Source organism: Leguminivora glycinivorella, chromosome 9 (assembly GCF_023078275.1).
Source record: "Leguminivora glycinivorella isolate SPB_JAAS2020 chromosome 9, LegGlyc_1.1, whole genome shotgun sequence".
Classification (NCBI taxonomy): Eukaryota; Metazoa; Arthropoda; class Insecta; order Lepidoptera; family Tortricidae; genus Leguminivora; species Leguminivora glycinivorella.
In genome coordinates, this window is record NC_062979.1 from 22,613,193 (window position 1) to 23,748,708 (window position 1,135,516).

Sequence of the window (1,135,516 nt, forward strand, 5' to 3'; positions counted from 1 at the left end):
GTCATTGTCCCGTTTCCCAATATAGCTTAAGCGCCATCTATTGGCGCGCGTTGGAACTAAGCGGCTGATCGATGCGCTCGGTATGGTTGTAGCGTGTGGCCTGAGTAAAGCACCACAGCTGCGACAGATGGCGCGCCCGTGTTTATTATTTTTGAGTGTTTGTAATTTAAAAACATGAAAGATTGCATTAAAATAAGCATCTTTTATAGAATGAAGTTGTTTGAAAAACCTACTTATTTAGGAGTTAGAGCAGTACGAAGTTGCGAATTTTCCCATAGTATTTACCACAGACCAAAACAACAAGACGGCCCTTACAGGGCGACTCGCGGTCACCAAGCATACGAAAAATCAGGTGTATAAAAGTTTGAACGCGCGCGACACCGATCAGTAGCGCCCAAGTATACGACCCGCTAACAGTGTTCGTGTCCGCTCGGGAAAAAATCTTAAATAATTAAATTTGGTTGCAAACAATGGTCTCTTGCAGCATAAAGTGGTGTGGCAAGTCTTCTAACACTTTCACATATAAAAAAGATGGAATAACATTCCACAGTTAAGTCAAATTAATTATTTTGTTGAATATTGTTTATTATCCGCGGAGTTCATTTATACTGGCCAATATGGTTGTACTGAGCGGCACCGAGGCGCGTCCATCCCTTTTTGCCTAGTTAACAATGCAATATGCTTTCCCTTTCACGTAAAAGACTAGGGATGGGGGCATGTTAGTTTATGTCTGTTGCGGGAACTTCGTACTACCGTTCGTACCATGTGCTACCATTTTATGAAATATAAAAGAAAGCAGATCTGTAATTGTGAATAATTATCTAGAATCTGTAGAGTCTGTAGTGTTATTTAGTTGATTGATTAGTTTACAGTAAATATTAATGCACAGTTTAGTTATTATTTAGTAGAATGATTTTTATTGAAGTGCTATCACAATCATCATCCTCCTTGCGTTATCCCGGCATCGGCATTCGCCACGGCTCATGGGAGCCTGGGGTCCGCTTTGGCAACTAATCCCAAGATTTGGCGTAGGCACTAGTTTTACGAAAGCGACTGCCATCTGACCTTCCAACCCGAAGGGTAACTAGGCCTTATTGGAATTGAGGTCAACATCACAATCAGATATGAAATTTAATCTATGGCCACGTTTCTGGTCCATCAGCAGATCAGCTCCATGATACCATAATATTGCATCGTCAAATGATTTAGACAATTATGTGTGCAAAATTTCAGCTCAATCGGTTAAAAATATCTGCTTTAAAAGTCGCATGATTTCACCCGAATATACTAACATTGCAAGTTAAATAAAAGCTTGCAAAAACGCCTAACTTGCGCATTTCTTACCATTACTTGTAGAAATAATACTTTATAACTAAAGAAATATAAATAAGTTAGAAAAACTGCTATAATATTATAATTTGTTGCAAAACAAATTTACCACAGTACTGGTACCGGTACCATTGTCTATAATAGACATGTCTCATTCCCATCCCTACGGCTAAGCGTAAAGGCGCGCCATTATTTGAAACGACCAATGGCAGCACCGTGCGCTCCCGCCTCACCCCGCAAGGATTGGTGATTTGCGTCTCGAACAATATCGCTTGCATTAAGCTTCTAGTGGGGTGTTCTGTGGTATTTACTAAGGCGCCAGAGACTTAATAAATTTACGATGATTTTTTTTACCAATATAACCTATGTTAATATTGATAAATCATATAGAACACATTTAAATAAGGATGTTTTGTTATATAAACTTTTTCTTCTCCATTAATATTTACTGAGATATTAGGGTTCTAAGATTAGTAAATGGCACTAGCACTTTAATAAAATTAACGCGTGTCTCGCAAACGGTCTAGGATACAAAATGACGACTTTTATATAGGTATAGGTTAGGTTCGTTAGGTATCTTCAAACGGCCGAAGGCTCCTATTCTGTGCAGTTTCTGTAATAAGCGGGGCTCCGTCGATATCGCTTTCTGTCTCTGGCGCCTTAGTAATGCTACGGGAAAAATTTTGCAACTTTGCACCACTCTAACTCCTAAATTAGTAGGTTTAAAAAAAACTTTAATTTATAAAAGATGCTTATTTTAATGCATTCTTTCTAATAAGAACAAAACACTATGCTAGAAAGAGTGCAGAGGAAGTTCTGTAGGCACATTTACAAACGACTGTACGGATATTACCCATATATGTATCCATCTCTATTCGTAACAGGAATGGTTGGTCTTCAAACTCTAGAAACCAGACGGAAACTGCTGCATATTATGCATTACCGCCAACTGTTTCACCATAGAGTAGATGACGCATCCGTGCTTGAGAGAATGGGGCTGCAAGTGCCAAGAGCGAATGTGGTGGTTGGCATGCCAGGCGCGGTGCCGGCGCGGCGGCGGCGGCGCCTGTTCGCGGCGGCCGGCGCACCGCTCGAGCCCGAGCTGCTCTTAACCGCATCATGTTGGAGACAGACGATATTGACATATTTGCTGATAGTGTTGGTGTGTTTTACAGAAAACTCTTAACCTGTGGGATCCCGCGACCCGAAAACTCGTTTAGTCGTTGTCTCCCGCCGGCGCATATCTGCGCCGCGAAAATTTGCACCCTTGTTTCCCGGCAACTGCGCGATTGCGGAATTCCGTATTTCCCAAGGTTTTTTGACCCTTTACGAGTGTACGACTTATGTGTTGTTTTTCGCTTGTAAGACAGAAGTGTTTATAAATAGTTAAGAGTAATGTATATCATTATAAAGAGGAAGAATTGAACTTTCAGTTGATGTGCGTAAAATAATTCAATAGCGCCCAAATTATTCTAAATACCTTATGAATTCCAGAGAAAGAAGGAAAATGAGACCTAGGTGACTAAATGCACTAAAATAAAAGAGTTTTATAATCTAAATGCATTTGTATGCTATTAATCCGCCGGCCAATAATATATTCTAACATCAAGTATAAAAAACACATAACAATACCTTTGAAAACATCTTTATATTTTTACTTCAAAATTGCGCGATCCGCAACGGCCATGATCCCGGTAACAGAGAGCGATTGTTCACTACTTTGTAATCACTTTGTAACAAATGAAACATTGTTGGATCCGCTCTGTTTTTATTATTTTGCATGGATAATATAATTAAGAACTTAAAATAAGGTAAGTAAATAACAATGGAAATAATAAAAACCATATTTTTGATGGAAAATATAAACACTTTGTAACGGACAACGTACTTTAGACCCAACTTTGATTTGCGGTTTTTACACAGAAAACGCACTATAATAACAAATTATTGTATTTAGTATTAATCTATAAAGAATAAATATATAAAAAACAACTATTAATTACTGTTTGCTAAGCAAAATCCCAGTAATATTCACTAAGTCAACACGGTAACGCGGAAGTTGCTCTACGCACGGAGGTCCAACTTTAACTGGTCATGGCTTGTTTTGTTTCTATGGGAGTGAGTGGATGTTTGGAACCATTCTTTCCGGAGCTTTATTAGGAATCGAATGAAACTTATTCCAATGGAATTTGAGTCGTATAATTTTAGAAATAAAGTTTTAAATAGAATGAGATATTCGGGCTCAAATTTGTGGCGTGGGAAACATAGGTGTACGAATTCGCGGACACATATGTGCGCCACTGGGAGTTGACGGAAACTAGGATTTTCAAGGACGCGGGAAACCTGGTAAAATTATTTACGGCTCATATCTGAGCCATCGGGATCCCACAGGTTAAGGTTCATAGACTCTACACTCCTTAGGTGATTAATGTAATAACCATAGTTTAACTTTTAAGTGTGTTTGCTTTTATTTATGTCAATTTAACATGTACATAATTATATTACCACATAAGTGCTTTGGTGAAATACTGTTAACTTTTGTGTATTTTTAATAAATAAATAAAAAAACGTGAAAAAAGTCCCAGAATCGGGCCCCTTTTGCTATACTCTGACTGCCCCTGTCTATACTACTGTAATGTTTGACGTTATCACGTTAAACTACCGTCCGTAAACCGACTTTACAGACAACCAATTTTTTTTTATTACCTCTTTTATGTGGCAGTATGGCCTACAAGCTTTGCCTAGACACGCAGGAAAAAAATACAGATGTCAGTGTCCTAGTCCTGTCAGCCAACTGTCAGCTGTCAATTTGAGCGTTTGCGTTGCGTTTTTCTTTGCTTTGCTTGAATTGCTTGGCTTCTCCGAAAAAGGACAATAAATCCGCGTTTTCCCGCTTAAGTATTATATTTTAGCATGGCGGACGAATATGCTGCAGTAAAAAGAGGAAAACTTATTTTAAAAGGCGACAAACCAAAGTAGGTTTCACAGATTTTAAGAATTTGCAGTTAGTTTCGCAATTAACCTAATCTCTGTAAATCTCTGTAAATTTGTTTTCAGAGCCAAGAAGCGTAAACACAAGAAGAATAAAGACAAATCAGACAGTTCTAAAGTAGACGAAGATTCTATTAAGCACGGGGGATGGTGGAAAGTGGAGAAAATCGAAGATGTAGTTGGTTCTATATCAATTGAGTTTGGAAATAATGCTTACATTTCGGCACTTGATAACGGCTTGTTTACTGTTGGAGCGCCTCACGGGGATGGCGAAGGGCCGGCTCCAGAAGAGATATTCACAGCTTTTCCAGCCGGAGAGACAAAGTTTGCTCTGAAGTCTGGATATGGGAAATATCTTGGAGTGTCGAAGGAGGGAGTGGTCATTGGTAGGTCTGACGCTGTGGGACCGATGGAGCAATGGGAGCCAGTGTGGCAAGAAAGTACGTTTTCGTTAGATTAAAAAAAAATGTGTTTATTAGAAAAAATTACATAAAATTTTCAACTATATCTGTGGTCCCACACTGGGCGAGGCCTGTGTCGTGGTGACCATTCTACAAAAAGATTGTGCCATAATATCTGTTTATTTCTGTTCCGAGGTCAGTATCTAAAGTTTTCATTGATTGTCCAATTGAAGAATCCAATTTACAAAACCAGTCAGTGCAATTATTACTCTCTGTTACATTAATTTTCCCCAAAATATATTTTATTAATTCTATATTTCTACTTACCATCTCACTATTTACAGGCAAAACAGCAATCCTCAGCGCCCTAAACAAATTCATGTGCGTAAGCCCGGAGGATGATTCCGTTGTGGCTTGGAATGCAGCTGCAGGGGAGACGGAGTTCTGCAGCATACGCAGCAATAAGGCCAAGGAGGTGAACACCGTGGTGCTGCCTGATGAGGAACAGGGGAACCTCAATGAGGTTGAGGTTAACTATGTGTGAGTTTGTAATTTTTCTGGACATCTTGCAATTTAATTGATAATTAAAAAAAAAACTAATTGAGAGGCTGTAAGTACCTAACTGTCAAATTCCATTCATGATAAGCAAATAGGAATTTATACTATGGTCAGGCCTGTCTCACTCGCGTGTGTAGGTCGATACCTACACACGCGAGTGAGACAGGCCTGACATGTCGATACCGTATCGAACTGTAAGTACCCCTCGCGAGGGGCAAATCAGTAGGGCCTCACGGGCGAGCGGTGTCGCACGAGAGTTGTTTGTCGCATCATACCTACGTTACTCATTCGACCGCTGACACAGAATTTATATTAATCTGATATCAATAAACATTAAAAAAGCGGCAAAGCAATAACTAAAGGGCAGAATTATTCAAGGCCTTTGAGTAGGTACTTAAGGGACTTCAATTGTTGATCCACCTCTAGCTCATTTTATACTGGACATCTCATAGTATATCTATTCTTATTATTATTGTCTTATTATGTCTATTCTGTTTAATTTCAGGAGAAAATTCCAGAAATTCCAAGATAAAAAACTCAAACTGAATGATGGGTCAGTTTCCGAGCTGAAAAGAGCTAAAGCTGAGGGCACATTACACGAGACACTGCTAGACAGACGAAGCAAAATGAAAGCAGACAGATATTGTAAATGAAACTGTTAATATAGGTATTTAAGGATGATTTTTGTTTTACTTTAGGGAAGACAGAACTACATCGAGTGCTGTTCATTATCATTAATGTTCCATCACCACTATTATATTATAGAATCCTAGAATCCATATAAAACATGTAGTAACATAAGCGGAAGGTAACAGAGCCTCATCAAAGCCAGTTGCCACTCCAGTCAGTTGAGAAACTTGATTATTCTATAGTTCACTTTTTGGTACAAAGAAATATCGATCTTTGATGTTAACCCTTAATTTGGCAGAGACTCTGGTGACATAAATTTTCCGATTTTACTTAATATATTGAATAACAGGTGTTTTTAAAGCGTCCGAAAAATATTTAAAAAAATCTAGATTTATTAGTTTTGGAAAAAAAATATGTCCGCCACAGCGGACTCTGCCAAATATTGGGATAAATTAATATGTCCGCTGAGGCGGACACTGCCAAACATACGGTCATTTAAAATAAACAAGTATTTCTTAACATATATTTATTTTAAAAATTAACAAATATAATAATTTTGTATGAAAATCAAACTGACACATATTTATAGTCAAATATCATTATTTTAACTTTTTTCCGACTTTTTGGCCAGGTTGCACAGGCCGTGATCACGACAGACTGATGTGACAGTGATGTCCCAGCAAAATGTCGTCGAAGATGTAAACAACACAAAACTACCCGAAATTAATTATATCAATGTTCGGGGCAGACAAAGAAATTATAAATTTTGATCTACCCGGTTTTCTTTAATGTTTATTGCCCCTCGCGCGACATGTAACATTCACAATATTCGCGCACTACGTATACCTAAAAGTGCCAAAATTTTAACTGCTTGGTCCAGCACCACACGCTGTTGGATTAAATAAAAAATCTAAGCATAAAAGCAGGCCACCAAAACAAGAAAATCAAAATAATAAACAAAACAATATAATAATTTGTTACAACACGTGTCACCGCATCATTGGCATAGTCCGCCACGGCGGACAAATCGTATTTAGTATATATTTGGCACTGTCCGGTGCGGCGGACAACTTGTTTAGATGATGATTATGAGTATTAAAAATTGAGAAATAAATTGAAAACATAACCACTTGCAACTATTATGTAATATATTTTATTATTTATACAACAGAAATACCCTGTTCTTACAAAAACCAAAAGAAAAACGCATAAATATTTTGCTAAAAACAGTTGACTTCTGATGCGGTGCCATCTTGACGAGTAACTGTCAAACGAGTGTTGACAGTGGTCAAATAGTATTTTTATACAAAGCATGTATCATAAAAGAGTCTCTTTCCATATGTTAAATTAAATAAAATTCTACCTAAAAAGCGAAATATTTTTTTTTATCACCTGTCCGTCCCACCGGACTTTGCCAAATTAAGGGTTAAAGGCAAAGATCCTCTTCAGGTCCTTGCGCCATAGCAGTAAGCTACTGTTTGGTTCAAAAGGTTGCAAAGAAAAAGAAACGACAAATAATTGAATTGTTTATTTATTTCTCCCTTTAACATTTGGTACAGTCGCCTAAACATCGTGAGTAATTTAGATACACCGTCATTACAGAGAATCCGTTACATCGTAGAGAATTTGAATAACTACCTACATCTTATATAAAACCGTATCTACACTGCGCTCGCCCGCCGTCCATGGGCAACATGCATCGTGTAAAGAAAACTTAGGAAACCCTATTAATTGAAATAGTCTAAAAATTAAAAAGTGGCAATACTTACCAAAGTAGCTAACAAACGGCCACATTGCACCGCGACCTTGGGAGTTTATTCAAGTCGTTTGAAAGAGCGAGAAAAAAAATTTTTTTTTTCTATAATATAATAGGATGGTAGCACAATGTTGCTCTAATTTAATTTGTACTCCTTTTTGCCAGAATGTAGTATAAAAGTAGGTAAAACCACCCTATACCAAAGTACTTAAAAGATATTGTATTCTTGCGGTTTTGGTGTTTTCACTTTTCTTAATATGACGCTTATTCCAATAAAAAAGGTTTACTAAAGTTTTCGTTACACCGAATCCTATACATACAAAATGGACCAAATATCTTATACAATAATTATAAACTACGTCCACTTAAAAATCATTAATATACAAAATGATAATTCTTCTAGAACTTGCTAATCGACCATGCAGAACCAGCATACTTGAAAGGAATAAAATTTATTTTTTTAAAGAAAACCTTTTCATGACACTGTTAGAAAAAGACGGATACAATTATTTCTATCACACGACCATAATACATTTGTATTCTCACCATTATTTTCTTCCTAAGCTAACTTTGAAGAGACAAAGTGTGAATATGTCATTAATTTTTAATGGCATTACCACACTTTACAAAATCTGTTCAAAGTTTGATTAGGATGACTATCACCTTCGACTTCTGTGGTTTTCCACCAGATACCAAAGTCCTAATATTCCATATGCATTAAGAACCTGTTTATCGGAATTCCTATTGGAATTTCAGACAAAAAACTCCTTATACTTTTGAAACATAAGGACCCGAAGGAAAGCCACATTCCTTCCATTCATTTCCATCTTCGATACGATACGTACCATAGACATCCTTCACTTGATATAAAACTTCACAACCTTCAATACCTTTTGCCAATATACTTGACCAAAAATAGCCCCTACAGACTCCCCCCCCCCCCTTCATATCATACAGCTTGGTAAAAGAGAGTAAAAATGGAACATTGTTTTCTATCATAGCAACACTTAACTTATTCAAAAGTGTCAAAGTATATTGTTACCACATGCAATACGGTTTACATAGACGGTGGCGCCCCTAATTTTTTCTACTCTTTTTTTTCAGGCTATAAACTTTTACTAAAGTTGACAAACCGACGAAAATGTTTCGTCCCTTTCCATCGTACCAATACATCGGAAAGGGACAAACGATTATTAGCGGGTTATTAACTTTAGTGAACGTTTATGAATAAGGGGTTAAGGTACATTTCTGGTCAAATAATGTAACCTTCACCGAGTTGACCCAACGGCGGGCGGCGCTTGACTAGGCACAGCTAGTCTATGGAACTTGGGGGTCCAGTCTGGTTATAGCTTAGATACCAGTCACATTATAAATATACAAGTTACTATTAAAATATAACAGAGCTTCTACCATACATTTTTTATTAGATGTTGCATAGTTTTGTTCTATCAGTGCTAACACTCGAGCACACCGCACCAAGGTAATCCATATACATTCTATACGGTAAGTGAGAGCGAGAGTTTTTTTTTCTAGCTCTTACATGAAAAGTTTCGAGGCCGCGGTGCCTTGCGATCGTGTGGTAGCTACTTATGAGTTTTAACTTAAAGGACAGGGAATCCAGGACAAAAAAGTTTGATACGACAAATGGGACAAGCGGTGACGGCGCCATCTTGAAATTATTTCGAACGGCGAAGAATTATTCTGAAGAATAACAGCGTGCATCCAAATATCTATTTTAACAAATACTTGTATATTATAATGCAGTTGGCTTATTCACGTACACCCAGCACAGCAAACAGTAAAAAAACGACAGCAAAACTATTTTCACTAATGCCGAGTGTACATCTCTTACAAAAAACTGTTTATTGGAAGTACAGTCAACAACGAAACGAGATCCGTTACATCGACTAAATATTTATAATTTTATACAAAATCACTAATGATTAATTTACAGATAATTTTGGGTATCATGTATCTAATTTCATTGTTGACCGAGTTATGATAAACACTTGTTTATAAACAATGCTAATCAATAATTTATCGTATAGATAAAGATTTCCTATCTAAATAAAATAAAGATGGAAGATTCTTTCGGGGACACACTTTTGAATGTAAAACCAGATGAATTCGTAAGTAGCGCAAAGTTGCCAGACTTCACTCGAAATATCTGGCAATATCGCACGTTATCATCAAACTGTGTATAAACAAATGTTTACCGAAAGACTTTAGAGCACTAAATCGAGACCTAACTATATTACAATAGCAAAAAAGAATCATACTTCGAATATCGCAAAACCATATCGATATTATATCTCTTTTTATAAGAAAAAAAAAATCAATATGGCTATATGCGAGTGAATTAACTTGTATTCTTAAAGATACTAAATACAAACATTAAATTCTTTGCACTTTAATGAAATTAGTTTTATTTTAGAAGCACTTGTTTGATAGCTTCTAAATTAGGGTCTCCCCATAGCTATCGACGGAGAATCGGCTTTCGCTGACCAAATTCGCTAGTTAGTATAAACATGCGTTCAGCGATGACGATGCTTGTGTCTTCATACTAATAATGTAACGAGCGATTTTTGGTCTACAGCCGATTCCGCGTCGATCACCCTAACAGGGTCACCATAACCCCTCAAGCGCCTTGTTCCACATCTGTCCCAAGCAATTTAAACTAATTAACAGATTGAAAGTTATTAATTCAGTAGCAAATTTTTGACAACGGCGTTCTAGGGGTTAAGGCGGCGTGCGAACTCGCATGCGATTTTAGTTACATTGCGGGCTGTCGAGATTTATACAATTTTGCACAGCCATCAAATAGCACAATGTAATGAAACTCGTATGCGAGTTCTCGTACCGTCTAAATGGGCCCTTATACTTCATGTTTGAATAAATAAGATACATTTTAGTGGACATACGGTATGTGGATGCTAATTATTCGGTGGGCAGGGCTAAAAGACTGGACATACCTATGTTATAACTTTTCCAATGTCTTATTTCGGATATTTCGATATCTGCTATAAAAAGTAGGCAACTATGGTATTTTACTGCGTTTGTTAAAAGGCATACATGTGTATAACGGCTTTGTAACAAAATAAAGTAGGACTTACAGATGTACTGCGAAAAGCTTTTCCTTCGAAATGAAATATTTATTTTCCAAGTAGGCATATTACAATGCGCTTATGAACGTCAAATCAAGCTACGCCGGCTCTAACCCTACGCCTCAGCCTCGAGAAGATTTCAGTCACCCCTCAGTTGGAGGGGGGTATCCACTATGGGACCGTCAAGAAACAGTAACAGTAAGTATTTTTAAACGTAGGTACTGTACGAACGTGTCATGTTACTGTACAAGTTTCTAATGGGTTGGAAACGCGCACGTGACACTCCTCGAGTTGCAGGCGTTTATAGGTGACGGTGACCGCTTTCCGCTTTGTTTGCCACCGACGTAGTATAAAAAAAGGTCAGTCTTACGGTGCTACACAATTGCCAGCAATTCATATACCATTGCCGCGTTTGCTTCATAGTTGGTGGATATTGAACAAACGCGGCAATGGTATGTGAATTACTGGCAATTGTGTTGCCCGTATGACAGCACCGTTAGTACATTGTCTGAACTATAGCACGATAAATACAAACATTACAAACGTTTCCGGAAAAATACGAGGGAAAATCTTTTCGCACTACATATGTAATTAGTTACGTATCAAAAGCCGCGTTTATATTTGTCTGTTGTGTTGTGTCGTGACGCATCAGAACGGTATCGGTTTCAACCATTTAATATCGTTGCATTCACATTTATCTGATGCACTGTGTTGTGACGGCTTGTGTTGTGTCGCGTCACAAGCGATCCCGGTCCGCGTCAGACCGGGTGAGGTAGGGGGGGCGGGGCAGCGACACGAAACAGCTCCTTTGGCTAGTGTGAACGCGCCAGTCTTGTGTTGTTACGCGTCAGAGCTGCAAGTATCTATGAATGGCTGCAACCATGATTTTTTTCAAACTGTGCCTTCGACGTTCTAAAATACTGATGAAATTTTTCAGGACCACTCTCAAGCTCTTTAACGAGACTATGAAACTCGCCTTTACTCTCTCTTTTTCTATTTACTGGATGAATCCAATACCTCCTTCTCTTTTTTTCTTTTATAAGAAGCGTATCCAGCGCCAATAATTGCTATTCATCTTCAAAATCGGATGATTCTTGAAAAAACATTGTGAACGTGTGAGCTATCCGAGTGCTGAGAACGAACTGATAAAAAATTGCGTCAGAATGCGTCATAACACGTCATATTAATGTGAACAGTAGCCATCACGACAGAGAGCATCACAACACGACACGACAGACAAATGTGAACTTAGCTAAAGCCTCAACTATACCGGGTGCCCGGTAATTAATGGACAACCTTTTAACCACCAAGAGGGCACCTTATACTGGTCCAGAAAATCGACTTTAAGGTTTAGTAAAAGTCGCCTGGTTTTCGAGATTTTCACACTTTAAAAAAATTTAATACTACCTAGAATTTAAAAAAGTGTGAAAATCTCGAAAACCAGGCGACTTTTACTAAACCTTAATGTCGATTTTCTGGACCAGTATAAGGTGCCCTCTTGGTGGTTAAAAGGTTGTCCATTAATTACCGGCCACCCGGGATAGGTATATGAGAGAATCCAATTAGGAGTATTAAAAACATAATAATATCTGTCTAATTGTTTTTTTTTTTTTGTAATGACATGGATTTTGACTGTAAACTGTATACAGGGAATAACACCTTGTGTAATTATTAATTATCATTTGGAGGCAAAATTCAATAAACTGAATAAATTAAAAGTATATTTCGATCCATCGATACATTTGTGCAAACATTAAATAATCAGTGTAGTTATTCAATTACAAAATAAATTAATTCTAACGATGCTGCTTTACATTTGAACCTTATTTTTTTCTGGTATGATACATTTTATTATTTGTTCACAAAATGGTCATAACTCAAAATCCATACTAATACGGGAAAGTGTGTGTGTCTGTTTGTTTGTCCGTCTTTCACGGCAAAACGGAGCGATGGATTGACTTGATTTTTTAAATTGAGATAGTTGAAGGGATGGAGAGTGACATAGGCTACTTTTTGTCTCTTGCTAGCCCCCCCGCTTCCCTAAAATGGGGGGTGCAAGTTTCTATGGAGCATTCCGCAATTTTCGACTTTAACGCGAGCGAAGCTGCGGGCAGAATTCTAGTGTTATTATATTTCAAATAGTTTTTTAAACTTATGAAGATCACGTATAGAATCGACTCCTTTGTTCGACAGCTTGTATAAAAAAATCCAGCTACAAAGCCATAAATAGAGGAAAATTATTCCCATACAATTTGTATGAATCTTCTACATGGACTTTGAAAACAAATAACCCGTCGCGTCTGTTTGTATGTTCGTATTCCAAATCAACTCAAAAAGTACTGAACGGATTTTCATGCGGTTTTCACCAATCAATGGACTCCTGGGGAAGCTAAGTGTATAATTTTTTAAAGTTTTGTGTATGTGCGAAGCCGGGGCGGATCGCTAGTCAAAGTTAGCTGTGTCTGCTATTAACAATCGAATTGGTTTGTGTTCGAGAAAAGTTATTGTTTTGAGTTGTGACCGTTGTATTTAAATTTCGTTGATAGGCAAAATAGTTTGGCACTACCTAGCAGTGTTAAAAAACTTATAAATGCAAAAGGGAAGCACGGTTTCAGAGAAAATAGATTTAAATTTATGCATTTGTAGATACTGAAACTTTTATAACCTCCTACGAGTGAAGGACCTTATAGAGTGCCAAATATATTCTACTTATTTTTATGAGACGTCCTAATGAGGAGTCACACTGACATTTTATCCTGCCAGGGGGCGCCTGTGCAAGTGCCTAGGCATGTCACTGTCATTCGTATGTTCTAGAGAGAGAAAATATCATCTTCTCGATCTCACGTATGAAACTCTTTATCTGTGCAACTACTACTAAGGTGGCGCCATCTGTCATTCGAATTGACAGGGACAGCAGGCGGTTATAGTAGCGCCATCTGGCACGATAATGTCAAGTTTGCTTCCTCCTATTGCATTGTCTGTGATACCTGCCGTAGCAAAGTTACTTCCCTCTGTCTGTCCCTATCTATGCTTAGATCTTTAACCCTTAATAGGGCAGAAGAATTTCGGAAATTAGTCATTTTAAATCCTGTAAAATTGTTAAATAAAGTCTAAACTAATATGGTGGCACAGAGGAAATAAGTAAGGGAAGAGTTGTAACTCCATACATCAGTAAATGCGAGTTATTTGTAGTGACATCTATCGTCATTCACTCGTCAATCACGCGCCAACTAGCGTAAATTATCAGTACTGCTACTTGTCAATAGACGTCACGACGAACAAAAAGTCTATTGCTCAACAATTTTTAGCTAATATTACAATAGTATTAATCAGTACATTGCTTTCAATTACTTCAGCTTATAATATAAGGTGTAAACTGTTTTAATATTACATTTTTGGCAAACGCAACACTGTCGGCACCTAGTGTCGAGTAGCAGTACTGATAATTTACGCTAGTTGGCGCGTGATTAACGAGTGAATGACGATAGATGTCACTACAAATAACTCGCATTTACTGATGTATGGAGTTACAACTCTTCCCTTACTTATTCCTCTATGTATGGTGGTAAATATATGACCCCTGTCCTATTAAGGGTTAAAAATGCGCAACGGATTTTGATTGTTTTTTTTAATTGATAGAAAAAGCTTTATATGTATAATTATAATTACCATGCGAAGCCGGGCGGGTCGTCTATATCACATATCATTGGAATATTACTATATTTTTCGCCCAGCTTTATAGATTTGGACTCGCAAAAGGTTAAATTAATCTTGTATTCAACAGAAACATCCTCAAATAATGCTGCTGATTATTAATGATGCTTTAAGTGGAAAAGGCACTGTCTCGGGAGAGACTAGAACTCGCGACCTAGGGCCCGTTTCTCGAAAGCCTTGTATTACAAGTGCGCGAACTGTCAAATCGTATGTGTTGTCATGGAAACACACTTGTAATACAAGGCTTGTACCTTTCGAGAAACGGGCCACTAGTCCAACACCAACTGAGCTACCAAGACTACCCCAGTACAGCGAATTTTCATCATTATAAGGGCCTCCCCAAACCTATCGACGCGGAACCGGTTGTAACCGACAAAAATCGCTCGTTCGTATGAAGACGATTACGCGTCGTCGCTGAACGTTACCATAGAGGAATAAGTAGGGGAAGAGTTGTAACTCCATACATCAGTAAATGATGGTAAATGCTAACTATTTGTATAGGCAGTTTTTTTTTTTTTTTAATTATAAGTGGGCTTACTCTTGACATCCAATCCATACCCATATACAAGGTGCTCGCGAGGAACCCATATAACTTTAACGGCATATTCTTGGTCACATTTTAAGACTAAAATGTCATATAAACTTTTCTAGATTTCGTCTAGTTTCAGAGTTATTGCCAATTTAAAAAAAACATTTCCGTATTGTTACTCAGTAGAAAAGGTTTCTTAACGGCGCTGATGCGCAATTGTGGAGCATAGTCTCACAGTAGTCATTGATAGATGTCAAAATGTGACAAGAAAAACTTTCAAAAAAATTGGTTTTTAGAAAAATAAATTAAGGAACTCATTTTAATTACCAACTTTATGGATAAAAAATACTTTTTATGTTTAAATACGTCCAAAACAGTAAAAAAAAAAACCAAATAAATTTTTTTTTCGCGTAAAATTTTAAAATTCATATTATAACATTTTTTCTTTCTTTTGGCCTCAGAAACGCGTGGTTCAAGTTATACGGGTTCCTCGCGAGCACCTTGTATATTATAGTGACCAGACAATCGGCAATGCGGCATCGCTTCACGGTTAGTATTCCAAAAATACGCACTAAGCGTTTCGCTTCAACATTTCTTTTGCGAACCGCCAAGGAGTGGAATGTCCTGCATGAGTCTGTGTTTCCGCATGAGTACAATCCAAGTCTCTTTAAAGCAAGAGTAAATATAGGTATCTCATAGGTAAGCGTGCTCCACCGTAGACCGCATCATCACTTACCATCAGGTGTGATCGTGGTCAAACGTCTACCTATTCATACAAAAAAAAAAAGAATGTAGCGACAATCACACGTCAAATAGCGTGAATTATCAGTATCACTACTCGATACTAGGTGTCAATAGTGTCTTGTCTGCCGAAGATTTAATATTAGAACAGTTTACAACTTATATTACAAGCAGAAGGAATTGAAAACAGAATACCTACTGATTAATACTATTGTAACATTAGCTAAACATTGGTGAGCATTAGACTTCGTTCGTCGCGACATCTATTGACAAGTAGCAGTACTGATAATTTACGCTAGTTGACGCGTGATTGTCGCTAGATGTCACTATAACTATGCCTTAAATAACTAGCATTTACTGATGTAGGGAGCTACAACTCTTCCCATACGCGTGTTCATACTAAAGAGCTATTTTTGGGATTCCGCGTAGATATGTTTGGGGAGACCTAAGGAAGGCGCTCCTAGTGACATCTACCGTCACAGTGTTACACTTGGTGGCAGTTTTTTTTTTCAAATTCCTCACTTCAAGATACGGCAATTATAAAATATACCAGTATGGTTCGTGCAAACAGAAAATACAAACAAATAACTAAATTATAAATTCACTTTAATTAATTACGGTTGATAGTCTCAACAACGCGAAAATGATCTACACCACTTATTTATATTTATTTCAAAACTAGGAGTTGTGATAGAGTTTTGAAAGAATATTGTGTCGTAAAGTTTTGTATGGTGAAAATTTATGAGAAAAAAAATATATAAATAATGTTACCTAAATTACATTTGGGGATAATAATATTGAATTATTTATTATTGTCGACGGTGGGAATCTATGACTGTTTACGAAGTCCTGGCAGGTCGCGCGATAAATGATAAAACATCAGGCCATCCCTATCACACTATTTGTAAGTGCATTAGGAACGGCCTGATTATATCATAACAAAATTCTGACAATAAAACATCAAACTAAATCAAATCCATCGATTTATTCAATATGTATGATTCAAGATCATCATTTATAGGTAAATTCTACCAGCCAAGTTAAAATTTGTAAGAAATTACTTTGCACTCTTGTGGATAAAACGCGATTCTGCTATCTGTTTTCGAATAGCAAAGTAAGTATTACCAGTTGGTTTTTTTTATACCACGTCGGTGGCAAACAGGTATACGGTCCGCCTGATGGAAAGCGGTCACCGTAACCTATTGGTGTGTGTGGTGAAAAATGTCTTATTATCAGTTGGGCGTTTTCCAAAATTAAATCCCGAATATCGAATTTCACCAGATCTGGACGTGTTTGAGCTCATTCTTAGAATCACGAGATGATTCGATCCCGACGATAAAAAAAATGTGTCCCAAATTTTCCATACAAAATTCGAGTTTCCAATACGTCACGCTCGTAGTAAGTTCATACTAAAATCGTGACGTAAGAGGAAAAAAAATTAGGACACATTTTTTTTATCGTCGGGATTGAATCAGCTCGTGATTCTGAGAAGAATTACGGCTCAGCCACGACATTGGTCTAAGCGCGACAGCGGGGAGCCATAAATTGGAGCGAGACACAGCGATGGGAGTTTTCATTCGCACGTATGGCTGCCGCTCACCGCTGTCGCGCTTAAACCAATGTCGTGGCTCGGCCGTTAGCCCAAACACGTCCAGATCTGGTGAAATTCGACATTCGGGATTTAATTTGGAAAACGCCCAGTTCCAAACATTTCCGACACAATATCCTACGCTAACTGGATCACAAGCCGTCACTTACAGTGCGTGCGATCGTTTTCGCGGCGCCGCGATCCCGCTCAGCTGCCGCCGGCCCGCTCGGCGCGAAGCCACTCCACAAACTCGTCCAGCATTACTGGCCCTGGAACAAACACATTGCTATTAAAATCAACTATTGCTATTGCTATTGGGTATATTTTTGAGGCGTTTGCGGTCGAAACGATGGGACCTTGGGGGCCCGGGGCTCGGCGCCTCTATAAAGATTTGGCGTCTCGTTTGGTAGATGTGACGGGTGACAAAAGGGCTGGCCAGTATTTTGCTCAGAGAATAAGCATCGCCATTCAGCGAGGCAATGCGGCCAGCCTTTTGGTGGCGACTTGCAGGGTGTTTTTGAGTTGTAGGTGTGTGTGTGTGTTTTTTTTTTTTTAGTATGTACTTTTAGGTTTAGTTTATTGACGATGCATGTTGCGGATTTTCCGTTGTCTTACTTTTTGACGAAGCTTGTAGCTAATAACGGATTTTGTATTCAGTTGATTAAAATCATGATCAAGATAGACTTACAAGTCTAATGAAAATAACCGTGAATGATTCAAAACTCATGATCAAGTTTTTTTATAGACGGTCAACTAAATCTTTGCAATTCAATCCTAATAAGTGTCGCAAGGTGTTTTCCCTTTCCGTTACCATTTTTTCATACATTTTGTATGATGGTAATGGAATGGAAGGTTTGAAAAATGTATGGAAATCTTGGGACATTTTGTTTTCTAATCAGGATCGAAAAACCTCGCGATTCTTAGTATGAATCGCGTAAAAAATACCCATGTTACAAAAAGAGTGGGGTGGACAACTTAAAAAAAAAAATGGCCCATACATATCTTTGGGGTGGCATATTGCGACATCTACCGACAGACAATTACATCATGTAACGGCACTGGACTAATGTCCTAAAGGCAACGTGCGTGACGGAGTGACGCTGATTGTGATTGCCACAAATACACGCCACCTTATGGACATGTCCAACATTAATGCTAGCGGCGGCCGTTGAAACTAATTTGACTTTCGACACCACAAAATGAGGGCACCAATTGTGCACGTAGCGAATTAAGCCTGATTTAGACGGCGTGCGAACTCGCATGCGATTTTAGTTACATTGCGGGCTGTTGAGGTCACATACAACTTTGCACAGCCATCAAATACCGCAATGTAATAAAACTCGTATGCGAGTTCTCGTACCGTCTAAATGGGCCCTTAAGAGGCCTTATTCCTAAAGACGAGCGTTTTTTGCAAAATAGAACCTTTTTCATTCAAAATTATAAAGAAACTATAAATGATTATTAAAAAAATGATAATGTTCCTAAAAGTACATATCTTAAGCTAGAAAGTCAATTGGTACTACTTTAAAATATGTCTTTTTATACTTCCGAAAAATCAGTTTTTTCGGAAGACGTTTTCAATTTTCATAGTGGGATAGCTCGTTTAGAATCGTGATTGTGCTGTTAAAAATGTTATTTGGGGTAATAAATGATCACAATCCTATTTGTTATATCCTGTACGAGTTAGCTAATACTTTAACATTTTAAGATTTACTTGAAATGGTGGATAAATAACCTTCCGTATCCTCCCCATTTTTTCGATAAAAAGAGGTTTACATTATGTATTTTTCCTGCGATTCCTGCATTTTTTGTAACTCTTAAATAATATTATCCTAAACTAGAACTTCTTATTGACCTATAAGAAAAAAATCATACATATAAGACATACCTTTCTGTCGATAGATATGTTTTTAAAACACCTAAAATTCGAATAAAAGACACTGTGCTAACGCGAGCCCGCTCAGTCTGCGCCGAGCGCTCGAAGACAACGGACCTGCGTTTGATCGTCCGGCGCACCTAGCTTTCGTAAGCAGCTCGATAGTTCCGAGAAGTGCCGTAAACTGCGACTAAACAAATCTTGATCCTTTTTACACCTTATGCAATTTTAGCATTCGACATGCTTTTCATATGATTTTGGATTTTAAGTTATACGTGAAGTTTGTTGAGAGTTTGAATTATTATTATATTTTGGGACCAGGATGAGGTTCTGGTTCTCATGATGATGGAGTCAGGCAGGAGATGTTCAACAGAACTGCTATTCTACTTATCATAACTCCACCATGTTTGGGCTGATGAGCACCATCGATCTAGATGAGGTCCAAGGTCTCATGATGGAGTCAGGAGGTGGTCAACAGAACTGCTATTCTCCTCATCATAACCCCATCATGTTTGGGCTCATTAGATTTGGGCTGACGAGCACCATCGAACTAGATGAGGTCCAAGGTCTCATGACGGGGTCAGGAGGTGGCCAACAGAACTGCTATTCTCCTCATCATAACCCCATCATGTTCGGGCTCATTAGATTTGGGCTGACGAGCACCATCGAACTAGATGAGGTCCAAGGTCTCATGATGGAGTCAGGAGGTGGTCAACAGAACTGCTATTCTCCTCATCATAACCCCATCATGTTTGGGCTCATTAGATTTGGGCTGACGAGCACCATCGAACTAGATGAGGTCCAGGGTCTCATGATGGAGTCAGGAGGTGGTCAACAGAACTGCTATTCTCCTCATCATAACCCCATCATGTTTGGGCTCATTAGATTTGGGCTGACGAGCACCATCGAACTAGATTAGGTCCAGGGTCTCATGATGGAGTCAGGAGGTGGCCAACAGAACTGCTATTCTCCTCATCATAATCCCATCATGTTCGGGCTCATTAGATTTGGACTGACGAGCACCATCGAACTAGACGAGGTCCAAGTTCTCATGATGGAGTCAGGAGGTGGTCAACAGAACTGCTATTCTCCTCATCATAACCCTATCATGTTTGGGCTCATTATAAATATGTGGAAGGTCGTTAATAATAATAAATGTTTTATTAGGGTACCCCTACATGTAAAGAGGGGGCAGATATTTTTTTTCATTTCAACCCCAACGTGTGATATATTGTTAGATAGGTATTTAAAAATGAATTAGGTTTTACTAAGATCGATTTTTGATAATTTTCATATTTTCGGAAATAATCGCTATAACTTTTGAACCATATGTTTAAAAATATGAAAAAAATCACAAAAGTAGAACTTTACAAAGACTTTCTTTGAAAATTTGTTTTGAACTTTATAGGTTAGTTTTTGAGAAAAATACGGAAAACTACGGAACCCTACACTGAGCGTGGCCCGACACGCTTTTGGCCGGTTTTTATTTTATTTTAATACTTTTCTGTGCTATTCATACATAGCCACCCTAGGGGATTCAGTATTGACAGCTTCTTTTTTTTCTTTCTGCATATATTTGTTTCCGCTTTTAAGTTTATTGTAAATAAGACTGCTTGCACTTACATTGAGATTATAATTACATAATGCTATTAAATTAAATCTAATGAAGCGTTGTTTTATTTCCTAAATCTCAAAACCCTTTAAATCGAATATGTATAGTAATGAGCAAAAATTTTACCGCAGGCTTTCCAAACCGACGATGCTTGATCAGCTACTTTTAGAACGAACATGTACACCGTGTCCAATAAGTCCGTGTTTAGTTTTTAATACCATAAGTAGTTTCGGAACGCATCCTAAATTGTTTACATTTATCATGTCTCGCTCTCACATCATTTTATCATATATATTTATCTCGTATGGGGAAATTACGGGCATGCGCAAAAGGCGTTATCTTTAGAACAAGATTTAAACAATATGACATGAAAGAAGAAAAAGAATATGTCAGAAGATGAAGAAAGAAAATTGACGTTCACGGCGGTGGTGAACTGCGGAAAGAAATCTTGTGAAATTACGTTACGGCGAGCGGAAAAGCCGTGGATTTCTAAACCAATAGATATAACAATAAGCGGCCAAAGGCCTACACGTCAAAGCGCGGGTGAGTGTAGGGCTTTATTTTATCTATTTTTTCTTTTAAGTTCTCTTCATTTTTGTTTTGCACCCCGAAACCACAGTATAAGGAATATTCAGTAGTTAATCTCCGGCAGGTAGATGCGGGCGGTCTCTACTGCGCAAGGTCACGCAGGGTTGAACAAAATTACTATAAAGTTAATCAATCAACTTCGTAAAAAGTTGTTGTTATCTAATAGGTACTATTAGGTAACTGTAAGTATTAGTATAACAATACCACACCAGTCAATATTGAATACACAAAAAAATATTATTCATATATTAGTCTCATAAGCGCAATACTAGATTGTGTAACGATCCCGAGCAAAATGAGATATTCACGGGGACGGCTTTTCACATCACGTATGTGGTAATTTATATGTTATACTTAGATATTATTTAAAACAAAAACGCACTTTCTACTACGTACCATTCAAGTAGATACGTGTTTTTTCTTAAATACTGACGAAATAGTATGTCTGAATAGATGGTTCCACAATATTTAAGTAGGTACCAAACTTTCGAGATAAGATAGATCGCATCATCTACCTAAATAAAAAACAAGTATTTGGTTGCAAAGTAATTAATGTCGTTACAGGTAAATCCTTATTGATTTTAATGCATCACTATATCTCACTTTTACCTAACGCTGCAAAAATATAAGTATAAAAACCACTTACTTTTCTGGAAGTCTAGGAATTGTGAAGAATGTTATATCCGGATTTTAGAACTGTTCTCCATACATCCATAAACACTACAGTAACGAAATGACCTCGGCACTGACGTCATTTTCACACACACATCAAAACAGCGCGCAAACGCGGCCCCGACTGTCCAGCCCAATAATTACCAGTTTCGCATGTTTTCGCTGCATGCGAGGGGAGGGAGGGGGACACACCGCGCGGCGTGAAGTTTGTAAGAAGAGTTATTACTGGTTTATACTGTGCCGAAACGGTGAAAGTCTTCCTAAGGTGCCGATTTCCGGACAGAACCAGCGCCCTTTTGTCCAAAGAACCCAAACTCACGCCAATCGGGTGGCGGGGAGGTTCTCTGGTACATTTGGTCTTCGAGCCGGATTTGCGGAAATTCGAGCTCAATTTTTTCGGCGCCTTGGAATATTTCACCCGTTTCATTTCATCAATTATATTTCGAGCGGTCGAAATATAATACTCATTTCATACAATTTTGGGGGGACATTTGTTTTTGAGTTCTCATTTTTTAATATATTTTATGTTTTGACTGGGGATTTTATTTATTACATCTTCGTTCATATCTCACATTTACAATTTCGTCTTTTGGATTTACATTTGCGGCTACCTACTAGGGTATTTTTTGGAAACTAATGTTTCAACATTGAAATTTATTACATAAATTCATTAGAAATTCAATTTCTGTTAAATTTATTTTATCGTTTGACAGTCCAAATTAAAACAGTTTGGTTGCTAGGTTACCATATACTCCATATAGGAAACTATAGGACTATTTCGGCTAGGTAACCTAGTGCTTGATTAGCCTTGCGGTTCTAAGAGTGGTTTTAGAAGCTGAAGGTTGGGGGTTCGAACCTCAGCTCAGGTGTGGCTTTTTGTGTTTTTCTAAACATTTATATTTCTTACAAAAGTGGTATAGAGCATTATTTATCGGTATTTGATGCTATTTCGATACAAAATAAAATTTCAGGGGTCTTAAACATTTTCTTAAAAGTTTAAAAACATAAACATTTTATAATATATTAAGGTTAGCGGTAAAATCTTAATGTATTATTTGCGGCTTGCGGGTTATATTTAACTTAAAATTTCAAGATTTATTGCGGTGATTTACTAGTGCGGAACTTTTAATTAAAAATAATGTGTAATTGTTACGTGTAGTTTTCATGTTGTGGTTTGTGTTAGGGTTTGGGATTCTATTGATTATATTGATTTGGGTTACGTATTCAAATACTACCAACGGAAAGATGGCGGCAGCTAGGCGGATACAGTTGTTGCAAATGAAACATCATACAGCGTGTCGTAGTATTGACGTATTGGATGCGTTGGCTCGGAATCCTGAATTGTCTCCAGAACAAGAAAGTGATTTCATAGTGCGGTTTCAAGACTTAGAAAAGGTTTATGAGACATTTACGGAAATGTTTTATGAACTTCAGCTCTCTGCTGCGGATATAGAGAGCTTTGATTTGGAAAGTCATCTTCAGGAGTATGACGCGTATAACAAAAAATACTATTTTATTAAACAACGGCATTTAGGGTTGACAAATTTAAACGCTTCAGCTAATGCGGATAATAGCTGTAGCAGCGGTAACAATAATGACAATCCTAAGAGCGCGCGGAATAGGGCAGTTCTCCCTAAAGTGAAACTTCCTACCTTTGCGGGACAGGTGGAAGAGTTTGTTCCTTTTATGGAATTATTCCAGTCGTTGGTGGGCAATGATGCCACCTTATCGGATACTGAGAAGATGTATTATTTAGCGGGGTCGCTTTTAGGCGAACCAAAGACTTTGACTCATCATCTATCAGTCACAGGAGATAATTTTTCGGTCGCGATTGATTTATTGAATGCGCGATATAATAACAAAAGGTTGTTAGCAGATCGTTTGTTGCACAATTTATTAAGTGCACCTCGTGTAACTTCTAGTTTAAGGGGGTATCTGGTTTAAAGATGTTTTTGAACACCTTGATCGAAAACACAAAAGCGCTGGAAAAAATGGAATTTCCGGTGGATTCGTGGTGTTATTTGCTCTTCTACATCAATTTCCAAAAGTTAGACGGTAACTTGAAGAAACACTTTGAAGACAAGCACGCCGACAAAGAATTACCCACATTCGCGGACCTCATTAAGTTTTTGGAAACTGAAATACGGATTTTGGAATCCAGTGCGGAACCACAGGCCAGTACGTCGGCGGGAAGGCGTATTGGTGGTGGGCAGAGCCAGGCGGTAAAGGCTCATGCGGCATTTCAAGGTGCGGGTTCGGCTTCGTCGTGTCGATTATGCGGAAAAAGCGGACACTTTATTGCGAAGTGTGAGAAATTCTTGGAGATGAAGCCTGCAGCTAGGAAACGCCAGGTCGTCTCACTTAGGTTGTGCTTCAAGTGTTTGAACGGTCACAACATTGATAAATGCACTTATAACAAGAACTGTTACAAGTGTAATTCGGCTAAACACCATTATTTATTACACTTTGATCTTCCAGCAACTGGTTCAGATCGTGAACAACGTTTGACGTCAAACGTGGCTACAAATGGGAAGTCTCACTATTCTGCCTCGTCCTTTCCAAGTGTTCCTGTTGTCAGTGCGCCCTTAACCAGCGGCAATCCAGAAGGTGCGGTTCCTGGAGTCTCTGGATTGATGGCATCACAGGCAATGAAACCAAAGGTGTTACTTGCGACGGCAATAATAAGAGTTCTGGATAGCAGTGGACGCTACCAGGAGGCGCGGGCCTTACTGGACGGAGGGAGCGAGAGCACATTCATATCGGAGTCTTGTGTGCAGAGGTTAGGCTTAGAGCGGTTTAAGCCTGACGATCCAATCACAGGACTGGGCTGTACTCCTATAACCGGTTGTAGGGGAGCAGTTAATCTGACCATGACACCTAGGCTGACGGATCAGCCAGTGCTGGTGACCACGGCTAATGTCTTAAATAAAATCAGTTATAACCTGCCTGGATATTCGTTGCCGGCTCAGTTGGCGGATAATTATCGGGGACTGGATCTTGCGGATGAACAGTTCTTTGTGAGTCGAGAGATTGATATTTTATTAGGCGAGGATTTACTTTGTGACATTGTACTCAGCGGACGCATCAAAATCCATGATAACATTCCACGGGTGACAAAAACGGTGTTCGGACACGTTTTGTCAGGTCCTGTCAATATTGGAGTTTCCCTTCGAGTTCCTTGTGCGTCTCAGGCCTTTTTCTGTAGCACAAGCACAGATCGGATCTTAGAACGGTTCTGGGAGGTTGAAGACATCCCGTTTAAAGCGGAAAACCCTAAAGATCTCGAATGCGAGACCATTTTTAGAGATACCCATTCACGGACTGAAGAGGGTAGATACTCAGCACGGTTGCCCTTTATATTGGATGCTCCTGAGCTCGGTAACACTGTACCCATAGCTATGAAGCGATTTTTAGCCATGGAGAGGCGGCTCCTTGCAAAAGGCAACGAGGTCTTCAGGGAGAAATACACGGAGTTTATGCGGGAGTACGCCGAAACAGGACACATGTCACTGTGTGAAGGGGAACCAAACGACTACGCCAGTGGTAGTTACATTATACCTCATCATGGAATTTTTAAAAGGGATTCTGATAAGATTCGCGTAGTTTTTGACGCTAGTTGCGCATCTACTAATGGTGTTGCGCTAAATGATTGTTTGCATGCGGGTCCAAAACTACAGCGGGATATCGCGGAAATTATATGTAGGTTTAGGCTACATCGTTACGTGTTTACAACGGACATCAGGATGATGTTTAGACAGATTTTGATTGCTGAGGAGGATCGGCGTTTCCAGCTCATTTTCTGGCGGGAGTCCCCAGACTTACCTTTGCGTGTGTATCGGCTAAATACCGTAACATACGGAATGAAGTCAAGCCCATACCTTGCGATTCGGACGCTAAGGCAGTTGGCAGATGACGAAGAGATGCAGTTTCCTGCTGCGGCACAACTTCTGCGGTTTTCGGTGTATATGGATGACATTTTAGGCGGAGCCGATTCCATAGAAGACGCAGGCAAGTTGAAGCAGGAACTGACAGATTTACTACGCTCTGGCGGTTTTGAGCTTAGTAAATGGACGTCAAGCAGTAAGGAAGTCTTAAAGGACATAGAAGAGGAGCATTTAGAAAAACCTCGAAAGATATTTGACAATGCGGATGGGCCTAGTTTCTATAAAATCCTGGGCGTTCAGTGGGATTCTAGCAGTAGCTGGGGAGTTTATTGCAAAACCTTAAATTTTTTGACCAAAGCATGAAACTTGGCACAGTTGTTCCTTATATCAAAATAAGCCGATTAAGATCGGGAGCCTTCGGGAGCCTCCCCCCTGGGGCCCGGGAGGGGGGGTCAAAGTACCGCTTCACCCGGCTTGGTTTGAAAAATTCTAACTTACCCCGTTTAGTTAATAGGTCATGTTTGGTATCGTTTTCGAGTAAATCAATAACGTAGAATTCGTTTTTAGTACTAAAATTATAATTTGATGGTAAATAAAATAAAAAAAAAATAAAAAATTTTAAATTTTCATCCATGATTTACAAATTCAGGTCATCATAAATGACAAACTGTTTGCTTTTTCTATAAATAAAAAATATGACATGATAGCCTATTTAATATAGATTATAAAAAATATAACTTTTATCCACCTTTACTAACGTTAAGTTCCACAAAAAAATTACTTTAAGACGCGCGGCGTCGGGACGCCGCGAGCGTAATTTTATAAAATGCCTTTATTTTAGAAACTCTATTAGACCCCGTTTAGCTATTAGGTCATGTTTGATATCGTTTTCGAGTAAATCAATAACGTAGAATTCATTTTTGGTACTAAAATTATAATTTAATGGTAAGTAAAATTAAAAAAAATTAAAAAAATTTGAAATTTTCATCCATGATTTACAAATTCAAGTCATCATAAATGACAAACTGTTTGCTTTTTCTATAAATAAAAAATATGATATGAAAGCATATTTAATATAGATTATAAAAAATATAACTTTTATCCACCTTCACAAACGTTAAGTTCCACAAAAAAGTTACTTTAAGACGCGCGGCGTCCCGACGCCGCGAGCATAATTTTAAAATACCTCTATTTTAAAAACTCTATTAGACCCGGTTTAGCTATTAGGTCATGTTTGATATAGTTTTCGAGTAAATTAATAACAAAAAAATTATTTTTGGTACTATAATTATAATTTAATGGTAAATAAATTAAAAAAAATATTCATCTATGATTTGCAAATTCAAGTCAAAAAAAATGTCAACTGTTTGCTTTTTCTTTAAATAAAAAATATGATGTAAAAGCCTATGCGTATGTCACCAAACACCCAGACAAGTTTGGTGGAAACTTCCTTCACGAACTGCTTGGTGTCTGATGACCATGGTCCAAATGTTTCAAATGCAATTGCCGCAAATATGTAGTTGTTTTTTAAAAATGCATATTTGCGCGTTTAAACTGGGCGTTTTGCAGCAGCAGTCCCTGGTTTCTGGGCCGAACGTTAGACGTTGGACGGAGCCAAGGTATCCACATAGGTCACGCCCCACGCCAAGGGTCGTCCCAGAAACCAAGGCAAAAGCGAGCAACCATCAGGCCGCTTTCCGTCTGCTGCTGACAAGCCGACAGGTTCGAGGGTTGTCGGTATGTTCGCTGTGCCGAGAGCCTTGCGGATTAAATCGTTAAGTGCAGCGTGTCACAAAATTCGGCCAGCACTAGACTGGCAGTGGAGTCCGTGGTGTCCAAATGCGTCGGCAGCAAGGGTGTGGTTGGCATGTCTTTAGCCCCAGTCTTAGACAAATGGCAGTATATGATGAAGTAAGGCAGCCTCGGAAGGAGGTATGTTCTCCAAGTGTCGATCTTTTCTAGTAAAGAGGTTCTTCCGGCACTCATTCACTGCTGCGTAAGGACCCTTGATCTGAAACAATATGTGCATTGTCATTTTATTTAAACAGATTCTCCAACTATCAAATTACAACATTTTCGTGGATCACCTTCACTATTACACACTTACCTATCATACAAAATAATTACAAACTTTAGTAGAATATGATTAGCCTATCTATGATATTGCTCCATCTCGTAATAGTTTGAAGCCTTGGGTGGCCATGTTTCTCCCTTGTTGATCGTTTCAAGCTGCGTTTATCGTACCTATCCCATATAGGTACTATGTCTAATTTAGAAACGTTTTCTTTTGGCTTTGAAGCTTAGCCAGGCCACCCAAGGTGTCAAACTATTACAAGATGGAGCAAATCAGATTCTACTAAAGTTTGTAATAATTTTGTATGATACGTAACGTAAGTGGGTAATACTGAAGGTTACGTGATCCACCAAAAAGTTGTAATTTGTTAGTTGTAGACTCTAAAATGATAATGCACATATTGTTTCAGACCAAGACGTTGCGTAACAGTGAATGAGTGGTCGAAGTACCTACCTCTTTAGGTACCAGAAAATATCGATAATTGGAGAACATACCTCCTTCAGAGGCTGCCTTGCATCAGCATATACTGCGCACAGTGTACCAGGGGCCCATTTCTCGAAGCTACAAGTTACAATTTTCAACTGGTTGTCAATGTCTAATATGACAAGTTGCAAAGAGACTTCCGCTTGTAACTTTCAGTTTTGAGAAATGGGACCCAGGGCGTTCTTGTTTGGAGTCAGGCGCTGGTGCCACACCAAAATTTGCCAAGTCCGTCTTCTTGGGGATGGAAGGAAGAAGGAGACGAATGGGTAGTGTGGTACCCATTCGTCTCCTTCTTCCTTCCATCCCAGTCAGGCAACACTGAAGTGGCCAGTATATGCTTAGAAGTTACAAGATGTAAATGTAAATCAGGTTGCAAAAACCGATGAAACTGCATAAAGAGGGTAGAGCCTTCTTTATGCAGTTCCATATGTACCCAGCTATGTCTCTGTGAAGGGAATGTATAGTATGAGTATGAGTATGAGTAATCTGTCAATTAGGACACCACAGACTAAACTATAAGTGCTAACTTTTCAGTCTTGGATACTCTATGGCAGTTCCGACTCAATTATAATAAGCTCATTATAATTGACTTTAGTTAACTATAATAATTTCAAAAATATAACTTCATACAATTTCTATACTAATTTGTGATACCTGGCAAATTTTCCTTCATCTGAAACACATTTTTTTTATCTGTCGCGTTATCGGCCAATCAGAGACGGTTATTACAAACAATTGGTTGCTAGGTAATTCGATGTTGATACAACGGTGAACGACTCTATTGACATTAATTTTAACTTGCATGAATGGTGATATTTCCGTCCATTGATGATGAAGATGATGACTCGTAGAAAAAGTATTGTATACAATAGTGATATAATTAAGCTTTTCACTCTCGTACCGTACTACACTTGGTACTCGACTGAAAAGTTTTGTATTATATCACGATTGTATAAAATACTATTATATAAATTTCTTACAGGATTCACTACAATGAATAAATAACAGGTACAGTCGGTCTTTAGATCGTGTGATCAATAATAATGAATCTTTTTCTATTTATGCATTAACACACCTCTGACACTGGCGATCAAATATATGAAAGAGGCGCGTTCCCCGCACACAGTCTAAGCTCGCGTAGGTGAACGCGTACTATCCTTTGTGAATAGGCTTTAATATCATATTTTTATATTTATAGAAAAAGCAAACCGTTTGACATTTATGGTGACTTGAATTTGCAACTCACAGATTTTTTTTTTTTAATTTCATTTAACATTAAATGGTCATTTTAGTACCAAAACTAAATTCTACGTTATTTATTTACTCAAAAACGATACTAAACATGACCTAATAGCTAAACGGGTTCTAATAGAGTTTTTTAAAATAAAGGCATTTTAAAATTACGCTCGCGGCGTACCAACGCCGCGCGGCTTAAAGGTTTTTTTTATGAAACTTAACGTTAGTAAAGGTGGGTAAAAGTTATATTATTCATAATCTATATTAAATAGGCTTTCATATCATATTTTTTATTTGTAGAAAAAGCAAACAGTTAGACATTTATGATGACTTGAATTTGTAAATCATAGATGAAAATTTCAAACTTTTCATTTTTTTTATTTTATTTACCATTCAATTATAATTTTAGTACCAAAAATGAATTCTACGTTATTGATTTACTCGAAAACGATACCAAACATGACCTATGAACTAAACGGGGTATGTTAGAATTTTTCAAAGCAAGCCGGGTGAAGCGGTACTTTGACCCTCCCCTACCGAGCCCCAGGGGGGAGGCTCTCGAAGGCTCCCGATCTTAATCGGCTTATTTTGATATAAGGAACAACTGTGCCAAGTTTCATGCTTTGGTCAAGAAAAAAAAGGTTTGGCCTCTTTTTGTCGATAAACGTCCCCACTACAGTGACTGTTTCTCATATCGTACTAAGCTGGATGACACTAGCGGCTGTACTAAACGGTCAATCTTGTCAACTTTAGCTAGGGCATTTGATCCTTTGGGGTGGATCTGCCCAGTAATATTTCAGGGTAAGGTCCTCATGCAACAACTCTGGCTGAAAAATTTGTCATGGGATGCAAACGCTCCTGATGACGTAGTTGCGGAATGGCAAGGCATTTTAAAGGATATGCCTCTCATTTCAAATCTGCGGTTGGAACGCTTTATCTTATTAGACGTCAAATCGTGTTCTCTGCATGGTTTCTCAGATGCATCAGAACTTGGGTATGGTGCAGCGGTTTATCTGAGGACTGTGGGGCACGACGGAAGGGTCAAGGTTAGTTTGATGATGGCAAAATCACGAGTCTCGCCGGTGAAATCAAAACTAACTATTCCGAAACTTGAATTAAGCGGTGCGGCGTTGCTAGTCAGACTATTGAAATACGTTGTTGCTGCAATCAGTGATGACCTGACGATAGACGGAATCTTCGGATGGTGTGACAGCACTATCGTTCTCTCGTGGTTGAAGACATCGCCACATTTGTTGCAGACTTTTGAGGGCAATCGAGTTTCTCAGATTCTAAATTGCGGTTTAAACATAGCCTGGAGACACTTACCTTCAGAAATGAACCCTGCTGATGTCGCGAGTCGCGGTTGTCGCGCGTCAGTGCTATTGGAGCATCCTTTATGGTGGGGACCTCCTTGGTTGTCAGGTGATGCGGAGACCTGGCCCAGGAATATAATGGACAAAACGGAAGATCCATTACCTGGATTGCGGAAAGTGAAGGTAAATGTTCAGGCCCTGGTCGGGATTGTTGACAAAGATAATATTTTTACGCGGTTTAGTTGTTTAAATATGCTATTGACGGTCGTAGCATATTGTTTCCGGTTTGTCAACAATGCCAGGCCTTTGTCCGAGAAACTTAGGGGGGTATTATCAGTCCCAGAGCGACGGTTCGCTTTGCAGCGGTTAATCAAATTGGTTCAGAAGGAGGAGTTTGCGGATGATATCCACTGCTTAGACCAGAATAAACAATGTTCCAAGCGGCTACGTCGGCTTTTGCCGTTTATTGCGGATGACGGTTTATTGCGCGTTGGAGGTCGTTTGGAGCATTCAAGTTTGTCTTTTCCACGGAAACATCCGGTGATTTTACCAAAATCACATGCTCTAACGGTTTTGATCGTGGATCATTTTCATGTGACCTATTGCCACGCGGGGGCAACGGTTTTGATGTCGGTATTACAGCGGCAATTTTGGATTCTTTCTGCGGGACAAGTGATTCGTACACGAATTTTCAAGTGTATGAAATGTTTTTAAAACCAAAGCCAGACCAACAGCGCCGATTATGTCAGCGCTGCCATGGGATCGAGTTAATTCAACTGGTGTGTTTCACACAGTTCAAACTGACTTTGATGGTCCATTCAGCATTAAGCAGTCTCGTTTGCGGAACGCAAAAATTCTGAAGGCGTATCTTTGCGTATTTATCTGCTCTGCATCCAAAGGGGTTCATTTGGAGTGTGTCACTGACCTTTCGACAGAAGGGTTTCTTGCGGCTTTGACACGGTTCACATCTCGACGCGGAATGCCGAGTGTGATACGTTCAGATTGCGGAACCAATTATACAGGTGCCAACAGATACTTGGATGATGTGCGGAAATATTTGGCTTCTGAGGAAGCACAACAAGGGCTTAGCGACGGCGCGGCCAAACAGTCTATAACGTGGCGGTTTAATTCGCCAGCGGCGCCACATTTTGGTGGTCTTTTTGAGGCGACCGTAAAGTCGGCTAAGACATTATTGCGGCGCGTCATAGGTGAACAGGTTTTGACGTTTGACGAATTGGTAACGGTATTTACCAGGGTGGAGGCAGTCCTTAATTGTCGTCCTCTATGCCCATTGACCCAAGATCCTAATGAATTGGAGGTTTTGACGCCTGCTCATTTACTTATTGGAAGACCTTTGCTTTCGGTTCCGGAGTACAATTTCGAGGACATTCCGAACTCACGGTTGAATCGGTTTAACTTAATACAAGCTATGTCTCAACGGTTGTGGAGAAAATGGAGTGAACAATACCTCCATTCTCTTCAAATGCGTAGAAAATGGACATCTCCAACTGATCCGCCTCAGCTGGGTGATCTTGTCCTGATAAAGGAGGAGAATTTACCTCCTCTAAAATGGAAGTTAGGAAGGATAGAAGAACTGCTACCCGGCAAAGACGGTGTTGTTAGGGTAGTACGTCTCAAAACTTCTACAGGTAGCCTCACGCGGCCTGTTGTTAAAATTTGTAGGCTTCCTTTGGACGACTAAGCGGAGTTAGCGGTACCAAATTGTTTTAATTTAGTGTTTTATTTTCTTTGTTTATTGTTGATAAAGGCTTTAGCCTTTCTCGGGCGGGGGAATGTTTAGTTTTTAATACCATAAGTAGTTTCGGAACGCATCCTAAATTGTTTACATTTATCATGTCTCGCTCTCACATCATTTTATCATATATATTTATCTCGTATGGGGAAATTACGGGCATGCGCAAAAGGCGTTATCTTTAGAACAAGATTTAAACAATATGACATGAAAGAAGAAAAAGAATATGTCAGAAGATGAAGAAAGAAAATTGACGTTCACGGCGGTGGTGAACTGCGGAAAGAAATCTTGTGAAATTACGTTACGGCGAGCGGAAAAGCCGTGGATTTCTAAACCAATAGATATAACAATAAGCGGCCAAAGGCCTACACGTCAAAGCGCGGGTGAGTGTAGGGCTTTATTTTATCTATTTTTTCTTTTAAGTTCTCTTCATTTTTGTTTTGCACCCCGAAACGGTGAAAGTCTTCCTAAGGTGCCGATTTCCGGACAGAACCAGCGCCCTTTTGTCCAAAGAACCCAAACTCACGCCAATCGGGTGGCGGGGAGGTTCTCTGGTACAGTCCGAATACTCACATTTTACCTCAGTTCTAAAGATATAGGGATCACAGGCCATCAAATTCTTATTTAAACTGAAGAGTATATTCCTTTTAATAAAATACAAGCACAAAGTTCATGAAATTTCCGAAGTGTCTAAGAAAAACAAAGAGGTAAAGTGCCAACAAAATACTTGCTCGGCACGCAGGTGACGAGTTATTTTTTATAAGCAGAATCTGTATGTGATAAAACAGACGCCACGTGTCCAAAATAAACTATTATGGGTACCGAGGATAGATAACGTTCCGGGCAACTAGAAAAATGTGCCTAGGTTCCAGAGCTCACCATCGGCCCAGGTGTGGGATGCAGTATGTAAGCGAGGTATACTACCTTCAGTACTTACAGATAAAAGCGTTAAAATCAACGTTTTTTTCTTTAAAACCAAGGTTTTGGAGAAAAAATGCCTTAAAGTTAAAAAGGATGCTTGGGAATGAGTATCATGTGTCCCAACAAGACGCACCTCCAGCACATTCGGCAAATGGTATTCTAGCGTAGTTTCAGACTAATTTGGCAGTTTTTTATCCGAAACATGAGTGGCCACCCAGGCCTCCAGGTTTAGGCGTATTAGACTACTTTGTATGGTCATACATGCTTTGAAGACAAAATTTTTATAAAATCATAAACCTAGATCATTTCAAAAAGATTATTGAGAGTATTTGGGATGAAATGTGAAGAAAACGGTGCGTGCCGCGTGTGATCCGTTTGAGAAGCGTTTGAGGCTGGTAAACAAGTTAATGCTGGAGTTATTCCAAAACATTTGTTGTGAATGTAGTAAATAAGAGTGCCATTCATAAAATATAATAATAATGTAGTAACTATTTGTTCATTTTGTTTTATTGGCTATTTGTGCTGTATTCAAACTTATTGGACACGGTGTACATATTTTGATTTTCATCCTTTAAAATGTTTCTAAGACGCAACGTTTTGCAAATTTGGTCACGTCATGCACAGTTAAACTGTGGAATGAGTTGTCGCCAGCGGTATTTCCGGACCAATGCGACCATCAAACCTTCAAGAAAAGAGCGTACATCCATCTTAAAGGCCGGCAACGCACCTCCAACACTTCTGGTGCTTCTGGTGTCCATGGGCGGCAGTGATCGCTTACCATCAGGCAGCCTATCTGCTCGTTTGCCTCCTATCCCATAAAAAAACGTTTAACATTTTTTAAGAAAAAAAAAACCGCCGCCTTTCGGGTTGTGGTGAAAGCTACTTGCGAATGTTGGATTATGTAGAAATGTGTAGGTATTTTTTAAAACTGCTTTTAATGCTTTAATTATTTGATGGCAACACAAATCAATATACGTATAACGCTAAGGTTTGAGGAGTTTCTCAATTCCTCATGAATCCGATTATAAGAAATCGAAGCTTGACAAACTTCGACTTGAAAACTCAATAATTATGCTTAACAAACATAACTAAATAAATGTCACTGTTCTGAACTTAAATGCATGCTTTTCTTACAAAAATACCAAAGTCACTATGAGTGTGCCGTTCAGATTTGAGGAGTTCGGTTCTGACCATCATCAGCAGTTCCACTGCACCAAATGTCACTGTTCTGGACGTAAGTGCATGCTGTTCTTATAAAAATACCAAAGTCACTATAAGCGTGCCGTTCAGATTTGAAGAGTTTGGTTCTGAGTGTTCTGACCATCATCAGCAGTTCCACTGCACCAAATATCACTGTTCTGGACTGGACGTAAGTGCATGATGTTCTTATAAGAATACCAAAGTCACTATAAGTGTTCCGTTCAGATTTGAGAAGATCGGTTCCGTTCTGGCCATCATCAGCAGTTCCACTGCACCAAATGTCACTGTTCCGTACCTAAATGCATGCTGTTCCTTTAAAAACACAAAAATCACCATACGTATGCCTTTCAGATTCGAGGAGTTCCCTCGATTACTCCAGGATCCCATCATCAGAACTGGGTTCTGAGAAAAAAGGGACCAATCTGTATTCATATACATTCAATATTTTTTTTTTAATCGGTCCAGTAACAACGGAGATATCGAGGAACAAACATAAAAAAATGAAAAAAATAAATAAACATACAGACGAATTGAGAACCTCGCCTCAAATCTCTCAGATTTGAGGCGACGGTTAAAAAGTGACACATCATGAGCAGTTCCAATGCACCAAATGTCACTGTTCTGGACGTAAGTGCATGCTGTTCTTATAAAAATATGAAAGTCACTATAACTGTGATAATTTCCGAAAATATTAATATTATCAAAAAACGATCTTAGTAAACCCTTATTCATTTTTAAATACCTATCCAAAAATATATCACACGTTGAGGTTGGAATGAAAAAAAAAATCAGCCCCCACTTTACATGTAGGGGGGGGGGTACATTTTTTTCCATTTTTTATTTTTGCACTTTGTTGACGTGATTGATATACATATTGTTACTAAATTTCAGCTTTCTAGTGCTTACGATTACTGAGATTATCCGCGGACGGACGGACGGACGGACGGACGGACGGACGGATGGACAGACAGACATGGCGAAACTATAAGAGTTCCTAGTTGACTACGGAACCCTAAAAAACAGAAATCACTATTAAACTATTCTCTAATTTCAAGTTCCTAACTAAAATTTTCCTAATAAAAAAAAAACAAATTGATCCCGCTACAAACTTTCACCCCCTTTTTCCCTCTACTAGGGGTGTAAATTTTCATAATCGATTCTTATCTCTTCGAAATTTTGTTAATGCAATCTATACAAATTTCGACTTTCTAGCTTTCGTAGTTTCGGCTCAGCGGTGTTGGTTGTTGAATCAATCAATTAGGAAACCTGAATTTATATATATACATGTAGACTAATACTATACTTTTACTACATTCATATACCTTATTTACTACTACCATACCGTGAATATGAAATTAAATAAAGAGTCCCCATATAAAATTGAAAATTATGTTATTGGCAATTTAATTCAAAACTATCAAGATTATTCGTGTCTGCGTTGAAACGCGCGTTGAGTTGCCGGTGCTCGCGTACCGAGCGCCAACGCCATCTATCGATGGCCGTTTCGTGAAATTGATGAGCGCTCTAAGGAGTAAGGGGTCTTAAGAATTCACCAGTAACAATGTGCTAATCCATACTGAATCATTTTTCCCTTTAATATAAAATCTTGAAGACCATGATGCTGATGATGACGAAGGTGGACGATAAAAAAGCAGTCATCGTAGTCTATGGATGCAGCTAGTAGCCAGTATTATACAGCCGACGCTCCCTTCCTCTCTAGGAAGTCGTTGAGCGCGGGGCGGAGCGAGGCCGTATAGTGACGAGAGGCTAGTAACATGTAACACCACTTTGACTAGATTGTTTAGATGGAGAGTGACTCACAAGCGCCGTCGGCGTCGTAATGCTGCAACTGGTTGTCCACAGTGCGGCTGAACTCCAGGATGTTGCACCACTGGTCGCGGTTCACGACCCTGTAGCACAGTATACAACCAGTAATAACTCTTCTAACAAATTTTGCGCCGCGCGGTTTGTCCTTGAGTAGCGCTCGCACGCAGAGAAGTGCAGCGAGTATATGCGGAACTCGAGGATGCCGGTCGCGTCAGTACTAGTCAGTACGGGCCACGCTGCCGTGTAGAGAGCCAAATACCGATCGCGTCGCCGCTGCCTGAGATTAACTACTGAATCGTCCTTACACTGTGGCGGCTGTGGCGGCGCGCGGCGCCCTCCCACTTCAGGAAGTCGTTTAGCGCGAAGCGGAGCGAGGCCGTATAGTGACGAGAGGCTAATAACACCACGTTGACTAGATTGTTCAGATGGAGTAACTCACATGCGCCGTCGGCGTCGTAATGCTGTAGCTGGTTGTCTACAGTGCGGCTGAACTCCAGTATGTTGCACCACTGGTCGCGGTTCACGACCCTGTAGCGGCGCGCGGCGCCCTCTCGCTGTAGGAAGTCGTTGAGCGCGGGGCGGAGCGCCCAGCGTGGGAGGAGCACGCCTAGGAGCGCTCGCGCGGTTGCGGTGTCTAGTGAACGTTGCTCTTTATCCTAAAAAAAAATGCGCGAATCAGGCTTTATGCTACAATATTTAGCCTCGCTTTGGACACAAAACTTTAGTTAGTTGTCTCTTTATAGTGATAGAAGTCAGTTACTGAACTTGAAAACACAAGTGTCATTCTTTGAAATAGTTTAAATTGTGAAAAAATTGTGAAATAGTTTAAATTGTGAAAGCGATTTATCTGTGGCTACAAAAAGTCTACAAAACAAAGTTCAGGACATTATCAGTAACAAAAAAAATCGCCATAGTGGAAGACAAACGAAAATATGTCAAATATTGATTTATACTGTGTGAAACTGGAAATTTCTGAATATATTTTGACTCGGTTAAAGTTGATTGACCCGAAAAACAGATTTATATTTATTAAAAAAAAATACAATGTGTGTTTGTAATGTTTATAAGCATTAGACTTTGTTTTAATAAAAATACAATTTCACAAGAAAAAAAATACAAAATAAATTCCAAACAACACTTACCCTAGCAAAATCATAAGAATATCTGTATACAGCCTTAAATATGTAGGGGTCGTTGAGTAAGCTCTTGAGGTAGTCGAGTTTCATTTGAAGTTTATGGACGCTGTCACACTGCAGCTCCGTTAAGCCTAAAAATAAAAGAATGATTTATTTTGGATCTTGTTTGTTGCTTTCCATGACGCTCTAATTGTAATAAGAAAAGTTTCATCGGGAAATACTAAATTATTTTCATTTTATTGCCCATTTAATTAGCTGGCATATGAACCCTATCTTGGCCTTCAAGACTAGAACACGCCACTTTGGTGGGTCTAGAGCTATATCATAGATAGAGGTGTGCGCCGACCGGCATTGCTTAGCGATCGGAACAATGCGTAATCCGTAGGTGCCAAGTCCGGAGAGTACGGTGGATGAGGTATCACTTTCCAACCTAGCTCCAATAGCTTTAGCCGAGTCACTTTTGCAATGTGTGGGCGATAGAGGTGTGCGCCGACCGGCGTGGCGTACGCCGCCGGTCATTTTTGCCACGCCGACGCCGCCGATCATTTCACCGGCGTGAAATCGGCGTGAGAATTGAGCGGAATTTAATTCCCAAGTTTTGTTTTGTTTTTCTGTGTTATTTAAACTGTAGACGTGTGCGCCGATTACAAAATGATCGGCAGTGGCGTTTTTTAAAAATCGGCGGCGGCGGCGTGTTTTGGCGTAAATTTGTCGTGACCTTGAATTTCATGTTTCTAATACATAAAAATATTTTTTGAAAATTTGATCAATATAGGTGTACTACTACGGTGTACGTATACTTTTATATAAACTGTAAGTTAAATAACACATGTAAATGAACACGTGATAGGAAAAAACACTGATTACTGTAATAATTATCCGTTGATGGCAATTTTTTTTTTATTAATGTTGGCTTCCATTGAAGGATTTATTTGCTAAATGGCCTTGAATCTGCAAGGCACTCTTTCTTTATGAAGGCCTTAGGAAGCTGATAAAGAGGCCTTGGCATCGAAAGAGCACACATCTTCAGCACAACCACAGGGATTCCATCGCGCCCGGTCAATTTATGAGTGTCGAGAAAAAAAAGAGCTTTACACATAGAACTATGGCTCTGGAAACGGAGGCCCGGAGCTCTCGTCATATAAATTTGAGTTGGATTAAACAAATTAATCCAAGTTATCCAGAAAATCGGTTTTGTTTTTAAGCAGTTTGTGTCGTGCAGCACTGATTAATTTTCCATGTAAGCGCTGTAACCAAATGGTATTATATGATAGGCCAAAGTAGCAACTGAATGGTTACCGTACTACCGCTGCCAGGCCGGGGAAGACCAAAAAAAGGGATAAAAGGACACCTCGAAGCATTATTATAATGACAGGCGGGAGTGGACAGCAAACTGTAATGAGTGGGGGTAGGAAGTTCAGGCTTTTACCCAGCAGTGGGACACATATTAGGCTACATAAAAAAAAACAAGATACGGTCAAATGAAGGTTGGCACTTGCTGATGATTGTAACCACACAGAAATATCATGACAAGCTTCAATTCGTGCAGAACCAAATCAGCAACGAAATTAAGCCAACTTAGGTAGTACCTATACCTCTATGAGTAGGACGTAAAAAACAATCGCATCCTATTCAAAACTGCTAATTTATAGTTCTACACACAGCGGCTATAAGCAGTTTGCCGACGCGATGGGCACATGGGTATTTTTCGAGGAGCCTGAAATCTTGAATGGATTACATAGTAGTCGTCCAGATGGATAGAAGATCCAACAGGAAAAGATCTTGGCTCTGGTATTCTCGTAAGCGCTGTAACCAAATGTGTCAAGCCGTATGCCAGAGCAAAGTCGTACATCGATCTCCCCTCATGCTCAGTTTTTTGCATGCCATTAAGAACTTCATACCAAAGTCCCTCATCTTTCTTACTGCTGAATAACAAATATTTTATTCATAGTAAACTTTATTGGGGAATTGTAGAAAATATTGCATAAAAAGTCCAAAAATGTATCCAAATACTAAGTTTGAGCAGTTTAGTAACCACCAAGGTCACGCCGGTTTCACGCCGTTTAATGATGGGAGGCGGCGGCTTGGCAAAAATGCCTGGCGGCAGCGGCGCGCCGGCGCGTCGCACATGTCTTTCAAACAAGCCATATACACATTCATTCACGCCGAATACCAAACAGCGCTCTGTAGCCCGTAATCCATACTAATATTATAAATGGGAAAGTGTGTGTCTGTTTGTTTGTCCGTCTTTCACGGCAAAACGGAGCGACGAATTGACGTGAATTATTAGGTGGAGATAGTTGAAGGGATGGAGAGTGACATAGGCTACTTTTTTCTCTTTCTAATGCGAGCGAAGCCGCGGGAAAAAGCTAGTGGTAAATAAAATTGACACCAACGTCATTAACCCAACAAACTAACTTTTGTAAGACATCACCATGCGAGTACATATGAAATTAGTGACCGAGTCAAAAACATCATTAGAACATGAAATTGTCTCACAGGAATCACAGGATCCATGATAAAAAGTTTATTTATGTACTTCGTACGTCGCAAATTATAAAGTAACCGTTTTTTATTTTATTTTACTTGTTTTTAATTATGACGCCGATCACGCCGATTACGCCGACGCCGCCGGCCATTTTTGACCCGGACGCCGCCGCCGACGATTTAGCCATCGGCGCACACCTCTAGTGGGCGAGCGACCAGACTTAGGTTGATCTGATAATGAAAAGTCGCCACTACGAAACCGCTGGAACCATCGTTTCGCCGTGGCCTCAGACACAACTTCAGGAGCAACACGCTGACATATATTACGCACTGCTTCGGCGGCTGAATGGCCAGACTGAAATTCATATAGTAAGCAATGCACTTTTAATTCGTCCATTTTCTTCCTTATATTAGCTCGGCGACAGCTAGTGAATGACTGACGAGAAACTGTGCGACTCGCCCTTTATATACTTTCGACCATAGAAGATTCTAGAACTCTCTCAAAAATTTTATGTGGAATTCAATCGATCGCTCATTACTTTCTTACCAACCCAATATAATAGAGTTATATTAATATTGACGAGGATGATATGCCATATGTTTGAGTGCATCCTATTGAGCATGTGTTGTTTTTTTGTCAAAATGTGCGTGTGTATTGACACGTATTTTTGGCATGTGTTATTTCCTCACCCCCCGCGAAATTCGGCAGACTTTTTTGTAAGCAAATGTAACATGAAGGCGCCTCCAGTTTATTTTTCCTCCGAGTCTACATCCATTCTATCTATCTATCCATAATGTGAAAACGCACTTAGGGTCGGCTCACACCGGAACGGCAGCGGCCGGCAGCGGCGAGCAGCGGCCGGCCGACCGCTGCCGAGGTAAAAGGCCGATGCCAGTGGCCGATGGTAAAAGTTACTCAGAATATGTATTATTGTATTTATTGTGCTTGTGAATAGTGAATATACCTTTAAGCCACTCCTCTTGCGTGAAGTAGCCCATTTGTTTGGCACCCATCTTGTAGGCGATGACCAGCATTACAACATTCTCTGGATCCACACTTATGTCTTCGCAGAATTTCTCCATTCCTTCGGGGCCTGCACACGAGATAAGTAGATCAATTAGTGGCTTATTTACACCCATTGGCGAGGAAATCGCAACACGAAAATGGAGATAGATTGGACACACTCTTAGGAGAGGGGAAAGAACAAACGCGAGCATTGCTCTCGACTGGAAACCGCAGAATGCAAGCCGTGGTCCCGGGCGCCCTGTCCACTCATGGAAGCAGTCCGTCGAAAATGAGCTACGAGCGGCTGGTTTGAGCTGGAGCGAGGCCACGAGGGTCGCTGAAGATAGGAAGGCGTGGCGCGAGCTTGTGAAGGCCCTTTGCACCTCTGGGGTGCCTTAGGACTACAACAACAACACAACATTTACAATTAGCTTTTGCCCGCGGCTCCGGGGAAATGCTCCATACAAATTTCCACCCCCCATTTTAGGGAAGTGGGGGGTTAGTAAGTAACAAAATGTAGCCTATGTCACTTTCAATCCCTTCAACTATATCCACTTAAAAAATCACGTCAATTTGTCGCTCCGTTTTGCCGTGAAAGACGGACAAAAAACAGACACACACACTTTCCCCTTTATAATATTAGTATGGACACCATTATTATTAGGCCTGGTACATCTTTACTAATGATTTAAGTAGTATTATTGATTGAGTGACAAGCGGCTATTGGCTACATAATCTAAACTACACTGTACCAATCAATGAAATAATTAGGCAAACTTGTTACATTTCTGATTAGCATTCTATTGGATTGGTACTGCTTTAAACCCTTTTACTCTTATGGTGCACCCACACTGCCATCGCGCTGTCCTTGTCACACCGTATTATATAACATTTATAATGGCCCAGTGTGGGAGCACCATTAAATAGTTTCCTTAACATATATGTCAACCAAAAACAATCTGCTCAAGAAAAGACAGATTTCAAAAAACTTTGATCAACTTGGTCAGAGGCATCATTGAATTTTTTAACAAAAGTTATTTTCTCAATCTTACAACTCCAAGCTGTTATAATAGTGATTATTTGTTGTTTGAATAACTATCGTAAAAAGTTGTAAGTAAGGTACTAATGTATGAAATACTAGCTTTTGCCCGCGGCTTCGCTCGCGTTAGAAAGAGACAAAAAGTAGCCTATGTCACTCTCCATCCCTTCAACTACCTCCACTTAAAAAATCACGACAATTCGTCGCTCCGTTTTACCGTGAAGGACGGACAAACAAACAGACACACACACTTTCCCATTTATAATATTAGTATGGATTGTCTTCGGTTACCGCGATAGTTACTCAAGAATTACAATGTAATTACAATGTAATTTTTCCTCAGTCACCCGTTGACCACGAATGCTGTAAAGTGTTTGAAACGTCGCGATGAATTGTAAATTCATTATACGCGATATAATCCGTTTCCATAGTTTTAATTCATTACTAATGTATGAGTAAAAGAGCTCACCTAATACATCTGGCTCTGAGACTGTGGTGTACTCTTTGAACCATGCTAAACATTTCTTTGCACTAAAGCTGGAGTCCTCTGCCTTGGAATGTCGTCGTGAACTGAAACAAATATACAAAATGTACTGTTTTATTTTATACATTATCTTAAGAGTTTTGAATGATTCACGGTTATTTTCATGCAACTGCGTCGAAATATCGGGAGCTCGACAAAAATCAAAAAGGTAATCACGGTCTATATCCCGGTCAATATAAGTTTTACACATATCTTTTTTTTTATATACCACGTCGGTGGCAAACAAGTATACGGCCCGCCTGATGGAAAGCGGTCACCGTAACCTATGGACGCCTGCAACTCAAGGGGTGTCACGTGCGCGTTGCCGACCCATTAGAAACTTGTACACTCCTCTTGCGGTGCAGGAGAATAGGAAATAAAAAGTTACACACACTACTAGGTGTCTCAATATTTAATTTTACTAATCTGACTAGCTTTTTCCCGCGGCTTCGCTCGCGTACGTAATCTTGTTTTCCCATACAAACTTTGGACCCTCATTTCACCCCTTAGAGGAGAATTTTGAAAAATCCTTTCTTAGTGCTCTTTTACACCTTATAAGGAACCTACGTGCCAAATTTGGGATCTCTAGGACCAGCGGTTTCGGCTGTGCCTTGATATAATATATCAGTCAGTGAGTCATTCATTCATTCAGCCAGTTTCTTCTTTTATATATTTAGATATGTTTACTTACTTTTGGCCATAGTTTACTTGTCTTGTTTGTAAGCGGTTTCTTCTATCTCCTTCTAATCTAGCAGCTAGATCGTATAATATTGTTATTGCGCTCCATGAAGCACAGAAATCAAATCAAATTCCTTGCTCTTGCAAGACTCAGACTTACCTAAAGGCTACAGAACAGATGCTACAAGCATATTTATTTTGAAATAATGGTTTAGAGTCAACATACGGAAAAAAATACTGGTATCCGATCCCTGGGCCTCTTCTCTAAAAAAAAAAACTTGGCCAAGGCCTCCTCTAGCTCTATCTTGGGCCACTCTCCTCCACTTCAGGCCCACTGTGAGATTGAGTTTGTCCTCCCATCTTGTTTGAGGTTTCTTCTGGCCCTGTGTGTAACCTCTAGTGTACCAATTGGATACATACCTGGTGTTCCTGGAGCGTTTGTGTTGCTGGGCGTCGATCGCGGTGGCCCCGGGCACGCCCACGTCACCCGTCACCGCGCCGCGCGTCCGCTTGCTGCAGCGCGGCATCACTCTACCACCCTGTCACAAATTATTAATAAGTTACCTACTAGCGTAACAGATCCTTCACTTGCCCGCAAAACGACAAATACCTACGCTTTATTTAACTAATACTAATGAGTTACTATGTACTCAGAAGAATAATAGGTACGTAACTATACAGGCGGGCGCGTGGTGCCACTCGGCCACTTGTTCATTCGAATGAAGGCTAGCGTGTAGGTACTTAACGCGCGACCTCGAACGAGTGACGTAGGCCTGACCCTGTGTACAACATTTTTATCAACCCTACAGTCATTATGAATAGAAGATGGGGTAGTCGATCCACCAAATTGCTGGGTTAGTAAGCAACCTTTGAAATAGTGTGTGACATTGCCAGCACTGTAGTAAAAATGCATTTTTAGTGTAAATCTGGCCTGCCTCTAAAATTCCTTCTAATTTTGGTCTATCATGACACCACTTACATACATCAGGGGTCAGAAATCAGTTTTTACTCCTTGAAAAGTATGGATATTTTAATGGGGTAATCTGACAAGTTGTTGTTACTTCAATAGATGAATCAGTCCTACACACAAACCATAAAATTATTCAAAACATTAGTCTGTTTCATACCAACTCAGAACCCTGTCATATATTACCTATGGCCTGATTTAGCTCACTTGGTTATGAAAAAAATCTTAATGAGTAGTCATTTCGCAAATAATTGTTGAAAAATCATTTATAAGTATAATAGTCAGTTTAAAAACACCATTAATCTTATCATGAGGCCAATGAAACTTAAGCTATTTCATACATTCCAACAATTGCAGGTACAATACAGGTATTTAACAATATACCTTTGTTATATTTATTAATAACTAACATCTTATAAGGAAATATGTGAACAGACAAGGAATATAAAAAGTGTTATAACAAGATACCTCCTGTACCGACGCTTCTCAAAACATGAACATTATTGTATCTGTCAGGCATTCAGCTGATACTCATTCTGAATTTATAGGTTATATTTGAATATGAGGTGGTCTCATTTGCTAAAACTAGCGACGAAACCTACTTTTCAACAATAATTCATGCCGACATCAACAATTTTCAACCTTGTTTACATTCTAAATACCTTCACAGCAAAATGTAAAACGTATATAGGTACAAGAATTTGTCCATCTTAAAACAACATTATAATTAAACTGGCCTATTTACACTTAGATGTTAGAATAACATATAAAATAACTTACTATTGGTGGCAGATTTGATATGAAATTTGAAAACTTAAAAGGGTTTTCGTCTCCTATTTTGCGAATTTTGCGTGCACAGCTTGACGAAAAATGTCTTCTTGACAGGTCGATAATAACCTGAAATAAAAAATCAATGTGGAGAAAAAAAGGAGGACAACGATCTCGATGAGCACGTCTTCTAACTAGGTAATGAGATTACATTAGAAGAAAGTACAGGTACATCACGAAAATTGAAATTTACACTGTCAGGTGATACGATTCTGAGAAAAACAACTATGATGGTTTTCTACATAGACACCACTCACTCTCACCTCTGAGCTATTATGTGAAAACCAGTGTGAAAGCAAAAGGTACTTTTAATTTACTTTTTTACTATTAAACAAATCGATAAGTTATTTAAAATAAGTGTTTAATTCTAAAATCAAACAGCAGACACAGCGGAAGAAAAACTCAAACGGTGGCTATAAACGAACGTTTTGTTATTGCTTTAGGGCCTTTAGGCACAATGCAAAAGTGCGTTTTGTTCAACTGACAAACGTTTAAAAATGTAAATGACTCTTTGGTTTTTAGTTATGTGTAAATTGTAAAATTAATATTTAAATTGATTGTTTTGTTTTTGATTTAACAAATCCCTCATTTAATTTAAATACGATTGGCCACAACCACAACACCATTATCGAACGTAAGCGAAATAAGTGATTTACACCTCAGCGCCATCTAGCGAATTAGTTTATTTTTTAACGGTTTCTTTCTGTTTGGACTTGGTTTGGACATAGTTTGGACATTTGGTTGTGGGACGTGGGTGGACGTGGGTTCTGCGCTGGTTGTGGTTTGAATGGTTTTGCGGTTACTGAATGATTTTTGCGACAAATAAATTGCAAAGAACGTAATTTTGATTTTTTGACGTGATACGTCTAATAACTCGTTACTACGGGCAGCATGCACGAAAAAGATGACGTCATTGTCCCGTTTCACAATATAGCGAAAGCGCCATCTATTGGCGCGCGTAGGAACTAAGCGGCTGATCGATGCGCTCGGTATGGTTGTAGCGTGTAGCCTGAGTAAAGCACCACAGCTGCGACAGATGGCGCGCCCGTGTTTATTATTTTTGAGTGTTTGTAATTTAAAAACATGAAAGATTGCATTAAAATAAGCATCTTTTATAGAATGAAGTTGTTTGAAAAACCTACTTATTTAGGAGTTAGAGCAGTACGAAGTTGCGAATTTTCCCATAGTATTTACTAAGGCGCCAGAGACTTAATAAATTTACGATGATTTTTTTTACCAATATAACCTATGTTAATATTGATCATAGAGGAATAAGTAAGGGTAGAGTTGTAACTCCATACATCAGTAAATGCGAGTTATTTGTAGTGACATCTATCGTCATTCACTCGTCAATCACGCGCCAACTAGCGTAAATTATCAGTACAACTCTAGAAACCAGACGGAAACTGCTGCATATTATGCATTCACCATAGAGTAGATGACGCATCCGTGCTTGAGAGAATGGGGCTGCAAGTGCCAAGAGCGAATGTGGTGGTTGGCATGCCGGGCGCGGTGCCGGCGCGGCGGCGGCGGCGCCTGTTCGCGGCGGCCGGCGCACCGCTCGAGCCCGAGCTGCTCTTAACCGCATCATGTTGGAGACAGACGATATTGACATATTTGCTGATAGTGTTGGTGTGTTTTACAGAAAACTCTTAAGGTTCATAGACTCTACACTCCTTAGGTGATTAATGTAATAACCATAGTTTAACTTTTAAGTGTGTTTGCTTTTATTTATGTCAATTTAACATGTACATAATTATATTACCACATAAGTGCTTTGGTGAAATACTGTTAACTTTTGTGTATTTTTAATAAATAAATAAATAAAAAAACGTGAAAAAAGTCTCAGAATCGGGCCCCTTTTGCTATACTCTGACCGCCCCTGTCTATACTACTGTAATGTTTGACGTTATCACGTTAAACTACCGTCCGTAAACCGACTTTACAGACAACCAATTTTTTTAGTCACTGCAAACTTAGTCACTCATTTTAACATTTTCTAATGTATCCCTTGAGCGTCCGTATCAGTTTGAATAGTTTCGTTTTACAATTATTTAGATAGTCTTATAGTTTCGCCATGTCTGTCTGTCCGTCCGTCCGTCCGTCCGTCCGTCCGTCCATCCGTCCGCGGATAATCTCAGTAACCGTTAGCACTAGAAAGCTGAAATTTGGTACCAATATGTATATTATATTAATCACGCCGACAAAGTGCAAAAATAAAAAGTGGAAAAAAATGTTTTATTAGGGTACCCCCCCTACACGTAAAGTGGGGAGTGATTTTTTTTTTCATTGCAATCCTAACGTGTGATATATTGTTGGATAGGTATTTAAAAATGAATAAGGGTTTACTCAAATCGTTTTTTGATAATATTAATATTTTCGGAAATAATCGCTCCTAAAGGAAAAAAAAGTGTCCCCCCCCCTCTAACTTTTGAACCATATGTTTAAAAAATATGAAAAAAATCACAAAAGTAGAACTTTATAAATACTTTCTAGGATGAAATATGACTTTTCTCTAAAATTATTTAACTTTATCATACTATTTTTTTTTCATTTTGGTTAACAATTAATTAAAAAACCGGCCAAGAGCGTGTCGGGCCACGCTCAGTGTAGGGTTCCGTAGTTTTCCGTATTTTTCTCAAAAACTACTGAACCTATCAAGTTCAAAATAATTTTCCTAGAAAGTATTTATAAAGTTCTACTTTTGTGATTTTTTTCATATTTTTTAAACGTATGGTTCAAAAGTTAGAGGGGGGGGACGCACTTTTTTTCCTTTAGGAGCGATTATTTCCGAAACTATTAATATTATCAAAAAACGATCTTAGTAAACCCTGATTCATTTTTAAATACCTATCCAACAATATATCACACGTTGGGGTTGGAATGAAAAAAAAAATCAGCCCCCAGTTTACATGTAGGGGGGGACCCTAATAAAACATTTTTTTCCATTTTTAACCCCCGACGCAAAAACGACGGGGTGTTATAAGTTTGACGTGTCTGTCTGTCTGTCTGTCTGTCTGTCTGTCTGTCTGTCTGTCTGTCTGTCTGTCTGTCTGTCTGTCTGTCTGTCTGTTTGTCTGTGTGTGTGTCTGTCTGTGGCATCGTAGCTCTCGAACGGATGAACCGATTTTGATTTAGTTTTTTTTGTTTGAAAGCTGAATTAGTCGGGAGTGTTCTTAGCCATGTTTGATGGTAATCGGTCCACTATGTCGGAGGTTATTCAAAATTTTAATTAGTTTTTTTTTTAATAAAAAAAAATTACAATGGTATGTGGCTGATTCTTAGCGGCCCGAAATGTATTACAAAAACACCTAAATACTATTTTTTTCAGCCTTCTAGCTCAAAAAATAAAGATTTTACACCCGGGTTAGATTTTTTGAAAAAAAAAATTATCCAAATCGGTCCAAAAAATGTCTATATATACGAAAATATAAAATTCGTGTGGCACTATTGTGCCACCGAAAGCCCAAATCTGAAGTCCATTTTGGTCTATCTCTTATCGTTTCCGAGATATAACGTCTTGAAAGTACGAAATGTACTAAACTTCTACTATTTGTTTGTGAAATCGTTGCTATCACATTCCATCAGGCGCTCATGACTAAATTGTATGGAAGAGTCGAAATCCGACTCGCACTTGACCAATTATCGTAGAAAGTTGTGTTTCGACGTAAAACGATGAGGTGTTATAAGTTTGACGTGTCTATCTGTCTCTGTGTGTGTGTGTGTGTGTGTGTGTGTGTGTGTGTGTGTGTGTGTGTATGTGTGTGTCTGTCTGTGGCATCGCATCGTGTCGTAGCTCCTGAACGGATCTACCGATTTTGATTTATTTTTTTGTTTATAAAAGGTGAATTAGTCGAGTGTTTTTTATTTATATTAGCTGTAGGTGAGGGCCTTTCTTCCCGTGGGAGAAGGCGACTGTGGGATGTGGGTTAAATTGTGGCGTAGGCAAGAGGCTGGCAACCTGTCACTGCAATGTCACAGTTTCGTTTTCTTTCAACCCCTTATTTGCCAACAGTGGCACTGAAACCTGAGTAGTTTCATGTGCTCTGCCTACCCCTTCATGGGACACAGGCGTGATTGTATCATATGTAGCTGTAGGTGATGGCCGCTGGTCCAAGATGGTCGCCGCCACAAAAAAAAAAATATTTATTATGGATTACAGAGGCAAGCCTGATCGCGCGATAAATGATAAAACCAGCAGGGTTAGCACATGATTGCCGCGAGAGTATGTCACCGCGAGATAGACTACCGGTTCTTATGTCATTAATACAATTACGACAAAGACGTGTCGTCTGTATTTTATTTTTTATGTTTGTTCCTCGATATCTCCGTCGCTACTGGACCGATTTTGAATTTTTTTTTTGATAGTATATGAATACAGATTGGTCCCATTTTTCTCAGAACCCAGTTCTGATGATGGGATCCTGGAGAAATCGAGAGAACTCCTCAAATCTGAAAGGCATACATATGGTGATTTTTGTGTTTTTAAAGGAATGGCATGCATTTACTTACGGAACAGTGACATTTGGTGCAGTGGAACTGCTGATGATGGTCAGAACGGAACTCCTCAAATCTGAACGGCACGCTTATAGTGACTTTGGTATTTTTATAAGATCAGCATGCCCTTACGTCCAGAACAGTGACATTTGGTGCACTGGAACTTCTGATGATGGTCAGAACGGAACTCCTCAAATTTGAACGGCACGCTTATAGTGACTTTGGTATTTTTATAAGAACAGCATGCACTTACGTCCAGAACAGTGACATTTGGTGCAGTGGAACTCCTGATGTTGGTCAGAACGGAACTCCTCAGATCTGAACGGCACGCTTATAGTGACTTTAGTATTTTTATAAAAACAGCATGCACTTACCTCTAGAACATCTTGAACGTAAAAATGTAGGTAAGTAGGTACTTAACATACAATTCGGTACTTGAATTCCAAAACACAAGAAATATGACAAAAGAAAGAGCCCCCTACAAAAAGAAAGAAATAAAAACCTTAAATTATAAATTTAAAAAACCCCCGACACAAAAAAAGGTGAATTAAATTAAAAATTAAATAAAAAAGGGTGAAAAAAACTAAAAGTGCGAGCTTTCAAAAAGTAATAAAATAACTAAATAAGTAGCTCTAGGAATACCTACCTTCCTTCTTACGAAATACCTACCTTCTTCTTCTTAGGAATATCTACCTACCTTCTACCTTCTTACGAAATACGTAAGATGAAAACCTAGCTACGAAATTCTTGAACGTAAAAATTTTGGTACTTAAACATAAAATTACTTGAATTCTTAAACACAAGAAATATGACAAAATAAATTATTAATTATTATTCTCTTTATTGATTTCCATTATTAATTAATGGTAAAGTGTTGTCGCGTCGGGGGACCGCTCTTTGCCTGTCTAACTTGAAACTTAAAAACTAAATATTTACACAGCTAAACTAACTTAATAAATGTTTAACAAAAAATTCACTAGGTACATACATTAAACTAACTACCTGAACATGAACAATGTAACTATACAACCAAAATGTCAAAGGAAGTATTAGAATTACAAGTAACGTATATGTTTACAACCAAACAAACTAGATAAGTGCTGAGCAAAAATTTCAACACCCAATCTTCAAATAAGACTCTAAAGACTGCATCGGAAACACAACCGTCAACGACGTCTGCCCTTACGCTAATATTGAGAGCGGTCCCCCGACGCGACAACACTTTACCATTAATTAATAATGGAAATCAATAAAGAGAATAATAATTAATAATTTATTTTGTCATATTTCTTGTGTTTAAGAATTCAAGTAATTTTATGTTTAAGTACCAAAATTTTTACGTTCAAGAATTTCGTAGCTAGGTTTTCATCTTACGTATTTCGTAAGAAGGTAGAAGGTAGGTAGATATTCATAAGAAGAAGAAGGTAGGTATTTCGTAAGAAGGAAGGTAGGTATTCCTAGAGCTACTTATTTAGTTATTTTATTACTTTTTGGAAGCTCGCACTTTTAGTTTTTTTCACCCTTTTTTATTTAATTTTTAATTTAATTCACCTTTTTTTGTGTCGGGGGTTTTTTAAATTTATAATTTATTTTTGCACTTTGTTGGCGAGATTGATATACATATTGGTACCAAATTTCAGCTTTCTAGTTCTAACGGTTACTGAGATTATCCGCGGACGGACGGACGGACGGACAGACAGACATGGCGAAACTATAAGGGTTCCTAGTTGACTACGGAACCCTAAAAAGGCCTTTCTAGGCAAGGCTTTGGCCACTTCCAGGCTGCGAAACAGCGCCATCTAGTTTTAAACACGCAAAATATTTGGGGAAAATATGATTTTGGCCACTTCCAGGCTGCGAAACAGCGCCATCTAGTTTTAAACACGCAAAATATTTGGGGAAAATATGATTTTGGCCACTTCCAGGAGTTCCAGGCTGCGAAACAGCGCCATCTAGTTTTAAACACGCAAAATATTTGGGGAAAATATGATTTTGGCCACTTCCAGGCTGCGAAACAGCGCCATCTAGTTTTAAGTCTAAAAGGCCCATACATTTAGGCTCATATAGGGGTACGCTTTTTTGTATGGAATTTGTCTGTCCCGTATTATATCGTCATTGTTAGTACTTATTTTTTTTTAGAAAAAAGTTTTATTTACTCAATTAGTTTTACTCCTTCTTAACAAATCTCTTTCAGAGAACCTTCGTAATTAAATCCTAACACTTCAAAGCTTCTGAAAAGGGATTCAAAATCGTTTTGGCTATAGCCAGACTTATTAGCAAGTTGGGCAAAAAGTAATCGACTAACGATTAACGATTAAAATAAGATGATTAATTAGTTTTAATCGATTGAAAAGGACGATTAATTAGTTGTAATCGAAGATCTTCGATTAACGTTAATCGCAAATAAATTAATCGTTTCGTTTGACGATTAATTTTTTTTAATCAATTAATTAGTCGAATAAAAAGTTAATCGATTAATGCCCATCTCTGCTTATTAGTACTAAACAACACTGTCAGTGGCACATCGGGAGATCGCCTAACTTGCAAAATAAAATATTTAATGTAATTTGAGATCTATAATAATTTAATAATTAAAATAATACCCTCTTACATTTTATTAAAGTGCCTAAAGGGCCTCTACGTGTTGGCTTCGGCTGCGCGCACGCCTCCTAAAGGTCCGGAATACCCTATAGTTTCCGTGAAAGACGTACAAAAAAATATTGTGTGCAACACGGAGCGTAAGAATATTGCAAACACGAGTCAGTAAATCGCTCCGGCAAGCCGCCGTCGCGATTTAACTAGGTACATTCACCGGCATAAAAAAGTGATGATTTCTGTACCTTGTCGCTTTTAATCGTTTGACAATTTCGTATGACATTTCAAACAAGACGTTAATGTGACATGACAAGGTATAGAAATCATCACTTATTTATGCCGGGAACTGTACTCTCGTTAGCAATAGTCTATTTCCGCCCTGCGTTGCAAATGTAGGTACCTATTAATTAGGGTTCCGTAGTCAAATAGGAATCCTTATAGTTTCGCCATGTCTGTTCGTCCGTCCGTCCGTCCGGGGATAATCTCAGTGACCGTTAGCACTAGAAAGCTGAAATTTGGTACCAATATGTATATCAATTAAGTACGCCTACAAAGGGGTAAAATAAAAAGTGGAAAAAATGTACATGTAAAGTGGGGACTGGATTTTTTTTTATTCCAACCCCAATGTGTGATATATTGTTGGATAGGTTTTTAAAAATTAATAGGAGTTTACTAAAAACGTTTTTTGATAATATTAATATTTTCGGAAATAATCGCTCCTAAAGGAATAAAACGAATGTCCCCCCCTCTAACTTTCGAATATGTTTAAAAAATATGAAAAAAATCACAAAAGCAGAACTATATAAAGACTTTCTAGGAAAATTGTTTTGAACTTGATAGGTTCAGTAGTTTTTGGGAATAATACGGAAAACTACGGAACCCTACACTGAGCGTGGCCGGTTTTTTTTTCGTATTTAATTAACAAACTGTATTGATATGGGATCACAATGCAAGCGGGATTATGCATAAAATATTTGTGAATATTTTATCATTGTTGCGCAGTGGAACAGTGCCGGTTATTGCTTAAATACTTAATTTACGATTTAATTAAGCCGATGTGGTTTTATTGATTATTCCGTGGCCATTTATTAATTATTAAGTACAGGCTTATACATCAGTATGGCAAATAAGAGTAGACATTTTAATAGTGTTTGATTAAAGAAACTTGTACCTACTTCCGTTTGACGTATCCATCCAGCTTGTGTTATCAGAATGAGGAGAGGAGACACACTGACATTTTATCCCGCCAGGCGGCGCCTGTGCATCATCTTGTCGCTTACGTATGAAATTCTTTGTCTGTGCAATGCAAGTACAATGGACTAATAGGCCGGCAACAGACAGTCTTAATTTTCATAATCTTAAAAAACCGGCCAAGAGCGTGTCGGGCCACGCTCAGTGTAGGGTTCCGTAGTTTTCCGTATTTTTCTCAAAAACTACTGAACCTATCAAGTTCAAAACAATTTTCCTAGAAAGTCCTTATAAAATTCTACTTTTGTGATTTTTTTCATATTTTTTAAACATATGGTTCAAAAGTTAGAGGGGGGGGACGCACTTTTTTTTCCTTTAGAAGCGATTGTTTCCGAAAATATTAATATTATCAAAAAACGATCTTAGTAAACCCTTATTCATTTTTTAATACCTATCCAACAATGTATCACACGTTGGGGTTGGAATGAAAATCAATATCAGCCCCCACTTTACATGTGGGGGGGGGGGGGGTGTACCCTAATAAGACATTTTTTTCCATTTTTTATTTTTGCACTTTGTTGGCGTGATTGATATACATATTGGTACCAAATTTCAGCTTTCTAGTGCTAACGGTTACTGAGATTATCCGCGGACGGACGGACGGACGGACGGACGGACGGACAGACAGACATGGCGAAACTATAAGGGTTCCTAGTTGACTACGGAACCCTAAAAAAGATTTGTATGCAAACTGACAGTTCAAACTGACACTGACAGATCTGTCAATGTCAGTTTGCATACAAATCTTTTTTTAAGATTATGAAAATTAAGACTGTCTGTTGCCGGACATAGGGTGGCGCCATCTGTCATAATCATAACCTTTGAGTCCTGCCTCCTCATTGATGCCAACGTAACTATTAACTATAAATAAATAAGTCCGAGGTGGGACTTGTGCCCTTTTTCACCGAGTCAATTTGAGTTATACCCTTTTTCACTAGACCCACAGTATTAATCTGTGACGTAACTTAGTTTCACCATTTCACCAAGTCCCAGGCTCCCAGCCAAAAATATACAGAATGGATAAGAATATACAGAATGGAAAGTAAGTAAAGTGTTCACCTCAGAAGTTAGCATATTAAAAGTTTTAAAACGACTATCCCAGCGAGTAGTCAAAGTCGAATTTTGTTGGCCCAACTAACTTGCAACCACTTTTCAGCTCTAGACAAAAGACCCATTCTAAAAAGAAATGTAGCAGCGCATTCGAAAAAACGATATCCCATGTAATGAAATTAGTAAAACACTTGCGAAACAACCTTTCAAGCTTTCGACTCTTTCGAGTGTCAAGACACCCCCGCTAACCCCAGCACCCTCGCGGGGTTGACGGGGTTCGCACATCCATTCAGTTCGCAATCACCCCCGCTCGGAGTGCCCGTACGCTCCTGTCGAAGCGACGGTCGCGATCTTTTCCGAAAGTGCAATATTTTGAAACGTTCGAATTTCAAATACTTTTTTTTCTGTGTGAGTGTTTCTGTTTCTTGGTTGCCAGTGTTTCGTGTTTTGTACTTGGATTTGTTTTCGTGTTAAGTTTTGGACGTCCGCAGTTGGTCAACTTACGTAAGTTTTTACTGCATTGCGATAGATTTTAGTTTTAAAGTGTTAAATTTACTTCATTGATTTTTTTAAATTCTAATTTTAAATGTCTATGGTCGTTGTTCTGGAGGCATAGTTTTTTTTTAATTTACTGCACCGGGTGCCGGCATTGCCGATGCCATGCCAGTGGCCGTGAAACTGTGCGGATATGTGGCGATATATTGATCTATTCATACGGTTTTGCGTGGGTAGTAATTTGTATGCAGAGCGGGAGTCAACGGGCTTCTTTGTTAATTAATAATTAATATTGAGTAGGGAGCCTAATAAGAATATGGTTTCCATTTTTAAGCACTTGACTAACATATGCTTTACATCATTTTCCATCACGTTTTCCATCGTTGTGAAACATTAAAACACAGTAGGCAACGCATTTTTGTGAGAAATGCAGATGACATTTTTCATATCGGATTTCTCATTCTGTTATGATAATGACGGGCTTTTAAACATTTATTTTTCTATTGACTATACCTATGCCTCTTTCAACTTGGTGCTTTCGAACCGAAGCAACATTTTTGTTTTCTTCTTGTGCTAAACTTTTTCAATAAATCCTGCAGTAGGTAATTAGACGTGTAATTCGTGTAATACGATATATCTTTTTAACCGACTTCAAAAAAGGAGGAGGTTCTCAATTCGACTGAATTTTTTTTTTTATTTTTTTTTTTATTTTTTTTTTGTATGTATGTTACTCGATATCTCCGAGAATCGTGGACCGATTTTCAAAATTTTTTTTTTGATCGAACCAGTATAACCCCGAGTTGGTCCCATTGGCACCAAGTCAGGGTCTGATGATGGGATCCTGGAGAAATCGAGGGAACTCTTCAAATGTTATAGGCACATGTAATGTTTTTAGTCTATTTTTCAAAGGTACACCAGTATTTACGTCTAATGGTAATAATTTTATGTGGCTGAGCTGATGATGGAAGGTCAACTCCTCAATGGTTAGGAGTTAAAGGATAATTCTTTCACTACTGTACATGTATTCGGACGGATACATATAATATCACTAGGAACCACTAAAAATGAACAAATAAATAAACTTTTTAACAAAAAATAAAACCGCCTTCAAAAATAAGCGCGTTACAAAACACGGAGAAACTAAAAAGCCAAAAATAATAAACCTTTCAATTCAGATTTCTTATCGTATTGCAATAAGCTAAACATCCAAATTATAAACAAATCAATTATTTTTGGAGTCGGTACCAGCCTGTGTATGGTTGGGTGGGGCAAACAGGCAATAGCAAGGCGACGAACAGGTCTGGTACCGACTACAAAAATAATTGATTTGTTTATAATTTGGATGTTTAGCTTATTGCAATACGATAAGAAATCTGAATTGAAAGGTTTATTATTTTTGGCTTTTTAGTTTCTCCGTGTTTTGTAACGCGCTTATTTTTGAAGGCGGTTTTTTGGAAACAACTCGGACATAACACCTATATTTCCATTAGGGGTAGAGCACATGAAACTGCTCAAGTTTCAGTGCCATAAAGGGTTAGTGCCATAAAGCAACAAAACGGGTTAAAAGAAAATGAAATTGTGACATTGCACTTGCAGTGACAGGTTGCCAGCCTCTCGCCTTCGCCACAATTAACTTAAACCCGTAACCCACAGTCGATTTCTACGAATCTCAGTAAAAAACCGGCCAAGAGCGTGTCGGGCCACGCTCAGTGTAGGGTTCCGTAGTTTTTCGTATTTTTCTCAAAAACTACTGAACCTATCAAGTTCAAAATAATTTTCCTAGAAAGTCTTTATAAAGTTCTACTTTTGTGATTTTTTTCATATTTTTTAAACTTATGGTTCAAAAGTTAGAGGGGGGGGGACGCACTTTGTTTTCCTTTAGGAGCGATTATTTCCGAAAATATTAATATTATCAAAAAACAATCTTAGTAAACCCTTATTCATTTTTAAATACCTATCCAACAATATATCACACGTTGGGGTTGGAATGAAAAAAAATATCAGCCCCCACTTTACATGTAGGGGGGGTGCCCTAATAAAACATTTTTTTCCATTTTTAGGGTTCCGTACCTCAAAGAGGAAAAACGGAACCCTTATAGGATCACTCGTGTGTCTGTCTGTCCCTCTGTTACAGCCGATTTCTCCGAAACTACTGGACCGATTTACTTGAAATTTGGTACACATATGCCCACTTATGGCCCAAAGACGGACATGAAATTTAATTAAATGAAATTTAATCATAGGGGTCACTTTTGGGGGGTAAACTTGAAAATTAAAAATCAAAGTTATTAAAACTATATTGTGTTATATATCAAATGAAAGAGCATTTTATGAGAATTTGAAATATATTTTTTTTTTATTTTTAATTTTGGTACTTTAGAAGTAATTTAAGAAAATAGACAAAAAATGACCATTCCCCCCCCCTTATCTCCGAAACTACTTAGCGTAAAATTTTCAAAAAAATACACGAGATAGCCCTCTACCTGTAGATTACAGGAAAACCTATTAGAAATCTACAGTCAAGCGTAAGTCAGACTTACGAGAAAAAAACTCAAATTAAGATTTTCACTCACTGACGCTGCAAGCAGTTATTAAACGTCTTAAAATTTTGTAAGCGTGATGGACAGGTAGAAAGAAATTCATTTCTGTCTTTTTCTTTTTAGAAATTGTTCAATTTTTTTTTTCATTTGCCAAAATGACTTAAGTTCCTACTAAAAAGGAGGCGCTTAAGACCGTTTGTAAGTGGACTGAGCAAAATTTTGTTCAAATCGGTCCAAAAAAAGGTCTCTGTTGACGAAAACATAGAATTTGTGCCAACGACAGCCCAAATCTGAAGTCCATTTTGCTCTATCTCTTATCGTTTCCGAGATATATACGTAAAGTCTTGAAAGTGCGAAAAGTTAACTTTGCCATCACAGTCGTTCAGGCGCTCATGAGTTCTTTGTATGGAAAAGTCGAAAACCGACTCGCACTTGACCAATGTTCATAGAACGTGTTGTGGTTTTTTACGCGGGTCCGCGACTGACGACGTTCGAATGTTTTGTTCGGAAATGTTTGAGGGTGGTTTCTTTGAAACGTCGCCGGCGGCGGGTGGTTCGACGGGCGAAGGTCACACGCCGCACGCGACGGTCTGTATTCGTTTTGTACAATAGCAACGGACGGCGGGTGGCGTCTTGATATGGAAAATGACTGACTTCACTAAAGATAATGATGAACTCATTGAGGTAATACTAGAGAGGACACTGCGAGCAAAACGTTTGCGCTACAAACATAAGTCCATTGGACTTATGTTTCTGCCTGCACACAAATAAAATGTAAAAATGCCTTCCTGCGCAACAAGATGCTGTTTAAGCCATACGAGAAAATCGAATAAAACTGACGTGTCACATTTCATCGGTTAGTATACACGCTATGTTAATCGATCTTTATTTAAGTAATTATTTCAATGAAGGGACGCGCTCCTCAAACGCGAAGCTATCGCTGCCATTTTGTTGAACGAAATCATAGATTAATCGCATCATAATCGCACAGACTTGACATGTAGGTAATGAAGTATAGTAATTGTGATTATATTCTGTTTGTAATATCGATACCTTTGGGTTCAATTGGCGTAAAGGACAAAATGCAGGTTTTCAGGAGAAGCAAAAAACAACTTTTTTTTTAGAAAAATGTTTATATCTTTTTTGTTTTTTGACCTATATTTGTGACGTATATAGAAAAATATGTAGATTTTTAGTATCCTTAACCTAGTGTAGCAACCGTAGTGATAATCTAAACGGTTTAGAAGTTAGATGGTTGTAAAGGACACGTCAAAATGCTATGAACGTCCTTTACACCCACGATTTTTTTGAACAATTAGAGTTGATAGGGTCGTAAATGACGGTCTTAGATGATTTTTATACAAATTCGGGGCGTAAATGTAACCGGAATGGTACAAATGGCAACTGTTTTTAGCTTAGTTTACAATTGAGAAACTTGAAAAATGTATCAAAACGTAGTTAATATGGCATAGAATAGCCACAATAGTGTTACAGTGTATATTTATCTAAATATTTAGCAAAGACAAAGAACAAGACTATTTTATATCCAGTTTTGCAATAAAGAAACAACATTTGCTTAAAAACTATCTAATATTTTGGAAAGTTATTATTTTAGTACTCGCCGCTGTCTCAATAAGTTACGCATTCAGTATTTAATTGGGAAACAGTAAAAATTTAGCAGGGAAACGCTTTCGTAGTTTAAGTAAATATAAAAACACTAATGGTAATCACGTAAACTTTAATCAGCAACTGTGAACAGTAGACTATATTAATACGACAGTAATTTTAAGTCTAAAGTAGATAGAAGTTCTAAGAATAACTAAAGACTTAAGTACCTATTTATAAACGCAAGTTAGGACGCGTATACAAACTGTGACCAACTAATAAATAATAGTAACTGTAGTCAAGACTACCTACTATGTTGATTCATATTTTTGATAATTTTAAAACAGAAGATTGTTATTTAGTCTAAAACCTGTTAAATAAGAATAATCTTAATTATGAGTTCAATCCTAGAAATATTATAGTCAATGCTTTAAGTACCTGGGTACATAGCCAAGTCACCAAACGCTAACGCTCATTCGCTAGCGAAACGCACCTGGGTGGCTAGCCGAATGGCACAATCGCTCACAAAACGCTCACGAAACGAAGCGCTAGTAGATATCTATCTCTATCGCGCTTGCGTATTGGCGCGACAGAGCCAGCGGCGTATCGCTTTCGTTTGGCGTCGGAGAAATGCCATTCGGCTACGGGGCCTGTTATTGTCGAAATAAATGTTAGTATAGTCTACTGTTAAAGTTTACTGCCGGCGTAGCTGAATGGCAATCGTCGACGCCAGACGCCGACAAAAATGCAGTCTGGTGCAATACGCAAGAGCGATAAAGATATATAGCTACGAAATAGATATTATCGTGAGCGTTTGTGCATTTGGGTACGTACCCTGATTACCATAGTGTTTTTTTTATTACCTACATCTCGCCGCAGTATAATAATACTACGAAAGCGTTTCCCTGCTAGAATTAAAGGCTGAATGCGTAACCTACTGACTATTCAGACAGCGGCGAATACTAAAAAAGTTACTTTGAATTTGTTGCCAAAGTATAGTTTTTAAGCAAATATTGTTTCTTTATTACAAAACTGGATATAAAATGGATGGTGATAAGCAATAATGTGTCAACCCACACGCCAACCATTTTGAGAAAATGGCGTCTAAAGATTTTTTCTCATTTTTTTGTGTTTCTCATAAAAAAATTGTTTTTTATATAGATTGTTGTGTTTTTCAGCTATAATACGTTCAGTAGTAGTGATTATTGTAGCTTAATTTCAAAACAAACTTCAATTTGACGAAATAATGCCCTTTTCTTTTATTGCGAATTGTTCGACGACGTCAAACTTTTTCAAGACTGTGTTATGATACTTAACCCACTTTTGCTAATTGTTTAAAAATATCTATGAGTCTTAAATAAACATGTTAAAGCACATAAATTGTTATTGTAAAATACTCTACCTATGCATATTTTTAACTTTATAAGTGTTAAGTAACATATCAGTCATGGTCACTTATGTTATTAGGTATAAATAATAAAATAATAATAAATATTATAGGACATTCTTACACAGATTGACTGAGACCCACGGTAAGCTCAAGAAGGCTTGTGTTGTGGGTACTTAGGCAACGATATATATAATATATAAATACTTATATACATAGAAAACATCCATGACTCAGGAACAAATATCTGTGCTCATCACACAAATAAATGCCCTTACCGGGATTCGAACCCGGGACCGCGGCGTAGCAGGCAGGGTCACTACCGACTGCGCCAGACCGGTCGTCATGTAGGAATCAATACATTATTTATTAATCAAAACTTTTAATGATTTTTCTACTCCCGAACTGTTATCTGTCATTTACAGGATTGTGCGTATCGAAAAAACTGAAAACGCATTGTTTGGTTCTGTAATCATGGCAACGCATTGCATTAACGATACTGCGTGCGTGCGCGGGAAGGCTTTGGGCAGCTGAGCTGACAGTGCAAACCTTTGCAATACAGGAAACAGTGTGAATTTCGCGAGAATTATTTAAAAAAACTATTAAAAACTAAGTGCATGGTCGTTGTAAAAGTATTGTATGCAATGGTGTTTAACTGACTCCAAAATACTCGTGGAAAGTACGCCACTCATATTTCTTGACCTCCTTTAAACGCCTGTTGAATAAAATACTATAAATTAACTATTAGAGTAATGATCATTTCTAGACACATATTTAAATTATCTGTGCTTTTTCAACAAAAAATCGTTACAAAAATCAAATAATCATCTTTTAAAAAAACAAACTACTTATCTAAAATATACAACAAAATATTTTTTTACGCTAAGAAATAGACTAAGTCATTTAAATTATGAATAACTCATGACTTGTACAAGAACAAAACATAAAATATCTTTAACAAAATAATAAACTACCATTCAGTAAGTATTCAAAAATCAAACAATATTTTTATGCATACATTAATACGTCTTAATGTAATTAGTAATTATAAAAAAATAGTAGCTTATATTAGATTTTTATATAAACACGTACTTGTAAAAAATGTTTGCAAATTATAATAACGAATATGTATATTCATGACTTAAAATGTTCAATTTCGTACTGAATTTACTATTCATGTGCAAAAATATACTAATGGACTAAGTCATAACTTATTCAAACATAAATTAATATGAACAGTTATATTTTACAATATAGTGTCATGGTACTTACACCAAAAACGAACAATTTATGACCCGAATATAATTTAACAATAATGACTTATGTTTTATAACACGGGTCGTAGCATAAAACAACGAATAAAATATCATTTTGCAATAATCATTCAAGTCTCATAGTGGGTAACTATGTCATTTTTTGCGTTTTGCAAGAATGAGTCAAGTGTAAAAAAATCGTTGAGTCAACCCTCATAACACATTATTGTAATTTAAATATGTCTTCTGCCAATTACTATAATAAGTTAAGGTTCTTGACACATTAATGCAAAACAGGCAACACACGATATAGGATTTGTGTTAACCTATTTTTTTACTTTTGGGATAGTAAAAATTTTCAAAATGAAAAGGTCATTTTTGCAAATAGAAGTTTAAAAATCCAGCTATAACATGGCATTAAAATCTCATTTTTTTAGTTTTTGTGGGTTGACACATTATTGCTTATCACCATCCAAATAGTCTTGTTCTTTTTTGTTGCTAAGATAGCTTAGATAAATAATACACTGCATTAAACTAATGTAGCTATTCTATGCCATATTAAGTACGTTTTGATACATTTTTCCAGTTTTTAATTGTAAACTTAGCACAACATTTGTACCATTTCGGTTACAATTACGCCCCGACTTTGTATAAAAATCATCTAAGACTGTCATTTATGACCCTATCAAATCATGGGTGTAAAGGACGTTATAGCATTTTGACGTGTCCTTTACAACTATCTATCTTCTAAATCGTTTAGTTTATCACTACGGTTGCTACACTAGGTTAAAGATACTCGTAATCTGCATATTTTTCTTATACACGTCACAAATATAGGTCAAAAAAACAAAGCAAGTGGTTTATCTTTCTCTTGGAAACCTGCATTATATGTCCTTTACGACAATTAAACCCAAAGATATCGATTACAGTTGCGGAGAAAATATTTTTAGTGCTGGTCGTAAAGGACGAAGAACAAAAAAACTTGTCTTTTACGCCCAACTTTACCACACTACTATAGAAAGTGATCCTTAAAAAGTAAGGGCTTAAAGGGCAACAATATATATCAAGGTGACTTACGACTATATTTTTATTTGTAGATTTCCTTTACGACACAAATAATAATTTATAATTAATGACTTGATATTTACGCCCCTTCAGAAAAGCTATTTTTGCAAGTCCATAGTAGAAAATCTTGGTCGTAAAGGCAACTTTTTAAGAGATATCGAAATTTTAACTACACAGATCGATAGCGCTTGAAATTCTGAACAAAACTGTATATATAACTAATTTTCGCCAAAATGTCCTTTACGCCAATTGAACCCAGAGGTATCGATATATAAAAGAGAAATGTTAAATTTATTTCACGTTATACTTATGAATACTACACAGTTCTAACACGAGTTGTAATCGATATTTTCATACAATAATAACCTATGATTTTCTTCAAGGGCAATTAAAGTAGGTATATGAAAAAAATCAATAATGTATTTTTGTTTCACTTAGTAGAACTTAAACATAGCACAATGTATGATAGTGCTAAAATTAAACTACTTACCCCTTATTCATAAACGTTCACTAAAGTTATCAAGCCGATAAAGTTCGTTTGTCCCTTTCTATAACACCAATACGCCGAAAAGGGACAAACGAACTTTATCGGCTTGATAACTTTAGTGTGCGTTTATGAATAAGGGGGTTAGTATTTTACAAAAAGTATAAAAAAAGGTCTACACTAAGAGTGTCGCGTCTAGGTGGTCATTGGTCAAGTCTTACTCTATGACACGGTACCTCCCCACGCATGCGCCGCGCGCTGCCGGCCGGAGCACAGACTTTGTTTGGGGTGTAATTTCTAGTATGTTAGTACATAGTAATTCAATGGATGAATTGTACTTCTGTGAACTGTTTTCGATATACTTAATCGAATATATGATGTAAATTTTTCTTTACTACAATGCAAGTGTTTGAGTACCAAGTTAAAAATTTCACTTTCTTTTTGCCGGTTTCATACAAAAATATCGTTTGACTGTCTCTTTTTTTGGGTAATATCAATATATTATTAAATTAAAACGGGACTTAATCGCGTAAAACTTACGTTTTATATTTAACCCGACGATTCGGATATGACAGTAAGTCCCGTTTTAATTTAATAATATGAGTGAAGATCGTGTTAGTTTAAATCAATATAATATCAATATTTATATGGAAACGGATTAAGTCGCGTATAATCTTCTTCCTCTAAGAATTACAATGTAAGTATTTTTGCATTCATTTTGATCAGAGCACAACACAACAGTTCAAAAATCAGTCTACCAGAGCTTCTGAGTTCCGTCGCCGACGACGGGTGACCAAGGGTCAGAAAACCCACGCACCCGCGACCGACAGCGTGTGGCACAGCGGCACATGCGGCTCACATCCAAACGCCGCCGGGCGCGTGTGACGGGCCAGAGAAATCAGGCCCCGTAGCCGAATGGCATTTCTCCGACGCCAAACGAAAGCGATACGCCGCTGGCTCTGTCGCGCCAATCCGCAAGCGCGATAGAGATAGATATCTACTAGCGCTTCGTTTCGTGAGCGTTTCGTGAGCGATTGTGCCATTCGGCTATAGCCACCCAGGGCCTTAGGGCTAGGTGATTATCGCCGCGCCGCAGAGGACGCGCTGAGGGGGGGGCGGTGCCTACAGCAGTTGTAGTTGTATGCATACCTAGCTCACGCACACAGACGCGTCCGCTGGCGCCGCCAGGGGCGGCTCACTCCGCTATCCTATCGCCGCGCTACAAGTATATCCTGGCGGCCGCGAGCTGTGGCCGCGAGTTCGCGGCCTATTCAGGAGTGGCGCACATTCTCACGGAATGCACGTTCGCACTTTTTATTGTTACTTTACGTCGCGAGGTTTTTTAAGCGATGTCCGCGGGTGGAATGGCTAATAATACTTAATTAAATAGACATATTGAATAAAATAAATACCAAAAGATATTCTTATACAGATCTACTACTGATTAAGTCCCACGGAAAAGTTCAATAAGGCTTGTGATGTTGGAACCTTGAGCAAAAATATATAAATACAGCGTATATACCTAGAAAGTACTCAAGACTTGAATATAATAATATAACATTTAATGTGAGTATTAATTCGTTTGGATCCATTGGTAACCCTATCACCGGACGCCGCGCACGTGCGGCTCGTTTCTTTGTAAGAATGTTGTAGGTATTTAAAAAGGCGGCATTTCGGAAACATCAAAGCAGTGGGCCTTCTTTACTTGTGCTATTATATATACTGTGGCGCCGCGCCGGTGTCCACGTGCGCTCTCTGCAGTGTGCGCTGCCGCTGCCACGAAACGTTTACCTACTCCGTGTAATACTGATAAAAGAAAGTATTGACATGAATTCACACGTTTCGGAAATGACTGTAGGTATTTTAAATATTTTAGCACAATATGTTTTTTGCCTCTTATTGCCTATTATACAATATATACATACCTACTATGGCAACTCTATCACAGCGCAGAATATGCAGAAGCCACATGGTGGTCTGCGACAGAAACTCAATAGACATTTTTAGAGTTTTTAAAATAAGTACCTAAGTAGGTACGTGAAGTAACATGGTAAATTAAAAAATATCATTAGATACTTATTGCGAAGGTGTAAACAATTTCCTACGTTTTGCCACATATCAATAATTACCTATCTATATTAAATTCATTAATCCGTATACATTACATTTTTACAGTACGGTAATACTCACCCCGTTATTCATAAACGTACACTAAGTTATTAGTAAGTGTTAAGTAAAGTTCGGTTGTCCCTTTCCGACGTATTGGTGTGATAGAAAGGGACAAACGAACTTTATCGGCTGGATAACTTTAGTGTACGTTTATGAATAAAGGTGTTAAATTTTATAGCTACGAAATTTTACATAAAACACCTACTTTAAAATAAAATAAAGAATGTTGAATTTGGTTAACATTATAAAAGACCTCACGCAAGCTGTGCTAATTAGTTCGCGAATTCGTCGAGAGGTGGCGCTAAACACAATTATGCTCATTAGAGAACCTATAATACTTCTAGCCTAGCCCAGTCTTTAGACTTATGTAACGTAAAAGTACCTAATAGTTTTGTAGGTACGGAACCCTCGGTGGGCGAGTCCGACTCGCACTTGGCCGGTTTTTATTTTTGCACTTTGTTGGCGTGATTGATATACATATTGGTACCAAATTTCAGCTTTCTAGTGCTAACGGTTGCTGAGATTATCCGCGGACGGACGGACGGACAGACAGACATGGCGAAACTATAAGGGTTCCTAGTTGACTACGGAACCCTAAAAAGGAGGTGGTAAAAATCTTAACCCGTCACAGCGTTACCACACGGGGTCGCGTTGGGTCGGGGGTTGACTATGTGACTATCCTACCCTAAGAAACTACTGTTAGTAGATTATTACTACTAGTAACTACTGTTCCTGTTCCTATAAGTACGGTACATTACCAGACGTTAGGTCTGAATTGCAAATGGCGGCAATAACGATAAATCTGCCCTCGAATAATTAAAGCTCGGTCCAGATCTAGATTCCCGCCACGTTTAGCCTGAAAACAACAGCAACTTTGTTTATTGGGTGCTCCTTAATGCTAGCCATTACGGGGTGAGATGGGTCTTAATTTCTAATTTCTTCTTCTTCATGAAATAAAACTATGGAAACGGATTAAATCGCGTATAATGAATTTACAATACATCCCGACGTTTAGAACTCTTTACAGCGTTCGTGGTCAACGGGTGACTGAGGAAAAATTACAATGTGCAAAAGCTACCCACATAGAAGAAAATATTAACGAACCATGACCACAAATAATATAGACTTCTAAGGCAGGTTCACACACTATTAATAAAGCTAGTTATACAATATTAAAAAAAAATACCATTACTATGTTAAAAAAATTAACCAATTAATCTACCCAAAATTGACAAATTTTCTTCTTCTTCTTTAAATCTTGTTACCCTTTGCTGGCCTGTTGTAGGGCTTGAATCATACTTCTCCATTGACTCCGGTCTTGGGCAGTTTGGGTAATCTCCTCCGACCCGATCCCTAACACAGCTTTTGCTGAACAGACCGCCGCCAAGTCGATTTAAGGCGACATGGTTTCCACTTGCCGGCGTATCAGGTGAGGGCCACTTTGGTGGGCATCAGGTTTTCTGAGGATATGCTGATCCAATCCAATGAGAATTTCGCTCCTGGATTTCTCTGTGTGCAGTTGTTCTCCATAATTCATAAGGGAACGTTTGTGATTCGATTCTAATTTAGGCAATTCTAATTTATGAGGTCAATCAGAATGGCTGGTCTATGGATGAACTCTTAGAGCAAATTAAATTATTTTCATTGAAAATATTTTCACTTGTATTTTTTTGTAAGTATAGACTCTTTACTATTTTAACTATAAACTGAAATAAACGGTGGTTCGAATCCAGCTTTAGGCACTTGGAGGCCTTGGTAATTTTTTCTTTGTATAATTATGACATTTATTTCAGTCTATGGATGAACGTTGAAATAATCGGTCAAGCACGTGTCGGATGAACGGTTTCATAGGTAACGCAAATAAAATCTTAACAAATAACTCCTAAATGGGACGCAAACTCTATTCGACTATTTTAGAACCAAATTAAGCCATCCATGTTAGAAAGCGCCCATTGTAATTAACTAATTAAACCACAAAATCCTTTTACCATCAGGTGAAATGTATTATTCTGTACCAAAAACGTACGGAGCCATGTAAAGGGTTAAATCCGGTTGTCTTTTAGAGTAGCCTCATTAGTCTCATTACTTAACCCAAGGGATGAAAGTACATAGATGACCATATATCATTATGATCTACCAAATTAATAATACACATGTAAAGGGAGAAACAGAAATCCGATAAGTGTAAACATGTCATTAAAATAAGAACTTTACACGAGTCCTAATAAAGTTCTAACTTCAATAATATCGGGGTTACTCAATACCGGTACTAATACTCACCCCTCCGTTTGTTGTTCTAGAACAAAGCTTTCGAGAAATTATCTGAATTGCCTCTGTACGCGGTAGCGGCGCCCGACTGCCGGCTACTCTAGGTAGAATTTATGTAGGTAGTTAATTTAATAACCTAACCACAAAATAAAAATTTTGAAAAACCCCCGACCGCGACATAGGTGACCGATTTTCATGAAACATGGTTAAGAACACTCCCGACTAACTCAGCTTTGAGAAAAAAAAAACAATAAATTGGTTCATCCGTTCGGGAGCTACGATGCCACAGACAGACACACACACAGACAGACAAACAGACAGACAGACAGACAAACATCGTTTTTGCGTCGAGGGTTAAAAAGACCTGAAATAGGGAAGCTACTCAAAAAAACAATTTTGTGAATAAACTATAATTTCATTGTTCATGGTAGAGTAGGTATATGACATTTAACGTGTATTAGTGACGTCAATTGACGCCACAGTCAACTGACTATTCGTTTCCGTATTATCTCCTATTAGCACATACATATTTTCTCAAAGACAATACATTTCTACATTTTCGCAAGTATTTTTCCCCAGAACCCCAAAAGTCAGTTTTTTTCCTTCAAACTTATAAAAAAATCTAATTAACTTCATTTTAACTAAACATTCTCACCCCTTCAAATCCTGTTTTGCTGGGCTTAGATGCCCCAAGAGTCTTATTTTTTGAGACAAACTCATTTACTTTCCGCGTCGAGAATATAGATGGCGTTAATATACGGTTTTCCTTCACGCATCATGAACTCAAAGGTTTACCATGATCATCAAAATACGGAATGTCGTTTTACCCCTCTCTATCGCACTATATTCGAGAAAAAGAGACAGATAATGAATTTTCGGTTTTCGGCTTCACGCAATGTGACCACAAATAATGGCGCTGCCAGACTGTGACGGATTGGTTACGCATACGCACATAGGATTCGCAATAATTTGAAAAGCGAATTGCGAATTGCAAGTCCACATTACACACATATTTTAAACCAGTAGGTGTACATTGGCAGCGATTTGGATTAACCTCTTCACCTTCCCCCCTAACCTTCCTCCCCTTACCTAAAGAGGGGGGGGGGAGGGGGGGTTATTGGATGCAGTACCATGTTTCATGAAAATTGGTCTACTATGTCGCAGTCGGGGGTTTTTCAAAATTTTTATTTTGTGGTTAGGTAAGTTAGGTTATAAATAATCACACTCAAAGTACCTACGGTTACCGGCTGACTATGTTTTGTATCTTTTAATTTAATCTATTTACGCGTTTGAATGGCCCCGTTTGAACTACGGACACAAATATTTGATTTACACTTGTCCGCCAAACAAGTTTTGTAGATAACTTTTCGCTTCGTATTTTTAGAGCAAAACTAAACTTTTCAAACTTGTTGGAAAAACAATCCATGGCTTGAAGAAAGACAATACCTACTCGTACACTTTCCAATGATAACTAAATGGTGTTTTTCAACCTCCGACGCAAAAACGACGGGGTGTTATAAGTTTGATGTGTCTGTCTGTCCGTTTGTGTGTGTGTGTCTGTCTGTGGCAGCGTAGCTCCAGAACGGATGAACCGAATAAAATTGACCACCGATTTTATAAAAAAAATACCAGGAGCTACAGCAAGCCGAAGCATATTTATTTCAACTTCTTTTGTTTTAGGGACCCATGGGATAAATTGCGAAATAGCCGAGCTGAGTTAGACGTTTCACCATTAGATAAAACCCTAAAAATAGCTAACATTATTTAGCTAGGTTTCTGTGCTAAATAAACAAGGGTTAGCAAACTAAGTGGCAGCGGGTATCGGATTGCCTAGGGGCTAAACATCCGGTCACACGTACGGAATGTGTTGACTGTTGACTGTACTTAACACATTCACTGCACGAATTTGAAAATCGAGCACTTTAAAATTGTACTGGGGAGATTTATGTAAAAAACTCAGTTGCAGAATCATTGAGCTATCCATAGTTTTTCAACTAATCACCATTTTTATATGACACAATGATAGTGATAGCGATTTAACATGTCGAAAAAAATTGTAACAAACCACTAAAAGTACAAAATTTTTCACAAGGTTAGAAACACTTCTAGATATGAAGTCTCGTCAGAAGCTGCTGGAGATGTGTCATGTGATCATGTCACTGTCAACAAACCGTCAGATCTGGCGTCCTGCAACTGTATTAAATCTACGGAATCTCATGAAATGTACATGTACTCGTACTTAAATAGATGTGGAAGAAAAAGTAGCTCATCGGTCATCGTTGGCGAAGGGAGCCGTCTTAATGGAAATAGTTGGATCGACTAGAGCAAACGTTTTGGACAAACATTTGTTGAGCCAGCCACCTACGAATAAGCTATCACTTTAACTAGGCATCCTGTGGAAAATGGGACCACGAAAGGGGAAGAAGAGAAAACAAGACGGAAATTGCTCTGAAATTAGTTGTTACTAAGTATCTTTGTAAATATGCGTTTGCCTTTTATCAAGTTTCGGCAAAGCCCTTTAACATATGTGTAAAGACAAGTCTTTGATGTTTACTAACCTCCTTAGCTGTCACAACGTATAGTATTATCCGACGTGCCTGGCATCTTCAAACGAGGATTCCGTTATTTAGAAAACAAACAGTAGAAAAATAAACGAAATATTAATCTAGATTACCTTCGGAACGGCGGCACAATGAGAATTTTGTCTCCAATTCAGGTGTTCTTTCATTAATAATGAAAAATACGAGAAGGAAATTCGCAATAATAGCGTTTTCTTCAGAAAAATTAACGATGTGATGTGACCCTGTTTATACTACGCCCGAATGGAGGCAATAATAAATGTCATTTCATCAACGCTTTGGCACGTAATGAGTCGGCCATTTTGGAAAGGCCGCAAACAAAATGGCGACCTGGATTGAAAGGCGCATTTAATTTGAGTTGATTGATTGTTTTTCATTATGATTTAACGTGCCGGTGACGGTTTCAAGCTAAGTTATGAAGATCTGTATTTCAATAATATAATTTTGGCTGCCATTTTAAAGCTATAGGTAAGTGAATTACCTGCTCATCTTACGTGTTTCGTAAAAAAAGAGAGTAGAGACCTGAAACATTTGAAGAACAGCTTTTTTTAGCAATCTTCAGCAGATAAATGAACAAGAAACCTTGATGGCGTCGCTCGTGGTTCTTGTGCCTTCCAGTGGTTTGCTTAATATACCTAAAACACGAAATGTGTGCTATGATGTGTAATCAGTTTTACCCAGTAAATACTGTGAGATAAATATAATTATAGTATTTAGATACCAATGAAATCATTGAAAGCGATTAAAGGTCTCCGGTATGTTACGCCTATACTTCTCGACATTTGATAAGATAAATTATAAAATAAAATGCAGCACTGCAATTTATAGCTTTATTGTCCTACCTAAAAGGCACGCAGGTTGCACCGTTGCACGACCTATGGACGCCTACAATTTAAGGGGTGTCACATGCGCGTACGGATCATTAGAAACAGAATACACTCCCTTTTGCTGCGTTAAGTACACAGCAAAAAGGAGTGTACAAGTTCTAAGGAGGGTTCGGGTTGCCGACGACTCAAAGGACAATATAGACGGAACAAATCAGTTCCGTAGGTCCCCCCGTCGTCAGCACACCGCACCCTCGTTGAGTTCTGGCAGCCTTACTCACCGGAAGGAATTTGGCTGCGGTCTTCTGTAAGGCTATGTACACTTATGTTCAGCTGCAGAAATATAAAAAAATTGTTTGCAACTAGCTCTAACTACTAACCTAATGCTCTTTTCATTTTGATGATGTACCTACCGATGACAAAGAAGACGAGATCTGGAATGCTAAATTTATCGTCTTTATTTGTCTAATGGAGCCCAAAAGTTTATCTGCACTGAAAATTGTAGTTACAAATAAAAAAAAAAAACAAACAAACAGTAGACTCCCATCTGCCCTGGCGAATGGCGTTTGTTCAATTTTTCGCGTCAGTTGGTCGCAACGAAAAATTGTCATTTGGTTTAACTTGTGCTGTACAGTCAACAACACAGCTGTGAATACAGACAAAGTGCCAAAAATATGTATACACACCTTTATGTGCAGGCAACAGAATACATATTTTTGCTACTTTGTCTGCTGTGTGGTTGACTGTACAGTTGAGCTCATATATACAAGCCAGTGGACAAATATGTTTTGATATCGATGCCATATTTCAACGAACGGAGTGGCGCAAATGCATTGTGGAGGGTCGCAAAATTTGCGATGAGTTATGGTTTGCTGCACTCGCTGATAAGAGACAGAAGCAACGCCAAGGTGTTTCAGCGCCGATTTCCGCAAATTTCTCTTGTCAGTCCTGCGGTAGACTATATCGGTCTCGCATCGGTCTAATAAGTCATCAGAAAAGGTGCTCTTCGAATATTACACCATAAATCGTCTGCAACAGGCGTTAAGGCCAATGATGATGATGATGACTTAGGCTTACTGAAGCTTAACCTGTACCATTATTTTACTGTAGTAAAGACTTGTGTAAGCTGGAAATTTGTAGGAGAGTAAGTTCCCTTACAATGTTTCGAACCCAGTATCACCGGCTTCATAGGTTTAGGTTACAGATTTAGGTTAGGTAAGGTACGTAGGTGGTTAAGTATTAATATAATTTGCCTTAGCTTATGAATTTCATAAACATTTTGCAGTCATCACTTTCGCAATTTAAACGATTACACTTAGGTTACATCAAGTTTATAGTGACTAACTTACTGCGGACCCCCAAGGGGTGCGTGTACCTCACTTTAAGAAATCCTGCTATAATTACAAGATACAGCGTAACATCAACGTTTTAAAGTTGACCAAAAAGTCGTGTCGCCAAAGTTATCTTGGCAAAGTTTTTAGCGGGACAGCAGGGGGTGGCGACATGTCGACGTAACTGTTTTATGGACAGTAAAATGGTATATTTTTATAGATAGTTAAGGATAAAATAAATTAGGCGTGAAATTTTGAAGGAAAATTCTAGAATTCTTTATATTTAAGAAAGACACCGGCCCCACGTTTGGGTGCCAATTAAAAACTTTACTACTACAAAACACTTACTAGTTTCTTTTTTATGTAATAAACTAAAATAAACCAATAATTTCCTTTGTTACAGTGCTATTTCTTTTAGTATACTGCACCAAATGTATTTTTCCTATTTTTATGGTTACATTGGCACATTTGGCGCCCAACGTGGGATTAAGAAATAAACATATCTTCTTACTTGTTTATTTATTTTAAACTATCTAATAATCGCCAGTTGCGATAGTTCCCAAGCTTAAACTAAATCCGTTTAGGGTATTTGAATAATTATAGCTAAGCAATTATGTAACTATGAGACGCGAGTTGGTAGGTATTCTTTGTCTCCAATAGCAGTCACCAACTCACCACACAATAGTTACCGAAAATTAATTGGTAGTTACTGAAACTAATTACTTGTGTAAATATTACCGAAATTTTGGGAAGTAAAAGATATTACATATTCGTATAATTCGTATAATTATCTTCTTCGGGTTCAATGTCCTAATACAAATGACCTCCAATGAATTACAGGGTCATAATTTTGTAACCAACCTTCATGACGTGGCTTAGTGGTAGTAGCGTGCGACTTTAATCCGGGGGACAGGGATATAAACCCGAACTGCTCGCAGGTACTAAAGAGTTTTTCGTAACTTGTGTACTTATGTTTTCCAGTCGCTTTTCGGCGAAGGAAAACATCGTGAGAGAACTGGCCCCATCAGGCCTAGCTTGCTCCCTTAGTTAGTTGGAAGGTGGCATTTGTGCATATTCTTGGGGTTAGTTCCAAAGCGAATTCCTCCAGCCAGGAAAATGCAAGAAAGATGTTGACCTATATGACTAAAGTTATGGCTGCGCTGTACGCAACGTAATGATTTACGAACACACTTTTGGCGAAATAATCATACTTTACAAATGGAATCCACTTTAAAAAATGAATCTGAAGTCTCAAAGTCCCTGCATAAATGACAAATTCAAACGATCTCGATTTATATTTCACCTTTCATCCAAATAAAAGATACAAAACGTGACTGAACGCGAAATAAAACTTCAGGCAAAAAATCTACAAGTTTATTCAATTTGGAACGGGCACTGCGTGGCCGCACAAAATGGCGGCGGCTTTTGACGTTCTCGGTACCAGTTAGTGGCAACCATTTTGCTGGAGTGTACTCGGGAGCGTGAAACACTCTGTTAGCGGTTTATTTTATATGTTTTGGCTAGTGGTCGTTGAAATACGATGATCGCTATGGGTAGAAAAATACGATTGTTTACTTTCTGTTCGTATTTGTAAATAATTGTAATCCGAAAATAGCCTAGTTTCCTAGTAGTCAAGTCAGCTTCTTTTTACGAACTGTCAAAACGATTTGCTAATATGGAATTACTATGAAATACTGAGGAGTGACGTCACGGTCAATTCATTTACTTTATATCTTTCTCTTTGACTTGTTAAATATAAATTATGTTTAAACATAACTACTGTCCATATTTTTTTTCTAATTAGGTGGTGTTTTATTTCGTGCACTACATAAAATACGTATTTTATTTTAAGTTTAGGAAACTAGCCTATTCTAGAAAGTGGATTTTAGTCAATCATACGTTGATTTTAACAAATCAACTCGGCATATCAGTATTTTCAGTAAAACTTAATAAATGATTTCGCGGCCTTTAAACTGACAAAGTGGGTTTTTCTGAGGAATTTTAACAATTTCAATATTGGTAAGTTTTAGCTTCTTCGTCACGCTTTGCAGTCCTGTTAATAATTATATTAACATTTTGGTATCCATTTAAGGAATTGAAAATGTTACAATTACAAAACTGAGACTCCTCCTTTTTGTAACAAATTACGAAACAACTCGAGAGAATTCTTGAACTATTGCTTCAAAATTAGGTATATCATAGTGTTAAACTCGACTTATTTACTCAACAGTTTCCAATATATAATACCATTTAATATCCCGGCTCGTGTAACATAATATACTTCAGGTTCGAGCCCTATTTGATTACTGACTATCACAAGGCTTCATAAGATTACGCGAAGCTCGTACGGAGCTTACCTCAGGTAATATTGCTTTATGAGAATTTTAGTGCTTTATTGTAAACTAAGAGAGGCTTTAGTGTTAGGAAATTGATAAAGTTGAAACGGCGAGATAGTAATTATTACTTCCTATTTGAGCTTGGAGCAATATGCCAATGTGCCCATAATTTACCTATACATATTTATTATTGTTATTATGTCCTTTCTAGTTCTCCCCAGTAGGAACGGAGGCCGAAGCCAGCAGCGCAGATACCCTTTAAGACAATTTAATCTAGAAAAGTAATGTGACACCAACCGGCGATTATCCCTGTCCCCACTATGATAGTGCACCCAAGGATAAGCCCCGGTTAGTGTAAAGCTATTGATTATTGGGAGCCTGTTATGTATGTCCCACTTCTGGGCAGAGGCCTTCTCCCGCTTTTTCTATTCTTCCCGATCTTTGGCAGGTTCGGGATAGTTATTGAGGAAGCAATCTAAGTCGTCTCGCCATCGCTGGCGGGGTCTGCCAGATCCTCGCTTTAGGCTGGGTTGCCTCTCTGTGGCGATCTTAACCCACAGCTCACGCTATACATTTTTAGACCTCAAAAAAGGTAGTGAGTGTAAACAACACTAGATGCATTATATATTATGTATAATATCAATCCCGTTAGGTACTGATAACATTGTTTTCCTAGCTTTTCTGAATTATCCTATCCTAGCATTAGTAATAATGGGATCGAATTCTTCATGTTCAAAATAAAACCTTTCCTATTTGTTTTATTGTCCAACAATAATACCTACTGCAAATCAAAGTTTGTCTTAATTGTAGATAATCCTGCGGTTTCTGTGGTTTTATGTCTCTATTCTTAGACCAAATTTGGCTTTAGACAAGTATTTAAGTCATAGTTTAATCTTTAATCTTACTAAGGTTGTCTTCTTTTGTGGCGTTGTGTTCTGTCTTTCAAGAACATAAAGGCTCATTCATTCACAAACTCGCTTGCGATTTTTGGAGTTAGTTGAGCTTACATACAATTCAGCGTACCTATAAAACACCGCAATGTAATGAAACTGATGCCAGTTCTCGCACCGTGTGAATGCCCCTAAAGGTGTTTTCAAATCGTGGCCAAAGATATCTTTTGACAAGTTAGACGTTTTGGAACACGTATCCTGTTACATCTATGTTTGTGTGCGTCATTTAGGTAGTGATACTAGTGACCTACGAGCTGTGACTCCCTAAGTTATCTATTTAATTTTGTGGAACTACGCGCCTAGATTTATAATTCTTAGTAAGTAATTCGGACTATAACATTTTAACTACAAAACTTTATAATTAGTCAGGCATAAATTGTAGTTTATGAGCCGAATACTAAATAAATATATTCATGAGAACCTTTCGTGAAATTTCATCATAGTTGTTACAAAAAGTTTGATGTTTGGCCAAACTTTGGTAGGTAAACAATTATTTTTCAGACGGTGATCCTATAAATAATCCTTACTTTTACCTTAGTAATAGTATTTTATACAATCGTGATATAGTACAAAGCTTTTCAGTCGAGTACCATGTTTAGGCCACGAAGCTTGCTGAGTGGCCTTATAGTACGGTGCGAGACTGAAAAGCTTAATTATATCACTATTGTATACAATACTTTTTCTATGAGTCATCATCTTGATTATCAATGGACGAAAAATATCATCATTTAAGTTTTTAAAAATTAATGTTCATAGCGTCGTTCACCGTTGTATCAACATCGAATTACCTGGGAACCAATAAAATTAAGAGTTTTGAATGATTCACGGTTATTTTCATTAGACTTATATTGACCGGGATATAGACCGTGATTACCTTTTTGATTTTTGTCGAGCTCCCGATATTTCGACGCAGTTGCATGCATCATGATCACGGAATCAAAAAGGTAATCACGGTCTATATCCCGGTCAATATAAGTCTAACCAATAAAATTGTTTGTAATAACCGTCTCTTCAATGCATTTAAGGGTTAATAGCGCGATTCAGGATTTTAATTACAAGTTACAGCGCAAGTTAAGTTGAGTTTTGACTGTAAACATCGTTTAGAGTCATTATTCCAGGAAAAATCTTAATAGCGCGATTCAGGATTTTCACTACAAGGTACAGCGCCACCTATTAACGTTGAATTCAGACACACATCGTTTGGGGTCTTTTTTTTTGGTCGGAGGATTGGGAATATCCTCTATTCTATCCACAAGAAAGGGACATCCCGGGGAGAGGGACATCCCGGGGAGTTGGGGTCATTGTACCAGGAAAAATCTCAATAGCGCGATTCAGGAATTTCACCACAAGGTACAGCGCCATCTGACGTTGAATTCAGACACTAAACATCGTTTGGGGTCATTATCCCAGGAAAAATCTTAATAGCGCGATTCAGGATTTTCACTACAAGGTACAGCGCCATCTAACGTTGAATTCAGACACTAAACATCGTTTGGTGGGGTCATTATCCCAGGAAAAATCTTAATAGCGCGATCAGGATTTTCACTACAAGGTACAGCGCCATCTAACGTTGAATTCAGACACTAAACATTGTTTGGGGTCATTATCCCAGGAAAATTCTTAATAGCGCGATTCAGGATTTTCACTACAAGGTACAGCGCCATCTAACGTTGAATTCAGATTCTAAACATTGTTTGGGGTCATTATCCCAGGAAAAATTTTAATAGCGCGATTCAGGATTTTCACTACTCGTAACAGCGACATCTAGCGTTGAATCGCGGCGCAGGCACCACGGTTCGGTAGTAAGACTAGTAAGGCAAATAGTATATTTACGTGTAGCTTTGAAAAAAATAACGAAATTTAACCATTAGAGTAAAACTTACCTAACTATTTTTGCATGTTCTTATTATCTAGCCTACTTATTATAAAGTGTAAGTTGCTCTACCCTATGTGAAATAACCCATAATTTATAATATCATAAGTAGTGTAACGACTACCTATTCAAGTTTTCCATGCCCCATAATAAGCTTGCAATATCCCTATGTATATCGGAAACTTGTGACCACTGTTATTACAATATAAGTAGTGGTAATTTAATGTACACATAAGGACCCTCAAAACATCCTTACAAACATTAGGTACAAGGGCGAGCTACATTTTTGAAATACCCTGTATTTCTTACCCCCGCTTCTCCTTTGACCATTCCCAAAAAAATATAGCAAGAATAAACAGCCTAATCTAACCAACAAGCTCTCAAAAGTACAAACATACTCCAAAAAAAACTAAAGCCTCCGCCACACATAAAGCGTTTTCATAGCGTAGCGTTAGCGGAGCGCAATGATAGCGGTGCGCTCGCAATCTGCGCGCATTCCGCTCGCAATCCGGGCTCGTTAGTTCCCGCTGGCGTCCGCTGGGCGTAACGCCAGCGTTCGTCCGGCGCACCGCTATCAATCGCTCCGCCTACGCTATCAAAACACGCATGTGTGGCCGAGCTTTAATTGTAACATGTATCTATCCAACGTTATCGCTTACGCTTCGGAAGCGTTTCGTAGCACTCTCCGCTCTTGGAGTCTGGCTCTGTACGGAAGTACAGAGCCAGACTCCGTTTTGATCGCCTCGTAGCGTCAACGATTGCCACTTTGGCTAGGCCGAAAGGGAGAGGCATTCATGTCAGTAGCCCTCCTGAGTACGTAACCAAATGCACATACGCTCACGATATTATCTGTTTCTATCTATTTGTATCGCTCTTGCGTATTGGCGCGACAGTCTTAGACTGCATTTTTGGCGGCGTCTCGCATCGACGATTTCCATTCGGCTACGACGGCTGGTTTAGCCGAAATGGACGTTGACGCTAGACGCCGATCGAAACGCGCGATCTGTCGCGCCAATACGCGAGCGAGAGAGCTCTACGATAACGATATTATCGTAAACGTTTGTACATTTGGCTGGATACTCAGTAGCCCAGTCTCCCCCTAGCGTGCAGGAAATGCATTCTATTTGTATAGTTTGTATTTTCTTAGGGTTTTAATTGATTTTCGGGGGCGGAAAGTTGGGTTATATATGGGGAGAGATTTATATTTAAATGGACCGTGTAATAGTGGATCCCAGAAGCCTGGATAGTTTAGTAGCTCGCCGGCTCTTAGGCGCCTGGGTATTGATCGTTATTTGTATTGTATGGGATAAGGGAGTAATAATATCGCATTGAGAGGAAAATCTTATGGTAGTGATCACCAACATTGCTCATTTTCAAAGTACAACGCAGGGCTTAAAGTTATTGAAAATGAAGTATGTAATTTTATGTTTATTCTGGCCTACACACACTTTAATCATCATCATTATCGTTACAAGATGCGCATGCCAATGTAAATTGATATGCCTTGTCAGTATTTCGACAATAAAATTTCAGAAATCCAGTATGTTTTAGAGTTCTCTTTATTGAAACGCCTCGTCACTGCTGTCTAGCTTAAGTTTAATTAATTTTAAATGATTTATCATCATACAGAATTTAAATACGCCTGTCAAAAGGTGTGTCTTAATGCCCCTATACAATTAATTATCTCAGCAGTTCTCGAAAAGTTTGTACAAAAATTAAGGGAAAAGTTAAATTTGTTTTTATTAATTCCTATTTTGTTACCAAGATTTTGTTGATGAATTGAGAGTTTATTAAGTTTTATTTCGTCATTAAGGTTCTCTAGTATCTATATTTTCTTAATTATAACAATTATCCTGTATATATCTTACGAAAGTCGAATTATATTACTAAATGTTGGTAACAAAATAGGATCAATTAAAATTTGCTGACGTGGCATTGTACAAAGTTGACGGGAATTGCTGATCTATCAACTACTTACTAACCAATATTAACTGTGCGTAATCTATAATGACTATCACTATGGATACCGCATTCTATTGTTTTCAAATAAATTTTATCTATTCCCCAATAAAAACAACAGACATCGCATTTGTACTGTCATTTATTTTGGCGGCCATCTTTAGCGTGCTGTCAAATCGCACGCGTCCATCGCCCCTTTAAAAGCACGACAAACTTTAAAATGCCGACGGCGGTGGCGCTAGTGTCTTAACGTAAGTGCCAATTAGTATGTGGGAGTTCTAGTTCCTATTTCGACCACCGCACATGTTAACTTTGTCGTGCTTTCCTAATCAATATTTTTGTTATTTGCCCCTCCGTCCGGCGCGCCCAGTTCAAAATGATAGTGTAACATAATAAATTAGTTTTTTATTACGTGTTAGGGCAGGTTATTGAACTCTGTGATAAGAAAATTGGGGTAGGTCTCTCAAATAGGGGAGCTTAGGGAAAAATGCTCACCCTAAGTGTAGCGGATTTAGATAAGATATTGTGCTTTTGTCGTTTTTGAACACCCGTATAAAATACAAAACGTTTTATAGCTGACTCTACGGTGGTAATCTTATCAATAAACCACGATTTATATCCATATACTCTATAAAAATAGCAAATAGTGCTTTCATCTTTATATTTTGCATTTTTACAACGAGGCGTGATCTCGCCAAAAACCCTTTATTACATTACTTCGCCAAACTTAAACGCGCCCCTAACATCAATCTAAACTCCAGACGAAATTTCAACCTCAAATATACATACTAATATGCATACAGCCAACCCTAACGAAATCAACCTGCATTCAGAGGGGGCAGCCCTAGCTAGGGCTGTCGCGTGACCAATGCGCTTTATTTAATGTTGGGTATTACGCTAATTTCTACGTGTGACGTGTATGGCGTAGTATTTTAGGGAAAGGAACTGTGCGTAGATGGACTTTATATGATTGAAATTAGGTTTATTATGGTTAATGTGGGTATGTTACGTGTATGTTATTTTATTTTATTTATTTTTATTTTATTTTATTTCAAAACAAATTACACAGTATTACAGTGAGACACTAAGGCACTGTGCAATGCATAAAACATCATACTATATTGTTAATACTTAGTGTAATAACGTTAACATAATAAACTTAATAACTAACTGAAGACACTCGATCATCCATCGCTTCGCATAACCTCAGACATTCATCACATAAGACCTTCCATCTACTGGCAAAAACGTCACAGTCAGGTGCTGATTTGAGAAGCGCATTAAGGTACTTCAAAACGCGAACTAAGGGCGAGTTACTGTACGCTACAGTGCGCGCTTTGGGAACTGCTAGCAAGTCACGAGTACGCGGCCTAAAATTGAATAGCGTTTTAGACTGAGGGGGTACCAGAAGACGTACCAGTTGCGAGACCAGCTGCGGACAGTCTGAATCTCCACGTATTATTCGGCATGCCCCGGTCACAAGAGCATAATTACGCCTCACTTCCAGGGAGTTAAAACCTAGAGTGCCGAGCAGAAATTTTGTCGGGTAAAGGAAAGGATAAAGCCCATAAATTTTCTTATATAAAAATCTCAAAAAAGCCTTTTGGATTTTCTCCAGAAGCAAGATGTACGTGACCTCGTGGGGGTTCCACACTACAGACGCTGCCTCCAGTTTGCTCCTAACCAGAGCAGTGTAAATAAGTTTTATCACGACGGGATTATCAAATTCCCTGGCGTTACGGATGACAAAACCCAATCTCCGATAGCAGTCGGTAGCTAAGGCTTTTATGTGAGCATGAAAATTGAGGTTTTGGTCAAAAGTGACACCCAGGTCCTTTACAGTATCAACACGTTTCAATAGATCCGTTCCAAGCCGGTAAGTGAAAGATAAGGGGCTACGTGCTCGACTAAAGGACATCACAGAGCACTTCTCAGGGTGAAATAGCAGCCTATTAGTGATACTCCATTCATAGATCCGATTAATATCGTCTTGGAGAGACTCGAAGTCAGATAGTTGCTGCAGGCCATAAAAAAGTTTTAGGTCATCAGCGTAAAGGAGACATTGGGCATTTCTAACGACTGAGGACAAGTCATTGATCATGACGCCGAACAGTAGAGGGCCTAGAATTGAACCCTGGCTCACTCCGGAGCGAGTGAGATAGGGGTCAGAAACGAAGCATCCGTGCTGCACATATTGTTGCCTGTCGCGTAGATAACTGGCAAAAAACTTAAGTAGTTTAGGAGAAAAACCAATGATACATAACTTTCTCAGTAGTATGTCGTTATCTACGCGATCAAAGGCTTTCCTAAAATCGAAATACAGCACGTCAACCTGTATACCCCCATCTAAATGCTCAGACACAGAGTCAACCAGGGTTAAAAGGTTTGTCTCAACTGACCGCCTAGGCCTAAAGCCATGTTGTGAGTCACAGAGATATGGCTTTATTTGAGAGTGTACAAGATTGTTTACGATTGATTCGAATAATTTAGCAATCGAGGACAGAATCGCAATTGGACGATAATTTTCAACCTTGGCCGTATCGCCCGATTTAGGGATCGGCCGAACCCGTGTTAATTTCCACTGGTTCGGATACTCCCCAGTGCGCAGAGCAAGGTTAAGAATATGAGATAGCGGCTGTACTAGCCAATCTTTGCAACCCTTGAGTATATAAGCCGGAACGGCATCCGGACCTAAGGCGCTTTGAGGTTTAAGACGCGCTATGCCTGATTCAATATCTTTAGTGGATATAGAGTCTATGTGAATTAAGTTAGCAGAGGTCGTCCCATCTTGCTCAGTAGTCTTAGTGTGGTCAAGTAAAGGTACGTCAGGGAGGAAAACACTCGAGAAAAAGTTTGCAAAAGCCTGAGCAGCATCTGCATTCTCATAAGATTTTCCATCAAAAGACACCCGGTTCTCAAACCCACCTTTGGATTTAAGGTTGTTTATGTGTTGCCAGAAAGCTTGAGGATTACCTGAGATATTAATCTGAATTCTGCTAACGTAATTATCATAAGCTCCAGATATTCTAGATTTTACATCAGCCCTAAGTTTAGAGAATCTGGCATAATCCTCCCTGTCACCAGTGCGTTTCCACATGCGGTGAAGCGAAGCTTTGCGTTTAATGTCCTTAATAAGATCAGATGTAAACCAAATAGGATACTGTCTACTGGGTTTGCTAGACCTTGTTTTCCTAGGTATACAAGTATCGAAAATTCTGTATATCAAATTGTAAAACAAGTCCACAGCAGTATTGACATTTTGGGCTTCGAGAACGTCTACCCAAGACGCGTTTGCAATCAATTGAGCAAAAAGTTCGTAATTGCCTTTAGAAAAATTCCAATCGCGCGTCGTATCAAGGTTACTGGGGGCGATCTTTAGAGGAATGCCTACGGTTTTTCTGAGCGGGATAGAAATTTCAAGGGGTGGATGATAAGAGTCGGCATATGGGACTAGACCACCATCAGGGGCCTCACAAACTGCTACACTATGAACGCGCTCTCGCACCAGCACCACATCTAACACTCCCCCATGCGAATTTAATACTTCATTCATTTCAACAAAACCACAGACTGTAGTAAAATAACAATAATAGCTCAGGACATTAGTCGAGGCATATTTAGGATTAAGGTTTAGGTCACCGACAAGAATGACCGGACCAATAGAGTCAATGAAAGATTCTATTTTCTGAAAAAACGACATGTACACCTTTTCGGAAGAGGTAGGTGGAATGTATACGGCACACAGATAAAAAAGTGTATCACTTATCACAAAAGAAGTCCACAGGTCCTCCCCGTCAGCAGTTTCAAACTCCCGTCTCCGTTTTAAGCTTATACCTGGCCTCGCAGCAACCAGTACTCCTCCTCCCTGTCGACCGGTGGCACGATCACGGCGTAGTATACTCCAAGCATCTCCCACTAGCTCGGGGTCCTCTACAGATGCCGACAACCAGGATTCCGTGGCGACGACTATATCACTTTCGTGAGCAAGAATACAGTGCTTAAAAAACTTTAACTTGGTATTGAGACCTCTAACATTTTGATAGGTAATGGTCACAGTGGGGCCGTCAGTTGGCGCTTGTGGTTCTTTTGGTTTCCTTAGCTTGCTTTCGAAAAAACCACATCTTTACCCTTGCATTATCAGGCCATACTTCCGCGGATATACACTTGTCATAGTAAGCGGCAGGAACTCCCAGTTTGTAGGACTTGTAGTCGCCTTTGGATTGCAGCTCCTCCACGGTACACGTGCTCTGCTGACAAAGCTGTTGCAAGTACTCCCGGACTTCATCTACACCGGACAACATATTCCACAGGTGGATGTATTTCCGGCTCTCGACTGCTTTCAGCGTAGTAACATTTGGGCCGCCGGTGCAGCGCAAGGATGTTGGTCGCCTCTGCTTCTTTTTTCCTGAAACCTGTTTCCATCCTTTTGGATCCAGATCATCCGACACTCGCAGCAAGTTGTTAGATACTGCATCACTCTGCTGGGAGCCTACGGGGCTTACTTGGTTGGCAGGTGGGTCCGCAGGCGGTATATTCGTTGGAGTTATCACTGTTGAATTGCTAATAGGATCCTTTTTATTCTTTTTGCTCCTCTTAGAGCGTTTTCGTTTCGGACCCCGAGCTTTGACCACCTGATTATTCACTTCAACCTCGTCACAACTATCGGATGAATCAGGTAAATCTGTTGGAGAGGCTATAGCACCGCGAGCCTCGAGGGTACGTTCCAATAAATCGAGTTTTCCGCTCATTGACTCAACATGATTGGTGCATGTGGTAAAAGCGGATTGAAAGCGCTTGATAATGGAAACAGCGTCTGCTAGCTGTTCCGTTAAATTAGTTATTTGCTCCCGAAGCATGGTTATATCCATGGTCGTAGGCATACACATCGATCCATCGGGTTCAGGAGATTGCAGGGGGGGTCGTTGAGGGGCAGAGTTTGGTGTATGGGGATCATCAGAAGGTGCCTTCCTGAGCGCAATATTTTTAATATTTACTGGGGTACCAACCGGGATGTCACAGTTTCGACCCCCCTTTCGGGCTGCACAGGCACATTCGGGACAGACCCAGATTGCTTTTTCGGCTTCTGAGAGAGATTTGATATTGCAACTATAATGGTACAATTTTCCGCACGTCTCTAATCTGCATTGCAGATACTCAGCGCCCACAGATAATTCCAATTGACATGCATTGCATATCATGCTGTCGTCCAGTGACATGCTTGTCTCTCGTTGGTGCGATAGAAGTCAGAAATGCGGGAACAAGGGACGTAATACGGAGCTCACTGGGTTGAGCCGCGTAGCAAATGACGCTAGATGATGACGCACTCGAACTCTGACCACGTACAACGAAGTACCAGGCGCGCATAAGCGCATAGCAGGTCGCAGTACTTAGGCGCTGCGTAGCGGATGCTGCGTAGCACTGGTGTGGAACGGACGTCGTAGCAGCGTAGCACTCACCCGGTCCCCAAGCGTAGGCGTGACGTATGTGACGCGATGGTAATTTGTCTGTTGCTCCTTCGAACTTATGCGCTCCTAATATTTCACTTGATTTAATACGTATAATTTTAATATTTAATTTGAGAAAAAAAAAGACAGCGCGGGGACTTAGACACGTCCACGCCCTGAGGGGATCCGAGGGGAAGATTATGGTGGTTAGGTTAGATATTTAGTGGTTTGCATGCACGATTGTGTCTGGACTGGTAAATATGGGTGTGGAAAGCGAAATTCCTAAATTCCAGTGGTTGTTTAGGTTGTTTTATGCAATGAAAATAGTTGTTGTATTTTACCACTTTGTTTGTACATTCGTCTACTCGTATTTCATAGGCTGTACCTTCTATTTAATTATGCTTTAATATTGTGTATTGTATTACTGAAAGGTCAATTTATCCGCTTTCCATCAGGCGGGCCGTACGCTTGTTTGCCACCGACGTAGTATAAAAAATAGGTATTCAGTACAGTACCTACTGGTTCTTAACAGTTCTTGTGTCAAATGTTGCTTGATAAAGAACCAGGTTATTTTTTTAAATACTTAATTGCTTTTTATGTTTGAAACTTTCTGTTTTAAAACAATGATTTGCAATTAGTTGATAATCATTGACCTTAAAGCCTCCGCCACATATAAAGCGTTTTGATAGCGTACCGTTAGCGGAGCGTAATGATAGCGGTTCGCTAACGCTCCGCCTACGCTCTCAAAACGCGCATGTGTGGTCGAGCTTTAATTCCTTGCTATTAATTCGACAGAACAATTAATGAACAATGAACACATAAATTATATTCAATTAATAAGCGAAAGTTATACATTTTGGTCCGCAATTACAATAACGAACACCCAAAGTCATCTTCAATTTTCTATCTTTGACCAAATTAATTCGCAAGTAAAACTTTCAGACAGAAAATTATGCAAAGGCGATTTAGTCTCTATTATTTCGTATTCAGGAATCTCCCGATCGTAATCGGAATTTTGCCGACTTCGCCGAAGTTGTAATCCCGTTTGAATGTTAATTTTAATGGTGGCAACCCTGACGATGATTCACGATGTGTAGGGCTGCGACAGAGACATTGATGTATGAACATGCAGTTCATTAACAATCGGGTAGAGTGCAAATCGATGTTGTCAACTTCGATACTAAATTTACAGATACTGCGGCTAGGTACTTAAGCAACATTTTCAAAGAAGATATACTTTATGAAAGGATGTCTAAGAATACAGACAGTTTGTTTAAATAACACAATGAATATGGACACAAATTTGACAGTAATTTTGCAATTATGCCAGTTGGTTCATTGCCTCTTGCATACACTACAAACAGCGCTGCGCCGTCGCGTCGCTCGAACACAGATGCTGCTTAAATAATCTCTAACCCCCTTATTCATAAACGTACACTAAAGTTATCAAGCCGATAAAGTTCGTTTGTCCCTTTCTATCACACCAATACGTCAGAAAGGGACAAACGAACTTTATCAGCTTGATAACTATAGTGTACGTTTATGAATAAGGGGGTTAAGATGTAAGTACAAGGCCTAACGATGACACTACATTAGTACCTATACCTACTGTGGAAAGAGCTTCATGTTGGGGAATATGTAGGTACTCAAGGGGCTACAGTATGAAATTCATCAAAAAGGACTTTTCCCCTCACTAGCTCGGAAACACGTGTTTTGTCCTTCAATACCAGCGGGTAAAAACGCATTTTATCCACTAGTGGATAAAGTAATTTGACCTCGAATATAGACATTTTTAGGGTTCCGTAGTCAACTAGGAACCCTTATAATTTCGCCATGTCTGTCTGTCCGTCCGTCCGTCCGTCCGTCCGTCCGTCCGTCCGTCCGTCCGTCCGTCCGTCCGTCCGTCCGTCCGCGGATAATCTCAGTAACCGTAAGCACTAGAAAGCTGAAATTTGGTACCAATATGTATATCAATCACGCCAACAAAGTGCAAAAATAAAAAATGGAAAAAAATGTTTTATTAGGGTACCCCCCCTACATGTAAAGTGGGGGCTGATATTTTTTTTCATTCCAACCCCAACGTGTGATATATTGTTGGATAGGTATTGAAAAATTAATAAGGGTTTACTAAGATCCTTTTTTGATAATATTAATATTTTCGGAAATAATCACTCCTAAAGGAAAAAAAGTGCGTCCCCCCCCCTCTAACTTTTGAACCATATGTTTAAAAAATATGAAAAAAATCACAAAAGTAGAACTTTATAAACACTTTCTAGGAAAATTGTTTTGAACTTGATAGGTTTAGTAGTTTTTGAGAAAAATACGGAAAACTACGGAACCCTACACTGAGCGTGGCCCGACACGCTCTTGGCCGGTTTTTATTAATGCTTTAAAATTGATAAAAATTAGTGAATCTAGTGATGACGATGTTTTACCACCTGTGGAACTACTGAAAGCAGTGATAAACACGTTTTTTTTGCGTTTTACTTTCCTCGCTATAGTGAGGGGAAAAGTTTTGTGTTACACTCGGGTGCAAATGTATTTTACTTCTCGTGTGTTAAAAAACTCGCAAGTTCAGGATTCTATTCTCGAACCACTCGCTTCGCTCGTGGTTCAACTATGGAATCCTTTCACTTGCTCGTTTTTCAATTTCACACTCGGCGTTAAAATACAACTTTGCACCCTTGTATAACAAATAACTATTAGGCCTTATGCTTGTTTGCCAGAACGAGGTATTAAAAAACGTAAACTAAAAAAATGTAAACTGTTATGAATACCCTTTGCTCAAAGTTATTATAAAGTTGATATTTCGAAGTTATGAAAAGTAGTCAATGCATCAGCCGAAACGCGTGTCCATACTTATAGATCAATGGTTGTCGCGAACATTTTCAACTTCATTATGACGTCACGGCGCCCCTACCGCGCGATTCACTCCAGAATAGATTCACCAATTATCGATCTGTGATAGTCGAGAGTGTCGAGACATTGAGGGCCATTTTGGCGCGGAGTTAGAAATCATTGAAATAATGTAAGTATAGGGAGCAAAATAGATTGGTAATTTCACCCGTTCCAAATATTTTACAGGTTTTTGTTTCCATGTATTTTACATTTATATTATTAACTGGATTGTCATATTTGTCCACTGAACACACGTGCCTGCCATATTATGTGAGGCGAACAAAACGAGTACTTATGTCGCTACCAAAGACATATATAACTCCGTATAGACAGATAAAGTCTAAGAAAAAAACGTACCTCAGTATCATCACACCTCGGACACTGGCGATCAAATATATGAAAGAGGCGCGTTCCTAGCACACAGTCTAAGCTCGCGTAGGTGAACGCGTACTATGCTTGTATGAGTGAAATATGACAGGTCGACTGTTCGCGTTTTTGACAGGCGGTAACTGTGAGGTAACCGAGAGGGGGTGGGCGGCACTTTCAGCGGGGAGCGGGAGTGGCCATACTGTACGATAGTACTCTTTATTATACTGTGGTATCATACAGAAAAAGGTACGGTGACCTAGATGGCATTACACCTTCGGGGTACGCTCAGCTACCCTTGACATTTTAACACATATCAAGCTAAGAATACGGGCCAAATTGTCAAAACTGAGGTTCAAAAGTTTTAAGCCAGTGTCGAGAGATGGCAGTCTATGCACTGTGATTACACATTTTACTTTGACAGTAACTCTTTTATAATACTCGATCCTCTTTGGTCGCTACATTATAACGTTGTATGACTTATTCCATTCGCCTAGTTTTTGCCGCAGTTTCCGCAAAAAGGGAATTTCCACATTTTATAAAAGCCAGGCGAAGAAAAGGAGTTTTACGTTGGGTACCTAAGTATAATTATTTAACATGAAATGATAAAAACTCACATAATATTTTGTATGTACCTTAGCTACCTAATCAGAAAGACAAATTAACTTACATTTGTAGATATTATTATCTTACCTACTCTACTGTTTGGAAGAGGTAAATCTTTATTTATCAACGTGCAAGAGCCAATAACAAATAATTCATACCTTTAGCTGGCAGGAACTTTCAAAGAATTGTAAACTGCCATTTTATCTTTTCAAGTTTTCAGTGCACGCGACATTCTTATGACTCTTATGAGTGAAACTGTAAGGTCCAAATTCGTAAGACCCAACAATAAAGGAGTTGTAGAACGTTTCCGCAGGTATTATTTACGGTCCAAACTTAACTCTGTGCTTGCTTCATTCCGATATTTTCAAAATTGAGGTACAAATTGTCATAAAATCCAGGGTCCGAGGGTGCGTTTACGCGACATCGCACTCACATCCATCTTTATTATCATTTTACTGCCACATATATGGCGGTAAAAATAAATGTGAATCTTTATCGCTTCTGCATTAATGAATTTTTCCCCCATAATTTCCATATTTTTGCGAAACTAGATAATAGGGCGCGAAAAAATTGGAGCGCCTGCAAAAATGTTAATAGCATAAGCATGAAGGAGCTTTATTGCTGTTTATTATTGTCAGGCGCTTTTATTGGATAGACGCAGTGCTATTCAATATGCGTTTCAATTGATGCTAAAGCATGTCTGATGCAAATAAATTGCCGCTGAATGTTTTTTCCGTGGTCGGAAAACTGTTTCTTTCTAAATGATTTCTTTATGACAAATTAACTGAAGAACTTCCAAAATTAGGTAACCAGGGTGGCTAGCCGAATGGCACAATCGCTCACGAAACGCTCACGAAACGAAGCGCTAGTAGATATCTATCTCTATCGCGCTTGCGTATTGGCGCGACAGAGCCAGCGGCGTATCGCTTTCGTTTGGCGTCGGAGAAATGCCATTCGGCTACGGGGCCAGAGCAAAAATTAAACGCGGTGTGTCATGTTAGGTAGATATACGTAGGTATCTATTTCTCGTTCGTTCTTTGTTCAGAAGCAAATTTTATTTTACTGTTTCTGGGAAAACACGAAACAGGTCACGTTGTCCGCGGCTTAGATTTATTTTCTAGCATGTGGCTTAGTTTCGAATCGATCTTAACGTTAGTTGGTAAGTCCTTGTAAATCTTTGGTTATAAAGCTGAAACACTTTTAGCACTGGCTTGATTAGAATCAGTTTGGAGTCAGTTTTACAGCTTCTAAAGAGACAAGAAAAATCCTACATTATAGAAGCCATAGTGCTAAAATAACGACGGTAAGAATTTACATATTGTCATAAAGTTTTGCAACGTATTCTTCAAAGTTTTATTATAACTTGGTGAACATTTTACATATCGTATAAAGTTTTCTGTGAGAAGAATAACAGTATAATCTGAATAAACATTATTGTTAGGAAAGTTGTTCTTCATTTGTAAACTCTTTCTCACTCGCTGGGATTAGAAAGAAAGAAAGAAAGAAGAAAAGAAACATTTAATAAAACACCTAGAATGGAGGTAGGCAATAGGTATGCGGTAAAACACAGATAAGTAGTTAATATGTTAGAGAAAATATCTTAATACGCTACCTCAACAGCTTTCATCCCTTTTATCCTATTTAAGTTTCCCTTACAATTGGATTTGGTCCAACCCGCAGACCAAACGGCATCTCATACAACTGAAAGGGACCCATGGTTGGTGAAAGCCGTAATGGATGACATCTCATACATTCTTATTGCTGTTTTCTCGTGGACAACTAAGTCCCCTGGGATACCGGATGTCACGAGTTAATCGTGCGTGTTCCCTGGCTGACGATTAAGACAGGGGACAGGTAAACTGTAGGATAGATACAAGAGATGTGGGATTTCTTTGTATGGGAGACAGATACTGTTAAGACAATCTTTTAATTAATTGGAGCATAATTTTTTGGAGCCAATTTGTCTAAAGCAAGATAACAATCTTATTTTGACAAACGTCAAACAAAAAAAATCATGATGCCAGTTGCTACTTAAAAATCACATGACATTTCAATGAGGAGGCACACTGACATTTTATCCACCAGGCGGCGCCTGTACAAGTGTCTAGGCATGTCACTGTCATTCATGTGTTTGATAGAAAAAAAAATATCTTCTTCACGCTCTCACGTATGTACGTATGTTCTTTATCTGTAAAATGGACTAATAAGGTGGCGCCATCTGTCATAATCTTTGAGTGTGCCTCCTCATTTGCGCTTTATATCAACGGTTGACATTTCGGCTACGCAAAATTCTTTGATATTCAGGCATTTCCACGTGCAAAGCTCATTTCCTTGCAGTTGTATCCCTTTAAAACATCACACCCCAGAGACCGTCGTGTGTAACTCTCGATTAAGACATATCTGCGGGGCGACAGGTAGGGACCTAAATGGTTCATGCCAATTTACGTGTAGCCCGGTAATGGGGTGGGCTCTCGCGGTGGGAATTTACGTCTGATCCGTATTTATGTTTAACTACTGATAAACTAAATAACGTCTTGGTAATCGTAAATTGGGGTTATTTTAACTTTTTAGATACCCTGAGTCATACTTAGTACAGACTTGGGAACTTTTGAGAACTTTCAGTTATTTTTTAGAGTCTGTTCGGTAAGAGTAGTCGTCAAATGTATGAGATTCAATACATTCCACGACTCTTCACTTTCAGAACAGACTCTAGTAGGTATCGATTGTAGACGGCGTTCTCATTTTGAGAATGGACTCATTTAGAATAGAGCTTCAAAATACTCCACAAGTAATTGAAGAGTTTCTAAAGTTTTGAGACTCAAAGAACTAGAATTCCTTCCAGTAACCATGATAATAATTATGTACATATAATATTATGTAGATATTCAAAATCTTTATAGCCAAGATGACAATTGATCTCTGCGTGGAGACTACCAATCTCTTTCGATCACTCTTGCAATAGGTATTTCGTTTACTGCAATGCGTAAGCAATCGACGTTTCAGCTAAGACATTTGTCATTCGATGTCTTGTAGATAACCAGTGCAGTTTGTGGTAAAGTACACGCCATGTAACGCCATCCCGGCGTGTAACTTACGGCGTCGGCAAACAGCTTGTACCTGGAAACTTGAGTGCAAACACACGTTCAAAGCATTTGAAGCGTTTGAGGAACTTCGATCGGCTGAGCTGAGGTTAGTTTTAGAGGAAGTTTCTGATTCGTAATAATGTTATCACATCGGCTAGATTACTTTCATAATGTACAGAAATAAGCTTTCTCCGAGAATCTTTATAACGACTGGTTCTGTGCTGTACTCTGCGATATTTTTAATGTGACGGAACCTGTATAAAGTTCGATCCCGGTAAGGGCATTTATGTCTGTGTTGAGCACAGATGTTTCTTACTGAGTCATGGATGTTTTCTATGTATAAAGTATTTGTATATTATATATATATATATCGTTGTCTGAGTACCCACAACACAAGTCTTCTTGAGCTTACCTTGGGACTCAGTCAATCTATGTAAGAATGTCCTATAATATCTATGTATTCATTTATAAAGCTTACCTACACGTTCACAGTCGCCAACAAATATTGGTGGTCAATCAAGTGGTGGTCAAGGTGCGTGTTCAGATATTTTTGCGCTCCCCGGCTACTCACATACATCTGACACGGCAATGTCTTTATCCATTTAATTTAAGGGTGCCGCGGCACAGACCCGTTTTTAAGGCAGCGAGGTGTAAGAATTGTAGCAGCACTTAGTTAAGGCTTATTAGTATACATAATAGAAATAGTAATCACATACCGATTAAATTTCACATGACAATTCGCACCATTTGTCAAGAAGTATAAATAAGGGTTCTATTGAAAATATTCTATAGTTCTTGTGTAAATTTCATTCGTAAACGTATTCGCCATTTTAATGTTTCTTGACAAACATTCTTATCACAAAACTTATTAGGACTTTTCAGAGGCATGCGCGGAGCAGAAGCCAAAACGTAGAGACTATTTGACACTTGAATCTTGCTACACCGAGCGAGAACTGGTTTTAAAATGATAAGTTAAACGTGAAATTATAAGTCGAAGATCGATTAAAATCGCTATAGACTTACATTGACCGAAACTTATAGCTATAGACAGTGATTACAGAGGCCATGAGTTCAAGTCTCACCCACGGCAGACATTTTCCACTTTTAAATTTATTCTAAGCCTACTGATTACCTGTTTGATTTTTGTCTAGCACCCGATATTTCGACGCAGTAACATACATCATAATCACGGGTAACACAAGGGTATCGTAATTATGTAAGTCTAAATATGTAGTAATCAAAACTTGATTAAAATAATACCTAAGTTACCTAACTGATAAGAACTAATAGTCAATACCAATAAAAATTATCCATCTCAAATCGCTAATTACAATAAACAAAATATTTATAATAATGTAAAAAAATATACTATACTTATTACGTCATAAACTATTTTCTAAAATAATGACATAAATGTAGAATTAGACAAACTCTGACGTACAAGCCTTCCATGGGAACCCTTCCATGTAGGCGTGACTGAGTCACGTACGAGGGTGTAGTGTTCCCATAAAGACCTTCGGAATTATTTAGAACTTACCTATAATTATCCCACCTGATAGTGATGTGCCTTTTATCGAGTTATATTTTTTCTAAGTTGACGACCGGTCTAGCTCAGTCGGTAGTGACCCTGCCTGCTAAACCGCGGTCCTGGATTCGAATCCCGGTAAGGGCATTTATTTGTGTGATGAGCATAGATATTTGTTCCTGAGTCATGGATGTTATCTATGTATATAAGTATGTATTTATATATTTAAGTATGTATATCGTCGCTTACGCCGTGTCTTGCGTGGGCGACGGTCGCGCGACCGTCGCGCGACCGTCGCCGTCGCGTCTCATACTTCCATATCGATAAGGTTTGATTTCGTATGCGTCGCATCGCCGTCGCGCGACCATCGCGCGACCGTCGCCCACGCAAGCCACGGCGGTAGCACCCATAGTACAAGCTTTGCTTAGTTTGGGGCTAAGTTGATTTGTGTAAGGTGTCCCCAATATTTATTTATTTATTTTATATTTAAGTTCTACTTTTCATAGTAACTTATTAACACAAAAAAAGATAAAAATACAATTTAATATAATCGACGTGTGATAAAATCAAAAATTGATTCGGACATCGATGCCGAATTTACTATTGTTGGACATATATGTCTAATACGGCCCAATTAGGTCTAGTTTTAATTATATAAAATAATAATTTAATTAAGTTGTGAATATTTAGAGCATAATTCGTATTGTTGAAGATGCGAATAAAAACAACTTGAGACTATATTTAAAACTGCCTTAGATACGAATAATAACAATTTAAAACTGCCTCAGTTTATAATGCTTAAATCGATAAACAGCTTTAACACTTTAACGTCTTTAACCCTTTCATCGATAACTTGTGCATCTACTAGGAACTCCCTAGTCCATTTACTATGTAACGATGACATTCGGTTTTATTGACGTAAATGCGATGAACATTGCTCATCCAACTGCGGCATAGGACACTTGTAATCATAAGTTGAAAAAAAAAAAAACAATTTTTGTCCTAACTTTATACACTTACAACATTGTGCTATTTTTGGTCCTAACTGCATGCACCTAAAGCATTGAATTATTTTTGGTGTAGTAGGTTTGGAAATAATTTATTTACGATGAGTATAGTGGAGATAAGTGAAGGGGTGTTAGAGGGGGAGCTATTGGAAAACCCTTTCGGTGGGCAGTTCCACAGTTTTAAGGGAATACCGTACGCTGCGCCCCCTGTCGGAGATTTGAGGTTTAGAGTAAGTTTTAAAGTATTTATTTTAGTATTTTATCTTCACTGGCGTCATATTATCAGGGAACTCTTTCAATATATGTAATTGACGACAGAAATTGAAAATTAGCGTGATAGCTTTAAATAGAATATTAAGTGTATATATTTTTTTGCAAGCGGTCATAAATAATGATCATATTACCTACCCACTCTTCTGAGCGTAGACTTCTATGAATTTATTAAGGTATAGCTGCATAACTGATGTTAACCTAAATAAAAATATTTTTGTCTTTTAAAATCAACAATACATAGGAATTAGGAACAGGTATAAATTAAAAATAAAATTTTCTAGTGAAATGACCGATGACAGTGATGATGATATATAGGGTTGGTAAGAAAGTAATGAGCGAATCATAACCAATATTGTAACTTTTATTTAATTTATTATTTTAATCATTTATCAAAAATATAACGGCCTTCGTTATCTACTACTTGTCTCCATCGTTCTGGTAAAGAATGAATAGCATCGGCGAAGAAGTTCTTAGGTTTAGATTCAAAAAACTCAGCTATGTACTGTCGTAGATGGGCTTGATCATCGAACTTTTTTTCATTCAAGGCATTGCTTAGCGATCTGAACAATGCGTAATCCGTAGGTGCCAAGTCTGGAGAGTACGGTGGATGAGGTATCACTTTCCAACCTAGCTCCAATAGCTTTAGCCGAGTCACTTTTGCAATGTGTGGGCGAACATTGTCGTGTAAGAAAAAAACTTTAGCATGCTGTGGACGATTCTGACAGATTTTTTGGTTTTAATTTTCAAGCTGATTACAGTATACTGATGCGGTAACAGTCATTCCACTTGGTAGGAGTTCCCAGTGAATAATACCATGAATATCCCACCAAACGGACAGCATAACTTTTTTCGGGTGAGGCTCTGTTTTTGGTGCCTCTATTCCTTTTTCGTTTGGAGATAGCCACTGACGTTTGCGTGTGTGATTTATATATAAGACCCATTTTTCATCTCCAGTGATAAGATGGTCCAACCAGTTGAATGTGCGGCGAAAAGACAGAAGTTGTATGCAGATATCGGCACGGCGGTTTAGTTGATGTCTATCAAGTTCGTGCGGTATCCAAACACTGTATTTGTAGTTTTTTCCCAACTCGTGTAAATGTGTTTCTATGGTGACATGAGAGCAGCCTAACTCGGTAGCAAGAGTACGACTCGTTAGCCTCGGATCTCCTTCAATTAAGGTTTTTAATTTGGCTACATCAATCTTCACCGGTCGACCAGACTTAGGTTGATCTGATAATGAAAAGTCGCCACTACGAAACCGCTGGAACCATCGTTTCGCCGTGGCCTCAGACACAACTTCAGGAGCAACACGCTGACATATATTACGCACTGCTTCGGCGGCTGAATGGCCAGACTGAAATTCATATAGTAAGCAATGCGTTACATGCACTTTTAATTCGTCCATTTTCTTCCTTATATTAGCTCGGCGATAGCTAGTGAATGACTGACGAGAAACTGTGCGACTCGCCCTTTATATACTTTCGACCATAGAAGATTCTAGAACTCTCTCAAAAATTTTATGTGGAATTCAATCGATCGCTCATTACTTTCTTACCAACCCAATACATTAATAATCCATTAAGAAATATTAACCTATACTCTATTGATGCTACCACGATCTATATTTAATTGATTTTAAGCTTATAATAAATTCATATCTACAGGCGCCACAATCACCGGAACCATGGGAAGGGGTCCGCAGCGCCACAGAATTCGGTTCAATCTGTTACCAAATAGATCTCCTCACGGACCCAACTCCGAAAGGAAGCGAGGACTGCCTTTACCTCAACGTATATACCCCTGACTTGGAGCCAGCTGAACCTTTGCCTGTCATGGTCTGGATTCACGGCGGAGGCTTTGTCTTCGGCAGCGGAAACGATGATAACTATGGCCCAGAATTCCTCGTAAGACATGATGTCGTACTTGTAACTTTCAATTACAGACTTGAGGTGCTCGGTTTTCTCTGCTTGGACACCGAAGAAGTACCTGGAAACGCTGGAATGAAGGACCAAGTCGCAGCTTTGCGTTGGGTCCAGAAGAATATCAGCCAATTTGGTGGAGATCCTGAGAACGTTACAATTTTTGGTGAAAGCGTCGGTGGAGCGAGTGTCAGTTTTCATCTCGTTTCGCCGATGTCAAAGGGTTTGTTCAAGCGGGCAATAGCCATGAGCAGTCATATGAGTTGTTACTGGGCCAATACAACTCGGCCTGTGCTGCGAGCGAATACTTTGGCGCAACAATTAGGTTGCGACTCTTCAGACCCTGAAGAAATCGGATTATTTTTGAAAGATCAGCCTGTTACTTCGCTAGTCAATTGCGCACATCCTGTATACTTTCATGAGAAACTTGGGGTCTTTCTTTGCCAATACCATTGTTTTCTGTGGTCTCCGAGAAACAATTCGGTGATAATGAGAGGTTTTTTGAAGGAGACCCATTGGAAGCGCTGCAAAACGGAATACATGAAGGAGTTGAGGTGATATCTGGTTTTGTGGAACATGAAGGTGTCTTTAGCATGAAACTTAGGGGGGGATACGATCATGTCAAGGAATTATCAAAGTTTCTTGAATTTTACGTGCCGATGAAAATGAGGTTTAACTGCGGATTGAAAACTCAGATGGAAGCAGCTATGCAAATAAAAGAATTTTACGAGAATGGGAGCACTGATCCGAATGTATTGATGCGTTTTTGTTCTTTTGAAGATTTTCAGTATGGTGTCATTCAGTGGCAAAGGGTATGTGCAAAATCAAGCCCAAACAAGTTTTATTTCTATAAATTCTGCTGCAAGTCCGAGAGGAATCTGATGACTTATGGACTTGGCCTGAATGAATTATTTGGGAATGAGCCGAAAGTGTGTCACGGTGATGATCTGGGGTACTTGTTCCCCCTTAAAGGTTTTAACCTGACTGTCGATCCTGAATCTGCAACCTTTAAAATGATAGATAATGTCACCAAAATGTGGACGAACTTTGCAAAATGCGGGTGAGTATAATTGGCTTATTGAAAAACATTATCAATACACTAACCATTGAAATATAGAAACAATATAAGGCTCAAGTGTTTTATCAGTAAAAATCTTGTTGTGGCTACAAAATAACAGTCGTCAGATACTGTCGTATCTGTAGAAGGTTATTGTTAATTACTTTTTGAACCAACCAATCACCAGGTATATTAAACTAGGTACCTACTTAATTCTCTTCTAGGAACCCAACACCTGACGACAGTCTTGGAGTACGCTGGCCAGAATACACTACAGACGGGGAAGAATATCTGGAAATCGGCGAAGAACTGACGCCATCATCAGCCGTGCTGAAGGAAGAGGTGGAACTGTATGAGAATATCTTCTCGAAGTTTCTGCCGAATCAACTCGGGTCGTACCCGACTTTTATGATTAACTCGATTGCGTCGTTGATCAAGAGCTAAGCTTAGTGCACGTTTAGATGAAAGATACATTTTTTCAGCACTTTACTCAAATAAGAAACACTATATGTAGGGCGGCAGGGTACGACGATTTCACAAATATGTAGCTACACATAGTATAGTAAAAATTTAGATATTTGACATGTCTCCACTGCACTTTATAGGCAACATTACACACCTACTATTAAGTACATATATTATATAGGTACTCTGTAGAAAAATATAATCTGAAATATACTTTGAGATTTTATTTTCTTAACCCTACGGTAGGGTTACGGTACGGTAGGGTAGGGTACCTGGAACACAACTTAAATGTGTACTGAATAATTTTGGCTAGGCATAGGGACCCTATTTAGTGCTTCACAAAACAGAACTGGGCACTTTCGTGAAAAAAGATTCAAAAACTTTTTTTTCTAAAATTTTATTTGTCCTACTCAGAATTACAAGCCCTTTTCATTCTACTGGGCGGAAAAAAGCGTCCCAAATTTATTTTTCCCACTTCGTTACCATTTTTCAAACACAGCGGTTACAAAGTGGAAAGTATGCAAAATAATAGAACATTTTGGTACCATTTTTTGTCTCTTGTTTTGTGTCCTAGATCGAAAGGGCTTGTGATTCTGAGTAGGAAAAACATAAAATTGCGAAAAAAATTGAAAAAAAAAAAACATTTTTTTGGTGATTGTTCTCGCGAAAATGCCCAACTGACTCCTGCAGAAGCTTTCCCCTCTAACCCCAGCGTAACAAATATTAGTCTATAAACCGAGCAATCAAATCGCAACCGTAACAAGCAGCTATTGGGTGGTAATTGGAATGTCACCCCGGTACTATCAGCTGCAATAGTGCATAGCGAATTTATCAATGCATTCGTTCATAATTTCTCTATGCATTTTTGCAGCTGATAGTACATATATACTGGCCTTATTACCAAAGCCTATTACGAACTAGGTTGGCTTTTTGGTACATAGATTCCGGAAACGTTTGGCTCGCAATGCTACGTAGCAATTTAGGTTGACAAAACTTGACGACCCCTTTGCTTACCATGCACAGGTAATTACTTGATTTTGACAACCTCACATATTTAAAATTGATAGGGTAGTGCCATGCATTAGATAAGGACAACACGATCAACCGTCCTTTCTATGAACGTAAGTGGGTGTTTTCCAAAATAAACCTCGAAAATCGAATTTCACCAGATCTGGACGTGTTTAGACTCATTCTTCTCAGAATCACGAGATGATTCGATCCCGACGATAAAAAAACGTGTCCCAAATTTTCCATACAAAATTCGAGTTTCCAATACGTCACGCTCGTAGTAAGTTCATACTGAAATCGTCACGTAAAGGAAAAAAAAACGAGGACACATTTTTTATCGTCGGGATCGAATCATCTCGTGATTCTGAGAATAATGAGCCCAAACACGTCCAGATCTGGTGAAATTCGATTTTCGACATTTATTTTGGAAAACGTCCAAGTACCTGCCAATATAATATTTTACGCTATGTTTTGCGTAATCCACGGAGTTTGTCATGCTACTACGACGTCAGTTCAAAAACTTCGAAAGATAGCTCGCCAACGCTCTTTGAGCGTTTAAAACACCCCTGTTACATTCAAAAAGTCTTACAATCCTAAAGTAACACGTATACATACGTCGTTTTGGACTTAAAGGGTTAAATAGTGCACCTGGGTGCGTAGCCGAATGGCACAAACGCTCACGAAATGCTCACGAAACGAAACGCTAGTAGATGTCTATCCCTGTCGCTCTTGCGAATTGGCGCGACAGAGCCGGACTACGTTTCGTTTTCGTTTGGCGTCGGAGAAATGCCATTCGGCTACGGGGCCTGAAGACGTCGGGACAATGATTGCAGGTCCTTATTGGTATTTACTGTTATAGTAATGGAGAAGTTTTAACTAGGATTGGTAATAGTTGGTTGTCAATCCATACTAATATTATAAATAGGAAAGTGTGTGTGTCTGTTTGTTTGACCGTCTTTCACCGCAAAATGGAGCGACGAATTGACGTGATTTTTTAAGTGGAGATAGTTGAAGGGATGGAGAGTGACATAGGCTACTTTTTGTCTCTTTCTAACGCGAGCGAAGCCGCGGGAAAAAGCTAGTATGATATATATTTAAGGAGAAAATATAAACATGAGTATAGCTCAAATATTAGATTACTAACGATATGAATGGGATAATGTCTATGTAAAATGACGATTTTGATAGAAGAAAGACCACTTTTCAAATCATATCACTGTGAAATCTTAACTTTTAATCGCTTTTGCTTAAAATATTGTTTAAATCTTGAGTTTTAAGATGAAAACATGCCATTTTTATGCGTATAATACATATTAGTTGTACTATTGGCGTGACGGGAAAGCGTCATTCAATATGTCACGTCACAAGACCCATGATAAAACAGCCGCTGTATAGTTTTGTCATGGTTGAACCTTAACGAGTAGAAAAAGTAGATTTTATTATTACATGGAAATATATACTGCAAAGATGCATTCTGCAATTTACTAAAATGAAATTTTATAATATAATTTTCACCACACCAACTGGCTGTCTTTGCTATTCGAAAACAGATAGCAAAATTGCACTTTATCCACAAGGGGGCAAAGTAATTTCATACAAATTATAACGATGTCTTAATCTGCTGCTAGATTTTACCTATAAATGATTATTTTGAATCATAAATGTTGACTAAATTGATGGATTTTATTTAGTTTCATGTTTCATAGTCAGTATTTTGTTCGTGTTGGTGTGGTGAAAAATTTTGTGTTTCACTCGGTGGCGAAGTTTGTTTAACCTACGTGCCTTGAAACCGTCGCAACGCTCAAGATTCCACTTTTTGAACCACTAGCTACGCTCGCGGTTCAATATTGGAATCTTTCGCTTGCTCGGGTATCAATATTGGCACGTGCGGTTAAACAACTACTTTGCCCCCTTGTAAAACAAATAACTATTTACTATGGTTTTCCTCATTAGTGTGGAAAATTGAAGATAAAATTCGCGCGTTTTATGTTACCTAAACTGAAAAATACAAAATATAAAACTGAAAATCCAGACTAGAAACCTTAACAATCTTCTCTTGTTCTCATATTGTTTTAAAAACTAAAAGTATAACAAGGTTGAAACTTGGGCGCACTTACTAACAAAGTGTCTTGTCCGTCCGGGGGTGTAAAATACGGAGGGTAGGGGGCGCAATGTAGCGTGATATATCGAGAGGGGCAGTGCGCGGTGGTGCTCAAACTTTGCGATGCACTTTTGGAAATTAGAATACATTTATTCGTAATAACCTAACCACAAAATTTTAATTTTGAAAAACCCCCGACCGCGACATAGTAGACCGATTTTCATGAAACATGGCTAAGAACACTCCCGACTAACTCAGCTTTCAGACAAAAAAAACTAAATCTAAATCGGTTCATCCGTTCGGGAGCTGCGATGCCACGGACAGACACACACACAGACAGACAGACAAGCAGACAGACAGACAGACACGTCAAACTTATAACACCCCAACGGGGGTTAAAAACACACAAAAAAGGAAAAATATTACAAAACCCCGGCTCGTACCAATGAGTTTCTCGAATCTTATGTGCGAAATGTTACTTAATATTTGCCAGTCGCTTTTTGGTGAAGGAAAACATCGTGAGGAAACCGGTCTAATCCCAATAAGGCCTAGTTACCCTTCGGGTTGGAAGGTCAGGTGGCAGTAACTTTCGTAAAACTAGTGCCTACGCCAAATCTTGGGATTAGTTGTCAAAGCGGACCCCAGGCTCCCATGAGCCGTTAGATCATCCGGTGAAAATATCATGACAGGTAAGTAAAAATAGCCAGCTAGCGTTCTACGCATGCCTCGCGTAGAACGCTAAAAATAGTAGTCAGTAAGTTAAAACAAAGAAGGTTACAATTTAATCTCAATAAACTACTTGCTCACTTCATGCAATTCCAACTTCATTATTTTAAGTAATAAAACTACCTCACTACTTCATCTCACTCAATACGGCAACATAACATTGTTGCGAAGTACCTATTTGTCTAAGAAAAACCTCTGCAGTTACAAAAGGACAACGTAGGTAAGTATTCCAAAGGGGCTTCCGACCTTTTTCTTTTGAGAGTGCTGGCTGACGAAACATAAGTTGTAATGGACAACCATTTGTTGAAGGAACGTCCGCGTTCTAATTTTGAAAGTGCTCGGTACGTCGGTACGTTAGGGATATTAATAGTCGCGTCCGAGACGACATCGACAGGTTGTATGTTACTTCTCGTACAGCCTGTATCAGGATTAGAAAGATAGAATGGATACTATTGTGAATAAAATGTTTGTAAGTAACTAGATATCTAGACTAGTAACTAGACTAGTATCTAGTAGTACTTAAAATTGAAATATTTTTTTTATCCATACAAATTAAATCGGCCCGCAACGTAATGCAAACACACTCGCGTTAACCGCTCGTTGACAGTTGTCATTGATTGTCATCGCAACCACGTTTACAGTACATTGCTGCTGGGAATTTTTTCAAAAATTCATTATGGGGTGAAAATTAAGAGTAACTCAAAAACACCTCTTAATTAATGATAACAGTATTGACTTATATGCCTGGTTTCATTTATCGCCCTTATTAGGTTTACGCGCTGTATTTAGAGAGTTAGAGGTGTCATCAGTGTCCCACCTAATAATAACCAGTCTCCGTAGCTTATAGACGCCGGCAGCTTCCGATGTGCAAACTGTATGCTGCCTTCGTTGAGCTCTGGCAACCTTACTCACCGGCAAGAATACAACATTATGTCTATTGATTTTTTTCTAAATATTATAACAAGGGCACAGGAGATCGATTTCAAAAAACTTAGTATTTAGTTACAAAATAATGGCACATTTTTTTTTTCAAATTAACAAAGGACTAAGGTGCTTTTAGGCACTATTTCTTAAACTTATGTCAATTGGATGAAGTAGGTATACTAATTCTTAAAAAGCTTTATAAAAATATTGTAATCTAATTACTGTATTTACCATTAATTCCTTTCATGTGCCAGCAAAGCGTGAACTTGAAAGGTGGAGCTGTGAAAGCGGGGGAAGTTGACCGCAAACACTCTTAATTAAATTTTAATCCTTTCTAAAGTCTTGGATAGACAACGCTGTTTTTGAGGGGCGAATGTTCGGGACTTAAACGTAGACTTCGGCAATGAAATTGGCATGCTTTTCATTTTTTCAAATTTATTGCAGTAATAATATAAATTTTAAACTGAATTTGAGATATACAGCGCATAAACCTAATAAGGGCGATAAATGAAACCAGGCATATAATTCAATATTGTTATCATTAATTAAGAGGTGTTTTTGAGTTACTTTTAATTTTCACCTCATAATGAATTTTTGAAAAAGTTCCCAGCAGCAATGTATCTACTGTAAACGTGGTTGCGATGACAATCAATGACAACTGTCAACGAGCGGTTAACGCGAGTGTGTTTGCATTACGTTGCGGGCCGAATTATTTTGTATGCATAAAAATATTTCAATTTTAAGTAAACGTTATCTAATTCCATTTTTTATGTCCTATACTCACCACCGTTAAGAGGTTCGCCCGTATTAGGTTTCCAACGTCATGCTCCACGGCAGCGCCACCTTAGCTTTGATGAACATAAACATATGGGAAAATATCTATATAAAGTCTATAAAATTCTAGACTAGTTAAAAAAATATCTATGTTTCTAGTTTCGTCGTGAGCTCTTATACATTGTGGCGCTGCTGTAGAGCATACTCCACAGCAGCGCCACCATAAAATATCAATTACTGCATATGGTACAGGCACGTATATGGCTTCAAATAATTCTATAACAATTCTATATTGACCTAGCTTACAAAATCCCTACTTTTATTTTGCAAGTAGGAAAGTACGATGCCACAAATCTTTTAAAACAAATAATTATCGCAGCGCCTTAATAAAAAATAAAGGCAAATACACTAACAATTTTGCCGAGATTTTCAATAAGGCGCTGCGATAATTATTTCTTACAAAAGGTTTGTGGCATCGTATTTTCCTAAATGGTAAATAAAAGTAGGGATTTCGTAAGCAAGGTCAATATAGAATTGTTATAGAATTATTTGAAGCCATATACGGTCCTGTACCATATGCAGTAATTGATATTTTATGGTGGCGCTGCTGTGGAGTATGTTCTACAGCAGCGCCACAATGTATAAGAGCTCACGACGAAACTAGATACATAGAATTTTTTTTAACTAGTCTAGAATTTTATAGACTTTATATAGATATTTTTCCATATGTTTATGTTCATCAAAGCTAAGGTGGCGCTGCCGTGGAGCATGACGTGGTTTCCACCCTGTATTATTGAACAGTAAATAGTTTATTTTGCATTTAAAGTCAAACCACGTCAGACTAAGCGAGATCTGCATGGATTTTAGTAAGTATGTATGAACTAAACTATTACACATTATTGTCCATCGTATTTTGGTCACAAGAATAGTATCTCGTTCATAATCCTTAATTTTCCGCCCTTAATACACAATGTACTATTGTTCATGGTGTATCTAATGGTGTTCCTTTCTTAACTTTAAAACAAAATGATATTAAATAAGTTTGAGCACCTCAGCCCCGCCCACGGGGCGCCTATTCCGTACACCATTTACGATAGATACGTACATTGTTTGTGCAATTCATATCCCTCTCTCACCACACCTCTATTCCTTCACAATACAGTCCACATTTCGTTGGAAAAAACAATATGGCGAAGGTAGTCTTGAAAATTTCATTTTGGGAGAAAGTTTGTTGATCTACGTAATTTTGGAGCCAATATTGGAGTGTACGGGTTTATAACTTGATTACTTTTCGATTTTCTAAGAAATGGTTTGAATCACACCATGGCGTAGGCCGCAGACTGCTACTATGAATATCAAGAGAAACAACCGAAATTTAAATAAACTACAATTGCCTCTAACAAAACTAAAAATAGTCTCATCTAGCCCTCATTATATGACTATAAAAATATACAACCACCTACCAAACTCCCTAAAAAACATTGAAAATCAGCCGACGTTTAATAAATATTTGAAAAGTTTTTTAATAGATAAATGTTATTATACAGTAAAAGATTTTTTTAACGATAAACATGATTAGATAATTAGAAGTATGAAGTGCATGTTAATTTTAAGCATATATTACTGTGCCCTTGCAGGGTGTCACATGTAAACCCACCTTTTGTAAGTTCCACCTAATATTATGTAATGTGATATGCAATAAAATTTGATATTTGATATTATGTTTATAAAATTCATGTAAAAATATGACGACAAAGGATGTACAGTCAACCAATTGGAACCCTAGGCCACTCTACAACCATGTCAAAATGACAAGCAGTAAGAGACGTCTTACAATCTGAATAATAACGTCACTATGACATAGTTCTACAGTGGCCTAGCTAGGGTTCCAATTGGTTGATTGTACATTGTACATACATTGCTATACTATACCGATGCATTTTTGGTCGCCGTGTTACCTGAAGAAAGCGCTGAATGATACTGCTACGCATTCGTAGCAATAGCAAAAATAAAATAAATATATTTAAAAAAAAAGTTACTTTAATCCAACCCAAAATCTGTATTAAATTAATATTGTATGCAGTTGAGCGCAGTGATGCATTTTGCATTTACATCACGCGTAAACTTCTTACAAGTTTCTGTGGCGCATCTTAGTTCTTATCTTAAGTTATTTGTAAATTTCTTTATGATATACCTAAATTTAAAAAAAATGATTTTGATATTGGCGGCTGCAATGCGATCGGAATTCGGATCGGGTTTTAAATGTTTTTACATTAACACTCCTGGTTAATGTAAAAACATTTAAAAATCTTGATATAATTACCTTTTACGTGCGTATTTACATTAAAAAAAAAATAAAAAATAATAAAAACAAAAAAGTTAGGCAAGTCGTTCGTCTCTTTTACAGGTCTCAATATTCTGCAGAGCAACTCGACGAAAAAACCCCAGCACATCATTAAATAAAATTCCATTTTCTCCGAAAACAAGGCAACACCTCAAAGCGGTGTTTTGGCGTTTAATAAAAAGCAATGGCTCATCCCTAGTAACACGCTCGTATGTTTCCAACTACAGACTACCGTCAGTAGACTCCGCTACTGACTCAGCCTATCATAGAATGGTTTGAGTCTGAGCCGAATCGTGTGAGGGTGAAAAAAAAGGACCGGCTATACATTGCATACTGACTTTTAAGGTCATAATTAACAACTTTCATTATGAGACCAATCCTGAAATCGCGAAAAATAATAGGCTGTTTCATACATTCCGACTGTAGGCGTAATGTCACTCATTATGGGATAGCCATAAATTCCATTGCATTGGTTCCTTAATAAAAGTTTTTCATTATGACCTCAAAAGTCACTATGCAAAGTATGTTTTTTTATACTACGTCGGTGGCAAACAAGCATACAGTCCACCTGCTGGAAAGCGGTAACCGTCACCTATGGACGCCTGCAACTCAAAGAGTGTCACGTGCGCGTTGCCAACCCGTTAGAAACTTGTACACTCCTTTTTGCTGTGTTAAGTACACAGCAAAAAAGAGTGTATAAGCTCTAAGGAGAGTTTGGGTTGCCCACGACTCAAAGGACAATATACGGAACAAATTATTTCCGTAGGTCCTTCCGTCATCAGCACACCGCGCCCTCGTTGAGCTCTGGCATCCTTATACACAACACTATGAGTAGGGTCGTCTAGTGCTAAATATTTGGCTGCGGTCTTCTGTAAGGCGGAGGTACTTCCCCAGTTGGGCTCTGCTCTAGATTCGAGCGAGATGATATCCGCTGTGCTGTGCCTTACCACACAAACGGAATATCATTCGCTATGTCCTACAAATTATTTCACCCGGTATAAAGTATAAAACTTGTGCCCGACACAGCCGACACTGAACTTACGCGTTTACGTGAACTGATTACGTAATAACAAACTTTGAATTTCACTCGTCAGCAAAGTTCGTTTAACCTTCGTGTCTTGAAACCCCCGCAACGCTCAAGATTCCACTTTTCGAATCACTCGCTACGCTATTGGTTAAATATTGGAATCTTTTGCTTTGCTCGGGAATCAATATTGGTATAAACAACAACTTTGCCCCCTTGTAAAACAAATAACTATTGCGGTAGGCGCTGAATCAAGTTAGTTTTTGGTCTAGTTTACCAGTGATCTGCGTCCCAGAGATTCCCGAATACATTTGCATGCGTAATGTCATGTGGCCCCTCATCCCTTCGGGACGCCCCTTATAATTGGTCGCACTTATGAATGAATAATCTTTATACGCTTTTTACAAAAGGGCGGCTGTTGTTTGTCCATTATTAGTGGTTATGACGTTTTAAATGTGAGAGGTAGAGAGAGATGAATGTAGTGTTGTCTTTGTTTTACTCACTATTGATAGGCCGACAATGTAATAGTGGAGTTTTCGTGCTTTATGATGATTCTATTTCGTTCGTCGGGCTCGTACCAATGACATATTAATTGCAAACGGGACTAAATTATTACTATGTTTTAAACACTAACCTCCGATGTTTCAAGGACGGCATTGTCGGTATTGACGGCGTCAACTACTGCGTCGTTTATATCTGTTCAAATTTCTTACGAACAAATCAATAATTTGCTAATTAGAATTGCCAATTTCAACATGCATTCCCCGTATTAGAGAACAATTACAAGTTGCATTACTTGCATTAACCACAAACGCTTGTGAATGCATCTTAGAATAGTTCCAACGAACTTAGGATGCTAGTTCGCGGAACATTTATGCGGAATGAGCGGGAACGATAGTTACAGAAACAATGTCGAATGCATGGATCAATTAGAAATTCATTAATCAATAGAGAGCGTAAAGTGGGGGCTGATATTTTTTTTCATTCCAACTCTAACGTGTGATATATTGTTGGATAGGTATTTAAAAATTAATAAGGGTTTACTCAGATCGTTTTTTGATAATATTAATATTTTCGAAAATAATCGCTCCTAAAGGAAAAAAAAGTGCGTCCCCCCCCTCTAACTTTTGAACCATATGTTTGAAAAATATGAAAAAAATCACAAAATTAGAACTTTATATAGACTTTCTAGGAAAATTGTTTTGAACTTCATAGGTTCAGTAGTTTTTGAGAAAAATACGAAAAACTACGGAACCCTTACACTGAGCGTGGCCCGACACGCTCTTGGCCGTTTTTATTTAAATACATGTCATTTGGTTTATAATTATTTTCATATTTCTATACTTTAAGTAATATAAGTTTTTAGTTTTACTGTGCAGAGTGCAGTAGAAATATTAAAGAACAAGAACTTAAATAAATGAATTATATTTTTCTTTTGTTACCACTTAGCTTTTGCATGTTTTTTGTATAGTACTTGTGGACATCTGTTATTGGCTATGTTAATGGTTCCTTGTGTCTTAAATTTATTTTTTGTATTGCTGTTGATGACCCAAATAAATAAAATAAAAAAATAAAAAAAAATAAAAAATTATTTAGAAAATAACAAAATTATTTTTTAATTATTAACATCATACTTTTGGCCCAATATTCTCAAAAGCATCCAAAAGGATTTTACTTTTATGTTCCGATACTCTTTTTCCTGCGTAGAAAAAAATATAATTATGCCAGTCATATCCACTTGAAATACGCTCTCTATTAGGAAAAATCACAAGGTAGTTGTTCATAATTCATCATTGAACGACTATTTAAACTATCCTTTTATCTATGGTTCCAATATTTCCCCACTCAGACAACACATTATTGACGCCGACTGTCTTTTCCGTAACTTTTGTCGGCAAGATACGAAGTTGCGAGTTGCGAGTCGATAGCGACTTGGTAACTCTGTGTATCAGTCTTTTGTAAGAAGTAAGTTTTCTCGTTCTAAGAATATGGGGATGGTATTCGAGAAGTCAGATACGTTATAGCAAGTAGATAACTGCATTTTTAATATAATAGTACATTACGATACAAGTGCGTAAAAAAGGAAGTTCGAAACGAGTGGCGATAAATTAAAACATGACCGAAGGGAGTGTTTTAAATCGACACGTGTATCGTACGACGTTTTTCAGTACAGATGAGCCTCCGAAGTTTCGGCCTGGCATATAATGAACCACTTCTCGCACTAGTGTCTAGTGCGTAAAAAAACAACATCTGTACTGAAAAATTATTTTACTTACGTAAGGTATAAAACTTAGATCGGTTGACGTGAGTTGATGATCTAATTAATCCATACTAAGGGCAAACGGAGTGACGAATTGACGTGAGTTTTGAAGTGGAGATAGTTGATGGGATGCAGAGTGACATAGACTACTTTTTGTCTCTTTCTAACGCTCCACTTCCCTAAAAGAGGGGGTGAAAATTTGTATGAAGCATTCCACAATTTTCGAATTGAACGAGATCGAAGCCGCGGGAATACGCTAGTAATACTATACATAGACATGTAACAGACATTGAGCTAAAGGACGGTATTGCACTTACAGCTTTTCTGGTGTTGGTAAATGCCTCCCGTCCCAAATTTATCATAAAAACCTATTTACTATTTTAAACATTATTGCTTAGTAAAAAACGAAAACTTAATGCTACATGACATAGCATTTACCTTGATTCACCCACTCACATCTATTCAAGAATTAAACATCTCATCATTCAAGTATTATACCCAGCTCAAACTCATATTTTCAAATTCCCACCCCATGAAATTGAAATTAAACAAAGCTTCAAACGCGCGCGATTAAAAGATATCTATCCAAATTCAACATTGTCTACCCTTTGACAATTACCTCAAAGCCCACGAAAACAATACTAATCCCAATGCATTTATATTCTACAATGGTGTGTAGAGTGACCCGAGTTTGAGGCCCTTTTGACCCCCAACTACCCTTTGACCATTCAACACCCTATCAAACGATTGCAATACAAATCCCCAATACATTTACATTCGAGAATGCCGTGTAGGGCGACAGGTATTTGAGGCCTTTTCGACCCCCAAAAGGACTGTCCGATTCGATTACCGGTGACACCGTGTGGCCACCCTCGCTTTGTCTTTACCCTCGCCGTTTACCTGCGGTCATTTACAACGTTTACCGGCCAATATAAGCTGCACCTCTAGCACAACTTAGCACGACAGGCGCGAGAAGAGACAAATCGGTGCGACTTCATGCCTGTCGCGGTGTGGTAGCACAAATAATGCACGAGAGATGCGATAAACTCGCGATCAAACGTCACTGTTAAGAAACAATCTAGTTACCGATCCATTCTCGAAAGTGTTCAATATAGAGGTAGGCTGCTTTAGGCGATCATGATCATGATCGATCGTCTATGTATTTCTAACTCAATAAAGTCACGGTAATTTTTTTATTGATTCTTAAAAGAACCCTTGGGCTACGATGGTCGTCTGTCTCTATGGTATGAGAAATGCTCACCTGTTAATTACAGTAGTTCACAAGTCAAAAATGTCTTTGTGAACCGTCTCTGCCGTGCCCCTATTTCCAAGCAGTATGTGACCCCCGGTGGTGTTCATATCACAGGTAGTAAGTGTTTCAATAAAATTGACACCTATAAATCGAGACAAATATGGGAGCCGTGTCATTTAGTCTCCCTTTTCGAATCAACTTACTAATATTGTGTTCTACCTCTCCTAGTAGTCAACTGATGCGATCATTCGTCTGCTGTAACTAGTTTACAAGTCACAAAGTTTTTGTGAACATTCCGTGCCATGCCCCTGTTTCCACTTAACTCTATGTGACCGGTGTTCAAGTGTTTCGATTGACGCCTGTGCAGTGTGACAAATGGATCCAACTTTGTCATTTAGCCTTCCGTTTTAGAATGAGCCTAAAGTCCTGTTACAGACGGACATTGCATGGGATTTCCAATACTTTGCCGTATTTGGTAGATCAAATCAACCCATTCCTCTGTACGTCAACCAATTTGAACCCTAGGCCACTGTAGGACTATGTCATAGTGACGTTATAAAACAGATTGTAAGAAATCTCTTACCGTTTGTCATTTTGACATGGTTGTAACAGAAGCTGATTTGACTAGAAGGCACTTGCCTTCTAGTCAAATCAGCTAACTAGCTACTTAGCTACTTAGCTTATAGCACGCCATGTTCGATACGTTTGGAACCGTACAGTCAACCAATTGGAACCCTAGAGTGGCCTAGGGTTCCAATTGGTTGACTGTACGGTTCCAAACGTATCGAACATGGCGTGCTATAGGCTACTTGCCTTCTAGTCAAATCAGCTTCTTTTTAAGAGCTGTCAAAACGAATTTGAACGATTTTATAACATGGAATATACATGGAATTAATATGAAATTGCGCCGAGTGACGTCACGGTCAACTGATTTACTTTAGATATATATCTTTCTCTCCGACTTCTAATTTGAGTTAAAAATAACTTAGTGCGTTTTCACATTATCCGATCCGATATCGGATGTCGGAAGGACTTCAAAGGCAAAACTCAAAGATGGCGGCTTAAATGTATGGGATATCGGTCCTACATCCGATATCGGATCGGATATTGTGAAAACGGCCTTACGTCCATGTTTTTCGTATAATTATCGGATGCCGTTTTTCGTGCATGGAATAAAATATTTTATTTTAACTACACACAATTGCCTATTTCTCGTGCCGTGTAATTAAAATGCTTAAAACAAAATATCTATCTATGTATAGCAGCCTTTAAAGCGCCCGTCTTCGGACAAAGGCCTCCTCTCCATTCTACGCTTGTCGGTCCATTGCCGTCTGCATCCAGTTCTCGCCAGCTAGTTGGCAGATGTCATCTCTCTTTCTCAGGGGCAGCTTGCCACGACCGCGGGTGCTAGCGAGCTTCCAATAGCGAGCTTTAATATGAAATTTTCAAGATCGGGTGAGGAATGCCGAGATCCGTTGTCGCACCTAGGTGTTAGACGTGGGTTTCGTCATTACCAAACTAAAATGGAGTTGGGCAGGACATGTTGCTAGGCAGAGTGATGGCAGATGGACTAAAATGTTAACAGAATGGTGGCCGCTCACAGATGTAAGAAGCGCTTGGCATCCATTGGGTGGACGACATCCGGAAAATTGCGGGTCACAACTGCAGGGTTAGCACATGATTGCCGCGAGAGTATGTCGCCGCGAGATAGACTACCCGTCCTTATGTCATTAATACAGTTAGAAGAAGACGTGTCATCTATCTCGCGGCGACATACTCTCGCAGTAATCATGTGCTAGGCCTACTGGATGAGAGACAAGTGGCGTACTAGAAGAGAGGCCTATGCTCAGCAGTGGGCGATAAAAGGCTGATATGATGATGATGATGATGAAATTTTTTCGTTTCAATCCGTAATTTCCTAATGTTATGCTAAAATGCGAGTAATCCGAGAGTAGCCGAAGTATTTGATAGAGCATGTACTAGTAGCGACCACAGAAGGTAACTTTATCGCGTTCAGCGGCCAGCGGTCGGACAGATCCAGATCACTTACAATAGATTAAGCATTAAAGTAATTTTGTGGGGCATACGCAGGTATAGTAGTATGAGGGATGCATGTACTGCTAAGTATGCTGCTTTCTAAAGCTGTCAAACAGTTAAGACTTCGTACCTACTAGAACTTTCTTGGCTAGGTCATTTAGACTTCACTAATCATCTTGAAATCTCCCAATAACTGCATTCCATGAGAGTACAATATGTACACACTTTTTTGAAGCTTGTGGATGTATCTATAACAAGAATTCATTTTATCCTCTTAGATTGTGAATGCACAACTTAAAATACAATAGGCTACTAGACTCACATCGAGTTTGGCACGATAAATGATTGTCTTCTGTAGTATTTGACATAGAAACCAATATTTTTATAGATTTTGGGTATTAAAAGTGTATGATGACTACGTATTTTCGATTAATGTGTGTAAGTTTTTATTTATTTTGGCCACCTTTCGGTAGCGTTTTCACGCTATCAGCGATTTAGTGACGTCATAAAATACAAACCTAACTTCATGTCGAAACGATCAGTGACATAATGACATTTATGTCTCATACTTAAATGTCAGAAAATGTTGTTTTCAAATCGAATGACATCATGCACAGATGATTGCATAGATTAACATGGCTGATGTTGTTTTCGCCTGATTACGCAAAATTATACTTTAAAAATATGGTAATTTTTTTTCGGTTACTTAGACAGTTACTAGTTAATCATAATATAAGAAAACCGGCCAAGAGCGTGTCGGGCCACGCTCAGTGTAGGGTTCCGTAGTTTTCCGTATTTTTCTCAAAAACTACTGAACCTATCAAGTTCAAAACAATTTTCCTAGAAAGTCTTTATAAAGTTCTACTTTTGTGATTTTTTTCATATTTTTTAAACATATGGTTCAAAAGTTAGAGGGGGGACGCACTTTTTTTCCTTTAGGAGCGATTATTTCCGAAAATATTAATATTATCAAAAAACTATCTTAGTAAACCCTTATTCATTTTTAAATACCTATCCAACAACATATCACACGTTGGGGTTGGAATGAAAAAAAATATCAGCCCCCACTTTACATGTAGGGGGGGTACCCTAATAAAACATTTTTTTCCATTTTTTATTTTTGCACTTTGTTGGCGTGATTAATATACATATTAGTACCAAATTTCAGCTTTCTAGTGCTAACGGTTACTGAGATTATCCGCGGACGGACGGACGGACGGACGGACGGACGGACGGACGGACGGACGGACGGACGGACGGACGGACGGACGGACGGACGGACGGACGGACGGACGGACGGACGGACAGACAGACATGGCGAAACTATAAGGGTTCCTAGTTGACTACGGAACCCTAAAAAGGGTCAAGTAGCCTATATTAGAATATGGATACAAATTTTGAACCCACTTGCACTATTAAAATCAACAAATCTTGTATTTAAGTTATTAAGCTTGTGATGAGGGCCTTATTTCTCTTCTAAAAGGATTTATCTATCGTAGTCTGAACGTGTTAATCTGTGGGTCAGAACACACCATTAGCCAGTTATTAATACTAGCGACGTATACGAGCTAAATAAACTATTGAAAATCTCGTACAATTTTACACTTTATTTCTGTGGAACAAATTTCAAATATACTTACTGGGTTTAGTGGTTGTTTTAGCTTTTATGTAAGTTTAGCCTTCCATTTGGCTTTCGTGTTTGTAAAATACATTTTGAACAAAAATGGATGGTTTCATTGAAATAGGTATGTGTATTTCGGTTAATCAAGATTTGTAATATTTATGGTGTTGTTTGTGTGTAATGTTCTCGTGTAAGTGGGTATTTTCAGAATTTGGGACCGTAAGTCGTTAACAAAAATTAATTAACTGTCAGTTTTGTGATGATAATTAAGCATGAAATTTCAATAAAAATATTGTTTTTGTGTTAATTACATACACTTTAAGCGATAATCTACATTCAGAATGTGAAAAAAGTAAATTTTAAGACAGATTATATGCTTATTGTCCTCAAAAAAGCGACAGCGAGTTAATTTTTGTTAACAACTTACGCTAATTCAGGGGACCCAAATTCTGAAAATGCCCAAGTAGGTAAACTGAAGCACAGTTAGATTAATTCTGGTGGCGCAAAGAATACTTCTATGTATTATTAAGAACACACTTCAATAAAATTTACCGACCCTGGTAAAAATAACCAGCACGGGACGCATGGTCGCGCGATAGACGATAAAATATCAGGCCGTCCCTATCGCACTTACAAATAGTGCGATAGGGACGGCCTGCTATTTTATCGTCTATCGCGCGACCATGCTTCCCGTGCTGATTTTCCAAGGAGGCATTTCAATCAAAGATGACATGCGAGGAACTTCTTTTAGGGCCACTTGCACCAACGAAAATGGAGGGTTAACCCACCATTTTATATGGAATTTGACAGTTGACAGCCCCCCTGAGTTAAGAGGTTGGTGCAAATGGGCCTTAATAACCTAACCACACAATTAAAATTTTGAAAAAACCGCCGACCGCGACATAGTGGACCGATTTTCATGAAACATGGCTAAGAACACTCCTGACTAACTCAACTTTCAGACAAAAAAAAAACTAAATCTAAATCGGCTCATCCGTTCGGGAGCTACGATGCACAGACAGACAGACAGACACACACACACAGACAGACAGACAGGTACGTCAAACTTATAACACCCCGTCGTTTTTGCGTCGGGGGTAAAAACCAAAGATCACACCTGCCTCAACTACACCTACATAATCGAATCGGGTCGAATAGATCCGATGCCGGAGCGAATATATTATTCTTAACAAAAGGTTGATCGAATCGCAACCTAACTAGGTACCTACTTAGACTACCTAGTCTACCTACAGTACCTACATTAAAACTAACTGTAATAAGAAATGAAATAACAATAATTTCGAACCATTCTTACCTTTTGGTCTAACTATAAGTTTCTCCAACCGAGACATTAGAAGCCATTTTAATACAATTCCGCCAATTCAGGATAACGAGCGGCGAATAAATGGCGACATAGCCTGGGCGGTGCACCTGGCGGCATGTTCTCGGCGGTTCGTTCGAGAGGCGAACGCGAAGAAACGAGTGGGTCCTAATCGTGGTATACTCGATTAATAATTCTTATAATGTCGGTACCTAACCACTTATCCTACGTAACCTATGTCTAAAACTTATACTAAGGACGTGCAAAAAGTAGATGGCGCCACTAAAGTTGCCTTGTTGCCATTTAATACTTGTAGATTGGCGTTGGGTCGCTTTCGATAAATCCATAAATCTATGTCGAAAGTGATACTTAACGCCATCTACAAGTATAATCGACGGCAATTAGGCATTTTTTTAGGCGCCATCTACTTTTTGCTCGTCCAGACGGCATATGGAATAAGAAACCACAAGAACCTGAAAAATGAACTCGTTTTTACCGGCACAATGTTCTTCAGTTCGACTCACCTGTGAATGCACATAATACCATCCCTGCCGTTTCTTCGCAATATTCCGCGAACATCCGAAACTTTGCCTGGAACTGGCATCGCCGGGCGGCGATTGGAGTTGAGACAAGTTTTTAAAGAAAAGTTACATTTTCAGGTGTAATTTGAGGTTGCAGTGCAGACAGACTGATTTTTATTTGAAAAGAAAATCAAACTTTTGAACCGTTACATACCTAACATGTATGTGCCGAATAATTTAAAATAGGGACCATACTGAAACTACGTGATCATGTTTGTGCCGTTTTTTCGCGCTTTTATCACCGCACCTCCCGCTAAAGAAACAAAGTTCATTCTCACTTTCTCGACACGTGGCAAACCAAGAACAAACGGGCCTCTCGCTCGTTTTTGCCCAGAACGTGCAAGTTGTGGAATGAGCTGCCTTCTGAGGTGTTTCCCTTGCGCTATGATATGGGGTTCTTCAAGAAGCAGGTGTTTAGGGTTCTCAAAGGTCGGCAACGCATAAGTGGCTCTCCTGATGTTGCTTATGTCCATGGGCGGCGATCACTGCTTCCCATCAGGCGGTTCGTCTGCTCGCTTGCTGCCTATTTCATAAAAAAGTCAATGTATATTTTCTAAGAGGAATGCACCGAATAATTTATGATATGAAGGTTAACTTTAGTATCGCGACGAAATAGCAAAACTGTCTCTAGGGAGAACAGTAAAGCGGGGGCGTCTTTATGGCCCATTTTGATTGCACCGCAGTGTACACAACTGTAATAAAATATAAACACGAGGTTCAGAAAACTAGCTTAAGAAAATGTCTGCAATAAAACTATGGAAACGGATTAAATCGCGTATAATGAATTTAAAATACATCCCGACGTTTCGAACTCTTTACAGCGTTCGTGGTCAACGGGTGACTGAGGAAAAATTAAAATGTGCAAAAGCTACCCACTTACAAGAAATATTAACGAACCATGACCACAAATAATATAGATTTCTAAGGCAGGTTCACACACTATTAATAAAGCTAGTTATACAATATTCAAAAAAATTTACCATTACTCTGTTAAAAAAAAAAAAAAAAAAAGTTTGACAAGCCTCTGGTTCTCGCTAAGGAGAAGCGATATATACCCAGAATGTTGCGAGAGGCCATTGAGATCAAGAAATATCCAAACTTTAATAGAGAGGATGGCTTTACTTTACCACCGGCTTGGGATCCAGTAGTACATCTGATAATGGAACAAGCACGACGAAGGCTGTGAGGCATTTGTGTTGTATGGTGTTGGACATTTGCAGTTTGTTTCTTTGTCAATTTTGTGTAGATTAATTGGTTAATTATTTTTTAACAGAGTAATGGTAAAATTTTTTGAATATTGTATAACTAGCTTTATTAATAGTGTGTGAACCTGCCTTAGAAATCTATATTATTTGTGGTCATGGTTCGTTAATATTTCTTGTAAGTGGGTAGCTTTTGCACATTTTAATTTTTCCTCAGTCACCCGTTGACCACGAACGCTGTAAAGAGTTCGAAACGTCGGGATGTATTTTAAATTCATTATACGCGATTTAATCCGTTTCCATAGTTTTATTTCATGAGTAACTATCGCGCTAACCGAAGACAATAAAATGTCTGCAAATGAAAAAGAATGTGAAAAGCACTTTATTCCCTTAGTATTTTTAATACAAAAAAGATGACTGAAAATATCACAATAGGGATAGAAATTAAGGAAAATACAATAAATCTAACGAACGAAAAATAAAGTTGACAATTCTCCAATTACCTTCAGGTGAATGAACGAATGATGAACGAATGGAATTATGCACACAGATAAAATATTGTGGAAATATACGTTCATATTTTTGTGGCATTGGGTTTTGAAGACATTTGTAAATGAAATCGTATCTATATAAAATATAACACGCTGGTGGCCTAGCGGTGTGTTATAATTCAGAAGTCTCGGGTTCGCATTCGCACCAATGAATTTTTGTGGAAATTCGGAACGTACGTGCAAAATTTCATTTGATATTTCCCAGTCGCTTTTCGGTAAAGGAATACATCGTGAAGAAACCGGATTAATAATAAGGCCTAGGCCTTAACCATTACCACCATTACCCTTCGGTTCAGAAAGTCAGATGGCAGTCACTTTCGTAAAACTAGTGCCTACGCCAAGTCTTGAGATTAGTTGTCAAAGCGTACCCAAGGCTTCCATAGGCCGGGATATCATAAGGAGGATGATGATAATAAAAGAAAATACCATATGTGAATTAATTCAGTGTTTATGTATCGTTTTATAACTAATTTAAGTTTACCCAATAAAATTTACCGCTTACTAACGAGAACTGTTTGTATTTGATTACATTATACAAACACAAACAGACGAAAGACAAATTACTATTATTCGAGCCCCAGCTTTGCATTAAAATCTGAAACTAGCATCATATTTCCAGTAAATCAAAGGACCTTCATAAACTGAGGCAATTAGCTTTGAACAATACCAAATGTGTTCTATTGCAAGCGGCTACAGTTTGGATTGGCAGTAGGTTCGTTCCCCGGTAGGGCTAACATTGTCCAATTAGTTAACGCGTCTCAAACGACGGCTGTGACCCCCGAACCTCGAACCTCGAACCCCCATGAGCCCCCGTATGCCCCTGTGGACTAGAGCTGTGCCTGCTAGTTCGTTAGATCGCTTCTAACTAGTACAATTTCCCGAATGTACTAGTTCGGTTTTTAGTACATGCTGACTAGAGTTGTACCTGTTCGTACACAAGTCGCTCCCAACTAATACAATTTCTCAAATGTACTAATTCGGTCTTTTAGTAAATTTAGTACATTAGTACATCAAGACACAAGTAGCGGGAGTGACGGTTATGTGGTACGACTGGTACGAGTATCTTGTTCATATCCGCCGGGAGCGGTCCCGCGTGCTGTCTGTCGGTTCTAGCACAGATTAATGATTAGGTAAAGCCTGACCAAAAATATATGCCTATTGTCAGGAGGGCGCTGTTATTCTGATGTATGGAGTGACAGTTCAGTTTAGTATGAAGAAAATAGTTCTAATGAAATTCCGCAACATGGCGCGTAGTGACAATATTTCTGGTCTCAGGTTTAGTTACCTACTAACGTAAGTTCTAGTTCGGTCGAAGTCGGGTCACTAAGATCGTTTTTTTCTCGCCCCCGTTATTTCGTGTCTGTAGCGTACTAAATGTACGAGCAGAATCATTTGGGAATCGTTCAGTCTAGTACAGTGTAGGGAATATCTTTTGTACAATTAGTACATGCCTGCCGTGGACCCCTTGACCCGCGAGGCCCCACGGTGGCCACGGTGATTGGAGCCTACCGAACTGTTGCACGGATTTTTGCGATTCGATGAATCTTTGTGTCTGCATTTGGGAAGCTACGATTTTAAGAATTGATTCTGAAGAAAAGGTAATTATGTGCTAAGATTCATACATTTTGTATGTTAGTGCCAAAAGTTTTAAGTTATGTATTAAATTAATTAGTACCTAGTCTACAGTTCGTTTAATAATATATTCCACTAAAACTAAAAAGAAATCTAAAACGTAAATAACTCAAAAAATTGGTAAATTGCAATCAGCAATGGCATAATACATTACGTTTCAGTCTAGAGAAAAATTAAATCCATAGGGCTTAATCGACCCGTTACAAATAAAATATAAAACAAAGTTACTATTGTTTACATTAGTGCTTTAATAAAAACTACGAACTAATTCTAATGTTTTCCGAACTACTTCTTAAATGTCAGATAAGTATCAACTTTAAAAGCGCTCAACGATTCACAAAGTAAATTCATTCCAAAATTGATAATGCAACGAAAGTGCGAACTAGACGCACAGCCGGTTTTCATTCTTACTCGGTAGATATTCCGCGAAATCGCACGTAGCGCTTTGCTCTTTTCTTATGCGCACTGCCAAGGAGTGGAATTCCTTGTCGGCGGCTATATTTCCTAGCCCATATTATAACCTTCAAACTTTTGACGACCGGTCTGGCTCAGTCGGTAGTGACCTTGCCTGCTGAGCCGCGGTCCTGGGTTCGAATCCCGGTAAGGGCATTTATTTGTGTGATGAGCACAGATATTTGTTCCTGAGTCACGCATGTTTTCTATGTATATAAGTATGTATTTATCTATTTAAGTATGTATATCGTCGCTTAGCACCCATAGTACAAGCTTTTCTTAGCTTGGGGCTAAGTTGATCTGTGTAAGGTGTCCCCAATATTTATTTATTTATTTATAAACCAAGAGTGAACAGGCATCATCAGCTGGGCGAGCTCACTCCGTCGGCCAAGAGTTAGCCCATTTACTTATATAATAATAAAAAAAAGTCCAGCCTCACACACAGCTGCCGCGGCCTAGCCGAATGACATTGACGCTAGACTCCAATCGAACCGCAGTCTGGCTCTGTCGCGTCAATACGCAAGGGCGATAGAGATAGCTAGCTACGATAAGGATAGTATTGTAAGCGTTTGTGCATTTGGCGTAGGAATTTATTCCAGCGACCGAGGCTCGCACTTTTGAAAACCCCAGTGGTTTTCCCCCTTTAGACAAATATTTGGGCTCAAAGTGGGAAGACAAACAAAGTTATGTGCCTTTGATATGCACGGGACTGGACGGTATTTTTCAATGGTCACCTGATGTTTTTCGGGATTAGAAAAATATATAGGTACTCATTGTACTCATGATAATACGTATAAAAAGACGCAAAACATGGATACAGAGTTTTAGAGGCTGAAATATAACTTGTACAACTTTAGGATGTATTTCTTTAAAAAAGAATTTTCTTAGTATACCTAAGAAGCGAGTGTTTTTTTTTAATAAAACGCTTATGCAATTCGTGAATTTCAAAGTTCTATGACGAAACGGGAAATGAAATAAATTTTACGATTTCAGTTACATTTATAATGTGATAGAAAATTAGGGGTAGGCTACCAATTTAAATATGTATATATGAACAATGGCGTTATACGACACCTAATCTATTTTATTTGAGTACGAAATATAATATGATTATCCGATTTTGGGTCCAAAGGACAGCTCACACACTCCACCCACGCAAAATCTTTACACATCCTAATGGGACGCAAAGTGTCACATCACCCGGGAGTAATAAAAAACAGATTTTTCACTAAAAGTGTAAAAAATGGAGCGAAAAATATGTAAATACGTGAAGGGTCCCAAACGTGATAAATGATGGCCAGTTATGATTAATGATACATTGACTGGGCTTTAATGTTATTTGATGGTTTCTAAGTAAGAAGTTTAGTATACATTTGTATGGACTAGACGTGTGCGCCACGCCGGCGCGCCGCCGCCGCCGGCAATTTTGGCCACGCCGCCGCCGCCGATTATTAATCGGCGTGAAATCGGCGTGACCTTGGTGGTTAATAAATTGCTCAAACTTAGTATTTGATTACATTTTTGGACTTTTTATACTATTTCCAATACATATAATTTACTTTTATTAAAATATTCTGTATTAAGCACTAAGAAAAATGCGAAAAACCGGATATGGGGGAAGACCTATGATTGTGACGACTTTGACCTGGCATACGACTTGACATAATTGTTTACAGCACCTACGAGATTACCACATCTGGAGAGCCAGGAACTTTCCCTGTTGGATCTTCTGCTACCTTTTTATCTCGATCACCATGTAATCCATTCTAGATTTCATGGCTCCTCGAAATATTGCCCGTTCCAAAATACACACGTGCCCACCGCGTCGGCATATTGCTTATAGCCACTGTGTGTAAGACTGTCAATCAGCAGATTGAATAGGAGGCGATTGTTTTTTGCGCCTTACTCCCCCAGGTAACCCAGGTTTGCTTCAATTTGCATGATCCTAATTTCGTTGCTGATCTGGTTCTGCAGGAAATGAAGCTTTTCATTCCATTCTCTGTGGTTCCAATCACGGGCAAGTGTCAAACTTCATTTGATAGAATCGTTTTTTTTTTAAGTAGCCTAATATGCGTCCCAATGCTGGGTAAAATAAATGCCTCCTCTTCCTTCGTCCACTCATCACGGTTTTGATGCCTGCTCCCGCCGTCCGAGTGATATCTCTATTTTTGGTCTGCCTTTGCCCCGGCGAAGCTGTGGTAACCATTCAGTTGCTACTTTGGCCCACCGATCAGGTGCAAACATGTCCTGCACGTATCGTATAGCACATGGAAAATTATTCAGTGGTTCCAAAACGCAAAAAACAGAACCGCATTTCCTAATAAACTGTCTGCGTCCAACTCAAAATGCCGAGACCTATATGCCGGACGTTCGTTTCCAGTATAGTTCAGTGTGTAAAGCTCTTTTTTTCCTCGACACAGGTAACGACGGTATCATTGGAATTTTGCTGAAGTGGTATGCTTTTGAGAGGACACCGATGTAAATTCAGCCTTCTTACCCTTCTGGCGTAGACCCAAAACCTCATAAAAATCAGCTTTGGCGTGACCCGATCTACAAACAAGTCCGTTATCATCATCATCATCATCATATCAGCCTTTTTTCGCCCACTGCTGAACACAGGCCTCTTTTCTAGTACGCTACTTGTCCCGATCCTGAGCTATTCTTATCCAGTTATGACCCGCAATTTTCCGGATGTCGTCCACCCAGTGAGCCAACGGATGTCAAGCGCTTCTTACATCTGTAAGCCGACACCATTCTGTTGAAATATTAGTCCACCTGCCATCGCTTTGCCTAGCAACATGGGCCCCACACCCAACTCCATTTTAGTTTGGTTTTATGACGAAACCCACGTCTTGCACCTTGTTACGGAAACCAGCCTACTCGAAAGGATGGCATTCATCAATTCAAGTCCGTTTTATACTACTCCTTCTGTAATTTACCAAAAAGACTACGAATTGTAAATAAAGTAACCAACAATACGATTTCTAGTTAATTAGTTTACATGGCACATCTTTGAGCACCGGCGGGCAAGTCAAAGGGTGGCCAAATAAGTAAAAGGCATTTCCAAATGAGTTTGATACAGCAGCTATAGCCGACGATCGCGTTTGGCACAAAGTTCTTCTTTAATTTCATCATCATCACCAAGGATCGGACAAACGCCCGTCATTTCGAAAATGTAACCCTGTTCCGTACAGCAGAGACTTCCTTATGTTAATAAAAAAATTGTAAGTGTTTTATAAATTTATTGGACCATATAATTTATATCCAGTGACAAATTAGTTAATGATTATTATTACGAAAATTACTTTCGCCAATAAAATAGAATGACCAAATTTTTTTTTAAATTTTCAGGTGTGAGCCTATAACGACGTGAATTTAGGACCCATTTATGCGTTGAAAAAGTCCGTTCACAGTCTACGGACGTCATAGGGGCATATGTAATCGTTGACATTGGTATATTGTTCTCCCAATATGATTGTGCCTCGGAGTTAGTTTTCTCATGAATTTGTTTCACGGTGATGTAGTCAGGATTCCTATTAAAAATTGCTTGAAATTTTGACATAGCTGTAGATCTAAAACTCCCGGGAATATTTTGTAAAACAGTCCTTATGTCCTTAACAATTTTAAATGCTTTTTTTATGTGTAACTTCGTCCTTTGTAGTTCAAGAATTTTTTGTGGGATGACTTGGAAATATTTTTTTATGTACAGAAAATCTTTTTTTAAACTGGGGATTTTTATTAATTTCTTAATCTTTCGAATTGCGGAAACAAATTTTTCGAAATTCATGAGAAAATTAACTCCGAGGCACAATCATATTGGGAGAACAATATACTAATGTCAACGATTACATATGCCCCTATGACGTCCGTAAACTGTGAACGGACTTTTTCAACGCATAAATGGGTCCTAAATTCACGTCGTTATAGGCTCACACCTGAAAATTTAGAAAAAATTTGTCACTGGATATAAATTATATGGTCCAATAAATTTATAAAACACTTACAATTTTTTTATTAACATAAGGAAGTCTCTGCTGTACGGAACAGGGTTACATTTTCGAAATGACGGGCGTTTGTCCGATCCTTGATCATCACTAAGCTCATCATAAAGAAAGAGATGGATGTAGATTCATGATCACTTAGAGAAGGAATCCTTTGATGGAAGCCAACATTGATCAAAAAAGGTTTTGTGCCAGCAAAGGGTAACTATTTGGGTATATTCGAAAGTGTTTTTTTCTATCCCGTGTTCACTCATATTTTATATAAAAGTATACGTAGTAAGTACCTACACCTGTATTGATCAAATTTTCAAGAATAATAACAAATAAATTATTTTTATATAAGAAACATGAAATCAAGGTCACGCCGAATTCACGCCGAAAATACGCCGCCGCCGCCGATTTTTTGGCAAACGCCGCCGCCGATCATTTTTTAATCGGCGCACACGTCTAGTATGGACCGATTCTATAACTTTAAGATACGTCAAAAATTGTCTCGAGATACATACATACGTAATCACTCTTTAGCGATAAGACTGTCCGTGTGCTTAGCCGAATGCACAAACGCTCACGATAATATCTCTTTCGTAGCTATCTATCTCTATCGCTCTTGCGTATTGGCGTGACAAAGCCAGACTGCATTTCTGCGGCGTTTGGCGTATTTTACAAACAATATTTTACAGCGATAAGACCGCCTGTTGCTACCTATATGTTTAATGTAATTCTGCTATTTGTAAATCTGTTATCTTTGTGGTGCAATATAGAATATTTACTTACTTACTTACTTAACGTTTACACCTTACTCTGGCATCGGATCTATTTGACCCGATGCAGGTAATTTACGGTTAACTTGATCGCAATGTTGACTAATGAGCTTTATGGGTTTTTCTCTCTATGTCCTTTTGTCAACAAACAAAAAATGTTGGTAGGAGCGTTATTAGCCGATGTATTAGCGTAGGTCTGCGGTTTGATTTGGACAATTTTCTTTTGTATATGGTCGAATGTTCTACTTTTATGATACGATATTTTTTTATAAATCAAGTTTAACGAAATTGGAGTGTCAATACCGTCTGTAAGGTCACCTGGGATAATATGTAACTCTACTCTACGAACTACTCTTCATTTTTAGTTTTCAGCATATTTATTTATTTATTTATTTAAACTTTATTGCACAAAATATACAAAAATGTTCAAATGGCGGACTTAATGCCAAAAGGCATTCTCTACCAGTCAACCATAGGGCCAAACAGAGATTCAATACAAATTATTTTTATTCGTTAGACTTTAACCAATGAGTGGAATAAACACAGCATTTTCTCAAACGAATAGAGCTCAAGGGGATAAAATATCATCTTCGTAGATATCATCTTGGGAGAAATCTGTCACTTAAAAATTGAAATTCGGAGGGGAACGGTACTTTTAATGCAAAACATTTTATCTACTATTATAAAATTGGATGAAACTTTGACATCCATTGTAAATAAATAGGTAAATGTTTTAGGACATTCTTACACAGATTGACTGAGTCCCACGGTCCCATTATGAGTCGAAGGCGCATAATTTTTTATAGATGCTGAACATTGTACTGAGGTGTTAGGTATCTAGGTATACCTTACTTATATTCTGTTTTGAATATGAGTATGAGTATGAAGATTTGTCGAGGTTAAATATTTGAATTACGACCATTTATTACTTTATAGAAGTTTATTAAAAATGTCCGAATGTATATTTCCCGGTGTAAATGTACAGTTTTTATACTAGTCCTGCGGCGCTGGCTATATTTTGGGTCCTAAGTTAAAAAAATATTAAAGTTGATTTTGTTTTCGTTTATAAATACTTTGCTAACATATAAAATTTAATATTTCGTTTTGGGTCACATTCCTAGGGTGCTTTTTCAGTAATTTGGTAATTTGTGGTTATAATTTTTAATTTCACCTAATGTGGTCAAAAAAATATTCGAGAGAAAAAATGTAACTGTAATGCATTTAGTATGACATTTTTAGCGTGTATACGTAGTTTGTGTTAATTTCCTCGAATGCTATATGACAATTTGTCATACCTAGCGAAACAGACGCAAAAAAATATTCATGTTAAAAAAATTAGTAAAGCCGCATTACCTCCTTTAAATATATCAATAAACTGAAATTGTGTTTTTCTACTCCAATGCTTTATAAAATTTGCGATAATTTAGCTAAAATAGGTTCTTACCATTACAAAAAAATATTAAAGTTACTAGAGTTCACATCTTAATAACTAAAAAGACAGGGTAAATAAGATACATGAATTTGGGTCAGTTTAATAGAATGCTTCGAAAAATAATACGGTATTAATATTTGCGTTCGATCAAGTCAAGCGGGCGCGTCCGCGCGGCCGTGGCGCGGGAGCAGGGAAGGGCAATGACCTCTCTCGATATTCGACAAACCGCACGTTGCGTACAAAACGCAAATTTATTTCAACTGTGCACCCGAATCACGCTATTTAATGCTAAGCCTGAAAAGGTTGTATTTGATAAGACCACTAGAGTAGCAATTTTAATTAAATATACCTATTTTCCACATGCATCAATAAAATAATTTCATTTCTAAATAATAAATTTAGTATGCAACGTGGAATCTACTACTACTACTGCCAAATAATTAGTCGATTTATCTTCTAAGTACTTTAAAATTATACTTATATTAAGCGTGTCACTCACTATGCAGATTGAAGAGCGCTTATCTTTCAATATGAATCCACATATATTGGGTTGGCACAAAAGTAATGAGACACTTGGTTTACGTTTTATATTTTTTATTATTATTACAATACAAAAAACTTAGTCGATGATGTAATCACCATTAGCATCTATGACTTCTTGCCAACGATCCGGCAAAGTTTGGATGCCTTTCGCCCAGAACTCTGATGGCTGTGCCTCGAAAAAGTTGTTCAACTCCACCTGTACATCATGGAAATCATTGAATTGTTTACCCCGCAAATGTCGTTTCAGGGCTCTAAACAAATGAAAGTCTGATGGTGCGAGGTCTGGAGAATAAGGTGGGTGGGGTATCGTCTCCCAGCCCAAGTTCTGCAGCTGTTGGCGAACGGTAGATGCGACATGAGGTCGAGCGTTATCATGTAGTAAAATTACAGTGGCTCGTCTTCGTCGTTTTTTCTTGATAGCAGAAGATAGTTCGGTTAGCTGTGTTGAATATTTGTTAGCGTTTACAGTTTCATTGTGTAATAGTTCATGAAACAGCATGCCTTGCGAGTCCCAGAAACAACAAAGCAAAACTTTTAAGCGGTTCTTTTGACTCAGCACCGGTTGAGTTGGTGGCGTTTCTTCTCGAGGCAGCCAAAAAGCACGACGTGTATCGTTCTCATAATAAATCCATAATTCATCTCCCGTAACCAGATCAGTCAAAAACTCTTTACGTCGGGGTCGCAGCAAAAGTGATTGACAGATGGCGACACGGACTGCACGACTGGCGTCGGTAAGGATGTGTGGTACCCATCGAGCCAAAACTTTTCGATACCCAAGCTCATGCAGATGGTATTCCACAGCGTGGTGACTGCAGTTAAGTGCTTCCGCTAATTCACGAGTAGTAGCATCAGGATTCGACTGTAGTTCGCGGCGTAAATCGTCATCATTGAATGCAGGTGGTCGCCCTGAGCGTGACTGACTTTCAAGGCTCCTGTCTCCTGATTTAAAACGGTCAAACCATCTGGACACCGTGGCATGGCTTGTACTTCCAGCGCCCAATGCAGTGTTGATATTGTCAGCCGCAGCCCGCGCACTGTGGCCTAACAAGTACTCGTATAAGTAAAGTGTTTGAACTTGTCGCTCGTCCATTTTATTTCAATCTAACTAAACCAATCACGAGGGCGGCTTTATATACCCTCACATTAGAAGTACCTAGAATGTTCTACAACATACTAGAATATTATCGAAAACAATTAACTTAAGAAAGGAAATGTATAGAGTTTTGTAGAGTGTGTCATTACTTTTGTGCCAACCCAATATAAAATAATATATAATTCAATGAGCTAACACACGCACCGCCGATTATTTATATTTTATATTGAAGTACATGTGGGCATCGACGTAGGTACGTCTATGCCCACATGTACTTCAAAATATTATATCATAAAACGGTGAGGAATTTATCTGTATAAAATACAGGATTATAAAGCAAAATACAGGATGTACTTTTTATAACCGGCAATATTTAAGGAGGTGAAGTCATATAACTGTTACCGAATACAAAACACTAAGTAAAACTGCATCATAGTAAAAAAAAACGCCCAATGGACTTGCCTCGCGTGACGTCACGTAGTGTTTTTAACCGTCGCCTCAAATCTTTCAAGAAGGACGGTTCTCAAGTCGTCTGTATGTTTTTTATTTTATGTTTGTTCCTCGATATCTCCGTCGTTACTGGACCGATTTTGAAAAAAAAAATTTTTTTATTGAATGAATATGCATACAGATTGGTCCCACTTTTCTCAGAACCCAGTTCTGATGATGCGATCCTGGAGAAATCGAGGGAACTCCTCAAATCTGAAAGGTGTACATATGGTGATTTTTGTGTTTTTAAAGGAACAGCATGCATTTACGTACGGAACAGTGACATTTGGTGCAGTGGAACTGCTGATGATGGCCAGAACGGAACTCTTCAAATCTGAACGGCACGCTTATAGTGACTTTGGTATTTTTCTAAGAACAGCATGCACTTACATCCAGAACAGTGACATTTGGTGCAGTGGAACTGCTGATGATGGTCAGAACCGGACTCCTCAAATCTGAACGGCACGTTTATAGTGACTTTGGTATTTTTACAAGAACAGCGTGCACTTTCGTCCAGAACAGTGACATTTGGTGCAGTGGAACTGCTGATGATGGCCAGAACCAAACTCCTCAAATCTGAACGGCACGCTTATAGTGACTTTGGTATTTTTACAAGAACAGCGTGCACTTTCGTCCAGAACAGTGACATTTGGTGCAGTGGAACTGCTGATGATGGCCAGAACCAAACTCCTCAAATCTGAACGGCACGCTTATAGTGACTTTGGTATTTTTATAAGAACAGCGTGCACTCTCGTCCAGAACAGTGACATTTGGTGCAGTGGAGCTGCTGATGATGGTCAGAACCAAACTCCTCAAATCTGAACATTGAGAAATAATACATAGATTACAAAAGGACTTTTAAATAAGACAATTTTTAATCATGTATTTCTTATATTTAAAAAAGAAACAACCCCAATGAATGATCGATTAACGTTACACCGTTACGCCACCGTTTTTGACTTTCCCAAAAAAAAATTCTCATTCCTATTTTTGGCCTCCGGTTTTACCTCGTGCCAAATTTTACCGCGCTCGGACCGAAGATAAAAAAATCAAAGTCGGCCATTTTGAAATAGTGTAGTTCAAGCTTTTTTGAACTTTTTCCAACCGTTACGGAGATATGGTTATTAAAAAAAACTTCCATACAAATTTCAATTTGCCTTCAAAGACCGCCACTTTGTATACTAATCTTGAGGCGGCTGTCCACCCGTGTGCCGAATTTCAGCGCGCTCGGACCATTTTGAAATATAAAAAAAAGTCGGCTATTTTGTTTTATTTTTAAATGTCATTCGATGGATCTCAGATGACTGTACAACATTTGTTCAAGCACTTTTAACTTATTTGTATTATTATGGAACCATGGCGACTAAAAAAAAACCTCCACACAAATTTCAATTGGCCCTCAAAGGCCGCCATTTTGAATTTTTCAAAAATATTCTTTTTGAATACTAATTTTGAGGTGGCCATCCACTCGTATGCCAAATCTCAGCGCGCTAGGACCATTTTGAAATAAAAAAAAAGTATTAGTAGTATTATTAGTAGCCATTTTGAATTATTTTTAAGTACAACTTTTTTCTACTCCGAGACTTGTATGACATTAATTTGGTCGAGCACCCCCGGCTAACTCTTACGATTTAAAAGTTGCCACATAAAACAAAAGTGGCCAGTTTTCTCACATTTGCAGCAGTTTTAGGATTCCGTAGTCAACTAGGAACCCTTATAGTTTTGCCATGTCTGTCTGTCCGTCCGTCCGTCCGCGGATAATCTCAGTAACCGTTAGCACTAGAAAGTTGAAATTTGGTACCAATATGTATATCAATCACGCCGACAAAGTGGTAAAATAAAACGTAAAGCGGGGACTGGTTTTCTTTTTATTCCAACCCCAACGTGTGATATATTGTTGGATAGGTATTTGAATAACGGTTTAATAAAATCGTTTTTTGGAAATATTAATATTTTCGGAAATAATCGATCCTAAAGGAAAAAAGTTAGTCCCCCCTCTAACTTATGAATCATAATATGTTTAAAAAATATTTAAAAAATCACAAAAGTAGAACTGTATAAAGACTTTCTATGAAAATTATTTTGAATTTGATAGGTTCAGTAGTTTTTGAGAAAAATACGGAAAACTACGGAACTCTACACTGAGCGTGGCCCGACACGCTCTTGGCCGGTTTTTCCAAAAAATTTATTTCATTCCAATCAAGGCTGCTTGGAGATTCTACGACCAAAATTTGAGTGCTCTACGACAAACTTGAAAAATCGTCAAAAATAGTCGGCCACTTAGAAAAAAAATGGCGGCGTCAAAAACAGCCCAAGATCCTCTATGACATTTGGTCGAACACCCCCCGGCTATCTCCCGCCGTTTGGCCAGGCCGTCCAATATTTTTTTACCCGGAATAGGTAGACCGACGGTCGGATTTCTATAGGGTCGCAGGACAAACCTCTATACGGCCACACTAAACACTGCCACCGGCGGAACCTCCTTCTGGCTATTTTTGGAAAAATGTCAGTCGTGTTGCAGCTTTATATTATTGGGTTGGCACAAAAGTAATGACACACTCTACAAAACTCTATACATTTCCTTTCTTAAGTTAATTGTTTTCGATAATATTCTAGTATGTTGTAGAACATTCTAGGTACTTCTAATGTGAGGGTATATAAAGCCGCCCTCGTGATTGGTTTAGTTAGATTGAAATAAAATGGACGAGCGACAAGTTCAAACACTTTACTTATACGAGTACTTGTTAGGCCACAGTGCGCGGGCTGCGGCTGACAATATCAACACTGCATTGGGCGCTGGAAGTACAAGCCATGCCACGGTGTCCAGATGGTTTGACCGTTTTAAATCAGGAGACAGGAGCCTTGAAAGTCAGTCACGCTCAGGGCGACCACCTGCATTCAATGATAACGATTTACGCCGCGAACTACAGTCGAATCCTGATGCTACTACTCGTGAATTAGCGGAAGCACTTAACTGCAGTCACCACGCTGTGGAATACCTTCTGCATGAGCTTGGGTATCGAAAAGTTTTGGCTCGATGGGTACCACACATCCTTACCGACGCCAGTCGTGCAGTCCGTGTCGCCATCTGTCAATCACTTTTGCTGCGACCCCGACGTAAAGAGTTTTTGACTGATCTGGTTACGGGAGATGAATTATGGATTTATTATGAGAACGATACACGTCGTGCTTTTTGACTGCCTCGAGAAGAAACGCCACCAACTCAACCGGTGCTGAGTCAAAAGAACCGCTTAAAAGTTTTGCTTTGTTGTTTCTGGGACTCGCAAGGCATGCTGTTTCATGAACTATTACACAATGAAACTGTAAACGCTAACAAATATTCAACACAGCTAACCGAACTATCTTCTGCTATCAAGAAAAAACGACGAAGACGAGCCACTGTAATTTTACTACATGATAACGCTCGACCTCATGTCGCATCTACCGTTCGCCAACAGCTGCAGAACTTGGGCTGGGAGACGATACCCCACCCACCTTATTCTCCAGACCTCGCACCATCAGACTTTCATTTGTTTAGAGCCCTGAAACGACATTTGCGGGGTAAACAATTCAATGATTTCCATGATGTACAGGTGGAGTTGAACAACTTTTTCGAGGCACAGCCATCAGAGTTCTGGGCGAAAGGCATCCAAACTTTGCCGGATCGTTGGCAAGAAGTCATAGATGCTAATGGTGATTACATCATCGACTAAGTTTTTTGTATTGTAATAATAATAAAAAATATAAAACGTAAACCAAGTGTCTCATTACTTTTGTGCCAACCCAATATAATAGCTTTTGCACGCGGCTTCGCTCGCGTTAAAAAGAGACAAAAAGTAGCGTATGTCACTCTCCATTCCTTCAACTATCTCCACTTTAAAAAATCACGTCAATTCTTCGCTCCGTTTTGCCGTGAAAGACGGACAAACAAACAGAAATACTTTCACATTTATAATATTAGTATGGATAGATAAATGTGAGTAAAAAAATTACATACCTATTTTGATTACCATTTTTTTTTAAGGTAGGGTTAAATTCTTAACCAATTGGGATAATGTTGAAAGTCTGTGAAAAGGATTCTTATGCCATATAATGAGAATAATAACAATAATGGCTACCGCAGTCTCACCACCCGTGTTTGCACACACGCGCGCGCACACAGACACACGCGACTTTTGTTTTATAAGGTGTAGAGATATATTAAGTATACCGCCGTGCGCTTCGTGTCCATTATAAATGAAAATTAAGGAAAATATGGGAAATAATATTCAAGTTACAATTTATTTTACTGTTTTTGGGTTTTGTATTTATTTGCAGCCATAAATATTTACCGTCATAAAAATTACACCCTGTATTGTGTAACTAAAAACTGAAATCAATAGTTACAATAATATTAATCACGGTATATGAATAGGAGTGCCGGATCGAATTAGGCACTTCAATATCGGAACAAAGGGTTCCGGAAATTCGAGGGAAATGTAAAATAAAATAATAGTGCATTAGGGTAATTCCGAAAGTCGTCTAATTACGAAAGTCACATAAAAATCACCATTATTTCCATCATATCAAGATTCTCTTTTCGGAATTACCACAGCATTTTTGTCATTCGGTATTACCCTAATGCACCACAATAAAACTTAACTATAGTTTAGCTAGTTTAATTCGTTTATTTTAGATACCTTTACGTGTTTTCGAGATTTATAATTGGTCTGTTTTCATTACTAATGTAATATAGTTCTTAAGGTTAGTAATGTATAAGTTTTAATTGGGAAGACATGCAAAAAAAAAAATCAGGAGAATCCCGCCAAAGCCCGAACTTCTGGCAGTTCTGGCAATCTTAAATTATGTATGACTGCGCACGAGAAGTAGGTACCTACGCCTCGTGTCACAGCGCGGCGTCGCACCAGCGGCATGCGCCAACCTGATTGGCTATCGGTTGCGCGCCACACAGCGCGAAAATTTAAAATACTATTGCGTTGCGTTTTATTCTGCCAAATATTGAAAACCCATGGATGAAAGTGACCCAAATTAAAAATGATGACTTGATATCATATTATAATTATGTAGACGTCAACTTTTTAACATGAAAATTTTTTTGAGGCTTTGACAGGGTTTTTATTAAAAAAAAATTTTTTTTAACCTAAGCATTGGATGAATGTGACACACTTTTAAAATATATATATATAACAATGTCCTGAATAGTATAAGACTTCACTTACCAACTCTAATATTTTATTAGGTGTTTAAGGGCCAATATTAGACATTTTTAAAATATAATTAAACCCATCTATGAAAATGACCCAAAATGCATATGTACATCGGCAACCACGTTGTTTTTACATAGATACAAATAATTTCTTCTCGAATATTTTTTTGACTGAACACTGCTTAAAAATAGAAATACCTAAATTTCGAGCTAAGAAAGTACCTAGGACGACCCAAAATATTATTTTTATATTTGATCAATAGTCTGAAAACCATATGCAAAAAGTAAGCAACATGAATATTATCGAAACCTCAAAAGTTATCGCTACCCGACTATATAATTCATTTAAAACATTACGGAGTGATACAGTGGTTGTTGGGTCCAATGCCCTTAACCAGGGACCGGAAAACCCCTTTTTAGGCTTAACTTCATCAATTTGCTTACCCAATCAATTTTCATACTAAATAAAATGGTAAGCTTTTTTAAAGGTAACCTTTTAAAACGGTAAGCTTATTGAATCTGTTACTATGAGGTTACCATAACTACTAACTAAGTTAACTCCGAAACCCTATCGCGATAGGGTTTTTAAAACCTGTTTTCATTGAGTTATGGTAAGCTTTATCCGTTCCTTGTTGTCTTTCTACATTTAAACTGGTTTGCTATAGATAGAGCTTGTCTCAGACGCATGCACTCGAATTTGCGTAGTTATTACCATTTGACATGTACGTCATTTAGTTTCTGTACAAGTACAATTATTGACCTACTCGTACTCATCAGTATATTATAAGGGAATAAAATGAAGTAGGTTTTTACAGCAAGCAAGGTTTTGTACCTACTTTTAGGGTTCCGTAGTCAACTAGGAACCCTTATAGTTTCGCCATGTCTGTCTGTCCGTCCGTCCGTCCGTCCGTCCGTCCGTCCGTCCGTCCGTCCGTCCGTCCGTCCGTCCGCGGATAATCTAAGTAACCGTTAGCACTAGACAGCTGAAATTTGGTACCAATATGTATATCAATCACGCCAACAAAGTTCAAAAATAAAAAATGGAAAAAAATGTTTTATTGGGGTACCCCCCCTACATGTAAAGTGGGAGCTGAATTTTTTTTTATTCCAACCCCAACGTATGATATATTTTTGGATAGGTATTTAAAAATGAATAAGGGTTTACTAAGATCGTTTTTTGATAATATTAATATTTTCGGAAATAATCGCTCCCAAAGGAAAAAAAAATGCGTCCCCCCCCCTCTAACTTTTGAACCATATGTTTAAAAAATATGAAAAAAATCACAAATGTAAGACTTTATAAAGACTTTCTAGGAAAATTGTTTTGAACTTGATAGGTTCAGTAGTTTTTGAGAAAAATACGGAAAACTACGGAACCCTACATTGAGCGTGGCCCGACACGCTCTTGGCCGGTTTTTTACTTTTAATTTTTATTTATTTTGAACTTCACTATCATTCTCATAAAAATAACTATAACAATACATGTGCTCAAAAAGTGCGTTTACAATGCATGTGCTCGAAAAGTACGTTTTCAGTACAGATGGTGTTTTTTTTACGCACTAGTCCGAGAAGTGGTTCATTATATGCCAGGTCGAAACTTCGGAGGCTCATCTGTACTGAAAAACGTCGTACGATACACGTGCGAAAAGGAAATTCGTAACTCGCGTCGATTTAAAACACTCCCTTCGGTCGTGTTTTAATTTATCGCCACTCGTTTCGAACTTCCTTTTTTACGCGCTTGTATCGTAAAGTACTATTTTTACGAAGCAAAATCGTGCAGCAAGTAGTAGGTACTTTTAAAGTAGTACTTTTCCACACTAGTTCTTTTTACTTTAAATTTTGAACTTCACTATCACTCCCATAAAAGTGCGTTTTCTATAAAACAAAATCATGCGGAAAGTAGTACTTTTCCGCACTAGTGTTTTTTACATTCCAATTTCATTTAAATTTTGAACGCCACCATCCGTCCCAGAAAAATCGTTCGGAAAGTTGTACATTTTCGCACTAGGGTTTTTTACTTTTTTTTTTATAATTATGAACTTCGCTATCAGTCCCGTAAAAATAGCTATTATAATGTATGTGCTCGGAAAGTGCGATTTCTATGTAGCAACATTGTGCGGAAAGTAGTACTTTTCCGCACTAGCGCTTTTTACTTTTCAAATGTTTTTAAATTTTGAACTTCACTATACGTCCCAGAAAAATCGTGTGGAAAGTAGTACTTTTTCAAACTAGTGCTTTTTACTTTAATTTTTTTTTATTATGAACTTCGCTATGAGTCTCATAAAAATAGCTATTATAATGTATGTGTGCTCGAGAAGTGCGTTTCCTATGAAACAAAATCGTGCGGAAAGTAATACTTTTCCACACTAGTGCTTTTTACTTTTCTTTTTTTTTACATTTTGAACTTCACTATCCGTCCCCGGAAAATCGTGCGGAAAGTAGTACTTTTCCGCACTAGTGTTTTTTACTTTTAATTTTGAACTTCACTATCAGTCCCATATAAATAGCTATTACAAAAGTGCGTTTTCTATAAAGTAAGATCGTGCGGAAAGTAGAGTACTTTTCGGCACTGGTACTTTTTACTTTTAATTTTTTATTTTATTTTGGACTTCACTATCAGTCCCATAAAAATAGCTATTACAATGTATGTGCTCGAAAAGTGCGTATTCTATGAAGCAAAATTGTGCGGATAGTAGTACCTACTTTTCCGCACTAGTCACTAGTGCTTTTTACTTTTAATTTTTTTTTAATTTTGAACTTCACTGTCTATCCCAGAAAAATCGTGCGGAAAGTAGTACTTTTCCGTACTAGTGCTTTTTACTTTTTTTTTAATTTGTTACTTCTCTATCAGTCCCATAAAAATAGCACTGTATGTGCTCGAAAAGTGCGTTTTCTATGAAGCAAAATCGTGCGGAAAGTACTTTTCCGCACTAGTGCTTTTTACTTTTCATTTTTCTTTAAATTTTGAACTTCACTATTAGTCCCATAAAAATAGCTATTAGAATGTATGTGCTCGAAAAGTGCGTTTTCTATGAAGCAAAATTGTGCGGAAAGAAGTAGGTACTTTTCCACAATATTCACTGGTGCTTTTTACATTATTTTTTTTTATTTTGCTTTTAACTTTAACTTAACTGATGACTGGGACTGATAGTGAAGTTAAACTTAACTTTAACTTCACTATCAGTCCCATAAAAATCGTGTGGAAAGTAGTACTTTTCCGCACTAGTGCTTTTTAATTTTCAATTTTTTTATTTTATTTTGAACTTTACTATTATAAGTCCCATAAAGCCAATGTCTTTCAAATTCGAAAATTGTACTAACATAACTTTTATTTTTAATAATTACTAAAGTATTTTGTCTTATTATGTTTTTTTATTTACTCGCACAATGCAAAGTAAAGCATTGTTTGAAAACTTTGAAACATGTGCGCAAAGATGATTTCCGAAATTCCGACTCGTATCGGCTTATATGACACTCATCAGAAATCACCTACTTTCCGCACTTGTTGCATAAATAGCTATTTTGACATTTTTAACAAAGCCCAATTGAGAAGATGTTTTCAATTATCTAATCGTAAGATATCGATATAATTATTTGCTTTGTTCTTTCACAATATTTTTTTTAGTTCCTTACTAAAATTTGCTCTCGAGTATGAGCGTCTTTGCTGAGATGGTCCGACGGCCAAACAAAAGGTTGATCTTTAAAAAGCTAAAACTAGAATTGTTCGGAAACGCACACCTGTGTATAAACATAAAGATAGATAAACAATAGAACGACCCGGCGCGCGCTACGAATGCATTCAATGCCAAAACACACTATGATAATTCAGGTCAGTTATGTTTTAAATTTTAGTGTAAGGTTTTAAAGTCCAATATTGTTTGAATCGACATAAAGCTACGTTATTTGAATCGACATAAACTTGTTTCGAGACGATACGTATGAGCTTGTACTCGCTATGGTTATTCAATAATAAGTTGAATTTCAATGTGCGCAGAGATTAAAGTTGCTTAAACGGTTTAATAACTAAAATGATAGGGTAACCTTTAAGACTGGGTTTGGTTTTGGTTAGAGGTTAATTAAGTTAACTGTATCAGATAGGCTTACCCTATCAAACAGTCACCCTTACAAAAGGTTACCATTATGGTTGGGGTTTTTAAAACAACTTCTAAAATAAGCCTATGAAAAACCCCGGTTATGGTAAGCGGTTCCGGTCCCTGCCCTTAACTCATGTATATTCTGATTGTATCAAGCCATGTGAGTAGAACAGTATTATCTACTGATGTTGTGCGACGCCCCGAAGAGAATCTTGGCACCTGATACCAAAGACCGCCACGCTTCTTTGGAGCCTATACTACAGTGGCGTGGCGTGAAAATTTTCGTTGATAAAGCCGGAGGGGTTTTCGGGATCTATTTTTTATTGACTTCTACAGATACTGAAGAATTTTAGGGAACCCGTAGGGAATTGAGTTGTATCGACGCCCCGCCACTGCTATACTATCATTTCCTATCCTGCGTCGGGTCGAATAGATCCGTTAAATATTTTGTATAGAAAGTTATCAAACAAAACCTATTTAAGTACTGTCGATGGGCGGTAGATTTGAATATTTCTTTGCACTTTATTCATATATTTTACACTTTTCTCTTACAGTATTCAGTCTAACGGTATATCTAAGATAAACTAAACGTATTAAAACAGATGCTGCAAATGTTGACGGTACGAGTTCCATCAACTGACTCAATCTTGGACCGCATCTAATAGCATCTTCTGAGGATGTCTCATAGAGAGGCGAAACACGTGTGAAGATTTGTATCTTCTGTGTTGGTTTGTTTTACACCGTGGGCGCTAATATCCCGAAAGATTTTGAAATCCAAACACGGTGTACTTAGATGTATTTATTTGCGTATTTTTTTCATGTTATAATGCTACTAGCACGTTATCTATTCGCGGATTAGGAAAGTAATCTTCTAAATTGTGACCGACACTGGTCTTCAGGTATAGTGGTTCAATTGCTGTTCGCCTCGTAAACGATAGTAATAACAATATAATCTGGAAGCCTTAGGAATCGGCGGAGCATAATGTCTGTACGGTAAATAGGCCCAACTGTTTACGTATGAACAGGTTTTCAGCAAATGTGTTACATTTAGAAACGTTGAAGGGTCTCTTTTGATATTTTTGGATCTTTCAAATATAAGTGTATTGTATTGAGTCAAAGAGCTGGTTATTTAACGGAAATGTATTGTAATCAACCTGATTCTCGTATTATTTATATTGGCGGCAGATTTTAAAATGCGGCTGTTCGTAAAATGCATGTCTAATGTTTTGACGGCATCGGCAGTTACATTAAACCAAGAGATAATATGCAGAATATGTTAATTAGACGAGTGAACCCACGTAAAAGTAATGTGAGTCACGATTTTATTGAGTGTTTATTTGAAATGAAAGCATCTATGCATATGTCGGGAAAGTAACACTTATTTAGAGATAGATTATTACTTTAACTTGCATCATGAATTATTGGAAGATGCCATAAAATCGGGACTCATGTTACTTTTGCCGTGGATTGACCCAGATGCCCAAAAAGCAAAAGCAAACGCTTACGTATGCCCCCGGTATACTTCTGACTGACTTTGGTGACCAATGTAGTCTCCTTGGCTAGCTCCATTGTCCTAACAATGGTCACCTACACAATTTCATCAACAACAATGATGCATCGAGACTGCAATCTTCATCCTCCTTGTTTGTAATTTCCTCCAGCGCCGCTCATATTGCATGTTGTGAAGCTATAATGCTAGCTGCTATATTGCATGTTGTCGGGAAGCTATGCTAGCTGCCATATTGCATCTACAAGAGCATATTGAATGTTTGACTTGCAAAAGATTGCTCCTATTTCTCACTGCCACGTTCGTGTCTTGAGGCAATCGCTGCAGGCGAGAATTTTAAAACTATGTTTTCTATTTCAATCTATCAGCTTTGCTCCGTGCATGACGGATATTTATATGCAGACGAGTTATCAGACTTTCATTAGTTTGATTACGGCTTAAGTAGGTATTAAAAGTGATATCAATTTAAAGTTAGTTCATGTTTAATGCATTATTTGTAAAATACTGTCGTTTATAAAATGTATATTAATAGAATTGTTTCTTTTTTCAGATTTTAGACGGTATGCTGAACTTCTGAATTCCTGTAAGTACATACTTAAGATCTTCCGTGTATATTTATGTTACACAAATACGGTGCGACGGTGCACTGTGCCCAGTTTAATGAGTGGACACAAAGTTGCGAGCTCTAAAACATGATCAATGAATCAACAAATGAATAATTTTTCACATAACTGTATAATTCTAAATAAATATTATTTGACAATTATACATTAAACATGTAGTTTAATAAAATTAATGACATCAACGTTATAGTATGTACACATAAATGTTTCATATGAACCTTAGTAACATGTTAATAATCTGCCTCATCATAGTCTTCATCCTCATTTGTGTGTGTGTGAGGTTTAATATTATTCATTGCGATTTGCGAGCGTGAAATAGTTACTTGTTATACAAGGGGGCAAAGTTGTATTTTAACCCCGAGTGTGGAATTGAAAAACGAGCAAGTGAAAGGATTCTATAGTTGAACCACGAGCGAAGCGAGTGGTTCGAGAATAGAATCCTGAACTTGGCGAGCTTTTCAACACACGAGAAGTAAAATACATTTGCCGTGTGTAACACAAAACTTTTCCCATCACTATAGCGAGGAAATTACAACGCAAAAAAACGCGTTTATTACTGCTTCCAGTAATTCCACAGGTGGTAAATCATCTTCATCACTAAATACACCCACTTTTATAAGTTTTAAAGCAGAAAATATGACTATATTCAAGGTCAAATTACTTTATCCACTAGTGGATAAAATACGTTTTTACCCGCTGGTATTAAAGGACAAAACACGTGTTTCCGAGCTAGTGAGGGGAAAAAATATAAAAATGTATCCACTATAAAGCATTCCTGACTTCAAACGAATCAGAATATTATATAATAAACAAGAAATACTACCTATCCACCAGTGAAGAATAGCGTCCGTAGTTTCCCGAAAATTCCATCGTTCGAAGAGCGTAAAAAATGTGAGCGCAAAAATGTCGAAGTTCCTCTCCGACACTGTGTAAAGTTTATAAGCGCACCTGGGTACCCCCCTTTTAGGGAGTAACTATACGGGTGGGGCGACTGTCGAACGTGGATTATTTGGCATACGGATAACTAGAATTGCTTGTTAATAATCTATGGAATAAATGTATCTATGAAATCGTTACCTGTTAATGCAACACACATCACACGTAACATGGAGTCGAAATGACTACGAACATGTCAGTGACTTTTAGATTTAAATTTTAATGCATGTTATTTTTTAATTTATTATTCAAACACAATGTAAATTGTTAATGAATAAATAAATGAAATGAAATATGTTTGTTATTTTTCTTACTTGTACGATGTCAAGCAATATCATGTGGTTTACGATTCCGGCGGAGTACTCGCTTTTTTTTTGCAATTATTTATAAGTCACTATATTCTCAAGCGTTCTTGCATAGGGTCGATTCGACCCCACGTAGTGAAAATGTTAATGTTTTATATCTTTTCCCCTCACTAGCTCGGAAACACGTGTTTTATCCTTTAAAACCAGCGGGTAAAAACGCATTTTATCCACTAGTGGGTAGAGTAATTTGACCTTGAATAAAGTCAAATTAACTGCTTTAAAATTGATAAAAGTATTTTACTTTTCGTGTGTTAAAAATCTCGCCAGTTCAGGATTCTGTTCTCGAACCACTCGATTCGCTCGTGGTTCAACTATAGAATCCTTTCAATTGCTCGTTTTTCAATTCCACACTCGGCGTTAAAATACAACTTTGCCCCCTTGTATAACAAATAACTATTCTTACCCGTGTGTTGCAAGTAATATCATGTAGTTTATGATCCCGGTGGATTACGCAACTATTGCAAGCATACTTACATAGGGTCGAATCGACCCGACGCAGCGAACATGTCTATGTTTGGTATCTTTCTTACCCGTGTGTTGCAAGCAATGTCAGGTGGTTTATGATCCCGGTGGATTACTCCCGTTTATGCTGATGCAAGCACATTTAATTACTGGAGCTTTACGAGCTGATCTTTATTAAGCTTTCAGCACTAGTGCAGTAAACGGAGTATTGTGCGGATGAAAGAATATCCCCTTGGGAGTTTTTAAGAGTTTCGTAGGTAGGGATAATTGCAATTTGGTTTGACTTTTTCAAATTGAGAGGAGTGAAAATTACCTACTAGTTGTCGAAAGAAACTTAGAATAAAAATTAACCTAAAACGAAGTACAAAACTAAAACGAATACTTACCTAAAAATTAAAAAAAATATATTAAAACCGAAATAAATTACACATATGAAAGAAAAAGTGACCAAGTCCTCTGGTGCCTGAGGCTGGCTTATTTCGGTTTTAATTTATATACATAGTAGTGTGACTACTTTAAGACAGCACAAGTTGAAATATTTTCAATAGATTATAATTTAACTTGTGTTCATTAGAAAAAAAAAAAAATATATATTATGAAAATAAATTTAAAGTAACTACCTATGTTGTCGATGAAATTATGTAATCTTGAGAATGTAAATTAAAGGTCAGATTTCTAAGGTTATTTTTTTATTTCAGTTACTTAACTTGAGAATTATGGTCGCAAAATTTACAACAGGGGTAATATTGGGGTAATATTAGAGAGATAACAGCGAGAGAGTTTTTTAACAACTAACTTTATACACATACACACATACATACATACAATGACGCCTGTTTCCCAGAGGGGTGGGCAGAGATTACGGATTTCCATTTACTACGATCCTGACATTTCCTGACAAATCACTTTTGCTTCACACACTTTCATAACGTTTCTCATACACGCTCGTCGGTTTCGAGTACTTCTGACCTGGGTGGCTAGCCGAATGGCACAATCGCTCACGAAACGAAGCGCTAGTAGATATCTATCTCTATCGCGCTTGCGTATTGGCGCGACAGAGCCAGCGGCGTATCGCTTTCGTTTGGCGTCGGAGAAATGCCATTCGGCTACGGGGCCTGGCCTTTACTAACTTTATACCACTAACAAACACGAAAACAGATAATCTTAAAACATATATTACTGTAAAATTGTTAAACTATACTACGGTAGAAGACGAAGTATTATTATCACATGTTTTAATAAAAAAAAAAATGCATAAAAAATCAGTCAAAAATGTTAACCCACGCTGTCCCAAGTGCAAGTCCCGTCAATCAATATGTCGCGTTAACCTGTCGTGGAGATCAAGGCCTTAACTAATGAAGAAATATTTTAAATACTTTAGGTACTTTAGTTAAAAAAAAAAAATATTTTACTAGCTTTTTCCCGCAGCTTTGCTCGCATTAAATTCGAAAATTGCGGAATGTTCCATACAATCCACCCCCCATTCTAGGGAAGTGGGGGAGAGACAAAAAGCAGCCTATGTCACTCTCCATCCCTTCAACTATCTCCACTTAAAAACCACGTCCATGCGTCGCTCCGTTTTGCCGTGAAGTACACACACACTTTCCCATTTATAATATTAGTATGGATTTGTTTAAGATTGTACATACTAGAAACTTTTTATTTATTGAATAAATTTCTTTATTAAAAAAAAAATGCACTGATATCTGTATGATATATATAATTTGACTGATAGCGGAAACGTTTATCTATCACATTTTCATCATTCATATATGCGATCGCTGAGGTAAATAGCGTTTGTAAAGGTCTTCCCAGAACTGGAGATGGTCCGGTTCAGGATTGACGCATGGTTGCAGTTTCTCGCCAATGTCCAAGTAGTTTTGCTTGTCCAAAGTGAATGGTGACCACTTGACTCCTAGGCTGTCATCCGGGGTCGGGTTTCTGAAAAAGATACTCTTTAAGTTTATCTTAGTACTACAAAAGGTAATATTCAAACTGTATTAGCGTTACTCATCCGTGAAAAATAGCTTCAAATGAAGTAAATGTCAACAATGTGGGCCACAATATCGATTACAATGTTGCTGCCGTCGACTGCATTAATGCTGCAAAAGTCTAACATGATATCCCATATAAATAAGACCTTTTGGGTTCTCTTTTAAGGGGTTGGGTTCTTCTGAGAAGTGACGAGCATCTACTAAGTTGCCTAAACTTACCCAAATTTAGCAAAGTTAGTCCACAATTTAGTAACATTATCAATCATTTGGAACGTCTTAGTCCCCGGCTCTGTCCTCTTAATCCGCCCCTTGCACGGGAACAGATACGCCAGGTCGTCCACGTGACATGTCGTCTTCTTGTCCCCCACTATCTTCCAGAACCCAAACATGTTCGCCATTATATTCCTCTCCGATTTACAAGTAAACCGGTAAAAGTATAACTTGTTGGAACTAGATCCAGCGCATATTTTCTGCCATTGAATAATATCGTAAATCATTGCAGCCATTGAAAACATTCTTACTAGTTCATTTATAACATCAAAAGTCATTTTCTTGTTCTGAAAATAAAACTGTTTGATTTTCCGTCCAACTTCGAATTGGTCTACTAGCGTACAGTGCCAAGTGATTGGTCTAGGGACGTATTCTTCTAGAAATTGGTTGAATCTAGGCATTAATACGGTAAAGTCGTTTCTACAAGTCATGATAGCAGTCATTATTCCTTCGTCCTCAACGTAGCCGTTCATCACTTCGACTCCTTCATGTATCCCTCCTCGGATTCCGTCATATGAATTCCCACTCCAATACCTTTCGATATTGTCGAAATTCTTCTCGCTTACAACTGCGAAATATATTTCTGAAGAATTCTTAGCTTTGATCGCCATTGTTGTTGGTATTTGTAAATTTATCAGGGAATCAACTGGTTGGACTTTGAAGAATTCATACAATACTTTGTTATCTGATGAATGGCAACCCAACTGTCTTGCCAAAGTTAAGACTACTTCTCGTGGTTCGAACGGCATCGACCAGAAGCAAGTGCAAGTTCCGCTTTGCATGATCGCTCTGCGGAACAGTCCTTTAGTCATTGGGGACATCAAATGAAAAGACACACATACTCCACCAGCGCTGTTTCCAAATATGGTGATATTTTCGGGATCCCCTCCGAAAGCGCTAATATTTTTCCTGACCCATCTCATAGCTTGTACTTGGTCTTTCATCCCAGCATTGCCAGGCGCGTCTTCAGAATCAAGGCCAAGAAAACCTAAGACTTCCAGTCTGTAGTTAATTGTGACTAAGACAACATCATGTCTAACGAGGAATTCTGGTCCGTACATGTCATCGTTACTGCCTCCGATGGCAAAACTTCCTCCGTGGATGTAAAACATGACTGGCAGAGGTTTTTCTGGCTTTATATTTGGAGTGAAAATGTTGAGATAGAGACAGTCCTCGCTTCCCCAGGGAGTTTTGGTTATAGGGTTCATTTGGTAGCAGATTGGACCAAAATCTTTTGCGCTTCGAACGCCTGTCCATGGTTTTGGTGGTTTTGGCGCCTGCAGAAGAATATTATTTTTAACAAAACATTCAAAATGTATTTACTTAATGTCGCACAAAATAATAAAATTCACAAGTTTTACAAATGACATTCAAACAACGCATCACACACTCTGGAATATTCCAAAACCTTCAAAGATCTCTCTATACATAGTAGCACGCCGAACGAACATTTTTAACTGCCTGTCGGGGGAAATAATTCGTGTTTAAGCGAATTTTGGCATAGTTGTAGAGAATGGTGTCTTTGTTGAAAACAATATCAGTGACAGTTTAATAATTCTAAAGATACTCAGAAAGTAGATTAAAGATTCTTGCAGTTATTAACTTATTAATGAGTTGCCGGTACTTTAGTAGATTTATTAGGTCATTAAGAATTACTTCTTTTATTTTAGCTGTATCTGTATGTAATTAATAATTATAGAAATACTAGCTTCTGCTCGCGGCTTCGCTCGCGTTAAATTAGAACATTGCGGAATGCTCTATACAAACGTCCACCCCCCCTTTTTAGGAAAGTAGGGGGTTAGAAAAAAACAAAAATTTGCCTATAGACCAGGAAAAATAGCTTGACCTGGACATAATTCGATAACCGTAATTTTCTTTTTCTGTCGTATAAAGTATCATTAGTGATAGTTAAAATACAAATTATTAATCAAATTAGGGTTCTGATTCAATTTAAAAAAAAATAAAAACGAACTTTGAATATTTTTTGATTTTATAACTAAAGTATTAAATGTAATCCGGAAAAAGTGCTTGTATTATGTTGTGACACCTGCATTTCATATAAAAACATCTAATTTTTATAAATAATTCATACAGAACTATCATTTATAAAGAAGGTTTAGTAAGTTACACATTTTCAGGCGTATTTCACTAGAAAATATTGTTAACCGTAATCCTGCAATTTATTATGAATATAATATTACGTGTGTTGATAAATTATTAAAACTTATACCAATACTTTTGGCGCTTGTTCAAAATCTTAAATATTGATAATTTTAGGAAAGGAAAAATACCTAACTAAATTGAAAGATGGTAAATTTTGCCGTTAATATATTCTTAGTACTATACGAAATCAATTAAACAACAAATATGTAAGATTCATTACTTAATTGATATTTTTCTTACTTGCGCTTTAATATGAACGTTATTACCTGCAGAATAAGGTCGTGCACAGAGTAGGTATAGCTAGTATAGTAGTAGCGGGAACGGGCGGCGAGTCGTCAACACGTGTTTCATATCAAGGGCGCCGCGTTTTCAAAACGCTTCGATAACAAATATTTCACCGTCCAGTATAAGAGAGCTCCCTTATTACAAGTGACAAAAGTCATACAAATCAATTAGTCCGATAGGTCACGTTAAACTGGTCAAGTCGTTAGCTCAATAATAGTACCTATCGAGCTTGACGAGATGCTTGGATCACAACAACGTAATATGTATGAAAGCTTGCGGCGCTTAAGACTGTATTCTTTCGAGTCGTGTGTAACGTATTTTGGCGAGGCAAATTTGAAGCACAGTGCGTGTCTGTCTCACTCACTCTTACGGTAAACCTAATGAACTGTTTCACTTTCAGAGGATTTTTGAAGTAATTTGGGTAATATGACATTGTCGCGGTGAGGTCTTTCCGGTACAAATTTATCGGTGGATCTTTTCGGATTTGTGGATGATGAGCCGATGCGATGTCGCTTCATTTTGAAGTGTCGACTCTCGCGAGGGAGTTCTTAGAGGACCGCGAGGAGCGCGTGTGACTGTTGAGTTTTTGAATGATTTGAAGTTTGTGAATGATTTTATTTTGTGTGTATTTGTGTGGGCATGAGGTGTTTGTGTTGCGAGAGTCAAATCAATAATATGAGTGGTACAAATTTTATTAGGGGGCCTCATGTGTGAGAAACTCAACACTCGAATGCTGCGTAACAATGCGAGCCGAAATCGCCTAATCGGAAGTGTCCGACTTGGTATCGACTAATCTATACACGTTGTAACATGAGAAACCAGAAATCAAAACCTGGTTTCTGGTATCTAGTACCCGGTAACCGGTAACCGGTAACCAGTAACCGGTATCCGGTATCCTGTATCCTGTATCCGGTATCCGGTAACCGGTATCCGGTATCCGGTAACCGGTATCCGGTAACCGGTATCCGGTAACCGGTATCCGGTATCCGGTAACCGGTATCCGGTATCCGGTAACCGGTATCCGGTAACCGGTATCCGGTAACCGGTAACCGGTAACCGGTATCCGGTAACCGGTATCCGGTAACCGGTAACCGGTGACGGGTCTCCGGTATTCGGTGACCGGTAACCGGTAACCAGTAACCAATGACCGTTAACCGGTATCCGGTAAACGGTGACCGGTAACCGGTAGACGGTAACCGGTATCCTGTAAACGGTAGACAGTAACCGGTAACCAGCATCCGATATACGGTATCCGATATCCGGTTTCCCGTGTTCGGTTTCCCGTTTCTGGTTTGGTTTTGGTTTTAGTTTTAGTTCTGTTAGTTTAAACAAAAACAAAACTGAAAACGAAAACGGAAACCGAAACGGGAATGGAAACGAAAACCGAAATCGAAACCGAAACCGACACCGAAACCTACACCAAAACCGACACCGAAACCAAGACCAAAACCGAAACCGAAAAAAATATTTAAGTTCCTAGAAGTAAAGAGTGACAGAGATAGCACTATAATCATTTAAGTTCCTGGTAGTAAAGAGTGACAGAGATAGCACTCATGTTAGTCAAACTCGTGGTATGTGCACTTCCCGTACACAGTAAAGAGTGACAGAGATAGCACTATAATCATTTAAGTTCCTGGTAGTAAAGAGTGACAGAGATAGCACTGTAATAATAAAATTTATGTTCCTGGTAGTAAAGAGTGACAGAGATAGCACTATCATAATTAAAGTTCCTGGTAGTAAAGAGTGATAGAGATAGCACTCATGTTAGTCAAACTCGTGGTATGTGCACTTCCCGCACACAGTAAAGAGTGACAGAGATAGCACTATAATAATTTAAGGTTCTGGTAGTAAAGAGTGACAGAGATAGCACTATAACAATTTAAGTTCCTGATAGTAAAGAGTGACAGAGAATAGAGATAGTACTATAATAATTTAAGTTCCTGGTAGTAAAGAGTGACAGAGATAGCATTTTTGTTATTTAAATTTCTGTTAGTAAAGAGTGACAGAGATAGCACTATTGTTATTTAAATTTCTGTTAGTAAAGACGTAAAGAGTGACAGAGATATCACTCACGTTGGTCAAAGACGTGGTTTATGGACTACTATTTGGACCCCCCAATGTCACGCTTTTTTAATCCTTTAACATGGATTGTCACATTTAGTATGACGTAATATATGAATGACGCCTAAAGATTGAGAGGGACAGCAATATTGTTCTTCAAATTCGTGGTAGTGAGAACAGGGTGCGTAGCCGAATGGCACAAACGCTCACGAAACGAAACGCTAGTAGATATCTATCTCTATCGCTCTTGCGTATTGGCGCGACAGAGCCAGACTGCGTTTGTTGGACATGCCAGATGGCGGACGTTGTCCGAATGTAAACATCGGTTTTGTATATAGTAAACATTTAAAATTATCTAAACCTATCAAAAATAATAAGTAACTACTACAAAATGAGTCTACTTCAAACAAGTCCCGGTGAAAGTGTTATTTACTAGTGAAAAGTGCGATAATACGATAAAACCCAAAAAACTCTAGCCGAGGAAACCGTTGCCGTACCTACTGCATTCAAAAAAAGACAAAAGTGAAAGAGAAAACTGACTATTCTAGACCGAAAGTACTACAAAAATAGCCCGTAATTACAAAACAATTGCTGAAATCCTGTGCTCACCGTTTTAGTGTAATTATAGAGAAAAATAATACAGCATTAACATAATTTTTCGTAACCTAATTATAACGCCATCTAACCACGAACGGCGGAACTACATGCTACCGGTCGAAACACTAGTGAAACAGGTAAAATACACGCAAAGTACTGGCATAAGTAAGAGCGAGACAAACACAGATTACTGGAATCCGTACGCTTAAAAACCAATCTAGCGTCTTAAGCCCCGCCTACTCATTAGCGAGTCATTTGCCGTAGATTTAGGCCTACACCTGATTCACTTAATACGATACAATATAAACAAAGGCAAAAATGAATTGCAGTGCGTGTCCCAATTTAATAGAAAGCAGAGAAGAGCAGCTGAAATGCACGGCCTGTTCCCATACCTATCACTACAAGTGCCTTGGGATGGCAACAGACTTTTACACGACTAATGAGCAAATTCTAAAAATAACTTGGCGCTGTCCATCCTGCACAAACATAACAACGCGCCGTAAAAACGATAGCACCCCTGTTAGAAAAATGTTCGAATCATCTGATGCGTCTTATCTCAACGAGACATGCATGTCAATTGACGATAATCAAGGCGGCTCGTATCCTGATCGCTATGAGTTCGACCAAACTTTTTCAGGCAGCACATCGCAAACACCGCAGATAAATAATCAGAACCAGCAGATTAACAATTAAAAGTATATCGGACCTGCTAGACAGCAAACTGAGTCGTAACAATAATATCGTTCTTAACGATATGAGACTATTAATACAGTCAGAGATCAACACGGCCATTGCAAAACTTCAACAAGAATTTACGCAAAAGAACAATTCAATAACCACTGAGCAAGCACGAATTTCACAGGAAATAGAAATGACAAATAAAAAAATAGAAAACTTAGAAAACCAAAACAGAAATTTGAGCAGTCAGTTATTACAACTGAAATCTCGCCTTGATGAAAAGTCTACGATACCTACAACTAGTGATTCCTGCAACCAGAAGTCTTTTATACTATACGGAGTGGAAGAACAGTATAAAGAAACTGAAAACGAATTATGCCTCCGTGTAAACTACATCTTGAGTGATATATTAAACGTAGAAATAAATGGATTCATAGAGACTGTAAAAAGAGTGGGGAAAAAGGGAAGTCGCCGACCCCTTATTGTCCAACTGCTAAGCACCCGTATGAAAAAATACATTTTGGAAAGCGCTTACTGCTTCAAGCGCACTGGAATCGCGGTGTCTGAAGTCTTAGACAGCGAAGGATTGAAAATTCGACAGGAACTTAGAGAACACTTACGTGAAGCTCGTCAAAACGGAAATCACGCAACTATAAGAAATAATATCCTATATATAAACGGGAAAAAATACTCACCGGCCAAAGCGACACAATCCGCAGAACCTTCACAAGTTTTCACCGATACATCACATCAAGAATCGCAACATTTAAAAAACCAACAGGACAGCCAGACCCTCTCTAACGACCATACCCTAGACACCATCAATAATACATTTCGAGAATAAACATCTAATGTTCAACATCCTATTTCAAAACATGCAGAGTGTGTATAATAAGCAAGATATCTTAGAGGAATTTATACATCAGAAGAGAATATTCCAAGCTATATGCATCTCTGAATCCTGGCTCTCAACAAATAAACTAGATTTACTTCAATTCAGCGACTACAAAATAGCGGCTTCGTATTGCCGAGAAGAAAGAACCGGAGGTGGCGTCCTTATTCTGTTGCAAGAACATATAAAACATATCGAGAAGACTGACTTATCTAGTATGTCGATTGAATATGTCTTAGAAGTATGCGCGACCGAACTTCCTGATTACCAAACCTTACTTGTAACCATGTACTGGAACAAAAAGAAGAAAACACATTCTTTTATAGACTAAAACAAATATTAAAATATATTAATTTAAAATACGCTAAGAATAATGTAATAATAGGAGGGGACTTCAACATAAACATTTTAAAAAAGACTCACTAACATGTAATTTCTTAGACCTCATGCACGAATACAAATTTATCCAACACATTAAAGAACCCACACGAATAACACAATCCGCTTCTACTTGTTTGGATCTCATTTTCACAAACTTTAACAATAAAGATAATTACACTACTGTAGAAGAATTTGGCTTCTCCGATCACCTTGGCACAATCATACATATACACATGAAGGAAAAAATAACGAAACAAAACCAAGTTTGGACAACAGAAAAAAGGCTATTTAACATTTCAAACATTAATCAATTTAAACAGGCTTTAACCTCAATTAACTGGACAGAAATAATCACTACAAATAAAAATATTAACGAAAACTATGCAGCATTTAATGAATTAATTCAAAAAGTATTAAACGAACATATCCCAAAAACTAAAATTAAACTTAAACGAAGGAACGCGAAGCACTGGTTAACAGTTGGAATAAAACTATCATGTCAGAATAAAAGATTGTTAAAAATACTCGTAACAAAAACAAATAACCCCATATTGAAAAAACACTATAAACTTTACGATAAAATATTAAAAAAAGCAATAATAACATCCAAAAAATTCAATACATACACAGGATAAAAAAATCAAATAATATGGTTAGGACAATGTGGAACATAATTAATGAAAAAACAAATAAAAAACAGAAAAAAGAACCCCAAAACTTAAGTCTACAAATAAATGATAAGATAACCAGCGATCCAAAACAAGTTGCTGAATTTTTTAATGACTTTTTTGTATCAATTGGGAAATCCTCTGATAACACAGAACAAAGAAAGGGGCGACCTGTACTCCAACCCACTGAGAATACGATGTTTCTCGCCCCGGTTAACTATCAAGAAGTACATACGATTATAAAAAACTTAAAAAACAAAAACAGTTGTGGAATAGACGATCTCCCGCCGTCTTTAATACGGCAATGTGCGAACGAGCTAACTTTGCCACTGTGTTACTTAATAAATCAATCATTTATGGAAGGTACTTTCCCCGACTTATTAAAAACAGCCATAGTAAAACCGATCCATAAAAAAAACTCAAAAACGGATCCGAATAACTACCGCCCGATAGCCCTACTTTCTACAGCATCGAAAATATTCGAAAAAGCTATGTGCAACCGGATATATGCATTCTGCGAAAAGTATAAAATATTTAACGAGTCACAAAATGGCTTCCGAAAAAAACGCTCTACAACTTTAGCGGTGTTCAAGTACGTACAAGCTATCCTCGACATATTAGACTCAAAACAATATGCTATCGGCATACTACTAGACATGACTAAAGCTTACGACAAAGTCCAATACCCAATTCTATTAAATAAGCTATACGGAATCGGAGTCCGGGGAGCAGCTCATGAATGGGTTAAGTCATACTTAACTAATAGGAACCAACATGTTGAGCTCGATCATTACGACTACAAAACGGGGGAAATACAAAAAGTAAAGTCCGAAACCCAACCTATCATCTCCTCTATACCGCAAGGTAGTGTTATTGGCTGCCTCCTATTTCTTTGTTACATAAACGACCTCCCAAAAATTATACAAGATAAATCTATATTATTTGCCGACGATATCTCAATACTGACAACGGGTCAATGCACCACAGACATAAATGAAAAAATAAATAACACACTAACTAACGTAGAAAGCTGGATGCATGATCACCACCTAGAAATAAATTACCAAAAAACAAAACTAATGACCTTCTACCCCCATCAAAAAGAACCATTAGAAATAAATTGCATATACAACTCCGTTGAACTAGAAGTCATAGACTCATTTTCATTACTCGGAATCACCATAGATAAAAATATATCCTGGAAAGCACACATAAATAACATAAAAACCAAATTATCAAAATTTACTTATGCACTAGGCGAAATTAAAAGAACTACTGACATGAAAACTGCACTTTCAACATATTATGCATATGGTTACGCCTGGCTATGCTATGGAATATCCTTATGGGGAAATAGTACCGATGCTCCCTCTCTTTTCATTAAGCAAAAAAAACTCATTCGCATTATAGTAAATATTGAAGAGCCCGATAGTTGCAAGCCTTACTTCCTAGAACACAAATTACTCACCCTACCCTGCATCTACATACTAGAAACATGCAAATTTGTCCATAAATACATGGAATTTTACACAAAACGAGGAGATATACCCTCCTCACACCCATCTAGACATAACTCACGGTTAATGGCACCACCCTCTCGATTAAAACTACACTCGTCTGGCCCTTTCAAAATGTCAATAAAACTGTACAATAAATTACCTGAAGATATTAAAAAAGAAGTAAAATTTAATATATTTGTAAATAAATTAAAAAAATTACTAGTAACTAAAACATACTACTCTGTGAAAGAATACTTAAATGATCAACTATAATAGATAATAATAAGCATGTTATAGTGGTTACCTAGTGTAAAACAAAAATTTTAGTTTAAGTTAGTACAAGTTACTTTTAAGAATTGCCATGCCCTTACGGGGCTCATGTATGAAACTTTTACTGTATAAGACCCAATGTACTACATGAAAGCAAATAAATTACTTGATTACTTGATTACTTGTTTCGTTTTCGTTTCGCGTCGGAGAAATGGCATTCGGCTACGGGGCCTGAACAGAGACAGCACTATGTATCGCGCGGCCGCCGACTACGCAAGTCGCCGCGTAATTATAATAACCGTTCGGCTCCTTTTTAGATCGTGTACAGTCAACAACACAGCTGGCAAGACAAAGTGCCAAAAATATGTATAGAGTATTTTATTTCCTGTACAAGTGTTGGTACTTGGTACATTAAGGTATGTGTATACATATATTTGGCACTTTATCTGTATTCACAGCTGAGTTGCTGACTGTACCAATAACGATCAACTATGAACTTTTGTGGTTTGTTTTAAATAGTTCTATGCAGATATAGATTAGAATACCTATTCTATCGGTACTTTTTGTATAGGTTATTATAATAACTGGACAAAATAATTATAATTAGTGCCGGCGCACTCCGCGATCACGATTCTTTCGCCGAGCTACAAGGCCTTGATATATAGGATGTATTATTTTATCAGCAACAAAAATATGTGATGATATTGAATTAAGGCAAAACAAGACATATAAACGCTCTCCATTATTTCCTCCCTGGTTTATGAAGCTAGAACAATGATTTTTAACACATACGAAATTCGTACACTGTAATAAAGTGATGATACTATAAATATACTCGACATTCAAAGTCGATAATCTAGTGACGTGAGAAGTTATTGATATAACAGAATTTTGCACAAAATAGGCTCACCCTTTGATGTTGAAAATGCCGCCACTCTATAAAACAAACAGACCGCACACGAGCAGCCGACATTAAATTCTATTGCACGGCGCGAAGGTCGAAAGCCGCGCCCGCACCTGGGCGTAGGTAGCGAGATCGGGTGCACGTGCGCTTACCTTTGAAATCGCCGACACACAGGTGTCGCCGTTCGCCCTCTCTTTTCATTTATGTTTCTGTTTCAATCGGTTAGCCGTTTGCCGGCCGGCAATAAAGGTTGTTTTTTTAACCGACTTCAAAAAAAGTAGGAGGTTCTCAATTCGACTGAATGTTTTTTAGGGTTCCGTAGTCAACTAGGAATCCTTATAGTTTCCCCTGTCTGTCTGTCTGTCCGTCCGTCCGCGGATAATCTCAGTAACCGTAAGCACTAGAAAGCTGAAATTTGGTACCAATGTATCAATCACGCCAACAAAGTGCAAAAATAAAAAATGGAAAAAAATGTTTTATTAGGGTACCCCCCTACATGTAAAGTGGGGGCTGATTTTTTTTTTTTATTCCAACCCCAACGTATGATATATTGTTGGATAGGTATTTAAAAAAAACCGGCCAAGAGCGTGACGGGCCACGCTCAGTGTAGGGTTCCGTAGTTGTCCGTATTTTTCTCAAAAATTACGGAACCTATCAAGTTCAAAACAATTTTCCTAGAAAGTCTTTATAAAGTTCTACTTTTGTGATTTTTTTCATATTTTTTAAACATATGGTTCAAAAGTTAGAGGGGGGGGGGGGACGCACTTTTTTTTCCTTTAGGAGCGATTATTTCCGAAAATATTAATATTATCAAAAAATGATCTTTGTAAACCCTTATTCATTTTTAAATACCTATCCAACAATATATCACACGTTGGGGTTGGAATGAAAAAAAATATCAGCCCCCACTTTACATGTAGGGGGGGGTACCCTAATAAAACATTTTTTTCCATTTTTTATTTTTGCACTTTGTCGGCGTGATTGATATACATATTGGTACCAAATTTCAGCTTTCTAGTGCTAACGGTTACTGAGATTATCCGCGGACGGACGGACGGACGGACGGACGGACGGACGGACGGACGGACGGACGGACGGACGGACGGACGGACGGACAGACAGACATGGCGAAACTATAAGGGTTCCTAGTTGACTACGGAACCCTAAAAATGAATAAGGGTTTACTTTTACTAAGATCGTTTTTAGGGTTCCGTAGTCAACTAGGAACCCTTATAGTTTCGCCATGTCTGTCTGTCCGTCCGTCCGTCCGTCCGTCCGTCCGTCCGTCCGCGGATAATCTCAGTAACCGTTAGCACTAGAAAGCTGAAATTTAGTACCAATATGTATATCAATCACGCCCACAAAGTGCAAAAATAAAAAATGGAAAAAAATGTTTTATTAGGTACCCCCCCTACATGTAAAGTGGGGGCTGATATTTTTTTTCATTCTAACCCCAACATGTGATATATTGTTGGATAGGTATTTAAAAATGAATAAGGGTTTACTAAGATCGTTTTTTGATAATATTAATATTTTCGGAAATAATCGCTCCTAAAGAAAAAAAAAAAAAAAAATGCGTCCCCCCCTCTAACTTTTGAACCATATGTTTAAAAAATATGAAAAAAATCACAAAAGTAGAACTTTATAAAGACTTTCTAGGAAAATTGTTTTGAACTTGATAGGTTCAGTAGTTTTTGAGAAAATACTGAAAACTACGGAACCCTACACTGAGCGTGGCCCGACACGCTCTTGGCCGGTTTTTGATCATATTAATATTTTCGGAAATAATCGCTCCTAAAGGAAAAAAAGTGCGTCCCCCCCCTCTATATTTTGAACCTTATGTTTAAAAAAATATGAAAAAAGATCAAAAAAGTAGAACTTTATAAAGACTTTCTAGGAAAATTGTTTTGAGAAAAATACGATAAACTACGGAACCCTACACTGAGCGTGGACCGACACGCTCTTGGCCGGTTTTTTTGTTACTCGATATCTCCGAGAATCGTGGACCGATTTTCAAATTATTTTTTTAATCGAACGGGTATAACCCCGAGATGGTCCTATTGGCACCAAGTCCCAGGCGGCGCGGCGCGCGCCACGCCGCCGCCACGCCGCCTGGGGCGCGTCTTACGTCCTTCCTATACAAAATGTACTGAGGAGACGATTTTTGAATTACACTCAGGTGGCGTGGCGCGGACGTCCGTCCGCGCCCCGAGACACGCGACGCTCTGGTGTGGCCGGTACCTTACGTCCCTAACCTATTAACCGATCCGCCGCGGTGACGCGGCCGGTGCGCGGCGCGCTCTCCCAGGCCCGCGCCCCGCGCGCTCCCCCGCCCCGCGACAGCCGCTCTACGACAACTTTGCACCCTTTTAAATTACTGACATTTACAGTTTCTTAAGCGCGACCTTCACAGTATTAATTTTGATAAAATCATGATTATAGTACACAAAAACCTGGTCTTAAGCAAAAAAATCTCAGTTACAATTTATACCTACTGAGAAATTCATGTTTATTTAAGCGTTAAAAATATATGTTTAAGATCGGTGTTAAATGTCTATATATACTTAATACAATGCAAATTGATATATATATCATGGTCACCATTTTTACCTACCTAGATATTCACATTAAATGAAAACGGTAAAAAAAAGTACACAATCAGATTTATTTTCTGTGTAATATCGCTAATAACTGATCGCATCTGAGTGCACCACAAAGTTAATCTAACAAAGTTTTCGGTTAACTATTTTGCTGTTAGCGAAAAGTGGGATAATGTACTTTATCTCATGATTTTTATAAGATATGAATACGATCGTCTTTTTTTTTATCTATGTACATAATTACTATTTGATGCTTAATAATAATACCCAATAAAATATCAAAAAGGACGAGTTATTGAATTATGTCCAGGGTACCTTACTTTTACTCCACTACTATGTCACTCTCCATCCCTTCAACTATCTCCACTTAAAAAATCACATCAATTCGTAGCTCCGTTTTGCCGTGAAAGACGGACAAACAAACAGACACACACACTTTCCTATTTTGTATGTATGTATAACTTTACCTTGAACCTCAAGTCTCCCAATGGCGGCTCAGCATACGGTATTCCCTTGAAACTATAAAAAGAACCACCATATTCATTTCTCTCATGAGTACCCTCTAAAATGCCTTCATTTACACTCACTTTTACCATTTTTATTATAAACCTCTATTTGTTAATATTGTTCTCTAAATTTACATAAATATACCTAATATTTATTTTATTTATTATAACTTGTTTGTAAATATCGAAATTATTTCTTAAGACACAGTTGAACCAACAACGGTCAAAGTTATAGTGATACTACGAAAACGTTAATATATGCATATTCAGTGCTAATATTTGCATTGAATACTTTCGTCCTGATTACATTAACATATATCGTTAAGTCAGTCGACATTTGATAATTATTCTTGAGTATAATAAACAGAGACTTTGAACGGACGGTCATAATTCATAATTCATAATTCATAATTCATAATTCATATAATTTATTGCATTCATGTTCATTACATATACAGGTGGTAAAGATACAATAAGTCGGTACATGATACCCTGTTAGGGCGTTGCAATTACCTTAAAAACTAATTGTAGCTATTTACAAGTTATAAACAGAACTACATTAATCATTACACAATAAAAGAAGCAAAATATGTGATAATAATAATGTGGTAAAAATAAGAACATGTCAGTCAATAATTATCTTCGTCATCATGAAAGCTCAACTATTAAATAATTAAATTAAGTTAAATTAAATATGATAAAAAAAAATAAAAAAAATAAAAATATTTATAAAAAATAAAAAGAGTTAAATTACATTGATCATTTATTTATTTATTCTAGTGTTCTATCTGATAAAAATTCCTCGATTGTATAATATGCCTTTCGTATTAACAATGATCTAAGTTTGTTTATAAATGGTTGTATTTTTTGTTCACTTGTTATGGTTTTTGGTAATTGATTGTAAATTATCACAGATCTATAGTGGGGGCTATCTCGAAACATTTCTAAGTTTGGTTTTGCTGGTAACAATAGTTTGTCTTGTCTTCGGGCACTTTTAACATGGTCGTACAAAGTAATATGTTTCCTAACAAAAACGGCAGTTTCCAGAATGTAGAGACAGGGAAGGGTGAGCATGTTTTCCTTAATAAAATGTTCTTTACATTCAGCTCGGCCGCGAGCGTTTACAATTATTCGGAGACATTTCTTTTGGCTTACGAATAGACTTTGCGCTTTTGAGCTGTGTCCCCATAGAACAATTCCATACTTTAGCCATGAGTACGCATACGCGTAATATGCAGACTTGGCGCAATCAGAGTGTGTGTTCGATTTCAGCAGATTCAGGGCAAATATGAATTGAGATAGTTTTGACTTTATTATTGAAATATGCTCCTGCCAACTAAACGAAGTATCGATAGTGATACCCAAAAGGTTGAAATTCGTTACTTCCTCTACACTTAATGTATTAGTTACTGTAGATAAGTCTAGGGGTTCTTTCTGGTACGGATGAAATTGTATAATTTTTGTTTTTAGGTTATTGATTTCTAGATTATGATTTGTGAGCCATGAAGTCGTGTTGTTATAAGATTCTATAATCTTATGTGCATCGCTTAAGTTTTTGCAATCAAAAAGGAAGGACACATCATCAGCATAGAGTATATTAAAATCGTTTGTTAACTTTGGCAGATTATTAATATATATAATAAAAAGCAAACATCCTATCACGCTACCTTGAGGGATAGAGCAGTTTGTTACTTTCATGCTAGATCTCGCTGAAGTAAGTTAATGAACACTACTATTTATTTATGTATTCAAGGAATCAGGTCGGGACAAAAGGGGTTGCCGGCCGAAGACATATACAGATAGGTCTGAGGCGGGCAACCCCATATCCCGCCGAGGTATCTATAGTGCTTTTCTCAAACATGGTATGAAATAAGTACTGTAAATAAAAACTTTGAATGGCTGTATCTCCTAAACGGAGCGTCGTAGCGCAAAATAATTAAATTATCGTTTCCCTTTTATTAATAAACAGAAAATGAAAAAAAAAAATTGTAACAAAACGCACCAAAAATCAAATATTTCCGAGGCCTTGTACCAGTTGCAACCTGCACGTCTGTAAAGCCCATTATAGTTTTTATTTAAATGGCCAAATACCTAGATGCTATGTCGCAAATATCAGTGACTGGAAATTAAAAAAGAGGACTCTGCCGGCCTAGGCCTGCAATGTTTGTATGAAATTCCATTATCGACCTCTTGTCCTAGCCGCACCTGAAACTTTGTACTTTGCGGCCAATTATAAGGCACATGACATCAATATTTCACAGGTACCATGTTTGAGAAAAAATATTTTACTTCCTGGAAAAATAGAGTAGAAATTAATAGAGGGAGCCACCGTCTATGTAACCCGATTTGCCTGTGGCAACTATTGAGTCACTTTTGTATTGAGAACTTTTGTTGCTTGATCTTGAGCGTTGCGAGGATTTCAAGGCACGTAGGTTAAACAAATCTTGTTACCGAGTGATACACATTTTTCACCATACAACGAATAAAATACTAACTTCAAAACGTCAAACGCAAAATCGTCAATTTATAAAATATTTACATACATACATACATACATACATACAATCACGCCTGTTTCCCAGAGGGGTAGGCAGAGATCACGGATTTCCATTTACTACGATCCTGACAAACCACTTTCGCTTCACACACTTTCATAACATTTCTCATACACGCTCGTCGGTTTCGAGTACTTCTGACCTGGCCTCTTTGCAATATTTCCCCGATTTGATCAAGAAAAGTTCGCCTAGGTCTTCCACTACCAACTGACCCTTCCACTCCTTTTTCATATACTTTCTTCGTTAATCTCCTCTCATCCATCCTCTCTACATGCCCAAACCACCTTAACATACCCATCTCAATCTTTGTCACCACATCTACATCCACTCCACACTTCTCTCTTATCACGCTATTTCTGATCCTATCACTCAACTTTACACCAGCCATGCTTCTTAACGCTAAAATAAAATATTTATGATTCAAAATCCTCATTCATATGCCATAGACACCATACCATACATTAAAGGGAGATATGTAGCTACTCTACTCGATTCCCAATCAGTACACTGTACCGCTTTTTCTTTCCAACTTTATGAAACTTATATGAATTTTGGTGACCAACTGGCTATCAGTCGTAGTCGTAATGGAAAAGTGGTGCCATGATGGCGTCACATACTCGTCATCTACGGGATTCTACGATCTATTGCAGAGGTTCAGATTAGCTCCAAATATTTGTTTATCCCCGTTTAGATTATTGCTTATTTTCGTGCTTTGCTAGTAAATGGAATGGAAGTTATTGGATATTTGGTTTGATATTGCTGATGTGAAATCAAACCAGAGATATTTCGTGCTCTCGAAGAGTTAAATAATGAATATTTTTGTAAAGTAAATTTACTGTTCGTTTTTGTGAATGTGTATACATGTGTGAATGTCACAATTACCGAAAATTATGTACATAAAAAAACATTCCTTTACAGAAAAACAAAAAGAAAATACACAAAGTAGCAAAACAAAAGATAAAACTTATATAGGCTCGTAGACACACAATTTTAGCTTACAAAAGCACTAATGACATTTTTAAAACTGGAAAAGCTTTAGAACGGAGCCATCGGTTCGGATAATGTGAAAACGCTCTTATACTGAAACCGCTCTAACTGTTAACTTAGTCAAGAACATGAACTCTCAAAACTCCACGCCAGCAGCGTCATACAGTTCCCTCCAGAAGGCCACAGCGTCCGCATCCAGTGACTGCCCCACTCGCAGCGCGTCGGAGATGTCCACGTAACTCTCGGAGCTGCTGTAGGGGGGCGCCACAGGGCCTAGCGACGAGTCTGGAGTGGGGGTGCTGAAGCAAAAACACAATACGGGTTAATTTACCTATTACAGTGAGATAAATTTAATTCTTTAAAAACTGTGTGGGTAGTGTAAAATTATATTCAAATTCAAAGTGAAATCTATTAGTGGGTCAAAAGTTAAAACAAAGTTTAGTGAATGGGCTACTGTAGGTATTCACAAAAGTAGAAAAAGACTTTATGAACTTTATGGTGAGAGAGAGCTGAACAAGAATTCAGAATTCCTGGACTATGTAAGAAACTACTCAAGAATCTTCAAGAAAGTGTGTTTAACTGCCAAGAAAAACTTTATTAGTTCTAAATTGAAAGTGTCGGACAACAAAGTGAAAACAACTTGGAGTATTATAAATAAAGAAGCTGGTAAATGTAAATCACGCGATTGTCAAGTCAACATTGTATCAGATAATCAACAAATAGTGTCGAACAGCGATGTTGCCTCGGCATTCGAAGATTATTTCTCAAACATAGCCGTTAACACCACAAAATGTTTACATTCTTCTGCGGCTCAAGCCCATTCATTACTTTGTGCTAATGTTAAGAAATGTAATAATTCATTTGAATTTAGTCAAGTAGACTCTGTAAATATTGTTAAAACATTCAAGTCACTCAATTTAAAGAAAACGGAAGACTTATGGGGAACATCAGTTAAAGTAATTAGTCATGTCATAGATATAATAGCACCTTACTTGGCCGTAATATATAATATTTCAATTTCACAAGGCACCTTTCCAGATCTTATGAAATGTAGCAAAGTCATACCGCTTTTTAAATCGGGTGATTCGAGTGATATAACCAATTTCCGTCCCATATCAATACTTCCTGTTCTAAGTAAAGTCTTTGAGAAGCTAATGTTAAATGATCTACTGGGACACTTCAACAGACATAGATTACTTACAAGCAAACAGTTCGGTTTCACAAGGGGCCGTTCCACGACCGATGCTGCTTCGGTACTCATTAAACATATATATAATATTTGGGAAAATTCTTGTGATGCAATTGGCATATTTTGTGATCTTTCAAAAGCCTTTGATTGTGTGGATCATGGAACGCTCATTTTGAAATTAGAACACTATGGTTTGTCTATAAATGCCCTAAACTTTATGTCTTCTTACCTTAGCAATAGAACACAAACAGTAGTTGTTAACAAAACTCGCTCTAGCGGGACTGTTGTCCAATTAGGAGTGCCACAAGGCTCAATTTTAGGTCCATTCCTGTTTTTGGTTTATATAAATGATTTGCCATGTATAGTAAAAAACTTTTGTGAAATAGTACTTTTTGCTGATGATACATCACTGCTTTTTAATGTTGACCGAAAATCTACGGATTACAATGTAATTAATAGCACGTTAGCTGATGTACTGCAGTGGTTTACTGTCAACAATTTACTTCTTAATTCTAAGAAAACCAAATGTATTCGATTCTCTCTGCCGAATGTTAAACCAATCGATACAAAAATACTTTTGAATGATGAATGCTTAGAGATGGTAGATACAACACTGTTCCTTGGCTTAACATTGGACAAAAATCTACAATGGAGTCCTCATATAAGGAAACTAGCAAGCAAATTAAGTTCAGCCGCATACGCCGTTAGGAGAATCAGGCAACTGACTAATGTTGAGACAGCTCGCCTAGTGTATCATAGTTATTTTCACAGTGTAATGTCATACGGTATTCTGGTTTGGGGCAAAGCAGCTGACATACAGACTATCTTTGTATTATAAAAGAGAGCCATTCGTTCTATTTACAACTTAGGAACACGTGAATCAGTAAGAGAACTCTTCAAAGAAATTAATATCTTAACTGTAGCTTCCCAATACATTTATGATAGTATAATTTATGTTGTTAAGAATTTAGACTGTTTCACTAAGAATTCTGATATCCATAATTATAACACTAGAAACAAAAATAAGCTTGCCATAAAGAAGTTTCGTGTCCGTAAAGTACAGAAGTCATTTGTTGGGCAATGCTTTCATTTTTATAATAAGTTACCTGACACTGCTTTGAGATTACCCCTCCCAGCTCTTAAGAACTACTTAAAAAAGTCATTGATGTTAAAGGCTTATTACAGAGTCGAGGACTATTTTGACAGACAAACATGCATGGCCCGAACCAGAAACTACAAAAAACGAATAGCAATTAAAATAATTGTATTATGTATAGAGGACACAGTTCAGATAAGAAAGCACATCAAATATTTTATATTTTATGTTGTGTAGGTAAATTACATATTTAATGATATTGAGATTCATATTATCTTTTTCTTCTGTGACAATTTGATATGTTTTCTCTGAAGAAGAACGACGTATTATTAAGCAATAATATAATTTATTGAAATTAATTTCCATAGAGTACCTAGTCTGTTCATATTCTTTGATGAATACTTTTGCATGTTAAATTGTATCTTGTTATTTAATGCATGTTAGTTATAAGATGTAATGTTTTGAAAAGAAGTTGCCCGCCGAGTTTCTTGCCGGTCCCATAGTGGATACCCCCCTCCCAACTGAGGGGGGACTGAAATCTTCTCGAGGCTGAGGCGTAGGGTTAGAGCCGGCGTAGCTTTATTTGACGTTCATATGCGCATTGTAATATGCCTACTTGAAAAATAAATATTTCATTTTCATTTTCATTTTCATATATGTCAAACTCCTATGAAAATGTAACTCGTGTAAGTTAGATAAGAAAATGAAAATGTACGCTTGCATTGCATTTTCTTTGTGCTTCTAGTTTTATCTGTAACCAAAAAAATTTAAACGACCCGCATGTAGTACACACGGAAAGAGCAAAAGGAAACAAATTGTCTCATCAAAGTCGATGCGCAAAGTTAAACCTGTGTCGCCTTAACTTTAAACTTGAGTAAATCCATTCTGCTATATGGTTGATTATCTTTTAGATCATATTACATTTTTTACTTATTCAACCTTAAAGCAGAATGGATTTACCCAAGTTTGAAGCGACACAACGCTTTTCATATTAAGTAAACGCATACATTATACATACCCATATTTAGCAAAATTGGTGAAAACCTTGCCCACTAACTTCACCATCTGATATCCTTTGCCATTCTTGTCAATTGGTATATTCGCAAAATTAGCCTGAAACAGGTACATCAAATCATCTAGATGACTGGCCCCGTTGATACCATACTTCAAACCCGCAGCGCCGAATATGTTCCTTTCAGAAATACAAGAGAATCTATAGAAATATGTCTTGCTATTCTTGATCTTCGGTAAATGGTCGAGCACCCTATGTATAGCATAAATAAAACTTGTGTCATTCACATAGTTAATAAATTCTTTCATTATATCAGTGGTAAGCAATGTCTTTCCAAAATAATGCTGATGTATTTTTTCAGACAGTTGTAATACAGTCTTTGGACTGCATTTGTAAAGCAGTTCTCTCGGTACCAATATTTCTGGATATCTGTTGTAATCCTTCAACAAGTATGTTTCGTAAGGTTCTAATCCAATGAGGCATTCCGCACTAGTGTGTCCGATAAACACGTCTACTTCATTGCCCGTTCCCTTTTTCAGAATTTCTAACGGTTCTTCGATCATAAAATATTCTTGACCAAGATTCTTCTCCACAACGGGTGTAAAGTGATACATTTTTAAAAGGTTGTTTGCTTTCTCTTCCAAACTCACAATGCAAGGGTTGGTGAGTATTAACTTCTCGGCAGGAACACTTTGTAAGAACTCGAGAAGCTTTTCTGGATCATCAGTTTCAAATCCAAGAATTTTCCCGAGAGTGAAGGCTCGTCTAGCTGGTTCAAAGGGCATGGACCAGTCACAAAGTGGCACGCCGCTCATTGGAATAGCTCTCTTGAATAAGCCTTTTGACATCGGGGATAAGACATGTAGCGTAGTAGATGCTCCGCCAGCACTCTCACCAAAGACAGTCACATTAGAGGGATCACCACCGAACTTATCAATGTTTTCTTTCACCCATTTTAGTGCTGCCACTTGGTCCTTCATACCCGCATTGCCAGGGACATCTTTTGTGTCAAGACAAAGGAATCCGAAGGCTTCTAATCTGTAGTTTATAGTGACTAGGACTACGTCATGTTTGACTAAGAAGTCAGGTCCGTAGTGGGAGTCGTTTCCGGAGCCGCTTCTGAAACCACCTCCATGAATGAAGACCATGACAGGGAGAGGTGTGGCTGGCTCGAGGTCTGGGGAGTACACGTTGAGGTACAGGCAGTCTTCACTGCCTGGGATTAACTGTTTGGTGAAGATGTCTTCTTGAGGGCAGACCGGGCCGTGTTCCGTTGCGTTCCGGACGCCATTCCAAGGTAGTAGAGGTTGAGGTGCCTGAAGTAAAATTATGAGCAATGTTTAGTTTTTATTGTTTCAATGACCTTCATGATATGTAATAATTTGAAACCATCGCGTTATTACCAATCAACATCTTGGCAAAAAACACGAAGAGTGAACATAATGTATGAAATTTATATACGCTTCAGTACTTTGTCAATAAGTCGTATCCTTTCGCTATCGTGCAGTTGTTTTATGCGATCAACGAAGCGTTGAAAGCATGCGATCAACAAAGTATAAGGAAAATGACGATGCGGTAAGTGTATATCTCGCAAAACAACTGTGTCCTTAAGAGATCGTAATGTAGTCTGACAAAAAAGAGTAGAGAAATCGGGTCGACACTACAATGTATATACAACATATTTATTACTGGCTTTTTCCCGCGGCTTTGCTCGCGTTAGAAAGAGACAAAAAGTAGCCTATGTCACTCTCCGTCCCTTCAAGTATCTTCACTTAAAATATCACGACAATTCGTCGCTCCGTTTTGCCGTGAAAGGCGGACAAACAAACAGACACACATACTTTCCCATTAATAATATTAGTATGGATGAGCATAGTATAGTGTGTCCCACTGCTGGGCAAAAGCCCCCGCTCCCCCCCTTTTCTTCCATGCCTCTCGGTTTTGAGCGACAACTGGCCAGTCTCTCAAGAAGGGTCTAAGTTATCTCTCCCATCGCCAACGAGGCCTGCCGGATCCTCGGTTAGACTCAAGGGGCTCCCTTTTGCCTATAATTTTGCTCATTGCCTAGCTGTAGACTGGAATGATAATACTTTTTTTTTTAAATTATAAATGGGCTTACTCTTGACCACAGACTAGCCAAAGGCAAAGACGTGGCCTACGATGGAGTGAGCTCGCCCAGAAGATGCCTATTCACTCTTGATTTGAAGGTTGCCGGGTTATATGAGCTCGGAAATATAGCCGCCGGCAAGGAATTCCACTCCTTGGCAGTGCGCATAAGAAAAGAAGAAGCAAAGCGCTCGCCTTGAATCTCAACTTGCCGACAGGTGGCGCGGCGTAGGGCACGCCCTTGAAGCTGTAGTAGAAGCCATCTTCGGTCACCACCTCGCGACGGTCACCTTCCAGCCAACCCTGCTTCACCTGTACTTTCACCATTCTGAAAATGTACGGTGAAATTTTAACCACAAACCTTTGCGTAGTGGCTATACAGTGTGTTACCATTATGCGGGCATTTATTAAAACCCATAATAATATGATCAATTAGCAATCGTTTGTACAGTCAACCAATTGGAACCCTAGGCCACTCTACAACCATGTCAAAATGACGAGCAGTAAGAGATTTCTTACAATCTCATTTATAACGTCACTATGACATAGTTCTACAGTGGCCTAGGGTTCCAATTGGTTGACTGTACATCAGTAAATCATAATTATTTAAATTAACACATTCAAGGTACAGCGTGTACTTCGTAGATGTCATTGCCCTTATTTGACATGTGTCTGCGCTGTACATTGCTGGCAGTAAATTATTAGTTAGAAAATTTCTAAAAAAAAAAATAAGGCCATGGTTAAGTCAAGTAACCGTGTAAACGCTCCTTTAATATACCCACTTGCTGGTAACTTGCTGCATGTGCCAAAAAATACAACTTTAATTAAGGGACTAATGCCTAAATATAGAAAACTAGATTTTGTCCGCGGCTTCGCACGCGTTAGAAAGAGACAAAAAGTAGCCTATGTCACTCTCCATCCCTTCAACTATCTTCACTTAAAAAATCACGTCAATTCGTCGCTCTGTTTGCCGTGAAAGACGGACAAGCAAACAGACACACACACTTTCCCATTTATAATATTAGTATGGATAAATTAGTAATATTCACTCTCAGCAGCACATCAGCTGAAATGGTAGGTATATGAAACATATCACCTATAAAGTCACTACGCCGACTTAAGGTGGTTAAAATTTCAAAATTTCATGACGTGGTGCTTTCCAAACAAAAGAACGCCGTTCCGTGCACGCGCCGGAATAATGTTAACAGACCTTAACTCTTCAATTAGATTTTGTAGTTGAGTTTCAAAAAAGTTATAAGTAATAGCACGCCTACGTCACACGTTCACGGTCGCGCGTTACGGCTCAGCCACGACATTGGTCTAAGCGCGACAGCGGCGGCCATACATTGGAGCGAGACACAGCGATGGGACTTTTCATTCGCACGTAAAGCTGCCGCTCACCGCTGTCGCGCTTAGACCAATGTCGTGGCTGGGCCGTTAAGTACTCGTACCTACCCGCTTACAGTTGCCTCGAGGTAACGTAACAAGTGGCCGAGGGGCGCCATGCGCCCGCCTGTGTACCTACAGTACCTAGTCGCGTGGCACGTACCTTATTTTTTTAATACCACGTCGGTGGCAAATAGGTATACGTCCCGCCTGATGGAAAGCGGTCACCGGGCGTCTGCAACTCAAGGGGTGTCACATGCGCGTTGCCGACCCATTAGAAACTTATACACTCCTTTTTTGAAGAACATCGGGAAAACCTCTATAGGGAGCTCATTCCATAGCCGGAGCGTTCGTGGGAGGAAATTCCTCAAAAACCTGCTATACTTCTGAGTTTTACGTAGTAACTTATTAGTATTAGTTAAATAAAGCGTAGGTATTTGTCGTTTTGCGGGCAAGTGCAGGATCTGTTACGTTAGTAACTTATTCCCATATAACCATAATCGGTCGCCGTTCCTACGCAAATCCTCCTATTTTGTGTACACACAGGTCTTCGGGTCTCAATGCTTAGTCGCAGTACGGTCGACGTTTAGTCGCGGCGACCCAAATGGGGACGATTGGTAACAGGCACAAATGGTCACAGAAGTGACAGAAGTGTGCACTACGCGTGCACACATTGTTACCGTTTGGCGACTACTTTCCCAAAATCATTCGTTCATTTCATTCTTTTCAAATGGCGACTGTCAGAGACGTCAAAGTAAAAAAGAAATAAAATCATTTGACATTAAAATGTAATGGCGTAAGAATTTGTTAAAGATAAAATATTGTTTGCATTTGTAATATAATGTGGGCTAATTACCATGGCCAATTAAATTGCTCGAGTGATTTCATAAAATAAGTCTAAATTTATCAACGCGCCATCAATTTACCTCAGTTTAACCAGTAATAATATTATTGACTACTCGGTGTTTGCGTGTTATGTATATTGATTGGTGAAGTTTTAGTGCTCCGGTGCATATACTATACTGAAATAATAAAAATAATGCCTAGAAAACCAATAAAGTTGTTAAAATATGGATAAAGACGGTAATATTCCATGTAAAAAACAGTCGCCAAACGGTCACCAAACGGTCGACAAACGGTCGCAAAATGGTCGCAGCGTACACACGTGACCGAAAGCAAAATGGCTTCTTGTATTAATTTTTTCCAGGTATCCTCAAACTTTATAAGCAATTAAATATGCCGTCGTACTCAGTTGCCCTCACTAAAGAAGATTAAAAAAAATTGTAACGTGCGTACCGAGCTGCTGGGTTGTAAAGGATCGGGGATCATATTATTATGGTCTTCTATAGAGCAACTAGTATTTTGCGGCATTTCACAATTGACACTTGTTGAAGTAGTCGTCATTAATATTACTATCAACATTAATTTCAGCGATCTGTACTTCTTTTGTCAAGATTTTTGTATAGATAAGTGTCTACAAATTTGTAATGTTAAAGAGACATAAATAAAACGTAGTAGAGTAAATAATGTGTTTTTTTTGTAACCCAAACAAAATACTTGTAGATACGAGTGCGGAAAAGAGGAAAATCGATACGAGTAGCGATAAATTAATACACGAACGAAGGGCACTCCCTTCGTTCGTGTATTAATTTATCGCTACTTAAATCGACACGAGTTGTGAATGTCCTTTTCGCACGTGTATCGTACGACGATTTTCAGTACCTAAATCTAAGCTAAGAGTTTCGACCAGACAAGAAAAGAATCATTGCTTGATTTGCTCGCACTACTGCGTTAAAAAAAGCAGCATCTGTACTGAAAAAAACTATCATTGCGCAACAGAAATTCTATTAATATCACAGTAAATAGGTACTCTATTTCATTTGATTCCTACTTTTATTGTGTAAAGCAACACTACACTTCATTTTTATCAATAAGAATTAAAAATTATATATTTAATACATTAAGTAACTATAAAGTGCTTATCTATTTGTATTATCATTCTGCACTTTTCTTAACTTTCCCACATTTCTATAAAATGTCGAAGAGTGCTTAAATGGTCGTCGTCGTTTATTATTACGCTCATATTTAAATGATTCAAAGCAACCAGTCCACAACTTCACAAGACAGTTTGAGAAACCTTCGTATTTCAGATTGTCATTTGCGGATACAGTGGTTTAGGAGCAGTTCGGTAATCAGACCTACACATGTGTGTACAAATTCTGTCAATGTCACTGTCAGAAACCGTTCTGACAGTGACAATGACAGCCACAAATTCGTCCACATGTTGTTACCGTTATGTGTGCAAACGTCGACTAATAAAGTGTCGTTAAAAGTCATTCTGACAGTGACATTGACAGCCACAAATTCGTACACATTTTGTTACCGTAACGAGTGCACACGACGATTACATTTTGTTATTGTATCAATACGGTCGCATTGTTTGCACGACGTTACCACGCGTTATGTCACATTTGACAGTTAGTTACTGATTTGAAGATTTTGCGACTGAAATGGTTGTATGGGTTAATAATCTGTGGTAATAGAACAGTCAACAAACAATTGAGTCTTGTGCTACAAGGCACGACCGGACGTGGAGACCTTTGCTCGAGGTCGCGTAGCCAACGTGTCAACAGTCTACGCTCCGTAGCGAACAAAACGCATCACTGTCTCACTTATATGGAAAAACGGTGGAAAGACACTGAGTCTTTCGTTATCGGTTGTGAAATATGGGCATTTAAAGAAATTGATAATTATTAGTGTCTGTTGTTAATAAAAAGTAAGGTGGCTGTCAGTTTTTAACCCAAAAACGACGGGGTGTTATAAGTTCGACGTGTCTGTCTGTCTGTTTGTCTGTCTCTCTGTCTGTCTGTCTGTCTGTGGCATCGTAGCTCTCGAACGGATGAACCGATTTTGATTTAGTTTTTTTTTTGTCTGAAAGCTGAGTTAGTCGGGAGTGTTCTTAGCCATGTTTCATGGAAATCGGTCCACTATGTCGCGGTCGGAGGTTTTTTCAAAATTTTAATTTTGTGGTTAGGTTATTAACGACAATTAGCCATAAAATCTGTATAAAAAAATCAAGTTTTTTCACGTTCCGAATTAAAATTATCGCTTATACTTTGTTTATGTGATTAACACTAAAACTATCTTTTAATTGAAATTTCATGCTTAGGGTGGCTTTCACCAGTGATATTGCTATGTCCACAATCAGCTTAGTCGAACTCGCTCCCACTAGCTCTATGCTTTGTGGAACAATGAACATGATTGGTGGATATTAAACCACATAGCATCTCTGGTGGATAGGCCCTTAATCGTCGTTACAAAACTGACAGCGAGTTAACTTTTTGTTAACAACTCACATTGAGAGAAATTTGCATTGTAAATTTAACAAGTTCGACTTGTTGCGGGTTTATCCGTTTGAAACAAAAGTATTTTTAAAACCGGAATAAATCACAATGTTGATGATACTAGTCGAATTTGTTCGACCAACAAGGTCAAACTTGTTAAAAGATATTTGATTGAATCGGCCAAACATATGTTTAAAACAATATGAGTCATGTTGCTTTTATAAGATCGACTTGTTGATTCAAATAAAATATTGATTCAAATAAAATGAAACTTGTAGAATGTACTAGTTACGCTTAACAAAATCTAACTTGTTTGAACCAAAGAGCACGTAGGCGCTATTTTAATCAAAAAACTTGTTGAACGAACATGAAAATTGGTTGTTTTTTCTCTCAGTGTACGCTTAGAGTCCCATATTTTTAAAATTACCATATCGTCATCTTGGCTAGGACAGGTATGACGCTTGGATAGAATCGTGATGGAGCAAGCACTTAAACACACGCGAATGAAGAAGAAAAACATTGTCATTATCTCAGTCTCATTTAGTTAGACACGACATTTTACTAATGTGAGTTCTTGAGTAATTACCTAATAAATTTTAACGTTAAACGTGCTAAGTAAACCGGACCGACACATTTAATAGTTATTTGTTATACAAGGGGGCAAAGTTGTATTTTAACGCCGAGTGTGGAATTGAAAAACGAGCAAGTGAAAGGATTCTATAGTTGAACCACGAGCGAAGCGAGTGGTTCGAGAATAGAATCCTGAACTTGCGAGTGTTTTAACACACGAGAAGTAAAATACATTTGCACCCGAGTGTAATACAAAACTTTTCCCCTCACTATGTCGAGGAAACTACAACGCAAACAATGCGTTTAATCACTGCTTCCAGTAGTTCCACAGGTGGTAAATCATCTTTATTACTAGATTCACCAACTTTTATCAATTTTAAAGCAGTTAATTTGACTTTATTCAAGGTCAAATTACTTTACCCACTAGTGGATAAAATGCGTTTTTACCCGCTGGTATTAAAGGACAAAACACGTGTTTCCGAGCTAGTGAGGGGAAAAGGCTATGTCTGATAACCTAACCACAAAATTAGAAAAAAACCCCGACCGCTATATGTCGCGGTTAAGGGTTTTTTCAAAATTTTAATTTTGTGGTTATTTATAAACCGATTATACAACATCTTTATTACCTAGAACCATTCCATCCATCTTCGTTATTAGTATACAGGGAGTAATTTTTATAACCGGTAATATTTTATGGATGGTGAGCTGGCTACATAAAAATATTAAGACATCAAAATATCATATTTCGTTGTCGTAATGTAGATACAAAGAGTATCATAATATGTATATATATGAATGTATCTGAGACAGATGTACACAATCAACCGAAACTTGATAAACATGTATTATGCAAATGTTATCTTAATTTTATTTATTTATACTATTATGTTATACTGTTAGGTTTTTAAAGTAAACAATATTGTAATGTTGTCAATCTTACCGTTCTAGCCAAGGTGACGAACGCTTGCGTTTAAAACAACACTCGTGTTTTTATGTATTCCATTATGCACCAGTCACTAAGTGACACTAAGTGATGATAGGTAATACTAGGTACATATATTTATTCACCCCCTGCCATTGCTACTAAGCAGTTTCATATGCTCTGCCTACCTGTTTTGTAAATATAAGCGTAAGTTTCTTTATGCATAAATGTATGTATTTATTACCCTGTAAATCATTGCAGGCTGTATAACCGTTCAAAAAAACAATTTGAGGATAATAGTAAGTACGGACAATTTCTACTCATTTTACCAATAAAAAAAAAATCAGAATAACTAAGCAGACTACAGTTGAAACAAAACAATGCGGTCCCATATGTGTACAATATATAACACAGTTATCTTATACTTTTAAACGAGCAATTCTTGTATATTTATTTATTTATTTATTTATTTATTTATATATATATTTATTTACACTGACGATCTCGGAAACCGCTCTAACGATTTCGCAGAAATTTGTTATGTGGGGGTTTTTGGGGGTGAAAAATCGGTCTAACTTGTCCTTAGGTCCCGGAAAACGCGAATTTTCGAGTTTTCATGCGTTTTTCTTCGCGCGCCATCTCGTGTGCAGTAGTTGTACTGTTAAGACAGAATTCTTTCGGTCGATGTAAGTACTATTTATTGCAAACACTAGATGGCGACACAGGTCAAGGCTAAAACGAATAGAAAATACACTATTTGAGTTTTTGTGGCGAAATACGCGCCATCTCGTGTGGAGTAGTTGTGTTGTTAAAGCTGAGAATTCTTTCGCTCGATGTAGGTACTATTCATTTTTGAACTAGATGGCGACACATGTCAAGGATACGAAACAGAACCGAGCGAAGCTCGGTTGCCCAGATATTGTAAAGCTAGTACTGGTAAATCTCTTAACGGTAGTAACTTGCCTGTATCACAACTATGTTTGTAGTACACTGCTGCTCAGTAAATCAAAAAATAATAATCGGGTAAAAATTAAGAGTAACTCTAAAACACCTCTCATGATAACACTAAGGAATTCTACATAAGTCTGGTTTAATTTATCGCCCGTATAATGCTTACACACTGTATACATCGTAATTATCATAAATAAAAGTAGCTTTAATTTACTCGCGATTTTAAATATCAATATAATATAAATATAAATATTGGGGACACCTTACACAGATCAACTTAGCCCCAAACTAAGCAAAGCTTCTACTATGGGTGCTAAGCGACGATATACAAACTTAAATAGATAAATACATACTTATATTACTTATATATATAGAAAACATCCATGACTCAGGAACGAATATCTGTGCTCATCACACAAATAAATGCCCTTACCGGGATTCGAACCCAGGACCACTGCTTAGCAGGCAGGGTCACTACCGACTGACCCAGACCGGTCGTCTGGCAATGGATCTACTCATATATTTTTGTATTAACACCGATAAACATTTAAAACAAGATAAGGAACAACACAAGGACGTACCTCTTAGCCGGCGGCACTGTGGCGACTAGCTGCCAACCGATTTGTGTGTTGATAATATTGATAATTGCCCATGTTGAGTTTATTGATGATAAGATAGGTATACTTAAAAAAAGCATTTGTGTTGTTTTTAAGCAAAAGGCGTCTCACTTCGTCGTCGCTTGCTTTAAGACGATACGGTAGGGGTCAATTCTCCATACAAACGCTCTCGACTATTTCCTCCCTGGTTTTTAAAGATAGAGCAATGATTTTTTCAACACAGATTGTTATTATTTTTATCTGTGTCGGACCGTTTTGGTTTTTTTGATATTCTGCTTTTTAGAGACTCTAGAGCCAATCAAAAATTTCCAAAAACGACCTTTTTCATTGTGGCGTAAAAAAAGGTGTGATACTCAAGATTGGTAACAATTAACCAAAAAAGCAAAACGGTCCGACATAGATTATTTCATTGTTATTCAGATTCTCAAATTTCGTTCCGATTGAATAAGTTTTAAAGGAGGAAAGAGTCGAGAGTGGAACCTCGATTTTAAAGATTTTTTTGAAATATCTTTTGACTGGACCTTAATGGACAATTTTTTTTCGATAAATCTAGTTAATAACACTTGTATATTTAACTAAAATTCCCAAGTTGAAAGGGGGGCTCCTTTCCATTTTAGCGTTTTCGCTACCGTATCCTTAGTTTCCTACTAGTCAAATCAACTTATTTTTAAGAACTGTCAAAACGATTTGCTAATATGGAGTTAGGTACTAAATATGAAATACTTAAATACTTTCTCTTTGACTTATTAAATAGAAATTATGTTTAAAACTTAACTACTGTCCACATATTTCTTCTAATGTTGTGGTGCTTTATTTCGTGCACTGCATAAAATATTTTATTTTAAGTATAGGAAATTATCCTAATATTACATATTATACAGTGTTTGGTAACCGGGTGCGAAGCCAAAAGGTATATCTATCTCTATAGTAAGAATATTGAAAAATTTACAGAAATTTTAAGAATATAACACTTTAAGCTAATATAACACATTTTTAAAGACACAGTACGATAAAATAAGTTTAAAAAAAAATCATTGTTGGCACAAGCTTTTATCGCCGCCCGCCGGCTGTACCTTTCTTTCAACAGTCATCTACTGCTCTCCGAAACGTTTCTAAAAACCCCTTACTCGATGGGGATACGACGTTTCATGGCCGGGTTCCTATGACCTTTCTGCTCCATCATCAGATCAGCTCCATGATACTATAACATTGCATTGTCATATGATTTACATATGTGTGCAAAATTTCAGCTCAATCGGATACCGGGAAGTGGGTCTTTAGCTTCTACGTTTTGACGCACATTAACATAATATCAAGGCAAGTTGAATAAAAGCATGTAAAAAGTAGTAGGTGGATAAAAGGCAAAATAGTTATTTGTTATACAAGGGGGCAAAGTTGTATTTTAACGCCGAGTGTGGAATTGCAAAACGAGCAAGTGAAAGGATTCTATAGTTGAACCACGAGCGAAGCGAGTGGTTCGAGAATAGAATCGTGAACTTGCGAGTTTTTTAACACACGAGAAGTAAAATACATTTGCACCCGTGTGTAACACAAAACTTTTCCCCTCACTATAGCGAGGAAACTACAACGCAAAAAATGCGTTTATCACTGCTTCCAGTAGTTCCACAGGTGGTAAATCATCTTTATTACTAGATTCACCTACTTTTATCAATTTTACAGCAGTTAATTTTGACTTTATTCAAGGTCAAATTACTTTACCCACTAATGGATAAAATGCGTTTTTACCCGCTGGTATTAAAGGACAAAACACGTGTTTCCGAGCTAGTGAGGGGAAAATGTTATTTTATCGCGTTCGACCCGTCGTCTTCAAACATTTTAAAAATATTGTGTAACTTGTCCATTCTGGCAAACTAAAATTTAAGCCTCTTTTTGTAAGAGATTTTGAAACCAAGCGAAACATTTCTGAATCACAGCTTTTCTAATCAATCCAAAGTTTTCAAATGGAAAACACAGTATTTGTCATAGAAACAAATAGAAAACGCAGAGGTATCCAACTTTCATAGCAAATGAAAACAGCGGATCCAATTTCCCTGGGAATCCGAGTGCGCACCTAGCCAACGTCACAACTGCTTACGCTCCATCAGCGTAGTAGTGACCCTGCCTGCTGAGCCGCGGTCCTGGATTCGAATCCCGGTAAGGGCATTTATTTGTGTGATGAGCACAGATATTTGTTCCTGAGTCATGGGTGTTTTCTATGTATATAAGTATGTATTTATCTTTTTAAGTATGTATATCGTCGTTTAGCACCCACAGTACAAGATTTGCTTAGTTTGGGGCTAAGTTGATCTGTGTAAGGTGTCCCCAATATTTATTTATTTATTTCACAACACAGTTTCGTTTTCTTTCAACCCCTTATTTGCCAAGAGTGGCACTGAAGCTTTAGTAGTTTCATGTGTTCTGCCTACCCCTTTATGGGATACAGGCGTGATTGTATGTATGTATGTATTTATTTATTTATTTATTTATTAGTTCTTCTGTAGTGGCGCGACAGAGCCTGACTTTTTCGATCGCCACGTACCGTCAACGATTGTCACTTGGCTAGGCCAGAAATAAGGAAAACACGGGATGTTTTGCATGGATCTCGTAATCCAATCGGGAACCTGGGCCACTGATATTTTGCAAATATACCTGTGATATTTGTAAGGAAGTTAGAATATTTCTGAATAATATTTATATAGTTAGTTACTTAGTTACTGTACGTTAAGAGCGTCTAGCCGCAACCAAACAAAAGAAGATATTTATGCTTTAATTTTAAAATTATTTGGTTTAAATGTATGTAACTTAATAGGTGCTTATAAGTTACGCCGTGGCTTGCGTAGGCGACGGTCGCGCGATGGTCGCGCGACGGCGTTGCGACGCATACGAATTCAAACCTTATCGATATGGAAGTAGACGATGCGATGAGACGCGACGGCGAAGGTCGCGCGACCGTCGCCCCCGCAAGACACGGCGTTATATATAACTTGGCATGGACATTCAAGGACATTATATTTTTAACAATAATTTGTTCTTGCATACCTACAAGGAAAACAGTGCGACCAAAGTTTTTACTCGTACTTCGGGTAACTTTTTTTTTGTCTATTTATTGAGGTAAAAAAACAGCCACTATACGATATAGCACGGTATAAACCAGTAATACCTATACTCTTCTAACAAAGCGCGTCGTGTACGTACGCAACACATGCAAGCGGATTTGGATAAACGTGGATCACGTGGATAAGAATAATATGCATAATTATATTTTATGTGTTTTCTGACTGATATATTGTGGTATTATTTATTATACTAATACTTATAGTTAAGACGCTACAGGAGCGACAATGCTAAAATAGAAAGGAGTCCCCCTTTCAATTTGGGAATTATAGTTAAATAGATGTATACTGTTATTAACTAGATTTGTCGAAAAAGAATCAGAACAACTCAGTTAAAAGATATTGCAAAAAAAACTAAAATCGAGGTTCCGCTCTCGACTGTTTCCTCCTTCAAAACTTAAAAAATCGTTACAGGAGGGGTCAAATCTCCGACCAAACGCTCTCGACTATTTCCTCCCTGGTATTTGAAGATAGAGCACTGATTTTTTCAACAGATAATTATTATTTTTATCTGTGTCGGACCGTTTTGATTTTTTTGATACACTTATTTTTAAAGACGCTAGAGCCCATCAAAAATTTCTAAAAACGGCCTTATTGATTATGGCGCAAAAAAAGGTGTGGTATTCAAAATTGGTAACAATTAGCCAAAAGATACACAGATAATTTCATCGTTATAGATTCTCAAATTTCGTTACGATTGATTAACACTTTAAGTTCTCGCGCTTTGTACACATATTTAAAGTCACATACGGGTCGAACGCGATTAATTAACATTATTTTTACCTTTTTTCCCAACGTTTCGGCCAGGTTGCACTGGCCGTGGTCGCGGAAGACTGACGTCCCAGCAAAACGTGACTTTAAATACGATTGATTAAGTTTTGAAGGAGGAAACAGTCGAGAGCGGAACCTCAATTTTAAAGATTTTTTCGCAATGTCTTTTAACTGAGTTGTTCTGAAGGGATAATTTTTTTTTTATAAATCTAGTTAATAACACTAATAAACTTTATTAAAATTCCCAAATTGAAAGGGGGGGGCTCCTTTCCATTTTAGCATTTTCGCTCCTGTAGCGTCTTAATTGAACTAGCTTTTGTTGCGGCTTCGCTCGCGTTAAACTCGAAAATTGTGTAATGCTCCATACGAACTCCACCCCCAATTTTAGGGAAGTACGGGGTTAGAAAGAGACAAAAAGTAGCCTATGTCACTCTCCATCCCTTCAACTATCTCCACTTAAAACATCACGTCAATTTGTCGCTCCGTCGTAAAAGACGGACAAACAAACAGACACACACACTTTTCCATTTATAATAATACTAGCATTTGCCCGCGGCTTCGCTTGCGTTAGAAAGAGACAAAAAGTAGCTTATGTCACTCTCCATCCCTTCAACTATCTCCACTTAAAACATCACGTCAATTTGTCGCTCCGTCGTAAAAGACGGACAAACAAACAGACACACACACTCTTCCATTTATAATAATACTAGCTTTTGCCTGCGGCTTCGCTCGCGTTAAATTCGAAAATTGCGGAATCAAACTCCATACAAACTTCCACCCCCCATTTTAAGAAAGTGGGGGGTTAGAAAGAGACAAAAAGCAGCCTATGTCACTCTCCATCCCTTCAACTATCTCCACTTAAAATATCACGTCAATTCGTCGCTCCGTTTTGCCGTGAAAGACGGACAAACAAACAGACACATACACTTTCCCATTTATAATATTAGTATGGATATTAGTATGGATTAAGAGCATAGTTGTGAAATAATTATATTAGATTCCAACCCCTTTTAAAAAAGCCCTCATGATGGTAACACACTGTATATACATATCAAATATTTATCATAACAAACCCGCACATATTCAGTTTATATCCTCGCATATTTGTAAATAACATTGAAAGCAAATAACGATCATATATATTTACTCCATATCTGAAACCTTCTACAAGCCTTATCCGTTACCAACTCAACACTAAATCGACGTAAGAAACAAGCTTTTCCAAAGCAAAAATAATCTTTAAACATATTTATGTCAGGGTGAAACTCCTGTGAAGAAAATTTCGGGGAGGATTTGGAATTGTTAATGGCAAAAATGATTCAAATACGAGCATAAAGCGGAACCGCGAGGTGGAATTTATGAAATATCTCCGAAAAATCAGTTGTGCCAAAACGACATTTCTTACTGATAATGTCGCATGTATAGAGGTACGGTGTTATGGTGATGATTTTTTCCCCTCACTAGCTCGGAAACACGTGTTTTGTCCTTTAATACCAGCGGGTAAAAACGCATTTTATCCAATAGTGGGTAAAGTAATTTGACCTTGAATAAAGTCAAATTAACTGCTTTAAAATTGATAAAAGTAGGTGAATCTAGTAATAAAGATGATTTACCACCTGTGGAACTACTGGAAGCAGTCATAAACGCATTTTTTGCGTTGTAGTTTCCTCGCTATAGTGAGGGGAAAAGTTTTGTGTTACACTCGGGTGCAAATGTATTTTACTTCTCGTGTGTTAAAAAACTCGCAAGTTCAGCTCACTTGCTCGTTTTTCAATTCCACACTCGACGTTAAAATATAACTTTGCGCCCTTGCATAACAAATAACTATTTCACCATGGGTGTAAAAATATTATTTTACAAGCATCAAAGGATCAATTTAAAGATCATACCGGTAGGTAATTTATAAGGAAGAAAATCTTTAAATGGTTATGAACCACTACTATACGATTATGATAATGGTCATAAGTCATAACGACTCTACAATGACTGCGTTATAGAGACATTTGAAAAGTAATATTAAAAAACTAAAAAGCAAAAAATAATAAACCTTTGAATTCAGATTTCTTATCGTATTGCAATAATCTAAACATCCAAATTATAAACAAATCAATTATTTTTGCAGTCGGTACCAGACCTGTTCGTCGCCTTGCTATTGCCTGTTTGCCCCACCCAACCATACGCAGGCTGGCACCGACTCCAAAAATAATTGATTTGTTTATAATTTGGATGTTTAGATTATTGCAATACGATAAGAAATCTGAATTCAAAGGTTTATTATTTTTTGCTTTTTAGTTTCTCCGTGTTTTGTAACGCGCTTATTTTTGAAGGCGGTTTTATTTTTTGTTAAAAAAGTTTATTTATTTGTTGATTTTTAGTGGTTCCTATTGATATTATATGTATCAGTCCGAATACATGTACACTAGTGAAAGAATTATCCTTTAACTCCTAACCATTGAGGAGTTGACCTTCCATCATCAGCTCAGCCACATAAAATTATTACCATCAGGCGTAAATACTGGTTTACCTTTGAAAAATACACTGAAAACATTACATGTGCCTATAACATTTGAAGAGTTCCCTCGATTTCTCCAAGATCCCATCATCAGACCCTGACTTGGTGCCAATGGGACCATCTCGGGGTTATACCCGTTCGATCAAAAAAAAAATTTTGAAAATCGGTCCACAATTCTCGGAGATATCGAGGAACATACAAAAAAAAAAAAAAAAAAAAAAAAAAAAAAAAAAAAAAAAAAAAAAAAAAAAAAAAAAAAAAAAAAAAAAATCCTTTTTTGAAGTCGGTTAAAAACTAAGGTATAGGGGGTAATCTTGACTGGCGGGTTTCAACTAAACCAAATATTTTTCGTGCATTTTGCGTGTCCACTAAATACGCGTACCATAATAATTTTAGTCCTGAATTTGCTGAGTTCACTTTATTACAAGCACAATTTTTAAAAATTTTAAAAACTACCCCGTTCACGATTTTATCCACAGAACTAAATCAAGATAGAAGGAAAAAGTGTATCTACTTCGCGTGCGGAAAAGTTAAATAGCGAGCGACATTGTTCGCCGCGCAAGTCAGTCTGCTCCCGACCGCTGCCCGCGAGTGACATACAGTGAAAAATACAAAATGGGTCGGTATTCGATAATTAACTGTTCAAACACCACCAATAAAATCAAGGGTGTTAAACAAAGTGTTTCCTATCATCGGTAAGTACCATTTGTCCTAAAATATTTTTTATTAAATAAAAAACACGATTTTCCTATTTTTATCATCAAAACATTAGCTGACGTACGGCCGTCAAACTAGTTTTCTATTGCGGCTTTAATTTGACGAGTCCGACTTAGCGTGCGTTTAAAACAAGCGATATAAAAATAGGCTATTCAAACTGTCGAGACAAAGTGAAGGTAGATTTGTTATTTTGTTCGTCGAACTTAAGAATAGTGGTGCACCACGGAACTATATCGTCATGTATGCTGCGATTTCCTTATTCGATTTAAATCGATTTTGCGAAGCAGTGGAAATTATAATTATGTTTTTATATTGTTATGAAACTATACATATAAAGTACGAGTGAAAAGTAAATTAAACTTTAAAATAGGTTACAGTTACGGTATTAACGTTGAATTTGTGGTCGGCAGAAAAACAAATACAAACATAATACGCTCTATATTTATTATTAATAAAAATAACTCTAAAAATGTGTTAATGGTTAATTATATTTATAAATTACTAAAAGTTGTAACAAATAACATGAGGATAATTCTGTGAGTACATGGTCGATTTTCTTAAAAATATTACGAAATATTAACTAATATTAATACCTACCTACTAAAATCTTTGTTCCTGGCCTTAGGCAAATTATATACCTACTAGTGAATTGTTTGTCATCACACGAATACAGGTATATACTTACTTCATTTCACAACGAAGATGAACATCCGATATTTTTAACTTCGGCGGGCATCCCGCATGCAACCTCCACAATCGATTGAATGGGTTACGCGGCGACAACGTTCCCATCACTAAAGTACACTCGTGACGTCATAGGCTCGACACAAAACGTTACACGCTCGGTTTCGCTGTTAATCGCCGAGCATTTTCCTTCTATCTTGATTTAGTTCTGTGATTTTATCCCATAGCTTAGATTGGAATCCACCTGAAGGCCGTATCTAAATTGTAAACTACTATTCCCTACATAAAACATTAGGTGTAACAAATGAGTGCGACAACCGATCCTTTCGCTACCCTAATAAATAGTATTTTATACAATCGTGATATACACTTGATATGCACTTTAAGCTGGAGACCGCAGATTGCCGAAATCAGTCGGAAGGTTACGGGCACTCTTCACGCACTCAACAAGCTCAAACACTTCTTGCCAGTCAAAACTAAAACACTGCTAGTTAACACCCTGATTTTACCCATTATCGACTATGGTGATGTATGCTGTCCTGACTTGAACGAGGAGCTTCTTGACAAATTGGACCGACTCCTTAACAATTGTATCCGATTCATCTTCTGTCTTCGAAAATTTGATCACGTGTCCGCATTTCGCTCACAGCTCGGCTGGCTTCCCATTCGTCAACGGCGTAATATTCGCATGCTCTGCACTCTTTATTCTATTCTTAATGATCCACACTCCCCTGGATATCTAAAATCTCTTTTTAATTTTTCTGATGCTTCGCGGGTCCGTCAGTTTCGCTCTACCGGCAATCTCACTCTTTCTATTCCTCTTCACCGTACGGGCTTCATGTCATACTCTTTCGCCATTCAGGTCATCCGCCTCTGGAACGGTCTACCACCTAACATTAGGAAATTACCCAACAAATACGTTTTTAAAAAATCTGTGCGCGACTTCTTTGCTGGCAGCTTAAGGTAGAATTGAATGTTATCTTTCTGACAGGTTAGTAATATTTATATATATATATATATATATAATTTATATATATGAGTACCTATGTATTATATAACCTATCGTTATTTATGTAAAAATAGTATGTAATTGTATGTACGTTAATATATTATATGTCTAAGCTTTTGATTGATATTTCAAAATTGGTCTCTTAATGCACCGCCTACAATCTTCTCTGCTTTGCCCAAAGGTTGACTGGTAGAGAATGCCTCATGGCATTAAGTTCGCCTTTTGTACACTAAGTTGTTCTTTTGTGCAATAAAGTTTAAATAAATAAATAAATAAATAATACAAAGCTTTTCAGTCGAGTACCATGTTTAGGCCACGAAGCTTGCTGAGTGGCCTAATAGTACGGTACGAGAGTCATGCAAGTTAAAATTAATGTTAATAGCGTCGTTCACCGTTGTATCAACATCGAATTACCTAGCAACCACTTGTTTGTAATAACCGTCTCTGATTGGCCGATAACGCGACAGATAAAAAAAAATGTGTTTCAGATGCCGACAAATTTGCCAGGTATCGCAAATTGGTATAGAAATTGTATGAAGTTCTTTTTAGGGTTCCGTAGTCAACTAGGAACCCTTATAGTTTCGCCATATCTGTCTGTCCGTCCGTCCGTCCGTCCGTCCGTCCGCGGATAATCTCAGTAACCGTTAGCACTAGAAAGCTTAAATTTGGTAATAATATGTATATCAATCACGCCGACAAAGTGCAAAAATAAAAAATGGAAAAAAATGTTTTATTAGGGTACCCCCCCTACATGTAAAGTGGGGGCTGATATTTTTTTTTCATTCCAACCCCAACGTGTGATATATTGTTGGATAGGTATTCAAAAATGAATTAGGGTTTCCTAAGATAGTTTTTTGATAGTATTAATATTTTCGGAAATAATCGCTCCTAAAGGAAAAAAAGTGCGTCCCCCCCCTCTAACTTTTGAACCATATGTTTAAAAAAATATGAAAAAAATCACAAAAGTAGAACTTTATAAAGACTTTCTAGGAAAATTATTTTGAACTTGATAGGTTCAGTAGTTTTTGAGAAAAATACTGAAAACTACGGAACCCTAATACACTGAGCGTGGCCCGACACGCTCTTGGCCGGTTTTTATTTATTTTGAAATTATTACAGTTAACTAAAGTCAACTATAATGAGATTATTATAGTTGAGTCGGAACTGCCATAGAGTATCTAACACTGAAAAGTTAGCACTTATAGTTTAGTCTGTGGTGTCCTAATTGACAGATTACAGTCGACGAGTAGAAAAATACTTCTAACACTCTTAGTAAATGAATCGAACTTTCGGTGCCTAGCCAACGTCACGATCGCTTACGCTTGGTAAGCGTATATTTAGTAGTAGCTAGCTTCCCTATCAACAGAGTATAATAATAGTACATTACATCAGAGGCCGGGAAAATGAGGATTTCCGGCCAAGTGGGTATAGCGAGCGAGCGTGCGAGCGCGGCGGGATAGGGATACGAGGCCGGGAATCCGTTTTCACGCCGAGGCATGTATAGTGCTTTTCTCAAACATACAATGAAATAAAATAAAAATGCTCTAAAGGACAATATTTTATAAAAAAAATGTTAGTTTGCAGGCCTAGGCCTAAAAAATAATATGAAATCCCTTTACAGTCCTCTCGAGTTGTTGCGCCCAAAAAGCGATACTTCCCAGCCAATTTTAAGGAACGTAAAGACAATATTTCATTGCATGTTTGAGAAAAGAATATTATCGTACAGCATGGCCACTCCTTGCTTCGGCAGGTCTGTCATCTGATGACTTTCATGCACTTTATTATCACACAATTACTAATAAATTGTAAACAAATATAATCGCTTCGTAAAAAGGATCCAACTAACACCCATTATTGAAAAAAAAAAACATCGAATATACGAGGTGCGGTCCAAAAGTTTCCGGCCTAACAAAGAAAGGGCTTACATATCTTTACAATTTTATTTTTATTTTGAAATATAGTCTTCCTCTGTCACAACGCACTTTTCAAATCTCTTTATAAGCTTCTCCATCACCTAATAAAAATAATAAAGATTTTTGTCTTCAAAATCGCCCTAAACCGCACGGGTCACTTCGTCAAACGAAGATTTTTTTTTTCTACTTCAGTCTACCTTAAGTTTTTAGAACAAATAATAATCACTTGGGGTCACGTCTCGAATATAAGGTAGGTGCCGAATATTTTTGAAGACACGTTTCGTCATAGCAACCTTGTAAAATGAAGCAGCGTGAACGGGGAAATTGTCGCGGAGATGCCCTTGTGCCTCTGCTAAGTTTTTAAAGACTATTCTGCATAATCTGCTATCGTAATTGGACAAAAAATATTGCGTAGCATCTGCTATTTACCGTAGTCTACCCTTCTTTTATGTAAATCGTTAGAATTTCGTGACAACCCTAGAATACCGTAGCCTTTATCTTTTTTCGTGCATTTTGTGGCAGAGGTTGTTCTAGGCGCCTTTTCACCATGACGTTGTCACTCCATTAATTTTCTTTTGTACAGAGTATCGTCTTACATAACCATGGTTTCATCTACAGTAGCAATTGCATTCAAAAAACTCGCTACGCGGTGTCTATGCTGGTCTCAAGTTTCATGAACTCACGGTTTTTCACTCATCTCGCTGTAAGCACGATACAAGTTTGGACACTAACCTAGCACTAAACACCGTAAAAAAACCTACAGCCAACAGACACCTAAAGAAACTATACACCAAAAAAGTGGAATAAATGACGAACACAATGATATCCATACTTTTTTAAACTCTTCCGCCATATTTGTCGGGCCGGAGACATTTGGACCGCACCTCGTAGATATAGAAAAAATATAGTCCGAGGGTATTAAGCAGGACCTCAAATGCCTCTATACCATCGTGTAGGTATATTACCATGAGAAGCATGCCATATACCTACTGAAACAGATAAATATCAGTTGCTCTATCTTCAATGAGTATAGTGTGTAACTGGTATCGCTTTTTCTCTGCCACATTATGAAAATTTTGTAGAGCAATTGGCGATCAGTCATATTTTGTCATGAAAAGTGGTGCCATAATGACGTCACATGCTCGTGGATTTCTAGTATTTATACACGCTCCGATCAACACCAGCACACTAACAAATTGTATACATAATATCTGGGCAACCGAGCTTCGCTCGGTTCTGTTTCGTATCCTTGACATGTGTCGCCATCTAGTTCAAAAATTAATAGTACCTACATCGAGCGAAAGAATTCTCAGCCTTAACAACACAACTACTCCACACGAGATGGCGCGCATTTCGCCACAAAAACTCAAATAGTGTATTTTTCTATTCGTTTTAGCCTTGACCTGTGTCGCCATCTAGTGTTTGCAATAAATAGTACTTACATCGACCGAAAGAATTCTGTCTTAACAGTACAACTACTGCACACGAGATGGCGCGCGAAGAAAAACGCATGAAAACTCGAAAATTCGCGTTTTCCGGGACCTAAGGATAAGTTAGACCGATTTTTCACCCCCAAAACCCCCACATAACAAATTTCTGCGAAATCGTTAGAGCGGTTTCCGAGATCGTCAGTGTAAATAAATATATATATATAAATAAATAAATAAATATACAAGAATTGCTCATTTAAAAGTATAAGATAATCTCTTTGTATAAAGGGCCTAACTCACACCCATTATCGAAAAAATCATCGGACGTGATATTAAAATCACAGAAAGATTAACCAGTCGTAGTCTCGAGGTCGTTGAGGCTGGTGTTATTGTTCGCATGATATATTAATAACTCGTTCAATTAATTGCACGACAATTTGTCAGTGAAATACTAAGTTTTCAAGTGAGTTGTAAAATTCTATTATAATTCTGTGTTCACAAATATCTTCACTAGACAACGATTCAAATTTATGTTTACACGCTTATTAGTGTGGTATTATCTGTCCAATTGTTGATAATTATGTATTGGCGTCTCATATTTTTCTTGATGGGAGAATGAGACGCAATGTAAGTTTGATGAATTGCAGAAATATAATAATATATTGAACGTTGGATTGTTTAATGTTTGTGTACTCAGCCGCACTGTTTCGACTATATCTGTTTCGACTATAGTATCAAGCTTCAATTTGTGAATTCATAAAGAATAACAAAAGTGTAGTCTTTAATAAACTTTCAGTATAAAATGACGAAAGTGCTGGTAGAACAAGGTTGGCTTGAGGGTGAAAAGAAGGAACTAGCGACTAAAGATGGTCATTTTTATAGCTTCAAAGGTGTGCCTTATGCCGCACCTCCGATAGGCAAACTGAGGTTCAAGGTAAGTGGAGTTACTATTATTTTTTACCTGTTTTCAATAAGTTTCTTGCAAATACAAATTAATTTTAATACAAATTGTGATATTTCGATACCTGCTGCAGGTATTTAAATGTTCTTAAACCTGTATTAATTTGTTAAAGTATATCAAAAGGCTTTAAGAAATTATAAATACTCGGTAATAAGAGCTCCTTGTAAAACTCTCGGAGCAAGCCCGCCTTTTTTAAAAATTTGCTCATATCAAAACACTGTTTGAAATTGCATTGACAATATTTTTTGTAGTCACGCTCTATCTTATCGACATCAAATAAACATAAACATGGAAACCTATATGCAATTCATAATTATATTATTTAGTTTCGTATCTAACTGATAAAGATAATCCGGGCAAGGTCATTGTTTATGGCAGTAATAGGTATATTGCAATATTTAATTGTAAGGGTAGGTACAGTGACTTACGAAAGCGACTGCCATCTGACCTTTTAACCCGAAGGGTAACTAGACCTTATTGTGATTAGTCCGGCTTCCTCCCGATGTCTTCCTTCACCGAAAAGTGACTTAAGCGATTAATTTAACTTAATATAAAATGAAATATTTCCAGGCACCTCAGCCGCCAATTCCATGGGAAGGAATTCGAAAAGCCACACAACATGGGCCCGTCTGTCCGCAGTACGACTTCTTTGCCAACAAGTTCGTCGAAGGCAGTGAGGACTGCCTTTACCTCAACGTGTACACTCCTGAGCTTGAACCCGCTAACCCGCTACCTGTCATGGTATACATCCATGGCGGCGCCTTTAAAAGCGGCTCAGGAAATGATGATTTCTACGGACCGGACTTCTTAGTCAAGCAAGGAGTTATACTAGTCACAATCAATTATAGACTAGAGGTTTTAGGCTTCCTATGTCTGGACACTGAAGATGTACCAGGTAACGCAGGAATGAAAGATCAAGTAGCAGCGCTTAGATGGGTAAAGAGTAACATAGATCAATTTGGTGGCGATCCTGATAATGTAACACTTTTTGGTCAAAGCGCTGGTGGCGCTTCCACTGCCTTTCATGTGCTATCTCCGATGTCCAAAGGATTGTTCCAAAGAGCTATAGCAATGAGCGGAGTACCTAATTGCGATTGGTGTGAAAATTTTGAACCAAGAGAACGTGCTTTTAAACTTGGCAAACAATTGGGATCAGATACAGACGACCCAGAAAAACTGCTTGAATTTTTCCAGAGTCTCCCTGTAGAAAAACTGGTTGATACTGGTCCTTGTTTATTAGCTTTTGAGGAAGTTTTGATCATGGAGGCCGGAAAAACTAATTTTTTCGTTCCCGTAGCAGAAAAAGATTTCGGTCAAGAATTATTTTTAAATGAGGACCCCTTTGAAGCACTAAAAGCAAGAAGAGTTAATGAAGTAGACTTAATGATTGGTTACACTAGTGAAGAAGCTCTATTTATAGCTGGTTTGGCCCAGCCAGACTTTTTGGCCCGATTTGAAAACTGGCCAGAAGTGTTGGTCCCTAAGAAGATTTCATATAATGTTCCGCAAAGGAAAATTTTGGAGTTGAGTAAACGAATCAAAGAGCGCTACTTTGGGAAGAAAGCTATCGACGAAAATACTGTTAAAGGGTTTGTTCGTTTCTTTTCGGAAACTGGATTCACATATCAGATTCAAAGATTCGCGGAACGCATACCAGACCAGGGGGAAAGTAGGAGGTATTTCTACCTTTTTCACATGGAGTCTGAGAGAAACTTGTTCGCCCGACGAGCAGTGACGGAGTTCGGGCTTGCCGGGGCCTCGCATCTGGATGACTGCCTCTACCTGTTCCATGCCAATGCGTTTCCTCTCAAAGTGGACACGCAATCAAAAACGTACAGTTTGATTCAGAAGATGTGTATGCTGTTTACTAACTTTGCCAAAAACGGGTAAGAATGGTTTTTACTAATCACAGTGCTTAATTCAACATTACTGAAACAATATAAATCAACGTTTAGTAATACTGTATTATCAAAATGTTTAACAACAACGATAGGTATTTGTTTTACAAGGGGGCAAAGTTGTTGTTTAACCGCACGTGCCAATATTCAAGGCCAGGTTAAACAAACTTGCCACCGACCGAGTGAAACACAACATTTTTCACCACACCAACACAAACATAACACTAACTTTAAAACATCAAACTAAATCAAACTCATCAGTTTATTCAATGTGGTAAATTCTAACAGCCAGCTTAAGAAATCAAGTATAAATTTGTTTAAGTAAAATTACTTTTCTCAAACATGGTATGAAATATTGATGTTATGTGCCTTATAATTGGCAGCGAAGTATGACGTTGCAGGTGCGGCTAGGACGATTGATAGATAATGGAATTTCATACAAACCTTGCAGGCCAAGGCCGGCAAAGTCCTCTTTTTTAATTTCCAAACACAGATAATTGTGACATAACATCCAGGTATTTAGCCAATTAAAAAAAAAACTATAAGGGGCTTTATAGACGTGCCGACTGCAACTGGTAGGGGCCCTAGACAATATTTGATTTTGGGTGCGTTTTCATACAAAAAAAATTTTTTTCGTTTTTTTTGAATTTTTTTTTAAACTTTTTGTTTTTTTATAAGCGTATACGGGGCATCAAAGGGGAACGAAAATTCGATTATTTTTGCGCTACGACGCACCGTTTAGGAGATACAGCTGATCCAAAGTTACTATTTTCAGTAGACTTTATTTATTTCATACCATGTTTGAGAAAAGCACTATACATACCTCGGCGGGAAATGGTCTATTTATGTCTTCGGCCGGCAACCCCCTTTGTCCCGGCCTCTGTAGTAATGTACTATTGCACTCTTGTGGTTAACATGTAATTTTGCTAACGTTTTCGAAGATTCAAGAGGGCTTTTAAAGTTAGTGTGGTGAAAATACAGATTTGCTGTATATTATCAATTCCAATGAAAACTGTGGGTGGTTTGCTTTAATTGAAACTTTGCGAGTACGTCTCGCAAAGTTATCAATTTTGTGGTATTTTGGTAGGTTAAAGTTAGCATAGTTAAGTTAACTTTGAATTGAATAAATAATCTCTAGTTTGTGATATTTTGATGGCATCTCAAAGTTACGTAGTCTATGTTGACTTCGACTGAAGTTGGTAGTTTGCTAAAATATTAATATTTACTTATTTACTGTGGTTCAGTATTAAATATGTACATACACAGAAGTCGGTAATAATACAGGGTGGCTCAAAAATACGTTGACAAACGTTTGTATAATTATTTTTCTGTCCTTACACGAATGATTATCCTACAAATTAAAATGTGAAACCTTAATAGATTTTGACCAAATAAGTAAATCGAATCGTTTTAAAAATATCCTCCTTTGGCTTTGAAGTACAAACGCAAATATTAGAACAAAAACCGGCCAAGAGCGTGTCGGGCCACGCTCAGTGTAGGGTTCCGTAGTTTTCCGTATTTTTCTCAAAAACTACTGAACCTATCAAGTTCAAAACAATTTTCCTAGAAAAACTTTATAAAGTTCTACTTTTGTGATTTTTTTCATATTTTTTAACCATATGGTTCAAAAGTTAGAGGGGGGGGGGGGACGCACTTTTTTTTCCTTTAGGAGCGATTATTTCCGAAAATAATAATATTATCAAAAAACGTTCTTAGTAAACCCTTATTCATTTTTAAATACCTATCCAACAATATATCACACATTGGGGTTGGAATGAAAAAAATATCAGCCCCCACTTTACATGTAGGGGGGTACCCTAATAAAACATTTTTTTCCATTTTTTATTTTTGCACTTTGTCGGCGTGATTGATATACATATTGGTACCAAATTTCAGCTTTCTAGTGCTAACGGTTACTGAGATTATCCGCGGACGGACGGACGGACGGACGGACGGACGGACGGACGGACGGACGGACGGACGGACAGACAGACAGACATGGCGAAACTATAAGGGTTCCTAGTTGACTACGGAACCCTAAAAATTAACGATATGCCGCTGCACCTCTAGTATGACTTTCGTCTAACTTATTGCACGTATAGAAGAAGAAAGAAAGAAGAAAGAAAAGACGTTTATTAGCACAGCATACTTATAACTAGCTTAATCTAATTGTACATAATAGTGGATTGCGCTAAAAGGTCATTACTCAGCTGGGTGTCTCGGCGTGAGCCACATGGCCCGCTCCGCGACGCTGATTTTCAGTAAGGACCAGGAGTTGGACTGGGTGGCACTCAGTAAATGGACTATATGTATACAAATTGTTAATGAAAAATAAATACTAAATAAAACAAAGTTAGCTTAAAACTTAGTGTTTGTGTGTAATGTGTGTAAATGTAAATATGTGTGAGTGTGCACGATTGCCTAAGCGTTGCATTTTTGCTTAGCCAGTATGAATTTACGAAGGTGAATTTTAAAAGTGGATATGGTTTTGTTAAATATCCTAATTTTTGTAATCAATAAACGGGATAGTGTTTTAAGATTGATAACAAGCTATAATTTATAGTTTTAAGTTAGGTGAATTTACGTAAGTAGTCTGAAAAAATTGTCCCAAAAATATATTTCGGTTATTTAGATATTTTGGTTTATTTCAACGTTTTCCTATTCTTTGTTAACGTAATTTTGGGCCACCCTGTATAATACGATGGTATGATGATACTGTGTCGTGTGGCGACGGCTTAAGCACTTAACCACCCCTTTATTCCCGTGGACATCGTGGAAGTCGACTGTGGGATACGAGTTAAATTGCGGCGTAGAGACTGGCAGCTTATCACTGCACTTACTGCAATGTCATCATTTTCGTTTTCTTGCAACTCCATATTTGCCAAGAGTGGCACCACAGTATAATAAAGAGTACTATCGTGCTATGATGGAACTGAAAGTTGAGTAGTTTCATGTGTAAATTGCTAGTCGTTTTAATAATAATACTACCGTGAGACACTAACATATGTATTAAACATGTAAAATCGGGTAACTCACGTAAAATTATTGTCTTCGGTTACCGCGATAGTTACTCATGAAATAAAACTATGGAAACGGATTAAATCGCGTATAATGAATTTAAAATACATCCCGACGTTTCGAACTCTTTACAGCGTTCGTGGTCACCCGTTGACCACGAACGCTGTAAAGAGTTCGAAACGTCGGGATGTATTTTAAATTCATTATACGCGATTTAATCCGTTTCCATAGTTTTATTTCACGTAAAATTGTCGAAGAAGTGAGGGTACTATAGTTTCGCACCGCCCCTGCCGCCGCCGACCCCCGCACCGAGTCAACGGTCGCAGCGAGCTGCGGCCCGCAATCTGCGTCGGGATACCATCGGCATCGCGCGTGCTCAATGAAAATGCTCCTCGTTACGTAGCGAAACATGTCGAGTGATCTTCGACAATTTTGCGTGAGTTACCCGATTTTACATGTTTAATTTGCCAGTCGTAACTACCCCTCTGTACCTTACTCATATTTTTTTTTGTGTTCAGTGACCCGACTCCCGACACGTCGCTTGGCGAGATTTGGCCCGAGTTCAATGCGGACGCGAACTACTTGTGCATTGCAGACCGACTCGTGGTTGGTGGCCATCTCGATAGCGAGATGATGGCTTTCTGGAGAAGCGTATATGAAGAAGCCGGCATGGAGTTTTAGATGACATAAAGTAAAATAAAATATTTTTCCCCTCACTAGCTCGGAAACACGTGTTTTGTCCTTTAATACCAGCGGGTAAAAAGGCATTTTATCCACTAGTGGGTAAAGTAATTTGACCTTGAATAAAATCAACTTAACTGCTTTAAAATTGATAAAAGTAAGTGAATCTAGTAATAAAGATGATTTACCACCTGTAGAACTACTGGAAGCAGTGGTAAACGCATTTTTTGCGTTGTAGTTTCCTCGCTATAGTGAGGGAAAAATTTTTGTGTTACACGCGGGTGCAAATGTATTTTACATCTCGTGTGTTAAAAAACTCGCAAGTTCAGGATTCTATTCTCGAACCACTCGCTTCGCTCGTGGTTCAACTATAGAATCCTTTCACTTGCTCGTTTTTCAATTCCACACTCGGCGTTAAAATACTACTCTGCCCCCTTGTATAACAAATAACTATTTCACCACACCTGAAAAAGGCTAAAGGCTATAAAGGCTTACAAAAATAATTGATATGTTTATAATTTGTATGTTTAGATTATTGCAATCCGATAAGAAATCTGAATTCAAACGTTCATTCTTTTTTGCTTTCTAGTTTTTCCGTGTTTTGCAATGAGCTTGTTTTTGAAGACGGATTTTTTTTTAAAGTTTATTTTTCGATTAATTAAATGTTAGTCTTAACAGATCTCTCCGTAACTTTTTCTCCGATATTTTAGACATAATTTTAAAGATTAACTAAAGTGTCACTTGAGTGTTATTTTATTACCTTAAGAATAAAATTTTAATTAAATATTCTGTAAGTGAAAAGTCCTTCTAAATTCTTCATCGGAAAGGAACAAATATTTTGTGAAACTTAACAGTTAATTAATTACTTAAAATTGGAATTTTAGAAACCGTGATCAGAGTTCTAACAGTTTTGATACTTTATTATCATTAATAACCTATAGGTAGGTATATTATAATAATTATATTTTATTTACTTATTTATTGATGTGACAAAAATACAAGTAGGTAAGGTATGTAAAACATAATAAAAATAATTAAACTAGAAACTTAGGTTGGTTAAACAACATCGATGGTAACCTAACCACAAAATTAAAATTTTGAAAAAAACCCCTATCGCGACATAGTGAACCAATTTTCATGAAACATGGCTAAGAAAAGAACACTCCCGACTAACTCAGCTTTCAAACAAAAAAACTAAATCGGTTCATCCGTTCGGGAGCTACGATGCCACAGACAGACACACACACACAGACAAAAAGACAAACAGACATGTCAAAAGTACAACACCCCGTCGTTTTTTTGTCGGGGGTTAAAAATGGATGAAGATCGAAGCCTAATATCAATCAATTAGGTCTCCCCTCCTCTTTGCATCTGATTATACTTGAGCCAATTTTAAAAGTGGGAAAATGTATGTCTTAGGTGAGACTTGAACTCACGGCCTCTACAATACAATACAATCCTTTATTGATAAAATAAAATTTTACACGTCAGGTACATTGGCATGCTTACTGCTAGATTAAAAATATTATGCTGGAGTATTGATCCTCTCTGGATCAATACTCCAGCGCTCTTCGATCTATCGAACCAGAGGCTGTGAGCTTTTTTTTATGGGATAGGAGGCAAACGAGCAGACAGGTCGCCTGATGGTTATGTTCAACCTTCAACTATCTCCACTTAAAAAATCACGTCAATTCGTCGCTCCGTTTTGCCGTGAAAGACGGACACTTTCACGGACATACACTTTCCCATTTATAATATTAAAATAAAAAGTAAAATAAATGCACACCTCGGACACTGGCGATCAAATATATGAAAGAGGCGCGTTCCTAGCACACAGTCTAAGCTCGTGTAGGTGAACGCGTACTGTGCTTGTATGAGCAGGGGCGGCTCACTCCGCGATTCCATCGCCGCGCTACAAGTACATGCGGGCGGCCGCGAGTTCGCGGCCTAATCAGGGGTGGCTCGCATTCTCACGTAACGCTTGTTCGCACTTTCTATTGTTTACTATACGTCGCGAGTTTTTTTAAAGGTTCATATGCGATATTCGCGTGTGGAATGACTAATAACGCTTAGTTAAACAAACATTATGAATAAAATAGGACAATCTTACACAGATCTACTATTGATTATGTCATTTATGGCCCACGGAAACGTTCAATCAGGCTTGTAACGTTGGGATTTAAACAAAACCTAGAAAGTACCCAAGACTTGAATATAATTGCATAACATTTTATCTGAGTATTTTTTTTTTTAAATACATAGGCAACCCTAGCGTCCGACCCTGCGCACGTGCGGCTCGTTTCTTTGTAATCATTTTGTAGGTATTTAAAAAGGCGGCATTTCGTGAACTTCAAAGCAGTGGGCCTTCTGTACTTGTACTATTATATATTCTGTGGTATGAGTGAAAGGTCGACTGTTCGTATTTTTGATAAGCGGTAACTGTGAGGTAACCGAGAGGGGGTGAGCGGCACTTTCAGCGGGGAGCGGGAGTGGCCGTACTGTACGATAACTCTTTATTATACTGTCATAAAAGTATGGATTAAGGTTATTAAATCGAAACAACGAAATTGTTAAAATCCATTCCAGTTACATTGCAGCTCAGCGGGTAGTTACACAGTTTAAAGGGTTTAATCCCGATTTCCAAACTTTACCTTTCATTGTGGTTAGTTTGTTCCTGATCCGTGTAGGTAAGTAGGTCAGTTGATACGCTTTTGATATAAGGGATCAAAAGAAATGGAGCCGGAAATGTAGCTAATAACATTTGACATGATGTACCTACTTCGATTTTTAAGATACGTTTGACTTTGCATCACATTATTTGCCAGAACAAAGGCGGGATGGCCTGTGGCCTATTTCGCCAAAGTGACATTTACACTGTCGGGTGTCGGGTGACTATTGCCACTGTGGTGAAACAGGCCACTGGATGTATTCTACCGAAAATGGTGAGATAATGCTGACGACAGGTTTGGGTGGAACAAGAAAGGAGAGGCCTTTATCCATCAGGGGCGACTAAATTAGTCTTAAATGTAAAAAATATGGCGTATTAGATACATGCTTCAATCAAAAACGATTCTTTTAAATAGTTATCTTGCTTATTTATTCTAGCGATCTTGTTTATCCTCGCGGTGCGACTCAGCTACTTGGCAATTTGGAAGTTTCTGCGGAACCTGGGGGGTTACCATGACGTGCTAAAGCCGTTCAGTTTAGGTTGAGAGAGAGGGACGGAGCTATGTAACTGCTATAGCTGTGTCCCTTTCTCTCAACCTAAACTGAACATCTTTAGTACGTCATGGTAACCCCCCTGACAACGAAAGTGGGTTGTTTGGAAACATTTTAATCTTACTGCCCGGCCACGACATTGGTCTAAGCGCGACAGCGGTGAGCGGCGGCCATACATTGGAGCGAGACACAGCGATGGGACTTTTCATTCGCACGTATGGCTGCCGCTCACCGCTGTCGCGCTTAGACCAATGTCGTGGCTGGGCCGTTACGGGAAGCAGTATTGAGTGACATCTTCGAAAACATGCATGAAGCTCATTTCCCTCACTGACATAGGAAACACAACGTAATTGTATGCAAAGCATTACGCTCTTGAACGCTTGCCGAGCTCCGAGCTAAGTGCAACATTACATTTACATTACAACCCGTCTAGGGGCTTAGTTTTAGATACGAGCCTACGAGTAACGCCAATTTAAAGTTCCACTATATACGGAAGTCAAGTGACATTTAAGAGATAAGTGGTAAATTTATTCATAAAATTAGTACATCTGTATAAAAAAAAAACATAAAAAGAACTTAAAAATATTTACAAATAAAAGACAGGAGCAAGCTGGATGGATTGGGTGGTAGGGTGGCAGAAGGCTGGTAGCATTGCCGCGCTGGATCGCGATGCTTATTCGCTGCGCAAGAAATGAGCCAGCCCTCTGGTCACCCGTAGCATCAATGAGACGCTTTGCCATCTCCCAGAAAACAGAGTGTGCTCCGGGTCCCCAGTGTTCAATGGTCTCCACCCCAAACGGCTCAAACATGCAACCAGAATCTATATATAATCGCATGTTTGCGCCGTTTGAGATATGTTCATCCCCTTTGTATAGTTTTGATTTTCTGCAGAAGTTCTTCAATTAGAACTGGGCTGGTCATGTCTGCCGAATGCCGGACGATTTGTGGGCCAAGATAACCACGAAGTGGGAGCCCCACGAGTCAAACCGGAGATCCGGCAGACCACATCGGCGATGGCAGGATAACCTGGACTCATTTACGATTGATGTTAACCCATCATTTTATATGGAATTTGACAAATGACAGCCCACCAACCCTGAGTTAAGTGGTTGGTGCAAGTGGTCCTAAGTTGTTTAATGCATTACATTTCACAATGCTTAAATGTCTAAAGCTTGACTAGCAGAGAATGCCTTATGGCATTAAGTTCTTTAAGGGTTTTTATGGAATAAAGGTTAAATAAATAGAAAAACATTGCTTAGCACAACATACACAGTGAAAAAAAAAACACGGTGACATCGCATCGCACCCCGTTAGAGGTAATCGCGACACACCTGCCGTTGCTCGTTCGTCATGTGTATTCAAATTAAATTTCGGGACCACAAGGGTCTCGAAATTTACGAGATATCATGTAACTCGTTCTGTTCCAGAGTTTTGTGGGACTATATGTTAGATATAAGTTTGTCACTGTATTTTAATAACAATAAATAATAATAAAAACCCCGTCGGATGTAATGGTGATGAATGTACATCAAATTTCACAGACTCGGTATTTTCTGCTGCCGATCTAGCCGAAGTGACAATCATTGACGCTACGTGTCGATCGAAACGCAGCAGCTCTGTTTTGCCACTACAGAAGAGCGATATGATTATGACGTTTCGGTATATTGTATAGTTTGAATATACTTAGTTAGGTCACAGTATAATAAAGTGTACTATCGTACAATATGGCCACTCCCGCTCCCCGCTGAAAGTGCCCCCCACCCCCTCTCGGTTCACAGTTACCGCCTGTCAAAGCCGCGCGGGGCAGCGGTTTCTCGTCCTCTTAGAATTAAGTAAACATAAAAACTGTAAGATATACTTTCTAACATCTTTAACTCATACGTGACACGACACCTTCAGCTTACACAGATCTTTCCTATACATAAGTCAGCTGACACAATCCTGCGGGAACAAAAAGAACATTAACATTAACAGGCAATTTCTCATTCTCATTCATTCATGTCAAAGACGCAAACAGTCGACCTGCCATATTTCACTCATACAAGCATAGTACTGATAGTACGCGTTCACCTACACGAGCTTAGGCTGTATGCTAGGAACGCGCCTCTTTCATATATTTGATCGCCAGTGTCCGAGGTGTGGTTAGGTAGTATTATGCAAACACGCTTTGAATTGTTTCAAAACCCGCCAGCTGTATTCGCGACACATTTTTACTTTTCCTGTTACATCAAACATCATCGTAAACATGGTAATGTTTCACAGATTAATGTATATGTAATGGTACAACAACATTTACGACTCTGTGAGGCTACCATGGGTTTTTAATACGTTACTCGATGGCGTATACGTCATGGAAAATGACATTTATTGTATGGAGAAAGCGCCCCCAGAAGATTACTCACTAGAAACAAAATGTAAATGTGCACGGCAAAATGTCCCACTTTGTCGATTGCTATAAAGCCGCTTTGTCAGTTTATTCACATAGATATACAAGTAAATCTCGCCTTAATGGTAACCAAGAAAGTGGGACGTTTTACTAAACACAGTCAAATTTTAGCTACATATATTTTCCGTGAATATTACGCTGAACAGTTCGCAACATATTCTAAAAAGAAAAACAAGAAATCATGATAGAGTGGCAGGTAAATATTAGTAAGTATATGGACCTATTTTTAAGAACCCTAAAAAGGAAAAAATGAGGTATGAAAACAATGTGACGAGGTTGCTTGTGCTTTTTCAAGGAATTCAATTTCTGAATTTTTTTGAAGTTCTTTGTTCCTTAAACAGTTTTTTTTTTAATAATAAATGGGCTTACTCTTGGCCACAGACTAGCCAAAGGCAAAGACGTGGCCTACGATGGAGTGAGCTCGCCCAGAAGATGCCTGTTCACTCTTGATTTGAAGGTTGCCGGGTTTTCTTACCAGCACATTTTTCAAAAGATCGGTCTACATGGAACAACATAGCCCCTGATGAGGCGGGTTGTACCTTCATCCGTCGTTCTAAATACACAGCTTTCAGTGTCACCATGTGTCAAAAACAACAAACGTAATGTAATTGTAAAATCTCGTGGTATAGGCCCAGGTGCCGTGCCACCTGTCGTCGCTCGTTCGTCATACGCGCTCGGATTTAATTTCGAGACCACAAGGACGTAATTTACGAGATGCTGTAATGTGTCTGAAAATTACTTATGTCGCTCGTAATGGGGATAGCGATGAATTATTAAGGACGGTTTCAGTAATAAATGCGTTTTTAGAAATGTTAATTTCTTCAACTGGGCGTAAGATTTCAATTTACACTTTTTTTTAATACTACGTCCGTCGGTGACAAACAAGCATACGATCCGCCTGCTGGAAAGCGGTGTTTTGGTTAAACACATCGATATTTTTGGGGAGACCCTTAATCACAATCATCTTATTTGATAACGTTAGCGGCCATGTCTATATTTCCAAGACGATAAAATTTATTTGTGGGCATTCTCAGCACAAATCGTATGCAAATGTAACTGCCATATTAAGTAGCTTTATTCACAATGAGAGAAATTTGCATTGTGAATTTAACAAGTTCGACTTGTTGCGGTTTATCCGTTTGAATCAGCTAAACGTATGTTTAAAACAATATGTGTCAGGTTGTTTTTATAAAATCGACTTGTTGATTCAAATATATTGCCGATTCAAATGACAAGTAGCTTGTTGTTTGAACCAAAGAGCACGTAGGCGCTATTTTAACCAAAAAACTTGTTGAACGAACATGAAAACTGGTTGTATTTTCTCTCAGTGCGCCTTTACGCGAGCATAGCCCTTGGTAGAACCTGTGTGCGTAGCCGAATGCACAAACGCTGACGATAATATCTCTTTCGTAGCTATCTTTCTCTATCGCTCTTGCGTATTGGCGCGACAGAGCCAGACTACATTTCTGCGGCGTTTCGGTGGCATTTCGCGTCGCAGAAATGCCATTCGGCTACGGGGCCTGATTACTCTGATTGCTGCATTTGCAGCCGCAGGCGAAATTGTGCGTTCGGCCGAGCCAGCAACATGTGACCTGCTGATTGGACATCATTGACTAATGACTTGACGTGGCATTCGCATGAAGGCTGCAGTAAATGCCTACTGTAGCGTACTGTGATGTTGGCACCACATATATAAATAATACAATGAGAATCGGATAGAATGCTCTAATTGCGTCAGTACGCAGCAATACGCAAATAAGTTACTCCATTTGAAATACGAAGGCCTGATAGTACTTGAAACTAAAAGGGCCTATAATGTTTCCATTTTGTTATCTAATTAGGAGCAATTAAAGCGTCGGTGCGTACCAACTGCATACAACAAAAGCCAAAATAAAGCGAAAGTGCATGTAAAATACCACACCGAAAAAGGGTCTGGCCATCAGCGTTAGCACGTGATTGCCGCGAGAGTATACATAGCCTACCCCTCCGTAGCCTGTGTGGTGACGGGTTAAGAATTTCACCACCCCCTTTCTTCTCGTGGGTGTCGTAGAAGGCGACTATGGGATATGGGTTAAATTGTGGTGTAGGCGAGAGGCAGTGGCTGGCAACCTGTCACTGCAATGCCACAGTTACGTTTTCTTTTAACCCCTTATTTGCCAAGAGTGGTCCTGAAGCTTTAGCACACCTCGGACACTGGCGATCAAATATATGAAAGAGGCGCGTTCCTAGCACACATTCTAAGCTCGTGTAGGTAAACGCGTACAATGCTTGTGTGAGTTAGATATGACAGGTCGACTGTTGGCGTTTTTGACAGGCGGTAACTGTGAGGTAACCGAGAGGGGGTGGGTGGCACTTTCAGTGGGGAGCGGGAGTGGCCATACTGTACGATAGTACTCTTTATTATACTGTGGCTTTAGTAGTTTCATGTGCTCTGCCTACCCCTTTATGGGATACAGGCGTGATTGTATGTGTGTTGTATGTATGTATGTATACATTACATATATGTCACAGCGAGTTAGAGCACATGTCTTCTTCTAATTGCAATAATGGCATAGGAAAGAACGCTAGGGTAGTCAGTTTCTCTCGTGGCAATCATGTGTTAACCCTGCACTGAGAGAAATTTGCATTGTGAATTTAACAAGTTCGACTTGTTGCGGTTTATCCGTTTGAATCAGCCAAACGTATGTTTAAAACAATATGTGTCAGGTTGTTTTTATAAAATCGACTTGTTGATTCAAATATATTGCCGATTCAAATGACAAGTAGCTTGTTGTTTGAACCAAAGAGCACGTAGGCGCTATTTTAACCAAAAAACTTGTTGAACGAACATGAAAACTGGTTGTATTTTCTCTCAGTGTGCTGGTATATTTTGTTTTTAACCCCCGACGGAAAAACGTCGGGGTGTTATAAGTTTGACGTGTCTGTCTGTGTGTATGTCTGTTTGTCTGTCTGTCTGTCTGTGGCATCGTAGCTCTCGAACCGATGAACCGATTTTGATTTAGTTTTTTTTTGTCTGAAAGCTGATTTAGTCGGGAGTGTTCTTAGCCATATTTCATGAAAATCGGTCCACTACGTCGCGGTCGGGGGTTTTTTCAAAATTTTAATCTTATGGTTAGGTTATCACTAATCCTATTGTTAACTCTAATTAACACAAGTCAAATTATATTTTATTGAAAATATTTCAACTTGTGCTATCTTAAAGTAGTCACACCACTATATATATAAATTAAACCAAAAATAAATTACACATTTGAAAGAAAAAGTGACCAAGGCCTCCAGTGCCTGAAGCTGGAATCGAACCAGCGTACCCTGCAATTGAGGCACTGGAGGCCTTGGTCACTTTTTTTTCTATTGTTAACGCCTAATGGCCGTCTCAAGTGCTGTCGGATATTAGTAAATGGATCGTCGCGTGACTAATCTTTACATCAAACAGTTTTACCAACATTCATACTTAAGATAGGTAACATATATTAAATTTAAATCCATGGAAATTTCGTCCCTTCAACTTGTCCGAGCCCGTTTTAACATACTAATATTGGCCATTAAAATAAATTAAATGTCTGGGAACGCCCAAAAGGTTTAATCCCTTTAGTGATAATTTTGAACCAACATAACCAGAACCCTTTTAAGGAGAATCTTTATTTACATAAAATGCCAAAGATTCCTGGATAACATGTTTTCAGTAAACTTCAGATAAATGTAAATCTTATAGGAGGGGCGTAAGGTTAATATTTTTGGTGGGTGTTCGATTCGTATAAGCTTTTAAGAGTGGGTAATGGGTTTCGTATACGATGGAATAATGCGTCACATTAACTCGAGCCGGCCTCAGATACAGATTTTTGGTCATAGGTAAATATATTCAAAATACATTATATTTTCGTTCCTATATATTATATTGGTCCATGAGATAGACACTGTAACTTAGTAGATACATGTATAAGTTAGGCACTACGTGTATATTTGTGAGTGTGTTTAGTAAAACGTCCCACTTTGTCGCTTACCATAAAGACGAGATTTGTTTGTATCTTTATATGAATATTTAAACTGACAAAGCGGCTTTATAGCAATCGACAAAGTGGCATGTTTTACTAAACACACTCACATTTAGTGAGTTTTAATTTAGGATGTAGCCTTTTGAGAGAATTTAACATGAATTCGAATATAGTAAATTACGATACAAGTGCGTAAAAAAGGAAATCCGAAACGAGTGGCGATAAATTAAAACACGACCGCTGTACGCCGTAATGTACTATATTACTGTTGTTCTTTTGCGATATCACCTGGGGCCTATTCCACAAGAGTGACAATTGTCGCCCGACAGTGACTTCGCCGTTCATCGTCGGTTCAAGTGTTACTTATCAACCCAGAAACAGGCAGAAAATTGTCAGTGTGACACCTTACACAGATCAACTTAGCCCCAAACTAAGCAATGTTTACTATGAGTGCTAAGCGACGATGTACATACTTAAATAGATAAATACGTACTTATAGAAAACATCCATGACTCAGGAACAAATATCTGTGCTCATCAGACAAATAAATGCCCTTACCGGGATTCGAATCCAGGACCGCGGCTAAGCAGGCAGGGTCACTACCGACTGAGCCAGACCGGTCGTCTAAATAGCTCAGGGGCCCATTTCTCGAAGCTACAAGTTACAATTTACAAGCAGTTGCCAATGTCTAATATGACAAGTTGGAAAGACACTTCCGCTTGTAACTTGTAACTTTCAGTTTTGAGAAATGGGCCCCTGCTCTGTGTGTAAATATGTATCCTAGCGTGTCCCACTTCTGTGAAAAAGGTTAGTAGGCTCTCTCTCCACCTTTTCTACATCATCATCATCATCAGCCTATCGCAGTCCACTGCTGGACATAGGCCTCCCCAATACCACGCCACCGTTTCCGATCTTCGGCTGCTCGCATCCAGCTCCTGCCAGCCATCCTGCGCAAATCGTCGCTCCACCTTGCCTGAGGGCGTCCTACACTACGCTTGCCGAGACGCGGTCTCCAGTGTCTCCACTTAAGAACTCGTTTACCCCAACGGTTGTCGGTTCTACGGCTAATATGGCCAGCCCACTGCCACTTCCGACCTTTGACGACCGGTCTGGCTCAGTCGGTAGTGACCTTGCCTGCTGAGCCGCGGTCCTGGGTTCGAATCCCGGTAAGGGCATTTATTTGTGTGATGAGCACAGATATTTGTTCCTGAGTCATGGATGTTTTTTATGTAAGTGTATAAGTATGTAATTTATCTATTTAAGTATGTATATCGTCGCTTAGCACTCATAGTACAAGCTTTGATTAGTTTGGGGCTAAGTTGATCTGTGTAAGGTGTCCCAATATTTATTTATTTTATTTATTTACTTCAGCTTGCTAATACGGATTATGCCTTTTCTACGTATCCATTTAATTTCCCGTATACTTTTAATATGTCTCATATATCGTACAATATTTTTTACATTCAATATCACACATGTGACGTCACTACCGGAACTTCGAAGCTTTTATTTTATAAAACGTTAAAACGTGAACTACGTCATTTGCAGTTCGTTGCAGCTGTGAATATTAACGTGTGAATTACGTTAACGTGAAAACGTGAATTTGGTTCATTGAAGTATTTTACTGTTTGTATAGTTGAACTAATATCACAATATCAGGTAAACTATTCATGCAAAGAAAATAATAACTGCAAAAGCATTACTAACTATTTAGTAATATTTTTAAAAGTCACCCACGAGGCGAATGCAAAGACATTGAGTGATTTTAAAAATGGGTACAAATATGCGAGAATTCAAAGTGTTATACAACCTGTCTTAATTGATTTCCGTTAACTTTAACGGAAGGTTATTTATAGCTGAAAACCCTGATTTTGTACATATTAATCTTTAATATTGTCTGAATCGCTCGTCCCTGCCTCTTAATTTTCTACATTTCTAGGTCACAATTAAGTAAATATACAGTGTGTGGTCTCGTGATAGATGGTTTTCCATCAATATAATTATTTTCGCAAAAGCTTTATGATTGCCCGACCCACATACATTTTTGGCAGAATGCCTGACATAGCCATATAATAGCTACCTATTTATACATATATCCAGCAAATCTAGATAATAGTCTAGTCTGTATCGGAGGATAAAGCAAAAAATGTTTTAGTCCCAGTTCCACGAAAACTTTTTCAGCGTTTTTTTTGTTTTCCGTTAAATTCAACATTTGTTCGCGATTTCAGCATTGGTCCCATGATAAAAGTTGTAGGTATATTATAATCTCGAAAGCCACTTTGCTAAGTATGGCTGGTGTTTTTTTATGTCACCGTGTATATTCTTCTTTTTCAACCTTGCATTGTCCCGGCCCAGCGCCTTGCTTAGTCTTCTCCACTTTGCCCTGTAGTCTTCGGAATCCTCAGGTATGAGATTGTTCTCTTGCATGTCCGCTCATCCGCTGTCACGACGTCCAGCCAGCGCTTTAGGCCTACCGCGGCCGCGTGACCTAGGGGCTTGGACAGTGAGATTTAAGCATCTGTTTCCGACGTAGTCTACCGGTCTGCGGCGTACTTCATACCAACAGAGGATGTATCGTATCTAATTATTATTATTAAAAATTTCGTATTATATCTTCTGCTAGATACCAATTCACAAGTACCTCTAAATATCCACCTTTGACGTCTCGCAAAAACCGGATCTCCAATAACCTAACAATGGATTATTAAAAGCACGACAATGGCCTCAGATTGGACGCTTGGAATACTCTAAATACGGGGAATATTACGTCTTTCGCCTCTTTTGTGTTTCGGTAATGGATAAGGGTGAACGAAGTACTACCGACGGCAGCTGAAGGAACCATATATTCTACCATGATAACTTTGAAATCGGACTAAGTAGTGCGCACACAGTTCAAGTGGGTTTTGTTTTTATGGTATACGCAGCACATGACCAGAAATGAGCAACATCAGGCCCCGTAGCCGAATGGCATTTCTGCGATGCGAAAACGCCGCAGAAAATGTAGTCTGGCTCTGTCGCGCCAGTACGCTCGAGCGGTAGAGATAGATAGCTACGAAAGAGATAGTAGCGTGAGCTTTTCATGAGCGTTTGTGAATTCGGCTACGCCATAGATTAAATATAAGAAGATCATACCATCCCATGCATTCAAATGCGACCGCCTAAGAACGCACATACACTACACCACACATAGATGGCGCCACAAAAAAATGTCTTGTAGCTTTTGATTATGTGTACTTGTAGATGGCGTTAAGTGTCATAGCGCAAGGGACCTCATAAGGTAGCTCATTTCACAACTTGCACGTTCTGGGCAAAAACCAAGGAGAAGCCGGTTTATTCTTGGTTTGCCACGTCTCTAGAAAGTGAGGTTGAACTTTGATGAGAGGTGCGGTGATAAAAGCGGTGGTGGCACGAAGTCAAGAAGTTCTCCAGAACATTCGGGTAGTTCCAAAAACGTCAAAATGTCTCAGAAGTTTTCGCCTATTGTCTGCCCGGGATAAGTTTACGTTTATTGGTATATTTTAAGTCTGTATTGGACATTTTCCAAGCAAATACTTGAGAAGGTTTTATTTGCGAACTTTCATTAATTTCATTATGTACAAAATCAATACACGAGATGTCAATTCGCGCTAATTCTGTGACTTCTATCTCAAATAAATTAAATAGTAAATTTCTTATTTTCCCTAAACGACATTCATTTAGAGGAAAATATTTCTTGTTTTTCTGTTATTGTTTTGTAAATTAAAATACCAAGCGTAGTATTTGAGTTTTTTCAATAAAATATTTTATTATTTTAAAATTCTATAAATAATCTTTAACAAGAAAATAATCGAGTTCACGTGTTATGAGACATCTAATAAAAAACTTTATAAATACTTATCTGTATTCTGTATTGTACGAGTTTCTTCTTTGGTTTCAATAGATCGTAATAATATCAATCAACTAACGCTCATGAGAAGTTAAGTCTTGTATCCTAATATTCTTTTCAGTACAGATGGTGTTTTTTTTACGCACTAGTGCGAGAAGTGGTTCATTATAATGCCAGGTCGAAACTTCGGAGCTTCATCTGTACTGAAAAACGTCGTACGATACACGTGCGAAAAGGAAATTCGTAACTCGTGTCGATTTAAAACACTCCCTTCTGTCGTGTTTTAATTTATCGCCACTCGTTTCGAACTTCCTTTTTTACGCAATTGTATCGTAAATATCGTAATGTACTATTATGAATAGTTAAGGTATAATTAAAAAAGTTGTTCAATCGTTCCAAATTAATTTATTCCTTCTCGTTTCAGGTCTCGCCTGGCTTCGATACTGGTAAGTTCACAAACTTGAAACTTTACAGTGAACAAGGTTACAATATTGAATTTTACAAGAGAGATGTGAAAGAAAGTACCTAACATTTTAGAGCGAAACCTGGTCTTGTTCGTTTTGACCACAGACAAGGCCCGATTGGAACATTAAATCAAATACCTATACATCTATAACACCAACAATCCATATCATATCAATAGGCTGAGGAATTTTTCTCGCATACCGTGGTTTTAAAATCCGTGGAGTGGCCATATATGAAAAATTTTCGAAGTCAAAGTCCAACAATATGATGTCATATTAAATACTAGCTTTTTCCCGCGGCTTCGCTCGCGTTAAATTCGAAAATTGCGGAATGCTCCATACAAACTTCAATCCCCCCTTTTAGGGAAGTGGGGGCTACAAAGAGACAAAATGTAATCTATGTCACTCCATCCATTCAACTATCTTAACTAAAAAAATCACGTCAATTCATCGCCCCGTTTTGTCGTGAAAGACGGACAAACAAACAGACACACACACTTTCCCGTTTATAATATTAGTATGGATAAATGTCCTTCAGACCCATTATCGCCTGGTAATCATTTTGACAGTTCATTTCCTCGTATAGCCGGAAAAATACTGTAGATAAGTACCAATAAGGAAAATTAAAATAAATCCTTACTTGGTGGATATTCCACGAATCCGCACGAAGCGCTTTGCTTCTTCTTTTCTTATGCGCACTGCCAAGGAGTGGAATTCCTTGCCGGCGGCTATATTTCCGAGCTCATATAACCCGGCAACCTTCAAATCAAGAGTGAACAGGCATCTTCTGGGCGAGCTCACTCCATCGTAGGTCTTTGCCTTCGGCTAGTCTGTGGTCAAGAGTAAGCCCATTTATAAAAAAAAAAAAAATTGAAACAAACATTTGGATAACACGGAAGTGTATTGAAACGCTAACGATGACCAGTGGCCTATTTTACAATAGCGACAATAGTCGCCCGACTGAGACATCTCGCCGTTCATTTGATGTTCAAGGAAATATTGACGCTGAGTAATAATGTTACTTATCAACACAGAAATAGGCACAGAATTGTCAGTGTCAAGTGTGGAGAAATAGCCCACTGTCTGAAACATTTCTTATATAGGTAGATGGGCTTACTCTTGGCCACAGACTAGCAAAAGGCAAAGACTCACCCAGTGAGCTCGCCCAGAAGATGCCTGTTCAGTGTTCACTCTTGATTTGAAAGTTGCCGGGCTATATGAGCTCGGAAATATAAGCCCTACTAGCTTTTGCCCGCGGCTTCATTCGCTTTAGAAGGAGACAAAAAATAGCCTACGTCACTCTCCATCCCTTCAACTATCTTCACTTAAAAAATCACGACAATTTGTCGCTCCGTTTTGCCGTGAAGGACGGACAAACAAACAGACACACACAGTTTCCCATTTATAAATATTAGTATGAATATAGTCTTTAAAGTATCCATGTTATTAACTGTGTGGCCCAATCGTACCTCAGGGTTCAATTTGGCAGGTACTCAAGCAGTATCATAACCTGGCGTTTTGCATAGTTTAATTGGGCTGCTCCATTCTCCCCGTAAAGGGTATTAAGGGGTTAGCTAGTAATTGCTGTACGGCGGGCAAACTTGGTTGCATTTCGAAAGGTACACCCAGGATTTACCCTTATAGTTAAGATTCATTGTTTGCATAAGATGTGTTAAGTCTAGAGATGTGAGAAGAGATACGAATGAAACCAACTCAAAATTGACAATCAGGATCGACACAGAGAATATTAGGCTAGTTTCCTACTAGTCAAATCAGCTTCCTTTTAAGAACTGTCAAAACGATTTGCTAATAAATATGGAATTACTATGAAATACTGAGGGAGTGACGTCCCGGTCAATTCATTTACTTTGTATCATTCTCTTTGACTTATTAAATAGATATTATGTTTAAAAATAACTACTGTCCATATTTTTGTTCTGATTTCGTGGTGCTTTATTTCGTGCACTGCATTTTTTTTAAGTCTAGGAAACTAGCCTATTACTGTCAAACTAAAATTTGTCACAGTGCATAGTCTCGACTGCCATCTCCCGTCCCGAGCTCGCGACACAGGATTAAACCTTTTTGAACCTCGGTTTTGACAATTTGGCCCATATTCTTCTATCTATTTGCAAAGAGGATATAGTAAAAGTCTTTGATGTGTTAAAATTGACTATAATTAATATTAATATTAGTGCTATCTACCCGAGAGTCAAGTGAGTCAACCAAAGGTGTGGCGCCATCTAGACTACCAAACCTTTCTCTTGATGGTTTCGAGGTACTTTTTCTCTTAAACTTTATATATCTATACGGAGTTATACATATATGTTTCTGTATGTAAGTATGTATCTTACAAAGATATTGGATAACAGGTATTTATAGAACCCGTAGTAATCTTGGTTTCGGATTAACCGTGAAAGAAACCCGAGAACTGCGGCCAAATTACACGTGAACTCCGATAAGCTTTGGCTGATGAAACAAGTTTAATTAAAATATTTGTATGGAATATTCCGTAAAATTGTGACATTAACATTCATTATATTGATTCTAGCTTTTGCCCGCGGCTTCGCTCGCGTTAGAAAGAGACAAAAAAGACTATGTCACTCTCCATCCCTTCAACTATCTCCACTTAAAAAATCACGACAATTCGTCGCTCCGTTTTGCCGTGAAGGACGGACAAACAAACAGACACACACTTTCCCATTTATAATATTAAGTATGGATAAGGTATTTTCATGAATCCGAACGGTTCGATTTTATTTCACACTGCTTTCCTGGAAACGTCTTTCATGGAATTTTCATTTATTATGAACCGGATTATCCATTACGAACCGGAAATATACAACATGAAAAGGTAACTTTAACTTTGTGATAAGCATAAACGTCGCACATCGATACCACTAAGGCTTAGAACAATTTTAAAACTGAAAATGCCTGTCTTGAGTGATGACTTGAACTCATGCGCGGATCCAGGGGGGGGTCATGGGGGTCATGACCCCCCCTGGAGCCTAGGTTGGCCATACAAATAGACCACGTGACCCCCCCCGGGGGCCTGGGCCTTTACCACGTGACCCCCCCCCCGCCTGGGCACGAAGCTGGATCCGCGCTTGTTTGAACTCATGGCTATAACTAACTAAATATTTCCAATATGTAGATTAAATGGGACCTGACATTTTGCACTTCTACATTTATAACGTCAACACATTTCAACACAATGATTGAAACGAAACCATTTCTATCGGGCTATCGGTAAAACTTTATAAAAAAGCAGGTTAGTTTCGAAACTAAATTTTTGCTAAATTGTTTTAGTGTCTAACGTCAGATTTGTAATCCGACCGGAAATCAAAGAACAACAGCAGATAGTCTCAGAACTTACCTAATTACCTTGATAACGACTCAATGACGTTACTCTACCACATTAAGAGGTCACTGCCGAGTGCCGACGTGACCAGCCTTCTTATCCTTATAATTCTGCCTTAGTTTATTCACTAAACATCCCTAATACATCCACTTATAGCCAGTACAACTTGATCTTCAAACGTATTAGAACTACGCAGCAGGAAGAATTTTATCTAGTGGTCGTTTCGAGAATAGCCCCGGATCGTCCTTAGATACCATTTATGATACAACAATGAACCATAAACATTTTAACCAGTATAAATTAAGCAGGGCAGTATCATCAACATCATTCAGTGATTAGCGATCAAAGATGAAGTTCCTCATCGTTTCTTGTTTCGTTGCCGTAGTGGTGGCCGAGCTGCCTTCGCCGCCTCGCTTCAGACCAGCGAGGTTCAGGTCGCAAAGGCAAGAGCTGGCTCCCACAACGACTGATTCACCTACAGAAGCAACGACTACAGACGGTGCACCTTACCCTGCTTCGGGTTGGAAGCCTGAACAGCCTTTTACGCTTCCGAATGAAGCCGAAGCAGCTGCTCCTTACCCAGCAGCAGGTTGGAAACCAGCACAGCCTTTTACCCTCCCTAACGAGCCACCAGCTACCAACTACGGAGTCCCTGACACAAGTTACGGAGCACCTGACAACACCTATGGTGCACCTACCACTGATGCCACGCCTACAGAGAATCCTGAAGCTGAGAAGTTAGAAGGTCCAGTGGAAGTACAGAAGAGCATTGGCACTTACTACGTGTTGCTTCCCAATGGAGAGCTGCAGGAAGTGAGGTTTATGACGGAGAATGATGTACAGAACATGAAGTACACCGCGAGACTGCAGCTGCAGAACAGGGCCCCGCTGTTTGTGTTTAGACCCTAAGTGATTGTAAAATTATTATATTCAATAAAGTAGTTAATACTCATTTTATTGATATTTTGCTTGGACTATCAGAACGTGAGCGTAACTAAAGTTCACAAGCTAAACATAATCAGTAATTCAAAAATGTGTTCTGCTAATGTTTAGAAAATATATAATATATGTATACTGGCAAGAGGCTGCGCAGGATCGGGACAGGTGGCGATCTCTCGTTTCGGAGGCCAAGATTCACTTTGGATCACTGAGCCGAAATAGTTAGTTTATGTATAAATATATATCCATAAATATATGTCCATTAGTAACAATGTTGAATGTAAGTTTAAGATAGTAAAGTAGTTAGTCCGAATATCTAATAAAGGTAGGTTGTAAATAGTTATTTGTTATACAAGGGGGCAAAGTTGTATTTTAAGAGTGTGGACTTGAAAAACGAGCAAGTGAAAGGATTCTATAGTTGAACCACGAGCGAAGCGAGTGGTTCGAGAATAGAATTCTGAACTTGCGAGTTTTTTAACACACGAGAAGTAAAATACATTTGCACCCGAGTGTAACACAAAACTTTTCCCCTCACTGTAGCGAGGAAACTACAACGCAAAAAAATGCGTTTATCACTGCTTCCAGTAGTTCCACAGGTGGTAAGTCATCTTAATTACTAGATTCACCTACTATTATCAATTTTAAAGCAGTTAATTTGACTTTATTCAAGGTCAAATTACTTTACCCACTAGTGGATAAAATGCGTTTTTACCCGCTGGTATTAAAGGACAAAACACGTGTTTCCGAGCTAGTGAGGGGAAAATTAAATTACTGCTTTCGTTTCTTTTAGAGTTCTTTGTTCGTAGCAACAGTGTTGTAATATTCTCTTTGTCCGTTTAACCGCACAACACGGGTATAAGATCAACCAATTTTAATCCTTAGTCACTCTTGAAGCCTGTCTTATTGACACCGTCTTTTATTTTACTGCAGAACTTCTACAGTGGCCTAAAATTCAAATGGGTTCACTTTCTTAGACAGAAACAAACCATGACATTTTCGATGATAATGATGAAATATCGGGAGCTCGGCAAAAATCAAAAAGGTAATCACGGTCTATATCCCAGTCAATATTAAGTCTAAACAAACCATTTTCTTAGGTTTAATTTTTCAGATTCTATTGACAAAATTACCCACAAAACAATAAATAACAACACATATTTCGTGATAAAATAATTCGCCGAATTTATAATTAACATTACACAATAAATAATAGAGATTTCCGTATTAATTTACGGAACATGTTACAGCCAATGTTCAATGTTTTTAGTGGATAAATTACTATTCCAGCGCCCGTCAATTTTACTAATTCCATTTTAACATAATTTAAAGCACTTTACACTATAAAGCACTGTGCTTACGTCAACGTTTCATAAAAACTGTTGCAAACATTTTCATCGCGATATTAAGCTGTGCAATTAATTTTCATGGCGGTTTTTAAACTAGTTAAAGAACTATTTAAATAAAACATCTTTAAAGCATTATCGTGGCTTTTTGTGCGTTCATGGTTTGTGGTTCTCGAATTCAATATTTCGATTTCTCTTGCTTTTATATTATTCATTATAATATGTGTCATATGTATTAGATTTACACACTGTATATTATACTAAGAAAGGATTTTCTTAAAACCATTGAATCTTCTAAAATATATGACAAAATCTAATTTCTACGCTACGCGAAGAGTAGTCTAGTGCCACTTTTAAGAATATTTTCAATGTTAAAGGATAAGTCTCAATATCGTGACAATATGAAGAGTTCTCTAGAAATTCCGATATCTTAGGAGTATCTTTCCTTGAATTATTTTGCTAGTCTTGAGAGCCCTTTAGATTTATCTACAATATTACTGTTGTGTCAAGTCGTTGCTACCAATTTCTTTGATAAAATGAAATGACATTTAAATTAGAAATGAGGAGGCACACTCAAAGGTTATGACAGATGGCGCCACCCTATTAGTCCATACGTGAGAGCGAGAAGATGATATGTTTTTTCTCTCTCTCTCTCTCAGATGAATGACAGTGACATGCCTAGGCACTTGACAGTGACAGGCGCCGCCTGGCGGGATAAAAGGTTAGTGTGCCTCCTCATTGAACCTTGAGTGTTGTAAGCTGACCCCAACTACCTGACGTCAACCATAGCTTACTAAGGAGATTTGAAAATTGTAGAATTACAAAATTCCGCAAATATTTTTCTTACGAGTATTGAAATCTTCCAATTTTCAAATGAAAATTTACTTCATTTCTTGTTAGCGTTGCTATAAGTTTATATAACTATTCCAATGCTTTCCGGAACCCTTACATCAGTCTGCAGCATATTTTCCGGAACACTTACATCAGTCTGTGACACTTCGCTGTTCATTGCCTTTTCAACAAGGAAATATTGATGCTGAGTAACAATGTTACTTATCAACTCCGATATAGGCACGTTCACATTTGCGTTATTATCGTTCATCCAATGCAAACCGAAAACGAAGTTTGCTTATAAAATAAAAATATCCGTTTTTAAAATAACGAGCACCCTTTGTGAGGAAGCAATTAAAACGTGTACTGCGTTTGTTGCTTTATTTCTGAATATATCCAATTTTTCCTTCGGTGAGGGTAACAGGCGTAATTCAAATGGATGTATTATAAATGTTCATGGTTTTGTGTTTCGTGGTTGAGTCTTGACTTGAGTTTTGAGTTTTAGCTATAACTCATTCGCTTGTTTGCTTCTTGCAAACCTGAAAAGATAGGGTTAGAATTTAATTACTTTAAAGCCTCGTCCCTGTGTACGAGTAAAGATGTAGTGCAAAAAGAATTTTCTTCGTATTTTAACGGAAACTTATTACAAATACAATGACGATTGTTTTCAGAAGAATACGAAGGAAAAGATTTTCGCGCTATATCTGTATTATTAGCCTGGCTTTATAAAATATTAAATTCTCGCTTAGTTTTTAGAGGAAAAAATAGAATATACTAGATCTAATTAGTGTTTTTTTCGTGGAACTTGCACAGTGCAGCATTCTGGTATTTACTTTTTGTGTACTTTCGTGTTTTTTGTGTTCTGGTATTTACGTTCAGAAGTTTTTTTTTTAATTTATTGAAAAAAGAAAAAACCTTAAAGTTTAACCTTTCGTATGCGTCTGTCAAAAAATTGTCATTAATATATTAGTCATAATAACTACATGTTAAAGTTGAAACAATATGGAGCAGATCTGCTCCTAAGCATACGAGAGGTTAAAGTTACAAATAATCGCCAAACTGTATAACAGTTTGTTGGCGGTGCGCTCTTGTACATGTATCTATTATATTTTACTATAAGTATTATGCTATAGTATAAGTAAGAGTAAACACAATACAATAGGTTAACGGATATCAATAAAAACAGGTTGTATAACTTGGTACTTAGAATTACTGAGGCTAACGAAGACTACTATGGTGATTATTTAACATTATTTCTTTAAGTTTTGTCTTGAGACTGCCTATTTTTAATTTATTTTTCTCCAGTAAAAGAGGATGGAGGAGTCGATGCTGGCTTCCGTCTACTACGTAAAGACTGCCAATACTACCATGCGTATCGGTTTCATTTTGAGTTTACTGAAACGGCTTTAGCCGATCAAAAATCACTCGTTAGTATGAAAACGCTTACAGCCCATCCACGACATTGGTCTAAGCGCGATAGCGGTGAGCGGCAGCCATACGTGCGAATGAAAAGTCCCATCGCTGTGTCTCGCTCCAATGTATGGATGCCGCTCACCGCTGTCGCGCTTAGACCAATGTCGTGGCTGAGCCGTTACGCGTCGTCGCGTCGCCACATTTTCATACTATCGAGCGATTTATGTTTGGGGAGACCCTATGTCTTCTTCTTCCTTCGATACATATATAGGGCATTAAGGCATTTCGTGTTTTTGCTAAACTAGATCTTTAATTTACCAATCGATTTTGCTCTTACCTAACTCACGATAATAATGCAGCCCATCAAAATAGTTATCCTGCACGATCCAGAAGTTGACAATCCACTGAACGATGCCCCTCAGGCTTCCATACGCGAAGAGGAGGGAAACCCAGGAGGTGTCAGCTTCATCGATCTCAAAGGTGTATTGTGGGAGACGGGGGATTATCTTCACCTGATGTTCGGATCCGATGTAGTCCCAGATTTGACCTGAAAAAGTTGAAACATCTTAAGCATCTACGATGTTATGGGCTGGCGCACTCATCTGAGTCGTCTCATCAAAAGCGAGGAAGCGATGCTGTGCCATAAAAAAACCGGTCAAGAGCGTGTCGGGCCACGCTCAGTGTAGGGTTCCGTAGTGTTCCGTATTTTTCTCAAAAACTACTGAACCTATCAAGTTGAAAACAATTTTCCTGGAAAGTCTTTATGAAGTTCTTTTTTTCATTCCAACCCCAACGTGTGATATATGGTTAGATAGGTATTTAAAAAAAACTACGGGTTTACAAAAATCGTTTTTTGATAATGTTAATATATTCGGAAATAATCGCTCCTAAAGAAAAAAAAAGTGTGTCCCCTCCCCTTTTTGAACCATATGTTTAAAAAATATGAAAAAAAAATCACAAAAGTAGAACTTTATAGACTTTCTAGGAATATTGTTTTCAACTTGATAGGTTTAGTAGTTTTTGAGAAAAATACGGAAAACTACAGAACCCTACACTGAGCGTGGCCCGACACGCTCTTGGCCTTACTCGGTTTTGATGGAACGAGTGCCTATCAGACTTTGAGCCCGTTTTCCAAAGTTTTAGAAAAGGTCTTAGAAATTTTAGGAAAATATCACTGCAAAATACAGTTTAATTTTGGATAGCCAACATTTCGATTAGGTGTGTAAAAGTTTCCGATATTTTTTTCCATGTTGATAGTTCAGTGTTGGAAAAATTGTGAAGATAGTGTCAATGCGCTTCTTGCGCCATGAAATATTCAAGGCTAAGATAAACTTAATATACTCTGTCCGGGAAGTGAACAGTCACCGCACTAAACCATATAAACTAAACCAATAAACTTTACCAACAATCATTTTACGCCGTGTCTTGCGTGGGCGACGGTCGTGCGACCGTCGCCGTCGCGTCTCATCGCATCGTCTACTTCCATATCGATAAGGTTTGATTTCGTATGCGTCGCATCGCCGTCGCGCGACCATCGCGCGACCGTCGCCCACGCAAGCCACGGCGTTAGACAGCCGAATAGACATCAGTTTACTAGAAATTACATAGAAACTGACTTGTTTACGCGTCTTAAAATTAGATTTATCGATATCGATACTACTAAAGCTTGCTTTTAACAAACTATAAGCAAATACGAGCTTCTAGAATCAAGTCGATGCGGCAGCCAAGTGCCATCGACATGTCTCAGGTTCCGTCTTCATCAAAAATGGCTGAAGCGCCTAGATTTCCGTAGTAAGATATGACGTTTTACACGAAGAGGGTGATATGAGGAGTGCCTGTATGTAAAAAGGTTGTAAGCGCCAAGGTTTCTGTATTAATATGTGACGTTTCATAACAGGGGTGATATGAAGCCCTCTTGAGAACGTTCGAGAATATTGCGTGGAGGACGAGACGCGATCAAACGCAGGGATCAATTGACATAGCCTTATGTTGGCGTACCTACAAGTGTTGTAGCTGAATAACAAACCTGCAATGGCTATATGTATACCTATTATGTAAATTTAATAAACGAAGAAGTACTTAAATACTCGTACAATTTATGGAGCAACACCATTTTGGATTTTAATTTCAGAAATCTTAGTTTAAACAAGAAATTATTTAGCTATCGAAAAAGTGCTTGTTTTAACAGCAGAACAACAGGCAAAATGTGGGTTTCGTTTTGGACCCACCTCTGAGGACCTTCCCCAAATTCTGTGGGTCCGATATCGCTCGCTGGTTCGCTTTTCAGTAAAAGAAAACATCTTGAGGAAACCAGACTAGGCATTAGGCAAACTGTTTGCCCTCTGGGTTCGAAATGTTCGAATGATAAAACTTATAATAATTATGATCATAACAGCCACTTTTGTAAAACTAGTGTCTACGCTATTTTATTTGAGGTTTTCCATATTTGTTATAGTTTATAGTTGCTGTACAATAATTGCTCACTAGGAACCAGGCTCTCACGAGCCGTATCAATATTCATGGTCAACGAAAGAAGAAGATTCCATTCCTTAACCATGAATTCTACCATCGGACTCTTAGACGCACGGCCGGTCTCCATCCTTACTTGGTAGATATTCCGCGAATTCGCACGAAGCGCTTTGCTTCTTTTCTTATGCGCACTGCCAAGGAGTGGAATTCCTTGCCGGCGGCTATATTTCCGAGCTCATATAACCCGAAAACCTTCAAATCAAGGGTGAACAGGCATCTTCTGGGCGAGCTCACTCCATCGTAGGCCACGTCTTTGCCTTTGGCTAGTCTGTTGCCAAGAGTAAGTCCATTTATAATAATAATAAAAAAGACTTCATACCTTCAGTCTTCGTATGAACGGCATCAAGCAGAAACAGCGCGGCATGTACCAAGTCGACAACCAGTAGGGTTATGCCAATTCCTGTTAGCGGCAGCAGTATCGCGTAGAACCCGCAGGGTCGGCGCCCGAGGCTCACGTTGAGGAGCGCCAACCCTAGCCAGGCTATGTGGAGGCTCACCCATAGCTTCATCTTGCTGTAATTATGAATTTTTTTGTAGTTAAAAGGGTTCCAAACTGTGTTCTATAAACAGAGGTTGGATTGTTGTCATCTATCTAAATATATAAAAGAAGAAACTGTCTGACTGACTGACTGACTAACTGACATATCAACGCTCAGCTGAAACCACTGGTCCTAGAGATTCCAAATTTGGCACGTAGGTTCGTTATGTTATAAGGTGTAGAGGAGCACTAAAAAGGACTTTTCAAAATTCACCTCCTAAGGAGGTGAAATGGGGGTCCAAAGTTTGTATAGGAAAACAATATTAGATTAGTACGCGGGCGAAGCCGCGGGAAAGAGCTAGTATTAAAATATAATAACTCACCCTTAACCGAGTTCTGTTTGTAAGCGTCTATCATGTTTAGATCAGAAAATGTTGGGTTTGATTTTGAAGCAAGTCGCAAGCAAACCACAAGCAATTTTTCCATACTAGGAATGATAGGAAGCAAGCGAGGTAGAAGAAAACCCAGATGCAGTTACTACGGGTCACTTGCACCAACGAAAATGGAGGGCTAACCCGAGGTTTAACCCACCATTTTATATGGAATTTGACAGATGACAGCCCACTAACCCTGAGTTAAGTGATTGGTGTCGACATTGGCAGAATTCACCCCGCTTAAATTAGCGAGGAGTAAAAGCCATGACGGAGAGAAAAAAAAAAGTGATTGGTGCAAGTGTGCCTAAGAAGTTTGACCAGTGTCATGTTGTATAAGAAAGCGAAAAAGCTGGCTCTAGAAAACTATGAAAGATACTCCACCGACAAAAGCAATCTCGTAGGCATGTGATGGTGCGTCAGTAAGGCCAACTACAGAAGTTGTGAGACTATTTTGTTACAGTCGAATTGGCGAACACACGTAATAAACGCATGAGGCGTCACGAGCAAGCTTCTAACCCCCGCCCATCTGGGGGAGCATACACCTGCCGTGTGTGGACAAGGGATCTGCTCTCGAATTGGGCTATACAGCCACGTAGTCGCAAGGATGCTGCTTAAATCATCTGTCATAGATACAAAGGCCTATTATGAGCATAGAGGAAGGGAGGAGTTGTAACTGCATACATCAGTAAATTCGAGTTATAGCCATAGTTATAGTGACATCTAGCGACAATCACGCGTCAAATAGCGGAAATTATCAGTACTGCTACTTGTCAATAGATGTCGCGACGAACGAAGAGTCTAATGCTCACCAATTTTTAGCTAATATTTGGAGAGGAGTCGGAGGAGTATAGGCTCCAATGTGGCTTGAGGCAGGGCGGATTAACATCGCCGCTGCTGTTTAACCTTTATGTGGACGGGTTGATTGGGGAGCTTGGTAGCACAAAAATCGGATGTCATAGATAGATAGATAGATAGAATACTCTTTATTGGCACACCTCAGCAAGAGATACAGAAAAAAGATACAGCGGAGACAAAACAAATGATTATAAATAGAGGCAGACAACAGGCGGTCTTATCGCTAAAGAGCGATCTCTACCAGACAACCTTTGGGTAGCTTTGGGTCATATTACTGGGACATGTTTTAATAACATAAGCTATGCGGACGATATGGCGCTGCTGAGCCCCTCGGTCGACTCGATGCGGAGACTGATCAAGATATGTGAGAGGTATGTTGAGCGGCATGGTCTTAGGTACAACGTTTCAAAGAGTGAGGTGATGGTTTTTAAAGCACGCAAATACAACCCAACAACTGAGCCTAGGATCATGCTGTGCGGCGTACCTGTAAAGCTAGTCGATAGGTTTAAGTATCTGGGATATATACCACGGAAGATCTAAGCGATGACCATGACATAGAAAGAGAAAGGAGAGCTATGTCGATACGTGCTAATATGCTTGCCCGCAGATTTGCACGATGTAACAAACAGGTAAAACTAACGCTTTTTAAAGCATACTGTCAGACGTTTTACACGTGCAGTCTGTGGGTAAGGTTTACGCAAAGGGCATACAACACATTGCGTGTGCAATACAACAATGCCTTCAGGTTGTTGCTGAGGCTACCGAAACACTCCAGTGCTTCCGGCATGTTCGCGGAAGCGCACACAGACGACTTCTTCGCAATTAGGCGGAAGAGAATTGCCTCTCTGCTGAGAAGAGTGCGTAGCAGCAGCAACAACCTCCTTCGTGCATTAGAAGGGCGACTTAACTGCCCTGTCACTGAATACTGGGTGGCAGTAGTCACGGGCAGGAATAAATAAATTTCTGCGCAATTGTGTTGTTAGTTGTTAAGTGTACATAGTCTTAGTTTGTTATAGTTATACTAACATAATCGGTAAGGATTTTTGTGTAATTGTATCTACTAACCTATTATGGATCGTATATATACTGGTCTGAAATAAAGCATTTTTATTTTTATTTTTTATTTATTACGATAGTGTAAACACGTATTAATCAGTAGGTATTCTGTTTTCAATTCCTTCTGCTTGTAATATAAATTGTAAACTGTTCTGTGATATTAAATCTTTGGTAGACGAGACACTATTGACACTAAGTATCTATTTACTATCATTTACTGATGTACAGAGTTACAAATCTTCCCTAACTTATTCCTCAATGATTATGAGACAGAATCAACCGATATTTAAAAAAAAAAACTTGCAATAAAGGACGCAGAAAAACAGTAAAGTCTTACTTTCTGAAAGCAGCAGCAACCCAGTTAGACTCCATCCACAGTATGTTGGACATGGTTCGCTTATTGTCGACCAGCACGGTGTAATTGTAGTAGTAGTGTCGCTCGCAACTTTGCGGCTCAAACAGGTACAGCATCTGTAACAAGTCTCTTGTAAAATATTACAACATTTTTCAAAGTATTGAGATTCTACTCGGCTAGCCTAGTGGACGCCAGTCTTACGACTACATTCAAATCCATACCACAGTATATAATAAAGAGTACTATCGTACAGTATGGCCACTTCCACTCCCCGCTGAAAACGCCGCCCACCCCCTCTCGGTTACCTCACAGTTACCGCCTGTCAAAAACGTGAACAGTCAACCTGTCATATCTCACTCATACAAGCATGATACGAGTTCACCTACACGAGCTTAGAATGTGTGCTAGGAACGCGCCTCTTTCATATATTTGATCGCCAGTGTCCGAGATGTGTCCATACTAATATTATAAATGGGAAAGTGTGTGTGTCTGTTTGTTTGTCCGTCTTTCACGGCAAAACGGAGCGACGAATTGACGTGATCTTTTAAGTGGAGATAGTGGAAGGGATGGAGAGTGACATAGGCTATTTTTTGTCTCTTTCTGACGCGAGCGAAGCCGCGGGTAAAAGCTAGTATAATTATATTATGTAGAATTTATTTGTCGAGCTGGCAGCTTCCTCGCTCAACGTGTAAGCATTGTGATGTAGCGAGGAAATGCTGCCAGCATCTTGGGCAGTATGCCTCAGGGGCTCTTTAGATTTTTAATTTTCTTTTTTTTATTGCCTAGTTTATGACATTTATTGTATGGAACTATTATTTAAATCTTATTTAATAAATTTAATTTAAAACACGATTTTTTTGTAGATAGTACAAACTTATGCAATTTCCATCAAGATATTTTTCTTCTCCAAAGAGTTACCAGCAGTTTGGTAAGCATTAAGGATTATTAAGGATTAACCATTTTCAAATATATAAATTGAACTCATACATGTGTAATTGTGTATTATTTGAACTTATTAAGTTCAAAATCCAGCTAACGAAATTATCTCAATGCACTTTCCTATTATTTATTCTATGTTCTTGGATGTTAAGATAAAGATCAAGTTAATCTAAAGAAACTTCAGCTAGAGCTGAAATGTTGGGTTGTTCAAGGAAAACTAGAGATTAAATCAACAGTGAAAGGAAAATATAAAGTTTTCTGTCTATTTCTCGTAGCGGAGTTACCCTTTGGACTGTAAGTTGTACCATCGCCCACAGTCTGTAAACGGACAATCCGCAAACTTTATTATACCATAGATTAAATAATTTTAAGAATACCATACCATCCCATACATTAAAATGCAACCGTCTTAGAACGCGCATACACGACATTTCGATTATATTTGTATATATCGTTAAGTATCACTTTTGACATAGATTTATGGGTCCAAAGTGACACTTAACGCCAATCTACAAATAATTGATGGCAACAAGGCATTTTTTTGTGGCGCCATCTAAGTGTGGTGTAGTGTATGTGCGTTCTTGCTCCTAGCTTACTAGCTCGCGGTGGGACCGGTGTCTTAGGAAGAAGTTTTAAATACTTATATACCTTGATGAGTGTAAGCTCACGAGGTTCTCCTGGTTCTGGTGCTAGCCGGCATTTCAGCGTCAACCAGGTGAAGACTACACAGATGATGGCTGCAAAGAAAATATATTTTTTTTACGCCATTTTGTAGAACGAGTTCGAGTTTGCTCGTGGTGACACCGATGTCTCGGGCATAACGTATTGAAACGGGGTGGTTAAGAATTGGAAGTGCCTTTGAACAGTATGGGCTGTGAACAGCCTTTCAGATAGTAGAAGGCTCTGTTCCTGAAGGTTTGAACAGTTTAGTACCGTTTGGTAGCTAAAATTTCGTAACCGGCTACAATAATACGGGAATCTTGATTCCCATTTTGTAGCCGGTTACGTATTGCGCCAGAGTAGTACCGTTTGGTAACTAAGTTTTGTAACAGGCTACAAATTGGGAATCAATATTTTCGGTTTGTAGCCAGTTACGTGTTGGGCGGTGGGCCAGCGTGGTACCGTTTAGTAACTAAGTTTTGTAACTGGCTACATAACGGGAATATAAAATTCTCTGTTTGTAGCTGGTTACGTATTGGGCCCGAGTTACTGATCGGAGTTTCTACCAAATCGAAGCTGGGACGGTGTACATACGGACAGACCGACAGAGCGAAACTATAAGGGTTCTTAGTCAACCCAGTTGACTACGGAACCCTAAAAAAATACTCAATGTCAGCATTATTCGAATAAATCATGTATTCATGACGGCAAAAAAAAAACCCATTTCGTAACCAGTTACAATATGGGATATTTTTTCCCGTTTGGAAGCTGGTTACCAACCATGGCTACGAATCGGTAATGAGTTAATCTCATTTTATAACCAGTTACAACACGGGGTGCTTTTTCCGTTTCGAAGCCGGTTACCAAACGTGGTTACAAATCGGTAATGGGAAAGTCCCAATTTGAAGCCAGTTACGAATTGGGAATTTTTTCCCGTTTCGAAGCTGGGGGCCGATTTTTGAATCTCGGCCTTTCGATTTCGTGAAATTCGTTCAATAATATCTCCACTACTAGCGATTTAAATTCTACTAACAGAATCGAAAACGAGTTAAATTCTACTAACAGAATCGAAACTAATTTTAAAATTACTAGCCGTCCTGTTTCAAAAATAGCATGATGTCGTTATCCAAAGACTTTCGAACGGCGAATTCATGCGTTTGAAATTCAAAAATCGTTAAAACAGTCGTCAGGTGTCGAAATTCGTAAATCGTAGGCCACGTCTTTGCCTTTGGCTAGTCTGTGGCCAAGAGTAAGCCCATTTATAATTTAAAAAAAAATCGATCCCCTGGTTACCAATTTTTAGTTACGAAACGGTACTAAAGGGTTTGAACGTTATATCGGTCTGGAAACACCACAAGTGACAGTTCATTCCAAAATCAAGCAGAGCAAGAAAGGAAATTGTTATTGGATAAATGAAATGAAACATGGCTGTCATCATATTAATTAATTATACTTACGCATCACCAGTTTATTGAATAAACTCATGAATGTACGAAGAGAAACAGTCAAATATTCAATTAATTTATTCACATTCACAATTTGAGGCCAATTCTGTTTTAACAATTTAATATGATTTTCATCCTATTTTGATACGACCTTCGCTTTCTAGATTTTTTCTATCATCTCTCTTTATCTTTATCTTTAATGTGGTACGACATTGCCACAGTATAATAAAGAGTACTATCGTACAGTATGGCCACCCCTGCTCCCCGCTAAAAGTACCCCCACCCGCACTCGTTTACCTTACAGTTACCGCCTGTCAAAAACGCGAACAGTCGACCTGTCGTATCTCACTCATACAAGCATAGATAGATAGACTGTGTGCTAGGAACGCACCGCAACGACGATCAAATGAACGTCGTGTCAAAACCAGATGGAACTAATAAAATACTGTTCAACAGAACCGGTCCCCAAATTACGCGAATGATCCAATATAGCGTAAACAATTATGTAAATACGTAATCACGCGATTTACCGCGATTTGGGATTAGTTATGATTGAAAATTACATTGACAACTGATTGGGTCTCCAGTTGTATAATATTACATTATTATCTCACATATAATTTTCAGCAATTCAGTTTTCATATAATTTTATACATAACTAAGCAACCAGGTACAACTATACAGGCCTAAGCTGAAAACCACTAACAATGATGAGTTTTACAGTTTCTTTCAAAATCCATCGATATTGTTATAGGATTATAAAGAGGAATTGTAATTAACTCTTAGTTATTTTGTTTAAAGGAAAAATTGTTATTTGGATGCTAGTAAACAAACCCGTTTCCATTTTAAGTGACTGTAGACTTTGGCGTCAATTGCTTTTTGGTTTTGAATGCAGGATACTGGTGATGATTTGAAGATGTAGATATAAATAACGTAGGCAGATGAACTTTGAATAATTTTTACTTAGATTTCTTCAATACATGCAGGTTGATAATTATATAATTAACTTATTGCTTAATTACACCATTTTGAAATTAAGAAAGGGTGAGTATGTGAGCGCGCGTTGACAGCGAACGGCGAAGAGTGACATGCAAATTAGATGCGGCTGCGTCCCGCGCGCGGTGCATTCCCCTCGGATGCTCGTGAGATTAGGGTTCCTTAACATGCCCCCCGGCGTTGAAAGTCCTGCTTTCAACAGGATCGTCATCTAGTGGAAGAGGGCAGATACGATTGAAGGCTCTTCTAATGATGCCTCGACTTGTTTGGATATCGGCGACTCTGGATACTCCGTCGATTCCTGGATGAACACGCACGATACGTCCAAGACTCCATTTTAAAGGTGGAACAGCGTCTTCTTTAATAATGACCATCGTTCCTGTGTCGAGGTGTCCTTTGCATGACCTCCATTTTGTTTTTTGCTGCAACTCAGAGACATATTCCTTATGCCATCTCGTCCAGAAGTGCTGGTGGATTTGCTCAATGCGATCCCATCGCTGTAGTCTGGTCGGATTTATGTTCTCTAGTGGAGGAACTGGCAGAGCGGTAAGAGGACGTCCGACCAAAAAGTGACCTGGCGTTAATGGATGAAGATCAGAAGGATCTGAAGACATTGGTGATAGAGGTCGAGAGTTAAGCGTAGCTTCAATTTTGACTAGAACCGTGTAAAGTTCCTCAAACGTGAGGTGGGAATCGCCTACAACTCTAGTTAAATGGTATTTAAAAGACTTAACTCCAGCCTCCCATAGCCCTCCAAAATGTGGTGCGTAGGCTGGAATGAATTTAAAAGCAACGAATTCATTCGCCATAAACTCAGAAATGGAGGACGAGTTTTGTTTTAGAAATGCGTTAAGTTCATTTTTGGCCCCGACGAACTGAGTGCCATTGTCTGAGAAAATGGTGGCAGGTTTTCCGCGACGCGCAATAAACCTGTGTAAGGCAGCAATGTATGCCTCCTTTGTCAAACTTGTGACCAACTCGAGGTGCAGACACTTTGTGGTGAAACACACAAACACTACGACATAGACCTTTATAAGTTTGCATCCACGTCCTCTACGGTCAGCAGCGAGAAGTGGTCCCGCGTAATCTACACCCGTGGTTTGGAAAACATAACCTGGATTGAGGCGCTGCTCAGGTAAATGACCCATTATAGGGCTGACTGTTTGAGCCCGTAGCTTGAAACACCTCAGGCATTTGTGTGCGACAGATCTGGCTAAATTGCGACCGCCAATGGGCCAAAACTCATCTTTAATTGATGATAACAACAATTGGGGTCCAGCATGCAATAAACGAATATGTTCTTCAACGAAAATAAGACGTGTCAATGTGTGTTTAGCTGAAAGCAATACTGGGTGTTTTTTGTTGAATTGAAATTGTGAATTGTTTAATCTGCCGCCTACTCTGATTAACTCTGCTTCATCAATGAATGGGGATAAAGTTAGAAGTTTGTTTTTATTAGATAATGGTTGTTTTTTGACTAACTGATCGTATTCTTGAAATGATTGCCTTTGAGACCATTTTAAGAGTAAAGTGAATGAATTTTGTAGTTCAATTGTGGTGAGTGGTCCAGATTTTTTATTAATTTTGTTTTTACAATTATAAATGAAACGCAATGCATATGCAAGTACTCTTTTCAGTTTTAGTAATTTAGAAAATCTTTTATAATCAATTAAATCGTTATTTAAATCTAAAGAGACTGCTGTAGCTGTTACCATTTCTGGGATTTCGAAATTGTTTTTTACGAAGTTACTTGTAGGCCAATTAGATTCATCTTCTTTTAGAAAATCTGGTCCATTCCACCACATGGACAAATTGGGTAATTCTGACATGTTCACTCCGCGAGATAACATGTCTGCTGGATTCAGAGCTGTTGGCACATGGCGCCATTCGTGATTAGCAGTGAGCTCTTGAACTTCAGCAACACGATTTTTAACGAATTGTTTTAATTTATTAGGCTGAGTTTGGAGCCAACCTAAAACGATAGATGAGTCAGTCCAGAGAACGCATCTTTTCACTGGCAGACGAATGGATTTGAGTACTTTCTCAGTCAGACGTGCAGCAACAAGGGCACCGCACAATTCTAAACGCGGAATTGTAGTAGGTTTTAAAGGCGTGACCTTACTTTTTGCACATAGCAAGTTAATCTCCACTTGTCCGTTACATTCCGACCTAACGTACAAGCATGAGCCGTATGCGTCCTGAGACGAATCACAAAAAGTGTGAATTTCAATCACACTATTTGGATCGCCATTGATGACACAGCGCGGAATTTTTAAATCAAGTACATGATGTAAATCAGATTGAAACTTGTGCCATAAATTTACAATATTTGAAGGTAAAGGATCGTCCCAATTACATTTTAATAACCAAAGTTTCTGTAACATGATTTTAGCTTGAATGACGCATACGCTTAATAGGCCAAGCGGATCATATATCTGTCCTATGGCGGACAGAATTGACCGTTTGGTTGGATTTTGCTTAACGGTTTGCTTTATTGAATAATATAATGTGTCATCACGTGGTGACCAACCCAGGCCCAGGGTGTTTGATGAATTTGATGACCCTTGGTCGCCGAGGTTCAATGTCTGACATGAATCTGACTGAGAGAGTTCTATATTGGATCTGATTTTGCGGAGATTGAAACAACCTGTGGACAGAACTTTGCAAACGCCTTCTTTTATTTTTATCAATTGCTCCTTTGTGTGAGCACCTGTGACCAAATCGTCGACATAAAAGTCGTCACTAATAATTTGGGCTAATTGTGGATCTGAACATTCTAATGCAAGTTGTTTCAAGCACCTGATGGCAAGAAATGGCGCTGATGCTGTCCCATACGTGACTGTATTCAATCTGTATATTTTTAATTCTTTAGTGGGATCATCACGCCATATAATTTGTTGTAAATGTCTTTGATTGTCATGAACTAAAACTTGCCGGTACATCTTTTCGATGTCCCCGGTCAAGACGTATGGATAGTGTCTGAATCGCAAAAGAATCGATAATAAATCGCTCTGTATCGTGGGTCCGACCATTTGGAGGTCATTGTATGAAACTCCCGATGTTGTGGCAGCACTGCCATTGAAGACAGCACGAAGCTTCGTAGTAGAGCTTTCGCGTAAAATACCATGATGTGGCAAATAATATGGATGTGTGTTTGTTTTTGTGTCATCTGATTTCGCCTCAGACATGTGTCCTAATTCTATATATTCAGACATAAAGTCTGTGTACATTTGTTTTAACAGTGGTTGTTTGTCTAGCCTACGCTCAAGCGATAGGAAGCACTGTTTAGCACGATTGAATGAGTCACCTAAGCAAGACTCTGGTTTCTTGAGAGGGACCGCGACGGAGAATCGCCCATCTGGCATTCGAGTAAAGTTCTCCACGAAATTCTGTTCACATAAACGCTCTTCTACAGAATACACTTGCTTTGAGCTGTCCGACACCTCCTCAAGACACCAGAATTTAGCTAATTGTTCTTGTACTGTATTGTTCGCGATCAGATTACAATGCATAGGTTCAACTGAATGTGTATTTTTGTGATTGAGCCCTCTGGTAGGCCCACCAACTATGTAACCGAGCTTTGTGTTTTGTAATATTGGATAACCGGTACCCAAACTAATTTGATCCTGTTCAAGCAGCTCCCAGAATATTTCAGAGCCCAATAGAATATCTATGTCCGACGGGTTGTCGTATTCTGGGTCTGCCAGTATCACATGTTTAGGTATATTTAGTTTAGGTACAGGTGATTTTAGAGTCACAATTTTTGGAACAACGTAGAATGTTAGTTCGGCTTTAAATTGGCTAGTTCTCGATTCGATTGTTGCATTGCACCTTTTAGTGATGTGTGACAAGAGTTGTTCATTCAACCCAGTAATGGATGATTGTAAATCTGTATGTTTAATTTGCAATTTACGTAACAAGGAATCCGTCATGAAGCAAGACTCGCTACCATTATCAATAAAGGCTCTTACTTCATGGCGGTGGTTGTCCTTGTCGTACATATGGATCACGGCAGTTGAGAGTACGCCTCGCCCTGTTGGCTTGAAGGAGTGTGCTGTCGCACCCACAACTGATGGCTCAGATGATCCTGACTCTGTATCTGTATGAAGTACTGAATTGTGTTTTTGTGAGCATTTCATGCATGGGCCCAATCTGCAAACGCGAGCCTGATGACCGGGGCGGAGGCAGTTTTCACATAACTTGAGCCTCTTAACCGATTCTGCTCTCTCGTTGACAGGTTGTCCTAGAAACTGCTCACACCTATAAATGCGATGATTTTGCTTGCACAAGGGGCAGCTGTATCTATATGTTGTATATTTTGGTTCTGGTGAACCAGTGACTGCTGCGAGACTCTTGACGTACTCGGCAGATTTGTGTCGGTCAGCTCTGGCGCTGACACTTGTGTTTGTGTTGTTATTACTCATGTGTAACGTTTCAAGTAAATCGGCTCTGTTTTTTAAGAATGTCATGAAATCGTGTAACTTAATACCTTTTAAATCGGATTTATGCTCTTCCCATTCCCTCAATGTCCTTGAATCTAATTTTGTATTCATAATATAAATGATGAGAGTGTCCCATGAAGTGGTGGGCTCTCCTAGAGTCTCTAAGGCTCTTAAGTTTTTAGTAAAAGTGTCTATTATTTTACGAATTGATTGATATGACTCTTTTTTGTTTTGTTCTAAAGAGAACAACGCTTGGATATGATTTTGAATTAGTATACGTTTATTGTCAAACCTGTCGCACAACAAATCCCACGCGATTCTATAATTACGAGCTGAAAACTCTATGGATTTGATTACCTGCGCAGCGGCTCCTCCAGGGATGCCCTTAAGTAATGAAACTTCTGTATATCCGAGATCGCCGTGTGTTCATGTATCAAGGACACGAACAAATCGTGAAACTCTAACCACTCCTCGTACTGACCGCTGAACTTTGGGATCTGGATCGTCGGTAATTTAATTCCACGAGTGCTTGTGTGTCCCACCTTGGTACTCGAGCGTGCATGCTCCTCACCTGAAACGTACGAGGCACTGGAAGAATTATCGTTATCATCATTTTTGGCAGGTTTATTGGCGTTTAAGATCTCCTGCGCAAGGGCAATAGTCGCGTAAAATAAATCTTCAAACTCTGTGCGGGCGGCGGAGTGAACGGCCAAATCATTTTCATCAACTAAAATATCAATCTCAGATTGAATTTCCTCAAATTGTGCATAAAGTGCGTCCATTCTACTTAAACGCGCTTGTAATTCAATCACTTGTAATGACGACAACGAATCTAATTTTTCAACGTAATTGATGAAATTGGTTAGCCTCCCCTTAACTGCACCACGCTTACGTATTAAATCTTTTAAGTCCGACATTGTGTAGGGCTATGGGAATATAGGATAAATTCCGTTACTTGTATAAAACCTTAAATAAATGATCTTAAAATTGTATATGAATTGCAATTAACTTGTATATAAATTGTATATATGAATTGAATTGTATAAATGAATTGATTTCAATATGATATTAAAATGTATATAATTTGATTCATTAAAATACTTTGTATAAGTCTTAAACATGTAAACAAATCCAATTCAATTTCATTTCGCATTAAATTCCTAATGAGTTCATGGTTACGTCACTTGTTTACGCAAAAATGCAACGCGCATTAAGTCGAAACTCGCTCAGCTGCGGCCGCCGGCCGGCTAGTAACAGTGCTCCTGGAGATAACTACCTATGCAACTATGCGATAAACAACTAATGATTTTAAAGTTATGAATTATTTGCACGATATATTAATGAATTACGATTTTAATGTTTGATTTTTAATGAAAAATGTATGTAATAGTATGCAGTAATGTATTAAATGTTTTGCATACGTATACGTACCTACCTAACGCTAAGTTTTACTTTTATTTGCACTAAATAATTGTAATTGGTAGAAATAAATGGTTTACATACCTATTTAACGCCTTAATGGTAACAATTTGGAAAGAACTCACTCTTAACCACTCGTTTCGGCCTTAAACTTTAAATTAAAAAAAAAAAAAAATTAAAAATTAAAAATATTTTATTAACCAAGAGAATTAGTTTAAAATACAATTTGCAATTAATCGACGACTCCCACACTAGGCTAAGCCTGTATCGTGGAAGTCAGCTACATGCGTGATTTGACCAGATAACAGCGGCTTAAGAAAAAATAAATACTAAGTGCATGCAAACTTACAAATATAAGTACCAATTACAATTAATAAAATAATACAATTAATAAAATTTCACTTTGATTTCGACCAATCCTTTGTATAATTGCTAATTTCTTGTGTGATTATTGCACTTTAGGTAGGTAAATGTGTTGACTCTTCGGCTCAGCTGGTTCAAACGTCCTGGATATCTCACTTAGGGCTTGATTCTTGTATATTCGGCTCGATGAAGGACCATGTAGACTTTGGCGTCAATTGCTTTTTGGTTTTGAATGCAGGATACTGGTGATGATTTGAAGATGTAGATATAAATAACGTAGGCAGATGAACTTTGAATAATTTTTACTTAGATTTCTTCAATACATGCAGGTTGATAATTATATAATTAACTTATTGCTTAATTACACCATTTTGAAATTAAGAAAGGGTGAGTATGTGAGCGCGCGTTGACAGCGAACGGCGAAGAGTGACATGCAAATTAGATGCGGCTGCGTCCCGCGCGCGGTGCATTCCCCTCGGATGCTCGTGAAATTAGGGTTCCTTAACAGTGACAATTTATTATGTGAGTGTGCACGGGAAATCGTACCACTTTGTGGATTGCTGTAAAGCCGCTTTGTCAGTTTATTCACATAAAGATAAAAAGTAAATCTCGCCTTAATGGTAACCGACTAAGTGGGATGTTTTACTAAATACACACATATGTATTGCCATTTAAGGCTAGATTTCTAAAAAAAATATGAATTTAACCTTATTTCTTTTTTGTTATCAGTACAAAACTAGCTCATGCATATTTTATTTTATAAATTTTTTTAAATCTTTTTTGTTTACAAAGATAAACATACCTACTGGATCATAACCAAAGAATAATCCTTCCAATCACACACACATTTACACACCTTGACATGTTTATACTAGTGGCGGTCTCAATCTCAACTTAATTATGTATAAATAAAATAAAGAACAATTCATATGTAACTAGACTCCTTAACACTTTCGCTACCAAGAACCCGACTGTCGGGCACACCGCTCGTAGAAGCGTAGCCGATTACATGGGTTTCCCCGTATGTAGCGAAAATGTCGTAGCGCCGCGTAGAGCCCGGTTTCGAAAGTGTTAACTCAAATAATCTTTTCAATTTAAGATTAGCAGTTAAGTATATTATAAATGCATGCACGTTTCTTAGAAATAAACAGATTAAATTTTAAAATTAAATTTTAAAAATTAAATTTTAAATTTTAAATTTTTTTTTTTAATCAAATTCCAACGGACATAAATGGAACTAAAATTGACAACCGGGTTAGATGAGATCCAGGGGGGTTCGGAAGCCTTGGTTGGCCATACAAATCATAACTTTTAAGCTGAAGAGTTAAAATTAGATGAAAGCAAACAAAAATTGCAAAAAGCTCTCACAATTTTTCCTTTAAACTCTTCGTTTGCTGAAGATAGATTATTTTCCTTAGCATAAACCTTCCTTTAAGTTCTTTAAAAAAAGAATTTAATAGAGCTCTAAATCGACTTTATTTTTTTACAGAAAAAACATATTCCGGTTGTAGATAGCTTGAGTATATTACAAAGGAAATGTCGAGAGCAACAACAAAACAAGAAAAACTAAATCTAAATCGGTTCATCCGTTCGGGAGCTACGATGCCACAGACAGACACACACACAGACAGACAGACAGACAAACGGACAGATAGACAGACAGACAGACAGACAGACACGTCAAACTTATAACACCCCTTCGTTTTTGCGTCGGGGGTTAAAAACAATAATGAACAATCAAATCTAATTAAATTCTAAATAAAGGCAACTGACATAAATCAATTTTATTTCTGTGATTAACCCCCGACGCAAAAACGACGGGGTGTTATAAGTTTGACGTGTCTGTCTGTGTGTGTGAATGTCTGTCTGTTTGTCTGTCTATCTGTGTGTGTGTCTGTCTGTGGCATCGTAGCTCCCGAACGGATGAACCGATTTAGATTTAGTTTTTTTTTGTTTGAAAGCTGAGTTAGTCGGGAGTGTTCTTAGCCATGTTTCATGACAATCGGTCCACTATGTCGCGGTCGGGGGTTTTTTCAAAATTTTAATTTTGTGGTTAGGTTATGATTAAAAGATAGACAGCAAGATTTAATATTTCCGAAAGTTATTTTTAGCCCTTATAACTTACATTTTTTTAATACTACGTCGGTAGCAAACAAGCATACGGTCCGCCTGATGGAAAGCTGTCACCGTAACCTATGGACGCCCGCAACTCAAGGAGTGTCACATGCGCGTTGCCACAACCCATTAGAAACTTGAAATTTTGCATAATATTACAAATTCGAAAGTAATTATTTTGTTTATGATCAGTACATACGTAATCATGGTGCTACTTTACCGCACAAGTGTGGTAATAAGCACATTACGTAAAATAATTATGTGAAAAAAAATTTAAGGGTCTGAATTATGAACTGGAAACATAAAAATGACGAGAAAAAAACGTTTGCTATTAAGGCACTGATTCCACCAAAAGCGATGAGCTATCGCGCGGCGATGGAAACTAACCCCGTGTCTTGCGTGGGCGACGGTCGCGCGATGGTCGCGCGACGGCGATGCGACGCATACGAAATTAAACCTTATCGATATGGAAGTAGACGTCGCGACGGCGACGGTCGCGCGACCGTCGCCCACGCAAGACACAGCGTAACAAAAGATAGTCGCTCCCGTGTAAATGAGCATTTTTTTTTGCCATTTTTTTATTTTAATTTTTATTAGGGAATTTTAGGTCAATTGTACTCAGAATCACGAGTACTTTCAATCTCACTGGGAGACAACGTGTCCCAGAATTTCCATACATTTTTGTTACTTTCCTCTTTTGTTACCCCACACAACATGTACGGAAAATGGTAACAAAATAGGAAAAAATCGTATGGGACATTTTTTTTTTAACTACTAGGATTGAAAAAGCTAGTGATTCTGAGCAGAAATAGCATATTTTTTTTCGAAAATATCACATTTCATAAAAGTGGCGAAAAAAAAAGAAATGCTCAAATAATGTCGGAAATGAATGAATGAGAGAGTGAGCAATTTATAGTTCATCGCTCGGCGACGAAACTCGCTCTCATCGCTTTTTGGTGGGACCATTTCCATAGGATAGCTCATCGATAACTCGCTTTCGGTGAGACCAGTGCCACAGTATACAATACAATACAATATAAATACTCTTTATTGTACACCTCAATACAGGTAACAATATAGTAAGTATACACAACAACTTAAGAGGTAAAACAAGAGGCGGTCTTCTCGCTAAAGAGCGATCTCTTCCAAACAACCTAGGTAATGGAGAATAATAAATTTAACCTTGTAATTAGATGTACTAAATCTAGACTTAGAGGAAATCTAGCACAAAACTATACTACGCAAAACAATATACTACACACATACACAGTATAATAAAGAGAATTATAGTTACAATATGGCCAATCCCGCTCCCCGCTGAAAGCGCCGCTCTCCCGCTCTCGGTTACCTCACAATTACCGCCTGTCAAAAACGCGAACAGTCAACCAATCTCACTCATACAAGCATAGTACGCGTTGCACGTACACGATCTTAGAATCTTTGCTAGGAACGCGCCTCTTTCATACATTTGATCGCCAGTGTCCGACATGTGCCAGTGCCTAAAGAGCTACTTGTAATGGAGTTTTGAAGAAAATGAGATTGAAAAGGGCTTCGAAATACATGTAAAAAGGGTATTGTATCTAGACCGAGATAATTACATTAGGCACGGTTGCATGGTTCGGTACGGACTAAATTATTTAGGACACGCTTTCTCTTTCACATTGCAATCCTCAACGCTCTGCTGGAATAACATATTATTATATTTTTTTGTGTGAATTTTGTTTACTTCTATTAGTATGTAATAAGATTAAGTTTTTTTTTATAGCCCGTTTATGTGTCCCACTGCTGGGCAAAAGCCTCTCCCCGTGATTTCCACAGCTCCCGTTGGTGTGCTATTTCTGGCTTTTTTTAATAAGTATATTGTCTTTAAATGATTCACGGTTAGTTTTATAATACTTATATTGACCGGGATATAAACTGTGATTACCATTTTGATTTTTATTGAGGTACAGATATTTCGACGCAGTTGCATGCATCTCATGTTGCATGTTTCCCATGATCATGATGAAACTGCGTCGAAATATCGGGACCTCAATAAAAATCAAAAAGGTAAGCACGGTTTATATCCCGACCAATATAAGTCTTATATTTTCTTTACTCAGCAATACACTATTATTATTTTACTTGCGGTGTTCATATCAATTTACAATATTAAAGGTAAGGTACAAATGTAAGTTAACCCCTATCGAACTTACAAATAGTGCGATAGGGACGGCCTGATGTTTTATCATTTATCGCGCCACCATATGATACTTGCCTGCCTGAACATGCGCTATTTGATAATGCAAAAATTGTAAAACATGTAAAAATCGAGTACTTAGTTGACATTGGCCCCCCAATCGTAACTGTCCCCTGTACCGTATCCATATTTTCCTTTGTTAATGACATAAGAACGGGTGGCCCATATCGCGCCGACACATGTGATAGATAGCTCATAATTATTTTTGCAGCCAAATAAGAGTAACATAATTATATGTGACTGTAAATCTTGAATGGTTTAGTCTACGTCTGTGTACAAACAATATCCAGCTACACTGAGAGTTTGCATTGTGATTAACAAGTTCGACTTGTTGCGGTTTATCCGTTTGATTGAATCAGCCAAACGTATGTTTAAAACAATATGTGTCAGGTTGTTTTTATAAAATCGACTTGTTGATTCAAATATATTGCCGATTCAAATGACAAGTAGCTTGTTGTTTGAACCAAAGAGCACGTAGGCGCTATTTTAACCAAAAAACTTGTTGAACGAACATGAAAACTGGTTGTATTTTCTCTCAGTGTACTAGTAGACTCTGATTGGCTTAGCCTGTATCTGTGTACAAAAAAATGCTACTAGGGACTCCGGAGCTAGGATCTAGCACGAAAACCTGTCACTCTAACGTAGGCTTAGCGGTCCAAGCCAGCTGTGTCGCTTATCTTGGGAACTTTGTAAAGAAGTTACACAGTGATTTTCTGGAAGCAACTAGCTGGTTTTGGTTGCAAATGTAGGTTGAAAATTTCTAAATTTGATATTTATATTAATTCTGATGAAGCGCTGGTAGCCTAGCGGTAAGTACGTGCGACTTTCGTTCCGGAGATTTTTCGGAACTTATGTGCGAAATGTCATTTGATATTTGCCAGTCGCTTTTCGGTGAAGGAATACATCGTGAGGAAACCGGACTAATTCCAGTAAGGTCTAGTTTACCCTTCGGGTTGGAAGGTCAGATGGCAGTCGCTTTCGTAAAAACTAGTGCCTACGCCAAATCTTGGGATTAGTTGTCAAAGCGGACCCCAGGCTCCCACGAGCAGTGGCAAATGCCGGGATAACGCAAGCAGGATGATGATGATTAATTCTGACGTTGGAGACTTCTCATGTTTTTATGGTTTCTTTAAAATATAATATAATTATGGAATAAAACTTTGTTAATAATTTCTAACAAATTACTTTACACATCTGCAGTTTTTGGACTAATGACTAGTGTATACTTATCAGTGGCGTAGCGTGAAAATTTTCGTTGGTAAAGCCAGAGGGGTTTTTGGAATCTGTTTTGTATGGACTTCTACAGATACTAGAGAATTTTAGGGAACCCGTTGAGAATCGAGTTGCATCGACGCTCCGCCACTGGTACTTATATACAAATTATGAAATGACCAAGACTACTTAATCAAATCAGCCCATAGCCGGAACAAAATACTACACAACTCCTCAGTTAAAAAACAGACCTATGGAAAGACAATGCCTAGTATACCTACATTCAAGGCAACATTGCACAATACCTAATGTTTGAGGATATCTTCAAAATATATCTGGTTTAAGACATTTATTATCTCATAAAGAATTTACATAACCTAACCACAAAATTAAAATTTTGAAAAAACCCCCGACCGCGACCTAGTGGACCGATTTTCATGAAACATGGCTAAGAACACTCCCGACTAACACAGCTTTCAAATAAAAAAAACTAAATCGAAATCGGTTCATCCGTTCAAGAGCTACGATGCCACAGACAGACACACACACAGACAGACAAACAGACAGACAGACAGACAGACCGACAGACAGACAGACAGACAGACAGACAGACAGACAGACAGACAGACAGACACGTCAAACTTGTAACACCCTTAAAAATATATAAGAAGAAACTGATTACTGACATATCAACGCACAGCCGAAACCACTGGTCATAGAGATTCCAAATTTGGCACGTAGGTTCCTTACGACGTGTAAAGGAGCACTAAGAAAGGATTTTTCAAAATTCACCCCCTAAGGGGGTAGAATGGGGGTCCAAAGTTTGTATGGGAAAACAAGATTAAATTAGTACTTACTTTGATACAGTATAATGAAGATGGACCACAAGTAGAACGTCATTCCTCACATCAGAAACGTAAATTTCTTGAAATTCACAACTTACATAAACATATCATATATTTTTATCACAAGCGAATTCCAATATTCGATTATTCTAATGTAACTACACTTCATAACCCAAATAAGTATACATATAAGAGAGTCAATTCGTGCAAATCATATGGAACATCAAACATTAATGCAAGCGGCGGCCGTTGATACTAATTTGACTCCATGCGATTTGACATATCAAAGCCCTATATTTTTAAACTGAAGGAAAAATGGGTAAAATCGCACCGGAGAGACTTCAACCTGCAACAGGATTGCCGGTCGAGCTCAGTTGGTCAGAACGGAAAAGCTAATTTTTCCATTTTTCCTTTAATTTAAAAACGTTTCTGCATGATAAAAAATAAGTATACAAAAGCCCACAAAATGAGGGCAGCACAAGCAGATGTTGCGAATCTTGATTATCTGAGATTATCCAGTACTGTTTGTAAGCCATTGGAATAAACTATGTCAAATTCGAGTTGGCCGTGGGGCAATGTCGAGTTAAATATGGCTCCGAAATTGCGAGAAAATTAGGACGTTGGGGAAAATTAAGGGTCATGATCGTTATTTTTACCATTAAGAGGCCGTTTACAGTGAAATATTTTATAATGGAAATACATATACATACATATAATCATGCCTGTATACCATAAAGGGGTAGGCAGAGCACATGAACTACTAAGTTTCAGTGCCACTCTTCGCAAAAAGGGGTTGAAAGAAATAATATAACGGAAATAATATTAATTAAAAGGTTTAATTTGAAATAGTTTAAGTTTTGAAAATATTTTGATGTAACGGCCTCTTTAAACAAACTAACCTTAGTTTTATGTTAGTAATATATGGTAATATCAAGTATTGGGACCGTGCGCGACGACAACGCCACGTGACAATGGCAATATTGTAACCGCTGCCAAGCGAGAAGTACGAGCCCCAATGCAAATGATATCGTCTAGTCACACTTCAACGTGCGATATTTATTTCCGAAACTGGTGTTTAAACCCAGATTGACTTTGATGATAAATGGAATACACGACACACTAAGCCATTAAAACTAGTTTAATCTTGCGCCGTACAAAATGCCCTAATGTTATATGTTTAAATATAATCATATCATAAAAATAACATATCTAAAGCAAAAAAATACGCCTAGTTCATATTTGAGGCATAATAGGTCGTCTATTTTAAATAAAAATAGTTTAGTAAGATTTATATTATACAATAATATTTTAAATTGAATTAATAATATTATAAGTCGTCTGATATGATATACGGCTACATAAAAAGGTAAATTCTGTAAAAAATATAATTATTCTACAACATTTTTATACCAAAATAGCAAGAGGTAAGTCGGTGCCTGAATCAGTGAGGAAAATTATAATTTCCAGTAACAATAGCGGCAAATCTACGTTCCAAAATATCCAAAGACCTTTTTTGCCAAGATCTACGGCGCATACAATCATCCAGCATCAACTAAAACACGGAACCGTCTCCTGTTTAAATAAATCTGGCCGTCGAAGAATAACTGCCAAAGAGAAAACAGGATTTTGAGGAGCATCATCAGGAAAAATCGTCATGCAAGAGCAGGAGAACTTACCTAACTATGGCATGACGCGATCAAAATAAACATTTCAGTCGATACCTGAAAGACAGTAATGAAAATAATGGGCTTCGGTTTTCACACCGCTAAACAGAAACCATTACTTACTCAAAAGCAGAAAACTAACAGGTTGAAATTTGTACAAAAGTACAGAAACTGGACTGCCGATCAGTGGCGAAAAATAATATGGAGCGACAAATCCAAATTTGAGGTCATAGTTGGCGATGAACGAAGTAAAGTCATTCAAGAAAAAGGAGATGCATTTCACAAAGACTGTCTTGAACGCAAGGTGTAGTTTCCAGCATCTTTAAATGATTTGGGGCTGTATGTCGGCACAGGGTGTGGGATGTCTGCAATTTATAGATGGAACCGTCAATGCAGAGAAATACAAAAGCATCTTGGAATAGAGTTCATTACCGTCTATAAGAAAGTTCAAGTATATAAATGGATTTACTTTTCAACAAGAAAATTATGTCATACTGGCAAGACAACGATGGAGTGGCTGAAACAAAAACAAATTCCTACCATATCATGGCCATCCAGCAGTCCAGACTTGTCTCCCATAAAAACTTTGTAGTGGTAAATGAAGAAAAAGTTGCGAAAAGATCCTTCTAAATCCAAAGCTGATTTTAAGGAGAAACTTGTGGGTGTCTGGAATGCAATAACCCCTGAGGAGTATAGACAGTTGGTAGATACAATGCCGCTCAGAATTAAGGCCGTTTTAGATGCAAAAGGTGACGCCACCAAGTGGTAGTTGTTCTTTTCTGCATCGGCTACGCTGAAGACGAACATTTTTGCGAGTGTTACATTTGGTGAAATTATGTTTTTTTGTTTACTAGTGAGGAAAATTGTTAATTTATGTTTTGAATAAATAAAATATGCATTATAAGCTCTCTTGTTTTTATGTTACATGTTCTACTAATCATCTAATTCATCCTGAATTTTGAGGTCGAAGTTAGGACATAATATTTTTTTCATACTAGACGATATCATTTGCATTGGGGCTCGTAAGTAAACATTGTGAAAAAATTAATGAAATCTTGTGCTATTTTACTACATTAGACAATTTTGGACGATGGTGGTTACAACATTATCGCCAATAACATTAAAATCGTTTTTTTCAGTGAGAAATTAACAAACTGGTGACTAAAACGGGGTTTCGTGCCATCGCTTCGAAATCATTTTCCAACCTGAGACGATGAATAAAGGCAATAAATTGGTGCTAGCTGGGCATTTTCTACAGATTGAAGACATTATTCCACCATTTGTACCTATGTGCAATAAAGTATAAATAAATCATTGGCTTTTGAAATAGTTGATCAGTTCACTGCTATCCTGTCATTTTCATAGGCTAATAGGTATTATAAATATCATTGCAGGGTACAGGGTTTATTGTAAAATAAAAACAAACTAGCTATAATAACGTTTAATTATAATATACATTACAAAAACTTGTTTTATTTACTTACTTGAAAATATTGGAGGTTTACCAGATATCACATCAAATACAATCATGAATGCGATGAAATACGTTCTCAGGAATTTTATTTAAAATGTGATAGATAAGCCTTCATTGGATGGACAGCTTCTGCTTCTATTGTTTTCGTGCTCCTTCTTCCCATTGAAACCTCGATATTTACGCATTTTCGTCAATCCGTTTCGATTTGTAAACAGGAGCACAGATGAGGAAACAAATAAAATTATTTTCGAACATAACTGGGATTGGCTTCCACGTCGGCTTTTCTACCTCCAATAAAATTTGCACTATAAATTCACCGTAAATTCAATTCAATACTTGTATCAAATGATTACGCACTTTAAGTAAAACTTCAGAGATTGGACGACACTTTTCTTCTTACGGCAACTATTCACTTAAACGGTGGTTTCGTTTCCACCACGGTCTTGGAAATAGCTAGAATTTAGTCGCTACTTTTCTTGGCGTTATTACAATGCGCCATAACAAATTTTACTGGGCCCGTATTAAATTTATCTCAAAAACGACATGAAAATGTTTACTGCAATATGGATTTGACAGTACAAGTCAGCGACTAAGATGTCAATTTTGGCCGTAGCGAGCGCTGTGATCGTTTTAGCTACCCCCTCCACCCGCTTTGCACCCTGCCAATAAATATTTTGAAACAAATACACGGAAGCAAATCCATACTATTATTATAAATGGGAAAGTGTGTGTGTCTTTCACGGAAAAACGGAGCGACGAATTGACGCGATTTTTTAATTGGAGATATATGAAGGAATGGAGAGTGACATAGGCTACTTTTTGTCTCTTTCTAACCCTCCACTTCTCTAAAATGGGGGGTAGAAGCTTGTGTGGAGAATTCCGCAATTTTGCGGGCAAAAGCTAGTCCATATTAATATTTTTATATTATAAATGGGAAAGTGTTTGTGTCTGTTTGTTTGTCCGTCTTTCATAGCATAACGGAGCGACGAATTGACGTGATTTTTTAAGTGGAGATAGTTAAAGGGATGGAGAGTGACATAGTCTTTTTTGTCTCTTTCTAACGCGAGCGAAGCCGCGGGCAAAAGCTAGTTTTATATAAATCCTAAAGCTTTTAGAGTTATTGCCGGAGACTTCATTTTCCACTTCTTTGTTCTAAAGCGCAACGAAAAACATTTCTCAAATATGTAATTATTTTGTTATTTTTACTTACTACGGATATTCTTTTTCGCCCAGAACTTGGCGTTAACGTGAGTCTCAAATGAATGTCCCCCCTGCGATAATGAAAGACGAAATGGCGTCTTTTCTGCTTAAATTGAATTTTCTATAAACGGAATGCTCATTCCGTTTCGCGTTAGCAAAACGTTGAGAAATTGTCAGTTTCTTCTTTTGGAAATATGAATTATTTTTTATATTTCTCTTGGCATTTATTTTGATAAGTTCCGGGGATTCATTGACTAATGTTCCGGAAATGGTAAACTGTTTTATTGACTTTTCCTCGGTCTGCAGAGGTATAATTTTGTATGATTATTTTTAAGTACGAGTCTGGTCTCACCGGAAGATCAGCGCTGACCCCTTTAAACGTACGTCCCTTGCGTCCTTCCTATACAAAATGTACTGAGGAGACGTTTAAATTACACTCAAGCGACGCGGCGCTGATGTCCGTTCCGCGTCTTAAGACATGCGTCGCTTGAGTGTGGGTTGCCACTAACTATTGCCAATACTGCCAATAGGGCATAGTTTCTGGTTTCCATCTGAGTTGAAAGGTATTGTGGCAATTGCTTTCGTAAAAACTAGTGTCTACGCCAAATTTTGCGGTTAGTTGTAGTTGCCAAAGTATACCCCAGGATTTTAAGAAGAAGCTACTATAAATTGATGACCTTTTCATACGTATCCCACTTTAAACTTTATCTAGGAGTACAATATTGTAACCTAATGGCTTAATCGATTATTCCGTTCGACAAATCGATTAAACGTGTTATGGCGATGATTAGTGCTCGATTCGATGACATATTCAGCGTTGTAACTGGCCAGTAACATAGCTACGATGCCACGTTCCGATTTCAAATTTAGTTCTATGCTGTTTGTATAAGTTTGAAAATGGAACTGGTAGAACGGGTTAGATATAACTTTTTAATTCTATCGTGACAGCCGGCGTAGCCGAATGGCAATCGTCCACGCCAGACAGAAATGCAGTCTTACTCTGTCGCGCCAATACGCAAGAGCGATAGAGATAGATAGCTACGAAACAAATATTATCGTGAGCGTTTGTGCAGTTGGCTACGTACGCTGTTCGGTGTATCGATAAGTTTTCGTGTGGAGTGACATTCGATTATAAATTGTCGGGGCGATGAGAAGAGTCGTTGTAAGCGAACAATGTTTGATGGACATGGCCTAAATTTTAGTTCGGGAATATAGTTTGCTGTTGTGTTGACAGGGGGGGAATAACGAGTTTAAAGTGAATATTTATTGTAACTATTCAGTTTGGTGACAACACTTTGTAAAACCCTTTTGTGAAGAAGCGTCAACGAAAAATGCTTTTAAGGTCCAAAAAATTTTTGATTAAAACATAAATGAGTTTTTTATACAAACAGATATTTATTATTTCATTGTTAAGTAAGCTTAATTAACTTTGTAAAATAAACATTTACTTCTTTCTTAAAATATTTAAATAGAACCAAGCATAGGCATGAATGTACCTAACATTTTGCATTTAAATGAATAGATTCATTTAGAACGAAACTTAATTGGCAGGATCACAACCAACTAAAATACACCAGTCGTGAAACCATGACTCTTTCACTCCCTCAAAAACCCTCTCTTAACTCTCTGTGAGGTTATTTAAATAAAATTTGGCACCAAACAATTTAATATTAGTTGCGCCATCCACGAATCTGATATCAGACTTTTGGTGTAACGACAGTAACAAAGATATCGGGTACTATCGTACAGTATGGCAACTCCGTTGAAAGTGCAGCCCACCCGCTCTCGGTTACCTCACAGTTACCGCCTGTCAGTGCCGGTTAGAGCTGGTACGCCCCCTTCCTGAAGTAAAAGGCACCCACGTCCTTTCTCTGGCAGTCATGATATGCTACGTAGCAACGCTAGCAGTTCATACAGTGTCGGTTAAACCTTGTGGTAATCTGGCAATCCTCCGCCCTTGTGCTTTCCAGGAGTTGTTAGGCAATGGTTGTTGAAGTCATGACACAAATAGTCTTCCCTGTACCACACCATCGTACTTTTCGGCTTCTAATCTGCTCGCAAAGGGAAAAGTTCTGCCAACCCAAATAACCTACAAATGCAAGCTGTGGCCCCAGGCGTCCTGTTCACTCATGGCAGCAGTCCGTTGAAAATGAGTTACGAGCGGTTTGAGCTGGAGCGAGGCCACGAGGGTCGTTGAAGATAGAAAGGCGTGGCGTGAGCTTGCTAAGGCTCTTTGCACCTCTGGCTTGCCTTAGGACTAACAATAAATAATTGCTACGTAGCAATGAGAGCCGGAATCCCCAGACAGTGTCCGACCTGGTTAGAGGTTAGAACTTGTGATACTGGCCAGCCCTGTAGTACAAGGCGCCCCCGTCCTCTCTCTGGCTGGTGGCCTCGGGGAAGGGCACGTTGCAGAGCTTGCTGATGCGGCTCTTCACCTCCTTGCCGCGGATCTTCTGTATCATTAACTTCACGAATCTGAAGAGAAAAGATTTCTATCATAAACAAGAGTTATAGGTTTGACCACAGGTTTGACTTTGTGGGAGCGTTTCGTTTTTTGTTATTTTTGATTTTGATATTTATAGGGAGCACTTTCTATCTCAATAGGAGAAAAATAGTGTCCCAAAATGTCCATATTACCCCATACAAAATGTGTGGAAAATGGTAATTATATGGGACAAATAATTTTTTACCTATTATGAGTAGAAATAGCATAAAATTTATCACAAATATCACATTTAAAAAAAAGTGGCAAAAAAGAAAGATACGCTCGGGTAGTGACTTTTCTTGCTAAGCCGAAGGTCCTGGGTTTGAATCTAGCTAAGGGCGATTATTTGTGTCGGTTAAAAGTCATGACCACTGCGCAAAACTGTCATTCCGTACTTCCACATCTATACAACCTTGGCTACTTGGTCTCTCGGAACTTTAGGCTGATTCGTTTTGCCTACTTGGAGCTCCAAATTGTATAGCAATTTTGTATGTAAAGTAATTTTATTTTCTTAAAAGTTTGTAATTTACTTCTTTATTTTACCTACATTTATGGTTTATAAAGAAAATTCGATCAAGAATACTGAATAAGGTTCCAGAATTATCAAAATTCAAGGGGTCAAATGAGTCGAGTAATCAGGAATCCTAGTTACAAAAATGTGAAACGGAATCTTTATGGGTATACAGATACACTAACCTGACGAGATAAAGGTTGATGAAGAAAATCCCGCCTCGCAGCCACAAGGCAGACGCCATGATCGGTACCCAGCCTCCGAAGCTGTCCGGGTTCATGATCTGGCTGGGAGTCATGTTTTTTTTTTTTTTTTTTTTTTTTTTTAATTTATTGAGAAACAAACAGTCTTATAAAACATGTATGTAAATATGCTAAAAGCTAGAATTTCTTATAGAATAGACCTATAGTTTCATATATGTAAATATACTTTTTTATAAACTTAATACTATGAATATTAGTTACATGACAACTGCAAAAAATCTAATACAAAAATAAGATAAGACCGAGAATAGCTGACCATAAACTTTAAAAACTTTAAAATCTAACTCAGTAAAGAAGAAACACTTTTCTTAAATATTCCTAACGAACTGCCAAAAATATCAGTGTTCATACAGTTTTCATTGTACGACCTGCATGCGCGTTTGATATATGATTGCTGTGCATACTTGGTACGACATCTTCCAACACTGAACAGCATTTTGCTCCGACAACCACGTTCTGTTCTACGAGGCACTCGAAACCCTATATTATGTAGAATTTCAGGGGCATCTACATGATTGTTGACGATTTTGTATAAAAACACCAAATCATTGCATGATCGCCTTAATGATAGCGGCTGAAGTTTATGTCTTGAAATTGATGAGGCGTAATCTCCATATCTACCTCTAATTCGGAATTCCAGAGCTTTAATAAATATTTTTTGTACCCTTTCGATTCTCTTTTTATGTACGTCATAGTAGGGATTCCATACCACCGAAGCAAATTCCAAGCGACTTCTGACGTAGCTATTATAAAGTATCTTGTAAGTTAATGGTTTCCGAAAAGGTTTAGCAATGCGGAGAATAAAACCTAGTTGTTTATAAGCTTTATTTAAGATACTATCGATATGAGAGACAAAAGTTAATTTAGTGTCCATTAATACGCCTAAGTCTCTTATACTGTTCTGACGCGTCAGATTACTCCCACATAATTTATAATTGTACAATAAAGGATTTTTTTTTACGTGCAAATGTAATCACGGAACATTTGCTATTATTTAAAAATAAATTACTCCCCGCGCAGTAGTCTTCAAACCGTAGTAAATCATCTTGCAGCAGAGAACAGTCATCGAGGGTCTTAATGACTCGAAATATTTTGGTGTCATCAGCATAGAGAAGGGCTTTTGAATTATATAAACACTGCGTTATGTCATTAATATATAAAATAAATAACAGAGGGCCCAGGTGGGAACCCTGTGGGACGCCTGACGTGGCTTGTTTAAAATCAGATGTAAAGCCTCCGAGTACTACAGCTTGTGTCCTATTTTCGACATAAGACTTAATCCAGCGAAACAATCCCCATGTATACCTAGGTTCCATATCTTTAACAAAAGCGTATTGTGGGAAATTTTGTCAAAAGCTTTTGCAAAGTCTGTGTATATAGCGTCAACTTGATGTTTATTATCCATGGCGTCACGTATTACCTCAGTAAAGGACAAGAGATTACTTTCAACGCTTCGACCTTTGTAGAACCCGTGCTGGTTTGGGTTGATGTGACGGCGCACGTCATGGGAAAGCTGGTCAGTAACAATTTTTTCTAATATTTTGCCAAACTGGCACAATTTTGAAATAGGTCTGTATTTTTCTATATGTTGACTTATATTACCTTTGGGGATAGGTGTGATCCACGCCTTTTTCCAGACATGTGGAAAATGGCCCTCGTTAATTGATTGACTAAATATTATTGTAAGAGGAATTACTAATGTACTCGCACATTTTTTTATTAATAAAGGATGTATCTTATCGGGACCAGCTCCCTTGTTTACATCTACAGAATTTAAATATCTAAAGACTAAATCACCTGATATATTGATCGTATTGACGTTAAACACAGGATTAGATGCAGGTTCTAAACTGTCAATATCTAAAGGTGGAAAATTAGGGACTTCGAATACTGACTGAAAATGATCATTAAATAAGTTACATATGCTTGGACCATCAGAAACCGATGCACCTCTGCAGTACATTGTCTGTGGTATGTTTTTATTTGATGTAGTAGACTTAACAAAATTCCAGAAAAACTTTGAGCGATACCTAATTTGATCTTCGGAAAATGTTATGTAATTTTTGTAACAAGCTTTCTCAACCATTACAGCTCTTTTTCTTAATTTTTTAAAAGTTTCATAATCTAAGGGATTTCCAAAACATTTCCATCGTTTATGATATTTTCTTTTTTCCTTTAAAATTTTTTTCAAAGACATGCTATGCCACAATGGAGCTGAACATGAATTTTTCGAGGGGAAACTAGGAACGTGTTTATCTAGTAAGGTATGTAATAAACTATAGAATTTATTTACACAGTCTTCGACATTTAAATCTTTGAAAAATAAGTCCCAGTCTGTATTTGACAATTCACTGTTAATATTATCAAAATTCGCTAAATGGAACTTATAGACTAGGGTTCGCGCAGTCTTAAGTGGGGCTGTATAATTCAGGTTAAGGTTTAAGTATAATGCTTTGTGGTGTACATCCTCGAGTGTTAAGGGGCAATCACATTTGCTAACGCTACAAAGGGTATTGCTAAATATTAGGTCAAGAATACGGTTGTTAACATTAGCTATGTCGTTAAATTGATTTAAGTTATTAAGCGCCATAAAGTCAGATATTGATGTTACTAAAAAGTTACTAGAAGGGTTCAAGGATAATTGGCATGAGCCCATATCTATCCACTCAGCTTGAGATATATTAAAATCTCCGGTGATAAGAAATAAATCGTTTGGGTGATCGTATATGACTTGTGAGGTTAAGTCAAAAAATGAGACGATAGTGTCTTTATGATTCGAGCCGGGCGGAATATACACGCATCCTATATTTAAGTATATTTGGTGTGAGTGCGTATTGTTGTTGTTGATGGGAAGCGAGACCCAGATGCACTCTGCGTGCGCGGGGAGGGGCAGGGCCAGTCGCGTTGCAGCGGCCGGAGCTCGCGCCGCACTGCCACCGCGACCCCCCCGCCGCGCGCAGCGCCGCTGTCCTCCTCCGACCGGTCGCACCTATATACTATATAGCGGTCATCAAAATATTCCCTGTCGTAAAAGTTTGACGTTAACCAACTTTCCGTAATACATATAAAATCTAAGTCTTCAAGTGCCACTTGTGAGAGAAACGTATGTGATTTGGTACGAAGACCCCTAACATTTTGGTAATAGCCTCTGAACAACTTACTATACATTATCAAAAGGAAACGTATATATTTGTATTTGTACATTCATAATTACAACCAGAGTTGCGTCGTAGTTACATTCGTGGTCATTTAAATAGTGAAGTAATGAAATAAACAAGTGTAAACAGACTTTATTGGTTAGTAATGTGTTTGCGATGTTTATCATACATATTAATAAGCTAGTATCTTCATATAGCGCACAGGCAGCAAAAAAGTATTGATAAGATTCAAACGCGCATGCACGCCGGTAAATTGTGGTTATAAGCAGGTAGGTATTGTAAGTTTTTATTACATTTAAATTGGCCAAGTGTTTATAAACAAAGGATTGGTATTTTTTATGGGCAGTCGTCAGGGAAAACAAAATACAAGATAGACATATTTGGTGTAGTACAAAAGGAACATATATTAAGTAACATAGTCATTTTAATTTAGATAAATCCGATTCATTATGTATCCCTATGATTTTGGAGGTATCGTTCTTACGCATGAGGATCTTACAGTCGCGGGTCCATAGGAACATATAGTTAAGTTCTGCCTTCATCTCTCTGGCGCGCTTTAAGAGCAACTTGTTCTCGGGTGTAAGGTGGTCACTGATGAAGATAGCTCGTGCCGGTCCATCCAGGCCAATGTCCGCGGTGGTGAGGCCGCGGCGCGCGCGCACGGCCGCCAGCAGCTCGTCCTTACACACCCGCCTGGTGAACTTCACTATGATCGCCGGCGGGCGCGCCTCCTTCACGTTCGCGCGCGCTCCTTGGCTTCTCGTGCCGGCCGCCATACCCTCAGAATTGGACGCAGAAATATCTCGTGTGGAATTGTTGTTATTAAAACGGCGAACTCTGTGCACGGAATCAATGTTATTGAGCTCCATTTTCATACCTACCTTCTTGTATATTGAGTCTATTATTGTTATGAGATTTTCATTCTTATTAAATGGTATGCCCGATATTTCGACATTATTCATACGAGCTTGCTGATCCCTGACTCGCAGTTCATTTTGGAGGTTATGTATGTTTTGCTTTCCGATTTCTAGTTCAGATTGAAGTTTTGTAACGACGGCTGCCTTGCTCTCCAAAGCAACGGTCCTGTCTTCCAAATCAGAAAAGCGGGTCTCCATTTCGCTCCATTTTGCCTGGAGAGAATCGACCGTCGTGGAGATATGTTCAATTTTTGAATTTGTGGAGCTGAATTCTGCCCTAAAAGCTCTTAATTCCTCCAGCACGGCAGATGATCCTTGTGAACTATCCGTGTTCGTGCGGCAATTGGTACAGCGTACTTTTTCTCGCCTTTCGGCATTCATTTTGCGGTAGCTGGCTTCCAACACACCTATACAAGTGAAGTGGCATAATCCTCGGCAGTTACCACATTCAACTCCATCAGTCACAGACAGGCCACAAGTCTTACACTTCATAGTAAAAAGATTATTGTTTTCTATAGATAACAGTTACACTCGCGACCAAATATCGTATTGCTAATAAGTGCGCGGTTTGAAGCTTCGGCGCGTTGACACGATCGTTAGCCGCGGCCGCAACGAGCGAACTGACTTAGGGCACGTCTTATTTGTGTAAACTACAGTTATTTGAAATGCCGCCTCGCTCCGCTGCACGCTCAATATGAGCGTGCACTCAAGCCTGACATTGATAAACGTTTTTTAAAGTGGAAAAGCCTCTGATAATAATTTGTCAACTTGCAAGTTTATCTATTTTGACCACCAATATGACGTTTCTAACGACAGTCCCTGACTAAGTATTCTAAGTATCAGAAGATTCCAGGTTCGAATCCTAGCTGGGTTGCCATGTCATATTTTTAACCGACAACCACTCAGTGACTCGTTTCATTTCGGTCCTCCGGTCCCAACATGACAATCTGTTTAAGTCGTTGAAAATGTAGCTTAGGCTGAATTCATAAATTTGGGTACAGCATTTTTATATGTTACTAATTTTTCTTTGTTAACATCATTTCAGTTTATGGGTTACATTCGTGCCTTTTCATGAAACAGAAAAAAAAACAATAAATAAATTTACCTTATAATCATAGCTTTCGTCAAGCTCTGCTGAATATCCGCGATATACACAATCGCCATGCAGACGTCAAATACGACGACGGTCATGGTGACGAAACGGAAGGTCTTAAGGACGATCTTCATCACCTTCATGTTGCGGACATTGATCAGAGCATGCAGGAGGATAGCAGAGACGAACCAGAAAACGTGGAGGCCGAGACTGAATTTCATGTATCTGTAAGAAGTAATAAATGTGTAACAACCGTAAAGACAACTTAGTTGCATATGCTAAGAGACAAGCAGGATAAATGGAGCAAAATCATAACGTATTAGTACCCTAGAGGTTGTACTAGGGGCCAGAAGAAACCTCGAACAAGATTGAAAGACGAACTCAATCTCACTGTGGACCCGAAGTAGAGAAGAGTGGCCCAAGATAGACCCCTATGGAAAGAGCTAGAGGAGGCCTTTGCCAAACGGCACACTGAATTAAGAAATATACTTTAATTCAGAAAAAGGGGCTAAATAGATAGATAGATATTAGTAACCGTAAAGACAACTCAGTTGGAGCGAAGCCAAAATTTAGTTTTGCCTCCAATACAAGAGCACAACCACTTTCATCGGTCTTAGTAAGTTCATTTAGAATTACGAGTAGCACATTGTACCCACTCTCTCTCTCTCTCTCTCTCTCTCTCTCTCTCTCTCTCTCTCTCTCTCTCTCTGTTCTCCAATAATAAGTCTCTATAACTATACTGTGCTCGAAATTGTTCCTGACATTATCCTATTTTGCTTCTCTCTCTGTTATTAGTTCTGTATGTTCCTTTTATACTCTATTTTGTTCCTGCTTTTGTTTAAGTTTAGTTTTAATTATAAGTGCCCTGATAATCAGTGCCGTGTCTCTTAGATACGGTCTACGCTGAGTGGTATCCTATTTGGTATAACATTTACGTTTCACTTGTTTTTGTGCTTTCTTTTGTAATACTTACGTCCTAGTCAGCCCAGATAACTTAGTGACCACATTGACGGCCGCCTGTTTATTCTTGATAGGGATAATATTATACCCAAAGGTATTATTGCTGAATAGTATATTCTGGACCTTCCTGAAGGACCTGGTCTTCTCGCAGGCGTTGGTGTCGTACAGATACATAATGCGGGCGAGGATCTCTAGCTCGTAGGTGCCATCGTTCGGCTTCCAGAAGCAGTGGAGGATTGTTGCTACTCCTATGAACACTGTTATACCTGGAAAAAGGATAATATTATAAATAGTTCTTTTTATTGGGCATTTTTCGCAAGTCGACAACCATTGTGCCTATTTTTCGTGAACGACGATGTAGCATTTACTCAAACCATCGCTAGGAGTAAAGTGTCCTCTACAAAACCTACCTATTTCAGTTCACCTGTTTCAGTTTCTTGAGGGTGTTGTAGAGGTATAGTTTCGGTAACAAAAGCAACAACTACTTTTTTGCTGTTGCTTATGCTGCAAAGATTATTTTTATTTACTTTCTTGTGCTGTATCGATGTTTTGTTTTTTTTACTCCGTCAACCAATTATAACGTCGGGTATATTCGATGTAACCTAGACTATTATATCCAGCCTAGTGAACCGTAGACTGCAAAGGATAAACAGCAATTCAGCAAATAGTAATCATCAAAAGGCAATCTGATTGGATAAGCAGTTCAGATGTGCAGTCTGTCTAGTAATCTCATTGACGATTTGATTGAATAGATTCAATTCAATTAATGTCGTGAAATGGTTATTCGTACAATCGGGTGCGAAAATTCCTAATTCATAGCAAAATAATTATTGCTAAGAAGGATGTATATAATGTTATATGATCACAATTTTACTAACTTTTATATTTCTCTCTACTTACAGCTTTTGTAGGTATCTGTTACTTTAGAAGGCCGAAGTATGGTACATCTTATGATTTACCGGTAAAACCTACAGATACTAATTGAAAATTTCTCTGGACCTAACATTTACATGTACATATGACGGTCATAAAAATAGTCATTTTTGATTTTACATTCCTTTACTTTTTTAACCCCCGACGCAAAAACGACGGGGTATTATAAGTTTGACGTGTCTGTCTGTCTGTCTCTCTGTTTGTCTGTCTGTCTGTCTGTCTGTGGTATCGTAGCTCCCGAACGGATGAATCGATTTAGATTTAGTTTTTTTTTGTCTGAAAGCTGAGTTAGTCGGGAGTGTTCTTAGCCATGTTTCATGAAAATCGGTCTACTACGTCGCGGTCGGAGGTTTTTTCAAAATTTTAATTTTGCGGTTAGGTTATTTAGAAATCAGACGGAGATACTTACATTGTACGATGACGTACCACGATATCCACTTCAGTCTGGTTTTATCCGCCTTCAGTAACCCTGTTATTTCTGACGGGTTTCTGTTCCTTACCAAAGCCTCTTCAGATTCCATTTTAGGCATTGAAGTGGGATGTTATATGCGTTAGATAAATGACAGGTCGGTGATAGAAGGCAATTAAATACTCGGTTATTTCATTAAATTGAAAACACATGGAAAATACGAGTAGAGTTCAAGATAGTTCAAGGGGTTTTGACAAGACTGTTTTGACATGCTGCGTAATAAATAATATGCCATGCGACGAAAATAAAAAGGTTTGATACGTGAAACTAGGATAATATACTCTGTCAACCAAGTCTGTCAGTAAATAAGAACAAAGAAAACTATATGCATCCTTTTCTTTAGGGTGCTAGAGAAAAGGATGCCTATAGTTTTCTTAGTTCTTATTTACTGACAGACTTGTTTGACAGAATATAAAATAAAATGAACCCTACTGATGTGCAAGATGCGGAAAGTTTCCAAAACAATTTAAAGATACTTGGAATTTCAGGAAAATTTCAAAGGAAATATAAGAAGTTTAAATTAATGAAATAGAAAGATTCTATCTCCATACAAACATGAGGATAGTTTAAGAAATTTTTATGTTAAAAATTTCGCAATTTTGGAAAGATTCCGTCGGCATATCTACAATAAGTTTGATAACTTTTTTTCTACAGATTTGCAAATTGAAGAAAACAGGTTTATGCAAAACAGCCCTTTTATTTTTGACAGGGAAAACGTACTACTTACCTCTTAGTTTTAAAATGATGTATTACTAGCTTTTTCCCGCGGCTTCGCTTGCGTTAAATTGGGAAATTGCGGAATGCTCCATACAAACTCCCACCCCCCATTTTAGGGAAGTGGGGGGTTAAAAAGAGGCAAAAAGAAGCCTATTTCACTCTCCATCCCTTCAACTATCTCCACTTAAAAAATCACGACAATTAGCCGCTCCGTTTTGCCGTGAAAGACGGACAAACAATCAGACACACAATCTTTCCCATTTATAATATTAGTATGGATTCTTTTGTAATAGTGCAAATTGACGCTGACGATTGCGACGACGTTTGAGCTGACGATTTTCAAAACTTAATGTTCTATACAAATTGACTACTATTTCTTTGCTCGTATTACTACAAACTGTATTACTAAAATCATACAGATTTAATTAAGTGAGATGAGTTTCGCTTTTAGATTCTCATTGCTGAAGTTGGCAGAAAAACCGCCAGGATTAAATGTGACTGGGCTGGCCACGTCTATCGCATACACCCGGATAGGTGAGCTAATATAGCCACCAAGTGGATGACAATGAAGAAGCGTGGGCGGAGTAGACCCAGGCAAAGATGGCGGGACGACCTTAACGCCTTCTTAAACAACTGGCAGTACAAGTAAGAGAGACAGGGGAGAGGCCTTTGCCCAGCAGTGGGACACTCCAATAGGCTAAGATTCTTTTTATGACTCGTCCAGACATCCTAAGATTCATTGTAATGTAATGTTTCTGCAGTTAAGTTTATACGAGATTCTTAAAAAGTGTTTTGTAGTACCGACTATAACTTAAAAGTTTTATTGGCTGTAGTAAAAATGCAAGTACCCACACGGAAAAAAAATATTTTAACAATACTACCAGAACGTTTAGTAAAATAGATTTATCGTAACTGATACTACAATCTCGTAATAAAAACAACTGTATTGTTACGTTTACTATATTTTGAATTCAATAAAACTAAGCAAACATTAATATGCACTAAACAGTTCTGTTTGAATTACATATACGAGAACTCTAGTTTTATTTACAACTAATAGAATAAAGGTTACGATAATTCTATTAACAAGAAGCTTCTTGTAATGCCAAAAAAAATAAAAATTATCTTTACAATCTTAATCTTAGCGGTTACTATCACAGTATACTTCCTGTAACTTTTTTATACGTTGCCATTACTTTGTAGTTCTCGTAAAGAAATAAAAAGAATATTCTTGTAATGTAAACTCAACGAAGAGTTATATTTAAAAATATTAAGTTTGTATAAATATGTACGCATCGCTGTCAACTCTATTATTTGTATCGTAGCGAATGCCATCGCAGTATAGTTGATATGACTGTTTTATAAGTTGGTATTACTTTGCAGCTCTTGTAAATAATGACAATAATATTCTCGTAATGTATACTGGTGAACAAATAGTTCTGTTGAAAAAGTATTTAGTTAGTATAAATATGTGTTTCGTTTTTGTAACGAAACGCCATGTTTAAGTACCATTGTATATCTTAGTGAATGCTATAGCAGTATAGTTGATTTTACTTTGCGCCTCTTGTAAAAAATAACAATGATATTCTCGTAATATACACCGAAAAATAATTGTTATAACAAAAATATTGTCCGCATAAATAAATGTTTTGCTTGTGTAACGAAACGCAATGTTTTGCGGCGTGGTCGGCGGCCATTTACGTGTCATGAGAGATCACGCGTGTTCGCGGATCGCAATATTAGGTTATATTATTTATCGTTAAACGTACTCACTACGTATTATCCATTCGTTTGGTAGTTTCCATTTTAGGAAATGGATGAAGAGGTGCAAAAACTCTTGCAAGGATGGGAGATGGCAGAGTTGGCAAAAGCAGGTGAGTCACATACCGTACATCATGTAGAACTTAGTAGATATAATTAGAATGGTGAGTAAAAAGGCATTTAATGTTGTATTCATTTTACATTGCATACAAATTCATACGACATTACGTGGGCAAAATCTAAATACTGAACTAATAAGGACTGTCCACGATAAAAAGTGGTCATACATAACATGATAAATCTTTCTTCCTGAATGCACATTTTGAAGCAATATTATATTTTGATAAATCTGTATACATAAAACTATATAATAATTAAAGCTATCCCTTATAATGCTTTAGTGTGTCTGAGGTTTCGCCGAATGTATACCATCAAGCATTTCATTTCTTGTACAGTGTTTTTTAACAAACTTCACACGCTTCCTGGCACAATTTTATAAATACTTATATTTTTATAAGCTGTTTTACACACATTAGAATGACATCTTAGCAGACAAAAAAATACTTTTTGAAACTCATTTCGACTTTTGGTAGTCAGGAAGACTTTCTACTCCAAGCACTGACAGTTGTTTTTGTATGGAGAGCCAAAAAGTGTCAAAAATTCGAATTCAGCAAAGTTAGAAAATCTCAGTACTTTCTTAATCTGATTACAATCAGAAAAATTATTACTATCGTAAAATCAGTATGTAATAGGGTATATTTTGGCTATTATAATTAAACATTAAAAAAATATTTTTGTCATTAAAACTGTTGTACTTAAAGACTGCAAGAAAACACTGTACAAAAAAATATTGTTATCATGAGATACATACTGCTAAAATTCATAGGCCACCTAAAGTTTATAATTTGTTTGTATTTTTATAATGTAGTTTAATATCTACAAATTATTTGACAAACATGCTGCTTATAAATTCTCATTATTCTCAAGATTTACCATGTTATATATGACCACTTTTTATCGTGGACAGCCTTTATATATATCTGAAGTGGACGTAGAATATTACTTAATGTAAAATGTATTCATAGAAATTTTAATGTCTTTTTCAGATGATTTACAATGGTTGCAAGTTTCTTGTGACCCATGCCATACTGTGGAACAAAAGTGGAAAAATTCTGCAAAATATAAATTTTGGACGAAATGAAGGACGGTTCTATTAACACTGACGAATATATGAACAAAGTCTTGCACTAAGGATCGTTGAAATATATTTTTTAACAAATTATATAATTATTTTATTTACTTTCAGATTCACCAATTTTCACCGCTCATAGCATCCATTCCATATGCTGGGTGACCCAGGTTTCCGGATCCCAGTTTCAACTCTAGGCTTCTGTCTCTTGGAACTGGTCCTAGCAACCTGCATTTTTATCGGTAGGTACCTATGAATTTGTGTGTGCACTGTATAGACAACTAACATTTCTTGTAAATGTAAGAAAAGGTTTGTTGTCTATACAAGGTGGTACAGTAGGATTAAAGGCTGAGCCACGCCAGATACGTGTACGTAGACGTGCGCGTAGCGTACGCGGTGTAAATGACGAATCCTCATTAGAGATTACACCGCTTGTGTGACGTGTTTCCCGTGTGTGTCTAGCGGTGTATCATCTCTTTTGAAGATTCGTACTTTACAGCGCGCACGCCACGCACACGTCTACGTACACGTATCTGGCGTGGCTCGGCCTTTAATCCTACTGAACCACCTTGTATAGACAACAAACCTTTTTTTACATTTACAAGAAATGTTAGTTGTCTATACAGTGCACAGACAAATTCATAGGTACCGATAAAAATATAACACGTTAACGCAATTGTATATTTATTAGAGAGTACCATAAATGCAGTTGCTGTAACTAACTTTCTTGTTCTATCAACCATTTAATGAAGTTTACATAAATGAAGAGAATGTAATATATATCAGATGACTTGTATTCTTAACGATACCTATTATTGGCCTAACTAAAGTTTTATAACCTTTACAAGAATTTCTTGTGGAGTTTACATTATTTTGTTTATTTAGACACTCCCATTTGTTATAAATACTGAATAATCTAGTAATACACACAATTTGATTGTGTGACCCTTACAATATTTTTATTTTATGATACGTAATGTATATATTACCTTTACAAGAATATATTGTCAAGGTCACATTTCATTTATTACGCTCTGCAAGAAAATATTATTTATTTGTACGGTCCACGTGTTATGATTACTAAATATTCTAGTAATACACGCTATTTTAATGTGTAGCAATTACAAGATAACTAGTTCACTAAGCTCAACGCATTTAAACAGACTAGTTTAGTTATTTATACTATGTGAACAATTGTCCCAGAATTTACTAGATTTTCTCGTTCAGATTACACTATTCAGGTATCATGGACGAGACTTTTTTCTCCGTGCATCTAATCTTAGTCTGGACTCTGAGAGATACCGGTCTTAAGGGAAGTAGCTAATAAATAAGTAAAGTCGTAAGGGAAGTAGCTAATAAATAAGTAAGTTTAGTAAAAAAACTATTTACATACATACATACACTTACGCCTGTAGTGTTCCCATAAGGTTTAGGTAGAGCATAATGATTAATGAAACTTCTGAAGTTTTAGTGTGTCAGCAATTAAGGGGTTGGAAAAAACGAAATGAACAATTGGCATGTCCCTCAATATCAATTTAATTTAATAATGAAACTTCTGAAGCCTTAGTGTGTCAGCAATTAAGGGGTTGGAAAAAACGAAATGAACAATTGACAATTGACATGTCCCTCAATATCAATTTACGTCACACAGAAGGAAAAGGGTGGTGGAATTCTTAGCTCACATGGGTACGTTGTACCTATTACATCTCGGACACTGGCGATCAAGTATATGAAAGAGACGCGTTCAGAACACACATTCTAAGCTCGTGTAGGTGAACGCGTACCATGCTTGTTATAAGATATGACAGGTCAACTGTTTGCGTTTTTAACAGGCGGTATCCGCGCCGTGTCCAAGATCACCGCCTTCTGCATCTGACCCCTGATCCAGCCAACTAGCGAGTCTCTCGAGATGTTGGTCGAGACTCTTCGCTGAATCAAACCAAAACTAACCCTACTCGTATTCACTCAAGCTAGGAACATACTACGCGGACGTCCGTCGTAAATCGACCGCGACCGCGACCGATCAGTGTGCACGGAACAAAACATCCAGCGAGCCAGATTTCGATCGGACATCCATGCGCTCAAGGCCACGTCCACGTCCGTCGACCGATAGTTTGCACGGTTATATGTAATTTAATTGTCCAGATTCCCGTCCGCAGTCGATTTACGACGGACGTCCGCGTAGTATGTTCGTAGCTTTATCCATAAACTAAAACAAATGACGCAAAACCCTTCTATAGTCGCTCAGCTCAGTGCTCAAATTCGCATTTACGTCACGTAATGACGTCGCATCTATTTCCAATCTTATGTCCTTGTAGTAAGATATACATTCGTGTTGTTTAAGTAGTGTGTACGAAGCTCGGCCAAACATACCGCGTGTTTAGTGTTTACCCTTACGGGGGAGTTGTTCTGCTGTACTGAATTTAGCCGAACACTCAGAGCAAGAACAATCCATACTAATATTATAAATGGGAAAGTGTGTGTGTCTGTTTGTTTGTCCGTCTTTCACGGCAAAATGGAGCGACGAACTGACGTGATGTTTTAAGTGGAGATAGTTGAAGGGATGGAGAGTGACATAGGCTATACTTTTTGTCTCTTTCTAACGCGAGCGAAGCCGAGGACATAAGCTAGTTTAAAATAAAATGCAGACCTTAGCGAATACCTATGCCAATTGAAACTCGTTGTAAGACTAGAGTTTGACAGTAATATCCTGGAATCTATGCGTCTCATTTAATCTAATTTACCCCATATTCTCCAATTGCAAAATAGAAGCGCTGGTAGCCTAGCGGTAAGTTCGTGCGACTTTCGTTCCGGAGGTCGCGGGTTCGAACTCCGCCTCGCTCCAATGAGTTTTTCGGAATTTATGTGCGAAATATCATTTGATATAATACCAGTCGCTTTTCGGTGAAGAAAAACATTATGAGGAAAAAAAAACCGGACTATGCCAATAAGACTTATATTGACCGGGATATAGACCGTGATTACCTTTTTGATTTTTGTCGAGCTCCCGATATTTACAAAAATCAAAAAGGTAATCACGGTCTATATCCCGGTCAATATAAGTCTAATGAAAATAACCGTGAATCATTCAAAACTCTTATTCCAATAAGGTCTAGTATATAATACCCTTCGGGTTGGAAGGTCAGATGGCAGTCGCTTTCGTAAAAACTGGTGCCTAATCTTGGGTTTAGTTGTCAAAGCGGACCCCAGGCTCCCATGAGCCGTAGCAAATGCCGGGATAACGCAAGGAGGAGGACTCCAATTGCAAGATATTGATCTCATATCAATATCAATCAGCTAATTGAATGCGATCCGTTTTGAGATAACACAATTCCTCTATATTCATGAACCCTTGAGGTGGATCATATAAATTACATTGTTAGACCCTAAAACGCAGCACATGACTTTGTAAAAATTTTTTACAACTATATCTTGATGAAATAAAACTATGGAAACGGAATATATCGCGTATGATTAATATTTACAATATAAGTACTTGTACATCCCGACGTTTCGAAAACTTCTTTCGAATCTATTTAGATTCATTTAAATTAATATTGTAGAGCCATTGTGTCACGTTATACCACTTCAAAGTAACTTATAGGTAAATTGGGTGGGCGATATCTGGAAAACTGCGGGTCATAACTGGGTGAGACTAGTCCAGGACCTAGACAAGTGGCGTGTGGCGTACTAGAAGAGAGGCCTATGCTTAGCAGAGAGCGGTGCCGCTCTTTATTAGTTTCTAAATCAACAACAATGTATTATAGAGTTGTGCCTGCTCGTTCACTGAAAAGATCGCTCCCAACTAGTACAATCTCCGAAGTATACTAGTTCCTTCTTTTAGGACATTTAGTACAGTAGTATACCGAGAGAGTGAAAAGACAAATTGTGCATATGGCTTACAGTAACGCTCGCTCGAACTGGCCGAGAGTCAGTCGGTTCTAGTTCGGTTGCGGTCGGATCACACGGATCGCTTTGTCACTGTCATTGTCACTGCTAGGCTCATCGCTCCTTTCGCTCCCATTCCGTTGCGCGCGTAGTGTACTAAATGTACTATAGAGCAGAATCATTTGGGAGTAGTTCGGTCTCGTACAGTACAGGGAATCTTGTCTTTTGTACTATCAGTACATGTACTACACAAGCCTAACGTATTATTGCATTTGACCTACCGTTTACCACGTTATGTTCCACGTCAGTCAGTTATAGTGATGAATATAGTTAGCGCACCGGTCGCGATGATTGTTCAATGTTCTACCACAATGGCTAATACACCGGTCAAATCTTACATGAAAATCGGCTAAAAAAACAAAGTGTGATGTAAAGCTGGATTTTTGGTATGTTATTTGGAGTCCTTGGGGGAATGTAAGACTATATTTTGCAAGCAAAAAAAAAGTGTGCTAACTTCGTAATTTAAAAAAAAAAGTAAAAAAATCGGACTTATTTTGGTTTTTATTTATTTATTAAAAAACTATGCGTTTTTGGTCAAAAGTTGCTTTGTAATGTTGAAAGCGCATTAAATTTCAAACAGTTTGACATCTTTTTTATCAATGTCCATCAAATAGTTTTCGAGATATGAAGCGTCAAAAAGGTTAATTTTTGACGCATTTATAAAATGTAGCGTTTTGCCAATATTTTTAGACAAATATCTGCAAAATACTTCATGATATGATATATATTGCAATATAATATTGTAAAAAATTTATTTTGCTTTAGTTTTAGTTCAAATAAAGGTCAGTAAGACGAATAGTTACTTTGGTGAACAAAAAAAAATCTATAAATAGAGAAGCCAAGAGTCTGGTAGATTGGTTAAGGTAAAATAGTTTACGCTAAAAGTTTTAGGTTGAAAGTGCTATCTATTCGATCTTACTTTCTTTGATATCCGTTTATCTGAAAAAATTGTCTAAGCTAACTTTGCATCGATTTGACTATTACTAATGAAGAAATAAAATAATAGTTATTTGTTATACAAGGGGGAAAAGTTGTATTTTAACGCCTAGTGTGGAATTGAAAAACGAGCAAGTGAAAGGATTCTATAGTTGAACCACGAGCGAAGCGAGTGGTTCGAGAATAGAATCCTGAACTTGCGAGTTTTTTAACACACGAGAAGTAAAATACATTTGCACCCGAGTGTAACACAAAACTTTTCCCCTCACTACAGCGAGGAAACTACAACGCAAAAAATGCGTTTATCACTGCTTCCAGTAGTTCCACAGGTGGTAAATCATCTTTATTATTAGATTCACCTACTTTCATCAATTTTAAAGCAGTTAATTTGACTTTATTCAAGGTCAAATTACTTTACCCACTAGTGGATAAAATGCGTTTTTACCCGCTGGTATTAAAGGACAAAACACGTGTTTCCGAGCGAGTGAGGGGAAAAATAAAATTTTGAAGTTTAGTAAATTAGAAAAATAAAACAGAATTAGTTAGATTTTACTTTTTCCTTTTTGAGGGTCCTGGTTCTGCATCTTGATGGCACAACTCCTGTAGTGATAGAAAGTCCACTTGAGTTGTATTTGACCACCAATTGCTGTGGAATAAACTACGGGAACGGAAAGCGCCCACGCCAATTATTAAGATACTGGAGAAGTGGTATTCCCAGCAGAAGAACGTAGTAAGATGGAAGTCAACTCTGTCCACAGCCAGCGGGCTAAACTGTGGCGTGAGACAAGGAGGCAGCATGTCTCCGGCTCCCTTCAGCGTGTACATGGATGGGCTGTCGCAGGCTTTGACCAGTACCGAGGTTGGCTGCTCCATCAATGGGCAAATGATAAATCACATCGCATATGCAGACGATATGGTCCTACTAGCACCATCTGTGGGAACTATGCGTAAGTTACTTGCAGAATGCGAGAGATACGCCAGCCAGCATAACATGAGATACAATCCGGACAAGTCTGAATTTATGCTCATGGAGGCAGCACATATGCCCACACATGTACCACCTCTTTTGCTTGATGGAGCACAATTGCGGAGAGTACACGAAGTCAAATATCTTGGCCACATCTTGTTGTCCAGTTTAAAAGACCAGGAGGACATATAAAGGCAGAGGCGAGCCACCGCAGTAAGGGCAAACATGTTGGCTAGAAGATTCGCCAAATGTAGTGACAGCGTAAAAAGACAGCTGTTCCTCAGTTTTTGTACAAGCGTTTATACTGTCGAGTTATGGTCCGACTACACCTGCGCGGCGGGGAGAGATCTGCGCGTGCAATACAACACATAAGTACTATGTACTGATATTTCGTTAAACGGAGAATACTATGATTCGGGCACGTCCACGACAACGCTCGTGAGATTGCATCGATGTTATTGACCCTCAGTGATATGCTTTAAAAACCAGTCCGTACAAGAACAATTTCGGAACAATCTGATTCAATTAATGAGGGTTTTCTACTCGTAAATATTTTTTTCCGCCAAGCGGCGATCCGGAGGTCTTTCTGACCGTAAACTTAACTTACTAAATAAATGTTGATTTGATATACGCAAATATGTGTCTAAGTAATACTTGAACAGCCCCCAAATAATAATAATTCGTTCTCCGCTACGCCTCCTGTAAATATATGTAAACTATCCCATTTGGCCATTACCATCCACCGATTATTTCTGATCCAGTTATACTAGACTTATGATATAATCCTATTTTTTTAAATAACTGGCACTCTTTTGGTCTTAAATGAAAGCTAGTGAAGTTTTCTACATGTTTATTTTACAATTTATGTAATAGCCTGAGTTTTTTTGCTGGTATCTGTCTCAAAATATTAGCAAAACGAATATTTTCATAGAAAGAGGAAAAATGCTCTTTTTTTGACGCTTCATATCTCAAAAAATATTTGACGGACATTAATAAAAAAGATGTCAAACTGTTTGGAATTTAATGCGCTTTTAATATTACAAAGCAACTTTCGACCATAAATGCATAGTTTTTTAATAAAACGGCAAAAACCAAAAAAAGTCTGATTTTTTTACTTTTTTTTTTAAATTACGAAGTTAGCACACCATTTTTTTGCTTGCAAAATATAGTCCTACATTCCCCCAAGGACCCCAAATAACATACCAAAAATGCAGCTTTACATCACACTTTGTTTTTTTATTTCTCTTTTTGACCAGTGTATAACGAACAAAGAGAGAATTGTGAGATAGAGGAGGTTGTACCAGCTCAATGAATATCGTAGATGCTCAATTAGTATTATCAACTCACTTTAAATTAAGTATAACGTTTACGTTGAGATGAATATATTTGTCTAAAAATTAAATTTTGAAAAAAAAAAACCCCGACCGCGACTGTAACATGGCTAAGAACACCCCCAACTAACTTTACTTAGCTTTCAGACAAAAAAAAAACTAAATCTTAATCGGTTCATCCGTTTGGGAGCTACGATGCCACAGATAGACACACACACAGACATACAGGCAAACAAACAGACAGACAGACACGTCAAACTTATATCGTTTTTGCGTCGGGGGTTAAAATTGTGGAATGCTAAAATAAATGAATCATTATTGAATACTTTTTCAATGCTGCTGCACCTATTTTCCTAAAAGAACCTATTTAGATTTTATAATATCAAAGACAATACCAAAGGTACAACGAAAACATCTTTGCCAAGAGTGGCTCTGAAACTTATCTACAGTTTCATGTGCTCTGCCTACCCGTTGGGAACACAGGCGTGAATATAACAAGGAATATTCATGAATTTTCACAAGTTACAATATACAGCTTTTGTATAGGTACCTAAGTAGTTACAAGAACGAAATAAAACGGGACTGATAAAGCCCATACAAAAAAGGCCCATACATTTCAAGGGTACCTATAATGCCTTTTAGGCTTAAAACTAGATGGCGCTGTTTCGCAGCCTGGAAGTGGCCAAAATCATATTTTCCCCAAATATTTTCGCGTTTTTATTTTTTATAAGAGCAAATGACATATTTCTTTATTTTAATATCACGGTATCACGTCAATACAATATTTTGAAAAAATGAATTTGTAGGCATCATCATCAGTGTAGTAATGATATTTTCCCCTCACTAGCTCGGAAACACGTGTTTTGTCCTTTAATACCAGCGGGTAAAAAGTTAATCTGCCTATAAAGCTCGTTGTTTGGGCTCTTAAAGCTTGACACAGGCCTTCGAGGTTTAGGGGGCTTGAGCTCTCTATGAAGCCCGAGTCTTAAAGACTCACTCTTAAGAGCTCATAAAAAGCTTGAGTCGTTAAGGTTCTGAACCGTTTCTGAGCTAAAACCTTTAACGCTTGAGTCTTTAAAGCGTGAACCTTTAGGGTTTGCAAGTCTTTAAGGTTTAAAAGTCTTCAAGACTAGTCTTATAACAACACTAGTAAAAACGCAATTTATCCACTAGTGGATAAAGTAATTTAACCTTGAATATAGACCAATTTTCTGCTTTAAAATTGATAAAACTGGGTGAATCTAGTGATTAAGATGATTTACCACCTATAGATGTACTGGAAGCCGTGATAAACGCGTTTTTTGCGTTGAACTTTCCTCGCTATGTGAGGAGAAAAGTTTTGTGTTACACTCGGGTGCAAATGTATTTTACTTCTCGTGTGACAGTACTACCTATGTTATGTCAAATTTATATTATTTGACATTGTGATTTTCTTAATTAATGCTCTTAGTTTTAATATGACGATCATTATTATGAGATATCTATACCTACCTATTAGATTTTTTAATTTGAAATGTATTCCATTATGTATTTTTTTAGTTTAAATTCGTTTTTATGTTAACTCTTTTTGTTTTGATTATTATTATTGATATTATACAATTGAATGAATGCATGTGAAATAATTATATTGACGATAATAATGTAAATTCATATAGGTTAACATAGCATAATTTATAATGTAATTTATCATTATGAAATGAATAAAACTAAACTAAACTAAACTATATCAATCATGCTTGGTAGCTATATGAAATATGACATTGTTACAAGAAACAAAATAGTTTTGGTCATGGTATTGCAAGTACAGTCAACCAATTGGAACCCTAGGCCACTCTACAACCATGTCAAAATAACAAACAGTAAGAAATTTCTCACAATCTGATTTCTAACCTCACTACGACGTAGTTCTACAGTGACCTACAGTGGTATGTACACATACCATTCATCTTAAAAGTGTCAAACACAAGCATTTACTCATTGTCCTGTTACACAGCCAAAGTGGAACAACTTAGTAAATTCTTTCAAGCAATATTTCATAACCGAAAAGTAGCACAACAATAATGGTGCTCAGAAATGACCAAACTTCATTATCATACAAATACACCAATAGCGAAGTCTTTTGTGAAAAAAAGTTCTGTTTTATGGTCTTTACTCTTTGAAAAAAAAAGAAAAGAATTGTATGAATTCAAAGAGCGTACAAACACTGCCGTGTTAAACGAAGTGGCAATCATTGACGCTACGAAACGCAGTCTGTCTCTGTCGCGGCACTACAGAAGAGCGATAGGGACAGCTAGCTACGAAACGTAAGCGATTGTGACGTTGGTTAGTCATCTTGTACGTCAATTAAGCGAAAAAGTTGGAAAAAGCGAAACCATTCTAACAATGATAAGGGGAGGAATGAAACAGGGGCTTAATGTACAACACTTTTATTGTTATTTTTATTCACGAGTGTTTGGCAAACGGCCGAACTTGAAGCTTCAGTCTCCTTTATAATCTCAAATTGTTGATGGTTGTGTTTATATGTGCAGTTTGCAAATTTTTTTATAAATAAGGGCTGTTTTCCACCTCGATAAAATCTGACACAATGTGTAAATAATAAGTATAACAGGCAAAGCATAATTTGCACTGATTCGACAGAATTACACGTTATTTGTATTTAAGAGAGATCAGTACGAATAAACTATACAGTGGTCGCATTCGTGAATTCATGATGCTATAGCAATGCTAGTCTGTCTATCAAGTCTTGTTGAGTCTTGTTAAGACCCACTTGCACCAACCACTTAACTCAAGGTTAGTGGGCTATCTGTCAAATTCCATATAAAATTGTGGGTAAGGTAAACCCTCGGGTTAGCCCTCCATTTTCGTTGGTTCAAGTGGCCCTAAGAGAGCTTTATATTGTCTTATAAAAAAAATTTTTCAAACACAACTTGGCTCCGAAAATCAAAAACTTAAAGCACTTGGACGTAAGCAGCATTCTGGTACTGAGGAACAGCAGTGTACACATATATGGGGGCTCGGTCCTCGTTCCTGTACTGCAGACGAGCAGTGTACGCCATATTGCGAATGTCGTTCTGGGTCTCGTACTGAACTCTTTGGAGCTGAAGATCCGGCAGCAACACATAGTAGGCACCATTAGCGTTTATGAACTCAGAGTCTTTTTGCAGCTTGCCTTTTGTCTCCTTCGGCAAACCTTCTACTTTCAAGTTTTCTACTTCTTCTCTATCTTCTTTCTCTCTCTCAGGCTCTTCACTCTTTCTTGGTACTCCGTATTCAGTTTGCGGAGCGTTGAAAGTGTGGAATGGAACTGCATAGCTATCTGAAGGTACTCCGTAGGAAGTCGCAGGTGGGGCAGCTTCTCTTGATGGGAGTTTGAATTCTTTGGTCGGCTTGTAACCTGCTGCTGGGTAAGGAGCTTCCTCGTTTCTAGGAGTAGTAGGTTCAGCTTCTTGTCTTTGGAAGAATCTTGATCTGAAGCTCGGTGGCTCAGCCGCAACCACCGCAGCTAAGAGAAGAACGCAAGCGAAGGATTTCATGTTGCTTCTTCGAATGTTGGAACTCGAATGATGCTGTGTTGTTTTAGAGTCAGCTTTTATACATATTCCTGGCTGATTTTGTTTTCCGTTTAGTCCGGATGTGTCATCTCGATCGATATTCCGAGTAAGCGCGACATTGGCCTATAAGCGAGGATCATCGTTGTGTAATGGTTGCCGATTAGGTGTCATTGTTAGCGGCGCGTGCGCAGCATGTCAAGTATCGTTTACGACAATGCTTGGGTTAATATTCATGTTTGGTGAAATTTCTTTCGCCGTTGCTTATTTGTTTTTGTGCTGCTTTTCGGCTGAGTTGTGACAATGGTGTGTTAATACAGACTAATGGACTGCCTTGACCTATATAAGGAAATCGGTAGCATCAACATTAAAGTAAGTAATTTAATTATCATTAAAATACAAGCTGAGACTTTTGGTTTGGAATTTTTTTGTAGATAAGTATTTGACGATCATGTTAGCCAGAGCTGGAGACACCAGATTGTATCCTGCTTTGGCAAAAATATAAACAAAAAGAGACGGAAACATTGAGACGCGGCCGAATCCTTCTACTTACTACTTTTACTATTCTTTTTAACTGAAAGCAATAGAAGTACCTACACCTACTTTTGACTGTCCAGTCCAAATATAATTTTGAATGCACCCGTATGCGGTTAGTATTCCATTTGTCCGCACAAAACGATTTGCCTCATCCTTTGTGATGCGGACTGCAAAGGAATGGATAAGATAAGATAAGATAAGATGTTTATTTGTAAAAGTCATGTACATAGGATCTTAAAATTTTACAAATAGCTTCCATGACACCATGTTCAGGGCACACAAATTACTTATATCTAGGTTAATACTAAGTTTCAGGCCATATAGTTAGTTAATCATTTAGATAGGTGCAATTGGATAGGTGCAAATGGAATGCGCTTCCACCATCTGTGTTCCCAGATAAATACGACCTCGGTCTCTTTAAAGCAAGAGTGAATAGGCTATTACTGAATCGGCGAGCTCCATCTTAGACTCTGTCTTCACTTTCCATCAGGTGTGACTAGGGTCAATCGCTGATCAGTCTACAATTAAAAAAAAAAGATCCTTCGAGGTGTTCCTCTATGGAAAGTATGTCTGTCCTCTTTCTAATCACAACTATAAAACTGCACTCACAAATACAATAGCCTCTTTGACTAGACTAATAGTGCAGTAATTAAAACGCAGTGACAATGGCCCCCGTTACCAATGCATGCATAATGCATGGATTGCACCTTGGCGGTATCATTATGGCCAGTCACCACCACAGCTGCCTAAATTAGATGGGTGGATTACGCAATATGAAACAGGTCTGTAATAAATTAATAGTATTTTTCAGCACAGATGGTGTTTTTTTTACGCACTAGTGCGAGAAGTGGTTCATTATATGCCAGGTCGAAACTTCGGAGGCTCATCTGTACTGAAAAACGTCGTACGATACACGTGCAAAAAGGAAATTCGTAACTCGTGTCGATTTAAAACACTCCCTTCGGTCGTGTTTTAATTTATCGCCACTCGTTTCGAACTTCCTTTTTTACGCACTTGTATCGTAATGTACTATTATACAAACGTGATATAATACACAGCTTTTCAGTCGAGTACCATGTTTAGGCCACGAAGCTTGCTGAGTGGCCTAATAGTACGGTACGAGAGTGAAAAGCTTAATTATATCACTATTGTATCAACATCGAATTACCTAGCAACCAATTGTTTGTAATAGTCGTCTCTGATTGGTCGATAACGCGATAGATAAAAAAAATGTGTTTCAGATGCAAAAAAATTGGCCAGGTATCGCAAATTAGTATAGAACTTGTATGAAGTTCTATTTTTGAAATTATTACAGTTAACTAAATTCATCTATAATGATATATTATAGTTGAGTCGGAACTGCCATAGAGTATCCAACACTGAAAAGTTAGTACTTATAGTTTAGTCTGTGGTGTCCTAATTGACAGATTACAGACGACGAGTAGAAAAAATATTATAAATATCTGTGTAACTGTATTTTTAAGTAAGTAACTGTATTTGCACGCAGTCGTATCGGGAGTTATATGTAGAAAAACCATTCTGAGGGTGTTATGAAATTTTAAGTATCGTAATTAACTTTTTTATCGCTTTTCATTATTTTTATTACATGTATGATGACATGATGTAGAATCACCGTGTGTAACTCAAAATATTGCAAAACTCGAGACTTTAAATCGCTTCGGCTAGCCCCTATACCCTGATTTTCATTTAGATCTGTAAAGTTAGGTGGGCCTAATACTTATTAAGATTTTAGAAGAAGAAGTTTATTTTACTGAAAAAGCATTTTACAAGTGTTTGGCTGGTTTCACATTATCCGATACGATATCGGATGTCGGAAAGATTTCAATAGAAATAATCCAAGATGCCGCCTGTTATGTATGGAAACCGATTTTTCACATTATCCGTTCCGACATCCGATATCGGATCGGATAATGTGAAAAAGCACTTAGTCTTGCCCCAGTATTTATCTTTCCTCATCTTACCTCAGCAAATTTTAGAAATCAGGGATTCATTAGACTTATATTGACCGGGATATAGACCGTGATTACCTTTTTGATTTTTGTCGAGCTCCCGATATTTCGACGTAGTTGCATGCATCATGATCACTAGGGTGTTTCATATTTGTATGGGAAAAATAAAATTGTGATATTTTTTCTGACTTCGCTCGGCTTTCGGTTCTAGCTTATCTTAAACGCCTATATACCAAATTTCAAGTGATTTGGACGTTGTTTAGAGGTCGCACTGGATGAACAGTTTGAAAAAAAGTCGCTAAAAAGTAATGTTACTCAATTTTATTTTCAAATAAAACAATAGAGTAGTTGTAACTTATTTGAAAGTAAAAGTAAACTTATTAAACTTAAAATACAACAGTTGTAACATCCATTCTTGATAGAATAAGTCATCATCATCATTTAGCTTACATGTGTAAGCCGCAACCTTATCTTTTGTTCGCAAGTAGTAACGCATTTTCTGTGATGTTCGACGACTTTCAGCGAGAACCGTTTTGCTCTTCATCTTTGACTGAAGCGATAATTTTTATTATTAAATATATAGGTATACTTACTCTTCTTTGCAGTATGATAGACTATTGTTAGACTATCGACCAAGTATGGTGTTAAGGGTACAATAATCGCTAACATCCTGGACATTAAATAGTTCGAAGACAAAAATCAAAAAGGTAAGTAGGGTCTATATCCCGGTCAATATACTTAAGTCAAAGAACGATCTTGTTTTCTTCTTTGTCGTCACATTCTTGGCAGAGTGGTCGTGGTCGTCACATCAGGGGTGGTAGCAAGCTTAACAATACATCGACATTCCTTACGCATTCGTAGAGTGGGCCACTAAGTGCAGCCTTGACTTGGCTGGTCCATCGCATCTGAACCTTGTCCAGGATACTCTTAGCTTTCTTCTGAAGCACCACATTTCTAGGAAATCTATCTTCTTTTCCCTTGAAGTCCAGCACCGTAAAGAAATATAGGAAAATTGTGAGATACTAATACCCTGACAAGTCGCATTTTAGTGGCATTTGTGATGAAGATTCTCCATATTTTGCCGAGCCGGTCCATGGCGGACCTGGTGATAGCCAATGTGCCGCTTGATATCATCCACCTATCCTGTTATCAGTGCCCCGAGAGGGCCGAGAGACCACTGCTTCATGCCAAAAACAGGACAAAAAACCAAAAAAACTTGTTCCTTAGAAGGAAGTCGAGCGTCCAAAAAAATACCATAAGGAACCTTGCCTAGAAACTAAATGCCACGTCAACTAGTATTTTTTTTTAAAGAACTTGCTTCAATATAAAAACTTTTCATTAAAATCACTTTTAAACCACCTACTACAAAAAGTTACATAAGTTTTGTTTCTAGCCTTTCCTGCGCCCATACTAACTTCTTCAGACAAAAGTTGCCATAGTGTGCGACCTCTAAATATTGTCCGATTTCCCTGATTTTTGGTATATGGGCTCTGTATAGGTGTAGAAACAAGAAGAAAAGCGAAGTCAAAGATAAATCAAAATTTTGGAAAAATGAAACACCCTAATGATCACGGAAAAACTGACGAAGGCGGGTGGATGTTAAAGTTGTATAGACAGCGCGCGATCTACCCTCCTTCGCGCGCGTCGGCTGCGTTACCACTGGTCGCGTTCACACTCGATGGTCTGTCCAAACACACTACACTCACAGTGTCACTACGTTTGTAAGGGATTCGAAAATTTTACAACTATTCTCTGCTAAAATCCCTTTTAATCTAAACTAGCACTATTGCAGCTTAGACATTTTATGCGACATAAAACCTTCCCAAAGGACGTCATTTCACGAGCGCAGTGAATGTGTTAATATTTCACTTTATGAGGACATAAAAGTTTCCAGCGAAATTAAAGTTGACAAAGAAGATCACTTGTGTACTTGCGTTTTATATTGCATAATATTTTATGAGGTATTATCGCTGCATTTTCATATGCAAGCAGACGTAAATAAAGAGATATTTATCCGCGTATTTTTAATGTTATTATGAGTACAGTTCCGTTTCCGTTCCGTGTATTGTTTTCTAGAAATATGAAATGAATATCCCGACAGTTATTTGGGCACTTCACAGAACACTGTAAGAGCAGAATCCATACTAATAATTATAAATGGGAAAGTGTGTGTGTGTGTTTGTTTGTCCGTCTTTCACGGCAAAACGGAGCGACGAATTGTCGTGATTTTTTAATTGGAGATAGTTGAAGGGATGGAGAATGACATAGGCTACTTTTTGTCTCTTTCTAACGTGAGCGAAGCCGCGGGCAAATGCGAGTATTATTATAACAACTTAAAAACACTTAAGTATATTGATTAACTATTTATCCTCCTTCGAATCCCGGTAAGGGCATTTATTTGTGTGATGAGCACAGATATTTCTTCCTGTCATGGATGTTTTCTATGCTAATGAACACAAGTCAAATTATAATCTATTGAAAATATTTCAACTTGTGCTGTCTTAAAGTAGTCACACTACTATGTATATAAATTAAAACCGAAATAAATTACACATATGAAAGAAAAAGTGACCAAGTCCTCTGGTGCCTGAGGTTGGAACCATACCGTTCTGCCCTAGGGGTGGACAGAGGGCGCTACGAGTCCTTGTATAGATTACTCATATGAGAGATAATTTCGACCTCGACAGCTGTGACCTGGGTGGCCGAGCGGATTAAGAGGCATTTCCCGCGATTGGAAAGTACGCTGGTTCGTTTCCAGCCTCAGGCACCAGAGGACTTGGTCACTTTTTCTTTCATATGTGTAATTTATTTCGGTTTTAATGTTTTCTATGTACATAAGTATGTATTTATCTATTTAAGTATTTATATCGTCGCTTAGCACCCATAGTACAAGCTTTGCTTAGTTTGGGGCTAAGTTGATCTGTGTAAGGTGCCCCAATATTTATTATTATTATTTATTATGGGTTTAAACACGCGCATAAAAAATGTTACACGTTTTTGTACCCCTATTGGGCAGTAACTCAATTCCTACCATAAACATTTTCCGAGCACACTTGCCAGTTTCCTTATTAGAAGGTTCAATTTTCTTCTCAAATGGCGCGGCAAAGCAAAGTAATCCTCACAAAGGGTTTCCTTATCCCTAAGGAGAACTTCCTCATCAGTGAGAGAAACTGTAGCATTCAATCCTTTTGGAAATGGGAAATAATTTTTGGTGTAAAATATTACACACTTACGAGAAAATTATTAATGTAGATTTAGGAATTGTTAAGGGCTAAATAGTTTCATCCGTTCGGGAGCTACGATGCCACAGACAGACACACACACACACATACAGACAAACAGACAGCCACACACGTCAAACTTATAATACCCCGTAGTTTTTGCATCGGGGGTTAAAAACATCTATAAGATGAAAATTAAATGGTGTCCTTGAACTTTATGAACTCCAAAACCATTTTCATTTAGAATTGTATAATAGTCCATCGTTTTCCTTGTATTTCGATCAAATAATTATCTCAAACGTTTCCTAATTGCCCTTTTTGTAATCAGCGAACCGTTTCTATTAATATTTCGCTGGGTTTCTTCAATATTGCTTGGATTATCTCGTGATGTAACCGACTTGTGACATGGCTGTATATAAGATGATATTCAGTAGGAATACTTCTCACGATTTTTATTTTTACAAAAGGCAAGATAACAAAAAGGTAAAAGGCAAAAGGTAAGGTAAGATAACGGTATTTTTTTACATTTTCCTTCATAATTATTTTCCACTACAAAAAAAATAGTTTTGATATGTACAATTTGAGTTATTTCTAACGATACCCCACTTGACCTAGTAACTCGACATTTACGCCGTGGCTTGCGTGGGCGACGGTCGCGCGACGGCGATGCGACGCATACGAAATCAAACCTTATCGATATGGAAGTAGACCATGCGATGGCGACAGTCGCGCGACCGTCGCCCACGCAAGACATGGCGTTACAGTTTGCCCCCTTTCATTTTGGCTATTTTCTGTAATTAATATTAATAAATAAAATAAAAAATACTTCCAATTCGTAGAAGTTAACAATGTGCATAACTATTCCAAATTTTAAGTCGATACCATATTAATTCTCGAGATATTTAGTAATGTGACAGACGGACAGACAGACAGACGGACAGAGCGGCGCCATAAGGGTTCCTATTGTACCTTTAGCCCTAAAAAATACCTAATATCAACAAATATGTCGAAAAAATTTAAACAAAATAAAACTCATCCCAGCTGAATTAAAAGCACAAATAGATATCCAGTTTCATGTTCACGGCGACTTGTTATTAAATTATAAAAAAAGGTTCAGCCATTTTTCATAACAATACAGCGAGATTGGATACCCGATGAAATGATCCGAAAATGGAACTCTGCTGGGAACCAGTTTTCATATGTTTCCATCATATTTTCGAATTAATTGCGTTACGTTTTTTCATCGAAATTATATATATAGAGAAGATGAAAAAATAATTGGATTTGAAATGTAAACATTTTTTTACACTAAAAATTGGTGTTTTAAAAGTTATGCGTTATTAACTCTGCTGTAACTAAGATTTTTGCCTTTTCAATAAACTTGTTTAGTGATGTGATAAAATAATGTAAACAACATTATGTTTGTTTCGTCAAGTTACTGTCGTGATTTAGGGATTTTATCAAATCGCTATAAAAATCTAGTGAAATGACAAAAAGCGTGACGCGTTTTTCGGCCGATTTTGTGATTCCACTAGACTAGACAAGTAGACATAGTCAGGAATTTGGTGAAATAACTCAAATTTTCTAGAGAAATCATGAAATGGATTCGTCATTTTATCATCCTGCGTGATTGGATCGTGTATCCCTTAGAGAATAGTTCAAATCTCTGTTTTGGCCATTTTCCTGAGACATTATATAAACAACCTTCTTCTCTAAAACAATTCGTATTGAAACAGATAAATATTTTTATGACTTAATTTACCCATGTCACGTAAAGAGAGGTCATCTGTTTGTCCGAACCTTACGAGTGTGTGCTTAGGATATCTCAAATATTTCCTGAAGAGAAGGCCGCTCAGGGGAAAATTGTTGAACAAACACGTTTTGTTTGTAAATAATGTAAAATATTGGAAATCATCGCGTTTTATGCTTCCGAGACCGACCGGTTTGCTAAGCCGCGGTACTGGGTTCGAATACCGGTAATGGCAATTATTTGTGTGATGAGCACCGATATTTGTTCCTTTTGTATCTTTAGGACAGTGAGACGAATAATAGGCTCAATATCTTTTCCATCACGGAACAATGGTGTTCCGGACCTTTGGGAGGCGTACGCGGGGCCGAAGCCAATGCGTAGACAACACAGCAAAAGGGAATGTACAAGTTTCTAATGGGGTGGCAACGCGCATGTGACACTGTTTGAGTTGCAGGCGTCCATAGGTTATGGTGACCGCTTTACATCAGGCGGGCCGTATGCTTGTTTGCCACCGACGTAGTATAAAAAAAAGAAGAGGATTTATTTTAGTTGTAAATAAACAATATATATTATGTATCGGGAGATACATTACATTGATCGAAGAAACGATGCGCAGTGGTGGTATTAGCAGTAAGAACAGAAGGTTGAGGGTCTTCGAACCCAGGACCGCGGCTTAGCAGGATCACTATGCGCTCTACCTATACCTACGTGTCTAAGAACACTGGTATATTAAAATTTCTCCTTCCGACTACATTTGTCTACAGAAACCACAATGTCGGACATGCCGACAGCCGATACGGATATTAGAAATACTTGGGCCCTAAACATGTATTGAATATTGTCGACCCTTCCCAGTTATGCGATTGTGGGTTGCTAGAGTTGCTACTGATTTGGTTAGTTGTATAATATATATACTTGTGTAATATTGGAACATTGAAACTGACCGCTAAATATTACATTGTGTATTAAGACGATACGGTAGGGGTCAATTCTCCATACAAACGCTCTCGACTATTTCCTTCCTGGTTTTTGAAGATAGTTATTATTTTTATCTGTGTCGGACCGTTTTGATTTTTTTGATATTCTGCTTTTTAAAGACTCTAGAGCCAATCAAAAATTTTCAAAAACGGCCTTTTTCATTGTGGCGCAAAAAAAGGTGTGATACTCAAGATTGGTAACAATTAACCAAAAAAGCTAAACGGTCCGACATAGATTATTTCATTGTTATTCAGATTCTCAAATTTAGTTCCGATTGATTACGTTTTGGAGGAGGAAAGAGTCGAGAGCGGAACCTCGATTTTAAAGATTTTTTTGAAATATCTTTTAACTGAGTTAGTGCGTTTTCACATTATCCGATCCGATATCGGATGTCGGACCGATATCCCATACATTATAGGCGCCATGTTGGATTTTTCTATTGAAATCCTTCCGACATCCGATGTCGGATCGGATAATGTGAAAACGGTCTTATTCTTAATGGACAATTTTTTTTCGATAAATCTAGTTAATAACACTTGTACATTTAACTAAAATTCCCAAGTTGAAAGGGGAGCTCCTTTCCATTTTAGCATTTTCGCTACCGTATCCTCTTAAGGGCGGAAAGCGGAACTCGAGTTATTAAAGCCTCTCGTTCGTAATCCATCAGCCGCCCGTGATAAACACAATGTTTTTCATCACACTCGCGAAGTAATAACCAAATTTTAAACTAAATGTGTTGAAATACCGACGCTGACATTTCGAACATTCGTCCGCCATCTTGTAATTTTTGACAGGTCGTGGAAAGCCCATCCAGGTATTCAATTTACCGCCATAGGGCGGTAAAATAGCTCATTTCATTACGTATCAGTATGCGGCATGTTAGAACATTGTTTACGAGCGAGTGTGATGAAAATATTATTACAATATACATTTCTACAATTTTGTTTGCTTTCAGCCTCTTTATTGATAACGCTGTGTCTTGCGTGGGCGACGGTCGCGCGACCGTCGCCGTCGCGTCTCATCGCATCGTCTACTTCCATATCGATAAGGTTTGATTTCGTATGCGTCGCATCGCCGTCGCGCGACCGTCGCCCACGCAAGCCACGGCGTAAGAGTGCCACTAAAATTTGATCAGTTTCATTTATGCTCTGCCTACTCCTTTCAGGAATTCAGATGTGGATTTGTGTATGTACCTATGTGTATAAGGTACAGCGGGGCAAATCTTGACTGGGGGATAAATGTAACTGGTCTATTTTTTCCATGATTTAATGTTTGCATTATTAAATAGAGTGTCCACCACAGGGTTATATAATAGGCGCGTTCAGTGGATACAAATGTAGAACTCAACATCATAGTGCAATAATGAAAGTAATGGATTAGTTACAATTGCCCCCCAGTCGAGATTTGCCCCGATGTACCTTACATGATCTTATTGTTTACGCGATCCAATAGATTTACAGGCCAGTTTCCTTGTAATTATTATATAATTTGATTGAATTGAATTTGAATTTGAATCAAATGTTAAAAGTAAAATTAAATAACGAAACATCCAAAGTAGGTAATACAAAAATCACAGATTTTTAATCATGGACAAAGGATCATCAAATTAAATCAAGAAAAGGAAATACCGGTTACACGTGTCTATGAATATTGTTTATAAATAGAATAACTTTTGTTATTATTTCTGTTAAATATTTTTTCGGATTCAGCTTTCGATGGCGAATTGCAATGGAACTGTCAGAGAGATAAAGAATACGAGTAAATAATTGACAAATGAGTTGAACGTTATTTAATGTTTTCCCTATTTTTACGTTTTCCTTCCTCAAAATTGGCGAGAAGCCAATATTTTAAAAGAAGCAACATTAAGGGCGCAGAAGGTTTAGTATGAGTAACTCAAAGTATTGCCATATCTTATCTTATCTTAAATCTGCGGGGGCCCTTACGGATACACTTCGACCCATCGGGATCTTTTGTGCAATTACCCCCTACGATCCTAATATCCTTCAGCTATTCAGGAGCTTCTCGACCATCTCCACGTATCGGATGATGAGGCTCATGGGTAGCTCTCTGAAGTCCTTCGGTGCCAGGTAGCCTGCTCCAAAGTTCTTCATTCTTTGTCTGGCGAGGGCGTGACATTCACACATTAAATGTCTGACGGTCTCTTCCTCTTCGCCACACATGCGACAATCAGTGTTGTCGGCGTGCCCCATCTTGGCCAAAATTCCTTTGACCCCGTAATGGCCTGTGAACACCCCCGTTATAATTTGGAGTTGTCTTTTGCCTAGCTTCCCTAGCTTTTTGCTCCATCCAGAGTCTACCCTCTGCATAAAGAGCTTTGAATGCTTCAGACCAGCCAGGGCATCCCACTCTTTTTGGTGACTAGCCTTTGTTTGGTCTTTCATAGCCATTCTGATGGTTCCTTGTGAAAGGCCCACATAAGGTTCCGGACCTATGAAGTTGTCTTCAGATCCGGCCTTGGCAAGTTCATCAGCGTTTTCATTGCCAATGAAGCCTTCGTGCCCCGGTATCCATACCAGTTGCACCTTGTTTTGCCTTCCAAGCTTGTTAAGAGCTTGGATGCCGTTTAATACCAGTCTAGAGGTAACTCTGGGCGATGTGAAGGCTTTGAGTGCCGCTTGACTGTCGCTGAGTATATAGATAGTCTTACCTTGGATTTGTCTAACTATATTCTCATGTACACAGGCAATTATTGCATATGTCTCGGCTTGGAAGACCGTGGCATAATTGCCCATGCTGATACTACCACTGTAGTCATTTGCATAAATGCCTGCGCCCGTACCAGATGCCATCTTGGACCCGTCTGTATACCAGATGATGGTGTTGTCATCAGGGGTGGGTGTCTCCAGACCCTCCTTCCATTCGGCTCTAGTATGGACTTTGGTTTTGAAGTTTTTGTGGAAGATGAATTTCGGTTGCATTTTGTCGCAGCCCATACTCATCAGCCTTCCCATAGAATTGTTGTATTCCATGCTTGTGTGTTTAGTCTTCGGCATGCTATCGCTCCAGAGGCCTGTTAAAGCCAGCCGGTGTAGCGATTTCAGTGCCTCAGACTGTATCACTAGATGTAGCGGCGGGAGATCCAATAGTACCTCCAATGCTGCTGTTGGCGTCGTTCTGAACGCACCCGTTATAGCCATGCATGCTGTCCTTTGTACCTTCATGAGGACATCCTTGCATGTGCTCAGTAATGTCCTTGGCCACCAGGCCAGGCTTCCGTACAGGATTATAGGTCTCACCATCATGGTGTAGATCCACCTTAGTACCTTTGGGTTTAAACCCCATGTTTTGCCGTAAGCTGACCTACACATTCCAAACACTCTAAGTGCCTTGGCTGTGGTCAGTTCGACGTGTCTTTTCCAGTTCAGTTCTTTGTCTAGTGTTACCCCTAGATATTTCACTTCATTGGAAAGTTCAAGTACCCTTCCATAGAGCCTTAGTTGCTCCATGCCAGTAAGGGCCCTTTTCCTGGTAAACGGTACTACCACTGTTTTGCCTGGATTGATGGAGAGTTGTTGGTGGTTACACCACCTCTCCACTTGCCTCAGTGCTGTATTCATGATTTCTGACACCGTTCCCGGGAATTTCCCGTTTATGAGTATCACTAAATCATCTGCATAACCCACTGTATATACTGGGCCCTTATTTAGTTCTTCCAAAAGTGAGTTCACTACCAGGCTCCATAGAGTCGGAGAGAGAACCCCACCTTGTGGACAACCTTTTGTTGCTGTGGCTAGTAATTCTTCCCCCATGAGGGAGGACTTAATTAGCCGGCTGTTCAACATATTACCTATCCAGCGGCAGATGGTAGGTTCTATGCCATGTTTGAGTACAGCATTATTGATTGCACCATATGTGGTGCGATCAAAGGCACCTTCGACATCCAGAAATGCAGCAAGACATAGTTCTTTGTTTTCTATGGCCTGCTCCGCTCTAGTTGTCACCAGGTGTAGTGCTGTCTCCGTGGACTTGCCCGGCTGGTATGCACATTGCAAGCGGTGTAGTGGATGTCTCTTGAGCGGACCATCCCTGATGTGTCTGTCCACCAGTTTCTCCAAAGTTTTAAGGAGAAATGATGATAGACTTATGGGCCTATATGATTTGGCTTCTGTGTAATCCTCTTTGCCTGGTTTGGGCAAGTATGTTACCTTTACTAACCTCCATGCACGTGGTACATGTCCGAAGGCAATACACGCTTTGTACAGTCTACTCAAGTGGGGTATAAGTACGTTAGCGCCTTCTCGTAGTAGTATGGGGTAGATTCCATCTGGCCCCGGGGCTTTATATGGCTGAAATGTCGATAATGCCCATTGTATTTTGTTGTGGTCTACTACCTTTTTCGACGTGTCCCAATTATGCCTGGTCGTGCGAGTGCACTGTTCCGTAACACTAATTGGTTCATCGTCTGGTACACTCTGATTTATTATCGAGCCTGGAAAATGTGTGGCACACATCACCTTGAGGGTCTCTAGCCCCGTTTCAGTCATTCCACCATCACTCCTTCTAATAGAGGTGAGTGGGACTGACTTCGTTGTGGCTAGTGCCTTCGTGAGTCTCATGCCTTCCGGAATGGAACCGATTTGATCGCAGTGGTTTTTCCACGCTTTCCTTTTCGCTTTCCTCACTGCCTTGCTATATTCTGTGAGTTTTCGCGCGTAGAGCTCAAAATCATTACTTCTTTTGGCATCGTTGAAGACAGCCCTAGTTTCTTTCCTGAGTTTTGCTATCTCCGGATTTCACCAGGGTACCTTCTTCGCCAGGATTTTCTTTTCCGGGCAGTTATTTGTCCAAGCCGTATGGACGGCTTGCCCTATTTTGTCAGCTTCAAGTTCTATGTCAATAATAGAGTTTAGCTTACCATTGGGGTTTCCCAGGTCCGCCTTAAGGTCATCCTTGAACGATAACCAGTTGGTATTCCTGGGATTCCGTTTTAGTATAACTTCTACTTTGATTTTAGTGGTATACCTAAAGCATATATATCTATGGTCCGATAAAGAAATCTCCCCAGAGACATGCCATGAACTGACTTTATTACTTGCGTTGTTGGACGCTAGCGTTATATCAATGACCTCACCTCGCCTAGCATTGACGAATGTCGGCTCATTGCCTTTATTTAAGAGTTGTAGTGAAGAGCTTACCAGGAATTCCAGTACCTTCTCTCCTCTTCTGTTGACATCCGAGCTTCCCCAGATGACGTGGTGTGCGTTCGCATCGCAGCCGATGATCAGGTCAGTGTTCGCCCGGCTGCCGTAGTCAGCAAGATCCCGCAGTTGTGTGGTGATGGGATCCGCCGCCTCGTAGGGAAGGTAGGCTGATGAGATGACTAGTGCCTTACCCCCCCCTTTATTCAGGATCTTGACCGTGGTCAGATCCCTGGAACAGAAAGCATTTAGAAGCATAGCATCAATGCCGGTTTTAACATAAATACATGTCCTCATATTACTCTCGGGGCAGATATACAGTATCGTCCCGCCAGTACCATTTAAGCCTCTTATCTCTCCCTTGTAAATGTATGGTTCTTGAATAAGAGCAATGTCGAACTTGTCGCTTTTTAGCTGCCTAGCCAGAAGGGCAGTGGCGGCCTTATTGTGTTGTAAGTAAGTATTGCCATAAAAAAAATAGTTAATTTTATTTTTTAACGTTAATTTTATTTTTAATTAATAGTTTTTTATCTTTTAATGTTAATGTTAATTTAATGTAATTTAATTATAATTTTGATTTTAATTTTAATATTTATTTATGAACATATGTAATCAAACTGTACGAGCAATAATTGGCTAGAAATAAATGATTTTTTATTTATTTATAAAGGGGTAAAGAAACTATCCAAGTTTCAGTGCTCCCCTTGGCAATCAGGGGTTTGAAGAAAAACGAAATTGTGACATTGTAGTGACAGGTTGCCAGCCTCTCGCCTAGTAGACTTCTGCGACTCAGTCACCCACGGGAAAAAAGGGGGTGGTGAAATTCTAACCCGTCACCAAAAGCCGCTGTCCTACAATAACAATTACACTCTAATTTTAAAACGAATTACACTGTTAAATTACCGACTTGAAATTCTATCTACTTATCTCTCTGTCTATCGTTTCCGTATCGGCGTCCACCCACTAGGCTCGTCGAATTAAATCTCAATAACTCGCCTTGCATTTACTATGGAACTGCGTCCATTGGCGACGCATCGAATCGAAGTCACCGTTCATAGCAGGCAAATCGGAAAGAGTCGTGAAATGTATGTATTGGGTCCCATTTTTTTTTTTAATTTTTCAGATTCAATTCGGCGAGTCTGACGAAAGCCTCTAAAACTAAACGGCCCTAAAAGGGTTAAGGCCAGCCTACACGCGACGATAAATTAAATCGGCGACGCGACAAGGTCTAAATCATGGGGCGAGGAAATGAGGCCGTAACTTTGAGGTCCTTTATGGACTTTTGTTTCCTAATGTTGTGGGATCCTTTAAATTACAGGGTTTATGCGCTTTGTTTCATTTAAATATTGTTGTGTTATCTGCGTTATGGAAACGGAGTAAACGCATCTTTCATAATGCTCCTTAGTTTGGTTATACGAGGGCCAGACTGAAAGTTTTTAGAAAATCAAAAACTAAGCAAAACTAGAAAGTTATTAGTTTTATTATAATTATGTTTTTAAAATAGTGTTCCTTCACATAACTACATCGCTACGTCCGATGGAACCACTGAGAAAAGCACTTTGCCCACTCGTCTTTAGGGGTAGTTTTTGGCTCTCTGCACAGAATATACATAGTACAAGTACAGAAGGCCCACTGCTTTGATGTTCACGAAATACCGCCTTTTTAAAGACCTACAAAATTCTTACAAAGAAACGAGCCGCACGTGCGCGGCGTCCGGTGATAGGGTTACCTATACCTATGGATTAAAACGAATTAATACTTACATAAAATGTTATACTATTATATTCAAGTCTTGGATACTTTCTAGGTATATATATTTCTCATTCAATCTGTGTAAGAATGTCCTTTAATATTTATTTATTTATTTATATACTGTATTTATATCTGGGGGCACGGCAGTGCCCCCGCCAAGTCGAGCAAAAAGAGGCACGGCCGTACCATCCTTTTCTCGAAGCATTTCAGACCATTTTCAACCCCCTGTTACTCCGTTCTGGATAAAACTAGAAGCCTCAATTTTCAGCACCCAAGTAGTCATTGTATAAATACGCTATATTTCAAGTTTTATTAAATTTGAACCAATAGTTTAGGAATAATTACTAGCCAAAGTTTCTTAGTTTTGTCACTCACTGGCTGACTGACACACGATCATCAATGATAATAAGACACTTCTAGTACACTTAGAAGCTTCAAATTTAGAATACAGTTAGTTTTTAGTGTATAAATCACACAAAAATTAAAAAATGTTGCAATTTCATTCCAGGCTTTTAGATACATCAACTGCATAAATAACTTTGTAATCTCATATCAATATATGGGATTACCAAGTTTTATTTGCAGTTGATTTGCAGTGAATACCTAAATCAGTGTACCTGTCTATGTAAAATATTGGGTTGGCACAAAAGTAATGACACACTCTACAAAACTCTATACATTTCCTTTCTTAAGTTAATTGTCTTCGATAATATTCTAGTATGTTGTAGTATAGGTACATGTGAGGGTATATAAAGCCGCCCTCGTGATTGGTTTAGTTAGATTCAAATAAAATGGACGAGCGACAAGTTCGAACACTTTACTTATACGAGTACTTGTTAGGCCACAGTGCGCGGGCTGCGGCTGACAATATCAACACTGCATTGGGCGCTGGAAGTACAAGCCATGCCACGGTGTCCAGATGGTTTGACCGTTTTAAATCAGGAGATAGGAGCCTTGAAAGTCAGTCACGCTCAGGACGACCACCTGCATTCAATGATGACGATTTACGCCGCGAACTACAGTCGAATCCTGATGCTACTACTCGTGAATTAGCGGAAGCACTTAACTGCAGTCACCACGCTGTGGAATACCATCTGCATGAGCTTGGGTATCGAAAAGTTTTGGCTCGATGGGTACCGCACATCCTTACCGACGCCAGTCGTGCAGTCCGTGTCGCCATCTATCAATCACTTTTGCTACGACCCCGACGTAAAGAGTTTTTGACTGATCTGGTTACGGGAGATGAATCATGGATTTATTATGAGAACGATACACGTCGTGCTTTTTGGCTGCCTCGAGAAGAAACGCCACCAACTCAACCAAAGCTGAGTCAAAAGAACCACTTAAAAGTTTTGCTTTGTTGTTTCTGGGACTCGCAAGGTATGCTGTTTCATGAACTATTACACAATGAAACTGTAAACGCTAACAAATATTCAACACAGCTCACCGAACTATCTTCTGCTATAAAGAAAAAACGACGAAGACGAGCCACTGTAATTTTACTACATGATAACGCTCGACCTCATGTCGCATCTACCGTTCGCCAACAGCTGGAGAACTTGGGCTGGGAGACGATACCCCACTCACCTTATTCTCCAGACCTCGCACCATCAGACTTTCATTTGTTTAGAGCCCTGAAACGACATTTGCGGGGTAAACAATTCAATGATTTCCATGATGTACAGGTGGAGTTGAACAACTTTTTCGAGGCACAGCCAAAAAAGGCGAAGGGGAGTCTGGGCGAAAGGCATCCAAACTTTGCCGGATCGTTGGCAAGAAGTCATAGATGCTAATGGTGATTACATCATCGACTAAGCTTTTTGTATTGTAATATAATAAAAAATATAAAACGTAAACCAAGTGTCTCATTACTTTTGTGCCAACCCAATAATACATTTATACAGACGCCCGGTGTGGTGATGGGTTAAAAATCTCACAACCCCATTTCCTCACATGGAAGTCGTAGAAGTCAACTATGGGATATGGATTCCATTGTAGTGTGTGCGAATAGGCTGACAAACCTTTAATAATTTGCCAACGGTGGCACTGAAAAGTGTAGTTTCGTGTGCTCTGCCTACCCTGTTTGGGAATACATATATGTGTAAACGAAATTTTCTAACAATCAGTTTTCCTACATCACCAACCGCATAACTAACTTTGTAATCCCACATCAATATAAAGGATTGCAAGGTTACATGTGCAGTAATTACAGTGAATAAATCAGTGTGTTGTAAAATAGAGATACAATTAAATAATACGTACCTAAATATTATGTTCAAATGTGAAAAAAAACTTGTATGTTTCGTTAAGTCGTTAATACCTACGTACATGAAATATGAGTACCTATACAATGTATCTCACAAGTTATCATATTACTTACACCGATGACAAAATTGTTTCATGCGATTGCCAAGTCAGTCCATTTTCTTTAAAACATGAAATATTTTTCATATTGATATGATAGCTATGAGTAATATGTTATTAGGTTAGCTATAGGTAAACTACGTAATAACTTGTGGCAGAAGGTCCTTTAAGTAGGGACTGAATAAATTAACCGACTTGGTATTACAGGGATCTCAACCCTTTTTACGCCAGAAGAACTGAGTTGCGAAGACTTGGTGTTTTTACAAGTTTTGTTTTTGATGGGATATTTTGTTCAAGTTCCAACATCACAAGCCTTATTGAACTTTTCCTTGGGACTTTATCAGGTAGTAGATCTGTGTAACAATGTCCTATGGTATTTATTTTATTCAATGTGTCTATTCAACTAAGTACTATTAGCCATTCCACACGCGGACATCGCTTAAAGAAACCTCGCGACGTAAAGTAACAATAGAAAGTGCGAACGTGCGTTCCGTGAGAACGCGCGCCACCCCTGAAGAGACCGCGAACTCGCGGCCTCCAGGATGTATGAATGATTAATCTACCTATACTTACCAAGAACGATATAATACTGGACTGACAAAGCCCATACAAAAAAGCGTACCCCTGAAATGTATGGGCTTTTTAGGCTTGAAACTAGATGGCGCTGTTTCGCAGCCTGGAAGTGGTCGAAATCATATTTCAGCAGTTCTCGAAAAGTTTGTACAAAAATTAAGGGAAAAGTTAAATTTGTTTTTATTAATTCCTATTTGGTTACCAAGATTTTGTTGATGAATTGAGATTTTTTTAAGTTTTATTTCGTCATTAAGGTTCTCTAGTATCTATATTTTCTTAATTATAACAATTATCCTGTATATATCTTACGAAAGTCGAATTATATTACTAAATGTTGGTAACAAAATAGGATCAATTAAAATTTGCTGACGTGGCATTGTACAAAGTTGACGGGAATTGCTGATTTAAGTACCCCAAATATTTTTGCGTGTTTTTATTTTTTATAAGAACAAATTACATAAGGTACGGCGGGGCAAATGTTGACCGACGTCCATTTTTTCCATTATTACACTATGATGTTGAGTTCTGCATGTATCTACTGAACGCGCCTATTATATTACAACCGGTGGACACTCTATTTAATAATACAAACATTATTTTTTAAATATGTTATGGTTAGTATTTATCATTTTTTTTGAATAAGTTGTTGAAGATTATTTTAATTCCTTATTTATTGTATTATTATTTTTGTATTTTTGACATGTGTTGTTTATGACATTAAAGGTTTTGAATTGAATTGAATTGAATTATAATTTAATTTGCCCCCCGGTCGAGATTTGCCCCGCTGTACCTTATTTAGAAAAATTATTCAGGGTGTGATGCAATGGCTAATGCAGGATGCATTAGGTGCATTGTTTCATCTGCTACTTTTGATGTTGACTGTACATAGCTAACGGCTCAGCCACGACATTGGTCTAAGCGCGACAGCGGTGAGCGGCGGCCATACATCGGAGCGAGACACAGCGATGGGACTTTTCATTCGCACGTATGGCTGCCGCTTACCGCTGTCGCGCTTAGACCAATGTCACACCTCTCCCTCTGTATATATTATATGAAAGAGGCGCGTTCCTAGCACACAGTCTAAGCTCGTGTAGGTGAACGCGTACTATGCTTGTATGAGTGAGATATGACAGGTCGACTGTTCGTGTTATTGACAGGCGGTAACTGTCAGGTAACTGTGAGGGGGTGGGCGGCACTTTCAGCGGGGAGCGGGAGTGGCCATACTGTACGATAGTACTCTTTATTATACTGTGCCAATGTCGTGGCTGGGCCGTAACGCTTACACTTCAAAAGCGATTAGTAGCTAGCTGTCCCTCTCGCTCTTCTGCAGTTGCGTGACAGAGCCAGACTGCGTTCCTATCGTAACGTCAACGATTGTCACTTCGGCTAGGCTGCGGGTGTCGCACACTAGTGTGATAAACCTTATCTCGTCATTGCGTCCCTATCGCACTTACTAATAGTGCGAAAAAGACGGCCTGATGTGATAGGCTTTATCATGCGACTGTGCTTGCTCACCTGGTTGATGGTTACCATGTTTGATATATAAATTATATTGCCTTATTTTAATGTGTTTTTGCTTTTTTTTTCAGGTAAGTATCATACGGATGCCTGCAGTGTGAAGTAAAAAGCAGTGAGTTAACCCAGACAAACTACATTGCTAGTCTGTGACCAAGAGTAAGCCCATTTATAATAATTTAAAAAAGCTAGTGATTATCAGTAGAAATAACATAAAAATTATCAAAATATCACATTAAAAAAGTAGACAATAACCTAACCACAAAATTAAAATTTCGAAAACCCTGCGCCATAATGGGTCATTTTTCATGAAACATGGCTAAGAACACTCCCGACTAACTCAAAGAAAAAAAAAAAACTAAATCTAAATCGGTTCATCCGTTCGGGAGCTACGATGACACAGACAGACACACACACAGACAGACAGACACATCAAACTTATAACACCCCGTCGTTTTTGCGTCGGGGGTTAAGAGGGCTTTCGTGTTAAAAATAGTGAAATCGCAACCGAGCGCTTGATCATACCGTGTGTGGTATCAAATTAAAGGGCTTTGCGAGTAGTTTATAAATATATATCACATTATAGGACTTTTTCTACTTGGTCTAACAAAATATGAGAAAATGTCCAAAAGTGGTAATAATTGTACCGGTGAAGGCTCGTTTTCAAAAAATTGGCAAAAATCAATAATAGCAATTTATAATCACTAAGGCATAACAGCAATTTAAGTAAACGTTGCAGATTAATTTAGTATAAAACTTACTTCGATGTGATGTAGATTTTCAAAGAAATTGTCACTTAATTTTAGGTAATTTCTGAAAAAACTTGAATTCGCCTTAGGCTAGTTTACTCTTTTTCAAAAACTTAAAATAAAAATCTAGTCTGAAATGATTGTGGTACAGGATATACGAATTATAAATTTACCCGTTTTAATATTCAAAATTGTCCAAATTTTACAAATAAGATCGACTGATTCAGCTCTATACGTGCGTTTTTCTAAACGTGCATTAGAGAAAAATTCATAATTAATTTAGTGAGTTAGTTTTCAAAAATCCAGTCTTATAAAAATCAAGATAATAAGATGCTCTAACTGGAACTTGAATTAAATAATTCTATTGGATAACGGAAAGTGTAGTATTTCACCGACTAAAACTATCAATTTTACATTCTTTTGACGTTTTTTTTTGAAAGCAGCCTTAAAAAGACACGCTCTCTTTAGAGTTAATACGCAGAAACGGTAAACGTGCGTATAAATAACGTTTTTTTTTTTTATATACTACGTGGGTGGCAAACAAGTATACGGCCCGCCTGATGTAAAGCGGTCACCGTAACCTATGGACGCCTGCAACTCAAACAGTGTCACATGCGCGTTGCCACCCCATTAGAAACTCACTAGCTCGGAAACACGTGTTTTGTCCTTTAATACCAGCGGGTAAAAACGCATTTTATCCACTAGTGGATAAAGTAATTTGACCTTGAATAAAGTCAAATTAACTGGTTTAAAATTGATAAAAGTAGGTGAATCTAGTAATAAAGATGATTTACCACCTGTGGAACTACTGGAAGCAGTGATAAACGCATTTTTTGCGTTGTTGTTTCCTCGCTGTAGTGAGGGGAAAAGTTTTGTGTTACACTCGGGTGCAAATGTATTTTACTTCTCGTGTGTTAAAAAACTCGCAAGTTCAGGATTCTATTCTCGAACCACTCGCTTCGCTCGTGGTTCAACTATAGAATCCTTTCACTTGCTCGTTTTTCAATTCCACACTCGGCGTTAAAATACAACTTTGCCCCCTTGTATAACAAATAACTAATAAACGTCCGTTTGGTCTTAAAAACGCAAAAAGAAGGTCAAAGGTTATGTCACACCTCGGACACTGGCGATCAAATATATGAAAGAGGCGCGTTCCTAGCACACAGTCTAAGCTCGTGTAAGTGAACGCGTACCATGCTTGTATGTGTGAGATGTGACAGGTCGACTGTTCGCGTTCTTGACGGGCGGTAACTGTGAAGTAACTGAGAGGGGGATAGCGGCACTTTCAGCGGGGAGCGGGAGTGGCTGCTGTACGATAGTACTCTTTATTATACTGTGGTTATGTCCAGTTTTTTTGACGTTGAATTAAGGGTATCTTAACGGGTCATTAACACTGATGAATGTTTGCGGGTTAACGAGTCTCGTAATAAAACGTTAAGTGGGCTGCAGGACATTAAAGAGCTTTTAAGCCGAGAAAGGTAAGTAAAGAAGAAAACGCATACCAAAATTAAGCGTAAATATTTTAAATTGCTAAAACCATGGTTTGGTTTTTTATAAATTTTTTATTCAACTAAAAAAACTAACAAAAACACAATCTCTCCCTAAACGGTTCTAATGGGGTGGCAACGCGCATGTGACACTCTTTAAGTTGCAGGCGTCCATAGGTCACGGTAGCTTTCCATCAGGCGTACCGTATGCTTGTTTGCCACCGATGTAGTATTAAAAAAAAAGGCAAAGTATATCTTCTCCGTGCCGTCGTGGGTAAAAAACATTTGAACAATCTAACTGCAGGTATCTAAGTGAGACAAAACTTATTACATATTGGACAAGATTTATTGTTTATATTAAAAATATTTGCTAACACAAAACTAGTAGGTACGACGAATCCAGAGATTATTTGCCAATACAGGTACCAGGTTGTCATGAGTCGAAGCAAAATTCCGGGGGGTTTTTATACTTAAATATTACATGTAACCGGCTTTTGTTTTTTTTTTTTTCAGGTTTTATTCAAGGAATTTCCCACATACGTTCTGAAGATTTTCATCCATTTAAAGCTGTGTAAAGGGAAATACGTCTTTTAATTAAAATAAGTAATTCAACTTCATTCGACGCCTACGTCTAAGATATGTTACTTATCCAAACCAGAACTAGTCAAAAGATCTCATTGAAACACTGTAAAGAAGTTCATTTAACGTAATGAATCTTCAGGAAACGAACAACTAAACTATGGAATTTCACCCTTACTTTATCAACTTTACAGTTCAAAATACCGTTTCCTAAATCTAATAAACGATGCTGCAGGCTAGACACAAAATAAAACTAAGAATTTAAGACGTATTCTAATGTAAATAAGGTAGGTTTTAGTTAAAAAGGGTATGGTTAGCATAAAAAGGGAGATAATGAAAAGAAAAATGCGAGTTCCAATTATGAAGGTTGTGATTTGCTCGGAAGTTTTTCAGAATTAATTTTATTGTCACTCTGTTGAGATTTTCTTTACTTACCTATTTCGATTTTGCTCTACAGATATTTTGATTTAAATGCGTAAAGTATTTTGGAGAGTCACCGTCAAACGTGACAATTTTACCAAGGAAGGTAAAGTTGCCAGCGTCAAAGGTAAATAGTTAACAGAAACCCAAATAAATATTTATAACTAATCACTATCAGGGTGGGGCCTGTAAAAAAAGCAAAAAATTAAAATGTACTTAAACTGACCAACATTTGTTCAGTGACTTTGAAAAATTTTGAAGTTTTTAATTTTTCATACAAAATAAATATTAGCTTCGATGTACGCCATTATTGTTGTCATTGACATTGTCTGTCACTTGTATGTCACACTTTAGACTTAACAAAATTCGCAATATATTACCTCTTAAATAGGAAAAACTTTCAAGGGTGATAAAAATCGAAATAGAAGTTTAAAAAAAAATTGCCTTTGTTACAGGGCCCACCCGGTATTCAAGTATACATTGATGTACAAGTTGGTTCTTAAATTAAAACGTGTAGGTAACTTTACCGGAGCTCAAAAGGTGTAGGTACCACACAGGGTAAAGTTATCACGTTTAACGGGACCGGTCAATTTGCTCGTGTCAATCGCATGTAGTTCCCTTTTGGGAATATCAGCAAATCGTAAGTCAAGGCACCCCGCAGGCGTCTAACAAGATACCAGACTTATCGTAAAAGAGCCTATCCTCATACACATTTGATGGTAAATGCTGTTTATTTTCTTTCACGTTTCGTGTCGAGACATGTAGACAATGTGACGTGTGAACGGGCTAATGGTAGCTAAATTCATACAGTGTGTTTTATAATGAGAATGAGACATGAGCATGGTGTGTACTTTCTGGCTTTCCACACTCAAATGGTTCATCCGACGATGACGACGTCCGTAGAGGATCATTACAGTCGCTATTTTACCTACACGATGTAAGTACTAAAGAGGGACAGAGACAGATGATTAATCCTATGAATAAATAATAAAATAAATATTAGGTATAGGACATTCTTCCACGGATTGACTGAGTGACAGTAAGCTCAAGAAGGCTTGTATTGTGGGTACTCAGACAACGATATACATAATACAGTGCGTAAACGTAATAAGGGCGATAAATGAAACCAGGCATATAATTCAATATTGTTATCATTAATTAAGAGGTGTTTTTGAGTTACTCTTAATTTTCAGCCCATAATTAATTTTTGAAGAATTTCCCAGCAGCAATGTACTGTAAACGTGGTTGCGATGACAATCAATGACAACTGTCAACGAGCGTTTAACGCGAGTGTATTTGCATTACGTTGCGGGCCGAATTAATTTGTATGGATAAAAAAATATTTCAATTTTAAGTAAAAGTTATCTAATTCCATTTTTTATGTCCTATACTCACCACCGTTAAGAGGTTCGCCCGTATTAGGTTTACACCCTGTATACAAATACTTGTCTTATACGTATATACATAGAAAACGTCCACGGCTCAGGAACAAATAGCTGTGCTCACCACACAGTACAATAGATTGGACACTCCTACAAAGACGAATGAGTTCAGCTTGTGTTGTGGAAATTAGACGAAGATATAATTATAATATACAAATACTTTATATACTCACACAAATAAATATAATCACACAAATAAATGCCCTTACCGGGATTCGAACCCAGGAACGCGGCTTAGCAGGCAGGGTCACTACGCGCTAGGTCAGACCGGTTGTCAATAATGTGTAGGCAGCAGCGGCAAAAATGCTGCAAATTAATTAAGAAAATACCGCAATATTTATCATTGGCATTGCTCTGTTTGGTATTTGCGTAGCTTATCCAATATTTACGTAAGCTCAGGTGAGTGTATCTGCCATTTTCCAAAAAAGGCTGCGCTATTGTTTACCGCAATCCATTTGAAATTCAAACAGGATGGTAATATTTTTATCGCCCGATACTTTGCGGATCGGCGGGAAAAGGCTGGGTGGACTAGTTGAAATAGAGACTGGTCACTCCCTTTTCATGATGCTGACTTGCTGCGCAAGATCCACCAGGTTTCTCAAAATTTCCCATTTAGTATGTATGAAATTTTCCTTTTTTGTTACCGAAAATGTAACAAAAAAACGTTTTGCTTCTTCTTTTCTTATGCGCACTGGCAAGGAGTGGAATTCCTTGCCGGCAGCTATATTTCCGAGCTACTATAACCCGGCAACCTTCAAATCAAGAGTGAACAGGCATCTTCTGGGCGAGCTCACTCCATCGTAGGCCACGTATTTGCCTTTGGCTAGCCTGTGGCCAAGAGTTAGCCCATTTATAATTTAAAAAAAATGTATAGAAATCTGGTAATAAAAATGAATGTTTCATACAAACTACTTAAGTACTTGGGACATTTTGGGACACTTGGTGGATCTTTCTCAGCATCATGAACTCTGTCAGGTTACCAACTTTTCAATATCGAAGACGTGATCTAAATGTACAAATTTTTTGGGCTTTACTCGTTTATCGACTCAGAAATAGGCACAGAATTGTCAGTGTCAAGTATCAATGTCACTATGATGAACTAGCCCACTGGTCACTGTTTTTTAATGACTTCGAATGATATTGAGAGTAGTCACAATGTTTGGATTGTGTGAGCAGTCTTTATTAGACTACACTTCTCTGTGCATAGATTACGTGAGTACTGATAGAATATTCCCAATACGCTTGCAGTTGCGCGAGTTCGAGCGAGTTTTCTCTATCTATTGTGAAGTGGAGGAGTCTGGGTCTTACCCGTGCTTGGGAAGCGACCGGAATTAGTATTCAACCTTTTTATTTACTGATTCCTTGATTCTGCGCGTATTGATATGTTCTTCTGGGTTATCGTGTATTGGCTATGTAGGTATACACATACAGAGGGCTGCAATATCTGGAAATGTTCTTTTATAAAGTTTTCAATTTTGTGGATAGATTTACAAAACCCATAGCACTTTTTAGTTTAGCAGCATGTACGCTACTACCGCGCTTGTTCACATCTTGCTTTATTGTCAGAGAGGAAAGTTTTACAGTTTAGGGTCCCCCCCACACTAGCGTCTCGCGAGCGTAGCGTCGGGCCATTTGTATGGAAAAAGACGCCGCGTCGACGTCACGCCGACGAGGCGTCAGACTTTGCCATACTAGCAAACAAAAATTAAAATTTTGAAAAAACCCCGACCGCGACATAGTGGACCGATTTTCATGAAACATGGCTAAGAAAACTACTAACTACTAACTTCGCTTTCAGACAAAAAAACTAAATCAAAATCGGTTCATCCGATCGAGAGCTACGATGCCACAGACAGACACACACACAGACAGACACGTCAAACTTATTACACCCCGTCGTTTTTGCGTCGGGAGTAAAAACACACATCGTCACACACTCTCACATCGTCAAAAACTTCCTTTTGTTGTGTGAGCTGCAAAAGTGCTTGGCGAAATTGTCAATTAGGTAATTCCTTAATAAGTAAGTAAACACTTTATTGTACAAGAAAATAATACAACACAATAATTATAAAATAAAAGTTATCCCTTTAAAGTATAATTATGCAACTCACTGTAGAATGCAACTCACGTGAGTTGTACTTGTATCAATCGATACCTAAATCGAATCAGTGGCCTGATTGAAAGAAGTTGCAACAATCGCAACGAACTTATTTCGCTGGAATCAAAGCCTTTGTTTCAGCTCTCAGTTATTCTGTGTTTCTCATGATTCTTAGAACAAATTAATTTATTCTCATGGAAAATAATTTAATTTGTATTTTTAGTAGACACACTACTATTTTAACTATAAACTGAAATAAATGTCATATACAAAGAAAAAGTGACTAAGACCTCCAAGTGTTCACAGCTGGATTCGATCCAGCGTCCTCCGTTATCGCGACGGATGCCTAAACCACTCGGCCATTCGGACACGGATTCGGATTTTTCTTTGTATATGACATTTATTTTATAAATTACTTAATTTGAAGTACGATATAGCAAGGGTGGTTAAATTGAAAGTTAAAATCTGAAAAGGTTTTTTGAATTTTATTTTTCCTGTAATATTTAGGATAAAACCAATGTTTTGTAAAATTTTCATGATTGGTGCCGAGTATTGCACTGTTTACATACATACAATCACGCCTGTTTTCCAGAGGAGTAGGCAGAGATCACGGAATGCCATTTACTACGACCCTGACAAACCACTTTCGCTTCTCACACTTTCATAACGTTTCTCATACACGCTCGTCGGTTTCGAGTACTTCTGACCTGGCCTTTATTATGCTGGTTGAGTGTGTAAATCGTACTTTAGTTGAAATGGTATTAAATTTTTTCTTGTTTGAAAGAAAATTTGACGGTGCAAATCTACTAGTTAGAAACGTATGAAAATTATTTTGGCTGTCCTGGGAATTTGAAGCTACGCCGCTGAGCAAGACGATCAAGTCTCGAAACTAATTTTGTCAGTATTAATGTAACAGTAAAATATGTACTTCTATGAGAAGTTCGAGTATGAATAACTGAAATTTAGCCTAGTAACAAACAATAAGTGTATAGGTACTTCTTCTCCCTCGGTAACATGTATTGCTACTCAATAATAATAATGTACCACATGATGTATACCATATTTGTTTTTATCATGCAGAAACGTCTGCGAGCGATATTACATAATTTTAAATTAAAGGAAAAATGGAGGTGTGAATTTTTCCATTTTTCCTTTAATTTAAAATTATGATGTATACCATGTTTATCACAATAAAGTCATTCATTCATTCAATCATGGCTGAGAGCCGCAACCCATGAGGTCGTTATTTTGTGCACCAAAGCTCTCTATTCTTCTGCGGTCCTGCAGGTACCTACAACATTATTATGAAGGCTCAGCATTAAAGTACTTACGTAAATTATATATTTTTAAATATCCAACTTTTGTCTGCAATATTTGAGGATTTTCAGTTGTTAACAAAAATTAACACACTGTCAGTTTTGTGACGATAATTAAGCGTGAAATTTCTATAAATATATTGTTTTTGTGTTAATTACATAAACTTTAAGCGATAATCTACATTCACAATATGAAAAAAGTTAATTTTAGACAGATTTTATGCCTGTGTGGTGACGGGTTAAGAATTTCACCACCCCCTTTCTTCCCGTGGGTGTCGTGGAAGGCGTCTGTGGGATATGGGTTAAATTGCGAGGAGCGAGAGGTTGGCAACCTGTCACTGCAATGTCACAGTTTCATTTTCTTTCAACCCCTTACTTGTCAAGAGTGGCATTGAAGCTTTAGTAGTTTCATGTGCTCTACCTACCCCTTTATGGGATACAGGCGTGATTGTATGTATGTATGTATGTATGTATTTTATGCTTAATTGTCGTCACAAAACTGACAGCGAGGTAATTTTTGTTAACAACTAAACATTAATTGGGGTGTCCCAACTCCCAAATTCTGAAAATGCCCATTAATGAGCCTTTGCCTAAATCTGAAGGTAGGTCCCCTATGATTTAACTCTGAATTAAGCTCAAACCCTTTATCTAAATAGATTCAAACCTCACCTAATCAATTCTATCAAGATTCCGCTTAGCATTGGGATATCGTGTCATCGAGGCCTGCAAAACAATCGGGGCGGGCACACCCCGATTTACCCAATTTATCTAACATCAGGAACAAGGACCCTAGTTTGATGAACACTGAGTGGATTGGGTACTTAATGTAATCTTTAGATAAGAGAGAATAAATGATTGAAATCTGAATCATGTTGAAACCTGTTGAATTCTGAGTAGTTTCACAGGACAACTTCTGTTTTATAATTCGTTTCCAATATTGTCGTCCTAAAATTAAATTACGTTTTAATTAGTTTAAATCTTGAACATACTTTGTACACGTTAAACTTCCGTGAGACATATTCAAATAATTAATTGAAATACGGTTGTACTCACGTTATTATATCGCTATTGCTGCGACATGTTTCGGGCCAATTCGGAGGCCCCTCTTCAGGCGTATAGCCCCCCTCCCCCGTCCTATCAGCGCGCGCGCAGCGGGCGGAGCGGCGAGCGGCGCGTTCAGTTTGCGGAGTCTAGCCGTCGCGTGAACTCCTATACGCCTGAAGAGGGGCCTCCGAATTGGCCCGAAACATGTCGCAGCAATAGCGATATAATAACGTGAGTACAACCGTATTTCAATTAATTATTTGAACATACTTTGTACTGTAGGTAACTATTCTAGTTCAAAATATGACGAGACATCTATTATTGATGATATCATACGAGGGTTAAATTGTGGCGTAGGCGAGAGGCTGGCAACCTGTCACTGCAATGTCACAATTTGGATTTATTTCAACCCTTTTTGCCAAGAGTGGCACTGAAACTTAGTAGTTCATGTGCTCTGTCTACCCCTTTATGGAATACAGGCGTGATTATATGTATGTATCTATATTTGTACTCAATCCGTTCTACTTATCTTTGATATTCACTTTTATTTCAGTATTTTTAGAACGAAACCGACCTAACGTTATAACAAATCCCTATTGAGTCACGGACCCACCGTTTCTTTCTAATGGTGCTCCCATTAGCTGTTATAAATCCATACTAATATTATAAATGGGAAAGTGTGTGCGTCTGTTTGTTTGTCCGTCTTTCACGGCAAAACGGAGAGACGAATTGACGTGATTTTTTAAGTGGAGATAGTTGAAGAGATGGAGAGTGACATACTTTTTGTCTCTTTCTAACCCTAAACTTCCGTAAAACGGGGAGTGAAAGTTAGTATGAAGTACTCCGAAATTTTCAAAAGCTATTATTATACACCTATAACATTGACATTGTGTGACAGGGACATCGTAATGCCAATGCCATCGCGCAATATTATATAACATTAATAACATCCAGTGCACAGTGTAGGAACACCATAAGTTTCGTTGAGTATCAGTATAGCTGCAAATACATTCATTTCAGTCGTTGTTGAAGACGGTTATCAAAACTTTCTTTTTGCTGACTGAACTAATCACAAAATTTGGTGTAGAAACTCTAGGTCCATGGGGCCCCAGCGCGAACAAGTTGTTCACAGAAATCGCGAAGCGTCTGGTTGAGGTAACTGGTGACCGAAGAGCTGGCGACTTCCTCGCACAACGCATCAGCATTGCGATACAGCGAGGAAATGTCGCCAGTATCCTTGGTACAATGCCTCAAGGGCCTATTTTAGACATTAGCTAGCTTTTAAGTTTAGTCTTAGTTTCTTATATAATTATGTAAATATGTTCATGTAAATAAAGAGAATTAATGTTAAAAAAAAAAAAATCACAAAATTACATAAATACATATACATATAATAGAAATAGAAATCATTTATTCGTGACAAGTGACAACAGAAATTATTTACACATAAACAAAAAGATAGGTACATACATAATAATTGCCACGAAATGGTCCCGACTCAGCATGGTGTTAGCCTGGGAGGGCCAACGCTGATCTTCCGTTAAAAGACAAGATACACTTTAATAAGCAAAAATATTCATTAAAAAAAAATTAACATTATGGAAATTAATTTCAAGAAATTATATAAAGTACAAAGCTACTAGACTAGAAGTTATGTTTCCGTACAGTTCACTTAGATCATTAGGGTGTACTAATCGAGCGCACTTGTGCGGAATGAACTACAATACAGAGTAATCGCCAGATACAAGCTACAATACGTACACGTATATTACATTACAATTACGAGTGTGTACGTAAGTATATACACCAACATAGAGTAACTACGTTTATATTCTGTGTTCGCTCGATCAAAGCCAAACTACGAGTACACAACGTAACGTGAACTAAATTTAAACATAACGGAATAACACAAACATGTAGGTACAAACGGAACGTTTGTTGTATTTAGAATATTTTGCATAAACAAGTTATTATTTGGTTTAGAATACGCTTTAGGAATGTCAATTGATTTTCGACGCGGCTTAAGAGAGCCTGGAGTCCGCTTTGACAACTAATCCCAAAATTTGGCGTAGACACTAGCTTTACGATAGCGACCGTCATCTAACCGTCCAATCACAAGGGCAACTAGGCACACGATATTTTCCTTCACCGAAAAGCGACTGCCAAATATCAAATGATATTTCACACAATAAGTTCCAAAAGACTCATTGTTACGAGCCGGGGTTCGAACTCTCGATCTGAGATTGAAAGCGCTTTTTATAGTGTATTCAAAAACATGGATTTTTTTTTAATTTAATAGCATCAGCCGCGTTTTACTGTCTTCAAGTTGGCGCCCAACGTGGGGCCAACATAAAAAAAAAATCAAATTTTACGTTATAAAAGACTTTTAGAGCGCATCAAATACTGCAACTTGACATATTAATAGTTTAAATAGTGATGTAACCTTAGTAGGCTTATATTCTTACTTTGATTACATTTACCCAATCTCGATTAAATACAACTTAAGCACATCACCAAAATTTTAACTTGATTGAGCTCGCGCAAATGAATGCTAAACCGAGTTCACTTTATTACTCGCCTAATCCTGAAAAGCTGGACAACCATAATTCTAACTTTACGAAATAACAACCTACTTCCTCAAAATCTCTCCTCTAACTAACATGGCAATTCGTACTTACACTGATTTCAGATTGAGATCTAGCTGGTGCCGTAGGCAAATGGCAGTTATGCGACGCGAAACGAAAAGAAACGCTGCGAAAGGTAGTCTGGCTAGAGCGATAGGGATAGATATCTACGAGCGTTTCGTTTCGTGAGCGTTTCGTGAGCGTTTGTGCCATTCGGCTACGTACCCTGTAGGCCTAGCACATGATGGCCGCGGGAGTATGTCGCCGCGAGATAGATGCCACGTCTTCTTCTAACTGTATTAATGACATAAGGACGGGTAGTCTATCTCGCGGCGATATACTCCCGCGGCCATCATGTGCTAGGCCTACTGGTATTATAATTTGTGGGCTCGTTGGGTACTCAATAGTGAGTATATTCCAACATAATGTCCCATTATAATGATTAATTGGTGTGACAAAGGCATAGAGAATCCGGTGGCTCGGTCACTTAGAGAGGATGGGGGGTGTTCGTGTGGCGAAGAGAGCTTTCCGGGGAAAGCAGTCAGCCGCTCAGCCAGTAGGCCTTGATATCGATGGGAGGATGCTGTAGATGATCTGCTCGAGCTTCAGATAGAAAACTGGATAGAAACTGCGGAGGGTCGGAGCCTGCAGTGGCGGACAATCGTATTGGAGACACTAGAGGAGTAAGTAAGTAACATTATGGTAGGCAAGATTAGATCAACATGATTCAAATACATAGCTGGGCACCGTTAATCAAATAGTTAACTTCGTTAATCGTTAATCCGTTACTAAAAAAGTTAACTTCGTCAATCGTTAAAGCGATACATTTCGACAAATTTAACGGAAGTTAAAGTTAATCGATAATCCGTTAACACGTGATAAAAATTAAATTTTACTTGCATCTATAATCCATTATATTGTATTATGTTACTGTTCAGTACAACAAAGCCTCTCAAAACATCCCTGATGTCAATAGGTCAAAACCCGAAATGTTAACAAATGTGAGTGTGTTTATTAAAACGTCCCACTTTGTCGGTTACCATTAAGGCGAGATTTACTTGTAAGTATATTTATATGAATATGCTGACAAAGTGGCTTTATAGCAATCGACAAAGTGGGACGTTTTCCAGAGCATACTGACAAATATCGTTTTGAAGTGAATGTGGTCATAAATTGTGTTCCAATTAGCGGCCCTGGCACAATCGCCATGGTAAAAACCTAGGATTCACTGAATCAACGTCGGTAAAAAGCGAAGCGAAGAGAACAATACTAGCTTATATATAATTTCGTATTTTTCGACATCGGGTTTTTTCAGTAGCGTTCACAACGTGTTTTTCGCTGCGCTGCTGGCGCCTGCCATGCTAGATTAACGATTAACGGACTAGGATAAATTTAACGGAAGTTAACGAATCCGTTAACATTTTTTAAAGTTAACTTAAAAGTTAATCCGTTAATCGAAATGTTAACTTCGTTAATTAACGATTAACGGATTAACGAGTTAATGCCCTGCCCAGCTATGTTCAAATATAACTTTAATATCAGTACTTTTTCGAATGGACTGGAAAATCTCTGCCGTTTGTTTGCTAAACAGCGATTAACGAGGAACGGATTAAGTGTTAATGTACGACGTACATTGTACGTCGTGCTTGGAGCGTTGCAGAAACGTAAAACTGGAAGTTGTAAACGGATTGTAAAACTCTATGTACAGAATGTATGTGGACAGAAGTTTATCAGACAGATTTATGTAATTGCAACTGCAATGTCACGATTTGGATTTCTTTTAACCTTTGCTTTGAACTGCTTTGGACCCACCGTCTACAATCGATTACCCGATCACATTAGAAATGCAGTTTCCACAGAAACATTCAGATCAAAAATTTAAAAGTGGCTTCTTGAGAAGATGTTCTACAATTATGATGAGTTTTTTGACATTCCACTTGCAATTTAATGTTGTATTTAACGATTTGGATATGTATGTAGCAAGTAATACAATAAAATTGTATTAGATTGATTAATTTAAAAATTATGATAAATGCATGACATATACATAAAGACATAAATATTATGCAACAAAATATGGACATATAAAAATTGTTATCAATAAAGATTTTCATTTTCATTTTTCCCCTTTTTGCCAAGAGTGGCACTGAAACTTAGTAGTTCTGGTGCTCTGCCCTGCCTAAAGCTTTATGGGATAAAGGCGTGTTTTTTACTTTATATAATTTCCCTTATATAATTTCCGTTTAGCTTTGTACTTTATATAATTTCTTGAAATTAATTTCCATAGTGTTAATTTTTTTTTAATGAATATTTTTGCTTATTAAAGTGTATCTTGTCTTTTAACATGTTAATTATAAGATGTAATGTGTTGAAAAGAAGTGGCCCGCCGAGTTTCTTGCCGGTCCCATAGTGGATACCCCCCTCCAACTGAGGGGGGACTGAAATCTTCTCGAGGCTGAGGCCTGGTTAGAGCCGGCGTAGTTTTATTTGACGTTCATAAGGGTATTGTAATATGCCTACTAGGAAAACTAAATATTTCATTTAATTTAATTTCATTTCATAACATTCCTGCGTGCGTAGCCGAATGCGCAAACGCTCACGAAACGAAACGCTCGTAGATATCTATCTCTATCGCTCTTGCGTATTGGCACGACAGAGCCAGACTACCTTTCGCAGCATTTCGTTTTCGTTTCGCGCCATTCGGCTACGGTACAGTTCTCCGTTTGCCTACTAATAGTTTTATTGCTGTAAAAAAATAACACAATCATTACTTTTGTCTGGAAACCGCAAAATGCAAGCCGTGGCCCCGGGTGGTGTCCACTCATGGAAGCGGTCCGTCGAAAATAAGCTACAAGCGGCTGGTTTGAGCTGGAGCGAGGCCACGAGGGTCGCTGAAGATAGGAAGGCGTGGCGCGAGATGGTGAAGGCCCTTTGCACCTCTGGGGTGTCTTAGGACTACAACAACAAAAAAAAACCCACAGACTGTCAGCCTGGTCAGCCAGAAGGCATAAAAGGCAGTGAGCCTCTAAGACCCGATTCAAACATTTTAAGAACCTTTCCGAACATTACCTATTGTCCGGAATTTCAGTATCGCGGGATCCAAACTGATTGTGTTTCCGAACGGCCTTTATTTGCAAATTGCTCGGATATTACTCCCAATGCTCTGTTATTAGAATTTGTTGGGTTTTTTCTGTTATTGGAAATATTTGATTCCCGTTGGGGGTTTTTGAATTGCAAAACTCGGAAATATTTTATTTCGGTTTAGAATTGCGTTTATGTTTTCGACGAGGGGATGTTAATATTATGTACCCTTTGCTTCTTTTCGGTTATAATATAGCAGGAAAACTTACAGAAAAAATCGAGTTTATTAAATTTTGGTAACAGATTTATATTTTGCAATGTTAAAAAAAATGACTACTTCTTTTGTAAATTCGTAAATAACCTGACCACAAAATTAAAATTTTGAAAAAAACCCCGACCGCGATATAGTACACCGATTTTCATGAAACATGGCTAAGGCCGTTTTCACATTATCCGATCCGATATCGGGTGTCGGACCGACATCCTACATCCGATAAACGCTTCCGATAGTGTCGGATGTCGGTCCGATAAAACGCATTGTTCCAAATCAATGAAGTAAGATTTTGTATAAAAAAATATTTTTAAAAGTTTTATATTTAATAATTACAAGCACTATATTTCAAATATTTTATTGTAAAATTAAAATAACAAGCATAAAAATACTCAAGAGTGGCAAGTAAAATAAATACTTATAATGTTACATTTAACTATATCTACTAAAAGATGAAAAAAATAGTATCCGCAATTCGGACCGATGAATTACAATCTTTTTTTTTAACAGAAATTCATCATTAACAGCAGCTGTTTAATAGACGCCATTTTTGTCACGCACACTACTACAAACGTATACCTACATTATATACGCACACACACAAATATTATCGGCCGACAGCTGGCGGGGGGTCCGGCATGCCAAAAATGTCGGAAGCGTCCTGCCGATATCGGCAGTTCGATGGTGCCTCGGACAAAAACTGTTGTAGGAGAGTGCCATCTGCATTAAATCCGCTATTTTTGCGTTTTATATCGTTTTTAACCGTCGCCTCATATCTCAAGAAGGACGGTTATCAAGTCGTCTGTATGTTTTTTTTTTTTTTTTTTTTTATGTTTGTTCCTCGATATCTCCGTCGTTCCTGGACCGATTTTGAAAAATTTTTTTTTGATTGAATGTATATACATACAGATTGGTCCCATTTTTCTCAGAACCCAGTTCTGATGATGGGATCCTGGAGAAATCGAGGGAACTCCTCAAATCTGAAAGGCATACATATGGTGATTTTTGTGTTAATAAAGGAACAGCATGCATTTAGGTACGGAACAGTGACATTTGGTGCAGTGGAACTGCTGATGATGGCCAGAACGGAACTCTTCAAATCTGAACGGCACGCTTATAGTGACTTGGGTATTTTTATACGAACAGCATGCACTTTCGTACAGAACAGTGACATTTGGTGCAGTGGAATTTCTGATGATGGTCAGAACCGAACTCCTCAAATCTGAACGGCACGCTTATAGTGACTTTGGTATTTTTATAAGAACAGCATGCACTTTCGTCCAGAACAGTGACATTTGGTGCAGTGGAACTGCTGATGATGGCCAGAACCAAACTCCTCAAATCTGAACGGCACGCTTATAGTGACTTTGCCATTTTTATAAGAACAGCATGCACTTTCGTCCAGAACAGTGACATTTGGTGCAGTGGAATTTCTGATGATGGTCAGAACCGAACTCCTCAAATCTGAACGGCACGCTTATAGTGACTTTGGTATTTTTATAAGAACATCATGCACTTTCGTTCAGAACAGTGACATTTGGTGCAGTGGAACTGCTGATGATGGCCAGAACCAAACTCCTCAAATCTGAACGGCACGCTTATAGTGACTTTGCCATTTTTATAAGAACAGCATGCACTTTCATCCAGAACAGTGACATTTGGTGCAGTGGAATTTCTGATGATGGTCAGAACCGAACTCCTCAAATCTGAACGGCATACTTATAGTGACTTTGGTATTTTTATAAGAACAGCATGCACTTTCGTCCAGAACAGTGACATTTGGTGCAGTGGAACTGCTGATGATGGCCAGAACCAAACTCCTCAAACCTGAACGGCACACTCATAGTGACTTTGGTATTTTTGTAAGAAAAGCATGCATTTAAGTTCAGAACAGTGACATTTATTTAGTTATGTTTGTTAAGCATATGTTTTGAAGTCAAAGTTTGTCAAGCTTCTATTTCTTATAATATAATCGGATTCATGAGGAATTGAGGAAACTCCTCAAACCTTAACGTTATACGTATATTCATTTGTGTTTCCATCTAATAATTAAAGCATTAAAAGCAGTTTTAAAAAATACTTACACATTTCTACATAATCCAACATTCGCAAGTAGCTTTCACCAGAACCCGAAAGGCGACGGTTTTTTTTTTCTTAAAAATTATTTAGTAATAATGATCTATTAAATACATAAATAAAGACCTGGAAGCGCATAAATCTTACATTTTACATCCTTCCTACATCCGATATCGGATCGGATAATGTGAACACGGCCTAAGAACGGGAGTGTTCTAATTGAGCTTTCAAATAAAAAAAACTAAATCGGTTCATTCGTACGGGAGCTATTTACGATGCCACAGACAGACACACACACAGACAGACAAACAGACAGACAGACAGACAGATATCTGATTGATGTAGTTCAAATCAAATTATTTTATAAAATATTTGTTTGATTTGTTTTTTTAAGTAGTAACACTACTGTATATAAATTATAAACTTAAATAGATTCCATACACTAAAGAAAAAGCGATCAAGCCCACTGGTGGCGAAGCCGGGGATCGAACCCGGGTCTCCAGCTAACGCGGCTGACGTGCTAAACCGTTACACCACCTCGACCGCCGAGGTACCCGTCGAAATTTCTCTAGTGCATGTTATCTCTGAAGGCTAGGCACCTTTGACTAACTCTAAGGGCGAATAATATGTGCTTGCACCTCCTATATGAATCCTTTTGCAGGATCACGATATAGCGAGAGATGGTGCTGCCATCTATCGATGTAGGGAACAAATTAAATTATTTTATTAAGTATCACATCAGACATCTGATTACTCAGTACTAATAAACCATTGTAAGAGTCAAGCATGACAAACTCCAAAGTCTCCAAACAAACTTACTCGTCTCGTAGACAAACATAAATTCACAAATCCAAGGATTGGAAAATGAAATTATTTACTTTCCCAAGCTGAAAGCCAAGTACGGTCTGCAAATTAAAATTGCCCACTTAAGCAAGAAGAATGTAGAACGTGGAACGTCAAGGTAGCTTGTGCTTTGCTTGCAAAAGTACGGATTGCAGAATTTTTATGCTGACGTTTAACGGGTAAGGTAGGCAAATATTTACGGTGGTATTTTGTGGAATTTTAATGTAAAAATAAGGTCGTAGATATGAATATCTTATTGAACATTGAAGTAGGATAATAATTTACAGCGATAATAAATGTAGCTGATGCTTTTGAATGCAAAGATCAAACATCACATTTCTGGCATTTGATAACAAAACATCAATGTAGGGAACAAATCAAACTATTTTTATGTTACCTCTGAAGGCTAGGCGCCTTTGACCAACTCCAAGGGCGAGCAAAATTTTGTACGTGCACCTCCTATATGAATCCTTTTGCAGGATTACGATATAGCGAAATAGATGGTGCTGCCATCTATCGATGTAGGGAAGAAATGTTTTTTTTTTTAATATTTCTTTATTTGTTTTTATGTAGTGCCGTAGATCGCTTTTTCTTTAGTGTAGTTTATAAATATCAACATGCTTATTTAGAGAATGATACAAACAAAGATATTATTTTTCAAGAAACCTCTTAGGTATTTTTTTTCTATAAGCCTTTTATAATTGTGTCAGCAGTGGCTGGGCAAAGGCCTCCCTTTTCTTCTTTCTTTAGGTATTTACACTTTATTTTTTCACAAAACAGTTTAAGTACCTTAAAGCCATTATCAGTCAAAGGAAATGACTAACAAGATTCAGTCCTGAATTTGAAGGTGACATTTCGAAATGCGACCTTAAATTAAAATTTCGCGTGCCCGGAAGCCCAGATTTGCAAAAGCCAGGCTAGCCAAAATGACAATCGCTGACGCTAGATGCCGATCTAAAAGCAGTCTGGCTTTGTCGCACCGATACGGAAGAGACATAGACTTAGCTATCTAGTATCTGCAATAACGATATCGTGAGCGGGCGGTTGTGCATTTGGCTATGTACCCTGCTGGCTTAGCCGAATGGCAATCGTCGTAAACGCCGACAGAAATGTAGCCTGGCTCTGTCGCGCCAATACGCAAGAGCGATGGAGATAGCTAGCAACGATAACGATATCGAGGGTTTTCTGGTGAAACCCGATAAGTTGAGCAAATTGGTTTTTGAAATTCGAACTATGTGCAATTTCCACAATGTTGTTATTTCAAGGACAAATTATCTCGATTTCTTCACCAGTAAACCCTCGATTTGATCGTGAGCGTTTGTGCATTTGGCTACGTAGGTACAGTGTCACACTTAAGCGCAGTTCATTACGGGCCTTAGATGCGCCTATTCACGCGCCGCTTTTTCTGCCGTCGCTCCATGAATAGGAACCATTACTGTCGCGGCTCTTTTGTTTATGGCGTGTAGCTGCTCAGTCTCGGTGAATTCACATTGCTCAGAAAATTTTCTTAGAGTTGAGAGAACCTGTGGCCTGTTTCATAACAGTGACATTTCGCCGTTCATTGCCGGTTCAACAAGCAAATATTGACGCAGATTAACAATGTTATTTATTGACCCATGCAGAAATAGGCACAGAATTGTCAGTGTCAATTGTCAATATCACTGTGGTGAAAAAAAAAAAAAAGGCCACTGTAGTCGCCTTCTGGTCTCTTTGCTCAGAGATTTTCTTACTTCGTCTCGGCCGCGCCATGCTATCAGAAATATTGTTGCGGCCAGTCTGTACACAGATATGTAATGTGTGCATTGCGTGTTCCGGTTATGTACGGTCAGGTTTGACCATTCTAGAACCCTGTCATATTGACACCGTGCTTTATTTTCTATAGAAGTCAGTTTGACTTTTACTGTGAAAGGGTTCTACAGTGGCTAAGGATTCGGATTGGTTAACACACTGTATTTCCTTTCCCCATAAATATTCTTGAGACTTGGATTCTTTCGAGAGTCGTTATCAGTATCACTGTTATCAGAGGCCCAATACTTATAAATATTGAAAACGCTAAAAAAATAAGAGCTTACTCGCATATTTGTCTGCTCCAGTTTAAATGCAGTTAAACTAAAAAGCCAAGAGACGGAAATAACATGATAAACCTCAATAACCTGACTGAAAAAAGTAAAGAGTAGTGAGTAAAGTAGCTAGGCGCTTTGGAACTGAATGAAAGACTGGACTGAACGTATTTGCACGGCCTGGATGCCGGCCGGCAAACTGAAATATAAATGGACGTCAACGTAGCATTTCTAAAGCTACTTCCGTACATACGTAAGTAGGAACTTGCCCAGTGGGATCTAAGTAATACAGAAACAGTAATAATAACCTAACCACAAAATTAAAATTTTGAAAAAACCCCCGACCGCGACATAGTGGACCGATTTTCATGAAACATGGCTAAGAACACTCCCGACTAACTCAGCTTTCAAACAAAAAAACTAAATCGAAATCGGTTCACCCGTTCGGGAGCTACGGTGCCACAGACAGACACACACATACAGACAGACAAACAGACAGACAGACAGACAGACACGTCAAACTTATAACACCCCGTCGTTTTTGCGTCGGGGGTTAAAAATAATCGACATTATATAGGGTGAAATAAAAAGGATTGTTTAAACTTTGCATAGTGACTTTTGAGGTTATAATGAATAAATTTTACTATGGGACCAATTATGGAATCACGAAAAAAAATTTGCTGTTCCATACAAATGCTTCACGACAGTCGAAATATTTTTTTGCGATGTCAGCATTGATCCCATAATAAATCTTATTCATTATGACCTCAAAAATCACTTTGCAACGTTTGAACGGTCTTTTTTAGGGTTCCGTAGTCAACTAGGAACCCTTATAGTTTCGCCATGTCTGTCTGTCCGTCCGTCCGTCCGTCCGTCCGTCCGTCCGCGGATAATCTCAGTAACCGTTAGCACTAGAAAGCTGAAATTTGGTACCAATATGTATATCAATCACGCCAACAAAGTGCAAAAATAAAAAATGGAAAAAAATGTTTTATTAGGGTACCCCCCCTACATGTAAAGTGGGAGATGATATTTTTTTTCATTCCAACCCCAACGTGTGATATATTGTTGGATAGGTATTTAAAAATTAATAAGGGTTTACTAAGATCGTTTTTTGGTAAAATTAATATTTTCGGAAATAATCGCTCCTAAAGGAAAAAAAAGTGCGACCCCCCCCTCTAACTTTTGAACCATTTGTTTAAAAAATATGAAAAAAGTAGAACTTTATAAATACTTTCTAGGAAAATTGTTTTAAACTTGATAGGTTTAGTAGTTTTTGAGAAAAATACGGAAAACTATGGAACCCTACACTGAGCGTGGCCCGACACGCTCTTGGCCGGTTTTATTTTACTGTGTATGTAAGTAATAAAACGTTACTGGAATCAATAAAAATAAGAACGGAAAGGTTTTCATGCCGACTAGACTAATACTTAAAGATTATGATTTCGTTCACACGGCAATCATATTTAGTCATGTAGAGGTATTTTTGAATTGGCCCGTTTTGTCTAAGCTAGACAATACATGTGAGTTTATTCCAGAACATTGAATAATAAATCCTGCCTGTAACACCTTTGATAGGTTTTCAACCTCTCTAGCTGAAAACCTCGTGAAAGTTGAAAACAATGAAAAAACCGCCTTTGTTATTCTCATCAGAGGTTTGTTCCAATTTCAGCGGATGCCGTTCGGTCTGATAAATGCATCAGAAACTCTTAATAGACATTCAATTTAGTTTTGAAGAAATCCTGCTTACGAAACAGGACAGTATCATTAGAATTATATTGACCGGGATATTAGACCGTGATTACCTTTTTGATTTTTATTGAGGTCCCGATATTTCGACGCAGTTGCATGATGCATCATGATCACGGAAAACTGAAGACGGCGGGTGGGTGTCAAAGTTGCGTAGGCAGCGCGCGATCTACCCTCATTCGCGCGCGTCGGCTGCGTTCACTCAATGAAAATCAAAAAGGTAATCACGGTCTATACTCCGGTCAATATAAGTCAAATGGAATTCATCGTGAATCATTTAAAAACTCAGGACAGTATCATTCTATCATCACAAATATCATAAATTCTGTAATAAAAGTTTCAAAGCTGTTCAAATTACAGGAACCTTGCAAATTATATAACAGTTCGGTATTACTATTTTATTTATTAATATATATAAATCTGCCTATTCTTGGCCACAAACTAGCCAAAGGCAAAGACGTGGCCCACGATGGAGTGAGCTCGCCCGGAAGATGCCTGTTCACTCTTGATAATAATAATCATTTGGCAGTAAGTATAGTTAAGCTGCTGTAGCAGCTGCCACTGTAGCAGCTGCCACTGTAGCCTAACTTCCTTTTCTTCCAACAATTCTTTGTTATACTGTTTTTTTAGCGTTCCGTAGTCAACTAGGAACCCTTATAGTTTCGCCATGTCTGTCTGTCCGTCCGTCCGTCCGCGGATAATCTCAGTAACCGTTAGCACTAGAAAGCTGAAATTTGGTACCAATATGTATATCAATCACGCCGACAAAGTGGTAAAATAAAAAGTGGAAAAAATGTTTTGTTAGGGTACCCCCCCTACATGTAAAGTGGGGACTGATTTTATTTTTCATTCCAACCCCAACGTGTGATATACCTATTGTTGGATAGGTATTTAAAAATGAATAAGGGTTTACTAAAATCGTTTTTTGATAATATTAATATTTTCGGAAATAATCGATCCTATAGGAAAAACTAGTGTGTCCCCCCCGACCCCTCTAACTTTTGAACCATATGTTTAAAAATATGAAAAAAAAAGTAGAACTTTATAAAAACTTTATAGGAAAATTATAGGTTCGGTAGTTTTTGAGAAAAATACGGAAAACTACGGAACCCTACACTGAGCGTGGCCCGCCACGCTCTTGGCCGGTTTTTAACAGTTGTTATTTGTTAATTTCAGTTAGGTCAAAAGCCAAGATGTGACTGAATTAAATTCAAATTCTCGAATAGAATTTTCGGTACCACTAAACTGGCTCGATACTACTCGATAGTTCAACCTACAAGTTGGGACCAACGAAGCTATTATTAATGACAACGAGCCATCGGCCCGACACGAATCACTAATGAATTAATCAAGGACCGGTTTTCGGTGAATTTCGAACTCAATGTGTGCGTCGAACGGTCTTTCATTCTTGCTTGGTGCTTGCTGCTGTAACTGTACTCTTGTAAAGGGCGAACGAAGTCCAACGCTGACCGAAACCAGTATAACATATTCTTTGTATTACATCTAGATAAGTGTGTGTGTGTTTGTTTGTTCTTCTTTTACGGCAAAAGGGAGCAACGAATTGACGAATTTTTGTAAGTGGATATAGTTGAAGGGGTGGAGAGTGACATAATATGCAACGGTCGGTACTGGTCTTTGTGATAGTAACTTCAAATGTGGACTCACTTGCATTTAAGAATACTGTCCGATTAACTATGCACTTCCTTTAGTAGGAAAAGTTTTTCAAAAACTGCCAAAATTTTAAAAAGAAACGATTTCTTCGCGGTTTTTCCGATTTTTGACAAAGTTGCGTTCGGCGCTCGAGGTCACAAACTGTCACAGTCTGCAAGTAATATGAACTACCGGATTTGTCGCAGACTACCCAATAGGTACTTTCTGGCGAGAAAGTTATTGTACTAGAATGGATAACACCGTAGCCCAGAATTGGGAACAATGGAAGTGACGGACAAGGAGAGCCGACCCCAGATAATGAGGATGAGGCTTAGGACAAGAAGAAGATACAAAAAAACGAACGTTAAATTCGGTGACAGACAGACGGTTTGGTGCAACCCACCTTTAGTCGAAAAATTATATTAGTGTAGTAAGTGTAATTGATTCAGATTTCTAGGAAACTGAATGCTAACTTACTTTTAGGCTTCTGTGAACTCTGAGTATAGGCTTTGATTCTGATTGATTTTCTAGGAAACATAATGTTTTCCAGTAAATCACAAGCCAGGCGCAAATCTAGTGAGCGCATCATGGGCGATGTCTCGTTAAGTGGTAAAGGGCAAAGAATAGTATAATTATGATAGAAAACGTGTATTTTTCTCAGAAAAAACACCGGTTTTCTTGATTTTTCTTACTTACCTAATATACTTGTGACTTTCCACCCAAAGGTTCTGAAAGCACCTGCGATTTTTTTAAAGTCAACCCATATGAAATATCAAGCGTCATTACAAAATAATCATCAACAGAATCGTTCACAAAACATATATCAATAGTCTAAAACAGTTCAATAACACCTAAAGAGTAATTAACAACAGCTTCAAGGTAAATGGTCGCCCGTATTCCTAGCAAGGGCCATTCATGTTTAACACGACAGTTAATCCCGAATTCATCCCGACGTATCGAACACTTAACAGCGGTCGTATAGTCATTAATATTTCTTGTATGTGGGTAGTTTATTACAATGTGCAAACATTGTAATTTTTCCTCAGTCACCCGTTGATCACGAACGCATTACACGCGATATAATCCGTTTCCAATGTTTCCATAGTTTTATTTCATGAGTAACTATTGCCGTAACCGAAGACAATATTAATCTACCAAACTCACAACTTGGATTTATAAACCTAAATTGTTACAATCTGCCAGATCCCTAATTATTGGAACGACTGTCACACGCAGTGACGTCACGGATGACATCACAGTTCCGGTTTCCATTCCGGCTGATTTGCCGCCCCGGACGTGCGGGCTCGATAAACGGAACGGGATATAAATTGGAACAATTTTACATATGTATTCAATTGAACAACAGATAAGGTTGCGAGTTCAGTCAAACGTTTTTTTTTGTTTGCTAGATGAAACATATTTCATGTTGGGATTTTTTTATAGTGGCCAGTGGATCATACATATTAGACGGGTTTCTCAAATTGCAATTTCCAGGGGGACGATTTTTGAATCTCGCATACGGGATTTTGTCACTAAAATACCGGTTGAAAACGGTGACTTGCTTATTATTTTCAGTAACAATTTTCTGAATTCGAACGCGTGAGACTCAAAAATCGGCCCTCAGAAGAAAAAGTGCGAGGAAAAGAAAAGCATACTTTTTAAGTCTGTATCGATTGTGACATTTAACTGTATCTGACCAACGTGTTTTGTGGTTAGCCAAATTAAATACCAGACGGAGATAAGGAAGGGTGGATAAGTCACGCGATTTGATGGATTACGACTAGACCGTGCCTACTCAGAGTAATAAGGTAGCATACTTGAGACTTGCAATACTGTATTTTTATTTCTGTTACGTTGTAGATAACTGTTTCTCAACAAAAAAGGTAAATGTAATTGAATTTAACCAAGCACTTTAAATAGGTAATCATTTAACAGGCACTGATAAAAAATATCTCGTTCTAGAAGTGAAAGTCAGATAATTTTACTCTTTTAGGACGAAATTTTCAGGGTAAAAAAGTGTCCGATATCCCCCAGGATTCAAACTATCTCTGTGCCAAATTGAAACTAAATAGGTTCTGCTATTTTCTCGTGAAGAACTAAGACAAAGACAGACTTTTGCCCGCGGCTTCGCTCGCGTTAAAAAGAGACAAAAAGTAGCCTATGTCACTCTCCACCCCTTCAACTATCTCCACTTAAAAATCACGTCAATTCGTCGCTCCGTTTTGCCATGAAAGACGGACAAACAAACAGACACACACACTTTCGCATTTATAATATTAGTGTGGATTAGTACCTAAGGATATTAATATGAGTATGGACGAAGTTACGGAACCATCCATTATGAAGACACTCACTTTTAGATATTCACTTAACTGGCTTCTTAATTCGCATTTCTCAGATTTTAAAAATATGAACACAGGCTAACCCTGCAAATCCCAAAGCTTGGCATTCTCTATAACGCCGTGGCTTGCGTGGGCGACGGTCGCGCGACGGTGATGCGACGCATACGAAATCAAACCTTATCGATATGGAAGTATGAGACGCGACGGCGACGGTCGCGCGACGGTGATGCGACGCATACGAAATCAAACCTTATCGATATGGAAGTATGAGACGCGACGGCGACGGTCGCGCGACGGTGATGCGACGCATACGAAATCAAACCTTATCGATATGGAAGTATGAGACGCGACGGCGACGGTCGCGCGACGGTCGCGCGAATAAAACCCTGGGTACGTATTTAGCCGAATGGCACAAACGCTCACGAAACGAAATGCTCGTAGATACATACATACATACTATCACGCCTGCATCCCATGAAGGGGTAAGTAGAGCACATGAAACTACTCAAGTTTTAGTGCCATCTTATGGCAAAAAGGGGTTGAAAGAAATCGAAAATGTGACATGCTCGTAGATATCTATCTCTATCGCTCTTGCGTATTGGCGCGACAGCCAGACTACCTTTCGGGGCGTTTCGTCATTTCGCGTCGCAGAAATGCCATTCGGCTACGGCACCTGATTTTAATTTGAATTTACTGAATTGAGTGAAAGGAGAAAAAGGCTTTGTGATAGGACTTTGACAAATGAGGCGGGCAACGATAAGGAGATAAGTTGGGTGAAAGTAGTGAGATGGGCTGTTGGAGTGCCTTCTTTGAGTCTGAGGACCTAATGGAGCTTAAATAAAGCCCTGATTTATCTTATCTTATCTAATACCTGCTATTTGTTATGTCATATAGTATGAACTGAACTTAGACTTACACACCGTGTTTTTAATGAATTCCGTTAACTTCGCCATATAGTTAGGTTCATTATAGGAAACAGAATAGCATAGTTTTTTTTAATTTGTAACTTTTTTCTGATAAACACCATGCCTGCGGTTACATCAATTGCTGTTAAGAAACGGGCTTTGTGTGTTCGGAATGCGATTGAAATGTCATAGTTTTGACACTTATTTAGAGTGAGTTAATTGTAAAGCACGTTTCTCAACAGCAATTGAAGTTAACATCTATCGCAGGTGTATGGCTTTTTTTTTGAAAAAAATACAAATTTAAGAAACTAACTATACCATTCTGTTTCCTATAATGGACCTAACTATTTGCCGAAGTTAACGGAATTCCATAAAAACACGGTGTATTGACCGGGATAGGTAAAGACCGTGATTACCTTTTTGATTTTCATCCAGCTCCCGATATTTCGACGCAGTTGCATGCATTATGATCACGGAAAACTGAAGAAGGCGGGTGGATGTCAAAGTTGCGTAGACAGCACGCGATCTACCCTCCTTCGCGCGCGTCGGCTGCGTTCACTTTCAGCGTTACGACTGGTCTCATTCACACTCGATGGTCTGTCCAAACACACTACACACTACACTCACACTAACTATTCTCATACAAATGTCTCAATAACTAGTTGCCACATGCAAAACGGTTACCATAGAAGACGGTGGCGCCCCCATTTTCTAATCTTTTTTGCCAGGCTGTAAGCTTGACTAAGAATCTTGTAAGCGTTTTCGGATCACCCTTAAGAGGGAAGGGAAGAGTTCTTAAGCCCGAAAATGGAGGGTTAACCCCACCATTATATATGGAATTTGACAGATGACAGCCCACCCACTAAAACCATGAGTTAAGTGGAAAGGATTACTTGACGACCGGTCTGGCGTAGTTGGTAGTGACCCTGCCTGCTAAGCCGCGGTCCTCGGTTCGATTCCCGGTAAGGGCATTTATTTGTGTGACGAACTCAGATAATATTTGTTCCTGAGTCATGGATGTTTTCTATGTACATAAGTATGTATTTATCCATATAAAGTACAAGTTTTGCTTAGTTTGGAGCTAGGTTGATTTGTGTAAGGTGTCAACCAATATTTATTTATAAATTTAAATAGATATCATACACCAAAGAAAAAAACCGGCCAAGAGCGTGTCGGGCCACGCTCAGTGTAGGCTTCCGTAGTTTTCCGTATTTTTCTCAAAAACTACTGAACCTATCAAGTTCAAAACAATTTTCCTAGAAAGTCTTTATATAGTTCTACTTTTGTGATTTTTTTCATATTTTTAAACTTATGGTTCAAAAGTTAGAGGGGGGGGGACGCACTTTTTTTTCCTTTAGGAGCGATTATTTCCGAAAATTTTAATATTATCAAAAAACGATTTCAATAAACCCTTATTCATTTTAAATACCTATCTAACAATATATCACACGTTGTGGTTGGAATGAAAAAAAATATCAGCCCCCACTTTACATGTAGGGGGGGTACCCCAATAAAACATTTTTTTCCATTTTTTATTTTTGCACTTTGTTGGCGTGATTGATATACATATTGGTACCAAATTTCAGCTTTCTAGTGCTAACGGTTACTGATATTATCCGCGGGCGGGCGGACGGGCGGACGGACGGACGGACGGACGGACAGACAGACATGGCGAAACTATAAGGGTTCCTAGTTGACTACGGAACCCTAAAAACGACAAGGCCCACTGGCGGCCGAGCCGGGAATCGAACCCGGGTCTTCAGCTTACGCGGCTAACGTCTTCACCACTAGACCACCCGCCCGCCCGCCGCCGCGTTTTTTTGCTTTCGTGTATGATATCTATTTAAATTTATAATTTATATATAGTAGTGTGACTACTTGAAAAAAGAACAAATCGAAAAATATTCGATAAAAATAATTTGATTTGTTCCCTAGTTGTCAATATTTATTTATTTATTAAATTAATAACTTTCTGATAATATCGATAAATTAAGCAACATGTTGAAATTGATATTACTTCGAAAACTAACCGTTGAAAGGGTTAATTGGTTATCTAGACCCTTAGTCAGACCTAACTTGAGCCAGACTAGATTGAAACTCGGGAGTTAGGAGTTGCGTTCAAAGACTTAATTAGCTTTTACAGCTCAGCTGGGAGACCTGCATGCAAATACTAAGTACCTACTAGAGTAGGTTTATGTTCTATGAATAACTATGGTCCTTATACAGAGTGGGGCCTGTAACAAAGGCGAAAAATTGAACTGTAGGCTATTCTCCTTATACTGATCAACATTTGTTCAGTGACTTTTAAAAATTATGAAGTCCTTAAAATTTTTAATTTTTCATACAAAATAAATATTAGCTTCAATGTACGCCATCATTGTTGTCATTGACGTTGTCTGTCACACTTTAGACTTAACAGAATTCGCAATACATTACCTCTTAGAAAAAACTTTCAAGGGTGATAAAAATCAAAATACAAGTTATTTTTAAAAGTCGCCGAACAAATGTTGATCAGTATAAGGAGAATAGCCTAGAGTTCAATTATTCGCCTTTGTTACAGGCCCCACTCTGTATTAGTACAGATTACGTCTAATGAGTTTAATAGTTATTTGTTATACAAGGGGGCAAAGTTGTATTTTAACGCCGAGTGTGGAATTGAAAAACGAGCAAGTGAAAGGATGCTATAGTTGAACCACGAGCGAAGCGAGTAGTTCGAGAATAGAATCCTGAACTTGCGAGTTTTTTAACACACGAGAAGTAAAATACAATGCACCCGAGTGTAACACAAAACTTTTCCCTTCGCTGTATAGTGAGGAAACTACAACGCAAAAAAATGCGTTTATCACAGCTGCCAGTAGTTCCACATGTGGTAATTGATCTTTATTACTAGATTCACCTACTTTCATAAATTTTGAAGCAGTTTATTTAACTTTATTCAAGGTCAAATTACTTTACCCACTAGTGGATAAAATGCGTTTTTACCCGCTGGTATTAAAGGACAAAACACGTGTTTCCGAGCTAGTGAGGGGAAAAATATTTCTTTATTGGAACAGACTTGCATTTGTTTTTATATGAAGCATCATTATGAATCTTTATGAATGGCCACATAACATTTTCCAATTAGGTATAGGTATTTTTAAGAAAATTCCTTATGTTTCTTATAATATGCCAATAAGGCCTGTGACATTGCACATTTTTAGTACAACGACGTTCTTAGGTTTGTCTCAAACATAAGTTTTTGCGCATGGCAAGGACTTTAATTGATCTAGCAACTGAATCGATATGGATGACAGTTCTGTAATCCAATCAGAATCATCTGTCAACAAGGGTTGTTGCCAGTATACAAATATCCATGATTTTCATGATGTTAATTATTTTAGAATTTAAAATAAATATTTGATTTATAAATTAGGAAGTTGCTAGAATATGGTTAGAAGATCAGGTGTAATTTTACACACTAGATATTTCAGTCATTTGAAATTTATTACAGCAAATTGTGCTGAAGCTGTCGTTCGATTTGGTATCCCCAAGTCTCCCAAAGTTGTTTTGAGTTCTGAGATCATTTCCTCCTCACTTGCTGGCTGGCTCCGGTACAGGTCGTAGGCCTCCAGTGGCTGTTTCGCTGTATCATGGATTATCTCTGATGTGGAACAGGAATCCAAATTATGGAGCAGCAGGAGTCCTCTTCTGCAGGGCCTCAAGGCTCCTCAGAATTGTATTTTTCACCATGAACTGTGAGTAGAGTTCAGTTGAATAATATTGTGTTAACTTCTTTGTGTGATCTTTGCTTTGTCAAGTTTTGACCATGTGTCTCTGTTTCCAGTCTCCTGATGGTTTATGTGGCGGGAAGGGTTTGTCAGAGCTGCGAATGATGAGGCTTCTCAAGTTCCAGCTGGTAAGCAATCCAGAATATTAATTATTCATATGATAAGGTTAGGCCACATTTCCATTGTCTAATGAAGGTTTTTTTTCTATTTCAGCTGACTGGGATTTATCAGATTTAATTGATTTATCAATTTATCGATTTATCAGATTTAACATTTTACATTCTAGATTTTAAATTTATTTGTGGTTAAATTTGATTGTTTCACCCGAAGGGGGTTTCGGTGAAGAGGATGCTTGCCGTAGGCTGAAGCTTTGGTTGCGGTCGTGCTCTTTTGAATTACTGCGCCTGGGGCAACCGCTTTGGCTCACTGAAGGATGGCTTGCATGTGCAGCGGTAACTTCTGGCTTGAAGGTTGGTGGCATTTCTCTTTCCTGGAAGCAAGTGTTAAATTTAGTTTCTATCATCTATGTTGGCACTGATACTTAGGGACTAACCAGTTTTAGGCAATGCTTGTAAATCACTCAGAACCATATTTGCACGGCCCAGCTCTATCGTCTGGCAATGTTAATTTAGGATAAGGTGCTAAGCTTAAGCTTTTATTGCTGATTTACAAGCTGTACTTTGCATTGTGTCCTTTCATCAAAATAAAATTGTGTGTCACAACTAACCGTTTTATTCCATTTCCATTTAGAACCTGAATCCTTGAGGAGAATCACCAGTAGCACCTTGTTTCGTTTCTTTATTAAGTTTTTTTTGGCAGAATGAGTCTGCATGTATTAAGTTTTGATTTATTTTGATGATCGAGGCTTTCCCACCAGTTTTCCCGAGCCGGGTGTGGGAAGGCCCCGTTTCAATGGCGCCCAACTCATTTTTCGTTTTGTTCTGTATTTAAGGGTTGTATTTTCCTCAAGAATTCATTTTTTCAGTGCCATACATAGTGATAATGAAAGTTTTGTAGTACTTACGTTTTAGTGATCCATTTTGAGCTGTGTTTTGCCTTAGGCACACACTGTTGTAAATTGAGGGGAGCTTTAGCTGCTCCACAATGTTTTTTGCCCGTTTTGCTGCACTTTATTAAGATATTATTGTGAAATTTGAGAGATAAGTGCTTAGATTTTCAGTTGGTACAAATTGTGCTGACATTTTTACAGGAAGTAGCCAATTTTTAAAGTGTCAAACTTTGTGTAACGTTTTGTATCTTTTTATGTTTGAAAGATAGTATTTTAGGGCTTAGGCCAAAGTTATTTTGAATATCTTTCGTGAATTTAAGCATTTTGTGAATATTTTTTGAGTAATTTGGCTACTTGTGTTCAAATATTTTGGGCGAAGTTTTGTAAGTACTGTAATTGACTTTTTATGATTTTGTAAAGGGGAAGTTCATGGGGGTTGTTTTAAGTTTGTGTAGAAGTTGCCATGTAATTTCGAGGTATTTTGGATGTATAATACGTGTAAAGTTTAAACTCAAAAGTTAGTGGTTTGTGACAAAACATTTAGCTATAAAATTTCAAAATAATTAGGTGTGCTATTTTGTTTAGAAAGCAAATTAAATTAGTTTTTTAAATTTTGGAACATACATTTGGCAGTATTTGATAATTTTGAACTTTGTTTAGACTGCAACTTGGAAAATGTACAAATTTGAAATTTTGGTCATACCGTTGATGTTCATTTAGTTGTATTTGGTTATTTTTCTTTGAGTTCATAAGAGGTACACAACAATTAACTCATTTGTTTGCTTGTTCATTTAAGGTTATATGTATAGTGAGACTTACACAGAGCTGGAAAAGTAGAAATTTAGTAAATACACAGTAATTAAATTCAACATTGTTTATTATAAATTATAACACAACAGTATCACTTCAAGTTGTAAGTCGGTGACATCATATTTGAGTTTCTTTTGAGTTAAACTTATTATACAGTGGCAATTTCACTTTTGTGCCGTTGAACTTATACAGGTGACTTCAGTCCGGGACGACACCGATAATGGTTGGAAGTTGCAGGAACGGTCTGAGTTTTTGAGTGTCCGGCAGCTGCAATGTTGTTGGACTCCGGCAAATGATTATGTTGGTTCTCCATGTAAGTGGAAGGTTTCCGTTAGGAGTTATGCTTTTCAACACATTATCAGTGCCCATGTTCCTCTGATGTTCATATTTTGGGTTTCTTTAGTAGACATTTCGGTAGTCTGTGGTCCAGTTGAAGCTGTTGCTGCCAAGTAACTTTTGTGGTATATGATTCTTAAGATTTAGTACAGTTTCTAGTAATCTGTAACAAAGTAAATGGAATTTAGTAAGGATAATATACATGTTTGGCTAGTTAAATAGAAGGTTTAGAAAACAATTTTGTGCTGTTGATCATTTAGTTTGGAGTGTGAGGGAAAAGAGGAGGATAAAGGACAACTCCCTTTCCTTATTATTTGAGATATTTACCTGCTGTTAGTAGTAGAATTCTTTGCATTCCAGTTAGTATTTCTGAATAAATTTTAGTCATTCCTTTAGATTATCGAACGTTTATCACACTCATGTTAGTTTTCCATGATTTTGTAGTTGAATTAAGTGTTGTTTTATTAATTTGTAGCAGTAATAAATTAATAGTTTAAAAAACACTATGAAACACGCTTTTATAAATGCACGTAAAAGCCAAAAATGAATTATGGATCGTTCAAGTTGTCTCTATTTGTGAGCTGAAGTTTAAAAACTATGTGCTTTTAATTATAATATTTGATTGTAAAAGCGTGGGGCGCTGGAACAGGAAAGACTTTTTGTATAACTTGCTGCTAAATCAAATTATGCTATGCTACGGGAAGGAGGTTACACAGATTGACGCGCTAACTGGAGTTGCAGCATGACTAGTAGGTTCTACATTAAACAGTCAAATCAATTAAAAGTCAGTGTTCAAAGTAGGTACCAGTTTGTCGAACTCAGACAAAATATGCGCTAGTAGCGAGGAGAGTCGACAGTCACCGACACTTAGAACGCCGCTTTTTTCCGGTAATCAAAGTACAAAAGGGGAAAGTGTCTACAGTGACAGGATGCAGAGTTCTTGTTCGTGGACGAGATATCTTTGGTTCTTTTTGGTAACCCTTAGGCGGCATATGTAAACGTTATGTTCTTATGCAACTTCATTCGCCAGGAAGTTCGGATTAGTATTTGTTTACAAGAAAGTCTTTCCTGTTCCAGCGCCCCACGCTTTTACAATCAAATATTATAATTAAAAGCACATAGTTTTTAAACTTCAGCTCACAAATAGAGACAACTTGAACGATCCATAATTCATTTTTGGCTTTTACGTGCATTTATAAAAGCGTGTTTCATAGTGTTTTTTAAACTATTAATTTATTTTATACTTTTTAGTCATTAATAATGAAATACTTTTAACATTTATACATAAATTTATTTCAAGTAGGCGGATTTTACATGCCATTTGTGGCTTAACGTGTACTTATTGCTAATTGCTACTTAATAATAACCAGCGGCTACCTTCTTATTACGGTATTATCATAAAAATGTTTATACCTAGTAAGTTATCCGTAAAAGATAGACCCCTTTATTTGCTCTTAAGGGTCACAGGAAAACCATTACCCAACTTATTTTAAATACAAAGTTGATCTTTCTTTTATGCGGGGGGCTTGGCCCCCCGAGCCCCCCTTTGTTTGCTCTGAAAGGTCACAAGAAAACGCTATCCCAACTTATTTTAAATACTACGTTAATCTTTCTTTTATGCGGGGGCTTCGCCCCCGAGCCCCCTTTGTTTGCTCTTAAAGGTCACAAGAAAACGCTAACCCAACTTATCTTAAATACTACGTTGATCTTTCTTTCATGCGGGGGGCTTCGCCCCCGAGCCCCCCTTTGTTTGCTCTTAAAGGTCACAAGAAAACGCTAAACCAATTTATTCTAAATACTACGTTGATCTTTCTTTCATGCGGGGGGCTTTGCCCCCGAGCCCCCCTTTGTTTGCTCTTAAAGGTCACAAGAAAACGCTAACCCAACTTATTTTAAATACAACGTTGATCTTTCTTTCATGCGGGGGGCTTCGCCCCCCGAGCCCCCCTTTGTTTGCTCACAAAAGGTCACAAAAAAACCTTAACCCAACTTATTTTAAATACAACGTTGATCTTTCTTTTATGCGGGGGGCTTCGCCCCCGAGCCCCCTTTGTTTGCTCTGAAATGTCTCAAGAAAACGCTAACCCAACTTATTTTAAATACTACGTTAATCTTTCTTTTATGCGGGGGGCTTCGCCCCCCGAGCCCCCCTTTATTTGCTCTTAAAGGTCACAAGAAAACGCTAACCCAACTGATCTAAAATACTACATTGATCTTTCTTTCATGCGGGGGGCTTCGCCTCCCGAGCCCCCCTTTGTTTGCTCTTAAAGGTCACAAGAAAACGCTAAACCAATTTATTCTAAATACTACGTTGATCTTTCTTTCATGCGGGGGGCTTTGCCCCCCGAGCCCCCCTTTGTTTGCTCTTAAAGGTCAAAAGAAAACGCTAACCCAACTTATTTTGAATACAACGTTGATCTTTCTTTCATGCGGGGGCTTCGCCCCCGAGCCCCCTTTGTTTGCTCTGAAATGTCACAAGAAAACGCTAACCCAACTTATTTTAAATACTACGTTAATCTTTCTTTTATGCGGGGGCTTCGCCCCCGAGCCCCCTTTGTTTGCTCTTAAAGGTCACAAGAAAACGCTAACCCAACTGATCTAAAATACTACATTGATCTTTCTTTCATGCGGGGGGCTTCGCCTCCCGAGCCCCCCTTTGTTTGCTCTTAAAGGTCACAAGAAAACGCTAAACCAATTTATTCTAAATACTACGTTGATCTTTCTTTCATGCGGGGGGCTTTGCCCCCCGAGCCCCCCTTTGTTTGCTCTTAAAGGTCAAAAGAAAACGCTAACCCAACTTATTTTGAATACAACGTTGATCTTTCTTTCATGCGGGGGGCTTTGCCCCCCGAGCCCCCCTTTGTTTGCTCTTAAAGGTCACAAGAAAACGCTAACCCAACTTATTTTAAATACTACGTTAATCTTTCTTTTATGCGGGGGGCTTCGCCCCCCGAGCCTCCCTTTGTTTGCTCTTAAAGGTCACAAGAAAACGCTAACCCAACTGATCTAAAATACTACATTGATCTTTCTTTCATGCGGGGGGCTTCGCCCCCCGAGTCCCCCTTCGTTTGCTCTTAAAGCTCACAAAAAAACGCTAACCCAACTGATCTTAAATACTACGTTGATCTTTCTTTCATGCGGGGGGCTTCCCTTTGTTTGCTCTTAAAGGTCACAAGAAAACGCTAACCCAACTTATTCTAAATACTACGTTGATCTTTCTTTCATGCGGGGGACTTCGCCCCCCGAGCCCCCCTTTGTTTGCTCTTAAAGGTCACAAGAAAACGCTAACCCAACTTATCTTAAATACTACGTTGATCTTTCTTTCATGCGGGGGGCTTCGCCCCCCGAGCCCCATTTTGTTTGCTCTTAAAGGTCACAAGAAAACGCTAACCCAACTTATTTTAAATTCTACGTTAATCTTTATTTTATGCGGGGGGCTTCGCCCCCCCGATTCCCCCTTTGTTTGCTCTTAAAGGTCACAAGAAAACGCTAACCCAACTTATTTTAAATACTACGTTAATCTTTCTTTTATGCGGGGGGCTTTGCCCCCCGAGCCCCCCTTTGTTTGCTCTTAAAGGTCACAAGAAAACGCTAACCCAACTTATCTTAAATACAACGTTCATCTTTCTTTTATGCGGGGGCTTCGCCCCCGAGCCCCCTTTGTTTGCTCTGAAATGTCACAAGAAAACGCTAACCCAACTTATTTTAAATACTACGTTAATCTTTCTTTTATGCGGGGGGCTTTGCCCCCCGAGCCCCCTTTGTTTGCTCTTAAAGGTCACAAGAAAACGCTAACCCAACTGATCTTAAATACTACGTTGATCTTTCTTTCATGCGGGGGCTTCGCCCCCCGAGCCCCCCTTTGTTTGCTTTTAAAGGTCACAAGAAAACGCTAACCCAACTTATTCTAAATACTTCGTTGATCTTTCTTTAATGCGGGGGGCCTCGCCCCCCGAGCCCCCCTTTGTTTGCTCTTAAAGGTCACAAGAAAACGCTAACCCAACTTATCTTAAATACTACGTTGATCTTTCTTTCATGCGGGGGCCTTCGCCCCCCGAGCCCCCCTTTGTTTGCTCTGAAAGGTCACAAGAAAACGCTATCCCTACTTATTCTAAATACTTCGTTGATCTTTCTTTCATGCGAGGGGCTTCGCCCCCCGAGGCCCCCTTTTCTTTACTCTTAAGGATCACAAGAAAACTTAACCCAACTTATTTTAAATACAACGTTGATCTTTCTTTAATGCGGGGGGCCTCGCCCCCCGAGCCCCCTTTGTTTGCTCTTAAAGGTCACAAGAAAACGCTAACCCCACTTATTTTAAATACTACGTTAATCTTTCTTTTATGCGGGGGGCTTCGCCCCCCGAGCCCCCCTTTGTTTGCTCTTAAAGGTCACAAGAAAACGCTAACCCAACTGATCTTAAATACTACGTTGATCTTTATAAGGATCACAAGAAAACTTAACCCAACTTATTTTAAATACAACGTTGATCTTTCTTTAATGCGGGGGGCCTCGCCCCCCGAGGCCCCCTTTTCTTTACTCTTAAGGATCACAAGAAAACTTAACCCAACTTATTTTAAATACAACGTTGATCTTTCTTTAATGCGGGGGGCCTCGCCCCCCGAGCCCCTCTTTGTTTGCTCTTAAAGGTCACAAGAAAACGCTAACCCAACTTATTTTAAATACTACGTTCATCTTTCTTTTATGCGGGGGGCTTCGCCCCCCGAGCCCCCCTTTGTTTGCTCTGAAATGTCACAAGAAAACGCTAACCCAACTTATTTTAAATACTACGTTAATCTTTCTTTTATGCGGGGGGCTTTGCCCCCCGAGCCCCCCTTTGTTTGCTCTTAAAGGTCACAAGAAAACGCTAACCCAACTGATCTTAAATACTACGTTGATCTTTCTTTCATGCGGGGGGCTTCGCCCCCCGAGCCCCCCTTTGTTTGCTTTTAAAGGTCACAAGAAAACGCTAACCCAACTTATCTTAAATACTTCGTTGATCTTTCTTTCATGCGGGGGCTTCGCCCCCCGAGCCCCCCTTTGTTTGCTCTGAAAGGTCACAAGAAAACGCTATCCCTACTTATTCTAAATACTACGTTGATCTTTCTTCGCCCCCCGAGCCCCCCTTTTCTTTGCTCTTATGGATCACAAGAAAACCTTAACCCAACTTATTTTAAATACAACGTTTATCTTTCTTTCTTGCGGGGGGCTTCGCCCCCCGAGCCCCCCTTTGTTTGCTCTAAAAGGTCACAAGAAAACGCTAACCCAACTGATCTTAAATACTACGTTGATCTTTCTTTCATGCGGGGGGCTTCGCCCCCCGAGCCCCCCTTTGTTTGCTTTTAAAGGTCACAAGAAAACGCTAACCCAACTTATTTTAAATACTTCGTTGATCTTTCTTTCATGCGAGGGGCTTCGCCCCCCGAGGCCCCCTTTTCTTTACTCTTAAGGATCACAAGAAAACTTAACCCAACTTATTTTAAATACAACGTTGATCTTTCTTTAATGCGGGGGGCCTCGCCCCCCGAGCCCCCCTTTGTTTGCTTTTAAAGGTCACAAGAAAACGCTAACCCAACTTATTTTAAATACTACGTTAATCTTTCTTTTATGCGGGGGGCTTCGCCCCCCGAGCCCCCCTTTGTTTGCTCTTAAAGGTCACAAGAAAACGCTAACCCAACTGATCTTAAATACTACGTTGATCTTTCTTTCATGCGGGGCTTCGCCCCCGAGCCCCCTTTGTTTGCTTTTAAAGGTCACAAGAAAACGCTAACCCAACTTATCTTAAATACTACGTTGATCTTATTCATGCGGGGGCTTCGCCCCCGAGCCCCCCTTTGTTTGCTCTGAAAGGTCACAAGAAAACGCTATCCCTACTTATTCTAAATACTACGTTGATCTTTCTTTCATGCGGGGGGCTTCGCCCCCCGAGCCCCCCTTTTCTTTGCTCTTAAGGATCACAAGAAAACCTTAACCCAACTTATTTTAAATACAACGTTTATCTTTCTTTCTTGCGGGGGCTTCGCCCCCCGAGCCCCCCTTTGTTTGCTCTGAAAGGTCACAAGAAAACGCTAACCCAACTTTTTTTAAATACTACGTTGATCTTTCTTTCATGCTTCCCCTCTCGAGCCCCCCCCCCCCCCTTTTTCTGTTCTTATCTGCCGGCACCATCATCAGGCCTTGAAACCTAATCGTAGTCATAGTTCATTACAAGACTTTTCTAAGAAGCCCAAAAACAGCTATGATACGATGTTCCATCATGTAGTTCCAGTTCATATCTTCCGGCTCCATCATCAGACCTTGAAACCTAATCGTAGTCAAAGTTCATTACAAGACTTTTCTAAGAAGCCCAAAAACAGCTATGATACGATGTTCCATCATGTACTTCCAGTTCATATCTTCCGGCTCCATTATCAGACCTTGAAACCTAATCGTAGTCAAAGTTCATTACAAGACTTTTCTAAGAAGCCCAAAAACAGCTATGACACGATGTTCCATCATGTAGTTCCAGCTCATATCTTCCGGCTCCATCATCAGACCTTGAAACCTAATTGTAGTCAAAGTTCATTACAAGACTTTCCTAAGAAGCCCAAAAACAGCTATGATACGATGTTCCGTCATGTAGTTCCAGTTCATATCTTCCGTCTCCATCATCAGACCTTGAAACCTAATCGTAGTCAAAGTTCATTACAAGACTTTTCTAAGAAACCCAAAAACAGCTATGATACGATGTTCCATCATGTAGTTCCAGTTCATATCTTTCGGCTTCATCATCAGACCTTGAAACCTAATTGTAGTCAAAGTTCATTACAAGACTTTTCTAAGAAACCCAAAAACGGCTATGATACGATGTTCCATCATGTAGTTCCAGTTCATATCTTCCGACTCCATCATCAGATCAGCTCAACAGTACCATATTATTGTATTGTCATCGGAACTACATATAGCTGCCAATTTTCATTACGCTACGATCCTTGGAAGATGGTTAAATTAGCCTCCGCAGATTCCATTACATAGTTAGTTACATACACGACGACCTAATAAAAGCGTGTTAAAAACGGCAGACATTAGTAATTTTGTAGGTAACGATAAATATTTGTTGACATTTAGTTTTTTTTAAAGGCACAGACCACAGACAAGATAAGTTCAACGAGGGGTACGTTCGGATGCGTGTTTTTTGATCCAAGTTTAAATCGTAACTTGAGCGGTTAAATAAACGCTCGTTTTGTAATGTTGGTAGTTCGGTTTTATGATTGGATTTCTTTTAGGTTACGACGTGTTTTTTAGCGCCAGTTTTAAACTTAAACGTATCGCAACGTGCAGATTCGTTTAAGGGCGTCGGTTTTTTGTGAAAACTTGGATTTGGTTTTGTGGCGTATACAAGGATTTAGAGATTGTTTTGGGTAAGTTAGGAGGTAGAGGTTCTCTCTGGACGCAAGGTCCGGGTTATTTTTTTTGCTTTCACCTTGCCGCCAAAGTTAACGCCCTCGCTTACGCCATATCGTGTCACTCTTAGGTTGTTTCGTTTGAAGTGTTGAATATTGTGGTAAAAATATTCAATCACGACTTTGTGTATGGAACGTGGTGAACAGCAAAGTCTGTTTTCACTACTATTTTGTTTTGTGTGAGGGATGAAAGGGTTCCTGGAACAGTTCTCTGAAATGCGTGAAGTATGAAAGGGGCGACACAATCTGGCTCGTTGTTTTTAGTTTGAGCGATCCTTGATACGGCCTGTTTTTTCGGATGGAGTTTTTTTTTGCGGGTGCTTACCACACCCGAGCGTCGTGTTGGCGCGATTTGGGGTCGACATGAGGTCCATACCCAGGAGTGGTGAGGTATGGCAGGGCGCGGTCGCACTGCCTACTTCTTGCATCCCCTTTTGGATGCGCTCCGTACCGGGTTCTTGCCTTTTGTGGTGTCGATCGGGTACTCGCTGGTGGGTACATTTTGTGTTCCGTGCTGCTTTTCCCATGCCATGGAGGCGGTGGGGTGGCGCACGAGTTTTTAGGGTATCGCCGCCAATCATGCCTGGCGTGCGATACATATTTTTTGGTGAGTCTCAACCAAACGGTGGAGGTCTCGGGCATGTTGCAACCTCAGAGTTGTGTAGGATTTTGTGATCCGGAGAGTTGGGTGCGAGTCTTTTATCTCACCAACTCGAAGGTGCGTGACAGTTTGTGGTGGTTTTTTTGTTTCGTTTATGGAAGAATTGGAACAGCACAATGTTGCCAATTCAACCGTGTGTTGATGGATTTCGGAGATGGTGTTCATTTTGTTAGTAAACTGTCACGGGTATTTTGGACTAAGGATTTATATTTTCGGATTGGAATTTTATTTTGAATTAAATTATGAGCTTCTCAAGTTTATGACAGTAAACTTGGAAGTAGGAATCATTTTGGATTTTTATTTTGCCCGGTCTAGCGGAGAATGTTTGGGTGTGCTGAACATCGGTCCTGGCTGTTGGTTTTGGTTTTTCCAACGCAACTGAAAAGTTGTGTTGGTAAAGCCAAAGGAATGTTTTCTGTTTAGTTGGTTTTGTAGTGTGGGTTATTTTTTGATGGTTCGGGAACCACACACTGTTTTTTATTTTGTAGTGTTGCGTGGGTTCGAGATACACTTTTGGACATTTAGATTATTTTTGGTTTTGTGAAATTTTTTTTGGTTTATTGTTTTTTGGAAATTATCTCAATACATGCGGCAATCACTGGGTTTTCTTTTGTGTGTTCTCCCATACTCAGTGTGGTCGAGGTGTGTTCGTTTTTTTTTCCTTACTTTTGTGACACATTGTTAGGTAGTCGCTGAGGACAGCGAGCGTTTTACCCTTGGTAAAACGCTACAGCAGGGAGAGGGGTATTGTGACATTGCACATTTTTAGTACAACGACGTTCTTAGGTTTGTCTCAAACATAAGTTTTTGCGCATGGCAAGGACTTTAATTGATCTAGCAACTGAATCGATATGGATGACAGTTCTGTAATCCAATCAGAATCATCTGTCAACAAGGGTTGTTGCCAGTATACAAATATCCATGATTTTCATGATGTTAATTATTTTAGAATTTAAAATAAATATTTGATTTATAAATTAGGAAGTTGCTAGAATATGGTTAGAAGATCAGGTGTAATTTTACACACTAGATATTTCAGTCATTTGAAATTTATTACAGCAAATTGTGCTGAAGCTGTCGTTCGATTTGGTATCCCCAAGTCTCCCAAAGTTGTTTTGAGTTCTGAGATCATTTCCTCCTCACTTGCTGGCTGGCTCCGGTACAGGTCGTAGGCCTCCAGTGGCTGTTTCGCTGTATCATGGATTATCTCTGATGTGGAACAGGAATCCAAATTATGGAGCAGCAGGAGTCCTCTTCTGCAGGGCCTCAAGGCTCCTCAGAATTGTATTTTTCACCATGAACTGTGAGTAGAGTTCAGTTGAATAATATTGTGTTAACTTCTTTGTGTGATCTTTGCTTTGTCAAGTTTTGACCATGTGTCTCTGTTTCCAGTCTCCTGATGGTTTATGTGGCGGGAAGGGTTTGTCAGAGCTGCGAATGATGAGGCTTCTCAAGTTCCAGCTGGTAAGCAATCCAGAATATTAATTATTCATATGATAAGGTTAGGCCACATTTCCATTGTCTAATGAAGGTTTTTTTTCTATTTCAGCTGACTGGGATTTATCAGATTTAATTGATTTATCAATTTATCGATTTATCAGATTTAACATTTTACATTCTAGATTTTAAATTTATTTGTGGTTAAATTTGATTGTTTCACCCGAAGGGGGTTTCGGTGAAGAGGATGCTTGCCGTAGGCTGAAGCTTTGGTTGCGGTCGTGCTCTTTTGAATTACTGCGCCTGGGGCAACCGCTTTGGCTCACTGAAGGATGGCTTGCATGTGCAGCGGTAACTTCTGGCTTGAAGGTTGGTGGCATTTCTCTTTCCTGGAAGCAAGTGTTAAATTTAGTTTCTATCATCTATGTTGGCACTGATACTTAGGGACTAACCAGTTTTAGGCAATGCTTGTAAATCACTCAGAACCATATTTGCACGGCCCAGCTCTATCGTCTGGCAATGTTAATTTAGGATAAGGTGCTAAGCTTAAGCTTTTATTGCTGATTTACAAGCTGTACTTTGCATTGTGTCCTTTCATCAAAATAAAATTGTGTGTCACAACTAACCGTTTTATTCCATTTCCATTTAGAACCTGAATCCTTGAGGAGAATCACCAGTAGCACCTTGTTTCGTTTCTTTATTAAGTTTTTTTGGCAGAATGAGTCTGCATGTATTAAGTTTTGATTTATTTTGATGATCGAGGCTTTCCCACCAGTTTTCCCGAGCCGGGTGTGGGAAGGCCCCGTTTCAGGCCCTTCCAAAAATCAGAGGGATCTTGTAACAAATGGACTATTGTGTATTTTTCCATACCATTTTTTGTTTTTTAGTAGGGGAGACTGAGGTGAATTGTTACAGAGGAGAGTCGTGAAAACTTCGATTTTTGGGAACATAATTAACTATTAGCAAGCTGCCAACATCGCAGGTATTTTAGTTTATGTCTTGCGCTAGAAAACTCGCGCTATTGCGAACTTGCTGATAGTTAATGTTCCCAAAAGTCGACTTTGCCACAACTCGCCTCGGTCAAAACTCACCTCAGTCTCCCCTTTTGAGTCTCAGTACATGATGTATAGGTACATTACATGGCATGTTTAATAAATTAGTCCCTGTTTCCATCCTCATTTGGGTGCAATAAGCTTTCCCCCACAAAGGCCTTAATGACATTAGCGTGATGCTCTGTACCGTGACGTGGCAAATAGACGTATGTCCAATTATGGCGGTTAAGGTTATAGCTCACATTATAATGGACCTATCTATGATTTTACACATGTTGATTTTCGAAGTTGAACTTCTAATGCGACTTCTAACCGCTCAACACTGGCCAACTCGAATTTTGAAATACTCCTTCCTATTTTTATTTCCACATTACGTTATGAAGTTTTACTTCACAACGTAATGAAGTTTCACTTCAGAACGTATTGAAGTTTCACTTCACAACTTAATGTGGGAATATCAACGTAATGTGGAAAATCTCTCTCTTTATCAAGTCCACGCGCTATTTTTTTTTCGTATTCCGTCGAGCTCGATTTGACCTTCCATATTTGTGAGTGTTTAGTAAAACGTCTCACTTTGTCGGTTACCATTAAGGCGAGATTTACTTGTATCTTTATATGATTAAACTGACAAAGCGGCTTAGTTATAGCAATCGTCAAAGTAGGATCTGTGGGATGATTTCGCGTGCACACTCACAGGCGAGCTGAATTATGGATTATGTCTTGAAAAAGTTGAAATTTAAACATCACATGTAAAGGAAGCTTAAAATTGGTGTTTTTAATGATATACATAGAATTGAGCAGACTAGCTGCCTGATGGGAAGCAGTAAGTAACATCAGAGGAGCCAGTACCCCCCTTATTCATAAACGTTCATTAAAGTTATCAAGGCGGTTAGTTCGTTTGTCCCTTTCTATCACACCAATACGTCGGAAAGGGACAAACGAACTTTATCGGTTTGATAACTTTAGTGCCCGTTTATGAATAAGAGGGTTAGGCTTTGCCGACCTTTGAGAACCCTAAATATTGGGTTGGCACAAAAGTAATGAGACACTTGGTTTACGTTTTATATTTTTTATTATTATTACAATACAAAAAGCTTAGTCGATGATGTAATCACCATTAGTATCTATGACTTCTTGCCAACGATCCGGTAAAGTTTGGATGCCTTTCGCCCAGAACTCTGATGGCTGTGCCTCGAAAAAGTTGTTCAACTCCACCTGTACATCATGGAAATCATTGAATTGTTTACCCCGCAAATGTCGTTTCAGGGCTCTAAACAAATGAAAGTCTGATGGTGCGAGGTCTGGAGAATAAGGTGGGTGGGGTATCGTCTTCCAGCCCAAGTTCTGCAGCTGTTGGCGAACGGTAGATGCGACATGAGGTCGAGCGTTATCATGTAGTAAAATTACAGTGGCTTGTCTTCGTCGTTTTTTCTTGATAGCAGAAGATAGTTCGGTGAGCTGTGTTGAATATTTGTTAGCTTTTACAGTTTCATTGTGTAATAGTTCATGAAACAGCATGCCTTGCGAGTCCCAGAAACAACAAAGCAAAACTTTTAAGCGGTTCTTTTGACTCAGCTTCGGTTGAGTTGGTGGCGTTTCTTCTCGAGGCAGCCAAAAAGCACGACGTGTATCGTTCTCATAATAAATCCATGATTCATCTCCCGTAACCAGATCAGTCAAAAACTCTTTACGTCGGGGTCGCAGCAAAAGTGATTGACAGATGGCGACACGGACTGCACGACTGGCGTCGGTAAGGCTGTGCGGTACCCATCGAGCCAAAACTTTTCGATACCCAAGCTCATGCAGATGGTATTCCACAGCTTGGTGACTGCAATTAAGTGCTTCCGCTAATTCACGAGTAGTAGCATCAGGATTCGACTGTAGTTCGCGGCGTAAATCGTCATCATTGAATGCAGGTGGTCGCCCTGAGTTTGACTGACTTTCAAGGCTCCTGTCTCCTGATTTAAAACGGTCAAACCATCTGGACACCGTGGCATGGCTTGTACTTCCAGCGCCCAATTCAGTGTTGATATTGTCAGCCGCAGCCCGCGCACTTGGCCTAACAAGTACTCGTATAAGTGTTCGAACTTGTCGCTCGTCCATTTTATTTCTATCTAACTAAACCAATCACGAGGGCGGCTTTATAATATATACCCTCACATAGGAAGTACCTAGAATGTTCTACAACATACTAGAATATTATCGAAAACAATTAACTTAAGAAAGGAAATGTATAGAGTTTTGTAGAGTGTGTCATTACTTTTGTGCCAACCCAATACTAGCTTCTTGATCGACCTCATAGGGAAAGAGAAGGTAGTTTTTTCACAATTTGCGTGTACTAGGCAGAAACTGATTAATGATGAATGAGGCTCCATAATAATGCTGTTTTATGAGGCTCCTTTTTTTTTACAGACTAGCCAAAGGCAAAGACGTGGCCTACGATGGAGTGAGCTCGCCCAGAAGATGCCTGTTCACTCTTGATCTGAAGGTTGCCGGGTTATATGATCTCGGAAATATAGCCGCCGGCAAGGAATTCCACTCCTTGGCAGTGCGCATAAGAAAAGAAGAATCAAAGCGCTTCGTGCGGATTCGTGGAATATCCACCAAGTAAGGATGGAGACCATAACCCGGTTTTAGATAGGATAAGTGTGCAACAACCATTTTGTTTGTCGTTTTCCGCCGAGCTCAAAGTGAGCTTGCATAGGACGCGATGACGCGCTGAATTATGGCTTTGCCTTGAAAAATCCAATGTTTTAGCTGTCTTTACGAATCTTGGAGTTATGCCAGAATTTTTTGCGTATATTTAGTTATGTTTTATGGCCCAATTCGAACGTTCAAATACGTAAAACGTTAGCCCTAGACAACGAATAAATCAATACTAAGTATGTACCGTAGAGGGGACCGATTTTTGAATTTCTAACGCACGAATTCGCCGTTCGAAAGTCTGTTAAAATTGACGTAAAGTCATTTTTGAAAATGGACTCACATATAAAAAAAAATAAAAAAGGTTAAATAAATTGAAATAGATAACATACATGAAAGAAAAAACGGCAAGGCCCACTGGTGGCCGAGCCGGGAATCGAACCCGGGTCTTCAGGTCCCAGGTCTTTTACGCGGCTAACGTCTTTACCACTATCCCTTTAAATCAAGAGTGAACAGGCATCTTCTGGGCGAGCTCACTCCATCGTAGGCCATGTCTTTGCCTTCGGCTAGTCTGTGGCCAAGAGTAAGCCCATTTATAATATAAAAAAAAACCACACGGCCGCGCGGGCGTATGGTCTAGTGGTAAAGACGGGTTTGATTCCCGGCTCGGCCACCAGTGGGCCTTGCCGTTTTTTCTTCCGTGTATGATATCTATTCCAATTTATAATTTGTATGTAGCAGTGTCACTACTTTTTCAATAAAATAATTTGATTTAGTTGAGATTAAATAATTTAAAAAAGTCAAAAATGTCAACAGCTCACCATTTCATCTAAGTAAACGCTCTTTTGTCAGTAATAAAATTATAATTAAGTACTTACTTAGACACTTTCTTACACGTTTAAGATATAAGCTTTGAAATATTTTCGTAATTAAAAAAGTTTTTGCCCTCAGCTTATTAATAATTAATTACATTGAAGTTCTTTTTAAAGATCTAAGGGAGAAAATGGTTAATCGTGCTGAAATTTTCTCGTTATGATATTGTTTCTATTTTTAACCCCCGACGCAAAAACGACGGGGTGTTATAAGTTTGACGTGTCTGTCTATCTGTCTGTCTGTATATTTGTCTGTCTGTCTGTCTATTTGTCTGTCTGTCTGTATGTGTCTGTGTGTGGCATCATAGCTCCCGAACGGATGAACAGCTTTAGATTTTTTTTTGTCTGAAAGCTGAGTTAGTCGGGAGTGTTCTTAGCCATGTCTCATGAAAATCGGTCCACTACGTCGCGGTTGGGGGTTGTTTTTTAATTTTAATTTTTTGGTTAGGTTATTATAATCTTAACGAAATTGTTGGATAAGTAAATATTCTTTAACACCTTTTTGAAGACATTCCGAATAATATTGAATATCGCTAAGATAAATAGAGAGACGTAGACAAGGTATTTTTCTTACAAGTTTATATATAGATAAGTTTGACTGAAAGTTATTTTTCAGTACAGATGGTGTTTTTTTACGCACTATGATGGTGTTCATTATATGCCAGGTCGAAACTTCGGAGGCTCATCTGTACTGAAAAACGTCGTACGATACACGTGCGAAAAGGAATAACTCGTGTCGATTTAAAACACTCCCTTCGGTCGTGTTTTAATTTATCGCCACTCGTTTCGAACTTCCTTTTTTACGCACTTGTATCGTAATGTACTATTTCAGTGCAGCTGGAGTTTTTTTACGCAGTTTTTAGTGCGAGAAGTGGTTTATAAGTCAAGTCGAAACTTCGGCCATCTGTACTGAAAAACCTACTATGCACGTGCGACAAGGAAATTCGTAACTCGTGTCGATTTAAAATACTCCCTTCAGTCGTGTTTTAATTAATCGCCACTCGTTTCGAACCTCCTTTTTTACGCACTTGTATCGTGCCTTACCTTAAATCACAAGTGAATAATGACTAAGTATTATTTTCTCATTTCTACACATGCAACGAATGGAACCTAATTAACCTGCTTCCTCATACGTCTTCGTTTCATTTAAAATTTAATGTACGTGATGCGAACAGAGATTACAAAAACCGAGCCCGTAGCCAAGAGCACAATTGTTGCTTCTTGGCGAACGACACGTTTCTGTATCTTTGCGAATCCACGTAAAAACGTGAGTTGCTTCATTGAGTGTTTATTTGAAGTACAGCTGCAAATGAAAGGATCTATGCATATATCGGGAAAGTAACACTTATTTAGAGATAGATTACCTATCACTTGAACTTGCATATTGAATATATGGAACATGACATAAAATCGTGACTCATGTTACTCTTGCCGCGGATTAACTCATCTGTTACCCCACAGAAATATATTTAGATAGAAATAAGTTAATCTATTTTTATAGTGGCCGCCGTGTCACATTTTGTACGCTGTTACTTGTAACCTGTGAAAGGATATATATCTCTGGCCCTTTGTTCATAATTTTTGTGTTGTTGCAATTATAACACGTAAACAAGGCATTTTTTTGTTTTTTCGTTTGATATGCACCTACCAAATCGCGGAAGCTGCAAGCTGTGAGTAAAGAAGGACGACCTAGTCATTTTGACTGTTCGCTTGGCACGCTAAGTAGACGCGATTGCTTGATCTATGCCTCTATGGCATATATATAAAACCTGTGGTTAGTGTGGTACTACGATACGATACGGATGGTGAACGATATACTCTTGGCTACAGGCGGGCTTAATACGGCTGCAAGATTAATCAGAGGGAGCGAATAAATCAAGTCGCGCGACGATACGCGCGACATATTAGTCGCGGAGACATACGGGTGGAGAAACGCTGCGATTTTTTATCTAGTCATGCAGTTTTTTAACCCTCGACCAGGGGCGGCTCACTCCGCTATTCCATCGCCGCGCTACAAGTACATGCAGGCGGCCGCGAGTTCGCGGCCTAATCAGGGGTGGCTCGCATTCCCACGGAACACACGTTCGCACTTTCTATTGTTACTATACGTCGCGAGTTTTTTTAAAGGTTCATATGCGATATCCGCGGGTGGAATGGCTAATAATGCTTATTTAAATAAACATCATGAATAAAATAGGACAATCTTATACAGATCTACTATCGATTATGTCATTTATATCCCACGGAAACGTTCAATAAGGCTTGTGACGTTGGGACTTAAACCAAAATAATATAAATAATGTATATATACCTAGAAAGTACCCAAGACTTCAATATAATTGAGTAGGTATTAATTTTTTTTAATCCATAGTCAACCCTATCGTCCGACGCAGCGCACGTGCGGCTCGTTTCTTTGTAATCATTTAGTAGGCATTTCAAAAGGCGGCATTCCGTGAACATCAAAGCAGTGGGCCTTCTGTACTTGTACTATTATGTATTCTGTGCCTCGACGCAAAAACGACGGAGTGTTATAAGTTTGATGTCTCTGTCTGTCTGTTTATGTGAGTGTCTGTCTGATAGACATAGATTTAGTTTTTTTTGTTTGAAAGCTGAATTAGTCGGGAGTGTTTTAGCCATGTTTCATGAAAATTGGTTCACTATGTCGCGGTCAGAGTATTTTCAAAATTTTAGTTTTGTGGTTAGGTTAGTTTAAATAATTTGGATGTCACCTTGACCAAAATTACCATTCAGAGCCATTGACTAAAACTCGTTTTGAAAATTAGTTGTCTAATCGGACTTCGGGCTCTCATGAGCCGTGGCGCATACCGGGATAACGCAAGGAGGAAGATGACTCGTTTTGAAAATTCAAGTAAGGGGACAATAAAAAAAATGTAGTTGTAGGCTGGTGATTTTAACTAAAAATAATCGATTATCAAGGCCTCCAAGTGTCCAATGCTGGATTCAAACCAGCGTACTTTTTATTAGGAATGACCTGCTAGTCAGAGTAATTTACTAATCGATTCTTTTTAATATTTTACATTGGTACCTAAATAAAGTGCTATACAATATCCACTGGACGTATAAGGTACGCGTGTTCAGCGGATACTTATGGCACCCTAGTTGAATTGAATTGAATCGAATTGAATTAAATTGAATATGATTCACAGTCTTTTATATAAAATGCTGATTACTATTGTTATTGGGCTTGGCACCCACTTCAAAGTTGTCGTAGGCCACGTCTTTGCCTTTGGCTAGTCTGTGGCCAAGAGTAAGCCCATTTATAATAAAAAATTGGCTGTGACAGACGGACAGACAGACAACGAGTGATCCTATAAGGGTTCCGTTTTTCCTCTTTGAAGTACGGAACCCTAAAAACTGGTTACGCAAATACTTATCCCTTTCTTTTTGAAGTCGGTTTCCTTTTTGTAAAAAGTTTTTATGCAAGTATAGTCTCTTCGACTGCTGAGTTTCGGTCCAAAATTTAATTCCGTATGTTTACATAAACATAAGAGTGTAGCCCAATAATGAATGTGCCGCGCTAAAAGGCCTCTTTCTCAGACCTTTCCCGAACCTTCAAACATACTAATGAGTGTGCACAACTAATTGGTATTTGTCGTTTTTCTTCGACGAATTATGAGGGCATTAGGTCTGTTTGGGAAAGATGTCTGAAGGGTTATAACTAGTGAGTGGATTTGGCATCTGTATAATAGTGCTACGTACCTAATAGAAAATAGTATTTAGTAAATTAGTACGCTACGCTAAGTAATAGAAACTAGTAGGTACCTATTTAGTATTCAATTTAGCGGTTTCACTTTAGTATTTTTCGTTCTGTTTCGTTGTACGAAGTTAGTTAGCTTTTTTTTATCAATTTCATGAAAATGTGAACTCGGTCGGAACTAAATTTTCGGTTTTTTAAGAGGGCTTTCGTGTTAAAAATAGTGAAATCGCAACCGAGCGCTCGATCATACTGTGTGTGGTATCAAATTAAAGGGCTTTGCGAGTAGTTTATAAATATATATCACATTATAGGACTTTTTCTACTTGGTATAACAAAATATGAAAAAATGTCCAAAAGTGGTAATAATTGTACCGGTGAAGGCTCGTTTTCAAAAAATTGGCAAAAATCAATAATAGAAATTTATAATCACTAAGGCATAACAGCAATTTAAGTAAACGTTGCAGATTAATTTAGTACAAAACTTACTTCGATGTGATGTAGATTTTCAAAGAAATTGTCACTTAATTTTAGGTAATTTCTGAAAAAAATTGAATTCTCCTTAGGCTAGTTTACTCTTTTTCAAAAACTTAAAATAAAAATCTAGTCTGAAATGATTGTGGTACAGGATATACGAATTATAAATTTACCCGTTTTAATATTCAAAATTGTCCAAATTTTACAAATAAGATCGACTGATTCAGCTCTATACGTGCGTTTTTCTAAACGTGCATTAGAGAAAAATTCATAATTAATTTAGTGAGTTAGTTTTCAAAAATCCAGTCTTATAAAAATCAAGATAATAAGATGCTCTAACTGGAACTTGGATTAAATAAATCTATTGGATAACGGAAAGTGTAGTATTTCACCGACTAAAACTATCAATTTTACATTCTTTTGACGTTTTTTTTGAAAGCAGCCTTAACTCCCGAGGCAAAAACGACGGGTTATACGTTTAACGTGTCTGTCTGTCCGTGGCATCGTAGCTCCCAATCGGATGAACCGATTTAGACTTCGTTTTTTTTGTTGGAAAACTGGGTTAGTCGGGAGTGTTCTTGGCCATGTTTCATGTTTTTTTCAAAATTTTAATTTTGTGGTTAGGTTTAACGCTTCCCTAAAATAAAAATACTTTTGTTTGTTCCAGAGTACCTTGAGAAGCTCCTGTTGAATTCGGTAAGAAATATTAACTAGTTTTCCTGCCTTAACTACCATTTACCATACTGACTAAGCTTTTTGCTGTATTATTATAATAAATTTCACACAATGTTCACAAATTTTAAAATACATTCATCATCAATAGAAGCGTATGGAACGACGCAGCAAACGTATTTGACATCTTGAATAACGGGGTGTTATACGTTTGACGTGTCTGTCTGTCTGTGGCATCGTAGCTCCCGAACGGATGAACCGATTTAGGTTTAGTTTTTTTTTAGTCCGGAGTGTTCTTAGCCATGTTTCATGAAATTCGGCTCACTATGTCGCGGTCGGGGGTTTTTTCAAAATTTTAATTTTGTGGTTAGGTCATAATCGTAAGTATATAGATAACAATTCTTGTTTAGCGGTTACATAATGGTAATGACTTCTGGGGGGTTACCATGACGTACTAAAGACGTTCAGTTTAGGTTGAGAGAAAGGGACACAGCTATAGCAGTTTCATAGCTCCGTCTCTCTCTCTCAACCTAAACTGAACGGCTTTAGCACGTCATGGTAACCCCCCTGAAATGTTATTTGACCCGCTACGTTGACGCTGACTGTACTTACCAGTGGCGGCTGGTGAAAATTTCTGCTAGGCAACACTGAGCAAAAAGAAACCTACCTTAAAATTAGGTACTTTACTAGTAATCAATTTTAGGCAAGCCGGTGGGAATCGGCTTGTGTGGACCAGCCGCTGCTGTTTTTGCATTTTGTTGAGCAGTTCCCGGCAACTTTGTACATAGCCACTTCAGCAAATTTTAATTGATCCTATTTTGTTACCAACATTTAGTAATATGAGTCGACTTTCGTAAGACATTATACAGGTTAATTGTCATAATTAAAAAAATATAGATACTAGAGAACCTTAATGACGAAATAAAACTTACTAAAATCTCAATTCATCAAAAAAATCTTGGTAACAAAATAGGAATAGTAAAAACAAATTTAACTTTTTCCTTAATTTTTGTACAAACTTTTCGAGAACTGCTGTGTTACAAATTACAAAACGGGGAATGTGTCTTCATCTCCCTGGCAAGTGGCGACAAGCCGGGCTGACCGCGGCACGCTTGGACCTCGTCCAAAGCCGTGTTATGCAGATGAGTTATTAACATAGGGGTTAGGGGAGTAAACGAAGACTTAATATCTAGATCTTAAAGCCCGGTTCAAACTTTAATATAAGTAAGAAATGTCAGTAGCTAAAGTTACGTTTTTTCCGAAGACAGTCTAACAGACACGGCGTAAGTTTATTTCTTCAAATTTGTTGACACCTACTGACATAATGTAAATTTATCAATTTCCGCTACCTTAAGGTTGTCTGGAAGAAATCGCTCTTTAGCGATAAGACCGCCTGTTGTTTACCTTTGTTCGTGTTGCTTCCTTGTTTGTGTTGTTGTATTTTATAAAGGTGTGCAATAAAGAGTATTTGTATTGTATTGTCTTTAGGGCTTATATGTGACGGTTGTATTGGGTCTTTACTAGGGCTCTGGATACACGTGATTCACGCCGAACCGTAGCTACGTGATCTTAACACCGGCGGTACTAAGATCACGAATTTCACGAACACGGCAAGGTACGTACCTCGTACGCACGTACGTACGTACTTGCCTTAGCGCCCGGATTCACGTGACACGCCGCGGGCCGTGACACGCCGCCGCCCGAACTAAGTTCGTGTGCAGAGCTTCGGGTGGCGGTTCCGTTGGGTACTTATAGTACGTTTTGTAGATTCAACTCGCCCGGGAGAAAACCAAATCATGACTATTATTGAATTATCACTTAATACCTATAGACTTAATACTGGACGAAAGTTTTTTTACATTATGAATTAAACTTATATTTATGTTTTGCTTCGATTTTTATACAATATATATAACTAGCGGCCCTCCCCGGCTACGCACGGGGATTATGATAAAAAATGTTATAATAAGTTATCCGTAAAAGATAGACATATGCCATCGCGGACTTTTTTGTAGACCTATTAGAGAGACACAATTTTCCAATACATTATTTTGATATAGCTCAAACGGTTTCGGCAGCGTTTTCGATTAAAGCTCTGAGCCAGCGGGATTTTGTCCAACTCGAATAGAAAATATCGTCATATTTCAACCAATTCAAACAAAACTTTAACAAGTTATATACCTAAACTTTCCTCAAGAATTACTCTATTCATAAGTGAAAACCATATGAAAACCCGTTCAGTAGTTTTTGAGTTTATCACGAACACACAGACAGACGCGGCTGGGGAGTTTATTTTATAAGAGAAGATTAAGTGATTTATGGCGTTATTCTGTTTCCGATTATATTGAAATTAAAACTAGCAAACTGTCCGATGCCTTACACTATATACCTGTATGGTAAATGTCAACCTGTGTTACGTTACGTCTTAATCTTAATATTGTTTATTTTCTGACATGTGCCGTCAGAATCCTCAAATACTCGACACTAACTTAAAACTGTATGTGGTAACAGTTTAGTATAGTATGGAGTAACTATTGTCCCAGAGCTGTGAGAAGTGTAAGAACCTCTTTTTCACACATGACAGCGTCCACAAAACGTAAAATCCTGTAATAATGGTTAAAAAAATCAAGTACTTAAAATAGTATTTTATACAATCGCGATATAATACAAAGCTTTTTAGTTGAGTACCATGTTTAGGCCACGAAGCTTTGCTGAGTGGCCTAATAGTACGGTACGAGAGTGAAAAACTTAATTATATCACTATTGTATACAATACTTTTTCTACGAGTCATCATCTTCATCATCAATGGACGGAAATATCATCATTCATGCAATTTTAAATTAATGTTAATAGCGTCGTTCACCGTTGTATCAACATCGAATTACCTAGCAACCAATTGTTTGTAACAACCGTCTCTGATTGGCCGATAACGCGACAAATAAAAAAAAATGTATTTCAGATGCAGAAAAATTTGCCAGGTATCGCAAATTAGTATATAAATTGTATGATGTTCTATTTTTGAAATTATTACAGTTAACTTAAAGTCAACTATAATGAGATTAAGTACATATATTATTATAGTTGAGTCGGAACTGCCATAGAGTATCCAACACTGAAAAGTTAGCACTTATAGTTTAGTCTGTGGTGTCCTAATTGACAGATTACAGTCGACGAGTATACTCCAATTGCTAATTCGAGTCCAAAAAAACTACGACAGATACGTCAATGTCACAGCTGTCAATGTCACTTATGTCACTGTCAAAATACTTTTCAGGTTTCGCCAACCTTCTACATTCTTTATTTGGCACGTAAGAAATCCAAGAATACTTGATGATAAAATTGTGAAGAAAATTCGTTTTAGTTTTTTTGTTTTAATTCTCATACGTCAAATTAGTTCCACCAGTCGCCACTAATGATAAATGTTGGTTTCGTTTCTTGGGGAAATAATCACCTGACGAGAAGGCCCTGGTTCAGGTTCCATCATACTCGTACTTTTGCGCTTGCGCTCACGCAAAGTCCTCGCAGATAACACAATCTTAACAACGATTTGAAATAACAGTAACTGAACAGTTAACAAAATCTTAACAAAAAACAAAAACTCAACAAGGCAAAAAATCACCACGGAGCAAAAAAACATTCAAACAATCAGAACAGAAGTTAGACGTCGAATAAGAATGTCAAATTCAAATACAGTTTGACAGACCATGGTGTCATGGCCGCTTCCAAAACAATGGCGGCCGTGGCAACCATAAACCCACTATACACTATTTCGCTGATTAGCTAATTGTAAAATATATGTATAAAAAATTGGTCACAATATCTATATCATCAATAGTTTGTTCTATACCGCAAAATATAGCACCAAATGTTATTGATACCTGAAGTGATACAAGCGCAATACCAACTTTACAACTAAAAATCACGGAAAAAAGAAAAAAAATCGAGCGACCTAGTATTTATGTAAATAATAAAAGACTATTAAATATATAAATCAAAGGATTGAAATAAATAATAAATAATTTATCTTGGCGTGTGTTTTTATAAAAAAGGATTATACTATTTTACAAACATTTTATTGCAGTGGCAACATCGTAGTAGTTTTTTTGGACTCGAATTAGCAATTGGAGTTTAAATAATACTTTTAGATAGTATATTCATTTAAAGCACCGTATTGTTTGACGAACGAGCTCAGCTATCTTACTGTGGTGGTATTTTGCAAATAATAAGTGCAGTTCCACCACGTGGTAATAAAGACAGTAAAATTTACGAGCAGCCTTTTGTACGTGAAGCTGAGTGAAGTGAGCGATGTGTTATTTTTACATTTTAGGATTTTTTTATTTAATCTGGATGGGGCAGTTTAGAATTTTAGTTTATTTCAATTAGTCACTTGACAAGATCCCAGTTGATCAACACTTGAAGGCCTTGACATTTTATTTTAGCGGTGAATTTAAAAGTTATTGTCTTGTTGTTTTGTTAAGTTTTTGTATTGTTACTGTTAATGTTTGAAACTCTTAACAACGAAGAAAAGTTTGGTGTGGAGATATGCCACAAGAGTCGGAGATTCAACTTTATGTAGTCTCTGCAAGGATCGGACAAACAATAAGTTTCCATGTCGTCATGGTACTACAGGATCTATCGCGAGGCATTTGACGTCAGTTCATTTGAAATCTGCTGTTACTGTTACGACATCAAACGAGTAAGTTAATTTTTTAAATAGGTGTAATCCATAATAAGTAAATGAAAGCAGCAAAGGTCTAAGTTTAAATACCATGAAAAAATAATTTTAAAGTTATTGCATATAAATAGTATAACGAAGCTCACTTTATTAAGCAGTGCCTATTAAGCAATCAGTAATAAATGGCTTAGTTATTATATTAATTATTATTTTTGAAACAATGTATCAGTCATAAAACAGTGTTTAAATCTTAATAAAATGATAATCCTGCGCCTTGAACACTCTTAAAGTAGACTTTTTTTTACTACCATCAATCTTATTACTATATAACGTAATTACCTAAATTAATAACAGTTAAGTAAGTTGGCTTAAAATGTATAACATAATTATTAACTAGGTATATGTTAAAATTACGTTTCCGTGGATGTCATCCTATCGTCACATTCTTAATTTTTATACTAAATTGACAAATGTCTTACTCCTTGGCTCCTTGCATTGCATCAATAGTTGAATGGTATCGTGGATACTTATCTACCTATTAAATCTTATTAATCAGAGGGTAACTAGAGAGTTTTTGTCAACGAACATTGCAGACACATAATAAGCAGATTCAAAGGTATCACGGTGCATGGTTAAGCCCATATTACCACGTTAACGCATGGTATTTTTCAACCACAACCACTCAACAGATAAGCTTAACAAAGGATAAGGTATAGTCATGGTATAGTGCCATTTTACTAAACATACAAGTAATATTTTAGTGAAAGTATAAGCATTTTTTGAATTTGTACTCGAAGCGTCGGTTGTAGCGTAGAGACAATGCTAACAGTGGTTATTTAATAATAAGTCGAATTTAGAATTCTAACTCTTGAAAACCTTTGGATAAAGTAAAAAACTCAAAAGACTGGAAGGAAACTTTATCTGAAACCGTTACCAAATCTAGCAGTTGCCCTTACAAAAGGTTACCTACCCATATCGTTGGTATTTTAATAACCACTTCTAAATTAAGCCTATCGGAAACCCCGGATCGTTTATTTGGTTATATTTATTTATTACTTACATATTAATATTTGAAAAACCGCAGTATTGAATATAAATTTTAATTCAAAAGTAATTAAGATATAACCTCACGATACCTACATTTTTATTCATAACTTATAGAGACTGCATCCGATCTCTCATGAAACGCCGCTGGCGGACCGAACGGGCGTGTCACGTGAATTCGAACGTACGTACGTACGGATCTACGAACGTACGTACCCTAATTTCACGTGATTTATTTTCACGTGACGAACGAACCAGAAATCCGTTGCCGTGTATCACGGCAACGTGCGTACGGCTACGTGTTCACGATACACGGTCACGACCGGGAGCCCTAGTCTTTACTACTTAACTGACTGTCAAGGACTTCAATTGATGCTTAGATAAACTTAACCTTTTCACATTATTGCCAAATGATTTAAAATCCATAGATTGTCAAGGTTTCAAAACCAAATTATTTAAGTGGTGTTTACAAAAAATGTTCTGATCACAGGTGAACACTGGTGTTCACCTGTGAATAGAATAGAAAGGGTTCACATTGGTGAACACTTTGTATCCACTAATATGTAATATTTTTTTTTTATTATTATTATTGTATCCTATTATAATTACTTCTTTTGACATTATGAAAATTCTATATGAGCCACTTTTCTATATGCATGACATTTACCTATCATTATTATGTTCTTTACAATTTTTATTTTCTTATTATGTATTTCAAATCTGACTTTGCGATATCTACTTTCATTTTTAATTGGTTTAATGACATGCATATCGAGAGTCAAGAGTATTGTACGCCAAATTCTGGCAGATTGTGATGTTACAAAATACTAACCCTATCATCATTTATAACCACTCACATTCGAACAATAAATTGAATTGAATTGAATTAATTTGGTATCTGCATAGCATGCACTCTTCCACCCATCTCACCGGCGTTTGTTTCATTATCATCTCTTAGGTAGGTACCTACCTACTTATTCAGTCCATCCACCTTTACTCGGTGATTTTCCCCTTGTTACTTCATTCATTCTTAAATTCTTAATACCTTTTGTTGTCACATGTTTTTTTTCAAACCGTGCCCGTACACGATTCTCTTAATTTTCCTAGGTGTCGCTTTTCGTAGATCAATGACCTTGGTTGTAAATAGAATCTATTTTAAATAGCAACACAATCTTAAAGCACGCCATTTCCTGTCACTCTCTATTAGGTACCAACCGTTTCTCTTAAAAGGAAAACATTGAATACAAAATGATTGTCACTTACCATCTCTTGTTCCGAGCAACGGATGCCTAATGGTTGAAGGTATTAAGGTTCTTTGAATACGTTTTTAGCCTTTTTGTGCCCAGAAAGTGTTCAGAATAATAGGCACTTTGCATTGCATTGACGTTTTTAATATGGCTTTTAGACTTCTTTGGAAATTTTAAGTTAAATTTAGCTCTTTCTAAAAGGAATATCATGTATTCAGCATTTATAAGAAATCAACATATCAACCATTGAAGATCTATGTGTTGTTGCCTTACCACGCATAATAGGCTACTAGACTCATCGAATTTGGCACAAGAAATGATTGTTTCCTGTTAGTATTTGACATGAGAAACAAATTTTTATAGATTTTGGGTATTAAAAGTGTATGGTGGCTACGTATTTTCGATTAAAAAATGTGTGTAATATTTATTTTAACTTTGGCCACCGAAAACGCTGTCAGACGTGTAGTGACGTCATATTTTTATTGATAATAGCATTCTTACCTTCCCGTGTATTTACATTTTGGAGGCTGCATTATTCGTGCATAAGTATAAGAGCCAGTTCATGGAAGTACATACAGCAGCTGCGACCCCGTCAAGTCCGGGAGCAATACAAGCACAAATTATATAAACCCGCGGTCAAGCTAGCACTCTCCTCCAAAAATGCATACTGTATGTGCATTATCATTTATAATAAGTTACCGGACATGTTTAATGTAATAAAAAAAAAATATTCATCAAATAGGCCACAGGGGCACTTTTACACGTCACATGTACATTGGTATTTAAAAAAAAGAGAGATGTAGAAGGTCTCTAAATGTCGAATTACAACCAAGAACTACACTAAATTTTAATATAAAAAGTACAAATACAAAAAAAAAGTCTAAAATTACTTTAGAGGTGCAAATGACTCTAAATGTCACAACTAAAAATAAAATGTATATCTACTTAATCTAATTCTCCTTAGAGATGTATATGGTCTCCATGAGTCAAAATCATATATTTAAAATATTCACTAAAAGAAAGGAAACAAACGACAACCGAATAAAGTGTCCTAATTTAATAAAAGTTAGAATTAAAGTTACTAAGTTATAACAGCCCCAGTAAGGTCTGCTCTTAAACAGACCGGTCTTCACAGACGGCACCCGTTCACGAGTATGACGCGTATCTCAGCCATCGCCTCCCTCAACCTTTATTCGGGAAGGTGGCGACCCGATCAACGACGTCACCGCAGCAAAGACTTTTAAGTGTGCATGACATGTTCAAGCTGCCAGGCTAAATTAAATATTTTAAAATAATAAAACATCTATTGTATAATAATTTTAGTAAATTTAAGAAATTAGTCAAGCGATGGCTCATACAAAAATGTTATTCTGTATAATATAAATGATTTTTTGAATGATATTTTCTAGGATTGAATAATTTTATGATGACATTGTAATTAGATTCTATTTATTAAGGTTAGTTTTAGTTTTGACTTGTTATATAAATTACTTAGTATTATAATTATAGTGTGAATTGTGTGTATCGTCTTAAAATGTATGTATGTACGCCTGTAAAGGTAGAGTTTGGTGAGACTGCTTGAGTAGCAAATATAACCTAATATGTAACCCATTCTCCACATGCATAAACAAATCATTTCAAATTTCAAAAAGAACCTAACTTAACTTCAATCACTGACATGATGAACTTTATGCCTCATAACTTAAATCTCAGAAAATTTTGTACCTATAAGTACTCAATTCGATTTACGTCAACGGCAGCATGGGAGCCTGGGGTCCGCTTTGACAACTAATCCCAAGATTTGGCGTAGGCACTAGTTCTTACGAAAGCGACTGCCATCTGACATCTGACCTTCCAACCCGAAGGGTAAACTAGACCTATTTATTTGGTAAAATGTATCTTACAAAATTTAGAAGGCCTCATTGTCCATGCTTTTGTGGATTATACCAATAATGACGACCGGTCTGGCTCAGTCGGTAGTGACCCTGCCTTTTAAGCCACGATCCTGGGTTCGAATCCCGGTAAGAGCATTTATTTGTGTGATGAACACAGATATTTGTTCCTGAGTCATGGATGGAGTACTTATGTATTTATTTATTTAAGTATGTAGTATATCGTCGCTTAGCACCCATAGTACAAGCTTTGCTTAGTTTGGGGCTAAGTTGATCTGTGTAAGGTGTCCCCAAAAAAACCGTTTTTTTTATGTATATTTTTGGTATTTATCTTAAAGAAGCGTTTAGATTTCTTGATTCACGACTTTGAATCTATCAGACGGCGTATCATGCTTCCAATTTTATCACTTATCCACGTGGATAAGACATCTGTCACGCTTTGGCAAGTGTGTCAGTGTGAGAGTGACAGATGTGTTATCCACGTGGATAAGTGATAAAATTGGAAGCATAATACGCTGGCTGCCGGCGTATCATTTTATCACTTATCCACGTGGATAAGACATCTGTCACTCTCACACTGACATACTTGCTAAAGCGTGACGGATGCTTTATCCACGTGGATAAGTGATAAAATTGGCAGCATGATACGCCGGCTGGAGTAGGTAATGAAAATTTATGTCGCTGGCGGTACCATAAGTATATTTTATGTAAACTTATGCCGCTCACTGTATTATGCACCCCCTTGGTTTTCAATTTGGAAGGATTTGCTCTTTATTCCTACATGCCGTAGCGTAACTCTCATGTTTATTTATTGCTGGTTAAAAGTTATTTCACAGTAAGGTAAAGTAATAGCGTAAAATGTGATTCATTTTTAGGGTTCCGTAGTCAACTAGGAACCCTTATAGTTTCGCCATGTCTGTCTGTCCGTCCGTCCGTCCGTCCGCGGATAATCTCAGTAACCGTAAGCACTAAAAAGCTGAAATTTGGTACCAATATGTATATCAATCACGCCAACAAAGTGCAAAAATAAAAAATGGAAAAAAATGTTTTATTAGGGTACCCCCCCTACATGTAAAGTGGGGGCTGATATTTTTTTTCATTCCAACCCCAACGTGTGACATATTGTTGGATAGGTATTTAAAAATGAATAAGAGTTTACTAAGATCGTTTTTTGATAATATTAATATTTTCGGAAATAATCACTCCTAAAGGAAAAAAAAGTGCGTCCCCCCCTCTAACTTTTGAACCATATGTTTAAAAAATATGAAAAAAATCACAAAAGTAGAACTTTATAAAGACTTTCTAGGAAAATTGTTTTGAACTTGATAGAATCAGTAATTTTTGAGAAAAATACGAAAAACTACGGAACCCTACACTGAGCGTGGCCCGACACGCTCTTGGCCGGTTTTTTTGTAGATAGGGACGTAATGCCATCGCGCTGTCCCTGTCACACAATGTTATCATTTACCTATAGCTTCCAATGTGGGAGCATCATTAGCTCATTAAGCATAAGGTACAGGGGCGCAAACTCGACTGGGGAGCAAATATAACTGGTCAATTTTTGCCATGTTTTACAATGTTTGCAATAGCTACGAGTAGAGTGTCCACCGGTTTATATATGGTAGGCGTGTTCAGTGGATGTGCAAAATAGACGTGTGCGCCGCGCCGGCGCGCCGCCGCCGCCGGTAATTTTGGCCACGCCGCCGCCGCCGATTATTAATCGGCGTGAAATCGGCGTGGCCTTGGTGGTTAATAAATTGCTCAAACTTAGTATTTGATTACATTTTTGGACTTTTTATGCAATTTCCAATACATATAATTTACTTTTATTAAAATATTCTGTATTAAGCACTAAGAAAGATGCGAAAAACTGGATATGGGGGAAGATCTATGATCGTGACGACTTTGATCTGGCATACTACTTGAGACTTGACACAATTGTTTACAGCACTACGAGAATACCACATCTGGAGAGCCAAGAACTTTCCTTGTTGGATCTTCTGCTATCTTTTCATCTAGATCACCATTGAATCCATTCAAGATTTCATGGCTCCTCGAAGTATTGTCCGTTCCAAAATACCCACGTGCCCACCGCGTCGGCATATTGCTTATAGCCACTGTGTGTAAGACTGTAAATCAGCAGATTGAATAGGAGGCGATTGTTTTTTGCGCCTTACTCCCCCAGGTAACCCAGGTTTGCTTCAATTTGCATGATCCTAATTTCGTTGCTGGTTCGGTTCTGCAGGAAATGAAGCTTTTGCTTCCATTCTACAACACAAGCCTTCTTGAGCTTACCGTGGGCCTCAGTCAATCTGTGTAAGAATGTCCTATAATATTTATTTATTTATTTATTTATTATTCTCTGTGGTTCCAATCACTGGCAAGTGTCAAACTTCATTTGATAGAATCGTGTTTTTTTTTTTAAGTAGCCTAATATGTGTCCCACTGCTGGGTAAATGCCTCCTCTTCCTTCGTCCACTCATCACGATTTGATGCCTGCTCCCGCTGTCCGAGTGATATCTCTATTTTTGGTCTGCCTTTCCCCGGCGGAGCTGCAGTAACCAACCATTCAGTTGCTACTTTAGCCCACCGATCAGGTGCAAACATGTCCTGCACGTATAGTAGCACATGGAAAATTATTCAGTGGTTCCAAGACGCAAAAAACAGAACCGCATTTTCTAATAAACTGTCTGCGCCCAACTCAAAATGCCGAGACCAATATGCCGGACGTTCGTTTCCAGCATAGTTCAGCGTGTAAAGCTCTTTTTTTCCTCGACACATATAACGACGGTATCATTGGAATTTTGCTGAAATTGTATGCTTTTGAGAGGTCACCGATGTAAATTCCACCTCATAAAAATCAGCTTTGGCGTGACCCGATCTACAAACAAGCCCGTTATCATTATCATCATCATCATCATATCAGCCTTTTTGACCCACTGCTGAGCATAGGCCTCTTTTCTAGTACGCTACTTGTCCCGATATTGAGCTACTCTTATCCAGTTATGACCCGCAATTTTCCGGATGTCGTCCACCCAGCGAGCCAACGGATGTCAAGCGCTTCTTACATTTGTAAGCCGACACCATTCTGTTAAAATATTAGTCTACCTGCCATCGCTTTGCAGCATCATGGATCATGGACCCCACTCCCAACTCCATTTTAGTTTGATTTTATGACGAAACCCACGTCTTGTACCTTGGCCTGCTCGGAAGGTTGGCATTCATCAATTCAAGTCCGTTTTGTACTACTCCTTCTGTACTGTACCAAAAAGACTACGAATTGAAAATAAAGTAACCAACAAAACGATTTCTAGTTTATTTAGTTTACATGGCACATCTTTGAGCACCGGCAGGCAAGTCAAAGGCTCCCCACAGACAGTCTTAAAAATTCATAATCTTAAAAAAAACTTGTAGGCAATCTGACAGTTCAAATCTGTCAGTGTCTTGTCAGTGTCAGTTTGAACTGTCAGATTGCATACAAGTTTTTTTTAAGATTATGAAAATTAAGACTCGTCTGTGGGGAGGCAAAGGGTGGCCATTTGGCCAAATAAGCAAAAGGCATTTCCAAATGAGTTTGATACAGTTATAGCTGACGATCGCGTTTGGCACAAAGTTCTTCTTTAATTTCATCAGTAAGCTCGATCATCATAAAGAAAGAGATGGTTGTAGATTCATGATCACTTAGAGAAGGAATCTTTTGATGCAAGCCAACATTGTTCAAAAAAGGTTTTGTGCCAGGAAAGGGTAACTATTCCATACATAACTATTAAAGGGTAACTATACTTAGGTACTCGAAAGTGTTTTTTCCTATCCCGTGTTCACTTCTATGTGTTATTTAACTCATATTTTATATAAAAGTGTACGTAGTACACCTGTATTGGTAAAATTTTTCAAGAATAAAAGCAAATAAATGATTTTTATATAAGAAACATGAAATCAAGGTCACGCCGAATTCACGCCGAAAATACGCCGCCGCCGCCGATTTTTTGACAAACGCCGCCGCCGATCATTTTTTGATCGGCGCACACGTCTAGTGCAAAACTTAACATAATAGTTTTCAGGAAATTGTAAAAAGGCATGTTTTATTAATTTAGTACTTACCTATGTAATATTCAAACACAATTTATTATTGTTTATGAATAAATAAATTTGAAATTAATAATGGAAAAAATGGATAAGTTACAACCTGTACCTGTGATACACCTGTGACTAACACTAAAGGTAGCATTCGGATCCCAGCAGTTGCGACCCGGCAGCCGCTGCCCAGCAGCCGCGACCGGGTCGCGCCGCACCGCTTTGTAGGGATTTATATCGACTGCTGGGATCCGAATGCTACCTTAACAGTGGCTTACAGTGACATTGACACTGATAATAATTGTGTCTATTTCTGGGTTGCTGCCCGACAGTGACACTTCGCCGTTCATTGCCTGTTCAACAAGGAAATATTGACGCTGAGTAACAACGTTACTTATAACAAAGACATATATAACTCCGTATAGACAGATAAAGTCTAAGAAAAAAACGTACCTCAGTATCATACAGAAAAAGGTAGTGTGGCCTAGATGGCATTACACCTTTGGGGTACGCTCAGCTAGATGGCGCTAATACTAATATTTGACATTTTAAGACATATCAAGCTAAGAATATGGGCCAAATTGTCAAAATTGAGGTTCAAAAGTTTTAAGCCTGTGTCAAGATATGGCATTCTAAGCACTGTGATTACACATTTTTAACCCCCGACGCAAAAACGACGGGGTTTGTTTGTCTGTCTGTGTGTTTGTTTGTCTGTGGCATCGTAGCTCCCGAACGGATGAACCGATTTAGATTTAGTTTTTTTTGTCTGAAAGTTGAGTTAGTCGGGAGTGTTCTTAGCCATGTTTCATGAAAATTGGTCCACTATGTCACGGTCGGGGGTTTTTTAATTTTTTTTATTTTGTGGTTAAGTTAGGATATATTTCGACAGTAACTTTCTTTAATACTCGATCCTCTTTGCTTATAATCAACCCAGTAATAGGCACACTGTTGTCAGTGTCAATGTCACTGTGGTGAAGTAGCCCACAGATTACTAATATGTATCTAGCTAAAGTAGCCCACTGAAGTAGCATGACCAACTCGAAAGTTCCCGAAAACGACAGAAAACCAACATCTGTAATTTGTATCGTAGCACACCGTACAGAAACAACCATAGCACATTAGCTAACAGGCTTGACGTACAATTTGCTAGATCAAAGGGAGCCATGGTTTGGCTTGTTCCCAGGGGCTTGTTGCAGAAATACGGTTTCAAATCTGACAAAGTAAGTGTTTTCAGGAATTGAGGACTGAATTTGTATAAAGGATATTATAACGAGTTTTTCAATTATGCGAAATGCTTCATTGTTAAAGGCAATCCCACAAACCCAATCGACTCGACTCGGGGAAGTCGACTGTTGGATATGGGTTAAATTGTGGCGTAGGCGAGAGGCTGGCAACCTGTCACTGCAATGTCACAATTTCGTTGTCTACTTTTCAACCCCTTTTTGCCAAGAGTGGCACTGAAACTTGAGTAGTTCATGTGCTCTACCTACCCTTTTATGGGATACAGGCGTGATTGTATGTATGTATGTATGTTAAAGGCAATGTTGGAAAAATGAAGGTATTTGTAAATGAACATTTGTTAATGTCTAAACGAAATGAAGTGCGTTAATTGTGTCCGGTATTATTCAGTTACAAACAACAAGAAATAAAGACTTAATAAATATGGACATTGGACAAAATTATTGAAAAAAGTTAGATAATCAGATAAATTGGGTTGACTTTGATATATCCTAAATTTGTTTGCTTGATGACGATTTTATTGCCTAGTCAGTGGCCCAAAGCTATTTAGTCGGTGCGGATATTGCTCTAACGAACTATATTTATTCAAAAGACATCGGTACATTTAAAACTAACTTAAAAATACTGACAAAATGGATCTCGTATTGAACTAAATATCTGACGGCTTTACTTACTTAGGTTTTATTTAAGGAATAAACCGTTAAAATGACAAAATCTCGTATATTTTTTTGTTTATTTTCAGGAATTTCGAAAAAACTGATAACCATTTGGATGACATATGTTATGGGTAGTTTTCGGGGGCAATATTTTGGGCGACAGCTTACTATGAGTCTCGCTCTCTATATCATAAAACAGATTTTGTTTATTTATTACAGTACATCCACATCATATGTATTACATCTCACACAATTGATTTAATTGCTTATAGTTCTAAAATGACAATTAAGGAGTACATAGCACTCTCCAAGTATGAATCTGGGAAGATTTTTATATTTCCGCAGCAGCAATGACATGCTATTCTAGACTGATTTGAAATTCCGCCATGACGATCGATGGACCATAAAGAATTACGAAGGATAGGCAGATCAAAAAGGCGTATCTACACTTAAATCTTATACCAACATACTGCTTTCTCGAACAGCTTACAAAATTGCATAAGGATGAACTGGATGAAGGGATAGTTCCGGTTTTTGAGGACGTTTGTCGGGACGGCACGATTCCAATCAGGGATCGGAATTAGCAAATTCAAAAGGGAACGTGTATGGTTTTCTAATTAGCAGGAAGGACCGGCTTTGTAAGGATCCTGGGTTTTTGGTTTTATTCTTTGACTATCTTTTGCCCGCGACTTCTCTCTCTCTCCATACAAACTTCCACTTAAAAAGATCACGTCAAATCGTCGCTCCCTTTTGCCGTGAAAAACGGACAACCAAACATACACACACACTTTCCCATTCATAATATTATGTAATTAGCATGAATTTTGATTTCAAAGTTGGGATTTGAAGTGATAGATGTGTTTTTGAGAAATTCATACTCTTTAATAACCCTACGATAGGAAACGAGGTAATCTGGCTCTGTCGCGGCAATACGCAAGAGCAATAGAGATAGATATCTACGAGCGTTTCGTTTCGTGTGCGTTTATGCCATTCGGCTACGTATCCAGGCGTGATTGGTAGACTAGTGACTAAAAGTCAGATGATCACCGAAAATGCAAAAGCTACCACGGTACTAATTGCAGTTCGACTAGAGTATCTGTTCAGTATAATAATATATGGTATGCTTATTTGGAAATGTATCCGAAAAAAGGAACTGGGGTGAATATCCTGTAACAAGTTGTTTATATTTATTTGAAAACTTTTTATGCAGTAGGTAAGTGCTTTCTGAAGATTTGCGGTAATTCCTTTTGTTTGTTTTGCTTCTTGCTACACTTCTCCAATTTTTTCTCCTAAAATTTTGGATTGAATCTAATTCTATATTTGAGAAAAAAAAGAAACTTTCTTACTGATGTTTTTATGCTTGCATTTTTGATGCACATGATCGTGTAACCGTGACAACCATTAGTCCGTTTTCACATTATCCGATCCGATATAGGATGTCGGAAGGATTTCAATAAAAAAAATCCAAGATGGCGTCTGTAATGGATATCGGTCCGACATCAGATATCGGATCGGATAATGTAAAACTTTTTCTAGATTGATAACTTTTCTATTGCATAATATTATGAAACAGATGAAGATATGCAACTAAGAAGAAACCTTACAACATGTTTTAGATTCCTTTTTTTCGAAAACCATCAAAAAATTTAGTAACTAAAAACATTAACTGAATATAATAGCCCAAAAATAATATAATAAGAAAGTGTCATCACAACTCTGTCTTATCCTCTTCATCGTTAATTTGGAGACTTATCAAAACTTTATTATTTAAATCACTCCACCCCTTTCAACCCTATCCTTATCAGATTAAATGAGTGACGGTAAATATAATGAAATTTCATCACCGACACCCGACTGCCTCCTGTCGCCAGCAATTATGTACATTGCTATTAATTCAATTACTTCAAATCTTAGATTCTCCAATATTTGACTAAGTTCGCCAAAAGAGCTTAAATTTACTATAACGATGACGCATAAAGCGAAGCTTTACATACATACTGCTTAGATTAATTTGATTGTCAATAAAAATCGAAATAAGATGTCATATATTAAAGAAAAAATGAAGAGCACCACCAGTGGTGAAGGCCGGATTCGAACCGGCGTCTTTAGCAATCCGGGCTAACGCCATGAACCCCTAGTTCACCTCGCCCTTGCTTGCCCTTAGAGTTGGTCAAAGACGCCTAGTCTTACAAAGATGACATATAGAAGAGAAATTTGGACGGCTTCCGTTGATTGTCATAGATTGTGATTTTATAGTAAGCCCCGAAAAAAGCCGTTTTAGACTGCCCTGAGAAGGGCAGTTTACGTTGCCCCGAGAAGGGAAGCTTTATATTGTTCCGACAAGTACATAACAGTGTTCGAAAAGGGGTAGGCGTAGGCAGAACACATGAAATTACTCTGTTTTAGTATCACTCTTGACCACAGATATACGAGAAAATTTCTCACTGAGTGAATCGTTTTGTACACCGTTCATTGCGGCGTAAACACTACACTGTTTACAATATGTTCCTTGTGCAGCCACAATGTATAATGACTGTATTAAATCACAAGCAAGCGTAAGGTTACATTACATGGTACAACTCGGAGTATTACGTTGAATTCGTATTTTATTTGAAATAAAAAGTATTTACCTGTGAAATGTGGGCTTGGAAATTATACGAGTCCCTGCGATCTTTACAAGTAATTATTGCACTACTCGGCATTTTGGACAAAAACTGATATTTATCGGTGAACAGCGCGCGTGTACACTCGATGACAGCGGACCGCGAACTGGCGGCGGTGTAGGCCCAATGGGCCTACATCTGCGACCCGGCCGCGCGCGGCTTGTCCTCTCTCTAGTATTTAATGCTCTGAACTCTTGATAATTGAGTTGGGTTGGGTTGAAAGAAAATCACTAAATTGTGATATCTTAATATTAACCTTTCGCCCACACCACAATGGACTATATCCGACAGCTGACTTCTACGACCCCCCATAGGAGGAAAGTGGGTGGTGAAATTCTCAACACCTCACCACACGGGGATAAACATATAGCTTTCATACCTTTAATGGTATAAAAATACTAATCAAGGAACGCGTCATAGTGAATATTTAAAACTAAAATAGGTATCCGAAATTTTGAATAACTGTTACGACATTTTTAGCAGTCGGATATTTCACCAAACTGACATTGAAACTTGACACTGACAGTTCTGTGCCTATTTCTGGGTTGATAAAGTAACATTGTTACTCACGCCGTGGCTTGCGTGGGCGATGGTCGCGCGACGGCGATGCGACGCATACGAAATCAAACCTTATCGATATGGAAGTATAAGACGCGACGGCGACGGTCGCGCGACGGTCGTAAAAAAAAGGGGGGCGGCTCACTCCGCGATTCTTTCGCCGAGCTACGCGGCCCTGCATTTAGTGGTGATGACCTTCGTGCAGCGCAATAGAACTCAATGTCGGCTGCTCGCGTGCGGTCCGTTTGTTACTGTACCGATTATGAAAGGCGGGGTTTTGTGAACATCAAAGCAGTGAGCCTTCTGTGCGTGTACTGTTATATATTCTGTGCCTTTAGTTAGTTCAATTAATTGTTATTAATGGAGTCAATCCTGCCAAGATAACATCTAAACGGGGTGAATTGTTTGCTCAGTAAATTAATTAGTCGTTCAATGATGATGTGTGTGGAACCAGTGTAATAACAGTTTATCACGGTTTATTGATCGTTGAAGTACCAGTAATAGTGTTAATGGGTATACAGTTACAAAAGGAACACGATTAGGTAAAGTTTTTTGATAGGCAAATAATATATTTTTATGATAGAATACGTTATAACGATCACGAAAAGGTGCTCTTTTATTTTTATTTCGTTTAATTTATTTATTATCTTAATTATTTATTATTTATTTATTTATTATTAAGTGACTGAAATGACGTTTGAGAAATTTTTGTAATAGCAAATGAAATGAGGTGACAATGCCTTTGCGCGTGCTGAATTGTAAGAAATTAGAAAAAAAAACACCAATGACAGCTAAGTGACACTGACAGTTGACATCGATTTCTTTTCTAATGTCATGAAGTCAGCAATTCAGCACGAACAAAGGTATTGTCAAACAAACGCCACTTCGGACACAAAAACAAATAATTAATAAATTATACGACATAAAACTAAAAGAGGCCAGGCCCTTTTACGTGATCGTTATAACGTATAACGTATTCTATCAGAAAAATATAATATTCGCCAATCTTCAAAAAACTTTACCTAGGTACCCGATTGCCGATCGAATACAATGACCTACAATATTATTATTCATTATTATGTTTCTAATCGAAAGCCGCAAAAATATGTGACAGGCTGAAATGTCATATACAAAAATTGCTAAGGCCTCCGTGTCCAGAGCTGGATTCGAACCAGGGCTAGGGATTGCAATCCGGTCCAGTGGAGCTGATAATCCAGCCGGATCCGGTACTTTTTACATGCTACCGAAGCCAGCACTGGTACATGCCATGCATTGATGGAATTAGTACTAATTCCAGGAATCTGCTCAATAGGTACCTACACACGGGTGGTGTAAAAAATACACCCACGATCATTGTGTTCGTTAGCAAATATTATAGTTTCGAACAATGGTTGTGCCAATATTTCCTAGAATACAATGTTCCGTTACTTACGTTTTAGTTCGCTACTAAGGGTTTCGTGGAAAAGGATGTTTCGGCAAATGTGTAGGTATATATTTGATACTGTATGGGTTCGATTCTCTGAATGTTTACTTTCATCTTGATTCACTGTAAAATCAATTACGTAACAAAAATAATTTACAAAGGAAGGAGATTGGACATGCTGTCTTTTGACCAAGATGTCTGAATTTTGGCCAAGATGGGACACGCTGATAACACTAATTGTCGCATGTGTGGTGAAGAGGAAGAGACCGTCAGACGTCTAATGTGTGAATGTCACGCCCTCGCCAGACAAAGAATGAAGAACTTTCGAGCAGGTTACCTGGTGCCAAAGGACTTCAGAGAGTTATCCATGAGCCTCATCGATACGTGGAGATGGTCGAGAAGCTCCTGAATAGCTGAAGGATCTTAAGATCGTTTTATTTTAAGTGACAGCTTTATGAAATAAAATTTACTTTTTATGTAAAAACATCCAATATTAATAAAAAAAATTACACAAAAAAAAATATTTAGCGAAATTTGCTTGACGTCATATATCTGGTTGTCTATTGTTTGCCCGACAGTCATTTAACATAATATTCATTTGCCCGAATCTAACTTGCCTGAATTTCATTTGCCCGAATGATTTGTTTACCATAAAAATCATATGACATACTCGTTGTTTATCCGAATATTACCTTCCATAATCATACAATGCCATACTATTTGTTAGCCATATTATTAAGTGCAATAATATGGTTTCATAGAATATTCAAACGCCATAAGCAATTATTGCCATATTAATTGTTGCCCATATTATTACCTAACCTAACCTACTTTCTGATAGCAGTTTCATTTTCCAGGGGTCACAGTTCTAACCTAACCTACTTTTCCAGCAGTTTCATTCTCCAGGGGGTCACAGTTCTAACCTAACCTAACCTACTTTCTGATAGCAGTTTCATTTTCCAGGGGTCGCAGTTCTAACCTAACCTAACCTACTGTCTGATAGTATTTTCATTTTCCGGGGGGTCACAGTTCTAACCTAACCTAACCTACTTTTCAAGCAGTTTCCTTTTCCAGAGGTTCACAGTTAGAATAGAATAGAATAGAATAGAATATTTTTTATTCGTAAGCACTTAACAACGACGATAACAATATAATATACACAAAAATTAACGACACACAAACAAGTAACCATACACACAAAGGCTAACAGACAAAAGTGCCACGAAATGGTCTCATCTCAGCATGTTGCTGGCGACTTCCAGCGCTGGTCTTCCGATGAGGCCATTCGGTGAAAACAATCACGACAGGTAACAATTTATGAATACAACACTAATAAAAATAAAAAATAGCAAAAAAAGAAAGTATGCAAAAGACAACAAAGATTTATAACAGACATTACATTATTACACAATATTATCGGGTCGGACTCGTCATAGCTGTACATTAAAATATGACTACATCTAGCGCCATCCGGCCATTACGGGAACTAAAATGACATAACAAAAAGCACGAGTACAAGGACAAACAAAAATTGGCAATGCAAACTTAAATTATTAATTAATATCAATAAAAGGCTGAGAATATTTCAGAATGAAGTGCGCCATGGCAATACAGACGGAACATAAACTATGTGGTAAGTAAAAACAGAGACTACAGGCAACTTGTATCATGTAAGCAGGTTTCCTGGTTGAATTGGTGGCTAAGCATGTATTGTTTGAGCTTTATTCTGAAACTATAAATACTTTGCAGGTTCCTCATAGGTGGTGGGACATTATTCCAACACTTTGAAGCGTTATACCGGTAGCTGCCCCGGAAGGCTGCCGAAGCATGGCGTGGCGTCAGCAAATGAATTCCACAATTGCGGCGGTCGCGGAGCTTGATGCAAGATAACTTAACAAAAAGATATGCAGGTGTTTTATACTTAAGAACTCCGAAAAGCAAACAAGCCAGATGAAGTTTACGACGGTGCTGCATTTTGAGAATTTTGTGACTATTGAGAAATGGAGTGACGTGTGCTCTCAACGGAATGTCAAAACAGAAGCGAGCACAAGCATTTTGAACACGTTGGATGAGTCTCTTGGTTTTAGCCAGAAGCCTAGGCCCAGTTACAATATCCATATAGTTCAGTTTTGACAGTACCAGCGACTCGGTCAGTTGAATGCGCAAGGTTTCGCTAAGGTATGGGCGAATTTTATATAATACCTTTAGCTTGTAAAAGCAACTTCTTACAGCTTCAGCAGTGTGCTTCTCGTAACGAAGTCCACAATCCATTAAAAGTCCCAAATTCCGTGCTTCATACACCCTTTCAATTGGTTCATCCATCAGCATAATATTCACTGACATACTGACACCCGCCAGTTGTTGCTTACTGCCCAAGATAAGGTACTTTGTTTTATTTGGGTTGAGCACTAAGCAGTTTTGTCTAGCCCAGGTTGCTATACTTGCGAGGTCATAATTTAGTTTCTCTATAGCATAGTCAACCTCTGCTGGCTTACATGATAAGTAGATCTGAATGTCATCTGCGCTGCCGTCCTATCACTAGAACCCCTCTAAGCTGCATATTACCAGTTTTCATTTGGATAAATATTCTTAAATAGGAAAGAATTCCCCATCGACTGGTCTTGGAATCATATTTTTATCATTTTTAGTTACCGAGATACAGAGTCGACATACCTCGCTAAGTGCACTATTTTATAACCCTTTTCAATAGTATAAAACCGCAAACCCACATTTGTCTTCTATAACTTATATTAAAGCGCTTAGCAGTTGTTTATCTTCATAGTTTTATCACACGATACATAACTATAACAACGTTACTTGACATAAGCTTCATAAATTCCCATTAAAGCCGTTTAATTGCGTTATTACATTTTATAACATTCACTTTTTTTAATAAAATACTACGCTTAAACACGGCTAAAGTCCTTTAACCGTGTATTTAAAGACTTTCATTGTAATTTCGGTTACAAATACATCACTAAAAGCTAGTTACTGCGCTTTACGGTGAATTTATTACTAAAAAATATTCATAATGCCACACTGAAACAGGACAAACCAGCAAAGCTACGCTAAAACCCCGCTAGTTGTAAAAGTATACCTTCCAAAGTTTTTGCGCCAGTCCGACAGTCGGCCGAGCGGCTCGCGCGCAGAAGGTTGTGCGAATGCGAAGGCTGTAGTGACCGGTGAATGAACATTTTCTCCTTAAAATGTTAAGAAACCGAAGACCAGGTAAGTGTTAAATATCTTTTTTTAAGGTTTTTTTCAAGCACAACTTGCGTTTTGCTAACGTATTATCACACGTTTGCCGCGACAAGTAAATACCTAACTCATAAGTTATTCGATCAAGAGCCCAGTTAAAACTATTGTGTACAAATAAAGCGTAAACAAAAAAGTCAAGAAATTACATTGTACCATCCTATTGCTATGTAGGCATTGCCATAGCCACATACATTTTGTAAGCATTTATTTACCTTACAATGTTTTAGTACCTATGTAGGTATGGATTACTTGCGCAACATTATATTACCGTCAAGCTGATTAATGCAGTCAAAAATCAAATTAATTAATGTTATTTCTTTTAGGCTTGTTACGAACTTCAGGATACAAACGATAACAGAGATCTGCGAATAAAATGAATACCGAAAAACCGACCACAAGTCATCACACCAGCAGTAAGTTTAATAAATGTAGAACAGAAGGGGATTGCTCAACTCGATCTTTACCAAGGAACATTCTATCGTTGTATTGTTTCAAGAATTTTTGAGATTGATACCTCAGAATTCTTTGCCTAACTTAGCCACGTCGAACGTTTCTGGTTTAATTTTCAATGCTGACGAAAATACATCAATTTTAAAACTCCCTTTTACTGGTCCAAGCTAAAACCGTTGCTGACGATCATCGAATTTGGGTTTATCCTTCGTTGTAACAAAATCGAACAACGTTTACTTCTTTAATCATTCGTAAAATGCTTCTCATCTTGATACAAGGAAAGAAGGTTTTTGACTATTCCGTCGCAGACGCATTGAAACTACAAGTGATGACTCGAAAGAAGAAGAACTCTATACCTAGCATGTAAAAATTGTAAAATGACAACATAATTATGTATCATCCAAAATGAAGCTTTATCTTGATTTATCCGCTCCAATTCATACAAACAACAGAGAAACAGACTTAAATTTAATCTAGTTAATACAATTTTAAGCAATGATGCACCTGATTTTACCAGAAATTGTTAACAAAAATCTCTATATTGATTCTAGTTTAAAGAAAAAAAAAAAGATGTATGATATATAAGTATTCTGATGTACCAATTCATTCAGACCCTTCAAATCCAGAAGTTTTACATACAGAAAAGGAGGACTGACCTACACATAAGTACATATAACCATTTATCGATGTAGAACCACCGTCGATATAGAGCACTACACTCGTAATATTAATATTAATAATACAACTGTCGAAAACCAAACGCACAAAAAAAGAAAAATAAATTTTAAGAAGAACGGAATCAAGCGGAAAGAGAGAAAATTATTATGTCAAACAATCCTAAATGTATTTTGAATTTTTGAAGTATAAAATAAATAAAGATTGCTATTTTTCACTTGCTTGGCGAATAATAAATGAAATCCGTGTTTCTTTTTGTAAGAACTGCCAATGTCAACCGTTTTTAACCTTATATAACTCGGTAATAAAAACATTATTTTAATAGTGTATTATAGTAATAATACGAATAACTTTGGATATCCAAGAGCGACACCTTTCGCCGTGTCGGTATAGCAAATTGATTTGTTGCAATGTAAAAAGCGAATTTTATTGTTTCATATTAATGTTATGTTAGTTTTCACTAATGTTAGAATATTATATTAAGTTCAAATATGTTAATTTGTAACATAACTTATAACGAGGTTTTTTTATGCATGCAAATAAATGGTTACAATATCATACAGTTGTCTTTTATTCATTTAACAAATTGAATTGCTCTTGAAACTTAGTGCAGGTACTGCAGGTAAACGGGACTTTGCTAAAATGATAAACTCCTTTTAAAAAGAATGACAGTGCTAAAACCTAGTAATCGTCGCTGGTTTGTCATATAGCGGGCTTTTAGATTAGGAATGCATACAAATTATTTCGATGTTAGTAGTCATTGCATAGCTTAAAAACGGTTACAGCATTTTTTTTAGAGCATATACGATAGTATAAAATTGTTTAGTGTCTTTACGGTTATTAAGCTATGTTTTTAGATTATTATGCAATGCTCAGTTACGATTACTATAAACACGTAAATTTACTTTGCCGTTATTAAGCCATGTTTTATGTATTATTCAATCCTAAAAAACGGCTAAAGTATACTTAACCGTGTTTTAACAGTAAAATCATACATATTTTAGGAATTATTTGCATAACTTAAACACAAAATGGCGAATTTCTAATAAATTAAACAATATTTAATTAAATTGATTTTAAATAATGTTAGCGTGAATTTAGTTTTAATTTAAGAATAAAAGAAATCTGGACTAAATCGACACATTTCCTAGAGATATGGGTTTTTATGTTTTTTGCCCATATCTCAAAACTATCATTTGTGGGTTAGATGGGTTTTAGTGATAGGACGGCAGTGCGTATATGTGGTATCTACAGTGTTTAATGTGAAACCTAACGTCTGCAGAATAGAGAACAAATAGGAGCGGGCCGATTACAGATCCCTGTGGGACTCCTCGGTTAAGCTTGGCTTTTTCTGAAAGAAGTGAGGAACCGTCACCAGAGCGTACCTTGACCATCTGCCATCGGTTACTGAGGTAGCTATGGAACCATTGTATAGTTTTCTGATCAAAACCATAGTAAGCTAGCTTTGATAGAAGTAGATCTATATTTATACAATCAAATGCCCTAGAAAAGTCTAGGAGCACTAAAAGAGTACACATACCCTTATCCTGAGCATCTAATATGTTGTCAGTGACATCAAGCAAAGCAGTTGTGGTGCTACGTCCTTTCCGGAAACCCGATTGGACGTCTGGCAAAATGTTATTAGTTTCAAGGTAGGCAGTTAACTTGTGCACAGACAACTTTCTCCATTATTTTTGACAGACATGGGAGTATGCTAATTGGCCTAAGGTCTTTAATAGTAACAGGGTTGGGAATTTTGGGCAGAGGATTTACAACTGCTAACTTCCAAATATCAGGAAAGGTGCATGATAGAATAGACTTGTTAATTAAACTAGTCATAATGTCAATTGTGTAAGGAAGCGTAAGAATAAGCATATGTAAATTTATCCCATCAGCACCCTCTGCATCAGACTTTAAATTCCTAATTATTTTAGTGACTTCACTCGAGTTAATTGTTTTTAAATGGAATACTGTGTCGCTGTGCCTGTGAAATTCAAAATAGGTTAACTGTGACATAGTTACATCTGTAGTTCCCGGCAGGTCAAGAAAATGTTTATTTATTACGCAAGGATTATTGAAAGTTGAAGGTAATTCATTATTCTTAGTGGGTAATATTGTCGATTTCAGATTTTTCCATAATGTTTTAGGGTCATGTATTTTACTATTTATATTTTGTTTAAAATAAGCCACCTTTTCGAAATATAGAGCCTTGTTCACTACAGACTTAAGGTCCTTGTAATATTTTTTTTATATCATTCGGGTTTCTGTGAAAGTCTGTTGCAGCAGTGTCGCGCAGATGCATCATGAACTTGACAGTGTCAGTAATCCACGGGCAAGATTGTACTTTGACTAAGGATGTTTTTACTGGGGCATGTACATCAAATATAGTGAGAACTTTTTGGTTGAATATACTTACTATGTCATTGACACTGTCAAGATCCGACATCAGTTCCCACCCCGCGTTCTGCAGGTCCACATCAAGTTCTCTATCACAAATATCCTTATAAGGTCTATATGTGATGCGATATGGCTTCAATTTCTCTAGTTTCACATTAAAATCGCAAACCACAAGACAGTGACCATAAATACATCCTACGTTATCAATGGTTGTGTTATTTGCTAACATATCAGAACAGACAACGTCGATCAACGTCTGGCTGGTGTCAGTAAAATGTGTAGGCTGAGATACCAATTGTTTTAAATTAAAACTAGTTATAAAATTGTTGAATTGAGCAGTTTTAGCGTCATAGTTTTGCAGTAAATTAATGTTGAAATCGCCTAATACAACCAAATGATCGTAACTGCGCATTGAACTAATCGAGTCACTAATAGCATCCAAAAAAATTTGTATGTCCATCCAAGGTGGTCGATACGCCGTACCTATTGCCAGCTTTCTTCCGTTGAGAGTAAACGTGATCCACATCTGCTCCACCAGCTTGTGCGACGGGTCAACAGGGTGAGGCCAGGTCCTAGCGCTGAGATGTCTCTTGATATAAAAGCCCACGCCTCCACCACGCGACCGGACGCCCTGTGGTCTGGGGATATGCCGAAAAGTGTACCCAGGAAGTTTCGGCGCCCGTCCCTCCTCGCCTGCCCTTAACCACGATTCGTTAATCGCCAGAACATCAACATCCTGCCGGGCAGCAGCCGCCATAAAATTGTCATGATTTGTACCAAGGGAACCTGCATTATACAAACCTATTCGAAGTGTTTTATTTTTTTAACATTACTTAAATACATTACTCCTGACATATAATAATGAATACATGAGGAATTATATGACCTGCAAGTTATAGTTAGATGCATACAACAAAAATATTTTCCCTGTATATATTTCATGAAAATACACATACAGTAATTACCATGCCACAATGAAAGTAGAGGTATAATTAGTAGTGAAGCACAACATACGACCGCCCGCACCTCAAACGGAGCTGGTCCTAAAAACACGGTCTACGTCCTCCTGAGAGCGAATTTGGATCGCCGGCTTTCCTTCTCCTTGTCGAGCATAGATCCGGCCACGCCTGGTCCACGAGAATCGCCACTGCTGCTGCCGACATAACTCTCGAACCTTATGAAACAGAAGGCGGTTCGTGCGAGTAAGGCGCTCATTAACGAAGACACGACAGGGAGGAGCCGACGGGTTGCCGTCGGTGAAGCTGATATTTCGTCGCACACGCGCTGCCTGTAGCAACTCATCGCGCAACTGCCGCCGCGACAGCCTAACTACAACGCGGCGCGGACGCCCCACTGCGTCATCGTCGACACCTTCCCCTCTCCTGTCCACAGCACCAACCCGCTCGGCGAAAACCACGTCGCGCTGGTCGAGAGTCATACCTAACTTGGCCGCTAGGACAGTGACCGTGTGCACAACGTTTTCACCCTTTGCCTCAGGGATGTGGCCGATGTCAAGGTCAGAGAGCAGCGCATCCTGGTCACGGTCGTTTAGCTCCAGTTGAAGGCGAGCTACCGTCTGCTGCAGCTCCACCACTGGTACTGCCGACGTTTGGCCTTCGGGGTCGCTGTCAGCGGAGCCCACCGGTCGCTCCTCCAAGCACCTAACTTTGTCCTCTAATACGTCAAGACGGCTAGAGAGGCCACCGAAGAGAGAATGCAATTTCGCCACCTCTTGTCGCAGGCCAGCGATGTCATCGCGCACAGCACCAAAGTCCGCGCGCAGCAAGCGCAGCTGCTCTGCAACATCCGCCTGTGGATCGGTCGGCGTATCGTCGTCATCGACAACATTCGATTTCACCGGCGTGTTGTCAGAGTTGTCACGCCGAGCAGTGGTCGCTTTACACGTCGGGCACAGCCAAGTGGGGGCGACACGAGCGGTAATGCCCATGCCCACACAAGCCTTATGATAAGACTGTCCACATGAACACTTAGCGACCCCTGTCGATGCGAGGGGTTTACCACAAGCCGCTGCGCATACAACCATTTCGCTCACTATTGATTATGGTCACTAGAGGTTTTAAAAGTTCTAATGGTTTCAACTAGATGGCGCTAAACACAAGGCTTGTATGTAAATATGTGCTTTATTATATTCTGCTTGTTATTTATATTATATATAAATCCTTCGTGAATAAATGTCTCAGAAATACAATCATAACAATTAAAAGTTCATTCAATCAGCCGGCTTTTGTTTTTTTATATAAAAGTTTAGCGTACCCACCACACGTAAAAATCTGTTAGTGATAAACAGTAATTATGCTATCACACACTATAACAAACGCGCAGCTGGTCGCGCACACTAACACGAGATATGGGTTCACCAATGCACACATCGATAATCACACATGCAGGTAAATCGTGAGTTTGCTATTTTATAGCCAGAAAAAAAGCGCGACCGTGACTGTGTGTGTTACCGTCCGTGACGTCACAGTTCTAACCTAACCTAACCTACTTTCTGATAGCAGTTTCATTTTCCAGGGGGTCACAGTTCTAACCTAACCTAACCTACTTTCTGATAGCAGTTTCATTCTCTAGTCCTTCTAGTACCTATTATAGTAGTTTTCGATTCTGCCAAAGCACATTATGGAAATTGACTTTTCTGGACGCTAATTTGTATGACAAATGATGGTATGGAATGTGGTAATTACGGATTTCGATGATTCTGACAAATGACATTATGGAAACTGACTTTATGGGAAACAAAGTTTCTGGCACTAGATTAATATAGTAAACAATGATTATGGCATAAGTTGTTATGAGAAACAATATTATGATTGTTGAATAGGATGGCAAATAAAATTATGGCAAATGAAATTCTGGCAAATGGGGGTATCCCATTTTATCTTTATTTTGCCTTTAGATATGCGTAGTTAAAATCTTCCTCGGGTCTTTAAAGCAGTATATGAGTCATATTGATTCATTCCAGCGCTAGTAATGCGGTATGACATTGCTGTTGACTGCATTACTGCCACCACTATCAAAGTTTAGTTCAACATCGATAATCCATTTTCAATAAGATACAGCGGGGCAAATCTCGACTGAGGGACAAATATCACCGGTCCATTCTTTCCATGTTTTACAATGTTTGCATTATTAAATAGAGTGTCCACCGGTTATATATGGTAGGCGTGTTCAGTGGATTCTAAAACTCAACATCATAGTGTAATAATGGAAAAAATGGATTAGTTACAATTGTCCCCCTATCGAGATTTGCCCCGCTGTACCTTACAACAAACCTTCAATCAGCCTTTTTACAAATGAAATATAATTCTCCGAGAACATAAAAATCAAACATTGAGTAACAAATTGAAAACATTGTATTCACTCCTGAAAATCGGAAGGACTTTGGAGACATTCGCCTTTTAAAAATATGATGCCAACCAATCTCCGCGTATAGAGATTTGGAACTTACATTCAGGAGCAATACCCAAAGCTTCGTGCCATACAGGATTTAAATAGGTACCAATAAATTTATTCATAGCTAAATTATAGGGTATTCTTAACACAAAGCTCAGGAATACTGTAGCCCAAGGAACAAATAATTATGCTCATTACACAAATATTTCCCTTACCGGGATTCGATCGAAGGACCATCGACGTAACAGGCAAGATCATTGCCAACTATTTATTGTAAACAGTAAGTAAACTGTTCATTAAATAAATATTTTTAATCTAATATAACTCCTTGGATCCATATACCAACAAAGCACAGCAAGTATTAAACTGCATGATCCCGGCCCAAAATTTAACATCAAGAAAGGAGTCAAGCAGGGCGACCCGTTATCCCCAAAATTGTTCACCTCATGCCTTCAACAGATTTTCCAAAAGCTGGCGACCAAGTGGGAAACAATGGGCATTGATGTCGGTGGTAAAAGGTTAACCAACTTGCGTTTTGCCGACGACATAGTGTTATTCTCTCACTCTGCACCCCATCTGGAACAAATGCTGCAAGACCTCAGCACTGCAAGTCTTGAAGTCGGACTCGAAATGAACAGGGCTAAAACCAAGTTAATGACTAACAGAGCGAAACCTAGGGTCACGGTTGATGGGCAGGATAGATATATCTATTTGGGCCAGATAGCATCCTTCGAAAACAGGCAGTCTAAGGAAATCGATCGACGCATCGAAAATGCCTGGAAGAGCTTCTGGTCCATGAAGGCGTTAATGAAGGGCAACCTTCCACTGACACTAAAGCGCAAACCCGTCGACATGTGTATCCTGCCTATCCTAACCTACGGCGCCCAAACTTGGTCGTTAACGGAAGTCGAAAAGTCCCGACTCAAGATTTGCCAACGAGCAATGGAGCGCAGCATACTTGGAGTTCGTAGAACCGATCGAGTTAGAAACACTGAACTGCGCTCCAAAACAGGTATAATAGATGTGGGTGCTAAGACAGCCAAACTTAAGTGGGATTGGGCAGGGCATGTATGCCGGATGCACCCGGAACGGTGGGCCAAAGTGACGACTGAGTGGTTACCGCAAATTAGCCGGGGCAGAGGACGACCAAAGAAGAGATGGCGGGACGACCTTGACGTATTTTGCAGAAACTGGCAAGAGCGGGCATCAAACCGTGAGGACTGGAGAAAAGAAGGGGAGGCCTTTGCCCAGCAGTGGGACACCATATAGGCTATTAAAAAAAAATCTAATATATATTTTTAATCTTATAATTTTTAACCATATATAAAACTCAAATTGCAAAACTAAAATTGTTAACAGTGTAGCAATTGTTATCCTAATTTATAGATCTGAATACGCAAGAAGATTTCCAGTAGACAAAGGGGTTCCTAAATCAACAGAAACACAAGGGAGTGCCATTAGGCGGGATCAAATATTCCAAATATAATTGTGGAAGATATGTTCCATGGGATCGGGTTCGAGATATGTAAGGTATTAGATATGGATTGGTTCAATTATTTGGAGATGTGTAACGGAAAATGTTATTGTCTCATGTTGTTTTACTTTCAGAAGAAATAATGGTGTTTTGTTATACATAAGGTAGAGAGGGGCAATGGTACACGTGTTCAGTGGATACTTTATTATGGACGATCGTTCTGGCTCAGTCGGTAGTGACCCTGCCTGCTAAGCCGAGGTCCTGGGTTCGAATCCCGGAAAGGGCATTTGTTTGTGCGATGAGCACAAATATTTGTTCCTGAGCTATGGATGTTTTCTATGTATATTTAAGTATGTATATCGTCGCTTAGCACCCATAGTATAAGCTTTGTTTGGGGCTAAGTTGATCTGTGTAAGGTGTCCTCAATATTTATTTATTTATTATGTCATTCTAGTTTCCGTGTGGTGACGGGTTAAGAATTTTACCACTCCCTTTCTTCCCGTGGGTGTCGTAGAAGTTAAATTGTGGCGTATGCGAGAGGCTGCCAACCTGTCACTGCAGTGTCAAAATTTCGTTTTCTATCAACCTCTTTTTGCCAAGAGGGGCACTGAAACTTGAGTATTTTCATGTGCTCTGCCTACCCCTTAATGGGATACAGGCGTGATTGTATGTATATATGGAGGCGCTGTTCAGATTCTTGATAATTAATAGAGAAAACGGTCACTAGAACCAAAACTTACTTTAACCGAAAATTATGACAATTTCTGTGACGTTTTTACTATCGAGTACCTACCTAACGTATTTTGGGGGTTACCAAGAAGTGCTAACGCCGTTCAATTTATGACGCAAGAGAGGGACGGAGCTATATAACTGGTATAGCTGTGTCCCTTTCTCACGTAAACTGATCGGCTTTAATACATCATAGTAACCCCCCTGAACTCGTAGTAGCGTTGGACGGTACTATCAGCTTCAAAAGTGCAAGGAGAAATTATGAATAAATTCATTGAATAATTCGCCATGCACTTTTGCAGCTAGTACATCGATCACCCTTGCCGTAATAGCCGTGAAAATGAACACGCTCGCCTCAATAACGCCTGAGCGAGGTAAATTTTTAATGGCCAGGGGAAATTCACAAAGCTACTAGTTCCACTGAAGAGTAAAGCTGGCCTTTAGGTCTGAACCAAAGTGCTGGATGTCTATCTATTTTGGATTCGATATTAAGCTTAGAAATGACAGTCATGTGATACGACTGTAAGATGCAAGACCGAAAAATGGAGCCAAAAAGTCCTCATGTAGCACCCCAGAGATGGTTCAAGAGCTCAAAGCCCACCACTCAAACGATGGGAGGACGAAATTATAACCACTGTAGGGCCTTTCTGGACTAGACTGGCCAGGCAGAGGAAATACTGGAAAGAGCTGAAGGAGGCCTATGCCAACAGGCACACTGAACTACGCGACTTCATCTAAACAAACAATCATAAACACTAGACCACGTTCAGAAGAAAAGGCTAAATAGATAGATAGATAGATGCGACTGTAATTTAATAGAAGAGATTGTGGAGGATTAAAAAACAAACGAAAATCAAAAAACGAGTGAATTAAAGCCTGAGAAGATAAGAAAAGAACAGGTGAAAGACCATATGAATGATGATAGAAAGGTATATGTAGAACTAAAAGGCAATAAAGCGATAGGCAAAGTACAGTAAGCAAATGGTGATGAAGTTTATTAACAGTCTAACTAGTAGAAGAAGAGTAGAAATTAAAAATTGGCACTGCCGCAATGTCTCCCTTCAAACCAAAATGTATTGTAAGAATACGGAAGGACACTACGATGTTGCTACTTACTATTCTAACTTACCATACTAAGACTTCTGAGTTTTTTTATAGGTTAAAGAAAGGGGACCCTAGCAAAGGCCGGAATAAGTCTAAGTAGAAGAAGAATACGTGTGGTGACGGGTTAAGAATTTCACCACCCCCTTTCTTCCTGTGGGTGTCGTAGAAGTCGACTGTGGGATATGGGTTAAATTGTGGCGTAGGCGAGAGGCTGACAACCTGTCACTGCAATGTCACAATTTTTGTTGTCTTTCAACCCTTTTTTGCCAAGAGTGGCACTGAAACAGTAGTTCATGTGCGCTGCCTACCCCTTTATGGGATACAGGCGTGATAATATGTATGTATGTATGTAGAAGAAGAATACATGTTTTGTAAGAGTCAAAATTATATTAGTATCAAGTTACAGATATACGAATACAAGACGTTTTGTAACACAGATGTGCCTTACCGAGCTCCTGAATGTTTGATCAGCGGTCGATATCGACTCGAGGCTTTAAATACTTAATCCATCCCAACGTTTAAACGTCAATATGAATGACAGCTGTAAAATGAATTTTCGTATTTTTGGCTTTCGACTTCATATGCTCCATATTTGTAGCTTTTCCACATTTTATCTATTTGTGGATTTTGTCTGAACTATTGCTCACGTTTAAATGTCAAATTGAATGACAGGTGTTAAATGGAAATTCATATTTTCGGCTTTTGAAATATTTTATCCATTTGTGGTTTCTGAAATTGACAAGTGACGTTGATCGTTTATTCTAGTGTAACCTAGTTCAGAACTGTGGAACTTTACTAACGTTTTTTGTGACGGATTGAAAAGTTTTTTTATAATTTATAAAAATGTTCATCTTGATTTTCGTTTTTGTTATTGAAGAGATGATGCAAAAACTGAAAAAAACCAGACAAAAAATGAATTCAATTAGAAAGAACTAGAAACTGTTAAAAGAACTGTTAAAAGAAGATTCTTTTAACACTTATTTACCATACTTACGGAGTATCTGCCCCTATCTATCTATTTTACTGCTTTGTTAGTGCTTGCTCTTTAAATCTCACTAGTTTCTAGTTCTTTCTAATTGAATTCATTTTTTGTCTGGTTTTTTTTTCAGTTTTTGCATCATGTGTAGGTAGCTTTTGTATGAAATTGAATATACTTTTAATCTGCCTTACATAAATAATCATCTTCGGCTGGAAAGAATCACAATCATTCACTTGACTTTTTTAATTCATTTGATAAATGACTAAGCTAAAATAATTGATCCAATTGCTGGTATTAAAGAAACAAAATCAGTTTCTACTATGACTGTTTTATTATCATGTCTCTTTGAATCCGTTGACCATTTACTTGTCTTCTCCAACCCTGATCTGCTTGTAAGAGTAGAGGAACGGCTTGAACTCTTGCACCGCAATCGGAGTCGGCATAGCCACAGGTACCGGCTTGAAGGCTAGCGTGTAAGGAGCTGTATCCACGAGCCGGTACTGCCCATTTTCGTCCCAGTGCACCTCGGCTGACGCCACAGCCACGGCAATGCAGAGGAAGATGGCTAGGAGTTTCATCTGTAAGAACATTTTTATATAGGCTTTGTTTTATTAAATTTATAAATTATTATATAATTGAAGATTTTAACTTGCAAACTTGAGATTTCCAATATTTTTCCGTGTGGAGACTTCTTCGTACTCTTTGAGGAACAGTTTTATAGAAGTAGTAAGATGGTACATTTATAAATACAGTTGTTTCATTTTAAATAAGTTAAAACCACTAAATAAATAACGGTACATACAATTTTAACGTTTACCCAACCATTAAGTATATTGGTATACACAATTAATTTTACTAAAGTACTAGTCAAATTGAGGAATTTTCTAATAAAGTTCAGTTACAACAACAGTTACAAACTGAATTGATACATGAACCAGCCAGGAATGTTTAATACCTTTTATTTATTTTAAGCTTTTGATTCGGGCCACAAAGCCTATGTTATAAATACCTACATAATTATGTTGCACATTTATTTTTAGGTCGCTATTAGAAATAATATAACTGCGAGGTAAGGTAAAATAATTTAGAGAAAATTGGTTCTCTCTCTGGTCCCACACTAGAGAAAGCCTGGCCCGAAATTATGGTTTCAAAACATTTTAAGGCCGTGTTATGACTAAAACGTAAATTTAACTAACAACAAAGACAATCGACGTGACGATTTATGAAGATCTTAATCTAATGCTTCGTCGTTGTCAAAATCAAAGTGTCTTTTTACGTAATTAGCAAGGTTTTCTTGTCACTTTATTTGCCTCCTTGCCACATTAACAAAACTATAATAATATAATAGTAGTGATAAAATAACTAAACGTTAATATATCACCACAAATTATGTAATTGAGACAGAAAAACCCGGCTAACTAAGAAAATCGTGGGACCTAACACCTGTCCTTGCGGTATACCCGAAAAGAGACTTTATTCCATCGTATTTTAGTAGTAAATTCCTTTGTACTTGTATTTTTTGTATGTAATTTATCATCGAACGTCGAGCCGTCAAAATAGCCGCTTATCCGCCATCTTGATTGGCCAATTGCCGCAATATGGCGGCCACTGATTTGACGTGATTGAAAAAAATGTTTAGGGAAAAATCTTAATTTAAAGTAGGTAAGTTCGATACGTTTTTGTTTAAACTTGTTATTTTTTATGCTTATCTTGAAAAATAAAACTGAAATGATGATCCGAATCATCTGATGATACCTAATAGAAATATTTTAAGATTTGGAAAACAAAAGAACATCGAGTTTTTCACCTAAACATTATATACCTGATTCAAATGAATGAAAAAGAAAAACCAACTATATTGATCGAGTTAGATTCGTACCAAGTTAAGTTGACAGCTATTTAGACAGCTCCGCCGGTGCAACTGTTATTTTAACCGTCAAGTTTCTATTAACTTTGAAGTTTACTTATCCCTTGCACAGGCGAGGCTATTAAAGTCTCTGTTCACTTGATACGACTCTACTATATTTAAAGTAAATAAGTTAATAATAATTATATATTAATTTCTTTTTTTTTTAATCAAATCTTGACGTGTATAATAAGTTTTCAGTACAGATGGTGTTTTTTTTACGCACTAGTGCGAGAAGTGGTTCATTATATGCTAGGTCGAAACTTTGGAAGCTCATCTGTACTGAAAAACGTCGTACGCTACACGTGCGAAAAGGAAATTCTGAACTCGTGTCGATTTAAAACACTCCCTTCGGTCGTGTTTTAATTTATCGCCACTCGTTTCGAACTTCCTTTTTTTACGCACTTGTATCGTAATGTACTATTTTAACCTTATTTGTTGCAGAAACTTTAAAATAAAACTGTACCTTTGCGTTTATTCTTCGGCGGGTTTCCGTTGAATGATATTATCAAACAAAAACCTGTGTATTTATAATTTTAAAAGATATCTGCCAAATCATTACCAACCGTTATTTAAACGTAGTTGCGGTTTAATCAAGTAGACATAATGATCTGGTTACGATCATAATCGTTATAGTCATAACACAAAATATTTATTTAATTGAAATTTTATTAGAGAACATTTTGGACCTGAATCAAACTCGCGTGCCGAGATAGGACGTAAGGCCGGTAACAGACAGTTTTAAAATTCATAATCTGAAAAAAATCACAATATTACAAAAGTCAGATCGAGTGCATTTAGTTCCATACTATTTCGCGACTGTCCACACACACTCTTGTTTTTTAAGATTATGAATTTTCAGATTGATCTGACAGATGAAGACACAAGTCTTTTTTTAAGATTATTGAATTTTAAGACTGTATGTTGCCGGCCTAAACCATTTTTAAAAACTTTTTTTTTGTTTTTTAATAATAAACACCTATTTGTATGTTCGTTCGGATCAAATCTTGCAAGGTAACTTAATACTCACTACAAATTTTTCATCGCAATAATAATTTGTTTAGTGGTTTTCAATTATCTAAACAATCATTACTAATTTGTTATCCTTTGACCTAATCACCTGACTGTTTCAAACCAAACTTGACCAAAATCAACATTCTCGCGTACAAACTTCAAGTTTCAACTCAAAGTTCAACGCTCAGCCATAAAATACACCCTCGCCTAGCAATTACTTAATACTTATTTATTTAATTATGTTAATACATTTATTCTGAACAAAAATTAAATTTCGCCGTTAGGTACTGTTACTTTGATGGATTTAGGAAATGTTGAACAGAGATAACAAAACAATACCTAAATCTAAGAAAAAACAGCGACGCGAAAATTGCACTGTTTCAATATTAATTCGCTTAAAGCCTCGTTTCGTTATCGGCCTCGCACTTCCTCGTCCCTTATAAATGATGCACAAAAAAGGCAGTCGTAAACATGTCGGGGGCAGGAAACAATAGAGGGGTCAATGAACCCCGCGGTGTGGTGGCAATATCGTGCTTGATATCGCTACTCTATTCAGGGTGGCTAGCCGAATGGCACAATCGCTCACGAAACGCTCACGAAACGAAGCGCTAGTAGATATCTATCTCTATCGCGCTTGCGTATTGGCGCGACAGAGCCAGCGGCGTATCGCTTTCGTTTGGCGTCGGAGAAATGCCATTCGGCTACGGGGCCAGTACGGCTAGCACATGATTGGCGTACCTAAACAATTTTTAAAGTAAATTTTTAGTACCATTTTTCAGTACAGATGGTTTTTTTACGCACTAGTGCGAGAAGTGGTTCATTATATGTCAGGTCGAAACTTCAGAGGGCCATCTGTGAAAAACGTCGTACGATACACGTGCGAAAAGGAAATTCGTAACTCGTATCGATTTAAAACACTTCCTTCGGTCGTGTTTTAATTTATCGCCACTCGTTTCGAATTTCCTTTTTTTCGCACTTGTATCGTAATGTATCGTAAAGTACTAAAAATTTAGATACAGATGTAGTGCGTAAAGGGTTTCCTTCGGAAACGTTCGTATTTGTCATGCTAGTTCAGTCAATGTCAGTACATCTTGTACTGAGACTGACTGAAATATCATGACACGTTCGTACGTTTCCGTAACAGTACGAAAGCAAATATTTTTGCTCTACATCTGTAATAATCTATAGAGCGCCATCACGACAGTCGAAATGTATGGAAATAGTTATTTGTTATACAAGAGTGCAAAGTTGTATTTTAACGTTGAGTGTGGAATTGAAAAACGAGCAAGTGAAAGGATTCTATAGTTGAACCACGAGCGAAGCGAGTGGTTCGAGAATAGAATCCTGAGCTTGCGAGTTTTTCAACACACGAGAAGTAAAATACATTTGCACTCGTGTGTAACACAAAACTTTTCCCCTCACTATAGCGAGGAAAGTACAACGCAAAAACACGTTTATCACTGCTTACAACTAGTGCCACAGGTGGTAAAACATCTTTATTATTAGATTAACCCACTTTTATCAATTTTAAAGCAGAAAATTTGACTTTATTCAAGGTCAAATTACTTTACCCACTAGTGGATAAAATGCGTTTTTACTCGCTGGTATTAAAGGACAAAACACGTGTTTCCGAGCTAGTGAGGGGAAAAGACATTTTTTTGCGAGCATTGGTTCCATAACAAAACTTGTCAATTGGGTCATTTCTTTCAAAGTTGTCCATACCACTTTTTTTTATAACATGGGTATTTTTTACGCGATATTTTTTAATACTCAGAATTAAACATGGGTATTTTTGATCCTGATAAGAGAAAAAAAGATTTCCATATGTTTTTTCGGACCTTTCATTCCGTTACCGCCATACAAAATGTATGAAAAAATGGTTACGGAATGGGAAAAAAAACCTTGGGACACTTTGTTTCTCCTATTAGAATTGAAAGAGCTCGCGATTCTGAGTGAAAACCACATAAAAAATTCCAAATCCAAAAAAGTGGGGTGGACAACTTTGAAAAAAATGGCCCAATTATGACCTCAAAAGTCACTTTATGGCTAGGCTAGCACTTACAAATACACCCTGTATTATAAACTTTTATTACTGAGGTGAAAATACGAACAAGATGTAAAATTCTGTAGTCATAAGAAAGCTGTAAGCAAGCGTTAATTAATGTGTTCATGTTCATACAAATGCTACCCTTTCCTATTATCTCGTGAATAATTCGTATTTGCGAAGGCGTTATTACAAATCCTTAGTTATTCATGCTTCGCAATAATTAATTAGCTTTATAACGGAGTCGAGACTGTGGTCCCTAGAGGGTTGGCGCGCGTTATAAGCGATAGCGGGATTCACTTTGAAATAAGAGGGCGTGAAGACTGTTTTTATCTATTACAAACAGTCTTCACGTCTACGTATTTAAAAGAAAACAATACAAAAGAGCATATCAAGCTGAGGTAAACAAAAGGCAGACAGTCAGTTGTAAAAATAATATTTTGTAAAAAATAATTTCATTTGTTTCCATAGTTGCCACAAATTACCAATTTAGGTAAAAACACTAAAAACCTAAACAATTTATCGGTCTAAGTCCGCTCTTCGCTTATAACTTGTCCCACTGACTATGATCACATGCAAAACTGCGCTCAAAAATGATGAATAAACTAACTTAGCATGTAAATAAACGTGGAACGTGTTCCTGCCCGTTCCAACTATTTTCTATGAAGCTATTTTACACGGAGCTATTTACACGAAGCTACGTTTCAAGTAGTTAAATTAAACGGTGCAGTTGAGAAATGCAGTTGTTGGAATTTTGAGAGAGTTTTAGCTCGGACTCGCAGGTTTAGGGCCGGTTGCACCAAACTGTCTGTCTCCGTTAAAGGGTTCGTTAAATTTCATTCTATGGGAAAATCCATAAACGTCTGCTGCATGACGATGATGTGTCTGTCAAATGTGGTTGATGCAACTGGCCCTTAGAGACTTAAATGACAATTTTATTTTACGGATCTACAACTCAATAAGATATTTAATTTGCTATTTCTTAGTAAATATTGAGCTACGATTTTTATTATCATGTTCTTTCCATATCTCAGGACCATGGGGTCCCGGACTTTTGGGAGGCATGTAGCACAGAGGCTCTTGTAGACACTTTAATCTAAAGGCAAGGGATACACGTGGCGGATACGATCCCCGAGCGCACAATATGATGCATCCGGAGATGGTGTAAGACTATTTCAGTGCAGCACTTTTGTGTTGCGATGGGAACTAAGGTCATAGGCTATTGTTGTGCAAGTTGGATGGACGGATAATGGTTTATGGGGGAAGACTATCGGACACCTGTCATTATAACTAGTCTCAGTAATTTTAAAAGACAGGCGGTGACTTGCCAACTCTTCAACACTTGAAGAGTGGCTGAAAGGTAGTCGAGAGGTGAGACTGCGGTAGCCAGATCCCAGTGATCCATTGTTCAGCAAGCGTTATGACAGTTTACACTTTCAACCTGGAGCATGGTGCAACTAACTGGAGCTTATCCACTCTGGCCGGCCGGTTAAGGCAAGCGCAAAGGCGAGGGCCATATAAAAGGGCGGTCTGGGTCCGCGGTGTCGCCACTCACCGTCAGCTCGCCACACGCTGCCCCCGCGGGGTTATATATTATTATTATTATAAATGGGCTTACTCTTGGCCACAGACTAGCCAAACGTGACCTACGATGGAGTGAGCTGGCCCTGAAGATGCATGTTCGATTCATCACTCCTCAACTAATTTCAAGATTTTCCGTAGATATTAGTTTTTGGGAAACTGGATTTTTAAATAAAATAATCATTTCACATAATTATTTTTAAAAACCGGGACTTAATCGCGTATAACTACATATTAAACTGACCTCCAACGTTCCACTCCACTACCACCACCCACTGGATCTCCACTGGATCGAACTACATGACCCTAAAGTCCTTTCCACGGAACGCCATTTCTACAGTAGAAAAGTGCGTGAAGCCATTGAAATCAAAAAACATCGCAATTTCAATCGGGACGAAGGTTTTAGGATCTCATCCACATGGAATCCTGTCATTAATAAGTGTAAGCCGAAAATAATATCGACAGTCGTTAAATCGAATATCGTCAGTGTTGTATGTCGACAGAGTAACATCCCTAGTGCGATAACAGTTCAAGTTGATAATCAAAACCAAGTGCGGGTAGTTCGAAAAACTCGCGCGGCTGTCAGAAGGTGTTGATGTCATTTCAAGCCAGTCTTCTCCGAGACCACGGGGACAACGCCGTCCTTGAAACGTTGGAGGTCAGTTTAATATGTAGTTATACGCGATTAAGTCCCGGTTTTTAAAAATAATTATGTGTAATAATCGTGAAAGTTTAAATCAGTGTTTTATAATCATTTCAATCAGACTGATATAGGACATTTGTTGTTGCGGAAAAGTTTCTTAGTATATAAGGCTAAAACTTTATTTGTCAATAACAGCAACTGCTTCAAGAGAATCTTGAGAAAGGGCTTCTTAACAACCCTTTTCAAACTAATGAAGCGGGCACTGTATGTCAGACTTTCTGTTTAGCAATCTGGAAATCTAAGGTAGGCTCAGTTAGATCCACTTAAATACTTATGTAGATTATTTTAACCCCCGACGCAAAAACGACGAGGTTTTATAAGGTTGACCTGTCTGTCTGTCTGTTTGTCTGTCTGTCTGTTTGTCTGTCTGTCTGTTTGTCTGTCTGTCTGTTTGTCTGTCTGTCTGTTTATGTGTGTCTGTCTGTGGCATCGTAGCTCCCAAACAGATGAACCGATTTAGATTTAGTTTTTTTTTTCGTTTAAAAGCTGAATTAGTCGGGAGTGTTCTTAGCCATGGAATTTCTTTTTCAAAATCTTAATTTTGTGGTTAGGTTATTAACAAATAAAGTAGGACGCACCAAAACTTCTGGTGTTTTTCGAGCGTCAGTGATCGCTTACCGTCAGACGATCTGTCTGCTCGTATGCAGGCAAATCTCATTAAAAAATGATGGATATTCGAAGGATGTCTTATCTCGCTTCTGTTTTGGTGGTTTGGATAGCGGATAGTGACCCTCCCGACTGAGTAGCGGGCTTGAGTTCTAATCCCGGTTAGGGTTATACTCGTATGCTGAGCACAGATATTTGTTCCTGTGCTATGGATGTTTTCATGTATATTTTTGACTGAGTACTGAAACCCAAAACATCTTGAGCTTAGTGGGACTCAGTCAATCCGAGTAAGAAGGCCCAAACTATATTATTTATTTACTTTCAGGACACCAATCAAATATCTCAATATCTAATTCGTGTACGAATTCTTGCAACGTCTAAATAGGCCTTTATTTATCTTTTCATTACAACTCTGATCCCCGCGATGTAAAAAAAGCCGCGATCCTCAAAAAATGTTTCACAAAATTTTCGTAAAAGCGAATATACAAAACGCATTACAAAGTTAAGTAAAATTAAAAGTGAAATGCAAAAAGTTATTTGCATTATTCTGTTCTGATAACATTAAAAAGCGACCCAATTTTCTTGATAATCCCCAGTCCATCCGCAGAGTCACAGCTTACATTTTTGAAGAAATTTCAATCTGCCTTATTTGAGCTTCCGTATTTTTTTATTATCAATGTAAAGAATCAGAATCAGAATGCTTTATTTAGAATACATATCGTCACTACTTTGAAAAAATCTCGTATCTCACGCTACTCCTCAAAGTTAAAACGCAGTAAGTCTATATTCATTCCATACATACTACAATTTTCTTTTCATTGACAGACGAGGATACAATTTTTTTTTAAAGTAGTGACGATATTAAGTCTTAGCTCTATGAATGAATTGAGCAAACCAAGAATATTATATACCATGGATTTTGCGTGCCGACCAATGAGTTGAAGCCAGGTTCATTCACCTTTACTCCTATGTTCTATCTCTTTCCGACACTGTGATGTATTGCCAGATTAGTTACTAAAAAAAACGTATAAAACATTCTTCAATCAAATTGACTTACTTTTCTTTGTATTATACGAAAAAAAACTCAATCAAAAACCTTATTTCTCCGGTATTTACCTCCTGCGTACTATGGGAACACTAATAATAAAAAAATATGCCCGATATGTCAGAATTGTCAAAAGTCATTCACCGATTCAGATATTTATTTTGCGAAATAAACGTTTTTCGACGATTTACTTAAGTTCTGCGCTATGTATTGCATAGTGAACCATTGTGGAAGTAAATGGAAACCGAAATCCGACGTAAAATTTCACAAGTAAGTACTTATTTTACCAAAATGTTCATAAACCTCGCTGGCAATAAATTTTCTGCTATTTTGCTTGTAATCTTGGTTAGTTCTTATCATTATATTGTTTTCATTGTCTCAAATTATATCAAAATTCCCACGAATAGGTTTAGAACGATAAATATGACCTTTAAAGAAAAATAATGATATGTGTGGTTTTACGACTAGGGTGACCAATCTTTTTTCTTGCATGGTATTTACTCTTATTGAATGGAGCTAAATCTATCAACTTGGTACGGTTTCTATGTTCATAGTTCATATCACAGTATAATAATACCAACTTTATTGTTTATGTCTTTACAATTAACATGAATAATATTAAACTTTTCAGTGTTCCAAAAGATGAAGGAAGGAGGCAGCGTTGGCTGTCGATTGTACCGATAAAAGGAAATGTTTCAGAGCGTTCGACAATTTGCAGATTTGCACTTTAAGCCTGAAGATTATGACACAGAAAGAAATTTTAAAAATCGGTCCAGTAACGACGGAGATATCGTGGCATAAACATTAAATTGAGATACATATATATATATATATATATACATGCGAAGAGAATTGAAATACGTACGAATTGAGAACCACCTTCCTTGAGATTTGGGGCGGCGCTTAAAAATAAAGATACTGTTTTAAAACGTCCTAGTATTTCATTATTTCCCCATTGACAAATACTTCCCTTATATTTTTGTGGCTATTCCCACTAGTTACCACCAAGTTTTTACCTGTCCTAACTACTGGGATTTTCCCCACATTGTTAATTACCACACCGGGGGTTGATAGCTACTGGGATTAGTTTTCCCAGTAGTTACTACCAAAATATTATTGTGATAGTTTAAAGTGACTGAAACATTTTTTAATAAATACAGGTGTCAGTAAAAGAAAAGTTATATTTTAAGCCTCGTGTTGCAACACTCACCACGCTCTTATTCTGGAACGGTTCTGAAAAAAAAATCCCAGTAGTTTACCACTGGTAAAAACTGTACCGTATTTTGTGGCGTAAGGCAAAGTAACTGCAGAGTGGTATAGAAATGGACCTTATTGGCGGTTGACAAATTAGTAAGGTGCATTAGAGTAATTCCGAATGACAGAAATGTTCAGATAATTCCGAAAGGGGAATCTTGATATGACGGAAATAATGGTGATTTCTATGCGACTTTCCTAATTAGACGACTTTCGGAATTGCCCTAATGTACCTTACTTTTTGAGTTTGTGAGGATGGATGTTCACTTTCGTGATAAAACGATTGATCGGATTTGAATTTAATAAGTTACAAAATTAATCAGTCGTATAAACGTAATACGTCAAATTCCGCGGGATATCCCTAATGTATGCTTAATCATGGACACCCTAAAGAAAGAGATGCAAGACCGGCGTGACGTAATTCAAGGTCAAATTTTCTGGCTTCAACGTAATGTTCGGCACGCAATATCCATGGTATATAATATTCTTGGTAGTACATATACCTCAATGTTTTTTATAGACGGTCAACTAAATCTTTGCAATTCAATCCTAATAAGTGTCGCAAGGTGTTTTCCCTTTCCGTTACCATTTTTTCATACATTTTGTATGATGGTAATGGAATGGAAGGTTTGAAAAATGTATGGAAATCTTGGGACATTTTGTTTTCTAATCAGGATCGAAAAACCTCGCGATTCTTAGTATGAATCGCGTAAAAAATACCCATGTTACAAAAAGAGTGGGGTGGACAACTTAAAAAAAAAAATGGCCCATACATATCTTTGGGGTGGCATATTGCGACATCTACCGACAGACAATTACATCATGTAACGGCACTGGACTAATGTCCTAAAGGCAACGTGCGTGACGGAGTGACGCTGATTGTGATTGCCACAAATACACGCCACCTTATGGACATGTCCAACATTAATGCTAGCGGCGGCCGTTGAAACTAATTTGACTTTCGACACCACAAAATGAGGGCACCAATTGTGCACGTAGCGAATTAAGCCTGATTTAGACGGCGTGCGAACTCGCATGCGATTTTAGTTACATTGCGGGCTGTTGAGGTCACATACAACTTTGCACAGCCATCAAATACCGCAATGTAATAAAACTCGTATGCGAGTTCTCGTACCGTCTAAATGGGCCCTTAAGAATTCACCAGTAACAATGTTCTAATCCATACTGAATCATTTTTCCCTTTAATATAAAATCTTGAAGACCATGATGCTGATGATGACGAAGGTGGACGATAAAAAAGCAGTCATCGTAGTCTATGGATGCAGCTAGTAGCCAGTATTATACAGCCGCCGCTCCCTTCCTCTCTAGGAAGTCGTTGAGCGCGGGGCGGAGCGAGGCCGTATAGTGACGAGAGGCTAGTAACATGTAACACCACTTTGACTAGATTGTTTAGATGGAGAGTGACTCACAAGCGCCGTCGGCGTCGTAATGCTGTAGCTGGTTGTCCACAGTGCGGCTGAACTCCAGGATGTTGCACCACTGGTCGCGGTTCACGACCCTGTAGCACAGTATACAACCAGTAATAACTCTTCTAACAAATTTTGCGCCGCGCGGTTTGTCCTTGAGTAGCCCTCGCACGCAGAGAAGTGCAGCGAGTATATGCGAAACCGGAGGATGCCGGTCGCGTCAGTACGGGCCACGCTGCCGTGTCCCGTGCGAGAGCCGAGCGCGAGGCGGAGCGAGGCCGTACAGTGACGAGAGGCTAGTAACACCACGATGACTATATTGTTTAGATGGAGAGTAACTCACAAGCGCCGTCGGCGTCGTAATGCTGTAGCTGGTTGTCGACAGTGCGGCTGAACTCCAGGATGTTGCACCACTGGTCGCGGTTCACGACCCTGTAGCGGCGCGCGGCGCCCTCTCGCTGTAGGAAGTCGTTGAGCGCGGGGCGGAGCGCCCAGCGTGGGAGGAGCACGCCTAGGAGCGCTCGCGCGGTTGCGGTGTCTAGTGAACGTTGCTCTTTATCCTAAAAAAAAATGCGCGAATCAGGCTTTATGCTACAATTTGGACTTCTTTGGGCCTCGCTTTGGATACAAAACTTTAGTTAGTTGTCTCTTTATAGTGATAGAAGTCAGTTACTGAACTTGAAAACACAAGTGTCATTCTTTGAAATAGTTTAAATTGTGAAAGCGATTTATCTGTGGCTACAAAAAGTCTACAAAACAAAGTTCAGGACATTATCAGTAACAAAAAAAATCGCCATAGTGGAAGACAAACGAAAATATGTCAAATATTGATTTATACTGTGTGAAACTGGAAATTTCTGAATATATTTTGACTCGGTTAAAGTTGATTGACCCGATAAAAACAGATTTATATTTATTAAAAAAAAATACAATGTGTGTTTGTAATGTTTATAAGCATTAGACTTTGTTTTAATAAAAATACAATTTCACAAAAAAAATATACAAAATAAATTCCAAACAACACTTACCCTAGCAAAATCATAAGAATATCTGTATACAGCCTTAAATATGTAGGGGTCGTTGAGTAAGCTCTTGAGGTAGTCGAGTTTCATTTGAAGTTTATGGACGCTGTCACATTGCAGCTCCGTTAAGCCTAAAAATAAAAGAATGATTTATTTTGGATCTTGTTTGTTGCTTTCCATGACACTCTAATTGTAATAAGAAAAGTTTCATCCAACGGAAATACTATTTTCATTTATTTTGCCCATTTAATTAGCTGGCATACACAGAGAACCTCCTATAGAGCGCCAATATTGTAAATTTTGTGCGTGCTACAAATCACCAGTGCTTGGGGCGCGAGGAGCGGGAGGGGAATGTGTTTAGCGCGCTGCGATTGGTCGTTTCAAGGACGGCAGGCAGTCGCGCCAGATGAAAAGGGACAGAAGTATGACTGTCCCTCTACTGTCGCGTAAGTGGCCAGTGTAAGTTGACCTATGCCGGCTCTGAATAAATTATAAATATGACTTATTTGTGGAATGTAATGCCGTCCGTTTTTAAATTTGAACTTCTTGTTACCTTTCCACACTACAGCTGGACATCTTTAAGGCATCAAAATAGCCTTTTTCAATTTTTTTATTGCGAAAAACACGAGCTGCTTTCGGGTCTGTTACTTGGTCGCTACTGATCGGGCACGGCGAGCGCCCGCGCTTATATCATGGCAAATACAAGTAAGGCTGGTGACCGCGAGTCGTCTTGTAATGGATGTCTATAGGGGTTGGTCTGTGCTGGCATATGAACCCTATCTTGGCCTTCAAGACTAGAGCACGCCACTTTGCTGGATCTAGAGCTATATCATGCCAGCTTGTGAGCCCGCCGAGCTCACGAAGATCTACCATCCACTCTATCCATCTATCCATAATGTGAAAACGCACTTAGGGTCGGCTCACACCGGAATGGCAGCGGCCGGCAGCGGCGAGCAGCGGCCGGCCGACCGCTGCCGAGGTAAAAGGCCGATGCCAGTGGCCGATGGTGAAAGTTACTCAGAATATGTATTATTGTATTTATTGTGCTTGTGAATAGTGAATATACCTTTAAGCCACTCCTCTTGCGTGAAGTAGCCCATTTGTTTGGCACCCATCTTGTAGGCGATGACTAGCATCACAACATTCTCGGGATCCACGCCTATGTCTTCGCAGAATTTCTCCATTCCTTCGGGGCCTGCACACGAGATAAGTAGATCAATTAGTGGCTTATTTACACCCATTGGCGAGGAAATCGCAACACGAAAATGGAGATAGATTGGACACTTAGGAGAGGGGAAAGAAATAACGCGAGCATTGCTCTAGACTGGAAATCGCAGAATGCAAGCCGTGGCCCCGGGCGCCCTGTCCACTTATGGAAGCGGTCCGTCGAAAATGAGCTTCGAGCGGCTTTGAGCTGGAGCGAGGCCGCAAGGGTCGCTGAAGATAGGAAGGCGTGGCGCGAGCTTGTGAAGGCCCTTTGCACCTCTGTGGTGCCTTAGGACTACAACAACACAACATTTACAATTAGCTTTTGCCCGCGGCTCCGGGGAAATGCTCCATACAAATTTCCACCCCCCATTTTAGGAAAGTGGGGGGTTAGTAAGTAACAAAATGTAGCCTATGTCACTTTCAATCCCTTCAACTATATCCACTTAAAAAATCACGTCAATTTGTCGCTCCGTTTTGCCGTGAAAGACGGTCAAACAAACAGACACACACACTTTCCCCTTTATAATATTAGTATGGACACCATTATTATTAGGCCTGGTACATCTTTACTAATGATTTAAGTAGTATTATTGATTGAGTGACAAGCGGCTATTGGCTACATAATCTAAACTACACTGTACCAATCAATGAAATAATTAGGCAAACTTGTTACATTTCTGATTAGCATTCTATTGGATTGGTACTGCTTTAAACCCTTTTACTCTTATGGTGCACCCACACTGCCATCGCGCTGTCCTTGTCACACCATATTATATAACTTTTTTTTAATTAAATAGTTTCCTTAACATATATGTCAACCAAAAACAATCTGCTCAAGAAAAGACAGATTTCAAAAAACCGGCCAAGAGCGTGTCGGGCCACGCTCAGTGTAGGGTTCCGTAGTTTTCTGTATTTTTCTCAAAAACTACTGCACCTATCAAGTTCAAAACAATTTTCCTAGAAAGTCTTTATAAAGTTCTACTTTTGTGATTTTTTTCATATTTTTTAAACATACGGTTCAAAAGTTAGAGGGGGGGGACGCACTTTTTTTTTCCTTTAGGAGCGATTATTTCCGAAAATATAAATATTATCAAAAAACGATCTTAGCAAACCCTTATTCATTTTTAAATACCTATCCAACAATATATCACACGTTAGGGTTGGAATGAAAAAAATTTCAGCCCCCACTTTACATGTAGGGGGGGTACCCTAATAAAACATTTTTTTCCATTTTTTATTTTTGCACTTTGTCGGCGTGATTCATATACATATTGGTACCAAATTTCAGCTTTCTAGTGCTAACGGTTACTGAGATTATCCGCGGACGGACGGACGGACGGACGGACGGACGGACGGACGGACAGACAGACATGGCGAAACTATAAGGGTTCCTAGTTGACTACGGAACCCTAAAAACTGATGAACTTGATCACAGGCATCAATGAATTTTTTAACAAAAGTTAGTTTCTCAATCTTTCAACTGTAAACTATACTCTGTCAAACAAGTCTGTCAGTAAATAAGAACAAAGAAAACTATATGCATCCTTTTCTTTAGGGTGCCAGAGAAAAGGATACCTATAGTTTTCTTTGTTCTTATTTACTGACAGACGTGTTTGACAGAGTATACCAAGCTGGTATGATAGTGATTTTTGACTATTTGTTGTTTGAATACCTATCATAAAAAGTTTTAAGTAAAGTACTAATGTATGAAATATTGTCTTCGGTTACCGCGATAGTTACTGATGAATTACAATGTAATTTTTCCTCAGTCACCCATTGACCACGAATGCTGTAAAGTGTTTGAAACGTCGGGATGAATTGTAAATCCATTATATGTGATTTTTTTTTTAATCATGCAGAAACGTCTGCGAGCGATTATATGCGATTTAATCCGTTTCCATAGTTTTATTTCATTACTAATGTATGAGTAAAAGAGCTCACCTAATACATCTGGCTCTGAGACTGTGGTGTACTCTTTGAACCATGCTAAACATTTCTTTGCACTAAAGCTGGAGTCCTCTGCCTTGGAATGTCGTCGTGAACTGAAACAAATATACAAAATGTACTGTTTTATTTTATACATATCTTAAGAGTTTTGAATGATTCACGGTTATTTTTATGCAACTGCGTCGAAATATCGGGAGCTCGACAAAAATCAAAAAGGTAATCACGGTCTATATCCCGGTCAATATAAGTTTTATACATATCTTTTGTTTTTTTTTATACCACGTCGGTGGCAAACAGGTATACGGCCCGCCTGATGGAAAGCGGTCACCATAACCTATGGACGCCTGCAACTCAAGGGGTGTCATCTCTTAATTCAGTGCCACTTGGCCAAGGCCTCCTCTAGCTCTATCTTGGGCCACTCTCCTCCACTTCAGGCTCACTGTGAGATTGAGTTTGTCCTCCCATCTTGTTTGAGGTTTCTTCTGGCCCTGTGTGTAACCTCTAGTGTACCAATTGGATACATACCTGGTGTTCCTGGAGCGTTTGTGTTGCTGGGCGTCGATCGCGGTGGCCCCGGGTACGCCCACGTCACCCGTCACCGCGCCGCGCGTCCGCTTGCTGCAGCGCGGCATCACTCTACCACCCTGTCACAAATTATTAATAAGTTACTAGCGTAACAGATCCTTCACTTTATTTATTCAAGAAATATTTGTCAAGTCTGTTTTTAAAAGAGTTCACTGTAGGTGCACTGATTACGGTTTCGGGCAAACTGTTCCACACTCTCACTACGCGGTTAGATAAGAAGTGACAGGTTGCTACTACTCTGTGTCCGTGTCAACATCAGGGAATGTCCTCTCAATCTGTCACACACTCCGAGTGAAAATGTCACTTAATGAAGGTACATTATAGTGTCCTGTGAGTATTTTGTACATTTCTATTAAGTCGCCGTGTTGTCTTCATTGCTCCAAGGTTGTCAGACCCAATTCTTTTAACCTGTCTTCATAAGGTTGGTTGCGAAGAGATACTTGCCCGCAAAACGACAAATACCTACGCTTTATTTAACTAATACTAATGAGTTACTATGTAGCCAGAAGAATAGTAGGTACGTGACTACACAGGCGGGCGCGTGGCGTCACTCGGCAACTTGTTCATTCGAATGAAGGCTAGCGTGTAGGTACTTAACGCGCGACCTCGAACGAGTGACATAGGCCTGACCCTGTGTACAACATTTTTATCAACCCTACATTCATTATGAATAGAAGACGGGGTAGTGGATCCACTAAATTGCTGGGTTAGTGGGCAACCTTTGAAATAAATATTGTGACAATGCCAGCACTGTAGTAAAAATGCATTTTTAGTGTAAATCTGGCCCGCCTCTAAAATTCCTTCTAATTTTGGTCTATCATGACACCACTTACATACATCAGGGGTCAGAAATAAGTTTTTACTCCTTGAAAAGTATGGATATTTTAATGGGATAATCTGACAAGTTGTTGTTACTTCAATAGATGAATCAGTCCTACACACACAGACCAACCCCTATAGACATCTATTACAAGACGACTCGCGGTTGCCAGCCTTCCTAGTATTTGCACTGATATAAGCGCGGGCGCTCGCCGTGCCCGATCAGTATCGACCAAGTAACAGACCCGAAAGCAGCGCGTGTTTTTCGCACAAAAAAATTGGAAAAGGGTATTTTGATGCCTTAAAGATGTCCACCTGTAGTGTGAAATGGTGTGGAAAGGTAACAAGAAGCTCAAATTTAAAAACAGACGGCATTACATTCCACAAATAAGTCATATTTATAATTTATTCAGAGCCGGCATAGGTCAACTTACATTGGCCACTTACGCGTCAGTAGAGGGACAGTCATACTTCTGTCCCTTTTCATCTGGCGCGACTGCCCGCCGTCCTTGAAACGGCCAATCACAGCGCGCTTAACACATTCCCCGCCCGCTCCTCGCACCCCAAACACTGGTGACTCGTATCGCGAACCAAATATACAAGACTGCCACTCTATAGGAGGTTCTCTGTGCCTACACACAAACCATAAAATTATTCAAAACATTAGTCTGTTTCATACCAACTCAGAACCCTGTCATATATTACCTATGGCCTGATTTAGCTCACTTGGTTATGAAAAAAATCACCCAATTAATTAGCTAATCTATATGGTGACTAACAGATTAAAGGCTACAGTGATCTTAATGAGTAATCATTTCGCAAATAATTGTTAAAAAATCATTTATAAGTATAATAGTCAGTTTAAAAACACCATTAATCTTATCATGAGGCCAATGAAACTTAAGCTATTTCATACATTCCAACAATTGCAGGTACAATACAGGTATTTAACAATATACCTTTGTTATATTTATTAATAACTAACATCTTATAAGGAAATATGTGTACAGACAAGGAATATAAAAAGTGTTATAACAAGATACCTCCTGTACCGACGCTTCTCAAAACATGAACATTATTGTATCTGTCAGGCATTCAGCTGATACTCATTCTGAATTTATAGGTTATATTTGAATATGAGGTGGTCTCATTTGCTAAAACTAGCGACGAAACCTACTTTTCAACAATAATTCATGCCGACATCAACAATTTTCAACCTTGTTTACATTCTAAATACCTTCACAGCAAAATGTAAAACGTATATAGGTACAAGAATTTGTCCATCTTAAAACAACATTATAATTAAACTGGCCTATTTACACTTAGATGTTAGAATAACATATAAAATAACTTACTATTGGTGGCAGATTTGATATGAAATTTGAAAACTTAAAAGGGTTTTCGTCTCCTATTTTGCGAATTTTGCGTGCACAGCTTGACGAAAAATGTCTTCTTGACAGGTCGATAATAACCTGAAATAAAAAATCAATGTGGAGAAAAAAAGGAGGACAACGATCTCGATGAGCACGTCTTATAACTAGGTAATGAGATTACATTAGAAGAAAGTACAGGTACATCACGAAAACTGAAATTTACACTGTCAGGTGATACGATTCTGAGAAAAACAACTATGATGGTTTTCTACATAGACACCACTCACTCTCACCTCTGAGCTATTATGTGAAAACCAGTGTGAAAGCAAAAGGTACTTTTAATTTACTTTTTTACTATTAAACAAATCGATAAGTTATTTAAAATAAGTGTTTAATTCTAAAATCAAACAGCAGACACAGCGGAAGAAAAACTCAAACGGTGGCTATAAACGAACGTTTTGCTATTGCTTTAGGGCCTTTAGGCACAATGCAAATGTGCGTTTTGTTCAACTGACAAACGTTTAAAAATGTAAATGACTCTTTGGTTTTTAGTTATGTGTAAATTGTAAAATAAATATATAAATTGATTGTTTTGTTTTTGATTTAACAAATCCCTCATTTAATTTAAATACGATTGGCCACAACCACAACACCATTATCGAACGTAAGCGAAATAAGTGATTTACACCTCAGCGCCATCTAGCGAATTAGTTTATTTTTTAACGGTTTCTTTCTGTTTGGACTTGGTTTGGACATAGTTTGGACATTTGGTTGTGGGACGTGGGTGGACGTGGGTTCTGCGCTGGTTGTGGTTTGAATGGTTTTGCGGTTACTGAATGATTTTTGCGACAAATAAATTGCAAAGAACGTAATTTTGATTTTTTGACGTGATACGTCTAATAACTCGTTACTACGGGCAGCATGCACGAAAAAGATGACGTCATTGTCCCGTTTCCCAATATAGCGAAAGCGCCATCTATTGGCGCGCGTAGGAACTAAGCGGCTGATCGATGCGCTCGGTATGGTTGTAGCGTGTGGCCTGAGTAAAGCACCACAGCTGCGACAGATGGCGCGCCCGTGTTTATTATTTTTGAGTGTTTGTAATTTAAAAACATGAAAGATTGCATTAAAATAAGCATCTTTTATAGAATGAAGTTGTTTGAAAAACTTACTTATTTAGGAGTTAGAGCAGTACGAAGTTGCGAATTTTCCCATAGTATTTACTAAGGCGCCAGAGACTTAATAAATTTACGATGATTTTTTTTACCAATATAACCTATGTTAATATTGATAAATCATATAGAACACGTTTAAATAAGGATGTTTTGTTATATAAACTTTTTCTTCTCCATTAATATTTACTGAGATATTAGGGTTCTAAGATTAGTAAATGGCACTAGCACTTTAATAAAATTAACGTGTGTCTCGCAAACGGTCTAGGATACAAAATGACGACTTTTATATAGGTATAGGTTAGGTTCGTTAGGTATCTTCAAACGGCCGAAGGCTCCTATTCTGTGCAGTTTCTGTAATAAGCGGGGCTCCGTCGATATCGCTTTCTGTCTCTGGCGCCTTAGTAATGCTACGGGAAAATTTTGCAACTTTGCACCACTCTAACTCCTAAATTAGTAGGTTTAAAAAAAAACTTTAATTTATAAAAGATGCTTATTTTAATGCATTCTTTCTAATAAGAACAAAACACTATGCTAGAAAGAGTGCAGAGGAAGTTCTGTAGGCACATTTACAAACGACTGTACGGATATTACCCATATATGTATCCATCTCTATTCGTAACAGGAATGGTTGGTCTTCAAACTCTAGAAACCAGACGGAAACTGCTGCATATTATGCATTACCGCCAACTGTTTCACCATAGAGTAGATGACGCATCCGCGCTTGAGAGAATGGGGCTGCAAGTGCCAAGAGCGAATGTGGTGGTTGGCATGCCGGGCGCGGTGCCGGCGCGGCGGCGGCGGCGCCTGTTCGCGGCGGCCGGCGCACCGCTCGAGCCCGTGTTGGAGACAGACGATATTGACATATTTGCTGATAGTGTTGGTGTGTTTTACAGAAAACTCTTAAGGTTCATAGACTCTACACTCCTTAGGTGATTAATGTAATAACCATAGTTTAACTTTTAACGGCCCAGCCACGACATTGGTCTAAGCGCGACAGCGGTGAGCGGCAGGCATACGTGCGAATGAAAAGTCCCATCGCTGTGTCTCGCTCTAATGTATGGCCGCCGCTCACCGCTGCCGCGCTTAGACCAATGTCGTGGCTGAGCCGTAAGTGTGTTTGCTTTTATTTATGTCAATTTAACATGTACATAATTATATTACCACATAAGTGCTTTGGTGAAATACTGTTAACTTTTGTGTATTTTTAATAAATAAATAAATAAATAAAAAAACGTGAAAAAAGTCTCAGAATCGGGCACCTTTTGCTATACTCTGACCGCCCCTGTCTATACTACTGTAATGTTTGACGTTATCACGTTAAACTACCGTCCGTAAACCGACTTTACAGACAACCAATTTTTTTAGTCACTGCAAACTTAGTCACTCATTTTAACATTTTCTAATGTATCCCTTGAGCGTCCGTATCAGTTTGAATAGTTTCGTTTTACAATTATTTAGATAGTCTTATAGTTTCGCCATGTCTGTCTGTCCGTCCGTCCGTCCGTCCGTCCGTCCGTCCGTCCGTTCGTCCGTCCGTCCGTCCGTCCGTCCGTCCGTCCGTCCGTCCGTCCGTCCGTCCGTTCGTCCGTCCGTCCGTCCGTCCGTCCGTCCGTCCGTCCGTCCGTCCGTCCATCCGTCCGCGGATAATCTCAGTAATCGTTAGCACTAGAAAGCTGAAATTTGGTACCAATATGTATATTATATTAATCACGCCGACAAAGTGCAAAAATAAAAAGTGGAAAAAAATGTTTTATTAGGGTACCCCCCCTACACGTAAAGTGGGGAGTGATTTTTTTTTTCATTGCAATCCTAACGTGTGATATATTGTTGGATAGGTATTTAAAAATGAATAAGGGTTTACTCAAATCGTTTTTTGATAATATTAATATTTTCGGAAATAATCGCTCCTAAAGGAAAAAAAGTGTGTCCCCCCCCTCTAACTTTTGAACCATATGTTTAAAAAATATGAAAAAAATCACAAAAGTAGAACTTTATAAATACTTTCTAGGAAAATTGTTTTGAACTTGATAGGTTTAGAACTTTTTGAGAAAAATTCGAAAAACTACAGAACCCTACACTGAGCGTGGCCCGACACGCTCTTGGCCGGTTTTAGTAAAAAAAAAAGCTAGATGACGCTGATTCCAAACATAAAAATCCTGAATGTGGAAAAAAATGTTTTATTAGGGTACCCCCCCCTACACGTAAAGTGGGGAGTGATTTTTTTTCATTGCAATCCTAACGTGTGGTATATTGTTGGATAGGTATTTAAAAATGAATAAGGGTTTACTCAAATCGTTTTTTGATAATATTAATATTTTCGGAAATAATCGCTCCTAAAGGAAAAAAAGTGTCCCCCCCCCCTCTAACTTTTGAACCATATGTTTAAAAAATATGAAAAAAATCACAAAAGTAGAACTTTATAAATACTTTCTAGGATGAAATATGACTTTTCTCTAAAATTATTTAACTTTATCATACTATCTTTTTTTCATTTTGGTTAACAATCAATTAAAAAAAGGCCTTTCTAGGCAAGGCTTTGGCCACTTCCAGGCTGCGAAACAGCGCCATCTAGTTTTAAACACGCAAAATATTTGGGGAAAATATGATTTTGGCCACTTCCAGGCTGCGAAACAGCGCCATCTAGTTTTAAACACGCAAAATATTTGGGGAAAATATGATTTTGGCCACTTCCAGGCTGCGAAACAGCGCCATCTAGTTTTAAACACGCAAAATATTTGGGGAAAATATGATTTTGGCCACTTCCAGGAGTTCCAGGCTGCGAAACAGCGCCATCTAGTTTTAAACACGCAAAATATTTGGGGAAAATATGATTTTGGCCACTTCCAGGCTGCGAAACAGCGCCATCTAGTTTTAAGTCTAAAAGGCCCATACATTTAGGCTCATATAGGGGTACGCTTTTTTTTGTATGGAATTTGTCTGTCCCGTATTATATCGTCATTGTTAGTACTTATTTTTTTTTAGAAAAAAGTTTTATTTACTCAATTAGTTTTAATCCTTCTTAACAAATCTCTTTCAGAGAACCTTCGTAATTAAATCCTAACACTTCAAAGCTTCTGAAAAGGGATTCAAAATCGTTTTGGCTATAGCCAGACTTATTAGCAAGTTGGGCAAAAAGTAATCGACTAACGATTAACGATTAAAATAAGATGATTAATTAGTTTTAATCGATTGAAAAGGACGATTAATTAGTTGTAATCGAAGATCTTCGATTAACGTTAATCGCAAATAAATTAATCGTTTCGTTTGACGATTAATTTTTTTTAATCAATTAATTAGTCGAATAAAAAGTTAATCGATTTATGCCCATCTCTGCTTATTAGTACAAAACAACACTGTCAGTGGCACATCGGGAGATCGCCTAACTTGCAAAATAAAATATTTAATGTAATTTGAGATCTATAATAATTTAATAATTAAAATAATACCCTCTTAAATTTTATTAACGTGCCTAAAGAAACCTCTACGTGTTGGATTCGGCTGCGCGCACGCCTCCTAAAGGTCCGGAATACCCTATAGTTTCCGTGAAAGACGTACAAAAAATATTGTGTGCAACACGGAGCGTAAGAATATTGCAAACTCGAGTCAGTAAATCGCTCCGGCAAGCCCCCGTCGCGATTTAACTTAGGTACAGTCACCGGCATAAAGAAGTGATGATTTCTGTACCTACCTTTTCGCTTTTAATCGTTTGACAATTTCGTATGAAATTTCAAACAAGACGTTAATGTGACATGACAAGGTATAGAAATCATCACTTATTTATGCCGGGAACTGTACTCTCGTTGGCAATAGTCTATTTCCGCCCTGCGTTGCAAATATAGGTACCTATTAATTAGGGTTCCGTAGTCAACTAGGAATCCTTATAGTTTCGCCATGTCTGTCCGTCCGTCCGTCCGTCCGCGGATAATCTCAGTGACCGTTAGCACTAGAAAGCTGAAATTTGGTACCAATATGTATATCAATTAAGTACGCCTACAAAGGGGTAGGTAAAATAAAAAGTGGAAAAAATGTACCTACATTCAAAGTGGGGACTGGATTTTTTTTTATTCCAACCCCAACGTGTGTTGGATAGGTTTTTAAAAATGAATAGGAGTTTACTAAAAACGTTTTTTGATAATATTAATATTTTCGGAAATAATCGCTCCTAAAGGAATAAAAAGAATGTCCCCCCCTCTAACTTTTAAATATGTTTAAAAAATATGAAAAAAATCACAAAAGCAGAACTATATAAAGACTTTCTAGGAAAATTGTTTTGAACTTGATAGGTTCAGTAGTTTTTGGGAATAATACGGAAAACTACAGAACCCTACACTGAGCGTGGCCCGACACGCTCTTGGCCGGTTTTTTTTCGTATTTAATTAACAAACTGTATTGATATGGGATCACAATGCAAGCGGGATTATGCATAAAATATTTGTGAATATTTTATCATTGTTGCGCAGTGGAACAGTGCCGGTTATTGTTTAAATACTTAATTTACGATTTAATTAAGCCGATGTGGTTTTATTGATTATTCCGTGGCCATTTATTAATTATTAAGTACAGGCTCATACATCAGTATGGCAAACAAGAGTAGACATTTTAATAGTGTTTGATTAAAGAAACTTGTACCTACTTCCGTTTGACGTATCCATCCAGCTTGTGTTATCAGAATGAGGAGAGGAGACACACTGCCATTTTATCCCGCCAGGCGGCGCCTGTGCATCATCTTGTCGCTTACGTATGAAATTCTTTGTCTGTGCAATGCAAGTACAATGGACTAATAGGCCGGCAACAGACAGTCTTAATTTTCATAATCTTAAAAAACCGGCCAAGAGCGTGTCGGGCCACGCTCAGTGTAGGGTTCCGTAGTTTTCCGTATTTTTCTCAAAAACTACTGAACCTATCAAGTTCAAAACAATTTTCCTAGAAAGTCCTTATAAAGTTCTACTTTTGTGATTTTTTTCATATTTTTTAAACATATGGTTCAAAAGTTAGAGGGGGGGGACGCACTTTTTTTTCCTTTAGAAGCGATTATTTCCGAAAATATTAATATTATCAAAAAACGATCTTAGTAAACCCTTATTCATTTTTTAATACCTATCCAACAATGTATCACACGTTGGGGTTGGAATGAAAATCAATATCAGCCCCCACTTTACATGTGGGGGGGGGGGGGGCTACCCTAATAATTTTTTTCCATTTTTTATTTTTGCACTTTGTTGGCGTGATTGATATACATATTGGTACCAAATTTCAGCTTTCTAGTGCTAACGGTTACTGAGATTATCCGCGGACGGACGGACGGACGGACGGACGGACGGACGGACGGACAGACAGACATGGCGAAACTATAAGGGTTCCTAGTTGACTACGGAACCCTAAAAAAGATTTGTATGCAAACTGACAGTTCAAACTGACACTGACAGATCTGTCAATGTCAGTTTGCATACAAATCTTTTTTTAAGATTATGAAAATTAAGACTGTCTGTTGCCGGACATAGGGTGGCGCCATCTGTCATAATCATAACCTTTGAGTCCTGCCTCCTCATTGATGCCAACGTAACTATTAACTATAAATAAATAAGTCCGAGGTGGGACTTGTGCCCTTTTTCACCAAGTCAATTTGAGTTATACCCTTTTTCACTAGACCCACAGTATTAATCTGTGACGTAACTTAGTTTCACCATTTCACCAAGTCCCAGGCTCCGAGCCAAAAATATACAGAATGGATAAAGTAAGTAAAGTGTTCACCTCAGAAGTTAGCATATTAAAAGTTTTAAAACGACTATCCCAGCGAGTAGTCAAAGTCGAATTTTGTTGGCCCAACTAACTTGCAACCACTTTTCAGCTCTAGACAAAAGACCCATTCTAAAAAGAAATGTAGCAGCGCATTCGAAAAAACGATATCCCGTGTAATGAAATTAGTAAAACACTTGCGAAACAACCTTTCAAGCTTTCGACTCTTTCGAGTGTCAAGACACCCCCGCTAACCCCAGCACCCTCGCGGGGTTGACGGGGTTCGCACATCCATTCAGTTCGCAATCACCCCCGCTCGGAGTGCCCGTACGCTCCTGTCGAAGCGACGGTCGCGATCTTTTCCGAAAGTGCAATATTTTGAAACGTTCGAATTTCAAATACTTTTTTTTCTGTGTGAGTGTTTCTGTTTCTTGGTTGCCAGTGTTTCGTGTTTTGTACTTGGATTTGTTTTCGTGTTAAGTTTTGGACGTCCGCAGTTGGTCAACTTACGTAAGTTTTTACTGCATTGCGATAGATTTTAGTTTTAAAGTGTTAAATTTACTTCATTGATTTTTTTAAAGTCTAATTTTAAATGTCTATGGTCGTTGTTCTTAGGAGGCATAGTTTTTTTTAATTTACTGCACCGGGTGCCGGCATTGCCGATGCCATGCCAGTGGCCGTGAAACTGTGCGGATATGTGGCGATATATTGATCTATTCATACGGTTTTGCGTGGGTAGTAATTTGTACGCAGAGCGGGAGTCAACGGGCTTCTTTGTTAATTAATGACGGGCTTTTAAACAATTATTTTTCTATTGACTATACCTATGCCTCTTTCAACTTGGTGCTTTCGAACCGAAGCAACATTTTTGTTTTCTTCTTGTGCTAAACTTTTTCAATAAATCCTGCAGTAGGTAATTAGACGTGTAATTCGTGTAATACGATATAACTTTTTTTTTAAACAACTCGGACATAACACCTATATTTCCATTAGGGGTAGAGCACATGAAACTGCTCAAGTTTCAGTGCCATAAAGGGTTAGTGCCATAAAGCAACAAAACGGGTTAAAAGAAAATGAAATTGTGACATTGCACTTGCAGTGACAGGTTGCCAGCCTCTCGCCTTCGCCACAATTAACTTAAACCCACAGTCGATTTCTACGAATCTCAGTAAAAAAGGAGGTGGTAAAAATCTTAACCCGTCACAGCGTTACCACACGGGGTCGCGTTGGGTCGGGGGTTGACTATGTGACTATCCTACCCTAAGAAACTACTGTTAGTAGATCATTACTACTAGTAACTACTGTTCCTGTTCCTATAAGTACGGTACATTACCAGACGTTAGGTCTGAATTGCAAATGGCGGCAATAACGATAAATCTGCCCTCGAATAATTAAAGCTCGGTCCAGATCTAGATTCCCGCCACGTTTAGCCTGAAAACAACAGCAACTTTGTTTATTGGGTGCTCCTTAATGCTAGCCATTACGGGGTGAGATGGGTCTTAATTTCTAATTTCTTCTTCTTCATGAAATAAAACTATGGAAACGGATTAAATCGCGTATAATGAATTTAAAATACATCCCGACGTTTAGAACTCTTTACAGCGTTCGTGGTCAACGGGTGACTGAGGAAAAATTACAATGTGCAAAAGCTACCCACATAGAAGAAAATATTAACGAACCATGACCACAAATAATATAGACTTCTAAGGCAGGTTCACACACTATTAATAAAGCTAGTTATACAATATTAAAAAAAAATAACCATTACTATGTTAAAAAAATTAACCAATTAATCTACCCAAAATTGACAAATTTTCTTCTTCTTCTTTAAATCTTGTTACCCTTTGCTGGCCTGTTGTAGGGCTTGAATCATATTTCTCCATTGACTCCGGTCTTGGGCAGTTTGGGTAATCTCCTCCGACCCGATCCCTAACACAGCTTTTGCTGAACAGACCGCCGCCAAGTCGATTTAAGGCGACATGGTTTCCACTTGCCGGCGTATCAGGTGAGGGCCACTTTGGTGGGTATCAGGTTTTCTGAGGATATGCTGATCCAATCCAATTAGAATTTCCACAGAATTTCGCTCCTGGATTTCTCTGTGTGCAGTTGTTCTCCATAATTCATAAGGGAACGTTTGTGATTCGATTCTAATTTAGGCAATTCTAATTTATGAGGTCAATCAGAATGGCTGGTCTATGGATGAACTCTTAGAGCAAATTAAATTATTTTCATTGAAAATATTTTCACTTGTATTTTTTTGTAAGTATAAACTCTTTACTATTTTAACTATAAACTGAAATAAACGGTGGTTCGAATCCAGCTTTAGGCACTTGGAGGCCTTGGTAATTTTTTCTTTGTATAATTATGACATTTATTTCAGTCTATGGATGAACGTTGAAATAATGACAAGATTAAACGAACTTACCTGAAGTGAAGTTCAATCTTGATTATATGAAGTATTTTGTCCTGGATATAATAACATTGTAGTTATCCCGCGCCAGCGCTACAAACCTCGCGAATCGTTTATAGATGCCAAAAAGAAAAGAATTGACACGAACTGTCACCCTGACGTTTCATATAGTTTAGAGTAATCACGCACTAAATGGGAAGTGACCATGGACTCATGGTTACTCGAGGAGGGTGGGACTATCCCTATCCAGGACAAAATACTTCATATAATCAAGATTGAACTTCACTTCAGGTAAGTTCGTTTAATCTTGTCATTATATTAGTATTTTGTCCTGGATATAATAACATTGTAGATGTTTAGAGGTAATGAAATAATTTACAAAACAATTTATCTCAGAAATCCACTCAAAAAGCCCTACAATCTTGTATTCCTGACAGGCATTATGGTTGTATATAATATATATACATATATCATGGATCAAATTGTATCGAAAGTAAACTAAAAAGCAATAGCATTACTTGCTATGTGAAATATTTCAGGTAGAATTGACTCGAGGAAAACAGTCTGCAGGGTCTATCCTGCTATTGTAATAGGTCCTTACTAGGAGCAACCTGTGTGTGCAACCCATCTACTGAGTTAAATATCTTAACCTGTATAACAAATATTGATATCTAATATAATATATTGGTAAATTCCAGTTATCTGAAGCATCCCATGCGTTACCAAACCTTTTATTCACTGTTAAGCAGTGTCTTCATGACTTTTACCTTAGGTGTTTAATGTGAGACATGATAATTATAATTTGTAAAATGAAAAGACATAATAGAGATAAATTAATACCTAATCATTTAGTATTAAATAGTCTATAAAACATACATAAAAAGAAAACACGGGCATTGTGTGCTTGTTACCCTTGTCAATTATTTAATATGTTCGACATAAATGATATATATGAAGTCATAGTTATACCTTGTGTATTTATATTCCATACAAACATAGCCTCTGGGTATCACCCATTGACCTAAGAATATGAAGGGTTTTATTATTACTCTTTACATATAAACTTCAGAGGATATCACCGTCCTCGATAAACTTATTTTACCCTACCTACCTACCTATACCTACTAGCCATATATATGAATAAATAAATAAATATTATAGGACATATAATAATAATTCGAGACTATAAGTTTCAAAGTCTTGATTTAATTGTCAATAAGTAGACTGACCTAAGTATCTGCTGTATGCAGGTACTAATCGTTGATTGTATATAATATTAATATTCTAAGATGGGAGCAAAAATATTTTCCCAGTCCTGGTGCATCCTGAGGCATGTTTGGAGCTGAAAGTCCATTACCTAAACCTCTATTTAAAACCTTTGTCGCTATACGGTGACTTGAGTATTTAGACCAGATAGCCTCTGTTTGGTTTTAAAAAGCATTATTTAAAAGTCGTTAATTAAACACTTAACCAAGCAAAATAGTCCCTTACTTACAAACTATACCAAGTAGTTAGTCCGTTACTTCCCAATTAATCAATTAACTTGCTAGCTTGCTACCCTAGCTAAACCTAATTCCATTGTGTTGTATTTTAATAATTTATGTAATGTTTATATATATAGGTATATTTAAAAATATGACGTTTTAGGTATTAATCACTATTTTACTTATTTGTTCTAGTATTTCTCACAAAAAAGAAATTTATAACACAATACTAAACGAGGTGGTAATCACTAGCAGGACAGCATTATATATAGAACATATAATGTAATTATTTAGGGGCTGTGATAACTTTAACCACACTCTTATGTTGATGTTTTATGCTTATGTCTGCAGTAAGATTAATAAAGATCATAATTAGACAACAAAATGTGCATAAGCTCCTTGAGATTAGCAAATCCTATACAGATATTGTGGAAAACAGCAAATGACAATTCTCATTAAAATTAATAATTACAACTGTATACAATCCCTTCTGTTTCCAATATATTGTCATGTCTGTAAATATGTTCTACTTGAACAGACTAATAAGCTTAGGTTGGACCTTTAATCGATGACTAATAGAAAAGTATCTTAATTAGATAAACAAAATGATCCCTTATGGATCTTATTAGGTCTAAAATTCAATTATTATTGAGATATAATAATAAGACAATTAAATTGATTGAAGTAATCAATAAATGAAAGTAGTATATAACAATATATTGCTCATTATGACAAAAACATTTATAGGTATTAACAAAATCAAATCCTCTTTCCTGGTCTACTATAGATAATTGGGTGGTCACTGGTCACCTCACCCAAGAACTGATCTCGCCCGACAATGCTATTTTGTGATAATCCACGTGCAGTGGGTGTTATCTTATCATCATATCAACTTTATCCCCCAACCGTTTAAAGTCGGTATGGTATGGAGTAGTTTCTAAAATAAATTTTGAAGTACATACCAGTTACAGTGCTATTTATTCAAAGACCTCAGGATAGTTAAGACTCTAATAATTAAAATCTAATGATTTCTGCTATATTTGGAAAACAAGTCTGTGTTTGAACCAAGATCTCAATATATATACCTATTTCATACCAACTCAATAGAGTTGACTTAGCTAAATCTTTCTAATTATCAACCTACATACTTTACTTGATCCATTGACCCATTTCTAACTTTATATGACAGCTGAATACAAAATGGTCACTATTGGCATGAGCTTGTGCTGAATCGCACCCTATGATAGCTAAAAAACATTGTGATAGGGCTCTAAACCATTGCAGGGTAGATTGTACCCTTGCCCTATGAAGACATACAAGTCTAACATTTAAATGAGAGTTTGAAGCCTTGGGATTGCTAGGTATTTATAATAATTAAATATAATTTTGTATTAATATGAACATCTCACTTAACCAATTTTTGTATGCTTATTCCAATGACTGATTCTGGTTGATCCCAATTCCAGTGTACCTTCTTTACCTATCCTTTTATATTTAAAACAACATATTGAATAATAATTCAAAATTTGAAAACAATAATAAAGTTTTAATCACATTTTATTGACACTTTTTTTTTTTTTTTTTTTTTTTTTGAAGTAAAAATAAATAAATTAGTAACATTTCATTAACTTCACCAAAGCCAGTTGAGCTATAAGATCATAAAATCATAAAATTCCAATGGTCAACTGAGTCATCCATTCTAACAATTTTTATCAAAAATTGACATTTAAATATGAATCATGATACATATACTTATGTTAAAGTTAAAATATATGGAGCGAGCAGCTCCTAAGCATATTATGGGGTTAAGTTATGATTGTGACATTTATACTCTTTATGAGGGTGCCAAAATGATTTTGCAGCACTTAGAGAATTTATTTTACCTTATGACATAACACTAACAGTGTATGTCCTCATATAAATATATATCAATTTGTCAAATTGTACAAAGGGATAAAAATGAATAATCATCATTGTAATATGTTATGAACTAGAACAGAATTTTCCAGAAATTACCTTTTTACGGTAGTATTTTATTCATTTTATTGTATTACGAAACGAAATTTTGGTTGTAGAGGAGTTATAAAAATTACCTATACTTATAGTAAATAATTTTCTGACTTAACTGAGCCCAATCTATACATAGATTATAGATGTTCAACATAGACCTTACTGCAGAGACCATTTTAATTGCAACTAGAATACTGTTTTATATGTAAACAGTAAGTATATGAGTATGTACTTAATTAGAATACAATAATGTTTAATGTAGCATGCTTGCCTGAGGACAAAATCTTGATCAGATTGTGCTCTAGTCTAGACATCTATAGATCTAGTACATGTTCTACCTGTACATGTAAAAAAATTCTGCAATTAAACATCACTGGCTATAAGAAATTCGTTAGGTATAACTATACCATAACTGTCAGTCATCCCACGGATGAGGACCATTTCTTGTTCCTTATTATTAGATTTCATTATTGAAAAGTTGGCACACTTGGTTGCCGAACGGGAAAGGCTACACTTGCTAAAACATTTATCCCGTGAATGAGAGTTTACATTTGCTAGCCCCACGGGCTAACAGGAACATTCTTAACTACTCATCGGTAGACTTTATGCCCTTGTAATAAGGATTACAAATGATCAGTTAACAGTCGCCAATAGTACTCTTGCAGCATTGTTGAATATTTGGTAGGCACAGCAGTAGCATGCCTAATACATTCAGTAGCCTCACAGGCATTAGCCTCACAGGCATTAGCATGTCTTAACACATTCATCCCACGGATGAGAATTTATTATTGAATATTTAGCATATCTGTTTGCCCCACGGGCTAAAGTTACAATAAGAATTTTATTGGGATCCAAATATCTTCATTCCACGAATGAAGCACAATCCACACGCGAATTGTGATGTCAGATGCGTATACAGAACTCCTTTATTATATTTGTCCAACGACAATTGACGATGAATGTATAAAAAACCACCTTACCAAATCTCCGTAGAGGTTAGAATGTGAGGTTAAATATAGGTACTAATTAATATATTATACCTCTATGTTTCCCCACGGGAACACTTTTAGTGAATTTGATAAGTTCATAATTCATAACTAAGGAATGTTCTAGTTAAAAATCCAATTGACAAATGTTGTAACTTACGTTCATCACTCTCATTCCAATATTTATTACATTTCGGTTGCCATGTAAACACCGTACACCACACACATGCTGCACCGTATTTTGCACTGAATAATACCGTTTTAAACATAATTGTATTTATTAAAACTACGAAAAACTTAATAAAAACTAGAAAGCTATTAGTTTGCATCCATCCGCGTGGAGCGCGCGCGAAAATATGAAACGTCAGGGTGACAGTTCGTGTCAATTCTTTTCTTTTTGGCATCTATAAACGATTCGCGAGGTTTGTAGCGCTGGCGCGGGATAACTACAATGTTATTATATCCAGGACAAAATACTAATATAATCGGTCAAGCACGTGTCGGATGAACGGTTTCATAGGTAACGATAAAATCTTAACAAATAACTCCTAAATGGGACGAAGCAAACTCTATTCGACTATTTTAGAACCAAATTAAGCCATCCATGTTAGAAAGCGCCCATTGTAATTAACTAATTAAACCACAAAATCCTTTTACCATCAGTTGAAATGTATTATTCTGTACCAAAAACGTACGGAGCCATGTAAAGGGTTAAATCCGGTTGTCTTTCAGAGTACCCTCATTACTTAACCAAAGGGATGAAAGTACATAGATGACCATATATCATTATGATCTACCAAATTAATAATACACATGTAAAGGGAGAAACAGAAATCCGATAAGTCTAAACATGTCATTAAAATAAGAACTTTACACGAGTCCTAATAAAGTTCTAACTTCAATAATATCGGGGTTACTCGATACCGGTACTAATACTCACCCCTCCGTTTGTTGTTCTAGAACAAAGCTTTCGAGAAATTATCTGAATTGCCTCTGTACGCGGTAGCGGCGCCCGACTGCCGGCTACTCTAGGTAGAATTTATGTAGGTAGTTAATTTAATAACCTAACCACAAAATAAAAATTTTGAAAAACCCCCGACCGCGACATAGGTGACCGATTTTCATGAAACATGGCTAAGAACACTCCCGACTAACTCAGCTTTCAGACAAAAAAAAAAACAATAAATCGGTTCATCCGTTCGGGAGCTACGATGCCACAGACAGACACACACACAGACAGACAAACAGACAGACAGACAAACATCGTTTTTGCGTCGAGGGTTAAAAAGGCCTGAAATAGGGAAGCTACTCAAAAAAACAATTTTGTGAATAAACTATAATTTCATTGTTCATGGTAGAGTATATGACATTTAACGTGTAAAGAAACGGAAACGAGTTTAGTGACGTCAATTGACGCCACAGTCAACTGACTATTCATTTCCGTATTATCTCCTATTAGCACATACATATTTTCTCAAAGACAATACATTTCTACATTTTTGCAAGTATTTTTCCCCAGAACCCCAAAAGTCAGTTTTTTTCCTTCAAAATTATAAAAATCAAATCAACTTCATTTTCACTAAACATTCTCACCCCTTCAAATCCTGTTTTGCTGGGCTTAGATGCCCCAAGAGTCTTATTTTTTGAGACAAACTCATTTACAGAGACAGATAATGAATTTTCGGTTTTCGGCTTCACGCAATGTGACCACAAATAATGGCGCTGCCAGACTGTGACGGATTGGTTACGCATACGCACATAGGATTCGCAATAATTTGAAAAGCGAATTGCGAATTGCAAGTCCACATTACACACATATTGTAAACCAGTAGGTGTACATTGGCAGCGATTTGGATTAACCTCTTCACCTTCCCCCCTAACCTTCCTTCCCTTACCTAAAGAGGGGGGGGGGGGTGTTATTGGATGCAGTACCATGTTTCATGAAAATTGGTCTACTATGTCGCAGTCGGGGGTTTTTCAAAATTTTTATTTTGTGGTTAGGTTACAAATAATCACACTCAAAGTACCTACGGTTACCGGCTCACTATGTTTTGTATCTTTTAATTTAATCTATTTACGCGTTTGAATGGCCCCGTTTGAACTACGGACACAAATATTTGATTTACACTTGTCCACCAAACAAGTTTTGTAGATAACTTTTCGCTTCGTATTTTTGGAGCAAAACTAAACTTTTCAAACTTGTTGGAAAAACAATCCATGGCTTGAAGAAAGACAATACCTACTCGTACACTTTCCAATGATAACTAAATGGTGTTTTTCAACCTCCGACGCAAAAACGACGGGGTGTTATAAGTTTGATGTGTCTGTCTGTCTGTTTGTGTCTGTGTCTGTCTGTGGCAGCGTAGCTCTCCAGAACGGATGAACCGAATAAAATTTAGTTTTTTTTTTGTTTGAAAGCTGAATTAGTCGGGAGTGTTCTTAGCCATGTTTCATGAAAATCGGTCTACTATGACGCGGTCAAGGGTTATTTCAAAATTTTAATTTTATGGTTGGGTTTTTGTTAGAGAATTTCTATCACTGCATAAGTGCATAAGCAGGATACAGCCTGGCAAATAACTTAACCACAAAATTTAAATTTTGAAGAAACCCTTGACCGCGACATAGTAGACCAATTTTCATGAAACATGGCTAAGAACACTCCCGACTAATTCAGCTTTCAAACAAAAAAACTAAATCTAAGTCGGTTCCACCGTTCGGGAGCTACGATGCCACAGACAGACATACACACAGACAGACAGACAAACAGATAGACAGACACGTCAAACTTATAACACCCCGTTGTTTTTGCGTCGGGGTTAAAAAAGAGTAGAAGATAATAGGGGCGCCATCGTCTACGTAAACCGCTTTGCTTTGCATGTGGCAACTACTTTGACACTTCTGTATGAGAATAGAAGTGTTGCTGTGTTCAAAAAATGTGTTCCATGTCATGTCTACTCTTTTTTGCCAAGCTACACATGACGCCATAGGAATGTCTTTCTTTGTTCGCAAAACATGTTTTTTTTTTCATGCAATAGTGTAGGTATGTGTTATGGACCAAGTGATTAATAAGGGCATTATGTATAATGCCCGGGCATTATGAATAATGCCTAGCTGTATTGGGAAAAGTGATTAATCATTGTCTAGACGCCATTTTTTATCACATTGCCCGGTCATTATGATAATGCTACGTGATCGTTGGGCAAATTGATAAAAGTTTAACAAGTTTGCATGAACGCCATTTTTTATCACATTGCCCGGTCATTATGATACTGCTACGTAATCGTTGGGCAATTTGATAATAAGTTTAACAGGTTTTTCTGAACGCCATTTTTTATCACATTGCCCGGGCATTATGATACTGCTACGTGATTGTTGGACAATTTGATAATAAGTTTAACAAGTTTGCATGAACGCCATTTTTATCACATTGCCCGGGCATTATGATACTGCTACGTGATTGTTGGGCAATTTGATAATAAGTTTAATAAGTATACTGGGTGTTTCCTAACAAATAATGAAATGTAATTGCGCTTTCTTGAATAAGCATACTTTTTAACCGCCGCCCTTAAATCTCAAGGAAGGTGGTTCTCAATTCGTCTGTATTTTTTTATGTTTGTTCCACGATATCTCCGCCGTTACTGGACCGATTTAGATTTTTTTTTTATTGAATGTATATGCATTAGGGTGGATCAAAAAAACACTTTTGGAATTAGCAAACCTAATAGTTATCAATCAATGACCCTTAGTCTATGAAGCCTTTGCGCAAAATTTCAGCTTTTTTAATCAACATCTTCAGCCCCCGCATCAGGTTTTAAATTTTGAAAATCTCATACAAACCTGAAAATTCAACTTTCAGATTTAAAAAAAAATTCGGCTGTATTATGTTAAGTATATGTTATTGATACATATCAATATAAGAAACTACCAAAAGTTACGAAAATAGCATCAAAAATCGCCAAAGTTCGCCTAGTTTTAGTACATTTGCCGAAATAGCCGCTAAAATACCGAAAATTTGCGATTTTTAACGCTATTTTCGCCTCTTTTGGTAGTTTTTTGTAATAATATGTATCAATAATGTATACTGAACATAATACTGCCGAAAGTTTTTTTTTTTATCTGAAAGTTGAATTTTCAGGTTTGTATGAGATTTTCAAAATTTCAAACCTAATGCGGGGGGGCTGAAGATGTTGATTAAAAAAGCTGAAATTTTGCACAAAGGCTTCATAGACTAAGGGTCATTGATTGATAACTATTAGGTTTGCTAATTCCAAAAAAGTGTTTTTTTGATCCACCCTAATATGCATACAGATTGGTCTCATTTTTATCAGAACCCAGTTCTGATGATGGATCCTGGAGAAATCGAGGGAACTCCTCAAATCTGAATGGCAATATAGTGATTTTTATGTTTTTAAAGGAACAGCATGCATTTACGTACGCATTCTGCAGAGCTAGTTCATCATCTAAGTTTATTAACAATTGCTTTTTGACACCTAAAGTGCTATTTTATCCCTCTCCTAGCGAGAAAGGGACACTTGGTCATACCTACTAAACAAACTAGGCGTTTCACCATCTTTGCCATGCGTGAATGTACACTTTTATGATAGCGCTTACCGGTAGCTCTGCCTTATGGCTCTCGCCCTCCCCCGACATCATCTATGTCTCACTAAGGCTCGAAGCGAGCTCTGATCTGCGGCCTATGTCGGACTTGTCGTTTAACTCTAAATTATTGATTATAAGTCCTATCTTAGCCATCCTTGACATCGAGAGGTCCTACGGCACTGCAGGCGGATCGCGACGGTGTCCTTTGTAGTTTGATATGAAACTGCATACAGTCTCTTGAACAGATCGACACGAAAGTCTGCTGAAGCTGCGCCAATCCATCTATTAGCTTTGCTACATGTTTTATTATTACTCTGCCCATTAGAGGACGGGCATTATGTATAATTCCCGGGCGAAATCGAGCTATTCGGTATGTTATTATCACTTTGCCCAACAGAGGATCGGCATTATGTATAATGCCCGGGCAAAATTCAGCTATTCGGTGTGTCTTTTGCATATCTCTGGATCGTGGACATGCGTGGACCTTTGGGAGGCATGCGTGGGGCCAAATCCAACAGAACAGAGGCCATTTAAGACATTTTAATCTAAAGGCAAGGGATACACGTGGCGGATACCACCCCGAGCGCACAATATGATATATATGATACAACCGTAGATAGTCTCCGTTAGGTGCAAAGACTATTGCAGTGCAGCACTTTTGTGCTACGATGGGTGCTAAAGTCATGGGTTATTGTTTTATAAGTTGGATGAACTGGATAGAGGGCTATGGGAGGAAACTATCGGGCACCTGACAATAAGTCTCAAAATTGTAAAAGACAGGCGGTGACTTGCCAACTCATTGAGTGGGCCCTGCAAAACAGCCGCACACACGGTGCGACAACAGAGCAACACTTAAAGAGTGGCTGAAAGGTTGTCGAGAGGTGAGACTGCGGTAGCCAGATTCCGGTGATCCGTTCAGCAGGCCGCCGACGTTATGACACTTTCCCATTTATAATATTAGTATGGATTCTCATACTGTGTAATTTTCTTTGTGTAAATAAAATAAAAAAATCTCTATTCTTGGGCAAAATTCAACTATCCAATGTGTTATTATTACTTTGCCCGACAGAGGATGGGCATTATGTATAATGCCCGGGCAATTTAATTATTTGAATAATTATTATCAAACTGCCCACTCACAATGGGCATTATTCATAATGCCCGGGCATTATGTATAGTGCCCGATTTATCCCTTGGTCCATAACATATGTACGTATTTATTTCTGTTTTTTTTCTGAACTTACGGTTTCGACGGAAAGCGATGTTGACATATAACAGCCGTCATTCATATTTGAACCAAAGCTTGAGGACAATGCGCATGTGACAGCCCTTGAGTTGCAGGCGTTCATAGGTTACGGTGACCGCTTTCCATCATGCGGACCGTATACCTGTTTGCCACCGACGTGGTATAAAAAAATATCTGGAGCTACAGCAAGCCGAAGCATAGATATTTATTTCAACTACTTTTGTTTTAGGGACCCATAGGATGAATTGCGAAATAGCCGAGCTGAGTTAGACGTCTCACCATTAGATACAACCCTAAAAATAGCTAACATTATTTAGCTAGGTTTCTGTGCTAAATAAACAAGGGTTAGCAAACTAAGTGGCAGCGGGTATCGGATTGCCTAGGGGCTAAACATCCGGTCACACGTACGGAATGTGTTGACTAGGGCTTCCAATACCGGGATCCCGGGATCCCGCCTTTTTTTGGGCACATTTCAATACCGGTATTTAATTTAGTAATACCGGGATCCCGGTATTTTTAGAAACTAACAAATTTTGCTAAATGAACGTAAATTACTCATCAAAAACGTTACATTTCTGCACCATGACGGTCGCTACACGCGTAAATCTTGCTTCTTGCTCTCGTTTCTCGATTTGACACATTCTCTAATTGGTGTTTTTACAATATTTGTATGAAAATGATAGTTTTTTCGATGATTACCTAGATAAAGATGCGTGTCAAAAGCATTTATTGAGGAGGGCCTGTCGCGAACCTTTTTGACACATTTGTTGCACTTGTGAATTCGCACGTAAGTGTGACACAAAGCAACACGTCAAACGTTGCAACAGGCCACAGACCCTCTGTAAACAAATCGCCCTGGTGCATCTATATCATAGATAAAACATTTTACAAAAAATTGGTTAATGCATACGAACTAACGTATAACGTAGCTACTCTATGGTTTACTGTGCATGTGCGTTAATGTGTTGAACTCTAGCGCAAAACTTTGCCGTAACATTCCCTATAGTAACGAAATTGGGAAATCTGAACTATCAAAATCAAGAAAATTACTTTTCTAATCCGTAGATCCGCGTAATCCGTGTTCCTATTCCGCGAAGTAATCATTTGATCATGATTATTTCTTAATGTGGTAAATAATAAAATTATTTATGTGGGACAATTTACCTTTTTTGGCTAATTGTTCAATGATTTGGCGGATTTATTTTATTAGTGCTTTAGCGCCTCTAGCGCCACGAAAAACAAAAATACCACTAAAGTAGTAAGTAGTAAAACACTTTATTGTACCAGAAAATAATACAACACACAGGAAAAAGAGCTTATTACAAGTACAAAGGCGAACTTATCCCTTTAAGGGATCTCTTCCAGTTAACCTTTGAGCAATTGTACCACAGATATTGATTACAAAATATTACAATGTGTTTCCAAAAAAAATCATCTCATGTATTTCATAACATTACTTTGGTCGACTTTGATTTAGCATAATTTTATATACCATAATAATCGTATAGCAAGAGCAGAATTATGACACGCTATCGAAAAGGAAATACTGTCTCAGATCCCCCGTTAGGTACGACGACGAGCGAAGCGAGGAGGAGTGTTAGGTATCTTGCATCCCCAACACATCTGACTCGCTATCAAAAAGCAAATTGCAACTTTATGCCGCCTAAATATTATGTACAGATATTATCTGCGAAAGTAATATTCGACTAGAAGACTATTATGCTCATCAACATTATGCCAATGTACGATTCGGTATTATAAAAATCTGCTAAATGATTTATACCAAAGCATATTCTGCGTAAGGTATTTCTGCCAAGAACTATTATGCAAATCAAATATATGCGAAAAAGTTTCTGCCAGATAATAGTGAACCATTATCTACTAAACTACAAGGTTCTATTCCGCACGAGCCTAAAGAGATCGATTTGGCAGAAAACATGGTTTGCTATGGATGGCCGCGTCTTCTTGCGAAATGTCCGATCTGGCGGCGATATCTAACTTACAGAATCGGTTCACTATTGTCTTACAGAAACTTTTTTCGCATATATTTGATTCGTATAAAAGTTCTTGGCAGAAGTCACGATTGGCAGAAACATCTTACGCAGAATATGCTTTGGCATAAATCATTTCGCAGATTTTTGTAATACCGACTTGTCTGCTGTCATAATGTTGATGTGCATAATAGTCTTCTAGTCGAACAATACTTTCGCAGATAATATTTGTGCATAATATTTAGGCTGCATAATGTTGCAGTTTGCTTTTTTTTTTGATAGCGAGTTGGATGTGTTGGGGATGCAAAATACCTAACACTCCTCCTCATTTCGCTCGTCGTTGCACCTAACGGTGACTCTGGGGCAGTATTTCCTTTTTGATAGCGTGTAATAATTCTGCTCATGTGCTATACGATTATTATGGTATTATAAAACTATGCTAAATCAAAGTCGAGTAATGTTCTGTAAAACAATATTCTGCCTAATGTGTCTTATGCGAGGGTGGTAGTGATAATGCCAACCAAGTTTTCTGCAGAATGACCATTCAACCGATAGTGCTTCTGCGAAACATATGCAAAGTGTGTTTCTGACTAAAACTATTCTGCCAGATGAGGGTAACCCTACAGAATCACCTGAGTAGAGCGCTCTTTCCCGCTTGCTTTTACTTATATACTGCGTCCTCAGTCCCACTCATAACAAAAATAAAGAGCACGGGGCGTAGCCCTTAGCACTATGTATACTTATAAACGATAGAAATTGAACCGACTTGGCCACATAAGTTTGCGAACCGTTTTGGGTTGAAATTGAAACATATGAAGTACGAAATGTATTCGATTTGACCCATCACTAAGTCGGATTGGCAAGATTTCGCTGTATTATAACACTCATGAAAAGTAACAAACGAGATTTTGAATAAAAATTGTTATTTTAAGCAAATTACTTGGTTTTTATACTTTCGCGATTTCAATACCGGGATCCCGGGATCCCGGTATTGAAATTACCAATACCGGAATGAATACCGGTATTGGATAAGGTCCGGTATTTGGAAGCCCTAGTGTTGACTGTACTTAACACATTCATTGCACGAATTTGAAAATCGAGCACTTTAAAATTGTACTGGGGAGATTTATTTATGTAAAAAACTCAGTTGCAGAATTTTTGACCTATCCATAGTTTTTCAACTAATCACCATTTATATATGACTGAATACCCATGATAGCGATTTAACATGTCGAAAAAAATTATAACAAACCACTAAAAGTACAAAATTCGTCACGAGGTTAGAAACACTTCTAGGTATGACGTCTCGTCAGAAGCTGCTGGGGATGTGTCATGTGATCATGTCACTGTCAACAAACCGTCAGATCTGGCGTCCTGCAACTGTATTCAATCTACGGAATCTCATGAAATGTACATGTACTCGTACTTAAATAGATGTGGAAGAAAAAGTAGCTCATCGGTCATCGTTGGCGAAGGGAGCCGTCTTAATGGAAATAGTTGGATCGACTAGAGCAAACGTTTTGGACAAACATTTGTTGAGCCAGCCACCTACGAATAAGCTATCACTTTAACTAGGCATCCTGTGGAAAATGGGACCACGAAAGGGGAAGAAGAGAAAACAAGACGGAAATTGCTCTGAAATTAGTTGTTACTAAGTATCTTTGTAAATATGCGTTTGCCTTTTATCAAGTTTCGGCGAAGCCCTTTAACATATGTGTAAAGACAAGTCTTTGATGTTTACTAACCTCCTTAGCTGTCACAACGTATAGTATTATCCGACGTGCCTGGCATCTTCAAACGAGGATTCCGTTATTTAGAAAACAAATAGTAGAAAAATAAACGAAATATAAATCTAGATTACCTTCGGAACGGCGGCACAATGAGAATTTTGTCTCCAATTCAGGTGTTCTTTCATTAATAATGAAAAATACGAGAAGGAAATTCGCAATAATAGCGTTTTCTTCAGAAAAATTAACGATGTGATGTGACCCTGTTTATACTACGCCCGAATGGAGGCAATAATAAATGTCATTTCATCAACGCTTTGGCGCGTAATGAGTCGGCCATTTTGGAAAGGCCGCAAACAAAATGGCGACCTGGATTGAAAGGCGCGTTTAATTTGAGTTGATTGATTGTTTTTCATTATGATTTAACGTGCCGGTGACGGTTTCAAGCTAAGTTATGAAGATCTGTATTTCAATAATATAATTTTGGCTGCCATTTTAAAGCTATAGGTAAGTGAATTACTTGCTCATATGTCTCTTACGTGTTTCGTAAAAAAAGAGAGTAAGGTAACTGTACCATATTACGGGAACTTAAGACGTTTCCTACTTTAAGAGAGGATTGAAACAAAAATGAGAGGTTTCTAGTGGTGTTAACTATTTTATTTTGAGGATAAGTCTTCTATGATTGATTTAAGACACTATTTGGCATCGTAACTTCTAATTTATAGAAATTACCGTTGTTTTACTAAACCCTTAGTTTGCCCATTATTCCGGGATACAATTTTGGTATGGCTTTAATTCCGGGAGTCGTAGTACATTATTACGGGATATCTTTAAAGTCCACTTTGTTGAAGCATAATGTAAAGAAACGAATTAAAAATATTGTTTATATAAATATATAATGCACATATCGTTTTGATAAATGCTTATACAGAGTGTATTTTTTATAATTGGCAATATTTTGGTGAGCTGGAATGGGAAGGGAAATATGATATTTTACGGTATAACGATTATATGATATAACGACAGGGTGTTATAAGTTTCACTGTCTGTCTGTCTAATGCATCGCTTTCGAATGGATGAACCGATTTTGATTAGTTTTTTCGTTTGAAAGAGCTGAATTAATCGAGAGTGTTCTTCTTAGCCATGTTTGATGAAATCGGTTTAAATAGGTACTATTTTATATTTATATATGTCTATCCTATTATGTATTATTGTCCTCATGTAAATTTTAGCTTTCTAGTACTAATGATGATTGAGCTAAATCGTAGACGGACAGACTGGCTGACGGACAAACCAATATGCGGTATAAAGATTTTTAGCTAACTAAGGAAGTTTAAAAACATAATATCCGGGTCTCTGTACCTTATTTTATGAGTTTATATTTTAATATACTTTATATAAGTATACCGGAATAAGATACACTCATATAAAGTCGTGTACTTAATTACGGCAGTCAAAAAAAGGCTATATTAAAACATAAACAAGATTTTTTTTTCTTAGTATATTGGAAGATTATATAACAATTACACTCAAAACATTGAAATAAATAAACTTTGTGCTTCGATTTTATGAAATAAAACAAATTTAATATTGAGGCCACAGTCTAATATTTCGCACGTATTACTCAATGAGTATACATTTCGTATTCAATTATGAGATTAAAATCTAAAAAATATATGTACCGTAATTATGTCACTATAATCTGTAATCTTTACTTAATATATTTACATCAAATATATAAATATACGAAACCGTAAATAGTAATAGGACACAAAAACATTACGGACTGTGTTTCCGTTATTCCGTGATACTCCCGCAATTATGTACACCTCGTCAAAATGGTGTACATTATTCCGGGAGCGGGCATTTTAATAAAAATATGTTTTAAATTAACTTGAAAAGATGATATAAATGTCTTTTAATAACTATAAGACAATTATGATACAAATTTAATATCAATAAACTTACCATCATCACAGCAAACCCTTACGAAGTTCCGCTGACGCGTTAAGCTCACCGTCAAACACGCCCATAGAAACCACTGCGTGGTCGCGACTGACGCATTTGGAGGTACCTCATGGCTTCAAAAGATAAGATAAACATCCGAAAATCGACTTTTTCGGTTCTATTTGATCTATAGTTAATTAAATACTGCATTAACTTAAGATTTTACTGATAGTTTCCTTATTTTGCGACAAAAACCAAAGTATCCCGGAATAATGTACCACATTTTACTATCCCGGAATAGTGTACAGATACCTTAGAGACCTGAAACATTTGAAGAACAGCTGTCAATCAATCTTCAGCAGATAAATGAACAAGAGACCTTGGCGTCGCTCGTGGTTCTTGTGCCTTCCAGTGGTTTGCTTAATATACCTAAAACACGAAATGTGTGCTATGATGTGTAATCAGTTTTACCCAGTAAATACTGTGAGATAAATATAATTATAGTATTTAGATACCAATGAAATCATTGAAAGCGATTAAAGGTCTCCGGTATGTTACGCCCATACTTCTCGACATTTGATAAGATAAATTATAAAATAAAATGCAGCACTGGAATTTATAGCTTTATTGTCCTACCTAAAAGGCACGCAGGTTGCACCGTTGCACGACCTATGGACGCCTACAATTTAAGGGGTGTCACATGCGCGTACCGATCCATTAGAAACAGAATACACTCCCTTTTGCTGCGTTAAGTACACAGCAAAAAGGAGTGTACAAGTTCTAAGGAGGGTTCGGGTTGCCGACGACTCAAAGGACAATATAGACGGAACAAATCAGTTCCGTAGGTTCTCCCGTCGTCAGCACACCGCACCCTCGTTGAGTTCTGGCAGCCTTACTCACCGGAAGGAATTTGGCTGCGGCCTTCTGTAAGGCGATGTACTTATGTTCAGCTGCAGAAATATAAAAAAATTGTTTGCAAGTTTTGCAACTAGCTCTAACTATTAACCTAATGCTCTTTTCTGAAGAAGATGAGATCTGGAATGCTACATTTATCGTCATTATTTGTCTAATGGAGCCCAAAAGTTTATCTGCACTGAAAATTGTAGTTACAAATAAAAAAAAAACAAACGAACTTAGTAGACTCCCGTCTGCCCTGGCGAATGGCGTTTGTTCAATTTTTCGCGTCAGTTGGTCGCAACGAAAAATTGTCATTTGGTTTAACTTGTGCTGTACAGTCAACAACACAGCTGTGAATACAGACAAAGTGCCAAAAATATGTATACACACCTTTATGTGCAGGCAACAGAATACATATTTTTGCTACTTTGTCTGCTGTGTGGTTGACTGTACAGTTGAGCTCATATATACAAGCCAGTGGACAAATATGTTTTGATATCGATGCCATATTTCAACGAACGGAGTGGCGCAAATGCATTGTGGAGGGTCGCAAAATTTGCGATGAGTCATGGTTTGCTGCACTCGCTGATAAGAGACAGAAGCGACGCCAAGGTGTTTCAGCGCCGATTTCCGCAAATTTCTCTTGTCAGTCCTGCGGTAGACTATGTCGGTCTCGCATCGGTCTAATAAGTCATCAGAAAAGGTGCTCTTCGAATATTACACCATAAATCGTCTGCAACAGACGTTAAGGCCAATGATGATGATGATGATTTAGGCTTACTGAAGCTTAACCTGTACCATTATTTTACTGTAGTAAAGACTTGTGTAAGCTGGAAGTTTGTAGGAGAGTAAATTCCCTTACAAAGTTTCGAACCCAGTATCACCGATTTCATAGGTTTAGGTTACAGATTTAGGTTAGGTAAGGTACGTAGGTGGTTAAGTATTAATATAATTTGCCTTAGCTTATGAATTTCATAAACATTTTGCAGTCATCACTTTCGCAATTTAAACAATTACACTTAGGTCACATCAAGTTTATAGTGACTAACTTACTGCGGACCCCCAAGGGGTGCGTGTACCTCACTTTAAGAAATCCTGCTATAATTACAAGATACAGCGTAACATCAACGTTTTAAAGTTGACCAAAAAGTCGTGTCGCCAAAGTTATCTTGGCAAAGTTTTTTGCGGGACAGCATCAGGGGGTGGCGACATGTCGACGTAACTGTTTTATGGACAATAAAATAGTATGTGTATCGATAGTTAAGGATAAAATAAATTAGGCGTGAAATTTTGAAGGAAAATTCTAGAATTCTTTATATTTAAGAAAGACACCGGCCGCACGTTTGGGTACCAATTAAAAACTTTACTACTACAAAACACTTACTAGTTTCTTTTTTATGTAATAAACTAAAATAAACCAATAATTTCCTTTGTTACAGTGCTACTTCTTTTAGTATAGGTACTGCACCAAATGTATTTTTCCTATTTTTATGGTTACATGCCAATGTAACATTACATTTGGCGCCCAACGTGGGATTAAGAAATAAACATATCTTCTTACTTGTTTATTTATTTTAAACTATCTAATAATCGCCAGTTGCGATAGTTCCCAAGCTTAAACTAAATCCGTTTAGGGTATTTGAATAATTATAGCTAAGCAATTATGTAACTATGAGACGCGAGTTGGTATTCTTTGTCTCCAATAGCAGTCACCAACTCACCACACAATAGTTATCGAAAATTAATTGGTAGTTACTGAAACTAATTACTTGTGTAAATATTACCGAAATTTTGGGAAGTAAAAGATATTACATATTCGTATAATTCGTATAATTATCTTCTTCGGGTTCAATGTCCTAATACAAATGACCTCCAATGAATAACAGGGTCATAATTTTGTAACCAACCTTCATGACGTGGCTTAGTGGTAATAGCGTGCGACTTTAATCCGGGGGACAGGGATATAAACCCGAACTGCTCGCAGGTACTAAAGAGTTTTTCGTAACTTGTGTACTTATGTTTTCCAGTCGCTTTTCGGCGAAGGAAAACATCGTGAGAGAACTGGCCCCATCAGGCCTAGCTTGCTCCCTTAGTTAGTTGGAAGGTGGCATTTGTGCATATTCTTGGGGTTAGTTCCAAAGCGAATTCCTCCAGCCAGGAAAATGCAAGAAAGATGTTGACCTAGCTATATGACTAAAGTTATGGCTGTACGCAACGTAATGATTTACGAACACACTTTTGGCGAAATAATCATACTTTACAAATGGAATCCACTTTAAAAAATGAATCTGAAGTCTCAAAGTCCCTGCATAAATGACAAATTCAAACGATCTCGATTTATATTTCACCTTTCATCCAAATAAAATATACAAAACGTGACTGAACGCGAAATAAAACTTCAGGCAAAAAATCTACAAGTTTATTCAATTTGGAACGGGCACTGCGTGGCCGCACAAAATGGCGGCGGCTTTTGACGTTCTCGGTACCAGTTAGTGGCAACCATTTTGTTGGAGTGTACTCGGGAGCGTGAAACACTCTGTTAGCGGTTTATTTTATATGTTTTGGCTAGTGGTCGTTGAAATACGATGATCGCTATGGGTAGAAAAATACGATTGTTTACTTTCTGTTCGTATTTGTAATCCGAAAATAGGCTAGTTTCCTAGTAGTCAAGTCAGCTTCTTTTTACGAACTGTCAAAACGATTTGCTAATATGGAATTACTATGAAATACTGAGGAGTGACGTCACGGTCAATTCATTTACTTTATATCTTTCTCTTTGACTTGTTTAATATAAATTATGTTTAAACATAACTACTGTCCATATTTTTCTTCTAATTAGGTGGTGCTTTTTATTTCGTGCACTACATAAAATACGTATTTTGTTTTAAGTTTAGGAAACTAGCCTATTCTAGAAAGTGGATTTTAGTCAATCATACGTTGATTTTAACAAATCAATTCGGCATCTCAGTATTTTCAGTAAAACTTAATAAATGATTTCGCGCCCTTTAAACTGACAAAGTGAGTTTTTCTGAGGAATTTTAACAATTTCAATATTGGTAAGTTTTAGCTTCTTCGTCACGCTTTGCAGTCCTGTTAATAATTATATTAACATTTTGGTATCCATTTAAGGAATTGAAAATGTTACAATTACAAAACTGAGACTCCTCCTTTTTGTAACAAATTACGAAACAACTCAAGAGAATTCTTGAACTATTGCTTCAAAATTAGGTATATCATAGTGTTAAACTCGACTTATTTACTCAACAGTTTCCAATATATAATACCATTTAATATCCCGGCTCGTGTAACATAATATACTTTAGGTTCGAGCCCTATTTGATTACTGACTATCACAAGGCTTCATAAGATTACGCGAAGCTCGTACGGAGCTTACCTCAGGTAATATTGCTTTATGAGAATTTTTGCTTTATTGTAAACTAAGAGAGGCTTTAGTGTTAGGAAATTGATAAAGTTGAAACGGCGAGATAGTAATTATTACTTCCTATTTGAGCTTGGAGCAATATGCCAATGTGCCCATAATTTACCTATACATATTTATTATTGTTATTATGTCCTTTCTAGTTCTCCCCAGTAGGAACGGGGGCCGAAGCCAGCAGCGCAGATACCCTTTAAGACAATTTAATCTAAAAAAGTAATGTGACACCAACCGGCGATTATCCCTGTCCCCACTATGATAGTGCACCCAAGGATAAGCCCCGGTTAGTGTAAAGCTATTGATTATTGGGAGCCTGTTATGTATGTCCCACTTCTGGGCAGAGGCCTTCTCCCGCTTTTTCTATTCTTCCCGATCTTTGGCAGGTTCGGGATAATTATTGAGGAAGCAATCTAAGTCGTCTCGCCATCGCTGGCGGGGTCTGCCAGATCCTCGCTTTAGGCTGGGTTGCCTCTCTGTGGCGATCTTAACCCACAGCTCACGCTATACATTTTTAGACCTCAAAAAAGGTAGTGAGTGTAAACAACACTAGATGCATTATATGTATAATATCAATCCCGTTAGGTACTGATAACATTGTTTTCCTAGCTTTTCAGAATTATCCTATCCTAGCATTAGTAATAATGGGATCGAATTCTTCATGTTCAAAATAAAACCTTTCCTATTTGTATTACTTTCCTATTTGTTTTATTGTCCAACAATAATACCTACTGCAAATCAAAGTTTGTCTTAATTATAGATAATCCTGCGGTTTCTGTGGTTTCATCTCTATTCTTAGACCAAATTTGGCTTTAGACAAGTATTTAAGTCATAGTTTAATCTTTAATCTTACTAAGGTTGTCACCTTTTGTGGCGTTGTGTTCTGTTTTTCAAGAATATAAAGGCTCATTTAGACAGCACGTGAACTCGACGAACTCGCATGCGATTTTTGAAGTTAGTTGAGCCTACATACAATTCAGCGTACCTATAAAACACCGCAATGTAATGAAACTGATGCCAGTTCTCGCACCGTGTGAATGCCCCTAAAGGTGTTTTCAAATCGTGGCCAAAGATATCTTTTGACAAGTTAGACGTTTTGGAACACGTATCCTGTTACATCTATGTTTGTGTGCGTCATTTACCCACTGAGCCTTAAATTCCTCCAATTTTTCCGAGTTTTTGGTAGGTAGTGATACTAGTGACCTACGAGCTGTGACTCCCTAAGTTATCTATTTAATTTTGTGGAACTACGCGCCTAGATTTATAATTCTTAGTAAGTAATTCGGACTATAACATTTTAACTACAAAACTTTATAATTAGTCAGGCATAAATTGTAGTTTATGAGCCGAATACTAAATAAATATATTCATGAGAACCTTTCGTGAAATTTCATCATAGTTGTTACAAAAAGTTTGATGTTGGGCCAAACTTTGGTGGGTAATCAATTATTTTTCAGACGGTGATCCTATAAATAATCCTTACTTTTACCTTAGTAATAGTATTTTATACAATCGTGATATAATTAATACAAAGCTTTTCAGTCGAGTACCATGTTTAATAGCACGGTGCGAGAGTGAAAAGCTTAATTATATCACTATTGTATACAATACTTTTTCTATGAGTCATCATCTTGATTATCAATGGACGAAAAATATCATCATTTAAGTTTTTAAAAATTAATGTTCATAGCGTCGTTCACCGTTGTATCAACATCGAATTACCTGGGAACCAATAAAATTAAGAGTTTTGAATGATTCACGGTTATTTTCATTAGGCTTATATTGACCGGGATATAGACCGTGATTACCTTTTTGATTTTTGTCGAGCTCCCGATATTTCGACGCAGTTGCATGCATCATGATCACGGAATCAAAAAGGTAATCACGGTCTATATCCCGGTCAATATAAGTCTAACCAATAAAATTGTTTGTAATAACCGTCTCTTCAATGCATTTAAGGGTTAATAGCGCGATTCAGGATTTTAATTACAAGTTACAGCGCAAGTTAAGTTGAGTTTTGACTGTAAACATCGTTTAGAGTCATTATTCCAGGAAAAATCTTAATAGCGCGTTTCAGGATTTTCACTACAAGGTACAGCGCCACCTATTAACGTTGAATTCAGACACTATACATCGTTTGGGGTCTTTTTTTTTGGTCGGAGGATTGGGAATATCCTCTATTCTATCCACAAGAAAGGGACATCCCGGGGAGAGGGACATCCCGGGGAGTTGGGGTCATTGTCCCAGGAAAAATCTCAATAGCGCGATTCAGGAATTTCACCACAAGGTACAGCGCCATCTGACGTTGAATTTAGACACTAAACATCGTTTGGGGTCATTATCCCAGGAAAAATCTTAATAGCGCGATTCAGGATTTTCACTACAAGGTACAGCGCCATCTAACGTTGAATTCAGACACTAAACATCGTTTGGGGTCATTATCCCAGGAAAAATCTTAATAGCGCGATCAGGATTTTCACTACAAGGTACAGCGCCATCTAACGTTGAATTCAGACACTAAACATTGTTTGGGGTCATTATCCCAGGAAAATTCTTAATAGCGCGATTCAGGATTTTCACTACAAGGTACAGCGCCATCTAACGTTGAATTCAGATTCTAAACATTGTTTGGGGTCATTATCCCAGGAAAAATTTTAATAGCGCGATTCAGGATTTTCACTACTCGTAACAGCGACATCTAGCGTTGAATCGCGGCGCAGGCAATCACGGTTCGGTAGTAAGGCAAATAGTATATTTACGTGTAGCTTTGAAAAAAATAACGAAATTTAACCAATAGAGTAAAACTTACCTATTTTTGCATGTGCTTATTATCTAGCCTACTTATTATAAAGTGTAAGTTGCTCTACCCTATGTGAAATAACCCATTAATTTATAATGTCATAAGTAGTGTAACGACTGTATTCAAGTTTTCCATGCCCCATAATAAGCTTGCAATATCCCTATGTATATCGGAAACTTGTGACCACTGTTATTACAATATAAGTAGTGTTAATTTAATGTACACATAAGGACCCTCAAAACATCCTTACAAACATATTAGGTACAAGGGCTAGCTACATTTTTGAAATACCCTGTATTTCTTACCCCCGCTTCTCCCTTGACCATTCCCAAAAAAATATAGCAAGAATAAACAGCCTTATCTAACCAACAAGCTCTAAAAAGTACAAATATACTCTAAACTCCAAAGATAACTAAGAGTAATAACATACGTACATAGCTATCCAACTTTATCGCTTACGCTTTGTAAGTTGTAAGCGTTTCGTAGCTCTCTGCTCTTCTGCAATCTACTTCTGCACAGAGCCAGACTGCGTTTGGATCGCCTCATAGCGTCAACGATTGCCACTTTGGCTGGGCCGAAAGGGAGAGGCATTCATGTCAGTAGCCCTCCTGAGTACGTAACCAAATGCACAAACGCTCACGATATTATCTGTTTCTATCTATTTGTATCGCTCTTGCGTATTGGCGCGACAGAGCTAGACTGCATTTTTGGCGGCGTCTCGCATCGACGATTTCCATTCGGCTACGACGGCTGGTTTAGCCGAAATGGACGTTGACGCTAGACGCCGATCGAAACGTGCGCTCTGTCGCGCCAATACGCGAGCGAGAGAGAGAGAGCTCTACGATAACGACATTATCGTAAACGTTTGTACATTTGGCTACATACTCAGTAGCCCAGTCTCCCGCTAGCGTGCAGGAAATGCATTCTATTTGTATAGTTTGTATTTTCTTAGGGTTTTAATTGATTTTCGGGGGCGGAAAGTTGGGTTATATTATATACGGGGAGAGATTTATATTTAAATGGACCGTGTAATAGTGGATCCCAGAAGCCTGGATAGTTAAGTAGCTCGCTGGTTCTTTATTGTATTGATCGTACTTTGTATGGGGTAAGGTGAAATACCCCATAATGGACGGTGATGCCATTATGGACAAAAAAACACAAATCCTTAAAAATAAGTATCTAAAATTAGTTTCTAAAAACTGACGACTATGTAGCATAAACTAGAGTTGTAGAGCTGTTTCATTTTGAAGTTTCAATTAATTCGGTTATTTCTGAAGGATTTGGCGACAAGATAAAATTCATCAGTTTAGTGAAAAAAATATCAAGACGAATTCTTAGTAATGTTGCTAAGAGAGTTGAGTTCATGTATAAAATAATAAAAAAATAATACTCGGTGTAAACTTGAATGCGTTTTACTTACTGCATTAAGCATGAGATAAGGAATAAAACATACTAGTTTGTTGCTCCAAAGATATAAAGAAATGGCGTTATTTTGCGAGTGTCCATTACTGGAACCGAAAAACTGCCTACCTCCTATAATGGACAAGGAACATTTTACAAAACCAAAATTTACAAGAAACAATGCTATGTTAAAATAACTCAAACTAATTGTACTTATGGTATATAAAATTTACTCATTGAGTATCAGTTGGCTTTAAAAGTAAAATTTTAAACTTATTTCACAGTCCATAATGGGGGATCCATTACTGGAGAACTGCCGTCCATAATTGGAGAAAAAACACCTAGTTTTAATTTGTTAAGTATGAAGAAACTAATAGGAGTATCCATTCTGCAATACACTTGAAATGTAAAAGAAGGATAGGACATTCAATATTTAACACGCTTAGCGGTAGAATTTTTACATTTATGAGTGAAATATAAAAATCAGTCGAAAATTTTTCTTAAACTGTCCATGATTGGGTCCGTTACCTTAAGGGAGTAATATCAATATCCAATTGAGAGGAAAATCTCATATGTCAGTGATCACCAACACACCAACATTGCTCATTTTCAAAGTACAACGCAGGGCTTAAAGTTATTAAAAATGAAGAATGTAATTTTTCACCACACCAACTGGTAACGGCTTACTTTGCTATTCGAAAACAGATAGCAAAATTGCATTTTATCCACAAGAGTGCAAAGTAATTACATACAAATTTTAACTTGATGTCTAAAGCTAGCTGGTAGAATTTACCTATAAATGATGATTCTGAATCATAAATATTGAATAAATAAATTGATGGATTTGATTTAGTTTAATGTTTTATAGTCAATATTTTGTTCGTGTTGGTGTGGTGAAAAAAATTGTGTTTCACTCGGTGGCAAAGTTTGTTTAACCTTCTAAAACTACTTTGCCCCCTTGTAAAACAAATAACTATTGTGTTCATTCTGGCCTACACAAGTATACACGCGTGACAATGTAGTGGACGTGCCTTGTCAGTATTTGCACAATAATATTTCAGAAATCCAGTAAGTTTTCGAGTTCTCTTTATTGAAACGCCTCGTCACTGCTGTCAAGCTTAAGTTTAATTAATTTTAAATGCTTCATCATCATACAGAATTTAAATACGCCTGTCAAAAGGTGTGTTTAATGCCCCTATACAATTAATTATCTATCAACTACTAACCAATATTAACTGTGCGTAATCTACAATGACTATCACTATAAACATCGCATTCTATTGTTTTCAAACAAATGTTATCTATTCCCCAATAAAAACAACAGACATCGCATTTGTACTGTCATTTATTTTGGCGGCCATCTTTAGCGTGCTGTCAAATCGCACGCGTCCATCGCCCCTTTAAAAGCACGACTAACTTTAAAATGCCGACGGCGGTGGCGCTAGTATCTTAACGTAAGTGCCAATTAGTATGTGGGAGATCTAGTTCCTATTTCGACCACCGCACATGTTAACTTTTTCGTGCTTTCCTAATCAATATTTTTGCTATTTGCCCCTCCGTCCGGCGCGCCCAGTTCAAAATGATAGTGTAATATAATAAATTAGTTTTTTTATTACGTGTTAGGGCAGGTTATTGAACTCTGTGATAAGAAAATTGGGGTAGGTCTGTCAAATAGGGGAGCTTAGGGAAAATTGCTCACACTAAGTGTAGCGGATTTAGATAAGATATTGTGCTTTTGTCGTTTTTGAACACCCGTATAAAATACAAAACGTTTTATAGCTGACTCTACGGTGGTAATCTTATCAATAAACCACGATTAATATCCATATACTCTATAAAAATTAGCAAAAGGTGCTTTCATCTTTATATTTTGCATTTCTATAATCCTTTACGAGGCGTGATCTCGTCAAAAACCCTTTATTACATTACTTCGCCAAACTTAAACGCGCCCCTAACATCAATCTAAACTCCAGACGAAATTTCAACCTCAAATATACATACTAATATGCATACAGCCAACCCTAACGAAATCAACCTGCATTCAGAGGGGGCAGCCCTAGCTAGGGCTGTCGCGTGACCAATGCGCTTTATTTAATGTTGGGTATTACGCTAATTTCTACGTGTGACGTGTATGGCGTAGTATTTTAGGGAAAGCAACTGTGCGTAGATGGACTTTATATGATTGAAATTAGGTTTATTATGGTTAATGTGGGTATGTTACGTGTGTGTTATGGTGGTTAGGTTAGATATTTAGTGGTTTGCATGCACGATTGTGTCTGGACTGGTAAATATGGGTGTGGAAAGCGAAATTCCTAAATTCCAGTGGTTGTTTAGGTTGTTTTATGCAATGAAAATAGTTGGTGTATTTTACCACTTTGTTTGTACATTCGTCTACTCGTATTTCATATATACTAATAACTATTTCATATATACTAATACTATTTTGCAAGAACAATTAATGCTTTTGAGTAAATTATCTCGGTTACTTAGAACAAGATATTTTCGTTCTTGGGTCAAACAATTTAGCTTTTAAAAAAAGAGCCTTACATCATTTGACCGGAATATGGGCCATTTGACAACAAGAACAAAACGCTCTTGAGTAAATTAATCAGCTATTTAGATCAAGATATTTTCGTTCTTGGGTCAAACAATTTAGCTTTTAAAAAAAGAGCCTTACATCATTTGAAGAGAATGATGTACGGCTCTTTTTAAAAGCTAAATTGTTTGACCCAAGAACGAAAATATCTTGTTTTAAATATTTTCGTTCTTGGGTTAAACAATTTAGCTTTTGAAAAAAGAGCCTTACATCATTTGAAGAGAATATGTGCTATTTTACAATAAGAACTAACGCTTTTGAGCCAATTTTTAATACTATTATAAACAAAATACATTCAATCTTCGTTAAAGAGCCTTTCAATGTTAAATTAAGAAAAGGAATAATTATGTCAAAATGCTTTCTCTCTTGAAACAACAGTTATTAGCTTTTAGTGGAAGAGATATTTAAAATGTTGATACAAAAAAGTAGTTCTTGGTCTAAGAACTATAATGCGAAACATTTTATATCTCAATCTAAGTAATTCTCCTTTTTCCTTATATCGAAATCCCAAAAGATCTTGACTCAAATAATATTACTTGCTTCAAGTAATTTTTTTTTTCTGTGTAGGCTCTGTACCTTCTATTTAATTATGCTTTAATATTGTGTATTGTATTACTGAAAGGTCAATTTATCCGCTTTCCATCAGGCGGGCCGTACGCTTGTTTGCCACCGACGTAGTATAAAAAAATAGGTATTCAGTACAGTATATACTGGTTATTAACAGTTCTTGTGTCAAATGTTGCTTGATAAAGAACCAGGTTATTTTTTTTAATACTTAATTGCTTTTTATGTTTGAAACTTTCTGTTATTAAACAATAATTTGCAATTAGTTGATCATCATTAACCTTAAAGCCTCCGCCACATATAAAGCGTTTTGATAGCGTAGCGTTAGCGGAGCGTAATGAAAGCGGTTCGCTAACGCTCCGCCTACGCTCTCAAAACGCGCATGTGTGGTCGAGCTTTAATTCCTTGCTATTAATTCGACAGTACAATTAATGAACAATGCACACACAAATTATATTCAATTAATAAGCGAAAATTATACATTTTGGTCCGCAATTACAATAACGAACACCCAAAGTCATCTTCAATTTTCTATCTTTGACCAAATTAATTCGCAAGTAAAACTTTCAGACAGAAAATTATGCAAAGGCGATTTAGTCTCTATTATTTCGTATTTAGGAATCTCCCGATCGTAATCGGAATTTTGCCGACTTCGCCGAAGTTGTATAATCGCGTTTGAATGTTAATTTTAATGGTGGCAACCCTGACGATGATTCACGATGTGTAGGGCTGCGACAGAGACATTGATGTATGAACATGCAGTTCATTAACAATCGGGTAGAGTGCAAATCGATGTTGTCAACTTCGATACTAAATTTACAGATACTCCGGCTAGGTACTTAAGCAACATTTTCAAAGAAGATATACTTTATGAAAGGATGTCTAAGAATACAGACAGTTTGTTTAAATAACACAATGAATATGGACACAAATTTGACAGTAATTTTGCAATTATGCCAGTTGGTTCATTGCCTCTTGCATACACTACATACAGCGCTGCGCCGTCGCGTCGCTCGAACACAGATGCTGCTTAAATAATCTCTAACCCCCTTATTCATAAACGTACACTAAAGTTATCAAGCCGATAAAGTTCGTTTGTCCCTTTCTATCACACCAATACGTCAGAAAGGGACAAACGAACTTTATCAGCTTGATAACTATAGTGTACGTTTATGAATAAGGGGGTTAAGATGTAGTACCTATACCAACTGTGGAAAGAGCTTCATGTCGGGGAATATGTAGGTACTCAAGCGGCTACAGTATGAAATTCATCAAAAAGGACTTTTCCCCTCACTAGCTCGGAAACACGTGTTTTGTCCTTCAATACCAGCGGGTAAAAACGCATTTTATCCACTAGTGGATAAAGTAATTTGACCTCGAATATAGACATTTTTAATTCTTTAAAATTGATAAAAATTAGTGAATCTAGTGATGACGATGTTTTACCACCTGTGGAACTACTGAAAGCAGTGATAAACACGTTTTTTTTGCGTTTTACTTTCCTCGCTATAGTGAGGGGAAAAGTTAGATAGATAAATAGAATACTCTTTATTGGCACACCTCAGCAAGAGATACAGAAAAAAGATACAACGGAGACAAAACAAATGATTATAAAGTTTTGTGTTACACTCGGGTGCAAATGTATTTTACTTCTCGTGTGTTAAAAAAACTCGCAAGTTCAGGATTCTATTCTCGAACCACTCGCTTCGCTCGTGGTTCAACTATGGAATCCTTTCACTTGCACGTTTTTCAATTTCACACTCGGCGTTAAAATACAACTTTGCACCCTTGTATAACAAATAACTATTAGGCCTTATGCTTGTTTGCCAGAACGAGGTATTAAAAAACGTAAACTAAAAAAATGTAAACTGTTATGCTCTTTGCTCAAAGTTATTTTAAAGTTGATATTTCGAAGTTATGAAAAGTAGTCAATGCATCAGCCGAAACGCGTGTCCATACTTATAGATCAATGGTTGTCGCGAACATTTTCAACTTCATTATGACGTCACGGCGCCCCTACCGCGCGATTCACTCCAGAATAGATTCACCAATTATCGATCTGTGATAGTCGAGACATTGAGGGCCATTTTGGCGCGGAGTTAGAAATCATTGAAATAATGTAAGTATAGGGGACAATACCGATTGGCGGGTAATTTCTCCTATTTGAAATATTTACCAGGTTTTTGTTTCCACTGTTTACCACTGTTTTACATATTATTCTTTTATTCAATTTATTTCTTAAGTTAGGTTGTTTATAATATGAGTATAAAAATAAAATACAAAAACACTTACAAAATAATATAAAAACGTATAAAAAAATTATAAAAAACCTAACCTACGGTACCGTCAGCAACGGGGCAGGGCCCAAGCTGCCGGTGGAAGGCTGCAGAGAGATCCGCGCTGTGTCCAAGATCACCGCCTTCTGCATCTGGCCCTTGATACAGCCATCCTAGCGGTCTCTTCAGATGTTGGTTGAGACTTTACATATATTATATTATTAACCGGATTGCCATATTTGTCCACTGAACACACGAGCCATAATTGGTCTCATATTTATACCAAAAAGTGAAATGGCGAACAATATAAGTAGGTACTTATATGGTTACATTATAACGTTGTATGACTTATTCGATACTGTAAAATCTCGTCTCATCACCTTCAATACAAATCTTCACCTGGCTTTACAAAAGTTCGCCTAGTTTTTGCCGCAGTTTCCGCATAAAGGGAAATTCCACATTTTTATAAAAGCACAAGCGAAGAAATAGTACATTACATCAGAGGCCGGGAAATTCACGCCGAGGCATGTATAGTGCTTTTCTCAAACATACAATGAAATAAAAAAAAAATGCTCTAAAGGACAATATTTTATAAAAAAAAGTTACTTTGCAGGCCTAGGCCTAAAAAATAATATGAAATCCCTTTACAGTCCTCTCGAGTTGTTGCGCCCAAAAAGCGATACTTCCCAGCCCATTTTAAGGAACGTAAAGACAATATTTCATTGCATGTTTGAGAAATAGTACATTACATCAGAGGCCGGGAAAATGAGGATTTCCGGCCAAGTGGGTATATACGGCAGAGCGAGCGTGCGAGCGAGGCCGGATAGGGATACGAGGCCGGGAATCCGTTTTCACGCCGAGGCATGTATAGTGCTTTTCTCAAACATACAATGAAATAAAAAAAATGCTCTAAAGGACAATATGTTATAAAAAAAAGTTACTTTGCAGGCCTAGGCCTAAAAAATAATATGAAATCCCTTTACAGTTCTCTCGAGTTGTTGCGCCCAAAAAGCGATACTTCCCAGCCCATTTTAAGGAACGTAAAGACAATATTTCATTGCATGTTTGAGAAATAGTACATTACATCAGAGGCCGGGAAAATGAGGATTTCCGGCCAAGTGGGTATATACGGCAGAGCGAGCGTGCGAGCGAGGCCGGATAGGGATACGAGGCCGGGAATCCGTTTTCACGCCGAGGCATGTATAGTGCTTTTCTCAAACATACAATGAAATAAAAAAAATGCTCTAAAGGACAATATTTTATAAAAAAAAGTTACTTTGCAGGCCTAGGCCTAAAAAATAATATGAAATCCCTTTACAGTTCTCTCGAGTTGTTGCGCCCAAAAAGCGATACTTCCCAGCCCATTTTAAGGAACGTAAAGACAATATTTCATTGCATGTTTGAGAAAAGGAATTTTACGTTAGGTACCTAGGTATAATTATTTAACTTGAAATGATAAAAACTCACATATTTTGTATGTACCTTACCTACCTAATCGTTCCGCACCTATTGGTTGGTATTGGGAAGAAAGAAAAATTAAGTTACATTTGTAGATATTATTATCTTACCTACTCTACTCTACTCTTTATTTATCAACGTGCAAGAGCCAATAACAAATAATTCATACCTTTAGCTGGCAGGAACTTTCAAAGAATTGTAAACTGCCATTTTATCTTTTCAAGTTTTCAGTGCATGCGACATTCTTATGACTCTTATGAGTGAAACTGTAAGGTCCAAATTCTTAAGACCCAACAATAAAGGAGTTGTAGAACGTTTCCGCAGGTATTATTTACGGTTCAAACTTAACTCTGTGCTTGCTTCATTCCGATATTTTCAAAATTGAGGTACAAATTGTCATAAAATCCAGGGTCCGAGGGTGCGTTTACGCGACATCGCACTCACATCCATCTTTATTATCATTTTACTGCCACATATATGGCGGTAAAAATAAATGTGAATCTTTATCGCTTCTGCATTAATGAATCTTTCCCCCATAATTTCCATATTTTTGCGAAACTAGATAATAGGGCGCGAAAAAATTGGAGCGCCTGCAAAAATGTTAATAGCATAAGCATGAAGGAGCTTTATTGCTGTTTATTATTGTCAGGCGCTTTTATTGGATAGACGCAGTGCTATTCAATATGCGTTTCAATTGATGCTAAAGCATGTCTGATGCAAATAAATTGCCGCTGAATGTTTTTGCCCGTGTGGTGACGGGTTAAGAATTTCACCACCCCCTTTCTTCCCGTGGGTGTCGTAGAAGTTGACTGTGGGATACGGGTTAAATTGTGGCGTAGGCGAGAGGCTGGCAACCTGTCACTGCAATGTCATAATATTCGTTTTCTTTCAACCCCTTTTTGCCAAGAGTGGCACTGAAACTTGAGTAGTTCATGTGCTCTGCTTACCCCTTTATGGGATACAGGCGTGATTGTATGTGTATGTATGTGTGTTTTTTCCGTGGTCGGAAAACTGTTTCTTTCTAAATGATTTCTTTATGACAAATTAACTGAAGAACTTCCAAAATTAGGTAACCAGAGCAAAAATTAAACGCGGTGTGTCATGTTAGGTAGATATACGTAGGTATCTATTTCTCGTTCGTTCTTTGTTCAGAAGCAAATTTTATTTTACTGTTTCTGGGAAAACACGAAACAGCTCACGTTGACGTCGTCTTAGATTTATTTTCTAGCATGTGGCTTAGTTTCGAATCGATCTTAACGTTAGTAGGTAAGTCCTTGTAAATCTTTGGTTATAAAGCTGAAACACTTTTAGCACTTGCTTGATTAGAATCAGTTTGGAGTCAGTTTTACAGCTTCTAAAGAGACAAGAAAAATCCTACATCTAGAAGCCATAGTGCTAAAATAACGACGGTAAGAATTTACATATTGTCATAAAGTTTTGCAACGTATTCTTCAAAGTTTTATTATAACTAGGTGAACATTTTACATATCGTATAAAGTTTTCTGTGAGAAGAATAACAGTATAATCTGAATAAACATTATTGTTAGGAAAGTTGTTCTTCATTTGTAAACTCTTTCTCACTCGCTGGGATTAGAAAGAAAGAAAGAAAGAAGAAAAGAAACATTTAATAAAACACCTAGAATGGATGTAGGCAATAGGTATGCGGTAAAACACAGATAAGTAGTTAATATGTTAGAGAAAATATCTTAATACACTACCTCAACAGCTTTCATCCCTTTTATCCTATTTAAGTTTCCCTTACAATTGGATTTGGTCCAACCCGCAGACCAAACGGCATCTCATACAACTGAAAGGGACCCATGGTTGGTGAAAGCCGTAATGGATGACATCTCATACATTCTTATTGCTGTTTTCTCGTGGACAACTAAGTCCCCTGGGATACCGGATGTCACGAGTTAATCGTGCGTGTTCCCTGGCTGACGATTAAGACAGGGGACAGGTAAACTGTAGGATAGATACAAGAGATGTGGGATTTCTTTGTATGGGAGACAGATACTGTTAAGACAATCTTTTAATTAATTGGAGCATAATTTTTTGGAGCCAATTTGTCTAAAGCAAGATAACAATCTTATTTTGACAAATGTCAAACAAAAAAAATCATGATGCCAGTTGCTACTTAAAAATCACATGACATTTCAATGAGGAGGCACACTGACATTTTATCCACCAGGCGGCGCCTGTACAAGTGTCTAGGCATGTCACTGTCATTCATGTGTTTGATAGAGAAAAAAATATCTTCTTCTCGCTCTCACGTATGTACGTATGTTCTTTATCTGTAAAATGGACTAATAAGGTGGCGCCATCTGTCATAATCTTTGAGTGTGCCTCCTCATTTGCGCTTTATATCAACGGTTGACATTTCGGCTACGCAAAATTCTTTGATATTCAGGCATTTCCACGTGCAAAGCTCATTTCCTTGCAGTTGTATCCCTTTAAAACATCACACCCCAGAGACCGTCGTGTGTAACTCTCGATTAAGACATATCTGCGGGGCGACAGGTAGGGACCTAAATGGTTCATGCCAATTTACGTGTAGCCCGGTAATGGGGTGGGCTCTCCCGGTGGGAATTTACGTCTGATCCGTATTTATGTTTAACTACTGATAAACTAAAATAACGTCGTAGTAAATTGGGGTTATTTTAACTTTTTAGAGTCCCTGAATCATACTTAGTAGTAGTACAAACTTTGGAACTTTTGAGAGCTTTCAGTTATTTTTTAGAGTCTGTTCGGAAAGAGAAGTGTCGTGAAATGTATGAGGTTCCATACATTCCACGACTCTTCAATTTCAGAACAGACCCTAGTATTTAGATTCCTACCAGAAACCATGATAATAATTATGTACATATATAAAATTATGTAGATATTCAGATAAAATACTATTGCTAAGATGAATATTGTTCGCTCCTTTAAGACTACCAATCTCTCTCTATCACTCTTGCAATCGGTATTTCGTTTACTGCAATGCGTAAGCGATCGACGTTTCAGCTAAGACATTTGTCATTCGATATCTTGTAGATAACCAGTGAAGTTTATGGTAAACTACACGCCATGTAACGCCATCCCGGCGTGTAACAGCTTGTACCTGGATACTTGAGTGCAAACACCCGTTCAAAGCATTTGAAGCGTTTGTGGAACTTTGATCGGCTGAGCTGAGGTTAGTTTTAGAGGAAGTTTCTGATTCGTAATAATGTTATCATATCGGCTAGATTACTGTCAGAATTTACAGAAATAGGCTTTCTCCAACAATTTATATAACGACTGGTTCTGCGCTGTACTCTGTCATACTTATAGATTTTTGAGAGGGTTAAGTTATACTACAGTATGAGGTTCTTCAAAAAAGGAGTGTACAAGTTTCTAATGGGTCGGCGACGCGTATGTGGCACCCCTTGAGTTGCAGGCGTCCATAGGTTACGGTGACCGCTTTCCATCAGGCGGGCCGTATACCTGTTTGCCACCGACGTGGTATAAAAAAACCTATTTGAATTAATAAATTTGACTATCAGCTTCCTATTGTTCTTGCACAATCGAGCAATGGAGATGAACTTAAATCAAATTTCAATTTTCGTTTTACTTTCTGTAGTCACCAGCAACTTTTTCGGCAATAGACAATTTACTAAAAGAAACTTTTTAATATTTATTCTTTTATTGTCATTTTACGAATCATGGCGATGTACAAAAGATAAACAACATAAAATATAAAAATGTCAGAGTCAAAAGCAGAATCATGATTTTTTTAAATGTGACGGAACCTGTTTAAAGCTGTACATTGCGGAACATTGTACAGTCACCAACAGATATCGGTGGTCAAACAAGTGGTGGTCAAGGTGCATACAAATATCTTCGACACGTCTCTTTCTCTATAGTCAAAGTGACGCGTGTTCAGATATTTTTGCGGCCTCCGGCTGCTCACATACATCTGACGGTGACTACGAAAACTGTAACGTATGTCTATGTCTCACGGCAATGTCTTTATCCATTTAATTTAAGGGTGCCGCGGCACAGAACCGTATTTAACGCAGCGAGGTGTAAGAATTGTAGCAGCACTTAGTTAAGGCTTATTAGTATACATAATAGAAATAGTAATCACAGACCGATTAAATTTCACATGCCAATTCGCACCATTTGTCAAGAAGTATAATCACTTTAAGTTAAATTCGCAAAAAAAAAGTTTTCATCATTTTCATTCATAATTAATGAATTTATTAGTGTGAGAGACCCTTAAGAATAACATTCAAGTTAGTGTCAAGTGATTGACGGTACCTACATGTCAAAACAAATAACATTAGTAATTGATAAAGGCTGCCACACACGTGTTCAGTTTTTTTTTAATAACTTTATTAAAGGGTTCTATTGAAAATATTCTATAGCTCTTGTGTAAATTTCATTCGTAAACGTATGAATTATTATTTTAATGTTTCTTGACAAACATTCTTATCACAAAACTTATTAGGACTTTTCAGAGGCATGCGCGGAGCAGAAGCCAAAACGTAGAGACTATTTGACACTTGAATCTAGCTACACCGAGCGAGAACTGGTTTTAAAATGGTAAGTTAAAAATAAAATTATTAATAGAAGATCGATTAAAATCATTCTAGACTTACATTGACCGAAACTTATAGCTATAGACAGTGATTACTGATTACCTGTTTTATTTTTGTCTAGCACCCGATATTTCCACGCAGTACATACATCATAATCACGGGTAACACAAGGGTATCGTAATTATGTAAGTCTAAATATGTAGTAATCAAAACTTGATTAAAATAATACCTAACTGATAAGAACTAATAGTCAATACCAATAAAAATTATCCATCTCAAATCGCTAATTACAATTATCAAAATATTTATAATAATATAAAAAAATATACTATACCTACTTATTACGTCATAAACTATTTTCTAAAATAATGACATAAATGTAGAATTAGACAAACTCTGACGTACAAGCTTTAGTGTTGTTATAAGACTAGTCTTGAAAACTTTTAAACCTTAAAGACTTGCAAACCCTAAAGGTTCACGCTTTAAAGACTCAAGCGTTAAAGGTTTTAGCTCAGAAACGGTTCAGAACCTTAACGACTCAAGCTTTTTATGAGATCTTAAGAGTGAGTCTTTAAGACTCGGGCTTCATAGAGAGCTCAAGCCCCCTAAACCTCGAAGGCCTGTGTCAAGCTTTAAGAGCTCAAACAACGAGCTTTATAGGCAGATAGTATTTATTTTTAACCCTTAATTTGACGTGTCGGTTTGGTAGATTTTAGGGTTCCGTACACAATGGGTAAAAACATAAGTCTATTACTAAGACTCAGATATCCATCCGCCTGGTCAAGTCACCACGCTGTATCTCATGTATCTCAGGATACTAAAAAGTACGGAGCTCTCAGTGGGCGAGTCCGACTCGCACTTGGCCTATTTTTTTACTTCTGTTGACCTTAGGATCTAGTTTATTAAAAGCTCTTAAGACTTAAATGCTACAAACCTTATAGACTTAAACCTTCAAAGCTTAGGAGTCTTTAAAGCTTGAGGACTAAAGACTCGAGGATTCTGTGCTCGTAAGCAGCAACGCAAACTTATAAGGTTGAGGCTTATATGGTCGAGGCTTTAAGGTTCGAGGCTGTAAGACTCAGAAGTCGCGACTCGAGTTTTGTAGTTTACGCCTCAAAGCTTAAATTCACAACACTAACAAGCCTTCCATGGGAACCCTTCCATGTAGGCGTGAGTCACGTACGAGGTGTAGTGTTCCCATAAAGGCCTTCGGAATTATTTAGAACCTATAATTATCCCACCTGATAGTGATGTGCCTTTTATCGAGTTATATTTTTCCTAAGTTCTACTTTTCATAGTAACTTATTAACACAAAAAAAAGACAAAAATACAATTTAATATAATCGACGTGTGATAAAATAAAAAATTGATTCGGTCACAATTTGGATTTTTTTCAACACCTTTTTGCCAAGAGTGGCACTGAAACTTGAGTAGTTCACGTGCTCTGCCTACCCCTTTATGGGATACAGGCGTGGTTATATGTTTGTTTGTTTATGATCCGGACATTGATGCCGAATTTATATTGTTGGACATATTTGTCTAATATGGCCCAATTACGTCTAGTTTTAATTATAGTTTTAGTTTCAATTACGTTTAGTTTTTATGTAAAATAATAATTTATTTTCTCCGTGTGGTGACGGGTTAAGAATTTCACCACCCCGTTTCTTCCCGTGGGTGTCGTAGAAGGCGACTGTGGGATATGGGTTAAATTGTGGCGTAGGCGAGAGGCTGGCAACCTGTCACTGCAATGTCACAGTTTCGTTTTCTTTCAACCCCTTATTTGCCAAGAGTGGCACTGAAACCTGAGTAGTTTCATGTGCTCTGCCTACCCCTCCATGGGACACAGGCGTGATTGTATGTATGTATGTATGTAATAATTTATTTAATTTGTGAATATTTACAGCATTACTTCGTGTTGTTAAGGATGCGAAAAAAAGAATTGAGACTATTTAATTAAAACTGCCTCAGTTTACAATGCTTAAATTGATAGCCTTAAGAATTTAACCCTTTCATCGATAACTTGTGCATCTATTAGGAACTCCCTAGTCCATTTACTATGTAACGATGACATTCGGTTTTATTGACGTAAATGCGATGAACATTTTTCATCCAACTGCGGCATAGGACACTTGTAGTCAGACAGGTTAAAAAAACATAATTTTTTTGTCCCAACTTCGTACACTTAAAACATTGTGCTATTTTTGGTCCTAACTTCATGCACTTAAAGCATTGAATTATTGTTGGTCTAGTTGGTTTGGAAATAATTTATTTACGATGAGTATAGTGGAGATAAGTGAAGGGGTGTTAGAGGGGGAGCTATTGGAAAACCCTTTCGGTGGGCAGTTCCACAGTTTTAAGGGAATACCGTACGCTGCGCCCCCTGTCGGAGATTTGAGGTTTAGAGTAAGTTTTAAAGTATTTATTTTAGTATTTTATCTTCACTGGCGTCATATTATCAGGGAACTCTTTCAATATATGTAATTGACGACAGAAATTGAAAATTAGCGTGATAGCTTTAAATAGAATATTAAGTGTATATATTTTTTTGCAAGCGGTCATAAATAATGATCATATTACCTACCCACTCTTCTGAGCGTAGACTTCTATGAATTAAGGTATAGCTGCATAACTGATGTTAACCTAAATAAAAATATTTTTGTCTTTTAAAATCAACAATACATAGGAATTAGGAACAGGTATAAATTAAAAATAAAATTTTCTAGTGAAATTACCGATGACAGTGATGATGATATACATTAATAATCCATTAAGAAATATTAACCTATACTCTATTGATGCTACCACGATCTATATTTAATTGATTTTAAGCTTATAATAAATTCATATCTACAGGCGCCACAATCACCGGAACCATGGGAAGGGGTCCGCAGCGCCACAGAATTCGGTCCAATCTGTTACCAAATAGATCTCCTCACGGACCCAACTCCGAAAGGAAGCGAGGACTGCCTTTACCTCAACGTATATACCCCTGACTTGGAGCCAGCTGAACCTTTGCCTGTCATGGTCTGGATTCACGGCGGAGGCTTTGTCTTCGGCAGTGGAAACGATGATAACTATGGCCCAGAATTCCTCGTAAGACATGATGTCGTACTTGTAACTTTCAATTACAGACTTGAGGTGCTCGGTTTTCTCTGCTTGGACACCGAAGAAGTACCTGGAAACGCTGGAATGAAGGACCAAGTCGCAGCTTTGCGTTGGGTCCAGAAGAATATCAGCCAATTTGGTGGAGATCCTGAGAACGTTACAATTTTTGGTGAAAGCGTCGGTGGAGCGAGTGTCAGTTTTCATCTCGTTTCGCCGATGTCAAAGGGTTTGTTCAAGCGGGCAATAGCCATGAGCAGTCATATGAGTTGTTACTGGGCCCATACAACTCGGCCTGTGCTGCGAGCGACTACTTTGGCGCAACAATTAGGTTGCGACTCTTCAGACCCTGAAGAAATCGGATTATTTTTGAAAGATCAGCCTGTTACTTCGCTAGTCAATTGCGCACATCCTGTATACTTTCATGAGAAACTTGGGGGTCTTTCTTTGCCAATACCATTGTTTTCTGTGGTCTCCGAGAAACAATTCGGTGATAATGAGAGGTTTTTTGAAGGAGACCCATTGGAAGCGCTGCAAAACGGAATACATGAAGGAGTTGAGGTGATATCTGGTTTTGTGGAACATGAAGGTGTCTTTAGCATGAAACTTAGGGGGGGATACGATCATGTCAAGGAATTATCAAAGTTTCTTGAATTTTACGTGCCGATGAAAATGAGGTTTAACTGCGGATTGACAACTCAGATGGAAGCAGCTATGCAAATAAAAGAATTTTACGAGAATGGGAGCACTGATCCCAATGTATTGATGCGTTTTTGTTCTTTTGAAGATTTTCAGTATGGTGTCATTCAGTGGCAAAGGGTATGTGCAAAATCAAGCCCAAACAAGTTTTATTTTTATAAATTCTGCTGCAAGTCCGAGAGGAATCTGATGACTTATGGACTGGGTCTGGCTGAATTATTTGGGAATGAGCTGAAAGTGTGTCACGGTGATGATCTGGGGTACTTGTTCCCCCTTAAAGGCTTTAACCTCACAGTCGATCCCGAATCTGCAACCTTTAAAATGATAGATAATGTCACCAAAATGTGGACGAACTTTGCAAAATGCGGGTGAGTATAATTGGCTTATTGAAAAACATTATCAATGGTATGGCAAAATATGGTTAGTACCATTGAAATATAGAAACAATATAAGGCTCAAGTATTTTATCAGTAAAAATCTTGTTGTGGCTACAAAATAACAGTCGTCAGATACGACATGTAAGGTTATTGTTATTACTTTTTGAACCAACCAATCACCAGGTATATTAAACTAGGTACCTATTTAATTCTCTTCTAGGAACCCAACACCTGACGACAGTCTTGGAGTACGCTGGCCAGAATACACTACAGACGGGGAAGAATATCTGGAAATCGACGAAGAACTGACGCCATCATCAGCCGTGCTGAAGGAAGAGGTGGAACTGTATGAGAATATCTTCTCGAAGTTTCTGCCGAATCAACTCGGGTCGTACCCGACTTTTATGATTAACTCGATTGCGTCATTGATCAAGAGCTAAGCTTAGTGCACGTTTAGATGAAAGATACATTTTTTCAGCACTTTACTCAAATAAGAAACACATTATATGTAGGGCGGCAGGGTACGACGATTTCACAAATATAGTATAGTAAAAATTTAGATATTTGACATGTCTCCACTGCACTTCATAGGCAACTTTACACACCTACTATTAAGTATATTATATAGGTACTCTGTAGAAAAATATAATCTGAAATATACTTTGAGATTTTATTTTCTTAACCCTACGGTAGGGTTACGGTACGGTAGGGTAGGGTACCTGGAACACAACTTAAATGTGTACTAAATAATTTTGGCTAGGCATAGGGACCCTATTTAGTGCTTCACAAAACAGAACTGGGCACTTTCGTGAAAAAAGATTCACTTTTTTTCCAAAAATTTTATTTATCCTACTCAGAATTAACAACCCTTTTCATCCTACTAGGCGGAAAAAAGCGTCCCAAATTTATTTTTTCCACTTCGTTACCATTTTTCAAACACTTTGTTACAGCGGTTACAAAGTGGAAAGTATGCAAAATAATAGAACATTTTGGGACCATTTTTTGTCTCTTGTTTTGTGTCCTGGATCGAAAGGGCTTGTGATTCTGAGTAGGAAAAACATAAAATTGCGAAAACAAGCATTTTTTTGGTGATTGTTCTCGCGAAAATGCCCAACTGACTCCTGCAGAAGATTTCCCCTCCAACCCCAGCGTAACAAATATTAGTCTATAAACCGAGCAATCAAATCGCAACCGTAACAAACAGCTATTGGGTGGTAATTGGAATGTCACCCCGGTACTATCAGCTGCAATAGTGCATAGCGAATTTATCAATGCATTCGTTCATAATTTCTCTATGCATTTTTGCAGCTGATAGTACATATATACTGGCCTTATTACCGAAGCCTATTACGAACTAGGTTGGCTTTTTGGTACATAGATTCCGGAAACGTTTGGCTCGCAATGCTACGTAGCAATTTAGGTTGACAAAACTTGACGACCCCTTTGCTTACCATGCACAGGTAATTACTTGATTTTGACAACCTCACATATTTAAAATTGATAGGGTAGTGCCATGCATTAGATAAGGACAACACGATCAACCGTCCTTTCTATGAACGTAAGTACCTGCCAATATAATATTTTATGCTATGTTTTGCGTAATCCACGGAGTTTGTCATGCTGCGAAGTCAGTTTAAGACCTTCGAAAAATAGCTCGCCGACGCTCTTTGAGCGTTTAGAACACCCCTGTTACATTCAAAAAGTCTTACAATCCTAAAGTAACACGTATACATACGTCGTTTTGGACTTAAAGGGTTAAATAGTGCAGTGAAGACGTCGGGACAATGATTGCAGCTCCTAATTGGTATTTACTGTTATAGTAGTGGAGTAAAGTTTTAACTAGGATTGGTAATAGTTGGTTGCCAATCCGTACTAATATTATAAATGGGAAAGTGTGTGTGTCTGTTTGTTTGTCCGTCTTCACGGCAAAATGGAGCGACGAATTGACGTGATTTTTTAAGTGGAGATAGTTGAAGGGATGAAGAGTGACATAGGCTAATGACTCTTTCTAAAGCGAGCGAAGCCGCGGGAAAAAGCTTGTATGATGTATATTTAAGGAGAAAATATCGCTTGTTGCCCTATTCAAACATGAGTATAGCTCAAATATTAGATTACTAACGATATGAATGGGATAATGTCTATGTAAAATAACGATTTTGATTAAAGAAAGACCACATTTCAAATCATATCACAGTGAAATCTTAACTTTTAATAGCATTTGCTTAAAATATTGTTTAAATCTTGAGTTTTAAGACGCTATGGGAGTGAAAATACTAGAATGGAAAGGAGTCTCCCTTTCAGTTTGGGAATTTCAGTTAAATATACTAGTGTTATTAACTAGATTTATCGAAAAAAAATGTCCATTAAGAACAACTCAGTTAAAAGATATTGCGAAAAAATCTTTAAAATCGAGGTTCCGCTCTCGACTGTTTCCTCCTTCAAAACTTATTTAAACGGAACGAAAATTGAGAATCTGAATAACAATGAAATAATCTGTGTCGGACCGTTTAGATTTTTTGGCTAATTGTTACCGATCTTGAGTATCACACCTTTATTAAAAAAGGCCGTTTTTAGAAATTTTTAATTGGCTCTAGCGTCTGTAAAAATAAAAATAGCAAAAAAATCAAAACGGTCCGACACAGATAAAAATAATCATAATCTGTGTTGAAAAAATCATTGCTCTATCTTCAAAAACCAGGGAGGAAATAGTCGAGAGCGTTTGTATGGAGCATTGACCTGTATCGTATCGTCTTAAGATGAAAACATGCAATTTTTATGTGTATAATACATATTAGTTGTACTATTGGCGTGACGGGCAAGCGTCATTCAATATGTCACGTCACAAGACCCATGATAAAACAGCCGCTGTATAGTTTTGTCATGGTTGAACATCGATCTAAACTACGGGAAGTTTAAATCGATGTGGTTGAACCTTAACGAGTAGAAAAAGTAGATTTTATTATTACATGGAAATATATACTGCAAAGATGCATTCTGCAATTTACTAAAATGAAATTTTATAATATAATTTTCCGTAGCCAAAATGGCAAAAACGGAACCCTTATAGTTTCGTCATGTCCGTCTGTCCGTCTGTCCGTCTGTCCGTCTGTCCGTCTGTCACAGCCGATTTACTCGGAAACTATAAGTACTACAGTGATGAAATTTGATGGGAATATGTGTTGTATGAACCGCTACAAAATTATGACACTAAATAGTAAAAAAAAGAATTGGGGTGGGGCCCCCATACATGTAACTGAGGGATGAAAATTTTTTTTTCGATGTACATACCCGTGTGGGGTATCAATGGAAAGGTCTTTTAAAATGATATCAAGTTTTCTAAAAAACATTTTTCTTAAAGTGAACGGTTTTTGAGATATCAGCTCTCAAAGTCGTAAAAAGTATGTCCCCCCCCCTCTATTTTTATAACTACTGGGTATAAAATTCTAAAAAAAATAGAGGTGATGCATGCTAATTAACTCTTTCAACGATTTTTGGTTTGATCAAAGTATCTCTTATAGTTTTTGAGATAGGTTGATTTAACTGTAATTTTGGTTAAGTTATTGGTTTATTATATTTGCTGCTACGGAACCCTTTGTGCGCGAGCCCGACTCGCACTTGGCCGGTTTATAAAACCGGCCAAGTGCGAGTTGGGCTCGCGCACAAAGGGTTCCGTAGCAGCAAATATAATAAACTTATTATGTCAATTTATACACCTGCCAAAATTACAGTTAAATCAACCTATCTCAAAAACTATAAGAGATACTTTGATCAAACCAAAAATCGTTGAAAGAGTTAATTAGCATGCATCACCTCTATTTTTTTAGAATTTTATACCCCGTAGTTATAAAAATAGAGGGGGGGGGACATACTTTTTACGACTTTGAGAGCTGATATCTCAAAAACCGTTCACTTTAAGAAAAAATGTTTTTTAGAAAACTTTATATCATTTTAAAAGACCTTTCCATTGATACCCCACACGGGTATGTACATCGAAAAAAAATTTTCATCCCTCAGTTACATGTATGGGGGCCCCACCCCAATTCTTTTTTTTACTATTTAGTGTCATAATTTTGTAGCGGTTCATACAACACATATTCCCATCAAATTTCATCACTGTAGTACTTATAGTTTCCGAGTAAATCGGCTGTGACAGACGGACAGACGGACAGACGGACAGACGGACAGACGGACATGACGAAACTATAAGGGTTCCGTTTTTGCCATTTTGGCTACGGAACCCTAAAAAGGCCGTTTTTAGAAATTTTTAATTGGCTCTAGCGTCTGTAAAAATAAAAATAGCAAAAAAATCAAAACGGTCCGACACAGATAAAAATAATCATAATCTGTGTTGAAAAAATCATTGCTCTATCTTCAAAAACCAGGGAGGAAATAGTCGAGAGCGTTTGTATGGAGCATTGACCTGTATCGTATCGTCTTAAGATGAAAACATGCAATTTTTATGTGTATAATACATATTAGTTGTACTATTGGCGTGACGGGCAAGCGTCATTCAATATGTCACGTCACAAGACCCATGATAAAACAGCCGCTGTATAGTTTTGTCATGGTTGAACATCGATCTAAACTACGGGAAGTTTAAATCGATGTGGTTGAACCTTAACGAGTAGAAAAAGTAGATTTTATTATTACATGGAAATATATACTGCAAAGATGCATTCTGCAATTTACTAAAATGAAATTTTATAATATAATTTTCACCACACCAACTGGCTGTCTTTGCTATTCGAAAACAGATAGCAAAATTGCACTTTATCCACAAGGGGGCAAAGTAATTTCATACAAATTACAACGATGTCTTAATCTGCTGCTAGATTTTACCTATAAATGATTATTTTGAATCATAAATGTTGACTAAATTGATGGATTTGATTTAGTTTCATTTTATTTTTTTTTAATTATTTTATTTTATTTTTTTTATTAGGGTTCACCAACAGTGGCAACAATAACTTAATATAAAGAAACAAAAATTTTACAGCTTAATTGTGATTGCGCCACCAATTACAGGTGAACACAGCATGCATTAAAAAATCTACTCAGTCATGTTTCATAGTCAGTATTTTGTTCGTGTTGGTGTGGTGAAAAATTTTGTGTTTCACTCGGTGGCGAAGTTTGTTTAACCTACGTGCCTTAAAACCCTCGCAACGCTCAAGATTCCACTTTTTGAACCACTAGCTACGCTCGCGGTTCAATATTGGAATCTTTCGCTTGCTCGGGTATCAATATTGGCACGTGCGGTTAAACAACTACTTTGCCCCCTTGTAAAACAAATAACTATTTCCTATGGTTTTCCTCATTAGTGTGGAAAATTGAAGATAAAATTCGCGCGTTTTATGTTACCTACAATAAACTGAAAAATACAAAATATAAAACTGAAAATCCAGACTTCAAACCTAACAATCTTCTCTTGTTCTCATATTGTTTTAAAAACAAAATAAGTATAACAAGGTTGAAACTTGGGCGCACTTACTAACAAAGTGTCTTGTCCGTCCGGGGGTGTAAAATACGGAGGGTAGGGGGCGCAATGTAGCGTGATATATCGAGAGGGGCAGTGCGCGGTGGTGCTCAAACTTTGCGATGCACTTTTGGAAATTAGAATACATTTATTCGTAATAACCTAACCACAAAATTTAAATTTTGAAAAACCCCCGACCGCGACATAGTAGACCGATTTTCATGAAACATGGCTAAGAACACTCCCGACTAACTCAGCTTTCAGACAAAAAAAACTAAATCTAAATCGGTTCATCCGTTCGGGAGCTGCGATGCCACGGACAGACACACACACACAGACAGACAGACAAGCAGACAGACAGACAGACACGTCAAACTTATAACACCCCAACGGGGGTTAAAAACACACAAAAAAGGAAAAATATTACAAAACCCCGGCTCGTACCAATGAGTTTCTCGAAACTTATGTGCGAAATGTTACTTAATATTTGCCAGTCGCTTTTTGGTGAAGGAAAAGATCGTGAGGAAACTGGTCTAATCCCAATAAGGTCTAGTTACCCTTCGGGTTGGAAGGTCAGATGGCAGTAACTTTCGTAAAACTAGTGCCTACGCCAAATCTTGGGATTAGTTGGCAAAGCGTACCCCAGGCTCCCATGAGCCGTTAGATCATCCGGTGAAAATATCATGACAGGTAAGTAAAAATAGCCAGCTAGCGTTCTACGCATGCCTCGCGTAGAACGCTAAAAATAGTTATATTAGTTATAGTTATAAGTTAAAACAAAGAAGGTTACAATTTAATCTCAATAAACTACTTGCTCACTTCATGCAATTCCAACTTCATTATTTTAAGTAATAAAACTACCTCACTACTTCATCGCACTCAATACGGCAACATAACATTGTTGCGAAGTACCTATTTGTCTAAGAAAAACCTCTGCAGTTACAAAAGGACAACGTAGGTAAGTATTCCAAAGGGGCTTCCGACCTTTTTCTTTTGAGAGTGCTGGCTGACGAAACATGTTGTAATGGACAACCATTTGTTGAAGGAACGTCCGCGTTCTAATTTTGAAAGTGCTCGGTACGTCGGTACGTTAGGGATATTAATAGTCGCGTCTGAGACGACAGGTTGTATGTTACTTCTCGTACTAGCCTGTATCAGGATTAGAAAGATGGAATAGGAAATATTGTGAATAAAATGTTTGTAAGTAACTATAGATATCTAGACTAGTAACTAGATATACTATATTTAGAGAGTTAGAGGGGTCATCAGTGTCCCACCATAATAAACAATCTCCGTAGCATCAAACTGTATGCTGCCTACGTTGAGCTATGGTAACCTTACTCACCGGCAAGAATACAACACTATGTCTATTGATTTTTTTTTCTAAATATTTGAAAAAGGGCACAGAAGATCGATTTCAAAAAACATTTTTTTTTTCAGATTAGTAAAGGACTAAGGTGCTTTTAGGCATTAGCTCTAAAACTTATATCAATTGGATGAAGTAGCTATACTAATTCTTAAAAAGCTTTATAAAAATATTGTAATCTAATTACTGTATTTACCATTAATTCCTTTCATGTGCCAGCAAAGTGTGAACTTGAAAGGTGGAGCTGTGAAAGCGGGGGAAGTTGACCGCAAACACTCTTAATTAAATTTTAATCCTTTCTAAAGTCTTGGATAGACAACGCTGTTTTTGAGGGGCGAATGTTCGGAACTGAAACGAAGACTTCGGCAATGAAATTGGCATCCTTTTCATTTATTTCAAATTTATTGCAGTAATAATATAAATTTTAAACTGAATTTGAGATATACAGCGATTACAGCGCATAAACCTAATAAGGGCTATAAATGAAACCAGGCATATAATTCAATATTTTTATCATTAATTAAGAGGTGTTTTTGAGTTACTTTTAATTTTCACCCCATAATGAATTTTTGAAAAAGTTCCCAACAGCAATGTACTGTAAACGTGGTTGCGATGACAATCAATGACAACTGTCAACGAGCGGTTAACGCGAGTGTGTTTGCATTACGTTGCGGGCCGAATTATTTTGTGTGGATAAAAAAATATTTCAATTTTAAGTAAAAGTTATCTAATTCCATTTTTTATGTCCTATACTCACCACCGTTAAGAGGTTCGCCCGTATTAGGTTTCCACCCTGTATTATTGAACAGTAAATAGTTTATTTTGCATTTAAAGTCAAACCACGTCAGACTAAGCGAGATCTGCATGGATTTTAGTAGGTTATATATGAACTAAACTATTAGTAGGTAATATACTATTACACATCCATCGTATTTTGGTCACAAGAATAGTATCTCGTTCATAATCCTTAATTTTCCTCCCTTAATACACAATGTACTATTTATTGTTTATGGTGTATTTAATGGTGCTCCTTTCTTAAATTTTAAAACAAAATGATATTAAATAAGTTTGAGCACCTCAGCCCCGCCCACGGGGCGCCTATTCCGTACACCATTTACGATAGATACGTACATTGTTTGTGCAATTCATATCCCTCTCTCACCACACCTCTATTCCTTCACTATACAGTCCACATTTCGTTGGCAAGAACTTATATGGCGAAGGTAGTCTTGAAAATTTCATTTTGGGAGAAAGTTTGTTGATCTACGTAATTTTGGAGCCAATATTGGAGTGTTCGGGTTTATAACTTGATTACTTTTCGATTTTCTAAGAAATGGTTTGAATCAAACCATGGCGAAGGCCGTAGACTGCTACTATGTTTATAAAATTCATGTAAAAATATGACGACAAAGGATGTACAGTCAACCAATTGGAACTAACCACGATGTGGGGTCGGAATTTACCTCTTGTATATAATTTGTATTTTTATAATAACCTTTTGTAAATTTCCGTAGGTAAGTAATTCGGCAAACAAATAATGTATCAAAATTTCAGTATACATTTAAATTTTATTACTCGCGGACAGACCGACCTTTTTATTATATAGATAGCCGCCCGCAGGCGCAGTCGGTTCTTATGGTATCTAGGATACCGTTGTTGACTTTTTTCCATGTCAAACAGATAGATACATTTAATTTTCTTCTCGATGTTTATAATCTCATTTCTCCTTCTATAAATATTGATGTGAAGTAAATAATAAACCGCGCTACATTCAAGTTATCCAGTGCATATTATTTACCCTACCGCATCTACACTGGTGACCACGTAGAACACTGAAAATGAGTGATAACGAGAACGGTGAATTCGAGACGCCACCGACGAGCAGCAAAGCAATGAAAGGTACTCCTGATATATCTACGGAAATATATCGCATTGGCGTAAAAGTTCCCATATTTTGGCCGGAGAAACCTGCGGTATGGTTCGCTCAAATGGAATCTCAGTTTAGCGTTGCCAATATTACAGCCGACGCAACCAAATATAATCACATCGTCGCGCAGCTTGATTCGCAATACGCCGCCGAGGTGGAAGATATTATTGTTTCACCACCAGCTACCGACAAATACAAGAAGATTAAAGAGGAGCTAATCAAACGACTCTCGGTGTCCCGGCAAAAGAAGGTAAAGCAGCTACTTAGCCAGGAAGAGTTGGGCGATAGAAAACCTTCCCAATTTCTCCGTCACCTACGTCATTTGGCTGGCCCGAATATACCTGACGAGTTCCTTTTCCTTATATCTATCTGGACGTCGCGCTTGCCTAACAACTTGCAATTTGTGATCGCATCGAAGCCCAATGATCCTATTGAAGAGCTCGCCGAGTTGGCTGACCGTGTCCACGACATAGCAACTCCTCAAGTAGCAGCAGCGTCTGCGCCTGATTCACAAATGGCTATCCTCATGCGTCAAGTGAGTGAGTTGACTAATGACATGAAAACGCTGAAAAGTCAGTTTAATAGTGACAGGCCGTCGCGATCAAGATCGCGCGCCTCCAGCAGGAAGCCTCGCAACCGCTCCAGCTCTCAGAGGTCGCAGTCAAGTTACCGCAAGTTTCCCGAGTGCTGGTACCATGCGAAGTTCGGCGAGAAGGCTACAAGGTGCGTGAAGCCGTGCGACTATCAAGCGGGAAACGAAAGGGGCACTCGATAATGGCGACCGCCGTTTGCCCTCGTCCCGGTCGCATATTTGTTACGGACCAATTAACGAAGATACAGTTTCTCGTGGATACTGGTAGCGACGTCTGTGTCTTCCCGAGGTCCGAACTTAAATATCGGCGACAACCAACCAACTATGAGTTAGCCGCAGCGAACGGCTCACCAATAATTACTTACGGCTATATTCACTTAGTCTTGAACCTAGGCTTGCGCCGCGACTTTGCTTGGCAATTTATTGTTGCGGACGTGACTAAGCCTATAATTGGCGTAGATTTCCTGTCACATTATGACCTTCTCCCTGACTGCAGGAACAAACAGCTGATCGACAGGATGACTAGCTTGTGCGCCGTGGCTTTGCCTGGATGTTCGACGGACGAAATTTCATCAGTGAAAGTGGTGTCGGGTGAGTCAGATTATCATCATATACTACTTGAATACCCCGACATTACTCGACCACTTGGCGTTCATCGCGTGCCAAAGCACAACGTCCTCCACTTTATTAGGACTACTCCAGGGCCTCCTGTGTCTTGCTCTCCTCGACGGTTGGCCCCGGACAAACTGAAGATCGCCAAGGAAGAGTTCTCTACAATGCTACAAAGTGGAATAGCCAGACCTTCAGAGTCACCTTGGTCTTCTCCGCTGCACCTGGTTCCCAAGAAGAACAACGGCTGGAGACCCTGCGGTGACTACCGGATGCTCAATGCCAGGACTATTCCAGATAAATATCCTATTCGGCATATACATGACTTTGCCCACGGCATTTCTGGTTGTCAGGTCTTTTCAACCATTGACCTTGAGAAAGCGTACCACCAGATTCCCGTGAACCCAGAAGACACTCAGAAGACTGCCATAACTACACCGTTTGGCCTCTTTGAGTTCCCCTATATGACGTTTGGACTCAGGAACGCTGGCCAGACGTTCCAGCGGTTCGTGGATGAGATGGTAAGGGGACTAGATTTTTGCTATGCCTATTTAGATGACTTTCTGGTATACTCTAAAGACGAAGAAACTCACAAAGAGCACCTGCGCCAGCTGTTTGCCAAGTTCCAGCAGTACGGCATGGTGGTTAACATCTCCAAATGTGTCTTCGGTGCGCCAGAGGTAACGTTTCTAGGCTACAGCATTTCAGCTGGAGGTACCAAGCCCCTCCCATCCAAGGTCGATGCCATCAAAGAATTCCCTGTTCCAAAGAATGTGAGGGAGTTGCGCAGATTCTTAGGGATGGTTAACTTCTACCGCAGATTTATCCCTAGAGCAGCAGCAACTCAGGCTCCACTTCACGCGTTTTTAACCGGATCTGCAAAACCTTCTCATCCCGTCAACTTTAGCGCTGAAGAACAGGAGGCTTTCGAGCGTTGTAAGGACAGCTTATGTCAGGCTGCGTTGCTAGCGCATCCGAATAGTCAGGCTAGGCTGGCCGTTGTCACAGACGCTTCTGATACTGCCATGGGCGCTGCACTTCAGCAGTATATCGACGGAGAATGGCAGCCCCTGGCGTTCTTCTCCAGAAAATTGAGTCCCGCGCAACGTAAGTACTCACCGTACGATCGTGAGCTTCTGGCCATATACGAAGCACTAAAATACTTCAGGCATATGGTTGAGGCCAGAGACTTCACAATCTACACGGATCACAAGCCCATCTGCTTCGCGTACAACTCGCGCAAAGATAACTGCTCGCCCAGACAGTTCCGGCATTTGGACTTCATAGCGCAATTCACAACTGACATAAGACACATTTCTGGTAAGGACAACGTGGTGGCAGACACTCTGTCGCGCGTTGAGGAAGTCGCACAGCCGATCGATTTAGAAAGACTAGCGCAATCTCAGGCGACAGATCCAGAACTGCAAGAGCTTTTACAGAGTGATACTTCACTGCACCTGAAGAAGTTCAAATTGCCAGGTATACAGAGCGAGCTGTACTGCGACGAAAGTGACCAGACACTTAGGCCTTATGTCACAAAGGAGTTCCGAAGACAAGTGTTCCAGAGCTTGCACTCCTTTAGTCACCCTGGTGCCAATGCCTCCATTAAGCTCGTCACGGACCGGTACGTTTGGCCAGGCATCAACAAAGATTGCCGCGAATGGGCACGTACCTGCTTGTCATGTCAAAGAGCCAAGGTCACTCGCCACGTCTCTGCGCCACTTGGGACATTCAGACTTCCGAGAGCGAGGTTCATGCATGTACATATAGATCTCATTGGCCCCTTGCCAGTGTCTCAAGGTTTCAAATACTGCCTCACAGCCGTCGATCGGTATACACGTTGGCCTGAGGTGGTACCGCTACAAGAGATAACAGCAGAGGCCGTAGCCAGAGGACTTCTACACGGCTGGATATCACGGTTTGGCTGTCCTAACGACATCGTAACTGATCGAGGCAGACAGTTCGAGAGTTGCCTGTTCAAGCACCTGTCAGAGTTGGCCGGCTTCCAGCATCGTCGCACAACAGCCTATCATCCTGCGTGCAACGGCATCGTGGAGCGTTTTCATCGCCAGCTGAAAGCTGCCATTACCTGTCACGCTACTAGCAACTGGGTAGACACATTACCTTTGGTCCTGCTCGGTATACGTAGTGCGTTCAAACAGGATCTCAACGCTTCGACTGCTGAGCTCGTATACGGAGAGCCGTTGAGGTTGCCCGGAGAGCTGTTACACGCCAAGACGCCTGACGACACCATTGACGTGACTGATTATGTCGCACGCCTACGTAAGTTTGCCCATGATCTCACTCCAGTGCCGGCGTCACGCCACACCAGCAATAGACGAGTCTTCATCTACAAGGATCTCAAATCTACTAGTCACGTGCTGCTCAGAGACGACGCGAGTCATCCACCACTGCAGCCCGCGTATACAGGTCCGTTCGAAGTGCTCGAAAGAGGTGATAAAGTGTTTAAGTTACATGTGCATGGCAAAAGTGTTACAGTGTCTGTGGATCGTATAAAACCAGCATATATGTTGGCTGATCTGCCAAATGTTCCTGTCCCATCCATTCAGCCTACTCCAGAGACCCAAACTACGATCAAAAAGACCAGATCAGGACGCACGGTACGTGTTCCTCGATTTTTATTGACTTAATTATTTTTCAATCGCCCTTGACGGTCTCTGGAGGGGGGTGATGTGGGGTCGGAATTTACCTCTTGTATATAATTTGTATTTTTATAATAACCTTTTGTAAATTTCCGTAGGTAAGTAATTCGGCAAACAAATAATGTATCAAAATTTCAGTATACATTTAAATTTTATTACTCGCGGACAGACCGACCTTTTTATTATATAGATAGCCGCCCGCAGGCGCAGTCGGTTCTTATGGTATCTAGGATACCGTTGTTGACTTTTTTCCATGTCAAACAGATAGATACATTTAATTTTCTTCTCGATGTTTATAATCTCATTTCTCCTTCTATAAATATTGATGTGAAGTAAATAATAAACCGCGCTACATTCAAGTTATCCAGTGCATATTATTTACCCTACCGCATCTACAACTCTACAACCATGTCAAAATGACAAGCAGTAAGAGACGTCTTACAATCTGATTAATAACGTCACTATGACATAGTTCTACAGTGGCCTAGCTAGGGTTCCAATTGATTGATTGTACATTGTACATACATTGCTATACTATACCGATGCATTTTTGGTCACCGTGTTACCTGAAGAGAGCGCTGAACTGCTACGCATTTGTAGCAATAGCAAAAAAAAAAGTTACCTTAACCCAACCCAAAATCTGTATAAATTAATATTGTATGCAGTAGAGCGCAGTGATGCATTTTGCATTTACATCACGCGTAAACTTCTTACAAGTTTCTGTGGCGCATCTTAGTTCTAGTAGTTCTTATCTTAGTTATTTGTAAATTTCTTTATGATATATTATGATTTAAAAAAAAATGATTTTGATATTGGCGGCAGCAATGCGATCGGAATTCGAATCGGATTTTAAATGTTTTTACATTAACACTCCTGGTTAATGTAAAAACATTTAAAAATTTTTTTTTTTTTTTTTTTTTAATTTATTTAGAACACAAACAGTCACATAAACAAAATGAGTTGGTGTACTACAATGTAGGTACTAAGTAATTTGGATAAAAAAAAGACCTGGAGGTTCATTACTGAATATAAAGATTGTTAACATACTAACAAAATTAGGTATGTAAGCTAATAGGTAAGCAAAAGAAATCATGAACAGTAGGTAATACTTAAGAAATTTTACAGACATTAGACTAAATACTAAATACATTTTCTTTACTACGATCGGATACAATTATAATTAATTTAATTAGAGGAGGTAAATATTAGTTACTCATATTAAACCGAACAAAAATGTACACTAAGGTATTTTATTTGTAATAAGGTGGATGTACCACTGCTCGACAGGTTAAGGGAAAATATTTATGTGTTTCGTGATATTACGATAATTTACCCATCTATACAAAACATATCCATCTTTTTTGGGAGATGTGACCTTTAACTTTGTTAAATGCAATTAGTTTCATACAGTGATAATATAAAAAAATCTTAAAATTAAATAAAACGTAAGTCAATACGCTTGTCCGAATAACTGACAGGTGCTTTTGCTGGCAGTCCTAATAGATGACATCTAAGTATGATTCAGGAAAAACAGTAAAAAACAAGTGTTTTGGGTTAAAATTTACTACAAAATTAAATAATTTAATAAAAAAAAACGTATTCTGTTGATAACATTTACTTTTTACGTGTTACATATATGTAATAAAATAGAATAAGTCGGCTCCGCATTTTGAGCAAAATAAATTATGTAATGAACTAAAATAGGGATTCCCCCAAAATAAAAATTGTATTCCACAGGTTCTGCAATACTTTGCCGGCTCCACTTCTTCGTCGTTTAAATCCACCTCTGTATCTGGAAGCATCACGAAGAACAGATCCAGGAAAATGTTTTGTGAAAAATGACATGTCAAGCACTACCCAAAGAAATTATACAGATTTCACTACATTTAACGAGAAAACATATCAATAAAACCGTAAAAGATATACAAAAAACTGTCTATGTGCATGTAATTTGTTTTTTTCAGTAAAGTTAATGTGACTTACAGAAAAATATGCTGATAATATGAAACTGTAAACGATTCGTTTTGGCTACTTTAATCGTGATATCATGAAAAAACGGCTCGACAAACATTGGGACTTGGAAAATAACGTAACAGTCCCAATAAATGCCAGCCGTGTCGAGTTTTAGACTTGCGACGGTTTTCAGTCCTAATAAATGACACGCTTGTTTATCACAGTAACAATGAACGAAATCGACATTTAATTACTTAAATATCTTCCCGCACATTCTAGCACCAACACAATTATAGAATATGTTCACAACTTACCGTGAAAGTATTTTAAATAAGTCAGCAAATACGAGCAAAGCTTAACCAAATCGCTAACAAAATTGAGAGATTGATTGCTCATGACAATGTCATCACATATATTATTCATTAATTGAAAAAAGTTTCTATATTTTATAATATGGCGTATGAAATGTGAAGGCTACAAACATTTCTCATCTAATAAATCTAATTGCGATGAATGTAACGGTAATCTTATCTTATTAATCGCTATTTAAACCATGGGTGACGAGTACTAGTACCGCGTCGAGCACTAGTACATCCACCTTACTAGTGTTTTTAAATCTAAATCTAAAACACTTTTCGCTTGAGTAAAATTTTCAAACTACACAAAGAAGTGTTAAAAGGATCAATGTCAAATAGATACTTATTATAATAACTAGGGACTCGTCTGAAAAAAGTGTGCTTTGAGTAATTTTTACGAGCAAAACTAATATGAAATAGAGATCTAGGACGTAGGGGTGTCGCGGACAACTGAAAGTAATTAAGTCTAAAAGGTTCGGACACTTTATCACGCCTTTAAGAATTTTAAATAAAAACATTGCATCTAAATAATGCCTACGACTACTAAGGGAAGGGACACAAAAATGCTTTGCAGCAGACGAAGTTCGTTCGAAATAATTACCAGTTCTGTAACACAGAGACTTGAGAAAAATATTTTGGATCCTTTCCAGTCGATCAATATGGACCTGGTACTGCGGCGTCCAGACAACGCAACCAAACTCCAAAATGCTCCTAACAAACGAATAAAATAATAGTTTATAAGTGTTGGGCCGCCTGAAGGGCTGGCCAATCCTAAGAATCATACCTAATCTTTTATACGCTCGATTACAGATATTATCAATATGTAAATTGTAATTTAATTGTGAATCCAGAGTAACACCCAAATCTCTGACTGAGGGTACCCGAGTTATATTATTCCCTGAAAACGTATAATTAAAAATGAGAGGATCGTGTTTACGATTAAAGCTTATTACGTAACATTTTTCAGTATTTAAAAAAAGATGATTTTCAGAACAATAACGGGAAAAGTTATCAAGATCGTGCTGTAATGCATGGCAATCTGCCTCCGAGGATACAGTTTTGTATATTTTAGTATCGTCAGCGTAGACGAGATGTTCAGAGTTCCGGAAACAGGTTGCCATGTCATTAACATATAAGATAAAAAATAGCGGACCTAGATGAGACCCCTGAGGTACTCCGGAAGATATAGGAAGGAAGCATGAGGTAAAACCCTTTAAAGCAACTGCTTGGCTACGATTGCATAGATAGGATTTTATCCATCTGAGGAGGTCGCCGTGTATACCGAGCTCAAAGAGTTTTCTAAGCAAATGATTGTGATTTATTTTGTCAAAACATTTAGAAAAATCGGTATACACGACGTCCACCTGATCTCCAGAAGATATTCTGTTAACGATAAAATCGGTAAATGTAAGGAGATTAGTATCTACGCTCCGACCCTGACAAAAACCGTGTTGACTTAGCGCAATGTGTTGAGTGAAAGTAGAAGTAATTTTGTTGTATATGATCTTTTCAAAGATTTTAGCAAATATGTTCAGTTTACTAATGGGCCTATAATTAGTCACTAGGTGCGCATCGCCACTTTTGTAAATAGGCGTTATCAAGGCCTTTTTCCAACTAGAAGGAAAGTGACCATGGGCTAAAGACTTAATAAAAATTTGGGTTAAAGGTACTGCCAATTCACGAGCGCACATTTTAATAAACAGTGGGTGAATTAAGTCCGCACCGCTACCCTTCCTAATATCTACTCTCTCCAGAAACTTGAAGACGCAATCCTCCGAAATATCGACAGTACTAATATCAATAGGGGACTCATTAGCCACATGTAAATAATCAGGCAACACAGAAGAGCCAGGAACAAAAACAGAATTAAAATAATTATTAAAAAAGTTGCTAATAGTCGGTCCATCTTTCGAAATTTCCCCAAGATAGGACATTTGGTCGGGTACACAGTTACTAGGAAATTTTGACTTCATAAACGACCAAAAGTAAGTAGGATCACTGTGTATTCGATCTTCAGCTAATGAAATAAATTTGTTATAACATTCGGTAGATAGTTTGTGTTCCCTTTTTCTTAATAATTCAAATTCTGCCCTATCAAGAGGGTTGCCATACTTTTTCCATCTTTTATGGACTGACAGCTTCTGCCTGCGAAGTCTTATTAGCGAACGAGAAAACCAAGGAGGGTATCCAGTATTATTATTAACGGTTTTATGAGGAATATGTTTCAAAATAAGTGTTCTAAGTACCGAATACAAATACGTAACAGAATCCTCAACATTCATATTATTCAAATGCGACCAATCAGTCTCCGACAGATCCTTGCGAATAAGGTCATAATTACCGCGGTAAAAAATCGGTCTAGAACACTGATTAGGCGCTAAGCATGGTAAAAAACTAGTCAAGTTTAGGGCCAGTGAAATACTTAATGCTTTGTGTTGAGGGTCCTCCGGCGTAAGTGGTGACAAGCAGGCGCCGACAGTGCAACCAACATTGGCCATCACCAGGTCCAATACACGTCCATTTATATTAAAACAAGTGTTAAATTGACCTACACAAGTCAGAGCTATAAAATCGGAGAGAACTGTGGCAGTTGGATCTTCACACGTTTCAATATTGAGGCGATGTGAATCGGCACACAAGGACCAAGAGGCATATGATACGTTAAAATCACCTACAAGAACGAAAATGTCATCCGGATAAGTGTTAATTAAATTAGCGGCATTATCAAAAAAACAACGCAGAGAATTGATGTGATTATCATTATGCGGGAAATAAACACAAGCGATGTGCAACAGTGGCGGCCGGCCGGCCGGTTGGCGATGGCGGGGCGAGGCGCGCGGAGAGCGGGGCGCGGCACCGGCGCAGGCCCGCGGCTCCACGGTGAGCCATAGCTCCTCGTGCCGCGGCGACGCACACCACTCGTCCCGGCGCGACACACTCAGCCCGCGCCGTGCTGCCACCAGCACGCCCCCGCCGCGCTGCACTGTACGCCCTGTTCTATCACGTCTATACACTTCATACCTGCTTACAAAAATCTTGATATAATTACCTTTTACGTGCGTATTTACATTAAAAAAAAAATAATAATAATAAAAACAAAAAAGTTAGGCAAGTCGTTCGTCTCTTTTACAGGTCTCAATATTTTGCAGAGCAACTCGACGAAAAAACCCCAGCACATCATTAAATAAAATTCCATTTTCTCCGAAAACAAGGCAACACCTCAAAGCGGTGTTTTGGCGTTTAATAAAAAGCAATGGCCCATCCCTAGTAACACGCTCGTATGTTTCCAACTACAGACTACCGTCAATAGACTCCGCTACTGACTCAGCCTATAATGGTTTGAGTCTGATCAGGCCCCGTAGCCGAATGGCATTTCTCCGACGCCAAACGAAAGCGATACGCCGCTGGCTCTGTCGCGCCAATACGCAAGCGCGATAGAGATAGATATCTACTAGCGCTTCGTTTCGTGAGCGTTTCGTGAGCGATTGTGCCATTCGGCTAGCCACCCTGAGCCGAATCGTGTGAGGGTGAAATAAAAAGGACCGGCTATACATACTAACTTTTAAGGCCATAATTAACAACTTTCATTATGAGACCAATCCTGAAATCGCGAAAAATAATAGGCTGTTTCATACATTCCGACTGTAGGCGTAATGTCACTCATTATGGGATAGCCATAAATTCAATTGCATTGGTTCCTTAATAAAAGTTTTTCATTATGACCTCAAAAGTCACTATGCAAAGTATGTTTTTTTATACTACGTCGGTGGCAAACAAGCATACAGTCCACCTGCTGGAAAGCGGTCACCGTCACCTATGGACGCCTGCAGCTCAAGGAGTGTCACGTGCGTATTGCCAACCCATTAGAAACTTGTACACTCCTTTTTGCTGTGTTAAGTACACAGCAAAAAAGAGTGTATAAGCTCTAAGGAGGGTTTGGGTTGCCGACGACTCAAAGGACAATAGACGGAACAAATTATTTCTTTAGGTCCTTCCGTCACCAGCACACCGCACCCTCGTTGAGCTCTGGCATCCTTGTTCACAACACTATGAGTAGGGTCTAGTTCTATTTGGCTGCGGTCTTCTGTAAGGCGGAGGTACTTCCCCAGTTGGGCTCTGCTCTAGATTCGAGCGAGATGATATCCGCTGTGCTGTGCCTTACCACACAAAGCGGAATATCATTCGCTATGTCCTACAAATTATTTCACCCGGTATAAAGTACATATAAAACTTGTGCCCGACACAGCCGACACTGAACTTACGCGTTTACGTGAACTGATTACGTAATAACAAACTTTGAATTTCACTCGTTACCAAAGTTCGTTTAACCTTCGTGTCTTCAAACCCCCGCAACGCTCAAGATTCCACTTTTCGAATCACTCGCTACGCTATTGGTTAAATATTGGAATCTTTTGCTTTGCTCGGGAATCAATATTGGCATAAACAACAACTTTGCCCCCTTGTAAAACAAATAACTATTGCGGTAGCCGCTGAATCAAGTTAGTTTTTGGTCTAGTTTACCAGTGATCTGCGTCCCAGAGATTCCCGAATACATTTGCATGCGTAATGTCATGTGGCCCCTCATCCCTTCGGGACGCCCCTTATAATTGGTCGCACTTATGAATGAATAATCTTTATACGCTTTTTACAAAAGGGTGGCTGTTGTTTGTCCATTACTGGTTGTTATGACCTTTTAAATTTGAGAGGTAGAGAGAGATGAATGTAGTGTTATCTTTGTTTTACTCACTATTGATAGGCAGACAATGTAATAGCGTAGTTTTCGTGCTTTATGATGATTCCATTTCGTTCAGTTTGTCCGGCTCGTACCAATGACATGTTAATTGCAAACGGGACTAAATTATTACTATGTTTTAAACACTAACCTCCGATGTTTCAAGGACGGCATTGTCGGTATTGACGGCGTCAACTACTGCGTCGTTTATATCTGCTCAAGTTTCTTACGAACAAATCAATAATTGCTAATTAGAATTGCCAATTTCAACATGCATTCTCCGTATTAGAGAACAATTACAAGTTGCATTACTTGCATTAAGCACAAACGCTCGCAAATGCATCTTAGAATAGTTCCAACTTCCAAGTAATAGGATGCTAACATTTATGCGGAATGAGCAGGAACGATAGTTACAGAAACAATTTCGAATGCATGGATCAATTAGAAATTCGTTAATCATAAATCAATTGCATGAACATGATGGTAGTGGGTATGAAACGAAAACTTAGTAGCGTAATACTTTAATTAGAACTTAGAATTAGTATTATCAATTGTAATTTCAGTTCAACTTGTATATTGACGTGTAAAAGTGCCCCTGTGGCCTATTTGCTGAATAAATGATTTGTAATTTGTAAAACAAGTGAATAATGAAATGACAGGCGATAGAGAGGTAATTATGGAAGAGTATAGGATATCTTATGACACCGAATGATTGAGATAAGGGCAGGCGAATAATGAGGTACTTTTGTTGGGTTATTCCTACCAAAAACATTAAATAAACATTAAATAAATGTCATATACAAAGAAAAAGTGACCAAGGCCTCCAAGTGTTCCGAGCTGGAATCGAACCAGCGTACTCCTACCAAGTTGTAGTGCACAGTGGCAGCGACTAAGAAATAATACATATTAATCACGGATGAGAAAAATATCCCACTTAATTGGTTAGATACTACTGTGCTGCCGGAATACAAAAGTAGTTTCATATAGATATCTACATATCCAAGTTGCCAAGAAGAGGCAGGGCACAGTTAAATGATCTAACAGATGCAAAACTACGTGCCATTGGTAATCGTACAAGGAATGTTTAGATTCTATCCAGTAAATTCTCAACATAAGGTTCTCAAAGATAAAGAGCCGAGTTATTTCCGACGAACTACAGTATGGGGTTCTTCAAAGAAGGAGTGTACAAGTCAGTTGTGGAACTTCGCGGACCGTCAACATCAGCTCCTGAGGATGCCTCGTAAATATACGCAAGTACCTAAATATAACAGGTTGCCACTGATTGACTTGCACGTTACCTATTCGCGGATTAGCAAAGGAATGTTCTAGTTTATGGTTTCTAAATGGGTTGGCAACGCGCATATGACACCCCTTGAGTTGCAGGCGTCCATAGGTTACGGTGGTCGCTTTCCATCAGGCGGACCGTATACCTGTTCGCCACCGACGTGGTATAAAAAAAGATTTGTAAAGTAGGTATTCTACAAATAATGGGTTAATAAATTCGCTTTGGAAAAATCACGAGGTAGTTGTTCATAATTCATCATTGAACGAACGTGCATTATAAATGGCTGAACTATTTGAACTATCCTTTTATCTATGGTTCCTATATTTCCCCACTCTGACAACACATTATTGACGCCGACTGTCTTTTCCGTAACTTTTGTTGGCAAGATACGAAGTTGCGAGTTGCGAGTCGATAGCGACTTGGTAACTCGGTGTATCAGTCTTTTGTAAGAAGTAAGTTTTCTCGTTCTAAGAATATGGGGATGGTATTCGAGAAGTCAGCGATACGTTATAGCAAGTAGATAACTGTATTTTTAATATAATAGTACATTACGATACAAGTGCGTAAAAAAGGAAGTTCTAAACGAGTGGCGATAAATTAAAACACGACCGAAGGGAGTGTTTTTTAAATCGACACGAGTTACGAATTTCCTTTTCGCACGTGTATCTTACGACGTTTTTCAGTAGGTACAGATGAGCCTCCGAAGTTTCGGCCTGGCATATAATGAACCACTTCTCGCACTAGTGTCTAGTGCGTAAAAAATACAACATCTGTACTGAAAAATTATTTTACTTACGTAAGGTATAAAACTTAGATCGGTTGACGTGAGTTGATGATCTAATTAATCCATACTAAGGGCAAACGGAGTGACGAATTGACGTGAGTTTTTAAGTGGAGATAGTTGATGGGATGCAGAGTGACATACACTACTTTTTGTCTCTTTCTAATGCTCCACTTCCCTAAAAGAGGGGGTGAAAATTTGTATGAAGCATTCCACAATTTTCGAATTGAACGAGAGCGAAGCCGGGGGCAAAAGCTAGTATTCTATACATAGACATGTAACAGACATTGAGCTAAAGAACGGTATTGCACTTACAGCTTTTCTGGTGTTGGTAAATGCCTCCCGTCCCAAATGTATCATAAAAACCTAAGTAAGTACATGACATAGCATTTAACCTTGATATCTAAAGAATGTATGCTTATATCGTCATACGATTCATCCACCCACATCTATTCAAGAATTAAACATCTCATCATTCACGTATACCCAGCTCAAACTCATATTTTCATATTACCACCCCATGAAATTGAAATAAAACAAAGCTTCAAACGCGATTAAAAGATATCTATCCAAATTCAACATTGTCTACCCTTTGACAATTACCCCAAAGCCCACGAAAATAATACTAATCCCAATGCATTTATATTCTACAATGGTGTGTAGAGTGATCCGAGTTTGAGGCCCTTTTGACCCCCAACTACCCTTTGACCATTCAACACCCTATCAAACGATTGCAATACAAATCCCCAATACATTTACATTCGAGAATGCCGTGTAGGGCGACAGGTATTTGAGGCCTTTTCGACCCCCAAAAGGACTGTCCGATTCGATTACCAGTGACACCGTGTGGCCACCCTCGCTTTGTCTTTACCCTCGCCGTTTACCTGCGGTCATTTACAACGTTTACCGGTCCCTTCACAAGTCCAGTATAAGCTGCACCTCTAGCACAACTTTTTTTTTTTATACTACGTCGGTGGCAAACAAGCATACGGTCCGCCTGATGGAAAGCGGTCACCGTAACCTATGAACGCATGCAACGAAAACAGTGTCACATGCGCGTTGCCACCCCATTAGAAACTTGTACATTCCCTTTTGCTGTGTTAAGTACACAGCAAAAAGGAGTGTACAAGTTCCAAGGAGGGTTCGAGTTGCCGACGACTCTAAAGGACAATATACGGAACAAGTTAGTTCCGTAAGTCCTCCCGGCATCAGCACCGCACCCTCGTTGAGCTCTGGCAGCCTTACTCACCGGCAGGAACACAACACTATGAGTAGGGTCTAGTGCTATTTGGCTGCGGTCTTCTGTAAGGCGGAGGTACTTCCCCAGTTGGGCTCTGCTCTAGATTCGAGCGAGACGATATCCGCTGTGCTGTGCCCTACCACACAAAGCGGAATATCATATGCCCTACGCTATGCACGACAGGCGCGAGAAGAGACAAATCGGCGCGACTTCATGCCTTGTCGCGGTGTGGTAGCACAAATAATGCACGAGAGATGCGATAAACTCGCGATCAAACGTCACTGTTAAGAAACAATATAGTTACCGGTCCATTCTCGAAAGTGTTCAGTATAGGCTGCTTTGAGTGATCGTGATCATGATCGATCATCTATGTATTTCTAACTCAATAAAGTCACGGTAAATATCGTCACTACTTTAAAAAAACTTGTATCTTCGTCTGTCAATGAAAAGAAAATTGTGGTAAGTATGTATGGAATGCATATAGACTTACTTCGTTTTAACTTTGAGGAGCAGCGTGAGATACGAGATTTTTTCAAAGTAGTGACGATCTGTTTGCTTGTTTTTATTTTTTATAAGAACAAATGACATGCTTCTTTATTTTAATGTCATGATATCACGACAATACACATTTTGAAAAAAATAAATTTGTAGGCATCATCAGTGTAGTTATGATAGTATTTAATAGGTGGCGCTAAAAATCGAGGCACGATTCTTAGTATGAAGTATGTAAATACTATATAAATTGGCTGGCATCCGTTGGATGAGATTAGCCCAGGACCGGGAGAAGTGGCGTACTAGAAGAGAGGCCTATGCTCAGCAGTGGGCGATAAAGGGCTGATATGATGATGATATAAATTATCCTTGCTAATACAATACATATTGTGTTCTCACTTTCCTAGTAGTCAACTGATGCGATCATTCAAGGTCTGCTGTAACTAGTTTACAAGTCACAATCACAAAGTCTTTATGAACATTCCGTGCCATGCCCCTGTTTGCACTTAACTGTATGTGACCGGTGTTCAAGTGTTGCGATTGACACCTGTGCAGTGTGATAAATGGATCCAACTTTGTCATTTAGCCTTCCGTTTTAGAACAATCCTTATGCCATAGGACAGACGGATATTGCATGGGATTTCCGATACTTTGCCGTATTTGGTAGATCAAATCAACCCATTCCTCTGTACGTCAACCAATTTGAACCCTAGGCCACTGTAGGACTATGTCATAGTGACGTTATAAAACAGATTGTAAGAAATCTCTTACCGTTTGTCATTTTGACACGGTTGTAGAGTGGCCTAAGGTTCCAATTGGTTGACTGTACGGTTCCAAACGTATCGAACATGGCGTGCTATAGGCTACTTGCGTTCTAGTCAAATCAGCTTCTTTTTAAGAGCTGTCAAAACGAATTTGAACGATGTGCTAATATGGATTTAAGGCTGCTTTCAAAAAAAACGTCAAAAGAATGTAAAATTGATAGTTTTAGTCGGTGAAATACTACACTTTCCGTTATCCAATAGATTTATTTAATTCAAGTTCCAGTTAGAGCATCTTATTATTTTAATTTTTATAAGACTGGATTTTTGAAAACTAACTCACTACATTAATTATGAATTTTTCTCTAATGCACGTTTAGAAAAACGCACGTATAGAGCTGAATCAGTCGATCTTATTTGTAAAATTTGGACAATTTTGAATATTAAAACGGGTAAATTTATAATTCGTATATCCTGTACCACAATCATTTCAGACTAGATTTTTATTTTAAGTTTTTGAAAAAGAGTAAACTAGCCTAAGGCGAATTCAATTTTTTTCAGAAATTACCTAAAATTAAGTGACAATTTCTTTAAAAATCTACATCACATCGAAGTAAGTTTTATACTAAATTAATCTGCAACGTTTACTTAAATTGCTGTTATCCCTTAGTGATTATAAATTGCTATTATTGATTTTTGCCAATTTTTTGAAAACGAGCCTTCACCGGTACAATTATTACCACTTTTGGACATTTTCTCATATTTTGTTAGACCAAGTAGAAAAAGTCCTATAATGTGATATATATTTATAAACTACTCGCAAAGCCCTTTAATTTGATACCACACACGGTATGATCGAGCGCTCGGTTGCGATTTCACTATTTTTAACACGAAAGCCCTCTTAATATGAAATTGTGCCGAGCCAAGTGACGTCACGGTCAACTGATTTACTTTAAATATCTCTCCGACTTTTAAAATAAAAATTGGGTTTAAAAATAACTTACGAAATATGAAATATACTATAATATACAAAAAATGTGGCCTTACGTCCATGTTTTTCGTATATTTATATGCTGTTTTTCGTGCATGGAATAAAATATTTTATTTTAACTACACACAATTGCCTATTTCTCGTGCTGTGTAATTAAAATGCTTAAAACAAAATATCTATCTATCTATCTATAGCAGCCTTTAAAGCGCCCATCTTCGGACAAAGGCCTCCTCTCCATTCCACGCTTGTCGGTCCATTGCCGTCTGCATCCAGTTCTCGCCAGCTAGTTGGCAGATGCCATCTCTCCATCTCAGGGGCAGCTTGCGACCGCGGGTGCTAGCGAGCTTCCAATAGCGAACTTTAATATGAAATTTTCAAGATCGGGTGAGGAATGCCGAGATCCGTCGTCGCACCTAGGTGCTAGACGTGGGTTTCGTCATTACCAAACTAAAATGTTAACAGAATGGTGGCCGCTCACAGATGTAAGAAGCGCTTGGCATCCATTGGGTGGACGACATCCGGAAAATTGCGGGTCACAACTGCAGGGTTAGCACATGATTGCCGCGAGAGTATGTCGCCGCGAGATAGACTACCCGTCCGTATGTCATTAATACAGTTAGAAGAAGACGTGTTATCTATCTCGCGGCGACATACTCTCGCAGTAATCATGTGCTAGGCCTACTGGATGAGAGACAAGTGGCGTACTAGAAGAGAGGCCTATGCTCAGCAGTGGGTGATAAAAGGCTGATATGATGATGATGATGATGAAATTTTTTCGTTTCAATCCGTAATTTCCTAATGTTATGCTAAAATGCGAGTAATCCGAGAGTAGCCGAAGTATTTGATAGAGCATGTACTAGCAGCGACCACAGAAGGTAACTTTATCGCGTTCAGCGGTCAGCGGTCGGACAGATACCAGATCACTTACAATAGATTAAGCATTAAAGTAATTTTGTGGGGCATACGCAGGTATAGTAGTATGAGGGATGCATGTACTGCTAAGTATGCTGCTTTCTAAAGCTGTCAAACAGTTAAGACTAGTTAAGCTCCGTACCTACTGGAACTTTCTTGGCTAGGTTATTTAGACTTCACTAATCATCTTGAAATCTCCCAATAACTGCATTCCATGAGAGTACAATATGTACACACTTTTTTGAAGCTTGTGGATGTATCTACAACAAAAATTCATTTTATCCTCTTAGATTGTGAATGCACAACTTAAAATACAATAGGCTACTAGACTCACATCGAGTTTGGCACGATAAATGATTGTCTTCTGTAGTATTTGACATAGAAACCAATATTTTTATAGATTTTGGGTATTAAAAGTGTATGATGACTACGTATTTTCGATTAATGTGTGTAAGTTTTTATTTATTTTGGCCACCTTTCGGTAGCGTTTTCACGCTATCAGCTAGTGACAGTAGTGACGTCATAGAATACGAACCTAACTTCATGTCGAAACGATCAGTGACATAATGACATTTATGTCTCATACTTAAATGTCAGAAAATGTTGTTTTCAAATCGAATGACATCATGCACAGATAATTGCATAGATTAACATGGCTGATGTTGTTTTCGCCTGATTACGCAAAATTATACTTTAAAAATATGGTAATTTTTTTTCGGTTACTTAAGACAGTTACTAGTTAATCATAATATAAGAAAAGGGTCAAGTAGCCTATATTAGAATATGGATACAAATTTTGAATCCACTTGCACTATTAAAATTAACAAATCTTGTATTTAAGTTACTAAGCTTGTGATGAGGGCCTTATTTCTCTTCTAAAAGGATTTATCTCTCGTAGTCTGAACGTGTTAATCTGTGGGTCAGAGCACACCATTAGCCGGTTATTAATACTAGCGACGTATACGAGCCAAATAAACTATTGAAAATCTCGTACAATTTTACACCTTATTTCTGTGGAACAAATTTCAAATATAAACTGGGTTTAGTGGTTGCTGTTTTAGCTTTTATGTAAGTTTAGCCTTCCATTTAGCTTTCGTGTTTGTAAAATACATTTTGAACAATAACCTAACCACAAAATTAACATTTTGAAAAAACCCCCGACTGCGACATAGTAGACCGATTTTCATGAAACATGGCTAAGAACACTCCCGACTAACTCAGCTTTCAGACAAAAAAAACTAAATCTAAATCGGTTCATCCATTCGGGAGCTACGATGCCACAGACAGACACACACACAGACAGACAAACAGACAGACAGACAGACAGACAGACAGACAGACGGACAGACAGACAGACAGACACGTCAAACTTATAACACCCCTTCGTTTTTGCGTCGGGGGTTAAAAATGGATGGTTTCATTGAAATAGGTATGTGTATTTCGGTTAATCAAGATTTGTAATATTTATGGTGTTGTTTGTTTGTAATGTTCTCGTGTAAGTGGGTAATATCTGGGCAACCGAGCTTCGCTCGGTTCTGTTTCGTATCCTTGACATGTGTCGCCATCTAGTTCAAAAATGAATAGTACCTACATCGAGCGAAAGAATTCTCAGCCTTAACAACACAACTACTCCACACGAGATGGCGCGCATTTCACCACAAAAACTCAAATAGTGTATTTTCTATTCGTTTTAGCCTTGACCTGTGTCGCCATCTAGTGTTTGCGATAAATAGTACTTACATCGACCGAAAGAATTCTGTCTTAACAGTACAACTACTGCACACGAGATGGCGCGCGAAGAAAAACGCATGAAAACTCGAAAATTCGCGTTTTCCGGGACCTAAGGATAAGTTAGACCGATTTTTCACCCCCAAAAACCCCCACATAACAAATTTCTGCGAAATCGTTAGAGCGGTTTCCGAGATCGTCAGTGTAAATAAATATATATATAAATAAATAAATAAATAAATAAATAAATAAATATACAAGAATTGCTCGTTTAAAAGTATAAGATTTTCAGAATTTGGGACCGTAAGTCGTTAACAAAAATTAATTAACTGTCAGTTTTGTGATGATAATTAAGCATGAAATTTCAATAAAAATATTGTTTTTGTGTTAATTACATACACTTTAAGCGATAATCCACATTCAGAATGTGAAAAAAGTTAATTTTTAGACAGATCATATGCTTAATTTTATTGTTCTCAAAAAAGGGACAGCGAGTAAATTTTTGTTAACAACTTACGCTAATTGAGGGGACCCAAATTCTGAAAATGCCCAAGTAGGTAAAGCGAAGCAAAGTTAGATTAATTCTGGTGGTGCGAAGAATACTTCCATGTATTATTAATAACCTAACCACAAAATTAAAATTTAGAAAAACCGCCGACCGCGACATAGTGGACCGATTTTCATACAACATGGCTAAGAACACTCCCGACACTTCAGACAAAAAAAACTAAATCAAAATCGGTTCATCCGTTCGGGAGCTACGATGCCACAGACAGACACACACACAGACAGACAAACAGACAGACAGACAGACAGACAGACAGACACGTCAAACTTATAACACCCCTTCGTTTTTGCGTCGGGGGTTAAAAACACACTTCAATAAAATGTAACGACCCTGGTAAAAATCTCCTGATTTTCCAAGGAGGCATTTCAATCAAAGATAACATGCGAGGAATTTCTTTTAGGGTCACTTGCACCAACGAAAACGGAGGGTTAACCACCATTTTATATGGAATTTGACAGTTGACAGCCCCCCTGAGTTAAGTGGTTGATGCAAGTGGGCCTTAATAACCTAACCACAAAATTAAAATTTTGAAAAAACTCCCGACCGAGTGGACCGATTTTCATGAAACATGGCTAAGAACACTCCTGACTAACTCAACTTTCAGACAAAGAAACTAAATCTAAATCGGCTCATCCATTCGGGAGTTACGGATGCCACAGACAGACAGACACACAGACACACACAGACAGACAGACAGACACGTCAAACTTATAACACCCCGTCGTTTTTGCGTCGGGGGTTAAAAACCAAAGATCACATCCTGCCTCAACTACACCTACATAATCGAATCGGGTCGAATAGATCCGATGCCGGAGCGAATATATTCTTCTTAACAAAATTTTGGTTGAATCGCAGCCTAACTAGGTACCTACTTAGACTACCTAGTCTACCTACAGTACCTACATTAAAACTAACTGTAATAAGAAATGAAATAACAATAATTTCGAACCATTCTTACCTTTTGGTCTAACTATAAGTTTCTCCAACCGAGACATTAGAAGCCATTTTAATACAATTCCGCCAATTCAGGATCACGAGCGGCGAATAAATGGCGACATAGCCTGGGCGGTGCACCTGGCGGCATGTTCTCGGTGGTTCGCTCGAGAGGCGAACGCGAAGAAACGAGTGGGTGGTATACTCGATTAATAATACTTAAAATAATGTCGGTACTTAACCACTTATCCCACGTAACCTATCTCTAAAACTTATCCTAAGGACGTGGAAAAAGTAGATGGCGCCACTAATGTTGCCTTGTTGCTATTGATTAGTTGTAGATTGGCGTTGTGTCGTTTTTGATAAATCCATAAATCTATGTCAAAAGTGATACTTAACACCATCTAATACAAGTGTAATCGACGGCAATTAGGCATTTTTTTAGTGGCGCCATCTACTTTACAAGCGGCATACGGAATAAGAAACCACAACAACCTGAAAAATGAACTCGTTTTTACCGGCACAATGTCCGTCAGTTCGACTCACCTGTGAATGCACATAATACCATCCCTGCCGTTTCTTCGCAATATTCCGCGAACATCCGAAACTTTGCCTGGAACTGGCATCGCCGGGCGGCGATTGGAGTTGAGACAAGTTTTTAAAGAAAAGTTATATTTTCAGGTGTAATTTGAGGTTGCAGTGCAGACAGACTGATTTTTATTTGAAAAGAAAATCAAACTTTTGAACCTTTACATACCTAACATGTATGTGCCGAATAATTTAAAATAGGGACCATACTGAAACTACGTGATCATGTTTGTGCCGTTTATTCGCGCTTTTATCACCGCACCTCCCGCCAAAGAAACAAAGTTCATTCTCACTTTCTCGACACGTGGCAAACCAAGAACAAACGGGCCTCTCGCTCGTTTTTGCCCAGAACGTGCAAGTTGTGGAATGAGCTGCCTTCTGAGGTGTTTCCCTTGCGCTATGATATGGGGTTCTTCAAGAAGCAGGTGTTTAGGGTTCTCAAAGGTCGGCAACGCATAAGTGGCTCTCCTGATGTTGCTTATGTCCATGGGCGGCGATCACTGCTTCCCATCAGGCGGTTCGTCTGCTCGCTTGCTGCCTATTTCATAAAAAAAGTCAATGTATATTTTCTAAGAGGAATGCACCGAATGATATGAAGTTTAATTTTAGTATCGCGACGAAATAGCAAAACTGTCTCTAGGGAGAACAGTAAAGCGGGGGCGTCTTTATGGCCCATTTTGATTGCACCGCAGTGTACACAACTGTAATAAAATATAAACAGGAGGTTCAGAAAACTAGCTTAAGAAAATGTCTGCAAATGAAAAAGAATATGAAAAGCACTTTATTCCCTTAGTATTTTTAATACAAAAAAAGATGACTGAAAATATCACAATAGGGATAGAAATGAAGAAAATACATTAAATCTAACGAACGAAAAATAAAGTTGACAATTTTCCAATTACCTTCAGGTGAATGAACGAATGATGAACGAATGGAATTATGCACACAGATAAAATATTGTGGAAATATACGTTCATATTTTTGTGGCATTGGGTTTTGAATACATTTGTAAATGAAATCGTATCGATATGAAATATAACAGGTACAAATACTAACGCTGGTGGCCTAGCGGTGTGTTATAATTCAGAAGTCTCGGGTTCGCATTCGCACCAATGAATTTTTGTGGAAATTCGTTTGTCATTTGATATTTCCCAGTCGCTTTTCGGTAAAGGAATACATCGTGAAGAAACCGGATTAATAATAAGGCCTAGGCCTTAACCATTACCACCATTACCCTTCGGTTCAGAAAGTCAGATGGCAGTCACTTTCGTAAAACTAGTGCCTACGCCAAGTCTTGAGATTAGTTGTCAAAGCGTACCCAAGGCTCCCATAGGCCGGGATATCATAAGGACGATGATGATAATAAAAGAAAATACCATATGTGAATTAATTCAGTGTTTATGTATCGTTTTATTAGGGTTCCGTAGTCAACTAGGAACCCTTATAGTTTCGCCATGTCTGTCTGTCCGTCCGTCCGTCCGTCCGTCCGTCCGTCCGTCCGTCCGTCCGTCCGTCCGTCCGTCCGCGGATAATCTCAGTAACCGTTAGCACTAGAAAGCTGAAATTTGGTACCAATATGTATATCAATCACGCCAACAAAGTGCAAAAATAAAAATGTTTTATTAGGGTACCCCCCCTACATGCAAAGTGGGGGCTGATATTTTTTTTCATTCCTACCCCAACGTGTGATATATTGTTGGATAGGTATTTAAAAATGAATAAGGGTTTACTAAGATCGTTTTTTGATAATATTAATATTTTCGGAAATAATCGCTCCTAAAGGAAAAAAAAGTGCGTCCCCCCCCCTCTAACTTTTGAACCATATGTTTAAAAAATATGAAAAAAATCACAAAAGTGGAACTTTATAAAGACTTTCTAGGAAAATTGTTTTGAACTTGATAGGTTCAGTAGTTTTTGAGAAAAATACGGAAAGCTACGGAACCCTACACTGAGCGTGGCCCGACACGCTCTTGGCCGGTTTTTAACTAATTTAAGTTTACCCAATATAATTTACCGTCTACTCCATACAAACCGCTTACTAACGAGAACTGTTTGTATTTGATTACATTATACAAACACAAACAGACGAAAGACAAATGACTATTATTCGAGCCCCAGCTTTGCATTAAAATCTGAAACTAGCATCATATTTCCAGTAAATCAAAGGACCTTCATAAACAGGCCATTAGCTTTGAACAATACCAAATGTGTTCTATTGTAAGCGGCTACAGTTTGGATTGGCAGTAGGTTCATTCCCCGGTAGGGCTAACATTGTCCAATTAGTTAACGCGTCTGAAACGACGGCTGTGACCCCCGAACCTCGAACCCCCGTGAGCCCCCGTATGCCCCTGTGGACTAGAGTTGTGCCTGCTCGTTCCTTAGATCGCTTCTAACTAGTACAATTTCCCGAATGTACTAGTTCGGTTTTTAGCACATGCTGACTAGAGTTGTGCCTGTTCGTTCACAAGTCGCTCCCAACTAGTACAATTTCTCAAATGTACTATACTTCGTTTCTTTTAAGATTAGAATTATCTGTCAAACGGGTAAACAAAGAAGCAGTGGTCGTAGACCTTCCTTCTTCGATTTCGGCCGATACCACTGATTTCTTGGAACTTATGTATTACAACCCAAGTAACAATTTCTGGTCCTATAGTGGTCGAGAGCACCAAATTAAATCACATTAAATGGTCCTATAAATAGTCTATATTGGTACTGTAGAGCCGATTTGGCGCAATTATGCAGCCATTTAGTGATATAATAGGGCTATAGCAGTATCATCCGTGACGTTTAAGGTCTATAATGGTGATGTGATGATGACTATTGTGCTAATTTGTTGACATAGGGGACACAGTAACGCTATTATAGTATCAATTTATGCTATAGTAGCATTTGAGATTCCATTATACAGGTTTTTTGTTCTGTAATAGCAGTTGCCGTCCCTTTTAATGCGAATGAATGAAATTTCTAAAATAATTTAATGTGTGTAATATTTAACAAAAACTGTTCTAAACGAGGAACTTTATGAAAAGTGGCGTGTGAACTTGTGAAGTTTAGTTAGTGTCAATCAAAATAACTTGGATTTCGTATTATTCCATCATTACTGCAAAAAGGTATGCGATGGAAATTTTACCGTTAAAAGAATATTAGTTTAATGGAGTATTTTAAGTGCGCCCTCGATTTATACCTGTTTTGAATAAAATAAATAAATATAATTTAATACAATAAAATTATTGGCACCATAGTTTCTACTATGGATCCAAGAAGTAAAATATACGCTTTTATAGTTCGACTATGTCACTTATCATACGCATTCACTGCCATAAGCCTGCCATTGTGGATTCAATTAGGGTTGCATGAGACTTTAACTATGATCCAGTTTAACTTATAAGTTCTTTATATAGAAAACAATACTTGTTTTCAATGTTTTACTATAGAAAGATCTTCTAAACAGTTTTTTAGGGTTCCGTACCTCAAAGAGGAAAAACGGAACCCTTATAGGATCACTCGCGTGTCTGTCTGTCCCTCTGTCACAGCCGATTTCTCCGAAACTACTGGACCGATTTACTTGAAATTTGGCACACGTATGTAAACCTGTGGCCCAAAGACGGACATGTAGTATAATTAAATGAAATTAAACGAAATTTAATCATAAGGGGCACTTTTGGGGGGTAAAATTGAAAATTAAAAATCAAAGTTATTAGAACTATATTGTGATACATATCAAATGAAAGAGCATTTTATAAGCATTTCAAATATATTTTTTTTATAGTTTTTATTTTGGTAATTTAGAAGTTATTTAAGAAAAATGACCATTCCCCCCCCTTATCTCCGAAACTACTTAGCGTAAAATTTTCAAAAAAATACACGAGGTAGCCCTCTACCTGTAGATTACAGGAAAACCTATTAGAAATCTACAGTCAAGCGTAAGTCGGACTTAAGAGAAAAAAACTCAAATTGAGATTTTCACTCACTGCCGCTGCAAGTACTTACTAAATGTTTTGAAATTTTGTGAGCGCCATGGACAGGTAGAAAGAAATTCATTTCTGTTTAGAAATTGTTAAAAATTTTAATCATTTGCCAAAATGACTTAAGTTCCTACTAAAAAAGAGGCGCTTAAGACTGTTGAAAACTGCACTGACCATAATATTGCCCTAATAGGTCCAAAAAATGGTGTATATATACGAAAACAAAAAAATTGTGCCACCGACAACCAAAATCTGAAGTCTATTTGCTCTATCTCTTATAGTTTCCAAAATATACGCAAAATCTTTAAAGTACAAATCTAGTGTACGTTCACAGATTTCGGGAGATAGGTCATGCCGGGCGATTTGTATAGAATACGCCTGTCGCAAGGTCTGCGCAACCCACACAAAGCACCAGTAATTGTAAAGATAATGCACGCACACACCTAATCCACACACACTTGTAGCTGGACGCTCCTATTGCGCAATACACGAGCATCATTTCAATGGTTGTGTACATGCGAACGATAAGCGAGCGCGATCGCGCACGCACACAACGATAAATAGCGGGAACGCCTCGCCTCGTTTCCGAGAAAAATGTCTCACTGAGTGAATCGTTTTTTACACCGTTCATTGCGGCGCAAAACACTACACTGTTTACAATATGTTCCTTGTGTAGCCGCAATGTATAATTAACGTTTTAAAGCACAAGCAAACGTAAGGTTACATGGTACAACTCGGAGTATTACGTTGAATTCGTGTTTTATGTGAAATAAAAGGAAATAAATAGTATTTACTTATGAAATGTTATCCTATCGGCTTGGAAATTATTCAGGTCACTGCGATGTTTGCAAGTTATTATTGCACACTTCGGCATTTTGGATAAAACTCGTTTTTCGTCGGTGAACAGCGCGCGTGTACACTCGATGACAGCGGACTGCGAACTGGCGGCGGTGTAGGCCCAATGGGCCTACATCTGCGACCAGGCCGCGCGCGGCTTGTCCTCTCTAGAATTTTTTCCTCTGAGTGTACGTTGCTATCACATGTCGTCAGGCGCACATGACCTTTTTGTATGGAAATGTCGAAATCCGACTCGCACTTTACCGATTTTCATAGAAAGTTGTGTTTTATTATAGTTTTGAAGGAGGTTTCTTGATTTTAACCACCAACGCAAAAACGAAGGAGTGTTATAATAACAATAGGTTTGACGCTTGACATGTCTGTCTGGCATCATAGCTCCCGAACGAATCAATCGATTTTGATTTAGTTTTTAATGTTTAAGGTGAATTCGTCGAGATTTTTTTTTGTACCACGTAGGTGGCAAACATGCATACGGTCCGCCTGATGGAAAGCGGTCACTGTTACATATGGACGCTTGCCACTCAAGGAGTGGCACATGTGCGTTGCCGAGTCGACTCATTAGAAACTTGTACAAACCTGTACTTAGAAGGGGCCTGGGTGCCGACGACTCAAAGGACCAAAGGAAGGAGGAGGAAGGAAGGAAGGAGGAAGGAGGAAGGATCTATTGTCCTAATTACTTCCGTAGGTCCTCCAGTTGCGATACAGGCTGCCAACATTTTAATTACACTTTGTGCATTTTAATCTTTCGGGCCGCATGACCACGCCGTTGATAGTTCATAATTAATGGGAAAATACTTGAACAGGCATCCACGACTACTTTCCTAGCTTTAAAGATTGATCAGGGCTTAAAATGGGACCAGCAAGTAGATAAACCGTGTGGTAGTCGGGGCAGTGCGTGCTTTGCCTTAGGTCGAGTTGCAAAGTCTGTGGCTCCAGAACTAGCCCGGACATGCTATTTCGCCACTGTCCATTCATTAATACGTACATTCATTAGTACGTAGCGGAGGTCTGGTCTGGGGATGTTGTCCTGAATGGCAGAGGGTCTTTCGTTTTCAGAAACGAGCTGTCAGGATCGTTGCTCAGGTACCTGTAGACAGTAGACACTCCGGCCAAAGAACTCTTTAAAAAATAAGAATCCTTTAGGGCCTACGCTAGCTTACGCGGACGCCCGCCGCGTGTGCACGCTCGCGGGTCCCGCTCCGGACACCCGCCGCGGGCCAGCGAGTCCGCGACGGGCGCCCGCGACGGGCGCACGCCTTACTTAGCGCTACCAGTATAATTTTGGTTCGCAGTGTGTACAGACGTGTCCGTTAGATAATGGATTTTTTAATAATTTATTATTTGGCGAAAAAACGTCGGCAGAAACAGAAACGTCGACAGATCTCCGTGTTCCTGAATAATAGGTTCTCCACAAACCTCTAACCACGCCTTTTGACGTGCATCTCTGTCTTTATATAATTCATTTCTCATATCCCATAATACTGGTCGAGCTTGCACTTCTAATATTACGCGCTCCGTGTCGATCATTATATTGTCTCAACTGTACTGTCCGGCGCGTGTATCCGCGGCACGATGCGGCGCTCGATTGAATTCAAGAAACAAGTCCGCTCCGTGTGCCCGCCGCGTGCGCACGGAGCGGACACCCGCCGCCCGCCGCGCGGATGAACGTCCGTCGCACGCGCCCGCGCCAGTTAGCGGTGTCTATACAATTTCTTTGAGGCGGGCGTCCGTTGCGGGTAATCCGCGTAAGCTAGCGTAGGCCCTAAGCTAGGAACACACTACGCGGACGTCCGTCGTAAATCGACCGCGGACGGGGATCTGGACAATGAATATACACTTAACCGTGCAAACTATCGGTCGACGGACGTGGACGTGGCCTTGAGCGCATGGACGTCCGTTCGAAATCTGGCTCGCTGGATGTTTTGTTCCGTGCACACTGTTCGGTCGCGGTCGCGGTCGCGGTCGATTTACGACGGACGTCCGCGTAGTATGTTCCTAGCTTTACACTCATTACACTGCCTGCAAAAGTTATCATGCAGGTAGCCATTTATGTAAGAGAGAACTTGGCAGCATACAAAACCAGGGGCGGCTCACTCCGCGATTCTATCGCCGCGCTACAAGTACATGTCAGCGGCCGCGAGTTCGCGGCCCATTCATTGGCGACTACCTTCGCGCGGCGCAATAATAGTTATTTGTATAATAGTTATTTGAAGAATCATGAACTTGCGAGTTATTTATAGAATCCTGAACTTGCGAGTTTTTTAACACACGAGAAGTAAAATACATTTGCACCCGAGTGTAACACAAAACTTTTCCCCTCACTGTAGCGAGGAAACTACAACGCAAGAAAAGCGTTTATCACTGCTTCCAGTAGTTCCACAGGTGGTAAATCATCTTTATTACTAGATTCACCTACTTTGATCAATTTTAAAGCAGTTCATTTGAATTTATTCAAGGTCAAATTACTTTACCCACTCACTAGTGGGTAAAATGCGTTTTTACCCGCTGGTATTAAAGGACAAAACACGTGTTTCCGAGCTAGTGAGGGGAAAAATTCAATGTTGGCACTTCGCGTGCGGTCCGTTTGTTAATGTAGGTAAGAATTTAGAATGGCGTCATTTTGTGAACATCAAAGGAGCCTTCTGTACTTGTACTATTATACATAATATATTCTGTGACAAAACTAACAACATGTGTTCCAAGTACAACATTCGAAATGCCGGAAAGTTAGTAGGTATCGACCGTAAATTGGCGAAATCCAATTTACGGTCAAATTAACACATGTAACAATATGTGGTTGAAGCGCCTAGTGTGTCGAACTTTAAGTACCTATCGCTTAAAAAATTGGCTGGTCGAGCACCCGTTCTACACTAATGACAATTTTTTTATTACCTAATTAGAAAAACATTTTTGTGCATTTTTTATGTGAATATTGCCGAACTTTTTGTAATTTCAATCTTCTGTCTATTTATTCTCTAAGTATTATTGCTGTATAAATATTATTTTTTTAAATCAAATCTTGACGTGTAATTTTTTATAAAACATATAGTAAACTCAGCTATAACGCTATTGTGTTTTAAAAGAGATACCGAAACCATTATTCCACAGTTCTGTGATATAAAAGAGTCATTGTGACGTATACGGCGATGAGATATAAAAGGCATTAGAAAACGACTATTAACGCTTTTCAAAGCTATATAAACGTATCCTGAAAACTTCATTATACAGCAAAATAGCTCTATAATGGTATTCATATCACTACTACAGTGTTAAATACTGTAGCAGTGTTTTCCAAAGCCACTATATCCCAAAATAGTGGTATAGTTAGGTTTTAATTTCTGTTAAAATACGACTACTAAAAATACTATAAGTGGCTTGTTGGGAACCTTAATAGCGCAAATTGATAGCATAACAGTGATTCCTAACACTATTATACAATAATATTGTTCTTAAGTAGGTTATTTGATCCTGTTATAGACCAGGCCTATAGCAGCTCTATAAAATGGTGATATAAACGTCTACATCACTTCCTAATAACACCTTTTAGCTGTATAACACAACAACTATAGCGGCTTGTCGGGAACCTTAATAGCGCTAATTGATTGCATAACAGTGATTTCTAACACCATTATATAATAATATTGTTCTATAGTAGTCATATTTGATCCTGTTATACACCAGGCCTATAGCGGCTCTATAAAATGGTGATATACACGTTTACATCACTTCCTAATAACACCTTTTAGCTGTATAACGCAACAACTATAGCGGCTTGTCGGGAACCTTAATAGCGCAAATTGATTGCATAACAGTGATTTCTAACACCATTATATAATAATATTGTTATATAGTAGTCATATTTGATCCTGTTATACACCAGGCCTATAGCGGCTCTATAAAATGGTGATATAAACGTTTACATCACTTCCTAATAACACCTTTTAGCTGTATAACGCAACAACTATAGCGGCTTGTCGGGAACCTTAATAGCGCAAATTGATTGCATAACAGTGATTTCTAACACCATTATATAATAATATTGTTCTATAGTAGTCATATTTGATCCTGTTATAGACCAGGCCTATAGCGGCTCTATAAAATGGTGATATAAACGTTTACATCACTTCCTAATAACACCTTTTAGCTCTATAACGCAACAACTATAGCGGCTTGTCGGGAACCTTAATAGCGCCAATTGATTGCATAGCAGTGATTCCTAACACTATTATACAATAATATAGATCTATAGTAGTCATATTTGATCCTGTTATAGACCAGACCTATAGCGGCTCTATAAAATGGCGATATAAACGTTTACATCACTTCCTAATAACACCTTTTAGCGGTATAAGCTTATAGAGCTAAAAGGTGTTACTGGAGGCTTTTATACGACAGGCGGTCACGCCGAAAACCTTTATACGACATCTATAGTAGCTTTTGGCGTCGAAAACCAAAATTATAGCACTAAAATGTTACTTGGGAAGTTATAAGTTCCAAGAAATCAGTGGTATCGGCCGAAATCGAAGAAGGAAGGTCTACGACCACTGCTTCTTTGTTTACCCGTTTGACAGATAATTCTAATCTTAAAAGAAACGAAGTATAGTTCGGTCTTTTAGTAAATTTAGTACATTAGTACATCAAGACACAAGTAGCGAGAGTGACGGTTATGTGCTACGAGTATCTTGTTCATATCCGCCGGGAGCGGTCCCGCGCGCTGTTTGTCGGTTCTAGCAAAGATTAATGATTAGGTATAGTATGAATTTTCTGAGATGAACGTTTCGCTTTTGCCGTAATCTGTTAAACAAAGGCCTTTGTTTCTATTATTCACTGCGGCTAGCTCCCGTTTCCACAGCACGTGCTAAAGTCTCAGTGTAGTTAAAAAGCAACTATCATGATCGCAATAAGGTTCAAATTTATTAAACAGTTTGCAGTATGCAGGTAACTTTTTTTGAAGATGACAAAACGTGTTATCTCCGAAAGGGCTTTTTATGGATTTGAACCTTATTACTATCATAATAGTTGCTTTTTAGCTACACTGAGACTATAGCACGTGCCGTTTAAACGGGAGCTAGCCGCCGTGAACAATAGACACAAAGGCCTTTTTTTAACAGATTACGGCTAAAGCGAAAAGTTCATCTCAGAAAATTCATACTATAAAGCCTGACCAGAAATATATGCCTATTGTCAGGAGGGCGCTGTTATTCTGATGTATGGGATGACAGTTCAGTTTAGTATGAAGAAAATAGTTCTAATGAAATTCCGCAAGATGGCGCGTAGTCACAATATTTCTGGTCTCGGGTTTTAGTTACATACTAACGTAAGTTCTAGTTCGGTCGAAGTCGGGTCACTAAGATCGCTTTTGTATCACTCCCGTTATATTTCGTGTCTGTAGGGTACTAAATGTACGAGCAGAATCATTTGGGAATCGTTCAGTCTAGTACAGTGTAGGGAATATCTTTTGTACAATTAGTACATGACCGTGGACCCCTTGACCCGCGAGGCCCCACGGTGATTGGAGCCTACCGAACTGTTGCACGGATTTTTGCGATTCGATGAATCTTTATTGAATCTATGTGTCTGCACTTGGGAAGCTACGATTTTAAGAATTCATTCTTGAGAACAGGCAACATAATTATTCACACATTTTGTATCTTCTTCTTCTTATTTAAGAGCTATGTCGGTGTATGTTTGTCGGTGGAGTATGCGCCATATTTCCCTATTCTCCGCTTTTCTCTTTATTTCTTGATACGACATGACACCGGCCTTCTCCTTGAGCTGGTCAACACAACTCCTCCTGGGTCTTCTGCGCCCTCTTCTTCCTTTCACTTTTCCTTCTAGGATTATTTTAAAGAAGGTATCATGTCGTATCAAGTGACCAATCATTTGGCCTCTTCTGTATGTTAGTACTAAATGTTTAAAGTTATGTATTAAATTAGTGATTGTAGAAAACTAATTCGAATCATATTCCACGAAAATTAAAAATGCATTCAGCAATGGCATAATACATTACGTTTCAGTCTAGAGAAAAATTAAATCCATAGGGCTTAATCGACCCGTTACAAATAAAATATAAAACAAAGTTACTCTTGTCTCCATTAGTGCTTTAATAAAAACTACGAACTAATTCTAATGCTTTCCGAACTACTTCTTAAATGTCAGATAAGTATCAACTTTAAAAGCGCTCAACGATTCACAAAGTAAATTCATCCCAAAATTGATAATGCAACGAAAGTTCGGACTCTTAGACGCACAGCCGGTTTTCATTCTTACTCGGTAGATATTCCACGAAATCGCACGATCGTAGCGCTTTGCCTCTTCTTTTCTTATGCGCACTGCCAAGGAGTGGAATTCCTTGTCGGCGGCTATATTTCAACCTTCAAACTATTGACGACCGGTCTGGCTCAGTCGGTAGTGACCTTGCCTGCTGAGCCGCGGTCCTGGGTTCGAATCCCGGTAAGGGCATTTATTTGTGTGATGAGCACAGATATTTGTTCCTGAGTAATGTTTTCTATGTGTATAAGTATGTATTTATCTATTTAAGTATGTATATCGTCGCTTAGCACCGATAGTACAAGCTTTTCTTAGCTTGGGGCTAAGTTGATCTGTGTAAGGTGTCCCCAATATTTATTTATTTATTTATAAACCAAGAGTGAACAGGCATCATCAGCTGGGCGAGCTCACTCCATCGGCCAAGAGTAAGCCCATTTACTTATATAATAATAAAAAAAAGTCCAGCCTCACACACAGCTGCCGCGGCCTAGCCGAATGACATTGACGCTAGACTCCAATCGAACCGCAGTCTGGCTCTGTCGCGTCAATACGCAAGGGCGATAGAGATAGCTAGCTACGATAAGGATAGTATTGTAAGCGTTTGTGCATTTGGCGTAGGAATTTATTCCAGCGACCGAGGCTCGCACTTTTGAAAACCCCAGTGGTTTTCCCCCTTTAGACAAATATTTGGGCTCAAAGTGGGAAGACAAACAAAGTTATGTGCCTTTGATATGCACGGGACTGGACGGTATTTTTCAATGGTCACCTGATGTTTTTCGGGATTAGAAAAATATATAGGTACTCAATGTACTCATGATAATACGTATAAAAAGACGCAAAACATGGATACAGAGTTTTAGAGGCTGAAATATAACTTGTACAATTTTAGGATATTTCTTTAAAAAATAATTTTCTTAGTATACCTAAGAATCGAGAGTAATCATGTTTTTTTAATAAAACGCTTTTATGCAATTCATGAATTTCAAAATTCTATGACGAAACGATTTAAGTTACATTTATAATGTGATAGAAAATTAGGGGTACCTAGGCTACCAATTGAAATATGTATATATGAACAATGGCGATATACGACACCTAATCTATTTTATTTGAGTACGAAATATAATATGATTATCCGATTTTGGGTCCAAAGGACAGCTCACACACTCCACCCACGCAAAATCTTTACACATCCTAATGGGACGCAAAGTGTCACATCACCCGGGAGTAATAAAAAACAGATTTTTCACTAAAAGTGTAAAAAATGAAGCGAAAAATATGTAAATACGTGAAGGGTCCCAAACGTGATAAATGATGGCCAGTTATGATTAATGATACATTGACTGGGCTTTAATGTTATTTGATGGTTTCTAAGTAAGAAGTTTAGTATACATTTGTATGGACCGATTCTATAACTTTAAGATACGTCAAAAATTGTCTCGAGATACTACTACTCGTATGTATATACGTAATCACTCTTTAGCGATAAGACTGTCCGTGTGCTTAGCCGAATGCACAAAAGCTCACGATAATAACTCTTTCGTAGCTATCTATCTCTATCGCTCTTGCGTATTGGCGTGACAAAGCCAGACTGCATTTCTGCGGCGTTTGGCGTATTTTACGAACAATATTTTACAGCGATATAACCGCCTGTTGCTACCTATATGTTTAATATAAATCTGTTATCTTTGTGGTGCAATATAGAATATTTACTTACTTACTTACTTAACGTTTACACCTTACTCTGGCATCGGATCTATTTGACCCGATGCAGGTAATTTACGGTTGACTTGATCGCAATGTTGACTAATGAGCTTTATGGGTTTTCCTTTCTATGTCCTCTTGTCAACAAACAAAAACACGGAGAAACTAAAAAGCCAAAAATAATAAACCTTTCAATTCAGATTTCTTATCGTATTGCAATAAGCTAAACATCCAAATTATAAACAATTCAATTATTTTTGTAGTCGGTACCAGACCTGTTCGTCGCCTTGCTATTGCCTGTTTGACCCACCCAACCATACACAGGCTGGTACCGACTCCAAAAATAATTGAATTGTTTATAATTTGGATGTTTAGCTTATTGCAATACGATAAGAAATCTGAATTGAAAGGTTTATTATTTTTGGCTTTTTAGTTTCTCCGTGTTTTGTAACGCGCTTATTTTTGAAGGCGGTTTTATTTTTTGTTAAAAAGTTTATTTATTTGTTGATTTTTAGTGGTTCCTAGTGATATTATATGTATCAGTCCGAATACATGTACAGTAGTGAAAGAATTATCCTTTAACTCCTAACCATTGAGGAGTTGACCTTCCATCATCAGCTCAGTTGATTTTTAGTGGTTCCTAGTGATATTATATGTATCAGTCCGAATACATGTACAGTAGTGAAATAATTATCCTTAAACTCCTAACCATTGAGGAGTTGACCTTCCATCATCAGCTCAGCCACATAAAATTATTACCATCAGACGTAAATACTGGTGTACCTTTGAAAAATATACTAAAAACATTACATGTGCCTATAACATTTGAAGAGTTCCCTCGATTTCTCCAGGATCCCATCATCAGACCCTGACTTGGTGCCAATGGGACCATCTCGGGGTTATACCGGTTCGATCAAAAAAAAAATTTTGAAAATCGGTCCACGATTCTCGGAGATATCGAGTAACATACATACAAAAAAATAATAAAAAAAAAAAAACATTCAGTCGAATTGAGAACCTCCTCCTTTTTTGAAGTCGGTTAAAAAATGTTGGTAGGAGCGTTATTAGCCGATGTATTAGCGTAGGTCTGCGGTTTGATTCGGACAATTTTCTTTTGTATATGGTCGAATGTTCTACTCTTATGATACGATATTTTTTTTATAAATCAAGTTTAACGAAATTGGAATAGTGTCAATACCGTCTGTAAGGTGCTCACCTGGGATAATATGTAACTCTACGAACTACTCTTCATTTTTAGTTTTCAGCATATTGCGAGGTCTAATGTAGCTGTAACAGCTCACAAAGCTAGTAAATGAGGAGTGTCTTTTCAAAAGGGCTTATTTCCACTATGTACTTTTTTGGGAAATCGAGAAAACTTAATTCCACGGTAATGATTTTGAAATTAATATTTAATTTGCAAAATTGTAATATTGTAAGTTGACGTTAATGCTATGATTACTTCAAACGTAACACGTGTACCTAAATAAATATTTAATTACCATATGTTTTTGAGAATTAAGCACTTTTGATGCGAACTTTTGGGAATTAAGCCCTTTTGTTGTGGCCTTGTAGCGTAAATGTTATTATTTTAAAATAGTTTTATTTTATTTTTGGATTTTGTATTAACGTTAGTTGATATGAATGTTATTGTAATAGATACATTGGTTTATCCACATAAATAATCATTACACATTTTTCAAAATGTGTTCTAAACTTTGATGTTAATCTTTTTTTTAAAGATCAAGGCGAGACTTTTTGAACTTTTATCTCAAAACAACGCGTAATTTTCTATACTAAGAAAAACTGCATTCATAGTTTAAAAAAAAGAAAAAATGGAAATAAGCCCTTTTGAAAAGACACTCCTCAAATGAATCCATATTATTTTTATTCGTTAGACTTTAACCAATGAGTGGAATAAACACAGCATTTTCTCAAACGAATAGAGCTCAAGGGGATAAAATATCATCTTCGTAGATATCATCTTGGGAGAAATCTGTCACTTAAAAATTGAAATTCGGAGGGGAACGGTACTTTTAATGCAAAACATTTTATCTACTATTATAAAATTGGATGAAACTTTGACATCCATTGTAAATAAATAGGTAAATGTTATAGGACTTTCTTGCACAGATTGACTGAGTCCCACGGTCCCATTATGAGTCGAAGGCGCGTAATTTTTTATAGATGCTGAAAATTGTAATTGTGATGCTTTTTAGCGATAAGACCGCCTGTTGCTTAATTTCTTGTTTGATCTTATTTGTTGTATGTAATTACTTAATGTGCACAATAAAGAATATTATTATTATTATTATTGTACTTAGGTACACCTTACTCATATTATGTTTTGAGTAATATGAGTATGAGTATGAAGATTTATCGAGGTTAAGTATTTGTATTATCATCATTTATGACTTTATAGAAGGTGTGTAAATGTACAATTTTTATACCGCAGTAAAACTATAGGTACATACAATAGCGCCATACAGCGAAGGAGATGTGTAAACAATGATCGCCATTTTAATTTCTTTACATACCCACACAACAAACAAATAAATGACGTAAAGAGCCTCTTACACAGCTAATGCCACAAAACTACACGTATTAATATACCGTTTCTATTCCATCGTGGCCCACACAAATTATGATTCCACGACATAATACATACACGAATATTCGTAAATTTAGTTATTAAATAGCTACAATACCTATAATACATTTAAAACATTACGGAGTGATACAGTGGTTGTTGGGTCCAATGCCCTTAACTCATGTATATTCTGATTGTATCAAGCCATGTGAGTAGAACAGTATTATCTACTGATGTTGTGCGACGCCCCGAAGAGAATCTTGGCACCTGATACCAAAGACTGACACGCTTCTTTGGAGCATATACTACAGTGGCGTGGCGTGAAAATTTTCGTTGATAAAGCCGGAGGGGTTTTCGGGATCTATTTTTTATTGACTTCTACAGATACTGAAGAATTTTAGGGAACCCGTAGGGAATTGAGTTGTATCGACGCCCCGCCACTGCTATACTATCATTTCCTATCCTGCGTCGGGTCGAATAGATCCGTTAAATATTTTGTGTAGAAAGTTATCAAACAAAACCTATTTAAGTACTGTCGATGGGCGGTAGATTTGAATACCTCTTTGCACTTCATTCATGTATTTTACACTTTTCTCTTACAGCCTTCAGTCTAACGGTATATCTAAGATAAACTAAACGTACTAAAACAGATGCTGCAAATGTTGACGGTCCGAGTTCCATCAACTGACTCAATCTTGGACCGCATCTAGCATCTTCTGAGGATGTCTTATAGAGAGGCGAAACACGTGTGAAGATTTGTATCTTCTGTGTTGGTTAGTTTTACACCATTTTGAAACAAATTTAAAATGTAGATATATTTAATGTGTATTTTTTTCGTGTAATAATGTTAGTAGCACGTTATCTATTCGCGGATTAGGAAAGTAATCTTCTAAATTGTGACCGACACTGGTCTGGTCTGGTCTTCAGGTATAGTGGTTCAATTGATGTTCGCCTCGTAAACGATAGTAATAACGATATAATCTGGAAGCCTTAGGAATCGGCGGAGCATAATGTCTGTACGGTAAATAGGCCCAACTGTTTACGTATGAACAGGTTTTCAGCAAATGTGTTACATTTAGAAACGTTGAAGGGTCTCTTTTGATATTTTTGGATCTTTCAAATATAAGTGTATTGTATTGAGTCAAAGAGCTGGTTATTTAACGGAAATGTATTGTAATCAACCTGATTCTCGTATTATTTATATTGGCGGCAGATTATAAAATGCGGCTGTTCGTAAAATACATGTCTAATGTTTTGACGGCATCGGCAGTTACATTAAACCAAGAGATAATATGCAGAATATGTTAATTAGACGAGTGAATCCACGTAAAAGTAATGCGAGTCACGATTTTATTGAGTGTTTATTTGAAATGAAAGGATCTATGCATAATATGTCGGGAAAGTAACACTTATTTAGAGATAGATTATTACTTTAACCTGCATCGTGAATTATTGGAAGATGCCATAAAATCGGGACTCATGTTACTTTTGCCGTGGATTGACCCAGATGCCCAAAAAGCAAAAGCAAACGCTTACGTATGCCCCCGGTATACTTCTGACTGCCTTTGGTGAACAATGTAGTCTCCTTGGCTAGCTCCATTGTCCTAACAATGGTCACCTACACAATTTCATCAACAACAATGATGCATCGAGACTGCAATCTTCATCCTCCTTGTTTGTAATTTCCTCCAGCGCCGCTCATATTGCATGTTGTGAAGCTATAATGCTAGCTGCTATATTGCATGTTGTCGGGAAGCTATGCTAGCTGCCATATTGCATCTACAAGAGCATATTGAATGTTTGACTTGCAAAAGATTGCTCCTATTTCTCACTGCCACGTTCGTGTCTTGAGGCAATCGCTGCAGGCGAGAATTTTAAAACTGTGTTTTCTATTTCGATGTATCAACTTTACTCCGTGCATGACGGATATTTATATGCAGACGCGTTATCAGACTTTCATTAGTTTGATTACGGCTTTAAGTAGGTATTAAAAGTGATATCAATTTAAAGTTAGTTCATGTTTAATGCATTATTTGTAAAATACTGTCGTTTATAAAATGTAAATTAATATAATTGTTTCCTTTTTCAGATTTTAGACGGTATGCTGAACTTCTGAATTCCTGTAAGTACATACTTAAGATCTTCCGTGTATATTTAATATTTATGTTACACAAAGACGGTGCGACGGTGCACTGTGCCCAGTTTAATGAGTGGACACAAAGTTGCGAGCTCTAAAACATGATCAAAATGAAAATGAATAATTTTTCACATAACTGTATAATTCTAAATAAATATTATTTGACAATATACATTAAACATGTAGTTTAATAAAATTAATGACGTCAAAGTTATAGTATGTATATACATAAATGTTTCATATGAACCTTAGTGACATGCTAATAATCTGCCTCATCATAGTCTTCATCCTCATTTGTGTGTGTGTGAGGTTTAATATTATTCATTGCGATTTGCGAGCGTGAAATAGTTTTTTGTTATACAAGGGGGCAAAGTTGTATTTTAACGCCGAGTGTGGAATTGAAAAACAAGCAAGTGAAAGTATTCTACAGTTGAACCACGAGCGAAGCGAGTGGTTCGAGAATAGAATCCTGAACTTGGCGAGCTTTTCAACACACGAGAAGTAAAATATATTTGCACCCGTGTGTAACACAAAACTTTTCCCCTCACTATAGCGAGGAAATTACAACGCAAAAAAATGCGTTTATCACTGCTTCCAGTAATTCCACAGGTGGTAAATCATCTTCATCATTTACACCCACTTTTATCAGTTTTAAAGCAGAAAATTTGACTATATTCAATGTCAAATTACTTTATCCACTAGTGGATAAAATACGTTTTTACCCGCTGGTATTAAAGGACACAACACGTGTTTCCGACCTAGTGAGGGGAAAAAATATAAAAATGTATCCCTATAAAGCATTCCTGACTTCAAACGAATCAAAATATTATATAATAAACAAGAAATACTACCTATCCACCAGTGAAGAATAGCGTCCGTAGTTTCCCGAAAATTCCATCGTTCGAAGAGCGTAAAAAATGTGAGCGCAAAAATGTCGAAATTCCTCTCCGACACTGTGTAAAGTTTATAAGCGCACCTGGGTACCCGTACCCCCCCTTTTAGGGAGTATACGGGTGGGGCGACTGTCGAACGTGGATTATTTGGCATACGGATAACTAGAATTGCTTGTTAATAATCTATGGAATAAATGTATCTATGAAATCGTTACCTGTTAATGCAACACACATTACACGTAACATGGAGCCGAAATGACTACGAACATGTCAGTGACTTTTAGATTTTAATTTTAATGCATGTTATTTTTTAATTTATAATTCAAACACAATGTAAATTGTTAATGAATAAATAAATGAAATGAAATATGTTTGTTATTTTTCTTGCTTGCACGATGTCAAGCAATATCATGTGGTTTACGATTCCGGCGGAGAACTCGCTCTTTATTGCAATTATTTATCAGTCACTATATTCTCAAGCGTTCTTGCATAGGGTCGATTCGACCCCACGTAGTGAACATGTTAATGTTTTATATCTTTTCCCGTCACTAGCTCGGAAACACGTGTTTTGTCCTTTAATACCAGTGGGTTAAAACGCATTTTATCCACTAGTGGGTAAAGTAATTTGACCTTGAATAAAGTCAAATTAACTGCTTTAAAATTGATAAAAGTAGGTGAATCTAGTAATAAAGATGATTTACCACCTGTGGAACTACTGGAAGCAGTGATAAACGCATTTTTTGCGTTGTTGTTTCCTCGCTATAGTGAGGGAAAAAGTTTTGTGTTACACTCGGGTGCAAATGTATTTTACTTCTCGTGTGTTAAAAAACTCGCAAGTTCAGGATTCTATTCTCGAACCACTCGATTCGCTCGTGGTTCAACTATAGAATCCTTTCACTTGCTCGTTTTTCAATTCCACACTCGGCGTTAAAATACAACTTTGCCCCCTTGTATAACAAATAACTATTCTTACCCGTGTGTTGCAAGCAATATCAGGTGAGAGTTTTGAATGATTCACGGTTATTTTCATTAGACTTATATTGACCGGGATAAAGGTAATCACGGTCTATATCCCGGTCAATATAAGTCCAATATCAGGTGGTTTATGATCCCGGCGGATTACTCCCGTTTAAGTATGCTGATGCAAGCAATCACTACACCTTCTTCACGGCAACTATTGCAAATTGCAAGCATACTTGCATAGGGTCGAATGGACCCGACGCAGCGAACATGTCAATGTTTGGTATCTTTCTTACCCGTGTGTTGCAAGCAATATCAGGTGGTTTATGATCCCGGTGGATTACTCCCGTTTATGCTGATGCAAGCACATTTAATTACTGAAGCTTTACGAGCTGATCTTTATTAAGCTTTCAGCACTAGTGCAGTAAACGGAGCATTGTGCGGATGAAAGAATATCCCCTTGGGAGTTTTTAAGAGTTTCGTAGGTAGGGATAATTGTAATTTGGTTTGAATTTTTCAAATTGAGAGGAGTCAAAATTACCTACTAGTTGTCGAAAGAAACTTAGAATAAAAACCTATCCTAACCTAAAACGAAGTACAAAACTAAAACGAATACTTACCTGAAAATTAATATAATTATATATATGAAAATAAATCTAAAATAAATGTTATAATAAATTTAAACCTATGTTGTCGATAAAATTATGTAATCTTGAGAATGTAAATTAAAGGTCAGATTTCTAAGGTTATTTTTTTATTTCAGTTACTTAACTTGAGAATTATGGTCGCAAAATTTACAACAGGGGTAATATTGGGGTAATATTAGAGAGATAACAGCGAGAGAGTTTTTTAACAACTAACTTTATACACATACATACATACATACATACATACAATCACGCCTGTTTCCCAGAGGGGTGGGCAGAGATCACGGATTTCCATTTACTACGATCCTGACATTTCCTGACAAATCACTTTTGCTTCACACACTTTCATAACGTTTCTCATACACGCTCGTCGGTTGCGAGTACTTCTGACCTGGCCTTTACTAACTTTATACCACTAACAAACACGAAAACAGATAATCTTAAAACATACATTACTGTAAAATTGTTAAACTATACTACGGTAGAAGACGAAGTATTATTATCACGTTTTAATAAAAGAAACAATTTGCATAAAAAATCAGTCAAAAATTTTAACCCACTCTGTCCTAAGTGCAAGTCCCGTCAATCAATATTTCGCGTTAACCTGTCGTGGAGATCAAGGCCTTAACTAATGAAGAAATATTTTAAATACTTTAGATTTTTTAGTTTTAATTTTTATATTTTACTAGCTTTTTCCCGCATGCTCGCATTAAATTCTAAAATTGCGGAATGTTCCATACAATCCACCCCCCATTCTAGGGAAGTGGGGGAGAGACAAAAAGCAGCCTATGTCACTCTCCATCCCTTCAACTATCTCCACTTAAAAACCACGTCCATGCTTCGCTCCGTTTTGCCGTGAAGTACACACACACTTTCCCATTTATAATATTAGTATGGATTTGTTTAAGATTGTACATACTAGAAACTTTTTATTTATTGAATAAATTTCTTTATTAAAAAAAATGCACTGATATCTATGTTGTACATACTAGAAACTTTTTATTTATTGAATAAATTTCTTTATTAAAAAAAATGCACTGATATCTATATGAGATATATAATTTGACTGATAGCGGAAACGTTTAAATAATTATCTATCACATTTTCGTCATTCATATATGCGATCGCTGAGGTAAATAGCGTTTGTAAAGGTCTTCCCAGAACTGTAGATGGTCCGGTTCAGGATTGACGCAGGGTTGCAGTTTCTCGCCAATGTCCAAGTAGTTTTGCTTGTCCAAAGTGAATGGTGACCACTTGACTCCTAGGCTGTCATCCGGGGTCGGGTTTCTGAAAAAAAGGTACTCTTTAAGTTATCTTAGTACTTATGTACATATACTACAAAAGGTAATATTCAAACTGTATTAGCGTTACTCATCCGTGAAGAATAGCTTCAATTGAAGTAAATGTCAACAATGGGGGATACAACATCGATTAAAATATTGCTACCGTCGACTGCATTAATGCTGCAAAAGTCTAACTTGATATCCCATATAAATTAGACCTTTTGGGTTCTCTTTTAAGGAGTTGGGTTCTTCTGAGAAGTGGCGAGCATCTACTAAGTTGCCTAAACTTACCCAAATTTAGCAAAATTAGTCCACAATTTAGTAACATTATCAATCATTTGGAACGTCTTAGTCCCCGGCTCTGTCCTCTTAATCCGCCCCTTGCACGGAAACATATACGCCAGGTCGTCCACGTGACATGTCGTCTTCTTGTCCCCCACTATCTTCCAGAACCCAAACATGTTCGCCATTATATTCCTCTCCGATTTACAAGTAAACCGGTAAAAGTATAACTTGTTGGAACTAGACCCAGCGCATATTTTCTGCCATTGAATAATATCGTAAATCATTGCAGCCATTGAAAACATTCTTACTAGTTCATTTATAACATCAAAAGTCATTTTCTTGTCCTGAAAATAAAACTGTTTGATTTTCCGTCCAACTTCGAATTGGTCTACTAGCGTACAGTGCCAAGTGATTGGTCTAGGGACGTATTCTTCTAGAAATTGGTTGAATCTAGGCATTAATACGGTAAAGTCGTTTCTACAAGTCATGATAGCAGTCATTATTCCCTCGTCCTCGACGTAGCCGTTCATTACTTCGACTCCTTCATGTATCCCTCTTCGGATTCCGTCATATGAATTCCCACTCCAATACCTTTCGATATTGTCAAAATTCTTCTCGCTTACAACTGCGAAATATATTTCTGAAGAATTTTTAGCTTTGATTGCCATTGTTGTTGGTATTTGTAAATTGATCAGGGAATCAACTGGTTGGACTTTGAAGAATTCATACAATACATTGTTATCTGATGAATGGCAACCCAACTGTCTTGCCAAAGCTAAGACTACTTCTCGTGGTTCGAACGGCATCGACCAGAAGCAAGTGCAAGTTCCGCTTTGCATGATCGCTCTGCGGAACAGTCCTTTAGTCATTGGGGACATCAAATGAAAAGACACACATACTCCACCAGCGCTGTTTCCAAATATGGTGATATTTTCGGGATCCCCTCCAAGAGCGCTAATATTTTTCTTGATCCATCTCATAGCTTGTACTTGGTCTTTCATCCCAGCGTTGCCAGGCGCATCTTCAGAATCAAGGCCAAGAAAACCTAAGACTTCCAGTCTGTAGTTAATTGTGACTAAGACAACATCATGTCTAACGAGGAATTCTGGTCCGTACATGTCATCGTTACTGCCTCCGATGGCAAAACTTCCTCCGTGGATGTAAAACATGACTGGCAGAGGGTTTTCTGGCTTTATATTTGGAGTGTAAATGTTGAGATAGAGACAGTCCTCGCTTCCCCAGGGAGTTTTGGTTATAGGGTTCATTTGGTAGCAGATTGGACCGAAATCTTTTGCGTTTCGAACGCCTGTCCATGGTTTTGGTGGTTTTGGCGCCTGCAGAAGAATATTATTTTTAACAAAACATTCAAAATGTATTTAAGTAGTAATGTCGCACAAAATGATAAAATTCACAAGTTTTACAAATGACATTCAAACAACGCATCACACACTCTGGAATATTCCAAAACCTTCGAAGATCTCTCTATACATAGTAGCACGCCCAACGAACATTTTTAACTGCCTGTCGGGGGAAATAATTCGTGTTTAAGCGAATTTTGGCATAGTTGTAGAGAATGGTGTCTTTGTTGAAAACAATATCAGTGACAGTTTAATAATTCTAAAGATACTCAGAAAGTAGATTAAAGATTCTTGCAGTTATTAACTTATTAATGAGTTGCCGGTACTTTAGTAGATTTATTAGGTCATTAAGAATTACTTCATTTATTTTAGCTGTATCTGTATGTAATTAATAATTATAGAAATACTAGCTTCTGCTCGCGGCTTCGCTCGCGTTAAATTCGAACATTGCGGAATGCTCTATACAAACGTCCACCCCCCCTTTTTTAGGAAAGTAGGGGGTTAGAAAAAAACAAAAATTTGCCTATGTCACTCTCCGTCCCTTCAACTATCTCCACTTAAAAAATCACGTCAATTCGTATAGTTCCGTTTTGCCGTGAAAGACGGACAAACAAACAGACACACACTTTCCTATTTTGTATGTATGTATAACTTTACCTTGAACCTCAAGTCTCCCAATGGCGGCTCAGCATACGGTATTCCCTTGAAACTATAAAAAGAACCACCATATTCATTTCTCTCATGAGTACCCTCTAAAATGCCTTCATTTACACTCACTTTTACCATTTTTATTAAAAACCTCTATTTGGTAATATTGTTTTCTAAATTTAAATAAATATACCTAATATTTATTTTATTTATTATAACTTGTTTGTAAATATCGAAATTATTTCTTAAGACAACAGTTGAACTAACAACGGTCAAAGTTATAGTGATACTACGAAAACGTTAATATATGCATATTCAGTGTTAATATTTGCATTGAATACTTTCGTCCTGATTACATTAACATATATCGTTAAGTCCGTCGACATTTAATCATTATTCTTGAGTATAATAAAGAGAGACTTTGAACGGACGGTCATAAACTTGATAATGAACACTACTTTTAATTTATGTATTCAAGGGACCGTGTGGTGACGGTTTAAGAATTTCACCTCCCCCTTTCTTCCCGTGGGTGTGGGTGTCGTCGACTGTGGGATATGGGTTAAAATGTGGCGTGGGCGAGAGGCTGGCAACTTGTCACTGCAATGTCACAATTTGGATTTCTTTCAACCCGTTTTTGCCAAGAGTGGCACTGAAACTTAGTAGTTCATGTGCTCTGCCTACCCCTTTATGGGATACAGGCGTGATTATATGTATGTATGTATGTATGGAATCAGGCCGGGACAAAAGGGGTTGCCGGCCGAAGACATACGGATAGGTCTGAGGCGGGCAACCCCATATCCCGCCGAGGTATGTAATAGTGCTTTTCTCAAACATGGTATGAAATAAGTACTGTAAATAAAAACTTTGAATGGCTGTATTTCCTAAACGGAGCGTCATAGCGCAAAATAATTAAATTATCGTTCCCCTTTTATTAATAAACAGAGAATGAAAAAAAAATTGTAACAAAACGCACCAAAAATCAAATATTTCCGAGGCCTTGTACCAGTTGCAACCTGCACGTCTGTAAAGCCCCTTATAGTTTTTTTTAAATGGCCAAATACCTAGATGTTATGTCACAAATATCAGTGACTGGAAATTAAAAAAGAGGACTCTGCCGGCCTAGGCCTGCAATGTTTGTATGAAATTCTATTATCGACCTCTTGTCCTAGCCGCACCTGAAACTTTGTACTTTGCGGCCAATTATAAGACACATGACATCAATAATCAATATTTCACAGGTACCATGTTTGAGAAAAAATATTTTACTTCCCGGCAAAATAGAGTAGAAATTAATAGAGGGAGCCACCGTCTATGTAACCCGATTTGCCTGTGGCAACTATTGAGTCACTTTTGTATGAGAACTTTTGTTGCTTGATTTTGAGCGTTGCGAGGATTTCAAGGCACGTAGGTTAAACAAAGCTTGTTACCGAGTGAAACACATTTTTCACCATACAACGAATAAAATATTAACTTCAAAACGTCAAACGTTAAATTGTCAATTTATAAAATATTTATGATTCAAAATCCTCATTCATATGCCATAGACACCACACCATACATTAAAGGGAGATATGTAGCTACTCTACTCGATTCCCAATCAGTACACTGTACCGCTTTTTCTTTCCAACTTTATGAAACTTATATGAATTTTGGTGACCAACTGGCTATCAGTCGTAGTCGTAATGGAAAAGTGGTGCCATGATGGCGTCACATACTCGTCATCTACGGGATTCTACGATCTATGGCAGAGGTTCAGATTAGCTCCAAATATTTGTTTGGCTCCGTTTAGATTATTGCTTATTTTCGTGCCTTGCTAGTAAATGGAATGGAAGTTATTTGATATTTGGTTTGATATTGCTGATGTGAAATCAAACCAGAGATATTTCGTGCTCTCGAAGAGTTAAATAATGAATATTTAGGTAATACTTAGGGAAACATATTTGAATGAGGAATATCTGGAATTCTGGATTCTAACCCAGACCTTGCAACTAATGGTAGCGCAGACCGATTGCCGAAACACAACAAATCATTGAAGATAACGTTACAAAAATATGTATATTGTCACAATTACCGAAAATTATGTACATAAAAAACCATTTCTTAAAAAAAAAATACACAAAGTAGCAAAACAAAAGATAAAACTAATAGTAACTACATAGGCTCGTGGACACACAATTTTAGCTTACAAAAGCACTAATGACATTTTTAAAACTGGAAAAGCTTTAGAACGGAGCCATCGGTTCGAATAATGTGAAAACGCTCTTAGTCTGAAACCTTATTAGCCAAGAACATGAACTCTCAAAACTCGACGCCAGCAGCGTCATACAGCTCCCTCCAGAAGGCCACAGCGTCCGCGTCTAGCGCCTGCCCCACTCGCAGCGCGTCGGAGATCTCCACGTAACTCTCGGAGCTGCTGTAGGGGGGCGCCACAGGGCCTAGCGACGAGTCTGGAGTGGGGGTGCTGAAGCAAAAACACAATACGGGTTAATTACCTATTACAGTGAGATAAAATTAATTCTTTATAACTGTGTGGGTAGTGTAAAATTATATATCAAACACCTATGAAAATGTAAGTCATGTAATGATTTTACATTCAAATCTGTTCCAAGTTAGATAAGAAAATGAAAAACGTACGCTTGCATTGCATTTTCTTTGTGGCTTCTAGTTTTATCTGTAACCGAAAAAACTTAAACGACCCGCATGCAGAACACGGAAAGAACAAAAGGAAACAAATTGCCTCATCGAAGTCGATACGCAAAGTTAAATCTGTGTCGCTTTAACTTTAAACTTGAGTAAATCCATTCTGCTATATGGTTGATTATCTTTTAGATCATATTACATTTTTTACTTATTCAACCTTATAGCAGAATGGATTTACCCAAGTTTGAAGCGACACAACGCTTTTCATATTAAGTAAACGCATACATTATACATACCCATATTTAGCAAAATTGGTGAAAACCTTGCCCACTAACTTCACCATCTGATATCCTTTGCCATTCTTGTCAATTGGTATATTCGCAAAATTAGCCTGAAACAGGTACATCAAATCATCTAGATGACTGGCCCCGTTGATACCATACTTCAAACCCGCAGCGCCGAATATGTTCCTTTCAGAAATACAAGAGAATCTATAGAAATATGTCTTGCTGTTCTTGATCTTCGGTAAATGGTCGAGCACCCTATGTATAGCATAAATAAAACTTGTGTCATTCACATAGTTAATAAATTCTTTCATTATATCAGTAGTAAGTAATTTCTTTCCAAAATAATGCTTATGTATTTTTTCAGACAGTTGTAAAACAGTCTTTGGACTGCATTTGTAAAGCAGTTCTCTCGGTACCAATATTTCTGGATATCTGTTGTAATCCTTCAACAAGTATGTTTCGTAAGGTTCTAATCCAATGAGGCATTCCGCACTAGTGTGTCCGATAAACACGTCTACTTCATTGCCCGTTCCCTTTTTCAGAATTTCTAACGGTTCTTCGATCATAAAATATTCTTGACCAAGATTCTTCTCCACAACGGGTGTAAAGTGATACATTTTTAAAAGGTTGTTTGCTTTCTCTTCCAAACTCACAATGCAAGGGTTGGTGAGTATTAATTTCTCGGCAGGAACACTTTGTAAGAACTCGAGAAGCTTTTCTGGATCATCAGTTTCAAATCCAAGAATTTTCCCGAGAGTGAAGGCTCGTCTAGCTGGTTCAAAGGGCATGGACCAGTCACAAAGTGGCACGCCACTCATTGGAATAGCTCTCTTGAATAAGCCTTTTGACATCGGGGATAAGACATGTAGCATAGTAGATGCTCCGCCAGCACTCTCACCAAAGACAGTCACATTAGAGGGATCACCACCGAACTTGTCAATGTTTTCTTTGACCCATTTTAGGGCGGCTACTTGGTCCTTCATACCCGCATTGCCAGGGACATCTTTTGTGTCAAGACAAAGGAATCCGAAGGCTTCTAATCTGTAGTTGATAGTGACTAGGACTACGTCATGTTTGACTAAGAAGTCAGGTCCGTAGTGGGAGTCATTTCCGGAGCCGCTTCTGAAACCACCTCCATGAATGAAGACCATGACAGGGAGAGGTGTGGCTGGCTCGAGGTCTGGGGAGTACACGTTGAGGTACAGGCAGTCTTCACTGCCTGAGATTAACTGTTTGGTGAAGATGTCTTCTTGAGGGCAGACCGGGCCGTGTTCCGTTGCGTTCCGGACTCCATCCCAAGGCAGTGGAGGTTGAGGTGCCTGAAGTAAAATTATGAGCAATGTTTAGTTTTTATTGTTTCAATAACCTTCATAACATATATTTGTGTAGGTAATAATTTGAAACCATCGCGTTATTACCAATCAACATCTTGGCAAAAAACACGAAGAGTGAACACAATGTATGAAATTTATATACGCTTCAGTACTTTGTCAATAAGTCGTATCCTTTCGCTATCGTGCAGTTGTTTTATGCGATCAACAAAGTATAAGGAAAATGACGATGCGGTAAGTGTATATCTCGCAAAACAACTGTGTCCTTAAGAGATCGTAATGTAGTCTGACAAAAAAGAGTAGAGAAATCGGGACGACACTACAATGTATATACAACATATTTATTACTAGCTTTTTCCCGCGGCTTTGCTCGCGTTAGAAAGAGACAAAAAGTAGCCTACGTCACTCTCCGTCCCTTCAAGTATCTTCACTTAAAATATCACGACAATTCGTCACTCCGTTTTGCCGTGAAAGGCGGACAAACAAACAGACACACATACTTTCCCATTTATAATATTAGTATGGATGAGCATAGTATAGTGTGTCCCACTGCTGGGCAAAAGCCCCCGCTCCCCCCTTTTCTTCCATGCCTCTCGGTTTTGAGCGACAACTGGCCAGTCTCTCAAGAAGGGTCTAAGTTATCTCTTCCATCGCCGACGAGGCCTGCCGGATCCTCGGTTAGACTCAAGGGGCTCCCTTTTGCCTATAATTTTGCTCATTGCCTAGCTGTAGACTGGAATGATAATACTTTTTTTTTTTAATTATAAATGGGCTTACGCTTGACCACAGACTAGCCAAAGGCAAAGACGTGGCCTCGATGGAGTGAGCCCGCCCAGAAGATGCCTGTTCACTCTTGATTTGAAGGTTGCCGGGTTATATGAGCTCGGAAATATAGCCGCCGGCAAGGAATTCCACTCCTTGGCAGTGCGCATAAGAAAAGAAGAAGCAAAGCGCTCACCTTGAATCTCAACTTGCCGACAGGTGGCGCGGCGTAGGGCACACCTTTGAAGCTGTAGTAGAAGCCATCTTCGGTCACCACCTCGCGACGGTCACCTTCCAGCCAACCCTGCTTCACCTGTACTGTCACCATTCTGAAAATGTACGGTGAAATTTTAACCACAAACCTTTGCGTAGTGGCTATACAGTGTGTTACCATTATGCGGGCATTTATTAAAACCCATAATAATATGATCAATTAGCAATCGTTTGTACAGTCAACCAATTGGAACCCTAGGCCACTCTACAACCATGTCAAAATGACGAGCAGTAAGAGATTTCTTACAATCTCATTTATAACGTCACTATGACAGTTCTACACAGTAGCCTAGGGTTCCAATTGGTTGACTGTACATCAGTAAATCATAATTATTTAAATTAACACATTCAATGTACAGCGTGTACTTCGTAGATGTCATTGCCCTTATTTGACATGTGTCTGCGCTGTGCATTGTTGGCAGTAAATTATTTGTTAGAAAATTTGTAAAAAAAAATTTAAGGCCATGGATGGTTAAGTCAAGTAACCGTGTAAACCCTCCTTTAATAAACCCACTTGCTGGTAACTTGCTGCATGTGCCAAAAAAAATACAACTTTAATTAAGGGACTAATGCCTAAATATAGACAACTAGATTTTGTCCGCGGCTTCGCACGCGTTAGAAAGAGACAAAAAGTAGCCTATGTCACTCTCCATCCCTTCAACTATCTTCACTTAAAAAATCACGTCAATTCGTCGCTCTGTTTGCCGTGAAAGACGGACAAGCAAACAGACACACACACTTTCCCATTTATAATATTAGTATGGATAAATTAGTAATATTCACTCTCAGCAGCACATCAGCTGAAATGGTAGGTATATGAAACATATCACCTATAAAGTCACTACGCCGACTTAAGGTGGTTACAATTTCAAAATTTCATGACGTGGTGCTTTCCAAACAAAAGAACGCCGTTCCGTGCATGCGCCGGAATAATGTGAACTGACCTTAATTCTTCAATTAGATTTTGTAGTTGAGTCTCAAAAAAGTGATAAGTAATAGCAGGCCTACGTCACTCGCTCGCGGTCGCGCGTTACGGCTCAGCCACGACATTGGTCTAAGCGCGACAGCGGCGGCCATACATTGGAGCGAGACACAGCGATGGGACTTTTCATTTGCAGGTATAGCTGCCGCTCACCGCTGTCGTGTCGCGCTTAGACCAATGTCGTGGCTGGGCCGTTAAGTACTCGTACCTACCCGCTTACAGTTGCCTCGAGGTAACGTGGCCGAGGGGTGCCATACGCCCGCCTGTGTACCTACAGTACCTAGTCGCGTGGCACGTACCTTATTTTTTTAATACCACGTCGGTGGCAAATAGGTATACGTCCCGCCTGATGGAAAGCGGTCACCGGGCGGCTGCAACTCAAGGGGTGTCACATGCGCGTTGTCGACCCATTAGAAACTTATACACTCCTTTTTTGAAGAACATCTACTGTAGTTCATCGGGAAAACCTCGATAGGGAGCTCATTCCATAGCCGGAGCGTTCGTGGGAGGAAATTCCTCAAAAACCTGCTATACTTCTGAGTTTTACGTAGTAACTTATTAGTATTAGTTAAATAAAGCGTAGGTATTTGTCGTTTTGCGGGCAAGTGCAGGATCTGTTACGTTAGTAACTTATTAATAATCTGTGGTAATAGAACAGTCAACAAACAATTGAGTCTTGTACTACAAGGCACGACCGGACGTGGAGACCTTTGCTCGATAGGTCGCGTAGCCAACGTGTCAACAGTCTACGCTCCGTAGCGAACGAAACGCATCACTGTCGCACTTATATTGAAAAACGATGGAAAGACACTGAGTGTTTCGTTATCGGTTGTGAAATATGGGCATTTTAAAGAAATTGAGAATTATTAGTGTCTGTTGTTAATAAAAAGTTAGGTGGCTGTCAGTTTTTAACCCACGACGCAAAAACGACGGGGTGTTATAAGTTTTAACGTTTTCAACCCTATTCGCGCGATTCATAGTCTATTAACTATTAGGTCCCCGAATAACACCTATTGTTATTCCGGATATCTATATTTTCTATTATCCTCTAAAGTCTTCATTTTAATGTCTCATTCAATAATATTTGTTTTTAATACTTAGATTTGTTTAAGTTACATATTTTGAAAACTCTTAATCTCTCAAAACAAGACATAAACGCATATAATGTGTATATATTATTAATCGCCTTTAACAGCTCTTCATTTTGATACCCCACTCGATAGGTTTGCAAAAAATATTTTTCTAAAGTTTGAGCATTATGACGTAATACGCCCGCCATATTGAATTTTAAGTGACGTCACATATCCTATGTTCATTGGGGTGACGTAAGGATTCCAATGATACATCATTCATTTAAATCGGTTAAGGCATTCAGAAGTTATGGTGGAACAAAGAAACTCACATACATACATACTTACAAACATGAACGCTGAAAACAATACACTCTTTTTTTGGGGCAGTCGTGTAAAAAACAATATGAGTCATGTTGCTTTTATAAGATCGACTTGTTGATTCAAATAAAATATTGATTCAAATAAAATGAAACTTGTACAATGTACTAGTTACACTAAACAAAATTTAACTTGTTGTTTGAACCAAAGAGCACGTAGGCGCTATTTTAATCAAAAAACTTGTTGAACGAACATGAAAATTGGTTGTTTTTTCTCTCAGTGTACGCTTAGAGTCCCATATTTTGAAAATGCCCTTATCGTCACCTTGGCTAGGACAGGTATGACGCTTGGATATAATCGTGATGGAGCAAGCACTTAAACACACGCGAATGAAGAAGAAAAACATTGTCATTATCTCAGTCTCATTTAGTTAGACACGACATTTTACTAATGTGAGTTCTTGAGTAATTACCTAATAAATTTTATTATTGTTATTGTAATGTATGACGTGCTAAGTAAACCGGATCGACACATTTAATAGTTATGTTATACAAGGGGGCAAAGTTGTATTTTAACGCCGAGTGTGGAATTGAAAAACGAGCAAGTGAAAGGATTCTATAGTTGAAGAATAGAATCCTGAACTTGCGAGTGTTTTAACACACGAGAAGTAAAATACATTTGCACCCGAGTGTAATACAAAACTTTTCCCCTCACTATGTCGAGGAAACTACAACGCAAACAATGCGTTTAATCACTGCTTCCAGTAGTTCCACAGGTGGTAAATCATCTTTATTACTAGATTCACCAACTTTTATCAATTTTAAAGCAGTTAATTTGACTTTATTCAAGGTCAAATTACTTTACCCACTAGTGGATAAAATGCGTTTTTACCCGCTGGTATTAAAGGACAAAACACGTGTTTCCGAGCTAGTGAGGGGAAAAGGCTATGTCTGATAACCTAACCACAAAATTAGAAAAAAACCCCGACCGCTATATGTCGCGGTTAAGGGTTTTTTCAAAATTTTAATTTTGTGGTTATTTATAAACCGATTATACAACATCTTTATTACCTAGAACCATTCCATCTATCTTCGTAATTAGTATACAGGGAGTAATTTTTATAACCGGCAATATTTTATGGATGGTGAGCTGGCTACATAAAAATATTAAGACATCAAAATATCATATTTCGTTGTCGTGATGTAGATACAAAGAGTATCATAATATGTGTAGGTATATAGATAGATAGATAGATAGAATACTCTTTATTGGCACACCTCAGCAAGAGATACAGAAAAAAGATACAGCGGAGACAAAACAAATGATTATAAATAGAGGCAGACAACAGGCGGTCTGCCTCTATTGCGGTATATATGAATGTATCTGAGACAGATATGTACACAACCGAGACTTGATAAACATGTATTATGCAAATGTTATCTTAATTTTATTTATTTATACTGTTATGTTTAATTTAAAGTAAACAGTATTGTAATGTTGTCAATCTTGCCGTTCTAGCCAAGGTGACGAACGCTTGCGTTTAAAACAATACTCGTGTTTTTATGTATCCTATTATGCGCCAGTCACAAAAAACACTATGACTAAATTTTGCCCTTTTTTGGGTTGGCTAGTGCCATAGTAAAAATTGTTCAAAGTGATGATAGGTAGGTACATATATCTATTCACCCTCTGTCATTGATACTAAGCAGTTTCATGTGCTCTGCCTACCCGTTTTGGGAATACAGGCGTGAGTTTATTTGATGTAAATGGTACGTATTTATTACGTATTTATTACTCTGTAAATAATTGCAGGCTGTATAACCGTTCAAAAAAACAATTTGAGAATAATAGTAAGTACGGAAAATTTCTACTCATTTTACCAATAAAAAAAAAATATCAGAATAACTAAGCAGACTACAGTTGAAACAAAACAATGCGGTCCCATATGTGTACAATATATAACACAGTTATGTAAAGCTAATACTGGCAAATCTCTTAACGGTAGTAACTTGCCTGTATCGCAACTATGTTTGTAGTACACTGCTGCTCAGTAAATCAAAAAATAATAATCGGGTAAAAATTAAGAGTAACTCTAAAACACCTCTCATGATAACACTAAGGAATTCTACATAAGTCTGGTTTAATTTATCGCCCGTATAATGCTTACACACTGTATACATCGTAATTACCATAAATAAAAGTAGCTTTAATTTACTCGCGATTCTAAATATCAATATAATATAAATATAAATATTGGGGACACCTTACACAGATCAACTTAGCCCCAAACTAAGCAAAGCTTCTACTATGGGTGCTAAGCGACGATATACAAACTTAAATAGATAAATACATACTTATATTACTTATATACATAGAAAACATCCATGACTCAGGAACGAATATCTGTGCTCATCACACAAATAAATGCCCTTACCGGGATTCGAACCCAGGACCGCTGCTTAGCAGGCAGGGTCACTACCGACTGACCCAGACCGGTCGTCTGGCAATGGATCTACTCATATAATTTTTTGTATTAACACCGATAAACATTTAAAACAAGATAAGGAACAACACAAGGACGTACCTCTTAGCCGGCGGCACTGTGGCGACTAGCTGCCAACCGATTTGTGTGTTGATAATATTGATAATTGCCCATGTTGAGTTTATTGATGATAAGATAGGTATACTTAAAAAAAAGCATTTGTGTTGTTTTTAAGCAAAAGGCGTCTCACTTCGTCGTCGCTTGCTTTAAGACGATACGGTAGGGGTCAATTCTCCATACAAACGCTCTCGACTATTTCCTCCCTGGTTTTTAAAGATAGAGCAATGATTTTTTCAACACAGATTGTTATTATTTTTATCTGTGTCGGACCGTTTTGGTTTTTTTGATATTCTGCTTTTTAGAGACTCTAGAGCCAATCAAAAATTTCCAAAAACGACCTTTTTCATTGTGGCGTAAAAAAAGGTGTGATACTCAAGATTGGTAACAATTAACCAAAAAAGCAAAACGGTCCGACATAGATTATTTCATTGTTATTCAGATTCTCAAATTTCGTTCCGATTGAATAAGTTTTAAAGGAGGAAAGAGTCGAGAGTGAAACCTCGATTTTAAAGATTTTTTTGAAATATCTTTTGACTGGACCTTAATGGACAATTTTTTTTCGATAAATCTAGTTAATGACACTTGTATATTTAACTAAAATTCCCAAGTTGAAAGGGGGGCTCCTTTCCATTTTAGCGTTTTCGCTACCGTATCCTTAGTTTCCTACTAGTCAAATCAACTTATTTTTAAGAACTGTCAAAACGATTTGCTAATATGGAGTTAGGTACTAAATATGAAATACTTAAATACTTTCTCTTTGACTTATTAAATAGAAATTATGTTTAAAACTTAACTACTGTCCATATATTTCTTCTAATTTTGTGGTGCTTTATTTCGTGCACTGCATAAAATATTTTATTTTAAGTATAGGAAACTATCCTAATATTACATATTATACAGTGTTTGGTAACCGGGTGCGAAGCCAAAAGGTATATCTATCTCTATAGTAAGAATATTGAAAAATTTACAGAAATTTTAAGAATATAACACTTTAAGCTAATATAACACATTTTTAAAGACACAGTACGATAAAATAAGTAAAAAAAAAAAAAATTGGCACAAGCTTTTATCGCCGGCTGTACTTTTTTTTCAACAGTCATCTACGGCTCTCCGAAACGTTTCTAAAAACCCCTTACTCGATGGGGATACGACGTTTCATGGCCGGGTTCCTATGACCACCTTTCTGCTCCATCATCAGATCAGCTCCATGATACCATAACATTGCATTGTCACGTGATTTACATATGTGTGCAAAATTTCAGCTCAATCGGATACCGGGAAGTGGGTCTTTAGCTTCTACGTTTTGACGCACATTAACATAATATCAAGGCAAGTTGAATAAAAGCATGTAAAAAGTAGTAGGTGGATAAAAGGCAAAATAGTTATTTGTTATACAAGGGGGCAAAGTTGTATTTTAACGCCGAGTGTGGAATTGCAAAACGAGCAAGTGAAAGGATTCTATAGTTGAACCACGAGCGAAGCGAGTGGTTCGAGAATAGAATCGTGAACTTGCGAGTTTTTTAACACACGAGAAGTAAAATACATTTACACCCGTGTGTAACACAAAACTTTTCCCCTCACTATAGCGAGGAAACTACAACGCAAATCGTAGTAATCGTTTATCACTGCTTCCAGTAGTTCCACAGGTGGTAAATCATCTTTATTACTAGATTCACCTACTTTTATCAATTTTACAGCAGTTAATTTTGACTTTATTCAAGGTCATATTACTTTACCCACTAATGGATAAAATGCGTTTTTACCCGCTGGTATTAAAGGACAAAACACGTGTTTCCGAGCTAGTGAGGGGAAAATGTTATTTTATCGCGTTCGACCCGTCGTCTTCAAACATTTTAAAAATATTGTGTAACTTGTCCATTCTGGCAAACTAAAATTTAAGCCTCTTTTTGTAAGAGATTTTGAAACCAAGCGAAACATTTCTGAATCACAGCTTTTCTAATCAATACAAAGTTTTCTAATGGAAAATACAGTATTTGTCATAGAAACAAATAGAAAACGCAGAGGTATCCAACTTTCATAGCAAATGAAAACAGCGCAGTTCGCACGGATCCAATTTCCCTGGGAATCCGAGTGCGCATCTAGCCAACGTCACAACCGCTTACGCTCCATCAGCGTTTCCTGATCTGTGGTTTCCTGGCATCGGCCTGGCAAAAAGAGTATGTACAAGATACTCACGAGGAACCCGCATAACTTGAACCACGCGTTTCTGAGGCCAAAAGAAAGAAAAAATGTTATATGAATTTGAAATTTTTTCGTGAAAAAAATTTTTTTTTAACGTTTTTGGACGTATTTTCACATAAAAAGTAATTTTTATCAATAAAATTGGCAATTAAAATGAGTTTCTTAATTTATTTTTCTAAAAACCAAATTTTTTGGAAGTTTTTCTTGTCACATTTTGACATCTATCAATGACGACAGTGAGCCTATGCTCCACAATTGCGCATCAGCGCCGTTAAGAAGACCTTTTCTACTGAGTAACAATACGGAAATGTTTTTTTTTAATTGGCAATAACTCTGAAACTAGACGAAATCTAGAAAAGTTTATATGACATTTTAGTCTTAAAATGTGACCAAGAATGCGGAAGAGCTATAGAGATAGCTAGCTACGATAACGATATTATCGTAAGCGTTTGTGCATTTGGCTAACGTAACAAGGCGGCGTTTTCGACTTGCGGGTAATTTCATCTTACGTACTTCACTGGCTCAGCGACCCAAAAAGAATCATGGCCTCCGACACAAGAGACTTCACGCCAGTTGGGTACATCGAGTGTGGGCAAGTCTAGAGCCTCCTCGTACTAGCGATATCTGGGAGGAATTTCAACTATTAATCGTCTTTGTTTTATATTTTTTACATTAACATACATACATACAATCACGCCTGTATCCCATAAAGGGGTAGGCAGAACACATGAAACTACTAAAGCTTCAGTGCCACTCTTGGCAAATAAGGGGTTGTAAGAAAACGAAACTGTGACATAAATACCTATTAAATAGTGTCCACTGGCCCCGTAGCCGAATGGCATTTCTCCGACGCCAAACGAAAGCGATACGCCGCTGGCTCTGTCGCGCCAATACGCAAGCGCGATAGAGATAGATATCTACTAGCGCTTCGTTTCGTGAGCGTTTCGTGAGCGATTGTGCCATTCGGCTAGCCACCCTGGTCACATATGGCCCGCGTGTCCAGGAGACCCATATGGCACTCTTAATAGTGTACCTCTATAACATGGGAAATTACATAGTTGAAATTACCTGCCAGACGAAATTGTCCCCTACCTTAAATTGAAAAGTGGCAACATCGTAGTCTCCCTTTCCAATCAATTTACAATATCCTATGTTGCCACTTAATTTCTACATACAACATACATACAAGCACGCCTGTATCCCATAAGGGGTAGGCAGAGCACATGAACTACTCAAGTTCGAGTGCTACTCTTGGCAAAAAGGGGTTGAAAGTAAACGAAATTGTGACATTGCAGTGACAGGTTGCCAGCCTCTCGCCTACACCACAATTTAACCCATATCCCACAGTCGACTGCTTCTTCTTCTTTCTTAATTTCTACTCTATTTTTTTAAGCAGGTTTCTTTATAGTTCTTCTGTAGTGGCGCGACAGAGCCTGACTTTTTCGATCGCCACGTACCGTCAACGATTGTCACTTGGCTAGGCCAGAAATAAGGAAAACACGGGATGTTTTGCATGGATCCCGTAATCCAATCGGGAACCTGGGCCACTGATATTTTGCAAATATACCTGTGATATTTGTAAGGAAGTTAGAATGTTTCTAAATAATATTTATATAGTTATTTGGTAGTTGGCTCGTTGGGTGGACGACATCCGAAAAACTACGGGGCATTTCTGGTTGAGATTAGCCCAGGACCGGGATAAGTGGCGTACACGAAGGGAGGCCTACGCTCAGCAGTGGGCGATTAATGGCTGAAATGATGATGATGATGATGAGTTATTTAGTTACTGCTTACGTTAAGAGCGTTTAGCCGCAACCAAACAAAAGAAAATATTTATGCTTTAATTTTAAAATTATTTGGCTGAAATGTATGTAACTTAATAGGTACTTAGAAATTATAATTATATGTAACTTGGCATGGACATTCAAGGACATTAAATTTTTAACAATGATTTGTTCTTGCATATTTCCCTACAAGGACTGCTTAGTGCCACCAAAGTTTTTACTCGCACTGCGGGTAACTTTTTTTTGTCTATTTATTGAGGTAAAAAAAACAGCCACTATACGATATAGCACGGTATAAACCAGTAATACCTATCTATACTCTTCTAACAAAGCGAGTCGTGTACGTACGCAACACATGCAAGCGGATTTGGATAAACGTGGATCACGTGGATAAGAATAATATGCATAATTATATTTTATGTGTTTTCTGACTGATATATTGTGGTATTATTTATTATACTAATACTTATAGTTAAGACGCTACAGGAGCGACAATGCTAAAATAGAAAGGAGTCCCCCTTTCAATTTGGGAATTATAGTTAAATAGATGTATACTGTTATTAACTAGATTTATCGAAAAAGAATCAGAACAACTCAGTTAAAAGATATTGCAAAAAAAACTAAAATCGAGGTTCCGCTCTCGACTGTTTCCTCCTTCAAAACTTAAAAAATCGTTACAGGAGGGGTCAAATCTCCGTACAAACGCTCTCGACTATTTCCTCCCTGGTATTTGAAGATAGAGCACTGATTTTCTCAACAGATAATTATTATTTTTATCTGTGTCGGACCGTTTTGATTTTTTTGATACACTTATTTTTAGACGCTAGAGCCCATCAAACATTTCTAAAAACGGCCTTATTGATTATGGCGCAAAAAAAGGTGTGGTATTCAAAATTGGTAAAAAAGATACACAGATAATTTCATCGTTATAGATTCTCAAATTTCGTTACGATTGATTAACACTTTAAGTTCTCGCGCTTTGTACACATATTTAAAGTCACATACGGGTCGAACGCGATTAATTAACATTATTTTTACCTTTTTTCCCAACGTTTCGGCCAGGTTGCACTGGCCGTGGTCGCGGAAGACTGACGTCCCAGCAAAACGTGACTTTAAATACGATTGATTAAGTTTTGAAGGAGGAAACAGTCGAGAGCGGAACCTCAATTTTAAAGATTTTTTCGCAATGTCTTTTAACTGAGTTGTTCTGAAGGGATAATTTTTTTTCGATAAATCTAGTTAATAACACTAATAAATTTTATTAAAATTCCCAAATTGAAAGGGGGGGCTCCTTTCCATTTTAGCATTTTCGCTCCTGTAGCGTCTTAATTGAACTAGCTTTTGTTGCGGCTTCGCTCGCGTTAAACTCGAAAATTGTGTAATGCTCCATACGAACTCCACCCCCAATTTTAGGGAAGTAGGGGGTTAGAAAGAGACAAAAAGTAGCCTATGTCACTCTCCATCCCTTCAACTATCTCCACTTAAAACATCACGTCAATTTGTCGCTCCGTCGTAAAAGACGGACAAACAAACAGACACACACACTTTTCCATTTATAATAATACTAGCATTTGCTCGCGGCTTCGCTTGCGTTAGAAAGAGACAAAAAGTAGCCTATGTCACTCTCCATCCCTTCAACTATCTCCACTTAAAAAATCACGTCAATTCGTCGCTCCGTTTTGCCGTGAAAGACGGACAAACAAACAGACACATACACTTTCCCATTTATAATATTAGTATGGATATTAGTATGGATTAAGAGCATAGTTGTGAAATAATTATATTAGATTCCAACCCCTATAAAAAAAGCCCTCATGATGGTAACACACTGTATATACATATCAAATATTTATCATAACAAACCCGCACACATCCAGTTTATATTCTCGCATATTTGTAAATAACATTGAAAGCAAATAACGATCATATATATTTACTCCATATCTGAAACCTTCTACAAGCCTTATCCGTTACAAACTCAAAACTAAATCGACGTAAGAAACAAGCTTTTCCAAAGCAAAAATAATCTTTAAACATATTTATGTCAGGGTGAAACTCCTGTGAAGAAAATTTCGGGGAGGATTTGGAATCGTTAATGGCAAAAATGATTCAAATACGAGCATAAAGCGGAACCGCGAGGTGGAATTTATGAAATATCTCCGAAAAATCAGTTGTGCCAAAACGACATTTCTTACTGATATTGTCGCGTGTATAGAGGTACGGTGTTATGGTGATGATTTTTTCCCCTCACTAGCTCGGAAACACGTGTTTTGTCCTTTAATACCAGCGGGTAAAAACGCATTTTATCCAATAGTGGGTAAAGTAATTTGACCTTGAATAAAGTCAAATTAACTGCTTTAAAATTGATAAAGATGATTTACCACCTGTGGAACTACTGGAAGCAGTGATAAACGCATTTTTTGCGTTGTAGTTTCCTCGCTATAGTGAGGGGAAAAGTTTTGTGTTACACTCGGGTGAAAATGTATTTTACTTCTCGTGTGTTAAAAAACTCGCAAGTTCAGGATTCTAATCTCGAACCACTCGCTTCGCTCGTGGTTCAACTATAGACTCCTTTCACTTGCTCGTTTTTCAATTCCACACTCGGCGTTAAAATACAACTTTGCGCCCTTGCATAACAAATAACTATTTCACCATGGGTGTAAAAATATTATTTTACAAGCATCAAAGGATCAATTTAAAGATCATACCGGTAGGTAATTTATAAGGAAGAAAATCTTTAAATGGTTATGAACCACTACTATACGATTATGATAATGGTCATAAGTCATAACGACTCTACAATGACAGCGTTATAGAGACATTTGAAAAGTAATATTAAAAAACTAAGGTATAGGGGGGTAATCTTGACTGGCGGGTTTCAACTAATCCAAATATTTTTCGTGCATTTTTCGTGTCCACTGAATATGCGTACCATAATAAATTAAGTCCTGGGGGGTTACCATGACGTACTAAAGACGTTCAGTTTAGGTTGAGAGAAAGGGACACAGCTATAGCAGTTACATAGCTCCGTCCCTCTCTCTCAACCTAAACTGAACGGCTTTAGCACATCATGGTAACCCCCCTGAACCTTAATGAGTTCACTTTATTACAAGCACAATTTTTTTGCATTTCCATCAGGCGGGCCGTATACCTGTTTGCCACCGACGTGGTATAAAAAAAAAAAAAACTACCCCGTTCACGATTTTATCCCATAGCTTAGATTGGAATCCACCTGAAGGCCGTATCTAAATTGTAAACTACTATTCCCTACATAAAACATTAGGTGTAACAAATGAGTGTGACAACCGATCCTTTTGCTACCCTAATAAATAGTATTTTATACAATCGTGATATAATACAAAGCTTTTCAGTCGAGTACCATGTTTAGGCCACGAAGAAGAGTGAAAAGCTTAATTATATCACTATTGTATACAATACTTTTTCTACGAGTCATCATCTTCATCATCAATGGAAGGAAATATCATCATTCATGCAAGTTAAAATTAATGTTAATAGCGTCGTTCACCGTTGTATCAACATCGAATTACCTAGCAACCAATTGTTTGTAATAACCGTCTCTGATTGGCCGATAACGCGACAGATAAAAAAAAATGTGTTTCAGATGCCGACAAATTTGCCAGGTATCGCAAATTAGTATAGAAATTGTATGAAGTTCTTTTTAGGGTTCCGTAGTCAACTAGGAACCCTTATAGTTTCGCCATGTCTGTCTGTCCGTCCGTCCGTCCGTCCGTCCGTCCGTCCGTCCGTCCGTCCGTCCGTCCGCGGATAATCTCAGTAACCGTTAGCACTAGAAAGCTTAAATTTGGTAATAATATGTATATCAATCACGCCGACAAAGTGCAAAAATAAAAAATGGAAAAAAATGTTTTATTAGGGTACCCTCCCCTACATGTAAAGTGGGGGCTGATATTTTTTTTCATTCCAACCCCAACGTGTGATATATTGTTGGATAGGTATTCAAAAATGAATTAGGGTTTTCTAAGATAGTTTTTTGATAGTATTAATATTTTCGGAAATAATCGCTCCTAAAGGAAAAAAAAGTGCGTCCCCCCCTCTAACTTTTGAACCATAAGTTTAAAAAATATGAAAAAAATCACAAAAGTAGAACTTTATAAAGACTTTCTAGGAAAATTATTTTGAACTTGATAGGTTCAGTAGTTTTTGAGAAAAATACTGAAAACTACGGAACCCTAATACACTGAGCGTGGCCCGACACGGTCTTGGCCGGTTTTTATTTATTTTGAAATTATTACAGTTAACTAAAGTCAACTATAATGAGATTATTATAGTTGAGTCGGAACTGCCATAGAGTATCTAACACTGAAAAGTTAGCACTTATAGTTTAGTCTGTGGTGTCCTAATTGACAGATTACAGTCGACGAGTAGAAAAATACTTCTAACACTCTTAGTAAATGAATCGAACTTTCGGTGCCTAGCCAACGTCACGATCGCTTACGCTTGGTAAGCGTATATTTAGTAGTAGCTAGCTTCCCTATCAACAGAGTATAATAATAGTACATTACATCAGAGGCCGGGAAAATGAGGATTTCCGGCCAAGTGGGTATAGCGAGCGAGCGTGCGAGCGCGGCCGGATAGGGATACGAGGCCGGGAATCCGTTTTCACGCCGAGGCATGTATAGTGCTTTTCTCAAACATACAATGAAATAAAATAAAAATGCTCTAAAGGACAATATTTTATAAAAAAAAAGTTACTTTGCAGGCCTAGGCCTAAAAAATAATATGAAATCCCTTTACAGTCCTCTCGAGTTGTTGCGCCCAAAAAGCGATACTTCCCAGCCCATTTTAAGGAACGTAAAGACAATATTTCATTGCATGTTTGAGAAAAGAATATTATCGTACAGCATGGCCACTCCTTGCTTCGGCAGGTCTGTCATCTGATGACTTTCATGCACTTTAGTATCACACAATTACTAATAAATTGTAAACAAGATACAATCGCTTCGTAAAAAGGATCCAACTAACACCCATTATTGAAAAAAAAAACATCGAATATAGATATAGAAAAAATATACTCCGAGGGTATTAAGCAGGACCTCAAATGCCTCTATACCATCATGTAGGTACATTACCAGGAGAAGCATGCCATATATTATACCTACTGAAACAGATAGAGCAATTGGCGATCAGTCATATTTTGTCATGAAAAGTGGTGCCATAATGACGTCACGTGCCCGTGGATTTCTAGTATTTATACACGCTCCGATCAACACCAACACACTAACAAATTGTATACATATAATCTCTTTGTATAAAGGGCCTAACTCACACCCATTATCGAAAAAATCATCGGACGTGATATTAAAATCACAGAAAGATTAACCAGTCGTGGTCTCGAGGTCGTTGAGGCTGGTGTTATTGTTCGCATGATATATTAATAACTCGTTCAATTAATTGCACGACAATTTGTAGGGTCAGTGAAATACTAAGTTTTCAAGTGAGTTGTAAAATTCTATTATAATTTTGTGTTCACAATATCTTCACTAGTCAACGATTCAAATTTATGTTTACACGCTTATTAGTGTGGTATTATCTGTCCAATTGTTGATAATTATGTATTGGCGTCTCATATTTTTCTTAATGGGAGAATGAGACGCAATGTAAGTTTGATGAATTGCAGAAATATAATAATATATTGAACGTTGGATTGTTTAATGTTTGTGTACTCAGCCGCACTGTTTCGACTATATCTGTTTCGACTATAGTCAGGGGCGGCTCACTCCGCGATTCCATCGCCGCGCTACAAGTACATGCGGGCGGCCGCGAGTTCGCGGCCTAATCAGGGGTGGCTCGCATTCTCACGTAACGCTTGTTCGCACTTTCTATTGTTACTATACGTCGCGAGTTTTTTTAAAGGTTCATATGCGATATTCGCGTGTGAATGACTAATAACGCTTAGTTAAACAAACATTATGAATAAAATAGGACAATCTTACACAGATCTACTATTGATTATGTCATTTATGGCCCACGGAAACGTTCAATCAGGCTTGTAACGTTGGGATTTAAACAAAACCTAGAAAGTACCCAAGACTTGAATATAATTGCATAACATTTTATCTGAGTATTATTATTTTTTTAATACATAGGCAACCCTAGCGTCCGACCCTGCGCACGTGCGGCTCGTTTCTTTGTAATCATTTTGTAGGTATTTAAAAAGGCGGCATTTCGTGAACTTCAAAGCAGTGGGCCTTCTGTACTTGTACTATTATATATTCTGTGCTATAGTATCAAGTTTCAATTTGTGAATTCATAAAGAATAACAAAAGTGTAGTCTTTAATAAACTTTCAGTATAAAATGACGAAAGTGTTGGTAGAACAAGGTTGGCTTGAGGGTGAAAAGAAGGAACTAGCGACTAAAGATGGTCATTTTTATAGCTTCAAAGGTGTACCTTTTGCCGCACCTCCGATAGGCAAACTGAGGTTCAAGGTAAGTGGAGTTACTATTATTTTTTACCTGTTTTCAATAAGTTTCTTGCAAATACAAATTAATTTGTATACAAATAGTGATATTTCGATACCTGCTGAAGTTATTTGAATGTTTTTAAACCTGTACTCATTTGTTAAAGTATATCAAAAGGCTTCAAAAATCATAAATATTTGGTAATGAGAGCTCCTTGTGGAACACTCGGAGCAAGCCCACCTTTTTAAAAATTTGATCGTATATTTCATAATACTGTTTGAAATGGCGTTGACAATATTTTTGTAGTCACGCTCTATCTTATCGACATCAAATAAACATGGATACCTATATGCAATTCATAATTATATTTAGTTTCGTATCTAACTGATAAAGATACTCCGGGCAAGGTCATTGTTTATGGCAGTAATAGGTATATTGCAATATTTAATTGTAAGGGTAGGTACAGTGACTTACGAAAGCGACTGCCATCTGACCTTTTAACCCGAAGAGTAACTAGACCTTATTGTGATTAGTCCGGCTTCCTCCTGATGTCTTCCTTCACCGAAAAGTGACATAAGCGATTAATTTAACTTAATATAAAATGAAATATTTCCAGGCACCTCAGCCGCCAATTCCATGGGAAGGAATTCGAAAAGCCACACAACATGGGCCCGTGTGTCCGCAGTACGACTTCTTTGCCAACAAGTTCGTCGAAGGCAGTGAGGACTGCCTTTACCTCAACGTGTACACTCCTGAGCTTGAACCCGCTAACCCGCTACCTGTCATGGTATACATCCATGGCGGCGCCTTTAAAAGCGGCTCAGGAAATGATGATTTCTACGGACCGGACTTCTTAGTCAAGCAAGGAGTTATACTAGTCACAATCAATTATAGACTAGAGGTCTTAGGCTTCCTATGTCTGGACACTGAAGATGTACCAGGTAACGCAGGAATGAAAGATCAAGTAGCAGCGCTTAGATGGGTAAAGAGTAACATAAATAAATTTGGTGGTGACCCTGATAATGTAACACTTTTTGGTCAAAGCGCTGGTGGCGCTTCCACTGCCTTTCATGTGCTATCTCCGATGTCCAAAGGATTGTTCCAAAGAGCCATAGCAATGAGCGGAGTACCTAATTGCGATTGGTGTGAAAATTTTGAACCAAGAGAACGTGCTTTTAAACTTGGCAAACAATTGGGATCAGATACAGACGACCCAGAAAAACTGCTTGAATTTTTCCAGAGTCTCCCTGTAGAAAAACTGGTTGATACTGGTCCTTGTTTATTAGCTTTTGAGGAAGTTTTGATCATGGAGGCCGGAAAAACTAATTTTTTCGTTCCCGTAGCAGAAAAAGATTTCGGTCAAGAATTATTTTTAAATGAGGACCCCTTTGAAGCACTAAAAGCAGGAAGAGTTAATGAAGTAGACTTAATGATTGGTTACACTAGTGAAGAAGCTCTATTTATAGCTGGTTTGGCCCAGCCAGACTTTTTGGCCCGATTTGAAAACTGGCCAGAAGTGTTGGTCCCTAAGAAGATTTCATATAATGTTCCGCAAAGGAAAATTTTGGAGTTGAGTAAACGAATCAAAGAGCGCTACTTTGGGAAGAAAGCTATCGACGAAAATACTGTTAAAGGGTTTGTTCGTTTCTTTTCGGAAACTGGATTCACATATCAGATTCAAAGATTCGCGGAACGCATACCAGACCAGGGGGAAAGTAGGAGGTATTTCTACCTTTTTCACATGGAGTCTGAGAGAAACTTGTTCGCTCGACGAGCAGTGACGGAGTTCGGGCTTGCCGGGGCCTCGCATCTGGATGACTGCCTCTACCTGTTCCATGCCAATGCGTTTCCTTTCCTCTCAAAGTGGACACGCAATCAAAAACGTACAGTTTGATTCAGAAGATGTGTATGCTGTTTACTAACTTTGCCAAAAACGGGTAAGAATGGTTTTTACTAATCACAGTGCTTAATTCAACATTACTGAAACAATATAAATCAACGTTTAGTAACACTGTATTATCAAAATGTTTAACAACAACGATAGGTATTTGTTTTACAAGGGGGCAAAGTTGTTGTTTATCCGCACGTGCCAATATTCAAGGTCAGGTTAAACAAACTTGCCACCGACCGAGTGAAACACAACATTTTTCACCACACCAACACAAACATAACACTAACTTTAAAACATCAAACTAAATCAAACTCATCAGTTTATTCAATGTGGTAAATTCTAACAGCCAGCTTAAGAAATCAAGTATAAATTTGTTTAAGTAAAATTACTTTTCTCAAACATGGTATGAAATATTGATGTTATGTGCCTTATAATTGGCAGCGAAGTATGACGTTGCAGGTGCGGCTAGGACGATTGATAGATAATGGAATTTCATACAAACCTTGCAGGCCAAGGCCGGCAAAGTCCTCTTTTTTAATTTCCAAACACAGATAATTGTGACATAACATCCAGGTATTTAGCCAATTAAAAAAAAAAAACTATAAGGGGATTTATAGACGTGCCGACTGCAACTGGTACGGGCCCTAGACAATATTTGATTTTGGGTGCGTTTTCATACAAAAAAAAATTTTTTCGTTTTTTTTTGAATTTTTTTTTAAGTTTTTGTTTTTTTATAAGCGTATACGGGGTGTCAAAGGGGAACGAAAATTCGATTATTTTTGCGCTACGACGCACCGTTTAGGAGATACAGCTGATCCAAAGTTACTATTTTCAGTAGACTTTATTTATGTACTATTGCACTCTTGTGGTTAACATGTAATTTTGCTAACGTTTTCGAAGATTCAAGAGGGCTTTTAAAGTTAGCGTGGTGAAAATACAGATTTGCTGTATATTATCAATTCCAATGAAAACTGTGGGTGGTTTGCTTTAGGTGAAACTTTGCGAGTACGTCTCGCAAAGTTATCAATTTTGTGGTATTTTGGTAGGTTAAAGTTAGCATAGTTAAGTTAACTTTGAATTGAATAAATAATCTGTAGTTTGTGATATTTTGATGACATCTCAAAGTTACGTAGTCTATGTTGACTTCGACTGAAGTTGGTAGTTTGCTAAAATATTAATATTTACTTATTTACTGTGGTTCAGTATTAAATATGTACATACACATAAGTCGGTAAGAATACAGGGTGGCCCAAAATTACGTTGACCAACGTTTGTATAATTATTTTTCTGTCCTTACACGAATGATTATCCTACAAATTAAAATGTGAAACCTTAGTTATTGACCAAATAAATTGAATCGTTTTAAAAATATCTTCCTTTGGCTTTGAAGTACAAACGCAAATATTAGAACAAAAAAAATTAACGATATGCCGCTGCACCTCTAGTATGACTTTCGTCTAACTTATTGCACGTATAGCTTGTAAAATATCCTAATTTTTGTAATCAATAAACGGGATAGTGTTTTAAGATTGATAACAAGCTATAATTTATAGTTTTAAGTTTGGTGAATTTACGTAAGTAGGCTGAAAAAATTGTCCCAAAAATATATTTCGGTTATTTAGATATTTTGGTTTATTTCAACGTTTTCCTATTCTTTGTTAACGTAATTTTGGGCCACCCTGTATAATACGATGGTATGATGATACTGTGTCGTGTGGCGACGGCTTAAGCACTTAACCACCCCTTTATTCCCGTGGACATCGTGGAAGTCGACTGTGGGATACGAGTTAAATTGCGGCGTAGAGACTGGCAACTTATAACTGCACTCACTGCAATGTCATCATTTTCGTTTTCTTGCCATCCCATATTTGCCAAGAGTGGCACCACATTATAATAAAGAGTACTATCGTGCTATGATGGCGTGCTAAGTTGAGTAGTTTCATGTGTAAATTGCTAGTCGTTTTAATAATAACACTACCGTGAGACACTGACATATGTATTAAACATGTAAAATCGGGTAACTCACGTAAGATTGTCGAAGAAGTGAGGGTACTATAGTTTCGCACCGCCCCTGCCGCCGCCGACCCCCGCACCGAGTCAACGGTCGCAGCGAGCTGCGGCCCGCAATCTGCGTCGGGATTAGGCTTGTGCCGTTTCGTTCGTTGATCGGAGCGCTCCGATCTCGATCAATCGTTCCCACGAACTAGTTCGCTCTTTTAGGTCTTTTGCTCATTTAGTTCAGCCAGACCAGCGACCACTGCGGTCGGAAAGATCAGAACGAATGGGACCGAATAGTGTCAAAATGATACGAATAGTCCACAGATAGTAACATTCCGGGCCCAAAGGTTGTAAGTAACCGAAGTTTAATATGAAAACTTGACGTTTTTTTGTTGCTCTGCTAAGTAGCTCTCGCTCTCGGTCGGCGCAATCACACACTCGTTCTCGATCCAAACCGCTCGCGCTCGCCGATAGACCGAATCTCAGAGCCTGGAAAGATTCAGTTCATTTCGGTCATTGATGGGATTTTATTCCTAACAGTTCATAGTTCGTGAACGACACAAGCCTAGTCGGGATACCATCGGCATCGCGCGTGCTCAATGAAAATGCTCCTCGTTACGTAGCGAAACATGTCGAGTGATCTTCGACAATTTTGCGTGAGTTACCCGATTTTACATGTTTAATTTGCCAGTCGTAACTACCCCTCTGTACCTTACTCATATTTTTTTTTGTGTTCAGTGACCCGACTCCCGACACGTCGCTTGGCGAGATTTGGCCCGAGTTCGATGGGGACGCGAACTACTTGTGCATTGCAGACCGACTCGTGGTTGGTGGCCATCTCGATAGCGAGATGATGGCTTTCTGGAGAAGCGTATATGAAGAAGCCGGCATGGAGTTTTAGATGGCATAAAGTAAAATAAAATATTTTTCCCCTCACTAGCTCGGAAACACGTGTTTTGTCCTTTAATACCAGCGGGTAAAAAGGCATTTTATCCACTAGTGGGTAAAGTAATTTGACTTTGAATAAAATCAAATTAACTGCTTTAAAATAGATAAAATTAAGTGAATCTAGTAATAAAGATGATGACCTGTAGAACTACTGGAAGCAGTGGTAAACGCATTTTTTGCGTTGTAGTTTCCTCGCTATAGTGAGGGGAAAAATAACTGATTTTTTTATAATTTGGATGTTTAGATTATTGCAATCCGATAAGAAATCTGAATTCAAACGTTTATTCTTTTTTGCTTTCTAGTTTTTCCGTGTTTTGCAATGAGCTTGTTTTTTAAGACGGATTTTTTTTTAAAGTTTATTTTTAGATTAATTAAATGTTAGTCTTAACAGATCTCTCCGTAACTTTTTCTCCGATATTTTAGACATAATTTTAAAGATTAACTAAAGTGTCACTTGAGTGTTATTTTATTACCTTAAGAATAAAATTTTAATTAAATATTCTGTAAGTGAAAAGTCCTTCTAAATTCTTCATCGGAAAGGAACAAATATTTTGTGAAATTTACAGTTAATTAATTACTTAAAATTGGAATTTTAGAAACCGTGATCAGAGTTCAAACAGTTTTGATACTTTTATTATCATTATTAACCTATAGGTATATTATAATAATTATACACGGTGTTTCCGGTATCACTCAAAACCTCAGACACCCCAACTGATTTTTATTTTTTTAAACTCATCTAGAGTATTCATCTTTTAATCTGATCGTTACTTTTTTTTAAATTAAATTTTTAATTTTCTGTACAGCTCTACTTGACTTTTAGCTCTACACTCAATAAAATAATTGCTAACTACCATCATAAACTATAAGACTATTTATTTGTGTACGTTACTGCAACGACATAAGGTTTACCAATAGACAGCTAAGATGTCACTGTAAAACACTTTAAAGCTTTGTCACAGTAAACTTCAAATTGGACAGGTAATCGCAGTAAGCAAATAAACTCAATATTCAAAATGACAAGGTTGTAATTAGGTACGAGTTCAATTTGTTATGACTTATGATAAACATTAAGATTAAACTGACAAACAACGTCAAACTAGTAGCGGAAAAAATAATCGTCCAAGTAACCGGCCAGTATTAATACCCCTAAATACTGAAAAAAGGTAAACAACCTCTAGCAATGCGATATACACAATGTTGTATTACGAGTACAATAGAATGGGCACGTAAAAAATAACTAATAATACTAATTTAAATAAAAATATTACCCCCATCAAGATATAGCTCAATCGATTCTACTCTCGATTCTGAACAAACTGTTTTCAGGTTTTTAGTGTTAAGTGAAACACGGTGTATTTTATTTACTTATTTATTGATGTGACAAAAATACAAGTAGCTAAGGTATGTAAAACATAATAAAAATACTTAAACTAGAAACTTAGGTTGGTTAAACAACATCGATGATAACCTAACCACAAAATTCAAATTTTGAAAAAAACCCCTATCGCGACATAGTGAACCAATTTTCATGAAACATGGCTAAGAAAAGAACACTCCCGACTAAGGCTTCCCACAGACAGTCTTAAAAATTCATAATCTTAAAAAAAACTTGTATGCAATCTGACAGTTCAAACTGACACTGACAAGACACTGACAGATTTGAACTGTCAGATTGCATACAAGTTTTTTTTAAGATTATGAATTTTTAAGACTGTCTGTGGGAAGCCTAACTCAGCTTTCAAACAAAAAAACTAAATCGGTTCATACGTTCGGGAGCTACGATTAGGGATGTCACGAATGTCGTATGTGTCACATTCGCGAATGCGAATGCGAATATTCAGATTGCGAATGTGCGAATGCGAATGCGAATGCGAATGCGAATATCGCTGAATTTCATAAAAAACCAAAATAAAAACCAAGCAATCACCAACAAATGCTTACTATTGGTCAAAATGCCGAGTACGAACTTCACGCCGTACGAATTTGACCTATCTGCGCATGCGCGAGCCGACAGTCGACAAGTAGCAATTGGAGCGGCCGGCGCGGGCGAGGAACAAGCTGCGGCTTGCACACATTCGCATTCGCAAAACATTCGCATCGTTTGAAGCGAATGCGAATGTCAATGCAAATGTTTAAGAGCGCTATGACAAAAAAAGGCGATATATTGTAAAATGCACAATATTTATCGACAAAATTGTACACTTTACTCATACTAAAAGACAGTGAAAGTACTTGTTTCAGTTAGAACATCTTATTAACTGTCGGTTAAATAAAAAACATATGAAAAAAAAAGCTTTTTCAATTAGTAATGATTGTTTTTCTGATGCTCGTTTAGGAAAAACCGCGTGAAGCACAGAATTCGGAGCTCTTATTATGTACAATTTGATAAGATCACTCTCATAAATGAGGTAAATTTAAGTTCCAAATATCTTGTACTTAAGGCCCATTAAACAATATTTATCATTTAATCCTTTGAAATTGAGAAATTGAAAGTAAAACGAACTCAATTTTGTCTTGAAAATACATCGAAACAAGTGATCATTTCTCCGAAAATCTACATGTTATCGAAGTTATTTTAGTATATAAATAATCTGCACAATGTGCTTAAACTGCTGTTATCCATTTGTCGTTATAATATTTTATCATGATTTTTTGCCAATTTTTTGAAAACTAGCCTTCCTGTCGCTATTTTACCGGCGACGGACGCCTGCGATTTCAGTGCCGCGCCGGAGCTCGAGGAGGTAAGACGTATGTCACTTTGGTCTCCGAGTTTTCATCGCAAACGTCGAGAATATTTATTGTTGTGTGGGTCGGACGCCTTGTTTCTACACGGGCTATCCTCGCATTGTGTGTGTGTAAACAGCGACCAACGAATTTGATCCTAGATCCGTAAATATTTGCTTTTGAAATACTTTGTTATGTTTAAATGTTAAAGTATTACAACGTTGTGATGATAAAAATGTGAAAATTACAATACGGTCAAGATGATAAGACACATCAAGATGGTACTCAGGATCTGATGATGGAGCCAGAAGGTGGTCACCAGTACCAGTGAACCATGTAAGTAAACGACTTCGTGTTTAGGCTCGTTGGGTTCGTCTCAACAAGACCTTTGACAAGAGGTGGTACTCAGGGTCTGATGATGGAGCCAGATGGTGGTCACCAGTACCAATGAACCATATAACTAAACCCAGAGATGGGGAAATCGTAATCGATTCCGGATTACACGATTACTTGATTTTACTTTGTACTTGTAATGTAATCAAGTGAAACGGTAAATTACCATTACATGTAAAGGAATCACTAATCATCTATACAATCATTACTATTACCAATAATTCGGAATCATAGTCGATTCAAAATAACTGAAATTATTGACTTGATTACTTTCAGATTACGAATATGTAGTACCTCAGATTGCTGACTGTCACTTTGACACAAAAGTCGTCATGGGTGTCGTAAAATAGGTTTTAGGAGGTGCTGATTCCAAAATTAATGACTAATGTTCAATCTGACATTGCTGACTGTCACTCTGACACAAAAGTCGTCATGGGTGTCGTAAAATAGGTTTTAGGGGTGCTGATTCCAAAATGAATGACCAATTTGGAATCTGACATTGCTGACTGTCACTTTGACACAAAAGTCGTCATGGGTGTCGTAAAATAGGTTTTAGGGGTGCTGATTCCAAAATTAATGACCAATGTGGAATCTGACATTGCTGACTGTCACTTTGACACAAAAGTCGTCATGGGTGTCGTAAAATAGGTTTTAGGAGGTGCTGATTCCAAAATTAATGACTAATGTTCAATCTGACATTGCTGACTGTCACTCTGACACAAAAGTCGTCATGGGTGTCGTAAAATAGGTTTTAGGGGTGCTGATTCCAAAATTAATGACCAATTTGGAATCTGACATTGCTGACTGTCACTTTGACACAAAAGTCGTCATGGGTGTCGTAAAATAGGTTTTAGGGGTGCTGATTCCAAAATTAATGACCAATGTGGAATCTGACATTGCTGACTGTCACTTTGACACAAAAGTCGTCATGGGTGTCGTAAAATAGGTTTTAGGGGTGCTGATTCCAAAATTAATGACCAATGTTCAATCTGACATTGCTGACTGTCACTCTGACACAAAAGTCGTCATGGGTGTCGTAAAATAGGTTTTAGGGGGTGCTGATTCCAAAATTAATGACCAATGTTCAATCTGACATTGCTGACTGTCACTCTGACACAAAAGTCGTCATGGGTGTCGTAAAATAGGTTTTAGGGGTGCTGATTCCAAAATTAATGACCAATGTTCAATCTGACATTGCTGACTGTCACTTTGACACAAAAGTCGTCATGGGTGTCGTAAAATAGGTTTTAGGGGTGCTGATTCCAAAATTAGTGACCAATTTGGAATCTGACATTGCTGACTGTCACTTTGACACAAAAGTCGTCATGGGTGTCGTCAAATAGGTATCCGGAGGTGTTTGAAAACTAATGACCAATTTGGAATCTGACACTGTTGACTGTCACTTTGACACAAAAGTGATCATGGGTGTCTTCAAATAGGTTTTCATGGGTACTGATCTCAATATTAATGATCAATTTGGAATCTGACATTGCTGACTGTCACTTTGACATAAAAGTCGTTATGGGTGTCGTCAAATAGGTTTCCTTTCCAGGGGTACTGTGCAATGTCAGGTTCCAAATCGGTCATTACTTTTTAAATCATTTCATTAATTTTGGAATCAGTGCCCCTAAAAACTATTTGACTACACCCATGATTCCTTTTGTGTCAAAATTACAATTAGCACTGTGAGATTCCAAAATAGTCGTTAATTTTGGAATCAGCACCCCCGGAAACCTTTTTGAAGACACCCATGACGACTTTTGTGTCAAAGTGACAGTCAGAAATGTTAGATTCCACATTAGTCATTATTTTTGGAATCAGCACCCCCTAAAACCTATTTTACGACACCCATGATGACTTTTGTGTCAAAGTGGCAGTCAGCAATGTTAGATTCCACATTGGTCATTAATTTTGGAATCAGCACCCCCTAAAACCAATTTTACGACACCCATGACGACTTTTGTGTCAAAGTGACAGTCAGCAATGTCAGATTCCACATTGTTCATTAATTTTGGAATCAGCACCCCCGCAAACCTATTTGACGACACCCATGATGACTTTTGTGTCAAAGTGACAGTCAGCAATGTCAGATTCCACATTGGTCATTAATTTTGGAATCAGCACCACCTAAAACCTATTTTACGACACCCATGACGACTTTTGTGTCAAAGTGACAGTCAGCAATGTCAGATTCCACATTGTTCATTAATTTTGGAATCAGCACCCCCGCAAACCTATTTGACGACACCCATGACGACTTTTGTGTCAAAGTGACAGTCAGCAATGTCAGATTCCACATTGGCCATTAATTTTGGAATCAGCACCCCTAAAACCTATTTTACGACACCCATGACGACTTTTGTGTCAAAGTGACAGTCAGCAATGTCAGATTCCAAATCGGTCATTAATTTTTAAATCAGCACACCCGAAAACCTATACTCGTGGTATATGCACTTGAAATGTGAAAGTGAAAATGCTAGAATGACATGTAAACCACGAAGTTGTATAGTCATATTGTTCATTGGTATTGGTGACCACCATCTGGCTCCATCATCAGACCCTGAGCACCACCTTGAAGTAATTAGAATTGTATTTGTCTTATTTTATCATCATATTAATATAATTATACTTTACTCTAATACTTATCATATAACAAAAGCAAATATTTGGGATGGGATCTACTTTTATAATTATTACTTTAATTTTTTAAATAAATTTTAACATAATTGATATTATTTCGCGCTATATTCTCGTATTTTCGTACAAAATAATGTTTATTAGAAACCAAAAATTTATATCGAGATAGTAGATTGTGGTTGTTATCAAAATTCCATAGAAAGGATCAAGATTGTTTTGTCCATTATTGTAGTGCGAGCGAGTGATAAGACGTGCTAGAAAGGGTCGGCATATTGGGCTCGCGCGGCGGGTAAAATACCTAATTTCGCCCGACGCCGAAATGTTATAACGCTCTTAAAAGAATGCGAATCATTCGCATATGCGAATGCGAATGCAAATATTCGTAACATCCCTAGCTACGATGCCACAGACAGACACACACACACAGACAAAAAGACAAACAGACATGTCAAAAGTACAACACCCCGTCGTTTTTGTGTCGGGGGTTAAAAATGGATGAAGATCGAAGCCTAATATCAATCAATTAGGTCTCCCTCCTCTTTGCATCTGATTATACTTGAGCCAATTTTATAAGTGGGAAAATGTATGTCTTAGGTGAGACTTGAACTCACGGCCTCTACAATACAATACAATACAATCCTTTATTGATAAAATAAAATTTTACACGTCAGGTACATTGGCATGCTTACTGCTAGATTAAAAATATTATGCTGGAGTATTGATCCTCTCTGGATCAATAGCTGGGGAGTTTATTGCAAAACCTTCAATTTTTTGACCAAAGCATGAAACTTGGCACAGTTGTTCCTTATATCAAAATAAGCCGATTAAGATCGGGAGCCTTCGGGAGCCTCCCCCCTGGGGCCCAGGAGGGGGGGTCAAAGTACCGCTTCACCCGGCTTGGTTTGAAGAATTCTAACTTACCCCGTTTAGTTAATAGGTCATGTTTGGTATCGTTTTCGAGTAAATCAATAACGTAGAATTCGTTTATAGTACTAAAATTATAATTTAATGGTAAATAAAATAAAAAAAAATAAAAAATTTGAAATTTTCATCCATGATTTACAAATTCAGGTCATCATAAATGACAAACTGTTTGCTTTTTCTATAAATAAAAAATATGACATGATAGCCTATTTAATATAGATTATAAAAAATATAACTTTTATCCACCTTTACTAACGTTAAGTTCCAAAAAAAAATTACTTTAAGACGCGCGGCGTCGGGACGCCGCGAGCGTAATTTTAAAATGCCTTTATTTTAGAAACTCTATTAGACCCCGTTTAGCTATTAGGTCATGTTTGATATCGTTTTCGAGTAAATCAATAACGTAGAATTCATTTTTGGTACTAAAATTATAATTTAATGGTAAGTAAAATTTAAAAAAAATAAAAAATTTGAAATTTTCATCCATGATTTACAAATTCAAGTCATCATAAATGACAAACTGTTTGCTTTTTCTATAAATAAAAAATATGACATGAAAGCCTATTTAATATAGATTATAAAAAATATAACTTTAATCCACCTTCACAAACGTTAAGTTCCATAAAAAATTACTTTAAGACGCGCGGCGTCGGGACGCCGTGAGCGTAATTTTAAAATACCTCTATTTTAAAAACTCTATTAGACCCGGTTTAGCTATTAGGTCATGTTTGATATAGTTTTCGAGTAAATTAATAACAAAGAATTTATTTTTGGTACTACTATTATAATTTAATGGTAAATAAATAAAAAAAAAATATTCATCTATGATTTGCAAATTCAAGTCAACAAAAATGTCAACTGTTTGCTTTTTCTTTAAATAAAAAATATGATGTAAAAGCCTATGCGTATGTCACCAAACACCCAGACAAGTTTGGTGGAAACTTCCTTCACGAACTGCTTGGTGTCTGATGACCATGGTCCAAATGATTCAAATGCAATTGCCGCAAATATGTAGTTGTTTTTTAAAAATGCATATTTGGGCGTTGAAACTGGGCGTTTTGCAGCAGCAGTCCCTGGTTTCTGGGCCGAACGTTAGACGTTGGAGGGAGCCAAGGTATCCACACAGGTCACGCCCCACGCCAAGGGTCGTCCCAGAAACCATCAAGGCAAAAGCGAGCAACCATCAGGCCGCTTTCCGTCTGCTGCTGACAAGCTGACAGGTTCGAGGGTTGTCGGTATGTTCGCTGTGCCGAGAGCCTTGCGGATTAAATCGTTAAGTGCAGCGTGTCACAAAATTCGGCCAGCACTAGACTGGCAGTGGAGTCCGTGGTGTCCTAATGCGTCGGCAGCAAGGATGTGGTTGGCATGTCTTTAGCCCCAGTCTTAGACAAATGGCAGTATATGATGAAGTAAGGCAGCCTCGGAAGGAGGTATGTTCTCCAAGTGTCGATATTTTCTAGTAAAGAAGTTCTTCCGGCACTCATTCACTGCTGCGTAAGGACCCTTGATCTGAAACAATATGTGCATTGTCATTTTATTTAAACAGATTTTGCAACTATGAAATTACAACATTTTGGTGGATCACCTTCACTATTACACACTTACCTATCATACAAAATAATTACAAACTTTAGTAGAATTTGATTAGCCTATCTATGATATTGCTCCATCTCGTAATAGTTTGAAGCCTTGGGTGGCCATGTTTCTCCCTTGTTGATCGTTTCAAGCTGCGTTTATCATACCTATCCCATACTATGTCTAATCTGGAAACGTTTTCTTTTGGCTTTGAAGCTTAGCCAGGCCACCCAAGGTGTCAAACTATTACAAGATGGAGCAATATCAGAGGCAAATCAGATTCTACTAAAGTTTGTAATAATTTTGTATGATACGTAACGTAAGTGGGTAATACTGAAGGTTACGTGATCCACCAAAAAGTTGTAATTTGATAGTTGTAGACTCTAAAATGATAATGCACATATTGTTTCAGACCAAGTCGTTGCGTAACGGTGAATGAGTGGTCGAAGTACCTACCTCTTTAGGTACCAGAAAAGATCGACAATTGGAGAACATACCTCCTTCAGAGGCTGCCTTGCATCAGCATATACTGCGCACAGTGTACCAGGGGCCCATTTCTCGAAGCTACAAGTTACAATTTTCAATTGGTTGTCAATGTCTAATATGACAAGTTGCAAAGAGACTTCCGCTTGTAACTTGTAACTTTCAGTTTTGAGAAATGGGACTCAGGGCGTTCTTGTTTGGAGTCAGGCGTTGGTGCCACACCAAAATTTGCCAAGTCCGTCTTCTTGGGGGTGGAAGGAAGAAGGAGACGAATGGGTAGTGTGGTACCCATTCGTCTCCTTCTTCCTTCCATTCCAGTCAGGCAACACTGAAGTGGCCAGTATATGCTTAGAAGTTACAAGATGTAAATGTAAATCAGGTTGCAAACACCGATGCAACTGCATAAAGAGGGTAGAGCCTTCTTTATGCAGTTCCATATGTACCCAGCTATGTCTCTGTCAAGGGAATGTATAGTATGAGTATGAGTAATCTGTCAATTAGGACACCACAGACTAAACTATAAGTGCTAACTTTTCAGTGTTGGATACTCTATGGCAGTTCCGACTCAATTATAATAAGCTCATTATAATTGACTTTAGTTAACTATAATAATTTCAAAAATAGAACTTCATACAATTTCTATACTAATTTGCGATATCTGGCAAATTTTCCTGCATCTGAAACACATTTTTTTTATCTGTCGCGTTATCGGCCAATCAGAGACGGTTATTACAAACAATTGGTTGCTAGGTAGGTAATTCGATGTTGACACAACGGTGAACGACTCTATTGACATTAATTTTAACTTGCATGAATGGTGATATTTCCGTCCATTGATGATGAAGATGATGACTCGTAGAAAAAGTATTGTATACAATAGTGATATAATTAAGCTTTTCACTCTCGTACCGTACTACACATGGTACTCGACTGAAAAGTTTTGTATTATATCACGATTGTATAAAATACTATTATATAAATTTCTTACAGGATTCACTACAATGAATAAATAACAGGTACAGTCGGTCTTTAGAGCGTGTGGTCCGACCCGAGTGTTGCCGTTGTCGACACCGGAGTCAATAATAATGAATCTTTTTCTATTTATGCATTAACACACCTCTGACACTGGCGATGAAAGAGGCGCGTTCCCCGCACACAGTCTAAGCTCGCGTAGGTGAACGCGTACTATCCTTTGTGAATAGGCTTTAATATCATATTTTTATATTTATAGAAAAAGCAAACCGTTTGACATTTAAATATGGTGACTTGAATTTGCAACTCACAGAAATTTTTTTTATTTTTTATTTCATTTAACATTAAATGGTCATTTTAGTACCAAAACTAAATTCTACGTTATTTATTTACTCGAAAACGATACTAAACATGACCTAATAGCTAAACGGGTTCTAATAGAGTTTTTTAAAATAAAGGCATTTTAAAATTACGCTCGCGGCGTCCCGACGCCGCGCGGCTTAAAGGTTTTTTTTCTAAAACTTAACGTTAGTAAAGGTGGGTAAAAGTTATATTTTTCATAATCTATATTAAATAGGCTTTCATATCATATTTTTTATTTGTAGATAAAGCAAACAGTTTGACATTTATGATGACTTGAATTTGTAAATCATAGATGAAAATTTCAAACTTTTCATTTTTTTTTATTTTATTTACCATTAAATTATAATTTTAGTACCAAAAATGAATTCGACGTTATTGATTTACTCGAAAACGATACCAAACATGACCTATGAACTAAACGGGGTATGTTAGAATTTTTCAAAGCAAGCCGGGTGAAGCGGTACTTTGACCCCCCCTCCCGAGCCCCAGGGGGGAGGCTCCCGAAGGCTCCCGATCTTAATCGGCTTATTTTGATATAAGGAACAACTGTGCCAAGTTTCATGCTTTGGTCAAGAAAATAAAGGTTTGGCCTCTTTTTGTCGATAAACGTCCCCACTACAATACTCCAGCGCTCTTCGATCTATCGAACCAGAGGCTGTGAGCTTTTTTTTATGGGATAGGAGGCAAACGAGCAGACAGGTCGCCTGATGGTTATGTTCAACCTTCAACTATCTCCACTAAAAAATCACGTCAATTCGTCGCTCCGTTTTGCCGTGAAAGACGGACACTTTCACGGACATACACTTTCCCATTTATAATATTAAAATAAAAAGTAAAATAAATGCACACCTCGGACACTGGCGATCAAATATATGAAAGAGGCGCGTTCCTAGCACACAGTCTAACCTACACGAGGTGAACGCGTACTGTGCTTGTATGAGCTGTGGTGAAAGGTCGACTTTTCGTATTTTTGACAAGCAGTAACTGTGAGGTAACCGAGAGGGGGTGAGCGGCACTTTCAGCGGGGAGCGGGAGTGGCCGTACTGTACGATAACTCTTTATTATACTGTCATAAAAGTATGGATTAAGGTTATTAAATCGAAACATCGAAATTGTTAAAATCCATTCCAGTTTCATTGCAGCTCAGCGGGTAGTTACACAGTTTAAAGGGTTTAATCCCGATTTCCAAACTTTACCTTTCATTGTGGTTAGTTTGTTCCTGATCCGTGTAGGTAAGTAGGTCAGTTGATACGCTTTTGATATAAGGGATCAAAAGAAATGGAGCCGGAAATGTAGCTAATAACATTTGACATGATGTACCTACTTCGATTTTTAAGATACGTTTGACTTTGCATCACATTATTTGCCAGAACAATGGCGGGATGGCCTGTGGCCTATTTCGCCAAAGTGACATTTACACTGTCGGGTGTCGGGTGACTATTGCCACTGTGGTGAAACAGGCCACTGGATGTATTCTACCGAAAATGGTGAGATAATGCTGACGACAGGTTTGGGTGGAACAAGAAAGGAGAGGCCTTTATCCATCAGGGGCGACTAAATTAGTCTTAAATGTAAAAAATATGGCGTATTAGATACATGCTTCAATCAAAAACGATTCTTTTAAATAGTTATCTTGCTTATTTATTCTAGCGATCTTGTTTATCCTCGCGGTGCGACTCAGCTACTTGGCAATTTGGAAGTTTCTGCGGAACCTGGGGGGTTACCATGACGTGCTAAAGCCGTTCAGTTTAGGTTGAGAGAGAGGGACGGAGCTATGTAACTGCTATAGCTGTGTCCCTTTCTCTCAACCTAAACTGAACGTCTTTAGTACGTCATGGTAACCCCCCTGACAACGAAAGTGGGTTGTTTGGAAACATTTCAATCTTACGGCCCGGCCACGACATTGGTCTAAGCGCGACAGCGGTGAGCGGCGGCCATACATTGGAGCGAGACACAGCGATGGGACTTTTCATTCGCACGTATGGCTGCCGCTCACCGCTGTCGCGCTTAGACCAATGTCGTGGCTGGGCCGTTACGGGAAGCAGTATTGAGTGACATCTTCGAAAACATGCATGAAGCTCATTTCCCTCACTGACATAGGAAACACAACGTAATTGTATGCAAAGCATTACGCTCTTGAACGCTTGCCGAGCTCCGAGCTAAGTGCAACATTACATTTACATTACAACCCGTCTAGGGGCTTAGTTTTAGCTACGAGTCTACGAGTAACACCAATTTAAAGTTCCACTATATACGGAAGTCAAGTGACATTTAAGAGATAAGTGGTAAATTTATTCATAAAATTAGTACAGATGTACTAATTTTATGAATAAATTTACCACTTATAAAAAAAACATAAAAAGAACTTAAAAATATTTACAAATAAAAGACAGGAGGAAGCTGGATGGATTGGGTGGTAGGGTGGCAGAAGGCTGGTAGCATTGCCGCGCTGGATCGCGATGCTTATTCGCTGCGCAAGAAATGAGCCAGCCCTCTGGTCACCCGTAGCATCAATGAGACGCTTTGCCATCTCCCAGAAAACAGAGTGTGCTCCGGGTCCCCAGTGTCCAATGGTCTCCACCCCAAACGGCTCAAACATGCAACCAGAATCTATATATAATCGCATGTTTGCGCCGTTTGAGATATGTTCATCCCCTTTGTATAGTTTTGATTTTCTGCAGAAGTTCTTCAATTAGAACTGGGCTGGTCATGTCTGCCGAATGCCGGACTACTTGTGGGCCAAGATAACCATGAAGTGGGAGCCCCACGAGTCAAACCGGAGATTCGGCAGACCACATCGGCGATGGCAGGATAACCTGGACTCATTTTTGATTGGACCAAAAGTAGCAAAGAATGGAAAAAGAGGGGGGAGGCCTTTGCCCATGCAGTCGGACACAGCAGGCTCTGAATAATAATAAATATTTCATACAATAAGGGCCACTTGAACCAACGAAAATGGAGTTAACCCATCATTTTATATGGAATTTGACTGATGACAGCCCATTAACCCTGAGTTAAGTGGTTGGTGCAAGTGGGCCTTAGTTGTTTAGGGCCACTTGCAGGATGGAGGGTTAACCCGAGGGTTAACCCACCATTTTATATGGAATTTGACAGTTAACAGCCGCAGACAGCAGCCAGCAGTTAAGTAGTTGATGCAAGTGGGCCTTAATGCATTACATTTCACAATGCTTAAATGTCTAAAGGTTGACTGGCAGAGAATGCCTTATTGCTTTAGTTGCTTTTTAGTTAAATAAATAGAATAATATTGCTAAGCACAACATCGCATCGCACCCCGTTAGAGGTAATCGCGACGCACCTGCCGTCGCTCGTTCGTCATGTGTATTCAAATTAAATTTCGGGACCACAAGGGTCTCGCAATTTACGAGATATCATGTAATGTGTTTGAAATGAGAAGGTGAATAATATAATGCATATATACAAAAATAGGACAGGCTGCGCCAGAGACACAACCGCAATGGTTGACGTGAAACGTGGTGAACTACCGCTAGAAGGCCGAAGGGTGAGATCCACGCAGGGCTGAAGTCAGTGCTCAAACACAATAATAATAGTAAGTGCCTAAAAGCGTTGGCCTATGTCCTAGTACCGCGTAAGGCCGAAGGCAGGCAGAAGCGTCCAGAAGCGTTGCGCTCGCGCTAGACCCTACCCCTGTCAAGTCTCATGGTGAATGTGAGGCACAGAGAACCTCCTATAGAGTAGAAATCTTGTATATTTTGTTCGCGATACGAGTCACCAGTGTTTGGGGTACGAGGAGCGGGCGGGGAATGTGTTAAGCGCGCTGTGATTGGCCGTTTCAAGGACGGCGGGCAGTCGCGCCAGATGAAAAGGGACAGAAGTATGACTGTCCCTCTACTGACGCGTAAGTGGCCAATGTAAGTTGACCTATGCCGGCTCTGAATAAATTATAAATATGACTTATTTGTGGAATGTAATGCCGTCTGTTTTTAAATTTGAGCTTCTTGTTACCTTTCCACACCATTTCAAACTACAGGTGGACATCTTTAAGGCATCAAAATACCCTTTTCCAATTTTTTTGTGCGAAAAACATGCGCTGCTTTCGGGTCTGTTACTTGGTCGATACTGATCGGGCACGGCGAGCGCCCGCGCTTATATCAGTGCAAATACTAGGAAGGCTGGCGACCGCGAGTCGTCTTGTAATGGACGTCTATAGGGGTTGGTCTGTGATGTGAGGTCAGGCTAAAACGGGAAAGTGATGAATCCATCATACATCAAATTTCACAGACAGTATTTTCTGCTGCCGGTTTAGCCGTTGACGCTACTTAGCGATCGAAACGCAGCGCAGTCTGGCTGCGTCGTGCCACTATAGAAGAGCGATATGATTATGCACTGAGAGAAAATACAACCAGTTTTCATGTTCGTTCAACAAGTTTTTTGGTTAAAATAGCGCCTACGTGCTCTTTGGTTCAAACAACAAGCTACTTGTCATTTGAATCGGCAATATATTTGAATCAACAAGTCGATTTTATAAAAACAACCTGACACATATTGTTTTAAACATACGTTTGGCTGATTCAAACGGATAAACCGCAACAAGTCGAACTTGTTAAATTCACAATGCAAATTTCTCTCAGTATGACGTTTCGGTATATTGTATAGTTTGAATATACTTAGTTATTTCACAGTATAATAAAGTGTACTATCGTACAATATGGCCACTCCCGCTCCCCGCTGAAAGTGCCCCCCACCCCCTCTCGGTTCACAGTTACCGCCTGTCAAAGACGCAAACAGTCGACCTGTCATATTTCACTCATACAAGCATAGTACTGATAGTACGCGTTCACCTACACGAGCTTAGGCTGTGTGCTAGGAACGCGCCTCTTTCATATATTTGATCGCCAGTGTCCGAGGTGTGGTTAGGTAGTATTATGCAAACGCTTTGAATTGTTTCAAAACCCGCCAGCTGTATTCGCGACACATTTTTACTTTTCCTGTTACATCAAACATCATCGTAAACATGGTAATGTTTCACAGATTAATGTATATGTAATGGTACAACAACATTTACGACTCTGTGAGGCTACCATGGGTTTTTAATACGTTACTCGATGGCGTATACGTCATGGAAAATGACATTTATTGTATGGAGAAAGTGGACAGCGCCCCCAGAAGATTACTCACTAGAAACAAAATGTAAATGTGCACGGCAAAATGTCCCACTTTGTCGATTGCTATAAAGCCGCTTTGTCAGTTTATTCACATAAAGTAAATCTCGCCTTAATGGTAACCAACAAAATGGGATGTTTTACTAAATACACTCAAATTTAGGTACATAACATATTCTAAAAAGAAAAACAAGAAATCATGATAGTCACCTATTTTAAAAAAAGGAAAAAATGAGGTATGAAAACAATGTGACGAGGTTGCTTGTGCTTTTTCAAGGAATTCGATTTCTAAAAATTTTTATAGTTTTTTGTTCCTTAAACAGTTTTCTTACCAGCACATTTTTCAAAATATCGGTCTTCATGGAACAACATACCCCCTGATGAGGCGGGTTGTACCTTCATCCGTCGTTTTAAATACAAAGCTTTCAGTGTTATCCTGTGTCAAAAAACAACAGACGTATAACACTTCAAGTTCTCGCGCTTTGTACACATATTTAAAGTCACATACAGGTCGAACGCGATTAATTAACATTATTTTTACCTTTTTTTGCAAGGTTTCGGCCGAAACGTTGGGAAAAAAGGTAAAAATAATGTTAATTAATTGCGTTCGACCTGTATGTGACTTTAAATATGTGAACAACAAACGTAATGTAATTGTAAAATCTCGTGGTATAGGCCCAGGTGCCGCGACACCTGTCGTCGCTCGTTCGTCATACGCGCTCGGATTTAATTTCGAGACCACAAGGACGTAATTTACGAGATGCTGTAATGTGTCTGAATATTACTTATGTCGCTCGTAATGGGGATAGCGATGAATTATTAGGACGGTTTCAGTAATAAATGCGTTTTTAGAAATGTTAATTTCTTCAGCTGGGCGTAAGATTTCAATTTACACTTTTTTTTTAATACTACGTCCGTCGGTGACAAACAAGCATACGATCCACCTGCTGGAAAGCGGTGTTTTGGTTAAACACATCGATATTTTTGGGGAGACCCTTAATCACAATCATCTTATTTGATAACGTTAGCGGCCATGTCTATATTTCCAAGACGATAAAATTTATTTGTGGGCATTCTCAGCACAAATCGTATGCAAATGTAACTGCCATATTAAGTAGCTTTATTCACAATGAGAGAAATTTGCATTGTGAATTTAACAAGTTCGACTTGTTGCGGTTTATCCGTTTGAATCAGCTAAACGTATGTTTAAAACAATATGTGTCAGGTTGTTTTTATAAAATCGACTTGTTGATTCAAATATATTGCCGATTCAAATGACAAGTAGCTTGTTGTTTGAAACAAAGAGCACGTAGGCGCTATTTTAACCAAATAAATTAATAGTTTAAAAAACACTATAAACCACGCTTTTATAAATGCACGTAAAAGCCAAAAATAAATTATGGATCGTTCAAGTTGTCTCTATTTGTGAGCTGAAGTTTAAAAACTATGTGCTTTTAATTATAATATTTGATTGTAAAAGCGTGGGGCGCTGGAACAGGAAAGACTTTTTGTATAACTTGCTGATAAATCAAATTATGCTATGTTACGGGAAGGAGGTTACACAGATTGACGCGCTAACTGGAGTTGCAGCATGACTAATAGGTTCTACATTAAACAGTCAAATCAATTAAAAGTCAGTGTTCAAAGTAGGTACCAGTTTGTCGAACTCAGACAAAATATGCGCTAGTAGCGAGGAGAGTCGACAGTCACCGACACTTAGAACGCAGCTTTTTTCCGGTAATCAAAGTACAAAAGGGGAAAGTGTCTACAGTGACAGGATGCAGAGTTCTTGTTCGTGAACGAGATATCTTTGGTTCTCTTTGGTAACCCTTAGGCGGCATATGTAAACGTTATGTTCTTATGCAACTTCATTCGCCAGGAAGTTCGATTTAGTATTTGTTTACAAGAAAGTCTTTCCTGTTCCAGCGCCCCACGCTTTTACAATCAAATATTATAATTAAAAGCACATAGTTTTTAAACTTCAGCTCACAAATAGAGACAACTTGAACGATCCATAATTTATTTTTGGCTTTTACGTGCATTTATAAAAGCGTGGTTTATAGTGTTTTTTAAACTATTAATTTATTTTATACTTTTTAGTCATTAATAATGAAATACTTTTAACATTTATACATAAATTTATTTCAAGTAGGCGGATTCTACATGCCTTTTGTGGCTTAACGTGTACTTATTGCTAATTGCTTCTTAATAATAACTAGCGGCTACCTTCTTATTACGGTATTATCATAAAAATGTTTATACCTAGTAAGTTATCCGTAAAAGATAAACAATATAGACATGTGCCATCGCGGACTTTTTGAAGACATTAGAGAGACATACTTTCGCCATACATTGTTTTGAAGCTCTCAGCTAGTGGGATTTTGTTTGACTCGATTAGAAAATATTGTCACATTTCAACTAATTCAAACAAAATTTTAGTATTTCTTTTTTGCCGAGCCCCCCTTTATTTGCTCTTAAGGGTCACAGGAAAACCATTACCCAACTTATTTTAAATACAACGTTGATCTTTCTTTTATGCGGGGGCTTCGCCCCCCGAGCCCCCCTTTGTTTGCTCTTAAAGGTCACAATAAAACGCTAACCCAACTTATTTTAAATACTACGTTAATCTTTCTTTTATGCGGGGGGCTTCGCACCCCGAGCCCCCCTTTTCAGGGTAACAATAAAACCCTAACTCAACTTATTTTGAATACAACATTTATCTTTCTTTTATGCGGGGGGCTTCGCCCCCCGAGCCCCCCTTTGTTTGCTCTTAAAGGTCACAAGAAAACGCTAACCCAACTTATTTTAAATACTACGTTAATCTTTCTTTGATGCGGGGGCTTCGCCCCCCGAGCCCCCCTTTGTTTGCTCTTAAAGGTCACAAGAAAACGCTAACCCAACTTATCTTAAATACTACGTTGATCTTTCTTTCATGCGGGGGGCTTCGCCCCCCGAGCCCCCGTTTGTTTGCTATTAAAGGTCACAAGAAAACGCTAACCCAACTTATCTTAAATACTACGTTGATCCATCTTTCATGCGGGGGCTTCGCCCCCCGAGCCCCCCTTTTCTTTACTCTTAAGGATAACAAGAAAACCTTAACCCAACTTATTTTAAATACAACGTTGATCTTTCTTTTATGCGGGGGGCTTCGCCCCCCGAGCCCCCGTTTGTTTGCTCTGAAAGGTCACAAGAAAACGCTAACCCAACTTATTTTAAATACAACGTTGATCTTTCTTTTATGCGGGGGGCTTTGCCCCCCGAGCCCCCCTTTGTTTGCTCTTAAAGGTCACAAGAAAACGCTAACCCAACTCATCTTAAATACTACGTTGATCTTTCTTTAATGCGGGGGCTTCGCCCCCCGAGCCCCCCTTTGTTTGCTCTTAAAGGTCACAAGAAAACGCTAACCCAACTTATTCTAAATACTACGTTGATCTTTCTTTCATGCGGGGGCTTCGCCCCCCGAGCCCCCCTTTTCTTTACTCTTAAGAATCACAAGAAAACCTTAACCCAACTTATTTTAAATACAACGTTTAGCTTTCTTTTATGCGGGGGGCTTCGCCCCCCGAGCCCCCGTTTGTTTGCTCTGAAAGGTCACAAGAAAACGCTAACCCAACTTATTTTAAATACAACGTTGATCTTTCTTTTATGCGGGGGGCTTTGCCCCCCGAGCCCCCCTTTGTTTGCTCTTAAAGGTCACAAGAAAACGCTAACCCAACTCATCTTAAATACTACGTTGATCTTTCTTTAATGCGGGGGGCTTCGCCCCCCGAGCCCCCCTTTGTTTGCTCTTAAAGGTCACAAGAAAACGCTAACCCAACTTATTCTAAATACTACGTTGATCTTTCTTTCATGCGGGGGCTTCGCCCCCCGAGCCCCCCTTTTCTTTACTCTTAAGAATCAGAAGAAAACCTTAACCCAATTTATTTTAAATACAACGTTTATCTTTCTTTTATGCGGGGGGCTTCGCCCCCCGAGCCTCCCTTTGTTTGCTCTTAAAGGTCACAAGAAAACGCTTACCCAACTTATCTTAAATACTACGTTGATCTTTCTTTCATGCGGGGGGCTTCGCCCCCCGAGCCTCCCTTTGTTTGCTCTTAAAGGTCACAAGAAAACGCTAACCCAACTTATTCTAAATACTACGTTGATCTTTTTTTTATGCGGGGGCTTCGCCCCCCGAGCCCCCCTTTTCTTTACTCTTAAGGATCACAAGAAAACCTTAACCCAACTTATTTTAAATACAACGTTGATCTTTCTTTTATGCGGGGGGCTTCGCTCCCCGAGCCCCCATTTGTTTGCTCTGAAAGGTCACAAGAAAACGCTAACCCAATTTATTTTAAATACTACGTTAATCTTTCTTTTATGCGGGGGGTTTCGCCCCCCGAGCCCCCCTTTGTTTGCTCTTAAAGGTCACAAGAAAACGCTAACCCAACTTATCTTAAATACTACGTTGATCTTTCTTTCATGCGGGGGGCTTCGCCCCCGAGCCCCCTTTGTTTGCTCTGAAAGGTCACAAGAAAACGCTAACCCAACTTATTTTAAATACTACGTTGATCTTTCTTTCATGCTTCCTCTTATCTTCCGGCACCATCATCAGGCCTTGAAACCTAATCGTAGTCATAGTTCATTACAAGACTTTTCTAAGAAGCCCAAAAACAGCTATGATACGATGTTCCATCATGTAGTTCCAGTTCATATCTTCCGGCTCCATCATCAGACCTTGAAACCTAATCGTAGTCAAAGTTCATTACAAGACTTTTCTAAGAAGCCCAAAAACAGCTATGATACGATGTTCCATCATGTAGTTCCAGTTCATATCTTCCGGCTCCATCATCAGGCCTTGAAACCTAATCGTAGTCATAGTTCATTACAAGACTTTTCTAAGAAGCCCAAAAACAGCTATGATACGATGTTCCATCATGTAGTTCCAGTTCATATCTTCCGGCTCCATCATCAGACCTTGAAACCTATTCGTAGTCAAAGTTCATTACAAGACTTTTCTAAGAAGCCCAAAAACAGCTATGATACGATGTTCCATCATGTAGTTCCAGTTCATATCTTCCGGCTCCATCATCAGACCTTGAAACCTAATCGTAGTCAAAGTTCATTACAAGACTTTTCTAAGAAGCCCAAAAACAGCTATGATACGATGTTCCATCATGTAATTCCAGCTGATATCTTCCGGCTCCATCATCAGACCTTGAAACCTATTCGTAGTCAAAGTTCATTACAAGACTTTTCTAAGAAACCCAAAAACAGCTATGATACGATGTTCCATCATGTAGTTCCGGTTCACATCTTCCGGCTCCATCATCAGATCAGTTCAACAGTACCATATTATTGTATTGTCATCAGAACTACATACAGCTGCCAATTTTCATTACGCTACGATCCTTGGAAGATGGTTAAATTAGCCTCCGCAGATTCCATTACATAGTTAGTTACATACACGACGACCTAATAAAAGCGTGTTAAAAACTTGTTGAACGAACATGAAAACTGGTTGTATTTTCTCTCAGTGCGCCTTTACGCGAGCATAGCCCTTGGTAGAACCTGTGTGCGTAGCCGAATGCACAAACGCTGACGATAATATCTCTTTCGTAGCTATCTTTCTCTATCGCTCTTGCGTATTGGCGCGACAGAGCCAGACTACATTTCTGCGGCGTTTCGGTGGCATTTCGCGTCGCAGAAATGCCATTCGGCTACGGGGCCTGATTACTCTGATTGCTGCATTTGCAGCCGCAGGCGAAATTGTGCGTTCGGCCGAGCCAGCAACATGTGACCTGCTGATTGGACATCATTGACTAATGACTTGACGTGGCATTCGCATGAAGGCTGCAGTGAATGCCTACTGTAGCATACTGTGATGTTGGCACCACATATACTGTCAATTTCTTAATAAATAATACAATGAGAATCGGATAGAATGCTCTAATTGCGTGAGTACGCAGCAATACGCAAAGAAGTTACTCCATTTGAAATACGAAGGCCTGATAGTACTTGAAACTAAAAAAGCCTATAATGTTTGCATTTTGTTATCTAATTAGGAGCAATTAAAGCGTCGGTGCGTACCAACTGCATACAACAAAAGCCAAAATAAAGCGAAAGTGCATATAAAATACCAAACCGAAAAAGGGTGGCCATCAGCGTTAGCACGTGATTGCCGCGAGAGTATACATAGCCTACCCCTCCGTAGCCTGTGTGGTGACGGGTTAAGAATTTCACCACCCCCTTTCTTCCCGTGGGTGTCGTAGAAGGCGACTATGGGATATGGGTTAAATTGTGGTGTAGGCGAGAGGCTGGCAACCTGTCACTGCAATGCCACAGTTTCGTTTTCTTTTAACCCCTTATTTGCCAAGAGTGGCCCTGAAGCTTTAGTAGTTTCATGTGCTCTGCCTACCCCTTTATGGGATACAGGCGTGATTGTATGTGTTGTATGTATGTATGTATACATTACATATATGTCACCGCGAGTTAGAGCACATGTCTTCTTCTAATTGCATTAATGACATAGAAAAGAACGCTAGGGTAGTCAGTCTCTCTCTCGTGGCAATCATGTGTTAACCCCACAGAACTTAATTTAGATAGAATAAACAAATTCATATATTTGTATAGGGGCCGAGCGTGTCAAATTTTGTACTGAAGTTGATTCTTGCCTGTAATTTTAAATATGTCTCAGGCTCTTGATTGTTCATAATTTTTGTGTTGTTGCAATTGAATATCACGTAACGAGGCATTTTTTATGTTTTGGTTGACTTCAACTTACAAAAATTGACGCCCGAAAGCTGCAAGCTGCGAGTAAAGACGGACAACTCAGTGGATTTCACTGAGTTCATTTGACACGCTAAGTAGATACGTTTGCTTGATCTATGGTATATATGACATCTGTGGTTAACCCTGCTGGTATATTTTGTTTTTAACCCCCGACGGAAAAACGTCGGGGTGATATAAGTTTGACGTGTCTGTCTGTGTGTATGTCTGTTTGTCTGTCTGTCTGTCTGTGTGTCTATCTGTGGCATCGTAGCTCTCAAAACGATGAACCGATTTTGATTTAGTTTTTTTGTCTGAAAGCTGATTTAGTCGGGAGTGTTCTTAGCCATATTTCATGAAAATCGGTCCACTATGTCGCGGTCGGGGGTTTTTTCAAAATTTTAATTTTGTGGTTAGGTTATCAGTAATCCTATTGTTAACTCTAATTAACACAAGTCAAATTATATTTTATTGAAAATATTTCAACTTGTGCTATCTTAAAGTAGTCACACCACTATTATATAAATTAAACCAAAAATAAATTACACATTAAGAAAGAAAAAGTGACCAAGGCCTCCAGTGCCTGAAGCTGGAATCGAACCAGCGTACCCTGCAATTGAGGCACTGGAGGCCTTGGTCACTTTTTTTTTCTATTGTTAACGCCTAATGGCCGTCTCAAGTGCTGTCGGATATTAGTAAATGGATCGTCGCGTGACTAATCTTTACATCAAACAGTTTTACCAACATTCATACTTAAGCTAGGTAACTTATATTAAATCCATGGCAATTTCGTCCCTTCAACTTGTCCGAGCCCGTTTTAACATACTAATATTGGCCATTAAAATAAATTAAATATCTGGGAACGCCCAAAAGGTTTAATCCCTTTAGTGATAATTTTGAACCAACATAACCAGAACCCTTTTAAGGAGAATCTTTATTTACATAAAATGCCAAAGATTCCTGGATAACATGTTTTCTGTAAACTTCACATAAATGTAAATCTTATAGGAGGGGCGTAAGGTTAATATTTTTGGTGGGTGTTCGATTCGTATAAGCTTTTAAGAGTGGGTAATGGGTTTCGTATACGATGGAATAATGCGTCACATTAACTCGAGCCGGCCTCAGATACAGATTTTTGGTCATAGGTATATTCAAAATACATTATATTTTCGTTCCTATAAATTGGTCCATGAGATAGACACTGTAACTTAGTAGATACATGTATAAGTTAGGCACTACGTGTATATTTGTGAGCGTGTTTAGTAAAACGTCCCACTTTGTCGCTTACCATAAAGACGAGATTTGTTTGTATCTTTATATGAATATTTAAACTGACAAAGCGGCTTTATAGCAATCGACAAAGTGGCATGTTTTACTAAACACACTCACATTTAGTGAGTTTTAATTTAGGATGTAGCCTTTTGAGAGAATTTAACATGAATTCGAATATAGTAAATTACGATACAAGTGCGTAAAAAAGGAAATCCAAAACGAGTGGCGATAAATTAAAACACGACCGCTGTACGCCGTAATGTACTATATTACTGTTGTTCTTTTGCAATATCACCTGGGGCCTATTCCACAAGAGTGACAATTGTCGCCCGACAGTGACTTCGCCGTTCATCGTCGGTTCAAGTGTTACTTATCAACCCAGAAACAGGCAGAAAATTGTCAGTGTGACACCTTACACAGAACAGATCAACTTAGCCCCAAAATAAGCAATGTTTACTATGAGTGCTAAGCGACGATATACATACTTAAATAGATAAATACGTACTTATATACATAGAAAACATCCATGACTCAGGAACAAATATCTGTGCTCATCAGACAAATAAATGCCCTTACCGGGATTCGAATCCAGGACCGCGGCTAAGCAGGCGGGGTCACTACCGACTGAGCCAGACCGGTCGTCTAAATAGCTCAGGGGCCCATTTCTCGAAGCTACTAGTTACAATTTACAAGTGGTTGCCAATGTCTAATATGACAAGTTGGAAAGACACTTCCGCTTGTAACTTGTAACTTTCAGTTTTCAGAAATGGGCCCCTGCTCTGTGTTTAAGTAAATATGTATCCTAGCGTGTCCCACTTTTGTGAAAAAGGTTAGTACGCTCTCTCTCCACCTTTTCTACATCATCATCATCATCAGCCTATCGCAGTCCACTGCTGGACATAGGCCTCCCCAATACCACGCCACCGTTTCCGATCTTCGGCTGCTCGCATCCAGCTCCTGCCAGCCATCCTGCGCAAATCGTCGCTCCACCTTGCCTGAGGGCGTCCTAAACTACGCTTGCCGAGACGCGGTATCCAGTGTCTCCACTTAAGAACTCGTTTACCCCAACGGTTGTCGGTTCTACGGCTAATATGGCCAGCCCACTGCCACTTCCGATCTTTGACGACCGGTCTGGCTCAGTCGATAGTGACCTTGCCTGCTGAGCCGCGGTCCTGGGTTCGAATCCCGGTAAGGGCATTTATTTGTGTGATGAGCACAGATATTTGTTCCTGAGTCATGGATGTTTTTTATGTAAGTATATAAGTATGTAATTTATCTATTTAAGTATGTATATCGTCGCTTAGCACTCATAGTACAAGCTTTGATTAGTTTGGGGCTAAGTTGATCTGTGTAAGGTGTCCCCAATATTTATTTATTTTATTTATTTACTTCAGCTTGCTAATAAGGATATTGCCTTTTCTACGTATCCATTTAATTTCCCGTATACTTTTAATATGTATCATATATTGTACAATATTTTTTACATTCAATATCACACATGTGACGTCACTACCGGAACTTCGAAGCTTTAATATTTTATAAAACGTTAAAACGTGAACTACGTCATTGCAGTTCGTTGCAGCTGTGAATATTAACGTGTGAATTACGTTAACGTGAAAACGTGAATTTGGTTCATTGAAGTACTTTTTACTGTTTGTATAGTTGAACTAATATCACAATATCAGGTAAACTATTCATGCAAGGAAAATAATAACTGCAAAAGCATTACTAACTATTTACTAAGATTTTTAAAAGTCACCCACGAGGCGAATGCAAAGATATTGAGTGATTTTAAAAATGTGTACATGCATGCATATGCGAGAATTCAAAGTGTTATACAAACTGTCTTAATTGATTTCCGTTAACTTTAACGGATGGTTATTTATAGCTGAAAACCCTGATTTTGTACATATTAATCTTTAATATTGTCTGAATCGCTCGTCCCTGCCTCTTAATTTTCTACATTTCTAGGTCACAATTAAGTAAATATACAGTGTGTGGTCTCGTGATAGACGGTTTTCCATCAATATAATTATTTTCGCAAAAGCTTTATGATTGCCCGACCCACATACATTTTTGGCAGAATGCCTGACATAGCCATATAGCTACCTATTTATACATATATCCAGCAAATCTAGATAATGGTCTAGTCTGTATCGAAGGATAAAACAAAAAATGTTTTAGTCCCAGTTTCACGAAAACTTTTTCACCGTTTTTTTTTGTTTTCCGTTAAATTCAACATTTGTTCGCGATTTCAGCATTGGTCCCATGATAAAAGTTGTAGGTATATTATAATCTCGAAAGCCACTTTGCTAAGTATGGCTGGTCTTTTTTTATGTCACCGTGTATATTCTTCTTTTTCAACCTTGCATTGTCCCTGCCCAGCGCCTCGCTTAGTCTTCTCCACTTTGCCCTGTAGTCTTCGGCATCCTCAGGTATGAGATTGTTCTCTTGCATGTCCGCTCATCCGCTGTCACGACGTCCAGCCAGCGCTTTAGGCCTACCGCGGCCGCGTGACCTATTAGGGGCTTGGACAGTGAGATTTAAGCATCTGTTTCCGACGTAGTCTACCGGTCTGCGGCGTACTTATATGGTCATACCAACAGAGGATGTATCGTATCTAATTATTATTATTAAAAATTTCGTATTATATCTTCTGCTAGATACCAAATCACAAGTACCTCTAAATATCCACCTTTGACGTCTCGCAAAAACCGGATCTCCAATAACCTAATAATGGATTATTAAAAGCACGACAATGGCCTCAGATTGGACGCTTGGAATACTCTAAATACGGGGAATATTACGTCTTTCGCCTCTTTTGTGTTTCGGTAATGGATAAGGGTGAACGAAGTACTATCGACGGCAGCTGAAGGAACCATTCTACCATGATAACTTTGAAATCGGACTAAGTAGTGCGCACACAGTTCAAGTGGGTTTTGTTTTTATGGTATACGCAGCACATGAGCAGAAATGAGCATCATCAGGCCCCGTAGCCGAATGGCATTTCTGCGATGCAAAAACGCCGCAGAAAATGTAGTCTGGCTCTGTCGCGCTAGTACGCACGAGCGGTAGAGATAGATAGCTACGAAAGAGATAAATATTAGCGTGAGCTTTTCATGAGCGTTTGTGAATTCGGCTACGCCATAGATTAAATATAAGAAGATCATACCATCCCATGCATTAAAATGCGACCGCCTAAGAACGCACATACACTACACCACACATAGATGGCGCCACAAAAAAATGTCTTGTAGCTTTTGATTATATGTACTTGTAGATGGCGTTAAGTGTCATAGCGCAAGGGACCTCACAAGGTAGCTCATTTCACAACTTGCACGTTCTGGGCAAAAACCAAGGAGAAGCCCGTTTATTCTTGGTTTGCCACGTGTCTAGAGTGAGGTTGAACTTTGATGAGAGGTGCGGTGATAAAAGCGTGCGGTGGTGGCACGAAGTCAAGAAGTTCTCCAGAACATTCGGGTAGTTAAAAAAACGTCAAAATGTCTCAGAAGTTTTCGCCTATTGTCTGCCCGGGATAAGTTTAGGTTTATTGGTATATTTTAAGTCTGTATTAGACATTTTCCAAGCAAATACTTGAGAAGGTTTTATTTGCGAACTTTCATTAATTTCATTATGTACAAAATCAATACACGAGATGTCAATTCGCGCTAATTCTGTGACTTCTATCTCAAATAAATTAAATAGTAAATTTCTTATTTTCCCTAAACGACATTCATTTAGAGGAAAATATTTCTTGTTTTTCTGTTATTGTTTTGTAAATTAAAATACCAAGCGTAGTATTTGATTTTTTTTCAATAAAATATTTTATTATTTTAAAATTCTATAAATAATCTTTAACAAGAAAATAATCGAGTTCACGTGTTATGAGACATCTAATAAAAAACTTTATAGATATCTGTATTCTGTATTGTACGAGTTTCTTCTTTGGTTTCAATAGATCGTAATAATATCAATCAACTAACGCTCATGAGAAGTTAAGTCTTGTATCCTAATATTCTTTTCAGTACAGATGGTGTTTTTTTTACGCACTAGTGCGAGAAGTGGTTCATTATAATGCCAGGTCGAAACTTCGGAGCTTCATCTGTACTGAAAAACGTCGTACGATACACGTGCGAAAAGGAAATTCGTAACTCGTGTCGATTTAAAACACTCCCTTCTGTCGTGTTTTAATTTATCGCCACTCGTTTCGAACTTCCTTTTTTACGCAATTATATCGTAATGTACTATTATGAATAGTTAAGGTATAATTAAAAAAGTTGTTCAATCGTTCCAAATTAATTTATTCCTTCTCGTTTCAGGTCTCGCCTGGCTTCGATACTGGTAAGTTCACAAACTTGAAACTTTACAGTGAACAAGGTTACAATATTGAATTTTACAAGAGAGATGTGAAAGAAAGTACCTAACATTTTAGAGCGAAACCTGTTCTTGTGCGATTTGACCACAGACAAGGCCCGATTGGAACATTAAATCAAATACATATACATCTATAACACTAACAATCCATATCATATCAATAGGCTTAGGACTTTTTTCGCATACCGTGGTTTTAAAATCCGTGGAGTGGCCATATATATGAAAAATTTTCGAAGTCAAAGTCCAACAATATGATGTCATATTAAATACTAGCTTTTGCTCGCGGCTTCGCTCGTGTTAAATTCGAAAATTGCGGAATGCTCCATACAAACTTCAATCCCCCCTTTTAGGGAAGTGGGGGGCTACAAAGAGACAAAATGTAACCTATGTCACTCCATCCATTCAACTATCTTAACTAAAAAAAAACCGGTCAAGTGCGAGTCGGACTCGCTCACCGAGGGTTCCGTACAAACTTTCAATAGTAAGTAAGTAAGTAAGTAAATATTCTTTATTGCACCATTTTACATGTTATATGTATACAGAATGTTTAGTGAGAGTATAACTAGGTAACAACAGGCGGTCTTATCGCTAAAAAGCGATCTCTTCCAGACAACCTTAGGGTAGCTGGAAAAACGGAACAGAAACAAAAGTTAACAGGCAGTGCAAGAACAAAAAATATAGAGAAAACCAACACAAACACACATACATATATACCGAATACATAAATAAATATACCTTACATACACATAATACATACATACATACATACATAAATACAATAAATAAAAATGGCAACTTAAGATAGAGATAGATAGTATAATTTAAGCTGATTTTTGAAAATTGGAAGAGATTTTGCTAGTCTTAATTCTACTGGTAAGGAATTCCACAACCGTACAGCCCGGAAGGTAAAAGAGTTGCTATAGAATTTAGAAGTAGATGGTGGGGGAGCAAGAATATGAGTTTGAGAACATCTGATAGAAGAGAGAAACTTGAAACGCTCTTTGAGATAAGGCGGAGTAGCAGGGTTAAAGAGAATGCCAAAAAGAAGGGCGAGTATATGAGAGTCCCGGCGGCGACGAATAGGGAGCCATTTGAGCTGAGAACGGAAGTGAGACACGTGGTCATATTTGCGCAAGCCGAAAATAAATCTTATACAAAGATTCTGCAGACGCTCAAGTTTATTGAGTTGATCCTCCGTAAGGTCAATATAGCAAATGTCGGCATAATCTAATATGGGCAATAAGAGAGATTCAGCAAGCGCAATCCTAGTTGCGTAAGGCAAGAGATTACGAAGCCTACGGAGAGATGCGGCCGCAGCGAACATTTTCCTGCTAACCTCACTCACCTGAGCTGTCCAAGAAAGACTCTGATCCATCAAGATACCCAGATTTTTAACCTTTGGAGAGAATGGAATCCGTACGCCATCAAACACAATGGCAGGTAAAGAATTAAAGTCAATCCTGGAAGTAAGCTTTGAGCTACCTATGACTATTACCTGGGATTTAGTAGGGTTTACCGAGAGACCGTAACATTTAGTCCAGTTTAGTATTCTCTCCAGATCAGTGTTTAAGGCGCAGATAGTCTGAGGTAGATCGGCAGCAGAACTCTGAGCATAAATCTGAAGATCGTCAGCGTAAAGGTGGTAGGAAGAAGAAATATTGGAAGTAATAGAGTTTATGAAGATCGAAAAAAGTAAAGGAGACAACACGCCGCCCTGTGGGACACCAGCCAGCGTGTTGCACCACGAAGAACGAAAGGAATCCACTTTTATACGCTGCCGCCGGCCCACCAAATAACTATGGAACCATTCAACTACCGCAGGAGATACATTAAGTGAGCGCAATATGCCAAGTAAGATATCGAAGTCGACTGAGTTAAAAGCGTTACTGAAGTCAAGAAGCGATAGTACCGTGATCTTGCGATTATCCATACCGACCCGGATATCGTCAGTAATTTTTACAAGAGCTGTAGTAGTGCTATGCCCTGTACGAAAACCGGATTGATATGGATTCATGAGCGCATGTCTGTTCAAAAAAGAAGTGAATTGCTGATGGACCAAGCGCTCTAAAACCTTGGATAGGAAAGGAAGAATGGAAATGGGACGGTAGTCAGAGAAGGAAGAGGGACTGGACTTTTTTGGCAAAGGAATAACGTCGGCTTCCTTCCAAAGCGACGGGAAAACATTGGATGAAATGGAACTATTTAAGATAGAAGTGATAATGGGCGCTACAATATCAATTAGAGGGAGGATCATATTTCGGCTTAAGTTATCGACTCCAATGGCATTAGACGAAATGGCGATAACGTTCTTTTTAACTTCACTTTCGGAAAATTGGACAAAACAGAAAGGGGGATAATCAGGAGTAGGGATACTTGAAAGAAAGTTAAGGGTGTCTGTCTTAACTGACCCAGCAAAAGAGGTAGAAGAAGAGAAGTGCAGGTTAAGAAGATTAAGGTCAACACCATCACTGGTAGAGTTATGAGGTTGCTTCCCAACTCCAAGCGACTTTAAGAATTTCCAAACTTTGGCAGGATTCCCAGATTCAACGGAATTGTGGATGTGTCTTCTTTGGGCGTCTCGACAAATTGTACTACACCGATACACACGTAGAGCAAGGTACTTAGCCTTATTTTTATCCGAGGGGTGTCCCTTAAATTTAGATTTAGCCGAATTCTTTTTTGCTATTAATAACCTAATGTCCTCGGTAAGCCAGGGAGCAGGAAGGTGCTTCATTTTTACCGGGCGAATAGGGGCGTGAATATCATAAAGATGAGTCAGAGCAGAGTTAAAGCGAGATACCTTATCATCCACCGAAACAGCCCCCAACACCTCACCCCAGTCGAACCTCGAGGCATCCTCACGAAGTTTTTCAACACACATCCGACTAAAATTGCGCAGAAAGAGTATTTTTGGTTTGACCTTAGGGGGACGGATTTTGTACGACAAAAAAAGCAGATGATGATATGAAAAAGCATCCGCCGGGTACTGGCTAAATCTTTCAACATGATCCATAGACGAAACAAAAGTAAGGTCGAGAAGCGACGGAGAACAGTTAGGAAAAAAGTGCGTCGGACCTGATGGCAGAATGGACAAGTTGCAAGCTTCAGCAAGGGATTTAAGAGACTTGGATCGGAAGTCATTTTTCAGAAGGCATGTATTAAAATCCCCCATAACGATATGATGGGTATACGATGGCATCAAATCTTCAAGAAGCTTTTCAAAAGAAGAGAAATAGTTAACGTGAAGGGAGGGAGAGTAAAATACACCTAAAAGGACTTTAGAGTGAGACAGAGTGAGACAATAGTTGAATCATCAAAATGTTATTCATAGAACTCTACAGATTTTACTAAATCCCGCAAGACTCAATTTCCCACATAACAAGTAATATTTTAATATACAATTTTATTGTTAGACAACGTCCAAATAAAATCAAGACTATTCGACTTCAATAGTTTACGACTTACGACATGTCGCAAGGACGCTCCTGAACCGATCTCATTATAACAGGAAAAACGCGATGTAGGAAATGAACGTTCAACGTACAGCGACATCTATCGGCAAATTGAGTAAACTAATGCGCGCGAGCTAGTATGGAAGATGATTTTTATGGAATAATTGTTTATTGCGTGAATCGATTTTAACCATTTTGCCTCTATTTGAAAGCAGCTAATTTCATTGTTATTTTGTTAAAAAATACAGGTACAATAAACACCCGCAAGGATGTTGAAATTGAAAATGTAAATCTGAACGGTTTTTTATAAATAAAAAAAAATGTTTTCAAGATACGTGTACGATTTTATTTTTCCTAAAATATTCATTATAATAGCCATGTTTGGTGAAAATTTCATAAATTTATGTTGGTAAACTTCGGAGATAAGGGGGGGGGAACGGTATTTTTTTTTACATTTTCCTCCAAAAAACATTTTTTTTCCACAACCAAAAAAATATTAAAAATAGTTTTGATATGTACAATTTGAGCTCTTTCTAACGATACCCCACTTGATCTAGTTACTTGAAATTTTCAGTTTGCCCCCCTTTCATTTTGCCCATTTTCTATCATTTATATTAATTAATTAAAAAAAAAATACTTTCAACTTGTAGAGGTTCACAATGTTTATAACTATTCCAAATTTAATATCGGTAGCATAAGTAGTTCTCGAGATATTTAACAATGTGACAGACGGACAGACAGACGGACAGAGTCGCACCATAAGGGTTCCTGTTGTACCTTTTAGGTACGGTACCCTAAAAATCACGTCAATTCATCGCCCCGTTTTGTCGTGAAAGACGGACAAACAAACAGACACACACACTTTCCCGTTTATAATATTAGTATGGATAAATGTCCTTCAGACCTATTATCGCCTGGTAATCATTTTGACAGTTCATTTCCTCGTATAGCCGGAAAAATACTGTAGATAAGTACCAAATATCTGGGCAACCGAGCTTCGCTCGGTTCTGTTTCGTATCCTTGACATGTGTCGCCATCTAGTTGAAAAATGAATAGTACCTACATCGAGCGAAAGAATTCTCAGCCTTAACAACACAACTACTCCACACGAGATGGCGCGCATTTCGCCACAAAAACTCAAATAGTGTATTTTTCTATTCGTTTTAGCCTTGACCTGTGTCGCCATCTAGTGTTTGCAATAAATAGTACTTACATCAACCGAAAGAATTCTGTCTTAACAGTACAACTACTGCACACGAGATGGCGCGCGAAGAAAAACGCATGAAAACTCGAAAATTCGCGTTTTCCGGGACCTAAGGATAAGTTAGACCGATTTTTCACCCCTAAAAACCCCCACATAACAAATTTCTGCGAAATCGTTAGAGCGGTTTCCGAGATCGTCAGTGTAAATAAATATATATATATATATAAATAAATAAATAAATATACAAGAATTGCTCGTTTAAAAGTATAAGATAAGGAAAATTGAAACAAACATTTGGATAACACGGAAGTGTGTTGGAACGCTAACGATGACCACTGGCCTATTTCACAATAGCGACAATAGTCGCCCGACTGAGACACCTCGCCGTTCATTTGATGTTCAAGGAAATATTGACGCTGAGTAACAATGTTACTTATCAACACAGAAATAGGCACAGAATTGTCAGTGTAAAGTGTGGAGAAATAGCCCACTGTCTGAAACATTTCTTACTTAAACAATTAATATAATTTCTTTATCTTTTTTAGGGTTCAGTAGTCAACTAGGAACCCTTAAAGTTTCGCCATGTCTGTCTGTCTGTCCGTCCGTCCGTCCGTCCGTCCGCGGATAATCTCACTAACCGTTAGCACTAGAAAGCTGAAATTTGGTACCAATATGTAAATCAATCACGCCGACAAAGTGGTAAAATAAAAAGTGGAAAAAAATGTTATCCCCCCCCTACATGTAAAGTGGGGACTGATTTTTTTTTTCATTCCAACCCCAACGTGTGATATATTGTTGGATAGTTATTTAAAAATGAATAAGGGTTTACTATAATCGTTTTTTGATAATATTAATATTTTCGGAGATAATCTCCCCTAAAGGAAAAAAAGTGTGTCCCCCCTCCTCTAACTTTTGAACCATGTGTTTAAAAAATATGAAAAAAATCACAAAAGTAGAACTTTATAAAGACTTTCTAGGAAAATTATTTTGAACTTGATAGGTTCAGTAGTTTTTGAGAATAATACGGAAAACTACGGAACCCTACACTGAGCGTGGCCCGACACGCTCTTGGCCGTTTTTTTTTATATTATTTATATTATAGATGGGCTTACTCTTGGCCACAGACTAGCAAAAGGCAAAGACTCACCCAGTGAGCTCGCCCAGAAGATGCCTGTTCACTCTTGATTTGAAAGTTGCCGGGCTATATGAGCTCGGAAATATAAGCCTACTAGTTTTTGCCCGCGGCTTCATTCGCGTTAGAAGGAGACAAAGTAGCCTATGTCACTCTTCATCCCTTCAACTATCACGCTTAAAAAATCACGACAATTCGTCGCTCCGTTTTGCCGTGAAGGACGGACAAACAAACAGACACACACAGTTTCCCATTTATAAATATTAGTATGGATATAGTCTTTAAAGTATCCATGTTATTAACTGTGTGGCCCAATCGTACCTCAGGGTTCAATTTGGCAGGTACTCAAGCAGTATCATAACCTGGCGTTTTGCATAGTTTAATTGGGCTGCTCCATTCTCCCCGTAAAGGGTATTAAGGGGTTAGCTAGTAATTACTGTACGGCGGGCAAACTTGGTTGCATTTCGAAAGGTACACCCAGGATTTACCCCTATAGTTAAGATTCATTGTTTGCATAAGATGTGTTAAGTCTAGAGATGTGAGAAGAGATACGAATGAAACCAACTCAAAATTGACAATCAGGATCGACACAGAGAATATTAGGCTAGTTTCCTACTAGTCAAATCAGCTTCCTTTTAAGAACTGTCAAAACGATTTGCTAATAAATATGGAATTACTATGAAATACTGAGGGAGTGACGTCCCGGTCAATACATTTACTTTATATCATTCTCTTTGACTTATTAAATAGATATTATGTTAAAAAATAACTACTGTCCATATTTTTCTTCTGATTTCGTGGTGCTTTATTATTTCGTGCACTGCATTTTTTTTTATTTAAATCTAGGAAACTAGCCTATTACTGTTGAACTAAAATGTGTCTCAGTACATAGACTCGACTGCCATCGAACCACGGTTTTGACAATTTGGCCCATATTCTTCTATCTATGTGCAAAGAGGATAGAATTATAGTAAAAGTCTTCGATGTGTTAAAATTGACTATAATTAATATTAATATTAGTGCTATCTACCCGAGAGTCAACCAAAGGTGTGGCGCCATCTAGACTACCAAACCTTTCTCTTGATGGTTTCAAGGTACCTTTTCTCTTAATCTTTATCTATCTATACGGAGTTATACATATATGTTTCTTTTTTTTTTTTAATTGATTTATCAAAAATTACAATTTACTGTGGGTACAGTCAAGTGTAAAAATATGGGTGCGTACAACTTATCAAAAATATGTCCCATAGCACTTTATGTCGGCGGAATAAGGTCTCGGTACATATTTTTGAGCAGATAAAATCGATACGTATTTTTGCACTTGACTGTACCTTACATTAATGTTTCGCCAACCTGCGGAGCAGTTGGCGTTGCGCTCAATCTATTTCTAAAAGTAAAGGTATGTAGGTAGGTACACTATTTGTCCAGGGGGCGACCCTTGAATCTCGCATACGGGATTTTGTTACTAAAATACCGGTTGTAAACGGTGACTTGCTTATTATTTTCAGTGACAATTTTCTGAATTCAAACGCGTGAGACTCTGTATGTATGTATGTATGTCTCTTACAAAGATATTGGATAACAGGTATTTATAGAACCCGTAGATTACTACGGGTTCTATAAATACCTGTTATCCAATATCTTTGTACCAAGATTACTTGGTTTCGGATTAACCGTGAAAGAAGCCCCAGAACTGCGGCCAAATTACACGTGAACTCCGATAAGTTTTGGCTGATGAAACAAGTTTCATTAAAATATTTGTATGGAATATTCCGTAAAATTGTGACATAACATACATTATATTGATTCTAGCTTTTGCCCACGGCTTCGCTCGCGTTAGAAAGAGACAAAAAGTAGCCTATGTCACTCTCCATCCCTTCAACTATCTCCACTTAAAAAATCACGACAATTCGTCGCTCCGTTTTGCCGTGAAGGACGGACAAACAAACAGACACACACTTTCCCATTTATAATATTAAGTATGGATAAGGTATTTTCATTAATCAGAACGGTTCGATTTTATTTCACATTGCTTTCCTGGAAACGTCTTTCATGGAATTTTTTATGAACCGGATTATCCATTACGAACCGGAAATATACAACATGAAAAGGTAACTTTAACTTTGTGATAAGCATAAACGTCGGACATCGATACCACTAAGGCTTAGAACAATTTTAAAACTGAAAATGCCTGTCTTGAGTGATGACTTGAACTCATGCGCGGATCCAGGGGGGGGTCATGGGGGTCATGGGGGTCATGACCCCCCCTGGAGCCTAGGTTGGCCATACAAATAGACCACGTGACCCCCCCCCCCGGGGCCTGGGCCTTTACCACGTGACCCCCCCTGGGCACGAAGCTGGATCCGCGCTTGCTTGAACACATGGCTATAACTAACTAAATATTTCCAATAACTATGTAGATTAAATGGGACCTGACATTTTGCACTTCTACATTTATAACGTCAACACATTTCAACACACATACAATGATTGAAACGAAACCATTTCTATCGGGCTATCGGTAAAACTTTATAAAAAAGCAGGTTAGTTTCGAAACTAAATTTTTGCTAAATTGTTTTAGTGTCTAACGTCAGATTTGTAATCCGACCGGAAATCAAAGAACAACAGCAGATAGTCTCAAAACTTACCTTGATAACAACTCAATGACGTTACTCTACCACATTAAGAGGTCACTGCCGAGTGCCGACGTGACCAGCCTTCTTATCCTTATAATTCTGCCTTAGTTTATTCACTAAACATCCCTAATACATCCACATATAGCCAGTACAACTTGATCTTCAAACGTATTAGAACTACGCAGCACGAAGAATTCTATCTAGTGGTCGTTTTGAGAATAGCCACGGATCGTCCTTAGATACCATTTATGATACAACAATGAACCATAAACATTTTAACCAGTATAAATTAAGCAGGACAGTATCATCCACATCATTCAGTGATTAGCGATCAAAGATGAAGTTCCTCATCGTTTCTTGTTTCGTTGCCGTAGTGGTGGCCGAGCTGCCTTCGCCGCCTCGCTTCAGACCAGCGAGGTTCAGGTCGCAAAGGCAAGAGCTGGCTCCAACAACGACTGATTCACCTACAGAAGCAACGACTACAGACGGTGCACCTTACCCTGCTTCGGGTTGGAAGCCTGAACAGCCTTTTACGCTTCCGAATGAAGCCGAAGCAGCTGCTCCTTACCCAGCAGCAGGTTGGAAACCAGCACAGCCTTTTACCCTCCCTAACGAGCCACCAGCTACCAACTACGGAGTCCCTGACACAAGTTACGGAGCACCTGACAACACCTATGGTGCACCTACCACTGATGCCACGCCTACAGAGAATCCTGAAGCTGAGAAGTTAGAAGGTCCAGTGGAAGTACAGAAGAGCATTGGCACTTACTACGTGTTGCTTCCCAATGGAGAGCTGCAGGAAGTGAGGTTTATGACGGAGAATGATGTACAGAACATGAAGTACACCACGAGACTGCAGCTGCAGAACAGGGCCCCGCTGTTTGTGTTCAGACCCTAAGTGATTGTAAAATTATTAAATTCAATAAAGTAGTTAATACTCATTTTCTTGATATTTTGCTTGGACTATCAGAACGTGAGCCAAGGTAACTAAAGTTCACAAGCTAAACATAATCAGTAATTCAAAAATGAATTGTGCTAATGTTTAGAAAATATATAATATATGTATAAATATATATCCATAAATATATGTCCATTAGTAACAATGTTGAATGTAAGTTTAAGATAGTAAAGTAGTTAGTCCGAATATCTAATAAAGGTAGGTTGTAAAATTAAATTACTGCTTTCGTTTCTTTTAGAGTTCTTTGTTCGTAGCAACAGTGTTGTAATATTCTCTCTGTCCGTTTAACCGCACAGCACGGGTATAAGATCAACCAATTTTAATCCTTAGTCACTCTTGAAGCCTGTCTTATTGACACCGTCTTTTATTTTACTGCAGAACTTCTACAGTGGCCTAAAATTCAAATGGGTTCACTTTCTTAGACAGAAACAAACCATGACATTTTCGATGATAATGATGAAATATCGGGAGCTCGGCAAAAATCAAAAAGGTAATCACGGTCTATATCCCAGTCAATATTAAGTCTAAACAAACCATTTTCTTAATTTTTCAGATTCTATTGACGAAATTACCCACAAAACAATAAATAACAACCCATATTTAGTGATAAATTAATTCGCCGAATTTATAATTAACATTCTACAATAATAGAGATTTCCGTATTAATTTACGTAACATGTTACAGGCAACGTTCAATGTTTTAGTGGATAAATTACTATTCCAGCGCCCGTCAATTTTACTACTTCCATTTTAACATAATTTAAAGCACTTCACACTATAAAGCACTGTGCTTACGTCAACGTTTCATGAAAACTGTTGCAAACATTTTCATCGCGATATTAAGCTGTGCAATTAATTTTCATGGCGGTTTTTAAACTAGTTAAAGAACTATTTAAATAAAACATCTTTAAAGCATTATCGTGGCTTTTTGTGCGTTCATGGTTTGTGGTTCTCGAATTCAATATTTCGATTTCTCTTGCTTTTATATTATTCATTATAATATGTGTCATATACTTAAACATTTTATTTTCCATGAATCGCTTATTACCCTATAGTAAAATAAATAAAATTTTAATTTCAATTGCAATTAAAAGTTATCTAATTACATGTCTTATGTCCCAATAACCACCGTCGAGAGATAAGCCCGTATTAGATTTACACACTGTATATTATACTAAGAAAGGATTTTCTTAAAACCATTGAATCTTCTAAAATATATGACAAAATCTAATTTCTACGCTACGCGAAGAGTAGTCTAGTGCCACTTTTAAGAATATTTTCAATGTTATAGGATAAGTCTCAATATCGTGACAGTATGAAGAGTTCTCTAGAAATTCCGATATCTTAGAGTATCTTTCCTTGAATTATTTTGCTAGTCTTGAGAGCCCTTTGGATTTATCTACAATATATTACTGTTGTGTCAAGTCGTTGCTACCAATTTCTTTGATAAAATGAAATGACATTTAAATTAGAAATGAGGCACACTCAAAGGTTATGACAGATGGCGCCACCCTATTAGTCCATACGTGAGAGCGAGAAGATGATATGTTTTCTCTCTCTCTCTCTCACATATGAATGACAGTGACATGCTTAGACACTTGACAGTGACAGTGACAGTGACAGGCGCCGCCTGGCGGGATAAAAGGTCAGTGTGCCTCCTCATTGAACCTTGAGTGTTGTAAGCTGACCCCAACTACCTGACGTCAACCATAGCTTACTAAGGAGATTTGAAAATTGTAGAATTACAAAATTCCGCAAATATTTTTCTTACGAGTATTGAAATCTTCCAATTTTCAAATGAAAATTTACTTCATTTCTTGTTAGCGTTGCTATAAGTTTATATAACTATTCCAATGCTTTCCGGAACCCTTACATCAGTCTGCAGCATATTTTCCGGAACACTTACATCAGTCTGTGACACTTCGCTGTTCATTGCCTTTTCAACAAGGAAATATTGATGCTGAGTAACAATGTTACTTATCAACTCCGATATAGGCACGTTCACATTTGCGTTATTATCGTTCATCCAATGCAAACCGAAAACGAAGTTTGCTTAAAAAATAAAAATATCCGTTTTTAAAATAACGAGCACCCTTTGTGAGGAAGCAATTATAACGTGTACTGCGTTTGTTGCTTTATTTCTGAATATATCCAATTTTTCCTTCGGTGAGGGTAACAGCCGTAATTCAAATGGATGTGAAATTATAAATGTTCATGGTTTTGTGTTTCGTGGTTGATTCTTGACTTGAGTTTTGAGTTTTAGCTATAACTCATTCGCTTGTTTGCTTCTTGCAAACCTGAAAAGATAGGGTTAGAATTTAATTACTTTTCCCCTCACTAGCTCGGAAACACATGTTTTGTCCTTTAATACCAGTGGGTAAAAACGCATTTTATCCACTAGTGGGTAAAGTAATTTGACCTTTAATAAAGTCAAATTAACTGCTTTAAAATTGATAAAAGTAGGTGAATCTAGTAATAAAGATGATTTACCACCTGTGAAACTACTGGAAGCAGTGATAAACGCATTTTTTGCGTTGTAGTTTCCTCGCTGTAGTGAGGGGAAACGTTTTGGGTTACACTCGGGTGCAAATGTATTTTACTTCTCGTGTGTTAAAAAACTCACAAGTTCACTATAGAATCCTTTTAACTGCTCGTTTTTCAATTTCACACTCGGCGTTAAAATACAACTTTGCCCCCTTGTATAACAAATAACTATTAAAGCCTCGTCCCTGTGTACGAGTAAAGATGTAGTGCAAAAAGAATTTTCTTCGTATTTTAACGGAAACTTACTCGTATTACAAATACAATGACGATTGTTTTCAAAGAAATACGAAGGAAAAGATTTTTGCGCTACATCTGTATTAGCCTGGATTTATAAAATATCAAATTCTCGCTTAGTTTTTACTTAGAGGAAAAAATTAGAATATACTAGATCTATTTTATTTTTTTATTTTATTTGTTAGGAAAACTTACAGCTAAAGTTACAATAAGGCTTATAACATAAAAACAATGAGCCAATAACAAGTTTCCACAGATAGAAACTGGGCAAAGTACATGCGTGCAAAGTTACAGAAAATTTTGAAATATATTTGAAGATCTAGTACTACATATGTATCAGTAATATCAGTATTTAAAGTACCTACAGCAGTAATGAGTTTGAGCAATGATTGAAAACAAACAATACTTAAGAGAATAAGAGAAAAAGGAAAAAAAAAACATTTATGTGTTATTTGAGAATTAACAGTGGGAGAAGTCATGGGTCAGTAGTGTGCGTACTGATGCAAAACTGTCACAGAACAGATCGATGAGGTCTCGATTCTTACCAATTTGATTGAAAGACTTAGTGGCTCTTATAATAAAGGAGTTCTTCCTAAAGTTAGTGTTAGCGTAGGGGATATGAAACGTTCGTTTAGCGCGAGACGAAAGGCGTGAGGGAGGCGTGAAATCTAATTAGTGTTTTTTTCGTGGAACTTGCACAGTGCAGCATTTTGGTATTTACTTTTTGTGTACTTTCGTGTTTTTTGTGTTCTGGTATTTACGTTCAGAAGTCGATGCTGATAGCTTCCGTCTACTATGTAAAGACTACCAATACTACCATGCGTATCGGTTTCATTTTGAGTTTACTGAAACGGCTTTAGCCGATCAAAAATCACTCGTTAGTATGAAAACGCTTACAGCCCAGCCACGACATTGGTCTAAGCGCGATAGCGGTGAGCGGCAGCCATACGTGCGAATGAAAAGTCCCATCGCTGTGTCTCGCTCCAACGTATGGATGCCGCTCACCGCTGTCGCGCTTAGACCAATGTCGTGGCTGAGCCGTTACGCGTCGTCGCCACATTTTCATACTATCGAGCGATTTATGTTTGGGGAGACCCTATGTCTTCTTCTTCCTTCGATACATACATAGGGCATTAAGGCATTTCGTGTTTTTGCTAAACTAGATCTTCAATTTCCCAATCGATTTTTCTCTCACCTAACTCACGATAATAATGCAGCCCATCAAAATAGTTATCCTGCACGATCCAGAAGTTGACAATCCACTGAACGATGCCCCTCAGGCTTCCATACGCGAAGAGGAGGGAAACCCAGGAGGTGTCAGCTTCATCGATCTCAAAGGTGTATTGTGGGAGACGGGGGATTATCTTCACCTGATGTTCGGATCCGATGTAGTCCCAGATTTGACCTGAAAAAGTTGAAACATCATAAGCATCTACGATGTTATGGGCTGGCGCACTCATCTGAGTCATTTCATCAAAAGCGAGGAAGCGATGCTGTGCCATAAAAAAACCGGTCAAGAGCGTGTCGGGCCACGCTCAGTGTAGGGTTCCGTAGTGTTCCGTATTTTTCTCAAAAACTACTGAACCTATCAAGTTGAAAACAATTTTCCTGGAAAGTCTTTATGAAGTTCTTTTTTTCATTCCAACCCCAACGTGTGATATATGGTTAGATAGGTATTTAAAAATAACTACGGGTTTACAAAAATCGTTTTTTGATAATATTAATATATTCGGAAATAATCGCTCCTAAAGAAAAAAAAAGTGTGTCCCCTCCCCTTTTTGAACCATATGTTTAAAAAATATGAAAAAAAATCACAAAAGTAGAACTTTATAAAGACTTTCTAGGAATATTGTTTTCAACTTGATAGGTTTAGTAGTTTTTGATAAAAATAAAACCGCCTTCAAAAATAAGCGCGTTACAAAACACGGAGAAACTAAAAAGCAAAAAATAATAAACCTTTGAATTCAGATTTCTTATCGTATTGCAATAATCTAAACATCCAAATTATAAACAAATCAATTATTTTTGCAGTCGGTACCAGACCTGTTCGTCGCCTTGATATTGCCTGTTTGCCCCACCCAACCATACGCAGGCTGGCACCGACTCCAAAAATAATTGATTTGTTTATAATTTGGATGTTTAGATTATTGCAATACGATAAGAAATCTGAATTCAAAGGTTTATTATTTTTTGCTTTTTAGTTTCTCCGTGTTTTGTAACGCGCTTATTTTTGAAGGCGGTTTTATTTTTTGTTAAAAAAGTTTATTTATTTGTTGATTTTTAGTGGTTCCTATTGATATTATATGTATCAGTCCGAATACATGTACACTAGTGAAAGAATTATCCTTTAACTCCTAACCATTGAGGAGTTGACCTTCCATCATCAGCTCAGCCACATAAAATTATTACCATCAGGCGTAAATACTGGTTTACCTTTGAAAAATACACTAAAAACATTACATGTGCCTATAACATTTGAAGAGTTCCCTCGATTTCTCCAGGATTCCATCATCAGACCCTGACTTGGTGCCAATGGGACCATCTCGGGGTTATACCCGTTCGATCAAAAAAAAAATTTTGAAAATCGGTCCACAATTCTCGGAGATATCGAGGAACATACATACAAAAAAAAAAAACATTCAGTCGAATTGAGAACCTCCTCCTTTTTTGAAGTCGGTTAAAAATACGGAAAACTACGGAACCCTACACTGAGCGTGGCCCGACACGCTCTTGGCCTTACTCGCTTTTGATGGAACGAGTGCCTATCAGACTTTGAGCCCGTTTTCCAAAGATTTAGAAAAGGTCTTAGAAATTTTAGGAAAATATCACTGCAAAATACAGTTTAATTTTGGATAGCCAACATTTCGATTAGGTGTGTAAAAGTTTCCGATATTTTTTCCATGTTGATAGTTCAGTGTTGGAAAAATTGTGAAGATAGTGTCAATGCATTTTATACGCCGTGTCTTGCGTGGGCGACGGTCGCGCGACCGTCGCCGTCGCGTCTCATCGCATCGTCTACTTCCATATCGATAAGGTTTGATTTCGTATGCGTCGCATCGCCGTCGCGCGACCATCGCGCGACCGTCGCCCACGCAAGCCACGGCGTTAGACAGCCGAATAGACATCAGTTTATTAGAAATTACATAGAAACTGATTTGTTTACGCGTCTTAAAATTAGATTTATCGATATCGATACTACTAAAGCTTGCTTTTAACAAACTATAAGCAAATACGAGCTTCTAGAATCAAGTCGATGCGGCAGTCAAGTGCCATCGACATGTCTCAGGTTCCGTCTTCATCAAAAATGGCTTAAGCGCCTAGGTTTCCGTAGTAAGATATGACGATTTACACGAAGAGGGTGATATGAGGAGTGCCTGTATGTAAAAAGGTTGTAAGCGCCAAGGTTTCTGTATTAATATGTGACGTTTCATAACAGGGGTGATATGAAGCCCTCTTGAGAACGTTCGAGAATATTGCGTGGAGGACGAGACGCGATCAAACGCAGGGATCAATTGACATAGCCTTATGTTGGCGTAGCTACAAGTGTTGTAGCTGAATAACAAACCTGCAATGGCTATATGTATACCTATTATGTAAATTTAATAAACGAAGAAGTACTTAAATACTCGTACAATTTATGGAGCAACACCATTTTGGATTTTAATTTCAGAAATCTTAGTTTAAACAAGAAATTATTTAGCTATCGAAAAAGTGCTTGTTTTAACAGCAGAACAACAGGCAAAATGTGGGTTTCGTTTTGGACCCACCTCTGAGGACCTTCCCCAAATTCTGTGGGTCCGATATCGCTCGCTGGTTCGCTTTTCAGTAAAAGAAAACATCTTGAGGACACTAGACTAGGCATTAGGCAAACTGTTTGCCCTCTGGGTTCGAAATGTTCGAATGATAAAACTTATAATAATTATGATCATAACAGCAACTTTTGTAAAACTAGTGTCTACGCTATTTTATTTGAGGTTTTCCATATTTGTTATAGTTGCTGTACAATAATTGCCCACTAGGAACCAGGCTCTCACGAGCCGTATCAATATTCATGGTCAACGAAAGAAGAAGATTCCATTCCTTAACCATGAATTCTACCATCGGACTCTTAGACGCACGGCCGGTTTCCATCCTTACTTGGTAGATATTCCGCGAATTCGCACGAAGCGCTTTGCTTCTTTTCTTATGCGCACTGCCAAGGAGTGGAATTCCTTGGCGGCGGCTATATTTCCGAGCTCATATAACCCGGAAACCTTCAAATCAAGGGTGAACAGGCATCTTCTGGGCGAGCTCACTCCATCGTAGGCCACGTCTTTGCCTTTGGCTAGTCTGTTGCCAAGAGTAAGTCCATTTATAATAATAATAAAAAAGACTTCATACCTTCAGTCTTCGTATGAACGGCATCAAGCAGAAACAGCGCGGCATGTACCAAGTCGACAACCAGTAGGGTTATGCCAATTCCTGTTAGCGGCAGCAGTATCGCGTAGAACCCGCAGGGTCGGCGCCCGAGGCTCACGTTGAGGAGCGCCAATCCTAGCCAGGCTATGTGGAGGCTCACCCATAGCTTCATCTTGCTGTAATTATTATTTTTTTTGTAGTTAAAAGGGTTCCAAACTGTGTTTTATAAACAGAGGTTGGATTGTTGTCATCTATCTAAATATATAAAAGAAGAAACTGACTGACTGACTGACTGACTAACTGACATATCAACGCTCAGCTGAAACCACTGGTCCTAGAGATTCCAAATTTGGCACGTAGGTTCGTTATAAGGTGTAGAGGAGCACTAAAAAGGACTTTTCAAAATTCACCTCCTAAGGAGGTGAAATGGGGGTCCAAAGTTTGTATAGGAAAACAATATTAGATTAGTACGCGGGCGAAGCCGCGGGAAAGAGCTAGTATTAAAATATAATAACTCACCCTTAACCGAGTTCTGTTTGTAAGCGTCTATCATGTTTAGATCAGAAAATGTTGGGTTTGATTTTGAAGCAAGTCGCAAGCAAACCACAAGCAATTTTTCCAAACTAGGAATGATAGGAAGCAAGCGAGGTAGAAGAAAACCCAGATGTAGTTATTTACAAGTTTGACCAGTAACTCATGTTGAATAGGAAAGCGAAAAAGCTGGCTCAAGAAAAATATGAAAGATACTCCACCGAAATAAGTTTTTTGCAAAAATTTCATTTTTGGCACAAACTTTTATCGCCAACTGTACCTTTCTTTCAACAGTCATAGTCTACCTCTCCGAGACGTTTCTAAAAAAACCCTTACTCGATAGGGACACCACATTTCATGACAGAGTTCCTATGACCACCTTTCTGTTCCATCATTAGATCAGCTCCATGATACCATAGTATTGCATTGTCACGTGATTTACATATCTGTGCAAAATTTCGGAAACCGGAAAGTGGGTCAAATTTAGCTTCTACGTTTTGACGCACACTAACACAACTAACAAGGCAAGTTGAATAAAAACTTGTAAAAAGCAATCTAGTAGGCATGTGATGATGCGTCAGTAAGGCCAACTACAGAAGTTGTGAGACTTTAATATTTTTAAATTAAAGGAAAAAATTAAAAAAATCACACCTCCGGCAGGACTCGAACCTGCGACCTTTGGCCTTGCCGGGGCCATTTCCTTTAATTTAAAAATATGTAATATCGCTCGCAGACGTTTCTGCATGATAAAAAACAAATTTTGTGAGACTTTGTTACAGTCGAATTGGCGAACAGACACAATAAACACATGAGGCGTCACGAGCAAGCTTCTAACCCCCGCCCATCTGGGGGAGCATACACCTGCCGTGTGTGGACGAGGAATCCGCTCTCGAATTGGGCTATACAGCCACGTAGTCGCAAACATGCTGCTTAAATCATCTGTCATAGATGCAAAGGCCTATTATGAGCATAGAGGAAGGGAAGAGTTGTAACTGCACTGAGAAAAAATACAACCAGTTTTCATGTTCGTTCAACAAGTTTTTTGGTTAAAATAGCGCCTACGTGCTCTTTGGTTCAAACAACAAGCTACTTGTCATTTAAATCGGCAATATATTTGAATCAACAAGTCGATTTTATAAAAACAACCTGACACATATTGTTTTAAACATACGTTTATTGGCTGATTCAAACGGATAAACCGCAACAAGTCGAACTTGTTAAATTCACAATCCAAATTTCTCTCTCAGTAAATTCGAGTTATAGGCATAGTTATAGTGACATCTAGCGACAATCACGCGTCAACTAGCGGAAATTATCAGTACTGCTACTTGTCAATAGGTGTCGCGATGAACGAAGTGTCTAATGCTCACCAGTTTTTAGGTAATATTTGGAGAGGAGTCGGAGGAGTATAGGCTCAAATGTGGCTTGAGGCAGGGCGGATTAACATCGCCGCTGCTGTTTAACCTTTATGTGGACGGGTTGATTAGGGAGCTTGGTAGCACAAGAGTCGGATGTCATATTACTGGGACATGTTTTAATAACATAAGCTATGCGGACGATATGGCGCTGCTGAGCCCCTCGGTCGACTCGATGCGGAGACTGATCAAGATATGTGAGAGGTATGTTGAGCGGCATGGTCTTAGGTACAACGTTTCAAAGAATGAGGTGATGGTCTTTAAAGCACGCAAATACAACCCAACAACTGAGCCTAGGATCATGCTGTGCGGCGTACCTGTAAAACTAGTCGATAGGTTTAAGTATCTGGGACATATACCACGGAAGATCTAAGCGATGACCATGACATAGAAAGAGAAAGGAGAGCTATGTCGATACGTGCTAATATGCTTGCCCGCAGATTTGCACGATGTAACAAACAGGTAAAACTAACGCTTTTTAAAGCATACTGTCACACGCTTTACACGTGCAGTCTGTGGGTAAGGTTTACGCAAAGGGCATACAACACATTGCGTGTGCAATACAAAAATGCCTTGAGGTTGTTGCTGAGGCTACCGAAACACTGCAGTGCTTCCGGCATGTTCGCGGAAGCGCACACAGACGACTTCTTCGCAATTAGGCGGAAGAGAATTGCCTCTCTGCTGAGAAGAGTGCGTAGCAGCAGCAACAACCTCCTTCGTGCATTAGAAGGGCGCCTTAACTGCCCTGTCACTGAATACTGGGTGGCAGTAGTCACGGGCAGGAATAAATAAATTTCTGCGCAATTGTGTTGTTAGTTGTTAAGTGTACATAGTCTTAGTTTGTTATACTAAGATAATCGGTAAGGATTTTTGTGTAATTGTATCTACTAACCTATTATGGATCGTATACTGGTCTGAAATAAAGCATTTTTATTTTTATTTTTTATTTATTACAATAGTGTAAACACGTATTACACTGAGAGAAAATACAACCAGTTTTCATGTTCGTTCAACAAGTTTTTTGGTTAAAATAGCGCCTACGTGCTCTTTGGTTCAAACAACAAGCTACTTGTCATTTGAATCGGCAATATATTTGAATCAACAAGTCGATTTTATAAAAACAACCTGACACATATTGTTTTAAACATACGATTGGCTGATTCAAACGGATAAACCGCAACAAGTCGAACTTGTTAAAATCACAATGCAAATTTCTCTCAGTGTAATCAGTAGGTATTCTGTTTTCAATTCCTTCTGCTTGTAATATAAATTGTAAACTGTTCTGATATTAAATCTTTGGTAGACGAGACACTATTGACACCGTATCTATTTACTATTATTTACTGATGTATGGAGTTAGAACTCTTCCCGTACTTATTCCTCAATGATTATGAGACAGAATCAACCGATATTTTAAAAAACATAACTTGCAATAAAGGACGCAGAAAAACAGTAAAGTCTTACTTTCTGAAAGCAGCAGCAACCCAGTTAGACTCCATCCACAGTATGTTGGACATGGTTCGCTTGTTGTCGACCAGCACGGTGTAATTGTAGTAGTAGTGCCGTTCGCAACTTTGCGGCTCAAACAGGTACAGCATCTGTAACAAAAGTCTCTTGTAATTTTTTTTTTTTTTATAGGACATTCTTACACAGATTGGCTGAGGCCCACGTTAAGCTCAAGAAGGCTTGTGTTGTGGGTAACTCAGACAACGATATATATAATATAATTATAAATACTTATATACATAGAAAACATCCATGACTCAGGAACAAATATCTGTGCTCATCACATAAATAAATGCCCTTACCGGGATTCGAACCCTACCTACTCACTACCGACTGCGCCAGACCGGTCGTCAAACTACAACATTACAACATTTTTCAAAGTATTGAGATTCTACTCGGCTAGCCTAGTGGACGCCAGTCTTACGACTACATTCAAATCCATACTACAGTGAAACCTGGTTAAGTGGGACCTGGATAAGTGAGAAACCTCTTTAGTTGGGACCCAAGGTGTGGTCCCGACACTTTCGCACCGATTTACCTCTATTAGTGAGACAAAACAGACCTCTATAAGTGAGATTAGCCTTTCCGATTTTATAGTCACATTTCCCTCTATTAGTGAGACAGAGTGTGTATTTTACCTCTGTTACTGAGACTATATTTGAAATGTATATGCACTTAATTGTTTGTTAAGAATTTTATAAAAATTTACCTCTGTATCTGAGACACAGTCAATCTATGACCTCTGTAACTTGGACTTCATTGAAAATGTACTTCCATATTTTTAATAATTCTTAGCCTATCTTTAAATTACGCGATTGATCCTTTTTGTGTTCAGATGAGTTTAAGGGTTTTCTTGGTACATAAAAATACATAAAAATATTAAATAAAAAATACTTTCATAAATATACCTATAAAAGTTTTAAGACACAATGACGTTAAGTCTTATATTTTATTTAAATACGAGGCTTATTTACCTTTTATTTTAAGTAGTATGCAACTAATAATAACTATATGCAAAACACCTTATTTATCACCTCTATAACTGGCATACCCTCTATTCTGGCCTCTATCTAAATATATAAAAGAAGAAGCTGACTGACTGACTGACTGACTGACATATCAACGCACAGACGAAACCGCTGGTCCTAGAGATTTCAAATTTGGCACGTAGATTCCTTATATAACGTAGAGGAGCACTAAGAAAGGATTTTCCAAAATTCACCTCCTAAGGGGGTCAAATGGGGGTTCAAAGTTTGTATGGGGAAACAAGATTAGTTTGACTATTTTATTCGAAACTTCACAGGAAGATTCCTTAAGACATATGACTGAATACGTGTTTCAGGTTTTTTGAAAATTTCACCCCTAAAAGGGTGAAAAGGGGGTGATAAAGTAAAAAAATCAATATGGGTATCGTTTTTATGGTTTATCGGGTCGCTGATCACGATAAATACAACGTTTTTAAAATCTAACGAGGCGGGAGTGAAATACCTTCTCCCCTGTTGTGGTGCAATGGGGTTTAAATATCAAAAAAATATATAAAAGAAGATATTGACTGACTGACTGACATATTAACGCACAGCGGAAACCGCTGGTCCTAGAGATGTCAAATTTGGCACGTAGGTTTTTTATATAGTGTAGAGGAGCACTAAGAAAGGATTTTTCAAAATTCGCCTCCTAAGAGGGTCAAATGGGGGTTCAAAGTTTGTATGGGGAAACAATGTTAGTTTCACTGTTTTATTCGAAACTTCACAGGAGGGATCCTAAAAACACATAACTAAAGACGTGTTTCGGGTTTTTTGAAAATCTAACCCCTAAAAGGGTGAAAAGGGGGTGATAGAGTAAAAAAACAATATGGGTATCGTTTTTATGATTAATCGGGTCGCTGATCACGATAAATACAACGCTTTTAAAATCTATCGAGGCGGAAGTGAAATATCTTCTCCCCGTTATAGTGCAATGGGGTTTAAATATCAAAAAATATATAAAAGAAGAAACTGACTGACTGACTAACTGTTATATCAACACACAGCCGAAACCGCTGGTCCTAGAAATTTCAAATTTGGCACATATGTTGCTTATATGGCGTAGAGGAGCACTAAGAAAGGATTTTTCAAAATTCTCCTCTTAAAAGGGTGAAATGGGGGTTCAAAGTTTATATGGAGAAACAAGATTAGTTTGACTATTTTATTCGAAACTTCACAGGAGGATTCCTAAAGACATATGACTAAATACATGTTTCAGGGTTTTTGAAAATTTGACCCCTAAAGGGGTGCAAAGGGGGTTAAGTCAAAAACACAATATGGGTATCGTTTTTATGGTTTATCGGGTCGCTGATCACGATAAATACAACGATTTTAAAATCTAATGAGGTGGAAAAGAAATTTTCTCCCCTGTTGTTGAGCAACGGGGTTAAAATATCCAAAATAGCCATAAGTATAGGTTTAGTTTTTATCTTTACTTCTGGTTCAAGAGATTTCAAATTGACACGGAAGTTCCTTAGAGGAGCACTAAGAAAGGATTTTTCAAAGTTCACCTCCTAGCGTGATAATTTGACAGGGGCAAGGACAGGGACAGGGACATGGTCAGGGACAGGGACAGTGACAGGGTCAGGGACAGGGACAGTGACAGGAACGGGATAGGGTTAGGGTTAGGGATAGGGATAGGTAAGGGATAGGGATAGGGATAGAGATAGGGATAGGGATAGGGGAGGGACGGGGACAGGGACGGGACGGGGACGGGGTCGGGGACAAGGATAGAGATAGGGCCGGGGATAAGAATAGGGATTGGGGTCGGAATAATCGGTCGGCAATCGATATCTAGGCAGTGTAAAATGCAGGTGGCTCAGTGGGAAGGGATTAGTAAGTAGTCATCGGCGAGTATCCTGCATCCGTAATAACTATTACATTCAATATGCTGTAAGAAGATCGTTGTTTGCTTGCCTTTCATATGTTTACGTTTGCAATAAGTATAAGCAAAATGGAAAAAATTGTAAGCGATAATGTAAGGAAGTACTTTTTACCCTACCGACCATAGCGTCGAGATACTGGCTATGTGGGTTGTATGAAGTTTCCCCAGTATATTATTTATATAGGTAAAATACATACATATTCGTACCTACTACCTACGCTGTGTAACAATTCTACAATCATTGCAAGAATTTCTTTTAAAACAATAGTAATTTGTGTAAGGTACAGTCAGCCAAAAAGCAGTGTAAGGTTCTTGGCTGACCGTACAGCAAATAGATCAGTTACAATGGCCCCCCAGTCGAGAATTGCCCCGCTTTACCTTAATCGAAATAATCGCGGACAGATGTACCTACAAAGAAACCTACGGATCCAAATGAAAATCTTATTTTTTGTAAACGTTTCAATAAGAATACTTTTATTACGCGGGCGAAGCCGCGGGTAAAAGCTAGTTAGTGATACCCTCTGTAAATGAGACAAACATTTTATTATGCCTGTCTAACTGAGACCCTGAATAAGTGGAATACCTCTTTAAGTGAGATAAATTTTGTCGTCCCTTGAAGTCTCACTTATCCAGGTTTCACTGTAATATTATAAATGGGAAAGTGTGTGTGTCTGTTTGTTTGTCCGTCTTTCAAAACGGAGCGACGAATTGACGTGATCTTTTAAGTGGAGATAGTGGAAGGGATGGAGAGTGACATAGGCTATTTTTTGTCTCTTTCTGACGCGAGCGAAGCCGCGGGCAAAAGCTAGTATAATTATATTATGTAGAACTTCTTTGTTGAGCTGGCAGCTTCCTCGCTCAATGTGTAAGCATTGTGATGTAGCGAGGAAATGCTGCCAGCATCTTGGGCAGTATGCCTCAGGGGCCCTCTTTAGATTTTTAATTTTCTTTTTTTAATTGCCTAGTTTATGACATTTATTATATGGAACTTTTATTTAAGTCTTATTTAATAAATTTAATTTAAAACACGATATTTTTGTAGATAGTACAAACTTATACAATTTCCATCAAGATATTTTTCTTCTCCAAAGAGTTACCAGCAGTTTGGTAAGCATTAAAGATTATTAAGGATTAACCATTTTCAAATGTACAAATTGAACTCATACATGTGTAATTGTGTATTATTTGAACTTATTAAGTTCAAAATCCAGCTAACGAAATTATCTCAATGCACTTTCCTATTATTTATTCTATGTTCTTGGATGTTAAGATAAAGATCAAGTTAATCTAAAGAAACTTCAGCTAGAGCTGAAATGTTGGGTTGTTCAAGGAAAACTAGAGATTAAACCAACAGTGAAAGGAAAATATAAAGTTTTCTGTCTATTTCTCGTAGCGGAGTTTACCCTTTGGACTGTAAGTTGTACCATTGCCCACAGTCCGTAAACGGACAATCCGCAAACTTTATTATACCATAGATTAAATAATTTTAAGAAGACCATACCATCCCATACATTAAAATGCAACCGCCTTAGAACGCGCATACACTACACAACCCATAGATGGCGCCACAAAAAATTGTCTTGTAGCTTTCGATTATATTTGTATATATCGTTAAGTATCACTTTTGATATAGATTTATGGGTCCAAAGTGACACTTAACGCCAATCTACAAATAATTAATGGCAACAAGGCATTTTTAACCGACTTCAAAAAAGGAGGAGGTTCTCAATTCGACTGAATGTTTTTTTTTAATTTTATTTTATTTTTTATTTTTTTTTGTATGTATGTTACTCGATATCTCCGAGAATCCTGGATCGATTTTGAAAATTTTGATCGAACGGGTATAACCCCGAGATGGTCCCATTGACACCAAGTCAGGGTCTGATGATGGTATCTTGGAGAAATCGAGGGAACTCTTCAATAGTTATAGGCACATGTAAGGTTTTTTTAGTGTATTTTTCAAAGGTACACCAGTATTTACGCCTGACGGTAGTAATTTTATGTGGCTGAGCTGATGATGGAAGGTCAACTCCTCAATGGTTAGGAGTTAAAGGATAATTCTTTCACTACTGTACATATATTCGGACTGATACATATAATATCACTAGGAACCACTAAAAATCAACAAATAAATTAACTTTTTAACAAAAAATAAAACCGCCTTCAAAAATAAGCGCGTTACAAAACACGGAGAAACTAAAAAGCCAAAAATAACAAACCTTTGAATTCAGATTTCTTATCAGATTGCAATAATCTAAACATCCAAATTATAAACAAATCAATTATTTTTGAAGGCGGGGCCAGCCTGCGTATGGTTGGGAGGGGCAAACAGGTCTGGTACCGACTTCAAAAATAATTGATTTGTTTATAATTTGGATGTTTAGATTATTGCAATCTGATAAGAAATCTGAATTCAAAGGTTTGTTATTTTTGACTTTTTAGTTTCTCCGTGTTTTGTAACGCGCTTATTTTTGAAGGCGGTTTTTTTTTGTGGCGCCATCTAAGTGTGGTGTAGTGTATGTGCGTTCTTGCTCATAGCTTACTAGCTCGCGGTGGGACCAGTGCCTTAGGAAGAAGTTTTAAATACTTATATGTATACCTTGATGAGTGTAAGCTCACGAGGTTCTCCTGGTTCTGGTGCTAGCCGGCATTTCAGCGTCAACCAGGTGAAGACTACACAGATGATGGCTGCAAAGAAAATATTTTTTTTTACGCCATTTGTAGAACGAGTTCGAGTTTGCTCATGGTGACGCCGATCTCTCGGGCATAACGTATTGAAACGGGGTAGTTAAGAATTGGAAGTGCCTTTGAATAGTATGGGCTGTGAGCAGCCTTTCAGATAGTAGAAGGCTCTGTTTTTGAAGGTTTGAACGTTATAACCACCGGTCTGGCCTAGCGCGTAGTGACCCTGCCTGCTACGCCCGCCGCGATCCCGGGTTCGAATCCCAGTAAGGGCATTTATTTGTGTGATGAACGCAGATATTTGTTCCTGAGTTATGGATGTTTTCTATGTATATAAGTATTAGTTGGACATCTGCTACGACGCGACCTGTTTCTCAAAAACATCGTAGAAGGAAAGAGGGGAAGAGGAAGACCTAGGAGAAACTATTTCACCCAAATTAAAGAAAAGGTTCAGGTCGTGTCGTATCAGAAGGTGAAGGAGTTGGCAGAGGACCGGAGCACAGCTCTTAAGTTAGAAGAAGAAGAAGAAAGTATTACACTGAGAGAACTTTGCATTGTGAATTTAACAAGTTCGACTTGTTGCGGTTTATCCGTTTGAATCAGCCAAATGTATGTATGTTTAAAACAATATGTGTCAGGTTGTTTTTATAAAATCGACTTATTGATTCAAATATATTGCCGATTCAAATGACAAGTAGCTTGTTGTTTGAACCAAAGAGCACGTAGGCGCTATTTTAACCAAAAAACTTGTTGAACGAACATGAAAACTGGTTGTATTTTCTCTCAGTGTAGGTGTAGCATATTATATAATTATATTATATTGTTGTGGGAGCCCGAAAACTCTGATCGGGGATCCGGCAGACCCCGCCGGCGATGGAGGGATGAACTGGACTCCTTCTTGGAGGAATGGTCAGACATAGCACTGGATAGAGATCAGTGGAAAAATTGGGGGGAGGCCTTTGCCCAGCAGTGGGACACGATGGACTCCAAATAATAATAATATTGTTGCCTGAGTACCTGCAACACAAGCCTGCTTGAGCTTACCGTGGGACTTAGTCAGTCTGTGTAAGAATGTCCTCTAATATTTATTTATTTATTTTTTATTTATTTATTTTATTATATATCGGTCTGGAAACAACACAGGTGACAGTTCATTCCAAAATCAAGCAGAGCAACAAAGGAATTTGTTATTGGATAAATGAAATGAAACATGGCTGTCATCATATTAATTAATTATACTCACGCATCACCAGTTTATTGAATAAACTCATGAATGTACGAAGAGAAACAGTCAAATATTCAATTAATTTATTCACATTCACAACCTGAGGCCAATTCTGTTTTAACAATTTAATATGATTTTCATCCTATTTTGATACGACCTTTGCTTTCTAGATTTTTTTTATCATTCCTCTTTATCTTTAATGCGGTACGACATTGCCACAGTATAATAAAGAATACTATCGTACAGTATGGCCACTCCTGCTCCCCGCTAAAAGTACCCCCACCCGCTCTCGGTTACCTTACAGTTACCGCCTGTCAAAAACGCGAACAGTCGACCTGTCGTATTTCACTCATACAAGCATAGATAGATATTTGTTATACAAGGGGGCAAAGTTGTATTTTAACGCAGAGTGTGGAATTGAAAAACGAGCAAGTGAAAGGATTCTATAGTTGAACCACGAGCGAAACTGTGTGCCAGGAACGCACCGCAACGACGAACAAATGAACGTCGTGTCAAAACCAGATGGAACTAATATAATACTGTTCAACAGAACCGGTCCCCAAATTACGCGAATGATCCAATGTAGCGTAAACAATTATGTAAATACGTAATCACACGATTTACCGCGATTTGGGATTAGTTAAGTTATGCTTGAAAATTACATTGACAACTGATTGGGTCTCCAGTTGTATAATATACATTATTATCTCATATACATATAATTTTCAGCAATTCAGTTTACATATAATTTTATACATAACTAAGCAACCAGGTACAACTAAATAGGCCTTAAGCTGAAAACCACTAACAATGATGAGTTTTACAGTTTCTTTCAAAATCCATCGATATTGTTATAGGAATTTAAAGAGGAATTGTAAGGAACTCTTACGCCGTGTCTTGCGTGGGCGACGGTCGCGCGACCGTTGCCGTCGCGTCTTATACTTCCATATCGATTAGGTTTGATTTCGTATGCGTCACATCGCCGTCGCGCGACCATCGCGCGACCGTCGCCTACGCAAGCCACGGCGTTAGTTATTTTGTTTAAAGGAAAAATTGTTATTTGGATGCGAGTAAACAAACCCGTTTCCATTTTAAGTGACAATATTATGTGAGTGTGCACGGGAAATCGTACCACTTTGTGGATTGCTGTAAAGCCGCTTTGTCAGTTTATTCACATAAAGATAAAAAGTAAATCTCGCCTTAATGGTAACCGACTAAGTGGGATGTTTTACTAAATACACACATATGTATTGCCATTTAAGGCTAGATTTCTAAAAAAAATATGAATTTGAATGACCTTATTTCTTTTTTGTTATCGGTACAAACCTAGCTCATGCATACTTTATTTTATAAAATTTTCTTAATCTTTTTTGTTTACAAAGAAAAACATACCTACTGGATCATAACCAAAGAATATAATCCTTCCAATCACACACACATTTACACACCTTGACATGTTTATACTAGTGGCGGTCTCAATCAAATTCCAACGGACATTAATGGAACTAAAATTGACAACCGGGTTAGATGAGATCCAGGGGGGTTCGGAAGCCTAGGTTGGCCATACAAATCATAACTTTTAAGTTGAAGAGTTAAAATTAGATGTAAGCAAACAAAAATTGCAAAAAGCTCTCACAATTTTTCCTTTAAACTCTTCGTTTGCTGAAGATAGATTATTTTCCTTAGCATAAACCTTCCTTTAAGTTCTTTAAAAAAAGAATTTAATAGAGCTCTAAATCGACTTTATTTTTTTACAGAAAAAACATATTCCGGTTGTAGATAGCTTGAGTATATTACAAAGGAAATGTCGAGAGCAACAACAAAACAAAAAAAACTAAATCTAAATCGGTTCATCCGTTCGGGAGCTACGATGCCACAGACAGACACACACACAGACAGACAGACAGACAAACGGACAGATAGACAAACAGACAGACAGACAGACACGTCAAACTTATAACACCCCTTCGTTTTTGCGTCGGGGGTTAAAAACAATAATGAACAATCAAATCTAATTAAATTCTAAATAAAGGCAACTGACTTAAATCAAGTTTATTTCTGTGATTAACCCCCGACGCAAAAACGACGGGGTGTTATAAGTTTGACGTGTCTGTCTGTGTGTGTGTCTGTCTGTTTGTCTGTCTATCTGTGTGTGTGTCTGTCTGTGGTATCGTAGCTCCCGAACGGATGAACCGATTTAGATTTAGTTTTTTTTTGTTTGAAAGCTGAGTTAGTCGGGAGTGTTCTTAGCCATGTTTCATGACAATCGGACCACTATGTCGCGGTCGGGGTTTTTTTCAAAATTTTAATTTTGTGGTTGGGGTACAAGGGGGCCCAAACAACATCTCTCGGGCTTCAAGTCATCCTCACCTGCACGTGGTGTACCCTGCTAAACAACGAACGAGGCTCTGACGACCCACCAACCCGCACTGGACCAGCGTGGTGGGCTTATGGTCTAAATCCCCCTCATGATGAACGACTCCCCGTTACGGCCCCGAGTGCTCGGCAAAAGGGGTGCTAAGAATCCCCGGGCGGAGGTTTCCCACAAAACGAATGTACCGACCCATGCAAGAAAAACGGACTCCGAAATGCTTCATGTTCTAACCTACAATATCCGCACTCTAATGAAAGAAGAACGCCTCATCGAATTAGAGCACGCCTTGAAAGATATTAAGTGGGATATTGTGGGGTTATCAGAGATTCGACGAGAAGGCGAACAGACCGTCGAACGGGAAGACAATGTGTTTTACCACTTCGGGACAGCCCGCGGTCTGTACGGGGTTGGCTTCCTCGTCAAAAAGAAGTGGAAGGATAACATTGTCGAGTTTATAGGTTATTCCGATAGGGTGGCTGTGTTAAAATTTAGTATATCTGAAAATCACACTTTAACTCTTATCCAGACATATGCTCCAACATCTTCACATAGTGACGATGAAGTAGAAGAATATTATGATCTCTTGAACAAAGCTTGCGATGAGAACCGAGGAACATGGACCATGGTCCTCGGGGATTTCAACGCTAAAGTCGGAGTAAGGTCTGAATTGGATAATGCTGAGATACTAGGACCACATGGTCTTGGCAGTAGAAATGATCGTGGCTCTCGCCTTATTCAATTCGCCTTTGGACAAAGCATGAGTATCAGCAATACTTTCTTTCCTAAAAGGCCACAAAGACGTTGGACCTAGGGGTGTCGCCAAGTGGGCTCATTAAAAATGAAATAGACCATGTCCTTTCATCTGATCAATTCGTAATTAAAGACATATCTACAATAAACAAGATTAATTTCAGTTCCGACCATAGACCAGTGCGAGTCAAAGTTCGTTTCAACATTAAACTTCACCGTAAACAGCTTTTTATAAGAAAGATAAGGCGCCTAAATAAAGACACATTGTTATTGAATCACGATACCTTCAACTTAGAATTAAGAAATAGTTTTGACACACTCGACCAATGTTATATAGATAAGGATGCACAAAATCAATATGATGCTATTATTACCAGCATAAAAACAGCCAGCAGTAAAATTAAACCAAACAGAAAGAATAATAACAAATTGACTAAAGACACAATCAAATTAATTGAGGACCGGGAAAATACTAAAACTGACAGAAAAAAATACAATATTCTAGACAGACTCGTGAAAAGAAGTATAAGACAAGATATACGAAATTTTAACACTAAACTAGTCGAAGTAGCTTTAAGGACCCATTCATGTCTCCGAACGGCAAAACAAGGCATAAACAAGGAAAGACCTTGGATCACAAGCCTTCGAGATGCAAATGGAAAAAAATGTACTAGCAGGGACCAAATCACTGAAATTGCCACAACTTTTTATAAATCTTTATACTCTTCCGATTCATCACTTTTATTGCCCAAAAACTGTAACTCCAGTCCGAACCCCGTCTTCCCAATAACAGACTCCGAAGTAAACGCCGCTCTCAAGAGCATGAAGTACCAAAAAAGCCCTGGAGTAGACGGCGTTACAACCGAAGCACTCAAGACGGGCAAGGTTACTTTGTTACCTCACTTAACAAAATTATTTAACTCCGTTCTTTACACTGGCAAGGTCCCTTCCAAGTTTTGTCATTCTGATATAGTACTTCTGCACAAAAAAGGAGATAAATGCGATATAAATAACTATCGTCCAATTAGCCTAACATCCCATTTGTATAAATTATTTATTAAAATAATTGAAAATAGAATTGCTCCATTGCTGGACAAACATCAGCCACCCGAACAAGCCGGATTTCGACCTAGCTTCTCAACCACTGACCATCTACACACCCTTAATCAAATAATAGAAAAGTCCAACGAGTTCAATGTCCCCCTATACCTTGCTTTTGTTGACTACAGCAAAGCTTTCGACAGCGTGAAACACTCCTCCATATTCTCCGCCATGCAGAATCAAGGTATACACCCGGCATATATTGAACTCGTTGGAACTATCTACAGTAATAGCACCGCTAGCATTAAATTGCACGCACCCGGTCCCGTATTTAGCATAGAGAAAGGCGTCAAACAGGGCGATCCGCTATCTCCGAAATTGTTCACCAGTTGTCTCCAAGAGATATTTCAGAAGCTGGCGGTCTCATGGGAGACTATGGGCATAGAAGTCGACGGCAAGAGGCTGACAAACCTGCGCTTTGCTGACGACATAGTCCTCTTCTCCCATACGTCGTCACATCTGCAACAAATGCTGCAAGATCTTAGCACGGCAAGCCTTGAGGTAGGACTTTCAATGAACAGAGCAAAAACCCAGTTGATGACCAATCAAGCTGAGGATAGAATAGTGGTAGATGGGCAGGATATACAATACGTCAAGGAGTATGTTTACTTGGGCCAGATAGCATCCTTCGAAAACAGGCAGTCTGTCGAAATCGATAGACGTATCAAGAATGCCTGGAAGAGCTTCTGGTCCATGAAAGCGCTAATGAAGGGTGACCTTCCTCTGTGTCTTAAGCGCAAACTCCTTGACATGTGCATCCTGCCTATCATGACTTACGGGGCACAAACTTGGTCATTAACTGAGGCTCTAAAGTTGAAACTCAAGGTTTGCCAGCGAGCGATGGAGCGTAGTATATTAGGTGTTCGTAGAACTGACCGAATCAGAAACACGGAACTACGCTCCAGAACTGGAGTTGCAGATGTGGGCGTCAAGACCGCTAAGCTAAAGTGGGACTGGGCTGGACATGTCTGCCGCATGCACCCGGAAAGGTGGGCCAAAATATTTACAGACTGGGACCCGCGAAACACCATAGACGGGGCTGGCCGGGGTGCAGGCAGACCAAAAAGGAGATGGCGGGACGACCTGGACGCATTCTACCCGAAATGGTGGGAAAATGCCAACAACAGGGTCGAGTGGAGAAAGCGAGGGGAGGCCTTTGCCCAGCAGTGGGACACAAAAGAGGCTAATTAAAAAAAAAAAAAAAAAATTGTGGTTAGGTTATGATTAAAAGATAGACAGCAAGATTTAATATTTCCGAAAGTTATTTTTAGCCCTTATAACTTACAGTAGCAAACAAGCATACGGTCCGCCTGATGGAAAGCTGTCACCGTAACCTATGGACGCCCGCAACTCAAGGAGTGTCACGTGCGCGTTGCCACAACCCATTAGAAACTTGCAATACTGCATAATATTACAAATTCGAAAGTAATTATTTTGTTTATGATCAGTACATACGTAATCATGGTGCTACTTTACCGCACAAGTGTGGTAATAAGCACATTACGTAAAATAATTATGTGAAAAAAAATTTAAGGGTCTGAATTATGAACTGGAAAATAAAAATTACGAGAAAAAAACGTTTGCTATTAAGGCACTGATCCCACCAAAAGCGATGAGCTATCGCGCGGCGATGGAAACTAACAAAAGATAGTCGCTCCCGTGTAAATGAGCATTTTTTTTTTTGCCATTTTTTATTTTGATTTTTTTTAGGGAATTGTAGGTCAATTGAACTCAGAATCACGAGTACTTTCAATCTCGCTGGGAGACAAAGTGTCCCAGAATTTCCATACATTTTTGTTACTTTCCTCTTTTGTTACCCCACACAACATGTACGGAAAATGGTAACAAAATAGGAAAAAATCGTATGGGACAATTTTTTTAACTAGGATTGAAAAAGCTAGTGATTGAGCAGAAATAGCATTTTTTTTTCAAAAATATCACATTTCATAAAAGTGATTAAAAAAAAATGCTCAAAAAATGTAGGAAATAATTTCAATCAGGCGGACCGTATACCTGTTTGCCACCGACGTGGTATAAAAAAAATGAGAGAGTGAGCGCCGAAATAAATTACACATATGAAAGAAAAAGTGACCATGGCCTCCAGTGCCTGAGGTTGGATTTATTTCGGTTTTAATTTATATATATATATATAGTGGTGTGACTACTTTAAGATAGCACAAGTTGAAATATTTTCAATAGAATATAATTTGACTTGTGTAAGGCACTGGTCCCACCGCGAGCTAGTAAGCTATGAGCTATCGGCTATACAAACGAACAAAATATAGTCGCTCCCGTGCAAATAAAAGAGACACGGGGATGTTTATAGTTACTCGCCCAGCAGTGAGCTATCAAAATCGCCGTGTCTCTTTTATTTTCACGGGAGTGCTTATCTTTTGTTCGTTTTTATAGCCAATAGCTCATAGCTTACTAGCTCGCGTTGGGACCAGTGCCTTAATTAGAAGAGAGTGAGCGATTTATAGTTCATCGCTACGAACTATAACTCGCTCGCATCGCTTTTGCTAGGACCATTTCCATCGCCGATAGCTATTACTCGCTTTCGGTGAGACCAGTGCCACAGTATAATAAAGAGGACTATCGTACAATATGGCCAATCCCGCTCCCCGCTGAAAGCGCAGCCCACCTCTTCTCGGTTACCTCACAGTTGCCGCCTGTCAAAAAAGCGAACAGTCAACCTGTCATAATTATCTCACTCATACAAGCATAGTACGCGTTCACGTACACGATCTTAGAATGTATGTATGTATGTAAACACTTTATTGTACATAAGACAAGTTGTATGAATGTTTGCTAGGAACGCGCCTCTTTCACATATTTGATCGCCAGTGTCCGAGATGTGCCAGTGCCTAAAGAGCTACGTACTTGTAATGGAGTTTTGAAGAAAATGAGATTGAAAAGGGCTTTGAAATACATGTAAAAAGGGTATTGTATCTAGACCGAGATAATTACATTAGGCACGGTTGCATGGTTCGGTACGGACTAAATTATTTAGGACACGCTTTCTCTTTCACATTGAAATCCTCAACGCTCTGCTGGAATAACATATAACATATTAGTATTAATTTTTGTGTGAACTTTGTTTACTTCTATTAGTATGTAATAAGATTAAGTTTTTTTTTATAGCCCGTTTATGTGTCCCACTGCTGGGCAAAAGCCTCTCCCCGTGATTTCCACAGCTCCCGTTGGTGTGCTATTTCTGGCTTTTTTAAATAAGTATATTGTCTTTAAATGATTCACGGTTAGTTAACTATAATACTTATATTGACCGGGATATAAACTGTGATTACCATTTTGATTTTTATTGAGGTACAGATATTTCGACGCAGTTGCATGCATCTCATGTTGCATGTTTCCCATGATCATGATGAAACTGCGTCGAAATATCGGGACCTCAATAAAAATCAAAAAGGTAATCACGGTTTATATCCCGACCAATATAAGTCTTATATTTTCTTTACTCAGCAATACAGTATTATTATTTTACTTGCGGTGTTCGTATCAATTTACAATATTAAAGGTAAGGTACAAATGGGCAGTTTAGACTGCGGGACAGTTCCCAATTTTTATCATGTTTTACACTATTAATAATGTAAGTTAACCCCTATCGAACTTACAAATAGTGCGATAGGGACGGCCTGATGTTTTATCATTTATCGCGCCACCATATGATACTTGCCTGCCTGAACATGCGCTATTTGATAATGCAAAAATTGTAAAACATGTAAAAATCGAGTACTTAGTTGACATTGGCCCCCCAATCGTAACTGTCCCCTGTACCGTATCCATATTTTCCTTTGTTAATGACATAAGAACGGGTGGTCCATATCGCGCCGACACATGTGATAGATAGCTCATAATTATTTTTGCAGCCAAATAAGAGTAACATAATTATAGGTGACTGTAAATCTTGAATGGTTTAGTCTACGTCTGCGTACAAACAATATCCAGCTACACTGAGAGTTTGCATTGTGATTAACAAGTTCGACTTGTTGCGGTTTATCCGTTTGAATCAGCCAAACGTATGTTTAAAACAATATGTGTCAGGTTGTTTTTATAAAATCGACTTGTTGATTCAAATATATTGTCGATTCAAATGACAAGTAGCTTGTTGTTTGAACCAAAGAGCACGTAGGCGCTATTTTAACCAAAAAACTTGTTGAACGAACATGAAAACTGGTTGTATTTTCTCTCAGTGTACTAGTAGACTCTGATTGGCTTAGCCTGTATCTGTGTACAAACAAATGCTACTAGGGACTCCGGAGCTAGGATCTAGCACGAAAACCTGTCACTCTAACGTAGGCTTAGCGGTCCAAGCCAGCTGTGTCGCTTATCTTGGGAACTTTGTAAAGAAGTTACACAGTGATTTTCTGGAAGCAACTAGCTGGTTTTGGTTGCAAATGTAGGTTGAAAATTTCTAAATTTGATATTTATATTAATTCTGACGAAGCGCTGGTAGCCTAGCGGTAAGTACGTGCGACTTTCGTTCCGGAGATTTATGTGCGAAATGTCATTTGATATTTGCCAGTCGCTTTTCGGTGAAGGAATACATCGTGAGGAAACCGGACTAATTCCAGTAAGGTCTAGTTTACCCTTCGGGTTGGAAGGTCAGATGGCAGTCGCTTTCGTAAAAACTAGTGCCTATTACGCCAAATCTTGGGATTAGTTGTCAAAGCGGATCCCACGAGCAGTGGCAAATGCCGGGATAACGCAAGGAGGATGATGATGATTAATTCTGATGTTGGAGACTTCTCATGTTTCTATGGTTTCTTTAAAATATAATATATAGAATAAAACTTTGTTAATAATTTCTAACAAATTATTTTACACATCTGCAGTTTTTGGACTAATGACTAATGTGTACTTATCAGTGGCGTAGCGTGAAAATTTTCGTTGGTAAAGCCAGAGGGGTTTTTGGAATCTGTTTTGTATGGACTTCTACAGATACTAGAGAATTTTAGGGAACCCGTTGGGAATCGAGTTGCATGGACGCTCCGCCACTGGTACTTATATACAAATTATGAAATGACCAAGACTACTTAATCAAATCAGCTCATAGCCGGACCAAAATACTACACAACACCTCAGTTAAAAAACATACCTATGGAAAGACAATGCCTAGTATCTATACCTACATTCAAGGCAACGTTGCACAATACCTAATGTTTCAGGATATCTTCTAAATATATCTGGTTTAAGACATTTATCATCTCATAAAGAATTTACATAACCTAACCACAAAATTAAAATTTTGAAAAAACCCCCGACCGCGACCTAGTGGACCGATTTTCATGAAACATGGCTAAGAACACTCCCGACTAACACAGCTTTCAAATAAAAAAAAACTAAATCGAAATCGGTTCATCCGTTCAAGAGCTACGATGCCACAGACAGACACACACACAGACAGACAAACAGACAGACAGACAGACAGACAGACAGACGGACCGACAGACCGACAGACAGTTTTTGCATCGGGGGTTAAAAATATATAAGAAGAAACTGATTACTGACATATCAACGCACATCCGAAACCGCTGGTCATAGAGATTCCAAATTTGGCACGTAGGTTCCTTACGACGTGTAAAGGAGCACTAAGAAAGGATTTTTCAAAATTCACCCCCTAAGGGGGTAGAATGGGGGTCCAAAGTTTGTATGGGAAAACAAGATTAAATTAGTACTTACTTTGATACAGTATAATGAAGATGGACCACAAGTAGAACGTCATTCCTCACATTAGAAACGAAAATTTCTTGAAATTCACAACTTACATAAACATATATATTTTTTATCACAAGCGAATTCCAATCTTCGATTATTCCAATGCAACTACACTTCATAACCCAAATAAGTATACATTATAAGAGAGTCAATTTGTGCAAATCATATGGAACATCAAACATTAATGCAAGCGGCGGTCGTTGGAACTAATTTCACTCCATAAGATTTAACATAGCAAAGCCCCATATTTTTAAACTGAAGGAAAAATGGGTAAAATCGCACCGGAGAAACTTCAACCTGCAACAGGATTGCCGGTCGAGCTCAGTTGGTCAGAACGGAAAAGCTCATTTTTCAATTTTTCCTTTAATTTAAAAACGTTTCCGCATGATAAAAAATAAGTATAGAAAAGCCCACAAAATGAGGGCAGCACAAGCAAATGTTGCGAATCTTGATTATCTGAGATTATCCAGTACTGTTTGTAAGCCATTGGAATAAACTATGTCAAATTCGAGTTGGCCGTGGGGCAATGTCGAGTTAAATATGGCTCCGAAATTGCGAGAAAATTAGGACGTTGGGGAAAATTAAGGGTCATCGTTATTTTTACCATTAAGAGGCCGTTTACAGTGAAATATTTTATAAAGGAAATAATATTAATTAAAAGGTTTTATTTGAAATTGTTTAAGTTTTGAAAATATTTTGATGTAACGGACTCTTTAAACCAACTAACCTTAATTTTATATTGGTAATATCAATTATAAATATTTTGGAACATATACACGGACAAGCAAATCCATACTAATATTATAAATGGGCAAGTGTGTGTGTCTTTCAAGGAATAACGGAGCGACGAATTGACGCGATTTTTTAAGTAGAGATATATGAAGGAATGTAGAGTGACATAGGCTACTTTTTGTCTCTTTCTAACCCTCCACTTCTCTAAAATGGGGGGTAGAAGCTTGTATGGAGAATTCCGCAATTTTGCGGGCAAAAGCTGGTCTTATATACCTAAAGCCATTAGAGTTATTGCCGGAGACTGCACTTTCCACTTCTTTGTTCTAAAGCGCAACGAAAAACATTTCTCAAATATGTAATTATTTTGTTATTTTTTCTTCCTACGGATATTCTTTTTCGCCCAGCACTTGGCGTTAACGTGAGTCTCAAATGAATGTCCCCCCTGCGATAATGAAAGACGAAATGGCGTCTTTTCTGCTTAAATTGAATTTTCTATAAACGGAATGCTCATTCCGTTTCGCGTTAGCAAAACGTTGAGAAATTGTCCGTTTCTTCTTTTGGAAATATGAATTATTTTTTATATTTCTCTTGGCATTTATTTTGATAAGTTCCGGGGATTCATTGACTAATGTTCCGGAAATGGTAAACTGTTTTATTGACTTTTCCTCGGTCTGCAGAGGTATAATTTTGTATGATTATTTTTAAGTACGAGTCTGGTCTCACCGGAAGATCAGCGCTGACCCCTTTAAACGTACGTCCCTTGTGTCCTTCCTATACAAAATGTACTGAAGAGACGTTTAAATTACACTCAAGCGACGCGGCGCTGACATCCGTTCCGCGTTTTAAGACATGCGTCGCCTGAGTGTGGATTGCCACTAACTATTGCCAATAGTTATAGTTTCTGGTTTCCATCTGAGTTGAAAGGTATTGTGGCAATTGCTTTCATAAAAACTAGTGTCTACGCCAAATTTTGCGATTAGTTGTAGTTGCCAAAGCATACCCCAGGCTTTTAAGAAGAAGCTACTATAAATTGACGACCTTTTCATACGTATCCCACTTTAAACTTTATCTAGGAGTACAATATTGTAACCTAATGGCCTAATCGATTATTCCGTTCGACAACTCGATTAAACGTGTTATGGCGATGATTAGTGCTCGATTCGATGACATATTCAACGTTGTAACTGGCCAGTAACATAGCTAGCTACGATGCCACGTTCCGATTTCAAATTTAGTTCTATTGCTGTTTGTATAAGTTTGAAAATGGAACTGGTAGAACGGGTTCGATATAACTTTTTTAATTCTATCGTGACAGCCGGCGCAGCCGAATGGCAATCGTCGACGCCAGACAGAAATGCAGTCTTACTCTGTCGCGCCAATACGCAAGAGCGATAGAGATAGATAGCTACGAAAGAGATTCAATTCAATTCAATTCATTTATTTCGTCATCATGGGTTACATATATTACAATAGGTGTCAGTTTACATTATAAGTCCGACCATGGTGTGCCTTTCGGCGTACGATATAAAAAATACTTATGCTAAACACATTTACATGCATAAAATTAAACTAAACTGACTAATAAACAAATTGGAAATATCAAAAGTAACTTTATATAATCATGTCAAGCAATAACAGTATTTAAATTGAAAATAAAATAATAATAACAATAGAGACATAAGATTGTGCAATCATTCATTACATTCATTAATAAATTCATTGATCGAATAGTAGGCTTTTTCTATCAGGTACATTTTCAAAGCTTGTTTAAATTCATTCAGACCCTCTTTACCTCGAATTGTCTTTGGTAATTTGTTGAAAATTTTTGGTGCCATTCCTATAATACTTTTTGAAAGTAATTTGGTCTTTGATGGCATACCTATCACTTTATCACATCGTCTCTCACTAGAGAAATATTTGAAGAGGTGTGGATTACTTTTAACAAATAAAGCGATTTCGAATATGTATAGGCAAGGAAATGTAAGAATTTTCAAATCAGTAAAGAAGGGTTTACATGGTTCTAAATATTGTAGTCCGCACAAAGATCGTAAACACCTTTTCTGTGCTCGAAATACGAGTTCACGATTAGTAGAGTTTCCCCAAAAAATAACGCCATATCTGAGCGTTGAGGAAACGTATGCATGATAAGCTGTCAAAGCTGTTGATTGATTCACTATTTTACGCAGCATAAACAAAGTGTACGAATATTGGCTCAACTTTTTGCAGACATTTTCGGTTTGAAGTTTCCAGGAAAGATTATTGTCTAATGTTAAACCGAGAAATTTTGTATGGTCCGTTTCTGAGATTATGTAGTTGTTAAATTTTGCTACTGGAACCAATAGATTTTTACATCTCTGTTTGAAATTCATTATATATGTTTTGTCCAGGTTAATATGAAGGTTATTTCTGTCAAGCCATTCGATAGTGGACTCTAAAGTTGTATTGATATCAGATTCTATAGTATCTGGTGGACTATCAGAGAAAATAATTGTACTGTCATCTGCAAATAAAATTGTTGGATGCGTTGTTACTCGCGGGAGGTCATTGATATATATTATAAATAAAAGGGGACCTAAAATACTCCCTTGGGGGACGCCGTACCTGATGTCTCGAAGACATGACGAATAAATAGTCTCTACCTTTGATTTAAGATCGATATGATTTATTTGTGTCTTTTGTTTCCTGTTACTAAGGTAAGATCTTATTAACTCTAAAACATTTCCCCTGATACCATACTTGCAGAGTTTATCTAGAAGTATATCGTGTCTGACAAAATCAAAGGCTTTTGTCATGTCCATATAGATGGCTGACACTGGGAGCCGTTTATCCACGTTAGCAAGCACCTTCGTTAACAGCTCATAAATAGCCATGTTGATGTTCTTATTTTTACGAAAACCTTTCTGTTCATTAGCGAATAGATTGTTGCTCTCAAAGTAGTTGTACAAGTTGTTGTAAATAACCTTTTCGATAACTTTTGAAATTATTGGTATAAGTGCTATTGGCCTATAGTTTTTAGTATCATATTTACTATGCTTCTTGTGTATAGGTTTAATTACTGAAGTCTTTAACTTTTCAGGAAAAACACCATATTCTATACACATATTTGTGATGTAGCTAAGAACAGGGGCAACTATGTGAGAAACTCGTTTAAGTATTTTTGTGCTTATGCCATCGTATCCTACGCTGTTTGTATTTTTCAATGAGTGTATAATATTAAAAATCTCAGTTGGGGTTGTTGGAGACATAAAAATAGAGGACATAGTATTACATATTAAACTACTCCCAGTGATAGTTCCGAGCGGTACCGAACTACTATTCCCATTTGTATGTGGTATGACAGTGTCAGAGCTGTCAAATTTGTTCGCTAAGTTGCGTTCTACCACATCTATGAAGTAGTTATTAAACTCCTGAGCGATCATTTTAGGATTTTCTATCACGGCGCCTTCAACATGTAATTTTGGTATATTTTCCTTTGGCAGATTGGTTTTTGCGTTATTTATAATTTTCCACGCCGCCTTTACCTTATTCGACGAATGTTTTATGTTATAGTCATTTTGGGCCTTTTGTGTCAGTTTAATAATTTTTTTGAGTCGTTTTGAGTATTCTTTGTATATATGTTTATCTTTGACACTAGTAGACTTCCGGTAATTCCAAAGAAGTTGCCTTTTACGCTTGCAACCGGTACGTATACCTCTGGTTATCCACTTCGGTTTTTTAAGTAGTGTAACTTTTACTCGTTTCACAGGAAAACACATGTCATATAAAAGCAGAAAATCACTAATGAAAGAGTCGTATGCATCATTTGGATTATTAGCCATATATGTACTATTAAAACTAAGGTGTTCCAGATACTTTATAAATTTAACTATGTTATCCTCTGCATAATCTCTTTTCTCTATGAACCAGTGAGTTAGAATACATGTTTTCTTTACAGGAAATTTCATTAATATGGCCATGTGGTCTGAAAGTGCTAATTCGAGGATTTTAAACTTTCCGCCTCGCATGTTATACAAAAAGTTGTCTATGCAAGTGTTACTAACTGGTCGAGTTGGTTTGTGTATTCCTATTTTCATATTATAGCTAGTCAATAGGTACTTAAAATCTTTTGCTGTAGTAGTTTTCTTAAGAGTATCTATGTTAAAATCTCCGGTTATTATAACTTTTTTCTTACTGTAACAAAATTGTTCACAGATATCACTTAATATACTAAAAAATGTTTGTACTGCATTTGTGGTCATGTTCGGAATACGGTATATGGAAATAACTACAGTTTGGTGCTTGGTGAGCTCAATGGCGCAGCATTCTACAACTCCTGGAATACTAAGTGATGCGATACTCGAGAGCTGTTTAAATGAATGCATTTTATGAACTAAAATGCAGGAGCCACCTTTACGGACATTTCTTGAGAAGTTTGCGGCTAAAATATAATTTGGGACATTTAAGTTTGCCTCATCGCCTGGTTTCATGTTGTGCTCAGAGATACATAGTACATCTACCCTACGGGTGTCATCTAGTTCTTCGACTTGAACAGCTAGAGTATCTGATTTAGTAATTAGTCCACTAATATTTTGGTGTAATATTGATAGTTCGCTATATACGAAAAAAATCCTTACACATGTTTTTTTCGTTATCCATGCTACTATTTAGAGAGGCAGGGGGGTCTATCTCCTCATGCTTTTTATCCATTTTTTTAAAATAATTGGTTATTTTATTGACAGATTTAATGTTTTTATTCTTAAAATCTCGTTTTACTCGCTTTGAATTTTCTCTACATTTTTTCATGACATGTTTTAGTTGATGGTCATGATTATTAGGCAAACCATTTATGAGATAGTTCTCTGAGTAGTCAAGATTATCTATTGTCTTGTTTATCATGGTAGAGCGTTGGCTCAAATTATCCTGACGATTGTAATAGTTATTTCTAACATTGATGTCTACATATGTGCAATTTGAAAATATTTTCGCAAGAGCAGCTATTTTATAATTTAATTTATTTTCATTCAAATAAGGGTTATTTACTACACTAGTTAAAATTATTTTAGGTACACTTAATTTTGTTAAAATCACTGCCAGTTCAGCTAGGAACTTCGTTGGATTGTACTCATTAGAACCTAAGCATAAAACAATCCAGTCATTCTTTCCAAAACTATGTTCTGTGATACCAGATTGTTGTAGTATATAATCAAGCGTCGCATAGGGGTAGGTATTACTCGAAATGATGTATTGTTTAGGATTTATGTATTTTTCTCGGAGACGCAGTAGTGTCGACGCTAGATTTCTCGCTTCTTGATCTCCTACTATGTGCATTTTCCCGTCGCGTTGTGGGGGTCTTAGAGCATTCACTTCCTCCGTGCTTGCAATAGATTGGTCAATTTTCTGTTCTTCTTGGGTTCTATTTACTGTATTTGTTTTCCCCTCTTGAAATATTGAGTGAGAGTTTTCCAATGGATCCGTGGAGGCGTTAGTTAGTTTTGATTGAAGTTCAGGTTCAACTGTCTGACTTTTCACTGGAGTTGACTGACAGTCTTGATCCTTGTTAGGTATTTTACAGGGTGAAGATATTTTTAGCGAATTTTCATGTATAAGAGAAGATTTACGGCTGCTATAATTATGTTTTTGAGGGGTCATCACGCGAGGTACATTTTCAGTCATTATTTTCTTATACATGTCGATTTTTTTCTGTTGATCATCTAATGTTTTTTTAAGAGTTATGATCTCGGAATTTAACTTATCAATTTCCTCATGGGCGCTTGATAATTGCACCGATAAGTTACTTACTTCATGCTTCAGGTCGATTATCATTACGTTTTCCATTATGGAAATATTCGGTAAGCTGCGATGAGTGTCGCCATCTAACGTTGAATTATGGATACTCGAGTCAAAATGTGTGGCACTAGTTTCTAGTTCTTCCTGCTGAGAGGGTGGTGGCAGCACAGGTTTTTTGCGTCTTGTTATGTTGTCGCATTCTGAAGTTTTATTGCTATGTGACTTGTTCGCCTCTAGCGAGCTACAACTAGGCGCCAGCGTTAATTCAATTTTGTTTTTGGACTCAGAATTTACGCATACAGAGCATTTCCAGCTAGTCGTATGAGGTATATCTTTTGTCATTAACTGTGACTTTTTTGTTCCTGTGTTGGTGGTTGTAATTTCAAACGTCTTCTGGCATGTGGTGCATTTTGAGCGCGTTTTTGTTTTGCTTTGTTTAGTCGACATATTGGTACTTACTTTCCGACAAACAAGTGACATCTAGCGATTTTCGATCAATGCGCCTAGTACTAGCGATGCGTATAACTTTCGTATTCGTATCGACTCTTCATTCAAGTTTGCGTATAACTCACAAGATGGCGTTATAGTTAAGTAATTGTAATTTAATTTCGTTTCGTGGCTGGCAACACAAATTTATTTTTATAGGGTGGTAGAATTGCTTTTATGTCAGCTGTCACTTCGTGCCTTCCAATCAGTTGTTGGTTAGGTTAAATTGTACCGTTAGCTTTTTGGAATGTATGTAAATGATTTCCTTTGTTTTACGATTGTTTACAATTCAAAAGTCAACGGTGAAAAGTATTTTAAGCTCACCGTAATCCAGTTCAGTGTTTATACTTGATAGTTTCTTCCTTATTGGATTCCAATGTACAGGTAAGGTCTTTGTCACATCTTGGTAGTAGAAAATCACAAATTAGGGCGCAATTTCACTTTTCTTTAATTTAAAATTCGCAGAGCTCTCAGTATTGATGTTTACGTAGCTCGTTATCGAGATATTATCGTAAGCGTTTGTGCAGTTGGCTACGTACGCTGTTCGGTGTATCGATAAGTTTGCGTGTGGAGTGACATTCGATTATAAATTGTCGGGGCGATGAGAGGAGACGTTGTAAGCGAACAATGTTTGATGGACATGGCCTAAATTTTAGTTCGGGAATATAGTTTGCTGTTGTGTTGACAGGGGGGAAATAACGAATGTGTGGAAAAGTGAATGTTTATTGTAACTATTCAGTTTGGTGACAACACTTTGTAAACTCTTTTGTGAAGAAGCGTCAACGAAAAATGCTTTTAAGGTCCAAAAAAATTTTGATTAAAACATAAATGAGTTTTTTTATACAAACAGATATTTATTATTTCATTGTTAAGTAAGCTTAATTAACTTTGTAAAATAAACATTTACTTCTTTCTTAAAATATTTAAATAAAACCAAGCACAGGCATGAATGTACCTAACATTTTGCATTGAAATAAATGGATTCATTTAGAATGTAACTTAATTGGTAGGATCACAACCAACTAAAATACACCAGTCGTTAAACCATGACATCTCTTTCACTTCTGCAGAAACCCTCTCTTAACTCTCTGTGAGGTTTTTTAAATAAGATTTGGCACCAAACAATTTAAGATTAGTTAGTAGCGCCATCCACGAATCTGTTATCAGACTTTTGGTGTAACGACAGTAACAAAGATATCGGGTACTATCGTTCAGTATGGCCACTCCCGCTTTCATACAGTGTCGGTTAAACTTTGTGGTAATCCCCCGCCTTTGTGCTTTCCAGGAGTTGTTAGGCAATGGTTATTGGTTGTTGAAGTCATGACACAAATAGTCATCCCTGTACCACACCATCGTACTTTTCGGCTTCTAATCTGTGACAGCGCACGCAAAGGGACAAGTTCTGTCAACCCAAATAACCTCAAAATGCAAGTTGAGGCCCCAGGCGCCCTGTTCACTCATGGATGCGGTCCGTCGAAAATGAGTTACGAGTGGTTTGAGCTGGAGCGAGGCCATGAGGGTCGCTGAAGATGGGAAAGCGTGGCGCGAGCTTTAGAAGGCTTTTTGCACCTCTGGCTTGCCTTAGGACTAACAACAACAAATAATTGCTACGTAGCAATGAGAGCCGGAATCCCCAGACAATGTCCGACCTGGTTAGAGTTTAGAACTTGTGGTACTGGCCAGCCCTGTAGTACAAGGCGCCCCCGTCCTCTCTCTGGCTGGTGGCCTCGGGGAAGGGCACGTTACAGAGCTTGCTGATGCGGCTCTTCACCTCCTTGCCGCGGATCTTTTGTATCATTAACTTCACGAATCTGAAGACAAAAGATTTCTATCATAAACAAGAGATAGGTTTGACCACAGGTTTGACTTTGTGGGAACGTTTCGTTTTTTGTTATTTTTGATTTTGATATTTATAGGGAGCACTTTCTATCTCAATAGGAGACAAATAGTGTCCCAAAATGTCCATATTACCCCATACAAAATGTATGGAAAATGGTAATTATATGTGACAAATAATTTTTTTACCTACTATGAGTAGAAATAACAAAATTTATCAAAAATATCACATTTAAAAAAAAAAACCGGCCAAGAGCGTGTCGGGCCACGCTCAGTGTAGGGTTCCGTAGTTTTCCGTATTTTTTTCAAAAACTACTGAACCTATCAAGTTAAAAACAATTTTCCTAGAAAGTCTTTATAAAGTTCTACTTTTGTGATTTTTTTCATATTTTTTAAACATATGGTTCAAAAGTTAGAGGGGGGGGACGCACTTTTTTTTCCTTTAGGAGCGATTATTTCCGAAAATATCAATATTATCAAAAAACGATTTTAGTAAACCCTTATTAATTTTTAAATACCTATCCAATAATATATCACACGTTGGGGTTGGAATGAAAAAAATATCAGCCCCCACTTTACATGTAGGGGGGGTACCCTAATAAAACATTTTTTTCCATTTTTTATTTCTGCACTTTGTTGGCGTGATTGATATACGTATTGGTACCAAATTTCAGCTTTCTAGTGCTAACGGTTACTGAGATTATCGGCGGACGGACGGACGGACGGACGGACGGACAGACATGGCGAAACTATAAGGGTTCCTAGTTGACTACGGAACCCTAAAAAGTGGCATAAAAGAAAGATACGGTCGGATAGTGACTTTTCTTGCTAAGCCAAAGGTCCTGGGTTTGAATCCACCTGATCCAGGTAAGGGCAATTATTTGTGTCGGTTAAAAGTCATGACCACTGCGCAAAACTGTCATTCCGTACTTCCACATCTATACAACCTTGGCTTGTCCATACATCTTGGTCTCTCGGAACTTTAGGCTGATTCGTTTTGCCTACTTGGAGCTCCAAATTGTATAGCACTTTTGTATGTAAAGTAATTTTATTTTCTTAAATGTTTCTAATTTACTTCTTTATTTTACCTACATTTATGGTTTATAAAGAAAATCCGATCAAGAATACTCAAAAGGTTCCAGAATTATTAAAATTCAAGGGGTCAAATGAGTCGAGTAATCAGGAATCCTAGTTACAAAAATGTGAAACGGAATCTTTATGGGTATACAGATACACTAACCTGACGAGATAAAGGTTGATGAAGAAAATCCCGCCCCGCAGCCACAAGGCAGACGCCATGATCGGTACCCAGCCTCCGAAGCTGTCCGGGTTCATGATCTGGCTGGGAGTCATGCCCCAGCCGCTATATCTAGTTATAGAGAAACAACACTTTTAATACGTAGAGAGTGTCCGGTTCCGTAGCCGAATGGCATTTCTGTGACGCGTAACGCCACCGAAACGCCGCAGAAAGGTAGTCTAATACGCAAGAGCGATGGAGATAGATAGCTACGAAAGAAATATTATCGTGAGCGTTTCGTGAGCGTTTGTGCATTCGGCTACGCACACACGCCTGAACGGAGCGTCCACCCTATGCAGCGCCAGCGTCGACTTAGGGCACGTCTTATTTGTGCAAACTACAGTTATTTGAAATGCCGCCTCGCTCCGCTGCACGCTCAATATGAGCGTGCACAAGCCTGATACTGATAAACGTTTTTTAAAGTGGAAAAGCCTCCGATAATAATTTGTCAACTTGCAAGTTTATCTATTTTGACCACCATTATGACGTTTCTAACGACAGTCCCTGACTAAGTATTCTAAGTATCAGAAGATTCCAGGTTCGAATCCTAGCCGGGTTGCCATGTCATATTTTTAACCGACAACCACTCAGTGACTCGTTTCATTTCGGTCCTCCGGTCCCAACATGACAATCTGTTTAAGTCGTTGAAAATGTAGCTTAGGCTGAATTCATAAATTTGGGTACAGCATTTTTATATGTTACTAATTTTTCTTTGTTAACATCATTTCAGTTTATGGGTTACATTCGTGCCTTTTCATGAAACAGAAAAAAAACAATAAATAAATTTACCTTATAATCATAGCTTTCGTCAAGCTCTGCTGAATATCCGCGATATACACAATCGCCATGCAGACGTCAAATACGACGACGGTCATGGTGACGAAACGGAAGGTCTTAAGGACGATCTTCATCACCTTCATGTTGCGGACATTGATCAGAGCATGCAGGAGGATAGCAGAGACGAACCAGAAAACGTGGAGGCCGAGACTGAATTTCATGTATCTGTAAGAAGTAATAAATGTGTAACAACCGTAAAGACAACTTAGTTGCATATGCTAAGAGACAAGCAGGATAAATGGAGCAAAATCATAACGTATTAGTACCCTAGAGGTTGTACTAGGGGCCAGAAGAAACCTCGAACAAGATTGAAAGACGAACTCAATCTCACTGTGGACCCGAAGTAGAGAAGAGTGGCCCAAGATAGACCCCTATGGAAAGAGCTAGAGGAGGCCTTTGCCAAACGGCACACTGAATTAAGAAATATACTTTAATTCAGAAAAAGGGGCTAAATAGATAGATAGATAGATAGATATTAGTAACCGTAAAGACAACTCAGTTGGAGCGAAGCCAAAATTTAGTTTTGCCTCCAATACAAGAGCACAACCACTTTCATCGGTCTTAGTAAGTTCATTTAGAATTACGAGTAGCACATTGTACCCACTCTCTCTCTCTCTCTCTCTCTCTCTGTTCTCCAATAATAAGTCTCTATAACTATACTGTGCTCGAAATTGTTCCTGATATTATCCTATTTTGCTTCTCTCTCTGTTATTAGTTCTGTATGTTCCTTTTCTACTCTATTTTGTTCCTGCTTTTGTTTAAGTTTAGTTTTAATTATAAGTGCCCTGATAATCAGTGCCGTGTCTCTTAGATACGGTCTACGCTGAGTGGTATCCTATTTGGTATAACATTTACGTTTCACTTGTTTTTGTGCTTTCTTTTGTAATACTTACGTCCTAGTCAGCCCAGATAACTTAGTGACCACATTGACGGCCGCCTGTTTATTCTTGATAGGGATAATATTATACCCAAAGGTATTATTGCTGAATAGTATATTCTGGACCTTCCTGAAGGACCTGGTCTTCTCGCAGGCATTGGTGTCGTACAGATACATAATGCGGGCGAGGATCTCTAGCTCGTAGGTGCCATCGTTCGGCTTCCAGAAGCAGTGGAGGATTGTTGCTACTCCTATGAACACTGTTATACCTGGAAAAAGGATAATATTATAAATAGTTCTTTTTATTGGGCATTTTTCGCAAGTCGACAACCATTGTGCCTATTTTTCGTGAACGACGATGTAGCATTTACTCAAACCATCGCTAGGAGTAAAGTGTCCTCTACAAAACCTACCTATTTCAGTTCACCTGTTTCAGTTTCTTGAGGGTGTTGTAGAGGTATAGTTTCGGTAACAAAAGCAACAACTACTTTTTTACTGTTGCTTATGCTGCAAAGATTATTTTTATTTACTTTCTTGTGCTGTATCGATGTTTTGTTTTTTTACTCCGTCAACCAATTATAACGACGGGTATATTCGATGTAACCTAGACTATTATATCCAGCCTAGTGAACCGGTAGACAGCAAATAGTAATCTTCAAAAGGCAATCTGATTGGATAAGCAGTTCAGATGTGCAGTCTGTCTAGTAATCTCATTGACGATTTGATTGAATTGATTCAATTCAATTAATGTCGTGAAATGGTTATTCGTACAATCGGGTGCAGAAATTGCTAATTCTTAGCAAAATAATTATTGCTAAGAAGGACGTATAATGTTATATGATCACAATTTTACTAACTTTATCGATATCTGTTACTTTAGAAGGCCGAAGTATGGTACATCTTATGATTAACCGGTAAAACCTACAGATGCCAATTGAAAATGTCTCTAGAGTCTAGACCTAACATTTACATGTACATATGACGGTCATAAAAATAGTCATTTTTCATTTAACTTTCCTTTACTTTTTTAACCCCCGACGCAAAAACGACGGGGTGTTATAAGTTTGACGTGTCTGTCTGTCTGTCTGTCTGTTTATCTGTCTGTCTGTCTGTCTGTGTGTATGTTTGTCTGTGGCATCGTAGCTCCCGAACGGATGAACCGATTTAGATTTAGTTTTTTTTTGTCTGAAAGCTGAGTCAGTCGGGAGTGTTCTTAGCCATGTTTCATGAAAATCGGTCTACTACGTCGCGGGCGGGGGTTTTTTCAAAATTTTAATTTTGCGGTTAGGTTATTTAGAAATCAGACGGAGATACTTACATTGTACGATGACGTACCACGATATCCACTTCAGTCTGGTTTTATCCGCCTTCAGTAACCCTGTTATTTCTGACGGGTTTCTGTTCCTTACCAAAGCCTCTTCAGATTCCATTTTAGGCATTGAAGTGGGATGTTATATGCGTTAGATAAATGACAGGTCGGTGATAGAAAGCAATTAAATACTCGGTTATTTCATTAAATTGAAAACACATGGAAAATACGAGTAGAGTTCAAGGGGTTTTGACAAGACTGATTTGACATGCTGCATTGACCAATTGACCATAGATAGAAAAAATAATATGCCATGCGACAAAAATAAAAAGGTTTGATACTTACTTGAAACTAGGATAATAAAATAAAATGAACACTACTGATGTGCAAGATGCGGAAAGTTTCCAAAACAATTTAAAGATACTTTGAATTTCAGGAAAATTTCAAAGGAAATATAAGAAATAAAACTATGGAAACGGATTAAATCGCGTACATAATGAATTTAAAATACATCCCGACGTTTCGAACTCTTTACAGCGTATTTTTTAACAGAGTAATGGTAAAATTTTTTGAATATTGTATAACTGGCTTTATTAATAGTGTGTGAACCTGCCTTAGAAATCTATATTATTTGTGGTCATGGTTCGTTAATATTTCTTGTAAGTGGGTAGCTTTTGCACATTTTAATTTTTCCTCAGTCACCCGTTGACCACGAACGCTGTAAAGAGTTCGAAACGTCGGGATGTATTTTAAATTCATTATACGCGATTTAATCCGTTTCCATAGTTTTATTTCATGAGTAACTATCGCGGTAACCGAAGACAATATTATGAAATATAAGAAGTTTAAATTAATGAAATACATACATACAGTCACGCCTGTATCCCATAAAGGGGTAGGCAGAGCACATGAAACTACTAAAGCTTCAGTGCCACTCTTGGCAAATAAGGAATAAATAATTAATGAAATAGAAAGATTCTATCTCCATACAAACATGAGGATAGTTTAAGAAATTTTTATGTAAAAATTTCGCAATTTTGGAAAGATTCCGTCGGCAATATCTACAATAAGTTTGACAACTTTTTTTCTACAGATTTGCAAATTGAAGAAAACAGGTTTATGCAAAACAGCCCTTTTATTTTTGACAGGGAAAACGTACTACTTACCTCTTAGTTTTAAAATTATGTATTACTAGCTTTTTCCCGCGGCTTCGCTTGCGTTAAATTCGGAAATTGCGGAATGCTCCATACAAACTCCCACCCCCCATTTTAGGGAAGTGGGGGGTTAAAAAGAGGCAAAAAGAAGCCTATTTCACTCTCCATCCCTTCAACTATCTCCACTTAAAATATCACGACAATTAGCCGCTCCGTTTTGCCGTGAAAGACGGACAAACAATCAGACACACAATCTTTCCCATTTATAATATTTGTATGGATTCTTTTGTAATAGTGCAACTTGACGCTGACGATTGCGACGACGCTTGGGCTGACGATTTTCAAAACTTAATGTTCTGTACAAATTGACTACTATTTCTTTGCTCGTATTACTACAAACTGTATTACTAAAATCATACAGATTTAATTAAGTGAGATGAGTTTCGCTTTTAGATTCTCATTGCTGAAGTTGGCAGAAAAACCGCCAGGCTTAAATGGGACTGGGCTGGCCAGGTCTATCGGCTCAGCCACGACATTGGTCTAAGCGCGACAGCGGTGAGCGGCAGCCATACGTGCGAATGAAAAGTCCCATCGCTGTGTCTCGCTCCAATGTACGGCCGCCGCTCACCGCTGCCGCGCTTAGACACCAATGTCGTGGCTGAGCCGTATCGCATGGACCCGGGTAGGTGAGCTAATATAGCCACCAAGTGGATGACGATGAAGAAGCGTGGGCGGAGTAGACCCAGGCAAAGATGGCGGGACGACCTTAACGCCTTCTTAAACAACTGGCAGTACAAGTAAGAGAGACAGGGGAGAGGCCTTTGCCCAGCAGTGGGACACTCCAATAGGCTAAGAATTTTTTTTATGACTCGTCCAGATTATCCTAAGATTCTTTGTAATGTAATGTTTCTGCAGTAAAGTTTATACGAGATTCTTAAAAAGTGTTTTGTAGTACCGATAACTTAAAAGTTTTATTGGCTGTAGTAAAAATGCAAGTACCCATCTAATCTTAGTCTGGACTCTGGGAAATACCGGTCTTAAGGGAAGTACCTAATAAATAAGTAAAGTCGTAAGGGAAGTAGCTAATAAATAAGTAAGTTTAGTTAAAAAACTATTTACATACATACATACACTTACGCCTGTAGTGTTCCCATAAGGTTTAGGTAGAGCATAATGATTAATGAAACTTCTGAAGTTTTAGTGTGTCAGCAATTAAGGGGTTGGAAAAAACGAAATGAACAATTGACAATTGACATGTCCCTCAATATCAATTTACGTCACACAGAAGGAAAAGGGTGGTGGAATTCTTAGCTCACATGGGTACGTACCTATTACATCTCGGACACTGGCGATCAAGTACCTATATGAAAGAGGCGCGTTCAGAACACACATTCTAAGCTCGTGTAGGTGAACGCGTACCATGCTTGTATAAGATATGACAGGTCAACTGTTTGCGTTTTTAACAGGCGGTATCCGCGCCGTGTCCAAAATCACCGCCTTCTGCATCTGACCCCTGATCCAGCCAACTAGCGAGTCTCTCGAGATGTTGGTCGAGACTCTTCGCTGAATCAAACCAAAACTAACCCTACTCGTATTCACTCAAGCTAGGAACATACTACGCGGACGTCCGTCGTAAATCGACCGCGACCGCGACCGATCAGTGTGCACGGAACAAAACATCCAGCGAGCCAGATTTCGATCGGACATCCATGCGCTCAAGGCCACGTCCACGTCCGTCGACCGATAGTTTGCACGGTTATATGTAATTTAATTGTCCAGATTCCCGTCCGCAGTCGATTTACGACGGACGTCCGCGTAGTATGTTCGTAGCTTTATCCATAAACTAAAACAAATGACGCAAAACCCTACTATAGTCGCTCAGCTCAGTGCTCAAATTCGCATTTACGTCACGTAATGACGTCGCATCTATTTCCAATCTTATGTCCTTGTAGTAAGATATACATTCGTGTTGTTCAAGTAGTGTGTACGAAGCTCGGCCAAACATACCGCGTGTTTAATGTTTACCCTTACGGGGGAGTTGTTCTGCTGTACTGAATTTAGCCGAACACTCAGAGCAAGAACAATCCATACTAATATTATAAATGGGAAAGTGTGTGTGTCTGTTTGTTTGTCCGTCTTTCACGGCAAAACGGAGCGACGAACTGACGTGATGTTTTAAGTGGAGATAGTTGAAGGGATGGAGAGTGACATAGGCTATACTTTTTGTCTCTTTCTAACGCGAGCGAAGCCGAGGACATAAGCTAGTTTAAAATAAAATGCAGACCTTAGCGAATACCTATGCCAATTGAAACTCGTTGTAAGACTAGAGTTTGACAGTAATATCCTGGAATCTATGCGTCTCATTTAATCTAATTTACCCCATATTCTCCAATTGCAAAATAGAAGCGCTGGTAGCCTAGCGGTAAGTTCGTGCGACTTTCGTTCCGGAGGTCGCGGGTTCGAACTCCGCCTCGCTCTAATGAGTTTTTCGGAATTTATGTGCGAAATATCATTTGATATAATACCAGTCGCTTTTCGGTGAAAGAAAACATTATGAGGAAAAAAAAAACCCGACTATGCCAATAAGACTTATATTGACCGGGATATAGACCGTGATTACCTTTTTGATTTTTGTCGAGCTCCCGATATTTACAAAAATCAAAAAGGTAATCACGGTCTATATCCCGGTCAATATAAGTCTAATGAAAATATAACCGTGAATCATTCAAAACTCTTATTCCAATAAGGTCTAGTATATAATACCCTTCGGGTTGGAAGGTCAGATGGCAGTCGCTTTCGTAAAAACTGGTGCCTAATCTTGGGTTTAGTTGTCAAAGCGGACCCCAGGCTCCCATGAGCCGTAGCAAATGCCGGGATAACGCAAGGAGGATGACTCCAATTGCAAGATATTGATCTCATATCAATATCAATCAGCTAATTGAATGCGATCCGTTTTGAGCTAACACAATTCCTCTATATTCATGAACCCTTGAGGTGGATCATATAAATTACATTGTTAGACCCTAAAACGCAGCACATGACTTTGTAAAAATGTTGTACAACTATATCTAGATATTCATGAAATAAAACTATGGAAACGGATTATATCGCGTATGATTAATATTTACAATAAGTACTCGTACATCCCGACGTTTCGAAAACTTCTTTCGAATCTATTTAGATTCATTTAAATTAATATTGTAGAGCCATTGTGTCACGTTATACCACTTCAAAGTAACTTTTAGGTAAATTGGGTGGGCGATATCTGGAAAACTGCGGGTCATAAGTGGGTGAGACTAGTCCAGGACCGAGACAAGTGGCGTGTGGCGTACTAGAAGAGAGGCCTATGCTCAGCAGAGAGCGGTGCCGCTCTTTATTAGTTTCTAAATCAACAACAATGTATTATAGAGTTGTGCCTGCTCGTTCACTGAAAAGATCGCTCCCAACTAGTACAATCTCCGAAGTGTACTAGTTCCTTCTTTTAGGACATTTAGTACAGTAGTATACCGAGAGAGTGAAAAGACAAATTGTGCATATGGCGTACAGTAACGCTCGCTCGAACTGGCCGAGAGTCAGTCGGTTCTAGTTCGGTTGCGGTCGGATCACACGGATCGCTTTGTCACTGTCATTGTCACTGCTAGGCTCATCGCTCCTTTCGCTCCCATTCTGTTGCGCGCGTAGTGTACTAAATGTACTATAGAGCAGAATCATTTGGGTGTAGTTCGGTCTCGTACAGTACAGCGAATCTTGTCTTTTGTACTATCAGTACATGTACTATACAAGCCTAATGTATTATTGCATTTGACCTACCGTTTACCACGTTATGTTCCACGTCAGTCAGTTATAGTGATGAATATAGTTAGCGCACCGGTCGCGATGATTGTTTGAGATAGAGGAGGTTGTACCAGCTCAATGAATATCGTAGATGCTCAATGAGTATTATCAACTCAATCTAAATTATGACTTAAGGGTTTACGTTGATATGAATATACACCCTATTTTTATTGAATTCCGTTAACTTTAAGGGAAGGTTCTTTAGGTCAAATACAGTAAATTTCTTTAAGGAACTAGTGTCCTAACTCTTACGGTTATCCAATTATTTACAATTATTGGGTTGGTAAGAAAGTAATGAGCGATCGATTGAATTCCACATAAAATTTTTGAGAGTGTTCTAGAATCTTCTATGGTCGAAACGAAAGTATATAAAGGGCGAGTCGCACAGTTTCTCGTCAGTCATTCATTAGCTGTCGTCGAGCTAATATAAGGAAGAAAATGGACGAATTAAAAGTGCATGTAAGGCATTGCTTACTATATGAATTTCAGTCTGGCCATTCAGCCGCCGAAGCAGTGCGTAATATATGTCAGCGTGTTGCTCCTGAAGTTGTGTCTGAGGCCACGGTGAAACGATGGTTCCAGCGGTTTCGTAGTGGCGACTTTTGATTATCAGATCAACCTAAGTCTGGTCGACCGGTGAAGATTGATGTAGCCAAATTAAAAACCTTAATTGAAGGAGATCCGAGGCTAACGAGTCGTACTCTTGCTACCGAGTTAGGCTGCTCTCATGTCACCATAAAACACATTTACACGAGTTGGGAAAAAACTACAAATACAGTGTTTGGATACCGCACGAACTTGGTAGAGATCAACTAAACCGCCGTGCCGATATCTGCATACATCTTCTGTCTTTTCGCCGCACATTCAACTGGTTGGACCATCTTATCACTGGAGATGAAAAATGGGTCTTATATATAAATCACACACGCAAACGTCAGTGGCTAGCTCCAAACGAAAAAGGAATAGAGGCACCAAAAACAGAGCCTCACCCGAAAAAAGTTATGCTGTCCGTTTGGTGGGATATTCATGGTATTATTCACTGGGAACTCCTACCAAGTGGAATGACTGTTACCGCATCAGTATACTGTAATCAGCTTGAAAATTTAAACCAAAAAATCTGTCAGAATCGTCCACAGCATGCTAAAGTTTTTTCTTACACGACAATGCTCGCCCACACATTGCAAAAGTGACTCGGCTAAAGCTATTGGAGCTAGGTTGGAAAGTGATACCTCATCCACCGTACTCTCCAGACTTGGCACCTACGGATTACGCATTGTTCAGATCGCTAAGCAATGCCTTGAATGAAAAAAAGTTCGATGATCAAGCCCATCTACGACAGTACATAGCTGAGTTTTTTTAATCTAAACCTAAGAACTTCTTCGCCGATGCTATTCATTCTTTACCAGAACGATGGAGACAAGTAGTAGATAACGAAGGCCGTTATATTTTTGATAAATGATTAAAATAATAAATTAAATAAAAATTACAATATTGGTTATGATTCGCTCATTACTTTCTTACCAACCCAATATTTACATCAATTAAAAATAAAATACAATTAAATTAAAAACTAATCTAAATTAAACTAAAGATAAGAAAAGGGGCAGAGGAAAACCGCCTCCGCCTACCAATTATTAAAAAAAAATTTAACACGTGTGTGGCATCTCGTACCACTTCCTTATGTTATTTGTTTGACATGTGCCGTCAGACACTTGGCACTGACTTTAATGTTGTGATTAAGGTCCTCTTACACTAATTAATTCATTTATTATGTAAGGAAAGGGAAAAAAATCGAATTTAACGAAAAGCGATATACAGGCTGGTTCCTGATGATGAACCTAACTGCGTGTCGAATTTAACGGAAAACAATAAAAACAGGGTGTATTTTGTCTAAAATTATGGAATGCTAAAATAAATAAATCGTAATTATTATTGAATACTTTGTGTGTTTTATCAAGACCAAGCGTTGTTTCAATGCTGCTGCACCTATTTTCCTAAAAGTATTTAGATTTTATAATATCAAAGACAATACCAAAGGTTCAACGAAAACATCTTTGCCAATAGTGGCTCTGAAACTTATGTACGGTTTCATGTGCTCTGCCTACCCGGTGGGGAACACAGGCGTGAATATAACAAGGAAAATTTATGAATTTTCACAAGTTACTATGTATGGCTTTTGTATAGGTACCTATGTAGCTAAAGGACCGATATCGTCACTACTTTAAAAAAAACTTGTATCTTCGTCTGTCAATGAAAAGAAAATTGTAGTAAGTATGTATGGAATGCATGTAGACTTACTGCGTTTTAACTTTGAGGAGCAGCGTGAGATACGAGATTTTTTAAAAGTAGTGACGATATAATACGGGACTGACAAAGCCCATACATTTCAAGGGTACCTATAATGTATGGGCCTTTTAGGCTTAACACTAGATGGCGCTGTTTCGCAGCCTGGAAGTGGCCAAAATCACATTTTTCCCAAATATATTTGCGTGTTTTTTATTTTTTATAAAAACAAATGACATGTTTCTTTATTTTAATATCACGATAGCACGTCAATACACGTTTTGAAAATAATTTGTAGGCATCATCAGTGTAGTTATGATAGTATTTAATAGGTGGCGCTAAAAAAATGAGGTACGATTCTCAGTACGAAGATTGTAAATCCTATCAATCATCCTTGGTAGCTAAAGGAAATATTACGTTGTTACGAGAAACAAAATAGTTTTGGTCATGATATTGCAAGTACAGTCAACCAATTGGAAGTTGGAACCCTAGGCCACTCTACAAACATGTCAAAATAACAAGCAGTAAGAGATTTCTCACAATCTGATTTCTAACGTCACTACGACATAGTTCTACAGTGACCTACAGTGGTATGTACACATACTCGTACCATTCATCTTAAAAGTGTCAAACACAAGTATTTACTCATTGTCCTGTTACACAGCCAAAGTGGAACAACTTAGTAAATTCTTTCAAGCAATATTTCATAACCGAAATGTAGCACAACAATAATGGTGCTCAGAAATGACCAAACTTCATTATCATACAAATACACCAATAGCGAAGTCTTTTGTGAAAAAAAGTTATGTTTTATGGTCTTTACTCTTTGAAAAAGAAAAGAATTGTATGAATTCAAAGAGCGTACAAACACTGCCGTGTTAAACGAAGTGGCAATCATTGACGCTACGAAACGCAGTCTTCTCTGTCGCGGCACTACAGAAGAGCGATAGGGACAGCTAGCTACGAAACGTAGGCGATTGTGACGTTGGTTAGTCATCTTGTACGGCAATTAAGCGAAAAAGTTGGAAAAAGCGAAACCGTTCTAACAATGATAAGGGGAGGAATGAAACAGGGGCTTAATGTACAACACTTTTATTGTTATTTTTATTCACGAGTGTTTGGCAAACGGCCGAACTTGAACCTTCAGTCTCCTTTATAATCTCAAATTGTTGATGGTTGTGTTTATACGTGTAGTTTGCAAATTTTTTTATAAATAAGGGCTGTTTTCCACCTCGATAAAATCTGACACAATGTGTAAATAGGTATGTTAGTAACAGACAAAGCATAATTTGCACTGATTCGAAGAATTACCAGTTATTTGTAGGTATTTAAGAGAGATCAGTGCGAATAAACTATACAGTGGTCGCATTCGTGAATTCATGATGCTATAGCAATGCTAGTCTGTCTATCAAGTCTTGTTGAGTCTTGTTAAGACCCACTTGCACCAACCACTTAACTCAAGGTTAGTGGGCTATCTGTCAAATTCCATATAAAATTGTGGGTAAGGTAAACCCTCGGGTTAGCCCTCCATTTTCGTTGGTGCAAGTGGCCCTAAGAGAGCTTTATATTGTCTTATAAAAAAAATTTTTCAAACACAACTTGGCTCCGAAAACCAAAAACTTAAAGCACTTGGACGTAAGCAGCATTCTGGTACTGAGGAACAGCAGTGTACACATATATGGGGGCTCGGTCCTCGTTCCTGTACTGCAGACGAGCAGTGTACGCCATATTGCGAATGTCGTTCTGGGTCTCGTACTGAACTCTTTGGAGCTGAAGATCCGGCAGCAACACATAGTAGGCACCATTAGCGTTTATGAACTCAGAGTCTTCTTGCAGCTTGCCTTTTGTCTCCTTCGGCAAACCTTCTACTTTCAAGTTTTCTACTTCTTCTCTATCTTCTTTCTCTCTCTCAGGCTCTTCACTCTTTCTTGGTACTCCGTATTCAGTTTGCGGAGCGTTGAAAGTGTGGAATGGAACTGCATAGCTATCTGAAGGTACTCCGTAGGAAGTCGCAGGTGGGGCAGCTTCTCTTGATGGGAGTTTGAATTCTTTGGTCGGCTTGTAACCTGCTGCTGGGTAAGGAGCTTCCTCGTTTCTAGGAGTAGTAGGTTCAGCTTCTTGTCTTTGGAAGAATCTTGATCTGAAGCTCGGTGGCTCAGCCGCAACCACCGCAGCTAAGAGGAGAACGCAAGCGAAGGATTTCATGTTGCTTCTTCGAATGTTGGAACTCGAATGATGCTGTGTTGTTTTAGAGTCAGCTTTTATACATATTCCTGGCTGATTTTGTTTTCCGTTTAGTCCGGATGTGTCATCTCGATCGATATTCCGAGTAAGCGCGACATTGGCCTATAAGCGAGGATCATCGTTGTGTAATGGTTGCCGATTAGGTGTCATTGTTAGCGGCGCGTGCGCAGCATGTCAAGTATCGTTTACGACAATGCTTGGGTTAATATTCATGTTTGGTGAAATTTCTTTCGCCGTTGCTTATTTGTTTTTGTGCTGCTTTTCGGCTGAGTTGTGACAATGGTGTGTTAATACAGACTAATGGACTGCCTTGACCTATATAAGGAAATCGGTAGCATCAACATTAAAGTAAGTAATTTAATTATCATTAAAATACAAGCTGAGACTTTTGGTTTGGAATTTTTTTGTAGATAAGTATTTGACGATCATGTTAGCCAGAGCTGGAGACACCAGATTGTATCCTGCTTTGGCAAAAATATAAACAAAAAGAGACGGAAACATTGAGACGCGGCCGAATCCTTCTACTTACTACTTTTACTATTCTTTTAAACTGTAAGCAATACCTACACCTACTTTTGACTGTCCAGCCCAAATATAATTTTGAATGCACCCGTATGCGGTTAGTATTCCATTTGTCCGCACAAAACGATTTGCCTCATCCTTTGTGATGCGGACTGCAAAGGAATGGATAAGATAAGATAAGATAAGATGTTTATTTGTAAAAGTCATGTACATAGGATCTTAAAATTTTACAAATAGCTTCCATGGCACCCTGTCAGGGCACACAAATTACTTATATCTAGCTTAATACTAAGTTTCAGGCCATAATATAGTTAGTTAATAATTTAGATAGGTGCAATTGGATAGGTGCAAATGGAATGCGCTTCCACCATCTGTGTTCCCAGTTAAATACGACCTCGGTCTCTTTAAAGCAAGAGTGAATAGGCTATTACTGAATCGGCCGAGCTCCATCTTAGACTCTGTCTTCACTTTCCATCAGGTGTGACTAGGGTCAATCGCTGATCAGTCTACAATTAAAAAAAAAGATCCTTCGAGGTGTTCCTCTATGGAAAGTATGTCTGTCCTCTTTCTAATCACAACTATAAAACTGCACTCACAAATACAATAGCCTCTTCGACTAGACTAATAGTGCAGTAATTAAAACGCAGTGACAATGGCCCCCGTTACCGATGCATGCATAATGCATGGATTGCACCTTGGCGGTATCATTATGGTCAGTCACCACCACAGCTGCCTAAATTAGATGGATGTATTACGCAATATGAAACAGGTCTGTAATAAATTAATAGTATTTTATACAATCGTGATATAATACACAGCATTTCAGTAGAGTACCATGTTTAGGCCACGAAGCTTGCTTAGTGGCCTAATAGTACGGTACGAGAGTGAAAAGCTTAATTATATCACTATTGTATACAATACTTTTTCTACGAGTCATCATCTTCATCATCAATGGACGGAAATATCATCATTCAAGTTAAAATTAATGTTAATAGCGTCGTTCACCGTTGTATCAACATCGAATTACCTAGCAACCAATTGTTTTAGTCGTCTCTGACTGGCCGATAACGCGACAGATAAAAAAAAATGTGTTTCAGATGCAATAAAATTGGCCAGGTATCGCAAATTAGTATAGAACTTGTATGAAGTTCTATTTTTGAAATTATTACAGTTAACTAAATTCAACTATAATGAGATATTATAGTTGAGTCGGAACTGCCATAGAGTATCCAACACTGAAAAGTTAGCACTTATAGTTTAGTCTGTGGTGTCCTAATTGACAGATTACAGACGACGAGTAGAAAAAATATTATAAATATCTGTGTAACTGTCTTTTTAAGTAAGTAACTGTATTGGCACGCAGTCGTAACGGGAGTTATATGTAGAAAAACCATTCTGAGGGTGTTATGAAATTTTAAGTATCGTAATTAACTTTTTTATCGCTTTTCATGACATGATGTAGAATCACCGTGTGTAACTCAAAATATTGCAAAACTCGAGACTTTAAATCGCTTCGGCTAGGCTACTCTGATTTTCATTTAGATCTGTAAAGTTAGGTGGGCCTAATATTAAGATTTTAGAAGAAGTTTATTTTACTGAAAAAGCATTTTACAAGTGTTTGGCTGGTTTCACATTATCCGATCCGATATCGGATGTCGGAAAGATTTCAATAGAAACAATCCAAGATGCCGCCTGTTATGTATGGAAACCGATTTTTCACATTATCCGTTCCGACATCCGATATCGGATCGGATAATTTGAAAAAGCACTTAGTCTTGCCCCAGTATTTATCTTTCCTCATCTTATCATTATTTTTAAAATCGGGACTTAATCGCGTATAAATCAAAAAACATCGCAATTTCAATCGGGACGAAGGGTTTAGGATCTCATCCACATGGAATCCTGTCATTAATAAGTGTAAGCCGAAAATAATATCGACAGTCGTTAAATCAAATATCGTCAGTGTTGTATGTCGACAGAGTAACATCCCTAGTGCGCAAACAGTTCAAGTTGATAATCAAAACCAAGTGCGGGTAGTTCGAAAAACTCGCGCGGCTGTCAGAAGGTGTTGATGTCATTTCAAGCCAGTCTTCTCCGAGACCACGGGGATAACGCCGTCCTTGAAACGTTGGAGGTCAGTTTAATATGTAGTTATACGCGATTAAGTCCCGATTTTAAAAATAATGATGTGTAATAATCGTGAAAGTTTAAATCAGTGTTTCCTCATCTTACCTCAGCAAATTTTAGAAATCAGGGATTCGAAAATTTTACAACTATTCTCTGCTAAAATCCCTTTTAATCTAATGTAGCACTATTGCAGCTTAGACATTTTATGCGACATAAAAACTTCCCAAAGGACGTCATTTCGCGAGCGCAGTGAATGTGTTAATATTTCACTTTATGAGGACATAAAAGTTTCCAGCGAAATTAAAGTTGACAAAGAAGATCACTTGTGTACTTGCGTTTTATATTGCATAATATTTTATGAGGTATTATCGCTGCATTTTCATATGCAAGCAGACGTAAATAAAGAGATATTTATCCGCGTATTTTTAATGTTATTTGTACAGTTCCGTTTCCATTCCGTGTATTGTTTGCTAGAAATATGAAATGAATATCCCGACAGTTATTTGGGCACTTCACAGAACACTGTAAGAGCAGAATCCATACTAATAATTATAAATGGGAAAGTGTGTATGTGTGTGTGTGTGTGTGTGTGTGTGTGTGTGTGTGTGTGTGTGTGTGTGTGTGTGTGTGTGTGTGTGTGTTTGTTTGTCCGTCTTTCACGGCAAAACGGAGCGACGAATTGACGTGATTTTTTAATTGGAGATAGTTGAAGGGATAGAGAGTGACATAGGCTACTTTATGTCTCTTTCTAACATGAGGGAAGCGAATTATAACAACTTAAAAACACTTAAGTATATTGATTAACTATTTATCCTCCTCCTGGTCCTGGGTTCGAATCCCGGTAAGGGCATTTATTTGTGTGATGAGCACAGATATTTCTTCCTGTCATGGATGTTTTCTATGTACATAAGTATGTATTTATCTATTTAAGTATTTATATCGTCGCTTAGCACCCATAGTACAAGCTTCGCTTAGTTTGGGGCTAAGTTGATCTGTGTAAGGTGCCCCAATATTTATTATTATTATTTATTATGGGTTTAAACACGCGCATAAAAAATGTTACACGTTTTTGTACCCCTATTGGGCAGTAACTCAATTCCTACCATAAACATTTTCCGAGCACACTTGCCAGTTTCCTTATTAGAAGGTTCAATTTTGTTCTCTAATGGCGCGGCAAAGCAAAGTAATCCTCACAAAGGGTTTCCTTATCCCTAAGGAGAACTTCCTCATCACTGAGAGAAACTGTAGCATTCAATCCTTTTGGAAATGGGAAATAATTTTTGGTGTAAAATATTACACACTTACGAGAAAATTATTAATGTAGATTTTTTTTTTTTTTTTTTTTTTTTTATGGGATAGGAGGCAAACGAGCAGACAGGTCGCCTGGTGGTAAGCGATCACCGCCGCCCATGGACACCCGAAACACCAGAGGTGTTGGAGGTGCGTTGCCGGCCTTTAAGATGGGTGTACGCTCTTTTCTTGAAGATTTGAAGGTCGTATCGGTCCGGAAATACCGCAGGCGACAATTCATTCCACAGATTTAGGAATTGTTAAGGGCTAAATCGTTTCATCCGTTCGGGAGCTACGATGCCACAGACAGACACACACACACACACACACATACAGACAAACAGACAGCCACACACGTCAAACTTATAATACCCCGTAGTTTTTGCGTCGGGGGTTAAAAACATCTATAAGATGAAAATTAAATGGTGTCTTTGAACTTTATGAACTTCAAAACCATTTTCATTTAGAATTGTATAATATTCCATCGTTTTCCTTGTATTTCGATCAAATAATTATCTCAAACGTTTCCTAATTGCCCTTTTTGTAATCAGCGAACCGTTTCTATTAATAGTTCGCTGGGTTTCTTCAATATTGCTTGGATTATCTCGTGATGTAACCGACTTGTGACATGGCTGTATATAAGATGATACTTCTCACGATTTTTATTTTTACAAAAGGCAAGATAACAAAAAGGTAAAAGGCAAAAGGTAAGGTAAGATAACGGTATTTTTTTACATTTTCCTTCATAATTATTTTCCACTACAAAAAAAATAGTTTTGATATGTACAATTTGAGTTCTTTCTAACGATACACCACTTGACCTAGTAACTCGACATTTACGCCGTGGCTTGCGTGGACGACGGTCGCGCGACGGCGATGCGACGCATACGAAATCAAACCTTATAGACGGAGAGCTGGCAGGATTTTGGAGTAGGTCCTTGAGGCAACCTGGAAAGGTGCTCAGATGCTTCTCTGATCATAGCCAACATCAGGTCTGCAAGTCTGGCAGCTGGGGAGCGGGGCTTTATCGAGCTATGAATTTTTAAAGATTTAATTTTTTGAGGCCCAAAAAAGGTGTTTGAGGCAACCTGGAATTATTAAAAAGTGAAAATAGAGTTCCTCAGAAGTCGCATAGTATTTATGCCAGATCATTTGGCCGGGTCCTTCACCGTGCCAGAACGGTACAAAGTGGTAAAAAAAAAAATTCCAAAAAAGGTTCTTGAGGCAGTCTGTCATTTTTACCAGTGAAAGATGAGGGTCTAAATAGCCATGGAAAAATAATGCCATGACATGAGGTGGGGTCCGTACTCTGCCATTCGATCTTGAAAGTAATTTTTTTAGTTTTTCGTAAATAACTCGTAAACGGTGGCCCACAGCAAAAAAATATGTTGAACAGAAAATATCTACATAAAATTTCCTACAAGAAAGGTTATGTACGTTTTTTCGATAGGATCAATATATAAACGGATAATTTAGTAAGAAAGTTTTTTTTAATCGATTACATGCTCCGTTTTTCGTCAATACCTCGTAAACGGTGGCCCACAGCAAAAAATTATGTTAAACAGAAAATATCTACATAAAATTTCCTATAAGAAAGGTTATATAACTTTTTTCGCTAGGATCAATTTTTTAGTTGGAAAGTATTTTTAAATAAATATTTGAGCCGTTTTTTGTTAATAACTCAAAAACGGTGGCTCACAGGCAAACATAATGTTAGACAGAATTAATCTACATAATATTTTCTACAAGAAAGGTTCTATAAGATTTTTCACTAGGATCAATATTTTAGTTGGAAAGTATTTTTGAATAGATTTCATGGGCCGTTTTTTGTTAATAACTCGAAATCGGTGGCTTACAGCCAAAACTAATGTTTCACAGAATTAATCTTCATAATATTTCCTACAAGAAAGATTCTATAATATTTTTCGCTAGGATCAATATTTTAGTTGGAAAGTATTTTTCCAACTTCCCGGACCGCCGGCGAGTCGATCAGGGACGCTCCGGGCCTTAGGCCCTACGCGGAGCTCGGCCTTCGGCCTTCGCTCGGCTCCGAAGCTCCACCGTCGGGCCTTCGGCCCGCCGGTTACGCTTGTTTAAGACACTTTTGTAAGGAAATTGTATGGGAGCACTTTATGCCCGCAGTGAAATTACTTGGATTTGGCCCGGGTGGGAGCCTAAAGGTGAGCTCCGTTCCTGCGGCCCTCCGCGGGGTCGGCCTTCGGCCTCCCACCCTGAAGCTCGCCCTTCGGGCTCCCGAAAATACTAGACAAATTTATTTTGCCATAACGGCGGCCATCTTGGATTTTCGATAAAAAATTTTTAACATTTGTATTCTAGGGGCCCATACCTCTCCGCATGCAAAATTTCAGCGCGCTCGGACCAACTTGAAAAAAAAAGTCGGCCATTTTGAATTTTTTTGATGCAACTTTTTTCTACTCGGGCTCCTGTATGACATTTGATCGAGCACCCCCCGGCTATCTCTTACGGTTTAAAAGTTGCCATACAAAAAAAGTGGAATTTTTTTTCACATTTGTAGCATTTTTCAAAAAAAATTTATATCATTTTATTCTAGACCCTAGAGAGATTCTATGACCAAAATCTGAGCACTCTAGGATAAACTTGAAAAATCGACAAAAAAAAAGTCGGCCATTTTGAAAAAAAAAATGGCGGCTTCAAAAACTACCCAGGGTCTTCTATGACATTTGGTCGAGCACCCCCCCAATATCTCCCCCCGTTTAGCCAGGCCGTCCAACATTTTTTGACCCAAGAGTCGCAGACCAAATTCCATATTTTTCCCACACGTCTCCCCGCTCCCTCTATACAAAGACACTTCGACCGTCGAAATCGGTTTAGCCGTTCTCCAGATATAGGGAGAGATGATAATCCACCAACTGGGCGGCCAGTTCTTAGCCCCTCACAAAATACGATGTATCTATCTCCAGCAAGCCACATAGAAATAGAAAAGACTATAAGGAACCTAAAAAATAAACACAGCTACGGAATTGATGAGATACCCCCTTCACTGGTAAAAACCTGTTCAAATGAACTTATACTACCGCTAACATTTTTAATTAACCAATCATTCACAACAGGTACCTTTCCCGAAGCCTTAAAAATTGCAGTTATCAAACCTATCCCTAAAACAAAAAAACCAACAGACCCAGACCAATACCGTCCCATTGCAATGTTATCAACTTTTTCTAAAATCTTTGAAATGGTTATGGTCAAACGATTATCAGACTTTTGTGAAAAGTACAACATACTTGATGATTGCCAATTTGGGTTCAGAAAACAGAGAGGAACAATTATCACCGTCTACAAATATATTCAGGCAGTCATTAATATAATAGACAGTAAACATCCTGCTTTTGGCTTAATGCTCGATATGAGTAAGGCGTATGACCGTGTAAAACACGACATTTTACTTAATAAACTTTATGGAATCGGGATACGTGGCGACGCTTACAACTGGTTCAAGTCCTATTTAAAGAATAGAACCCAATTAGTTGAAATAGATTACTATGATAAAAATAGCAATACCGTTGGGAAAATACATTCAGAAACTAAACAGATAATGTGTTCCATTCCTCAAGGCAGTGTCCTTGGTTGTATATTATTTTTAATATACATCAACGACCTTCCAAAGATAATTAACTCCATCAATATCAAATGCTTTTTATATGCTGATGACATTTCCATAATATTCTCAAGTCAAAATAACGAGGAAGTAAACCAAAATATGAATAGTATTCTAAATGTTATTGTTAAGTGGTTTGATGATCATAATTTAATATTAAACCTCAAAAAAACCAACCTTATCCAGTTCGGACCCCATCAAAGACCTCCAATAGAAATAAACTACACATATTTAAATAATTCCATTCAACAAATCAATAATTGCAGTCTCCTTGGAATAAACATCGACGAAAATTTAAACTGGAAATCTCACATTGACAAAATTAGCACAAAACTTTCTCGTTTCACCTATGTCTTAAGAAATATAAAAAAAAGTACAGAATTTAAAACAGCCATTACTGCATATTATGCATTTACTCAAACCTGCCTTCAGTACGGAATTATTTTGTGGGGCAATAGCACAGACATATTGCAATTATTCATAGCACAGAAAAAATGCATTAGAATCCTCACAAATAGTAAAAATACAGAAACATGTAGACCTCTCTTCCAAAACCTTAAAATTTTAACTTTGACCAGTTTATATATTCTAGAAGCCAGTAAATTTGTCCGCAAGAACCCTAGTTTGTATACAAAAGCCAAAGACCGTCACACATGTTCCATAGATTTAAGATATAGAGACAAACTAGCCATACCTTCGAGCAACTTACAAATTAGTAATAAAAGTCCTCATGTAATGACTATTAGGATTTATAATTGCCTCCCCCAATATATAACTGAAGAGCAAACTTACGCAAAATTTGTTAACAAACTAAAAACCTACTTAATCGAGCACAGTTTTTACACCTTACAAGAGTTTTTCAACGCAAATGAGTACTATTCCAAGAATTAAATAAATAAATACACTATATTATTTTACTTATATACAGGAAATAGGCTGGATTTTTATATTTAGGATTAAGTACTTTAGTTATAAGATGCTTGTTTCTTTTTTAATATATTATGTGTACCATATTGCAATACCCTGTAGGGTATCATGTTGCTATGTAACTATTTATTGTACCTAGTGTAAGATCTGTACACCAACATGAGAGCAATAAAAATTCTATTCTATCAGTGGGGTTGCAGCTATATATAAGACCGTATGCCTGTTTGCCACCCACGGGATCAAGATTTGTTAAGTCGCAGTATACAGCATTTCTCGGAACTATCTAGCTACTTACGAAAGCAAGGAGCGCCGGACGATCGAACGCAAGTCCGTTGTCTACGAGCGCTCGGCGCAGACTGAGCGGGCCCGTACCGTATCAACAGTGTATTTTATTCGAATTTTAGGTGCTTTAAAAAAATGTCTGTCGACAGAAAGGTATGTCCTATATGTATAATTTTTTTCTTATATGTCAACAAGAAGTTCTAGTTTAGGATAATATTATTTAAGAGTTACAATAAATGCAGGAATCGCAGGAAAAATACATAATGTAAACCTCTTTTTATCGAAAAAATGGGGAAGATACGGAAGGTTATTTATCCACCATTTCAAATAAATCTTAAAATGTCAAACTATGATTACCTTGTACAGCACGGGGAGCATGGTCGCGCGATAGACGATAAAATAGCAGGCCGTCCATCGCACTATTTGTAAGTGCGATATCCGGACGGCCTGATATTTTTTCGTCTATCGCGCGACCATGCTTCCCGTGCTAGATATAACAAATAGGATTGTGATTTGTGATCATTTATTACCCCAAATAACATATTTAACAGCACAATCACGATTCTAAACGAGTGATCCCACTACGAAATTTGAAAACGTCTACCGAAAAAACTGATTTGTTTTAAGTATAAAAAAACATATTTTAAAATATTATATTATGATTTCCTAGCTTAAGATATGTTCTTTTAGAAACATTATCAGTTTTTAGGGTTCCGTAGTCAACTAGGAACCCTTATAGTTTCGCCATGTCTGTCTGTCCGTCCGTCCGTCCGTCCGTCCGTCCGTCCGTCCGTCCGCGGATAATCTCAGTAACCGTAAGTACTAGAAAGCTGAAATTTGGTACCAATATGTATATCAATCACACCAATAAAGTGCAAAAATAAAAAATGGAAAAAAATGTTTTATTAGGGTACCCCCCCTACATGTAAAGTGGGGGCTGATATTTTTTTTCATTCCAACCCCAACGTGTGATATATTGTTGGATAGGTATTTAAAAATAAATAAGGGTTTACTAAGATCGTTTTTTGATAATATTAATATTTTCGGAAATAATCGCTCCTAAAGGAAAAAAAGTGCGTCCCCCCCCTCTAACTTTTGAACCATATGTTTAAAAAATATGAAAAAAATCACAAAAGTAGAACTTTATAAAGACTTTATAGGAAAATTGTTTTGAACTTGATAGGTTCAGTAGTTTTTGAGAAAAATACGAAAAACTACGGAACCCTACACTGAGCGTGGCCCGACACGCTCTTGGCCGGTTTTTTTAATAATCACTTAAGTATAGTTTCATTATAGTTTTGAATGAAAAATGTTACATTTTGCAAAAAACGCTCTTTTTTAGGAATAAGGCCTCTTAACCTTGGTTGATTCCGTGTCGCGCTACTTAGATAGAGGGATGCAGGTGGACGTGCTGTACTTTGATTTAAAAAAAGCCTTTGATCGCGTAGATAACGACGTACTCTTAAGCAAATTATGCAGCATTGGTTTCTCGCCTAAACTGCTTTGCCTTTTTGCTAGTTATCTACGTGATAGACGGCAATATGTGCAGCACAGATGCTTTGTGTCGAGTGCCTACCCCACCCGTTCCGGGGTCAGTCAGGGCTCTATTCTGGGTCCTCTGCTCTTTGGTGTTATGGTCAATGATCTTGCCTTGGTGCCTAAGCATGCGCAATGCCTACTCTATGCTGACGACCTGAAACTAATTTACAGGGTCCAGGAAGATTCTGACTTACAATCTTTACAAAGTGATATTGATCGGGTTTATGAATTGAGTCTTGTAAACAAACTTCTGAAACTTCAGTTCAATGTTGACAACTGTGCGGTTATGTTTTAGATTCCCACCTTAACTTTCATGAGCACATGACAATGCTTGCTGCAGACTGTTACCGCAGGCTTGGGTTTGTTGTCCGCAACGCCAAAGAATTTGACAATCCCAGGGACATAAAGCTTCTTTATACTACCCTGGTGAGAAGTAAGCTTGAGACAGCCTCAGCCGTTTGGAATCCCCATGAAGCGCCCTACATCCTGCTGCTCGAAAAGGTCCAAAAAACATTTTTGCGTTTCTTTTATAAAAAAATGTACGGGTATTACCGATTCTTGTACCCAACAAAATTCCTTTTGGGGACGTTGGGTTTCTTCTCGTTAGAAGTTAGGCGTAATGTCGTGCTGATGTCTGTTGCATGTGGTATTTTGAAGGGGGAGTCAGATTGCCCGGTTTTAGTATCCCAGCTGGTCCGTCTATTTGTTCTCTCTGTGACGAAATATGCTTTTCGTGAATGTAGGCAGTGTAGGCACCCCCTACTGGTGGTGCCGGCCGCTCGAACCGTGTTTTGCCGCAAGTAACCGCTAGTTCGTGCACTGCAAATAGTGAATGAGTTTTTAGACGTGGCACCTAATGTTGATATTCTTGCGAGCAGATGGGCGTTTATACGCGTTTATATCGCATTATACTCTAATTTGCTTCTGACATACGCATTATACAATAGTAGGGCAATTTTCACGTCACTGAATTGTGCGGCTGTTCTCATGATAAAATCTAACGTCTTGTTAGCCTTCTTGCAAATGCTTATGATGTGATCGTGCATGTTGAGCTTAGTATCCAACCCAATACCAAGATCTTGGATGGCGGAAACGTGCTCCAGCGGAACGCCAGAAAGATGGTAGCTCGCTGTGATCGGGTTTTTTGACCTAGTAAATGTGATGGCTTTACATTTCTTAGCGTTAAGCTCCAGCTTGTTCTTAGTGCTCCACCGTGACCCTGTATCCACCATCTGCTGGAGAAAGTCGCAGTCCAAGGAACTATCTATTGGCAACATTAACTTGAGATCGTCAGCAAAGAGGAGAAAATGCGCCCCAACAATACTACTGCAAAGGTCGTTTACCATAATAAGAAACTGTGTCGGACCCAAGTTGCTCCCCTGCCTAACTCCCGAACGCGTATAATATTCTCTAGACCGGAAGTTCGACATTTGCACGTATTGGCTACGATCTTTCAAGTAATTAGCAAAAAACGACAAGAGCTTTGGGGTGAAACCGAGTGCTGCAAATTTCTGCAGTAGTACGTCATTGTCGACCAAGTCGAATGCCTTTTTGAAATCGAAGTATATCGCATCTACTTGGTGGTGCGAGTCCATCTTTTCCAACATGTAATCAAAAAAACAGATATGGTTCGTGGCAGAGCAAACAGATAGACCGGGCTATACGAGCGTCATGTTTTGATTTTGCTGTTTATTTAATATTTAATTTTGTGTTACTTGTTGTAATGTTTATTTAAAATTCACGGTGCTTTAGTTTTGTATACTGTCATACTGTGTAATTTTCTTTGTGTAAATAAATAAATAAATCTATTTAAATATTATTGATCCTAGCGAAAAAACGTACAAAACTTTTATTGTAGCAAATTTTATGTTTGTTATTCCCGTTGAAGATTGATTTAGCTGTGGACCACCGTTTTCGAGTTATTTGCAAAAAACGGCTCGTGTAATCTATTTAAAATACTGTCCTACTAAAATATTGATCCTAACGAAAAATCTTACATAACGTTTCTTGTAGCAAATATTATATAGATTATTTCTGTTTAATATTATTTCTGGTAATGGGGCACCGTTTTTGATGTTATTAACAAATAGAAATAGATTACATGGGCCGCTTCCATGTAATCTATTTCAAAATATGTACTTTCCAACTAAAATATTGATCCTAGCGAAAAAACGTATAGAACCTTTCTTAAAGGAAATTTTATGTAGATTTTATTCTCGTGAACATTTTATTTAGCTGTGGGCCACCGTTTACGAGGTATTTACAAAAAACGGCTAACGAAATCTATTTCAAAATATTTTCCAACTAAAATATTGATCCTAGCGAAAAATCTTATAGAACCTTTCTTGTAGGAAATATTATGACGATTAATTCTGTATATCGTTATTTTTTGCTGTGAGCCACCGTTTTTGAGTTATCAACAAAAAGCGGCCCATTTTAAAATACTTTCCAACTAAAATATTGATTCTAGCGAAAAAACGTATACTTAGAACCTTTCTTGTAGGAAATCTTATGTAGATTTTTTCTCGTGAACATTTTATTTAGCTGTAGGCCACCTTTTACGAGGTATTTACAAAAAACGGCCCATGAAATCTATTTAAAAATACTTCCCAACTAAAATATTGATCCTAGCGAAAAATATTATAGAACCTTTCTTGTAGGAAATATTATGAAGATTAATTCTGTGTAACATTAGTTTTGGCTGTGAGCCACCGATTTCGAGTTATTAACAAAAAACGGCCCATGAAATTTATTTAAAAATAATTTCCAACTAAAATATTGATTCTAGCGAAAAATGTTATAGAACCCTTCTTGTATGAAATATTATGTAGATTAATTTTGTGTAACATTAGTTTTGGCTGTGAGCCACCGATTTCGAGTTATTAACAAGAAACGGCCCATGTAATCTATTTAAAAATACTTTCCAACTAAAATATTGATTCTAGCGAAAAATGTTATAGAACGTTTCTTGTGGGAAATATTATGTAGATTAATTCTGTATAACATTATTTTTGGCTGTGGGCCACCGATTTCGAGTTATTAACAAAAAACTGCCCATGAAATGTATTTAAAAATACTTTTCAACTAAAATATTGATTCTAGCGAAAAAACGTATAGAACCTTTCTTGTAGGAAATATTATGTAGATTAATTCTGTCTAACATTATTTTTGGCTGTGAGCCACCGTTTTTGAGTTATCAACAAAAAACGGCCCAAATATCTATTTAAAAATACTTTCCAACTAAAAAATTGATCCTAGCGAAAAAAGTTATATAACCTTTCTTATAGGAAATTTTATGTAGATATTTTCTGTTTAACATAATTTTTTGCTGTGGGCCACCGTTTACGAGGTATTGACGAAAAACGGAGCATGTAATCGATTAAAAAAAACTTTCTTACTAAATTATCCATTTATATATTGATCCTATCGAAAAAACGTACATAACCTTTCTTGTAGGAAATTTTATGTAGATATTTTCTGTTTAACATATTTTTTTGCTGTGGGCCACCGTTTACGAGTTATTTACGAAAAACTAAAAAATTGACTTTCAAGATCGAATGCAGGGTACGGACCCCACCTCATGTCATGGCATTATTTTTCCATGGCTATTTAGACCCTCATCTTTCACTGGTAAAAATGACAGACTGCCTCAAGAACCTTTTTTGGAATTTTTTTTTTACCACTTTGTACCGTTCTGGCACGGTGAAGGACCCGGCCAAATGATCTGGCATAAATACTATGCGACTTCTGAGGAACTCTATTTTCACTTTTTAATAATTCCAGGTTGCCTCAAACACCTTTTTTGGGCCTCAAAAAATTAAATCTTTAAAAATTCATAGCTCGATAAAGCCCCGCTCCCCAGCTGCCAGACTTGCAGACCTGATGTTGGCTATGATCAGAGAAGCATCTGAGCACCTTTCCAGGTTGCCTCAAGGACCTACTCCAAAATCCTGCCAGCTCTTGGACCATTATCGATATGGAAGTAGACCATGCGATGGCGACAGTCGCGCGACCGTCGCCCACGCAAGACACGGCGTTACAGTTTGCCCCCTTTCATTTTGGCTATTTTCTGTAATTAATATTAATAAATAAAATAAAAAACACTTCCAATTCGTAGAAGTTAACAATGTGCATAACTATTCCAAATTTTAAGTCGATACCATATTAATTCTCGAGATATTTAGTATTGTGACAGACGGACAGACAGACAGACGGACAGAGCGGCGCCTTATGGGTTCCTATTATACCTTTAGCCCTAAAAAATACCTAATATCAACAAATATGTCGAAAAAATTTAAACAAAATAAAACTCATCCCAGCTGAATTAAAAGCACAAATAGATATCCAGTTTCATGTTCACGGCGACTTGTTATTAAATTATAAAAAAAGGTTCAGCCATTTTTCATAACAATACAGCGAGATTGGATACCCAATGAAATGATCCGAAAATGGAACTCTGCTGGGAACCAGTTTTCATATGTTTCCATCATATTTTCGAATTAATTGCGTTACGTTTTTTCATCGAAATTATAAAGAGAAGATGAAAAAATAATTGGATTTGAAATGTAAACATTTTTTTACACTAAAAATTGGTGTTTTGAAAGTTACGTGTTAATAACTCTGCTGTAACTAAGATTTTTGCCTTTTCACTAAACTTTGTTTAGTGATATGATAAAACAATGCAGACAACATTATGTTGGTTTCGTCAAGTTACTGTCGTGATTTAGGGATTTTATCAAATCGCTATAAAAATCTAGTGAAATGACAAAGCGTGACGCGTTTTTCGGCCGATTTTGTGATTCCACTAGACTAGACAAGTAGACATAGTCGGTTGTCTATTGTTTGCCCGACAGTCATTTAACATAATATTCATATGCCCGAATTTAACTTGCCTGAATTTCATTTGCCCGAATGATTTGTTTACCATAAAAATTGTATGACATACTGGTTGTTTATCCGAACATTACCTTCCATAATCATACAATGCCATACTATTTGTTAGCCATATTATTAAGTGCAATAATATGGTTTAATATAATATTCAAACGCCATAAGCAATTATTGCCATATTAATTATTGCCCATATTATTACCTAACCTACTTTCTGATAGCAGTTTCATTTTCCAGGGGTCACAGTTCTAACCTAACCTAACCTACTTTTCAAGCAGTTTCATTTTCCAGGGGTCACAGTTCTAACCTAACCTAACCTACTTTCTGATAGCAGTTTTATTTTTCAGGTGGTCACAGTTCTAACCTAACCTAACCTACTCTCTGATAGCAGATTCATTCTTATCCCATTCTTTTTAGTACTTCTAGTAGTGTCGTCTCTGTGATAATTACGCATTTCGATGATTCTGCCAAATCACATTATGGAAATTGACTTTTCGGGTCGCTAATTTGGATGACAAATGATGGTATGGAATGTGGTAATTACTGATTTCGATGATTCTGACAAATGACATTATGGAAACTGACTTCATGGGAAACAAAGTTTCTGGCACTTGATTAATATAGTAAACAATGATTATGGCATAAGATGTTATGAGAAACAATATTATGATTGTTGAATAGGGTGGCAAATAAAATTATGGCAAATGAAATTCTGGCAAATGGGGGTATCCCAAATAATTGCCATTACCGGTATTCAAACCCAGTACCGCGGCTTAGCAAACCGGTCGGTCTCGGAAGCATAAAACGCAATGATTTCCAATATCTTACATTATTTACAAACAAAACGTGTTTGTTCAACAATTTTCCCCTGAGCGGCCTTCTCTTCAGGAAATATTTGAGATATCCTAAGCACACACTAGTACGGTTCGGACAAACAGATGACCTCTCTTTACGTGACATGGGTAAATTAAATCATAAAAATATTTATCTGTTTCAATACGAATTGTTTTAGAGAAGAAGGTTGTTTATAGGTATGTCTCAGGAAAATGGCCAAAACAGAGATTTGAACAATTCTCTAAGGAATATGATCCAATCACACAGGATGATAAAATGACGAATCCATTTCATCATTTCTCTAGAAAATTTGAGTTATTTCACCAAATTCCTGACTATGTGGGATACCCCCATTTGCCAGAATTTCATTTGCCATAATTTTATTTGCCATCCTATTCAACAAACATAATATTGTTTCTCATAACATCTTATGCCATAATCATTGTTTACTATATTAATCTAGTGCCAGAAACTTTGTTTCCCATAAAGTCAGTTTCCATAATGTCATTTGTCAGAATCATCGAAATCCGTAATTACCACATTCCATACCATCATTTGTCATACAAATTAGCGTCCAGAAAAGTCAATTTCCATAATGTGCTTTGGCAGAATCGAAAACTACTATAATAGGTACTAGAAGGACTAGAGAATGAAACTGCTATCAGAAAGTAGGTTAGGTTAGGTTAGAACTGTGAACCTCTGGAAAAGAAAACTGCTTGAAAAGTAGGTTAGGTTAGGTTAGAACTGTGACCCCCCGGAAAATGAAAATACTATCAGACAGTAGGTTAGGTTAGGTTAGAACTGCGACCCCCTGGAAAATGAAACTGCTATCAGAAAGTAGGTTAGGTTAGGTTAGAACTGTGACCCCCTGGAGAATGAAACTGCTGGAAAAGTAGGTTAGGTTAGGTTAGAACTGTGACCCCTGGAAAATGAAACTGCTATCAGAAAGTAGGTAATAATATGGGCAACAATTAATATGGCAATAATTGCTTATGGCGTTTGAATATTCTATGAAACCATATTATTGCACTTAATAATATGGCTAACAAATAGTATGGCATTGTATGATTATGGAAGGTAATATTCGGATAAACAACGAGTATGTCATATGATTTTTATGGTAAACAAATCATTCGGGCAAATGAAATTCAGGCAAGTTAGATTCGGGCAAATGAATATTATGTTAAATGACTGTCGGGCAAACAATAGACAACCATGGCAAACGTATTCAATACATTTTTTCAGTCAGTATTTGAAAACGATACTACTCATATTGCTGATAGCCCGCAACCTGTATCGGAAAGTAATAACATTTTGATTAGTACAATAGACACTAGCCCTAGCACCGTCGAAAGATATTTAGCACGACTTGACGTATCAAAAGGTATGGGCCCCGATGGACTTCATCCCGTATTTCTAAAAAAATGTTCAAAGCAATTAGCTTTACCACTGTCAATATTATTTACACTTTCGTTTAAACAGGGAATCTTACCAGATACGTGGAAGAGATCTCTGGTTGTACCCATCCACAAAAATGGAGACAAACACAATGTCAAGAATTATCGCGGTATTTCTAAATTATCAGTGATTCCCAAACTCTTTGAAAAAATCGTTTACGATCAATTGTTTCCAGCTGTTAAACCCATATTGACTCCCCATCAACATGGTTTTGTGAGTGGTCGCTCGACAGAGTCTAATTTGTGTGAATTTCTTGACATTGTCCTTGAAGCCATGAGTAACGGCTATCAGGTGGACGCAGTGTATACCGACTACTCGAAGGCCTTTGATAAAATTTCCCACTTGTTGTTATTAAAAAAGCTAGAAGCGGTCGGTATACATGGCGATCTTCTGAGATGGCTCGAATCGTATTTACATAATAGAAGTCAAGCTGTAGCGGTGAAGGGTTACCTATCTAGTTTCGTTCCCATTTCTTCAGGTGTCCCTCAAGGTTCCCACCTTGGACCCCTGCTGTTTAATATATTTATAAATGATGTCACTAATTGTATATTAAACTCTCAAATTCTACTTTACGCAGATGATACCAAAATCTTTAAAATAATTAAGAACGAACAAGATTGCTTAGAACTTCAACAGGATTTGAACCGCCTGGGAGAATATTGTGTTAACAATAAGCTGGTTTTGAATGTTGATAAATGTTCCTTTATTTCTTATTCTCGAAAACGTAAACCTATTATTTATAACTATAATTTACTAAACACTAAACTTAGAAAGGTAACTGAGATCAGGGACCTGGGAATACAACTAGATCAGGAATTGCTATTCTCATCTCTGAGATACGCGTATCTCGGCTGAGATACGCGTCATACTCGTGAACGGGTGCTGTTTGTGGAGACTGGTCTGTTCAAGCTTACCTGGGCCACATGTTTTGTTAGATTATTTAACTTTACTTTTGAGCGGATTGCGAGACACTACATTCGGTTCTTGTAAGAATTAAACTTAAGTAAGTAATGTCTTAAGGATGACACTAGAGACCATCACGTTGTCGTTTAATTTAGTTAATTTTAGCTTTTGGACACTTAGAGACTTTATACATCTCTGAGATTTTGATTATATTTTATTTTAAAATAGACTCCTTACTTTAATGACCTTGTTGTCGTTTGATTAAGTTAATGTTAGTTTTTTGGACACTTAGAGACCTTATACATCTCTGAGATTTTGATTATATTTTTAAACTTAATTTGTAACCTTGATTGGCCCTTATTTGTAAACTTGATTTGTTCTTTAATGATTGACAACTAGAGACTTGTACATCTCTTGAAATGTGTAATTTAGCTGTTCATTTTCTGTATTTTTTATTTTTTTTTTGTATTATTTGACAAAGGTTTTTACTTTTAAATATTTTAATTTTATAAAATTTGACTCTTGGAGACGCTATACATCTCCATGGATTATTTGATTAAGTATAATATTTTTACTTGTAATATTCAGTCTTTTACAACTATTGAAGTATTATAGATTTCTTTTATCTTTGTATCTGTTTGCACTTTCTTTATGTATTGATTATAGTTAGTAATAATATGACATTTAGAGACTTTATACATCTCTAATTCTATATCAGTGTATAGCTACTTTGCTTATGATTAATATTTTTAGTTAATATTTCTATTAATTTCATTTGTTTAACTTTAATGAATACTCTGTAATGTTGACATGTAAAAGTGCCCCCGTGGCCTATTTGCTGAATAAATGATTTTGTATTTTGTATTTTGTCATATTCAGAAAATTACCGCGAAAGCTTATAAAATGTTGGGATTCATATTTAGACAAGGAAGTGATTTTAAAAACTGTAATACTCTTAAAATTTTATATAAAACACTTGTACGGTCTCAATTAGAATATGTATCTACGACGTGGAACCCACAATATCATTGTTATATTAACTCAATTGAACGCATTCAAAAGAAATTCATAAATCGTCTGAAAACTAAATTTAAGAATGTTACATTCAACGATATTGTACCCTTGCAGAAACGTAGAGAACACAGTGACCAGATCTTACTTTATAAAATTATCAATAATATTGTTGATTCTCCATATCTATTAAGTAACATATCTCTTAAATGCTCCGGTCTGCGTACTCGCTCCAAAAATACCTTTGCTGTAAAGCCATGTAGGAATAATTACTCAACAAATCGTTTTACTATAAGAGCCTGCTCCACCCATAATACTATGTATAGCCATACCGATATCTTTCATCAAAAGTATACTAGTTATGTAAACACGATTAGAAATACTTTATAATTAAGTTTTTGCATGCATTTGTATCAAAAAATAATAATTTTGTAACGTTTTGTACTAAAGTAACTTATGTTACACTAGCTTAAATTTATAACTTTGTGCATACTTTTACACATAAGTGTTACCTATTAGTGAAAACTTCATTGGCTTATGATCCACCTAAATGTACGATTTACAATGTATTATATAATGCTGTTTGTTTTCCTTAATAAAGAAAATAAAAAAAAATAAAAAAATAGATTTACAGGCCAGTTTCCTTGTAATTATTATATAATTTTATTTTGAATCAAATGTTAAAAGTAATAGTATTTTATGCAACAGGCGTTTAAAGGAGGTCAAAAAAGACGAGTGGCGTGGGTAACAATTTGAGGCGAAGCCGAAAATTGTTATTAAGACGCCACGAGTATTTTTTGACTCAGTTAAACACCGTTGCATACAATACTTTTTCTACGACTATGCACTTACTTTTGAATAGTTTTCTAGAATAACTTTCGTGAAATTCGCACTATTTCCTATAAGTATTTTAACTTGTCCTCTGCAATGTTTCTGCACTCACCCTGTCGCTCGCACTCCCCCGCGCCGCCGCCCGCCCCCGGCCGGCCCCCGCGGCCCGCTATATCCCTTAAAGGCTACCTAACAATGCTGTAAGAGCTATATCGTATGCGTGGGTGCGCAGGGCGCCGGCCGGGGGCGGGCATCTTTTATGTGGGGTTTTACCGATCTATGCACGACACGGTAAATGACGAATAACAACACGGGAGTAGAAAAAATTAAATAACGAAACATCCAAGTAGGTAATTCAAAAATAACTGATTTTTAATGACGGACAAAGGATCATCAAATTAAATCAAGAAAAGGAAATACCGGTTACACGTGTCTATGAATATTGTTTATAAATAGAATAACTTTTGTTATTATTTCTGTTAAATATTTTTTCGGATTCAGCTTTCGATGGCGAATTGCAATGGAACTGTCAGAGAGATAAAGAATACGAGTAAATAATTGACAAATGAGTTGAACGTTATTTAATGTTTTCCCTATTTTTACGTTTTCCTTCCTCAAAATTGGCGAGAAGCCAATATTTTAAAAGAAGCAACATTAAGGGCGCAGAAGGTTTAGTATGAGTAACTCAAAGTATTGCCATAAAAAAAATAGTTAATTTTATTTTTTAACGTTAATTTTATTTTTAATTAATAGTTTTTTATCTTTTAATGTTAATTTAATTTAATGTAATTTAATTATAATTTTGATTTTAATTTTAATATTTATTTATGAACATATGTAATCAAACTGTACGAGCAATAATTGGCTAGAAATAAATGATTTTTTATTTATTTATAAAGGGGTAAAGAAACTATCCAAGTTTCAGTGCTCCCCTTGGCAATCAGGGGTTTGAAGAAAAACGAAATTGTGACATTGTAGTGACAGGTTGCCAGCCTCTCGCCTACGCCACAATTTTCTGCGACTCAGTCACCCACGGGAAAAAAGGGGGTGGTGAAATTCTAACCCGTCACCAAAAGCCGCTGTCCTACAATAACAAAAAATTACACTCTAATTTTAAAACGAATTACACTGTTAAATTACTGACTTGAAATTCTAATATCTACTTATCTTTCTGTCTGACTATCGTTTCCGTATGGGGGTTCACTATCTAGGCTCGTCGAATTAAATCTTAATAACTCGCCTTGCATTTACTATGGAACTGCGTCCATTGGCGACGCGTCGAATCGAAATCACCGTTCATAGCAGGCAAATCGGAAAGAGTCGTGAAATGTATGTATTGGGTCCCATTTTTTTTTTTAATTTTTGAGACAATTCGGCGAGTCTGACGAAAGCCTCTAAAACTAAACGGCCCTAAAAGGGTTAAGGCCAGCCTACACGCGACGATAAATTAAATCGGCGACGCGACAAGGTCTAAATCATGGGGCGAGGAAATGAGGCCGTAACTTTGAGGTCCTTTATGGACTTTTGTTTCCTAATGTTGTGGGATCCTTTAAATTACAGGGTTTATGCGCTTTGTTTCATTTAAATATTGTTGTGTTATCTGCATTATGGAAACGGAGTAAACGCATCTTTCATAATGCTCCTTAGTTTGGTTATACGAGGGCCAGACTGAAAGTTTTTAGAAAATCAAAAACTAAGAATCTACTCAAGAATCTTCAAGAAAGTGTGTTTAACTGCCAAGAAAAACTTTATTAGTTCTAAATTGAAAGTGTCGGACAACAAAGTGAAAACAACTTGGAGTATTATAAATAAAGAAGCTGGTAAATGTAAATCACGCGATTGTCAAGTCAACATTGTATCAGATAATCAACAAATAGTGTCGAACAGCGATGTTGCCTCGGCATTCGAAGATTATTTCTCAAACATAGCCGTTAACACCATAAAATGTTTACATTCTTCTGCGGCTCAAGCCCATTCATTACTTTGTGCTAATGTTAAGAAATGTAATAATTCATTTGAATTTAGTCAAGTAGACTCTGTAAATATTGTTAAAACATTCAAGTCACTCAATTTAAAGAAAACGGAAGACTTATGGGGAATATCAGTTAAAGTAATTAGTCATGTCATAGATATAATAGCACCTTACTTGGCCGTAATATATAATATTTCAATTTCACAAGGCACCTTTCCAGATCTTATGAAATGTAGCAAAGTCATACCGCTTTTTAAAACGGGTGATTCGAGTGATATAACCAATTTCCGTCCCATATCAATACTTCCTGTTCTAAGTAAAGTCTTTGAGAAGCTAATGTTAAATGATCTACTGGGACACTTCAACAGACATAGATTACTTACAAGCAAACAGTTCGGTTTCACAAGGGGCCGTTCCACGACCGATGCTGCTTCGGTACTCATTAAACATATATATAATATTTGGGAAAATTCTTGTGATGCAATTGGCATATTTTGTGATCTTTCAAAAGCCTTTGATTGTGTGGATCATGGAACGCTCATTTTGAAATTAAAACACTATGGTTTGTCTATAAATGCCCTAAACTTTATGTCTTCTTACCTTAGCAATAGAACACAAACAGTAGTTGTTAACAAAACTCGCTCTAGCGGGACTGTTGTCCAATTAGGAGTGCCACAAGGCTCAATTTTAGGTCCATTCCTGTTTTTGGTTTATATAAATGATTTGCCATGTATAGTAAAAAACTTTTGTGAAATAGTACTTTTTGCTGATGATACATCACTGCTTTTTAATGTTGACCGAAAATCTACGGATTACAATGTAATTAATAGCACTTTAGCTGATGTACTGCAGTGGTTTACTGTCAACAATTTACTTCTTAATTCTAAGAAAACCAAATGTATTCGATTCTCTCTGCCGAATGTTAAACCAATCGATACAAAAATACTTTTGAATGATGAATGCTTAGAGATGGTAGATACAACACTGTTCCTTGGCTTAACATTGGACAAAAATCTACAATGGAGTCCTCATATAAGGAAACTAGCAAGCAAATTAAGTTCAGCCGCATACGCCGTTAGGAGAATCAGGCAACTGACTAATGTTGAGACAGCTCGCCTAGTGTATCATAGTTATTTTCACAGTGTAATGTCATACGGTATTCTGGTTTGGGGCAAAGCAGCTGACATACAGACTATCTTTGTATTACAAAAGAGAGCCATTCGTTCTATTTACAACTTAGGAACACGTGAATCAGTAAGAGAACTCTTCAAAGAAATTAATATCTTAACTGTAGCTTCCCAATACATTTATGATAGTATAATTTATGTTGTTAAGAATTTAGACTGTTTCACTAAGAATTCTGATATCCATAATTATAACACTAGAAACAAAAATAAGCTTGCCATAAAGAAGTTTCGTGTCCGTAAAGTACAGAACTCATTTGTTGGGCAATGCATTCATTTTTATAATAAGTTACCTGACACTGCTTTGAGATTACCCCTCCCAGCTCTTAAGAACTACTTAAAAAAATCATTGATGTTAAAGGCTTATTACAGAGTCGAGGACTATTTGACAGACAAACATGCATGGCCCGAACCAGAAACTACAAAAAACGAATAGCAATTAAAATAATTGTATTATGTATAGAGGACACAGTTCAGATAAGAAAGCACATCAAATATTTTATATTTTATGTTGTGTAGGTAAATTACATATTTAATGATATTGAGATTCATATTATCTTTTTCTTCTGTGACAATTTGATATGTTTTCTCTGAAGAAGAACGACGTATTATTAAGCAATAATATAATTTATTGAAATTAATTTCCATAGAGTACCTAGTCTGTTCATATTCTTTGATGAATACTTTTGCATGTTAAATTGTATCTTGTTATTTACAGCATGTTAGTTATAAGATGTAATGTTTTGAAAAGAAGTTGCCCGCCGAGTTTCTTGCCGGTCCCATAGTGGATACCCCCCTCCCAACTGAGGGGGGACTGAAATCTTCTCGAGGCTGAGGCGTAGGGTTAGAGCCGGCGTAGCTTTATTTGACGTTCATATGCGCATTGTAATATGCCTACTTGAAAAATAAATATTTCATTTTCATTTTCATTTTCATAAGCAAAACTAGAAAGTTATTAGTTTTATTATAATTATGTTTTTAAAATAGTGTTCCTTCACATAACTACATCGCTACGTCCGATGGAACCAGAGGCGGCTCGCGGCTGTAATTTGTGGGTGTTCACCCAAATAATTATCGTAAGGACCAAGGTCCTACATGTATGTAGACTACATAATATAATCAACACTATTAACTGTGTATTTGTAATTCCTATTACAACGGCATAAAGTCTAGTGTTCCTGTTTGTACTTATTCAATGTGATTAAATTTAAATCATATTAAATTGACTCGAGAGATGCATTTTTTTTCTTTCCTTCAATTTTCCAATAAATGCCTGAACTATAAGTTTAAATTTCAGTGAAAAATATTCTTTATTTAATTTATATAGCTGCCCAGCTTCAGGGTTAATAACAGTAAAACATAAAAATGAATAGACGAAAACTGCAGTTCATTCAGTAAATTAATGCGGGATTGTGAATGTTTTTTTTTATTTTCATCGAAAGATGTGATAAGTCACTGACGCCGGTATCGGTCCATGCAGACTCACCACCTCCGCCGCGCCCGCTCCAAATAAAAAACATGGAAAGCAAAACAGTTTGTCACTTTTTTCACATCCACATAACCACGGTGTTTTTTCATACTGTTCCGTTTTAAAAACACGTGTAAAATTTTGGTTTTTGAAAGACATATTTGCGTAAGTTTAAGGTCAGGCCGCGGTGGTCCTTTAGCTTTTAATTCTAATCGCGTTGCAAAAGTTTTTTCACACTCTTTTATAAATGTCACATTGTATCCATCCATTCTCACACACTTGCAATAAAAACAATTTAAACGGTTTCAAAATAAGGCAAAATTGCATTGCAAATTGGCAAAATAAAACTTGTTTATCTATTGTTTACTAACAATTAACAAAATAGCGCGCGAAATACGCGGGTCGCGGATGACCGCGACGCATTTCGCGCCTGCGCGATGCAACCGAGACGGTAATCAAGGACAAACCCACAGACCTATATCGAGATAGAAGGAAAAAGCTTGGCGGTTGACAGGGAGACCGATCGTGTAACATTTCGCATTTATTGGTGTTCTTATTATGATTGAATTATCCTAGTTAATTATTAATGTAGTTTACAATATTTATAATATAAGTTAGTTTAAGATTTTTGCATGAATGTATTTGTAATTTAATTTGTGTTGCATACTTTTTAATCTGTTGAATAAATAGATAAATACTTGATACCACAAATGTGAATTGACTCGACAGTTTGAATTCATGGCTTATTTTTACATCGCTCCTACTCTAAGACCAAATCAATTTATTTTCATTACAATCATTACAAACACATTATTCTAGCATTTATTTCATATTTATAGGTCGTTTGTTTTGAACGCACGCCAAATCGAGCTCGTCAAATTAAAACCGCAATGGAAAACTAATTTTGACATCCAATTGTCGAGCAGACTGCCGTTCGCGGTACTAAATATGATACTTTTTCTTTCTATCTTGATATTATATAGCTCTGTGGTCAAACGTCCCTAGGAGCGGCGCTCCAGATTTACCTAATATTTCATACATAATCTTCTGTCTCACGCGCGGAGCTATGACTAAACTTCTCTTTCGCTCTTACTGAATTTCGTATTAGAGAATGTACTGAATATTTCTCCATAGGAGCGCAATTCAAAGCGCTCCGTTGAGCGCGGTGCGTATGGAATTGTATAGGAAGGGAATTGGCGGATTAATATAGACTGTATAATGAACTTTTAAGAAATATAAGTAATTGTTTGATTGGACTTTTTTGCGATAGTTTTTATATAGTATAATACATTAATTTGAGGTACCATAATTGATGTATTACTGTAGTTTAATTGTGATTATTTTTGGGAGTGCACCGCACAAGCGCACTTTAGGGCAAGCCGCTACTGGATGGAACCACTGAGAAAAGCACTTTGCCCACTCGTCTTTAGGGGTAGTTTTTGGCTCTCTGCGCAGAATATACATAGTACAAGTACAGAAGGCCCACTGCTTTGATGTTCACGAAATACCGCCTTTTTAAAGACCTACAAAATTCTTACAAAGAAACGAGCCGCACGTGCGCGGCGTCCGGTGATACTATACCTATGGATTAAAACGAATTAATACTTACATAAAATGTTATACTATTATATTCAAGTCTTGGATACTTTCTAGGTATATATACTGTATTTATATCTGGGGGCACGGCAGTGCCCCCGCCAAGTCGAGCAAAAAGAGGCACGGCTGTACCATCCTTTTCTCGAAGCATTTCAGACCATTTTCAACCCCCTGTTACTCCGTTCTGGATAAAACTAGAAGCCTCAATTTTCAGCACCCAAGTAGTCATTGTATAAATACGCTATATTCCAAGTTTTATTAAATTTGAACCAATAGTTTAGGAATAATTACTAGCCAAAGTTTCTTAGTTTTGTCACTCACTGGCTGACTGACACACGATCATCAATGATAATAAGACACTTTTAGTACACTTAGAAGCTTCAAATTTAGAATACAGTTAGTTTTTAGTGTATAAATCACACAAAAATTAAAAAATGTTGCAATTTCATTCCAGGCTTTTAGATACATCAACTGCATAAATAATCTCATATCAATATATGGGATTACCAAGTTTTATTTGCAGTTGATTTGCAGTGAATACCTAAATCAGTGTACCTGTCTATGTAAAATATTGGGTTGGCACAAAAGTAATGACACACTCTACAAAACTCTATACATTTCCTTTCTTAAGTTAATTGTTTTCGATAATATTCTAGTATGTTGTAGTATAGGTACTTCTAATGTGAGGGTATATAAAGCCGCCCTCGTGATTGGTTTAGTTAGATTCAAATAAAATGGACGAGCGACAAGTTCGAACACTTTACTTATACGAGTACTTGTTAGGCCACAGTGCGCGGGCTGCGGCTGACAAGATCAACACTGCATTGGGCGCTGGAAGTACAAGCCATGCCACGGTGTCCAGATGGTTTGACCGTTTTAAATCAGGAGACAGGAGCCTTGAAAGTCAGTCACGCTCAGGACGACCACCTGCATTCAATGATGACGATTTACGCCGCGAACTACAGTCGAATCCTGATGCTACTACTCGTGAATTAGCGGAAGCACTTAACTGCAGTCACCACGCTGTGGAATACCATCTGCATGAGCTTGGGTATCGAAAAGTTTTGGCTCGATGGGTACCGCACATCCTTACCGACGCCAGTCGTGCAGTCCGTGTCGCCATCTGTCAATCACTTTTGCTACGACCCCGACGTAAAGAGTTTTTGACTGATCTGGTTACGGGAGATGAATCATGGATTTATTATGAGAACGATACACGTCGTGCTTTTTGGCTGCCTCGAGAAGAAACGCCACCAACTCAACCAAAGCTGAGTCAAAAGAACCACTTAAAAGTTTTGCTTTGTTGTTTCTGGGACTCGCAAGGCATGCTGTTTCATGAACTATTACACAATGAAACTGTAAACGCTAACAAATATTCAACACAGCTCACCGAACTATCTTCTGATGCGATTGCCAAGTCAGTCCATTTTCTTTAAAACATGAAATATTTTTCATATTGATATGATAGCTATGAGTAATATGTTATTAGGTTAGCTATAGGTAAACTACGTAATAACTTGTGGCAGAAGGTCCTTTAAGTAGGGACTGAATAAATTAACCGACTTGGTATTACAGGGATCTCAACCCTTTTTACGCCAGAAGAACTGAGTTGCGAACTTGGTGTTTTTACAAGTTTTGTTTTTGATGGGATATTTTGTTCAAGTTCCAACATCACAAGCCTTATTAAACTTTTCCTTGGGACTTTATCAGGTAGTAGATCTGTGTAACAATGTCCTATGGTACTTATTTTATTCAATATGTCTATTCAACTAAGTACTATTAGCCATTCCACACGCGGACATCGCTTAAAGAAACCTCGCGACGTAAAGTAACAATAGAAAGTGCGAACGTGCATTCCGTGAGAACGCGCGCCACCCCTGAAGAGACCGCGAACTCGCGGCCTCCAGGATGTATGAATGATTAATCTACCTATACTTACCAAGAACGATATAATACTGGACTGACAAAGCCCATACAAAAAAGCGTACCCCTGAAATGTATGGGCTTTTTAGGCTTGAAACTAGATGGCGCTGTTTCGCAGCCTGGAAGTGGTCGAAATCATATTTAAGTACCCCAAATATTTTTGCGTGTTTTTATTTTTTATAAGAACAAATTACATAAGGTACGGCGGGGCAAATGTTGACCGACGTCCATTTTTTCCATTATTACACTATGATGTTGAGTTCTGCATGTATCTACTGAACGCGCCTATTATATTACAGCCGGTGGACACTCTATTTAATAATACAAACATTATTTTTTAAATATGTTATGGTTAGTATTTATCATTTTTTTTGAATAAGTTGTTGAAGATTATTTTAATTCCTTATTTATTGTATTATTATTTTTGTATTTTTGACATGTGTTGTTTATGACATTAAAGGTTTTGAATTGAATTGAATTGAATTATAATTTAATTTGCCCCCCGGTCGAGATTTGCCCCGCTGTACCTTATTTAGAAAAATTATTCAGGGTGTGATGCAACACTCTAAAAAATGAAGACCAACTAAGAGCAGTTTTCTCTTAGTTGACGTTAAGTTAATTACTACAATTACGATCTTATATAATTCAAATAAAGCTGATTACTAAAAACAACAAGGGAATGTATGATTGAACTAATAACTTAGGTGTTTTGTTATTCCTAACCATTGTACACCTTGAATCAATTATGAACTTGTTAGGCATAACTATGTAACATAGGTTGATTCAATCCTTAGTTGAACTTACTAAGGTAATTTAGTTAACATAATTATTTTTCATGGAATTATTGAACAAGATCTTAATCGATTCAGTTACGTTGCAAAAGTAAGAGCAATCAAAATTACCTTATTCGATTTGTCTAAGATCTTATCAGGCTCGTATGGAATCAAGATGCTTGACTACGACTATCAAAATATTGATAGGAGCAACCAAATTTTTTTTAGAGTGAATGGCTAATGCAGGATGCATTAGGTGCATTGTTTCATCTGCTACTTTTGATGTTGACTGTACATAGCTAACGGCTCAGCCACGACATTGGTCTAAGCGCGACAGCGGTGAGCGGCGGCCATACATCGGAGCGAGACACAGCGATGGCACTTTTCATTCGCACGTATGGCTGCCGCTTACCGCTGTCGCGCTTAGACCAATGTCACACCTCGGACACTGGTGATCAAATAATATTTGATCACCAGTGTATATATTATATGAAAGAGGCGCGTTCCTAGCACACAGTCTAAGCTCGTGTAGGTGAACGCGTACTATGCTTGTATGAGTGAGATATGACAGGTCGACTGTTCGTGTTATTGACAGGCGGTAACTGTCAGGTAACTGTGAGGGGGTGGGCGGCACTTTCAGCGGGGAGCGGGAGTGGCCATACTGTACGATAGTACTCTTTATTATACTGTGCCAATGTGGCTGGGCCGTAACGCTTACACTTCAAAAGCGATTAGTAGCTAGCTGTCCCTCTCGCTCTTCTGCAGTTGCGTGACAGAGCCAGACTGCGTTCCTATCGTAACGTCAACGATTGTCACTTCGGCTAGGCTGCGGGTGTCGCACACTAGTGTGATAAACCTTATCTCGTCATTGCGTCCCTATCGCACTTACTAATAGTGCGAAAAAGACGGCCTGATGTGATAGGCTTTATCATGCGACTGTGTTTGCTCACCTGGTTGATGGTTACCATGTTTGATATATAAATTATATTGCCTTATTTTAATGTGTTTTTGCTTTTTTTTCAGGTAAGTATCATACGGATGCCTGCAGTGTGAAGTAAAAAGCAGTGAGTTAACCCAGACAAACTATTATGGCTAGTCTGTGACCAAGAGTAAGCCCATTTATAATAATTTAAAAAAGCTAGTGATTATCAGTAGAAATAACATAAAAATTATCAAAATATCACATTAAAAAAGTAGACAATAACCTAACCACAAAATTAAAATTTTGAAAACCCTGCGCCATAGTGGGCCTATTTTCATGAAACATGGCTAAGAACACTCCCGACTAACTCAAAGAAAAAAAAACTAAATCTAAATCGGTTCATCCGTTCGGGAGCTACGATGACACAGACAGACACACACACACAGACAGACACGTCAAACATAACACCCCGTCGTTTTTGCGTCGGGGGTTAAAAGACACGCTCTCTTTAGAGTTAATACGCAGAAACGGTAAACGTGCGTATAAATAGGTTATACCCAGTCCGTTTGGTCTTAAAAACGCAAAAAGAAGGTCAAAGGTCCAGGGAGCGTACTTTTCATGCCGATGACATTAATCTGACGTCACGCTCCATATAGGGTGATCCCAAATAGTTTTATTGTAAATTGTTAATCATTAGTCGTCAATCATTTTAATCGTATACAAATTACTTCAAATACAGTAGTCCATTTACATGTGGCATAAATAATACCTACTTGAAATGTGAAACGTGAATAAAATTATTTGATTTGTTTTTATAAATAAATTTAATTAAATAGTATTGTACACAATAAATACGTAGAAAAGAGAATTTCTTTCTAACGTAAAACACACCATCCTTCTTGCATTCATTACCATGCAAAGAAATTCATAACTTAAAATGATTGATGACTAATGATTAATAATTAACAATAAAACAATTTGTGATCACCCTATATGGAGCGTGACGTCAAATTGATGTCATCGGCACGAAAAGTACGCTCCCTGGTTATGTCACACCTCGGACACTGGCGATCAAATATATGAAAGAGGCGCGTTCCTAGCACACAGTCTAAGCTCGTGTAAGTGAACGCGTACCATGCTTGTATGTGTGAGATGTGACAGGTCAACTGTTCGCGTTTTTGACGGGCGGTAACTGTGAAGTAACCGAGAGGGGGATAGCGGCACTTTCAGCGGGGAGCGGGAGTGGCTGCTGTACGATAGTACTCTTTATTATACTGTGGTTATGTCCAGTTTTTTTGACGTTGAATTAAGGGTATCTTAACGGATCATTAACACTAATGAATGTTTGCGGGTTAACGAGTCTCGTAATAAAACGTTAAGTGGGCTGCAGGACATTAAAGAGCTTTTAAGCCGAGAAAGGTAAGTAAAGAAGAAAACGCATACCGAAAATTAAGCGTAAATGTTATAAATTGCTAAAACCATGGTTTGGTTTTTTATTCAACTAAAAAAAACTAACAAAAACACAATCTCTCTCTAAACGCTTCTAATGGGGTGGCAACGCGCATGTGACACTCTTTGAGTTGCAGGCGTCCATAGGTTATGGTAACCGCTTTCCATCAGGCGTACTGCAGCAATTCCCGTCAACTTTGTACAATGCCACGTCAGCAAATTTTAATTGATCCTATTTTGTTACCAACATTTTGTAATATAATTCGACTTTCGTAAGATATATACAGGATAATTTTTATAATTAAGAAAATATAGATACTAGAGAACCCTAATGACGAAATAAAACTTAATAAAATCTCAATTTCTCAACAAAATCTTGGTAACAAAATAGGAATTAATAAAAACAAATTTAACTTTTCCCTTAATTTTTGTACAAACTTTTCGAGAACTGCTGACTGTATGCTTGTTTGCCACCGACGCATTAAAAAAAAACGCAAAGTATATCTTCTCCGTGCCGTCGTGGGTAAAAAACATTTGAACAATGTAACTGCAGGTATCTAAGTGAGACAAAACTTATTACATATTGGACAAGATTTATTGTTTATATTAATAGTTATTTGTTATACAAGGGGGCAAAGTTGTATTTTAACGCCGAGTGTGGAATTGAAAAACGAGCAAGTGAAAGGATTCTATAGTTGAACCACGAGTGAAGCGAGTGGTTCGAAAATAGAATCCTGAACTTGCGAGTTTTTTAACACACGAGAAGTAAAATACATTTGCACCCGAGTGTAACACAAAACTTTTCCCCTCACTATGGCGAGGAAACTACATCGCAAAAAATGCGTTTATCACTGCTTCCAGTAGTTCTATAGGTGGTAAATCATCTTTATTACTAGATTCACCTACTTTTATCAATTTTAAAGCAGTTAATTTGACTTTATTCAAGGTCAAATTACTTTACCCACTAGTGGATAAAATGCGTTTTTACCCGCTGGTATTAAAGGACAAAACACGTGTTTCTGAGCTAGTGAGGGGAAAAAATATTTGCTAACACAAAACTAGTAGGTACGACGAATCCAGAGTGTAGTATATCCCTAATTAACACTTTAACAGTAACTTAACGTTACTGTCTGCAACATACATGTGACACACGTATGTGAATAAAATAGCATGTAAGCAATAATTTACTATATAAAGTATGTTTAGTTTTACTTGCCCTCTCTCTTCGGTATTGATTATTGACAATACAACACACATCATCTACAATGACCAGTTTTACTTAACCTCCATTCAACCCTCCAACTTCATCATATCTCATGGCGACCCATACCAGTAGAACCAAGGAAACGGATTTCACCACGGAGCGCAACATATGAAAATGAAGACAGAAAAACAATTCAAGATTGAAGATTCAAGATTGGGTAACGAAGATACCACCATTATGAAGATCGGCACTGAAGATACAAGATTACTTTTATGAAAATTGAAGCATTGAAGAAACCATTTTTAAGAAGAAAGAAGCCTTTCAGCAAACTAAAGAAGAAAAGAAGAAAGAAAATACATAATTATGTCCTATATATAAGTCTACGAAGAAAGAAGAGCGTTGTCCAGGGTTTCCCGGCTCGCGAATCAAGAGGTGTCCAGGGTTATCCCGGCCCATCATCAAGAGGTGTCCAGGGTTATCCCGGCCCAGCTCGAGGGAGTCCAGGGTTATCCCGGCCCGCATCATCTTCAGAGCATCGGTCACGTGCACATGGAAGACTCACGTTGCCAGCCAGCGTCACGCGACAGCCCGACCGCCCGCCCGTGCCAGCGCGGAATGCAGCGTCAACAATTCAACATGACCTACTAAGCGAAGTACATTGCGCTATCTATGTAAGTTAGTTATATTATTTTGTCATGTTATTTAGCAATTTATAGGGATCCTTTTTGCAGTATTTTTTTTTTATTAATTAATTGAGGTGACAAATTTATTATGTTATTAGAATTACAGTCATTACGCGATAAACTAAATAAGTTAAAAGAGTATATTTCGAAGTTAGGTCCAAAGAGGCGACGGAAAGAAATAGGTAGAAGGAAATTAGAGGAATCAAATGAATTATATAACCATTTTGCGGATATTCCCATACAACCATTTCAGTCGCAAAATCTTCAAATCAGTAACTAACTGTCAAATGTGACATAACGCGTGGTAACGTCGTGCAAACAATGCGACCGTATTGATACAATAACAAAATGTAATCGTCGTGTGCACTCGTTACGGTAACAAAATGTGTACGAATTTGTGGCTGTCAATGTCACTGTCGGAATGACTTTTAACGACACTTTATTAGTCGACGTTTGCACACATAACGGTAACAACATGTGGACGAATTTGTGGCTGTCATTGTCACTGTCAGAACGGTTTCTGACAGTGACATTGACAGAATTTGTACACACATGTGTAGGTCTGATTACCGAACCGCTCCTAAACCACTGTATCCGCAAATGACAATCTGAAATACGAAGGTTTCTCAAACTGTCTTGTGAAGTTGTGGACTGGTTGCTTTGAATCATTTAAATATGAGCGAATTAAATAATAATAAACGACGACGACCATTTAAGCACTCTTCGACATTTTATAGAAATGTGGGAAAGTTAAGGAAAGTGCAGAATGATAATACAAATAGATAAGCACTTTATAGTTACTTAATGTATTAAATATATATTTTTTAATTCTTATTGATAAAAATGAAGTGTAGTGTTGCTTTACACAATAAAAGTAGGAATCAAATGAAATAGAGTATTTACTGTGATATTAATAGAATTTCTGTTGCGCAATGATAGTTTTTTTTCAGTACAGATGCTGCTTTTTCTAACGCAGTAGTGCGAGCAAATCAAGCAATGATTCATTTCTTGTCTGGTCGAAACTCTTAGCTTAGATTTAGGTACTGAAAATCGTCGTACGATACACGTGCGAAAAGGACATTCACAACTCGTGTCGAAGTAAAACACTCCCTTCGTTCGTGTATTAATTTATCGCTACTCGTATCGATTTTCCTCTTTTCCGCACTCGTATCTACAAGTATTTTGTTTGGGTTACAAAAAAAACACATTATTTACTCTACTACGTTTTATTTATGTCTCTTTAACATTACAAATTTGTAGACACTTATCTATACAAAAATCTTGACTTAAGAAGTACAGATCGCTGAAATTAATGTTGATAGTAATATTAATGACGACTACTTCAACAAGTGTCAATTGTGAAATGCCGCAAAATACTAGTTGCTCTATAGAAGACCATAATGATATGATCGCCGATCCTTTACAACCCAGCAGCTCGATACGCACGTTACAATTTTTTTTTAATCTTCTTTAGTGAGGGCAACTGAGTACGACGGCATATTTAATTGTTTATAAAGTTTGAGGATACCTGGAAAAAATTAATACATGAAGCCATTTTGAAAATATAATAAATATTCACTGCTTTCGGTCACGCGTGTACGCTGCGACCATTTTGCGACCGTTTGTCGACCGTTTGGTGACCGTTTGGCGACTGTTTTTTACATGGAATATTACCGTCTTAATCCATATTTTAACAACTTTATTGGTTTTCTAGGCATTATTTTTATTATTTAAGTATAGTATATGCACCGGAGCACTAAAACTTCACCAATCAATATACATAACACGCAAACACCGAGTAGTCAATAATATTATTACTGGTTAAACTGAGGTAAATTGATGGCGCGTTGATAAATTTAGACTTATTTTATGAAATCACTCGAGCAATTTAATTGGCCATGGTAATTAGCCCACATTATATTACAAATGCAAACAATATTTTTAACCGACTTCAAAAAAGGAGGAGGTTCTCAATTCGACTGAATTTTTTTTTTTTTTTTTTTTATTTTTTTTTTGTATGTATGTTACTTGATATCTCCGAGAATCGTGGACCGATTTTCAAAATTTTTTTTTTGATCGAACCGGTATAACCCCGAGATGGTCCCATTGACACCAAGTCAGGGTCTGATGATGGGATCCTGGAGAAATCGAGGGAACTCTTCAAATGTTATAGGCACATGTAATGTTTTTAGTCTATTTTTCAAAGGGACACCAGTATTTACGTCTGATGGTAATAATTTTATGTGGCTGAGCTGATGATGGAAGGTCAACTCCTCAATGGTTAGGAGTTAAAGGATAATTCTTTCACTACTGTACATGTATTCGGACTGATACATATAATATCACTAGGAACCACTAAAAATCAACAAATAAATAAACTTTTTAACAAAAAATAAAACCGCCTTCAAAAATAAGCGCGTTACAAAACACGGAGAAACTAAAAAGCCAAAAATAATAAACCTTTCAATTCAGATTTCTTATCGTATTGCAATAAGCTAAACATCCAAATTATAAACAAATCAATTATTTTTGGAGTCGGTACCAGCCTGTCGTATGGTTGGGTGGGGCAAACAGGCAATAGCAAGGCGACGAACAGGTCTGGTACCGACTACAAAAATAATTGATTTGTTTATAATTTGGATGTTTAGCTTATTGCAATACGATAAGAAATCTGAATTGAAAGGTTTATTATTTTTGGCTTTTTAGTTTCTCCGTGTTTTGTAACGCGCTTATTTTTGAAGGCGGTTTTATTTTTTGTTAAAAAGTTTTATCTTTAACAAATTCTTACGCCATTACATTTTAATGTCAAATGATTTTATTTCTTTTTTACTTTGACGTCTCTGACAGTCGCCATTTGAAAAGAATGAAATGAACGAATGATTTTGGGAAAGTAGTCGCCAAACGGTAACAATGTGTGCACGCGTAGTGCACACTTCTGTCACTTCTGTGACCATTTGTGCCTGTTACCAATCGTCCCCATTTAGGTCGCCGCGACTAAACGTCGACCGTACTGCGACTAAGCATTGAGACCCGAAGACCTGTGTGTACACAAAATAGGAGGATTTGCGTAGGAACGGCGACCGATTATGGTTATATGGGTTGTGTCTCAGTTAAAGAAAAAGCAGGATGAATTTAGTTCTTCAGAAATAGAATTAGGTAATAGACTTATAGGCGAAGTCAAAGACACTTACGAGAGGATTAAGTTATCGTTACTATTCTTTGATACAGATTCCCAAACAGACGAAAAAATGGCTAAACCTAGTTTTGATGTTAAAACGGCCATCGCCTTGTTGCCCGTCATGACAGGGCAAGAGGATGCAACTAAACAGTTAATAGATGGTATTCTTATGTACAGTACGATTATTAATACCGAATCTCAGCAGACATTGATAGAATTTGTTTTAAAAACAAGACTTTCGTCTAGCGCTAAGCTCAGGTTAAAGACGTCATACGTTAGCGTAGAATCTCTCGTTTCGGATATGCGTACATTTTTGCTTCCTAAAAAATCGTCCGAATCAATTCAGGCTCAGCTTTACAGAGCTAGACAAGGTAGGAGAACAATAGAAGCTTTCGGAGCTGAAATTGAGGATCTTTTTGTCAATTTGACTATTTCACAGGCCGACGGTAATGACAGTAGTTATGACGTACTGCGTCCACTGAACGAAAAGTCAGCTATTAAGCGCTTTGCAGATGGTCTTTCAGACCCAAAATTAAGCACAATAATATCTTCTAGGCAATTTACATCCTTGCCTGAAGCTATTAGGACAGCCATTGATGAGTATAGCTCGTCACCACGCGACGAGCAGATCCTACATTACGGACGCGGACGTTCTCGTAATAATTATCATAATAACGGGAACCGAAATCATTTTTCAAATCGTTACGATAGGTGTAAGAGTTATAATTCAGACAGAAATACATTAAGAACACGGTATTATTGTAATAATAGCCGTAATGCAAGTATTTCGCAACACTTCCCGACAAATAGAGCTACGCGGCCACAGCCTTTTGCTGACCGCGCATCCAGCGTTCGCCGACCTGCGCGCGCGACCCCGCCGCGGCCCGCGCCCGCGCATTCACGTGCACAACACATACGATCGGCAAATGAAAACGTAAAGCCAAATAAGCAGTTTTTTCGTGACTAACATGAATAGTGCGATATTTAACTATAACAAAAATAATTATAGTACGGTAACTTGTAGTGTAGGTAAAGGACATAAATGAAAACTTTTGGCCGACAGTGGAGCAGGCCTATGTGCTATTACTGCTATTAGGTACGAATATTTGCAAGACAAACCCGATCTCCTTAAACGAGTGCAAGGAGATAGCATTACTATTACGGGAGTTTGTGGAGATTTAATTTCAGACGGATACATTTATTTAGATTTAGACTTTAACGGTTTTATTTGCAAAGGAAAGTTTCATGTTTTTAAGAATTTGCAATGCTCAGCTGAAGCTATTTTAGGTGAAAAATTTTTCTTACGTTACAATGCAGACATAAGTTATAAACATAATGCATTATTTTTAGAGGACAAAGGTCAAACTGTCTCAATACCTATGAACGTGTATTCTAAAAGTAGTTTTATTCAAATCATACCACCTCGCTGTGAAATTATGACTCACATCGCGTCACAGCTGACCGATGATTGTGTAGTACTATCGGAAGAAATGCAAGAAGGCGTTTTTGTAGCAGGTGTCATTTCAAGACCAGAGAAAGGTAAAATACCAGTACGAATATTAAATACGACAGATAAGCCAGTCAGTTTAGATTTATCAAGTTTGAATGTACACAGATTATGTCATTTTGATATTTGCAATTTTGATTCAAGGAAAATTAGTGTTGATAGAGTAAAAACATTATTAGATCTTTTAAATTTAGAGACTTATTTAAATAAAGAGGAACAATTATGCATAGAACAAATTTGCGCCAAATACGCAGATGTTTTTCATCTGCCCGGCGACAAGCTAACTACAACTAACTTGCTACAACACAAAATTAAGTTAAAAGATAATGCAAGTCCAGTATACGTAAAGCCATACAGAATACCACATGCTTTACGTAATGAACTTCAAACTCAGATTAAAAATATGTTAGATAACGATATAATAGAGGAGACCACTTCAGAGTGGTCCAGCCCAGTTTTGCTAGTTCCCAAAAAATGTGATAAGTTAGGAGAAAAGAAGTGGAGGTTAGTTGTTGATTATAGGCAGCTAAACAATAAGATACAGGATGATAAGTTCCCACTACCCAATATAACAGAAATTTTAGATTCCCTTGCAGGTAGTATATATTTTTCAAAACTTGATCTTTCTCAAGGTTATTACCAACTAGCTTTAGACAAAGAATCCAGAAAGTATACAGCGTTTACGACCGATAAGATGTATCAAATGAAGCGATGTCCCATGGGACTGCGAACAAGCCCTAGCGTTTTCTCTAGACTTATGACTATAGCCATGTCCGGATTAAATTACAAACAATGTTTCATATATTTAGACGATTGCATTGTCATAGGAAACTCCATGACGTCACACAACCATAACCTTATTCGAGTGTTAGAACGATTGAGAAGCACAAATCTTAAGTTAAATCCATTAAAATGTGAATTTTTGCGAAAAGACATAATGTATTTAGGCCATAAAATTACTTCAAATGGAGTAGAACCCGATCCAGCCAAAGTAGAAGCATTAAATAAATATCCAAGACCAACGAATACAGATGAGGTAAAAAGTTTCGTAGCATTTGCCAATTATTACAGACGGTTTATTCAAAATTTCGCGAACATCGCTTATCCATTAAATCAACTTTCTAAGAAAAATGCAGTTTTCAATTGGACCCCAGAGTGTGAAACAGCCTTTATAAAATTGAAAGAAAAACTTACAGGTCCACAAGTTCTAGATTACCCTGATTTTTCTGAAAGTAATGTGTTTATCTTACATACAGATGCTTCAAAGATAGGCTTAGGAGCAGTTTTGTCAAATTCCAATGGCAAAGTAGTCGCGTATGCAAGTCGAAACCTTAAGCCAGCTGAAACGCGATACCCAATAATAGATTTAGAATTGCTAGCTATAGTTTGGGCGACAAGACATTTTAGACCATATCTCTATGGGAAAAAGTTTAAAATTGTCACAGACCATAAACCTTTAATTTATCTTTTCGGAATGACTGATCCTTCGAGCAGATTAACCAAATATAGATTATATTTGGAGGAATTTAATTTTGACATTGAATACATTCCGGGACGAAACAATGCAGCTGCAGACGCATTGAGTCGTTTACCGATGAATAGTGATGATTTAAAAAATATTAGGACAAACGTTGTATCAGTCATAACGAGAGCTCAATCACGGAAGTTACGCGCGCAGCAAGAACAACAACAAACGTGTGATCAAGGTAGCTTAGTGACAGATGATCCCGCACACGATAGGCTTGATCAACCTAGAGTGGTGGAAATCATCAAAGCACCGAAAAATTATATTGAATTAATACTAAACTCTAACTATAAGACATGTCGAAATGGAATAATGAGTAGTAAAGGAAATTTTTGGTACGTACCAAGCAAATCGTGCATGTATCTAACATCCCGATCGTTATCTACCGTAGGCGTGTTAGCGAGGGAATTAGAACAATTTTGCAAGGAGCAAAACATAAGTGAAGTTATAATTATAAAGAATTATCGAAATGCACATAAAGTAAATGAATTTTTAGCTAGCTATAAATGTGATATTCCTAGGATCTTAGTAACAAGAGGTGTTACAAAAGTATACGATAAAGACGAAATACGAGTTATTTTAAACGATTTCCATCTATTACCCACCAGTGGACACGCGGGGGTTAATAGAATGCTTAATAATATAAAGCAACACTACTTCTGGCCAAGAATGAGCCACGATGTATACGAGTACGTTAAGAAATGTGCACATTGTCAATACAACAAGCACACTAATAAGTACATTAAGGAACCAATGGTGATCACTTCGACACCAAGCTCATCTTTTGAAAGAATTTCTTTAGATATACTTGGACCTTTAGAAATAGATAATTATAACTATAAGTACGTATTAACAATTCAGTGTGAACTGACTAAGTTCGTAGAAGCATACCCGTTAGAAAGAAAAGACACTGAATCTGTAAGTAAAGCTTTTGTAAATAATTTCGTTTTAAGATATGGCATTCCATGCGACATTATAACGGATCAAGGTACCGAATTTATGTCTAGTGTATTTAGCGATATTTGTAAATTATTAGGTGTTAATAAGCTACACTCAACTGCTTATCACCATGAAACCATAGGAGCGCTTGAAAACACACACAAAAATCTAGGTGCATATCTTAGGATTCAATGTAGTAACAACCGCACCGATTGGAGCACTTGGTTAAGTTATTGGTGTTTCTCATATAACACCACCGTGCATACCGAGACACAATATACGCCATTCGAATTAGTTTTCGGCAAACACTGCCGTTTGCCCAATAATTTAATTTCTTCTGTCGACCCTCTCTATAATTACGATAGTTATCCTAAAGAATTTAAGTATAGGTTACAAAGAGCTCAATCAGATGCTAGAAATAATTTAATGTCTAGTAAATTTAGTAGAAAATTAATGTATGATAAGAAAATTAATTCTGTTCAATATAAACCAGGAGACTTAGTACTTTTGAAAAATCAAGTAGGCAATAAATTAGATTCTATTTATAATGGACCTTATGAGGTTATAGAAGATATGTCACCTAATGTTAAGATTTCCAAAAATGATCAGGTATATATAACTCATAAGAATAACACTAAGATGTATTTGAAATAAAAATAAGTTTATGTTATTTTAAAATAAATAAGTTAAAAAAAATGTAAATTCATACACGTATGTCACATTTTTTTTCTTCCTTTGTGGGGGTGAAGAGTAACTTTACGGGGAGATGTAGTATATCCCTAATTAACACTTTAACAGTAACTTAACGTTACTGTCTGCAACATACATGTGACACACGTATGTGAATAAAATAGCATGTAAGCAATAATTTACTATATAAAGTATGTTTAGTTTTACTTGCCCTCTCTCTTCGGTATTGATTATTGACAATACAACACACATCATCTACAATGACCAGTTTTACTTAACCTCCATTCAACCCTCCAACTTCATCATATCTCAAGAGATTATTTGCCAATACAGGTACCAGGTTGTCATGAGTCGAAGCAAAATTCCGGGGGGTTTTTATACTTAAATATTACATGTAACCGGCTTTTGTTTTTTTTTCAGGTTTTTATTCAAGGAATTTCCCACATACGTTCTGAAGATTTTCATCCATTTAAAGCTGTGTAAAGGGAAATACGTCTTTTAATTAAAATAAGTAATTCAACTTCATTCGACGCCTACGTCTAAGATATGTTACTTATCCAAACCAGAACTAGTCAAAAGATCTCATTGAAACACTGTAAAGAAGTTCATTTAACGTAATGAATCTTCAGGAAACGAACAACTAAACTATGGAATTTCACCCTTACTTTATCAACTTTACAGTTCAAAATACCGTTTCCTAAATCTAATAAACGATGCTGCAGGCTAGACACAAAATAAAACTAAGAATTTAAGACGTATTCTAATGTAAATAAGGTAGGTTTTAGTTAAAAAGGGTATGGTTAGCATAAAAAGGGAGATAATGAAAAGAAAAAATGCGAGTTCCAATTATGAAGGTTGTGATTTGCTCGGAAGTTTTTCAGAGTTAATTTTATTGTCACTCTGTTGAGATTTTCTTTACTTAGCTATTTCGATTTTGCTCTACAGATATTTTGATTTCAATGCGTAAAGTATTTTGGAGAGTCACCGTCAAACGTGACAATTTTACCAAGGAAGGTAAAGTTGCCAGCGTCAAAGGTAAATAGTTAACAGAAACCCAAATAAATATTTATAACTAATCACTATCAGGGTGGGGCCTGTAAAAAAATCAAAAAATTAAAATGTACTTAAACTGACCAACATTTGTTCAGTGACTTTGAAAAATTTTGAAGTTTTTAATTTTTCATACAAAATAAATATTAGCTTCGATGTACGCCATTATTGTTGTCATTGACATTGTCTGTCACTTGTATGTCACACTTTAGACTTAACAAAATTCGCAATATATTACCTCTTAAATAGGAAAAACTTTCAAGGGTGATAAAAATCGAAATAGAAGTTTTAAAAAAATTGCCTTTGTTACAGGGCCCACCCGGTATTCAAGTATACATTGATGTACAAGTTGGTTCTTAAATTAAATCGTGTAGGTAACTTTACCGGAGCTCAAAAGGTGTAGGTACCACACAGGGTAAAGTTGTCACGTTTAACGGGACCGGTCAATTTGCTCGTGTCAATCGCATGTAGTTCCCTTTTGGGAATATCAGCAAATCGTAAGTCAAGGCACCCCGCAGGCGTCTAACAAGATACCAAACTTATCCTAAAAGAGCCTATCTTCATACACAGTTGATGGTAAATGCTTTTTTTCGTTTTGATATAATATTTATTTTCTTTCACGTTTCGTGTCGAGACATGTAGACAATGTGACGTGTGAACGGGCTAATGGTAGCTAAATTCATACAGTGTGTTTTATAATGAGAATAAAACAAGAGTGGTGTGTACTTTGTGGCTTTCCACTTCCAAATGGTTCATCCGACGACGACGACGTCCGTTGAGGATCATTACAGTCGCTATTTTACCTACACGATGTAAGTACTAAAGAGGGACAGAGACAGATGATTAATCCTATGAATAAATAATAAAATAAATATTAGGTATAGGACATTCTTCCACGGATTGACTGAGCCCCACAGTAAGCTCAAGAAGGCTTGTATTGTGGGTACTCAGACAACGATATACATAATACAGTGCGTAAACGTAATAAGGGCGATAAATGAAACCAGGCATATAATTCAATATTGTTATCATTAATTAAGAGGTGTTTTTGAGTTACTCTTAATTTTCAGCCCATAATTAATTTTTGAAGAATTTCCCAGCAGCAATGTACTGTAAACGTGGTTGCGATGACAATCAATGACAACTGTCAACGAGCGTTTAACGCGAGTGTATTTGCATTACGTTGCGGGCCGAATTAATTTGTATGGATAAAAAAAATATTTCAATTTTAAGTAAAAGTTATCTAATTCCATTTTTTATGTCCTATACTCACCACCGTTAAGAGGTTCGCCCGTATTAGGTTTACACCCTGTATACAAATACTTGTCTTATACGTATATACAGAGAAAACGTCCACGGCTCAGGAACAAATAGCTGTGCTCACCACACAGTACAATAGATTGGACATTCTTACAAAGATGAATGAGTTCAGCTTGTGTTGTGGAAATTAGACGAAGATATAATTATAATATACAAATACTTTATATACTCACACAAATAAATGCCCTTACCGGGATTCGAACCCAGGAACGCGGCTTAGCAGGCAGGGTCACTACGCGCTAGGTCAGACCGGTCGTCAATAATATTTAGGCAGCAGCGGCAAAAATGCTGCAAATTAATTAAGAAAATACCGCAATATTTATTATTCCTCTGTTTGGTATTTGCGTAGCTCATCCAATATTTACGTAAGCTCAGGTGAGTGTAACTGCCATTTTCCAAAAAAGGCTGCGCTATTGTTTACCGCAATTTATTTGAAATTCAAACAGGATGGTAATATTTTTATCGCCCGATACTTTGCGGATCGGCGGGAAAAGGCTGGGTGGACTAGTTGAAATAGAGACTGGTCACTCCCTTTTCATGATGCTGACTTGCTGCGCAAGATCCACCAGGTTTCTCAAAATTTCCCATTTAGTATGTATGAAATTTTCCTTTTTTGTTACCGAAAATGTAACAAAAAAACGTTTTGCTTCTTCTTTTCTTATTCGCACTGGCAAGGAGTGGAATTCCTTGCCGGCAGCTATATTTCCGAGCTACTATAACCCGGCAACCTTCAAATCAAGAGTGAACAGGCATCTTCTGGGCGAGCTCACTCCATCGTAGGCCACGTATTTGCCTTTGGCTAGCCTGTGGCCAAGAGTTAGCCCATTTATAATTTTAAAAAAATGTATAGAAATCTGGTAATAATAATGAATGTTTCATACAAACTACTTAAGTACTTGGGACATTTTGGGACACTTGGTGGATCTTTCTCAGCATCATGAACCAACCCGGTTACCAACTTTTCAATATCGAAGACGTGATCCAAATGTACAAATTGTTTGTGCTTTACTCGTTTATCGACTCAGAAATAGGCACAGAATTGTCAGTGTCAAGTATCAATGTCACTATGATGAACTAGCCCACTGGTCACTGTTTTTTAATGACTTCGAATGATATTGAGAGTAGTCACAATGTTTGGATTGTGTGAGCAGTCTTTATTAGACTACACTTCTCTGTGCATAGATTACGTGAGTACTGGTAGAATATTCCCAATACGCTTGCAGTTGCGCGAGTCCAAGCGAGTTTTCTCTATCCATTGTGAAGTGGAGGAGTCTGGGTCTTACCCGTGCTTGGGCGACCGGAATTAGTATTCAACCTTTTTATTTACTGATTCCTTGATTCTGCGCGTATTGATATGTTCTTCTGGGTTATCGTGTATTGGCTATGTAGGTATACACATACAGAGGGCTGCAATATCTGGAAATGTTCTTTTATAAAGTTTTCAATTTTGTGGATAGATTTACAAAACCCATACTTTTTAGTTTAGCAGCACGTACGCTACTACCGCGCTTGTTCACATCTTGCTTTATTGTCAGAGAGGAAAGTTTTACAGTTTTGGGTCCCCCCCACATTAGCGTCTCGCAAGCGTAGCGTCGGGCCATTTGTATGGAAAAAGACGCCGCGTCGACGTCGCGCCGACGTCAGGCTTTGCCATACATAGTGGACCGATTTTCATGAAACATGGCTAAGAACACTCCCTACTAACTCAGCTTTCAGATAAAAAAACTAAATCAAAATCGGTTCATCCGATCGAGAGCTACGATGCCACAGACAGACACACACACAGACAGACACGTCAAACTTATTACACCCCGTCGTTTTTGCGTCGGGGGTAAAAAAACAAAACTCGCATGCAAGCTCTCACATCGTCAAAAACTTCCTTTTGTTGTGTGAGCTGCAAAAGTGCTTGGCGAAATTGTCAATTAGGTAATTCCTTAATGAGTAAGTAAACACTTTATTGTACAAGAAAATAATACAACACATATTGTAAATAAAAAGTTATCCCTTTAAAGTATCTCTAATAATTTCTTCATGTAATTTTGCAACTCACTGTAGAATCCAGGCAGGCAATTATGGTCGCGCGATAAATGATAAAATAGCAGGCCGTCCCTATAGCACTATTTGTAAGTTCGATAGGGACGGCCCGATGTTTTATCATCTATCGCGCGACCATGATTGCCCTACAGTGGTACTTGTGTCAGTCGATACCTAAATCGAATCAGTGGCCTGATTGAAAGAAGTTGCAACAATCGCAACGAACTTATTTCGCTGGAATCAAAGCCTTTGTTTCAGCTCTCAGTTATATTCTGTGTCTATGATTCTTAGAACAAATTAATTTATTCTCATGGAAAATAATTTAATTTGTATTTTTAGTAGACACACTACTATTTTAACTATAAACTGAAATAAATGTCATATACAAAGAAAAAGTGACTAAGACCTCCAAGTGTTCACAGCTGGATTCGATCCAGCGTCCTCCGTTATCGCGACGGATGCCTAAACCACTCGGCCATTCGGACACGGATTCGGATTTTTCTTTGTATATGACATTTATTTTATAAATTACTTAATTTGAAGTACGATATAGCAAGGTGGTTAAATTGAAAGTTAAAATCTGAAAAGGTTTTTTGAATTTTATTTTTCCTGTAATACAACATAACAACAACAACATACAATCACGCCTGTATCCCATAAAGGGGTAGGCAGAACACATGAAACTACTAAAGCTTCAGTGCCACTCTTGGCAAATAAGGGGTTGAAAGAAAACGAAACTGTGACATTGCAGTGACAGGTTGCCAGCCTCTCGCCTACGCCACAATTTAACCCATATCCCATAGTCGCCTTCTACGACACCCACGGAAAGAAAGGGTAATAAGGGTTCCTGTAATATTTAGGATAAAACCAATGTTTTGTAAAATTTTCATGATTGGTGCCGAGTATTGCACTTTTTACATACATACAATCACGCCTGTTTCCCAGAGGAGTAGGCAGAGATCACGGAATGCCATTTACTACGACCCTGACAAACCACTTTCGCTTCTCACACTTTCATAACGTTTCTCATACACACTCGTCGGTTTCGAGTACTTCTGACCTGGCCTTTATTATGCTGGTTTTTATCAAAATAATATTATGAAGTGTGTAAGTCGTACTTTAGTTTAGAAAATTTGACGTGGTGCAAAACTACTAGTTAGAAATGTATAAAAATTATTTTGGCTGTCCTGAGAACTTGACGCTACGCCGCTGCACGAGACGATCACGTCTCGAAACTAATTTTGTCAGTATTAATGTAACAGTAAAATACTTCTATGAGAACTTCGAGTATGAATAACTGAAAGTTAGCCTAGTAACAAACAATAAGTGTATAGGTACTTCTTCTCCCTCGGTAACATGTATTGCTACTCAATAATAATAATGTACCACATGATGTATACCATGTTTATTACAATAAAGTCATTCATTCATTCAATCATTCATTCATTTATTCATTCATTCATTTATTCATTCATTCATTTATTCATTCATTTATTCATTCATTCGGTTCCTCATGACTGAGAGTCGCAACCCATGAGGTCGTTATTTTATGCACCAAAGCTCTCCATTCTGCGGTCCTGCATAGCATAGGGTTGCAAAAAACGGTTTTTTTTTGGCTTGAAAAAACATGAAAAAAAACCTTGAAAAAAAAAAACAGTTTTTTTTCTGGAGTATGTTTTTTTTCTAAAGTACGAAATTTCAAAATTTGCAAAGCAGTTAATACTTTTATACGGTTTTTTAGACTTAATGTCAACTATTAAACGAATTTAATCAAATAACCTTAATTTCTGGTCTTATAAAAGTAACATTTACGAAATCTGTAGTTGGTGGTTATCACTATTTACTGTTGGCAACACCACCGCCTCTCCACGCTGCACGCAGCATCGGGGATTCCCCAATAAACGTTTGTATACTGAATGTTAATCGAATTAAAATGTATGTTTTGTTATTGAAACAAGTTACTAGTCACGAAAAACCGGTATTGTCGAATTATTTGTTCATCTGAAAAAAAAAAAACCATACTTAGAAAAAAAACCATGGTGCTCGGTTTTTTTTCATGTTTTTTTTCATAATTCTGAAAAAAAAACATTTGGTTTTTTTTCTATTTGCAACCCTAGTCCTGCAACAATATTATGAAGGCTCAGCATTAAAGTACTTACGTAAATTATATATTTTTAAATATCCAACTTTTGTCTGCAATATTTGAGTATTTTCAGTTGTTAACAAAAATTAACACACTGTCAGTTTTGTGACGATAATTAAGCGTGAAATTTCTATAAATATATTGTTTTTCTGTTAATTACATAAACTTTGAGCGATAATCTACATTCACAATATGAAAAAAGTTAATTTTAGACAGATTTTATGCCTGTGTGGTGACGGGTTAAGAATTTCACCACCCCCTTTCTTCCCGTGGGTGTCGTGGAAGGCGTCTGTGGGATATGGGTTAAATTGCGTAGGCGAGAGGTTGGCAACCTCACAGTTTCATTTTCTTTCAACCCCTTACTTGTCAAGAGTGGCATTGAAGCTTGAGTAGTTTCATGTGCTCTGCCTACCCCTTTATGGGATACAGGCGTGATTGTATGTATGGTATGTATGTATGTATTTTATGCTTAATTGTCGTCACAAAACTGACAGCGAGTTAATTTTTGTTAACAACTAAACATTAATTGGGGTGTCCCAACTCCCAAATTCTGAAAATGCCCATTAATGAGCCTTTGCCTAAATCTGAAGGTAGGTCCCCTATGATTTAACTCTGAATTAAGCTCAAACCCTTTCTCTAAATAGATTCAAACCTCACCTAATCAATTCTATCAAGATTCCGCTTAGCATTGGGATATCGTGTCATCGAGGCCTGCAAAACAATCGGGGCGGGCACACCCCGATTTACCCAATTTATCTAACATCAGGAACAAGGACCCTAGTTTGATGAACACTGAGTGGATTGGGTACTTAATGTAATCTTTAGATAAGAGAGAATAAATGATTGAAATCTGAATCATGTTGAAACCTGTTGAATTCTGAGTAGTTAATATGATTGTAGATTCATATTAACTACCGGCCGAACCGGGCGGATTGTATGGTTGTTTGCCACATTCTAAGTACAAGTTTCAGCAGGACAACTTCTGTTTTATAATTCGTTTCCAATATTGTCGTCCTAAAATTAAATTATGTTTTAATTAGTTTAAATCTTGAACATACTTTGTACACGTTAAACTTCCGTGAGACATATTCAAATAATTAATTGAAATACGGTTGTACTCACGTTATTATATCGCTATTGCTGCGACATGTTTCGGGCCAATTCGGAGGCCCCTCTTCAGGCGTATAGCCCCCCTCCCCCGTCCTATCAGCGCGCGCGCAGCGGGCGGAGCGGCGAGCGGCGCGTTCAGTTTGCGGAGTCTAGCCGTCGCGTGAACTCCTATACGCCTGAAGAGGGCCTCCGAATTGGCCCGAAACATGTCGCAGCAATAGCGATATAATAACGTGAGTACAACCGTTTTTCAATTAATTATTTGAACATACTTTGTACTGTAGGTAACTATTCTAGTTCAAAATATGACGAGACATCTATTATTGATGATATCATACGAGGGTTAAATTGTGGCGTAGGCGAGAGGCTGGCAACCTGTCACTGCAATGTCACAATTTGGATTTATTTCAACCCTTTTTGCCAAGAGTGGCACTGAAACTTAGTAGTTCATGTGCTCTGTCTACCCCTTTATGGAATACAGGCGTGATTATATGTATGTATCTATATTTGTACTCAATCCGTTCTACTTATCTTTGATATTCACTTTTATTTCAGTATTTTTAGAACGAAACCGACCTAACGTTATAACAAATCCCTATTGAGTCACGGACCCACCGTTTCTTTCTAATTGTGCTCCCATTAGCTGTTATAAATCCATACTAATATTATAAATGGGAAAGTGTGTGCGTCTGTTTGTTTGTCCGTCTTTCACGGCAAAACGGAGAGACGAATTGACGTGATTTTTTAAGTGGAGATAGTTGAAGAGATGGAGAGTGACATACTTTTTGTCTCTTTCTAACCCTAAACTTCCGTAAAACGGGGAGTGAAAGTTAGTATGAAGCACTCCGAAATTTTCAAAAGCTATTATTATACCTATAACATTGACATTGTGTGACAGGGACATCGTAATGCCAATGCCATCGCGCAATATTATATAACATTAATAACATCCAGTGCACAGTGTAGGAACACCATAAGTTTCGTTGAGTATCAGTATAGCTGCAAATACATTCATTTCAGTCGTTGTTGAAGACGGTTATCAAAACTTTCTTTTTGCTGACTGAACTAATCACAAAATTACATAAATACATATACATATAATAGAAATAGAAATCATTTATTCGTGACAAGTGACAACAGAAATTATTTACACATAAACAAAAAGATAGGTACATACATAATAATTGCCACGAAATGGTCCCGACTCAGCATGGTGTTAGCCTGGGAGGGCCAACGCTGATCTTCCGTCGGGGCCATTGCGAGTGAAAACACGCCTTTATCCCATAAAGCTTTAGGCAGGGCAGAGCACCAGAACTACTAAGTTTCAGTGCCACTACTGGCAAAAAGGGGAAAAATGAAAATGAAAATCTTTATTGATAACAATTTTTATATGTCCATATTTTGTTGCATAATATTTATGTCTTTATGTATATGTCATGCATTTATCATAATTTTTAAATTAATCAATCTAATACAATTTTATTGTATTACTTGCTACATACATATCCAAATCGTTAAATACAACATTAAATTGCAAGTGGAATGTCAAAAAACTCATCATAATTGTAGAACATCTTCTCAAGAAGCCACTTTTAAATTTTTGATCTGAATGTTTCTGTGGAAACTGCATTTCTAATGTGATCGGGTAATCGATTGTAGACGGTGGGTCCAAAGCAGTTCAAAGCAAAGGTTAAAAGAAATCCAAATCGTGACATTGCAGTTGCAATTACATAAATCTGTCTGATAAACTTCTGTCCACATACATTCTGTACATAGAGTTTTACAATCCGTTTACAACTTCCAGTTTTACGTTTCTGCAACGCTCCAAGCACGACGTACAATGTACGTCGTACATTAACACTTAATCCGTTCCTCGTTAATCGCTGTTTAGCAAACAAACGGCAGAGATTTTCCAGTCCATTCGAAAAAGTACTGATATTAAAGTTATATTTGAACATAGCTGGGCAGGGCATTAACTCGTTAATCCGTTAATCGTTAATTAACGAAGTTAACATTTCGATTAACGGATTAACTTTTAAGTTAACTTTAAAAAATGTTAACGGATTCGTTAACTTCCGTTAAATTTATCCTAGTCCGTTAATCGTTAATCTAGCATGGCAGGCGCCAGCAGCGCAGCGAAAAACACGTTGTGAACGCTACTGAAAAAACCCGATGTCGAAAAATACGAAATTATATAATAAGCTAGTATTGTTCTCTTCGCTTCGCTTTTTACCGACGTTGATTCAGTGAATCCTAGGTTTTTACCATGGCGATTGTGCCAGGGCCGCTAATTGGAACACAATTTATGACCACATTCACTTCAAAACGATATTTGTCAGTATGCTCTGGAAAACGTCCCACTTTGTCGATTGCTATAAAGCCACTTTGTCAGCATATTCATATAAATATACTTACAAGTAAATCTCGCCTTAATGGTAACCGACAAAGTGGGACGTTTTAATAAACACACTCACATTTGTTAACATTTCGGGTTTTGACCTATTGACATCAGGGATGTTTTGAGAGGCTTTGTTGTACTGAACAGTAACATAATACAATATAATGGATTATAGATGCAAGTAAAATTTAATTTTTATCACGTGTTAACGGATTATCGATTAACTTTAACTTCCGTTAAATTTGTCGAAATGTATCGCTTTAACGATTGACGAAGTTAACTTTTTTAGTAACGGATTAACGATTAACGAAGTTAACTATTTGATTAACGGTGCCCAGCTATGTATTTGAATCATGTTGATCTAATCTTGCCTACCATAATGTTACTTACTTACTCCTCTAGTGTCTCCAATACGATTGTCCGCCACTGCAGGCTCCGACCCTCCGCAGTTTCTATCCAGTTTTCTATCTGAAGCTCGAGCAGATCATCTACAGCATCCTCCCATCGATATCAAGGCCTACTGGCCGAGCGGCTGACTGCTTTCCCCGGAAAGCTCTCTTCGCCACACGAACACCCCCCATCCTCTCTAAGTGACCGAGCCACCGGATTTTCTATGCCTTTGTCACACCAATTAATCATTATAATGGGACATTATGTTGGAATATACTCACTATTGAGTACCCAACGAGCCCACAAATTATAATACCAGGGTACGTAGCCGAATGGCACAAACGCTCACGAAACGCTCACGAAACGCTCACGAAACGAAACGCTCGTAGATATCTATCCCTATCGCTCTAGCCAGACTACCTTTCGCAGCGTTTCTTTTCGTTTCGCGTCGCATAACTGCCATTTGCCTACGGCACCAGCTAGATCTCAATCTGAAATCAGTGTAAGTACGAATTGCCCTGTTAGTTAGAGGAGAGATTTTGAGGAAGTAGGTTGTTATTTCGTAAAGTTAGAATTATGGTTGTCCAGCTTTTCAGGATTAGGCGAGTAATAAAGTGAACTCGGTTTAGCATTCATTTGCGCGAGCTCAATCAAGTTAAAATTTTGGTGATGTGCTTAAGTTGTATTTAATCGAGATTGGGTAAATGTAATCAAAGTAAGAATATAAGCCTACTAAGGTTACATCACTATTTAAACTATTAATATGTCAAGTTGCAGTATTTGATGCGCTCTAAAAGTCTTTTATAACGTAAAATTTGATTTTTTTTTTATGTTGGCCCCACGTTGGGCGCCAACTTGAAGACAGTAAAACGCGGCTGATGCTATTAAATTAAAAAAAAATCCATGTTTTTGAATACACTATAAAAAGCGCTTTCAATCTCAGATCGAGAGTTCGAACCCCGGCTCGTAACAATGAGTCTTTTGGAACTTATTGTGTGAAATATCATTTGATATTTGGCAGTCGCTTTTCGGTGAAGGAAAATATCGTGTGCCTAGTTGCCCTTGTGATTGGACGGTTAGATGACGGTCGCTATCGTAAAGCTAGTGTCTACGCCAAATTTTGGGATTAGTTGTCAAAGCGGACTCCAGGCTCTCTTAAGCCGCGTCGAAAATCAATTGACATCTCTAAAGCGTATTCTAAACCAAATAATAACTTGTTTATGCAAAATATTCTAAATACAATAAACGTTCCGTTTGTACCTACATGTTTGTGTTATTCCGTTATGTTTAAATTTAGTTCACGTTGCGTTGTGTACTCGTAGTTTGGCTTTGATCGAGCGAACACAGAATATAAACGTAGTTACTCTATGTTGGTGTATATACTTACGTACACACTCGTAATTGTAATGTAATATACGTGTACGTATTGTAGCTTGTATCTGGCGATTACTCTGTATTGTAGTTCATTCCGCACAAGTGCGCTCGATTAGTACACCCTAATGATCTAAGTGAACTGTACGGAAACATAACTTCTAGTCTAGTAGCTTTGTACTTTATATAATTTCTTGAAATTAATTTCCATAGTGTTAATTTTTTTTTAATGAATATTTTTGCTTATTAAAGTGTATCTTGTCTTTTAACATGTTAATTATAAGATGTAATGTGTTGAAAAGAAGTGGCCCGCCGAGTTTCTTGCCGGTCCCATAGTGGATACCCCCCTCCAACTGAGGGGGGACTGAAATCTTCTCGAGGCTGAGGCCTGCTTAGAGCCGGCGTAGTTTTATTTGACGTTCATAAGGGCATTGTAATATGCCTACTAGGAAAACTAAATATTTCATTTAATTTCATTTCATTTCATAACATTCCTGCGTGCGTAGCCGAATGCGCAAACGCTCACGAAACGAAACGCTCGTAGATATCTATCTCTATCGCTCTTGCGTATTGGCACGACAGAGCCAGACTACCTTTCGCAGCATTTCGTTTTCGTTTCGCGCCATTCGGCTACGGTACAGTTCTCCGTTTGCCTACTAATAGTTTTATTGCTGTAAAAAAATAACACAATCATTACTTTTGTCTGGAAACCGCAAAATGCAAGCCGTGGCCCCGGGTGGTGTCCACTCATGGAAGCGGTCCGACGAAAATAAGCTACAAGCGGCTGGTTTGAGCTGGAGCGAGGCCACGAGGGTCGCTGAAGATAGGAAGGCGTGGCGCGAGCTTGTGAAGGCCCTTTGCACCTCTGGGGTGCCTTAGGACTACAACAATAAAAAAAAAACCCCAAAGACTATCAGCCAGAAGGCATAAAAGGCAGTGAGCCTCTAAGACCCGATTCAAACATTTTAAGAACCTTTCCGAACATTACCTACTGTCCGGAATTTCAGTATCGCGGGATCCAAAGTGATTGTGTTTCCGAACGGCCTTTATTTGCAAATTGCTCGGATATTACTCCCAATGCTCTGTTATTAGAATTTGTTGGGTTTTTTCTGTTATTGGAAATATTTGATTCCCGTTGGGGGTTTTTGAATTGCAAAACTCGGAAATATTTTATTTCGGTTTAGAATTGCGTTTATGTTTTCGACGAGGGGATGTTAATATTATGTACCCTTTGCTTCTTTTCGGTTATAATATAGCAGGAAAACTTACAGAAAAAATCGAGTTTATTAAATTTTGGTAACAGATTTATATATTGCAATGTTATAAAAAATGACTACTTCTTTCGTAAATTCGTAAATAACCTAACCACAAAATTAAAATTTTGAAAAAAAAAACCCCGACTGCGATATAGTACACCGATTTTCATGAAACATGGCTAAGAACACTCCCGACTAATTGAGCTTTCAAATAAAAAAAACTAAATCGGTTCATTCGTACGGGAGCTATTTACGATGCCACAGACAGACACACACACAGACAGACAAACAGACAGACAGACAGACAGATATCTGATTGATGTAGTTCAAATCAAATTATTTTATAAAATATTTGTTTGATTTGTTTTTTTAAGTAGTAACACTACTGTATATAATTTATAAACTGAAATAGATTCCATACACTAAAGAAAAAGCGATCAAGCCCACTGGTGGCGAAGCCGGGGATCGAACCCGGGTCTCCAGCTAACGCGGCTGACGTGCTAAACCGTTACACCACCTCGACCGCCGAGGTACCCGTCGAAATTTCTCTAGTGTATGTTATCTCTGAAGGCTAGGCACCTTTGACTAACTCTAAGGGCGAATAATATGTGCTTGCACCTCCTATATGAATCCTTTTGCAGGATCACGATATAGCGAGAGATGGTGCTGCCATCTATCGATGTAGGGAACAAATCAAATTATTTTATTAAGTATCACATCAGACATCTGATTACTCAGTACTAATAAACCATTGTAAGAGTCAAGCATGACAAACTCCAAAGTCTCCAAACAAACTTACTCGTCTCGTAGGCAAACATAAATTCACAAATCCAAGGATTGGAAAATGAAATTATTTACTTTCCCAAGCTGAAAGCCAAGTACGGTCTGCAAATTAAAATTGCCCACTTAAGCAAGAAGAATGTAGAACGTGGACCGTCAAGGTAGGTTGTGCTTTGCTTGCAAAAGTACGGATTGCAGAATTTTTATGCTGACGTTTAACGGGTAAGGTAGGCAAATATTTACGGTGGTATTTTGTGGAATTTTAATGTAAAAATAAGGTCGTAGATATGAATATCTTATTGAACATTGAAGTAGAATAATAATTTACAGCGATAATAAATGTAGCTGATGCTTTTGAATGCAAAGATCAAACATCACATTTCTGGCATTTGATAACAAAACATCAATGTAGGGAACAAATTAAACTATTTTTATGTTATCTCTGAAGGCCAGGCGCCTTTGACCAACTCCAAGGGCGAGCAAAATTTTGTACGTGCACCTCCTATATGAATCCTTTTGCAGGATTACGATATAGCGAAATAGATGGTGCTGCCATCTATCGATGTAGGGAAGAAATGTTTTTTTTTTAAATATTTCTTTATTTGTTTTTATGTAGTGCCGTAGATCGCTTTTTCTTTAGTGTAGTTTATAAATATCAACATGCTTATTTAGAGAATGATACAAACAAAGATATTATTTTTCAAGAAACCTCTTAGGTATTTTTTTTTCTATAAGCCTTTTATAATTGTGTCAGCAGTGGCTGGGCAAAGGCCTCCCTTTTCTTCTTTCTTTAGGTATTTACACTTTATTTTTTCACAAAACAGTTTAAGTACCTTAAAGCCATTATCAGTCAAAGGAAATGACTAACAAGATTCAGTCCTGAATTTGAAGGTGACATTTCGAAATGCGACCTTAAATTAAAATTTCGCGTGCCCGGAAGCCCAGATTTGCAAAAGCCAGGCTAGCCAAAATGACAATCGCTGACGCTAGATGCCGATCTAAAAGCAGTCTGGCTTTGTCGCACCGATACGGAAGAGACATAGACTTAGCTATCTAGTATCTGCAATAACGATATCGTGAGCGGGCGGTTGTGCATTTGGCTATGTACCCTGCTGGCTTAGCCGAATGGCAATCGTCGTAAACGCCGACAGAAATGTAGCCTGGCTCTGTCGCGCCAATACGCAAGAGCGATGGAGATAGCTAGCAACGATAACGATATCGAGGGTTTGCTGGTGAAACCCGATAAGTTGAGCAAACTGGTTTTTGAAATTCGAACTATGTGCAATTTCCACAATGTTGTTATTTCAAGGACAAATTACCTCGATTTCTTCACCAGTAAACCCTCGATTTGATCGTGAGCGTTTGTGCATTTGGCTACGTAGGTACAGTGTCACACTTAAGCGCAGTTCATTACGGGCCTTAGATGCGCCTATTCACGCGCCGCTTTTTCTGCCGTCGCTCCATGAATAGGAACCATTACTGTCGCGGCTCTTTTGTTTATGGCGTGTAGCTGCTCAGTCTCGGTGAATTCACATTGCTCAGAAAATTTTCTTAGAGTTGAGAGAACCTGTGGCCTGTTTCATAACAGTGACATTTCGCCGTTCATTGCCGGTTCAACAAGCAAATATTGACGCAGATTAACAATGTTATTTATCGACCCATGCAGAAATAGGCACAGAATTGTCAGTGTCAATTGTCAATATCACTGTGGTGAAAAAAAAAAAAGGCCACTGTAGTCGCCTTCTGGTCTCTTTGCTCAGAGATTTTCTTACTTCGTCTCGGCCGCGCCATGCTATCAGAAATATTGTTGCGGCCAGTCTGTACACAGATATGTAATGTGTGCATTGCGTGTTCCGGTTAGGTACGGTCAGATTTGACCACTCTAGAACCCTGTCATATTGACACCGTGCTTTATTTTCTATAGAAGTCAGTTTGACTTTTACTGTGAAAGGGTTCTACAGTGGCCAAGGATTCGGATTGGTTAACACACTGTATTTCCTTTCCCCAGAAATATTCTTGAGACTTGGATTCTTTCGCGTACAGTCGTTATAAGTATCACTGTTATCAGAGGCCCAATACTTATAAATTTTAAAAACGCTAAAAAAATAAGAGCTTACTCGGATATTTGTCTGCTCCAGTTTAAATGCAGTTACACTAAAAAGCCAAGAGACGGAAATAACATGATAAACCTCAATACCTGACTGAAAAAAGTAAAGAGTAGAGAGTAAAGTAGCTAGGCGCTTTGGAACTGAATGAAAGACTGGACTGAACGTATTTGCACGGCCTGGATGCCGGCCGGCAAACTGAAATATAAATGGACGTCAACGTAGCATTTCTAAAGCTACTTCCGTACATACGGAAGTAGAAACTTGCCCAGCGGGATCTAAGTAATACAGAAACAGTAATAATAACCTAACCACAAAATTAAAATTTTGAAAAAACCCCCGGCCCCGACATAGTGGACCGATTTTCATGAAACATGGCTAAGAACACTCCCGACTAACTCAGCTTTCAAACAAAAAAAAACTAAATCGAAATCGGTTCACCCGTTCGGGAGCTACGGTGCCACAGACAGACACACACACAGACAGACAAACAGACAGACAGACACGTCAAACTTATAACACCCCGTCGTTTTTGCGTCGGGGGTTAAAAATAATCGACATTATATAGGGTGAAATAAAAAGGATTGTTTAAACTTTGCATAGTGACTTTTGAGGTTATAATGAATAAATTTTACTATGGGACCAATTATGAAATCGCGAAAAAAAATTTGCTGTTCCATACAAATGCTTCACGACAGTCGAAATATTTTTTTACGATGTCAGCATTGATCCCATAATAAATCTTATTCATTATGACCTCAAAAATCACTTTGCAACGTTTGAACGGTCTTTTTTAGGGTTCCGTAGTCAACTAGGAACCCTTATAGTTTCGCCATGTCTGTCTGTCCGTCCGTCCGTCCGTCCGTCCGTCCGTCCGTCCGTCCGTCCGTCCGTCCGTCCGTCCGTCCGTCCGTCCGTCCGCGGATAATCTCAGTATCTGTTAGCACTAGAAAGCTGAAATTTGGTACCAATATGTATATCAATCACGCCAACAAAGTGCAAAAATAAAAAATGGAAAAAAATGTTTTATTAGGGTACCCCCCCCTACATGTAAAGTGGGAGATGATATTTTTTTTCATTCCAACCCCAACGTGTGATATATTGTTGGATAGGTATTTAAAAATTAATAAGGGTTTACTAAGATCGTTTTTTGGTAAAATTAATATTTTCGGAAATAATCGCTCCTAAAGGAAAAAAAAGTGCGTCCCCCCCCTCTAACTTTTGAACCATTTGTTTAAAAAATATGAAAAAAGTAGAACTTTATAAATATTTTCTAGAAAAATTGTTTTGAACTTGATAGGTTTAGTAGTTTTTGAGAAAAATACGGAAAACTACGGAACCCTGAACCCGGAACTGAGCGTGGCCCGACACGCTCTTGGCCGGTTTTATTTTACTGTGTATGTAAGTAATAAAACGTTACTGGAATCAATAAAAATAAGAACGGAAAGGTTTTCATGCCGACTAGACTAATACTTAAAGATTATGATTTCGTTCACACGGCAATCATATTTAGTCATGTAGAGGTATTTTTGAATTGGCCCGTTTTGTCTAAGCTAGACAATACATGTGAGTTTATTCCAGAACATTGAATAATAAATCCTGCCTGTAACACCTTTGATAGGTTTTCAACCTCTCTAGCTGAAAACCTCGTGAAAGTTGAAAACAATGAAAAAACCGCCTTTGTTATTCTCATCAGAGGTTTGTTCCAATTTCAGCGGATGCCGTTCGGTCTGATAAATGCATCAGAAACTCTTAATAGACATTCAATTTAGTTTTGAAGAAATCCTGCTTACGAAACAGGACAGTATCATTAGAATTATATTGACCGGGATATTAGACCATGATTACCTTTTTGATTTTTATTGAGGTCCCGATATTTCGACGCAGTTGCATGATGCATCATGATCACGGAAAACTGAAGACGGCGGGTGGATGTCAAAGTTGCGTAGGCAGCGCGCGATCTACCCTCATTTGCGCGCGTCGGCTGCGTTCACTCAATGAAAATCAAAAAGGTAATCACGGTCTATACTCCGGTCAATATAAGTCAAATGGAATTCATCGTGAATCATTTAAAACTCAGGACAGTATCATTCTATCATCACAAATATCATAAATTCTGTAATAAAAGTTTCAAAGCTGTTCAAATTACAGGAACCTTGCAAATTATATAACAGTTCGGTATTACTATTTTATTTATTAATATATATAAATCTGCCTATTCTTGGCCACAAACTAGCCAAAGGCAAAGACGTGGCCCACGATGGAGTGAGCTCGCCCGGAAGATGCCTGTTCACTCTTGATAATAATAATCATTTGGCAGTAGGTATAGTTAAGCTGCTGTAGCAGCTGCCACTGTAGCCTAACTTCTTTTTCTTCCAATTCTTTGTTATACTGTTTTTTTAGCGTTCCGTAGTCAACTAGGAACCCTTATAGTTTCGCCATGTCTGTCTGTCCGTCCGTCCGTCCGCGGATAATCTCAGTAACCGTTAGCACTAGAAAGCTGAAATTTGGTACCAATATGTATATCAATCACGCCGACAAAGTGGTAAAATAAAAAGTGGAAAAAATGTTTTGTTAGGGTACCCCCCCTACATGTAAAGTGGGGACTGATTTTATTTTTCATTCCAACCCCAACGTGTGATATACCTATTGTTGGATAGGTATTTAAAAATGAATAAGGATTTACTAAAATCGTTTTTTGATAATATTAATATTTTCGGAAATAATCGATCCTATAGGAAAAACTAGTGTGTCCCCCCCGACCCCTCTAACTTTTGAACCATATATTTAAAAATATGAAAAAAAAAGTAGAACTTTATAAAAACTTTATAGGAAAATTCGGTAGTTCGGTAGTTTTTGAGAAAAATACGGAAAACTACGGAACCCTACACTGAGCGTGGCCCGCCACGCTCTTGGCCGGTTTTTAACAGTTGTTATTTGTTAATTTCAGTTCAGTCAAAAGCCAAGATGTGACTGAATTAAATTCAAATTCTCGAATAGAATTTTCGGTACCACTAAACTGGCTCGATACTACTCGATAGTTCAACCTACAAGTTGGGACCAACGAAGCTATTATTAATGACGACGAGCGATCGGCCCGACACGAATCACTAATGAATTAATCAAGGACCGGTTTTCGGTGAATTTCGAACTCAATGTGTGCGTCGAACGGTCTTTCATTCTTGCTTGGTGCTTGCTGCTGTAATAACTGTACTCTTGTAAAGGGCGAACGAAGTCCAACGCTGACCGAAACCAGTATAACATATTCTTTGTATTACATCTAGATAAGTGTGTGTGTGTTTGTTTGTTCTTCTTTTACGGCAAAATGGAGCAACGAATTGACGAATTTTTGTAAGTGGATATAGTTGAAGGGGTGGAGAGTGACATAATGTGCAACGGTCGGTACTGGTCTTTGTGATAGTAACTTCAAATGTGGACTCACTTGCATTTAGGAATACTGTCCGATTATAACTATGCACTTCCTTTAGTAGGAAAAGTTTTTCAAAAACTGCCAAAATTTTAAAAAGAAACGATTTCTTCGCGGTTTTTCCGATTTTTGACAAAGTTGCTTTCGGCGCTCGAGGTCACAAACTGTCACAGTCTGCAAGTAATATGAACTACCGGATTTGTCGCAGACTACCCAATACTTTCTGGCGACAAAGTTATTGTACTAGAATGGATAACACCGTAGCCCAGAATTGGGAACAATGGAAGTGACGGACAAGGAGAGCCGACCCCAGATAATGAGGATGAGGCTTAGGACAAGAAGAAGATACAAAAAAACCGGTCAAGAGCGTGTCGGGCCACGCTCAGTGTAGGGTTCCGTAGTTTTCCGTATTTTTCTCAAAAACTACTAAACCTATCAAGTTCAAAACAATTTTTCTAGAAAGTCTTTATAAAGTTCTACTTTTGTGATTTTTTTCATATTTTTTAAACATATGGTTCAAAAGTTAGAGGGGGGGGGAACGCACTTTTTTTCCTTTAGGAGCGATTATTTCCGAAAATATTAATATTATCAAAAAACGATCTTAGTAAACCCTTATTTATTTTTAAATACCTATCCAACAATATATCACACGTTGGGGTTAGAATGAAAAAAAAAATCCGCCCCCACTTTACATGTAGGGGGGGTACCCTAATAAAACATTTTTTTCCATTTTTTATTTTTGCACTTTGTCGGCGTGATTGATATACATATTGGTACCAAATTTCAGCTTTCTGGTGCTTACGGTTACTGAGATTATCCGCGGACGGACGGACGGACGGACGGACGGACGGACGGACGGACGGACGGACAGACAGACATGGCGAAACTATAAGGGTTCCTAGTTGACTACGGAACCCTAAAAACGAACGTTAAATTCGGTGACAGACAGACGGTTTGGTGCAACTCACCTTTAGTCGAAAAATTATATTAGTGTAGTAAGTGTAATTGATTCAGATTTCTAGGAAACTGAATGCTAACTTACTTTTAGGCTTCTGTGAACTCTGAGTATAATAGGCTTTGATTCTGATTGATTTTCTAGGAAACATAATGTTTTCCAGTAAATCACAAGCCAGGCGCAAATCTAGTGAGCGCATCATGGGCGATGTCTCGTTAAGTGGTAAAGGGCAAAGAATAGTATAATTATGATAGAAAACGTGTATTTTTCTCAGAAAAAACACCGGTTTTCTTGATTTTTCTTACTTACCTAATATACTTGTGACTTTCCACCCAAAGGTTCTGAAAGCATCTGCGATTTTTTTAAAGTCAACCCATATGAAATATCAAGCGTCATTACAAAATAATCATCAACAGAATCGTTCACAAAACATATATCAATAGTCTAAAACAGTTCAATAACACCTAAAGAGTAATTAACAACAGCTTCAAGGTAAATGGTCGCCCGTATTCCTAGCAAGGGCCATTCATGTTTAACACGACAGTTAATCCCGAATTCATCCCGACGTATTGAAAACACTTAACAGCGGTCGTATAGTCATTAAAGTAGGTGATTATTGGGAGTTTCAAATCAAAGATTTGAAAACTCCCAATATCACTTCATATTTAGGACTCGTACTCAGGTTTATTGGTGATTTAAAACTCCCAATAGGTTTTCAGATGATTTAAAACTCCTAATCGGCTTTCTCATGATTTGAAACTCTCAATAGGTTTTCTGATGATTTAAAACTCCTAATCGGCTTTCTCATGATTTGAAACTCTCAATAGGTTTTCAGATAATTTAAAACTCCTAATCGGCTTTCTCATGATTTGAAACTCTCAATAGGTTTTCTGATGGTTTAAAAAGCACACAAGGTTTACGATTGCATATTTAGAATTAGAACTTGTGAACTGTAAAAGCGCAATCAGATTTTTAACTTAACATTTCGGATTCGTTCATTTGATTGAAACAGATGAAGTATGGTGTTCGTTGTTAAATGGTCCATTTCGAAAATGTAAGCCGTAAAGTTAAGTTAGGTATGATATTAAATAGCAAAAGCTTAACGCAACACACTCTCCGAGGTGGCCAATCTCAGATGTGGTCTCTCTCAAGCGTTTGCTCGATTGACAGTGGCGTTTACACACAACGTGTCTGATCAGCTCGTCAGCGTCGCAGAACACGAATGGACCCCCAAAGTGTGAACTCTGGTGTAGTCGCGTTTTACATGCATCGATTGAGTTTGACCCCCTCCGGGTATGGGATTCCATATCTATCGACCGCGTAAATACAGAGATCCCCAAGTCTCGAATTCAACACTACATGCCTCGGTTGGCCAAGCCAAGGAATGGTTTACGTGTTGAGGTTGTCGGTCGTCACAACCCGACATACTACACATCACCATTTTTATTTATATGAAACATTGTAAAAACTTTATAAGTGTGATGTAGACCCAGTTATGCTATTGGCTGTTTCGGATTACGTACTCCCACGTCATATCTACTACGAATTTTGTAATATATGGTTTAAAATAACGTATATAAAATATGATCTTCTTTGACACCCATAACAAAGAGTTCAGTATAAATTAAAGGCTAGCGTATGTCATATACTGCACTTTGCAAAGCAGAACTTTTCATAAAGATATAAGGTTCAAATTTTGATTATATTAAAATCATGACATACATTACCAGTACTCATCCTGCAATCACGAAAAGAAGACCTAAAGTAAAACTCACAAAACAAAATAAGCAATTCCTCCAAAGCTTACGCCTATTAAAATGAGTATATTAAACTTAACAGAACCTTTTGTCTTTGATAATTCTATCGAGAGCTTTGAATATCATTCATATAAACCATACGTCACAAGTTTCAATTTCAACGATGAAATACGTATACCTATAAACCAACAAGATCTTTACGTACTACCATCAGCAAGTTCTTTATACATAGAAGGTACTATAACCGCATTCAATAGAGAAACAAAAGCCGAGGTAAAAAGTGTTCTTCTTACAAACAACCCCATACTTCATCTATTTCAAGATATTCGATATGAATTAAATGGAATCGAAATTGACAAAATTAAAAACGCAGGAGTTACAACAACTATGAAATCTCTTGTATCTATGAATGGGATGGAAGCATCCATGTCTAAGTTATGGGGATTTGATGTCAATGGTATAAAAAACACGGAAGGTACATTTTCTGTGTCTGTACCTTTAAACAAGATTCTCGGGTTTGCTGAGGATTACAGCAAAATCATAATTAATTGCAAGCATGAACTTATTCTTTTAAGATCCAATACTAATTTGAATAGTGTTAAATTAAATGCGAATGAATATATAGACAATATTACTATATCTAAAATAGTATGGCGCATGCCTCATGTTAAAGTGTCTGATCGTGAAAGATTAAATTTACTCAAATGTTTAGAAAGAGATCGTGCTGTTCAGATAGCATTTAGGACTTGGGATTTGTATGAATATCCGCTCTTGCCTGAGACGTCAAAACATTCTTGGTCTATCAAAACTTCATCGCAAATTGAAAAGCCGCGTTATATTATAATTGGATTGAAAACGGGACGAAAAAATGAAGCTAATAAAGACATATCACACTTTGATCACTGTAATTTGAGAGATGTTAAAGTTTTCTTGAATTCAGTTTACTTTCCGTACGAAAGTTTTGATGTTAGTTTTTCGGATGAAAAGTTTGCTATATTATACGAACAGTATGCGAAATTTCAACAGTCTTATTATAATCGTCTACAAGCGCCGTTGCTTAGCCCTAAAGATTTTAAAGATAAAGCTCCTTTATTTGTTATCAACTGTTCTCGTCAAAACGAAACCTTAAAAACCGGTTCAGTAGATGTGAGAGTTGAATTGGATTGTGAATCTGATATACCAAAGAACACTGCAGCTTACTGTCTGATTTTAAATGATAGTGTATTTGAATATAAGCCTTTAAGTAATATTACGAAAAAAGTATCGTAATGCAGCATATATTTGTAGACCTTCAAGGGTTTAAAACAAAAGAAAACGAATTTATTATCAAAGAATTTGCATACAGCACGCTAGAATACACTCAAGTTTTCTTAATAAAACCCCCTTTTCGATTTTCTAAATTGACGGAAAGTGAAGAGAGGCAGACAAAATGGATTGAAAAACATTTAGGTATTTTGTGGCATGAAGGTTATGTTGATTATAGAGAATTTAGAAGACTTATTTATAATCATATTAAAGATAAGATAATATTCGTTAAAGGTATGGAAAAAATTAAATGGATTAAAGAATTATATTCAAACTGTACTGTTATAGATTTAAGTGAAAAGGGTGCACCGAATTTACAAGAACTGTATAAAAAATATTGTATTAATGATTGTATTTTTAATTGTGTGTACCATAAAAAAACTTGTGCATTAAAATATGTAATATGTATGAAAAAATGGTATTTAGAAAATCACGTTCCTCTTTGAATAAATGAATGTGCTAAATAAGACGCATTTTATTAACCTGTAAATTATACTCCTGAAAACAATGTTTAAATCAACTCATGATACGATATTGTACTCATAATACAGGTATACGATCATAACATAAGTATCCTGAGTTGATTTAAACATTGTACATAAATATGGTGGGTTTAAAAAAGAAAAACTAATGTTTTTTTTTAAAGTTTATTTAATAATAATATACATACTGGCATAGCTAACTTAAAAAGTAAAGTAGGTGTTTACAAATTAGTTCCAAGTTTCCTTTAAAATATCACTATATAACTATATTTAGAAAAATGAAGCATGTCCCCACGCAAGTGTGTGAATATTGTCTTTTAATATTACTCGTTTATCATCATTCGAAGATAGTGCTACTTTATTAAGAGATTGTGTGAAAATTTCGTGTTTGATAGACTTAAATACTGCATTATTTTTTCGTAACAATTCTTTATTGAATAAAACATGTTCATAATCACTAAATTGAAGATCTCTGACCGCATGCTTTTTTGTGCCCTTTGCTTTCTTGAACTGTTTTTCTTGTGTTTTGAAGCAGTATAATTTCGACCTAAGTCCCACAAACTGATCAATTATTTTACCTCCTACCTCATCTTTAAATAACCCTAACACCTTTTTATTTTTTTGGCATATGCCGTATATATTATCCGCTGGGTAATTACTTGTATCTAAGTACCGACCAAAATGTAACTTTAAATCTCTGTACAAATCATCTGTTTTTATTAAATACAAAAATGAATCGGTATCAGTATAGCACAAACTAAGATTTTCTCCATAAAACGGCTTCATATGAGAATAGTGGAAGTTGTACATGTGAGATTTAGATATTTCTAAAACAGTAAATCCTATGTAAATTGGTTTATCGAGCGTAATCTGTTCAGGATTCATTTGAATGGCGACTAAATCTTCAGTAAACACACTTGCACTATGAAAATTAGGACGTGCTATTAATACTTCGGCACTAGCTTTTTCTTAGTTTTGTTCTTGTCGTCAACCCACTGATTAACTAACATTACATTTGTCCTATTTTCTACAGATTCTAACGTTTTACCGAAAAGACTGTTATTGAGAAGTTTATAAAAGTTCATCTGAAATTCTGATTTTGCATTTTTTCTCAACTCCGTGTTCAATTCAATATACTGCTGTATAAATCGACTTTGCTTAAATTGAATAACTCTATGTATTTTTTTTAATTTTAAACCATGACTCAAACAAGTTTTTAAATGCATATAATGAATAACATATTCATATTTGTCGTACAAGTTCGGAATCAGCTTGGGATTTTTCGAACCGGGGGTACAAATCTTTGTGGGCAAAATGGAATATCATTATGTAAGTTATGTAGGTATTCTGGATATTCTAAATCTACTTCTAATATGAAACCGTACGGGCTATTATCTGGCACATCTAGAAAATTTATTTTGTCAATTTCATCTTTACTCAATAACTTGAAATCGCCATACGGTAAATTACTGCACATTGCGAAACCGTAAAGATTGTTACAGTCCATATAAAACAAGAAAGAATCCGGGACAGATGTGTCATAATCGGTCATGTATTTATTATTAGCACGTGCATATCTCGTAGAGCAAAGGCAAACACCTCCTCGAATTCCTTTTTGTATCATTCGAATTATTTCAAGATCATTTATGAGTTCTAATTTAACGTTAGTAATAAGCAACATTGCGTCAAAGCTTAAAGATGGAGTTGTCATGTAAAATGCGGGGTCTAACTTGTAGTTTAACATAGAGGTATGTCTAAAGTTTTCAAATATATCAGCCAATAACAACACATCTGACTTGAGGTAGAGGTCGGTATAGTCACCCAATGTCTTTATATTAAATATGTTCCAGACATGCTTAGCTCGGTTATATTCAGATTTAGAAATAGGACTATCAGATATTGAGCTGTAAAAATAACGTTGTGGTGGTAGTTTGTTTTCTTTGTAAATATCCCAGCAGGTAATATATTCATACGGATAAATGCCCTTACTTCTAAGTAGCCCGAATTGAATATGATCAGGAAAGAAACTTCGTAAATGAACAAAGTCTTCATTATTCAAATCAGTCGCTAGTTTTTCTAAACTGGTTCCTAAAAACTTGAATGAATCGACAAAACGTACAGGCACAAACTCGTCTTTATTTATGTGGAAAAACTTAGTGAAAGAAATATAATTTTCTTTGTTTTTTGCTATGACCTTTAACCTACCAGTCATTTCTCCTAATTCACGAATAAACAAATGACAATCATAGCCCGATAAATTATGAAAAAATACCGGTATAAACTTTGGTAAACGAAATTGAATATTGCAAAACGAATGAGCAGCGCCTCTAAAGCTACCTGTGAGGTGACAATGATCTCTAACTGCATCGTCTAACAGCAATTTATTACAAAGAAAACAATACTTCGCATTTTTAAACTGGTTTTCTTCGTCCTTTGTAAGCTTTAATGGAGCAGGGCTATTATATATTTCCTTTATCTTAGTTACATCACTTTTCAGATAGGTGAGAAATTTACTAACGCAATCTAGCCCCCTATAACTAACATATTTGTTGAGTGAGCTATCATAAGAACACACAATATAATACGCAAAGGCAGCCGGAACGTGTTTATGTAACGTGGTAGTACACTTTGAATTAAGCTCATCATCTGTTTTAGGTTGTAATATACATTCAAAATCGGCATATATTACAAACGGATTTAATTGCATTCGTTCAAAATGTTTGAACTGGATGTGAGTGCCGGGATCGGGTAATACTGTTGCAACACCACCACAAACATGCTTATTAAATTTATCCTCGTTGTTAAAAAATAATAAACACTCATCACAAAAATAAATTTTTCCATTATGTTTCGTTAACTGTGTCTTTAAAAGTCTACCTAAATTTTTTATCAAGCAATAATGTGATTGGTTACCCTTTTCCAGCATTAACAAATTAACATGATGTTTGCGTTTTGTCTTAGTTTTGTATAATGGTCCAACAACTTCATTTTTTCTTAATCCATAAACATTAATGCTTATATTTGGGTTATTATTTTCAAATATTTTGATATCAGAGAGGCCAACAGGGAAGGTCATGTTTTTTATATTGAGAAAGTTATCGAAATGAGGATAAGACGCTATATGATCCTGATTGTTTTGTACGGGAAATAATGCGGCAATTATGCTCCATAAAAAACAGAAATTGTCATTGTTTTTAATATTTACACAAGCTCTTCGATGTTTTATTAACTTTGGTAATTCTATAAATCTAGACGCTCTAAGAGGATTATATTTGTTTATGTTTATCTCGAGATATAAGTTTCGTAGAAAGCTCCAGCCACTGTCCCGTTCTTGAAATTCATCAATTTTCGTGCTCAATGTCTTCAAAATGGTTGAAAATATTTCTTTAAATTCGTAACTTTGATGTAAAATGATATTTTGCGTAGCGAATGATTTAATTTCACATGCTTCATTTTTCGGCAAACCAAATTCAGCAAACAGTTCAAAGTTAACCTTTATAGATCCAAAAGCAAGCCTTCTCGCTTCGAGAATATGTTTAATATGTCTACGAAGAGCGCACAGAAACTTTACCGGTGAGTCATGGAGGCTACTCTCTGGTCCACGCACTCTGTATGATGCTATTCTACTACGGAAAGCGCTGCTTATTTTTTCAATATCAGGAGTTAATTGAACAGAGTTATTATTTTTATGCAAGTTAGTGCGCAAGTGAGCAGAAAAGGCTTTACTTGGAATACTTATGTCACACACTGAACAAAATATGGAGCTATTATGAGGCATTTTGCCTATTGACATAGGAATAGACTAAATTAGACGTAAAAAAGATTAAAGATTATTGGCTTTTTTTATCTGGGAAAAAGGTTCCTTCATCTGTAAAGTCGTCCTTACAACGCTTTAGAATCTTATTTATTCTATCTACTATATCCGAAACGGAATCCACACGATATTTAAAATTAACCAGCGCTTTCTCCCAACGGGCTTCAGATGGAACGTTTTGAATATCTACTACGTTATACAGTTTAAGATCAATAAAAAGATCACCGGTTAACGAAGCTGTGCGACGCACGTAGCCGCCTGGGACGCGACGTATCAGCACGGACGACAGAGAGTTGGCAGCGGATGCTCGACGCTGGGCTTCAACATGTCCTTCGTCACCCCAGTTTGAAAACCAGCCTGGCTTACAATCAGGTGTCTCTTTCTTCGACTTGGTTGTCGTACTGGAATATTAAAAACTTATTTATATTATCGAATACAACAAAATATAATTAGTTAATTAGGTAAGTACTTAACATTTAAGAATTTAAATACTATGGTTTAAAATGTTTAGATTCAAAGGCTAATTACAATTAGTTAAGTAAATATATGTATTACATATGAAATAACTGAATTGAATTAATTACCTTTTAGTTTTGTCTTCTTCATCAAGGTCAGTGTCACTGTCCTGCAACGTATCAGTTATTAACACGGACGATGCGTGCTTTTTCACAGTTTTCTTTGGTTTGATCTTCTTGCTGTAATATTAAAAACTTTATATTACTTCCAGTTCTCATAAATAAAGAGAAATAAATAAAAAGTTCGCATTTGTAGACAAGTTTTCAAACACAGTTTTAATTAATTACCTTTTACTAGCACATTCTTCGACGACGTTTCTGTCCAGCGACCAGCCCGCGTCACGTTTCGGGATCTGAGAAGCGTTTTTCCTTTTGGTTGTTTTCTTCTGAGTCCTACAATACATAGTGATTATCCATTAGATCATTAATAATAACAAAAATTAATAATAAGTCAATAAAATCTTAAATTTAATTAAAATACATACTTTAATGATCCAGGTTCATCCTCAGAGTCGAGGTCTTTCTTAGACTGGATTACATGATACTCAAAGTCAGACCTGAAAATAAAAAATAAGATTCTGTTATGTTCAGTCGAACGAGATTTCACAGTTGTACTTGTACCTCTCTCCAGCGAGGGTTATAAATTTTAAGTTAAAGTTAATACCAATACGCACTTAACTCGCATAAAACTGCTACTTAGAAGGATACTTATCGGTAAATTTAATCGAGAACAAACATCACTCAACACCATATTCAGAATAGTTTATAGCTAAATAAAATATTACAAACTTACGAGCATTGTTTCAAGGTGAATTTCTCCGTGTACGTAAAACTCGCACTGTAACACTTGCACTTGTTAGAAAATAGTACAGGAAATGAATAAGCCAGGGTTTTATTAATAAAACGAAACTGACGTAAAGTCATGAGTTAACAACCTAAAAGCAAATTATAACTAACATAAACTACAACATTTGCAAAAATACAGTAAGAAACCAATATAATACAAAGGTTGATCATCACTGTAATATAATATTCAACTCAGCTAATTATTGAAAAACAAAAGTGTAATATTTCTTTTGTCGGAAACAAGATCCGCATAAAGGTTCCGGCACTAATCAAACGAATGTCGCCGCGTTAAGACCGCGTTCAATGTGCAAGCTATAATAGCTAATAGCTATACTATATTTTGTTACTACGAAGTTATAAATAGAGCATTTAATAAATTAAAATTACAACAGTTCGAGATTTCAAGCCGGGTGCATTATCAGTTTCAAAATCAGAATGGTATGTATTTTACTTTTATTATATTCTGGTATCTTTGAGTACTTTTATTTGGTGTTGAAATATATTTAACTTGATATTTTTTTACAGGGCTCGCAACCTATTAACCACGCTGCTGAAATGACTGAAACCACACCATTTTATTCGCAAGTTTGTGAAAAACCGAATGATCCGCTCAATTATTCTCAAGACATGGATGCGTACCTGAAATACCAGGATTTGCTCCTGAATCCATCTTTAGAAATTCCATTATCAGGTACACCAGCAAAAGTCAGAAGAAAATCGCTAAGAAAGGAAAGAGGAAAATAAAAGAAATGGGTTTAAATTCCCATGTCATCAGAAAGGTTACAAAAGGAAAGCGTCTGATTAAAATCAGTATATCCGATTTGGAGCAATCAAATATCGAATCTAATGGGGTTACAGTACAATATGTTGTTCAAGATGACTATGATGAGTTATTAAATGCAACTGAAGGTCTGGTAGAAAAAATTGTAAAAAAGTTGAGTGAAGTGAGTAATTATTAGAAAATTTTATGTTATAAAATGTACTTTACTTTTTAGTTAGTCGTCGTGCTTGTAATATTTCTCATTACTTAAATAAAATGGTTTCATGATAAATTAATTGTTTTATTTTTAACATACTAAAACATAGAGAATAAATACGATATTATTTTTAGAGTTTTACCACTCACAATATAGTTGAAATATGTATACTAAGATCTATTTTATATCAAAACCATTTATAATTCATGTAAATCGTGATCATTTTATAAGATAAACATAGCGAGTGAGCAACCAGGTAAACTGACTCAAATTACAACTAAATGAGTGATTGCAATTTCGCATACTGTTCAATGTATGTCATGATTTTAATATAATCAAAATTTGAACCTTATATCTTTATGAAAAGTTCTGCTTTGCAAAGTGCAGTATATGACATACGCTAGCCTTTAATTTATACTGAACTCTTTGTTATGGGTGTCAAAGAAGATCATATTTTATATACGTTATTTTAAACCATATATTACAAAATTCGTAGTAGATATGACGTGGGAGTACGTAATCCGAAACAGCCAATAGCATAACTGGGTCTACATCACACTTATAAAGTTTTTACAATGTTTCATATAAATAAAAATGGTGATGTGTAGTATGTCGGGTTGTGACGACCGACAACCTCAACACGTAAACCATTCCTTGGCTTGGCCAACCGAGGCATGTAGTGTTGAATTCGAGACTTGGGGATCTCTGTATTTACGCGGTCGATAGATATGGAATCCCATACCCGGAGGGGGTCAAACTCAATCGATGCATGTAAAACGCGACTACACCAGAGTTCACACTTTGGGGGTCCATTCGTGTTCTGCGACGCTGACGAGCTGATCAGACACGTTGTGTGTAAACGCCACTGTCAATCGAGCAAACGCTTGAGAGAGACCACATCTGAGATTGGCCACCTCGGAGAGTGTGTTGCGTTAAGCTTTTGCTATTTAATATCATACCTAACTTAACTTTACGGCTTACATTTTCGAAATGGACCATTTAACAACGAACACCATACTTCATCTGTTTCAATCAAATGAACGAATCCGAAATGTTAAGTTAAAAATCTGATTGCGCTTTTACAGTTCACAAGTTCTAATTCTAAATATGCAATCGTAAACCTTGTGTGCTTTTTAAACCATCAGAAAACCTATTGAGAGTTTCAAATCATGAGAAAGCCGATTAGGAGTTTTAAATTATCTGAAAACCTATTGAGAGTTTCAAATCATGAGAAAGCCGATTAGGAGTTTTAAATCATCAGAAAACCTATTGAGAGTTTCAAATCATGAGAAAGCCGATTAGGAGTTTTAAATCATCTGAAAACCTATTGGGAGTTTTAAATCACCAATAAACCTGAGTACGAGTCCTAAATATGAAGTGATATTGGGAGTTTTCAAATCTTTGATTTGAAACTCCCAATAATCACCTACTCATTAATATTTCTTGTATGTGGGTAGTTTATTACAATGTGCAAACATTGTAATTTTTCCTCAGTCACCCGTTCATCACGAACGCATTACACGCGATATAATCCGTTTCCAATGTTTCCATAGTTTTATTTCATGAGTAACTATTGCCGTAACCGAAGACAATATTAATCTACCAAACTCACAACTTGGATTTACAAAACTAAATTGTTACAATCTGCCAGATCCCTAATTCTTGGAACGACTGTCACACGCAGTGACGTCACGGATGACATCACAGTCCCGGTTTCCATTCCGGCTGATTTGCCGCCCCGGACGTGCGGGCTCGATAAACGGATCGGGATATAAATTGGAACAATTTTACATATGTATTCAATTGAACAACAGATAAGGTTGCGAGTTCAGTCAAACGTTTTTTTTTTTGTTTGCTAGATGAAACATATTTCATGTTGGGATTTTTTTATAGTGGCCAGTGGATCATACATATTAGACGGGTTTCTCAAATTGCAATTTCCAGGGGGACGATTTTTGAATCTCGCATACGGGATTTTGTCACTAAAATACCGGTTGAAAACGGTGACTTTCTTATTATTTTCAGTGACAATTTTCTGAATTCGAACGCGTGAGACTCAAAAATCGGCCCTCAGAAGAAAAAGTGCGAAGAAAAGAAAAGCATACTTTTAAGTCTGTATTGATTGTGACATTTAACTGTATCTGACCAACGTGTTTTGTGGTTAGCCAAATTAAATACCAGACGGAGATAAGGAAGGGTGGATAAGTCACGCGATTTGATGGATTACGACTAGACCGTGCCTACTCAGAGTAATAAGGTAGCATACTTGAGACTTGCAATACCGTATTTTTATTTCTGTTACATTGTAGATAACTGTTTCTCAACAAGAAAGTTAAATGTAATTGAATTTAACCAAATACTTTAAATAGGTAATCATTTAACAGGCACTGATAAAAAATATCTCGTTCTAGAAGTGGAAGTCAAATAATTTTACTCTTTTAGGACGAAATTTTCAGGGTAAAAAAGTGTCCGATATCCCCCAGGATTCAAACTATCTCTGTGCCAAATTGAAACTAAATAGGTTCTGCTATTTTCTCGTGAAGAACTAAGACAAAGACAGACTTTTGCCCGCGGCTTCGCTCGCGTTAAAAAGAAACAAAAAGTAGCCTATGTCACTCTCCACCTCTTCAACTATCTCCACTTAAAAAATCACGTCAATTCGTCGCTCCGTTTTGCCGTGAAAGATAGACAAACAAACAGACACACGCACTTTCGCATTTATAATATTAGTGTGGATTAGTAAGGATATTAATATGAGTATGGACGAAGTTACGGAACCCTCCATTATGAAGACACTCACATTTAGATATTCACTTAGCTGGCTTCTTAATTCGCATTTCTCAGATTTTAAAAATATGAACACAGGCTAACCCTGCAAATCCCAAAGCTTGGCATTCTCTATAACGCCGTGGCTTGCGTGGGCGACGGTCGCGCGACGGTGATGCGACGCATATGAAATCAAACCTTATCGATATGGAAGTATGAGACGCGACGGCGACGGTCGCGCGACGGTGATGCGACGCATACGAAATCAAACCTTATCGATATGGAAGTATGAGACGCGACGGCGACGGTCGCGCGACGGTGATGCGACGCATACGAAATCAAACCTTATCGATATGGAAGTATGAGACGCGACGGCGACGGTCGCGCGACGGTCGCGCGAATAAAACCCTGGGTACGTATTTAGCCGAATGGCACAAACGCTCACGAAACGAAATGCTCGTAGATACATACATACATACTATCACGCCTGCATCCCATGAAGGGGTAAGCAGAGCACATGAAACTACTCAAGTTTTAGTGCCATCTTATGGCAAAAAAACCGGCCAAGAGCGTGTCGGGCCACGCTCAGTGTAGGGTTCCGTAGTTTTCAGTATTTTTCTCAAAAACTACTGAACCTATCAAGTTCAAAACAATTTTCCTAGAAAGTCTTTATAAAGTTCTACTTTTGTGATTTTTTTCATATTTTTTAAACATAATTGGTTCAAAAGTTAGAGGGGGGGGGGACGCACTTTTTTTTCCTTTAGGAGCGATTATTTCCGAAAATATTAATATTATCAAAAAACTATCTTAGGAAACCCTTATTCATTTTTGAATACCTATCCAACAATATATCACACGTTGGGGTCGGAATGAAAAAAAATATCAGCCCCCACTTTACATGTAGGGGGGGTACCCTAATAAAACATTTTTTTCCATTTTTTATTTTTGCACTTTGTTGGCGTGATTGATATACATATTGGTACCAAATTTCAGCTTTCTAGTGCTTACGGTTACTGAGATTATCCGCGGACGGACGGACGGACGGACGGACGGACGGACGGACGGACGGACGGACGGACAGACAGACATGGCGAAACTATAAGGGTTCCTAGTTGACTACGGAACCCTAAAAAGGGGTTGAAAGAAATCGAAAATGTGACATGCTCGTAGATATCTATCTCTATCGCTCTTGCGTATTGGCGTGACAGAGCCAGACTACCTTTCGGGGCGTTTCGTTTTCGTTTCGCGTCGCAGAAATGCCATTCGGCTACGGCACCTGATTTTAATTTGAATTTACTGAATTGAGTGAAAGGAGAAAAAGGCTTTGTGATAGGACTTTGACAAATGAGGCGGGCAACGATAAGGAGATAAGTTGGGTGAAAGTAGTGAGATGGGCTGTTGGAGTGCCTTCTTTGAGTCTGAGGACCTAATGGAGCTTAAATAAAGCCCTGATTTATCTTATCTTATCTAGCTATTTGTTATGTCATATAGTATGAACTGAACTTAGACTTACACACCGTGTTTTTAATAAATTCCGTTAACTTCGCCATATAGTTAGGTTCATTATAGGAAACAGAATAGCATAGTTTTTTTTAATTTGTAACTTTTTTCTGATAAACACCATGCCTGCGGTTACATCAATTGCTGTTAAGAAACGGGCTTTGTGTGTTCGGAATGCGATTGAAATGTCATAGTTTTGACACTTATTTAGAGTGAGTTAATTGTAAAGCACGTTTCTCAACAGCAATTGAAGTTAACATCTATCGCAGGTGTATGGCTTTTTTTTTGAAAAAAATACAAATTTAAGAAAACTAACTATACCATTCTGTTTCCTATAATGGACCTAACTATTTGCCGAAGTTAACGGAATTCCATAAAAACACGGTGTATTGACCGGGATAGGTATAGACCGTGATTACCTTTTTGATTTTCATCCAGCTCCCGATATTTCGACGCAGTTGCATGCATCATGATCACGGAAAACTGAAGAAGGCGGGTGGATGTCAAAGTTGCGTAGACAGCGCGCGATCTACCCTCCTTCGCGCGCGTCGGCTGCGTTCACTTTCAGCGTTACGACTGGTCTCATTCACACTCGATGGTCTGTCCAAACACACTACACACTACACTCACACTTACTATTCTCATACAAGTGTCTCAATAACTAGTTGCCACATGCAAAACGGTTACCATAGAAGACGGTGGCGCCCCCATTTTCTAATCTTTTTTGCCAGGCTGTAAGCTTGACTAAGAATCTTGTAAGCGTTTTCGGATCACCCTTAAGAGGGAAGAGTTCTTAAGCCCGAAAATGGAGAGTTAACCCCACCATTATATATGGAATTTGACAGATGACAGCCCACCCACTAAAACCATGAGTTAAGTGGAAAGGATTACTTGACGACCGGTCTGGCCCCGTAGCCGAATGGCATTTCTCCGACGCCAAACGAAAGCGATACGCCGCTGGCTCTGTCGCGCCAATACGCAAGCGCGATAGAGATAGATATCTACTAGCGCTTCGTTTCGTGAGCGTTTCGTGAGCGATTGTGCCATTCGGCTAGCCACCCAGGCGTAGTTGGTAGTGACCCTGCCTGCTAAGCCGCGGTCCTCGGTTCGATTCCCGGTAAGGGCATTTATTTGTGTGACGAACTCAGATAATATTTGTTCCTGAGTCATGGATGTTTTCTATGTACATAAGTATGTATTTATCTATATATGTATATCGTCGCCTAGCACCCACAGTACAAGTTTTGCTTAGTTTGGAGCTAGGTTGATTTGTGTAAGGTGTCAACCATTATTGATTTATTTATTTAAATATATGAGAGTCGATATTTAATCAATTACTACCACTGAAATATTTAAGAGAAAATTAATAACTTTCTGATAATATCGACAAATTAACCAACATGTTAAAATTGATATTACTTCGCAAACTAAACGTTGAAAGGGTTAATTGGTTATCTAGACCCTTAGTCAGACCTAACTTGAGCCAGACTAGATTGAAACTCGGGAGTTAGGAGTTGCGTTCAAAGACTTAATTAGCTTTTACAGCTCAGCTGGGAGACCTGCATGCAAATACTAAGTACCTACTAGAGTAGGTTTATGTTCTATGAATAACTATGGTCCTTATACAGAGTGGGGCCTGTAACAAAGGCGAAGAATTGAACTGTAGGCTATTCTCCTTATACTGATCAACATTTGTTCAGTGACTTTTAAAAATTATGAAGTCCTTAAAATTTTTAATTTTTCATACAAAATAAATATTAGCTTCAATGTACGCCATTATTGTTGTCATTGACGTTGTCTGTCACACTTTAGACTTAACAGAATTCGCAATACATTACCTCTTAGAAAAAACTTTCAAGGGTGATAAAAATCAAAATACAAGTTATTTTTAAAAGTCGCCGAACAAATGTTGATCAGTATAAGGAGAATAGCCTAGGGTTCAATTATTCGCCTTTGTTACAGGCCCCACTCTGTATTAGTACAGATTACGTCTAATGAGTTTAATAGTTATTTGTTATACAAGGGGGCAAAGTTGTATTTTAACGCCGAGTGTGGAATTGAAAAACGAGCAAGTGAAAGGATTCTATAGTTGAACCACGAGCGAAGCGAGTAGTTCGAGAATAGAATCCTGAACTTGCGAGTTTTTTAACACTTTCGAAACCGGGCTCTACGCGGCGCTACGACATTTTCGCTACATACGGGGAAACCCATGTAATCGGCTACGCTTCTACGAGCGGTGTGCCCGACAGTCGGGTTCTTGGTAGCGAAAGTGTTAACACACGAGAAGTAAAATACAATGCACCCGAGTGTAACACAAAACTTTTCCCCTCGCTGTATAGTGAGGAAACTACAACGCAAAAAAATGCGTTTATCACAGCTGCCAGTAGTTCCACAGGTGGTAATTGATCTTTATTACTAGATTCACCTACTTTCATCAATTTTGAAGCAGTTAATTTAACTTTATTCAAGGTCAAATTACTTTACCCACTAGTGGATAAAATGCGTTTTTACCCGCTGGTATTAAAGGACAAAACACGTGTTTCCGAGCTAGTGAGGGGAAAAATATTTCTTTATTGGAACAGACTTGCATTTGTTTTTATATGAAGCATCATTATGAATCTTTATGAATGGCCACATAACATTTTCCAATTAGGTATAGGTATTTTTAAGAAAATTCCTTATGTTTCTTATGCCAATAAGGCCCTTTTCATAAGAATCAGGTATTTTTAAAATTTAAATCAGAGGGATCTTGTAACAAATGGACTATTGTGTATTTTTCCATACCATTTTGTGTTTTTTTAGTAGGGGAGACCGAGGTGAATTGTTACAGAGGAGAGTCGTGAAAACTTCGATTTTTGGTAACATAATTAACTATTAGCAAGCTGCCAACATCGCAGGTGTTTTAGTTTATGTCTTGCGCTAGAAAACTCGCGTTATTGCGAACTTGCTGATAGTTAATGTTCCCAAAAGTCGACTTTGCCACAACTCGCCTCGGTCAAAACTCACCTCAGTCTCCCCTTTTGAGTCTCAGTACATGATGTATAGGTACATTACATGGCATGTTTAATAAATTAGTCCCTGTTTCCATCCTCATTTGGGTGCAATAAGCTTTCCCCCACAAAGGCCTTAATGACATTAGCGTGATGCTTTGTACCGTGACGTGACAAATAGACGTATGTCCAATTATGGCGGTTAAGGTTATAGCTCACATTATAATGTACCTATCTATGATTTTACACATGTTGATTTTCGAAGTTGAACTTCTAATGCGACTTCTAACCGCTCAACACTGGCCAACTCGAATTTTGAAATACTCCTTCCTATTTTCATTTCCACATTACGTTATGAAGTTTTACTTCACAACGTAATGAAGTTTCACTTCAGAACGTATTGAAGTTTCACTTCACAACTTAATGTGGGAATATCAACGTAATGTGGAAAATCTCTCTCTTTATCAAGTCCACGCGCTATTTTTTTTTTCGTATTCCGTCGAGCTCGATTTGACCTTGCATATTTGTGAGTGTTTAGTAAAACGTCTCACTTTGTCGGTTACCATTAAGGCGAGATTTACTTGTATCTTTATATGATTAAACTGACAAAGCGGCTTAGTTATAGCAATCGTCAAAGTAGGATCTGTGGGATGATTTCGCGTGCACACTCACAGGCGAGCTGAATTATGGATCATGTCTTAAAAACGTTGAAATTTAAACATCACATGTAAAGGAAGCTTAAAATTGGTGTTTTTAATGATATACATAGAATTGAGCAGACTAGCTGCCTGATGGGAAGCAGTAAGTAACATCAGAGGAGCCAGTACCCCCCTTATTCATAAACGTTCATTAAAGTTATCAAGGCGGTAAAGTTCGTTTGTCCCTTTCTATCACACCAATACGTCGGAAAGGGACAAACGAACTTTATCGGCTTGATAACTTTAGTGCCCGTTTATGAATAAGAGGGTAAAGGCTTTGCCGACCTTTGAGAACCCTAAATATTGGGTTGGCACAAAAGTAATGAGACACTTGGTTTACGTTTTATATTTTTTATTATTAGGTATTACAATACAAAAAGCTTAGTCGATGATGTAATCACCATTAGCATCTATGACTTCTTGCCAACGATCCGGCAAAGTTTGGATGCCTTTCGCCCAGAACTCTGATGGCTGTGCCTCGAAAAAGTTGTTCAACTCCACCTGTACATCATGGAAATCATTGAATTGTTTACCCCGCAAATGTCGTTTCAGGGCTCTAAACAAATGAAAGTCTGATGGTGCGAGGTCTGGAGAATAAGGTGGGTGGGGTATCGTCTTCCAGCCCAAGTTCTGCAGCTGTTGGCGAACGGTAGATGCGACATGAGGTCGAGCGTTATCATGTAGTAAAATTACAGTGGCTCGTCTTCGTCGTTTTTTCTTGATAGCAGAAGATAGTTCGGTGAGCTGTGTTGAATATTTGTTAGAGTTTACAGTTTCATTGTGTAATAGTTCATGAAACAGCATGCCTTGCGAGTCCCAGAAACAACAAAGCAAAACTTTTAAGCGGTTCTTTTGACTCAGCTTCGGTTGAGTTGGTGGCGTTTCTTCTCGAGGCAGCCAAAAAGCACGACGTGTATCGTTGTCATAATAAATCCATGATTCATCTCCCGTAACCAGATCAGTCAAAAACTCTTTACGTCGGGGTCGCAGCAAAAGTGATTGACAGATGGCGACACGGACTGCACGACTGGCGTCGGTAAGGATGTGCGGTACCCATCGAGCCAAAACTTTTCGATACCCAAGCTCATGCAGATGGTATTCCACAGCTTGGTGACTGCAATTAAGTGCTTCCGCTAATTCACGAGTAGTAGCATCAGGATTCGACTGTAGTTCGCGGCGTAAATCGTCATCATTGAATGCAGGTGGTCGCCCTGAGTTTGACTGACTTTCAAGGCTCCTGTCTTCTGATTTAAAACGGTCAAACCATCTGGACACCGTGGCATGGCTTGTACTTCCAGCGCCCAATTCAGTGTTGATATTGTCAGCCGCAGCCCGCGCACTTTGGCCTAACAAGTACTCGTATACGTAAAGTGTTCGAACTTGTCGCTCGTCCATTTTATTTCTATCTAACTAAACCAATCACGAGGGCGGCTTTATAATATATACCCTCACATTAGAAGTACCTAGAATGTTCTACAACATACTAGAATATTATCGAAAACAATTAACTTAAGAAAGGAAATGTATAGAGTTTTGTAGAGTGTGTCACTTTTGTGCCAACCCAATACTAGCTTCTTGCGATATACCTCATAGGGAAACAGAAGGTAGTTTTTTCACAATTTGCGTGTACTAGGCAGAAACTGATTAATGATGAATGAGGCTCCATAATAATGCTGTTTTATGAGGCTCCTTTTTTTTAAATTATAAATGGGCTTACTCTTGACCACAGACTAGCCAAAGGCAAAGACGTGGCCTACGATGGAGTGAGCTCGCCCAGAAGATGCCTGTTCACTCTTGATTTGAAGGTTGCCGGGTTATATGAGCTCGGAAATATAGCCGCCGGCAAGGAATTCCACTCCTTGGCAGTGCGCATAAGAAAAGAAGAAGCAAAGCGCTTCGTGCGGATTCGTGGAATATCCACTAAGTAAGGATGGAGACCATAACCCTGTTCTAGATAGGATAAGTGTGCAACATCCATTTTGTTTGTCGTTTTCCGACGAGCTCAAAGTGAGCTTGCATATGACGCGATGACGCGCTGAATTATGGCATTGCCTTGAAAAATCCAATGTTTTAGCTGTCTTTACGAATCTTGGAGTTATGCCAGAATTTTTTGCGTATATTTGACCGCAGCGAAGCAAGGGCTACGTTTTAACTCAAGCAGTTTGCTTTTGTATGTCCGGATGTCTCGCTCTACAGCTCGCATTTCCCAACCGATTCGCGTGAAATTTTGTGACCAGATTCTATGACTCAATAAAATTTTTTTGTCGTCCCAGATTTTGGAAATTGTAAAAAATTACAAAGTCATGGGGCCTCACGCCTTAACTTTTAGCCGTATCGATATCTTAAAAGTCTTGTCTTTTAGATACATGTATATAGAGTGCTTGGCAAAAAAATTAGACGTTTTAGAACACAGGTTTAGACGGTAGATGTAAAAATATGTAATTTTGCATGAGAATAAGCATTTTTATTTCGCCAATCTACGTATGTGTTAGGGTGGCTCAGTGGTAAGTCACCGTGCTTTTTTTCAAATTTCTAATCACCAAGTTCTGCGTTCGAATCCTCCAGGTGCCATAATTTTTGTATTTTTTTTGCATTTGAATTTTGTATTATAATAATTATATTTTAACCAACTAAGCGATATATACATTTTATATACATATAATCATATTTTTTTTCAGTAGAAAGTAAAATCCTGTTTGCTCGATGATTGAAATTTGCATTTTTATGTCCGTGTATTTTCCTCTATTCAACCGATTCTCGTAAAATTTAATTATGTAACGAGACTATTTATATTTATTTTTTATGATCCAGTGTTTAATAATTTTGAAGTACAAAAAAAAACTTATTATTTATAAATAAATGTAGTGCCGATGATGGCAAAAATAAGTACTAACCAATTTGATATAGAAAGGATGAGCTGAAATAATTACGATGCCTCTCCTACAACGTCACGCCACAATATTCTCACAGATGGCGTTAAACAGAAGATAAAAACTTACCTCGGAAAAATCAACAAAATTGTGTCTGACCAAAGATCTATATAACTTCGTCTGACTAAGACTCTATACTCTCTGGTTTGACTAAGGAAAACGGACGCAAACATTAAAAATTTGTGCGTGGAGTCCCTCCGCGCGGCATAAGTGAAACTTCGTAACATAATTATGATAGCTGTTGGCAACAAGAAGAAAAATAATAAAAATAAAAATACAAAAAGTTTTGCATTTGCCGGGAATCGAACCTAGAAATATGACTAGCGTGAGGGCAAAAATGTACCATGAATGACACTGCACCACCGTGGTTTGTACTAATCGGTGCGAATTTAAGTGTTATGTGCTGCCACTTTCAAATAGATTGAATTAGTAAGTTGGCGATGCATCGTAGTATTTAAAATAGTTGGGTTAGGGTTTTCTTGTGACCCTTAAAAGCGAAAATAGGAAACCCACTTCGCGGGCTACCGTCGACACGTTTACAAAACAAAAACTGATAACAAAACCAAAATGGACGACGAGGGGGAAGCACCCACAAGGGGGGCTCGGGGGGCGAAGCCCCCGCCAAAAATAAATACCACGTAGTACGTATTGAAAATAAGTTAGGTTAGGGTTTTCTTGCGAAGTTTAAGATCGAAAATAAGGGGGGGGGGGGGGGGGCTCGGGGGGCGCAGCCCCCGCAAAATAGAAATACCTATTAAGTATCCAAACTAAGTAAGGTTAGGGTTTTCTTGTGACCCTGAAAAGCGAAAATAGGCAACCCACTTCGCGGGCTAGCGTCGACACGCTTACAAATCCAAAATTGATAAGAAAAACAAAATGGACAACGAGGGGCGAAGCATCCACAAGGGGGGCTCGGGGGGCGAAGCCCCCGCCAAAAAGAAAAACCAACGTAGTACGTATTGAAAATAAGTTAGGTTAGGGTCTTTTTTACGACGCTTAAGAGCGAAGATAAGGGGGGGCTCGGGGGCGCAGCCCCCCGCAAAAAAGAAAGATCAATTAAGTATCCAAACTAAGTAAGGTTAAAGTTTTATTGCGACCCTTAAGAGGGAAAAGAAGGGGGGCTCGGGGGGCGCAGCCCCCCGCAAAATAGAAATACCGATTAAGTATCCAAACTAAGTAAGGTTAGGGTTTTCTTGTTACCCTGAAAAGCAAAAATAGGCAACCCACTTCGCGGGCTAGCGTCGACACGCTTACAAATCCAAACTTGATAAGAAAAACAAAATGGACCACGAGGGGCGAAGCATCCACAAGGGGGGCTCGGGGGGCGAAGCCCCCGCCAAAAAGAAATACCAACGTAGTACGTATTGAAAATAAGTTAGGTTAGGGTCTTTTTTACGACGCATAAGAGCGAAGATAAGGGGAGGCTCGGGGGGCACAGCCCACCGCAAAAAAGAAAGATCAATTAAGTATCCAAACTAAGTAAGGTTAAAGTTTTCTTGCGACCCTTAAGAGGGAAAATAAGGGGGGCTCGGGGGCGCAGCCCCCGCAAAATAGAAATACCGATTAAGTATTCAAACTAAGTAAGGTTAGGGTTTTCTTGTGACCCTGAAAAGCGAAAATAGGCAGCCCACTTCGCGGGCTAGCGTCGACACCCTTAGAAATCGAAAATTGATAACAAAACCAAAATGGACGACGAGGGGAGAAGCACCCATAAGAGGGGCTCCAAAAAGAAATACCACGTAGTACGTATTGAAAATAAGTTAGGTTAGGGTTTACTTGCGAAGTTTAAGATCGAAAATAAGGGGGGCTCGGGGCGCAGCCCCCGCAAAATAGAAACACCAATTAAGTATCCAAACTAAGTAAGGTTAGGTGTTCTTGTGACCCTGAAAAGCGAAAATAAGCAACCCACTTCGCGGGCTAGCGTCGACACGCTTGCAAATCGTGGACGACGAGGGGCGAAGAAAGAAATACCACCGTTGTACTTATTGAAAAGAAGTTAGGGTTTTCTTGCGGCGAAACACCCACCCCGGGGCTCGGGGAGGGGGGGGGGGGTAGCCCCCACGAAATACCAACGTAATACCTATTGAAAATAAATTAGTTTAAGGTTTTCTTGCGACGAACAAGAGTGATTATAAGGGGGGGGGGCTTGCGGGGCCCAGCCCCGAAAAAAGAAAGACCTATTAAATATCCAAACTAAGTTAGGTTAGGATTTTCGTGTGACGCTTAGAAGCGAAAAGCCCACTTTGCGGGCTAGCGTCGACACGATTACAAAACAAAAGTTGATAACAAAACCAAGGGCAGGACTATGATGCTTGCCATTTTATCACTTATCTACGCGGATAAAGCATCCGACACGTTGTGGCAAGTTAGTTAGTGTGAGATTGACAATATGTCTTATCCACATTGATAAGTGATAAAAGTGCAAGCATGATAGCCCCACAATTTTTATATGTTAAATGCAGAAATTGCCGTTAAGGGCTTGAGTTGAGTGCCTATAGCGTACGAGTATATGTCGCTTGAAACTGTTGCTGTCATGAGGTCATGACTTGACTGCGATAATCACTAATTAGCTTTCAGTTTTGCGTTCTCTAAGCATTTCGCGAAGGTCTACAGCTCCCAGAGCCACTAGTTAGTTATGTTTTATGGCCCAATTCGAACGTTCAAATACGTAAAACGTTAGCCCTAGACAACGAATAAATCAATACTAAGTATGTACCGTAGAGGGGACCGATTTTTGAATTTCTAACGCACGAATTCGCCGTTCGAAAGTCTGTTAAAATTGACGTAAAGTCATTTTTGAAAATGGACTCACATATAAAAAAAAATAAAAAAGGTTAAATAAATTGAAATAGATAACATACATGAAAGAAAAAACGGCAAGGCCCACTGGTGGCCGAGCCGGGAATCGAACCCGGGTCTTCAGGTCCCAGGTCTTTTACGCGGCTAACGTCTTTACCACTATCCCTTTAAATCAAGAGTGAACAGGCATCTTCTGGGCGAGCTCACTCCATCGTAGGCCATGTCTTTGCCTTCGGCTAGTCTGTGGCCAAGAGTAAGCCCATTTATAATATAAAAAAAACCACACGGCCGCGCGGGCGTATGGTCTAGTGGTAAAGACGGGTTTGATTCCCGGCTCGGCCACCAGTGGGCCTTGCCGTTTTTTCTTCCGTGTATGATATCTATTCCAATTTATAATTTATATGTAGCAGTGTCACTACTTTTTCAATAAAATAATTTGATTTAGTTGAGATGAAATAATTTAAAAAAGTCAAAAATGTCAACACCTCACCATTTCATCTAAGTAAACGTTCTTTTGTCAGTAATAAAATTATAATTAAGTACTTACTTAGACACTTTCTTACACGTTTAAGATATAAGCTTTGAAATATTTTCGTAATTAAAAAAGTTTTTGCCCTCAGCTTATTAATAATTAATTACATTGAAGTTCTTTTTAAAGATCTAAGGGAGAAAATGGTTAATCGTGCTGAAATTTTCTCGTTATGATATTGTTTCTATTTTTAACCCCCGACGCAAAAACGACGGGGTGTTATAAGTTTGACGTGTCTGTCTATCTGTCTGTCTGTATATTTGTCTGTCTGTCTGTCTGTCTATTTGTCTGTCTGTCTGTATGTGTCTGTGTGTGGCATCATAGCTCCCGAACGGATGAACAGCTTTAGATTTTTTTTTTGTCTGAAAGCTGAGTTAGTCGGGAGTGTTCTTAGCCATGTTTCATGAAAATCGGTTCACTACGTCGCGGTTGGGGGTTGTTTTTTAATTTTAATTTTTTGGTTAAGGTTATTATAATCTTAACGAAATTGTTGGATAAGTAAATATTCTTTAACACCTTTTTGAAGACATTCCGAATAATATTGAATATCCTTGTTATTCGCTAAGATAAATAGAGAGACGTAGACATATTTTTGGATCTATATCGGAATCCCTAAAGTTTTTTGAACTATTTTTACATTGCCTAATATTTTTTGGCATAATTATCATTTGGCCTAATTTAAATGTCCTAATATTGTTTCGTCTAACGCCGTTAAACCCACTTTTTTAGAAGCGATTCGGATTTGTGTGAGGTCACGGTTCTAACCTAACCTAAACCTACCTTTCTAACAGCGAATCGGTTCTGGGTAATGTCATTTTTGGGGCAAAATTTAAATTATGCCAAATGATCGTTAGGCCAAAAGAGCGTTAGGCATTTCATAATTCGGCCAAATGAGTTAGGCCAAGTGATTTTCGAACAAACGTATTAGGGATTCCGAGGGAGACCCATATTTTTCTTACAAGTTTATATATAGATAAGTTTGACTGAAAGTTATTTTTCAGTACAGATGGTGTTTTTTTTACGCACTATGATGGTGTTCATTATATGCCAGGTCGAAACTTCAGAGGCTCATCTGTACTGAAAAACGTCGTACGATACACGTGCGAAAAGGAAATTCGTAACTCGTGTCGATTTAAAACACTCCCTTCGGTCGTGTTTTAATTTATCGCCACTCGTTTCGAACCTCCTTTTTTACGCACTTGTATCGTGCCTTACCTTAAATCACATGTGAATAATGACTAAATATTATTTTCTCATTTCTACACATGCAACGAATGGAACCTAATTAACCTGCTTCCTCATACGTCTTCGTTTCATTTAAAATTTAATGTACGTGATGCGAACAGAGATTACAAAAACCGAGCCCGTAGCCAAGAGCACAATTGTTGCTTCTTGGCGAACGACACGTTTCTGTATCTTTGCGAATCCACATAAAAGTAACGTGAGTCACGACTTCATTGAGTGTTTATTTGAACTACAGCTGCAAATGAAAGGATCTATGCATATATCGGGAAAGTAACACTTATTTAGAGATAGGTTATCACTTGAACTTGGATCGTGAATAAATGGAACATGCCATAAAATCGTCACTCATGTCACTCTTGCCGCGGATTGGCCCCACAGAAATATATTTAGACAGAAATAAGTTAATCTATTTTTATAGTGGCCGCCGTGTCACATTTTGTACGCTGTTACTTGTAACCTGTGAAAGGATATATATCTCTGGCCCTTTGTTCATAATTTTTGTGTTGTTGCAATTATAACACGTACTAACAAGGCATTTTTTTGTTTTCGTTGATATCCTACAAAATCGCGGACGTTGCAAGCTGTGAGTAAAGAAGGACGACCTAGTCATTTTGACTGTTCGCTTGGCACGCTAAGTAGACGCGATTGCTTGATCTATGCCTCTATGGCATATATATAAAACCTGTGGTTGATGTGGTACTACGATACGATACGGATGGTGAACGATATACTCTTGGCTACAGGCGGGCTTAATACGGCTGCAAGATTAATCAGAGGGAGCGAATAAATCAAGTCGCGCGACGATACGCGCGACATATTAGTCGCGGAGACATACGGGTGGAGAAACGCTGCGGTTATTTATCTAGTCATACAGTTTTTTAACCCCCGACGCAAAAACGACGGGGTGTTATAAATTTGACGTGTCTGTCTGTCTGTTTATGTGAGTGTCTGTCTGATAGACATAGATTTAGTTTTTTTTGTTTGAAAGCTGAATTAGTCGGGAGTGTTTTAGCCATGTTTCATGAAAATTGGTTCACTATGTCGCGGTCAGAGTATTTTCAAAATTTTAATTTTGTGTTTAGGTTAGTTTAAATAATTTGGATGTCACCTTGACCAAAATTACCATTCAGAGCCATTGACTAAAACTCGTTTTGAAAATTAGTTGTCTAATCGGACTTCGGGCTCTCATGAGCCGTGGCGCATACCGGGATAACGCAAGGAGGAAGATGACTCGTTTTGAAAATTCAAGTAAGGGGACAATAAAAAAAATGTAGTTGTAGGCTGGTAATTTTAACTAAAAATAATCGATTATCAAGGCCTCCAAGTGTCCAATGCTGGATTCAAACCAGCGTACTTATTTATTAGAAATTACCTGCTAGTCAGAGTAATTTACTAATCGATTCTTTTTCATATTTTACATTGGTACCTAAATAAATTGCTATATAATATCCACTGGACGTATGTGGTACGCGTGTTCAGCGGATACTTATGGCACCCTAGTTGAATTGAATTGAATCGAATTGAATTGAATATGATTCACAGTCTTTTATATAAAATGCTGATTACTATTGTTATTGGGCTTGGCACCCACTTCAAAGTTGTCGTAGGCCACGTCGTTGCCTTTGGCTAGTCTGTGGCCAAGAGTAAGCCCATTTATAATAAAAAATTGGCTGTGACAGACGGACAGACAGACAACGAGTGATCCTATAAGGGTTCCGTTTTTCCTCTTTGAGGTACGGAACCCTAAAAACTGGTTACGCAAATACTTATCCCTTTCTTTTTGAAGTCGGTTTCCTTTTTTCTGTAAAAAGATTTTATGCAAATATAGAGGTAGTATCTACGACTGCTGAGTAGGCTTGTGTAGGACATGACATGTACTAATAGTACAAAAGATACGATTACCCGCACTGTACTAGACCGAACTACTCCCAAATGATTCTGCTCTCTAGTACATTTAGTACACTCACACACGCGCAACAGAATGGGAGCGAAAGGAGCAAAGAGCCGAGGAGTAACAGTGACAGCAAAGCGATCCGTGTGATCCGACCGCAACCGAACTAAAACCAACTGACTCGGACCGAGAGCGCGCGAAAACGGCCGATCAGCTCTCGGCTAGTACGAGCGAGCGTTACTGTACGCCATATGCACAATTTGTCTCTCGCTCTCTCGGTGTACTACTGTACTAAATGTCCTAAAAGAACGAACTAGTACACTACGGAGATCGTACTAGTTGGGTTGGGAGCGATCTTTTCAGTGAACGAGCAGGCACAACTCTACGGCTGAGTTTCGGTCCAAAATTTAATTCCGTATGTTTACATAAACATAAGAGTGTAGCCCAATAATGAATGTGCCGCGCTAAAAGGCCTCTTTCTCAGACCTTTCCCGAACCTTCAAACATACTAATGAGTGTGCACAACTAATTGGTATTTGTCGTTTTTCTTCGACGAATTATGACGGCATTAGGTCTGTTTGGGAAAGATGTCTGAAGGGTTAGAACTTGTGAGTGGATTTGGCATCTGTATAATAGTGCTACGTACCTAATAGAAAATAGTATTTAGTAAATTAGTACGCTACGCTAAGTAATAGAAACTAGTAGGTACCTATTTAGTATTCAATTTAGCGGTTTCACTTTAGTAGTTTTCGTCCTGTTTCGTTGTACGAAGTTAGTTAGCTTTTTTTATCAATTCCATGAAAATGTAAACTCGGTTGGAACTAAATTTTCGGTTTTTTTACCCCCGAGGCAAAAACGACGGGTTATACGGTTACCGTGTCTGTCTGTCTGTCTGTCCGTGGCATTGTAGCTCCCAATCGGATGAACCGATTTAGACTTCGTTTTTTTTGTTGGAAAACTGAGTTAGTCGGGAGTGTTCTTGGCCATGTTTCATGATTTTTTTCAAAATTTTAATTTTGTGGTTAGGTTAGGTCGCTTCCCTAAAATAAAAATACTTTTGTTTGTTCCAGAGTACCTTGAGAAGCTCCTGTTGAATTCGGTAAGAAATATTAACTAGTTTTCCTGCCTTTAGTACCATTTACTATACTAACTAAGCTTTTTGCTGTATTATTATAATAAAGTTCACACAATGTTCACAAATTTTAAAATACATTCATCATCAATAGAAGCGTATGAAACGACGCAGCAAACGTATTTGACATCTTGAATAACGGGGTGTTATACGTTTGACGTGTCTGTCTGTCTGTGGCATCGTAGCTCCCAAACGGATGAACCGATTTAGGTTTTTTTTTTATTTGAAAGCTGAGTTAGTCGGGAGTGTTCTTAGCCATGTTTCATGAAATTCGGTCCACTATGTCGCGGTCGGGACTTTTTTCAAAATTTTAATTTTGTGGTTAGGTTATAATTGTAAGTAAGTATATAGATAGATACACATACATTTTTGTTTAGCGGTTACATAATGGTAGTTACTTCTGAAATGTTATTTGACCCGTTACGTTGACGCTGACTGTACACTGTGACACTGAGCAAAAAGAAACCTAGTACCTTAAAATTAGGTACTTTACTAGTAATCAATTTTAGGCAAGCTGGTGGGAATCGGCTTGTATGGACCAGCCGCTGCTGGACTACTTACATTTTGTTACAAAACGGGGTATGCGTCTTCATCGCCCTGGCAAGTGGCGACAAGCCGGGCTGACCGCGGCACGCTTGGACCCCGTCCAAAGCCGTGTTATGCAGATGAGTTATTAACATAGGGGTTAGGGGAGTAAACGAAGACTTCTTTGGGTCCGATTCTAACGAAATATAAGTCAGATACAAGCTCTTGATACGATATGGATGGGAAATGTCAGTAGCTAAAGTTACGTTTTTTCCGAAGACAGTCTTTAAAATATTTGATTCAAAAACTCCCTACAATTTTGACCGTCATTTGTTTGAGGCTTTACAGGTGACGGTTGTATTGGGTCTTTACTACTTAACTCTGACTGCCAAGGACTTCAATTGATGCTTAGATAAACTTAACCTTTTCCCATTAATTTGGTGTCTGCACAGCATGCACTGTTCCACCCATCTCACCTGCGTTTGTTTCATTATCATCTCTTAGGTACCTACGTATTGAGTCCATCCACCTTTACTCGGTGATTTTCCCCTTGTTACTTCATTCATTCTTAAATTCTTAATACCTTTTGTTGTCACATGTTTTTTTTTCAAACCGTGCCCGTACACGATTCTCTTAATTTTCCTAGGTGTCGCTTTTCGAGCTAGATCAATGACCTTGGTTGTAAATAGAATCTATTTTAAATAGCAACACAATCTTAAAGCACGCCATTTCCTGTCACTCTCTATTAGGTACCAACCGTTTCTCTTACAAGGAAAACATTGAATACAAAATGATTGTCACTTACCACCTCTTGTACCGAGCAACGGATGCCTAATGGTTGAAGGTATTAAGGTTCTTTGAATACGTTTTTAGCCTTTATGTGCCCAGGAAGTGTTCAGAATAATAGGCACTTTGCATTGCATTGACGTTTTTAATATGGCTTTTAGACTTCTTTGGAAATTTTAAGTTAAATTTAGCTCTTTCTAAAAGGAATATCATGTATTCAGCATTTATAAGAAATCAAATCAACCATTGAAGATCTATGTGTTGTTGCCTTACCACGCATAATAGGCTACTAGACTCTTATCGAATTTGGCACAAGAAATGATTGTTTCCTGTAGTATTTGACATAAGAATTCGATTAAAAATGTGTGTAATATTAATTTTAACTTTGGCTACCGAAAACGCTGCCAGACGTGTAGTGACGTCATAGAACCTAACTTAACTTCAATCACTGACATGATGAACTTTATGCCTCATAACTTAAATGTCAGAAAATTTTGTACCTATAGGTACTCAATTCGATTTACGTCACGCACAGATAGCCTATAGATTAACATGGCTAATGTTGTTTTTGCCTGATTAAGTGAAAGTATACTTAATAAATATTTTTTTGCTGTTTTCAAGTCGTAATAAAATATGGTAGTAATTTTTTCGGTTAATTGGACAGTAATTAATAATATAGACTTTAAAAAAGGGTCAAGTAGCCTATTTGGATTGTAGGTGGAATTAAAAAGTTTTATCTCACAAATTTAGCTCAAATACCGTTAAAAATAAAATAATATTATAGTATATTTTTTTAAACGAAACAAGATGAGTGAATAATATTAAGTAAATTCTAACTTTCAGCCCGGACATACAGTAACATTACTTATATTTGCATAGCATAATACTGTATGACTGTGTGCTCAGAAACCTAAACTATCTGGCTGGACTTACCTTAAATGAATTTATTACGCCGTGGCTTGCGTGGGCGACGGTCGCGCGATGGTCGCGCGACGGCGATGCGACGCATACGAAATCAAACCTTATCGATATGGAAGTATGAGACGCGACAGCGACGGTCGCGCGACGGTCGCGCGACCGTCGCCCACGCAAGACACGGCGTTAGCATTTTTAACCCCCGACGCGAAAACGAAGGGGTGTTATAAGTTTGACGTGTCTGTCTGTGTGTTTGTCTGAGTTAGTCGGGAGTGTTCTTAGCCATGTTTCATGAAAATCGGTCTACTATGTCGTGGTCGGGGGTTTTTTCAAAATTTTAATTTTGTAGTTATACTGTATGTCCTTAGTGGTGACTTACATCAAAAGTTTTTCAGAGGCTTTTTTTTAGTATGAATAGGTAGACGTTTGACCACGATCACACGATGGTAAGTGATGATGCGGTCTACGGTGGAGCACGCTTACCTATGAGATACCTATTTACTCTTGCTTTAAAGAGACCTGGATGGACTTACAGTAAAATGCATCTGAAAAATTCTGAAATTATGGCATTATCGAAAAATATACTTTCATGGGTCGACGAAGCATCAAAAGTTATGTACGAATCTGTAAACATACGAAAATCACATAAAGTGGACTTACAGTGTTATGCCTCTCAGGTACGGAATGAACGTTGTTTGGATGTCATCCTCCTTGCGTTATCCCGGCATTTGCCACGGCTCATGGGAGCCTGGGGTCCGCTTTGGCAACTAATCCCAATATTTGGCGTAGGCACTAGTTTTTACGAAAGCGACTGCCATCTCACCTTACAACCCGAAGGGTAAACTAGACCTATTTATTTGGTAAAATGTATCTTACAAGGCCTCATTGTCCATGCTTTTGTGATTTATACCAATAATGACGACCGGTCTGGCTCAGTCGGTAGTGACTAGTGACCCTGCCTTCTAAGCCGCGGTCCTGGGTTCGAATCCCGGTAAGAGCATTATTTACTTGTGTGATGAACTCAGATATGTGTTCCTGAGTCATGGATGTTATCTATGTATAATGTATAAGTACTTTTGTATTTATTTATTTAAGTATGAAGTATCGTCGCTTAGCACCCATAGTACAAGCTTTGCTTAGTTTGGGGCTAAGATGATCTGTGTAAGAATCTGTGTCCCCAAAAAAAACACGTTTTTTTTATGTATATTTTTGGTATTTATCTTAAAGAAGCGTTTAGATTTCTTGACTCACGACTTTGAATCTATCAGACGGCGTATCATGCTTCCAATTTTATCACTTATCCACGTGGATAAGACATCTGTCACGCTTTGGCAAGTGTGTCAGTGTGAGAGTGACAGATGTGTTATCCACGTAGATAAGTGATAAAATTGGAAGCATAATACGCTGGCAGCCGGCGTATCATGCTGCCAATTTTATCACTTATCCACATGGATAAAGCATCCATCACGCTTTAGCAAGTATGTCAGTGTGAGAGTGACAGATGTCTTATCCACGTCGATAAGTGATAAAATTGGCAGCATGATACGCCGGCTGGAGTAGGTAATGAAAATTTATATCGCTGGCGGTACCATTAAGTATATTTTATGTAAACTTATGCCGTTTACTGTATTATGCACCCCCTTGGTTTTCAATTTGGAAGGATTTGCTCTTTATTCTTACATGCCGTAGCGTAACTCTCATGTTTATTTATTGCTGGTTAAAAGTTATTTCACAGTAAGGTAAAGTAATAGCGTAAAATGTGATTCATTTTTAGGGTTCCGTAGTCAACTAGGAACCCTTATAGTTTCGCCATGTCTGTCTGTCCGTCCGTCCGTCCGTCCGCGGATAATCTCAGTAACCAACCGTAAGCACTAGAAAGCTGAAATTTGGTACCAATATGTATATCAATCACGCCAACAAAGTGCAAAAATAAAAAAATGGAAAAAATGTTTTATTAGGGTAGCCCCCACTTTACATGTAGGGGGGACATGTAAAGTGGGATCTGATATTTTTTTTCATTCCAACCCCAACGTGTGACATATTGTTGGATAGGTATTTAAAAATGAATAAGAGTTTAGGTACTAAGATCATTTTTTGATAATATTAATATTTTCGGAAATAATCACTCCTAAAGGAAAAAAAAGTGCGTCCCCCCCTCTAACTTTTGAACCATATGTTTAAAAAATATGAAAAAAATCACAAAAGTAGAACTTTATAAAGACTTTCTAGGAAAATTGTTTTGAACTTGATAGAATCAGTAGTTTTTGAGAAAAATACGAAAAACTACGGAACCCTACACTGAGCGTGGCCCGACACGCTCTTGGCCGGTTTTTTTGTAGATAGGGACGTAATGCCATCGCGCTGTCCCTGTCACACAATGTTATCATTTACCTATAGCAGCCAATGTGGGAGCATCATTAGCTCATTAAGCATAAGGTACAGCGGCGCAAACTCGACTGGGGGGCAAATATAACTGGTCCATTTTTGCCATGTTTTACAATGTTTGCATTATTAAATAGCTAGAGTGTCCACCGGTTTATATATGGTAGGCGTGTTCAGTGGATGTGCAAAACTAAACATAATAGTTTTCAGGAAATTGTAAAAAGGCATGTTTTATTAATTTAGTACTTACCTATGTAATATTCAAATACAATTTATTATTTTTAACTTCTGATTAGCAGAAACGTCTGCAATCGATGCCACTAGGCTTAGAATAAATTTAAAAGTGGAAAATGTCTGCCTTGGGTGAGACTTGAACTCACGGCCTCTGGATCGATACTCCAGCGCTCTGCCAACTGAGCCACCAAGACTTGAACCAAGCCAGCGAAATTTTTCCACTACTAAGGTCAATGGGACCCGTAGCGACATCTACCGTAAGAGTGTTAAACTTCTTAAACGGCAACCCATTGACCTTAGTAGTGGAAAAATTTCGCTGGCTTGGTTGAAGTCTTGGTGGCAGAGCGCTGGAGTATCGATCCAGAGGCCGTGAGTTCAAGTCTCACCCAAGGCAGACATTTTCCACTTTTAAATTTACAATTTATTATTGTTTATGAATAAATAAATTTGAAATGAATAATGGAAAAAATGGATAAGTTACAACCTGCACCTGTGTTACACCTGTGACTAACACTAAAGGTAGCATTCGGATCCCAGCAGTCGCGACCCGGCAGCCGCTGCCCAGCAGCCGCGACCGGGTCGCGCCGCACCGCTTTGTAGGGATTTATATCGACTGCTGGGATCCGAATGCTACCTTAACAGTGGGTTACAGTGACATTGACACTGATAATAATTGTGTCTATTTCTGGGTTGCTGCCCGACAGTGCCACTTCGCCGTTCATTGCTTGTTCAACAAGGAAATATTGACGCTGAGTAACAACGTTACTTATAACAAAGACATATATAACTCCGTATAGACAGATAAAGTCTAAGAAAAAAACGTACCTCAGTATCATACAGAAAAAGGTACGGTGGCCTAGATGGCATTACACCTTTGGGGTACGCTCAGCTAGATGGCGCTAATACTAATATTTGACATTTTAAGACATATCAAGCTAAGAATATGGGTCAAATTGTCAAAACTGAGGTTCAAAAGTTTTAAGCCTGTGTCAAGAGATGGCAGTCTATGCACTGTGATTACACATTTTTAACCCCCGACGCAAAAACGACGGGGTGTTATAAGTTTGACGTGTCTGTCTGTCTGTCTGTCTGTCTGTATGTCTGTTTGTCTGTCTGTCTGTGTGTATGTTTGTCTGTGGCATCGTAGCTCCCGAACGGATGAACCGATTTAGATTTAGTTTCTTTTGTGTGAAAGCTGAGTTAGTCGGGAGTGTTCTTAGCCATGTTTCATGAAAATTGGTCCACTATGTCACGGTCGGGGGTTTTTTAAAATTTTTTATTTTGTGGTTAAGTGAGGATAGAGTGTGGCTAATGAAATATTGCCCCAACTTTTGGCGGGAAATTCAAAAAATCTAGGGCTGGTCACACTTGGTATAGTAGGAGATATAGTTTTGATACTAGAAAATATTTTTGATTTCTGTGCACACTTATATTGAAAATCAATAGAAATTGCTAATATATGTACAGAAATTTGACAAAATCTGTTAGCATTTGACGTATTAATGATATGATATTAGTGGATATGACGCCCGACTTTCAATCCGGAGGTCGCGGGTTCAAATCCTGGCTCGTACCAATGAGTTTTTCGGAACTTACGTACGAAATATCATTTAATATATACCACTAGCTTTACGGTGAAGGAAAACATCGTGAGGAAACCTGCATACATCAGCGAAGAAATTCAAAGATTTATGTGAAGTCTCCAACCCGCATTGGGCTAGCAAAACAAAACAAACAAAACAAAACAAAACAAAATTGTTTATTTGGCAATATAAATTTAGTCAGTGGTACATTATACTGACCTCCACACTAGGCGTAGCCTGTATGTAGGCTAGCGTGGAGACTATATAGCCCGAGCCCTCTCAGATATGAGAGGAGGCCTGTGCCCAGCAGTGGAACGTATATAGGCTAAATTATATTATTTATTTTATTTTTTATATTTTTATATCAAATTACTACTGACCAGTCACTTCACTGATTTCTTCTAAATTTTGGTTTTTCGTAAGTAAGTCGTTACGTTCCAATATTTTTATTTTATTAATGCTTTCCAGAGCTTCGAGTTTCTCCTTGTCTTTACACTCTTTTCCTGTTTATGAGATTTAAGTTTTATGATATTCACATACTTAATCAAAGTTATAGGCAAATGTTAGAACTAGTAATTAAAATATCAAAATATTAATAGAGCACCAACCTACTATATTGTTTACGACATGTAAACATTGCAGTTTTTCATTAAATGCCGCTTCACGTCGACTTCGCTCTTGGTTGTAATTATTTATTAGCTTAAACAGCAAATTGCGGACCTCGCTTGGTATCGTCATTGTTATAATATTTAAGATTTACCCTTAATAACCCGCGAACAATTTGAATAAGTGACATAAATTGACAGCAGACTTTTAGCCTTTTTTTTTAAACCATAGACAATTGGTGATACCACAAGGAAATATCTGTCAACAATATTTGGCTAGCCAGACTCTATATTTCGACAGTAACTTTCTATAATACTCGATCCTCTTTGCTTATAATCAACCCAGTAATAGGCACACTGTTGTCAGTGTCAATGTCACTGTGGTGAAGTAGCCCACAGATTACTAATATGTATCTAGCTAAAGTAGCCCACTGAAGTAGCATGACCAACTCGAAAGTTCCCGAAAACGACAGAAAACCAACATCTGTAATTTGTATCGTAGCACACCGTACAGAAACAACCAAAGCACATTAGCTAACAGGCTTGACGTACAATTTGCTAGATCAAAGGGAGCCATGGTTTGGCTTGTTCCCAGGGGCTTGTTGCAGAAATACGGTTTCAAATCTGACAAAGTAAGTGTTTTCAGGAATTGAGGACTGAATTTGTATAAAGGATATTATAACGAGTTTTTCAATTATGCGAAATGCTTGATTGTTAAAGGCAATCCCACAAACCCAATCGACTCGACTCGGGGAAGTCGACTGTGGGATATGGGTTAAATTGTAGCCGAGACGCTGGCAACCTGTCACTGCAATGTCACAATTTCGTTGTCTTTCAACCCCTTTTTGCCAAGAGTGGCACTGAAACTTGAGTAGTTCATGTGCTCTGCCTGTGCCTACCCCTTTATGGGATACAGGCGTGATTGTATGTATGTATGTTAAAGGCAATGATGGAAAAATTAAGGTATTTGTAAATGAACATTTGTTAATGTCTAAAGGATATGAAGTGCGTTAATTGTGTCAGGTATTATTCAGTTACAAACAACAAGAAATAAAGACTTAATAAATATGGACATTGGACAAAATTATTGAAAAAAGTTAGATAATCAGATAAATTGTGTTGACTTTGATATATCCTAAATTTGTTTGCTTGATGACGATTTTATTGCCTAGTCAGTGGCCCAAAGCTATTTAGTCGGTGCGGATATTGCTCTAACGAACTATATTTATTCAAAAGACATCGGTACATTTAAAACTAACTTAAAAATACTGACAAAATGGATCTCGTATTGAACTAAATATCTGACGGCTTTACTTACTTAGGTTTTATTTAAGGAATAAACCTTTAAATGATACAATCTTGTATATTTTTATTATATATTTTCAGGAATTTCGAAAAATCTGATAACCATTTGGATGACATATGTTATGGGTAGTTTTCGGGGGCAATATTTTGGGCGACAGCTTACTATGAGTAGATCTTGTTCTCTAGCTATATCATAAAACAGATTTTTATATTTCCGCAGCAGCAATGACATGCTATTCTAGACTGATTTGAAATTCCGCCATGACGATCGATGGACCATAAAGAATTACGAAGGATAGGCAGATCAAAAAGGCGTATCTACATTTAAATCTTATACCAACATACTGCTTTCTCGAATAGCTTACAAAATTGCATAAGGATGAACTGGATGAAGGGATAGTTCCGGTTTTTGAGGACGTTTGTCGGGACGGCACGATTCCAATCAGGGATCGGAATTAGCAAATTCAAAAGGGAACGTGTATGGTTTTCTAATTAGCAGGAAGGACCGGCTTTGTGAGGATCCTGGGTTTTTGGTTTTATTCTTTGACTAGCTTTTGCCCGCGACTTCTTGCGCGTTAAGAGGATACGATACCGAAGCACGAATTCAAATTTGAGATTTTTAGGTCTTTATCGCCGTCGCGCTGACGGGGGCGGCACCCACAGAGAGGCCCTGTGTGCGTGCGCGCGGCGCACGCACACAGACGCGTCCGCGCGGCGGCGCAAGTACCAACTCGCGCACCAGTGCTCTTTTATATTTCTCTAGTTTCGGAGTTCTGATGCGTATTGCTTTAGACTCCGGGAAGTATACTAACTTACTAAGTGTACTGGGGCCATTTTTTTCAAAGTTGTCCACCCCGTTTTTGGCTTGTCCCATACTTTTGATATAATATTTAGCGTATTTAAAGAGTCTAAACTAATGAAGACTATTTTTTATTCGAACCCAAATTTAGTTGACAGTAATTTACAATATTCATTTAAATTTTTATTATAATTATGTATTTGTTAAAAATTATAATGTGATAAAAAATGGGCAATTTTTTGCTGTCCCACGTCAAATATCGATTTTGTTATGGATTTTATTCTATAACTAATTGTACTAAATATTGATGACGGCATAATTTGAAAAGATTGAGTTATACGCTATTATGTTATAAAATATTTCATGTTAATAAATAAACGTACTATTTAAAATTAAGTATAATTTGCCGAGACGGAATCTGGTAATTGTGGAATTTTCCATTCCGAAACCGCAGAATGACTGTTAAAATTAAAAGAAAGTTCCTAACATTTGGTAGCATTTTATTCAGCTTGGCAAAATTAATTTAAAACTACTCAATACCGCTATCTTGCATTTGCCAGTTGCCGCCAAACACGCATCAAAGTAGCTCGTACTCAGGGGTAACTTTTTCTCATTCCACCTTCCGAAACCAAATTTGCGGGTAAATACGTAATATGCAACCTTTTAACATCGATTCCTAAAACAAAGCACTAATACTGAAACCAAATAAGCCAATTAAAAGCAAGATTTGTGATTATTTAATAAATAATTAAGTAAAATATCGCCGGAGGTAGCGTTCCGTTACTTCCGATCCGATACTAGATCGTTGGTTTCGTATAGGCGGAAAGAAAAACGTATCGGAATGGAAGTATAAAGCGGTATTCATGTGGTTTTAATGTGATGTTTTAGTTTAATTTTATTGCGGGAAATAAAAGAAAAACGTATGGAATTAAAACTAATTCATCTAAAATATGGTAATCAATCACGGATTACACACTCCGGTTGTTTTAGTCATTATGCGCGATATGCTTTGGAGGTCTTAGGTACTCACGTTCAAGTGTAGACGAGACCTTAGCTTTCATCCGTTACCCATACAGTCAGATCCGTTACTGTCCCATGTTTCAAATAGTTTTATTTGCAAAAATTAAATACAATTTGTTATTAAACTACGTTTCCGTTATTTTATATTGAAATAGTAACGTTTAAACTATCGATTACAAGTGATGGCATCCTATAAACTTTTGAAACAGTATAGTAATCTTAAAAATTCTCCTCTACTTTGTACTGAAAGTAACGGAACGGATATATATATGGGTTTAAAAAAATAGTAGTCCGCATTTATGTGAAAATAAAAGTGTAATTTCTTCATTTGTTATTTTAGAATGAATAATAAACATATTGTAAAATTCCCAAACCTTTTATATTTACATTATCTGCGATTAAATTTGGTTGCGGAACGGAACACTCGCTTTTCCTCAACTCAACAAAAACATATTTTTTTTCATTAATTACTTAAAATTCAAGTGAACCTTCTATATTTTATATAAATTTATTTATTAAAGAATCTATAAAAATAGCTTTTAATAAATTTCTATCGGTTTCATTTTCATATCAACTTTTTTCGGGGTGGACAACTTTGAATAAAATGGCCCACTGATTTGACAAAAATGCAAATTTGTAATGTTTTAAGTATTGTAAATACAATTCCTTATCTTATACATAATGTCGTTAAGGTGTAGGTATTCGGGTAATGCCGTTAATCGGATAATTCCAAAATTCAAATGATAATCACCCGTGATTCCATAGTAATAAATTACGTTCAGAATTACCCGAGTACACCTTATCTTAAAAGAAATAAAGTTATTCGGTATGTAAAAAGCCACAACCTTTTCGATGTCAAAGAGATTTGGATTATGTACGTACAATCAACCAATCTGAATCCTAGGTCCTAGGCCACTGTAGACCCCTTTCACAGTAAAAATAAACTGACTTTTATAGCAAATAAAGCACGGTGTCAATACGACAGGGTTCTGAGTGGCCTAGGATTCTACATAATTGGTTGACAGTACCTACCAAAAGTTTATGTGAATCTTATTCATTATTTTTACCTATTTGGTATTTTGCAATTTGGTATCTATTATACTTTACCAGACACCAGACTATGTTCCAAGAGCGTAGGTAATTAGAACTTTTTAGCAGAATTCTAACAAAAAATCTGCCAAACAAAATCTTATTGCATATGAATCATAAGGACCTTTTTCAGATGGAAAGCCTTTATACATATGCACTTATATTTCTAATTGTCTAGGGTTGTATGTATACATATTACCTATCTAGCAGTAGAAATACAAGGCTTAGCTCAGAACAAACCCAACCATAAAAATGCTTAACTAATTTGCCAGCTAAATTTAAACCTAGGTATCGGTACTTAAACGTATAGATACTTTTGATATTTTTATTATTTAAAACTTATTTATACTTACATATCAGCATTTCTGTTACTATAGAATTAAAACGTATATAACACTCATTTCATCTACCAACTAAGGGCATCTGTAATCTACATACAAATAAGGCCCGGTTAAGTCTCGAAATGTTATGTACATTTTATAATTAGATAAGTGTAAATGGGCCAAAAAATTGGGTCCATGTGCAATTGTGCATTAAGTAGGTGCACTTTTCCCAAATTGCTGCATGTATGAAATAAGGCCCATCAGTAACTTAACAAAAAATAAGGTATTTCTTACATACCGAATTAAGCGTAATTGTGTCGCTTAACTTCAAACCTGGATAAATCCATTCTGCTACAAGGTTAATATATATTTTTTAAATATTCAATCTTAAAGCAGAATGGATTTAAGTACCCAGGTTTGAAACTAAGCGACACAATTGATAGTATGTATCTAGGAGATATTTTCTTTACAAAATCGTATTATTCAAGAGCGCTATGATAAACGCACGTCGAAATAAAGTAAAATTGACAATATTTACCGATGAAATTGTGCTCTGTGTGTAATGGTAAACATTAATAATATGAAAAGTAATTGTTTCAGTCATGAGCATCTTCACTCGTCAATTTCGTCTTACTCTTTAGTTGTGAAACATGGGTGACAAAGTACGGTCGCCGGAAGGAAAAGAATAAAAATATATGGATACTATATAGGTATTCTAATATTTATCCCGTAGGACAGCAGGTTACTTCAAAGTACTTTAATTAACTACCTAATTTTAATGTTTTCTTCGGTTCCCGTCGTCGTTCGTCGTTTGTCGAATCCCGGTAAGGGTATTTATTTCTGTGATGAGCACAGATATTTGTTCCTGAGTCATGGATTTTTTCTATGTATATTTTCTTTCAACCCCTTATTTGCCAAGAGTGGCACTGAAGCTTTAGTAGTTTCATGTGTTCTGCCTACCCCTTTATGGGATACAGGCGTGATTGTATGTATGTATGTTATCTATTTAAGTATATATTATTTATTTATGTATTAGTAAAAACATGTTTACATGACATTACAGTGAAACCAATGCGTCACGAAACTTAGATAACAAAAAAGAAAAAAAAAACAGTAAGAACATGAAAAAAAAAAAACAAACAATAAAGTTTAAAACTAAACAATTTATTTGGGCGATGACGTAACAGCGTGGCTCCGTTGCGTCGTTTGCCCCGGTGTAGGATTCGGCAAGTTGCCCCGGAATCGCCGAAAAACCACACCTTTCGGCTAGAAGTCTGCGCTCGCATTGGTGTCCTGCGCTATATCGTCGCCTAGCACCCATAGTACAAGCTTTGCTTAGTTTGGGGCTAAGTTGATCTGTGTAAGGTGTCCCCAATATTTATTTAATTATTTAATTACTTACCATAATCATAATGTAATAAAATGTGCATCTTTTCGTGGTTACCAGCATGCATACCAACCATAAAAATGCTTAACTAATTTGCCAGCTAAATTTAAACCTAGGCTATTTAAACGTATAGATACTTTATATACTTTTATTATTTAGATCTTATTTATACTTTTCGGCAAAGCATTTTTGTTACCGCAGAATTAAAACGTTGGTAATACTCATTTCATCTACCTACTAAGGGCATATGTAATGTCAATGCAAACAAGGCCCGGCTATTAAGTTTCGAAATGTTATGTACATTTTATAACTTGATAAGTGTAAATGGTTCAAAAATTTCGTGCAGTAAGTAAAAAAGTAAGTGTTATTAAACAGAAAAACTATGGGTCTTATTTGATGCAGGTATGAAATAAGGCCCATGCCACCCATGTATCCACATGTTCACAACCTTCGATACCCAAGAAGTAGCGCTGCGGAAATAGAGATGGATCGGATATAATCTTCAAAGATGAGCTATCAACAGCGCCACTATTTGAGTGGTGACCTCAGAGTGGAAGGCGACCCCGCAAAGCCTAGTACTGTACTGTACTGTATTATGATACACAATACACATAAACAGAATACATTATAATATTTATTGCCCCGTAGGACAGCAGGCTACCCCACACTACTTTAATTAAGTACCTAATTTTGTCCCTTTAAACATAATATGAAATAAAGTCAGCCTATCTTGACCACATTGACCTTGACGCACTGCTTGTTAAGACTTGAACCCCTCTAATTTAGAGTACCATATCCTAAATGCATAGTCCTGAATAAATGTGTTTTAGACGACAGACCGTAGTGTAAATACTTATCACACAAATTGATGATTGAATTCATGAACACAATGTTTACACAAAGTTATAAAACTTAAGAAGCGAGCGATGGGCCTTATTTAGAGAAGTAACTATTTAGGGCATTTTTTGATTCTATGTCTGCGAAGAAAATATACAAAACGGCATGATTGATAAAACTTAGAAGAAATATAAACACTGGGCCTTATTAAGGGCAGGTACTGGTACCAACCTGAACAAACTATGTATTACTAAATAAGGCCCATCGTTTTTTTAAATATTTTAAAACATGACTTAAATTATTAATATTATGTCTGTTTTTATTGTGTGTAAATAAGTACATATAATATGACTAATATAACTACTTATTACCTAATTGGTGTTCGGCAGAATAGTAATAAATAAACAATGATGACCGAATACCAAATTTTCGGAAAAATGGCTGAAAAGACCGAATACCAAATAGTTGCCTAATATTCGTGGAATCTATCGTAAAATACAGCATAACTTTATAATTGTTACTAGTAAACCAATGACGAGAAAAGTTATGCATGTATAAAATAAACCTATACCTGTATGCATTTGTTACATACCTATACTTATAAAAATATGGACTTAGTATTTCCACAGAATATATAATACAGATTCAAACTTTCACGATTTTTACATACATTTAAAATTGCAAACGGGACTTAATCGCGTATTTACTATGTTTTAAACACTAACCTCCGACGTTTCAAGGACGGCATTGTCCCCGTGGTCTCGGAGCAGACTGGTCTTTTTTGGACCATCAATTTTAAATATGAACATATAATAGTACGTATTTCTAACTAAAAAGTTCGTCAAACACGGTATGTCGATATTTCGACGTAGTATATCGATAACTTTTCACATCACTAGATTATCGACATTAGATGTCGAGTATTTCCCATCACTTTATTTCAGTGTCCGTATATAAAAACTTAGCCCCGCCCCTAAATTTGGTGCGATAGGGACAACTGCAGCTCAGGCGCGAAATCCCGCGTAAAAACTGCAAAAATCGAGGTTCCGCTCTCGACTGTTTCCTCCTCCAAAACTTAACCAATCGTTACGAAATTTGGAAATCAGAATGACAAGGAAATTATCTGTGTCGGACCGTTTCGTTTTTTTGGATAATTGATCTCAGTTTTGAATACCACGCCTTTCTTTCTGGCAAATTCAATTAAGCCGTTTTGGCCAACTTTGAGAGGCTCTAATTCCTTTTAAAACAAAAATATCAAAAAAAGCAAAACGGTCCGACACAGATATTGATAATAAAAGTCTGTGTTGAAAAAACCATTGATCTAGCTTCAAAAACCAGAGAGGAAACAGGCGAGAGCGTTTGTATGGAGAAATGAGGGGTATCGTAGCGTCTTAAATTCGAAGATTGCGGAATGCTCCTTAGAAACTTCCACTTAAAAAGATCACGTCAATTCGTCGCTCCCTTTTGCCATGAAAAACGGATAAGCAAACATACACACACACTTTCCCATTCATAATATTATGTAATTAGCATGGATTTTGATTTCAAAGTTGGGATTTGAAGTGATAGATGTGTTTTTGAGAAATTCATACTCTTTAATAACCCTAGGATAAACCAAGAAGGATCAACTCTGAAGGAAGTGTTAATAAAACATTATTTCTTATCGTTTAATGACGGATTAAGAATTTCACCACTTTCTTACCGTGGGAGTTGTAGAAGTCATTTCTGTGGGATATGGGTTAAACTGGCAACCTGTCACAGCAATGTCACAATTTTACTTTCAACCCCCTGATTGCCAAGAGTGGCACTAAGACTTGAGTAGTTTCATGTGGTTTGCCTGCCTCTTTATGGGATACAGGAAAACGAAACTACGCGAAAGGTAATCTGGCTCTGTCGCGGCAATACGCAAGAGCGATAGAGATAGATATCTACGAGCGTTTCGTTTCGTGAGCGTTTCGTGTGCGTTTGTGCCATTCGGCTACCGTATCCAGGCGTGATTGGTAGACTGACTAAAAGTCAGATGATCACCGAAAATGCAAAAGCTACCACGGTACTAATTGCAGTTCGACTAGAGTATCTGTCCAGTATAATAATATATGGTATGCTTATTTGGAAATGTATCCGAAAAAAGGAACTGGGGTGAATACCCTCTAACAGGTTGTTTATATTTATTTGAAAACTTTTTATGCAGTAGGTAAGTGCTTTCTGAAGATTTGCGGTAATTCCTTTTGTTTGTTTTGCTTCTTGCTACACTTCCCTAATTTTTTCTCTTAAAATTTTGGATTGAAAGTAATTCTATATTTGAAAAAAAAAAAAAAAAAACTTTCTTACTGATATTTTTATGCACATGATCGTGTATACCGTGACAACCATTTGCCCGTTTTCACATCATCCGATCCGATATAGGATGTCGGAAGGATTTCAATAGAAAAAATTCAAGATGGCGATGGCGTCTGTAATGTATGGGATATCGGTCCGACATCCGATATCGGATCGGATAATGTGAAAACGCACTTAGTATTCATAATTTTTGTATTGTACGATAATAAGAAACAAATGAAGATATGCAACTAAGAAGAAGCCCTACAACATGTTTTTAGATTCCTTTTTTTTTTTCGAAAACCATTAAAAATCGGTAACTAAAAACATTCATTGAATATAACAACATTAACAACCCAAAGAAAATAATAAGAAAGTGTCATCACAACTCTGTCTTATCCTCTTCATCGTTAATTTGGAGACTTATCAAAACTTTATTATTTAATTCACTCCACCCCTTTCAACCCTATCCTTATCAGATTAAATGAGTGACGGTAAATATAATGAAATTTCATCACCGACACCCGACTGCCTCCTGTCGCCAGCAATTAATGTACATTGCTATTAATTTAATTACTTCAAATCTTAGATTCTCCAATATTTGAGTAAGTTCGTCAAGAGAGCTTAAATTTACTATAGCGATGACGCACAAATAGTGTTGTGAATTTAAGCTTTGAGGCGTAAACTAGAAAACTCGAGTCCCGACTTCCGAGTCTTGAAGCCTCGAACCTTAAAGCCTCGACTATATAAGCCTCAACTTAATTAGTTCGCGTTGCTGCTTACGAGCACAAAAACCTCGAGTCTTCAGGCCTCAAGCTTTAAAGCCTCTTAAGCGTTGAAGGTTTAAGTCTATAAGGTTTGTAGCATTTAAGTCTTAAAAGCTTTTAAACCTGAGGTCGACAGAAGTAAACACCGGCCAAGTGCGAGTCGGTTTCGCCCACTGAGGATTTCGTACTTTTTAGTATCCTGAGATACATGAGATACAGCCTCGTGATGTGACCGGATTGACGGACAGCGGAATTTTAGTAATAGAGCCGCGTTATTACGCTTTGTGTACGGATCCCTAAAAACTACCACACCGGATACCGTCAAATTAAGGGTTAAAAATAAATACACAATAATACTTTCTGCCTATAACGCTCGTTGTTTCAGCTCTTGACGGTTGACCCAGGTCTTCGAGATTTGGGGGTTTGAGCTCTCTATGAAGCCTGAGTCTTAAAGACTTACTCACTACTACATAGATTAATTTGATTGTCATAGATTGTGATTTTATAGTGTGCTCTGAAAAGAGCAGTTTGAGACTGCCTTGAGAAGAGCAGTTTACGTTGCCCCGAGAAGGGAAGCTTTATATTGTTCCGACAAGTGTTTTAAAATAATGTGACAAAAAATAACGTGCCGTATTTTATGATTCAGATTGAAAGGGTTACCGATAAGGTTCATTTTTCTCTAAATAAGAAATACAATCAGAACAACGGAAGGCCATGACAATTTGGCACATTATTTGGCACGTTATTTTTTGTCACATTTGACCGGTTCGAGTCCCGACTGAGGCAAGCGATTTTTCGTAAATCCTTAAATGCAGAATTTATTGTTTTTAAAAACAAAGGAAAGTCTCCCTTACACAAAATGTGCTATTTAGAATATTTAAGGTAGTAGCCATCCATGTGGCATTCGATTTTTCCACCCTGTATATAATAGAACTCAATGTCGGCTGCTCGCGTGCGGTCCGTTTGTTAATGTACCAATTATAAAAGGCGGCATTTTGTGAATATCAAATCGAAGCAGTGAGCTTTCTGTACTTGTACTATATATTCTGTGCCGTTAGTTAGTTCAATTAATTGTTATTAATGGCGTCAATCCTGCCAAGATAACACCTAAACGGGGTGAATTGTTTGCTGCCAGTAAATTAATTAGTCGTTCAGTGATGATGTGTGTGGAACCAGTGTATACCTGTATGCCGCAAAAATATGTAACAGGCTGAAATGTCATAAGTATACAAAAATTACCAAGGCCTCCGTGTCCAGAGCTGGATTCGAACCAGGGCTAGGGATTGCAATCCGGTCCAGTGGAGCTGATAATCTAGCCGGATCCGGTATTTTTTACATGTTACCGAAGCCAGCACTGGTACATGCCATGCATTGATGGAATTAGTACTAATTCCAGGAATCTGCTCAATAGGTACCTACACACGGGTGGTGTAAAAAATACACCCACGATCATTGTGTTCGTTAGCAAATATTATAGTTTCGAACAATGATTGTGCCAATATTTCCTAGAATAAGTACAATAAGTTCCGTTACGATTTAGTTCTACTAAGAGTTTCGTGGAAAAGGATATTTCGGCAAATGCGTATATATTGTGGGTTCGATTCTCTGAATGTTTACTTTCATTTTGATTCACTGTAAAATCATTATTACGTAACAAAAATAATTTACAAAGGAAGGAGATTGGACATGCTGTCTGAAGCATTCAAAGCTAGGGATGGAGCAGAAAGCTAGGGAAACTAAGCAAAAGACAACTCCAAATTACGGGGGTGTTCACAGGCCATTACGGGGTCAAAGGAATTTTGGCCAAGATGGGACACGCCGACAACACTGATTGTCGCATGTGTGGCGAAGGGGAAGAGACCGTCAGACGTCTAATGTGTGAATGTCACGCCCTCGCCAGACAAAGAATGATGTAGGTACTTTGGACTTTGGAGCAGGTTACCTGGTGCCAAAGGACTTCAGAGAGTTATCCATGAGCCTCATCGATACGTGGAGATGGTCGAGAAGCTCCTGAATAACTGAAGGATCTTAAGATCCTTTTATTTTAAGTGACAGCTTTATGAAATAAAATTTACTTTTTATGTAAAAACATCCAATGTTAATAAAAAAAATTACACAAAAAAATATTTTTTTTAGCGAAATTTGCTTGACGTCATATAACATTTTATCTTTATTTTGCCTTCAGGAGTGCGTAGTTAAAATTTTTCAGTTTCCTCATGTTATTTACATCGGGTCTTTAAAGCAGTATATCGTCCGTCACTGGTGTCCTGCCGTTTCGCCAAAAAACGTTTCGTCAAATTTCATTTCCCAATAATCATATCGCAATAGTTTCATTGCCCAAAGTATTGTTTGGCAAAGATATGTTTCGCAATGAATTTGTTTGGTCAAATTATCATTTGGCACAATTTTACTTAGTCAAATTTTACTTAGACAAAACTTTATTTCGCAAACGTTTTTAATGGCAAAACTTATATCCCAAATACATGTTTGGTCAAAATTTCACATCGCAAATTTCGAAAATATTTAGGCATTTGCATTTTCATTTCTACGGGATTAATTTAATTTACCGAAGATTTTTTTTGCCAAATTTAACTTAAAATTGTCAAATGATAATTTTAGTTTTATTTCCAAGGCTTCAGTTGGACAAGAAAAGTTTGCTCAACTTTATTTTTGTCAAAAAATGTTTCTACAAATTACACCATGCAAAACCACGTTTGACAATAAATATTACAAGGCATAAATTTAATGTAATAATTTTATTAGTATTGTAACAGAAAACTCGTGTGCGACAGGGTCAGTTTAGGTGCGACGACGAGCGAAGCGAGGAGGAGCGTGTTAGGTTGACAGTGAGCAAACCAGGAAAGGCTTTTTAAAGTAAGTAATTAAAAATTAATAGAACATAATGGTCTTGAAAACATAAGGTTTCTTTTTAATAAAATGTATCCGGACATGTAAGTGAAAATGTCATCCTTGACATTTGCAGCAGGAGGAAAAAAAGTACGACATACACATTATTTCACACAAATCTTGGACACAACACAAAGTATAAAATCAACAAACAAATTTTTAGTGCGCCATTTAATTACAATATATTGGGAAATGGAAATTTTGCCTAACAATACCTTTGACTAAATAATATTTGGTAAAATGAAATTTGACCAAGTAAATATTTTGAGAAACAAATACTTGCCAAAAAAAGTTTTGCTAAATGTCAATTTGCGATAAGTTGTTTTGCCAAACGTTTATTTGGGAAATGATAATTTGGGAATAATAGTTTGGGATGTGAAACTTTGGGAAACGTTTTTTGGCGAATCGTCAGTAAACCATCGTCACTACTTTTAAAAAATCTCGTATCTCACGCTGTTCCTCAAAGTTAAAACGCAGCGCAGTACAATTTTCATTTCATTGACAGACGATGATACAAGTTTTTTTTAAATTAGTGACGATATGTGTCATATTGTTTCATTCCAGCGCTAGTAATGCGGAAGGGGTGTGACATTGCTGTTGACTGCATTACTGCCACCACTATCAAAGTTTAGTTTAACATCGATAATTTGCCATTTGTAAAAGTAAGAATCCATTTTCAATAAGATACAGCGGGGCAAATCTCGACTGAGGGACAAATATCACCGGTCCATTCTTTCCATGTTTTACAATGTTTGCATTATTAAATAGAGTGTCCACCGGTTATATATGGTAGGCGTGTTCAGTGGATTCTAAAACTCAACATCATAGTGTAATAATGGAAAAAATGGATTAGTTACAACTGTCTCCCTATCGAGATTTGCCCCGCTGTACCTTACAACAAACCTTCAATCAGCCTTTTTACAAATGAAATGTAATTCTCCGAGAACATAAAAATCAAACATTGAGTAACAAATTGAAAACATTGTATTCACTCCTGAAAATCGGAAGGACTTTGGAGACATTCGCCTTTTAAAAATATGATGCCAACCAATCTCCGCGTATAGAGATTTGGAACTTACATTCAGGAGCAATACCCAAAGCTTCGTACCATACAGGATTTAAATAGGTACCAATAAATGTATTCATAGGTAAATTATAGGGTATTCTTAACACAAAGCTCAGGAATACTGTAACCCAAGGAACAAATAATTATGCTCATTACACAAATATTTCCCTTACCGGGATTCGACCGAAGGACCATCGCCTTAGCAGGCAAGATCATTGCCAACTATTTATTGTAAACGGTAAACTGTTCATTGAATAAATATATATTTTTTTAATTTAATAATTTTTAACCATATACAAAATTCAAATTGCACCACTAAAATTGTTAACAGTGTAGCAATTGTTATCCTAATTCGTAAATCTGAATACGCAAGAAGGTTTCCAGTAGACAAAGGGGTTCCTAAATCAACAGAAACACAAGGGAGTGCCATTAGGCGGGATCAAAATATTCCAAATATAATTGTGGAAGATATGAGTTCGATGGGATCCGGTTCGAGAGATATGGATTGGTTCAATTATTTGGAGATGTGTAACGGAAAATGTTATTGTCTCATGTTGTTTTACTTTCAGAAGAAATAATGGTGTTTTGTTATACATAAGGTAGAGGGGGGCAATGGTACACGTGTTCAGTGGATACTTTATTATGGACGATCGGTCTGGCTCAGTCGGTAGTGACCCTGCCTGCTAAGCCGAGGTCCTGGGTTCGAATCCCGGAAAGGGCATTTGTTTGTGCGATGAGCACAAATATTTGTTCCGGAGCTATGGATGTTTTCTATGTATATTTAAGTATGTATATCGTCGCTTAGCACCCATAGTATAAGCTTTGTTTGGGGCTAAGTTGATCTGTGTAAGGTGTCCTCAATATTTATTTATTTATTATGTCATTCTAGCTTCCGTGTGGTGACGGGTTAAGAATTTTACCACTCCCTTTCTTCCCGTGAGTGTCGTAGAAGTTAAATTGTGGCGTATGCGAGAGGCTGCCAACCTGTCACTGCAGTGTCAAAATTTCGTTTTCTATCAACCCTTTTTTGCCAAGAGGGGCACTGAAACTTGAGTATTTTCATGTGCTCTGCCTACCCTTTATGGGATACAGGCGTGATTGTATGTTCAGATGGGGGCGTTGTTCAGATTCTTCATAATTTATAGAGAAAACGGTCACTAGAAAACCAAAACTTACTTTAACCGAAAATTATGACAATTTCTGTGACGTTTTTACTATCGAGTACCTACCTAACGTATTTTGGGGGTTACCAGGAAGTGCTAACGCCGTTCAATTTACGACGCAAGAGAGGGACGGAGCTATATAACTGGTATAGCTGTGTCCCTTTCTCACGTAAACTGATCGATCGGCTTTAATACATCATAGTAACCCCCCTGAACTCGTAGTAGCGTTGGACGGTACTATCAGCTTCAAAAGTGCAAGGAGAAATTATGAATAGATTCATTGATAAATTCGCCATGCACTTTTGCAGCTAGTACATCGATCACCCTTGCCGTAATAGCCGTGAAAATGAACACGCTCGCCTCAATAACGCCTGAGCGAGGTAAATTTTTAATGGCCGGGGGAAATTCACAAAGCTACTAGTTCCACTGCAGAGTAAAGCTGGCCTTTAGGTCTGTAGGTACCAAAGTGCTGGATGTCTATCAATGCGGGCTATTTTGGAATCGATACTAAGCTTAGAAATGACAGTCTAGTCACAGTCTAGTCAGTAGATGCGACAGTAATTTAATAGAAAAGATTGTGGAGGATTTAAAAACAAACGAAAATCAAAGAACGAGTGAATTAAAGCCTGAGAAGGTAAGAAAAGAACAGGTGAAAGACCATATGAATGATGATAGAAAGGTATATGTAGAACTAAAAGGCAATAAAGCGATAGGCAAAGTACAGTAAGCAAATGGTGATGAAGTTTATTAACAGTTTAACTAGCAGAAGAAGAGTAGAAATTAAAAATTGGCACTGCCGCAATGTCTCCCTTCAAACCAAAATGTATTGTAAGAATACGAAAGGACACTACGATGTTGCTACTTACTAAGTATTCAATAATTAAGTAGTCAAGAGATAAGATTTCGAAGTTCTCTTCTAGGTTAAAGAAAAAAGACCCTAGCAAAGGCCGGAATAAGCCTAAGTAGAAGAAGAAGATAGTGATGTTATTTAAGAGTCGAAATTAGATTAGTATCAAGTTACAATAGACACCGTACAAGACGTTTTGTAACACAGACGTGCCTTACCGAACTTCTGAATGTTTGATCAGCGGTCGATATCGACTCGAGGCTTTAAATACTTAATCCATCCCAACGTTTAAACGTCAATATGAATGACAGCTGTAAAATGAATTTTCGTATTTTTGGCTTTCGACTTCATATGCTCCATATTTGTGGCTTTTCCACTCCATTTGTGACTTTTATAACTATTGTACACGTTTAAATGTCAAATTGAATGACAGGTGTTAAATGGAATTTCATATTTTTGGCTTTTGAAATATTTTATCCATTTGTGGTTTCTGAAATTGACAAGTGACGTTGATCGTTTATTCTAGTGTAACCTAGTTAAGAACTGTGGAACTTTACTAATGATTTCTGTGACGGATTGAAAAGTTTTTTTATAATTTATAAAAATGTTCATCTTGATTTTCGTTTTTGTTATTGAAGAGATGATGCAAAAACTGAAAAAAACCAGACAAAAAATGAATTCAATTAGAAAGAACTAGAAACTGTTAAAAGAAGATTCTTTTAACACTTATTTACCATACTTACGGAGTATCTGCCCCTATCTATCTATTTTACTGCTTTGTTAGTGCTTGCTCTTTAAATCTCACTAGTTTCTAGTTCTTTCTAATTGAATTCATTTTTTGTCTGGTTTTTTTTTCAGTTTTTGCATCATGTGTAGGTAGCTTTTGTATGAAATTGAATATACTTTTAATCTGCCTTACATAAATAATCATCTTCGGCTGGAAAGAATCACAATCATTCACTTGACTTTTTTAATTCATTTGATAAATGACTAAGCTAAAATAATTGATCCAATTGCTGGTATTAAAGAAACAAAATCAGTTTCTACTATGACTGTTTTATTATCATGTCTCTTTGAATCCGTTGACCATTTACTTGTCTTCTCCAACCCTGATCTGCTTGTAAGAGTAGAGGAACGGCTTGAACTCTTGCACCGCAATCGGAGTCGGCATAGCCACAGGTACCGGCTTGAAGGCTAGCGTGTAAGGAGCTGTATCCACAAGCCGGTACTGCCCGTTCTCGTCCCAGTGCACCTCGGCTGACGCCACAGCCACGGCAATGCAGAGGAAGATGGCTAGGAGTTTCATCTGTAAGAACATTTATATATAGGCTTTGTTTTATTAAATTTATAAATTATTATATAATTGAAGATTTTAACTTGCAAACTTGAGATTTCCAATATTTTTCCGTGTGGAGACTTCTTCGTACTCTTTGAGGAACAGTTTTATAGAAGTAGTAAGATGGTACATTTATAAATACAGTTGTTTCATTTTAAATAAGTTAAAACCACTAAATAAATAACGGTACATACAATTTCAACGTTTACCCAACCATTAAGTATATTGGTATACACAATTAATTTTACTAAAGTACTAGTCAAATTGAGGAATTTTCTAATAAAGTTCAGTTACAACAACAGTTACAAACTGAATTGATACATGAACTAGCCAGGAATGTTTAATACCTTTTATTTATTTTAAGCTTTTGATTCGGGCCACAAAGCCTATGTTATAAATACCTGCATAATTATGTTGCACATTTATTTTTAGGTCGCTATTGGAAATAATATAACTGCGAGGTAAGGTAAAATAATTTAGAGAAAATTGGTTCTCTCTCTGGTCCCACACTAGAGAAAGCCTGGCCCGAAATTATGGTTTCAAAACATTTTAAGGCCGTGTTATGACTAAAACGTAAATTTAACTAACAACAAAGACAATCGACGTGACGATTTATGAAGATCTTAATCTAATGCTTCGTCGTTGTCAAAATCAAAGTGTCTTTTTACGTAATTAGCAAGGTTTTCTTGTCACTTTATTTGCCTCCTTGCCACATTAACAAAACTATAATAATATAATAGTAGTGATAAAATAACTAAACGTTAATATATCACCACAAATTATGTAATTGAGACAGAAAAACCCGGCTAACTAAGAAAATCGTGGGACCTAACACCTGTCCTTGCGGTATACCCGAAAAGAGACTTTATTCCATCGTATTTTAGTAGAAAATTCCTTTGTACTTGTATTTTTTGTATGTAATTTATCATCGAACGTCGAGCCGTCAAAATGGCCGCTTATCCGCCATCTTGATTGGCCAATTGCCGCAATATGGCGGCCACTGATTTGACGTGATTGAAAAAATGTTTAGGGAAAAATCTTAATTTAAAGTAAGTTCGATACCTACGTTTTTGTTTAAACTTGTTATTTTTTATGCTTATCTTGAAAAATAAAACTGAAATGATGATCCGAATCATCTGATGATACCTAATAGAAATATTTTAAGATTTAGAAAACAAAAGAACATCGAGTTTTTCACTTAAACATTATATACCTGATTCAAATGAATGAAAAAGAAAAACCAACTATATTGAAGGAGTTAGATTCGTACCTAGTTAACTTGACAGCTATTTAGACAGCTCCGCCGGTGCAACTGTTATTTTAACCGTCAAGTTTCTATTAACTTTGAAGTTTACTTATCCCTTGCACAGGCGAGGCTATTAAAGTCTCTGTTTACTTGATACGACTCTATTATATTTAAAGTAAATAAGTTAATAATAATTATATATTAATTTCTTTTTTTTTTAAATCAAATCTTGACGTGTATAATAAGTTTTCAGTACAGATGGTGTTTTTTTTACGCACTAGTGCGAGAAGTGGTTCATTATATGCTAGGTCGAAACTTTGGAAGCTCATCTGTACTGAAAAACGTCGTACGCTACACGTGCGAAAAGGAAATTCTAAACTCGTGTCGGTTTAAAACACTCCCTTCGGTCGTGTTTTAATTTATCGCCACTCGTTTCGAACTTCCTTTTTTTACGCACTTGTATCGTAATGTACTATTTTAACCTTATTTGTTGCAGAAACTTTAAAATAAAACTGTACCTTTGCGTTTATTCTTCGGCGGGTTTCCGTTGAATGATATTATCAAACAAAAACCTGTGTATTTATAATTTTAAAAGATATCTGCCAAATCATTACCAACCGTTATTTAAACGTAGTTGCGGTTTAATCAAGTAGACATAATGATCTGGTTACGATCATAATCGTTATAGTCATAACACAAAATATTTATTTAATTGAAATTTTATTAGAGAACATTTTGGACCTGAATCAAACTCGCGTGCCGAGATAGGACGTAAGGCCGGTAACAGACAGTTTTAAAATTCATAATCTGAAAAAAATCACAATATTAAAAAAATCAGATCGAGTGCACGGAGTTCCATACTATTTCCACACACACTCTTGTTTTTTTCAGATTATGAATTTTCAGATTGATCTGACAGATGAAGACACAAGTCTTTTTTTATTAGGGTTCCGTAGTCAACTAGGAACCCTTATAGTTTCGCCATGTCTGTCTGTCCGTCCGTCCGTCCGTCCGTCCGTCCGTCCGTCCGTCCGTCCGCGGATAATCTCAGTAACCGTTAGCACTAGAAAGCTGAAATTTGGTACCGATATGTATATCAATCACGCCAACAAAGTGCAAAAATAAAAAATGGATAAAAATGTTTTATTAGGGTACTCCCCCTACATGTAAAATGGAGGCTGTTTTTTTTTTCATTCCAACCCCAACGTGTGATATATTGTTGGATAGGTATTTAAAAATGAATAAGGGTTTACTAAGATGGTTTTTTGATAATATTAATATTTTCGGAAATAATCGCTCCTAAAGGAAAAAAAAGTGCGTCCCCCCCCTCTAACTTTTGAACCCTATGTTTAAAAAATATGAAAAAAATCACAAAAGTAGAACTTTATAAATACTTTCTAGGAAAATTGTTTTGAACTTGATAGGTTCAGTAGTTTTTGAGAAAAATACGGAAAACTACGGAACCCTACACTGAGCGTGGCCCGACACGCTCTTGGCCGGTTTTTAAGATTATGAATTTTAAGACTATATGTTGCCGGCCTAGATCATTTTAAAAACTTTTTTTGTTTTTTAATAATAAACACCTATTTGTATGTTCGTTCGGATCAAATCTTGCAAGGTAACTTAATACTCACTACAAATTTTTCATCGCAATAATAATTTGTTTAGTGGTTTTCAATTATCTAAACAATCATTATTAATTTGTTATCCTTTGACCTAATCACCTGACTGTTTCAAACCAAACTTGACCAAAATCAACATTCTCGCGTACAAACTTCAAGTTTCAACTCAAAGTTCAACGCTCAGCCATAAAATACACCCTCGCCTAGCAATTACCTAATACTTATTTATTTATTTAATTATGTTAATACATTTATTCTGAACAAAAATTAAATATTGAATCAATTAAATTTCGCCGTTAGGTACTGTTACTTTGATGGATTTAGGAAATGTTGAACAGAGATAACAAAACAATACCTAAATCTAAGAAAAAACAGCGACGCGAAAATTGCACTTCAATATTAATTCGCTTAAAGCCTCGTTTCGTTATCGGCCTCGCACTTCCTCGTCCCTTATAAATGATGCACAAAAAAGGCAGTCGTAAACATGTCGGGGGCAGGAAACAATAGAGGGGTCAATGAACCCCGCGGTGTGGTGGCAATATCGTGCTTGATATCGCTACTCTATTCAGGGTGGCTAGCCGAATGGCACAATCGCTCACGAAACGCTCACGAAACGAAGCGCTAGTAGATATCTATCTCTATCGCGCTTGCGTATTGGCGCGACAGAGCCAGCGGCGTATCGCTTTCGTTTGGCGTCGGAGAAATGCCATTCGGCTACGGGGCCTGTACGGCTAGCACATGATTGGCGTACCTAAACAATTTTTAAAGTAAATTTTTAGTACCATTTTTCAGTACAGATGGTTTTTTTACGCACTAGTGCGAGAAGTGGTTCATTATATGTCAGGTCGAAACTTCAGAGGGCCATCTGTGAAAAACGTCGTACGATACACGTGCGAAAAGGAAATTCGTAACTCGTATCGATTTTAAACACTTCCTTCGGTCGTGTTTTAATTTATCGCCACTCGTTTCGAATTTCCTTTTTTTCGCACTTGTATCGTAATGTATCGTAAAGTACTAAAAATATAGATACAGATGTAGTGCGTAAAGGGTTTCCTTCGGAAACGTTCGTATTTGTCATGCTAGTTCAGCACAGACCAACCCCTATAGACATCTATTACAAGACGACTCGCGGTCGCCAGCCTTCCTAGTATTTGCACTGATATAAGCGCGGGCGCTCGCCGTGCCCGATCAGTATCGACCAAGTAACAGACCCGAAAGCAGCGCGTGTTTTTCGCACAAAAAAATTGGAAAAGGGTATTTTGATGCCTTAAAGATGTCCACCTGTAGTGTGAAATGGTGTGGAAAGGTAACAAGAAGCTCAAATTTAAAAACAGACGGCATTACATTCCACAAATAAGTCATATTTATAATTTATTCAGAGCCGGCATAGGTCAACTTACATTGGCTTCTTACGCGTCAGTAGAGGGACAGTCATACTTCTGTCCCTTTTCATCTGGCGCGACTGCCCGCCGTCCTTGAAACGGCCAATCACAGCGCGCTTAACACATTCCCCGCCCGCTCCTCGCACCCCAAACACCGGTGACTCGTATCGCGAACCAAATATACAAGACTGCTACTCTATAGGAGGTTCTCTGTGTAGTTCAGTCAATGTCAGTACATCTTGTACTGGCACTGACTGAAATAGCATGACACGTTCGTACGTTTCCGTAACAATACGAAAGCAAATATTTTTGCTCTACATCTGTAATAATCTATAGAGCGGCATCACGACAGTCGAAATGTATGGAAAAGACATTTTTTGCGAGCATTGGTTCCATAACAAAACTTGTCAATTGGGTCATTTCTTTCAAAGTTGTCCATACCACTTTTTTTTATAACATGGGTATTTTTTACGCGATATTTTTTAATACTCAGAATTAAACATGGGTATTTTTGATCCTGATAAGAGAAAAAAAGATTTCCATATGTTTTTTCGAACCTTTCATTCCGTTACCGCCATACAAAATGTATGAAAAAATGGAAACGGAATGGGAAAAAAAACCTTGGGACACTTTGTTTCTCCTATTAGAATTGAAAGAGCTCGCGATTCTGAGTGAAAACCACATAAAAAATTCCAAATCCAAAAAAGTGGGGTGGACAACTTTGAAAAAAATGGCCCAATTATGACCTCAAAAGTCACTTTATGGCTAGGCTAGCACTTACAAATACACCCTGTACATCGATTTAAACTTCTCTAGATACACTATCACCTACAAATTCGGCACTCAAAAGTGTCCGATCGCTTAGTTGCAAATGTGTGCGTCCAGTTGACAAACGAAAACTTCGCAATGTAGTAAAAACTACTTTCATTTTATTACAAAAACAACGTTATTTCTTAGTACTTAAAGTTCAATTTCAAATGCAAGCAATTGGCGGTTATGACATTAATGAATGTGATCATCGCGAAAGCCATAAAATTTTATTACCGCAGATCGCAGGTGTGCATATTTTTAAAAAAATCTACGTCTTATTGCAACCAACTTAAGTTTAATTTCGTTTGCGCTGCAACAATCTAGACGCCATTTTTAAATTGGGAACGAGGATGGACAGAGGCATCATGGGAGTCGCGCTATGAGATAAAAGGCGAGAATGAGGAAATTTTCGGTATTTTTGCGAAAAACTGTTTTAAAAAATCCTATTAGATTGAAAACTTCTTAAGGAACAAAACGTTTGGTATAACATTTTTCGAGATGTTGCGTATTTTAAGCGGAAAAAAATAAAATGTGTTTTTATTGTATGAAACTGAAAGATACATATCTTATTTTAAGAAAACTCGCAGATCCTGACGGATTATCTCAAACAAAAAAAATGTAAGGTACGGCGGGACAATTTGGACTGGGGGACAATTGCAACTGATCAATATTTCCACGTTTTGCAATGTTTGCATTATTAAATAGAGTCAACTGATGTAAAGTGTAGTCTGTGTCTATACATGTGTGCGTATATGTATATATGTATGTATGTGTGTGTGTGTGTGTGTGTGTGTGTGTGTGTGTGTGTGTGTGTGTGTGTGTGTGTGCGTACGTGCGTGCGTGCGTGCGTGCGTGCGTGCGTGCGTGCGTGCGTGCGTGCGTGTGTGCGTGCGTGCGTGCATGCGTGCGTGCGTGCGTGCGTGCGTGCGTGTGTGTGTGTGTGTAGATGTGAAGGTAAACAGGGGGTGGGAGGGATGGTACTGGAGAATATGAATTAAGTAGCTATTAAAACAAGGAAAAATAGAATTATGATATTAATTTATTCTTACAAAGCCTTGTGTGGGTATATAGATTAAAGTATAATATATGAGCATCTTAACAGATCTATGTACCCTGAAACAAATTTAATTTATTATACACTTGTCGTTTTGATGTGTTCTTTTTTTCAACATTTTCTTTTTTGCAAATGTAATGCAAACGAACATCTATATATTTCCTTACTGCCGCTTTTGTTAATTCATAGATGTGGTGGAACTGATCATTTGTATGAGCATCTGTGTTTGTAAATATCTTGACATCTACGAGGGACCGAAGGATTTTCATTGTTAAATATTGGCCATCATATTGCCTTGCTAATGATTTTCCCCCACTTAATTTAATACAGTGCCTGATTACGTTTTCTGACTTACTGCATATCAGGTATACATCCTTAGATGCATAGCAAAGTCCTCCTACATCTTTGATGTCCACCAATTTATGGAACCATTCTTTCTCTGTAGCAAGTAGATGATTTTTGCAGTCATCGCAGTTTATTTTTTTTAACAAATGATAGACAACAAATCCAGATATATATCCCACAATTTGGTCAGTAACGTTATTTTGTTCTGCTTCTAATAGTTCGGAGAGGTGGTCACAGTTGCTATTGTATCTTTCCTCAACTGTTTCTTGATTCTTGCGATTTTCTAAAAATGCTTTTGATATATTTTCTTCGTCTTCGTCCTCACGTCGTATTCCGGTAGTGGTATTATTTATTTTTGCAGTTGATTCGCCGCTGTTTAAAATCGGTATGTTTTCCAATGGTAAGCAATTTCCACTAAATTTTTTGCTTAACTCTACATGAGCCAGCAATTTTTTGTATGCAGATTTAAATTGCCTTGTGTTGGGATTGTTGTTATGACCACCTAGACTTCGGATTTTTCCGAAGAAAAGTTCTACGTGGTCTTGGCTGAATTTGTATGTGGTCAAGAAAGACAGTCGTTTGGTGGCGATCAGGGTTGTGTACAGGTATTGTACGCTGTTGATACAAGTGAGCAACCCTATGACACCGGTATTTGCCCTACACTTGTATAAGGGTACCATTTTTGCCTCGTACACAACTCTCTTCTCTTTCTTCACTGTTTTTGTCTTTTTGAACATAGTTTTGGTACTCAAGGACAGCAAATATGTTTTGGCACTATTGCAGAGGTCCAAAACTTTGCCTGAGTTTTTTTCATTAAGGGGCATATTGTAGCCAAAGTCACTCAATCTTCTTGTATTTAAAATGTCAAAAAGATCATTGATAGTTTTAATAAACTTGACCGTGGCATCGGAATCGGAAAAATGTTCGATGTGCAGTTGTTTATCGCAAAATTCAATCGCTTTAGCTACGCTATTGCTGAGTAACTGTGTAGCCAACTTTACCTTCATAACTTCATTTCTGAAGTTTATGTGCCTTACACTAAGTTTATTGGCCAAATGTAAACTGTTCTCTTCTTGTAGATTGTGTAGAGCCAAAATTAGGCCCCATTTTATTTCTTGTCCCTCAGCATCATATATACGTTTTTGTGCCTCCAACAAATTTCTCATAAGTTTAACCATGTGGCAGGCATCTAGAAACACTGCGACTTCATTCCCACCACATGGGTGAGGGAATGTTGTCTTCATGTTATCGTGGGGTTCAAGATTGCATCCGAGAACTTTCATGCAATTCAAGTTGGTTTTGCAGCCATCGAATGTTAGAGAAACAATTTCGACACCTACGTCATGACATTTTTGGAGAATGAGTTGTACCATATTTGCCTTCATTTCTCCAGTCAAACTATGTATAAAAAAATAAGCAACTGGCAGTGTCCACGATTGGTTCAAAGACACTACAACAAAAACATAGGCTTGGGTCGCTTTCATCTCTGAATCATCATGTCCAATACCTAAATCTACAAGGCCTTCAAATTTTCTTCCAGTCCAAGTTTTTTGTTGTCGAATAGACATCTCATCAACCACTAAACTGCATAATAACGGTTCAGAAGACGCTTTCGCTTTATCAGCCAGTCTTAAAAAAGCCTCTTCTGTAAAACCAGGTTGCGCATCTACATTTTTATACCACCTAAATAATGTATTCGGGTGTGGTAGATTCTGAGAAAATATGTCACGTAAGTATTTATATGCTGCTGGCGAGTAAAAATGGAGTGTTAAAGCAAATTTTCGAAATTCTGGGGGATACTTAGCAAAAGAAACTGTCTTTTTTGCAAGTAACATATTTATAGCTTTCTCATTAGATTCCTTCATTTTTCGTGTTAAATCATTACTTAACGATTCGTCAACCAGTCTGTTCTTTTTTAAATCTGCGACTATTTCTTTTAAGGTTAAGTTTTTTTTTATTAGTCTCTTGTTTTTCTTTCTTAAATTTTGAATTTGTTTATTTTTTAGATCAATGGTTTTCTGACATATCCTAAGCGATTTTTTGTAATAAGATGTTTTTGGAGTATCCAAAACTGAGGTCAGTCCTGATGATGTCGGCGACGGCGAATGTCGATGCGTTAAATTTAACTGTCGTCCAGAACCCTCATTTCCGGTTTCGTCTCGAGTGGTCGTCGCCTCACCTAAGATCTGCTCATTTGGAGCTGCAATTTTCACTATTTCATTTGCCTGCAAGAAGAGATTTTGGATGTTTACTATTCTTTGTATAATTAATTGTAATTTCAGATTGAAAAACCAGTTCATTTACTTACCTCTGTTTTTGATTGTGATGCAATCGATTTGTCTCGAGCATATCTCTCAGAGGGTTTGTTATCTAGCGAACTTAATGTAGTAGTGGTAGTGGTCTTAGACAGTTCTAGTTTTTTCGTTAATATATCCACCACCTAGAAATAAAAGTTCTCATTAGTGATCTATGTCATATTTCCATACTTACCATATTTTCCAAGCGCGAACGTCAAGATTAACAAAGTGCTTGGCAAAATAAAAACATCGAAAATACTGTTATCGATGAATACACCCCTTACAACGTTAATATTTCCTATATTTTCGCTACAACGCATCGTAATTCAGTAGCAGTTGTAAAATATGTTATTTAATTTATGCAAATTTATTTAACGAGACGTAGAACTAGACTAAACGATAGTTTAATTTTCTTCCAAACTAGCTGATTGCAAGGTATCATTATGTCCCAGTTTATATATCATACTTTTTGAGGAATGAGGTTGTACAAACAAACAGATAGTCGGACGGGTACGAAAAAGCTATAACAGGTTTTGTTTCAGGTATTTTGGCTAAAACCCTAAAATTTATTCAACCGCAACCACATACTTATATTTTATAACTTATGACCTACCTCCAACTTGTCACTAGTTATGCTTTTACTAGGTTCATTACTCAGCGAAACTGATGTGGAGGTTGTAGGTATCGTTGATATTCCGATCTGAAAACGATTGATATGTGTGAATATTAACTCCTTGGAAATAACATAGTGGCACCATACAAAATAAAGAACCATTGAATAGTAATTCTCTTCGCCTTTTAATTGTATCGTGAGCGAATGGCCATGTAAAAAACCGGCCAAGAGCGTGTCGGGCCACGCTCAGTGTAGGGTTCCGTAGTTTTCCGTATTTTTCTCAAAAACTACTGAAGGTATCAAGTTCAAAACAATTTTCCTAGAAAGTCTTTATAACGTTCTACTTTTGTGATTTTTTTCATATTTTTTAAACATATGCTTCAAAAGTTAGAGGGACTTTTTTTTCCTTCAGGAGCGATTATTTCCGAAAATATAAATATTATCAAAAAACGGTCTCAGTAAACCCTTATTCATTTTTAAATACCTATCCAACAATATATCACACGTTGGGGTTGAAATGAAAAAAAATATCAGCCTCCAGTTTACATGTAGGAGGGGTACCCTAATAAAACCTTTTTTTCCATTTTTTATTTTTGCACTTTATTGGCGTAATTGATATACATATTGGTACCAAATTTCAGCTTTCTAGTGTTAACGGTTACTGAGATTATCCGCGGACGGACGGACGGACAGACAGACATGGCGAAACTATAAGGGTTCCTAGTTGACTACGGAACCCTAAAAATAGTCGATTGTGTCAAAAGACAGACAAATGATCTCTCTGAAGCGAGGGATAATTAAATAGAGTCATAAGAGTAGTGAGGGATTAAAATTAACATTTAAGATTTAATTTATTTTGCAGCCACGGGACACGTATGAAATTTAGTGTATGATATTAATAAAACATACCTCTGAATTGTCACTAACTGTGCTTGTACTTGGTTCATTCACTTGCGACACTGATGTGAAGGTTGTAGATGTCGTTAATATGCCAATCTGAAAACGATTGACATTTATTAGTATTGCTCTTTAGGAATCATAATGGTACTCTACAAAATCAAGAAAAAATGAAATAGTGACTCTTTTAGTTTTCTTCAAAGTTGAAAGTTGAGTTGTTCTTTCACAGTGCAAGCCGTACGCCTCTGGAATGATCTGCCTCTTCGATATACGGCAAGCCGAATCTAAGTTCACATTCAAGCGCAAGTTGCGAAAACATCTTTTTGAGAAGTTTCAAGACTAAGTATATTTAGAGCAGGTCTATATATATTTGTGTAAATCTATAATATGTAATTTATTTGTATTTATTATAGTTATTAGTATATTAAATAGTTAGGTATACATATTTATATAAGTCCCCATTTTTTCTATAGCGTAGTCCAATAAAGTAAGGTCTTTAGTGTTCTTTACATATCCCGCACCTTTTTTGGTCTTCTCTGTTTGGCCTGGTTGACTGGTAGAGAATGCCATGTAGCATTAAGTTCGCCTTTTGTAACTGTATATTTTTACTGTGCAATAAATAATTATGATACTTAGTACCTATTCAAAAAACTTACTTCAATACATGGAAAGGCCCCTTTGTTTAATTTCCGGTAACCTTTCTTCGTATAATACATGTCACTTTCTAAAAAGTGACATGAGCAAACCACACTAGACTCATTGGGCTTAAAAAATTCTTCTCCTCGCTCTTCAGCTATAATTTTGCGCCATTTTTCCCTTGCAACTTCTTGTTTTGGGAATCTGGAATAAAAACCTTTTTTATTACTTAAAAATGAATTTGCTATTCCCGGGTTGTTTCTTTTTGTAATTAAAGTAATTAATAAGATATGTACTATTATTATTAATATGAGATAAGCTTCTTTTACAAAAAATATAAAGTGGCGACTCCATCATTCCATTTTTAACTATGTTCCACATCATCCATCTTTTGTCGCCGTCCGCTCATTACTAGTATAGCGCGAGAGAAAGAGACAAACTGCGTAAGACCAAATCAAGAAATTTACCTTAATTATTCTAGAAAATAAATGTTTTTAGTAAGTTAGGAAGCTATTTTGGCCACAAATTCATAACATTATAAAATTATTAACAATTACTCACCGGAAATACGATACGCCATCCTTTTTTAAAGTATTTAAGGTGTTGTTTTTACACTTTTTCACGCAGCACTTAGGCATGTTGCCGACACGGCGGATGAAGCGCTACTGACTGCCCAATTGTGCTTAGAACATTTTTAAGCACAATTTGCTGCGGACACATTTTAAGCAGCGATGGTGCATCTACGTAGTTTACATCGATGACCCTGTATTATAAACTTTTATTACTGAGGTGAAAATACGAACAAGATGTAAAATTCTGTAGTCATAAGAAAGCTGTAAGCAAGCGTTAATTAATGTGTTCGTGTTCAGACAAATGCTACCCTTTCCTATTATCTCGTGAATAATTCGTATTTGCGAAGGCGTTATTACAAATCCTTAGTTATTCATGCTTCGCAATAATTAATTAGCTTTATAACGGAGTCGAGACTGTGGTCCCTAGAGGGTTGGCGCGCGTTATAAGCGATAGCGGGATTCACTTTGAAATAAGAGGGCGTGAAGACTGTTTTTATCTATTACAAACAGTCTTCACGTCTACGTATTTAAAAGAAAACAATACAAAAGAGCATATCAAGCAGAGGTAAGCAAAAAGTAGACAGTTGGTAAAGACGGGTCTTATGAGTTATTGACACCACGATGCACTACCGTCACATTGGTGTAAAAGTGTGTTGTGCGATTCATTTTCCTTTGTTTTGTTTTCCATGGCTTCGAGTTAGTTCCAATTGTGGAGTGTGTGTGTGTGTGTGTGTGTGTGTGTAGTGTGTACAAACAAATCGAAAATTTTGCTGGCTCACTCACTTGAAGTCTTGGTGAGTCAGTTGGTAGAGAACTAGAGTATCGATCAAGTAGCCGTGAGTTCCAGTCACATCCAAGGCAGTAATTTTCCAGTAATTAATTTACATAAACAATCAATTGATTAACTACAATCATCACAAGAATGTTTGAAAGGACTTATTACAAAACCACAAATTACCAAAAAAATCGAAATAAGATCTCATATATTAAAGAATATTTTTTTTTATTTATATATAGTAGTATGACCACTCAAAAAACACAAAATATTTTGTAAAAAAATAATTTCATTTGTTTCCATAGTTGCCACAAATTACCAATTTAGGTTAAAACACTAAAAACCTAAACAAATTTATCGGTCTAAGTTCGCTCTTCGCTTATAACTTGTCCCACTGACTATGATCACATGCAAAACTGCGCTCAAAAATGATGAATAAACTAACTTAGCATGTAAATAAACGTGGAACGTGTTCCTGCCCGTTCCAACTATTTTCTATGAAGCTATTTTACACGGAGCTATTTACACGAAGCTACGTTTCAAGTAGTTAAATTAAACGGTGCAGTTGAGAAATGCAGTTGTTGGAATTTTGAGAGAGTTTTAGCTCGGACTCGCAGGTTTAGGGCCGGTTGCACCAAACTGTCTGTCTCCGTTAAAGGGTTCGTTAAATTTCATTGTATGGGAAAATCCATAGACGTCTGCTGCATGACGATGATGTGTCTGTCAAATGTGGTTGATGCAACTGGCCCTTAGAGACCTAAATGACAATTTTATTTTACGGATCTACAACTCAATAAGATATTTAATTTGCTATTTCTTAGTAAATATTGAGCTACGATTTTTATTATTATGTTCTTTCCATATCTCAGGACCATGGGGTCCCGGACTTTTGGGAGGCATGTAGCACAGAGGCTCTTGTAGACACTTTAATCTAAAGGCAAGGGATACACGTGGCGGATACGATCCCCGAGCGCACAATATGATGCATCCGGAGATGGTCCCCGCCAGGTGTAAAGACTATTTCAGTGCAGCATTTTTGTGTTGCGATGGGAACTAAGGTCATAGGCTATTGTTGTGCAAGTTGGATGGACGGATAATGGTTTATGGGGGAAGACTATCGGACACCTGTCATTATAACTAGTCTCAGTAATTTTAAAAGACAGGCGGTGACTTGCCAACTCTTCAACACTTGAAGAGTGGCTGAAAGGTAGTCGAGAGGTGAGACTGCGGTAGCCAGATCCCGGTGATCCGTTGTTCAGCAGGCATTATGACAGTTTACACTTTCAACCTGGAGCATAGGTGCAACTAACTGGAGCTTATTCACTCTGGCCGGCCGGTTAAGGCAAGCGCAAAGGCGAGGGCCATATAAAAGGGCGGTCTGGGTCCGCGGTGTCGCCACTCACCGTCAGCTCGCCACACGCTGCCCCCGCGGGGTTATATATTATTATTATTATAAATGGGCTTACTCTTGGCCACAGACTAGCCAAAGGCAACGACGTGACCTACGATGGAGTGAGCTGGCCCTGAAGATGCATGTTCGATTCATCACTCCTCAACTAATTTCAAGATTTTCCGTAGATATTAGTTTTTGAGAAACTGAATTTTTAAATAAAATAATCATTTCAATCAGACTGATATAGGACATTTGTTGTTGCGGAAAAGTTTCTTAGTATAATATAAGGCTAAAACTTTATTTGTCAATAACAGCAACTGCTTCAAGAGAATCTTGAGAAAGGGCTTCTTAACAACCCTTTTCAAACTAATGAAGCGGGCATTGTATGTCAGACTTTCTGTTTAGCGATCCGGAAATCTAAGGTAGGCTCAGTTAGATCCACTTAAATACTTATGTAGATTATTTTAACCCCCGACGCAAAAAAGACTAGGTTTTATAAGGTTGACCTGTCTGTCTGTCTGTTTGTCTGTCTGTCTGTTTGTCTGTCTGTCTGTTTATGTGTGTCTGTCTGTGGCATCGTAGCTCCCAAACAGATGAACCGATTTAGATTTAGTTTTTTTTTCGTTTAAAAGCTGAATTAGTCGGGAGTGTTCTTAGCCATGGAATTTCTTTTTCAAAATCTTAATTTTGTGGTTAGGTTATTAACAAATAAAGTAGGACGCACCAAAACTTCTGGTGTTTTTCGAGCGTCAGTGATCGCTTAACGTCAGACGATCTGTCTGCTCGTATGCAGGCAAATCTCATTAAAAAATGATGGATATTCGAAGGATGTCTTATCTCGCTTCTGTTTTGGTGGTTTGGATAGCGGATAGTGACCCTCCCGACTGAGTAGCGGGCTTGAGTTCTAATCCCGGTTAGGGTTATATGCTGAGCACAGACATTTGTTCCTGTGCTATGGATGTTTTCATGTATATTTTTGACTGAGTACTGAAACCCAAAACATCTTGAGCTTAGTGGGACTCAGTCAATCCGAGTAAGAAGGCCCAAACTATATTATTTATTTACTTTCAGGACACCAATCAAATATCTCAATATCTAACTCGTGTACGAGTTCTTCCAACGTCTAAATAGGCCTTTATTTATCTTTTCATTACAACTTTGATCCCCGCGATGTAAAAAAAGCCGCGATCGTCAAAAAATGTTTCACAAAATTTTCGTAAAAGCGAATATATACAAAACGCATTACAAAGTTAAGTAAAATTAAAAGTGAAATGCAAAAAGTTATTTGCATTATTCTGTTCTGATAACAATAAAAAGCGACCCAATTTTCTTGATAATCCCCAGTCCATCCGCAGAGTCACAGCTTACATTTTTGAAGAAATTTCAATCTGCCTTATTTGAGCTTCCGTATTTTTTTATTATCAATGTAAAGAATCAGAATCAGAATGCTTTATTTAGAATACATATCGTCACTACTTTGAAAAAATCTCGTATCTCACGCTACTCCTCAAAGTTAAAACGCAGTAAGTCTATATTCATTCCATACATACTACAATTTTCTTTTCATTGACAGACGAGGATACAATTTTTTTTTAAAGTAGTGACGATATTAAGTCTTAGCTCTATGAATGATTTGAGCAAACTATGTTTTGCCGGTTGGCATACAAATGTCAAAAAGGACGAGAGCAAATGAATTATGTCTATGTAAAACCTATATGATGTAAAGTTTATTTATGAATAAATAAATAATAAAACAGCAAACTCAAAAATAGAAAGCCTAGATCCTCTTCGTTGAGTAAGGTGCCCTGAAAGCTGGCCGCGTTGCCCCGCTGGATGAAATGCTGCGTGCGTAGCCGAATGCACAAACGCTCACGAAACGCTCACGAAACGAAACGCTCGTAGTTATCTGTCTCTATCGCTCTTGCGTATTGGCGTGACAGAGCCAGACCACTTTTCGCGGCGTTTCGTTATCGTTTCGCGTCGTTCTACGCGCCAGTGGCTGTAAAATGCGTCGAAGTCGTCCCGCCATCTCTTCTTTTAACCTTGAGAAGCCAATTTGTGTGAGTAATTCGGTCGATATGGATGCATTCGGTAGACATATTCTTGAGCGTGGACTTAATATCACCCACATCTACGATACCAGTGGCCTATTTTATAATAGTGATAATTGTCGCCCGACAGTGACACTTCGCCGTTCATTACCTGTCCAACAAGGAAATATAGGCTACTAGACTCGTATCGAATTTAGCACATCAAGTTATTGTTTTCTGTAGTATTTGACTTAAGAAATCAATATTTATAGCTTGCGGGGATTAAAAGTGCGCGATGACTTCGTATTTTTAATTAAAGATGAGTGTATGTTTTTTTTAAATTATGGACTCCGAAAACGGTATTGGTCATTGGAGTGACGTCACATAATCCAAATCAACTATGGAAATTAGAGGTACTAATCTAATCTCCATAGAAGCAACCTCTATTGTATTAAAATTCATAGTCGTTTCTCAACTGTGACAGTGTCAAATATTTTTTCTAAATATACTGACGTCATGTCATAGATATTCTATAGATTCCCAAGGTAACGAAAAGTTCCTACTTCCTCTAAAGCATTGCCTCTAAGGAGAACAACAGCATCGTTCGCAGATTTCCCCCGTGCAGGTTGTTTAAGAATCTGGGTTTTCGACGCGCTGATCACCAAGCCGAACGTACGACACGAGTCGTCTAAATTGTCTAGATAACTTTGCAGGTCCTCCAAGCTGTCCGCCATAAGGAACTTTTCGTTACCTTGGGAGTCTATTGCGGAGAGACAATCGCCTCGAGTCTGACATATCCTCCAGGATAGCAAAAGCTGCAGCAGCCTTTGGCGGACTCAACCAACGAGTTTGGAAATCACACGATCTCAGCCTTCACACTAAACTCGCCGTTTACAAAGCAATAGTTCTGCCTGTGTTGCTTTATGCTTCGGAGACCTGGTGTCTGTACAAGGGAGACATCAAACGTCTCGACACCTTCCACCTAAAGTGTCTCCGAGCAATTCTTCAGGTGAGATGGCAGGATCGTGTTCCAAACTCGGAGGTTCTGCGTCGTACTGGTATGACGGGTATGGAATGCCTACTCATCAAAGGTCAACTGCGTTGGTGTGGACACCTTGTGCGCATGCCACCATCAAGATTGCCCAAAATTGTGTTTTACTCTGAACTAGCTTCGGGTAAACGCAAGGCTGGTGGGCAATATCTGAGGTACAAGGATGTCCTAAAGCGCCACCTGTCGGCCATCGGTATATCGTGTGAATCATGGGAGGAGCTTGCAACTCAGAGATCGGACTGGCGAACTGCGATCAACAGTGGTCTCAACGACTTCGAAAGTGCACGCCTCGAAGATCTTGACGCTAAACGCCAGATCCGAAAATCTCGGCCCAAGCCCTCCTACACATACACCTATGACGCAAATGGTGAGCTTTACTGCATGACTTGCGACCGGAAGTTTAAAACAAAACTCGGCTTCGCAAGTCACGTTCGAGCCCATGCACGTCAGAACTTATAAAATACCTGAATTGTTCAGGTGTCGCCGTCGACGGATACGTCTGGGAGGACATCATCATCATTCTATAGATTAATATGGCTGATGTTGTTTTTGCCTGATCACGTAAAAGTAAACTTTAAATAATTTTTTTGCATGTTTTTAAGTCGTAATAAAATATGGTTCTCTTTTTTTTCGTTTAATTAGACAGTAATTAATAATATAAGACAAACTTTGAAAAAGGGTCAAGTAGCCTATTGACGCTGAGTAACAATGTTACTTATCAACCCAGAAATGGGCACAGAATGGGTCAGTGTCAAATAGCCCACAAAATAAATAGGATCATATTAAAAGATGATATTTCTTTGACTACGCTGCTGTTACCTGCTCTGTTGTTTATACTTACAAACCGTTCCGTGTGACTGTTGTCACTAGGAGCGGGGGCCAAATTGGCAAAGATTGAAGGTCTGCGAAATGTTTGCTTAGTGTCCCCTAAGGGCCGCCTCACACTGGCGCCTAGTCCACGCAGCGTTTGCTAATTTCCGACGAGATCAGTTCGAATAAAAAATATACCAGCGATGCGATATCGATCTGTCAAAAGTGACGGCTTTGATTACTGAACTTTTGTTCGAAAATAAAATTTTCCTTCTTTTAGCCTGAGAAATGCGTAGGTAGTTAAAATTCGGCTTCCTCATGGTATAACGTGTATTTATTTAAACGCGTTATTACACTAAACCCAGTGTCATTTTAAAACTAAAATAATCACTGCTTTAAAACTTTCAGCTTTATTACACACAATAACTTTTAAATAGAGACAATCAGTAGTGTTCACAAATGTCTTATATAGATCAAGCAAATGTATCTACTTCGTCTTTATTCGCAGCTTGCAGCTTTCGGGCGTCAATTTTTGTAAGTTGAAGTCAACAAAAACATAAAAAATGGCTCGTTACTTGATATTTAATTGCAACAATAGAAAAATTATGAACACTCAAGGGCCTGAGACATATTTCAAATCACAGGCAAGTAACAACTTCAGTACAAAATCTGAGATGCTCGGCCCCTATACAAATAGATGAACTTGTTTGTTCTATCTACTTCTCCGAGACCACGGGGACAGCGAGGTTAGTTTAATGTTAGTTAATCCGTTAATTAACGAAGTTAACATTTCGATTAACGGATTAAGTTAACTTTAAGAAAAAACCGAAACGCCGCAGAAATATAATACTGTGCTCTGCAACGCCTACGCTCAGGAGACGCTAGTGTACAGTGGCCCTTAGAGGAAGCAGGGGAGGAACGGATAATGGAATGCACTCAAATTTGTACTTTCCAGACTTTATTGTTCAAATTACTCTCTGTTTATTGTGGTTTTGATACTTTTCTTTAATGGATGGTAACAGACAACTTTTAAGTGAAAAGTCTTAAGTCAGTTAACTTTCTTGAAAGAAAAATTGAGTTGGTATAAATGTTTAACTTTTCACTTTATATCCATATTCTATTATCATAAAAATGTAATCATGGATTTTAAGATATACTTACTACGGTTGTTTCATATTGAACTAATTAACATTATACACCCTGTTTTTATTGAATTCCGTTAATTTTAAGGGAAGGTTCTTTAGGTCAAATCAAATTAATTTTGCTAAGAAACTAGCATCCTAACTCTTACGGTCATCGAATTATTAAAAAAAAAAAATACTGAACAGTGTGGCATCCCTTGCCACTTCCTTATGTTATTTGTTTTGACATTTGCCGTCAGACACTTGACACTGACTTTAATGTTATGATTAAGGTCCTCTCACACTAAATATAAGATCATACCATCCCATACATTAAAATGTGACCTCCTAAGAACGTGCATACACTATACAACACATAGATGGCGCCACAAAAAATGCCTTGTTGCCATCAATTATTTGTGGATTGGCGTTAAGTGTCATTTTCGAGCCATAAATCTATGTCAAAAGTGACACTTAACGCCATGTACAAGTATAATCAAAAGCTACAAGACATTTTTTTGTGGCGTCATCTGTGTGGTGTGAGTGTATGCGCGTTCTTAGGCGGTCGCATTTTAATGTGATGGTATGATATTCTTATATTAAATCTATGATGTAATTGACTAACTCTAATATCTAATTTTAATAAATTAAATAATGTGTGGTGACGGGTTAAGAATTTCACCACCCCCTTTCTTCCCGTGGGTGTCGTAGAAGGCGACTGTGGGATATGGTTTAAATTGTGGCGTAGGCGAGAGGCTGGCAACCTGTCACTGCAATGTCACAGTTTCGTTTTCTGCCATATGCCAAGAGTGGCACTGAAACTTGAGTAGTTTCATGAGCTCTGCCTACCCCTTCATGGGATACAGGCGTGATTGTATGTATGTATGTATGTAAAAAAATATGTCAGTAGGCTAAACACTAGAGAGGGCTTATGTTTGAATTTCGAACGAATTCGCCCTTAAAAAATGGAAAATGATGAAATGCTATTTTTGAAACTTGACGGCAAATAATTTTAAATCTTGTAGTGATGACCACTCCACCACGACATTGGCGGAAACCAACTGGCTCAAAATAGCAAGGAGTAAAAGCCATGAGAAAAAAAAAAGAAAAAAAAATGACCACTCGTTTTCGATTCTGTTAGTAGAATTAAAATCACTAGTGGTGGAGATATTATTGAACGAAATTCAATAATTCCAAGGGTCTACATTCAAAAATCGGCCCCCAAGACGAGAGACGATCCTTAATTTAATGGATGGCCTGAAAAATTACCAAACAAAATATGACTCTCAAAATTTCAAATATTTTTTACGTAAACCTTTCGTTTTCGAAATCTCCACCACAAAGCAGTTGCATTGAAATGCACAATTTATTCACATCGCATCTCGCTATCGTTTCTGCCGTTTTATTTCAGGTGCTCTAGCCAACCGTCCGATCGTTAGCGAAGCTTATTATTTCGTTGTTTTTTCTCTCTATCGTTCTTCCGCATTGGCGCGATAAAGCGAGTTGCGTATCGTCGGTGGTCGGAAACTTTCCCGGTCGGGTAATTTCGGCTCCGATCGGCTCACATTGCTACGTAGCGTACGTGCGTGTTGTTAGATTTATTACAGCCTAGCAAAAAAGAGTTAAAAAAAATAGGGCCGTCGCCATCTATGTAAAGTTGTGAACCATTTTTAATGTGGCAACTATTGAGACGCTTTTGTATGAGAAAAGTAAGTGTTGCTATGATAAAAATAAATATTCCAACCCTGTAAAACATGAGCTACCGCGTGCGCTACCATAGATAAGAAAATTGCTTGATTTTGACAACCCTAAATAGAGTAAATAGTTGAAAGTCCTCCTTTACCAAGGATCATTATAGTATTTACAGATATAATATTTAGACTCTTAACAATAATTAAAACCCTGAAAAATAAAACATTTTGACGTGAACGATGGATATTTCAGAAACTTGTCATGGTTAATTAGAAAAATACAGTTTGATATTATTTTATTACCGATTATTTGAAAATCTGTGCTGATTATTCGAAAAACTTGCTATCGCTGCGACAGAACGACAGTGATATACCAGGCATACCACGACCGCTATCGCCGGGCGATACTGACGCGGCGTCACTGTCGCTGCGTTAGTGACGCTGCGCTCGGAAGTAAGTTCATACATTTCCATACTGCATAGTACTAATCGCTCTGTGGCCACGTCAGTATCGCTGCGTTAGTGACGCCGGAGCTGCTTTGCTCGAGAACCAGTTTTTTTTTTACGAAATAGGCAGCAAACGAGCAGACGAGCCGCCTGATGGTAAGCAGTCATCGCCGGCCCATGGACATAAGCAACATCAGGGGAGCTACTTATGATTTGCCGACCTTTGAGAACCCGAAATACCTGCTTCTTGAAGAATGTCATAGCGCAAGGGAAACACCTCAGAAGGTAGCTCATTCCACAACTTGCACGTTCTGGGCAAAAACGAGCGGGAGGCCCGTTTGTTCTTGGTTTGCCACGTGTCGAGAAAGTGAGGATGAACTTTGTTTCTTTGACCAGTTGCGTCGATCGCCACATAACCTCAACGATTGTCACTTCACTATTATAGAGGTATATCCTGTGTTATCGTTCGCTACGGGGCGTCAATTTTATTGTACGTTTGGCTAGAGGCTCGAAATCCCGCAACTTTCTAGCGCCGGTTTATTTTCGATATCGACGATCTGAAGCCTCGTTATACTTTCCTGTCGTATTTTTGCGATAATTATTGAAAATGTTGGCAAAAAATCGAGATCATTTGGTTGAAAAATCTGGGGAGAGATTATTTTCGTATCTTAGTACTATTTTAACACTGACTTTAGTATGTTTATGGTAAGTTATAATTATGTTGAACGGTGGTAAAATTTAATCTGTGTTTGGATGAAATTTTTGGAAAATACTTTAGGGTGAAAAACTTTGTTATGTTGCTTATTACGCATATCAGTAATAGTTTATATTATTAATAAAAATGGCACTCACTTACTTATGAAGCCTCGTATTTAGGACCATAATTAAATATATTGATCTAATAATCTATTTTGTTTGTTTCAGGTAAATTTTGTACATTGAATTCATTCACAAAAGGTATGCCGCCGACTCTCTACTTATCACTGTAACAAAACACCCGATCAAACTTGCAATATTTAGAATTAATTCAATGCAATAGTTTAATTGACATTTTTTGTCAGATCACTGAAAGCTACATTTTTAACTTACGACGCAAAAACGACGGGGTGTTATTAATAAGTTTGACGTGTCTGTCTGTCTCTTTGTCTGTCTGTCTGTGTGTGTGTCTGTCTGTGGCATCGTCGCTCCTGAACGGATGAACCGATTTAGATTTAGTTTTTTTTTGTCTGAAAACTGAGTTAGTCGGGAGTGTTCTTAGCCATGTTTCATGAAAATCGGTCTACTATGTCGCGGTCGGGGGTTTTTTTTTCAAAGTTTATAATTTTGTGTTTAGGTTATAGTAGCTTGGAGTGTACGGCGCGTACCCACGTACGTGACGAGTATATTCGTACTCGAGATACTCTATCAGCTGGTACTGGTCGGTAACGGGTTATAAAAGCAGTGTCAGAATACTTATAAAATAAAACTAAAAGATAAGATTCAATTTTAACTATAAAACTCCCGTGAGACTCATACATACTTAAAAATATTCTAAGCGGGTTACTCACGTATTAAGTCGATATAGCGTTCGACATGTTTCGATCCAATTTTCGAGGATCTTTCTCAAGAGTAGCGACCCCGCCTTTACATGTCGAGAGCGCGACGCATACTGAGTATACATCTCATGAACCCGCTTAGAATATTTTTAGATAAGATTCAATGCGAAATTTTATTAGTTTTCGATTGTTAGATCAGTGGAAGCCATGTATCGTTCTAAACTGTCAGAGCAAAGTATCTGTAGTGCTGCAGTTACTTTGCTGCAATAGTTAACAATCTGATAAAACAGCTCAAAATAAAACGAATAGAGAACATTTTATGTAATTAAAAATGTATTCCATATCATGCGACAGATCTGTAAAGGCTTTGTTTTGGATTTAAACGACCGGGGGGCAAATTTTATTCATGGTGGTTTGTCAGGGCGGTAAACAAGGTTCTAAACAGCGGGAGCGACGTATCTGTACGCGTACGGGTTGTACCCCCGGTACGGCGCGTACCCGTACCCAGCGTACGGTACGCCCGCGTACTCGTAGTACTCGGGAGCCTCGTTGAGCCGGTACTGACCGGTAAAAAATAGATAATAAACTTCTAAAATGTGCTCAAAATAAAACCAATTATTATCAATTCTGCAATACTTGGGAAACTCGATTTGTCGGTACTGTCCATTAAAAAAATAGTAGAAAAACTGTCAAAATACTCATAAAATAAAACCAAAAGATAAGATTCAATGTGATGTTTTAAAAGTTTTCAATTGTCAGATCAGTGGAAGCCATGTATCGTTCTAAACGGTGAGGGCGATGGAATGAATTAGTTAACAAACTGATATTATTCACAAAATAAAACGAGTAAAGTAAATTCAATGCTAAATTTTATTCACGATTGTTTGTCAGGTCCGTAGAAGCAAGGTTCTAAACAGCGGGAGCGACGTATCTGTACGCGTACGGGTTGTACCCCCGGTACAGCGCGTACCCGTACCCAGCGTACGGTACGCCCGCGTACTCGTAGTACTCAGGGGACTCGATGAGGGGGTATTGGCCAGTAACGGATTAGTAAAAAAACTGTCAAAATATTTATAAAATTATAAAAAAAACCAAATATCATCAACTCAAAGCCAATATTTTATTAGTTTTCAAGTGTCAGATCGGTGAAAGCCATGTATCGTTCTAAATAGCGGGAGCGGTGTATCTGTACGCGTACGGATTGTACCCCCGGTATGGCGCGTACCCGTACCGAGCGTACGGTACGCCCGCGTACTCGTAGTACTCGGGAGACTCGATGAGCCGGTATTGGCCGGTCGGGTCCCAGTGTACGGCGGCGGACACCGCGGCCACGGCCACGGCGATGCAGAGGAGGATGGCTAGGAATTTCATCTGAAAAAAAAATTTTAGCTTAGTCAAATAAAAATAAAGAGTCGTGTCGTAAGCGTAAGGAAAACATAGGGTCGGTGGCACCAGACATCTGTTATATATATGTTTTTAAACATTCATATAATCACGCCTTTATCCCATAAAGGGGTAAGCAGAGCACATGAACTACTAAGTTTCAGTACTACTCTTGCCAAAAAGGGGTTGACAGAAATCCAAACTGTGACATTGCAGTGACAGGTTGCCAGCCTCTATTTTTTGTATACCAAGATTAGCTTCCAAATTTTTATTTGTATGGGGATTTCCATAGAATTCTGCTGAGTGACGTTGACGTGTCTGCTGTACAGTCAACCAATTTGAATCTTAGCCCACTGTAGAACCATTTCATAGTAAAAGTCATATTGACTTCTATAGCAAATAAAGCACGGTGTCAATACGACAGGGTTCTAGGCCTAGGATTCTAATTGGTTGACTGTACTTGATGCAATTAGCCCTTATTAAATTGGACGTATGGTACAGTCAAAAGCAGAATAGTCCTCATCAAGCAGGCAAGGTGTTCAAAATGACTTGGACACATTCTTGCTCTCTTAAAAATAAAATTGCATCAAAATATTTTTGAACACCCGCTTAGCGGGTTTTGCTGCTGACAGTGACAAAATTTCCACCTATTTGCAAGACCTTTTACACAACAAACACGACAAATCGATTGCAAGATTTTTTTAAAACTGATTTTGATTACTGCATGTCTTTCCTATCACGAAACAATGGTGTTCCGGACTTTTTGGGAGGCGTGCGCGCAGCCAAAGCCAACGCGTAGAGGCCCTTTTGACACTTTCATGAAATGTAAGGGGTATACCGAACGGATGCTTCCCTTGCCTATTTATTAGGTCACTGCGATAATACAATAGGCTAGTTTCCTATACCTAAAATAAAATATTTTATGTAGTGCACAAAGTAAAGCACCGCATATTTAGAAGAAACATATGGACAGTAGTTATGTTTAAATATAATTTCTATTTAATAACTCAAAGAGAAAGATATAAGGTAAATGAATTGATCGTGACGTCACTCCTCAGGATTTCATATTAATTCCATATTAGAAAATCGTTTTGACAGTTCTTAAAAAGAAGCTGATTTGACTAGTAGGAAACTAGCCTATTCGTCAGATTCGAGTTTGGTTATCATAAATAAGGTGCTGAGATTTAACCCTCCATTTTCACGATGAAACAACCTACCCTAATTTTATATCCCGAAAAGCATTTAGGTAATTATTTTCTAAGACACCGTGAGAAGAGAGGCACCTTTCGGCGGTAATTTATCAACATGTCGGCGAAATGTGTCCCGCGTCAAACGCCGAGAAATGAACGGAGAGACAGAGTAGGTGAAATACAGTAGTATCAAAGACGTACTTACAGGTATATACTTATTTCCAAATGGAAAATAGTTTTAACTATAAAACTCCCGTGAGACTCATACATATTTAAAAATATTTTAAGCGGGTTACTCACGTATTAAGTCGATATAGCGTTCGACATGTTTCGATCCAATTTCGAGGACCTTTCTCAAGAGTAGCGACCCCGCCTTTACATGTCGAGAGCGCGACGCATACTACGGGCGCTTGCTCGGTGTGCGCGGCTGCTGAAGACAGGCGCAGGGGGACTCTTGAGAAAGGTCCTCGAAATTGGATCGAAACATGTCGAACGCTATATCGATTTAATACGTGAGTAACCCGCTTAAAATATTTTTAAATATGGAAAATAGTTATTTGTTTTATGTACAAGGGAGCAAAGTTCTTGTTTAACCGTACGTGCCAGTATTGATATCCGACAATCTGACCAAGCGAAAGATTCCAATATTGAACCGCGAGCGTATGGCTCGAGAAGTGTTATCTTAGTGGGGACGTTTATCGACAAAAAGAGGCCAAACCTTCTTTTTCTTGACCAAAGCATGAAACTTGGCACAGTTGTTCCTTATATCAAAATAAGCCGATTAAGATCGGGAGCCTTCGGGAGCCTCCCCCCTGGGGCTCGGGAGGGGGGGTCAAAGTACCGCTTCACCCGGCTTGCTTTGAAAAATTCTAACATAGCCCGTTTAGTTCATAGGTCATGTTTGGTATCGTTTTCGAGTAAATCAATAACGTAGAATTCATTTTTGGTACTAAAATTATGATTTAATGGTAAATAAAATAAAAAAAAATTAAAAGTTTGAAATTTTCATCTACGATTTACAAATTCAAGTCATCATAAATGTCAAACTGTTTGCTTTTTCTACAAATAAAAAATATGATATGAAAGCCTATTTAATATAGATTATGAATAATATAACTTTTACCCACCTTTACTAACGTTAAGTGTCATAAAAAAAAACTTTAAGCCGCGCGGCGTCGGGACGCCGCGAGCGTAATTTTAACATACCTTTATTTTAAAAAACTCTATTAGAACCCGTTTAGCTATTAGGTCATATTTAGTATCGTTTTCGAGTAAATTAATAACGTAGAATTTAGTTTTGGTACTAAAATGACCATTTAATGTTAAATGAAATAAAAATAAAAAATAAAAATTTTCTGTCAGTTGCAAATTCAAGTCACGATAAATGTCAAACGGTTTGCTTTTTCTATAAATATAAAAATATTATATTAAAGCCTATTCACAAAGTATAGTACGCGTTCACCTACGCGAGCTTAGACTGTCTGCGGGGAACGCGCCTCTTTCATATATTTGATCGCCAGTGTCAGAGGTGTGTTAATGCATAAATAGAAAAAGATTCATTATTATTGACGTGTCGACAACGGCAACACTCGGGTCGGACCACACGATCTAAAGACCGACTGTACCTGTTATTTATTCATTGTAGTGAATCCTGAAAGAAATTTATATAACAGTATTTTATACAATCGTGATATAATACAAAACTTTTCAGTCGAGTACCATGTGTAGTACGGTACGAGAGTGAAAAGCTTAATTATATCACTATTGTATACAATACTTTTTCTACGAGTCATCATCTTCATCATCAATGGACGGAAATATCACCATTCATGCAAGTTAAAATTAATGTCAATAGAGTCGTTCACCGTTGTATCAACATCGAATTACCTAGCAACCAATTGTTTGTAATAACCGTCTCTGATTGGCCGATAACGCGACAGATAAAAAAAATGTGTTTCAGATGCAGGAGAATTTGCCAGGTATCGCAAATTAGTATAGAAATTGTATCAAGTTCTATTTTTGAAATTATTATAGTTAACTAAAGTCAATTATAATGAGCTTATTATAATTGAGTCGGAACTGCCATAGAGTATCCAACACTGAAAAGTTAGCACTTATAGTTTAGTCTGTGGTGTCCTAATTGACAGATTACTCATACTCATACTATACATTCCCTTCACAAAAACATAGCTGGGTACATATGGAACTGCATAAAAAAGGCTCTACCCTCTTTATGCAGTTGCATCGGTTTTTGCAACCTGATTTACATTTACATCTTGTAACTTCTAAGCATATACTGGCCACTTCAGTGTTGTCTGACCAGTGTGGTACCCATTCGTCTCCTTCTTCCTTCCATCCCCAAGAAGACGGACTTGGCAAATTTTGGTGTGGCACCAACGCCAACGCCTGACTCCAAACAAGAACGCCCTGAGTCCCATTTCTCAAAACTGAAAGTTACAAGTTACAAGCGGAAGTCTCTTTCCAACTTGTCATATTAGACATTAACAACCACTTGTAAATTGTAACTTGTAGCTTCGAGAAATGGGCCCCTGGTACACTGTGCGCAGTATATGCTGATCCAAGGCAGCCTCTGAAGGAGGTATGTTCTCCAATTGTCGATCTTTTCTGGTACCTAAAGAGGTAGGTACTTCGACCACTCATTCACCGTTGCGCAACGACTTGGTCTGAAACAATATGTGCATTATCATTTTAGAGTCTACAACTATCAAATTACAACTTTTTGGCGGATCACGTAACCTTCAGTATTACCCACTTACGTTACGTATCATAGAAAATTATTACAACCTTTAGTAGAATCTGATTTGCCTCTGATATTGCTCCATCTTGTAATAGTTTGACACCTTGAGTGGCCTGGCTAAGCTTCAAAGCCAAAATAAAACGTTTCTAGATTAGACATAGTATGGGACAGGTACGATAAACGCAGCTTGAAACGATCAACAAGGGAGAAACATGGCCACCCAAGGCTTCAAACTATTACGAGATGGAGCAATATCATAGATAGGCTAATCAGATTCTACTAAAGTTTGTAATTATCTTGTATGATAGGTAAGTGTGTAATAGTGAAGGTGATCCACCAAAATGTTGTAATTTGATAGTTGCAGAATCTGTTTAAATAAAATGACAATGCACATATTGTTTCAGATCAAGGGTCCTTACGCAACAGTGAATGAGTGCCGGAAGAACCTCTTTACTAGAAAAGATCGACACTTGGAGAACATACCTCCTTCCGAGGCTGCCTTACTTCATCATATACTGCCATTTGTCTAAGACTGGGGCTAAAGACATGCCAACCACACCCTTGCTGCCGACGCATTAGGACACCACGGACTCCACTGCCAGTCTATTGCTGGCCGAATTTTGTGACACACTGCACTTAACGATTTAATCCGCAAGGCTCTCGGCACAGCGAACATGCCGACAACCCTCGAACCTGTCGGCTTGTCAGCAGCAGACGGAAAGCGGCCTGATGGTTGCTTGCTTTTGCCTTGGTTTCTGGGACGACCCTTGGCGTGGGGCGTGACCTGTGTGGATACCTTGGCTCCGTCCAACGTCTAACGCTCGGCCCAGAAACCAGAGACTGCTGCTGCAAAACGCCCAGTTTAAACGCGCAAATATGCATTTTTAAAAAACAACTACATATTTGCGGCAATTGCATTTGAAACATTTGGACCATGGTCATCGTACACCAAGCAGTTCGTGAAGGAAGTTTCCACCAAACTTGTCTGGGTGTTTGGTGACATAAGAGAAAAAGCAAACGGTTGACATTTTTGTTGACTTGAATTTGCAAATTATAGATGATTTTTTTTTAATTTATTTACAATTAAATTATAATTGTAGTACCAAAAATAAATTCTTTGTTATTAATTTACTCGAAAACTATATCAAACATGACCTAATAGCTAAACCGGGTCTAATAGAGTTTTTAAAATAGAGGTATTTTAAAATTACGCTCGCGGCGTCCCGACGCCGCGCGTCTTAAAGTAATTTTTTAGTGGAACTTAACGTTTGTGAAGGTGCATAAAAGTTATATTTTTTATAATCTATATTAAATAGGCTTTCTTATCATATTTTCTATTTATAGAAAAAGCAAACAGTTTGTCATTTATGATGACTTGAATTTGTAAATCATGGATGAAAATTTCAAATTTTTTAATTTTTTTTAATTTTACTTACCATTAAATTATAATTTTAGTACCAAAAATGAATTCTACGTTATTGATTTACTCGAAAACGATATCAAACATGACCTAATAGCTAAACGGGGTCTAATAGAGTTTCTAAAATAAAGGCATTTTAAAATTACGCTCGCGGCGTACCGACGCCGCGCGTCTTAAAGTAATTTTTTTGTGGAACTTCAACGTTAGTAAAGGTGGATAAAAGTTATATTTTTTATAATCTATATTAAATAGGCTATCATGTCATATTTTTTATTTATAGAAAAAGCAAACAGTTTGTCATTTATGATGACTTGAATTTGTAAATCATGGATGAAAATTTCAAATTTTTTAATTTTTTTTTATTTTATTTACCATTAAATGATAATTTTAGTACTGAAAACCAATTCTACGTTATTGATTTACTCGAAAACGATACCAAACATGACCTATTAACTAAACGGGGTAAGTTAGAATTTTTCAAACCAAGCCGGGTGAAGCGGAACTTTGACCCCCCCCCGGGCCCCAGGGGGAGGCTCCCGAAGGCTCCCGATCTTAATCGGCTTATTTTGATATAAGGAACAACTGTGCCAAGTTTCATGCTTTGGTCAAAAAATTTAAGGTTTTTCAATAAACTCCCCAGCTAATCTTGAGCGTTGCGAGGGTTTCAAGGCTCGTGAAAGGTTAAACAAACTTTTCCGATTGAATCACAAATTGTTCACCACATTATCACAAATTAAATACTAACTGTAAAACATCAAACTAAATCAAATTTATCAATTTATCAAATAAATTTATGATCATAACCTAACCACAACATTAAAATATTGAAAAAAAAAACCCCGGCCGCTACTTAGTGGACGGATTTTCATGAAACAAGGCCAAGAACACTCCCGACTTTTAGACACAAAAAGCTAAATCTAAATGGGTTCTACGATGCCACAGACAGACACACACACAAACAGACAGACAGACACGTCAAACAACACCCCGTCGTTTTTGCGTCAGGGGTTAAAAATCACCATTAGGTAAATTTTACATGTCAGTTTGAGATATCATATTTTGTATGAAATTACTTTCCAGTTTCCACTCTTGTGAATAAAATGATTGTACTGTATCATAGCGTAGCTTACTCTTAGTTGCATGATAGAAATAAATACTTAAGTAATTGTACCTTAAAATTATTTGCGACAATAAATGACTTTTTATTTTTTATTTTTTTTATTTAAAATGCAATTTTGCTATCTGCTTTAGAAGAATCAAGAGAGCCTTTTAATTACCAGTTGGTACCTATCTACGATAGTATTCTTTATTATACTGTGCTTTTCGACATAAAAAATATACCTAAGTATAGTTAGGTAAGAATTTAAACCATAACTAATTAACCTAACCACAAAATTAACATTTTGAAAAAACCCCCGACCGCGACATAGTGGACCGATTTTCATGAAACGTGGCTAAGAACACTCCCGACTAACTCAGCTTTCAGACAAAAAAAAAATCTAAATCGGTTCATCCGTTCGGGAGCTACGATGCCACAGATAGACACACACACAGACAGACAGACAAACAGACAGACAGACAGACGACAGACAGACAGACAGACACGTCAAACTTATAACACCCTTAAAAATAAATTCTAAGATAGCTGTTTTGGTCCCTATACTGTGGTCCGTATACTCTTTATGTATGTATGTACGTGCACCGAACCGAGTAAAAGGCATTTTAGGGTACTTTCAGACAACAGCGAACATGGGGACGTTTCTGGTTACTTTGACGTGGTTTCATTGCAGGCGAAAATAATTTGTGCTTCTGAAAACTTTTTTTTTATATACCACGTCGGTGGCAAACAGGTATACGGCCCGCCTGATGGAAGCGGTCACCGTAACCTATGGACGCCCGCAACTCAAGGGGTCAGTCAAAAAGGCGAAAAGTTTTTATGTGGTTCGTATTCACATCTGTTACCCAGAGGGGTAGGCAGAGATCACAAATAAGGAGTAAATTTTATTAAACATTAACAGCTAGGTATTTACCTTCAAAATGTTGTAGAAAGTTCGTCTATGAACTCAAATGCTGGAAAAATGAATGATGATGGACAAAAAATATCTTACATTATATACCAATAATAAAACGGACCGTCATTATAAACCGATATACTTACCAGAACCGGTAGATTAACTTTATAGTTTTTTAATTGTTTTCACCTCTTGTTTTAAGTAATTACTAAGTATTTAACTTATCGATAAGTGGTTAAAGATTTAAGAAATTAGATTTTAAAGATTTGATAGTAAAGTTTATTTACGGTTTTCTCAGATTAATGGACTTATAGAATAGAATAGAATAGAATAACATTTATTCGTGAACACAGGCAAGACAAAAATACACATAATAACAATAAGACAGAAAATAATGAAGTGCCACGAAATGGCCTCATCTCAGCGTGTTGCTGGGGACTTCCAGCGCTGATCTTCCGATGAGACCATCAAGTGAGAAAGATTATGAATTGATTGTGTCATAATATTGGTAACTTCCTTTTTAACCCCCGACGCAAAAACGACGGGGTGTTATATTTAAGTTTGACGTGTCTGTGAAAATGAAAATGAAATATTTATTTTTCAAGTAGGCATATTACAATGCGCATATGAACGTAAAATAAAGCTACGCTGTGTTTGTATCTGTCTGTCTGTTTGCTTGTCTGTCTATGTGTGTGTCTGTCTGTGGCATCGTAGCTCCGAACGGATGAACCGATTTCGTTTTTTTTTTTTTTGAAAGCTGAGTTAGTCGGGAGTGTTCTTAGCCATGTTTCATAAAAATCGATGCACTATGTCGCGGTCGGAGGTTTTTTCAAAATTTTAATTTTATGGTTAGGTTATGTAATAGTGTTACGTTAACGGAGGTCAGGGGTAAGTGTTTGTACCTACTTATTATAAGTAGTACAGGTGGCGGAACGAAAGTTTAGCGCTGAGTGAAATGTGGAGGGGACAGCTGCAAATGGGGACGCATACCCTACGCCTCCTGTAATCCCCTGAGATACCTGTTTTTGACTTCTGTGCAATAACGGCAGCGCTAAAGTTACGTGCCGCTGCTTGTACCTGGGCGCAAACACCGATGTTCGATCGAATTTTGCGTTAAATAACGTGAAAAACGCATTAAAACTCGAAACTTCGCGTTTCACGGGATTTAAGAATGATGAAAATTTCACCCCCAAAAACCCCCACAAAACAATTTTAAGAACGATCGTCAACTCTTGAGAACATTCGAAACCGGGCTCTACGCGGCGCTACGACATTTTCGCTACATACGGGTTTCCCCATGTAATCGGCTACGCTTCTACGAGCGGTGTGCCCGACAGTCGGGTTCTTGGTAGCGAAAGTGTTACAGAATGTTCTCAATAGCAACTTGCATTGGAATTTTCTCAGGAAAATTTCCAGTAATTTAAGGATAATTATTTTATTTTATTTTTTATTTTCTTTATTGGAGAAACAACAGAAGTAAGCACAAACAAAATTACATTAGATACGATATACACTGTTCAAGAGATGTGCACCTACCTCCTAAGACGCTCTCACTGAGAACTCTTCAAAATATAGATAAGACACTTATATTACTACAGTAAATTAAGCTTAACGCACTTAACGGCTAAGTAATGATGGAACTAATGACGTATCTCTATTCCTACAGCTTGTATATAAACACAATAAAGTGATTAATACTACTAATACTAATTAAATTGTACAACTAAAGTATCAAGTTGTCTGTGCCAAAGTATCAAGGACTTGTTTCTGGAAACTTGTTCTACTTGTATTGAAAATGTCTACGGCCGTGAACAGCTTGTTGTACGTATTACAAAGGCGGCGTAAAGGTGCACGAATTCCAGCGTTAGATGAACATGTCGGGACGGCGAACAAGGCGTTACGTCGGGCAGTACTGCGTGCGGGGACCCTGAAACGGATGCTCTCAAGCAGTTCCGAGCAATTGTACTTGTCTCTGCATATGTTGTGAAGGACCATCATATCTTGGACCATCATATTTTGAGAAAGTTCTGCGTCATTGTCATGGAAAAGGGACCACATTGTGCCAAGGACATACGCTATTGACAATAGCCCATTTTCCCAATATAATAGCGACTAAAGTCCTAATTTACTGCGACACCGTATTGATATTACTGCCGTATTGTTATTCAATACCCAATATTGGTTGAGTTGGTATCGGTTTGCTTCAAGTACAAGCAATTAACAATAATGTTAATTGTTTGTACTTGATTATGTATTAAATTAATTAATAGTGTTAAAACAGGTAGACTTATGGGATATGTGGCCGATATTCTACTTTCTAACATTAATTTTGCTTAAGGGTTAAGAATTTCATCCTCTTCTCATAGGTGTAGTAGAAATCAACTGGGATATATGGGTTCAATTGTGGTCTAGGCGAAGGGGTAGGGTTACCTGCTCATCAAAATTTCATTTTACTTCAACACTGTAATTGCGAAGAGTGGTAGGTACTGTGACTTGAGCAAAGATTACTTATGTCATGCATACCCCTTTTTGAAATAAAGGTGTGCGTTGATGTATGTATTAACTTCATTGTTAAAAAAGTTTGTTCACGTCATGTAGATAAAATAAGTGAAAAACTACTATTTAATTGTATGTAATTTAATGAAAAAATCACACATCTGTCAGGTGGCTGGGTCATACACGTTGTTTGTAAATGCAAACTAAGTGAAAATTCTCAAAACTTCATTAATTAACAAAAAAAGTAATGCGTGGATTCCCCCGCGCGGAAGAAGTGAAACTTCGTAATGTTGAAATGAAAATAGGAAGGGGTGTTTCAAAATTCGAGTTGGCAACACTGAGCGTAAAACGTTCAATGCTGTCAGTTGGAAGTCTCATTAGAAGTTTCACTTCAAAATATCGAGTAACATACATACAAAAAAAAAACATTCAGTTGAATTGAGAACCTCCTCCTTTTTTTGAAGTCGGTTAAAAATAGTGCGTGGAGTCCATCCGCGCGTAAGCAGTGAAACTTCGTTATGTGGAAATGAATATAGGAAGGAATATTTCAAAATTCGACTTGGCAACACTAAGGGTAAAACGTTCAATGCTGTCAGTTGGAAGTCTCATTAGAAGTTTCACTTCAAAAAATAGTGCGTGGAGTCCCACGCAGAAGAAGTGAAGCTTCGTAATATGGAAATGAAAATGGGAAGGGTTGTAGGGTAGAAACACTCCAAACCGAATTTTGAAATATTGCGTTTTAACTCCGTCAGTTGGAATTGTCATTAGAAGTTTCACTTCAAAAAAGAAGTCCTTCCTCCCGGAAGAAGTGAAACTTCGTAATGTTCAAATTAAAATAGGAAAAGGTATTTCAAAATTCGAGTTTGTAACACTTAGCGTCAAACGTTTAATGCTAAGGGCCAGTTGCATCAACCACATTTGACAGACACATCATCGTCACGCAGAGGACGTCTATGGAACTTCCCATACAATCAAATTTAACGAACGCTTTAACGGTGACAGACGGTTTGATGCAACCGGCCCTAAGTCGCATAAGAAGTTTCACTTCAATATGTTACATAGTTACATAACCCGTTAAATAAACAATTATCACAGGCTAATTAGTACCTATTCTTAATTACCTGCAGTTTGACGCGCATCCGGCTTAGGCTGCGTTAATAGATATGTTAATAGCACCTAGTTTGATATTACTAATAGGTCTGCTAATTATAATATTGGTATGATTTAATAAAACTTATGCAACAGAGGTTGAGGAACTTGAGGATCGCGGAATAAATATATAATACAATTCAATACAAATACTCTATTTAATTATTTATTTGAAAATATATTTCAATGACATTACAGATAAATCCAATGCGTCATGAAACTTAAATTAAAAAAAAAAACAGTAAATAAGAACTTAAAAAAAAATGATTTGCGTCGTTTGCCCCGGTGTAGGATTTATCTATCTATCTATAAGCGCCGTCTTCGGAAACAGGCATCTCCATTCCTCCACGCTTGTCTTTCCATTGCCATCCGCATCAAATTCTCACCAGCTAGTTGGCAGACGTCATCTCTCCATCTAAGGGTCAGCTTGCCACAACCGCGGGTGTTAGCGGGCTTCCACACCATAGTTCGTCTCGCCCAGCGACTAATGGTCCATCCTGGCAATGCGCTCAGCCCATTTATAGAATAGAATAGAATAGAATAGAAATCATTTATTTGACGTCACAACATAGACTTACACACAGAAAGAAGAAGGCATGCAAACAAAACATACAATGGACGCTAAATAGGACCCTCACTCAGCATGATGCCACGGCAACCCGCAGCGCTGGTTTTCTGTGAGGACCTGACTACATCTAAGTTTAGTGGCGGCACGTACGGTGTCCTATCGTTTGACCAAAACTTGTTTAGCAAATTGACACTTGACAACCAACTACTGGCAAAATGATATTTTGGCAAATCTTTACTTTACAAAAACATTTTTGACAAATTATTGGCATGACCAAATAATTAACCTACAAAATTACATTTTATAAGAGATACTTTTGACAAGTTAATATTTGACAAATAAGTTGACTAATAAAACTACGTTTAGCCTAAAAATGTTTGCTATAATGTATTATTTAACAAGTGATTCTGTAATAGTAATTTATAACATGAGTCAAATGAAAAACATTATTCCGAATCAAATCATTTATATTAATTATAAATTCTGCACTCTTTGATTGTCATTATTGTAATTTTAAATGAACAGCCAGCGATTTTAATAATTTTATCTCTGAATATTCGTTTTTCAACATTAATATTCTGTTAATTCGTTCGTCCTTGGTGACGTATTTGCTTTTCTTTTTTTCTGGAGGAGCACCAGCCATTTTTTGTTCAATTAAACCCTCGTTGCTTATCGTTTCTTTAATTAGTTCCTTAATCAGAAAATATACTCCTGGATGATGTTTATCAATAATTTGATTAATTTTATGATGCCAGGCTTCAGCGGAATTCGACGTTCTCGGTATTTTCATGCTATTAATTTCGTAACAACTCCAATATCCTGGAGAATATTTGGCCGGTCCACTACAAGTCCCACTCACATAGTTTTCTTCAAACCAATATGCAATAGTTTTGCTATCATCATCAGTCAGGGATTCCAAATATTTGTTAAAATATAGTGGAATATCTGTTTCCTGTAGCTGGCTGAGCGCGAGTAGACATTTTATGTCCTTGTTAAAATGTGCATCTTGTGAGTATTTATTTGACATGCCATTACCTCGGACTTGCCTGAAAAAAAAATTGAAAGTTAGTTGATAACTATTTTTTTAAATTAATATTTACACACACACACACCTTACACAAATACATACTTATTGGAACACATATCTTTATTCATCACACAAATAGATGCCCTTACCGGGATTCGAATCCAGGACTGTGGCTCAGCAGGCATGTTCACAACCCGCTAGGCCAGACCGGTCATCATATGGCATAGAATAACCCTAACGAGCAAACCTGCCGGAGCAAACCGATCCGGATAGGTTAGGTTAGAAGCCTAAGGCGGGAGCTTTGCTCCCGCCTTAGGCTTCGAGGTTATTTTTTTTTAACAACCCAGAAAACGTAAGCAACTATTGTAACTAACTAGTAACTTACCTCAAAATAATCTGCCCCAAATGAAAATTGCAACCATGCAAAATTATTCCCTCAAAGTTAGATCGCAAACTTGAGATGGCTGCTTTTTCAAAATCTAAAACGCATACTTTTGGCTTTATAACAATGTTATTTTCTGCTCCATACTCAATCAGCATTTCAAACATCATATCATATGACCTTTTATCTTTGTGAGAACACAGACAAAATACGAGTGGAAATGTTTTATGATCGTCTAGAAATATATTTCCGTGTATTGTATATAACTGTGTAAAAACACTGGGCACAATTTTGAAAGTTCCATCCACAATCCAATAGTCTGATTTACTCAAAATAGATACTTGGTTCAATGTTGACATCATAATTATTCTTTTTTTTTCATATTGACGGTCTTTTAATATGAAATTCTGACCTTTGATCTGTGTCATTGATTGGTTAATATTAAAATCTAAAGTAGTCGGTTCTTTCAATGGTCCTTGCAGTTTGCGTTTTGCCCGATACATGCTCTGTTTCAAAGCAGAAGTGGATGGTAAGCATTCAAGAACTTCTACATCAGTTTCGCTCTTCGAGTCGTTCAATAATTTACAAAATTTTGCGCCTACACCTACTTCTTCTTTCAATTTACTACGAAAATCTCCAATTTTTTTACGTAGAGGATTTGGGTCGTGGCAATGATTTTGCGGTCGCCCACATAGAATATGTTCATTTCTGTCATTCAAAGTTGTTTTTAACATAACTTTGCACTGGTACACTTGATCATTTTTCAACTCACACGCCCAATAATAAGTAGTCTTGTTTGTTGCTACTTTGTTATATGAATAACCATCCAGGTAAATTTTCAATCCATTTCTGCAAGAATTAAACACTTCACACACAGTCTCTTCACTCATTTTACAATTTCAACAGGCGACTAACAACTACTTAAAACATCTTACACTCAACTCATTAAAATATGATAAGCGCTAATGCGTTTATCCTCAAATGTCAGCGCAACCAATGAATTTTCACGTCAGTATGTGGGTAGCGCAACAAAATATCTGGATACGTTCAACAATCAAGTTTTTATCACATAACAATTTATTATATAATATTTGGTAAATTAATCTATTTGTCAAACATATTAATAGGTAAAATGAAAAATATACAAATGATCGTTTATTAAATAACACATTTTTCTAATGTATTAGTTACTAAATGAATATTTGTCAAGTAAGTTTTTGTAAAATGATACATTTGCGGAATAACACATTTGCCAATTACTATATTGATGAAACGTTTTTTGTAAAATGAACATTTGCTAAAATTGTTTTGGTCAAACATTAGTGAACCGGCACGTACGCCAACGACACATAAAACAATTAAGAAAAAAACAAAAGAAGAAATAAAATAAACATACAAAATCAATGATAAAAAAACATTACTATTACAAAAAAAAGGAACGAATAAAATAATACTTGAGAAGAAACATTATTAACATTTCCACTTTCTGTATCCAATTTCCTCCACCACGTCTATTCTTCTATAAACTTAAACAAAACGATAGGTTAGCATGTGGAAAGTTTTCTACTTCCACATTTTCTCGACAAAAACACTAGCCTTTTCAGTCATATTTTAAACTTGCAAAATAAAACGCAACCTAAACGTCACAGATATAAATGTCGACTGCGACAAATGCAGATATGCTAATTCGAAGCTGCATAAATCAAAATGGCCGCGAGCATATCGCGTTATGCCAGGTTTACACGGACTTAAAACCTCCCACTACTTTTTTCTCTTTATGATATAGGCAGACCTTGGTCTTGGAGACCATTATACATCTCTAAGGAGAATTAGATTAAGTATACATTTTATCTTTAGTTGTGACATTTAGAGTCATTTGCACCTCTAAAGTAATTTTAGACTTTTTTTTTGTATTTGTACTTTTTATATGTAGTGTAGTTCTTGGTTGTAATTCGACATTTAGAGACCTTCTACATCTCTAATTAATTGTATAGAGTTAACTTTAGTTAGAACTTAGAATTAGTATATAATAGTATCAATTGTAATTTCAATTCAATTTTAAATATTTTCTAAATATGTACATGTGACGTTTTAAAGTTCCCCTGTGGCCTATTTGCTGAATAAATGATTTTGATTTTTTTATTTTTTTTTATTTTTGCAGCAAACGTGTAGACAAGCCGACTGCTGGGAAACAGTCATCGTCGCCCATGGACATAAGCAGCATTAGGGTGCCTTGCCGACCTTTGAGAAGTGCTAGCATTTAGGTACTTATCAGTTAAGTGACAAGTGGTAGCACCGTGTGATGATGGGTTAAGAATTTTACCACCCTGTTTCCTTCCGCGAGTGTCGTAGGAGTTGGCTGTGGGTTATGGGTTAAATTGTGGTGTGGACCATAGGCCCATAGGCCTGTGGCAGCAATATAAAATTTCGTTTTCTTTCAACCGCTTAATTGCTATAAGAGCCTTTCTGCCTATTTCTTTTGGAAAAATAGAGGTGAGTTTATATGACAAGTGGCAAGTATTCGTTAACACATGATTGACTGACTGTAAGGTACCTAATGGTGATTTAATCGTATTATGTTGCTTGAAATATAAGGCATTAAATAACCACAAAATTAAAATTTTGAAAAAACCCCTAACCGCGACATAGTGGACCGATTTTCATGAAACATGGCCAAGAACACTCCCGACAAATTCAGATTTCAATCAAACAAAAACTAAATCTAAATCGGTTCATCCGTTCGGGAGCTACGATGCCACAGACAGACAGACACGTCAAACTTATAACACTCCGTCGCTTTTGCGTCGGGGGTTAAAAGAAAAATTATAAAACTACATACCAACAATATTTTGGTCCATAGAGCTGTGTCTTCATTAGGATTACATGCAAGTGAACATTAGCTATTAAGCCCGTGTAAACTTAGCATAACTTGTGGACCCTAAATGTTGCGTGACGACTGAAATATTTTGCTGAATAATGTAGGTTCTGTAGTTTATTTACACTCGGTTTTGTTGTGGAGGTAATGTGCAAATATAATAAATATCGTTTATTATCATAAACACAGAAACAATTGTTGAAAAATGGATTAGGGTATAAATTAAATATTACACTATTGATAATAAAAAATCTTAAACTATACTTAAACTATTACTTATATAAAAAATTAATAAACCTAAAAACTACCCTCCAGGTCTTATAATGAAGGGGTGTGTTTATTGTAAGACTGAACTTTTTCTTATTATGTTCTATGTTGCACAGTGTAGTTTCACACATGTGACTAGTACGAGGGATCAAAGTGGCACTTTTTGTCCTATTAGGAATGGTTAAAAACGTACTTTTTCATACAGTTTGACTGTGCTACACAATAGGGATGACTACATAAAAAATGGCATTCTGTTTAGTCCGTCAGTTAGGTCGTTCAAAAATACTGAACACATATTTTTATAATTAATGCAAAATTACAAAGATATACAGCATCAAAGTTCCGGAGTTGGGCTTGTGACGTCACTTCTAAGAAAAAAATGTACCGAGGCGTGACGTCACGCGAAACTTCAACGCACTGTACCGTTGTAATTTTTCGTTTACGAGAAAAAAGAAAAAATACGTGTCTAAAATTCTTTGATAATGTAACTCGTCTCGCCTATTACCCAACCATAAAGTAGTAAGTAATTTTATACTTCCTCTTAGTACCTATTGTTGATGTTGACCTTGCTTTTTTACAAATAATACTCAAAAACATTTCAGTAGCCATTTATTTCATCAGTTGTGTTGATTATTTGATTACTTCTTGTAGTCAGGGTAGAATCCATATACTTCATTGAAGTTCTCAGGGTCATACGTTGCTCTGTAGCCCTTAGGAATGGTATACGCCTTAGGGGCCATCTTGTAGTACATAGGGGCATAGGGCAAGGGCATGGTCTTAGCGGTAAGTGGGGCAATTCGGGCATAGGTCAAGGGCACGGTTTTAGCCGCAAGTGGGGCAATGGCCATTCTTGGGAACCAGTCGTAGTCGGACCGCCACTCGGTGAGAGAGAGCTCGGCCGAGGCGAGAGCGAGGACAGCGAATAGGGCGAGGAATTTCATCTGAAAATTATACAGAATTTTGTGTTTGTTTGTCAGGATGTGTGTTTATTTAATATAAAAAATAAATTATTAAAAAAATCAAATGTACTATCCGTTATAATTCGGAGGATGTAAAATATTAGTTAGTACTTATTATCATTTTTCAGAATATTGACAATAAAATTTAGTATTTTTGTAGGAGTCGGGAATACCATATTTAGGCTTTTTTATATAAAAAACAACAAAGAAGTAAAAAAAATACTTTTTAATACAATTGTTATCACAAACTAGATTGAGTAACTAGGATATTATTTATTTGAGGTATTTTGAAATAGACAACAAAATTAAGTAAAATTATAATTATGTTGGTCAATTATATTGATAAATATTTACCTTCACGTGTTTTCTTGACTGATTCCAAGAATCGTATGATTTATTCGAAAAACAGTTGCTATTTATATGAAACAATTTACAGTAACCTAATATTAGTAATGTGTTAAAAAGTAATTAAAACAAGTAATTAATGACCGAATCATTAAATCTGTTAATAACAAGTGTATTTTTTGCGAATTCTAACTGACTTGAGAACTGAGGAAGTCAAATAAATAATATGAGATAAATCAATATGTAACATACGAAATCTTATGTTTTTTTAGGTACAACGCGATAAAAGTATCGACAAAAATTCTTTTATGAGAGCCCTGGGTTCGGTTTAGCGACCGGGATCGGTCTTAAGATTTGGCTTTACGAATGCGACTGTTTACTATTTTGTATAATTTGGCGTTAAGAACCAGGTATTTAGGGTTCTCAAAGGTTGGCAACGCATAAGTGACATCCCTGATGTTGCTTTATGTCCATGGGCGGCGATGACTCTCGTCTGCTCGTTTTCTGCCTAATTCATAAAAAAAAAACTAAAGACCATTGGGTCCCAGCACGATAGAATCAACTTTTTTTACATAACTGGCGAAGCATGTTTGACGTAAGTGGTGAATTAATTGCTGGCGACTTCTTCGCTAAACGTGTCAGCATTGTGAAACAGCGAAGAAATGACGCCAGCATCCGTGGTACAAGGGCCTATTGTATATTATTGCAGTTAACTATTACTTTAAGTTGTTAGATTAGTTTTAATAATATTATTTTCTTTTAGTTTAAGTTTCATGTGTTATTATTGGCATGTAGACAAAGAGTATTCTAGTCTAGTACATTTTAATAGGTCTTGGAAGTAATGTTTTATCATATCTCAAATTGTAATTTAATTACCTAACAGATTAATTATCTTATTGTTATTATTTATCCAGCTACTTAAAATGTTATAAATATACGGTATTGTTGAAAACAGGTACAATCCTTTCGAATCTTGGAAAGGCAACTTGTAAAGGTAAACATTTTTTACTGAATTATTTGGATTATATAAAAAAAGTTTATTTTTTAGACCGTGTTTGTATTTAGGCATTTTAAATACATACCTATTATTCAAACTCTTGAACAAACATCTAAGATAGTCTAAAGCAGCAGTTCAGTTTTATTTCAACAAAATTTGTTGACTACATTTAATGTAGTCAACCAATAGTTCTTCTCAGTGGCCTATTCCACAATAGTGAAATTATCGCCCGACAGTGACACTTCGCGGTTCATTACCTGTTCAACAAGGTACAAAATATTGACGATGACAACAACTTATCAACCCAGAACAGAGTTGTCAGTCATGTGACAATGTCACTGTGGTGAAATACTCCAAGTCATTTAATTATCACTGGTGATCTAAACCAATAATACCATTCCAGATGAAGCACATAATACTCCTCGCCGTTATCGCCTGCGCGTCCGCCGGCCCGGATCCAGCCACCGAGATGGAATGGAAGGCCGAATACGGCACTTTCGGCCTCAACTACTTCCCTTACTTCCCCTACTTCCCCATGCCTTTCATCCCTACCGCCAAGCCTGAGGCAACAGACAAGCCCCTTGCCCCGACTCTTGACGGCAAGCCCTTTACCCCACTTGACGGCAAGGCTTACATGCCCTTTGCCCCACTTGCTAAGGCTTACATCCCACGCGCGGGGGTCTCTATTGGTTCCCATAATTTTTTAGTCCGATTTTTATAATCCATAACGGTGTTAGTCATAATTTTTAATAGTCATATTACCATTAGTCATAAAGTTGAATGTCAGAAATTGGAGGTCAGATTTTTGCAAGTCATCATTATTGTTAGTCATAAACATTGTTTGGCATAATAATCAAATTGCATTTTGTATTATGGACATAATGTTGAAAGCAATAAACATGTTTGTCATAATTGTCGTAAAGTATATTTTCGCAAGTAATAATGATTACTGTCCACATTAACTTTAATCATAACATTCAATGGGATCTATATTATTTTTCATTAAGTTTGAAGTCATAATGTTTGTTCGTGTTCACTATCGTTAGTCATAATTTAGTATTTCACAGAAGATACTTTTTTCGTCTTTTACATGTTATGTGTTTAATTTTTTCATGTCGCTTTTAAGAATATTAGGCCCCGCCAGCGATTCCTATTTCTGCTCTGAATGACACAAGGTAACTAACGAACCTACCCGAGAAATGAAAATTTTCTCGTTGGGCTCACTGATTTTCCCGCCATTTCGTCTTTTACATGTTATGTGTTTTATTTATTCATGTTGCTTTTAAAAGTATTAGGGCCCGCCAGCGATTCGACGGAGCCTCGCTATGCGGGGCTCCTATTTTTGCTCTGAATGACACAAGGTAACTAGCGAACCTAGCTGAGAAATGAGGATTAAAATACTCAATGAGCTCACTGATTTTCCCGCCATTTCTTCCTTTGCATGCTGATTTTTGTAGTATTCGGCTTCGTCAACGAGTAGAAGGGGGGCAGGGGTCCTATTTCCGTTCTAATGGACGCGAGGTAAATGCGGACTACCAATAAAGTCATAAGGTATAATGTATCGATTGTCCACATTTTCGTTAGTCATAATTTGTTTTTTCTCAAAAACGCGTAACTTTTCAGGATTGCCATAAAACTAACCTAACCTATCTATAGGTGACCCTAATGAAACCGTTTCAGAATTATGACTAATGATAATCTGGCTAACAAAGGGATCCGTTTTAAATGTTATATTCATCAACTTTCTTGATTCTAAGATTATAGTATTCTATAATATGGGTTGTTAACGTTAGAACTATTAAACGTTATTCGTAACAAAGATTATGACTTATGAGGTTTATGCCTTAAAACTGTATGCAGAACAATCAGTAGGGCTTCAAAAAATATGCCTAGTAATATTTCTGGATAATTATTGTTATGCCTTTCAATTTTATACTCATCAACTTTATGACTTTTAAGGTTATGGCATCCAATATTATGGGTTGTTAATGTTAGTACCATTAAGCATTATTCGTAACAAAAATTATGACTAGTGATGTTTATGACCACAAAATATATGAATAACAACTTATGACTAACGAAATTCTGACCAAAAAGTTTATGGGAAAGAAAGGGGTCCCCACGCGCGGACATAGCGTACCCATTCTACCGCGTGTCTTCGTATGATCCAGAGCATTACTACAACACCCGCGGGTACTATCCGGAAATTAAATGATTTGGCAACTGTATCGGAACTTGGAATAAACGAATATGACTTACTTACTTATTTTTATTTTTATAAAAGTTAGGTGTAAGTATTTTTTAATACTACATCGGTGGCAAACAAACATACGTTCCGCCTGGTGGGAAGCGGTCACCGTAATCTATGGACGCCTGCAACTCAAAAAGTCTTACATACGAGTTACCAACCCATTAGAAACTTGTACACTCCCTTTTGCTGTGTTAAGTAAATACATAACTTAGAGAGCGGATTTCATGTAGCGATTTAAATAATAATATGGATATGACTCTCATAATTTATTATTTTTTCTATACACAAAAAATGTATAAAAGTAAAACCCTTTTTGGATGCTTTTGTAAATATTGGGCAAGAATAGTAATGATAATTAAAATAAATAACTAAAAAATGTTTGTTAATTTTTAGGGTTCCGTAGTCAACTAGGAACCCTTATAGTTTCGCCATGTCTGTCTGTCCGTCCGTCCGTCCGTCCGTCCGCGGATAATCTCAGTAACCGTTGGCACTAGAAAGCTGAAATCACGCCAACAAAGTGCAAAAATAAAAAATGGAAAAAAATGGAAAAAAATGTTTTATTAGGGTACCCCCCCTACATGTAAAGTGGGGGCTGATATTTTTTTTCATTCAAACCCCAACGTGTGATATATTGTTGGATAGGTATTTAAAAATGAATAAGGGTTTACTAAGATCGTTTTTTGATAATATTAATAGTTTTGGAAATAATCGCTCCTAAAGGAAAAAAAGTGCGTCCCCCCCCCCCCTCTAACTTTTGAACCATATATTTAAAAATTATGAAAAAAATCACAAAAGTAGAACTTTATAAAGACTTTCTAGGAAAATTGTTTTGAACTTGATAGGTTCAGTAGTTTTTGAGAAAAATAAGGAAAACTACGGAACCCTACACTGAGCGTGGCCCGACACGCTCTTGGCCGGTTTTTAATAGTTTATTTATTTTAGTTCTTATAAAAACTTCTATATTACGACTCAAAGAATAGAAAAATGAAAATAATTCGCTTCCTGTATACAAACTCGTTTATTTAGAATAAAATACTTTTCTTTGAATGTAGTTATTTTCGTAAAATAACATGATTATTTTTACACATTTATTTTTACACTATTTTAATCTAATTAGTCAGCGAAGTTTAATAATAATAGATTGTAAGACATTATTATAATCCACATGACATGTAATTAAAAAATACACTAATCATATCCATATTAATATTTAAATCGCTACATGAAATCCGCTCTCTATACATAAGTACACAGCAAAAAGGAGTGTACAAGTCCCAAGGAGGGTTCGGGTTTCCGATGACTCAAAGGACAATACGTAATAGTACACATAGTTATTTTCCAACAATATTGTTTAACAATCTCACATTTTTATTAGCATAGGCTAGTACTTAGCTAATTCCACTTAGATTTCCTGATTGCATATAGGTATTATAGGTATGTACAGTCAGCTGTCTACAAACTTTTAGCCAGCTAGAATGTTAAGACTCGCATAAGTACCAATTCAATCATAAATATACCGGCTAAAACAATATCCGAAAGATGTCATTCAGTCATCATGCGTCTCGCCTACGCCAATACAGCTACGGACAAGCGCGAGTGAAATGCATGATATCTGAATGACATCCTTCCTAACCTAAGTCAGAATTGGCCTTTCAGCATGTGACTTAGCAAAGCCTCGATTATTATGCAATGGAGCACTTGTGTACACTTAGTACAGTGTAACTTCAAACTATTCGCAACCAGCTGACTAGCCAAAATGGCAATCGTTGACGCTAGACACCGATCGAAACGGAGTCTGGCTCTGTCGCGCCAATACGGATGAGCGATAGAGATAGCTTGCTATGATAACGATATTATTGTGAGCTTTTGTGCATTTGGCTACGTGCCGTTGCTGTTTTAGTACTCGTAAGCTAATGGCAGGGTATTATCTTAGGTATATATATATTATAAATGGGCTTACTCTTGACCACAGACTAGCCAAAGGCAAAGACGTGGCCTACGATGGAGTGAGCTCGCCCAGAAGATGCCATTCACTCTTGATTTGAAGGTTGCCATCTTCAGTCGCAAATGCTACACATGGAGCTGTTGTGATAAAATATGTCAATTTATTTATTTAATCGTATGGCATAGATAGGTTCACAGGTATACAGTATTTATATCATGAAAAGTATGTCACAAATTGAAAATATGTCAATGATTATGTATATTGGAAATAATAGACTTGTATGGGGTGAAAAGTACCTAACTAGAGAAAGACGTTGCTGTTGTTTGCTTATACATTTCTGAGATTGTGCAATAAAGTGAATTTGTATTGTACTGTACTGTTTGTGTATTGTATATAGATAGATAGATAGAATACTCACACCTCAGCAAAAGATACAGAAAAAATATACATTGGAGACAAAACAAATGATTATAAATAGAGACAGACAACAGGCGGTCTTATCGCTAAAGAGCCATCTCTACCAGACAAAACCTTATATACCAAGACGGGCTGCCAAAATTAATATCGTAAATTGACAACCAAAAGGCGTGCTACGAAAATTCACCTATCTCTTCCTGTAAAATCAGACGTAGCTATATATATGTTGGAAACGAGTTTGTTAACCCCACCTACGCGAGGGTTAAGTGAACGTCATAGCTTTACTGAAGTTTGACAGGGCTGTCAAAATCGCTGCTAACTTTGTTTGGTATGACCCTATTTGATTTTCTATCATAGACGTGGGTGCTCATGGTGAAATAACGTTGTCAGATACAATACAACAGAAATTTGACAGTTTTAAGACATAAATAACCATACAAACTTCCACCCCCCAATTTAGGGAAGTGGAGGGTTAGAAAGAGACATAAAGTAGTCTATGTCACTCTCCATTCCTTCAACTATCTCCACTTAAAAAATCACGTCAATTCCTAGCTCCGTTTTGCCGTGAAAGACGGACAAACAAACAGACACACACTTTCCCAATTATAGTATTAGTATATGTATTTAGTCATGGAACGCTACTTTAAAATTAATTATTTAAGAATAAACTTTAACAACGCAGTTTAAAATTAGCAGACAGGTTTGAGTCAATCAATAAGTTGAATCGCCCACATATCTGCAGCAACAGTCTACGACATTAATTTGGATAGGTACAGTACCATTTGGAACCCTAGGCCACTCTACAACCATGTCAAAATAACAATCAGTAAGAGATTTCTTACAATCTGATTTATAACGTCACTGTGACATAGTTCTACAGTGGCCTAGGGTTCCAATTGGTTGACTGTACCTATTTAAATACAAGTCGGATCACATTAAATCAAGGCGGTTGCATTCATGTTTATTTCTTCAGACAGTTGCCAGTTGTTCAAACATTGAGGTATTTAGATGACGTAGCTACCGTAGCTACGGTAGTAAGGCGCATCACCATAAGGCAGGTAGGACAGTGGCGACGCTACGCGTTACCGGTAGCCTATATAGCTGGGGTAGCCAGAGTAGTGGCACAGGTAGTGGTTTAAGCCATGAGGTACGCGCTTTTCCACTTCATGGCCTTCGATAGTTCCATTTGATTCGTTAGACATTAAAGGCGACATAATTTATACAGAAAAAGTGTCTATTATTATTCTTATCTTAAAATTAAATTATCCTCACAGAAAATAATTTAATTTGTATTTTTAGTAAAGTGTCCATGGGCGGCGGTGATCGCTTACCATCAGGCGACCTGTCTGCTCGTTTGCCTCCTATCCCATAATAAAAAAAAAAAAAAAACACTACTATTTTAACAAATACAAATTAAATTATTTTCTATGAGGAAAATTTAATTTGTTCTAAGAATTAGCATGGCAGCGCCATCTCTCATCTAACTCGTAATCACATGAGTTGATTCAGTTAGGAGGTCGAACTAGTTTCGGTTCTATCTCAGAGATGGCCGGGGGCGCCTTAGCCTTCGGTAATTAATTGTGTCATATACTTGAAAATTTCGACCCTTGCCACCGTTATCGAATGGCCGAGTGGTTTAGGCATCCGTTGCGATAACGGAGGACGCTGGTTCGAATCCAGCTTTGGACACTTGGAGGCGTTGGTCATTTTTTTCTTTGTATATGACATTTATTTCAGTTTATATATGTTATATTCTATAGATGTATCCAGAGGCTACATGTTAGATAGGATTAGTAAGTAAATCAAAGCTCATTCATTAAATTGCAGTTATGTTTATTTTCAAACAGTCGTTATGGAATATCGAGGTATTTAGATGACGTAGCTGCCATAGCTACCGAAGCTACCGTAGTAAGGCTCATCACCATAAGGCAGGTAGGACAGCGGCGACCCTACGCGGTACCGGTAGCCTGTATATCCGGGGTAGCCAGTGTAGTAGTGGTTGAGTCCGAGAGGTGTGCGGTAGATGATGGCGCGTTTCTCAGCCGCGTGAGTTTCGACGGTTCCAGAAGGTTCGGTGACCGGGTCAATGACCTCGGTTGGGGCTGCGGCGCAGGCAGCGATGAGGGCGAAGAGAGCGATAACGAAGAACTTGTTCATCTGAAACAAATGAAAAAAATATTGTTGTTATCAAGCTGCAGAAATATCTCATTTTTAGAAACAGAAATTTTAAGGGTTTTTTTGTCTTCACTAATCACGTAGGTAATTCAATATCAAAGGCTACCTCGATTATGGGGCTTTTACGGATATGTTTTGCGTTCTATTGGCAGTATGCCATGAATTTCTTTTCAATATAACTTGGGCTTACTTTCTTTTTCAACTAAATATCGTTTTAATAGACGTCAGTGAGTACTATTTATCAAAACAAATAATTATTATATTTAGAGAACATTATTAATTTCATATAGCAATTTATTTGTTTTCTTACCTTGTTAGTTTCAAAGGAGCTAAAACTCAAATGATACCTTTTGAAACACGGTCAAAGTTTTTATACGATTTTGATCATTCGTATTTTGATGCGATTTTGAACGTTAAGTTAATTATTATTGATTGAAGCTTAATTAATTTACAAATTAACAAACAAAATTAATTATAGTACCATTACGTAGGGATCAAAGGTTGTGGCAGCGAAGTTTACTTTTTATTTTACTTTAGTCAATTAGGTTAAGTTGAATTTATACGAGAACATTGTGAGTGTGCACGGGAAAACGTCCCACTTTGTCGATTGCTATAAAGCCGCTTTGTCTGTTTATTCATATAAAGATACAAGTAAATCTCGCCTTAATGGTAACCGACAAAGTGGGACGTTTTACTAAACACACTCACATATTTTATTAGATTTTTTAATATAGATTCTTGCCATTTAAATAAATATTATGGGACTTCTTACACATATTAACTGAGTCCCACGTTAAACACAATACAAAAAGGCTTGCGTTGTGTTGTTTATTAAATTCTTCTTCTTCTTCAACCTAGCGTTTTCCCGGCCTAGTGCCAGGTTCCGCTTTCCGTCAATCGTCTCCACTTCGCCCGGTCTTCAGCATCTTGAGGTGTGAGATTGTTCTCTTGCATGTCCGCTCTCCAGTCGTCCAGCCAGTGCGTCCAACACGCAAACTGACCTATTTTATGCTCGTATGTATTTAATATGTTAATATTAATCTGTTTCTTCATTTGTTTCAGGTAAGTAATAAAAACAACAGCAATTTCTACATATTGATTGGTTTGGTTAGTAAGTATTACAATCATAATAAATAAATAAAGTAAAGAAAAGAAGTAAGGTACAGCGGTGAAAATCTCGACTGGGAGATTTGCCCCGCTGTATCTTATGTCTTAGTTTCATGATTATGGGTCAGTGAGGGAAAATATGGAAAACTATTTGAAACTTGTACAAGAAAAAAATCTTTTAGAAATGTAACTTGATAGAAACGAAAAAAATATCTTTAAAAAATTTGAGGCTTTTAAAAATAAAATTATAAAGTATTCTTCAGCCATTGTTATTGACAAGCACTGAAAAAATAATTGGGCCTAAAACGCTTCAGGTCTCTTGAGATTATTTTTACAAGAATTTAATGAGGAACCTTATTTTTTATCCCAATTTGTAGGGTATCGATAATTAAGAGGCCTTCATACTTCATTAGGCAGTCTTAAAAATAAGTATTTGATAATTTATTATATTTTTAATTGTTAAAATTGGATATCAAATAAATAGGCATATTGAATAACCTTGACTCTAATTGTTGCGTGGAATAACTTCTCATAAAGATTTTTCACAAGATTTTATTTTTTATTTATAGTTAAATAGAATAACAAATAGAACCAGAACAAGTTTTGCTTGCAATAATTTATATACCACAGACTGCGGATAGGTTATTTCAATCGTCAAAGTATTAGATTATGAAGTGCCCTTTCAACATCGCTTCTAACGTAGTTTTCTCTGGCTATAACATTATTATTAATAATTTCAACAACACATTTCAAACTTCTACATATGTCAGAAAACATGTGTCAATTCTATCCTACTTAAAATAACCATTTTCAGATGAACAAGCTCTTCCTATTCGCCATGTTCGCCCTTGTGGCAGCCTGCTTCGCGGCCCCTACAGAAGAGGTAGTCCCAGTCGATCCCATCACCGCCGAGGCTACCCTACCTACCCACGAGGGCGAGAAGCGCGCCATCCGCTACCGGACACCGATCGGGTACTACCCGGGCTATGGCTACCCGGCCTATAGTGCCTACCGCTCACCCGTCTCTGCGCTTTCCTACCTGTACCCCAACAACTATTATGGCGGATTAGTCTATTAAACGGAAATTGAATAATCGAGCAAATAAAATTACTGCAATAAAATTCATGAATTGACTATTTTATGTTGTATTTTTGCGTGATTATATCTACGATGCGATAAATATTAAACACAATAAAACTAGCAAGTAGAAAACAATGCATTAGTGCTGTCACTCTATACTAATAGGCGTACTCATTAGTCCTACCTTCGTCACTTTTAATTAGCAAAAGCATGTGCTCTAAACATGACAACTTTATAAGCCTACCTATATTATGCTTCCAATGTCATCACTTGTCCACACTGACATACTTGCCAAAACGTGACGGATACTTTATCCACATAGATAAGTGATAACATTGGAAGCATAATGCGCCGGCAGACTTCTACGGTGACCCCATCAGGTACTACCCCGGGCTATGGCTACCCGGCCTATAGTGCCTACCGCTACCGCTTTTCTACCTATACCCCAACAACTACTATGGCGGATTAGTCTACTAATAAACAACACAATTCAAGTTTGGACAAATAAAATAGCTGCAATTTATAAATGTTTTGTATTTAATTACACCCAAAAATGTTGGTGTGGCTAATAGTATGGTCACACCTCGGACACTAGCGATCAAATATATGAAAGAGGCGCGTTCCTAGCACACAGTCTAAGCTCGTGTAGGTGAACGCGTACTATGCTTGTATGAGTGAAATATGACAGGTCGACTGTTCGCGTTTTTGACAGGCGGTAACTGTGAGGTAACCGAGAGGGAGTGGGCGGCACTTTCAGCGGGGAGCGGGAGTGGCCATACTGTACGATAGTACTCTTTATTATACTGTGGAAAGGTTTTGCGACAAATACAGTAGAACCCCAATGAAAGTAAATAGTTGAAGTAAAAAATGCTGCTATCATTTCAATTTTTTGTTGCATCTATTTATGGACGTAGCCAAAGGTTCTTTTTTTTAATCAGGTATTGCAAGATATTTAATTTGAAACTAAGCATAGAACTTGCTCGGCTCAAATCTAAAATAGTCTATTAGGAACTTAATCTTCAACATGGACTTACCTTATATGAAATTCATATTCGCTGAAGAGATACCCATATTAATATGACCGCTTTCTTAAGCCGTGTATTAGTTCAGTATTATGCTCGCCCCATGTTAAACGGTGTAGTTACTATAGTTACTTAGTTGCTAATCGCTTTAGAGAAATTGGGATCAAGTGGGAACTTAGTATGTACTGTATATTACACTTAAATTGGACATGTTCACGAATATTAAGTTTGATTATATTTTTCACCACACCAACTGGTAAAGATCAATTTTGCTATTTGAAAACGGATAGCAAAATTTCATTTTATTCACAAGAGTACAAAGTAATTTCATACAAATTTAAACTTGTTGCTTTAAGCTGGTTGGTAGAATTTACCTACAAATAATTATATTTAATTTAGATTTAGATTGCTGGATTTGATTTAGTTTGATGTTTTATAGTCATTATTTTGTTCGTGTTGGTGTGATAAAAAATGTTGTGTTTCACTCGGTGGCAAAGTTTGTTTAACCTACGTGCCTTGAAACCCTCGCATCGCTCTAGATTCCACTTTTTGAACAACTCGCTACGCTCGCGGTTCAATATTGGAATCTTTCGCTTGCTCGGGTATCAATGTTGGCACGTCCGGATAAACAACGACTTTGCCCCCTTGTAAAACAAATAACTATTGTAGGTATTATATTATAAGCAAGTAGTATTTTGATGTGGGAAACACTGTTTCGCGGATAGTTTAAAAAAAAGCTTGTGTTGTGTAAAAAATCCATGTTCATAATTCGTTAATGGTTATACAATCTTGTAAGTATTAAGAATTTAATTTGGCCTGCCTGAATAATGTGAGATATTCTAGGAACTCATTATTATAATAACGTATGTTCGTGAATTTTATTGAAGTAAATTCATCATTTCATTCACTTCATTGTATACAAGGTGAAAATTTTCCACAAGTAATATAATATATTTCATGGGTGGCCGGGTAACCAAGAAGGTAAGACGGATATCCAAGTGTAGCCACCATAAAAGCTGTAGCTACCTTAATACTGAACCAACAGTACCAGTACCATAAAAACGGTACCCTAGAGCTTAGTAGAGGTGCATTTGTCCTATTTACTTATGAGCAGCAGGCATAACAGGCATAAAAATATGAATAAAACGATAAACATATCGATGAAACCAATTTATTCGTGTCATTTAAAATATGTCCTCAATTAGTAGAAGTATTTACCATAGTAAAGTTAGGTCGGGTAGGTTAGTTTATAAGGTTAGGTCAGGAGATAACTTGGGTAGCCAAGCGTCCGGTAGCCACTACAGTACCGGTAGCCGGGAGCGTAGTAGATAGACCGCTTGTCGTGTTCGTTGGCAGATAAGGTATTGGGATAGTAGTTTTAAAAATAAAAAAAATAAGGTATCCTAGAAAATATGAATAAAACAATAAACTAGTCGATGAACAGAATTTATTCACTTCATTTCAAATAATTATGTCCTCAACTAGTAGAAGTATCTACCATAGTACGGGTAGGTCGGGTAGGTTAATTTGTAAGGGTAGGTCAGGGGATAAGTCGGGTAGCCGAGCGTCCGGTAGCCACTATAGTACCGGTAGCCGGGAGCATAGTAGATAGACCGCTTGTCATGTTCGTTGGCAGATAGGGTATTGGGATAGCAGTTAAAAAAAAAAGGTATCCTAGAAAATATGAATAAAACAATAAACAAGTCGATGAACTGAATTTATTCACTTCATTTCAAATAATTATGTCCTCAACTACCAGAAGTATCTACCATAGTACGGGTAGGTCGGGTAGGTCAGGGGATAAGTCGGGTAGCCGAGCGTCCGGTAGCCACCATAGGTACGGTAGCCGGGAGCGTAGTAGATAGACCGCTTGTCGTGTTCGTTGGCGGGTAGAGTGTTGGCATCGACGGAGTCTACCGGGTTCAGGGTGGCAGATACATCGGCCGAGACGCAGGCGAGAGCCGCGAAGGCAAACAGGGCGAAGAGGAAGAATTTGTTCATCTAAAAAAAATGTTTTTTTTTTAATGTACACAACTAGTGTCTTGATATGTATCTTGCTAGGGTTATTGAACTCGTAAAATAACATAAAAAGACACAATCTTTCTGTAGCTGCATTTAGTAGGCAGAGCGCTTTCTGAAATCCGACTCCAAGAAATTGTATAATTTATTAATTACACACATTCTAAACAAGTATTAATCAAAATAACTTTATGTTTACTTAAATTACTAATAATATTCTTATATCATTCCACTATGATCACGATTACCATCTGCAATAATGTAGCGGGACAAATCTCGATTGGGGGGTAATTTTAACTGATCCATTTTTTCCATTAATACACTATGATTTATCCACTGAACACGCCTACCATATATTTATAACCGGTAGACACTATTTAATAATGCAAGCATTGTAAAACATGGATAAAATGGATGAGTTACATTTGCCCCCGAGTCGAGATTTGCCCCGCTGTACCTTGCAGTATTATTAGTATTTGTCTACTGATTAGTATATTCCTCTATAAGAATTATATTTTTTGACATATTCTAGGGCCTAAGGCGATAAATCAGTTCAATGGAAAATCTGTTTAATATATACAGCGCGTAAACGTAATAAGGGCGATAAATGAAACCAGGCGTATAATTCAATATTGTTATCATTAATTAAGAGGTGTTTTTGATTTACTCTTAATCTTCACCCCATAATGAATTTTTGAAAAAAATCTCAGCAGCAATGTACTGTAAACGTGGTTGCGATGACAATCAATGACAACTGTCAACGAGCGTTTAACGGGAGTGTGTTTGCATTACGTTGCGGGCCGAATTAATATGTATGGATAAAAAACATATTTCAATTTTAAGTAAAAGTTATCTAATTACATTTTATACGTCCTATACTCACCACCGTTAAGAGGTTCGCCCGTATTAGGTTTACACCCTGTATAATGGAACGTTTTACTGCTGCACATGAAAGTCATAGAACAACACAAGATTTCAAGAACTGTAATTTTCTTACCTTGGATGTCCTTCGATGCTAGCACTCGAATGATGTTTAAACTACGCTACCAAAGTTTTATATACATAGACAGAAAGATAAATTAATTGCATTTTAACTGACTTATAAGTGTCATCTAATGAATACAAAGTAAATTAATATAACAGAACCTGTTTGTGTCCGCCAAAAAATCCCAATCTAGTCCCAGTAATGATTCACAGTTATTTTTACGAGACTTATCGGGTATATCGACCAGGATTTAGGCCACGACAAGAACATCACACTTCCTCCCCTCTTAATCTATTTACAAAAAACCAAGTAATAGTTATTTGTTATACAAGGGGGCAAAGTTGTATTTTAACGCCGAGTGTGGAATTAAAAAACTAGCAAGTGAAAGGATTCTATAGTTGAACCACGAGCGAAGCGAGTGGTTCGAGAATAGAATCCTGAACTTGCGAGTTTTTTTAACACACGAGAAGTAAAATACATTTGCACCCGAGTGTAACACAAAACTTTTCCCCTCACTGTAGCGAGGAAACTACAACGTAAAAAAATGCGTTTATCACTGCTTCCAGTAGTTCCACAGGTGGTAAATCATCTTTATTACTAGATTCACCTACTTTTATCAATTTTAAAGCAGTTATTTTGACTTTATTCAAGGCCAAATTACTTTACCCACTAGTGGATAAAATGCGTTTTTACCCGCTGGTATTAAACGACAAAACACGTGTTTCCGAGCTAGTGAGGGGAAAACATTATTAACGAATGAATTCTTATGACTCCTTACTTACATATACTATTCTATGAAACTCTTCAAGGTATACGCTTGAAGGTACCTGGCTCTTCAAGGCTCTCTGAAACTCTGAACGAAGTTCCGAAAACTCATTGGTACGAGCCGTGGTTCGAACCCGCGCCCTACGGATCTAAAGACGCACGCTCTTACCGCTAAGGCACCAGCGCTTTTTAACATAATTTGTGCACTAATATCTTCATAAAAATGTAAGGTGCAATCTGGTTCAAAAATAAAGTATCAGTGTAAAATCCAGTGGTAATCCATGCCGATTTGTGATAATCCTCGAATGCAAATGTTCCGAGAACGTTCAAACTGAGCCAGGTGGCGGTAATACCTGTGCCTGGGAGTTGATTCGACGAACAGTTTTATGTTTGTTTTGATACGAACTGTAACGCATGTCTTGTCTTTTCCTGTGTTGTGAGTTTTGGCTAGATAATATATTAAAAAGTTGTGGAAAACAAAAGATCAGGAATAATCCTGGGCAATTTCGGAATAAAATGTAGCAAATTGTAGAAAGTTTCAGTTTAACTATGCCTTTACGGCCGTACAAAATATAAAAAAAGCGCGGCAGCGATGCGACGCATACGACATCAAACCTTATCGATATGGAAGTATGAGACGCAACGGCGACGGTCGGGCGACGGTGTAGTTAGGTCCCCGCAGAAAACCAGCGCTGCGGATGTCCGCGGCATTATGCTGAGTCCGTCCTATTTTAGCGTCTAATGTTTTTGTGTGCATGACTTCTGTTTTATTTGTACTTTGTTGTGGCGTTAAATAAATGTTTTCTATTCTATTCTATATTTCTCTTAAGCTAGGATCATTTTTCCGGTATACTCTTGGGTCGACACGTTCGTTTTTCGTCACATACCTAAATTTGTCCGATTCTGCTTTCGTCAGCTATTCTTTACTCGTCACGATCGATGATGGTCTTTCTCAACTACGGTCAATTTCGTTGTTCATATTTATCTTAATCCGTCTCGTTCTTTACTCGTCATAATCTTCTTTCGGCCAGTTCGTTGTTAAATATATGTTTTTTTGTGTTTTTTCATAGTCTTAGTACAGGTACCAACTTAGAATATGACCAAATACGAAATTACGAAAAACGTTATAGTTGAAATATGAAAAACGCCAACAACTCATTATGGTCAAAGTTGATAATGACTGCAGACTGAGTTGACGAATAAATAATAGATGACGAAAGCAAAATCGGACAAATTTAGGAACGTGACGAAAAACGAACTTGTCGACCCAAGAGTAGACCATTTTTCTGATATCCGACCAACAAGTACCGAAGTAATATTTGTCGTATCAAAACAAGATCAGTAAAAATATGTTGAATCAGAATCCGTCCTAGAATTCACGCTACGCTTCAATGTGATAATAACATTTTCATTGCTTTCCGGAACTTTTGTTAACGGGTATACATTCTTGATTTCAAGAAAATTGCGTGTATGTTGTCAAGTTATTGATTTTGAACTAGATACACCACTTAAGCTAATAAAAACTGTTTCGTTTCAAAGGATCAGTATAATTAACAAAAGTTTTCCTAAAAAATATATATCTTAAAGAATCCTGAACTACATTAAGAGCGTACCTATACACCGTGTTTTTTTTGTTTTCCGTTAAATTCGACAAGTTGTTAGGTTTATTATCAGGAACCATCCTGTATATTACTTTTAGTTAAACTCGCAAAAAAAAAAAAATCGTTTTCATACATAATAAATGAATTAGTTAGTGTGAGAGACCCTTAAGAATAATATTCAAGCTTGTGTCAAGTGATTGACACAACATGTCATAACAGATTACCTTGGGAAGTGGTAAAGGCTGTCACACACATATTTAGTAATTATTTTTATTTTTTTGATAACTCGATAACCGTAAGAGTTAAGACACTAGTTTATTAGAGAAATTAATTGTATTTGATCTAAAGAATCATCCCTTAAAGTTAACGGAATTCAATAAAAACAGGTTGTATAGTGGTCTTAACCTCGACTCCTAACGTCTTATTCCTCTACTTGAAGACATAAATCTTAATGAAAAGATGCATATTTTAAATAGAAACCAAGACTTAACCAGCAGAATATTATAGACGTCCTAGCCGCTCTAGATAATCCGGGCGAGGCTGAGCGAAACTTCCCAAATTACAAAATGTTTGGCTTGCATTTAGTTCAGGATACGAGATGAATTAAGATGGGTAGCATTACACCGTATTACACCGTGCTGAACATGATACGAGAATTGCCTATACTCTCAACAAAAAAAAAATCATCACAGTCGCGTACTAATTGTGCAACAGCAAGCGGTATTCATAAAAATATTGTGTCCTATTCAAAGCCACGCGACTCCGCTGGCTCGGCCACCTGGAAAGGATGGGAGAGGATCGTGGTGTGAGAAAAGCATATGTGGGACACCCGGGTGGAAAGTGGAAACCGACCGCGCGGGCGTCCCAGATATCGCTGGTGCGAGGAAGCCCTGAAAGACCTGTCCGCACTCGGTGGACCAAACTGGCGCGCAGGATAGGGCAGAGTGGCGACCTCTTGTGTCGGAGACCAAGATCCTTTTTGGCTCGCCGAGCCAGTGAAGTAAGTGTCCTATTCATGTACGAGCAAGTGAATTTTGTTAATTCTTTATATGAGAATTAAATGGCGGCTTATGTATGGGTTATCGGTCCGTCATCCGATATCGGATCAGATAATGTGAAAACTCACTAAAACGTTACGAGTTCGCGACATAACCTCGACGGTTGGCAAAATGTACCTGTAGGAATTTCATGTGCTCTGCCTATACATACCAGGCAGAGCACATGAAACTACTCAAGTTTCAATGCCACTCTTGGCAAATAAGGGGTTGAAAGAAACCTAAATAAAATTGTGACATTGCAGGTTTAATTAAATAAATTATAAAAGCTTTTAAAAAGGCAGTGTTTGTAGTAGTAAACAAAAGTTCTCTTTATTGAAGGAACACAGTATTTATCCTTAAGTTCCTAAATTATTCTTACAAGTGTGAATATGCGTGTGTATCCTTAGCTTGGCAGCGAAGAGGGTGTGGTCACCCGGTGACATTTACATCTGACTTTTTTAAAACGGATACGTTCTAAAACTAACAACTAAATAATAATAAGGCACAGATAATACAGTATTTAATGGTAGCCGTCCAATAACTGGCCTCGTTACGTTGTAATAGCTTCCCTACTAACTTTCTTCGTTTCGGTAACAACATTTCTTACTAGCGTTGAATATTAATAAGCTATTACTCGGCTTTGCCCGCTTTAGCGATTCTACTGCGGATTTAAAATTAATCGAGAATGTATTAAACTGTTTTGAGGTTCAGGAATTGTTTTAAGTCGTTTGTCAGCAGTTCTCGAAAAGTTTGCACAAAAATTAAGGGAAAAGTTAAATTTGTTTTTATTAATTCCTATTTTGTTACCAAGATTTTGTTGATAAATTGAGATTTTATTAAGTTTTATTTCGTCATTAAGGTTCTCTAGTACCTATATTTTCTTAATTATAACAATTATCCTGTATATATCTTACGAAAGTCGAATTATATTACTAAATGTTGGTAACAAAATAGGATCAATTAAAATTTGCTGACGTGGCATTGTACAAAGTTGACGGGAATTGCTGTTGTAGAGAGATTTAGAGATGCAATGTCAGTAGGCCTAGCACATGATGGCCGCGGGAGTATGTCGCCGCGAGATAGATGACACGTCTTTGTCTAATTGTATTAATGACATAAGGACACAGGTAGTCTATCTCGCGGCGACATACTCTCGCGGCCATCATGTGCTAGGCCTGCAGATGACTTTTAAAGAGTACTTATTAGCCCGTGTGGTGACGGGTTAAGAATTTCACAACCCGTTTTCTCCCCGTGTGTGTCGTAGAAGTCGACTGTGAGATTTGGGGTAAAAAGTGGGGTGGGCAGAAGGGGCTGGCAACCTGTCACTGCGATGCCACAATTTTCGTTTTCTATCAACCCCTTAATTGACAAGAGTGGCACTAAGACTAGTAGTTTCATGTGCTCTGCCTACTCTTTTATGGGATACAGGCGTAACTGTATGTATGTATGTATGTGAAGCCGCGGGCCAAAGCTATAGTTTCGTATAAAGCACAAAGCAGTTATATTCAAATGTGTATTACAATCTGAACTGCAAACACTCCTTAAAGCTATTACCGGACATTTGTATGCTAAGGTCTTCAGGTAAAGCCCGCGTCCTCTGCAAGCGATTAAAATAATAATAAAATAGGTATCTGGAGAAAGGCGATACATATAATTATATATGTGACATGTGTAAGATATTTTGGGTTTAAAAATTTTGGCGATATTTTTCTGCCGTCAACAGGACCATTTCTCTTCGATATAGTTAGGCTAGACTATACTGTTCTTTTAATTAAGGCCATAGCTGGGCATTAACTCGTTAATCCGTTAATCGTTAATTAACGAAGTTAACATTTCGATTAACGGACTAACTTTTAATTTAACTTTAAAAAATGTTATCGGATTCGTTAACTTCCGTTAAATTTCATCGAGTCCGTTAATCGTTAATTCAGCGCCCCAAGCGGCTCGCTGCGCCGCGAAAACCTCGTTCTGACTGCTACTGTAAAAGCCCTTAGTACGGCAAAACCTAGGAACCTAGGATAGGAAGCAGATCCGTCGGTTATAAACAGTCTAAAGACCAATTTGGCGACTTTGGATCACTTATTCGAGATCTTCTAAATCTTATTAGGCGTGCTAGATCGATCACTAACCTGGGAATAGAGTGCAATCATCAGGCATGACAGACAAATCACACAACCGACGCATCGAGTTAGAGACGTTAGAGTCCGCGGCGGGCCTTAGATTACTTACTCTACCAAGTTATCGTGGCCCACAGCATCGAGTTGTCGTCGCAAATCTCAATCTGAAGAACCGACGCACCACGATTGCGACCGCATGAATGACCCAATATAGATTACCAATCCGAAGTAAAACCTAGGATTTAGCCAACCAACGGCGGTAAAAGCCCGAAGAGACCGTAATTATTACATTTCGGTTTTTTACCGATTGGCGTCACAGGTTTTAATGGTTTTTGGGGGTACAAATACATAATACCTACAGTGAAGTCCTATTTTTATGACGTGTTAACGGATTATCGATTAACTTTAACTTCCGTTAAATCTACCGAAATGTATCGCTTTAACGATCAACGAAGTTAACTTTTTAAGTAACGGATTAACGATTATCGAAGTTAACTATTTGATTAACGGTGCCCAGCTATGATTAAGGCATACGACCACCCTTAAAAGCTTAATACTTCACTTGAGTCTTCGGCTTTTAATCGTATCAATTAGCCAATTTCAAATAATATTTGTACATTATTATACAAAAACGATTTTACAACCTCTTTTCCATTAGTATTTTACAGATTCAAAGGAGCATGGCCATTTTATGCAAGTTCATGAAAAAGTTCTATTTGTGTCCATGCAATTTTGAACATCGCTGTACAATAGGGATGACGACTACATAAAAAAATGGCATTCTGTTTAGTCCGTCAGTTAGATCGTCTAAAAATACTGAACTTGTATTTTTCGCTTTTTCTAATTAATTAAAAAATACAAAGATATAGAGCATCAAAGTTCCGGGCTTGTGACGTCACTTCTAAGTAAAAATTGTACCTAGGCGTGACGTCACGTGAAACTTCAACGCACTGTACCGTCGTCATTTTTCGTTTACGAGAAAAAAGAAAAAATACGTGTCTAAAATTCTTTGATAATCTAACTGACGGACTAATTAGGTTTTTTTTTTAGTCGTCTCGCCTATTGCACGTAATAGACCTCTCCGATCAGCCTGTCTCTTAAGAGCTATATCTACGGTATGTCTCTTCGCTTCCTCGACCTTCATTGGAAGTCTGACCTAAATGTAAACACATTATAAGGGTCGGCCTAAGATGCCCTTAAGAGCTCGACCCTTGGTATTACACTATCGTCTTGTTTGTTTATTGCCAAGGTACCTAGCCAACGTACCAATCAGTTTTGGTTCGCATGTGTTTCGTAGCTAGCATTCCCTATATATAGTGGCGCGACAGAGCCAGACTGCGTTTAGATAGCCACGTAGCGTTAACGATTGTCACTGTGGCTAGGCCGGCAGTTGAGCATATGCTATACAGTTTATGAATATTGCATAATTTTGGGGGCTTGCTAAAAATATTGGCCCACTATTAACCCACTTACATATTTGTTAAATAAATCCTTGGCTTTATCATAAGGAAAACCTTACAAAATTAGAAAAACTTCAATTAGTATGAAGATAATATGCTCCCAGTCGTCGTAACATAAGTAAATAAGGTACAGCGGGGCAAATTTCGACTGGGGGACAAATGTAACTGGTGAAACTGGTTCATTTTTCAATGTTCTACAATGTTTGCATTATTAAATAGAGTGTCCACCGGTTATATATGGTAGGCGTGGTCAGTGGATACATGTAGAACTCGACATCATAGCGTCGTAATAATAATAATGGAAACATTTATCAGTTACAATGGCCCCCCAGTCTAGATTTGCTCCGCTGTAGATACCTTAATTTACATTTCTTATTTTCATTTACTTTCCTTTGCGTATCGATCGCTTTGACAAGAATCAATAAATTAGACAAAACTTAGTAGAATCTTGATATATTAGGTAATTATTTTGTAACCATTTTTTATTGCATTTTATTTGGAAAATATTTTTATCCTTTAATTTTTTTGGACTTTATGCTCTATTCAAGAGATCGATATTATATTTTTGACGATATGTATTACACGTACCTACCTAATATACTACCATACTAATATAAAATTGAATGGGAAAGTGTGTGTCTGTTTGTTTGTCCGTCTTTCACGGCAAAACGAGGTTTTGTGGCGTGTTGTTGAGACGTGACTTTTTAGGCGGAGATAGTTGAAGGGATGAAGACTGACATAGGCTACTTTCTGTCTCCTTCTCCCCCCCCCCCCCAATTCCCTAATATGGGGGGTGGAAGTTAGTATGGAAGTCGAATTTAACGCGTGCGAAGCAACGGGTAAAAGCTGGTTTGATTATAAATTCTCCATTAAATAAATAAATAAATAAAATTAAAACATTTTCCCATATTCCTCTAATCTTTATCTCCTCTAATATATACAATACTCTCCTGTTACTGTACATACATACATACAATCACGCCTGTATCCCATACAGGGGTAGGCAGAGCACATGAAACTACTAAAGCTTCAGTGCCACTCTTGGCAAATAAAGGGTTGAAATAAAACGAAACTGTGACATTGCAGACAGGTTGCCAGCCTCTCGCCTACGCCACAATTTAACCCATATCCCACAGTCGCCTTCTACGACACCCACGGGAAGAAAGGGGGTGGTAAAATTCTTAACCCGTCACCACACAGGCAACTGTACCTGTTACTGTAGTTTAATATATTCCCGTTCAGTTTACATTTACAGTCTACCGAGCACAATAATGCTAGTCGTCGTAATTTGTGAACGCCGTGTAAAGTGCTTGAAATAGTGGTGATTTTCAAACTGATGGTGAATATTTTTAGAGGTTTTATTAAGCAGTTGAGTTTTTTTTTTGTATGAATAGGTGTACATTTGACCACGATCACACCTGATGGTAAATGATGATGCGGTTTACGCTTACCTATGAGATATACCTATTTACTACAGACCTGGATTGTTCTCACGCGGGAACACAGACTCAGGCAGAGCATTCTACTCCTTGGCGGTTCGCAAAAGAAATGTTGAAGCGAAACGCTTAGTGCGTATTTTTGGAATACTAACCGTGAAGCGATGCCGCATTGCCGATTGTCTGGTCGTTCTATGGTGAAATGGGGACGGAGGAACGAGGGTAAACTTATCGGGTAATTTTTTTTTTTAACCCCCGACGCAAAAACGACGGGGTGTAATATGTTTGACGTGTCTGTCTGTCTGTGTGTGTGTGTGTATGTGTCTATCTGTGGCATGGTAGCTCCCGAACGGATGAACCGATTTTGTTTTTTTTGATTGAAAGATGAATTAGTCGGGAGTGTTCTTAGGCATGTCTGTGTGTCTTGAATTTATCCCCGTCGTTTTTGCCTCGGGAGTTAAAAAGAGCAGTCCATGCACACGTCAAGTTTTTCTTAGTACTTAAGGCTAACCTACCCTTTTTATTTAACAAGATGTATAGTGTAATACTTCTTAACCAATAGAACAAATGAACTTGCACTTATGCAAAGGGTCCAAACCACCTGTGAGTTGCAGTAAGTAAGTAAAGTTCTTTTGCAGTTGAAACAGTTAAAACAGGTCGTAGTCTTAAACGGAAGAACAGGGTAACCGCAAATTTATTGGGATCTAGCACTTACGTAGTTAAAGTACCTACTTTGAGCGAGAGTTTATTTTCTTGTAAGGCAAAATAAAATCCGGTCTCTATTAAGTACGTAGGTTACCTAGCCATTTTACGTTCCCTAGAACATAATCCTAATCCTAATTACATAAAATACAAAGTAAAAAATAATGAATAATTTAACACTATAAGTAGTATACTCGTACTTATTATGTGTTTTCTTACTGGTAACTAAACTTAAAACAAAATGAAACACATACACACTTACATACGTAAACTCACGCCAAACGGGTTAGGCAGAGCACATGAAACCTTCAGTTTCCTTTTGGCAATTAAAGGGTTCAAGTGATACTAAACACAAATAAAACTGTTTTAATAGGGGCCTACTATGACAGACGTCTTAAACAAAACAATGTAATCATAAATAAAAATAATTTAGTCATAAATATTAAACATGTTATCAAAGCTCTTATCAGAGTTCCATAAACTCAAAATGTCGGCTCGCTTTTGATACAATTAACAATATTATCCGCAATTTTGAGCAAATCCTTTACTCCGAGCGCTGGTGTTGTGAAAATACTTAACTCAAAGCCAAATATTTTTTATTTTTTCTATATGTTTTTATCAGTAGGTAGCTAGGTAGTGCAGTATTCTATATATTTCCTTTAAAATATTATTCCGCAATTGTTCTTTATAAACAAGAGATAAAACATTTTAAAAAACGTAAAACAAAATTTGCAATATCAGTAAGCTCAATACGTACGGCTTGCACCGTACCTACCGGGTATAAGTGTGTCCTTGCCTTTCGAGTTTATAGGTACATTTGCTGCGTCCTACCTCACGACAAACTATTATTTTTTACTTGCTCGCGGGTAGTGAAAAATATTGAAAAAAAAAAACCCCCGACAAAATGGACTGATTTCCATTAAAACATGGCAACAACATTCCCGATTAATTCAGCTTTCAAACAAAAAAAAAACCGGCTAAGAGCGTGTCGGGCCACGCTCAGTGTAGGGTTCCGTTGTTTTCCGTATTTTTCTCAAAAACTACTGAACCTATCAAGTTCAAAACAATTTTCCTAGAAAGTCTTTATAAAGTTCTACTTTTGTGATTTTTTCATATTTTTAAAACACATGGTTCAAAAGTGGGGGGGGACACATTTTTCCGACACCGAAAATCAAAAAATGATTTTAGTAAACCCTTATTCATTTTTAAGTACCTATCCAACAATATATCACACGTTGGGGTTGGAATGAAAAAAAAATCAGTCCCCACTTCACATTTTTACCCTAACAAAACATTTTTTCAATTTTTTTATTTTACCACTTTGTCGGCGTAATTGATATACATATTGGTACCAAACTTCAGCTTTCTAGTGCTAACGGTCACTGAGATTTTCCGCGGTCTACGCCACAGTATCGCGAGATATGCCACAGAAATACATACACGTTGCACTTTATACCCATTCGTTTTAGTTGAAGGTTAAAAATTATTAAATAATAAAATTGTTTTCCCCTCACTAGCTCGGAAACACGTGTTTTGTCCTTTAATACCAGCGGGTAAAAACGCATTTTATCCACTAGCAAGTAATTTGACCTTGAATAAAGTCAAATTACTTGCTTTAAAATTTATAAAAGCAGGTGAATCTAGTAATAAAGATGATTTACCACCTGTGGAACTACTGGAAGCAGTGATAAACGTATTGTTTGCGTTGTAGTTTCCTCGTTATAGTGAGGGGAAAAGTTTTGTGTTACACTCGGGTGCAAATGTATTTTACTTCTCGTGTGTTAAAAAACTCGCAAGTTCAGGATTATATTCTCGAACCACTCGCTTCGCTCGTGGTTCAACTATAGAATCCTTTCACTTGCTCGTTTTTCAATTCCACACTCGGCGTTAAAATACAACTTTGCCCCCTTGTATAACAAATAACCATTAAACAGGCCAAATGTGAACACTGGTGGACATGCTACGCATTGACCTTAACATTTTCGGCGAACTTCTGAAGTTTGAGGTTTGAGGCATAGCAACTCAAATCTTTGAGTTAACTATCTACTCGAAACACTTCACATTGACGACATGCTCAGTTGAGGCACAGTATAATAAAGAGTACTATCGTACAGTATGGCCACTGCAGCTCCCCGCTGAAAGTGTCTCCCCACCCCCTCTCGGTTACCTCACAGTTACCGCCTGTCAAAAACGCGAACAGTCGACCTGTCATATTTCACTCATACAAGCATAGCACGCGTTCACCTACACGAGCTTAAGACTGTGTGTAAGGAACGCGCCTCTTTCATATGTTTGATCGCTAGTGTCCGAGGTGTAGTTGAGGCGAGACTTTTTTGAGGCGATAGGTTTGAGGTTTGAGGCACGATCTCAAATCTTTGAGTTAACTAGTCGACACACTTCACATCACTATCGTGTCTGTTCTCCGTTGATACAACTACTATTATTTTAACACGAAATGCGGCTTTACTCTGTTTACTTACCGCAGCAGATAAAATTAAACTTATTTAGGATGAAAAGATCCTTTATTTACACTAGTAAATGTACATATTATTGAAACTAAAACTAAGAATACAATTTAGTTAAAATCTAAAGTACTTAAGCTCTTGAGCTATTGTACAGTCACCGGCATAAGTAAGTAATTATTTCTATTAGTGATGTGCAAGTTGCGGAAATTTTCCAAAAAAATCTTAAATTTCATGAAAAATTCACGAAACTTTCACGAAAAATAAAGGGAATTTAAATTTATGAGATGGAAAGTTTCCATCCATCCAATTGTCCATACGAAGTATGGTAAAGTTTCCGAAGTTTTCCTATGTGAAAATTTCAGAATTTTGGAAACTTTCAGTCGGCACATCAGTAATTTCTGTCACATTAACGTCGTGTTTGAAATGTCATAAGAAATTGTCAAACGATTAAAAGCGACAAGGTATAGAATTCATCACTTCTTTATGCTGGTGACTGTACCAAAGATGCTGGCGGCATTTCCTAGTATATATCGCTTCTTGATATGTTGTGCGAGGATGACGCCAACTCTTCAGTCGACAGTTACGTTTCCCGATGCTGTGCAATACTTACTTAAAATAACCTAACCACAAAATTAAAATTTTGAAAATCGCCGACCGCGATATAGTGAACTGATTTTCATGAAACATGGCTAAGAACACTCCCGACTAATTCAGCTTTCAAACAAAAAAAAACTGAATCTAAATCGGTTCATCCGTTCGGGAGCTGCTATGCCACAGACAGACACACACAAAGACACACAGACAGACAGACAGACAGACGGACAGACAGACAGACATACAGACAGCCAGACAGATACGTCAAACTTATAACACACCATCGTTTTTGCGTCGGGGGTTAAAAAAAATCACTACATAAATAAATTATTTAACTGAACAGAACTGCAAATTCTCTTTGATAGATAGAGTTACACCTAGAAATTTCTGATAGCCTTAATTTTCATAAGCAATTACAATAAATTCATAAAGAAAAATCGCCTTTTTCTCACAAAATAGCGATGGTTTTTAGTCCCAGAAGCAATTATCACATGGAAATGAATGTACATTAATTGAAACAAACGATATTGGCTCCTCGTAAATTGCGATAAACTTAAGCAATATCGCGGGGAACAATATTTACGAATGGGAGCAGCAGACGTAAGTCATAAGCGGAAGCGATTTTGAAGTGTTAGGTGCACTACTACACACGAGCGTCTTTCGAGCGTCGGCATTGAAGTCAGCGCTACGAAAATAATGTTGCTACGGGGGAGATCAGATTCTCTGGCATTAGTTGTTATTATTACAATTCTATATTACTATTATTAGCATAAGTATTTCTACCTGCGTTATTTATGTAGGTACATTAATTTTCCACACGTTGTACATTTTACAGTACTTTTCTGACATTTTATTGACGCGTGACATACGCTTATAAGAGTCGGCTAGCATACGCCAGATGCAAGCGTGCATTTCAATAAATCTTCAATTTTCCTTGATTTCTTAGAGAAATGATTAATATTAGTGACTTGAATCTCATAAAGGTTCGTATTCAGGTTCATATGCTTTATTTGTATTAATCATACATTGTCATGGTTTCATACATTCATAGTAGGTAAAGGTATTCTGGTATTACATAAACAATAATAAGTAGTATAATTCAGTAGTCAGAGATATATACAGTAAAATTTATTCGCGCGTATTTTGCGGCATTTTATTTGTAAGTGCGATAGGGACGGCCTGGCCCCGTAGCCGAATGGCATTTCTACGACGCGAAACGAAAACGAAACGTCGCGAAAGGTAGTCTGGCTCTGTCGCGCGATAGAGATATATATCTACGAGCGTTTCATGACCGTTCGTGCATTCGGCTACGCACGCTGATGTTTTATCGTTTATCGTGCGACACGCGACCATGCTATCGGTGCAGTTTTTTTCGTTAAAAAAACGTTTAGACCCTTCAAAATGCTTTGACTCATGCTAAATCGCTTCAGCCTATCTAAAATCGCTACCTCTCACCCCCTAACCTAACTGACCTCTATGAGAAATGGGGTCCACAAATCAGTATCCCTTGCGGTCCAACTTGCCCCATTACTCAACACATCTCACCCCATCAATAACGCTATGTTTTAAGCGAAAACTAATGGGGTGAAAAAGGTCAGTGTTGTGATTGTCGACCTTATTGATTGAGTGTTATGGGTCAGTGTAGTGTGTTTGTGTGGAAACAAATTATCTGTTTACATATTTAATTAAGTACACATTTCAGGCAAAATATTTATGAATAATGTTTTGTTAGGTGGTGTAGTGGTAATCACGTCAGCCGCGATAGCTGGGGATCCGGGTTCGGTTTCCGATTTCGCCAAAGTGGGGGATACCACACACAAAAGAAAAAGCGATCAAGCTTGTGTGTGTGGTATCTATTTCAGTTTACAATTTGAAAAAAAAAAAAATATTTGTCATTTTATTTTGCTTCACACGTTTTGCAAAATGATAACAAAATGACATAATTTTAAAATTAAAAAGGAACGATTTGACTGAAATTACAATTTCTGTATGTTTGCTGCTCCCTTAATATTAATAATAATTTTTTCGAAACATCTTTTTGCAACATATCATGTGAATTTCTTAGTATGAATATCTTTTAGGGGAGAAGACGAATATATTAAATTTACATAATAAAAAATGCTTCTCAATTCTCATCTTTGTTCAGTAATTATTCATTTAAACACACACTTTCAAGAAAACACCTAGTGCTTAACTTTAGCACCTTCTTTAATAACCCTTCACACGTTACATTAAGGCCCCTCGTCACTTGTCTAAATTATTTAAGCTCCATAATTTCCTTACTCAGCGTACGTGTGTACGTGACTTTACTTTATACTGTAATAATCTTAGCAGCATCGTATCTTAGTTACAGAAGCTACTGAAAATTTTACCTTGTCTAAAGCCCATAGAGTTGAAATTAAAATGACGGGTTGAAGGTAGTTAGGATAAATTAAGGCTTGCTAGTTAGAAGTGTCGTTGCATTAGTAATTTTAACAAGCTCGTAAGTATCTTGAAAACGCCAAAGAAAATTGTACCTTTAACTCCAAAGTCTTAAGTTAAGTTTCCTTTAAAGAAGTTTGTTAAGATAGGTTGTATGTGGTAGTAGTTTGTTTAAATGGGTAGCAATGGTACCTTAGTTCGTCGGAATTAAACTCGCAATTTGGTAGAAATAGTAGAATTGTCGCTTGACGTATGCGGGGTCTACTCTTGGGAGTAACTTTGGGAGCGGACGTGCTATTGGATAATGTTGGATGTGGCTAACCTGTGATAAGGCCCTTACAATACAATACAATACAATATTCTTTATTGCACACCTCACATAGTTTACAAGTAATGCACAAGAAACAAAAACAAATTAAATAGAGGTAACAACAGGCGGTCTTATCGCTTAAGAGCCCTTTCAAATGTTGTTTATATATCTTATTTTCCTGTCTGAATATTAAGTTTTGAAGTGAGACTTCTAATGCGAGTTCCAACTGACAGTGTTATATTATGTTTAATGCTCATTGTTGCCAACTTGAATTAAAAAAAAATGCTAGACTGACGCCAGGGATATGGTATATTTTGAAGTACGTATTTCATGAGTTTTTGTTTGTTTTTTTCTATAATTTGAGCAAAAATGTGACATTCACTTGACAGATTGTTTTAAGGTTACATGTATTACGAAGTTTCACTTCTTCCTCGCGGAGAGACTCCACGCCACAGAATTATAGTTAAGCCAGAATGAGTAGTTAGGTCAAAAAGTGTGTCCACATGAGAGGGCATTGTTTGGGCTGGTGTCCCTCTCGCACTTACTGACAATGTCAACATTATTCAGTGACGTCATCACTGTCATAAATTGGGGATACCAGTCAATTTTCAAAGTTACTACCAAATCTCCTAATACCCAATTGAATGTATTTTTTAATTATACAAATTTTTGATTTATTGGCATCAAAATAATTACCTACATTATAATTATTTGCCAATTCTTTAAAATATATCGAAACCCTAGTTTGAATATAATACTAAAATAATATAAGAAGTTATAAAGTCAGGTAATATACAGATAAAAATACTACTACTATGGTAACTTCATTAACACTGGCCACACGTGCGAGAGGGACACCAGCGCAAACAATGCCCTCTCATGTGGACCGTTTTCGCTAGTCTGATACGATCATATTTCTGTCTCAGTGTTAAGGTTGAAAAAATGTGATTGCGCTGTCCCCTGTAAAGGTGTTTGCTCCACGCACTATTTTTTATTTTTCACCTTTTTACACTTTTGGCGCTTTTTTCTAGTGACCAACTTGTTTGACCGGCTATGCTGCCGTCCGATCACTAAAACCCCTCTTAGCTGCATATTACCAGTTTTCATTTGGATAAATATTCTTAAATAGGAAAGAATTCCCCATCGACTGGTCTTGGAATCATATTTTTATCATTTTTAGTTACCGAGATACAGAGTCGACATACCTCGCTAAGTGCACTATTTTATAACCCTTTTCAATAGTATAAAACCGCAAACCCACATTTGTCTTCTATAACTTAAATTAAAGCGCTTAGTAGTTGTTTATCTTCATAGTTTTATCACACGATACATAACTATAACAACGTTACTTGACATAAGCTTCATAAATTCCCATTAAAGCCGTTTAATTGCGTTATTACATTTTATAACATTCACTTTTTTAAATAAAATACTACGCTTAAACACGGCTAAAGTCCTTTAGCCGTTTCTAAAGTACTTTCATTGTAATTTCGGTTACAAATACATCACTAAAACCTAGTTACTGCGCTTTACGGTGAATTTATTACTAAAAAATATTCATAATGCCACACTGAAACAGGACAAACCAGCAAAGCTACGCTAAAACCCCGCTAGTTGTAAAAGTATACCTTCAAAAGTTATTGCGCCAGTCCGACAGTCGGCCGAGCGGCTCGCGCGCAGAAGGTTGTGCGAAGGCTGTAGTGACCGGTGAATGAACATTTTCTCCTTAAAATGTTAAGAAACCGAAGACCAGGTAAGTGTTAAATATCTTTTTTTTAAGGTTTTTTTCAAGCACAACTTGCGTTTTGCTAACGTATTATCACACGTTTGCCGCGACAAGTAAATACCTAACTCATAAGTTATTCGATCAAGAGCCCAGTTAAAACTATTGTGTACAAATAAAGCGTAAACAAAAAAGTCAAGAAATTACATTGTACCATCCTATTGCTATGTAGGCATTGCCATAGCCACATACATTTTGTAAGCATTTATTTACCTTACAATGTTTTAGTACCTATGTAGGTATGGATTACTTGCGCAACATTATATTACCGTCAAGCTGATTTAATAATGCAGTCAAAAATCAAATTAATTAATGTTATTTCTTTTAGGCTTGTTACGAACTTCAGGATACAAATGATAACAGAGATCTGCGAATAAAATGAATACCGAAAAACCGACCACAAGTCATCACACCAGCAGTAAGTTTAGTAAATGTAGAACAGAAGGGGATTGCTCAACTCGATCTTTCAAAAATCAAAATCAAAAAGCATTTATTTCATAAACCAATTTACAACATAACACTCGCAGGTTGAGACTTCCTAGTAAGTATTTATAATACCTGTGACAGGAAGCCCCGCTCTTCCTCAATTTTCAACTACATTTATTTGTACACAGTTAAAGATTTGAGATGTGAGTGTGTGTGTGTGTGTGTGTGTGTGTGTGTGTGTGTGTGTGTGTGTGTGTGTGTGTGTGTGTGTGTGTGTGTGTGTGTGTGTGTGTGTGTGTGTGTGTGTGTGTGTGTGTGTGTGTGTGTGTGTGTGAGTGAGTGAGTGTGTGAGTGTGTGTGTTCGCGTGTCTTTTTCTACTCATCACCCTATTAACATTTCTGTTTCATCATATGTTATGTTTTGTATCCACTTCACTACGGTTTTTTTACAGTCATACCAAGCTAAGAGGTAAATATTAATTTTGTCATTTATTATATTATATAGGTGTACTGATAATGCCTGATACTGTCTTTTTCCAAATTTAGATTTACAGTACACTGGCGGGATAACACTTTTTTTACGTCTTCGTGATAACACCGTCACATCAATTTTTTTACTTTTGTGGACTCGTAGTACAGCCGCTATAACATATAACTTTCTCATAGTTAGCTGTTCACTGATTTCATAAAGTTGTTGTGTTGGGTAGCGATATGGTTTTTGGTGCATGACTTTTAGTAGGCATCTTTGACTCCGTTCAACTTCTAAGAATTTACATTTACTTGCACCACCCCAGACTGAGATACAGTAATTCATAACGGACTGTGCTAGAGCCACATAGATTTGTGACAGGAGCGATTTGGTAGTAATATGTCTCAGTTTTTTGAAGATCCATATCAATTTTCTAATCCTAGTACTGACATAATCAATTTGTGGATGCCAAGACAATCGCTGATCCAATATAACACCAAGGTATTTTGTTGATTCGAGTTTAGTAATCTGTGTGCAAGTACTCGTACAATCGTTAGGGACATTTGTGCAGTTATGAATCACTACATTTAGATCACCTCTTGGCTGAGAACTTTTATACTTAGAGAAGCATATGTAACAAGTTTTAGCTGTGTTTAGTGTAAGAAGATTATTTCTCAGCCAAGAGGATACCCTACCAAGACCAGACTCAGCCATTCTATACACTGTTTCCCAAGATTTTCCTTCGAAAACAAGGACAGTGTCATCGGCGTACGAAAACACTTGCCCATTCTTTATTTGGAGGTTTGTCAGGTCATTGATATAAACCAGAAAGAGCGTCGGGCCCAAGACGCTTCCCTGAGGCACACCAAAAATAACGTCTGCTTCCTGGCTTATATGATTCCCTATTTTTACTTTTTGTGTTCGACCCTGTAAATAGTCACTCAACAAGTCCAAGGGGGTGCCTCTTATACCAATTTGTTCTAGTTTATGAATAAGTGTGGGAAGAGATACCGTATCGAATGCCTTTTTCAGGTCCAAAAATACTGCCATGCATTTATTGCCCATATCAACGTTTTTACTTATTAGTGATGTAAGGGCTACAATTGCATCTTCCGTTGATCTGCCACTTCTAAAGCCAAATTGAGTGTCCGAAAGAATATTAAATTTATGCAAGTATGCCTTAAGTCTGTTATTTATTAGTTTTTCGATGACTTTAGAAATGGCAGGTAGAACAGATATGGGCCTATAGTTTGTTGCATCGTTTCTCTCCCCACATTTATAGACCGGAGTAACCAGTGACTGTTTTAGAGGTTTAGGAAATATTCCTTTAGTAAAACATAGGTTCGTTAAGTGACTAATCACAGGTGCCAATACTACATTAGCTAGTTTTAAGAATTTGGTGGTTACGTTGTCACATCCTGGAGCACTGTCCGTTTTTAGTCCCAAAATGATATTTCTGACCTCATCAGGGTCAGTAGGTAATAGTACAAACGACGATCCCACAGTGTTTTTTAAATTTGCATTTCTTTGTATTGTCGGTTCCGGGGCTTTGTTAATGATATCCTCTGCTAATTTACCAAGGAACATTCTATCGTTGTGTATTGTTTCAAGAATTTTTGAGATTGATACCTCAGAATTCTTTGCCTACCTTAGCCATGTCGAACGTTTCTGCTTTAATTTTCAATGCTGACGAAAATACATCAATTTTAAAACTCCCTTTTACTGGTCCAAGCTAAAACCGTTGCTGACGATCATCGAATTTGGGTTTATCCTTCGTTGTAACAAAATCGAACAACGTTTACTTCTTTAATCATTCGTAAAATGCTTCTCATCTTGATATAAGGAAAGAAGGTTTTTGACTATTCCGTCGCAGACGCATTGAAACTACAAGTGATGACTCGAAAGAAGAAGAACTCTATACCTAGCATGTAAAAATTGTAAAATGACAACATATGTATCATCCAAAATGAAGCTTTATCTTGATTTATCCGCTCCAATTCATACAAACAACAGAGAAACAGACTTAAATTTAACCTAGTTAATACAATTTTAAGCAATGATGCACCTGATTTTACCAGAAATTGTTAACAAAGATCTCTATATTGATTCTAGTTTAAAGAAAAAAAAAATGTATGATATATAAGTATTCTGCTGTACCAATTCATTCAGACCCTTCAAATCCAGAAGTTTTACATACAGAAAAGGAGGACTGACCTACACATAAGTACATATAACCATTTATCGATGTAGAACCACCGTCGATATAGAGCACTACACTCGTAATATTAATATTAATAATACAACTGTCGAAAACCAAACGCACAAAAAAAGAAAAATAAATTTTAAGAAGAACGGAATCAAGCGGAAAGAGAGAAAATTATTATGTCAAACAATCCTAAATGTATTTTGAATTTTTGAAGTATTAAATAAATAAAGATTGCTATTTTCACTTGCTTGGCGAATAATAAATGAAATCCGTGTTTCTTTTTGTAAGAACTGCCAATGTCAACCGTTTTTAACCTTATATAACTCGGTAATAAAAACATTATTTTAATAGTGTATTATAGTAATAATACGAATATCTTTGGATATCCAAGAGCGACACCTTTCGCCGTGTCGGTATAGCAAATTGATTTGTTGCAATGTAAAAAGCGAATTTTATTGTTTCATATTAATGTTATGTTAGTTTTCACTAATGTTAGAATATTATATTAAGTTTAAATATGTTAATTTGTAACATAACTTATAACGAGGTTTTTTATGCATGCAATTAAATGGTTACAATATCATACAGTTGTCTTTTATTCATTTAACAAATTGAATTGCTCTTGAAACTTAGTGCAGGTACTGCAGGTAAACGGGACATTGCTAAAATGATAAACTCCTTTTAAAAAGAATGACAATGCTAAAACCTAGTAATCGTCGCTGGTTTTTCATATAGCGGGCTTTTAGATTAGGAATGCATACAAATTATTTCGATGTTAGTAGTCATTGCATAGCTTAAAAACGGTTACAGCATTTTTTTAGAGCATATACGATAGTATAAAATTGTTTGGTGTCTTTGCGGTTATTAAGCTATGTTTTTAGATTATTATGCATTGCTCAGTTACGATTACTATAAACACGTAAATTTACTTTGCCGTTATTAAGCCATGTTTTATGTATTATTCAAACCTAAAAAACGGCTAAAGTATACTTAACCGTGTTTTAACAGTAAAATCATACATATTTTAGGAATTATTTGCATAACTTAAACACAAAATGGCGAATTTCTAATAAATTAAACAATATTTAATTAAATTGATTTTAAATAATGTTAGCGTGAATTTAGTTTTAATTTAAGAATAAAAGAAATCTGGACTAAATCGACACATTTCCTAGAGATATGGGTTTTTATGTTTTTTGCCCATATCTCAAAACTATCATTTGTGGGTTAGATGGGTTTTAGTGATAGGACGGCAGTATGGGAGTATACTAACAAAAAAACAAACCAAAAATTATTTACCTGAATATTATGCGATTTTTTTGTAAAGGGCAATGGTAAATATAACCAAATTATTTTAATATTATCTTCGGTTACCGCGATAGTTGCTCATGAAATAACATAAATAAATCCGTAAAAACGGACGCTGTAAAATGTTCGAAACGTCGGGATGAATTGTAAATTCATTATACGCGATATAATCCGTTTCCATAGTTTTATTTCAAATTATTTTATTTTAGATGTGAAATGGGCTTTTCCATATAGGAAAAGTCTCATAACTTATTACACATTTTTCCTTTACGGCACATTTTTCCTTCACCAAAGGCCAACAAGTAAACAGCAAATTATACATATAACACTTACGTTAGGCACACCATACATTACGAAAACTCTCACAAAACATTTACACGGCTATTAAACAAGATGATTTATCATCCCGTAAGTCCAGGTACACACGACGACAAACAATGTGACCCGCGTCACGGGTGACGGCACCGCTTTCCTCTCTACAATATCAGGTGCCGTAGCCCAATGGCTTCTGCGACGCGAAACAAAAACGAAACGCCGCAAAAGGTAGTCTGGCTCTGTCGCGCCAATACGCAAGAGCGATAGAGATAGATATCTACGAGCGTTTCGTTTCGTGAGCGTTGGTGCAATTCGGCTACGCACGCTGAACAGGAAAATAGAAACTTCTCGTTTGGGAAGAACGGCCGTCCCTAATATTTTCTTTAAAATATTTTGTACGAATATTTTGTCCCTTTTACGCAAATGGGTTGCAAATAGAAAAAATACCAAATGCTTTTTTTTTATCGAGGTTCCACTCTCGACTGTTTCCTCCTTCAAAACTTAATCAATCATAACTAAATTTGAAAATCTGAATAACAATGAAACAATCTGTGTCGGACCGTTTAGTTTTTTTTGCTAGTTGTCACCAATTTTGAATACGCCTATTTTACGGCATAATCAATAAGGCCGTTAATGGAAATTTTTGATGGGCTCTAACGTCTTTAGAAATAATAATATCAAAAAAATTAAAACGGTTCCACATAGATAAAAATAATAATAATCTGTGTTGAAAAAATCATTTCTCTATCTTCAAAAACCAGGGAGGAAATAGTCGAGAACGTTTGCATGGAGAATTGACCCCACCTGTTCTTAAGTCCAGGTATAACGGACGACCGGGACAACGTCACATGACGTGACGTGACGACAGACCTGCGTCCAGGGATCGGAACCGGTTTCAAAATATCGGTTAATATTGTTCGTAAACAGTTCAAATTTCTGTTCTGTCATTAACCGGTAATCTACAATAACGTTTTGACAGAGAACAAATCAATTTCGGTTACCTGTATTCAAGATGAACAGAATTTATTTCGTTCCGTGAAGTTTATTGAACGGGTTAATAAAATGACATGCTGTGTCAAGTTTGACAATAAATTTATTTACATATCTATAACAGCCTCTTCAACCAGCAATACACTGATATTGCACCTTTTTATTGTGAAGTTATAAATCGGTATGTCAGACATTGACTATCGTCGTTGAGATTGCCAATTCCGTTATGTGCATTTTTTCGATTTTTCGTTTTTTGCAGATTTGCCTTTAAAATTGTATTCCACGTCTAATGCAAAAACCAGCATACGCAAATTCTCCTTGGATCATGTTTTAACTAAACACATTTGTGATTTTAGCCCCAAAAATAAATACACATGTACTTCCAAGCACATATAGGTTTTGGTAACCAAGTAAAAAAAACGAAATTGATAATTACTACTGCACATGTGTGGATTCAGTATGGATTGTTGCTTAGTGTGCTTATGAGTTTCGGTCATATATCTTGATTTTTCAATTTTTTTTTCTGGTATTCAAAGCTAAATATTTTAACCGTAAAGTATAACTTATTGTGTTTAATATTGTAAAGTACCTTTTTGTCGTCGATTATTCGGCAAGTTTTTCACATTTTCTAACACAGTAAGAGGGTAGCAATTATACTCCATTCTAACGTTCTTGATACTGATATGAATTATGATAACTTCATATCTGACATATTTTAACACAGACACACACTCAGTAGTAATCGTTTATTGGTGTAGTTGGGCATCATCTACTGTGTAGTATATCCTGCGTAAGAGTAGCACCAACCCTGGTAAGAAAAACGAGGGTGTTGTAAAAGGCGACTAAGTTCACAAACGAAGCAGCTAATAGCTATAGGGAGATAAGCCACTTGTCTTCGAGAAGGAAAACTACAAACTCAAGCCCGGGATGGAATCCCCGTTAGGCGCGAGTAAGGTCCAAGCTGAAATATGTGGTAAACTCCTCGGCCTCCGACGGCCAGTTTCCAAGAGGGTGGTGCAGGTGCGGGGAATCACAGCGATTTCCTTGACTCCTCAGTCCCTGGTGGTGTGTCTGCCGAGGTGTGCGATAGGGCTGCGTTTTGGCTCCTACCGTGTACCGTGTGTGTCTTTGCTGCTTTGGTATTCATCTGCATACAAGAGCCGATAGAAAGTTTAAAGTTGTGGAACACATCACTCCTCAAATCACAGAAGAAACGCATAAACTTTTAATTGACAGCCTTAATGCCAATACTTTATGCCGATGACGCAGCCTTTGTTGCTACCTCTGTGAGCTTCAGCTAATGATGGGTCCAATCTCTAAGGCAGAAATTCCACTCGATGGCACGCTATTGGAGACAACCTTACGACAATAACCGACAATCTTTCGCTCTAGGCAGAGGTTGATATTTGCATCGGTAAAGTAGCTACCACTTTTGGAAAGCTTAGTGCTCGAGTATGGCAAAACAGACTCCTGACTACTAAGACCAGCAAGGTGTTAGTCTTTCAGGCTTGTGTATAGACCATACTCTTGTACGAAGCCGAGACGTATGCCAAAGTCAAACGTCGTGACATCTCCTTCTATAAGCGATGCCTGCGTAAGATGTTGGGCATATCATCACAGGTCGTCAAACCAGAGAGTTCTAGAAATCGCTGCCCAGTCTGACCATGCTTCTCAAACAGAGGCAACTGCGTTGATGGGTATATGCATAGTATGGAACCTCATGGAACCCTCTCGTTTACCACGCCGTGTTCTTCTGGGCATAGTAGCGAATGCCAAAAAATATGTTGGGAGGTCATTGCTTCGCTTCAAAGACTGTGCCAAGAGGTACTATCAGCTGCAAAAGTGCACGGAGAAGTTAGGAATGAATTCATTGATAAATTCATCATGCACTTTTGCAACTGATAGGACATGGCTGCCTTTAAGATCGGCTACCGAAACTAGGACACGCTTGCTAAGAAACGGAGGGAGTGGCGCAAGTGCATTGAAGATGGTCGCAAGTTCGTCCATGGACCTGGTTTGCGGCACTTGCAGACAAAAAGGAAACAAGGTAACGTAGCAAACCGTCTCAATTGGTTGCAAGCTTCCCTTGTCAGCTATGTGACAAAGTATGTCGCTATCGCATAGGTTGTCGCTATAATTACGTTGAATTTAGTCAGAACGAGTTTTAAGTTCTTTTTTTTTAATTTCGTTTTCTTTCAACCCCTTTATGCCAAGAGTGGCACTGAAACTTGAGTAGTTCATGTGCTCTGCCTACCCCTTTATGGGATACGGGCGTGATTGTATGTATGTATGTACGTAAATATATATTATTAGTAATTGACAAGGAAGGTCTTTAGTTTTGTCAGATACTGACATTTTCCTTTGGATAATATCATTTATTTCTGATACAAGTGATTGTTATATCATGTTGTTTTGTTTTTATTACCCTAAACGCACATAACTTACTCTGATAAACCTCAAATGAACAGTATTTATGATTCCTATGTGCATGACTTACACATATGTATTTAGTAAGCTCAAAACCAATACCCATATGTGCACAAAATTAAGAAAAACGAGTATATCTTAATTTGTGATTTATTATTTCCCATGTTTTTTCACACAACATATTTCTTGCTATTTTTGACACATTTTGGATACAAATTGAAATGATGTTTGTACCTACTTCTCTAGTAAATCGATTTTTTGTCTCTCCTGAAAAGTAGCTAAAATGCACATAGCGGAATTGGCAATCTCACCGACGCTATCCCACATTGAGTAATTATTAACATAATTACTAAAAGTTATCCCACCTGGCGGCGCCTGTGCAAGTGTCTAGCCATGTCACTGTCATTCATATGTGAGAGAGAGAAAACAAATATCATCTTCTCTCTCTCACGTATGAAATTCTTCATCTGTGCAATGGAAGGACGGGACGGCGCCATCTGTCATAACTTTTGAGTGTGCCTCCTCATTAAATGCAATGATTGATACCTTTAGCCAGAGACTTCGGTAGAAAGAGGTTATATTCATTTATTACATTTTAACTCGAAATTATGAAAAAAAAAATCATATTTTATTGTACAAGAAAAGAAAATAAACACCGTGGGCCTGAATAACCCGAAAGATTTTAACCATCATGCATTTTTGATGTAAAAACGAAAAATATTCTATGACTTTTTTATTTTTTATTTTTTTGTGTTTTTTTACTCTTTTTGGATGTATTTTCACATAAAAAAGTAAATGTTAATTTTTTGAAATGTTTTACTTGTCACATAATCTGCTTAAAACTACTAGGAATCACATTACACAGTGTAACAACATTAATTTTTAAAATCTAAATTATAAAATGCAAACATGGAAAAAGCTTGCCCACTACGAGGATCGAACCCGGTACCTCCATATTCCTAGTCCATGTCCCTACAGACCGCTAGACTACGGAGAGAGATTACTGACCGGACCAAATTATTGAACCGTATCGGAGTGCATTTACCTACACCGAAAGATACGCCTTATATACATAACTATAAGGTCCATTTCAAAGATACTTTCAACATAATAGTTTGTAGCTTGACGTCATAAAATTGTCATTCGCACCAAAGTTTCGCTGCCTGCAAATGAGAAAAGAGTCGTTGTATCTCTGACGTTGACATCTCTGACGTAGAAACCGGTTAATTTCGTTCAACAGAAACAGATCTGCTGAAGAACAGGTTCTCTCATATTAACCGGTTAAAAACCGGTAACCGAAAACAAGAACACTATTTTTTCGGTTTGACGTCTAGAGCCAAAACCGGTTTGGTTGAAAATACCGGTATCCGATCCCTGCCTGCGTCACGCACGGGTGACATGGACATGACAATTCGCATCCGAAGATTACCGACATTTACTCAAGCGGAATGGGAGGGTTTAGAAGAGATGCAGATGAAGGTGTTAGACAAGCAAAACGTTTGAAAAGCTTTAATTCGAGTGAACTGTAATAGGCTAGTTTCCTACTAGTCAAATCAGCTTCTTTTTATGAACTGTCAAAACGATTTGTTAGTATGGAATTACTATGAAATACTGAGGAGTGACGTTACGATCAATTCATTTACTTTATATCTTTCTCTTTGACTTATTAAATAGAAATTATGTTTAAAAATAACTCCTGTCCATATTTTTCATCTAATTATGTGGTGCTTTATTTCGTGCACTGCATAAAATATTTTATTTCAAGTATAGGAAACTAGCCTATTAGAGAAAACTACTGCCAAGTTGACTTGGCATGACATAAGTCAAGTCTCATCCATGGTTTATATATTTAGTAGTAGTAGTAGTAGTAATCACTTTATTGTGTACAACAGTTTATATACAATTTATAGGAATAGAGATACAAAGACGAGGATCTCAGTATAAGGGATCTCTTCCAGCTAACCTTGGAGTAGATGAGAGGATCGTGGAGTAGATGGGTCATTTTTTTCCACCCCACTTTTTATGGATTTGGAAATTTTTATGTGGTTTCCACTCAGAATCGCGAGCTCTTTCAATTCTAATAGGAGAAAAAAAGCGTCCCAAGCTTTTTTACCATTCCGTTACCATTTTTTCATATATTTTGTATGGCGGTAACGGAATGGAAGGTTCGGAAAAATGTATGTAAATATTGGAACATTTATTTCTCCTATCAGGATCGAAAGACCGCGCGATTCTGAGTAATAATCGCGTAAAAAATACCCATGTTACAAAAAAAGTGGGGTGGACAACTTTGAAAAAAATGGCCCAGATATTTATCTACTAAAGTTTTAAAGAAAAAAAATGAGTTGTTTCATCCGTTACTATAAACGCTGACAATAGTTACTACACACCAATTTAAATAATGTCTTTAGTGTTCTTTACATATCCCTTTTTTGTTTTTCTTGTGTGTTAATAATAATTAGGCTATACACAAATGGATGTAAACTTTTCCTTCAGCAATTGGTTTTGTGTTTATGTGCAATAAACGAATTTTCATCTCTATCTTTGTCTTTTTTATCTTATCTTCTCTGTTTGACCTAAAGGTGGACTGGTAAAGAACGCCATGTAGCATATAAATTCCGCCTTTTGTAACTGTATATTTTTACTGTACAATAAAGTTTCAATAAATAATAGTACATTACGATACAAGTGCGTAAAAAAGGAAGTTCGAAACGAGTGGCGATAAATTAAAACACGACCGGAGGAGTGTTTTAAATAGACACGAGTTACGAATTTCCTTTTCGCACGCGTATCGTACGACGTTTTTCAGTACAGATGGGCCTCCGAAGTTTCGACCTGGCGTATAATGAACCACTTCTCGCACTAGTGCGTAAAAAAAACACCATCTGTACTGAAAAATAAATACATGGTGACAGATTAGGTACAGTAGACGGGTACAGTAGTCATGGATGTTTTCTATGTATATATGTATTTATATATTATATATATCGTTGTCTGAGTACCCACAACACAAGCCTTCTTGAGCTTACCGTGGGCCTCAGTCAATCTGTGTAAGAATGTCCTATAATATTTTTTTTATTTATATATAAATCTAACAGTCTTTCTGATCTTCTTGGACTAAGTTTAATAGAAAATTTCAGCAAATTGTAAGTGATAAATGCTCTGCTATTTGTGCGAATGAAGATGGAATGCCTCCAGACAATTTACGGAGTTCGTAAAGATGAATAATTAGGATTTTAATTTTAACAAATCACAGGCTATCTCGTGGGAACGTGATTTTATTTTGTGACTATATTTGTTATTCACAAATAGATAAAGATGGTTTTCTTTCAACCCCTTATTTGCCAGGAGTGGCACTGAAGCTTTGGTAGTTTCGTGTGCTCTGCCTACCCCTTTATGGGATACAGGCGTGATTGTATGTGATGTGTGTGTGATGTGAGATAAAGATGGTAGAAATCTGTAATATATCCATACTAATACCAATTATGTATTCTGTGCTAATACATGTGAAAGTGTGTGTCTGTTTGTCCGTCTTTCCCGGCAAAACGGATAGACGAATTGACGTGATTTTTATTGAAGACAGTTAAAGACATGGAAATTTACATAAGCAACCTTTTGTCTCTTTCTGACCCTCCCCCTTCCTAAAATGGGGGGAGGGGATTTTATATGGAGCGCGCATTTTGCAATTTTATAATTTAAGGCGAGCTAAGCTCTGCAGTTGCAAAAACTAGTAATGATTATAAATGAGACCTCTGTGAAAACCATCATTATGATTCTTCATATATTGAAACATTGAAATATTGAATTTTTAATTTTACATTAGGTATTCTACTTTTTAACTATAAAACTCCCGTGAGACTCAAACATATTTTAAAATATTTTAAGGCGGGGTCGCTACTCTAAAGAAAGATCCTCGAAACATGTCGAACGCTATATCGACTCAACACGTGAGTAACCCGCTTAAAATATTTTTAAATAGGTATTCGACTAATGTTACCCAAATGAATTAAATAAATATACTCATCTTCAACGTGACTTTAGACTCACAATCTACGTTTCAGCCATTACCTGAAACTGCTCAGCTTTCAGCTTTCCCGAGCAATTATGCTGAAACGGAGGCATTAGCTTAAGCGCATCCTCGGTCTAAGTAGTTCCTAGCAATTAGGTACCGAGGGCCTTGGATGGACGCATTTAAGACTACTGTTATTTTAACTCTAGTTCTAGGTACTTGTATAAATAAAAATATCTGGGCAACCGAGCTTCGCTCGGTTCTGTTTCGTATCCTTGACATGTGTCGCCATCTAGTTCAAAAATGAATAGTACCTACATCGAGCGAAAGAATTCTCAGCCTTAACAACACAACTACTCCACACGAGATGGCGCGCATTTCGCCACAAAAACTCAAATAATGTATTTTCTATTCGTTTTAGCCTTGACCTGTGTCGCCATCTAGTGTTTGCAATAAATAGTACTTACATCGACCGAAAGAATTCTGTCTTAACAGTACAACTACTGCACATGAGATGGCGCGCGAAGAAAAACGCATGAAAACTCGAAAATTCGCGTTTTCCGGGACCTAAGGATAAGTTAGACCGATTTTTCACCCCCAAAAACCCCCACATAACAAATTTCTGCGAAATCGTTAGAGCGGTTTCCGAGATCGTCAGTGTAAATAAATATATATATAAATAAATAAATAAATAAATAAATAAATAAATAAATAAATAAATATACAAGAATTGCTCGTTTAAAAGTATAAGATTGTGCTAGATGTAATCATAGATTAAATATAAGAAGATCATACCATCCCTTACATTAAAATGCGACCGCCTAAGAACATACACTACACCACACATAGATGGCGCCACAAAAATATGAAATGAAATGAAATATTTATTTAACATAAAGATTTACAGACAATTAGTTCTATGGTCCCACACTAGGCCAAATGTCTTGTAGCTTTTGATTATACTTGTAGATGGCGTTAAGTGTCACTTTTGACATAGATTTATGGCTCGAAAGTAACACATAAGGCCAATCTACAAATAATCCATGGTAACAAGGCATTTTTTTGTGGCGCCATCTATGTGTACTAGTGTATGCGCGTTCTTAGGCGGTCGCATTTTAATGTATGGGATGGTATGATCTTAAAATCTGTGGTGTAATGAAAGTGAGGCACATTCAGTAAACACTTCTACCGTGTCAATCGAAGTGGTCATTCATAAACTACTGTCGATTAGGTACAGTAGGCCTAGCACGATGACACGCCTTCTTCTAACTTAATTAATGACATAAGGATGGGTTCTATCTCGCGGCGACATACTCTATCGGCAATCATGTGCTAACCCTGCAGGCCTTATTTAATTTCATATTCGTTTATTTATTCTTAGGTCAGTCTGTGTCTAGCAATTGTTTATTCTTGTTTCTGTGATACACACGCACTCTCGCAGTTCCTACATGTATACATTGTTGACTTTATAAGCGTAGGTAATAATTATACTCGTACGCTGTAGGCCTAGCACATGATGGCCGCGGGAGTATGTCGCCGCGAGATAGATGCCACGTCTTCTTCTAACTGTATTAATGACATAAGGACGGGTAGTCTATCTCGCGGCGACATACTCCCGCGGCCATCATGTGCTAGGCCTACTGGTACACGTACGCTCAGTCGCTCATCCATACTATAATATTATAAATGGGAAAGTGTGTGTGTCTGTTTGTTTGTCCGTTTTTCACGGCAAAACGGAGCGACGACGTGATTTTTTAGGTGGAGATAGTTGAAGGGATGGAGAGCGACATAGGCTACTTTTTGTCTCTTTCTAACGCGAGCGAAGCCGCGGGAAATAATATAAACCACTAGCCAAAATCACACTTATTTGTCATTTTCGTATTTGTAACTTTTATAATTAACTCTTCATTCCTGGCCCCGTAGCCGAATGGCATTTCTCTGACGCCAAACGAAAATGAAACGTCTCGCCAGTTAGTCGGGCTCTGTCGCGCCAATATGCAAGAGCGATAGAGTTAGATATCTACTAGCGTTTCGTTTCGTGAGCGTTTGTGCCATTCGGCTACGCAAGTACGCACCCTGATGTTTTCAAGTTCGCGTTTTGATCGAATTTATAAAAAAAATACCTTATTTAACACTAGAACCTAAAGCCGGCGTACCATGCTTCCAATTTTATCACTTATCCACGTGGATAAGATATCTGTCACTCTCACACTGACATACTTGCCAAAGCGTGACAGAAGTCTTATCCACGTGGATAAGTGATAAAATTAGAAGCATGATACGCTGGCAGGGCTATTATCATGCTTGCAACTTTATAACTTATCAACGTGAATAAGACATCTGTCACTCTCACACTGACATATTTGTCAAAGCGTGACAGAAGTCTTATCCACGTGGATAAGTGATAAAATTAGAAGCATGATACGCCGGCAGGGCTATTATCATGCTTGCAACTGTATCACTTATCAACGTGGATAAGACATATGTCACTCTCACACTGACATACTTGCCAAAACGTGACGGATGCTTTATCCACGTGGATAAATGATAAAATTGCTAGCATCATAGTCTTACAGTAGGTACAGGGTTATTGTTAAAACCTTTATTTTTAGACCACGAAATGATTTTATAAATCACGTCTCAGCCACCAGCACGGGAAGCATGGTCGCGCGATAGATGATAAAATATCAGGCCGTCCCTATCGCACTTACAAATAGTGCGATAGGGACGGCCTGCTATTTTATCGTCTATCGCGCGACCATGATTCCCGTGCAGGCAATAAAACATGATGGATGATGTTGTACAAGAATATAAATTGTAAATAAAATATTTTATAATGAAAATATTTAAGCATGTACGCCTTCTCAACTAGGGAATAAACAAATATTTTTATGAAAATTATGAAAAGTAGGTATTTTATAAGATGAAATAATGAAAGAAAAACCGTACTTTGTTTCTAAACAAATTTGATAGATGTCAAAAAGTGAGAAGTAAAACCTTTGTTGAAAAAATTAGGTTTTTACTTACTTACTTACTTAGGTACTTTTCATATGAAAATATATTCAAAAATATTTAAAAAAATACAAAAAAAAAGAAATAAATAAGTCATAATGGTTAATCGTGTCACGTAGCGCCATCTATGATTTTGGTTTGACATTAATTCTACGACGTTCCAGATGAGACGGCATGACTATGCCTACATATACAAATAACCCGCATTTACTGATGTATGGAGTTACGACTCTTCCCTTACTAAAGAAAGAAAGAAAGAAGAAAAGAAAGAAAATACATTTATTTAACATATTCCTTTGCTCCCAACACAGGCAATATTGCTTACCGGAAGTCATCATCCCTGTAATATCACGAAATTTGTGTTTTTTTATGAATAAACTATTTTTCCCCTCACTAGCTCGGAAACACGTGTTTTGTCCTTTAATACCGGGTAAAAACGCATTTTAAGCACTAGTGGGTAAAGTAATTTGACCTTGAATAAAGTCAAATTAACTGCTTTAAAATTAATAAAAGTAGGTGAATCTAGTAATTAAGATGATTTACTACCTGTGGAACTACTGGAAGCAGTGATAAACGCATTTTTTGCGTTGTAGTTTCCTCGCTATAGTGAGGGGAAAAGTTTTGTGTTACACTCGGGTGCAAATGTATTTTACTTCTCGTGTGTTAAAAAACTCGCAAGTTCAGGATTCTATTCTCGATCCACTCGCTTCGCTCGTGGTTCAACTATAGAATCCTTTCACTTGCTCGTTTTTCAATTCCACACTCGGCGTTAAAATACAACTTTGCCCCCTTGTATAACAAATAACTATTGTATTTTGTATTTGTATTTTGTATTCCTCTATGCCCAATGTGAGCAAGCACTCAAGCCTTACACTAATTTTGTCACGAATAATGAGAAGATAAGTAATTTTCTTTTCCTGTGACATTTACGCTATCGAGCAACATAACCCACACACGTCAAAAAGTTACTGAACATACTGTCATTACTCATCTACTCTGTTACCTAAAAACCCGCCCTTTATACCTAAAAATCGATGAATTCTTTTGTCAAACATCACCGACATGATTGCTTCTTAATAATCAAAGAACCTTTTGTTCGTCTTGTGCATTACGAAAAAAAGAAATCATTTTGACATGAAATATTTTATTTGAAGTAAGAATTTGGAATTAAGGCTTCGATGCTTTGATTGTTTGTGATACTGCGAAAGTGGCTTATTAAAGAATTTCGTGTTTCTCGGAAATTGTAATAAGGTTTTGGGAAAAAATTACCTCGATACTCGTACATTATTTTCTAGTAAGTATTGAAAAATAAACTTGATTTAACTCACACAATAAAACATGGCTTTAATCGCGTCTTGACTTTTTGAACTTGACAGCATAACCATCTCTCTCGCTAGATCGTAATCCTGCAAAAAGGATTCATATTGGAGGTGCAAGCACACATTGCTCGCCCTTAGAGTTGGTCAAAGGCGCCTAGCCTTCAGAGATAACATACACTAGAGAAATTTCGACGGCTACCTCGGCGGTCGGGGTGGTGTAGTGGTTTAAGCACGTCAGCCGCAATAGCTGGAGACCCGGGTTCGATTCCATGCGACCAGTAGGCTTGATCGCTTTTTCTTTAGTGTATGGTATCTATTTCAGTATAAAATTGATCGCATAATACTTTGAGTAATTCTCGTGTCTATTGACGTTGGCGCCAGTGACCCAGCCACCTTGCACACTGGCATGCCAGCCACGTAGAAAATACTTGCATGACAGTCCACTTTTTCTTTTTTTTTTTTTAGTATGGATAGGTAGACGTTTGACCACGATCACACCTGATGGTAAGTGATGATGCGGTCTACGGTGGAGCACGCTTACCTATGAGATACCTATTTACTCTTGCTTTAAAGAGACCTGGATTGTACTCGTGCGGAAACACAGACTCGGCCAGTTGCCAGTAACAAAGAGGATAGTGTTAGATACGAAGTTATATAGGTCTTTGGCAGTAATTAACGTTGGCTGGTATGCCAGTTGTGCAAGCTACATGCAAGTGTATGCCAGGCCTAACGAATGTCCATATCGTGGTTACAGTACACCCGACGTATTATGCTTCAAATTTTATCACTTATCCACGTGGATAAGACATCTGTCACTCTCACACTGACGTACATGCCAAAGATATCTATGTTCATATCAAGGCAGTGCAGGATAATTATGTGTTCCGATTTGGCCCAGCGGTAAGAGCGTGCGACTTTCAATCCGGAGGTCTCGGGTTCGAACCCCGGCTCGTACCAATGAGTTTTTCGGAACTTATGTGCGAAATGTCATTTGATATTTTCCAGTCGCTTTTCGGTGAAGGAAAACATCGTGAGGAAACCGGACTAATTACAATAAGGCCTAATAGTTACCCTTCGAGTTGGAAGGTCAGATATTAGCAGTTCGTAAAACTAGTGCCTATTCTAAATCTTGGGATTAATTGTCATAGTGGACCCCAGGCTCCTATGAGCCGCGGTGAATGCCGGGATAACGCAAGGAGGATGATGACCTTTAAAAGTTGTTAGTTGTAATCTTTTAGTAAAAAGTGACGTCATCAGAAAGTGACCGACGCAAGACCGACGTCATTTAAAAAAACAAGCACCGATCGAAAGTAGCATCTTCAATTAACAGACATACTTACCTAAGTAAAAAGACGTAACCAAGTAACCTACTTAGCGTAACGGATTTTCTTTCAGTAAGTAATATTATTTTGTGCGCTAATGTATACATACAATATTAATAACCCGAGTGAAACGGATCATGCTTCGCAAGATGTTTGCAAGGAAATTGGATTCTGTGAAACTAAGACTTTTATTTTAAGCTTATTTTCTTATTCTCTTCCATATTCCTAATAGATGTACCTACTTAGTAGATTTTAATACTAAAAGTCCGCAGAGAGTTCAATTCTTCATCAAATGGTACTTACTGGGAACCTTTATTATATACTAGTTTTAGCCCGTGGCTTAAAACTCCATACAAAATACTCCATAAAACTTCACAATTAAAAAAAAAATTAAGACACGTATTTTTTCTTTTTTTAACCGTCGCCTCATATCTCAAGAAGGACGGTTATCAAGTCGTCTGTATGTTTTTTTTTTATGTTTGTTCCTCGATATATCCGTCGTTACTGGACCGATTTTGAAAAATTTTTTTTTGATTGAATGTATATGCATACAGATTGATCCCATTTTTCTCAGAACCCAGTTCTGATGATGGGATCCTGGAGAAATCGAGGGAACTCCTCGAATCTGAAAGGCATGGTGATTTTTGTGTTTTTAAAGGAACAGCATGCATTTAGGTACAGAACAGTGACATTTGGTGCAGTGGAACTGCTGATGATGGCCAGAACGGAACTCTTCAAATCTGAACGGCACGCTTATAGTGACTTTGGTATTTTTATAAGGACAGCATGCACTTTCGTCCAGAACAGTGACATTTGGTGCAGTGGAATTGCTGATGATGGTCAGAACCGAACTCCTCAAATCTGAACGGCACGCTTATAGTGACTTTGGTATTTTTATAAGAACAGCATGCACTTTCGTCCAGAACAGTGACACTTGGTGCAGTGGAACTGCTGATGATAGCCAGAACCAAACTCCTCAAATCTGAACGGCACGCTTATAGTGACTTTGCCATTTTTATAAGAACAGCATGCGCTTACGTCTAGAACAGTGACATTTGGTACAGTGGAACTGCTGATGATGGTCAGAACCGAACTCCTCATATCTGAACGGCACGCTTATAGTGACTTTGGTATTTTTATAAGAACAGCATGCACTTACGTCCAGAACAGTGACATTTGGTGCAGTGGAACTGCTGATGATAGTCAGAACCGTACTCCTCAAATCTGAACGGCACACTCATAAGTGACTTTGGTATTTTTGTAAGAAAAGCATGCATTTAAGTTCAGAACAGTGACATTTATTTATTTAGTTATGTTTGTTAAGCATATTGAGTTTTCAAGTCAAAGTTCGTCAAGCTTCGGTTTCTTATAATATAATATATCGGATTCATGAGGAATTGAGGAAACTCCTCAAACCTTAACGTTAAACGTATATTCATTTGTGTTGCCATCTAATAATTAAAGCATTAAAAGCAGTTTTAAAAAATACCTACACATTTCTACATAATCCAACATTCGCAAGTAACTTTCACCAGAACCCGAAAGGCGACGGTTTTTTTTTCTTAAAAATTATCTCGTAAACGAAAAATTTCAACGTTTTTTATTTAGTCGTCATCCCTATTATTGGGCCTCGCCTAGCCTCGAGTCTAAATATGAGTACCTCATCATTTCTATGATAGAAACATACATTGCCATTGGGGATATATTGCCAATTTGTAATACTTTAATGATTAAAGTATTACAAATTGGTAATACTTACATCCCCAGTGGTTTTACACAATTTCCGCAGAAGCAAAGTGCACTTCTCTATGATATATCAAATTACCACAGATAAAAAACAGACGCCGTAGAAACTAGAACAATTTGATTTGCGAACGACGCCATTTTTCACACAGAAAAATTCTTACAACATATCGCGTTTTCTTACATTGTGTTCACGATTTTATACTCATTCTTTTTGTGGTAAGGTAGTTTATAGTATGAAATTGAGTAGGTACAAAGATACAATGTTGCCAACATAGACATAGAGAAAAATATAGACCGAAGATATCAAGCAGGATCTAAAGAATCATATGTCATTGCCGAAAGATATGAAGCATAGCTACCATATTGTTACCGTGCGTGATGCAGTGGCGCTAATGGTCTCAAAGACACGCTACCGCTACGCTATCAAAACGCGCATGTGTGGCCGAGCTTTAATGGTAGTGGCGGCCGTTGAAACCAATTTTACGCCATAAAATGTTTATATGGATAAGCCCACAAAATGAGGGCTGCACCAGTCGTTAGTTGTTCATTATATGACCTCAAAAGTCACTATGCAAAGTAAGTATAACAGGGGGCCGATTTTTGAGTCTCACGGCGTTCGAATTCAGAAAATTGTCACTGAGAATAATAGGCAATTCACCGTTTTCAACCGGTATTTTAGTGACAGTGAGACTCAAAAATCGGCCCCCTGGTCCTTCTTATTTATTTCAACCTACTCACTACAATATTTATTCAAAAGACAAAAGAAATAATAATAAATTAAATTATTACCACAAAAAAAAAAAAAAAAATGACGCTGTCAACGTCAGACGTGTTTTTGTAAATTCTCTTGTATTTTTTTTTCAAATTTTTGCGTTTACATGTTGATTTTATAATTGTTTTTGTGGAAAATATTGCCCACGATACGAGAATTCTATCATGAATACATGGGCAAGAAGCTAACATGACAAATAAGTACAACATGTGTCGACAACAAAAATGATAACAAGAAGCAAAGCACGCGGACAATCAGCGGTTCTACAAAGCGCACGCCCACCACCCTCGCCCGCCTCGTCCGTCTCCTCGCAACCGCCGTCGAGCGACGAGTTCGCCACCGCCGCGGCTGACACCAGCGAGTCGAGCGACGAGAGCGGGCCGCCGCCACCGCCGCCACGACCACCTGCGCGACGAGGGCGGCCACCGCTGCCGGCACGCTTGGGGCCTGCGGGACATCCTGCCCCGCCCACGGCTCCCGCTGCCGGTGGTGTAGTGCGCCGCATGAGATGGTCTCAGTTGATGAACGAGAACGTCATGCGAGCGTACTATGGGGCTACAGAGGGGGGAACTAGGCTGTCAGCGTATCGTCCAAGAATGCTGCTTCTGTTTCAGACGCTTGAACCCACCACCACCGTATCGGAGCAGCGACTATCGGATCAGGTGCGCGTCATTCAGCGGTCAAGGCGGTTGGATGACGCCACACTTGATCGGCTTCGCCAGGAGGCTCTCGCTGCTCGCGCGGACCCCGCCTCGGGGCGGAATTTGCCCGCCATGTCGCCGGACCCGGTGCCCGAACCCGACCTGACACCGGATGCGCCGCGGGTTGATTCCGGTAACGACGGCGGGAACTTCGCGAGTCAGAGCGTGAGTGAGCCTGCTAATGAGCAACTGAGGAGGTCTTTGGAAGAGGCGATTACGCAGTATCGCTCCACAAACAATCCTAGGCCACGATTACCACGTCTGCCTATGAATAGACGCAATCTAGCGTTAATGGGAGCCTTAAACGCTTTACTAGAGCCATTTATACGGACTAGTAAAGATCTAGATGATACACACTCGATCATGTACTGCGGAGCCATCGCGGCGTGCCGTGTTGCTCGAGTCAAGTTTCCGGACGCTGACCGTGCAACTAGGACCGCCGGAGGTGTCCCTGCATGGCAAGTACGGATCGAGCGTCGTATCAACTCGTTTAGGACTCTCATTGCAAAGCTGATCTGCTTCAGAGGGGGTAATAATCGCCCTCGAGTAATGCGTTTTGTGAACCAGGCATTCGCGGGGACGGACATCAGGCCCCGCGACTATTTGGCCAATGTCACAGAGCGCATCGACTTCCTGAAGCAGAAAGTCTATGCATGGGCAAGCCGTATTCGCCGCTACAGAAAGCGTGTGGACCGATTCCAGCAGAATCGTCTTTTTCAAAGCGACCAAAGGAAAGTATACCGAAGGTGGGAGGAAACCGACCCTCGTGTGTCTGACGTGCGGCTGCCGGATGCTACTGCCATGTCTGATTTCTGGCGTAGCATCTGGTCGGTGCCCGTCGAACACACGGAGAGTGAGTGGATGACCGTTGTCGAACGCGAGTGCGAGAACATCGAACCTATGGGGGCTATCACCATCAGCCCCGACGACGTAAGTTGTGCTACCCGTACGGCCCAGAACTGGAAAAGTCCTGGACCGGACGGATTGCACAACTTCTGGCTAAAATGGTTTCGATGCTCGCACTCGCGTTTGGCAACGCAATTTCAACAAGCCCTCGATCTTGGTTCTCTCCCACCTTCCCTAACAACTGGTGTTACTTTCCTGCTCTATAAGTCCGGTAGTACCACGGAAGCAAAAAACTACAGACCCATTACGTGCTTGCCTACACTTTACAAGCTCCTTACATCCATTTTGAGAGCAAAAATTAACGCGCATATTGTCGCTAACAACATTCTGGCTCCCGCTCAAAATGGATGTAGGGTTGGGTCCCGTGGTACTAAAGAGCTCCTCCTCATAGACATGACCATCTGCCAACAAGTTCGGCGGAACAAGGGAGCCATCTCGGCCGCTTGGATTGACTATAAGAAGGCCTATGATTCGGTGCCTCATTCATGGCTGAGAAGGGTATTGGAGCTGTATAAACTTGATGCAGCTTTAATATCCTTCCTGGCTGCATGTATGAGGCAGTGGACCACAGTCCTTCGTCAACCAGGAGGCAGGGATGGCCCCCTGGCCCGCAGGACTTCATAAGGATTGAGCGAGGAATATTCCAGGGTGACAGTTTGAGTCCATTATGGTTCTGCCTAGCTCTGAATCCCCTCAGCACGCTGCTGAAGGATTCTGGGCTAGGTTGCCGGCTTCGGAGAGAGGGTGAAGTCATCTCTCACCTTCTGTACATGGACGATCTCAAACTATTTGCACCGAACACCCAAGACCTGATGGTGCTATTGAAAACCACAGAAGTTTTCAGTACCGCCATCAGAATGGAGTTTGGTGTCGATAAGTGTGCGGTCATGCATGTACAGCGGGGGGAGGTTGTAAATTCAGAACATTTTCAACTTTCTGAGACGATGTCGTTCAGATCTATCTCTGAATCAGAAACCTATAAGTACCTTGGTATGTCACAGTCGTTGGGTATTGAGGATGTTGGCATTAGACGGTCGGTGAAGGAGCGCTTTTTCAGTCGGCTCACAAAAGTCCTTAACAGTCTTTTGTCAGGAGGCAACAAAGTGCGCGCCTTTAACGCCTGGGTAATGCCTCTACTCACATACTCCTTTGGCATACTACGGTGGACCCAGACTGAGCTGGACGCCCTGGATCGGAGGGTCCGCTCACTGCTTACCACACACCGTATGTTACACCCGCGCTCGTCTGTTATGAGATTGTACATCCCACGGAAATGCGGAGGTCGAGGCTTCCTAAACGCCAAAGATCTTCACAACCGTGAGGTGTACAATCTCAGGAATTACTTCCTTAACAACGAGTGTGGGATGCATCGTGATGTGGTGGCAGTGGACGGAAACCTCACGCCGCTCTCCTTGGCGAAAGAGAACTGGCGCAAACCTGTGGTACTAAGTACTGCGGACCGCAGGGCGGTATGGGAGAGCAAGCAGCTACACGGGCGGTTCTACAAGGCCCTCACGGGACCCGATGTAGACCTACTCGCATCGGTGAACTGGTTACGATTCGGGGACCTCTTCGGAGAAACCGAGGGTTTTGCCTGTGCAATTGCGGACGAAGTTATGATGACGAACAACTACCGGAAATATATCCTGAAGGACGGTACGGTCGACATTTGTCGGGCATGCCGCCGTCCCGGAGAGTCACTCAGGCATATCATTTCCGGTTGTTCTCATCTTGCTAACGGCGAGTACTTGCACAGACATAATCTCGTAGCCAGGATTATTCACCAGCAACTTGCTCTTCAATACGGCCTTGTGGACCGCGAAGTACCGTACTACAAGTACTTACCTGCGCCAGTTCTTGAAAATGGTCGTGCCACGCTCTATTGGGATCGATCTATTATCACTGACAGGACTATTGTAGCCAATAAGCCTGACATTGTGATAATAGATCGACTGCAACGCCGGGCAGTGCTCGTTGACATCACCATCCCCCATGATGAGAATCTCGTGAAAGCCGAGAAGGACAAGTCCAGTAAGTACCTAGACTTGGCTCACGAGATAACCGCCATGTGGGATGTTGATTCAACGATCATTGTTCCGATAGTCGTTTCAGCGAACGGTCTCATAGCGAAGAGTCTCGACCAACATCTTAAGAGACTCTCGCTAGGTGGCTGGATCAAGGGCCAGATGCAGAAGGCGGTGATCTTGGACACGGCGCGGATAGTCCGACGGTTCCTCTCTCTGCAGCCCTAACCACCGGCAGCTTGGGCCCTGCCCCGCTGCTGGCGGCACCCTAGGTTAGGTTTTTTATAATGTGTTTATATGTTTTTTTATATTGTTTTGTATGTGTTTTTGTATTTTACTTTTATATCCATATTATAAACAGCCTAGCCTAAGATAGAAAATAAATACTGGGAATTAAATTAAATTAAAATAAATTCTAATTAACACAAGTCAAATTATATTCTATTGAAAATATTTCCAGCCTCAGGCATTGGAGGCCTTGGTCACTTTTTCTTTCATATGTGTAATTTATTTCGGTTTTAAATTAAAATAACTTATAAATAAAAAACCTCGCCCAAGTCGCTGCCACCGGGCAGTGTGCCCAGAAGGCTGGCCGCATTTCCACGTTGGATGGCAATGCTAATACAAATACAAATACAAATACAAATAATTTATTAATAAAAACATAATTGTACAGTGATTGTTCTTAAAGGCTAAGAATTGTTATACATATAAGAGATGTTTTATACAAATGCCTGAGCTAGGATAGTTCCTGTGTTTCAGGCAGAGGAAGGACTAAATTAGTGATTTATTTTTAATTATTCACTAAAATAAAACTTATAAGAAAATAAACACAAGACTTATTTTCGTAGGTTCCGAACTATTACATTACATGCGTTGCGTTGTAATGCGTTGAGTAAAATATTGGCCAGCCCTCTGGTCACCTGTGACGTCAATAAGGCGCGCCGCTAGTTCTTTGTACATCTGACGCGCGCTTGGCCCCCATGGCCCCAGTGTTTCCACACCAAACGCCGCAAAAATGTAACTGCTGCCAAGGGTAGCATATTTGCGGCGCTTGAGGTCTTCGGCCACAGACGCCGCATGACCAGCACCACCGCTGGTGCCCTGAAGATGGGACGGCGCAAGTGTGTCAACACACGTGGCATCCCACACCAGAGGCCGACCCAACTTCCAAGGCACCAGAGTCATACCGTCGGGCCTCTTGCCATCGTCCCTTGCCAGGCCGATAGAAACATACATACAAGGTACATCGTCGCAATCGAAAGTTACCTATATCATGAATAAAATTGATGACATCTAGAGGTTTCTAAAGTCTATGGCTGCGAAAGTAAGTGGTTACCTCCCTATAGACAGGTTGTGACAAGTTTGACGTGTTCAGATTGTGTTTACATTGCGTGGGGAACGATGGAGCTATTCCGGAGATGGAGGGTTGTTATTTGATATAAGATAACAGTGGCTTGAGAAAATAATATACCAAAAGTACAGGTACATTTTGGCATTAGTTTCATACTATATTAATATTAAAAAAAAAAAACAATCTCTAAGGCACTGATTCCACCAAAAATAAGTAGGTAAGCGATGAGCTATTGGCGTCGATTGCCACAAAGCCGCTTTGTCAATTTATTCATATAAAGATACAGTAAATCTCGCCTTAATGGTAACCGGTAAAGTGGGACGTTTTACTAAACACACCCACATTATTATAGTCGCTCCCGTGTAAATAATAACCTAACCACAAAATTAAAATTTTGAAAAAACCCCCGACCGCGACATAGTAGACCGATTTTCATGGCTAAGAACACTACCGACTTACTCAGCTTTCAGACAAAAAAAAACTAAATCCAAATCGGTTCATCCGTTCGGGAGCTACGATGCCACAGACAGACAGACAAACAGACAGATAGACAGACACACATACAGACAGACACGTCAAACTTATAACACCCCGTCGTTTTTGCGTCGGGGATTAAAATAGTGATATCATCGAGTGATAGCGCGAGCGAGTTATAATTTCGTCGCCGAGCGAGCGAGTGACTATCTTTTGGTTCATTTCTATCGCCAATAGCTCATCGCTTACTGGTTTTTGGTGGAAGCAGTGCTCTCACCGCGCACAGCACTGGTCTCAGCGCGGTGAGACCAGTGCGCGCAGGGCACTGGTCTCACCGCGAACTAGTAAACTATGTGCTATCGGCTATAAAAACGAACAAAAGATAAGCACTCCCGTGCAAATAAAAGAGACACAGCGATATTGATAGCTCACCGCTGGGCGAGTAACTATAAACATCGCCGTGTCTCTTTTATTTATACGGGAGTGACTATCTTTTGTTCGTTTTTATAGCCGATAGCTCATAGTTTACTAGCTCGCGGTGGGACCAGTGCCTAAATCCCCCAGTAGCCTTATATAAAGGCCGCGCTACACTGGACTACATTAAACTTGCATAGGGATTGCATAGGGAACTTGCAAGGAGGGCCTTTGTCTAGGGAATTCTGAACTTCTTTGTAATATGAATTTACGAATTTAGAGCAGCTAGTGCAGTTAATTGCATTTATGATGAGGTGCTAATATTACTGGATTTCACGGCGTTTAGCGTTCCTGCGAAAATGATCCGGGCTTAAAATCTAGTGGAAGTGGCGCAAAATACAGTAAACAAGGTTTTTAGCGATTTTAACTACTATTCATTTAGATCATATTAGCGTTTTCCCCTATGGTAGCCATTAGAACGCAAAAAAGTTAACAGCCTTATAAAAAAAACCTTAAACAGTTGAATTAAACAGTTCTAGTCTTTGGCTAGTCTGTGGCCAAGTAAGCCCAAGGAAACCCATTTATAATAATAATAATAAAATAGGATCAAGTGGATAGGAAGAGTGACCGCCTCATGCGTATAGTACTAGCCTTAGACAATCAGCCAGTCATGAACATCATATCCGCCTACGCCCCACAAACCGGATGCTCAGTCAGAGAAAAACAGACCTTTTGGGATGACCTCGAAGACATGATGCAAGCATACCAACAGAGGAAAACATATATGTAGGTGGCGACCTAAACGGCCATGTGGGAGAGACTAGCGACACCCACGAGGCACATGGAGGCTACGGGTACGGTACGCTGAATGCACAGGGTGAGGAAATCTTGGACTTCAGTACTAAATATGGGATGAAGATCATAAACACATGTTTCAAAAAGAAACAAGAACATTTAATATCTTACAAATCGGGACAGCACCAATCGCAAATAGATTACATCTTGGCAAGAAAAGGGTGTCTCCGACGCTTCAAGGACTGCAAGATAATACCCGGTGAGGCACTTACATCCCAACATCGCCTCCTGGTAGCTGTCTTTGATCTTCAAAAACCAATTAAGTCCAAGATCGACAAAACAAAACGCATCAAATGGAAAGAGCTACATGGCGTTAAGAGTGAAGATCTTCTGTCTGAGATAAAGTTATACTTACAATCCGATATAAAACTAGAAAAACCACTAGATGTCAGATGGAATGATTTCCGGAGAAAATGTCTGAAATGTGCAGAAAGAACACTAGGAGTGTCAAAGGGTGGCGTCAGCACTACCAGAGACACGGACTGGTGGAATAGCACCGTAGAAGATATCTTAAAAACCAAAAAGGAAAAATTTAAAATCTGGCAGAAAAGTAAATCTGACGAAGATAAAGCTATGTACAAGGAAGTGAAAGCTATCGCAAAAAAGGCTGTTGCCCAGGCGAGAGCTGTATCTGAACACACCCTGTATGCAAGGCTAGAAAGGGCATCAGACGAATCGGAAATCTATAAGATTGCGAAGTATCGAAACTGAGCAACTCAAGACACCAAACTCAACAAGTACATAAAGAACTGTAGCGGCGAGCTTCTTACAGGCGACGACGACATCTGTGAGCGCTGGAAAGAGTACTATGACAACCTCCTAAACGAGGAGTTCCCTAGCGAGGAACTCTCGTATACCGCCCCAGCCCTTGGCCCAATCGACTGTCTTCTTCTTCCTCCTACCCCCTGAAGAGGTCAATAGAGCGATCAGTAAAATGAAAAACAACAAGGCCATGGGACCCGATAACATACCAGCAGACCTCTGGAAAAAACTGGGTAGTACTGGAGTAGCATGGCTCACGCGCCTGTTCAACGACGTAGCTGCCGGAGGTAGCATCCCGGATGGTTGGAGAGCTAGTTTCCTAACACCAATATATAAGAGTAAGGGTGACATTGCTCAGTGTAACAACTACCGCGGCATAAAACTGACGTCACATACGCTTAAAATTTGGGAGAGAGTTATAGGAACCCGCATCTCTCATCTCGCTGAGATAAGCGAAAACCAGTTTGGTTTCACTGCCGGAAAGTCTACCAATGATGCTATCCACACCCTGCGACTACTTACAGAAAAATACCGACTCATGAAAGAGAACCTGTATTGCCTATTTATTGACCTCGAAAAGGCCTTTGATAGAGTGCCTCGTACATTGGTATGGCAATCACTGAGAGCGCAGAAGATACCCGAAGCGTATGTCTCCATAGTCCAGGATATGTACCAAGGTGTTACGACACAAATCAAGAGCCCAGCAGGCCTAAGCAAGCCTTTTGAAGTAAAGGTTGGAGTGCATCAGGGCTCAGCATTGAGTCCTCTGCTCTTCAACCTAACCATGGACTACATCACACGCGACATCCAAGAACCAACTCCGTGGTGCCTTCTGTATGCTGATGACATCGCTTTAACTGCTACAGAGGCGTGGTCACTGCAGACACGGTTTGATCGATGGGTGAAGCAGCTGGAGAAACACGGGCTACGCATCAGTAGAACCAAGACAGAGTTTATGGAGTGTAATTTCGGAGGGGCGGCCGCAATAGGGAATGATATATTTATCGATAATGCCCCTCTACCAAAAGTACCGAAATTCAAATACCTGGGCTCTGTAATCGCCAATGATGCAACTGTCGATGAAGACGTCACACACCGCATTAATACGGCTTGGCTGAAGTGGAGGTCGCTTACTGGCGTACTATGTGACCCCAAAATGCCCATCAAGACGAAGGGTAAAATATACAAGTCCGTAGTCAGACCAGCCATGCTGTATGGCACCGAATGCTGGACCACCAATAAGGTACACGAAAACCGATTGCATGTAAATGAAATGAAAATGCTGAGGTGGGCCGGTGGTGTCACGCGGCTGGATAAGGTCCGGAACGACTACATACGGGGCACATTTAAGACCGCTTCTATTACCGACAAGCTGAAGGAGGGCAGATTGCGATGGTTTGGCCACGTCATGCGACGAGAAGACACCCACACCGTCCGCAAGGTGCTCGATACCCCCAATCCATCCAGAGGAAGAGGAAGACCGCCCGCCTCGTGGTGGTCCAATGTCCAGAGAGACCTCAAGCAACTGTCACCAACCACGACAACCCGGGACAGAGCGTCCTGGCGCCGAGCCATAAGGAGGCCCGACCCCAACTAGCGAGCTGGGACCAGGGACAGAGAAAGAGAGAGAATAAAATAGGATCAAGGGCCAGATACAGAAGGCGGTGATCTTGGACACGGCGCGGATAGTCCGACGGTTCCTCTCTCTGCAGCCCTAACCACCGGCAGCTTGGGCCCTGCCCCGCTGCTGGCGGCACCCTAGGTTAGGTTTTCTTATAATATATTTATATACTTTTATATTGTTTTGTAAATGTTTTTATATTTTATTTCTATATACATATTGTAAAATAGCCTGTGTGGTGACGGGTTAAGAATTTCACCACCCCCTTTCTTCCCGTGGGTGCCGTAGAAGGCGACTGTGGGATATGGGTTAAATTGTGGCGTAGGCGAGAGGCTGGCAACCTGTCACTGCAATGTCACAGTTTCGTTTTCTTTTAACCCTTTGTTTGCCAAGAGTGGCACTGAAGCTTTAGTGGTTTCATGTGTTCTGCCTACCCCTTTATGGGATACAGGCGTGATTGTATGTATTGTATGTATGTATTGTAAAATACCTAGCCTAAGAAGGAAAATAAATACTGATAATAAAAAGATATATAATACTAGTACAGATTCTGATACCCCAATCCCATACTATAGGTAAGTATCTAATATCTGTATACTAAAATCTAAATTCACACTTAACGAGCTAGATGGCGCCCGGAGCCAGGCGTACCCAGATAATAGCTATAGTTGAGAGTGATGTGTTGTGAAGTTTTTGTATGTTAATTTGTATGTCTGTTTGTTTCAGATGGCATGGGGCGGTGACGCATGATGTCACTGCCGCTCGCCGCGCTGTTGCGGCTGCTGCTTATTGCTGGTGAGATTTGTTAACTAATCCTAATATTAAATAAAACTATGGAAACGGAGTAAATCGCGTATAATGAGATTTACAATAAAAATCATCCCCGTCGTTTCGAACACTTTACAGCATTCGTGGTCAACGCGTGACGGTTTTTTTTTGTTTAATGAGTGTTAACTCGCGATAGTTATATCGCGGTAACCGAAGACAATATTAATCTTAATATCTTAAAGATTTTAAACATGCACAAAGATACGCATGTTATAGACAGTTAAGAAATCATTTGATGAAATTTACGTTTAGTCCTTGAAGACCACGCGTTGACTACTAACGCTGCCGCTATAAAGGCTTCGGAACTTCGGGGCCGATTTTTGAATCTCGGCCATTCGATTTCGTGAAATTCGTTCAATAATATCTCCACTACTAGCGATTTCAATTCTACTAACAGAATCGAAAACGAGTGGTCATTACCACTAGTTTTAAAATGACTAGCCGTCCCTTTTCAAAAATAGCATTACGTCGTTTTCCACAGACTTTCGAACTGCGAATTCGTGCGTTCGAAAACTTCGAAATTAAAAAATAGATCCCCTGACGAATCAAAATACCGTTTTCATAGTTATACATACATATATCCCTCACATTCGAGTTTGGATGTTAATTCCACAATCGGGACTGTACAAGTGTACAGTCAGCAACATAAGTAACAAATCAAACTATACCCGTCAAGACAGCCATAGATAACAATTAACAAATATACATATATGTCTCTGTATATAAAAATACCTATATAAGTATAGCCGAAAGCGAATCAGAGGATCTCCTACGGATCATTATTAGCCAAGTCAAGTAAGATATTAATCCTCTCCATTATCCAAATAAATTAAATTTTCTGCACATACGTAGAATCCTTCTCTCCTGTTTAACAAATGTAGCAAATGCGAACCCAAATGAAATGTCGCTGAATAAAACAGCGTCAACATCTGAGCATTAGCCGTTAATGAAGTCATTGTCCGATCCAGGAGCAACATTCGAACATTTACCTCATTAAATAAAACTATGGAAACGGATTAAATCGCGTATAATGAATTTACGGATTATGCGACGTTCTTGCCAATGTCACTTCTTCCTATTTGGAATTCTGGCAATCTGCATTCTACTCAATTAGTATTTCACCTCATTCGCTTTTGTGGACAGTCATTACTTGTGAACAGTGGCGATTCTTCTTGTTCGCAATTATGCACATTCTGAATTGCACACAATAGTTTTTGACCTTATGCGCATATTGTGTACAGTCATTATTTGTATACAGTAGCGATTCTTATCTTACGCGCAATCGCGTGGCTGAAGTGGTCTTCACACGTACGTTCATTTGCGCGCGCAAGATGGCGGGCGGACATACGCTCGTGGACTAAAGAATTTTATTAATGGTTGAATTACTTGCTCTTTATAAATCGATACTATTAATAACAATAAAGTTAAACAATAATAACGCGGTCTATTGCGCATGATTAGCCTTTACACGCACGCTCTTTCCGTTCTCAAAAACTTCTACGCGCAATCACGCGCGAAATTACGTAAACTCTAATAACCTAACCACAAAATTAAAATTTTGAAAAAACCCCCGACCGCGACCTAGTGGACCGATTTTCATGAAACATGGCTAAGAACACTCCCGACTAACACAGCTTTCAAATGAAAAAAACTAAATCGAAATCGGTTCATCCGTTCGGGAGCTACGATGCCACAGACAGACACACACACAGACAGACAGACAGACAGACAGACAGACAGACACGTCAAACTTATAACACCCCGTCGTTTTTGCGTCGGGGGTTAAAAACTAGACAACACGAAATCGCGCACGGGCTTAACCGCGCGCTATCCTATACGCTACGGGAAAAGTGTAAAGGCAGCTATTAGGCACATACACGCATGACAGGCGTGAGATGCCCCTCCCAACATTTTTATACATATTTGAGGTAGCCGACGCGACGTGACACTTGCAGCATACATTTTATACCTGTGTCAAATCAAAATGAAATCAAATACATTTATAAAACTCGAATGTCACCTCAAACCAGTTCAGACCGGAGCGAGCCGGTAATGCGATAAATAGCTGTCGATTGAAAAGTCAATTAACGGGCAAATAACACGATTCTGTCGCTAACGACTGTACTAATTAGTTCTTGAATTAAGGATATTAGGCGTCTACATTTTCGATGTTATAATGCAATTCGTCACTACTTTGAAAAAGAAATCCTCAAAGTTAAAACGCAGTAAGTTTATGTGCGTTCCATACATACTTACATACAATTTTCTTTTCATTGACAGAAGAATATAAGGTAAGGTGGGGGAAGTTTGAAGGGTTTTTCATGCGAGTAAGATAGTAAGCCGCCCTTGCAATGTTCCGTTATACCAAGGACGATATAATAGCGGTATCTACAAATAAAGCCCATACAAAAAAGACCCCTGAAATGTATGGGCCTTTTAGGCTTAAAACTAGATGGCGCTGTTTCGCAGCCTTGAAGTGGCCAAAATCATATTTTAACAAAATAATATTATAAGCTACATATTTATGTGTTATACACTCATAATTATATACATTTTCTTTTATTGGATACGTAGATGATTTGATTTGTGTTTCTTGTCACATCTCTATATTGACAATCCTGCACTAGCTAAAGTTTCTGATCCAATGGTTGACTGGTAGAAAATGCCTTAAGGCATTAAGTCCGCAATTTGTACAATTTTATGTCGTGCAATAAAGTCTAAATAAATAAATAAAAATATATCTCATTTTCATCATAATCACCTATTAATTATGGTTAATACTAACTTGCACAGAATAAACGTGAACCTAATTGCTTTACACTTTTTAAAAACTAGTCTAAAAGAACTAGAAAAGTCTGAATAATTGAAAACACACGCTGGACTCGCTACTGCCCGGAGCGGAGTAGCAACTGCAGCTCCTGTTCCCATTGCAGAATCTGGAAAAATGTTTTTAACTTGGAGACAACTATGGATAGGTATTTTGAGCATTTTCAGTTAATACAAGGGCCGGAAATATTCTCCACTTTCGTAGGGACTTCAGCTCATCTATCGATTGTATACAAAAATATCGATACAATGTAGAAAATCCTCGTAGAATGAGGAGGCACACTCAAAGGTTATGAATGGCAGATGGCGCCACCTTATTGGTCCATTAAACCAAAGAGGATCAAATATTATAGAGAGTTACTGTCAAAGTAAAATGTGTAATCACAGTGCATAGACTGCCATCTCTCGACACAGGCTTAAAACTTTTAAACCTCAGTTTTGACAATTTGGCCCATATTCTTAGCTTGATATTATGTTTTAAAATGTCAAATATTAATATTAGCGCCATCTAGCTGAGCGTACCCCAAAGGTGTAATGCCATCTAGGCCACCGTACCTTTTTCTGTATGGTACTGAGGTACGTTTTTTTCTTAGACTTTATCTGTCTATACGGAGTTATACAGGGTGGAAAAATCGAATGCCACATGGATGGCAACTACCTTAAATATTGTAAATAGCACATTTTGTGTAAGGGAGACTTTCCTTTGTTTTTAAAAACAATAAATTAAAATGTATATGTCTTTGATTAAACAGATAAAGAATTTCATACGTGAGAGCGAGAAGATGATTTTTCTCTCTCTCTCTGTTCTCTAACAGTGCCTAGGCACTTGCACAGGCGTCGCCTGGCTAGATATAATGTCAGTCTGCCTCGTCATTGGAATGTTACTATAAAAATCCGTCAGAACCAACTAGGAAATCCTGATTAATTTAAAACACACGCTGGACTCGCTACCGCCTGCAGCTATGCGACTGCAGACTGCAGCAACTGCTTTTGTTCCCAATTCCCGTTGCAAATTCGGAAAAATGTTTTGAAGTTTGAAAAAACTATCTATAATTATGAAATGTAATGACCAATTTTAGTAATATATGCAGAGGTTGGATGTGGTGGCATTTAAAATGTTCATATGGAATTGTCCTTTATTGTATCAAAGACTATATAACTCACGTATTAAGTCTATATAACGCTCGACAAATGGAAATGGAGCGAAACAAATATTAATGGACATTGATAAAATTGCTTTTTTTTATATGTCTTTCCCATCACGGAACAATGGTATTCCGGACCTTTGGGAGGCGTGCGCGGGGCCGAAGCCAACGCGTAGAGGCCCTTTCGAAATGGAGCGAAACAAATATTAATGGACATTGATAAAATTGCTTTTTTTTATATTATTATTATTATCTTTGATTTTTGACATTGTTTTTAGCACTTATGACGTTTGACATTATATTCACTAGGAAGCCCTAGTACTATATACAAACATTTGTTTTTTGGACATTACTAATGTAATTTTATTTTTTATTTTATTGCTTTATTATGACATATTATTATTGATTTACTTTTTAATTTGATGATTATTATTGTTTGTATCAATTATTTTCTTATTATTATGTTGTGACGATCTTTTTGTGAATTGGTGCTATTTTTAAGTTAAAATAACATGTAATTTTCATTAAGAAATAAATAAAATCTAATCTAATCTAATCTAATCATATCGAGCGTTATATCGACTTAATACGTGAGTAGCCCGATTAAAATAATTTTAAATATGTCTGAGTCTCGCGTGAGTTTTATACTTAGTTAAAATTAGAAAATTACTCTTTGTGAGTGACTTATGATATGACTACAGAAAAGACGTGATTCTAATTGCTATTATTCTATTGTAGGTGAAAAATTCGTCGGAACCAACTGAAAAGCTTGAATAATTTAAGCAAGTTGGACTCGCTACCGCGGCGTACCGCGTACCCGTAGTACCGCCTGCAGCTATGCGAATGCAGCAACTGCTTTTGTTCCCAATTCCCATTGCAAATTCTGGAAAATATTTTTACTTTGGGGAATACTATGGTCATTTTGAGCATTTTCAGTTTATTGGAAGCCCTGTGGCCGTGGCCTGTTTAACTTAAGGATATAGGTAGGTACAGTCAGCCAAAAAGTGGTTTACCACTTCCCGACCTTATACCTATGTATGAAATATAGTCGAAAAGTGGTAAACCACTTTCTTGGCTGACTGTATCTACACATCGTTACAATGTTGAAAATAACTTATCTATTTTCAATTTTCAAGCGCAAAAACCTTTCCTAGAAAGTCTAGAAACCAATAATAGTGTATCCTTAGCGAGAAGCCACAGAAACGCCAGACAGGGCGGGCCCTAGACACATAAATACAACTATGAACTGTTGAACTTGCTGACTTACATAAATTACCCCTAACATTGTAGAAAAACTGGAGACGAAGATAGCACAGCGTTTAGGACACTGATTGATAATCGACTTGAAAGTATATCCCGTTTATTTCATTGTTAAATTAAGAAATTAAGAATTCAGACTCCGCTCTCTCTCAGATTTTCCGGTACCAAAAAAAGAAACCGTACTGAGTTTTCTTAAAATTTCAAGGCTGCAGGTGGGGATGGCGCGAGTCTGCGGAGTGCCAGTGTGGCCAGTGGCCAGACTATATAGTGCACTGTATAGTCTTCGAGTGCCCCATAACCAAGTTTAGCGGAAAAAGGGCTGATCTTAAGACACTTTCGACAAATGCCGTTGAATATCTTAAGTCTAATTTTTTTTTTAATTTAAGTAGAGAACAACGTGTAAGCCATACTTACTTACTTCACTGGCTCAGCGACCCAAAAAGGATCTTGGCCTCCGACACAAGAGATCGCCACTCTGCCCTATCCTGCGCCACTTCACGCCAGTTGGGTACACCAAGTGCGGACAGGTCTTTCAGGGCTTCCTCGCACCAGCGATATCTGGGACGCCCACGCGGACGTTTTCCACCTAAGCCATACAATAAATAAATAAATAAGGCAGATATTTACGTATCTGTTGGAAAATATGGTAAGGAATTGGAAGTTGCCATAATTATATTTCCGCCAGTTTTGAGAAAATAAGGTAACTTTTCCTTACATAGACTTTTAATAGTTCTACAGTACAGTAGCCTAGGGTTCCAATTGGTTGAATGTACTACACATAACATGTCACTTCCTGCCTGACTAGGATGTAATGAGGACCAGTCTGGCTTAGTGGATAGTGACCTTGCCTGCTAAGAAGATGGTCCTGGTTCGGTAAGGGCATTTATGCATTCTAACTTTGACAATTGAAACTTTGACGATCGACGTTATAAATCAGATTGTAAGAAATTTCTTACTGCTAGTCATTTTGTAGAGTGGCCTAGGGTTTCAATTGGTAGGGTACTTAGGTCACAAAAAAATATTCTACAGGATCGCATAACGTCTCTTTATTGGCAAAATTTTCGCAAATTCACAACAGCATAATTATATAACTTAACCACAAAATTAAAATTTTGAAAAAACGGACCGCGATATAGTGGACCGATTTTCATGAAACAATGGCTAAGAACACTTCCGACTAACTCAGCTTTCAGACAAAAAAAACTAAATTGAAATCGGTTCATCAGTTCGGGAGCTACGATGCCACAGACAGACACACAGACAGACAGCGTCGGGGGGTAAAAACAACCAGCCACATATAATCTTTCATTACAGTCGGTAAAACCGGCAGACATCTTGATTATGCAAACACAAAACAATGAAAAGAAAACCAGTTTCCGTAGACCCTTGATCATCAAAGTTGTATCAAAGCACAAACCACATAATATGTGGTATATATTATATACAGACTAGTTCACCCCGTACAACAAAATGCGACCGTCAAAACGAAACTCTATTGATTCCAGCGAAAATGATAGATGTCACTCATAGTGCCATTTGGCATTGATCTAAATTTAATAAATTTTGAAACATGGCTAATTTTTAAATTTACATGTTAAGATCTAATTTTCTTGACATATAGTAATAAAAACTGTTTCAAAAAACATTAGAAACAAATTAAACCTATGTTTATCTGTAAACATAATAATAATAGAGCAAATTTTTAGCGCCATCTATCAAAAAAACAAAAAATCACTGGTATCTAAGCGGTTAAGGTTTCAAATTTACCTGAACAATTTGACAAAATAGACGTTTAGCACATACACATATGGTCGAATATTGAATGAATAATAACCGAAGCCGAAAAATTGGAACAATGAGAAGTAAGTAAACATTGTGAAAAAATTAATGGAATCTTGTGTTATTTTACTATATTAGACAATTTTGGACGATTGTGGTTATAACATTATCACCAATAACATTAAAATTGTTGTTTTCAGTGAGAAATTAACAAACTGGTGACTAAAACGGGGTTTCGTGCCATCACTCACGAAATCATTTTCCAACCTGAGACAATGAATAAAGGCAAGAAATTGGTTCTAGCTGGGCATTTTCTAGAGATTGAAGACATTATTCCACCATTTGTACTTATGTGCAATAAAGTATAAATAAATCATTGGCTTTTGAAATTGTTGATATTATGTCATTTTCATAGGCTAACTGTAGGTATTATATCATTCAGGGACAGGGTACAGGGTTTATTGTAAAATAAAAAAAACTAGCTATAATATCTTTTAATTATAATATACATTACAAAAACCTGTTTCATTTACTTGAAAATATTAGAGGTTTACCATATCACATCAAATATGTAATCATCAATGCGATGAAATAAGTTCTCAGGAAATTTATTTAAAATGTGATAAGCCTTTGATGGATGGCCTGTTTCTGCTTTTTTGTTTTCGTGCTCCTTCATCTCATTGAAACTTCGATATTTACGCATTTTTGTCAATCCGTTTCGATTTGTACACAGGAGCAGACATGAGGAAACAACTCAAATGATTTTGGAACATACTCGTAACTGGGATTGGCTTCCACATCGGCTTTTCTACCTCCAATAAAGTTTGCACTACAAATTCACCGTAAATTCAACTCAATACTTGTATCAAATAATTATGCACTTTAAATAAAACTTCAGAGGTTAGATGAGACTTTTCTTCTTACGGCAATTATCCACTTAAACGGTGGTTTCGTTTCCACCACGGTCTTGGAAATAGCTAGAGTTTAGTCGCTATTTTTCTTGGTGTTATTACAATTCACCATAACAAATTTTACTAGGCCCATATTAAGTAAATTTATCTCGAAAATGTTTACTGCAATATGGATTTGACAGCCTTGCCAATACAGTACAGACTTGTCATCCCATACATCCGTCTCACGTTTTTCTCTTCAATCATTTGACAGGTGCAACTTACTAACCTAAGTATTTACTTTTCAGCAGGAACATCGAAACGCCTGACACATTAGTGAAAGCTAGATGATGGCGAATTTCGGGCCAATTGTCAAGACACGTTATGGTCTCGGTTGAAGTTGGTTTGCTTTTCAAGCCAGAGATCACGGGTTCGAATCCCGGCGGAGAGACACAAGTGAAGATAACAGTTTTTTTGGGTTTTATTTTTATTTTATGGTTTTTGATTTTTTTTTGCATAAGTTTTAACGATAATTCTGAATTATCTTGAACGTACATTCCAGGAAAAGCAAAATATGCTACGTAAAATATTACAACTCTAAGTGCGTTTTCACATTATCCTATCCGCGATATCGGATGAAGGAAGAATTTTAAAGGCGAAAATCAAAGATGGCGGCTTAAATATATGGGATATCGATATCGGTCCTACATCTGATATCGGATCGGATAAGTCGGTTGCAATGCGCGCTGCGCTGTGCAATGCGCGCTGCAACGTAGACGCATTGATGTATTTAATATTTAAATATAAATTGTGAATTGGCGCGGCGCGGCCGCCGCTAGTAAATAGACACGATGGGTGATTCTCAGCAGAATAAACCTATCGTGAACGAGTTCCTCGCTTTTCTTCAACGCAAAAACAAGCTGGTACTGGAAGGAGCGATGGATGCGAAGACGGCTGTCCAGATGAATTCGCGTGCGTCGAGTTTCACCATCGATGACATCTGTGAAGCTAAGCAAGTGCTGTGCCAGTCCCTTGGGATTGCCGGCACCTATGTTCCACATCGACGAGGGGATGAAAACGGACAGAAGACCCTTGAAGATATAAAGAAAATCCTCAGGGAGAATCAAGACCGGATTCCGGAGTTCGTGGCGACGACGTCGTGTATTCCGGAAAATCTCGACATTAGCAGCTTGTTTAAGGAAATCGAGGTCCTTAAAACAAGTTTAGCCGAAATGAGTAGCAAATTTGAAGCCAGCCTTATTACCATTGCTGATTTACGCAACGAAATAGCATGTTTGCGGAATGTCCCAACTCAGCCGGCCGCTTCAAATTTCGAACGTGACTCGCGACCTGACACACGTGTCAAGTCAGTTCGATTACCTGTTGACGCTGTAAAAAGTGTCGCAAGCGCCGCTCCGCCGCCCGCGCGCCCTCCGCGCGTGCAACCGCCTGCCCCTTCGAGCTTACGTCAGCGTTCATACGCTAGCGTCACCGGCCGGCAGCCAGCAGCTGACCGGGTCAGCACGCCTTCTAAGAAATGTGAATCACGGGCTCTTTTTAAGGAGAAGTCCTCCCGCACCAATGTAGATACGGAGGGATTCACATTGGTGGAAAGGAAAAGCAAGGCGCGTAGGGCGCCTCGTAAGACTGTGAGTGGCACTGCGGATCCGGTTAATTCTGGTCTTCGGGTCGCCACACCAAGTAAGCCGCTCTACGTGTCTCGCCTGCATTACTCCGCCGTGGCCGACGAAGTGGTGGAGTACGTTCGCCGGAAGACTGGCTTCACGCTGAGGGTGCAGCAGCTGCAGTCGCGCCGCTACGTGCACTTCAGCTCGTTTGTTGTGCGCGTGCCGCGGCCGCTGCAGGACACCATCGCGAGTGCAGACTTCTGGCCGAAGGGTGTAGTCTTTCGACGGTTCCGGGGCAACCTGCCGAATTGTACGCCCGGACAGACGACGCAACGAAGCCTCGACGTTACGTTGTCACCTAAATCTAGATGACGTTTCTTACTTTTATGTGTTTATTTTTTTTGCTCTTATGTATTTTTAGTTACTCAGTGCTTTGGTTTTTACTGTCATACTGTGTAACATATTTGAAATAAAAATAAAAAAAATAAAAATAATGTGAAAACACACTAAGACGGAAGTATTACTTTCTGATTATTTCATTTTTAGTAGTATACAATGTTTTACCACAAACAACTACATAATATAAGCACGACAGAGTCAGACGGCACTATGATCAGAATGAGATACAAGTTGTCAAAATGATTTACGGATTTTTTAGATATTGTATATTAATAAATAAATAAAACAATATATTAATAGGCCAATTTTATTCACCAAATTCTTTGAAAAGTTTCTTCATTACCATACTAAGTGTTGGTCCAGATTGATAAAACATTGAATATTGGTAGTTCGGGGTGTAAAAATATGTCAAACCTGAGATATGAAATATTAGTACTTATTTTCCCATCAAATATAATGAATAAAAATAAATCAAACACAAAGTATTAAAAAAAATACAAAAAAATTCACAAAAAAGCCAGGTCTCCGGCGAGATTCGAACCTCTGATGCTTAAGAGGGGGTAGAGCAGGGAGAATTTTCAGAATCTGTCAAATTACCCCATTACACACACAAACACCCTTCACTCACACTACCTCAATTTACTGTGAAAGGTCAGTGACCCTTAATTTTTTTCAAGAGTGTTATTTTGAGTTTGTAGTCAACTACTGACCTCCTTTAAGAAATTAAAACTGTAAAAAGGGTAGCATACAAGAAGACAGAGAAAAAATACACGTCATCTAGCTTTCCTTCTCTGTTCATGTCTCATGTGACTTAAATTTACCTAAATATGTAGATAACGTTCCTTACTCAGTTGATTGTTTATCTAGGTGTATTTCAAATTACTTTGTACTTCATTTTGCGTTACTTTTCTATACTTAGATTAAAAATCGTCAGCCTGCCTATCCCCGCAAACATTATTCAAAGTCGTGTGTGAAGGCCGATACCTCCAGGCAGACAATTATGGTCGCGTGATAAATGATAAAACATCAGGCTGTCCCTATCGCACTATTTGTAAGTACGATAGGGACGGCCCGATGTTTTATCATTTATCGCGCGACCATGATTGCCCTGCAGGTCTTCAGAGGCCTGTGCTGCGCATTACGTATATACGGGTTTTATTAAAGACTATCAGATATTTTCTTTATTCTTTTTGGTCGTTAGGTTTTTTTTATCATTTATTTTAATACAAAAATAAAGTATGTGTATAAAATAAAAACCTAATGAATAGAGTACAGAGCTAGCAGCAGTCAAGTCAGAGACACAAAGATAGACAGGGAATATCGACGCATATCTTATCCAATACCGCCATTGCCATCTGCATCAGACTCTTGATCTTACCCAATTTCCGAGTCTCTTCTCTTAATTTCAGTTCCTTGAGTTAAAAATGATGAAACTCATACTTAGTATTAAATAAAACACAAATACATATAAAAATCACAATATAATTTTAAATTATGGCTTAGGCCCTGTACCAGTTGCAGTCGCCACGTCTGTAAAGCTCCTTGTAGTTTCTTTTAAATGGCTAAATCCCTAGATGTCATGTCATAAACATCTGTGATGTAACTGAAAATTAAAAAACATCGCTCAAAGATAAGGTTCAAATTAGCATGGCAAAAAATACAGTGCAGTCAAAATACCATCAAAATACGAAAAAGCATATATATTATTATGTCAATGTCAATATCACTGCCGTATGCCGTATTTCAGGCCATAAGGGCTGTTTTCTCAAATATGAAAAAATCTCAAAAGCAGAACTTTAAAAAGACTTTCTTGGAAAATTATTTTGAACTTGATAGGTAGAACAATTTTTAAAAGCTGTACAAAAAAAAATCTGAACTAAGTTTGTAACTATATGAAAAGCATTTTTTATCTTAGATTGCATATTTTAGTATCGTAACGAATTTTCTTTCAAATAAAAAGAGAATTATTAGAATAGGTTGACGGTGTCTACCGTAAACTGGGGTTACATTGACCAATTTGGGAATTTAAACTTCTCTAGCTTCTACATTTAATGGGTATTTTTACCTATTAAATGTAGGAGTTAGAGAAGTATAAATTCCAAAATTGGTCAACGTAACGTAACTAAGAAATAAAAAAAATGGGACCATCAACTTTTTAAGTCTTTTCCTGCTAAAAATCTAAAAAGGTAACAAAATAAGTGATATCAGGATTATTGTTTTCTGTCACGAGTCACGATGCCTGCACGTATCAAATGTTTCTTTTTAACCCAGTGGTTGACTGGTAGAGAATGCCTTAAGGCATTATGTCCACTATTTGTACTTATTTTTTTATGTGTAATAAAGCATAAATAAATAAATAAAATGTACGCAAAAAAAAACGATGTGATCAAACTTAAACTGACATTGGGGTTACTTTGATACACTATTTTTTTTGTAACGATAATCGAATGTAATCCCTTACAAAAGTATTTTATCTCAAGAAAAAGAAATGGTTTTCACGCAAAAAAAAACGATGTGATCAAACTTAAACTGACATTGGGGTTACTTTGATACACTATTTTTTTTGTAACGATAATCGAATGTAATCCCTTACAAAAGTATTTTATCTCAAGAAAAAAAAAAAGGTTCGCAGAGTCAAATATTACAACTCTTTAACGCTATTTTGGGGTTACTTTGATCAAGAATAAAAATTACTTATTACTTATTAGCTTTATTTGACGTTCATATGCGCATTGTAATATGCCTACTTGAAAAATAAATATTTCATTTTCATTTTCATTTTTTTTTACCATCTTTAAAAAACCAACTTTATTTGCAATTGTTTCAATATTTATTACAAGAAGAGATCAAATTATCAGCCTGAACAAGTACCGTGACATAATCAACTATGTGTCATTATGGTCAATGTTACCCCATGCAAGTGATCAAAGACACCCCAAAGAGTAAATCATTAGTAGTAAATACCTAGTTTGACTTTATGATACAAAATTCAATACAATAGTATAGCTAAACACATTTCTGGCAAGCTAATATTCACTGTGAACCTTTTACTTTAATACCCACTACGTTAGTTTAGAAGTTTATTTAAACATGAAAAATAGCAACAAACTATGCTTTTATTTTGACACGTTATCCGCACTGCCCAAGACCATACTTACTTATTCACCGCGACAGAGCACCATCTAACTATAAAGGTTGGTTAAGGGTTATTATATGTGTAGATTTCATTACCGACTACTCATACATAACATATTAAATCCTTATTTTTTTGGTCAAATAAATATAATATGCTCGTGACAGGTCATATTTTGTTCGCAATCCGAAAGAGTCAACCCTAGCACTTTTCCCTATTCACCCCCTTCCCGACCCTATTCACCCCAACGTTAGAGTGAGCGAAAATTACTAAATAAAACGACATATTTTCAAAGACAAACCGAAGTTCACACTGCCAGAAGATTTTTTGTGTAAAAAATTTGCATGGCACATATAAAAAAACTGCTATCGACGTTCAAAAGTCGGTTTTGGCCCTATTCACCATAAATTACGTTAGTTTATACCCGTTCCGACTCCATGAACCCAAAATCTTTAGAAAACGGTATACTATGTAGCTCAATTTTATTTGGTATTTTGGAGGTAACTAGTAAAAATAATTTAGTTTTATAATTGTGCGAAAATAGATTCTCATTTGGCCGGTTTTTTTTACCTGGTCTGGTGGCCTAGTGGTAATAACGTTAGCTGCGTAAAAGCCGAAGACCCGGGTTCGATTCCCGGCTCAGCCACCGTGGGCCTTGTCGTTTTTTCTTTCGTGTATGATATCTATTTCAATATATGTATAAATGTATGTGGACAGTTGGACACTTTATTGTACATAAGACAAGTTAGGACATAAAAATACAGTATAGTTATGATGTACAAAGGCGACCCTATAAGGGATCTCTTCCAACCTTTGAGCGAATTGAAAATTTATTATTCATATAAACTTGAAAAGGAACAAATCAAAAATTATTTGATAAAATAATTTTATTTCTTCCCTAGTTGTATAGTTTCATATTTATGATTTTTATTTTAAAGTAATCCGTTTATATTATAGCAACCATGGGTGATTTTTGCGGACTTAAGTGGAAACGTAGAGGTGACAGAAGTGTGATTAATATTTCTAAGTGTTAATTTCTTCTATCTAGTCTAACTACGAAGCAATACATTGACGTATAAATTGCGTCCATATACAGAGAGGTCAATCATAAAAATATCACTTTAGGTAAGTTATATATCTTTTATACAATGTGACAAGCATTGACCACACATCCCTATTCACCCCTCTTCCGACCCTAATCACCCCCTTCGTAAACCTATTCACCCCCTTTGCGACCCAATTTCCCCCATTCCTGATCCCATTCACCCCTCAGGCCGCGGATATTTATTCATCCCGTAAAAATTCCCTAACACAGTTGCATCGCTTTCTTCATGAAAACCATTATAAAAATGAAAATATGTCTTATGATTTTCTGTTATACATAAACTTTAGAAGTGTATACACATTCAAAAGGATAATTAACGATTAAAATGAGTAAAAATCCAATAAATTTGAACGTCAACTTTGACAGACATGAAACTGTAAATATATTATTTTCCTACTTTGATTGCGGAAGATAGAAGGAATATGTCAAGAAATATATTAACATTATATACCCCCGGAACCGTTTTCACCCCAAATTACGGTATTTATTAAATTGTCATTATGTATAATGTCGGGAAATACGGAACCCTACACTGACGCGCTCTTGGTCGGTTTTTCTTCTTAATGCTATTTAAGAGATAATAAAAAATTACACCTCCCAATTTGTACTTAATAAGTTTTTTATGCAAAAATTTCATTTTTGGCACAAGCTATTATCGCCGACTGTACCTTTCTTTCAACAATCATCTATTGCTCTCCGAGACATTTCTAAAAACCCCTGACTCAATGGGGATACGACGTTTCATAACAGAGTTCCTATGATCACCTTTCTGCTTCATCATCAGATTAGCTCCATGATACCATAATATTACATTGTCACTTGATTTACATATGTGTGCAAAATTTCAGCTCAATCAGAAACCAGAAAGTGGGTCAAATTTAGCTTCTACGTTTTGACTCAAACTAACATACCTAGTAACAAGGCAAGTTGAATAAAAGCTTGTATAAAGGCTTCTGATACTAGATTTGCAATAAGTTTAATTGTCATAATTTAAGAACAAATGAGACAGACATATCCAATGAAAAGTCTACACCGTTTTCGTGAACTGTCAAATCACCTCATACAATTTACGGCTGTAAGGCAACCAGGTAGGGTTTGTTATTGCACTTTAATTACATATTAATGATTTCTAGCCCGTAAGATATATATTTGCTTTAACAATGGATAGATATTTATGCGGGTGAGAGTGTAATTTAGGTTTTTATAAGGAATCAAATATTTTTAAGCGACCCGATCAGATATTTATGCGGATAAGGACCCTCCCACATCTACCGTCTTGCGATCGTAGTCTCGGGCCAACTGTATGGCTAAGCCTTATACAGTTGGCCCGAAACTACGCTCGCGAGACGCTAGAAAGAGAGACGATGTTTTTGCCGGTCACGGAGCATCACAAATTTTTGCCGGGAACATGTCGTCATATACCTACTTATGGCCCCCTATAGAAAATCAGATATTTTTGCACGGCCGTTCATAGTCATTTATGCTGGTCACCAGCTGGTATTCCATGAATATTTGGTCTAGTTGAGTGGAGAAGTACCATTCAAAACAAGCGCTTTCTAAACAACGATGTATTTTGGTACTTTATAATTATTATTGTTTTCAACTTACGATTACGTGTTCGCGGTATGCACAGAGTAAATCTTTAATGAAATTGAGACATTTTTTTATATATACAATTAAATTTGAACCAGAAGCACTATACCTATACCCGCTCGCATTCCCCTTTTTTCTATTCTAAGTAAGAATCGATTAATAAGTATCTGAATATGTATGGATAAATTAAATTGTAATTGTTTACATACAACCTGTGAAGTTTGGTTGACAAAATTTGACGTAGGTGCTGTCATATATATTTTTAAAATGACGTACTGTTAATACCAGCGTAATGAAAATGTATTCCAATGAGTAAAAGAAAACATGAAACTTTTTTCAATTTAACCGAACTAGAATGAAATCATTTATACTCATTAGGTTGTGTTCGTTATTTTCTTTAATAAAGTGATATATTTTTATTTATTTTTTATGCACAAGCCATGCACCTTTAAACTTTAAATGAGATTGGATCTCCACCTGACATATTTGATTTACCCTATTTATTTTGAGCACAGTTTTACACTGGTATGGTTTTTCGTGTACGTACACTATTTTCTGTCAAAATATTTGTCAAATTCAATTGTCAACGCGGAGCGACCGGCGACACGTCTGCCTCCGATGAGCCGCTCACGGCATCTAATCAAGAATTTTATATATATCTCTGGATAGTGCGTGCCGACCAATGAGTTGAAGCCAGGTTCATTCACCTTTACTCCTATGTTCTATCTCATTCCAACACTGTGATGTATTGCCAGATAAGTTAATAAAAAAAACGTATAAAACATTCTTCAATCAAATTGACTTACTTTTCTTTGTATTATACAAAAAAAAACTCAATCAAAAACCTTATTTCTCCGGTATTTACCTCCTGCGTACTATGGGAACACTAATAATAAAAAAATATGCCCGATATGTCAGAATTGTCAAAATTCATTCACCGATTCAGAGATTTATTTTGCAAAATAAACGTTTTTCGACGATTTACTTAAGTTCTGAGCTATGTATTGCATAGTGAACCATTGTGGAAGTAAATGGAAACCGAAATCCGACGTAAAATTTCACAAGTAAGTACTTATTTTACCAAAATGTTCATAAACCTCACTGGCAATAAATTTTCTTCTATTTTGCTTGTAATCTTGGTTAGTTCTTATCATTATATTGTTTTCATTGTCTCAAATTATATCAAAATTCCCACGAATAGGTTTAGAACGATAAATATGACCTTTAAAGAAAAATAATGCTATGTGTGGTTTTACGACTAGGGTGACCAATCTTTTTTCTTGCATGGTATTTACTCTTATTGAATGGAGCTAAATCTATCAACTTGGTACGGTTTCTATGTTCATAGTTCATATCACAGTATAATAATACCAACTTTATATAATTTATGTCTTTACAATTAACATGAATAATATTAAACTTTTCAGTGTTCCAAAAGATGAAGGAAGGAGGCAGCATTGGCTGTTGGCTGTCGATTGTACCGATAAAAGGAAATGTTTCAGAGCGTTCGACAATTTGCAGATTTGCACTTTAAGCCTGAAGATTATGACACAGAAAGAAATTTTAAAAATCAGTCCAGTAACGACGGATATATCGTGGCATAAACATTAAATTGAGATACATATATACATGCGAAGAGAATTGAAATACGTACGAATTGAGAACCACCTTCCTTGATATTTGGGGCGGCGCTTAAAAATAAAGATACTGTTTTAAAACGTCCTAGTATTTCATTATTTCCCCATTGACAAATACTTCCCTCATATTTTTGTGGCTATTCCCACTAGTTACCACCAAGTTTTTACCTGTCCTAACTACTGGAATTTCCCCCACATTGTTAATTACCACACCGGGGTTGATAGCTACTGGGATTAGTTTTCCCAGTAGTTACTACCAAAATATTATTGTGATGGTTTAAAGTGACCTTTAATAACCACAGGTGTCAGTTAGTAAAAGACAAATACTTATGTAACTCCGTATAGACAGATAAAGTCTAAGAAAAAAACGTACCTCAAAACCATACAGAAAAAGGTACGGTGAGCTAGATGGCGATACACCTTTGGGGTAGGTACGCTCAGATAGATGGCGCTAATATTAATATTTGACATTTTAACACATATCAATATCATATCAAGCTGAGAATATTGTCAAAACGGAGGTTCAAAGGTTTTAAGCCTGTGTCGAGAGATGTAATACGTCAAATTCCGCGGGATATCCCTAATGTATGCTTAATCATGGACACCCTAAAGAAAGAGATGCAAGACCGGCGTGACGTAATTCAAGGTCAAATTTTCTGGCTTCAAAGTAATGTTCGGCGTGGAACATCCATGTATATAAGATTCTTGCATCTAATCGAAAGGAGAATTCTGACAGCAATGGCGAATGTATGGAAATTTTACGATAGTTTAAATTTAAGGTAAAATTTCTTTGTTGCCTTTGAGAGGAAAAATATAAAAAACGTCAAAACTTCTAGTCCATTTATCTGGCTTTTAGAATCACTTAATGTTATAACTAAAGTATTGAATTTTTTTAACAAAGTTTACTAAACGGCAACATACGTTATTCTCATTTTAGGTCAACTTTGCGTGGGTTTATTTATTATACCTTTAATAATTAGAGATTCTGAATAGTCAAAAGTTGTAGACACACTCTTTAAGATAATAACTACATTTATTTTATTTCATTTCGTTTAGAAATGTGAGCAGCATTTGTTAAACGCCGAATGCAATTTTCGAGGATTTCGTACGACCCCCTCTTAAGTTATCGCAGCTAAAAAGCAGTATTTTTGACCGCCACACCAAACTTCTACTTAATCAGAGTGACGAAATTAGGTAACTTATAGGTATAATATGAGTAGTAAGTCATGAAGACTTTTCGCGACAAATTGAATGAATCTTAAATGTTTTGTTACTTAAAAATGCAACGTTGCCAGACTGCAGACTGCAACGTCGCATAACTCTAGTTTGGTCGTAAACTGATTTAGACCTTAGTAAATTATTATTAAAAATCAATTCAGAAATAGAAGATGATGGCTATACGGCGCTGGACTGATGGATGCGTTTTGTTATATAAAAAGAGTTGGTACATAATTCTGAAAATATTTTTGGTCATTTCTCAAAATTTTGCCACCCCCACCTGTCACTACGTTTATGTTAGAACTTTTTTTTTAGTATACAATATCTTCATAAATAAATTATCAATACATATTAAAAGACAGTTTTTACATAGAGGCCTGATGCTTTGAAATCGATTTATTTTATATTAATGAAATAAATAACAATTGTAACTAAGTTTGGTCGTTCACCTTCCGTGTCCCAACGCGGAGTACTCATGTTTCGAGTTGTTAAAAGTACACAAACTATTAACTTTACTTACTTTTATTGCTGTATTTTATTTGCATATATCCTTAACTTTTAAAACTAGAGTATCTGATAATAATATTACACTTATATTCCAAGTTATTTGGCTTTAAAGTTTGTCCACGGCCGTTTTTGTCGTTGACCTGTCGAGACAAACTCGCAAGCACTGTGCGATCCCTACTCCACCTCTGCCGCCCCACCCCGCATGAATCGAAGCCGCCAGTATCGGCCATCACCTGCAAGCAACGGCACGTGCTCACTGCGCCTTGATTAGAAAATAGAAATTTTTAATTACCTCGAACGGGAGTTTGTAACGGGTAAGTAGTCGTTATTCTGTCAATCATAAACTGGTTATTGTTTGAGATAATGCATTAACTGTAACATATGTTTCGTATTTTGTTGCTTATTTTTAGGCACCTAAATATTTAGTTCGTTCGGCAAATACTTTTTGAGTTTTGGCGAAATAACTGCCATTTTATCGGTCACCTGTGCATCGTTCACCTGGCTAAAATAGGCAAGTGAACGACATTTTGGGACAGGGTGATGACAATAATGATAAATTTACCAATCGTAATAATACTTTTTTACACCTTCAATATTTGTTTTGTGCGTTAAATGAGAAAAGTATTACTTTTATATCGGTTTAGGCTGCATTTCTCAAAGGATTGTTGCTTTTTTGTGGTGTGTGTCCTTCACCTGTGCGATAAAGCCAGGTGAACGACTCAGTGACAGGAAACCGACACGTCGATCACTTGTCATAAGCCAGATGAACCATTACGAGGGGCGATCAATCGGATCAATAAGTAATGATAATGAGTATTAAAACATAATCTAGAATATGAGTATTATAATAATAATAATGAGTATCCTTATATTTTTATAATTATAAGTAACTCTTCTATGATTTATTTGCATATTTTAATTTTTTCATTTGTTTTTTGCCCCCTTTAAAAAATGAAATCTTAATTATAGTTTAAATACCGTGTCAGTAAGCAAGTGGTTGCTTGAAGTGAAGTCACTTCATTATACTTCAGAGTAACTATTACTTATATTATAATTTTATTTAAAGGTCGGGTATAAAATATTAATGACCCCCTTCCTTGAGATTTGGGCGGCGGTTAAAAACTATTATAATGCTGATGGGCAGGTGAATGACGTCCATATCAGGTGAATGACCACCAAACTACAGGTGATCGACTACGGACGCAGGTTAGCGACGCTTGTCGTTAACTTGTCAAATGTGTCATACAAATTTGTACTAATTTGTCGTTAACCTGCTGCTGTTGTCGATAACCTGTGTATATTTATCCTTCACCTGATCATGATGTCGTTCACCTGAATTTTAATCGATCATAACTTCTAAAATAATTAATTGATATCGGTGCCTTTGACATTTTTGAAATGTTTGAGACGCATTCAAACGATCCCTACAAATCTTTTTTTTAAAATGCGACATTTAAAAAAAAGCAAATCTTTCACCTGTCGGTGCCAAAATTTTGAGAAATGGCCTTTTATCTTCTTGCTTTAAACTAAAAATCATCTTGATATTCATCAATTATCATCATTTTGATATTTTGATATTCGTATATAATTAATAACCTAGATACAAAAAGAACATAATGAATGATACTTCGATATTTTACCAGTATCGAAACGCAGTATGTTGGCCATGACAGCCAATGACAGTACTAGTACTGAGGGCTTATTGCTGTCACCTGGGTTAACACATTGCGGACATCTTTCTCTTTTACTCCTATCCAGGAATATAGAAAAAACATATAGCCACATAGCGCAAACTCTGGTGTTCGTGGAAAACCTCCTAGCTAGACTTGTCATTCATTCATTGTAAAAAGACTAATGTTTAGGTGATTTTCAGTCTTATGTCAAAGCTGATTAAGACGTCGATGGCGGCAAAGCTTTTGTAAATACATATATTGAATCACGGAATTAAGCAACACAAGGCAATTTTTGTTATGTATTTATATTCCCCGTTTTGTTTAAGCCGTATAATATATCGTTTTTCATAACAAAATGCGTAAATAATTTACACCTTAGTCTGTAACGTCTGTAACGCAAAGGTTCTTGAGCGAAACCAAATTCGACTATATCCACCTACACTCAAAAAAAATCTGTATTTATTAATTATATTATAAAGCAACATCTGTGTTGACGGTTTGTAATTGTCGATATTAATATATCTAGACTAATTTTCAATGTGGTACATGCAACTGGACAACTGTCACTGTACATTTGTAATCCTTATTACAAGGGCATAACGTCTAGCGATGGTTAGCTAAGACAGAGTATTGCTGTTAGTAGGTACGATGGGTACGATGTTGAACCTTAGGTTACCTTCAATCAATACTAATACTGAAAGACAATTTTTAAACTTATTGCATTACATGTGTCTAACAAAATTTCAATGAAATGGGTTGTGAATCTAATACTAAAAAAATCAATATTTAAAAAGAGAGGGTTGAAAAGGGTATAAAAAAAAAATAAGAAAAAAAAAGATTTTCACTGCCGAGGATCGAACCCACGACGTCAGGGCCGCGTCCATCGTCTTACGCTACTATAACTGAGCTATTTAAGCGATAGAAAGGGGTGGCGAAATATTAACTAACTTTCAATATGGTACATGCATGGCGTTACGAGTCCTAAAATTAATTATATTATTTTAAAGATTTATGTCTCGAAAGTGACACTTAACGCCATCTAACAGTGATCTCAAGGCAACAAGAAATTTGTAGTAACGCCATCTACATTTGCCGTGCATTTAGGCGGTCGCATTTTTTTGTATGGGATGGATATATCTACTATATCCATAATCTCTGATCAAAGACTTATGCACAGAACTAAATCAAGATAGAAGGAAAATGCTCGGCGATTAACAGCGAAACCGAGCGTGTAACGTTTTGTGTCGAGCCTATGACGTCACGAGTGTACTTTAGTGATGGGAACGTTGTCGCCGCGTAACCTATTCAATCGATTGTGGAGGTTACGTGCGGGATGCCCGCCGAAGTTAAAAATATCGGATGTTCATCTTCGTTGTGAAATGAAGTAAGTATATACCTGTATTCGTGTGATTCACTAGTAGGTATTATAATTTGCCTAAGGCCAGGAACAAAGATTTTAGTAGGTAGGTATTAATACTAGTTAATATTTCGTAATATTTTTAAGAAAATCGACCATGTACTCACAGCATTATCCTCATGTTAAAATTTGTTACAACTTTTAGTAATATATAAATATAATTAACCATTAACACATTTTTAGAGTTATTTTTATTCATAATAAATATAGAGCGTATTATGTTTGTATTTGTTTTTCTGCCGACCACAAATTCAACGTTAATACCGTAACTGTAACCTATTTTAAAGTTAAATTTACTTTTCACTCGTACTTTATATGTATAGTTTCATAACAATATAAAAACATAATTATAATTTCCACTGCTTCGCAAAATCGATTTAAATCGAATAAGGAAATCGCAGCATACATGACGATATAGTTCCGTGGTGCACCACTATTCTTAAGTTCGACGTGAGTTCGACGAACAAAATAACAAATCTACCTTCACTTTGTCTCGACAGTTTGAATAGCCTATTTTTATATCGCTTGTTTTAAACGCACGCCAAGTCAGACTCGTCAAATTAAAGCCGCAATGGAAAACTAGTTTGACGGCCGTACGTCAGCTAATGTTTTGATGATAAAAATAGGAAAATCGTGTTTTTTATTTAATAAAAAATATTTTAGGACAAATGCTACTTACCGATGATAGGAAACACTTTGTTTAACACCCTTGCTTTTATTGGTGGTGTTTGAACAGTTAATTATCGAATACCGACCCATTTTGTACACCGTGTTTCACTTAACACTAAAAACCTGAAAACAGTTTGTTCAGAATCGAGAGTAGAATCGATTGAGCTATATCTTGATGGGGGTAATATTTTTATTTAAATTAGTATTATTAGTTATTTTTTACGTGCCCATTCTATTGTACTCGTAATACAACATTGTGTATATCGCATTGCTAGAGGTTGTTTACCTTTTTTCAGTATTTAATGGTAATTAATACTGGCCGGTTACTTGGACGATTATTTTTTCCGCTACTAGTTTGACGTTGTTTGTCAGTTCAATCTTAATGTTTATCATAAGTCATAACAAATTCAACTCTTACCTAATTACAACCTTGTCATTTTGAATATTGAGTTTATTTGCTTACTGCGATTACCTGTCCAATTTGAAGTTTACTGTGACAAAGCTTTAAAGTGTTTTACAGTGACATCTTAGCTGTTTATTGGTAAACCTTATGTCGTTGCAGTAACGTACACAAATAAATAGTCTTAAGGTTTATGATGGTAGTTAGCAATTATTTTATTGAGTGTAGAGCTAAAAGTCAAGTAGAGCTGTACAGAAAATTAAAAATTAAATTAAAAAAAAGTAACGATCAGATTAAAAGATGAATACTCTAGATGAGTTTAAAAAAATAAAAATCAGTTGGGGTGTCTGAGGTTTTGAGTGATACCGGAAACACCGTGTATTTTTCACTGTATGTCACTCGCGGGCAGCGGTCGGGAGCAGACTGACTTGCGCGGCGAACAATGTTGCTCGCTATTTAACTTTTCCGCACGCGAAGTAGATACACTTTTTCCTTCTATCTTGATTTAGTTCTGTGCATGTGGACTTATGTAACTCCGTATAGACGGATAAAGTCTAAGAAAAAAACGTACCTCAAAGTCCTAGAGAAAAAGGTACGTTGGCCTAGATGGCGTTACACCTCGGTGGGACGCTCGGCTAGATGGCGCTAATATTAATATTTGACATTTTAACACATACCAAGCTAACAATATGAGCCAAATTGTCAAAACTGAGGTTCAAAAGTTTTAAGCTTGTGTCGGGAGATGGCAGTCTATGCACTGTGATTACACATTTTATTTTGACAGTAACTCTCTATAATACTCGATCCTCTTTGGTTGTATTGTAAAATATGGAAATTTAGTACTGCTTCAAGGGGTCTTTGTATTTTGGTGATGGTGTCTCGGTAGACATATCAATTATGGCGGTTTATTTAAATAGTGATGCGACTTTGCTATAATTTCAGCTCCTGATAATACCGACGTTTACCGTGAACTTATTCTATTTTTGACCCCCGACGCAAAAACGACGGGGTGTTATAAGTTTGACGTGTCTGTCTGTCTGTCTCTGTCTGTTTGTCTGTCTGTGGCATCGTAGCTCCCGAACGGATGAACCGATTTCGATTTAGTTTTTTTTTGTTTGAAAGCTGAGCTATTCGGGAGTGTTCTTAGCCATGTTTTATGAAAATCGGTCCACTATGTCGTGCACGGGGGTTTTTTCAAAATTTTAATTTTTACGATAAATTGGTCGAAAAATCAGAATAGTCGATTAGTGATATTATATTAGCTTTTGCCCACGTTAAATTCGAGAACTGCGGAATGTTCCACACAAACTTCCATCCGCCATTTTAGATAAGTGGGGGGTTAGAAAGAGACAGAAAGTAGCCTATGTCACATTTAATCCCTTCAACAATGTCCACTTAAAAAATCATGTCAATTCGTCGCTCCGTTTTGCCGTGAAAGACGGACAAACAGACACACGCACTTTCGCATTTATAAATTTTATAATATTACTAGTTTTTGCCCGCGGCTTCGCTCGTGTTAGAAAGAGACAAAAAGTAGCTTATGTCACTCTCCATCCCTTCAACTATATCCACTTAAAAAATCACGACAATTGGTTTCTCTGTTTTGCCGTGAAGGACGGACACACATCACTTTCCCATTTATAATATTAAATAAATATGGATTATGTCTCAAATGCATTTAAGTGTTTTTAAGTAGGTGAGACAGATATAATTCAGAAACTATTATTCTTTTAGGGCCATTAGATCTGTTTACACTTATAATATTACATTTCATATTAAATTAGCCACTGGATCTCACTGCTGGTCAAAAGCCTACTCATCATCATTTTTCCCACCATTCTACCCAGCTGGAATGCATCCGTCATTCCACCATCTCTACGCTCTGTACATCCCTCCCTTTTTAGTAACCTCTGTTTCATGTGGTAAACATGTTCAGTCCAGTCCCATTTAAGTTCTGCAATTTTTATACTTATATCTACTTTATTAACTTCTAACCTTTTTCTTTTGTCCCATTTTCTTCTTCTTAGTACTTCTTAGTACTCTTGTCAAGGTAGTCGTGGTCATTGGGGTTGTTGTGCTGCTTTTTTAATGGTTTCCCGCCATATTGCTCTATTTGCAGCGTTCCGCGATTTAAGGGTGACCGGTGAGAGCCCTCACTTGGTCTGTCCATCGCATTAAGGGGCGCAGTCTGGGTCTTGTACCACCCACTCTTCCCTGAACAACAAGTCTCTCTGTGAAGATTATCCCATAAAGATTAACAAATAAAAATCTACATATTACCATTGATATTACTTATACAGGGTGGGGCCTGTAACAAAAGCAAAAAATTAAACTGTAGGCTGTACTCCTTAAACTGACCAACATTTGTTTAGCGACTTTACAAAATCATGAAGTCTCTAATTTTCTAACTTTTCATACAAAATAAATATTAGATTCAATGGACGCCATTATTGTTGTCATTGACGTTGTCAGTCACACTTTACACTTAACAGAATTCGCAATACATTACCTCTTAGAAAAAACTTTCAAAGGTGATAAAAATCAAAATACAAGTTATTTTTAAAAGTCGCTGAACAAATGTTGATCAGTATAAGGAGAATAGCGTACAGTTTAATTTTTTGCTTTTGTTACAGGCCCCACTCTGTATACCGGTAAAATTACCAACCCTGATATTCAGCACATCCCTATCCCTACATTATATCCGTGTCGGTATATTTCGCTAATCCATTGCATGTTTGCCTTAACAAATATGAGATTATCATGAGCTCGCATGGAAGCGAAGTATTTACCGAGCAAGAATCTGGAGATAATGATAATATATTATCTGGGAAACTCTGAAACGGGTATTATTGTACGCGTTGCCGAGGTTTTCAGAGGGGTAATACTTATTCAAAAGTCACGCAGTCGAAGGTTTCGTAAAACTTTTTTCAATAGATAGATTAGAATGTAAGTACATTATGCATGCCTGTAACGTAGTTTTAGTGATACCAGGTGATACCCCTGAAGTACACACTTGTATTCCTAGATATATATTTCCACCTTTCTGTACCTAAAACTGTGCGTAATAAAATAATTTCATTTTTTCATTTCATTTAATATATTTAATTCCCTGGTTATCTTATCTACTAATTTACCTATCAAAATTCTTAGGGAAGAGGAAGGCACACGTTAGAACGGGACGGTTCAGGAGGGCCGAAGTTTTTGTAAGGTATACCAATATAAAAAAAAAACTCGGGTCCGAACCCAACCTGGTCTTACATGATTCTAATTAAAACTTAAAAAATCTAATCCTGAGTTACCCAAAATTCTTGGTGAAATAATCACCATCAAGGACAAAACTCTCGTTCTTGGCAGACAAGAAACTGTTTTTCACTAAAACGTAAATTATTCCTTAAGTTCCCAATAACAATTTGTAAAACCGTGTTGAAACTAGTCCTATGACTCATGAGACTTCAAAAGCCCAAACTTTAACCGTTTAATATAATAAAAGCCTCGTTTGACCAGCCAAAGTTGGGGCTAAACAAAATGGATGTCCATTATGTACGGAACTTGCGCTAGTTTGCTCATACTTACAGAATACCCATTTGTCCAAAGTAAGGCAAAGTTTTGTAAGGAAAAACTTACTGGGGACATTAATATAGAGTTAGTATGAGAAAAAATTATAGAAGTATGTTAAGTTGCTGAAACTTTGCCCAGTAAACGTTTTAGTGAAATACAGAGGCTGAACTGCGGAACTGGAACTTTGTAACAAAAACTCATCATTAAAGAAGCTGATTCAGGTCGAAAAAGTTTTGACACAGCCTTAGTTGGTGTATTTTTTTTATACTACGTCGGTGGCAATTAAGCAAACGGTCCGCCTGATGGAAAGCGGTCACCGTAACCTATGGACGCCTGCAACTCAAGGAGTGTCACATGCGCGTTGCCAACCCATTAGAAACTTGTACACTCCCCTTTCGTGTAGGTACTTAACACAGCAAAAAAGAGTGTACAAGTTCCAAGGAGGGTTCGGGTCTTCGGGTTGCCGACGACTCAAAGGACAATAGACGGAACAAATTAGTTCCGTAGGTCCTTCCGTCATCAGCACACTGCACTCTCGTTGAGCTCTGGCAGCCTTATTCACCGGCAGGAACACAACACTATGAGTAGGGTCTAGTGCTATTTGGCTGCGGTCTTCTGTAAGGCGGAGGTACTTCCCCAGTTGGGCTCTGCTCTAGATTCGAGCGAGATGATATCCGCTGTGCTGTACCTTACCACATAAAGCGGAATATCATTCGCTATGCCCTACCTTCTGCAACTGTATGATAAATAAAGTGAAAGTCTACAGTATGAGGTTCTTCAAAAAAAGATTTTACAGATTTCTAAAGCGGCAACGCGCATGTAGCACCTCCGGAGTTGCTTTCGCCCATAAGCTCAGGCAAGCCGTAGGATTGTTAAAGCTGTGTGTAAAAAAAGTCACGGGTGACTAGTCCGCAAATTGCAAAGACCGTCACGGTAATGTCAAAATCGTAACGTGATGTTCAAGTAGAATCCTACTCCAGAAGGTTAGGCTGTACAAAAATTCACCAAGTTTTCACTTGGCTTCAATGACATAAATAAAGGCAAGACTTGCCCCTACAAAACTATATATAAGTAATACTGGGTAGAAGAAAGTCTTAATAGTAAATTCCGATATTTTTAAAGCTTTATCAATTTTCAAGATTTAAGAGCTTAGTCAATGTCAATGGTCAACTACAGATATCCAAGGCCAAAAATCCTTATAAGTACTCTTTCTATAAACGAATCCTTACTAACTGTAGGATACGTCTTGTCACAAGTATGTCACACCTCTGTAATACTTAATCAAAGATAGTTTCAAGTGAATTTGCTGGCACTCGAGTGTCTGAGACCTCTGAATTATTCACGATTGACGTAAATAGAACAACGTTGAGCACCGTTCTCTAGAATTCAAGATAGTGTTTAATGGGTGTATGTGTAGGTACAATATTAGGACGTGTTTAGTACTTATCGTTAAGAGCTTTGAAGCACAAATTGATGATATAGGTACTATGACAGGTTTACCTGTAAATTGTTCGTTATCTCAAGGTAATTTGAAGTAATCTCTTGAATAATTAAATTATTAGACTGTTAGGCTTAAAATATAATATCTTTAAACTAAATTTGATGTTTAATAAGTACATGCATTCTTAAATTAAAATTCCTACATACTTATTTCGTATCAATCAGTGTTGTATGCTAAGTATGTGTACTATATTTCTGTTGACAACATCTTCGAAACATCTGATGGATACGATATCCTGTCCACTTCTAAGACTTATTAGAAAAAGTACCTATTTCAAACTATAAAAAACTATCAATATCTGAATTAGACAAACGCTTCCCGTACATTTATTAGCTAGTCAGACCGCGTTCAACTACGCTGATTCAGCACACCTCTTATAAGTACCTCTCTCACTGTTTTCCTAACTCAAGCTTCCATATTTTCTTCACAGGTGGCGCTAGCTTCGTGAACCCGTACGCCAACGAGGAGCCCGACCTAACCCAAGTATGGCTCGAGCTCCCCACCTCCCCCGTCGCCCTGGGCGGCGACGTCCACGTCCGCGTCCACGGCGCCTCCACGCCGCTGCGCCTGCGCCTCGCGCGCGACGACGACGACGGACGACTCCTCCTCGCTGTCATGCCACTGGCTCTAGACGCTGAAGGACGCATGACACTCCCTTGTGGATACTTCTCCAGGGGCGGGACTTACTATGTCGAGCTGCTGGCGGACAATTTTGTGAATGACTATGATAACAATAGTGTTAGTGATAAAGTGGAAATTAATAGTGTTAAAGATAAAAGAGACGTACATAATGACAATGAAACTGTTACAAAAGATTTTAAAAAGAAAGTAAAAAGAGAAGAACGTAGAATAGTAGAAACTGAAGAAGACAATGAAACAGATATAAGAGATAATAAGAAAAGAGTAAAGAGAGAAGAAGAAGGTAGGATATTAGAAACTGAAGATGGACTAGTAAAATCCTGGAGTTTTGATGTACTCTGGCCGTCGGCAAAGTTAGATGTGACGCCGGAGCAAATACAGACGTATCCGGAAAGACAAGTGACGGCGATACTGGAGTTTCCGAAGGTGATGTGTTCTCCGCTGCGGCAGAGTGCGGACTTCTGGCTGGAGCTACTGTATTGTGGACATTCTAGTGGTGGAGCGGTGTTGTGTGATGGGAAGAACACCAGCTCTCATGCGCACGTTTTGTATTCTGAACAGGTAAATTTACCAGCTATTCTTGCTTTAAGATGCATAAACATTGCGATTAACTTTTGTAGTGCATCACTGTGCAACACGACACCTAACATTTAATCGCCAAGGAGTGGAATTCCTTGCCGGCGGCTATATTTCCAAGCTCATATAACCCGGCAACCTTCAAATCAAGGGTGAACAGGCATCTTCTGGGCGAGCTCACTCCATCGTAGGCCACGTCTTTGCCTTTGGCTAGTCTGTGGTCAAGAGTAAGCCCATTCATAACAAAAAAAAAATAGTTACCATCTTGTTACTTGCTATTGTATCTATAGCTTTGCTCCTCAAAGTTGGGTGCGGTGTGTATGCATCTTTAGTTATTTTTATTCTACTCATCTTTTTTAAATGGTTAGTTATTTTAGACCGTTTCTAGGATGCATAGTCAACAGTTTTAGATGTTTTCTTCTATGTAACAGCTAAGCTGGGCAGATGTTATTATAACAGCTGTAATTTAGTATTCTTCACAATCTCAGTATATTTTCTTGGCATAAAAAAACATGTTCATCCATCATCTTGCTTGGAAAGCGGAAATATTATTCTACGTGAACAAAATCGCATGCTCAGCTCAGTAAACGATGAAAATAACAACGTGGATAGTTTTAAAACACTTGAAGTAGCTTTCTGTAGAAAATGGAGTTTAGAAAAGTTAGAAATTTTACTCGACCTAATTTAAAAATTAACGTTCTTTGTGAAACAAATGCCGAATTTTCTTAAGGTATGGTAAGTAATACACTTTAACGATACAGTTAACGAGTGAGACTTCAGAAATGAATTAAATATTAGGTCTTCAAAGGAAATTTCATGCTCAGTGGGCGAAATAAAAACATGTTAAAAGAGGTTAAGTATATTTATAAGTGAAATTTCTGTCAAAGAAATTATAAACATCTTCTTGGCATTGTTATTATAAGACAAAGGCATTTTATCAGACGATGTAAATACTTAGATGTAAGTATTATAAATACATATAAGAAAAGAAAGAAAGAAAGAAAAATCATTTATTAGCACAAAATGCATACCAATAAAGAGATATATATCTTAAACTAAAACTAGTTACAAAAAATTATAAGTTGCGCTAAATGGTCCTTACTCAGCTAGGTGTCACGGTATGGGCCACATGGCACACTCCGCAACGCTGGTTTTCATATATATGATCATACTATCTACGCACATAGACAACGAAAACACAAGTTCGGTGTGTAAGGTGAAAATCTTATGGGCAGTTTGCAATAAAATTATTTTTATGAAGATAAAGATAAGAGATCGAACCATACATCATCAGAGGCATCTGACACTTCGTTTTTCATAGAAAACATAACATTAACATATCTATCACTCGTCATAGAAAACGAGGTGTCAGTAGATTCGGTCCCGTTCCGGACCATTCTAATATAAGTTATCCTTTAGAGGCTACCGCCTGTTAGCACTCTTCCATGCATAATTGTACATTATTGCATCTGCAGACAGCCTGGCATAAAAGTGGCAACGTTATAGTGTTGTCCCGCTTTCTTACACGCATTCATTTGAAATAACCTACTAACATTTTGCCACTCTTCGCCAGACTTCTTGCTCCTAACTTCAGGAAAATACCACAAATTTACCCATTCTTTTTCCTTCAGATGCACGGTTTCCCGGGCCGCCGGACAATGACTCTGCGTTGTGAACTGTTCGGGCAAGCTGGAGACTACGCGTTGACCCTACGGCCAGCGGCCGCTGGGCCTCAAGACCTCGCCACCGCCTTTGTTAAGGTATGTATGGTCCTTAATTTTTTTCAACGTCATAGCATCCCTTTATCACACATTGCTGGCCGCTCTTCTATATTCTGTCAAATAAGTCTGTCAGTAAATAAGAACTAAGAAAACTATAGGTATCCTTTTCTCTGGTACCGTAAAGAAAATGATGCATATAGTTTTCTTTGTTCTTATTTACTGACAAACTTGGTTGACAGGGTATAGTTCCGATCGTCCCGGTCTTGAGCTCATCATCCTCCTTGCGTTATCCCGGCATTTGCCACGGCACATGGAAGCTTGGAGTCCGCTTTGACAACTAATCCTAAGATTTGGTAGTTATTACTTTTACTGTTACTTAACTGATTAGTTAAAGGGTGTTTGGTCCCTTTCTTACAAATACTTAAGTTAACATGACAGATAAGGACAAGCGATTTTTGGCTAATTCAGGATTTTAAAGCGTGAATGAAAAGCGTTTTTAGCAGTTGATAAGATATTATTATGTATCAACACTAGAATAAGTCTTTCAAGATAATTTAAGGTACTAACTTTGAGAATGAGTTCTTCATTTCGCCGTTAAACGAAAGTTTGGCGAAAATATTAGAAACTGTAATAACTGTAACCTTTGTTTTCAATAAAAAAAAACGAATGATGATACTAGGGTGCTAAAAACAAAACTCATCTGTTAACCACTTTGCTTGTAAAACGGGAAGTGTTCGGGAAGCTAATAAACATCATTCAGGAACCGAATTAACCGTCATACCTCTCTTAAGCCTTCGGAAAAACATGAACGACCCAAAAACCAAAGGCATAAATCTTAAGAAAAACGTTGATCTTTTAGGCTATTTTGGGCTTGAGCATTTAAGGAAGTAACTCTAGAGGTAAAAGGTGAAATATATAAGGAAATGTACGTCGTTTAAGCTGTTTTGGATTTAAGATATGAAAGTAACCCTTGCAGAGGCGTCGATAAATATTAAAGTAGCCACAGGTTGCCGTTTGTTCGCAAGATGTATGGCGATTGCGTTCAATTTGAGTGAGAAAAACGAAATAAGAATGCCGTTTTTACTGAAAGGTTGGATTTAGGAGTTTTATCTTTAACCTTTAGCGTAAGATGTATATTTTAGGTTTTGTGGGTGGGAGAGTCGAGGATTTTAGTAACCTCAAAATTAACTTGAATTTTACAGCAGTTCTTAAAAAGTTTGTACTTACAAAAATTAAGGAAAAAGTTAATCCTATTTTGTTACCAGGATTTTTTTGATGAATTGAGAGTTTAGTAAGTTTTATTTCGTCATTAAGGTTCTCTAGTATCTATATTTTCTTAATTATAATAATTATCCTGTATATATCTTACGAAAGTCGACTTTTATTACTAAATTGGTAACAAAATAGGATCAATCAAATTTGCTGACGTGGCTATGTACAAACTTTTTGATAACTGCTGTTTAGCACTATCGTCCCATCGTATGGCAATACTGTAAGTATAAGTTTTTTTTTGTTTTTTTTTTCTAGTACTTTATAAACATGTTAGCGTTTTCTCTGGCTTATTGCTAAGGTTCACAAGACTCTGATGGGTACCGTTTTTCAAAAAACACCCAAGTAGACGTAATTTGAATTAAATTGTTTGATTTGTTTATTTTTTATGACTGGGGAGGTAGGGGATGATGATAAAATTACTTCATCCGTAGTTATTTACTTTTTTACTCTTTCAACCCACACAATATAATTATGCTTCGAAAACGCAATATATTAATTTGAACGGCCCGAAATCAAATGACACTATTATAATTATACTGTATAAAAAGTGTAACATTTAACATTAGAATACCATGAGTAAAGGAGAATGGGCATTTTGTCCCATGAGTGTATACATTAGGGACATAGCTCGTTTGAAGGGGCTTATTAATAGTATTATTTTGTTGTATGACACCAAACAAACATCGCCTAAAACTTAAATAATCTAAAACAAATAACCCTCTAAAACAACTTAACCGACTGAAATATGTGCCAAAATATTTGGCATAACATCCTTTCATCCTTACGAAGTATAAAAATTCCAACATCTTTATTGAGATTCATCGCCCTAAACCTTTTTACGTACCCGTTATAAATCAACTTATGTACGTAACAAACCCGTTGAATATTTTTTTCACTACACCAACTGGTAAAGGCTCTCTAATCTTGATATTTTACAAGAAATGAAAAAGTTTCATTTTATCCACAAGAGTGCAAAGTAGGTAGTTAGCTAAGGGGTGTCAAGTTGCAGATTATATTCTATTACATAAGGTTAAGCAGGGTTACGAGAGCATTTTCTTTTTTTTCGCCACTTTTATGAAATGTGATATTTTTGAAAAAAAAATGCTATTTCTACTCAGGATCACTAGCTTTTTCAATCCTAGTAGTAGTTAAAAAAATTGTCCCATACATTTTTTTCTTATTTTATTACCATTTTTCGTACATGTTGTGTGGCGTAACAAAAGAGGAAAGTAACAAAAATGTATGGAAATTCTGGGACACTTTTTGTCTCCCAGTGAGATTGAAAGTACTCGTGATTCTGAGTACAATTGACCTAAAATTCCCTAAAAAAAAAATCTAAAAAAAAAATGGCTAAAAAATAAGAAATGCTCACGAAATCTCCTAAGGGAGTTATGAAATCTCTAGTATCCATGTTTAATTTTTTTGATCCTTTTACATATTTTTTATATTGCAAGTGTGATGAAAAACATTGTGTAACTCAAGAAGTTTCAGCTTCCTCCCCTTGTTGCAGAATGTATGTATTAATTACATTTAAATGCAAATGTCATTTCAATATTTGGTGAAAAATATGGTGTTCCGACGATACGCAAATAATGTATTAACATTTTATGGATGGAAACCGGATATTCAACAATAATTTTTTAAATTATTATTACGATTTTAACCACCGACAAGGGAAACACGAATTATTGAAATACGAAGATCTGCATTATCACGTGTCTTTCGTAGCTTCAAGCTTTATCTGAATTTTGGATAAATTTCTGTTGAATTCCTTCATCATAAATACGATGTTTTCAATAGTAAGGTATCAAACAGATTATGGGTTGTCAATTACTAGACTCATATCTAATTTGGCACAATGAATGATTGTCTTCTGTAATATTTGACATAAGAAACCAATATTTAATGATTTTGGGTATTAAATGTTTATTTTTAATTTAAAAATGTGAGTATTTTTTATTTTATTTTGGCCACCGAAAACGCTGTCGGCCGTGTGGTGACGTCATAGAATTCATGTCAAATCAATCTTTGACGTAATGACCTGTATGCCTCGTACTTAAAGTGTCAGAAAGTGTTGTTTTCTCACTGAATGAATCATTTACAGAAAATCTATAGATGACATGGCTGATGTTGGTTTTGCCTGATTACGTAAAATAATTCTTTAAAAATATATCTTGCGGTTTATAAGTCATAATAAAATATAGTGATATCTTTTTTCGGTTAATTGGCCAGTAAGTAATAATATAAGACAAACTTTAAAAAAGAGTCAAATAGCCTATAAGAACGTTTTCATATTGAAGTTTATTATGGAAATAGAGCGTTATTGACAACGGATAATATACTTTTGATTGAAAATGAGACAAAAGAACCAGCTGGGTGCCTAGCCAAGGTTACAATCGCTTCCGAAATGTACCCTGTTGAACCAGTTGCGTAGCCGAAGGCACAAACGCTCACGAAACGCTCACAATAATATTTCTTTCGTAGTTATTTATCGCGACGCGCTGCCAGCAGCATGGCGCGACAGAGTCAGACTACATTTTTGCGGCGTTTCGGTGGCGTTTCGGGTCGCAGAAATGCCATTCGGCTACGGGGCCAGGTGGTTCAAGTGGGTTCGCTGAATACGAAAAACCGGCCAAGAGCGTGTCGGGCCACGCTCAGTGTAGGGTTCCGTAGTTTTCCGTATTTTTCTCAAAAACTACTGAACCTATCAAGTTCAAAATAATTTTCCTAGAAAGTATTTATAAAGTTCTACTTTTGTGATTTTTTTCATATTTTTTAAACATATGGTTCAAAAGTTAGAGGGGGGGGGACGCACTTTTTTTTCCTTTAGGAGTGATTATTTCCGAAAATATTAATATTATCAAAAAACGATCTTAGTCAACCCTTATTCATTTTTAAAACCTATCCAACAATATATCACACATTGGGGTTGGAAGGAAAAAAAATATCAGCCCCCACTTTACATGTAGGGGGGTACCCTAATAAAACATTTTTTTCCATTTTTTATTTTTGCACTTTGTTGGCGTGATTGATATACATCCTGGTACCAAATTTCAGCTTTCTACTGCTTACGGTTACTGAGATTATCCGCGGACGGACGGACGGACGGACGGACAGACAGACATGGCGAAACTATAAGGGTTCCTAGTTGACTACGGAACCCTAAAAAGGAAGTTCGAAAAAAGTGGCGATAAATTAAAATACTTATGACCGAAGGGAGTGTTTTAAAAATCGACAAGAGTTACGAATTTCCTTTTCGCGCGTGTATCGTACGACGTTTTTCAGTACAGATGGCCCTCCGAAGTTTCGACCTGACATATAATGAACCACTTCTAGCACTAGTGCGTAAAAAAACACCATCTGCACTGATATAGTACATTACGATACAAGTGCGTAAAAAAGGAAGTTCGAAACGAGATTTCCTCTTCGCACGTGTATCGTACGACGTTTTTCAGTACAGATGGCCCTCCGAAGTTTCGACCTGACATAATTATAATGAACCACTTCTAGCACTAGTGCGTAAAAAAACACCATCTGTACTGATAAAGACTATTCCTCCAGTCGAAGTTGTCCCGTTGCACATTAAACTTATATTTATTATTATTTACAAAGAGATTCAACCTTTATGATCATACATGGAACAGAATTAAAGGACTTTATTATTCCAAAATAGGGTTGTAAAAGAAATATGAGCCTTTACGCCCACGACAATAAAACATTTATTCCCTTTGTTTTCTTTTGAAAATAATGAAAAATCCGTGGGGAGATCGCGTGGGTTCCCTCCATAATGGATTTAATTTCTTAACGGCTATCAAATCAGGATTCCATTCTGTTGATTGGAATTGGGCTCATTAATTTTACTAATTGGACGAGGAATATTCATTTTAATTGTTTTGTTTTTATTTTCTTTCCCGTTAGTTTCTGGTGACAGGCTAAGAATTTCACTACCTACTTTCATCCCGTGGGTATCGTAGAAGTTGACTTTGGAATTTGGGTTTAATTGTGGCGTGGGAAATGGGCCATTGACCTGTCACTGCAATATCAGAATATCGGCTTTTTTCAACCCGTCAAATGCTACGAGTGGCAGAAACTATTTTTAAAAATCGGCAATGACTCAGACATTAAGAAATTACAGTTGATCGAGCATATTCTTGTTTTTTCTTATTGTTCCTTTATTTTGTGCCGGAATTTTGTCACGACTGATGGGAGCCTGAGAACCGCCTAGAAAAATCCCGAAAATCGTCGTAGGAACAAGTTTTGTAGAACCCACGTACAAAGTTATGAACATGATATTTTTGTGAGTGTTTAAGTCTGCTAGTCAGTCATCTCTGCAGACTATTGTCTTAAATAAATAGGGCAAAAATTAACGTCAAATGAACCAAATTCATAAATTAGCGCATATCAAAATTAAAATTATCAATAATATTTCGATAAAACAAGTAATGTTCAATTAACGTTCTACATTAATTTCCAGTAGCTAACGGCGATAATCAGCCAAAAACAGTATTTAATATTTATTTACTTTTAATACTGATGTTTGTTGACGAGCACGTACGAATTTTGATAATGACCCATGTTATGATATTGCGAAATTGTAATTACTAATTAGCTTAAACTATTATTGATTTAACGTTAATTATATTTGTAATACTTCTTTACACACGATGAGGATATACTGGCCGGGATATATTTGTATAGAACATAAACACCCCTGTAGTGTCACATGATGTCCTCGAGAGTATGTACTATCAGCTGCAAAAGTGCATGGCGAATTTATCAATGAATTCATTCATTCTTTTGAGTTTTACGTAGTAACTTAGTAAATAAAGTTAAATAAAGCGTAGGCGTTTGTCGGTTTGCGGGCAAGCGAAAGATCTGTTACGTTAGTAACTGATTATAATCTGTTTCTGTGCTAAGGTGCAATTAACCGTTATACATTTCAAGTGCTACTCTTGAAAGGTTGCTAGCCCATCGCTCACATCACAATTGAACCCATATCCCACAGTCGACTCCTACGACACCCACAGGAAGAATTCGTTGGGATTTTTTTTACTCTGTCACCGCACGAGAAACGTGCTACATACGCACATTTTTATGTATAGATAGACCTTAAAATGTAGGTACTTCTCATTCATCCCTTAGCTGATCATTTCAATCAAACCGTAGACCTTGCAAAAGAGTAAACATTAAGGTCTTATTCATTTTTAAAGGGTGCGTATCGATCGATATAACTTTTTTTGATATATTTTTAGTTAGTCATTATAACGATCATTTGATATAATTATTGAATCATATAACAACAAATAATATACTAACAAATTGTATAATTCTTATTTAATATAATGATCATTTTTTCGAAGAACATTTATTATAACATACTTTGCGTATACTGCTTATTTCCGATAATAAATAAATTGTATAACACAAATTATTTCTAAAGCACAGTTAAAAAAAATACAATTGTACAATAAATTAGATCCATCATTTACTCTGGTAAGTAGATTACGTTAAAAAAAAAAAATTTAAAAATTTAAACTGTTTATTTCAGTCGTAATAGAATTTTTACAAACAAAACTCTTAATCTATTATTATTTAGATTCTAATTGAGTTAGGTCTAATTGAGATCATGCATTACATTACAGTTTCAAAGTTAGTATTATACTTACATTTTAACTACATTACTGGGTTTTCTGGTCTGCTTCTTTTTGTTAATTCAGGAAGTTTCCAAATATATTGATTTACAATAGCTAGGTTGACCTTGTCATAGACAGGTAAGACTCTGCAATATTTGAATAGATTTTCATATTTATTTCTATACTGGAATTTTATTTTTAAAGGTACAATGGTTTTTAACAATCTTATTTGTATTTTATATATATTGTCAAGGTATGATTTAAATGTCCTACCATAACTTGACAGGCCATAACTTATGATAGAGTCTGCAAGCGACATATAAAGCATTCTAAGTGTACTATAGGGCAACTTTGGCTTTAGTATAAATAATTTTGACAGAAGTGATCTTAGTTTGTTAGTTACATGGTTTACCTGTTGGCTCCAATTAAATTTGTTATCAATTATAAGTCCTAAATAAGTGTGATCAGTTACTATATCAAGACAGACACAATTGCAATGGGTAGTACTCGTGTGCATGCAATGATGGTCGTGTGCAATTACACTTGGGATGACAGGGGTTTTTATGTAAGGTGATCGGATATGCATTAATTTAGTCTTTTTGTAGTTAATCGACAACCCTACATCATGTGCCCACTTACACAATAGGTCAAAGTTATGCTGCATCATGTTTTGTGCTGTCAGTATATCTCTATGGGCCACTATTAGACAAGTATCATCAGCAAATTGGTACACAGAGCCCTGCTTGAATATGTTACACATGTCGTTGACATATATCAGATACTCAGTCGGCCCGAGTATCGATCCTGGGCGGTGCCATATATTGTGGGATTCATATTGCTCAGTTCACCGGCTATACTAACTGCATTATATCTATTATTGTGGTAATTTTTGAGTAAGTCCAGAGCCGGGCCCTGTATGCCATTCTGCCACATTTTTTTGAAAAGTGTGTCATAATTTAGAGTATCAAACGCTTTACTGAAATCTATGAATACCACTAAAACATGCTTCCTATTATTTAGGTGTTCATTAATTTTATCTGTGAATGAAGACAACAGCATCGAGGTACTTTTATTCCTTTGAAAACCAAACTGTTTTTCATGGATAATATTATTGTTGGATAAAAAGGTATTTATTACGTCACCCAGATATCTTTCTATTATTTTGTCTATACATGAAAGGATGGTAATCGGCCTATAATTGTTAGTATCAGAGTAACTCCCTTTTTTGTGTATGGGTCTTACAATACCTACTTTTAATTTATCTGGGTATTTGGACTGAGAAATGCATAGGTTGATAAGGTGCATTAGTACTGGAGTCATATATTCAGAGATGAATTTAATGTCTTTGGCTCTAACTTTATCATATCCGGGGCTTTTTTTGTCATCTATTTTTGAAATGATCTTATAAAGTATATCTTCGTTAATTTTTTTTAAACGTAAAGTTACCCTAGGGGTGTTATTGTAAGTTTGATCACTAAGTAATGGCCTGTCACAAGTCACAAATACATTCTTAACATTATTTTCAAAGTCGTTAGCAAATTTGTCCGACAATTCCTTTGCCTTTAGTCTGAAGGACTTAAGGAGTAGCTCATCAACTGCTTTAATTATTCTACCTGTCAATCTGTTAATAATAGCCCACATTTTTTTAGGGTTTTTAAAATTATCACAAATTTCTTTTTTTGTGGATATGTTTTTGGCTTTACTTATCATTTTATTTGTCTTGTTCCTGTACTGCTTATAAATGTATTCATTATGCTTATTACTAGTATCACTTAAGTAGATGTTCAGTAACTCTTTCTTCTTATTACACATTTGAATTAAGTTGTCTGATATCCAGGTGCAGTTTGTGTGATTTGACTTAGTGTTTAATTTATTTTTTGCCATATAAGTACATTTATTGTAAACAGAATGAAACTTGTCAATAATAAAGTCTGTTACTGCATTTGGGTCTTTATATTGAAACACAGGGGTCCAGTCAATTTGTACTAAATGTTCCTTAACTTTTTCGTTATCTAATTTACATAACTGTGACGAACTGTGACCCCTACACACAACGCGCTGCTACCAGAAAAATAGGTTAGGTTAGGTTAGAACTGTGATCCCTTAAAAAAAGAATAAAATTAATTAATGAAATGTTTTATACTGCTTGCTAGTTATATTATACTAGTCGTATATCAATAGATAGTTAAACCATATAACGGTTATTATAAATAAGTGTTATACGAAATAATGATTATACAAAATAAAAGTAGATATTTTGTGGTTATACCAAATGTTAATTATATCAAATGAGTGAATATATCCTTTAAATATATACGAAATGTTGTTATACCAAATGTTATTATACCAAAAAAAGTTATACCAATCATTACACACCCATTTTTAAAGGATCCCCAAAATTAAAATTCCGCCAACCGTGAACGCGGGACATTAAAATCATTACTTCCAGCAGGCATTGTGGCAAAGCCTTCTTTACAGACCTCACAAACTTTATGACTCGACCAAAAGCTGAAATTGAAAAGTTGTTGGGACATTTTCTGTTTGGACTTTTGACCTTGACTTTTGACTGCTTTTATATTGTCTTCCAACTCAAAAGATTTACTCTAACTAACTTTTGCTCGCGGCTTCGCTCGCGCTAAATTCAAAAAATTGCGGAGTGCTCCATACAAACTTCCACCTTCCATTTTAGGGAGTGGGGGGGGGGGGTTACAAAAAGTAGCCCACGTCACTGTCCATCCCTTCAACTATCTCCAGTTAAAAGATAACGTCAATTCTTAATTCCGGTTTGCCGTAAAAGACGGACAAACAAACAGACACACACTTTCCCATTTATAATATTATAGTATAGATTAGACAAGAGAGAGAGAAGGTCGAATTACATCAAAAGGATAAATTTTTATTGGGCTTCGATTGACGGTTTAATACAAATAACATTAATAGCTCATAGGATTAGGTAATACCTCCACCAGTTTCCATAAAGGCGCTATTTATCCGTTCAAATGACTTCCTAAAACTTGCATTTTATCCAGAAGAAGTTTTTCGGTGCACATCTCTTTTTTGCCTCGTGTAAGTTCCGTGGTGTTTAACTTTGTGAACTGATAATTAAGATTTTGCCTTTTCAACTACTTGCTACGCACGTCGTTTAATTTGGAAAACTTTCTTCAGCTCGGGCGTCGTTATTGTTTACTTAATTGTGCACAAGAAGTTAAGAATTTTTTCCCTTCGTATAACAAATTTCAATAAATTTGTTTTTTTTTTATCATGCAGAAACGTCTGCGAGCGATATTACATATATTTAAATTAAAGGAAAAATGAAAAAAATCACACCTCCGGCAGGACTCGAACCTGTGACCTCCCACCAGTCGAGGTCGCAGGTTCGAGTCCTGTCGGAGGTATGAATTTTTTCATTTTTCCTTTAATTTAAATATATGAAATGTCAATAATTTTAAGGTATTCACTGAATAAGTATCATATTTCTATCTCTTCTGCATAAATATAAAGTACTTTTTTTTTATACTTCGTCGGTGGCAAACAAGCATACGGCCCGCCTGATGTAAAGCGGTCACCGTAACCTATGGGCGCCTGCAACTCATAATCCTATTAATGTAGTTACTTAACCTACAGTATCTCAAACAACATGCAAATAAATAAAACAATAAGCGATGCAAAATCAAGATATACAACCAGGACGTGCTATCGAAGCAAAATCATCAATAATTTTCACAAACTCCCATCTCTACTTCTGATATTAAAATTGAATCTTTATTCTCTGAAAATAAAGCCGGCTTAAGAAGAATATTTAGATAGATATGAGGATTTGAAAGTAATATTGTTTCTAGCATAATATCGGAGAGAACATTCGTTTTATCGATAATGTGCGAACTTCTGTTCCAATTTTAAAGGAAGCATAAATTATTTGCTTTCTTCTTTTGCTTTTATTGTAGAATGCTCGGCAAACCTTTAAATCTTCAAGAAAAGAGCGTACACCCATCTTAAAGGCCGGCAACGCACCTCCAACACCTCTGGTGTTTCGGGTGTCCATGGGCGGCGGTGATCGCTTACCATCAGGCGACCTGTCTGCTCGTTTGCCTCCTATCCCATAAAAAAATGCTTTAGTGTAAAAGCACGGATCAATTCATACTAAAGCGCCATACCGTGTTGGGCTTTTTCAGTTTTTTGTATGAAAAAGTTTTTTGTTGTAACACTAGTTTTATTACTCATTATCATCATAACAATTAACACCTTGTGTACAGCCACCGGCATAAATAAGTGATGATTTCTGTACCTTATCGCTTTTAATCGTTTGACAATTTCGTATGACATTTCAAACACGACGTTAAAGTGATGACAACGTACAGAAATCAACACTTATTTATGCTGGTGACTGTACATCTTTGAACATGTTTTTAGAAGAATCTGCATAGTCTCGCATACTATAGCCTAATTCTTGATCGGCATTATTCATCAATTTTATACAAGTAAAACCTAAGTGGTGTTCCTTCCTGCTGGCTCCTGCTGGTGATTAAGGTTGTCAGAGCTCAAGGGCCAGCAAGAGGCAACGTACATGTAACACCTCTGGACTTACAGGCATCCAACAGAGACTGCTTACCATCAGGCAGCCATGTGCCCGTTTGCCAGTGACGTAGTCTAAAACTAGTGGCTCTGGGAGCTGTAGACCTTCGCGAAATGCTTAGAGAACGCAAAACTGAAAGCTAATTAGTGATTATCGCAGTCAAGTCATGACCTCATGACAGCAACAGTTTCAAGCGACATATACTCGTACGCTATAGGCACTCAACTCAAGCCCTTAACGGCAATTTCTGCATTTAACATATAAAAACTGTGGGGCTATCATGCTTGCACTTTTATCACTTATCAATGTGGATAAGACATATGTCAATCTCACACTAACTAACTTGCCACAACGTGTCGGATGCTTTATCCGCGTAGATAAGTGATAAAATGGCAAGCATCATAGTCCTGCCCTTGGTTTTGTTATCAACTTTTGTTTTGTAATCGTGTCGACGCTAGCCCGCAAAGTGGGCTTTTCGCTTCTAAGCGTCACACGAAAATCCTAACCTAACTTAGTTTGGATATTTAATAGGTCTTTCTTTTTTCGGGGGCTGGGCCCCGCAAGCCCCCCCCCCCCCCCCCTTATAATCACTCTTGTTCGTCGCAAGAAAACCTTAAACTAACTTATTTTCAATAGGTATTACGTTGGTATTTCGTGGGGGCTACCCCCCCCCCCCCTCCCCGAGCCCCGGGGTGGGTGTTTCGCCGCAAGAAAACCCTAACTTCTTTTCAATAAGTACAACGGTGGTATTTCTTTCTTCGCCCCTCGTCGTCCACGATTTGCAAGCGTGTCGACGCTAGCCCGCGAAGTGGGTTGCTTATTTTCGCTTTTCAGGGTCACAAGAACACCTAACCTTACTTAGTTTGGATACTTAATTGGTGTTTCTATTTTGCGGGGGGCTGCGCCCCCGAGCCCCCCCTTATTTTCGATCTTAAACTTCGCAAGTAAACCCTAACCTAACTTATTTTCAATACGTACTACGTGGTATTTCTTTTTGGAGCCCCTCTTATGGGTGCTTCTCCCCTCGTCGTCCATTTTGGTTTTGTTATCAATTTTCGATTTCTAAGGGTGTCGACGCTAGCCCGCGAAGTGCCTATTTTCGCTTTTCAGGGTCACAAGAAAACCCTAACCTTACTTAGTTTGGATACTTAATCGGTATTTCTATTTTGCGGGGGCTGCGCCCCCCGAGCCCCCCTTCTTTTCCCTCTTAAGGGTCGCAATAAAACTTTAACCTTACTTAGTTTGGATACTTAATTGATCTTTCTTTTTTGCGGGGGCTGCGCCCCCCGAGCCCCCCCTTATCTTCGCTCTTAAGCGTCGTAAAAAAGACCCTAACCTAACTTATTTTCAATACGTACTACGTTGGTTTTTCTTTTTGGCGGGGGGCTTCGCCCCCCGAGCCCCCCTTGTGGATGCTTCGCCCCTCGTTGTCCATTTTGTTTTTCTTATCAATTTTGGATTTGTAAGCGTGTCGACGCTAGCCCGCGAAGTGGGTTGCCTATTTTCGCTTTTCAGGGTCACAAGAAAACCCTAACCTTACTTAGTTTGGATACTTAATAGGTATTTCTATTTTGCGGGGGGCTGCGCCCCCCGAGCCCCCCCCCCTTATTTTCGATCTTAAACTTCGCAAGAAAACCCTAACCTAACTTATTTTCAATACGTACTACGTGGTATTTATTTTTGGCGGGGGCTTCGCCCCCGAGCCCCCTTGTGGGTGCTTCCCCCTCGTCGTCCATTTTGTTTTTGTTATCAGTTTTTGTTTTGTAAACGTGTCGACGGTAGCCCGCGAAGTGGGTTTCCTATTTTCGCTTTTAAGGGTCACAAGAAAACCCTAACCCAACTATTTTAAATACTACGATGCATCGCCAACTTACTAATTCAATCTATTTGAAAGTGGCAGCACATAACACTTAAATTCGCACCGATTAGTACAAACCACGGTGGTGCAGTGTCATTCATGGTACATTTTTGCCCTCACGCTAGTCATATTTGTAGGTTCGATTCCCGGCAAATGCAAAACTTTTTGTATTTTTATTTTTATTATTTTTCTTCTTGTTGCCAACAGCTATCATAATTATGTTACGAAGTTTCACTTATGCCGCGCGGAGGGACTCCACGCACAAATTTTTAATGTTTGCGTCCGTTTTCCTTAGTCAAACCAGAGAGTATAGAGTCTTAGTCAGACGAAGTTATATAGATCTTTGGTCAGACACAATTTTGTTGATTTTTCCGAGGTAAGTTTTTATCTTCTGTTTAACGCCATCTGTGAGAATATTGTGGCGTGACGTTGTAGGAGAGGCATCGTAATTATTTCAGCTCATCCTTTCTATATCAAATTGGTTAGTACTTATTTTTGCCATCTTCGGCACTACATTTATTTATAAATAATAAGTTTTTTTTTGTACTTCAAAATTATTAAACACTGGATCATAAAAAATAAATATAAATAGTCTCGTTACATAATTAAATTTTACGAGAATCGGTTGAATAGAGGAAAATACACGGACATAAAAATGCAAATTTCAATCATCGAGCAAACAGGATTTTACTTTCTACTGAAAAAAATATGATTATATGTATATAAAATGTATATATCGCTTAGTTGGTTAAAATATAATTATTATAATACAAAATTCAAATGCAAAAAAAATACAAAAATTATGGCACCTGGAGGATTCGAACGCAGAACTTGGTGATTAGAAATTTGAAAAAAAGCACGGTGACTTACCACTGAGCCACCCTAACACATACGTAGATTGGCGAAATTAAAATGCTTATTCTCATGCAAAATTACATATTTTTACATCTACCGTCTAAACCTGTGTTCTAAAACGTCTAATTTTTTTGCCAAGCACTCTATATACATGTATCTAAAAGACAAGACTTTTAAGATATCGATACGGCTAAAAGTTAAGGCGTGAGGCCCCATGACTTTGTAATTTTTTACAATTTCCAAAATCTGGGACGACAAAAAAATTTTATTGAGTCATAGAATCTGGTCACAAAATTTCACGCGAATCGGTTGGGAAATGCGAGCTGTAGAGCGAGACATCCGGACATACAAAAGCAAACTGCTTGAGTTAAAACGTAGCCCTTGCTTCGCTGCGGTCAATTAATGATTTCTTTAACGGTTTCTTAACACAAACATCAATGGCCTCTAACATCAATATAATATGATGGGTTAATCAGCGTCCATTAGATTTCGGCACTTCCGCAAATGGCTGAGCCCAATGCGAGAGCGGTAGCCGCGACCGCAAAGCTGGCAGGAGAATGTGGCCGTGTCCAGTGACAAAGGTTGGTTAGCGTTCTGGTGTCTTAATTCTCGCCTAGCGTGAAGAAGGCCAAAAGCCATGCTTGTTAGAGTGCAACTACTCCTTCCAGGGTCTAATTCTAACAAACAGCCACCAATGAAATACTGATTAGTCTGATAAAACAATCCAAAGGACCAAAACACCGGGGAAATGAAATAGGAAAATATAGCATAAACATGCTATACTTAAGCGTTACCTTTTATGCACTATTCCAGAAATTATGCAAAAATCCCTACGCTTAGCACGCATGCAAATGTCTCTCGTATGAATAAAAGGCGTTGAAATGCCTTTTCATTGCAAATTCCTGCATAAGCATCGTATAAGTGCTCAAACCAAGAAAATTGTGCAGCGCGTGGAGAAAATGCATCAAACATAATATCATCATTGGCCTTTAAGTCTGTAACAGACTATTCATGCAGTGTCAGGTCGGGCGACAACGTTTTTCGTGGCAAAGCCAATACGGGAGAGGCAAACACGACCACAACTCTTTCAGGTGTAGTGTGCCCGTGGCTAACAGGTATCGCGCTGATAACGCTTGGCACGCTTATACTCGCTAGTGCCCTAAACCAAGCGATGTCATGGATTTGACGTCCTTCGAATACTAGTTTACGCCACTTGGCTCTGTCTTAAGCAAGCTTGTCCAATGTCCCATTTGTGGACTGGGATGTTGAACATAATATAAAGTTAGCAATAAGTAGGGCATCCTTTGGGATAACAGCTATGGCAAATGAGCGGACAGGGGACAGGTCGCCTAAAGACACCCGCAACGAGAAGGGTTGAATAAGCGTTACCAGCCATTAAAGATGGGAGTACGCTTTTTTCTTGAAGGTTTGAAGGCATCTTGAACAATTTTTTTTTATTATTATTATAAATGGGCTTACTCTTGACCACAGACTAGCCAAAGGCAAAGACGTGGCCTACGATGGAGTGAGCTCGCCCAGAAGATGCCTGTTCACTCTTGATTTGAAGGTTGCCGGGTTATATGAGCTCGGAAATATAGCCGCCGGCAAGGAATTCCACTCCTTGGCAGTGCGCATAAGAAAAGAAGAAGTCTCAAGAAGAATTGATTTTGGAAGCATCACAAAGACATGATTGCTAATATCCCATCATTAAAAACTTAGTGGCTAAAATCTCGGTCGCCGGTTCTGTCCTAGTGTGAGTAATGTTAGCTTGGAGACAGTACGACAACTCACATACGAGTTTTATTAAATTGCGGTATTTGATGGCTTTGCAAAATTGTATGTAACCTCAACCGCATGTAACTAAAATCGCATTTGGTGTCTGTCCAAGCTACCATTACTCTGACAGTTACTGCCCTTCTACTAATTATAAATGGACTGCCCTGATACACGTACAGTTTGGTATTTCTCCAGCGTTTTCCTTAATGGGGACCATTGCCTAACTTTGCCGTTCCTTTCTTAAGTAAAACTTTGTATAAATGATGTGTTATTTTGTCCACAGGCGGACTGGTCAGAGCAGTTTGTGCTGAACGTCCATGGCGGCAGCGTGTTCCCCTGCGGCGAAGGAGTGAGAGTACTCTTCCAATACCCGGAATGTGTCCTGGAAGGAGCGGATAGAGTACGTGTGTTTGGACGGGACCCGGAGCGGCTGCGATATGTGGCTGAGAGGAGAGTTAAAAGGTTAGTACACAAGTTTAGTAACTGGCGAGTCCAATGTGGAAGTTCTTAGTGGATTGATAGTAGTTCTTGCAGAACATCCACAGTGGTAAAGGTGTGAGAGTACTCTTCCCGGAGTAGGTCCTGGAAGGTTCGGACAGAGTAGGTGCCTTCGGATGGGACCCGGAGCGCCTTAGATATGTGGCTGAGAGAAAACTTAAAAAGTTCTGTTAGTACACAAGAAATATAACCTAATCACGAAATTAAAATTTTGAAAAAACCCCCGACCGCGACATAGTGGTCCGATTTTCATGAAACGTGGCTAAGAACACTCCCGACTAACTCAGCTTTCAAACAAAAGAAACTAAATCTAAATCGGTTCATCCGTTCGGGAGCTACGATGCCACAGACAGACACACATACAGACAGATAGACAAACAGACAGACACACACACAGACAGACACGTCAAACTTATAACACCCCGTCGTTTTTGCGTCTATGGAAACGGATTATATCGCGTCACATGTTGACCACGAATGCTGTAAAGTGTTCGAAACGTCGGGATGAATTCTAAATTCATTATACGCGATATAATCCGTTTCCATAGTTTTATTTCATGAGTAACTATCGCGGTAACTGAAGACAATATTAGTTAGTACACAAGTTTAGTAGTCTGGTGAGTCCAATGTGGAAGTTCTCAGTGGATTGATAGCAGTTCTTGAAGATTAACTACGGTGGTATTGTGGTTCCCTTGCGGAGCTGTGAGTGTACTGTTCCAATAATAAATAAAAGTGGCCATTTTGGACTTCTGTGTCAGGCCCATTCTAATTTTGAATTAGGTCTGATCCAACGGAGTAGGTATTTATGTAGGTCGATAGTCGCTTAGGGTCATACAAAATAGCCTGCTAAACACTCAAGTTAGTTAATTTAAATATTTTCTAAATATGTAGGTAAATGTGACGTGTAAAAAAGTACCCCTGTGGCCTATTTGCTGAATAAATTATTTTGATTTGATTTTTTTGATTGCCCTTGAAATTTGAAAATGAAAAATATCGAGATCTGCTGAAAATTCCATCAAAATCTCCATCATTTAGATGGCTGGCAGTCCTCAACTGTGCGTTTCTCCAGAAACTTCCTGCCCCGCACAGCTAAACTGTGGAATTAATTGTTGCCTGCGGTATTTCCGGACCGATACGACCCTCAAATCTTCAAGAAAAGAGCGTACACCCATCTTAAAGGCCGGCAACGCACCTCCAACACCTCTGGTGTTTCTGGTGTTCATGGGCGGCAGTGATCGTTTACCATCAGGCGACCTGTCTGCTCGTTTGCCTCCTATCCCATAAAAAAAAATTGAAGCTAGCTCCATCTGGAGGGGCTCTCTATCGTTCTTTCCCATTAGTGCAATAAAGCCAGTGACGTATCATTTGCCAGAGAGGATCAATGATTATACCACAGTATGCTCTTCATTGCAGGACAGGTCCTGACCATTTATAAAGATACCATCCATATTAATATTATAAATGGGAAAGTGCGTGTGCCTGTTTGTTTGTCCGTCTTTCACGGCAAAACGGAGCGATGAATTGACGTGATTTTTAACCCCCGACGCAAAAACGACGGGGTGTTATAAGTTTGACGTGTCTGTCTGTCTGTCTGTCTGTCTGTCTGTCTGTCTGTCTGTTTGTCTGTGTGTGTGTCTGTCTGTGGTACCGTAGCTCCCGAACGGGTGAACCGATTTCGATTTAGTTTTTTTTGTTTGAAAGCTGAGTTAGTCGGGAGTGTTCTTAGCCATGTTTCATGAAAATCGGTCCACTATGTCGCGGTCGGGGGTTTTTTCAAAATTTTAATTTTGTGGTTAGGTTATTTAAGTGGAGATAGTTGAAGGGATGGAGAGTGACATAGGCTACTTTTTAACCCCCGACGCAAAAAAGACGGGGTGTTATAAGTTTGACGTGTCTGTCTGTCTGTCTGTCTGTCTGTCTGTCCGTCCGTCTGTCCGTCTGTCTGTCTGTCTGTTTGTCTGTCTGTGTGTGTGTCTGTCTGTGGCATCGTAGCTCCCGAACGGATGAACCGATTTAAATTTAGTTTTTTTTGTCTGAAAGCTGAGTTAGTCGGGAGTGTTCTTAGCCATGTTTCATGAAAATCGGTCTACTATGTCGCGGTTCGGGGGTTTTTCAAAATTTTAATTTTGTAGTTAGGTTATTGTCTCTTTCTAACGCGAGCGAAGCCGCGGGAAAAAGCTAGTTTACATATAATTACCATAACAGTCCGCACTTTCACCTCAACTGACCATATTCGGGAGTCCATATTAGGAAACTAATTGTGGTCTTGATGCTTCCTAATTTCACCGCAGAATGCACCACTGATATAATCCTATAACATTTATAACAGCTTATACACCTTCAAATTCCTTTTCAATTTGGACTATAATCTCATCGGAATATAGTTCTAAATGCAATGCAGGAATTAAGGTAGTTAGGATCTTGTGTTGTTGAGTTACTGTACTAATGATTCCAAAATTCATATGCCGGAAATTCTATATTTTATAGTGCTTCTGAAATTGAACTTTATGTTAAAGGAGTAGAGATGTAATTGAAACAAAGTAATTTAGCATGTGGCTTGATGATGAGATAATGAGTAGGTTTGAAGAACTAGTTTATAATTGTGTAGCTTAACTTCAAACCTGGGTAAATCCATTCTGCTTTAAGGTTGAATATAATTAATGGACAACCTTTTAACTACCAAGAGGGGACCTTATACTGGTCCATAAAATCGACTTTAAGGTTTAGTAAAAGTCGCCTGGTTTTCAAGATTTTCACACTTTTTAAAATTTTAATACTACCTAAAATTTTAAAAAGTGTGAAAATCTCGAAAACCAGGCGACTTTTACTAAACCTTAATGTCGATTTTTCTGGACCAATATAAGGTGCCCTCTTGGTGGTTAAAAGGTTGTCCATCGGGCACCCGCGGTATAACAAATATAATATGATCTGAAAGATAATGAACCTTAGCAGAATGGATTTACCCAGTTTTGAAGTTAAGCGACACAATTTCAATTAAGTAGCTTTTGCTACGAGGTAATTTAAGTTTTGATTCCTAACTTGCATTGAAAATGATAACAAGTTTTTTAACCGACTTCGAAAAGGAGGAGATTCTCAATTCGACTGTTTTTTTTTCATGGTGCTCCCACACTGGGCTCGTGAGCTGTATACAATGTTATAGAACATGGTGTGAAAGAGACGGCGCGCCATCACGCCATCGCTCTGTCCCTGTAGCACCATGTTATACACCGTGTTCTAGCTAGGTTCATTATCAGGAACCAACCTGTATATCACTTTTAGTTAAATTCGCATTTTTTTTTAATCATTTTCATACATAACAAATGAATTTATTAGTGTGAGTTAGTGTCAAGTGATTGACGGCACATGTCAAAACAAATAACATTAGGAATTGGTAAAGGCACACCTGTTCAGTAATTATATTTATTTTTTTAATAACTCGATAACCGTAATTACTCTTACGGTTATCGACGCGATACTTAGAGAAATTAATTGTATTTGATCTAACGCCGTGTCTTGCGTGGGCGACGGTCGCGCGACGCCGTCGCGTCTCATACTTCCATATCGATAAGGTTTGATTTCGTATGCGTCGCATCGCCGTCGCGCGACCGTCGCCCACGCAAGCCACGGCGTTAAGAACCTTCCCTTAAAGTTAACGGAATTCAATAAAAACAGGGTGTATAACATCTATAACAGCCCAGTGTACGAGCACCATCATAAATCCAACGTATTGCAGTACCTAACTTGCTTCAATGTATCAAAATTAATATTGAAAACGGGTCACTTTGGTCTGTAATTCAAGTTCTAGACTATGCAACCACTTCACTTCACGAGTGTACCGCGCATTGCACAGAAACTGCATAATTTTGTAACAAATATGAATTTAGCATAGTTAGAGTCCAAATCTCTTAGCTCCTTCAAACTGTGAGAGTAATGAAAATGAGCTGCTCTGTATGGATTGTCTCCTGGCGCTGTTATTCTCATCAATTAGTGTAAGATTAGATTTATATGAAAACTAAATTTGGGAGAGGACACTGACTTCTGTAACACAGGTTTTACCTAGCTCAGAAGTCAGGGACCTACACATCTGGCTGTACGGTACATTTGTTCAATAAAATATTTTTTTTTATTTTTTTTTTATTTTTTTTTATTTTTCAATGGGATGACAGTTTATTTTATTATGAAGAAAATAGTTGTAATGAAATTCCGCAATATATATGGCGCGTAGTCTTATATTTCTGGTCGGGTGCCACAGCCGAATGGCATTTCTGCGACGCGAAACGAAAACGAAACGCCGCGAAAGGTAGTCCGGCTCTGTCGCGCCAATACGTAAGAGCTATAGAGATAGATATCTACGAGCGTTTCGTTTCGTGAGCGTTTCGTGAGCGTTTGTTCGGCTAAGTACCCTGGCTATAACAAAGACTTTAGATTCTTAATTGGCTTTTAAAAAGTTAAGACCTGTCTATAAATTATTAACTATGTTTTATTATTTCCAACAGGGGTCAGCACACAGTCTCGTTCGACTGTCGCCTGTTCAGCGAGAGATATCCAGAGTATTGCTTCGTGTACGTCTCGCAAGCTGTGACAGGGGCAGTGGCTGATGTGAGGATGGACTGCCTACCAACGCTACCATTATCTGGTACTAGAGTTTTATTATCTGCTCATTGAGTGATGTTATTGTACGTGTCGGTGTTAGGCTGTGACGGGTGCTGTGGCTGATGTGAGGACGGACTGCCTACCAACGTTACCATTATCTGGTACTAGATTTTTATTATCTGCTCATTAATAGGTATTATTGTACGGGACTGTATTAGGCTGTGGCATGCAATGCGGCAGCCAGGATTGTCACATGTGATCATTACCAGGTACTAGCATTTTATTATCTGCTCATAGAGTTATGTTATTGCACGTATCTTAGTGAGGCTGTGACAGGCGCTTATCTTATCCTGCACAATCGTTTGATTATCTGTCTATTGGGAGTTCTCCGTGTAATTCTTGTAGTTAGGCTGTGGCAGTCATCGTGGATTGACTACCATATAATCAGGTAGATAATTTAAACCACTTTCTTGGTTGACCGTACGTGGCACTATTGGGCTGTGACAAATGCTGGGATAACGCAAGGAGGATGATGATGACCATAATAGGCGAGACGACTAAAAAAAACGAATTAGTCCGTCAATTAGATTATCAAAAAATTTTAGACACGTATTTTTTATTTTTTCTCGTAAACGAAAAATGACGACGGTATACAGAGCGTCGAAGTTTTTTTTTTTTTTTTTTATTATAAACTGGCCAGTGATTGACCTTAGTCGCACCTGATGGAAAGTGACGACAAGGCCGAGGTTGTAGCTCACTGGTTCAGTAATAGCCTATTCACGGACTTGAATTCACCCAGATTGTATTCGCCCAGGAATACAGACGAGGGGAGCATGTTCCATTCCTTAGCAGTCAGGCTTAGTTTCGCGTGACGTCACGTCTAGGTACAATTTTTACTTAGAAGTGATGTCACTCCGGATGCTCTATATCTTTGTATTTTTTCATTATTTAGAAAAAGCGAAAAATATGTATTCAGTATTTTGGGACGATCTAACTGACGGACTAAACAGAATGCCATTTTTTTATGTAGTCGTCATCCCTATTATTGGGGTGTGGCATGCGATAAGTAAGTAAGTAAGTAAGTAAACACTTTATTGTACAGAAAAATAATACAGCACATAATATTTAAAATAAAAAGTTTCAGTACAAAGGCGAACTTATCCCTAATAATATGGCAGTCAAGATGATTTTTGTAAAAACTCCAAGGGTGAAACTCAAAGTGATACTTTTCCGCACACAAAGCGGGAATGATTTAATTTCCATACTGCTTTTCTGCATAGTTAGCATTACTTCTAATATTTTTTGTTCATTTTCTCGTTTGAAAAATGACAAATCTTGTACGATACCTCTACACGTGTGGAAATTTATGCTTCTATCCATTTCATGTCGGTTTAAACTCCCCGACACTCGTTAGGGAAGAGCCTACATTACGAAATCGAAACTAACCTTTCTGTCCTTATTTTTGTAGATGGTGGAGCCGGCGGTTGGGGCGCCTGGTCAGCTTGGTCAGCCTGCCCTTCACCAGCCCACTGTTCGACCAGAACTAGAAGCCGACACCGCTTCTGCGACTCACCACCTCCTGCTTACGGAGCTAAATATTGCGAGGTGAGAGAGAAATATACATTAACCGTGAGTTAGAGAGAGACATCATGTTTCTGTCAGTGCGTCCTATCACTGGCTGGCTGTTCCACGAGGACCCGCAGCCGACATCGCTTACTGTGACTCACCACTGCCTCTTAATATTGTGAGCTGAGAGTCAGAAGGAGAAAGCACCATAGGAGAGAGAGAGAGACATCATGTTGCGGCCAGTTGAAGGGATGGAGCGTGACATACGGTACTTTTTGTCTCTTTCTAACTCCCCACTTTCTTAAACTCTTCTCTTCTTCTTCCTCCTACCGTTATGTGGGGTCGATACAACACGTCTTCCTCTTCCATTCTCCTCTATCTTTCGTCATCTCAACACTCACATCTTTCTTCCTCATATCCTCTTTCACACAATCCATCCAGCGTTGTTTGGGTTTACCCCTCCCTCTCCATCCATCAACCTTCATCTCCAACATTCTTTTGCCTACGAGTATATGACATTCATCCCTCCTCATTACATGACCGAACCACGCCAACCTGCCACTCTTCATCTTTTCCGTTATAAGCGCAACTTTCAAACTTCCCCTAATATACTCATTCCTGATCCGATCCATTCTGGTCACTCCACACATCCATCTCAACATTCTCATTTCCGCTACGTGCACTCTCCCTTCATCCTCCACCTTTGTCGCCCAGCATTCAGATCCATACAATACAACAGGCCTCACAATCAATCGTCTTGTAGATTTTCCCCTTAAGTTTCCTAAACTGGCGGGTGGAAATTTGTATTGAACATTCCGCAATTTTCAAACGCGAGCGACGCCGCAGGCAAAAGTAGTATATTCAGTTTCTACTTAAACTAAACTATTATATCCCGTGAATTACTAAAATGCTTTGATTTTCAAGTAAAATTATTGATTATCACTTTATGACAACACGAAATTGAAAAATAAAATTATAATTTTAATTAGGTATTGGCTTCCCGCAAATTAACGACATGATTTAATAAATTATATCCGATGAAAGCTGTTCGCGTTAACCAGAAAGTTCTGCTAAAGTATATCACACATAATGGTTACCTAACTTATAAGTTTTTTTATTATTTGTTATAACAATATAAATTAAATGATATTTTTAATACAAACCAAGGTATTATTTATACCAATTATACTTATAGGATTTACATGCTTCATACTAAGAATCGTACCTCGATTTTTAGCGCCACCTATTAAATACTATCATAACTACACTGATGATACCTACAAAATGTGTATTTCAAAATGTGTTTTTCAAAATTCCAAATGTGTATTGATAATAATCATGGTTTTAAAATAATAGTACATTACATCAGAGGCCGGGAAAATGAGGATTTCCGGCCAAGTGGGTATATACGGCCGAGCGAGCGTGCGAGCGAGGCCGGATAGAGATACGAGGCCGGGAATCCGTTTTCACGCCGAGGCATGTATAGTGCTTTTCTCAAACATACAATGAAATAAAAAAAAATGCTCTAAAGGACAATATTTTATAAAAAAAAGTTACTTTGCAGGCCTAGGCCTGAAAAATAATATGAAATCCCTTTACAGTCCTCTCGAGTTGTTGCGCCCAAAAAGCGATACTTCCCAGCCCATTTTAAGGAACGTAAAGACAATATTTCATTGCATGTTTGAGAAAAGATATATATCATTTGTTTTTATAAAAAGCAAAAACACGCAAAAATATTTGGGGAAAATATGATTTTGGCCATTTTCAGGCTGCGGACAGTGCCATCTAGTGTTAAGCCCATACATTTCAGAGGTACGCTATTTTGTATGGGCTTTGTCAGTCCAGTATTAAATCCTTTTTGCTACAAACCTAAACTTATTGACTTCATGATAAGTTGTTAATGAATTACTAATCTACAAAGAGGATCGAGTATTATAGAGAGTTACTGTCGAAGTAAAATGTGTAATCATAATCACAGTGCATAGACTGCTATCTCTTGACACAGGCTTTTTAAAACTTTTGAACCTCACTTTTGACAATTCGGCCCATATTATTAGCTTGATATGTTTTAAAATGTCAAATATTAATATTAGCGCCATCTAGCTGAGCGTACCCCAAAGGTGTAATGCCATCTAGGCCACCGTACCTTTTTCTGTATGGTACTGAGGTACGTTTTTTCTTAGACTTTATCTGTCTATACGGAGTTATATGTATATGTCTTTGCTAATCTATAATGCTTAAGTCAGGGCCTATTTAGATGGCGTACTGTGTAAATGAGCCCTACGCTCCTCAAATTATAACTTTACAACAAACATACACGCTATTTCAACCTAACTCTGTAAACAAATAAACTTTCGCATAGTACGCCGATAAGTAAACCCGAAGAAGGCATAAACTGAAAGCATTCAAATGTTTGTTTATCTTACGCATAATGAACTAAGTTTATGCCAATCTTCATTCATTACGCATAATGAACTAAGTTTATGCCAATCTTCATTCGCCCTCAATCATTGACATACGTCATTTTAAAACTTCACACAACCACCCTCCAACGAGGTTGTCACTAAGCAAATAGATAAGCCCATAAATATCGTAACCTATAGCAACCGTCTAGCAGTTTTGTCAATATTTTCCGCTGTCACAACAAACGGAATTATAACGGAATATTTTTGTACTTTTTGCATTATATCGTGAATTATGGCACCGAAAAAAGACAAAGCAAAAGAAACGGCAGTGAAGCCGGGTGCATTCACTGAAGTTGAAAAAGTATTTTTAGAACAACAGTTGGCTGAGGCTAACAGAAAAGTCGCGCGGCTCCGATCAGCTGTAGATGAGTACGAAGTTCGAAATGAAGAGCTCCAAAAAGCTTACGATAAATTGGACGAGGACAGAGCTGACATCATCGCTTACTTAAAGAAAACTCTGAATAATAAAAATGAAGAGAATATCGAGCTTAAAGACAAGGTCAAAGGCTTGGAGGAAACCAGGGAAATCGAAACAGCGCAGTTTAAAGAAACCGTCGCAGAACTCGAAAGAAACTTCACCCTTATGAAAGATCAGTTGACGTCAGAAAATAAGCTTTTAGCTGGTAAACTTAACACACTGGAGGAATTCAGGGCTATAAGAGACGATTTGATGAGAAAATATGAGAAACAAGAACAAGATTTCAAAGATCAAGAAATGAAGTATAAGAGAATTATTTATGACGCCGAAAAAAAGTTTGTGGTTGGAAAAGATAAGTTGAAGAAAGAGATGGAGGGACGACTTTTGCAATTGGCTCAGGACTTCCAAGATGCTACAGAGCTGAGAATTGCAGCATCCACGCACAGGGTCATCAGAGAAAATATAGCTATTAATAATGAATTGGACAACATATTATCAACTCAAACTAAACTTGCTGAGCAGAATGAAAACTATAAAAAACTTGAACAAGCTGCTCGCGTAGCAATGGAGCTTGCTGAGGAAGAGCGAGACAAAGCTATTAACAAAAGTGTCGTACAATTGAAAGTGATTGATCAACTCACTACAGCATTTCAAAATATGCAGAAAGACAAGGCGCAAATGGAAAAACGTACCTTTGATTTGAATGTATTGCAAACAAAAATACAACAACTGACAAAGGAAAATGAGAGCTTGACATTACAAGTTAGAATTTTAGAACAAAACTTACACGGAAAATTAAATGAACGCAATAAGTCTCTCGTAGAAGCGTCCAAGATTGCCAAAGAATCTAAGAAGATGAAGAATATTTTGAGAGAAGCGGCAATAGCTATACAATCAGCACTCAAATTAGACCAATGGGCTGTAACAGACACTACAAGAGAGATTATGGATAGGCAAGTATTGCTATCCCGGCTTCTGGACATCGTGACCCAATATCGTGACGCATTGCGAGCCGAATCTATGGACTCGCTGGCATCTCTTGGTAAGGTGTACGAAGAAGGAGACCTCGGTTTCGTACCGAAGCGAGTATCAAAGAAATCAGTAACATCCATACCAAGTACAGCATCTAAAACTTCGCGCGGGTCTCCCAAACGTGCTTCATTGTCACCTTCTGTTTCATCGTCAACTTTGGGAAGCGTCAAGACTGTGCCAAGTATACAGGTCATACCGTTCTCTTCTGAAGTTGACCTTCCAGTCAAGGAAAGTGTCATGTCCTTCGCGACTTCGACTAAATCGAGCGAGTCTAGTGAAACTGAGGAAGAATCTGGCGAAGAAGCCACTGATATTGAGAAGATGTTGGAGCAGAGTAAAATGGAGATACAGAAGTCAATTTTGAGAGATTTAGCTTACTCTCACTCTCAGATGAGATCTGACACGTTTAAGTCGAAGACGGTGGTGATTCAGGAAGATGTGGAGGGAGAACATGTGGAAGGGGAAGGGGTGGAAGGAGAGGGGGTGGAAGGGGAAGGGGTGGAAGGAGAGGGGGTGGAAGGGGAGCATGGGAAAGGAGAAACGGTAGAAGGCGAGGAGTCTGAAGCCAAAACTGATGACGGAGACGAGGCCAAGGAGGAACCAAAGGAAGAGTGATAACATTTTTGATTAGTGTGTAAAACGATGTAAAACGTATTTTGTAAAAGTGATGTTTACTTGATTTTTTTTAATAAATATTGCTACAATTATTGGAGCATATTATTTCAGCAATTCCCGTCAACTTTGTACAATGCCACGTCAGCAAATTTTAATTGATCCTATTTTGTTACCAACATTTAGTAATATAATTCGACTTTCGTAAGATATATACAGGATAATTGTTATAATTAAGAAAATATAGATACTAGAGAACCTTAATGACGAAATAAAACTTAATAAAATCTCAATTTATCAACAAAATCTTGGTAACAAAATAGGAATTAATAAAAACAAATTTAACTTTTCCCTTAATTTTTGTACAAACTTTTCGAGAACTGCTGATTTATAGATTACAGTACTTTTAAAAATCTTGTATCTTGCTCTGCCACAAACGCAGTAATGACGGTCAAAGATATGATATTTTTTCCAAGTAGTGGCAATACATGTAATTATTGGAACTCGTAATTAACCATTAAATAATAATAATATATCGTAATAAACCTTGACAAAGATTTCAAATTTGAATGCTGTCAATAGAGCCAAAAATATATGATGCATAAATACATCACTATCCAATTATGCATTTAAGTGTTAAATGTCCAGCAGGACTAGCACAATCACTTTTTATAGAAACGCATGTTTTTCTTTTTGGATATTTAAATTACATGTATTTAATTCTCCTGTGTGGTGACGGGTTCAGAATTTCACCACCCCCTTTCTTCCTGTGGGTGTCGTAGAAGTCGACTGTGGGATATGGGTTAAATTGTGATGCAGGCGAGAGGCTGGCAACCTGTCACTGCTATGTCACAATTATTGTTTCTTTCAACCCCTTTTTTTGCCAAGAGTGGCACTGAAACTTGAGTAGTTTCATGTGCTCTGCCTACCCCTTTATGGGATACAGGCGTGATTGTATGTATGTATGTATATATTTAAATTACACCCTCCTCCCCCCCTCTCTTTCATCGGCAGCGTATCTGCCATCGAAGATTCATTTTGTATCTGTTTCAAGTAAAATTTCATTTTGGAAGTACAGTCAAGTGTAAAAATATGGGTGCGTACAACTTATCAAAAATATGTCCCATAGCACTTTATGTCGGCGGAATAAGGTCTCGGTACATAGTTTTGAGCGGATAAAATCGATACGTATTTTTGCACTTGACTGTACAGAGGTATTTTCTTAGCTTTCAAGTTAGAAAGAAGCAAGAAAGTATTATTTTTGCCTGTCTACCCGAAGTGACAACGTTGACGCTAGGTGGCAACCGAAACGCAGTCTGGCTCTGTCGTACCACTACCAAAGAGCAATAGGGAAAGCTAGCTACGAATCGTAAGCGGTTGTGACTTTGGCTAGACACCCTGGTATGAAGTGCTAAGAAGCAGTTGAGCGCTTTGTCATAATAAACTTTAAACGTCAAGTGTTTTAAGCGTTGTAAGAAAAGTTTTCCTTTCAGTGTGACTAGGTTCTAAGTAAATATGCTGAGAATTTTCTTGGCTTTGTTTAAGTTGCACTGAAAGTTAAAATGCTTTTATACAATAAAGGACTTGATCTAGACTACTTTAATGTTAAGTTTACTGATTTTAAGTGGCAGTTATTTGTAGTTAACTATAGAAAGAAGAACTATAGAAAGTTAGGCAAATGTTTTCAAACTAGCTTTTGCCCGCGGCTTCGCACGCGTTAGAAAGAGACAAAAAGTAGCCTATGTCACTCTCCATCCCTTCTACTATGTCCACTTAAAAAAATCACGTCAATTCGCCGCTCCGTTTTGCCGTGAAAGACGGACAAACAAACAGACACACATACTTTCCCGTTTATAATATTAGTAAGTATGGATATTTCAGTATTGACACTGTCAGTGCCCCACCAATTCAATACCTACACGTCATCACAGCTTCATAGGCGTTTGACATTTCAAATACATTTGCATCGACGGGTTTGTCAAAATCGATGCTACATAGCTTGCTATGAATCTACAAATATAATGTAAATTTACTCTATCCTTTCCTGATAACTACACTTCAGAAGTTTGTTTATAACACTAGTATATTTGTACCTACATCCTTTGATCTAGTCGTCGAATCAACCTTTGTGCTCAACGTAATTTTCTTTCCCAGGGTCAAGCGGTGGAGCTAGCCGCGTGTGAGTGCGCCTCAAAACCCTGGGCCGGAGACTCTTCCATGGTAGTGTCTGAAGTCGGCCCTCAATGCCGCTGTGGCTGCGTGCTTCATCTAGCCCCGAGTGCAAGACTACTGGCTGGTTCTGCTAAAGCTTGCCCAGGACGATCCTTCTGGTTACTACAGGTACTATACTTCTACATTCTCTACCATATTTTCGGCCTAGGGCATCTTTTTTACATGTGGATAGAAAGGTATCAAATAAACTATTTATCAATACCAAGAGACTCAAATTTCTCAATGTGGGTGTGTCCTGCATTTAGTCCCGAATGCAAGACTACGGACGGGCTGGTTCTGCTTGCCCTGGGCGATCCTTCTGGTTACTACAGGTAAACATTATACTGTCTTCTGGTTACTATACGTACATAAACACTCAGCAGTTTTTGCCAACTGTATACACTCTCAGCTTCTTTGTCAGTGGCAAGGCTCGGAACCGGTTTATTTTTTACCGGTAAAAACCGGTTTATTTCGATTTTACTCCGAACTTTCTAAAGCACGCGAACGTTTTGAGAACTTTAGTTTAATCGAAATAAACCGGTTTATTCGACGCCGCGTAAATACCTACGTTCACGCAGCGACTTTTTTGTTTGGTTATTACCTATCATACTTTCATTTCATTTCATTTCATTTATTTTGCAATGTGTGTTACAAAGGTCTTAATAAGTATACATGTGAATAGTTTCAACACACCCTGTGAGGGTATTGCAATATATCTAAAGCTAAGATTTAAAACTAGATTTAAAGTTAATATTTCTACACAACGAATGTCATTTTAGTTAAAGTTAATTTTAAGTTAGTAAAGAATACAATTCAATTTAGCCTTAATAAATAATTGATAAATAATTTAATTACATTTAGTTCGTTCATAATTACATTCAATGTTTATAATATAATATATAATTATTTAGAGAGGTGACGGTATTATTTTATAAGTATTGATTTAAATATCCTGGATGTCATCATATTGTAGATATTCCGTGACGGTGTAAAAGGCTTTTTCGACAAGGAAATGTTTTAACAGTCGTATAAATTTATTGTAGTTAGGCTCAGATTTTATGCAGTTCGGTAATTTGTTATAGATCCTTATCGAAGAAGGATATGGTCCATTTTTATGTATCGCTAGTTTAGACGACACTTGCACTAAATTACATTTAGAACGGGACTCAAAACGACGTGGTACATCTCCGATTTTAATGAACTTATCTGGGTGATTTTTAACAAATTTACACGACTCTAAGATATAGATGCAAGGCAAGGTCAGGATGCCAAGGTTTTGAAAATATACTTTGCAGCTTTCTGGGTGTTTCGTGTTTGAGAGTATACGGATGGACTTTTTCTGTAAGATGAATAAATCTGGTGCGTCAGTACTGTTGCCCCATAGGATCACGCCATAGCTAAGCCATGCATGAGCAAACGCATAATACGCCGATAAGGCAGTCTGTAGGTCGGTGGTCCTTTTTAGTTGTCCTAGAGCATAATTGAATTGGCTATATTTGGTTTTTATTTTTTGTACATGATCTTTCCAATTTACATGGGTGTCAATAGTGATGCCGAGGAGTGAGAAAGTGGGGACGCATTCCAATTCAATGCCGTCGAAGGAAAAATGGAAGTCTAATTCGGTTTTTTGGTGGGGCCTAAATTGCATCATTTTTGTTTTGGTAAAATTTATTTCTAGGTTGTGATCATTCATCCATTTTACAATGTTTGTTACAACATGATGTATTTTGTCATTGAGGTGTATATTATTTCTACATGATAGTAGTAGCGAAAAATCGTCGGCAAACATGACACAGTTTTCAGAAAAGGATTTTGGGAGATCATTTATATATATAATGAAAAGGACGCACCCTAGAACACTTCCTTGAGGGATTGAGTCTAACACTGGTTGGATGTCAGATCTGCTGCTGCTGCTACTGCGGAATAAACCAGTTTATTTTGTTCTAAACCGGTTAATCGAACAAAACCTTCATGAAAGCGTTATCCTAAAAACCAGTTTAAAAATAGCGCCGCAAGTATATGATAACGGTTTGAAAATTTTACTGGTATCCGAGCCCCTGATGATCAGTGGACAGAAAGTAGGTAGCAAATAAAGTATCATAACTAGATACCTACATGCGCCTCTAAATCCTGGGCCGGAGACTCTTCCGTAGTGGTGTCTGAAGTCTCAATACCGCTGTGGGTGTGTGCTTCATTTAGCCCCCAATGCAAGACTACTAGCTGGTTCAGCTATAGCTTGCCCAGGACGGCCCTTCTGGTTACCTACTGCAGGTACCATATTTATACAGTTTTGCCAACTTTTTAGACTTCTTTGTACGCTCTCAGCTATTTTATTAGTGGACAGAAAGTCGGTAGCAAATTAATTATCACAGCTAGAGGTCATAAATGGAGACTCTTCCATGATAGTGTCTGAAGTCGGCCCTCAATACCGCTGTGAATGTGTGCAAGATTGCAAATGAAGTACCTACGCCTCGATGCGTAACAATTTTACTGAAAGTCAATAATTCAATTCGTCAATAAATTAGTGTAATCGATTGGTCCCGGATATCGAAATTGGCGAAAATATCGGATAATGAGTCTCCTACAGGCGATTGTCAATTCGTTAACATAATAGCTTTCGGGTGGACGCTGATGGTGAAAGTTGCAAGCGACTTTCTTTTCTGCTTGTAACAAGGACAGTGGAATTTTTAAGGGTATAATCGGTAGCGTGTTCTGAATCTGAATGAGTAAAATTGAAGAAAATACATATAATTATGTGACATTTTTTATGATCATCTGTAAGTAGAAAAAATGAACTCCTTAGTCAGAACATTGATACGCGGACTTATGTTTGTTGCACTTTGTACATAATTTCGTCTTACCCAAGGGTTGTTTCTACCGATTTGACAGAACGTACTGCAATTTTTCCTTATCTAAGCTACTTTGTTTCCTATTAGACACATAATAGTTGTCATGCTTTCTAAATTTATTTTTCTCACTGCACCTACATTCGCGAATTTCTGTTTGGCCCTATGGTTGACTGGTAGAGAATGCCTTAAGGCAGTCCGCCATTTGTACTTTTTTTCCAATTGTACAATAAAGTTTAAATAAATAAATCAATAAATAATATTCACGTGACATCGCATTGTAGATTCAAGTGTTCTCACTGCATTCATTCTAGAATTTTAGTTTTTTAACCAAGCGTTTTCACTATGCTGGAATATTATCCCGCCGCCATCGTTTCCCTTGCGTCCTGTGTATTTCAGCACGTGCCGAGCCGGCGGCTGACTGAGTTAGCCGAGATTGTTTCCCATTTGACGGACCCATTAGCCTGCATGATAGGTGCTGCGTTCACGTGTCCTAGACTCTTTAAATTTGTCGTTTTTTTTTTTCAGAAAGACTCTTGGTAACGCCACACTAACACGATTTACATGATTTTACTTCGTCAATTACAACCAAGCTAGAATTTTATACTAACTACTCAGGCACTGACTAATATTGCATTGCAATGTTTTAGAAACCTATCTGCAATGTATCATGTCTCTAATATTTATAAAAGTAGGTGAGAGGTGAGACATGGCTGAATGTATTTATAACGTTTTGTTCAAGTCTCCTCACGCAATATCTTACATTGAATTTGAGCACCCACACTGTCCCTTACACTTAACTAGACACTGTATTACACATTACAGCACTACTTGATTGAAAGCTCGGCCACACATGCGCGTTTTGAGAGCGTAGGCGGAGCGTCAGCGGAGCGCATTAGCTGTGCGCCGGACGAACGCTGGCGTTGCGCCCAGCGGACGCCGGTGGGAACTAACGAGCGCGGATTGCGAGCGGAACGCCAGCATTCCGCTGGCGCACCGCTATCATTGCGCTCCGCTAACGCTACGCTATCAAAACGCTTTATGTGTGGCGGAGGCTTAAGTGTGAGGCCTGAGTGCAAGCTCATATTGAGCGTGCAGCAGGGCGGGGCGTACGGTGTGCATGTCAAACAATTGAAGCTCATACAAGTGTCCTGAGTCGACGCTGCAAAAAGTGGACGCACGCTCGCCCCGCTGCACGCTACGCCGAACGCTCCGCTCCAAGCGTCCACTCAGACCCTACACTTACTCTCTAGCTCGTTCAAACTTACCTCAACTGTAGCGATCCAAACGCTCCCTCCATGAGTTAGTGTGTCGATACTAAACGCAATCAGGGCGGGAATCATTAAAAGTTCAGCACTTGGAAGTTGGGCTTTCCTAGTAGACTATTCGATATTTAGACGTGCCATATTGATCGGATATTACTTTCATCGAATGCAATATGCTTGGAGTGAAAAGGATTTGACCGGATGCCAAAATAAATTCTTACCAAAAAAAAAAAGGGGCCTTCCATCCCCCGTCTCCTCTAGAATTTAACAATTGTGCAAAGCCAAATGAAAGGTTAAACGAATAGGTATGTCTCCAAGTTAAAATAAATACCAATAAGTTAACTAATGCAGAATAGGCTAGTTTCCTACTAGTCAAATCAGCTTCTTTAAGAACTGTCAAAACGATTTGGTAATATGGAATTACTACGAAATACTCCGTTTTTAAACAACAATAAATTATTAAATATGTCTGCCAGGCGAAATTTACATTTATCAATGTTAATATTTGGAGTAATGCACAACAAACAACCATCATATTTATTTAAGAAGTTAAATTGCTCTAAGCGTGAAGTGCGGGGCGCTCAACGACTTGTCGGACCGAAACATAGTATGACTGCTTTCCGAGGCAGCTTTCAATATGCCGCCACGAAGTGTTGGAACAATCTGCCACCACCCATTAGAAACTGTAAATCGACACCAACTTTTAAGAGTAAAACTAAAAAGTATGAATGAATGAATGAATGAATGATTTATTTGCATGTGAATATTGGGTTTACATTATTAGGTGTTAGGTACAATATTTTATATTCGAATCTCCAAGATTCTACCTATACAGGTGTACATGCACTGTATATTGGCTTGGCTCGCTACTAATAGTAATAGAGTTTCACCATACTACAGAAAACTTACATATAACGAGACTTATTATAAAATGTTACAATATGAGGCTATAATACAATTATACATCAAAATTATTAACAAATTAGATAGAAAATTATTAACGTATTTACTTGATACTCAAATTTCTAACACATAAGCAGTCGTACTATGCTAGTTTTATTTATCTTTAGATTATATGTCTAATTTCAGTTAATGTTAACACTTGCCTTTCTTTTCGTTACATTTCTAAGTACCATTTACCTATACTGTTATTCTGTAAATTATAGCTCACTTTTACCTCCTCCTCCACCTCCTCTCCCTCATGTTGTAAATATTTTTGCATGTTTCTATTCTGTAAACTTATTCATTTGGTTGCCCAGAAAACCAGCGCCATGGCTAACTTAGTTAGTCATCGGCAAATGCTGAGTGGCAACCATTTTGGTGTATAAAGTGTTATTAAATTAAGATGTAATAGGTTAAGTTTTCATTTATTTTTATTTTTATACACCAAATAAACGTTTCTTTCTTTCTTTCTTTCTTTAAATATTGAGGAGTGACGTCGCGGTCAATTCATTTACTTTATATCTTTAGAAATTATGTTTAAACATAACTACTGTCCATATTTTTCTTCTAATTATGTGGTGCTTTATTTCGTGCACTGCATGTAATATTTCATTTTAAGTATAGGAAACTAGCCTATTACATTTGTAATATTTGCAATATTTTTAAGTCTGAATTGTCTCTTTAATCTGTCCGGTGTATGTATGATATGTTCATCTCCTAAGTAGTCTAAACAAAGTCAGGAATTATTAGGTCGTGTTCCAATCAGTTCTCTCAATACCTGTTTAATAGTAGACCTAGGGTTTGCAAGATCCGCCGATTTTTCGGATCCGGATATTTCGGATCTTAAGATTTGCCGGATCCGGATATCCGGATATTTCGGATAAAACGGATCCGTGTTGAAAAGGTCACTTTTTATAGGGGTTTCGTCAAATCAAAGCCGTTGTTACCGAAATAAAATAATTTAAACTCACAAAACGACATAAATATAGTCTATTATTGCTTCATTAACTTTTTAGACGAACTTTTAACATATAATTGTGTCTTTTAACTTGAAACTCGCGTAAATCGATTCGGTTTTAAGGATGATTATACAAAAAAAGCAGAATGGATTTACCCGTGCTTGAAGTTAGGCGACACAATTAATTAAAGTACAGCATATAACATTAAACAGTAGGCCAATATTTTTGTTTAACATACTTAAGCTAATGCAGGGTAATTTAGTGTTGTTCACTAATGCCTCCGTTTTACTGGGGCGTCTATCCGTAGCCACAGCCAATATTCATATTCATATTGCTTTTCTGATCTTATGTGCAAAATATCATTTGATATTTGCCAGTCGCTTTTCAGTGAAGCTCTAAGGCTGGCAGCGCACCTCCAATCCTTCTGGTGTTTTGGGTGTTCATAGACGGGAGTGATCGCTTACCATCAGGCGACCTGTCTGCTAGTATGCCTCCCATCTTATTAAATACAAAAAAAATTGGATCTGGATTCAGCTTATTAACTTCAGCTTAGTATATAATTATATTAATTACTTCCATGATCTCTAATTCATCATTAAGCTTAAAACATCTATGGCAATCGTTTCTGCTTTATAGAAAATTTATAATTTATCGTTATTCCTGTGGGATGCATCCAGTTAGAAACGAAAGCAGTTTTAAAAACAATGGTTGACTGTTCATTTTATTTAGTTTGTTAACATATAGTTTTATGGATTCATCGCATGGCGTAATGTACCAAACCTAACCTAGCTTGATATTCTGGAGTATTTGAATTAAATAAATGTGAATAAACATTTTAGGCCACAAAATACAGGAAATAATTCATAAATTTCATTCGAAAATTCTTTCTGACGTGGATAGATACCCATAATTAAAGGATTCGTATTATCCGTTTTATCCGGATCCTATGAGACCTCGGATCCGGATCTCAAATTCAACGGATATCCGGATAATTCGGATATCCGGATATCCGGATCTCAAACCCTAAGTAGACCTAATATGAATAAGGAACCAAATTGATAAAGGTCTTTGCAGAACTAAAGTCCCACTACAAGTTTTAGTAAAATGGCAAAAGCAATAGAAACTTTTGGGTCGGTCCTTGAAGTGTGCTACGTGGGAAAACCTTGGAAAAATAAGATAACATTAGATAAGTTCATACGGTTTTATTTTCTGAAGGTTAATGGAGAACTCAAGTAACTCACTGCGTAAGTATTAGTTGATCTGTTTATTGTGTTATGTAGTAGTAGTAGTAGTAATCACTTTATTGTGTACAACAGATTCATATACAGTTTACAGGAACAGAGGTACAAAGGCGAACTTATCCCTATAAGGGATCTCTTCCAGCTAACCTTAGATTAGATAAGAGGAACATTAAAGTAGGCAAGATAGACAAACTTACAGAAGTACAATAAAGGTCAGAAATAAACCAAAATAATGTCCACAAGTAAATAAACTACATAAATACTAAATAATATTATGAAATAAACTACATACACGAATACACAAATAAAATACGATATATAAATATATATATATATATACATAAATATGAATATCGCAAGAAATATGTACTTCTCAAATAGGAGTAGGTTCAGTAGGTATACACATAACCAGGGGGCCGATTTTTGAATCTCACGGCGTTCGAATTCAGAAAATTGTCACTGAAAATAGTAGGCAATTTCGGTGACAATTTTCTGAATTCGAACGCCGTGAGATGCAAAAATCGGCCCCCTGATCACGTTTGGTTGGAAAGCCAAAGCTTCTTCAAATTAGTCTTGAGTGATGCCAAAGACTGAGACTGTTTGAGAGACCGAGGCAGTTCATTCCACAATTTCACCGCTTACTAAAACGCTTCTTAGCGCCTCGCAAAATATTAGCTGAGTAATCTTCTCGATACATCAGTGATAGGACACGGTAGCGCCCTTAAATTCCTGAAGGCTGTTTAGTCGAAGAGAAATCTTCATAACTTTGAGAAGGTGTTCATTTTTGGTAAGAGTAGTACTCGATAGTGTTTCAAACGTTGTTGGAAAAAGTAAGCACTTCATTCATTCATTGACCTTTAAGTCTATTATAGACTACTAGCTTTTGCTCGCTGTTTTGCTCGCTTTAGAAACAGACAAAAAGTAGCCTATGTCACTCTCCATCCCTTCAACTATCTCCACTTAAAATAATCACGTCAATTCGTCTCTCCGTTTTCCCGTGAAAGATGGACAAGCAAACAGACGCACACACTTTCCCATTTACAATATTTAGTACTAGTTTTTGCCCGTGGCTTCGCTCGCGTAAAATTCGAAAATTGAGGATTGCTCCATACAAACATTCACCCCCCCCATTTTAGGGAAGTGGGAGGTTAGGAAGAGATAAAAAGTAGCCTATGTCACTCTCCATCCCTTCAATTATCTCCACTTAAAAACATCACGTCAATTCGTCGCTCCGTTTTGCCGTGAAAGACGGACAAACAAACAGACACACACACTTTCCCATTTACAATATTAAGTATGGACAAAGAGGATCGAGTATTTTAGAGAGTTACTATCGAAGTAAAATGTGTAATCAGTGCATAGACTGCCATCTCTTGACACAGGCTTAGAACTTTTGAACCTCAGTTTTGACAATTTGGCCCATATTCTTAGCTTGATATGTGTTAAAATGTCAAATATTAATATTAGCGCCATCTAGCTGAGCGTACCCCAAAGGTGTAATGCCATCTAGGCCACCGTACCTTTTTCTGTATGGTATTGAGGTACGATTTTTTCTTAGACTTTATCTGTCTATAAGGAGTTATATATGTCTTAGGTATGGATTAAAACAGTGCCTGTGTGGTGACGGGTTAAGAATTTCACCACCCCCTTTCTTCCCGTGGGTGTCGTAGAAGGCGACTATGGGATATGGGTTAAATTGTGGTGTAGGCGAGAGGCTGGCAACCTGTCACTGCAATGCCACAGTTTCGTTTTCTTTTAACCCCTTATTTGCCAAGAGTGGCCCTGAAGCTTTAGTAGTTTCATGTGCTCTGCCTACCCCTTTATGGGATACAGGCGTGATTGTATGTTTTTGTTGTTGTTGTTGTTGTTGTAAAACAGTGTCTTGTCAAGGAGCGTTTTTCATGGCTGTGTGTGTGTAAGCCAACACGGGAGCGGCAAACAAGACCACAAGCCATGCAAGTTTAATGTGACCGAGGCTAAAAAGTGTTGGGCTGATGGTGACATTGGTGACGCTTGGCTCACTTGAAAGCGTACTGAAAGAGTTAATATTGCAAGTACATTTGTGACGTTATCTGGGTAAGGGGACTTTATTTTCGATGACGCTTACGTCCCTCGGCGTCGTATTTGTACACGAACGTCGCTCATAACGCCGTAAGCGCCATCGATAATAAGGTCCCTTTACCTAGATAATGTCACATTTATATTTGGATATTTGTTTTTTACAGGTAGGTATTAGGCACTGGTCCCACCGCGAGCTAGTAAACTATGAGCTATCGGCTATAAAAACGAACAAAAGACAATCACTCCCACGGCGATGTTTATAGTTACTCGCCCATATCAATATCGCCGTGTCTCTTTTATTTGCACGGGAGTGCTTATCTTTTGTTAGTTTTTATAGCCGATAGCTCATAGCTCACTAGCACGCGGTGGGACCAGTGCCTTAAGCCGCGTTTATATTTGTCTGTTGTGTTGTGTCGTGACGCATTAGAACGGTATCGGTTTCTTTGAGTAATTATGTTAACTAGAGAGGGCACCTCAACTTGATTTTGTGTAACAACACTTAGAGCTGATCAGCACAAACGCGCTTAGTCTGTGCCGAACGGCTGTGGTAGATTGACGTATCGCAATGATAAATATTTCGTCTAAATAATGCCGTCATGTGTAGTGAGGTACTGTACAAACTGCTCAGGAAAATCTAACAAAAGCCAAGGAGTGACTTTTCATACGTAGGTTTACTGCATTTTTGTTTAAACACGCTTACTTTTTAAAAAATGTATCAATATAAACTCATGCCAAAGCGCCATGTCGCGGCGGCCATGTTTCGTTGAAACCAAAGAGTAAAAAATGCAACAAAAGCAGACGTGACAATATCGCAAGTTCAAGTTCAAGTTTCCTATCATACATTAAATTATATATATTTATCGACGCAAAAAAGGTTATTTAATTATTATTGTCAAAATTGCACAGTTTTCCGACATTTCGGTCAATTATATAAATTCGACACGCGTATTGAGAATATGTTATAAGACTCTCAATACGCGTGTCGAATTTCATGTGAGTCTGTAAATGTAAGTGCAGTACCTAACCTGCCTGAATGAATTTGGGTAGGAAGACGGTCAAGCAAATTATGAGAGTATAAAACGCGCGAAATCCAAATTTTCTATGGGACGATAAACCCGCGCCCAATACATACATGGATGCAGATAAAGTTACATAACTTTAGTGCCTTAATGCCTAATTATGTATAGTCGCATACATATGCGACTATACATAATTAGGCATTAAAACACTCATGTTATCTTATTAACACAACAAAAACAACACTCATGTTTTAATGCCTGCCATTATGCAAATGTCACATAAATAACTAATATCCAGTTGCGGCTACGTGTACACATGTACGCTCAGTCCGTATGCAGCTTTCTATGTGGGCATTTAAAAAATTGGGACTCACAGAGTTGTTAAGAAAAAGTTAAATCGCTGTCAGTTTTGCAACGATAATTTTAAGCATGGAATTTCAATAAAAACATCGTTTTTGTTTTAATTATGTAAATTATACTAAGCTATAACCTAAATTCAGAACGTGAAAAAAGTTTAGTTTTAAATACAGATTTCAAGCTTGATTGTCGTTACAAAACTAACAGCTATTTATGTTTTTTGTTAACAACTCACGCTAATTGAGAGTCATAAATTTAAAAAAGTGCCCATGTAAACCCATGTCGCTTCTATACTACGACTTCTAATCTATGCACTCTATGCAGGGCTCATCATCGCGATCGAAAGGTCGTAAGCGCCGAGTAAAATCGTAGCGCTTGCGACGTTACGGAAGCAGGCCATTGGTTCACACCCCGCCCCCTCGCCCCGCCTTCAGCTTACAGGCTGTGACACGTTCGTTGTTTGCTATAGCTCCTCTATACGAAGTAATAATTCCTCAATGATCGGTTTCAACCATTTAATATTGTTGTATTCACATTTATCTGATGCACTGTGTTGTGACGGCTTGTGTTGTGTCGCGTCACAAGCGATCCCGGTCCGCGTCAGACCGGGTGAAGTACGGGGGGCGGGGCAGCGACACGACACAGCTCCTTTGGCTAGTGTGAACGCGCCAGTCTTGTGTTGTTACGCATCAGAGCTGCAAGTATGGATGGCGAACTGCTCGCTCCTTCTCTTTTTTTCTTTTGTAAGAAGCGTAGCCAGCGCCAACAATTGCAATTCATCTTCAAAATCGGAATCTGAATCGGATGATTCTTGAAAAAACATTGTGAACGTGTGAGCTATCCGAGTGCTGAGAACGAACTGATAAAAAATTGCGTCAGAATGCGTCATAACACGTCATATTAATGTGAACAGTAGCCATCACGACAGAGAGCATCACAACACGACACGACAGACAAATGTGAACTTAGCTTTAGGCAGGCATTACATAATACTAAAGTTCAAATCAGTTATATTTATTACGACCTATGACAAAGTAAGCAAGGGAGCTACCATGAAGTGCTAAAGCCGTTCAGTTTAGGCTGAGAGAGAGGGACGGAGCTATGGAACTGCTGTAGCTTCGTCCCTTTCTCTCAACCTAAAGTGAATGGCTTTAGCACTTCATGGTGGCCCCCCAGCACAGTAAAATCTAAACGTATTCATCATCCTCCTTGCGTTATCCCGGCATTTACCACGGTTCATGGGAGCCTGGGGTCCGCTTTGACAACTAACCCCAAGATTTGGCGTAGGCACTAGTTTTACGAAAGCGACTGCCATCTGACCTTCCAACCCGAAGGGTAACTAAACTGGTTTCCTCACGATGTTTTCCTTTACCGAAAAACGACTGGCAAAATATCAAATGACATTTCGCACATAAGTTCCGAAAAACTCATTGGTGCGAGCCGGGGTTCGAACCCGCGACCTCTGAGCGAAAGTCGCACGCACTTACCGCTAGGCTACCAGCGCTTCAAAATCTAAACGTATTGTATTAGCTTTATCAACCACAGGACTTCACTTCCTTTCCTATGTGAAGCGAAGAACAGTAAAACTGACGAAGTTTCAGGAACGAGTGGGAACTTCGCAGTTCTGCTTCGTGGCTTTGAAATAAACTTTAGCAACGTAACTCAACCACGAAGCAGAAGCTAAAAGTGGTCATTGGTTTTAAAAAGAAAAAACTTCTTAAAGGCAATGAAAATATATTTTCAAAATTTTTCTTTGTAGGTATCCTGAGATTCATGAGTAGTATGAAAATACTGAAATTGACAGTTAATTAATTTATTTTCCCCTCCCTAGCTCGGAAACACGTGTTTTGTCCTTTAATACCAGCGGGTAAAAACGCATTTTATCCACTAGTGGGTAATGTAATTTGACCTTGAATAAAGTCAAATTAACTACTTTAAAATTGATAAAAGTAGGTGAATCTAGTAATAAAGATGATTTACCACCTGTGGAACTACTGGAAGCAGTGATAAACGCATTTTTTGCGTTGTAGTTTCCTCGCTGTAGTGAGGGGAAAAGTTTTGTGTTACACTCGGGTGCAAATGTATTTTACTTCTCGTGTGTTAAAAAACTCGCAAGATCAGGATTCTATTCTCGAACCACTCGCTTCGCTCGTGGTTCAACTATAGAATCCTTTCACTTGCTCGTTTTTCAATTCCACACTCGGCGTTAAAATACAACTTTGCCCCCTTGTATAACAAATAACTATTATTTATCATAATGGCGATTCATAAAACAAAAAAATTAGAAGTCTGCAGTACTAATTTCAAATACATAAGTACGCATTTTCTCTCAGGTTTTTGAAATCTTAAGCTGGTTAATTATATTTGGCAACAGGGCACTCAAATACCGTTATGATAAATGCTTTGGATCTCCACACTCGCACGCTGGCGACTCGTTCCAGCCCCACTTGTTAAATATCTCAACAAACAAAAGAACATTTTATTGTCCTACTTAATCAGTTCAGTTCAACAATCAACGACTTCTTTCTTTTGCAGGCCGAAGAAGGTTTGGTGGTCCGGCTTCGCTTCGAAGCGGTGCGGCTGCCGTGCGCCGGACAAGCCTTGAGGGCTCGCGATGGTGACTCTCTCGGTTCTCCACTTCTGGCTTCCTGGGATGGACCAGACAGCTCAGCCTTGGTAAGATAATCCAAAATTATTCGAACAGATCCGAAGAGGATAGAAGACGGGGGGCTGACTCCGCGATTCTATCGCCGCGCTACAAGTACATGCTGGCGGCCGCGAGTTCGCGGCCTAATCAGGGGTGGCGCGCGTTCTCACGGAACGCACGTTCGCACTTTCTATTGTTACATTACGTCGCGAGTTTTTTTTCAGGTTCATATGCGATGTCCGCGTGTGGAATAGCTAATAATGCGTAGTTAAATAGACATCATGAATAAAATAGGACAATCTTACACAGATCTTATTATAAGTCCCACGGAAAAATCCAATAAGGCTTGTGATGCTGAAGGCTTAAACAAAAATATATAAATACTGTATATATACCTAGAAAGTACCCAAGACTTGGATATATAGTATAACATTTTATCTGAGAACTAATTAGTTTTAATCCATTGGCAATTAACCCTATCATCCGACGCTGCGCACGTGCAGCTCGTTTCTTTGTTAGAATTTTGTAGGCATTTAAAAAGGCGGCATTTCGTGAACATCAAAGCAGTGGGCCTTCTGTACTTGTACTAATATTTTGTGATAGAAGTCTCGTACAGACTTCAAAACACCTATTTGATTCGCATAGACGGACTAGATGGCATAAAAAGAAGTTAACGTGGGAGTCCTTTTTAACCCCCAACGCAAAAATGACGGGGTATTATAAGTTTGACGTGTCGGTCTGTCTTTGCATGTCTGTCTGTGGCATCGTACCTTTCGTACGGATGAATCGATTTAGATTTCGTTTTTTTTTCTTTGAAAGCTGAATTAATCGGGACTCGGGAGTGTTCTTAGCCATGTTTGATGAAAATCGGTCCATTATATCGGGGTTTTTAAAAAAAAAAAAAATTTTTTTTTGATCAGCATTAGGACTAAACTAGGAAGAATGTAGAAGTTCGCATTTGTACTGCCTGTATCATAATTAGGTATGTTTTGTACAATAAAGAGTTTAATTATACGTACATACTAGGTGACCTTGGTCACATTAATGGTAAATTTAAATTTAATTTAATGTGATTTATTTAATTTGTAGTATTATTTGTGTGTAAATTGAAATGTCTGTAATGATGTGACTTGTATTTAATATTAATATTTATTCTAAATGTAATAATTGTAATTTAATTTTTAATGTTGAAATGTATAAAAATATTAATTTTAAATAATTTTTATGTTTAAATGTTTGTTTATATGTAAAATGTGTGATAATAATGATAATATGGATTTTTTTATCTGAAACAAATGAATTTTATTTTATTTAACACGTTCACTGCGGAGCCGGATTTTGTGAACTCGCTGTCAGTGCGTTACAACCCATGAGAGTCCTGTATTGAGCTTTCTCTCTGTGCGGTACAAGTCAATTACAGCTTGTAAGGAGGGTTTCATATTTTACCTAAAATACCTTTACCAGATACACATTTATTAAATTTTATTGAAACAATGTTTAGTCTAATAACTAATCTACACAATACTGTCTTCGCCGAAGTTGATGACTGTTCGTTTAGATTTTATAGACGAATTAATTAACAGGTCAGAATTGACTTGTACCGCACAGCCAGAACTGGCACAGGTAAAAATGTCGATGATTTAGTAGTGATGAGGAAAATAAATGAACTAATATATCGATCAAATTCTTACTTTCTTTACCTTAAATGTAACCAGATTTTTATATACAACCAAAACTTTTAACTTTGCTCTTAATATTATTTAAAAAACGATTTTTAGAAATTTCAGTAATAGATCAAGAGCCCAGGCCCGCCAGACCTTCCTCAAATTCTCAAGGATGAAACTTTGGGACAATGTAGAGTTCACATCGGCGTTTAATGTGTGCATATTTTCTAGTTCGGCCCATCGGCCAATTTTTTGCTATCAAGTGATGAAGGTGAAAAAAAAAAGAGCTTACTTTCCTTAAATTCTCAAGGCTGATTTTTATATATGTGTTAGAGCACGTTGTTAGAAATTGGTTATCATCAATGCCAGACCGTTTCCGCCGGCCATAACTTTTACCAGACGCGACAAAGTTGGCAAAAAACGACTCTAACTTACCTCATTTTCTCAAGCCTGATTTTGATATATGATACGCAGGGACCTATAACTAGACCGTTTGAAGCAGCCAGACCAATCGGATGGACCCAACCATCCGCCAGACCGACTTAAAGTTTCGATATGAGCATTAGTAGAATTGAAATATTCCGGGTCTATAAAAGCTAAAAACTTGAATTTTCTACATTAAGCTACGTGTATATTGTATACTTGACGTAATAAGCGACTTTCAAAAATTTTACTTCTAAGGAAATAAAAAAATGAAAGTTTATATGTGGTGCAAGATTAATTTTAAGCTATGAATTTTATTTACACTGCGTAAGTACATGTGTATTTTATTATAAATATAACTTTTACCAGACGCGACAAAGTTGGCAAAAAACTACTCTAACTTACCTCATTTTCTCAAGCCTGATTTTGATATATGATACGCAGGGACCTATAACTAGACCGTTTGTAAGCAGCCAGACCAATCGGATGGACCCAACCATCCGCCAGACCGACTTAAAGTTTCGATATGAGCATTAGTAGAATTGAAATATTCCGGGTCTATAAAAGCTAAAAACTTGAATTTTCTACATTAAGCTACGTGTATATTGTATACTTGACGTAATAAGCGACTTTCAAAAATTTTACTTCTAAGGAAATAAAAAAATGAAAGTTTATATGTAGTGCAAGATTAATTTTAAGCTATGAATTTTATTTACACTGCGTAAGTACATGTGTATTTTATTATAAACACACGCTTACAAATGGTCTAGTTACGGGTCCCTGCGTATCATATATCAAAATCAGGCTTGAGAAAATGAGGTAAGTTAGAGTCGTTTTTTGCCAACTTTGTCGCGTCTGGTAAAAGTTATATTTATAATAAAATACACATGTACTTACGCAGTGTAAATAAAATTCATAGCTTAAAATTAATCTTGCACTACATATAAACTTTCATTTTTTTATTTCCTTAGAAGTAAAATTTTTGAAAGTCGCTTATTACGTCAAGTATACAATATACACGTAGCTTAATGTAGAAAATTCTAGTTTTTAGCTTTTATAGACCCGGAATATTTCAATTCTACTAATGCTCATATCGAAACTTTAAGTCGGTCTGGCGGATGGTTGGGTCCATCCGATTGGTCTGGCTGCTTACAAACGGTCTGGTTATAGGTCCCTGCGTATCATATACCAAAATCAGGCTTGAGAAAATGAGGTAAGTTAGAGTCGTTTTTTGCCAACTTTGTCGCGTCTGGTAAAAGTTATGTTTATAATAAAATACACATGTACTTACGCAGTGTAAATAAAATTCATAGCTTAAAATTAATCTTGCACCACATATAAACTTTCATTTTTCTATTTCCTTCGAAGTAAAAATTTCAATTCTACTAATGCTCATATCGAAACTTTAAGTCGGTCTGGCAGATGGTTGGGTCCATCCGATTGGTCTGGCTGCTTACAAACGGTCTGGTTACAGGTCCCTGCGTATCATATATCAAAATCAGGCTTGAGAAAATGAGGTAAGTTAGAGTCGTTTTTTGCCAACTTTGTCGCGTCTGGTAAAAGTTATGGCCGGCGGAAACGGTCTGGCATTGATGATAACCAATTTCTAACAACGTGCTCTAAGACATATATAAAAATCAGCCTTGAGAATTTAAGGAAAGTAAGCCCTTTTTTTTTCACCTTCATCACTTGATAGCAAAAAATTGGCCGATGGGCCGAACCAGAAAATATGCACACATTAAACGCCGATATGAACTCTATATTGTCCCAAAGTTTCATCCTTGAGAATTTGAGGAAGGTCTGGCGGGCCTGGGCTCTGGGTCTATAAATATTTTGCATCAAGCAATTTAAGCTTTTTACAATATATTTTTACGTAATAATATTTAGCAAAATTGTAAGCGTTTTGCATATAAAAGCGTTATATTGTGTTGAACAAATTTCATTTAAAACAATCGAAACACATTTTTTACCAAAAAATAACGTGTGGATTGATAATATGGTAACAACACTAATGTATTTTGCCCTTTGCTCTAGTGCTATACAAGGTCGTGCGTAACAGGTCATATAGGCCCTGTTCCGCACTGAATAACAAAAGTTTAAGTCTGGTGCGAACAGGACATACGTGACCTGTTTATTAATTTACATGCTGTCAAATAAAGTGTAAAATTACAAATATAAATGTATACTTGACTATATAAAAATAATAAAATATCAAAACGTTATGGGCTTCGCACCAGGGTAAAGTTGCGCATTTCTGTCGCCGCACCAGGGGGAAGTCTAGAACAGGGTCAGAATGACCTGTTTCGCAGTGAACGTGTTAATGGCCTTAATTTCCCCACTTCCCAGGTGGGAGATGCGGAAACCACGACAGACAGCAGTGGTGCCATCGAGATCGCCGGCGGCGGGCACATCCTGGTCGAACTCCGGTCCGGCGACGCGAAGAACCAGGCTGATCAGAACTGCGCCGGAGGGTTTCTGGCGCATGCTTCGCAGATTGGTAAGTATATGAAATACAATAGAGTAGAGATGGGCCGAATATTCGGTTAATGTTCGGTATTCGGCAAATTCGGCAAGTTTTTCAATTCAATTCAATTCAAATCATTTATTTCAAGGACCAACTGAGATCATTGTTGTTTACGCAATTATTTCCATGTTCGTATTCGGCCGGTTACATTGCCGAATATTTACCGAATAAACAAAGTAAATAAATAGCGAAAGTTGTTTCGTAATTCATCGCATAAAGACATCCTATTTCAGCATTGTAAGAAACTCCAAAGGGAGTTAAAAATGCTTAAAAATTTAAAATGCAATAATTTTGTAAAAAAGGTAAAATAACGTATCTTAAGAAACACAAACCAAAATGAGTACCCATAAGATAAATGTGTACCCATTACCAATCATTGAAACGTTTTTAACTCAAAGCCAGGATTTAAAGTATGGCTCAACCGAATATTCGGCCGAATGTTCGGTTCGGTAACAGCTGAACCGAATGTTCGGCCGAATATTCGTATTCGGCCCATCTCTACAATAGAGGTAACGCGGCCAGCATCCTGGGGTCGAAGCCGCACGAAGACTCACTGGACGGGGTTTTCTTTCTATGACTTTTTTTCCACTATTTAGTACTTCCTTATTATTTAACTGTTAGTATTATTTTAATTTATTATAAGTTTATTTTTAAGTATTTAGTTCAATTACTTATATTTTGCAATAAAACATCGTGAGGAAACCGGACTAATTCCAATAAGGTCTAGTTTACCCTTCGGGTTGGAAGGTCAGATGGCAGTCGCTTTCATAAAAACTAGTGCCTGTGCCAAATCTTGGGATTAGTTGTCAAAGCGGACCCCAGACTACCATGAGCCGTGGCAAATGCCGGGAGAACGCAAGAAGGATGATGAGTTATATTTTAGTTTAGTATAGTAATTATTAAGTTTCGCTACAACATATATTCATTAAGTTATTAATTAGATTTTTTTTACATTTTTTACATGCCACATTAAACAGACACTGACTTTGTAAGCACCAGGAATTCCCCGTAGGTGTAGAGCGGGTGTTCGACAAGCCACTTTTTTAATCGGTACTTAAAGTTGCACAAACTTGGCGCTTCTGTTATATTTGTTGGGAGGCTATTGTATACGGTAGGTCCCATTATATGCGTCAGTTTATTTGATTTTTTTAATTTCCTACTAATACCTACAAGTTTTGTGGCGTTACGTGTATTATAACTAGAACCTGACCCTTTAGTTTTAAAAGAGTCTAAGTTTCCTCTTACGTATATAGCTACTTGCATGATAATAATTGCCGGCAGTGTAAGGATATTGAGTTTTTTGAAGAGGTCTTTTGCCGGGGTATCGGTAGGCACTCGCGCAATGATCCTGACGGCGCGTTTCTGCATTCTAAATACTCTTTCCCATTGTGCACAGCGCCCCCAAAGCTCCACGCCATACTGTATCAACGCGTGTACCGTGGCAAAATAACAGGACCGGGCTACCTCTGGAGTTACTGTTTTCGCGACACGAGCTAAGGCAAAGCAAGCACTTCCCAACTTGCTACATAACCTGTCGACGTGCAGGTCCCATTTTAAGCCCTGATCAATTTGGAATCCTAGAAAGGTGGTGCAGGTTGTTTGTTGGAGTATATTTACATCAATCTGGACTCTAAGTGGCCTCATAATTCTGCCAGTCAAATTGAAGTGCAAGAAGTGAGTCTTTTTTAAATTCAGGGCAAGCCCGTTACAAACAAACCACCGCGATAGCTGTGCTACCGTTGTGTTCAGTTCGCACTCTATACCATCAAGAGTAGGCGCTGTAACAATAGCAGCTATGTCATCAGCGTACATTAGAATTTCGGCTGCATGAATTGACTCTGGTAGGTCATTGAGAAGTAGGGAAAAGAGAATATTAGATACGGACGAGCCTTGCGCGACACCCATTGTTACTTCTAAGGGATCCGATCTTATTTTCCCACCGTCACTAACTGTTATTTGGGACCTTTCTTTGAGTAGGCTAGTAAACAGAGCCAGCGATGAGCCACTAATGCCGTAGTGCTGCAGCTTCGCTTCTAGTAGAGCATGGTCGGCCACATCGAAGGCCTTGGAGAGGTCACAGCACACAATTGCTACTTGCAGTTGACTCTCCTTGGCGACCATGATACGCCGGATTAGTTCTCGAGTTAGAGAAGTCGTCGAGTGTCCAGGGCGGTACGCATATTGTCGTTCAGACAGCGCACTCGTATCGACCAAGAAGTTGGAGAGACGGCTACTCAGGCCACTCTCGAGAACTTTTGATACTGCAGGGATGATAGAAATAGGCCGGTATCCATCTATGTCCGCTCTCTTTCCTTTACCCTTAAAGATCGGAGCAACTTTGCTGGTTTTTAACAAGGAGGGCATAACGCCTTCCTCTATGCAGCGGTTGAAGAGTTCCGACATAGCAAACGCGAGCGGTATTGGGGCTAGTCGTAAAAGCTTCATGCTTATGCCAAACACATCAGTCGAGGCTTTTGGTGGTATTTTTGAGGATATAAGACGATGAACCTCATCTGCAGTAAATGGCTGAAGAACTAGGGTCTCTTTCGTAGCAGGCCGAGCAGCACGCAGTTCGCGTATCGCACGAGCAACATCAGCACGCGGAGCCCCGCACGCCATTGCAGCACTCAGAAACCTACAGTTAATCGCATTCATGGCGTGTTTTTTGCTAGGAAATGCTACCCCGTTATCATCTAAAATAACATCAGCGACATCCAACACGGGGCTGTTATTTTTACCGCGTTCCTTGTTTATTACTGACCACAAGGCTTTCGATACATTATCACTTGATTTGATTATTTTATTGTAGTGACTTGATTTGCAGTTTTTCATTAAACTACTATAGTGTAGTTGCATGTTCGATATAATGCCATCAAGAAGCTCACCATTGGGCTGCCTATTTCTTAATGCTATGATATCAAATAATAATGATTTGTACTGTTTCACTTCGGCTGTAATCCACGTTTGCTCTACCTTGTTCTTAATTATTCGTTTTTTAAGGGGGAAACAAATTTCATATTTATTCACTATAATATTTAGAATAGCTGTCGTCAGTCTATCGGCGTTAACGTTTTTTGTAACAATTTCCATCCAATCGACACTGTTAATGGCTTCAGCAAAGCGTGCCTGGTTGCATACAGAGAAATGTCTACAATATGTATGAAATTCATTTACCATTTTTGTGCTTCGTAATCGCAGCTCAGCTTTGATTGCGAGGTGATCACTTAAATTAGTTACTACTGCACTAGCATTTACTGAGCCTGTCGATAAGTTTGAATATAAATGGTCTAAACAAGTTGCGGTATTACTAGTTATGCGTGTATAAAAATTTACTTCATTTACGAATCCATGCGTACAGAGCAAGTCAGACCATTTTTTAAGATTCATATTGTTCTCGCCTAGGCAATTTATATTAAAATCGCCTATAAATATGCAATGTAGCTCTAGGTCATTTATTTTGTCTAGAACCCGCTCGAACACCACAAGAAAGTCAGTTATGCTCACAAGATTAGTTCTATAAATGCAGATTACCGTTATGCCATAATCAATAAGATCCAAAGCCGAAATTTCGCAAAACTGCTCTATGGATAATTGAGTCAAGTCGGAATTTTCAACGCATTTAACACCTTCGCGTGCATATAAACACGACCCACCGTGTAATACATTCGTCCTACAATAACATGATATTAATTTGTAACCTTCTAAATGTACACAACTTAGTTTCGGTAACGTAAGCCAGTGTTCGGTGACCCCCAAGATGTCGCACTTCAGGTCGCTTTGCAATAACACTTCCAGGCGTAATGTTTTATTCTGGAGAGCTGCTATATTTTGGTGACATACAGTTATTATGTGAGGTCTAGTACAATTGGGGTTATTCTTTATCAAAGCGTGGCTATTGCTGCTCGTTGTTCCTGGTGGTACTGGTGGCACTGGTTGCAGCCTCTTTGCCTTTACGCTGGTGTCTACGGGGACCGCTAGGCGAGCGGTGCTGGTGTTGCTGGTATATTTAGGTATATCGTCGTACGGGGTCCGGGAGCCGGTCCCTGACACTTAACAGCTTGTTTTTCCAGAGTCCGGCTCCCGGCGCCTGCCACTTAACGGAATGTTTTATAAAATGACCGCGCCACTTGTCCCTTATGCAACTTGTAGCTCTGCCACCTGAGGGGAGGACTATTGTTATAGAGAATTTACTTGTACACGCCTAAAATAATAGTACATTACAATATACTCGTAAGTGCGGAAAGGAGCTATCGGCGAAGATAGAAACGAACAAGAGATAACTCATCGCTTACTCGTTTTGGTGGGGGTGGGACCAATGACTCTGCCAGTTGACAGTGTAGTTGGGCCGTCAAACATTCAGATATCTTTTTTTTTTTTTAATTTAGTTACAAAAACGGTTCATGCCTCGGTATACAATTTTAAATTTTCGCCAAACTGTAACCAGTTTGTTGGCGAACCTATTTTCTATTTCTATCTATTTGAATCTATTTTTATAACCACACTAGCTTTTGACCCTGGCTTCGCTCGCATTAAATTCGAAAATTGGAATGCTCCATACATTCTGCCACACCCCATTTTAGAGAAGGGGGGGGGGGGTTAGAAAGATACAAAAAGTAGCCTTTCCATCCTTTCAACTATCTCCGTCAATGTCAATTCGTAGCTCCGTTTAGCCGCGAAAGACTGACAAACAGACAAACACACTTTCCCACTTATATTAGTATGAATTGTCCACATTATACGTTGCTAGCAGATTAAGCTACAGCTTATTACTTCAAAGATAAGTATTTCTTGTAAAACTCAAGACAAAACCTATGCCTAGGCTAGACCTATGCTTTAATTTGAATCAGAATTCATATAAAATCTTAGTAATAGTTATTTGTTATACAAGGGGGCAAAGTTGTATTTTAACGCCGAGTGTGGAGTTGAAAAACGAGCAAGTGAAAGGATTCTATAGTTGAACCACGAGCGAAGCGAGTGGTTCGAGAATAAAATCCTGAACTTGCGAGTTTTTTAATACACGAGAAGTAAAATACATTTGCACCCGAGTGTAACACAAAACTTTTCCCCTCACTATAGCGAGGAAACTACAACGCAAAAAAATGCGTGTATCATTGCTTCCAGTAGTTCCACAGGTGGTAAATCATCTTTGTTACTAGATTCACCTACTTTTATCAATTTTAAAGTAGTTAATTTGACTTTATTCAAAGTCAAATTACTTTACCCACTAGTGGATAAAATGCGTTTTTACCCGCTGGTATTAAAGGACAAAACACGTGTTTCCGAGCTAGTGAGGGGAAAACAAATTTATCATATTTTCTACAAGTATTCTAATCATTATTTGATACTATTAGCTTTTGCCCGCGGCTTCGCTCGCGTTAGAAAGAGACAAAAAGTACCCTATGTCATGCTCCATCCCTTCAAGTATCTCCACTTAAAAAATCACGACAATTCGTCACTCCGTTTTGCCGTGAAGGACGGACAAACAAAGAGACACACACACTTTCCCGTTTATAATATTAGTATGGATTTCATACTAAAAACACATCTGCACGGGAATCATGGTCGCGCGATAGACGATAAAATAGCAGGCCGTCCCTATCGCACTATTTGTAAGTGCGATAGGGACGGCCTGATATTTTATCGTCTATCGCACGACCATGCTTCCCGTGCAGAGCATTTCTTTTTTTTGGCATTTTTTTATTTTAATTTTTTTTAGGGAATGTCGATTGTACTCAAAATCACGAGGACTTTCAATCTCACTGGGAGACAAAAAGTTTACTACTAGGATTGAAAAAGCTAGTGATTCTGAGTAGAAACAGCATAATTCTTTTCAAAAATATCACATTTCATAAAAGTGGCGAAAAAAAAAGAAATGCTCATCTTTTTATGTTTCAATGTTTGCTTATATGTTATAATATGGATTTTTTAATCTGAAATAAAATAAATGGTTTTTTTTTTACCTGGCAACCTTTTTATATTGAATAACATTTCAATTAGCGTCCAACCCTCTCGGTCCGCCGCACTAAACGAAATCAAACCGGCCTCGTTACTCTCTGTTCCACGGGTCGAATCAGTGTCCGTTGTGCGGACACTGTGAATACATCTGAAATATACGAAATATGACGTACAATAATGTACATTGTACGCTCCTGTTTTTATATTCATCCATATCCATACTAATATTATAAATGCAAATGATAGATAGATAGATAATCATTTATTTTTTTGGTACAATACACACCAAAATTACACAATTAAACTAAAATAAACAATAGTAAGTACTAACACTAGAAAAAAAACAATAGCATACATTAAAATGTGGGTAGGTTTGCTGTGTGCGTTGCAGCAAAAACAAAAGGGCCCGGGCGAAGCTAAATACTGATAATTCTGCTAGAACCCAGGTCACGTCTTTCACGACAAAACGGAGCGACGAATTGACGTGATTTTTTAAGTGGAGATAGTTGAAGGGATGGAGAGTGACATAGGCTACTTTTTATCTCTTTCTAACGAGAGCGAAGCCGCTGGCAAAAGCTGGTACTTAATATTATAAATTGGAAAGTGCGTGTGTCTGTTTGTTTGTCCGTCTTTCACGGCAAAACGGAGCGACGAATTGACGCGATTTTTTAAGTGGAGATATTGGAAGGGATGGAGAGTGACATAGGCTACTTTTTATCTCTTTCTAACGAGAGCGAAGCCGCTGGCAAAAGCTAGTACTTAATATTATTAGGAAAGTGCGTGGGTCTGTTTGTTTGTCCGTCTTTTACGGTAAAACGGAGCGACGAATTGACGCGATTTTTGAAGTGGAGATAGTTGAATGGATGGATAGTAACATAGGCTACTTTTTGTTTCTTTCTAACGCGAGCGAAGCCACAGGAAAAAACTATTACTTTAATAAAACTGGAGGAAAAAATTACTGTGCTGCAAAAAGACACTTCTGTGTACCTAAAAGTACTCCTGTATCAAGCTTTTCTTTATCGTCATAACGGCATAAGTATCAGAAGGATTAAAATAGAGTTGACAACTTTGAAAGGTTTTTAAGGCCCCATTGTAACTTTTCAATGTCTCAATTGAATTAATGTTCCATGAGATTTGGCTTAAAAAGCACAAAATTTCGGAATTACAAGGATTTGAAAAAAATTATAGGTCAAGCTATGTTAATGCCATCTGTAAAAGATTGCAACTAGCCAACAATATTTAGACTTTCAGATGTGATGTTGAGAAGCTTGAACACAGAAAACATTTTTTACATCGACTTAAAAGATCATTCGAAATCAAAAACATGCGTTTTGGTCTACTTAGCGCGCCCTACAATTTCTTGTTTTTGAATGCCTAATGGTAATTGTAGATTATATAACTTCTTATCCAATGATAAGTAAATAAAAAGGCAATGTGATACTCGAGACATTAGCCGTAATGGGATTTCTTTATCTGTCTGGAAATGTAATTGATGTAATTTTAGATGTTGTTCTCCAGTTGTGCCTTCGAATATGAATAAATATTTGCTGAACTCTTCAGTTTTAGGGAATATTGATTCAAATGAGTGGGAGATATTATTTTATACCTATATTCGTTCATCACTTTTGATATTTAGTTTCGAGTTACCTGAGCTAGTTTAAGTGAGGCCTTACATAAATTATTTTCAAATTCGTGCTGATAACTGCTTAACATGTAAATTGTCATGTGTGTCAAAAATGATGTTATTGGTTATTTTAATATCCGTACCTACTAATATTATAAATGGGAAAGTGTGTGTGTGTGTCTGTTTATTTGTCCGTCTTTCACGTCAAAACGGATCGACGAATTGACGTGATTTTTTAAGTGAAGATAGTTGAAGGGATGGAAGTTGACATAGGCTACTTTTTTTCTATTTCAAATGCGAGCGAAGCCGCGGGAAAAAGCTAGTATTAAATACAAAGCTAGTATTAAGATAGATTACAGAAAATTATTTACCATAATCATTAATTTCCCTCTCAGAACCAATCCGCAACGCATCAGCAGCATGGGCATCGATCAGCGTGGGCCCGGCGTGGCTCGGCGCCGGCGGCGGCGCCAGAGCTGCAGCATTGGCGTTAGCTGCTGCTGCTGCTTTAGCAGCACTTGGTTTAGCCCTACATTCAGCTAGACGGACGACCCCGTATCAAAGGGCGGCGGATAAAGAGTCCCTTACGGATAGCGATGGTAAGTTTTGCTCCTAAGTTCTTCAATACAAGGTGCATGCTTAGGCGTTGACGATTGACGTAGGTGTTTCGTAGATCGGCGCCAGAGCTGCGGAATTAGCGTTAGCGGCTGCTGCTTTAGTAGCACTTGGTCTAGCCCTGCAATCGGCCAGTCGGACAACCCCGTATCAAAGGGCAGCTGATAAAGAGTCTCTCACTGATAGATGGTAAGGTTCAATACAAACTTCATCGGTGCAGCTTGGGAGTCTATTGGCTTACAACCTTGGTTTCTACGCTGGTTGATTTCTTAAATAACGTAACGAAAGTTACTCGATTTAACTATACCTCTTTATTTTTTCATCGACCTATGCTACATATTGTTTGGCATTCTAGAACGAATGTCAACAAATAGTAATACTGAAGATTTGATCTACTCTAATAATGACTCCACGGCCGATACGGCCACGGCGATTGCTTTCAAGTCCGTTGCTGTCTCAGGTGTGCTCGCCAATATCTGACGAAGCCGATCTTGTTGGCAAATGTTCGTGGACACTGCGGACACGTGAGCACACCATTAATATAGTTATATTGTATTGCCGCAGGTGGTCGGGCTTTTATTTCGTGTGTGATCTACTGTAACAATTAACTATCAAGCTGATTCCCAATATTATATGTAAGTTTTTCGTTTATGACGTCAGAATACAAGTTACAAATGAATCAAACATTTTTCTGTTACAGCATGTTCAGCATCTCTAGAACTTGGAGCCGCCACATCAGGCTCCCGTAGCACGTTACTCTCAGAAGTAGTCGGCGGCAGTGTCTCTCTACGAAGACTGTTGCCTTCGGGAAAAACGAGGCATACCAGGCTAAGGGACTCGGATAGAGCTTCGGAGAAAGAGCAAAGGTACTGCGATGATGATGATAACGATGTGATCCTGTTACCCCTCATTAGGGAAATAGGGTCCTCAGAAGAATCTTCCACTGTTCTCGTTCAAATTCTTTAAATAAACCATACATAATACCCCAATCCGCCAATCAAACTAACAATCTCGTGTAACTGAGACGTGCACCAACAAAGGCACTTCGAACCCATTCGTACAAGTGCCATACTAATTACTCAATGAATACGACCCTCCGAATTCAAGGATTCATTATCTTCTTTTGAAAGGGAGCTGTTTTGTTTTCAATTAAAGCTGGAAATCCAGTAAGTCGTAAATGCGAAATCTCTTTTTTCACAAAACTACTTTACTTATATGATATGAGGGCTACAATTGCTAATCGACAATCATGAATTGTGGCTGAGGTATTTTTACAGAAATTTAAAAAAAGTATTCGTTTGAAATCCTTGACACAAAATCCACATTCGGATTTTTAGAAACTAGGGACGAAATTGTAATTAAATTTAATATTCTAAATGAGAGTATTTTATGCGAAATTGTGAGTGATCATCTCATTTGGCTGTAGTAAAAGGCCTATTAATTTTAATTTCATTTAAATCTTGATGAATGATAAGTATCAATCATTCCCTAAATTTGGGATTGAGAAATATTGGAAGATACATACAGTTTTTAGATTAAAAAATATTGATAATTTTAATTAGGATTTATTGCGTAAATCCACGACAGTCAAGGAATGCGTTTTACAAATGTGTTATAATGATAAGGAATAAATAGTCACAAGTGGCGCTGTCACTTGATCACAGATGCTGCTCAATTCAACTGTAAAGATGAACCAGACATTGTTTTGATAATTATGATTGCGATGCCAACGAAATCACGGTCTATGAATTCGAGTGACCTTAAAACACAACGAGACGTTAGGTCATATGAAATTGAACTGTGATTCTATTAATCGGCTCAAGGATAGAAGCAAAAAGCATTTATTAACTTTTTAATTATCTATTATCACAGACTGGATGAAGATGAACCAACAGACACAGAAGAACAAGACAACGCTAGCGAAGGCAGCGGTCACAGCGCAGCCAGCGAAGCCACTATAACTCCTGAGTCTGCTGCGAGTGCGCCTGCTGGACAAACTAGTATTACTAGTGCCATGACACACTCACCGTTGAAGAGGTCTCAGACTATGGCTGATACTCCACAGGTAATAATACTAATAATATATTTTTTCAAGTTAGCTCCACCCAAGTTAACCAAATAACTTTCGGTCTACCAAACGGGTAGTATGGTAATAGTTGCTAATACTGAAGCCACTAAAACTCCTGAGTCTGCTGCTAGTGCGCCTGCTGGACAAACCAGTGTTACTAGTGCTATGACTCACTCGACGCTCAAGAGGTCTTAGGGTCCCCCACATCTAGCGTTTCGCGAGCGTCGCGTCGTGCCAACTGTATGGGCAAAGCCTGACGCCGCGTCGACGTCGTCTTTTTCCATACAGTTGGCCCGACGCGACGCTCGCGAGACGCTAGATGTGGGGGGCTCTTAGACTATGGCTGATACACCACGGGTAACAAACCATTTTGGTACCCTTTATTCTTGAAATGAAATGAAATATCTTTATTTGCTTGAATATGGTAACAAGGTAGGTCTTATGGCTAAGTTTTCCATGCATATTCAACCTGCATGCAGGCGTGCAAATTTTTAACATTTTAATATTAAATAATTTATCTCATGCACATTGAATAAACAAACTACAAATTAATTAGGTGTCCTGCAAGTTCTAAATTTCTAAATAAACTAAAATGATTTTAAATGTCAAAGGTTTGCAATATCTTTATTCTTTATTTCATTGTAGTCATGTGCATGATACAGTAGGTGTTACAAGTATATATAGGTAGGTAGGTACATGACGCCCTGTAAGGACACACAATATTCTTAAAGCTATACTTAACTTATGACTTATACAATATATTATCTAATACCCTTATAGACGTGACGACTGTGGTCACTTCATGACAACTAAGGCTACTGAGCGGACGACTTTGCGTGTATGGATGACATTCGGTCTACCAAACGCATCGTAGAGTACTTAACAGTTACTAGCAAAGCCACTACAACTCCTACGGTAATTGGTACGGTAGATGCAGGTCCCGTTGACCGATATGGTGGAAAATTACGCTAGTTTGGTTGATGTCTTGGTGGTTCAATTGGCAGAGCGCTGGAATATGTCGTGAGTTCAAGTCTCATCAAAGGCGGTATTTTTCCACTTTTAAATTTATTCTAAGCCTAATGCCATCGATTGCCCAAGTTTCTGTTTGTCAAAAAAAGTTAAGGGTACTTACTAATAGATACATTTTTGGCACAGGTCACATCTCCGCCACTCCCTTCAACGAGTGAGACGACAACAGAAGACTTGAGCACAAGTGTAACAAGTGTGAGCGAGAGGGACTCTTGCAGTGAAAAGGATAAGGATAGCTTGCTGGACAGAAGCGCAAGCAGAGCGTCATCTTCGTCCGCTGCTACTTTGACAAATGTGAGTATACTTTAGCGAAAGACTGTGGGCTGTTTCACCACAGTGACATTGATACTTGACACTGACATTTCTGTGCCTATTTCTGGGTTGATAAGTAACATTGTTTCAGCGTCAATATTTCCTTGTTTAACAGGCAATAAACGGCGAAGTGTCACTGTCGGGCGACTATTGTCGCTATTATGAAATAAGCCACTGGTAGGCAATGAATGAAACAGATGACATGATAGATTAAACCAGTTCAAACACGTCGTTTACCTAAGCTGCCGTTATGTGTCTAATATTTTAGAAGAAAATGAGAAGTAATCTACACCTAGCTCCTACTTTAAAAGTTTTGCTGGGTCCTCCTGTTAAGAAAGATATTTCTTTAACGTTATGTTCAGAGGTTTTAACATAACACAAATGTAACAAACTAAACCACGTTCTTCTGTTCTCCAGGGTTGGTACTCACCAGCACTAAGCGGGGTATCGGCAGCTCGAATCAGAGACAACCCTAAACATAACAAGGAGAGCTGCAACCGCCGGTTACTGAGGTCTGATCTCAGTTTGACTTCCCATCCCGAGATGGAAATTGATTATTATGACTATGAAGTTAATAATGCAGGTGAGATAGAAATCAAACAATTAATTGATAGTGTAAATACGACACAGAGATTCGAACATAAAATATATTTGACATCAAAACAATTGCTTGATATCTTCAAGTTATTCGCTCGTCCACTTTATTTCGGACTTGTTGCAAGTGGTATGAGTATACCTTCGGGCAAATGAAAACAAAACATCATTTAGATATGATTCCAATGTGATATATAAGTTGAAATTGACTGTACAATATTTTTCTTCCTCTTCTTCAAGTGCCTCTCTAACTAGTGAAGGTTAATTGGTAGTCAGCTCTGCATATTTTTCCCTATTTTTGGCGAGGTTGAAAAGCTCATCGGCATCTTCGATATTTTCAGACATTGTTAAAACTCATATTTGGAGCTTTTTAATGATAGCTACTTTCATGGATTGTGTCACATGTGTTCTAGGTGTCTATAGAAAATATTGTTAAATGGAATTTTATTTACAGGTTCAGTTCCTGGCTCGTACTTAGGAATGGACCCTGCTTTCCTGGTCTGGATCCCTCCTATAGAAGAAGGAGACATCATCAAAGAGATAGATGAAAATAAGATTTATGAGGTATACATTTCAATCTTAATTTATCGACAGATTTTCATTTTAATCAGAAGACGTTTTTATTGCTATATTTTTCAATCACATAAGCTTAAGTAAGATATAATTGAATTTATTTGTTACAGGAAATTCTTCCAAAGGAGCTCCGCCCAGACCCAGGCAGTAACACAGAATCCCCTGAAGACCGACCTTCGTGCAGCACTCTGAAAAGAACCGAGCGAGAGAAACCCGACAACAAATCCATCAGGTCCAACGAATCCATCAAATCCTCACGAAAAGTCCACGACAGAAGCAACATCATCCACCCACTCAACTTCAGCATCACAGACTTGCAAAACTCCCCAAGACTCCCAAAAAGAACCAGGAAGAAGAAAGATGACGTCATTCAAATGAAAGAGCTCACTTTAACAAGATCTCCAGTTAAAGTACACAGGAGAGACAAAAGCGACAATGATAATACATTAAAAAGAGTTCACGATACCGCGAGAGAAACCAAAGATTATGACACTTTAAGAACAAATACAGATCTCGATGATATAAAGTTTGCAGATGATACTGATTCGTCAAACGAAATCAAATTTGCCGATGATTCGCCAGATAGTAATAAATTAGTTGATAAATTCAATGTTAAAGCTTAAGGTGATTGTTGAGGTTTAAATAAACTTAAGTTTAAAACCCCGTAGACCATCATTAACATCATTAATAAATGTAGAATTTCTGTTTCCCTTAAATAGATTAAAAATGCCCGTTTAACTTAAGGACCAATATGTGAATAGATCAGACATGACATATTTAATATTCTCTCATATCATCAAATCAAAATTAAATGTAGCACGATATATATTTTTCAAAGATTCCATATTATAGTAGTTCACTAATGTAATAGATGTAGATAATAGTGGGGATAGCAGTTTATCATTCATATTCAATGATTTAGTCAATATTTCCAATATTCAATGGAGGTATTTGTATTTGTAGGTGTATTTGCATTAGTTTCCAATTTCAGTCCTAATTTTTTTAATAATAAACTTTTTCATTAGTTTTGTAGCCTTTACCAAAGTCTGTATCTTTTTTAATCAATTCTTTATCTTCTAGATCATCCTTAAATCTCATATCCCCACTGCTAGGATCACTTAGCATTTTATAATCAACAACTTCATTAAGATGTGTAGGTTTATGTATAATGTCACTATTTCACCAATCATAATCATCATTATCATTGCAATTTCTAGTCAGTATGTATATTATGTAAACACGCTAAAATTTGTGTGATATCAGATTTCAAACTCAAAGGAGTATTTCTGCCAAAGAATATTCTACTTAAGCGCAATATTATTTCAAAGTGAATTTATAACATCAATTTCATATGGATAGCTGGCTAAATGCTTTGCACTTGCTAATATCATGTCAACATCATCATGATTTATAAATAAATACATCGTGTTTCCACTGTAAATATCCATTTGAATGTTTGTATCATTAACATTGCAATATTTATTTGCTTTATTTAAAACGTATAGAAGACTGAGGATTTTGGGCAGTGCAATATCGAATTGCGTTTTTAAATTATTATTTTATGTCAATAATATTTGTGGCAAAATGGTGATCTTATAAAATCTAGTCTTGTGTCAAATTAAAAGCGTTTTATATTTTTTTTGTTGAATATATTTATTTTCTACTGCATTTATTAATTTAATCAAGTATTAAGTAGAAAGTTTAAGGGGTAATGTTATTTTATTGTAAAACTGTTAGCATTACCTTTAGAGTAAGTGGAGGAGTGTTGTTTCAAATTTAATTCTGTTCCTTTTTTGAGAATAAACAGTTTTTATTTTGTATTTGAAATTGTTGTTTTACTTGTACCCTCTTTCGTAACTATATATCTAACAGGCACTTTCCTAATACCTATTTTAATACGGACCAGAGCGAATATTTGAATATGCGGAGATAAAAATACATTTAGGGGATATGATTGATATTTTTTATTGTTATCACTTTATTATAGTATTCGCTTTCGTTTAGCCAGCCAAAAATTGTTCGTTAATATGAACAAGGACCATAAAATATAATACGGGACAGATAAAGCCCATACAAAAAAGCGTACCCCTGAAATGTATGGTCCTTTTAGGTTTATATGGCGCTGTTCGCAGCCTGGAAGTGGCCAAAATCATATTTTCCCGAAATATTTTTGCGTGTTTTAATTTTTATAACAACAAAAATGACATGCTGCTTTATTTTAATATCATAATACCACGTCAATACATATTTTGAAAAAAATAAATTTGTAGGCATCATCAGTGTAGTTATGATAGTATTTAATAGGTGGCGCTAAAAAATTGAGGTACGATTCTTAGTATGAGCAAGCAATGAGGATTGTAAATCCTTACTAATATTATAAATGGGAAAGTGTGTGTGTCTGTTTGTTTGTCCGTCTTTCACGGCGAAACGGAGCGACGAATTGGCTTGGTTTTTAAGTGGAGATAGTTGAAGGGATGGAGAGTGACATAGGCTACTTTTTGTCTCTCTCTAACCCAATTTCCAATTTAACGCGAGCAAAACCGTGGGCATAAGCTAGTCCTATATAAATCATTCTTAGCCAAAGCACAGAATATATAATAGTACAAGTACAGAAGGCCCACTGCTTTGATGTTTCCGAAATGCCGCCTTTTTAAATACCTACAACATTCTTACAAAGAAACGAGCCGCACGTGCGCGGCGTCCGGTGATAGGGTTACCAATAGATCCAAATGAATTAATAGTCACATTAAATGTTATATTATTATATTCAAGTCTTGAGTACTTTCTAGGTATATACGCTGTATTTATATATTTTTGTTCAAGGTTCCAACATCACAAGCCTTATTGAACTTTTCCGTGGGACTTAATCAGTAGTAGATCTGTATAAGAATGTCTTTTGGTATTTATTTTATTCAATATATCTATTTAACTAAGTATTATTAGCCATTCCACCCGCGGATATCGCTTAAAAAACCTGACGACGTAAAGTAATAACAATAGAAAGTGCGAACGTGCATTCCGTGAGAATGTGCGCCACCCCTGAGTAGGCCGCGAACTCGCGGCCGCCAGGATATACTTGTAGCGCGGCGATAGGATCGCGGAGTGAGCCGCCCCTGGCCAAAGTAAAAACAAGTACTCGTATACCTAATTGGATAATAATCCTTGTTAATACCTATAAGTATTATAATTAAAGCGATCCCATGATATACCTAATCAATTCCCTCATAACCAGAGCACGCAAAGAATGCGGGTGTCTCATAAAATATGGAGCTGGCTGACAGCCGGCCAGGAATTTAATCTAGGCGGCCAACTATTCGCCAATCAAGCCAATATTCAATATGGAATGTAGGTGAAAACTGAATATTTTCTGGGACATTGGAGTATTTGAAGAATGTAGGGAGGAATGTCAGCTGGTTCATAATGGTAAGACGCTACAGGAGCGAAAATGCTATGCAAAGGAACCCCCTTTCAATTAAGGAATTTTAGTTAAATATACCAAAAACGATTTAATTTGTAATCGTCCTTGAATATACTAAGTGTTATTAGATTTATCGAAAAAAAATTGTCCATTCAGAACAACTCAGTTAAAAGATATTGCGAAAAAATCTTTTCTCCTCACTAGCTCGGAAACACGTGTTTTGTCCTTTAATACCAGCGGGTAAAAACACTAAAAACGCATTTTATCCACTAGTGGGTAAAGTAGTTTGACCTTGAATAAAGTCAAATTAACTGCTTTAAATATGATAAAAGTAGGTGAATTTAGTAATTAAGATGATTTACCACCTGTAGAACTACTGGAAGCAACTTTTCCCCTCACTATAGCGAGGAAACTACAACGCAAAAAAATGCGTTTATCACTATAAACGCATTTTTTTGCGTTGTAGTTTCCTCGCTATAGTGAGGGGAAAAGTTTTGTGTTACACTCGGGTGCAAATGTATTTTACTTCTCGTGTGTTAAAAAAACTCGCAAGTTCAGGAGTCTATTCACGAACCACTCGCTTCGCTCGTGGTTCAACTATAGGAACCTTTCGCTTGCTCGTTTTTCAATTCCACACTCGGCGTTAAAATACAACTTTGCCCCCTTGTATAACAAATAACTATTAAAATCGAGGTTCTCCTCTCGATTGCTTCCTCCTTTAAAACTTAATCAATCGTAACCAAATTTGAGAATCTGAATAAAAATTAAATAATCTGTGTCGGACCGTTTAGTTTTTTGGCTAATTGTAACCGATTTTGAATACTACACCTATTTTGCGCCATAATCAAGAAGGCCGTTTTTGGAATTTGGAAGCGCGACAGCGCTGAGCGGCTGCTATACGTGCGAATGAAAAGTCCCATCGCTGTGTCTCGCTCCAATGTATGGCCGCCGCTCACCGCTGTCGCGCTTAGACCAATGTCGTGTCTAGGGCGTTAGGGTAAAGGTAATAAGGATAAGGGTACGTATAGATACACTACAGGTGTAAGGGTCCCTTGATAGACGAAATACAAATATACACTAAGCCCTATTCTAAAACTTAGGCGACCTAATCTAAAATCTAGCACGTAGGATAAATGGACAACAGCAGATAGAGTTACCAACACAATTTACTGTGGCCAGCGTTGTAATTGGTTTCCATTTCGACTACAGATCACTTTCCTATTAGATGAAAGCACACACACACATACAGAGAGAGAAGTAAGACATTTTTAACCCCCGACGCAAAAACGACGGGGTGTTATAAGTTTGACGTGTCTGTCTGTTTGTCTGTCTGTGTGTGTGTGTCTGTCTGTGTGTGTGTCTGTCTGTGGCATCGTAGCTCCCGAACGGATGAACCGATTTCTATTTAGTTTGTTTTTTTTTTGAAAGCTGAGTTAGTCGGGAGTGTGAAAATCGCGGTCGGGGGTTTTTCAAATTTTTAATTTTGCGGTTATCACCACACAACCTCGAAAAAAATACTAACTGTAAAATATCAAGCTAACTATAAATAAAATATTCTTTACTGCAACTATAACTAAATCAAAACCATCAATTTGTACAGTTATGATTCAAAACTGCTTTTTTTTATTTATGAGGAAATGTTCGTTTCGCGCAAAAAAATACTATCACAAAATTAAAATTTTGAAAAACCGCTGAGTGCAGCGTAGCGGGCCGATTTTCATTAAACATGGCTAAGAACACTCCCAACGAAGTCAGCTTTCAGACAAAAAAAAACTAAATCTGAATCGGTTCATCCGTTCGGGAGCCGATGCCACAGACAGACACACACACAGACAGACAGATAGACAGACACGTCAAACTTATAACACCCCGTCGTTTTTGCGTCGATGGTTAAAAACAAGCAGTAAGTATGGCTATACAATACTTTTTCCCCTCACTAGCTCGGAAACACGTGTTTTGTCCTTTAATACCAGCGGGTAAAAACGCATTTTATCCACTAGTGGGTAAAGTAATTTGACCTTGAATAAAGTCAAATTAACTGCTTTAAAATTAATAAAAGTAGGTGAATCTAGTAATAAAGATGATTTACCACCTGTGGAACTACTGGAAGCAGTGATAAACGCATTTTTTGCGTTGTAGTTTCCTCGCTATAGTGAGGGGAAAAGTTTTGTGTTACACTCGGGTGCAAATGTATTTTACTTCTCTTGTGTTAAAAAACTCGCAAGTTCAGGATTCTATTCTCGAACCACTCGCTTCGCTCGTGGTTCAACTATAGAATCCTTTCACTTGCTCGTTTTTCAATTCCACACTCGGCGTTAAAATACAACTTTGCCCCCTTGTATAACAAATAACTATTATGGTATGGCCAACTAGGATGGCGACACCGTCACGTTCGGTACGAATTTTTATGCTGCATCTAAGTAAGTGGTCTATAACATAAATAGAACTCCAGGTAAATTAAGGAAGTTCTCATGTTAGGTCACCCAGTATTTTACAGGCAAGACTAAACAGTCCCAGCGAGACTTAGACCAAGTTTGTACTGCCGTGAAGTAAATTATTATGTCTTCTAGACTTTAGTTGGTCAGTAAGCTAAATTTTAACTAAGTTTAGCCGCATGGTTTAAGATTTTGAGAAAGTATAAAGTTAAATAAAAAAAACGCTGGTGGCCCAGCCGTGTGCCAGCGGCAAGAGCGTGCGACTTTCAATCCGGAGGTCGCGGGTTCGAGCCCCGGCTCGTACCAATGAGTTTTTCGGAACTTATGTGCTGCGAAATGTCATTTGATATTTGCCAGTCGCTTTTCGGTGAAGGAAAACATCGTGAGGAAACCGGACTAATCCCAGTGAGACCTATAGTTACCCTTCGGGTTGGAAGGTCAGATGGCAGTCGCTTTCGTAAAACTAGTGCCTACGCCAAATCTTGGGATTAGTTGTCACAGCGGACCCCAGGCTCCCATGAGCCGCGGCAAATGCCGGGATAACGCAAGGAGGATGATGATGATGATGATTCATGTCCATAATTTACGAAACTATAATACATTCAAATGACTAAAATTACCGTTGGGTAATTTTAGTCATTTGAATGTTGAATGTGGCTCTGTTCTCCGCTCCCTAGGGCCTAACTCCGACCTAACTTCAGAGTTCAGACTCATATCACAGTATAATAAAGAGTACTATCGTACAGTATGGCCACAAAACGCCGCCCACCCCCTCTCGGTTACCTCGCAGTTACCGCCTGTCAAAAACGTGAACAGTCAACCTGTCATATCTCACTCATACAAGCATGGTACGCGTTCACCTGCACGAGCTTAGAATGTGTGCTAAGAACGCGCCTCTTTCATATATTTGATCGCCAGTGTCCGAGATGTGCTCATATGGTCAACTAGTAGGTCACTAATGTCCAAACGTCGTATGCGCCGATGACACTTGTATCTTAATACGACGTTTTGAGATCAAGTAGTTCGTTACTTTGTTAGAAAGGTAGATGTTACGACGTGCGGTAAGTAGGAAGACTATTTAGAAATAACATGTTATGACTTTAAATTGAAGTTTGTGACGCCGTGTGTGACTTCGATTTCTTTTAAAATAAGCACATTCTATCAAAGAGGATAGAGTATTATAGAGAGTTACTGTGGTAGTAAAATGTGTAATCACAGTGCATAGACTGCCATCTCTTGACACAGGCTTAAAACTTTTGAACCTCCGTTTTGACAACTTGGCCCATATTCTTAGCTTGATATGTGTTATAATGTTAAATATTAATATTAGCGCCATCTAGCTGAGCGTACCCCAAAGGTGTAACGCCATCTAGGCCACCGTACCTTTTTTTGTACGGTACTGACTGAGGTACGTTTTTTTCTTAGACTTTATCTGTCTATACGGAGTTATATATGTCTTTGATTCTATTAACAGCTGCCATGCACGCTGTCAATATTTTACCTCTTGATAATCAACACTTTTCCTAGAAAATCCATCTAGGGTAAAATCTGGAAAAGTGCCCATGTGCCACCGCGGCTCCAATACATCAAACGTGACAAGTTGACAAGTCATACATCAGCGCGAATTTGGGGGTTTAGGCACTGGTCCCACCGCGAGCTAGTAAGCTATGAGCTATCGGTTATAAAAACGAATAAGCACTCCCGTGCAAATAAAAGAGACACGGCGATGTTTATAGTTACTCGCCCAGCGGTGAGCTATCAATATCGCCGTGTCTCTTTTATTTGCACGGGAGTGCTTATCTTTTGTTCGTTTTTATAGCCGATAGCTAATGAGCTATCGGCTAAACAATGGTTTACTAGCTCGCGTTGGGACCAGTGCCTTACATTTGGTAAATCATCATTAGTTGTCACAGCGGACCCCAGGATCATGGACAACTAATCCCAAGATTTGGCATAGGCGCTAGTTTTATGAAAGCGACTGCCATCTGACCTTCCAACCAGATACAAGATACAAGACATTTATTGATAAAAGTCAATGTTTTACACGTCAAAAAAGTTTACAATTCATTTTTATAAATTCAAGGTTACATACATACATATTTAGACAAATAAATAGTGGTACAGCGTAGTCTAAGTTAACATTAATGCCAATTATTATGATATATTAGAAAAATACAATTATTGAATTTATTTCATGAGATAAAGTGAGTAGGTCACAGTATAAAGCAGTAATAACTCTTCTAACAAACTTTACTCCGCGCGGTGTGTCGAAAACTACTCTCCATATGCACTCCGAATACATGCGAAACTGGTAAGTATTGGGCTGGACAGTCGGGGCCGCGTTCGCGCGCTGTGTTGACGAGTTGAGTTTGTGAGAAAATGACGTCAGCACCGAAGACATATTTTCGTTACTGTAGTGTTTATGGGTGTATGGAGAACAGTTCTCAAAATGCGGAAATGTCAGAATGTTCTTTAGTATTCCTAGACACCCAGAAAAGTAAGTGGTTGTTATATTTTTGCAGTGTTAGGTACATTATTGCTTACATAAATGGCGTAAAAGTGAGGTTTAAAGCTAGAATGACACATTAAAATCAATAAGGATTTATCTGTAACGACATTTAGGTAGATGCTGCGATCTATCTAGCTCGAAAGTTTGGTACCTACTTAAATATTGTGCAAACATCTATTCAAACATTTTATGTAAATACGATTTCGTCAGTATTTAAGAAACAAACACGTACTTGAATCTTTATTAGATAAAAAGGTAGAAAGAGCGTTGGTACTAGCATAGCGCCATACACAGTTACTACGAGTAGGACAGTAGCACAGGTACAACCCTGCGTGACCTTGCGCAGTAGTAACGACCGCGTCGCCGCTGCCGGAGATTAACTAATGATTTATCTTTATACTGTGCCACTGGTAGGTACCTAACGATTAGTGCACAGTTCAACAAATTCGTCGATGCTGTAGCAAGCTAAGTCGGTTAACATTGATTTAAGACTTCGGTCAAACTTTTTGTCGCTTTTCTCTTGTTTTATATTGTCAGGCAGCAAGTTATATAATTTCACGCCTAGGATCGCCAGTGACTTTCGGGCCCTTACGAGCCTAACTAACCCAAAGGGTAACTAGGCCTTATTGGAATTAGTCCGGTTTCCGATGTTTTCCTTCACCGGAAAACGACTGGCAAATATCAAATGACATTTCGCACATAAGTTCCGAAAAACTCATTGGTACGAGCCGGGTTCGAATCTGCAACCTTCGGATCGAAAGTCGCACGCTCTTACCGCTAGGCCACCAGCGCTTCTTTACATTTGGTAAATCCATACTATTATTATAAATGGGAAAGTGTGTATGTCTGTTTGTTTGTCCGTCTTTCACGGCACAACGGAACGACGAATCGACGTGATTTTTCAGGTAGAAATAGTTGAAGGGATGGAAAGTGACATAGGCTACTTTTTGTCTCTTTCTAACGCGAGGGAAGCCGCGGGCAAAAGATAGTAATAAATACAGTAGGGGCCTTCTACGAGAATGTCGCTTACGACATGGTTTTGCGTTGTATGACAGCTATTTCAATCAAATCCGTAAAGCTCGAGAAAATACTGCCAATTCGTTAACCACGTCATGAAAGGGTGTCAGACACAATTTCGCTTATCTAGTTTCTTCAGAAGTATTAGAAGAATTGCATGTCGTAAGCGACATTCTCGTGGAATGGCCCAGTATCGGCGACAGAGCTTTGTTCGCAGTTCGCAAACTCAAAAATTCGCGTTTTCCGGGATCTAACCCTAAGCTAGATCGATTTTTCACTCCCGAAAACCCCCACACATTTCAGCGAAGTTAGAGCTGTTTCCAAGATCAATGGTAAATATTAACCCCCTTATTCATAAGCGTTCACTAAAGTTATCAAGCCGATAAAGTTCGTTTGTCCCTTTCTATCACACCAATACGTCGGAAAGGGACAAACGAACTTTATCGGCTTGATAACTTTAGTCAACTTTTATGAATAAGGGGGTTAAGGTATTAGCTTTGACTATAAAACTCCCGTGAGACTCAAACATATTTAAAAATATTTTAAGCGGGTTACTCACGTGTTAAGTCGAGGATCTTTCTCAAGATGTCTTTCTTGTATATTATGCGTCGCGCTCTCGACATGTAAAGGCGGGGTCGCTACTCTTGAGAAAGATCCTCGAAAATGGATCGAAACATGTCGAACGCTATATCGACTTAAAATATTTTAAGTATTAGCTTTGGTATTAAATAACGCTCTAACACTCAATTCTCGAGAGAATCGTTTGAACGCTTCCATCTGTGACTATCCCAATAAAAGTGTACCCATAACGCCCTTATTAGACAGGCTCCCGATTGGATCCGAAGTCCGTTTACCGAATTGACCTAATTCTGCGCGAAAAAACTTAAAGCGTGTACTTTCGCCAATTACAGACTTATGTCGCTGGAAGTGACTGAAGCACAGATGTCATATATACCATAGATCAAGCAAACGTATCTACTTAGCGTGTCAAATGAACTCAGTGAAATCCACTGAGTTGTCCGTCTTTACTTGCAGCTTGCAGCTTTCGGGCGTCAATTTTTGTAAGTTGAAGTCAACCAAAACATAAAATCTTCTATCTAAATTAAGTTCTGTGGACTGAAGTATCAGTTCAGTCAAGGCACATCTGACACTGCCGATCAAATATATGACAGAGGCGCGTTCCTAGCACACATTTTATGACCAGTCTGACCTAACGGGTATCCTGCCAGTAAGGGCATTTATTTGTGCGATGAGCACAGATATTTGTTCCTGAGTCATGGATGTTTTCTATGTATATATGTATTTGTATATCATATATATCGTTGTCTGAGTACCCACAATACAAGCCTTCTTGAGCTTACCGTGGAGCTCAGTCAATCTGTGTAAAAAAATGTCCTATAGGTAATATTTATTTGTTTATTCTATGCTCGTGTAGGTGAACGCGTACCATTCTTGTATGAGTAAGATATGACGGGTCGACTGTTCGCGTTTTTGACAGGCGGTAACTATGAGGTAACCGCGATGTTCAGCGGGGAGCGGGAGTGGCCATACTGTACGATAATACTCTTGTGTGGTCAAGGTTAAGTTAAGGTAGTAAAGCGCACCAAGCGAGCAAGTGCGCCGATCTTTAATAGTTGGGCTCTTGTCTCGACTTGGCGGGGGCACTCCCGTGCCCCCAGATGTTGACTGTACCTGTATTATTTAATCCATTTATAGTGTTCTTAAACGTGAGTTCGTTCGCCAACAATGAGCCACCAAAAATTTAAATCTTAATAAGTCAGTCATAATAGGTCCAAATTCAATTTTTTTTATTCAGTGCATTTATTATTTATCTAGCTCTAAATTTTCATCATTATTTTTTAATAAAACTGAATAGAAGTCGAGATATTTTAGTTTTTTTAAAAGATGAACAATGGCTCATTGTGTACAATCTCTGGTACAGACTGAACCGGTACTATGTATTCAATGAACCGGCCTAGTACACAATGAACCTACCATTATATAATTGCATAGTTTTTGATAAATAATTGCAAAATATACAAACTGATTTAGGTAAATATGGGGCAATTTAATAAATACAACATTTACAATGTCAAAAATGCTTATTTATTTAAACTAAGAGTAGTTTACTAATGTAACCGTCACAATATTCTTCGTTATATGAAAAATAAAGTCTTGCACTTCAAAAAACTTAAATAATATATGTATTATCATATATTTTTGTACTATATAGTAACGTTATATTAGATATATTTATATTAACTCTTAAACATGGCAAAAGTTGTACAAAATAGACCTTCCAAAGGCTAACTAGAGAATTACCTAGAGAACCTCCTGGTTCATTGAGTACTCTAGCCTTGTGGTTCAATGTGTGCTAGATATACATTTTCACTTTTTGAATTCGGTAAAAAATAAACGGCACGAGAAAGCCGCATCAGTGAATGTCAAAAAGATAGAGAAATAGTCACTCCGCACAACTGATTAATTAGATAAATCAAACATAACTACATTCTGAGAAAATAAAAAAACTAAATACTTAATTTTTTTCTGTTTTCTTGTCCAAAATCACAAAATACTTCACTACACGTGCAATTTCAACTAGGGCTTGTGATATACGTGTTACGGCGCGTGCCTACCAGTGCAGTTTGGCAACGTCGCATTTTCACCGTTGCCTTGGTGCTAAGATCCTCTGTTGCCCACTACCCTACATTCAACGTCAAAGATACGTATCCGGAATAGGGTATGCAAAAACCGGTTAACTTAAAAAACCGGTTAATAACCGAGACTTTTCCTTCAAAACCGGTTAACCGGTTATTAACCGGTTTTGAGGATTTTTAGTAAATGGTCGTACTACGCAATAATTACCATTACCTTTAAGAATTCTGATGTTGATGATATCGTAGCAGGTATTACTTGCACGATGAAGATCATTTTTATCCAGTTTTTGGAAATTTTGTAAAATGAAATTGCAAAAAAGGCTTGTGTGGTTTGAATGTGACGTCAGTTTTGCGTTTTCTAGGCATGTGGCGAAGGTCTACAGCTCCCAGAGCCCCTAGTAATACAAGCAATTGATGTAAGAAAACCAAGATCTCCATTTTACCTTTCTTTTAAAAAATATAGTTTGAAATATACGGTAGACTCCGGTTACAACAACGCTCAAGGGACCGCTGATATTACGTCGTACTAACCGGATGTCGTACAAAACGAATTTCATTTCTTTTAATTAAAAGTAATATCTACATCTCTATTACTAAAACATTTCAATCAATAGGTTTATTTACAGGTTATTATTATCATCATAATAGTATTAATACCTTAATATCTGGGCGACCGAGCTTCGCTCGGTTCTATTTTAATATATCACGTCTTTAGATAAAAAAAAACTTATAAATACAAAAACAAAAAAAAAGACAAAAAACAAAAACTTAATTTCTTGCTGGGATTCGAAACCCTGACACCTACGATCTATCTGCGTACATTAGACCGACCTCGTACGACTGAGCTAAGTGGAATCGATGCGCGCGCGGCGAAATTAACGACCATATTTTACGTTTACAAACGCGAAGGAAAAACTCATGAAAACTCGAAAATTCGCGTTTTCCGGGATCTAAGGCTACGCTAGATCGATTTTTCACCCCCGAAAACCCCCACGTAACAAATTTCAACGAAATCGTTAGAGCGGTTTCCGAGATCGCCGGTATATATAAATAAATAAATAAATAAATAAATAAATAAATAAATAAATAAATAAATAAATAAATATACAAGAATTGCTCGTTTAAAAGTATAAGATTTTATTGTGACTTGTTTAGTTAGAAAAGTCCTTTTTAGTATGCGTGCTTGCTCATCATTTTCAAGTAAAGCTAGTTTATACGCAATCGAAAAATACAAATTGGGTTCTATTTATTGGGTTGGTAAGAAAGTAATGAGCGAATCATAACCAATATTGTAATTTTTATTTAATTTATTATTTTAATCATTTATCAAAAATATAACGGCCTTCGTTATCTACTACTTGTCTCCATCGTTCTGGTAAAAAATGAATAGCATCGGCGAAGAAGTTCTTAGGTTTAGATTAAAAAACTCAGCTATGTACTGTCGTAGATGGGCTTGATCATCGAACTTTTTTCATTCAAGGCATTGCTTAGCGATCTGAACAATGCGTAATCCGTAGGTGCCAAGTCTGGAGAGTACGGTGGATGAGGTATCACTTTCCAACCTAGCTCCAATAGCTTTAGCCGAGTCACTTTTGCAATGTGTGGGCGAGCATTGTCGTGTAAGAAAAAGACTTTAGCATGCTGTGGACGATTCTGACAGATTTTTTGGTTTAAATTTTCAAGCTGATTACAGTATACTGATGCGGTAACAGTCATTCCACTTGGTAGGAGTTCCCAGTGAATAATACCATGAATATCCCACCAAACGGACAGCATAACTTTTTTCGGGTGAGGCTCTGTTTTTGGTGCCTCTATTCCTTTTTCGTTTGGAGCTAGCCACTGACGTTTGCGTGTGTGATTTATATATAAGACCCATTTTTCATCTCCAGTGATAAGATGGTCCAACCAGTTGAATGTGCGGCGAAAAGACAGAAGTTGTATGCAGATATCGGCACGGCGGTTTAGTTGATCTCTATCAAGTTCGTGCGGTATCCAAACACTGTATTTGTAGTTTTTTCCCAACTCGTGTAAATGTGTTTCTATGGTGACATGAGAGCAGCCTAACTCGGTAGCAAGAGTACGACTCGTTAGCCTCGGATCTCCTTCAATTAAGGTTTTTAATTTGGCCACATCAATCTTCACCGGTCGACCAGACTTAGGTTGATCTGATAATGAAAAGTCGCCACTACGAAACCGCTGGAACCATCGTTTCGCCGTGGCCTCAGACACAACTTCAGGAGCAATACGCTGACATATATTACGCACTGCTTCGGCGGCTGAATGGCCAGACTGAAATTCATATAGTAAGCAATGCCTTACATGCACTTTTAATTCGTCCATTTTCTTCCTTATATTAGCTCGGCGACAGCTAGTGAATGACTGACGAGAAACTGTGCGACTCGCCCTTTACATACTTTCGACCATAGAAGATTCTAGAACTCTCTCAAAAATTTTATGTGGAATTCAATCGATCGCTCATTACTTTCTTACCAACCCAATAGCTTATAAGATTAGACCCGAGGCGAACAAATTGTTAAAATTTTAAAAGCAATACTCCAAAAAGTTACATGGCCACAATGTAATCTTGCTACTTGTTGTAGTCAAGACAGGGGGCCGTGCTTGGGTGGAAGTAGCTTTGTTTCCTCAATTTACTAGTAAAACTAAAAACGTTGTCGCTCGTCGTTGCAATCGAGCTTGAAAGACGGATTCTGTGTAAAATGTGTCGTAAAAAGCGGCTGGTCGTTAAAATCGGAGTCGTAATAAACGGATGTACCTACTTTCATACTAAGTATCAGATACGAAAACCAAATAAATATCTGTGCTTATGTCGTTGTAAGAGGTTGGACGTTAGGTCTTTGCGGAGTCGTAATATACTACCCGGACTCTACTGTATACTGTATTGTATAAAATGTATAATTGAGTGGACTCGGGGCTAATTTTTAAAATAAAATCATTACAGATAATAATGTTAAATTGAAATAGATATCATACACGAAAGAAAAAACCAAAACAACAACAACAAAAACAACAAATCAAAAATATTCAATAAAATAATTTGACTTGTAATTGTTCCCTAGTTGTATAGATAATAATGTTGTCAATGAAACGTAATGAATAAATCTTTATTATTACAAAACATTAAATAATTACGTATTTTTGAACTTTTAATGCCTAGTTTTCCAAATTTTGAGAAATAAATACAGTTTCGGTTATTAACCGGTTAGAGACTATAAAAACCGGTTTTTAACAGAGGCCAAAAAGTCTCGGTTAACCGGTTTTTCGGTTAACCGGTTAACCGGTTTGCACACCCTAATCCGGAACCATTAATTCCGGTGTCCGGGGTCCGGTAACTGCGTCCGGACTCTGATTAAACTGTTCTCCTTTATAGCATATTCATACGTTTGGAGGTCCGCGCCGATGGATAGATATACTTGTTAATTACTCGACGACTTTCCTCCATGGAAAATAACCTTTTAACACTTTCGAAACCGGGCTCTACGCGGCGCTACGACATTTTCGCTACATACGGGGAAACCCATGTAATCGGCTACGCTTCTACGAGCGGTGTGCCCGACAGTCGGGTTCTTGGTAGCGAAAGTGTTGCGTTTACACCCACAGACAGACATAAATAAATGAATAACACAAATCCATACTAATATTATATAGCCGTTTCATTGTCCGTCTTTCACGGCAAAACGGAGCGACGAATTGACGTGATTTTTTTAAGTGGAGATAATAGTTGAAGGGATGGAGAGTGGCTACTTTTTGTCTCTTTCTAACGCGAGCGAAGCCGTGGCAAAAGCTAGTCTATTATAACTATAGAACATTGCTTAGCACCATGTGTAGAACCAAACGTTTGTATCAAATGCACACAATGCTCTTAACTTTTTATCAGGCGTGTTATAACCTATGAAATTCTTCGCAGAGATTCAAACTTTTCATATTCCTGCTTTTCCTAAGTTCCTCTGTAAACTTAACTAATGGCCTTTCACAAAGGAACCCTTCCTCAATCCAAATATTCCCTCTTCACTAAAATCTCAACGGTTTTAGGAGCCCATAACTCGTGTTTCGGATTCCGAGCAAAAAGGACACGGTTGATTGGGGCCTTGCCTTACCGCTGGTTACAACCAGTATAAACCTGAACTATGATTCCTTATAGATTCTTCGAACTAAGGGATCATTTTAGAGTAGTATTCTCCTTTTGAATCGTGTGAGATAGTGGGAATAGTAGTTATACGATTAGGTTCAGTCTAATGGGAAAAGGGTAGAACAATTTAACATTTTGCTCCGGATTTCTATTAGATATTTACAACGCTCTGTTAATCTGTTTAGTTCTGTAAGTTGGTAGTAATTTGGGTTAATTCTTTAACCGCGGGTCCTACTAGATTTATTTTAGTTTTAGTTTTATTAATTTTAATTTAATTTAGTTAATTTATTATGTTAATATTAGTAATAATCTATGGAATGTATTTCCGGTAATAAATAATTTTCATTTCATTTCATTTCATTTAACAAATCACGTGTACGAATTGAAGTTGTATCGATTTCGATTTTTTCAATTAACATTTCTATTCTAGTAACATTTGTAGTTTTGAATATAATTTACGATACTACCATATCGGTTGAGAAATCGGTCTGCCTAATAGAGTCTTCTAAAGAATCTAAATAATACATTTCGAACAATCTAGCTATTGCTAAAAGCAAATTTGAAAAAAAACTGGCCAAGGGCGTGTCGGGTCACGCTCAATGTAGGGTTCCATAGTTTCCCGTATTTTTCTCAAAAACTATTCAACTTATCAAGTTCAAAATCATTTTCCTAGAAAGTCTTTATAAAGTTCTAATTTTGTGATTTTTTTCATATTTTTTAAACTTAATGGTGCAAAAGTTAGAGGGGGGGACACATTTTTTTAAACTTTTGGAGGGATTATTTCCGAAAATATTTACAATATCAAAAAATCATTTTCGGAAACCCCTATTCATTTTTAAATACCTATCCAACAATATATTAAACGTTAGGATTGGAAGGAAAAAACCCTACTCTAATAAAACATTTTTTTCTACTTTTTATTTTACCACTTTGTAATGTACATATTGCTACCAAATTTCAGCCTTCTAGTGCTAACGGTCAGTGAGATTATCCGTGGACGGAATACGGACGGACAGACATGGCTAATAAACTATAAGGGTTCCTAGTTGACTACGGAACCCTAAAAAAGTAGGGCTTACAGGCCAATTATCTTCATACACGTGCCTTCCTAAAACTTGACGTTGGCGGAATCGACGAGCCATGCCATGACACTATAAAAATATTGAAAATGTAGGGCGAAAGTTCATTTTTAATTTCGCGCCTTTTTTGCTTGCTTGCTTGCTTGACCGTCACAATATAATATCTACAGTAAACTGTACAAAAGCCTTTGGCCCTTTTCTGACCCTTTACCTTGATTACTTATTCCAAATTAAGGGTATAATAATGAAAATGAAATGAAATGAAATGAAATATTTATTTTTTCAAGTAGGCATATTACAATGCGCATATGAACGTCAAATAAAGCTACGCCGGCTCTAACCCTACGCCTCAGCCTCGAGAAGATTTCAGTCCCCCCTCAGTTGGGAGGGGGGTATCCACTATGGGACCGGCAAGAAACTTACCCAACCCCATACCTACCCAAACTTACCCAACAATGGGTCCGGTTCTGAACAAACCCTTCTCAGACAAACACTGCAAATCTTAAATACCCCTAATCTTATACTTCTTATACCGTCATTAGGGGAGAGTGGAGACCGAGGAATCCTTATAATTGCGGCAGGTGCAGGACGCAATTACCCCACTCTCCCCTGGGGAAGGAAACAATTTGACTCAAAGGGAAAGATGTCACATGTTATCCTTTAGATGATGGAAAAGTTAGATGCGCTTCTAAATTCGGTCGTTTTCGTCCGTTTTGAGATTATTTGAGAGTTTCAGAACCGTTTAAAGACTAATAATAATAACGCCGTGTACAACTTCGTTCATTTATTTCACTGATCAAAGCATATTTCCGACTGTGTCATGTAATGTAATGTACTATAAGGGCCACTTGTACCACCGCACCCGCTTAACTCAAGGTTAGTGGGCTGTCAAAAAATTCCATATAAAATGGAGGGTTTACCTTGGGTTAACCCTCCATTTTCGGTGGTGCAAGTTGCCCGAAAGGGGGCAAAGCGGTCGGGGGGTTTTTTCAAAATTTTCATTTTGTGGTTATCTTTCAGATGGAACATGGTCAGTTATTGTTGATCTGATTAAAACCAATTTTTCAACCAAGAACATATTTTTTTTTGCATTCGTATTTTTTTGAAAGAACAGGCCCCGTAGCCGAATGGCATATCTCCGACGCCAAACGAAAGCGATACGCCGCTGGCTCTGGGTGGCTAGCCGAATGGCACAATCGCTCACGAAACGCTCACGAAACGAAGCGCTAGTAGATATCTATCTCTATCGCGCTTGCGTATTGGCGCGACAGAGCCAGCGGCGTATCGCTTTCGTTTGGCGTCGGAGAAATGCCATTCGGCTACGGGGCCTGTCGCGCCAATACGCAAGCGCGATAGAGATAGATATCTACTAGCGCTTCGTTTCGTGAACGTTTCGTGAGCGATTGTGCCATTCGGCTAGCCACCCTGAACAGCTAACTTGGGTGAATAGGGATAGCTGGGGTGAAAAGCAATTTAACAAACCGATGAACGTGATTGAACTAAGAATAAACACGCTTAAAATTTAATGTGCCTTCAGTGCCTTGTCTAATTATTTAGTTGATCGTTCCTCGCACAATCTACTCGCAAAGCGGTATTAGCTGCCTCACTTCCGCTGTGCCCCTGTGGCCTATTTGCTGAATAAATTATTTTGATTTTTGATTTTTTTGATTCTTTGTGAGACATCGCGGCTGAACTAGCGTAAGGCGTGAGACACAGCTCGTAAGATCGCAACCCTAATAGGTGCATATAGGCAAAGATTATGGATATAGAGGTATATACTATATCCAATAATCTTTGGTTGCATGCATCATGATCACGGAAAACTGACGAAAGCGGGTGGATGTCAAAGTTGCGTAGACAGCGAGCGATGTACTCTCCTTCGCGTGCGTCGGCTGCATTCACTTTCAGCGTTACCACTGGTCGCATTTACACTCGATGGTCTGTCCAAACCACAGACCAACCCCTATAGACATCCATTACAAGACGACTCGCGGTCGCCAGCCTTCCTAGTATTTGTTGCACTGATATAAGCGCGGGCGCTCGCCGTGCCCGATCAGTATCGACCAAGTAACAGACCCGAAAGTAGTGCGTGTTTTTCGCACTAAAAAATTGGAAAAGGGTATTTTGATGCCTTAAAGATGTCCACCTGTAGTGTGAAATGGTGTGGAAAGGTAACAAGAAGCTCAAATTTAAAAACAGACGGCATTACATTCCACAAATAAGTCATATTTATAATTTATTCATAGCCGGCATAGGTCAACTTACATTGGCCACTTACGCGTCAGTAGAGGGACAGTCATACTTCTGTCCCTTTTCATCTGGCGCGACTGCCCGCCGTCCTTGAAACGGCCAATCACAGCGCGCTTAACACATTCCCCGCCCGCTCCTCGCACCCCAAACACTGGTGACTCGTATCGCGAACAAAATATACAAGATTTCTACTCTATAGGAGGTTCTATGTGGTCCAAACAGACTACACTTACAGTGTCACTACGTTTGTTCAATTCTGACTTCACCGGTTTTTTTAACCCCCGACGCAAAAACAACGGGGTGTTATAAGTTTGACGTGTCTGTATGTCTGTCTGTCTGTTTGTCTGTCTATCTGTCCGTCTGTCTGTGTGTGTGTCTGTCTGTGGCATCGTAGCTCCCGAACGGACGAACCGATTTGGATTGTTTTTTGTCTGAAAGCTGAGTAAGTCGGGTGTTTTTAGCCATGTTTTCATGAAAATCGGTCCACTAGGTCGCGGTCGGGGGTTTTTTTCAAAATTTTTAATTTTGTGGTTAGGTTATACACAAACAAATCACTGGATTCCATACATTTGATAGTTTGAAGCCATCAAATTTTTATATTTGTGAATCTCAATGGCTTCTCTTACAAATCTCAAAATCAAAAAGGTATATCACGGTCTATATCCCGGTCAATGTGTCTAGTCTAAAATAACCGTAATTCATTCAAAACTCTTATCTCAATGAACTATATTAAAAAGTCCATCAATAGGTAGGTACTAAATAATAAATAAATAAATATTGTAAAGACATCCTTACACAGATTGACTGAGCCCCACGGTAAGCTCAAGAAGGCTTGTGCTTACCGTGCTTAAAGCCCTCAAATACGTCCCATTTCCACTTAGCCAGCTTATGCACTAAAGTCTAGCGTACCTAACACACACCTGGAAACTAGCTAGTACACAGTAAACCGTCCTAGACTAGTTCATTAGCGCCGATTCATGTTACAGTTCAGTTAATCCGCGCTAAGACCTAGGAAGTACCTACTTTTGTACTATATCTATGAGGGTCCTAAAATTATAGTTCTACCAAGAACGATTTAACAGACTGACAAAAGTGACAAAATTCATACATAACGCGTATCCCTAAAATGCATGGGCTTTTTAGGCTTAAAACTAGGTGGCGCTGTGTCGCAGCCTGAAAGTGTCGAAAATCGTTATTTTCCCCTAATATTTTTACGTGTTTTTATTTTTTTAACACTTTCGAAACCGGGCTCTACGCGGCGCTACGACATTTTCGCTACATACGGGGAAACCCATGTAATCGGCTACGCTTCTACGAGCGGTGTACCCGACAGTCGGGTTCTTGGTAGCGAAAGTGTTAACACCCGACGCAAAAACGACGGGGTGTTATAAGTTTGACGTGTCTGTCTGTCTGTCTGTCTGTCTGTCTGTCTGTCTGTCTGTCTGTCTGTCTGTCTGTCTGTCTGTGTGTGTCTGTCTGTGGCATCGTAGCTCACGAACGGATGAATCGATTTCGATTTAGTTTTTTTTTGTTTGAGAGCTGAGTTAGTCGGGGGTGTTCTTAGCCATGTTTCATGAAAATCGGTCCACTATGTCACAGTATAAAGATAAATCAGTAGTTAATCTCCGGCAGCGGCGACGCGGTCGTTACTACTGCGCAAGGTCACGCAGGGTTGTACCTGTGCTACTGTCCTACTCGTAGTAACTGTGTATGGCGCTATGCTAGTACCAACGCTCTTTCTACCTTTTTATCTAATAAAGATTCAAGTACGTGTTTGTTTCTTAAATACTGACGAAATCGTATTTACATAAAATGTTTGAATAGATGTTTGCACAATATTTAAGTAGGTACCAAACTTTCGAGCTAGATAGATCGCAGCATCTACCTAAATGTCGTTACAGATAAATCCTTATTGATTTTAATGTGTCATTCTAGCTTTAAACCTCACTTTTACGCCATTTATGTAAGCAATAATGTACCTAACACTGCAAAAATATAACAACCACTTACTTTTCTGGGTGTCTAGGAATTCTAAAGAACATTCTGACATTTCCGCATTTTGAGAACTGTTCTCCATACACCCATAAACACTACAGTAACGAAAATATGTCTTCGGTGCTGACGTCATTTTCTCACAAACTCAACTCGTCAACACAGCGCGCGAACGCGGCCCCGACTGTCCAGCCCAATACTTACCAGTTTCGCATGTATTCGGAGTGCATATGGAGAGTTAGTTTTCGACACACCGCGCGGAGTGAAGTTTGTTAGAAGAGTTATTACTGCTTTATACTGTGACTATGTCGCGGTCGGGGGTTTTTCAAAATTTTAATTTTGTGGTTAGGTTATTTATAAGAAGTAAGAACAAATGACATATTTATTTATTTTAATATCATGATATCACGATAATACACATTTTGAAAAAAAAACAGTAGGCATCATAAGTATAGTTCTAATAGTATTTAATAGGTGGCGCTAAAAATTGAGGTACTACGATTCTTAGTATGAAGATTGTAAATCCTATATTAAATAATAAATGAATAAATAATAAAATAAATATTATAGGACATTCTTACACAGATTGACTGAGGCCCACGGTAAGCTCAAGAAGGCTTGTGTTGTGGGTACTCAAACAACGATGTATATAATATATACATACTTATATACATAGAAAACATCCATGACTCAGGAACAAATATATGTGCTCATCACACAAATAAATGCCCTTACCGGGATTCGAACCCGGGACCGCGGCGTAGCAGGCAGGGTCACTACCGACTGCGCCAGACCGGTCGTCAAATAATCCTTGCTAAGACTAAACTAGATCGAATTTACTCTCGAAAATTCCCTCATAAGTTTTTTTTTATAGTACACTATTGACTACTGCGTCTCTATTATCAGTTGTCTCTGACAACTTTGAAACTGCTAGAAGCGTTTATCGTCCTTATCTTTCCAAAGCAGTAAGAAAAGGATAGACAATACGAGTAGGGTGTGCGTGCAACTGACATGTCTTATCTGTTGATACTTGATATGAGATACCCATACCCCATGTGTATGACCTCGCGAGGCCCAGTGGCCTATTTTTAGGACAAAATTATACAGATAGATAATATGAGACATAATTCAGGGTTTCGGTCAAAATTAGACCTTATGAGAAAGTTTTGAGATTTAAAATGAATACCTAATCTTAAGTTAGTTCTGGCACAGTATCAGTATAATAAAGAGTAATATCAAACAGTATGGCCATTCCCGCTCCCCGCAGAAAGTGCCGCCCACCCGCTCTCGGTTACCTTACAGTTACCGCCTGTCAAAAATTACTGTGGTACCTACATGCCACATCACACCAAAGAGCTTTTCGTAGCGTTTTTTAAAACTAGGTATACGTCGGTAACAAACAAGCATACGGTCAACCTGATGGAAAGCGGGACACCGTAACCTATGGACGCCTGCAACTCAAGGAGTGTCACATGCGCGTTGCCAACCCATTAGTAACTTGTACCCTATCTTTTGCTGTGTTAAGTACACAGCCAAAAGAGCATTTATTTTTTTGATGTGATATTTTTGAAAAAAGTTACCTATACTAAAATCACTAGCTTTTTCAATCCTAGTAGTTACAAAAATTGTCACATACGATTTTTTCTTATCTTGTTACCATTTTCCGTACATGTTTTATGGGGTAACAAAAGAGGAAAGTAACAAAAGTTTATGGAAATTCTGGGACACTTTTTATCTCCCACTGAAATCTCAGTCTACTCAGAATCACAAGGACTTTCAATCAAAAGTCCTTGTGATTCTGAGTAGGTACAATTGGCTCGAAATTCCCTACAGAAATCAAAATAAAAAAATGGCAAAAAAAATAAATGCTCAAAAGGAGTGCACAAGTTCCAAGGAGGTAGCAGGTATACCTGAAATCCATAATTACAAATATAAACATAACTTTGTCCATAAGTATCACACAATGAAAAGAAATAATAAGAACGGCTACCCAAGTACCCACACTACCCTACCCACAGTCCCAAACTATCTATTCTACGTATACAGAGATAATGATACACATGATAGGACGGCCCTAAATAGTCCACCTATCTCGTTTTATCGAGCGTTGCGTCTCACTCGCACAATGCCCTCTCGCTCGATACGATACGCCAGTGTCAATTTTGTCGTCGATGTGATACTACGTTTGTCGACCGGCGTTAAAATATTTTATCGTTTTGTTCTATAAAAGTACTAAATCATGAATAGATCAGTGAAGGACGAGGTAAGTCGATTTAATGCATTATTTTCTAACTATACGCTTAATTTTATCTAGTACGCATTAGATAAGAATATTGCATGTAGAAAACAAAGTTATATTTGCGCGCGGATAAATATGGAACTAGCGGATTTCATATAACTTGCGTAACAAATGTTAGCGCGCAGCGCTTTCGCGGACGTACGATGTAAAATTGTTAAAGAGTTCACGTGGTGTATTCGCTATACTTACTAAAATCGCGCGAGTCGAATGTTAAACTATCCAGCGTAGCTTAACCTCCAGATCCTTATAAACGTTCGTACAAAGAATAAGCCTTTATACTGGATAATAAAATATTCGACTCACAATCGCGCGGAGGAACAACGCTTTAGAACGCGCGTTCGGACAGCTGCAAAACGAATTATTTCACCGCGAGGGTTCCCTTTCCCGTCATTGTAAAATGAACCTTATCCTCTAAAGTTACAGTTATTTTTTATGTGTGATCAAATTGGAATATTATTACAATAGCGTCGTATTGAATGAAAGAACGCGAACGGTGTCCCCCTTTTGATGTGTTATCGCTATGTGCTGTCTCGTTCGTGCACGTGGCCTTTCGCGCTTGCTGTCTCGCTCGTTTTTTTAACGTAAACTTGATGTGTAGTCTAGACGAACGACTCCATAGTTGCTAACTGTAGGTATGTTTTGTTTAAAATTTTACTGTTTATTTTATTTATTCTGCAAACTCATTAATTTGTATAAGTACAATAATTACTAATATTTTAATCAAATAGTAGCGGATGAAAATACTGAAACAAAAAAAATATTATTGAGTATACAGGATGGAAAAAATAATGGGCTGTGTTATGGCTGTGTTGTACGATAGCGCAAATGTCATACTTAATTGTACAATTAATAGTGTTTGACAGATACGAACTTTGAACGCATACTGTGTATTCAGTCAAACTATTTTTAGTTACTATATTATATGTCAATTGTATACTTTTGTAAGTAAATTAGGTCGTTGGCGCCATGAAAAAGAACTGCAAGCTTTTATTAAACATTTGTAAAATAAAAATAACGATGGACCATTCCATTTAAGACCGGTACTTACCATAAATGGTTGTTTATTTCTCTCTCTCTCTCTCTCTCTCTCTCCTTCTATAGCGTGGGTCAAGCGCGGATCCAACTTCATGCCCAGGGGGAGGGGGGGTTGGGGGTCACGTGGTAAAAGCCCTGGCCCCGTAGCCGAATGGCATATCTCCGACGCCAAACGAAAGCGATACGCCGCTGGCTCTGTCGCGCCAATACGCAAGCGCGATAGAGATAGATATCTACTAGCGCTTCGTTTCGTGAGCGTTTTGTGAGCGATTGTGCCATTCGGCTAGCCACCCTGATTTGGTGGTCTATTTGAGCATTTCTGTTTTTGCCACTTTTATGAAATGTGATATTTTTGAAAAAAAAAAGCTACTCCAAATTACTATCTTTTTCAATCCTCGTAGTTAAAAAAATTGTCCCATACGATTTTTCTTATTTTATTACCATTCCGTGCATGTTGTATGGGGTAACAAAAGAGGAAAGTAACAAAAATGTATGGAAATTCTGGAACACTTTTTGTCTCCCAGTGAGACTGAAAGTACTCGTGATTCTAAGTACAATTGACCTAAACATCCCTAAAACAATAAAAAAAAATTGCCACATGGCGTCAATACTCTGCTGTTAATACTCTTTGATTTGCAGAATGAAGACATGGCCGGTCTGTCAGGATCGGAGCAGTCTCTCGTGGAAGACGAGGACTGGAGGATCAGCGGCGGCAGCATTTGGAACCATCAACAACGGGAGCGGGCAGGAAAGACACCCAAGTAAATACGAATATACGGTTTCCTATATAACACTTTAAGTTCTCGCGCTTTGTACACATATTTAAAGTCACACTGACACAGGTCGAACGCGATTAATTAACATTATTTTTACCTTTTTTTCCAACGTTATCCCCGACACCGAGCGACACTATTATCCCCGGATTGTGAGGGAGGCGATCGAAATTAAAAAATATCCTAAAAACTTTAACAGGGAAGACGGGTATAGATTATCGCCAACATGGGGACCAGTGATTCAAATGTTCAAACCAAAAGATCTATCTTCGGACCAGTGCGCGGATGTTGTGAGTGCTGTGTGTCGTGCGGTGGGAAATAAACAATAACTAAAAGCGGGTAGATTATATTTATTTGTCTACCCCGAACATTTATATAAATTAATATCGGGTAGTTTTGTGTTGTTTACATCTCCGGTGACACTTTGCTGGGACGTCAGTCTTCCGCGACCACGGCCAGTGCAACCTGGCCGAAACGTTGGGAAAAAAGGTAAAAATAATGTTAATTAATCGCGTTCGACCTGTGTGTGACTTTAAATATACGGTTTCCTTTAAACGGCCAAATTCTTTGCCATCATCATCATCCTCCTTGCGTTATCCCGGCATTTGCCACGGCTCATGGGAAACTGGGGTCTTTGAAAACTAATCCCAAGATTTGGCGTAGGCACTAGTTTTTACGAAACCAACTGCCATCTGATCTTCCAACCCGAAGGGTAAACTAGACCTTATTGGAATTAGTCCGGTTTCCTCACGATGTTTTCCGTCACCGAAAAGCGACTGGCAAATCTCAAATGACATTTCGCACATAAATTCCTAAAAACTCATTGGTGCGAGCTGGGGTTCGAACCCGCGACCGCTAGACTATCAGAGCTTGTTGAATTTTTTGCCATGTCTTGGTAAAATCCGACTAAGTTCTTGGCATACCTTACGTTATTATCAGGATACTTATAAACGATTTATTACGCGTGATTCTGGAATATTTTTATTGGGTCCGTGGAATTGTTTTAAGTTTTAGCTGGTCAAATTAATGAAGTAGCATCCAGAACCAGCTGTATTTAATACTGAAACTTTCTTACAACTATAACAACGTCTACAAGTTTCTAATAGGTCGGCAACGCGCATGTAACACCCCTTGAGTTGCAGGCTTCCATAGTGACCGCTTTCCATCAGGCGGGCCGTATACCTGTTTCCTGTTTGCCACCGTCGTAGTAAGAAATAAGTTTACAGTACTATTGCTGTCTCTTTCTCTCTTATTTCCACCATTCCACCTATTTGTGTTTGAAAGTCGGTTAAAAATCCAAAGACCGGTGAAGTTCATGTATAAGATATTGAGCAGTAGTAGCAGTTACAGTTACTGCTACTACTGCTGGAAGGAGGGCTCAGATGAGCTACTGTAGCTCATCTGAGCCCTTCTTCCATAAGCAATTTTATATCTGTTCCTCATACGGTCTTCCCAAACCTATTGACCCGGAATCAGCTTTACGGCTCAGCCACGACATTGGTCTAAGCGCGACAGCGGTGAGCGGCGATCATACATGGAGTGAAACACAGTGATGGGACTTTTCATTCGCACGTATGGCTGCCACTCACCGCTGTAGCGCCTAGACCAATGTCGTGGCTGGGCCTTTAGCCGATCAGAAACCGCTCAATAGTATGATCATGATTACACATGCGTTTAGCGACGACGACGCTGCATAATCGTCTTCATAACGAGCGGCCGGACAAGATGTCGCATCGACAAGTTTGGGAAAACCCTTATCCCCAACCTAATTGCTTGTTCAAAGTCGATCAACTGTCTTTTCGTCTTGTTAGACCTTCCAGGTGTCGCGCCACGACGTGCCAGCTGCAGCAGCTAGTGAAGTTTATGGAGAAGCATCCACAACTGGCTGTGTCTCATGCGAAGCCGTTCCAAGGGAGCGATGAGTTGTGGATGCAACTCGCTGAGCATATCAACCAGTTTGGGCCACCGAAGACTTACAAGCAATGTAAAACTGTGAGTCATCCCTCGTATTTTATGACCTTTAGCAGATTCTAACTCTCAGCATCCTAGAAGTTTAATAAGACCACCAGTTCAATATTATAGTTTGAATCTTGATTTTGACAAAATCAAGTTTAGCTGGCGTCCACCGGCTAGATCACTTGCCGTAGTATGTTACAAGTTTGATAACGTAGTGCGACGTTGCCAGTTGTAAGCGGTAGTCATGTCATGCGACGTTGTCAGCTGGTGGTGGTGAAGTTTATGAAGAAACATCCAGAACTAGCCGTGTAGTTGTGTCTCACGCCAAGCCGTTCTAAGGGAGCGACGAGCTGGCGATGCAACTTTACTGGCTGAGCATATCAACCAGTTTGGGCCACACAAGACCAACCAGCAGTGTTAAACTCTGAGTTATTCATCAATTCATCATATTTTGACAGATTCAACTTGACATCACTTTGAAAGTTTCAAAGGACCCGTTCTGTATTAACCCAGGTCTCCAGCAATCGCGGCTAACGTGCTGACCGCTACATCACCCCTACCACCCGTCGAAAATTTTCTATTATAAGTATGTTACCTCTGTAGTCTAGACGCCCTTGACCAACTCTAAGAATAAGAATAAAAATAATTTATTTGCTTTAAACAATACCAATTACACAGGTGTTAATCTAATCTATATCTCCTATAAAAATCCTTTTCAGGCTTCAACGTCTATTTCAGTTTATAATTTAGACCTTAAGTTATCTTGCCTCTTTTTTGTCCACAGACATGGCGAGACCTCCGAAAGCGCGCATTTGCACTGCAACGTAGCCGAAACAAAAAGGGCACGGGACGGAATCTGTACGGGATGGCGCCCAAGATCTTCAGCCTCCTCAGCCAGGATGGCATATCGCCTTCATACTCGTATGTGAAAGAGGAAGACGATGAAGGTAAGCCTATTATTTTAGACGTACTACTATCTTCATTCGGTATGTTTTGATTCTTTTATGTGGGTTTACTACTTGCACTATAGGTTTTGGATCGCTCCGTGAAAGTCAATGGGAAACTGTAGATAAAGTGAGCTCAAGAGTTTTATTGCCAAGGTCGTCAGTTTGGTTGAGGGAAAGTAGCGTCTATTTCAGACGATTTATGGTGCGATGTCCAAGAAACATCGATTTTGGTGGCTAAACAGATCTATGCGAGAGCGACATGCTTTGCCACATAGCTGACAAGGGAAGCTTTTACCCGACCGTGAAGTTTCGCTACGGTGCCTTCTTTCCCTTTTATCGTCTTTATCGGCCTTTATGGGTACGCCATTTGTCCCGACTCTAACCTAAGCTAGACTCATGCAGTAGTGACTAGGGATTGCAATCCGGATTATTCGGAGTTCGATCGCGCGCGCGGGATCCGGGAGGATCGTACAGGATAGGGTGCGGTTAAGCCTGTGCGCGCAATCGCACGCAATTGCGTGTTGTTGGTTTTTAAGGCTCACGTTCTTTCGCGCGTGATTGCGCGTCGAAGTTTTTGAAAACGGAAAAAGCGTGCGTGTAAAGGCTAATCATTCGCGATAGACCGCGTTATTATTGTTTATTATTCTTAATAGCATCGATTTATAAAGAGCAAGTAATTCAACCACTAATTATTTAGGCCACGAGCGTATGTCCGCCATCTTGCGCGCGCGAATGAACGTACGTGTAAAGACAACCTCAACCACACGGTTGCGCGCCCGCTCCAGCGCACGCAATCGCGCGTTCTTTCCCTTCTCCTCCCGCCATCTAATTTACACGCGCATTCTTTTACACGCGTTTGCTGTGTCACGCGCGATAGAGCGTCCGTGTAAAGGCGGCTAATAATTAAGTATTTAATATCTAATATCTGTAGCTGACTGTACTCCGTCAAACTAGTTTCTGTACTAACTTACTTCCCTGCACTAAAAAGAGCTCTCACAGACAAAACTCAAAGCAAAATGCACAAAGCATCTTCCACGCAGTTTGAGATTTTTCACATGACTTGGTGACAATTACGTGCGGTCCTTAACACTCTTGTGCACTGTGAAATAAAATTGAATTTCACTTGAGTGTAAGTTATTTGAAGTTGGTTGTATGTTGTACGCCATATAGCGATTGCGAACGGTGCGGTTTCAAAGCTCAACGAAGCAGTGAAGTGAGGGGGGCCTCGAATACCGAAATTGGCATATTGCTTACATATTTCTCTGACTTTGACACTAATTACGCCTTAATGTTTGCCTACTTTAATGTTCCTCTCATCTAATCTTAGCTGGAAGAGATCCCTTATAGGGATAAGTTCGCCTTTGTACCTCTGTTCCTGTAAACTGTATATAAATCTGTTGTACACAATAAAGTGATTACTACTACCTACTACTACTAATTGGAATAAAAGACGATTTTAGAAGGAGTCTACAACTCGCATTGTGAATGTATCCTCGTCAGTGCAAATGTTATTTTTATTATTAAAATTATTCGATGAGATGATGAAGTCGATGAGATTCTTACCGAGACTATCAAATTAATTGCCAACTTATCCTAGCCTGACTCTATAATTAATAAAATTTTAATCATCTTTTACAACTCATCAAGATTTTCGGAAGGCGTATTCGACTAAACGATCTAAGTGATTACTAAAATGCCGTTGTAATAGCATTTATTTTCATCTCAATAAGGTTTATTTGGCTCAATTTGTGCGTCAATAATAAAGTTGTGACATTTGCCGTTGGTACATGATAGGGCCATGTCATATCATGTGGGGTCTGACGGCTCAGCCACGACATTGGTCTAAGCGCGACAGCGGTGAGCGGCGGCCATACATTGGAGCGAGACACAGCGATGGGACTTTTCATTCACTCGTATGACTGCCGCTCGCCGCTGCCGCGCTTAGACCAATGTCGTGGCTGAGCCGTGATAGTGATATTTGAAGAGATGTCATATGCAGTCGGAAACAAATTGTATCGATATTGGTTTAACGGGGTTCATATAGAGAGATTAAAATAATATTTGTCATCACATTTGTGCTGAAGGACAATAAACTATTTTGTTCCCACGGGGGTTATGGGTTTAGTTTTCAAAGTGTAGTACGCATTCGTAAATTACTTCTGAAATTAATGTTTCACTACTTCAGAGTCTTCAGACTATGGAACTATATTTTTTTAAATCAGAATTCCCCTTCTAATAAAACTTTAGCTCCAGTACCGTACCATTATTGCCCATCTCTTTCAAAACATCCTGTATGCAGAATACACAAACAATTTTTACCATGTGAGTATAGCGGCCTATCGATCCCACAGTAATCCGCCACCCAAAATGGCGTCGCAACCATCCCACTCGCACGCTCGCTCGTACCACGCTAAAGACAGAGACAACCGCTGTTCGCTGTTCCGACTGTTATCCGGCGGAGGACAAGCTTCATATCCCAGTATTCCGAACGGTTTTAGGGAGAGAGCACGTCAAAATATCTCGTTCGATTTTCGAAATTTAAAACGCGTCGATCGTTCCATTTTTGAAAATTCATTTTACACGTTTTCGAACGTTACAATTGAGTGGTATATTTCCATAGACTTTATTTGTAAGCAGTTAAAGTTGTAAGTCGTCTGGCGTGGTAGACGCGTAGCGGGTAAAAATAAATGACTGATGTTGTGCGTTTACAATAGAAGAGCTTAAGTGAAGTAACACGTTACCCTAATTTAAACCTTATCTTGTGCAGTTAAAGTTGAAATTGGAATAGTATAGCGATTGAATACAGATGTGTACAGTCAAGTGCCAAAAATATGCATACACGACTTTATTGCTTCTACATTATGGTCGTGGATGCATAATTATTTTGGGCACGTTGTCCGCATGACTGCACTATTTTGTAGCATTAGTTCGTGCATGCTCTAACTTCTAATGAACGTTAAATAAGGGAGCCAACAACTAAAGAAACATATCACCAAAGACCCAACCAAAAACAAAGACCACACCAAATCATGTCAGAACCACGCGCCAAACGCAAGAAGCTAACATTGACGCTAAAAATCAAGAACGAAATCATAAACCGAGTAGACACCGGCGAAACCTACAGCCAACTCGCAAGAGAGTTCAACGTTGGCCGGTCCACCATCTACGATATCTACAAGAACCGACATAATATAGAAAGCGCTGCAAAGCACCCGTACAATTCAGGTTAGGAAATGCAACGGACCAAATTTTATAACCGGCTATTTCCGAAAAATAACCGATAACCGGTTATAAATCAGTTACGGTTATTTTCGACATAAAATGTTTTTTTTACACAAGACCCATCGTTGGCAAAACCTTGGGGAGGAAGTATTATTTGTAGACAAATAATCACGAAAATAAAGGTACAGGGTTACGTAATTGTAAGCATTTTGTCTTTTTTTTTAATAAAACATAATAAACGCGGTCTTTTGACTTTGACGCATTAAAATATTAATATCAAAATCGTGCACAAATATAGGAAGCATTGACATTATTTTCGTTATTTTAGGGTACGTAAAAATTTCATAAATGATTGATGAACATTTTATGATGATATAATGATGATATCACAGAAATAAGAGACAGGAATTTTGGTCATTAGATGATTCTTTTATTTCAGTTAAATAACTAGGTAGCCGAAAATAACCGTAACCGGTTATCCGAGTTTTCGATAAACGATTATGAAATTCCATCAAAATAACCGGTCATAATCGGTTATAACCGGTTTGCATTCCCTAATTCAGGTCGAAGAACGTTAAGGGCGGCAGTGAATCCGAAACTAGAAGAGAGACTGCACCAATGGTATCTGGACGAGAGGAACTTGTATTCGATGACGGGATCGTTGATAATGCTGAAGGCGAAAACGCTGCATAAGGAGATGACGGGGAAAGACGACTTTATGGCCAGCACGGGGTGGCTGGATCGGTTTAAGAAGAGGTGGGGGGTTGTGCTGGGGGGCAGTAAAGGTAATAGTACCTTCCATCATTTCAGCTGTTAATCGCCCACTGCTGAGCATAGGCCTTCCTTCGTGTACGCCACTTATCCCTTTCCTGGGCTAGTCTCATCCAGAGGTGCCCCGCAGTTTTTCGAATGTCGTCCACTCAACGGAGGCCAGGCGCTTCTTATATCCGAAAGCGGCTTCCAACTCCATACTGTCAACGTTTTGGTCCACCTGCCATCATCTGCCTGGCAACATGTCAATAGTACCTTTAAGCTACAGTTAAGAAATTGAGGACATAGTTAGCTCATGAATCTCATGATTAGGATTACACAGTTCTCTTTGTTGAATCTTATCTTAAATTGATTATAAATTCAGTACAATGAGCGTTTCCAATTGTAGAAAATCCATTCTGAAATTTTCCCACGAAAACTAAACTAAAAGCGATGAATTAACCCAGAATAGAAAAACCATCGTTATGTAGGCCATTTTTCTCATAGTTGTCCACCCCACTTATTTAATTTGGATTTTTTTATGTGGTTTTATTCAGAATCGCGAGCTCTTTCAATCCTAATAGGAGAAAACAAGTATCATGGAGGTTTTTTTCTGATTCCGTTACCATTTTTTCATACATTTTGCATGGCGGTAACGGAATGGGAGGTTTTTAATAATGTATCGAAATCTTGAGACATTTTTTATCTCCTATCAGGATCGAAAAACCTCGCGATTCTCAGTATGAATCGCGTAAAAATACCCCTGTTACAAAAACTTAAAAAAAAAATTGCCCATGTAGTTGTATTGTATACAAAATTTGTCGAAGAATGGTCTCTTTGCATCGGCTTATGAACAAAATAAATTCCATGTTATTAGTAGGAGCATATACTTCTACAATAAAGAAGCCTAAAGGCGATAAATAAAACTCTAAAATGTCTAAATTCTCAATGAAAATTAAATGAAAGGACTAAACATCATATCTTTTTATCGCAGGATCCGCCAGCTCCTCAAGGCAGGTGACTCCACCACCAGCACCAGAAGGTTTACCAGAACCTACAGGATCAACAGAGGACGCCACGGTTGAGAAGACTAAAGGGGTAACTAAAAAAAAAGTAAAAAAAAAACTAGCATAAAGCTTTTCCCTTATACGCGTCTTTGTGATAGTTCCTCAAAGGATCAGAACTGGTACAAATCTAAACCAAAATGAAAAATATTGAAATATTTAGTAACCCATACGCCATGCAAATATTGTGAAGAAACCTGTGAGCTATTTCACCAGAGGCATTAACAATAACATATCTGTGCCTATGTCTGGGTTGATAGGTAACAGTCAACATTTACTAGTTGAACAGGCAATGAACGGCGAAGTGTCACTGTCGGGCGACAATTTGTCACTATTACTAAAATAGGCCACTGTTCTCTCCAATTGTGTCTCTTCAAAACTTATTTTGCAACTGGAGCTTTACTGGAACAGTCATCGTCAGCTGATTTATCGTATTATTATGTTTTTCTAGGAACAACTCGTCATCAGGGTGACGGACAATAAGAACTCCAAACGAAACGTTTTCAACAGATTCACGATCAACGATGGTCACTTCGAAAATATCATCGTCAAGGTATTAGTTATTTAATCTTGCACTATACAATTATTTAGCGGTTTACTACAGGAATATTACTGTCTCAAAGATTAAATGAGAATTTTTCTCAATCAGCAATTTAGCATCTTCATATCTTGAAAGATTCTTTGCATCAATATTTTGTATAGGTATTGTACAAATTCTAACTAGTAATTTTTTACGCTTTTTTCCTTGACAGTTGCAATTTAGATTCTGACTGTTCTTCTGTAATTACTGTTTTAGTTTAGGCATCTGAGTTTTTTCTACATTGTGAAAATTAATGAATAAACTAAACCTCCAGGAAGAGAGGGAGGAAGGTGTATACCAACCGCAAGAACTGGAGATTGAACACACAGGACCTGAGGATATTGAGCCCGAAGATCAAGAAGAGATGTTCCCGCAGCCCGAAACTATCTTAGGGGGCATGGATGAAGTCATGGAAGAAAAGAATTCTGTGATCAGAGTAAGTTTTGGATAATTTTCCCCTATCGATAACACTTCATTGAAAAAGACAAGGTATCTTGGGAACTAATGAACTTTATTATCTTTTCAGGACCTCAACGATACTTTGCGAAAGTTCTTAGTAGAATACAAAACACGTAACGCTCTGATGCGTGAACGCATAGATCTAGAGAGGGCCCGTCTACAGTTTGACATGGAAGTTTACAGAAATAACCAAATGGAAAAACGAGTTATAGCAATTAATGCTGGAAATGCTGCTAATGTTGCAAATATCATGAATGCTACAAATGCTGCAAATGTCATGAACGCGAAAGCAGCTAATGTTATAAATAATACGAGTGCTACAAATGGCATTAATTCTAATTCAGCTGCAACTAATAACACCATAACTGTCGGTAATGTCGGCAATGGTAATAATGTAAAATTCATAACAGTCAATGCATCCAGTGCTGGAAATAGTATCAATGAAACTTCTAGGAATATTGTAAGTGTACCAAGTGTCGAAAATGTTACAAATATGACCACAGTCACGGCTACTAGTCCCAACACAGTCAGTACTAGTAAAGGTAGTCCAATGATCACAATAAACCCTACAAATACGGTAAACACTGGAAATGCAGCTAATAACAATCGCTCTTCTAACCCCGTCATGACTCTTAACCCTATCAACAATGGAAGCTCTCGAAACGCCGGAATCTCTGTTCAAGTAAAAAATAATAGTGACGAAGATGCTCCTGATGATAAGAATTCCCTAAATGATGCAAATGAGAATAACTCTACAAATACTAATACAGAAAGTACTGCAAAAATTGATGATAATGATGATGAAGCTAATGTCAATACAGAAGAGGCTATGGATGAAACGTGGTAGATTGGATTAGATTATAATAATAATTGATTATGAAAGCAAGGCTATTTGATAAGTTTTCTTCTGAATAATATGAATATTAGTAATTTTTAAAATGGTGAAAGACGTTTAATGAATTAATACAAACAAAACACAATAGGTAATTAAAAAATAGTAATTATAAATTAAATGTGTTTTATTTCTCTTAATGCAGGGTAAAAGTTTATTCCGTCCGTCTAAGCAAACACTGCATAGGTTTGAATGTAGGTTATATGTATGGTTATGGTACTTATGGTTATAACGTTATTCATCCGTGCGTTATCCCGGCATTTGCCACGGCTCATGGGAGCCTGGGGACCGCTTTGACAACTAACCCCAAAATTTGGCGAAGGCACTAGTTTTAACGAAAGCGACTGCCATCTGATTCGACCTTCCAACCCGAAGGGTAACTAGGCCTTATGGTGATTAGTCCGGTTTCCTCACGATGTTTTCCTTCACCGAAAAGCGACTGGCAAATCAAATGAAATTTCGCACATAAGTTCCGAAAAACTCATTAGTACGAGCCGGGGTTTGCACCCACGACCTCCGGATTGAAATTCGCACGTTCTTACCACTAGGCCACCAGTGCTCTGACGCTTTATAACGTTACTAGGTTTTTCCCGCGGCTTCGCTCGCATTAAATTTGAAACTTGCTCAATGCTCCATGCAAACTCCCCCCTCCATTTTAGGGAAGTAGGGGGCTGAAAAGAGACAAAAAGTAGCCCGATGTCACACTCCATCCCTTCAACTATCTCCATTAAAAAAAATCACGTCAATTCGTTGCTCCGTTTTGCCGTGAAAGACCGACAAACAAACAGACACACACACTTTCCCATTTATAATATTACGCAAACGTACAAACGCCTAAAGTCAAGTTAATGGTTCCGTTTTCGTAAGGTATCCATTCCAAAAATCTAGTTACACTGTCGAAAATTCCATTATTGATCAATAATTTTACCTTTCAATTAGCCCGTGCTGCCACGAACTATGACCGTGTACAAGCGTTGTTGCTAGTTGCGAACTACTAAGTCTAACTAGTAACTAGTTTATACGTCGTATGCATTAATGGGGCATTCGGGAGACTAGGAGCTGGTATATGCCTTTGATGCCTAGAAAGTTCTAGAAGATTATTTTTCAGAAAATATAAAAGCAAAGAGACACAATTTATTGGAGCAGCGACAGAGCTTAAGCCTATGGTTTATCTCGATTTGCTCTTTGTATGTCCGGATGTTCTCTACAAGTCGCATTCTCAACCGATCCCTACCGACGAAAGCGACTGCCATCTGACCTTCCAACCCGAAGGGTAACTAGGCCTTATTGGAATTAATCCGGTTTCCTCACGATGTGAATATGGAAAAAATCACACTTGGTCGCTTACGTTGGCATTTCTGTTTTGATGAATCATCAATACTACAGCCGGAAATCTACGGTCCTGATCCTAATCATGGATGATGCTCCTCGATACGGAGTGAAATATGTTCAGCAATTTGAGACTTAATTATTTTATATATATTTGTTTGACTTACTCGTGTTGTGGCTTACTCGTGGCCACCATAGCCCATGCGAAGTCGTGGCCTACGACGCGACGTAGCGAGCGCCCCCAGAAGGTGACTGTTGGCGTTGTGGTGACCCTTGGATGTTGGGTTACATAAGCTGGGAAATATAGATGTTACTTACCCATACCTTAGTTTTAATATACTTTTTCTCAAACATGCAATGAAATATTGTCTTTACGTTCCTTAAAATGGGCTGGGAAGTATCGCTTTTTGGGCGCAACAACTCGAGAGGACTGTAAAGGGATTTCATATTATTTTTTAGGCCTAGGCCTGCAAAGTAACTTTTTTTTATAAAATATTGTCCTTTAGAGCATTTTTTATTTATTTCATTGTATGTTTGAGAAAAGCACTATACATGCCTCGGCGTGAAAACGGATTATATACCCACTTGGCCGGAAATCCTCATTTTCCCGGCCCCTGATGTAATGTACTATTACACGTACTTGTGACGTAGGCGAGAGGCTGGCAACCTGTCACTGCAATGTCCCAGTTTCATTTTCTTTCAAGAGTGGCGTTGAAACTTGAGTAGTTTCATATGCTCTGCCTAACCCTTTATGGGATACAGGCGTGATTATATGTATGTATGTAATATACTTTCCATTGACTTTCCGGGCAAACAGCTTCGATCTACAGGCCGTCTGAGAACAGTCCCCCGTCGCATGGCACTTTCAAGAAAGAACCCTCGAGTCATCGGCCCTACTTACTACGAGCACTTACCTGCCGATCTGAGAAATGAGCCATGTGACGAAGCATTTAAGCGCAAATTGAGAAATCTTTTGTTATAACCCCCCGTACTCTGTAAATGAGTACATGGATTTGAATTTTTAATGACCGATGATATTATATGATACCTATATTTCTATGTTATATAATATTTTCTTGCTTCGTGATAATTTAATGATATTGTAACTTAATTTATTAATTTTATTTAGCTTGGCATGTGTATTTTCTTTCTTTGTAAATGACGATCCTTATTGGGAGACACAATTATTTTTATTTGGAATCTATTATGTAATTTTTGACGATCATGATGAGAAGATAAACATAATTTTGACATGTAGCAAATTTATAGTGTAATTTTTATCATGAAATAAAGAAATCTAATCTAATCTAATCTATACTTATTTCAGAATGTCCCATACTAGGTTATAGCTTGAATGTGGAAGTTCGACGTCCACAGGATGTAAGTATAAAGTGCTTGCGATCGACAATCCATACACAATCTAATTTTTAAGTGATGTTAGGAGAGTTAGCCTCGACTTTGTATGATATCACTTAATGGGGCTTTTCAACAAACAGTACTTAAAGGGTTTTTATGAACAATAGCATTAAAGACCAATGACATCTCTGGTAATATATATCAGCTTATATCAGCATAATATATCAGCTTTCGATATGCTGCCACAAAATGCTGGAATAATATTCCTCCGCCAATAAGAAACGCTCAATCACTTATTTCATTTAAAAACAAGTTGAAACTTCATCTGCTCACTCTTCAAATTTCCAACTCCTAGTCGTCTGTGTCACTCATGATTTCTTACTTGCGTCTCTAACTCCCCACTGCCCATGTGCCCATTATACCTATTGATTAATAATTGTAATTCTGTGTTACGCCGGTCATTACTTTAAGTATTATGATGTTTATTTTAACTAACACTGTATTTAGTAATACTTATAATTTAAGACCTATATTGTTGTAGGAATTTCTTAGTATTTAAGTTTAAGGGTCCACTGAAAATCAGCGTCGTGGCACCAAGTGCTTCGACACATGCTGAGTGGAATCCTTTTTGGAACAATTTATTAATTGTCATAACTGCAATAATTGTACAAAGTATGCTGTTGTTTCAAATAAATAATTTTCATTTCATTTCATTTCATTTCATTTCATTTCATTAATACTATTAAGTTAACAATAGATAGGTACGAGTAGATAAACATTTATTTGTTTCCCACAGTGCCACTCTTGGGACACTGTAACTTAATAGTTCATGTGCTCTGCCTACCCCTTTATGGGACACAGGCGTGATTATGTTTATATGATTATATATATTGTTTCCCACAGTACACACAAACATAACCTAACCACAAAATTAAAATTTTGAAAAAACCCCCGACTGCGACATATAGTGTAGACCGCTTTTCATGAAACATGGCTAAGAACACTCCCGACTAACACAGCTTTCAGACTACAAACAAAACTAGATCTAAATCGGTTCATCCGTTCGGGAGCTACGATGCCACATACAGACACGCACACAGACAGACAGATAAACAGACAGACAGACGGACAGACAGACAGACAGACACGTCAAACTTATAACACCCCGTCGTTTTTGCGTCGGGGGTTAAAAAATAAACAAGTACTAACACTACAGAAAAAACAACAAGAAGCATACATTAAAATGTGGGTAGGTTTGCTGTGTGCGTTGCAGCAAAACAAAAGTGTCCGGTAAATAATACGCTCTAATCTTTCGGGCGAAGCAACTGATAATTCTGGTAGAAGTGGTAGAACCCAGGACCCTAGATCAGGGGTTAGTTACACTGTGCTCAGTGCAGAAGCAAAATCACTACAAATATTATAATCAAGATAGATGCATAGAAGAATAAGTAAGGAAAGAGTTCTAAGTAACTGCATACATCAGTAAATGCAAGTTATTTGTAGTGACATCTAGCGTCAATCATGTCAAAGAGCGTAAATTATCAGTACCACTATCGACACCAGGTGCCAACAGTGTCGCTTCTGCCAAAAATGTTATATTAAAACAGTTTACAACTTATATTACGAGCAGAAGGAATTGAAAACAGAGTACTGATTAATACTATTGTAACATAACCTAAAAATTGTCGAGCATTAGCATTAGACTTTCTGTTCGTCACGACATTTACTGACAACTAGCAGTACTGATGATTTTCGCTAAATGACGCTAGATGTCACTACAAATGACTTGTCGATTTACTGATGTATGGAGACTATGGAGCAAAAACCTTTACAGGGGACAGCTCAATCACATTTTTTGCCATACGAAATTAAACCTTATTACTGAAACAGAAAGTCGATCGTATCAGACTAGCGAAAACGGTCCACATGAGAGGGCATTGTTTGGGCTGGTATCCCTGTCGCACGTGTTGCCAGTGTTAATGAGGTTCCCATATTAGTAGTATATTTATCTGTATATTACCTGACTTTATAACTTCTTATTTTATTTTAATGTTATATTCAAACTAGGGTTTCGATATATTTCAAAAAATTTGAAAATAATTATAATGTAATTATTTTGATGCCAGTAAATCAAAGATTTGTATAATTAAAAAATACTTTCGATTGGGTGTTAGTAGATTTAGTAGAAACTTTGAAAATTTACTGGTATCCCCAATTTATGACAGTGATGACGTCACTGAATAATGTTGACATTGTCAGCAAGTGCGAGAGGGACACCAGCCCAAACAATTACCTCTCATGTGGACACACTTTTTGACCTAACTAAACAATCTGGGGGCACGGCAGTGCCCCCGCCAAGTCGAGCAAAAAGAGGCACGGCCGTACCATCCTTTTCTCGAAGCATTTCAGACCATTTTCAACCCCCTGTTACTCCGTTCTGGATAAAACTAGAAGCCTCAATTTTCAGCACCCAAGTAGTCATTGTATAAACACGGTATATTCCAAATTTTATTAAATTTAAACCAATAGTTTAGGAATAATTACTAGCCAAAGTTTCTTAGTTTTGTCACTCACTGACTGACTGACATACGATCATCAATGATAATAAGACACTTCTAGTACACTTGGAAGCTTCAAATTTAGAATACAGTAAGTGTTGTATAGATCACACAAAAATTAAGAAATGTTGCAATTTCATTCCAGGTTTTTAGATACATCAACTGCATAAATAACTTTGTAATCTCATATCAATATATGGGATTACCAAGTTATAAGTTAGTTTTTTTTTTTTTTAATCTTTTTTTTTTTCTCATTAATGAAGCCATTGACCTAATTTGACTGTTGTTGTTAATTTTAAATTTAGTTATACCGTATTAGTTAGTCTTTAATATATTAAGTGGTGGCAACTGTATTGGTTCATAAATTATGTATTTACTTTAGCTATAAGAAACATGTACCGTTTGTGCCCAAATAAACATTAAAACATTAAAACATATTTGCAGTTGATTTGCAGTGAATACCTAAATCAGTGTACATGTCTATGTAAAATAATAAGTTTATACAGGTGCCCTATGTGGTGATGGGTTAAAAATCTCACAACCCCATTTCCTCACATGGAAGTCGTAGAAGTCAACTATGGGATATGGATTCCATTGTGTGTGTGCGAATAGGCTGACAACCCTTTAATAATTTGCCAATGGTGGCATTCAAAAGTGTAGTTTCGTGTGCTCTGCCTACCCTGTTTGGGAATACATATCTGTGTAAACGAAATTTTCAAACAATCAGTTTTCCTATATCACCAACCGCATAACTAACTTTGTAATCCCATATCAATATATAGGATTGCAAGGTTACATGTGCAGTAATTACAGTGAATATATCAGTGTGTTGTAAAATAGAGGTACAATTAAATAATACGTACCTAAATATTATGTTCAAATGTGAAAAAAACTTGTATGTTTCGTTAAGTCGTTAATAGTAGGTACAGTTGAGATCATAAATATGTGTACCTACATTTTTTCAACTAATTTGCAATGGGTTAAGGTGAAAGAATGTGTAGCTGATTAAGCGTAGAGCAAGTAGAGCGACCGCTCTAGGTGCCAAATGGTAAGGGGGCCGCCAAAATCGTACAGCTACATGTAAAAAAAAATCAAATAAAAAGTATTACCTAGATTGCGTGTGCGCGCACATATTCCAAAATAGCGAGAGGTGTCAGGAATTAATTCAGATATTGAAGTGGTTGTGGAACGATGTAACAAAATGTCGCAGTCTCGCAGTGTACAACATTCATAAGGCGCTTGCTGCTGCTAAGGTGCCATGAAAGGAGGATTTTAGTCATTGACAAACCTTTGAAAGACAATACCTATTCTATTAAAATTGTATCAATTATGTGGTGTTGCCTTACATCAAATAAAGTTACGTAGTTACAAAGTTACGTCGTAATCCAAATAGTTAAAATACAGTCCGAAGTGGAGTTCTCCATAAAGCTAAAACTAATCGCATGAGTATACAATGTATCTCACAAGTTATCATATTACTTACAACGATGACAAAATTGTTTCATGCGATTGCCAAGTCAGTCCATTTTCTTTAAAACATGAAATATTTTTCATATTGATATGATAGCTATGAGTAATATGTTAATTAGGTTAGCTATAGATAAACTACGTAATAACTTGTGGCAGAAGGTCCTTTAAGTAGGGACTGAATAAATTAACCGACTTGGTATTACAGGGATCTCAACTCTTTTTACGCCAGAAGAACTGAGTTGCGAAGACTTGGTGTTTTTACAAGTTTTGTTTTTGATGGGATCTAGTTTAATAATTCTAAATCTATGCTATGGAGTTACTATTCCTCTATTATAGATGTGAGATGTGTTAAACTGCAAATGCACATTGATATAAGATAGCCGTAGCCCGAGGTATTGAAAGCCAATTCCTTTATGCAAACAAGGACAACACAGGATCTGCATGTCTCTAGCTACTGCACTGCAATCCTATCGGGTTTTGCTAAAATACAATACAGGGTGTCTCAAAACATGAAGGGACAGTTATATAGTTAGTTATTTTTGTATTTTTTTTTTTGTAAATCTTGTTTTGTATTTTGTAGTTTCACAGTGCCTTGGTGTAAACTGTAATGCTGTGTTACTTTTTGATTAATAAATAAAATAAATATCGTAGACAGGGTATTTTGCTGAAAGAAGATTTTATTTTTGAACGTTAGTAATTCCAAGATTTTCTAAGAATAACTTGCATCGTCTGGGAATCAACCCGACTAAAATGTGAAAATAAAAATCACCCCTACTTTTATGATGCCAATTGAAAAAATAGCTAAAAATTAATAACTCCTCTTTAGAAACATAGTATTTTAAATGAAAGGATAACATGAGATTAAGCATTTTGATAAAAACAAAAACATATCTACATCATGAAACTGCCAAAGTCAACTAAGTATTCTTAGAAAATTTTTGGTTTCAAAATTACTGCCTTTTGAAAGTAAAATAGTCTTCCATCAGCAAAATAGCATGTCTACGACATTTAATTTTCCCATAGTATTGGGACTCCCTTTACGATATGAATAGTCGTATGTTGTTTAAATACGTATATACTGTACTGTAAGGGAAGAGTTACGGGTTATGCTTCAAAAGTAAGTCCTTTTTGGCTGCATCTCAACCTAAATTGTGCTAAAATAGTCGATAACATTATTTAGACAAGGTTCTGTAGCCGAATGGCATTTATGCGAAGCGAAACGAAAACGAAACGCCGCGAAAGGTAGTCTGGCTCTGTCTCGCCAATACGCAGGAGAGATAGAGATAGATTTACGAGCGTTTCGTTTCGTGAGCATTTCGTGAGCGTTTGTGACATTCGGCTACGTACCCTGTAAAGTAATAAATTTCGATCACATATAGGTAGTTCTCTTCCGAAACGAGGTCAAAAATCAATTAATTGACTTTCTTCTCTACTGGTAAAGGTGTGTATACTGTTTTTCTGTTAGACGGAGCCAGTAACTTCGTTTAGCGCAGCGGCCTAAAATTTGACGCTTTCTGGCCTGCCGGCGTAGCCGAATAGCAAACAGGTATTATCGTCAGCGTTTGTGCACAGAGGGCAGAAAAGGTCGCTAGTATAGTAAGGGTAATAGGTACGACATAACTTATACTCGTATTATAATGACGGCTGATAGAGAGGAATGGAGGAAGATGATCTGCTGCGTCGACCCCAAATAATTGGAAAAGGGCAAGGGAATGATGATGATAACTTATATTATAAAGGTATTTTACTCAGTTTTAATATAAGCAGACAAACAATATTGAAATCATTGGAGTATCGAATAGAAAGAATCGAGTAAATTCATCGCAAGAAGACAGCCCATTTCCTTTCAATATCCGTTGTAAATGTCTTTTGATGCTTTACAAATTTCAAAATGTATCAATATTTTAGCATTATAAGATCCAGGTCTTTGGTTCATGTTTTTGTAAAGACAATTGTTTAAAATGGATAAACATACGAATGATAAATTAAACCAGACTGAATTTAGCCCGGTCTAACTGCGGTCATTTATGGGACACCCTGTATATGTCGTTACACGAAAACGGACACGAATAGAATGAAAAAATATTTTGAGTTACAATTTAAATTCTATAATAAATATTATTGATACTTATTTACTGTTTATAAAAGGTTATTAACTCACAATTTATAATACCTAAAATTCATTCTAAATATACAGAATTACACAATAATACAAAATACAATTAACAATAATTAATACTTAAGAGCTAAGCTAAACGCTAAAAGCTAAACACAATATCCAAAAACTAAACCATATGGTCACTACTTTTAAAAAATCTCGTATCTCACGCTGCTCCTCAAAGTTAAAACGCAGTAAGTCTATATGCATTCCATACATACTTACTACAATTTTCTTTTCATTGACAGACGAAGATACAAGTTTTTTTAAAAGTAGTAACGATTATACATCTCCCTATTATTCAGTCGTCGAACAGCAACCCCACGACTCCCACGAGTCATTCCCAATGAATGAAATCTATAATGAATGAATTCTATAATGTAAATTATTTACAAGGACCACAATTGTAATAGTAAATAATGTCATTAATAAATACTTATTTTCATTGGTGAGACTTTATAACTCACGTTTCTGGATCGATACTTCAGCGCTCTACCATCTGAACCACCCAGACCTCGCTGGATCGATCTAGAGACGTGACTTACCCACGACTATTTTCGACTTTTAAAATTATTCTAAGGCCGCGGCTGTTATTATTTTATTTATTATTTATTTATTCAATTTTGTCTGTGGAGTCAGAGCTCACTAATACAACAAAACAAAAATATCGCTATAATAATCAAAATTATCTATTGGACAATCCGGTAGGAAGTAATGGCCATCGCCATTCCTGTAGGATATCCAAGAGATGTTTTTTGAGTTTATTCTTGAACACTGTTTTTTTCCGTTCAAGAACAATGTTCGCCGGTAAGGAATTTAATAGATAGGGTACGCGTTTTTTTAGAGTTCTATCCCCGTAATAGTTAGACACTCTAGGTACTCGGAATTTACCTGCGGACATCGCTCTTGTACTGAACCTATTATTTACTAATGTTAATCGCTCTAGATTGCTATGGTTGTTTACTGCTATTGTGTATTTAATTTTGGATCCCAAAGGTATACATATTTTAAATAGCTGTCTATAGTCATTTTAATACTTGTGTCTTGTCTTTTTACTAACTAATAGTTTCAGGAATCTAATTTGAAGCAACTCTAATTTATCAATATTACTTTTAAAAGTTAGACCATAGCAATCAAGAGCGTAGTTGAGTATGGAGTCTACTAAACACATATAAAGACATTTTAAGGTACTCAAAGGAACTTTAAAACTTAAATGATATAATTTACCTAAAATAATTCTTAACTTACTGCAGATATAATTGACATGAGCTGACCAAGAATTTTTTTATCTATTTTAACTCCAAGATAAGTAACAGTATCAACTTTTTCTATGGGCTGGCAATTACATTTATTAATATCAATATTACTGTCTATACAAGTGAAGTTATGTGTGTAAATGGGTGGCAAATTATGAATATCATTTGGAATTAAATAGGGAGAGTGAATTATCATTAATTTAGTTTTATCGGCGTTTAATACTATGCCATTGTCGTGTGACCATTTGACGACCGTATCGACATCCTCCTTCACTAAGCGGTAGGCCTGCGCAAGGTCAACGCCGGCCCGCAGCACGCACAGGTCGTCCGCGAACATGTACGCCGAACAGTGGCGCAACACCCCGCATAGACTGTTGACGTGCATCAGGTAGCACACGGGCCCGCAGCCCGAGCCCTGAGGCACGCCACAGGAGACGGCCTGCTCGTCGCTGAGGCCAGCGCCGACCTTCACGCGGAAGGATCGCGCCGTGAGGTAGTCGCGGAACCACTGGTTCAACGGCTGCCCCAAGCCGCACTCCTCCATGGCTCTTAAAAGTGTACCAATTTCGAGGGTGTCGAATGCTTTTTTGAAATCAAAAATATGGCTATCACAAATTGCTTTACCAGACCTGTTCGTCGCCTTGCTATTGCCTGTTTGCCCCACCCAACCATACACAGGCTGGTACCGACTCCAAAAATAATTGATTTGTTTATAATTTGGATGTTTAGATTATTGCAATACGATAAGAAATCTGAATTGAAAGGTTTATTATTTTTTGCTTTTTAGTTTCTCCGTGTTTTGTAACGCGCTTATCTTTGAAGGCGGTTTTATTTTTTGTTACAAAGTTAATTTATTTGTTGATTTTTAGTGGTTCCTAGTGATATTATATGTATCAGTCCGAATATATGTACAGTAGTGAAAGAATTATCCTTTAACTCTTAACCATTGAGGAGTTGACCTTCCATCATCAGCTCAGCCACATAAAATTACTACCTTCAGGCGTAAATACTGGTGTACCTTTGAAAAATACACTAAAAACATTACATGTGCCTATAACATTTGAAGAGTTCCCTCGATTTCTCCAAGATCCCATCATCAGACCCTGACTTGGTGCCAATGGAACCATCTCGGGGTTATACCCGTTCGATCAAAAAAAAATTTTGAAAATCGGTCCACGATTCTCGGAGATATCGAGTAACATACATACAAAAAAAAAAAACATTCAGTCGAATTGAGAACCTCCTCCTTTTTTGAAGTCGGTTAAAAATATCCCGTAGTAAATTTAAATTATTTGAAATATTAACAATTTTTAACACGCTTTTATTAGGTCGTCGTGTATGTAACTAACTATGTAATGGAATCTGCGGAGGCTAATTTAACCATCTTCCAAGGATCGTAGCGTAATGAAAATTGGCAGCTATATGTAGTTCCGATGACAATACAATAATATGGTACTGTTGAGCTGATCTGATGATGGAGTCGGAAGATATGAACTGGAACTACATGATGGAACATCGTATCATAGCCGTTTTTGGGTTTCTTAGAAAAGTCTTGTAATGAACTTTAACTACAATTAGGTTTCAAGGTCTGATGATGAAGCCGAAAGATATGAACTGGAACTACATGATGGAACATCGTATCATAGCTGTTTTTGGGTTTCTTAGAAAAGTCTTGTCATGAACATTGACTACGATTAGGTTTCAAGGTCTGATGATGGAACCGGAAGATATGAACTGGAACTACATGACTACATGATGGAACATCGTATCATAGCTGTTTTTGGGCTTCTTAGGAAAGTCTTGTAAGTTGTAATGAACTTTGACTACGATTAGGTTTCAAGGTTTGATGATGGAGCCGGAAGATATGAACTGGAACTACATGATGGAACATCGTATCATAGCTGTTTTTGGGCTTCTTAGAAAAGTCTTGTAATGAACTATGACTACGATTAGGTTTCAAGGCCTGATGATGGTGCCGGAAGATAAGAACAGAAAAGAAGGGGGGGGGGGGGCTCGAAGGGGGAAGCATGAAAGAAAGATCAACGTAGTATTTAAAAAAAGTTAGCGTTTTCTTGTGACCTTTCAGAGCAAACGAAGGGGGCTCGGGGGCGAAGCCCCCGCAAGAAAGAAAGATAAACGTTGTATTTAAAATAAGTTGGGTTAAGGTTTTTTGTGATCCTTAAGAGCAAATAAAAGGGGGGCTCGGGGGGCGAAGCCCCCCGCATGAAAGAAAGATCAACGTAGTATTTGGAATAAGTAGGGATAGCGTTTTCTTGTGACCTTTCAGAGCAAACAAAGGGGGGCTCGGGGGGCGAAGCCCCCGCATGAAAGAAAGATCAACGTAGTATTTAAGACAAGTTGGGTTAGCGTTTTCTTGTGACCTTTAAGAGCAAACAAAGGGGGGCTCGGGGGGCGAAGCCCCCCGCATAAAAGAAAGATTAACGTAGTATTTAAAATAAGTTCGGTTAGCGTTTTCTTGTGACCTTTAAGAGCAAACAAAGGGGGGCTCGGGGGGCGAAGCCCCCCGCACAAAATAAAGATTAACGTAGTATTTAAAATAAGTTGGGTTAGCGTTTTCTTGTGACCTTTAAGAGCAAACAAAGGGGGGCTCGGAGGGCGAAGCCTCCCGCATAAAAGAAAGATTAACGTAGTATTTAAAATAACTTGGGTAAGCGTTTTCTTGTGACCTTTCAGAGTAAACAAAGGGGGGCTCGGGGGGCGAAGCCCCCCGCATAAAAGAAAGATCAACGTTGTATTTAAAATAAGTTGGGTTAGCGTTTTCTTGTGACCTTTAAGAGCAAACAAAGGGGGGCTCGGAGGGCGAAGCCCCCCGCATGAAAGAAAGATCAACGTAGTATTTAAGATAAGTTGGGTTAGCGTTTTCTTGTGACCTTTAAGAGCAAACAAAGGGGGGCTCGGGGGGCGAAGCCCCCTGCATGAAAGAAAGATCAACGTAGTATTTAGAATTAGTTGGGTTAGCGTTTTCTTGTGACCTTTAAGAGCAAACAAAGGGGGGCTCGGGGGGCGAAGCCCCCCGCATGAAAGAAAGATCAACGTAGTATTTAAGATCAGTTGGGTTAGCGTTTTCTTGTGAGCTTTAAGAACAAACAAAGGGGGGCTCGGGGGGCGAAGCCCCCCACATGAAAGAAAGATCAACGTTGTATTTAAAATAAGTTGGGTTAAGGTTTTCTTGTGACCTTTAAGAGCAAACAAAGGGGGGCTCGGGGGGCGAAGCCCCCCGCATGAAAGAAAGATCAACGTTGTATATAAAATAAGTTGGGTTAGCGTTTTCTTGTGACCTTTAAGAGCAAACAAAGGGGGGCTCGGGGGCGAAGCCCCCGCATGAAAGAAAGATCAACGTAGTATTTAAAATAACTTGGGTAAGCGTTTTCTTGTGACCTTTCAGAGTAAACAAAGGGGGGCTCGGGGGGCGAAGCCCCCACATGAAAGAAAGATCAACGTTGTATTTAAAATAAGTTGGGTTAAGGTTTTCTTGTGACCTTTAAGAGCAAACAAAGGGGGGCTCGGGGGGCGAAGCCCCCCGCATGAAAGAAAGATCAACGTTGTATTTAAAATAAGTTGGGTTAAGGTTTTCTTGTGACCTTTAAGAGCAAACAAAGGGGGGCTCGGGGGGCGAAGCCCCCTGCATGAAAGAAAGATCAACGTAGTATTTAGAATTAGTTGGGTTAGCGTTTTCTTGTGACCTTTAAGAGCAAACAAAGGGGGGCTCGGGGGGCGAAGCCCCCGCATAAAAGAAAGATCAACGTTGTATTTAAAATTAGTTGGGTTAGCGTTTTCTTGTGACCTTTAAGAGCAAACAAAGGGGGGCTCGGAGGGCGAAGCCCCCCGCATGAAAGAAAGATCAACGTAGTATTTAAGATAAGTTGGGTTAGCGTTTTCTTGTGACCTTTAAGAGCAAACAAAGGGGGGCTCGGGGGGCGAAGCCCCCTGCATAAAAGAAAGATTAACGTAGTATTTAAAATAACTTGGGTAAGCGTTTTCTTGTGACCTTTCAGAGTAAACAAAGGGGGGCTCGGGGGGCGAAGCCCCCCGCATAAAAGAAAGATCAACGTTGTATTTAAAATAAGTTGGGTTAGCGTTTTCTTGTGACCTTTAAGAGCAAACAAAGGGGGGCTCGGAGGGCGAAGCCCCCCGCATGAAAGAAAGATCAACGTAGTATTTAAGATAAGTTGGGTTAGCGTTTTCTTGTGACCTTTAAGAGCAAACAAAGGGGGCTCGGGGGGCGAAGCCCCCTGCATGAAAGAAAGATCAACGTAGTATTTAGAATTAGTTGGGTTGGCGTTTTCTTGTGACCTTTAAGAGCAAACAAAGGGGGGCTCGGGGGGCGAAGCCCCCCGCATGAAAGAAAGATCAACGTAGTATTTAAGATCAGTTGGGTTAGCGTTTTCTTGTGAGCTTTAAGAACAAACAAAGGGGGGCTCGGGGGGCGAAGCCCCCACATGAAAGAAAGATCAACGTTGTATTTAAAATAAGTTGGGTTAAGGTTTTCTTGTGACCTTTAAGAGCAAACAAAGGGGGGCTCGGGGGGCGAAGCCCCCCGCATGAAAGAAAGATCAACGTTGTATATAAAATAAGTTGGGTTAGCGTTTTCTTGTGACCTTTAAGAGCAAACAAAGGGGGGCTCGGGGGGCGAAGCCCCCGCATAAAAGAAAGATTAACGTATTATTTAAAATAAGTTGGGATAGCGTTTTCTCGTGACCTTTCAGAGTAAACCTAGGGGCGCTCGGGGGGCGAAGCCCCCCGCATAAAAGAAAGATCAACGTTGTATTTAAAATAAGTTGGGTTAGCGTTTTCTTGTGACCTTTAAGAGCAAACAAAGGGGGGCTCGGGGGCGAAGCCCCCGCATGAAAGAAAGATCAACGTAGTATTAAGAATAAATTGGTTTAGCGTTTTCTTGTGACCTTTAAGAGCAAACAAAGGGGGGCTCGGGGGGCGAAGCCCCCCGCATGAAAGAAAGATCAACGTTGTATATAAAATAAGTTGGGTTAGCGTTTTCTTGTGACCTTTAAGAGCAAACAAAGGGGGGCTCGGGGGGCGAAGCCCCCCGCATGAAAGAAAGATCAACGTTGTATATAAAATAAGTTGGGTTAGCGTTTTCTTGTGACCTTTAAGAGCAAACAAAGGGGGCTCGGGGGGCGAAGCCCCCGCATGAAAGAAAGATCAACGTAGTATTTAGGATAAATTGGTTTAGCGTTTTCTTGTGACCTTTAAGAGCAAGCAAAGTGGGGCTTGGGGGGCGAAGCCCCCCGCATGAAAGAAAGATCAACGTAGTATTTAAGATAAGTTGGGTTAGCGTTTTCTTGTGACCTTTAAGAGCAAACAAAGGGGGGCTCGGGGGGCGAAGCCCCCCGCATGAAAGAAAGATCAACGTAGTATTTAGAATAAGTTGGGTTAGCGTTTTCTTGTGACCTTTAAGAGCAAACAAAGGGGGGCTCGGGGGGCGAAGCACCCCGCATGAAAGATAGATCAACGTAGTATTTAAGATCAGTTGGGTTAGCGTTTTCTTGTGACCTTTAAGAGCAAACAAAGGGGGGCTCGGGGGGCGAAGCCCCCGCATGAAAGAAAGATCAACGTAGTATTTAGGATAAATTGGTTTAGCGTTTTCTTGAGACCTTTAAGAGCAAACAAAGTGGGGCTCGGGGGGCGAAGCCCCCCGCATGAAAGAAAGATCAACGTAGTATTTAAGATAAGTTGGGTTAGCGTTTTTTTGTGACCTTTAAGAGAAAACAAAGGGGGGCTCGGGGGGCGAAGCCCCCGCATGAAAGAAAGATCAACGTAGTATTTAGAATAAGTTGGGTTAGCGTTTTTTTGTGATCTTTAAGAGCAAACAAAGGGGGGCTCGGGGGGCGAAGCACCCCGCATGAAAGATAGATCAACGTAGTATTTTAGATCAGTTGGGTTAGCGTTTTCTTGTGAGCTTTAAGAGCAAACAAAGGAGGGCTCGGGGGGCGAAGCCCCCCGCATAAAAGAAAGATTAACGTAGTATTTAAAATAAGTTGGGTTAGCGTTTTCTTGTGACATTCCAGAGCAAACAAAGGGGGGCTCGGGGGGCGAAGCCCCCCGCATAAAAGAAAGATGAACGTTGTATTTAAAATAAGTTGGGTTAAGGTTTTCTTGTGACCTTTAAGAGCAAACAAAGGGGGGCTCGGGGGGCGAAGCCCCCCGCATGAAAGAAAGATCAACGTTGTATATAAAATAAGTTGGGTTAGCGTTTTCTTGTGACCTTTAAGAGCAAACAAAGGGGGGCTCGGGGGGCGAAGCCCCCGCATGAAAGAAAGATCAACGTTGTATTTAGAATAAATTGGTTTAGCGTTTTCTTGTGACCTTTAAGAGCAAACAAAGGGGGGCTCGGGGGGCGAAGCCCCCCGCATGAAAGAAAGATCAACGTAGTATTTAAGATAAGTTGGGTTAGCGTTTTTTTGTGATCTTTAAGAGCAAACAAAGGGGGGCTCGGGGGGGGCGAAGCCCCCCGCATAAAAGAAAGATTAACGTAGTATTTAAAATAAGTTGGGATAGCGTTTTATTGTGACCTTTCAGAGCAAACAGAGGGGGGCTCGGGGGACGAAGCCCCCCGCATAAAAGAGAGATCAACGTTGTATTTAAAATAAGTTGGGTTAAGGTTTTCTTGTGATGCATAGGTCGCAGACGTGCCGCTCACGAGCGGAACCTGCCACCCTAAAGATAGCCAGCGGGCGAGGGATGCATGAGAGCGCCCCCACCCAATAGGAGTTGGAGAGTGCGACCCTTGTGTCCAGGAAGCGCTCCCACAGTGAGGACCGGTCGGCTCATGGCCCGACCTGCGAGGGATTCTGATCCAGGATGGCCGCTGCGGGGCCGCGGATGGACACCGTGGGGTTTAGTGGGTAGGGGGGACTCTTTACAGCCTCGAGCCCCACATAACCGACCGGGTCGCCCACCACCTCAGACCCGGCGGTATGCGTAAACGCATTCCCCACGAAAAAAAAACAAAAAAAAAAGTTTTCTTGTGATCCTTAAGAGTGAAGAAAAGGGGGTCTCGGGGGGCGAAGCCCCCCGCATGAAAGAAAGATCAACGTAGTATTTAGAATAAGTTGGGTTAGCGTTTTCTTGTGACCTTTAAGAGCAAACAAAGGGGGGCTCGGGGGGCGAAGCCCCCCGCATAAAAGAAAGATTAACGTAGTATTTAAAATAAGTTGGGTTAGCGTTTTCTTGTTACCTTTCAGAGCAAACAAAGGGGGACTCGGGGGGCGAAGCCCCCCGCATAAAAGAAAGATCAACGTTGTATTTAAAATAAGTTGGGTAATGGTTTTCCTGTGACCCTTAAGAGCAAATAAAGGGGGTCTATCTTTTACGGATAACTTACTAGGTATAAACATTTTTATGATAATAACGTAATAAGAAGGTAGCAGCTGGTTATTATTAAGTAGCAATTAGCAATAAGTACACGTTAAGCCACAAATGGCATGTAAAATCCGCCTACTTGAAATAAATTTATGTATAAATGTTAAAAGTATTTCATTATTAATGACTAAAAAGTATAAAATAAATTAATAGTTTAAAAAACACTATAAAACACGCTTTTATAAATGCACGTAAAAGCCAAAAATAAATTATGGATCGTCCAAGTTGTCTCTATTTGTGAGCTGAAGTTTAAAAACTATGTGCTTTTAATTATAATATTTGATTGTAAAAGCGTGGGGCGCTGGAACAGGAAAGACTTTCTTGTAAACAAATACTAATCCGAACTTCCTGGCGAATGAAGTTGCATAAGAACATAACGTTTACATATGCCGCCTAAGGGTTACCAAAAAGAACCAAAGATATCTCGTCCACGAACAAGAACTCTGCATACTGTCACTGTAGACACTTTCCCCTTTTGTACTTTGATTACCGGAAAAAAGCGGCGTTCTAAGTGTCGGTGACTGTCGACTCTCCTCGCTACTAGCGCATATTTTGTCTGAGTTCGACAAACTGGTACCTACTTTGAACACTGACTTTTAATTGATTTGACTGTTTAATGTAGAACCTACTAGTCATGCTGCAACTCCAGTTAGCGCGTCAATCTGTGTAACCTCCTTCCCGTAGCATAGCATAATTTGATTTATCAGCAAGTTATACAAAAAGTCTTTCCTGTTCCAGCGCCCCACGCTTTTACAATCAAATATTATAATTAAAAGCACATAGTTTTTAAACTTCAGCTCACAAATAGAGACAACTTGGACGATCCATAATTTATTTTTGGCTTTTACGTGCATTTATAAAAGCGTGTTTTATAGTGTTTTTTAAACTATTAATTTATTTGAATATTCTGATAAGCACATTTATTTTTTTTAGGTAATACATTAAACATTTGCAAGGTTATTTTATTTCCTAAAATCAACACTATTATTGGCATAGATAAACTTATTATTTTCGTAAATATTTCACTACTATCCTCTCTGACGGCTGACGACAAACTGAATGAAGCGCCAACGTGTAAACGCAGTTGGCCATTGGCGCCAAGATCCTTTGATGTGTGGACAAAAATCCGACACCAATCGGTTGGCCGGCCAGCGCTAGCGCCAACTGCCAACTTACGGCCAAGTAGCCCTCTACACGCTTGGCCAAGGGGGTTGGTGGAACCCTTGGCCATATGTGTACAGCGGCCATTAGGTGTGCGACGTTGATGAACTATGGATGATAGGCGATGCGATGCGATGCAATAGCGACGGTCGCGCGACCGTCGTCCATGCAAGCCACGACGTAAGCTAGCATCGACTACAGATAATTAACAAAAAACACAAACTTGAATATAGAATCTCCGTCTGGATAAAGAAGTCATTTAAAAATATTACTTTATGTTGACATACACGTTGTTGCAGAAGACAGTATACCCTTTATAAACCAGCATGATATTGTGTCGGATCATCCCCTTCTCGTGGTAGTTCGGCACGGAGTGGAAAACTGCGTTTAAGTCTACACTGAATTTGTATGTGCCCTGAAAAAAAATCAACCGATTAGGTATTTTTTGATGCACGGACAAATTTGTTTGACATTTTTACAGTTCACTCAACTTCCGCGTCGGCTCTGGCACAGTATAAGGACGTAGCGGCGACGCATTTGGCTCTCTCGCATGCTTTCGCTGTGTCTTGCGTGGGCGACGGTCGCGCGACCGTCGTCGTTGCGTCTCATACTTCCATATCGATAAGGTTTGATTTCGTATGCGTCGCATCGCCGTCGCGCGACGGTCGCGCGACCGTCGCCCACGCAAGCCACGGCGTTTGCGCGTGACACGGCAGCGCGGCCCGTACTGACTCAATCAGCAGTTTGCCAAGAGTGGCCCTGAAGCTTTAGTAGTTTCATGTGCTCTGCCTACCCCTTTATGTGATACAGTCGTGATTGTATGTATGTATGTTGTATGTATGTTTCTTCTAATGGTATTCCCACACTGGCTGTTCTATGTTATACTTATAACATAAACGTACCTTTCGCACTCGACAATCTTTCTTATTGTAGCGTATTTTCCCCGTGGTCAGGAAAATCTTGGCGACCCAGTTCTGACATGAGACGTTCTCTATCGTCACTTGTACTTCTTCTTTCCCGAATTTATCGACTTTATAGCTGACTTCACTAAACTAAAACATAAGATAGAAGTTATTTAGAAGCGTGTGAGTCAAAGTCCAACTGGTTCTGATAACAAAAATATAAATAATCAAACCAATGGAACTAAAAACATCTTGACATGTGGAATACGGCGTCTGTATTTCTTGGATGAAGAGAAATATCAAAATATCAAATTTGTATTTCGCTTTGAAATGTGGTACAGGAGATGTTCAAATATATTAGAATCTCACTGATTGTTCAAAAAATTTATTTGTAATGACATCCTCCCCGTTACGGACTGGTAAGAATTTCACATTTCACCATCCTCTTCCTCCCGTGCTTTGGTATACGGGTTCAATAGTGACGTGGGCAACCTATCACTGCAATATCACAATGCTGTTTTCTTTCAACCCCTTAATTACTAACGCCGTGTCTTGCGTGAGCGACGGTCGCGCGACCGTCGTACGACCGTCGCCGTCGCGTCTCATACTTCCATATCGATAAGGTTTGATATCGTATGCGTCGCATCGCCGTCGCGCGACCATCGCGCGACCGTCGCCCACGCAAGCCACGGCGTAACGCCGTGGACGATCGTCGCGCGACCGCCGCTGTCGCGTCGCATCGCACCTATCATCGATAGTTCAACGACGTCACCCACCTAAGACAATTCCATCACAGTATAATAAAGAGTACTATCGTACAGTATGGCCACTCCCGCTCCCCGTTGAAAGTGCCACCCACCCCCTCTCGGTTACCTCACAGCTACCGCCTGTCAAAATCGCGAACAGTCGACCTGTCATAGCTTAGAATAGTTAGAATGTGTGCTAGGAACGCGCCTCTTTCATATATTTGATCGCCAGTGTCCGAGATGTGTTTCCATAGAAATCGAAGGTTTGATTTCTCGCGCCGCGTCGCATCGACGTCGCGCGACCATTGTCCACGCGAACCTCGCGCGCTGAAACTTGAACTGTTTCGTGTGCTTTGCTTAGAGCTACTTTGGCAATGAGTTTATGTGTGTTTTCTATAATTATCTTACATTCAAAAACGGTACTTCTTCCACGACCAAATAGTGTCCACTGAGGATTTGCGTGTTTTTCCGTTGTTGCACACTGTATGCCCCTGTAATCATAGGCTTCTTATGATATGGCGGGCGTGGATTTTGACAGTCCGTCACATTTTCTATAAATACTTGATAATTTTCCTGGAACAAGAGTTTTTTCAACTATAATTGAGTGTAATCTTCAGTTGTAATAGGCACCGGAGCACAGTATGATAAGGAGTACTATTGTACAGTGTGGCCACTCCCGCCCACGCTGAAATTGCCGCCCACCCCCTCTCGGTTACCTCGCAGTTACCGCCTGTCAAAATCGCGAGCAATCGACCTGTCATATTTCACTCATACAAGCATAGTACGCGTTCACCTACACGAGCTAGGAACGCGACTCTTTCATACAAGTATTTAATCGGCAGTGTCCGAGGTGTGACCGGAGTCTCAATTTACATTGAGAATTCGCCAGTAACAAAGTGACAACTCCTTAGCACCTTGCCTTTAGTACCGTTTCGTAACTAAAAATTGGTAACCAGCTTCGAAACGGGAAAAAAATCCCAATTCGTAACTGGCTTCAAACTGGGACTTTCCCATTATCGATTTGTAACCACGTTTGCTAACCGGCTTCGAAACGGGAAAAAGAATCCCGTTGTAACTGGTTAAAAAATGAGACTAAATCATTACTGATTTGTAGCCATGGTTGGTAACCAGCTTTCAAACGGGAAGAAATATCCGGTATTGTAACTGGTTACAAAATGGGATTTTTTTGCCCTCATGAATACCTGATTTATTCTAATAATGCTGATCAGTAACTCGGGCCCAATAGAGTACGTAACCAGCTACAAACAGGGAATTGTGTATTCCCGTTCTGTAGCCAGTTACAAAACTTAGTTACCAATCGGTACCAAGCTGGCCCAATATGTAACCGGCTACAAATCGGGAATATTGATTCCCAATTTGTAGCCAGTTAGAAAACATAGTTACCAAATGGTACTACTCTGGCCCAATACGTAACCGGATACAAAATGGGAATCAAGATTCCCGGTTTGAAGCCGGTTACGAAATTTCGGCTACCAAACGGTACTAAACCGCACCTTGGAAGCTGTGACCTATTTCACAATAGTGACAATTGTCACCCGGCAGTAACACCACACCTCGGACACTGGCGATCAAATATATGAAAGAGGCGCGTTCCTAGCACACAGTCTTAAGCTCGTGTAGATGAACGCGTACTCTGCTTGTATGAGTGAGATATGACAGGTCGACTGTTCGCGTTTTTGACAGGTGGTAACTGTGAGGTAACCGAGAGGGGGTGGGCGGCACTTTCAGCGGGGAGCGGGAGTGGCCATACTGTACGATAGTACTCTTTATTATACTGTGGTAACACTTCGCCGTTCATTGCCTGTTCAACAAGGAAATATTGACGCTAAATAACAATGTTACTTATCAACCCAGAAATATGAGTGTGCACGGGAAAACGTCCCACTTTGTCGATTGCTATAAAGCCGCTTTCTCAGTTTATTCATATAAAGATACAAGTAAGTAGTAAGATAAATTTAAATTTCAATGTGTAGACATATTTAAAGAAACATGTAGTAGCTTCAAACTGCAGACCTTGAAGTGTATTAATGGACTTCATTCAGAGAGTTAAAATTTATAAAACTGAGATTTTTATCACTTTATTTACATGAACATATTTACATAATTATATAAGAAACTAAAACTAAACTTAAAAGCTAGCTAATGTCTAAAATAGGCCCTTGAGGCATTGTACCAAGGATACTGGCGACATTTCCTCGCTGTATCGCAATGCTGATACGTTGTGCGAGGAAGTCGCCAGCTCTTCGGTCACCAGTTACCTCAACCAGACGCTTCGCGATTTCTGTGAACAACTTGTTCGCGCTGGGGCCCCATGGACCTAGAGTTTCTACACCAAAGGGTACAAAAAGGTATTCTTTGCCAAGACTTTTGTATTTATTACGTTTCAAAATTTCGGCACTTTCTGCACTTTCTTTATAAAACTTAACTAAAATTTGTTAGAATATTTGAGAATATTTGTTTATGTGTAATGAAAATATAAGTAGTTTTTTTTTGTAAGACAGGTTAGAAAATTGTTTCGACTTTTGTATTTTGTTAAAATTTGTTGGTTTGATATTCTAATTGAGGAAACTGTAAGTCTGTAATGTAATTATTCAACTATGCTAATGTATTATATAAGTGACTGTTTGTTTCTAAATAAATAAATTAAAATTAAATCTCGCCTTAATGGTAATTGGTATCCGACAAAGTGGGACGTTTTACTAAACACACTCACAAATAGGCACAAAATTGTCAGTGTGTAATGTACTTATTAAACTAAATAGTTAAAGGAAAACATAAATATCACGCACTAATTTACTCAACAGATATCTATAGTATTATTTTCATCACACTCGCTGTTATTACATGCCATTTTTTTATGTAGTCGTCATCCCTATCACAGTATAATAAAGAGTACTATCGTACAGTATGGCCACTCCCGCTCCCCGCTGAAAGTGCCGCCCACCCCCTCTCGGTTACCTCACAGTTACCACCTGTCAAAAACGCGAACAGTCGACCTGTCATATCTCACTCATACAAGCAGAGTACGCGTTCATCTACACGAGCTTAAGACTGTGTGCTAGGAACGCGCCTCTTTCATATATTTGATCGCCAGTGTCCGAGGTGTGCTGTGGTGAAAAGCCCGAAAAAGTACAGATAAATACTCACAGAACGCCCATTACTATTTACAACACAATAAAGAAGTACAGTCAGCATGTAATCGATGCGTTTCATTGTACGCTACCCAGTAATCTAAACTAACAAGAAATTTTAAGTGAAAAATGGCTTGATAATATCTTAAAAATAATGACTATTTTGAACTAGTTTTTTTTTTATTCAAAACATAATCTGACAACATGCACATTCACGTAATTACAAAATGATAATACCTGTACTTATAAATATTACAAAAAAAAACTGCACAACAGTTTAAAATGCCATTATAGGTGTCACCATCACGTACTTACCTCACGTGTAAACTTTCTCATTAGGGTGGCTAGCCGAATGGCACAATCGCTCACGAAACGAAGCGCTAGTAGATATCTATCTCTATCGCGCTTGCGTATTGGCGCGACAGAGTCAGCGGCGTATCGCTTTCGTTTGGCGTCGGAGAAATGCCATTCGGCTACGGGGCCATTAGGGAACGTAGCCAAATGCACCCACGCTTACGATAATACCGTTATCGCCTACCATAAGTAACCTAACCAAATAGTGTGATCTCATAGTATAAGTAATATTAGTACCAATGTGATACTGAATTTTAGAATTTAACTGTATCTGTCAACTTGTAATCTGTTGACAGCGCCATCTATGATTACTTTTACATACTAGTCCAAATCCTAGACGGCTTACCTCAAAGATCGCATGTTCCCAGTCGATATAGGTCATTAAAGAGTTATGTAGTTCCCAATACCGCCGATAGATGGCGGTATTATCAATAGTAATAACGTCATGCTAATCCCTTAAAACTGTATAACTCTTTAATGACCTATATCGACCGGGAACATGCGATCCTTGAGGTAAGCCATCTAGGATTCGGACTAGTATGTAAAAGTAATCATAGATGGCGCTGTCAACAGATGACAAGTTGACAGTATCTTAGCTTTTAAACCTACACTAAGTTAGTAGTTAACTACATAGGTACCTGCACAAAGAATCTCACAAAGTGTTTTTTTTTTTTTAGTTGTCGAAGTCGTGAAATTTAATTTCTCCTGCAAAAACTTTTTTTTATGTATAACTTCTTTTTCCATTTTCTCTTTTTATGTTCGCGTGTGCGGTGACACGTATGTGTGTACATCTTTTTATTTTTGTTCTATCAATACCTGTGAGTTCCTGTAATTGGCTCTTTGTTTCTTATATTTGTTGTATTATCTGTGTAAACAGCTGTTGGTACTCCTTAAATAAATAATAAATAAGCGTGACCGTTGGGAGGAGCTTGCTGGGAAAAGGTCACCTTGGCGAACTGCCATCTATAACGGTGTATTTGAAGATAACCGCCTTAACCTTAGATGAAAAGCACCAATTACTAAAAGCATAGATTCAATATAAGAAGATCATACTATCCCATACATTAAAATGCGACCGTCTACGAACGCGCATACACTACACCACACATAGATGGCGCCACAAAAAATGCCTTGTTGCCATCGATTATTTGTGGATTGGCGTTAAGTGTCACTTTCGAGCCATAAATCAATGTCAAAAGTGACACTTAACGCCATCTACAAGTATAATCGAAAGCTACAAGACACTTTTTTTGGCGCCATCTATGTGTGGTGTAGTGTATGCTCGTTCTTAGGCGGTTGCATTTTAATGTATGGGATGGTATGATCTTTTAAATTTAATCTATGCTAAAGGAGAGACCTAAGGCCTCCTACGTGTACACCATAGAAGAATAAGTAAGGGGACAGTTGCAACTCCCATACATCAGTAAATGCGGGTTATTTGTATAGGCATAGTTAAGTGACATCTAGCGACAATCACGCGTCAATCAGGAGTCAACTAGCGTAAATTATCAACATCAACGATTGTCATGAGACAAGTAGGAATTTTCATTTCATTTCACCGCTGGACCAAGGTGTCTCCCACAGGTCTCCACAATGATCAACGGTTTCCAGCTATATTAACCAAACCGTCAGATCTGTCATTAAATTCGTCATTTCGGTCACTTAAAAAGATATATAAAAAAAAATAAAAAAAAAGAGTCACCTTTCCGTGATCGTTATAACGTATTCTAACGTATTCAGAAAAATATAATATATCATTTCTCTGTCTCCAAAAAACTTTGCCTACCCAACCGCGGATTTTAGCGGCGCGTAGCAGTTTTGCGGTGCACATGCCCTTAGTGTGTTTAACTTGTCATTTTTGTCCCCTTTTTGTCCCATATTCCATTGAATATGTTTCATACCGTCAAAGCTTCACCTGACAATCTCGCTTGAAATAATTATTGCAACAAAGCAAGCATTTTTATAATTTTTTCCAATTATAAAAGGGCATTTTCATTTGGCCGGTTGTTTTTGTAAAAATGTATTCTATTTGTTTATATAGCTTGTAACAGCGAGATCATTATTGAGATAGGATCTGTATAACCCGAATTAAAAACACATAAACTCGTTGGGCCACAAGTGAACAATGTGAAATTTAAATATTATAAATATATTAGGGGCTGGTGACATGATGTTTCGTTCAACTTTTATTTTATATGTGATTTTTACTCACATTTCGGAGATTCGCACCGCTGTAAGTTTTTAATTTAAATATTTTAAAAAGAATTTTAGACATCCCTTTATTAAAGCGAACACAATGATTTAAATGTCGATTTAATTTTAATTTAGTTTTATTTGTAGTCTAATTTGTACCTACTTTATAAATTTAATTCTACTATATTTCAAGTCAAAATTGAAAATTAGCGAATGGAGGTGGAGCTCGCTATATTCAACAATAAAATAAACAGCGAGGAAATGTCGCCAGTATCCTTGGTGCAATGCCTCAAGGGCCTATTTTAGACATTAGCTAGCTTTTAAGTTTCTTATATAATTATGTAAATATTATGTTCATGTAAATAAATAGTATTATAAAATAAACATAATATTATGTTTGAAGCATAGAGGAATAAGTAACTGAAGAATTGTAACTGCATCACAGACCAACCCCTATAGACATCCATTACAAGACGACTCGCGGTCGCCAGCCTTCCTAGTATTTGCACTGATATAAGCGCGGGCGCTCGCCGTGCCCGATCAGTAGCGACCAAGTAACAGACCCGAAAGCAGCGCGTGTTTTTCGCAGTAAAAAAATTGAAAAAGGGTATTTTGATGTCTTAAAGATGTCCACCTGTAGTGTGAAATGGTGTGGAAAGGTAACAAGAAGCTCAAATTTAAAAACAGACGTCATTACATTCCACATAAAAGTCATATTTATAATTTATTCAGAGCCGGCATAGGTCAACTTACATTGGCCATCTACGCGTCAGTAGAGGGACAGTCCCTTTCATCTGGCGCGACTGCCCGCCGTCCTTAAAACGGCCAATCACAGCGCGCTTAACACATTCCCGCCCGCTCCTCGCACCCCTGGCACTGGTGACTCGTATCGCGAACAAAATATACAAGATTGCTACTCTATAGGAGGTTCTCTGTGAACTGCATACATCAGTAAATGCAAGTTATTTGTATCATGCGTCAATCACGCGTCAAATAGCGTGAATTATCAGTACCACTACTCGATACTAGGTGTCACAGTGTCTCGTCTACCAAAAATTGAATATCAGAACAGCTTACAACTTATATCACAAGCTGTTGAAAACAGAATACTGATTAGTACTATTGTATTATTAGCTAAAAATTGGCGAGCATTAGACTTTTCGTTCGTCGCGACATCTATTGACAAGTAGCAGTACTGATAGATAATTCACGCTAGTTGACGCGTGATTGACGGGTGATTGTCGCTAGATGTCACGTAACTATGCCTATACAAATAACTTTTATTTACTGATGTATTGGAGTTAAAACTCTTCTCTGACTAATTCATCTATGGTTTGAAGTGAACATGATTATGTTATGTACCTATATACAGGAGTTATTGCCTGTACATTAAGATCGTGTTTACATAATTATACACGTAAGTTTGTATAAAATAGTCTGTGTGGTGACGGGTTAAGAATTTCACCACCCCCTTTCTTCCCGTGGGTGTCGTAGAAGGCGACTGTGGGATATGGGAAATTGTGGCGTAGGCGAGAGGCTGGCAACCTGTCACTGCAATGTCACAGTTTTGTTTTCATTCAACCCCTTATTTGCCAAGAGTGGCACTGAAGCTTTAGTAGTTTCATGTGTTCTGCCTACCCCTTTATGGGATACAGGCGTGATTGTATGTTGTTGTATTTTATGTATGTTGTATAAATGCTTTCGCACTTCACATTTGCAGATTATTATTATCATTACCACAGTTTGTTTCTGCAATAAAACGTAAAGTTAAAAATTTGAATTATGTCTTTAGTAAGTACTTATTTCCTAAAGTTAACAATATAGTTTTCTATTATTTTGTTGTAGATACTTGAGTTTTGCATGTACTAAATTTAAATTGTTACAATCAACTTCTGAGTAACATAACTGTTATTATTCATTAGTGGAAACTGTGTGGCTTGTAAATGTGTAATCTGATTTTACTATATGTATTGTTTTGCCTGTTTGTTTCTCAAAAATAAATAAATAATTGTACCCACAATGGTTTAAGATTATTTGATAATTTCAGAGAAAATTACAGTTAGTAGTAGATAACGCGACAGAATGCCGCCGTCCACAGCCTCCGTTCGCCAAAAGACGCATCTGGTTCGCCACCTTCAGCATTCGCAGACAGAGGAATACTACCTATCTTAGCGGACATCACAAGATCTTGGAAGACGTGCCTTTTGAAAATGTAAGTAATGTAAAATACCCTATAATAGACGGTGATGCTATTATGGACAAAAAAAATCCTTAAAAAGAAGTATATAAAATTATTTTCTAAAAACTGACGGCAATATACAATAAACTAGAGTCATAGAGCTGCTTAATTTTGAAGTTTCATTTAATTCGGTTATTTCTGAACGATTTGACGGCAAGATAAAAATCATCAGTTTACTGAAAAGAATAGATTTAGATTTAGATTTAGATTTCTTTATTGGTAAATTTATAACCAAATATACAGGTCAACAAAAATTTGTACATTACAATGTGTAATACAGTTCATAAACAATTTATATACTCTTTATTACAGTGTTACAACCAGAATAACATATATAAGCATAGGTATTATGGATTTTCGGGACAACGACTCCTTTTGAGGAACTCGTTGATGTTATAATAAGCAGACTCTAATAACATTTTTTTGAGTTTGCTTGTAAATATAGCATCGGAAGGTGATTCTTTTATGTCAGTAGGTACACAGTTGTATAGATTAGGGCCGACAACGTCTAGCATCGCACGGGCCTTCGCTAGCCGACGGCGAGGGGGCACTAGTAGGTCACGTCTGCGCGACGGTCGATGGTTTATTTCGCCGTAGGTTTTATAATTTTTTAGGTTCGAACGGACGAATTTGCATGCCGTTAATATGTAAACACAGGGCAGAGTCAAAATACGGTGCTTTTTAAATAACTCCTGCGCTGGGTGATCAGCTGGTTTTCGGTCAATAATACGTAAAGCCCTTTTTTGCATTTTGAACATCTTGTCTCGGCTAGCAGATGTCGCCCAAAGATCAACACCTTGTATTAAAATGGAGTGGAAATAGCCAAAATAGGCTTTTCTGACGTTCTCACTCGTTAAGGTTGGTGCCAATCTTGAGAGAGCATAGCACGCCGATGACAGCCTGTCACACGCGTGGTCAATGTGCGGTGTCCACGTCAGCCCGGAGTCGATCACGAATCCCAAGTATTTGGAGGAGTCCGTTTGGGGTACAGGAACGTTATCTGCTACTATATTAAGTGGTAGGTATTTTTTTCGCAACTTAAAGTGTACAATATTTGTTTTATTTACGTTGAGCAGCATACCGTTGGATAAGAACCACGAAGCCATTTGGTGCATCACTTGACATAACTTTAGTTTTAGAGAGTCTACATCTTCTGCGTTTACTATAAGACAAGTGTCGTCGGCAAACATTACGTATTCCGGGATATCACAAGCTGTTGAAATATCATTCACCAGGAGGAGAAAAAGGTTGTTTCCCATTATGGAGCCTTGAGGGACCGCACAGCTTCCTATTGGATCGAGGTCAGATTTGGAACCGAGAACGTAGGTGCTCTGTTTGCGGTCACTCAGGAACGACGCTATGATATCATGGAAGCAGCCTGAAAACCCATAGGAAGATAGTTTGGCGAGAAGCAGCGCAGCGCAATATCAGGAAGAATTCTTAGTAATGTTGCTAAGAGAATTGAGTTCATGTATATATAAAATAATAAAAAAATAATATTCGGTGTGAACTTGAATGAGTTTTACTTACTGCATTAAACATGAGATAAGGTATAAAACATACTAGTTTGTTGCTCCAAAGATATAAATAAATAGTGTTTTTTTGCGAGTGTCCATAACTGGAACCCGAAAACTGCGTACCTCCTATGATGGACAAGGAACAATTTGCAAAACCAAAATTTACAAGAAACAATCCTATGTTAATATAACCCAAAAAATTTCATTTGGATTGAGGTATATAAAATTTACTCATTGAGTATCAGTTTGCTTTAAAAGCAAAATTTTAAACTTATTTCACTGTCCACAAGGGCAGATCCATTACTGGAGAACTGCCGTTCATGACTGGAGAAAAACACCTCGTTTTAATTTGTTATCTATGAAGAAACCAATAGGAGTATCTATTCTGCAATAAGCTTGAAATGTAAAAGAAGGATAAGATATTCAAGCTTTATCACGCTTAGCGGTAGAATTTTTACATGTATCAGTGAAATATCAACAATACGCAAAATTTTATCTTAAACTGTCCATGATTGGGTCCGTTATACACTCTTACCTGTACCGGCCTAGTCGAAGTGACAATCGTTTAGGCTACGCGACGATCGAGATGCCATCTGGCTCTGTTGAGCCACTAGGTACAGATGTTGTAGGAATAAAAGCTCGACCACACATGCGCGTTTTGACTTTGAGAGCAGCGCAATAGCGGTGCGCCGGACGGACGCAGGCGTTGCGCCCAGCGGCCGCCGGCGGGAACTAACGAGCGCGGATTGCGCGCGCATTCCACTACGCTATCAAAACACTTTATGTGTGGCGGAGGCTTAGCTACGATACGCTTAAGAAGCGTTAGCGGTTGTGACAAAGTTAGACGACTTTTTATAATTATACTAATGACAGTATTGACATTTAAATCTTCAAGAAAAGAGCGTACACCCATCTTAAAGGCCGGCAACGCACCTCCAACACCTCTGGTGTTTCGGGTGTCCATGGGCGTCGGTGATCGCTAACCATCAGGCGACCTGTTTGCTCGTTTGCCATAAAAAAGGCGCATGATTGGCCTACTAAGACTACTTTCTCATCATCATCATCATATCAGTCGAAAGACGTCCATTGCTGGACATCGGCCTCCCCATCATTATCAGTTTCCTATTGTCTTTCACCATAGATTAAATATAAGAAGATCATACCATCCCATACACTGAAATACGACCGCCTAAGAACGCGCACACACTACACCACACATAGATGGCGCCACCAAAAATGCTTTTGTTGCCATCGATTTTTTGTGGATTGGCGTTTAGTGTCACTTTTGAGCCGGCAACGCACCTCCAACACCTCTGGTGTTTCGGGTGTCCATGGGCGGCGGTGATCGCTTACCATCAGGCGACCTGTCTGCTCGTTTGCCTCCTATCCCATAAAAAAAATCGGTGTCCAAAGTAACACTTAACGCCATCTATGATTATAATCGAAAGCTACAAGACAATTTTTCTAGTGGCGCCATCTATGTATGGTGTAGTGTATGCGCGTTCTTAGGCAGTCGCATTTTAATGTATGGGATGGTATGACCTTATATTTCATCTATGCTTTCACGCAAAGAGCATTGAATCACTACGTTTACGCTTTCACGGAACAAACCGAGATCTTTGTAAACCCTGTCACTACTTTAAAAAAAACTTGTATCTTCATCTGTCAATGAAAAGAAAATTGTAGTAAGTATGTATGGAATGCATATTGACTTACTGCGTTTTAACTTTGAGGAGCAGCGTGAGATACGAGATTTTTTTAAAAGTAGTGACGATATACAGGAATATCTGTTAGAGGTTTAATTTAAGTCCATAGTATAATTAGTATAAACCTTCTTATTGTAATCCTGGCCGCCTAGCGAGTACAGATGACATATCAATATTGATTGACATTGTTGTTGATTTTCTATATTCCTGTATCGTGTGCTAAATATATTCTGCTATACATTTTATTATAAAGTGTGTTTAAATGTAACCCAAACATTAGGTTATGGGCAGTGTTTCATAGTTTACCGTCGTGTGCATAGTTTACTAAAATGTCGGAAAGTAACAATAATAATTTTCCTCACTGAAAAATTACGTCGAATGGAAATTTATTATCAAAAATGCGTTAATTCACGACAATTTGTGGGCCTGTGTAATCGGCTACGGTGAGGACGACAAAACAACGGCGCAAGTGAGAAAAAGATCAGATGAAAAAGCAAAATCAAAAATTTGCTTGAGCGTTGACAGATCTTGTTTTGTACACTTGATGTCGGCGGAAACGGCAAAAGAAGCCTGGGATGCGCTGGAACGTGCGTATGATGATAAAGGTCTCGGGTCTCGAGTGCGAACACTCCAGAACCTGTGCGCTGTCAAACTTGAGAACTTCAACAGCATGGAAGCTTACGTCAATGAGATTCTATCGCTTGCGCAACAGTTAGCGAATATGAAGAAGCAAGTTGATGATGAGTTTCTTGGTGCGCTGATGCTCAAGGGTTTACCGGCGGAATACGAGCCCATGATCATGGCACTTGAGCATTCGGGAGTTACTATTACGGCCGATCTCGTCAAAACTAAACTGCTGCAGGACCAACGGTGGACTACTCGTGGAGATTCGAGTGAGTGCTTGTCTTCTATGAGAAAAGGCGCTGCTGCGAGTGACTCCTGGACGAGAAAAGCGCAACAGCACAAGGCCGAGTCTAAAACGAAGGAGAGTCCTGGTCGTAAGAGAGAACCGTGGTGCTGGAAATGCAAACAAAAAGGTCATCTGAAGAAGAACTGTCGCAGTGACGTCGGTTGCTTGGGATACTGTGATTTGTCGGCATATAGTACTAGAACGGTGTCTGGATCTTCGTGGTATGTGGACTCGGGAGCAACGAATCACATGACTAGCAAGCGCGATTTGATAACAGACTTTAGATCGCAGAGTGGATACATCACTATTGCTAATGGAGATAAACTTCAGTGCACAGGTATAGGTAATGTTAAGTTGTCGGATGATGCGATGTTAACTAACGTGCTGTTTGTACCTAAGCTGTCTGTTAATCTCATATCTGTTTCTCAATTGATTAAGAGTGGTAGTACTGTTTATTTTGATACTACTGGTTGTACAATTTCTATGTCGAGCGATGTTTTACTTAAAGCAAAAGACGTAGGAGGTGTGTACAAACTTCATACCTGCAGTCTAAGGGCAAACGTGACTATTAGCACTTCAACTTGGCACAAACGTCTTGGTCACTTGAGTGGCAACAATATGAGGCTTTTGAGGCAGGGACTTGCTAATGATATTAGTTTTCAGGACGACCCTTGTAAAGATGTTGCATGTGAGGTTTGTTGAGGAAAACAAGCGTGGTTTCCTTTTGTCAGCAATCCTGAGAAGCCTGTGGCCGCAAATCGGTTGGATTTAATCCACACGAATTTTTGCGGGCCATTGCCGGTGAATTCGCTTGGAGGCAAGAGGTACATCCTGACATTCTTGGATGATCATACGAGGAAGGTGTTCGTGTATTTCCTGAAGAATAAAAACGAGGTGAGTCAATACATGAAAGACTTTATTACTCTAGTTGAAACCCAAACTGGCGATAAAGTGAAAGCCTTGAGATCTGATAACGGGACCGAGTATGTGAACAGAGATCTTGAAATTTTTTTCAAAGGTAAGTGGATAGTCCATCAGGTGACAGTGCCTTACAGTCGACAGATGAATGCAGCTAGCGAGAAGCTGACCCTTCTGGAAAAAGTAAGATGCCTGTTATATACATCAAACCTAGATCACAAATTTTGGGCTGAAGCTGCTCGTATTTAATAAACGTGTCTCCTTCAAACCGGCTATCAGGAAAGACACCTGAGGAAGCCTGGACAGGGACGAAAGTAAGCTTGAAAAACTTACGTGTGTTTGGCTGCGAAGCTTACGCTCACGTTGACAAAGTAAAGCGAAATAAGCTTGAACCCAAAAGCAAGCGTTGTATCTTTCTCGGCTATGAGAGTAGTGGATATAGGCTGTACGATTTGGCGAAAAATGAAGTTTTTCGTAGTCGTGATGTTGTTTTTAATGAAACAATTTTTCCAGGTGCCAGTGGCAAACGATCTGTGGAAATATTCTTCCCTGCAAGCGGCAATACTACTGTTGAAGAGTGTCACACGGAAGATCAGCCCGTGGTTGAGCTTGAGGCGGAGATGACATTGCTACCAAATGTAGATCATCAGGTTGAGGCGGAGAAGCCGACAGAACCTGAAGTTTGGATTGAGGCGGACGTGCAAATGCCAAGTTCATCTACTGATACAAGTGGTGCTCTACAGGAGCCGGATGGTGATGGACCAGCCTATAATTTACGATCAAGAATACCGAGATGCACTGTAGCGTCGGCACTCGTGGTAGAGGCAAGTGAACCGACAACTGTTAAGGAGGCCTTGCACTCGAGTGATAGCAAGCTGTGGCGACAAGCTATGCAGGATGAGATCGATTCATTTAATAAGCATGATGCTTGGGAGCTTGTTGACAGACCGGCAGGCAAAAATATTGTGAAGAATCGGTGGTTATTTAAGATAAAACGCGATGCTAATGGAAAAATAGCGTGTTATAGAGCACGATTGGTTGCGAAAGGGTTTACCCAGAAGTTCGGAATAGACTATATGGATACTTACTCTCCTGTGGTGCGACATAGTTCATTGAGAATGTTGCTGTGTCTTGCGGTCGAGTTAGATCTGAAGATTGATCACCTAGATTTTAAAACTGCCTTCCTGAATGGCGATTTGAGTGAGGAGATTTATATGACACAGCCGGAAGGATTCGTCCAAAAAGGCAATGAGCATAAAGTCTATAAACTCAAGAAGGCTGTGTATGGATTAAAGCAGGCGTCCCGCGCCTGGTACGAAAAGGTAAAGGAAGTTTTACTCGCTGAGCAGTTCACGCAGAGCAAGTACGAGAGCTGCATCTTCAGTCGCCGAGTGGGTAAGCGAACCATTATTATCGCACTTTACGTAGAGGATTTTTTCGTTTTCTACAACTGTGATGAGCTTGCTAATAAGCTACAAATGTCACTGAAGTCCCATTTCACCATAAAAGACTTAGGTGAAGTTAAACATATGCTGGGCATTAAAGTAGATCGCACTAGTAGTGACTTAAAACTTAGTCAGAAAAACTATATTGAAAATTTGCTCGAACGTTTCGGTATGAAAGATTGCAAAGTTGCAAAGACGCCCTTAGACGTAGGTCTGAAGTTTACTGATAGCGTTACTCACGATAGTAGCTTACCATATCAGGAGTTAATTGGTAGGCTAATGTATTTGTCTGTGACCACTAGACCTGACATTTCATTTGCTGCCAGTTTTCTGAGTCAATATAATAGCTGTTACACTACTGAACATTTTGCTGCGGCTAAACGTGTGTTACGTTACTTGAAAGGCACAATGAATTTAGGTCTTGTGTACAGGAAAAGTGATGTTAATGACAAATTTCGTGTGTTCGGATTTACTGACGCCGATTGGGCTAACGGAGCTGATCGTAAATCATACACCGGGTACATGTTTAAACTAGGTCGGAATGTCTTTTCCTGGGGTTGTTATAAACAATCATGTATCGCACTATCGTCTACCGAGGCGGAGTACATAGCTTTATCTGAAGCTGCTAAAGAGGCGGTATACGTCCGTGCGGTTCTTGCTGAGTTGACAGGTTTTTGTAGTACTGTTACTCTGTATAGTGATAACCAATCTGCTGCTAAGCTGGCCACTAATCCGGTATTTCACAAGCGCTCTAAGCATGTGGACATTCGTTATCACTATATTCGCGAGACGATTGATAATAAGATCATTGAGCTTACTTATATGCCTACTGAGCAGATGACTGCTGATATATTTACTAAAGCATTGATGTATTATAAACATAAGTCATATGTTCAAGACTTGCTAGAAGTCGTCCAAGATTAAGAGGGCGTGTTAGAGGTTTAATTTATGTCCATAGTATAATTAGTATAAACCTTCTTATTGTAATCCTGGCCGCCTAGCGAGTACAGATGACATGTCAATATTGATTGACATTGTTGTTGATTTTCTATATTCCTGTATCGTGTGCTAAATATATTCTGCTATACATTTTATTATAAAGTGTGCTTAAGAGGGCTTTCGTGTTAAAAATAGTGAAATCGCAACCGAGCGCTCGATCATACCGTGTGTGGTATCAAATTAAAGGGCTTTGCGAGTAGTTTATAAATATATATCACATTATAGGACTTTTTCTACTTGGTCTAACAAAATATGAGAAAATGTCCAAAAGTGGCAATAATTGTACCGGTGAAGGCTCGTTTTCAAAAAATTGGCAAATATCAATAATAGCAATTTATAATCACTAAGGCATAACAGCAATTTAAGTAAACGTCGCAGATTAATTTAGTACAACACTTACTTCGATGTGATGTAGATTTTCAAAGAAATTGTCACTTAATTTTAGGTAATTTCTGAAAAAAATTGAATTCGCCTTAGGCTAGTTTACTCTTTTTCAAAAACTTAAAATATAAATCTAGTCTGAAATGATTGTGGTACAGGATATACGAATTATAAATTTACCCGTTTTAATATTCAAAATTGTCCAAATTTTACAAATAAGATCGACTGATTCAGCTCTATACGTGCGTTTTTCTAAACGTGCATAAGAGAAAAATTCATAATTAATTTAATTAGTTAGTTTTCAAAAATCTAGTCTTATAAAAATCAAGATAATAAGATGCTCTAACTGGAACTTGAATTAAACAAATCTATTGGATAACGGAAAGTGTAGTATTTCACCGACTAAAACTATCAATTTTACATTCTTTTGACGTTTTTTTTGAAAGCAGCCTTAAATGTAACCCAAACATTAATATCAGACAACTGAAACTGATAACGTGAGCTCAAGGGTTTTAATAGCCTTGGTCGTTTAGTTTGGTTCGGGGCAAGCATAAGTGCGTTTTCACATTATCCGATCCGATATCGGATGTCGGACCGATATCCCATACATTACAGGCGCCATCTTGGATTTTTTCTATTGAAATCCTTCCGACATCCGATATCGGATCGGATAATGTGAAAACGGTCTTACAATTATACTAATTTTATAAATGGGAAAGTGTGTGTGTGTCTGTTTGTTTGTCCGTCTTTCACGGCAAAACGGAGCGACGAATTGACGTGTTTTTTTTAGGTGGAGATAGTTAAAAAGATGGAAAGTGACACAGGCTACTTTTTGTCTCTTTCTAACGCGAGCGAAGCCGCGGGCAAAAGCTAGTTATTGCTTAATTTGTGGTTTTCAGTTCACTGTGGTTAATATTGAATTAGAAGCCTCCGGAAAGGAAAGGATTATGGTCCAGTTAGAAAAGCAGAGTTGCCACACTTGGCCCGGTAGACTATTTCTGGTCCTGGGAAACTTCCAGTATAATAAAGGAGACTGTCTAGTAAAAAAGGTAGGTTCCACTTTTCAATTTATTCTGATGGTGGTGGGAGCACCACTGGCTGCTATAAATGTTATATAACATGGTGTGACAAGGACAGGGCGATATGGAGCCTTGACGCGCAGTCCCTGTCACACACACCGTGTGTGGTGTGCAAACAGCTAATTGTGAGCGCACCATAAGCCTAGTGGAGGATTGCAGACACTTCATCACCATCCTCCTTGCATTATCCCGGCATTTGCCATGGCTCATGGAAGCCTGGGGTCCGCTTTGACAAGTAATCCCAAGATTTGGCGCAGGCACTAGTTTTTACGAAAGCGACTGTCAACCCGAAGGGTAAACTAGACCTTATTGGAATTAGTCCAGTTTCCTTACGATGTTTTCCTTCACCAAAAGCGACTGGCAAATATCAAATGATTTTTTTTTCTTAAGAAATAAACAGTTAATATATAAGACTGTTTGTTTCTTAAGAAATAAAATAAAATAAAAAAATCAAATGACATAATATTGTCTTCGGTTAAATCGCGTATAATGAATTTAAAATACATCCCGACGTTTCGTGTGATACTATACAGCACGACCACGGATGATTTTATTAATTCTGATGCGGTACAATTTCACGAAAAAAAATGTACTTTTTTGTACTGACGTTTAAAAAAAATGTACCCTTATGATTTTGGAGTTATATATAGTGTGGTCGTGCCAGGAAGTACCACCTATCTAGCACGACCACACCCCATGTCAAAACTCCGAAACCATGAGGGTATTTTTTTTTAAAAGGTAAGTACAAAAAAGTACATTTTTTTTTCGTGAATTTGTACTGCAACAGAAATTTAAAATCTCATTAAATATAGTGTGGTCGTGCCAGGGAGTACCTACCTAGCACGACCCCGGGCCCTATGTCGAAACTCCAAAATCATAAGGGTACATTTTTTTTAAACGTCAGTACAAAAAAGTACATTTTTTTTCGTGAATTTGTACCGCATCAGAATTAATAAAATCATCCGTGGTCGTGCTGTATAGTATCACACGACGTTTCGATCTCTTTACAGCGTTCGTGGTCTAAAGCTGTAAAGAGTTCGAAACGTCGGGATGTATTTTAAATTCAATTCGAGCCGGGGTTCGAACCCGCGACCTCTGGATCGAAAGTCGCACTTACTTACCGCTAGGATACAGCGCTTCCGATTTCAGACACTTATGATTGTCAAAAAGTTTTTGATTGGATTTCCGTAAAGTGGTTCTACTTTCTAGGGGTTCATCGGGTACGACAGGATAGACCTGGACAAGATATTGCGACAGTACCCGGGCTGGTACAGAACCGGGAAGTTTCTGGAGCGACTGCACCTGGTCTACAATGGGACTTCAGTTTTCTGCCTGGAGTATGGTGTTTCCGTGCGAAATGTCAAATAAACATGTTATAATCTTACCATTTATTTCATATCCAAAACCTACAAACCATCATCCTTTTCAAAGTTCTAATATAATTGTCCAGTCTATTTTTGAAACAGTTCACTGACGGCGCGCTAATAACAGTTTCTGGTAGAGAGTTCCACATATTAACTATGCGATTCGGCAGGAAGTGTTTCTTAGGGTTGCTAGCACATGGAGGTTTGATAAGCTTTTTAGAATGCCCTCTTAGTTTTGAGTTCTGGCTTAGTATATATAGGTCTTTCATATTATTTACATTGTAGTGTCCAGACAAGATTTTGTATGTCTCAATGAGATCACCACGCTTTCTTCTATCCTCCAATGATGTAAGACCTAATTCCTGAAGCTGTTCGTCGTATGGCTTATCTTTCAGTGAAGCGACCATTTTAGTAGCTCTCTCTGGACTTTTTCCAATAGTGTAATATCCTTTTTGAAGTACGGGACCATACCTGAAAAGCGTATTCAAGCAAAGGACGCAGGTATGTCTTGTAAATCCCAACAAAAAGATTCTTAGTGATCACATGGAATGCCTTTCGAATCATATACAGCATAGAATTTGCTTTCTTCGTTATATTGGTGATATGCGTGCCCCATTTCAGGTCATGCGAAACAGTGATGCCCAGGGTGGCTAGCCGAATGGCAAAATCGCTCACGAAACGCTCACGAAACGAAGCGCTAGTAGATATCTATCTCTATCGCGCTTGCGTATTGGCGCGACAGAGCCAGCGGCGTATCGCTTTCGTTTGGCGTCGGAGAAATGCCATTCGGCTACGGGGCCAGGGTGGCTAGCCGAATGGCACAATCGCTCACGAAACGCTCACGAAACGCTCACGAAACGAAGCGCTAGTAGATATCTATCTCTATCGCGCTTGCGTATTGGCGCGACAGAGCCAGCGGCGTATCGCTTTCGTTTGGCGTCGGAGAAATGCCATTCGGCTACGGGGCCAGGGTGGCTAGCCGAATGGCACAATCGCTCACGAAACGCTCACGAAACGAAGCGCTAGTAGATATCTATCTCTATCGCGCTTGCGTATTGGCGCGACAGAGCCAGCGGCGTATCGCTTTCGTTTGGCGTCGGAGAAATGCCATTCGGCTACGGGGCCTGGTCTCTTTGACTGGTAACAGCTTGCAGGGGAACAGAATCAATGTTGTAACCTAGTTTCGGGTTGGTTTTCCCAATGTGAAGAACTGTGCATTTGTCAGGATTTAGCGATATGAGCCAGTCTTTAGTCCACTGGACTATGCGGTCTAAGTCACTTTGGATAATGTTATATAATTATGCTCGCTATATCGTAATCCTGCAAAAGGATTCATATAGGAGGTGCAAGCACAAATTGCTCGCCCTTACAGTTGGTCAAAGGCGCCTAGCCTTCAGAGATAACATACACTAGAGAAATTTCGACGGGTACCTCGGCGGTCGAGGTGGTGTAGCGGTTTATCACGTCAGCCGCGTTAGCTGGAGACCCGGGTTCGATTCCCGGCTTCGCCACCAGTGGGCTTGATCGCTTTTTCTTTAGTGTATGGTATCCATTTCAGTTTATAAATGTTTTTTTTTTCAGAATTATGAAAAAAAACATAAAAGAAAACCGAGCACCATGGTTTTTTTCTAAATATCGTCACTACTTTTAAAAAATCTCGTATCTCACGCTCTTCCTCAAAGTTAAAATACCATTCCATACATACTTACTACAAATTTCTTTTCATTGACAGACGAAGATACAAGCTTTTTTTAAAGTAGTGACGATATGTTTTTCTTTCAGACGGAGAAATAATTCGACAATAACGGTTTCTCAGCAGTAGTTGTAACGTGTTTCAATAACAACGTATATTTTAACTCGATTAACATTCAGTATACAAACGTCTATTGGGGAATCCCCGATGCGGCGTGCAGCGTGGAGAGGCGGTGGTGTTGCCAACAGTAAATAGTGATAACTACCAACTACAGATTTCGTAAATGCTACTTTTATAAGACCAGAAAAACTTTAAAGTTATTTGATTAAATTCGTTTAATACTCAACATTAAGTCTAAAAAACCATATAAAAGTATTAACTGCTTTGCAAATCTTGAGATTTCATAGATTAGAAAAAAAACACACTCCAGAAAAAAAACTGTTTTTTTTTTCACGTTTTTTTTTTTCATGTTTTTTTTTTCAAGCCAGAAAAACACCGTTTTTTTGCAACCCTAGACTGGCAGAAACGGCTAACAGCAAGATTATCTATGGTGTTGGAGGCTCGGATTCACTTTTGACCGTCGCACCACAGCAGTAAGGACGTATTGTATATTTTCCGTAGTTTAGTATAAATCAATATTTAATTGTTGCTGATGTTTCGCAGCAAGGTTGCTATCTCGAAACAGAAGATGGTGTTCTTATTATGGACTAGGCTTATTCGGTATAGATATTTTCCCTCGACATGCCAGGCTGGGAAACTGTGTATTTGTTTGTTCAAGTCAATATCACGGAGGCCGGAGAAACCCTGGAAAGGATATAAAAATGAAGTGAGAACGTTAGGACGATCAATTCTCCATACAAACGCTCTCGACTATTTCCTCCCTGGTTTTTGAAGATAAAACGTTATTGATTATGGCGCAAAAAATGTGTGGTATTCAAAATTAGTAACAATTAGCCGAAAAAAAACTAAAAAGTCCGACGTAGACAATTTTATTGTTATTCAGATTCTCAAATTTCGTAACGATTCAATTAAGTTTTGAAGGAGGAAACAGTCGAGAGCGGAACCTCGATTTTAAAGATTTTTTTCGCAATATCTTTTGACTGAGTTGTTGTGAATAGGCAATGTTTTTTCGATAAATCTAGTTACCAAAAAATCAAAATAATTTATTCAACAAATAGGCCACAGGGGCACTTTTACACATCACATGATTTTTACAAGCTTTTTTTATTTTTTATCTTGTTAGTATTATGTTAGTTTGGGTCAAAACGTAGAAGCTAAACTTGACCCACTTCCCGGTTTCTGATTGATCTGAAATTTTGCACACATATGTAAATCACGTGACAATGCCATATTATGGTATCATGGAGCTGATCTGATGATGGAGCAGAAAAGTGGTCATTGGAACTCTATTATAAAACGTCGTATCCCCATCGAGTAAGGGGTTTTTAGAAACGCCTCGGAAAGCAGCAGATGACTGTTGAAAGAAAGGTACAGTCGGCCATAAAAGCTTGAACCAAAAATGTAATTTAGCAAAAAAAACTTATTTTTTGTTTAATAGTCCTTAAACTTGTTTCGTGAGATTAATTATGTAAAGTCGGGTGCAGAGAGATACAGTGCAAGGAGTGAAAAACTTGATAATTCCGCTGCAAGGATGGAACAAACCTGAACCACAAGATCTGATATGTTCTAAATTCATATTACTAATGGTTACATTCGGATCCCAACAGTCGTGACCCGGCAGCCGCCGCCCAGCGCCCAGCGGCCGCGACCCATTGTCGCTGCTGCCATAAGCTTTCGGATAGCAGCGGCCGAGACCCAGTCATCAGCGACTGCCACGGCCAGTAGTCGAAGAGAATTCAGTGCTAACAGCTTAGTTGCGCATTCCAGTCGTGTAGCGAACATTAACCATGTCAGACAATATAAATAAACGAAAGTGAGAACTCGTGAAGAGACTGCTAGAGGACGAAGAAGATGATGATGAAATAATGTTGCTCTTACTATCATCAAAACCGGCCAAGAGCGTGTCGGGCCACGCTCAGTGTAGGGTTCCGTAGTTTTCCGTATTTTTCTCAAAAACTACTGAATCTATCAAGTTCAAAACAATTTTCCTAGAAAGTCTTTATAAAGTTCTACTTTTGTGATTTTTTTCATATTTTTTAAACATATGGTTCAAAAGTTAGAGGGAGGGGACGCACTTTTTTTTCCTTTAGGAGCGATTATTTCCGAAAATATTAATATTATCAAATAACAATCTAAGTAAACCCTTATTCATTTTTAAATACCTATCCAACAATATATCACACGTTGGGGTTGGAATGAAAAAACATATCAGCCCCCACTTTACATGTAGGGGGGGTACCCTAATAAAACATTTTTTTTCATTTTTTATTTTTGCACTTTGTTGGCGTGATTGATATACATATTGTCACCAAATTTCAGCTTTCTAGTGCTAACGGTTACTGAGATTATCCGCGGACGGACGGACGGACAGACAGACATGGCGAAACTATAAGGGTTCTTAGTTGACTACGGAACCCTAAAAAGGAATAAAATTGATTCATTAAACACGTTGAGTCGAGAATCATAAAGCGGTGGATTTTTAGCAATTAATTCAACTAAGAACTTGTCGTTTTCATCGGGATTATATTTCTGGATTTGTAAGTTGGTTGATAATAAATGAAATTAAATGGATTTAACGTCGTCATTGGCAGCCCGGGCAGCGCGGCCATGCTGCCTCCGGAGCGGCTCGGCGGCGCAGCCAAGGTCCTGCGGTAGGGTCATTCTACGAGACAGCAATTTTTGTCTTATTCCTCTGTCCTTTTTTATTTTTGAAATTTGACCAATAAGGACATACTCTTGTGAAAATAGATTTATTTTTAGACATAACTATGGTTTTGGCCCATATTTTTGTGAACTCATTCATAAAATAAATTCATTTTAACTTTTTGGTCCAGAGGAATAAGAAATTTAGGCCCAGAGGAATAAGATAAGTCAGGATAGGTTAACAAAAATGTTAAAAAACCTTATATTTATAAATGATATATTGTACTTTTGTTCACAAAACTATCAAAAAAGTATTCTAGAATATTTTTATATTTATTTTTATTAATAACATTCAGACTGTAAATGCACTAGGTGCTAAAAAGATCTAAATTTTTTTATTAATATTTTTAAAAAGATCTAAGTTTTTTTTATTAAGGTACTTTAAAATATAGGAAATCACTTGATAACTACTCTTCTTTTTGAAAGTCAGTTAAGAAAAACAAGAAAAATTTAGAAAATTCTTATTCCATTGTCCAAAATCCATAGGAATAAGGGACAGAGGAATAAGAAATTATCGAAAAAAAACCAATGATTCATAATGTGTATATACAACGCGGCTGTCGTTAATAATATGAATAGATAGTACGTAAAGCAATTACTTAAGCAAAAAAGTACATTTTTAAAAGTTACACAAATCCCAAAAAATCGAACAGAGTAATAAGAATGATACCTGAACCACGGACAGAGGAATAACATATTTACCTTCGTAATTCTGGAGCCACGTGCAACAGCCGACACTTCCACCTCGTACCACGCTCCGACCGCGACTGATCATTCCCCGCGGGGGGAAGTTTGCCTACAATCTTCAATACGTTTACGATACAGGCGAATAAAACCCGCACCAGAGAAATAAGAATTTTGTCGCGGACATCTCTTATTTCCTAAATTTTAAATACAAAATTATAGATAAAAAAAACTTGTTAAATTTTAGTAATGTAGTAACTAATAATGTATCCATGTACTCAATCAAAATATTCGTTAAGTTGACTGAATTGAAGTTATCATCACATGTTTAGGGAAAAATGGAGAACGGACACGACAGAGTAGTAAGAATAACGGATATATTTTTTTAATATAAAAAATTACAATGACCTTATACTAAAGCTAATCGATGTCCCAGTCGACTAGAGATATAAAGTATCTCTGAAAAAAAAATCAGGATTTTAAACTAAAGTTTTCAGTGAAATAAGCCTCCGGACATTGAAAATTAGGGTCTCGGAGAATCACCCGGTAGGTCACACCCCCGGCAGCGCTGCTCGGTCGGTTGCGTCGGAAACTATCGCAAATAATAATATATAAATCCCTACAATAAAGCGGTGCGGCGCGACCTGGTCGCCACTGCTGGGATCCGGATATTACCTTAAAAAAATATCTCGACTTTTTAAGCTCTTCACGCCATCGACCCAATTATGAGTCCTCTGAAAATTTTGCAAAGGTGCTAAACGTATATTACTACCTAAATGTACCTAATAACATTCAGATTATTTCTCCAATAACTTACCCTCGGTACTAAACAGGTTGTTTTTGAATACTTCACATTTCCCAGTAGCAAGAACATCTTGCCTAGGATGCTCCGGCAGTTTAGTTTGGTGACATACATTAGCGTCTCTTTTGTTCCGCTGGGATGAGTCTTGCAAGAAGACACGGTGAACTGCAATTTTTGTGACGGAAATAAATGTTTAAATAGGTACATAGTGAAATACAATACAAGTGCGAAAAGTAGGAAATTTACAAAAGGTAGCGACAGCATTTAGATTGACCCGTGTCGCAATTTTTCCATTCGTTATCGTGGTATTGTAGTTTGTAGTAGAACGTTTTACAGCGTAAGTGTATGGATGGCAACAGCGGTTGATCCATAAATACAAGCCGATTCCCACAGGCTTTCCTAAAATTGATTACTAGTTACTAGTAAAGTAACTATCTAATGTTAAGGTAGGTTTCTTTTTGCTCAGTGTTGCCTAGCAGAAATTTTCACCAGCCGCCACTAATGGATGGCCCAATTTTTGACATAGGCAAATTGCCCATTCCTAATTTCCTACTCTAGTCTACGTTATGAGAATTTTCAAAACAGTAGGTACCCACGTTAGCGTTACGAATGTTACGATATAAGTGCGCCAAGAATAAGACGAAGTAAACAGAATGGCAACTGGGTGTTATAAGTTTGACGTGTCTGTCTGTCTGTGTGGGTGTCTGTCTGCATCATAGCTCCCGAACAGATGAACCGATTTAGATTTTTTTGTTTGAAAGCCGAGTTTTTTTATACTACGTCGGTGGCAAGCAAGCACACGGTCCGCCTCATGGAAAGCGGTCACCGTAAACCACAGACCGTGTTTTGTGCCGTAAACCTATGGACGCCTACAACTCGAGGAGTGTCACATGCGCGTTGCCAACCCATTAGAAACATGTACACAATTTTTTTGCTGGCTTTCCGATGACTCAAAGGACAATAGACGGAACAAAATTAGTTCTTAGCCAAGTTTAATGGAAATTGGTGCAAAATGTAAATTTTGTTTCGTGGTTATTAATTAAAACAAAAGCATATTTACATTTTGGAATGGTATTTCATCTAGCACTGTGTTGTTGCCACTGATGTAGGTTATGTTGTTCATGCGGTGTATTTTGGCCGTGAACAGCCAAATCCTCTTTTTGGTGAACGGTGGCTCTGGCTTGCTACATTCTTTTATGATTTCTGGAATCACTTCGTATGTTACCTGTAAACGGCGAATGTTTAAGACGTTTAAGTACTAAAGTGTAACTATAACTACTTATCTAGACGCGGGAGCGTGTCAAGCCAAGTTCAAGTAATAGAACTGGCGAGCAAACAGCTGTACAGACCTTAGGGTAAAATATATTATCCTAAGTTATAAGAAAAAATGATATTATATGTTGTTTTAAATATATAATTTCAGGACTGAACTTGGCACCTAATTAGATCTCACTTCTTTTGTCGCTGAAGTCAACCACCAAGGCATATATATTATGTATCATTGAACTTGGCTCTCATCATTTATGTTTTTGAACCACGACGGTAGCCAATAAAGACGATCAGTTGCTTATGGACTACAAGAGTCTCACATATTGTGCGTTGCTGAAAAATCTGTACACTCCTTTTTAGGGTTCCATAGTCAACTAGGAACCCTTATAGTTTCGCCATGTCTGTCTGTCTGTCCATCCGTCCATCCGTCCGTCCGTCCGTCCGTCCGTCCGTCTGTCCGCGGATAATCTCAGTAACCGTTAGCACTAGAAAGCTGAAATTTGGTACCAACGCCAACAAAGTGCAAAAATAAAAAAATGGAAAAAAATGTTTTATTAGGGTACCCCCCCTACATGTAAAGTGGGGGCTGATATTTTTTTTTCATTCTAACCCCAACGTGTGATATATTGTTGGATAGATATTTAAAAATGAATAAGGGTTTCTTAAGATCACTTTTTGATAATATTAATATTTTCGGAAATAATCGCTCCTAAAGGAAAAAAAAAGTGCGTCCCCCCCCCCTCTAACTTTTGAACCATATGTTTAAAAAATATAAAAAAAATAATAAATGTAGAACTTTAGAAAGACTTTCTAGGAAAATTGTTTTGAACTTGATAGGTTCAGTAGTTTTTGAGAAAAATACGGAAAACTACGGAACCCTACACTGAGCGTGGCCCGACACGCTCTTGGCCGGTTTTTTTGAAGAACCGTATGCTGGAGGACCATTGAGAAAATCTCGACACAGCCACAGTTTCTTATTCAATCATGTCGCGCACGAACGCAGTTTTTTTTTCACTGGCCCATTTAATTTACTAACTAAAATTGTGACTTAGGTACCTAATTTAAACTTGTTTAATAATCATCAAATCAAAAAAAACCGGTCAAGTGCGAGTCGGACTCGCTCACCGAGGGTTCCGTACAAACTTTCAATAGTTGAATCATCAAAATGTTATTCATAGAACTCTAGAGATTTGACTAAATCCCTCAAGACTTTCCCACATAACAAGTAATATTTTAATGTAAAATTTCATTGTTAGACAACGTCCAAATAAAATCAAGACTATTCGACTTCAATAGTTTACGACTTACGACATGTCGCAAGGACGCTCCTGAACCGACCTCATTAAATCAGGAAAAATGCGATGTAGGAAACGAGCGTTCAACGTACAGCGACATCTATCGGCAAATTGAGTAAACTAATGTGCGCGAGCTAGTATGGAAGATGATTTTTATGGAATAATTGATTATTGCGTGAACCGATTTTAACCATTTTGCCTCTATTTGAAAGCAGGTAATTTTATTGTTATTTCGTTAAAAATACAGGTACAATAAACACCCGCTAGGGTGTTGAAATTGAAAATGTAAATCTGAAAGGTTTTTTATAAATTAAAAAAAAAAGTTTTCAAGATACGTGTACGATTTTATTTTTCCTGTAATATTCATTATAATAGCCATGTTTGGTGAAAATTTCGTAAATGTATGTTGGTAAACTTCGGAGATAAGGGGGGACGGACGGTATTTTTTTACATTTTCCTTCATATTTTTTTTCCACAACAAAAAAAATATAAAAAATAGTTTTGATATGTACAATTTGAGCTCTTTCTAACGATACCCCACTTGGCCTAGTTACTTGATATTTACAATTATCCCCCTTTCATATTGGCCATTTTGTATAGTTAATATTAATAAATAAAAATCCTTTCATTTTGTAGAGGTTAACAATGTTCATAACTATTCCAAATTTCAAGTCGATAGCATAAATAGTTCTCGAGATATTTAGAAATGTGACAGATGGACAGACGGACAGAGTCGCACCATAAGGGTTCCTTTTGTACCTTTTTGGTACGGAACCCTAAAAATAAAAAAAATTAAAATGGTTTATCTCAAATTAAAGGTACACAAAGTTACATTTTATACTGACCCGGCCCCACACTAGGCTAGGCCTGTCCCGTGAGGGAAATCGTACGGTTAACAGAAAGATTTTACATAAGCGGCTTAAGACAACAATATTTTTTTTCTATTGCATATTAAAAATAAATTAAGACAAAACATGCAAATCATCATATTCATATTCATATTCATATTCATTTATTTCGTAAATGCACAGATACATTACACGTCAACAGTTACAGTTCATATATTAAAATTTAGAATAATAATTAAACTTTAAATTTTTGAATTGAATTTAAGAGATCATAATACAATATTAAAAGTAATTAGAATAATAATTGGATACATTACATAAATGTTTAAATGTCACAAAATTCTTTTACATCATCATCCTCCTTGCATTATCCCGGCATTTGCCGCGGCTCATGGGAGCCTGGGGTCCGCTTTTGACAACTAATCCCAAGATTTGGCGTAGCCACTAGTTTTACGAAACTGCCATCTAACCTTCCAACCCGAAGGGTAACTAGGCCTTATTGGAATTAGTCCGGTTTCCTCACGATGTTTTCCTTCACCGAAATTTCGCACGTAAGTTCCGAAAAACTCATTAGTACCAGCCAGGGTTCGAACCCGCGACCTCCGCTGGGCCACTTGTTTAATAATAAGTGTATGAATAGATACTCACAGTTCTACTTTTAGTCCCCATAACTTGATAAAAGATGACTCCTAAAAACATACAAACTATCCGAAACATGTTGTTATTGCCACTCACGTGTAACAAATAAATAGTTTTCAGTCATAAACTGTTATTCATGGTCATACTCACAATGATCATATCGATATAAATTAAATAATAGATAAATCATTAAGTGTAGCAGTTTATTTGTAAACATATGTTGTTTTTCATGCCTAACTGGTTCTAAGTACTACAATACAATTTTTCATTTGAAAAGATAGTAGACTCCTCAAAATTGGAAAACCACGGGTTATTAATTGTATAATGAATATTTTTTAAGAAAAAAAACCGCCGCTTTTGGTGTTCTGGTGAAAGAAACTTGCGAATGTTGGATTATGTAGAAATGTGTATTTTTTTCAACTATTTTCAATGTAAAACTTTGATTATTTTATGAGAATTTAAAGGTTAGGGTTTGAGGAGTTCCCTCAATTCATCATAAATCCGATATAAGAAATCATGCTTGACAAAGTTTGACTTGAAAACTCAATATGCTTAAGAAAGAAAGGAAATCTTCTAATATATACGTCGCTGAGGAGTTCCGTTCATCATCAGCAGTTCCACTTCATCAAATGTAAAATTTGTAATGTACGTCCTTAACTTTCTCATAAAAATACAAAAGTCACTATACGTGTGCTTCCTCATGGATCCCATCACTAGAACTTGAGCTGGTCCAAAATGTGACATGAAAACCCAACATACTAAACGAATATAACGAAGAGAACAAACATGAGCTAATACGCATCGTTGAGGCGTTCCGTTCTGCTCATCATCAGCAGTTCTATTGCACAAAATGTCACTGTTCTGAACAAAAATGCATACTGTTCTTATAAAAATACCTAAGTCACTATAAGTGTACCGTTCAGATTTGAGGAGTTCCTTCCTGATCATCATCAGAAACTCCACTGCACCAAATGTCACTGTACTAAACCTAAATGCATGCTGTTTGTACCACCAGAAAAAGTATTCAAGACATCAAATATAAAAGAAACAAGAAGGAGGAAGTACAAAGGCGAACTTATCCCTGATATTCTCTTCCAGTTAACCTAATGAATATAAGTAATGAAGATGTCGTTATCGCATATAAAATAAATATCAGTATTTTGATTTCAAACGATCCTGATTTAAAAATTAAAATCTCATTTTTGTTTACATTTTCAGAGACTATGCGACCGTTTCGAGGGTTGCACTAGCCTAAAAAATTCAAAAGGTTGTGTAAATAAAAATAAAAAGCGAAAATTTAAAGTTTATTGTCAATTATTACGAATCAATACGGTAAACTGCATGCAGAAGACTGTCGTCCCGTTGGAGACCAGACTTGGCCGGTGGATAAGTCGCCCTGTATGATGCCAGGTGGGGTAGCTCCGGAACACCTTGTTTACATCCACGTCATTAAACCCGACGTCGCCCTGGAAATATATATTTTTAATTATAAATGTGCTTATTCTTGCCTCTTGGCCACAGACAAGGCAAAGACGTGGCCTACGATGGAGTGAGCTCGCCCAGATGTCTGTTTGGTACCCTAGGCTGCCGGGTTAATTATTTAAATTCATACAAAATAACTTAGACACTTTCTAAGGAACCGGGCACACTATCATTCGCCGGGCGACTTTATTCATTGTCATTTAGTCACACGTCCACCAACCACCAACTGACATTATATTATTACACCTTTTTTCAAAATTTCTAGTTTGCAAAAAAGATCGTCACGTAGTCTTCCGAATGTTTTGCCTTGTTCTTGAGCTTGAGAAAAATATATTTAAAACAAAATATGTAGTTATGTTCTCTATCTGCACGGGAAGCATGGTCGCGCGATAGACGATAAAATAGCAGGCCGTCCCTATCGCACTATTTGTAAGTGCGATAGGGACGGCCTGATATTTTATCGTCTATCGCGCGACCATGCTTCCCGTGCTGGTTAAAATTCTTAACATCTAATATTTGTCCAAAGAAGAAAGGTTGACGACGACTGCTTCTTTGATTGCCAAGTCTCTAATCCTAAAAAAAACTATAGAACGAGACAGACATGGTGACAAATGATAGACAGCAGTCCATCCCCTGCTGGGGGGTCCATCCCTTACTCCAAAATACCTTCAGCACCCGACAGTTTCTTGGAGAATATCGGAAGTTCCCCAAGGCCAGAAAGATCTTCCCCACCCAGCCGTGGCAATTTTGTCTATCGGTTATCATCAAACGCCTTTCTCTGCCTGAATTGTCTATTCTCACTGTTGATATGCTGAACTGAAAAAGGAAAAATAATGTCAGGGCGTTTTCCAAAATAAATCTCGAATATCGAATTTCACCAGATCTTGACGTGTCTGGGCTCATTCTTCTCAGAATCTCGAGCTGATTCGATCCTGACGATAAGAAAATGTGTCCTATTTTTTTTCCTTTTACGTCACAATTTTAGTATGAACTTACTACTGCGCGATGTATTGCGAGCTCGAATTTTGTATGGAAAATTTGGGACACATTTTTTATCATCGGGGCCGAATCAGCTCGTGATGAGAAGAATGAGCCCAAACACGTCCTGGCCCCGTAGCCGAATGGCATTTCTCCGACGCCAAACGAAAGCGATACGCCGCTGGCTCTGTCGCGCCAATACGCAAGCGCGATAGAGATAGATATCTACTAGCGCTTCGTTTCGTGAGCGTTTCGTGAGCGATTGTGCCATTCGGCTAGCCACCCAGATCTGGTGAAATACGATATTCGAGATTTATTTTGGAAAACTCCCATCAGGACTTAAGGAGGTATCTTGAAGGAGGCATTTTACATACATCGACTTTGATGGCGTTGCAATTTTGTTAAACTGAGTAAAAATACTTGAGGCGTCTTTAAATAACAATGCTCGTTTTCGCCTTAAATTGGTACCCACGCCACTCGCCTTTTTTGACTTCTCTTAAATAAATACCGGTTGCAGAAAATACTAAATGTTACTTATTTTGATAGGCGTAAAAAATACTTAGAATGGCAAATGATCGAGCTGCCAAGAAAGCGTTCTTGGGTCGACCGGCTGGTGGCCGTCCGGCGGGTCGACCCACATATCGCTGGGCGGACAGTGTGGCGGCGGATCTGCGTCGGCTTCAAGGCAATGACTAGCAAGAGGCTGTAGAGTGGCAGGATTGGGACAGGTGGCGTTATCTCATTCACTTTGGATCATACATGGATCATAGGTACATACAATCACGCCTGTATCCCATAAAGGGGTAGGCAGAACACATGAACTACTCAAGTTTCACTGATGCCACTCTTGGCAAAAAGGGGTTGAAAGAAAACGAAAATTGTGACATTGCAGTGACAGGTTGCCAGCCTCTCGCCTACGCCACAATTTAACCCGTATCCCACTGTCGACTTCTACGACACCCACGGGAAGAAAGGGTTGCCCGTGTGGTGACGGGTTAAGAATTTCACCACCCCCTTTCTTTCACTTTGGATCACTGAGTCAAAATAGTTAGTTACATTTTGAAAAGGCACTTCAGCCAGGATCTGGTTCCGTCCACTGATCAGGGTGATATTCTTGTCCGTGCGCACGCTGAAGGTGGATAACCAGATCCGTTTCTTGGTGAACGGGGGCTGAGGACTCGTGCATTCTGTCGCACTTTCTAGCATCACGTTGTAGGATCCCTGAGAATAATTACATTTTACATTTTATCAGACAACCTAGACAATCTAACACTTTAAATTCTCGCGCTTTGTACCACGGCTAGTGCAACCGGCAGCCGGCGTATTATGATTCCAATTTTATCACTTATCCACGTGGATAAAGCATCCGTCACGCTTTGGCAAGTATGTCAGTGTGAGAGTGACAGTTGTCTTATTCACGTGGACAAGTGATAAAATTGTAAGCATGATACGCCGGCTGACCGAAACGGTGGATAAAACCGTTTCGGCCTGGTGTGTGTCTTTAAAAAATGTACCTAGCCAATTGCTCGTTAGTAATATGAAGACGCTTACGCATCGCAGAGCCGAAAGCGTGCGTACACATTTGCGTAAGCGTTATGAAATATCACTCATTAGTATTAACTAATGAGTGATATTTCATACCATTTCATACACCAAATTAGGCTCGATGCTGATAGATGTGACTTCACCCTAAACGAATGTGCGGCAGAAAACACCATCCTGGTGTATACTTACCCTGCTTATAGCACTATTTAAAATGTAACAAATGATGTAAAATAAAACAAAAATTGACCGAAGCATATTGACGAATACTTTCAAATACTTATAATAAATAATAGTTTCAGAATTCAGTTACAATTTTCGTTATTAATGTCTTTTTAATGAGGTTTTAACTAAAGTATTTTTATTGTGTCATTAGGTAGGTACTTGCACTATGTGTTGTGTTTGTGTGTCTACATTTCTTAAGAGGGGGTAGAGCAGGGAGAATTTTCAGAATCTGTCAAATTACCCCATTACACACACAAACACCCTTCACTCACACTACCTCAATTTACTGTGAAAGGTCAGTGACCCTTAATTTTTTTCAAGAGTGTTATTTTGAGTTTGTAGTCAACTACTGACCTCCTTTGAGAAATTAAAACTGTAAAAAAGGTAGCATACAAGAAGACAGAGAAAAAATACGCGTCATATAGCTTTCCTTCTCTGTCCATGTCTCATGTGACTTTAATTTACCTAAATATGTAGATAACGTTCCTTACTCAGTTGATTGTTTACCTAGGTGTATTTCAAATTACTTTGCACTTCATTTTGCGTTACTTTTCTATACTTAGATTAAAAATCGTCAGCCTGTCTATCCCCGCAAACATTTTTCAAAGACGTGTGTGAAGGCCGATACCTCCAGGCAAACAATTATGGTCGCGTGCTAAATGATAAAACATCAGCCCTATCGCTTTATTTGTAAGTGCGATAGGGACGGTCCGATGTTTTATCATTTATCGCGCGACCATGATTGCCCTGCAGGTCTTCAGAGGCCTGAGCTGTGCATTACGTATATGCGGGTTGTATTAAAGACTATCAGATATTTTCTTTATTCTTTTTGGTCGTTTTAGCTTCGTTTTTTTATCATTTAGTTTATACAAAAATAAAGCATGTGTATAAAATAAAAACCTAATGAATAGAGTACAGCTAGCAGCAGTCAAGTCAGAGACCCAAAGGAAGACAGGGAATATCGACGCATATCTTATCATATCCAATACCGCCATCGCTATCTGCATCAGACTCTTGATCTTACCCAATTTCCTAGTCTCTTCTCTTAATTTCAGTTTCTTGAGTTGAAAATGTTGAAACTCATACTTAGCATTAAATAAAACACAAATACATATAAAATCACAATATAATTTTAAATTATGGCTTAGGCCCTGTACCAGTTGCAGTCGCCACGTCTGTAAAGCCACTTGTAGTTTCTTTTAAATGACTAAATACCTAGATGTTATGTCATAAACATCTGTGACGTGACTGAAAATTAAAAAACATCGCTCAGAGATAAGGTTCAAATTAGCATGGCAAAAAATACAACAGTGCAGTCAAAATACCATCAAAATACGAAAAAGCAAATATCAATGTCGCCGTATTTCAGGCAATAAGGGCTGTTTTCTCAAATATGAACAAATCTCAAAAGCAGAACTTTATTAAGACTTTCTAGGAAAATTATTTTGAACTTGATAGGTAGAACAATTTATAAAAGTTTTACAGAAAAAAATTCTGAACTAAGTTTGTAACTATATGAAAAGCATTTTTTTATCTCAGATTGCATATTTTAGTATCGTAACGATTTTTTTTTCAAATAAAAAGAGAATTATTAGAAAAGGTTCACGGTGTCTGCCGTAAACTGGGGTTACATTGACCAATTTGGGAATTTAAACTTCTCTAGCTTCTACATTTAATGGGTATTTTTACCCATTAAATGTAGAAGTTAGAGAAGTATAAATTCCATAATTGGTCAATGTAACGTAACAAAGAAAGAAAAAAATGGGACCATCAACTTTTTTAGTCTTTTCCTGCTAAAAATATAGAAAGGTAACAAAATAATGTACGCAAAAAAAACGATGTTATCAAACTTAAACTGACATTGGGGTTACTTTGATACCCTATGTATTTTTTTAATGGTAATCGAATGTAATCCCTTACAAAAGTATTTTATCTCAAGAAAAGATAAAAAACGGTTCGCAGAGTCAAATATTACAACTCTTTAACGCTATTTTGGGGTTACTTTGATTAAAAATAAAAATTACCATCTTCGAAAAACCAACTTTATTTGCAATTGTTTCAATATTTATCACAAGAAGAGATCAAATTATCAGTCTCAACAAGTACCGTGACATAATCAGACAATAATCAACTATGTGTCATTATGGTCAATGTTACCCCATGCAAGTGATCAAAATCAAAGACACCCCACATAGTAAATAATTAGTAATAAATGCCTAGTTTGACTTTATGATACAACACTCAATACAATGGTATAGCTAAACACATGTCTGGCAAGCTAATGTTCACTGTGAACCTTTTACTTTAATACCCACTACGTTAGTTTAGAAGTTATTTAAACATGAAAAATAGCAAAAAACTATGCTTATATTTTGACACGTTATCCGCACTGCCCACGACCATACTTACTTGTTCACTGCGTCAGAGCACCATATAACTATAAAGGTTGGTTTAGGGTTATCATATGTCTAGATTTCCCTATCATATGTCTAGAACCAGAGTAACCTGATCTGTAAATTTCCTACCTGAGGTACCTGCATTTGTTTTTGTTAAATGTACATATTCTTAGGTTAAGCACAAAACTTTGTAAATGTCTGTCTGTACCTTATAAATAAATTTAATTTTAATATTTTATCACTCAAATCTATATCTAATATGTTTACAAAGTGAAAATTCATCCGCAACGCAGGCTTCGTCACATAAATCAACAACATGCTTCGTCAAACAAACCAATGATGATATCCGCAACAGGCTTCGTCACACATAAAATATTTACTTTAAGCTAAATAAAACCGTCTCGAATCGTACCCGGTTCAAATGTCCCCATCACACCGGCAGCGGCAAATTTAATTTAATTTCGATAAATTTATTTTATTAATACATTACCGACTACTCATAACATATTAGTTCCTTATTTTTTGATAAAATAAATATAATATGCTCGTGACAGGTCAGGTTTTGTTCGTAATCCAAAAAAGTCAACCCTAGCACTTTTCCCTATTCACCCCCTTCCCGACCCCATTCACCCCAACGTTAGGGTGAGCGAAAATTACTAAATAAAACGACATATTTTCAAAGACAACCCGAAGTTCACACCGCTGGAAGATTTTTTGTGTAAATAAATTATCATGGCACATATAAAAAAACTGCTATCGGCGTTCAAAAGTCGGTTTTGGCCCTATTCACCACAAATTAAGTTAGTTCATACCCGTTCCGACCCCATGAACCCAAAATCTTCAGAAAATGATGTACTAAGTAGCCCAAAGTACAGCGCCATCCTAGGTGAATTGGGTAACTAATTTATGCAAACTACTTAAGTCGCAATAGATGTCATTTCATTTAGTATTTTGGAGGTAACTAGTAAAGATAATTTAGTTTTACAATTGTGCGAAAATAGATTCTCATTTGGCCGGATTTTTTAACCGAATTCCAAAATTCAAAAGGTTATAAATGTATAGTTTTTTTTAAATATCACTCCTGGTCCAATTTAATATCCCACAAATATTAACGGCAAACTGATAATGACTTAAGTATTTTTGAAATAAATTTGTGACAAATGTGGGTAGTTTAGTAATTAGGCGCCGACTGATTGTGGGTAGGTTATATTTTCGCTCTCTGCTAATAAATCTTGTATGGAACGGACGTGTTTTCTTTGGTGCCTCTTCATCAGCGCTGATCTTCGGCTGGGAGCATACCTTACAAAATTGAATGCCGAAAAAAAAGTTTACATACATACATACATACAATCACGCCTGTATCCCATATAGGGGTAGGCAGAACACATGAAACTACTAAAGTTTCAGTGCCACTCTTGGCAAATAAGGGGTTGAAAGAAAACGAAACTGTGACATTGCAGTGACAGGTTGCCAGCCTCTCGCCTACGCCACAATTTAACCCATATCCCATAGTCGCCTTCTACGACACCCACGGGAAGAAAGGGGGTGGTGAAATTCTTAACCCGTCACCACACGGGCACCGTCACCACACGGGCACACGGGGAAAAAAAAGTTTATCAGCAAAAATTACTTACTTGAAAATAAAGTCATAACCGTTTTCATACTTATGCATTAAAATAGATATCACGCACGAAAGTAAGAACGACAAGGCCTCCTGGTGGCTGAGCCGGGAATCGAACCCGCCATCTCTCTCGCTATACCATAATCCTCTAAGTGCCACTTGCACCAACGAATATGGAGGGTTAACCTGAGGGTTAACCCACCATTTTACATAGAATTTGACAGTTGACAGCCCACTAACCCTGAGTTAAGTGGTTGGTGCAAAAGGGCCTTAAAGATTCATATACGAGGTGGTCAAAATGTGCCTATCAGAGATAACATACACTAGAGAAATTTCGTCGGGTACCACACGGCGGGCGGGTGGCCTAGTGGTAATGACGTTAGCTGCGTAAGCTGAAGACCCGGGTTCGATTCCCGGCTCGGCCACCAGTGGGCCTTATCGTTTTTTCTTTCGTGTATGATATCTATTTCAATTTATGTATGTATGTATGTGAACACTTTATTGTACATAAGACAAGTTAGGACATAAAAATACAGTATAGTTATGGTGTACAAAGGCGAACTTATACCTATAAGGGATCTCTTCCAACCTTTGAGCGAATTGAGAATTTATTATTTATATAAACTTGAAAATAACAAATCAAAAATTATTCAATAAAATAATTTTATTTCTTCCCTAGATGTATAGTTTCATACTTTTGATTTTTATTTTAAAGTAATCCGTTTATATTATAGCAACCATGGGTGATTTTTGTGGACTTAAGTAGAAACGTTGACTTGTGGTTGACAGAAGTGTGATTAACATTTCTAAATGTTAATCTATTGTATCTAGTCTAACTACGAAGCAATACATTGACGTATAAATTGCGTCCATATACAGAGAGGTCATTCATAAAAACATCACTTTAGGTAAGTTATATATCTTTTATACAATTTGACAACCATTGACTACACATCCCAATTCACCCCTCTTCCGACCCTAATCACCCCCTTCGTAAACCTATTCACCCCCTTTACGACCCGTTTCCCCCATTATTGATCCTATTCACCCTCAGGCCGCGGATATTTGTTCATCCCGTAAAAGTTCCCCAACACAGTTGCATCGCTTTCTTCATGAAAAACATTATAAAAATGAAAATATGTCTTATGATTTTCTGTTAAACATAAACTTTAGAAGTATAGGTATACACTACATTCAAAAGGATAATGAACAAATTCTTAGCAAAATTTCACACAAAAATGAAGTTAAAATGAGTAAAAAATCCAATAAATTTGAATGCCTACTTTGACAGACATTTTCATGTCTGTAAATATATTATTTACATAAATCATAAAATATATTATTTAAATATAATAGCATTATATACCCCGGGAACCCTATTCACCCCAAATTACGGTACCTATTTATTAAATTGTCAATATGTAAAATGTCGGAAAGTACGGAACGGAACCCTACACTGACCGTGGTCCGATGCGCTCTTGGCCGGTTTTTCTTATATAAAATAATATAAAAATTCACCTCCCAATTTATAATAAGTTTTTTTGCAAAAAAATCATTTTTGGCACAGGCTTTACCTTAGCCGACTGTACCTTTCTTTCAAAAATCATCTATTGCTCTCCGAGATGTCTCTAAATACCACTTACTCAATGGGGATACGACGTTTCATAACAGAGTTCCTCTGACCACCTTTCTGCTCCATCATCAGATCACCTCCATGATACCAGAATATTGCATTGTCACGTGATTTACATAAGTGTGCAAAATTTCAGCTCAATCGCAAATCGGAAAGCGGGTCAAATTTAGCTTCTACGTTTTGGCCCAAACTAAGATAAATACTAACAAGGCAAGTTGAATAAAAGCTTGTAAAAAGGCTTCTGATATCAGATTTGTAATAAGTTTGTCATAGTTTATCAACAGATGAGACAGACATATGCACTGACAATACTTCACGTGTTTCGTGAGATGTCAAATCACCTCATACAATTTACCGCTCTAAGGCAACTAAGGTAGGGTTTGTTATTGCACTTTAATTACATATTAATGATTTCTAGCCCGTAAGATATATATTTGCTTTAACAATGGATAGATATTTATGCGAGTGAGAGTGTAATTTAGATTTTTATTTATAAGGAATCAAATATTTTTAAGCTACCCGATCATACAGATATTTCTGCGGATAAGGACACTCCCCACATCTGCCGTCTAGCAATCGTAGCGTCGGGCCAACTGTATGGCTAAGCCGCGCCGACGCGGCGTCTTTTTCCATACAGTTGGCCCGACGCTACGCTCGCGAGACGCTAGAAAGAGAGACGATGTTTTTGCCGGTCACGGAGCATCACAAATTTTTGCCGGGAATATGTCGTCATATACTTATGGTCCCTTATAGAAAATTAGATATTTTTGCACGGCCGTTCATAGTCATATAATTATGCTGGTGACTGTTCCATGAATATTTGGTCTAGTCTAGTTGAGTGGAGAAGTACCATTCAAAACGAGCGTTAACTTTCTAAACAACAATATATTTAGGTACTTTATAATTATTATTGTTTTCAACTTACGGTTACGTGTTCGTGGTATGCACAGAGTAAATCTTTAATGAAATTGAGACATTTTTTTATATATACAATTAAATTTGAACTAGAACCACTAAACCTATACCCGCTCGCATTCCCCTTTTTTCTATTCTAAGTAAGAATCAGTTAATAAGTATCTGAATATATGTATGAATAAATTAAATTGTAATTGTTTACATACAACCTGTGAAGTTTGGTTGACAAAATTTGACGTAGGTGCTGTCATATATATTTTTAAAATGACGTACTGTTAATACCAGCGTAATGAAAATGTATTCCGATGAGTAAAAGAAAACATGAAACTTTTTTCAATTTAACCGAACTAGAATGAAATCATTTATACTCATTCGGTTGTGTTCGTTATTTTCTTTAATAATGTGATATATTTTTATTTATTTTTTATGCACAAGCCATGCACCTTTAAACTTTAAATGAGATTGGATCTCCACCTGACATTATTGATTTACCCTATTTATTTTGAGCACAGTTTTACACTGGTATGGTTTTTCGTGTACGTACACTATTTTCTGTCAAAATATTTGTCAAATTTAAACGTCAACGCGGAGCGACCGGCGACACGTCTGCCTCCGATGAGCCGCTCAGGGCGTCTAATCGAAAGGAGAATTCTGACAGCAATGGCGAATGTATGGAAATTTTACGATAGTTTAAATTTAAGGTAAAATTTCTTTGTTGCCTTTGAGAGGAAAAATATAAAAAACCTCAAAACTTCTAGTCCATTTATCTGGCTTTTAGAATCACTTAATGTTATAACTAAAGTATTGAATTTTTTTAACAAAGTTTACTAAACGGCGACATACGTTTTTCTCATTTTAGGTCAACTTTGTGTGGGTTTAGTTATTACACCGTTAATAATTGGAGATTGTGAATAGTCAAAAGTTGTAGACACACTCTTTAAGATAATAACTACATTTATTTTATTTCATTTAATTTAGAAATGTGAGCAGCATTTGTTAAACGCCGAATGCACTTTTCGAGGATTTCGTACGACCCCCTCTTAAATGCCACTCAGCATATGCCAATGGCTAATTGGTATTAGCCACGGCGCTGGTTTTCAGGGCAACCAAGAAAACAGGATGGGATTTCAATATTTTTAAAATTAACATATGGTGGACGAGGTCGCAATAAATACAATTATAATAGTCCACTTACTTATACATTTAAAAGTAGTATCTACGCAGATTTAATATGCAGTAGTAGAGCAGGCAACATAACTATTTAAAAACAGAAAATAAATAAAATGAAAGATGAATTTATTTATTAAATTAATTTAAATTTAAATTAGCACGATACGTCTGCTTATGTATTAGAAATCTGAAGAGCTGTAAGGTAGTTTTTCATCTTAATTTTGAAGGTTCCTTCCGATGTACAGTTTCTAATAGGTGGTGATAGATTGTTCCAACACTTCGTGGCAGCGTAACGAAAGCTGCCACGAAAAGCAGACATATTGTGCTTCGGACCAATGAGTCGTTAGGCGCCCCGGACGTGACGCGTTGAAAATTTCAATTTACTCGTATCATAAAGATATGTTGGTTGCTTGGTATGAATTATTCCAAATAACAAAGAAGATAAGTGCAAAGTGCGTCTTGCCGCCATATTGAGCAATTTATTCTTGTTTAAAAACGGCGTGATGTGGGAACGAGGAGGAACATGGAAACAATATCGTGCACAAGCGTTTTGTATGCGTTGTAACAATACAGAAGTACGTGCCAACAGGCAGCCACCGAAGACAGCATCGCCATAACTTAATTTGGATAGAATTAGCGCGTCACATAGATTATCTATTATCTGTGTAAGGTGTCCCCCAAAATTTATTTATTATTTATTTATAGGTATGTCAGACCTAAAAACTAAAAAACAACGATTTTATAAGCGGTACAGATCCGCATCAAGCCGGATATTCCCCATAATCTTCATCAATCACTAGTCATTAGTGTCAATACGCGTAAACCAAATAAATGCAAATAATTGTAACATTTTGACGACCAGTTTGGCTCAGTCGGTAGTGACCCTGCCTGCATGCTGAGCCGCGGTCCTGGGTTCGAAACCCGGTAAGGACATTTATTTGTGTGAGTCATGGACGTTTTCTATGTATATTAAGTACACATACATACATACAATCACGCCTGTATCCCATGAAGGGGTAGGCAGAGCACATGAAACTACTCAAGTTTCAGTGCCACTCTTGGCAAATAAGGGGTTGAAAGAAAACGAAACTGTGACATTGCATTGTGACTGTGGCATTTGTATATTATGTATATCGTTGTCTGAGTACCCACAATACAAGCCTTCTTGAGCTTACCATGGGACTAGTTTTTATTTTTATTTTTTATAAGAACAAAAACTTGCAAAAATATTTGGGGAAATAAGATTTTGGCCACTTCCAGGCTGCGAAACAGCGCCATCTAGTTTTAAGCCTAAAAAGCCCATACATTTCAGGGGCACGCTTTTTTGTATGGGCTTTGTCTGTCCCGTATTATTATTTTTTTATTCTTTATTCTTTATTTATTCCTTAAATTAACATTAACAGCCTAGCTAAACATGTCAATCGTACAGGAGGGTATAAACATGAATAATCCTGGTACACTTATATAAAATAGTGTGGCGGAACATAAAGTACATAATATAGTAGGTACTCACACGTGGATTGAACTTGGAGTAGTTATAGACTCCCAAAGTGACGGGCGCTGATCGCAAGGAATTGCGACTCCGTGCTGTGAAACATATCCAGTTTGCTGTCGCTGGCCAGTATGTAATTGAGAAGGGTTAAAGCGTGGTGCAGTGGTGAGTGCGACAGAGCATGGGTGCGTGTAATACCAAACAGCGTGTCTGACAGAAACTATAATTCTTTAAATGTGGCCATTATATCTAGGCACAGAACAGTAGACGCATTATGAACTATCTGCGTTCGATACAGGAATGAACCCACGGCCTTCCAGTGTGGCATAGAGTGCGATGCCTTGTTGATGTCGAAATCCTTGATAATATATAAACCCTGAAATAGACAACAAAGACATTGATCAAGTTTAAAGTTTAAACTTACTTCTACATTTATTTCCATGGGTAAATTGGGTAAAGAAAAGAAAAAAAAATGGGAACATCAACTTTTTTTTTGTCTTTCGCTGCTAAAAAATCAAGAAAAGCTAACAAAATAATGCACGCATTCATATTCATTCATTTCTTGCTTAGGCACGCCACAGACAGTCTTAAAAATTCATAATCTTAAAAAAGATTTGTATGCAACCTGTCAGTTCAAACTGACAGAATTTTTAGATTGAACTGATAGATTGCATACAAATCCTTTTTAAGATTGTGAATTTTTAAAACTGTCTGTGGCATGCCTTCTGACATTGGGGTTACTTTGACTTCGCATTATTTTTAAACGCACAAATCCACGTTTCCGAACGCACGCGCGATAATTTACGCTAGTTGACGCGTGATTGTCGCTAGATGTCACTTAACTATGTCTATACAAATAACTCGCATTTACTGATGTATGGGAGTTGCAACTCTTCCCTTACTTATTCCTCTATGTTACGTACCTTTTGAATTTGGCAGGTTTTTCTCGAATACGGAATGTCTGAACCAGCCATGAACATTCTTCCCATCCAACTGCGGCAGTCGATCTTATCGAAACGAATAATCAGCTGCATTTTTCCAGCCTCCATTTTATATGTGTTAATGCTCAACTGAAAGAATACAAAAAAGCTTGGTAACACCCGCTTCTTAAAATATTAATTTAGTATAGCTTGACAATCCAGCGAGGAAATGCTGCCAGCGTCTTCGGTACTATGCCACAGGGGTTTTTAGATTTATTTTAGTTTAATTTTAGATTTATTTAGTTTAATTTTTATTTTAAGTTTAATATTAGAATAATATTAGATTTATTTAGTTTAATTATATTTTAAAGTTTGTTATTTACAAAAATATGTTGTAAACCCCAATTCTGTATGAAATACAATATTTAGTATAGCACAACATTGCTGGTAAATTTCCAATATGATTTGAAACTAGTAATATTGGTATGGCACGAAGGTAATGAGACACTTGGTTTACGTTTTATATTTTTTATTATTATTACAATACAAAAAGCTTAGTCGATGATGTAATCACCATTAGCATCTATGACTTCTTGCCAACGATCCGGCAAAGTTTGGATGCCTTTCGCCCAGATCTCTGATTGCTGTGCCTCGAAAAAGTTGTTCAACTCCACCTGTACATCATGGAAATCATTGAATTGTTTACCCCGCAAATGTCGTTTCAGGGCTCTAAACAAATGAAAGTCTGATGGTGCGAGGTCTGGAGAATAAGGTGGGTGGGGTATCGTCTCCCAGCCCAAGTTCTGCAGCTGTTGGCGAACGGTAGATGCGACATGAGGTCGAGCGTTATCATGTAGTAAAATTACAGTGGCTCGTCTTCGTCGTTTTTTCTTGATAGCAGAAGATAGTTCGGTGAGCTGTGTTGAATATTTGTTAGCGTTTACAGTTTCATTGTGTAATAGTTCATGAAACAGCATGCCTTGCGAGTCCCAGAAACAACAAAGCAAAACTTTTAAGCGGTTCTTTTGACTCAGCTTCGGTTGAGTTGGTGGCGTTTCTTCTCGAGGCAGCCAAAAAGCACGACGTGTATCGTTCTCATAATAAATCCATGATTCATCTAACCCGTACCAGATCAGTCAAAAACACTTTACGTCGGGGTCGCAGCAAAAGTGATCGACAGATGGCAACACGGACTGCACGACTGGCGTCGGTAAGGATGTGCGGTACTCATCGAGCCAAAACTTTTCGATACCCAAGCTCATGCAGATGGTATTCCACAGCGTGGTGACTGCAGTTAAGTGCTTCCGCTAATTCACGAGTAGTAGCATCAGGATTCGACTGTAGTTCGCGGCGTAAATCGTCATCATTGAATGCAGGTGGTCAGGTGGCGTGACTGACTTTCAAGGCTCCTGTCTCCTGATTTAAAACGGTCAAACCATCTAGACACCGTGGCATGGCTTGTACTTCCAGCGTCCAATGCAGTGTTGATATTGTCAGCCGCAGTCCGCGCACTGTGGCCTAACAAGTACTCGTATAAGTAAAGTGTTCGAACTTGTCGCTCGTCCATTTTATTTCAATCTAACTAAACCAATTACGAGGGCGGCTTTATATACCCTCACATTAGAAGTACCTAGAATGTTCTACAACATACTAGAATATTATCGAAAACAATTAACTTACGAAAGGAAATGTATAGAGTTTTGTAGAGTGTGTCATTACTTTTGTGCCAACCCAATACACCGAAGAAAAGTTTCCGAAGTTGCAAATGTTCTCATGGAAAATTTAATGGTCCATTTTTTATGGAATTTGATGTGTATTACCTAGATAATAAACGGCGCGTGAAACTCAAACATCGAATGAAGCGATCGTCAACAGTTGAGAACATTGCGCAATACATCTGAATCTTAAAGAGAATTTTCTTAATGGCAACTGGCATGAGAATTTTGTCATGAAATTCCAGCAGCGAAACTCTAACAGCAGATGTCTAAGTACGAGTACCTACATATACTATACGCCCATAATTATATGGTGAATGTATAATATATTCGTTATGTTGGATGGCGTATTAGTAGCTTAGATGGAAGAGCAAACTCTTGGTTGAAAAAAACTACGGAAGTGGGGTATAGAAGATGATAGAAGTATACAGGGTGGCCCATTCAAATCGGTCAGTATGGGCACAGTATAATAAAGAGTACTATCGTACAGTATGGCCACTCCCGCTCCCCGCTGAAAGTGCCGCCCACCCCCTCTCGGTTACCTCACAGTTACCGTCTATCAAAAACGCGAACAGTCGACCTGTCATATTTCACTCATACAAGCATAGTACGCGTTCACCTACACGAGCTTAGACTGTGTGCTAGGAACGCGCCTCTTTCATATATTTGATCGCCAGTGTCCGAGGTGTGGTATGGGAAAGTCTGAAACTATAAGACATACGAAGATTTGTTCTTAGGAACCATGTCACCGATTTTGATAAAAAGAAAAACTGCATTCATACAATTAAAAAAAAAAGTACCCAGCTGGGGAATCGAACCCGGTTGTTTTGAAAAAATAAACTTACACTATTTCTATTCAGATATCGTTTGTGTAGGTCTTAAGCAGGGACCGGACAACCCCTTCCGCGCTACAAGCCTTTCATTGGGAATCCCTAACGTAAGGACGACCCAATCGAGAGACTCTCCCTATCGAACTGCAAGCCCATTCATTTGACTAGCCCTTACAAAAAACTAAGCAAAACAATAAAGCTAGCCCTGTGCATTGGCTTAGCGCTATCCGATACGGCTTGCAAGCCTTTAATAAGGGTTACCCTTATTTTAAGCGCTATTTATAAGGCTTTCCCTTTTGTTAAAGCGTAGTCGAGCCTTGCGTAAAAGAGACAGGATTATGAATCTAAGCTATTGTAAGAACAGGAAGGAAAATGCGCTGTTGCCACTCCGCACTATGCGCCCCATTTTTAATTTTTCAACGAAACATGTTTTCGTTGGATAAAAGTAGAACACGGCTAGAAATTATTTTTAATGAACTGTGAGACAAGGAAGTGATGGATCGCCTGATGGTAAATGATCATCGCCGCCCATAGATCAGTATGTACGTTCGTACGTATGAATGTATGTAGGTATGTATGAATGTATGTAGGTATGTATGTATGAATATAATTATGTAAATATGTATGTATGCATGTAAATATACAGTGTTGGCCGAAAATCAATACAATTAACCATTAACATTACACATTGAAAACGTTAATTGCCAACATAAAAACAAGCCGTTTTCGTCATCCAACTCGCCTTGATGAGTTAATTGGGTGAGCAGTTCCTAAGATAGAGCTGATGCTGAACCCTGGCTTTTCCCAGGAGAACGCGGGTTTGGTTTAACATAGGCAAGCGCTGTTTTCGTCATCGGACTTGTTTTGATGAGTACTTGAGTGAGCAGTAACCAAGGTAGAGCTGATGCTGAACCCTGGCTATTCCTAGGGGAACGCGGGTTTGGAGTAACATAGGCAAGCGCTGTTTTCGTCATCGGACTTGTCTTGATGAGTACTTGTGTGAGCAGTAACCAAGGTAGAGCTGATGCTGAACCCTGGCTACTCCTAAGGGAACTCGGGTTTCGTGCAACATAGGCAAACGCTGTTTTCTTCATCGGACTTGTATTGATGAGTACTTGAGTGAGCAGTAACCAAGGTAGAGCTGATGCTGAACCCTGGCTTTTCCCAGGGGAACGCGGGTTTGGAGTAACATAGGCAAGCGCTGTTTTCTTCACCGGACTTGTCTTGGTGAGTACTTGAGTGAGCAGTAACCAAGGTAGAGCTGATGCTGAACCCTCGCTTTTCCCAGGGGAACGCGGGTTTGGAGTAACATAGGCAAGCGCTGTTTTCTTCACCGGACTTGTCTTGGTGAGTACTTGTGTGAGCAGTAACCAAGGTAGAGCTGATGCTGAACCCTGGCTATTCCTAGGGGAACGCGGGTTTGGAGTAACATAGGCAAGCGCTGTTTTCGTCATCGGACTTGTCTTGATGAGTACTTGAGTGAGCAGTAACCAAGGTAGAGCTGATGCTGAACCCTGGCTATTCCTAAGGGAACTCGGGTTTCGTGCAACATAGGCAAACGCTGTTTTCGTCATCGGACTTGTCTTGATGAGTACTTGAGTGAGCAGTAACCAAGGTAGAGCTGATGCTGAACCCTGGCTTTTCCCAGGGGAACGCGGGTATGGTGTAACATAGGCAAGCGCTGTTTTCGTCATCGGACTTGTTTTGATGAGTACTTGAGTGAGCAGTAACCAGGGTAGAGCTGATGCTGAACCCTGGCTATTCCTAGGGGAACTCGGGTTGCGTGCAACATAGGCAAACGCTGTTTTCGTCATCGGACTTGTCTTGATGAGTACTTGAGTGAGCAGTAACCAAGGTAGAGCTGATGCTGAACCCTGGCTTTTCCCAGGGGAACGCGGGTTTGGTGTAACATAGGCAAGCGCTGTTTTCGTCATCGGACTTGTTTTGGTGAGTACTTGAGTGAGCAGTAACCAGGGTAGAGCTGATGCTGAACCCTGGCTATCCTAGGGGAACTCGGGTTTCGTGCAACATAGGCAAACGCTGTTTTCGTCATCGGACTTGTCTTGATGAGTACTTGAGTGAGCAGTAACCAAGGTAGAGCTGATGCTGAACCCTGGCTTTTCCCAGGGGAACGCGGGTATGGTGTAACATAGGCAAGCGCTGTTTTCGTCATCGGACTTGTTTTGATGAGTACTTGAGTGAGCAGTAACCAGGGTAGAGCTGATGCTGAACCCTGGCTATTCCTAGGGGAACTCGGGTTGCGTGCAACATAGGCAAACGCTGTTTTCGTCATCGGACTTGTCTTGATGAGTACTTGAGTGAGCAGTAACCAAGGTAGAGCTGATGCTGAACCCTGGCTTTTCCCAGGGGAACGCGGGTTTGGTGTAACATAGGCAAGCGCTGTTTTCGTCATCGGACTTGTTTTGGTGAGTACTTGAGTGAGCAGTAACCAGGGTAGAGCTGATGCTGAACCCTGGCTATCCTAGGGGAACTCGGGTTTCGTGCAACATAGGTAAACGCTGTTTTTGTCAGCGGACTTGTCTTGATGAGTACTGGTAAAGCTGATATTGAACTCTGGCTGTACCTAGGGGAACTTAGGTTTGGTGCAACATAGACAAACCCGGTTTCCGTTATAGGCCCTGCCTTTATGAGGACTTGGGTGCGCAGTACCCAAGCCACTGCTGTAGCTGAGACCTGGTGGTACCTAGGGGAACTCAGGTTCGGTGCAATATAAATAAACGCTGTTTTCTGTTCATAGTATGTTTCGTGTGAAATATCTTAGACTCGTCTTTATGACTGGTACTTGGTTGAGTTGAGTAGTACCATAGAATCTGTCAAACTATTTCTGTTGATTGTTGTGAATTCTACGAAGATCGTTTGAAACAGAAATACTTTTCTGGTGGCAATCAAGCATACAGCCCGTCTGATAGTAAATAGTTACCGCAGTCTATGGACGCTTGGAACTCCAGTATTCTCTTTATTTCCTGTGTTACTATTAGTGAAATCGACTGTACTTAATTTTGATATTCAAGTGGATATACATACGTATTTTTTTAGACATAAATAAAGTGTTTTATGTATGGCAAATTAATAAATTTGTTCTAACTACTTGATGTTAATATTCACTTCTGGTAGGATTTTTGTTCAGTTAATATTATGTTTTATGCCTAACTTGACATTGCATGAAATATTTCTATATTATAATTCACCGAAACCAGAGTTGCCCTAGATACCGCCAGGGCTCAGCTACAACGCTGTCTTGGCTATTGCGCACCCAAGTCCTCGTCAAGACAAGTCCGATGACGCAAACAGAGTTTGCCTATGTTACACCAAACCCGAGTTCCCCTAGGTACAGCCAGGTTTCAGCATCAGCTCTATCTCGAGTACAACTCACCCAAATACTCATTAAGACAAGTCCAATGACGAAAACAGCGTTTGCCTGTGCTACACTAAACTCGAGCTCCCCTAGGTGCAAACAGAGTTCAGCATCAGCTACACTTCGGGTACTGCTCACTCAAGTACTCATCAAGACAAGTCCGATGACGAAAACAGCGTTTGCCTGTGTTACACTAAACCCGAGTTCCCCTAGGTGCAGCCAGAGTTCAGCAACAGCTGGACTTTGGGTACTGCTTGCTCGAGTACTCATCAAGACAAGTCCGATGACGAAAACAGCGGTTGCCTGGGTTACACTAAACCCGAGTTCCCCTAGGTGCAGCCAGGGTTCAGCATCAGCTGGATTTTGGGTACTGCTCACTCGAGTACTCATCAAGACAAGTCCGATGACGAAAACAGCGTTTGCCTGTGTTACACTAAACCCGAGTTCCCCTAGGTGCAGCCAGGGTTTAGCATCAGCTGGACTTTGGGTATTGCTCACTCGAGTAGTCATCAAGACAAGTCCGATGACGAAAACAGCGTTTGCCTGTGTTACACTAAACCCGAGTTCCCCTAGGTGCAGCCAGGGTTCTGCATCAGCTGGACTTTGGGTATTGCTCACTCGAGTACTGATCAAGACAAGTCCGATGACGAAAACAGCGTTTGCCTGTGTTACACTAAACCCGATTTCCCCTAGGTGCAGCCAGGGTTCAGCATCAACTGGACTTCGGGTACTGCTCACTCGAGTACTCATCAAGACAAGTCCGATGACGAAAACAGCGTTTGCCTGTGTTACACTAAACCCGAGTTCCCATAGGTGCAGCCAGGGTTCAGCATCAGCTGGAATTTGGGTACTGCTCACTCGAGTACTCATCAAGACAAGTCCGATGACGAAAACAGCGTTTGCCTGTGTTACACTAAACCCGAGTTCCCCTAGATGCAGCCAGGGTTCAGCATCAGCTAGACTTCGGGTACTGCTCACTCGAGTACTCATCAAGACAAGTCCGATGACGAAAACAGCGTTTGCCTGTGTTTCACTAAACCCGAGTTCCCCTAGGTGCAGCCAAGGTTCAGCATCAGCTGGAATTCGGGTACTGCTCACTCGAGTACTCATCAAGACAAGTCCGATGACGAAACAGCGTTTGCCTGTGTTACACTAAACCCGAGTTCCCCTAGGTGCATCCAGGGTTCAGCATCAGCTGGACTTCGGGTACTGCTCACTAGAGTACTCATCAAGACAAGTCCGATATCGAAACCAGCGTTTGCCTGTGTTACACTAAACCCGAGTACCCCTTGGTACAGCCAGGGTTCAGCATCAGCTGGACTTCGGGTACTGCTCACTCGAGTACTCATCAAGACAAGTCCGATGACGAAAACAGCGTTTGCCTGTATTACACTAAACCCGAGTTCCCCTAGGTGCAGCCAGGGTTCAGCATCAGCTAGACTTCGGGTACTCATCAAGACAAGTCCGATAAAAAAAAACCGGCCAAGAGCGTGTCGGGCCACGCTCAGTGTAGGGTTCCGAAGTTTTCCATGTTTCTCAAAAACTACTGAACCTATCAAGTTCAAAACAATTTTCCTATAAAGTCTTTACAAAGTTCTACTTTTGTGATTTTTTTCATATTTTTTAAACTTGTGGTTCAAAAGTTAGAGGGGGGGGCGCACTTTTTTTTTCCTTTAGGAGCGATTATTTCCGAAAATATTAATATTATCAAAAAGCAATCTTAGTAAACCCTTTATTCATTCTTAAATACCTATCCAACAATATATCACACGTTGGGGTTGGAATGAAAAATATTATCAGCCCCCATTTTACATGTAGGGGGTACCCTAATATTTTTTTCCATTTTTTATTTTTACACTCTGTTGGCGTGATTGATATACATATTGGGACCAAATTTCAGCTTTCTAGTGCTAACGGTTACTGAGATTATCCGCGGACGGACGGACGGACGGACAGACAGACATGGCGAAACTATAAGGGTTCCTAGTTGACTACGGAACCCTAAAAAGCAGCGTTTGCCTGTGTTACACCAGAGCAAAGAAGGAGCCTATCATAACTATAAGTATTTGGTATTGAAAATTGAACCTTATTTTATCTACAGCCGTTTCCATCAAACGAAGAAACGCGCAAATATCACACACAGTGCCGCCGTAGGTAATGATCGTATGTTATTTCGTTCGGAGTAATGTGTGCTTTATGAGCGAGGTACAGGATTTAAACTCGCACGATATGCTATAAGGGAAAGCAAATAAAACCCAATATAAGGCTTACCCTTATGGCGTTAGGCTGAGCCGATGATAAGGGTTTTGAAAGGGTATTGGGCTATTTTAGGTAAGCGCTTTCGTTAGGGCTTTAAAAGCAAAATGAAAGGGTATCGCGTCAAAAGGGTAGGGTAAGTTAAGCCTAACGAAATACCCATACAAAACCCCGTATAAGGGATAGCGGGCCGGTCCCTGGTCTTAAGCAGTAAATATCTCTAAGAAACATAATGTCTAAAATGAATAAAATGCATTTTTTTCACATACTTTAATTTATCAAATATCTGGGCAACCGAGCTTCGCTCGGTTCTGTTTTGTATCCTTGACATGTGTCGCCATCTAGTTCAAAAATGAATAGTACCTACATCGAGCGAAAGAATTCTCAGCCTTAACAACACAACTACTCCACACGAGATGGCGCGCATTTCGCCACAAAAACTCAAATAGTGTATTTTCTATTCGTTTTAGCCTTGACCTGTGTCGCCATCTAGTGTTTGCAATAAATAGTACTTACATCGACCGAAAGAATTCTGTCTTAACAGTACAACTACTGCACACGAGATGGCGCGCGAAGAAAAACGCATGAAAACTCGAAAATTCGCGTTTTCCGGGACCTAAGGATAAGTTAGACCGATTTTTCACCCCCAAAAACCCCCACATAACAAATTTCTGCGAAATCGTTAGAGCGGTTTCCGAGATCGTCAGTGTAAATAAATATATATATAAATAAATAAATAAATAAATATACAAGAATTGCTCGTTTAAAAGTATAAGATAGTAGGTGTTCAAAGTGACCACCGTCTTTTTCAATACAATATTCAACACGTCTAGGTAACGATCTTACTATTGCATTTTGTATCTTCATGTGGTGAATCTGCGTTAAAGTTGACTCTATGGCTACTTTTAGGTCTTCAACGGTGTTATAGCTATTTTTGTACACTGTTGTAAAGATGAAGTGAACTTGCTGAATATTGTAACGGTGGTCACTTTGAACACCTACTATAAATTAAAGTATGTGAAAAAAATGCATTTTATTCATTTTAGACATTATGTTTCTTAGAGATATTTACTGCTTAAGACCTACACAAACGATATCTGAATAGAAATACAATACAATACAATACAAATACTCTTTATTGCACACCTCAATACACGAAACAACATAGCAAGTATAAACAACAACTTAAGAGGTAAAACAAGAGGTGGTCTTATCGCTAAAGAGCGATCTCTTCCAGACAACCTAGGTAGTGGAGAATAATAAATTTAACCTTGTAAGTAGGTGTACTAAATGTAGACTTAGAGGAAATCTAGCACAAACTATACTATACTACGCAAAACAATATACTACACACATAAAAATAAAATACAATACATAAACATACAAATACATAAATATATAACAAATTACATGCCAGAAATAGTGTAAGTTTATTTTTTCAAAACAACCGGGTTCGATTCCCCAGCTGGGTACACTTTTTTTTTTATTTTATGAATGCAGTTTTTCTTTTTATCAAAATCGGTGACATGGTTCCTAAGAACAAATCTTCGTATGTCTTACAGTTTCAGACTTTCCCATACTGACCGATTTGAATGGGCCATCCTGTATATTTATTTTAATTTAATGGATCCTTAGATTGGAGGATGAGGAAAAATGCCGAGATCGAGGAGTTATTGGCCGAACCTAATATCATCGGCGAAAGGAAAGCTCACAGACTTCGCTGGTTCGGTCCTTTGCTTAGAATGGGAAACGATCGAGCAGTCAAGAGAGCGCTCTTGGGTCGACCGGCTGGTGGCCGTCCGGCGGGTCGACCCAGGTATCGCTGGGAGGACAGTGTGGCGGCGGATCTCAACGGCTTCAAGTCAGTGACTGGCAAGAGGCTGCGAAGTATCGAGACAGATGGCGATCTCTCATTTCGGAGGCCAGGATTCACTTTGGATCGTTGAGCGAAAATAGTTAGTTTTAGCACAGTATAATGAGTACTATCGTACAGTATGGCCACTCCCGCTCCCCGCTAAAAGTGCCGCCCACCCCCTCTCGGTTACCTCACAGTTACTGTCTGTCAAAAACGCGAACAGTCGACCTGTCATATGTCACTCATACAAGCGTAGTACGCGTTTACCAACACGAGCTTAGACTATGTGCTAAGGAACGCGCCTCTTTCATATATTTGATCGCCAGTGTCCGAGATGTGGCAGGGCGGCGGGTCTGCGTCAGCTTCAAGTCAGTGACTGGCAAGAGGCTGCGCAAGATCGGGACAGGTGGCGATCTCTCATTTTGGATTCAATTTGGATCGTTGAGCCAAAATAGTTAGTTTTAGTTAGTTAGTTTGTTCGAAGGAATAATGTATATATACGTTTGTGAAAGGAATCTCTGCCAGCACCCTGTGTTGGCCGCTAAGTACCGTCCTCTTCTTTATCTTGCGGATGGTGAACGTGGAAATAAAACTCCTCTTCTTTGCGTACGGGGGATCCGGATGGGGACACTCGGTTGCGTTATCCAGTACCGCTTCGTATTTTATCTGAAAAGTATCAATTATGAATAGGGATGACGACTACATAAAAAAAATGGCATTCTGTTTAGTCCGTCAGTTAGATCGTCCAAAAATACTGAACACATATTTTTCGCTTTTTCTAATTGAAGAAAAAATACAAAGATGAGCATCAAAGTTCCGGAATGGGGGCTTGTGACGTTACCAGCTAAGTAAAAATTGTACCTAGGCGTGACGTCACGCGAAACTTCAAAGCGCAGTACCGTCCTCATTTTTCGTTTTCGAAAAAAAAGAAAAAATGCGTGTCTAAAATTCTTTGATAATCTAACTGACGGACTAATTAGTTTTTTTAGTCGTCTCGCCTATTAGGTAAATAAATAGTGGAAATCTATTTATTTAGGTTCCTACATCAACAAAATATCAATCATCCTCCTTGCGTTATTTCGGCATCAAATAACATTTCACATACATGAACAAAATATATTTAAATGAAATGTTTATTGTCATACTCTGAGTTAGGTGCAATGATCTCATGACTCCTAGCCGCCTCATGCATGATGATGAATCTCCATATCAGTTGAAACGTGTCACGATATATTAACGTGAGTAACACGATATGTACATGCGATCGCGGGTTCGAATTCGAACCCCGGCTCGTACTCGTACCAATGAGTTTTTCGGAACTTATGTGCGAAATGTCATTTGTGAAGGAAAACATCGTGAGGAAACCGGACTAATCTTAAGGCCTAGTTGGAAGGTCAGATTTATACTACGTCGGTGGCAAACAAGCGTACGGCCCGCCTGATGGAAAGCGGTCACCGTAACCTATGGACGCCTGTAACTCAAAGAGTGTCACATGCGCGTTGCCACCCCATTAGAAACTTGTACATTCCCTTTTGCTGTGTTAAATACACAGCAAAAAGGAGTGTACAAGTTCCAAGGAGGGTTCGGGTTGCCGACGACTCAAAGGACAATAGACGGAATAAGTCAGTTTCGTAAGTCCTCCCGTCATCAGCACATCGCACCCTCGTTGAGCTCTGGCAGCCTTACTCACCGGCAGGAACACAACACTATGAGTAGGGTCTAGTGCTATTTGGCTGCGGTCTTCTATAAGGTACTACCCCAGTTGGGCTCTGCTCTAGATTTCAGTCAGATGGCAGTCGCTTTCGTAAAACTAGTGCCTACTATACGCCAAGTCTTGGGATTAGTTGTCAAAGCGGACTCCAGGCTCCCATGAGCCGTGGCAAATGACGGGATAACGCAAGGAGGATGATGGCATACATGTGATAAACAACATAAACAATTTACAAGTTGCTGTATATTCTGAAAATTTCCGCAAATTTCTGTAAATGTTCATGAGAATATTCTCAAACAAGTTGCCATTGACGAAAATCTCTTTAAGACAATGTTCTCAACAGTTGACGATCGCTTCATTTTATACTGGCGTTTTATTATCAACTAGCTTTGGCCCGCGGCTTCGACAATTGCGGACTGCTTCACACAAACTCCCCCCCCCCCTCTCCATTTTAGGGAAGTGGGGGGTGAGAAAGAGACAGAATGTAGCCTAGAATGTAAAAAACATTCGCAATTTTGGAAACATTTCTTCGGCGCATTGTTAGACCACAGTATAATAAAGAGTACTATCGTACAAAACAATATGGCCACTCCCGCTCCCCGCTGAAAGTGCCACCCACCCCCTCTCGGTTACCTTACCGCCTGTCAAAAATGCGAACATTCGACCTGTCATATTTCACTCATACAAGCATAGTACGCGTTCACCTACACGAGCTTAGACTGTGTGCTAGGAACGCGCCTCTTTCATATAGGTATTTGATCGCCAGTGTCCGAGGTGTGGCTAGACTAAGCGTAAAACTGAATAGCTAGCTTAAATCTATAATACGCCGTTGAGGCATTGTACCAAAGATGCTGGCGATACTTCCTTTCTGTATCGCAATGGTGAAACGTTTGAGATAGTCACCAGCTCTTCCGTCGCCAGAGTACGTAGCCGAATGGCACAAACGCTCACGGAACGAAACGCTCGTAGATATCTATCTCTATCGCTCTTGCGTGTTGGCGCGACAGAGCCAGACTACCTTTCGCGGCATTTCGTTTTCGTTTCGCGTCGTAGAAATGCCATTTGGCTACGGGGCCAGTTACGTCAATTATTAGATGATTTCTGTAAAAAAAACTTAAGCGCACTGGAACCCCATGGACTTAGAGTTTCAAAGTCTAATTATTATTTAAGCGTATGGCGTATACTTGTAGACAATTAATATTACAAGTCGACATCCAGTCTAATGTTACACTGAGAAAAGAAAACAACCAATTTTCATGTTCGTTCAACAAGTTTTTTGGTTAAAATAGCGCCTACGTGCTCTTTGGTTCAAACAACAAGTTAGATTTTGTTAAATGTAATTAGAGAAGCATGTCTCTGTTATTATTAAAAATAAAAACTCGCATAAATATTTGGGGAAAATATGATTTTGGCCACTTCCAGGCTGCCAAACAATGCCATCTAGTTTTAAGCCTAAAATACCCATACGTTTCAGGGGCACGCTTTTTTGCATGGGCTTTGTCTTTCCCGTATTATATCGCCCTTGATCTTAAGTAATCAAAAGGTTTTTACCGTGAAGTTTCCTTTACAGTCAACATTCCAAAAATGTTGAATAACGAGCACTGTCAAACACCACACACAACGCATTGTTATGATATGAATCAAGAAAATGTAGTTAAAGCAATGTTACACAACCACATCGTTTACATTTATGATAAAATCGGGCAATTATTATAAAAATATCGTTTAGTGGATCATTTACAATGTTTTGCATCATTTGGGCGCAAATTATCATCATCATCCTCCTTGCGTTATCCCGGCATTTGCCACGGCTCACGGGGGCCTGGGGTCCGCTTCGACAACTACAACTACAGACAGACACGTCAAAATAACACCCCGTCGTTTTTGCGTCGGAGGATTAAAACCTAGTGACTCATTTCTAGTAAAAACATTTTGAAAATTTTCTAACCTTTGCTTTCATAGTTATTCAAGGTCTTCATTATTATTGCCATTTATAAAAATCTATTTTATATCTTTAAATTCACCAGAAAACTTAGCAGTTAACTTTGAACTTTATCCCATTGTCAAATGGTGTACAAAATCAGATACCCTTGGCGCTTAAGGCGTTTAGTGAAGCCCAAGCGAAGCGAAGGTTCCATAACTCAGCGAGATAACTGTGGCTCATTTAGCAGATAGCCTCTCACCGCGTCCCTAATTATTCTCACTCGCTTAATATTAGCATTTTAATGGAGGTTTTCAATTTTGTCGAGAAGTGAATTTTGATAATTTATAGATAAAAAAATAAGAAAGTGTTTCATTAAAAAACTCATTTGAAAAAAAAAATATATAAGATTTAACTGACGCGACGCGACTGAGCGGTTACTTGAATCATGCCAAGATAAGTTTACTACCCTCACTCAACAGATGACAATTATGCCGAAAGTGAGGGTAGTTTCGCACCGCCCCTGCCGCCGTCGACCCCCGCGCCAAGTCAATGGTCGCAGGGAGCTGCGGGCCGCAGTCTGCGTCGGGATACCATCGGCATCGCGCGTTCTCAATGAAAATGCTCCTCGTTACGGAGCGAAACATGTCGACCGACCTTCGACAATTTAACGCGAGTTACCCGATTTTACATGTTTAATATGTCAGTGTCTCACAGTAGTTTTATTATCAAGATAAGTTTATTACAACGATTTGCTCTGCATGCGTTAAAATGACATTTACGCCGGCGAGACTGTCAAAATCATTGCCAACTTACCCTGGACTGACTCTAGAATATGGTGACAGGAGGAAAGAACATGTCAAAATAATACTATTACAGAATACAGGAAACTGCTCCAATTTCTGTGCCACTCATGATAATCACGTCAATAGGTACTTACACATTTTGCATATACTGATATTGAAATTAATTTCCATACTGTAAAATTTTTTTGATGAATACTTTTGCATGTTAAATTGTATTCTGTAATTTATGCATGTTAATTATAAGATGTAATGTTTTGAAAAGAACTGGCCCGCCTAGTTTCTTTCCGGTCCCATAGTGGATGGATGCCCCCCTCCAACTGAGGGGAGAATGAAATCTTTACGAGGTTGAGGCGGTAGGCCGGCGTAGCTTTGTTTGACGTTCATATGCGCATTGTAATATGCTAATATGCCTATTTGAAAAATAAATATTTCATTTTCATTTTCATTTGAATCCGTACTTCCATACTAATATTGTAAATGGAAAAGTGTGTACGTCTGTTTGTTTGTACGTCTTTCGCGGCAAAACGCAGCGACAAATTGACGTGATTTTTTAAGTGGAGTTAGTTGAAGGGTTGGAGAGTGACATAGGCTATTTTTTTGTCTTTTTCTAAAGCGAGCGAAACCGCGGGCAAAAGCTAGTCCTATATAAATCATCCTTGCTATGAGTATACAAAATGAAAAGGCTCATGCGTTTGGCAGTAATTGCAGGCATACGATCTTACCATCCATCCTTACCTACCCTATGAATAGAATTCCCGCTGCATTATCGGAAAGATATCACAGCGAAGTATTTTTATTCAATATCCATGCGACTTATGCATTGGAATACTGGAGGCAACGTACGGTACTCTTATAATGTTCAGTAGGTTATGTTATAACAAACTAACCACAAAATTAAAATTTTGAAAAAACCCTCGACATAGTGGACCGGTTTTCATGAAACATGTGGCTAAGAACACTCCCGACTAACTCAGCTTTCAAACAAAAAAAACTAAATCTAAATCGGTTTATCCGTTCGGGAGCTACGATGCCACAGACAGACACACACCGACATGGTCCGGGGTTAAAAAAACAGCACCAATAGTTACAACCAAAAGTTTGAGATGTTGACCGCGGACTATGATTTTGTAAATAAATAATTAATATACCTACATTGAATCACGGAAATAAACCAAAAACGAGTTTCAAGAGACCGAAGTCAGAATAGACCCTATTATATAATATACTGGCCTTAGAGTCTATTTCAGCCGATTTATGGTGCAATATCCGAGAAACATCGCTTTTGGTGGCTAGCTGACAAGGGAAGCTATGTCGTCCATCTTAGCCCTGCTGCAGGGACTGTCTACTGTCCAGGTAGGCAAGCATGGTCGCGCGATACATGATATTTCGTCAGGCACTATTTGTACGTGCGATAGAGATGTTTTATCATTTATCGCGTGACCATGCTTGTCTGCCATGTCTCTTACGTTCTAAAAAAAATATGTAATTGCGAAAGCGACGAATGACATTGTCGGCCGTACCTAAAACGCACATCAACTGTCCGTGGCGCGTGACCTTCATCCTGGCGCACGCATAGCGACCCGCGCAGCAGTGACGCAGCACATCCCCGGCTGCGCTGCCCTACCACGAGTCAACCTACGTCACAATACGTCACATGCATCATCATCGCGCCATCTCACCGGTAGCCAATGACGTGCATGTACGCGATATGTCGTGATCGCCAACCAATGGTGTCGCGGCTCGTCATCTCTTCGAGCCCCAATGAAGATCGACGATGACATTCACGCGCAGACATAAATTTTGGTCCTTCGAGCCGGATATCGACCAGCCTTGGACCCAACGGATTGGATGTGAGAACGCATCGGCAGAGTGCTGCAACGACCAGAAGCTTCGGCAGCGGTGAAGATCTTCGGTGAGACGAGCCAACTTACCTTTCCCTGACACGCTTACAAGTGACAAAAGCATGACCATGATACGGCCACAGAATCTGTGTACTATGGCACGTCCATTCTGCTGCTGCAAGCTAACGAGCTATTTCCTCGCGCTACGAATAATTAATATGAAAATTCACATTCATCGGCTCAAAATAGCATTATCATTTCTATATTCTTGCAATTTGGAATCCATAGTTTTGATTGAAATATTATAATAATGTAATTTCAATTTACAGTAATTTTAACGACCGGTCTGGCTCAGTCAGTATTAGTGACCCTGCCTGCTAAGCCGCGGTCCTGGGTTCGAATCCCGGTAAGGGCATTTATTTGTGTAATGAGCACAGATATTTGTTCCTGAGTCATGGATGTTTTCTTATGTTATTTGTCTAAGTATGTATTTATCTACTCGTATTTAAGTATGTATATCGTCGCTTATTAGCATCCATATTACAAGCTTTGCTTAGTTTGGGGCTAAGTTGAGCTGTGTAAAGTGTCCCCAATATTTATTTATTATTTATTTATTTTGCATTGAGTTGGAATTTACATGAATATATTTACATGAACTCACAAAAGGTGTAGAGCACTTAAAACTGTCCCAAGCTTCAGTGCTTTAAGGAGTTAAACTGTACTCTCGCCTATAGTTTTTTTTTTTTTTTTCAATTTATTTAGGAAAACAAATAGTAACATACAAGGTTATAATAGATAATTACAGTGTTATTAACAATAACATTGTCCACCGATTACTAGATTTAACTTAAATCTACAGTATACAGCGCAAGGTAACAATGATATTAAATTAAAGGTACTTAAGGTTTAACTTTGTGAATAAATACTCATACTCATACTCATTTATTCATAATATACTTAAAATATTACATGTCAACAACAGGGAATAAATTAATTTGTATCATAAATTCAAAACATATTAAATTTGTAACATTTATAAAATTAAGAGTCAATATTACAATAACAAATATTATGTAGGTTACATTTAAATAAAATTACAATTCGAATAGAATATTTTAAAATAGATTTTTTTTTATATTTACAGTAACGCACTTACACAACACAATTTTATTAACAAAGATGAAAGAAGAAAGAGAAGAAAGAAAGAAACTTTACACGTAAAAGGTAGGTAACAAATAACAAGTAGTTGAACCTATATCGGTTTTTTACGGGAGGAAAGGAGTGACTTCTTAACCCGTCACCACACGGGCATGTACTTTTCGTTGCCTCTTTAATATTTCGTTTTTTATCGAAGGTTTATCGATAAACGATTTTTATCTCATCCTTCTTGGCTATGACGATGTTCAATCGCGTATTGAATACCCGCACGGTACACGATTTACCAAGTAAATAATAGCGGTTTACAATGCTTATCGAAATACCATTCTTCGAATATACCTCGCAGGCCGTAAACTGAGTTATTCCCGCCCCGGCCGAGAAAATTGCATTCCCGGCGACGCGGGGGGATTATGGGCGGGAGTTAAATTATAAGAATGTTTGCTTTGTTGCAATATTTCAAGCTAGTTGGGGAGTTTATTGAAAAACCTTAAATTTTTTGACCAAAGCATGAAACTTGGCACAGTTGTTCCTTATATCAAAATAAGCCGATTAAGATCGGGAGCCTTCGGGAGCCTCTCCCCTGGGGCCCGGGAGGGGGGGTCAAAGTACCGCTTCACCCGGCCTGGTTTGAAAAATTCTAACTTACCCCGTTTAGTTAATAGGTCATGTTTGGTATCGTTTTCGAGTAAATCAATAACGTAGAATTCGTTTTTAGTACTAAAATTATCATTTAATGATAAATAAAATAAAAAAAATTAAAAAATTTGAAATTTTCATCCATGCTTTACAAATTCAAGTCATCATAAATGACAAACTGTTTGCTTTTTCTATAAATAAAAAATATGACATGATAGCCTATTTAATATAGATTATAAAAAATATAACTTTTATCCACATTTACTAACGTTAAGTTCCACAAAAAAATTACTTTAAGACGCGCGGCGTCGGTACGCCGCGAGCGTAATTTTAAAATGCCTTTATTTTAGAAACTCTATTAGACCCCGTTTAGCTATTAGGTCATGTTTGATATCGTTTTCGAGTAAATCAATAACGTAGAATTCATTTTTGGTACTAAAATTATAATTTAATGGTAAGTAAAATTAAAAAAAAATTTAAAATTTGAACTTTTCATCCATGATTTACAAATTCAAGTCGTTATAAATGACAAACTGTTTGCTTTTTCTGTAAATAAAAAATATGGTATGAAAGCCTATTTAATATAGATTATAAAAAATATAACTTTTATCCAACTTCACAAACGTTAAGTTCCACAAAAAAATTACTTTAAGACGCGCGGCGTCGGGACGCCGCGAGCGTAATTTTAAAATACCTCTATTTTAAAAACTCTATTAACCCCGGTTTAGCTATTAGGTCATGTTTGATATAGTTTTTGAGTAAATTAATAACAAAGAATTTATTTTTGGTACTACAATTATAATTTAATGGTAAATAAATTAAAAAAAAAATTCATCTATAATTTGCAAATTCAAGTCAACAAAAATGTCAACTGTTTGCTTTTTATTTAAATAAAAATATGATGTAAAAGCCTATGCGTATGTCACCAAACACCCAGACAAGTTTGGTGGAAGCTTCCTTCACGAACTGCTTGGTGTCTGATGACCATGGTCCAAATATTTCAAATGCAATTGCCGCAAATATGTAGTTGTTTTAAAAAAATGCATATTTGCGCGTCTAAACTGGGCGTTTTGCAGCAGCAGTCCCTGGTTTCTGGGCCGAGCGTTAGACGTTGGACGGAGCCAAGGTATCCACACAGGTCACGCCAAACGCCAAGGGTCGTCCCAGAAACCAAGGCAAAAGCGAGCAACCATCAGGCCGCTTTCCGTCTGCTGCTGACAAGCCGACAGTTTCGAGGGTTGTCGGTATGTTCGCTGTGCCGAGAGCCTTGCGGATTAAATCGTTAAGTGCAGCATGTCACAAAATTCGGCCAGCAATAGACTGGCAGTGGAGTCCGTGGTGTCCTAATGCGTCGGCAGCAAGGGTGTGGTTGGCATGTCTTTAGCCCCAGTCTTAGACAAATGGCAGTATATGATGAAGTAAGGCAGCCTCGGAAGGAGGTATGTTCTCCAAGTATCGATCTTTTCTAGTAAAGAGGTTCTTCCGGCACTCATTCACTGTTGCGTAAGGACCCTTGATCTGAAACAATATGTGCATTGTCATTTTATTTAAACAGATTCTGCAACTATCAAATTACAACATTTTGGTGGATCACCTTCACTATTACACACTTACCTATCATACAAAATAATTACAAACTTTAGTAGAATCTGATTAGCCTATCTATGATATTGCTCCATCTCGTAATAGTTTGAAGCCTTGGGTGGCCATGTTTGTCCTTTGTTGATCGTTTCAAGCTGCGTTTATCGTACCTAACCCATACTATGTCTAATCTAGAAACGTTTTCTTTTGGCTTTGAAGCTTAGCCAGGCCACTCAAGGTGTCAAACTATTACAAGATGGAGCAATATCAGAGGCAAATCAGATTCTACTAAAGTTTGTAAAAATTTTGTATGATACGTAACGTAAGTGGGTAATAGGTACTGAAGGTTACGTGATCCACCAAAAAGTTGTAATTTGATAGTTGTAGATTCTAAAATGATAATGCACATATTGTTTCAGACCAAGTCGTTGCGCAACGGTGAATGAGTGGTCGAAGTACCTACCTCTTTAGGTACCAGAAAAGATCGACAATTGGAGAACATACCTCCTTCAGAGGCTGCCTTGCATCAGCATATACTGCGCACAGTGTACCAGGGGCCCATTTCTCGAAGCTACAAGTTACAATTTTCAACTGGTTGTCAATGTCTAATATGACAAGTTGGAAAGAGACTTCCGCTTGTAACTTTCAGCTTTGAGAAATGGGACTCAGGGCGTTCTTGTTTGGAGTCAGGCGTTGGTGCCACACCAAAATTTGCCAAGTCCGTCTTCTTGGGGATGGAAGGAAGAAGGAGACGAATGGGTACCACACTGGTCAGACAACACTGAAGTGGCCAGTATATGCTTAGAAGTTACAAGATGTAAATGTAAATCAGGTTTAAAAACCGATGCAACTGCACAAAGAGGGTAGAGCCTTCTTTATGCAGTTCCATATGTACCCAGCTATGTTTCTGTGAAGGGAATGTATGGTATGAGTATGAGTAATCTGTCAATTAGGACACCACAGACTAAACTATAAGTGCTAACTTTTCAGTGTTGGATACTCTATGGCAGTTCCGACTCAATTATAATAAGCTCATTATAATTGACTTTAGTTAACTATAATAATTTCAAAAATAGAACTTCATACAATTTCTATACTAATTTGCGATAGCTGGCAAATTTTCCTGCATCTGAAACACATTTTTTTTATCTGTCGCGTTATCGGCCAATCAGAGACGGTTATTACAAACAATTGGTTGCTAGGTAATTCGATGTTGATACAGTGGTGAACGACTCTATTGACATTAATTTTAACTTGCATGAATGGTGATATTTCCGTCCATTGATGATGAAGATGATGACTCGTAGAAAAAGTATTGTATACAATAGTGATATAATTAAGCTTTTCACTCTCGTACCGTACTACACATGGTACTCGACTGAAAAGTTTTGTATTATATCACGATTGTATAAAATACTATTATATAAATTTCTTTCAGGATTCACTACAATGAATAAATAACAGGTACAGTCGGTCTTTAGATCGTGTGGTCCGACCCGTGTGTTGCCGTTGTCGACACCGGAGTCAATAATAATGATTTTTTTTCTATTTATGCATTAACACACCTCTGACACTGGCGATCAAATATATGAAAGAGGCGCGTTCCCCGCACACAGTCTAAGCTCGCGTAGGTGAACGCGTACTATCCTTTGTGAATAGGCTTTAATATTATATTTTTATATTTATAGAAAAAGCAAACCGTTTGACATTTATGGTGACTTGAATTTGCAACTCACAGAAAATTATTATTTTTTTTTAATTTCATTTAACATTAAATGGTCATTTTAGTACCAAAACTAAATTCTACGTTATTAATTTACTCGAAAACGATACTAAACATGACCTAATAGCTAAACGGGTTCTAATAGAGTTTTTTTAAAATAAAGGCATTTTAAAATTACGCTCGCGGCGTCCCGACGCCGCGCGGCTTAAAGTTTTTTTTATGAAACTTAACGTTAGTAAAGGTGGGTAAAAGTTATATTATTCATAATCTATATTAAATAGGCTTTCATATCATATTTTTTATTTGTAGAATAAGCAAACAGTTTGACATTTATGATGACTTGAATTTGTAAATCATAGATGAAAATTTCAAACTTTTAATTTTTTTTAATTTTATTTACCATTAAATTATAATTTTAGTACCAAAAATGAATTCTACGTTATTGATTTACTCGAAAACGATACCATACATGATCTATGAACTAAACGGGCTATGTTAGAATTTTTCAAAGCAAGCCGGGTGAAGCGGTACTTTGACCCCCCCTCCCGAGCCCCAGGGGGGAGGCTCCCGAAGGCTCACGATCTTAATCGGCTTATTTTGATATAAGGAACAACTGTGCCAAGTTTCATGCTTTGGTCAAGAAAAAAAAGGTTTGGCCTCTTTTTGTCGATAAACGTCCCCACTAAGCGAGGTGGTTGTCAGGTGAAGCTTGTGTCGGTGTGAAACATATTAAGACGTGGTAGCGTATATATTAGCGGCAGATATACCAATGTATCTCAGTAATTACACAACCGATTAGAATATTGAATGACAATTTTACTATTGAGGATATTTACTACATTATTGTAATCGTCGTTACACGATTATTTAACTTTCATAGCAGAGATTTTCGGCTCAAAGATGACTCTTTTTTTACAAAGATTTGGTTGGTACAGACAAATAGGGCGGATTTAAAGCTTTAAACTTACCATGTAGATTAGTCGCAACACACACTTTAATAATATCACTGTGATTTATCGAATAATTGTTGTTTTCTATACTATAAGCGGTAAAAACCGTTTTTCCGCATACGTCCTTATAGAATAAGCTAGCGCGCAAGCATTTTTGTATGAGATCGCTGCCCCTTCACTCCGCCGTCACCGGCCACAAGCGTAGGACGTTAGTCGTTTTTGCTTCTAAAAACAAAGTCCACAAAAAGCTCATCCGTGAGAAAAACACTACATAAAATGGCGAATAAACCAGGTAAAATCAGAAAAAGAAAGGCTATGATGATTGAACGTGCTAAGAATATGGTAAAGAAAAGGTAAATATTATCATTTGACTTACTATTTGTCACATCGTCTAATCAAATGAGTTTTTTTAAAGTATTTGTCAAAGAGTTTAGATATCTAGACAAAATTTCATCTGATTGAAATAGTTCTAACGTCCTGGAATATGGAGATATAAATAAATAAATAAAATAAAAACTAACAAGTACCTATACCTTTCTATATAATTAAATTTAACATCATACAACGTATATTTAATAATTAACAGTATTAAAAAGGTTTTATTAAACAAAATTTATTTCAATATTTAGTAATGAACACATATTTCAGAAAATTAGAACAGATATTTTAACTATAAAACTCCCGTGAGACTCATACATATTTAAAAATATTTTAAATAATTTTTTTTTTTAAATAATTAGAACAGAGTTTGAAAATCAAACCATTGGAGTCGTCATTGGACCAAATGTCATGTGATTCGGAAGAGTATGTATCTTTTTATGATTTTCTGAAGCATTAAGGTATTGTGACTATTGAGATGCAAACAAATTATTTTATTTTATAGGAAACGCGACAATGCTCCACTGAAATACACCGAATTATAAAATGTGACTGTTTAGTTTTAATACCAGTTTCGGAACGTTTCTAAATTGTTTACATGTCATGTCTCACTCGCACATCATTTTATCATATATATTTATTTCGTATGGGGAATGGGGCATGCGCAAAAGACGCTACTTATATTTGGAACTAAGTTTAAAAATTTTATGACATGAGAAAAAAATAATGTCAGTGGAAGAAAGAAAATTGACGTCCACGGCGGTGGTGGACTGCGGATAAAATTAAAGAAAATTTGTGTTTAATATACGGTGAGCGGAAAAGCCGTACCATATTACGCGGCGACCTACAACACGAAGCGCGGGTGAGTGTAGGGCTTATTTATATATATATTTCCTTTAAGTTCTCTTCATTTTTGTTTTGCACCCCGAAACGGTGAAAATCTTCCTTAGGTGCCGATTTCCGGACAGAACCAGCGCCCTTTTGTCCAAAGAACCCAAACTCACGCCAATCGGGTGGCGGGGAGGTTCTTTGGTACAGTGACATTCACGTAAGATTAAAAATAACATTCCTAAATATTGCCAGTGGTTATGGTTTGGCACGTAGAATCTACGTGCCAAACCATATATTTCAAAAAAAAAAAATATATATATATATATTGTATAACTAGCTTTATTAATAGTGTGTGAACCTGCCTTAGAAGTCTATATTATTTGTGGTCATGGTTCGTTAATATTAAAAATATATATATATATATATATTGTATAACTAGCTTTATTAATAGTGTGTGAACCTGCCTTAGAAGTCTATATTATTTGTGGTCATGGTTCGTTAATATTTCTTGTAAGAGGGTAGCTTTTGCACATTTTAATTTATCCTCAGTCACCCGTTGACCACGAACGCTGTAAAGAGTTCGAAACGTCGGGATGTATTTTAAATTCATTATACGCGATTTAATCCGTTTCCATAATTTTATTTCATGGGTATGTTCATTGTTCAACTAAAGAATCTGTACCCAAAACGTGAACTAGGAAAATTTTCTGGTTCATCTTTTAGGTTGCGTTCTTTTAGGATTCTAGTAAATGAATTTTGCGTCAAATTAGTTCGTTCAATTCATTTATGTTGTGTCCAGAACATGAACCAAATAAATTAATTCGTCCAAGTTTTAGGTAGTGGTTGCAAAAATGAACGCTTTAATCTTCAGAATATTTCTATATTTTTTAACTAACGCATGTTGTTTTTAAATATTGTAAGACCATTTTATATTAATACTAATGCATTTACAATAGGCGCAAAGTTAAACTGTTTCCCACAAATGCTACTTTTGCCCCCGTCTGTTCATCTGTTGAAGTTACATCGTTCATATATTGGGCACCTTATTCTGACTTTATCCTGGTTCATCTATCGGGGTCAAATCGTTCAGAGATAGGGCACTTTGTTCAACTACTGGGAATTTTGACCCGTGTTAGATATAATCATTTTTATAAAATTACTGAATCGTAACACGAGTCCCGAAAGTAGCTTATTCTAAACTCAATTAAATGCGCTATCACATAAAAAAACATATAGAAATAAATTGTCAAAGTTAGGAAATTCGCTAAACTGTTCATCTATTGGTGATTTCACCCTAGTAGGTAATTTTATCTTCTATGCTGGTATGAATTTATTACAATTTCACTACACGTACCTACGTATCTTGAAAGTCTTGAAAACGGGTATCAATGATTTCACTGTTCCTTGTAAAAAAATATTTGGTACATACAAACATAAAATACTGTGTATTTGCTTGAAAGTCCTAACTACAATTATGCGAGTAATATTCACTTCCAATAGGAAGTCTGTAATATCATCCTAATAATTACATACATAAATGAACGTTTCGAATTAGCAGGTACAAATTATTTGTAGTCGGTTATGAATACACAAATTTAAAATATAAATTACATTACAGCTCTAAGATGTCTATGTCCTACTGCAACGGGCGGTTGCGATCCACGATGACAGTCATGACATTCATGACGTACACAACCGTGTTAAAAAGCGCGCGCATGGGGAAAGATTGCGGGGGGAGCATAGAGGGGACTGCGTGTTGCGGGGTGCAATCGGCACATTTCAGATTTTATTGTTTACCACTTCCACGCCTTGAAAACTGATAAGATTTTCTTGAATTGGGTCCTAGGTATGCAGCCAATGTCACGATCGCTTACGATAATTTAATTTTCCCCTCACTAGCTCGGACACACGTGTTTTGTCCTTTAATACCAGCGGGTAAAAACGCATTTTATCTACTAGTGGGTAAAGTAATTGACCTTGAATATAGTCATTTTTCCTGCTTTAAAATTGATAAAAGTGACTGAATCTAGTGATGACGATGAAATACCATCTGTGGAACTACTGGAAGCAGTGATAAACGCGTTTTTTGCGCTGTACTTTCCACGCTATAGTGAGGGGAAAAGTTTTGTGTTACACTTGGGTGCAAATGTATTTTACTTCTCGTGTGTTATAAAACTCGCAAGTTCAGGATTCTATTCTCAAACCACTCGCTTCGCTCGTGGTTCAACTATAGAATCCTTTCACTTGCTCGTTTTTCAATTCCACACTCGGCGTTAAAATACAACTTTGCACCCTTGTATAACAAATAACTATTTCACCACACCAACTGGTAAAGGCTTTCTTTGCTATTCGAAAACGATAGCGAAATTGCATTTTATCCACAAGAGTGCAAAGTAATTTCATACAAATTTTAACTTGATGTCTTAAGTTGGCTGGTAGGTTTTACCTATAAATGATGAGTTTGAATCATAAATATGGAATAAATTGATGGATTTCATTTAGTTTGATGTTTTATAGTCAGTATTTTGTTCGAGTTGGTGTGGTAAAAAATTTTGTGTTTCACTCGGTGGTAAAGATTGTTTAACATTCGTGCCTTAAAACCTTCGCAACGCTCAACATTCCACTTTTTGAACGGCTCGCTACGCTCGCGGTTCAATATTGGAATCTTTCGCTTGCTCGGGTATCAACATTGGCACGTGCGGTTAAACAACAACTTTGCCCCCTTGTAAAACAATAGTTATTTGTTATACAAGGGGGCAAAGTTGTATTTTAACGCCGAGTGTGGAATTGAAAAACGAGCAAGTGAAAGGATTCTTTAGTTGAACCACGAGCGAAGCGAGTGGTTCGAGAATAGAATCCTGAACTTGCGAGTTTTTTAACACACGAGAAGTAAAATACATTTGCACCCGAGTGTAACACAAAACTTTTCCCCTCGCTATAGCGAGGAAACTACAACGCAAAAAATGCGTTTATCACTGCTTCCAGTAGTTCCACAGGTGGTAAATCATCTTTATTACTAGATTCACCTACTTTTATCAGTTTTAAAGCAGTTAACTTGACTTTATTCAAGGTCAAATTACTTTACCCACTAGTGGATAAAATGCGTTTTTACCCGCTGGTATTAAAGGACAAAACACGTGTTTCTGAGCTAGTGAGGGGAAAATAACTATTGTATTGACATCTATGTAGGCTTTTGAGTATCTGTGCACGACCCTGTAAATGACAAACAAAAGTATGGGAAGAGAAAAATATAATTTAGTTATTATAAACCTCATCAAAAACCCATTAGGTAGGTACTATATCGAAATCTGTGACTGTTATATTGCACTATTTTATTTATTTGAAAGTGATCGCCAACATGCTTCGGACATTGTTCATTTCATTTTACATAATTATTTGCTGCATTTTAAATTGTGCTAATAGCAGGGTAAGTATTGATTTTATTAAACTTATTTTTTATCATGCAGAAACATATATCTGTAAGCGATAATACATATTTTTTAAATTAAAGGATGAATGGAAAAAATCACACCTTAAAAATAGGGATTAATTTTATTGTTCCCTAAGTGCGTTTTCACATTATCCGATCCGATATCCCATGTATTTACGCCGCCATCTTTGATTTTTTTCCTTTGAAATCCTTATCGTTTTCCTTCGATATCGGATCTGATAATGTGAAAACGCACTAAAGGTCACAATATTGCCTTTAGTATCGTTTGGTAGCCAAAATTTCGTAATCGGCTACAAACCGGCACTCATGATTCCCATTTTGTAGCCGGTTACTTATTGGACCAGAGTAGTGCCGTTTGGTAACTAAGTTTTATAACTGGCTACAAAACGGGAATGAAGATTCTCGGTTTGTAGCCGGTTACGTATTGGGCCAGCATGGTACCGTTTGGTAACTACGTTTTGTAACTGGCTCCAGAACGGGAACACAAAATTCCCTGTTTGTAGGTATTGGGCCGTTACTGATCGGAGTTTCTACCAAATCGAAGCTAGGACGTTGTGCATACGGACAGACGGATAGAGCGAAACTATTCAATGTCATCATTATTATAATAAATCATGTATTCATGATGGCAAAAAAAAATCCCATTTTGTAACCAGTTACAATACGGAGTATTTTTTTCCGTTTGGAAGCTGGTTACCAACCATGGCTACGAATCGGTAATGATTTAGTGTCATTTTGTAACCAGTACAGCACGGGATTATTTTTCACGCACGGGATTATTTTTCGTGATTACAAATCGGTAATGGGAAAGTCCCAATTTGAAGCTAGTTACGAATAGGGATTTTTTTTCCGTTTCGAAGCTGGTTACCAATTTTTAGTTACGAAAACGTACTAAATAGGCCTGTAGCCAAGAGTAGAATCGCTGACGAACGATATGCAATTGACTTTTTGACGTTGTTAAGAGCGTTATAACATTTCGGCGTCGGGCGAAATTAGGTATTTTACCCGCCGCGCGAGCCCAATATGCCGACCCTTTCTAGCACGTCTTATCACTCGCTCGCACTACAATAATGGACAAAACAATCTTGATCCTTTCTATGGAATTTTGATAACAACCACAATCTACTATCTCGATATAAACTTTTGGTTTCTAATAAACATTATTTTGTACGAAAATACGAGAATATAGCGCGAAATAATATCAATTATGTTAAAATTTATTTAAAAAATTAAAGTAATAATTATAAAAGTAGATCCCATCCCAAATATTTGCTTTTGTTATATGATAAGTATTAGAGTAAAGTATATATTAATATGATGATAAAATAAGACAAATACAATTCTAATTACTTCAAGGTGGTGCTCAGGGTCTGATGATGGAGCCAGATGGTGGTCACCAATACCAATGAACAATATGACTATACAACTTCGTGGTTTACATGTCATTCTAGCATTTTCACTTTCACATTTCAAGTGCATATACCACGAGTATAGGTTTTCGGGTGTGCTGATTTAAAAATTAATGACCGATTTGGAATCTGACATTGCTGACTGTCACTTTGACACAAAAGTCATCATGGGTGTCGTAAAATAGGTTTTAGGGGGTGCTGATTCCAAAATTAATGACCAATGTGGAATCTGACATTGCTGACTGTCACTTTGACACAAAAGTCGTCATGGCTGTCGTCAAATAGGTTTGCGGGGGTGCTGATTCCAAAATTACTGAACAATGTGGAATCTGACATTGCTGACTATCACTTTGACACAAAAGTCGTCATGGGTGTCGTAAAATAGGTTTTAGGGGTGCTGATTCCAAAATTAATGACCAATGTGGAATCTGACATTGCTGACTGTCACTTTGACACAAAAGTCGTCATGGGTGTCGTCAAATAGGTTTGCGGGGGTGCTGATTCCAAAATTAATGAACAATGTGAAATCTGACATTGCTGACTGTCACTTTGACACAAAAGTCGTCATGGGTGTCGTAAAATAGGTTTTAGGGGGTGCTGATTCCAAAATTAATGACCAATGTGGAATCTGACATTGCTGACTGTCACTTTGACACAAAAGTCGTCATGGGTGTCGTCAAATAGGTTTGCGGGGGTGCTGATTCCAAAATTAATGAACAATGTGGAATCTGACATTGCTGACTGTCACTTTGACACAAAAGTCGTCATGGGTGTCGTAAAATTGGTTTTAGGGGTGCTGATTCCAAAATTAATGACCAATGTGGAATCTGACATTGCTGACTGTCACTTTGACACAAAAGTCGTCATGGGTGTCGTCAAATAGGTTTGCGGGGTGCTGATTCCAAAATTAATGAACAATGTGGAATCTGACATTGCTGACTGTCACTTTGACACAAAAGTCGTCATGGGTGTCGTAAAATTGGTTTTAGGGGGTGCTGATTCTAAAATTAATGACCAATGTGGAATCTAACATTGCTGACTGCCACTTTGACACAAAAGTCATCATGGGTGTCGTAAAATAGGTTTTAGGGGGTGCTGATTCCAAAAATAATGACCAATGTGGAATCTAACATTGCTGACTGTCACTTTGACACAAAAGTCATCATGGGTGTCGTCAAATAGGTTTCCGGAGGTGCTGATTTGAAAATTAATGACCGATTTGGAATCTTGACATTGCTGACTGTCACTTTGACACAAAAGTCGTCATGGGTGTTGTCAAAAAGGTTTCCGGGGGTGCTGATTCCAAAATTAACGACTATTTTGGAATCTCACAGTGCTAATTGTCATTTTGACACAAAAGGAATCATGGGTGTAGTCAAATAGTTTTTAGGGGGTACTGATTCCAAAATTAATGAAATGATTTAAAAAGTAATGACCGATTTGGAACCTGACATTGCACAGTACCCCTGGAAACCTATTTGACGACACCCATAACGACTTTTATGTCAAAGTGACAGTCAGCAATGTCAGATTCCAAATTGATCATTAATATTGAGATCAGTACCCATGAAAACCTATTTGAAGACACCCATGATCACTTTTGTGTCAAAGTGACAGTCAACAGTGTCAGATTCCAAATTGGTCATTAGTTTTCAAACACCTCCGGATACCTATTTGACGACACCCATGACGACTTTTGTGTCAAAGTGACAGTCAGCAATGTCAGATTCCAAATTGGTCACTAATTTTGGAATCAGCACCCCCTAAAACCTATTTTACGACACCCATGACGACTTTTGTGTCAAAGTGACAGTCAGCAATGTCAGATTGAACATTGGTCATTAATTTTGGAATCAGCACCCCTAAAACCTATTTTACGACACCCATGACGACTTTTGTGTCAGAGTGACAGTCAGCAATGTCAGATTCCACATTGGTCATTAATTTTGGAATCAGCACCCCCTAAAACCTATTTTACGACACCCATGACGACTTTTGTGTCAGAGTGACAGTCAGCAATGTCAGATTGAACATTGGTCATTAATTTTGGAATCAGCACCCCCTAAAACCTATTTTACGACACCCATGACGACTTTTGTGTCAAAGTGACAGTCAGCAATGTCAGATTCCACATTGGTCATTAATTTTGGAATCAGCACCTCCTAAAACCTATTTTACGACACCCATGACGACTTTTGTGTCAAAGTGACAGTCAGCAATGTCAGATTCCACATTGGTCATTAATTTTGGAATCAGCACCTCCTAAAACCTATTTTACGACACCCATGACGACTTTTGTGTCAAAGTGACAGTCAGCAATGTCAGATTCCACATTGGTCATTAATTTTGGAATCAGCACCCCCTAAAACCTATTTTACGACACCCATGACGACTTTTGTGTCAAAGTGACAGTCAGCAATGTCAGATTCCACATTGGTCATTAATTTTGGAATCAGCACCTCCTAAAACCTATTTTACGACACCCATGACGACTTTTGTGTCAAAGTGACAGTCAGCAATGTCAGATTCCACATTGGTCATTAATTTTGGAATCAGCACCCCTAAAACCTATTTTACGACACCCATGACGACTTTTGTGTCAAAGTGACAGTCAGCAATGTCAGATTCCACATTGGTCATTAATTTTGGAATCAGCACCTCCTAAAACCTATTTTACGACACCCATGACGACTTTTGTGTCAAAGTGACAGTCAGCAATGTCAGATTCCACATTGGTCATTAATTTTGGAATCAGCACCTCCTAAAACCTATTTTACGACACCCATGACGACTTTTGTGTCAAAGTGACAGTCAGCAATGTCAGATTCCACATTGGTCATTAATTTTGGAATCAGCACCCCCTAAAACCTATTTTACGACACCCATGACGACTTTTGTGTCAAAGTGACAGTCAGCAATGTCAGATTCCAAATTGGTCATTCATTTTGTAATCAGCACCCCTAAAACCTATTTTACGACACCCATGACGACTTTTGTGTCAGGGTGACAGTCAGCAATGTCAGATTGAACATTGGTCATTAATTTTGGAATCAGCACCCCCTAAAACCTATTTTACGATACCCATGACGACTTTTGTGTCAAAGTGACAGTCAGCAATGTCAGATTCCACATTGGTCATTAATTTTGGAATCAGCACCCCCTAAAACCTATTTTACGACACCCATGATGACTTTTGTGTCAAAGTGACAGTCAGCAATCTGAGGTACTACATATTCGTAATCTGAAAGTAATCAAGTCAATAATTTCAGTTATTTTGAATCGACTATGATTCCGAATTATTGGTAATAGTAATGATTGTATAGATGATTAGTGATTCCTTTACATGTAATGGTAATTTACCGTTTCACTTGATTACATTACAAGTAATCTGACACCCAGTAGTGTCAGATTACAAAGTAAAATCAAGTAATCGTATAATCCGGAATCGATTACGATTTCCCCATCTCTGGGTTTAGTTATATGGTTCATTGGTACTGGTGACCACCATCTGGCTCCATCATCAGACCCTGAGTACCACCTCTTGTCAAAGGTCTTGTTGAGACGAACCCAACGAGCCTAAACACGAAGTCGTTTACTTACATGGTTCACTGGTACCGGTGACCACCTTCTGGCTCCATCATCAGATCCCGAGTACCATCTTTATGTGTCTTATCATCTTGACCGTATTGTAATTTTCACATTTTTATCATCACAACGTTGTAATACTTTAACATTCAAACATAACAAAGTATTACAAAAGCAAATATTTACGGATCTAGGATCAAATTCGTTGGTCGCTGTTTACACACACGCAATGCGAGGATAGCCCGTGTAGAAACAAGGCGTCCGACCCACACAACAATAAATATTCTCGACGTTTGCGATGAAAACTCGGAGACCAAAGCGACATACGTCTTACCTGCTCGAGCTCCGGCGCGGCACTGAAATCGCAGGCGTCCGTCGCCGGTAAAATAGCGACAGGAAGGCTAGTTTTCAAAAAATTGTCAAAAAATCATGATAAAATATTATAACGACAAATGGATAACAGCAGTTTAAGCACATTGTGCAGATTATTTATATACTAAAATAACTTCGATAACATGTAGATTTTCGGAGAAATGATCACTTGTTTCGATGTATTTTCAAGACAAAATTGAGTTCGTTTTACTTTCAATTTCTCAATTTCAAAGGATTAAATGATAAATATTGTTTAATGGGCCTTAAGTACAAGATATTTGGAACTTAAATTTACCTCATTTATGAGAGTGATCTTATCAAATTGTACATAATAAGAGCTCCGAATTCTGTGCTTCACGCGGTTTTTCCTAAACGAGCATCAGAAAAACAATCATTACTAATTGAAAAAGCTTTTTTTTTCATATGTTTTTTATTTAACCGACAGTTAATAAGATGTTCTAACTGAAACAAGTACTTTCACTGTCTTTTAGTATGAGAAAAGTGTACAATTTTGTCGATAAATATTGTGCATTTTACAATATATCGCCTTTTTTTGTCATAGCGCTCTTAAGGAAGTTTATACCGTGAGTAATGCTTTGGAAACTGATTTTTATTATTATATGGGTGAATCAACTTTTTCTTGTCTGTTATTGCCATGGTTACGGTCCCCTGAGTCACGCTGGTTTTATGCAAAATTATGCTACTTAAACTATGCAAGCATGCATTTTTCTCGTGTTAACAAGCCCTTTCCTTCATTTTCCACCTACAAACATGGACTACATGCTTGCTTGCATAATTTTGCATAAAACCGGCGTGACTCAGGGGACCGTAACCATGGCAATAACAGGCAAGAAAAAGTTGATTCACCCATATCCATATCTTTATAATCGATCTACCTAAATTACACTTGGAATAGCAGCTCTTGTTATTCGATTTATTCAAAATTAACGAAAAATCGTTAAAATAATGTTTATTTACATGTAATTTTTTGACATTTTCCACTTCAAGTTCACATGGTAGTTGGCGTAATTGTCGTGCACGTAGCCAATACATCGCACACCGCTAACTTCGCTGAATAGTTAGATTTAATTAATGTTATTTTTGCAAAAAACTACAGAAACACTAAATAAAAGTATTTTATTCTAAATAAAGGAGTTTGTGTACAGGTAGCGAATTATTTTCATTTTTTACCCGACTACGGCAACGCAAAAGGAGGGTTATGATTTTGACCGGTATCATAAGATTACATTCAACACCTGTACTGTAACCATGGTTTGCAATAAAGAATTATGAAAACATGGCAGAGGTCTCTGTCAGAACTCTGGTCAAATAATACCAAATGTGTTTATATTTTCAGGGGTCCTACGATGTGGTTCTGGAAGATGCAACAGAATGCACCAGCCCTCAGCCCCCGTTCGCCAAGAAACGGATCTGGATATCGACCTTCAGCACGCGTAGGAACAAGAATGTTACGCTGCTCAGTGGACGGAACCACATCCTGGCTGAAGTGCCTTTTAATAATGTACAGTCAACCAATTAGAATACTATGCCACTGTAGAACCCTTTCACAGTAATATAGTCAGTGATTTATTTGGCAAATAAAGCACGGTGTCAATAAGGCAGGGTTCTTGAGTAGCCTAGGTTTCAAATTGGTTGATCGTAATATAAATAGTATTATTTTATATCGCAGTATGAAAGAAGCGTTTCAAGGGTACCTAGCCGTCACAATCGCTTATGCTCATACAGTTGTAACTAGCTGGCAGTTGCGCCAATACCTACATAAGAGAGATAGAGAGTGACCGATATTAAGCGTAAGCCGTAAGCTGCTGCGTCGTTAGCTACTTACCCCGTTAAATGGTAAGCCACAGTATAAAGCTAGTAATAATTCTTCTAACAAATTTTGGCCCGCGCGGTTTGTCCTTGAGTAGCGCTCGCACGCAGCGAAGTGCAGCGAGTACATGCGGAACCAGAACATGCCGGTCGCGTTAGTACGAGCCGCGCTACCGAGAGCCAAATACCGATCGCGTCACCGCTGCCGGAGATTAACTATAAAAGCGAGTCCGCTGCAACGTGTTTTTGTGTTTTTTTAAACGTTTTTCTAAGAGTGGCTAACATCCTTCGGTGTCCGTCATCAACGTAGCAGTTTGGTCTCACCTGATACAGTGAATTTTTCCACTTATTTCTTTCACAGATATTCTTGCTTGATAAAAAATTAACAAGTACAGTGTGACCAAAAAGTGGCAACTTTGTCAGTGTCATCCCTTTTAATTCAATATGTGTGAGAAAACGGGACGACATTACGATGTTGCTACTTTTTAATTTCTAGTCTTTTTGGTCAGACTGTAACCTATATCCTTTCTCAGTTCAGCTCATCATCTGCCAGAATAGACAACTCAGGCGCAGAAAGGCGTTTGAGCCACGTCGACAGACAGAATTGCCACGGCTGGTTGGGGAAGATTTTTCTGGTCATGGGGAACTTCCGATATTCTCCAAAAAACTGTCGGGTGATGAAGGTATTACGGAGTAAACTATCAAAGAATAATTTCGCCGGACGATACTACTCTGGCAACTATCTCGGTTAAAAGTAGAAAGTAACATCACGGAATAACTGACAAGTCACCTTTACCTTTTTTTGCGACGTTTCATTGCGTCTTTCGTGACCAAGGAAATTGCTACCTGTCGGCCTCCCTGCCAGAATGGCAATCGTCGCCAGACGCCGACAGAAATGAAGTCTGACTCTGTCGCGCCAATACGTAAGAGCGATAGAGATAGATAGCTACGGAGTTTGTGCATTCGACTACGCACACTGAACTGACTAACTCGTTGATGCTACGTGACTATCTAAACGCAGTCTAGCTCTGTCGCGCTACAGAAAAACGATAGAGAGAGCTAGCTACGATACCTACACTTACGAATTGTAAATGATCCTGTGTGCGTAGCCGAATCAGGCCTGTCCCACTCGCGCGTGTAGGTATCGAACTGTATAGACCAATGTCGTGGCTGGGCCGTTAGCGTTGCGCGGTCGGAATTTGAACTTAATAGTATCGTGGCATGAGTCGTTATTTCTTTAAACAGGTTTTTGGAGAGGGCTTTCTGTACTTGTACTAATATGTATTCTGTGGCCACATGCACAAACGCTCACGATAATATCTCTTTCGTAGCTATCTATCTCTCTGACGCGACAGAACCAGACTATATTTCTGCGGCGTTTCGGTGGCGTTTCGCGTCGCAGAAATGTCATTCGGCTACGGGGCCTGGGGATCGATTTTTAAATTTCGAACGCATGAATTCGCCGTTCAAAAGTCTGTGGAAAACGACGTTACGGCTCAGCCACGACATTGGTCTAAGCGCGACAGCGGTGAGCGGCGGCCATACATTGGAGCGAGACACAGCGATGGGACTTTTCATTCGCACATATGGCTGCCGCTCACCGCTGTCGCGCTTAGACCAATGTCGTGGCTGGGCCGTTATGCTATTTTTAGGAATGACAGCTAGTAATTTGAAAACTAGTGGTAATTAATTTCGATTCTGTTAGTAAAATTTAAATCGCTAGTAGTGGAGATAATAAAGAAAATGCGAATAATGACAATAAAGAAAGTCATTTATCGTCCTCCGGTGAATGATAGTGTCCTTAGAAAACATCACCTATAAGATTATTTTATATAATTTTTTAATATTTCCAGGGTACCGTCGGGTTCAGTAACGTAGATATGAACAAGGTGTTCCAGAGATATCCCAGGTACCAGACAGGGCGGTTCATCTTCCGGCCAAATCTTGTCTTCAACGGGACGACAGTCTTCTGCATGCAAGTTTCCGTGTTGATTCGTAACAAATGACAATCAAATTATTTAAAGCCTATACTGTGTCCCACTGCTGGGCAAAGGCCTCCCCCTTCGATTTCCACTCGTCCCGGTTATGAGCGATCTCCGGCCAGTCGCTGAGATACACGTCCAGGTCGTCCCGCCATCTCCGCCTGGGCCTGCCAGATCCCCGCCTGTCTTGCGGCACCCATACGGTGGCTATTTTATTAATCAAATACTTACTTTTAATTTAGGTACGCCTTTTATCTTATAACTTTTAATCAAGTATTATTTTTATATTCCTACACCCGCAATATCTCCAATGCAAAAAGAAAAAAAACCGGCCAAGAGCGTGTCGGGCCACGCTCAGTGTAGGGTTCCGTAGTTTTTCGTATTTTTCTCAAAAACTACTGAACCTATCAAGTTCAAAACAATTTTCCTAGAAAGTCTTTATAAAGTTCTACTTTGGTGAATTTTTTCATATTTTTTAAACATATGGTTCAAAAGTTAGAGGGGGGGACGCACTTTTTTTTCCTTTAAGAGCGATTATTTCCGAAACTATTAATATTGTTAAAAAATGATTTTAGTAAACCCTTATTCATTTTTAAATACCTATCCAACAATATATCACACGTTGGGGTTGGAATGAAAAAAAATATCAGCCCCCACTTTGCATGTAGGGGGGGTACCCTAATAAAACATTTTTTCCCATTTTTTATTTTTGTACTTTGTTGGCGTGATTGATATACATATTGGTACCAAATTTCAGCTTTCTAGTGCTTACGGTTACTGAGATTATCCGCGGACGGACGGACGGACGGACGGACGGACGGACGGACGGACAGACAGACATGGCGAAACTATAAGGGTTCCTAGTTGACTACGGAACCCTAAAAAGGTCCCCTTTTCAACCAAAATACTCAACTTCACAGCCATTGTTTATTTTCTTACTAGATTACGCTGTTGAGAGAGATAGACGAACACATTTGTTTATCTATAAATCTCTTAATATTACAACATTAATAACATTTCCTTCTCTACTCGTATTTAGCCCAGAATCTTGTTTTGTTTGTTTTGTTAAGCGTCGAACAAAAATGATACAACAGAGACCTAATTCAAAGTTAGTTAACTTTAATTAGTAGATGACGCTGTCCCATACAACCATTTCGGTCGCAAAATCTTCAAATCAGTAACTAACTGTCAAATGTGACATAATGCGTGTTAACGTCGTGCAAACAATGCGACCGTATTGATACAATAACAAAATGTAGTCGCGTGTGCACTTGTTACAGTAACAAAATGTGTACGAATCTGTGGCTGTCAATGTCACTGTCAGAACGATTTTTAATGACACTTTATTAGTAGACGTATGCACAGATAACGGTAACAACAAGTGGACGAATTTGTAGCTGTCATTGTCACTGTCAGAACGGTTTCTGACAGTGACATTGACATAATTTGTACACACATGTGTAGGTCTGATTACCGAACTGCTCCTAAACCACTGTAACCGCAAATGACAATCTGAAATACGAAGGTTTCTCAAACTGTCTTGTGAAGTTGTGGACTGGTTGCTTTGAATCATTTAAATATGAGCGAATTAAATAATAATAAACAACGACGACCATTTAAGCACTCTTCGACATTTTATAGAAATGTTGGAAAGTTAAGAAAAGTGCAGAATGATTATACAAATAGATAAGCACTTTATAGTTACTTAATGTATTAAATATAATAATAATTTTTAATTCTTATTGATAAAAATGATGTGTAGTGTTGCTTTACACAATAAAAGTAGGTATTAAATGAAATAGAGTATTTACTGTCATATTAATAGAATTTCTGTTGCGCAATGATAGTTGTTTTCAGTACAGATGCTGCTTTTTTTAACGCAGTAGTGCGAGCAAATCAAGCAATGATTCATTTCTTGTCTGGTCGAAACTCTTAGCTTAGATTTAGGTACTGAAAATCGTCGTACGATACTCGTGTGAAAAGGACATTCACAACTCGTGTCGATTTAAAACACTCCCTTCGTTCGTGTATTAATTTATCGCTACTCGTATCGATTTTCCTCTTTTCCGCACTCGTATCTACAAGTATTTTGTTTGGGTTACAAAAAAAAACACATTATTTACTCTACTACGTTTTATTTATGTCTCTTTAACATTACAAATTTGTGGACACTTATCTCTACAAAAATCTTGACAAAAGAAGTACAGATCGCTGAAATTAATGTTGATAGTAATATTAATGACGACTACTTCAACAAGTGTCAATTGTGAAATGCCGCAAAATACTAGTTGCTCTATAGAAGACCATAATAATATGATCCCCGATCCTTACAACCCAGCAGCTCGGTACGCACGTTACAATTTTTTTTAAATCTTTAGTGAGGACAACTGAGTACGACGGCATATTTAATTGTTTATAAAGTTTGAGGATACCTGAAAAAAATGAATACAAGAAGCCATTTTGTAAATCCAATAAATATTCACTGCTTTCGGTCACGCGTGTACGCTGCGACCATTTTGCGACCGTTTGTTGACCGTTTGGTGACCGTTTGGCGACTGTTTTTTACATGGAATATTACCCAGTCTTAATCCATATTTTAACAACTTTATTGGTTTTCTAGGCATTATTTTTATTATTTCAGTATAGTATATGCACCGGAGCACTAAAACTTCACCAAACTACGCAAACACCGAGTAGTCAATAATATTATTACTGGTTAAACTGAGGTAAATTGATGGCGCGTTGATAAATTTAGACTTATTTTATGAAATCACTCGAGCAATTTAATTGGCCATGGTAATTAGCCCACATTATATTACAAATGCAAACAATATTTATCTTTAACAAATTCTTACGCCATTACATTTTAATGTCAAATGATTTTATTTCTTTTTTACTTTGACGTCTCTGACAGTCGCCATTTGAAAAGAATGAAATGAACGAACGATTTTGGGAAAGTAGTCGCCAAACGGTAACAATGTGTGCACGCGTAGTGCACACTTCTGTCACTTCTGTGACCATTTGTGCCTGTTACCAATCGTCCCCATTTGGGTCGCCTCGACTAAACGTCGACCGTACTGCGACTAAGCATTGAGACCCGAAGACCTGTGTGTACACAAAATAGGACGATTTGCGTAGGAACGGCGACCGATTATGGTTATATGGGGTGGAACTTATTATCTCCTTTTTGTTCTTCACAGTTTTTTTTTTCCCCTCACTAGCTCGGAAACACGTGTTTTGTCCTTTAATACCAGCGGGTAAAAACGCATTTTATCCACTAGTGGGTAAAGTAATTTGACCTTGAATGAAGTCAAATTAAGTGCTTTAAAATTTATAAAAGTAGGTGAATCTAGTAATGAAGATGATTTACCACCTGTGCAACTACTGGAAGCAGTGATAAACGCATTTTTTGCGTTGTAGTTTCCTCGCTATAGTGAAGGGAAAAGTTTTGTGTTACACACGGGTGCAAATGTATTTTACTTCTCGTGTGTTAAAAAACTCGCAAGTTCAGGATTCTATTCTCGAACCACTCGCTTCGCTCGTGGTTCAACTATAGAATCCTTTCACTTGCTCGTTTTTCAATTCCACACTCGGCGTTAAAATACAACTTTGCCCCCTTGTATAACAAATAAGTAACTATTTCAAGTTTTAATTGAAATATTTGACTTTAACAAACAAGTCATGGCAGAACATGGTTTTCCCGCCGTGAGCGAGCTGCACACGATGCACGAGGCTGCCTTCGGAGTGCCAGTTAGGTATGCTGTGGGTCAACTTGTTGTAGTCTATATCCTTAAACGTACCAGTACCCTGAAAGAAAGCATTGCTTAGAACCTGACTTCAGACCAAGAAGAAACACCAAGAAACATAGATTATACAGCACGCGACGATGGTAAGCGCCCCGACGGGATGACACTCATTCCATGGACGCAAGGAAGGACGCTTGTGTGGGACGCCACCTGTGTTGACACGCTCGCGCCGTCCCACCTACAGGTGACCTCCGTCAAGGCGGAAGCTGCGGCTACAACGGCAGAACGAAATAAGCGGCGCAAATATGCTGTCCTCGGCGAGGGCTATATATTTGCGCCGTTCGGCGTAGAAACTTTAGGACCGTGGGGGACCAGCGCGAAACATCTTTTTAATGAGATAGCCCAGCGCCTCGTAGACGTCTCTGGTGACCAGAGGGCTGGCAGCTACTTCGGCCAGAGATTAAGTCTGGCCATCCAAAAAGGTAACGCTGCCAGCCTTCTGGGCACCATAACCTGTAGTGACGACTTAGGGAGTATTTTTTATTTATAAGTTAATTTTAAGTTAGTACATAGTTTAGTTTAGTTAATGTATTTTCTTTATTGTATGTATTTCTATTACTTATCTTATAGTCTTTTATAATTTTATGTTATTATTTTATTGAATAAATATGATTATACAGTACAGCTAAATTTGGGTAAGTAGTAGTGAATGAAAGAAGTAGGACAATGACAGTGCATGATGCAGAAATAGAAGCAGGAGTGAAAAAGGGTAGACCTCGATGGAACTTCTATGATAAAAATCGTAAAAGTCCTGAAAAAAGCCAGGTTAGGAGCACCTTAAGCCAGCGAGTGTGTCTAGGTAAGTATAAGGAATTTTATGAAAGTGAAATAGGTAAGTCAGGATCAAAACTGTGGTAAGTGACTCTGGAAATATATTTAAGTTTCACAAACATACCCTCTGCATCACACACTTCTTTTTAGAGAAGGTAAAACCTCCGAACACTAAAAATGCTTGGCCCGCCAAGCTCCGACAGTTCTGTCTCGCCACTTCAAACTTTAATTCGCGACGTCCGGAGATTACACTTAAAGTCCTTACACTGAACTGAAAACAAAACCAAATAACAACGCACATTAAGCTCCAGACTGGAAATTTGTAAACTGTTAAAACTATAAGATCTTTCCAGCAAAAAGTATCAAATAAAACTGGAATTGACCGACAGAAAAGGAGATCACGTCATCATTCAAGTGACATGTTTTATGGATATGATTTTCGAAAGGCTAAACTGATCAAGGTAGGTACTCGAGGGGCTGTCGAAGGGCAAGGAGAAGTTATCTAAGCTAAGGGTTTCCCTAAACCTATCGACGTGGAATCTGCTCTAGCCGACCAAATAGGACCCTTTTTTTTGTTTAGAGGGGGAAAATGTGTTCCGCATACCACTCGGGTGCGAGGGGGGACCCGAGCGGTTATGTGGGACTCCCGTATTGGCTAATGAGGCCACGGTATACCTACCCACTAAAAACCCCCCCACATGCCACCTCGCCGCCTTGTTGCGCACGACTTGCGCTCACATCGGCGACCCCGCCGGCGGCAGCCGCCCACGTGCAGCTTCTGCGCGGATGCCCAACGGCCCTCCACAATGAGTGCGCCAGATGATAGGGCGCACCTCCCTACTCGGCCGCTTATAGGTACAGTGACGGACCCCCTCGAGTCCGCCACAAAGAGGCCATGAGCGCCAGGAGAGTTCCGGCGCCCGGCGGTGGAAATGGTCTTTGGTTCCACCGCTAACCAAGTCGACCGAAAAGGATAGGGAGAACGGCGCACCGTAATACCGGCACTCCTCTTCCCTTGCGGCCCCACCAATGCCGCTACCAGAGCGACCACGCCAAGGTCGCAGGGGGTAGGGAGAGTGGCGCACCGCTATACCATCACGCCTCTCCCCCTGCGATCCCACCTCGGCTACCGAGGGAGGGCACAGAGCGGCATCCTATACTGCCGGATCTTCCCTTCCACGGCAGTCCTCCCAGATGCGTTTCAAGTGGGCTTTACAAGCCCATGCACTTGGAGCGTCCTTCTCGGGCCAGCTCGCCAAGCAACAAGCCGGCCCTGGTTGCTTCTTCGCTTCACCGTGGATGACCAAGCCACGGTTACTAAGCCCCTCCACCACGACAAGGTGAGCAACCTGCGGGGGGATGTACTAGGACCCTTTTTTTTAAGAGGGGAAATGCATTACGCATACCACCCAGGCGCGGGGACAGGCCTGGGATGGTTATGTGGGACTCCCTAGGCTGATGAGACCTGGTTTACCCACTAAAACCCCTCTGTCGCCGTCGCCTTGCTATACGGCGAGGTCCCAGGCACTCCGAAGTACTCGTCCGCAACCTCGCCAGATGTACTAGGACCCTGCACCATCTTGATCTTTCGGTTTAGCCCATGGTTGACTGGTATCCATAATGCCATCTCGAATTAAGTCCGCCAATTGTACTTTTTGTATTGTGCAATAAAGTTTAAATAAATAAAAAAAACCGGTCAAGTGCGAGTTGGACTCGCCCACCGAGGGTTCCGTACAAACTTTCAAACTCCCCAGTTAAAATAATCTCATGTTTTCACATAACTTGACTTGACTAGAAGACAAAAGTATAGGTACTAATGAGCATTATTGTGTATAGCGCCATCTCTCGGTGAATTCACTAACTAATTTGCGCGGCCATAGTATGTTGGTTTTTCAGGGATTATTCTTTATAATGTTAACCGATTTAAACAATTTTTACTTTATTGGAAAGAAAATGATTTACGTAACATCTCGTATTAATTTGAAGTACTATATACATCCGCAAAGGTGGGTAAATTAAAAGTAAAAATGTGAAAAGTTTTTTGTGAATTAAAAAAAAAGTTTGCAAGATACAAACACGATTATATTTTTCCTGTAATATTTAGCATAAAACCAATGCTTCCTAAAATTTTCATAATTTTTCGTTGGTAAACTTCGGAGATAAGGGGGGAACGGTATTTTTTTTTACATTTTCCTTCAAAATTCTTTTTTTTTCCACAACAAAAAAATTATAAAAAATAGTTTATTTACGTTCAATTTAAGCTCTTTCTAACGATATCCCACTTGACCTAGTAACTTGAAATTTACAGTTTGCCCCCCTTTCATTTTGGCCATTTTCTACAATTAAAATTAATAAATTTAAAAAAACTATACCTTCTATTTGTAGAGGTTCACAATGTTCACAACTATTCCAAATTTCAAGTTGATAGCATTAGTAGTTCTCGAGATATTTAGGAATGTGACAGACGGACAGACAGACGGACAGAGTCGCACCATAAGGGTTCCTGTTGTACCTTTTTGGTACGGAACCCTAAAAACGACGCTGACGCGTTATGATCTCTGAAGGAACATGCTCATATTAAGTAACGAGCGATTTTTGGTCGGCGAAAACAGATTCCGTGTCGATGCGTTTAACTTTAGAAAGACACTGACTTAGCAAATCTTACACTATTTAAAATTATTAGATATGTCACTCCTTACTATAGATGAATAAGTGGGGACGCTGCCTTATTCCATACATCCCTAAATATCTGTTACATTTTCATAGGCTAAAGATAAATCATTTTCAATCACGAACTAGCGTAAATTATCAGTGTCATCAGATATCCGACAACGAAAAGTCTAATGCTCACCTATTTTAGCATCAACATAGTATTTCAATGTATTTAATTCAATGTTAATATGAAACTTTATTATTTTAGACGAGATAAATGAGTCTGCCATGTACATAGCTGGGCACCGTTAATCAAATAGTTAACTTCGATAATCGTTAATCCGTTACTTAAAAAGTTAACTTCGTTAATCGTTAAAGCGATACATTTCGGTAGATTTAACGGAAGTTAAAGTTAATCAATAATCCGTTAACACGCCATAAAAATAGGACTCACTGTAGGTATTATGTAGGTATTTATTTACTAAGTATCCACCAAAAACTATTAAAACCTGTGACGCCAATTGGTAAAAAACCGAAATGTAATAATTTCGGTCTCTTCGGCCTTTTACCACCGTTGGTTGGCTAAATCCTAGGTTTTACTTCGGATTGGTAATTATTGGGTCATTCATGCGGTCGCGATGCGTTGATTCGATGCGTTGGTTCTTCAGATTGAGATTTGAGATGACAACTCGATGCTGTGGGCCACGATAACTTGGTAGAGTAATCTAAGGCCCGCGCCGGACTCTAACTCGATGCGTCGGTTGCGCGATTTGTCTGTCATGCCTGATGATTGCACTCTATTCCCACCAGGTTAGTGATCGATCTAGCATGCCTAATAAGATTTCGAAGATCTCAAGTGATCCAAAGTCGCCAATTGGTCTTTAGACTGCTTATAACCGACGGATCTGCTTTTACCGATAAATTCTACAGCTTTTACAGTAGCAGTAAGAACGTGGTTTTCGCGGCGCAGCGAGCTGCTTGGGGTGCTGGATTAACGATTAACGGACTCGATGAAATTTAACGGAAGTTAACGAATCCGTTAACATTTTTTAAAGTTAACTTAAAAGTTAATCCGTTAATCGTAATGTTAACTTCGTTAATTAACGATTAACGGATTAACGAGTTAATGCCCAGCTATGGGTACTGATACGCTAGTTGACGCGTGATTGTCGCTAGACGTCACTTAACTATGCCTATACAAATAACCCGCATTTACTGATGTATGGAGTTACCTCATCCCTTACTGATTCCTCTATGGTCCTTACGTTATTAAAGGGAACATCCTCCAGCACGGAATTCCGGCCGCTAAGCAGCACGGTGCCTTTCACGTCTTGCAGCTTCAAGTCTAGAACTACCAGCCGCTTCTTGGGGTACGGCGGCTGCGGGTCACTGCACTCTGTCACGTTTTCCAGTAACCGCAAGTGCCAATATTGATACCCGAGCAAGCGAAAGATTCCAATATTGAACCGCGAGCGTACCGAGTGGTCCAAAAAATGGAATCTTGAGCGTTGTGAGGGTTTCAAGGCACGAAGGTTAAACAAACTTTGCCACCGAGTGAAACACAAAATTTTTCACCACACCAACACGAACAAAATACTAACTATAAAACATCAAATAAAATCAAATCCTTCAATTTAATCATTATTTATGATTCAAAATCATCATTTGTAGGTAAATTCTACCAGCCTGCTTAAGACATCAAGTTAAAATTTGTATGAAATTACTTTGCACTCTTATGGATAAAATGCAATTTTGCTATCTGTTTTATAATATTGTTACATATTACACGTCACAATTGATTTAGGTACATAATTATTATAATTATGGTATATTAAAATTAAAATTATTATATTAGTATTCGTAGTTTGATATGTCGAAATATGGTAATACATTTTTAAATTACATTAAGGACCATTGAGCATTATATAATATTAGAATAAAATGGATACAATGTTTTGTGAATGTTAATTAAAAATTTAAAAAATGTAGAATTCATTCATGTCATAAAAAGCGTGGGTGACAAGTCATTTTTTTAACGCTCGTGTGAATTGGTTCGAAGATTCTATACAGGTAACGTCTTTGGGAAGTTTGTTAAAAATCTTGGGACCTTGTACCTGCATAGTCTTGGAGGACTTAGTCAGACGACAACTGGGGAGGAGCAGACGTTATAGTCATATCATTTCTGATTTCTGAAATAACAACGTCTCAGTATAATAAAGAGTTCTATTCGCTCCCCACTGAAAGTGGTGCACACCCGCTCTCGGCTACCTCACAGTTACCGCCTGTCAAAAATGTGAACAGTCGACCTGTCATATCTCACTCATACAAGCATGGTACGCGTTCGCCTACACGCCTCTTTCATATATTTGGTCGCCAGTGTCCGAGGTGTAACAACAGACTACCTTCACGGTATTTGATGAAACATTTTGGACAACCACACTTTGTAAGTTATTAGGTAGGGGTTACCCCTTCTATGTATTTAATAAAAAATTCTAAAAGCCAGCAATAAGGCCTGTGGCTCATTTCTCAAAACTGAAAGTTATAAGTTGCAAGCGGAAGTCTGAAACTTGACATTGACAGCCACGTGTAAATTGTAGCTTCGAGAAATGGGCTTGGACTTTCGATTGAACATGGCGGATCGTTCTCCAAATATGTATTTTTAATTTTTGCATTCTGCTGTTTAATGTATCAGTTTGATAGGATATTATGCAGTAAATAGCCTACGCAAAGGGTGCAGTTGATGAAGAATTCGTTTGGAGATGCGAATATCCAATTCTACGGACATCACTCGGCAGTTCGTGGTCCCGGCCGCCATCATGCTTTGTACTGCTGCTCCAGCTATCCTCCAGTGCAACGTGAAGGCCTAATCACTTACATGCACACATCGGTGTTTTTTATATCTATGTAATACACTTGTCATTGGCAAAGGCCCACGAGGCTGCCATATTGAATAATTAAATAGTACATTACTACAGAGGCCGGGACAAAGGGGGTTGCCGGCTGAAGACATATAGACGGCCGAGCGAAGCGAGCTGAGGCGGGCAACCCCATTTCCCGCCGAGGTATGTATAGTGCTTTTCTCAAACATGGTATGAAATAAATAAAGTCTACTGAAAATAGTAACTTTGGATGGCTGTATCTCCTAAACGGTGCGTCGTAGCGCAAAAATAATCCCCGTTCCCCTTTGATACTCTGTATACAAGTTTAAAAAAATTCAAAAAAAACGAAAAAAAATTTTTTTGTATGAAAACGCACCCAAAATCAAATATTGAAATGAAATGAAATGATGAATGAAATGATATCTTTTATTTCAGACAGATGTCCATATTTAGGTACACAAAATGTTAGTAAAACAATAACACAATAAAAATAAAATTAAAGAACAATAAAATAAAACATCTTACGCTAGAGTTAGTAGAACACATAATGCTCGTTAGATCTCACATGCATTGACATCCAATGAGTAATAAGAGGGCCATCAACCCTTTCTGCAATCACCCTCAGGAGAGTGTTGGTGCTGTCCCTGACGCGCTGCCACAATGACGCCACCCTCTTACGCAACACTGCGTGGAAGCCATCCGTGCTCCACTCGGCGAACATTCCCGACGCGCTGCAGCGCCAGGGCAGCCCCAACAATCCCCTGAAGGCATTGTTATATTGAACACGCAGAGCACTAAAAGTTCTTTTGGTATAGTTGCTCCACAGGTTGCACGTGTACAGGTTTTGACAGTAAGTTTTAAACAGTGTTAACTTCACCTCTCGGGAACAGCGCGCAAACCTGCGTGACAACATATTACCTCTAACTGATAGTGCTCTGCGTTCTCTTTCTATGTCCTCATCATCTCTGAGAGTATCAGTGATCCAATGGCCCAAATATTTGAATTTTGTCACAGCCTGAAGAGGAGATCCGTCTAGACTAATATATGGTATAGGATACGTTTTAGTACCAGACTTAAAGACTAAGATCTCACTCTTTTTGACATTATATTTGAGCCCATGGGCCACAGCATACTTCTCACAAATAGCCAGCATTATTTTTAATGCATTTATTGAGGGGCTCAGCAGCACCATATCGTCGGCATAGCTGATGTTGTTGACAAAACAGCCGTCCACCGAACAACCCACGCCAGCACTGCTGAGCTCCTCAATCAACCCATTTACATATATATTAAAAAGTGTGGGTGACGTTAATCCCCCTGTCGGACTCCACACTCCATTTTATAGGGGTCTGAGTACTGTCCAGCCCATCTAACGCTATTTGTTTGATGATCGTACCAATACTCAAACATGTTAGTTAACTCAACTGGTAAACTAGTCTCGTTGCGTAACTTATGCCACAATAACTTGTAAGACACAAGGTCAAATGCCTTCGACAAGTCCAAAAAACAAGCAAAAACTGGCGTATTTCTCTTTGTGTAATATTGAACAGTATGCTTAAGACACAGGACAGCCGATTCAGTTGACAATCCGGGTCGAAATCCGAACTGGGCGTCATGCAAGTTGATATGCTTATTCAGATGCGTGTTAAGCACACTGTCCAATACTTTAGCCATTATAGTTGCCAAAGAGATTGGTCTGTAGTTGGACCTGTCGGAGGCATCACCAGTCTTATTTTTTACAATCGGCACCACTATGGTTTTCATTAGGTCTTCAGGCAGGTAGTTATGACGAATACATAATGTGTATAACATTGCAAGGACCCTCGGAAGATGAGCGCCCGCATGTTGCAGATGCTCAATGCTGAGACCATCGTGTCCGGGTGATTTACCTCTCGTCATCTGGCGTACGACCTTCGCTATTTCCTCGGATGTGACTTTAATCGAGGCATTATTCACACAAGTCCCATCACCAAGCACCGGCGGACGCTCATCCACCTTCAAAGGTTCCACCTTGAAATGATCCTTAAAGAGGTTTGCAATGTCAATTGGCTCACTGACATTATCAACACTTACCGGAAGGCTCACTTTAGGGTTCAGCCTATTTGTCGATTTCAGAATTGTACAAAGTTCTTAGAATGATGATGAGAGGCAATATTATCCATTATAATCTGGTCTTTCTCATTTTGACAGAACTTAAGTTTGGCTTTGAAACGTTTCCTAGTGCAGCACATCTCCTCATACAATTGGCCTGATCTTGGTTTACCAGACATGCACCATTCCTGAAAACATATCCTCGCCCTTTGGTGAGCCTCCCTGACGTGTTTATTCCAGCCTGCAACATGACCTGCTCGGTGGTGCTTTTTATGATAACTAGCAATTGACGCCTCTTTAAGTATCACTGTAATAGACTCATACATGTTATCTATGATTACCTTATGCTCAGAGTTAAAACAAACATTATCACAACATTGTTCTAGTTCTCCAGGAAAATCAACATCTTTTAATTTACTATTACACATATTTCGATAAGCGTTTATCTGGGACAGCTCCCTTTCACCCCATATTATACCCCTACAAATATCACTTCCCATGTCTGTGGTTTGAATATTATTTTTCGCTATATTTTTATTTAAATAACATACTATTTCCAAAGGGAAGTGGTCGGACTAAAACACGTCGTAGTGTATATTGACTTCAGCAACTGTTAATCTAGCCGCTTCTGTAGTTACACAGTGGTCAAGCCACCGGGCACAACCGTGGCTATCGCTGACATAAGTATAAGAGTCCGCTGGTAAGAGTTCAGAGTCCACTATGCATAGTTGTTGTTCACTACAAAAATTAACCAGTTCACTGTAGAAAGGCATGCCTGGGTGTGCATTAAAATCGCCTAACATGTATATGAGATCCACTTGTTCACTGTCAATAATCGCATAAATTTCTCCTAAACATTCCGTAAATTCAACTAGGTTATCACGCTCGTCAGTCGGCATGTAAACTGAAAAAACTATCATAGACCTGTCACTCATTGTCACTCTAATCGCCGTTAGCCTTACACTTTTACACTGAATTACGGAAACACACGGAAACCTGTTTTTACGCCACATGATTGCAACACCCCCATGAGGGCGGCCGCGTAACACTCCCGCCGCCAAATCAACAGCCGTCGTGCCGCAGTACCCGAACCCGGCGTCAGCAGTTCCAAGTAGCGGTATATCGTGTTGTAGTAGCCATGTCTCAGAAAGTGCGATTATATCAGCTGATTCATTTCATTTCATTTCATTTCATTTCATAAAGCCCCTTATAGTTTTTTTTTTTTAATTGGCTAAATACCTGGATGTTATGTCACAATTATCTGTGTTTGGATGAAAAGAAGATTTTGGCCGGCCTTGGCCTGCAAGGTTTGTATGAAATTCCATTATCAGATCTATCAATCGTCCTAGCCGCACCTGCAACGTCATACTTCGCTGCCAATTATAAGGCACATAACATCAATATTTCATACCATGTTTGAGAAAATGAATAAATGAATGAAATGGGCTTCAGGACAAGGCACGTTTAGTTTACGTGTCATTTTAAATACAACCAATAAAAATGTATAATTACAAAATGAACGCTCTTTTATCGTAGTATAATTTTAGGCCAAATAAATTAAAGATCTGATGTGAAATAAAGAAATTAAACAAACATAATGGAATTACTTACATTATGAGCCCCCCTTATACACAGAATGAAGAAAGCTAAAACGAGGCAAGCAGTACGCATTATAACATTTATAGCAATAACTAGATCCCTATTAAAATGAATCTATGATGGATAGAATTGGTTCCTACAGTATAATTACAGAGTGATTTAGATTGTGCTGATAATCTGGATCATTATTATCGCATCGTTAGTAATTATGGCAAAAAATATCTCATACAGCTAAATCTACCCAATCTATCTAGGGTTTGCAAGATCCGCTGATTTTTCGGATCCGGATATTTCGGATCTTAAAATTTGCCGGATCCGGATATCCGGATATTTCGGATAAAACGGATCCGTGTTCAAAAGGACACTTTTTATAGTGGTTTCGTCAAATCAAAGCTGCTGTTACCGAAATAAAACAATTTAAACTCACAAAACGACATAAATATAGTATATTATTGCTTCATTAAATTTTTTAGACGAACTTTTAACACATTAATGTGTCGCTTAACTTCAAACTCGGGTAAATCGATTCGGTTTTAAGGATGATTATACAAAAAAAAAGCAGAATGGATTTACCCGAGTATGAAGTTCAGCGACATAATTAACGGCACTCCCCATATAACATTAAACAGTAGGCCAATATTTTTGTTTAACATTCAGGGGTAATTTAGTGTTGTTCACTAAATACCTCCGTTTTACTGGGGCGTCAATCCGTAACCACAGCCAATAAATACATCCATGCAAAATTGCATATAGTTAAAATAATTTAATTTTATTGCGTTGGACCCGGGAGTGTCAATATGTATGTACACAAAAAGTATTAGACGTGTAAAATATGTTACACATATTTAGTTATCATGTACCATTTTCAATTGTTTGTCGGAACTTATGTGCGAAATGTCATTTGATGTTTGCCAGTCGCTTTTCAATGAAGCTTTAAGGCTGGCGGCGCACCTCCAATCCTTCTGGTGTTTTGGGTGTCCAGTCCATAGGGAGTGATCGGTTACCGACAGGCGACCTGTCTGATAGTTTGCCTCCCATCTTATTAAATACAAATAAAATTATATCTGGATTCAGCTTGTAGTATCTCGATCATACCTTCTAATATTTAACTTCACGGACTGGCGATCCTGCACTCTGTTGCTATAAGACAGCGACAATCCTTTATTCCGATTTTCAACTCATCGAAATCGTACGTTCTATCTGCAGTTCACTTGCCTGGAAAATGCACATGTTAACGTTATAGGGAGACCTAAAACTCTCGTGAATCTGTAAGATGCGTGGAAAGACTACGACCTCTGTTTGTTTCTCTAGTTTTCTAATGATCTCTATTCTATATTTACTTTGTTACCTTCTGGAAATATTTCATGTTTTTCTTCCTGACAAATGTAGTAGATATGCTCTTGTAATCTTTTTTATCTGTTTACTGGCGTCTGTCTTTAAATTAGTTTCTATTTCTCCTACATGTAATAAACATAGTATTGATCGATGCAGTTCGCAACGGCGAAACTTACCTTTCTAGTCTACAACATTTTTAACCATTATGTTTGCAGAAAAACATCGAATTAGATTCATATTTTAATTTGACATATTTATTTATTGATTGACATCACCATGTCAATCAATATTCTTTCGTGTTTTAAACTGACTAAAGAGTTAAGTATGTATACTTTTAATGTAGGTTTGTTAGTTTTAAGGTGCGACCACACCGCTGCTTAAAAAACGGTGACGGTACGGAATCGCAGTGACGCATCGTATCCGTACCGTTTTTACCGCATGCTCCACAGACCGCTGCTCAAAATACGCAGACGGTACGGAATCGCAGTGACGCATCGTATCCGTACCGTTTTTACCGCATGCTCCCCACACCGCTGCTTAAAAAACGGCAACGGTACGGAAACGCATGACGTGTCCCATACGAAAGTCACTGCGTTTCCGTACCGGCTGCGTATTTTGAGCAGCGGTGTGGAGAGCATGCGGTAAAAACGGTACGGATACGATGCGTCACTGCGATTCCGTACCGTCTGCGTATTTTGAGCAGCGGTCTGTGGAGCATGCGGTAAAAACGGTACGGATACGATGAGTCACTGCGATTCCGTACCGTCACCGTTTTTTAAGCAGCGGTGTGGTCGCACCTTAAGACCATATTTTTTATAATTGGCTAGCGATAATATTTAAATTTTAAATTTAGTTTTCTAAATTCTCAAAAATGGGTATATAAGCGGCCCTCGTGTCAAACCCATCAGTTATTATCTCGTCGTTTTCCTAAGAGAACGAGTTATAAAGGGTCCGTGCGGGGCCAAGCCAGGCCCCGCACTCTTCAAGAAAAACCCTCTCCAAGTCCTCTCCTCGTACTCGACGTTTGCCCCTGCAAGTTGTACTCCGCATCATCATTAACCGCTGCACGCCTTTTACCTAGAGTCTTCCCTCACGAGGACTTCGGATTACCTAACTTATTATTTTTTTTACATACCTATCGTGTCATATCGATACCTTTGGGTTCAATTGGCGTAAAGGACAAAATGCAGGTTTTCAGGAGAAGCAAAAAACAACTTTTTTTTTAGAAAAATGTTTATATCTTTTTTGTTTTTTGACCTATATTTGTGACGTTTATAGAAAAATATGTAGATTTTTAGTATCCTTAACCTAGTGTAGCAACCGTAGTGATAAACTAAACGGTTTAGAAGTTAGATGGTTGTAAAGGACACGTCAAAATGCTATGAACGTCCTTTACACCCACGATTTTTTTGAACAATTAGAGATGTTAGGGTCGTAAATGACGGTCTTAGATGATTTTTATACAAATTCGGGGCGTAAATGTAACCGGAATGGTACAAATGGCAACTGTTTTTAGCTTAGTTTACAATTGAAAACTTGAAAAATGTATCAAAACGTAGTTAATATGCCATAGAATAGCTACAATAGTGTTACAGTGTATATTTATCTAAATATTTAGAAAAGACAAAGAACAAGACTATTTTATACCCAGTTTTGCAATAAAGAAACAACATTTGCTTAAAAACTATCTAGTATTTTGTAAAGTTATTATTTTAGTACTCGCCGCTGTCTCAACTCTCAATAAGTTACGCATTCAGTATTTAATTTTAGCAGGGAAACGCTTTCGTAGTTTAAGTAAATATAAAAACACTAATGGTAATCACGTAAACTTTAATCAGCAACTGTGAACAGTAGACTATATTAATACGACAGTAATTTTAAGTCTAAAGTAGAAAGAAGTTCTAAGAATAACTAAGAGTTAAGTACCAATTTATAAACGCAAGTTAGGACGCGTATACAAACTGTGACCAACTAATAAATAATAGTAACTGTAGTCAAGATTACCTACTATGTTGATTCATATTTTTGATAATTTTAAAACAGAAGATTGTTATTTAGTCTTTAACCAAAGACTAAATAACAATGTTAAATAAGAATAATCTTAATTATGAGTTCAATCCTAGAAATATTATAGTCAATGCTTTAAGTACTTGTGGGTACATAGCCAAGTCACCAAACGCTAACGCTCATTCGCTAGCGAAACGCACCTGTTATTGTCGCACTAAATGTTAGTATAGTCTACTGTTAAAGTTTACTATCCGGCGTAGCGTAGCAAACGCCAGACGCCGACAAACATGAATGGCAATCATTCTGCGTGAGCGTTTGTGCATTTGGGTACTAATTACCATACTGGTCCTAAGGTAAAAGGCAGCTATTCGACAAAAGCTAGTTTTGAGATAATCGCAAAAAACCTTCTTTTTTGAATTTCTACAAAACGGATTAACTTTTTTCATTATTTCTTTTTGTATATAGTAGGTATAAGTGTTTACTTATTTTAGACATTATTTGTATGTTTGTGCAGCGACTGTTTTTTTTTAATTCGATAAAAGCCTTTTTGCATAGTATTAAGCTTCAAAAATGGTAGATATTACTAGTCAAGAAAGCGGTAAAACATGCTTTATACGGTGTTCTAATCTAGGATTTTCTCTTAAACTAGGCTATAACGCTGTATATAATCACATACTATCTTATTGCTTAGCAACAATGCCCATCTAGCACTCGAGATTCTAAGTTAAAAGCAGTATCGTAGTTATTCGGCCTTTTTAATTAGTATCCTAGTGAGTTTTCCAGATTTTCGACTGTACTGCTAGTCTAAAAGAACGCATACTATCAAAAAAATCGTATATACGGCTTTATAGATTAGTATATTTGGAAGAAATTGGAACAAAATGCAAATACGTCGTTTAAAAAAAACCAAGAGCGTGTCGGGCCACGCGTATGTATTAAAGAAACAAGAAAACGCCATTCTGTCCCTATTTACTTAAAAAAAAACTAGATCTATCGATTCTTTATGGATAGTGATAAATATAATATAATAAACTTTTACAGTACACAATAATACCTGCTCTTTTAAATTAGTCAGTAAGTAGTCAATTATTAGTATCTAATCGTCATTTTTCCTCAAAGCCTAGATGATAAGAGTGCCGTCTGTATACTAAACATACGTGTACTAATTCGGAGTTTTGTGGAAACTTTCTTACGTTGCTAATGGAAACAAGTTAGTAAGTAATGATAAAAAAGGTCAATTTGTTATTTTGCTTTGAAAAAAGGTCAATTTTTATATCATATGTCATATGTCAATCTATCGCGTCACTTCTGAGAATTGGAGGCAAAATAAATTATAATTATGTAATTTTAATGCCAAGATGAGAGGTAGAACAACAACGGGTTTTAGTTGTGACCAATCTATCTGCAAAGGATTTGGATGACTATGAAATTGGCCGCACAAGATGTGAGTTAGAAAGCAGTTTACACTACCTACTACCAAATGGTTTCGCATGAATTATACATACAGTTTAGAAGAATTTCATGGTCGCTCCAAAAACCTGGCTCTTTTCTATAAAAAAATTTAGAGAAAAAGATAATATAATTATTACGTGACGAACAGTTTGCAAACAAAAAACAATTTTACCAATTTCTATTAGAGATTGTGCGAATATGTAGCAATAGTTCAGTAAGCTAAAGAGCGTCATTCACTGCGGCTGGTTATATACATGAAACAATTACATCCAATACGCATCCAAACTCAGGAATCTCCCGTCAAAACTCGAGCTCGGAAGTTAAACGACCAAGAGGTACCTCAACCTCTGATAGGGTTCAAATACCTACGATAAAATGACTTTTTGCGAAAAATTTGGGCAAAAAGTGGTTTGGCAAGCAATTTGTCCATTCGTTATTTGTTTAAGGAAACTTACATTCCTAGATTTACAAGAAGGAATGCCTTCATAAGCAGGTTCTGCTTAAGTATATGAAAGTACAGGGATCAAATATTCTTCTGGTCCGATTAAGCTGCTTTTCACTACGCTCGCCAAGTACCGGTCTGATATCAAGAGAATGATGTCGAGTTTGTTGCGAAAACATTAAATCCGTCGAACTACCCTGAAATGAATTAAGCTAAGAAACAGATAACATCGAGCAATTCAGAAATGACTGGATTAGTAACCATAAAAATCTTCAACAATGTTACAATACAAAAATTGCGATCCAAAAGTTTATAGAGAGTATCAAAATCAAAGTCAATCAAAATAATTAGTTATAAATTGAATTCTACTACAACAAAATAGTCATTTAATGGATTTTCTGGAAACAGTGGCAGATGACCCCGTAAGTTTATTATATAGGCCTAACTTTCACACGAACATGCCTATGCTTTTTGATACTTATATTCATATTAATATTCCATGTTTGTAAAATAAAACAGTTGAAAATGTAGACTACTGCCAATACTTCTCCTTCTTATTCCTCATACCCTTATCTCATTTTATGTGGGGTAGGTAGAACAGGTCTTCCTCTTTCATTCTCCTCTTTCGTCATCTCAACACTCATATCTTTCTCTCTAATATCCTATTTCACATAATCCATTCATCGTTGTTTGGATTTACCCCTCCCTCTCTATATCAACATTCAACTCTAACGTTCTCATTCATTAATTGCAAATTATTTACTTGTTTTACTGTAAATTAAACCAAAAAGGATAACGTTAAATACTTAAACCGTGGAATATTAATATACCTCATATAGTGTTTGCTGCAAAAAAAACTATATACGAACAACTTTCCCACCGCAAGCTACGCTAAAAAGACGTATTTGCTTTCGAGTAATAATATCTGAAAATCGAGTTAAATGTTCGTATCTCGAATAAAAATGACAATAGAAATGATGTAGGAAATGTAAACAATAGTTATTATTGTTAAAACGTATCAAAAATGCAATCATTCAGTATTTTTCCTAACTTCGTTTGGTTTCGATCAATATTTCGCGCGAAAAAAGCCAGCTGCGCTCTCGTACTGTCAGCCACAAGCTGCGCCGGTGCTCGCAGCTCGTCACTGATGGCTTTTCCATAGCATAAAGTATATTTCGGCTGGCGGGTGGATTGACAAAGGTTGGAGCATATACTGTTTTATAGGCTAGTTTGCAGCACTTTCACTCATTTTAAAAGTTTTTTTACGTTTAATATGACACCCATACAAAATAAGAAGAACGTATAACACTTATTCGTTTTTATAGACTAATATTGTGTTGTAAAACAATCGAGCGATACTAGGCTTAGATGACGTATTTGACATTTTTTACAGAAAAAATGTATATACGCTTTTGTAGACTAGTATCAGTTTAAAAAATTGATCAAAATCCTACGCTAAAACTACGTATAACGTCTTGTACGTATTTTTAGCCTAGTTTTTCACTTTTACGTACTTTTAGGCTAGTAATACTGGATAACATGTCAACCTAACCAGAGCGTAAAAAAACGTATATCTGCATATACGTTGATTTAGCTTAGTTTTGTTAAATAGCTGCTTTTTTGGCTAGGAAATCTTGGAAAATTAGTGCAAATACTGCCTTTTTAGAGAAATTTTCTCGGAAACTAAGCAACATATCGAAAAATGGAAAAAAGTGGTCGATGCAGCTTAACTTGTACATTACGAATATTACAATAAGTCAATTTCGGCAAAATGTCGAATAGCTGCCTTTTACCTTAGGACGGCAGGAATCGTCGACACCAGACGCCGACAAAAATGCAGTCTGGTGCAATACGCAAGAGCGATAAAGATATATAGCTACGAAATAGATATTATCGTGAGCGTTTGTGCATACGTTGTGGGTACGTACCCTGATTACCATAGTGTTTTTTTTTTAATTACCTACATCTCGTCGCAGTATAATAATACTACGAAAGCGTTTCCCTGCTAGAATTAAAGGCTGAATGCGTAACCTACTGACTATTCAACAGCGGCGAATACTAAAAAAATAACTTTGAGCTTGTTGCCAAAGTATAAGTAGATCGTTTTTAAGCAAATATTGTTTCTTTATTACAAAACTGGATATAAAATAGTCTTGTTCTTTTTTGTTTCTAAGATAGCTTAGATAAATAATCACAGAACAATTGGCCTGTGTAAATAATACACTGCATTAAACTAATGTCTATTCTATGCCATATTAAGTACGTTTTGACACATTTTTCCAGTTTTTAATTGTAAACTTAGCACAACATTTGTACCATTTCGGTTACAATTACGCCCCGGTTTTGTATAAAAATCATCTAAGACCGTCATTTACGACCCTATCAAATCATGGGTGTAAAAGGACGTTAATAGCTTTTGACGTGTCCTTTACAACCATCTATCTTCTAAATCGTTTAGTTTATCACTACGGTTGTTCCACTAGGTTAAAGATATTCGTAATCTGCATATTTTTCTAATACACGTCACAAATATAGGTCAAAAAAACAAAAAAGTGGGTTTATCTTTCTCTTGGAAACCTGCATTATATGTCCTTTACGACAATTGAACCCAATGATATCGATTACAGTTGCGGATAAAATATTTTTAGTGCTGGTCGTAAAGGACGAAGAACAAAAAAACTTGTCCTTTACGCCCAACTTTACCACACTACTATAGAAAGTGATCCTTAAAAAGTAAGGGCTTAAAGGGCAACAATATATATCAAGGTGACTTACGACTATATTTTTATTTGTAGATTTCCTTTACGACACAAATAATAATTTATAATTAATGACTTGATATTTACGCCCCTTCAGAAAAGCTATTTTTGCAAGTCCATAGTAGAAAATCTTGGTCGTAAAGGCAACTTTTTAAGAGATATCGAAATTTTAACTACACAGATCGATAGCGCTTGAAATTCTGAACAAAACTGTATATATAACTCATTTTCGCCAAAATGTCCTTTACGCCAATTGAACCCAGAGGTATCGATATAGTTTTATCCGGATCCTATGAGACCTCGGATCCGGATCTCAAATTCAACGGATATCCGGATAATTCGGATATCCGGATATCCGGATCTCAAACCCTAAATCTATCTAATCGGGTACTGTCTCAGTATCCTGTCCAGGTCTATCCTGTTGAACCCGGTGAACCCCTGGAAAGTAGAACCACTGCGAAAATCCATGAAAATCAGATTTAACTTTTTGACAATCACAATCGTCCACTGCCTCGGGTGTGACTCGAACTCACGGCCTTCGGAATGGTATTCCAGCGCTCTGCCATTAAAGACCTTAACCATGATCAGCGAAAGTTTTAACTAAAGTTTCACTCCTGCGTATTGGCGCGACAGAGACAGACTACCTTTTGCAGCGTTTCATTTTCATTTCGTGTCGCAGAAATGCCATTCTGGCAGACAGACAGACAGACAGACAGACAGACGGACAGACAGACAGACAGACAGACAGACAGACAGACAGACAGACAGACAGACAGACAGACAGACAGACAGACAGACAGACAGACAGGCAGACACGTCAAACTTATAACACCCCGTCGTTTCTGCGTCGGGGGTTAAAAATGAACGGTAATGCTTTAGATAATAACTTTACGGGTTGTTTTAACACCCCACCAACATTTCGTTACAGCAGCGATGACATACTGACTAGACAACGGACATTTTAACTGTCGTCTTAGGGTGCTTTCATCTTAATAGGGTGCAGTGCATCAGCTTAGTCGAACCAGGCCCCGTAGCCGAATGGCATTTCTCCGACGCCAAACGAAAGCGATACGCCGCTGGCTCTGTCGCAGGGTGGCTAGCCGAATGGCACAAACGCTCACGAAACGCTCACGAAACGAAGCGCTAGTAGATATCTATCTCTATCGCGCTTGCGTATTGGCGCGACAGAGCCAGCGGCGTATCGCTTTCGTTTGGCGTCGGAGAAATGCCATTCGGCTACCGGGCCAGCTCCCACCAGCGCTATGCTTTGTGAAACAATGTTGATGGATATTCAAACACATCAGTAGCGCATCTCTGGTGAAAGGCACCCTAAACCGCCGTGTCTTGCGTGGGCGACAGTCGCGCGACCGTCGCCGTCGCGTCTCATCGCATCGTCTACTTCCATATCGATAAGGTTTGATTCCGTATGCGTCGCATCGCCGTCGCGCGACTATCGCGCGACCGTCGCCCACGCAAGCCACGGCGTACGGGTCTCCGCAAAATCGGGGCGGAATCGGCTTTCTTTGTATCTTTCCTTTGTATCACGATTTAGAAAAAAACATTAAAACAATCAAGGTATTTTTTGCCTGTCCAACCTTTTAATTTTTTTTTGTTGTTTTTTTTTATGACCTTTTAATTGATAATTTCCAAACATTATAATATGTCCTTTATAAATCACATTGGGCAAGATGAGGTTACATAAAGTTTGTAATGCCAATTTGCATACACAACATAAAAATTGGTTGTTCAGCGCAGAATTGGCCGAAGGGGTTAAATTAAGTATTTTTATTCTTATTTTTTTTTATTCTCAGTGCTTTGGTTTTTTTACTGTTATGCTGTGAAATTTATTTTAATAGTAAATACATTTAAATAATAAATAAGTGAAACCGGCGTCTATAGGGCGTTGTCTACGGTTACAGGAGACGAGGTCATTTAAGAGCGTTTCGGCCCATTTAACTAATGTTACGGCCTAAATAAGTCTACCGAACTCACATAGTGGTTAAGTGTTGAGAGAACAAAAACAGCCATCTAAAAAAGTTGGTTTTTTATACAACTAACGAATAAATTAATAGGTAAACATTTTTATATTAAAGGAAAAATTGGAAAAATTTACGCTTCCGGCGGGACTTGAACCCGCATCATTTGCAATCCGTGCAAGGCTCTCAACCAATTGAGCTACGGAAGCCACGCCGGACATTGCAAATCTTTCCATGCCTTTCCTTATGTACACACGTCTTGGGGTGACGTCTAGCGCCATCTACCGACAGACTATTACATCTTGTAACGGCACTGGAGTCTCAAGTTATATTGAGAATTCACCAGTAACAATGTGCTAACCCATACTAAATTTATTTTTAACAAGCAGAAACGTCTGCTAACGATTCTAAACATTTTTATATTAAAGGAAAAATTGGAAAAATTTTTTTTTTACATGTCCGGCGTGGCTTCCGTAGCTCAATTGGTTGAGAGCCTTGCACGGATTGCAAATGATGCGGGTTCAAGTCCCGCCGGAAGCGTAAATTTTTCCAATTTTTCCTTTAATATAAAAATGTTTAGAATCGTTAGCAGACGTTTCTGCTTCATCTGCTTGTTAAAAATAAAATTAATAGGTAGTTATTTATTTTACGGGCAAAGTTGTTGTTAAACCGCACATGTCAATATTGACACCCGAGCGAGCGGAAGATTCCAACATTGAACCGCGAGCGTAGCGAGAGAAGTTAGGAACTTCCTTTTCGTATCGTACGATGAGTTTCAGTAGGTACAGATGGTAATGTATTTTTGTGCAACAAATACAAGTTACATCGTGTTCCTTTTCTTTCCGTTAAATTCGACACGTCGTTAGGTTCATTATCAGAAACCTACCTGTAGTTATATTACTTTTAGTTAAATTCGCAAAAAAAAGATTTTTAATCATTTTACATACATAATAAAATAAGTAATCAGTGTGATTGATGGCACATGTCAAAACAAATAACATTAGGAAGTGGTAAAGGATGTAACAACGTATGCTGTAATTTTTTTTTAATAACTCGATACTCATACTCATACTCATACTCATAATTTATTGATAATATATAATTACATGCCATCTTACGTATCTACTATACAAGTAATTGTTATTACAATTGGCTTATATATAATTAATATTTACTAGTCAGGAATTCATCAAGGCTGTAGAACGACTGCTCAACAAGCCAAGTTTTGAGTTTGTTTTTGAAAATTGTCATAGTAGGTGCATCTGTTATTACCGATGGTAAGTTGTTATACACAGCGGGACCCATAACGTGTATAGTTTTAGCCGTCTTTGCTAGGCTACGGGGCACCGCCGCTAGTTTGTGTCCGTATCGCGTGATGCGGTCGCTTTTATCTCCCCTCTTGGGGTATTTATCTAGATTCTCTCGCGTGTATACGGCAGTTTGCAGTATCAAGAGACCCGGCAACGTAATCATCCCCAGCTTTGTGAAAAGAGGCTTTGCAGACTCGCGCCATGGAACTCGAGAGATTGCTCTTACAGCTCGTTTTTGGAGGCGAAATACACGTTGCCAATCGGCCGCACGTCCCCACAACTCAAGCCCGTACTGAATGATGGACTGTATGCTGGCGAAGTAACAGCTGCGGACTGCCTGAAGAGGGAGGACTGGCGGAGAAGCTAGTTTCTTAGAGAAATTAATTACCTACCTACATTTCATCTAAAGAAGCTTCCCTTAAAGTTAACGGAATTCAATAAAAACATGGTGTATGATGTAAGATAGGTATCTATCATAAGATTCCTAGAAAATTCATACGGATTCTGGACAGCTTATTTAAGTAATCTGACACCTGAGAAAATTCGCTATCTAAAAAATAGTCTTGCAAAAATAATAAGATATTTTCTCAATAAATTCATATGTCAATACAAAGTTCCGGTACAATAAGAGGTAGGTATTACATTTTGTATTTGTTTCCGAGCGCTTTTGAAAGGTGCCTTTTAAAATAATTGCGATAAGATTGGTTGCCTTAATTCGAGAAAAAAAAATCGTTGTGTATATTTCTCTGGAGAATACTTGAAGTTTCCGCACGTGTAACATTGATAGATATAAATATAGGACATTCTTAAACTTTAAAGAGATTTCTCAGTTTCTCACACTATCTTAAGGCACTAATTATTACCTAACACAAAAAATAACATAAGTACAATTTTTTTTAATTTATTTATAACAAAAAACTTACAACTATTTTACAAGAAACAATTCCATCAGAGGACAGTTTGTTGGCGGATAAAGCGCTTGTATATCGTATATATATTTCTTTGAGGAATTATTTGTGGAGTGTCGTATGTTGCCGGTTCATGAGGAGGTAGGGATGTTGCTGGCCTTAGATCAGTTCAACAATGATGAATTTAAAATCTACAAAAATAATTCTATATTAATAAGAAATAGTACTAAAAACGTAGGGGAGACCGAGGGGAGTTGAAACAATTTTGACATTTTGTATCATACACAAAAATCTAATTCGTAGAATCGTACAAAATTAGTACCAACCGATAGCTCATTTCCTTTACTTTTATATTAGATGAATAATAAAATGAATATAAACGAGACAAGTCATTTTGTTTCAACTTCCCTAATACCGAGGTAATTTGAAACAGACGTCAAGGAGAGTTGAAACAAATCATAAATTCCGGTAAATTAGGGTTATTTATTAAAAAGATGTTATAATTTGAAAAAACTTTATTAAGAAAACAAAAATTAGAAGCCGAAATGCATTTCCTTCAGTCCGCACGGCCCTTTTTTTGGGCTAGTGCGAGAAGTGGTTCGTTAACGTTAAACGCACTTGGTGGAGGTTTAGTTAATGCCATATCTGTGGAGGCTGCTGCAGTAGTTGACAGTATCGTGGAAGTGTTTTTTTTTTTGTACTCAGTAGGCACTCTAGAACCAAAAAAGCAAGACTAACTGTACTAAGGAGAGTTGAAACAGTCTGTTTCATTTCAAATCCCCTCAGCAAAAAAAATCCTCCCAACCGTTATAAAATTCCGACCTAAATACAAACCACGAGAAAATACTTGCACGATCACTACTAATTCAATTGTTTGATAAAACATCGACACACAGTAAAATAATAAGTAGCTTAAAAATATGAGTAGAACTTACTTTTCGCATTTTTTGACTCACGAGTGCTAGAAGTCCATAACCGCGCACCTTGTGGCAAAGACGCACACTGTGGGGCCCGCGGGCGGCGGGGGGTGTATTACCAGCGTCTTTGGCAACTCGCTAACGGTTTTACATTCCGCGAAATGGACGTTGTTTCAAATCACCTTTGTTTCAAAACCCCCCTCGGTCTCCCCTATTACTAATCCCGTCGTGTGGTTATAATTATTATGGAAAAAGAAGTAGGAAGTACTTAATCCCCAAATTGTATAATGAGTTACCTAATAATGACCTGTAATTTTCATTACCAATAAAGAATGTCTATGTCTATGTCTAATATAAAAGAATGTAAGTCACTGCGTATGTTTAAAATTAAAATGAAAAACTTTCTTTTAGAAAAATTAAAGTTTAAATTACTGTAAAATGTAAATCAAAGCTGTACCTAGAATTTATCCACTTAGATAGATAATTTGAAGTTAAAACTCTCTGTAAGCAATACATCAAAACTGTACCTAGCGTAAACTTACTTAGATAGTTCTACCCACTTAGATTATGTAAGGGAGTCCCCTCTGCCAACAAACTGTCCTGCAGTTTGGCAGAACATTTAATGTTGTTAAAAAGGGTTTATTTTGAGAATAAACAATTTTTTTTTATTCTTCTTAAGGAGGGCCTTCTGGTAGAGCAGGGAGAATTTTCAGAATCTGTCAAATTACCCCATTACACACACAAACAGCCTTCACTCACACTACCTCAATTTACTGTGAAAGGTCAGTGACCCTTAATTTTTTTCAAGAGTGTTATTTTGAGTTTGTAGTCAACTGCTGACCTCCTTTTTGAAATTAAAACTGTAAAAAAGGTAGCATACAAGAAGACAGAGAAAAAATACGCATCATCTAGCTTTCCTTCTCTGTTCATGTCTCATGTGACTTAAATTTACCTAAATATGTAGATAACGTTCCTTACTCAATTGATTGTTTATCTAGGCAAAGTAATTTGAACTAAGGCAAAGTACTTTGCACTTCATTTTGCGTTACTTTTCTCTACTTAGATTAAAAATCGTCAGCCTGCCTATCCCCGCAAACATGCAAACGTGTGTGTGAAGGCCGATACCTCAGTATCGGCCCTATCGCACTATTTGTAAGTGCAATAGGGACTGCCCAATGTTTTATCATTTATCGCGCGACCATGATTGCCCTGCAGGTCTTCAGAGGCCTGTGCTGTGCATTACGTATATATGCGGGTTGTATTAAAGACTATCAGATATTTTCTTTATTTTTTTTGGTCGTAAGGTTTTTTTATCATTTACTTTGATACAAAAATAAAGTATGTGTATAAAATAAAAACCTAATGAATACCTAGCGTACAGCTAGCAGCAGTCAAGTCAGAGACACAAAGAAAGCCAGGGAATATCGACGCATATCTTATCTTATCCAATACCGCCATCTCCATCTGCATCAGACTCTTGATCTTACCCAATTTCCGAGTCTCTTCTCTTAATTTCAGTTTCTTGAGTTGAAAATGTTGAAACTCATACTTAGTATTAAATAAAACACAAATACATATAAAAATCACAATATAATTTTAAATTATGGATTAGGCCCTGTACCAGTTGCAGTCGCTACGTCTGTAAAGCCCCTTGTAGTTTTTTTAAATGGCTAAATACCTAGATGTTATGTCATGAACATCTGTGACGTGAATCAAAATTAAAAAACATCGCTCAGAGATAAGGTTTAAATTAGCATGGCAAAAAATACAACAGTGCAGTCAAAATACCATCCAAATACGAAAAAGCAAATGTCAATGTCAATATCACTGCCGTATTTCAGGCAATAAGGGCTATTTTCTCAAATATGAAAAAATCTCAAAAGCAGGACTTTATAAAGACTTTCTAGGAAAATTATTTTGAACTTGATAGGTAGAACAACTTATAAAAGTTGTACAAAAAAAAAATTCTGAACTAAGTTTGTATAAATGAAAAAAATGATGATGAATGATTGTTTGTTTGATATATGAAAATCAGTTTTATCTTAGATTGCATATTTTAGTATCGTAACGATTTTTCTTTCAAATAAAAAGAGAATTATTAGAATAGCTTCACGGTGTCTACCGTAAACTGGGGTTACATTGACCAATTTGGGAATTTAAACTTCTCTAGCTTCTACATTTAATGGGTACCTAGCTTCTACAATTAATGAGTATTTTACCCATTAAATGTAAAGAAAGAAAAAAAGTGGGACCATCAACTTTTTTAGTCTTTTCCTGCTAAAAATCTAGAAAGGTGAACAAAAACTATGAGATCAAACTTAAACTGACATTGGGGTTACTTTTATACCCTATGTTTTTTTTAATGGTAATCGAATGTAATCCCTTGCAAAAGTATTTTATCTCAAGAAAAGATAAAAAAACGGTTTGCAAAGTCAAATATTACAACTCTTTAACGCTATTTTGGGGTTACTTTGATCAAAAATAAAAATTACCTACCATCTTCGAAAAACCAACTTTATTTGCAATTGTTTCAATATTTATCACACGAAGAGATCAAATTATCAGCCTCAACAAGTACCGTGACATAATCAGTCAATAATCAACTATGTGTCAGTATGGTCAATGTTACCCCATGCAAGTGATCAAAGACACCCCACAGAGTAAATCATTAGTAATAAATGCCTAGTTTGACTTTATGATACAAAACTCAATACTTACAATGGCATAGCTAAGCAGAAACACATTTCAGGCCCCGTAGCCGAATGGCATTTCTCCGACGCCAAACGAAAGCGATACGCCGCTGGCTCTGTCGCGCCAATACGCAAGCGCGATAGAGATAGATATCTACTAGCGCTTCGTTTCGTGAGCGTTTCGTGAGCGATTGTGCCATTCGGCTAGCCACCCTGGCAAGCTAATATTCACTGTGAACCTTTTACTTGAATACCCACTACGTTAGTTTAGAAGTTATTTAAACATGAAAAATAGCAACAAACTATGCTTATATTTTGACACGTTATCCGCACTGCCCACGACCATACTTACTTGTTCACTGCGTCAGAGCACCATCTAACTATAAAGGTTGGTTTAAGGTTATCATATGTCTAGATTTCGATAAATTTATTTTATTAATACATAACCGACTACTCATAACATATTAGTTCCTTATTTTTTGGTAAAATAAATATAATATGCTCGTGACAGGTCAGGTTTTGTTCGTAGTCCAATAGAGTCAACTCTAGCGCTTTTCCCTATTCACCCCAACGTTGGGGTGAGCGAAAATTACTAAATAAAACGACATTTTCATAGACAAACCGAAGTTCACACCGCTGGAAGATTTTTTGTGTAAAAAATTAGCATGGCACATATAAAAAAAGTGCTATCGACGTTCAAAAGTCGGTTTTGGCCCTATTCACCACAAATTACGGTAGTTCATACCCGTTCCGACCCCATGAACCCAAAATCTTCAGAAAACGATGTACTAAGGTAGCCCAAAGTGCAGCGCCGTCTCTAGGTGAATTGGGTTACTAATTTATGCAAACTACTTAAGTCGCAATAGATGTCATTTCATTTAGTATTTTGGAGGTAACTAGTAAAGATAATTTAGTTTTACAATTGTGCGAAAAAAGATTCTGATTTGGCCGGATTTTTAACCGACTTCCAAAATTCAAAAGGTTATAAATGTATAGTTTTTTTTTAATATCACTTCTGGTCCAATTTCAAACCCCACAAATATTAACGGCAAACTGATAATGACTTAAGTTTTTTTGAAATAAATTTGTGATTGTGACATATGTGGGTAGTTTAGTAATTAGGCGCCGACTGATTGTGGGTAGGTTTACATTTTCGCTCCCTGCTAATAAATCTTGTATGGAACGGACGTGTTTTCTTTGGTGCCTCTTCATCAGCGCTGGTCTTCGGCTGGGAGCATACCTTACAAAATTAAATGCCAAAAAAAAGTTTATCAGTAAAAATTACTTACTTGAAAATAAAGTCATATCACGCACGAAAGTAAGAACGACAAGGCCCCCTGGTGGCTGAGCCGGGAATCGAACCCGCCATGTCTCTCGCTATACCGTAATCCTCTAAGTGCCACTTGCACCAACGAAGATGGAGGATTAACCTGAGGGTTAACCCACCATTTAACATGGAATTTGACAGTTGACAGCCCACTAACCCTGAGTTAAGTGGTTGGTGCAAATATGCCTTAAAGATTCATATACGAGGTGGTCAAAAGGTGCCTATCAGAGATAACATACACTAGAGAAATTTCGTTGGGTACCACACGGCGGGCGGGTGGCCTAGTGGTAATGACGTTAGCTGCGTAAGCTGAAGACCCGGGTTCAATTCCCGGCTCTGCCACCAGTGGGCCTTGTCGTTTTTTCTTTCGTGTATGATATCTATTTCAATTTATGTATGTATTTATGTGAACACTTTATTGTACATAAGACAAGTTAGGACATATAAATACAGTATAGTTATGGTGTACAAAGGCGAACTTATCCCTATAAGGTGTCTCTTCCAACCTTTGAGCGAATTGAAAATTTATTATTTACATAAAGTTGAAAAATAACAAATCAAAAATTATTCAATAAAATAATTTTATTTCTTCCCTAGTTGTATAGTTTCATAGTTATGATTTTTATTTTAAAGTAATCGATTTATATTATAGCAACCATGGGTGAAACGTGGAGGTTGACAGAAGTGTAATTAACATTTCTAAATGTTAATTTCTTGTATCTAGTCTAACTACGAAGCAATACATTGACGTATAAATTGCGTCCATATACAGAGAGGTCATTCATAAAAACATCACTTTAGGTAAGTTATATATCTTTATACAATTTGACAACCATTGACCACACATCCCAATTCACCCCTCTTCCGACCCTAATCACCCCCTTCATAAACCTATTCACCCCCTTTGCGACCCGATTCCCCCCATTCCTGATCCTATTCACCCCTCAGGCCGCGGATATTTATTCATCCCGTAAAAGTTCCCCAGCACAGTCGCATCGCTTTCTTCATGAAAACCATTATAAAAATTAAAATATCGTCACTACTTTTAAAAAAACTTGTATCTTCGTCTGTCAATGAAAAGAAAATTGTAGTAAGTATGTATGGAATCCATATAGACTTACTGCGTTTTAACTTTGAGGAGAAGCATGAGCTACGAGATTTTTTTAAAAGTAGTGACGATATGTCTTATGATTTTCTGTTAAACATAAACTTTAGAAGTGTAGGTATACACTACATTCAAAAGGATAACGAACAAATTCTGAGCAAAATTTCACACAAAATGAAGTTAAAATGAGTAATTCAATAAATTTGAATGCCAACTTTGACAGACATTTTCATGCCCCTAAATATATTAAGAGTTTTGAATGATTCACGGTTATTTTCATTAGACTTATATTAGCCTAAATATATTATTTTCCTACTTTTTATTGCGGAAAATAGAAGGAATATGTGGAAAAATATAATAGCATTATATACCCCGGAACCCTATTCACCCCAAATTACGGTATTTTCTAAATTGTCAATATGTAAAATGTCGGAAACTACGGAACCCTACACTGACCGTGACCCGAAGCGCTCTTGGCCAGTTTTTCTTCTCAATGAAATGCAGAGATAATAAAAAATTACACCTCCCAATTTATAATAAGTTTTTTTGCAAAAAAATCATTTTTGGCACAAGCTTTAACTTAGCCAACTGTACCTTTCTTTCAACAATCATCTATTGCTCTCCGAGATGTTTTTAAAAACCCCTTACTCAATGGGGATACGACGTTTCATAACAGAGTTCCTCTGACCACCTTTCTGCTCCATCATCAGATCACCTCCACGATACCATAATATTGCATTGTCACGTGATTTACATATGTGTGCAAAATTTCAGCTCAATCGGAAACCGGGAAGTGGGTCAAATATAGCTTCTGCGTTTTGACTACTAACAAGGCAAGTTGAATGAAAGCTTGTAAGGCTTCTGATATCAGATTTGTAATAAGTTTACTTGTCATAGTTTAAGAACAGATGAGACAGACATATGCAGTGACAATCACTGACAATACTGCACGTGTTTCGTGAGATGTCAAATCACCTCATACAATTTACCGCTCTAAGGCAACTAAGGTAGGGTTTGTTATTGCACTTTAATTACATATTAATGATTTCTAGCCCGTAAGATATATATTTGCTTTAACAATGGATATACTATAATTATGCCAGTGAGAGTGTAATTTAGATTTTTATAAGGAAACAAATATTTTTAAGCGACCCGATCAGATATTTATACGGATAAGGACCCTCCCACATCTACCGTCTCGCGATCGTAGCGTCGGGCCAACTGTATGGCTAAGCCGCGCCGACGCGACGCGGCGTCTTTTTCCATACAGTTGGCCCGACGCTACGCTCGCGAGACGCTAGAAAGAGAGACTATGTTTTTGCCGGTCACGAAGCATCACAATGTTTTGCCGGGAATATGTCGTCATATACTTTATGGCCCCTATAGAGAATCGGATATGTTGTCAGTTGTCACGGCCGTTCATAGTCATATACTATGCTGGTGACTGTTCCATGAACATCTGGTCTAGTTGAATGGAGAAGTGCCATTCAAAACGAGCGTTAACTTTCTAAACAACGATCAACTTACGGTTACTTACGTGTTCGTGGTATGCACAGAGTAATCTTTAATGAAATTGAAACATTTTTTTATATATAAATTTGAACCAGAAGCACACCATACCCGCCCGCATTTCCCTTCTTCTATTCTAAGTAAGAATCGATTAATAAGTATCTAAATATGTAAAAATAAATTAAATTGTAATTGTTTACATACAACCTGGTTGACAAAATTTGACGTAGGTTCTGTCATATATATTTTTAAAATGACATACTGTTAATACCAGCGTAATGAAAATTTATTCCAATGAGTAAAAGAAAACATGAAACTTTTTTCAATTTAACCGAACTAGAATGAAATCATTTATACTCATTCGGTTGTGTTCGTTATTTTCGTTAATAATGTGATATATTTTTATTTATTTTTTATGCACAAGCCATGCATCTTTAAACTTTAAATGAGATTGGATCTCCACCTGACATTATCGATTTACCCTATTTATTTTGAGCACAGTTTTACACTGGTATGGTTTTTTGTGTACGTACACTATTTTCTGTCAAAATATTTGTCAAATTTAAACGTCAACGCGGAGCGACCGGCGACACGTCTGCCTCCGATGAGCCGCTCACGGCATCTAATCGAAAGGAGAATTCTGACAGCAATGGCGAATGTATGGAAATTTTACGATAGTTTAAATTTAAGGTAAAATTTCTTTGTTGCCTTTGAGAGGAAAAATATAAAAAACCTCAAAACTTGTAGTCCATTTATCTGGCTTTTAGAATCACATAATGTTATAACTAAGGTATTTAATTTTTTTAACAAAGTTTACTAAACGGCGACATACGTTTTTTTCATTTTAGGTCAACTTTGTGTGGGTTTAGTTATTACACCGTTAATAATTGGAGATTGTGAATAGTCAAAAGTTGTAGACACACTCTTTAAGATAATAACTACATTTATTTTATTTCATTTAATTTAGAAATGTGAGCAGCATTTGTTAAACGCCGAGTGCACTTTTCGAGGATTTCGTACGACCCCCTCTTAAAAAATCACGTCAATTCGTCGCTCCGTTTTGCCGCGAAAGACGGACAAACAAACAGACAAACACACTTTCCCATTTATAATATTAGTATGGATAATGATTGAAAGTGAATCCATTTTTTTTTTCGATAAATCTAGTTAATAACACTAATATATTTAACTAAAATTCCCAAAATGAAAGGGCTACTTTCCATTTTAGCATTTTCACTCCTGTATGGCAGAAATCAGTTGCTCCAGCGGTCACCAGCTGTAGCTCATGTATAGCATGACCTGGGAGCTGGTAGCCTGGTATGGCGTGCGAGACCTTATTCAGGTCCAGGTTCTCGAAGCGGTAAATACCCTGAAACAGTGAGAATATACTTATAGCTCTTGCTATTTAATTTAATAAATTCATTAATCGTATAATAGCATTTTTCAATGAGGAATGAGGTGAATTGTATTTTGAAATTATATATGTCAAACGCTCGAATATGGATTGGAATACTATTATATATTGTCGAAGCCATGCCAAAGATACTATTTCTCATAAGCGCCGTATTGCAACATTGCAGAGTTTTTAGATTCTGACTGTATTGTTCCCGTGGTGGAAATCTCCGGCCATCAGAAACGTTACTGAAAAGGTTTGTGTTGGTTTTCACAAATATGGCTACTTCAAGAATGTATAACGAAGTCAGGGTTAAGATTTTATGTGATTTAAAAAAGGGTACACAGCTGTCCCTAACTTTAAGTCCGCACATTGATCGTACACAAAGCTTTTGAGCTTTGAAAGCTATTTCTTTATGGACTGAGTTTCCCCAAAAAATAATGCCATATCTCAACACCGAAGCTACAAGTCCGTACATGATAGGCCGTCAACATTGCTTCACGGCTAAGAGTTTTCGACAGTTGAAATAAAGCAAAGGCTGATGTAATTTTTTACAAAGATGCTCAATATGGTATTTCCAGGTAAGCTGGTCGTCAATCATTAATCCAAATAATTTTTTTACCTCTACATTGTCTATTTTAGTACCTCTAAATTACCAGCGCATTACTTATGACATATTTATAATTATTAAGATTATCACATTCAATAATAGTGGTGCTGTCGTCAGCAAAGAGCACCATATGATGATGAATAACATTAGGAAGGTCATTAATATATCTCAGGAATAGAAGCGGACCTAGCATGCTCCCTTGGGGGACACCAGAAACGACGTACTGTTTTGACGACATATATTTGTACTCTCTTTTTCGTTTAGGACATACTTACCGCAGATATTTCGGTGTATTGCTGTCTATAACTGAGATAAGATTTAATAAGGTCCAAAACATTTCCTCTTATGCCATAACGACTAAGTTTCCAGAGAAGTTTATTATGGTTTACGTAATCGAATGCCTTGGTCATGTCGGCATAAACTGCGCATACTGGATTTCTCTTATCTACATTTTTCATAATGATACTTAGAAAGTCATAAATTGCCATATTGATTGTGATATTCTTTCTAAAACCCTTTTGTTCCTTGCAAAATAGATCGAATTTACTTAAGTATTCATACATTCGGCGGTATATTGCCTTCTCAAATATTTTAGAAATTACAGGAATTAAAGCAATCGGCCTATAGTTGTGAATGTTTTCTTTATCCCCTTTCTTAAATAGGGGTTTAATTATTGTTGTTTTAAGGCCATCTGGGAAGATACCCGTAAAAATGCAGAGGTTGACTATATAGCTTAATGGCTTTTGAAGAACATCACTTACAAATTACATTTTACTATTTTTAAAATCAGCTTTGATATCTTCTCTAGGCAGTGACGTAGGAATTTGGCCTGTAGCTTTAAGTATTTGAGGTTCAATGAGTGCCTTAGATTATTGTTAGTATAAGAGTGCGGCTGCGCCCGCATGCAAATTAGTCGAATAGATGCACCTACGCGAGACGCACGTATTTCATTTCTCTGCCCCGCCCCGCACCCCTCACTAACAGTGGCGACGGGCTGTACCTTTAATTATTACGCGTGCAAAAATAAATAGTGATCATGGCTAAAGTGTCGATAGGAGCGTTAACCATGTTTAACCATGAAGTGCAAGATTGGTTAGTGTTCAAAGAACGTCTGGAACAATGGTTCGTAGCCAACGATATAGACGCCACGGTGGACAAGGCCAAGTGTAAGCGTCGAGCTATATTGTTGAGCAGCCTTACCGAGGGTTCATATAAGCTGCTGAGGGACTTAGCATTACCCAAGGTCGTGGGAACCCTAGAGTATGATGAACTGGTGAAACTTTTGGATGGTCACTTAAAATCGGCAAAGTGCGGGTTTGCGGAGCGCAACAGGTTCTACTCGTCGACTCAAAAATCTACAGAAAGTATGGCAGAATGGGCAGCACGCATTCGTGGACTAGCAGTCGACTGCGGGTTTTCTGCCACAACTTTAGACGAAACGCTTCGAGATCGCTTTGTACTCGGTATGACCCCGGGGCATGAGCGAGATAAGCTCTTCACCATGGATATGGAGAAGTTGACCATTACTAAAGCACTGGAAGTAGCGGAGAGGATCCAGTGTGCTCGGCAGGGCGCTGCACAGGCGTTACCGGCGGCATCGAGCACGCTGCCATGTCCCGACGTGCCAGTGTATAAAATGGCGCCGGTTCCACGTGGCGCGAGGCCTGGCGGCGCAGGAGGGAGCTTCGGTAGCGGTAGCATGAACCAAAAACCACAGGTGGTTTGTGCGGCTTGCGGTTATGAAGGACATGAAGTGGCTACGTGCAAGTTTTCTCGGTATAAGTGCGGTAAATGCGGCTTAAAGGGTCACCTACGGCGCGTGTGTCCCGGCAGAAAAGTGTATCGTCAAAATTATATCGGTGGTGAACACGGTGATGTGGATGCTGATGCTGGCGATGATGGTAAGCTTGTAGTGTATCATATTCGTTCATCACGTGGCGAACCGATGATGGTGACTGTCCAGGTTGCGGAATATAACTTATCTTTTGAGCTGGACACAGGTTCGGCGGTTACAATTATGCCAGACAAAATGTATGATTCATATTTTAGTAACATACCGCTATGTCCGAATCGCACGGTTTTAATCACATATAATGAAAGTAATATTCCGATTTTAGGTACCCTCAACCTGCCTTTCACTTATGACGGTGAAACGATCACATTACAGGTATTTGTAGTGCAAGGCAAAGGCCCTTCATTGCTAGGTAGGAATTTTATATCAAAATTCAATTTGCAGATGGTAAAAGTAAAAAAATGCGAAGTAGAAAATTTTATTGAAAAGGCCGAACACATGTACCCAAAACTATTTACAGGTGGACTGGGTTGCTGTAAAGATGTTTACGTCGATTTGCGTTTAAAGCCAGAGGCCAAACCGGTATTTTTTAAATCACGACCAGTACCGTTCGCTTTAAGGCCAAAGGTCGAAAATGAGATAGATAGGCTAGTAGGACTAGGAATTTTAGTACCAGTGACATTTTCAGACTATGCTAGCCCCGTCGTGCCCGTTTTAAAACACAATGGTAGCATACGCTTATGCGCCGATTATTCGGTCAGTTTAAATAAGCAGTTAGTGATAGAAAAGTACCCGCTGCCGCGCATCGAAGAGCTATTCGCAAAGTTACATGGCGGTCAGCAATTCTCTAAGCTTGATTTATCACAGGCCTACAACCAGTTAATGTTGAGTGAATCTTCGCAATTGTTAACAACAATAAATACAGTTAAAGGTTTGTTTAAATTTACAAGGCTCGTCTTTGGTTTAGCGTCGGCGGCGTCTATATTCCAACGGACTTTGGATACGATATTGTCAGGGTTAGAGGGTGTTCTAATTTTTCAAGACGATATTCTAGTCACAGGGCGCGATCGGTCGGAACACTTGTCAAGGCTAAATAAAGTGTTTGAAAGACTGGAAGCATCGGGCTTAGTATTGCAAAAAGATAAATGCATGTTGTTTCAAGACTCGGTGTCATACTTGGGATTTAAAATTGATCGCCATGGTCTTCACAAATGTCAAGACAAAATAAAAGCAATAAGTGATGCAAAAGTTCCAACCAATGTCACCGAACTTAAGTCTTTTTTAGGAATGGTAAATTATTACCGTAATTTTGTAAAAAATGCATCGACTATTTTAAGCCCATTACATAACCTGTTGAAAAAAAATGTTCCGTGGCAATGGAGGAAAGAGCATGACATAGCTGTATCTACCATCAAAGGCGAATTAATTTCCGAAAAACGTTAGCACACTTTGATCCCAATGCTAAGTTAATTCTGACTGCAGACGCGTCACCTTGGGGCCTTGGGGCTATTCTGTCCCTAGTCGGGGCCGATGGAGTCGAGAGGCCGGTATCATACGCGTCTAGGTCGCTTACTTCGGCCGAGAAGAGCTACAGTCAGATCCAAAAGGAAGCAACTGCTTTAATATATGCGGTACGGAAATATCACCATTATTTGTACGGCCGTTCAGTTCCTTTCGTGCTTAGAACTGATCACAAACCGTTGTTGTCAATATTTAGTTCAGACAAAGGGATACCGGAGGTAACGGCAAATAGGTTACAGCGGTATGCTATATACCTAATGTCATATAACTTCGTCATTGAGTATGTTAGCAGTGCACGCAACGCAGCTGACTACCTGAGTCGCTCGGTCACTGATAAGGGAACAGCTGACGCCGCCGCCGAGCCGGCCGCAGTTATCGACAGAGCTACTTATATTAACTTTGTTTACGAGGACGAGCAGTTAATAACTATTAGCGAATTGGGTAAACATACCTCAGCAGATAGCGTGCTTTCAACTGTACGGACATATGTATTGCAAGGGTGGCCTAGCCAAGTTAGTGATTATTTAAAACCATTTTTCTCTGTCAGGAACGAGTTATCAGTAGAAAAATCATGCGTAACTAGAGGGCATAAGGTAGTGATTCCTACTAATTGTCGTAATAAAATCCTAACTGAACTGCATATTGGGCACTTAGGGTCTAATAAAATGAGAGTGGAGGCGCGGAGTCGGTTTTGGTGGCCAGGCATGTCTGCAGACATAGATAACTTTGTTGCGTCCTGCGATATATGTACTTCCTTACGACCTTCGCCCCCGCGCGCCCCTCTCACGCCTTGGCCGTTTCCGCCACATGCATTCCATCGAGTACATTTAGATTTTTTAGGGCCGTTAAACAATAAAATGTATTTAATTGCAATCGATGCATATTCGAAATGGCCTGAATGCTTCGATGTTTCAAACGGATATGGATCTAAAATAGTAATAGAAAAGGTATGTGAGTTAATGTCAAGGTTTGGCTTATTTCATACTATATGTACTGACAACGGAACTTCTTTTGTCTCAGCTGAATTTAAGGACTTTTGTTTGCGAAATGGAATCACTCATTTAACTTCCCCTACTTATAAACCAAGTAGCAACGGTCAGGTTGAGGCATATTGTAAAATAGTAAAAAAAGCGTTAAAATCATTCATTTTGTCTGGGATTAATCCAAAATCATTCAATTGCAAAATGTACGAATTCCTGATGCGATACAGAAACTCAGTGCATAGCACGACAGGTAAGTCACCAGCAGAGATCGTTTTTGGCCACAAGTTGAGAAGTAGATTAGATACACTAGCCATGCATCGCCCAGCAACAGCTGACGCAGCACTCGAATGCGTTGTAAAAGAAAACCAGTTTTCGCAGTGTAAACATTACGGCGGCAAGCGAGTTGTTGACTTTAAACTGAACGATATAGTTTTAGTTAAAATGTACAGTGCACAAAAAAACTATTGGGTGAAGGGAACAATAATTGAACAATTAGGTAAAAGTTTGTACACTGTCAAGTTAAGTGGTTCTCAAAACATTATTAAAAGACACGCTAACCAACTTCTGAAATTAAATGGGGAGGAAGGATATCAAGGATATCGTAATGACTCGGCGACTCAACCAAGTTCCTCTAACGTGGAGCCTATCGTATCAGAGATGCCTACAATTATTTTGCCACTAGTACATCGAAACGACATGACTCCAACACAGCGCGCTGATACGCACATTACAGTAGTACCTACTGAGGCGGAGCCGGAACCGATTCCTACCACTGATGCGACTCCATGTGAAGAAAGCCATGAAGTGGCTGGACAGCACGCAGAGCAGCAACCCGGAATCAGCTCACTCGAATCTCCACACTCTGAGCAAACTGTGGCATGCCAGGCAGAGCCTACGTCAGAGTCGGCCGGAGAACTCGCCGAGCGGTTTGAGTCACCTGACTCTTCTCCAACTGCTGAGCCGCCTCCCCCGAGGAGAAATCGAAACATAGTTAATTACAAACAATATTTTTAGGCTAAGGGTGGAGGGATGTTAGTATAAGAGTGCGGCTGCGCCCGCATGCAAATTAGTCGAATAGATGCACCTACGCGAGACGCACGTATTTCATTTCTCTGCCCCGCCCCGCACCCCTCACTAACAATTATAAATTGACCTACTTACCTACTAGTAAAATAATTTTAATATTCGAAATAAAGAATTATTATAAACGATCCTTACGATGTTGCCCCCGACTTCGTGCGAGTGAAATTAGGAATTTTGTTAGTGCCTGATAGAAAATTAAAGACAACCTTGCACGATAAAAAATACTATATGGCAACGACCAACAGTGGGGCAATTAGTAAGGACAGCAACTTTACATCTTATATCTGATCGGTTATATATCGTCACTACTTTAAAAAAATCTCGTATCTCACGCTGTTCCTCAAAGTTAAAACGCAGTAAGTCTATATGCATTCCATATACTTACTGCAATTTTCTTTTCATTGACAGACGAAGATACAAGTTTTTTTAAAGTAGTGACGATATCATGTCACATGTGAAAACCCTCAACTGCGGGGCGAATGTAACTAAAGTAGAATAGTGATACAACTCCATATACCGTTGACCACTTACTTTATGCATCATACAATTCCTCGCAGTGTATGAGACGTTCCCAAAAACCAGGAGCGTCTTAGCCAGAAGGTTCCTGCAGGACACATGAGAGATCTGGAACTTGATGAGACGTTTGCCCGCGTCATCTACGGTGTACGTTCTTCCACTAAACTATAAAGAAATAACATACTTAAATATGTAGACACCTTACACAGATCAACCTAACCCCAAACCAAAGAGGATCGAGTATTATAGAGAGTTACTGTCGAAGTAAAATGTGTAATCACAGTGCATAGACTGCCATCTCTTGACAGAGGCTTAAAACTTTTGAGCCTCAGTTTTGACAATTTGGCCCATATTTTTAGCTTGATATGTTTTAAAATGTTAATATTAGCGCCATCTAGCTGAGCGTACTCCAAAGGTGTAATGCCATCTAGGCCACCGTACCTTTTTCTGTACGGTACTGAGGTACGTTTTTTTCTTAGACTTTATCTGTCTATACGGAGTTATATAATTATGTCTTTGCCCCAAACTAAGCAAAGATTATATTATGGGTGCTAGGCGACAATATACATGTTTACGTAGATAAACACACATATCAGCCTGCGTAGCCGAATGGCAATGGTCGACGTCAGACGCCGACAGAAATGCAGTCTGGCTCTGTCGCGCCATACGCAATGGCGATAGAAATATATAGCTATGAAACAGATATTATCTTGAGCGTTTGTGCACTTGGTTACATCATCATCATATCAGCCGAAAGACGTCCACTGCTGGACATAGACCCTCAAAGATGGCTTCATACTCTATTGTAATCACACAAATAAATGTCCTTAAAGTATGGATTAATTAGTGTGAGAGGACCTTATTCATAACATTAATGTCATTGACAAGTGTTTGACGGCACATGTCAAAACAATATTTTTTTTTAATAATTCGATAACCGTAAGAGTTAGGGACTAGTTTCATAGGGAAATTGTATTTGAACTAAAGAATCTTCCCTTAAAGTTAACGGAATTCAATAAAAACAGGGTGTATAGGAAGCTTGCCGCGATACTCTGCGGAGCGTAACAGCTCAGCCACGATATTGGTCTAAGCGCGACAGCGGTGAGCGGCAGCCATACATTGGAGTGAGACACAGCGATGGGACTTTTCATTCGCACGTGTGGCTGACGCTCACCGCTGTCGCGCTTAGACCATTGTAAGCCATTGTGGCATCGGCTAGTACCATTCTTACATTGAGAAATGGCGTAGGTTCAATTATGGTAGTATTTCCACTAAGGTACCGCTTCCCGTTGACAACGGTGATGCTGTATTTGGGCAAAAGGTAGCTTCTCTTAGCGAAAGGCGGGCTAGGATCACTGCAGGATCGGGCGTTGTCTAATACCATTTCAAACCTGCCCTGAAAATATCAACAACTAAGGTACATGCACTACAGGCGCCTAAGGGCATTATCAGAATTTAGGTCCCCCCAATTAGCAAAAGTTGTTAACAAAAATTAACTCGCTGGCAGTTTTGTGACGATAATGAATCATAAAATCTGTCTAAAAATTTTTTTTTTTTACATTCTAAATGTAGATTATCGCTTAATTCCATTTCCCATTCCATTCGTCCATTTCGTGGCACTTCATTCCTTTCTGTCTTGTTGTTATTATGTATATTTTGTCTTGCCTGTGTTCACGAATAAACGTTTATTCTATTCTATTCTTAAAGTTTATGTAATTAACACAAAAACAATATTTTTATTAAAATTTCATGCTTAATTATCGTCACAAAACTGACAGTGAGTCAATTTTTGTTAACAACTTTCGCTAATTGGGGGGTCCCAAATTCTGAAAATGCCCATAAGTGCTAGGCCTGAGTGGACACACGGAGCGTTCGGAGGGGCGGGCGGCGGAGCGGGCGGCGGAGCGGGCGGCAGAGCGGGCGGCGGAGCGGGCGGCGGAGCGGGCGGCGGAGCGGGCGGCGGAGCGGGCGGCGGAGCGGGCGGCGGAGCGGGCGGCGGAGCGGGCGGCGGAGCGGGCGGCGGAGCGGGCGGCAGAGCGGGCGGCGGAGCGGGCGGCGGAGCGGGCGGCGGAGCGGGCGGCGGAGCGGGCGGCGGAGCGGGCGGCGGAGCGGGCGGCGGAGCGGGCGGCGGAGCGGGCGGCGGAGCGGGCGGCGGAGCGGGCGGCGGAGCGGGCGGCGGAGCGGGCGGCGGAGCGGGCGGCGGAGCGGGCGGCGGAGCGAGCGGCCGTGCATCCACGCAGCGTCGGATCAAACATTTATATGAGCTACAATTGTTTGACATGCACGCCGCACGCCCCGCCCAATATGAACGCACACGCAGGCTTTGCACTTAAGTTCATTACCACACATTCACAAAAATTTCATAGTTTAGTAAGTGTTAATTAACTTAATTAATGAATTCATGGCTGGTTAGGACCGTAAAACAAACTTTAACTTTATATTAAAAACCGGCCAAGAGCATGTCGGGCCACGCTCAATGTAGGGTTCCTCAGTTTTACGTATTTTTCTCAAAAACTACTGAACCTATCAAGTTCCAAACAATTTTCCTAGAAAGTCTTTAAAAAGTTCTACTTTTGTGATTTTTTCCATATTTTTTAAACAAATGGTTTAAAAGTTAGAGGGGGGGACACACTGTTTTTTCGTTTAGGAGCGATTATTTCCGAAAATATTAATATTATCAAAGAACGAATTTAGTAAACCCTTATTGATTTTTAAATACCTATCCAACAATATATCACACGTTGGGGGTTGCAATGAAAAAAAAATCAGTCCCCACTTTACATGTAGGGGGGGGGGGGGGTACCCTAACAAAACATTGTATTCCACTTTTTATTTTACCACTTTGTCGGCGTGATTAATATACATCTTCTTCTCTTCTTTGTCTTTGCCTTTATCCCATTATTTGGGGTCGGCTCTCCTCGTTCTCATGCGCCAGGACTTTCTGTCCTGGGTTGTCGTTGTTGACAGTTGGGCTCGCTCCAAATCCTTGGACATTGTGGACCACCATGTAGCAGGCGGTCGTCCAGCGCCTCTCTTAGCATTGGGCAGGTCTAATGCTTTTTTCACCACATGGTCGTCATCACGTCTCATAATGTGTCCGTACCATCTCATTCGCTGCTCTGTTAGTTTTTCCGGGATGGGCGCAACTTTAAAACTGCCTCTGATGTATTCATTACGTACTTTGTCGAGTCTAGTTACACCTGCTGCCCATCTCAGCATCTTCATTTCGTTGGTATGAACTTTTGCTTCGTGAACTTTTTTGATCGCCCAACATTCCGAACCGTACATCAAGGCAGGTCTTATCGCAGTCTTGTATACCTTCCCTTTGGTCTTTATGGGCATTCGTCGATCACATAAAACTCCCGTAAGGGCGCGCCATCGTTGCCACGCGACGTTGATTCGATGATTTACATCAGATTCAATGTTAGCATCTGATGTCAGCATGGACCCGAGATACTTAAACTGTGGCACTTTCGGAACTGGAATATCTCCCAGTCGTATAGAGTTTGGACCTTGTCTTTGGGGTTGGTATAGACATTCTAGGTGCTCTGTTTTACTTCTGCTGATTCGAAGTCCGTTACTTTCCAAAGCATATCTCCAGGATTCCAGAGTTGCCTCCAGTTTTTGCACACACTTGTCCACCAAAACCACGTCGTCAGCATAGAGTAGGCACCACGGTAGAGGTGACTGTATGGTTTTAGTGAGGAAGTCCATTACGACATTAAACAGCAACGGGCTTAGTGCCGATCCCTGATGTACTCCCACCGTCACCTCAAATGGCTCACTGATTCCTGCCGGACTTCTGACCCTAGTACTGATGCTGTCATACATGTCTTGAACTACTTTGACGAGTGTTTCTGGCACTCCTTGAACTCTCATGGCATGCCAGACTAACTTTCTAGGTACGCGATCGAACGCTTTCTCCAGGTCTATGAATACCAGATGCAGATCTTCCCTGTTGGAGCGATGCTTTTCCATGACAATTCTGACAGCCTGGATAGCGTCAGTTGTTGATTTTCCGGCAGTGAAACCAAACTGATTCTCCGATATAGACACTAAAGCTAAAAGGCGATGGTTTATGATCCTTTCCCATATTTTTAGAGTGTGAGATGTAAGTTTAATGCCCCTGTAATTTCCACATATGCTGACATCACCTTTGTTTTTGAAAAAAACGGTACTAGGAAGCTTTGGCGCCAGGAGTTTGGGATATTTGTGGTGGATAATATTACATTAAACAGTCTTAGAAGCCATTGCCATCCAGTAGGACCAACTTTCTTCCAGAGGTCTGCTGGTATCTCATCCGGACCAACAGCCTTGTGGTTTTTCATTTTGGTAACCGCTATCTGGACTTCATTTATAGTGATTTCTGGGAGAGGTCCCAAGATTGGTGCAATGCATTGCAATGGTTGACTGGGGAATTCCTCGTTCAATAGTTCATTATAATACTGTCTCCATCTGTTTTTAATGTCTACATTTGATGTCAGTAGCTGACCGCCAGCATTCCGGATGTATTTGTTCATTTTTATGTCCAACGTAGACTTGTTTCGCTGCTTTGCAATTTTGAATACTTCAACATCTGTTTTGGCATCTTCAAGTCTACGGTAGAACTGTTCTTTTGAATCCGCTCTCGATTGAGCCACTTTACGTTTCGCCGAGTTTTTAGAAATTTTATATTCCGACCAATCCTCTTGGAGCCCTGTAAATTGCCATATTTTAAATAGTTCCCGTTTGGTTTTGATTACTTGCTTAACTTCGTCGTTCCACCATGTGGGGTCTTTAGCTGTGCTCAGCCCACCTTTTGAGATTCCCAAGATGTTTGCTGCTTTTTCCTTACAAAACCTTTCAAAGTTGGACCACATGAGTTCAGCGCTAGGGTATTCGGTAACATCGTTTGCCAGATAAGTTCTGAGAGATTCTACTAAGTCAGCGCCCTTGCTTGTGTACAGTTGACGCCATTTGATTTTTCGCTCCTTGAAAAACATAGTGACACTATCCAAAAAACATAGGTTTTTAGTTAACAACGCCATCTAGGTCGCGCCGTCATAACGAACGCAATGCAAAGACACCTATCGATTTAGCTCGCTTAGAAGCGACAGGGGGCGCTAATGTCACTATGGCGAATAGTGGGAATAGACGCGTGGGGGACGGGAACAATGTCATGTTTGCATTAATGACCTGGACGCCGATCAAAATGTAGTGAACTCTAAGACGAAAGTTGTCATTTTGTGTTTAGTGACGGTGTTCCGCGAGATTGAATGGTAAGTATGACAATTTTCTTATGGAACATTGTATCAATCCTTAAAGTGTCACTTTGAACTTGTAATAACTATTCAATATTGAGTTTCATTTTAAAGCAACAGTGTCATTTTTGCTATAATGACACTAGTACTTTAACAATTCTAAACGTGTTGAGATAGGTATAGTGACACTGTGCACGTAATGACGGTTTGGTTTTAAACTATTAGGCTTAATGCAGGTTAAAAATAAAGTTGTACTGTACTTTTACTTAAAATGACGTTATGGTCTTACCTCGCTAAAAAGAATTTGCATGAATGAGTCGTCAGTATCTGTTTAGTGTCATTTTTGATTGTATGAATTACCATAGTTACACTTGCAAAGAAATGGAATACCGCTGTTATGAGTTTAAAGCCACTTTAACTGGTAATGGTAGCTTTAAGCGCGTTGACTGATTCTTGTCACTTTAAGTTTTATGTCATGCTTTGCGGTAATTAAAATTACAAAACAGTTAATGATTAATTACCTTCTAGACATATTACGTTTAATACCATTGTTCCATTTAAGTTTAGCACATAAACCTACACAATTTTGATGAAATTCTATGAAAAAGACATTTTACTCTATTTTTTTGTAAAATACCTATAAACAGCGCTAATAAAAATTAAGGTTATTTTTTGTATAATTATTTTTTACGAAGTAATTGCTATTTTTGTGATCTACAAGACACAATTACTAATTTAAGATACAATATAAAAACTATGATTGCTAGTGGATAAATTTCTTGTGCAAATCGTTTCAGGCAAAAATATCTCTAATCTTATTGACTGTAATCTATCAATATTTGTGTCATTTCAAAGTAAAATTAAAGCCCTTTAAGAGAAAAGGTGTACAATTTTCTTAAAAACAATAATCGCCAATCTGCCGTGGTTTAAAAAAAAAGGTATTGATGCGATTTTAATGGGACTCTAGGTGTGCTATGCTACCCCAGACGGTTTTAGAAGGAGCTGTAAAGGTGTCATGTGGATCTTTTGCACCCCAAAAGTCACCGAGGACGAACGCCTGCAGAAAAAAAAACCTGCCTTCAAGGTTTTTTTTTCTGCAGGCGCATAGGGGTAAAACACCAGAAAAAGCAGCTCAAGTGGTGGTACTGCTCCTAAACGGACTACGGCAGTAGCAAGTTGCTGAACGCCTAAGCATAATCCGTTTCCGGGTGCGACGAGTCTTGTTGCGGTTTCTGGAGACCAGTAGCTACATCAGGAGGCCAGGATCTGAGATAAGACGCTGCACCACCGCTAGAGACGACCGGTACATTGTATCAGCCTCTTTGCGGAACCGCTTTCTTATCGCTCCTGAGCTGCAGATACTGCTAAGAACAGCTCGAAGAACTGTAGTGAGTATCTCCATGATCAGAAGAAGATTGAGGGAGAAGAAAATGTTACCCCGAAGAGCTGACAGAGGCTACCAATTGAAGCCAGAGCCAATACCCCAATCGAATTGCTACAAGGCTTAAGGATTGGACGTTGCAGCAATAGAGGAAAGTTTTGTTCCCCTACGAGACGAAGGAGATCATTTACACTAACTACAGACGCAAAAGGGTGTACAGGAGTCAAGGAGAGCAGTTTACACCAGTCTTCACCGAAGAAACAGTCAGTTATGGGAGCGGCTCGTGCATGTTCTGGGGCGGCATTTCCATCGACGGCAAAACGGATCCTCATTATGGAGATCTTAGAAGAACGTATGGTCTCGTACGCTGAGTTTTTTGGACCTGATTTCCAATTCATGCACGTCTACGCCCGTTGCCCTACTGCCTTGATAGTGCGGGACTCCCTGATGCATGAGGTCGGAATGCACCGTAATGGAGTGGCAGCAACGAGCCCCGACCTGAACCCCATCGAACATCTCTGGGATGAGTTAAAACGGCTTGTTTGGTCACGGGATCCTGCTCCAGCCACCCTCAAAGAGCTGGAAGCCGTAGTTATTGAGGAATGGGAAAATATTCCTCAAAAACTGATCGTAACACTGATCAGGTCCATAACTGATCGCATGGAAGCTACAGGAAGGGCCAGAGGGAGGAACACTGGGTTTTAAGGTTAATTTTAAGTAATTTTTTTCGATATTTGTTGATTTTATTGCGTTTGATTTTTTTTTAAATTTTAACCTGAATGCACTTTGGTTACTTCTTCCTGACAATTTTAATTTTTTGTATAAAATGTCATGAATTTTATGGATATTAAAATAAATGTTGTATTACTAACGCAAATGTCAAGACTGAAAGTGATTTTTGTTTCTAATATTTTTTTAGTTATATTTTATTGTTTAAGAGGGCAAGCCAGGAGTGTTTACACTAGTTTTTAAGGGCTGTAATGCTAAATAGATACAGGGTTTGAGACCGAATGTCATTTAATTCAATAAATTTTAATGTATATACATAAAAGGTGGTTTGATTGCTAATTATTCATTGAAATAAAAGGTAAATTTCATAAAAAAATGGCTATAGTGTCATTTTTCCAGAAAGTAAAACGAAGATATAAAGTTGTCATGTGTCCCTAAACAAAAATAAATGGAAAAGTGTCACTACCATTTTGTTCAAGCTTAATTATCTTAGAAACAAAATAAAAAAAATACAATTTACTATTATATCTATCAGGTTTAGTCACAAAACTAACAAGATCTGCCAAAAAATTACAAGTTTGTTGTAAAAATAGTAATTTTTGACAATTCAAAAATTTCAAAACTTTAAACCGTTGTACCCAAAAAAGACGTTTTTCATTTAATGACACTATGTTTTTCAAGGAGCGTTTTGGTGTTTTATCCCTTTGAATTTTAAAAGGCTTCGGTAATAGGAAGATTGACACCAGTAATCTATGCTGTGATACAAGTTCCTCTCCCGGGATCACTTTGCAGTCCCTAACATATTTTAGAGACTGTTTTTGGCAGAGTATGTAATCTATTTGTGTGCAGTTTCCTGAGCTCTTAAATGTTACTAGATGTTCCGTGATTAATATACATATTGGTACCAAATTTCAGCTTTCTAGTGCTAACGATCACTAAGATTATCCGCGGACGGACGGACGGACAGACAGACAGACATGGCGAAACTATAAGGGTGTAGTTGACTACGGAACCCTAAATATGAGAACTATAAAAATAAAGATGAGCCATCTTAGGCGCACGTACATTAATAATAAAAAAAGTTAAACAGGGTCGGACTTATACTCCGCTTCTCTTCAGGTAATTTTTTTACCACAATGGTAACATAGATTAAATATAAGAAGATCACACCATCCCATACATTAAAATGCGACCACCTAAGAACGCTCATACACTACACCACACAGATGGCGACACGAAATATGCCTTGTTGCCATCGATTATTTGTACATTAGCGTTAAGTGTCACTTTCGAGCCATAAATCTATGTCAAAAGTGACACTTAACGCCATCTACAACTATAAATAATCGAAAGCTACAAGACATTTTTTTTTTTGGCGCCATCTATGTGTGGTGTAGTGTATGCGCGTTCTTAGGCGGTCGCATTTTAATGTATAGGATGGTATGATCTTTTTATATTTAATCTATGGTGGTAATTAATTTTTCTTTGAGAAGTGGTAGGGTTCCTCTGGTGCGGTACAATATTATTTACCGCACCATTTAAAGGAAAAATATTACCACTTACTTGGATTTACATTTTTTTTTTATATTTATTTTACGGCATCGCCAACGTCTGAATCAAAAAATTAAGCATCAAAAATTCAAAACAAAGCTTATTATGACCATTTAAAACATACCGATTTCCTGACACTTTTCGAAGCGTTACATAATAAATAAAAATAAATGAACATATACAAGATACTACATCGAATCACTGTTAACATCTTTTTAGATTATATTTTTAAACAGACTAGTTTACATGGACGCTGTTTACACAATAAAACTAAAGGGGGTTCCATAGTTTTGCAGTATTAGGTTCTAGTTGATGATTTTGTCCTTAATCATGCGTGTTTTGATCCTACTTTAGCTGATGACTATATAATTATAGTGTTTGTTGGCACTATCTAGTTGTAACTGACCAAAAATAACGTTTTGCGAACGCAAAGGTCACTTTTAAAACTTGTTTCGTACGTACATATGTCCGTATGTCTCTTCTGCACATAGTCGCAATTCACAACCGATTCGTATGCAATTTTGTGACCAAATTTTTTGTAGATCATGTATTTTTGGAATACGGAAACTAGAAACTAGTCACATAATATACCACATATTTATTATTTTTTTAAAGCAGAAATACCTATCTGAAGCCAATATCAATTGGAACTCCGGTAGCCGTTTAAGAGCGGTCTTGGGGTAAATGTCGCTAGGGACCCAACCCAAGGGGTCACCTGGGTCAATATGGTAAAAAAACCGGCCAAGAGCGTGTCGGGCCACGCTCAGTGTAGGGTTCCGTAGTTTTCCGTATTTTTCTCAAAAACTACTGAACCTATCAAGTTCAAAACAATTTTCCTAGAAAGTATTTATAAAGTTCTACTTTTGTGATTTTTGTCATATTTTTTAAACATATGGTTCAAAAGTTAGAGGGGGGGGGACGCACTTTTTTTTCCTTTAGGAGCGATTATTTCCGAAAATATTAATATTATCAAAAAACGATCTTAGTAAACCCTTATTCATTTTTTAATACCTATCCAACAATATAACACCACGTTGGGGTTGGAATGAAAAAAAAAATCAGCCCCCACTTTACATGTATGGGGGGTACCCTAATAAAACATTTTTTTCCATTTTTTATTTTTGCACTTTGTTGGCGTGATTGATATACATATTGGTACCAAATTTCAGTTTCTAGTGCTAACGGTTACTGAGATCATCCGCGGACGGACGGACGGACGGACGGACGGACGGACAGACAGACAGACAGACATGGCGAAACTATAAGGGTTCCTAGTTGACTACAGAACCCTAAAAAGATTCGCAGGCTATGGATGCGATGTTGGTCATTTGGCAGAATGCCAGATGTTTTAAATTTTATTCTAAAAATTATCAATCGTTTTTAGGGTTCCGTAGTCAACTAGGAACGTAGGAACCCTTATAGTTTCGCCATGTCTGTCTGTCTGTCCGTCCGTCCGTCCGTCTGTCCGTCCGTCCGCGGATAATCTCAGTAACCGTTAGCACTAGAAAGCTGAAATTTGGTACCAATATGTATAGCAATCACGCCAACAAAGTGCAAAAATAAAAAATGGAAAAAAATGTTTTATTAGGGTACTTCCCCTACATGTAAAGTGGGGGCTGATTTCTTTTTTCATTCCAACCCCAACGTGTGATATAATGTTGGATAGGTATTTAAAAATGAATAAGGGTTTACTAAGATCGTTTTTTGATAATATTAATATTTTTGAAAATAATCGCTCCTGAAGGAAAAAAAGTGCGTCCCCCCCCTTTAACTTTTGAACCATATGTTTAAAAAATATGAAAAAAAATCACAAAAGTAGAACTTTATAAATACTTTCTAGGAAAATTATTTTGAACTTGATATGTTCAGTAGTTTTTGAAAAAAATACAGAAAACTACGGAACCCTACACTGAGCGTGGCCCGACACGCTCTTGGCCGGTTTTTTTTTTTTCAATTCATCATTTTCTTTCAACAACTTTTCATACAAGGGTTTTCCTGTAACAGCTCTAATATTAAATAAGGCGTTGAAAAACGAAACTTAATTTATTTCTGCCACAAAACGTTACAATTATAAATTGAAGCATTCATATTTATTACCTTAGTGAAAATAGTACATGTATCTTAATAAAATGTTAAAAAGAGGTTGGCAATGGGTTCTAATCTCAGCAACGGATCCGCTTTTATTTCAGACTGGATCCTTGAGGTAAGATTGGTCGGTCGTCAAAAAATATTAGCATAATTTTATTATAATAATATTAATATTAATTTTATGATAATTATTTGTATGTATTACCATATCTCGGGACGGTCATTCTCAAGACGTAAGGGCGAATTCTAATTACCGCGACTCATTTGTTTTCAGTGGAATTTCAGTTCTAATACAAATTTATCAGAATTTAAATTCCACTAAAAATAGAAACGTCGCGGCAATTAGAATATAGACTAGACGATTGAGAATTACCGGGGACCATGGGGTCCTGGACTTTTGGGAGACATGCGTGAAGCCGAAGCCAACAGCACAGAGTCCCTTTTAGACAATTTAATCTAAAGGCAAGGGATACACGTGGCGGATACCATCCCCGAGCGCACAATGTGATAGTTACATCCAAAGAACCAGTCCCCGCCAGGTGTAAAGACTCATCATCCTTCTTGCATTATCCCGGCATTTGCCACCGCTCATCGGAGCCTGCAGTCCGCTTTGACAACTAATCCCAAGATTTGGCGTAGGCACTAGTTTTACGAAAGCGACTGCCATCTGACCTTCCAACCCGAAAGGTTTGAAGACTATTAATGATAATTATTAACAAACTGACATAATTATACGGTAGACAGACGCGGAGACTTCCTTCTTATAGAGTCGGGTGTTGATGTAGTTGTAGCAACGATAGTCATAATGAGATTCTACGATATTCAGTCAAAGAAGCCCTTTGCGAATCGTCGTCTGTACAAGGCCTAACGGCTCAGCCACGACATTGGTCTGAGCGCGACAGCGGTGAGCGGCGGCCATACATTGGAGCGAGACAGCGATGGGACTCTTCATTCGCACGTATGGCTGCCGCTCACCGCTGTCGCGCTTAGACCAATGTCGTGGCTGGGCCATAAGTGTACACTAGGAGCGGAGCGTTCGATCTAGCGGAGCGGGTGAGCAATGCGTCCACCCTATCCAGCGTCGACTCAGGACTGTATGAGCTTCAATTGTTTGGGGCGGTTACCATGACGTGCTAAAGCCGTTCAGTTTAGGTTGAGAGAGAGGGACACAGCTATAGCAGTTACATAGCTTCGTCCCTCTCTCTCAACCTAAACTGAATGGCTTTAGCACGTCATGGTAACCCCCCTGCACGACGCACGTCCCACCCCGCTGCATGCTCAATATGACCGCGCACTCAGGCCACTCAATGTACAGTCAACCAATTTAAATCCTAGGCCACTCTAGAACCCTCATTTAAGTCGTTCTATTTGCCATAAGAAGTCACATTGACGTTTAATGTGCAAAGGTTCTACAGTGGCCTATGATTCAAATTGGTTTACTGTACCGAAAATATTAAGACGCTACAGGAGCGACAATGCTAAAATGGAAAGGACTCCCCCTTTCAATTTGGGAATTTCGGTTAAATGTACTAGTGTTATTAACTAGATTTATCTAAAATAAATTGTCCATTCAGAACACCTCAGTTAAATGCGAAAAATCTTTAAAATCGAGGTTCCGCTCTCGACTGTTTCCTCCTTCAAAACTTAATCAATCATAACAGAATTTGAGAATCTGAATAACAATGAAATTATCTATGTCGGACAGTGTAATTTTTTTGGCTAATTGTTACCAATTTCGAATACCACACCTTTTTGCGCCAATCAATGACAGTTTTTGGAAATAATCTGTGTTGAAAAAATGCTCTATCTTCAAAAACGAGGGAGGAAATAGTCGAGAGCGTGATGGAGAATTGACCTCTCCTGTATCGTCTTACTCCCTTATAAACGTATTCTAAAGTTGGATGGTGATAAGCAATAATGTGTCAACCCACAAAAACTAAAAAAATGAGATTTTAATGCCATGTTATAGCTGGATTTTTAAACTTCTATTTGCAAAAATGACCTTTTCATTTTGAAAATTTTTACTATCCCAAAAGTAAAAAAATAGGTTAACACAAATCCTTTATCGCGTGTTGCCTGTTTTGCATTAATGTGTCAAGAACCTTAACTTATTATAGTAATTGGCAGAAGACATATTTAAATTACAATAATGTGTTATGAGGGTTGACTCAACGATTTTTTTACACTTGACTCATTCTTGCAAAACGTAAAAAATGACATAGTTACCCACTATGAGACTTGAATGATTATTGCAAAATGATATTTTATTCGTTGTTTTATGCTACGACCCGTGTTATAAAACATAAGTCATTATTGTTAAATTATATTCGGGTCATAAATTGTTCGTTTTTGGTGTATAAGTACCATGACACTATATTGTAAAATATAACTTTTAATATTAATTTATGTTTGAATAAGTTATGACTTAGTCCATTAGTATATTTTTGCACATGAATGGTAAATTCAGTACGAAATTGAACATTTTAAGTTATGAATATACATGTTCGTTATTATAATTTGCAAACATTCTTTACAAGTACGTGTTTATATAAAAATCTAATATAAGCTACTATTTTTTTATAATTACTAATTACATTAAGACGTGTTAATGTATGCATAAAAATATTGTTTGATTTTTGAATAGTTACTGAATGGTAGTTTATTATTTTGTTAAATATATTTTATGTTTTGTTCTTGTACAAGTCATAAGTTATTCATAATTTAAATGACTTAGTCTATTTCTTAGCGTCAAAAAATATTTTGTTGTATATTTTAGATAAGTAGTTTATTTTTTTTAAAGATGATTATTTGGTTTTTGTAACGATTTTTTGTTGAAAAAGCACAGATAATTTAAATATGTGTCTAGAAATGATCATTACTCTAATAGTTAATTTATAGTATTTTATTCAACAGGCGTTTAAAGGAGGTCAAGAAATATGAGTGGCGTACTTTCCACGAGTATTTTGGAGTCAGTTAAACACCATTGCATACAATACTTTTACAAAGACCATGCACTTGGTTTTTAATAGTTTTTTTTTAATAATTCTCGCGAAATTCACACTGTTTCCTGTATTGCAAAGGTTTGCACTGTCAGCTCAGCTGCCCAAAGCCTTTCCGCGCACGCACGCAGTATCGTTAATGCAATGCGTTGCCATGATTACAGAACCAAACAATGCGTTTTCAGTTTTTTCGATACGCACAATCCTGTGAATGACGAATAACAGTTCGGGAGTAGAAAAATCATTAAAAGGTTTGATTAATAAATAATGTATTGATTCCTACATACCTAATAACATAAGTGACCATGACTGATATGTTACTTAACACTTATAAAGTTAAAAATATGCATAGGTAGAGTATTTTACAATAACAATTTATGTGCTTTAACATGTTTATTTAAGACTCATAGATATTTTTAAACAATTAGCAAAAGTGGGTTAAGTATCATAACACAGTCTTGAAAAAGTTTGACGTCGTCGAACAATTCGCAATAAAAGAAAAGGGCATTATTTCGTCAAATTGAAGTTTGTTTTGAAATTAAGCTACAATAATCACTACTACTGAACGTATTATAGCTGAAAAACACAACAATCTATATAAAAACAATTTTTTTTAAGAGAAACACAAAAAAATGAGAAAAAATCTTTAGACGCCATTTTCTCAAAATGGTTGGCGTGTGGGTTGACACATTGTTGCTTATCAGCATCCAGTTATCAAGCCGATAAAGTTCGTTTGTCCTTTTCTATCACACCAACCTCACCTTTTCGCACTGTTTGAGTTGCAGGCGTAGGTTACGGTGGCCGCTTTACATCAGGCGGGCCGTATGCTTGCTTGCCACCGACGTAGTATTAAAAAAAAACAATACGTCGGAAAGGGACAAACGAACTTTATCGGCTTGATAAGTTTAGAGCACGTTTATGAATAAGCGGGTTAATTTTTAACCATACATACATACATACAATCACGCCTGTATCCCATAAAGGGGTAGGCAGAGCACATGAAACTACTAAAGCTTCAGGGCCACTCTTGGCAAATAAAGGGTTAAAAGAAAACGAAACTGTGGCATTGCAGTGACAGGTTGCCAGCCTCTCGCCTACACCACAATTTAACCCATATCCCATAGTCGCCTTCTACGTCCATAGTCGTCTAATTTTTAACCAATATGGAGAAATCAAAGCAAAAGACAGATGTGTGGTTGTATGTCAAGCTGGACCGGTGTACGTAGCTGCCGATGAAGTGCCAGTTTGGGACAGAGTGCAGCAGTTTGTTGAAGTCGATGTCCATAAACTTGTATGTACCCTGGAAATAAGAGATTCATTAGATTCTTAATAATTGAGTTGAATTACAAGTTACAACTTCGACAATTCGTTGTCTGTATTTAGAAACTAATATTTTTCACACCAGTAGGCCTAGCACATGATGGCCGCGGGAGTATGTCGCCGCGAGATAGATGACACGTCTTTGTCTAATTGTATTAATGACATAAGGACAGGTAGTCTATCTCGCGGCGACATACTCCCGCGGCCATCATGTGCTAGGCCTGCTGCTACGTGAATTTACTATGGTTTATCATAGATTAAACATAAGAAGATCATACCATCTTACCATCCCATACATAAAATGCGACCGCCTAAGAACGCGCATACACTACACCACACATAGATGGCGCCACAAAAAATGTCTTGTAGCTTTCGATTATACTTGTATATGACGTTAAGTGTCACTTTTGGCATAGATTTATGGCTCGAAAGTGACACTTAACGCAAATCTACAAAATAATCGAGGACAACAAGGCATTTTTGGTGGCGCCATCTATGTGTGGTGGGTGGGTATGGGATGGTATGATCTTAATTTCATCGCTCCTATGAAACCGAGATAACTGAATAATTATGCCCTTAATTTGTTAGGATCCTATAGTATTAGACTAAGGCCTCCATTCCCAACTCTTTTAAATGTGTCGATTATGCGCAGTCTCTGTTCTTTAAAAGAAGTTGAAATCACCTCGCCATTACAGACGTGGTCTCCCGGATCCGGATCCTTGATTTAAGTTGCTTCCTCTCAGTGGCGATCATGTTCCACAGCTCATTTGGGACATGACATGTGAGAGCTCAGGCCCCGTAGCCGAATGGCATTTCTCCGACGCCAAACGAAAGCGATACGCCGCTGGCTCTGTCGCGCCAATACGCAAGCGCGATAGAGATAGATATCTACTAGCGCTTCGTTTCGTGAGCGTTTCGTGAGCGATTGTGCCATTCGGCTAGCCACCCAGGTTACATAGCCGAATGACGCAAACGCTCAAGAAACGCTCAAGGAACGAAACGCTCGTAGATATCTATCTCTATCGCTCTCGCGTATTGGCGCGACAGAATCAAACTATTTACCTTTCGCGGCGTTTCGTTTTCGTTTCGCGTCGCAGAAATGCCATTCGGCCACGGCACCAGTTCTACGGGAAACTTTAAAAAAGATGAACTAAAATGTTGACTCCAGCTTACCCTCTCGACGCGGCAGTCCTTACTAGAATACCGGAATCCACCCATGAGTAAGAACATCTTGCCGAAAATACTTCGGCAGTCGAGCTTGTCCAATTGGGCCAACAACTCTGGCTGTCTGGCTCCCATTCTGTATGTAGACACGCTGAACTGAATATAGGAACAACAATATAAGTTAGAGAAAGAATAATGTCAGCATAAACTATGTAGGTAAGTGGACTGTGGAGAAAACAAGAGATGGATTCGGCGTTTCTATCGCGGCGTTTCTATACCGGCGATTCTTATATGCTGCATTTATATTAAAAAAAGAGAAAAAAATCACACCTGCCGATATTTCTTCCGAATCCGCACTTAAACCTGCGACCTACTGTTTTGCCGGAACAGTAGCTGTGACCAAGTAGCTGGATGCGCGTGAATCTTTCCATTCCTTCCCTTAATTCCTAAACTTGGCTAAGTTGGTAGTTCGCAGGCACAGGTTATTAATAAGTTACTAACGTAACACATCCTTCACTTGCCCTCAAAACGACAAATACCTACGCTTTATTTAACTAATACTAATAAGATACTATGTAAAACTCAGAAGAATACGTGGCGCCCCTCGGCATCTCTCGGCCACTTGTTATCTCGAGGCAACTGCAAGCGGGTAGGTACTTAACGCGCGACCCTGAGCCAGTGACGTAGGCCTGTCGCAGGTTCGTGAGCGTCAGGACCCCTGGACCACTACAGATATTTGATGTTTAGTACATACTAAAATTTAGTGCCTATTTGATACTAGGCTTAGAATAAATTTAAAAGTGGAAAATGTCTGCCTTGGGTGAGACTTGAACTCACGGCCTCTGGATAAAGTAAGTCTGGATGGAGTAAGTAGTGGCATCGATTGCAGACGTTTCTGCTAATCAGAAGTTAAAAATATTTGATACTATTTGGTACCTGAGTACATATATTTGGTACCTCCACTGATTTCGAAAAATCGAGCGAATAAAGTGGCCAGACATTCTGACGTCAGGATGTCTGGACCATTTTTGGTTTACATAGTTCTAGACAACACTACTAATTGATATCTTAGTCAATATTTTCTACCTATTTGGTACCTGTCAATATATTTTTTTCAAATTTTTTTGGCGTACCAGAAAAAAGTTATGATGAAATTTAAAGTTGTGAGCCCAGCCGTGGCGTTGCCATTCCTTGTAAAGACCCACCATGATATAGTATTGTTTGCAGACGACACCTCACTTATTTTCAAACTCAAACGACAGCAACAAGCTCACAGTGATGTAAACAATGCTATCTCTAAAGTAGTGAACTGGTTCAATGCTAATAATTTATTATTAAATGAAAAAAAGACTAAATGTATTAAGTTTGTCACTAATAGTAACGTAAGGAATGAGCAAACAAGTGTCGTTGTGAAGGATGAGGAATTGGAACTGGTAGATAGTACAGTTTTTCTTGGTATAACTTTAGATTCTAAACTTCAGTGGGGTCCCCATATTGTTAACCTCTCGAATAGACTTAGTTCTGCAGCTTTTGCAGTGAGCAAGATCCGTCAGTTAACAGACGTGAAAACAGCTCGATTAGTTTATTTTAGTTACTTTCACAGCATTATGTCATATGGTATTTTACTTTGGGGCAGTGCTTCAGAGATAAATACCATATTTATTCTGCAGAAGAGGGCTATTCGAGCAATATATAAAATGAACCATAGAGACTCACTTAGAGATAAATTTAAGGACATTAATATAATGACAGTGCATTGTCAATATATTTATGAGAATATTATGTATGTACATAAAAACATTTGTAATTTTAAGAAAAACTGTGATGTACATAATATAAATACTAGAAATAAACATAAACTCGCGGTGCCCTTCACACGGCTCTGTAAAATTAAAAAATCATTCATGGGTAATTGTGTTCGATTTTATAATAAACTTCCGAATCATATTACTGACTTGTCAATTAATAAATTTAAGAATCATGTAAAGCGTGTACTCATTTCTAAAGCTTATTATACAACGCAAGACTACATGAATGATAAAACAACGTGGGATTAATTGTTATTCGAAATGGTTTCTTATTTTTACGTTTTTTATTATGATTATTGTTGATGAAATTAATATTGTATTTTTTTGGACATTGGATTTTTCCTAGAAATATTCTAGACATGTATTTTTATATATACATATACCTAATTATATATTTTTTGTTTAACGATTATTTTTATATGAAATTGTATATTATAGACTCAATATTATTATGAACAATAATTTACAACAATAAATTGCTCTGATAATTAGGTTAGATTAAGATCATAATATATATGTAATGAACTATTCATAAGAGCTTGTAACTAGGCCTACATGAATAAAGATATTTTGAATTGAATTGAAATTGAAGTCCATTGCCAAAGGTGTAGGCTCCTGAAGAAAGATGGTAGTATTTTGAATAAGTAGGTAGAACTTTACATTTAAGTGGATTACTTAAGTACTTACGTTATGAAACATGAATTCAGCAAGCACCCTGTGGTAGCCGCCGAGGAAGACCGTCCCCTTATGTCTGTGTATGACGAAGGTCGAGGAAAACATCTGTTTCCTAGGATACGGCGGCACAGGCTTACTGCAGTTGGATGCGTTTTCTAGAACGACCTCGTACTGGATCTGGACAATGTAGGCACAACATAAATTACATACAATCACGCCTGTATCTCATAAAGGGGTAGACTACTCAAGTTTTAGTTTTTAGTGCCACTCTTGGCAATTAAGGGCTTAAACATGCTTCAAAGAAAACGACATTGTGACATTTCAGTGACAGATTGCTAGCCTCTCGCCTGCGCCACAATTTAACCCATATCCCACAATCGACGAGGGGAAGAAAGGGGGTGGCGCAATTCTTAAACACCACACCGGCAAGTAGGTACAACACATTCTCAAAATGTCCTTAAATAACTGGAAATTTTCACGAGAAAAGTCTCGTGGAAGTCATCATTTGAGAACATTATCTTTAAGATTAGAATTTATAGGATTGTTCTGCCGGCAGAGTGCACAGTAAACCATATTTGAAATTTTTTCATAGGCGTTTAGTTTACTAAGGGCAAGTTTTGTTAACAAGTGCGACAACGGGGAACGAACATGGTTCGTACCTCTGCATCCGTGGCCCTCCTTAAGGGCCCATTTAGACGGTATACGAGAACTCGCATATGAGTTTTATTACATTGCGGTATTTGATGGCTGTGCAAAATTGCATGTTACCTCAACAGCCCGCAATGTAACTAAAATCGCATGCGAGTTCGCACGCCGTCTAAATCAGGCCTAATGCGGTTGAGGCGACTTCTGAACATAATTTTGCATTACATCCCCTGTTAATCGACCCAGGTATCGCTGGGAGGACAGTGTGTCGACGGATCTGCGTCAGTTTCAACCTTCAAGTCAGTGAGTGACTGGCAGGTGGCGATTTCGCATTTAGGAGGCCAAGATTTGCTTTGGATCACTGAAAATAGTTAGTTAGTTTATCCCCTAATAGTACTTACTGCGCCATTATGGACAGACATTATATTCAAAATGGCTATATAAACCACTGCGTACGCTCGAATCATTTCGCTTTACATTACACAACAATAATAAAATTATTTTTGAGCATTGAGACGAGTAGGTAGGCATGTATCATTAAATTTATATTATATACTAGCTGTTTGCCATGGATTTGTTCGCGTGGATTTATTTTACGGTATGAGTTCATTTCCTGATAAAAATTCTTTCTTCCTAATATTAGCGAGCCAAGTGGTACTTTTCTTCCCCATTAGGATGGGTCAAAATTACACTTTTCTTCTACTAGGGAGCTATACTATAAAGTTGAATTTCAAAAAGTACTGAATAGGTATAATTGTATTTTTTTAAATTCTGGTTCAAGGTTTCAACTAAGTTTCAAGTTCCTGAATTAAAATATGTACTAATTTCATCCCCTTTTTAACTTTCTATGGGGATGATAAAAATTAACGCAGATTACACTTTTCTTGTATTTTACTTCTCTACCTCTATACTAAGTTTCAAGTCTCGACCTTAAAATATAACTTGTCCCTCATGTGCAACCTTTTTACCCCTTCTTAACCCCCTTAGAGGATGAAAATCCAAAAACTCTTAAAGTACTTTTCTTAAATGTTTTAAATTCCTAACATTGAATATAATTATTTCTTATTCATCCCTTTTTAACCCCCTTTTCAAAATACACTAACATATAACGTTGATGAATCAGTCAGTCAAGGTTCATTATTTATGTATATAGAGAGAAGATAGGTTATAGGTAATTATTTATTTATTGTACTCCTAAAAGTAATAAGCATATCAGATTATCATTAAAGATTATCATACATTAAAAACGTAACAATACTAACAACCGTGTTTCCTACATTTAAATACGTTTATTTGAAATTAAAATTCTATAGTTAACGTAATTTAATCGGCATTTACTGTAAATATTGATGTATTCACTGATAAACTACAATCTACAATAGCTACATAGGTACCCACTTACAGGTTGTAATTTTTATAACCGGCAATATTTCTTATCAAAGAGTCAAAGAGATGGCGCAGGAAAAAACTGGAAAATACTCCACCGACAAGACATAGACATAGACATAGAATGGCTTTATTTAATATCACAATGTTACAATGTTAAAATTAAAAGCGATTGACTATTCAGAAAATATCGTCGGTTATAAAAATTATATAACAGGGTGTAATTTTTATAACCGACGATATTTTCCGAATAGTTAATCGCTTGTCGGTGGAGTATTTTCCAGTTTTTTCCTGCGCCATCTCTTTTGATAAGAAATATTGCCGGTTATAAATCGTAGCCGGGTAAAAAGATAAGGTAAATATTTTCTCTACACATTTTCATGCACTTTACGTCAACAACAGACAATGGGGAATAGTTTGCATTTCCTCTGAATCCCGCAATCAGTAACAGCGGCACTTCCTACTATTAAGGTTATTACTCACTGCAGAATTAAGACGCTACGGGAGCGAAAATGATAAAATAGAATTCCTTTCCCTTTGGTCCTTTCAATTTGGCAATTTCAGTTAAATATACTAGTGTTATTAACTAGATTTATCGAAAAAAAATGTCCATTAAGAACAACTCAGTTAAAAGATATTGCGAAAAAATCTTTAAAATCGAGGTTCCGCTCTCGACTGGTTCCTCCTTCAAAACTTATTTAAACGGAACGAAATTTGAGAATCTGAATAACAATGAAATAATCTGTGTCGGACCGTTTAGATTTTTTGGCTAATTGTTACCGATCTTGAGTATTCACACCTTTTTTTGAGCCATATTGAAAAAGGCCGTTTTCAGAAATTTTTGGTTGGCTCTAGAGTCTTTTAAAATAAAAATATCAAAACGGTCCGACACAGATAAAAATAATAATAATCTGTGTTAAAATAAATTTATAGTTTAAAAAACACTCGAAAAACACGCTTTTATAAATGCACGTAAAAGCCAAAAATAAATTATGGATCGTTCAAGTTGTCTCTATTTCTGGGATGAAGAGTACCTAAACTTTTAATTATAATATTTGATTGTAAAAGCGTGGGGCGCTGCAGTCGTGCTGCAAGTCTAGTTAGCGCGCTGTGTAAACTGCTTCTCGTAACATAGCTTAACTTGATTTCTCAGCAAGTTATACAAAAAGTTTTTCCTGTTACAGCGCCCCACGCTTTTACAATCAAATATTATAATTTAAAAAAGCACATAGTTTACTCTTCATCCCAGAAATAGAGACAACTTGAACGATCCATAATTTATTTTTGGATTTTTCGTGCATGTATAAAAAGCGTGTTTTTTCTAGTGTTTTTTAAACTATAAATTTATTGTATACTTTTTAGTCGTTAATAATGAAATATCTTTAAAATTTAAACATACATTTATTTCAAGTAGGCGAATTTCGCAAGCCATTTGTGGCTTAACATGTATTGCTACTTAATAATAATTAATACCACCTGATGTATAGGTACCAAGTTTATCGCAATAAAGTCATTCATTAATTCATTGAATTTTTATTGTTATTTCAATTTATATTTCATTGAGCCTACATTCTCTCCATCTCCGCCAGTGTGTCTGTATTGCATTGCATGGTGTTGCATGGTGTTTTACCTGCAGCTTAGAACAATCTAGCTCTTCTATCTGGAGAGCACTAAGTGATTTTACTCTACTCAGGGCCACATGCGCCTGTCCAACCGCAAAAGTTCGGGACCCTAAGTACACCACTGCGTAGTGCCTTGCATCTTGTGCACGGTAGATGCCCAACTTGAAATCACTAGGAGCCAGTGCCGGCCTGTGCAATCGATTAGGGTTGTGTGGGTTGGTTGAGCGAATTTGAGTTTCGGCAGCTTTGGGAAGAAATTTTAGTATGTAGGGAAAAAATCTAAATTTTTTTCAAAGTGGTGCTGGTGCGCTAATTTGAAGATTAATGCAATACAGAACTTAAGGATTTCATTTTACAGAGTAGGAAAGAGACAAAGTGTTAAATTTTCTCAGTCGCACTCTAGTATATTTACTTGGGGTTGAACCTGGATATGGAACGTGGACGTGACATTTTTCTAAGCAACTAAAAGACTAATAGTGGCTCTGAGATCTGTAGACCTTCGCGACATGCTTAGCAGTGGCGTGGCGTGAAAATTTTCGTTGATAAAGCCTCCCTTTATTTGCTCTTAAGGGTCACAGGAAATCCCTAACCCAACTTATTTTAAATACAAAATTGATCTTTCTTTTTTGCGGGGGGCTTCGCCCCCCCGACCCCCTTAGTTTTACTCTTAAGGGCCACAAGAAAACCCTAACCCAACTTATTTTAAATACTACGTTGATCTTTCTTTTTTGCGGGGGGCTTCGCTCCCCGAGCCCCCCTTATTTTTACTCTTAAGGGTCACAAGAAAACCCTAACCCAACTTATTTTAAATACTTTTTTTTTATTATTATAAATGGGCGTACTCTTGGCCACAGACTAGCCATACTACTTTGATCTTTCTTTTTTGAGGGGGGCTTCGCCCCCCGAACCCCCCTTGTGGGGGATTCGCCCCCATTTTGGTTTTGTTATCAACTTTTGTTTTCTAAGCCCGCGACTTGGGTTGGGTTGCATATTTAAGGATCACAAAAAAGACCCTTACCTAACTTAGTTTAGATACTTAATCGGTCTTTCCTTTTTCCGTTCATAAGGGTCGCAAGAAAACCCTAACCTAACTTAGGTCTCGCTTCGCTTCGATCAATAATAGGTTTGTTATAACGTTGAAAAGCGCAAACACAACTATGATACGATATGCCACTATGGACTGCCAGTGCCTATCTTCGGGAAACCTAATCGTGGTCAAAGTTCATTACAAGACTTTTCTAAGAAACTCAAAAACAGCTATGATACGAAGTTCCATCATGTAGTTCCAGTTCATATCTTCCGGCTCCATTATCAGACCTTGAAACCTAATCGTAGTCAAATTTAATTAGAAGACTTTTCTAAGAAACCCAAAAACAGTTATGATACGATGTTCCATCATGTAGTTCCAGTTCATATCTTCCGGCTCCATCATCAGACTTTGAAACCTAATCGTAGTCAAAGTTCATTACAAGATTTTCCTAAGAAACCCAAAAACAGTTATGATACGATGTTCCATCATGTAGTTCCAGTTCATATCTTCCGGCTCCATCATCAGATCAGTTCAACTTTACCATATTATTGTATTGTCATCAGAACTACATACAGCTGCCAATTTTCATTACGCTACGCTACGACCCCTGAAAAATGGTTAAATTAGCTGCCTCAGATTCCATTACATAGTTACATACACGACGACCTAATAAAAGCGTGTTAAAAAAATACAAGTTCTAGAAATTTTTTACGCAAAAAAATATTGATAAAACCGACAAGTCTCGAAAGATTGCGCATTTGTTGATTGCAATCGGTCATTAAGGTTAGAACCGTGTTTTTTTTTATGTCCGTTAAAATCAACATGTCGTTAACAGAAATGAGCTTTTTGTTTTTTATACCTAGGTACCTAATAAATGTAAGGAAAAAAACGTATCGCAATGTTGATACGTCATGCGAGGAAGTGACCAGCTCTTCGGTTACCAGTTTCCTCAACTTCTCGATTTCTGTGAAAAATTTGACCGCGCTGATATAATATCCCTTCAGGTGGCAGAGCTACAAGTTGCATAGAGGAGAAGTGGCGCGGTCATTTTATAAAACATTCCGTTAAGTGGCAGGCGCCGGGAGCCGGACTCTGGGAAAAACAGCTGTTAAGTGGCAGGGACCGGCTCCCGGACCCCGTGCGATGATATACCTAAATATATAAATAAAACCGTCTAAAACTATATCTAGCTTCCTCATACTTGCACGAACCATTCGTCACTAAACAAGGACGGCATTCAGTAAAGGTTCAACACCTTTAACTTCAAAACAACTTGAAATATGACATATGACCCAATTTGATTGGTACCACCCGCCTGCTATATTTGAGACACGTATTTAATTTTAAAAACCGTCTTTTTTGCAAAAATGAATCCAGTTCATAATGAATCCAGTGATATATGGTTTATGCACAACATCCCTAAATTTTTTGAGAAATTATAATTTTGTAACATAAGTAACATTCGCGATGACCACCCGTGAGGACCCCGCTACTGAAGGGTAAACTTTTTCTGTAATTTTATCGGTATCCTTGCCACTCAACAGCTTTTTATTTCAAGTCAGGCTCCCGGTTACCTGCCACTTTACGTGCGGTCGGCTCCCGGATTTCGCCACCTGAAGGGATATGGGGACTCCACCCACCTAAAGAACTTTCCCAGCTATTAACGGAACTCAATACGGTTGTATATTATGCTCAAAACTTACCAAGTGACCTAGGTATAATAATAAACTCAATCAAAACAGGTTTCATATGGTATAGTGTAGTGTACAAGCATCTTAGATGCATCCCCGCAGCAATCTGCATTCCTTGAGGAAAAACCGAGCGATCGGCAAATGTTTGATCCACTCCGCGGCCGAGTAATTGCATCGCAATAGTCTCTCGAGAGCCGTGTTGTAATGTCAACAACACAACTGAGAATACAGACAAAGTGCCAAACATATGTATACTTTTTTTTATAGGACATTCTTACACAGATTGACTGAGGCCCACGGTAAGCTCAAGAAGGCTTGTGTTGTGGGTACTCAGACAACGATATATATAATATACAAATACATATATACATAGAAATAATCCATGACTCAGGAACAAATATCCGTGTTCATCACACAAATAAATGCCCTTACCGGGATTCGAACCCGGGACCGCGGCGCAGCAGGCAGGGTCACTTCACTACCGACTGCGCCAGACCGGTCGTCAAATTATTGCCTGTACATTATGGTGTGTAAACATATTTTTGTCACTTTGTCTGAATTCACAGGTGTGTTGTTGACTGTACGATAAACTCGACCTGCGCGTGACGTCACCGCTGTGCTTTTGTCTGTATTATGTTTTACATACCTACTACACGTAGCCCATCATCAGAAATTATTGGCGGTTATAAAAATTACACTCTGTAAGTTGTCTATTTATTGCACAACTTACCACGCGATATGTGTACTTATACAAGAATAATAATATAAATATATTTTTTTAAATTGGTGAAAGATGTGCATTTCTCGTCAAAAGGTCGAGACAAAAGGAACGACCATACGAATATCATACACTAAAGGAAAAGCGATGAAGCTTACCGTTGGCGGAGCCGGGAATCGAACCCAGTTCTTCAGCTTACGCGGCGACGTCCTTACCATAAAACCACCCGGCCGCCACAATTATCCTGTGCATGTTATCGCTGAATGACTAGGCAACTTCCTGTTATTACTTAACTTACCCAAATAAAACCCTGAATAAGTCATTTGAATAATTTGATTTGTTGTCTTGTAATACAGTACTATATCTATCGTATCGTTGTTGTTCGAATGTACTTACATTCTTACATATAATTATATAGCGTTCCATGCATAAAACGAAAATGAAGAAAATCTATAGGTATTTGGCCACCATGTAGTCACATCTCGGACACTGGCGATCAAATATATGAAAGAGGCGCGTTCCTAGCACACATTCTAAGCTCGTGTAGGTGAACGCGTAACAAGCGTGTATTGAGTGAGATATGACAGGTTGACTGTTCGCGTTTTTGACAGGTGGTAACTGTGAGGTTACCGAGAGGGGATGGGCGGCGCTTTCAGAGGGTAGCGGAAGTGGCCATACTGTACGATAGTACTCTTTATTGTACTGTGATGTAGTTATGAACAGGAACAGCCACCACCATTTAGGTTTCCTTTCTTTCATTTATAAATATTGTCAATGAGCCATCCACAATGCAACATACAAATAGGTATGAAAAGTCCAGCAATGTCCGGCCCACGTCCGGCCATTACATTGTAAGTCTTTCGATCGATGAATGAAGCCTATTTTTTTTTTAGTATGAGATATTTACTGCATAACTGCGTATGCTTGTTTGCCACCGACGTAGTATTAAAAAAAATTGCGAATAAAAGTTAGAGGGGGGGGGCGCACTTTTTTTTCCTTTAGGAGCGATTATTTCCGAAAATATTAATATTATCAAAAAACGATCTTAGTAAACCCTTATTCATTTTTAAATACCTATCCAACAATATACCTATTACACGTTGGGGTTCGAATGAAAAAAAAAATCAGCCCCCACTTTACATGTATGGGGGGTACCCTAATAAAACATTTTTTCCCATTTTTTATTTTTGCACTTTATCGGCGTGATTGATATACATATTGGTATCAAATTTCAGCTTTCTAGTGCTAACGGTTACTGAGATTATCCGCGGACGGACGGACGGACGGACGGACGGACAGACAGACATGGCGAAACTATAAGGGTTCCTAGTTGACTACGGAACCCTAACAGAACATATGATCATTTATACAGAAACTATGTTAGAGAAAATGTGTGTGTGTGTGTTAACCTACTGACAGAACATATTATTTGTAAATGTAAATAAATGCAAATGTGGCCGCTTAGTGTTAATCATTTAGTTGAGATTCAAGTAGATGCTGTTTAAGATTGTGCTTGAAAGAGGTAATGGATTTACAGTTAGGTTTATAGATCTTTATTTTCTCAAAGAAATTATACATTTTACTTTAGAGAAATATAACTAAAACATAAATAAAATGTTAGGTAGTAAGTATAACGAGTGCACACTCGCTTTAAAAAAATAACTTAACTAAAACTTAAATTAAATATATTATAGTACAACGCGTCTTTTTGTAATTCAACAATTACAATTGTGTACAAGCAATGCCAGCTTTATTTACTTTTTACGTTTTTAGCTAGCTAATAACGTTTAAGTAGGTACATGTGCTTTCATAAATTTTGCGTCATTTTTTACTAGGTATAAAACAATTTTAGTTAACTTAGCCATTAAGTACAATTACATAAATAACTAATTCAAAACAAAACAGAACAAAACCAGTGACCAGCGGCGGGTAGGGAATTATATGCAATATGACTACAAAATACGCTAGTTATTCTATATTGTATCCTTAGGATTTTGTCAATAAGATTCACAATAGTACGCGCGACGATGTTGTTTATCACTTGACGACAGACCTTTGAGCCGTCTGACTAAAATTTCCGGGGCCGGATTCAAATGTTTTTAATAACAAATTCTTTTAATTTTCTTTTAAACGTGGTAATGTTTTTCAGCAGTTCTCGAAAAGTTTGTACAAAAATTAAGGGAAAAGTTAAATTTGTTTTTATTAATTCCTATTTTGTTACCAAGATTTTGTTGATAAATTGAGATTTTATTAAGTTTTATTTCGTCATTAAGGTTCTCTAGTATCTATATTTTCTTAATTATAACAATTATCCTGTATATATCTTACGAAAGTCGAATTATATTACTAAATGTTGGTAACAAAATAGGATCAATTAAAATTTGCTGACGTGGCATTGTACAAAGTTGACGGGAATTGCTGTTTTACATTCTTTAATTTCTGTTGGTATTTTATTGTAAAACTGTGCTCCTTCATATCCAATGTTTCTTTGTCCAAATTTAGTACGCGTCGGTTGGAGGCTTAGACTATTAGAGTTACGTAAAGGTCGTAAACCTAATTCAGTTTTGGTTTTAAAAGTTAGTTGGGATTTAATTTTCTTATCTATTATTTTCTTTATAAGTATACATATGTTGTTAAAATAAAGCTGATTAAGATTCATTATTTTGGTTTCCGAATAAATTTTGGCGCTTGGTGTAAGAAAGTCGTATCGAAAAAGTGTTTTTATAATTTTATTTTGCGCTATCTGTAAACTTTTTAGCGTGGTCTTATTCGCAGTTCCCCATATCTCTATTAGGTAATTTAGGTGAGACTTCACCAGAGAGTTGTATATAGTGTATACTACCTGCCGCGGAAAACAATACACCGTGTTAAAGAGACACCCTCGTAGTGATGATAGTTTATTTTTTAATTTATTAATGTGAGGCTTCCACGTCAATTCACTATCAATTATAAGACCCAAATACTTCTCTTCTTCAGATTTTTTTATTTTTATGTTATTTATTGTTAACGGTATATCATCGTTGACCTTTTTATTTTTAGCTTTAAAAATCATGTAGCTGGTCTTTTCTACATTAATGGTGAGTAAGTTATTTTGGTACCAGTTGTATAGTTTATTTAGATCAACTTGTGCCATAGTTTTTATTTCATCTATAGATTGCCCAAAATAAAACACACATGATGTGTCATCTGCGTAAAGACTAAGTTCTCCTCTCAATGGTATTTCGCTAATGCTATTGACATATATTAAAAATAAAAGAGGCCCAGTTTCTGATTGGTGGCGGTAAACTGTTCCAACATTTCGTGGCAGCGTTTTGTGCATGGACATTGTGAGTTTCTGACTGGCGTCAGCCGTCGACCAAAAAGTAGAACCGGTCAGCGTGATCGCGAGATACGTACTAAGTAATTCATAATCAAAGGGTTCACTTATAGTTCGTGTCACGGAATAATCTCGGTCCTCAAACGCGCCATGATAATCAATTGTGCTACGTCATCGTGTCTCATGCACAAATTATTGCTTACTTATTAAAAGATAATAATGAATGCTTATTCATCGTTATCATTTGGTTTTTTGAAGGCCCTCATCCACTGATTTACCAGTGACAGTCGTGTGACGAGCTGTTGGTTAGTTTGGAACATATGTCTCTCTCTCTCTCTCTCTCAAACCCTTGAAAAATGTAGTCCCGCTTATAGTTTAGCGGTAGGTATAAAATGTATACCGCTAAATTATAAACGTTAGGTCATTATTGAGATATATCTATATTTCACGAATAGGGTTGCAAAAAAAGGTTTTTTTTCTGGCTTGAAAAAAACCAATAAAAAAATCGTGAAAAGAAAACAGTTTTTTTTTCTGGAGTATGTTTTTTTTTAAAGGACGAGATCTCAAAATTTGCAAAACAGTTAATACTTTTATACGGTTTTTTTAGACTTTATGTTAACTATTAAAGGAATTTACATTTAATAACTTTAATTTCTGGTTTTCTAAAACTAACATTTACACAATCTGTAGTTAGTAGTTGTCGCTATTTACTGTTGGCAACACCACCGCCTCTCCACGCTCCACGCCACATCGGGGATTCCCCAATAACCGGTTGCATACCTACTCAATGTTTATCGATATTAAAATGTTCGTTATTGTTATTGAAACGTTTCAAATCACGAAAAACCGTTATATTGTCGTATTATTTGTTAATATGAAAAAGAAAACCATATTTAAAAAAAAAACATGGTGCTTGGTTTTTTTTCATGTTTTTTTTAATAAATCCAAAAAAAATTGGTTTTTTTTTCTATTTGCAACCCTAGACAAACTGTTGGGTAGTATGAACCACACGCCTCCCCCCCGAACCGTTGGAACGCAAATCCGACACGCACTTGGCCAGTGATTTGTAAAAATGTAGTCTACTCGATAACCGTTGTCATTATTGAGATATATCTACATTGCACGAATTAAAAAAGCATAGACTCTTACAACCACATAACAATGTAAAATTTAAATATTATAAGTATATTAGTGACTGGTGACATGATGTTTCGATCAGCTTTAATTTTATATTTGATTTTTAGTCAATTTTTGGATATTTGTGCCGCTGTAAGTTGTAATATTAGCTACAAGCTTGCTATAGTCAGCAATAAAAATAAATGCATACATTTGAAGTGAACATGTATGAGTATTATGTAGGATGTATTGCCCACTTAATCGAAAACAGATAGCAAAATTGCATTTTATCCACGAGAGTGCAAAATAATTTCATACTTTTAACTTGATCTTTTAAACTGGCTACTAGATTTTAATTATAAATTTAATGATGATTTTGAATGATAAATATTGAATAAATTGATAGATTTGATTTAGTTTGATGTTTTATATTCAGTATTTTGTTCTTGTTCGTATGGTGAAAAAAAATAGTGTGTCACTAATCGGTGGTAAAGTTTGTTTAATCTTCGTGCCTTGAAACCCTCGCAACGCTCAAGATTCCACTTTTTGAACCACTCGCTACTCTCGCGGTTCAATATTGGAATCTTTCGCTTCCTCGGGTATCAATATTGGCACGTGTGGTTAGACAACAACTTTGCCCGCTTGTTAAACAAATAACTATTTTCGCACTTTGACCGTATTTGTTGCTAACTGTTGCAGAGAAAATTAGAGATGGTACTTGATCACGTGACAGAATGCCGCCGTCCTCAGCCTCCGTTCGCCAAAAGACGGATCTGGTTGGCCTCCTTCAGTATTCGCAAACCGAAGAATATTACCTATCTTAACGGACATCACAAAATTTTGGCAGACGTGCCTTTTAAAAATGTGAGTACACCCTGCCGGCCTACAAGAAGTGAGGGGTTGAAAATGGTTTGGCTCGACTTGGCGATCTAAACGATAAACATTCAATGTGATTATTAGGCTTAGGACTTTTTATGGCATACCGTGGTTCTAAAATCCGTGGAGTCGACATATGAAAAATTTTCGAAGTCAATGTCAAAGTCCAGCAGTATGATGTCATATTAAATATAAGTATTTATACATACTGTCATAACGTTACCTAGTTAATTTTAATCGAACGTAGTTAATATTAACTAATAATGTTATTAGTAAATTTTATCATAATCCTATATAATAATACCAAAAAATTACTATTAAGATAAAATCAACTACGTTCGATTAAAATGAACTCAGTGACGATGTGACAGTGTGTATAAATTATCTTATACTATTAACCGAGCAATTCTTGTATATTTATTTATTTATTTATTTATATATACCGACGATCTTGGAAACCGCTCTAACGATTTCGCTGAAATTTGTTTTGTGGGGGTTTTCGGGGGTGAAAAATCGATCTAGCGTAGCCTTAGATCCCGGAAAACGCGAATTTTCGAGTTTTCATGAGTTTTTCTTTCGCATTTGTAAACGTAAAATATGGTCCTTAATTTCGCCGCGCGCGCATCGATTCCGCTTAGCTCAGTCGCACGAGGTCGGTCTAATGTACGCAGATAGATCGTAGGTGTGTCAGGGTTTCGAATCCCGGTCAGAAATTAAGTTTTTGTTTTTTGTCTTTTTTTTTTGTTTTTGTATTTATAAGAGTTTTTTTTTTATCTAAAGACGTGATATATTAAAATAGAACCGAGCGAAGCTCGGTCGCCCAGATATTATATTTAATGTGACATCATACTGTTGGACTTTGACTTTGACTTTGAAAATTTTTCATACGGTGACTCCACGGATTTTAGAACCACGGTATGCCATAAAAAGTCCTAAGCCTAGTGATTATACTGACATATTATGTGTTTTCGTGAGTTTTCGCGTTCGTTCGTTCTTCGCTTTCGCGATCTGTAATTTTTGCTCTGAATCATCCTCCTTACGCTATTTGCCACGGCTCAAGGGAGCTAGGGGTCCGCTTTGAAAACTAATCCCAAGATTTGACGTAGGCACTAGTTTTTACCAAAGCGACTGCCATCTGACCTCCCAATCCGATGGGTAAACTAGACCTTATTGGAATTAGTCCGGTTTCCTCACGATGTTTTCCTTCACCGAAAAGCGACTGGCAAATATCAAATGACATTTCGCACATAAGTTCCGAAAAACTCATTGTTGCGAGCCGGGGTTCGAACCCGCGACCTCCGGAACGAAAGTTGCACGCTCTTACCGCTAGGGCACTAGCGAGTAAAAAGAACAAAACGTAGTTACGCAGAAACCATATGAAATTGTCATTAAGTTTTAGACCTTGTATGAAAAACAAAAGCCTTCATTTCAATGACAATTTGATGGATTGGAACGTTTTTGCGTAACTACGTCCAAATATGATGTAAAAATTGTCAAATATTGACCTTATTAGTATACATAGTTTGTGGTTTTCAGTTCACCGTGTTTAATATGGAATTAGAAGCCTCCGGAAAGGAAAGACTTCTCATCCAGATAGACAAGCAGAGTTGCCACACTTGGGCCGGAAGTGTTTTCCTGGTCACGGGAGGCTTCCAGTATTCTAGAGAAGACTGTCTAGTAAAAAAGGTACCTTATTGTTATTTATTAATTTAAAGTTTATTGCACAGTAAAAAAAAATCAAATGTCGGACTTCTCTACCAGTCAACCATGGGCTAAACCGAGAGATCGATGTTGTTGTAGTCCTAAGACCCAGAGGTGAAAAGGGGCCATTTTTTTCAAAGTTGTCCCCCACGTTTTTTCGATGCGAAACGAAAACGAAACGCCGCGAAAGGTAGTCAGGGTGCGTAGCCGAATGGCACAAACGCTCACGAAACGAAACGCTCGTAGATATCTATATATCGCTCGTACGTATTGGCGCGAGCTAGACTAACTTGCGCAGCGTTTCGTTTTCGTTTAGCGTCGGAGAAATGCCATTCGGCTACGCACGCTGGTGCCTTTATTATTATTATTATTTCGTTTTAGACAGGCAGCTGATGCTGGTACGTCTAAATCATAGTTCACTTTGCACGATTTCACTACTTAGATAGTTTGTCTAGTCTATTTTTAAATTGATTAACACTGGTAGAGTTCACAACTTCAGAGGGTAATTTGTTCCAAGCTTGCACTATTCTGTTTGTAATGAAGTTTTTACCGATATTTGTTTTGTGCTTTGTTGTTACAAGTTTTATGTTGTGTAATTAATGTAATTTGTGTAAGGATGTCCTATTATATTTATTATTTAATTAACTCTTTATTTTCAGGGGTTTGTCGCGTTCAACAAAATAGACTTAAGCAAGATTATTAAAGATTATCCGTTGTTATACAGAACTGGGAAGTTCCTGGTGCGAATGCAGCTCGTCTATAATGGGACTTCAGTCTTCTGTCTCGAGTTTGCTGTTTCCATGAGTTATGTCAAATAAATCCATACTAATTATAAATGGGGAAGTGTGTGTTCGTTTGTTTGTCCGTCTTTCACGTCAAAACGAAGCGGAGATAGTTATTATTATTTGTTTCTCCGTTTTAAAACTGTAGGGTCTTTCGGGCCCGGTCATTTATAAGGCGTGCATGGGGATATAGATCCAACACGTAGATGCCATTTGGAGATATTTGTCATTTGATGTCATGTATGATGGCATTGGAAGCTATTGTAAATAATATGGATAGAGTACTGGTCTATGGCAGCCATTCTCAAAGTGTGCTCCGCGGACCCCTAGGGCTCCGCAAAGCCTCTCTGGGGGCTCCGTGTGAATTTTGGGTACCTGATATGCAACTTCAACTCTCTTCCATAAAACCAAATATTCACCATTGGTAAAAAATAAAAAACAGTTCCATGTAATAAAGATTGCAATAAAAAAAAATTAATTTAAGGGTTCCGTCAGATGTTTTACTTTCTAAAAGGGTTCCATGGGAAAATAAGTTTGAGAACCGCTGGTCTATTGTTTAAGTTTGGGTGGAAAAATTGGCTATTGCAAAGAAATCCGGATATTATTATTTATTTAATTATTACAATCAAAGGGATGGAGAGTGACATAGGCTACTTTTTGGCTCTTTCTAACCCCCTACTTCTCTAAAATGGGGGGTGGAAGTTTGTATGGAGCATTCCGGAAAACACTGATTTAAACTTTCACAATTATTACACATAATTATTTTTTAAAACCGGGACTTAATCGCGTATAACTACATATTAAACTGACCTCCAACGTTTCAAGGACGGCGTTGTCCCCGTGGTCTCGGAGAAGACTAGCTTGAAATGACATCAACACCTTCTGACAGCCGCGCGAGTTTTTCGAACTACCCGCACTTGGTTTTGATTATCAACTTGAACTGTTTGCGAACTAGGGATGTTACTCTGTCGACATACAACACTGACGATATTCGATTTAACGACTGTCGATATTATTTTCGGCTTACACTTATTAATGACAGGATTCCATGTGGATGAGATCCTAAGTCCCGGTTTTTAAAAATAATTATGAGCATTCCGCAATTTTTGAAGTTAACACAAGCGAAGACGAGGGCAAAATAAAGCTAGTAAGGTAAGGAGGGGGAAGATTGAAGCGTTTCTCTTGTGGGGTGAGAAAGAAAGCCGCCCGCAGTGCTTCGCTATACCTACGTAAGATATTTCATCTTACCCCTTACCTTACCTTATGTTATATATGTTATATTGAAATAGTCTTTCTTCTGTAAGGTATGTGCAGTATGTAACTGAATGAAAAAAACACTAAAACATGTTTGACACACATAATAGTTTTTACTAGGGAAAAACTCCAAAAATTATGAAATTCTTGCTTTCTGGCCGGAAAACAGAAAAAAAAATCATTAATACACGTTGTATCATGAGGAACCCGAATAATTATAACAAAGTATTCCTCATCATCGGCACTTGCTACGCAGACACAGTATAATAAAGAGTACTATCGTACAGTATGGCCACTCCCGCTCCCCGCTGAAAGTGCCGCCCACCCCCTCTCGGTTACCTCACAGTTACCGCCTGTCAAAATCGCGAACAGTCGACCTGTCATATTTCACTCATACAAGCATAGTACGCGTTCACCTACACGAGCTTAGACTGTGCGGAACGCGCCTGCTTCATATATTTGATCGGCAGTGTCCGAGGTGTGACGCAGAGCAGACAACCACCTGTCCAAGCAGGGTCTCTGCTGGCAAACACCTGGCAGTAGACGGTCGGGGCGGCCTTGTACCACGTGGAGGCGGTCAGTGGAGAAGGAGGCTGGCGCAAGTGGACTAGGCTGGGATTTGGAAGCAGTCGCCCAGGATCATCAAAAGTGAAAGATTCTTCTAAAAGCCCTATGTCCCTAGTGAGGGATAACAGGAACACATCATCATCATTATTTTAAGTGCCATTTTTAGGAATAACATTTCCTTTTTATGTGAAAATACACCCAATAAAACGAAAAAAATTACCCAAAACACTTTTGCTGAAATTAGCTTGACGTCATATAACAATTTATCTTTATTTTGCCCTCTGAAATGCGTAGTTAAAATCTTTCGGCAAACTCAAGTTACACCGTGTATTTATGTCAGCATTACATCGCATCATGCAGTACGAAGAAAACTCTATAAAGTCCTAAAGACTGAACGACCACTTAAGTACAGACAAGCTTTCAGTTCCATTTGTTTAAAAGGCTTTGCTTTTTACGGAAGGCTATTCAGTATCTCACTTTAAGGCCGATAGTCCACTATCATAAATGTATATCATAGAAATATGATCATAGGTCTGTATGCTTCCCTTTTTCTCCAACGTGAAGAAAAAGGACGGCATGTTGCCTATGATCATATTTCTATGATAAACATATGATAGTGGACTATCGGCCTATTATAAAGTGCGTTTTCACATTATCCGATCCGATATCGGATGTCGGACCGGTACCCCATACATTACAGGCGCCATCTTGGATTTTTTCTATTGAAATCCTTCCGACATCCGATATCGGATCGGATAATGTGAAAACGCACTAAGTCACTGCCAATTGTTTCCACAAATTCAGTAATCAGCTTGCTTTCAGTATGTTTCTGCGATTCGATAGAAGTCGCAGTCGCAAAAAAGGAGTGTACAAGTTTCTAATAAATCGGCAACGCGCATGTGAGATCCCTTGAGTTGCAGGCGTCCATAGGTTACGGTGACCGCTTACCATCAGGCGGACCGTCGCACATACGTGGCAAACAGGTATACGACAAATACATATTATTGCGGAAACGTACGAAAGTGTCATGCTCAGACATCGGATTCCGTGGGGCGAAACTTCTTGACAGCTAGGGACTTCCTATATCGATAAACTCATTTATCGATACTAGTTCTATATACTAGTGACCGCCCCCAACATTGTGTGTTTTTTGTAACTATTGTTCTGAAGACCAGTATGAAATTCATTCATAGCGTCTAAAATCAATAGCGTCGAAATAAATTGTGACGAGTAAACTTTTAAAAACGTTTTCAAAAAAAGAAGAAGAAAATTGAGTTCTTATTTTATTATAGATATATATTTTTTTTATACTACGTCGGTGGCAAACAAGCATATGGTCCGGTGCGGTGGAAAGCGGTTACCGTAACCTATGGACGCCTGCAACTCAAACAGTGTCACATGCGCATACTCTTTAAAAATATATATATAAGCAAACCTTTGTGTGATCACTAGTATTTAGAACTAGTATCGATAAATGAGTTTATCGATATAGGAAGTCGAATCCCTAGCTGTCAAAAAGTTTCGCCCTACGGAATCCGATGTCTGTCATACTGTTTCAGTCAGTCTCAGTACTCTCACAGTCTCGTACCGACACTCTCTGAATATGACAAATACGAACGTGTCCGAAAAAAATACGATGGAAAATCTTTTCGCACTACAGCCATCTGTAAGTTGCAGCTAGCCCTCTCTATCGCTCTACTGTAGAGGCGCGACAAAGCCAGAAATATTGACACTAACACAAAATACGACCTCCGTCTCTTTAAAGTAAGAGTGAATACTTGAATAGGCTATTACTGAATCGGTGAGCTCCATCAGACTCTGTCTTCACTTCCCATCAGGTGTGACTAGGGTCAATCGCCGATCAGTTCATAATAAAAAAAAAGTTGACACTTGAACCGGCTGGTTCTTTCGCACCTCTCTCGCTGAGATCTTTCTGTCAATATATTTGACATTTCTCTCTAGACGTAAAATTTGTGACTTGTCGACATCTTAAGTCGAGAGGTTTCGATTTCGACCTCTAACTCGATATAGAATAACCCCCTTGTCGAGAAAACTATCTCAAAGTGAAATAAAACTCCGATGTGGTTTGTTTCATCAGTAATGCAAGAGATTCATCTAGGGCATTAAGAAATATTCACATTCCTTTAAATCAGATAGACTTTTCATAGCCATAGATTTTTTAGCCATGTAACTATGTACTATGTACGCCCGTGTGGTGACGGGTTAAGAATTTCACCACCCCCTTTCTTCCCGTGGGTGTCGTAGAAGGCGACTGTGGGATATGGGTTAAATTGTGGCGTAGGCGAGAGGCTGGCAACCTGTCACTGCAATGTCACAGTTTTGTTTTCTTTCAACCCCTTATTTGCTAAGAGTGGCACTGAAACCTGAGTAGTTTCATGTGCTCTGCCTACCCCTTCATGGGACACAGGCGTGATTGTATGTATGTTGTATGTATGTAACTATGTACTAACAAAATATGTGTCTCTGTTACACGAAATAAATGAATAATAATAATAATAAGAGACTCTCGCTAGGTGGCTGGATCAAGGGCCAGATGCAGAAGGCGGTGATCTTGGACACGGCGCGGATAGTTCGACGGTTCCTCTCTCTGCAGCCCTAACCACCGGCAGCTTGGGCCCTGCCCCGCTGCTGGCGGCACCCTAGGTTAGGTTTTTTATAATGTGTTTATATGTTTTTATATTGTTTTGTATGTGTTTTTGTATTTTACTTTTATATTCATATTATAAACAGCCTAGCCTAAGAAAGAAAATAAATACTGAGAATAAGAGTGAACAGGCATCTTCTGGGCGAGCTCACTCCATCGTAGGCCACGTCTTTGCCTTTGGCTAGTCTGTGGTCAAGAGTAAGCCCATTTATAATAATAAAAATAAAAATAATAATAGCACCTTTATTTAATGAAAAGCTGAAAACACCCAATAATAACCTAACCACAAAATTAAAATTTTGAATAAACCCCCGATATAGTGGACCGATTTGGTGAAACATGGCTATGAACACTCCCGACTAATTCAGCTTTCAAACAAAAAAAAACTAAATATAAATCGGTTCATCCGTTCGGGAGCTACGATGCCACAGACAGACACACACACAAACAGACAGACAGACACGTCAAACTTATAACACCCCGTCGTTTTTGCGTCGGGGGTTAAAAAGTATTCAAACAAAACTATTTAAACCCAGGCGGCAAATTTGAAAAATGTAGGGTTCACCAGGAAACGTAGTCCGGCTCTGTCGCGCCAATACGCAAGAGCGATAGGGATAGATATCTACTAGCGTTTCGTTTCGTGAGCGTTTGTGCCATTCGGCTACGCACCCTGCCAATTGTTTTTATAAAGCGCTTCCTCGTTTTGTAATGGGACCAATGGTGGAATCGGTAAAAATATTTGCAGCCCCTTCCTTCCCGTGGGTGTCGTAGAAAACTGTGGCGTAGGCGAGAGGCTGGCATGGCAACCTGTCACTGCAATGTCACAATTTTCGTTTTCTTCCACCCCATATTTGCCAGGAGTGGCACTGAAACTTGAGTAGTTTCATGTGCTCTGCCTATACCACATTATAATATGTAAGTATGTATGTTCCGTAGAAATTAGCGACATCACGTCAGTCAGAACGTTTCATACATACAGCCAATTTTTTTGCGATTTCAGCATTAGTCCTGTCTTTCAAAGGTACACTATGCAAATATAGCTGGCACTCTTTATTTTGCTCTGTATATACAGTTTTTTTGTAGGGTTTAATTATTTGTTTATTTATGCTTTTATATTTGAGATATAAGTAACATATTATTACTATGCTTAAAGTCGGTCCTAGGCAACTTATTGAATAGGATTTTATCATAAATAAGTGATTTTATAGCAATTAAGTCTGTGAAACACTTGTTTTCATGTAATTAAATGCTCCGGATATTTTTACCTTCCAAACAGTTTGAAAAGTAACATACCTCCCAAGTGGAATCATTTCGTTCGGGAAGTTTGCAAAAATGTCGGTATGTAATTAAAAATAGCCATTAATTACAGGACCCCTGGATTAAGATTAACGATGCTCAGGTTCCTCTTGGGACCTTAAGCATTCTTGGACTTATTTTGAAAAAACGTTTTAGGTAAGTACCTAAAACATTTTACTAGGCACGTGTAATCAGACACTTTCGAAACCTTTTTGTTTGAACACATTATGCCTTGAAACATACATACAGTTAGATATTGTGACATTTGTGACCCAGTGTTGAATGTTTGTAAAATATCACAATTTATCCAAGGACTAGGTATAGTATAGTAGGTAGGTATTAAAAATTGACTTCGAAAAGTTGACAATTCAGTTATTAGGTATACCTAAAATCCATACTAATATTGTAGAGGTAAATGGGAAAGTGTGTGTGTCTGTTTGTTTGTCCGTCTTTCACGGCAAAACATCTATGGCAAAACGGAGAGACGAATTATCATGATTTTTTAAGTGGAGATAGTTGAAGGGATGGAGAGTGACATAGGCTACTTTTTGTCTCTTTCTAACGCGAGCGAAGCCGTGGGTAAAAGCTAGTTCTTTATAAATTACCTACTAAGTCCAGTCTATATTCAATCGAAATACTTATTCTATTTGACAGAATAGTACATTACGATACAAGTGCGTAAAAAAGGAAGTTCGAAACGAGTGGCGATAAATTAAAATACGACCGAAGGGAGTGTTTTAAATCGACACGATGTTTTTTTTACGCACTAGTGCGAGAAGTGGTTCATTAAGTATATGCCAGGTCGAAACTTCGGAGGCTCATCTGTACTGAAAAACGTCGTACGATACACGTGCGAAAAGGAAATTCGTAACTCGTGTCGATTTAAAACACTCCCTTCGGTCGTGTTTTATTTTATCGCCACTCGTGTCGAACTTCTTTTTTTACGCACTTGTATCGTAATGTACTATTATTATTAAGAGGTCGACGGCTCTGTATCTTAGTCATCAATGTCATCATCGCATCATGTACCTATTGTATTAACTATTCATTAATTTCGTAATTTTTTCTATCAAACATATTTTTGGCGAAAAATCGTATGTTGTGATTTATTTCAAATCTCATGTAGGGTGTGTGCCTACCTATTTTTTTGGCACTGATATTCTTATCTTATCGTATCTAGCTAGAACTTATTTTTAACTTAGGTATATAATTTTCAAACCAAGCAGTAAGTAGTAATAAGTAGTTGATAGACAAGTGGACAAAACATTAGGCCGTTAGAGTCTCTTCGGAAAGTCAAGATTCGTGGAATATGTTGGACCCCATACATTTCACGACTCTTTACTTTTCGAAACGACCCTATTTTTTCTAAAGTTTTGTGGGACGCGTAGTGATATCTCCCACGGGTTCCACTTACTTGCAGTAGGTATAGCTCCAGACGTGAAAGCAAACAAGCAGGATACGTTTTGTAGCTTTATTCTTGAGCACACACATGCGTAAGCGAACAGTTTACAATTACAGAAGGAGAAATGCAAGATAGGCAAAGCAAAAGCACTTAAAACTATAAAGCGCGAGCGAGTGCACAAAGGAATGCGATTGGAATGCGACCGAGCAGCGCGGTGGCGTGCGCTGTGCGTCAGAGAGGCAGATAGACTGGTGAGCGCGGCGCGCGGGGGAACATGCGCGGGCGCAGGGCGGCCGGCCGGGAACCGGTCACGCCGCGACGTTATCAGCTGTGTGCAGCCGCTCCGCGCGCTAAACTATCTACTAATAACAAGAATCTGTTTGTCCGCTTCAACATACAAAACATGTGACATAAACATTTTATTTTCCATAATTCATAGTTCAGATTAATTATTTCATAGTAATGAATAAAAGGTTAAAAGGGTAAAATTCATTAAATGCTAATCAACAATTAAAATTAATGTACATAATCGTTAATTTAATAATTAGGATATAAAATGAATTCATTTGACATAATTAAATTCATTGTAAATAAATAAAATTAAAATGATTTGATATAAATAATTAATTTGAATTGATTGATGAATAAAAATTGTAAAAAGTAAAATTGTAAAATGTAAAACAATAAAAACATTAAAATTAATAAAATACATAAAATCTGTGGCAGAACGCCCACAGTTTTTTGTAAAATAAAAACAAGAGGCCGAATATAATGCCCTCTGTCCAAGTGAAACAAACCCAAACCCATGTTCGATTCAAGATAAAATTCCTTCCACATTGTCCGCAAGATTAATGCTCAAAGCTTTGTCACCCTCACCCAACCTCCTATCTCAATCACTCATACAATGTATTTTATTTCGAAGAACGAAGGCTCAAAATAGGTTGATAGGATGTCTTTTTGTACGAGGTAAGAAAAGTTATGATGGCATGTAAGAAAGAATATGATATGGGAAACAAAGGGTGATATGGGTGATAACGCGGTGGGTGACCATAATTTATAACGTTTTGAGGAAATTAATTTTTATGGCCACGTGTGAGATACGTAGGTGGCATTGGGGTAATTTCGAAAGTCGTCTAATTGCGAACGTCATATAAAAATCACCATTATTTCCATCATATTAAGATTCCCATTTCGAAATTACCTGAGCATTTCTGTGATTCGAAATTACCCCACTGCACCTACCTACATTACCTATATTAGTACGGCTTTTAATTATTCAATCATTTATTAAACATTAATGATCCAAAATCATCATTTTTAATAATAAAATGCAGATTTCATCATCATCGACATATCAGCCCTTTATCGCCCACTGCTAAGCATATGCCTCTCTTCTATTACACCACTTATCCCGGTACTGGGCTAGTCTCATCCACTGAAATAGATATCATACACGAAAGAAAAAACGACAAGGCCCACTAGTGACCGAGCCGAGAAACGAACCCGGGTCTTCAGCTTACGCGGCTAACATCCTTACCACTAGACCACCCGCCCGCCGTGGTACCCGACGAAGTTTCTCTAGTGTATGTATTCTCTGATAAGGCTATGAGCCTTTGACCAACTCTAAGGGCTAGCAATGTGTGCTTAGTCTCATCCAGTTGCGACCCGCAATTTTCCGGGTGTCGTCGAAAGTGCAATTTTGCTATCCTTTTTCGAATAATCAGGAGACTCTTTACCAGTTAGTGTGGTGGAATAGTTATTTGTTTTACAAGGGGGCAAAGTTGTTATTTAACCGCACGTGTCAATATTGATACCCGAGCAAGCGAAAGATTCCAATATTGAACCGCGAGCGTAGCGAGTGGTTCAAAAAGTGGAATCTTAAGCGTTGCGAGGCTTTCAAGGCACGAAGGTTAAACAAACTTTGCCACCGAGTGAAACACAACATTTTTCACCACACCAACACGAACAAAATACTGACTATAAGTGCGTTTTCACATTATCCGATCCGATATCAACCCGGTAGAACCAAACCAATATCCCATACATTTAAGCCACCATCTTGGGCTTTTGCCTTTAAAGTCCTTCCGACATCCGATATCGGATCAGATAATGTGAAAACGCACTAAGACATCAAACTAAATCAAATCCATCAATTTATTCAATATTTATGATTCAAAATCATCATTTATAGGTAAATTCTACCAGCCAGTTTAAGACATCAAGTTAAAATTTGTATGAAATTGCTTTGAACTCTTGTGGCTTAACTGCAATTTTTGCTATTCTGTTTTCGAATAGCAAAGTAAGCCTTTGCCAGTTGGTGTGGTGAAAATATCATTTTCCATTACGTGTTGTATGCTTTCGTACAACAGTATCCTATTATAAACTCCTGGGCATTTCAAAACATGAAAAACTCAGCATTTCCTAACGCGCGGCTGATAACAGACGTTTTGTTACCCCTTTATGGACACCATTTTATTCTACGGCTGATAACACGGACTAGTAGTACACCTGGAAATGACACTTTAATTATTAAAACAAGGGAGAATCTCCCTCCTTTATGACATTCAGACTCTGTGATCGCAGTTTCATAATCTTCTTAAAAAGAAGCTAATAGGTATCAGCAGCGGCTGGTTCATACAAGCCGATTCCCATCGGCTTGCCTAAAATTGATCACTAGTAAAGTACCTATTGTTAAGGTAGGTTTCTTTTAGGTCAGTGTTGCCTAGCAGAAATTTTCACCAGCCGCCACTGATAGGTATATAAAATCTTCTTAAATTAAAGACAACGTGCATTCAGAATTTGAATTTTTACGTCCAATAAATCATAAAATGTATATTTGTATTGATTTCCTATCACCTATGAAGTGCCGACTAATCGGCCTTTTTTGCCGACTAGTTCGCCTTTGTATTTGAAACTTTTTATTTTAAATATATTGTGTTGTATTCTTTTCTTGTACAATAAAGTGTTTAGTTACTTACTAGTCGCCGACTACAAATATGGCCGGATAGTCGGCTCTAATAAGGAGCATTTTGTGGCTAGATTTTGTTTACATTAGACTTATATTGACCGGGATATAGTATAGACCGTGATTACCTTTTTTGATTTTTGTCGAGCTCCCGATATGCATGCATCATGATCACGGAAAACTGACGAAGGAAGGAAGGAAGGACTGAGGAAGGTAGGGGGTTTGTTTACATTTATTTAATTTATTTAAATATCTACACATACAGACTATAGGTCTAAATACTTCCAGCATAGAATGCTGTTATATGAATCCATGTTCAAATGTGTATAAAATTGGCATTAAACCGGTGGCCATCGTAAAGCGAAATCCTATCCATTTGGCCACCTCCTATCAGATGCAACCCTCCACATCAAATATACTCTCATCCTATAATAATAAGGGTGGTTATCGTATAAAAGGGGTGTTTAAAAGGACATTGGGTAAGCAAGGTAAGTATTTGGGAAGGTTAGACAATAAAATTGTATAGCCATGTATGTTTGGTATTGGCAGGTTTGATTTTATATTTGAAGTGTGACTTTTATAAGCGATAAATTTTGTCTTTATTTGGATATAGGCCTAAAGTTTATGCAGGTATGATTGACGATGTTTTTAACCCCCGACGCAAAAACGACGGGGTGTTATAAGTTTGACGTGTCTGTCTGTCTGTCTGTCTGTTTGTCTGTCTGTCTGTCTGTGTGTGTCTGCCTGTGGCATCGTAGAACCCGAACGGATGAACCGATTTAGATTTAGTTTTTTTTTTTTCTTAAAGCTGAGTTAGTCGGAAGTATTCTTAGTCATGTTTCATGAAAATCGGTCCACTATGTCGCTGTCGGGGTTTTTTTCAAATTTTTAATTTTGTGGTTAGGTTATTATGATTTAGGTGGGAAACGAGCCAATAATTGAGTGATTTTTTTCTAAATTAAATTGTTTCTGAAAGTACAACTTCTCATTCACTTCGCAATACGCATCGCCAATCAAAAATTGAAGGAAACATTAAAAAAAAACCGGTCAAGTGCGAGTCGGACTCGCCCACCGAGGGTTCCGTACAAACTTTCAAACTCCCCAGTTAAAATAATCTCATGTTTTCACATAACTCTAACGACTTGACTTGAAGACAAAAGTATAGGTACTTGAGCATTATTGTGTATAGCGCCATCTCTCGGTGAATTCGCTAACTAATTTGCGCGACCATAGTAATTATGTTGGTTTTCAGGGATTATTCTTTATAATGTTAACCGATTTAAACAATTTTTACTTTATTGGAAAGGAGATGATTTACGTAACATCTCATATTAATTTCAAGCCTTTATACATCCGCAAAGGTGGGTAAATTAAAAGAGAAAATCTGAAAAGTTTTTTGTGAATTAAAAAAAAGTTTTCAAGATACAAACACGATTATATTTTTCCTGTAATATTTAGCATAAAACCAATGTTTCTTAAAATTTTCATAATTTGTCGTTGGTAAACTTCGGAGATAAGGGGG

At 38.1% G+C, this 1,135,516-nt stretch overlaps 26 protein-coding genes and 1 long non-coding RNA gene across 33 annotated transcripts; 12 read left to right on the forward strand and 15 right to left on the reverse strand.

Annotated features, from left to right (window-relative positions):
• Nucleotides 1-4,162: 4,162 nt before the first annotated feature.
• On the forward strand, nt 4,163-5,960 carry LOC125229603 (protein FRG1 homolog). Its single transcript, XM_048134486.1, has 4 exons — nt 4,163-4,304; nt 4,387-4,760; nt 5,066-5,261; nt 5,785-5,960. The coding sequence occupies exons 1-4, from the start codon at nt 4,243-4,245 to the stop codon at nt 5,930-5,932; spliced, it is 780 nt and encodes a 259-aa protein (XP_047990443.1). The 5' UTR covers nt 4,163-4,242; the 3' UTR covers nt 5,933-5,960.
• Nucleotides 5,961-17,337: 11,377 nt separating this feature from the next.
• Nucleotides 17,338-391,275, reverse strand: LOC125229918 (DCN1-like protein 4). Of its 4 annotated transcripts, none has more exons than XM_048134863.1 (8): nt 391,133-391,275; nt 390,822-390,938; nt 388,588-388,706; nt 388,057-388,157; nt 385,973-386,101; nt 384,913-385,037; nt 384,228-384,444; nt 17,338-17,610 (listed from the first exon to the last, which is right to left on the reverse strand). In XM_048134863.1, the coding sequence occupies exons 3-8, from the start codon at nt 388,692-388,694 to the stop codon at nt 17,549-17,551; spliced, it is 741 nt and encodes a 246-aa protein (XP_047990820.1). In that variant the 5' UTR covers nt 388,695-388,706; nt 390,822-390,938; nt 391,133-391,275; the 3' UTR covers nt 17,338-17,548. The 4 variants fall into 4 exon arrangements, with proteins under 4 accessions (XP_047990820.1, XP_047990819.1, XP_047990821.1 ...); XM_048134862.1 differs by lacking the exons at nt 384,228-384,444; nt 384,913-385,037; nt 385,973-386,101; ... (2 more) ...; nt 390,822-390,938; nt 391,133-391,275 and adding exons at nt 37,220-37,436; nt 37,923-38,047; nt 41,369-41,497; ... (2 more) ...; nt 45,397-45,513; nt 45,708-45,850; XM_048134865.1 differs by lacking the exon at nt 17,338-17,610 and adding an exon at nt 383,954-383,976.
• LOC125229914 (juvenile hormone esterase-like) lies at nt 94,865-98,784 on the forward strand. The gene is given in 4 exon segments (XM_048134855.1): nt 94,865-95,111; nt 96,819-97,511; nt 97,514-98,133; nt 98,355-98,784. Coding segments are annotated over 4 exon segments (1,662 nt in total). The 5' UTR covers nt 94,865-94,982; the 3' UTR covers nt 98,575-98,784.
• LOC125229915 (juvenile hormone esterase-like) lies at nt 143,559-158,074 on the reverse strand. Its single transcript, XM_048134857.1, has 3 exons — nt 157,648-158,074; nt 144,132-145,459; nt 143,559-143,859 (listed from the first exon to the last, which is right to left on the reverse strand). The coding sequence occupies exons 1-3, from the start codon at nt 157,774-157,776 to the stop codon at nt 143,685-143,687; spliced, it is 1,632 nt and encodes a 543-aa protein (XP_047990814.1). The 5' UTR covers nt 157,777-158,074; the 3' UTR covers nt 143,559-143,684.
• On the reverse strand, nt 160,700-174,493 carry LOC125229917 (juvenile hormone esterase-like). 2 transcript variants are annotated; one of them, XM_048134861.1, is made up of 4 exons: nt 174,238-174,243; nt 166,827-166,959; nt 164,532-165,841; nt 160,700-161,527 (listed from the first exon to the last, which is right to left on the reverse strand). In XM_048134861.1, exons 2-4 carry the CDS (start codon nt 166,956-166,958, stop codon nt 161,365-161,367), a joined length of 1,605 nt encoding a protein of 534 aa, XP_047990818.1. In that variant the 5' UTR covers nt 166,959; nt 174,238-174,243; the 3' UTR covers nt 160,700-161,364. The 2 variants fall into 2 exon arrangements, with proteins under 2 accessions (XP_047990818.1, XP_047990817.1); XM_048134860.1 differs by lacking the exon at nt 174,238-174,243 and adding an exon at nt 174,386-174,493 and having other exon boundaries at nt 160,701-161,527.
• LOC125229916 (juvenile hormone esterase-like) lies at nt 186,999-211,802 on the forward strand. 2 transcript variants are annotated; one of them, XM_048134859.1, is made up of 4 exons: nt 186,999-187,033; nt 187,367-187,504; nt 188,102-189,417; nt 192,966-193,254. In XM_048134859.1, the coding sequence occupies exons 2-4, from the start codon at nt 187,373-187,375 to the stop codon at nt 193,126-193,128; spliced, it is 1,611 nt and encodes a 536-aa protein (XP_047990816.1). In that variant the 5' UTR covers nt 186,999-187,033; nt 187,367-187,372; the 3' UTR covers nt 193,129-193,254. The 2 variants fall into 2 exon arrangements, with proteins under 2 accessions (XP_047990816.1, XP_047990815.1); XM_048134858.1 differs by lacking the exon at nt 186,999-187,033 and adding an exon at nt 211,749-211,802 and having other exon boundaries at nt 187,173-187,504; nt 192,966-193,147.
• Nucleotides 210,786-211,424, forward strand: LOC125229922 (mucin-2-like). The gene has a single exon (XM_048134869.1). It carries the CDS (start codon nt 210,821-210,823, stop codon nt 211,379-211,381), a length of 561 nt encoding a protein of 186 aa, XP_047990826.1. The 5' UTR covers nt 210,786-210,820; the 3' UTR covers nt 211,382-211,424.
• On the reverse strand, nt 213,953-237,530 carry LOC125229920. Its single transcript, XM_048134866.1, has 6 exons — nt 237,393-237,530; nt 222,293-222,381; nt 220,688-220,821; nt 217,847-218,040; nt 215,336-215,545; nt 213,953-214,124 (listed from the first exon to the last, which is right to left on the reverse strand). Exons 1-6 carry the CDS (start codon nt 237,433-237,435, stop codon nt 214,087-214,089), a joined length of 708 nt encoding a protein of 235 aa, XP_047990823.1. The 5' UTR covers nt 237,436-237,530; the 3' UTR covers nt 213,953-214,086.
• Nucleotides 265,770-266,924, reverse strand: LOC125229921. Its single transcript, XM_048134867.1, has one exon. The coding sequence runs from the start codon at nt 266,890-266,892 to the stop codon at nt 266,308-266,310; it is 585 nt and encodes a 194-aa protein (XP_047990824.1). The 5' UTR covers nt 266,893-266,924; the 3' UTR covers nt 265,770-266,307.
• On the reverse strand, nt 319,441-319,858 carry LOC125229923. Its single transcript, XR_007177464.1, has 2 exons — nt 319,712-319,858; nt 319,441-319,547 (listed from the first exon to the last, which is right to left on the reverse strand). It is a non-coding gene; the product is annotated as an uncharacterized LOC125229923 (long non-coding RNA).
• A 6,818-nt stretch (nt 391,276-398,093) lies between the features above and the next one.
• LOC125229781 lies at nt 398,094-915,702 on the forward strand. The gene is made up of 20 exons (XM_048134722.1): nt 398,094-398,260; nt 487,739-487,771; nt 546,947-546,968; nt 696,159-696,187; nt 822,420-822,488; nt 851,290-852,059; nt 853,706-853,834; nt 870,046-870,224; nt 874,757-874,896; nt 876,322-876,458; nt 883,101-883,286; nt 896,383-896,523; nt 900,928-901,078; nt 909,080-909,283; nt 910,000-910,165; nt 911,172-911,364; nt 912,523-912,690; nt 913,126-913,291; nt 913,757-913,866; nt 913,986-915,702. Exons 5-20 carry the CDS (start codon nt 822,440-822,442, stop codon nt 914,496-914,498), a joined length of 3,402 nt encoding a protein of 1,133 aa, XP_047990679.1. The 5' UTR covers nt 398,094-398,260; nt 487,739-487,771; nt 546,947-546,968; nt 696,159-696,187; nt 822,420-822,439; the 3' UTR covers nt 914,499-915,702.
• LOC125229782 (juvenile hormone esterase-like) lies at nt 438,305-440,886 on the forward strand. The gene is made up of 3 exons (XM_048134723.1): nt 438,305-438,540; nt 438,991-440,306; nt 440,536-440,886. Exons 1-3 carry the CDS (start codon nt 438,412-438,414, stop codon nt 440,753-440,755), a joined length of 1,665 nt encoding a protein of 554 aa, XP_047990680.1. The 5' UTR covers nt 438,305-438,411; the 3' UTR covers nt 440,756-440,886.
• On the reverse strand, nt 491,346-494,317 carry LOC125229784 (juvenile hormone esterase-like). The gene is made up of 3 exons (XM_048134724.1): nt 493,870-494,317; nt 491,861-493,188; nt 491,346-491,573 (listed from the first exon to the last, which is right to left on the reverse strand). The coding sequence occupies exons 1-3, from the start codon at nt 493,996-493,998 to the stop codon at nt 491,399-491,401; spliced, it is 1,632 nt and encodes a 543-aa protein (XP_047990681.1). The 5' UTR covers nt 493,999-494,317; the 3' UTR covers nt 491,346-491,398.
• LOC125229786 (juvenile hormone esterase-like) lies at nt 495,902-499,209 on the reverse strand. Of its 2 annotated transcripts, none has more exons than XM_048134728.1 (3): nt 499,094-499,209; nt 496,797-498,106; nt 495,902-496,321 (listed from the first exon to the last, which is right to left on the reverse strand). In XM_048134728.1, exons 1-3 carry the CDS (start codon nt 499,142-499,144, stop codon nt 496,159-496,161), a joined length of 1,524 nt encoding a protein of 507 aa, XP_047990685.1. In that variant the 5' UTR covers nt 499,145-499,209; the 3' UTR covers nt 495,902-496,158. The 2 variants fall into 2 exon arrangements, with proteins under 2 accessions (XP_047990685.1, XP_047990683.1); XM_048134726.1 differs by having other exon boundaries at nt 495,905-496,321; nt 499,077-499,209.
• LOC125229785 (juvenile hormone esterase-like) lies at nt 513,487-519,367 on the forward strand. The gene is given in 5 exon segments (XM_048134725.1): nt 513,487-513,590; nt 514,428-514,583; nt 515,173-516,402; nt 516,405-516,493; nt 519,184-519,367. Coding segments are annotated over 4 exon segments (1,614 nt in total). The 5' UTR covers nt 513,487-513,590; nt 514,428-514,451; the 3' UTR covers nt 519,347-519,367.
• LOC125229354 (mucin-2-like) lies at nt 555,763-556,323 on the forward strand. Its single transcript, XM_048134175.1, has one exon. The coding sequence runs from the start codon at nt 555,763-555,765 to the stop codon at nt 556,321-556,323; it is 561 nt and encodes a 186-aa protein (XP_047990132.1).
• Nucleotides 558,532-583,909, reverse strand: LOC125229787. The gene is made up of 6 exons (XM_048134729.1): nt 583,751-583,909; nt 572,518-572,606; nt 566,970-567,103; nt 563,542-563,735; nt 560,357-560,566; nt 558,532-558,680 (listed from the first exon to the last, which is right to left on the reverse strand). Exons 1-6 carry the CDS (start codon nt 583,791-583,793, stop codon nt 558,643-558,645), a joined length of 708 nt encoding a protein of 235 aa, XP_047990686.1. The 5' UTR covers nt 583,794-583,909; the 3' UTR covers nt 558,532-558,642.
• Nucleotides 592,431-597,047, reverse strand: LOC125229355. The gene is made up of 5 exons (XM_048134176.1): nt 596,936-597,047; nt 595,634-595,886; nt 594,693-594,905; nt 593,847-593,975; nt 592,431-592,581 (listed from the first exon to the last, which is right to left on the reverse strand). The coding sequence occupies exons 1-5, from the start codon at nt 597,045-597,047 to the stop codon at nt 592,431-592,433; spliced, it is 858 nt and encodes a 285-aa protein (XP_047990133.1).
• On the reverse strand, nt 605,274-606,440 carry LOC125229788. Its single transcript, XM_048134730.1, has one exon. The coding sequence runs from the start codon at nt 606,400-606,402 to the stop codon at nt 605,818-605,820; it is 585 nt and encodes a 194-aa protein (XP_047990687.1). The 5' UTR covers nt 606,403-606,440; the 3' UTR covers nt 605,274-605,817.
• On the reverse strand, nt 674,746-720,822 carry LOC125229356. The gene is made up of 6 exons (XM_048134177.1): nt 720,817-720,822; nt 720,174-720,385; nt 676,403-676,495; nt 676,206-676,310; nt 675,987-676,097; nt 674,746-675,803 (listed from the first exon to the last, which is right to left on the reverse strand). The coding sequence occupies exons 1-6, from the start codon at nt 720,820-720,822 to the stop codon at nt 675,419-675,421; spliced, it is 912 nt and encodes a 303-aa protein (XP_047990134.1). The 3' UTR covers nt 674,746-675,418.
• LOC125229790 lies at nt 760,861-761,612 on the reverse strand. Its single transcript, XM_048134732.1, has 2 exons — nt 761,582-761,612; nt 760,861-761,209 (listed from the first exon to the last, which is right to left on the reverse strand). The coding sequence occupies exon 2, from the start codon at nt 761,207-761,209 to the stop codon at nt 760,907-760,909; it is 303 nt and encodes a 100-aa protein (XP_047990689.1). The 5' UTR covers nt 761,582-761,612; the 3' UTR covers nt 760,861-760,906.
• On the forward strand, nt 762,812-763,371 carry LOC125229789. Its single transcript, XM_048134731.1, has 2 exons — nt 762,812-762,838; nt 762,973-763,371. The coding sequence occupies exon 2, from the start codon at nt 762,973-762,975 to the stop codon at nt 763,288-763,290; it is 318 nt and encodes a 105-aa protein (XP_047990688.1). The 5' UTR covers nt 762,812-762,838; the 3' UTR covers nt 763,291-763,371.
• A 21,843-nt stretch (nt 915,703-937,545) lies between the features above and the next one.
• LOC125229591 lies at nt 937,546-949,428 on the forward strand. Its single transcript, XM_048134466.1, has 8 exons — nt 937,546-937,642; nt 939,353-939,474; nt 941,298-941,478; nt 942,227-942,389; nt 947,356-947,459; nt 947,877-947,978; nt 948,280-948,441; nt 948,532-949,428. Exons 1-8 carry the CDS (start codon nt 937,619-937,621, stop codon nt 949,309-949,311), a joined length of 1,638 nt encoding a protein of 545 aa, XP_047990423.1. The 5' UTR covers nt 937,546-937,618; the 3' UTR covers nt 949,312-949,428.
• A 21,381-nt stretch (nt 949,429-970,809) lies between these two features.
• LOC125229357 lies at nt 970,810-992,418 on the forward strand. Its single transcript, XM_048134178.1, has 5 exons — nt 970,810-970,848; nt 977,440-977,604; nt 986,407-986,556; nt 987,796-987,923; nt 992,355-992,418. The coding sequence occupies exons 1-5, from the start codon at nt 970,810-970,812 to the stop codon at nt 992,416-992,418; spliced, it is 546 nt and encodes a 181-aa protein (XP_047990135.1).
• Nucleotides 992,419-1,011,347: 18,929 nt separating this feature from the next.
• On the reverse strand, nt 1,011,348-1,023,317 carry LOC125229358. Its single transcript, XM_048134179.1, has 4 exons — nt 1,023,309-1,023,317; nt 1,022,911-1,023,075; nt 1,012,381-1,012,527; nt 1,011,348-1,011,833 (listed from the first exon to the last, which is right to left on the reverse strand). The coding sequence occupies exons 1-4, from the start codon at nt 1,023,315-1,023,317 to the stop codon at nt 1,011,678-1,011,680; spliced, it is 477 nt and encodes a 158-aa protein (XP_047990136.1). The 3' UTR covers nt 1,011,348-1,011,677.
• Nucleotides 1,023,318-1,084,999: 61,682 nt separating this feature from the next.
• On the forward strand, nt 1,085,000-1,089,502 carry LOC125229885. The gene is made up of 2 exons (XM_048134821.1): nt 1,085,000-1,086,013; nt 1,088,778-1,089,502. The coding sequence occupies exons 1-2, from the start codon at nt 1,085,149-1,085,151 to the stop codon at nt 1,088,789-1,088,791; spliced, it is 879 nt and encodes a 292-aa protein (XP_047990778.1). The 5' UTR covers nt 1,085,000-1,085,148; the 3' UTR covers nt 1,088,792-1,089,502.
• A 645-nt stretch (nt 1,089,503-1,090,147) lies between these two features.
• On the reverse strand, nt 1,090,148-1,092,262 carry LOC125229359 (testis-specific H1 histone-like). The gene is made up of 3 exons (XM_048134180.1): nt 1,091,873-1,092,262; nt 1,091,288-1,091,403; nt 1,090,148-1,090,172 (listed from the first exon to the last, which is right to left on the reverse strand). Exons 1-3 carry the CDS (start codon nt 1,092,260-1,092,262, stop codon nt 1,090,148-1,090,150), a joined length of 531 nt encoding a protein of 176 aa, XP_047990137.1.
• Between the last annotated feature and the right edge of the window lie 43,254 nt (nt 1,092,263-1,135,516).

Bases quoted from the DNA above. Each gene is read 5' to 3' on its own strand.
- LOC125229915 (XM_048134857.1), bottom strand. From the start codon at position 157,776: ATGGTAAAAGTGAGTGTAAATGAAGGCATTTTAGAGGGTACTCATGAG. The intron at 145,460-157,647 runs GTAAAGTTATAC...ATTCTTCTGCAG, and splicing joins TGGGAGACTTGAGGTTCAAG to GCGCCAAAACCACCAAAACC. The intron at 143,860-144,131 runs GTAAGTTTAGGC...TATCTTTTTCAG, and splicing joins ACTAACTTTGCTAAATTTGG to AAACCCGACCCCGGATGACA.
- LOC125229591 (XM_048134466.1), top strand. From the start codon at position 937,619: ATGAATAGATCAGTGAAGGACGAG. The intron at 937,643-939,352 runs GTAAGTCGATTT...TTTGATTTGCAG, and splicing joins ATAGATCAGTGAAGGACGAG to AATGAAGACATGGCCGGTCT. The intron at 947,979-948,279 runs GTATTAGTTATT...CTAAACCTCCAG, and splicing joins TCGAAAATATCATCGTCAAG to GAAGAGAGGGAGGAAGGTGT.
- LOC125229916 (XM_048134859.1), top strand. From the start codon at position 187,373: ATGACGAAAGTGCTGGTAGAACAAGGTTGGCTTGAGGGTGAAAAGAAG. The intron at 187,505-188,101 runs GTAAGTGGAGTT...AAATATTTCCAG, and splicing joins TAGGCAAACTGAGGTTCAAG to GCACCTCAGCCGCCAATTCC. The intron at 189,418-192,965 runs GTAAGAATGGTT...TTTTGTGTTCAG, and splicing joins ACTAACTTTGCCAAAAACGG to TGACCCGACTCCCGACACGT.
- LOC125229784 (XM_048134724.1), bottom strand. From the start codon at position 493,998: ATGGTAAAAGTGAGTGTAAATGAAGGCATTTTAGAGGGTACTCATGAG. The intron at 493,189-493,869 runs GTAAAGTTATAC...ATTCTTCTGCAG, and splicing joins TGGGAGACTTGAGGTTCAAG to GCGCCAAAACCACCAAAACC. The intron at 491,574-491,860 runs GTAAGTTTAGGC...CCTTTTTTTCAG, and splicing joins ACTAATTTTGCTAAATTTGG to AAACCCGACCCCGGATGACA.
- LOC125229918 (XM_048134863.1), bottom strand. From the start codon at position 388,694: ATGCCGCGCTGCAGCAAGCGGACGCGCGGCGCGGTGACGGGTGACGTG. The intron at 388,158-388,587 runs GTATGTATCCAA...TATTTGTTTCAG, and splicing joins AAACGCTCCAGGAACACCAG to TTCACGACGACATTCCAAGG. The intron at 384,445-384,912 runs GTAAGTGTTGTT...ATTTTTTTTTAG, and splicing joins ATTCTTATGATTTTGCTAGG to GATAAAGAGCAACGTTCACT.
- LOC125229921 (XM_048134867.1), bottom strand. From the start codon at position 266,892: ATGAAATCCTTCGCTTGCGTTCTTCTCTTAGCTGCGGTGGTTGCGGCT.
- LOC125229789 (XM_048134731.1), top strand. From the start codon at position 762,973: ATGAAGCACATAATACTCCTCGCCGTTATCGCCTGCGCGTCCGCCGGC.
- LOC125229920 (XM_048134866.1), bottom strand. From the start codon at position 237,435: ATGACGTTCTACTTGTGGTCCATCTTCATTATACTGTATCAAA. The intron at 222,382-237,392 runs GTAAGTACTAAT...TTTTCTTTGCAG, and splicing joins CTTCATTATACTGTATCAAA to CCATCATCTGTGTAGTCTTC. The intron at 220,822-222,292 runs GTATATAAGTAT...GACTTGTTACAG, and splicing joins GTGAGCTTACACTCATCAAG to ATGCTGTACCTGTTTGAGCC.
- LOC125229355 (XM_048134176.1), bottom strand. From the start codon at position 597,047: ATGGAATCTGAAGAGGCTTTGGTAAGGAACAGAAACCCGTCAGAAATA. The intron at 594,906-595,633 runs GTAAGTATTACA...TACTTCTTACAG, and splicing joins TTATCTGGGCTGACTAGGAC to ATACATGAAATTCAGTCTCG. The intron at 593,976-594,692 runs GTAAATTTATTT...CTCTATAACTAG, and splicing joins ACGAAAGCTATGATTATAAG to ATATAGCGGCTGGGGCATGA.
- LOC125229788 (XM_048134730.1), bottom strand. From the start codon at position 606,402: ATGAAATCCTTCGCTTGCGTTCTCCTCTTAGCTGCGGTGGTTGCGGCT.
- LOC125229359 (XM_048134180.1), bottom strand. From the start codon at position 1,092,262: ATGTTTGATCCGACGCTGCGTGGATGCACGGCCGCTCGCTCCGCCGCC. The intron at 1,091,404-1,091,872 runs GTGTGTCCACTC...TGATATTTTCAG, and splicing joins CCCGCCCCTCCGAACGCTCC to GGCAGGTTTGAAATGGTATT. The intron at 1,090,173-1,091,287 runs GTACCTTAGTGG...ATTTCTTTATAG, and splicing joins ACCGTTGTCAACGGGAAGCG to TTTAGTGGAAGAACGTACAC.
- LOC125229781 (XM_048134722.1), top strand. From the start codon at position 822,440: ATGATGTCACTGCCGCTCGCCGCGCTGTTGCGGCTGCTGCTTATTGCT. The intron at 901,079-909,079 runs GTAAGTATATGA...TTTCCCTCTCAG, and splicing joins GGCGCATGCTTCGCAGATTG to AACCAATCCGCAACGCATCA. The intron at 910,166-911,171 runs GTACTGCGATGA...CTATTATCACAG, and splicing joins GCTTCGGAGAAAGAGCAAAG to ACTGGATGAAGATGAACCAA.
- LOC125229354 (XM_048134175.1), top strand. From the start codon at position 555,763: ATGAAGTTCCTCATCGTTTCTTGTTTCGTTGCCGTAGTGGTGGCCGAG.
- LOC125229787 (XM_048134729.1), bottom strand. From the start codon at position 583,793: ATGACGTTCTACTTGTGGTCCATCTTCATTATACTGTATCAAA. The intron at 572,607-583,750 runs GTAAGTACTAAT...TTTTCTTTGCAG, and splicing joins CTTCATTATACTGTATCAAA to CCATCATCTGTGTAGTCTTC. The intron at 563,736-566,969 runs GTAAGACTTTAC...TAATAATTACAG, and splicing joins GTTGCTGCTGCTTTCAGAAA to CAAGATGAAGCTATGGGTGA.
- LOC125229782 (XM_048134723.1), top strand. From the start codon at position 438,412: ATGAGTATAGTGGAGATAAGTGAAGGGGTGTTAGAGGGGGAGCTATTG. The intron at 438,541-438,990 runs GTAAGTTTTAAA...TCATATCTACAG, and splicing joins TCGGAGATTTGAGGTTTAGA to GCGCCACAATCACCGGAACC. The intron at 440,307-440,535 runs GTGAGTATAATT...ATTCTCTTCTAG, and splicing joins ACGAACTTTGCAAAATGCGG to GAACCCAACACCTGACGACA.
- LOC125229917 (XM_048134861.1), bottom strand. From the start codon at position 166,958: ATGGTGAAAGTACAGGTGAAGCAGGGTTGGCTGGAAGGTGACCGTCGC. The intron at 165,842-166,826 runs GCGAGCGCTTTG...ATTTTACTTCAG, and splicing joins TCGGCAAGTTGAGATTCAAG to GCACCTCAACCTCTACTACC. The intron at 161,528-164,531 runs GTATGTATAATG...TTTTTGCTTCAG, and splicing joins ACCAATTTTGCTAAATATGG to CACCCCCACTCCAGACTCGT.
- LOC125229356 (XM_048134177.1), bottom strand. The intron at 676,496-720,173 runs GTAAATGGTCAA...TGAACATAACAG, and splicing joins ATCAGGGTTGGAGAAGACAA to AATCTTATTTTTTATTTTCA. The intron at 676,098-676,205 runs GTAATTAATTAA...TTAATATTACAG, and splicing joins GAAGAATGTGCTAGTAAAAG to CAAGAAGATCAAACCAAAGA.
- LOC125229790 (XM_048134732.1), bottom strand. From the start codon at position 761,209: ATGAAATTCCTCGCCCTATTCGCTGTCCTCGCTCTCGCCTCGGCCGAG.
- LOC125229358 (XM_048134179.1), bottom strand. The intron at 1,012,528-1,022,910 runs GTATATATACAT...GTATTCTTTCAG, and splicing joins CAGAGATTCCTTTCACAAAC to TTGAGCATTAACACATATAA. The intron at 1,011,834-1,012,380 runs GTACGTAACATA...TGTCTATTTCAG, and splicing joins AAACCTGCCAAATTCAAAAG to GGTTTATATATTATCAAGGA.
- LOC125229786 (XM_048134726.1), bottom strand. From the start codon at position 499,208: ATGGTGACAGTACAGGTGAAGCAGGGTTGGCTGGAAGGTGACCGTCGC. The intron at 498,107-499,076 runs GTGAGCGCTTTG...ATTTTACTTCAG, and splicing joins TCGGCAAGTTGAGATTCAAG to GCACCTCAACCTCCACTGCC. The intron at 496,322-496,796 runs GTATGTATAATG...TTTTTGCTTCAG, and splicing joins ACCAATTTTGCTAAATATGG to CACCCCCACTCCAGACTCGT.
- LOC125229885 (XM_048134821.1), top strand. From the start codon at position 1,085,149: ATGGCTAAAGTGTCGATAGGAGCGTTAACCATGTTTAACCATGAAGTG.
- LOC125229603 (XM_048134486.1), top strand. From the start codon at position 4,243: ATGGCGGACGAATATGCTGCAGTAAAAAGAGGAAAACTTATTTTAAAA. The intron at 4,305-4,386 runs GTAGGTTTCACA...ATTTGTTTTCAG, and splicing joins TTAAAAGGCGACAAACCAAA to AGCCAAGAAGCGTAAACACA. The intron at 5,262-5,784 runs GTGAGTTTGTAA...GTTTAATTTCAG, and splicing joins GAGGTTGAGGTTAACTATGT to GAGAAAATTCCAGAAATTCC.
- LOC125229922 (XM_048134869.1), top strand. From the start codon at position 210,821: ATGAAGTTCCTCATCGTTTCTTGTTTCGTTGCCGTAGTGGTGGCCGAG.
- LOC125229357 (XM_048134178.1), top strand. From the start codon at position 970,810: ATGGTTGGTAACCAGCTTTCAAACGGGAAGAAATATCCG. The intron at 977,605-986,406 runs GTAAGTAATGTA...TGTGGTTTTCAG, and splicing joins AAGACGTGCCTTTTGAAAAT to TTCACTGTGGTTAATATTGA. The intron at 986,557-987,795 runs GTAGGTTCCACT...TCTACTTTCTAG, and splicing joins GAGACTGTCTAGTAAAAAAG to GGGTTCATCGGGTACGACAG.